At 41.6% G+C, this 1,153,433-nt stretch overlaps 2 protein-coding genes and 1 pseudogene across 4 annotated transcripts; all 3 read right to left on the minus strand.

Moving 5' to 3' along the window:
- Positions 1 to 254,088: 254,088 nt before the first annotated feature.
- On the minus strand, positions 254,089 to 284,087 carry TMEM200C (transmembrane protein 200C). 2 transcript variants are annotated; one of them, XR_010747402.1, is made up of 2 exons: positions 283,642 to 284,087; positions 254,089 to 254,404 (listed from the first exon to the last, which is right to left on the minus strand). XR_010747402.1 is itself a non-coding variant. In XM_066353200.1 (2 exons), the coding sequence occupies exon 2, from the start codon at positions 280,677 to 280,679 to the stop codon at positions 278,757 to 278,759; it is 1,923 nt and encodes a 640-aa protein (XP_066209297.1). In that variant the 5' UTR covers positions 280,680 to 280,773; positions 283,642 to 284,087; the 3' UTR covers positions 278,558 to 278,756. The 2 variants fall into 2 exon arrangements, 1 of the variants encoding a protein (XP_066209297.1); XM_066353200.1 differs by lacking the exon at positions 254,089 to 254,404 and adding an exon at positions 278,558 to 280,773.
- A 66,546-nt stretch (positions 284,088 to 350,633) lies between these two features.
- L3MBTL4 (L3MBTL histone methyl-lysine binding protein 4) lies at positions 350,634 to 838,692 on the minus strand. 2 transcript variants are annotated; one of them, XM_066353255.1, is made up of 19 exons: positions 838,460 to 838,692; positions 752,975 to 753,052; positions 752,511 to 752,614; positions 734,790 to 734,841; positions 705,362 to 705,453; positions 682,073 to 682,177; positions 681,451 to 681,607; positions 679,132 to 679,223; positions 677,545 to 677,699; positions 676,381 to 676,457; positions 644,085 to 644,170; positions 641,534 to 641,644; positions 588,393 to 588,507; positions 549,433 to 549,535; positions 493,823 to 493,996; positions 480,343 to 480,413; positions 376,841 to 377,010; positions 356,476 to 356,538; positions 350,634 to 352,200 (listed from the first exon to the last, which is right to left on the minus strand). In XM_066353255.1, exons 3-19 carry the CDS (start codon positions 752,580 to 752,582, stop codon positions 352,033 to 352,035), a joined length of 1,863 nt encoding a protein of 620 aa, XP_066209352.1. In that variant the 5' UTR covers positions 752,583 to 752,614; positions 752,975 to 753,052; positions 838,460 to 838,692; the 3' UTR covers positions 350,634 to 352,032. The 2 variants fall into 2 exon arrangements, with proteins under 2 accessions (XP_066209352.1, XP_066209351.1); XM_066353254.1 differs by having other exon boundaries at positions 681,472 to 681,607; positions 752,511 to 752,655.
- LOC136382907 (calponin-3 pseudogene) lies at positions 801,500 to 835,165 on the minus strand (annotated as a pseudogene).
- Positions 838,693 to 1,153,433: the final 314,741 nt, after the last annotated feature.

Here is a 1,153,433-nt window from a genome sequence, read left to right on the forward strand (position 1 = left end):
AGAGGCCTGTGCTTTGCACAACTATTGGTCCTCTAAGTAAACATTATCTTTCTTTCTCTTCCTACTTCCACCCCAAAGACTGGGACTGGAGTTCACTGCCCAATCAATCTCCCAGGGCATACAAGCACACTTTCCACTCTGCTTCTTAATACTTTCCTGAAGCCATGTTTTCTGGAAAATTAATTTGATAAAGTCTCTTGGAGGAGAAAAACTACAAAAATATAAAAAGTACCAGAAAACTAGAAATCATTCCAATAAATCAGAAACATTTCACTCTTGGGTGAATCTACGTGAGAGAGGTACATTGCCAAGTATACCCATTAGTTTAATAACATTTCAAAATGAACTTCCTAACTAGCACATTTTATAGTCCATTAGGGAACCGGCTATGTGATGCGATTGCAGGTGAGTCACTGTGCTCAGTGTGTACACGCCAACTGATGTCTAGCTTTGCTTTGTAGAATCCTTAGCTGGGTGAGGCAGGGGGGAAGGGGCTTTACTACAGGTAGCCAGAGATGACACTTCACAGAGCATACTGGGGACAGTTGGCACCAGTCAAGAAGCCACTCCCTGTCAACTGTTGCTAACTTGGATGGCTGCTTCCTAACACTGGTTTCTAGCATTTTAAGGCAGATTTGTTTTATGAGATCCTAACATCTTGGGTCCACTTTAGGGATTAATAGCAAACTCCCCTTTTGCCCTTCCCCAAGGCCAACTGCTTCCTTTTACCTCTCTCAGAAAAGGCAAGCTAGTCCTTATCCACCTTCTTGTAACCCAAAATATAGGTAGTACAGTTCAGAGGCAAAATATTCATAGGGAGACACTTTATTTATTTGTTTATTATTATTTATTTTGTGACAGAGACAGAGAGAGGGACAGATAGGGACAGACAGGAAGGGAGAGAGATGAGAAACATTAATTCCTCGTTGTGGCTCCTTTAGTTGTTCATTGATTGTTTTCTCATATGTGCCTTGACCTAGGGGGGGGGGGGCTACTGGAGACCAAGTGACCCCTTGCTCAAGCCATTGACCTTGGGCTCAAGCTGGTGAGCCTTGCTCAAACCAGATGAGCCTGTGCTCAGGCTGGTGACCTCGGGGTTTCTAACCTGGGTCCTCCGCATCCCAGTCCTATGCTCTATCCATTGCGCCACCTCTTGGTCAGGCAGGAGACACTTTAATATGCTAGCTAGATCAAGTGCATGCTTAGTGAACTGCGCTTTGACCTGAAATGGGTGAAACTATGAGTAGAATGAAGGTATGAGTGGCTCAGGTTTGAGTGCATGTTGACTCAATAGCTGGAGGAGTATCTCATAAAAATTGCGGATCAAGATGGGGATAGTGCTTCAACCTAGATATATATCTCATTGGTTGACAGCCAGGTGTGGCACAAACAACTGGATAAAATATGCTTCCTTAATGGTAGGAAAGGAGCTTAAAGAACCAAATAATGAGAAAGCATTATCTAGGAAAGAGGAGAGGAATGAGAGAGAATGAAAAAGAAAATGGGAGAAGCTACTGGCAGTGAGAAAACTCAGTGGACATTGTTTGGCCCATTGGACATGCCAATGGACACTGTATGTTTCAAGATTCTGAAGGAAGTGACAAAGGAGAATTGCTGGGACTTAGAGGCAATACGTGTAGAACCTATAAGTCTTGGAGTGGCTATGGCATAGGCAGACATAGAGTTGCAATCCTGGCTCCAACTCTTCTGTGTGGGCCTTGTTTGGCATGCATGAGGGGCATATTGCTTAAACTTCTTTCTTTCTTTCTTTCTTTCTTTCTTTCTTTCTTTCTTTCTTTCTTTCTTTCTTTCTTTCTTTCTTTTTCTTTAAGTGAAAGGAAAGGAGATTGTGAGGCAGACTCCCGCATGCACCCCGACCGATATCTACCTGGCAACCCCGTCTAGGGCTGATGCTCTAGTACCAAGCTATTTTTAGTGCCTGAGGATGATGTGCTTGGATCAACCCAGCTATCCTCAGTGCTCACAGCCACACTCAAACCAATCAAGCCACTGGCTGTGGGAGGGGATGAGGGAGAGAAGGGGCAGAGGGAAGGGGAGAAAATCAGTTAGTCACTTTTCCTGTGTGCCCTGACTGGGCATTGAACCCAGGATATCCATACACCAGGCTGATGCTGTATCCACTGAGCCACTGGCCAAGGCCAAGCTTCAATTTTTTCATCTGTGATGAAGGGATCTAGGTGCCTACTTGAAAGACCTGTAGTAATTTAGATAATACATCTGCAATGCTTGGCACAATGTCGTGCATATAGTAAGCATTCAATAAATAGTAGCTATTATTGTAAACAGTGTTTAAAAGGGGCTTGAAAGTTAACCTAATACTTTTGATATTTGTTCCTTATAGACTATTTCTCTCAAGTGGTCATCCTGCTTGAGCATTTTCTGTGACAAGAATCTCACCAACACAGAGCGCATCCTATCTTCCTTACATGAAGATGAAATGCTTACCACTACATTCTTTCCCCTTGTTGGTACTTTTTCTATCCATAGTGATCATTCAAATGTGTAAACCTTATTTCTCAAGAAAGCCCACAAAATTGCTTAAGATGAATAACAGATCTTCTGTACGACTTCTTTTGTCCAGGCTAAAATGTATTGCCCCTTCAGCCTCTCCTCACACGGTCTGGTTTCACAATCTTTTACTGTCTCTTACTCTCCAAATTGCCTCGACCTTCTTAAAATAAGAATACAGTGCTCCAACCCAGCCTCCAACAAAGCACTTTTTTTTTCATGTGCTGTTAATACTCATGTCAGAGGCTGTACATGTGCAGCCTGTACTCCTGTATACATCTTGTGTGTGTGTGTGTGTGTGTGTGTGTGTGTGTGTGACAGAGGCAGAGAAAGACAGAGAGAGGGACAGACAGACAGGAAGGGAGAGAGATGAAAAGCATCAATTCTTTATTATGGCACCTTAGTTTCTCATTGATTGTGTTCTCATATGTGCCTTGACTGGGTTACTACAGCAGACTGAGTGACTCCTTGCTTAAGCCAGCGGACCTTGGACTCAAGCTGGTGAGCCTTGCTTAAACTAGATGAGCCTGTATTCAAGCTGGCAACCTCAGAGTTTCAAACCTGGGTCCTCCATGTCCCAGTCCGATGCTCTATCCATTGTGCCACTGCTTGGTCAGGCCTGTATATGTTTTGAGTGGGCAATCAACTCTTCATACCTACTGAGTTGCCTATTAAATGAAACTCATAAATCTTCACCTGTTACTGTTTGTTCAGAACTTTGGGGGTCCTGGTGTTGTCATTTAATGTTTCTTTCTATAAAAGTAGGGTTAGACTCAATGTCCAATAAAATTACTTTTTAATAATTTATTTTGAAATAATTTTAAACATACAAAAGAACAGAAAAATGGTATAGAGAACTCTTATGTCTTTCTCCCCTAGTTTTCCCAATTGCTATCACTTTACATTTGATTTCTCTTTCCCTTTTAGTCAGATAAATAGACAGATAGATAATAGATACTCATGATCAATATTCTTCTTCTGAACCACTTAAGAGAAAGTTTAGACATTATACTCCATCATCCTTTAAAAAAGAGTGTATATATTTCCCCTCAACCAGAATTCTTTCCTAAATCAGCTCAATACAACCATCCATAGAATTTGTTCAAATTTCACCGACTTCCTCCCAAATCCCTCTTTTATTTTTGGCCCTGGGCCCAATCCTGGACCACACAGTACATTCAGTTGCATAACCTTTTTTATTCTCCTTTTATCTGCTACAGTTCTTCAGTCTTTCCCTCTTTCATGTTCTTGACACCTTTAAAAACCATATGCATTTTATTCTATAGATTTCCTAATTCCATCTGATATTTCCTCATCTCTGATTCAAGTCAGCGTTCTTGTTGGAAATATCAAAGAAATGATGCTGTGCTCTTGACAGTGCATTCGTATTGTTAAACAATCTCAACCATGAATACCTAATGGTCTGCATAATGTTGAACCATCCCTCCATTGTGATGTTAACCTTGATCACCTGGATTGGTGCACACTGAAATTTCCATTATAAAGTCACCGTTTTTGCAATCAGTAAATATTTGATAGGGATATACTCTGAGGCTACACCAATATTCTAGTCCTCGCAGAGCCTTCACTCAAGCAGTTTTAAGAAGCATTAATGACTACTACCTAAATCAAGTACCATTATGATGATTACCAAATGACAGTCTTTCATTTGCATCATTTCTTTTGATTTTATTAATTGGCATTCTTCTGTAAAAGTTTTTCCTTCTTTAATGTAAGGCCAGTAGCCATGGCCACCATCACAGCCACCTGGTCCATGCAGGTTTGCATTTGATTCGGACAGATGGTAATGAAACAATGGAGCCAAGAACTGGTGGGCCATTGGCTTTAATTCTAGCTTGTACCCAGTGGGCAAGACATACATGCAGTGGTAAAACACTTCCCTTTCCATTCAGGGCTCCCAAAGCCACTGACTTATCCGAGTTTCCTGGAATCAAAGGTTTCTAGCTCACCAGCCTTATTCACCTCTGTTCTCCATCTCCTTCTCTTTGCACAAACTGGCTTCTCCCTCAGCACTCTGCCATCTTGGCTGCTTCTCCTCTCCTCCACGTGGCCTTTCTCTGCTTTCCTCTCTAATTCTAATCTCAGGAACCGAGAGAGAGCAAGCTCCCAGTCTGCCCCATTTTATAGTATAGAAATCAAAACCTTTAATCCAATATACAAAAAAGGAAGTCTCTGATACAAAGTCACTTAGGATGGGAAAGGCTTAGTCTTAAAACCAAGCCCCAGGGTATATAACCACCCTGCCTGCTTACAACCTGTTCCCCACACCCAATGCAAACTATAAGCGAGCAAACATATATCATATTTACAAACTTTTTTGACCAACACTTAATTTATTTCTTTGTGTCAGTATAGACTCATGAATTATTTATTATTCCGTTCAATGAGTTGCATTCTGTTACTTCCATTAATTTGATGCTCAACTTACCCAGATTTGGTCAGAGGGTGTCTCTTTCAAGTTAGCTCTTAGGTCCCTCTGACACGTCCCCATTGTTCTTTGGGCACTTTTTAACTTTCTGGAACATCAATATATTCCAGATTCATTTTGTGCTTTCCCTTCCCAGCCCTGGAATTAGCCAGCTCTCCATGGAGCCCTGGCTCCTTTTAAAGGAAGATAGTATTTAGAAATGAGATATGAGCACCCATCTTGCTCACTGCTACTGGAATGTCATAACTTCTAGACTCTCTCAATAGATAGAGCCAGGAAATAAACGATAAATGTTCACAAAAAGCACACACATTTATGTCTATTTCTATCTGTTTGCATATCCATCTATTTCTCTATATATCTACTTGTAAATATACATCTATGTAAACATATAGAGATATATCTATGTCTCTCTATCTCTATCTCTATCTATCTCTATGTCTATCTCCATCTCTATCTCTATATGTATATCACACTAATACCACCAAGTCTAACCCAGCACATTAGGGTCTTTTCTAGTCTTTCCTCTTTTCATTATGAAATCCCTTTCCATATTTATCATTCATTTTTTTTCTGACAAAGAAGCATGACTCCCAGTATACCCTCAGCATATTGACTTACCTGCTCCAGCTCCCCTTATGTAACAATTTTCTCACCACATCAGCCACCCCCTCAGCCTTGCCCCAGTGGCTGCCCCCTGCACTTGCTGTCTTTGAGACCCCTGTCTCTAGCACAGCCTCTTCTATCTCCGCCTCCTGCGTCCCTAGTGCTGTAGTCAGCTCCTGACCATCCCTTATCAGTAAAATGACTTTTCTCTCCTTGCACTTACTTGTTCAGGTAAAAATCCTGAAGTCATTCTTGATAATACCTTTTCTCTCACATCTCATACTAATTTGTAGCCAATTGTTTGTTCTATCTTCAGTTAGGTCCAGAATCTAGCCCTTTATCACCACCTCTACCATTGCTACCTTGGTCCAAATCAACAGCATTTCTTGTCTCAACTACTATGGAAGCCTCTTAACAGGTCCCCCTGATGGTCCTCACTCTCCCAAGGACTATTATCAACCCAGTGGCCTAAATGATACTTATAATAACGTAAGTTATATCATTTCACTTCCTGCTCAATGGCTTCCACTTTGGTTAAATAAAAAGTCCAAATCCTAACAGATCTGCCTCTTTGGACTCCATGTCTTCTTTCCCCCGTCTCCTTCTGCTCTCCCCTTTGGGTCTCTACTCCAGGCACTGGCTCTGTTCTGCTCTTGGCACATTCCAGGCATCCTCTTCCCTCTGCCTGAGACACTCTTCCCCAGGTACCCCTGTAACTCCCATCACCCTCCCAGTCCTTGCTTCAATGTATCTTTCCCAGTGAAGCCTTCTCTGTGCACCACATTTATAACTGCTCATTCTCCTTCCAGCCAACCTTCTCTGTGTCACTGTTTTTCTCTTTATAGGATGTATCATAATTCAATATAGTATATATTGTCTTTATTGATTTGTAACCTGTCCCCTCTCCTACCTTGACTATGAAATCCAAGAAAAGGAAGATTTTTGCTTCTTTTGTTTACTGCTAATCCTGAGTGCCTATATCAGAGCCTGGCATACAATATACCAGGAGTCGGGAAACTTTTTGGCTGAGAGAGCCATGACGCCAAATACTTTAAAATGTAATTCTGTGAGAGCCATACAACGACCCATGTCTGTTACGCATTATCCAATAAAAATTTGGTGTTGTCCCAGAGGACGGCTGTGATTGGCTCCAGCCACCCGCAACCATGAACATGAGCGGTAGGAAATGAATGGATTGTAATACATGAGAATGTTTTATATTTTTAACGTTATTATTTTTTAATTAAAGATTTGTCTGCGAGCCAGATGCAGCCCTCAAAAGAGCCACATCTGGCTCGTGAGCCATAGGTTCCCAACCCCTGCAATATACCCTCAATAAATATCTGTTAAATAAGTGGCTGAAATTATACAAACACAAAAATACATTTATGACTATAGATACACCCATATGCTAAGTGGTTATAAATGCGACTTGAGGGATTAAAGCCAATAGGTCTTAACTTGAAAGGTTTCATGGGGAGAAGTCCTAAATATATATTAAAAGCAGAGTATAGTGAAAGATTATCAAAACATAAAGACAGAAAAAGACTGTATTTGTTGAATATGAAACAAAATGTTATTAAGTATCAACTGGCCATTTATTGGACCCAATGACCGAATTAAATACCACCAGGCAGTAAAATAAAAAGTTCCACAAATACTTAAAAAAAAATCATGTAGTATGTTACAAGGATTTTAAACATTTTTCTCTAGTGAAACAGAAGTCTCTCGGAGCAAAAAGAACTTGTTAAAGGAGCTCACAATACTTCACATTTAGCACCTGTTTTTCCTAAAGGTGCCAACCTATCTCACAAGGGAAACAAATCCCTTTCTTTTGTTATTGACTTGGTCCTTTATCAGCCAGAAGACCTTAGAAAACATTTATACAAATGAAATGGAAATTCATACAATTTGGACAAATTTTCAGCATAGATGGGTCATCAGAGTTTTAATGTATCTTACGCTGCATACTTTAGAAGACTCTGAGTGCACCAATGAGAACTGTTTAAAGGGCAAGTTTCACTGAGGTCAGTCTGACAATTATTAATGACTATGCTTGGAGATAACACGTAAGATAAAGTGATTTATATTTTGAATTGCAAAAATACTTTTTTTTTATTTTCTGTAAATCCCTGTTCCAAAATATCTAGGTAGGTATTTCAATAAAACAGTGGATTGAATGAAATGTTATAGTTCTGATAGAAATTTTAGATATTCTAAATTTTAAAGGTTTCAGCACATTCTTAATAGAGCAATGAGATAACTAGGAAGAGGGTTATTTTCTTAAATTTATCTCATTAGTGTGTGCCCTTTAAGAAATAAATTTTTAAATATTTTATTTTATTCAGTGAGAGGAGGAAAGACAGAGACAGACTTTAGTATGCGCTCCGACTGAAATTCACCCAGCAAGCCCACTAGGGGGCAATGCTCTGCCCATCTGGGGCGTTGCTCCATTGCTCAGAAATCGAGTTCTTAGACCTTGAGGGGAACCCATGGCACCAATCTCAGCACCTGGGGCCAACTCGCTCCAATCAAGCCGTGGCTGCAGGAAGAGAAGAGAGAGAGAAAGAGAGAGGGAGAAGTTAGTAGGGGAGGGGTGGAGAAACAGATGGGTGCTTCTCCTGTGTGCCCTGACTGCAAATTGAACTCAGGACATCGACACACTGAGTGGACACTCTACCACTGAGCAAACCAGCCAGGGCAATAAATAAATTTTGAATTCTGCAAAAAAAGCGATCTAGTTATGCATTAAATTTCTTTTGAAAGGAAGACCTGGCCCTTGTTTGGTTTGAGTGACATCCCGGGTACTGAGGATAGCTCAGTGTGTCTGAGAGTTAGCCTCAGGTGCTGAGGATAGCTCAGTGGATTAGAGCATTGGCCCCAGATAAGGGTTGCCAGTTGGGGTGCATGCGGGAGTCTGTTTCACTATCTTCCCTCCTCTCCCTTAAAAAAATAAAGAAAATAAAAAAATAAAAAGGAAGACCTTTCTACATTTCTGTAAAGGAGTCATCATTCCTCACACAATGGCTGGCAAAACTAAGCCATGACTTCCTATGCCTATCAATGCACACCTGGAGACTTGCTTTTGCAACACAAGCCTTTTCTTCCTGATGCTCCTGTTCTGTTGCAGAAAACCTCAACGTGTTAAACAAAAAAATCAACTGACGTTATAATTTCTTCAAATGCCTTCCAAGTTTTTCTCTAATGCTGTTTCTTTACTAGCTGCGTGATCTCAGGATTAACCTCTCTGAATCTCAATTTCCTTATATAAATTGGGAATGGCATTGAGTACCTCATTGAACAGGTAGGATTAAATGAAACAATTTGATGAAAGGGCTTTGAAAGCTATAAAGAGCCCTAAGAATGACAGTGCTATCATCACTGCCACCATCTTCCTTCTCAAACTACTTATACTGAATAATGGCTGAAATTTAAAACCACTCTTGATGTGAAGCCTGCACTTTTTTTTTTCAACAGTCAGATGCTCTTATACTCCTAATCAGCTTTTCTCCTAAGTGAAGTCCTACTCTAACACTTGAAACTATTGAATCTCCAGTGATTTCTCCATACTCAAGAGCTTGTTAGGTTTTGTATGGCATGCACTAGCCCCAGAATAATTTCTCTGTTTTTTTTTAAAGTACTTCTAAATTATAATAAAATTTTAACCAAGTTGCTGAGAACAGAAAGTTCTAGAGCAGTTCCTGCCCTTTGCAGCAAAATATCACACGGCAGTGACTGATCAATAAGCCTTCCACATCACTGCAGACCATAAAGTCATTGCAAAGATTTAGAACTTGACTTTCCTTGTTCTTTGCTTGATGCCTGCCAGCCTGCGAAAAGAACACTCTAGATGCAGAAACTCTTTAGGTTATTTTCTCATCTGAGACAAAGCATGCAAACTCAGCAATAAGAAGTTAATTAGTTGACAAATTTTACAAAGCAAGAGATTTTCAAAACACAATGTAAGACTGAGTTAAAGTTGGCAGCTGTTGACATCTGTATCACCTTAAACCCATGCTGATAACTAACCAGAATATTAATCTAACTTCTCCTTTTTTTTTCTCTTTGAAAATCAGAGCCATGTTCTTTACCATGAAAAGCCATGTGAGGTAGCTGGTTAGTGATATTTATTTTTATTAACAGATTTAGTCAATTTTTATTTTTATATAAGAGATCACTAAATAGCTCTCAGTGAGCTGGACACCAGGATCAGAAGCACAGTTACTAAAAGAAGCAACTTTCTCCAATGAACTTGAGGTTCTAAGGGCGTAAACCTCCTGCATTTTTTGTTAAGGCGATTGGTAATGTTCATACCTTCTGTTGTACTTGAGTTGAAGTATAAGGCCACTGTTTACCCAGAAGATTCATTTTCTGAAAATTAGGACAAGACTTCTTAGTCAGTAGAACACATCCCCACAGGCAAAGCTCATAAGAGGGCGAACAGCTGTCCTCACCTTTATACTGTTGGGGGCTTTTAAACAAGTGTCTCTGTGTTCAGGTCCCACTGAAATCAGAAAGAAATGTGTCCTGTGTAGTTAGGCCTCCTTTTTGATTGCCCTCAAGCCTCCAACCTGGCCAGGGCCTTGACTTTATTTATGGCAACAGTAGCTTGAGCTCCCTTTACCTGAAGTCATGTTTGGGAAGAGAAGGGAAGAGAGAAAGCACCACAAACACGGAGCTCAACAAGGGCCGTGCGGCTGGGTAGGCATCATGTAGATCGGAAATGGATTTGCTATGGGTTGAATTATTACACTTTCAATGTATCACTATAATCCTCTCATGAAATTGGGGCCATTTCAGGTCAAGCCCAATCCAGTATCAATGGTGACAGAATTCTATAATCCCACCTGTGTGGCTTCAGGGCCCTATCCAGCCACTGTCTCTGACTTAACATACGCCTTTATGATCAGTCAGTTGTTAGGTAGTAGGCTCACCCACCAGGGCAGCGGCCCGAGACCTGTGAGAAGGGATTTGGTAGGGGCGTGGTCAGGTAGCTCTGAAGCCAGAACAGTTTCTTTGGAACTGTAAGGAGCTAGGTTGTAAGCAGTTTCCTAAGGAGACAAAGCTTTGCTCCGGAGACCTGCTCAAGCATCCGTTTCCACACAAGCTTGTTAGGGTTCTCCGACTTCACATCACACTGAGTCATAAAAAGAACAAGTTATTTTAAAAAAATTGAACCTGAACATAAAATCTATAAGAAAAGATCGTTTCTTCCATTGTTTCAACTTTAAACCTGTGTTTACACACACACATAGCAAGGATTCCTGTGGGGCCTGGGTGACCTGGATACCTGTCAGGTGTGGCCAGGTTTATCTTGAGATTGTGTCTTGAATGTGTCCACCTCTTCCATCAGTGTAGCTTCCGGACCTCCGTGTCTGGCCTGGGCTGCCAGAGGCCTACTTGGGCCACATACTCACTCAACATAATGTCCTCAAGGTCCATCCGTGTCATAGCAAATGTCAAGATTTCCTTCCTTTTTCTGAATTACTGAATATTAATTCTATTGTATATGTGCCTATATGTATATATGTGTGTGTGTATATATATGTGTTCGTGTATACGTATGCGTATATGTATGTGTATTTATATCACATTTTCTTTATCCATTCACCCATTCATGGACACTTCATTTGTTTCCATGTTTTGGCTATTGTGAATAATCCTGGTATAATGCTGAATGAATGAGTGCAAATGTCTCTTCCAAGTGGTGATTTTATTTCATTTCCTGTGGATATATACCTATAAGTGGAGTTGCTAGGCCCTATGGTAGTTGTATTTTAAGTTTTTGAGGAAACACCGTAATGTTTTCTATAGTGATTGTACAATTTACATTTCCATCTGTAGTGCACAAGGGCTCCCATCTCCATATCCTGACTAGCATTTGTTACCCCTTACCTTTTTGATAGCAGCCAAGATGAGGCGATATCTTATTGTGGTTTTGAATTTTATTTCCCTGATGACTTGTGATGCTCAGCACTTTTCCATGGACTTGTTGGCCCTTCATATGTCTTCTTTGGAAAAATGTCTATGTGAGCCCTCTATCCATTTTTAAAATCCAATTATTTACATATTTATTTATTTATTTTGCTATTGCATTTCATAAATGCCTTATATAATTTCAATATTAATTCTTTATCAGATATGTGTTTTGTAAATATTTTCTCCCATTCCTTAGGTTGCTTTTTTTTTTTAGATTTTATTTATTATTATTTTTTTTTTTAGAGAGAGTGGAGAGACAGAGAGAGAGAGAGAGTGAGAAACAGGGGTGAGAAACTGGAAGCAGCAACTTATAGTAGTTGCTTCCTGTATGTGCCTTGATCAGGCAAGCCTATGGATTTGAACTGGCGACCTCTGCATTCCTGGTCTATGCTTTAGCCACTGCACCGTCACAGGTCAGGCTTTAGGTTGCCTCTTTTTCTTCTTTTTATTTTGTGACAGAGACAGAGAGAGAAACAGAGAGGGGAACAGATAGGGACAGGCAGATAGGAAGGGAGGAAGGGAGGAAGGGAGAGAGATGAGAAGCATCAATTATTTGTTGCGGCACCTTAGTTGTTCATTAACTGCTTTCTCATATGTGCCTTGACCGTGGGGCTACAGCAGAACAAGTGACCCCTTGCTCAAGCCGGTGACCTTGGGCTCAAGCCAGTGACCTTTAGGCTCAAGCCAGCTTCAAGTCAGCAACTTTGGGCTCAAGCCAGCAACCATAGGACCATGTCCATGATCCCACGCTCAAGCCAGCAACTCCGCACTCAAGCTGGTGAGCCCGTGCTCAAACCAGATGAGCCCATGCTCATGCCAGTGACCCTGGGGTTTGGAACTTGGGTCTTCTGTGCCCTAGTCTTACACTCTATCGACTGCGCCAGCACCTGGTCAGGCAGGTTGCTTTTTAAATTTTGTTGATTGTTTCCTTTGCTGTCCAGAAGACTTTTAGTTTGATGTGGTCCCAGGTGTTGATTTTTATTTTTGTTGCCTTTGCTTTTGGTATCATATTAAAAAAAAACAAAAAACAAAAAACTATTGCCAAGACTTCTGTCAAGGAGATTTTTCCTTTGTTTTCTTCTAAGAGTTTTATGGATCTAAGTCTTACGTTCAAATCCTTAATCCATTTTGAGTTAATTTTTGTGTATGATAGAAGATAGGAGCACAGTTTCATTCTTTGCTTGTGTATATTCAATTATCCCAGCACCATTTTTGTTTACAAGACTATGCTTTCCCCATTGAATATTCTTGGCTCTCTGTCAAATATTAATGGACCCTTTATACATGGGTTTATTTCTGGGCTCTTGATTCTGTTCCATTAGTCTGACTCTGTTTTTATGCCAGTGCCATATTATTTTGATTACTATAGATTTATAATAAAGTTTGCAATCAGGAAGCCAAATTTGGCACCTCTTTTAGTCAAAATGTGGAGGAAGGGAAATCTTTGTTAATAAAGAAGGAAAAGACATTTTGTTCTTTTTTTCACATAATTTTCATGATAATTAATTTATTAGGGACATTGCTATAGAGAAAACCAATAAAAGACTTGCCAACTTCAATATTGATGTCAGGAAAACTTGCCTCCAGTAATATTAGCTGCCTATAAATTTGGTCTCTCTTTTTATTTCAGTGAATAAATTCATTATATTAATGTAGAGGAACAGTGACAGATAACATTTGTTCTACTTAAACCTTACCTCTTTAATGTTTTAATGCCTCTTTTTAAGCTCAATTCATCTTTGCAGTTATTTTACATAACTAGCCCATCATTCATCACAATATATTTATTATTTTGCAAAGTTTAGAAAATCCACTGTGGTCCGTATGTTAATGTAGCCTGCTATGTTAGTATAGCTTTTTAAATAATATACTGATACCTGTGATTTGGATGTGCAATTAATTTACCTTAGAATTTGGCAAAATAATAGAGTAGTTTAAAAATACCAGTATATTATATCATGGAAAGATTTTTTAAAAATAAAAGCATACATATATGTGTGTAAGCTTCACACTGAACACTGAAAAAAATATCCTCTGGTTTATGAATGCTAATATACATAGTTTCCAAATTCTCTCAGGGCATGAGTTAGCTGGCTGCTTTACTGAGTTTTGAAAAGGCTTTTTTGTACATAAAATTACACCTTAATTTAGTGAATCAACACATACCTATTTTGGTTAGATGATTGGAAGGTAATTAATGTCCTGAGTTGAGGATGGTTTATCCTTGGAAGACTAAATTTAGTTGAGTAGAACCACTTTACACTAAAGGCAATTTCTTTGGTGTTTCTTAAGTTCCATTAAAATAAGCCTATATATCTTTCCACAGCTTCCCACTCCCTCATTCCTAGATTCTTCCACTATCAAATTTGCTGTTTTAAACTTCTGACAAGCTTATATTGTGCATAGTTTTTTTTTTTTTAAATAAAAATAGAATCTTACTGCATTTACTAGTTGATATCATGATTGTTTTTACTAAAGTACTGTGAAAATCTTGCCTCTCAGTATTTTTATTTCTTTTTTAAACCTTAGTTTCTCGGTCATATCTCCCAAGGGTTCAAGTGCTAAAACACTGATTCTGCAAATTGATATCAAATATGAGTCCAAACAGTCCACATATATTTGTTGGAGTGAGACATGGACACTCAATATTAGTCTCACAAAGTGTTCAGTTTTTCAAATAGCTGCCCAGTAAGCTGAGGACAGTCCAGGGTACAAAAGTCTGTTGTTCATAATTTGATCATTTTTATGACACCTACATATATAGTGATTAAAATAATCTTTGTGTTCAAAGTACAGATGTATATCCATTTTACGGCCCAAGTGTAGATTCCTGCTTGCTAAGAGCAAGCCATATAAAATGTAGTTTGGCACATTCACCATGCCTAACTCTGGACATTGTCTTGGTTTTAGGCAGCGGAAAGCAAGGTTGAAGTGGTTTTCCTTTTCAGCAGCTTGACTCTCCCTTCCTCTTTTGTTACTGTGGTTTAATACACAGAACATAAAAGTCACCATCTTAACCATTTTTAAATGTACAATTCAGTGGCATAAAGTACATTCACATTGTTGGGCAACCATAACTTGAGCCCTTTTGAGTTAAGAGGCAAGATAGACTATACTAAAGGTTTCTTTCTGTGGGGTGTCCTTCTCTGACCAGCAGTGATTGGTGAGTATACACAGCTAATCAGAAATACCTGAAATTTCTGGATACTTGACATTTCATTTTACATAAAGTGCTTCCTAATATTGTCTCAAATGACTGTTTAGAATGATTTTGAGTTTTGGAGCTGTTATTTAGAAGTGTAGAACTTTGTAGGAAGCTGCTAATATTAAGTACATTGATTAGAAGATAGCTTTCTAGAACTTGGTCCTTAAAAATGAGCACTTTATTCTTTTCTCAATTTCTCAAAGTTCGGTAGGAATTAGCAGTGGACATCAGTGTTACTTCTCTTTGTTTTGTTAGATGATTGCAAACCAGAGTGCAAAACCCCACACGAAACAGGGTATTGTTGTTTGATTACAGAAAGAATAACTAATCAGACTACTTTTGCTAGGCATGCGATGAGGCAGCTTTAAGACTGAACCCAATCACTTGTTCTAAGAGTGTCATCCTCGACAAGCCTGAACAGGTGGGCTCTCTGGAAAGCCAGCATCCTCCACATCGGTCATTTGGATGCAAAGAAGAGCCTGTGCTAGGCAGACATGCCATTGCCTCCGATTTCCTTCCTGTACTCTTTAAAGATCAGAGACAGACTGCTGATCAGACTGGCATGCCTCAAATAGCTGTCCAGGCTCTTGGGCAGGGGTCCCCAAACTTTTTACACAGGGGGCCAGTTCACTGTCCCTCAGACCGTTGGAGGGCCGCCACATAGAGTGCTCCTCTCACTGACCACCAATGAAAGAGATGCCCCTTCCGGAAGTGCGGTGGGGGGCCGGATAAATGGCCTCAGGGGGCCGTAGTTTGGGGACGCCTGCTCTTGGGCATGGCCAGATGAACCTAGGCAGGAACCCCAATGTGTGTGGACAACAATTTTCATTTGAATTTCTCATTTCAGTTCCCCGTCTAGATCCATTCATTTTTGCTGATTGCTAACTCTTGAGTGTTCAGATCACGGATGGAATATATTTCTTTTGTTTCCACCCCTTCGGTTTGCTACTGTTTATGCAGAGAACTTGCCAGATGTGTGTTCCAGCCTGATGTTCTCGGAGCACTCTTGGGAAATATTGGAATGCATATTCCTTTTCCCTTTGTTTCCTTCACCACTATGATCACCACTTCAATGCCATGGTGCTTTCTTTCAGGATGTTTCATAAGGTACCTACTTCAAATGTGCAAATATTTCTTGGAACAACAGTTCTTAGACATTTTGGTTTCACATTCTTTTTACATAAGCAAAAGAGCTTCTGCCTGTGTGGATTATATCAATATTTATCATATTAGTAAGAGTAAAACATTTAAAAAATATCAGAATTCAAGCTGCCAAAATAATATTATCCTTGCATGTCATATGGCCTCTGGAAACCCCACTGCACACTTATGAGTAAAAGGGGCAATAATATCTTAATTGTTGTGGGATTAGTTTTAACTTTGCAGTTCCTTTGACAGGGTCTCAGGTGCTGCTCATGGTTCCCAGGACCACACTTTGAGAATTATTGTCATAGAATAAATCTCTCTCTCTCTCTCTCTCTCTCTCTCTCTCTTTCAGCTCATTTAAAATATTGGTATTTCAATCATCCAAATGACATATTTTAGGAGAAGACATTTGGTAACATTTTTCTTAACTTGGAATGTAGGTGGGAAAGGTGCTTGGAATGATTTTTTTTTAAAAAACCCTTAAGCTACTTTCCTCATAGTTAGATTAAGTCTATTTTTTCCCACCTCCTACATCTCACAGTTAGTCCTCTGTCAAGAGAGAATCTTCAGTTACAGTTTAAAAACTCTAGTATAGAAATAGCAGATAAAAATGCATATAAAACTAAATTTCTTGTTTCTACCACTGTGTTGAAGTTCAGTTAATGGACTTTGTGGATATTTGAGCCTTGTGTTAGAAATGCAGTCAAAATAAGGACGAAAAGCTTCTCTCTGGGACAATCGTTCTGCAAGGGACTGTGCATAGGGAGGACATAGGGGGAATATAGATGAAATTTTAGGAAAATGACATCAGAGGTGCTTCCTGTCAGAGATTTCAGGCAGAAGCCACAAGGAGCCAGAAGAAACTGAACCGTAATAGCAACAACATAATCAAAAGAAAAGTAATGGATCTAAGAGTCAGAGGCACAGGGCCTACATGTGGAGAGGTACGTGTGCATAGATCTATATTTATACACAACGAGGTTATGATAATCAGGAGCTGTTCAATAATGCAGACAAGAAGTGATGTAATGAGGTAGAATAGAAAAGGCTGTATTTAGAATTCAGGCTGTCTTGACTTCTAACTGTGTGAATCTGGGCAAGTGACTCAATCCCTCTGAACGTATTTTCTCACCTGGTATTCTGGGGAATAGTAATTTGATACCTGCTTTGCCATGTGATTACTAAGCGGTGAGATAATAGCTTCTGCACATGTCTTTGTTTAAAAAGTGATAGCAGGGGAGGTGGTGAGGAAATAAAAAGTCGTATCATGGCAGTGACGATAATGATGATAAGAATGATTGTTCACTCTGTGCCCACAGACTACCAGAGAAAAAAGGGTTAGAGGAACACTAGAAGAACTAGTGCCGTTGCCACTTTGATTCCCAAGTTGGCCTTGACCTCCTGAGATCATTGTCATTATTCTGCAGGTGCTGCTGAGCTTCGTGCTTCTTAGCGTGACATCAGACTGATGGGACAGCAGGGAGGGCTCACACATTGGAGCCAGCCCAAGACCAACTCTGCTGTGGCCAGGATCATGCTTCCTTCCTTGCAGACTCTGGTTTGCAAAATCATATGCAAAATCATAGTATTGGTTAGAAAAGTTCTCTCAGCAAAGGTCAATAAAAGCATGTATTATCTCCCACTAAAAGTACAACAGGGATATCCTCCAGGCATTTTATGCTAGGTAATATGGACAACAGGTCTTGCTGATGAGCTTTGTCTTCCCTGCCAGTATTATTACATAGCTAAGTTAGTGTGATAATGCTTCATATGAGTCACTCATGGCAATGGCTAGATATTTTCTCATAACACTGGGAAACAAAATTTTTGTTGCATCCACAAAAACACTTGTTCTTACCTATTGATAATTTGAGTGTGTTGACCTCAAATCTGACATTAGTTTTTCTCTGTAAACTACAGTTTTTTTTGCAATTTAAGATTTTAGGTTTTCATCTTATTGTAAAATTTTTAACATTTAGTTTAACATAATGAAATAGAATGTCTTCTTGGGCATCATCTTTGTGAAAATATAATAATTTATATAATGCAGTAAATACACTAATATACTAAAAGATATGATTGCATCAGAATTTATCCACAATTTCAAAATAGAACATATTAAAACACTTATTTTCATCATAAGATTTGTGGAAAACTTATTTAAATTCTATTCAGGCAAAAATTTGCATTTGTGTACTTGTTGAGGACAATCTTGTTTGATGCTCCAGCAGTAGTCTGCTCATCACTAACAGCTCCAAGATTTTCGGGAAATTTATCAAAGTGACTGTTCAGGAAGGAAATCTTAACGCTCATGTTACATCCAATGTCATGGAAAGCCAACAGCATCCTTTGACCCAGAAGTTCATAGTTTTCTGCTTTTTTGTTGCAAAGGAAGTTCTTTGTAATTGCCACAAAAGACTGCCATGCTGCTTTCTCCTCCTTATTCATCTTCCTGGCAAATTCTTCATCACGTATGAGGGTTCAAATTTGAGGTCCATCGAATACACCTGCTTTTATCTTCTCAAAAGACAAGGCAGGAAAAGCAGAAATAATATGTTGAAAAGCATTCACTTTCTCTATTCAAAGCCTGAACAAACTGCTTCATTAAGCCAAGTTTGATGTAAAGTGGGGGAAAAATGATCCTGTCTCGATTAACTACAGGTTCATTTACAATATTTTGCATCCCTACTTTCAGAGCTTCACGTTTCAGCCACTCCTTCTGTGTCCAGTGTTTCTCCTGAGCTCTGCTGTTCCACAAACACAGAAAGCAAAGATACTTCGTGAAACCTCTCTGTTGTCCTAACAGGAAATTTACCATTTTAAGATCCACACAAATGATCTAGTTATGCTCCTCATACTTCAGAAAGTTGAGGACAATTTTTATGTCATTATAATCTTTTCGCAGATGAGTTAAATAACCATTTGGAACCGCTATATAAACATTACCATTGTGTAGGAGAACACCTTTTAGACTCCATTTAGAGCTGTCAAAAAATAGCCGCCATTCTGTTGGACTGTAAGTGGTAACACCTAGTTGGCTGAGAAGATTATTGATATCATGACAGTAAACATGTGTTTGTCTTCAGAAAAAAAGTCCACAAAAATTTTTTCACGCTTCCTGAAATGGGATACTTTAGCTGACTGGTGAAGTACATTCTTTTCTTGAAGCCTGGAGGCTAATAACTCAGCTGCTTTCTTGGATAGGCCCAAATCTCTTACTAAGTCATTCAATTCGGGTTGGCTAAACTGCTGAGGGGTTAATGACTGCTTGGCATCAGAAGAAGACCCTTCAGATTCTACAACCATTTCCTCATGCATCTTATCAAAATAACTTGATCACCATGTTCACTTTCTTCATCCTTAGAAGAAATAAAACCATTGAAAATGGGAACTGGGAGTGTTTCAGAGTGTGGGATAGGTCGTATTGCTGAAGGAATATTAGGATATGCGACCATATGCTATTTTTTATTGCCGATGCCCTTTGTATGGATCAGATAGAATCAACAGTCACTGCTGTGGTTCTTAGGTTCTTGCCAAACCATAGGAATACCAAAGGCATTCCTTTGCATTTTCCTTTTGTCCAGTCACGAAGCATTTCCTCACAATTATGACACACAATATGAGGAGCCCAATTCTTGTTTTGATCACCAAGGGGAACTTGAAAATAGGTAATATATGCACATGTCACAAATGATGAAAATTGCACCTTTGACGTTCAAGTGTGTAACAGCCACATATATAAAAAAAGGTGTCAAGACTATTCTTACATTTACGCCTACTTGAAGAAGCCATGATTCAATCTTAAAACAAAATAGGAGGGTGTTTTTATCAGATAATAATTTTTTACATTTAAAAACAACTACAATTATGTAAAAGTGATGTTTGTAAAACATTAATTGCCTTGTGGTTATGTTCAATCCAAGAGTCGTTGCCCTTTAACTCCAATTTAAAAACCAATGCATGCTATTAACTGTAACAAAAATAAATTAAAATTGCATAAAAACTAGAGCATGCTCTAAAAATAGGATTTCAGATTTGGAATCAGCAATACAGGCATATATAGAAACAGTTCTAAAACCTCATGCAACAGAAATGAAAAAAATTGTTCCCCAGTGTTATTTATTAAGAATGGTGTGACTTTTTATTTCTTACCCATCTTTTTTCCTTTCCTTTGAACCCTTTACAACTATCTCATTTGTCAGCACTGGCAAATATCACTTATGTGTTACTTTCCCAATCTCTCAGATAATTAACAAATGTATAGAACATGAAGGGGAGAATATAAAGAAATGAGACATGTTTCAGGAGTTTTTAATACCATAAGACTACATTTAAGGATGTGAAAATGACATTTAAGATAAAGAAAAAAAAGCACACTTCCGTAATAGGATTCACTATACTCTTTCCACCCAAAGTTATTATTCTGATTAATAAGTGACTGAAACTTTTATGGGAGAGAAAAAATGATGTGACATTCTATTGCCCATCAGATAATCAGAATGCATGGTTGCCACCTTTCATTTTGCTAGGTGCTTCAGGGAGTTCCACCTGACCGCCAGGTGATCCAGGGACATCTATATAGGGTTCAAAGAGTAGCATGGAAGCCATAAGTGTTGGCAAGTATGTGGAACCCTTGTGCACTGTTGTATGGAATGTTATTCAGTGCAGCCACTGTGGAAAATGGTATGGAGATTCCTCAAGAAATAGAAAATAAAATTACCATATATAATACAGGAATTCTATTTGTGGGTATATATCCAAAGGAATTGAATTCAGGATCTCATAGAGATACCTGCACCCTTATGTTTATTGCAGGATTAGTCATAATGACTAAGATTTGGAGACAACTTAAGTGTCCATTGGTGGATGAATGAAAGTATGAGATAGAGATATGTATGCATATTTTTACATATGAAAATGTAAGATATGTATAAGTAAGTATAGATGCATATGTATGAACATATATATACATCTTACATTTTCATATATATATAATATATACAGTGTAATATTATTCAGCCATGAGAAAGAAAAAATTCTGCTGTTTGCAGCAATTTGGATAAAACTTGAGGGCATTCTGCTAAGTAAAATAAATCAGACAGAGAAAGACAAATACTGCCTGATATCACCTATATTTGAAATCTTAAAAAGCCAAACTCAGAGAAACAGAGAGCGACCTGACCTGTGGTGGCGCAGTAGATAAAGCGTCAACTTGGAATGCTAAGGTCACCAGTTCAAAACCCTGGGCTTGCTTGGTCAAGGTACATATGGGAGTTGATGCTTTCTGCTCCTCCTCACCTTCTCTCTCTCTCTCCTCTCTAAATTAAATAAATAGCCCTGGCCGGTAGGCTCAGCGGTAGAGCGTCGGCCTAGCGTGCGGAGGACCCGGGTTCGATTCCCGGCCAGGGCACACAGGAGAAGCGCCCATTTGCTTCTCCACCCCTCTGCCGTGCTTTCCTCTCTGCCTCTCTATTCCCCTCCCGCAGCCAAGGCTCCATTGGAGCAAAGATGGCCCGGGCGCTGGGGATGGCTCCTTGGCCTCTGCCTCAGGCGCTAGAGTGGCTCTGGTCGCAATATGGCGACGCCCAGGATGGGCAGAGCATCGCCCCCTGGTGGGCAGAGCATCGCCCCTGGTGGGCGTGCCGGGTGGATCCCGGTCGGGCGCATGCGGGAGTCTGTCTGACTGTCTCTCCCCGTTTCCAGCTTCAGAAATGAAAAAAAAAAAAAAAAAAAAAAAAAAAAAAAAACAAGGATAAATTAAATAAATAAAATCTTTTAAAATTATATATATAAAAATAGAGAAACAGAATGTAGACTAGTGGTAACCAGGGGCTGGGGAAATGAAGAGATGTTGATCAAAGTATAAACTTCCAGTTACAAGATTAAAAGAGAGAGAGGCAAGGAAAATGGGGGGAAAAAACAAACCTACACCATTTTCAACTCACCAAGACAAGGAGAAATATTTTATTGTTTCTTGGGTTGCAAGTTAAACTATTCTTTTAGAAATTCCATTTTCATAGGAACCCACCAAGTGACACCAGATACATTAACCACCTGGCTTTCTTTTGGAGTTAGACAAACCTGAGCCACTACCACCTTGTTTTATCCAAGGACAAAGAACTATTATATGACAATAACCAGCACCATTGAAAGCTTAACATGTCAGCTGAGTGCAGTGGATATTGAAGAACTTGCATCAGTAATGAGTTGGGCACCTACTACGTGGTACTCCATTTTAGTCACTGGAAACTGAGTTTGTTTCCCTTAACAGCATACAATATATTTTTAAAAATCAAAGTAGGGACACATGACAAACTGAACAAGGAAACCTGGCACCATATGTTGAAGAGACTACATGAGTGGTCAGAGCCTGGGGACAGCACAGTGCAAGGTGGGGGGCTTTGTGCCCATGGAGCCCTCAGAATGATCTTTGGAGGTGAAGGGAGAAAATACCAGAACCACTAATGTTTTAATTTTTAATTTTGCAATGCTTTAAAATGTGCATTTACAATATACATAAGGTCGTATATTGATATAGTTTATATAAATGTTTTACCGACGTGGATCTGGCCCAATAAGTTGACAGACCACTGCAGCAGGCAGTGAGAGTGGACGGAGGGCAGGGCTGGGAGAGGTCAATATGAGTTTAAGCCAAGAGGTGATGATGGTAACATTTAAATGGGCAGAAGAGAGTGGGGAGAATATTCCACTCCTGAAGACACACGAGCTGAAGAATGGAGCTGAGCTGGCCATAGGATATTCCTGAGACTGGGAGGAGACTGCTCAGTCTAAGGAGAAAATGTGTTTGAGAGGAGAGAGAGTAACAGGCTGAGGTTTGTTGCCAGAGAGCGTGGGTAGAGCATCCAAATCCATTATTGCAGAGTGAGACCTGACAAGGGGAGGAGAAGGGGGAAGTGACTTTTTTTTATTCATTGAGAGAAGGTGAGGCAGAGACAAAGGCATGTGCTCCGAGGATCCACCTAGCAAGCCCACAGGGGGCGATGCTCTGCCCATCTGGAGCATTGTCCCATTTTCAGCAACTGAGCTCTTCTTAGCACCTCACATGGAGCCCATAGAGCCATCCTCAACGCCTGGGGCAAACTTGCTCCAATCGAGCCATGGCTACAAGAGGAGAAGAAGGAGAGAGAGAGGGGAGTGAAAGGGGGAGGGGTGGAGAAACAGATGGGTGCTTTTCCTGTGTGCCCTGATTGGAAATCAAACCCAGGAATCCACACACTGGGCCAACGCTCTACCACTGAGTCAACTGGCCAGGGCCTGAGAAGTGATGTTTAGGAGTTTTCAAACTGCGTTCTCTCAGGTTGAAAGTCATGGTGATGGAAAAGTCATTTTTTAGCAGAATGTAGCCTAGATGGAATGGGGGCGGGGAATGAGGTAGGAATTATCAGTAGACTAATGGACAGGAAGTGGCAGCAGAAGAAAGTGATGTAAGTCACACGTGATTCTGGGAAAGGGACTAAGGTTGTACTTAAGTTCATTGTCTAAGAGGATAGATCCCAAGGGGAACAATAACTACTGAGCAAGCTCAGACTCTGGGTCAGATAGACCCAGGTTGAAATTCAAGCTTTGCTCTTTACTCCAGCTGCGTGACCAAAGGCAGGATACTTTTACCTCATAGACCTATTTTCTCACCTGTAAAATGGAGATAATAATAGTGCCTACCTCATGGGGTTATTGTGAGGACTAAGGGATAGTGAACGCACTTAATGCCCTTTGCAAACAACTTACCAACTTAGTGCTCAGTAAGTTAAACAGAGTTTTTTAACTTATTGATTTGAAATAGAAAAGGAGAGAGAGAAAGAAGAAACACCGATTTGTTGTTTCACTGATTTATGCATTCATTGGTTCTTGTGTGTGCCCTGACTAGGGATCCTTGACCCGACCTAAAATTTTTTTATAAAAATGTAATCAGAACAGCAACCAAATATTAATTGGATTAGGTGCTCCTTGAAAGTAAACTAAAGAAAAATATGTAGATAACAATTTTGTATTGATTATTTTTCTGGTTCTTTGATTCATTTGTACTTAATCATTTCATGCATTTAAAAGTAAACACTTAATTTTCACCCATGCTTTCTTGTTGGAAAGTTCCACCCTCTCCCCTTCCTCCAGTGACTCATATTCCATGAGTGGTAATGGCAGCCATACTTACCACGTTCTCAAACTTCAGCGGGACTTATTAAAACACAGATACCTGGGTTTCACCCAGAATTGCTGATTAGATCCCAGATGATGCCAATGTTGCCTGTCTGAATCATTGTTTGAGAACCACTATTCTAGATAAGGGTCCCAAGTTGTTTTTTTTTTTTAATCCAAAGTAAATATAGGTTGGATTCTTGGGTTCTGCAGTTAACACCTTCATCCCATCAGCTAAAGAAGTGGTGGTGGCGCTGGTACAGCATGGGAAGGGACATATAATTTTTATGTCCTTGCTCTTAGCTTTGCTGTAGTTTCTCCCATGCGGAAAAACAGGAAAACACAGAAATACATACAGATTTCATTTTGTTCCACATCAGAAAGATACAACAAAGCTTTGTTCTTCCATCAGAAGATCACCTTCGAGTTTTCCTCTGGTCATGTGGGAAGAATGTCAGGAAGCACCAGCCTCTCTCTTCCTTTGCCCTGTAGTGTGGGTGATTCGATGTTTTTGGGTAGGTAATGAAGTTTAAATACAGGGGTTCTCTTTGCAGTGATTCTAGCTCATATTCTTGGGTCAAACACAAAATGTGTTCTGACGTGGAGATTTTGTTTACAAGTCAAAGCTTATGATAAAAGATATAATCTTTAAAGATTTTTAAAATTTAAGAAATTGTGATTAAAATATAAAAATTTGCCATCTTGCCCATTTTTTAAGAGCATAGTTCAGTAGTGTTAAGTGCACTCATCTTATGCGACCAATCTCCAGAACTTTGGCATTTTCCACAACTGAAACTGTACCCATTGAGGGAAGAAGACATGAATAGACACTTCTCCCAGGAAGAGATACAAATGGCCAACAGATATATGAAAAAATGCTCAGCTTCATTAGTTATTAGGGAAATGCAAATCAAAACTACAATGAGATACCACCTCACCCCTGTTAGATTAGCTATGATCAACAAGACGGGTAATAGCAAATGTTGGAGAGGCTGTGGAGAAAAAGGAACCCTCATTCACTGTTGGTGGGACTGTAAAGTAGTACAACCATTATGGAGGAAAGTATGGTGGTTCCTCAAAAAACTGCAAATAGAACTACCTTATGACCCAGCAATCCCTCTACTGGGTATATACCCCAAAACCTCAGAAACATTGATACGTGAAGACACATGTAGCCCCATGTTCATTGCAGCACTGTTCACAGTGGCCAAGACATGGAAACAACCAAAAAGCCCTTCAATAGAAGACTGGATAAAGAAGATGTGGCACATATACACTATGGAATACTACTCAGCCATAAGAAACGATGACATCAGATCATTTACAGCAAAATGGTGGGATCTTGATAACATTATAAGGAGTGAAATAAGTAAATCAGAAAAAAACAAGAACTACATGATTCCATACATTGGTGGAACATAAAAATGAGACTAAGAGACATGGACAAGAGTGTGGTGGTTACCAGGGGTGGGGGGAGGGAGGACAGGGGGAGAGTTAGGGGGAGGGGGAGGGGCACAGAGAACTAGATAGAGGGTGGCGAAGGACAATCTGACTTTGGGCGAGGGGTATGCAACATAATTTAATGACAAAATAACCTAGACATGTTTTCTTTGAATATATGTACCCTGATTTATTAATGTCATCCCATTACCATTAATAAAAATTTATTTAAAAAAAAAAAAAAAAAAAAAAAGAAACTGTACCCATTGAACAACTCTCCATTCCTTCCACCCCTCCCCCACCCCAGGGCATATGTCAGAATTGTTTTCCTTTTTAAAGTTGAATAATATTTCATTTATGTATAAACTATATTTTGTTTATCTATTATCTGTTTAAAAACTTTTGGGTTGCTTCCACCTTTTGGCTACTGTGAATAATGCTGCTATGAACATGGGTGTACAAATATATCTTTCAGTTATTTTGGATATATACCCAGAAGTGCAATTGCTGAATCATATGGTAATTCTATGTTATTTTATATGTTTTGAGAACTTCCAAACTGTTTTTATTTCTTAAGTAAGAAGTAGGGAGGCAGAAAGACAGACTGCTATATCTGCCCCCACTGAGATCCACTCAGCAAGCCCCCTAAGGGGTGATGCTCTGCCTATTTTGAGCTGCTGCTTGGCAACTGAGCTATTATAGCACCTGAGGCAAGAATATGGAACCATCCTCAGCACCCGGGGCCACTTGCTCCAGCTGAGCCATGGCTGTGAGAAGAGAAGAGAGAGAGAGAAAGGAGAGGGAGAGGGGTGGAGAAGCAGATATTGCTTCTCCTGTGTGCCCTGTCCATGAATTGAACCCGGGACATTCACATGGTGGGCCAACAACTAGCCAGGGCTTCCATACTGTTTTTTATACCTGCTGAACCATTTCATATACCCATAAATAGTACACAAGGGTTCCAATATTTCCACATCCTTGCCAAATCTTGTTATTTTGGGTTTTTTTTGTTTGTTTGTTTTTGATTTTTTTTTGGTAGTAGCAATGCAAATGAGTGTGAGATGATATTTCACTGTGGTTTTGATATGTATTTCCCTAATGATTAGTGATATTGAGCATCTTTTCATAGGCTTGTTGGCTATTGGTATATCATCTTTGGAGAATTATCTATTCAAGTCCTTCTAAACAACAACTTCTAAATTGTTGTTTTTGAATTATAGGAGTTTAAAAATCTGGATATTAACCCCTTAATAGATATATAATTATTTCTCCCATCCAGTGAACTTCTTTCTCACTCTATAAATCATATTTTTGATGCAGAGTAATTTAAAATTTTTATGTAGTCCTATTTATCTATTTTTCTCTTTGTTGCCTAAGCTTTTGGTATTATATCAAAGAAATCATTGCTAAATCCAATGTCATGAAGTTTCTTCTTACATTTTCTTTTAATAGTTTTAGCTCTTCTGCTTAAGTCTTTGACCCATTTTAAGTGAATTTTTGTGTATGGTGTAAAGTAAAGGTCTAACTTTATTCTTTTGCATGTGGATATTTGGTGCTGTCAACATCTTTTGTTGAAAAGACTCTCTCGTTGAATGATCTTGGCATCTTTGTTGAAAATCACTTGATCATATATATGAAGGTTAACTTAATGTTCAGTAAGTCTTATGTAAAGGTTGAAATCTCTCAGTGATGACTAAAGTGACTTGAAATGTGCTAATACCACATTGTTTACTTGAACATCTTGCTATTCCTTTTTAGATCATAGTAGCAATTTATAGTTTCATAGATTTCTCTATCATTTACCATGGAAGGAAAATTCACTCCTCAAATATTTGATCATAGAATTCTTATCATAAAACTTTAGTGGCTATAACTTGTCTGTAGAATAAAATCCAATATATACATTGAAGCATTGACATATTCATCACTTGAGTCTTTGTATCCTTGTCCATCATATGTTTCTTGTGGATGCCCAGGTTCATGTAGTGGAGGAATTCAGGTCATGGCTGTGTATTTGTGTACATAGTTCTGTGTATGAGGTATGTGTTCAGCCTTTACTTCTCCCCAGCCCATGGAGGTAGGTAGCTACAGAAATAACACAGGACTATTTTCTTCACCAGTCTCATCAAAGACAGATATCTGCAAATATGGTCCATCAGTGTGATTTCTTCTTAGGTCTGCTGCTTCTGCTTCTTGGAACTAAATGAGGGAAAGAAATCTCCTACCACTACCAGTCTAGGTACTCTGTGGTTTAAAAATAAAACCCACTTTATAAAAACTTGTTTTCTTCCATCTCAATGCTGACAGTTCTCATGCACATCATTTCACTGGGATCCTAAGGACCAGAATGAACATTTAGTGGTAGATATATTGAGAAAAATAAGAATTGCCCTTTGACCAACAGAGGGATAGACAAAATATAAAGAAACACAAAATGTTGTAATCTCTAGGAAATTTTTTGTCCTTTCTGAGTACTTTTACAGTATTCTACGCTATCATATTTGAAAATAATATTTGCCTAATATATTGCTGGCCTTGAACCTTTGCCTTTTAATAACTCTACCAGGAACTATCCGCTTCCCATTTTTAAAGATGAGGAAACTTTGGTTCAGAAAAACTAAGTAACTTATATAGAATTGCACAGCTAAGAAATGACAAGTCATACTTAAAAATTACAAAACTATTTAATTCCAAAAATTATACATAGTCTGTAAAACTGTCTTTTTTTACTTGTTTATTTTTATTTCTACTTTGAGTTTTATGAAGACAAGGAAAATATTAGTCATTATTCTATCTTTAACATCTAGCAGAGTGAATGTATTTTCTTTAGTAAGTGAATTAATAAACAAAAGGATGAATAAACAAATAAAATGTGTAAATTCAAAAAACATAGTAGTCTGAGGACATTACTAGAATGTATCAAAAACCATACATACCTGAATAGCTTCAATGGCATTGTGACCTTAAAGATGAATGAAAATCATAAAGGAAAGACTAAGTTGTGTTCTTTATATTCTTATTAAGATGGTGAGAAAAGTATTTAAGAAACATTCCTGTTTTGCAAAAAAAGTAGCCAAAGTTTCTATTACTGAAAACTTACTTATATGAAACATGTAATTTTATAATAAGACCAAAAATATAAAGAATTTCTCTAATAATTTTACCAATTTGTGAGTAGAACTGAGATTGCAGTGTTGATTTTCATTTTTTTTTTTTTCATAAAAACATGACTAACTTCTCAGGGATCTTACTGTGCATATGGACATTAAATGAATGGCAAATTTCAAAGTACAAAATGCTTACCTAGAGGTAGAAACTTCATGGCTTTCGTGCTCCATGGAGTCTTCAATCTACCAAATTTAGAGAATAACACATTATGTCACAAATCTTGCTATAAACATTTATACATCTCTTAAAGAAACTTAAAAAAAAGAATGTGTATATGTATAGATACATAGAGATGTAGAATATTTACTTACATATATATGTAATTTATAATGATCTTTATTCCTTAAATCATGGTATCATCTGGTGTCATTTTTCTTTAGCCTGAAGAAATTCTTTAGTACGTTTTACAATGTAGGTCTGTTGGTGATGAATTCTCACTTTTTATCTGGAAATACCTATTTCACAGTTGTTGTTTGAAGGATAGTTCTTCTGGATATAGAAGTATGGGATGACTTTTCTTTTTTAACTCTTCAAAGGTGTTACTTCACTGGTTTCTAACCTTGTTTCTGATAAAAAGTCACCACCTTTCTTATCACTGTTTCCCCATTATTATTTTTTCTGGCTTCTTTTGAGATTTCCCTCTAATTTTTGAATGCCAGCACTTTGACTATGCGTTGAGTGTAGTTTTCTTTGTACATATTTTGTTTGGTGTTTGATGACGTTATTATATCTATTATTTGATATGTTTATAAAATTTAGAATATTTTGGTCATTATATTGTCACATCTTTTTTTCACTCTCAATTTCAGTCTTCTCTTTCTTTTGACACTTGACATTAACCCAATGGTCTCTGAAATTCTGCTTATTTTTCTTTACCAGTTTTCTCTGTTTGTTTTTTCTTTTCATTTTACAATGAGCAATTTCTTCAAATTAATTAACTGCTTTTTTGCTACTATGCCTATCCAGTGAATTATTCACCATATTTATTCACTTCATCTCTATAAGTTCCATTTTATTCTTTTTATTCTATTTCTTTGTTTAGACTCTACATTTATTTATTAATTATTTGTATATCTTATTTTATGACTCTGAACCTCACTATGCTTGCTACTCCAAAATCCTTGTCTGTTAATTGTAATATCTGGATCAACTCCCTATCTATTTCTTATTTACTTTTCTTAAATATGTGTCACATTTTCCTGCTTATTTGCAGATCTGGTGATTTTTATTGGTTAATAGACATTATAATTGACACTGTAGAGAATCTGGATTCTGTGGCTTTCTTCTGAAGAATGACTTTTGTTTTAGCTGGCAGGTGACTTCACAGTATTTGAACTCACAACTGTCCCATTTTGTTGGCAGTAGCTGAGACTCAGCTTAGTTCTTTCAATTTCTAGCTCTTTCTTTTTGTCTGCCTTCCCCCCATCCCCACCTCATGATTCCCTGCCAACTCTCCCATACAGGTTAAATTTAGAAGTCTAACAAGGATTTAATCAGATTTTTGAAAACATTTTTACGCTTACCTTCTGAGCCTTCTTTCCTTCCATAATTTTTCTCATAACTTGCAGCTTCTCTGTGAGTCTCTAACTGTCCTATAGCACCTTAAGCCAGTAAGGCTGCCGATTTCTGTTGCCTAAATACACAGAGATTGAGGAGTGTACTTAAGTAAAAAATGAAAAACTTGCAAACCTCACCCAGTATAGTTGATCTTCAAGGATAGATTCCCATTCAATTCTGACTGCTCTTGGCCACTTCAAATAGTTCAAATAATTGTTTTGATACCCACTTGTCCAGATTTTATAATTGTTATTTTGAGAAGATTAAGTCTGTTCAAGCTACTTCACCACCAACAGAAGCTGGAACCCAGAGTTTTTAAAACACTGGATTTAATAAAGAATTTTTTATAAGGATTGTGCATTTAGATTTATCTTGATTCTGCCAGGAGTGAGAGTTCTGGCAAATATATTCTCTGCTTATTAATCTTCTAATATGACACGGTAGTCTCCAATGTTTATACCTACATATTAAGCTTGTTTTATAAGTTTAATTTTTACTGTGATATTCTAAATTAAATACTCTATTTTATGTATGTGTGTGGGTGACTATGGTGGTGTGCAACACCTAAATTTCTCTAAAAATTGAATTACCTATTCTGTTTTTATCAAGGTCTACACCATTGAGAAATTTAAGTCTCCTATGATTCCTGTTTCCCCACATCTCTGAGCATTTTATTTTATAAACATTATTTATTTGAGATAGGAGAAGGAAAAATATTTATTTTAAAGTAGCTGCTTCCAAAACTGATGATGTAATATGGAATTAGAAAGAATATTTATATTGTATAGAACTTAGGATGAACATTTTGTAGCATTTCATCAGGGTTGTTCAGAGAATCTTGAAGGAATTTTAAAAGAGATTTCAAGAATATATTGTATATCTAAATGCAAAAGAATCAGAAAATCTGGATGTACGAGAAAAGAATTTGTTCAATCAATGTACTGAAAAGCAGTATTGGGTTTTTTTTGGTTTTGGGTTTTTTGGGTTTTTTTTGCATTTTTCTGAAGTTGGAAACGGGGAGGCAGTCAGACAGACTCCCACATGCGCCTGACCGGGATTCACCCTGCACGTCCACCAGTGGGTGATGCTCTGCCCATCTGGGACGTCGCTCTGTTGCAACCAGAGCCATTCTAGCGCCTGAGGCAGAGGCCACAGAGCCATCCTCAGCGCCCGGGCCAACTTTGCTCCAATGGAGCCTTGGCTACAGTAGGGGAAGAGAGAGACAGAGAAAAAGGAGAGGGGGAGGGATGGAGAAGCAGATGGGCACTTCTCCTGTGTGCCCTGGTCGGGAATTGAACCCGGGACTCCTGCACGTCAGGCCGACGCTCTACCACTGAGCCAACCGGCCAGGGCCAAGCAGTATTGGTTTTTAAAAAATGGTATCACATGTCAAGAAAGCAGATGTATGATAGTAATAGAATTTCCACATTGTTGCTTGTTTTGAGGTGCCAGTGAAAGAGGCACAGTTTCTACGAAAGGCGTAAACATAATCTTACCATTTTCCCATCATCTCTTATTATTTAATATTCATGTTAAAGGCTTTTTAAAATCTCATTAATAAATGCAATCTAAATACCAGATTCTCATAAAATGCCAATGATTTTAACCAGGGTGCTTATCAGAATTATGTAGGGTTGTTTTTCAAATACACAAGCCTGATAGTCACTCCTATGCATGTGTATTTAGTAGAACTCAAGTAGGGATTTGGCATCTTTTTGCTTTGTTTTGTTTTTGTATTCTTCTGAAGTGAGAACCTGGGAGGCAGAGAGACAGACTCCTGCATGTGCCCGACTGGGATTCACCTGGCAAGCTCACCAGGGGGTGATGCTCTGCCCATCTGGGGCGTTGCTCCATTGTAACCAGAGCCATTCTAGTGCCTGAGGCAGAGGTATGGAGCCATGCTCAGTGTCTGGACCAACTTTGCTCCAATGGAGCCTTGGCTGTGGGAGGGGAAGAAAGAGACAAAAAGCAAGGAGAGGGGGAAAGCTGGAAAAGCATATGGGCACTTCTCCTGTGTGTCCTGAATGGGAATTGTACCTGGGACTTCCACATGCTGGGCTGATGCTCTACCACTGAACCAACTGGCCAAGGCCGGGTATCTATTGTTTTTTAATGTCATTTTTTAAATTAAGAATTTACTTTGTAAGAGTAGTTTTAGGTTCACAGAAAAGTTGAGGGAAAGGTACAGAGATTTTCTGTATATCCCCTGTTTCTCCCCCACACTCATAGCCTCCCCCATTATCAACATCCCCAACCCAAGTACGCATTTGTTACAGTTGATGAGCTTACATTGACACATCATAATCACCCAAAGCAGAATAGTTTACTTAGGGTTTACTCTCGATGTTGCACATTCTATGGGTTTGGACAAATGTATAATGACATGCATCCATCATTATGGTATTACCCAGAGTGTTTTCACTGTCCTAAAATCCTCTGTGCTCCACCTACTCATTCCTACCAACCTCACCACCATCTTCTACCTGAAAATCAGTTTTGCCTTTTCCAAAATGTTATATAGTTGGAATCATCCAGTATGTGTAAGCCTTTTCAGATCGGCTTCTTGCAGTTAGTAATGTGTATTTAAGATTCCCTCCTGGTTTTTCATAGCTTGATAGCTCATTTCTTTTTAAGGATAAATAATGTTTCACTGTCTGATGTACTACAGTTTATTTGTTCTTTTACCTACTGAAGCACAGCTTGGCTGCTTCCAAGTTTTGGTAATTATGAGTAAAGCTGCTGTAAACATCCGTGTGCAGGTTTTTGTGTGCACATAATTTTTCAACTTTTTTTAGGTAAATATTAAGGAGTGGGGTTGCTGGATTATAATGTAAGAGTGTGCTTAGTTTTGTAAGAACCTGTCACACTGTCTTCCAAAGTGGCTGTCCCATTTTGCAATTTCACTGGCAATGAATGAGTCTTGCTGTTACTTCACACCCTCGTCAGCATGTGGTGTTGTCAGTGTTCTGGGTTGGCCCGTCTAATTGGTGAGACATGGTATCACAGTGTTGTTTTAATTTGCATTTCTCTGATGACATATGATGTAGGGTAGAGTGTCTTCTTCATATACTTATTTGCCATCTATATATATATTCTTTGGGGAGGTGTCTGTTAAGGTCTTTGGCACATTTTTAAACTGGTGAGGTTGCTTTTTTATTGCTGAGTTCTAAGTTTCATTGTATATTTTGGATAACAGTTCTTTATCAAATGTGGCTTTTGAAATCATTTTCTCTCAGTCTGTCACTTGTTTTTCTGTTCTCTTAACATTGTCTTTTATAGAGCAGAAGTTTAAAAATTTTTTAAATTTTTTTGGGAAGAGAGAAAGAGAAACAGACAGGAAGGGAGAGAGATGAGAAGTATCAAGTTTGTAGTGGTGGCACTTAGTTGTTCATTGATTGCTTTCTTCTGTGTGCCTTGACCAGAGGGCTCCAGCTGAGCTAGTGCCCTTTCTCAAGCCAGCGACACATTAAGCTTAAGCCAGCGAACTTGGGCTTTAAGCCAGTGACTTTTGGGGTCAAGCCTGTAACCATGGGGTCATGTCTATGATCCCACGCTCAAGCTGGTTGACCTCAGGGTTTTGAACCTGGGTCCTCAACGTCCCAACTTGATGCTCTATCTACTGCACCACTGCCGGCTCAGGCAGAAGTTTTTAGTTTTAATGAAATCCAGATTATCAACTATTCTTTTCATGGATCGTGGCTTTGGTATTATGTCTAAAAAGATGTTGCCATACCCAAGATCACCTAAGTTTCTATGTTATATTTTAGGACTTTTATAGTTTTGCACTCTACATTTAGGCCTGTGATTCATTTTAATTTAATTTTTGTGAGGAGTATAAGGTCTGTACCTAGATTTATTTTTTGCATGTGGATGCCCAATACTATCAGCACCATTTCTTGAAAAATCCATTTTTGCTTCATTGCTTCACCTTTCCTTTATTGAAGACCAATTGACCATATATATAAATATATATGTAACACTTACATTTTTATTTATTTATTTATTTATTTTTTTGAAGCTGGAAATGGGGAGGGAGTCAGACAGACTCCCACATGCGCCCAACCGGGATCCACCCAGCATGCCCACCAGGGGGCAAAGCTCTGCCCATCTGGGGCGTCGCTCTGTTGCAACCAGAGCCACTCTAGCACCTGAGGCAGAGGCCACAGAGCCATCCTCAGCGCTCTGGCCAACTTTGCTCCAATGGAGCCTTGGCTGCAGGAGGGGAAGAGAGAGACAGAGAGGAAGGAGAGGGGGAGGGGTGGAGAAGCAGATGGGTGCTTCTCCTGTGTGCCCTGGCTGGGAATCGAACCTGGAACTCCTGCACACCAGGCCGATGCTCTACCACTGAGCCAACTGGCCAGGGCAACACTTACATTTTTAAAAGGTCCCCTAGGGAATTTTAATAAACACCCTCTATGAACCCCTTCCAAAAAGTTCACCAATAAGAACCCATAATAAATAGTTGCTCACAAGTAAGGAAATAATAGAAAGATGTTTATGTTTCATTGAAGTCAAATTTGGAATATTTCAGGACATAAAGGATAGATGTGGTAATGCTCTAGTGAGCACATCAAAGAGGGCCATTTTTGCAGATTATTCTTTGTGTCATCTAAAGAATTATAGAGGACACATTATAATATTCCTATGATGACAGATAAAGAACCTAAAAATCTAAACATGCATTTTATTCTCTTTCATATCCTGTAAATAGAAAGCAGATTTCAACCACACACAGAATGAATTTAATATGCACAAGGCTGCCTTACTCCCTGGAGGCAAATCTAGTTTCTGGTTGAAATCATGTTACCATTGTAGTTGTTTCTGTTCTTCTGATGAAAGAGCTCTTGCCATGATGGCAGATACAAAAATAGACTTCTCAAGAGCTGGGTCACTGTCAGACAAAAATGGTAGATGTAGAAGGGGCCTGTGTAAAAAATAAAGATGAATATCAACTCCTGACCTAGTTTCCATATACAAGTGGCCCCTCATCTATCATGAGGGATAGGTTCCAAAACCCCCATGATACGTGAAAATCCACGAAGTAGAGACCTTTCTTTATTTTATTATTTATATATATTTTAAGGCTTTATAAACCCTCCCCACACTCTTATAAACCTTCCCCACACTCTTATAAACTTTTTCAATTTTTTTAGGCTAGAAAATGCTTATTTTACTGCAAAAAGAATTAAAACAATAAATATATAAAAATATCTATATACTCGCAAAATCCTGCGATATAGCAAAAAATCAGCGATACAAAATTAGATATAAACAATTTAAAAATCTGTATTGCAGTGAGACCGTGAAAAGTGAACCATGATATGACGAGGGATGACTGTACCCTTTTCCCCCTGGAATAGCATCTCATTCTCAGTTCAAAGATTTGTAGGACAGCCCTGGCCGGTTGGCTCAGTGGTAGAGCGTCGGCCTGGCGTGCGGAAGTCCTGGGTTCGATTCCCGGCCAGGGCATACAGGAGAAGCACCCATCTGCTTCTCCACCCCTCCCCCTCTCCTTCCTCTCTGTCTCTCTCTTCCCCTCCCGCAGCGAGGCTCCATTGGAGCAAAAGATGGCCCGGGCGCTGGGGATGGCTCCTTGGCCACTGCCCCAGGTGCTAGAGTGGCTCTGGTCACAACAGAGTGACGCCCCGGATGGGCTGAGCATCGCCCCCTGGTAGGTATGCTGGGTGGATCCCGGTCCGGCGCATGCGGGAGTCTTCCTGACTGCCTCCCCGTTTCCAGCTTCAGAAAAATACAAAAAAAAAAAAAAAAAAAAAGATTTGTAGGACAGCTATCTTCATGGAAGTGTTGATTGAATATAAAGAACAGTTACACAAGTTGATGCACTTAGTTACTGTAGTTCCTTTGTAGACAGTCAAGTGCAAACCAGGAAACAAAAGGAGGGTAATGTTTCTGGGTGATAACAATATCCTCATGTTCAAAATTTTTGTTCCTATTGCTCTCATTATTAAGAGATGTAATAGTTATCATTACAAACAATCATGTCTCCCTTAATGACATCAAAGACTGAGAGGAACTTCATATTCATTCAATGCTTAAAGAAATGACTGAATCAACTTTTTTGTAGAGTATTGTGGAAATATTTTAAGCTAAGATTAATAAAAAGATTTGAAATAAAAGAAATTCCTGGAAACTTAAATATTTTATAATATAAAAAATTTCTTACATTATAGTTTTTTCTCAACCTGTAACTTTTCCTTAACAGTCTTACATTTTCCTGTGTTGAGTGTCTGAACCACTGGATAGGAAAACATATTTACTAATTCATCTGATAAGGAATTTATACCCAAAATTTGTAAAGAATTTATAAACCTCAACACCATAACACACACACACACACACACACACACAATTCAGTTAAAAGAAATGAGCAAAGAACCTGAATAGACACTTTTCTAAAGAGGACATATGGATGACCAGTGGACATATAAAAAGATGCTCAACATCACTAATCATCAGAGAAATGCATATTAAACCACAATGAGATATCATCAATAAATCAAGAAACAACACGTGTTGGCAAGGATGTGGAGAAAAGAGAACTCTTGTGCACTGTTGGTGGGAATGCAGATTGGTGAAGCCACTGTGGAAAGCAGTATGGAGTTACCTCAAAACATTGAAAATGGAACTGACTTTTGACATAGAAATCCCATTTCTGAGTATATAACCTAAGAATCCCGAAACACTATTTCGGAAGAATATACCCACCACCCCTATGTTCAGTGCAGCATTATTTACAATAGCCAAAATCTGGAAACAGCCTAAGTGCTCAATAGTAGATGAATGGATAAAGCTGTGGTATATTTACACAATAGAATACTATGTAGCATTATAAAAGAAGAAAATCTTACCCTTTGTGAAAGCATGGATGGACCTAGAAAGCATTATGTTAAGTGAAATAAGCCAGTCAGAGATGGTACCATATGATTTTATTCATATGAGGAATCTAAAGAACAAAATGAAATAACAAGCAAAATAGAGACAGATTCATACATAGAGAGCACACTGACAGCTGTCAGGGGTGGGGACCTGAATGAAGGGGTGGAGAATTGAACTAAAAAGGACCAAAACAAAAAAAGAAAAAGAAAGAAAAACTCATGGACATGGACAACAGAGTGGTGATTGTGGGTGTGGGGCAGAGGAGTAGAGGACGGTATAGGGGGAATAAATGGTCATGGATAAAGACTTGGCTTGAGGGGATTGAATATACAATATGGTGTAGAGATGTGTTGTAAAATTGGGCACCTGAAACCTACATAACTATGTTAACCAGCGTTACCCCAATAAATTCAATTAAAGAGAAAAAAAAAAGAGTATCTGGAAAATTGTGATTAGGAGGTGTAGAATATTAGCACTGAGAGATATTGTATAAGCTTCTATCAAAATCTCCTTACAACCTCTTAAAGTTGAATTAATGTCTTTTAGGTCACAAGTCTCATTCTAATTACATAATGATTAATAGTTCTTGGTAGACAAAATTGATGACAAAGTATAAGATATTGTTGTCCTTCATAATAAAAATGACATTAAAATGTTATTATACTTTTATAGACATTTCTAATTTTAAATCAGTGTCTATGACATATAGGGAGCAAAGTTAAGTGCCTCTAACTGTTATATATTGTTAACTAAAAGTGAACATCACTATAACTCTCTGTTAATGAGCTCATTCTGTTTAAACTGAATTCCAAGCATAATATTAGAGGGCTTAGATGACACATTCTCAGGAATTTGATCCCATAGTCCTAAGAACAATAGCTAAGGGAACTGAGATACACCTCTTTGCCACTTTTACACTGACCATGTATTATTTGCTTATCATTAACGCTTTCCCTTGACTTACATTCTGTGCAAAGATCTGAGGCCCTTATCATACCGGATGGCCCAAAAAATTCTATCCAGAGACTTTTCATTAGACTCAGAAGGGCATGATGCAGTGTTAAAATTATTTCAGAGAAAGATTTGGCATGTTTTATTCTGATTTCATGCTCTGAAGTGGGCTAGATAAATATACTTGGGTTTGAACAACATGGGTCCACTTATATACAAATGTTTTTTAATGAATGTGTTGGAAAACTTTTTGGAAATTTCCTTACTATTGTGAAATAATTATATCCATTACAATAAGCTGCTATAAATAAATCTTTTGCCTGCTTCTTCATCACTGTGTGAGTTGTTATACCTGCAATTAAATATATATTTTCTCTCATTTTTGGATGTCTAGTGTAGGTAATATGTGTAATACCTATACTGTTTTGTATCATATAAGACAATATTGATGTAGGTACTAAAGACAGATGGTTTTTTGTGAATAGAAGACATAAACTTACAATATCAATAAATATAGTACAGTGCTATAAATGTACTTTCTCTTCCTTATGATTTTTTGATAACATTTTCTTTTCTTTAGCTGTAAGTATAGAAACCATAAAACATACAAAATGTGTTAACTGACTGTTTATGTTATCAGTAAGACTTCCAGTCAATGGCAGGCTATTAGTAGTTAATTTGGGGGGGGGATCCAAATGTTATACATGAGTTTTTGACTGTGAAGAGGTCACTGTCCCTAACCCTCATATTGTTCAAGGTTCAGCTGTATATGCTTAAGTTAGGTTCTGAATAGAATAATATTGATAACACTGCCAGCCTCAACGCATCCTTTTTCTGGAATGAGAATAGTTTCTAGACCATAAGAAAGACAATGTTAAATGGAAAAGTGGGTCAAAATAAAGTGAAATTGATAGTTTATGTTACAACAGCTAGTTCATGTTATCTGCCGAGAACCTATACCCCAGCATTTTTCTGTGTGTGCTCACAAGACAATGTAGTAAGTTTCCATTCAGCTCTCTTGGTGGTGCTCAGACCACCCAGATCCTGAGTCCATCTTGGCCTGATCAGGCTGACTCAGTGTCTTCCAGGGCCTGGGGTTATGGGGCTGTGGCAGGGAGAATGCAGATGGTGAGTTGAAGTTGCTCTGGAGCCATCGTCCAGTGCTGGGCAGCTCATGGTAGGACTGTACACACTGTTCTGTGTCCATCTCCAAAGCCTCCTTGGAGTTTTCCCAGTGATTACAACTCAGCCTCTGGAATCAGAGTCCTAGCATCAAAGGTCAACTCTACATGTTACTGTGTGACCTGGGATATTTACTCAACCTCCTCAGGACTGTTTCTATATCTGTAATGCAGTTAATCTTAGTTCTCACCCCCCAACCTCTCAACCTACAGGATTATGACCTTCCTGTGCCTCAGTTTCCTTATGTGTAAAGTAGTGTTACTAAGACTTTCTTCACAGGTTGTGTATTAGATGAGCTAATCTACAGAAGACTTGTTAACTATGCACAACACATACTAAATGAGGCACAAAGTGATACTATCATTAATGGTGTTGGGCTTCTTCCTTCATTATCCTGTGTTTATCCCAGCATGCCTTGCAGCAGGATTCCTCGAAATAGTATAATTCCATCCTTCAGTAGTATCAAGTACATTCACATTGTTGTGCAACCATCACCACCATCCATCTCCCGACTCTTCAATTTGCAAAACTGAAACTGTATATCCATTAAACACTAATCCCCATTCCCCACACCCCAGCCCCTGATGAACACCATTCTACCCTCTGTCTCTATGGATTCGACTATTCTAGATCCTTCATATAACTAGAATCACACAGTATTTGTCCTTTTGTGACAGGCTGATTTCATTTAGCATAATATCCTCAAAGTTCATCTACGTCATAACATGTGTCAGAATTTTTGTCCTAATATTTCATTGTATGTATATACCATATTCTGTTTCTCTATTCATCTGTTAATGGACACTTGGGTTACTTCCACTTCTTGGCTATTGTGAATAATGGTGCTATGAACCTGGGTGTATAAATATCTCTACAAGACCCTGCTATTAATCTAACCAGAAGTAGAATTGATAGATCATATAGTAATTCTACCTTTAATTTTTTGAGCAACCATGATACAGTATTCAATGCAAGGTTTTTTTTTCCATAAAGGTTATCTTTAAGTTATTTTACTTCATGTTTATGATATGAGTTATAGAACCATGTATTGCATTTCTACCATCCAGATTTCATCATAGATGCCAACTCTTGAGATCTACCTTGTTACATTTAGTGATCATTTCATGATGGAAGAAGGTTGGTTATAAAAGTCTAACTATGGTGAAGGAAATATTAAAATGCTACATCAAGAAGAGAGGAGACACTAGGACATCTGGAAACCATTAACATCATCAAGAAGTTGTCGCCTTACAAATATTGCTATGGCATTCCTTATAGTTATAAAAACTAGTTATCTAGGAGGATGAAAAGGTAATTTTGCTGAGTAAAGAGTAATTAGCTTAGACCCCAAAGAGAGCAGCTGTTAGCTTTCATTTTCTAAACACCAGACTGAAAAGTCTTGTATAATACTATCAAATTGTAATATTCCAGGCAAAGCACTCTCAACTTTGTTCTCAGGCTTATTTCAAAGTGGAAGCTTTATAACTTGGGGTCTCATGTTGATGCATAGTCTATGGAATCATGTAGTAATGGGAAGGAGCAGAAAGAAATACTTAGAAAGGATGTATTTTTGAATTCATGTGAAAAAACAGCAAATGTCCATCAAGGATGAAGCCAATTGATCTAAAAAGAAATCTCTATTTAATCTAGTCAGATATTTATCTGAAACTTCATCACAATGTTGAAGTGATATGCATATGAAAGACTGATTGGTTTTTATCCTCAGTAGTACAGTAGTTTCCTATACCAAAAGGGAATTCTAGGTCCATGTCAATTTTGTTATCCTTGAATATTTTATTCTGTATAAAAAAAGAAAGTAAGGAATTAAATGTATCCCATAAAAGACTCAGCTGAAACTGGAGAGGGTGCAGACCACAACTCTGTGTCCCAGAGGCCACACCCACTGGACTCCTGGAACCACACCCTACTGACATCTGTGAAAAAAGTCTAGACGAGTGTTTTTCAACCAGTGTGCCGCAGCACACTAGTGTGCCATGAGACATGGTCAGGTGTGCCGTGGGGAAATTAAACATGGGTCCCCAAACTATGACCCGCGTGCCAGATATGGCCCGTGGAGGCTATTTATCCGGCCCGCCGCCAGCCGCCTCCATCCAAACAGAAACATTCCCCTCACAATCCCTCAGCTATCAGCGACAGGAAGAGTGGAGGCACAGGGAATGCTCACTGACCAATTACCTTCTAGGATTCATCCCGACCACTAGCGATGAACCAATAGTAGGCCGCCTCTCATCCACACCCAGGAAGGTCCCCGCTCGGGCTGCCGTGCACTTGTCATTGTGTGGCCGCGGCGAGTAGTTGAAGCTGCTACTCCTTTCCATGGTCCTAATTTCTAATCCTGGTCAGGACTGGAGGTAAATGTTGCCACTACTAGATGAAACCTCAGCCTCAGCTGGTTATGTCTATCCTGATGGTGTATATAGATATTTGACCTTTTACTTTTTAAAAGAGGCCCCCGCAGAGGGTGATATACAATGCATCACAATGTTATCTATATTGTATATGGCCTCCTGAAGGGTCATCTTCTTAAAGAGCTCAAATCTCTATATACACCATCAAAACAGAACCAAAGCCCCTGCACCCAGCTGACCATGGGATTTGAACCCACAATCTCAGGGAGAACACTAGTATTTATCAGCATCCTTACCTACAAAGCAAACTTCTCAATCTGACAGTAGAGATGCTCTGAGGACTTATGATGTTACACAAGTACCCAATATTTTCTAAAATTGATTTTTTCCAGTCTCTATATAGAGAGAGTATTTGCCAAATTGATTTGAACCCACAACCTTGATGAAAGCTCCAGTATCTATTAGCGGAACTGTATATATGAGGGGTTATATGGGACTGTATATATGAGGGGTTACATGGGACTGTATCTATGAGGTTACATGGGACTGTATATATGAGGGGATGTTACGTGGGACTGTATTTATAAGGGGATGTTACGTGGGACTGTGTATATGAGGGATGTTACATGGGACTGTATATATGAGGGGGTTATCCTTTTTTATTTAACTTTTTTTTAATAAATGTGATTTATTTAAACTTTAAATAAATTCTAACAGTGAGAGTGTCGTTTTGTGTCATTTTGGTAGGTGGTGTGCCCCAGGATTTTGTAAATGTATAAAATGTGCCTTGACTTAAAAAAGGTTGAAAACCACTGGTCTAGACAGACTGACACCTGGGGCCAAGGGGCAGAGCCACACCCACCACCCTTCCTAATCGCTGAATTGCCCAAGGCTGTAGACCAGGGGTCGGGAAACTTTTTGGCCGACAGAGCCATGAACACCACATATTTTAAAATGTAATTCCGTAAGAGCCATACAACAACCCATGTACATTATGCATTATCCAATAAAAATTTGGTGTTGTCCTGGAGGACAGCTGTGATTGGCTCCAGCCACCTGCAACCATGAACATGAGTGGTAGGAAATGAATGCATTGTAATACATGAGAATGTTTTATATGTTTAACGTTATTGTTTTTTTAATTTATTTTTTATTAAAGATTTGTCTGCGAACCAGATGTAGCCATCAAAAGAGCCACATCTGGCTCGTGAGCCATAGGTTCCCGACCCCTGCTGTAGACTCTAACAGAGGTTTATTCAGTGGCTGAGCTCAACAAGCATCCAGCAGACAGGCTGCAGGAGGCAAGACTCAGGGAAACTTGGCCATTTGAGCAGAATTTCCCCCAGGACCAGAGTGAGCAAAATCCAGTTTAGGAGTGCAGCTTGGTATTTCCATGTACACCTGGGCCCAGCAGAGGCAGCCACAAACTCTGAATTGCTTGTAGCTCCAAGAAGGTTGCTCAGGGCCAGTCATGGGCAATGTCTTCCACTGGTCTGCACTGGGTTCCTGCTTGGAAGGCCCAGAGCTGGCATATTCAGGGGCCAGCTGTGGAAAGCATTGGTTCAGGACCTAATGACCCTTACTAGAGTGATATTCTAAGGAAAAGCTCCTCAAACCAGGCCCAGCTGAGGCAAGTTCCACTCTCTGTGATCAGCACTGGCACAGTAGCTCATGTGCATTGGATGGGGTGTAGCTTCACAGTTAGCTGGCCTGGGCACTGGATATTCTGTACTGCTAGGCCAGATTCCACAGGGGGAAGGGAGAGAGTCTTGGAGCATGGACATTTAAAGTGTGGGTCCCTGTGAGTCTATTGTTAGATCTGGTCAAGGGGCTTAGCCACCTTTGGGAGGGGCAGAGTCAGCCCCAGGAGAGAACTCTCTCAGTTTACTTCCCTGAGACTGGGGTCTCAATAGCTGAAAGAACTTCTGCAGAGGTGACTGTTAGTCACACTCAGTCTGAACCTGCTGCTCACCTTGTTGGGGAGAAACAAAATTTGAGTATCCAGCAGTGGCTGAGGGATCAAGCTCTGGAGTAGGGGCCACATTCCCAGTACTGAGCTCCTGACCAAGAGACTCCTGAAGTAGGGGTTCCCACAAACGTTGTATTCACATCCTTAGCTGCCCTCAGCCACTAAGTGTGCAACCTGTAGAGGTGTTGGTTGGGTAAGGCCAAACTGAGCCCACACTACAGTCTTACTACAGAAGACTGTGGGAAGACCAGGCATCTGCAAGAGGAGGAGGAGCAGCTGAATAGTTGAGACAAATCTTACAGAGCTTGAGGCTTTTATGGAGCTCTTGTCATCTCTAAGCAGGAGGAAGCTGATCCTTATACAAAGGTTGGCCCCTCCCAGAGTACCCAGATGCAGAAAATGCAGACACAAACAGAGAAAAGTGCAGTAGCTACAGACTGGTAGCCCACAATGCGTTACAAATAATAGCTGATGCCAACCCAATTAGAACTAGAGCCAACACTACTGGCAGTGGATGGCAAACAGCACCTACCCTAGACTCAATTACCTACACAAGCAGCACACTCAAAAGTGGAGTCTAGCAGGCACCAGACACTGTGGAGAATAAATATGCCCAACAGGACAGACATTACAAAGTATGTAATACACATAATCAAGGTTGACCTTTAGAGCCAGCCAGCCTAAAGGGATAAAAGTACCCACAAAAAGACCAACTGTCTCTAATACTCACATACAACAAGAGGAAAAATAGTGCCCTCAAGAAGCATTCTTAGAACAAGTGGCCTGGAGGACAGTACCACCAAGCCCATCTTCTTCATAAAGACCACACAAAAATTTCAAAGTCAGACAGTGCTACCTAATACACAGACAAAATGGACAAACTGAGAAATGTGACCCAAATGAATCAAGAGAAATCCCCAGAAAGAAAACTGAATGAGATGGAAGTAACCAAAATACCAGATGCAGAATTTAAAACAATGATTTTTAGGATATTCAAGGATCTTAGAGAAACAATAAATGGACACAATGAGCACCTAAATAAAGAAATAGCAAGCATCAAAAAGGACATTGAAATTATAATTAAAGAACCAGTAAGAAATGACAAATACAATATCAGAAATGAAGACTGCACTAGAAAAAATTAATGGCAGGCTGGATGAAGCAGAGGATCAAATCAGTGATTTAGAGGACAAGATAAATGAAAGCACTGAAGCAGAGCAGCAAAAAGAAGAGAGGCTCAAAATGTCTGAGGAATATCTAAAAGAGCTCTGTGACAACATGAAGGGAAACAACATCAGCATCATAGGGGTTACCTGAAGGAGAAGAGAATGATCAAGGAACAGAGAACCATTTTGAAAAATATCATAGCTGAAAATTTCCCTAAATTGATAAAGAAAAAAGTCACACAATTTCAAGAAGCACAGAGAGTTCCATTAAAGAGGAACCCAAAGAGTCCTACAGCAAGACATATCATAATTAAAATGTCAAAGTTAAGAGACAAAGAAAGAATGCTAAAAGCTACAAGAGAAAAGCATTTAATTATCTACAGAGGAGCATGTGTAAGGATGACATCTGACTTCTCAACAGAAATGCTTGAGGCCAGAAGGGAGTGGCAAGAAATATTCAAAGTGGTGCAAAGCAAGAACCTACAACCAAGGCTCCTTTATCCACCAAGACTGTCATTTAAAATCAAAGGAGAAATGAAAAGCTTTCCAGACAAAAAACCCTCAAGAAATTAAGTACAACCAAACCAGTACTGCAAGAAATGTAAAGGGGCCTGCTGTAAAAAAGGAAAAAAAAATCAAGAAAAAAAGGATTGTAGATTGAAAGAATAAAATGGCAATAAATGACTACATATCAATAATAACCTTAAATGTAAATGGATTAAATTCTCCAATCAAAAAATATAGGGTATCTGCATTGATAAGAAAACAGGACCTGTACATACTGTACATATGCTGTCTACAAGAGACCAACCTCAGAAATAAAGACACACATAGACTAGAAGTGAAGGAATGGAAAAAAGTATTTCATGAAAATGGAAATGAAAAAAAAGCTGCGGTAGCAATACTTATATATGACAACATTTTCTTAATATATTTTCTGATATATTTCTTAATTTCTTCACATTTTCACCCATGTCCCCAGCCCCTCTCCTATATGGCACCATCAAAATGTTCTCTGTATTTATGTGTCTATTTCTATGCTGCTTATTTATTTTGTTCTTTAGATTCCACATATAAGTAAAATCACTTGGCATTTATCTTGCTTTGTCTGACTTATTTCACTCAGCACAAAACTATAGGTACATCCAAATTGTTGCATATAACAATATTTTATTCTTTTTTATGGCTGAGTCATACTCCATTATACATACGCACCACTTTATTCATTCATCTGTGATGGACACTTACGTTGTTTTTGTACCTTGGCTATTGTAAATAATGTTACAATGAACATATAAATATATGTCTTTTAGATTTAGTATTTTGAATTTCTTCAGATAAATACCCAGAAGTGTAAATGCTGCATCCTTCTTTGTCTCGTGTTATATAACACTTGTTGAAAAGTCTATTTTGTCTGGTATAAGTATTGCTACCCAGGTTTTTTTTTGTTTGTTTGTTGCCATTTTCATGACATATATTTTTCCATCCCTTTATTTTAAATCTGTGTGTGTCTTTTGATCTGAAGTGAGCCTCTTATAGACAGCTTAAGTTAGGGTCTTGTTTCATCATCCATTTATCCTCCACATGTCTTTTGAGGGGAGAACTTAACTCACTGTCATTTAAAGTAATATTTGATATTGTTGCCATTTTCTTCTCCATATTTGTGATTTTTCTTTTAAAGAAGACACTAACATTTCTTGTAATACTGGTTTGGTAGTGATGAACCCTGTTAGCTCTTTCTTGTCTGGGAAGCTCTTTATATGTCCTTTAATTCTAAATGATAACTTTTCTTGGTAGAATAATGTTGTTTGTAGGTCCTTGTTTTTCATCACTTTGAATATTTCATGCCAGTCCCTTCTGGCCTGTGTAGTTTCTGTTGAGAAATCATCTAACAGTCTATGGGAACTCCCTTGTAAATAACTGTTTTTCTCTTGCTGCTTTTAAGATTCTCTCTTTGTCTTTAACTCTTGGCATTTTAATTATGATGTGCCTCGGTGTGGACCTCTCTGAGTTCATCTTATTTGGGACTCTCTGCACTTTCTGTATTTGTATGTCTATTTTCTTCACCAGGTTAAAAAAGTTTCTGGTCATTATTTTTTTCACATAAGCTTTCAATTTCTTGCTCTCTCTCTTCTCCTTCTGCCCCCCCCCCATGAGAGGAATGTTGGTATACTTCAAGTTGTCCCAGAAGATCCTTATACTATCCTAATTTTTTGGATATTTTTCTTTTTGCTGTACCAACTGGGTGTTTTCTGCATCCTTGTCTTCTAAAACTCTCATTTGATCTCCTGCTTCATTTACTCCACTTTTGGCTTCCTGTACTGTGTTCTTTATATCATATGTATATTCTTCATTTCTGATTAGTTCTTTTTTATATATTTTCTATCTCTGTTTTTATGTTCCCTATCTTTTAATTCAAGTTCTTACTCAGTTAATCTACTCTTCTCCTAAGTTCATTTAGCATCCTTATAATTAGTGTATTGAACTCTGCATCTGGTAGATTGCTTCTTTTCATGTTGTTCAGTTCTTTCTTTCTTTCTTTTTTTATTTTTATTTTTTTGGAGTTTTGTTCTGTTCTTTGATGTGGGACATGTTTATTTGTCTCTTAATTTTGGTTGTCTCCCTATATTTGTGTCTATGTATTAGGTAGATCTGGTATGTCTTCTAGGCTTGGTAGAGTGATCTTAGTATCCTGTAGGACCGGTGGCATAGTTTCCCCAATCACCCACACTGGGTACTCCAGGTGTGCCCCTCATGTGGGCTGGATACATACTCTCATTGTAGTTGAGCCTTCATTGATCCTGGCACCTTAATGAGAAGGATTGATTCCCCACCCAGGGAAATTGCCTGCAAAAAAAAAAAAAATGGCTGAAAATGCTGTGGAGGATCAGCTGTGCAGGGACCAATCTCACAGAGCAGGACTTACTTCAGTGGAGCTCTGCCTGGTACTTGGTGAGTCTACCCCTTCAGTATTTCACTGATGAAAGTGGTTGGGTGGTGCGTCAACATGGTCTGAAGCTATCCACTGGGTATGCCTTTTCTGGGACCTGCTGGGAGGTGCAGGCTACCTGGTATGAGCTTCAAAGCAATCTGAAAATGACTAGTACTTGTGCTGGGCTTGGAGGTGCCTTGGAGAAGCCATGCTGCCAATCAAGGTGGGCTGCCACTAGTGCAGAGCTTGGGGTCACTTAGCTAGGGGAATGGGACAGACATGCAGAACCTATATGCTGTTTATATGACAGATTATAGGCAAGTTGTGGGGAAAACAGCTGTGTAAGAGTTGCTCGCTAGTTTATTAGCTGCAAGCACTTTGCCTGATGAGTATGTGAGCATGTGGCAGTGCCATTTGCGTATACTCTATGTAAGACTACTAGTGCTTTCTGTCGGGGGTGATTCTCCCAAATTGCTCTCCCACCACTGTGAGGTGCGGTTTTCCTCATCCCATGCTCTTCACTGTGGAAAGCAGGTTTTTCTTTGCTTATTCACTCACCTGTCTTTGTGAGCCTCCAAAAGTGGATATGATCCAATGCTTTCCAGCTCTGCGGTTCCTCTACCATCTGTCCAAATTCAATGCAAGCCTGCCTGGCCTCAATCACCAGCAATACTTTTGTTGCTATGAATAGGATTTGGATCAGATTGGTATGGAGCCTCCAACATACTTGAAAGGTGGGGTAGAGGAGTGGTCCTTATTCTCCAGTATATGGTTCACTGGGCTGTCCTTTTGGGGGTTGTGGGCTGGGTGTTTCTATAGCCCTTTGAGAAGAAACCGAGAGCTCTGTGTGAGAGGCTGCCAGAGGTCAAAAGCTCCAGGATGAGCTGCAGACTGAGTGGCAACAATGGCATGAGCTGAAACAGTCATGAGAAAGAGTTGCAGATTCAAGAGCTGCAGGTCAGGCTACAGGCTGAGAACCAGCAACAGCATGAACTGGAACGACTGCTGGAGAAGGAGGCCAACCGGGTTTGAGAGCTGTAGTGTGAGATACAGGCTGAGCACCAATGGCACCTGGAACTGGAACGGTCTCTGGAGAAGAAATTATGGGTTTCTATCCTGTAATTTGCACTGGAAGATGAACATTGGCAGAGACAGTTATTAGAAAAACAACTGCAGGTTCAAGAGCTCGAGTCTCAGCTTCAGGCTGAAAGCAAGAAGCTTCAGGAGCCAAAATGGTTGCTGAAGAAGGAGCTGCCTCCATGTTGGCAGATTGGCTCTGAGTCAGTAGGAGCAGGTGTTTCCAACTCCTCCTCTTCTGAGGAGGAATTTCGGGATGAAACTGCTGTCCACAGACATAGAGCCCAGCCGGTGGTTTCCCAGAAGGTAAAAACCCAATAGTCGAGAGTCTCTCAGGGGCAGGCACAACCCCCTCTGCAGGTAGTAGAGCAATCTGTAGTTCAGCCCTACACCCAGGCAGAGCTAATGGAGTTGGGGGAAAAATTCAGGTAGAAACCCACTAAGTCCATAGCAGCCTGGTTTTTGCAGTTGAGACATAGGGTGGATGGCATCATGCTCTCCAGAACAGAGATGGAGAAATTGGCCGCCATTAACATGCATTCCTCCCTGAGACAGCCTCTTCAGATCTGCCATGACAACCCAGGAAACCATACCCTATTAGAATGAGTGATAGCTGCTATTCATACAGTCTGGCAGAATGTTGGGGACTTGCTGGGGACAGTGAGTTGGTAACAGTCCTGTGGTAAGCTTCCCCAGGTCCTTTCAGAACTAGGTATGAAGAATGCTGTTTTCAACCCAAGGTCCCATGGGCCAGATGAGGAAGTATTTATGGCAGAGATGTGGGACCCTATTCTCTCTAGTGCCCCGCCATCCCTTTTTGGGTCACTAGTGGCTATCTTGATCCCTTATGTGGGGCAGCCCATCATGTAGTTACATAGATGGTAGCAGACTTAGGGGAACTGCAGGCAGCACAGAATTATAAAGCTGTGAGAGCTTCTGCCTGTGCTGCCCCCACCTAACAAGAGAAACAGGCCCGTAAAGGTTACCCAAACACAGATATGGGTAGATTTGATTGCAGCTAAGACAGATAGAAATTAGATGACAAGTCTAATAAAGTTCTTTTGGAGCTTTGTTGGCAACTTCAACCAGAATCATTGACGAACAAGCCCAGCAGCTACCAGTAAAATGGTGTGAAAGTGGCACGGTTACAAGATTATACGATGGAGACAGCTGAAGGAGAGGAGGATCCCCAAGACCCATTGTTCTAGTTTAAATAAGAGGAAGGCTGAGGGATCCATCTAATAAGGGCAGGTGGGGACTGGAGTCCTTATGTGGAACTGGCAAAACACTGGTCCTTTTCTAATATACAATGGGTGTTGGCCTTGGTGGATACAGGTGCAGAGTGTTTTCTCCTCTATAGGAACCCAGAGTGGTTTGCTAGAACCCCAGTGGCCATTGACGGTTATAGGGGCCAAACTGTTCAAGTGAAGTCAGAAACTCTTCCATTGGAGATAGAAAGACTGCCTCCTAAGCCCTATAAAGTATATGTACCTCATATTCCTAAATATATTTTGGGAGTAGATGTCTTACAAGGACAGTGGTTAGAAACCACAGCCAGGGAGTTCCGGCTGAGAGTCTGGGTTGTGAAGGCAGTGTTGCAGGGACACACAGCACATTTCCCCTTGCAATTACCCATTCTCTGGCATGTGACTAGCACAAAGCAGTACCACCTGCCAGGCAGTTATGAAGAAATTACAGGGACGATCCTTGAACTAGAGAGGTGGGGATCATCTGGTGGGCACACAGTGCTTACAACTCCCTAGTATGGCCTATGGGCAAACCAGATGGAATATGGCAAATGACAGTGGATTACAGAGAACTTAATAAAGTTGTTCCCCTTTTGCTTGCTGCTGTTCCCTCAATAACTAATCTGATGGATTGGCTACCCCTGGTTGGCAAACCATGGTTTGTGAGCCACATGCGGCTCTCTGGTCCCTTGAGTGTGGCTCTTCTACCGGCACTACCTCGATAAAGAATGTACCTACCTATATAGTTTAAGTTTAAAAACTTTGACTCTCAAAAGAAATTTCAATCATTGTACTGTTGATATTTGGCTCTGTTGACTAATGAGTTTGCTGACCACTGGAAGCCATGAGTTGGGAACATACCACTTTGTGGCAGAATTGCTAATGCCTTTTTCTCTATTGATATAGCTGAAGAGAGTCAAAACCAATTTTCTTTCACTTGGGAAGGTGGCAATGGATCTTTACAGTATTACCCCAGGGCTATTTGCATAGTCCCACCTTGTGTCATGGGCTGGTGACTCCTGACCTGGCTAAATGGAAATAGCCAGAAGTGGTTTGTATGTACTGTTATATTAGTGAGGTTATACAATACTAACTAGTGACTCTCTTTCTGAATTGGAGCAAGCCATTCCTAACTTACTATCTCACTTGAAAGTGTGTGACTGGGTGGTCAGTGATGGCAAATTACAAGGATCTGGATTATTTGTTAAGTTCCTGGGGTTTTCTGGTCAGGTAGGACAAAAGTTATCCCTGATGCAGTTATAGAGAAGATCTAAGTGTTCACTGTCCACTATGGTAAAGCAGTTACAGGAATTCCTAGGTCTGTTGGGGTATTGGCGAGCATTCATACCCCATTTGGCTCAGTTACTGCACTCCTTATTTAACCTTATTCAAAAGGGGGTTTGCTGGGATCGAACTGAACAGGCACAAGGTGCGCTTGCAGCAGTTAAGGAAGCTGTCAAGTCAGCACAAGCCTTGAGTGTGTTTGATCCTGCCAGGTCCTGTGAGCTTGGTGTCCATGTAACCTCAGAGGGGTTTGGATGGGGCTTGTGGCAACGGACAGAGCACCTATGGCAACCTATTGGGTGTTGGTCTAATTTGTGGAAAAGTAATGAAGTCTGTTATTCATTAGTGGAGAAACAGTTGGCAGCTGTGTATGCTGCCCTCCTGGCCACTGAGAGCATTATGACCACATCTACAGGTATGGTCAAGACAATGTACCCTGTTGAAGGATGGGTGAGGGATTGGGCAACCAAACTGCATAGTAATATGGCTCAAACCTCCACCCTGGCCAAGTGGAGTGCCTACTTGCAATAACGCTGGGCTCTTAGTACTAGCCTGTTGAGGGCAGAAGTGCAAGAAGTCGTGGGTTCAGTCACCTATGTGACCTTAGAGTCAAGTGCAGCTGGGGCTCAGGAGGCAGAACCTGAAGTCAGTCCCTACCAGGAGGGGTGGACTCCCATCCCTGAGGATGCCTGGTATACTGATGGTTCTAGCAGGGGCCAACCTGCCAAGTGGATAGCCATAGCCACAGCCATAGCATTCCGGCCACAGAAACTATTTGAATGAATGCAGGTACAGGCCATGGCATCCGATGGGTGGAATTAAGAGCTTTATGTCTAGCTGCTCATGGTGAACCTTCACCTTTGGTGATTTGCACTGACAGCTGGGCTGTCTATCATGGACTGACCCTTTGGATTGCTACTTGGCACATTAACCAGTGGATGGCAATGCACCATCCACTATGGGGTCAGGCCATGTGACAAGACTTATGGGAAATAGGACACACCAGGAGCAGGTGACAGTATATAATGTCACAGGGCATGCCCCTCTGGCCCATCCTGGGAATGATGAGACAGACACCTTGGCAAGGTTGTGATTGTTGGAGACTGTGCCCCCCACGCGATGTGGTGCAGTGGCTCTACTGGTGTCTGCTCCATGCGGGACAGAAAACTATGTGGTCTGCAGTTAAGGTGTGGAACTTGCCTGTGTCCTATGCAGAGGTACTTGCAGCCTATGAGCAATGAGGTCGTGTTCTACCGAAATGGTGGCAGATGGACATCATTGGACCTTTACCAAATTTAAGCAGGTACCAGCATGCAGTCACATGTGTAGATATGGCCACCGGTCTGCTTGCTGCTTACCCTGCCCATAACCCAGAACAGAAGGTAGTAATACAGGCTCTGGACCACCTGAGTGCTGCATATGGGCGACTGCTGGTCCTTGAAAGTGACAATGGTTCAGTGGTGAAGCAATGAATTAAGACCTGGGAATGGACTGGAAGTACCATGTTTTCTACCACCACAGGCCATTTGTATCATTGAGCGGTATAATGGACTCTTAAAACAGGGACTGTGACAAGAGGGGGGCACCAGCTCCCTTACTGGATGGACATGCCACTTATGGATGGTACTCTGGAATTTGAATGAGAGACCTCAGTGAGGGGGAACCAGCTCTGGTGGAGGCTCTCCTGCATCAGGCAGCTGCTCGCATTCAGTTGCAGATATGCACTAAGGACATTTTATCAAGCAGGGCTTTGGACGGCAGGGCAATGTGCACTTGCCTGCCCCAACAGCCCTCCTTAAAGGCCAGTGGCCTCAATGGACATGGCCTTGGACTGTACAGGTTCCCTACCTGTGATGGGTGGCCTTGTTGGCACCGTGGGGAAAGGGGCTGGAGGTGGACCTCCAGTTAACTCCCTGGGCAACCAGCACCTGGCTGCCTAAGGTAGAAGTGTAGTATTCCTTGAGTGCTCAGGAAGACAGCATTATAAAGTACAGACATATTTGTAATTTCTTTATGGCCAATAATTAGTTCTCCCATTTTATTACACATAGAACCAGCAGATCCTGGTGTATAGGCCAATAAAGTTTGGTGTGCCCGCCTGGGGCTGCCTTTGATACCAGCTACTGTGCTGTCTGCTGTCTGCGAACAAAACTCTGGCCTGTACTCTGCCAGAAAGGAAAGATTTGCCTCTCTTGGTGCTGCTGACCATTTTTTTGTTTTGCCCACAGCTTGTGATTTTATAATTCTGTTGCTGTAGTCTGTACTGTTTCTGTCTATGTAATGTACCTCACTTCTCCCACAGGGACCATCATGGAACAAACCTGTCGCATAAATTGTGAGGCGAGCAACCCTAAAGGGGTGGAATGTGGGGAAAACAGCTGTGTGAAGCTTGTTTGCTGGTTTACCAGCTGCTAGCACTTTGCCTGATGGGTGCATGAGCACGTGGCAGCACCATGTGTGTATAGGCTATGTAAGGCTATGGGTGCTTTCCGTCACGGGTGATTCTCCCAGAATGCTCCCTGCCACTATGAGGTGCAGTTTTTCTGATCTCTTGCCCTTCACTACGAACAGCAGGTTTTCCTTTGTTTATTTGCTCACCTGTCTTTGTGATCCTCCAATAAATGGATATGGCCCAACACTTCCTGGCTCTGCAGTTCCTCTACTGTCTGCCTGAGTTCAATGTGAACCTGCCTGGCCTCAACCACCAGCATTACAAAAGTCCAAGGCATAAGCCAGGACAGGCCATTGGTATGGAAAAGCTATTAGAAACAGCTTGGGTGGGTCCACAAGTTCGGTAGGGCAAGATCTCAGGGAATCACTAGGGTGGGGCAAACAGTCTTAACCAGGTTGATGGAGACTCAGATGTGGCACCTGCCTACTGGCTTTGTGGGGGTCAGGGCTCATAAAAGGGATAATGGCCTCTGCCAGCACATCTGTTTGGGAGAAAGCTTCCCCCTCCAGGCCCTACCATAATGCCAGACAATTCATTTTCTCCCTGGATGTTTTTGGCGCCTTTAGAGCTGCTGCCCTGGCCCTGGAGCTCAGAGCAAGTGAGTCTGAGTAAGTCTTAAAGGGCTTGGACCCTTTAAGGCAGTGGTTCTCAACCTTTCTAATGCCGTGACCCCGCAATACAGTTCCTCATGTTGCGGTGACCCCAAACCAAAAAATAATTTTGGTGGCTACTTCATAACTGTAATTTTGCTACAGTTATGATTCGGAATGTAAATACCTGATATGCATTATGTATTTTCCGATGGCTTTAGGCGACCCGCCGGGGTCGCGACCCACAGGTTGAGAACCGCTGCTTTAAGGGAACACCTGGGACTTCAGCAGCTCTGACTCAGCCACAATCCCTGCTGGTTTTCATAGACAGAAATTATGGGGACTTCTTTTCCAAGCACTGAAACCATGTACTGGGAGCCTGGCATTGGTCTGTAACCCCTCTATCCTCAGGGATTTTTATTTAACACATCTGAGAACAGTCCATTCTGCCTCTCTGCCCCTCCTACCAGTCTCCATGTGGCTTCTTCTTTATATACTTAGTTTTGAACATATGCTCAGCTAGATTTCAGATGTTTCTCGATGGTGGTTGTTCTGTAGTTTAGTTGTAGTTTTGATGTGGTTGTGGGAGGATTCAAGTACCACATTTACTTATGCTGCTATTTTGACTGGAACTTCTGGAAAGTCTTTTAAGAGTTAAATTATTGGGGTGACATTGGTTACATATAAGTTTCAAGTGTACAGTTCTAGAATACATCATCTGTTTATTGCACTGTGTGCTGACCACCCAAAGTCTAGTCTCCTCCATCACCATATTTGACCTTCATCCTCTTCAATGCCCACCTTCTTCTGTCTTCTCTGGGAAGTTGTTGTCTGTTTCAATGAGTTTGTTTATCTTATTTATTCATTTGTTGATTTCCATTTTATATTCCATATATGAGTAAAATCATATGGTTCTTGTCCTGTTCTGTCTAATTTATTTCATTAAGCATGATACTCTCAAGAGTCATCAAAAGTTGGAAATTTAATGCTTAGGCTCATTAGACATCTTCAGTGCTTGCTATAGGGGTTCTTCACATCACATGTTAATGAGAGTCTAGGTAGAACAGTCCTTTTTATGGCTGCTGAGCAGATAAGAGGAAGAATTTCAGTAATTGCTTCAGCAACATTACCTATCCACTGCCCAGTGAACTTCCCAGACCTACTGGTCTTCTGAGCTGCTTGTTGACTGACCCAGACATTTAGAAATTATTTACTGTGAGCCTGCCTGTACTGAACACTATTTTTAGTGCCGGGTAACAAGAGGGACAGGGGATGAAATATACCTGCTTTCAGGGAGCTGGGGGTGGACAGATATTAAGCAAATAACCACAGCACATAAATTCTGTCCTTTGCTAAGTGCTTTGAAGGCATATTCCAGGTGCAATGGGAGCTAAATCATAGGGTCTTCGGGGCATAAAATGAATTAGAGAGTGGAAATCAGAGGGGTAGGCCAGAAATAAGGCCAATGTGTTGTGATAGGGGTTTTGGAATATAACCCTTCCAGAGTTATTTACATTTTTTTAAAGATTTTATTTATTCATTATAGAGAGTGGGAGAGAGAAAGAGAGAGAGAGAGAGAGAAGGGGGGAGGAGTAGGAAGCATCAACTCCCGTATGTGCCTTGACCAGGCAAGCCCAGGGTTTTGAACCGGCAACATCAGCGTTTCCAGGTTGACGCTTTATCCACTGCGCCACCACAGGTCAGGCGAGTTATTTACATTTTTAGAGTGAAACTGCTTGACCAAATTGAATCTCCTGAATAAAAGGGCAGAGTGCTAGGAGGTCACCTGCAACAGTATGACGACCTCAGTGACCTTCCCTGCAGCTCTGTCCTACCCCACTTCAGGCCACATTAAAAACACTGCATTCTCACTTCTAAAGATCACCAAAGTCTGCTCTAGACACAGACTTCTTAACCACTTTCATATCCTTGAGGTAGTTAAATGCTTAAAGTCTGTTGTCAGTTTTAAACCCAACTCTTACTGGCAAAGCACTTAAAGTGCGTGCCTTAGCATCTCACAAAATCAGGTATCTTTTGCCTGATGAGGTTTCCTCTGTGATAAAAAGTACCTAATATAAAATTTACTGTAACAACCGTTTTTAAGCGAATGTTCACATAGTTGACAAGCAGTTCCAGCTTTTCTCATCTTTCTGGAACTGAAACTGTACTCATTAAATAATAACTCCCCGTTCCCCTTCCCACAACCCCTGACAACCACCATTTGAATTTCTGTCTCTACGAATTTTACTCCTTGAAGTCCCTCATATAAGTGGAATCCTATGGGATTTGTCCTGTGACTGGCCTATTTCACTTAGCTTAATGTCCTCAAGGTTTATCCATGTTATAGAATATGTCAGAAATGTATTCTTTCTAAAGGTCAAATAGTATTCCATTGTTTGTACGTACCACATTTTGTTTATCCATTCATCCTTTTATGATCATTTATGTTGCTTTCACCTCTTGGCTATTATGAATAACACTTTTAGGATGATAGGTATACTAACATTTGAAATAATAATATACATGAATTACTTTTCACTGAAACATACAAAATAAATTGATAAAATAGAAATAAGTGTGGGAGAAAAGATTCAGGAAACCTGAGTTTGAGGTACAACTGTATCTTATATTTAATATATACCTTTGGGCCAGTGTGTCCTTCTTTTTTTTTTTTTTTTTTTTTTTTGTATTTTTCTGAAGCTGGAAACGGGGAGAGACAGTCAGACAGACTCTCGCATGCACCCGACCGGGATCCACCCAGCACGCCCACCAGGGGCGATGCTCTGCCCACCAGGGGGCGATGCTCTGCCCCTCCGGGGTGTCGCTCTGCCTCGACCAGAGCCACTCTAGCGCCTGGGGCAGAGGCCAAGGAGCCATCCCCAGCGCCCGGGCCATCTTTGCTCCAATGGAGCCTTGGCTGTAGGAGGGGAAGAGAGAGACAGAGAGGAAGGAGGGGGTGGGGGTGGAGAAGCAAATGGGCGCTTCTCCTATGTGCCCTGGCCGGGAATCGAACCCGGGTCCCCTGCACGCCAGGCCGACACTCTACTGCTGAGCCAACCGGCCAGGGCCAGTGTGTCCTTCTTTGGACATCAATTTCCTCTCCTATAAAAGCAGATGTTCATGCTCCATCTCCAAGGTCTGCAGGTAATCTTAACCAGCACCCAGAAGGCAGCCTAAGGTTGTAGAAAATTAAGGGTTGGGTTAATACAGACACATAGAATATTTTGATAAATTGAGCCGTCCTAGGTCTTTAAAGGACCTCATGCACATGTGGAGAATTTTTCTTAATATCCTTCTGGAAGAAAGGGAAATTAAGGTCAGCATCTTCTCAAAGGAATTTAAAAGTAAAAAAAATAGGAGCCTTTTTCTAAGTGGGAACCTATGAAAGGAATGCTAAGTGGTCTCTTTAGCTTCACCTTGTCAAGTGACCCATGCTTAAGAGGGTCTATCTAATAGTAAAACAATTTTCATTGGAATATAAGTGAAATCATTTTCTCTCTGTCAAATGCAACATAGGGAAATGGCTACAAAAAGCCATATTTAGAAGATATTACAGTCCAAGCTGTAGACCCAGCGAAGATAGTCATGGCCTAAGAATTATGTTAAATAATACTTTAACATTTGAGTGACTGTGAAAACCTAAATCTAGCCTTCCTGTTGAGCAGGTTATTGGCTTGCAATTCTGTTTCACATGATGTGAACAAAAGGCAGAAAGAATCGACTTTCCATGTGTCCACAGAAACTCCTATTTTTTATTACAGATTCCTTTAGTGTTTATTTATCCTTTAAGGATGGGCCATGTGCTCATTTACTAAGAATCTAGCATGATAGCGTCCTCTGAAGAACACTTTCCAAATACATACAGAGAAGGGCTATTGTTCAAAAGAAAATATTCTAGTGGTTAAAATTGTTTTGTGCAAAGACACAAGAGTGTCAAGAAATCCAAAATTATTAGGTTTGTATATTAATCCTCAATTTATAGAAGGTTAGGTTTACCAGATAAAACAGAAGATATGGAGGATGATTATCAGATGGACAATGATTACTTTTTGTAGTATAGGTATGTCCCAAATAGAACATACTTTATACTAAAAAAATTCTACCTATCAAAAATTTAAACTCACCTGGATATCCCGTAATTTTATTTGCTAAATCCTGCCACTCTAAGTAGGCTTTATGAGACAACATGGTAGATTTGTCCCATATTAAAAACATCAGAACTCTTAAGAGAAGGGGATTTATTATCTTAGAGGCTTTCATAAACATGTATTCTCACTTAAATAATGCTTTGCTGATTCAGACATAAAACTGTGACAGGCCAAGTCTTTTTATGAATTTAAAAATAAAGTCTCTTTTACAAACACCCTTGAAAATCACAGTGTCATGGATAAAAACAAACACCCAGCACTAGAAAATACCCCGAGTAAGTGCAATAAGAATCAGGTAGCAGACTTGGAAGAATTGTCCTAGATTCTATTTCCTTTTATTTTTATGGGACTCTACATTTGTGGAGAACTCTAAACACAACTGCTGAAGACAGAGGTTTCTGTTCTATTAGCCCAGAGTTACATAGCAAACTAGAAAGAGGGCAGAATGATTTTAAAATGGAGAAGATGGTTTTATTAAATATAAAAGTTGGTGGTAAATAAAAGAATTGCAGGACTCATACCATTTTTTGCAAATCAGTGGTTTAAAGATCATATCAACCTCCTAAATGGTAACCTTTCAAGCAGTTTGTTGTTGCAGGAAGAGCTCATAATATTTGATCCAGTCTGTGCCGCTAGTTCCAACATTCCCTTCCACCTGTTTGCAAGTGAACTCTTAAACTTCAATCTGTTGACATTTCAAGGGGAGAGATCAGGAGTATCTCTCACGCCGCCATTAGAACTCTCCAGAACTTGCTCAGTCATATCTGCCAATATGGGCTCGGGGCCACCGGACTGCCCATTAGTAATTGGCAATGAGCCAGGACAATATCAGACAGTGTGAGATTTCGTGAGCCAAAAAAACACAATTAAACCAGAAGAGACACATTCAACTACACAGGGCTGCATTACTGAAAAATTAGAGCCTCCTAATCTTGTGGAGAGGGGAGGGCCCTATTCTTTCTGCGTGTGGGCTTACTGATGGTGGGATGTTGAAGGGAACAAGGCCTTGATTTTTAAATGTTTATTGATGAGTTATTTCAAAGAGAAGAGTTAGCATTTATTTCAAGCAGAAAATAATTTTGCTTCATTCCCTGTCCCTCCAAAATTGAAATGACAGTGTGATGAGGCAAGCCAATAATATATACCTCACTAGGTCACCATCCTCATGTGATATAACTAAGGCTGATACCCAGACGTAAATGGGCTTCCTACAAATAATTGAAAATCATAGAATGAATGAATGAGACAGTGAATCTCTTGAGAATTCTGGAAAGGTTTTATGTTTTCTTTTTTGGAAGAGTGAGGAAGGGGCATCTTATTTACAATGATCTCTTTCAACATCTAAAAGTGTGAGAAAGGGCCCCGGGCTTTGTCTTCTTTCCTGAGGCCTTTGAAGAGAAAACATAATTGACTGATCAAGACTCACACCTGAACTCCCCTTTATTCATGAGCCTTTCATTCATCATGTCCGTACAGTCTCTTACTTCTCCTGCTCAAGATTCTCTCAGATACCAGCCTCCTCTCCACCTTGCCATGGCCTTACATCAAACCCTTATCATTGTCACCTGCGTGCCTTTCTTTAGCTGTCCCCTTATTGGCCTCCTTCCCACTAGCTGCTCCTACTCTGTTGTATACTTTATACTCATCAAAATTGCATTTGGAGATTGTTCACCGGCTCATTAGACTACTTTCATCCATTTTGGTTCATATTCCTCCGCGTGATTATAGTGCCCTTTCTTACCTCTGCCGTATATTTTCTACCACTTCCTCATGCCGAGCGCTCTGCCCCAGACATTCTCAACACTCTCTAAAGGTACACTGTTCTTTCGTGGACAAACCTCCCAGCTCTCTGACCTCCTGACAAACCCATTCTTGGAAACCTGGACCAATCACGTAACTAGCTCAGGAGGCAGTTAGAGCCCTATTCTGCGGTCCCTCAGTTGTTTTTATGGCTCTTGGAGAGTTTAAAAACATTTGTACCATGCTACCTGTCACGGCATCACAGGCCTTTGGAAAATGGTTGCCACAATCAAGAAATAAACCCTGACTATTTCTTATAATTTATTTATTTCAAGTCATGTTGGTAGTAAGAGGCATAGGAAAGACCCTTTATATGTATACTTAATTCTCACCTTCTCCGCAAGCCCTTTCTTTCCCAGGCCTCTCTCTTGCCTCCACAATAAAAGTGTAGACAAGAATGCCCTGCAGAGTGTCTCAGGAGTGTCCTTACCGTTCAGTTCCGTAGCCCCCCCCCCCCCCCCCGCAATGCTCCCACCCATGTTTCTTTCTTAGGGCGGGCAATCTGAGTTGGTTAGGGCGATATCGTATTCTTTGCCTTGGGGGTACCCAAAGTCTGTTAGCCATCAATGCAGGAGGGGGGCAGAAGGGAATCTCCCCAGACAAGGCAATGGGATGGTAACTAGCGAAATCAGGAGTCCGAAGCCGAGGGTGGGGGAAGCCGGACACATCGGCTGTTGCTACTGTTTTTAGGAAGTGTGGGGGTTCAGGAATTGGAGCTATAGAAATATTAATAAAGTGGATCTGGGCTGGATAGCAGTGGAACCCGTTTTGCTGGCAAACACTTTTCTGCCTCCGTTGCAGTCATTCTCAAACATTGTTTTGACTTGATGATCGTCAGAACTTTTCCCCTCCAGGTCAGGCCCAGAGCTACACAGTCTTGTGAAATGAAAACAAAACCTTAACTTACTTTTCTGTAAATTCAGCAAAATTTAAAACACAGCCTAATGAATGCACAAGAATACAACTTGCCATTCAGCATTGGGCCACCCGCTCTCTCAAGTCCAGACTGGAGGTGGAAGCCAGTCACCGCAGAGATGTGCTGCAGGGAACAGGAAGAAGCCGCGCGCATCCTAGGCGCCTCTCCAGGGAACTGAGCTTCATAGTGTGTTTGATGCAGCATTGTTGATGCTAAGTCAACCTCCTTACAGACTGGAGCTGGAGCTTCTAAACACCAACAGGGAGCCCCAGTTTCTCTCTGTGACCTGGTCCTGGTGACCAGCAGTGCCCCGGGGCTCCGGTTCAGGGGTGCTGCCCTCAGCAAACAACTTCCCTGGCTCTGGCGGAGGACCACACAGCTGCTCGCTCCGGCCAATGCCGGCCTGTCATGTAGAATTCGGAAGAGAAACTGTGGCTGTAGGCAGATTTTGTTTAGGTTTAAGGGGAGGGTGGATTCCACACACATATACACATAAACACAATGCACACATTTACAGTACATGAACACTCATGCTCATACACACACCCAAAATTTCAAATGAAGTAGTTCCAAGCTGCATTGTGTTATGTGTATATGTGTGCACTTAGGTGTGTGTAAGTGTGTGCATAGGTAGAGTGAGCCTCTCGTAGTGAAAGGAGCTCTTTGGGGGGGGGGGGCAGGACTGAGGGGTGCCACTCAATGCATTAATCAGTGCAGTTATATTGAATCATTTTACATATTTAGTTGAGAAATGCAATTTTATTTGAGTCCAGGTCTCTGCTGCTTATAGGAGGGAAAAATGAGAAAGAGAAAAGAAGTAAGAAAAGGAGAAAGGAAGGGCAAGAAGAATGAGAGAGAGAGAGGGAGAGAAAGGGGTAAAGAAACTAAGCATAAAGGGAGAAGAGGAAAGAATTTTTACCTGATGTTTTCCCCTCAAGTAAACTGCCATTATCCCCCCTTGGAGTTTGGCACAAGTAGTGTGGACGGTGAGAGAGTGAAACTTTCTTGCCCCAGAACCCTGCATGTTTCCACCCAGAGTATCACCCATGGTCATGTAGGCTTTGTGTCCCAGGCACAGAACTGGGCTCCTACATGGCAGAAGATAGCTTTTCAGGGACGGTTCCAGGCTTTCTTAAGAGAGTTGGTCATAGAGCTGGACTGGACTCTGCCATAAAGCCATCTCCAGCCTGGCTGGCCTGTGTGCTGCTTCTGTGCTGGGCTTTGGGCTGCCTCCCCTACAAAGAGGCTAGAAGTAGCTACACTTGGAGAATCTGAGGGCTCACAAACATGCCCCACTTTAAGGGAAAAGATTAGTAATATATCTAGCAATGTAGGTTTTGTGAAGATTTCATCACAAAAATTTTTTTTGAGGCTCTAAGGGATAAGAGTAGAGTAGAGAGTAACAGCGATTACCTTTTATAAGAGATTTGCATAAATGAAAGCATCATGATAAAAAAAGAACGCAGGATTTTCTGCCAGCAAGCTTTGGGCAGATGGGTGCTTCTGGTGTCAGCTCTGCTTGAAAGGTGGCTTACAAGGGGACCCAGGCCATGTGACCCCAAACATTCTAACCTGGCTGGGCTGCTTCAGAGGACATCCTGCCCCTCCCAACCTTGGTACAGAGCTGCCAGAATCCCCAAGGAACTGAAAACCCAGTTACGATGCCCTGATGACATAGTATTTTACAGGGCTCCCTTCCCACTGAGACTCACCCAATCAGACAAGTCCTCTTAAGAGCCAGATTAGGTTTGCGAAGGGCAGATTTAGTTTGCAAATCACCTGGTATATTTTGTACTCATAAATGTCAGTCCCGCTCTTTTAAGAGTAATGCACAAAAATTGTGATAATCATGACATAGACTCGTTCACAGTAGAAAAAATGTTGAGTGGTATTTTTCCTTATTTTCACTCAAACTTAGATTATTTCTTATATTTCCTTATTATTCCAGCATGTATGTGGGGATTTCTCTCCCCTCATCCCCGGAGGACTATAGCTTGACCACCATCTTGGTCCACATCGCAATATCAAGACCTCAAAACGAACTCAAAGAAAGGTATCTTGTTCTCTTGCTCTCATTCCTTTTCCAATCTCATTCAAATCCATAAGGGGATTTCCAAACCTTATGGTCAATCTGTATTGACTAGGCCATATGACTTCTGTCTGCATAGGGGAATAACCCACTGCACAAACAGTGACTAAATTGGCACAAGTTTACAGGGGTTCCGGAGCCAAGCTTGCTGGCTTGAAACGTACGTGGTGGATGGGGTGATAGGACATGATGTTCTGGTGGTTCGTCTTCCAGATAGCAAATGTTATGTTGTCTCTTTAGAATAAGCCACAACGGTTTTTCCTTCTGTGTTTTAAATGCCCTGCAAAGGATCTTAAAGGGACAAGAATGCAATCCTCCCTGGTAGTTCTAGGCACCAGGGGCCAGCACCACTGAAAACAGTCCTCCGGTTACATCATCCTGGAGAGGAAGCAGAGTATAGCTTTTGGCCTAATGGAGCTCTCATCTGTGGAGATCGTATACCTATAATTTGTTACAGACCTAAAACACTTTCAGATTTATTTAGTTCCCACAACTGAGTATCACTGTTGCCATGCCTGTGTTCAAGACTGGGGAAATGGGTTTCTGGGAGGTCACTCATGCGAGTTAATCACAGGCACATAAGCAGGACAAGCTGGAGCTCAGGTCTCCCCATTCCAAATCCAACACCCTTGCTTGCTGCTCAATAATGCTTACCATCAGTGGAAAAATATGCAAGACTGGTGAACTTCTCTCTTTAAGTCAACAAGCACTTGCTGAGTGCAGATGGCGTGCAGATTTCTGGGCTGGGGAGTGGGGGCTGTACACCAGACAGGCAGCAGGCTTTGTTCCTCAGGGAGTCCTCAGTTGGAGGGTGACAGTTAAACAAACAGATCATCAGGTCGGGAGAAAGACGCTGCACCTGAGTGCTGCGGTAAGGTGAGGTGTGACAGGAGAGTGTGAAGAGGCACTGGTGGGGGAAACCCTTCCCAGCAGAGAGGAGTGTTCAGGACTCGGAGTGCAGTGAGCATGGGGCTGAAGACCTGCAGGAAACTTTCCATGGGTCAGAGTGGAGAATGCAGGGTGGGACTGGAGTCCTGAGAGGCTACGTGGATCCATCACCCAGGTTCTCTAAGGCCAAGGTAATAACACAGTTCAGATTTTATCCTGTGGGCAGAAGGGAGCCATAAAAGCTTAAACAGGGATGGCTTGATCCAGGTGGAGCTTTGGGAAGACCCATCTGACCCCAAGGAAGAAATCTGTGCCTCCTCTTGGCTCACAGCCCCGTGGGACTTCGAAGGGCTGTGCATGGGGCAGGTGTTTAGAAAGCACTAGCTGAAAAAAGTAATCTGGAATCATCCAGAAGAAACAAGAAACCCATGACCAGCATTAGAAAAAAGTTTCTTCAAAAATTTTTTTCTTGCCTGACCAGACGGTGGCACAGTGGATAGAGCGTTGGCCTGGGATGCAGAGGACCCAGTTCGAGACCCCAAGGTCGCCAGCTTGAGCGCGGGCTCATGTGGTTTGAGCAAGAGCTCACCAGCTTGGACCCAAGGTCGCTGGTTCGAGCAAGGGGTTACTCAGTCTGCTGAAGGCATCAATCAAGGCACATGTGAGAAGGCAATCAATGAACAACTAAGGGGTTGCAATGCACAACGAGAAACTAATTGATGCTTCTCATCTCTCTGTTCCTGTCTGTCTGTCCCTGTCTATCCCTCTCTCTGACTCTGTCTCTGTAAAAAAAAAAAAATCTTTATGGTGAAAATCTTAGAGTTGTTAAAGAAAGGTTAAATATTTTATGTGTCTCCCTTTGGACTGTGTACTCCTTGAAGTTACTCTCTCTCTACCTAGAGCAGCACCGTGAAAACACAGTGAATATTTCATAATGCTCAACTTGAAGATGTCAGTGCCTGCTCTCCACACTTGCCTGACCCAGCCTGGGAGCTCACACAAGAGGGTCAGGGCCAGGTCCACCTTTCTCCCACCCGCTACCTGGAACACCGGGAGGCTGTTATTCGACACCAAGGGAAGCACAGGCACTTAAAGATGTGAATTAGGTACTTTTCCCCCTTCTCTCTATCTTTAGCTCCAAACCTAAACATGGTCTTAGAATTGTTGAGATCAGTAAGTCCCAACTTCTTCCTGAAGATAGGGAAAAGCAGAATAAGGAAAATAAAGGGTTCTAACATTAAATACAGAATTAGGAGAGTAAACGGTCTTAACATTATTTATTGTTATTATTAAATGGCTTTCTGAAATAGGATGGGAAGGGTTGTGGTTTGCAGTATGTGGAAAACACTAGAAGGAACCATCAATAAAATGAAAACACAATTGCTTTGCAAATTGTCCTTGTACTTTCTTACAACCCTTCCCAAACTTGCTGAAATAGAAAAATGTAAATATATCCACACACACGCGTGTGTGCACACACTTATACACATACATACATGTTTTTTTCTTTCTCTTCCATTTTTTCTTCTCCCTCTCTCTCTCTCTCTTTTACTTATTTAGTATTGGATAAGGAAAACCTTTGGTAATCAACATACTGAATTTCCTAGAGAGATTTGGAATTATATTATAACATTGTGAGGGGCATCTATCTGGTAGCACGTACACTTATGTGAGTTTACCTGCTTATAAAAAAAGGAATCGGCCCCAAAGTTATAGAGCTTACATCTTTATTTGTATTCATCAAAGAGATTGTCTTGTTTTTTACTTTGTTCTGATAATGCCCCAATGTTACTCTTTCCTTATGTGCATTTTGCAAACAAATCAAACATAGTACTTGATTTCTTAAATTAAATTGTATCTATACATACAAAAGCTAAAGCTCTTACAAAATCCTGGGATTGAATTTTCCTCCTAGGGATCTAAATAGCTAATTAAAAAAAAATTTTTTTAAACACATTATAATTATTTCTCTGTGATAATATAAACATTGATTAAAAAAATTTTTTTTAAATCTAAGAGCTTTTTAAAATAATCACTATAGACCTAGATGCCTGTATCCTCAAGTGTACATTGAATGTTGTTAACATAAAGGTAGATAGCTAGCAAAAATATCAGTGTGATTTGATAGCTAGAACTCCAAATTATCAATAATACTGCAGTGTGGCTACAAAGCCAAGGTTCTCTAAGTGCTGGTTAAACCAACATGAACTTAATTCTCTGCGATTTCCCCTATGTGCAGAAATAGAGATCATCTCTGAACCTGAAACCTTCTCTTAAATCCAAGTTGGGAGGCCAGGAACCACCACAAATGTGTATTTTCTAAGGCAATCAAAGGAGAAATGAGGAGAAGCTGAATGACCTAACGTAAGTTTTTGTCTATTCATGCCCCTCCTGTGGCTGTTTGAGTCTTCGGAGCACACACAATCTCTGCCTGTTCAGGTGACTGCCATGGAACACGGAGGGACGTTCTCAGAGCATGAAAAGGAGCTGTTCTGCTTCCAAAGTTACGTATATTGGGACTACTTTTCTGTTTTCACAAAACACCTTTGTTTTGAATTCCAATTATTTTCATAGGGCTCTCTAAGATTTATTTTTGTTATTCTGTTGACTTTATAAGATATTTTAAAACACCATTTAATACTGGTTAAGTGGCAATGATATGATCTCATCTGGGTTGCTCAGGCAATTGTCATGGCCTGAAAATAAATGAGAGGGAAATTTGCATAGTAATAAGCACACTTAGGTGAACTCCTTGTTGTTTCTCCCCACCACCAATGAGTCAGTTGTTAGCAGGGATGAGGAAACAGGAACCACCACCCCTCCTGATATTGAAAGGCAAATAAGAGCTGGCACGTTAGCAAGTTTAATATTTGTGAATGAAATTCTCCTACTAGTTCTGAATATCAACAATCTCAGGGTGCATTTGGGAAAACATCCCAAGGATACCAATGTTTATTTCATAAGTGTTTGGGAACTAAACAGAATTCGGTGTCAATACTTTTATAAATAAAGAATTAACCTGAGCAAATAGCTGTAGCTGTTTATAAGTCTCATATTTGAAATCCTTTTTAATAATGAAAGATAGTAGATATGGCGTGTACAATTTTTTCCTCAAAAGATAATTTTCCAAAGTTCAGGTCACAGGGATGCAGGGGTTTGAGGCAAAGGTCTAGTAGTATGAAGTATTGGTCATGTTGTCAGGCTCTTACGTGGCTTGGTGAGTACTCCAGTCACAGAGGCTGGAGCAGGTGGACTTGTTCAGTGCACTGCCATCTCGCTGTTAAAGAGTATGACACCGGTTATTGCCGGGAAAGAGGGCCTATGAGAACATTTTATTGCAGCACATTCATAAAAATGCTGTGTTGCTCAACAGTGCAGTAAGGGACTTCCCTTTCACCTTTAAATACCTTCAAGCTCATAAGCCTTGGGATCACCTCTAACACAGACAAAAATTGTATAAAAGGCAAAGATACTGGCTAGCTTTTAAAGGCATAATAGTTTCTGAGTCTTCTTGAGAGAATGCCTTTTGTTTTCACCAGGATCAGCCTTTTGACTATACAGGTAGTCCAAACTCATATTGTCTTACTACGTCTTTGCTATGCGTATTGTAGTTCACAGACCAACAGCTTCCACGTACTCCAGTAAGTCACTAGAAATGCAGAACGTTGGGCCCCCTCGGAGACACTGGGTCAGAATCTTTATTTGTTAAGATTCATAGCATATGCCTCCATGCCTTGTAAAGTTTGAGAAGCATGAGTCTTCTCGCTTCCTAAATTCTGTACACTTAACTGTCTTGGCTACTAAAACTCAACTTTCTTTTCTTTTTCTTTTTTAAGTGAGAGGAGGGGAGATAGAGAGACAGATTCCCGCATGCACCCCAACCGAGATCCACCCAGTAACCAGTAGTGGAATTCAGCTGGTTTGCACTGGTTCGGCAGAACCGATACCTAACTTTTTGTTGAGTTTGGTGAACCGGTTGTTAAAATGGCACCTGTAATCAGGGTTCTCTAAGGTGGGCACCTGGGCAGCCGCCCAATGTGGAAATCACAAATTTACATTCCTTATTCTTTTTTAATGTTCATTTGCACAACAGCGTATTCTAAGCACCTATAGTATTGTTCATTCCGTCCATAAGTGAAAAAAATTGCAAGTGAGGAACGCCAATCAAGAAGCAATATGAAATTATCTTAAATAATGGTTTTATTGTTTTTTGTCAGTTATTATTTCATATTTTTTCATTAATATTTTATACTTCTTTCTTATAACATATCTCTTTTATTGTTCTTATTTAATTATATATTAAATGCATGAAATAATAAACTACCTTTCAGTATATCTTTTTTATCTTACTTTTAAAATATTTTAAGACTTTATTCATTTTAAAGATAAAGAGAGAGAGAGAGAGAGAAGGGGGAGGAGCAGGAAGTATCAACTCCCATATGTGCCTTGACCTGGCAAACCCAGATTTTCCAATGGCAACCTCAGCATTCAAGGTCAGTGCTTTATCCACTGCACCACCACAGGTCAGGCTTGGCATATCTTTTTTTATACTTAAAATGGTCATTAGGGCCCTGGCTGGTTGGCTCAGTGGTAGGAGTGTTGGCCTGGCGTGCAGAGGTCCTGGGTTCGATTCCCAGCCAGGGCACACAGGAGAGGCGCCCATCTGCTTCTCCACCCCTCCCCCTCTTCTTCCTCTCTGTCTCTCTCTTCCCCTCCCACAGCGAGGCTCCATTGGAGCAAAGATGGCCCGGGCGCTGGGGATGGCTCCTTGGCCTCTGCCCCAGGTGCTAGAATGGCTCTGGTCGCAACAGAGCGATGCCCCGGAGGGGCAGAGCATCGCCCCCTGGTGGGCGTGCCAGGTGGATCCCAGTCAGGCGCATGCGGGAGTCTGTCTGACTGTCTCTCCCCGTTTCCAGCTTCAGTAAAAAAAAAAAAAAAAAAAAAAAAAAAAAAAAAAAAAAAGGTCATTAGGGCAGAGTATCGGTGGTTAAATTATTTGAATTCTATCACTGTCAACAAAGCCCATCGAATCAACTGAGCCATTCTCAGGACCTAACACTGATGCTCAGACCAACTGAGCTCTCCTTGGGGTCCACGCTTAAAGAGGAGACAGGGGAAGAGAGAGGGAGAGAGAAGCAGATGGTCACTTCTCCTGGGGATCAAACACGGGATGTCCATACACTGAGCTGACACACTATCCACAGAGCCGACTGGCCAGGGCCTCAACTTCATTTTCTAATATAGACTCTTACCTGCTGGTTATCACATGCCTGGTTTCCATTGGACCAAATAACTGCAGGAAAATGCACATTTGTTTACAAACCAGGAACAAGTCTTCTGTTCTTCTACTTGATTAATATACCTCTTTTACTATCTACATATCTGATCCCTGATTATTTGCAACTTTATTTATTTATTTATATTTATGACAGGCAGGGAAGCAGAGACAGACTCCCGCATGCACCCCAACTGAGATCTACCTGGCAAGCCCCCTATGGGCGATGCTCTTCCCATCTGCAGCATTGCTCCATTATTCAGCAGCTGAACTATTCTTCGCACCTGAAGCAGAGGCCACCAGAGTCATCCTCAGCACCGGGCAACTTACTCAAATAGAGCCCCTGTGGGAAGGGAAGAGAGAAAAGTCAGAAAGGGAGGGGTGGAGAAGCAGATGGTCACTTCTCCTGGATGCCCTGATTGAGAATCGAACCTGAGACATCCATATGCCAGGCCCACACTCTACCACTGAGCCAACTGACCAGGGCACAACCTTATTGAAAGCATACCCATGAGGTGTTGTGCTCAAAGGAACATAGTTCATAAACTAACAAGCAATTTCAACATAAATTCAATTTAATTTATTTTATTATTATATTTATAATTTTTTTAGTGAAAGGGAGAGAGAGAGAGACAAGAAGAGAGAGAGATGAGAAGCATCAACTTGTAGTTGTATCACTTTAGTTATTCATTGATTGCTTCTCATATGTGCCTTAAATGGGGGGCCCCAGCTGAGCAAGGACCCCTTGCTCAAGCCAATGACCTTGGTCTGAGGCCAGTGACCTTGGGCTTCAATCCAGTGACCTTTAGGCTCAAGCCCGTGACCAGGGGGTCATGTCTATGATCCCACACTCAAACCAGTGACCCTACAAACTGGTGAGTCTGTGCTCAAGCCAGATGAGCCCATGCTCAAGCTGGTTACTTCAGGGTTTCAAACCTGAAACCTCAGAGTCCAAAGCTGACATTCTACCCACTCCACCACCACCAGTCAAACAAACAAATTTAAGTTATAATTGTATTTTTCAAATATCATGAAATGTTCATTTAAAAAAAATTTCTCTTTTCTCTCACATTTAGTTACTTTATATATCATAGCACTCCAACCTCTCTCTACCTTATTCTTCCTAAAATGTTCCTCCTTCAAAGTTCAACCTAAAACCTCTCCTATAGTCCTAGACTGACATTTCTTGTTCTAGTCTTTAAAAATTTTCCCTCAATTCTGCATCTTATAAAACAGGCAAACCAGGTGGCCACAGTGGAAACCTTCTCCCACAGGATGGATAGAAGAAGAAACTGAATGAACGAAGGACACAGAGCAGAGAAAGCCTGGGAGCTCCTGTCTGTTAATACCATTCTCCCTGCCCCCCATCCCCCATCCCGTCTATATTTCTCCCTAATAACATTATTTTTCTTTTTGTGGCAGAGACAGAGAGAATCAGAGAGAAGGACAGACAGGGACATACAGAGGGGAAGGAAGAGAGATGAGAAACATCAATTCTTTGTTGTGGCTCCTTAGTTGTTCATTGATTGATTTCTCATATGTGCCTTGACTGGGGGGCTACAGCAGACCGAGTGACCCCTTGCTCGAGCCAGTGACCTTGGGCTCAAGCTGGTGAGCCTTGCTCAAACCAGATAAGCCCACGCTCAAGCTGGTGACCTCGGGGTCTCGAACCTGGGTCCTCTGCATCCCAGTCCAACTCTCTATCCACTGTGCCACCTCCGGGTCAGGCCCTAATAACATTTTGCGGTAGAGAAAATTGGCACTTACGAGATTTCAGTCCTTATCAGATTCCAGTCATCCTATTCTTCCTGAGCAATCAGCTAGAAGTTACTTCCCAGCTCCCTTGATTCTAGGTGGAGACATGTGAATAGTTCTCATCGGTGCGATGTGAGTCTAATGGTTGTGTTTCTCCCCTTAGGGCCAAGGCACTTATGTGTGGATGGGCCTTCTCTCTTTTCTTTTATTAGCTAGCTAAATAGAGGATCTAGTGGAGAATCTCCAAAGTCTTAGGGCAATGGTTCTAAACCAAGGGTGGAGGAAGAAGGGGTTGGGAAGGTAGTAGGTGCTTTTGACTCTCAGGTGACATTTGACATTAGCTGGAGATATTTCAGACTCTTATAACTGAAAGATGTCATTAGCTCTAGTGGGTCAAGGCCAGGGTTGCTTCTAAATATCTTACAATGCACAGGAGGAACCCCCCATGACAAAGAATGTCCAGCCCAAAATGTCAATAGTGCTGAGTTTGAGAAACCTTGTCCTATGGTGGGGTCACTAGATAGAAAGACCTGGTTTCTTCACAGAGTACCCCAGAACCTGATTGCTGCCATGCATGGGACTGTGAATGGAGTAAGAAATAAACTCTTTGTGGGTAAAGACATTGAGATTTGATGGTTGTCTGTTTTAGCAATGAGCCCACCCTTACTGATTACTGGGGAACAATTTTTTTTTCATTTTCTGTTGCATGAGGTTTTAGAACTGTTTCTATATATTTCTGCATCACTGATTCTAAATGTGAAATCTGTTTTTTTTGGTGCATGCTCTAGTTTTTATGCAATTTTAATTTATTTTTGTTACAGTTAATGGCATGCATTGGTTTTTAAATTGGAGTTAAAGGACAATGACTTTTGGATTGAACATAACCACAAGGCAATTAATGTTTTACAAACATCACTTTTACATAATTGTAGTTGTTTTTAAATGTAAAAAATTATTATCTAATAAAAACACCCTCTTATTTTGTTTTAAAATTGAATCATGGCTTCTTTGAGTAGGCGTAAATGTAAGAATAGTCCTGACACCTTCTGTTATATATGTGGCTGTTACACACTTCAATGTCAAAGGTGCAATATTTCATTATTTGTGACACGTGCATATATTGCCTATTTTCAAGTTCCCCTTGGCTATCAAGACAAGAATTGGGCTCTTTATATTGTATGTCATAATTGTGAGGAAATGCTTCATGACTGGACAAAAGGAAAATGCAAAAGAATGCCTTTTGGTATTCCCATGGTTTGGTGTGAACCTAACAACCACAGCAGTGACTGTTATTTCTGTCTGATCCATACAAAGGGCATCGGCAAGAAAAAATGGCATATGATCACATATCCTAATATTCCTTCAGCAATACGACCTATCCCACACTCTGAGACACTCCCAGTTCCAGTTTATCAATGGTTTTATTTCTTCAAGGCCAAAGAAAGTGAACATGGTGATCAAGTGTATTTTGGTAAGATGCATGAGAAAATGGTTGTAGAATCTGAAGGGTCTTCTTCTGATGCCAAGCAGTCATTAACCCCTCAGCAGTTTAGCCAATCCAAATTGAATGACTTAGTAAGAATGATATAAAAATTGTCCTCAACTTTTGAAGTATGAGGAGCATAACTGGATCATTTGTGTGGATCTTAAAATGGTAAATTTCCTGCTAGGACAACAGAGAGGTTTCACGAAGTACCCTTGCTTTCTGTGTTTGTGGGCCAGCCAAGCTCAGGAGAAACACTGGACACAGAAGGAGTGGCTAAAACATGAAGCTCTGGAAGTAGGGATGCAAAATATTGTGAATGAACCTATAGTCAATCGAGACAGAATCATTTCCCCCCCACTTCACATCAATCTTGGCTTAATGAAGCAGTTTGTTCAGGCTTTGAATAGAGAAAGTGAATGCTTTCACCATATTATTTCTGCTTTTCCTGCCTTGTCTTTTGAGTAGATAAAAGCAGGTGTATTTGATGGACCTCAAATTCGAACCCTCATACGTGATGAAGAATTTGCCAGGAAGATGAATAAGGAGGAAAAAGCAGCATGGCAGTCTTTTGTGGCAGTTACAAAGAACTTCCTTGGCAACAAAAAAGCAGAAAACTATGAACTTCTGGTTCAAAGGATGCTGTTGGCTTTCCGCGACATTGGATGTAACATGAGCATTTGGATTCACTTCCTGAACAGTCACCTTGATAAGTTTCCCCAAAATCTTGGAGCTGTTAGTGATGAGTAGACTATTGCTGGAGCATCAAACGAGATTGTCCTCAACAAGTACACAAACACAAGAGCTACAAACGCAAATTTTTGCTTGAATAGAATTTAAATAAGTTTTGTGCAAATTTTGTGATTAAAATAAGTGTTTTAATAGGTTTTATTTTGAAATTGTAGACACATTCTGATGCAATCATATCTTTTAGTGTATTAGTGTATTTACTGCATTATATAAATTATTATATATTTCACAAAGATGATGCCCAAGAAGACATTCTACTTCAAATTGTTAAACTAAATGTTGAAAATTTTACAATAAGATGAAAACCTAAAATCTTGACTTGCAAAAAAAACTGTAGCTTATAGAGAAAAACTAATGTCAGATTTGAGATCAGCACACTCGAATTAGGTAAGAACACGTGTGTTTGTGGATGCAACAAAAATGTTGTTCCCCAGTGTTATGCAGAGTTCCACTTAGACCAGAGACTCAGGGTGATTCTGGTGGTCTGCACAGCAGATCCACTCATGCAAGCATTATTGGAATGCTCCATCTTATCAAGAGACTTTGAAGTAAGCTCAGCATAGTTACAAAAATGGCATCCTTCAGTTAGAAGCAATAAACATTTACCACAGCCTCATGCGTTTATGTCACTACATATCAGAGCTGACTGCAGGCTGAAAGCAGGTGCCTGTGGCTATTAAAGAATCATAGCTACCACAGCAATCTTTCTGTGTTCCGCGTCCCCATCCTTAGACGAGTGTGAGGCAAATCATTCTCAATTACCTGTGTGAAGAGGCTCAGATTGGGATTAATGCCTTGGTACCACCTCCACTTCAATCTTTTTTTCCAGTAAAAGGGGAGATATTCTTTTATGAACGTAGATTTAAAATACTTATTTTGATTGTATAAACATCACAGACAACTGGAAAAGAAGCCACAGTATTAACAAGCTCTTATGGTCTGGAAAATAAAACGTAAACGTTTTGCTGCAGTAGGATTGTAATTGGTGGTTGTGACCACCGGATTGACTCCTGGCTCTTAGACATGAAGGAGTTGACACTGTGTAAGATAGGTGACATGCTCAAGCAGAACGGAGGGAAAAAGTCACATTGTTCAACAGCCCTTGTTGCCTTCTGCCTCCGGGCTGCTTTTAAAAGCCACATTCCCAGGGTCATGTTTGTGTGCCACCATTTTCATTTATAAAGTATTTTGCTGCTCCACCAGGCAATTAAAGAATGAGGCTCTGCGGTGTCATATTGATCCTCCCTGTTCAAATGTGTAATTAGCTGTTAACATTTCATTATAATCAAGGTTTTCCCAGGTTCTCCATGACCCTTGACTCACGAAGTTCCCAGACCTCTGAATGCTGCAAGTTAATTAATTTTTCTGTCTGATGTGAACATGAGAAATACGGAGCCTGGCGCCTTAATGGGAAGATAATCACATTATTTTTCATATTAAGTAAGCTTATCGGGAACAGGAACAGAAAAGCAACTTAACAAATCAGTTCTTTCTAGTCCCTACAGAGAGTCACTAGGCTTGCAAATAAGTGCTAAATGAAGCGTTATATTTAGTTACGTCTGAATATAAATAACTCTTGAGTGCCATTCTTATAGAAGGGAAAATACACCAATTATTCCAAAGAGAGAAATATCTAATGCATTACTTTGACCATGAATACAGTCATGGGCATGCTCAGGTACTAGCATAAGCCTCACTTAGTGGCCCCACTCCCCAAGCCAGACCCTACTGTTGGCTTCTAGAAAGGGCAGAGCAGGTGGTAACGAATAACACCCGAGAGAGAATCCAGTGATCATTATGGACAGCAGACTGTAATGTGTCCTTTCCACACAGTGAGGTGTAGCCTTCCTGCATACTTAGCCACTGCTATGTTTCTGGGTCTCTCGCTGTGTTATAGCCTTGCTTCCCCCTCAGAAGACTTCAAGCATCTGATATAAAAAACAAAAATAGCTTGGTTTTTTTTTTTTTATGTAGGACAAACTGTTCTGTTTGATAATGTGGCAACATTAGATTTGCAACTCTACTTACCCATTTCAAGTGGTCTTTCCCCCCATTTATACTTATTGCAAACTCACATTCAAAGTATTCGTTCCACTGAATAAAGGGACATATTCACCCACAAGGGCCCTAGGTCCAATCTGTCAGAACTGTGCAAGGGCAAAAGCGATTTAAGGCAAGTCAATTGGATGCATTCTAGAATGTCCCTGGTAGTGATTATGGGCACTATGTAAAATTAAGTATGGCTTCCTGAAACTGATGAAACTGGCAAAGACTACATATCATGTTTGGGTATGTTTAAGTTCTATAGCCTTATAGGAAATGGTCTATTTGAGGGCAGGCTAAGAGCCTGTATCTGAATGAGGAATATTCTCACTTGATTGGCAAATCAGTGCATGTTTAATAGGATAGAAAAAGGTTGGTTAGGAAAAGAAATATCTTGGTGCTTAGTTAGCTATCATTGGCTAAGGATTTTATTTTATTTCCCATCTCTATTATCCTTTCCCCCATCCCTTCTTAATTTCTAGAATGCCTTCTTTGGAAATTTCCCTGACCTCATTCTCCTCACTTACACATCCATTACATATGTTCACCACTCTGTGACTTTGTGAAGAACTTAGAGAATTCTGGAGCCCTGCCTTGGGAAGCAGACCCATTTATTTCAAATTCCAGTTCTACCACTTAGAGACCATATGTTCTTGGACAAGCTATTTTACTTTTCTGAGTTGTTTTCTCATCTGCAGAGTGTGGCTAATAATAGTATTTACTTTATAGACTTTTTGTGTGAATTAAAACAAAGAATGTGTGCAAAATGCTTAGCAACAGGTCTGGCACACAGCAAGTATTCTAGAGAAAATAATCGTTGGTGGATTCTGCTTATGATCTGCATTAATGTAATTATTACTATGGCAAGGCTGATCAGCTCTACCTTCAAAATTGTATCTGGAATCCAGCCACGGACATAGTCTTATTCAGTTGCTATTGTTTCTCGCCTAGACTACTGCAGGATCCTTCTAACCTGTCTCCTGCTTTCACCCTTTCTTACCTATTTCTTAATCAGCAGCCAGAGTGATCTTTTATTTTTAATTTTTTTTTATTTATTCATTTTAGAAAGGAGAGAGAAAGGAGAGAGGCAGAGAGAGAAGGGGGAGGAGCAGGAAGCATCAGCTCCCATATGTGCCTTGACCAGGCAAGCCCAGGGTTTTGAACCGGCGACCTCAGCATTTCCAGGTCGACCCTTTATCCACTACACCACCACAGGTCAGGCCCAGAGTGATCTTTTGAAATTTGCTTTCATTAGATCATGTGACTCCTCCACTGAAAACCTCCCTTGTAACTAGAAGGAAGTCCATACCTTCCTTAAGTCCTCGACCTTCTTGCCTTGGCCTCTATCCGTCTCCTCAATCATGTCTCTCAGTGGTTCATCTCTCTTTGGTTCACTGTGACTCAGCCATTCTGTCTGTCTGTCCCTCGATCCTGTGTATTCCTGGGCACCTTCAACCTGCTCTTCTCTTGCCCCGGGAGCTCCATTCCAAATACTTGCATACCTCTACCTTCCTACTGCTGGGTAACCAGCTCGAGTGATAGCCCCTCAGAAGGGCAATTCTTGACCATTGCGTTAAATAGTAAGTTGCAAAGTATGAAATTGCTGATATTTGACCATTTTTTAAAAATAATTTTATTTTTAATGGGGCAACATCAATAAATCAGGATACATATATTCAAAGATAACAACTTCAGGTTATCTTGTCATTCACTTATGTTGCATACCCATCACCCAAAGTCAGATTGTCCTCTGTCACCTTCTATCTAGTTTTCTTTGTGCCCCTCCCCCTCCCCCTTTCCTCTCTCTCTCCCCCCTCCCCCCGTAACCACCACACTCTTATCAATGTATTTGACCATTCTTAATCTATAATAATGGCAACTTTATATAATTCATCTTTAAAATCTTTCCAACACTTCTTCATCTTGTTGCTAGATCAGCTATAAAATTTTTACTTTTGAATATTGGACATTATTTCATTTGAAATTATATGTGTATGTTGAGAATTACAAGAATTCTTATATTAAAATATAAGCTTCAAAGGGGCAGGTATTGAGACTTTCTCTATTTCTGTTTGCTCAGCACCCAGTAGGTCCTCTGCAGGTATTTATCAGGTGTTGTATGAATGAAGAAATGAATGACATCAAGCTGAGTATTCCATCAGGTTCTTTATTCTATGTTTTACTTTGTCAATATATTATCTGCACATCATGTGCACATGAGTCCATGTCAGGAATGCAAATAGATTGCATCTCGTATAATAACTCTTGTATATGGGGACTGCGCATTGATGCACTATGTTGAGAAGTATTTGAGGTGGCATTCAGACTCAGCAGAAAGAGTTCCATGATTGATTAGTGGCAGGAAGCCTCCACAGGTGAGGCACTTGTGATTAGAACTCTTTGGAATCTGATTGTATGTGGGAAGAACTGTCAGTGCAGGTTGGGACAGGGTGTCAGCTTCTCTTGTCCAGTTCAAGTTCATGGTGCTGTCCTGTTTCTGCAAAGTAGCTGTACCTTCTTAAACTTGTCCTTTGAAGGTCTCTTTTTGGAGCCTGCTAGGTTCTATGTAACATACTTGGAAAATCTCCAGTAGAACTTTTGTGCTTGCTGATTTTTCAGTTTACCTAAAGACCATAAAAATATTTTAAATGTCTCCAGATAATTTTCATATGACCTCTTAAAATTCATTTAAAAAATCAGATATTTTATGCAAGACTATATTATTCAGATTAAGTACCTCAGCTAGGACAACAGGGAGATAGTAAACTTCTTTAGGCAGCCAGAAACTACCCTTAGGTTTTCTAGAATAAAAGGTTTAAGGTACAGTTGTGGAGAAAATATATTGTTGCATACTTCCTGATGGCTAATTTTGTTAAATTTCTACCAACTGGAAAAATGATGCAAAACATACGATCAGATTAAAACATTGATTTTGGTGATTAGATCTGTTTAAATTTGAGTCCAATAGAGACTCAATGCGGTAGACTTAGCCTCATCCATCATGCTCCAGACACAGATCTCTTTAAGATTTATTTTCCCCTTATTTCTGATGACTGAGTAAGTTGGGTCCAGGGAAAGAGCTAGTCAGAGTGTAAACACAGCCTACCAGGTGTGTTCTGATGCCATATTTTAAATGAGTTGTTCCAGTGCACTTCTCTGGGCTCCTGTCCAAATTCTGTCACATTCGCCGGGACAATAGAGCCAGGTGAATAGCCTGCCTTTCTCCCTTATTTTCCTTCAGGGAGTTCTGTCTCCATCAGATTGCCATGAGCCTTTCCCCAGCCACACTGCATGCCTTCCCTCTCGACCTCCACCTTGCATGTGACCTTCCTTCCTACTCCATCTAAGACCTAACCCCACCGAAGCATTAAGTGTGATCCATTTCAAGTAAACACAACTTCTTTGTCTCTTTATGTTGTTCAATAATGTTCATTTGTTCAACTGGCTGAAGAGTGAAAAGCCTACCCCTGAAAACAGTGGTCTCCTTTTTCTTGGGGCTATCTGTGGACCATCTACAGCATTTCCATTCCACCTAGTTTACACTGCCACCGTGCACATCTCTTCCAGTCTGTCATTTCCTGCCATCAGGTTTTTATCGTGTTGGGGTTTGACTGTGTGTGTGTATGCCGTCTCACCTCAGCTAGATCCCACACTCCTGGAAGCAGGGAAAGGAGCATTCTCTACAGCTCACAACAGGTACAACAGGAAAACAGGGAGCAGATTGCTATGCACTCAGAAGTTTCTTAGTTAACCCTTTGAGGACTATGAACGTTCGTGTATGTCCCTGTGCCTCCTGACCATTCAGAGTACACATTTTAAAAACGTGTAAGGCAACATTAAAAAAAGAAGCAAATGTATGTTCTTGTTTCCATAAATTGGTTATCAAACAAACATGATTTTAAGATAATAAAACTGTAACTGGAATTAATTTCATTTTTTGGAGGAAAAAAAAGCAACTCACTCCTGGGGGTCAACCAGCATGAAGAAAACTCACTACTCAAAGGGTTAAATAATTGTAGAGGGTAAGAACTAAAAGAAGAATGTGGTGGAGTAAAAAGGAGGAGGGTAGAAAAAGATAAACTGAGGCCAAGGATGTTCCCTGAAATGCCACAGTCTAGCACAGAGCTTGTTTAAAATAGATGCTAAATACATGTTTGGTTAATATAGAGAAATAGTCTTGCCAATTATTCCATAGCTGTAAAGAAAAGATAATTAGCCATTCTGTCATTGTGTAGTCATATTTCATCATAGTTTTAATTTTTAATTTCCTGATGACCAATGATGTAGAGCATTTTTTCATATTGCTTATTGACCATTTATATATCTTCTGTTGTGAAAGGTCAGTTCAAATATTTTGTCTATTTTTCTTTTCATATGCATAGGATGTTTCCACTGAGCTCAGTATTCTAGATGGAGCTATTTTGTTTCAAAACTTTGTGATTACATGCCTTTTCTTCTGGTTTCCTTCAGCCCCACTAGGAAGTGAGGAATTGGTCTTACTATCTATTGTTCTTCTGAAGATAATATGTCTTTTTCCTCTCAATGGTTTAAATTTTTTTCTCTTGATCTTTGTTTTCAATACTTTAACCTTTGTATGTATTCTGAGGGTTCTTAGGGCTTCCCAAATTTGTAGTTTGATATTTTTACAGTTTGGACATTTTTTATTTACTCATTTTAGAGAGGAGAGAGAGAGAGAGAGAGAGAGAGAGAGAGAGAGAGAGAGAGAAGGAAGCATTAACTGCCATATGTGCCTTGACCAGGCAAGCCCAGGGCCTTGAACTGGAGACCTCAGCATTCCAGGTTGATGCTTATCCACTGCGCCACCACAGGTCAGACAGTTTGAGAAATTTTTTTGACCAATATCATTTGCTTTTTAAAATTTTTTTATTGCTTTTAGAGAAAGATAGGGAGGAGGGGGGAGAGAGAGAGATTGTACTTGCCTCCCTTTAGTTTACTGATTGCATCTTGTATGTGCCTTGATCAGGCAAGCCTAGAGTTTCAAAACAGCGACCTCACCATTCCAGGTCGACACTCCATCCGCTGCGCCACCACAGGTCAAGCTGGCCAATGTCTTTTAAAATCGTCTTCCTGCCCCCACTAGAAACTAAATTCTGGCTTGATCTGTTTCTTGCTGATGTTCTGTCAGTGTTGCTTGGTGTAGTTTGAGGATACATTTAGGTATGTATATATGTGTCCTGTCTTCGTGTTCTATTGTTTCACTTACCAGACACCCCTTGGATGTTTTTGATTTATGTTCTCTATCGCCAGATAGTTAAGATTCCTTTTGCTTCATATTTATTTTTTTCAAATTTTTTGAAGCATTTTATGATTTATTTTGAAGAAGAGAGTCTATTCAGTACAAAAGTGTAGTTGTTTTAATAGAAAGGAGGGAGAGTGTAACTCTTTCCATCATTTTCCTGCATCTTTTAAGTCTCCTCTTGCAGACAATATTTTGTGTCTGTTAAATCCAACCTGAAAACTTCTGTTCTTTCATACATAAGTCTAATTGATTTATATTTATTATTATAATATTAGAAACTCTTCTGCCATTCTATTTCATGTACTCCATTTTTATTTTTTCTGTTTTTTGTTTTGTTTTCTTCTGTCCTGTTTTCCATAGGTGAAGTTTTCTTCTGATGGTTTAAAAGCTAGACATTCTACTTTTGTCCTTATGTATCTTTAATCTAAAATGGCTCATAAGCAGTTAAAATGTGAATATTGTATGTCAATACTACCAGTATATACTAGGTATGTTCTAATTTTTCTACCCATGTGGTCTTTCTCCCTCCTCCAACCACCTGCAACTGGATTGAAGGCTTCAAAAAGTATACGATCCTTTACAGGCTTGGTGGCTCTTATGCCCCCAAGTGTAACTCAGTGCTTGGCATGTCATCATATGTACTCAATAAATGTCTGTTTAACTTATACTAAAATTACTTTACTAAATTTATGTTCTTACCAGTCATGTATAAGAAAGCCTGTTTCCCCAAATCTCTACCAACACAATTATTCCCATTCTTTATAAATATCACATTAAATAGATATAAAAATGACATCTAATTTTTATATTTTATTTTTATGATTCTTATAATTTAATATCACAGATTTAGTTTTCATCCGTGCCACTTATAACGTGAATTTCTTGTACATGTCTTCTGCTCATTTTCTATTGGAGTATTCATTGTGTTCCCAATGTTTTTAAGAGCTCTTTCTAAAAAGAGAGTAAACATTTGTTACTTACTGATACTGAAAAGATTATTTTTTTCTGATGATCATTTGCTTTTCAATTTTTGTTTTTTGATAATTTTTTATATCATCAAATTTATCAAATGTTTTCATTTTATAGTTGTTTTACAAATATGTTTTCTCCTTTTTAAAAAAAATTATATATCTTTTAATAATAGATGGATATCCCTCCTGGGGTTCAACAAACTATAATCTGAGTCTGGTCAGTTTGTGTGGTCAATTAAGAAACATAATTTTTATATATATTTTTATTATTTTTAAATTAATTTTAACTTATTGTTTTACCATGGATTCAAGTGTCCCACTGAATATGACACCCTCACCTCCCTCCCCCATGTTCCTATTTATACTCCTTTGCCCCCCCTACCCTTAACTCCAACCCACATCCCTCTAAGATTTACTGTCCTGTTATCTGTATCTCTGTGTTATGTATATATAGTTTCACTAATCCCTTCACCTCTGATCCCATCCCCTCATCCCCCTTCCCTCTGACAGCTGTCCCTCTGGTCCCTGTGATACTGCCTCTGCCTCTGTTTCATTCCTCAGTTCATTTTGTGCCTCAGTTTCCACATAAAAGTGAGAGCATATGATATTTTTCTTTCTCTGCCTGGTTTATTTCACTTAGCATAGTAGTCTCCAGGTCTATCCATGCTGTCACAAAAGGTAAGATTTCCTTCTTTTTCATGGCCACGTAATATTCCATTGTGTATATGTACCACTGCTTTTTAATCTATTTGTCCAGTGATGGACACTTGGGCTGTTTCCAGATCTTGGCTATTGTAAAAAATGCTGCAGTAAACATGGAAATGCATATCTTCTTTTGAATCAGTGATTTGGTATTCTTAGGATATATTTCAAAATGCGAGATAGCTGGGTCAAAAGGCAGCACCATTTTTAAGTTTTTGAGGCAACACCATACTGTTTTCCACAGTGGTTGCACAAGTCTGCATTCCCTCCAGCAAGCAGTGCAGGAGGGTTTCATTTTCTCCACACCTCGCCAGCACTTATTGTGTGTTGATTTGTTAATGAGCGCCATTCTGACAGGTGTGACTTGGTATCTCACTGTGGTTTTAATTTGCTTTTCTCTGATGGTTAGTGACATTGAACATTTTTGCATATGCCTATTGACCATCTGTATGTCCTCTTTGGAGAAGTGTCTGTTCCGTTCTTTTGCCCATTTTTTAATTGGATTGTGTATATTCCTGGTGCTAAGTTTTTGAAGTTCTTTATAAATTTTGGTTATTAACCCCTTATCAGACATACTGGCAAATGTATTCTCCCATTGTTTGGGTTGTCTTTTTATTTTGTTCATGGTGTCTTTTGCTGTACAAAAGCTTTTTAGTTTGATATAGTCCCATTTGTTTATTTTGTCCTTTATTTCACTTGCCCATGGAGATATATTGACAAAAATATTGCTACGAAAGATATTGGAGAGTTTACTGCCTATATTTTCTTCCAAGATGTTTATGGTTTCGTGACTTACATTTAAGTCTTTTATCCATTTTGAGTTTATTTTTGTGAATAGTGTAGGTTGGTGGTCTAGTTTCATTTTTCTGCATGTACCTGTCCAATTTTCCCAACACTATTCACTAAAGAGACTATCTTTACTCCATTGTATGCTCTTACCTCTTTGTCAAATATCAGTTGACCATAAAGGTGTGGGTTTATTTCTGGGTTCTCTGTTCTGTTCCATTGATCTGTATACCTGTTCTTATGCTGATACCATGCTGTTTTGATTACAATGGCCTTGTAGTATAACTTGATATCAGGAAGTGTGATACCTCCCACTTCATTCTTCATTTTCAAGATTGCTGAGGCTATCTGTGTTCATTTTTTGGTTTCATATAAATTTTTGGAAAATTTGTTCTATATCTTTGAAGTATGCCATTGGCACTTTAACAAGAATTGCATTGAATCTATAGATTGCTTTGGGTAATACAGACATTTTAATTATGCTTATTCTTCTTATCCATGGACATGGTATATGCTTCCACTTGTTTGTGTCTTCCTTGATTTTCTTTATCAATATTTTATAATTTTCTGAGTACAAGTCTATTATCTCCTTTGTTAAATATACTTCCAGGTACTTTATTTTCTTTGTTGCAATAGCAAAGGGGATTGTTTCCTTAATTTCTCTTTCAGACAGCTTATTATTGGTGTATAAAAATACCACTAATTTCTGAATATTAATTTTATATCCTGCCACTTTGCAGAATTCTCTTATCAGGTCCAGTAGTTTTTTTGACTGAAACATTAGAGTTTTCTATATACAGTATCATGTCATCAGCAAATAATTATAGTTTTGCTTCTTCTTTTCCAATTTGGATGCCTTTTATTTCTTATTCTTGTTTGATTGCTGTGGCTAGGACTTCCAGAACTATGTTGAATAAGAGTGGTGGAAAGGGGCACCCCTGTCTTGTTCCTGATATTAAGGGGATTGCTTTTAATTTTTGTCCCGTGAGTATGATGTTGGCTGTCGGTTTGTCATAAATGGACTTTATTATGTTGAGGTATGTTTCTTGTATTCCCACTATGCTGAGAGTTTTGATCATAAATGGGTGCTGAATTTTATCAAATGCTTTTTCTGTATCTATTGATATAATCATGTGATTTTTATCTTTCCTTTTGTTTATGTGATGTATCATATTGATTGATTTGCAAATATTGTACCAGCCTTGCTTCCCCAGAATAAATCCCACTTGATCATGATGTATGATTTTTTTAATGTATTGCTTGATTTGGTTTGCTAATATTTTGTTGAGAACTTTAGCATCTAAATTTATCAGGGATATTGGCCTACAGTTTTCTTTCTTGGTAGTGTCTTTACCTGGTTTTGGAATGAAGATAATGCTTGCCTCATAAAAGGAGCTTGAAAGTCTTTTCTCCTCTTGAATTTTTTGAAATAGCTTGAGAAGGATAGGTGTTAGTTCTTCTTTGAATGTTTGGTAAAATTTGCCTATGAAGCCATCTGGTCCAGGACTTTTTTTTGCTGGGAGTTTTTTAACTGTTTCAATTTTATTTGTTGTAATTGGTTTGTTTAGGTTTTCTGATTATTTCAGATTGAGTTTTGAAAGTTTGTATGTTTCTAGGAATTTATACATTTCACCTAGGTTGTCCAATTTTTTAGCATATAGATTTTCATAGTATTTTCTTACAATCCTTTGTATTTCTGCGGTGTCTGCTGTTACTTCTTCACTTTCATTTCTAATTTTATTTATTTGAGTTTTCTCTTTTTTTTCCTGATGAATCTGGTTAAAAGTTCATCAATCTTGTTTACCTTTACAAAGAATGAGCTCTTGGTTTCATATTTCTTTTGTATTGTTTTTTTAACCTCTATATCATTTATTTCCACTCTAATTTTTATTATTTCCTTCCTTCTATTTCCTCTGGGCTTTATTTGTTGTTCTTTTTCTAGTTCTTTTAGATGCAGGGTTAAATAGTTTATTTGAGCTTTTTCTTGCTTCTTAAGGTATGCCTGTAATGCTATAAACTCCCTCTCAGGACTGCTTTTGCTATGTCCTATAAATTTTGAGTTGTTTTATGTTCATTTTTATTTGTTTCAAGAAAATTTTTTATTTTTTCCTTGATTTTGTTGTTAACCCATTCATTATTTAATAACATGCTATTTAGCTTCTGAGTGTTTGAATGCTTTTCAGGTTTTTTATTGTAGTTGATATCTAGTTTCATGCCCTTGTGATCAGAGAAGATGCTTGATATAATTTCAATCTTCTTAAGTTTATTGAGACTTGTTTTGTGTTCTAACACATGGTCTATCCTAGAGAATGTACCATGAGCACTTGTAAAGCATGTATATTATGCTGCTTTGGGCTGAAAGGTTCTGAAGACAATTATGTCCAGTTGATCTAGTGTGTCATTTAAGGCTGCTATTTCTTTGTTAATTTTCTGTCTGGAGGATTTATCCATTAATGTTAGTGGGGTATTAAAACCTCTTACTCTATAGTATTGCTGTTGATCTCACCCTTTATGTCCATCAAAATCTGCTTTATATATGTAGGTGTTCCTATATTAACTGCCTAAATATTTACAATGGTATATCCTCCTATTGGATTGCTCCCATTATCATTATGTAATGACCTTCTTTATCCTTCACTATAGCCTTTGTTTTAAAGTTTATTATGTCAGATATAAGTATTGCTACCCCAGCTTTTTTTTTCATTTCATTTGTGTGAAAAACATTTTTCCATCACTTCACTTTCAGTCTATGTGTATCTTTTGTTCTGAGGTGTGTCTCTTGTAGAGAGCATATGTACAGGTCCTGTTTTCTTATCTATGCAGCTACCCTGTCTTTTGATTGGAGCATTTAATCCAATTACATTTAAGGTTATTACTGACATGTACTTATTTATTGCCATTTTATTCTTTAAATCTACATGCCTCTTTTTTAATACTTTTTTTTTTTCCTTTGCTCTTTTTACAGAAGGCCCCTTTACATTTGTTTCAGCACTGGTTTATTTGTAATGAATATCTTGAGTCTTTTTTGTCTGGAAAACTTCATTTCTCCTTCAATTTTAAATGATAGCCTTGCTGGATAAAGTAGTCTTGGTTGTAGGTTCCTTTTTTGCATCATTTTGAATATTTCTTGCTAATCCCTTCTGGCTTCAAATGTTTCTGTTGAGAAGTCAGATGTCATCCTTATGGGGGCTCCTCTGTAGGTCATTAACTGCTTTTCTCTTGCAGCTTTTAATGTTCTTTCTTTCTCTCTTAAGTTTGGCATTTAATTATGATGTGTCTTGGTGTAAGTCTTCTTTCATTCTTCTTTAATAGTACTCTCTGTGCTTCTTGAGGTTGTGTGACTTCTTCCTTCATCAATTTAGGGAAATTTACAGCTATGATTTTTTCAAACAGGTTCTTTATCCTTTGTTCATTCTCTTCTCCTTTAGGACCCCCTATAATGTGGATGTTTCACTTTATGTTGTCACTGAGGTCTCTTAGATTTTCTCCAGTATTTTTGAACCTCTTTTTATTTTGTAGCTTTACTTCTGTGCTTATATTTATTTTGTCTTCTAAATCGCTGATTTACTCCTCTGCTTCACCCAGCCTGCTGTTGATTCCTTCTAGTGCAGTCTTTATTTCTGATATTTTATTTATCATTTCTGACTGGCTCTTTTTTATAATTTCAATGTCTTTTTTGATGCTTGATATTTCTTTATTTAGGTGCTCACTATGTCCATCCATTGTTGCTCTAAGATCCTTGAGCATCCTAACAATTATTATTTTAAACTCTGCATTTGGTAGTTTGGTTACTTCTATTTCATTAGTTCTTTTTCTGGGGATTTCTCTTGTTGATTCATTTGGGTCACATTTCTTTGTTTACCCATTTTGTCTGTGTATAGACTCCTTTTTTGGGCATGCTGCTTGTGTAGCTAACTGAGTCTAGGGTTGGTGCTGTCTTCTACCAACACCAGTTGTGTTGGTTCTAGATCTTCTTAAGTTGGCATCAGTTGTTGTTTGTAGCTGCTGTGGGCTACTTGTCTGCAGATACTGCTCTTTTTGCTGTTTGTGTCTGCATTTTCTGTGCCTGGGTACTGTGGGAGAGGCCAACCTGTGTATAAGGATCAGTTTCCTCCTGCTTAGAGCTGACAGCAGCTCCAAAAAAGCCCAATCTCCATAAGATTTGCCTCCACTTTTCAGCTGCTCCACCTCCTCTTGCAGCTCTTCCCAGAGTCTTATGTAGAAATACTGTAGTGTGGGCCCAGACTAGCTTCACCCAACCAATCCTTCTACAGGTTGCAAGCTTGTTGGGTTAGGGCAGTTGAGGTTGAGAATACAACATTAGTGGGACCCCCTACTTCAGGGGTTTCTTGGGGAATAATAGCTCAGTACAGAGATTGTTGCCCCTACTCCAGAGCCTAATCCCTCAGCCACTGCTAGATACTCAAATTTTATTTCTCCCCAACAAGGTGAGCAGCAGGTTCAGATCGAGTGGGGCTGACAGTTCCCTCTGCAGAAGTTCTTACAACTGATGAAATCCTGGTCTCAAGGAGGAAGACTGAGAGAGTCCTCTCCTGGGGCTCACTGTGCCTTCCCAGAAAGTGGCTAAACCCCTTGACCAGATCCAACAATAGGCTCACAAGGACCCACACTTTGAATGTCCATGCTGCAAGCCTCTCTCCTTTCCCTCTCTGGAGTCTATCCCAGTAGGGTAGGATATCTAGCACCCAGGCAGGCTGACTGTGAGGCTCCACCCTATCCAATGCACATGAGCCACTGTGTTGGTGCTGATCACAGAGAGCAGAACTCACTTCAACTAGGCCAGGTTTGAAGAGCCCTTCCTTAGGATACCTCTCTAGCAGGGTTGTTAGATCCTGAACCAATGCTCTCCGCAACTAGCCCCTGGATGTGCCATCCCTGTGCTTCCCTGGCAGAAACTCGGTGCAGATCAGTGGGAGACTCTGCCCGTGACTGGTCCTCAGCAACCTTCTTGGAGCTACAAGCAATCCAGAGTTTGTGGTTGCCTCTGTGGGCCCAGGTGCACATGGAAATAGCAACTGCACACCTAAGCTGGCTTTTACTCACAGTGGGCCTGGGGGAAGTCTGCTTAAGAGGCCAAGGTTCCCTGAGGCCGTCCTTCTGCAACCTCTGTCTACTGGCTACTTGTTGGTCTTGACTGCTGAATAAACCTCTGCTAGAGTCTAAAGCAGGAGTCCCCAAACTTTTTACACAGGGGGCCAGTTCACCGTCCCTCAGACCGTTGGAAGGCCAGACTACAAAAAAAAACTATGAACAAATCCCTATGCACACTGACATATCTTATTTTAAAGTAAAAAAACAAAACGGGAAGAAATACAATATTTAAAATAACAAACAAGTAAATTTAAATCAATAAACTGACCAGTATTTCAATGGGAACTATGCTCCTCCACTGACCACCTATGAAAGAGGTGCCCCTTCCAGAAGTGCAATGGGGGCCAGATAAATGCCCTCAGGGGGCCGCATGTGGCCCGCGGGCTGTAGTTTGGGGACCCCTGGTCTAAAGCCTGCAGCAATTCAGGGATTAGGAAGGGTGATGGGTGTGACTCTGCCCCTCGGCCCCAGTCTGTACAGAGTTTTTTCACAGACCTCAGTAGGGTGTGGCCCCAGGAGTCCAGTGCATGTGGCTTCTGAGACCCTGAGGTGTGGTCTTCCCACTCTACAGACAGTTTTTACTGAGTATCCTATGAGGTGGAAGCTCCAGTCTTAGATTCAGGAACGTGTGTGTGTGTGGGGGGGGGGGTAGCTCTAGCTTCAGTACTAGGAAACTGAGTCACTGACACACCGCCTGCTTCTTGGCCTCTCAGGACAACCCTTTGCCCTGACTAGAGAAGGAGAGACTCCTGAAGGCAGAGAAGTTGTTTTTCCTCAGGCTGATGCCACTCAGAGGGAATTGCTCCACCCAAGAAAGATGACAACTATAGTATTGGAGAATGACTCAGCACAGGGGTTCCAGTTTCCGTCCCCTATTGTGTCTCTCCCTGGGCCTCCAACTTCACTCTCTCTTTCCACAACTCCAGTCCTTTCAGCTCTTCCTTCCCCAAAGCGCCAGGTAAGTGGATGTGAAAGAATTTTTTTCTGGTGGGCCCCTTAAGATGGAGTCTGCATTTTAGAAAGCTGTCTCTTTCTTGCAGACAGAAACCCAGCTCTTCTCACTGCCAAATTCTGTCTGGGTGCCTCTTCTAGGCTCTGGGGCTCTAGGCTGGGGCTCCCGGCCCTGGGGATGAGCACCTACACCTCTCAGGATGACCCTCCCCACAGTGAAAGTCCCTCTGGACCCATAGCCACTGCTTGCTCCTGGGAACAGGGCAGTCCTTCACGTTTCCGCCCTTCCTAGCAGTCTCAGTGTGGTTTCTTCCGTGATCCTTGATTATAGAATCCTCTTCATTTAGATCAAAGCTGGTTTTTTAAGATGATTGTTCTTAAATTAAGTTGTAATCCAATTTGGTCCTGGGAGGTGGCAGTTGGAACATTCGCCTACTCAGTCGCCATCTTGGAATCACAAATATGTCTTCTTGAATTAATTGTCTACCTTTCTTATTCTTTCTTTCTTTTCTTTTCCTTTTTCTTCAAACATTTAACAATCTAAAATATTTTACCTGAATAGTTAACCAATTATTCTGGCATTATTTGGGGGGCATTATTTCCCTTTACAAATTAGGAATTCCAATTTTATTGTGTTCTAAATACAAGATATTCAAACACAATTTTTTTTTCATTTTTCTAAAGCTGGAAACAGGGAGAGACAGTCAGACAGACTCCCGCATGCGCCCGACTGGGATCCACCCAGCACGCCCACCATGGGGCGACGCTTGGCCCACCAGGGGGCAATGCTCTGCCCATCCTGGGCGTCGCCATGTTGCGACCAGAGCCACTCTAACGCCTGAGGCAGAGGCCACAGAGCCATCCCCAGCGCCAGGGCCATGTTTGCTCCAATGGAGCCTTGGCTGCGGGAGGGGAAGAGAGAGAGAGGAAAGCACGGCGGAGGGGTGGAGAAGCAAATGGGCGCTTCTCCTGTGTGCCCTGGCCGGTCAAACACAATTTTTAATGAAAAAAATTAAAGCAGAGGAAGAATAAATATCTGTCTCAGATGATGAGGACAGGATTTGAACTAGGACATGCTGACTTATGCTTGCACTCTTTACTAAAATTGGAGAATACTGTTAGAATAAACTAATTTATAGTTTATCCTGAAAAAATATCTTGGAATAGAATAAATGAGTTAACAGAATGACAGAGCAGCCATGTGTTCTGTTCAAAGGGGACTCCTGCTTTACCGTCTCTCAGGACAGGTGTGATGCATCCCTCTTCCTGTTGCTCCTACTTTCATTTCCCAGGGCCACAACGGTTATATTTCAACTGTTTTCTAAATCTTGTCAGAGAGACACATTCTGACTACCACACTGGGTAAAACAAAGCGTCTGAGGAAAGCACTTCAGAATATACAACACTGTTGAAGAAAAAGTAATGTGTGGATGACAGTTTATGTGACAAAGGTTGTAATTAAATGTAAGTTCTTGTTGCCCTGGCTGCCGGGTAGCTCAGTTGGTTAGAGCGTTGTTCTGATTTGTCAAGGTTGCAGGATCCTCGGTCAGGGTACATACAGGAGTCAACCAATGAATGCATAAATAAGTGGAACAACAAATCAAGTTTCTCTCTCTCTCTCTCAAATCAATCAATCAATCAAAATAAAAATACATACACACATAAATGCAGGTGCTGCTCTGGATCTGCTCTGTGGGAAGAAGGGATCATGCTCTTGAGAATCTCAGACAGCCCTGACACTCCAAAGCAGATGCACCTTCAGAGCAGTGTGGGAGCCCATACACTTCCGAAGCTGCTTCCCCCTGAAAATCAGAGTTTGGAGTAACAACACGCTTTCTCATAAGAAAGGCTGGGAAAGAATGCACAGAGGCAGTATCTGAAGATTATGGCAACCCTCCTTGGCTTTCTGACAACAACCAGGAGAGAGATGTGCTTCCCCTTAAGCAGCCTGGATGGCCCTCCTGCAACAGGCCTGGGCACCAGCCGTGTCTTGGAAACCACGCACACGAAGCACCTAGTAGTACTCGCTTTGCTCATAAAGAGAGGAGGCATGAAGCTACCTGAACCATGTGCTTTGTAGCCCTTACCCAAATTATGGCCTTCCATTAACAAGACAGATGGACTAGCTCACAGATGTGGGACTCTGTGGTCAGAAGGCCCAAGGCAAAATGCTGTCTCCCATCAGCCCATTAGCCCAGGCAAGCGTCTGTTCACCACTGACCCCTGGTCCCAGAGGGAGTGCTGTGTGGATGAGTGGTTGTTCCCAGGGCAGGTCATATCGCTAATAAACCCTGATGGCTACAAGACACCTGAGACCCGAGATGGGGAGGACTCCCAGAATAATGGCCCCAGAGCTTGGTCTGAGGCCAGGGAGATGAATAGCAGAGCAGTGTGACAGAGAAAAGATGGAGCTGCAGCCGAAACACCTGACTCTCAAACTCGTCCTGGGCTGCTTGGCTTGACCTGAAGAAGGGAGTTCTCCTGCTTCGCCACCTTATACAGAAGCTTCTGTGGTAGGGAACGGTGGGAGTAAAAGTCATACACCTGTAAGAACATGTTGAGAAATACTGGCCCCAGCTCAGTCCAGAGCGGAAGGTGACTCGCCCGGCATCACACAGCTGTGAGAGACAAGGCCTGGATTTGTCCCGCTCGGGGATGCTGTGGACAGGAGCACGCTTACCGCGCTGAGTCCGGGAAGGCTCTCCCGCGATTCTGCTGAAGGGGGTCCGGCACCGCCAGCAGCACGGAGCTTCACAGCCAATCCCAGAGCTCGTGGGGCAGCTTTGCTACCTGCAGGCATCCCCATGGCCTCCCCTACTTCATCTCTTTCTCAAGCATCTTGGTCACTTCTGGGAAACTGTAAATCCCCAAAAAATAATTACTAAAGAACACAGGCTTTGACCGTCAGCTTTTAATCCTAAGTAAAGGCAAAACCTTGTTAATCAAGTGCCGTGTTTCGGGAGCCTACCCAGCTCAGGGCAGCTATCGAAAGCTGCTATCCGCTGCTTGCCCGGGCTCAGCCGCGCCCCGGGGAAGCACTAGCTTAGTGCAGATTTCGGGCTTTCCCGGGAAGGTTCTGAGGCGTGCAGCTCTTACTCTGACTGCTCCGTGATGAAGGCAGTCTCCTCTCCCTTCTTTTCCTTAGTCACGCAACAATCAAATGCTTATTTCAAGTCTAAGTCAGTGGATCTCAAGCTTCATGTTGCACCAGAACCTTCTGGGGGGTATTTATCTGAAGGGAACAAAATCTCTGTCTCGAGGAGACAGCTCACTGCCAAGGTCATTGCTGCATTATTTACGGTCTTCAAAGATGTGGAAACAACCTAAGTGTCCATGGGTGGATGAATGGAAAAAAGATATGTGATCATATATATATATACATATATATACATACATATATATGTATATATATGTATGTATATATATGTATGTATATATATATTCAATTATTCAAAATATTATTCAACCACACACAAAAAAGGAAATCCTGCAATTTCACATAACAGGTCGGTGTTATGCCACATGAAATAAGACAGAGAAAGACAAATACTGTATGACATCATTTATATGTAGACTTAAAAAACAAACCTGAATTCACAGCTACAGGGAGCAGATTTGTGGTTGCCAGAGGTGGGCTGTGGGTGGACAAAATGGGTGAAGGTGGTCAAAAGTACAAACTCTTGGCCATAAGACAATTTCTGGGAATGGAATACGCAGCACAGTGACTATACTTAATGATACAGGACCGTATATTTGAAAGTCGCTAAGAGAGTAGAATTTAAAATTTCTCATCACACAAAGAAAGTATAATGGTAAGGTGATCAACGTGTTAAATGACCTTGTAGTAGTAATCATATTGCAATATATACAAATATCAAATCATTATATTGTACATCTTAAACTTATATAATGTTACATGTCAATTATAAATCAATAAAACTGGGGTGGGGGAAAACATCAGAAATGCCTGAGAAATCACAGATTGCCGGGCTCCACCCCATGAGTTTTTGACTGGGTAGATCTGGAGTGGGGCCTGAGGATATCCATTTCTTTTTTTTTTTTTTCCGAAGCTGGAAATGGGGAGGCAGTCAGACAGACTCCCGCATGCGCCCGACCGGGATCCACCTGGCATGCCCACCAGGGGGCAATGCTTTGCCCCTCTGGGGCGTTGCTCTGTTGCATCCAGAGCCATTCTAGCGCCTGAGGCAGAGGCTACAGAGCCATCCCCAGCGCCCGGGCCATCTTTGCTCCAATGGAGCCTTGGCTGCAGGAGGGGAAGAGAGAGACAGAGAGGAAGGAGAGGGGGAGGGGTGGAGAAGCAAATGGACACCTCTCCTGTGTGCCCTGGCCGGAAATCGAACCCGGGACTCCTGCACGCCAGGCCGACGCTCTACTGCTGAGCCAACCGGCCAGGGCTGGATATGCATTTCTAACAGATTCCCCGGTAGGGCTGACACTGCTGGCCTGGTGCCTACACTTTGAGAGTCACTGATGTGGAAGCTGAGTCCTCGAGACTTAAATGCCAGTTAGTCTTAATTTGGTTTCTCTCAGGAGCTGAAACGGAGGCAAAGGTCCCAGGGAAGATGACTCGGGAAGCCCTGGAAGGGAAGTGAGGACACGAGAGACTGAAGGAAAGGAAGAAGATCAAGGTCATATCAGTGACCTCCCAATGCCGTCTGGGCTAAAATTCCACTGTGGTGGCCTGGGACATAGTGAACAACATGCCTCCGAGTTCTTCCAGCTGGGGGGACAAGGTGTCACTCCTGTCAGCCAAGTCTGAGGTCCTTACCTGCTCAGTACTGCGGCCCAGACTGGGCAGGGCCAGGGCAGAGGATGGCCGCGTTAGGCCAAGAGTTTGATGCCTGTGGTGTGGTCAGGGGTGTGGAACCAGCAGGGCCTTGGGTGGGTCACTGACAGCCATTGTCTCAAAGGCCTTCTAGTAACTTATATTCCATTTGGGAAATAAATGATAAACACAAACATTTTTAATAATTCCAAAGAATATTAAAATTTCAAAATAACTTGCCATACTAAAACTTTCTTGGGTGATTTCGGAACATCCAGATTTTGCTTTTTGTGCCCAAGGGAAGAAAGCTACCTTCCTTTGCCTCCAGACTTTTCCATTAGAAACTGGCCACCATGGAAACAGGGCACCTGTTTCCAAAATTAGGACAGAAACCATGGAGCCCTCCCAACACGCCTCTTCCGCATGCATGTCACCACCTCCACAGTCGTTACCACCACCGGCATGTGAACACGTGTACCATACACACATGTGCACACATAGTTACTGGGCTCCCTGCTCTTTCTCCAGAGCTGTGGGCTCTGTGGCTGCTCAGGCTCCTCCGGCCATCGCCCTCTCCCCTTGTCCAGGGAAGCTGGCCTCTGTGGAGCCCCAGCTGTTCCTCTTCCCCGTCCCCACCTCGAGGTACACCAACCCGGGTGGATGACACACACAGAAGGTGGCATTAGATTGAACTAAGTTTCATCGGGCTGTGCAGCTTGCAGGCTGTGTGACCTTCAGACAAGGTGCATGGCCTCTTAAGCCTCAAATTTCTCATCAATAACAGTGGGAGAATCATTGCTCCCTCTTTATGGAATTATTGCAAGGATTAAGTGCCTTAGGCGTCCTAAGTATTCACCAAATATTTGCCCCTAAAATAGTGAGTTTGGCTTCACAGATTTGTTGTGAGGATTAAATAAGTTTGCACGCCTAGGAAGTGACCAGTGCAGTTCTCCGTGCACAGACGGCGTTTCTGAAGCAGTCAGCGTTATTAATAATCGCTGCTCTGTGGGAGGAAGTGTGACATGAGCATTTGCCCACACATTGTGCGAAATTCGGTGCTGGAGGATTCTGATCCGAAAAGGGGCCTGTCCTCTCAGAGCTTTCCCAGTCCTCCAAGCCAAGGCATGCGCCAGCCTGTTGTCCAGAGCAATGGGCAGCACCGGTGGCTTCAGGATGGGGTGCAGGGGTGCCGCCAGCACCCTCTTCACTGCCACAGTTCTGCCTTAAGAGAGTAATTCCTTGCTCACAACATGTGTGCTTTGCTTTATGAGCACACATTATAGCACACTGTCCCAAATGAAATAAACATTTCGCTGCCGTTGCAGACCAGGAAATGACTCAAATTTTAATCTGTTATATTATAAAAAGAGGCTTTTAACTTAATAGGGTCCATGAAAGCAAGTAATTTATAAATATGTTTTTAAACTTTTGGAAGGTAGATGAAAGAGTAAAAGATGTGTTAGGAAAACCCATCCAAGTCACAGTTTGAGGATTTGGGGCCGGAGGACGCACAGCCGAGATGCTGCTGCATTCTTCCTGTATATCATCACGTGGCAAAGACATGCTCAGTATCTGCTGAATTGCTAGAGACTTCTTACATTAGGCATGAAACGCCTATACATATGTCTACAGAGAGGCGATGGAGAGGATGTGGGAGGTCTTTAGGCTTCTCTGACTCTTGGAAATTACTGTGTTGATGGGTTGACAGAGCTTGTTCAAGATATAAAGAGCCGAAGGGACTCAAATCTATTTTAAGGTATAATTTACAAATATGATGTATACGTATCTTAATGATACAGTTTGATGATTTTTGTACCTATTTGTGCAGCCATCACCCAGGTCAGTGTTGAGGGTATGTCTATCCTCTCAGAAAGTCCTTTTAGGTCTTTTTTCTGTCAATACCACTACTCCACCCTTCCAGGTAACCACTATTTTGTCATCTATCGCCAAAATTCTTGAGCTTTCAGATTATATACTATAATTCTCATGTGTCTGGCTGCTTTTTAAAAAATAACATTTTCCAGATTTACTCATACTGTTATATGTGTCCGTAGTTCCTTCTTTTTTGTTTTAAGTGATAGTAGAGGAGATACAGAGACAGACTCCTTTGTGTGCCCTGACTGGGATCCACCTGGCAATGCCTGTCTGGGGCCGATGCTCTGCCCCTCTGGAGCCATGCTTGCAACTGAACTATATTTAGTTCCTGAGGTGGAGCCTTGAGTGAGCCATCTTCAGCTCCAGGGGTGACGTGGCTTGAATCAGCTGAGTCATGGCTGTGGAAGAGGCCATGGAGAGAGAGAGGGAGGGAGAGGGAGAGAGAGAGAGGAGAGAGAGAGAGAGAGAGAGAGAGAGAGAGAGAGAAGGTGGAGGGAGAGGGGGACAGGGGAGAAGCAGATGGTAGCTTCTCCTGTGTGCCTGGACTGGAGATTAAACCTGAGATATTCATACACTGGGCCATTGCTCTACCATTGAGCCAACCGGCTAGGGCCAGTTTCTTCTTTTTTATAGTTGAGTAGTATTCCATTGTATGGATATACCACAATTTTTTAACCCATTCATCACTTGATGGACATTTAATCTGCTTTTAATTTTTGACTATTATGAATAAAACTGATGTAAACCTTCTTGAACAAATGTTTTTTGTGGAGGACATACACATTCATTTTTCTTGAATACATATTTAGGAGTGTGATGCTGGATCATATGATTTAGTGTATAATTAACTTTATTAGAAACTGCCAAATAGTTTTCCAAAATGGCTATACCATTCTACACCCCACCAGCAATGTGACAGTTTCGGTTGCTGCACATCTTTGCCAAATCCATCTTTTTAAAAAGCCCTTTAACATTCTGTTTCCTGGGACGACTCCCTGCACTTATGGAAAATGCTTGACAATTGTGGGGGTCCTCTTCCAGGCCTATGAAACATACTTACTATAAATATTATGACAATTTTACCAAGGAGGTATTTTTATGTTTCATTTACAGATGAAGAAAGTGAAATAAACACTGACATTCTCACAGTAAGAAGGTGCCACACCAGGATTCAGTCTGTGCTCTTAGCTCTGGGGACAGCCAAAGTCTTAGGCAGCACCTCCACCCTCCTGCTGCACTGCTGTCCGGGTGGGGCCATGGCCCAAGGACTGGGGTTCCAAAGCCGTGTGGCCTCATTACTCTCCATAGTCAGAAATCAAATGAGCCTGATTGTAAATTAACTAGCCTTAAATTTCTGCAAGAAAAATGCCATTGTATACACTGCTTATTTCTTTTTAACATGCATGAACATGGATTTCAGTTTCGAACATCACCCTGAAACTGGGCTTGCCACTGTGGGAGGTAATTAAAAAAAAGTGAGAAGACTGAAATTACCTTGAGAATTCCCACACTGATGACTCTGCAGCCGTGATCTTCCACTATGCTTAGAAGAACCAGGGCAAGGGCTGTGGGGAGTTGGGTTCGGAAGGCATCTCTGAAATGGTCTCCACAGAGACCATTGGTTAGTCAGGGTTCTCCACAGAAACAGAACCACCAGGAAATGTACATGGAGATTTACTATAAGGAATTGCTCATGGGAGGACGGAGACTGGTATTCTGCACCCACAGCCTGCTGGCTGCAAACGGGAGCCCAGAGAAGCCAATGGTGTAGTTCAGTCAGAACCTGATCATCAGAGAACCAGGAGGGCTGATTGTATCAATTCCTGTCCCAGGACGGGAGAAGACCAATGTCCCAGCTCAACAGGCAGGCAGAGAACAGATTAATTCTCTTACCTTTTGTTCTACTCAGGGACTGAATGACGCCCACCCATGCCGGGAATGACAATCTACTCCACTGAGTCTACAGACTCAGAATCTAATCTCACCCAGAAACATGCTCGCAGACACACCTGGAAATAGTGTTTAACCACAGCTGGGCATTGGTTGGTCTAAATAAATTGACACATGCAATTAACCATCACAAACAGAATCTGCAGAAGGTATGGCCTGAGCAAGCAATGTCACAATTCTAGGACAAATAGAAAGATAATTTGTTTTTTGTCAATACAATATATGCTACAATTCATTTTTAAGTGATGGGGGAAGATTGACTTTTGTTTATCAACTTTTAGGCACCAGATGCTCACATATATTCTCTTATTTAATTTAATCTCCACCCTGCCCTGTAAGGGAGGGATTTTTAGCTTCATTTTTCAGATGAGGAAGTTGAGGCTCAGAGAGGTTAAATAACTTTCCCATGGTCACACGTCAGGGGCAGTGTTGCAATTTTATTCAAAACCATCTGACTTCAAAGCCAGGACTCCGGCCATTAGACTGTGCTGTGTCTCCAAAACAGAAATTTCATTACACATTTACATAAATTAAGGTTATTTGTTTTAAAAAAAAAAAGCATGAAGGTTTAAAAAGCAAGAATGTTCCCTAATGTACACTATAAATCAATGTTGTACAAAATTATACTTAACATTCTCTGGACAACGTTCATTATTTCTGAGATACTTTCATCTACAAAAGATCATGAACCTACAGACTCAAGAACCTGAACAACAGAATGAGTTTAATTAGAAAATTAACAGCTTTTCACTAAGATTCTAAATGCAAAACAAAAAATTCTAATTGGACTCTAACTAATGAAGACCCTCAATTCACCAGACCCTATTATATTTGCAACAAGCAAATTACAAAATGGCTACGAAAAGATGTTTCTAAGTTTCAGCCCCAGGAGTGTGTCAGGATTTGCTCCCATCCAGTTTGGCTCCTCTTTCTACTAAATCTATGTGAATAATCTTTTAACTGGTATTCAGGAATGATAGCCAAGAATTACTGCTGAACTTTCTGTTCTCGGAGAGACTTTCCACTGTGTTCACTCTTCTGTGCAGGCAAAGGCAGGGAAATGGAGTAGTGCATGTTAGAAATATTTTCAATCACAAGGATGGGAGCAAGATTTCTTAACTTGACTCTCAGTTACCTCGAACATGAAATTAATCAAAATACCCCAGTGCCCAAACATTCATCTTAGTCAAGTTTTTGCTGTGCTCCCAGACTTGGATTTTTTGTTTTGTTTTTAATTGAACGCATCATTCTGGTGACACTGACAAGCCCAGAAGATGAGGCTGAGAGGCGGGCTGTGACCCAAGTAAACCAAAAGCTCTGTAGGTCAGAGCGGAGGAGAAGCTGCAAGGAAGTCAAATGCAGCACCAATTGGCCTCCCAGAATTAGTCACCTGGTGTACATTAATTATTTTTAAGCTGGGAAACATGCATCCTCACATCCATTTGTGAGAGCCACCATAAATGCTCCCCTTTGCCACTGAGGCGGGGACAGAGCTAGATTGCCCCTCCCGTTGGTGATAGCTTCTCCTCAGGGGAGCTTAAAGCTTAATATTTTGTTCCCAAGAGATTGGTTTTGAGGTTTTGCTGTTGCCATTTATTTTACCATCTAAAGTGCTAAATTTACTCATTTCTAGTTTGTAACGTGAAGGAGGCATTTTGGTTCAAATCCCCAGAGGAATGAAAGCAGGAAGAAGAAAATGGGAAATGCATTAATCTCATACACTCCAAACAAACATAATCTTGAGCATCCAGGCTGGGGCTTGTGAGGCTCTGCGGGCTGTGTTCTCGGGATAACGAGAACGAATGACTCATCGTACTCCTTGTTGAAGAGAATTCACCCAGGGACTCGGGCGTCTTGGGAAATTTCATCTTGTCTTTCAGGCTACAGTAAGTAATTTAGGAAGGTCCTGAAATGGTAAGTGGCTGAACCTTTATGGCAAGTTCAACAAAACCATAAGCATTCTTTGAGTGCCTACAATATCGGACAGCACACGGTCTCTAACCCCAGCTGATCTGTTTAAAAATTCAGTGACAACTGCTAGGCTGAGCCCACCAGTCTTGGAGAGGTGACTTATCCCCAGAGGGTGACATTAGGGCACAACATGAAGTCAGCTCACAGGCTCCTCATGGGGGCTATTACCAAGAATAATGTCAGGCAAATAATTGGGCAAGACTATTTCACAGATGTGGATGAGGACAAGTACTGGCTACCATGTGACAAACTGAGATTCTTGGCACAGCCATTTAAATGTATGGCATTTAATAATATTTAGTGGAATTAAATGTACTCGACTGACGACCCTGCCTACATATTCCCAGAGCAATTCTTGCAGATGGAAGAGAATGCATGCTGAATTTCATTTTGGTATTACGGAGGAAAGGTGAGTATCCATCATTAGGTGTCCATCGTTAGGACCCTGTACAGGTGACAGGTGTGGACACCTCCTGTGGAACACTATGAAGCCTGGGGAAGCCACAAACCAAATGTGCCTATAGGCACATGCAGAGAATGGTATGGAAGAGAAAACCGTAACAAAACAACTTAAGAGACGGAACAAGAATTATAGTACAATACCAATTCTGTAAGTTAAAAACACCCACTCACAAAAGGGTTTTATATGGATACATGCATATTTAAAAATAAATATATTTTGGGATCATGGTAAAGGGGAAAAAATAAAATAAAAACCTTGTGTGGACCAACGGTGATAATACCAAGGAACATTATAACCAATGGGGAGGGAAATTAATTCAACCTTCTATACCTAAGGTCCAAAAGAAAAAATAAATAAATAAAGAGTTGTGTGGAAAGGAGCAGTAACAAGAGGTTGTGGTCCCTCGTCAGCATGATTCAATCAGGATGCAAACCTCTTCTGTAGATGTGTCCTCCCAGGCAATTGCTGACATTTTGTTGATGTCCAAAGGAACTCTATGGGGACTCTTGAGCTTGCATAATGCAAGGCTATGTTTTTTTTAAAAAAAACACTCAAATTTCAGTGATTCAGAACAACCTATGTTTTATCTCCATCACAGCTTGGCCGAGAGCTGTGCTCTGCATGAACTACCCAGGCTTCGAAACAGCCACACCAGAACGTTACTGGACTCTGGGGCTGAAGAGAGGAAACCTCGAGTGAGCTGCATATTGGTTCTCAATTTCTTTTTCATAATATAAGGAGTTTTGTTACCTATCTCATGAATTTGGGGCAAGCACCAGTGAGATGGTGCAGTGAATGTTCGTAACAATGGGTCTGACACACTGTAGGCCTTCAGTAAATTCTGTTTGGTTGCCATTGTTGTGGTTATGATTACCCTAGTCTGACTTCCTCTTCTCACTCCTCCCTCAGATCCATCCTCCACACTAGCCCTGCTTTACTCTTCCTGAAGCCTGGCTCTGCTCATGTTCCCACTGAGGCTGAAAGCATGCATCGGTTCCCATGGGTATCGTCTTTGCCTAGACCCCTACCTATTTGTGTAGCATGTACCGGTATGTTTTGGGTACCACACTCCATCTTCCAGTTGGATCTTTGTGCCAAATATACTGAATACCCTGTTTCATTTTCTAGAAATATTTTTGTCTGATTTTCTGAAGCTGGTCCTTTATGATTTTGGAATGAAGTTCTATATAGATACAAATGCTTTTACTATTACTGCTAAAGAAATACTTAATGCTTGGATATATTTTAATAGCACACATTTTGTTTTATAGAATTGAAATGATTGAGCCACTGCAAAAGTGTTTCTCCAAGCAAAAAGATACAAACTCTTGAGCTAGGTAAAGTATCCTGTGAGTTTAGAGGTAGAAAAACTGCTTTTAACAAGAGGTGGGGAGAGAAGAAAGTACATTTGAATTGGGCCTTGAAGAGTGATTAGATCTGATGTGGATATTGAAGACATGGGCTTCATTGCCCTGCAAGCTCATTGCCCTGCACCTAAGGACTACCCAGAACTGAGCCTCAGACTCATCTCCACCGCAGGGCCCACAGCTTTCTCTTATCCAGACTAAACAGAATACAGTGTGAACTACTCTAATACTCATTCGTTCCTTGCAATTCTGTGTTGAAGATACAGAAATAAAAATGATAGACCAAGAAATGTGCAATAAAATAACTAAGATTGTTTTATTTAGCGATGTGTGCTCAGGAGAACACTCGATATGGTAATAGAATGGAGCGTGCTGGGGCAAGGTTGGCTAAGCTGGTCAGGAAAGGTGGGATGGTGACCGAACGAAGAGGAGACAGCTTTATGAAGTTCTGGAAGAAGAGCATTCCAGAAAGACGGTGACAAATCTCATGTCAAAGAGTGTTAAGGAAGGCGGGAGTAAGTCAAGTTGAGTGAACAAGGAAAAAGTGGTAAGTGAAGAAGCAGCAAAGATTAAGAAGAGAGTAGAGGCAGGTCCTTTAGAAGAATGTAGCGCAGTGAAAACCTTCCTAAAGTTGAATGCTTTTAATGGTCTGTGCAAGGCCCATGTCTTCAATGTCCACATCAGATCTAATCACTCTTCAATTCAAATGTACTTTCTTCTCTCCCCACCTCTTGTTAAAAGCAGTTTTTCTACCTCTAAACTCAGGATAATTTAGAGGATAATTTACCTAGCTCAAGGGTCTGTATCTTTTTGCTTGGAGAAACACTTTTTCAGTGGCTCAATCATTTCAATTCTATAAAACAAAATGTGTACTATTAAAATATATCCAAGCATTAAGTATTTCTTTAGCAGTAATAGTAAAAAGCATTTGTATCTATGTAGAACTTCATCCCAAAATCATAAAGGACCAGCTTCAGAAAATCAGACAAAAATATTTCTAGAACATGAAACAGGGTATTCAGTGTAATTGGTACAAAGATCTGGACCCCAAAATTACCTGTTCTGGATTATTTTTTTAAAAATGTTTTAGCCAGACCCCTTGACATATTCTCCACAAGCCTTCATCATTTTGTATATTTCTGCATATTCGGTTTGGCTAAGAAAATAACAGCTGCATGTTTTTTAGTTGTTGTTTCTAGTGACTGTCCTTTAGGGCTATCTGAGTTAGAGTTCTTTTCCAAATACAAGAAAAATAAAACAAAGAGAACCCTGTAAAATTAAATCCATCCCGGGCATTTGTAGACCTGAATATAAAAGATTGCTTCACTTTGCAACTATAGCTCACTAGCTTTCTAATCTTAATTAATGACTATAGAAAGCTCTAGAAGTTGTTGTTTCTGATCACATCGTGCCCGGGGCTTGATTCTCTTACTCCAGCACACGGTTGTTATTATTTATTAACATTCACTGAACATCACAACGCACTTAGAAGCCACTGGGAAACGAAAATTAGCTATGATCACTCTCTAGCGAATTCAACCTCTGAGTGCGACAGGCTTCAACTGAGAGGAGGAACCTGTTTCTGGAAACCAAGGATGGCGTCACGACACGGGTTTAGGATGGCACAGTGAGCCACGCTGGCTCTGATGTTTGTGGATCTTCTGATATTTCCAGGCAAACAGTTTGGTTTTGCTTGGTTGCAGAAGAAGATGGTGTGAAGCAGTGAGCTGCAGGGAAGGTCGGTGGGTGGTGTGTGCATCACTGGGGGCACGTTCTCTGAGGCGGCAGAAGGAGTGTTCTCCAACCGTGCGGGGAAATAAGACTGCCCCTGTGAGTTTCGTTGCATTGTATCTTGACTCTGGATGGGGATGAGTGAATAAGAGATTGCAAAGGGGAAAGGGAAGGGAATGAGGACTGACCCTTTGATAGCACTCAGAATCGGGGGATGGGAGCCACAAGAGGAGCCCTCAATGTCAAGGTGAAAATTTGAAGAGGTATTAGATAATAGAAAAAAATAAAAAATAAAAAAATCTGGAAAGGGGCAGTTTTGCTTTTGAAAAAGTTTCTTTTTATTGAATTAACATCTTCAGTGAAATTTACAGATCTCAAGTATACAAGTTCAAAGAGTTTTGACAAATGCATATATGCGTATGACCCACTTTCTTGACCCACAAGATATACAATGTTTCTACCACCCAGAAAGTTCCTTATGTCCCTAATTAGCCAATCCTACATCCTACTATTTTAAGCCCCTAGAGTGTACCACTGCTCCATAACTTAGTTTTGCCTGTTCTTGAATGCACATCGATGCAATCACACAGCACCTACCCTTTAATGTCTGTCTTCTTTCACTCAGCATGTTTTTGATTACCACTGATGTCATTATATGTATTGGTCTTCCTTTTTTTTTTTTTTTTACTTTTTTTTATTGATTTAAATTTATTGTGTTTACATAGATTCAAGTGTCCCACTGAATACATCCCCCCACCCCCGTGTTCCCCTCAACATCCCCCTTGTCCCTCTCCCCACAATGCTCTCTCCCTTCCCTCCAGGATTTGCTGTCCTGCTCTCTATAACTCTGTGTTATGTATATATAATTTCACCAGTCTCTTTCCCCTCTCTGATCCCATCCTCTCCCCTCCTCCCCTTTCCCTCTGGTCTCTTTGATCCTGCCTCTGCCTCCGTTCCGTTGCTCAGTTCACATTGTTCATTGGATTCCTCAAATGAGTGAGGTCATATGATATTTGTCTTTCTCTGCCTGGCTTATTTCACTTAACATAATAGTTTCCAGGTCCATCCACTCCTTGTGATGATCATTGTTTTGTTTTTCTGGTTTTGGCTACTATTAATAAAGCAGCTCTGACAGTTCCTATATAGATCTCTTCTTTTTTAAAAAAAATATTATTTTATTTCTTTAGGGAAACAGCTAGGAGCAAAATTGTTGGATCTAATGTAGCTATATTTTTACTGTTCTAAGACCTGTCAGAGAGTTTCCCCAACTGGTTGTACCATTTCACACGCTGCTGGCAAACCTATGAGAGTTCGGGCTGTTTTGCATCTCCTCTCCCCAATTTTAGTCTTGTCAGTCTTTTTATCTTTTCAATCCTCTAACGATTAAATGTATTTTTATGTGCTTATTGTCCATTTCTCTATCTGAGAGGGGTTTTTTTTGACACTTTTATTGGTAGTTTTCCTCTATTTTATTAAGTTCTAAGAGTTCTTTATGTAGTCTGTCTATGAGTCCTTTGTCAGGAATAACTAACAGCAATAATTTCTGGTAGTTTATTGGTTGACAATTTATTTTCTTTATGATTCTTCCTTGTTGAGCAGAAATTTTTAATTTTAGTCAAATCCAATTTATCGTTCTGCATCTTGGGGTAGTTAATACTTTTTAGGTTCTTCAAGGTCACAAAAATTCTCTAATATGTTTTTTTCCAGAGACTGGCAGTTTTAGCGTTTACGCCTCGGTCTGATTAATTTAGGGGTATCAAAGTAAAGGTTTTCAGGTCTACCTTCTCCCACGTCGATTTCCCGTTGTCCTGACGCCACCTGTGAGAGACTTCCCTTTCTCCGTGGGATTTCTTGGGAGCCTGGAAAGGCCAGCATTTGACAAAGAAGAAGTCATGGTAACCTCAAAGAAAAAAATGGGGAGTCTGGAGTGATGCCAAGAAAAGGAGAAAGGAGGAACTTAACAAGACAGGAGAGAAGTTGAAGAGCAAATAGAAGCCAGATTATAGAGGCTGAAGTATAGGAAGCAGATACAATGGAGAGATTACAAAGGTCACACATCTCATGAACTTGGCTAAAAAAAAAAAAAGGTTAAAATAAGACAGTGATTCAAATAATCATGTCTAAGTCAGGATATAGGGAGGGTGTTTATTGTCAGGCAAGGGGTTAGGGAAAGAATAAGATTAAGGTGGATTTGTAAAGGTTTTGGCTGGAAAGTGGCTCATGTGGCCTCCCTTCCCTGGAGACCTTGCCATGTGCGTCAAAAGTCCTCTGGCATTACCCTGAACCCCGAGGGACTTACTAAGAAACACATATTTGTTGTGCAAATATCTGTTCTATATATACGACTTTCTTGGCACAAGTGTGTATGTATAAGTGACCTGCCTGAGTTACAGGTCCAGTCTGCTAGGCAGGCTGGGAGCACAGCCCGGCTGATGAGTCCCCGTCACTGGGAAGATGCAGCACACTTCTCAGGGCTAAAGAAAGAGTCGGATGACTTAGTGCCCTCAAACATGTCACTTGATGAGCAGAGGAGACACCAACAGGCAGCTTTCACTCCCTGCTTTTCTACAGGAAAATTTTCCTGAAACATTTGCCTGGCTGAGGAAGACAGTGCAACTATTTTCTTCAAATCTCTACTTGAACTGTATGGTAGACTCTAACTGCTCTCCTGATCCTAAGAGGGACACTTTTAGGGCCTATTACAATTTGTTCCCCAAAGCAACTACTGGCAAGAAGGAAAGAAAAAATAATAATATTTACTGATTATGAACTATACAGTAGGCAAGACTGTCACATACAGTTGTACAGGCTGTACACCATGCACCTGCATAACACCAAGAGACACTATTTCCATCCCAGCGTGGTGCTGTGCAGTGTGGTGGCCTTGGTATTGGGTGTTGCTCTGAGTTCATTGAGTCCTTGCAACCATCCTATGAGACTGACATTACTATGCCCATTCTGTAGATGAGAAACATCAGGCTCAAAAGGGGACCATGGTCACTCAGATGGTATGTAACAGAGCTATAATTTGTAGATCTCAATGGCCTTAAAATGTTGAACATTTGTCTTTATTTATTTATTTATTTATTTATTTATTTTTTGTATTTTTCTGAAGCTGGAAACGGGGAGAGACAGTCAGACAGACTCCCATATGCGCCCGACCGGGATCCACCCAGCACGCCCAGCAGGGGCCATGCTCTGCCCACCAGGGGGCGATGCTCTGCCCCTCCGGGGCGTCGCTCTGTTGCGACCAGAGCCACTCTAGCGCCTGGGGCAGAGGCCAAGGAGCCATCCCCAGTGCCTGGGCCATCCCCGCTCCAATGGAGCCTCATCTGCGGGAGGGGAAGAGAGAGACAGAGAGGAAGGAGAGGGGGAGGGGTGGAGAAGCAGATGGGCACTTCTCCTGTGTGCCCTGGCCGGGAATCGAACCCGGGACTTCTGCACGCCAGGCCGACGCTCTACCACTGAGCCAACCTGCCAGGGCTGAACATTTGTCTTTAGAAGGCAAGTAATAGACTATTTGAGATGGGACCGGTAGCCTTCAGGAAGTATATAGAATGAAATAGCCATTGGACTGGGAGACAGAGGGACAGAGGAATAGGAACTTCGAGGGGCTAGTGGGCGTGGAGAGAAATCGGAGGTTAGCAGAGCTGGAGGAGCGGGCGGGCCAGCAACCCAGGCACACCCACCTGTGGGGGAGAGACTGTGCCAGCTACAAAATGCTACAGCCGGCCCTGCCATGACCAGCTCGGGAAAACGCCAAACTGGCTGAAGCACAGAATTAGGGAACCAGAAGTGGAACTAAACGGAGCTGTCCCACTGCTCAGAAACTGGGGCAGAAACACCCAGAGCTTCTTGAAAAGCTCTCAGGAAGGCAGCCTGGCTTAGACTTATTAATAAAGGCTTACACCCTGATTTAATAGGTGTGAGACTTCAGGAAAGTTATTGAATCTCAGTTTCTCATCTGGAAAATGGGATTATACTATAGTATCCACCTGAAAAATTATACAAATTATTAAATGAAGCAATAAACTCCAGTTGCTCTGTGGCTTAGGGCACAGATGATGAAATATGATCATGGTGATAATTGTCCACTCATCAAAGCTGTGACGCTCTTGGCATACACAGGTCATGGTACTGGCTTGTCATCCTTCAGGTCCAGTGCTGGGAAGGTGGGAGCCAGAAGGCTGTCTTACTCCGCAGCAGGGTATTTACTCTCCTTTATAATGTGTTTTTTATCTGTTCCCATTCTACCTCTCTTTTCAGATCAGTACGCAGGTCAGAAGAGCATCCTATAGTAACCCCAGTGACAAGCAGAGCTGTGTCAACTGAATTCCTGGCCTGAGAGATTTCAATGAGCCTTTACAAGGAAGAAGTTGGATCTTGTTCATTTTTGCATCTTCAAAACTTGAACCCTAGAAGCCCGCCATAAATGTTGATGGGCTGAATGGGCAGTTAGTGCACCCACTTGCTTGGCCCCTGTCCTCCAGACCCGGGGCTGGTGAGTTTCTGTGCATGAGGCATTGCTGGCCAGAGTGCTGCCGTGGGGTAGGAAACCTGGACTTAGTTTTGGGCTTCAGAACCAGACTGCCGTTGCAAGCCACCCCTGGTGGGAGCTTATGCATGCATTGGAACCGTAAATTGGATGAACCGATGCCTGGTGGTTGCAGGCAGCCTGTTTTCAGATGGCAGCCGTGCCCAGCGGGCACCTGGAGCACACGGCCCCATTGCACGTGAGCTGCTCTGTCGGGTGCAGAAATAAACCTTCCCTTTTCCTGGCCAGTGAGAGAGCAGAGCTTCTGAAAAGTGATGGAAAAACAAATCAAAAGTGTTGCACTGTGGAAAATCCTCTCTCCTCTCTCCCCATTAAGACAGAATCTGTCTGGCTCTGTTCTTTCCTCTGGATTAATCACTGTTCATTGCCTAGGTGACTAGTTCAACACTTGAGGGAAGAGGTCAGATACACAAGCTTAAACAGTTAAACTGTTCGGGAATATCTCCTCAACAGAAATGAGGTAGGAAATGAAGAATGCTTTCAGATTTCCGGGAATGTAATGCTAAAACATTCACCCATTTGGATGTTGCCATGCTATCCATACAATTAACCTTGCCTCATGCTACCAACTGTGTTCAGTGATACTGATGTGTATAAAGCAATATGAAGTACCCCACTGCCAATGATGATCCTAAGTAACAGAAGAATACAGCTCTTGAGTTTCAAAGTTGTGAAAAGAAGTGAAATTCAACTCGCAAGTTATGGAGGCAGCGATAACCTACGATTTGGTTGCAAACAAATACGATTTTTATTTTTTCAGCAACATAAATTTGTCAAAATCATTAATATGTGGAACTCTGTATACCGATTAGTGATAATGGGAAATGAGCTTTAATAATCTGCAGCTGAAATAACCCCATTATTATTAAAATAAAATTGGTACACCGAAATGGTTTTTTGAAGAAAAAAAAAAGGTTATTTTTAAATAACATCCACTGAATTGTACCATTTTTTTTTCAGTTGCTTTATATAAATAGAGAAGCAGATGTTTCTCCTACAGCGACTCTTGTTTTCTAAAGATTACATTTTCTGCTAACGGTAAGAAGAATAAAGAAGATTGTCTCAGGTGCAAGAAGTATTATGAGTCCTACCTTTTCTGTATTTAAACATTTCCAGATGTTGATTTTATAAATATATTATTATAAAAAAAGACGTGGGAGGGAAATTATCAAAATATCCTGGCAAGTATTACATTTTTGGTTTTACTTCAACTTGATGTATTCATCTATTCATCTATTTTTCTATCTGCATATGTAACAGGACCATTTCTCACAACTCGTGGCATTGGTAACTCTTCTACAAATATGACTGTGGCTGGAATTATTATTAATATATTCCACTCTCAATGTTTTAACATGTAAGGCCTATTAAAATTTTGGCAAGATAGCCCAATCTGTGGTGGCACAGTGGATAAGATGTCAACCTGGAATGCTCAGGTCACTGGTTCGAAGCCCCAGGCTTGCCTGGTCAAGGTACATGTGAGAAGCAACTAATTGTTGATGCTTCCCACTCCTTCCACCGCCTTATCTCTTTTCTCTCTCAAAAATCAATAAATAAAATCTTTAAAACAAATAAAATTTTGGCAAGATAGAACAAAATTCAAAAGAAATTCAACTTGGTTTTTCTGTTTCAATTAAATGCAATTAAAAATGTTTTTCCCATTGATTTGGGAGACAGAGGAAGGGCGAGAGAGAGAAGTACCAATTCCTTGTTTTACTTAGTTGTTCCATTTAGTTGTGCACTCACTGATTGCTTTTGAAATGTGTCCTGACCAGGGATCTAACCCATGGCCTCTGGTGCACCAGTTGATGTTTTATCCACTAAGCTACCCAGCCACAGCCACTTAAATGTAACTTAAACATGAGTTCATCAGCAATCCGCAAGCAAAAACAAGGTAAAGACTTTCAAAAATATTTTCTAAAGTCTATGGAATTTAAATCTCTGCTTTAAATTCTAGAAAAAGGAGAGTAGTTCCCATTTAAATGTTTTCCAAAGTCACTGGAAAATTAAAAAAAAACACACCTATATTTGTGTTTCTTATTTCAGGCTTAGGAAGAAAATGAGAGAGTTCAACTTTTTTTCCATAAAATATCATTCTGTAACTTTTAAACTTAACTATCACTCCTTATGGAAAATGAGGTATCATCCTGCCATGGTTTGTGATTTATGTATGTGTGAGAGTCAGAATGATTTGAGATCTTGAGATAAATCACTGAAGCGCTGGCTTAGTCATAACGGAATTAGGTGGTGGCTTATGCCAGGAGCCCGGTTTTGAGCAACAAACGTCAGGGTACATTTTATGAAGTGGAATGTTCCAGAGGAAGGAAATACTTTCCTCCATGAACAACCAGTGATTAAGACCCAGAAGAGTCAGGGAGGAAGTGAGAGGGGCCATGTCCACGTCCATGGTGACACCTGCCCTCTCACCTACTCCTAACACTGCAGGCCATAGGCACCAGGCCCGTGTGAGTCGGCATCTGCTGGCTCCATCTATGGGCCCTGTTTACTGGTCACTTGGAGACTGGAGAGGCCAAGAACCTTAACCGTGAGAGCCTGACACATGGCAGTGTTCTAGAATAAACATGTACTGAGGCCTGTGCTAGGCATTATAGGGAGGACAGTAAAAGAAGAGATTTCTGACCAACAGGAGCTGCAATCAACTCAGAGGAAGAATGCCAACAAAGGAAGTCAGTGATGCAAGGCAGAATGTGACAAATGCCTGAATGGTAATGAAATGAGTTACAAATTCAGAACAATAGGGAAGGGGATAAAGAGAAGGAAGAGAAAGCAGAAGTTAGATGTTGGTCAGTTGGCTCAGTGGTAGAGCCTCAGCCCAGTGTGTGGATGTTCCGGGTTTGATTCCCAGTCAGGGCGCACAGGAAAAGTGACCATCTGCTTCTCCACCCCTCCCCTCCTCTCTCTCTCTTTTTTTTACCCTCCTACAGCCATCAGTTGGTTTCAGGCATCGAGGATGGCTCTGTGGAACCTCCTCCTCAGGCACTAAAAATAGCTCAGTTGTGAGCATTGCCCCAGATGGGCAAAGCATAGACCTCAGACAGGGGTTGCTGGGTGGATCCCAGTCGAAGTGCATGTGGGAGAAAGCAGAAGTTAACCAAGAGATGAGGATCTAATGTCTGATATAAAACTTATTGGGGAGATCACTTTGTAAGATACATAAATGTCTAACCACTATGCTCTACACCTGAAACTAATGTAATATTGAATGTCAACTATAATTAAAAAATAATAAAACCCAACTGCCTCAGAAAAAACACCTCACCTATTTGTTACATGCAGTATAATGACAGCCCCCAGGTAGGGGATTAGCTGTGTAGAATAATGGGCCGTGGGTCCCCTGGGATGAGGACTAAGTCTTTTCTTTCTCCTTATGTCTATTTTCAGCCTATAATTCAGTACCTGACACAGTGCAGCACTCCGTAAAAATTTGCTAACTATAGAATGAATACATGAATGTTGACAGAATGGATGACTGTGGATTGTGCATGAGGGTTAGATTTAAAGGAGAATGGATAGAAGTGAGGTGGTCATAACTGAAGGAGCGTTTCTAGCAAAGGAAATACAAGAGGAGATGTGAAGTGTGCTAACAGAGCTTCAGAGAGACACTGGAGACGAGGAATAAGGATAGGAGAGGGAGAGGTGGAGAGGAGGCAGGGAGCTCTGGCTGGGGGCAGACTGTGGACAGTGTGACCCCATTGTCACCTAACTAAATCCCCATCCTCCTTCAGGACTCGCTGTGAACTGTGGTTCTCTCTTTGGAACGCCCCTGACCTCCTAGCCTGGGTTCGGTGCCCTTCACTCCCCGGCTTCCCCCTCTCCTGCGCCCATCCCACGGTCCTGCTGCAGTTCGGTCACAGGCTCTTCCCACTCAGGTGAGACTGTGCACCTCTGTGGGAGGGACTGATATGTTATTTATCTTCAAAGTTTCAGCACCAACATATACGTGTTGAGTGGAGCCCCAGTGATGGGGTTCCATTAACATTTCTGAAATAGAAAAGGGGTGATTAGAGGTGTGCTTCCAGACATTTTGATGAAGGCAGGAGACAGGTTGTCTGGTATGAGGAGAACCTGAATGTTTGTGAAGTCACTCGTAGCAATCACTGGGGTTGAGGTGAGTGTGGAGAGGGTGAGGACAGTACAGACAGCATGGGCTGCTAGACAGAGTGGAAGGATCGACAGAACTCGGTGATGAGAGCAAAGAAAAACAGGCCACTGGAAAAGGCCCAAGAAGACAATCTGACTGCAGTGGGGGAGGGGGGAGAGGGAAAAGCAGAAAATAAGCTAAGGAGAAGCTAGGAGGAGAAGGCTCAAGGGCTGGATTTGAAAGGTGTCTGAGAGAATATACTATATATAAATATTAACAGATGCATAGGGAGGGACAGGCACTCCTGGTGCAGGGACAGGGACAGGGATCCCATGTCCTGGAGATCCTGCAGCCAGAGCCTCAAGCGTGTGAGAGTCCGAGCTCTCCAGCCCTTCCTAGGGAAGCAGCCCAGTCAGTGTCCCTGGCTTCAGACTTCTACTCATTCCGAAACGATGGCTGTCTTCCCAGTGCATAGAGAATGGGAGGTTTATAATGGCCTCGGCATCTTAACAGGGAATAAATAACGGTGATTTCCAAAAGCTTGTTTCTCTTGAGGGAACATACAAGAGTGTTTGTAAGCCAATGCATCACTGGTTCCCTTTGAGTTTCTGCTGGAAAATAGAGCAGAGATAACCTGGTGCGTTTATTTTTAGTTCTTGCAGGGTTGAATGCCGATCCCCTGTGGTTTAACGATTACTTGAGTATCCCTTTTGGCAGCAACCTGCAAAATCAGTCTATGGTTAGCACAGCTTAACCTGGTCAAAAGTGATCATTTTAATGTATATTTCAAGACAAGAGGATGATGGGCTGGCACCAGGGAAGGGAGCTTGCCTCAAAGTTCATATGGTGAAGGTCTCAGCCATGCAGTGACATAGGTGACATCTGTCTGGACTCTGGGAGAGGCAGGCCTCCTCTATGCACCTCCTCTTATCCATCTGTGAAATGGAACACTACCAATTCCATGCTTCTCTCTCAAAAAAATTACAATGATGCAGGCCCTGGCTGGTTGGCTCAGCGGTAGAGCGTCGGCCTGGCGTGCGGGGGACTCGGGTTAGATTCCCGGCCAGGGCACATAGGAGAAGCGCCCATTTGCTTCTCCATCTTGCTTCTCCATCCCCCCCCCCTTCCTCTCTGTCTCTCTCTTCCCCTCCCGCAACCAAGGCTCCATTGGAGCAAAGATGGCCCGGGCGCTGGGGATGGCTCCTTGGCCTCTGCCCCAGGCGCTAGAGTGGCTCTGGTCGCAATGAGCAACGCCTCGGAGGGGCAGAGCATCGCCCCCTGGTGGGCAGAGCGTCGCCCCTGGTGGGCATGCTGGGTGGATCCCGGTCGGGCGCATGTGGGAGTCTGTCTGACTGTCTCTCCCCGTTTCCAGCTTCAGAAAAATACAACAACAAAAAAAATTACAATGATGCATATATCCTAAAGAACGGTATTTTCTGTTCAGTCCTTTAAAAAGATGACACAGAAACATGTGGATTGTAATAAAAAGATGCTCAGGATGATGGGGAGGTGGAGACCATGTTGTAAATGTACATATGTGTTAATGTATAGTATAGACTGTGTTTCAAACATATATATACACATGTCATGATTCATTTTTATAAAATAATAGCAATTACTATTTAGATATTCATATATGTATAAAAACTCAAGGAAGTCTATGTAAAATAATAAAACGTGGTTATTTCTGGGATGTGTGATAACAGGGAACACTTGCTTTAATTCTTTTTTTTTTTTTTTTTTTTTTTTTGCATTTTTTTTTTTTTTTTTTTTTTTTTTTTTGCATTTTTCTGAAGCTGGAAACAGGGAGAGACAGTCAGACAGACTCCCGCATGCGCCCGACCGGGATCCACCCGGCACGCCCACCATGGGGCAATGCTCTGCCCACCAGGGGGCGATGCTCTGCCCATCCTGGGCGTCGCCATGTTGCGACCAGAGCCACTCTAGCGCCTGAGGCAGAGGCCACAGAGCCATCCCCAGCGCCCGGGCCATCTTTGCTCCAATGGAGCCTTGGCTGCGGGAGGGGAAGAGAGAGACAGAGAGGAAAGCACGGCGGAGGGGTGGAGAAGCAAATGGGCGCTTCTGTGTGCCCTGGCCGGGAATTGAACCCGGGTCCTCCGCACGCTAGGCCGACACTCTACCGCTGAGCCAACCGGCCAGGGCAATTCTTTTTTTTTTTACCATTTGCATTTTTACAAGTTTGCATTTCTTTAACAATCAAAGAATTTCAATGCAAATATAGACAAAATAAAGAAGGTTCTCGCCTGTGGATGCCCATTTCGCTCCATCAGTCAATGAATACTCTTCAGCACAAATTTCACTGTCTAGAAAAACTGACGCAGCTAGGCTGGCAAGACCTTAAATGGCCTTTACCCTGACGATTCACTGTTAATGTGCTCACGTCTCATCCCAGGGCTCTAATGCCAACCGGCTATCAGAGATGCACTGGTCTCAGCTTATGTAAGATGCCCACGCACAACTTTAGTCTGTTAAAATTTTAAAGCTCGCTAAGATTTTTCTCTGATGGAAAATGCCTCCTCTCCAGGAATAAGCAAGTATTTAGTCAAACACATTTCTTCACCTGAACATGGCCTGAGAACAAACTCTAAGGAGGTGGAAAGATCAGGGTTTGTTTCTCTCCAAACACAAATTAAGCACCAGGGCAATGGCAGGGACGGGGTTGGATTCCCGGGGAGCCAGGCTCCGAAGGGCGTTGGTGGGCTTGTTTGAGCTGGCGTAAGCTCAGCCTCAGGCACTGTCTGGGGCTATTGTGATTCGGGTTGCAAGTATGATGAGCAGTATGAAATTAGCAGAGCTCTGCCAAGTACTGCCGACCAAAGCGAAATCTGGTGCGCCGTAATGAGGCTGTAACTTTTAAGATTCTCAGGACAATAAAAATGCACATGCCGATACACCCTGGGCAAACGGAAGCTGTGCTGGAAGGAGTGGCAGGAAACTCACTCTCGAACCTCCATGCCAGGTGTGCTAGAATAAAATATTTGAATCTAGCTACTAACCTTGACTCCTGGTCTTCAAAGTTCTTGGCACTTCTCTTTCGCTTCTGTTTGGTTTGACTCATAAAGGAACACTGCCTCTCACCATGTCCACTTCCTTCTTAGATTAGGGAATTGTGATAGTTTCATGATATTTTCCTTTGGAAATCTCCTTTAGAAAACCTTAGTAAGAGCTGTTGATCTTCACAGGAACCTTTGAGAGGAAAGTTTGATTTCATGCTATGTTAGTGCAAATTATCTACAGAAAATAACATTTCTAACAAGACAGCTCATGCCACTGCCATATCTAGTCCCCCAATTTCAAATGCATAACACGGTCAGAGCACGGGGTCTACTGTCACGGAGCCAAAGTGTCTCGTGCTGTCGTCCAGGCTAAGAGGGCAATGCAGAGGTGACAGAAGGAAAGAGGACGTCATCGAGTCCACGTGGAGACTGAGGCTGGAAGTTGTGAGGGGACTCACCACACAGCACACAGTTAGCTAGTAGCAAGCCAGGGATCAAACTGACCCTATACCTCTCACTCAGAGTCGCTTCCACTACTCCACGCTGGCTGTTTACCAGGGATGCAACTGGGCATCTCAGGGAATACTAACATTTCAACAAGGCCCTTCTGATGTACAAAGATTTAACCCTAAAGACTTCTGCTTTCTCTGGTAATTTCAGACATTGTGGCGAAATTGCACAGGGAGATACTTGCTCCCTCAGACCTTTTGGTACTTTTCCAAAAAACACTGTCTTGGGTGATAATCCTGCTCATGTTTGCTTTCCCTTGGAAAAACCTTGCTTGCATTTCAGCTCTGTTAGGCTTGACTGAGACATCATATATGTGAGCCTTCAGGGTCCTAGAATGCACACTCAGTTTGGTTGGGTTTTTTTTTTTTTTTTTTTTGATTAATTGATAAGAAGGTCCAATGCCTTTATCCTGTATCTGGTATACATTTTTTCATCATCAAAACCATTCATTCAAAGCAGTGATGTGTTGGAGCTGGCTCCTGCTAGCTTACTAGAGCCAACTTTGTGTGTCTTGTCCCAACTCCAGTTCAGTGACTTCATACTGGCATCTTGAAATCGGATATGGAGAAACTGTTTATATAATGAAGCTTGATAATTGGCAAACTTGAAACTTGGGGATTTTTTTTTTTTTGTCTCAGAGAGCATCATTACTAGCATGCAATTGGCCCCAAGTATGCAATTTTTTTTCCCCCACAGCAAGAGATTATTTATTTTGCAAACTATTACCAGCTTGTGCTTGATGCTCGGTAAGCACACAGTGGATGTTTGCAAAGGAATGAACGGATGAATGAGTTTTTTTTCACATAGATACAACATTCCATGTTACTTTTTAGATTCACACTGGGCATTAAAATGATGCTAGTTTTGGATTCTTCATCCCTTTTTAGTTTTACCCTGTATTTGTCTTGGTCTCGCAAATGTCAGTTTGGGATATAAGAGCATTTCCACACATCAGTTTCTAGTGCCCCTTTTGCAGGCAGTAGAAAAATCAAACATTTTCTCTGCTAAAATGAGGAGGCACAACCTAATTGTCATAAAAGGTAATTTTGATTTTATGGTACAATATAAAGGAAACCTTATTTATATATACTGCAGGTTATTTTTATTTTTTAAAAGCAGAAGCAATTACCTACTAGAAGGGCATAGTCTCATTAATATTCTGCCTCATTACTAGCTCAAGAAATTTTGAGCTTCTTTTAAAATTGATGTTCAAATTTAATATGATTTTGCTTTGCATCTTGTTCCAGTAACAGTCTCTTATTGATTGGCTCGTAGGGAGCAGAGAAAAGCACCAATCTTTGCTTTGGAAAATCCTGTGAATATTTATATAGTGGTCCTCAGCGGCAGGGACTTTAAGAAGCTTAGAAGAATTTTGCCAAGTTTTTAAAGCAGGGAGTCACTGTAATACCATGAATAAGAATACATTTGTGTCAAATTTGAAATTGTGTGAGTGCTTACTATTATTCTGTGTGACCTGGACCCACATTGCCTCTGGAGTGTTGCTGAAGTCATCTGACATGCGGTTTCTACTTACTTAAAGTATTCTATTTGGGAATATCTGGACTAGTTTGATGTGTCTTATTAAACTTATTTTTTTAAAAGGCTGAGAGTTTTGGTGTTGGCTTTTCATAAACACTTGTCAAAATCAGGGGAAAACATTATAGACCAGATATCATGTCTCATATAACTTAACCTCAAAATTCTGTTGTTCTTGGTTGACTCTTTCTTTAAAAATTAAATTTAATGCAGTGACATTGATAAATCAGGGTACATATGTTGAGAGAAAACATCTCCAGATTATTTTGACATTTGATTATGCCGTATACACCTCACCCAAAGTCAAATTGTCTCCATCACCTTCTATCTGGTTTTCTTTGTGCCCTTCCCCTCCCCCCACCCCCTCTCTCCTTCCTCACCCCAGCCCCCCTCCCCCCACCCCTCCACCCCCGTTACCATCACATTCTTGTCCATGTCTCTGAGTCTCATTTTTATGTCCCATCTATGTATAGGTTCATATAGTTCTTAGTTTGTTCTGATTTACTTATTTCACTCCGTATAATGTTATCAAGGTCCATCCATGTTATTGTAAATGATCCGATGTCATCATTTCTTATGGCTGAGTAGTATTCCATAGTATATATGTACCAAAGCTTTTTAATCCACTCATCCTCGGACGGACACTTGGGCTGTTTCCAGATCTTTGCTATTGTGAACAATGCTGCCACAAACATGGGGGTGCATTTCTCCTTTTGGAGCCTGTTCTTGGTTGACTCTTACAAAGAGAATAGTGACTGAAGGAAGCTAGAAACAAAAGTTTAATACTATATTATTTCATTTATATAAAGTTCAAAAACAGGCAAAACTAATCTCTGGTGTTAGCGATCTACCTAGTGGTTACTCTTTCGGGGACAGGAACCAGTGACTTCTGGAGTGCTGGGAAAGAGCTGCTTCTCCATCTATTTTCTGGCTACACAGTGGTGCTCACTTTTAAAAAATATATCAAAATGTGTACTTATAGTGCATTTCTGTATGTACCTTATATTTCAAGACAGGGTTTACTTTTTAAAAACTGGCTGTCCCCTGATTGTCATTGAAATTTTAAAGAATCTCAGCGTGACTCTAAGTAGATAAGAGTGGCTCCCAAGAGGATGTGAGTTAAATGAGGCTGATGACTGACCCGCAGACGGAATCCCTGCATAGAAAAGGACATGGTCTTACCAGATGAACTCCATCATTTGACTCTATGAAAGAAAAACATTTACTGATGCAGGTCAGTCATTGTTTTTCAAAGGGACAGTCTCATGTTCCCCCCACGCAAGTCATTGTTCGAACATAAGAGTCAGATATTGTCTTTCAGCTCTTAAAATGTGACTGGAAAATGGGAAAGCCTTTGAGGGGTCACAGACAGCTCTGCCACAGCTTCAGAGACTCCTTTTCTGGTATCTTTTCAGCCCCCCCCCCACTAAAATCTGCTCGGGAAAGCTGAGCTAATTAGACGTGGCCGGCTAGCGTTTCATCAATAAGCAGCTTGGCTCAGCAGACAGTTAATGCAATACCAGATCAATAGGGACTTTGAAAATTATTTCTCCACTTCCTTCTATGGCAAGTAGTGGCCCATGAAGGACAGAATGTCAGCCTTCAGCTGAGACGACGTGGAGCTTTTCATTATCCTGGCACGAGATATCGAGGGGGAGCAAATGTAAATCGTTTCAAGCTCCTTGGTGATGTGATGTCAGATTTTCATTTTGAAATAGAATAGGCTCTAAGATTTTATAAAAAGAAAAAAAGAAAGAAAGAAAGAAAGAAAGAAATCTTAAGTCTTCTTAACTGAAGTACTTTTTTTTACTGGAGAGAGCTATTAGAAATGGGAACCACACCGTCACTGAAAGTGACTAGCAGAAACTACAGTTTGTAAGAGATGATGGGTAGCTTATCTTTCATAATCTTGCACAATCAAGGGCAAATTAAAAGACTATTGAGAGATAGGAGGAGACATTTTGGAGGAAAGATATTAAAATTTTTCTTGACGTGACCTTCTAACAATTCGTACAGAATGCTACGTGGTTTCAGGTTTATGGCTGTGTTAGAGTGAAAATAAAGCTCCTTTCAGTATCTGGTGATCTAAGGCCTCCCAGCGCCAATGTGCCCTGTGGACTGGTGGCGAGAATGTTGGATCTTGGGAAAGCAGTGACACAGGCGCTAAATGAGGAGCAATATTCTTCCTAAAAATAACAACCCCGCCAGCCAGTTAAGAAAGCCAGATGGAAGTCTGATGGCTATCTTGATTTTTGAGAAGTGAGGGCAACATGGAATAAAATTATAGTTTCAGACTGCTTGCATTTGTATGATTAACTTAAAACTGACAACTGAAGTAGATTCTTTGTTGCCACATATGGTTTGAGAACTCCTGCTCTGAATGTCAGATGTAGAAAGACATCCATACCTCAGGAACCGTTCACGCTCTATTTCTCGCCTTGGACCCTCCCACCTCCTGGCAGCACATTTCCCTAGGGATAAGCAATCTGGAACCAGGGTGTGTGTGTGTGTATGTGTGTTAGGAAAATAAGACTACAGAATTCCTCTATCTCTAAAGGTAAAATAAATTAAATAGCAATGTCACAACTTCAAGGAAAATAATGGGACAGATCTATTATTCCTCCTAAATTTTCCATGCATGCTGGGTTTTCCCCCCCCCCCCATAGTTATTTGTTCTCACATTCTGTCTGTACAATCATAATGGAATATTGGTTCACTTGGACTGAATTCTCAGCATTTCCCATTTGTTTGTTTTTCCCAAATTCCTAAAGCCAATGTAATGGTATATTCCACCACAGGGATGTTCTTCTGTGTTGACTGATGAGTTTTCACATATGTGACAGATATCTGAGTGAACAGCCCTACGCCACTGTCGGAATCACAGATGTTCATGGAGTCAAGGCCTCCTGTTTGAAGGCTCACGCTCAAACTTAACTGTTGATTTCATTTTCCATGGTTTTGCTCGCTTTCTTTTTCGGCTTCTCTTCTGTATGTACTTCATACATGCCTTGGTTATAGCAAGGATTGCGTTCCAGTGCACATGCTTTTTATACCGCCCCAACCACTCTCTCCCTCACTTCCTCTAGCTGGGTCTTTCTTAGGTCCAGTTCTCAGCTCAAATGTCACCTCCTGCTGAAGCCTGTCTTGATCTCATTATATGAAATTGATGTTAAAGAATCCTGTAATCTTGTTCCACTCTCGCTCAGTTTTTCCTTCACGGTGTTAATTCTTCTACTGGCCTTTTAAAATGTAATTGTGTCTGTCTCTTTCCCTCACCAGAGTGTAAGAACTGTAGTCTCAGACTATACTTGTTTGTTCACTCCCTTCATGCCCCACCTCCCCTGTCCTGGGGTCTGGAGTGCTGCTTGCTGTGTGGCTGCCACCTGGGAACTATTTGCAGACACTCACTTTTCCTCTACCCTTCCATGAAGACTGGACTTCCAGTACAAACTAGTACTGTCAGGACACTCTACCAGAAACAGTTATAAGTTGACCAACAATTATTTGACAGACTTCAACTGCTTTTTTCAAAATAATTTTTGTGATGGGTAAAATCAACTTCCATAATTTCTTCAAGCGACTGCAAATGAACCAAATCTTCCTTCATATTTTATTCCTCAGGAGGGTAATTCTGCTATAAACACTCTGTTCTACTGCTGATTAACTGGGTTTTAAATTCATGAAATCATTTCTGATAGATCTAGCAAAATTAATGAATTTTTGTAACTTGTGTCCTTTCTGTTGGCAGGGCTGGCCGGACAAGAGTAATACGGGTATTTATTCCTTTCCGCACCAAATTCCTCCCTTTTCTTCTTCAGCAGTTCGCACTTCCTCTTCCCGCAGGTGCTCGGCCCTGTGTCGGTATTCTTCCTTTCTTCATACGGAAACGAGTCTTTGAATCCTTTACTCATTCCAGATAACGCATAAATTGCTTAAAAATTGTAATCTTGACTAAGTATGTTTATAATATTAGTATTGAAGTGACATAAGGCATTACGTAGTCCAACCACCTTGTTTTTGTCCTCATTTGCATTTTAACATAGAAACATGACATCACCCCTTGTGCAGCATCGTCTCCTTCCAGAACCCTCGCCTAGCAGAGCGGGGTCTTGACACCCGTCTGCCCGCTGTGCACTGCAGTGAAGCCCCTTCCATGTGGGCGGAGTGCACAGCAGCCTCTGCGGATGCAGGCTCTCCTTGCCTGTGGTGCGCTCAGCCATGCTTGCTGCCTCCCCGTCCACTCCTGGGTTCTCATTGCCTATGTACTTACAGGTCTCTCCTGGGATAGTGGGTAGATTCCCATCTTGCCCGCTGTATCTCCAGCCCAGCCCAGCCCAGCCCAGACCTGCCTGTCACTGGGTAAGCACAACACCAGCAGTGAATGAAGGCAGCTGATGAGCTGGAGCGCTAAGGGTGGGTCTCAGGGGTCAGCCAGCCGAGAAATATTACTTGGGGACTGAGGTATTGTTTCCTCAAAACCTGTTCCTCCCTAGCAGCTGTGGACTTTGCCTGTGCTTTTTTTTAAATTTTAATTTATTGGTTTTTAGGGAGAGAGGAAGGGAGAGACTGAAACATCGATCTGTTTCTGTGTGTGCCCTGATCTGGGATCAAACCCACAACTTTCGCATATGGGGAGGATGCTCTAACCAACTGAGTTATTTTGTCACCAGCAACAATGGTCCAAACAAAGACAATTGTTTTTGATGATAAATGTCACACGCACTTGCAGGGTATTGGCTAAGATAAATTCATCAGTCAACCCAATAAACGTGTTTTTTGTTATCTACTGAATATTCCACTTGTAAAGAGCTGAGCTGTCTTTCTCCCTCGCCCCCAGAGACTGCCCCCGACGCCATCACCACATCCAGGTTGTGCATTCTCGGCTCCGTGTAAGAGGCTGGGGAGCCCGGCGCCTCTCAGACTGTCCTAACGTCTGCGAGCAGAGCTGGTAAGAGCACACAGCGGCTATCTGGACAGTCTTCTCCCCAACTGTTCTACCTCCAGATACTCTCCTGTTGGATCTGAGCAATCAAGCGGATGAACGGGAGAAAGGAGAGGATGAGTGTTTGAAGCGTTGTCATATATGTAGTCCAATCGCGAGGACCTGGCGGGGCGGTCTGGAAAGGTGTCATCGTGCGGCGGTTGCAGAGAGGCAGCCAGCAGCCCTCCTGATCCCGGGCGCCGAAAATGATCTTTCTTCTGCCGCGAGGCGGTGCCTGGCTCACCGACAGCTCGTACCAGGACAGGCAGTGCCTGTGCATGGCCTGGGGCCCCGAGCTGCTCTGCCACTCGTCATTTCCATCCCTAAAGGGGACACTCGGGTATCAGAAGCTAGAGTCCCTGCATTAGGACTCTTCCAGGTGCCAGGAAACATTTTAGTAGTGGGATGAATTTATTTTCTCTAATCCCACCCTCTATTTATTTTCCTGAACTGAGTGAACATTAGCCTCCCCTATCTTAAGTCTCTACTCACAAAACCTCACAACCCCCTGCATGGTTCTCCCTGCTGCCTTTCTAGAAGCTAGCAAGAAGGTATCCGAGCTTTCTGAACTGCATGGTTTGGCCTTGTATGCTCCTCGGGGCAAGAATGTAGCATTTTTTGCCCTGTTATTGTTGTTATTCAGCAGGGCTTCCATTGTAAGAAAGCTTAGACATTTGTGAGACTTTATGAATAATGAACAATGACTATAACCTTGCCAGAGCTGGCAACCTGATCAGTCTACCTCTGCTAGATCTCTGTGTGTGTGTGTGTGTGTGTGTGTGTGTGTGTGTGTGTGTGTGTGTCAGAGAGAGAGAGAGAGAGAGAGAGAGAGAGAGAGATGGGGGTGGGAGGGACTAGCAAGTGAGTATGTGTGAGAGTAAGTGAGCATGTATATGTGAACATGTATGTGTGGGTGTGCATGGAGCCCTCAACAACAGTCCTAGGAACTGAGCTATAGATTTATAATTGTGAAGAATTCATTTTGTCTCTGGGTTCTCATAGAACAGGTCACCAAGTTCTAAAAAATCTATTTTGCCCTTGTGGAACTTGTAGTTCCTGTTGTTACTGTTTTTTGTTTTGTTTTTGATACTGCCTTGAGAATTTTGCCCTGACTCTGCTCATGCTCCACCCCACCCCCTAAATCTTCATCAGAGGATTCAGCAAAATGTTACTCACTAGTCCACGAGGCTGCACTTCTGGGGACTAGCCCTTCTTGCTCCATTGCCTTTGGCCTTTGAAAAGGAGATGAGGGAGAATATTGTCACTGGGTTGGTGAAAAGTTATTTTGTGCCAGGCAGTGTCACCAACACCAGAACTCTATTATCTCATTCACTCCTACAACACCATACCAGGAGGGTACAGCTGTTTTGTCCCTTTAAAAAACAAGAAAGTAAAGCTCAGAGAGTTACAGAGCTGGCCTGGGGTTACAAGACAAGCTGGAGCTGGGCAGAATCCAGCCACCGTTGACTCAGACCCAGATATTTATCACTGGAATGAGCGGGAAGGGAAAGATCAGGAGTCAAGTTGTAAGGAAACTCAACTGGCATCCAACCTTACTTCATTGATGAGGACAAGAAAGCCGTATTGATGACTCTGCAAAGACGCTGTTTCTGAGGGCAGAGCTAGAATGACAATGCCAGGGTCCAATCCCCCAGCCCGGTGTTTACAACGGTTCAAAGCCCTGTGTGTTCATTCTTGGGCTCTGTAGATTGGTTATAATTAAGAGCTGTAAAATGAGTCTACTCTTTTTGTTTTTCTGCTGACCTTTGTCAGAGTGACTCCTGAGTTCTACACTTCCAGTCAGGGGAGAAGAGGGCTTAGAATCACAAGAAGCACATTGAACAGGACATTTCCTTTGATGTAGGAACAAGAGCAGGAAGCTCTGTACCACGTGTTGTTGTTTTTTTGTCTTGCACTTACAGGAGTTGTTTTCTTTCCAAAGGAAGCTGTAGGGTTAGTGAAGTATAGAACAGATTAAATTTGTGGTAAGAATAATAGTGACAGTGGTAGCAATAACAATGAAATAGATTTGTTTAGCTTGTCAATGATGCAGAGTGACAAGGAGGGTCACAGCCTCTAATCAGCTACTCAGAGAAGAGTTATATGGGGGAAACACCTAGTTCATCCCTATTATATACCTGCAAGCTCTTGTAGCTTTGGGAGAGAAAAACACATCAGAATCTCCATCTATATGGTTAAGTGACCTTTCATCACATTGGTTTCCAGTGGACTCTACTTAACTCCAAGAATAGCAGCTTCTAGGTTGGGCTGAAGGAAGGGAAAAATAGGTCTCTCTTTTCTTGCTAGTGGCCCAATATTTAGAGATGGTGAATTCACAAGGTCCTGAATGGAAGAAGATGTGTTTATTCTTTTTGTTTTATATTAGAAATATATCTTTAGTTACATTGCCATATTATAAGAACCAAAGGAGAAATGTATAAATGATGATGCTCCCCCGACCCCATGTCTTCTCCCTTCCCTCCCAGCCTCTCCAAGTACTTTGGGAATAGTGTGGACCGCTGTTGACACAGTCAACATGGGCTTCAGACTGGGATCACTGCGAGCACAGCTCACAGAAATGGTTGGGGCTGCTCTGAGCAACCATATCAACAACTACAATCACTTTTAGAGTCCCTATTGTATGCAAAGACATTGCTAGAAACTGTGCATTATGCATTTGATATTTATTTAAATAGTACATATAGAGACTTGCTCATTCTTTTCTGATACTTCTGTTCAAGTGAAACAATCTTTTTCAAAGATTTTAGCTGTTTCTTCTAAATATTCTGCTGACATATACTTTATTGACTTTTTAGCTTTATTTACAATATTGATTTCTTGCTATGAAGGGTAAAGTTTCAGCTCTTCCTCCCTTTTCCCCCCTCCGTGTACACCTCTCTTCACCCACCCTCTCCTGGTAGTTGTGTTCATTTTGCACTAAATGACTATGCATGGATTACATGTATATGCATGTACTATCATGTATAGCTGAGTTGTATAACATAATCATTTTATTTCTTTCTTTTACAACTTTTCTCACCTCTGGAGTTAATACTATCATGATTTTGTTTGCTTACTTGTCCATGAACTTATCACTACCACTAATTCATCTCCTTCACAACAGTAAATGTTCTCTTAATATATTACAGCACATCAAACAATATGTTTCCTTTCTTTATTTGAAGATATTCCTGGTGAAGCCCACCATGGTGCTACAACCCACACTGAACATCCCTACCCTGATGCTCACTGCCATCCTCACAAACTTCTCTCACCATCTTCTCTGATCTTTTCTCCTGTATTATAGCCATTCTTTTCATCTTCTTTTTTTTTTTTTTTTTTGCTTTCCTTACTTCCTGCTTTATGCCATTGAAATCATCCAGTGGCTAACTAAGAAAAAGCTTTGAGGAGGTGTGCTTTTGAGACCTTGAATGTCTCAAAATATTTTCATTCTATTCCCACATTTGATTAATAGTTGGAGTATGAAAACCTAGATTGGCTCTGCCTTTCTCTTAGAATTTTGAAGACATTGATTTTCTCCTCTCATAACTCTGAGCATATTAAAGGAGAATTTTGCTGAAGTTTTCTTCTTAGTGCTATACTATATCTATTACAAGTTTTTTTTTATTTGCTTATTTTTGTTTTTGTCTTTCATGTTAATAGATTTTTCTCAAATGTCTGCTGATTCTTGGTTGTCTATATTTATTTATAAGTGAGGCTTAAAAATATTGGTTGGAGGTTATTTTGTGTAGATGAGAAGTGTTCACCAGTAGAATTTGCTGTAGGAACTATACCATGTTGTTGGAGGACTTGTAGATCAGTGTCTGTTGGTGTTTTCATTGGCTGAGTCCTGCAATACCCTTCCCTGTGGCACAGGTCTGCCCAACACAATTCTGGTAGTAATAGGGAAGGTAGAAGAGTTAGGGGAGTGTCACTCCCCAATGCATAGACTTTCCTTATTCTTCCTAGCTTGGGTATGGTGCTGTGCCCTCAAGCTTGGATCTTCCTGGTGTTCCAAACCCAGAACATCTCTGGCTCAAGTACTTTAGAGAGGAAACTGCCATATTTCAGCCCAGGGAATGGTAAGACGAGTAGCTTGGCTAGATGGATCAAGGAGGAAAACTGGAAAATTGCTGCTCTTTTATTCAAAGCCTTACCCACACCTTTGCTTTCAGAGGTTCCAGATACCTACACTTTCTGAGCAGTTCTGCAGGCCCAGGTAATGAGTGAACTTGTCCATTATGGATTTCCCTCTGCAGGCTGAGTTATCAGCCAATTATGTTTGTTTTATGAGTTTTCCAACTTCCAAAAATCTTAAACACTCTATTCTGCCGTCGCTTTAGTTCTTATAAGTTTACCTCCACTCCCACTTAAAAAATGTTCACTGTAATTATAATATAATTTTAGGAAAAAGTGGACTTGATGTATATATCAATCTGCTATGTTTAACTATATGTTTCTCATTGACTCAAAGATATTTAAGACTTACATAAGGCCATACAGCTCATGGCTGGATTTTAAACCCTTTAGGAAAATAGAAGAAATCAGGGCTGATATTTTTCATACTGTCTGATTAGAGGATGATGAATATGGAAAGATGAGATAGTCACTAAGATGTTGCTATGAAATAATAAAATAGAGTTGAGGGAAAAGCAGCATTTAACGTCTGTGAATAATAACTTCGCTTGGCTTCTTCCTTCTTCCTTTCTTAGCTTTCACTTTCTATCTTTCGCTTTTCTTCTGCATCCTTCCCTCCATGAACACCTGTGGATAGTGATGCGTGTTAGGGTCAAAGCTAAATCCTGCAGACACAGTGGTTTAGATGATAGAGTTATGCTGCCTGTCTGCAGGGAGCTCACATTTTAATGGAATTAAAAAAAATACAGTGTAGCATGCTCAGAGCACAGGAGGGACATGGGCACTTAGCCTAATTTTTAACAACAAAACAGTTGGCTCTTCCAACCACTACCAGTATCCCTTGCTCTTTGACCCTGATGTCCTTAATGTAAATATCATCTTTGTCATCACAAGTATCATAAGTAACATTGTAACTACATACAGAAATTCTGCTATTTGTTTGGTATCACGGTAGGCATTATATATAGCTTATTTAGTGTAATTCTCACAACAATCCAGCAAAATAGTTATTATCGGCTTGAGAAAACTGATACTTAGATTAATTCATCCAAAGTCAAGAGTAAGCAAGGCTTCCTGGTCTGCCCCTTCTGATGACCTTTTTGATGTCTTTCCTCTGGGCTTCCCTTGTACCCAAAGAAAGTCATTATTATTGTGCTTAGCTATCATAAATTTAAACATTTTTAAATGTATATATATATATTTCTAGTTTGTATGCTCCCAGGAATTATTTCTCACTTATTATTTCTTTAAGCCTAATTCTTAACTCAGTAGTACCTAATACAGTATTAAAACTCAAAAGCTCATGCCTTTCCATTGTGTGACATTGTCTTTTAATCCAGGTTTCTCTCCTCAGTGTTCGCTCTCCACCCTCCCTCTTAAAATTAAAGGTTCACTTTTTGTTCACTCTTACCTCTGTCCTGTAAATGCTGAGTCCCTGCTGACAATCATTTTCCTCTCTATGGGAAGACTTGTGATTAAATCAAAAAGCATAAGGCACATCTTTTTCAAAACCCAATAAATGCCTTTTGGGAAAATCTCTCATTGCCTTCAGATGCAATCAAAACACAAATGTAAACATCAAAACAAACCTTTTGTAATAAATATTTACTACATTATGGACAGAGATTTAGGAATCTATCTGTTCTATGAGATTTTTATTTTAGTAGAATCTTTTGAAACCAGATCCACAAATCATTGGTATTACTGGCCATGCATGGGAATATCTTGCTTAAACAGAACCCTACATTCAAATGGCATCTGTCTGAACCTTTAGTTTGTCTGCTCAGAGCTGCAGAAGGCCACAAAGATAAGCAGTGGTGAAAGCCTGACTCATCGACAGTCAATCAAGAGGTATATTTTCAGGAACACACCAACAGTTCATAGGAGCTTGAAACCCAGGTGAAAACAGCAGATGGAACTGGTGCTGGTATGAGGCACAGCTTACCCCTCCAGTTCTTTGCCAAATTCTTTTCCTTTGCCAGGTTTGTAAATGCTCACTGATGGAGGCAGAATAGAAGAGGAACAGACCTGGAGACTAGGGACAGAGAGAGGGCCTGACTATATTCTGGCTTTGTATTTGGAAACAGTGACCTTGGCAAGTTTGAAGCTCCTGAATCCTAAATTTCCACTTCCTCATCTGTACAATAAGACTAACAGTGCTACAAAGACTAGATGAAAGAACACATGTAAAACCTTAACACCCTCCTGGGCAGATCATGGTTGGGAAATGCCTTTGAAAAAGGTAAAGAATCATATGTAAAGATGTCATTAACCCCCCTCCTCAGATATCTTGATTCAGTGTGAGGGATGGCACCAGTATGACTTAAACATGTCCCAGTGAAATCTATGTGGAGAATTATTGCTTTAAATAAGGCTGGGAACCAGTTTTATCAGTTGAGATGATTTTCATATTTTGCTCCCAAACTAGAATTAAAATGGAGTATTAAGTTCAGGATGTAGCAAACAATATCAATCTCTATTTATAAAGCATCTTACATAAATTATATTTATTCTTTCTATATCTTTGAGGATAAGTTTGGCTTTAGGAGTTGTACTTTCTCCTTGAGGATACAAAGACAAAGAATGTAGCTCAGAATGTCAATGGCAGCAACAGGATTGGAATCCAGAACGTTTATCATCCATAATAGCTGTGCGCTACAGTCCTTACTCAAGCAGAATGTCTCCCGACAGTCACAATAATTGACTACACTAAAAATTCTGTCAGATCAGGCTCATAAATTGTTTTAATAGAATGTTATAAGTTGGCCACACTGAAAAGCAAATATCAATCTTATGATTTGTATTTAAGAATAAGTTTAAAAATCTCACACAACCATTTATGGAAATTATTAAGGACTAGTCCTTTACTTAGATTTCTAGTAGGAATAGAGTCAAACTCTATGTACAAATGAAAGAAAATTATATCAAATATACGTTTTTTAAATTTTAATTTCCATTTATAATTGAATTTATTGGGGTAACACTGGCTAACATAATTATACAGGTTTCAGATGCCCGATTCTACAACACATCTTTGTACACTGTATTGTGTGTTTACCTCCCCATGTCAGTTCTTCATCCATCACCATTTGTACCTCCTAACCCTCCTCAACCTTTTCCCTGCAATCACCACACTTCTTTATATCCAGGAGGCTTTTTTTTTCTTTTTGTTCTATCCCTCCACTCTTCACCTTAATTTGAAAGAATATGTGCACCTTATGTTCATTGCAGTGGTATTTATAATAGCCAAGATCTGGAAACAGCCCAAATACCTATCAGTAGGTGCGTGGATAAAAATGCTGTGGTACACTTTCACAATGGAATACTACATAGCCATAAAAAAGATGGAAATTGTACATTTTGTGACAGGATAGATGGACCTAGAGAGCATTATGCTAAGTGGAAAATCCAGTCAGAAAAAGACAAGCACCATATTATTTTACTTACATATAAAATCCAATGATCAAATATAGATTTCTAGGTACAAGTAGGGGGACATTAACAAGAGATCTTGGGAAACTGCTAGAGTTTTGATTTAAATGAAAAAGTTCAACTCTGCTTTATTAACTGACCAGGAAGCTCTTTTCCCAAACTGCCCATTTTATTTTGAACTCAATAAAAATGTAGTATTTCACGTTTTGTTTTCAGAACTGTTTTATGTAAAAAAATCCAAATTAGACAAACAACAGACAAGTTATCTAGACACTATAATCTGCTGGAAATTTTGTTTAAATGTAATTTTCTGCCTATCCTTCTGTCAAATACATGAAAAGCATGAAGACAATGTACAACATTGTACAAAAATTATTTGCTAGAGGTTATCAAGAGGCTACAAGAATCCAAATCATAAAACTTTTTCTATAACACAATTATCTTTCAAAGCTGCTTTTGTACCATTCTTCTTCAGTTCCATACGAAGGGATCAAGAATATAGTGTTCACCACTCTAGGTCCTCCAGCTATAATTTTTGACATAATATATCATAAAATGTGTCATAATATAGAGGCATTTAATTATAATCATTTAACACATTGCAGCTCACCAACAGTTTTTGCATTCAGCATGTTTACAACAGCTGAGCTTTAAAGATGCGGAGATTCATTCACCACTAAATATCCATGGGTCTCTGCAGCTGCACCACCCCTAAATATTGTTTGCATGCATCCTCAGAGGCAAGATAGAATTACAGCAACAGCAACAAAGAAAAATACCCAACTGGAGAGGGAGTAATCTCAATCATGAAAGTGGGACCCTGCAATGGACCCTGGATGAAAGACCTCAGAACAAGTCTGAGGAAACAGGCAGCGAAACAAATGCAGAGTGAGCCCCGGCCTTGGATGATTGTAGTGGGCTCTCTTAACATCTCATCTTGAGTTCTTGGAGACTCTGTGTATGTTGGGGAACTCAAAAAAAGTATTTTTTTACAGACTGATTCCCCACACCAAGCACAGGTATGAATTGCAATAGTGAGGACACAAGAAGGCTCAACTGCCTTATTCTAGCGCCTTTTCTATCTGTTCCCATGGCAACCTCTTCACCTCCTCACCTCCTCACCTCCTCACCTCCTATCTGACATGAAATTCCCAAAGTTTCTCCCTTAGCTTCAATAGGACAGGGAAGGCCATTGCCACCAGAAGGGAAATGTAACCTGAGAGAAACATAAGCTCTCCCTGAATTTCCCTTTGTTTTTTCTGAACTATATTTTCACCCTTATTACAAAATCAAAACAAGCCTTCTTGACAATCTGGATTACAGATAAGCAAAAAACAATTTAGAAATATTTAACAACAAAAAAAGAAGAATACATAAGAAATCCCATTAATTTCACAACCCAGATATAAGCACTGTCACCCCCATGACCAATGACCTCTCAGCCCTTAGTCTTTGTGAAAACATTTCTTCTACATATACTTTTTACATACCTATTATCTTTTTCCTTAAGATACAGCCCTGTGGGGATTTCACTGCCTCAGATGCTATGAATGTTTTAAATCTTTTTGATAAATATTAACAAAATTATCATCCAGAAAACTAATTATTTTATATTTGCCTCAAAAGAAAGAAAGTAACCATTTCCTAACACATTTGCTTATGGGAATATTATATTTAATTTGCTAATTTGAAAGATGAAAGTCGTTTTATAGTTGTTTAAATTCACATTACTTTAGCGTTCCCCTTGAATTTTCACTGCCACTTTCTATCGTCAGAAGGCTGGTCCTTGGAAGACTAACTAAAAATCCCCCTTTTTCTTGGGCTCACATTTTCAGAAAAGATGTTACTGCAGAATAAAGATGAAACAAGAGAAAATAATTATAGAAAATCAAAATAGCATAAAAATATTTACATGTATGAAGATTAAGGTGAGGATTTTAGAAAACTTAAGATCAGAAAAAAAAACTTTTCAAATATCTGCACCCATCTTGCTTGGATTCTTTCTTTCAAAGATAACACAATTGCTCAAAGTAAAGTCATGTTGCTAGTTCGCATTTCCCGAACTCTTAGAATATCTACCCTCTCAATTATGTTTCTCTATTCTCTGGGTCAAAATGTTCTGATTAAGGATTTTTAAATGTGGGTGGTGATAGTTACACACATTAGTAAGATTTTTAAATCACACTTGTTTCCAGATTTATCAAATTGCCTCTAAAAAGAATAAGTTTACAAAGAATTTTGAAGAAATTTCAGATACATGTGTTGAACAAAATCCAAGAAATTCCATGTCTTGAAGGAAAAGGCCGGAGTCAATATCAGGATATGTGGCTAAGTAAGAGAAAGCTGTTTTTGTAAGATACATTCTTTATGGTCCAACCAAACACTGATCCAGGAATTGGTGGACTTTCACTAGTGGGAGTACTTTGGGATTGGTTGATCTCTGTGTAGAAGTAAAGCTACTGGAGTGAAAAGCTTGCTGATTGGTTGACTTTCAGATACATAGGGCTCTCACTGATTGGCTGGATTTCAGAAGTGTGAGACTGTCACTGATTGACTTTCAGATGTGTGGGGTTGTCACTAATGGGCTGACTTTCATAAGCATTTCTAAGGAAGGAGTTGTGATTTGTCAAATGGGTTCTGATAAGTGTTCTTCATTGCTTCTAAAAACTGCCAAAGAACAATGAGTCATTTTCTTTCTCGAACTTGAAGGACAAGAACATTCTATTCTCACTTGGTTACCTGATCTTTAAGATTCAAGCCTTTTTCACTAATAATATGCAGTTCAGTAAAAATGGACAAACTAGAGATACAATTGAATGACCAGAGTCTTTAGTTCTGGTATTTTAGTTTTAACTACTTCTAAAGTGTCTTATACTAACCTTCAGATTAATGTTTTAGAATAGCATCAAAGAGTAATGAAATGAGATATTTTTTTGGAATTTTATGTTTATCTTTATTTTATTTTATTTTATTATTATTATTATTATTTTTTTGTATTTTTCTGAAGCTGGAAACAGGGAGAAACAGTCAGACAGACTCCCGCATGCGCCCGACCGGGATCCACCCGGCACGTCCACCAGGGGCGATGCTCTGCCCCTCCGGGGCGTCGCTCTGCTGCGACCAGAGCCACTCTAGCGCCTGGGGCAGAGGCCAAGGAGCCATCCCCAGCGCCCGGGCCTTCTTTGCTCCAATGGAGCCTTGGCTGCGGGAGGGGAAGAGAGAGACAGAGAGGAAGAAAGGGGGTGTGTGGAGAAGCAAATGGGCGCTTCTCCTATGTGCCCTGGCCGGGAATCGAACCCGGGTCCCCCACACGCCAGGCCGACGCTCTACCTCTGAGCCAACCGGCCAGGGTGATCTTTATTTTCTTTAAAAATTTTTTCTTTTTAATTTATTGTGTTGACATGGTTTCAAGTGTCCCACTCTATTAACACCCTCTACACACTGCAGCATGCCTCCCATGCCCCGTACAAAGTCTATTTCCACCCCTTTTCACCCCTTTGATCCCCCTTCTCCCTCTGGAAATTGTTACCCTGTTGTCTGTACCTATGTGTTTGTTATGTATGTATAATTTGGTTCATCCTTTCATCTCTTTGATCCTGTCCCCTCTTCCTCCTTCTCTCTGACAGCTGTCCATCTATTTCTGAGACCCTGCCTCTGTTTATTTTTTGTTCTTCAGCTTATTGTGTTCATTAGATTCCACATGTAAGTGAGAACATATGGTATTTGTCTTTCTCCGCCTGGTTTACTTCACTTAGCATAATAATCTCCAGGTCTACCCATGCCCTTACAAAACGTAAAATTTTCTTCTTTTTTATGGCCACATTGTATTTCATTGTGTAGATGTACCACTGTTTTTTTTTTTATCCACTCTTCCACTGATGAATACTTGGGCTGTTTCCAGATCTTGGCTATTGTAAACAATGCTGCAGTGAACATGGAGGTGCATATCTTCTTCTGAATCAGTGTTTTGGGATTCTTAGGATATATTCCTATAAGTGGAATAGCTGGCTCTTAAGGCAGATTCCATTTTTAATTTTTTGAAGAAATGTCACACTGTTTTCCATAGTGGCTGCATGAGTCTGCATTCTCACCAGCAGTGCAGGAGGGTTCCCTTTTCTCCACATCCTCATCAGCACTTGCTGTTTGTGGATTTGTTAATGAAAGTTATTCTGACAGGTGTAAAGTGATATATCATTGTTGTTTTAATTTGTGTTTCTCTAACGATTGATAACATATAGCATTTTTTTACATGTCTATTAGTAAGCTGTATGTCCTCTTTGGAGAAGTGTCTCTAGTCAGGTCCTTTGCCCATTTTTAAATTGGATTGTTTACCTTCCTGGTGTTGAGTTTTATAAGTTCTTTATACATTTAGGTTATTAACACTTTAGCAGATGTTTCGCAAATATGTTCTTCTCCAGAGTGGATTGTCTTTTTATTTTGTTAATGGTGTATTTGCTGTGAAAACGCTTTTTGGTTTGATATAGTCCCATTTATTTATTTTGTTCTGTATTTCACTTGCCTGCTGAGATATATTGGCAAAAATATTGCTTCAAGAGATGTCTGAGTCTACTGCCTATGGTTTCTTCTAGAATTTTTATAGTTTGCCAACTTAAATTTAATTTTTTAATCCACTTTGAGTTTATTTTGTGAATGGTGTAAGTTGGTGGTCTAGTTTCATTTTTTTTTTTGCATGTACCTGTCCAGTTTTCCTAATACCATTTATTAAAGAGATGGTCTTTACTCCATTGTATACTCTTGCTTTCTTTGTCAAATATTAATTGTCCATATAGGTGTGGGTTTATTTCTGGGTTCTCTGTTCTGTTCCATTGATCTGGATACCTGTTCTTATGCCAGTACCAGGCTTTTGAGTACCAGGCTTTTGTTTTGAGTACCATGGCCTTGTAGTATAGCTTGCTATCAGAAGGTGTGGTACCTCCCACTTTGTTTCTCATTATCAAGATTGCTGAGGCTGTTTGGGTTCTTTTTTAGATCCATATAATTTTTGGAAAATTTGTTCTAGATCTGTAAAGTATGCCATTGGTATTTTAATATGAATTGCATTGAATTATAGATTGCTTTGATTAGTATGGACATTTTAATGATGTTAATTCTTCCAATCCATAAACATGGTATATGCTTCCACTTGTTTGTATCTTCTTTAATTTCTTTTTTCAATGTCTTATAATTTTCTGATTACAAGTCATTATTAAAGTATAAAAATGCCACTGAATACTGAATATTAATTTTATATTCTGCCACTTTGAAAAATTCATTTATCAGATCTAGTAGTTTTTTGGCTGAGACTTTAGGATTTTCTATGTACATACTTCTGTGTACGAGATTTTCTGCATTGGTCCTTTAAGAGGGTGCCTGAATCTCAGATCTCCTGTCTCTTTCTTGCAGTCAGACACCTTGCCTCTTTTCACTGTCAAATGCTATGTGGGCACCTCTTCTAGTCTCTGGTGCTCTATTGTGGGGCACCTGATTTGTGGCTTAAAACCAACACTTCTCAGGGAAAACCTCCTCACAGCTGATATGTCCCTCCAGACCCTCAGCTGCCACTCGCTCCTGGGAGTAGGGCAGCCCTTTCCTTATCTCCACTCTTCCTACCTGTCTTGGTGTGGCTTCTTCTGTGATCCTTGGTTATCAACTCCTCTTCATTTAGTCCTAAATTAACTTTTCAGGATGATTGTTCTTAAATTTAGTTATAACTTCAGTTTGGTCCTGGGAGGTGGCAATTGGAATGTCTGCCTAACATTGTTACCATCTTGGAATCTGATCTTTATTTTCTTATGTGGGGAAAAACTGAAGCCCAGAGAGGTGTCTTCACGTTCCTAAAAGATGCATCTTTCACTGGTTTCCTACTCACTTCTTGGCACTGACTGTATGTTGGCGAGGCGTCAGACTTTTTTTGGCATCAGTAATGCTGGTGGTTGAGGTCAGGCAGGTCCACATTGGATTCGGGCATCATTTGATGGAAATCTGGTCAATAAATAGGAGGGAAAACAATAATAACAATTTATTGATTCAGAGTATGTATACATTTGTTTAATAAAATATAAACTAAATAGAAAATGCACTATTAACGTAATATTACATAGTCCTTGATCTTCTATAAAAAGTGTTTCCTGTTTTGTTCTTTTTTTCTAAAAGAATGGGGAAGTATAGAAGAGAGGAAGAAAGGAGTTTGGAAAGAAATTAGGAGGAAAAAGATGAAACCAAAAGAAAAAGAACTGGAATAAGAGAAAAAATAAAATGTGACGATGCAAGCAGCCAAAATGATCAATTAAAAAAGTAAAATATGGAGGTGAGACATAAAGGCATTTGTTTATTTCCCATAGGGATGCAGATCAAATGAAGGCAAAGGCAATGGGTTTTGCTTCCTTTTAATCCATGCTGATTCTTTTGATTCATACTCTGATGCTTTATGATAGCCTCTGATTATCTATCTATCTTTCTAGCTATCTCTTGTAGGACTTATCTTAATATTAAAGTTAGGCTTTCTTATGGAGGAGAAAAATAAATGCAAATGGTAAGACAACTCAGCCTTCTGCTTCTAGGAGAGAATGTCTGTGTTTAATAACTTCCACGGACCATAAATATCTCATTCCTTAGAAGAAAATTAAAGTATTTAACTAGGTGAGTCCCAGTTACTCTCCTGATTTCTACCTCCATGTAGTCCTGATGAAACAAGACTCTCATAAGGAAATAAATCTAACCCCTTTGGGGCAGAACTCATCGTTTCCTCATTTTTGAGTGAAATTAACAAAAATCCTGAAGAATTAAGAAGCAGATGAGAACGCAGAACCTATACAATAATTCAATTAATATCGGCTTTGTCAGAAGGGCATTTAAAAGTGTTGACATCATCTAAACTTCTCTTTGAGAATGGGATAATATCCATATATAAGGGGGGGAATTATGTGACTAGAAATGGAATAAAATATTATTGAGACAAAGCTTGGGGCAAACTGAGGAGCCTCTTTAAAAATGCCTATGGAGTTCTGTCCAGTTGACTCGGCGGTAGAGCATCAACCCTGTGTGTGGAAGTGCTGGGTTCGATTCCCGGTCAGGGCACACAGGAGAAGTGAACATCTTCTTCTTTACCATTCTTGCTCGCCCTTGTTTTTCTCTCTCTGTTTCTCTCTCCCCCTCCCACAGCCATGGCTCTTTCTAGCAAGTTGGCCCCAGATGCTGAGGATGGCACCATAGCCTCACCTTATATGCCAAAATAGCTCAGTTGCTGAGTAATGGAGCAATGGCCCCAGATGGACAGAGTATTGCCCCAAAGGAGACTGGCTGGGTGGATCCAGTTCGGGGCTCATGCAGGAATCTGTTTCTCTGCCTCCCGACTCTCCCTTAATAATAAAAATTGTAAAAAAGAAAAAAAAGTGCCTATGGCCAGCAAGTGAGGCTCTGATCCTATAACTTTCATACATATTGAAGAGAAGTTCACTTCACTCAACTCCAAATCCCTTCAACCCTATTGAACTGACCTCTATTTTTTCAAAAGCATAAAGTCAGAGTTAAAACTAGAACACAAGTGATAGCAAAATAGGCTGAGCAGGCAGTCATTATGTAATAACAGTTGGGCAAGCAGTGAAAGTCCACAGCTACGATCACTCAGGAAAATCTTGGAGGAGAGGAAGGCTTGTCAATCTTCTGGACAAGTCTATGCTATGCCACCTATGTTTTAGGAAACAGTGAACTGTGTCTGAAGCTCTAAAGAAAGATGGATCAACATATCTTTTTTTTTATTATTAAATTTTTTTGTTTATAGCTTTATCTGTGTGGTGTTTACTATCAGAGAAATAAATTCCATCTTCAGGGAAAACTCACAGGAGGGTGGTTATTTTTGAGGCCAGTAACACCCACCAGTGAACAGTGGTGTCCAGCATTACAGAATGTCAACCTTGTAGTCTAGTTCTTACCATTAGCAAGTAGCTAAGAGAAACAAGAGATCAAGGCCAATACTTCTCTCATTTTAAATGTCTTCAATAAGACCATTCCCTTGGTACAAACTAGCTAAGTGATGAAAAATAAGAAAAAAAAAAACTAGTTAGGAGCAAAAGTTAAAGAAACTGAATAAAGTAGTTGCAGATGGAAGCCACACTGGCTAATATACAGGCTTTAAATAGTCAGCTTAACTGTAAAGTCTTCATCGGCTTTTAGGCACTCAAATGAGTTTCATTTCTTTTCATCATGGAACACTATTAAATTATTTACTCACCCAAAGTGACAATAAAAGTTATCAAATATAAATAGAGGTTAGCCAAACTTCAATTCTTAGGATGGAGAAAGATGGTTTTAAGTTATTCAAGTACCTGATTAACACAATATGACATATGATTCTTTTTTTTTTTTTTACATTTAGCATTATTTTGTATTAGTTTCAGATGGATAGCATAGTGGTTAGACAGCCATATAATTTACAAAGTGTTCCCCTGATATTTCCAGGACCCAACTGCACCATACATAGTTATTAGAATGTTACTGACTCTATATCTTTTGCTGTACTTTACATCCCCATGACTGTGCTGTAACTACTAGTCTGTAGTTCTCAACCCCTTCATTTTTTTAACCAGTCCTCCAGCCTCCTTCCCCTCTGGCAACCATCAGTCTGCTGTTCTCTGTATCTGTACATCTGTTTCATTTTTGTAGAGCAACCTGGAGTGTCAGACTCTCTCTCCCTGCTTCCTGTTTGATTCTGTTGTTAGAAACTCCTTAACATATAATTGTTGAAGTTTAGGGGTAAAGCTGGATTTTTAAAGTCAATATGTTTAATCAGATTTTACCACTTTATTTGCCTAACCATAATAAAAGTTACTTGTAACTACTGTAAAATATAAATCTCTCTCTCTTAATTGCTCTTTTTTTCTTCTTCTAAAACTCCTGAATCCAACTATCATACCTTTAGTCTTTACCTATGCTATTCTTCTAATTTTCAGAAATTACATCAGCTTTATGGCTAGAATCATCCCGCCACCCCTTTTTCATCCCCCCACACTCATTACCATTATGTCTAAGAAAGACACAACGTTATTCCATTTTTTTTGTATCTTTTATAGTTCATATTCTATCTGTATTTTAGAATTCTGAGTACATGATATGTCTATCTATCACCAAGGAGGTATTATTACCCTGTAATGGTTTATAGCAAGGGCTGGCAAATATTTTTCTATAAAGGGTCAGATGATAAATATTTTAGGCAATGTAGGCCATATAAGCAACTTCTCAACTCTGCCATTGTAATGTGGGAAAAGTCATAGACATGATCAAATGTGTGTGACTGTGTTCCAATAACACTTTATTTACAAAAGCAGGAAACTGGCCAGATTCAGCCCGGTGACCCTTAGTGCAGAGCATGATATTTAGAGCCACACTTCCTCACTTACTGGCTCCGGGCCCTTGGCAAGTCACTAGCCCCTCTGTGCCTTAGTCCTCTCATCTTCATGGGAATGATACTAACAGCTTGTCTAGCCTGTGAGAGATCCCGGGCAGATGGATAACCCAATTACGCTGTGTCTAGATTCTTGACCCACAGAAACTGCAAGATAATGTATGTGTGTTATTGTTAAACTGTTAAATTTGTGGTAATGTTGCTATGCAGAAATAGATAACACAATGTTAAACCAATATTGGATAATAACAGTAATGATTGAACATAATTATCATAGTTTTTGTCAGTGGTTGGTTTGCCAATTATCAAAAGTATTTAAGAATTGATTTTTAATGGCATTGTGCTAGTCAACTTGATTCACTGCTCACACTATGGTATTAATCTACAGAAGCACCTGCCTAATCCAGCCTTCTTGGAAATTCAGTTCCCAAGTATAATTCTAAATCCAGAGATGGTGTTAGAGAATGAGCAAATTCAAAAAGTTTGTGAAATAAAAGAACAGAATTAAGAAAAACTGAATATTAAAATAGCATAACTGCTCTGTGATTGATTGGCCTACTACACACAAGCAAGAGTTGGTTGGAAAATGGACAAATGTTAGCTGGGCTTGATGGGAGTCTGCATCATTGCTCCAATTCCCTTTAAACAGGGTCTCATGCAGAACTATGGCCAGTGATTGGTTTGGCAGGGAATATCTAGAATAACAATAATCCTCAGAATTAATATTCTTGGCCTAACAGTTTTCTATATACCAGCTTCCTATTGTGTGGTACTTAAGCACAGAGGACAATAGATCCTAGGAAACTAAGTAATAATAAGTCACATTTTATTTTTCCTGTAAATGAGAATGGGCATGTGAGATCATGGTTTGAATGGATCAGATCACTTTCTCTTGTGCTAGATGTAAATGTACCTTGCTAGTTCAGAGACAGATCTATCAAAGCCAGACTTCTCATACTTGCCATTGGTTTTCCCCAATTTAATAACCTAATAAATGATAATCATGTTTAAATGGAGCAGGAGAAATGGTATAAATTCAGGATATGGGGTGATACATTGTAATGTGTGTTTACCAGCATGTTTGGAATGGGCCATGAGAGGAGCTGATGAGATAACATTAAAATGATGAGAACACTTGGAACCCTGACCCTGTCACATATCAATGGTGCATAAAGAGTTGTGTCCATCTCGTAAACAACTGACTAATTTTATCTGGAAGCCTGCCATTTTCAAATCTAGGACAATAAAACCCTACTGGATGGTCAGGATAGTTTAATGGAGGTGAAAAGTGAGATTTCCTCCTCTCTTCCTTTAGAATCTTGGAGGACACACTCCTAAGAAAGGGAGAATGGAGATTATAATAAAAGAATAATCTCAGAACCACTCAAGACTTTATGGGAGTTTTAAATACTGAAACTTCCTCCTAATGATAGACAGCAGGCGAAGCTGAGCAGTTGGGAAAGTGACTTCCCTATAGTTGAAGGTTACAGAATAAAATTTTCAGCCAAGCTTTCTCATGAAGTAATTTTTATGGGTTTGGGATTCTGTTTAAGTGATTAAAAGCTTCAGATCTTCAGAAGATACCTAAATTGTCTTGGACTCATATTAATTTGGTTAGTATCTCGTTGGTAGATAATTTCTTCTTCCATAAGACTCATTTACAGTAACAGTCCATGGAGTCATTACATCTAGACTATTAAAACTCACCCTACCTACTTCTGACAGCATGAAAAATTGAAGTAGATGTATACTGTGTTACCCTTCTGAATAAACTTGGAAGGATGTCCTGCTCAAAGTCATTGCTTGCTGCAACGGTTTCCTGGTTTATTGCAAACTCAGCAAAGTATTCTGAGGTGTGTAACATTGGGCTGATGTTGAGTGGAGTCCAGTGACTTCTGCAACCATCTTACTTCTGCTGTCTCTGAATGAACTAGACTGCAAATGTACACTTCCCTGAAAACTCTGCTATACCCAGAATACCATTATCACATCCAGCTAAGCCATTAGTTGTTGCACCGGCTGTTTGGTTCAAGGCTTCTCTGCTGACGGTGATCTAATTATGTTCCTAGCAGCTATCTTGTTTTTGGAAGAATGTGCTGCCCTCCATGCTGTGTGGAGGTTAGCTTGGCTATACTCTCAGATTAGAGGTCAAGTGGCAGGAATTTTATTGTGTGTATGTATGTCAGAACAGTTATAAAATCTGATCTTTTTGCCTGCAGTTGGCTGTATTTTTTTTTAAAGAGTGATTACAGTAAACCAGTTCCTGGAACCATAGGACTATAAAGAGCTGTAATCTAACATAGTGGCTTTACTGCTCTCTTAACTAATCCCAAAGGTCAGAGTTGTGTGTTATGGCCCCAAGAAGCCCCTCTACTCTGCATAAGCCAGTCACTACTCGAGTACAGGACATTGTTTTCAATACCTAGTTTAACCCTGATCAACAGAAAACTACTTTAAGCTACCCAAGCCTGTATTTTCAAGTCTCACCTCCCTGTTCTCCCAGAATTCACCTAACTTCTCATCTCTTACCTGGAACCTTGAGGGAAAGAATTGCCTTCCCGACCAATAACCCGATGATACAAGTGTAAATAAAATGAGAGCTTTAACTAAATCCCACACCTCAATTAACAATAGCTCAAGAGTAAGAATGAACAAAGTATGAGTTGAATAGGGAAACATACTCAACACATCCAGCAAATCAACACCACTTAGCTTATATCCACTGGGGATTCCATGATGCCTTTCCACTGACATGCCAGTCATCCTGCTATAATTAGAAGAGGGTTCTATTTTTGGTTTGAATTGGGGAGGTACCTAAAAGACTGATATTTTCTCTTGCAACCCCAAATTAGGTTGAAACAAAACACATTTTCTTTCCCATAGCAATATAATAGCCCCCTTTAACTCTTCCCTTTCTGCAGAGTTCTGCCGTCAAAAGAAGTTGTCATGCTGCCCTTGATGCTGAGACTTTTCTACATTGACATTTCCTGGTCTGTTCCCAAGTGTACTTCATGGGTGTCCAAAGGTATGAGTTCCAGTCTCAGGGTTTTTAGAGATTGCTTATGGTGTGTCACAGTGAGTAATGTGTGTTGGACACTCCCTGACCTCTATATACAGGGGAAAGTCACTGTTGAAAGATGAAAAATAGAGACTCTATTTTCTTGATCCTCCCAAGGTTTTGTCCTTTCAGAAAGATGTCTTTGGTATAACTAGAATCACTTAGGGCCCCAATTTCATATTTCTTACCCATAGCACAGAAGTGTTAGAAGACCCCTGATCCCTTCCTGACCTGCAGAGCACCCTCAGTCTTTCAGACTGAACCAGGCACACATCCTGCAGCGGACCTTCCCTGACCTTTTCGGGCCGGGACGGGCTCCTGCCTGTTCTCCCATAAGGCTGCATTTTCCTGTGGCTGCACCAACCTCGTTGTATTCTCTGCTCCTGGCTCGGTCACCTCCAATTGACTGGAAGCTCCTAGAAGCAAGGATCATCCATGTCTTATTCCTTTTTGTACCTGGCACAGAGCAGATAATTAACATATATTTTTGATTGAATTAATAAATACACGACGTCAAAGAATATCAAAAGCAAACTGTTCTTCTGGTGAAAGTAAAAGTTACAGAATACAGTTGCCCCTCTGAGTGACCCATGCTACTCACATACCCTGGAGTCCCATGTCCCCTGAAGGAAAGTAGGCACATTCCTCTCCCAGAGGCTTGGGGACCAACCTGAACAGTCCCTACACAAACTATGGTCATGGGCAGAAGCCAAAAGTTGCCAGGACTGATGCTCGTCTTGGCTCCTATCCTGATGAGGCAAGTCCCTCTTCATTTCCAGTTCAGTCGGCTAGGATTTCCAGTTTCCTGGGATCCATCGCTGAGTTCTCCACCCATAACATGGAGATGATAATAATAATACTTGCCACTCTTTACTACTAATGAGTTCTGGGAATGAATAAGTTGCAGGAAGATAAATGTTAAAAGATTTTTATTTCCTTGAATACTATCTAACAGAGACACTTAATTAGTTACCTTGTGCCACCAATTCTTCGAGGGTGCAAGCCAAATACTATAACAGCCCCCCCCCCCCCTTTATGGAAGGAATTATGTTTCTTAGGTCTTCTGAGTCAGATATCAATAAACCATTTTATATCAATAAACCATTTTATTTTCGGCTTCCAACATTTTTTTTTTACAGGGACAGAGAGAGAGAGTAGAGAGAGTCATAGAGAGGGATAGATAGGGACAGACAGACAGGAATGGAGAGAGATGAGAAGCATCAATCAGTTTTTCGTTGTGACATCTTAGTTGTTCATTGATTGCTTTCTCATATGTGCCTGACCGAGGGCCTTCAGCAGATCGAGTAACCCCTTGCTTGAGCCAGCGACCTTGGGTCCAAGCTGGCGAGCTTTGCTCAAACCAGATGAGCCCGCACTCAAGCTGGCAACCTCGGGGTCTTGAACCTGGGTCCTCCTGCGCCACCACCTGGTCAGGTGGCTTCCAACATTTTTTGAATCTTTTCTTCCATTTTCTTTCTTTCTTTCTTTTTCTTTTTCTCTTCAGCCATTTTCATTGTCCTTATGTATTTACACCGCTGGGGGGAAAATCTCTTGCTATCTCAGTGTGTTTTTAGCAGAATCTCAGTAGGGAAGCACAGATAAACACGTGTATTCAATTTACCCTGTTTAACTAGAAAGTCCTTTACCCCCTTCTGTGCTTAGAAGAACCAGAGTTGGTTTCTGGCACATGTCACCAAGCATCCTGGCTGGTGGAGGAGGACGAGTGGAGACATAGAGAGGGCTTGGGATGAGCCAAAGCCACTGCTCTCTCTCCTTACACACACACCCTACACTTCTGTCAAGTTTCAGCCACAGCAGCTGCGGGTGCCCAAGAAGCAGGCTGTTCCTTTTCTCTGTCTGCATTTATGTTTCTCTCTGTGTCTGGGCCAATCCTCGCATTTTCCCTGACCCTTACTGCCAGGTAAGCATTCACCTTTTAAGTCAGTTCAAGACATATTATCTTAAAAAAAAAAAAAAAACTTACTGACTCCATAAAAACCCATTCTAATTCCTTCAGGCAGAATGCCCCACCCGCCATGTCCTACCCACTACACACACACACTGTGTGCATAATGTATTTTATAATCTGTTTAGGTGTGTGTCACTATTGACTCTAGGCTCTTCCTGGTGGAAACTGTTTTTATTTGTCTTCATATTTTCGGTGCCTGACACATAAAAGGTTCCTATTAATTTTTTGATGTTCATGAAACAATGAATCCACGAGAAGGAGCTATATCCTAGAAAAATAGCTTTTAGTACACTTTCTGCACTTCATATTGGGAACACCACATGAATAATAGCATGTTTGTATGCAGTGCTACACAGTTCCTGGACAGATGCGGAATTCTATTTCCTCCTCAGTATGAATTATCCTTGAAAGCTGTTAAACTGCCTCAGTTTCTACAATTGATCTCTCTCCAGAAGAGTCACAGAATAGGCCAAGGGAGCATCCCCTTTTCTGCCAGCTTCTCTCTGGCTGTGCAGACACACAAGAACACTCCTATTCAACTGGAAAAGAGCCTTGACCTCTTGGAGGTTGTGGGGCAGCTGTGTTAGGCTTGCTCTCTGGTTTACCGGCTGCAAGCACTTTGCCTGATCAGTGTGTGAGTGTGTGGCTGCGCCCCGTGTGGATGAGCTATATAAGGCTATGGGTGCTTGCGCTCAGGGGAATTGTGGATGGCAGATTGCCCACTAGCCACTGTGAGGGGCCATATTTGCTCTTTGTTTGCTGGAGAAGAAGTGTTTGCCCTACCTGTTTGCTTGTCCACCGTTGTGAGACTTCATTAAACGTTAATGGCCCAGTGCTTTCTGGCTCCACAGTTTCTCTACTGTCTGCCTGAATCCAATGTGGACCTGCCTGGCCTTGACCACCAGCATTACAGATATCATGTGATAGTATAATTTCGGTATGATTTTTGGAAGAGAACTAATGGGTCCTGTCCATTAGAGGGTCCCTTGCAAGTTGATAAATTTAGTTGGACCAATGTCATTCCTCTCTCTGGATTCCATGTCTTGTAAGCCCAGGGCGTGGTGGCCCTCCTAGGCCCAGCCTGGTTGGGCGACGCAGGCGCGAACTTAGCAACGTGCTGGAGTCTCCGGGAGAGAAGCCGCTTATATGCTCAGAGGGCCTTCACCTGCCAGAAACTTCTGACTACAATGGTAAGTTCACTGGCTAGTCCCAGTAGCGATCAATTTAGGGTATCACTCATTTATCATTCATTCACCCCAAATATAGTGATCCCCGATATTCACTACGCAAACTGTTAGGTAGTGAGACCATAAAATAATTAAAACTCCCCACAATGAGTGTGCTCACTCTGTGAAGCATTGTACTCAGTGTTTTTATGTGACGATCTCATTTCATACTAGCCAGCTGGGAGCAGCGACATAGAGGAGGAGCTGGGTAAAGCAGGTGGCTCCCCTCAGGTACAGGGAGGAGAAGCCCGAGGGGGCCCGTTTGCGCCTGCGCACCCGTGGGAGCTGGTCCCCTCCCTCCGCAGCTCTTCCCCAGCCTTGCTGACTCATAGAGGTCTCCTTGCTTCCTGTCCCCTTGCTTTCTCCTCCTCTCAGGATTCGATTGAGAGAAGAAAATTATACTCTTGGGGCCACAGACTTAAGAACAAGAGCCCAGGAGAAGCTCAGTCATTAAAGTATTAAGTTTCGCAGGATTGGTTTCCTTTGCTAACACAGCTGTAAGGGAGGGAGTCGTGCTATATACTCCGCACAACACCCTCCTCTTTGCCTGGTGAGTGTGTCATTCAGTGGTCACTAGTTTCCATTCGAAAAATAGCACGTTAGAGGTTTAAAGAGCCGTGACACCCAGAGATTGTCAGCGTGTTGTAAAATTTAAGGCTAACAACGGGGGATTCAAAAGATTATGGTTTTGTTTTCTTTCATTTTCATGAGTGGAGAGGCACATCTTGAGAACTGATTTGCCACTGCCTGGTTTTAACTTTCTGACTGGAAAATACAGATAATAATGCCCCCCCCCCCCCTTTTATTTGAGCTGAGTCAGAAAGCAGTAAGTAGCAGGGCTATCTCGCGGAAAAATCACCAGTCATTTTATGTCTTAGACTTGCTGCTTGGAGTAATTAGCAGAGGTTGTCTTCCCTTTGTAAATGACCTCATGTTGCTTCCATAAAGCCAGATGTACAGGGGGTCGTGAATGAGGACAACGGCTCTGCATTTTAGCTTAGTGAGGGCTAGGAATGACCAATGGCTTTGGGATAAAATATATCAATACTTTTAGAAGGTAAAGTGGTGTAATGCTGGTGGCCAAGACTAGACAGGTCCACAGTGGATTTGGGCAGAGATGGTAGAGAAACTGGAGCCAAAAAGCTTTGGGCCATTCTGTTTAATAGAGCCTCACAACGCGGACAAGCACACAAGCAGGGGAAAACCACTTCTCAGGCAAACAAACAGCAAGACTGGCCCCTCACAGGGGTGGGCAGGTAATCTGCCATCCGCAATCCCCCTGAGCACCAGCATCCATAGCCTTACACAGGCCACACACACGTGGCGCAGCCACACACTCATGTACCAATCAGGCCAAGTGCTTGCAGCCGGTAATCCAGTGAGCAAGCCTAACACAGCTGCCTCACAAGTCGATTTCAGGTTAGATCTGTCATGAAATTGGGCAGATATGAAAAGTATCTCACATAAGGAAAGACTATGTTACTTTACAGTTTAGTTGTACTGGTAAAAAGAGAAAAAGAAAAAAGAAAAGGAAGGAGGGAGGGAGGCAGGCAGAGAAGGAGTGGGAGGAGGAAGGGAGGAAGAGAAATAGAATAAAACTGTGAAATAGCACCCAAACTACTCTTAGCATAGCTCTTAAACAAGTAATCACCTCCATGAGCACCTAACTGAACAAAATGAAAATTATAGTGATAAAAATGGCATTTTCTGTAGAAGTCAAATGGCAGCAGTATGCTATAAACCAGTGGTCCCGAGCCCCCAGGCTACAGACCAGTACCGGTCCGTGGGCCATTTGGTACCAGTCCACAGAGAAAGAATAAGTAACTTACATTATTTCTGTTTTATTTATATTTAAGTCTGAATGATGTTTTATTTTTAAAAAATGACCAGATTCCCTCCCTCTGTTACATCCGTCTAAGACTCACTCTTGACGCTTGTCTCGGTCACGTGATACATTTATCCATCCCACCCTAAAGGCCTGTCCATGAAAATATTTTCTAACATTAAACCGGTCCGTGGCCCAAAAAGGTTGGGGACCACTGCTCTAAACCATTTAAAACAAAAGCCTTCATCTGGAAATTGGTAAGCTCTTCTCTCGTTCAGCTGGTATATGGAAAAGAGTAGGCTGCTGCAGGATTCTCTAACTTAGATTCAAGGATTCATGACACCCAACACAGAAAACAGATCTGCTCCTACTCACACCCATGAGGGAAAAGCATGGAATTAATGCGAGGAGAGAAAATTTGGGGTCGTGCTCAATATCAGTATTTGCATCTGTCTGTTTTTCCTAAAATGGATTTTAAATAGCTAACATTTTAAAGATTTAACCAATGAGTAAAATGTGCCTCAGACTAGTCCAAAGTTACACATCTACTTAGTAGGACTAGTCTTCTACTACTTGCCAACCTGTTATATTTCTGTTTTCACTTGCTACTGAAATTGGGTTGTTTACTTATTTCAGATATTTTTCTTGGGTGATCACCTGTCATCTTTCCCATATTTTTGAACAGCATAACACCTAACCTTTTCTGGAAGACTTAAAATAGCAGCATGTTTAAACACTCAACATTTTCTCATTTGACTAAAAATAATCACTAGGAAATGACCCGTTCCTCTGTTTGGCCTGATCTTACGTGCAGGACGCAGTCATGCCTTCCCTTTGATCTTCTCCAAGCACAATCCAGACCAGGGTTCGTCAACCACTGGTCCACACACTGGTGTGGTCTGCCCGAAATTTCATACTGGTCTGCAAAGAAGTTAACGACCCTGATGTTGTATGAAGATTATAGACCCAATGAATGATCTTAGTCCACTTTGCTTATGCTCAAGGTGATTGCCACCTATCAGCCTATATCAGTGGTCGGCAAACTCATTAGTCAACAGAGCCAAATATCAACAGTACAACGATTGAAATTTCTTTTGAGAGCCAATTTTTTTAAACTGAAACTATACAGGTAGGTACATTGTTATTAACTTAATTAGGGTACCCCTAAGCTGGCCTTTGCTAAACACTCAAGGGGCCAACGAGTTGCATGTGACTCGTGAGCCGCGGTTTGCCCACCAAGGGCCTGTATCATAGATGAAAATACTATTGAGGCTGCTTAGATATCTTTGGAACTTATAGCCTCATTTGAACAACCTTTTGCACTGTGCAGAACATTTACAAATCATGCACAATAAACAAAAAGCATTCAGACAAACTTATATTGTATTCAATGAACCCACATGTGGAGTTTGCAGTGTAATGTGCAATAAGATAAAATGTTATTTGTTGTGTTTTTGTTTCTGGCTGGCTAGGTCTCTTGTTGGTTCCCAAGCATTAAAAGGTTCTAAACCACTGATCTAGACAACCTTAAACACACCCAGAAAGATAGAATTGCTGCCTGCACATTGGGTAGTCCCTGGGAGCACTTGGCCAGCTCCTCATCCTTCTGCAATTCTTACAACAATCCCACAATTAGAGTATTTTTAATGGATAAGGAAACGGAGGTTCAGAGATATATGTGAAGTTACTTGCTCAACCACATACCTCAGGAAGTATCAGGTCTCAAATTTGAGCACAGGTCTGCTAGTCACCAAAGTAAGTGACTCCAGACTGCTTCTCCATCAGGGGTTAGGATACTGCTGAATGTGTACAGTTACATGTCAGAGCTAGGAATGGCTCTTTCTGGAGATTAGAGTCTAAAAGGGATCAACGGTAGTAACAGGAAAATGTCTTACCGTTTTACTAGGGAGACAGACATGCCACTAACCCTATTAAAACAAGAGCAGTGCTTTTCAACTTTTGCTTCATAATCATATAAGGAAGTACAGAGAGAGATGGGCACTGGGTAAAACTTATAAAAAAAAAAAACATCAATACCCAGTGCCAATAAAAGCAGAATCTCTGGGTAGGACCTGGTGGGCATTTTCAAAAGCCTCTCAGGTGGTGCTGATGTTTAACCAGGGGTGGAGAGCACCAATGTGTACATCACTGCATCTGTAATGAGGGCAAAGAAGGGAGTATTAGCACAGTGCTGAACATCAGGGTCTTTCTGAAGAGATGTGTGTTTGGAGAGGGTCTGTAATTAACCCTGGTGACAATGCAAGGAGACGGACATTGATCAGGAAAGCCAAGGGGAACCAAGGAGTCACCTATGATCATGGGTCAGAAGCATAACCTGACATCTGAAGGACAGACTTGGGACCTTTAAGTGGCCACACTTATCCCAGGAGGGAGGGTGTGACAGGAACAGAGTGTGAATTCAGTTCGACACTAGAGTTTGGAATGTGATGGTAACGCCCTGCAGGTAACTGAATCTGCTCTCTGGGAGCCTCGCACGGACTCAGCAATTTCTATATGAAGGTAAAAATAAATGCATGCTCCGTTTGCAGGTCTGGCTCCATCCCCTGGGACTCAAGGGCCTCCTTTGTGAGATTAAGGAACTGTCTCAGGATAGCAGTTTCAAACTATACTTTCGAAGTAGTAGGCAATGGTTCTCAAATTTTATGAATAGGAGACTCAGCTGGGGAGCTTAGTAGAATGAAGACTCCCAGGCTCACCTGAAGACTCTGGCTCAGCGGGTTGGGGGTAGGTTACAGAAGGCAACTCTGAATCTCTTTCAAGAACTGAGAAACCTTTGAGAAGTGCTCCTTAAGGACACTAAATGGATACCTTAGGGCAGTGGTTCTCAAACCTTTTGAAGTCGGGGCACATTTAAAATCTTACAAATAATTGTAGGTGCACTATATACAAATTTCTGAGAAATACGTTATAATAATTAAGTCAAATATTAAAGAAAAAAATATAAAGTCCAAGCATGCTTTTATGGTAATTAAATGAAATAAATAGGACAAAATAAAATTTATTCTGACATTAAAACACACTTTTATGTTACATTTTTTGAGTTACGCTTTCTAGAGTTTGTAAAATAGAGGGGTTAAAAAATAAAAAAAACAACAAAAAAGTTATCTTTATATGTGTGTGTGTGTGTGTGTGTGTGTGTGTATATATATATTCTTAGTAAGATTTATTAAATTTGGCAGGTCCTGGCGTGAATGTGTTAAATTTTTTTATTCTTGTGTTTCTGAGAAACATGAGTCCGATGTATCCTAGTGATTTCTTCAATATTTGGGCATATATTTGAAAGGCAAACTCTCATTTCCTCATCAATATATTGAAGAATTCTTTTCTTTTTACTCTTAATTGTGTTAGGGGTAGAAAATCCTAATTCACATAAATAGGATGTTGAAAATTGTAGTAAAATGTTCAAAGCTTTTTTAGATATTGCTACATATTCTTCTTTTATAGAAATCTAAAAGGCTTCAAGAGACAATTCCTTATGTTTAATCATCAATCCAAAACCCCCACCATATATATCATCTTAACTTTACACCAAACAAAAGATAAAAGAAACTTGCCTTCAGTATTTCCAGGGAACATGGGGGGTAGTGTAAACAATCCAGCACCACAGCTTAACAGCCTCTTGCAACCTAATCAGACAAGTGAGGTGGCGGTTTCGGCAGACTGTCAGCTTACAGCCAATTCCCCACACCTCTGTCCCCCAAAAATCTAAACTTCAAATCCCTGTTGTTGTTTTTTTTGGTCCCCCACAGGCACATATTTCTCTGGAAGACCATAGGGCGCACCTGGAAATCTTATAGGGCACACCAGTGCGCCCTGGCGCACACTTTGAGAACCACTGCCTTAGGAACTACTGTGGGGTGTGCGAAGAGGTAGCAGGCTGAGTGTGGGGCCTTGATGCCCCTACAAAAAGCAGAAGTTCACCCTTTGTCAGGTTCATATATTGGACTCTCTGCAAGACTTGCTTTGGAGAAAGGGTTTCAGTACAAGTAGCATAAGAAGTTGAGAACCATTATAGTAGATTATCTCAAGGACCGCAGCACATCCCAGCATCCTGTGACCCTCTGTGGAGGAGACTCCCAAAGGATGAGAAGGGAGAGAGCAGAGGAGCAAAGACTCAGTTGGGAACAGTGTTTTTATTTAAGGGGTGGACAGGAGATTAATGTCAAGGAGAAAAACAACATAAAAAAAAATTAAAGGCTTTAGTTTCCAAATGCTTTTGAAACCTACATGCCAGACAGACAAACCAGTGAAATGGCAAATTCCTGGCAAGGTGCATTTTTGTCTTATATGAAGGGTTGGCTTTGGTCCCCAGCTGTAGGATCTGAGTGGACAGGGAAGGACGGGAAATGCGGAATCATCACCCAGGATAGGAACGTCGTTTTAGGCAGCCGTCCCAGAAAGGACATGTTTACCCTACTTGCCTTTAGCAAAAACGATACAATCTCTTTGGTTACATAAACCATGTCCAGAATGCATTTTGAAGGAAGTGTTTGTGGAAAACATCAATGGAATATTTGGCATTGGGAGAGAATTGTGCTCCTAAACATTTCAGCAGCTATGGATTCTGGAGTTGATGTGTGAAATAGCAAAGGGAAAGAAATTAAAACAGAATAGAAATAGTATTAAAATATGGACTTTGCATAATTTCAGAAAAGCCAACTGAACACTCTCTTCAGTGTATATTACCGTGAGACAAAGAAGTCGCCAGCCTGACGGGCCCCCCTGGGTCCTATTTGCTCTCACTATTCCAGATGGTTGCTCGCCTCTCCATAACATAATTGCCTGTGTCCTCAGTGGACCGTAAGCTCCCTCTGAGGGCGACTGCCTTGCATCCAGTGTTGTATCCCAGCACTTAGCAGACTCCGTCAGATAATGGGCATGTAATAAATATTGTCAGACTTCGACTGACACGGAGCAGAGTGGAATGCAGGGAAAAACTACACGTGATTTAATAGAAAGAAGATTTCAATAGAAACACCAGTGAGAGACTCCCTAATCATCAGTGGCTCAGGTTATTCATACCAGAACCACACTGGTACATAAAACACTATATTTCCATATTAATTGTATTTTTTATCTTTACTTATGTCTTGCTTAAGAAATGAGTGATTTCATAAACTCCCATTTTGTCCATTCTATACTGGGAGTCAAGTCCTCCTAATCTAAGACCGTTTTATTCATTTATTTATTTTATGTGTGACAGAGACAGTGAGAGAGACAGAGAAAGGGACAGATAGGGATGGACAGACAGAAAGGGAAAGAGATGAGAAGCATCAATTCTTTGTTGTGGCTCCTTAGTTGTTCATTGATTGCTTTCTCATATGTGCCTTGACCAGGGGGCTACAGCAGAACGAGTGACCCCTTGCTCAAGCCAGCAACCTTGGGCTCAAACCAGTGACATTGGCCTTCAACCCAGCAACCTTTGGGCTTAAGCCAGAGAGCAAGAGGTCACGTCCATGATCCTATGCTCAAGCCAGCGACCCTGGTGAGCCTGCACTCGAACCAGCGACCTTGGGGTCTCGAACCTGGGTCCTGTGCATCCCAGTCCAATGCTCCATCCACGGTGCCACCGCCTGGTCAGGCTCAAGACCTTTATTATATATTTTAAGCCTAAGGTCCAGGGATCCCCTGCAGGTCTTGTTATAAGAACTCCTGAGCCAGGCTACCCAGTAAGACTTTGTGGTTTATCTCTTGGTGCTCAGATTGCTAGAGGAGGTTAACTGTCCCTTCACACAGCACCTGAAGAACTACTGTATCTGCTCTAGGGCTTCTGCAGCTAGACACTGGGTATGGGGCTCGGAGGCCACCCCTTCTGGAGTGACTCTTGTACAATGGGTACAAGCTTGCGTTTCCTGCCACAAGTCTGGGACGGATGTGTCTGATTGGCAGAGATTGGTCACACACCTTTAAGCCTGCACACATCTGCAAGAAAGTCTGAGAAAGTAACCCAGATTTCATAATCAAAGCAGCCTTTGCTTGCTAAGATAGGGGAGTCCTTGCACAGGCTCTCACCTGCCAAAGTCAGGGCTGCTATTATCATCACCACTAACACCTCTCTTTTCCTCTCATTTTTACTTCTGTCTATCTATCTCCAAGCCACTCACTCTCCTGTTAGCAGGCCAACCGGACTTTTTCTCTACTTTGTCCTCTGATCATGTCATGACCTCACTATCCCTGCAGATGGCCAACCAAACAACCTACCTCAAAGCACTTTGGGAGACTTTGCGCCACTCTCTCTAGCACCCAGACTTACACCGAGGGGCTTGCCATTGCTGAGCACTGTTCCCCTTCAGAACTCTGCTGCTCCTACTTCCCGCTCGTGCCTGGATCACCACTGTACTTGGCCTTCTTCTGGAGAGCGGCCACCAGGGCCCACACTGCTTTTAGTCGCCCCAAATCTCATTCTGTCTAAAGCAGCATGGATTGCACACGGTCTAGGAGCATGCTTGATGCCTTGGTCCCCTCTTCTTCTCTTGATCTGTGCAACAGTGAATCCATTCAATAAATTGGCTCCTCCTATACCCAGGCTGCCGGTCTTCCTGGAGGAGGTTCCTTGACCTGTTGGTTGGCATCACTATAAACCCTTGGTCTCCTGTCTTAGCCGGGCCTTGAATGCAGAGAAACTGTGTTTTTTTATCAACTACTACTTTAATTTTTTTTTCACTTTCCTCAAGCTTCCTGGCCATCTTTTCCCTTTTCAACACTCTCACCCTCAGCACACTGCTTGACTCTTTCTCTTGCAAGAAAACAAAGACAATAGAGCACGAACAATTATTTATATTGAAACCCACTCTTTATCCTTTCCTTTTACTTTCAGATAAGGGGCTGTTCCTTTTTCAGTTCAAATTCAATCCCTCTTCCCAAACTTTGTTTTCTGCTGCCCTCTCCAAAAGTTGACTTCATCTACTTGTATTCTCAGCTTGTCTCTCTCTCCTGTTAGCTTCTCCTCCACACACACTTTTAAGAGAGTTCTCTAGAACAGTGGTCCCCAACCTTTTTTGGGCCACGGACCGGTTTAATGTCAGAAAATATTTTCATGGACCGGCCTTTAGGGTGGGACGGATAAATGTATCACGTGACCGAGGCAAGCATCAAGAGTGAGTCTTAGACAGATGTAACAGAGGGAATCTGGTCATTTTTTTTCTTTTTTCTTTTTTTTGTATTTTTCTGAAGCTGGAAACGGGGAGAGACAGTCAGACAGACTCCCGCATGCGCCCGACCAGGATCCACCCGGCACGCCAACCAGGGGCGACGCTCTGCCCACCAGGGGGCGATGGTCTGCTCCTCCGGGCATTGCTCTTTTGCGACCAGAGCCACTCTAGCACCTGGGGCAGAGGCCGAGGAGCCATCCCCAGCGCCTGGGCCATCTTTGCTCCAATGGAGCCTTGGCTGCAGGAAGGGAAGAGAGAGACAGAGAGGAAGGAGAGGGGGGGTGGAGAAGCAAATGAGCGCTTCTCCTATGTGCCCTGGCCGGGAATCGAACCCAGGTCCCCCGCATGCCAGGCCGATGCTCTACCGCTGAGCCAACCGGCCAGGGTCCAGAAAATATTTTTACGGACCGGCCTTTAGGGTGGGACGGATAAATGTATCACGTGACCGAGGCAAGCATCAAGAGTGAGTCTTAGACGGATGTAACAGAGGGAATCTGGTCATTTTTAAAAAATAAAACATCGTTCAGACTTAAATATAAATAAAACGGAAATAATGTAAGTTATTTATTCTTTCTCTGTGGACCGGTACCAAATGGCCCATGGATTGGTACCGGCCCATGGCCAGGGGTTGGGGACCACTGCTCTAGAAGGTTAGAGCCTCGAGATCTGGGGCTTTGACTTGTTGATCTTTGATAACATCAGCACTGAATGCAGAGCAAGCAATACGTATTTGTTGGGTTGATATATGTGGAAATCCTTTATATTTCCACATATATTATTGATATACCTGATATTTACATCCTAATTAAAAACTCACCTTTGGCTAAGGACCCATTAACACAGAAAGATTTTAGCAAATTCATGAATTAGGGTCATTCTACTTTTAACTTTATCTGTTCATCTGCACTGAGAATATCTTAGTTTTATGCTATCTATCATTCCTACTTGTCAGTGAATGATAATGAGTTTGAATTTCAAAGGCATGTGTAAATGACATTTTCAATAATTATTAATATTAGTAAGTATGCATACCTTTTACTCCTAGAACAGCCCTGTGCTAATTAATATTGTTTTTCAGACTAATAGTTGTTATGAGGTAAAAAGTTTTCAGGGGAACCCCTGTGCATTCGACCTTGGGAGCACTAAGGGCAGGAAGAGAGAAGACAAGCCACAGCTTAGATGAACTTGAGCAGTACAAGAGTCTGTCAGTGAGAAAACAAAGTTACTTCTAAGATGAATGCAGAATTGCAATTTAGAGTGGGTGTGACCTTCCGAGCCACAGGCCCGATACCTTGGGACCAGACCACATCAGGAAGTTCTGAGCTGCTCCTGGAGGGAGGTCTATGGCTAGTTACTCAGATAGATGGCCATCCTCACTTATTTGAGTCCCATGAGTATATTCTTCCACAAACTCTGATTATTTATCAGCATTTAACATGTCTAACTCTATAGTTGTTATATATCTGTTTGGACAGGCTATTCCTATATCTAAAAATAATAAAAAAAAAGCTTCCACATTCTTGCTTCTGGTACTTATAGGTTCTTTATGCTGTATTAATGGCTTAGTGTGACCACTTCCTTTCCAGCACCCGTCCACAGTGCCAGGCCGCTTTACCTCCGCTTCCACTTAGATCTAGGGGTCCCCTGGGGGGTTATTCCTGGGCTCAGGACACAGGAGTTTCCTTCATCCCATTCTAGGCTAAGCCAGGGTCTGCTGTCTGGCTCCTCATTTCGAAAACATCTTCCCCTTTCCCTCCATTTAAGTCATTGAGTTCTGGCTTATCTTCCTGAGCTTTCTGAGTAGAATACAAATCTGCCTGACACTGGGGCACTGCCTGGTTTTTACAGCCTTCCTGAGGGTTCCGTATCTACTGGCCTTTGTCTTTGCTGGGGCAGGCCCTCGGTTGCAGTCCTCCCAGAAATAGTTGCCAATACGTGCTGTCAAATTACCTCTCACCTGCCTCTTCTGTGCAGGAGGTGCGGTGTAGAGTTGCAATTACTCATGGATGGATTTTAGGGCAAAATTTATTATGATTAATAGCAATAAGAAATAATCAAGGCGCCTGACCAGGTGGTGGTGCAGTGGATAGAGCGTCGGACTGGGATGCGGAAGGACCCAGGTTCGAGACCCCGAGGTCGCCAGCTTGAGCGCGGGCTTATCTGGCTTGAGCAAAGAGCTCACCAGCTTGGACCCAAGGTCGCTGGCTCCAGCAGGGGGTTACTCGGTCTGCTGAAGGCCCACGGTCAAGGCACATGTGAGAAAGCAATCAATGAACAACTAAGAAGTCACAGCGCGCAACGAGAAACTGATGATTGATGCTTCTCATCTCTCTCCGTTCCTGTCTGTCTGTCCTGTCTATCTCTGCCTCTGTAAAAAAATAAATAAATAAATAAAAATAATAATAATAATAATCAAGGCAAAATCAAAAGGGGTTTGAACTTATATAACCTAAAGTAGAATAAAGAAAAAGAATCAACACAACAATAAACTACACATCGCCCAAGAGGAAATGTAAGCCTGAGCTCTAGAATAATAGCTATTTAAAGCAATAGGCTAAGAAAAAGAGAATTGTGAGTATGTACAAATCTCACCAAACCATGGAGGAACACATCACCAGACCGGCAGCCTTAGCCTGGGGTCCAAAGTAGGCCACTCACCATGCATGCACATCACCATGCATGCACACCACCATGCATGCACAGCACCATGCATGCACAGCACCATGCATGCACATCACCATGCATGCACACCACCATGCATGCACAGCACCATGCATGCACATCACCATGCATGCACAGCACTATGCATGCACAGCACCATGCATGCACAGCACCATGCATGCACATCAACGAGGAAGCATTCTCCAGAGTTTCAGGGGCAGTCTGAGACTCTACTTATATTTACGTGAAAATTTTGGCTGGAGGTTACTACACGAGGGCCCTTCATGCATAACCTCTAGGAACAAGGAACAGTCACCACATTCTAGAATAATTAACTAGGCCGGCATTCAAGTGGTAAGACCATCCTCTCTGGCTCCCAGGAGACTGCAGCAGGATGTCTCATCCCACCCTGAGTAAATGACTCAGTCATTCCTGCAGCCATTTTTTATGACCCTCATTGTTCATGTTCAATTGAGTTCAAATTCATGGTTGTTGTTTTTTTATATACTGTTCCTCCACACTGCCGAAGTGCCACCTGGGGCCCCTCCCTTCCTGATTCCGGCGGCCCATCTGCCTGCATCAGCCCCTTTCTGCTCCTGGTTCCTCTACCCATCCCTGCTCTCCGTCTCACCTAGACAGGACCTTCCACAGGGACTTTCTAGGGCTCTGTGTGAGTCTGTCTTGTTTCGAACTAATTTTTCACATTTGGAGAATCTGAGAAGAGAGGTGGGCATTAGCATGTCAGATGTTCAGCACATGCCAACGTTTTCAGTTGGATGGAAACCGTGTTGGGGTGTTGTACCTGACCACATCCCAGGGGCCCTGAAAATGTGCACCCGGGATGAGAACAGATGAAATGACAATAATCTACCTTCTCCGAGGCTACTTTCTCCCAGCTCTAGTCCCAACGGGCTCTCAGAAAGAGAAAACCTGCCTTCCTCGGTGCGGAGTGCGCTGAGAAAAGCTTAGTTGTGGGGCTGCCTGTTATTTTGCACTTCCGTCAACACGGTCATTTTTTCTCCAGGTTATGAAGTCTAAGTGTTGTAACTGAGTGACTACTTGCCGCATATCATCAAGTGACAAGGAGTTGGGGCATGGAAAGAAACTTTATTTGAAAATCCAGCAAACCTAGAAGATGGCGGACTAGCATCCTAAAAATGCACTTTAGGAAAGAACAGAATTCTGGGTTCTTTTATGTCAGGGTAAGTGGGTTGAGATGATTGATGACTGCAGACATCTGGACCTCAGCTATGGGCCAAGGGGGATCATGAAGCTTTAAACTATGGTCTCTGTGGTCTCAGTCAGGAGGTTCTCATAGATCTTTTGATAAACAGTAATTATTTTTGTGCTTACCTTCCTTATCTTCTTGGGGAGGTAGTTTCAAGCAGGGAGGCTGTTGCAGTAATTTCTAGGCTATAAGTTAGATTCCTTTAATGCAAGGGTTGGGAAACTTTTTAGCTAAGAAAGCCATGAACACCACATATTTTAAAATGTAATTCCATGAGAGCCATAAAAAGACCCGTGTGCGTTAGGCATTATCCAATAAAAATTTGGTGTTGTCCCAGAGGACAGCTGTGATTGGCTCCAGCCACCCGCACCCATGAACATGAGTGGTAGGAAATGAATGGATTGTAATACATGAGAATGTTTTATATTTTTAACGTTATTATTTTTTTTATTAAAGATTTGTCTGCGAGCCAGATGCAGCCATCAAAAGAGCCACATCTGGCTTGCGAGCCATAGGTTCCTGACCCCTGCTTTAATGATTAGCATATCTGCACCCAAGACTAAGCAGAAGTTGCTGACTGACATGTCAGGCTCGAGCAAAATGGAGTCAGAGAGACTGATTTTTTTTATTCTACTGCAGTGTTACGGTTCCAAAAATAAGTAACAGTTGCAAGAGCGAGCTTTCTTTTCTTTTTTTTTTAATATATTTTTAAAGCAAAGGGCTTTTATCTTCTGGTTTGAAAGTGGGGAGAGCCTATTTTATAAAATGTGCAGCATCATGAGCAGTTCATTATATCAATGCTGGGATAGAAAGGGAAAGGCCAGAGTTGGAGTGAGAGAGAAAAACAGACAGTCTTTCATCAGCACTCAAGAGTCAAAGATGTTTTTTGAGTATGTTGCGTGAACAGTATGTTTAGGTTTGCTAGCTTGTGTTTTGCATTGGCATGCAGGGCGGGGCAGTGCCGTGTGTGTGTGTGTGTGTGTGTGTGTGTGTGTGTGTGTGTGTGTGTGTGTGTAGTCTGTGGAGGCTGCGGTGCTTGCCCTCAGGGCGGCAGATTGCAAATTTTGGATTGCCTGCCTCCCTGAGGAGGGGCGATGGTTTGCTATTGTTTGCTGGAGAAGGGGTATTTTTGGTTGGCCTGTTTTGCTGTAGAGTGCTGAGGCTGGTGGGGGCCTGTGAGTCCAGAAGGAGTTGGGGCTTGGGGCTTGAGAACCCTGAGAGAGGGAAACGGTCTTCCCTGCCTGCTTGCTCGTCCACTGATAGGAGACTTTAATAAACATAATGGCTCACCATTTTCTGGTTCCACAGTCCATTTCCCATCAGCCTGAATCCAATGGGAACCTGCACGGCCATGGAGACTGGCCTTACAAAGTAGAAAACAAGTAGATTTTTCTGCTGAGGTTGTGGCACCGGTTAAAAATGTTTCTAAAATTCAAAGTCATAAAGTCATTGCCTTGGGCTACCAGGTAGAATGCAGTCTGCAGCAGCCTTCAATAGAACTTCGAGACCTCACATCTGTAACCACGGTATCATGGTCCACATCTCCAAATCCCAACACATACACAGAAAACGTGGTTTTGTAGTTATGGCTATCACCTCAGTGGGCTTTTTTATACTCTTCAAACTTTTGATCATACAGTTTTATACCACTATTCAGTCTCTGCATCTCCACTTTCTGCCTTGGAAAGCTCAATTCTTGGGCTCTGAGTTGGTTCTTTTCAATCTACAATTTCCGAAGTGATCTCGGGAGATTCATTTACAGCACTGATCTGATGCTTGCCGTGTTGCTAATAAGCAGGCCAATTTTCTTACCTTTTAATAAAGTCATCAGCAGAAACAAGTGGGCCTCAAAGGATAGTACAGGGAGGCATTATCCTCAGCGGGACAGGGTTTTCTTCTTCATAACTGATAGGAACTAAAACTCATGTCTAATTAAGAAGTTGACACAACTTAAAATAGACCTCCTTGCTTGGGAATGTAATATGTAGAATCCTAGTTTATCAGGATTTATCCTAGTAATCCTAAATGTTCTAATGGTACATTTCCTGAACTAACCAGTCTATGGCAATATGTGCTGGCCCTGGAAGGGCTGAGACCTCAAAGTTCAAGATGGAAGGAAATTGAGATGGACAAGTAGAGAGTCTTCAGTGTGTCTGGCAGCGAGTTTCAGGCAGTGATAGAAGCTGACAAGCAGTTTGGGGGAAGGCGGGGGCCGGGCAGTTAGGTAACCGAGGCTGGACTTCAGTTCCCAAAAAGACAGGTAAGAGAATGGCTTAGAGAAAAAGAACCATCCACATATTTCAGAGAATATGACAATCATTACTGGATAAGCAGAAGCTTAGTCACAAAGAAGGGGGAAAAACCCAAAAGCCTGGTTTTAGAAAATACAGAACAAGGTCAAATGCAAAAGGCATAGCACCCCCTCACTGCCCACTACACCCGATACCCACACACTCTAGTTAAAGTGCTCGAGGTGAGCGGACCACCCACATAGCAGCTCTCAGCTGTGCCTTCTCTCTAGCCCATGGCACAGCCCTCCCACAGACTGCCCCTCGCCCTCCCTGGGAAGCCTGCTCACTCTCCCTCCAGGGAGGCGTCCTCTCCGATCTGGTCTCCCCATGGCAGCTTAGAGGAGATTTTAAAAATGCAAACCCTTGCAAGTCAGTTTGCTGCTGAAAACCCTTCAGTAGCTCCAGATGGCTTTGAGGTATAAACCCAACCCCTTTATCATGTCCCAGGTCCTGATAAACCCTCTCCTCCACTTAGTATCTTCCTTTAGACAGAATCAACTCTCAGAACCTTGGAAGCTTTGCTTTCTTACTTGTTCAAAACTTGACATGTGCCCAGAGCAAACCATCCTTTCCACCTACAACCCTCAGCATGGCTCATCTCTGCCTCAGCTTTAAGAGACCAGTTTAACTTTCCCTTTCTTTAGGAAGCCTTGTCCGACCTTCCAATTCAGAAATAGGTGCCCTTACTTTGTGCCTTTCAATCATCCTACACATGCCCTGTCATAACGCTGTTCACATCCCATTCTATCCTGTTATGTTTCTCCATCACCAGGCCATGTGGCCTTGTTACTCACAGTGTGCTCCATGGACCACCAGCATTGACCTAGCCTATTAGAAGTGCAGAATCAGGCCTCAGCCAGGACCTACTGAATCAGAACCGGCCTTCCATCAGGGTCCCTGGTTCGTGGACACATGCATGGCAGTGTCCCAGCCTTCACTATGAGCTGCCTGAGTGTTAAGCCTAATCCAGAGGGACCCAAAACATTGAAGACATGAACAAAGTCCATCGATTACACATCAAAGCTTTATTGTCTAGCTTGGCCAAGCGGCGGCAACTCCGACAGAAGTCTGAGGGAGAGCGTGCCAGCCCTTTGTTCTACTTAGTTTTTATACTTTTGTAAGTGGGAAGTATAGAAGCAAAACCTGCAATTGGGTGCCCTTTACCACTATTGGTTATAGTCATATACCCTTTAACATGATAGAACCATGTTCAATTTGCAAGCCATACATTATTTTGGAGAAAACAAAATTTACAAGTCAACACAATGATAGAAAGATGTTTCTTTACATATTAAAAGACATTCCTATATTTTCTAATGTTTATCTGCCATCTCTTTGTCCAGAGTCACACACATTAACTATATGCATTCACATGGGAGAGGTAGTTTCTGTGGGGACAAATGCCCGCAAATGGCTCATTACTATAAGAAAAGGTTTATTTTGGCTTTTCTCTTCCTGCACCGGCTAGCCATTCACCCCTTTCCCCATAGGTGTGGTGGAATGTCTGGGGATCCATGTTTTCCTCCCCTTTGCATTTACAATACAATGCCAAGGTCCATCCTGGTCATGCCAATCACACAGTACAGAGACTATCTCTCACAATTTTCTGCACACCTTAACCCAAATTAATAAAATGTTCTTCAAGCCTCCCAAAATATTAATAGTAATTCTGTAGCATTTGGTACTTTACAACACCTGCGGGTGAGGTGGCGCAGTGGCTCCTCAGGGCTCCTCACTGAGAGCAGCCACTTTTTAGGCTTCTGTGCTCTTTGCAGTGGCTACAAGGTGGCCACACAATACACCTTTCTTGAAGAGATCAATAAATTAATTAAGAAGAGGTATTGGTTTTAAAGGCATGCGGAGGTTCTTACTTGCCCTGTGGCTGCTGTCAAGATTAGCTTTCAACAGGAACTATGTTCCTGAGAAGTTTTAATGGGTGTGTGTGTCGGGGGGAATCCCACGTGGGACGGGGGGGGGGGGGCGATTCATGGAGCTGCAGCCTGGCCTTCCATTGGCCCCTGCATGGGTGGCTGTACTGTGGCTTAGTTGGGAGGGGGTCCTGGGTTTTGTGCCTTGTGAGCTGAGTAACACTGGACAAATTCCTTAACGTCTCTGGGCCTCATTTATTCATCTATAAACCAGGCAGATAAAAATCTTCTTGCTTTACTCACTGAAGTCTGAAGAGGATTAATTGAGAATATACGTGGAGAGACTTTGTAAATAGGAATCAATTATACAAAAGTGAGGAATCCTTGTCTGACCTGCCCTTTGATCCTCTACTCCAGCCCAGAACCAACTCCGCACCCAATCATCCTGCAGTGGGTGGGGCTGGGCTCAGAGGGTGGGGCTCGTGTGGGCCACTGGAAGCCAGTCTTCCAAGTCGCTGCCAAAGTCAACAGCTTCTCAGGAGAGCTGTGCCAGGTGCAGGGGTGCTAGTGGCCCTGCGTGGACTGGCCTCTCAGCATTTATTTCATTCCAACCATTCAATAGGGATAATGAGCAGCAAGAAATCCATCAGTCCTACATCAGCCCCATAATCCTGACCCATTTAACAAATCTGATGATACTTAGCATATCAGCATGTTTGCTTTCTTTTCAGCAAACAGTCAAATATGATTAAACTCTCTCATTTCCATATTAATAGCACACCCGTGTGTGGAGAATGTTGGAAAACTCATTTCTGGAAATCTCATTTTGGATTTACAATCTGCCAGTGTTGCAAAGAGCAGTGACACACCTGCGTTCAGGAATGGCCCTCCTGACAGGGAGCTCAGAGAAGGTGCTGCCTCCTTACTGACAGCTTCTTCCAGGGGTCAACAGCATGGTCAAGAGTGCGCCCCCCTCCCCCCGGTCAGATTCTTAGGGCTGCAACTTAACCCTACTTCTAGTTGACCTTGCCCTCCTGGGAAGAGAGGACAGGACCTCCTGTGAGCTGGGTAAGATCCTTCCCCTACAGAAAGGTGACAATGATTACCCTACCTCCTTCCAGAATCTGAGACCCTTCCTCTCGGGTTGGATGTTTTCATAGCCTCTCATTTTGCTTCTTACTGAGGCAGAGGCCAGTTTGGAGACAACAAACAGTGAGAAATATGTGTAGTTGAGTCCCAGATCTCCCCTAAACACATCTTGCAGGCGTCACACTTGCCAGTCAGTCACACTCTCTTCCTCAGGGAGCCATGTCTGCTCTAAAGCCCCATCCACACCTCTCCTGAGACTGCCAGGAGGTGGGGACAGTGCTGGCTCTGGAGGCAGACAGGGCTGGGTCAGTGTCTCAGCTCTTTCAAGGACAAGCCTTCTCATTTTGAGCAGGTAGCTTATTTAACATTGTTTCTGCAGCTGTCAAAACAGGGAAAATATTATTTGCATTGATTTGCCTCATACATTATGAGGAATATTAAATGAAGTATGCATATAGAGCACTGAGCTCAGTGCCTAGAACAGGGGTCCCCAAACTTTTTACACAGGGGGCCAGTTCACTGTCCCTCAGACTGTTGAAGGGCCAGACTATTAAAAAAACTATGGGCCCTGGCCGTTTGGCTCAGTGGTAGAATGTCGGCCTGGCGTGCAGAAGTCCCAGGTTCGATTCCCGGCCAGGGCACACAGGAGAAGCGCCCATCTGCTTCTCCACCCTTCCCCCTCTCCTTCCTCTCTGTCTCTCTCTTCCCCTCCCGCAGCCGAGGCTCCATTGGAGCAAAAATGGCCCGGGCGCTGGGGATGGCTTCTTGGCCTCTGCCCCAGGTGCTAGAGTGGTTCTGGTCGCAACAGAGCGACGGCCCTGAGGGGCAGAGCATCGCCCCCTGGTGGGCATGCCGGGTGGATCCCCGGTCGGGCGCATGCGGGAGTCTGTCTGACTGTCTCTCCCCGTTTCCAGCTTCAGAAAAATACAAAACAAATAAACAAACAAAAAAAACAACTATGAACAAATCTCTATGCACACTGCACATATCTTATTTTAAAGTAAAAAAACAAAACGGGAACAAATACAATATTTAAAATAAAGAACAAGTAAATTTAAGTCAACAAACTGACCAGTATTTCAATGGGAACTATGGGCCTGCTTTTGGCTAATGAGATGGTCAATGTCCGGTTCCATATTTGTCACTGCTAGCCATAACAAGTGATATGTTACGCGCTTCCGGAGCCGTGACGCATGCGTCCATGTCACCAGAAGTAGTACTGTACGTAAGTGACGCTGCACTTTGCATCCTGTGCTCTTCTCACTGACCACCAATGAAAGAGGTGCCCCTTCCAGAAGTGCGGTGGGGGCTGGGATAAATGGCCTCAGGGGGCCGCATGCAGCCCGCGGGCTGTAGTTTGGGGATGCCTGGTCTAGAATATAGTAAGTGTGGAGTAAAAGTTGGCTATTGTTTTGTTTTATTGTTTTATACATTATAATGTATCCATTCACTGTTCCTCCTAGCATCCATCAACAGCATTGGGTAGAGGAGAGTTCCCAGCTATGACCCATCCATCTTGCCCCTTCAGCACCCAGGTGGCAGGGAAGGGGGAGGTCCACAAGGAAAGGGGTGCGCTTCTTCTTGTTCCGCCCTCACACTGTGTTCTGGGGACCTGGAGATGCACGTTTTAGCCTCACTCTGTCTTCCACCACTTGGATGAGTGCTCCGTTTCTTAAAGACCTAAAACTCAGAGATTTCTCAGAACTTGTTTTAAATTCCTTGTATTTCTGAATTAGATACTGTAAAGGGTGATTTATTAGTAAAGGGCTTAACAGGGCACTATACACTAGGCAGGACGTTGAGATCCAAACCAAGTTAAGTGACTCGCTTAGGACCAGAACACTGGTCTTCTGGGTCCAGATACATTTTTTTTCCACATGGTCCCACTGTCTCTCAAAAGATCAAGGCAGTGTGCTGGCTGAGAGAAGCCATGTTTCCTCATGGGCAGCATCAGGGTTGATTTCTGTTCAGCACTCTCGCAGGACACTTTTCTGCCCAGATCTCAGTGTCTGATCCCACATGAATTTTGTCACAATTGCTTTTCCAACTCGAGGTGTCTGACCCTGTGCTTGGAGTTAATCAAACTCCATCCTCTTTCTGAATTTTGCCATCTGCACTCTAACGTCATGTGTTCCAGATGATACATGACTCTTGCTCTGTGAATCATTCCAAAAAATTGGGGTTTTCTTAAAAAATACAAAGCACTGAAAAGCCCTTTGGGGGGTTGAACTGGGAGTAAAGAGGATGCAGGGAGAAAGAAGAGAAAGGACCCCTTCTCTTCTCTCTGCTGTTGCGCTGAGTCCTAGCCACACTGAGCGCCAGATCGACGACCCTCTGAGTGCCTGCCTGAGCCCGTCAGTGCCAGGCATGTGGGATCCGCCCAGTGGTCACCAGAGAGCTGCTTCATACAACCTCCCAGTTCCTGCCCCAGCACAGGCTCGACCATCCCTCTGTCTTTGCATAGTTTCCTGGGAAACACTGCATGTGTGAACTAAGTTTACAGAGCAGTGTGTTTAAGAATAAATTTCAAGATGCTATTTTTCAGCAGCCTATGAGTCACTCAGCTCATTTGCAAAATAAACTGTTTGCCAGAGGAAATTCGGTTTTGATGACCATAGAAAGAATGAAGGTCATAATAATAGGGCTTTTCCCTCCTGATAGTCAGGAGCTATTCTGCCAGGGGGCATAAGAACGGGCAGCCATATAACTTATTAAATGCAAACTCATGAGTAATAAACATATATATCACACATAATACAGTAGACTCAGACTCGAGTTTTCAGAGTTTGCATGGCATTTTGTCAAACAACGTGGACTTTATTTTGGCTTTATTTTAAAATAAAGCCACAGAAGCTGTGGTCTGTGTGCCAGGAGGAGGAAGGTAAATATGATCATTTTTAATAAAGATTTTATATATGCCTTGATTTACCAAAACGCCACTTATCTCACCATGTGGCAATAAAAAGCATATCTGGGCCCTGGCCGGTTGGCTCAGCGGTAGAGCGTCGGCCTGGCGTGCGGGGGACCCGGGTTCGATTCCCGGCCAGGGCACATAGGAGAAGCGCCCATTTGCTTCTCCACCCCTCCACCCCTCCCTCCTCTCTGTCTCTCTCTTCCCCTCCCGCAGCCAAGGCTCCATTGGAGCAAAGATGGCCCGGGCGCTGGGGATGGCTCCTTGGCCTCTGCCCCAGGCGCTAGAGTGGCTCTGGTCGCAACAGAGCGACGCCCCAGAGGGGCAGAGCATCGCCCCCTGGTGGGCAGAGCGTCGCCCCTGGTGGGCGTGCTGGGTGGATCCCAGTGGGGCGCATGCGGGAGTCTGTCTGACTGTCTCTCCCCTTTTCCAGCTTCAGAAAAATACAAAAAAAAAAAAAAAAAAAAAAAAAAAAAAGCATATCTGAAAGATACTTCTCGGGATGAAGCTTCAGTGAGAGCCTGGGTACCGATGAGATGGAATGTGGTCTGTGTGCCCTTGGTGGGCGGAGGGAATTCCTGCGCAGTGGGGATCCATCGCCATCAGTGTTGATGGGTCTCAGATGCCTTGTTTTTAGCTGCTTTTTTTGTGTGTCTGTGATTGTCAGCTGAATTGTGTCTCTTCAGCTCCCTGCGCTCAGCCTGTTGGGTTTTTTTTTGTTTTTGTTTTTCTTTTTTCTATCCTTATCTAGAGAAGGGAAGCTAGGGCCAGCTAATGATGATAAAAGAGAGGTGTGAAAAGTAATCAGCACTACTTCATCAGGAGTTAAGCCAGTATTTAGGTCATTGCCACGGATTAGAGTCCTTTGAATTGATTTCTTCACTTCTTCAGGGAGCGTCCCAGACTGTGCCCGGCCATTGTCTGGTGAAAGGTGGCACATCACGGAAACACGCACCCTGGAACCGCTGACCGCTGCAAGATGGATTGCGGTGGGATTAAGAAACCCTGGGAATGCTCTTGTTTACTTGCTGCGATAATGGTACAAAATGTGCTGGCTTCTCTTTTCTAGCACAATTTCTTTGAGCAATTCCAGACATGGCTGTGTTTCTAAAATCAATCCTTGATTGGGCCACCAGAGATCAAACCACTTTAGCTGAGTTATCAGTATATAAACCCTGTGCGACACGTGTTATGAGTGCTATGAAATGGGGTTTATACGCGGGCACAGAAGGGAAGGGAAGTAACCAACTTTGGGCTTAAAAGCAGGTCCCAGGTCTGCGCTCTTGGGACTTTGTTGCTCCTGGTGTTCCTGCTGACCGGAGAGTCAGGAACGTTTTTGGCTCAGACGAATCTGGTCCTTACAGCCTGGAGAGTTGAAAGCAACTTGGGTTTTGGTCTGACTTACTGCCAGCGGGCATGCTTAGCTTGTGTGCAGTGGGAACTGATATTTTTCTACAAGTATAAACACTGAGATAGCAGGAGCCAAATCTTATGTTTGGTGCTTAAGGAACAGTCACAAATTATTGTATTGATTTTTTAAATTCTTTTTCCCCCTTGGGCCTTCAGCTTTTCTTCAAGGTAGGCAGGCCCAGGTGGCATGCACTATAGGAAACAAGAGGTCCAGGCAGTTCCCTGGGCAGCAGTTCCCTCCCAGCTTATAGCTTAGAGTTTGGGTGAGGCCCCAGTGAGTAGCTTGGCATTGTTAAAGGCATTGTCCCCGTTGGCACCATGGTTTTGCAGGACCCTACGTGTATGCCCATGCCTGGCCATGTATGTTCAGGTATGCACCACATGATGTGTGTAAGGTATTTTTCCCCGCTGAGAAGGAAGGAACGGGGCTCGGAGCCACGAAGTGTGGAATAACAAAAGGCTTTATTCAGTACAGAGCGTTCCTTGGACGAGATTCACTGGCCTGGAAGATGGAGGTCAGGAAAATCGCGCACTGAGAGACCGCGTGGGTAAATTTAAAAAGGGGTCCCTCTAGGGAAGTCGGGCTAATATGACGTAGAGAAATCTCACTGGCTGATAGTCGGTCACTTTTTTCCCAAGGACTCCTAGGAAGTTTCTTTTGGCGCGCTTGGTTGTGGGCGGTCCTAGCCAAAGTTCGCGGGCCTAGGTTCCCCGCGTGACCATCCCTCATTATTCACCGACCTTACAATGTGGGGTGTTAGTATATACCTATATTCTTGCACTTGACACATAGAAAAATACTGGACTTCCCAGTGCTGTCCCTGAGGATAAAACTGTATTTCATTCATTTTTTATACCCCAGTGGCTAACACAGTGCTTACTCTCAGTAAGTTAACAGAGATAACACCATCTTATAAGGAAGAAACCCAGAGTTATAGCCCTGAATTAACTTTATGCCAAACTACAACCCCTACACAAACATGATCAATTAACAATTAAAAGGATACTCTAAAAAAGGACTTTTTAATGGGTTAAATGCAAATGTGGATGTTGGGCAAACAGGTTTATAGCAAGTGTGTTTAGGTTTGCTCCCTGGTATTGGGGCAGTGCCCTGTGTGTAAAGGCTGCTGTGCTTGCCCCCAGGGCAGCAGATTGCAAATTGAGGATCGCCTGCCTCCATGGGGAGGGGCAATTGTTAGCTACTGTTTGCTGGAGAAGGGGTATTTCCACCCGGCCTGTTGGCCTGTTCGGCTGGGACGTGCAGAGGGGTTTGGGAGCCCTGTTGAGACTGGTGGGGGCCTGTGAGTCCAGTAGGTCTGAAGTCAGGTGAGGACGAGTGCTGAGGGGCTTAGGAGCCCTGAGTGAGAGAGAAGAGGTCTTCCCTGCCTGCTCGCTGGTCCGCTGTTATGAGACTTTAATAAACAGAATGGCCCACCATTTTCTGGTTCCACGGTTCCTTTACCGTCTGCCCAAATCCAATGTGAACCTGCTTGGCCATGGCGGCGGCCACTGATCTTACAGTGGACTCATAACATTATTTGCCTTCTGATACAGTGTAATAGGAAGTACACAGGACCTCCTATAAAGTACACTTTCCAAGTAGCCTGAATTTAATTCACATTTAGAGCTATCTTGAACTTCACAGGAAATCCAGAGAATAGCGGAGCCAGCTAAGTAACGCCAAGAAGAAACAATGAGACAATCCAGACTGTGGGGCACTTTATTAGACAACTGGTCCAGTCTCCCAAATAAGAGAGTTAAGTCAGAGACTTAAATATTATTCTAAAAAACAAAGGAGGGTGGAGGTTGTTCTTGATTTTGAAAAAGACTTAAGAGACGTATCAACCAAATGCAGTATATGTACCTTTATATGGGAGCTTTGTTTGGAAAAAAAAAAATCCATAAAAGATATGGGGGCTAACTGGTCAAAGTGAAGCTTGAATTGGAAATTAGGTGATATTAAAAAATTACATATGGGAGCAGAAAAAGGCCATGTGGAGGAGAGGAGAAGCAGCCCAGATGGCAGAGTGCTGAAGGAGAAGCCAGTTTGTGCAGAGTTTGTGCAGAGAGAAGGAGATGGGGAACAGAGGTGAATAAGGCTGGTGAGGTAGAAAACTTTGATTCTAGGAAACTTGGATGAGTCACTGGCTTTGGGAGCCCTGAATGGAAAGGGAAGTGTTTTCCCACTGTGTGTGTATTTCTTGCCCACCGGGTGCAAGCTAGGATTAAAGGTAATGGCCCACCCCCCAAAAAAAAATTACATATGAAAAAGCAATTATTGGATCCAGATGGTCGGTTTTCATTGTACCAGTCTTTCTAATTTTCTGTATGTTTAAAAATTTTATCCTAAATATTTTTTAAAAAGAAAGTAAAATACCAATTTTTCCCGAAGGGAAGGGATATTCTGATGTTCTATCAGTGTGGTGGGTTCTAGGACTCTAGGGAGCTAGACTTTGTGGACCGGCACAGCCACGCAGGCATAGCGGACAGTGCAAAGGGAAGAGGCTGGCAGCACCTACTGTGCCATGGAGCCCAGACTTACTAGAGGCAAGAAGAGCTGGGGGAGCTGTTATTTTTAGATAACAATTTTACTGAGATACCATTCATATGCTGTATGTTCTCACACTTTTAAGTCTATAATTCAGTGGTTTGGGGCATATTAAAAGAGATGTGGGCCCTGGCCAGTTGGCTCAGTGGTAGAGCGTTGGCCCGGTGTGTAGAACTCCCAGGTTCAAAGTCCCGGCACACAGAAGTGCCCATCTGCTTCTCCACCCCTCCTCCTCCCCCTCCTCTCTACAGTGGTATCTTGAGATACGAGTTTAATTCGTTCTGTAACCGAGCTCGTAAGTCAGTCAACTCGTATATCAAACAAACTTCTCCCATTTAAAATAACTGAAATAAATTTAATCCGTTCCAGCCCTGTGAAACATCCCCAAACCATCCTAAATTATGAAAAAAGACATGTTTTTAATTAAGAAACACACATGTATACTTTACCAATGCATAACACAATAAATGCAATAAAAGAAAAAAGTGTTATTTAGTACTGTATTCTTACCTTGGAGACAGACGAGTGTGGCTAACGAGGTGAATGGCGGAGGAGGAGGGAGGGAGGAAGGGATGCAGGCACTGTAGACACGTAAACTAAAACTACACTTTCTTAACAATAAATGTAAATTAAAACTGCATTTTCTTTACTTTAAACAAAACTAAAACTGTACTTTCTTTACTTAAAATGAAACCACAAAAACTTAATTCTAAAAAAAAATGCACTTTTTTAACTTTAAATTTAAACTAAGCTTAACATTATGTATTTTTCATTTAATCATCACCTGTTTTTGCCTTTTTGGCTGCACTTTCGGCACTTTCACTTGCAGGACTTTTGAATAAAAATCTGTCCAAAGAGGTTTGCTGTTGCCTGCCTTTTAAAATGTTATGGAAATGTGACAAACAAGTGTCATTAAAAAGTGCTGAAGCATGACCAGTTGAAACTTTTTCTGGGTGTTTCTTTTCAATGAAACTTGAAAGCTTCTCCCACATTGCCAGCATGTCTTTAATTCCACTTGTAGAAATCACTTCCTCTGACTCTACCTCCTTACTACTAAACTCTTACAGAAGCTCTGTATGTTGCATCATCTGTAGCTCCTTCAACTCCTGAGTTGAGAGTTCCTCCTCATCTTCCTCGATGAGCTCGTTTACGTCACCCTCATCCACCTCCAGACCCATCGACTTTCCAAGGGACATAATCCCTCCAACGCTTCTACCTCGGTCTCGGTCTCAGGTTCGAATCCTTCAAAGTCCCTATTTGCAACAACATCAGGCCATAACTTTTTCCATGCCGAGTTCAAGGTTCTTCTTGTAACCTCTTACCATGCCAAGTCAATAATGCGTAAACATATCACGATGTTGTAGTGATCTTTCCAAAACTCTTGAAGGGTGAGATTTGTGTTCTCCGTCGCACCTCAAAGCAGCGGCAGAACAAGTACTTTGTATAAAGCTTTTTAAAGTTGGAAATGACCTGCTGATCCATAGGTTGCAAGGTTGAAGTTGTGTTGGGTGGGAGGTAGAGGACTTTCACAAATTTGAACTCATCAAGTATGTCATCTTCAAGACCAGGTGGGTGGGCTGGAGCATTATCAAGGATTAGTAATGCTTTCATCGGGAGTTTATTTTCTTGAAGATATTTCTTCACTGCAGGACCAAAGACAAGAATTACCCATTCAATAAAAAACTGCTGCATAACCCATGCCCTAGCATTGGTGCACCACATAACCTGCAGTTTTTCTTTAAGAATCTTGTGAGTCCTAAAGGCTTGAGGATTTTCGGAATGATACACTAGTGGTGGCTTTACTTTACAGTCACTGCTAGCATTTGCACACAATGCAAGGGTCAGATGGTCCTTCATGGGTTTATGGCCTGGCAGTTTCTTCTCCTCTGCAGTGATGAAAGTCCTCTGGAGCATATTTTCCAAAACAATCCTGTTTCATCACAGTTGAACACTTGTTGGGGGATGTAGCCTTCCTTTGCGATAAGCGCAGCAAAACATGCGATGTACTCCTCAGCTGCCTTAACATCAGCACTCGCAGCTTCACCATGCCTCACCACTGAGTAGATACCAGATCTCTTCTTGAAATTTTCAAACCAGCCATGACTTGCCTTAAATGTATCTTCTGCTGCCTCTTTTGAGGTTGATGGTTCTTCTTCAAGTCGCTGTAAATAATACGTGCCTTTCACATATTACAGTCTACGTTACTGTATTTCCTGCCAGCTCTTTCTCTTTCACCCACACCTGCAGAAGCTTCTCCATTTCTTCATGGATATTTGTACTCAACTGGGACAGAATTGTAGCTCATTTTGCTGGATTTGTGCTTTTGATAGCATCTTTTTGTTTAAGGATGGTACAAATTATAGATGTATTGCGGTTGTACAGTCTTGCCCGTTCAAACACTCGTACATCACGCTCATGTAGTAAAAAAAAAATGCAAAAATGATGCAAGAATGAGTACAGCGCATGAGCTTTGACCTGGTTCTGTGAGTAACATGTGAGAAAAAATGACATGCTGGTGTTGTGCTGCTGATACTGGACCATGCGCCAATGCTCCAACTAGCAGCAGCTTCCCAAACACGACTCGTATCTCGGAATTTGGCTCGGATCTTGAACAAAAATATGGATCGAGTCACAGCTCGTATCTTAAAAAGTATGCTGTTCTTCTCGTATCTCAAGGTACCACTGTATCTCTCTTCTCCTCCCCTCCTGCAGCCAAGGCTCCATTGGAGCAAAGTTGGCCCAGGCACTGAGGATGGTTCCATAGCCTTTGCCTCAGGCACTAGAATGGCTCTGGTTGTGACAGAGCAACAGCCCAGATGGACAGAGCATCGGCCCCTGGTGGGCATGCTGGGTGCATCCCCGTTGGACGCATGTGGGAGTTCATCTCTCTGCCTCCCCGCTTCTCACTTCAGAAAAATACAAAAAAATAAAAAGAGATGTATATCCACTTCTATGTAATTTCAGGACATTTATTATCACCCCAACTTGAAACCCTGTATCACTAGCAGTCACTTCCCACTTTCCCAACCCATCCCTAGTCCCTCATAACTACTGATCTACTTTCTGACTTTAAGGATTTGCCTATTCTGGACATTTGATATCAATGGAGTCATAGAATATATGGTCATTTGTATCTGACTTCTTTCACTTAGAATGATTCAACATCCATTCATGTTGTAGCAGGTATCAGAAGAGGGAGGAATGGCATAATCTCAGGGAGTCATGCGGGAGGAGGGCCAAGAGGTCAGCCCACCTAAGCGGCTGAGGAGCTAAGAGAGAGAGCACACATGGCTAATGCTTTTATTGGAGGTCTGGGTGGAATACACAAAAGGTGTAAGGGGATTTCATTGATACATTTGAATGTCACTAGATCACAGTCAGAATGGGCAAGAAACAGACTAGTGACAGGGACCAACCAGCCTTATTTCACTGTGTACCTATCACCTGGACAGGGATATTTGTAGGGATATAGAGACATCTATTTTATTTAAAAACTTTTAAAAAGTTTACAATACAGAATGTTTGAGTGATAAGTTATAGTTTTGTTATACATTTTAGATAGAAGTCCCTTATCAAATATATGATTTACAAATAGTTATTCTCCCATTATGCTATATGTGGTTTGTCTTTTTACATATCTGATGGTGTCTTTTGAAGCACAAATATTTCTAATTTTTATGAAATCAAATTTATCTATTTTTTTATTTTGTCACTCATACTTTTGGTGTCAGTCTAAGAAGTCATTGCCTAATACAAATCTCAAAGATTTATGTTCTTTTTCTAAGCATTTAAAATTTTTAGCTCCTACATTTAGGTCTCTGACCTATTTTGAGTTAATTTGTTATATATGGTGTGAGGTAGGGGCTCAATTTTACTATGTAACGTGTGGCTATCCAGTTATTCCAAGACCATTTGTTGAAAAGACTATCTTTTTCCTATTGAACATTCTAGCATTCTTGTTGAAAATAAATTCACCATAAATGTATGCGTTTATTTCTGGAATCTCAATTCTATGACATTGATTTTTATGTCTATCCCTATGCCAGTAACATATAGTCTTGATTATTATAACTTTGTAGTAAGTTTTGAGACGCCAGAAGTATGAGTCCTCCAACTTTGCTATTTTGGGTATTCTATGCCCCTTGTATTCCCATATGAATTTTAGGTTAAGCTCATCAATTTTTGCCAAAAAGAAAAAACCAGTGGGAATTTTATAGAGACTGTATTTATCTGTGAACTAATCTGAAAAGTATTGCCATTTAGCAATACCGAGTCTTCTAATCCATGAACATGAATTGTTTTTCCAATTATTTAGGTCTTCTTAAGTGATTATTTGAATCTTTTTTTTTTTCAATGATATTTTATATTTTCAGAGTATAGTTTTTACACTTCTAAATTTATTTTTAAGTATTTATTCTTTTTGTTGCTACCTTAAGTAAAATTGTTCCCTCAATTTCATATTTGGATTGCTCATTGTTAGTGTGTGGAAATACAGTTGATTTTTGTATATTGATCTAGTCATCTTGCTGAATTTATTAGTTCTAATAGTATTTTAATTGATTTCTTAGTATTTTCTATATATAAGATTATATCATCTGTGAACAGAGATTATTTTACTTTACCCTTTACCAACTGGATGACTTTTTTTTTCTTGTCTAATTACCCTGGCTAGAACCTCCTGCACAATGTTAAGTGGAAGTGGAAATAATGGACTTTTTTTTTGTCTTGCTCATGATTTTTAGAAGTAAAGTATTCATTTTTCCACCAATAAGTATAATGTTAGCTGTAGGCTTTTCATAGATGCTCCTTATCATGTTGAGAAAATTCTCTTTTTTCCTAACTTGTTAAATGTTATTATCATGAAAGGATGTTGGATTTTGTCAAATGCTTTTTCTTCAGTCTACTGAGATAATCATGTGTTTTTTTCCCCCTTCATTCTGTTAGTATAGTGTATTACATTGACTGACTTTTATATGTTGAGCCTCGCTCACATTCCTGAAATAAATTTCATTTGGTTATGATATATAATCCTTTTAACATATGGCTGGATTCAGTTTAACAATGATTATACATTAGAACCACCTGTGGAGGGGATGTAGTTTTTTTTTTTTTTTTCTTGTGACATCTTTGTCTGGTTTTGATATCAGAGTAATACTGGACTCAAAAAATAAATTGAGAAATGTTTTCTTCCCTTCTATTTTATAAACGAGTTTGTGAAGAATAGGTGTTAAGCTTTCTTTAAATATTTCACCTATGACAGAATTAACCCATAAAGCCATTTGAGGAGATTTTTTTTTTAGTTTTATTGAAAAATAATTGACATACATCACTGTATAAGCTATATAGCAAGATGGTTTGATTTACATATATTCTGAAATGATTATTGCTATAGGTTTAGCTAACATTCATCATCTCATATAAATACAATATAAAAAAAAAAGAAGACAAAAATTTTCCTATGAGAACTCTTAGAATTTACTCATTTAACAACTTTCCTATATATTATACAGCAGTGCTAACTATACATTACTAGTATTTATCTTATAACTGGAAATTTGCTCTTTTTGATTACCTTCCTTCAAGTTCTTTTCCCACCCTTCCTTTCTGGTAACCACATGTTTGATCTCTTTTTCTGAGTTTTTTAAAGAGTCTACATATTAGTGAGATCATAAAATATTTGTCTTTGTCTGACTTTTTTTTATTTTGAAATAAATTTAATGGGATGATACTGATCAATAGGAGTACATAAGATTCTGGTGAACGTCTCTATAGCATTTGATTGTTGGTTGTGTTGTGTGCTCATTCCTAAAGTCCAATCATTTTTTGTATATTTGTCCCTCTTTTCTCCCCTCCCCCAACCTCTGTCCTGAGTAACCATTTCACTTTTATTTATGTCCATGAGTCTCAGATTTATTTCAATTATCATAATATTTTCAAGGTCCAACCACTTTGTCGTATGGGGGGTTTTTGATTACTAAGTCAATTTTTATAGATCTATTCTGTTTTTCTATTTCTTCCTGAGTCAGTTTCAGTAGTTGATGCCTTTTAATTAAGTTGCCTGTTTTATGTAAGTTATCTAATTTATTGGCATAAAGTCATTCATATATTTTCTTATAATCCTATAAGAATATTATGCCAATATACTAAAGAGTGGTGTTCTCTCTTTCATTCCTGGTTTTATGGAGTCTTTTCTTTTTTTTTTTTTTGTTTTTTTGTTTTTTTGTTTTGTTTTGTTTTCTTGGCCAGTCTAACTAAGCCTTGTCAATATTGTTGATCTTTTTAAAACCTCAGCATTTGTTGATCTTTTTAAAGACTCAACATTTCATTGATTTTTTAATTTTTTTTTATTCTCTATTTTATTTCCTTCTGCTCTAGTCTATCATGTCCTTCCTTCTGCTTATTTTAGGTTTAGTTTGCTGTTCTTTTTCTAGTTTCTTAAGGTGTTGTATTAGGTTGTTGATTTAAAACTTATCTTTTTTTTTAATAGGATCATTCAAATTCTGAGCTTTAGCTAAGCAGGGGTGAAAGGGCTGTCACTGGGCATGTAAAAAGCACAGACCTTCCCTACATCCATTTCAGTAGTTATTCAGTCACACAGACTCCTGGTGGCAACTATGACAATATTTTTAATCTAAAATGAGCCTCAGGGATTATCTCATCCCCTTCCTCTCCAATTTTCAGGAACTTGAGGCCCAGAGAGATTAAGTGACGATCCTCAAGTTCACATAGTCAGTGCACCAGTGTAAGCTTTGCAACTTTCCTTAAATGAGAATGACTAGACCATATCTACTATCACTTGACAACCATAATGGCCTACTTATAAGGAAACCTCTTGGTGTCAGCCATAGAGAACAAATTCTTCAAAGTTATCACATAAGTAGTACATTCTGCTAATATTCTAAAGAGGGATAGACCCAAAGTTATACTTGAACCAAAAATGAGCTTTTTTTTCCCTAAGAACCTTCAATCAGACTCTTGTAGAATATTAAAATTGATATTACCAGATATTGACCATCATACACAGGACTTAAGAAGGAGGTATTAGGCAGGAAGGCTTTGACTAAAGAAGTCTTTGTTAAAAGAGCTATTTATATATTCTCTTCTGGAAGTCAGAATAGGTCCTGGAGTCTCAGATAGGACTAAGCTCCAAGATGGAGAATAAGTTGGTGCAATTATCCAGGTTAAAGGCTCTAGAGGCAGGAGTTTTGCTGGTCATACAGTGATGCTGGGTGGCAAGACAGTAAGAGAACTGAGAACGCTAATAAAGTTCTTTTTTCAGAGAGAATGCAGGGTAGCAAAATGGAGAGGCCAAGAGAGGAGCCTAGAAGCAAGGGCTTGCAGAAGGGTGGAAGACAGGAGCTAGAGGGGGAATTGTGGGGCAGGGAAATGGAGAGAGGCACTGGTGGAAGCACCAAACCAGATGGACCCCAGTCACTTTAAAAAATGACCTTGCTCTCCAGGAGCCAAAATGAGACTTAATGAAATAATTTGGGCCCTGGCCACTTGGCTCAGTGGTAGAGTGCTGGCCTGGCATGTGAATATCCTGGGTTTGATTCCTGGTCAGGACACAGGAAAAGTGACCATGTGCTTCTCCATCCCTTCCTCTCAACCTTCTCTCTATCCCTCTCTTCTCCTCCTACAGCCATGGCTTGGTTGGAACAAGTTGGCCCCAGGCACTGAGGATGGCTCCATGGCCTCACTGCAGGCACTAAAATAATTCAGTTGCTGAGCAACAGAGCAATGGCCTCAATGGGGAGAGCATTGCTCCACAGGGGGCTGGATCCCAATCAGGGCACATGTGGGACCCTGTCTCTTTGCCTTCTGCTTCTCAATTAAGAAAACTTAAAAAAAAAAAAAGCCCTGGCCGGTTTGCTCAGTGGTAGAGCATCGGCCTGGCATGCAGGAGTCCTGGGTTTGATTCCCAGCCAGGGCACACAGGAGAAGCACCTCTCTGCTTCACCACCCCTCCCCCTCTCCTTCTTCTCTGTCTCTCTCTTCCCCTCCTGCAGCCAAGGCTTCATTGGAGCAAAGTTGGCCCGGGCACTGAGGATGGCTTCATGGCCTCTGCCTCAGGCTCTAGAATGGCTCTGGTTGCAACAGAGCGATGCCCTAGATGGGCAGAGCATTGCCCCCTGGTGGGCATGCCGGGTGGATCCTGGTCGGGCGCATGTGGGAGTCTGTCTGACTGCCTCCCCGTTTCCAACTTCAGAAAAATACAAAAAAAAAAAAAAAAAGAAAAGAAAAGAAAAGAAAGAAAGAAAGAATTTGGCTTTGTGGGGGAGTAGAGTGGGCCACTGAGAAACCGGCCAGAGTCAGAGTAAGGACAGTGAATATTCGCCCTTGACTGTTCAGTGCCTGTCCTAGCACAAGCACTGGGCATTTCTCCTCCATGTACTCCCCTGAAGCCTGCTGATTGAGCAGCCTTCCACCCCGAGAAGACCACAGTCACAGAGTCCCTGTCTTCTGGTGCTCACTACCCAGAATTCACAACTACTCTCCCTACTTGTTAATATGCACTCCAGAGAAAAACAGGTCTGAAACCTAGCTCTCTCTTCCCTAGTCCAGGGAAAGGACCTTGGGAGCCAAGGAGGAGAAGTGACAAGAAAAGCTCCCCCCATCCCCAAACAAGCTATCGATCTAATCTAAGGTTCTGGATTGAGTTGAGACATGAGGACCTGTACTAGGTGAAGCTATTCTTCAGAAATGCTCTCCTCTTTCTACTCAATGGTTTAATTGGTGATTGTGGTTCATATGTCAATGTCTGGTTCTGCTCTACAGTGGAGAAGACACAGAAAAGCTTTTCAGGAGGTCACGTGGTTGATCTTGAGCAATAGGTCTGGGGTGGGTTCTGTTTCACAGTAGGGAAGTCTTGAAGGCAAAGTCCCAGAATATCTCCTCAATCCTAGTTTTGTCTGACTTCAGTCTTCCCTTAACATGTTTGTCCCCACGTGACACTGATGAAAAACCAATTCTCTCCACTGAGAAATGAAGACACATTTCAGTGTTTCAGTTGAAGCTTAGTTTGCTTTTGCATCTAGAAGGAGGATGACTTCTGCAATGACACCTGCTCCAAAAAACTCAGAAGAGTCAATTATTAGTAGGATTTTTTTTGTTTGCTTGTTTGTTTGTTTTTTACAAGAGAAAGAGAGAGAGGGTGGAAGAAAGATAGAGACAGGAAAGGAGAGAGATGAGAAGCAGCAACTTGTAGTTGCAGTATTTTAGTTGTTCATTGACTGCCTCTCATACGTGTTTTGACCTGGGGGCTGAAGCCAAGGCAGTGACCCCTTGCTCAAGCCAGCAAGTTGGGCTTAATTTAAGCCAATGACCTTGGGCTTCAGGCCAGCAACCTTTGGGCTCAAACCAGTGACTATGGGATCATGTTGATGATCCCTCTCTTAAGCCAGTGACCCTGCACTCAAGCTGGCAAGCTTCACTCAAGCCTGAGAAGCCTGCACTCAAGCTGGTGACATCACTATCCCAGGTCAATGCTCTATCCACTGTGCCACCACTGGTCAGGCAAGATTATTTTTTAAGGAAATATTCTTGCTTCTATTTTTATTCAACCTATATTGAAATAGCAATTGTGAACATATTGGAAGTAACTGCTAAGATATCAGCAGGCAACCATTTAACAGCTCTTTGTAAGTATCCACCATGAGGATTTTGGGGCACTGAGAAAGTGGTGCCTTTGATTTTGATGAAGGCAGGCATGGAGATAGGTGTGCGGGACGGGGTGGGCAAGAAGATGACCATCTGTAGCCTGGAGAGAAGGTGGAAAACCCTCCCTTTTAAAATAAGATTGTAAATTTTAAAATAAGATTATAGAAAAAAATAAAGAATTGTAATGTTACTGAATGTTTCTTCTTGTCCCAAAGAGAATATTTACATCTATGACATTTCTGCCTCAAGATTAATTTAATTTCAGGCTAATTGATTCAGATTATGAATCAAATCTGTTTAATATAAATAAAAACCCAATTAAGCTTCAAACTTTCCACCTGAATGAATCTGCCAATTAAGTTCCAGATTTGTCAGTCTCTCTCTGTCTTTCTCTCTCTCTCTTTCTTTTCTCCAGTCAGACTGCCTGTGGTCAGCTCACCTCACAATTTTCCAAGATGGAGATGAGCCTAGTAGCCAGCTCTACAACATTGGGCAATCTTAGATGCTCTACTTTAGATCAACAACATGAAGGCCACAGTTCACTGCCTTAACTTGATCTGCATCGTGGCAAATACAAGAACACACATTGAAAAATACTTTTTCAACTGATTATAGACTCCATATTATTTTTTGGAATGTGAATTATTTTTTATAATACCCATTTCAATGTACAAAGCATCTTGCTTCCTATCTCAATGATCCTTACATTAAAATGACCCTGTGAGTTAGGTAAACTGGTGTTTATTATTGCTAAAGTTCAAAAGGGTTAAAGGGGCCTATTTAAGATCACAAAGCTAGTTAGTGGCAATGCTATAAATATAGATGTGATAGTAGTGTCACTTGAGGTGCCATGGTTTGGGCTTTTTTTTTTTAACTACATTACTTAAAAGATTGAATACTGCTAGCACTAATCATAAATCTTAAGAATATCTGATTTTGTAGATAGAAATCTGAACCTGAATAATGGATGAAGAGAGTGTCTAAGAGGCTGATAGAATCTTCTTGGGGATCATAGTAGTCTTATTTATTTATTTATTTATTTATTTATTTATTTATTTATTTATTTTTCTGAAGCTGGAAACGGGGAGAGACAGTCAGACTCCCGCATGCGCCTGACCGGGACCCACCTGGCACGCCCACCAGGGGCGAAGCTCTGCCCACCAGGGGGCGATGCTCTGCCCCTCCGGGGCGTCGCTCTGCCGTGACCAGATCCACTCTAGCGCCTGGGGCAGAGGCCAAGGAGCCATCCCCAGCGCCCGGGCCATTTTTGCTCCAATGGAGCCTTGGCTGTGGGAGGGGAAGAGAGAGACAGAGAGGAAGCAGGGGGGATGGAGAAGCAAATGGGCGCTTCTCCTATGTGCCCTAGCCGGGAATTGAACCCCGGTCCCCCGCACGCCAGGCCTACGCTCCACCGCTGAGCCAACCAGCCAGGGCCAGTCTCTTAATACTATCTCAGGGCACACAACCTCCACTTGGGAAGCCAAGTATGTCTTCTAGAAAGGAATGTGTTCGTGTTCATTCCTGAACCTCCACTTCCTTGGAGGTTCACAGTGACGCTTGCTTTTGGTTTGTTCCCTGTAAGGCAGAAGAGGGAAGATCTTGCTTAGTCAGAAGGTTGCCCACTTGCAATACCCTGCCAACCCAGCGTTGGCCTAGGAAGGGGACCATGGACAGAGTTGAGAAGGACAATAATCATTGAAATTATACCTCACTTGCCCAAGAAATTTTTTTCTTGAACCTGTAGGATTTTTGTAGTCCCTTATTTCTGTCTAAAGACAAATTCTTACCATTTTCAGGAACAAAAAAAGTTCCAGTTAGAAGTGTTTTTGTTCAATGCATATCTTTCTTCCCGGTGACTGGCATGCCCTCTTTTAACTCTAATTAGAAACCAAACTGAATAAAATACTTGACTTTGACATATTGTAGTGATTTCAAAGAACTTTTTAACTCGAGTACCAAAAACATGAAACAGTAATTCAAAAGGCTATTAGTGTGACCCTCTCATCACCTCTAAGGCACAAGGAAAGGCTAACTTAATCAAAATGGTAATCGTGCCACAAATCAATTACTAGTTAAGGTTATTTCTACTATACTTGAACATAAAACTCTTCACATTTCCTGAACCACAATGTAACTGTGGTCTTTTGCAAAAGTAAGTCATTCTTTATAACACACACACACACACACACACACACACACACACACACACACACACATACACACACATCTTGTCATGAGCTTATTAGCCAGGAGGCGATCATCTCCCTCATTTTCTCAAATAGTGTATATCATTCAAACAGAACCAGAATATAATTTGAATAAAATTGAACAAGATTTTCCTTAGTTTCAAGTAAATTTGAAGTAAGAAATAATGCTTTTTATTTTTTCCCTATTCAACAAGATCAGGTCTCAGTTAAAAAACAAACAAACAAAAAAACCCAAAACAAACAAAACACCTCTTCCTAGTGTTTCAGAAGATTTAAATACATTATAGTTAATTATTTAATGCAGTTTCTAAATTGTAATTACTTCTTATTCTTTTAACTGTTCAGAAGGACATACAGAGATTTTCAAGTCTCCCTTAGACCAACTGAAATCAAGTCCACAAGCATCAGCAAAAACAAAATAATGTCTGGCCCTCTCAAGAGGACCTCTTAGACTCAGGTCTCCACGTTGAATCTGCACCTCTCTGTCAAACTATACGTAAATATTACTATCAAATAAAATTACTTTAATAAAACCTCTTCTGAGAAAGAAAAAGAAGAGAGAATACTTGGGTACAAGTTCTAAGTAAACCTTTACACATAGATTTAATTTTCCACTAGACTGTTTTACTTGCTATTATGATTTATTTTTGCCAGCATTAAAATAAAATAATTAAATGCTTTTGGGAGGAATGAACAAGAATATTTCTAAATTGAGATGCATAAATAATTGTTCACAGTTTCTACTTGAGTGTTATATGCATTTTTTCATTGTCTCTCATATTATCTATAAAGTTGCAACCAACTGTTTTAATCCCATGCCTATTCACAGTTGTATGGTTAAAAATTGCATCTCCTGTTTTCTTAACTCAGTAGTGTTTGATTCTTTGCCTCTTGGATTTCCTTATCTCACAGGTTTAGCTCAGTTCCCCAATTCCTGTTTAATTCTTGCCCATAAATCTGTAACTACTGGCTTATTCTCATTGGGAAAGTTACATATACTTTATCTATACTAATAAATTATTGCATGTCTGCTCATAGCCTGGTATGTCCTTAAACTGTTGATCAGTATATCAACAAAACATGCCATCACAGATAGTTCATACACAAATGGAAATGATCCTTTCTTAAGAACACAGGTTCATGAGGACAGAGGAATGGCAACATGCTTAGAATAATCTATTTTGCCAGAAATCCTAGAATTTTTTATTTTAAATAAAAATATATTAGGCAGAAAGTCTTAGCTCTAAGCACATAAAAAATTTTCATCTCTTATCTTCTCTTGAATGCTTCCACAAGGGACCTCTGACGACAGTGTTTTAGTTGAAGCATATGTTGGCAGCCATCTGCACAGTGGCACCGAGTATGGCTTCTAAGGGGAAGAAGGAAAGCCACATTTGGAAGATAACTCATCTACAGACTTTAAACGTTTCAGAGCAGATTGTGTCTCTGTGGATTCTGAGTAAGTTGTGAAACTCGGAAGCTCTTGTGAAGTAAGTAGTTTTGAGACTTTGACCTCTTTTTGTTGAGTTTCTGCAGCTGTCATTTTACCTTTTTAAATCTTCTTATTTATTTATAAAATGGAATTAATAATCTTCTCAGCCTACCAAGTATTGTTATTATGAGGATAGAGATGGAATTACTCTGGATTACCTAAAACATGACATGCATTTATTCAACAAACACTTATTAAACACATATTTCATTCCTGGGGCTGTGTCAAATACCGGGAATACAGCTGTGGCCATGATGGGCTTTGTCTGTGCTCTCAGAGATGTAACGCGAAGCATTGCTGCTAACATTATTAGTACTACAACTTTAACAACTCCTGCTACAATATTGGCAAATGTTTAAAAGAAATTATTACTATTTGTCTAACCATCAACATCCTTTATGTTGGGACATCATAATTATCAAATAATTATTAAATTTTATAGAATTTTATATTGTTTAATTATATTGTTACTATAATTTATTAATTATTATATTTATTTCTAATACATCTGTTGGTGATTTTGTAGATAGCGATGCAATCGCTCTCAATCCCATTAGTCAGCTTGAAGTCTTACTTTTGATTTGATTGACATTGCACATTACACCCCAAGATCTTTTAAGATTTAAGACCGATAAGAACCTATCCATGAAAGAAAAGAGCAATCTTGAAGGAAATTAGAGATCAGATCTGTACAAATGTATTTAGCTTTTATTTTTAATTTTCTTTTTATAAAAGTTTGTTTCATAAGGAAAACACTGAAGGGCAGAGAATTAGGATGTATTTAAGTGTCTACCATATGCTAGACATTTTACACAGATCATCTCTATTAGATACAGTGCTACTCTATGATACGGGATTGCTATGCCCACTTTGCAGATGGAAGAGGAGACATCTGGGAGGCTAAGTGACTTTTCATGTACAGTTCAACTGGGCTCTAAAGCCACTGCTCTTCCACCCACATCCGGCACTTCTGTTCTACCAGTCTGTTTAGAACACACAATATTCTTTAATATGACTCAGTTCCTGTGCAATTGATCAATAAAGAGGGAATTGACATCCATTTAACACACACGTCATTTTGGTATGTAGGTGGCTTTTCCCATGTGATAATGTTGACAAGATCAGGAGCCAGCTTTCTCACAATTAAATAAAAGTCTTTGCAATATTGAAGACAAAGAACAAGCTGCAGTCTTGCAAAAACACCTTCTGCAAGAATTGGCTGCTATAATGACATCAGGAAAGGTGACATTTTTCAGTATGTCAGTTGTTCTGAGCCATTAGCTGCACTAGAATCACCTGGAAAATTTATTAAAACACAGATTGCTGGCTCCTCCTCTTTCCCCAGGGCTTTAGGATTCTGCAGGTCCAGAGCACAGCTAAAGGATTTCCATTTCTAACAAACGTCTGCATGACGCTGAAGCATCTGAGGGCCATAGTTTAAGAACCAGTGCACATGTTACACTACCTGGGGAAGCTGCAAGTGCAGATGAAGATTTACAAAGGCTTCTTTTCCTGAGTCAAAAAATATTGACTGATATAGAAGGTTACCTCCAGAGTATATGTTTTATGTAGATGAAACTGGTCTCTTATCAGTGCAAATGTCTTTAAAGGACTGACAGCTTGAAGGAGGAAACATGAATCCCAGGCTGCTATGATGTCTGGTCTGTGAATCTAGACGCAAATGCCTGTGGAGATTTAACTGTGCTACTGTTTTTTAAAAGGAGTTGCTATTATTTTTGTTACTTCTTTGAGGAGTTGCTATTATTTTTGTTACTTCTTTGATTACAAAGTTCTATAGGTTTTGAGTGGTCTATATCAGCCCTATTTTTTTTTCAGTAAGTCCTATAGCTTTTAGCATGTAATTTTGCAGAACATAAGGCTGTTCAGGACAACAAATATAGCATTAAAGTAGAATTTAGCTTAATTAAGTAATGAACAAAATAATTAAGCTAATAAAGTGAATATTAATAAGACTAAAAAAATAGCATTATAATGTAGTTTTACTAGAGCTATAGAAAGCAATTCTTATCAAAACTAGGGACAGCGACCTAAGAGTAGAAGACAGACATAAACCTGCAAGTGTAGTTGGAGTTAATGAAATAGAAATCACGTGGGCCCAATAGATATACTCTGCAAAACTGTTAAATGTTTTCCCTCCTTTTGACACATCATCACCGCCAGCAGCTGAGTTGACCAGCCCCAGTGCTAACGTTTTGGGAATTAAAACGTCTTACAAGGGGGCAGAATACCTTCAGGTATTTTGCTGATAAAACAAACTCCTCCATGTCTCCTTAAATTAAACAAGTCTGCTCCCCTTGAGCATATTTTGAACAGAGTTTTTCCTTCCAAATGCTTCTCTTTGGGGGCTCTCTATTTAACTTCAGATTTGCCAAGCAGTTCGCATTCCGTTCATAAGGGACGCCTGTTTATTCCTCATGAAACACGATCCGTCGCAGGTGCTCCTGGGAGACAACAAGACGGAAGTGGAAGGACAGGGTGGGCAGTGCTGGTGGATGGTAAGGAAAGTGCTTGCAGGAGAGGAGGGTCCCTGAAGTTTGTCTCATGTCCTGACAGAAGCCTTGCCACGGGTCTCCCATCTATGAATGAAGCGGAAATGCAACCCCTCAGGTTAAAGATAGAGCAGATAAAAGAGATGGCTCTCATCCTAACTTGGGTACCTTGAATACCAGTTTTCTGTGTTCTCTGGCCAATATATCCCGGGCCAGCTTCACAGAAAGTCCATCTCTGGGGTCTCATCAGCCCTTCAGTAGTTTGCACTGCATTTAGCTATATGGAGAATTTACCCTTGGACCAAGATGTAAGGGAATGCTAATGTTTTAATCCTGTGTAAGCTTCTAGTGGCTGATTTGGCTAAATCAGAAAATGTGAGAATTGAGTGAAAACTTGCTGAAAATGTGCTTCTCAAATGAACTAAGGTGGGAAAATTAAAGGCACAAATCTAGTGAACTGGCGTTCGCAAAATTGTCAGAACAGAACTCACTAGTTAAGTAACAAAATTAGAATTTTAATGATGAAGCAAGGCTTTTTTCTTTCTTTCTTTTAAACACAATAGCCATTATTAAAAAGCCAGCGGTCCTGTGCTGGTGGTTTGGAAAAAAGGAGTAGATGTTTCCTGACTTTTAATTAAAATGTTCACTTTAAGAAAGTATTCCAGTTCCTTGGTGATGATAGCTGGAAGTGAACTCTATGACAATGACCTGAATAACAATTTACCTTGAGAAACCTAACATTATACAATAGTTACAAATGCAGTGAGTTCTCCAACTGCTTTAGGTTTTATCAAACCTCCCTGAGTGTCGGCATTTTTGAAGCAGCTAGAATGTAAGACAATGTACTTGAATGTTAAGCTTGTATGGTATATAATTAGAATCTGTGTTTCAGAACATATTTTGTATCTTGACATGCATTGGAGTCTCTTTTTTTTTTTTTTTTTTCCATTTTTCTGAAGCTGGAAACGGGGAGAGACAGTCAGACAGACTCCCACATGCGCCCGACCGGGATCCACCCAGCACGCCCACCAGGGGCGACGCTCTGCCCACCAGGGGGCGATGCTCTGCCCATCCTGGGCGTCGCCATATTGCGACCAGAGCCACTCTAGCGCCTGAGGCAGAGGCCACAGAGCCATCCCCAGCGCCCGGGCCATCTTTGCTCCAATGGAGCCTTGGCTGCGGGAGGGGAAGAGAGAGACAGAGAGGAAAGCGCGGCGGAGGGGTGGAGAAGCAAATGGGCGCTTCTCCTGTGTGCCCTGGCCGGGAATCGAACCCGGGTCCTCTGCACGCTAGGCCGACGCTCTACCGCTGAGCCAACCGGCCAGGGCGGAGTCTCTTTTAGAGACATAATTACCATGTGTATTGTTAATCCAAATTCGGAGGAACCTGAAATATGGAAGACAGGAGCAAAGTCCGTTGTTTACACATTAAAGTTTTATTGTCTAGCTTGGCCAAGCGGCGGGAACTCCGACAGAAATCTGACGGAGAGCGCGCTGGCCCTTTGTTCTACTTAGTTTTTATAGTTTTGTAAGTGGGAAGTACAGAAGCAAAAATTGCAATTAGGAGCCCCTTACCGCTATTGGTTATAGTCATATGTCCTTTAACATGATAGGACCACGTTCAATTTGCAAACCATACATCATTTTAGAGAAAACAAAATTTACAAGTCAACACAATGGTAGAAAGATATCTCTTTACATATTAAAAGGCCTTCCTATATTTTCTAGTGTTCATCCACCATCTCTCTGTCCAGAGTCAGAGGTATTAACCACATGCATTTACATAAGAGAGGTAGTTTCCTTGGGGACAAATGCCCGCAAATGGCTCATAGTTATAAGAAAAGGTTTTTTTTGGCTTTTCCCTTTCTGCACCTGGCTAGCCATTCACTCCTTTCCCCACAGGTGTGGTGAAATGTCAGGGAATCTATGCTTTCCTTCCCTTTTCATTTACAATACAATGGCAAGATCCATCCTGGTTATGCCAATCACACAGAACAGAGACTATTCTCACAATTTCTCTTCACACCTTAACCCAAATTAATAAAATGTCCTCCAAGCCTCCTAAAATATTAATATTAATTCTGTAGCCTTTGGTACTTTACAACACCTGTGGGTGAAATGGCTCAGTGGCTCCTCATGTATAGCGGAAGTTCCCATTTAGAATCACCTGGAAGACTGAGCCCCAATCCCTACCTCACACTCCATTCCAACCCCCAGAGGTTCTAAAGGAGCAGGCCTGGGTTGAGGTCCTAGTACCTGCATTTCTTCCAACTTGCCAGCTGGTGGTTGGGGGCTATAGTTTAGGAACCATGCTGACTTAGAAAAAGACACTGGTGATAGGTCCTTGAGAGCTGTTGTAAAGTACCTAAATCCACAATTCCGCGGGTGTTTGTAGAGGCATATAGTCCAAATAAGTTTTTGAAAAGTTTTATTAAAGGAGGAGATTTATTAAATATGCCAGCCACATATGGCTGACACAGGGTAACAGACCCAAATTGTGTGTGAGCCAAAAATAGTTCAGGGGCTAATATATATCCTTGATCACACAAGGTGGGGGCGAGCATGACGTCATGGCTGACAACATTTGTTTAGGGGATACACAGAAACATTAAGACTTTCAAGGTAACACAAAGATGTTTACAAATCTTTTAGGGTTCATCTTCCCTTACTAGCCTAGAATATTTTACCCTCAAGATTCCAGGAAGGGGGAGGAACTACAATCAATGCAAAGTGGTATGTAAATGCTGCCTCCTATTGAAAGAGAAGAAGTTTCTAGGTTAACCTTTATTTTAGATTTAAAACGGAATGACCCATTGTTCTTGCAAGCCAGAAACTTCTACATTCTTCTCCCTCCCCTCCTAAAGGAGGGATAGGACAGGAAAGTTTGATAGGAATGCCTGAGCTTTCCTCCTAGAATATTAATATCAATTTTCAGCTTTTGGTACCTTACAACAGAGCCTCCCTAAGAGTTGTGGAACCTGGAGTCCTTTCCAATTATCTATCAACAATCAATATCAAGCACTTGATTTTTGTAGGGTTGTTTTGACAGTTTCTTACAACTTTGTATTTGAATCTTGTATAAAATTATTGGCAAATAAAGAATTCTATTTGAAGGATCTGGTTAATGAGACTTGTTCAAGTCTTCCTGAAAATCCTTTCTGGATCAATAGATTGTGTCTTGGGAAAGAGCTCTGATTATCCAGTGAGGGCACCCCTTGGGCCATGCTTCATGACACAAAACCTCCAGAGCCCCAGATGCCTACAGTTTGTGAACTTCTCATCCCATGTAGCCTGAGTTTGGTCGAGGCATCTTAAGGGACTTTGATTATTTTCTTTTAGATTACACCACATATGTTAAAAGTCACTAAGCATTAAGTTCAAGAAAGCCTCATCTGCCAAAGGAAAGGAAAGCAGCAACATATATATGTATCTTGTGTTTCGGGCAAGGACCAGAGAAGCAGCAGGTAACTGGGGAAAATCTCTAAACCATCATTTACTGAATTGTTATGTTAATTATGAGCCTCCCTCTGAAATATCCCACTTCTAAATTGTCAGGATAGTATGGGGGTAGAGTCAGCACCTCAGTTGACATAGCTGAGCTCCTTGAATATTATTGTTACATGTTTTTAATTATATATATTAAAATCTGCATATTTATATAATGTTAAAATAAAATTTAAATATATGTAAAATTTATATTTATGTACATTTTAATATATAAGTTAAAATATTTTTATTGTGAGAAGATATATATAACATAAAATTTAACTATTTAACCATTTGAAAGTGTACAGTTCAGTAGTATCAAGTATAACCACAGTTGCTGTGCAACCAACACCACCATATACCTCCAGAATTTCACTTTTCCTAGCTGAAGCTTTCTATTCATTAAAGAATAGATCCCCACTCCCTGCTTCCCACAGCCCTTGGCAACCACCATTCTACTTTCTTTCTCTATGAGTTTGACTACTCTAAGTACCTCATATAAGTGGAAATCATACAATATTTAGCTTTTCGTGACTGGCTTATTTCACTTACCATACTTTTCTCATGATTCACCCATTTTGCAGCATCTGTCAGAATTTTCTTCCTTTTTAAGACTGAATAATCTATTGTATGTATAGAACACATTTTGTTTATCCATTTACCCAGCAACAGACAGCCTCTGGCTACTGTGAATAATGCTGCCATGAACATAGTTGTACAAATATCTGTTCAAATCATTTGAATGGTGTTTTATTTGGAACTATTAATGATAGATAGATACGTGAATTTACCAGGAATTCCAAACTGATGATGTTCTGTTTATCTGTCAGACCTCACCCTTACTTATTGGACTATCGCCCCTGAGACAGAGGAATTCCAAGAAGCTGGCAAGCCCCTCAAGGAGGAGCATTCCGGACATACCGGGACTTTTGATTCAACACCCACTTGCTCGAGACTCTCCTTTTACCCTATAAATTCATCCCTGTAGCTTGTACTGGTGCTCTCCTCCCCGGGAGAAGTGCCCAGGCAGGGTTCCTTTCTTCCTTTCAATAAAGCCTGTTACTCTGGTCTTTTCGGATTCCCATGGACTCCAACAGTTAAGAATTAGTTCATGATACAGAAACAGAAAAACAGAATAACTTAGAAGTAATTCTCAGGCTTCTTATCTGTAAGCAGCATGTAATATTACTTATTAATACATCTCTACTGGATATTCTACCCTTTTCTTAGACTATAATCCTAGACTAATAAATGGTCTTACCTGGGGAATATAGACACAGATTTGCTTAGTTGGAGCCATCTGTGTATCCTTCTAGAAAAGCAGTGTGAGTATCATTTTATCTCTTTCATCTTCAGCTGAGCTTAGACCAGGAATGGACTGGGGTCCAGCTTTTGTTTATGAATACCAATGGGAAAATAGCTGCTTGTGTGTATCTGGCCATTTCTGTGCTGACTCTTCCCCATTTCTTCTTTGGGCATCATTTTCCTGGAACAAGCATTCATTTTGGTTTAAAATCTACTACAATACCAAAATCTTTTGACCCGAAGGAAAAAAGCTATTAAGTCTGCCCATAGCCAAGGAAGATATTATTTTTCTATAGTTGTGGCTACAATTCCAATCCTATCTAAAAGTTCTTTCATTTCTGCAAAATGATTTCATCTCACACTTGAAAAGAATAAATATTACATAACATGTGCGTTAGGAGGATGATGTGAGCAAAGTATAACAAACTGGCACACATTTGTGAGGACATCAAACCACAAGCTGAGCACACTTTAAAATTACCGTGCTGCTAAGAAAAGAAACCATTAGGCTAATATGAAGAATAAAGATTTTCAATAAAGTAGAACCAATTACTGTATCTCTCAATTTTAAATAACACAGTTCATAAGATGATAATTTCTTATAACAATAATCTAAGAAAATTCCTTGACCCCCAAAGATCTCAATGAAATTTATAATTTTAATGATTTCTTTAAGCATTAAAAAAGTTGATTTCTGAGTGTTATGATGGCGTTACATAATTAGACTTTTAAATGTCATATAAATCAGGCAGTAATAAAAATATATAATATTAACTTCCATTTGAACTCTACATTTTTTTATAAATAGCTTAATTGAGAGATAATTCACACAACATACAATTCACTCAAACTGTACAATTCAATCATTTTTAGCATATTTAAAGATATATGAGCCATTGCCACAGTCAGTTTTAGAACATTTTGCTTACCGCAGTTAGAAACTCTGTACACTTTAACTGTCACCTCCCTCCAGCCTTAACCACAAATCTGCCTCCTGTCTCTACAGAGTTCCTTGTTCTATACTTCATGTGGATCCTGGCTTCTTTCACTTAGTGTAATGTTTTCAGGGTTCCTCCTCACTGTAGCATGGGTTAGTGTGATTCCTTTTTATGACCAAATAATATTCCATAATATGGCTATATCACATTTTGTTTTTCCATTTATCTTTTGAACATTTGGGTTGTTTCCAGCTTTTGAATATTATAAATAATGCTTATGGCCCTGACCTGTGGCTCAGTGAATAGAGCATCGGCCTGGCATACGGATGTACCAGATTTATTCCTATTCGGGGCACACAGGGAAAGCAATCCTCTGCTTCTCCCCCACTCCTTCCCATTTTCTCCCTCTTCCTCTCCTGCAGCCAGTGGCTCAATTTGTCTGAGCATGGCATTGGGCGCTACTCAGAGCATATCAACTTCAAGTGCTATAAATAGCTCGGTACTCCAGCATCAGCCCCAGACAGTGGTTGCCAGGTGGATCCAGGCCAGATCACATGCCGGAGTCTGCCTCATTATCTCCCCTCCTCTTACCTAAAATAATAATAATAATAATAATAATAATAATAATAATGCTATAAGCATCTGTGTACAAGTTTTTCTGTGGAGATGTGTTTCAATTTCTCTTGACTATATACTTAGGAAGAGAATTGCTGGGTTATGTGATAATTCTGTGTTTAATTGTTTGAGGAAAAACCAGACTGATTTTCAAATGACTGCACCATTTTACATTCCCACCAGCAGTGTATGAGGGTTCTGATTTCTTCACTTCTCACCAAACTTGTTGTTAGTTAGCTGACTTTTAGATTCTAGTCATCCCTGTGGGTGTAAAGTCAGAGATGGATTAAAGTCGGTTGTGGCCCCGGAAGCAGAAGAAAATATTGGGCCCCTTAAAAAAAAGAGAGAGACTGCAAAAACAAAATACATGTTAACCATATTTTTTAAAAAATAAATAATATTATGTACTATTAATGTTAAAAATTGCACATATGAAACCAAACTTGGTGTCATTCAAAAAAAGTGGAAAGTTGGGGTTTTGCGGGGCCCTTCAGAAGTTTCAGGGCCCAGAGTACGTGCCTGGTGTGCCCGCCATTAAATTCACCTCTGTGTAAAGTGATATTATATTGTGGTTTTGATTTGCATTTTCCTCTGACTAATGATGTCAAACATCTTTTTATGTGCTTATTGGCTATTTGTACATCTTTATTGGAGAAGTGTGTATTCCGATATTTTTTTTTTTTTTTTTTGTGACTGAGACAGAGAGAGGGACAGACAGGGACAGGAAGGGAGAAAGATGAGAAGCACCAATTCTTTGTTGTTCATTGCTTCTTGATTACTTTCATTGTTCATTGCTCATGATTACTTTCTCATATGTGCCTTCACTGGGGAGCTACAACAGAGCAGAATGACCCCTTGCTCAAGCCAGAGACCTTGGGCTCAGGCCAGTGACCATGGGGTCATGTTTTTGAGCCCATGCTCAAGGCAGCAACCCCATGCTCAATCTGGTGAGCCCATGCTCAAACCGGATGAGACCATGCTCAAGCCGGTGACCTTGGGGTTTTGAACCAGGTATCTATGCATCCCAGTCCAACGCTCTATCCACTGCACCACTGCCTGGTCAGGCTCTTTTCACATTTTTAAATTGGGATATTTATCTTTCTATTATTGAGTTGTAAGAGTTTTTTATAGGTTCTACATATAAGTGCCTAATCAGATACATGGCCAATATTTATCCCACTCTGCAAATATTTTACATTCTTGGTGGTGTCTTTTGAAGCACAATCTTTTTTAATTATAATAAAATTCATTTTTTGTTGTTATTGTTGTTGTTTTTGCTCATGATTTTGGTGTCATATCTAAGAATTCTTTGTCAAATCCCAGGTTATTTATGAAGATTTACCCTTATGATTTCTTCAATGAATTTTATAGTTTTATGTTCTACCGTTAGGTCCCTGATCCAGTTGGAGTTGATTTTTATGTGCAGTGTGAGATAAAGGTCCAGTTCCATTTTTTTTTTTTTTTTTGCATGTAGCTATTCATTTGTCCTGCACCACTTACTGAGGAAAATGGCTTGATGTGGGAGTATCAGTACCACTTCCAGAAGGAAAGGAGCCTTCAGGAGATGGAAGCAACAGGGCAACTGTACTCGAGGCAAAATCTGATGAATCAGCACCTTGTGGGGCAGAACAATGAGGTTCTGGATATTGAAGACCCAAAGCTTCGGCAATATTACCATTGGACAGATTTGGTGGAAGAAAGGTGCTCCTTCAATGTTCAAGAGGACAAATTTATTTATTTATTTATTTATTTTTATTTATTTTTATTTTTTTGCATTTTTCCAAAGCTGGAAACGGGGAGGCAGTCAGACAGACTCCCGCATGTGCCCACCGGGGGGCGATGCTCTGCCCATCTGGGGCATCACTCTGTTGCATCCAAAGCCATCCTAGCACCTGAGGCAGAGGTCACAGAGCCATCCTCAGCGCCTGGGCCATCTTTTGCTCCAATGGAGCCTCAGCTGCGGGAGGGGAAGAGAGAGACAGAGAGGAAGGAGAGGGGGAGGGGTGGAGAAGCAGATGGGCGCTTCTCCTGTGTGCCCTGGCCGGGAATAGAACCCGGGACTCCTGCACGCCAGGCCAGAGGAAGAATTAATTTAAAACACAGTGATAAGACAAGAAAATTACTCAAGAAAAGATAGTCTATATTCTGCAGATATTACTAAATTGCAAAGACGTGATGAGGCAGCACCAGGCTTGATTGAGCAGATGTCACACTACAAGATTGCAGAGCCACCGGAAGGAGTGGCAGCATGATAGGCTATAGCCATTCTATATGCCCAAACCAGGAAAGCCCAGTTCTACTCACCAGAATTTTCACCTCATACAAATTGAAGAGAAAAAAAAAGTAGAAAAACTCTGTGGTTCTGGAAAAAAAAGGTGTGATATGTATGTAACCCATGCCAAGGAGCCAGCTCACGAAAAGGTAAAGAAAAAAGAAACACAAGGCCTTAGTGGAACATGGCAGTAAATCTGTGACAAAGAAGGGCTGAGGATTCCAAGACATGATATGTCCAAGAGAGGTTAAGTATAGTGTTTATGTTCTTGGAAAAGGAAATGGTGACATTAATGTGCTGGCGGCGAGAGGGAGACTTGGAAGCAGTTGTCAGGGTGTCAGAATGGCACGATCGGTCCCATTGGAGGAGTTCCAGCAGGTAATACAGCAAGAACAGGCAGGAGAGAGTTTTGACAGAGCAGGAGCACAACTTGGCACTGCAGCAGGGGAAGCCAATCCTAACAAGTCCAGGGGAAGCTGGACTTGTGTTGTGGCTAGGACACTCAAGGGTCACCGATTTCTGGAGGAGTCGCCTAGCAATTGCTGACCAAGTAAAAACAGTGCTCAGAAGCTGTAGCAGTTAAGTACAAACACAGAACAGTTGGTTCAACAGTCATTTCAAGAAAAAGAAAGTCTAGAAAGGCCCCAGTAGGAAGGTCTAGGGCAGTGGTCCCAACCTTTTTTGGGCCACGAACTGGTTGAATGTCAAAAAATATTTTCACGGACCGGCCTTTAAGGTGGGACGGATAAATGTATCACGTGACAGAGACAAGCGTCAAGAGTGAGTCTTAGACAGATGTAACAGAGGGAATCTGGTCATTTTTAAAAAATAAAACATCGTTCAGACTTAAATATAAATAAAACAAAAATAATGTAAGTTATTTATTCTTTCTCTGCAGACTGGTACCAAATGGCCCACAGACCGGTACTGGTCCACGACCTGGGGATTGGGGACCACTGGTCTAGGGGATCAAGTACCACAATGAATGCTCAATGGAAACCTCAAAGAGAGAAGCTCCCCAAAGCAAGTGAGACAGCCTCTGATAGGACAGTCCCGCAGGTGATGGAGCAGCAGCACCATGGTCAAGAGGAGGCCGTCTCTGCGGGAAGCATCCCTGATGGTTGCGGCTTCCCAAGGCCCAGATGGCAGCTCCTGAGTTCCCTGTGGCAAAAGGGGAAGTGCCAGTCTTTGGCTATTTTAAAAGTCTTGAGGCAGGAGCAAGAATTATAGGAAAAGCTCTTATGGAGCAGGAAAACTTCTGCAGCATTAAGCATAATCAAGAATTTGATTCAAGAGCTGGTTAGGCAGAAACAGAGTTTCGGAAGCACAGGCCCTGGCTGGTTGGTTCAGTGGTAGAGCTTTGGCCCGGCATGTTGATGTCCTGGGTTGAATTCCTGGTCAGGACACATAAGAGAAGTGACCATCTGATTCTCCACTCCTAAGCCTCACCCTTCTCTCTCTCTCTCTCTCTCTCTTTCTCTCTCTCTGTCTCTCTCTTCCTCCTGCAGTCATGGCTTGATTGGAGCATGTTGGCCCCAGGTGCTGAGGATGGTTCCATGGCCTCACTTCAGGCACTAAAATAGCTCAGTTGCTGAGCAACAGAGCAATAGCCCCAGATGGTAGAGCATTGTCCCATAGGAGACTTGCCACGTGGATTCCTATTGGGGCACATGTGGGAGTCTGTCTCTCTGCCTCCCCACTTCACACTTAAGGAAAAAAAATTAAGAAACACACTTATGACCATAGCATGAGATGAAGGGAAACTGAGTCTCCAGTACCTGATTGGTTCACAAGAATGTGATGTGAAGAAAGTGAAATAAAAACAATGAAGGGATAACAAGATTGCTGCCCTCGGGCAAGGAAAGCCCAGCTCACACACCTCTCAGACTGAAGCTCTTCTCCCTCAGCATGTGGAAGACTTGGTTGGTCAAGTCCAGAGGCCTATGATAAGCAGACAATGACATAGTAAAAAGAATTTAAAAATGATAAAAAGAACAAAAAAGAGAGAGCCCCCAAATTATTTTATAGCTCTTCCAATAACCAATGATCGGGTAAGAGTATTTTGAAGCTTTTGGAAAATTTCAGAAAAGATGTGAATAGAAGTGTTTTTTAATGTTGCCAAGTCATCCATTTGCTCATTAAAAAAAAAAAGAAAAGAGAAGCTACACATTCATTCTCCCTTTTCTTCTCTTTCTGCCTTCTTCTCCTTCCTTCTTTTCTCCCCTTTCTCAGAACATTATCTGAAACTGGTGCTTTAAAAATAATGACCTTACAGCTCCAACCAAACTCGGAAAAGGAAGGAAAAGCCAGTTCAATTTGAAATTTTACTTCAATGTTTATCCCTCAGGCTAAAGAAAGGTAGCCCGAGGGATCCCCGAGGGCACAACGTTGACCACAGGCTAAACATGGAGTCGTCCCCACAAGACACAAGAAGCTAAACTGGAGTTGAAAGAAAAGTTGCTGCTACCCAAAATATTGATATGTGCAGTCCTACCCGCTAGTTTGTATCAGGAACCAGGAAATGTCTGAGAGGTGACCCTATCTGCAAGCTACAAGGTAGCCTGCCACAGTTTCCTGGGTGCTGCTGGAAGGCGGAAACTCTGGGTCCGAGATGAAGGACTGTTTCCCCTGGCAACAGTAACAGCCACCAGAGTAGGAACATTTCTGTACTGGTTCTTAAGAGCGCCGGGAAGAGGGCCCCATGACACCTGCCCACACAATGGGTTGTGACCCTGGGAAGGAATCCTGAGCTTAGGGAAGCTAAATCTTTTCTGATGAGTAGTAAGCATGCTTTATCCTTGCTCTGAAGGAAGTCACCACCTTTATCAGTCAAGGCTTTTAGCAAACTTTTCCTGTTTTCCAGGAGACCCTTCCCCCTTTTTTTCTAGGTCTGATCACTGTATAAACTTTCTTAAACAATAGTCTGGAACAAAGGACAACCCATGTCTTGCTTGTAAGACAAGCAGAATCAGGATAGACTGACATGGAGAACTGTCTCCTAACCCTTTGTTTTCAAAACTAGTTTATAAATCCTTTAAATCTAGATTGCATCTTGGCATAGAAATAATACTGTTCCTGGTAGTTTTAGAATAATAGTCTCATAATATTGAAGTATGGTACCACTGAATCCAACAATTAGATGCAAGCAAGAAAGTTTCTGTAGGATGATAATGCCTAGAAGTAGAAGAACCCCATGGGATGGGGGTGGCAATAGTGAGGAGCTGAAAGGAGGTAGACTCCAGACTACTATGCTTCATTTAGTTTTGTATTCTTGATGGCTGCCACATAGTAAACAATAAATAAATGACCTCCTGGTATGCTTGAGATATTATAGCCACAGTAAACAAAATGAGGTATCATTAAGGAAAATTATTTCCCAAATATTAGAATGTTAGAGGCTTAAATTGTTCATTGTGTCTCATTGGTTACCCTAATAATAAATTTCTACTACCCTTGCCATCTATGGATCACTTACTACATGCCAGGCAGTATGCTTATCTCTTTCTCTCTCTCTATCTCACACGCACACATGCACCATACACACACATACACCATACACACACACACACACACACGCATCTAGGTGTGTGTATGTGTATATCTTCTACATCTATACATATATACATTACATAAACATGTATGGATCTGTATAAATTTAGTTCTAAGAACAATCCTGCAGGGTAACTACTGTTAGCTTCATTATACAGGTGAAATGACTGGGCCCAAGAGCAGTTTAGTAATGGTTCTATATAACCTAACAATATGCTTGGTATCTGAGATCAAGTTTGTCTCACTCCAAATCCCACAGCCCTGCATCATTCTACCATCCTAGCAATAGGCATAAACTTAGATATCCTTTGCCTTCGCTAGCCTTACTTTATAATTATTATAATGATTTATTTATGCTTTTCTAGGACAGTCCCTATAGAGGCAATCCTTTCCACTAACAAAAAATGATGAAAACTACTAGATTATTTCCCTTCTTCAGGTCCCTCCACTGTTGGGCATCTATTTAATCAGGACTTTTTGTAGAACCAATAGGACCTTAAAAGGAACAGAGAGGCTCCCTGAAGAACAGTTGTCTAGGGAGCAAAGCAAATTCTCTTACACTGATTCCATTTCCCAACCTGTTTCCATCCAGCCAGCCACAGTATTTGCTAGCAAGTATTTTTGCCAAACAAGATCATTGTTGTAAGAGAACTGATAAAATTCTCCATGCAGATAGAGCTGAAATATGTTGGGAGAAACCTCTCTTCACCATTGCTCTGGGAGGCACAGCACATCAGATCGTAGATATACTGGTACTTAGTGATAAGGCACCCTTCACAAGATGACTGAACCCTCATTAAGGGCATCATGAGTAGGGTGATGCTAAGCCTCTTCAAGTGGCTCAACAGACCAGAGAGCAAGAGCAGAGGAGAGTTCTGGTCCTACTGAGATTATCTGTAAATCTCTGATTTATTAAACTGAGGTGGTACTACAATTGATAGTGACCAGAGATTCTAAGCCAAAAATCAGAATATATTTATCCGATGGACAATTTTTTTCTGATTTGAATATTGACTTAAAAGGAAAGTTTATTATAAAAAGTGACAGTTAAGGGGACACTTCTTATTGGAAATAGCATTCCATAAAGTATATTACATAAAGTAAAAATTACTGATTCTGAAAGGGTTATCGTCGGATTTCCTGCTCCAGAACCCAGCTGTAGGTCAAAATGCAGATTGTTAAGTTCTACTGAATCCAAAAAAGCCAGAAAATCTGGAAATCTGCATTTTAACACAATTTAAGACATCCTTTCATATTTGAAAGTCTGAGAAGCGCTGATTTGGGATAGTTTATTTTCAGATTTGTCGCTGTAATTTAACACAGCATTGCAAGCTCTACTTGTCTGTGCCCATTCTGTTTGATAAGAGAGGCTCCTTTCTCTGAGTACTCAAGAGATATTGGTCTTAAAGCTGTTTTATACATTATAAAACAACAGTTATAAATTAAATTATGTCCTCCAACTCTTCGGCTTTATATTTTTATTTAGAAGGGATTTTTTTTTTCCTTTTTAATGTAAGTGGCTGATATATTCTCTACCTCAGACATCAACCCTAATTTCTACAAGCAATGCTGGATTTGACACTATCTTTAAGGACAAGACGGTTGCTGCAGAATCTAATCTAACGGACAGGCACATTAAGTCGCAACAGATGCGGTTCAATATTCTTTAAGGGGAGCTGGCGTGGGGCCGAGCAGAAAATGCTTAGCAATCTTTGAGAGGAAAATGGTTTGTCCTGGAAATGTTGTAATGTCCTGTGATTATTCCAGGATGTCTTATTTATTACTGCTCACTCATCTGCCATCATAGTTGTAATGTTCTAAACAAATTTTTCATATTAGGTAATGGAAGAGCATATGGATGTGGGGGGGGGGGAGGGACGACTTAAATTTAATTTTCATGATTGAATAAAGAAGTTAATGGTTTAACCCTATGCCCTGCTTACTAAAACTGAATGGCAAGAGGCCATCCAAATTTATGGATAAAGGTCTCATGACTTGGCAAGAACATTGAGTTTGACCTGAAGCAGGAAGTACAAGACTTGAGCTGTAAGAGAAGTTGCTTGAGAACCATTGGGGAACTCACTGGGGAAGTGATGTATATAGAAGCAAGGTGGGGGAAGGTGTTAGTTGTAGAGCTGCCATAACAGAATACCTGAACTTGAGTGGCTGACACAACAGAAATTTGCCTCGCCACTTTCAAGGCTAAAAGTCCAAGATCAAGGTACTGGCAGAGCCACGTTCCCTTTGACGGTTCTGGGAAAGATCTGTTCCCAGCCTCTCTCCCAGCTTCCATTTGCTCTGTGACTTACAGCCATATAACTCTGATCTTCACGTGGTGTTCTCCATGAGCTTGTTTATCTTTGTGTCCCACATGCCCTTCCCCCCCCCCGTATTTTTCTAAAGGTGGAAACGGGTAGAGACAGCCAGACAGACTCCCGCATGTGCGGGACCGGGATCCACCGGCACGCCCACCAGGCGTACTCTGCCCCTCCAGGGCGTCGCTCTGCTGCGACCAGAGCCACTCTAGCGCCTGAGGCAGAGGCCAAGGAGCCATCCCCAGCGTCTGGGCCATCTTTGCTCCAATGGAGCCTTGGCTGCGGGAGGGGAAGAGAGAGACAGAGAGGAAGGAGGGGGTGGGGGTGGAGAAGCAAATGGGCGCTTCTCCTATGTGCCCTGGCCGGGAATCGAACCCAGGTCCCCCGCACGTCAGGCCGACGCTCCATCGCTGAGCCAACCGGCCAGGGCCCCCACATGCCCTTTTCATGAGGATACCGGTCATATTGTATTGAGGCGCAGGCTACTTTACTATGACCTCGTCTTAAATCATTACTTATAAAATTACCCTTTTCCCAAATAAGTTCACATTCTGAGGTCCTGGGGATTAGGACTTCAAAATATGAATTATAAAGGGACACATTAAACCCATCACAAGGTACATGAGAATCTGTGAAATAAATAGCCTAAGAAGAAAGGATGTAAATAATGTATTGATGGTGAAAATTTTCTTTACATTTCTCCAGTGCTGTCCCAGGGTCCATCTTCCTACCTCTGTGAGAAAAGAAATGAATATTCAGTATTAGAGTAGAAAGGTCCTGACAGCTCATCAGACAGGTGCGGAGGGGAAACCTGAAGTCTTCACAGTTAAATGGCGATACTCAGAGGCAAACAGTATAGTAGCACATTCAAAACTTGAACCTGAGTCTCCTGATTTCCTAGACTTTGGCCCTGTGTCCAGCTTACCAGGAGCTGGGATGCTATGAACAGCTTCACTGTTGAAACCAAGTATTGGCTATCATGTTCTGCATGTTAAATTCAAGGGCCAACCTTTTCTGGAAGTGAAGTTGGGTATCTCTGAAGGTGCCCCTTTCCAGTATCCACTGCATTGACCCTAGAGTTCTCCAAGGGCACAGACCCAGGTGTCACGCTACGGCTTGCACAGTGCCCTGTGCTTAGTGCACTGCTTCCTTGCTTCTCCAACTCCCCTTCACAAGGTTCCTGTCCCATTGTCTCAGAGCCCAGTGTGGCTCCAAGGTGATGATAAAAAATGTGTTACTTAATTTGTTTCTGAAGAGGTGATGGGAAATATTTTGTGGTGACAAGCCAGTCCTCCACTCCCTCTCCCTTTCCCAGGAGTCTTTGGGTTTTCTGAGTGTCTAGCTTTGCAGAATTAAATAAGATGTGTTATTTCTGTGGTTCATTTTGGCCAATTAAAGAGCACAGAATTATTAGGCATGATGGTGGTCATCATAGTATTCTTCAAATTGCAAATTGTTAGTCACCATAGTCTTTGTCTATTTTTAAGACTTTGGCACCTAAGGTGGGTCTATGACAAATTTAATCCATTGAGGAATAAAGAGTTTCTATGGCAATTGACATGCTGTTCAGCCTCAGGGCTTGTCTTGAGCTGTCTGGACAAATTCTACAGTACATATAATCACACAGAGTTCTTTTCCTCCCAAATTTCATCTTTTTTTAACTTATTCAAAGGAGAGCTTGAAACAATGTGTTTGTACTGCCTTCACTTCACTCCCTTTGTGCACAGGGTTTCAAAAATCTAAATATTGATTAGGCAACTTGCCTGGATTGTCACAGAAAATATCCATTCCCCCAAACAAGCTTTTACCTTCAGTTGCTTTTGTAGATGAATCAGTTTCACTCTATCAAATTTATAATTGGAAATGGCTTGAGATTAATTATAAAAATGCTTTTTAATTTCAGTAGTCAATTAACAAGCAACTAACTGTATGAAGACCACAATAATTACATTGTTCTACAAGCATTGCCCTACAAGTCTTATTTTAGTGTATTCAGATTTTTAAAAGAGAATCTGATGAGCATTATTTTTCAATGAATTTGACACTCAAGGGATGCATGGATTTACTTTGCATGCGGGATAATAAATTAATGCTTATAAAATTAACATTGATTTTCTTTATCTAGGACCATTAGCAGAGACTTTTTTTTTGGCATGAATTCCTGTCATGGTTGTCATTATGTTTAGGTATAAGATATCAGACAACCAACTCCCATGGACCCTATTAAAAATATTCTTTTCTGGCCCTGGCCGGTTGGCTCAGAGGTAGAGCATCGGCCTGGCGTGCGGGGGACCCGGGTCCGATTCCCGGCCAGGGCACACAGGAGAAGCGCCCATTTGCTTCTCCAACCCCCCCCCCTTCCTCTCTGTCTCTCTCTTCCCCTCCCACAGCCAAGGCTCCATTGGAGCAAAGATGGCTAGGGCGCTGGGGATGGCTCCTTGGCCTCTGCCCCAGGCGCTAGAGTGGCTCTGGTGGCAACAGAGCGACGCCCCGGAGGGGCAGAGCATCGCCCCCTGGTGGGCAGAGTGTGGCCCCTGGTGGGCGTGCCGGGTGGATCCCGGTCGGGTGCATGCAGGAATCTGTCTGACTGTCTCTCCCCGTTTCCAGCTTCAGAAAAATACAAAAAAAAAAAAATTATTTTCTGATATCTGTGCGAGTTCTGTATAAATCTTAAATATTGGCCTTAGTTTCTTAAACAAGGAAATTGTTTTTTTCTGCTCTGACCAAATAAGAAAGTAAGGGCTAGCCTAGGCTCTTGAAGTTGGTTTTGGAAGTGGTTTGATTTAAGTAAACTTATAACTTATTTTCATATTATAATTTTATGCTGTCAAGTATATAGGTCCTAAGTGGACAGTTAGATGAATTGTGACAAATGTATAACCAGCATTTGAGTCAAGATATCTATTTCCATCACTCTAGAACAGGGGTCCCCAAACTATGGCCTGTGGGCCGCACATGGCCCCATGAGGCCATTTATCCGGCCCCCGCCGCACTTCCAGAAGGGGCACCTCTTTCACTGGTGGTCAGTGAGAGGAGCATAGTTCCCATTGAAATGCTGTTCAGTTTGTTGACTTAAATTTACTTGTTCTTTATTTTAAATATTGTATTTCTTCCTGTTTTGTTTTTTTTACTTTAAAATAAGATATGTGCAGTGTGCCTAGGGATTTGTTCATAGTTTTTTTTATAGTCCAGCCCTCCAACGGTCTGAGGGACAGTGAACTGGCCCCTGTGTAAAAAGTTTGGGGACCCCTGCTCTAGAAAGCATGACCTTTTATAACAGTATATTGATAAGCGGTCTCTCCATGTAGACCTACTGTAGCCCAGATTGTCTGAGACTTTGTGGGTATCTCCCCTTTGCCTCCTCCCTCTCTGGGGTTTGGAAGAATGGGAACCCAAAGGCCGTTATTGATTGACATGCTCACTGGCAGCTCCCGGATCCCTCAGACATTTGCTGGGGCACCAGCTTTGGTATCTAAGAAACTAGGTCTTAGCTCTTGGTTCTGCTTCCACTCAGTTATTTAAGCTATCTGAGCTTTCGTTTCCTTGTCTGTAAGCTGAGGATGCTAACACCTACCTCATAAGGCTGTTATAAAGATTAACTAAAATAAATAAAAGCCCCTGACATTGGGAACATGCCCAGCTGACGGTCCATGCGTCCTCTCTGGTGAAGACCTTGGATGCTGGGTCTTTCCTCAATTGCAACAACCAGCCAAAAGGGTATGTTCTGGTCTTTCTGGGCACTGCATTTGAAGGATATACTTTTCTAATTAGCAAAACTAATTGTTGCTAATACATTAGTAAACTTGAATAATTTAGAACATTTCCCCTCCCAGGTATCATATTTATACTTCAGTTTAAGCCTTGAGGAGATGTTGTTTTAACTCAACTAAAGGGCTTTGAGCTAAAAAAAAAAAAAAAAAAAAAGTCAAAAGATTGTTGAATGTAATATTTGGGCCAGGTAGCTCTATTTCTCTCTAAATTTCAGACAGCCACCCATCTGCCTGTGTCCACAGCTGCCTCTGTTAAATGTAGGTGACTTTTCTCAGGAAAGAATTAGATGCCCAGGTTGCAGGTAAATTTTGCTCAAGCTGCTTTAAACAGATTCATGCAGGCATTAAAATCAGAGCCTGAAATCTAAGTGCTATTGCAAGGAGCCCGTCTTCACGTGGTTGGAATGACACTGTCGCTTAACAGAGGAGGCGTGGCGACGAGCCCATTGGCACCGGGGCGATGTGTGATGAGGGCAGTCAGCGGGCAGCTCTGGGCGCACCTCTCCGAGAAAACCGCCCTGTGCTTTCTACTGGGAGCGCAGAGTGTATCAGGGAAGGCAACTGATTAGCTTCCCATTTAAACTTATATTGAAATTCAGGTCCCACAATGAGTGTCTTTAAAACATCCTAGATGAGCACTGAGGAGGGCTGTCCCTCTGTTTCCCTTCCCTTTCAAGCCCTGATCTGATAGGCGCTAGCTATGCCTCCGTGCGTGTGCGTGTGCATGTGTGTGTGTGTGTGTGTGTGTGTGTGTGTGTGTGTGTGTGTAATTCTCAATCACAATTGCCATTCAATATTATTCTGTATTAGTTTCAGGTATGCAGCAATGTGATTAGACAATCCTATGCTTTGCAAAGTGTTCCCCTGATATTTCCAGTACCCAGAATGTTACTGACTCTACTCCCTGTGCTGTACTTCACATCCCTGTGACTATTTTGCACTACCCCTTTATATTTCTTAATTCCTTCACCTTTTCACCCAGTCCTCCCAACCCCTCTCTCCTCTGTCAATCATCAGTCTGTTCTCCTTATCTATGTTCTTCCTCTTCGTTTTTACAGAAAGTGGTTGTTACCCTAAGAACCTCCAGGGGTGTTTGTGACTATTCAGAGTGAAGTTCTGCCTTCCAGTCATGGGTTTTCAAGGTTTCCTTGCTGCTGGAAACCTTGCTCTCTCTTCCTGATTTGGTTCGGTTTGCTAATTCCCAATTTAACCAGCTCCCATTCACCTTTGCCTTCATCTGCTCCTCTAGGGAACAGTAACATTTGCCTTTATCTTGTAAGATACTCTAATTGAAGCAAAGTACATAGATTTTTCTTTTCTTTTTCTCTCCCTGGTGACTGTAGATTCTGGGTAAGATTAGGGACTTCAGAAATTCCTACATAATCAGGATCCCAAAGCAGGTGATTGTCATCCCCATTGTCACTGCTCAGCTCAAGACAGATGGTGATAATGGTCAAAAGTGGAAACTCTTTTAGCTGTATAAAATTTTGTTGCAGTTGTGTTTTCTCAGCTACAAATGTTCAATTCTGGGTGAGGACACACCGAGAGGTGCCCATCTGCTTCTCTACCCCTTCCCTAATTGCTTCTCTCTCTCTTCCTCTCCTCTCCTGCAGTCATGGCTCAATTAGAGCAAATTGGCCCCAGGCACTGAGGATAGCTCTGTGACCTCTGCCTCAGCACTAAGAAATGGCTCCAGTTAAAATGGAGCAATGCCCCAGATAAGCAGAGCATCGCCCCCTATTGGGCTTACCAGGTGGATCCCAGCCAGGGCGCATGCAAGAGTCTGTCTCTGCCTCCCCTCCTCTCACTAAATAAAAAATAAATAAAAAGCAAGGCCCTGGCCGGTGGCACAATGGATAGAGTGTTAGACCAGTATACAGACGTCCCAGTTTTGATTTCCTGTCAGGGCACACAAGAGAAGTGACCATCTGCTTCTCTCCTCCTCCCTTTCCCCTTTCTCTCCCTCTTTCCCTCCTGCAGCCAGTAGCTTGATTGGTTTGAGTGTGGCCCTGGATGCTGAAAATAGCTCTGTTGATTTGAGCATCGGCCCCAGATGGGGTTGCTGGGTGGATCCTGGTCAGGGCGCATGCAGGAGTCTGTCTCACTATCTCCTCTCCTCTTACTTGGAAAAGGGAAAAAAAGTAAGAAGAATCAGATACTATACTCTTAAATCTTTGGGTCCAAATTCCTTTCTTTATGCCTATCTATTCAGCAGCAAGTTGTCAGTGAAATATATGGATGGAACCTTCAGCATATAGAAAAGAGTTAATTAGACCGAAGAATAAAGGGCGGTGCTCAGCAGAACACTGTGTCCCCTTGGCTGTTAATATAGTTTACAAAGAGCTGCCCAAGTGGAGGCTTCTTCATATTTTTGTTACTCTACCTGTCATCTTGCCTCAGTTGTCTATGTCAGTGGCCTTAGCCAATGAAGCAGCAAGATTGGGAGTAAAGAATCCCATCCAGCATCAGTAAAGAAAAATATACCAAAGCAGATTTTTCCTTTTTAATGTGACTGAAGGCCCCACTTTACTGGTGTCAAAAAGAGAAAGGATGGTGATCAAGGGGTTAATAACCAATGAGTAATCAATTTTTCAGTTTTCTAAAATCATTCTGGGCCAATAATGTGAATACAGTCTTCAATGTACATTACCAAAATATGAGCATAGGGGTTCTGAGACAAAAATGCCAAGAAAGAAAAAAAAAACAAAAAACAGTGAGCTTGAGATTCTTGAAGATTCCATTTGAAATAGGCCATTCGGTGATTTAGAGATAATCGGTTCTGCTGAATTATTTATTTTTAAAGTGTAATACCCTTGGTTAGTTTTACTAAGACATCTTCAGGTCCTTGGACTTTCTAAATGGGCTATGAAATAATTCTGCTTGTCTAAATAGTTACGCTATTCAGCACAGGTAGGCCAGAGACCCCATGTTGATTCAGTGCTAGGACCCCAAAGCCCTGCAGGTCCTATTATAGAAGATAAATGAGAAGTGTTTTTCACCTATCTGCCCTTGCTTTCTGCAGAGTGAACTTTAAATAAAAAGTTTAGCTTTGTGTCGCTAGAGAGAGTAATGAGAAAGGCTATCAGGTGGAAGGAGAACCATGATTAAAGCTTGTGAATGGTTGAGAACCGATATGTGGCAAATATGTTGTTGTTGCCGGGTTTTTTCAAATAGGGTTAGGGATTTAGAATCAATCACATTAGTTGGGACAGAAAATGGCAGTGTGATAAACTTAGGGGAAAGGAGAGGTATCTTTGATAAAGAAGGGTGACCCTCCATCCATAAATGCATTTGGTGGACAACTCTTTGCCACTATGAAGCATCAGGGAAAAGAATTTCAGTAGAACCCAATACACTTAAACAAGAATAGATCAACTACACGGCTACACACAGGAGAGTCTATCAAAACAAAGAATAAAGAACCTCGGGCCGAGAAAGTAAAACTGTGCCTGTGTTTTTGGAATCCGAAGCCAGGGCTCCTCTCTGGAGTCCTTTGGGCTTCTGTGGATGTCACAAGTCCAGGTTTTGCGTTGTTCCCATTTAGTGTGTAGGGCAGGGGTCCCCAAACTTTTTACACAAGGGGCCAGTTCACTGTCCCTCAGACTGTTGGAGGGCTGGACTATAAAAAAAAAAACTATGAACAAATCCCTCTGCACACTGTACATATCTTATTTTAAAGTAAAAAAACAAAACGGGAACAAATACAATATTTAAAATAAAGAACAAGTAAATTTAAATCAACCAACTGACCAGTATTTCAATGGGAACTATGCTCCTCTCACTGACCACCAATGAAAGAGGTGCTCCTTCCGGAAGTGCGGCGGGGGCCGGATAAATGGCCTCAGGGGGCCGCATGCGGCCCGTGGGCCGTAGTTTTGGGACCCCTGGTGTAGGGGGTTCCTAGGGACTCTTGCAGGGCACTCAAGGGTCAAAGAGGCTTGAGATGACTGAGTTTCAAAAACCAAGCATTTTCTTCTTGGGAAACCTACACTGGAATCCTTTCTGGCCTGTCTCTCCTTCCGTAGCAGTGAAGTGGGAGAAGAGTCTGGCTCTGGAGCAAGACCTCCTCCCTAACCTCCTGATGTTCTTATGGAAAAGTGAGCTTTGCTGGGACCTGCTATGCTCATGACCCAAAGCATTGTTATTAAAACATACACAGTTTAGAATTTCTGATTCTCTAAGCCTGTTCTGATGGCTTTGTGCTTCTAGGAGTGAGTACTTAAACTTGGAAGGGCCGCAGTGTTCTTTTACACTGATATTTTCCCCTGTGGATTTATATGTAGAGTGTCTTATTTCAGTCTTTAAAATGCATACTTTAAAAGGATATAGGTAAAACTCCTCAGGGGTTCATGTGAAATAGAATATAGTCACATAGACAATGGTTTATTCATGAACCAAGGCAACAGGTAATCTGAGGAAAAGGCTGCGTGCACCATAAATAGTGTGTATGATTCAAAAGTGCCCGGTCCTGGCCAGAAAGCTTGGTTGGTTAGAGCATCATTCCGAAGCGCAGAGGTTGCCAATTCAATTCCGATTAGGGCACGTACAGGAACAGATTATTGTTCCTATCTCTCTCTCTCTCTCTCCCTCCCTCTCTCTCTAAAATCAATAAAATAAACAAATAGACGTACTCTGCAGAGGAAGTGTGTGGGCTGAAATCCATCCAACCTTCAGATGGCCATCCCATGTGCCAGGCCACATGCCAGGAGGAAAGCACCTGTTTGCTCATCGAGGAGGTACAATTCAATACATGCAGGTGAAGCGCATGCAGGTGGAGAACTGACTGAGGAGTCTCTGTTTCCAGAGAAAAAGATGACACCCTCATCCTCGATGAAATGGGAGAAAGGTCAGAACCATCTCTTCCTACGTGGGTTTATGAAATTCACTGTAATTATTCACTTACAGAGACCTTGAGTGCCTACTGAGGCATACATTGGATTGGGTGCTTGGGAGAACACTTGGTCCTTCCTGCTGCAGGCAGTGGAGGGCAGGAAGGGCAGGCATGTGAACAAAAGGAGTGATGCCATAGAATGAATGTTGTAACAAAGTTAATGGAAGATACTAACCCAGAGCCAAGAGGAGTTAGATACTCAGCAGCGTAATTAGGGGAGGGTGGAGATAAGGTAGGTCTCCTTCAAAACTCTGTTCTCTGAGTCTCCAAATCAAGAATTACATGAATGTATTTCAGGATCCTGTTTCCAGCAATCTTATTCCTCTTTGTAGGGCTCTATTCCTCTTTCCTTGGGTGTTTCCCCCTTACTCCAGGGACCAAATCCTCAAGTAATGAACCTCTAAGGTCTACCAAGCCTCAGTAAAGGGGATCTGTTGTAGGGCCCAATTTTTAATGGACACATAAATTGGACACATGAATCTACCCTAATGTATTAATGGGTGATTGTATTTTATCCATTCTGTCTCTGGAGCAGCATGTATCTTATTGGGGTCCCCAAGTCCCTAACCTAAGAGATCCATTAATGTAGGGGGACAAGCTAGTAGGAAAGGTGTTTGGTAGCAGTTGAGTCTCTAAGGTCATCTTAAATTATAGCACATATGCAGATGCTTCCTCTATCAAATCAACTTAGGAGAAGTTTATATCAAGCCAGAAAGTTACGATTTAAAACTACAGAGCTCATACATTCATTAGCATAGTTTTTGATTCCTCAAAAGAATCACTGAGAAGGTCTTTGATGTATCAAATATTAAGCCTTTGATGTATCAAATGCTGCATGCCTGGAGGGATTAGTTCCGAATTAGAAAGTCCTAGTCTCTGGTCTATCTCTGGCCTTTAACGACTTGTGCATCCTTTCATTAATAGGCAAATGGCAGCTGGCATTTTGGAGATGACACCAATGTTTGTAGTCTATCCATCAAAGACAGTTTAGTGACTGTCCTGCCAAGGGGACTTGGGGCTGGCAGGCAGAGGACTTCCTGATCTGGGGGATGCCGTTCACAGTGTTACAAATGGGTGCTTTTACGAATTCCATAAATGAGCACTCCCTTTGGAGTCCTAGGGGACCTTAATGGGCTTTCTTTTCTTTCCTTTCCTTTTCTTTTCTTTTTTTTTCTTTTCCTTTTCTTTTCTTTTTTTTTCTTTTCTTTTCTTCTTCTTCTTCTTCTTCTTCTTCTTCTTCTTCTTCTTCTTCTTCTTCTTCTTCTTCTTCTTCTCCTTCTCCTTCTCCTTCTCCTTCTCCTTCTCCTTCTCCTTCTCCTTCTCCTTCTTCTTCTTCTTCCTCTTCCTCTTCCTCTTCTTCTTCTTCTTCTTTTTCTTCTTCTTGTCTCCCAGGAAAGAAGGACAATCTGGTGACCTTTAGATATCTCATGGCTCTCTTTTTGTGTGTTTTTTGGCATCGGAACAGAGCGAAACTAAAGCAGAAGGTTTTTCACAACATACACTTCATGTGACATTGCGGGATGGGCCACTTCCCCACCTGCGTGGGACGTGCACAGGCACCTGGAGAAGAGTAGGCCTGGTAGGTACCCGACACTGAGCTGCGAAACACATCAAGTGAGCCTTGGTTTATCTGTGATCTTAAACATCGTTTAGATATTTTTTGGTGGTCACGCCCTGATATATTAATATTCATTCTGGAGAAAAAGGAGAGGTATATTACAGGGAACAGAAGTGTTCTGGGGTAGTGTTTTCTGAGCTGCTGCTGACTGCGGCTCTCTGTCTGCCCCTTCCCTCCTCCCTGCCCTTTCTTGCCCCCCCCTTGTGGAAACCACTGTAGGTCATGGCCATTCCTTAGAGCCTCCATCCAAGGAGAAAGCAAAAGCTAGAGGAACCCCAGCTTTTGGCCACTTTTATGTGAAGGCTGCTGTCTGCGGGCCTCTGAAGGACAGCTTAGTAAAGGAGAAGGGCCTTTGCTAGTTAGGTGCAGTGACTCAAATTTTACTGCCCTCGAGAAGCTGACTAGTTTGAGAGGGAGCCACTGAGCCATGCTCGGACGAACGGCTCACTGGATGAACCCGGAATGTTTCGTTTGTTCTCCCTAAACAGCCTCCTGCCCTCACAGAGACGGAGGCTACTTTCCCCTGTTGATGAACTTCAGAGTCGGTTGGGTTCCTGTCGTCCCAGAGAGCGGCGATGTCAGATGGGATTGAAACAGTCCTCAGAAGGAAGTCAGAGCTCTGCTTGGGACCTTGGACTCCTCATCTGGATAGTGGAAAACACAACCCCAATCTTCTTTAAAGGACTCCTGTTAGTGGCTCCCCAAGAAATCGTGGGCAAGTATCACTTATCTTCAGCCATCCGTCCACCTCTTATGTTTCCAGGAGGCTTATTCTCAGACAAGGCTGTGGCCCCACAGTGAGTAAACAGAGAACATGTGCTTTTGCTGGGCCTCAGTTCACAGTGACTAGAAACCCCTTCCCAGGCTGGGCTTGGGGTCGGAAACGGTCACTCCCAGGCTGTAGGGAGGGAGAAGGTAACATTGCACCATCACAGGATTCTCGATGTTATTTCTTCTTGCCCCTAAAGCATCAGAGATGGACCTGAGGCTGAGCGGGTGCAGGAGAAAGAGGAGAGGGGAGAGTCTGGCTCACGTCCGGCTCCTGCCGGCTTCCCTCCACCCTCCTGGAGCCCAGGCCGGAGCTCCGGATCCAGACCCCGACTTCCAGGGGCCTCTGTGGCTCCACCTCCTCAGCACTGAAGGGGACACTCAAGAACAAGAGATGCCACGTGGAGGTTTTGCACTCTAGGTTTGTCTTCAAAATAATTAAAGAGCGTTTCTCTCGGCTCTGTCTTCCGCATCTCTCCTCACATGTTAACCCTCACATTTGCCTCTTTTGTAATGTGTATATTAGGTTTCTTCTTGGAAAAAGAAATTGCTTCTGATTTTTGACTTCCCAAGTCAAGAGATTAAAACTGCAGAGGAGGATGACTCTTTGAGGAAGATTTCATACTTCCACCTTTCCACACTGAGCTTCCAGTGGGCACTCGAGGGCGTGGTCATGCAGAGCTGCCAGGGGGGTTTGCCCACAATGGGGGTTTGCCTTTCCCAGAGGGGCCAGCTTCCCCAGGGGTGGAGAGGCTGCCATTTTGGGGCCCTTCCCCAGGTGCTGCAAGAGGGTTTGTTGAACCCGTCTCTTTATAACCCAATGATCAGGTGCTTCCAGGGCTTCGATTCCAGTATCTTTTCATTTGAATTTTCTTTTTAAAGGTGATGTGTTGATATCTCCAAAGTCTTCTCATTTATGGGAAACATCACAGTGAATTTTTACCTTGTACTTGCCCCCACGCCGTTAAGGAATACCTGCCTGTCACGAATGGAGACAATCGATGCTTTGAGTTGCCCTAATTGTAAGCAACCGGGAGGAGCCAACCAGTCAATCCCTCGGTCCTCAGTCAGGCATTGAGTGCCTGACCATGGCCCTTCCCACTCTGAAATGGAATGGAGAATAGCCTCAAATACTGATGAACTGTGTTTACAGCATGTGTTCCCCCGTGGCTTTATTTACCTGGTGCCAAGGCTTGTTCTGAATACCCCTGGGTTCAATGGATAGGATCAGTAGGTTAAGGGTGTGAGTTTATCACCACCCCTTCCTAGCATCCTTGAGCAAACGCTTTAAACCAGGGGTCCCCAAACTTTTTACACAGGGGCCAGTTCACTGTCCCTCAGACCGTTGGAGGGCCGGACTATAAAAAAAAAAACTATGAACAAATCCCTATGCACACTGCACATATCTCATTTTAAAGTAAAAAAACAAAACGGGAACAAATACAATATTTAAAATAAAGAACAAGTAAATTTAAATCAACAAACTGACCAGTATTTCAATGGGAACTATGGGCCTGCTTTTGGCTAATGAGATGGTCAATGTCTGGCTCTATATTTGTCACTGCTAGCCGTAACAAGTGATGACGTGCTTCCAGAGCCATGACGCATGCGTCCTGCCTCACCAGAAGTAGTACTGTACGTGAGCGATGCCACGCTTTGCGGTGCCGCCATATACAGTACTCCTCTCACTGACCACCAATGAAAGAGGTGCCCCTTCTGGAAGTGCAGCGGGGGCCAGATAAATGGCCTCAGGGGGCCGCATGCGGCCCATGGGCCATAGTTTGGGGACCCCTGCTTTAAACTTTTTAAGCCTCGTTCTCCTCCCCTGTAATAATGATTGATGTGAAGATTAAATTGGAATATTTCTAAAAGACTCAATAAGCTCCTGACTCACAGCAACTGTTCAGGGCATGAACCTGATGGTTATCATATTAACACCTTTCAGCTGGAGGAGGAGAGCCACACTCTCCTCCCCAGGAAAGTGCTGAGAGAAGGGAACACGCCCAGGCTACAGGATGAGCTGGCTAAGGTTTGGGGGCTTGGTCCAGACATTAGGCCGACAGCTTTATTCTCTTCCCTAATCCCTGGCATGCACCCCTAATTAAGATGCCCATAGGCAAATCCCACTATCAGAGTCATGGAATAATGTAGAGGCCTTTTTGAAATTGTTAGGGAATAAAGTTAAGGTTCCTTTAAAAAAATTCTTATGCAACCAAATATGACCCAATTATCTCAAGATGGTCAGAAAGCAGCCCGGGGAACTGGGCTGTGCCTTGGGCTTCGTTCCTCAGTGCTCAGGACTGGAAGTGTGTGGGGCCTGTGCTCCTCGGACTCTCTAGGACCTGCTGCCTGTGTGGAGGCCGCAAAGCCACTGCGGTGCTCAGAGCTGCAGCTGTCTCTGCATAAGCCATGCCCTGGGGCTCTGAGAATGGAAACCACTATTGAAGTTGCCTCCTTTAAAAACAGAATAAAGCAGACAACAAGGTGTTCATTTCAGGAGAGGGGAGTGGAGGAGGTTTTGAGGGGGATCAATGGTGATGAATGAAGACTTGACTTAGGGGTGAACACACAATACAGCAAAGAGAAGCATTGTAGAATTGGGTACCCGATAAATGTAAAATTATAATAACCATTGTCACCTCAATAAATTCAATTAAAAAAAAAAACAGAATAGAGCTTCAGTGCAAACAGCCTCTATCTAGCTTGTTCAGAGTTTATCCTCATGGTAACTTAGAGCATGAAAACAAGAGGAGTTATTCTAACTTACCTTAGGGCAAATCCCTGGTTGTTAGTGCACTCACTATTCAACACTGGGCTGCTGAAAGAAATGCAGAGGCCTGGACCCCTGGCCTGTTCAATGCAGTGCTCAAGGTGGGTCCTTAGGTTGTTTCGGGTGAGCAGCCCAGGCTGGGAACCATGGGGTAAGTAGTGATAATGTCCTATATTCAGCATGACAATGGGTCATTTCTACACCGAGCAAGTAGAGGATGGCTCCATTGCTTTTCATTGCTGTCTTCTAAAGAATAAGTTGAGGACCAATGCAACAGCTCAGAACCTGGGCATCATTTGCTGGGTGATGAGCATTGCTCCCATGGGAGCAGGGTCAGCAGAGAGTGAGTTCCTGGCTCTCTTACTTGGTGAAACTGCAGTGAGCACATCCCTAGTGAAGGAGGAGTCCTAACCTCAGCTACCCTTGTAAACACCGTAAATATCCAGACAAGGAGCAGAGCACAACAGCACTTAATGAGCTCTCCTCAGCTGTGAGTTCACAGGCTTGCCTGCATCACTTCAAAGCCACCTGCCTAAAGGAACAGCTACCGAGTTAGACCTGTCCGTTGAGTTAAACCCACAGTCTCATTCTTCTCCATAGCTGCTGTGTCCCTAGTGATGATTTGTTCCATTCAGGTTAACCCCAGGAGCCTCTTAGGAGTCCTGTTTCTACAATACCAATTTGCCTTGGAGACTGGCTGTGCCAGACAAAATTTATCTTTAATCACCAGATAATTCAGATAAGCAGATATGATTGTATAGAAATCATTACCTTCTGGAAGTGGCTCTTAGACAGAAGTGTTCATATTAAGGACCTATAAAATGCTTGGCTGAAGTATAAATGAGATTTTACTTGAGATTTGCAGTGACCAGTACCTTTTCTGACCTCTAGCCCATGCAGCAATGATCTCTTACTGAGATTTGGCCTAGCAGGTCATATCAGTTCTTCAAATCCATGGAATCATAACAGATGGACCTTCAAAAATTCTGGCTCAGCACCCTAGTTTTACCACCAAGGGAGTAAAATCTCCAAGAGTTATCAGTAATTAAAACACAAGTGCATATGCATGTACACACTTTCTTTTCTGACTCCTAAGAGAGTGTTTTCTTCTATGACATTGTGATGCTTCCAATCTCATGTCTGAATCCAATAAAATGAAAATACTTGTTATCATTAGTCATGTGTTAGTCAGGATAGAGCAGATCATGCTCGGGTAACAAAATCTCTCAATTCTCAAAGGTTTATTTTTCATTCATCTCCCGAGTGAGCAAGCAGCAGAGAGCGTGCTCCAGGAACGAGGATGCTGGAAGGGCCACGATGTTGGGATCTCACACATTCTAGGCGTCAGCCTGGCAGTGACACTCATCACTTCTGCTCTCATCTCACTGGGGAGAGCTGCATGCGGGTCCTGGATCCAAATGGCCTGGGATGCATGGTCCTCCGTGTGCTGAGGAAGGAGGAGAACCTGAAGGAGTGAGTGCTAGGGTCTGCCACATGTGACAAGCATCTGGGGCATGGACTCTCTGCTATGTGCTGTACTGGCTGCTGAGACTATTAAGAGAAGGCCCTGGCCCTGGCCAGTTGGCTCAGTGGTAGAGCGTCGGCCTGGTGTGCAGGAGTCCCAGGTTCGATTCCCAGCAAGGGCACACAGGAGAAGCGCCCATCTGCTTCTCCACCCCTCCCCCTCTCCTTCCTCTCTGTCTCTCTCTTCCCCTCCTGCAGCCATGGCTCCATTGGAGCAAATTTGGCCCGGGCACTGAGGATGGCTCCATGGCCTCTGCCTTAGGCTCTAGAATGGCTCTGGTTGCAACAGAGCAATGCCCCAGATGGGCAGAGCATCGCCCCCTGGTGGGCATGCCGGGTGGATCCCGGTTGGGCGCATGTGGGAGTCTGTCTGACTGCCTCCCCGTTTCCAACTTTGGAAAAATACAAAAAAAAAAAAAAAAAAAGGAGAGAAGGCCCTATGTGGGAGGATGTGTAAACTATGGGGAATAAGAGGGAAGAGGGGTTGGACTTGTAGATAGATGAGTTATTACATGACAGATGCCATAATGAAAGTGTTACTAGAGTATTGTCCAGTTCCCACATGGGAGCAAAGCGATGGGGGAAAGTGAGACAGGTTAACAAAGTAGATGCCTCTTGGGCTGGATCTTGAATAAAAAATAGTATATTTTCCTTATGAACACATTGTCATCTCATTTGAAATAACTCCTTTGCCTTTGTGAATGTTCTATTGAGGTTAGTGTTAGTTCTGGAAGATTGACAAAGTTTCAACATCCTCTGCTTTCTCAATGCAAGATATAGACTTTAACTTCCTAAGAATGCACAAGCACTGTTGTCTCATCAGAGTGAGCTGGAATGGTGTGATTCCGAAGGAGCGGCCCAGACACCGGGCAGGTGCACATGGAAAGTGTGATAAGGTGGCCACATTTTAAATGAAATCAGAAGAGGAGGAGTTAGAGGAATTTTGTTTTTAAAAAGCCTATTAGGATGATGCTGTTCAGATGCCATCATTTTGAAATTTCTGAGAAATTCCAGAAGTTTGTAGCAATGTAGGAATAGAATATGTTGAATAAAATGATCCTAGGAAATCTAAGATCATCACTGAGCAATAAATACAGCCAACAACTTGTGTGACATCCATTCACTGAAGACTTTCCCGCTCGGGACAGTTACCACAGCAATTTCTGTTGCTTCATTTCCCCTTCCTTCAGGAACAAGGAATATTTCTTTCTCTTATCTTGGCAATAGCTTGCATCCAAATTCAGGAAGTATAATGATTTCAATAAAAACCATTTGTTACACGTGATGACTCATTCTCAAACCCCCAAGCTTGAAGGAACCACCATACCAGTATCTCTTTTTTTTAATTTTATTTATTCATTTTAGAGAGGAGAAAGAAAGGGAGAGAGAGAGACAGAGAGGGAGAGAGAGAGGAGAGAGAGACAGAGAAAGAAGGTGGGGAGGAGCTGGAAGCACCAACTCCCATATGTGCCTTGACCAGGCAAGCCCAGGGTTTTGAACCGGCGACCTCAGCATTTCCAGGTCGACGCTTTATCCACTGCGCCACCACAGGTCAGGCGTACCAGTATCTTTTATCCTACAAACTAAATTATAAATAGCTGGGATGATTGGAACCCTGGACAATCTGACTTCAGGGCCTTGCATTCTTAATCCTCCCACTACATCGCTTTCATAAAGTGGCTTAACTTCTGAAAAAGGCGAATGACAATGTCTCCTCTCCCATTAAAAAATAAATACATGAAAGGCTGGTAAATTGGCTTTCAAACGATAAGGCTGCAGATATTTTTCTTTGCGGGTCTGTAAATCTATGAGTCCTATCTCTGTTTCCTTGTAATATTTAAAATGATTCCCTGTAATATCTAGCCATTTTAAAACACTTACCTTGCTCTTCAAGGGTAGGGCGAAATAGATTCAGAGAGGTGATGGGTGAAATTTGTGAGCAGAGGTTCTTGAATTGGTGCTGATGTCGGGGAAGGCGAGGGTGGTGAGAGAAGAGGGAGTATGAGGCAAGAATGCAGCAATGGGGCCCCCAGCATGTGACACAGACTGAAGGGGGAAATCTGCTTTCTCCACTTATTCTAAGATGAGGAGACCTTAATCAGAGGGGATGTGTTATAACAAAATCATTTTATGTGACACTGTTGATACTAAGTAGAGGAATGCTAATTTTGGCTTTTCAGTGTACAGGAACCAAGGAGTGTGTATGTGAATACCTTTCAATACCTGGGGCTATTCATTTGCTAATCTTGTTGCTTAGCCAAGTTGGTTGGGATAAAGGTGATCATAGGGCGCTGCACCCCAGTTCAGTAACTGTTGTAATCACTTGTTTACCTGGTCCTGGAAAGAGCTTTTCATGGAAAGAGAGAAGACGTCACAGGCAGCAAAGCCCCACCTGACAATCCTCAAGCCATCCAGAGCAGCTTGGTGCCGGAGAATAGAAATCACATTGATTGAATCATTATGACTGAGCTTCTTTTCAGCTGCTTTGATTTATTCTTTTGAGAATTACAGAATGGGCAATACCACAGAAAACGAGTGCCAGTAGGAGCTACGCTTTGAGATGCTATTTCAAATAGTACTGAGTTTCTGGAATTATTGGCTCTTTAAAGCCCTGTCCCACCCTCCCTAGACCTAGGAGCCAAGGCTGCCTAGGGGGTTGAGATTAAAGATGAAGTCTGGGATTATAGAAAAGCTCTCCAGCTCTTGTGGGAACGAAACCCTGACCTTTGTCAGTAGTAGCAAGCTTTAAAGCAGCAAAGCCTAATGTCATGCCTGGCCCGTGATAATTTCTTGTATGACTAGAATGTAATAAATATTTTTTTGAATGTAGTCTTCTTAAAGCCATATGCCTCTTTAAAATGGGTTCACCAGCTGGTCCACGTTTGTTCAGGACTCCATCCTAGAAACCCTTCAGTTTGGGGCAAACAGGAACGGTTGGTCCTCCTCCTCAAAGGCACTTCCCTAGGGTCCACTATGAGTCTCTTTGTTCTGTGGTCTGGATTTCTTGTTACATCAATATTCTCCTGTTAGTTATCTCCATTATCAGAATGGCTCCAAGGCACGCATTTAGCTAGGGGGGCGGGGCGCGGATGGGTAGGAGTATAGTGGGAGGGTGGGATAAGGGGTAAAGAGAGCAGAAAGATTAATACCATATTAGAGTCGGACTGCAGGCTGTCTTTCTTTTACACTGTAAATATTGTATGAAGTGCTGATGTAACCTTTACTGCAGCATGGCATGGGATTTGGCTGTTTTTATGGCTGGTGATTAAAGTAAGAAACAAATCTCTGATTAGATTATTCTTTCCCCCGCAGACCTCTACCCTTCACTTCTTCAAGAATGCTTTTTTATTTATGCACTTAATCTAACTCAAACGCCAAAACATATAGATCACAACCTAGAAAAGGTATAAAAAGAGAGATTCTGTTTATTGTTTACCCCAAATTATTTATAATCTGAGATATTGACTTTGATAAGCACTGCAGGGTAAAGAGAGTTGAGACCTGCAAAAATGACTCCTTTAAAAAAGTGTTATTATCTATGTATATATGTGGTAAAATCCATTGAGGTTCTTTTGAAGTTGCATAGGAAAATGGATGGGTTTTTAATGACTTTTAGTTTGTTGTAACTGCAGATAGCTAAGTATAGTCGGCTAAAAAGCAAATTGAGCTTTAAGGAACAGAATTCAATCTATAGCTTTTCTTCTTCTGGTCTATTCTAGTCAGTAATTTAATTATTTTGAAACTTTTTTTTTTGTTTGTTTCGGCCCCAGTAGAGCCTGAGCTCTATGTAGATCAGGCATCCCCGACTCGACTTCCCTGCACAGTGGGACACTCCCACTTAACAGCAGGGCTGGCAGCCTCTTCGAGACTACTCTTGAGGTGGCTATGAGGAATTCTACCTATTGGTACTGAGACCAACTGCCACTGGAGGAAAGACACGACCGACACACAAGTTAGTTGCAAGAATCACACAGGCACTTTATTACTCACAAATCCTTATGGCGTGCCTGGGTACAGCTTAAAGGGGCCCCTTTGGCATGCTCCTCTATACTGTTCTTCATCAGAACAGCCTAGAGACAGTCCAAGGTCAATGCTGGAGTCTCCACGGCGACTACTGCAGCAGGGGAGGCCTCTTGGCTTTAGTACCTTTTTTTGACAAACACCCTCTAACAGGTGTTAGTTAATCTACAGGATTATCACATCAAACTACTTTGGGGGGGAGTTCCTAGCAATGAGCCCTTTTCTATGTTAATCTATGGACTTGTCACATCAAACCACTTTTTATCTACATATAACTTCACACACACACTAACTGGGCCCTGTGCAAAAGGCATAATCTGCCTATTGTATCTGTACACACTAGATTAGTTCCCACCCAGAGAGCCTTTCTTTATTCACTTGCCTTAATGGCTTTTAATATTATATCCTAACTTATTTCTATATCCTCTATATATTTTTTATATTTCTATATATTTAATTACTATAACATTATATTACTGTAACAGTTTCACATTGTTTACTTCTAAGTAAATATGTTTCTTTAATTTTATTTTTCTAGTAATGTATTGGGTTAACATTGGTTAAGAAAATGATGTAGGTCTCATCTGACCAGGCGGTGGCGCAGTAGATAGAGCATCGGACTGGGACGCTGAGGACCTAGGTTTGAAACTCTGAGGTTGCCAGCTTGAGCATGGGCTCATCTGGTTTGAGCAAGGCTCACCAGCTTGAGCCCAAGGTCGCTGGTCACTGGCTTGAGCAAGGAGTCACTTGGTTTGCTGTAGCTGCCCCCCCCCCCCATCAAGGCACATATAAGAAAGCAATCAATGAACTACTAAGGCGCCGCAACTACGAGTTGATGCTTCTCATCTCTCTCCCTTTCTGTCTGTCTATCCCTATCTGTTCCTCTCTCTGTCTCTCTGTCTCTGTCACACACACACATACACACACAGAAAATTATATAGGTCTCAGGTTTATAATTTTACAGTACATCATCTGTATATTGTGTTGAGTGTTCATCACCCCCCATCAAGTTTCCCTCCATCACCATTTATCACCCTTTACCCTCTTCTACTTCCTCCCATCCCCCCTTCCCTTGGCTGTCACCACACTGTTGTCTCTGACCATGAGTCTTTTTCTTTTGCTTAATCCCTTCCCCCTTCAACCCAGCCCCCACCCCTCCCCTCTAACAGCTGTCAGTCTATAATTGACTCCCATGGAATTTATCCAAATTAGAGGGTGTGTGGTGTTGCACTCATCTGATCTTTTGCTCCTGGTCCATCAATTAGCATATTGACTTTATTCAATTGTAAAGAACTAACCCTATTTGAAATGCCTGTGCTCAGTGTTTGATATCTTTAAGTATATACATTTTTTAACTTCAGAATATTTGGCTGCCTGTTACGTGGAAGTGCAGTGGAATCCTGAGGTTCATTTTTTTTTTGGTCTCTTTAGCCCTTTATATGAATTTATTAAATGGGAATTTAAAAATTCAACTGTGATGAGAAGGGCTAAACATGTAATAGATCCAATATAAATAATAGCAGAGGGTGAACCTTCATAAATCAGCAAGTCTGATGTTAAAAATAGGTCTCAGATACTCCTCTAGCTATTAGATGCCACCTGCTGGCTGTAATTACTGTAGACACAAGTGGCCATCCTTTCAATGCACAGGGAGAATGGTCCAGCTACCTCTGACTAAAATTCAAATAGTGTGATACAGCATTCATAGAGTGAGTTTGTGCAAATCAATTACTGGATAAGCATAACTACATTTTGAAATTCAGAGTGCATTTGGAATAAAGATTCTGTGGGCTGAAAGGCTTGCTTAGATTTTACTTGTATATATTTGTGAATTTTGATTTCCCGGAATATCTGTGTGTTTGGACAATCTGACTGCTATGGGTCCCATAACCCAGTTTCTTTCTAGATGTATTATCATGTACGGGCATCTGGATACAGATTTTTGTCAGGGTACCTTAGCATATTCTGCAAAATCAGTCACTTCCTCATATATACTGCTCACAAAAATTAGGGGAAATTTTACTGCTTCATATTAATTTTGAAATATCACCTATAGATTGTAGCAGTGTGCCAACTAAGATGGCTCTTGTGCTATTGATTAACACCTACCAGCTCTATCTGCATTTCTGTATTTAAGAATGATTAGCACTGGTAACTATTATGAAGAAATCAAATATATCTTAACTTCGCCTCTGTCAATTCTAACATTGGAGTATGGGGACTATATTTGTGCTCTAGGTGGGAATAAGGTACATTATGAAAAAAGTGTTCAAGTTTCCTGGGTGTCTTAAATTAGAGGGGAAAACCCACAGAGAGCAAATTCCACTAATGTTTTAGAACAAGAAGTTGCTCAAGTACAGGCCTCCGCACGAAATCCGACCTGTGGCCTATTTTAGTAAATGAGCTTTTTGGGACATAGCCATGCCCACTTGTTTATACTTGACATAAAATTTGCCAACTTCTATTCTAGACACTTAGATTCTTTATTTCATCAAGGCTGTTATATTTAAAGTTCTAGATTAGCATCTTTGCTTCAGTCACCATAAACTGCAACACCCATAGCTTGCTCCATGAGAGACCATTCCATTAAAAGAGGGATGACAAGGGCCACCTCTCTGCTTCTCTGCAGGGTGCACAGACTGTCTCCCAGCTGGCTGAGCCCAGACTGACATGCTTTCGGCTTCCAGTGAATTCCATGGAGCTCTCAGGGGCACAGTGCAAGGAGGCTTTGTTCCAGAACAAAACAGAGGGGATTTCTCTCTTACATTTGGGTTTCCACTTACTGAAATACATATAAGAGTGTTGGTAATAAACCTGAACTTAATGTGTGTATCAATAGTTAGGCCAGAGGCCATTGCCATGGCCATGCTGGTTCTCAATGGATTCGGGAAGACAGTAAAGGAACTGTGGAGCCAGAAGATGGTGGGCCATTCCTCAGCATTCCGGACTCACTCAAATTCACAGGCCCTCACCACTAGCCTCAGCAGGGCTTCCAAGCCCCTCAATTCTCTCTCTCTCTCTCTCTCTCTCTCTCTCTGCACTCTCTCTGCACTCTAACAATAGCAAACAATTGCCCCTCCCCACTGCAGCAGTCCACAATTTGTAATCTGCTGCCCTGAGGGCAAGCACCCGCAGCCTTCCATAGACTGTACACACATGGCTCTGCCCCCGTACAAGCCAGCAAACCTAAAAAACACTTGTTTACCCAACAATGTGTATTGAACTAGAACTTCCAGAGAGGTGGTGGGGGTCACATGTTTTGTAATAGGTCGGTGAGATGTCAGCAGCTTTAATTAATGCATTGTGTGACCACTTACAAAAAAACTCCAAATGCTTCAAGGATAGGAGGAGCGCAAAAGGGAAGAAGTAAAAAAATAAATAAAGGGAAGAAGTGAAAAGCAAAAGCCAAGCCCTGGCGAAGTACCTCAATTGGTAGAGCATTGTACCCATATAACAAGGTTGCAGGTTTGATCACTGGTCAGGGCACATACAAGAATCAACCAAGAAATATGTAAGTGGAAAAACAAATGGATATTTCTGTCTCTCTCTCTCTCTTCCTTCTTCTCTCTCTAAAATCAATCAATCAATAAATAAAAATTTTAAAGCAAAACCTCACTTGTCTTTTTTAATTTAAAAAAATTTTAATGGAGAGAGAAGAGAAGAGACACAGTCAGGGATAGACAGGCAGGAAGGGAGAGAGATCAGAAGCATCAACTTTTTGTTGCAGGACCTTAGTTGTTCATTTATTGCTTTCTCATATGTGCTTTGATGGGAGGTGGGGGGCTCCACCCAAGCCAGTGACCCCTTGCTCAAGCCAGCAACCTTGGGCTCAAGCCAACAAAGATGGGGTCATGTATATGATGTCATGCTCGAGTCGGTGATCCTACACTCAAGCTGGTGAGTCCATGCTAAGCTGGCAACCTCGGGGTTTCAAACCTGGGTCCTCAGCATCCCAGGTCAACCCTCTATCCACTGTGCCACTGCCTGGTGGGGCTCACTTGTCTTTTCTAAAAAAATAAAGTAAAAGGAAAAAAAAGCAAATAGCCCAATTGACACAAATTTGAGAAAGCAATGTTGTCATGTGCTATTGTAATGTGGAAAGAGACTGAGGAAACTCCTAACGGTTATTTTTCAAATGCCACATTTATTGATATACTTAAGACCCTTTTTCTTATTGGAATTACATTGGTGATAACAGTGGAAAAACAGAATTTTATAATCTCCCTTTCTAGGTACTTTTTTATTTTTTATTTTTTATTTACTCATTTTAGAGAGGAGAGAGATAAAGACAGAGAGAGACAGAGAGGAGAGAGAGACAGGGGAGAGGAGCTGGAAGCATCAACTCCCATATGCGCCTTGACCAGGCAAGCCCAGGGTTTCGAACCGGCGACCTCAGCATTTCCAGGTCGACGCTTTATCCACTGCGCCACCACAGGTCAGGCTCTAGGTACTTTTTGAGGCATTAACATTTATCTTTGAAAATGTTTTGTGGTAAAGAGAGAGAGCTATTATTTATTTCCAATTTCCATGGGGGAAAAGAAGATTCAGAACAGAATGTGCAAGAACTAGACTGGGAGCTGGGCTGACAACTCACTATTTTCAGGTGGCATGAGGGGTAAACTCTCTGATAGGATGAATATTTTCTAAGCCTCAAGTTCTCCCAGCTATAAAATGGAGACAACTCAGGTGGTGAGTTATAAGGAGTGCATGGGATGATATATGTACAACATCTATCACAGTGATGGTCCTCCATAGTGCTCAGGCAAATATAAGCCATGGTGATGGGTTATCTAATGTGCAGAGAAGAGACACATAACAAGCCTGAGGCTACTGTCCTTAGAAAGGCTTGTTTTGGCCCTGGCCGGTTGGCTCAGTGGTAGAGTGCTCCCGGGCGTGTGGAAGTCCTGGGTTCATTTTCGGTCAGGGCACACAGGAGAAGGGACCATCTGCCTTTCCTCTCATCCTCCTCCTCCTCCTCCTTCTCCTCCTCCTCCTCCTCCACCTCCTCCTCCTCCTTCTTCTCTTTCTCTGTCTCCCTGTTTTCCACTCCTGCAGCCATGGCTCAAATGATTCGAGCACATTGGCCCTGTGCTCTGAGGACGGCTCCATGAACCCTACCTCAGGAGCTAAAAATAGTTCTGTTGAAAACATGGCCCCAGATGGACAGAGCATCAGCCCCAGACAGGGTTGCCAGGTGGAGTCTGCCAGATAGACTCCATGGAGTCTGTCTCTGTATCTCCCTTACTCTCAACTTGAAAAAGAAAGAAAGGCTTGCGTGCAAGGTTGACCCTTGGCTCATATTTCTGAACTTGACAGGTCAACATTTCCTGGCAATTATAGTAAACTTCCTAACTGATAAAAGTAACTCACTATGCCTCAACTGTCTGTACAAATAATGTGATTTTGTGTGGGTCACCTGTTTTCCTACTGGAAATTTGGTTTGTAGCAGAAAGCACCTAACATGACCAGCTCCCAATAAAAACCTTCAACTTTTCTAATGAGCACTTTACATTCTCAAATCTCCCTGGGCAGAAACATCACACACCTTGTGCTGGAGAAAGTAGCATGTTCCCAGCTTAGAGGAAGGGGAGTGGTGGAATTTTTATTATTTTAAAAAAAAATTTATTTAGTCGATTAAATGTAACAGGATGACATTAGTCAACTAGAGTACATAGATGTTGGGCAAACTTCTCCACATCATTTAGACAGTTTATTATGTTGTATACCCATCATTTTTTTGTGATCTGGCCATATATCTTTACTGCAAGTCATCTTAGCCTTGAGAAAATTATATGCCAAGTCTCCTGTGTTTTTCTAGTGACTCTCTAAACACAAGTGGGGCCTTAGGAACCCCTGACACATTCTATATAGTTTTTAAAAATATTTTCATGCTAATTCAATTAGACTAGCCCAGTAGTTCCCAACCTTGGCTGTAATGAATATAATTAGAATTAGGAAATTAAACACACACACCCCTCCAACAGCTGGAGCCCAGCCTCAGAACAATTAAATCAGGATTTCTGTTGTGTCAGACCCACCTATGTTCCTTTTGGTTCAGATATTTGCATTTGGTTTCTTATTTATTTATTTATTCTTTTTATAGTTTGATTTAGACAATTTTAATGGGGTGACATTGGTCAACTAGAGTACATAGATTTAGAGAAAACGTCTCTAGGTCATTTTGACATTTGATTATGTTGTATACCCATCACCCAAAGTCAAATCGTCCTCTGTCACCCTTCATTTGGTTTTCTTTATGCCCCTCCCCTCCCACCACCCCCTTCCTCTCCTCCCTTCCCTCCCCCTGGTAACCACTGCACTCTTATCTATGTCCACGAGTCTCAATTTTGTGTCCCACCTATGTATGGAATCATATAGTTCTTAGTATTTTCTGATTTACTTATTTCACTCATTATAATGTTATCAAGGTCCATCCATGTTGTTGTAAATGACCCTATGTCATCATTTCTTATGGCTGAGTAGTATTCCATAGTATATATGTACCACCTCTTCTTTATCCAATTATCTATTGAAGGGCTTTTTGGTTGTTTTCATGTCTTGGCCACCGTAAACAATGCTGTGATGAACATGGGGCTGCATGTGTCTTTACATACCAATTATTATGAGTTTTGGGGGTATATACCCAGTAGAGGAATTGCTGGGTCATATGGTAGTTCTATTCTTAATTTTTTGAGGAACCACCATACTTTCTTCCATAATGGTTGTACAGTGAATGAGGGTTCTTTTTTCTCCACAGCCTCTCCAACACTTGTTATTACCTGTCTTGTTGTTAATAGCTAATCTAACAGGTGTGAGGTGGTATCTCATTGTAGTTTTGATTTGCATTTCTCTAACAGCTAGTGAAGATGAGCATCTTTTCATATATCTATTGGCCATTTGTATTTCTTCCTGGGAGAAGTGTCTGTTCATGTCCTCTTCCCATTTTTTTTTATTGGATCGTATGCTTGTTTGTTGGGTTTTGTGAGTTCTTTATATATTTTGGGTATTATCTCCTTATCTGAGCTGTTGTTCAAAAATATCATCTCCGATTTAGTTGGCTGTTTGTTTGTTTTGTTGTCAGTTTCTTTTGCTGTGCAAAAGCTTCTTAGTCTGATGTAGTCCCGTTCATTTATCTTTGCATTTACTTCCTTTGCCTTTGGAGTCAAATTCATTAAATGTTCTTTATGGCCAAGGTCCCTGAGTTTAGCTATATTCTTATGTATCTTTTATGTATTTTATTGTTTCAGATTTAATATATATTTAGGTCTTTGATTCATTTTGAATTAATTTTGTACAAGGAGACAAACCATAGTCGGGTTTCATTGTTTTGCACGTGGCTGTCCAGTTTTCCCAGCACCATTTATTGAAGAGGCTTTTTTTTCTCCATTGTGTGTTTTTGGCTCCTTTATCAAAGATGATTTGACCATATATATGTGGTTTTATTTCTAGACTTTCTATTCTGTTCCATTGGTCTGAGTGTCTATTTTTCTGCCAATACCATGCTGTTTTGATTATTGTCGCTCTGTAGTATAATTTAAAGTCAGGTATTGTAATGCCCCCAGCTTCATTTTTTTTCTTTCAAATTACTTTGGCTATTTGGGGATTTTTATGGTTCCAAATAAACCTAATGATTTTTTGTTCCATTTCTTTAAAAAATGACAGTGGAATTGATTGGAATTGCATTAAATTTGTATATTGCTTTGGGTAACATGGTCATTTTAACAAAATTTTTTTCCTATCCAAGAACAGGAATATTTTTCCATTTCATTGTATCTTTTTTGATTTCCCTTAACAATGCTTTGTAGTTTTTATTATATAGGTTCTTTACATTCTTTGTTATGTTTATTCCTAGGTATTTTATTTTTTGTTGTTGCAACCGTAAAAGGAATTATTTTTTTTCAGTTCATTTTCTAAAGTTTCATTGTTGGCATATAAGAAAGCAGTAGCCCTGGCCGGTTGGCTCAGCGGTAGAGCATCGGCCTAGCGTGCGGAGGACCTGGGTTCGATTCCCGGCCAGGGCACACAGAAGAAGCGCCCATTTGCTTCTCCACCCCTCTGCCGCGCCTTCCTCTCTGTCTCTCTCTTCCCCTCCCGCAGCCAAGGCTCCATTGGAGCAAAGATGGCCCGGGCGCTGGGGATGGCTCTGTGGCCTCTGCCTCAGGCGCTAGAGTGGCTCTGATCGCAACATGGCGACACCCAGGATGGGCAGAGCATCGCCCCCTGGTGGGCAGAGCGTCGCCCCTGGTGGGCGTGCCGGGTGGATCCCGGTCGGGCGCATGCGGGAGTCTGTCTGACTGTCTCTCCCTGTTTCCAGCTTCAGAAAAATGCAAAAAAATAAATAAATAAATAAAAAGAAAGAAAGCAGTAGACTTCTGTATGTTAATTTTGTATCCTGTGACCTTACTGTATTGGTTTATTGTTTCTAATAGTCTTTCTGTGAAGTTTTGGGGGTTTTCTATATACAGGATCATGTTATCTGCAAAAAGTGAAATCTTTTTCTCTTCTTTCCCAATATGAATGCCTTTTATTTCTTTCTCTTGTCTGATTGCTCTGACTAGGACTTCCAGCACTACGTTGAATAGGAGTGGAGAGAGTGGGCAGCCTTGTCTTGTTCCTGATTTTAGAGGAAAAGTTTTCAGTTTTTTGCCATTTAATATAATGTTAGCTGATGGTTTATTATAAATGGCCTTTATTATGTTGAGATATTTTCCTTCTATACTCATTTTGTTGAGTGTTTTAAATATAAAATGATATATTTTATCAAATGCCTTTTTGACATCTATTGATAGGATCATATGGTTTTTGTTTTTTGTTTTGTTGATGTGGTGTTTTATGTATGTTGAACCATCCTTGTGATTCTGGGATGAGTCCCACTTGATCATGGTGAATTATTTTGTTAATGTGTTGTTGTATTCGGTTTGCTAGTATGTTCTTTAGGATTTTTGCATTTGTATTCATTAGAGATATTGCTTCTTCTTCAATTTTTTGGAACACTTTGAGTAGGATAGGAACCAACTCTTCTTTCAATGTTTGATAGAATTTACTAGTATAGCCATCTGGCCCTGGACTTTTATTTTTTGGGAGGTTTTTGATAATTGTTTCTATTTCCTCCCAGCTTATGGGTCTGTTTAGGCTTTCTACTTCTTCATGATTCAGTCTAGGAACATAACAGTATAATACTGTTCTAGGAATTTATCCATTTCTTCTAGATTGTTAAATTTTGTGGCATATAATTTTTCATAGTATTCTACAATAATTCTTTGTATATCTATGATATCTGTGGTAATTTCTCCTCTTTCATTTTGGATTTTGTTTATATGAGTCTTTCTCTTTTTTCCCTTAGTGAGTCTTGCCAAGGGTTTGTCAATTTTGTTGATCTTTTCAAAGAACCAGCTCATTGTTTTGTTGATTCTTTCTATAGTTTTTCTGTTCTCTATTTCATTTATATATTTCTGCTCTAATTTTTATTATTTCCTTCCTTTTGCTGGTTTTGGGTTGCCTTTGTTTTTCTTTTTCTAGTTCCTTAAGATGTGATGTTAAGTTGTTTACTTGGGCTCCCTCTTGTTTGTTCATATAAGCCTGTAATGATATGAACTTCCCTCTTATTACTGCTTTTGCTGCATCCCAGAGATTCTGATATGTTGTGTTGTCATTTTCACTTGTCTATATATATCTTTTCATCTCTGCTTTTATTTCTTCTTTGAGCCATTTGTTTTTTAGAAGTATGTTCTTTAATTTTTACTTTTTTGTGGGTTTGTTTACCTTTTTTTTTGCAGTTGAATTCTAGTTTCAAAGCTTTATGGTCAGAGAATATGCTTGGTATAATTTTAATCTTTCTAAATTTGTTGAAGTTAGTTTTGTGTCCCAACATATGGTCAATTCTTGAGAATGTACTCTGTACACTGGAGAAAAATGTATACTCTGATATTTTTGGATGAAATGTCCTGTAGATATTTATCATATCCAATTGTTCTAGTGTTTCTTTTAAGGCCAATATTTATTTGTTAATTTTCTGTTTGGATGAATAATCTAGAATTGTCAGTGGTGTATTGAGGTCTCCAAATATGATTGTATTTTTGTTGGTTTTTATTTTTAGATCAATTAGTAGATGTCTTAAATACTTTGGTGGTCCTTGATTTGGTGCATATATATTAAGAATTGTTATGTCCTCTTGATTCAATGTCCCCCTCATCATTATGAAATGACCATCTTTGTCTCTGATTACCTTTGTTGTCTTGTTGTCAGCATTGTTAGATATGAGTATGGCTACACCTGCTTTTCTTTGGATATTATTTGCTTAGAGAATCGTTTTCCAGCCTTTTGTTTTGAGTGTGTTTTTATCCTTGTAGCTTAGATGTGTTTCTTTTTTTTTAATTTTTATTAATTTTAATGGGGTGACATCAATAAATCAGAGTACATAAATTCAAAGAAAACATGTCCAGGTTATCTTGTCATTCAATTATGTTGCATACCCATCACCCAAAGTCAGATTGTCCTCTGTCACCTTCTATCTAGTTTTCTTTGTGCTCCTCCCCCTCTCCCTTCTTCCCCCCCTCCCTCCCCCCGTAACCACCACACTCTTGTCCATGTCTCTTGGTCTCGTTTTTATGTCCCACCAATGTATGGAATCATGCAGTTCTTGTTTTTTTCTGATTTATTTATTTCACTTCGTATAATGTTATCAAGATCCCACCATTTTGTTGCAAATGATCCGATGTCATCATTTCTTATGGCTGAGTAGTATACCATAGTGTATATGTGCCACATCTTCTTTATCCAGTCTTCTATTTTTTTTTACAGTGATTAAGGCCTTTAAGCAAACTCTTGGCCAATACAGCAAGATTCCATAAAAGAGTAGTGTCCTTAGCATGTTTATCAAGTCCAAGTTGGCACCAACACCATTCCAAATTCCTGCAAATGCAACCCAACCCCAGTTCAGTCTGTTAGGAGCTGTCACAAGGAGCAGGAGTCCAAAAAAAGTTTGCATGGCACTGTAATTGTTGTCACAATTCTATACTTTGCAGCTCAAGTCCAAGTCCCAATGACTGTTGCTTCTAGCTGGTAATGATAGCTGTGTTTCTTGAAGGCAGCATACAGTTGAATTTACTTTTTTGATCCACTCTTCTACTCTGTGTCTTTTTATTAGTGAGTTCAATCCATTTATGTTTAATGTAATTATTGACACTTGAGGGTTTCCTATTGCCATTTTATATAATGCTTTCTAATAGCTGTGTATCTTGTTTGGTTCTTCTCTTTTGTTTTTCTGTCATTTGTTTTTGTTTGGTTGTATTCCATACTTCTTTCCTCTGTTTCTTCTTTTTTTAAGCCATGTGTTTCAGTAGTGGTATTTTCAGGGGTGGTAACCATTAGGTAATTAAAAGAATATATATCATATTCATTGTAGTCCATTATCTCATGAGTGCTTCTGCACTCCATCTTCCTTTGTTACTGCTAATTTTTGTCTTCTCCTCTTTTTTGTTTTTGTCACAGATTATTCTTGTTTTTATTGTGATCTTGTTGGAGCTTTTACTAGTGATTTTGTTTTGTTTTGTTCTTTGTATCTGGTTGGATAACCTCCTTTAGTATTTCCTGAAGTGGGGGTTTTCTGTTGATAAATTCCCTCATCTTCTCTATATCTGTAAATGTTTTTATTTCCCCTTCATATTTGAAGGAAAGCTTTGATGGATATAGTATTCTTTGCTGCAAGTTCCTCTCCTTCAGTACTTTAAATATTGGGGTCCACTGTCTTCTGGCTTGCAGAGATTCTGCTGAGAAATCTGATGATAACCTAATGGGCCTTCCTTTATATGTTGTAGTCTTCTTTTCCCTGGCTGCCATGAGGATTTTTTTCTTTGTCATTGATTTGTGATAAGTTCATTATGATGTGTCTTGGAGTAGGTCTGTTTGGGTTAAGGTAACTTGGTGTTCTGTTTGTTTCTTGAATTTGAGGCTCTAATTCTTTCCACAGGCTTGGGAAGTTCTCATTGATTATTTGTTTGAATATGTTCTTCATTCCTTTTACTCTCTCTTCTCCTTCTGATATACCCATTATTCTTATATTGCTTTTTCTGATGGAGTCAGACAATTCTTGTAGCGCTTTCTCATTTTTTTAAATTTGTAAGTCTCTCTCCTCTTCTCTGTAGTATCTCTAGTTGCCTGTCTTCTATGTCACTAATTCTCTCTTCTATCTGGCTTGTTCTATTAGCTAAGCTTGTCACCTCATTTTTTAGTTCATGTATTAAGATTTTTATTCTGTGTGGTTCCTTTTTATAGTTTCAATTTCCTTGATGAAGTATTCTTTTTGTTCATTAAATTGTATTTTGAGCTCACTAAATTGCCTTTTAGAGCTTCCTTGTATTTCACTGAGTATTTTTAGACTTTCAATTTTGAATTTCCTGTCATTTAACTCCAAGGTTTCCATGTAATTAAAATTTTTTTCTAGAGATTTTTCATCATCTATCTGAGCTCCATCTCTCTGTCTTTTGTATCCATGATATTTTATTTCCTTTTTCTTAATGGCATTTGGAGTGGTATTGTTAATAACACTAATAAGAGATAATTAAGAAAATAAAATAATAGTTGAAAAATACAGTGTAAAAATGAAAATTCTATAAAGATAAGTGGAACAAAGATTACAGAGAACAAGGAGCAGGAACTGAGAAGAGATAACAAAAAATAGAAAAATGAAGTAAAAAACATTCAAAATACCACAAAAAAATATGAGTCCAAAATATGATAATTTGATATATCATATTATCAAAAGAAAAAAAAAGATAAAGGATAAGAAATGAGAAGGGAGAATAGAGAGAAAGAAAGTACAAAAAACAATATACAAAACAAAGAGAAAAAAAAGAAACAGAAGTAAAGGTTTCTGAAATGAAACCCTCACAAAAAAAAAAAACAAGAATGAAAAATGTAATGACTATGGATAATGTAGTTCAAAAATAAAATAATAAAAAAAGAAAAAGGAAAGAAGTAAAAATGACAAAAAGCATTTTAAAAATGTAATTTTTTTCTGATTTTGAGAGGTAGCTTCTTTCTTTTTTTCAGCAGGTGGCACTGTACTAAGAGTTTTGCCTCTGTGGGGCTCTTGGGCAGAGGTCTGCTGGTGTGTCGCTGTGGCAATAACATAGGCTGGACCTCAGTTCCATTGGCAGGCAGGGCTTGTTAGGGCTTTGCAATTATATGGCTCTGGCAATGTCAGTCTTAGTTTTCTAGGCTCCTATCTGCATGTCCCTTCCACTGGAGCTAGCAGGCTGGAGACTTAGCTGTGGAGTCTACCTCAGCTACTGACCTCGCAGCAAGGGAATCTATGCACAGCCGGGTGGCCCCTCCAGCTCTGCTCAAAGCACAGTTCTGGGCAAGGCAGTGGCACCCAGAGCTGCCAGTGAGAGCAGGCAGGGAAGGGCACAGACCCAGGACCAAGTGCTCTTCTATTACACACAGGCAAAATTCTATGGGCCAGCGGGCATGTCTAGCATGCCTCAGTGTGCTGCAGTTTTAATCTCCATGGGCTTTTCCCACTTGCGCTGTTTGGTAGCCCACGACAGCCGTGTGTGTGATCAGTTCCCACGACTCCAGCAATGCACACAGATGGTTGCAGCCACCATTCAGGCACCCAGCGGGGCAGTCTCAGGCCAAGTGTCTTGGCCCCTGCACACGCCGGGCGCTGAAGATCATGGAGCCAGCAATGCCCAAAGATGCTGGGACCCACACAGGTGACTAGCATTGATAATCTCAGTCTAAGCCTTTAGTCCAGTCCCTGTGTGTGCCCCGTGCTGGGGATTGTGGAACCAGGAGTGCCCAAAGACACTGGTGCTCACACAGGTGCCCAACGTTGTTCATTTCGGGCTAAACTCTTCGGCCAGAGCACGTGCCAGCTTGCTCCTCACGCTGGTGATGCTAGGTGGAGCCACTAGTGCAGTGCCTGTGATCATGGAGCTGGGAATGCACAAAGATGCTGGCGCTGGCCCACGCGGGCACCCTGTGCTGGTAATTTTAGGATGATCCCACTGCCCGTGTGTATGCCCCGCGTCCGCGATCTCAGGAAGAGCTGGTGTGTTCTTTCTTTTGCTTGGGTGCCCACCCTAACTCAGCTCCATCCCCACTAGCTCAGTCTCTCCTCTTCACCGAGCTCCAAACAAAAATGCCCCTACCTCAGATCAGCACGGAAAGCAAAATCCCCTGTCCTCTGTCTTATATATTCAGCCACTTTTTCACCCAATCATACCTTTGTCTGGTGTGTGCAAACTTTGTGCTTCCAAGGTTTTCTTTTCTCTGGGTTTAGTTGTTGAATTTGTTGGAATTTCAAGGAGAGAGATCAGGAGTGTCTCTCACTCCCCCATTTCTCTGACATCACTCTGCATTTGGTTTCTTTAAAATAGTTTCTATCTTTGGAAATCCTCCCCTTCTTTAGGCATGTTGTCAACCTTTTCTACTAGGTACTTTGGCATTTTTTTCTTTCTAATTTTATTTTGAAATTATTTTAGATTTACAGAGAAGTTCAAAGAACAATACAGAGAGGACCTGTAAACCCTTTATCCCACTTCCTCCCATGTTCGCATCCTGCATAACCTCAGTATAATCAAACCTAAGATATCAACATTGGCACATTGCTGTTAATGAGAATACAGTCTGTTTGGATACCACCAGACTTTTCCAGGAATCTTTTTCTGTCTCAAGATCTAATCTAAGATTATAACTTGTATTTAATCTTCATGTCACATTAGTCTTTCCAATCCATGACAGAACCTCAGTCTTTGCTTGTTCCTCAAGACCTTGACACTTGTGAAGATTATGGGGTGTTATAGATAGTTCCTTAATTTGGGTTGGTCAGTTTTTATTTTCTCATTAGACTGAGGTTATGCATTTTTAGCAAACACTACAGAAGTGAGTGATGAGTGTCTCACTGTGTTTATAAGTTGTATATTGCTAGTGATGTTGACCTAGATCACTTAGTAAAGTAATCTTCTTGATTGCTCTGCTGTGAAGTTATTATTTTTCTCTTTGTAGTTAATAAGTTCCTTGGGGAGAAACAGAGATACTTTGCAAATATTCTTTCCTCAAACACTTATGCACTAAGTTTAACAACCACTGGTAGATCTTGCCTGAACTGTGGTGTTCTAAGACTAATTTTCTACTTCTCTTATTTCTTCTATATTTATTAATTGGAATTCTGTAAGGAAGAGTTGTCTTTTCTCCCCCATTTATATATTCATTTATTTATTATGTTAATATGGACTCATAATATTTATGTTCTATACATTATAATCTATTATTATTATTATTATTATGCTCAAGTTGTTTCAGCTTTGGCTATCAGGAGTCTTTTCATGTTGGTGCCTATGCCTTTTTACATACCGCCATCCTCTTATTTATTTATTTATTTATTTTTAATTTTTCCAAAGCCAGAAACGGGGAGGCAGTCAGACAGACTCCCGCATGCGCCCAACCAGGATCCACCCGGCATGCCCACCAGGGGGCAATGCTCTGCCCATCCAGGGCGTTGCTCTGTTGCGACCAGAGCCACTCTAGCGCCTGGGGCAGAGGCCACAGAGCCATCCCCAGTGCCCGGGCAAACCTTGCTCCAATGGATCCTCAGCTGCGGGAGGGGAAGAGAGAGACAGAGAAGAAGGAGAAGGGAAGGAGTGGAGAAGCAGATGGGCGCTTCTCCTGTGTGCCCTGGCCGGGAATCAAACATGGGACTCCTGCACGCCAGGCCGACGCTCTACCACTGAGCCAGGGCCCGCTATCCTCTTTTGAGTACTTCTTTCCATAAAATCCCTCAGTTTTATCTCATATTTCCCTGCCCCACCTCTGGAGCCAGTCTGTTTTGCAAGAAGCCCTGATTCCTTTCATTGGAGAATGGGATTTAAATACTAAGCTCTGGGTTCTGAGTGTGCTTAGTGTTGCTGTGGTGCCATTGTTTTCAGTCCCTCTCAGTGGACAGAGTTTGGAAATAGATATATGTATGCTAACCCAAGCATACACAACTCTCTCTGTTAATCTCCATAAATATCTGTCAATTACACTTTCACACACACACACACACACACACACACACACACACACACACACACACATCATACTCCTATCTCCAATTCCAATCGGACACCTCAGGGTTCACTCTTGCCTTTTTCCTTTTCTAATTTGTAACTTTTTTCTTTGACAATGAGAAACATAACTCTCATCTATAATATATACTCTTATTTTTTCAAACCTAGTGCACATACAAAGTTGAAGAATAGCTAAGCCTGTGAGGAACAGAGTTTAGTGTTTTTGTGCAATATCTTGCATCTTTACCCTTTGCATCTTTACTGGAGGTATTTTAAAGCCCCTATGTGGACATTACAACATCTGGGCCATCTGGTCTTCTTCTATGGACTCGTGCCTATTTTTGACTATATGGACATTTTTTGCCCCTTGTGTGTCTTAAAGTATTGGCTTTTATTTGTATCCTTTTAAATATAATAATGGTTAAGACAGAAGTAAATAACATTGTCTCCATAAAAAGGCATGTTCCCACTTGGGTGGGCTGTTACTGTGAAGAAAGGTGCCGATTCAGTCTGAGCTAGAGCTGAGCTGGGTCTGAGCTTTGTGGCAGCCTTAGTTTGACTCGGTTCACCATAGGTTTCAAAGGCTTTAAAGAAAGACCATGATTTGTTCTCCTGGAAGGTGTACAAGCTCTGAGAGACCTTGGAGAGCTCTTCCACTTGGAGCTTCCTGGGTTGTATAAGACTTTTCTATTCTTTCCCAACTGCTTGCTGTGCTTGATCCCTGGGGAGGTTTCTGAACCTTCGAAGAGCTCTCTTCCCTGCTTCCCAGACCACCTCCAACTCTGGAGGCTTCAAGTGCTTTGGAGAACTTGTCCTCGGCTTCCCTGCTCTCTCACCTCCTTCGGTGGGCAACTGCCTTGCATTTGTGGGGTCATTTTAAGTCCCAAGGGGATGGCTCTCAGACTTTGGTGCTGTCACAGCCTTTGACCCATGGTGGACAGAATAATAGCTCTCCACACCCTAATCCCCAGAATTTGAAAATATGTGAGATTCCATGGAAAAGGGGAAGTAAGGTTCAATATAGAATTAAATTTGCCAGACAGGTGACTTTAAGACATGGAGATGGTTTGGCATTCTTTGGGAAAACCTAATATAAACACAAGGGTCCCTGAAAGTAGAAAAGGGAGCAGAGTCAGGGAGGGGGTTGTGCTGGTGGAAGCAGACTCGGAGAGATACGATGTGGCTGGCATTGCAGGTGAAGGAAGGTGTGTCAGCCACTGGAAGCTGGAAAGGGCAAGGAAATGGACCCTCTCCTCGAACTTCCAGAAGGGAGCACAGCCCTGCCATCATCTTGGCTTCAGCCCAGTGAGACTGTGTCAGACTTCTGCCCTACGGAGCTGTAAGCTGAGAAATCTGTGTTCTTCTAAGCTAATAACCCTCTGCTAACTTGCTGCTGCAGCAAATTTTTAGTGAAGACACGTGAAAGTGAGTTCCATGTCGGGGAAATGTGTTCCAAGGTCACAGCTCTTGGCATTTGAATTATGTAAACCTGCCCACTTATGCTTATTAAAAGTTCATTAAGAGCTGGGCTGGTGTTATGGACTGAGATGTGTCCCCACAACATTTATATGTTGAGTTTCTATCCCCCAATATCTCAAAAAGTCTCTGCATTTGAAGATGAGGTCTTTAAAGAGGTATGTAAGGTTAAATGGGGTCTTTAAAGTGGACCCTCAGCCAATAGGACTGGTGTCTTTATTAATGGACAAAATTTGGACACAGGTGTGTCTGTGCCCAGAGGGAACACCATAGAAAGATGGAGAAACAGTCTTCTAAAAGCCAAGGAGAGGTCTCACAATGAAACCAAAATCTTGAATTGCTTTTCAATTTTTGAGGAAATTTCTATTATGGAAGCCACCCAATCTGCCCCAGCAGACTGAGAGCTCGTCTCTCCTGCTCCTGTTTTTACAGAGGGCTTCTCCTCTTCCTACTTCATAGGTGTAAAAGCGTGGATGTGGTCTCCAAGCCCCGGTGTTCTGAAAACCAGTACTGTGCAGCCAGATGGAAATCCTCTCAGCCAGACCCTATCCTCGTCTTCAGGCTCTGCTTTTCCCCCCCCAAATTTAAGACAGTAAGCAACCTTTGGAAGAACATCAAGTCACACCTTATCTGTTTTACCTCACCGGAGGTCTTGAGACAAATGCTCTTTGACTCATGAAGTAGGTCATTTTGGCCTAATTGTATACAGGTCACGGCAAATATTTAAGTTTCGGGGTGTTTTTTTAGTGATGACTTTACTTTTAAGACCAACACACTCCTAGCAGAATGCCAGACTACTCTACAGGCCATATGCTCCTGAAAAATAATTACAAGTTGTGTTCCATGGAAGGATGCCAATGCAAATCACAATCCTTTAACACAGCGAGGGACATGTACACTGCGGTCTTACCCTGTCTGCACTGCCCTTCACCCCTTTCACGGTTCACCTCCATCTTACTGGGACTACTTGCTGTATACCCAACTCCTCTGCCTCCTTCGGGCTTCATCCTTTTTACCCAACTCCTCTGCCTCCTTCGGGCCTCATCCTTTTTCCTCTGGTAGCTGACAAATCAGAACACCTGCTTTGTATATTTCTCCTCCCCTGCAAATGAAGTCACTCAAGAAAAAGGCATCCGAATGCTGACTGGATTTATTTTAAATTGATGACAACCTAAAAGTGGACCTTTAGTGATGCTTTTTAAATGATGGCTAATGATAGCCAAAAAAAAAAAAAGTAGAAACAACCTATCAGCCTAAGAATAGTTCAATAAAATGTGCTATATCCATGCAATGGACTATTTACTCAGCCATAAAAAAAAGGGAGGCAGTACTGATGTGATATGTGGATGGAATTCACGTTTTCATACTTTATTAACGTAAAACACTCCGCAAGGCCAATCCATGGAGACAGACACGAGACTAGTGGCTGGCAAACTGGGAATGGGGACTGTCAGTGGGGATGGGTTTCTTTTAGGATGATGAAAATATTCTATCATTTGATTTTATAGTGATGATGGTTGCACAATCTTTTTTCTTTTTTTTTTAGTGAGAAGAGGGGAGATAGAGAGATAGACACCTGCATGTGCCCCACCTAGGATCCACCCAGCAACCCCAGTTTGGGGCTGATGCTTGAATCAACTGAGCCATTGGCTGCAGGAGGGGAAAAGAGAGAGAAGGAGAAAAGAGAGGGGTGGAGAAGGAGACAGTGGCTTCTCCTGTGTGCCCTGACTGGGAATCGAACCTGGGACATCTGCATGCCAGCCTGATGCTCTATCTACTGTGCCAACCAGCCAGGGCCAAATAATCTTTATAACACATGAAGAACTGCTGAACTTTATGCTTTAATTTATTTTAGTTTTTACAATTATTGTTTGATAAATTAATATTCATTGGACAATATATGTGCAGTTAAACCAATCGAAAAGTGCAAAGAAGGCTTATAATATAAAACAGCATGAACTGTAAACTTTAAAATGAAAATTTTTATGGCATCTGATTATGACTCAATAAAAGTAATGATTAAATTAAAAATCTCCCTAGAAGTTTCTAATGACAGTATACTCTATAGTTCTACTTGAATCCTTCGGGATTGACAGCTAGTGATTCATTCCTACATTTCTATTTGTCTTACCTTTCTAATTATCAAGATGTTGAAAATATTTTTGATACTCTCTGCTTCCTTTTTTGGTGGTAAACCTTTTTTTTTTTAATCAAAGTTTAACATTTGAATTTCACTTTATAGATATCCACTAGAGTAAAATTATGCTTTAGAAAACTCTTTCAGATATCTTTTAGATACGTCTAGGAACTTTCACCCCTGAAGACACAAAATTTTCTCACATTTCTTCCAGAATGCATTGAATTCACATGAAGATTTATATATTTTTAATTATTAATTACTGGGTGTCTAACCGTTTAAGGGAGAGTTACAGCCATGTTCAGAAACCAAGACTCTTCACTAAGTTGGTGAATTATTATAGTTATCAGGAAGCTAGACTAACAAAAGATTCTCAAACCTAGTGTCGAAAAGCAAAGCATTTAGGCACAGAATGGATACCAAAGTCATTGACATAACAATTGTACAAATTCAGTTGTCCTATTCAGAAGCCAGCTTTCCATCAAGGCATTCCACACTTCAAACTTCTCATTTTTCAGGCATTTCCTGAACAGTCTATTACTAACCCAACTCTCAAAGCATTCAAAGGTGGCACTGACAGTGAGCCTTCTAACTTCCGGGTGGAACAGTCCACAATATCTCCCGATTGGAAATAGACATGGAAAGTCAGATTATTCTCAGAAGGTGTCTTGGCAAGCAGGAATCAGAACACCACCAAATCTTAGCAACTCAGTAACTGATCTATGATTATTCGATGCAGTGATTTCTACTGTTTGCCCTTCAGAGGTAGGTAAATGGCCTGTGTGCTTGTGAAGGCACTTTGACCCCTGGTCATTGTTAGAAAGAAACTGAAATCCATGCTATTAAGCTCTCCTCACCTTCCCTCTCCTCCTCTCTCCTCCCCTCAACACCCCTCCCCTCCCTTCTCTTCCACCTCCTCCTTTTTTTCTTTCTCTTTTCTATGATGACTTTGGAAATTCTGTTGGTCTTTTAGACTAGAATATAATATATCAATTCCTTTACTTTTAAATTACATTTATTTACATAATTGTAGTGACTTTTATTCCAATTAGACTTTTTTAATTCCTTCTGTCAAGCATTAATATTTCTTGAGTTACTTCTAGGAAAGCTAACTTCTTTTCTTAGGTGTGAATTTCTCAAGTTTTACTTATAAGAAAATCCTATTTGAATAAGAGAGTATTACTCTCACCTGGTAGCCCCTGTAGTAATATTTGTTATATAATTATGTAGTAAAGTACTAGTAACTAAGAGCTATTGAGTTCTTGCTATGTGCCAGATAGAAAACCATATGTTTCATATGCATTATCTCATTTAACCCTCAAAACAAACCTCAGAGGCACAGGATCTATTATAGATGTAGAAACTGAGGTTATTATTAATAATAATAAAAGTCTTGTTGCCCATGTTTTTAACTGCTATAAGATCTTGTTTCACCCACAATAGTGGCCGTTGATTCTATCCACCCAAAATTTCAGAGCCAGACATTTTTAAATGGTTGACATAATAAAGTCTGAGTTTTGTAGAAAATGTAATTTCTCTTAAAAGTTATGGTTCAGGTTGAACTTATACTGTTGTTTCAGAATTAACTATGTTATGTTAGATTTTTATTGTATATGTTTTCATGTTTTAGGGGCGTGATTTAGCTTGTGGCATACCCAACTCCATTAAACAAAGGAAGCTTGTTACAATAAAAAAAAACATTGTGTGCAACAGAGCTACTGTATATTATAGTTTAATGGATACTTTGAGCATTGGGACTCTGCTTCCAGGAAATGTCCACTGCTCAAGTACAGATAGGCCTTCAATGAGTGTATATTCAGAAGGCTCACGGCCAAGAATCATAACAACATAGCCCATTACAGACTTCTCTCTCTCTCTCTCTCTCTCTCTCTCTCTCCCTATCACTTAGAACCTACTCATTAGATCAGTGGTTTAGAAAGCATATAGCCACTAGCAGTGATCCATGACAAGTTTCCATAGGTTCCTGCTATCCTGTCAAAATAGAAATACGTCCTTAGGAATATCACAGTTAGAACATTTGACACTTGAGTCCTGTGTTCAGACCCCAAGTTCTGCTCAGAGAATGTCCAGAGTCCCTGATCATGAGCTATGTCCTGTCTCTCCATTGCTAGAACAAATATTTTCATATTCTTCTCCAGTTTTAAGTTATATGTTTTTGTGTCCTGTTGGAATTCCTTTGACATTTCTCTTATAGTGAGATCATTTGTAAGCTCTTTAAAACCACCCGTACTTCCGAATAATGGCTCTCATTTTAGTGTTTTTCTTTCATTGATGTTTATACACAATGACTGTGATTCTCCACAGATACCCGGCAATGTCTGGAGACATTTTTGGTGGCTGCAACCTAGAGGGCAGGAGCACTGCTAGCATCCAGTGAGCAAAAGCCAAGCATTCTGCTAAACATCTCACACTGAACATGATGTCGCACCCACCAAAGAATGACTGGATTCAGATGTCAATCCTGTTGGGATTGAAAAATCTTGGTTTAGGAAAAGTACTTCTAAAACACTTTTTAAATTGATGCTTAGTTTTATTCTGTCTATTTAGAGATTTTCATTGTGCTTCAATATTCTTATTAATGAAATAATGTTTGTCTATTTTTAATTAGCATTAAATAACTTTTTACATTTCATGGCTATAAAAATATTTGTTTAGATCTGTATAAAGAATATGATGGCCCTGGCTGGTTGGCTCAGTGGTAGAGTGTTGGCCTGGCGTGCAGGAGTCCTGGGTTCGATTCCCGGCCAGGGCACACAAGAGAAGCGCCCATCTGCTTCTCCACCCCTCCCCCTCTCTTTCCTCTCTGTCTCTCTCTCTTCCCCTCCCACAGCCAAGGCTCCATTGGAGCAAAGGTTGGTCCGGGCGCTGAGGATGGCTCCATGGCCTCGCCTCAGGTGCTAGAATGGCTCTGGTCACAACAGAGCTGCGCCCCAGATGGGCAGAGCATCGCCCCCTGGTGGGTATGCCGGGTGGATCCTGGTCGGGCGCATGCGGGAGTCTGTCCGACTGCCTCCCGGTTTCCAACTTCAGAAAAATAAAAAAAAAAAAAAAAAAAAAAAAAAAAAAAAAAGAAAGAAAGAAAGAAAGAATATGATGACTGTCTCTTTAGGGACAGAAATCTTCAGTAAGATTGATCTGTGCTCCAGGCATGAGAAAAGCAGGAACCTGGGAATTATTGCTGTGAATATTTCATATCTATAGCTCTTAGACGGAAGCACAAAGCAAGACCACAGAACACCAACAAAGATGAATTATTTCGAAGACATAAAAGATACACCAAAGTGCCTCTTGCTTCCGTCTGGAAGCCATAGATGTCAATATGTGTTGCGGTTCCATTTTCTGTCTAGCAAGGGATGATGGAAAAGCAAGTGAAAATACTGCTACAGTTGAGATTGAAAAGAAAGTAATTCATGAGAGATGTGTTAGTTTCAAATGACATCTTTCCTACTGATGGAGAGACTTTGCTCTAAGCCAATACCTGAGCTTCTGCCAATTCAACCAAACACAGTGAAGGAAGATGAGGGATTAGAGAAAGCAAAGCCGACAGATGGCAATTTATGAAGAGTTAAATCAACATAAACCACATCTCATTGGTGAGAAGAGAAAAGGGAGGGTGTGTCCCAGTGCTTGGCCAACCCCTGAGATGGTGGCCAAGCCAAAGCACATCAAGCAAACCACTGGGCATGGTTACACGCTGGATCAAGTACCAAGGTAGAATAATGCCCCTTTGCTGGTAAGCCATCTGGATTACGAATCATGGATAGCAATCTATTTGAAACAATAAAATTAGTGAACATTTGGGATATTAAAAGGCAATAATTATAGACTATAAACAGCCACAAGGAAAATATTGCTGATAACTAAATATGACAAATATATTATACTAGATATAAATATGTGTATAACTGGACACCTGTAAGAATATATCTAAAATTCATAAGTTCTAAATATGCTAATTTAAAATGTTTGTAATGAATATAAATGTTATTTACTGAGGTTGGCAAGAGTTCATCTTAACGACACAGAAAATGTTCAAATAATATTTTTTTATCTTATAGTTTTGAAATTCGTAGAGATTTGTAACTAAACATGAATGTTAACATTTCAAAATTTCTTAACTATTAGGGGAAATAAAAAAGTCAGCTTCATACATTATAATAACATGCAATATAAAGTAAAATTATATAGATATGAAAATACATATGAATGACATAAAGGCATGGTAATTACAACTTTGGAGGTAAAAGAACCTGTGAACTCAAATATGACAAATATCAGATGCATGTAAAGTAAACATTTTTAAACAAAATTTCTGAGTGAAGATTTTTTTATTGCTTTAAAAATCTTTCTTTAGTGAACTGAAACTTACAACCAGACCCCAGTCAGAATATCTAGACCAGCAGATGGCGCTAACAGGCAAACCAGCAGTCCCTGAGATCTTTTAAATCGTAGAAAGAAAATTCCAAAGTGAGTGTAAAATAGGCTAAAAATATATATACTTCCATTACATATGTAAAAGCAGAGGAACAGATTTTGGAAAAAGCAATGTAAGGCTTATGTTATATCTCACCTTTTCTCTCATTTTGAATTATTATTAGCCATTGAACAAATGAGTTTTTAAAATCTTGAAGATTGTTTTTAATCCACAGATAGATTGTTTCAAGCGTCCATTAAAACAATTATTTAGAGACGCTCTTGTCGCAATTGTTCCAAGTGGAAAAGCAGCAGGTGGCTAACTGCTCATGAGAAACTAACAGCATATCAATGAGCTGCCTTTTGCAAGGAGCAATCTGTGGTTCATAAAGAGTTGGGCTGCCCTCTTGGACACTTCCCTACTGGAGGACTGTGTATAGGACAACACTTGCTAAGGCAGAGAGCAGCGTTGAATATTTAATGAAGTCATCTTCCACTGATATTTCACAGCAGATGTGCTCTTCTAAGTAGAATGTCAGAAAGAAAATGAAGGGGTAAATGCATTAAAAATTATCAAACATTCTCCTAGCCTCTCCCTGTACGTGCCTCTGAAGGGTAATTGCCTTGTGCACAAGATGGGAAAAATTTTTTTGTACAAAGGTACAAGAAATTATTTTACTCTTGACAAGAACCATAAGCTTGAGATATGTTATTTTTTGCTACTTCCAGTATTTCTCCCCCCCCCCTTTCAAGATGAGTTCTACATTATATACAGAACTTACAGAGGAACAATAAGAGTCTTTAATAATTCATGTCTGAGAGGAGTGAAAATAGAAGGGCACATCTTATTATGAGGACATCAGATGGATTCCTTATTCTAGCTCCCAGAAAACTGTCTGAATCAGCCTACCTTTACTGAAAAAGCCTGTTCTTTTATTTTTAATTTTTCTGTCTCAGAAATTTCAAATAGTGGCAGACCCAAGAAACCCTACAGGAAATAACCCCTCTCAATTCCTAATGGTTTGCACTCTTTTTGGAATTTAAGTTTAAAATCTAGACAGAATTTTGTCAGCCAGCAAGAGCAGAAAGGGAGGGGAAGAAAGAGAAGGGAAATAAAGCTTTGAGAGTTGAAGGGCGGTTTTCTCCTTCATGCTAAGTGCGTATGTATTTTGATATAAACCGGCAAAGATGTTGCCCCAGGAGCGGGGTAGGAACGGCATCGGTAGAGCCCTGGCGAACAACTTGAATGTCTGTGCAGCTTCACTACCAAATTCTGTCACCCGAATCTGAAATGGCAGCTGTGTCAAAGCAGGTTTGCATCATGTAGACCTAATTCTAATTTTAAAAATGCTGATTCAGAAAACCTATGTAACTCAGCAACAATTAATTATATTTGTCAGTTTCTTTGGGGACAAAGATCAGATCTAGGAAATCCAGTGAAAAGCAAGATACTTGATTTAAAAAACAAAGCAAAGATCTCGACATATAATGAAACTTTAAAATACCAAAAAGAGAATATTTCAAAGAAGCTGGAGAGGAAATATAAAACTAAGACCTACAAAGAATAGGCTATTAGAGTGATTCTGACTTCTCAAGCAAAGCAACAGATACCAGAAGATAGTGAAATAATAGCTTTGGAGTGGTAAGAACTGACCATCTGGCACTTTACATGCTGAAAGAACATTTTCCAAGGATAAAGGCAAAATAAAAAACAAAATAAATAGAAACTGATGGTTTCCCAAGTTCACTTGCTGAAACTCTAGCTAAAAGAAGTACTAAAAATTGCATTTAAGTATATTTTTAAAATTCAGGCCCTGGCCAGTTGTTCAGTGGATAGAGCATTGGCCCAGCATGCAGACATTCCAGGTTTGATCCCTGGTCAGGACACAAATGAGAAATGACCATCTGCTTCTCTTCCCCTCTCTCTCCCCCTTTACTCTCTCTTCCCCTCCCAGAGTCAGTGGCTCGATTGCTTCGAGCATGGACCCTGTGTGCTGAGGATAGCTCAGTTGATTTAAGCGTCAGCCCCAGACAGGGGTTACAGGGTGGATCCTGGTCAGGGTGCTTACGGGAGTCAGTCTCTCTAACACCCTACCTCACACTTAAAAAAAATAATAATAATAGCCTGACCAGGCAATGGCTCAGTGAATAGAGGAGCATTGGACTGGGACGCAGAAGACTCAGGTTCAAAACCCTGAGTTTGTCAGCTTGAACGTGGGGTCACCAGCTTGAGCGCGGGGTCACTGGCTTGATCATGGGATCATAGACATGACCCTATGGTTGCTGGCTTGAAGCCCAATTCACTGCTGTAGCCCCCCAATCAAGGCATATATGACAAAGCAATCAATGAGCAACTAAGGTGCCACAACAAAGAATTGATGCTTCTCATCTCTTTCCCTTCCTGTCTCTCTGTGCTTACCTCTCCCTCTCTCTGTCTCTCTCTCTGTCTCAGTCACAAAAAAAGAATAATAGCAATAATAATAATAAAAAAATAAAAATTCTGACCATACATTGTTTATAACAAAAATATAAGAATACAAAGACTGACAGAGACTAGGAAAAGATATATCAGATATTTATCAAACAAAAATATGAAATTGTAATTAAATATACCAGAAGAGAATTGACATAGCTAGTGAACGTCTATAAAAGGCTTTAAGCACAAACCAAAAATAGTGATAAATGTTCACTTCAAACTGATAAAAAAAAGTTCAATTTATCAGAAAGATATGAAATGTCAAAATTTTAATGGAATAATTTAATTTTTAACTGCCCTGGCCAGTTGGCTCAGTGGCTGAGTGTCAGCCAGGTGTGTGGATGTCCTGGATTCGATTCCAGGTCTGGCACACAAGAGAAGCAACCATCTGCTTCTCCACCCTTCCTTTTCCTCCTACTCTCTCTCTCTCTCTCTCTCTCTCTCTTTCTCTCTCATCCCATCCCATAGCCATAGCTCAGTTGGTTCAAGCACATTGCCCCAGGCACTGAGGATGGATGTGTGGAGCCTCTGCCTCAGGTGCTAAAAATAGCTCAGTTGGGAGCATGGTCCCAGATGGACAAAGCATCAGCCCCAGATAGGGGTACCTTGGTGGATCCCGGTTGAGGTGCATGAGGGAGTCTGTCTTTCTATCGCTCCTCCTCTCACTTAGAAAAAGAAGAAAAAGAAAAAAAAAAAACCACAATGAGATATCACATTATACCTGTCAAAATGGCTATGATCAATAAATCAACAAACAAGTATTGGCAAGGATATGCAGAAAAGAGAATTATCAGGCACTATGGTGGGAATGAAGATTTTCTACAGCCACTGTGGAAAGCAGTATGGCAGGGGTCCCCAAACTATGGCCAGCGGGCCGCATGCAGCCCCCTGAGGCCATTTATCCTGCCCCGCTGCACTTCTGGAAGGGGCACCTCTTTCATTGATGGTCAGTGAGAGGAGCATAGTTCCCATTGAAATACTGGTCAGTTTGTTGATTTAAATTTACTTGTTCTTTATTTTATATATTGTATTTGTTCCCGTTTTGTTTTTTTACTTTAAAATAAGATATGTGCAGTGTGCATAGGGATTTGTTCATAGTTTTTTTATAGTACAGCCCTCCAACAGTCTGAGGGACAGTGAACTGGCCCCCTGTGTAAAAAGTTTGGGGACCCCTGCAGTATGGAGTTATCTAAAAAGATTAAAAATAGAACTTCTTTTTGACTCAGCAATCCCACTTCTGGGAATGTACCTTAAGAATCCCAAAACACTATTTTGGAAGAATATACGCACCCCTATGTTCACTGCAGTGTTATTTACAATAGCCAAGATCTGAAAACAGTCCAACTGCCCAGCAGTGGATGAATGGATTAAAAAAGCTAATATCCAAAATATACAAAGAACTCATAAAACTCAACAACAAAGAAACAAACAAACAATCCAATAAAAAAATGGGAAGAGGATATGAACAGACACTTCTCCCAGGAAGAAAAACAAATGGCCAACAGATATATGAAAAGATGCTCATCTTCTTTAGCTATTAGAGAAATGCAAATCAAAACTGCAATGAGATACCACCTCACACCTGTTCGATTAGCTATTATTAGCAAGACAGGTAATAGCAAATGTTGGAGAGGCTGTGGAGAAAAAGGAACCCTCATACACTGTTGGTGGGAATGTAAAGTAGTACAACCATTATGGAAGAAAGTATGGTGGTTCCTCAAAAAACTGAAAATAGAACTACCTTATGACCCAGCAATCCCTCTACTGGGTATATACCCCCAAAACTCAGAAACATTGATACGTAAAGACACATGCAGCCCCATGTTTATTGCAGCATTGTTCACAGTGACCAGGACATGGAAACAACCAAAAAGCCCGTCAATAGATGACTGGATAAAGAAGATGTGGCACATATACACTATGGAATACTACTCAGCCATAAGAAATGATGACATCGGAACATTTACAGCAAAATGGTGGGATCTTGATAACATGATACGAAGCGAAATAAGTAAATCAGAAAAAACCAGGAACTGCATTATTCCATACGTAGGTGGGACATAAAAGTGAAACTAAGAGACATTGATAAGAGTGTGGTGGTTACAGGGGGGAGGGGGGAATGGGAGAGGGAAAGGGGGAGGGGGAGGGGCACAAAGAAAACTAGATAGAAGGTGACAGAGGACAATCTGACTTTGGGTGATGGGTATGCAACATAATTGAACGACAAGATAACCTGGACTTGATATCTTTGAATATATGTATCCTGATTTATTGATGTCACCCCATTAAAAAAATAAAATTATTATAAAAAAAAAGCTGTGGTACATTTACACAATGAAAAATTATGTGGCTATAACAAAGAAGGAAATCTTACCTCTTGCTATAGCATGGATGGACCTGGAGGTCATTGTGCTGAGTGACATAAGCAAATGAAAGAAGGACAAATACCATATGATTTTACTCTTATGTGGAATCTAATGAACAAAATAAACTAACAAGTAAAATAGAGACAGACTCATACATAGAGAGCAGGCTGACAGCTCTTGGTGGGGTGGGTTTCTGAGTGAGGGGGGTGGAGGGATTGGGCAAAAAGGAAGAAAATCTCATGAACAGAGACAACAGTGGGGTGACTGCTGGGAGAGGGAGTGGTAAAGGAGAGTATGGGGGGACGATGGTGATGGACAATGACTTGACTTGTGGGGACTGAACATACAATATGTTGTGCAGAGATGTGCTATAGAACCGGGCCCCTGAAACTTGTATAATTATGTTAACTGGTGTCATCCCAATAAAATTCAGTTAATAAAATAAAATATAAATTTTCTGAAAAAAATTCACATAAAAATCTATCTTGCCATGATAAAACATTCTACAAATGTTTCATAACCTAATAATGAACATTAAAAAAAAATAAAAACATATAGGAAGTGTTAATCTTAATAATGACATATTGGAAAGATTCTCTTTACAATTAATAACGAAACAAAGATGGCCTCTATCATATATTCCACATTATACTGGTGAGTTCAATGAATACAATGAGACAAGTTATAAAAAAAAAGTCTATATTTGGAAAGGAAAATACAAACTCATTATATTTAGGTGATAGCATTGTCAAAGAAAATTCAAAATAATGTAGAGAAATGGTAGGAATTAGTTAGAATTTAGGAAGGTTGCTAGGTATAAAATCAATACCTGAAGGCCCTGGCCGGTTGGCTCAGCGGTAGAGCGTTGGCCTGGCGTGCAGGATTCTGGGTTTGATTCCCGGCCAGGGCACACAGGAGAGGCGCCCATTTGCTTCTCCACCCCTCCCCCTCTCCTTCCTCTCTGTCTCTCTCTTCCCCTCCCGCAGCGAGGCTCTATTGGAGCAAGGATGGCCCGGGTGCTGGGGATGGGTCTGTGGCCTCTGCCTCAGGCGCTAGAATGGCTCTGGACGTAACGGAGTGACGCCCCAGAGGGCAAAGCATCACCCCCTGGTGGGCGTGCTGGGTGGATCCCAGTTGGGTGCATGCGGGAGTCTGTCTGACTGCCTCCCCATTTCCAACTTCGGAAAAATGAAAAAAAAAAAATCAATACCTGAAGAAAATTCATTGAATTTTTGCATACGATAATCAGAAACTGAAAATTTTAAATATTAAAATTAAAATACCTTGCATTAACTCTAATAAAATATGTGTAAGTAGTATGTGAATAAAATGATAAAACTTTACTGAAAAATGTTAAAGACAACCTACATAAATAGTTCTTTTATTTCCTAGATCAGTGGAGGAAGGTAGGGTTATTCGATAAGTGGTGTGAAGACAATAGATTATCCACATTGACAAAAGATGAAATTTGATCCCCATTTCCAAAACACAAAGTAATTTTCATGTGAGTTAAAGACTGAAATATTGAGAAGATAATATAGGAAAACATTTATTAGTAGGGAATGATTTCTTACACAAAACACACACTCTAAAGAAAGATTTACAAATTTGACTTTATTAAGACATCAAAAAGTAAGTGAAAGTCCTGGCCAGATAGTTCAGTTGGTTAGAGAATTCTGATAAACCAAGGTTGCAGATTTGATCCTGGTCAGGGCACATACAAGAATCAACCAACAAACGCATAAATAAGTGGAACAACAAATAGATCTCTCTCTCTCTCTTTCTCTCCCTTTGAAATTAATCAATAAATAAAATTAAAAAAAAACAACAACTAGTGAGTGATAATACCATCTACAGACTATAAAAATAAATTTGTCACATACAAGGTAGACCAAGAGGGGGGGGGGGAGGTTATCCTGAATGATTAGTGCCTGCCTAAAAAGATAACAAGCACTTAATTGAAAAGGAAATACAAAAGATCAGGGACAAGTGACAAGATACTCTACCTTATTATTAGTCAGGCAAACTGGAATTAATAGTCCAATATTACTTAATCTCTCATCCTTCAGATTGAAAATAAAGTTAGGAGGATGTGGAGCAAAAGGAACTTTCATCAATTGAAAAGAAAGTGTACAATGTATGATTACTTTGGAAAACAGTTTGGCGTTGCCTAGAAAAGCAACATATGTATGCAATTCTACTGGGAGAAATCCTGCACATGTGCCCTGAAGACATCCTTATAGGAGCATTGGTCATCCTAGCCTAATAAATGAATGGATGTACGAATAAGGCTCAAACAAATACTGAAGTTAATACAAATATCCATCAACACAACAAATAGATACATTTTGATATCTTCAGAAGATGGACCATACTGTCTTGTAAAGAAAATGAATACTAAATTATATCTTTGCACAATAGCATGATCTTAAAAACATAATGATAAATGCTTACAAGAAGCAAATTCACAGAGGAATTAATTCTGTGTGATTGCATTTATATAATGCATTTATATAAATTCAAAACCACAAAACTCAACAATATATTGAAGAATACATGCATAGATGGTAAAGGAAAAAGAAATCAAGTTAGGAGTTAAAGAAAAATAATATTGGTTACCTAGTAGAAGTGGAAAGAAGAGTCACCATTGGAAAAGGGATATGCACAGTAATGACAAGTTCAATTTCGTAGCTCAACTAGGTATGACACAGATGTTCATAATTCTTCAAACCATAAGATCTGTTTTCAATATTCTTTTTGTATGTGACTAAGTTCACATTACAAATTTAAAGAAACAAGTTCAACTATGTTAGAATCACAAAGTTATTTTTTAAGATTTTATTTATTCATTTTTAGAGAGAGAGAAGATGAGAGAGAGAGAGAGAGAGAGAGAGAGAGAGAGAGAGAGAGAAGGGATGAGGAGGAGCAGGAAGCATCAACTCCCATATGTGCCTTGACCAGGCAAGCACCGGGTTTTAAACCAGTGACCTCAGCATTGCAGGTTGACGCTTTATCCCCTGTGCCACCACAGGTCAGGCTAGAATCACAAATTTAAATAAATTAAACTCTCTAGTTAGATTGAAATTGTCAATTGGATTTTTAAAAAATCTAGTTCTGGGCTATTCATACAAGCGATATATATAAAACATGAAGACTTGAAAATACAGCTGTATAAAGACAATCAGGGAAATACAAGACATTGTTGAATTCCTATTTTCTGCCAAGCTTGGTACTAGAGACTTTACTTAATTCATTTTATTTAATTTTCAGAACCCTAAAATCCAAGATAATATTCTAATGTTTTATGGATGAGGAAACTAAGATCAGAAAAATTAAATAACTTACCCATAACCACTAAACTACAGTGACACTAAAGATCGGTGATAGTCAAACTAATTCTCTTTCCACAGCACTATGTCACCCCTCCTAAGACACAGGCTGTTCTACCACAGCATTCTTCGGTCAAGAGCGGGATGGGCAGAGGGAAATGGTTTTTGTTTTCTGGAAATGTTGGACTCATGGTTGCTATAGCTATGGTAGCACACATGGAATTGAGACCAATTGTGACAGAATCGCAGGTCTGACACAGGAATAAGGGATAAATATGAAAATGCAAAAAGTTGAAAGGGAGAGAGTGGATTCTGCAGCCAAAGTAGAGTCTGTGGGCCAACACGGGTGGGGCAGGAGACAGAGGTAAAGGAAGTATCACTCATAGAGGTTTACACAGTCTGATTTTCTGTCTTAGGAATCCTTTGCACCCTTAAAATTACTGAGACCATCAAAACTGCACTTGAGTCACTTGCAGTTTCCTCGTGCGTGTGTGTGTTTTGAAATGAAAATTGATACATTTTTTCCACACAAGAATACACTGGCACACATTTTTGGGGGGCTTCTGAAAATGTAGTATGCCATTTTAGTGACACTAAGTTAATAAGTTCTGATAACCCACTACCATCGGACCAGCCTAGTATGCCATTTTAAAAGAAAAGTTTGGTAATAGATGCAAAATTATTAAAATGCACATATTTTGATCCATAAACACTTCATTCAGGGACTTAACATAAGGAATAAGGAAACAATCTATGACCACAAGTGGATTTGTATGTGTGTATCACACAGCACAATGTAGGACTCCCAAAAGAGAAAACAATATGGGTACATATATTCTTTCAAATTAGTGGCATTGCTGGGTCATAATGCAGCCCCATTTCTAATTTTCTGAGGAACCTCCATACTGTTCTCCACAGTGGCTGCACCAGTCTGCATTCCCACCAGCAGTGCAGGAGGGTTCCCCTTTCTCCACATCGTCACCAATACTTGTCACTTGTGGATTTATTGCTGACAACCATCCTGACATATACGAGGTGACATCCCATTGTGATTTTGATTTGAATTGCTCTAATCATTAGTGAAGTTGAGCATCTTTTCATGTATCTTCTGGCCTTTTGTATGTCCTCTTTGAAGAGGAGTCTATTCAGATCCTCTTCCCATTTTTAATTAGATTGTTGGTTTTTTGGTGTAGAGTAGTATAAGTTCTTCATAAATTTTGTATATTAACCCCTTATCAGATATATCATTAGCAAATATGTTTTCCCATTCATTAGGTTGTCTTTTCATTTTGTTGATAATGTCCTTTGCTATGCAAAAATTTGTTAATTTGATGTAGCCTAATATGTTTATTTTTTCTTTTATTTCTCTAGCCTGGGGAGACATAGCAAAATATTTATATATGGCCCTGGCCGGTTGGCTCAGCGGTAGAGCATCGGCCTGGCGTGCGGGGGACCCGGGTTCGATTCCCGGCCAGGGCACATAGGAGAAGCGCCCATTTGCTTCTCCACTCCCACCCCCTCCTTCCTCTCTGTCTCTCTCTTCCCCTCCCGCAGCCAAGGCTCCATTGGAGCAAAGATGGCCCGGGCGCTGGGGATGGCTCCTTGGCCTCTGCCCCAGGCACTGGAGTGGCTCTGGTCGCGGCAGAGCGACGCCCCGGAGGGGCAGAGCATCTCCCCCTGGTGGGCAGAGCTTCGCCCCTGGTGGGCGTGCTGGGTGGATCCAGGTCGGGCGCATGTGGGAGTCTGTCTGACTGTCTCTCCCGTTTCCAGCTTCAGAAAAATACAAAAAAAAAAAAATTATATATGCACTACTATGTTCACTGCAACATGATTTAGAATAGCCAAGAAATGGAAGCAACCTATGAGCCCATAAGTAGATGAGTGGATAAAGAAGAGGTAGTACATATATACAATGGAATATTACTTGGCCATAAAGAATAGAGTCTTAGTCCTGACCAGTTAGCTTAGTTGGTTGGATCGTTGTCCTGAAGCACAGAGGTTTCCGGTTTGATCCCGGGTCAGGGTACATACGGGAACAGCTCAATGTTCCTGACTCTGTCTCTCTCCCTGCTTCTCTGTAAAAAAGAAAAATTAAAAATAAGACAAAATCTTACCATTTGCCACAGCATGGGTAGACCTAGAAGGTATTGTGCTCAGTAGTATAATTCAGTCAGAGAAAGACACATACTACGTGATTTAACTTATATGTGGACGTAAAGAATAAAACAAACACAATTGAGACAGATTCATAGACACAGAGAGTGCATTGGTGGCTACCAGAGGGAAGGGGTTGAGGGACTGGGTGAAAGAGGTGAAGGGATTTTTTTTTATTTATTTTTTTTTCATTTCTCTCCGAAGCTGGAAACCGGGAGAGACAGTCAGACAGACTCCCGCATGCGCCCGACCGGGATCCACCTGGCACGCCCACCAGGGGGCGACGCTCTGCCCCTCTGGGGCGTCGCTCTGCCACGACCAGAGCCACTCTAGCGCCTGGGGCAGAGGCCAAGGAGCCATCCCCAGCGCCCGGGCCATCTTTGCTCCAATGGAGCCTCGGCTGCGGGAGGGGAAGAGAGAGACAGAGAGGAAGGAGAGGGGGAGGGGTGGAGGAGCAGATGGGCGCTTCTCCTGTGTGCCCTGGCTGGGAATCGAACCCAGGACCTCCGCACGTCAGGCCGACGCTCTACCACTGAGCCAACTGGCCAGGACCGTGAAGGGATTTTTTAAAAAGTACAAACTTGTAGTTACAGAGTAGTCACGGGGATGCACAGTACAGCACAGGGAGGATGGTCAGTAATATTGTGATAACTATGCATGGTGCCAGGTGAGTGCTGGAAATATCAGGGGGAGCACTTTGTAAAGTGTATAATTGTCTGACTGCCACTTTATGCACCTGAAATTAATACAAAATAATAGTAAAAAATAAAGTTAAAATAATGTCTTTTCATAACTTGACTGAGCAAAACAGAACAAACAAAAAACAACAACATGGTGACAATAAGGAACGGATTTAGTATCTTATACCTGACAATACAGAGCAAAATGTTTATGTATGATTTTGCTTCCACCATTTAGAGAAATTATTAAACCTCTATAACATCAACATTCTTATCTTTAAAATGATATTTATGATACCTACTTTATAGGTGTATTGTGAATGTAAAATGAGATTATCAATTTTCAGTACTTCACATAGTTTCTGGAATATACTAAACACCTAATAAATGTTAGGTGTTTTTATTGCTATTGTGTGTGAAATATCATTCGATTATACCATCAGTTAAAATGATACTAAATTACATTTACTTGCATCAAAATGCATTCACAGCATATGAAGTAAAGGTTAGCAAGACAGGATATACAGCCTACTTCTATTTTTGCAAGAAAAATATTTATCCAAAAATTCTGTGAATGAATGTATGCACAAGTTGTTAACATTGACGAGTGCAGGTTATTTTCGTAGTTTTCCATCTGCAAGTGTATCTTCTTTTTCAACGGTTCTGACCTAATAAAATGTTTTTCTAGGGAGCTGTGTAGTATCCTCGCTGACACCAGAGGGCGCTGGCGCTTGTGAGTTTATTTTGGCGCTAAAGGGGATGGTGGAAACTGCAGTGAACTGTCCAGGGACTGAGGAAGGCCAAAGCCTCAGAGCCACAGACAGAAGGAATAGGAGTTTCCCGCCCCAAACAAATGCCCACCTGCATATGAGGAGTTACTGGAGCCAGGATCCCACCCCAGACAACTTTATGAGACTCCCTGGGGTGAACCCAGACATCAGCATTATGTATATGCAGCCAGGGTTGCGAGTCCGGGACACACGAGGAAACTGCAAGCGACTCAGGTGCAATGAGATTGGGAGGAGGCGTGCCTGTGGCCTGTGGCCCTCATTCCGCGTTGAGGTGGGCCCTTGTCTGTCCCCTACTCTACCTCAGCGAGCTTCCTTCCCTCTTCTCCCACTGCGTCAGCCCAAAGCACAGAGCGGAGGGGGCAGGCAGGGGCGGGCGCATGCTCCCCACAGCCAGCAGTGGTCCTGCTTCCTCCAGATGTTTCACACAATGAGGTCATTATGAGAGGCTGCACATCACGGGGCTTCCTCATTCCATACTTGCTCCCGAGCCCTGAAAGGTAGTCTTGTTAATGAGGAAGGAAGCTCCTCGCCCACAGTTTTCCTGGACAGCCGGCTGTCAACAAGCCCTGGTCCAGCCTGGCGGAGAAAGGTGCCTGGACCTCGGGGAGGGGCCTGCGAGCTGACTTCTTGTGCCCCACAATTGGGGACAGGCAGGCTGGCTTAGAAAGCTCCGCTGCTCAGGAAGCAGGAAGGGAAGGGTAGTCAGGTGGAAGAGGAGACCCCTGGGCTGTCACCCACTGCCTGACAGAGTAGAGCGGGCCGACTGCACTTTGCTCCTCCCCTCCGCAGACGCCCACTTTCAGCCCTGGGGGGGGGGGGGGCTGGCCAGTCTTGGCAGCTTGCTGAGACTCCACCTGCGTGTGAGTGACTGCAGAGGATAATGTCCTGTGGAATGCAATCCTTTCATTCTTCCAGGACTTGTGAGTAGAAACACAGTCTCTCCAGGGTTTTCCAGAGAATGGCATGCGGAATGCAAAATACAGACCTATGTAGCACGTAACTGTTTAACAGGGATTCTCATAGCGATATTGTTTTGTCCTATCCTCTCCTCTCTTCCGTCAACACACCTCCGTGGTTACTGACTTAAAGGGTAAGAAGGGGAAGCGGAACCCAGCAGTAATTAGAATGTTTTCATTAGGAAAGGGTGATCCAGAAATCTCTGCAGGATTGTGTTGGTTTGGTTGTGTCGTTGGAGGAAACAGGCTTAGATGCTGCCCTTTCCAGGACCACTTTCAGTAGGCCTGTGACAAAGAGTTTCTGACTACTTGTGTCTGTTACTTGTGACTGCATAGCATACCGGCCTGAAGCTTAATCACTTAGAACTGCCGTTTATTATTCGTCGCCAAGCTGAGGGGTGGCTGGGCTCATCTGCTAGCCTTGTTGGGGCAGCTGAGACGCCTGGGTCTTTCTAGCTACTTGACTTTGCACATTGGGTTCCTTTCTGGCAGGAAGGCATGAGTGGGGCAGCATCCTGAGGGGATCTGGTGGGTGGTCTCAGGGAGCACCTGTGGAACCCACAGGCCTCTGGAGACCCCCGCCCCCGGAACCTGTACTCAGTCAGTGAAGGCACAGTGGGCAGCCAGACTCCAGCTCCTGATGGAAGAAGTGGCAAAACGTTTCCGCCATATTTAACACATCACAGCAGTTCTCATTCTGGGCACTAATTGATCATTTGATCTAATTAACACTTTGTTGAGCGGGGCAGGGGGAGGACTGTCCTGTGAGTTACAGGATGTGTAACAGCATCCCTAAGCTCTACCCACTAGAAGCCAATAGCACACTCACACCCTCGTTGTCACAACCAGAAATATCCTTACACATTGCCAAATGTCCCTAAAGGGGGGAAAATCACCGCCTATAGGGAACCACTGATTGTCTACAAGTGTTGGGTTTTTTTTTTGTTTTGTTTTGTTTTTAAGACGTATTCTCTGTTACTTGATATTGGCACCTTCTTTTCCAGAACAACACTGACTCAGATCTGCTTGTATAAATGAATATTCCCATCTAGAATAACTCCTTTGGCTGGAACAACAAGTTCACATGCCAGTTTGTGAGTGCGTTCAGTGACCCTTCTGCTGAGCGATATGAAGTACATTGTTGTATGTGTGACACTCGGAAGCATTTGGAAGCAATCTGCTTTGCCTCTTCTCGTCTCCCATGGTTACATACACTGACCTTGTTGGGATGTACGCAGGCAGGAAAAGCTAGCGATGGCCACTTCAAAAGATAAGGGAAGAGAGGTTCAGTGCACGGGTGGGAATGGAAGAGGCATTCTACAATTCGTTGGGATCTGAGTTACTTCAATTTCATTCATACATATAAAAAAAAATATCTGCCATGTGTGGCATTTCCGTGTCACCCGGTTTGAGGATAGTATTTGCAGAGTAGCATTCCTTATGGCTATTCTTTATTATCTCAACAGTTATTTCTTTCCAAGTAATTATTAATTTTCATATTTTTCTTATACTCCATTGTTCCTTTCCCCCCAGATAGTAGAGCTGCAGTAATCATGACAAAATACCAAGAAATCTTAGCATTTCCAAATGCTAGATGCATTTCTGGTTTGAAACTGGCATGTCTGCCCATGCTCTCACACCCCGGGTTCTTTCCAGCTCATGAGGGCTGTTTGGGATGATGATATCTCAGCCGAGAGGTGTTGCTGACACCATTATTTCTTGAAAGAGACGGAAGGACCCAGCGTCTTTATGTTCAGACGGCATCCCACTTTGTCATCTCGTCCTTTGATGTTGCCAGGAATCACTGAACTGTGAGAAGCTGACAGGAAATTCATATTTCACAGAAAATATATTTTTGCTCAATAAAGAAAGAACATAATATAAACTGTCTGTTTATGGGGCCTGAACACATGGAGAGAGGCCAATAGTGAAGATGCCGTGGAGACGCCCGCTGCTAAAATATTTCTTCTGGATGAGCCCTTTCACTGCTTGCTCGCCTTATAGATAAAGGACTTCCCAAAAAATCGTTTTTCTTTGAAAAAGAGGCTGATTTGGGGGAAGTGGAGGTGGGTTGCACACTGACATAGTTACAGCATTGCCTTCGCAGTTTTGATGAATGGCTGCCAGATTTTAATTGGAACCTACACATGAAAAAGAGACACTTTTGACTGTCTATAAATAATCACGACAGAGGAAATGTAGCAGCTATAGAAATAGTTACAGCAAATAAGAACTTCCTTTGGAAAGCTGCAAAGTCTTGTCTTTTCTTTCTCTCTTTTCTCTTTACCCCTCATCAACTCTCCTTGTTCGTTCATATCCCTGCTTCCTTGTACCCAGAATTATCTCCTGTCTATGCACTATTTGATCACCTCTGTTTTTCTTCAATAATGAGCTATGGTATAATTTGCTCTGGTTTTCAAAAGTTCTGGTGGGTATGATTTAGAACTTAGTTTTCAGTAATATATTGGTTTAAGTCCTCATGTTCTATAAGATCAGAGCAATCAAGAGTATTAGATCACCAAACAGGTGCTCTCTACCTTCTCTTATAGTTGTGTACTATATCCACATGTCATTTACCCCAACTATAAGACCTTGATTGAGATCAGGAGTCACATTAGATCTGGGGGTTAAGACTTGACTCCTTAAAAGCCACACATGTCATAATATTTGGAGAACCCAAGGACATAGTGACAACGATAATATGTTGATTGAAAATAATTTAGCAGCCCTGGCTGGTGGCTCAGTGGATAGAGTGTCAGCCCAGCGTATGGATGTCCTGGGTTCAATTTCCGGTCAGGGCACACATGAGGAACAACCATCTGCTTCTCACCCCTCTATCTGTCCTTTCTCTCCCTCTTCCCCTCTCACAGCTGTGTCTCAATTCATTCGATCATGGCCCCGGGCACTGAAAATAGCTTGGTTGGTCCAACTGAATCAGCATCAAGTGCTAAAAATAGTTCAGTACTTGAGCATCAACTTAAGACGGGTTTGCTGGATGGATACCAGTCTGGATGCATGTGGGAGTCTACCTTACTATCTCCCTTGTTCTCACCTAAAGAAAATAAATCAGCATTTAAAGAAAGATATTCAGGCAGAGCTGGGGCCCCAGTCTCTGAGCAAACCATGGACTTCAGTTTTTAGTTCCTTGCTTTTAGAATGGTTAAGGAGCCTAACATCTGGCCAGGTGAAGCCTTCTCACCAGAACCTGCATGTTAAGGTTCTTAGACCACCAGCCTCCAATACTCAGCCAAAACAGCAGCAGTTGTATTAGAAGGTAATGGAGGATCTGTTTGCAAATCCTTGTCTCTGTTTCAAGGGGTTACCAAGGTGAAGACAGTCCTGTGGTCAACCCAAACTTCTGGACTGTGTGACTCTCCCACCCCTATAGCATAATAAGGAGAGAGGAAGCATTTGGATGGTCCTCTAGACAGAGAGAGGCATATTTCCTGGGTAATAAACCATTGACAGCAGGCATTTACCTTCTGTTTCCTGGAATAAGCAGTTTCCTCGGAAAACAAAACTTCCTAGCAGCCAGCAGTTATGCGGATATACATTCTGTGCTTGGAGCGATGGCATGCCCAGAGGTGCTTTCCAGTTTGTTGTAGAGACCCTGACAAAAGGCACAGAAACCAGACAACAGGAGCTAGAAGCTATGCCTGGATGATGCAAAAGAGAACCCAGAGAGAAGCCATTTACTGAGCCACAAATGTTTCATCTTTTTTTTTTTTTTTTTTTTCCTGAAGCTGGAAACGGGGAGAGACAGCCAGACAGACTCCCGTATGTGCCCTACCGGGATCCACCCGGCACGCCCACCAGGGGGCGATGCTCTGCCCGCCAGGGGGCAATGCTCTGCCCCTCCGGGGCATCGCTTTGCTGCGACCAGAGCCACTCTAGCACCTGGGGCAGAGGCCAAGGAGCCATCCCCAGCGCCCGGGCCATCTTTGCTCCAATGGAGCCTCGCTGTGGGAGAGGAAGAGAGAGACAGAGAGGAAAGAGAGGGAGAGGGGTGGAGAAGCAGATGGGTGCTTCTCCTGTGTGCCCTGGCCGGGAATCGAACCCGGGACTTCTGCATGCCAGGCCGACGCTCTACCACTGAGCCAACCGGCCAGGGCCAAGACTCATCTATTTTTATTAGGTTGTGTTTATACTGGAATTTTATCACATAACACTTTTCCATGTGTATATATGTATATATAACCATACTTATGTAAAATGGAAAATCTATTTAATTCTTATTAAATTAAATGAGATCAATCATTTTCTAACCTTTTCTTGTCTTTGTGATGTCCCTAGTTACAGAGTTCTTGCCGGTGTTATTATAAATGTGTAACATGAACAGGGAAGATTTTGGTGCTGGGAGTAACAAAGTTGATTAAGAACAGGCCTTGCCTGACCTGTGGTGGCGCAGTGGATAAAGTGTCGACCTAGAGAGAAGAAATGCTGAGGTCGCCGGTTTGAAACCCTGGGTTTGCCTGGTCAAGGCACATATGGGAGTTGATGCTTCCAGCTCCTCCCCCCTTCTCTCTCTCTGTCTCTCTCTCCTCTCTGTCTCTCTCTCTCCCTCTCTCTCTCCTCTCTAAAAATGAATTAAAAAAAAATTAAAAAAAAAAAAAGAACAGGCCTTGCTGAAGTCTACCCAACCAGAGTGTTATGGACTGATTTTGTGTTTTTCTCAAAATTCATTATTGAAACTGTAACCTCCGGTACCTCAGAGTATGACTGTATTTGGAAATTGGACCTTTAAAGCTGTGATTAAGTTAAAATGAGGCCATTTGGGAAGGCCCTACACTGATCTGACTAAGTATCCTTATGAGAAAAGGAAATCCGGGCATAGAGGGACACAGAGGGAAGACCACGTGAAGACACAGGGACAAGCCATCTAAAAGCCAGAGAAAGGCCTCAAAGGAAACCAAACCTTCCAACATCTAGACCCTGAACCTCCAGCCTCCAGGACTGTAAGAAAAAAAATTTCTGTGGTATAAGCCCCCCAGGTTGTGGTATTTTGTTACAGAAGCCCTAGAAAACTCATAACTTGTATACTGGACATGAGCTACTGTATATTGGCACACTTGGGGTGATGAGTATCACAGAGAAGAAGGGGTTCTGATGAGGCTGTGGTTCTTAACCTTGAAGCAGGAAGGCAGGTATGACAACCCTGAAATCCCTTTAGCGTCCTGGCCATACAGGTAAGTCTGGGTTCCCTTGAGTCACTGATGGGAATAATAAGGAGCCTTGGAATTCTTGTGATTCCAATGACAGTTTCTCTCCCCCCATTCCCGAGCTTTTCCTCCCCTCCCCCCCACAACCGTCCTCCCTCCCCCTCCCTCGAGAAGGTGTACATGTTCCATTTTGTTGTTGCCCACTCAGAGGGTCCTATTTCCCCGTCCACGCACATTCTCTTGTCTGAGCCTTCTTGAAACCAAAAGGAAATGTATTTGACAGGTGACTGACCAGACTTAGTAGTGGTGCTCAAACTTGAGCAAGTGTCAGAATTGCGTAGAAAGGAAGTTAAACTTTCAAAACACAGATTGCTGGGACCCACCTTGAGTTTTTTTTTTTTTTTTTTTTTTTTTTCTGAAGCTGGAAACCGGGAGGCAGTCAGACAGACTCCCGCATGCGCCCGACCGGGATCCACCCGGCACGCCCACCAGGGGGCGATGTTCTGCCCATCTGGGGCGTCGCTCTGTAGGGACCAGAGCCACTCTAGCGCCTGGGGCAGAGGCCAAGGAGCCATCCCCGGCGCCCGGGCCATCTTTGCTCCAATGGAGCCTTGGCTGCGGGAGGGGAAGAAAGAGACAGAGAGGAAGGAGAGGAGGAGGGGTGGAGAAGCAGATGGGCGCCTCTCCTGTGTGCCCTGGCCGGGAATCGAACCCCGGACTTCCGCACGCCAGGCCGACGCTCTACCACTGAGCCAACCAGCCAGGGCCTCCCACCTTGAGTTTTGATTCAGTAGACCTAGAGTGGGCTGAGGATTTGCATTTCCACAAAGTTTCTGGGTGATGCCAATGCTGCCTGCCAGTCCAGGGCCTGTGTTTGAGAGTCATTCGTCCAGGGCACTGGGGCACAAGGAATTTGGGCCTCAGTTCTCACTCTCTGGCTCCAGCCATAGCTACCTTTGCTCCTCACAGCAAAGAGACTGGACTTTTAATTTTTAAAATATGTATCTGTGTTTTAAATTGAGATTCTGTTGAGGTAGATTAAATCTAAAAGGTATCAGGAAAGGGTGCTTTGTTGTGATTAAATTTTCTTCAAATGAAGTTGCAAAAAGGCTGGCTATTCATAGGAAGACATCTAAAATTTCATTAGTGCAAGCTTCTCTTTGAGACAAATGGTCACCAAATATGCTATTTAATTCTTTACTTTTCTTTATGCATAGGTGTAAATCTAAAGGAAGGTAAGTGTGTACCTATAAGCTAATCATAAGAGTTAGATTTATGTAAGGGATGTATTGCACAAAATAGAAGTATTTAACTTATTTTGAGCTACAGTGACAATAAAAGGGCTAGTAGAGTTGAATCCTATTACAGTAAAATGGAAGGGGCTGTTTAAACTTATTTTTTTCAGTAAGAGTTATATATATATATATATATATATATATATATATATATATATATATATGTATATAAAATCTCAGTCACTAACTCAATGACCATTAATTCTAACTTGGAGGAATTGTAAAAATAGTTAATATCATATATTAGTAAAAAAATCCCCCAAAACAAAAAACAAAAACTTTGTTATAAAAATAAGTGACATCAGTTTGTCAAAAATTCTTGTTAGCCCTGGCCGGCTGGCTCAGCGGTACAGCGTTGGCCCTGGCATGTGGAAGTCCTGGGTTCAATTCCCAGCCAGGGCTCACAGGAGAAGCACCCATCTGCTTCTCCACCCTTCCCCCTCTCCTTTCTATCTCTCTCTTCCCCTTCCACAGCCAAGGCTCCATGGGAGCAGAGTTGGCCCGGGCGCTGAGGATGCCTCCATGGCCTCTGTCTCAGGCACTAGAATGGCACCTGTTGCAACAGAGCAACACTCCAGATGAGTAGAGCACTGCCCCCTCGTGGGCTTGCTGAGTGTATCCGTGTCGGGCGCATGTGGAATCTGTCTCTCTGTCTCCTCACTTCTCACTTCAGAAAAATACACACAGAAAAAAATTCTTCTCAACTGGGAGTTAATATTACCAGACTACTAAATATTACCAAATATTACCAGACTACCTCTTCCATCTCTTTGGAGTATATAGTCTACATATGCTTGTTTCTATACTTTTCAACTGGCAAAATACAAGGTAACACTACTTTACTGTAGTTGAAATTTTTTTATATCACTACAATCATGGCACAAAGGGAGAAAATATTAATCAAAATACCTAAAAATAATTTTAGCTAATAATTTATAATCTTTACCTGAGAACACATCACACCTTCCTTACTGTGTATTAATTACTCACTTAACTCCTCTTTTCCTGCATATTAATCAAATGCTTTGTCAATTTTCTTAAAAATGAAAAGAAATTTTTAAAGAAAATGCTTCATTCAGTCATTTTATGTTATGATTGGTGGCAGGAATAGATGGTTCTTGCCAGTGTTCTAATTGCTCTTGAAAAATCTGGGCTATTTCTTCTACTGGAAAAGGTAACAAAACTACATATGTCTTAAGAGAAAATAGGCTAGCTTGGTACAACTTTAAAAATTCAGTTTTTAGTTGGCCTGAAGTAAGGACTTTCTTCATGGTCACAAATGAACACTATGTCACTTTTGTAAAACTGGAATTATATTTCTAGCATTCTCTCCCACAGATGTCTACAAGTTAGAGTAGCTTAAAGACCCTTGTGCAGCAGGTGGAAGGGAAGCATCAACCATCACTCTCGAAAGATCATTAGAGATATGGTCACAGTAGAACAGTGAGCAGGTTCCAGTTTGTCACAGATTTCCTCCACTTCTTGTCCAGCTCTTCTTTCCAACTGCTGACCCAACTGTCCACAGTGGCCCCAGGTGGTTGGTGACATACCTTCAAAGGTAGTAATTAAACAGAGGCTCAGCTCCCTCCTCAGTCCTGTCTTGGCATCTGGACGGGCCTGGTTCCTCTGATTGACCGGTCAGTGCCTTCTCTGATCTTCCTGCTTCCGCCCCAGAGCTTGGTGGTAGACCCACCACGGTGGCAGTACACAGAAGCGGGAGTCTTCAATTTGGAGTTCCACTTTTGTGGTTGGACATGCTTGGGTTTTCAGGTTGATGACTCTTTCTTTAATAGTCCAAATTCTTTCTTGGACTTTCACTTTCCTCAGCTCCACCTAACACTGTACCTGGTTGTATTTCTGTATTTTATCTGATGTCACATAACTCACTGTGCTTTCCCTTTCTGATCGGGCCCTGACTGATTTAAATGCTCTGTCAAACCACATGAAAGAAGTCTGAGTAGCGAGTGTTTGAAGGAAGAGTGCCTTCCGTAAGAAACCTAGATAGCTGCTGCTGATTAGAGTGTCATTATTGACTAGTAATAATAACAGCTGGCATTTATTGAGCACCTACTACATGTCAAACACAGGACCTTATATATCTGATATCATTTATATCATTTATTCCTCATAAAAACCTCCTGAAGTGAGTACAAATGTCCTATTTAGCAAGTGAGAATATATTTAGGGCTAGCTCAGAGCTGAAAATTCATATTCTTAACAACTATGATACACACACACACACAAACAGCCTCCACCTGTCACACATTAGAATTATTTATTTACTTATTAGTGTCCAGCACTAGAGTATATTTTATATTTCAAGGTCAGGAAGTACATTCTCTTAATATCTTCATTGTTAAGCACAAAGTCTGAAAATTAGGTTTATGATAACTGTTAGCTGAACAAATGAACAAATAAAAAAGAACAGCGGTGGGCATGTAATGTGGCCAGTATTAGTACTTCTGGTCAAGAGATGTTGGCGGTGACTCTGGCAATGGACATCGGTTCACTTTTCTAGGATGTGGACCTAGCTACAGGAAAGAATTCAGAAACAATACAGAGTGAGCTTATGTTACTGATGGGAATAATGGTGATAGAAACTGTTTATTATCTATATTAACTCATATTCTGACTGGGGGTGAGGGTGGGGGCAGCCTGAGAGAACATGCATCTTATAGAGAAAGCATTTAATACCTTGAAACGTGGTCTTTATTTGTACTTTAAGGAGTACATACATCGATTCAACAGTAGGGGGAGCAAGATGCAGGGAAATCTAAAATTTTAGAACGCTAAGAGAAGTAACACTATCTGAGTCATCTAAGGATAAATGCATGAGAAAGTGATTTTAAACGAAGCAGTCTGGAAATTGGGTATTGATATAGTTTAAATACTGACTCTTCTTGTTGAAATGATTTTGAAATTGCTCAACAGAGTTTGTAGCGTTTGACTGCACAGTACAAGGAAGATCTGGGAATAATCAACGTCGACAGGCATTCACTAGGAATAAAACGCAGTAAATTGTTTTTAACCTAAGTTAACTGATTTGTCCTTTGACAATGGTAAAATTCACACCGTGTTTATGCTAATTAGACCCAGGCTTGAACGCTTTATTGTGGTTTATGGAAAACCAAAATTGAAGTAAAAAATGAATGATACTATTTAAATAAATTTTCCTAGGCATAAAATAGGGTGATAAGATAAAATTTGCAATACTTATTGCTATGTGTTTGCTTGTTTTGTGAACAAGGCTCATATTCTGCCTTGAAATTCAAGACGTTCACAGGTTAGTTCTATAAAGACGAGAGAAAATCAAGTTCACTTCAAGTGTGTGACAGGCACCTCTACGTAGGAATGTCGATGATGATACACTTTGAGAAGAGGTTTTGAGTACTCTTCCTAGCAAATTTCCTTTCAAATACTCCCAGCTGTCAGCAGAACAAACATAAGCTCTTTTAAAATTATTTTGACCATCTCTGAATTTTTAAATTAGAGTGGGGGGGGGGGTGCGGAAGGAATAGCCTGTATATTAACTGAGCAAAATGAATCATTCTTATTTTAATTTAATTATGAAAATTTGGTCTGGAATCAGTTTCAGTGCCTGTAAAGTTGACGTTTGTTTGGTTCATTTCACTGTCAGAGCTTTACCCCAGTCTCTGCAAGCCCATTTGGTAAGGCTCAGAGCTCTACAATTTTCAGGTCTCCACTTCCACTTATAATATCGACTATAGTAAGCATAATGAGAATAGAAATTATTCAATAGGAAGGCAAAGTATAATACAAAAACTAGTCATTTAAATCTTTCTTTGCTGTGTCAGTATAAAATTTACAATACCAAAATTAAGTTTTGGTATTTGTTGATTTTCTTAAGACTACAGTCTATGTCATAAGGACTATGGGGGCTTAAAGAGAAACAAAAGATAGGGTGACAGAAGATGATTTGACTTTGGGTGATGGGTATACAACATAATCGATTGTCCAAATGATGTGGAGATGTTTTCTCTAAATCTATGTACTCTGGTTGACCAATGCCACCCTGTTAAATGTAATTATATAAATAAATAAATAAATAAATAAATAAATAAATAAATAAGAGTTTCCTTACTATGCTATGCTTTCTTAACACCCTGTTGTTGCTTTTTTAACAAACTTCAAATGAAGGTAGTAAGTTGTAAAGATGCTCTTGCTCTATGTTTCTGTAGGTTAAGCAGCGCACACGTTTGCACATACACTAATCACATCTCTGAGATCTCTGGTCCAGTACCCTTCGTGTAATACTTCTATCATCAACCCTAATTTTTATTTCAACAGCCTGATTCCCAAATCTATCATTCCAGGCTGAGATATGGAAATCAGTACTAGACACTCACATCAGTTTTAGTATATTATAGTAATAAAAGATTTTAACAGGCCCTCCGGCTCACCTCAGCAATCTCCCCTTCCAGCTTTGAGATTGTATGGAGAGCTTATAAATCAAAAGATACAATAGCTGGATTATTCTTTCTGAGACCCAACCTAATATCTTATTGCTGTCTTTCTTCGGTGAAGTAAGTATGCTTAATATTGGGGGGGGGCATTAAATTATAGGTCTTTATTGTTGTTGACATTGGTCTTCCTAACATGCATGAATGAAATCAGAGAAAAATGAGGCAGGGCTGTGGGACTCCTGGGACCTTGTAATTTTCAGTGGGTAGAAAAGGCTCTTCATTCAACCACCAGTTCCAAGGATTATAATTCAAAACAGCCTATTAGAATTGGTACTTACACTTTTCTTCCACATGAGAGCATGGATAAATAATTCTATATCTCAACCATTGTGTAAACCAGTTTAATTAACATTTTCCAGGGCTGTCACAGTTATATAATCACTAAATAGTTTTTTAAAATTATGTTGCATTTGAAATTGCCACACACCAACCTGGATTATTTTTATTCTTGGCCCTAATCATGGCTGAAATACGTTTTTTTGTTTTTTTTTCATATCATTTTACTTATTTATTTATTTTACTAGAATTTGGTACTTCCATTTAAGATGATTCATACTAACAGGCTGGCCAGGTGCTCTCTTCAATTTATATGTGTTATGTTTAATTGGTATGAGTAAATCAAAGCTGGAGTTTTTAAAAGCAGTTATAAAATCATTAAATTTCTGTTTCATTCACCTAATAACAAAAGAAATCTTGGAAGTTGCTCACTCCCGTATTTCAACTTAGAATGTAACATAAAAATACAAGCAAGTTTTTAGTGTACGATATCTGTGGGATTTAAGGAATGAGGAAGTTGCAAACATGCACTTTAATTGTTTTGGTTTTTTGGGAGTACATTTCAAGATGCTATCTATCATTCAACTTACTTTCTATGTGAGAAGATACTTAAAAATTGGGTACAAACAGCCCTGGCCGGTTGGCTCAGCGGTAGAGCGTCGGCCTGGCGTGCGGGGGACCCAGGTTCGATTCCCGGCCAGGGCACATAGGAGAAGCGCCCATTTGCTTCTCCACCACCCCCCCCTTCCTCTCTGTCTCTCTCTTCCCCTCCCGCAGCCAAGGCGCCATTGGAGCAAAGATGGCCCGGGCGCTGGGGATGGCTCCTTGGCTTCTGCCCCAGGTGCTAGAGTGGCTCTGGTCGCGGCAGAGCATCACCCCCTGGTAGGCAGACCGTCGCCCCCTGGTGGGCGTGCTGGGTGGATCCCGGTCGGGCGCATGCGGGAGTCTGTCTGACTGTCTCTCCCCGTTTCCAGCTTCAGAAAAATATATAAAAAAAAAAAAAAAATTGGGTACAAACAATTATATTTATATTATTAGTAAAGTACTCAAATTACTTTTGGTATTTTTTAACCCTATTATTATTAACCCTATTATTATTATTATTATTATTATTATTATAAGAATACATTTATTTTTTGTAAGGTAGTGATCAAGACTGATAAATCAAGAAATGGTCTCAAGCAAGAAGCTGAAATGAAATTAGGAATACAAATGGAAGAAATTATACAATCAAATGCACAAGCACTGAAGTAATCTTTTGAGCTTCAAACACATTGAGATGTGTGGTTAAACATGCAGAAGGATTAGCATTTAGCTCACTAAATCAGTCTTTTGAATTTTCTTACTCTCTCAAGAATTCTGTTTGCTTCCTGACATCATTTACCATGTCATATTACACACAGCACTTTATCTACCAGTATTTCCAAATTTTAAACTCTTCACCAATAAATATCTCCATGAGAGACTTATTTAGCGGCTGTGATAATAAAACTGCAACTGATAATCTGTTGAACGTTATCTGTAACAAAAAGTGCTTTTGCAAAATTCTCACACTCATGGGTTAGAGAAAAGCATGAACACATTTTATATTTTGCCTTGACTGCGTTTATACACTAAAACAATTTCGAAGAAATCAAAATGTGGGGAATTAAAAGACCCAGAATATTACTGTTTTTATACTTCAATAAAATATTTGTATTGAAAAGTAGGGTTTTTTCCTTTGTTCATTTGTTTTTGTGGCCTTTTAGTTGGCACCTTTGTATGTGAAATAAGTGTAGCCTGTATTTATACAGTGCCAAATAAGAATTCTAGCTGCACCTGATTTCAGAAACTATCCCTGATGACTGGCTATTTGGAAATTAAAAAGCAGCCCTGGCCAGTTGGCTCAATGGTAAAGTGTCGGCCTGGTGTGTGGATGTCCTTGGTTCGATTCCCAGTCAGGGCACACAGGTGAAGCGCCCATCTGCTTCTCCACCCTACCCCTGTTGCTGCCTGCCTCTCTGTCTCTCTCTCTCTCTCTGTCTCTCTGTCTCTCTCCTTTCCCCTCCTGCAGCCATGACTCAATTGGAGTGAGTTGGCCCCAGGCACTGAGGATGGTTTCATAGCCTCTGCCTCAGGTGCTAAGAAGAGCTTGGTTGCTGAGCAATGGAGCAACGCCCCAGATGGGCAGAGCATCACCTCCTAGCAGGCTAGCTGGGTGGATCTTTATCAGGGAGCATGTGGGAGTCTGCCTCTGCCTTCCGTTTTCTCACTGAATTAAAAAAAAGGAAATTAAAAAAGCACCATCTTTTGCCATCAGTCCTTAAAGAATACTCATACATTTCTCATAGATATTTGTAAACTAACTTTTCCTTTTGCTATGAACATAGATGTGAGAAAAACATATGAATGGGATGCTTTATTAAAGAAGTTAAATTAGTTTTGCTCAGATATAAATGATGTTACAAATTGACGTAGAAATACATTCTGCATTTTGTAAAATTCCCTGCATCCTGATAAAATAGCCTTCAAACTTATGCTGTTTCCAATCCTTATAGCATAGGGATCAGCACAACATTATCCACCTTTGAAACACAAATGGCCTGGTACAGTGGCGGAATCCCTTCATGCCGCATACACAGATTAGAGGCTTCTTTTAAAGCAATATATAATTCAGCAAAAAATCATTCTTGCTCAGAAAGCTAGCTTGGTTTAATGTACTGACACTTCTCAGTTAGAAAGTCCTGCTCGTTGAGGTCAGTTACAAAAGGGGTATAATTAAATATCTAATGGTGGAAGAATATATATTTTGAATATTTAAAGGCCCAAATCGCTTTAATCTTAATTCCGAATTTGCTTCTATTATTTATAGAAGAAAATGGTTATCTTTTGACAAATAAATAAAAAGATCACAACTATTTTTAATTTTTCTTTTTTCAAAATAGATAACTCACTTTGTCTGCAATCGCGGGGATGCTAGCGAAGAGACAAATATCAGTTCTCTTCTGATAACCTAGCTTATTAAATTGTGTCTTGCCTCCTGCTGGTTTCACTGTTTGACACCCCTTTCCCACCTTTTTCAACCTAACTGACATTTTCTTCATTTCTCAAGATTCAGTGAGAGGGTCCATATCATACCTCTCTCATAATTCGTACTCTGTTGAAATTATTGGTCATGTGCCTGTGCCAACAATAGTACAACTGCAAGGTCCTGTGGTCTGGAATTGTATCTTGCTCATAGTTTAATCCAGGGGTCCCCAAACTACGGCCCGCGGGCCGCATGAGGCCCCCCTGAGGCCATTTATCTGGGCCCCCGCCAGAAGGGGCACCTCTTTCATGGTGGTCAGTGAGAGGAGCATAGTTCCCATTGAAATACTGGTCAGTTTGTTGATTTAAATTTACTTGTTCTTTATTTTAAATATTGTATTTGTTCCCTTTTTTTTTTTTTTCTTTTTTTTTTACTTTAAAATAAGATATGTGCAGTGTGCATAGGAATTTGTTCATAGTTTTTTTTATAGTCTGGCCCTCCAATGGTCTGAGGGACAGTGAACTGGCCCCCTGTGTAAAAAGTTTGGGTACCCCTGGTAATCCCTTCCACCTAGCACAGTGCCTACCTGACTCATAATAGGCAGTTAAAAATATACCTTGGACTGGTCCACAAATGAATTACATGTTTTATCAAAAGGGCAGAAGCTTCACCTAACGAAGTTTACTCATATAGGTGAAATTATTTTCCTTTAGGTTCTGTCTATAAAAAAAATGGAGTGATAAGGCAATTATTCACACACACACATACACACACATGCACGCACGCACACACATGTGTGCACGTGCAGTGACCAAAGTCCTACACTGAAACAAAGTAGTTTTTTGACCTGTCTTGCTCCAAATGACCTAATAGACAAGTTATAATTAATAACTGGTGTATTTTCTTCCTTTCAAAGTATAGACATAGTTTAAAGATACTTGGGTTTTTCAAAGTAGAAGTATCTTTTTAAATTTGCCCATCAGTTTCTTTTACATTATTTTAACATCGGATGGTTAGCAATTTCTAGTATCAGGTGGACTTACGTCAATAATACAATGTTATACGAATTTCTTCAGTATTGAAAAAGATACAAATTAATGCCCAACCATGCATTTGCTGAGAGGATATTTTATAAGGAATAAAAGATGCTGTGTTTCGTTGTATGGCACCTGTCTACATACAAATCATTTACAAACAGGAGTACCTCATGCTCATGTGTGAAAGAAAAGCATCTGAGCACATTTAACCTAACTAACTTTTGTTTCTTTTGAGGGACTCTCTGTTTCTTCTACCTCTGGGCCTGTGCCCTGTCTCCCTTCCTTGGGATTGGTAGTCAACCTTCTTGCCTTTAGTGGGACTGGGTGACAGTGTAGGGTCAGAGCACAGGTGAAGCAGAACAGGTTATTGAGACATGTGCTTTGTGGTGCTCTTGGTGAATCTGGGTAAGCTGAGTCTTCTAACCATAGCACTACGACCAGAAAAAACTTATCTTAGTGATGAACCAGCCAAACATCTTGTTTGTCAGGCAGGACCATACTGTAGGCTAGCATTGTTGATGGAGTTAAGGGTTGGAGCCAGTTTGAAGTTGAATACAGTGTGTCCGTAAAGTCATGGTGCACTTTTGACCGGTCACAGGAAAGCAATGAAAGATGATAGAAATGTGAAATCTGCACCAAATAAAAGGAAAACTTTCCCAGTTTCATACCTATTCAGTGCAGTTCGATGTGGACTCATGCACAGATTTTTTAGGGCTCCTTAGGTAGCTATCCCGTATAGCCTCTACAGACTCGTCACTGACTGATGGCCTACCAGAACAGGGTTTCTCCACCAAACTGCCGGTTTCCTTCAACTACTTATGCCACCGAGTAATGTTATTCCTATGTGGTGGTGCTTCATTATAAATGCGCCGATATTCATGTTGCACTTTGGTCACGGATTCGAATATAGCGAGCCACAGAACACACTGAACTTTCCTCTGTACCGTCCACATCTTGACTGGCAATGGCCGTGGGCTGCTCCGCTGTATACACGGTGTTACGTCATCATCTGTGCATGCGCATATGCTGCCACATCATCCTACAGAAACTGGGAGGGTTTTCCTTTTATTTGGTGCAGATTTCACATTTTTATCATCTTTTGTTGCTTTCTTGTGACCGGTCCAAAGTGCACCATGACTTTATGCACACACTGTATATTTTCAGAGGGCAGAAGCCCTCATGTACCCTGGCTCAGGGTGATGGTTAATGTCAGATTCAGGGAGTACTGACATGCTGGGGCTGCCAAGAGTGTACAAGGTCCCTGTGACGCTGAGAACAAAGAGTTCAGCAACATCCTGCATTGAGTCAGAGACCCTTATCAGAAGTTTATGTTTGAAATTCACTGAGTAATACCCCCCCTGTAACTGCGCACGACCTCCCTAGCCAATTGCTAAACGCAAAAATTCGCTTCTGTATGAACCGCTTACTTGCTACGCTATAAAAACCCCTAGACTGTAGGCGCTCGGTGTGACTCTGGTGACTACCACCTGAGCTCACCCCTGCGCAGGTTTGGGGGGCTGCAGTGTTCCCCTGTGTGGGTTACCTGCATCCCTGCGCAGGTTTGGGGGGGCTGCAGTGCTCCCTTGCATGGGTTGCCTGCAGTCCCTGTGCAGGTTTACAATAAAACTTATAAAATTCACTTTGTGTCTGCTGTGGCCTGTCTCCTGGGATGTAACAGTTAACTTTCCAGGAGGGCAGCCATTTATAGTATTCCTATTGCTCATGCCCACAGGCACCTAACGCCAGCCATTGCCTTTCTGACACAGAGAGACATTGCTAGCACACACACCAGGTGTTTGGAGAGTGAAGGTAGCTGTTAGAGCAAATGGACTCTTCACCTTGTGAAGACAATATTAAAAACATGTTAAAACTTTCATATCTATTCTAAGTCATTAATTTTAAAGAAACAAACCTAAAAGATGATTTCCCTAGAGAGGGAAAAAAATCTTAGATGCTTTACAGTTAGTTATTCAAAACCTTAGCATAAATATTCATCCAATGATTTTAAGCCAAAAATTAAAAATTAAAAATAAAGCAATAGCCTGGGTCTATAGAATACAAATATCAATTCTATTCTCTATTTCACTGTAAAATTATTTCTATATCTTGACAAAAATACTTTTCTGATCAAAATAAAAAATGCATATACTTAGTTTGTTCCGATTTTCTGTTGTGCGAGAGTTTTTCAAAAGTTGTCTAATTCAAAAAGGTTTTCAAGACTGCATCTTTACAAAGAACTCAGAATAACTCGATAGAAAATTAGTATTAAAAAATCTTCTGTCTGGACAATTTCAATAAATGAACACACACCTCAGATCTTCCTGGATTCCTTCTCCCTGCTCAGCGTGGCCTTTCTGATATGACCAGCCTCAATAAATGGAGATGGAATAATCATGACCAGATACAGCCACGTAAGCCAGCTTGGGCATCACTCATCGTTTTACAATATTTTGATCACAGGACCATGAGGAGTATCTATCTATCTAGCTCTCATTATTTCCATGTTCTATTGAGGGCATGGTAGCAGCCTGAGAACTCATTTCTAAGGTCTCTCTCTCTCTTTTTTTTAAATATACTTAAATTTTAAAGATTTTTCAATATAGTACTTTTATGGTTGCCTCTAAAAATTAAGTAGTAAATTTAGCCGATTAATTACTTTTCTGTATTTTGCCTTGATAATAGGAATTAACATTTACTGAAAGCTTCATTTGTGCCAGGAGTTGTTCTAAGATAAGTGTATTATTCGTTTATTTAGTCCTCATTTAAATAAAGGATTCCATGAGCCAGATGCTATTACTTATCTCCATTCAACAAATGTGGAAGCCCAGCAGTAGTTGTATCTAAGTCACACTTTGAACCATTTAGCTATGTTGCCTTACACTTTAGATTTTTAAATCTAACATTATTCTATTAATAAAAAAGGCCACATGGAATTAATTGCTAATTCTATTTTAAATAAAACTAAAAAAAACTTTTTATAACACTCTCTATGTGCCAAGCCTCTTGTAAGTACTCTAAACAGGTATTAATTCATATAAACAAATTCTTTCTCCAATCCTGAGAGGTAGGTACCATTATTATTCCTACTGAATGGGAAAGGAAATTGAGAGAGAGAGAGAGAGAGAGAGATTTGAGTAGCTTGCCCAGCTAGTATGCCAGAAAAAAAAATGGGGGGGGGCAATGCATATGCCAATTATTGCAACTATTTTAACATTCTAGTTCTGCCATTGCTGTTTGCCTTTGAACAAATGACTCCATCTTTCTATTGATAATTTTTAGCAACCTCATTTAAAAATAATGCGTGGCAGCGGGGGGGGGGGGATTCCATAATCTCTAAAATCCCTTCTAGTAGTTTTATTGATTTGGTGTAACAAACCCTGCAGAGTCTCAAGCAGGAAAAAAAGCTTTATCTGCCAGTCTGAAGACTCCAATACAAACTCCAGCATTTAAACTGGCTGTACGTTCTAACACTTTCTACTTATCTGCAAGAATGGTTTTGGGGAAAAAGAATCTAGTAGTAGACTAAATATGTACACAGTATTTTGTTGATCTCCACAAGTGACAGTTTCAGCTCAGCATCTGCCACTAGGTCCAGATAATTCTCAACACTCTAGTTTCTCATTCAGCCATTCATCAGCTGTGTCCCCTGGGCAAGTCCTTCTTCGTTCTGATCTGAGCAGCTTTCTCTCTAAAATGGGGATAATAACAATCCTCCTTCAGTAGAGTTACCGTGAGGAGTAATTGGAATAAAATGTGTAGAGTATGTATAACAGACCTTGGCCATGGAAGTAGTAACATTGAGCATTATTACTATTGCAGAAGACCTTTTCTCCTAAGAAAGGGAAGATCGGGAATTCCAGCTGTTGTCATTGCTGTTCTTTCTAGGATCTAATGAAATCCGAGCTCCTCAAGATTTGGAAAATTGGGTTCATCCTTTTTATCTTCAGGAGCGACAACTCCACTTAAATTGCTCAATGGTTAAGGTAGGTGTGACTTGAGACTAAACTAGATTAGTTCAGTGGAGTTACTTAATTTCAGAGGGTCTGTGTCCACAAGATCAATATGAGCTAGTTTTTATTTAACCTGAGTAAATTAACTAGGCAATCGGTATCATTAAGTCTAGTCAATTGGCTGGACTGGATTTTCTAAAGTTCGAAAGGGCTAGATATATTAATCTGACTACCTTTCTTTAGTTAAAGAGGTAGTGGTGTTATTCTTTGCTAAATATCTTGCAGTGCATTTTCTGAGGACTGGAAACAGCATTTTAGAGCACTAGAACTTGTTTTTCCTTTTAAACAACTCATTCATACAGTATGTTAATTACTCAGTAATTTAAACAACTCATCATAAAGTATGGAAATTACTCAGGATGCAAGATAATAAAGAAGGAAGACTAAGGAAATTTGAATAAAAATTTAAGTGATAAAACAATGGAGGCTTAAAATTTAACACTACCTGGAGGTCTGATTACACTTGCTTGCCACTCTTACTAGTGGGAAATCACTTTTGCTATACAGAAGAGCCAAATGAATTAGTCCACAGCTTTAAAGTGAGTTATTAGCTTAATCCAGATTCAATGTGGGGATAAAGTAGGTTCTTTAACATTGATTACTGAATGTTAGTTACAGTAAATGGTAGTTTATTACATATAGTCACTTTGCAATGTTGTATGTACAAATATATGATTATACACAGGACAAAACAAATACCCTGAATTTAGGTAAAGCTTTCAGAGTTGAACCCAATCATAGAGATCGTTTCATTCACCAGAGACCTAGAGGGACTAAGTGACTTAAGGTTATACAGATAAGCGGATGGTCCAAATTTTAGCAGAAGCTTTCTCGAGCTCAGGTTAAGGGAAGTCCCATTCTTCTACAGCATGCATTCAGACAATATATTACGCTATAATTACAATAACCACCATTTACTGAGAACATACTCTGAGCCAAGTGCTCTGCTCAGCTCTGTACTTATAGGTCTTTGTCCCTTACCTCGTAAATCTATGTAGTATGACTAGTTGTTCCCATTTTACAGATCCAATGATTGAGACCCAGCACTGTGACTTGTTCAAAGCTATGCAGCTAGCACATGCTGAAAGTGGGGGTCCAGTTTCACTCTCACACCTTCACTCTCCCCTCTGGATCCACTGCTTCACCCGCGGGGACCAACATGACTCATCTTTGACAGGATTTTCCTTCAAATTCGCTATCTTAACCTCTTGCAATGATAGCCTTGGCTGTGTGCAACCTGCAGAACTTGCATCCAAATGGCTGAAAAAAAATAAAAATACTGTTTCCAATACAGGCTCACATTCAAAGGCAAGGGGCATCAAAATGATACATTATTTGTCTACTGTTCTGAAAATTATAACTCACTGACTTCTAGTAAAATCAGGTATAAAAATCTACCAAATTATTAAAACATCTTTTAGTTTATTTAAGCCATGGATTAAAGATTATGAACTTTAAAAGTCAAATAGTCAACTCCAAGAGTATGAATTGGGAATATTAAGCCTGGTACTCTGTAAATTAATACTTTGAGGTAAACTAGAAGTATTATTGAAAATTACTATTTATTTAAGGTTTCGTTCTATTTGAAAAAGAAATTCCCAAATGGTCACTACCTATATTGAAAAGTTAAAAATATACTGGAAATTGATTGAGTTATGATGGTGCTTTGGCAACAGTAACTACAATCACAGTAGCAGCGTCTTCACAAAATATTTTAGATTTAGTAGCCAAACTGCTAAATGTTTAATGTGTGTTAGAAGCATTAGTTTCAAGGCAAAATGAGGCAATATTATGTGTAAGTGTTTGTTTGGAAACCTTTTTTATTAAAAAAGATTTTTAATGTTAATGCTATTTGCAATACAGTTATGATAATACTCAATAAAGTATCATTTATAGTGACTTTAGGAATGTAACAGTCCGCCCAGATGCTGGCCCCCTCCCTCTCCATCAGCCACGCTAGTAGCAAAAAGTATATATCCTTTTTAAAAATAAAAAGGCCTTTGGGCAGTTGGATGAGCAGAGGTGGGGTGGGGCAGGGAAAACGCTCTTTCTTGACATACTCATGCTTCTGGCTTTAACTTCATTTAGTAATATCAGTTCTGAGAGAACTAGTCAAAACCTTCTATGCTCCACAAAAGCATAGGGAAAAAAAGGCTTGTCATTCACAAGCAGCTATGGACATAACCAGCGGCAGAGTACACGGCTTAGGGAAATAAGGATTTCCAAAGGAAAAAGTTTAAGTGCACAGTTACTGTCAAAAATATATTATTTTGATCCTAAGAAAATTAAGAGCATTTTATCTAATGAACTAGATTGCTGACTTTTTCATACATTTGGTTTGCATGGAACATACAATCACCATCGGACATAAAAGACTAGTTTGCTTTTTTTTTTTTAAGAAAAAATTGCTTGGAGTTATCTACAAGAACCTTGTGAACACAATTCAAGGATAACGTTCTGCAGCTCTTTGGGTATTGGAAGATTTCCTCGGATAAGTCCACACGGAAAGAGGGAACTGTTAAATTCGGATTCAGTGGGCATATTTTCTCACTCCTTTCCCCCCTTCCTCCCTCTTTCCCTAAATGCCAGTACTTTCCAGTTCTCTATCCTCTCCCCCTATGGCGTGAGACCTCGAAATCATGAAGAGTTTCTCCTTGTTTGTAAACTGCCTCTGCACCGGCTGAGGTGGCTGGGCCGTGGCTGGCCCTTGGCTGGGATCTTCCGGGGGCCTCTCTGGAGGGCTCTGTTCCTCCGCACCCTGGTCAGTGGTGGCCTCACAGTCTTGAGTTTTCTTGTCTACTGCGTCCACAACTGACTCCACAGAGGTGCCGGCCTCCTGCAGTGGGGTGTAGCCCTTATTGCTGCAGGATGGGTCTTCGGACTGGGAGCTTGGCGAGCCCAGAGTGGCGGGGGGCGACTCCTCCAATCGCAAAGGGGGCGAAGGGGAGACGACTTTGGACTGACGGTTCGAGTCCAGGTCCTCCAGGTCCGCGCTTTGCGGAGAGGGCGGGGGCTCTGGGGACAGCGGTGCGCGGTAGTCCGGGAGCACGCTGGTGCTGCGGCGTCGCAGAGCCCAGTACTTGCCGGTCCTGGGCAGCTGGCCGCTCTGCCCCCTGGTGGTGTGCGTCGCCGCTGCGCCCCCGGGCTCCTCCAGCTGTCTGCGCGCCCAGCGCGCGCCAGCCGCCGGGTCACCCTGGAGTTCCGTCAAGCTCAAGTCGAGCTCACTCCGCGGGATCTCCCGGGATCCACGTTCCCCAGGCGATCTCTGCCAGCTGCAGCTCGCGCCCTCCACCTCTCCGTCCGCGTCGTGATCCCCTTGCAAGGGTAGTAGCGCAAAGGCGCTCAGGGAGGAGCCCACGAGAGAGCTGGCGGTGCTCTGGCGCCCCCAGCTCTCGCGCGGGCTGCAGGGCGCCAGGCTGCCGCTGCTGCTGGCGGCCGCGGTGGCGGTGGCGGTGGCAGCAGCGGCCGCAGCAGCGGCAGCGGCAGCCCGGCGACGGCCAGCCTCGCACGAGCGCTCGCGGTAGATGCTGTACACGGCCTCTGCCAGGCTCGGGGGCTCCCGCGGGCAGCGTGGGGAAGAGGCCAGGTCTGGTGGGGAGGCGGTGGCCCCGGCCCCTCTGCTGCCCCCGCCCAGCCCTGCGGGTTGGGGCCACGAGCCCCGGGCCAGCATAGCTGCTGCCCCGAAGGCGTCCCCGGCGCCGCCGCAGCTCCCAGGCTTCAGCTCCAGGCCCCGCGACTGCACGTAGCTGAGGAAGCCGTTGAGTGGCGGGGCCCCGGGGGGCGCTGAGGTGGGTGCCGAGGACGAGGAGGCGGCGGCGGCGGCGGCGGCGGCCGCGGCAGCGGCCAGGTCTTTGGCCCGGAGGCTGTGCACGTCGATGACCGTGGAGTAGAGATCCCTCAGGTTGATGATCTTGGTCTTCTTGTCTCGGTTCTCGTGGAGCACCGCGTTGGCGCAGATGAAGAGGAAGATGCCGATGCCCATGATGAGGGGCCCAAAGACCTTGAGCTTATCTGAGTGCAGGTAGCCAGAGAGGACGCGGAAGAAGAAACCCACCGACGCGGAGGAGGCCGGAGGAGGGGCGGTGGGACGTGCTGGGGGCGTGCTCCGGGGTGCGCCCACGGAACTGGAGTTGACACCCCGCACAGTTCCCAGGTGGCCCTTGGACCGGTTTTTGCTGCCACTGCTGCTGCTGTTGGTCGTGGTTGGGATGCGGTGGCCACTGCTCGCGGGCGGGGGCTGTTTCCCTCCCTCCCTGTTGGCCTCGTTGGCCTTGGGCCAGTAGCCCACCACCGCCATGGCTATGCCCACCAGCAGCACTAGGATCCCGCAGAGGGCGATGAGCCCAGACACGGAGCACAGCTTCAGCTTGCCTTTCACCACCACCACATCGTTCTTGCGCCTCTTCTTGGCTTTCCGCTTGCGCTTGGGAACCTGACTCGGGGGACGAAGGGGATCCTGCTTCCGGGCGGAAATCCTCAGTAGGCCGCCGGTGGCGATCATGGCGAGCCGGTGGAGCGCAGGGATAGCCCCTGGGGCGGAGGCTTGTGCAGGGGGGGCGCCAGCTGCCCACTAGCTGCTCCGCCACCTCCTCCTGCTGCAAAGCAGAGGAAGTCAGTCAGAGGGCATAGGCTTGGCTGCAGCAACGTGCCACGCGCTGCCAACTGTCCCGCTCCCCCATCCCTCCACGTACGTGCCCACCCACGCCAGGGTCTTGACCACCAACGGGAGTGCGGCATATAGAGACCAGGGGGTGCGGTAGATGGACTAGGGAAGAGAAGCATGGTTGCATTAATTAATAGGAGATGATAAAAGCACATTAAGCGGAGCCGTCTTCTCTCCCCCATGCCTCTATTCACACACACACTCTGTAGGTAATATTACAGCTTGCTCATTTCAAACCTTCCTGGCTGGCAGTCAACAGCGTTCTGACCATTAGGAGAAACTAAATGTGGGGACTCAAAGTAGTCGTTGAGGACTTTCCAGGCAAAAGCCATTCCCTTTGTCCTGCCGGAAGCAGAAGATTCCCTAGGGAGCCGCCCCAGGAGTTTCCACTTTCCACCTAAGCCAAGAATTCGTCAAGGTTCAGCCCAAAGTTACCAAAATAGCCACAAAAGTTACTATGTTATAAAGACGAGTGATTCATTTTACCGGAGGAAAATTAAAGGTCATATGTAAGCTGGCAGACAGACAGCTTATTTGCCTCAGGTAATTAATAGAGAGTCCATTGCTGGGAGAACCCCAGAGAGAGGTGTTAACACTCTGGCAATAAATATCTGCACAAAGTCATCTTCCACCTATTACTGTTCCTACACGTAAAGGCAGGTAGATCCCTCTCACAATCTTTCTCCCCACCCCTCATCTCTTTTCTGCAACATCTGGACAGTTTCTTGGGGTGGAATATCTAGTTCTAGTAACCAGTTATATAACTGAACTCTTCCTTCTGGCCTCCTCTGCTCCCTCCGACGAACTCCCTTATAGGTATCCTATGCTACATCTCTTCAGGGAATTTGAGAGGTCCTTAGGCTCTTCCAGAGAAAAATTTCTTTCTCCTGTAGGAAAATTACCACCTTAAAAAAATTCACTTGCCAGTAACAGCTTTCTGACCCCTTATTAATGTGCTAACACTTCAGAATCCCCAAATTCAAATAAGTAGGCAATTCACTAAGTACAGCATAATGATTTCTAAAATGACATTTCCCCAAGTGAGAATTGTTTCTTCGATCTGTTTCTCATGAAGTCATTTTAGGGAAGTGAGGATGACAACCATCAGTGGACTGGACTCTCCTATAGGAAGTTTAGTTGTTTATAATAAAGCCGAGGTTAGGAAAATGTAGATGTGTCTTTGTGGATATCTGGTAGCTTCTATAATTTTAAATCCTTCTGAATCCCCAGAGTAAAACATTTGTGTGTGTGTGTGCGTTCCACTGGTTGTGTTCTCTCTTATAATAGAGATGATAAAATTTGAAAGGCTTAGATATCACTCACGAGCCTTTTGGCATTTTATCCTTTATAAAAAACAATTCATGTTTTAGAATAAATTGCCCTTTGAAAATGTGGAGCAGCTTAGGTAGAATTTTGCTTTTCATTGGTGCCTGGGTGAAGAGCTTTGGTCCTCTAGTCCTTCCATTATATCCATATAGGCAGGATCTTTTCTCTACTGGGGGAAAAGGAAATGGTAATCAGCTCTTTACAATGTTTGCAGATCAATATCTCCTTGGAATTTATTTGGTTTTCAGTCAGGAGAAATGCTAGGTAGGTTAGAGAGGGGTCAGTCGAGAGAATACATCTATGACCCTTTCTAATTTTGTTTTAAGAAGGAGCTGCCCCAATAAGTACAGACTATTAAAAGAAAATAACCCACGAAAAACAGAGTAGCTTACTGTCCATCTGACAGCCCCCAAATAAACACGTTTATTATGTAGTTGTAACACAGAGACTGGTGTTTTCAGTGATCCCTAGACTCCAGCATCTCATCTGGAGATCTGTGGTTATTTTAAGAAGGATTTAGGAGCCAGACATTTTAGAAACAAAATTAGGCTCAGTTGGTAGGGTGGCTCGCCCGGGCAGAGAGAGAGAGGCTATCATTATGTTGGGCATTGGTAAGGTGTACCAGGATGCTGGGTGTCTGGGATTAAGGCCCCCACCATGTATTTCTCCTCAGAAATCAGCGCTGGCTCTGGGTAGAACATAAGGAAGATTGGAATGAATTTCAACCATCGTTTACATAAGATCTTGAAAATTAGTTTAATAGCTAGTAATTAACTCCCTAGTTTGTTATTCCTTCAGCTCTGTTGAAGGCTGGACTCCTTTCTAATTAATGTGCCATTATCTGACACGAAATACTGACCACGGTCAGGTGTCATGGAAGACCGACCTTTGAGGCTTTAATATATACATATAATGAAAGAAAACAAACTTAAAAGTCGAGGTTGGCTACCCTTGCAATGTACTGCCCGGTGCTGGTCTTTCGGCGGTTTAGGAATGGAGGATGGGGGAATGTCTAAAAATACAACTGCTTCCAAGGGAGACATTCAAGTTCTCGGCTCATGATGGATTAAGCCTCGCTCCGTGTGAGAGCCTCAGAGCCCATAGGCTGGGAGCGCCCCTGCCCCTGCCCCAGACTCAACCCGGGTCCTCGACCCCCACTCCCTCATTGGCAGAGCAGCGAGCCCCTTTCCCTGCTTTTCCGTCTGCTTATTTCTGTTGAAGTCACATGAGTGCAGCAGCTGGGAGTCCGCCTCTGGAAAGAAGACAGGCAAGCAGAAGTGAGGACAATCCTGAACTCGCTTTTTCTGGGCAGCTCATCCCGTAGAGCCCGCCCAGGAAAAGGACTCTCTCCGAACACCCGTCCGGGGGACCCGGGCTCCAGGCACGAGTGGGGCGAAGGGGCGGCTCGGGGGCTGAGAACAGACAGAATTGTTCAAAATGGCAGCACTAGAAGCAAACAATATCGCTCACTTACCCGGAAAGAATGGGGCAGCTCGGGGCCGGCGATCGGGCGCTCGGGAGACACAAAGGAACCATGGAGAAACTTTTTCAGCCGGAGCCGCTGGCGGAGCGCAGGGACAGCGCCTCGGGGCCCAGCCTCCGAGCGCGGCTCAGCAGCCCCGCGGGGGCGCGCGCCCGCCCCAGGTTCGCAGCCCCCTCCGGCGCTGTGGCGGGAGCCATTTCCAAGAGTTTCCAAGAAGTGTCAGGTCCTCCGCACCCCGCATCCTGACCGCAAGCCGCTCTCCCGGCCGCCGCTCCGCTGGCCCTGCGCGCGTCCTCCCGCCGCGCTCCCCGCCGCCGGGCGCCGCTTTTGTGTGGCTGCGGCGCGCCGGGCTCCGCCGGGTGGAGTGGAGCCCGCGGCCGCTCGCGCGCCTCGGGGCGGCCGGACCGGCAGCTGTTGCTAAGAGACCGGAGCCATGACACAGGGAAATCGCTGCAGGCTGGCAGCCGGCACCCGCTGGCGCGCAGCAGGGGCGCCCCCGCCCCCCGCCCCGCCCCGCGCCTCGGCCCCGGGCCCCCCCGGCGCCGCCGGCCTCCCTCCGCCCCCGCCCTCCACTTCTCCTGCCGGCGGCTCGTCCCTTCGGAAGAACCGCTTCTCTGAGGACCGGGAGGCGGGAGGGCAGCCCGAGGAGGGGGCCGGCGCTGGGCACGAGGGCCCGGGGTCTGGGGACGCGCGCGGGAAAGACTGGGCGCTGGGGCCTCGGCCTCGGCCTTCCCCGCCCCGGGGGCGCCCGGGGACCGCCGCCAGCCTGCCCTGGGAGCTTTGTTCTTTTTCATCCAACTACCTGTCTGAGCAGCGGACCAGAGAGGGCCCAAAGAAAGGGCCGCCACTCCCCAGGGTCCCCCCTTCTGCATCCGAGGGACGCTCTTGGGTGAGAGAGGGGTAGTGCCCTCGTCTCCTTCCCTCCCTTCTTTCTTTTGTTGCTTCTACTTTTGGATACGACACAGCCTTTGCTTTTCCCCCCCTCCCGTTTGGGAGTTTGCAGTGCAGAAGCGCAGCGGACACAGTAAGTTGTCCCCCAGCAAACTCGGGGCCGGAGTGGAGCCGCCCCTGCCAAGCTGGGCGCTGCGCGGGAGTCGTGGCTGCCTGTCGCCTGCCCTCGCGCTCCAGGGAAGCCGGGCTTTGTGACAGGTCTCCTCCGGACTTCGGCCTCTGCGCGGGCAGCTGGGGCTGGTCGGAGATTAGAATCGCTTCCAGGCTCTTCCTTGGGCATCCTCTCCGGCGCCTAAGCCTTGCGGTAACCAACAAGCATGAAAAGGAAAACTATAATTTTGCAGGAATCGGGGTTAGAAGCAGAGAGTGGTGGGGGTAGGGAGGATGTCCAAACTCTCTACGTCATTTTTTAAATGCGAGAGGGAGAGAGATCCTGTTTCGCAGCCCATCCCTGGCCTCTCAACTGTAAAGTAAAAATGACAGGGAAAAGAAAATTTCAAAGTGGAATTTCCCCATGGAGTTATTGAGAAGATAAGAAAGATTTTAACTATCTATTGAAACGAGGCAGCCAGGATTCAGGAAGAAAGCAACAGAAGAGCAGATAAAGAAGTGCTGTCTCAACTTTGGGGTCCAGACAGAAATGCTTTGGTGTATGTGTGCCGGGGGGGGGGGGGGGGGAGGTGTCCGATGTATATTCTGAGTTTTGCTGTTCAAGGGGTCACAGAACCCACACAGGGGAGCTTTAGTGCCCACAGATCCAGTTACAAGATAAGCTTCTCCATGTACACAGCATTCACCTGTGTTTAAAGCTAGAGCATACACTTTTCATAAAGAACAATAAAAGCATAAACATTTACGGGTTAAAAGAAATGAATGTGTACAATAATATATGAGGGGGGAATGGAGGTGGTGGGGAGGCAGAAAGGGATGGAGGAGAAGTGTTTCCCAAAACGAACCCCTGCACCTGCTTGTTTGAGAGGTGGCCTCATTCACCCTTTCCAAGTCAATGATGAGTGTGAGCTGATGATCAGGATGTTCAGGACCCACCTCCTTCTACCTGGCTATTCCTACTCAGATTCAGAAGGCTAGAAAACAGGCCACAAGAAAAAGGGAAAGTTTTAAATCGCACATTGGATTGTTTCTTTTCAGAGAAATCACTGCTAAGGAGAAACAACTGAGTCTTGCTGTCATTTTAAAGGTTTTTGTTTGTTTGCTTTTGTTTTTGTTTTGTTTTTTGGCTCAGAGCTTCCAGAATTCTTGAATCCCAATGATAATCTGGCGTTCTGTACAAAGATGAGATCTAAGAACTCATCTCATTACACAGCTGGCTGTCAGAGGCCCTGGGTGGAAACTTCTGTCCTTCGTGGGCCTGTTTGCTGAGCTGTATGAATGGAAATAATATTGTAGAACTTTGTTAGGATTTTAGGTGGATTAAGCCATTAATGTTCTCAAAATTTTGCATAAATTATAGCCATCGTTTACACATCTGGAGAAGAAAATAATTCTTTTCTAGACAAACTGGCTTTGGGACTGAGCTTGTTTTTTCTTATGTTGATGACTAAATTAAGATTTATGATTTATTAATCAAGGGCTTCCTTCCAAACTGACCTCTCTGAAACTTTGAGCTGTTCTGTTTAACCCCAGTGTTACCACCTTTGATAATTTTCTTTGTCTCCAGTTCAGGGTATCAGAGGAAATCAGACAGATGACATGTGTTTCCAATGGATTCCTTTATGCCCTGTGTAACAACATAGTATCAACATACATTCCCAGGGGTTTCCAAGTTATACACAGAGTTCTTTTTGTTTTTATTTTATTATTTTAGAGCATTTTTTAAAGATTTTATCTATTGATTTTAGAGAAGAGAAAGACAGAGAGAGAGAGAGAGAGAAAGGAGCAGGAAGCATCAACATACAGTAGTTGCTTCTTGTATGTGTCTTGCTTGACCAGGCACACCTAGGGTTTCGAACAGGCAACCTCAGCATTCCAGGTCGACGATTTATCCACTGCGCCACCACAGGTCAGGCACGCACAGTTCTTCTTAAAGGAACAATGATGCTCTTGGCACTCCTGGAGATATTTTCTTTCTACTTTCACTGACTGTTCGGTTTGGATGGTTTCTGAGATTATGGAACACCCATTTTCATCCTGCTGAGGACCAAAAGGCCAGCACTACCTAATCATAATAATCCACTAGTGTCTCAAGAACTGGAAGCTCATCACAGCATTGCAGACATTCCAGTCACAGGAAAGTAATGAAGGCCTTGGGGAAAAATGAAGAGGAAAAAGATTAGCTAGTTTAGTTAGATTAAACTCTGACCTGAAACCTTTCATTTGCTTTTTCTTAAATGTAATCCTTATGTAATTTATCCGTTTCATAATTTATTCACAACCCATTTAATTTCACTGATCATTTTGCCACAGTGTTGCTCTCTTGCCTGTGCCCTCAGGGCTACTCGGGAGGACATGGTGGGCTGCCAGAGCCCACTCAGGCCTCTTGTGGTCTGTAAGACTGTGCAGTGGGAGAGGAACTCTGTCAACAGCTCAGCTACTCCCCCTCTCCACACACCCTCCCTCACAGAGTGTCCCGGCTTCTCCACATGCCCTCCCTCACAGAGTGTCCAGGCTTCTCCACAGACCCTCCCTCACAGAGTGTCCGGGCTTCTCCACACACCCTCCCTCACAGAGTGTCCCGGCTTCTCCACACACCCTCCCTCACAGAGTGTCGCGGCTTCTCCACACACCCTCCCTCACAGAGTGTCCCTGCTTCTCCACACACCCTCCCTCACAGAGTGTCCGGGCTTCTCCACACGCCCTCCCTCACAGAGTGTCCGGGCTTCTCCACACACCCTCCCTCACAGAGTGTCCGGGCTTCTCCACACACCCTCCCTCACAGAGTGTCCCAGCTTCTCCACACACCCTCCCTCACAGAGTGTCCCAGCTTCTCCATACGCCCTCCCTCACAGAGTGTCCGGGCTTCTCCACACACCCTCCCTCACAGAGTGTCCGGGCTTCTCCACACACCCTCCCTCACAGAGTGTCCGGGCTTCTCCACACACCCTCCCTCACAGAGTGTCTGAGCTTCTCCACACACCCTCCCTCACAGAGTGTCCCGGCTTCTCCACACACCCTCCCTCACAGAGTGTCCCGGCTTCTCCACACACCCTCCCTCACAGAGTGTCCCAGCTTCTCCACACGCCCTCCCTCACAGAGTGTCCCGGCTTCTCCACACACCCTCCCTCACAGAGTGTCCCGGCTTCTCCACACACCCTCCCTCACAGAGTGTCCCGGCTTCTCCACACACCCTCCCTCACAGAGTGTCCCGGCTTCTCCACACGCCCTCCCTCACAGAGTGTCCCGGCTTCTCCACACGCCCTCCCTCACAGAGTGTCCCGGCTTCTCCACACGCCCTCCCTCACAGAGTGTCCCGGCTTCTCCACACGCCCTCCCTCACAGAGTGTCCCGGCTTCTCCACACGCCCTCCCTCACAGAGTGTCCCGGCTTCTCCACACGCCCTCCCTCACAGAGTGTCCCGGCTTCTCCACACGCCCTCCCTCACAGAGTGTCCGGGCTTCTCCACACACCCTCCCTCACAGAGTGTCCGGGCTTCTCCACACACCTTCCCTCACAGAGTGTCCCGGCTTCTCCACACACCCTCCCTCACAGAGTGTCCCGGCTTCTCCACAGACCCTCCCTCACAGAGTGTCCGGGCTTCTCCACACACCCTCCCTCACAGAGTGTCCCGGCTTCTCCACACACCCTCCCTCACAGAGTGTCCCGGCTTCTCCACAGACCCTCCCTCACAGAGTGTCCGGGCTTCTCCACACACCCTCCCTCACAGAGTGTCCCGGCTTCTCCACACACCCTCCCTCACAGAGTGTCCCGGCTTCTCCACACACCCTCCCTCACAGAGTGTACGGGCTTCTCCACACGCCCTCCCTCACAGAGTGTCCCAGCTTCTCCACACACCCTCCCTCACAGAGTGTCCCAGCTTCTCCACACACCCTCCCTCACAGAGTGTCCCAGCTTCTCCACACACCCTCCCTCACAGAGTGTCCCAGCTTCTCCACACACCCTCCCTCACAGAGTGTCCCAGCTTCTCCACACACCCTCCCTCACAGAGTGTCCCAGCTTCTCCACACGCCCTCCCTCACAGAGTGTCCCGGCTTCTCCACACACCCTCCCTCACGGAGTGTCCGGGCTTCTCCACACACCCTCCCTCACAGAGTGTACGGGCTTCTCCACACACCCTCCCTCACAGAGTGTACCGGCTTCTCCACACACCCTCCCTCACAGAGTGTCCTGGCTTCTCCACACACCCTCCCTCACAGAGTGTCCTGGCTTCTCCACACACCCTCCCTCACAGAGTGTCCGGGCTTCTCCACACACCCTCCCTCACGGAGTGTCCCGGCTTCTCCACACACCCTCCCTCACAGAGTGTCCGGGTTTCTCCACACACCCTCCCTCACAGAGTGTCCGGGCTTCTCCACACACCCTCCCTCACGGAGTGTCCCGGCTTCTCCACAGACCCTCCCTCACGGAGTGTCCCGGCTTCTCCACACACCCTCCCTCACAGAGTGTCCGGGCTTCTCCACACACCCTCCCTCACGGAGAGTCCCGGCTTCTCCACACACCCTCCCCCCTCACGGAGTGTCCGGGCTTCTCCACAGACCCACCCTCACAGAGTGTCCCGGCTTCTCCACAGACCCTCCCTCACAGAGTGTCCCGGCTTCTCCACACACCCTCCCTCACGGAGTGTCCCGGCTTCTCCACACACCCTCCCCCCTCACAGAGTGTCCGGGCTTCTCCACACACCCTCCCTCACAGAGTGTCCGGGCTTCTCCACACACCCTCCCTCACAGAGTGTACGGGCTTCTCCACACACCCTCCCTCACAGAGTGTCCGGGCTTCTCCACACAGCCTCCCTCACAGAGTGTCCGTGCTTCTCCACACACCCTCCCTCACAGAGTGTCCGGGCTTCTCCACACACCCTCCCTCACAGAGTGTCCGTGCTTCTCCACACACCCTCCCTCACAGAGTGTCCCGGCTTCTCCACAGACCCACCCTCACAGAGTGTCCCGGCTTCTCCACACACCCTCCCTCACGGAGTGTCCCGGCTTCTCCACACACCCTCCCCCCTCACAGAGTGTCCGGGCTTCTCCACACACCCTCCCTCACAGAGTGTCCGGGCTTCTCCACACACCCTCCCTCACAGAGTGTCCAGGCTTCTCCACACACCCTCCCTCACAGAGTGTCCGGGCTTCTCCACACACCCTCCCTCACAGAGTGTCCGTGCTTCTCCACACACCCTCCCTCACAGAGTGTCCTGGCTTCTCCACACACCCTCCCTCACAGAGTGTCCGGGCTTCTCCACACACCCTCCCTCACAGAGTGTCCAGGCTTCTCCACACACCCTCCCTCACAGAGTGTCCGGGCTTCTCCACACACCCTCCCTCACAGAGTGTCCCGGGCTTCTCCACACACCCTCCCTCACAGAGTGTCCGGGTTTCTCCACACACCCTCCCTCACAGAGTGTCCGGGCTTCTCCACACACCCTCCCTCACGGAGTGTCCCGGCTTCTCCACAGACCCTCCCTCACGGAGTGTCCCGGCTTCTCCACACACCCTCCCTCACAGAGTGTCCGGGCTTCTCCACACACCCTCCCTCACGGAGTGTCCCGGCTTCTCCACACACCCTCCCCCCTCACGGAGTGTCCGGGCTTCTCCACAGACCCACCCTCACAGAGTGTCCCGGCTTCTCCACAGACCCTCCCTCACAGAGTGTCCCGGCTTCTCCACACACCCTCCCTCACGGAGTGTCCCGGCTTCTCCACACACCCTCCCCCCTCACAGAGTGTCCGGGCTTCTCCACACACCCTCCCTCACAGAGTGTCCGGGCTTCTCCACACACCCTCCCTCACAGAGTGTCCAGGCTTCTCCACACACCCTCCCTCACAGAGTGTCCGGGCTTCTCCACACAGCCTCCCTCATAGAGTGTCCGTGCTTCTCCACACACCCTCCCTCACAGAGTGTCCGGGCTTCTCCACACACCCTCCCTCACAGAGTGTCCGTGCTTCTCCACACACCCTCCCTCACAGAGTGTCCCGGCTTCTCCACAGACCCACCCTCACAGAGTGTCCCGGCTTCTCCACACACCCTCCCTCACGGAGTGTCCCGGCTTCTCCACACACCCTCCCTCACAGAGTGTCCGGGCTTCTCCACACACCCTCCCTCACAGAGTGTCCGGGCTTCTCCACACACCCTCCCTCACAGAGTGTCCAGGCTTCTCCACACACCCTCCCTCACAGAGTGTCCGGGCTTCTCCACACAGCCTCCCTCACAGAGTGTCCGTGCTTCTCCACACACCCTCCCTCACAGAGTGTCCGGGCTTCTCCACACACCCTCCCTCACAGAGTGTCCGTGCTTCTCCACACACCCTCCCTCACAGAGTGTCCTGGCTTCTCCACACACCCTCCCTCACAGAGTGTCCGGGCTTCTCCACACACCCTCCCTCACAGAGTGTCCAGGCTTCTCCACACACCCTCCCTCACAGAGTGTCCGGGCTTCTCCACACACCCTCCCTCACAGAGTGTCCGGGCTTCTCCACACACCCTCCCTCACAGAGTGTCCCGGGCTTCTCCACACACCCTCCCTCACAGAGTGTCCGGGCTTCTCCACATACCCAGCTCTCACAGATTGTCCAGGCTTCAGAAACAGAGGCAGTTTAGTGTAGTAGGTTCTGGGACCAGTTTGTATCCTGCACTAACAACTTGATTTAAGTAAGTGCCCATCTGCTTTAATTTAAATGAGCTAATTTGCCTCAGTTTTCCCATCTGTAATGGGATAATGACACTACATCATAGCATTGTTGTGAGGAATAAACAAGTTCATTTTGTGTAAACTGATGCTTAGCCTATGGTATACACTCAATATATTTAGCTACCATCCTTCGTCTTAACATCTCCAGTTTTATTCATACTCACCAGGATCTACATGGGACCATATCCGCTCTTAATCTCTCTGAAATGAGGTGCCAGGATCAGCTGTTGCGAGTGAACCATGCCCATCCACAGGGCATAGGCACAGTGCCTCTCAGGGGAGCCTGTTCTCCTGGAGAGTGGAACTTCTCCATTGCTATTTTGCTCACTTTGCAGTTAGCCAAGGTCCTTCCATTTTTGTTAGCTGAAGAACCCAGTTTTCAAACTCATGTCACTCTCCAGTCAAATCAGAAGTTTGCAGAAACACAACCGAGAGGACATTCTTCAGATTGGAAGTTTGAGGACTCCACAAAGAGTACTGTCAAGCCTTCCTGTGGCATCTCTACAACAGAAGGAGGAAACCCTGATCCTAAGGTTCTTTGTACCCCTACCAATAAAAAACAATGTGACAAACTAAAACATGGTAAAAAAACAAACAAACAAATAACAACTAAGCCTTACATGTAGCCTATAAAATATTGGGATGTACACTAAAAAAATGGTTTATCGGAACTTCAGGTCTCACTGAGAAGCCTGTCTTTTTATTGCATCCCCACCACCACATACCGTGGAAGTCTCACAATCCTTCACGGTCCAAATAAAGGGTAAAAGAGCCTGATAAAACAGAAAATAGGAAATGCAATTGTGGTTTCCTCATTCGAGGAAATGGTTGAAGCCTCATTCGATTTCTTTGGAACAGGACAGGCAGGAAAAGAAAACACGGAGCCGAGCTTGGGTAGAGACATAGAATTTGAAAGCGAAAGGGTGGCACTTCCACAGCTGAGTCCCACTCGGCCCTGGGGCTCTCCTAGTTAGAGGTTATCAGTTTGGGTTTCCAGTCCTTCCACACTGAGCACCGCCATACCGGGGAACGGGTGCTTGCTGTGCCTCCACTCCCAGGGCTCCCACAAATGCACCTCTAAGAGGTAGAGCTCAACCTACTTTCAAGAACTTCAGATTCGAAACTAACAGTAAACTTATGTTAGTGTCATGGTCATGACCAAGCCTGTTTCTTGTATTTCTCAAAGGTGTCAAAGAGCTCAAACCCAAATGCTTCTGCCATAGAGGGATGGAAATGATGAAAAGTCTTAGAACACAACAGAGAGGAGCTTCTATTTCCATTCCGGATAAGTGGCATGTGGCAACGATAGCCTTCGCCTATGCCTTCAGCCCCCTTCCTTAATGTTGCAGATCGCCGAGCTCTCCATTAGCGTTGTTTTCTCTAACAAGCAGGTCTGATTTTGTGCATTCAGTTTCACCATAGCCTTTATTTTTCTCCCATTTTTCACGTACAGCATCAAAGCTAGATTATGTCTTATAAAATAATTGACGTCTGAGATGAGAAACTAGGGTCTGTTGGCAGGTCGGAAAGCAGATCAAAGCGGAGCTTGGGAAGGGCTTTGCAGAGAGGGCTCCATCAGTGGAAGAGCCAAGAAGAGACCCATAGCTAAATTTGCCATTTCCAAAACACATCCTAAATGTCTACACTGAGGTCACTCCTATTATTTCTTACAATCTATAGGCACTGTGGATAGATGACTTATCCTACTGAGAAGTCATAAAAACTCACGTCTTATTTCTTTTCAAAATTAATTGTGATGTGAGCTGCTGTGAGTACCCAGCAAGAAAGAGGAAACACACAAACAAGAAACTTTCAAAAACAAAGAAGCAAAAGATTCCAAGGTTAGTGCTTAGGTGACAGGTCTCTGACTCGCCTAATAAGCATCTTCTTAAGCATCTCTTATATGCCCGGTTATTTGATTCTTGCATTTATTCATTCAACAAATATTTATTGAGCACCTACTGTGTTATAGTTACCATTCTAGGCCCTGGAAATAGAGTGGTGAATAGTGTAAACAAAGTCCCTCTCTCTTGGGGGGACAGATAATAAGCAAGTAAATGAACGTGCAAGAAAATTTCAAAACTTGATAAGTGATACAAAGAAATTAAAAGAAGGTAGTATGAGGACAGAAAGAAATTAAGTACATGGCCTTATTAACCTATAATTTAGTTAGATTTATAAGAAAATCATTAGTGACCAAATGCAAAGCAGGAGGGTGCTGGAAGACTTCAGACTAAAATGACCAGTGGGGAGAAGAAAGCTATAGTGGACCTTTAAACAAATAAAGGGGTAGGGGTGCCGACCACCCCCAAAGTTAAAATTCTCCTATAATTTGTCAGTCCTCCACACGTACAGATTCACAACTGCCGGTTTGAACCATGAGGGTTAATTGAACTGAGTAGGTAGGGACCTGCAGCATCAGCACCACTTGGGAGCCTGCTAGAAATGCAGAATTTTAGGCTCTACCCCAAACCTGGGTCAGATTCTGCTTTTTAACTAGATGGCTGGATGATTTGTTGCACGTTAAGTTTTGAGAACCATGCCCCGGTCCAATCCTCTCATTTTAGGGATGAGGAAAAAGAACTTACCTGGCGCCCATCTTTTGTGTGTGTGTGCACGAGAGAAAGACAAATTTACTTTCATCTGTTTGTGTCCACTAGTGGACCCAGGGGTATATAATGTCTGTGGCTAAATGTGCATTTCTTATCTGTGTGTGTGTGACAGAGACAGAGAGACAGAGAGGGGGGCAGATAGGGACAGACAGACAGGAAGGGAGAGAGATGAGAGGCATCTTTCGTTGTGGCTCCTTAGTTGTTCATTGATTGCTTTCTCATACGTGCCTTAACTGGGGGCTGTAGCCGATCCAGTGACCCCTTGTTCAAGACAACAACCTTGGGCTCAAGGCAGCAACCTTGGCCTTCAAGCCAGTGACCTTAGACTTCAGGCCAGCAACCTTGGGCTTCAAGCCAGCAACCTCTGGCTTGATTATGTCTATGATCCCATGCTCAAGCTGGTGAGCCCGAGCTCAAGCTGGTGACCTCAGGGTTTCAAACCTGGGTCCTCTGTGTCTCAGTCCGATGCTCTATCCACTGCGCCACCGCCTGGCCAGGCCAAATGTGTGTTTCGTACCTATGGTAACTTCATGGGTTTTAATTCAAATAAAAGAGGAACGTTAAAATATAATTGTTTTTTTGCAGGTTTATGTGTCTGTCTAGGGAATGGGTTTGGTGGAATGAGGTCAGACTGCAGTTTTCTTAAAGATCGAATTACTCTACTCTTGGGCTATTCTGTGAATTTAGATCACTTACTCAAGTAACGTGGCCCCTTCTAGCCATGTGATAATGAGCAAGATATTTAAGTGTCTACATGTAGTTGTATTGTTTATAAAGGATAATTTATAATTCCTCCTTTTCAAAGTAGTTGTGAGGAGGAAATAAGGTCATTATCAGTGGCAACTGATGAGTAGTTATAGGCAAGAGGTGCTCTTGTCCCCCATCATCTCCACCCCCCCCCAAAATTATCCCTAAATGGACATATAGAAGTAAAGACTGAGTACTTGCTATGTTCCTCTTCCCAATATCACTGTCCTTAAGCCAATTGTATACAGAAAGTTTGGAGCCGCCACTGTACGTGTTGTTTGGGGTGTATACACTGAGGCCTTCACAGCATTGTCCAGATGTTAGTGGTTGTGACGATGATGGGGAGTATTTATAGAGTGCTCATTATGTATGTGCACTGGGTTGGGTACTGGAGATGCAAGAGAAGGTGAAAACTACCTTTGAAGTTTGGATCAGATTCGAAAGACAGGAGAAATCTCCACAAATTGTTTTGTAGATCTGAATGAGTCCCAGCAAGGTGACAGTGGCTTCAGACCTCCTCTCCCTCACCTCCTTCTCATCTGAGTTTTGACATTCCTAGAGAGTTTTTGTGTTCTGAAGTAGACCCAGTGTTTCCTCTGTCTCATGCCATCGCCACCATCAGGTCAGCCACACAATTTGATCCACTGTTTAGGAATTCATGTGGTAGGGCTCTCGTAGCCTCACAATGTTTTGGAATTCCTACTGATGAGTTATTGAATATGTAACTATAAAACCTTAATGTTTGGGTCTCAAGATTCTTAGGAACCAAAGCCCACAGAGAGGAGTTATATTTCACATTTGAAGGGGGTGCCACCCAATTATTTTCTTATTACTCATACTTTTCAAATGACCAGGTGACCCCATGGTAACATCTCTAATAGATTTATATTCTTTGAGGATATAAGTAGTCATAACAAAAGAGAAAACTGCCTCCCTCAAATTACCATCACAAAGCACAGGTATGTCTAATACATAAAAGCAGTAAGTCAGCACCGATGACAAATTTTTACCCAATAAAACTCTTCTGATCTTATCAGAACCACAAAGGATATGTTAAATGATTTAAATGGGCTCAAAGTAATATTACTATATTTTTTCTAAGGGAAGAAACCACATGTTTTTACACTAAATTTAATGTTGAATTTATAGAAAATCTTACTGACAACAATCTCAGCAAGCTTCTTTATACAGGAGCAAGTTGAAGTATCATCCCATCAGAAGATCATTATAGATAGATGATAGATAGATAGATAGATAGATAGATAGATAGATAGATAGATAGATAGATAGATAGATAGATTTTGTCCAGAAAGAAAAATGCCAACATCACTTTTTTTTTTTTTTCTAATATAGCTTCTTTTCTTTTAATTTTTATTTTATTTCTTCATTTTAGAGAGGAGAGAGAGAGAGAGAGAGAGAGAGAGAGAGAGAGAGGAGAGAGAGACAGGGGGGAGGAGCTGGATGCATCAACTCCCATATGTGCCCTGACCAGGCAAGCCCAGGGTTTCGAACCGGCGACCTCAGCATTTCCAGGTCGACGCTTTATCCACTGCGCCACCACAGGCCAGGCCCAACATCACTTTTGATAGGTAAAGTGAGTACACAGCTTTTTACAGAGATAAAATATTGGTATGGTATATTGAAAATTGATATACAGAAAAAACAGAGATAATGTTTCAAAATATTCCTGTTTTTTATTATCCTTTGAAGTCACTCCTCCAAGGATCAGGGTTTGGCTACAAAAAATCTGTAGGGCTATGAGTATTTACAGCAAGTCGTTTAGGAACTTAATGTATTCATCTCATGAAAGTGAAGCTGTGTCACAGTTCCTTCAGATTCCTCACAATCACTTATCACGTCTGGCTTTTGATGACATTAATATTAATGAAATGATAGAAAAATTATACTTCCTGGAAATTGGATATCAATCAATGTTACAGGTCCTTTTTTTTTTTTTTCCTTTGCCAGGGAAATCATGTTTTTCCCATTTACGGAGATAAATATATTATGATCAAGACTGAGAATCCGCACCCAAGGGAGGAGAATTAGAAAAGATGGTAATTTGTAGAGTCGCTTTAAGAGCTTACACATCAGGGTGTGCATTGAATGGCTTGCTTTAGAAGTGCTGGAATCAGGGAGTATCTGCAGCTTTCCTTCATAAGCAGTGCTGGAGTTTCTTCAGGCATCTGCTAAAGCTGAGGGCCCAGGTGAGGGGGTGCTGGTCCATGGGGCAGGCGGTCATGCTTTTCAGCTGGGAGCACGTGACAAGGCTCCAGGACCCCATCCATGGAACTAGTGCTATGATTTTCTGCGCCCATTTCTACCAGTATGTAGACACCAAAGAGTCAGCTAGTCACCCAGTCCCTGAGCAGGATGGGTTCTAGACCTTGTCAAACGGTAGCTTTTGTCCTCTTTTCCTAGATGATGCTTCACCTCACTAGGTAAGATGGAGACTGAAAATATAGTACTTATTTAAAGGAAGTAGAAAGTCAAACTAGATCATTTTATTCCCTTTTTTTTTTTTGTTTTTGCAGGCATTAAAATCTCAAGGGTAGATTGCATAACCTCTTGGACATATTACATATTAATGTACTATTTAAATGATGCATAATATTGGATAGTTGGTATTGAATGATGTGATTTGAAGAAAGTACAAATGACTGTAAAGATTCTTTCCTGTCTTTTAAGCCCTCGTATTCTCACTTAAAACTGTGGAAACTGGGGTAGGCCATTTATGTAATGTTTCTTATCCCACTCTGTTTTCTACTCTTGTAGAACAAGAAACATTGCTTTATACAGAACATAGTGAAGTGATAACATCCAAAGCAGAGAGAAGTTATTGAGTTTGGTTTTCTAACTGCTCTAACTTTAGTCCTCCCTCGGATTAGTGATCCTTTAAACTTCTTGTTTTTTTTTTTTGTTTGTTTGTTTGTTTTTGTATTTTTCTGAAGCTGGAAACGGGGAGAGATAGTCAGACTCCCGCATGCGCCCGACTGGGATCCACCCGGCACGCCCACCAGGGGCAATGCTCTGCCCACCAGGGGGCGATACTCTGCCCCTCCGGGGTGTCGCTCTGCCACGACCAGGGCCACTCTAGCGCCTGGGGCAGAGACCAAGGAGCCATCCCCAGCGCCCGGGCCATCTTTGCTCCAATGGAGCCTTGGCTGCGGGAGGGGAGGAGAGAGACAGAGAGGAAGGAGGGGGAGGGGGTGGAGAAGCAAATGGGCGCTTCTCCTATGTGCCCTGGCCGGAAATCGAACCCGGGTCCCCCGCACGCCAGGCCGACGCTCTACCGCTGAGCCAACCGGCCAGGGCCTCCTTTAAACTTCTTCAGGAGGCGAGATGTTTGAAAAATCTCAGAGTTCTTCTTGGAACATTTTGAGATACCAAACTTAAATTGATGTATGGTTTTGGATTGAATCACAAACCCATCTAACATTAGCTTCTTACATAGAAATATAGTAAGTCTCAACTATCTGAGGGATGCTTATGAAAGAAAACCTTAAAACTACGAACCTCTTTCTCTGTTTTCCCCTATAAATTGGAAGAGAGTACAATTACTCATCGGAGCCAGGAGACACCTTGATCTAGTTACAGAACACCAGTATTCTTCAAGAATTTAATTTTTAAAACATGGTCTTAGCTATCATGATAGTTAGGCAACTAAGAATCTCTGTCTTTGGCTATTATTTTTGCTTTTGTCACTTAACATACTAACCTTCAGGATCACACTGCAAACACCCAGCTTGTCCTCTCTCTGTTCCGGCCTCTTTGAGCAAGTCTGCTTTTCAGGCATCTCCAGCTCATTAATTGTCCTGTGTCTCTGCACGATACTCCGGAGGTATTAGTTGGCACTGTTCCTCAGTTGAATCACAGTTTTCCCATAGTGCAATGTCTCTAAGCAAGTCCTTTGCAGTTGTTTATCCTTACGGGTGTCTCTGACTCCTCATTTTGTCTCACCATTAGTTAGGGTACTGTTTACTCCCCACTCCTGATTATTAGTGAACTCGCAGAAGGTTCAGGGTCGCCAGGGGAATTTCTCTCCTAGTTGTTTGTATTCCAGCCTTCACTATCCTCAAAAGGCCAAGTATCTAGGGGCCTGTTTTGTTTTAAGACAGAAGAAAGGTTCAGTCCAATTTGAGTTCACGTTTGAAGAAACGTATCATGAACTATTTTCCCATGTAAATCAGGCAATATGCTCACATCGAATTGAAACACCCCCCTGTAATTTCTGTCAGCATTGTATCATAAGTGTTCATTCAGTACCTTGCCTAACAGTTTTTCATCATAGTGTCTCTGTATGACATTGACAATGATAGACTGGCTATCTGCAAGATCCTGCAAGAGGACCACACTCAGGACCAGCAGCTCGGTGCCCCTGGAGGGAAGGTCCTCGTTGCCAGAGTCCCTCTCTCACTACACAGGCTGTCTGTCCTTTCCATCTTCTCAGAGGCACCAGGAGTGCCACTTCCCTTCTCCTTTTAGGAGCCACCACCACCATCTCTTCCGTGGGGTTTTTCCCTCCCCAAACTCATTATCCGAGTGGGATGTCTCTTCCTGCCTACCACCTTTCTCACACCCTTCAAGCAAAGGCGCCAACATTTTTCAGAGTTCTGCTGTCAATTACATGGACTTTATATGTGTACTACACCTGAGGAATTTGCATAAATTACAGGGTCATAGAATCTGACAATGTTGCAAATGAGAGTTTTATCGGATTTATTACAGGTTATTTTATTTCTGAGAGTGTGGCTCACCCATTTTCCCCTCCTGTCCTACAGTTAGCAATGACCGCACAGATCCATTCTTTGTCATAACCCCTCCTTCCAGCGCCGCGGGTCTGAAGAATTAGAAAAGAAGCTTAGGTGCATGCTAGTCTCAAAAAGGTGGGTCATTAGCACGTCAGATACATTGTAGGTTGGAAAGATGATTCTGACCTCAACCTGGGCCATTAATTACTTCATTTCTCATTCATACTCACTAAATATTGTCACTGACCTACCACTTTATCAGCTAGTTTAAGATATCAGGCAAGTTATCTCCTCATTCAACTAGAAAGTATGCTCAATGAGAGTAGCAATAGGGGGTCCTTGGCTGTGACAGTCTCAACATATGACATTTAGAGTTTATGATGCTCACTCCCATATAAACTTTAAAAAATCGAGACGTGAGTGTTCCAGCTTACACCGTTAGTGTCGTAATTACGGACTACATGGGTGAACTAGTTTGGTTGCACGCAGCAGAAGCATATTCATTAACGCAGTATATGAGTGAGGGAGTTGGCGTTCCTCAGTACACTTACTTACGATCATTTGGACTGTTAAAAGTGCGAGTGTTCCGTTTGTGTGAGGCTAGGGTGTGTTTTGACTTACACCAAAATTTGGGTTACGTCACTGTCATAGGAACAGAATGTGTCATAACCCGAGGACCCCTGTGCTTGGTCTTGTTCACTGCTCCATCCTGAGCCTCAAGAGAGTGAGTGGCAAGTATCTGCCATGCACCTTCCTTGTTCCATGCACTGAAGGGATCAGTGGGCAAAAGGGATGAATACAAAAATGATTTATAAATATTAACATCCCGTTAACCAAAGAGCCTATATAAATAGGAAGACTGTAAGGAGGTTCTAACTCTTGAATAAATCCAGGAAAACACTGTTTTTCTGGATGTAAAGACTCAATATAAAGATGCCAGTTATTTTCTTAGCACAATGCAATTCCCATAAAAACTGGACTTGAGTTTTTCTTTTTAATATATACACATTATTTTAGGGATCTACTCAGAGACACAAAAAACATGGCACCACGTTAAGCTTGCACAAGAATGTTCATAGCAGCATTATTCATAGTGCCTAAAAAGTGGAAGAAATCCAAATACCCATCAATTTGTGAATGGATAATCACAATGTGGTACAAATATCCAATGAAATATTATCCAGCAACAAAAAGGAAAGAAATACTAACATGCTAAACTATGGATGATCCCAAAAACATTATGTTCAGTGAAAGAAACAGGAGGTAAAAGAATAATACTTTAATCTATCACACCCTTTATCAATATATGAAAAATCTAGAAAAGGCAAATCTTGAGAGAAATAGATTTGTGGTTGCCTAGGGCTAGAAGTATGATTGAAGAATTATTACAAATGGGCAAAAGTTTTCTTTTTGGAATTACAGAAATGTTTTAAAATGAGACTGTAATGATGATTTGCACCACAGTAAATATGCTAAAAAAATTGAATTGTACATTTAAAATGGATGAACTTTATACTATGTATATAGTATCCCTATAAAGCAAAGTGCATAAAGTTTATAAGTAACAATAGTGAAGTATGAGGAGCCAAGATATTTATGAAACAACAAAGTAATGATTGGACACTAATTATTTCCATTGGTAAAATTCGTATAAGGAGACTTTCTGGATTAAAAGATATACACAAATAATAATAACAATGATTTATTAAAATGAGAGCCCATGAGTCCATATTCATAATATGTGGCCAAAACAAACTTGGATTAAGACCACGCACCTTAAGCAAGAGGTGACTAAAATATATATTTGCTTTATAAGTAAAATGTAAAATTATAAAATGTTGATAATAAAGAAAAATATCTGTGGGAAGATATGGTCTTGATGAAGAGTTTCTTGAATATGCACAATCCACAAAAGGAAAAAATTAATAGACTGGACCTCATCAAAATTAAAAGTGTTTGCTTTGTGAAAGGCTGACCTTGTTAAGAGGATGAAAAGAAAAGCTACAGGCTATGAGAAAATATTTGTAACGTACATATCTAACAAAGGACACATATTTAGGATATATAAAGAACAGTTAAAAAATTAAACATTCCAAATAAAGCTACTTACAAATGGGAAAAAATAAACATTTTAATATAAAAAAATGGGCAATAGTCAAGGAAAGACATTTCACCAAGGAGGATGTACGGTTGACAAATAAGCCCATGCAAAGGTGGTCAGCATCATTAGCCAAAATACAAATTAAGACCATGTTGTACTCTTGCTAAATTTCTACAAAAACAGCTGAAATTAAAAAAAAATAATAGTGTCAATACCAAATGCTTGTGATGATGAGGAGAAACAGGGTCTCTCACAAATTGTTGCCAGGAAGGCAAAATGGTATAACCTCTCTTAAAATAAGTTAGCAGCTTAAAAAATTTAACATACTCTGTGACCCAGCATTCACACATCTGGACATTTGTCTCAGAGAAATGAAAACTTATATGCACGCAATACCTTGTACATGATTGTTTATAGCAGCTTTATGTAATGGCCAGAAATGAGAAGCAACCAAAATGTGCTTGATGAGGTGAATGGTCAAACTGTGGCACATTGTTACCATGGAATACTACAGACATACCTCAGAGATGCTGCAGGTTTGTTTGCAGACGCCATAATACAGCGTGTATTGCGATAAAGAGAGCTGTAATCGTGTATCGCGATAAAGAGAGCTGTAATATTGTGATAAAGAGAGCTGTAATCGTTTTGCTGGTGGCAGGTCTTGCCTTCAATTTGTAAAAGTGAAATACAATAAAGCAAAACACAATGAAATGAGGCATGCCTGTCTTCAACAATAAAACAAACAAACAAACAAATATCCAAACTATTATAGACAACATCTTGGATGGGTCTCAAGGGCATTCGGCTGAAGGGGGGAAAAAAAGCCAATATCATAAATTTCATATTGAATAATTCCATTCATATAACACTCTTTAAATGCCAAAATTATACAGCTGGAGAATAGATAGTGGTTGTTTGGGATTACGGATGATGCTTAGGGTTCAGGAAGAAGGGAGCAATGTGTAAATATAAAGTGATAGAACAAGAGAGAGCTTTGTTGTGATGACAGAGTTTTTGCAACTTGCTTACAATGGTGGTTACAGAAATCTACATTGATGAAATGGCATAGAACTCTACACATGTCGGAGTTGTCTTCTTGGTTTTGGTACTGTACTACAGTTATATAAGATGTAACCCCTGGAAATACTGGTGTAAGCTCCATGCAACCTCCCTGCACTATCTTTGCAGCTTCTTATGAATTGATATTAGTTAAAAATTAAAAGTTTTAAAATGGGTAAAAAGAAAGTATACTGATACAAGTGTCATATAATAATTAGACTAAATTCTTAAAGTTTTAATTTAAAAAGAATAATTTCAATATATAGGAGGGGAAAATCAATGAAAGAGATTGTAACATATGTCTAAGGTGATCCTTTTTATCAGCAGGTCAAGATATTTTAATAAATTTAGCTAGGATATCTATTCAGTTAAAAAAAAAAAAAAAAGGTAGGTCCCTGCTTTTTATTACAATCCAGAATGAATTCCAGATGGATTAAACATCTAAAAATTTAAAAATGAGACCATTAAAAATTTCAAGAAAATGCAAGTGAATATATATTGGGTCATAGAATAGGGACACTCTTTCCAACCAGGAATCAAAGGAAAAAGTCATAAATTAGGGAAGAATTGACAGTTTTGACTAAATAATTTTTTTTTAGCATTTTAGTTAATTGATATCAAAAAGAAAATTGAAAAAAAAACAAAAAATAAAAAATTAATATAGGTAACAAAGTTGAAACCACGAGTAAAAATGTTTCCAACATCTAAAAAGATCTTCATTGGAGATAATGAATAGAGGGGGGAAATAAGCAGTTCATACAATAAGAAATTCAAATATCAAAAAGACAAGAAAATGATTAATTTCACTTATATACAATGAAAGAAGAGCAAATGTAAGAACAAAAATTGGATTTTGATAGTTACAGTATTCGCCTATCAAAGTGGCAAAAATTTTTTTTGAAAGAATATTTACTGTTATTCAGAAATTAGGAAAACACATTTGTATGCAGTATACTATGTTTTAAAATCTGTACTCTTTCACTGAGTAATTCCACTTTTAGGGATTTAATTTACTACTTATGATAACAATGTCAGAAAACAATAGCAGCAGTAATAGCCTGTACATATAGCACTAACTACATACTAGGCCTTTTTCTAAGTACTATGCATATATTAAGTCATAATCCTCTTGCAATAGTCCTGAGGTAGGTTTTGCAGATAAGAAAACTGATGTTCAGAGAGGTTAAATCATTCACTCAATAAAGGCAGGATTTGTAAAGGCAGGATTTGAACACAGCAGCCAAGCTCCAGCAAACATGCTGTGAACCACGAAAGTATACTCCCTTACTTCCTATGAAAAGAATTAGAAATACATGCAAAAAAAATATGTATAAGGATGTTCGTCAATGTTTGCTTTAAAATGGTGAAAACTAGAACAACTTCAATACTAGAAAGTAGAGAATTGGTGAGAGTTTAAGGGCTATCAATCATTTTGTGGAAAATCAGCATTCACTAAAAATGCTGCTGTCGAGCTAGGGCTGGTAAAGTTTTCTGTCAAGGCCGATAGCTACTATTTTAGGCCTTGTCAGCAGGTCCCTGTCAGAGCACTGGAGTCCTCCTCTGAGCACAAACGGGGCAACAGACATCAGGTGGACAGATGAGTGAGGCCGGGCTTCAGTGACACTTGATAAAAACAGGCAGCGGGTGTCTTTACCTTGCAGATGATAGTTTGGTGACTTCTGCTACGGAGCAACTACATTACAATGTTGATACAAATTGTTTATGCTATAGCAAGTAAAAAAAAAAGCAAGCTATTAAAAATACGTACATAAGTATTTAAAGTTGAAATACAAATGATTTTGGAACTCAGAGGTGTGCAACAGATACTGCTGTTTGGCTACTTCAGAGTTGTCACACTCCCCCCTTGCTCTTTACTAGTTGGAAGCAGGTATTTACTGGACTATTTTGCAGCCTGGAGTGCCCCCGTGCCCCTGTGCTGGCCTCCTGGAGTTAAGCAGAAGTCAATAAAAGATAGTTTTTGAGAAGGCATTTATGTTATTGGTAAGAGGATGCATACAAGCCTAGGAATCCTAGCCACCTTGCTCTGGATAGTGAACACATAAAAGAGTCCGAGTCCCTGGTGCATCCCAGAGCCAAAGCCTCAATCCTGCTCTGCCAATTTCCTACACACGAGAAAACAAGACAGAACGAACTCCTGATATGATTAAGCCATTAGTAGTTGGGTGCATCCCAAAACATATCTTAACTCCTACAAAATAGAACTCATACATTCACAATTTTGCCTTGGATCAGTACTGATTTCTCAGAACTTCCGTTTTCTATTTGACAGAGACTAGAATCAAAGAGTGCAGAGAGAAATGTGTGAAAATTTTATGACAGTTCTATCTTCAGTGATGGGACTTCACAGGTAATTTTTTTCACTTATTTTCTTTTTTTGTCAAAGATTTCCAAAGTTTCCATGAATACTTTTTATAAAAAAAATTTTATACACACACATACACACACATTCATGGTGGGACACAAGTAGGTTTACAGTTGCTCATATAAAAAATAATACCATAATTAATAAATAATAATACAAGAATAAGCTGTGTTTTGCATACTCACAACTGTAAACCTTTTTCTCCATCCTCTGTATATGTGTGTGTGTCTATATATATATATATATATGCACACACACACATAAATATATATATATGCACACACACAGACATGGAAGTATAAGATATGAAATGCCAAACCCACTTACCAATGATGAAATAGATATAAATATAGATATGCAGTCTCCGGAGCCCCACAGATCATTCCTGGAAAGCTCTATCCACACCCCTTCCGTGCTCAGTACATTGAATGACTTGGTGAAAAAAAGGAAGTATACAAAAATGAATTAGAAAAATTAGACAGCATTCCATTAACCAAAGAGCCTATATAAGTAAAACAATGGAAAGAGATTCTAACATTTGAATAAATGCAGAAACACACATTTTTTTTTCTGGATATAAAGACTCAATATTGTAAAGATCCCAATTATTCCTTTAGCATAACGCAATTCCAATAAAAATACGACAGGGTTTTTTTCTTTTAAGCATATCAGATTTGTGGTTTGCAGGGGTTAGAGATGGTGCGGAGGGGGATGGCTGTGGCTATAAAGGAGAAGCATAAAGGAACCTCTGGTGTTGTAAAGTGTCTTGATTATTGATAGTGGTAACATGAAGCTACACGTGTGATAAAAATTCATCCAGCTACACACACACAAGTAAGTACATATATAACTGGTGAACTTTAAATAAGCTTTGTAATTGTACTAATATTAGTTTCATGGTTTTGATGTCATAATATACTGATGCAAGATGTTAATGTCAGGAGAAGCGGGGGTGGGGGGAAGCATTCATGGAATCTCTAAATACAACTTTGCAGCTTCCTGTGAATTTGTAAATATTTAAAAATAAAAATGTTTTTTAAAACCTAAAAAAAGGGAGGGAGGCATATGAAACTGTCTTATAGCCAAAATCCTTGTAGGATTCTGAAAAAAAAAAAAGCATTTTTCTAGAAGTTAACTCTATTACTACTTGTAAGCAAGTCAGGCAGCAAATTAGGACAAAGGCGCCACTGATCAGTCAATGGTAAATGCTTTACTTACCTGCGGCTCAGGGCTAAGAGAGTCACAGAACCATTTAACACCTCATAGAATTGGCCTCAACAAGTTAACATCAAAAAGCTTCCTGGATTATTTCCAGGACTAGAGTGAGGTATTTTTAAAAAAATTATTGGCTTCATAATGAACAAATGAATAGAGATAAAAAAAATACAACTCTATACAAACAATCCAAGTACCAAGCACAACATGAAATGAGGATTAGAAATAATCAACAGTATCATCTATTACAGTAAAAGTTTTTGAGACAATTATGGATTCATCCCTATATACATTTTATCTTCATTTTTTTTTTTTGTATTTTTCTGAAGTTGGATGGGGAGGCAGTCAGACAGACCACCGCATGCGCCCGACCGGGATCCACCCCACATGCCCACCAGGGGGCGAGCTCTGCCCCTCTGGGGCATCGCTCTGTCGCCTGAGGCAGAGGCCACAGAGCCATCCTCAGCGCCCGGGCCATTTTTTGCTCCAATGGAGCCTCGGCTGCCAGAGGGGAAGAGAGAGACAGAGAGGAAGGAGAGTGGGAGGGGTGGAGAAGCAGATGGGCGCTTCTCCTGTGTGCCCTGGCCAGGAATCGAACCTGGGACTCCCACACGCCAGGCCGACACTCTACTACAGAGCCAACCGGCCAGGTACTTATCTTCATTTTTGATAAGTATTTTATGGTCCTCTTGATTCTATGGAGTTTTTTTTTTTTTTTACAAGTTTTGTTTTCTTCTCATCCTCCATGCTTTCTCCTGTTGTTTCCTGCAATGCTCCGATGCAAACCAAAAGAAGTTGTCCTCTTATGATTTTGATTTTTTAAAGTAGATGCAGAGCTGAATATTTGCCTCAGGATACATATATTTCCCAAACTCTTCACCTCCTTTGTTATATCTCTTTTAAAAGCTCCTTCAAAAAAGAAAAAAAAAGAGTGCCTTCAATCAATCTACCAACATTGTGTTCTTCCTTGGATGTACATGTCTTCCCTTTTCCTTCGCATCTATTGCACGGAAGCTAAGGCTTGAATAAGATTTGGGGCGCAGAATACATTAAGCTCCTCACTTGTCTTAGGCAAAAATTAAAAAGTAGAAGAACACAGAGCTCCTCTTTCCTGGTTTTATCCCATAATTTTTAAACGGGAAAGTTAAAATCCCACACTTCGTCCACTTATGTCTGGCTCTTTATGACTTCCTTGATGTCATCCGGGTAATCCAATCAATTACTGACATTAATAGAAAATGTGTGGAACCACTGCTCCAAGAAGATTTACCACGACCCTCTTGGAGATAATACCCCTCCCCCTTGTTCTTTTGAGGTCTAGTTCCCAGAGGGACTCAAATAATCTGAATTTCAGATAGTGGGTATAGATAGGGTCAAGCTGCTGGGGGACCTATTATAAAAGTTTGCAGAGACACCCTGGGTCTAAAGACCTACCTAAATTTTTAGCAAAATTTTAGTATGCCTAAAAGGTGCCAGATGACAGTGAAGCAGTCTGCTTAGCCCCAGGAGAGATATTGCATGAATAATGGGTTCTCTGTGCTCTCTTTGTCAGTGTAAACATCGTCTTGTCAGTTTTTAGGACAATAACATATAATAATAATGTACCACAGAGACCTTCACAAAACTAAGTGTATTTTCAAGACAACCCTGCCAGAGGGCTTTGATGCATTATTTCCATTGTACACATGGAGAAATTGAGGCAGCATTTTAGAGATACAAAGATGAGTCAGAGTGAGAATTAACCCAGGGGACAGTCTCTATATTTCTTCCCTCTGAGTTTGTTACAAAAATACAGTGTGGTCCCTAAAGTCATGGTGCACTTTTGACCGGTCACAGGAAAGCAACAAAAGACAATAGAAATGTGAAATCTGCACCAAATAAAAGGAAAACCCTCCTAGTTTCTGTAGGATGAAGTGGCAGCATGTACGCATGCACAGATGATGACGTAATACCGTGCATACAGCGGAGCAGCCCACGGCCACGCCAGTTGAGGTGTGGACGGTACAGAGGAAAGTTCAGTGTGTTCTGTGGCTCACTAAATTCGAATCCGTGACCAAAGTGCAACGTGAATATCGGCGCGTTTATAATGAAGCGCCACCACATAGGAGTAACATTACTCGGTAGGATAAGCAGTTGAAGGAAACCGGCAGTTTGGTGGAGAAACCCACTCTGGTAGGCCATCAGTCAGTGACGAGTCTGTAGAGGCTATACGGGATAGCTACCTAAGGAGCCCTAAAAAATCTGTGCATGAGCCCACATCGAACTGCACTGAATAGGTATGAAACTGGGAGAGTTTTCCTTTTATTTGGTGCAGATTTCTATAGTCTTTTGTTGCTTTTCTGTGACCTGTCAAAAGTGCACCATGACTTTACGGACACACTATATTATTTACACAGTGTGTGAAATGATTATAGCGCAGAGACCACCAATTCAGTTGAGAAACAGCACCTATATTATAGCTCCATTTAGTTTTCATTGGCCAGAGGTAGCCCTGAGATAGCAAATGTAAAGGTGAAAAGTCACAACTTTCATTCCCAATCTCTAGTGTTACTGACCGAGAACCAGATGGCTGAGAGTTTGCCTTCCTGGCGTTGAGTGTAAGTAAGTGCTGTCTCCTCTTAGCCTGGGAGTCAATTCTTAAAGGAATTTCTGCTTCTCTGCTTAGAATCTGAGAGCTGACCTGGGTGTGATGTTTCTTAAATGAGTGGCCTAAGAAAAACGTAATTTTTGAATAAAAATACATACACAAAATAAAATAAATACATGCACAAAGTCATGAGAATAATGGGAAACTAGGGTAAAGACTAGGATTGAGGGCCTGACCTGTGGTGGCACAGTGGATTAGGCATCGACCTGGAGTGCTGAGGTTGCCGGTTCAAAAGTCTGGGCTTGCCTGGTCAAGGCACATATGGGAGTTGATGCTTCCTGTTCCTCCCCCTCCATCTCTCTCTCTATTTCTTTCTCTCTCTCTCTCTCTCTGTCTCTTTTCTCTAAAAATGAATAAATAAATAAAAATAATTTAAAAAAAGATTTCTCTAAGACTAGGATTGAGAAACGACTGTTACCATGGTATTAGCAGTGGGGGTAGGGCTAATACTGCCCCTTCAATCTTTGCTTTAACCAGTAGTTCTCAAATCTTAAGCACATTAGAATTACCCAGAGGGCTTCCTAACATACAAGATGTCGCCCCCACCTCTGGGTTTTCTAACTCAGTGGGTCTGCAGTAGAACATTATGATTTGCATTTCTAACAAGTTCCCAGGTCTAGACAGATGGCCACATCTGTGTTGCCACCTGTTTTTGTGAGGCCTGAAGCTAATAATAGTTCCTACAGAAGAACCTTTACAATTGATTTCATGAGTGAAAATGCTAACTTTGAGCCCCGATGAAGTGAGATGCTGTCCCTAGCAAGAAGAATTACATTGTTCTCATTCATAGGTCTGTACTAAAGAAAATTATACTATTAGAGTTTAAATATCATCAATATCACTATGAAATTGTCATTTCCTCTTAGTATATAAGTACCCACAAAATATCCTCAGTCTTGTCACTAGGCCCACAAAGCTAAAAATAATTACTCTCCTGCCCTTTACAGAAAACATTTGCAGACCCCTGGGCTGGCGGTGCTACTGATCTGGGAATGACTTTGAGAACCAATGTTCTGAACAGTTTTTATTAAATACTCCTTCTGCCCCCTGACACAGCTGGTCCTGCTTATTATGCAATGTTGAGAGACACACGTCCCAGCGTTTACCATTCTACTCCAGGAGGGGGATCTGTGGAGTAGAACGTGGGAAATGCCTTAGCATGTGTTTAGAAGTGTAGAGAAAAGGGATTCAAAAAATACGGTGGTTAGCCCTTAGCCAAATTTTAACAGAGAAATGCATTTTGGATGCTATCTCCCTCTCTTTTATGTTCTCATCTCCCTGCCACCCCAGTGTCAGCACCTTGGGCCTTCTCTGACTGGTCAGTGTTCTGCTCTCCACATAGACCTTCCCCGACACACCCAAGCTCTACACCACCTCCCGGGCTAAGTGGCGGGTAAGTAACCTGAGGAGTCAGTCTTCAGATTTTAAAGTCTGTGATTCATTTCAAATATATATGGTATGCATGCTTGCTTCCTTTGTCATTTAATATTGAATTGCATGTTATATAATATTTGGAAATTATTGCCCTGAGAAATGACACTTAGTTAAAAATCTTGACTTTTTTTTTTTTTTTTTTTTTTGCCCCGTTCTCCAATTATGCTGTCAATGGCAAATTCTTGATATTAAAAACTGATGATGGCCCTGGCCGGTTGGCTCAGTGGTAGAGCATCGGCCTGGCGTGCAGAGGTCCTGGGTTCGATTCCCAGCCAGGGCACACAGAAGAAGCGCCCATCTGCTTCTCCACCTCCCCCCCCCCTCCTTTCTCTCTGTCTCTCTCTTCCCCTCCCGCAGCCAAGGCTCCATTGGAGCAAAGATGGCCCGGGCGCTGGGGATGGCTCCTTGGCCTCTGCCCCAGGCGCTAGAGTGGCTCTGGTCGTGGCTGAGCGACGCCCCAGAGGGGCAGAGCATCGCCCCCTGGTGAGTGTGCCGGGTGGATCCCAGTCGGGCGCATGCGGGAGTCTGACTGTCTCTCCCAGTTTCCAGCTTCAGAAAAATACAAAAAACAAACAAACAAACAAAAAACCCGATGATGATGAAGTTTTCCACTGCAGCATGTCTTGAAGCAGTCCCATTTGACTTCGGCTTCCTGGTGAAATTTGGAATTTTCTCCAAGGAAAACTCTGTCGGCTTGACTCTTCCCACCAACAGATGAGTCCGCCGAGGTCTCGTTCCTGCCTCTCCCTTCGGCTCAGACTGTCGGGAAGCCCCGAGGAAGGTGGACTGACTTAGCAGCAGGAGGGAGTTTGCTGGTGCTCTCACATTTCGCCTGTCCCAGAGTGGGAAACAACTCGCCGTCTGCCTTTTCCCTTCTATATTTCGGACGCACAATTGGGAAACCCCTCGCTATTCTGAAAGCTGGAAGAGAGGGTTCTATAGCCAGCAGGCCTAAATCTGAGTTCTAACTTTATCTCTAACACAATGTGAGCTCGGGCACCATGCACGACCTCACATGTGCAACGCTGTGATGCTTAACCGCTACCCAGAGGTGACTGTAAGGATTAAAACAGTTAATGTGCACTGTTCCTAGAGCAGTACCTGGCACATGGCTTAGTGAGGACTCTATAAACCAGGGGTCCCCAAACTACAGCCTGCGGGCCGCATGCAGCCCCCTGAGGCCATTTATCCAGCCCCCGCTGCACTTCCGGAAGGGGCACCTCTTTCATTGGTGGTCAGTGAGAGGAGCATAGTTCCCATTGAAATACTGGTCAGTTTGTTGATTTAAATTTACTTGTTCTTTATTTTAAATATTGTATTTGTTCCCGTTTTGTTTTTTTACTTTAAAATAAGATATGTGCAGTGTACGTAGGGATTTGTTCATAGTTTTTTTTATAGTCCGGCCCTCCAACGGTCTGAGGGACAGTGAACTGGCCCCCTGTGTAAAAAGTTTGGGGACCCCTGCTATAAATTGTACCTTTGGTATAATTTAATAAAGTACTCTATTCACGAGAAGCCAATCACTTATGTGTCTGTGCTCCCCACTACACTCCTTCCATACACCCATCTACTTAATAAATATTTTTGAAGACCTGTTGTAATCTAAGCACTGGCTTGGGTTGGAGGGTAACAGCGTGAACAACCCAGGCTAAGGCCCAGCCCTCTCAGAGCTACATTTTTGTGGGTTGTGAGCTCCCGAAGAGAGAGATCTTGTCCCTGTCTGTATCTAGAGCCAATACAGCATTTAGCCAAGAAGAGATGCTTTAAAGCTGTTTATTAAAGAATGACTGCATAATTGACATGTCTGGAAAATAAAGTGTCAGCGGTGGTTGCATTTCCTCTTGGGTGTTACTGGGATGGGGCCACCACTTAAAGCAGCGTCTCCGAGATATGATGTGGGGTAGAGATCAGAGGTGGCCATCTTCAGGGTTCTGGAGTGGCCTTGTCCTGGTTTCTGTGCTTGAAACTCTCTTACTAGTGAGTGCAGAGGCAAAGTGATGGCTCTTGGAGAGAAGGCGGTCATTCAGACAATGTTTTTTTAATTGCAGTATGTAATGTAGTACTGAAGTCTAAGCAGCAGCCACACATGGATTGTCTTCCTACATAAATGTTACTTTCACTGCCGTACTATACTAAACAAACTGTTCGGTTGTTAGTGAGTTCCGGGGAAGAAAATATAAGATTATGCTGCTATGCATACTGCTATGTATAATATATTGAGAGATGGAAAAGCTTTCAGATTATGAAGCAATTAATTAAAGAACAATCATGGAAATGTTCCTGATAATTCACTTTAAGCTGCTACTCACTATTACTTTATTATTTCAGATAATATTCATGATTATTGTTTAATACGTTTTTAATATGGGTGTAGAGATTTGCATAATCCTTTTGTAATTGAGAAGCAGTTAGAGGTTCAGGTGCTTTAAAATACTTCTTTACTCAATTACCCAACTTTTAGAAGGATCCTGTTGTGCAAGTGAACCCAGATTATTAGCACAGGCGTGTAGACTCTGTAGTGCGTGTAAGCATAACTATAAATCTATCTGATTTCAATTTTAAGCTTCACGACAAAGCCATATTGCCATCTCTGTATGAGTCTAACTAATGCTAATGGGTCCATAGTTCCTGCTAAGAAAATCCATTAGTTCCTCAACAAATAAAATTTGAGTGTTGGAGCTAATATACAAAAAATTATATAGCTTTGTCCTTGATCCCTAAACACTTTCAGTTTTGTTTGGGAAATAAGACAGATAGCACAAAATGGTAAATAACAGTATAAGGCGATAAATAGTGAGTATCACATGATAAAGTAAAATTTAATGTTGTTTAAAGCCATAGGAGACAGCAACCTCTATGGCAGGGATCCTCAAACTACGGCCCGCGGGCCACATGCGGCCCCCTGAGGCCATTTATCCGGCCCCACCACACTTCCAGAAGGGGAACCTCTTTCATTGGTGGTCAGCGATAGGAGCATAGTTCCCATTGAAATACTGGTCAGTCGGTTGATTTAAATTTACTTGTTCTTTATTTTAAATATTGTATTTGTTCCCGTTTTGTTTTTTTACTTTAAAATAAGGTATGTGCAGTGTGCATAGGGATTTGTTCAGTTTTTTTTTATAGTCGGGCCCTCCAACGGTCTGAGGGACAGTGAACTGGCCCCCTGTGTAAAAAGTTTGGGGACCCCTGCTCTATGGTCATACTTGGTTGTGAACACTTTGCCCACTTAATCTTGTTCATTTCATGCAAGTTTCTCTTATTAGATCACAGGATGTAGGTGGATTATATTCCCCGGCTCTGCAAAGTGTGATTTGAGAGCCAGCGGCTTCGGCAATACCTGGGAGCTTGTTAGAACTGCAACATCTCAACCACTGCCCCAAAATGACTGAATTAGACTCCATATTTTAACATGGCCACAGTGATTCCTAGAACATAAAGGGCTAAGAAGAAAACCATTCAACAAGCCTTTATGTATCTCTGTGTGTTACACACTTGGTAGTCTTTTGATCATACTCTAAGTACTGTATACATAGGTACCCAGGGACAGTCTTGGGTTTTCATTAATTCAGGTGATTGTTAGGGACTATGAGGTCTAAAAGCCAAATAGATTCTTAACACTAGGGAATATTGCCTCGTCACCCCAGGAGGTAGGATGAGTCTGTCAGGAACTCCTGCAGGCAAGAATGATGGGGGAGGTAGCAGAGTATAAGGAGCTATATATAATATGAGACACTGCTCTAGCCAATACAGCTTTGTCTCTGGTTTCCTCCTGTGTTAAGGAATCTATGTTGTATAGCCTACTTGCCATTCCAAACTGTGTGTCTAACAGGCTTCTTAATAATAAACATCCAAAAGAAAATTCTTTATTTTCTCTCATAAACCTGTTTTCCCTCTGAGCTTTCTCTTCTTGATAAGTGGCACTACGGTCCATCCAGTTTATCAGCTAAAAAGGAGAAATCCTTCTGACCTCTTCAGTTTTTTTTTACCCATCCCATCTAACCCACGAGCACCTCCTGTCAGTTCTGTAGAACATCATCTTGGCCAGGTCCCCCAGGGGCCCCAGCAGCTGTCCTGCCAGGGGTCTATGCTGGTTACCTACGTAATGTTAGTGTTCTAAAAAGTCTTAACAGAGATCATCAACATCATAGCCTTTTCACTCAAAACAGAGCTCATCCCCTTGCTTAGAGTGCCCCCATTCTTTATTTCACACACAATCCTCACATCTTTGTTAACTAGCTATCCAGCCTGCAGTAGATTAAAAATAACCACTGATGAATTATTGGAGCAAAAATAATAACAGTTTCAATGTATGAAAATGACTGCCCTGACAGGGAAAGAAGAGACAGAAAACCCCCAGAGAGGCTGACCGTTCCGTGGCCGCCCAAAGCTCCAGCAGGCGACAGCTCCTGGGGGTCTTGTTCATTTACATCACAACGTGCTCCTCATTATTGAATCATGACCCTGTAATGTGGAAAAAAAGATCGTCATCCCTAATGTCGGGAAATGCGCTCTATATTTGAGAGAGATATCCATCAAAATTAGTTTAATTAAAAATGATTTGATGCTTCTAGATAGACTGTTACCTGGAAAGATTTCTTGTCAGTATTTTAAACAGTGTGGTGTTTTTATGAGTGCTTATTCCTCTAATACAGACACACTCAGACATTATCTTTCTAGAAGATAATGAAGGACCTCTCTATGGGACTTGATTTTTATATCCTTTTTAGAAAATTGTGTGAAATGATAGACTTTTGGTTGCAATTAGATAAAGTTGGCCTTTTTTATTTTAAGTGAGTGGAGGGGAGATATTAAAACAGACTCCCATATGCACCCCGACCAGGATCCACCCTGCAAACCCCATCTGGGGCCAATGCTTGAATCAACTAAGCTATCCTCAGTGCCCAAGGCCAATGCTCAAACTAATCAGGCCGATGCTCTATCCACTGAGCCAACTGGCCAGGGCTTGATTCTGTCTTTTTACCATCCCTCAAGAACAGCTACGGTGAAAAAGAAATTCCCAGCAAGCTTTGGAGCTAAATGCTTGCAATACAATTAGACAGAGTTATAGCTGACATTTAAACATTTTTCATTTTTAACCAACCTGTAAGCGTTAACTAATTAAGCCTCATCAGGCACTGAGGGAAAAGCATTACCTCCAATATTATGCAGATGAAAATAGTTCATGTGATACTTCAGAAAATTCATCTAATGGTGTAAAGGAAGAAAGGTATTTCTTACTATGCCTACTGCAATATTTTATTTAAAAATTTTTAATTTTTTCAATTGCAGTTGACATTCAATATTATATATATCACTTTCAGTTATATGAAATAGTGGCTAGACATTTATATAACTTAGAAAGTGATTACCACCTGACAGTGTTCTCCTGCAATATTTTCAAGCAGTGGCTCTCAGGAGGGAGCCTGTATTTCCACACATAGAACCAAAACAATCACACGGACACTCGTTGCTGCCATGCACATGGTCTCACTCTGGAACACACTTGGTGCCAGGTTTGGTGGTACCCGTTTGTATGGTACATGTCCCCATTCCGCCCTCCTCTGTCCTCAGCTGCTTCTACTCCAGGCCCCGCCCCATCATTTCTCACCTGGTTTAGGGTGATAGCCTCCTGGTAGATGTCCTGCTTTCTCCCTGCCCCCTATAGTCTTTCTCTTAATAGCAGCGATGAGATCCTGTAAAGAACTGAATGAAACCAGATCAATGCCATTTCCCTGCTCACCTCCCTCTATGACTTCCCACTGCATTTTCAGTCAAGGCCAGTTTTCTTATCGGACTTCAAAGCCCTGTGTTGTCTTATTCCACGGAGCCACTTGGATGCTGACCTCTGCTCGTTACACCCTGACACATTGGCCTCTCTCCCTCCTTTGAACATCCCAGGCCCATTTTTCACCCCAAGACCTTTACACTTGCTGTCCCTCTGATCTTCCCGTGGCAGTCCTTCATGACTCAGCTCAGCTGTCACCTTTGCAGAAAGGCCACTCTTAACAATCCAATCTACAGAGACTGGGTAGCTAATATAACTACCACCATGAGTAACAAAATGCATATTAATTTGAAAATGTTGCTAAGGGCATCATAGGTTTTGGTCATTTGGAATTTTTTTCCCCAGTTAACAGTGGTCCATAAAAGTGCTTGACATTAACATTTGACACTTGAAGTTTCAAAAAGGATGAATTATAGTATAAAAAAATTAACCATTAAATTGGGAACACTTTACTTAAAAAAAAAGCTACTTGGTACTAAATATGATATCTCTAGTATATCCTGAAATAGTTATTAAACATATTTATTTAGAACATTTCTCAAAATTAACTACATACTGACCTTCATGCTACAATCATGTAAACACTCAGTATAGAGTTCGGCATTGATTAATGGTCATTCTCTGCCCCTGAAATATGGGAGAACCAGCTTTTCTAAGCTTCTCAAAGTCACATGAGACTGCATTTGTTCACCCAGACTTAAAAAAGCTTCATTGCAACACAATCAGGACCTGTTTATAAAGAAGAGAAAATTATCGGTGTTACTGCAGGCAGGTTAACTATCACTCCAATTGTGAAAGAGAATGTACCCTTCTCTAAAATTTCCATTTGGAGAGCAAATAAGTTTATTTGTGATACCAATAAAATGTGAGACTGAAGCCTTATAAGCTGCAAAAATATTTGATGAGCTCTGACAAAAAGTTAAAAAAATGTAGAATGTCAAAAGAAAAAGATAAAGGAAAACATACATAGGGTAAAACGTACATTTTCTGTGTAAGGGAGTAGGTCCTTGTGAATCACTGCTGCTGTCGTCTGTTGAGCACTTCAGTACATTGGGAGTAGGACTGGAGGGGGTGAACTGCTCTGCAAAGCTGCAGGAAGAGCTGGCAGTAGAATTCGAAGTGTGGCCCTGGAAATACAGAGGGTGGAAACGAGGAGAGGAGGCCGAATACCACATGCGGAAAGAGTCAGTGAGAAAACCCCTGGGTAGGAGAAGGTAAACAAGGGATGGCCCAACGGATATTAAAGGGCGGAAACATGTACTGTATGATGCAATGTCAATTGAAATATACTGACTATGTGATATTTATTTCATGATCCTCCAACCTTCAATAAAGGCAGGTTTGTACAATATAATGGTGTGTGTGTGTGTGTGTGTGTGTGTGTGTGTGTGTGTGTGTGTTGAGACGCTGAATTTTAGATCTGTTTAGCAAGACAAGCAAAAAGTGGCCATGAGAACATAAGCCTTTCAGGAATTCCTTAGCTATACTTCCACAGGGAGTTCAACTTCATTGATATAGTTCCTAATAGTCTGGGAAGCCATGGTGATGTTTGGGTTGTGACTCCTTAGAAGCATCTAGGGGATTGTGGGTAGGAAAATGTGGTAAAGGACTTATTTTAGTGTATTCTATTAATAAAAGTTGTTGGTGCTTAGTTGAGTATAACATTTAACTGGGAAACCATAGTTTTTCTTTTACTGTTATACACATCTTTATTTGGAAAACAGATTTTCAATGCCACACAACAACAACAAAATAGTTTTCATTATCATTTTACAAAATTCCTACCTGTACACATGTTCTGGATAATGGAAACATAAATTTACTTTCACTAAAGAAAATTCCCTAAGATGTGATAGGATAAGGATTTCACAAACCTTTGAGAAATAACAGTAAGTGCTGAATAGAGAGGTATTAGTATTTCAAGAGTTATGGGAATTTTCAGGGCTATGCCAAACTCAAAGTAGAAGTAACATATATGAAGTCATTATATTCTAAATATGATGACCATACTTTTGAAAATGTAAAATAGTTTAGAAATAATCTGGTTAATGATTCTTTCCTGGGGAAGCACCAGAAAATACTGGAATTAAGATGTATGAAAAGTGGGAGAGGAACTACATTCTGGGCTTTAGTCTAAATTTCTATTCTGCAAGCTATTGTTCTTTATGAAGCCAGACTGTTAGCTTGAGGCTTGTAATATCTCCAGATCTCAATGACTCTATTTCATATACATTTCACATATTTTAAGTGTGCCCTTTGAGCACATTGTTATGAAATGTTATATTAGAATGTCAATCTCCCGATAAAAGAAAAGTAGGTTTCAGTTTTGTGTCTGGGAAGTTATGAGTCAGTGACTTGGAGAGAAATCCACTGTGCAAACAAACACAGTTATGAGAGAACAGGCTGCAATCACATCGCCTTCAAGGAAGAAATCATTCTACTCTCTATGATATACACTGACAATAATATGAATCTGTATAACTTTCTGAAAATTGCAGAAACATGCAGTTAACAAGTTAGTTTTAGAAGGAACTGCCGTCTGCGTGGAGAATGAAGCTTACGTGTTTGTTGGCATTTGAAATGAATCATCATTATCGATCAACATTGAAAGTCAGAAAATGCTGTTGCTTTATTAAACCTGACGGTGTAGCTTTCTGGAAAGATGCAGTTAACAAGGTAGCACATGTGTGGTGATGGGTGCATTTCTATAAGAGACAGCGACAGACTCTCTGCTGCTCATCTCCACACCCTCCTCCCTCCCGTATGTCTTACCCTTCTCCCCAGCTACTTCCATAACCCCTAATAATTGAACACACACGCACACACACACACACACACACACACACACACACACACACACACACACTCACACCTGCATTTACCCAGTGTAGGAAACTTCAAGCCAGAGATTTCTTAAATGCTCTATTCATAATGAAATCCTCTGTCTAGTACCCATGAAGCCGCAGGTTATAAACCAAAGAGATGTGAAATTCATTCCCAGTGACGTGCCACACTCGAATGGAGCAGGTCAGTGAATTCTCAGGGACAGAATGGCGTTTGGCTGGACAGCACATTGCAATGATTCACACAAATGGCTTCTCCCGGGCTGGTAAAGGACGGCTCTGATGGGGGCCAGGGCTGGAATGAATACGTCTGCAGGCTCTGTCCCACTCACCATCATTACTCAACATCCTACACTTCTCTCCTCGCACAGACTTCCCAGTGGCCATAAAGGGGCCACCACTTATGTAGAAAATGAAGCCTACACGCTTGTTGGAGTCTGAAATGAGTCATTATTATCTCCCAACATTGAACATTAAGGTATGTGCTGCTTTATTGAACCTGACAGTGCAATCAAAAATGAAAAAGCAAGTTATTTGCATCACTGGAGTATGGTCAATCTAGTTCAAATATATATTTTCTTTCATAAGGTTGCTGCAAATAAATGCTTTTAGGCTTCAGATATGAGAAAGATAATTTGCATTCATTGAAATATTATTGCGTGTCAGTTACTATACTTGGTGTTTGGGTTACTTGATATTCTAAAGTCATTGTATCTTTTCTTTAGGATTGATAGGCTACCTTCACTTTACTTTTCTTTTTTTATAATTATTTTATTTATTTATTTATTTATTTTGTATTTTTCTGAAGCTCGAAATGGGGAGAGACAGTCAGACAGACTCCGGCATGCGCCCGACCGGGATCCACCCGGCACGCCCACCAGGGGGACGACGCTCTGCCCACCAGGGGGCGATGCTCTGCCCCTCCGGGGCGTCGCTTTGTTGCGACCAGAGCCACTCTAGCACCTGGGGCAGAGGCCAAGGAGCCATCCCTAGCGCCCGGGCCATCTTTGCTTCAATGGAGCCTCACTGCAGGAGGGGAAGAGAGAGACAGAGAGGAAGGAGAGGGGGAGGGGCGGAGAAGCAGATGGGCGCCTCTCCTGTGTGCCCTGGCCGGGAATCAAACCCGGGACTTCTGCACGCCAGGCCGACGCTCTACCACTGAGCCAACCGGCCAGGGCCTTACCTTCACTTTAAAAGCCAGACAACTGCAGCTCAAGGGTGCTAAGGAGCTGGCCCTGGTCAGGCTACTCCTCGTTGTCCAAGCGGGTGGGTTTGCTTTGTAATCTGGTCCATTTGTTATAGGATGTTACCTCTTTGATGAAAGAAAGAATGGTGATGAAAGACTGTGAGACAGTCAAGACTTTTGCCGCCAGTCAGGGAGTGAAGTGGGGGTACTGCTGGTGTTGCTGTTGATCAAGAGTCGGCTTGATAAGAAATAAAAGGTAGAAGAACATGGTTGCTTCTCCAGATGGAAACACTTTATGAGTTTATTTCATAGTTTTATAAGTGGATTGGGTTGAAGAGTGCACAGTAGGATCTACGAAATTAAAGATGGAAGTGAAATGTCAAACTGACAGGGATAAGCCACAGTAAGATCTCAGGAGGTTCCGCGTGTGGGTAGAGAAATAGCAAATGAGCTCCAGCGTGGGCAAGTGTGAGGCAATCTAGTTAGGAAAAATCACATAAACTTTGCTTGTGACGCCTCTTGGTTTCAGTACAAGAAAAAGAGCTTGAAATCAATGTAAAATATTATAAAATATGTATTTCATGTTTTAAAAAGATGATTGATCCACTATTTTTTTTTTTTACCTTCATAAGGAAACCGAGAGAAAAATCAACTGTTAATAACCCCATTTTATGGTGAAAATAAACACCTGGCTTGCTTCAGTGACTTCCCAAGGTTATTTTGGTAGTTAGTAAAATAATTCTAAGTAGAAACCAATACCACATAAGTCTACATTCTTCTTCCTCCCATGGGTTCTGCTCTGCGGTCATAAAGCCAGTCTTATCAGGTTATATAAGGAGACATTTTCTTATCCTTACCATATTTTAAGGTCAGGAGCGCTGGCTTTGAAGTTAGACATACCTGGAGTCTAATCTCATTTTGCTACTTGCCAGAGTACATGTCACAGAACAGGTTATCTAAATTCTAGAAGAGGGGCGATTCCTTCCTGTGTAAAATAGAGATGGAGAAGAGAACCTTCCTCATAGAAGTATTTTAAGAATTAAGTGAGGTAAGTTATGAAACTATTGAGCAAAATGCCTGGCACCTAAGTATTCAACGAATATTCATTTTTATTGTTGTAAATGGGCAGAAAGATGCAATGGATTCAGACTTTAAAGTAATAACATGCTCCAAGCAGAGAGCAATATAAAAAATAAAAAGAAAAAAGTGAATAAGCACCTTTTGCTTACACATTTAATACAAAACCTCGTCTTAAACAAGAAATAGAACAACAATGCAAAACAGTGATGAGAGTGAGGTGGGGCCAGCTGATCTCTGGAACTGGAAGTGGTCAGGGGCAGGGGCAGGGACAGGGGCAGGAGCAGGGGCAGGGGCAGGGGCAGAGGCAGGGGCAGGGGCAGGGGCAGGGGCAGAGGCAGGGGCAGGGGCAGAGGCAGGGGCAGGGGCAGGGGCAGGGGCAGGGGCAGGGGCAGAGGCAGAGGCAGAGGCAGAGGCAGAGGCAGGGGCAGGGGCAGGGGCAGGGAGACTAAATCTTTCCACCTGAGGTGGGGCCCATCCCAGGTGTGGAGTTTGAAGCCTAGAGCTGAGGCAGTACTAAGCCATCCCTTCTATGAAGCTGTGAATAACTTCTGCCAACAGAGGAAGTTGTATACCAAGGGGCAGCACAGACGCTGTAGGGTAACAAAACGCTTTATGAAACTCCCTATTGACTGAGATGGTGGGGCTGAGATCATCTCCCTGAACAAGAGGGTTGAATAATAATATAAGACCTGACCCTGAGCAGTGGGTACAAGCAGGTGGATGAGGGCAGCCCTCAAACTTATGGACAGGGAGGGTGTCTGGAATACAGAAGAAGGAAGAAATAAAAACAGAACAAATAAACAAACACTTCAAAATGACCCTGCAAATCTATTGGTTTCAAAAGGATTATTGGTTTGTCAAACCCACAAAGACATTTGATGCTCAGAAAGTAAACAAAATCAATAATTAACATGATTAAGTTCAGGAGTTAAAATAAAGTATCAGTCTGAGAAACACATGAACAATAGGCATGTTGAGGATGCTCAAAGGAATATGTACAGGAATAGCATTTATAATAAGACTTTTAAAAATATAAAACAAAATCAGGCAGAAATACCACAAGATATTGGTAAAAATTATTGGTAAAAATAGATATGAGTAAAAATATTGGTAAAAATAGATATGAGTAAAAATTAATTTAAACTTTGGAAATAAAAGATATTAAAATTTGAAATGTAATCAGTACTTTAAACAGTGGACCAGACAGAAGAGAGAATGCTGGACTGGAGGACAGTATTGAAGAATGACCCTACTGAAGAATGACCCTACTGAAGAATGACCCTACTGAAGAATGACCCTACAACGCTAGAAGTCCAGGTTCATGGTGGATAAACTGCTACATCTCATGGCTAAGAGCTTTCCAGAATTAAAGAAAGACATGTGTCTTCAGATCGAAAGTACCAACCAAACACTAGTTAAGGTAAACTAAATTAAACCTATGACGACATCATAACAAAAGCAGAATATCAGAAACAAAAAGAAATTCACAGAAAGGAGGGAAAGACAGATTATTGGCAAAGGCATGGCAATAGGACAGATTCCTCATCAGCAATAAATGTCAGGAAATAGTAGCCTTCAAATACTCATGGAAATAATGTTCAGCCTTAAATCTTATACCCAGCTGAAGTACCATTCAAGTTTGAATACAAAATAGGAACATGTTAAGACATGTAAAGGACATAGATCTTCACCAATCCTAGAATTTTACTGTTAAGGTTTATATCTGATCAAGAAGAAAGGAAAACTTCAGAAAAGACATGAGATTGAAAAAAAGCAACAATAAATACAGAGATTAATATATTAGTAAATAAAATTAACAATAGATTATACAAATAACTAAATGGAGGTATGATTTTAATACAGAAAAAAATATCTCTCTGAATAGTTAAATAAGTGAAATTTATAGCTTGGTGTATACGTTACATATTTTACTGTAATTACAAAATAACATAAATATAATTTCCAGTTTCCAAACATTCCATGGAAGACAAAAGTTGGAGACACAGAAAGTCCTATCAATTCAGTAGAAGATAGGAAAATGATGAAATGGGTAACAAAGATGATAAAAGTAAACATAATGTGAGTTGTAGATATTGGTTCCTATGAGACATTACTAATTAGTTTAGACTATTGGAATGAATAAAAATCAAAGTTTAATCATATTCTCCTTTTAAGAAACATACATAAAACAAAATAATACAGATATGTAGATAATAAAGACAAATAAATACCAGGTAAGTATTTATTAACCAAATTTTAAAAGATAGCTATTATATTATAGCTAGTATAATATTATACTAATATTAATATTAGGCAAAATAGAATTTAAGGAAAAATAATTAATAAGACTATGACAGCAGGAAAACATATAATCAGACAACAAAGTGGTAACAATTGTGAACTTTTTTTTTTTTTTGTATTTTTTTTTCTGAAGCTGGAAACAGGGAGAGACAGTCAGACAGACTCCCGCATGCGCCCGACCGGGATCCACCCGGTACGCCCACCAGGGGCAACGCTCTTCCCACCAGGGGGCGATGCTCTGCCCCTCCGGGGCGTCGCTCTGCCGCGACCAGAGCCACTCTGGCACCTGGGGCAGAGGCCAAGGAGCCATCCCCAGAGCCCAGGCCATCTTTGCTCCAGTGGAGCCTTGGCTGCGGGAGGGGAAGAGAGACAGAGAGGAAGGAGGGGGTGAGGGTGGAGAAGCAAATGGGCGCTTCTCCTATGTGCCCTGGCCAGGAATCGAACCTGGGTCCCCCGCACGCCAGGCCGATGCTCTACCGCTGAGCCAACCGGCCAGGGCCCAATTGTGAACTTTTTAATACAAAGATTAGGGCTGAAGGATATCATTAATGTCTATAAAACTATGTCCATGGGCTTTATGTTAATTCAACTCAATAAATTTTATTAAATCTTAGCTCAGCACTCCTTTGAAGTTTCAAAGGTCAGATTTACAAGGAAATGCTGGGGGGGTTTTATTGGAGAGTGTTAAAATTTAGCTGATATGGTTTATCTTGGCCAAAAAATAAACTCATCAGAAAAATCATTAGTTAGATAAATGATACATAGAACATCCCAAATCCAAAATGTTAGAATTAAAGCAGCCAACCAAGCTCTTCTATCAAATATCTCCTCCAATGTCAGAGGCAGAAAGTTGCTTTGGAGCATTTTTTCTGACATAAGATTGACATTCCTTTTGTTATTCAACTGGCTGTACAATGAAAGTATAGAAACTGTCCAAGTTTATTCAGTGTGAACCTTTGGTATTGTTATTAATGTTCATTAATAATTCATTCAGAGCTCCACAATTGGGATCTTTCTTCTGAGAGACTGAACTCTGAAAATCCAACAAGTTCTCAGTGAAGGGCAGGCATTCTGGGGTAAGGGTGACAGAGATCACTGGAGCCATGAATTATTCAATAGAATGCACATGTAACGTACGTACCGTACTTTTTCCCCTCATTCAACTCAGTTATGACCGCCTTTGCTTGAAAGGGAAAGAAACACACATACCTGGAAGCTTTTTTGGTAGCTTTTATAAGAATTAATATTGTGCATGAGTCCTAGCAATCAGATGTTTGCAGGCTTTTAGAGTAGGTATTTTCATTAGTTCATTAGAAAAGGGTCAGTTGAGCCCTGGCCGGTTGGCTCAGTGGTAGAGCATCGGCCTGGCGTGTGGGAATCCCGGGTTCGATTCCCGGCCAGGGCACACAGGAGAAGCGCCTATCTGCTTCTCCACCCTTCCCCCTCTCCTTCCTCTCTGTCTCTCTCTTCCCCTCCCGCAGCCAAGGTTCTATTGGAGCAAAGTTTGCCCGGGCACTGAGGATGGCTCTGTGGCCTCTGCCTCAGGTGCTAGAATGGCTCTGATTGCAGCAGAGCGACGCCCCAGAATGGCAGAGCATCGCCCCCTGGTGGGCATGCCGGGTGGATCCCAGTCAGGCGCATGCGGGAGTCTGTCTGACTGCCTCCCCATTTCCAACTTCAGAAAAGAAAAAAAAAAAAAGAAAGAAAAGGGTCAGTTGATCAGAATAAATAAGAACATACCCATATCTCTTCTTGCTGTGGTGGTACAGGGATTCGGCTGGGGGGTGCAGCGGGCATAGCCAGGCACGGATGATGGAGAGCAGTTGTGAGTAGTGCTGCTCACACACACCCCTTGCAGTACACATAGCAGAAAGAGATTGCTTTAAACAGACTAAATGAACTTGCCACAAGCGCTCGGTTGCTCTAAGCTTGTTCCCAGTTTTGCGGGTCACTAGAGTCCTGTATGGTATCACATCTTACTTAGGCCTTGCGCGAAACAAAGCACAGAAGAGATTCTAATGGAATGTGAGATGCAAAAAGATTAGGGCAGAGGAGAAATCTTCAGATGACTGACCTAAGTTCAGATGCTGGCTCACTCCTTTTTCTGTGTTTATCAGAATAAAATCTCATGCCTCGAAAGACTTAGCTGAACGACCTCTAAGGTTCTAAGTCTGTGATTCTGATGCTCTGGTTCACCTGGTGCACTCACATTAGCCAAAAAATATCTGTGCCTTGTGCTACTTTTCTGAGACTCAGCCTCATGTTCCTGAGAGAAAAATCACACACAAAGCTCCACCGTCCTCTGCAGTGTGCAGACTTGTTTTGGGGTGACCACGAGGCGACAGAGAGCCTTAGAGTCCGTGGTGTGGCAGAGCTACCTGTCTTGTACTGGCGTGGAAGAGCTGCTTTCGCACATCTCTTTCCAATTCCACATTCAGTGACGTCATGGTGGTAGATGAAAACCCTCCATGACGAGAGTACTTATACCATGGAAACTGGCGCACGCTACACAGACCGGAGCTTTTTTCCCTGGAGGCCCCTGTTAAAGGTTTACGGGCATCCCAGTGCTCAGAATCCTCTTAGCCCGCAGTTCATTTCCTCCTAGAGAAACGTCCAAAGCCCGTGGCTGAGAGACTGCTCTGCTTGGAAATTTGATGGAAAATGACAATTAGTGGAAATAATTGTACTGGAAAATGATGATACCAATTGCACATACTGGCTTACAAGCATTCGTGTTTCTCTTAGCATAAGGCTGAGTCCTAAGCTTTTTATCTCAAGGTTAAAATGAATAATTATGTATATATATATTTTTAAAGTGTTAAAAAATGTGTCCTTTTGCTAAAGTTCTCAATTCTTTCATATTGTAAAATATTGGTTCCTCACTGTGCCAAATTATAATAGTTCTTGCCTCTTCCTGTCAATCAAAGAATAAAATATTTAATGAGTATTTATGATATGTAAGACACAGTGGTAAACAATATACTAGATACAGAGAATAATTGAAGAGCCTCAAGTTATTATTTTAAAGAGGTATATAATTAAGAGAAAGAGGCAAAATATGTAGATAAGAAGTTAAGTAAGAAAATTTCTATAACACTGTATAATTCGAATGTATCCAGTAAGTTTTCATCTTTTTTTTTTTTTTAATGAGAGGAGATGAGATAAAGAGACAGACTCCCGCATGTGCCCTGACTGGGATCCAACCAGCAAACCCATCTGGGGCCAATGTTTGAATATTGAGCTATTTTTAGCACACAAGGCTGCTGCTTGGACCAATCAAGCTATCTTCAGTGCCCAGAGCCCACAATTGAGCCAGTGGAGCCACTGGCTATGGGAGGAGAGGAGACAGAGAAGGAGGAGAGGGAGAGAGAAAGAAGCAGCTGGTCACTTCTCTTGTGTGTCCTACCAGAAATCAAACCCGGGATGTCCATACATCCGGCTGAAGCTCTATCCACTGAGCCTTCTGCCAGGGCCAAGATTTCATATTAAGATCAGTCTCAAGTCATTGTTACATCAAACACACACACACACACAATCCTATTGAAGAGTCTTATTAAAGGTTTCAGAAGGGCAAATGCCAGCAAACAAAAGAGGGGATTACATCTTACATCATAAAGTAAAACTTTTAAAAATCCCTCTTAGATTATTTTTTGTCTTTCCCCAAATTATTACTTCTACAGCATTCATCTATATCTTCCCTCCTCCTTCTCCTCTGCCTTTCTTTATCCTCCTCTCTCAGACACATGCTGAGGGTAATCTCCATTCTCTCTAGAGCAGGGGTCCCCAAACTACGGCCCCGTGGGCCGCATGCGGCCCCCTGAGGCCATTTATCCGGCCCCCACTGCACTTCCAGAAGGGGCACCTCTTTCATTGGTGGTCAGTGAGAGGAGCATAGTTCCTATTGAAATACTGGTCAGTTTGTTGATTTAAATTTACTTGTTCTTTATTTTAAATATTGTATTTCTTCCCGTTTTGTTTTTTTTTACTTTAAAATAAGATATGTGCAGTGTGCATAGGGATTTGTTTATAGCTTTTTTTATAGTCCGGCCCTCCAATGGTCTGAGGGACAGTGAACTGGCCCCCTGTGTAAAAAGTTTGGGGATTCCTGCTCTAGAGTCTCAAGAGTTTGGCCAAACAAGGATCTTTGGGAGACCCACCCTCCTTAGAAGGGAAAGGCGAAAGAGTTTACAAATTTATATGATTTCCTGTGTTTCTGCCATAAGTAAAAGAAATCTACTCAGAAATTATAAGGAATATTTGACATCAGAGATAGAGAGTTGGGAATTTTAAACTCAGAGGAAATTGGAAAGATGAAAAAAAATCATTTTGGGGGTGGGAACGTTTTAAGGAAAAAGTGACAGTGAGTAGAAGGTTTCAAAATAGAGAGAGAGGAGTGGAGGGAGCAGTGGAGTGCTTCTCTCATCGTGTTGTTATCTGGTACTTCAGTGACAGGCTCACTGTCACCCAGCAAAGGGATGGTGTCTGTGCTCCAGGTGCATAAGACACTGCTCTATCGCTGGTCACCATCAAAATGACCCTTAGGCCATGACCATTGTTTCCTCTCCCCGAAGGGAGAGTGTCTATGTTTGGTGTAGACTGAGTAAAGTACAGAAACACTTTAGGAACATTTCCAAGTTAATAGTGAAGTAGGGTCACACCTCAAATAGACTGCTCACAAAAATTGGGGGATATTTTATCGCTTCCTATTCATTTTGAGATATCCCCTAATTTTTGTGAGCAGTCTATTTGGATCCTAAGCAGGGATCTAGCTGCCAAGGTATCCAAAGAAGAGTTTTTCAAAAATAGTTCTAAAATGACAATGTTTTTGGAGAGGAGACAAGTCTGGGTATCCCTTGCTGCACACAGTTGTAGGCATGAATCATAGTAACTGACAGAGAGTGGCACTGCCAGGCAGTGCAGGTTACAAATATCAGCTACTGCATTCAAGACATTTTTTGTATTTTTGTACCCATCAACTAGAGTAATTTTTCCTCTTCTTGTCAATGCCGACTCAAATGACTTAGGTGTAGAGAGGAAATAGAGCATGAAGTCTATTGTTGACAACTTTGCCTGGTCCCTCCAGCCATGCCGATCCGTTCAGGAATCTTGCTCCACCATTACGAGTCATTATCAAGACCCAAAGTTACTTCAGTAATTCTCACACTTTCCCGTGTCTTTGTGAGGACAGAGCTGTCAGCTCAGGACACAGGGAAGCAGTCCAAAGCATTAGAGAATCTCAGCATGAAGTCGTTAAATTCACAGCGACCTGATTTCCTTCATGTTCAGGCCTGAACATCTATAATAATCTAAATAGCTTCTTTCCCGCTAACAATCAACTAATAAGTACTTCCACTCTCTGACAATCTAAAAAAGCATCTGAATCATTCAACTAAATCCCATCAGGGACTCCGGATGTTTGACTTATCTGGACTCTTGACAGCTTTTTATGTCATCAGCTGCAGCTCCTGCTGGCCACAAGGCCCGGAGCAAGTTATTGACTAACTTCCTGAACCTCAATGTTATCGTGTCTTAATTGAGTTAAGGTTACATTCCATGTCTCCCTGGCTGTTCTGAACATCCACATTAGCTAGTACGTAAAAATTCCTCTCTGTCTCTCTCTTCCCCTCCCGCAGCCGAGGCTCCATTGGAGCAAAGAAGACCCCGGGGTGCTGAGGATGGCTCTGTGGCCTCTGCCTCAGGCACTAGAATGGCTCTGGATGCAACAGAGCAACGCCCCGGATGGGCAGAGCATCGTCTCTTGGTGGGCGTGCCGGGTGGATCCCGGTCGGGCGCATGCGGGAGTCTGTCTGACTGCCTCCCTGTTTCCAGCTTCGGAAAAATGAAAAAAACAAAACAAAACAAAAAAACTTGTAAACTGGGGATCTTTATACAATTTGTGAATAACAGACTTCTTGGCTGATGAGTAAAAGACCACAATGAATCACATGCTGGTTCCCAGAGCTGGCCTTGAAGTCCAATTCTCAGATATATCGTGTAACAGTTTTAGAATGGTTAACATGCAAAAAGCTTAGGGTTTTTTAAAAGAAAGTTACTAATTTTAGCCTCATTTCTAATACATTGTCCCCAAATCCAGGCAATTTTGTAGATGAGGCATATTATTATGCTTTAATTGACATAGATACATTTTGGGAAAGGAACAGGGATAAACCGTTATCTGTATTCATTGGTATTTTTATAAAGGCAGCCCTACTGGAGCCCTAATCCATGTGGTATATGGTGTGCACATGATCCAGTATAAGAAAGATTACCCCCAAAAAATAAACAGACCCTGAGAACAAAAAATTTTTAAAATAGCTCATGCCTGCAGCAACTCTTCTGTTTCTCGTTACTTGGCCATCAATAAGTTCTTTACACTTCCGACCTGGGGTGGGGGTGTTTTCTTTCTCTGACCCCCCTTTTTTCTTTATTCTGAATCACACAAGGTCAGGGACAGAGTTGGCTAGAGCAGCACTCTCCTTCAAAGGTAGGTGAGAGGCTGAGCCTGAGTGGGAACCCCAGAACCCTTACTAGAAGGTGAGGAGGATTCCGAGGCCAGTCACACACACAGAACCTTGTGACTCATCACAGCTATAGCGATGCAGTGAGAATTCTTGCTTCAGGAGTTAGACATATCTGGGGCTGGCGTCCCAGAGTAGGGAGGACACGAAGGGTCTCTGTTTGAAGAAGTGAGAAGGTCGAGTTGAGCAGGACACACAAGACAGAATATTTGCCTCTTCACTGGCCCCCCGGCCCAGGTCGCTTGGACTCACGTGGGAATCCCAGGCGAGCAGGCTACAGTAAAAGAGCAGATGCAAATGAAAGGCCGGGACATTAGAAGGAAGGATCAGGGCCCGGGCCAGCAGCTTCTGCGGATACAGGAGGTGCCACTTCACCACGGGAGACACAGTGTCCACATCGGACACAAGGGCGTGCCGAGTGGACCTTGCAGGCTACCAGCTGTGGTCGGCAGTCTGCGCCCTTGGCCAGCCCTGGAAGCATAACCATGGTTTTAGGGTCAGCGATGATGGAGCCAGGAGCTGGGAAGGAGGAAAAGGCCAGTGTGCAGAGCGGCCAGGAGCACACAGGGGGGATGCCCCAGCATTCCTCTCGAGGACGCGGGAGGGGTTTTCGGCCTTCCCATACATGTCTCTTTTATGACTATCTCTGTAGACTGTCACAGCGGTGCCAGTGCCCTAAATGCTCCGTTATCCCCTCAGGCCTGCCCTGAGTTAATGACGCATAGTTCATCAACCTGTTAAAATTTTGGTTCTTAAAAGAATTAGGTAATTTTCCGAAGGAAACATAGGCGTGAGACCATGTAAAAACCATTACGTCACGTGTCAGCAAATAGAACCCAGATGCACGATCTGGTTTAAGCTTCGCTCTTTCTTGTGTGTGGCCCTTCATGTCCTTGTTCACAACATGGGGGATCCAGAAGGTAACTTTGAGCCCTCAGAGTCTTCTTCCCCTGATCCAGCCACACAGTTTAGCTGCTCATTAGGTTCTGGGCAGAAAGATGTCTGCATATGGAATAAATAGAAGGTAAAAGTCTGAATAGAAGGCATGTTTGGTTTAAGAGCAGTCTAAGGACTTGCGGGGACATTGGCGTGGAACACTGTGGAGGCTGGCTGGCCAGGGGGAGAATGGCACTGTGATGAGGGATAAAGGCCCCAGGGTTTGGTTTAGAGGGGTGCATTAGGGAGTGATAGAAGCCTTAGAACTCAGTGAGGAAGCCGGAGGAAGTGCTCAGCGGAATTCGATGTGGTGGGCGCCTCCTGCTGGAGCAATGCAGCTTGTCCCCAGCTGAGTCATTTTCAAGGTGAGATCCAAAGTCCACCGCATTGAGCCGGATCTTTAGATGCTGAAGAACTTAGAAGTATAGTCCTGAGTGTGCACATGAGCATAAGAATATTTAGAAAATATAGAAAAGTACACAGAAATAAAATAATAAAAATGGGACTCATGATCTCATATCCCATTACTTACAAATAAACTTAACATTTTACCAAATTCCTTTTCTATCTTTTCTTATATAAATCTGAAATATTGCTCAATTACAATGTACAGTTTTACTTTACTTTTTTTTATTCCCTTAATATATATGAAAGGAAATATAATATGGTTGGTTACTTAACATTTTAAACACAGATTCATTATAATTAACTTGAACATTCTTCTTCTCTTGTATATTTATACTGTTACCCATATTTTGCTACTATAAATAATTTTTAAACAAAGGTATTTGTGCAGAATTCAGAAATCTTATTTCTTCTTATTAAAATCGATTATTTGAAGGACATGCACATTTCACTAGTTTGCTCCAGATTTGGCTTAGTCATTGATCTATACTAAAATGGAGCAAGAAGATGCCAATAGTTGGGGATCCAGGACCCTAACCTAGAAAGAGGGATAAAGATTGCCAACAAGTTGAAGAACAATTAAATTTGCATGAGTGCTTGCCCTGGCTGGTTGGCTCAGTGGTAGAGCGTCAGCCTGGCGTGCAGGAGTCCTGGGTTCGATTCTCGGCCAGGGCACACGGGAGAAGTGCCCATCTGCTTCTCCACCCCTCGCCCTCTCCTTCCTCTCTGTCTCTCTCTTCCCCCTCCCGCAGATAAGGCTCCATTGGAGCAAAGTTGGCCCGGGCACTGAGGATGGCTCTGTGGCTTCTGCCTCAGGTGCTAGAATGGCCCTGGTTGCAACAGAGCAATGCCCCAGATGGGCAAACCATCGTCCCCTGGTGGGCATGCCGGGTGGATCCCGGTCAGGCGCATGCGGGAGTCTGTCTGACTGCCTCTCCCTGTTTCCAACTTCAGAAAAATACAAAAAAAGAAAAAAATTTGCATGAGTGCTCATCAGGGAGGAATATTCTGATAATCAGTTACAGTGAGAAGTTAATATTCTCAAGGATCAACAGATAATTAACTCTCTTCTTTTTCTAAAGAGGGTGTCTGATCAATTGCAAGGTTTTTGGCTTTTCTCTGTGGGCCATGCAAGCTTTGCCTTTGAATAAATGTTGAGCAATTGTTTAGAAAATATTTTGTTTGAAGAGGCACCAATCCGTTAGTCTTCTTGCAGCCAATGCCTTAAAACAGGCTGCCATCCAGGTGGATGAGATGGCCCAGTGAGATTTTATATTGCTCACAAATATTAGGGAATATTTCAAAATGAATATGAAGCTATAAAATATCCCCTAATTTTTGTGAGCAGTATATACAGCAGGGGTCCACAAACTTTTTACACAGGGGGCCAGTTCACTGTCCCTCAGACCATTGGAGGGCCGGACTATAAAAAAAAAACTATGAACAAATCCCTATGCACACTGCACATATCTTATTTTAAAGTAAAAAAACAAAACGAGAACAAATACAATATTTAAAATAAAGAACAAGTAAATTTAAATCAACAAACTGACCAGTATTTCAATGGGAACTATGCTCCTCTCACTGACCACCAATGAAAGAGGTGCCCCTTCCGGAAGTGCGGCGGGGGCCGGATAAACGGCCTCAGGGGGCCGCATGCGGCCCGCAGGCCATGGTTTGGAGACCCCTGATATACGGTCAGGGTGTAGGGGAAACCGGAAGACACAGGCAGAGGAAGGAGGTGCCAGGCGGGAGCCAGAGAGGCAGAGGCGTGAAGTTATAAAAGGAGAGGTTGTGGTTGGTTATCTGTGCACAATGCAGCTGGCAAATCAGGTGAAAGGAAGACAGAAGAGTTTGCATTGGGTTTTAGCACACGGAGCTGGCCGGTCCTCTCTGGTAGCACAGACTCTGTGAAACGTGGGGGAGGACTCCGTCCTGCTGGGTGCCAGCACAGGTCACGAGTGTCAGGAAAGGAAGACGGACGGGTAGTTCCACAGATCTTCAACAGGTTCCCTCCTCTCCAGGGGAGAGAATGGATTGTGAACATGCCCGTGTCACTGCCACTGAACTCACGGCTATGTATCATTTTGCAAATGTTTCTGAATCAAAATACGGGCTTGCCTTACTCGATCTTTTGACATTTGTCTGATTACTAGTAATATTGAGTAGTTTCTCTTACGGTTCTGTATAATTTTACTTTTATTTATTATGCCCTTTGCTTAACATTTTATATCTTTTTCATTATCGTCTTATTCATTTGGAAGACATTTCTATATCATAGCCTCTTTTCAGTTCTATTTGGAGTAAATATATATTCCGGGGTTAATTTTATTACTGCTTTTAACGTGTAATGTTGTTTTTATTTTTATGCCATAAAATTTCCCAGTGGATTGTTGCATTTTAACTCAAAATTGAGCAGCAGTCGTTAGAGCTGTGTGGCAAGGTGAGGTGAGCTAGGGACCAGTGTGAACACCGCTTGATACTAGGTCTATCAGACACCACTGAAGATGCTGAGCTGGTTTGGAAAACCCGCATTCCCCTGGCAGGAAGGAAGCCTCGCTAAGATTCCTCAGCTGAAAATCATCATTGCTTTGGCTTTCACGCTGCCCATACCCCAGATGCCATCTGGAGGAGGAAGGAGTGTGCCCTGTGGAAAAGGCAGGGCAGCTCACAGACGGAGCACTGACAGCACAGGCTCGGGAGTTCAGATGCCACATAGTCTTTAAAGCCGGAAGGCCGTGCACCTGCTACTTGGGCCCACGCCTGACAGCATGATCAGCCCTTCAAAGACGCACTTGGGCGCCCTTGGTTTTCTGTCTTTAACGTGGTGCAGGGGAAGCAGCCTGCAGACCAGATGCTCTGCAGTACCATTCTCAAAGCCAGGAGTCAGAGGCTCAGCCACGGCTTATTGTGGTGGAAGGCAAATGGATGGTGATGGGCGTCAGAGCAGTTGCTATTCAAAAATCCTGAGTATTCTCGTTCATGCTGGAGGCATCCAAGACATTTCTGCTTACTTAGTCATTCGTTTATTTTGAAATGGCTAACTGAACACCAACCCTGTAAAATTCACCATCGCTGCTTCCAGAGTTGGACGTGGTTTAATCTGGTAAAGTAATTGCAGAGACTGTGCTGGGAGGAACCTTCGAAGGAAAGTTCCACGAGCGGAATTCAGACAGGTGAGCAGGGATCTGAAGCAAGGCTCAGTACCGGCACCTGGTCACATGTAAATGGATGTTGTTACCCAGAAAGCCCAGCACCATACCTAGAACATCCGAAGCACTCAACCAATATTTGTGCAACAGAGCAGGAGACCTGGATCTCTCTTCTGAAACTAAACACTGTGCTATTAACCACATCCACTCTAGGATCCCCTAATAGCATGAGGGTTTGAACCACACCTTCCATAGTGTGTCCCCACTCAGGGTGCGTATTTGGTGAGGCGGGGAGCGCAGTGTGATGGATGTCCCTTTGTGCAATCACTGTGCAAGGCTGCTGGGCCCTGAGGGGGTTATTAGCAGCTACCTGGGCGAGATCATCAGAAAAAAAATCATTTGAAATGTAGAATGAGAGGGAGAGGCAAATTTGGTGATTTTTCTCTGTGGTTGTTTCACCACCACTTGGTTGTGTCACTAGCATAATTCTTGGGTTCAAATCACGTCCTGCTTGCTATTTGTGTGACCTTGAGCAGATGAAATGACCTTCCTGTGCCAGGTGAGCCATCTGTGAAATGAGAATAGTAAACAGTGCCTCCTGTGCAGAGTTGCTGGGAGAATTAAGGAATTTGATGAGCGAAAAGGTCTACATTTATTATTATTATTATTTTTATTATTTTAAGTGGCAGCGGAGGCAACTACCAAGTCTCCTTCTCTTTTGGAAGGGCCTCCAAGAGAAGGCAGAAGACCCTGTAAAACTGCAGGAGGTCACACCTCTGCCTGCTGGTCTGTGTATCAACACAACCAGACCTTTCCAGAGAACTGTCTCTCCGTCCCCAGGCCCGAGGCAGCTGATGGCTCTGTTCCATGCATAGACAGGGACTTTGCTATTTTTGTTTTCCTGAAGGGACAGAGGTTGCCCTCACCGCACTGCAGTGATGATGTCCAGCTCCGAGAAGGAAGAACTTGGTGGCTAAGCAGAGCAGTTCGGTGTTCAAGGAGGAGCAGCTTTGCCAGCTTTCTATTTGCATGAGAAGGGAAGCGAGAGGAGAGGAAGCCAGGGAGGAGAGGGACTTGGTGTTTTCTTAGTCTCCCTCTTGCAGAGCTGGCCTCACTGACTTATGCCTGGTCCGGCTGGGCAGCCTCTCAGTGCAGCTCTGGCATGGGCATTTGGTCCATGTAACTTTACTTGTTATTAAACAAGTATTTCATCAGGAACAAGGTGACTTTGTCCTTTTTCCCCCACCTATTCTTTTCCTCCCGTCCTGTAAGTTGTGAGGTGAGCAGGACACTGAGAAGGCATTGACCTTAGCCCTGTTGCACAGCCCCAAGACTGATGAGGGGAAACGGAAGGAAAACAGGAATTGTTGCCTCCTTTGATTTCTCCTTCAAATTATAAAAAGCAACCCTGAAACCATGATCCAGACGACATCACATGGTTTCCTTCCTTCCACACAAAAATATTTTGAATGAAGGATCTGTTTTCTGGGTTGACATCTTTGCGTTTTTCTAATCTCTAATAGCAGTGAACTGTTGTCATTCCTGGAAACAGGAAGAACAGGACCCGGAGGGTTAATCTGTTTGATTTTTGTCTTTCCAAGGTTAACTATAAAGTTCTTGACTCTATGTCCAGAGTGGTAGCTTAATATGATATATTGCTGCCCCATAGAATGTTCTGCAACAATGGATGAACAAGACATGCTGAACACATGGCAGTCATTCGCAGCCATGCAGGGCCGCTGAGCACTGAGCGTGAGGCTGCTCTGATGGGGGGACAGAGCTCTTTAATTTAAATTTAAGTAATTTAACTTAAACAGATTTAAAATGTGTTAAATTTTAACTAATAAATTTAAATAGCTACTGCCCTGGGTGTTGTTCAAGAGCAATATCATGACAAACGTTAAGGGGTACCCACAAATGTGACCAAGTACATGTTTCCACATAAGAGGGGAGGGAAGCGGAGTAAGATCTAAACATCCCCAGGACCATTTTTGTATTCCACAGCAGCTGTAGAAGAAGAAAATATCCAAAATTTATGCTTTTGGGGGTGTTTGGGATGGCCATTTTTGCTTCATTTTTCTTATGAGAGTAGTAGTCTACTTTCTTAAAGTGGAAAGAGGTCAAAACCACATTAGGACACAAAAGTATATTATTTCATAGCATAGGTAATTTTTCTACTTGGAAGCCCTTCTTTCAGGTCACAAATATCAGGGTAGAGAATTAATTTATTGTAAGACTCTGAAGTGGCGACCAGGGGCTCACTCAGACCTCGGACGAGTGAGAAAGCCCTTGAACCCTAAGAGACAGAGCTCTGGGAGTGCACACAGGAGTGGTCACAAGGCTGTTGTCAGGATCAGGGAGCCCCAGGGAGATGTGCAGATGGCCGAGAGAAGGGCAGCTCCTGCAGCAATGCCATCTCTCAAGTCAAGGGTAGCAGCTCCTTATGACAAGGCTGGAGAACCAAGCACACGCAGAGTGCAGTTAGAGGCCCCCTGACATCAACAAGCAGGAACAGAGTCAGACACAAGGACAGAGGAAACAAGTACAAAGGACTCAGACTTGGGCTTGGGCCCCGGAACATCACATCCCTGCTGGGGAAAGACTGGGTGTGAATAACCATTCTTGACCATCTACTACGGTGTTGGAGATGTCGCATGCATTGTTTTGACTCTAAGGCAGATAATATTCTTATCTTATGAATGAACAAGGTGGAACTCAGAGTGATTGAAATGTAATCTTCTCCTGACTCAGCTGCTACTCCTTATCAGGCTTGCCTTGGCCATCTCCCTTCTCACCAGGTCTGTAGCGGGAACGCCAGGGTCCCCTTCTCTTCTCATCCTCCAATCTCTCAGCTCTGTATTAATTCCTCTCCCGCCTGAGTCTTTCTCATTCAAGGAGTGGAAAAGTTAACCAAAAGAAGGGACAAGGAAGGAATCCACAGATATGAACATAATATTTCTAATTTATTAATTAGAAAATCAGGAGAACAGATAAGGACTTATAGAACTGCTTTTCATTTAACCAAGAAAATAAATAAACCAGTGACTGGCCCAATAAAGAAAATGAAAGAAAACATAAAATTAAAATTGAGAAAATGTTTCAAGAGACCGTTTTGCTTAAAGCTATGTGGACCCAGCCCTGGCCAGCTGGCTCAGTGGTAGAGCATTGCCCTGTCATGTGGATGTCCTGGGTTCGATTTCTAGTCAGGGCACATAGAAAAAGTGACCATCTGCTTCTCCTCCTCTCCCCCTCCATTTCTGTTTCCCTCTCTGCTCTCTCTGTCTCTCTTCCCACAACCATGGCTTGATTGATTCAGCGTGTTGGCCCTGGGCACTGAGGTTGGCTCCGTGGAGCCTTTGCCTTCAGTATTAAAAACAGCCCAGCTGCAAGCATAGCCCCAGATGGGCAGAACATCGACCCAAGACTGGGGTTGCTGGGTGTATCCAAGTTGGGGCGCATACAGGAGTCTATTTATCCTCTTTTCATAAAAAAACAAAAACAAAACTATGTTAACCCTTCTGAAAACAAATAAAATTTTTAGGAAAATATGAAATTTTATACTATAAGAGACTCTAATACCTGGGGTTACCAGACTTGGCAAATAGAATATTAAGACCCAGTTAAATTTAAATTACAGGTAAATTAGAATTATTTTTAGTATGTCCCATGTAATATTTAAGATACTTATACTAAAGAATTACTGGTTGTTTTTCTGAAATTAAAATTTAAATGGATGACTTGCATTATATCTGGAAGTTCTACCGAAACAGATAAATGACCACAGGAAAACATGAAGAACTTGTCAAAGGGCTAAAAAAAAAAAGCATCATGTTAAGATGTTTTCAGGTAAATGACATGAATCTAATCCAAAGGGTACTTTAAACTCTACTTAAACTATTCCAAAGAATAAAAGAAGATTAATAGCTCCTAACTTATTAAAGTTGCAACACACTGAAACTAAGTCTGATGATAATAAAAACAAACAAACAGAAAAAAACCACTGGTAGGCATATTTGTTAAGAATATTCATGACAAAACCTTAGCAGTAATATTAATAGATATGAGGGAATGACATATTCCCTTAAAATAGACAGACTTTGAATAAAAAAGTAACTGAAGAAAATTATTGAAAGTGATTTCACCAAGATTATTGTATTTTTCCTGTTTTAACATGCTATTTATATTATGTATATTATTGGTAGTTATAAGTCATTTATATAATAGATGTTACTTTCTGGAATCAGCTCAAATTAAAACTCATTATTTTGGAAGAACTTGTCAATGCAATTAGGTAAGAGAAAAATATGAATCAATATTTCAGCTGAGGACACAAAATTATGACTATTTTTAGACCACAGTTGTTTACATAGAAAATGAAAAAGAATCAATGTGGGAGAATTCCATTAGCAACAGATGATAATTCAGTTCGTCGGATTGGTTTCAAAGTTAATATCCACATTAAGTAGCATTTCAATAAACAATAGTTAGCTATTAAATATAACAAGGCAAACTATCTCATTTATATTAGTACACAAATAGAACACCTAGGTATATACAAAACTTAGGTTTTTATTTTTTTTATTTTTTATGTATTTTTCTGAAGCTGGAAACGGGGAGAGACAGCCAGACAGACTCCCGCATGCGCCCTACTGGGATCCACCCGGCACGCCCACCAGGGGCGACGCTCTGCCCACCAGGGGGCGATGCTCTGCCCCTCCGGGGCGTCGCTCTGCCGCGACCAAAGCCACTCTAGCGCCTGGGGCAGAGGCCAAGGAGCCATCCCCAGCGCCTGGGCCATCTCCGGTCCAATGGAGCCTTGGCTGCGGGAGGGGAAGAGAGAGACAGAGAGAAAGGAGAGGGGGAAGGGTGGAGAAGCAGATAGGCGCTTCTCCTGTGTGCCCTGGCCAGGAATCGAACCCAGGTCCCCCGCACGCCAGGCCGACGCTCTACCGCTGAGCCAACCGGCCAGGGCCAAGACTTAGATATTTTTTTTAAAAAACTAACACTTTCTTGAAGGACATAAAAAATAAAATTGGATGAATGGAAAGGACCATCATGTGGAATGCAGACAGAGATCATATTCTCCCTAGGAAGATCTAATTCTGTAAACACATGAAGTTTCCTTAAATTCATCCACAAATACATATTATTCTCATCAAAATACTAAAGGTAAATTTTATAACTTGGCAACGTATTATTGATATTATCTGGAAACATAAACTTGAGGAAATGATATAGGTTCCTGTATATGCCCAACAATCTAGGGGAAAATCAACAAGAAACTGTTGGCCATGCTTACCTCTAGACAATGGAAGTGAGGGATAAGGAGTTGAGCCAGAGATTTAGCTTTTACTATTTAAATTTTTCAGTAGTTGCATATATTACTTATGTGATTAAAATAGCAGTTATTTATTTTAAAAGAATATTCCCCATTATGCAAAGTAGTGATTGCTAACCCTTACTGCTCATTAAATGACTCAGGAAGCTTTAGCAAAACACCAAAACTCGGATCTCACCCAGATTCTGGTTCAGCTGGTCTGGAGTAGGACCCAGGCACCGGTATTTGTTTTCTTTATTTTTTAATTTATTGTGTTGATATGGTTTCAAGTGTCCCTCTGGATATAACACCATCTACACACTTCATTAACAAATCCACAAACAACAAGTTCTGGCAAGGGTGTGGGGAAAAGGGAATCCCCCTGCACTGTTGGTGGGAATGCAGACCCGTGAAGCCACTGTGAGAAAACAGTGTGACATTTCCTCAGAAGATTAAAAATAGAACTGCCTGATGACCCAGCTAGTCTACTTCTAGAAATATATCCTAAGAATCTCAAAAAACGAATGTAAAAGAAGATATGTATCCCTATGTTCACTGTAGCGTTGTTTACAATAGCCAAGCTCTGGAAACAACCCAACTGTCCATCAAAGCGGTGATACATGTATATGATGGAATACTACATGGCTGTACAAATAAAAAGAAGGAAATCTGGCCCTGGCCGGTTGGCTCAGAGGTAGAGCGTCGGCCCGGCGTGCGGGGGACCCGGGTTCAATTCCTGGCTGGGGCACACAGGAGAAGCGCCCATTTGCTTCTCCACCCCTCCCCCTCTCCTTCCTCTCTGTCTCTCTCTTCCCCTCCGGCAGCCAAGGCTCCATTGGAGCAAAGATGGCCCGGGCGCTGGGGATGGCTCCTTGGCCTCTGCCCCAGGCGCTAGAGTGGCTCTGGTCACGGCAGAGCGACGCCCCGGAGGGGCAGAGCATCACCCCCTGGTGGGCAGAGCGTCGCCCCTGGTGGGCGTGCCGGGTGGATCCCGGTCGGGCGCATGCGGGAGTCTGTCTGACTGTCTCTCCCCGTTTCCAGCTTCAGAAAGAAAATAAAAAAAATAAAAATAAAAAAAAATAAAAAGAAGGAAATCTTACCCTTTGCAACAGATGAATCTGGAGATCATTATGCTAAGTGAAATAAGCCATTCAGAGAAAGACAGATAGCATATGGTCTCACATATGGAATCTAATGAACACGGTGAAGTGAGGAACAAAATAGCAACAGAAGCAGGGTCGCAGGGAATAATAGATGGACAGCTGTCAGAAGGAAGGGGGAAGAGGTGACAGGATCAAAAGAGGTGAAGCGAGTAGCCAAAATCATATATATTATATATAACACATACATATAGACAACAGGGTCACAATAGCCAGAGAGAAAGGTGGGGTCGAAGTAGGAGGAGGGGAGGCAAAGAGGGAGACATGGGGGTGGAAAAAGACTTTGCATGGGTCAGGCATTGGTGTTTTTTGAAAAGTTCCCAGTGACTGTGTCACGTGTAGCCAGGGCTGAGAGCCACTGCTACAGAGCGTCTCATGATTACGCTTTTCAAACTTGGGGTCACAGTCCCTTGGTCAAGAAATCAAATGAGTGGGTTGGAATCAGCTTAGAAAAAAGAATATATAATTGAACAGAAACGTGTGTGCGCACACACATGTGTGCATACATAATACTAAGTTGTGATCTAAAGTGCATCTCTCTCTGTGGGATAAAATTAAAAAATCAGAAAACCAGTGCCTTCTGTAACTCAGATATTTCGGACCTGAAACTCTTTATTAGAATTTGTGTGAACTATGAAAAGCTTTTCACAGTTTAATAAATTATATTGTAATTCTTTGTTCATTTATTTACTCAGTTCATTCATTCACTACAACTCAAAGATCAAGAATGCCCTATTGTGCTTATATGATGAGCAGAGTGTCTGACCTAAGTAGATGCTCAATAATTGCACAAAGAATGAAAGAATGATTAAATTAATTAGCAGTTAATGCTTTGCCTAGTTTTCCTTAGAGCTATTTTTATGGAATAGTTTTTTTTCTTTTCTCTTCCCATCCCAAGCTCCTAATTAAATAATAACACTGGAAAAAATAAATCAAGAATACTTGGGATGGGCATTCCAAGGTCAACGTCACAACCAAGGCAGGACTCCCTCTTTGACATATTCAACCAAGTGAGGACTATGGTCAGTTTGGATTAGGCCAGGGGTCCCCAAACTTTTTACACAGGGGGTCAGTTCACTGTCCCTCAGACCGTTGGAGGGCCGCCACATACAGTGCTCCTCTCACTGACCACCAATGAAAGGTGCCCCTTCCAGAAGTGTGGCAGGGGGCCGGATAAATAGCCTCAGGGGGCAGCATGTGGCCTGCGGGCCGTAGTTTGGGGATGCCTGGTAGGCCATACTGTTTCTCGTCACATCCATATCATCACACATCACATTGGCCTTGGTCCCTTGCCATGATGTAGGATGCTCATGAAAAACAGAACCAGAAAGAATTTGGCTGATATGGTTTAGCTTTATTCAAAACAAGTTATATCATTGATAGCTCTCTGATCAAATGTGAGGTCTTCAGAAAAAAAACATTAACTTTCTACATAGCCAACTTAGAAAACTGAGCAATTTTATTGATTTACTATAGTTTTAACCCTTGGCAAGGTGCTGAGGGAAATATAAGGAAGTATCAGATTTGCTTAAACCACATGCTACTAATTTGAAGTGAGGAAGAAATTTAACTGGGCAGAAACAAAATGAAATGAGCCAAATAGAAATCTTTAATCCAAACAGTTAGACACATGGGACACTGAATACGGGAAATACCATACAAGTACTTAGGTAACATCCTGGAGCCTGAAACTGGATTCTGATTTGCCCAATGTCTCTTCATTAGGTGCTTGTTTAGTGTAACGGTTTACAGACCATTAACAAAACCACGGTCCCGGGGAATCCTCAGGATGACGGACGGCCTGGCACAATCATTCTGGCGAGTCATTTCCTCGCTGTGTGACTCAGTGTCCGGTCCTTCTGGGTTGTTCCCCCCTTGTGTCCCACAGATAACATCTCTTCAAGAGTTGACAGGGATGGACAGTGAATGAACCTGCTGCATCATCAACTTTTAGCAGAAGTAAGCCGTAGGACAGAGTGACAGCAGACACATCCGAAGGGCTGGTTAGAGACAAGGAGAGACTTTCTAGGAAAGCAAACAGCTGTGAAGGGCCATGGGGATGAAGATCAGGACTAACCGAAATTATTAGTAAAGGCAAAACTTGAAAATTGCGGAGTTAAAAATCTATGGAGACAGACTAAAAGAGGGGGACTTAGTCCAGAGAAGAGAAGGCTGAGGGATGGTTTCAGGGGGGTCTTCAAAAAGCACAGAAAAGATGGGTGTGGCACCAGGAGGTGACAGATCTGTCACATCTGATGGTGAAGTTTGACGGATTGTGCCAGATCCAGGGGTGGGATTCCGCTGGTTCGCACCGGTTTGCCAGAACCAATACCTAATCTTTTGTGGAGTTTTGTGAACCAGTTGTTAAAATGGCACTTGTAATCAGGTTTCTCTCTAAGGTGGGCGCCTGGGCAGCCGCCCAATGTGGAAATCCCAAATTTACATTCCTTACTCTTTTTTTAACATTCATCTGTGCAACAGCGTATTCTAAGTGCTAGCGGTAATACTCATTTTGTCCACAAGTGAAAAAAAATCGCAAGCCAGGACGCCAATCAAGAAGCAATATGGCCTGACCAGGCGGTGGCGCAGTGGATAGAGCGTCAGACTGGGATGCAGAGGACCCAGGTTCGCGACCCCGAGGTCACCAGCTTGAGTGTGGGCTCATCTGGTTTGAGGAAAAGCCCACCAGCTTGAACCCAAGGTCGCTGGCTCCAGCAAGGGGTTGCTCGGTCTGCTGAAGGCCCGCGGTCAAGGCACATATGAGAAAGCAGTCAATGAACAAATAAGGTGTTGCAACGTGCAACGAAAAACTAATGATTGATGCTTCTCATCTCTCTCCGTTCCTGTCTGTCTGTCCCTGTCTATCCCTCTCTCTGACTCACTCTCTGTCTCTGTAAAAAATAAAAAAATAAAAAAAAGATGATATTTCATTTAAAAAAAAAAAAAGAAGCAATACGGAAATATCTTAAATAAGTTTTATTGTTTTTTGTCAAGTATTATTTAATATTTTTATTAATATTTTAAAACTCTTTCTTATAACATAATCTAGTTTTGTGTACCTCTTTTATTGTTCTTATTTAAGTATTAAATGCATGAAATAATAAACTACTTTTCAGTATATCTTTTTTTATATACTTAAAACAGTCATTAGAGCAGAGAACTGGTTGTTAAATTATTTGAATCCTACCACTGGCCAGATCTGAAAAAATACATCTTTATTTCTTCTCTATTTATTCAATAAATATTTATTGAGTGCCTCCCATGCACGGTCCAGTTGTTAAATATTAAATTCTATTTACCCAGTGTGGGTAAGGCACTGGGCCAGCTCTGCATGGCACAGGACATTTTATAAGACATAATCTTCCTCTTTGAGGGGCTATCTTGAATGAGTCCCTGAAGGAGACTGAATAATTGCTTTACTAGAGAATTTTGGAAATGAGATAGTAAAGGTGACTACTACAAGCATGTTACTGAGTAATTCAAGTCATGTTCTATTTATCTGTTACTTTATTTTCAGATCTCTCTTAAGGTTCAAAAAGCTATGAAGTTGCTTCTGATGATGGGCATGTGTAATGATTTATTGTCTCTAAAAAATGATAAATGAAGGTAAAATGGATTTGTGGGAACAAAATTTTTTTTTACAAGCTAAATGCCACTAGAAAATGGAGTATGTAACTTTGAGTTTAAGATTTTTAAATCAGTGAGTTATTTATTTTCTTCTGAAGGAAGATATTCCAATCATCTGCACAGAATATAAATTGAATTGTGAAATAAGTTTCTGTCAGTCCAAGTCTGCTAAGAGTGAGCACAAGTTTCAAATTACTCTTAAAAGTTTTAAACAGCTACCCAGACAGGCAAAGTTCATGAGCATTAGCCTGTTCTAAATTCCGATCTTGGAAAACTGTTGTAGACTTTTCAGTTTAAGAGAATTTTCCCAGAGCTGAATAAGTAAATTAATGAATGAATAAATATCACACTTCCTAAAATTGTGCATCTTTTAAGGCTAATCAGTTTTCAAATTGACATGCATAAAGATGATTAATTTTGAAAATTTGTCCTTTTGAGAGTATCCGAAACAGTTGCAACACCGGATCTACTCTAGACAATAGTGTTGACTCACACAAAAGGTCAAGTCTTTCTAACGATTTATCAGACATATTCTTCAAGATGTTATGCCTTTTAGCTTAGTATGACACTTGCAAATTATATTATTAGTCTTTTGCTGCAAGTATTATTAGTTGAATATTTTTTTGGGGGGTGGCAAGATTACTAAGCATAGCAATGTGAAAAATATTAATATTTAAAATTCTTATGTATGTATAATAAATATCAGAACATGATTGAGATAGATAAAATTAATGAGTCTGTAGTTAAAGTCTGGCAGTATTTAAAATTACCTGCCTAATGACACTTTTACTTAGTTTAGTCATATTAGAGGTATCTCTGATTACTTTGGGTTAATTACTACTTAGAATATGAAGGTTAAATAAAAAAGGTCAGGGATTTTTCAGGTAACAGGTTTTTTAATTGCTAACATAAAACTGGTTCTCAAAACAATATCCCCACCTTTGAGTTAACCAGTTTGCAATGTGTACAGAGAGGCACCTTTGTGTAGAGGATTGCTCTGGGTACTGTGGGGAGATAGGAGACCTCCCTGGGGTTTACTATGACAGAGCAAGAACAAAGATCTAGAAATAACCGCAGCAATACTTGTGCAGCTACGTGTCATGTGAATCACACCTAAATACCAGGAGATTCCCCCCAACAGTACCACGTGACTATATTATCTATGAGATCTGTAAACCAGCAAGGTCATCTTTTCATTACCTGAGACCCTAGACTTCCTTGACCTTCATACCCCCCACCCCTGCACCTTCATGTTTTTACGCTTATGGTTCAATCTCTGTCTTCACTCACTTGAGTTTAAGCTCAACAAAAGGGCATATTTTGGCCCTGGCCGGTTGGCTCAGTGGTAGAGCGTCAGCCTGGCATACATAAGTCCCGGGTTCGATTCCCGGCCAGGGCACACAGGAGAAGCGCCCATCTGCTTCTCCACCCCTCCCCCTCTCCTTCCTCTCTGTTTCTCTCTTCCCCTCCCGCAGCCGAGGCTCCATTGGAGCGATGATGGCCTGGGCGCTGGGGATGGCTCCTTGGCCTCTGTCCCAGGCACTAGAGTGGCTCTGGTCGCAACAGAGCGAAGCCCCGAGAGGCAGAGCATCGCCCCCTGGTGGGCAGAGCGTCACCCCCTGGTGGGCGTGCCGGGTGGATCCTGGTCGGGCGCATGCGGGAGTCTGTCTGTCTCTCCCTGTTTCCAGCTTCAGAAAAATACACACACACAAAAAAAGGCATATTTTTACTTATTTATCCATAGATACATTCTAAATGCCCACAGTACCTGGTACATACTGGGCTCTCAATAAATATTTGTTGAATGAATAGAATTAATTTCCACAATAGACAAAAACAAGAACATCTGCCCTGGAGAATTTGCTGATTCATTTGAATAAATTTTCCAAATCAATACAAGTATGTGTCTGGGATATATTTCTTTCTACTCATACATAGATTTAACTTTCCTAGCCTAAAAAGCATGAGGGTAAATCTATTCCTAAGAAAAAATAAGTTAATAAATAAATAAAGTGAAAAAGAAGAAAAGGTCAGCTATTTGTTCTGGAGGATAACTTTGCAAATTGGTTGAAAAATGAAAGAAAAAATCCATTACCAACAACACCAAGTGAGTCATTTGCCTGTTTTCCTTTAATCAACAAATTTTTGACTGGCTTAACTTTTTTTTTATTGTTGTTGGGGCCAAGACAAATGAAATTCAAACTGCTTCTTTTTGGAAAGAACCAAACTAAACATAACCATATCTCTATTGCCTTCCAAAGCAAACTGTCAGAGCAGAGCCTAACCGCAAATCATGGAACAATTTTGAGAGAAATAGCTGCCTCCACGGGAGCACGTGTCCCACACACCCTGCCCGTTCACATACCCAGCTGATGACACACCGCACGCATCGTGGAGAACAGAACCTGTAAACACACTTTGTATGTCTTTATCTTTTTTTTTTTTTTTTTTTTTTTTTTTTTTTGGTATTTTTCTGAAGCTGGAAACGGGGGGAGAGAGTCAGACAGACTCCCGCATGCGCCCGACCGGGATCCACCCGGCACGCCCACCAGGGGCGACACTCTGCCCACCAGGGGGCGATGCTCTGCCCCTCCGGGGTGTCGCTCTGCCGCGACCAGAGCCACTCTAGCGCCTGGGGCAGAGGCCAAGGAGCCATCCCCAGCGCCAGGGCCATCTTTGCTCCAATGGAGCCTTGGCTGCGGGAGGGGAAGAGAGAGACAGAGAGGAAGGAGGAGGGGGTAGAGAAGCAAATGGGCGCTTCTCCTATGTGCCCTGGCTGGGAATCGAACCTGGGTCCCCCGCACGCCAGGCCGACGCTCTACGCTGAGCCAACCGGCCAGGGCCTTGTCTTTATTTTTAAATGATGAAACTGAGCTAATGCTAACCGGTTGTTCTTGATATTATTTTCCAACTAAAAGAACTGTGAGGCCCCAGCACGTCACAGTAAAATACAGGCTCCTATTTCCACAGTCCCCATGAGTATTTAACACAATTGCTATCCGCTGCAGTTCAATGATTGTGAAAAGCCATTGTGGGAACATCTGGGTTTAACCTGGGATTTCTCAGCACTTTGTGTTCTTCATGCATCAATTTGCCCTGATGTCTCGATTCCTCAAACGGAAGGAACACAATCTAATTTCCAATGGAAGTAAATGGGTAATTGATGGGTGTTGCCTTGCAGGCTACACCACACACAGCTAGTCTGATCCCATGAAACAGAACTATTTGGAGGAAAAACTCTAAGTATTTTAAACTCAAAGTCTCATTTCTGCACATTTTGCTTTTCCATTCTTTATTTAACGGTGGTTCTTTTATTTTTTAATCCCACAACCCCTTTGCCTCACTTTTCTCCACCTCTTGCCATGCTCACGGCCACAATCAGCAAGCAGTGATTAGGATAGTAAAGCTTTCCTGCCAATGTGCCGCCATCCCCAAAGCCGGCTGTCAATGTAACCATAGTCCTCTGCTCCCATCACTCAAGACCTGAGTGTTCATGGCTACCATTAGGCCCTCTGGACTTCCCTGTGCATCCCAGCCAGGGCACCCAGGCACCCAGGCATTTGGCAGCGGCAGCAGGGCCGTCTTACTGATCACTGGGTTCAAAACCTAACATCTGCCTGAAAGGCGTTATGGTGCAGAAAACTTGGGAGCGGGCCATCACACCTGTTGTTTCCAGTCACCAGGCGGCTCAGGCAGCAAAACCTCTTTGCTGAACTCCAGTTGCAGTTGAGCAGTTAGTTTCTCTTTGTCTCACAGCAGCACCCTGAGGGGTGAAGCGCTCTCAGCTTCCTGCTGTGGCTAGAAACTGAAGGGCAGAAGGAGTGTGTAACACGAACTTATTTTTAAAGAAATCTTTCTTGTGAATACATTATTCATTAATATATTTATTCACGGGAAGGCTATATAAGAATTCTCTGAATATTCAAGGATCTATTAACAAATATATTCCTTATGATTGTATTTATAAGGATAATAAGGTTTAAGAAGAATTTATAAGAAAAAATATTCATGAAGAATATATTCTTAATTGTTAAGAATATATTCATAGGAACACCTCACATTCAAGAGTATATTTTTCTGCCTTGGTAATTACAGGAACAAACTGAATATTCTTTAAAATGATCTGAGGCAAAACACAATGCAATCAAAACTCAATACTTCAAAAGAAATGAGTGAATGGGGCAAGCTGGTCTTTGCTGGCTGGTTAGGAAATACCTCTAGGTTAGGCACCTGGGTAGGCACTCAAATCTCAGGATTTGAGTCGGGGCCTCGTTGCCATTAGGTGCCAGACACCTTACATGTGTGTGATGCCAGTTACATTTACATACATGCACCTATCTGCAAAATAAAACTAAAAAACGCCTTGGAGTACAAATTATTTTGTTTTACATAGAAGTTATGCTTCTTTAAGAAGTTGCAGAGCTGAGATCTAGATTTCAGTTTGGTTTATTTCATCCACCGATGCTACAAATAACTTCTTGTGTGGCTATTGAGTACAAGATACTGTCAAATTCTTGAGAAGATAACAAGGTGGCAGCGATCCTCGTTTTCACAGAAGCTCTAGACCAGTGAGGGGAGACAAGCATGTGATAACAATGAAGAGTGAGGGGCAGTATGGTGGAGGCACAGCTGCTGTCAGGCCATTAAGTAAGTGAGAGCCTAACAGCTAAGGCGCCAAGAAAGATGACTGAGGAATGGTAAGGGGAAGTGGGAGACATCACTGCAGTCAGAGGCACCCGCTTTGACAAGAATGAGAGGGGCTTAAGTGAAAGGGGAGTGTGGAGAAAAGAGAGGAGCTCTGAAGTTAAGGCAGGGAGGGGTGAGGCCTGCCTGCCTTCAGGGCGCGGCGGCCAGCAGGAAAACTGACGGGCACTCTCTTCCTGTGTCCGTGCTCAGTGATGTGCTGCTGGAAGAGGAATTTATAGCCTGGAAACTGATAAAGAAAGCCAAGTTTAGTTTTCTGGCAGCTCCTGTGATGATGGTATCATTCACTCAGGTGGGGAAGACGAGGGTGGGGTCCTCTGAGTTGCTTTTTGATTACGTCGTGGTTGAGGTGCTGGGTGAGTGAGGAGTGGGGCAGGCAGCTGGATATCTGGATCAAGCTCTGTCTGACCTCGCAGTCTTCTAGGAACACAGCGGTTCAACCTTAACTGGGCTTGTTTGGCATTATGTGTTCTGTTAGATCCTTCTGTTGAAATGTATTAAATATACAAACCCAAATCTCATGTCTTCCATGGAGCCTCTACAATGAGCAATTCTGAGTTTTTGTTTTTGTTTTTTGTATTTTTCTGAAGCTGGAAACAGGGAGAGACAGTCAGACAGACTGCCGCATGCGCCCGACCCGGATTCACCCGACACGCCCACCAGGGGTGACGCTCTGCCCACCAGGGGGCGATGCTCTGCCCCTCCGGGGCGTCGCTCTGTCGCGACCAGAGCCACTCTAGCGCCTGAGGCAGAGGCCAAGGAGCCATCCCCAGCGCCCGGGCCATCTTTGCTCCAATGGAGCGTTGGCTGCGGGAGGGGAAGAGAGAGACAGAGAGGAAGGAGGGGGGGGTGGGGTGGAGAAGCAAATGGGCGCTTCTCCTATGTGCCCTGGCCGGGAATCGAACCCAGGTCCCCCGCACGCCAGGCCGATGCTCTACCACTGAGCCAACCGGTCAGGGCCAATTCTGAGTATTTTTAAAAATTAAATCTTGCAAGTTATTAACAGCTAAATTTACTTTCCTAAGAGAACTTATCCCAAGGACTCCCACATGGTGACATCCTTGCTGGATGAAGCATGCGGTGCGAGCTTCCTCTGTCCACGGAGGGAAGAAACAGCCTCCGGGCTGCGGCATGGGAACACGCTATAGCATCATATTCATTAAGGCAGAGCGGTGAACGTTTTATTTTATCTGTTTATTACCTTTTAAAATATATTAAAATTTTAACATGAAGAAGCAAGAATTTTAATTGTACATGGCAGTCTATAGAACAACAACAAAAAACCCAAAAAATGAAACAAAGCTCCAACAAAACAAAAATTTACATCGACTGACAATATATTAAAATTCCATCTGTGTAAGAATCTATAGAAATGTAATATTTGCAAGATCACTTAAAGCTTTTTTCCCCCAGCAACCTAAAGTTTGAGAAACTCTCCAAGCAGAATCGATTTTCTTAAAGCAAACGATTCTTGATGAAGCAAATGGGTGTGGTCAGGCCTGAGTCCCTTTTATCCATTTCTTTCCCTCCCCACTAAGAAAAACAATGGCACTCCACTGCATGGGGCATTTGTAGCTCTTCCTATAGGAGCATGCCAGTGAAGAAGTGCTTGTCTTTAAAAGCACTTCCTCCAACAACAACAACACAGTTGGACTGACTCCACACAGTGTAAGTCCCAGGTACAGTCACTTGCACAAAACAAAGAAGGTCTGATAACAATCCAGAATTGTTCAAATAACAGCAAGCTCAGTGGGTGGGAGATTGTCCCTTTTAATGATGTGTCCCAGTAAAGATGGACACAAGGCTGAGATGCAGCACAACTGCTTGTGACACAGACAGACAGACAGACAGACAGCAGGATAAACAAGGTTTGGGAGGCCCCTCAGCATGGCAGCCGGGCGGACTTTGTGCAGGTGGCCATCTGGCTCCCTAGTCAATGTGAGTGTCAGGATGAGGCCCCTTGCAGTCCCACACCCAGCCTGCCGGGCACTGCTGGTGGAGCGGCCTCAGGAGGGTCTCGCCGCTTCTACTATAGGCTGTTGTTAGGCGACGCTGGGGGCCACCTCAGGAGACCCCGTGAGCACACCCAGGAATCAGGCAATGGAATGAAAAGAATTATGAATCATGAAGACATGTGCTTATTGGTATTATTTTTTTTTAAAGATTCACACTTTCCTGAGTAAAGTAAACGAAAATCTCATGAAATCTTTCTAAAGCTCTGCATCCTCCTAGCTGCACCACACCCAGGTGGCAAACTGCAGCTGAGCTCAGATGCTCCGGTGAGAACGTTAACAATGGACGGATGAATTCTATTTTCTACTATTTTACCACTTGAGAGTGTTATGCTTTCAAAATGGGAAATGGCTTCTTTTAGAGTGAGGGAGAAGAGCAGAGGTGTGTGTGCGGGCATCTTTGGTCTGTTTGTGGCTACACAGCAGAGCAGAAAGGACCCCACTGAAGGTCAAGACAGTCACAAAATGTACACGTGCCAGGGCCCCCATCCCTGGCACTGGACCAGTCATCAGAAACATCTAAACACATAAGCCACAGCCATTTAAAAAGTCCAGGAATGCGGATATGACAATGGGGACATTGAAACAGAGTCAACACGGACCAACTTTATTGCTGAGAGAAGCAGGTCCCAGTGCGTTTAGCCCCTGGCTTCTTGGCCTGAGACAGGCGCTTCCTCAGGGAGGTCCAGGGAGCTCCTGAACATGAGGATCGAGTTATAAATCTTCAGTGCTGGGCCCAGTTTGATCTTCATCACTTTGACGATGTCCGTCTGGGTCAGGAGCAGGAAGGCTTTGCCATCAATCTGCTGCATGTAAATAAATAAATAGAAAGAAAAATAAAAAAGCCGTGAAAGCCTGTTTACCCTCCGGTGACTCCTGGGTGCTGAGCCGTGTGACTCTGAACCTGAGCTCTCGGCCTCCCTGCGAAGCTCAGTGACAAGTGAATGAGGCCATCCCGCGCCACCTGGTGCCAACTGTACCTCAGCTCCACACCCCCAGGACTCCAAGACAAAGTTGAGTGAAAAAGGCTTTCACTCTGTTAAACAGGAATTCAGTATACACCAGGGGTCCCCAAACTTTTTACACGGGGGCCAGTTCACTGTCCCTCAGACCGTTGGAGGGCCGGACTATAAAAAAAACTATGAACAAATTTCTATGCACACTGCACATATCTTATTTTAAAGTAAAAAAAACAAAACGGGAACAAATACAATATTTAAAATAAAGAACAAGTAAATTTAAATCAACAAACTGACCAATATTTCAATGGGAACTATGCTCCTCTCACTGACCACCAATGAAAGAGGTACCCCTTCCGGAAGTGCGGCGGGGGCCGGATAAATGGCCTCAGGGGGCCGCATGTGGCCCGTGGGCCGTAGTTTGGGGACCCCTGATATACACTTACTGCCCCCGGGCTCGATTTCTATTGCTATATTTTGAATATCGTGGCCTGAATTTGTATCAAGGGCCTTAAAAATAACTCACTTTCATCTGCCACATAAATCTCCAGGAATCGTCCCTGAGAGAACGGTGTGCAGTGAGTGCACTCTAGTGTTATTTATAATGGTGAATTATTGAAAGCAACCAAGCATTTGAGAAACAGCAGAAGTAAACTGATTATGGTCTCACCTGGCAGTGACCAAAATTCATGTCTCAATGAAACACTTAATGATTTGGGAAAATTTTCATGAGTTGTTAACAAAACATGATATGGTGACACAGAAAAATTTCAGTTTTCATTTGTCAAATTAAATGTGCATGACTTCATGTCTACATATATGTAGTTAATTACCTAAAATCTTTGTACAAAATGTTAAGGGAAGTTATCTTCGGCTGGTGGAGTCCTGGTTTTGTTTTTTATTTTCTTCTTTTAGGATTCCTGTATGTTACTTTTTCAATGATAAATGCTATAATAAGCAGAGATACAAATAAATGTTTTGTTTACTAGCTTTTTTTTTTTTTTTTTTGTATTTTTCCGAAGCTGGAAACGGGGAGGCAGTCAGACAGACTCCCGCATGCGCCTGACCGGGATCCACCCGGCATGCCCACCAGAGGGCGATACTCTGCCCAACTGGGACGTTGCTCTGTTGCAACCAGAGCCATTCTAGCGCCTGAGGCAGAGGCCACAGAGCCATCCTCAGCTACCGGGCAAACTTTGCTCCAGTGGAGCCTTGGCTGCGTGAAGGGAAGAGAGAGACAGAGAGGAAGGAGAGGGGGAGGGGTGGAGAAGCAGATGGGCGCCTCTCCTGTGTGCCCTGGCCAGGAATCGAACCCAGGACTCCTGCATGCCAGGCCGACGCTCTACCTCTGAGCCAACCGGCCAGGGCCTGTTTACTAGCTTTTAAGACATCCTGTGCTCTGAGATGTAACAGCATTCCTGAGACTGACGTGATGGCCAGTGGCCACTGTGCAGACTGTGTTCCCACAGTTTCCAGAGGCCCCGTGTTGTCTCAGGGGTTGGCCTCGGAGCCTGTGGGCGGGAGGTTCTACACCCAGGTAACCTATTTACATACACTGGCTCAGAATGAGTCCTGGTTCTGGAACCAGAAGGACAGGATGAAAGGTTTTCTGGCCCTGGCCACTGGCTCAGTGACTAGAGTGTCGGCCCGGTGTATCGATGTCCCGGGGTTCTATCCCTGATCAAGGCACACAGGAGAAGCAACCATCTGCTTCTCTCCCCCTCCTTCTCCCCCTTCTCTCCTTCTTCCCTTCCTGCAGCCGGTGGCTCGATTGGTTTGAGCGCTGAACCCAGACGGGGGTGGATCCCGGTTGGGACACAAGAGGAATCTGTCTCCGCTCAGCTCACTTAAAAAAAAAAAAAAAAAGAAAAGAAAAGAAAAAAGAAAGGGTTTTCTGTGGTAACATTCTTTCATGAACTTAGTCCTATGTTTCTAACCCTCTTAAATGAATGATATAAACCTGTGGTACTGATGTCTCACTGATGAAGGAGGGATCACCCGGGATCCCTGGCGAGGGCTTAAAAGTTTTAAAAGAGTTTTAAAAATCTTCCTGTGCATGTGTGATGTTGCCTGATGAAGAATCATGCATTTGGAAATGGAACACCTTTCCTGGGGGTGAGAGAGTGTTTCCCAGATCGGAGGAGAGAAGCTCCCTGCTTCCACACCCTGACCTGGGTTCCGCTCCAGCAGGTTCCGGCCACATCCACTGGCCAGTTATTATTTGTGCTAGGAATAAGTAACGGCGGTGGCGATGGTGACGACAATAACAGTTAATGTTTATGGAGTGATAGTCTAATCTCGATGTGTTTGATCATCTGAACAACCCCATAAGGTGGGTGAGAAAAAAAAACCTATGGTTAATTAGCCTATTGACTTGCCTGAGGTCACACAGCTTCAAAGAGACGACGTGGGGATGACAGGCAGGGCTCCTCGGTCCCCAGAGGAGCCGGCCCTTTGGTCTCCAGGACTGCCACTTATTAAGCCTCAGCTCTAGGGCAAGAGCTGGGCTAGGTATTGTAGACACACTAATCCTGATCCTTAAAGGTCCCCTCACAGAACTCTGTGTTTATACAGAAGAGGTAAGAGAGATTAAGGGATGTGCCCATGGTGACACTGCCAGTCATAAGTGCCAGGTTTGAGTAACTTGGCTTGCAAAGAAACTTGTGGGCACGGTGGGTCTTGGGTGTTGCTTGATGCAGAGTGGCCCGAGTGTGAGGCTGGGCCAACTGGCCCAAGCTGTGCTGGGCTCAGGCGGAACCAGGAAAAACCCAGGTTTCCACTGGCACCGCAGTGATCCAATACCGAGTTCCCTGGAACTCAGGGCTTGCCAGGTTCTGAGGGTCCAGGATCCCGAACTCACAGAGTACTTCTCCTGAGCCATGTGTGCCCAACCTCTAGAGAGGGAGGGTGTGTGTCGCTCCCTAGAGGCTCTAGGAATCCAGTTTCCTTAGAGTTTGAGAGCAGTGCTGGTGCCCTGGCCGGTTGGCTCAGCAGTAGAGCGTTGGCCTGGCGTGTGGGGGACTCGGGTTCGATTACCAGCCAGGGCACATAGGAGAAGCGTCCATTTGCTTCTCCACCCTCCCCCCCTCCTTCCTCTCTGTCTCTCTCTCCCCCTCCCGCAGCCAAGGCTCCATTGGAGCAAAGATGGCCCGGGCGCTGGGGATGGCTCCTTGGCCTCTGCCCCAGGCGCTAGAGTGGCTCTGGTCGTGGCAGAGCAACGCCCTGGAGGGGCAGAGCATCGCCCCCTGGTGGGCGTGCCGGGTGGATCCTGGTCGGGCGCATGCGGGAGTCTGTCTGACTGTCTCTCCCCGTTTCCAGCTTCAGAAAAAAAAAAAAAAAAAAAAAAAAAAAAAGAGCAGTGCTGGGGGCTCTGGACTCAGGTGGATGCGTGCTGCAACCTGACTGCCCTTCCGATGCCTTCGGGTCTTCATCGCTGAGCCGCCCTAGAGAGTTGTGAGGACCCAAGGGCAACAACTGGACAGGGATGCACAGGGCCTGGCACGTGGCAAGCCTACGACAAACAGGAACTGTCGTTGTTATCTGCATTGTCATTCTGTAGCGGGTCCAGTCTCTTCTGGCGCCCCTGGAGCTATGGATATTAATTCCAGGATAAATGATAAGCAGTTCGGTACGTGTGTAGCCAAGAGGAAGCAGGAAGCAGAAACCCCACAGAGGCATTTGTGGCTTCTCTGCGTTTCTCCCGAAGCGGCTGCAGTGCAGGGCTACACAGGACGGTCCCACCGCCACTCTGGAGTGGACAACACCCCTCGCCCCTCTGGGGGCAGTCACATGGTGGGATTCCTCTCTGCCCCCAATGTCACCCAAAGTCACAGTGCAGAAGCTTCACAACACCTATGAGTATTAATTAATCAATGTAGTTAAACAGTCCGCTCCCTCAGCGCGCTGTGTGAGCCGGGCACCACATTCTGCGCTAAAGCCCAGCACATCTACGCGAGCCAGAGACAGCGGCCGGCCCTGCTGTGCCGTCGACGGCCACGCTCTTTCCTGCTGGGACCTCTTTCGCTTGCCTCCCAAACTGCTCTTATTTATACTTAAGTAAATGGAAACAAAGCCCTTCTGGGTCTAGCAGTATAGAAATATATATAATTTCACATTTCCTACCTCTTTTCTGAAGTACTGTGCATGCTCTTCACAGCCCAGCAGAGACTGTATGAACTCCGCTACCTGCAGCGCAAGATGAAAGCCTGGTTTAAAACATGCACCTGAAGTAATTGCTTGGGTTGTAGTAATTCAACATTGGGCTCAAATAGTCGTTGAATCCCTCAAACACCGGGGATTTGAATAGTAACCATCAAGTCACATTAGCATTCTCCAGCTCAGAAATTAGATCAGCCCCTCGTATCTTTACTACCTTCTTATTTCCAGGCTGACCTACATGATGACAATGATAGTCTCCATCTGTGAGGAGTTCTAGCATTCTAGAACCTTCCCTCATCTGATTCTCCTGTCCACCCTGTGGGTAAGAGATGAGGGCAGGGGGTCTGTGCATGGCACTTACCACAACGTCTGTCAAAGATAAGGACATGTCCACCTGGCCTTCTGGTAGACCTGAGGGTCAGGTCCCATCTCATTTATCTGAGTGTCCAGTTCCTCACCCAAAGCCTGACTCACCACAGGGACTCCGGGATTTATGTAAAGGACCCACTTAAATAACTATGAAGTTGAAACCCAAAGAGACTTAATAACTCACTTAAGGTCAATCACGGCCATTCGGTGCCAACGATGGTTTTGGAACTGAAGTTTCCTGACTCCTAACTCTGAATTCTGGAAAACTGGTTTCTTTGGTTCAATTTCCCAGCCTTACCTTTTCCTCTCTCTCCATCCACACATGCCCCAAACTCCTTCTGATAATAGAGATCCGGCAACGATCTGGCTACAAGCTCAGGAAGTCACTGAGTGTTCCCAGGGGATACTTTGGAGGAGCTGACTGACAAATGTGATGAGATGCAGACTCCTAACAACCAGAATGGCCCTGGGTTCCAGCCACTTCTGGCAAGGTCCAGCACTGCCACAGCAGGGGTAAAAGGTAAGCTAGAAAGCGATGGGAAATGAATCCTGGGAGGAAGACTTTCTAGGAGGAACTGTCTTGCTGATTTTTTGTCTCTTCTTTCTTTTTGGCTCGTGGCCTCTTGTGTGGACTGAACTGTGTACACATGAGTTTTGTTCCTGTCTCCTGGGAAGGCCCAGGGAAGGCTAGAGAGCCCAGGCCTTGTGTCCACGTGTCCTGCAGTCAGAGAGCTCTGGGAGTGCCTGCTCCCGTCAGGGGCTCCAGAAGACATCAGCAGATTGTGGCACCTCCCCGCACTTTGCAGAAGAGAATAGCACAGGATTGGCTTATTTCCACTTAACAGAGCGAACCGGGCCAACACCCACAGGGCGAACCTTGGCCCTGACACCTGTGTGTGCCTGTCTTCGAGCTCTGTGCCGTAGACTCACAGCGGTGTTTAGCCTGTCTAGTATGAAGATTTCAGAGCATCTTCTTAGGGACAATGAGTATATTCACCTCTGATTCTGCAAAAATATTTAATCATGAGTCACTGGCAATCATCTTAAAGTGTGAGATGATGAGGAAGAAAAATAAAAGAATCCTTTCAAACCAGTCATTATGCTGCCCCACAATGGCACCTTTAAGCCACAGGGACATCTGGGAGTGTCAGTGTGTCCCCGTCTGGCCTCCTCTGCTCTTACAATTCCCAGCCACTGCACCTGTGAGCCCAGAGCTCTGGCCGCCCATGTATCCAGGGAGCCGAGTCTGCTTGCTGAGATAACAGTTTCTGTTTCCCAGGTGGACTGGAAACACGAAGCTTATTTCCAAGGAGCTGAGGGAAACCTTGGAATACTGATGGCCAAGTGGCAGATGCATGGTCACTGGTGCAGGTGACAGCAGTGCTTACAGAGTTTCTGGGACCCGGGACACTGATTTAGAGAGAAGCCAAGACACAACAAGGTTATCCAGGAAGTGGCAGAGCCTGGATTCGAACCCAAGCCAATGGGTTCCAAGGCTTGCTGCTCCTCATGATGGGCTCTCAGAATTGTATTGGCAGCCATCCTGGGAGGGTGGGTGCCTCACAGGCGCCATAAAAATGCACATGTTCACAAAGACGATAGACACCTCGGTCCTAATGGGTCCCTCTGTCTGCTGCGTGTCTGAACATCGGGAGCTCATCCTGTCCCCTCATTCCCTAGGCTGCTCTTCTGGTCCCGTATGTCCCGACCACGGCTCCAAGTGAGGCTCTGCTGGGTGCTGGAAAGGCTGGGCCTGTGATCAGGTTGAGCATGAACTTTATTTATTTATTTACTTTTTTTTTTTTTTTTTTTACAGAGACAGAGAGAGAGTCAGAGAGAGGGATAGACAGGGACAGACAGACAGGAATGAGAGATGAGAAGCATCAGTCATCAGTTTTTTGTTGTGACATCTTAGTTGTTCATTGCTTTCTCATATGTGCCTTGACCATGGGACTACAGCAGACCGAGTAACCCCTGGCTCAAGCCAGTGACCTTGAGTCCAAGCTGGAGAGCTTTTTTGCTCAAACCAGATGAGCCCGCGCTCAAGCTGGCGGCCTCGGCGTCTGGAACCTGGGTCTTCGGCATCCCAGTTCGACGCTCTATCCACTGCGCCACCACCTGGTCAGGCAAGCCTGAACTTTTCATGAGTTAAAGGTTTGATTGGTGGTGGGCGGAGAGAAGGAAAATGGCTAGGGAAGGACTTACTAGTCACCATGTGCACGGTCCAGTATGCAAGAATGGCTTCTAGAGAGGACAGAGGGCATCTCAGGTGGGAGCTCAGCAAACACACCCCAGGGAGGCGGCGGTAGCTGGCACGGGACTGCTGGCTCTCAGCACAGATCATCGCAGGCCCAGGGCCACGGCAGGACCGTGTCTTCAGTAGGAGAGTCCAGTTTGCTCCAGCTGCACAGCAGAAGGGGAGGGGTGGGAACTGCAGGCAGAGGGCTGTGGCCTCCAGGGGTGCCATTCTACTTCTGTCAGCAGGCCCCGGGGAGCCCTGGAGCCATCCCTGGGTCTCCACCCTGACCACACCTTGGAACCACCTGGAGAGCTTTAAAAACCACTGCAGACAAGGCTCAGGCCACAGAGGTGAACCGGGATCAAATGCGTGGCATCTAGTTTTGGACTCCTCAGTTGATCCTAACGGGCGAGTAGGGCCCAGGACAAGGACAACAGCGTGAGAAAGAGCCTGAGAGAGACCTGGCAGTGTGTGCATGGGCTGGGTCGGACACAGCTGGGCGGCTGCAGAAGGCTGTGGGGGGCCCGGCAGGCCTGGAGGCTCAGCGCCAGCACGGCAGGGAGCCGGCGGCAGCAGGTGCTGCAAGGTGAAGTCGGCAGCAGGTGCTGCAAGGTGAAGTACGCAGCACCTGCCCACAGGCCGGGAGAGGCGCGGAGGGATCCAGGGAAGCGGTCCAGGGCAGGGTTCTGAGCCCCAGCGCCCCCTGCCTGCTGGGCCCGTCTCCCTGTACTGTGGCCGCCTGTGTACTGTGGGTGGTTAGCGGCAGCCGTGCCCCACCTGCCAGGTGCCAGCAGTACACCCCCCTGCGACAACCAGAAATTTGTCCAAACGTTGCCAACATTGCCCTGGTTAAGAGCCACTACTCTAAAGGAGGGTTCTTTTGCAATGACTTTTTTTACAGAAAGAGGGACAGAAATGTCGTAAGGGAAATTAAAATATATAGAAAAGAGGGACCAAGAATTAGCTGAAGACATACATATTACTGTACCTCAGTCACTATCTTCTGTGGGAAACCATGCCACCAAGAGGACCCCTGGGTCCCCACAGGCAAAGTCAAGTATGTGGAGAGAGATGGCCTTTTTAAATACAATCTCCAGGAACTTCTGCTCACAGCACAAGGGCTGCGTGTTGTTTCGATGGTTTACGTAGGTTAAAAATATCCTTTGCTGAGCGAACAAATGAAAAAAAGGATCACCTAACTTGTGGTGGCGCAGTGGGTAAAGCGTGGACCTGGAACACTGAGGTCGCCAGTTCGAAACCCTGGGCTCGCCTGGTCAAGGCACATATGGGAATTGATGCTTCATGCTCCTTCCCCGCCCTTCTCTCTCTCTCTCACTCTCTCCTCTCTAAAATGAATAAATAAAAAAATACTTAAAGTAAAAAGGATCACATTTCCTCTTCTTAGTATTGTTAGCAAAAAAAAAAAAAAAAAAAAAATCATTATCCACGGCAAAGGTAGGTTGGGTTTTTAAGTAGGAATAAATAATGTGTTAAACCAAGGAGTACAGAGACCAGTGTGAGCACGGCGGCCCGAGGAGCACCGTCAGCGCAGCTGGGTGCCTCATCTTCCGTGTCACCTTCCGCGTCAGTCAGTCTGTCTCCCTCAGACAGCGGGGGCAGAGACATCAAGTTTGCTTTACCATCTGTCTGAAATTCTTTTTGGAAAGAGATTCTAATTCCATTTAACCTATCTTTCCTTTTACAAAGAGAAGAGCAAGTTTCATGAAATCTAACAGGCAGACTTTTTTGGCCAGAATGGAAAAATATCTAAAGGCTTTGACCATGACTCAATATTATTAGTCAAGATTTAGTCCCCTAAAAGGAAATTATATTTTAAGCTTTAGTAGAACACCAACTTTGCTACAGATTTTCTAAATGTACAGTGATGAGCTTTAACATACCCTGGAGTTATATCAGAGTTTCTCTCTCATTCTCTCCTTAAAAACTTTTCTTCTTCAAGTTTGTGGTAAATAAGGAGAACCGTTCAGAGAGACGGGAGCAAGCTCTACGGGAGAGGAAAGTACCACCTGTTTGCGCCCCACCAAGATGGCGGAGTGAACCTGTCTGCTTTTCTGTGGGAATGGCGGCTCTGCAGGAGTCCGGGGGCCAACGACCTCGGCTTCGGCTTCAGGAAAGCACACCTGGTGTGGAGGCTGATGTGTGGGTGTTCCCTGAGTCCTGAGAGCACAGTGTCCCACAGCTAAAGCCACGGCCTTGTTATGTATGGAAGGACACTGAGCGAGTTAATTCTAGCAATGACACAGCAGTTTGGCAAAGACTAAGAACGATGACAGACAGCGTGCAGGCTCTTAGATGGGCCCCATCGCTTTACCCAACTTACTTCCCCAGCGACCTACTTTTCCTGGCGTCCTCGTGGATGGAGCTCAGCGGGCCTTATTTTCTTCGGTGGGGATGCTGCTCCCTTAAATCTTTCCAAATGGTGGTGTTTTCCATTTTGCTGAGCCTGTAGCTGTGTGCCTGATTGTACTGATGCAGTCCGCTGGGGCCCATGTTTCCAGCCTGGCTCTCATTTGTTAACAGTGCAGTTTATTTGCCCCCCCCCCCTTTTTTTTTGAGGGCTCTGTGTTATTAGGCTTCTATGCTTAGTTAGCAATCCCCTGAATTTTTCAAAAACACTCCCCTCCTGATGGCAACCACCATCTTTTAAAGTTAATGGACATTTAGGGAGCACTTACTTGAGGCTGGTGTGATTTATCCATACTGCTTTAAAAAGCATTTTTGAAAATAAGAACTACAAGTACCCATGTGTGAACCAAACATACCTGAGTCACATAGAGCATATATGCTATAATGCGCATATAATATGTCACATGCAGCCCTCATGTGCCCACGGACACCTGGCAGGAGGGTACTGCATAAAATTTACCTTCCCATTCTTTCATTTCCTCACTCACATAAAGGACAGACACCTATTCTGGGCAAGATACTTTGCTATAAAGATGTAAAAAGATATAAGGATATTTTAGTCCCTGCTCTTAAACACCTATACTATTCTATAGAATATTTCTATGACCCAGAGTAAGAAATACACTTCACACCGACCATAACTTGAGTGTGTGCACACACCTATTCATTTCTAATAAAAGTTAAATAAACTTTCTACAAGTACGCACTTTCATTTTAGAACCACTACAATGGCTTTAAAGCCCAGCTGTGCTTTGACAAACACTGCTCCTGTAGAAACAGCCAGTGACGAGGGTTAAAGACCAGCTCCCGTGCTCTGGAAGTGTGAGGAGGCCCCGCCTGGGCTGGCTTCTCTTCACAGGTGACACAGAGCAGAGGAGAGCTGAGGTCCTCCTCCCAGACAATGGAGGCAGACAAAAGGGACTGTCCTTGCACTGTTTTGTCTTCCGTCAAAGCCACCACCCCCCTTCAGTCTCAGTGAATGGCCCTCACACAAAGACGCACCAGTCCATTTCCATCAGGCCCTGACCCTGTCTGCTGGGCTTTTTCTCCCATGGGGACAGGGCACAAAACACACCCCTCCTCCCCATGTTCCCGCTGGCCCTGAACTGCCTTTTCAAATCCCCACCACCCGCATGCCATTTCTCATGTGGTGCAAGTAACAGCCGTAAACCTGGCTGCTGCCACTCTCTGGAACGCCCCCTGAATGGACTCCCTTCTGAGGAGTGCTTTACTTTCAAAGTGACACACTGAACTATCACAAGGCCCACACTTTGAACCCATCAGATTCTTCTTGAGGACCCAGCGTAGTGCTAGGAAATAAGAGTGTGAGGATAGTGACAGAAATTTAGGATGTGGTCCTTGCCCTCAAGAGCATCCGTTAGGTCGATATCAAGACTACAATGTATAAATGAAAAAGTTACCCAGCCTCCTCCGCAGGGCACCCTCAGGGGAGCCATGGCGATGGAGCATCAGAGGCAGGAGCACGTTTTGAAGACAGCATCTCCAATGGTGGTTTTATTCCCAATCTAGACAATCCCCACGGACTCTTCCAGGGATAAAGGCTGGGGGTCCGTATGTACTCGATGACGAGGACACAGGAACGGTGGCCTCGTCTCCTCCATAACCCCTGATGCCATCTTTGGTCTTCCCCACAGTGAGTCCCTTCCTTTTGAAATCTTTTTTTAACCTAATAAGACCATCGACTTCCTTTTAATCGCCTTTTACTTTCTCACTTTTGTTCAGTGCCAGACTTGAAACTTGTCAGATCAGAGCCCCCCTACAAATTTCCTATTCAGTGCTTAATGTTCCTAAAACAGCGGTTCCTATTCTTTTTGGATAGTGGCTCCCTTCAAAAAAATCAAAACACGTTTATTATTTTGAGTCCTCCTCTTAAGGAAAAAAAATATATATACAGGCTACACACAATTTTTTCAAATCCCCTAAAACCCAATTCCACAGCCAGCCAGGAAGCCTTGACCCACATCTGAACACAGGCGCCTCCCCTTGGGCTTGCCTTCCGTGACGCCCCCCGCATCTCTTCGGGGTAACCCTTTCCAAACGCGGCCCCAGCACTGCCTACACGGGCCTGCTGACCTCTAGCCCTGCCACTCTCTCCGGACGGTCACCTGCTTGGTGAGCACTCGCTGCCATGTGTATTTCTGCCCACTGCAATAGCTGTTCCAAACTCACTGGTGTAATCTGCAGGGGGCTGGAACTCAAAATGTCCCATATTAAATTCATCATCTTAACCTCCTGTCCCCAAGTTGGATATTTTCCCCAGAGTTTCGATTCTTTCAACAGCATCACTGTTTTCCCATTCCCTTAGATGAACTCTAGGTCCCTGTGCTCTCACATTATTATCCTAAGGAGGTTCTGGACTACAGTGCTGAGACTTTGCATGGAATCACAGTTGGTTCACTTAATTTCTCTCTCTCTCTCTTTTTTTTTTTTTTTGATAGAGACAGAGAGAGAATCAGAGAGAGGGACAGGTAGGGACAGACAGACAGGAAGGGAGAGAGATTAGAAGCATCAATTCTTCATTGAGGCACCTTAACTGTTTGGTTCATTTCATCTCTTTATCTCAGTTCCTGATCTGTGTCCCTGTGCTGTTGAATTTGACTTTAAAACACATACTAGATTTGGGTGGTTCCTTCTCGTGTAGTGTCCTGCCCAGACCCCAATTCTTCCACACTAGGAGTGTGGTGGTGACGTCTGGCCATCTCCCTCTCCTTGGCCTCTTCTCACTCTTACTCTTTTGGAAGATTTTTGCCATTCTCATCTTCCTGAAGCACCATCTTCACAAAGTGACTTTCTGCCTAAGACCCTATGATGGCCCAGAGTGTCCACCAACTAACACACATGCCGGTGCCTGACTCCACGCCTGGCCCAATGTAACCCTGGTGACCGAGGCCAGGCAGATTCACATTGGATTCGGGCAGACAGTAGATAAACTGCGAAGCCAGAAAGTATTGGGCCATACTCATTTACTGGAGGCTCACAAATAAACAAAATAAAAGTGCTAATAAATAAAGGAGAATCTGCTATTCGCAGTAAGGGCAAGGGAGCAAGGAAAACCACAACTCACGGTGGCAAGAGAGCGATCTGGTAGAATCACTGCCCAGGGGAAGCACCCATAGCCTCATATAGGCTCTGCACACGTACATGCCTCTGCCACGTGCTCACGCACTGATCAAGCAAAGTGTTTGCAGCTGGTAAACCTGCAAGCAAACCTAACACAGCTGTCCCAACTTCCCGCCCCTGGTCACTGTTCTCTACACGCAGATTGGCAGTGTGCCTGGTGAGCAACACATCAGCTCTGGATATGGCTCACTATGTGACTTTAAGAAATGACTTAGTCTCAAGAAATTCCAAGATGGTGGTAGAGTAGGTGACTATTATTCTCACTCCCTCCCTGGACCAAAATGGAGTTACAACTAAATGAAAGGTCAGTTATCCTGAAGACTAGATGAAGAGTTGTATATCCAAAGATTTATAGAAGAAGCCACATCCAGACTGGTAGGAAGTGCAGAAACACATAAAAGGCTAGCCCTGCTCCTTAGGGCAGTGGCTGAGCTTCCAGAGGGATATTCCAGAGGTGGGGGTAATTCCCTCTGAGAAAGGAAGGGCCTACATCCCAATGCAGGCCACCCAGCCCAGAGCTCGGAGCCTGGAATAGGTGCCCACAAAATATCCGGCTGCAAAAAGCTTCCGTTTCTATCTGCCAGAAGGAGACAGGACTCTGCAGAGATGCAGACAACTTCTTAAAGGGCCAACACAGAAAACTCACCCTGGGCTCCAGAAGAGGGGGAGAGAGAGGGGACTAGAGCCACATTACAAGAGTCAGGGCTTTGTGGTTCTGGGGAGAGACATGGGGGGGGGGGGACAGCCACTAGGATCACTGTGCTGAGTCATTCTCCGATACCGCAGATGCCATCTTTCTTGGGTGGAACACTCCCCTCCCAGTGGCATCAGCCTGGGGGAAGCAACTGCCCTCCCCTCGGAATCTCTCTCATCCCACTCTGTGGAGGAGTCATCTGCCTTGGCCAACATGTAGAAGTCTGGGCCGAGTCAGGGGCTATCAGTGACTCAGTTGTCTGGCTTTGAGGGGACGCCATTTCCCCCACTGCCTTACATACCTGACTAGCACTTCCTCCTCTCAGGAGATTCAATAGAACGACCCTCTTGGCTTCTGGTAGACCCAGCTTCCAGGTTCTGGAGTCCTGCTTATCTGACTCCTAAAGGCTCCCCTTGCCGAAGTGGAGGCAAAATCTGGGACAGGCTGAGCCCTGTGACTCTGGGGTGGAGGCCACACCCACCACCACCCTTGAAGCCTGACTGACACCTCCCCTCAGTGGAAGATCCACTCGCCCCATCTTTGTGGCTCCACCAGAAGCTCTTTCAGTGACTGAGCCTGAAAGGAAGCCAGCAGGCGAAGGCACCCAGAAGCAGATCCTGAGGTGCCTTGGGGCTTTTGCTGCCCCGCCCCTGGGCCTGGTGCTGGTAAAAGCCAATGCTGGGTTACAGCATGGTCCTTCTCATGTGCACCCAGGCCCCGTGGAGGCAGCCAAAAACTGTGGATGACTTGTAGCTCCAAACAGGTTGCCGAGCAAAGAGGACTGCTGGCTGCATCCAACAGGGGTCTGAAGTGCACTCTTTTTCTGGAGAATCTATAGGCAGACTCTCAGAAGGTCATTGAATCCCATGGGTTTAGAACGGGGCCAGTCTTTCCTCCAGCGGAAGACTCCCTTGCCATTTTCTCTGGCAGCATAGCTGAGGAGTTGGGGGGGCAGCTTCCTCCCCTCCTGAGGGCTTGTGACCACCCCCAGCAGAGGGCTGCTTGGCTTTTCATTCCCAGGTCCAGCTGGCCCCATCCACTGGGTTCCATTTGGTTCTGTGGAGGGAAGGGAGCAGTGCAGAGCTGGGACCTGTGGTGTGACCCCTCAAAACCTCCTGTCTGGGTTTCTGGTGGCACAACCCAGGAGCTAGCAGACGAGCACCTCGCTCTCTGCCTGAGGGCCTGTGCCACCACCAGCAGAGGGCTGCCTTGATCTCTTGGAGCAGGGACATCTAAAGTGTGCATCCCCCCAGAGGCTCCAATCCTCCAATCGTACAGGAGTGGCTACAGAGCTGAGAGGAGAGTGGCCTGCCCCCTCCCATGACTCAGGCAGTGCTACGCCCAACAAAAGACTTTCTTGATCTGTTTGTCCATGCCCTGGTGGCCCATTTTGCCAAGTTTGCTTCTGCAAAGGGGACAGCTGGCTGCACCCAACCTGAACCTGTGGTGCACTCCTCCTGTGGTCAGTTGCAGACTCTGGCAGAGACTGAGAGGTATGGCTCAGGAGTAGAAGCCATATTCTACCCAATGAGCACCTGACCACAGTGCCCCCAAGTGGAGGACCCACTGGCCTTGTCCTGCAGACCCGGTTGCCCTGTCCTACCAATCTTGAGCCCTGTGGAATTGTCAGAGGGGCATGACCAGCTTGGGTCCACTCTATAATCATTCTTCATGAGACTCTGGAGGAAGTCCAGGCAATCTCCAGGGTGGGGTAGAGGGAGAACTGGAGAAACCAGTAGGTGAACACCGATCTCAAGGAGCCTTGGACTTCTATTAACTTGCATCTAACTGAGAGCTACAGTAAGCCAATCCAGGAACATAGCCTGGTTCCTCCCACACATACCCAGGCCTAGTAGATGCAGCCACAAACAGGGAATAAAGTGGTAGCTCCAGACAGGTAGCCCAGGCTTGTTACACATAACATTTGACATCAAACAGCACTGGAGCCTGACCAGGCGGTGGCGCAGTGGATAGAGCATTGGACTGGGATGCGGAGGACCAAGGTTCGAGACCCTGAGGTCTCCAGCTTGAGTGCAGGCTCATCTGGTTTGAGCAAAGCTCACCAGCTTGGACCCAAAGTTGCTGGTTTGAGCAAGGGGTTACTCAGTCTGCTGTAGCCCCACGGTCAAGGCACATATGAGAAAGTAATCAATGAACAACTAAGGTGTCACAACGAAAAACTAATGATTGATGCTTCTATTTTCTCTCCGTTCCTGTCTGTCTGTTCCTATCTATCCCTCTCTCTGACTCTCACTGTCTCTGTAAAAAAACAAAACAAAACAAAACAACACAAAAACCAGCACTGGAGTCCTGACCAAAAGGACCCAAAATCAATGCACACAGCTGTGGGGTTCAAACCATACCACAGCTTGACCCAATTAAACACACAAATTGCACAGCCACAGGGAACCTCTGACAGAAATCAGACAGGAACAACTTGGAGCAAATCCTGAACAGTGACTCATACAAGGTGAATGAGGTCTATCCTTATTATAATCAGCCAGTCTGAGGATTAACACTACCCAAAAATATGCCAACAGCATGCAAACCTCAACTATAACCAAAGAGGGCACATAACCCACATAAGAATCACTTCTGAATAACCTAGCTCAGATGATCTAAAAGGCTGTGGCACTGAGGCCCACAAGACACCTATCTCAGAAATCCCTCATAACATGCTTGGGATTATAGTAGATCTATCTAGTACACAGAGACAAACATAAAGAGGCACATAAAAATGGGGAGACAAAGAAATATGTTCCAAATGAAAAACAAGAGAAATCTCCAGAAAAGAATTAAATGAAATGGAAGCAAGCAAGATACCAGATGCAGAGTTTCCAACAATGGTTATAAGAATGCTCAACGACGCTAGGGGAAGAATGAATGATCTCAGTGAGAACTTAAAGAGATAGTCAGCATTAAAAAGGACACAGAAACCAAAAAAAGAACCAGTCAAAAACGACAAATACAATATCTGAAACGATGAATACATGAGAAGATATCAGTAGCCAGTGAGGACAAGATAATAATAAGCACCCAAGCACGTTATCAATAAGAAAGAATTAAGAAAGTTGACGAAAGCCTATAGGAGCTATGGGATAACAACAAATGTAACAACATCAGCATTATAAGGGTTCCAGAAGGAGAAGAGGAAGAATGAAGGAGAGAGAACTTGTTCAAGAAATGATGTTGGAAAATTTCCTTAACTTGCTGAAGGAAAAAGTCACACAAGTTTAAGAAGCCCAGAATCCCAATCAAGATGAAAGCAAAGAGACCCACACCAAGACACATCATACTTAAAATGACAAAGCTTAAAGACAAAGAGAGAATCTTAAAAGTAGCAGGACAGAGACTGTCGGTTACCTACAAGGGAGCCCTCCTAAGGCTGTCAGTGATTTCTCAGCAGAAACACTCCAGGACAGAAGGGACTGGCATGAAATATTCAAAGTGATGAAAATCAAAGACCTACAACCAAGACTACTCTATTCAGCCAGGATATCATTTAAAATTGAAGGAGAAATAAAGAGCTTCCCAGACAGAAAAAAAGGCTAAAGGAGCTCATTACCACTAAACCAGTACTATAAGAAATGTTAAAAGGCCTGCTATAAGAAGAGGAAAAAAAAGAAATTGAGAGAAAGAGAATTATAGGTTTAAAGAATAAAATGGCAATAAATAAGTACATATCAATAATAACCTCAAAAGTAAATGGACTAAATGCTCCAATCAAAAGACATAGGGTAGCTGAATGGATAAGAAAACATGACCCATACATGTGCTGTGTACAAGAGACCCTCCTCAGAACAAAACATACACATAGAATAAAAGTGAAGGGATGGAAAAAATATTCCATGTAAGTGGAAATAAAATAAAAAAGCAGGGATAGCAATACTTATATCAGACAAGACAGACTTCAAAACAAAGGTCATAACAAAAGACAAAGAAGGTCACTACATTATACTGAAGGTAACAATATAGTAAGAAGCTATAACCCCTGTAAACATATGTGTGCCCAACATAAGAGTTCCCAAATATATAAAGAAAATCTTGGTGGACATGGAGGGAGAGACTGACAACAATATATTATAGTTATAGGAGGGGATTTTAATACCCCACTGTCACCAATGAATAGATCTTCCAAATAAAAATTCAACAAAGCAACAGTGACTTTAAATAATATACTGGATCAGATGGATTTGATATTTACACATTTCACACCCAAACAGCAGAATATACATTCTTCTCAAGTGCACATGGAACTTTCTCAAAGATAGACCACATGTTAGGACACACAACAAATCTCAACAAATTCAAGAAGACTGAAATCATATCAAACATTTTCTCTGACCAGAATGGTATGAAACCAGAAATCAACTAGAATAAAAAACTGAAAAACAATCAAACACATGGAGTCTAAGTAGCATGTTATTAAACAATGAATGTGTCAACAATGAAATCAAGAAATAAAATGTTATCTAGAAACAAATGAAAATGAGAACACAACAACCCAAAATCTATTTGACAGAGTGAAAGCAGTCCTGAGAGAGAAATTTATAACATTATAGGCCTACTTCAAGAAGTAATAAAGATCTCAAATAAACAATGTAACCCAACATCTAAAAGCCCTAGAAAAAGAATAACATACAAGCCCAGAGAAAGTAGAAGGAAGAATATCATAAAGATCAGAACAGAAATAAATGACATAGAGACTAAAAAAAAATACAAAAGATCAATGAAACCAAGAGCTGGTTCTCTGACAAGATAAACAACATTGAACCTTTAATCAGACTCATCAAGAAAAAAAGAGAGAGGACCCAAATAAATAAAATTAGAAATGAAAGAGGAGAAGTAACAACTGAAACTACAGAAATACAACTGTAAGAAAATAATATGAACAACTATATGCCAACAAATTGGACAACCTGGATGAAATGGAGCAATTCCTAGAAACATACAATCTTCCAAAACTGAATCTGGAAGAATCAGAAAACCTGAGCAGATTGATTATAACAAATGAAATTGAAATACGGTAGTTATCAAAAAACTCACAGCAAACAAAAGTCTTTTACCAGATTGCTTCACAGGTGAATTTTACAAAACATTTGAAGAAATAACAGAGAAATAACACCTATCCTTCTAAAATTATCCCAAAGAATTCAAGAGGAGGGAAGCCTCCTAAGCTCATTCTATGAGGCCAGCATTATCCTAATCCTAAAACCAGATAAAGACACTACAAAGAAAGAAAACTACAAACCAATATCCCTGATGAGCATAGATGCAAAAATACTAAAAAAAAAAAAAAAAAAAAAAGAAAGAAAGAAAGAAAGAAAAGAAAAAAGAAAAGAAAAGAAAATACTAGCAAACCAGATCCAGAAATACAATAAAAGATCATACATCACAATCAAGTGGGAGTTATTCTGGGGATGCAAAATAGGTACAATATTTGAAAATCAATAAATGTGACATATTACATAACAAAATGACAGATAAAATTCACATAAGCATACTAATAGATGCAGAAAAAGCATCTGATAAATTTTAGCACCCAATTATGATAAAAACTCTCAGCAAAGTGGAAATAGAGGGATCATTCTCCAATATAATACAGACCATATATGGCAAACCCACAGCCAACATCCATCCTAAACTAAAAACATTTAGCCTAAAATCAGGAAAGACAGAGATATCCACTTTCACTATTATTATTTGACACAATTCTGGAAGTTCTAGCCACAGTAATCAGACAAGGTGAAGAAATAAAAGACATCCAAATTGGAAAGGAAGAAGTCAAACTGTCAATATTTACAGATGACATGATATTATACATAGAGAACTTGAAGGACTCTACCAAAAAACAACTTGATCTACCTGACCAGGCAGTGGCACAATGGATAAAGCATCAGTCTGGGATGCAGAGGACCCAGGTTGAAAATCCCGAGGTTGCTGGCTTAAGCATGGGCTCATCCAGCTTGAGTGTGGGCTTACCAGTTTGAGTGCAGGGTCGCCGGCTTGAGCATGGGGTCGCCGGCTTGAGCACAGGAGCATAGGCATGACCCCATGGTCACTGGCTTGAGCCCAAAAACTGCTGGCTTGAGCAAGGGGTCATTCGCTCTGCGGTAGCCCCTTGTCAAGGCACATATGAAAAAAAAAAAAAACAATCAATGAACAAACTAAGGTGTCACAACAAAGAATTGATGCTTCTCATCTCTCTCCCTTCCTGTCTGTCTGTCCCTATCTATCCCTCTCTCTGTCTCTGTCAAAACAAAAACAAACAAACAAAAAACTACTAGATCTAATAATAAATTTGGTAAAGTAGCAGGATACAAAATATTCAGAAATCAGTGGCATTCTTATGCACCAATAATAAACTATCAAAAAAAGAAATTAAGAAACAAATCTTATTTACCAGTGCAACAAAAAATAAGGTACCTAGGAATAAATTTGACCAAAGAGATAAAACACCTGTACTCAGAAAATTATAGGACATTGAAGAAAGAAATTCAGGAAGATATAGATAAGTGCAAGCATATACCATGTTCATGGATTGGAAGAATTAACATCATTAAAATGTCCATAGTACCCGAAGCAATCTAAAGATTCAGTACAATGCCTGTTAAAATACCAATGACTTATTTCACTGATCTAGAACAAATATTCCAAAAATTTATATTGAACCAAAAAAAAAAAAAAAGGACCCCTTATAGCCCCAGCAATCTTGAAAAAGAAGAACAAAGCTAGAGGTATTACAATACCTGATATCAAACTATACTACAAGGCCCTTGTAATCAAAACAGCTTGATACTGGCATAAGAACAGGCATATAGATCAATGAAACAGAGCAGAGAGCCCAGAAATAAACCCATGCCTTTATAGTCAATTAATATTTGATAAAGAAAACAAGAACATACAGTGGAGTAAAGACAAGTCTCTTCAATATTTGGTGTTGGCGAAATTGGACAGTTACATGCAAAAAGTGAAACTAGACCACCTTCTTTCATTATACACAAGAATAAACTCAAAATGTATAAAAGACTTAAATGTAAGTCACGAACCATAAAAATTCTAGAAAACACAAGCAGTAAAGGCTCAGACATTTTTCACAGCAGTATTTTTACCTCCCCAGGCAAGGGAAACAAAGGAAAAAAATAAACAAATGAGACCACATTTGAATAGCAAAAGAAACTTTCAACCAAATCAAGAAGAAACCCATTGCATAAGAGAACATATTTGCTCATGATACATCTGATAAAGGGTTAATTTCCAAAATACATAAGGAACTTATACAACTCAACACCAGAAAGACAAACAATCTGATTTAAAAATGGGCAAAGGGGCCCTGGCCGGGTGGCTCAGCGGTGGAGCGTCGGCCTGGCGTGCGGGGGACCCGGGTTCGATTCCCGGCCAGGGCACATAGGAGAAGTGCCCATTTGCTTCTCTACCCCCCCCTCCTTCCTCTCTGTCTCTCTCTTCCCCTCCCACAGCCAGGGCTCCATTGGAGCGGAGATGGCCCGGGCGCTGGGGATGGCTCCTTGGCCTCTGCCCCAGGCGCTGGAGTGGCTCTGGTCGCGGCAAAGCGATGCCCCGGAGGGGCAGAGCATCGCCCCCTGGTGGGCAGAGCATCGCCCCTGGTGGGCGTGCCGGGTGGATCCCGGTCGGGCACATGCGGGAGTCTGTCTGACTGTCTCTCCCCATTTCCAGCTTCAGAAAAATACAAAAATAAATAAATAAATAAATAATAAAAATGGGCAAAGGCCCTGGCTGGGTTGCTTAGTGGTCAAGTGCCTACCTGGTGTGTGGTTGTCCCAGGTTTGATTCCCAGTCGGGGCACACAGGAGAAGTTACCATCTGCTTCTCCAACCCCCCTTTCTTTCTCTTTCATTCTCTCTCTTCTCCTCCTGCAGCTATGGCTCGGTTGGTTGCAGTGCTTGGCCCTGGGTGCTGAGGATGGCTCTGTGCAGCCTTCACCTCCCGTGTTAAAAATAGCTCAGTTGCGAGCATGGCCCCAGAGCATTGGCACAGACAGGGGTTGCCAGGTGGATCTCAGGGTGCATGTAAAAGTCTGTTTCCCTATCTCTCCTCTTCTCACTTGGAAAAGAAGAAAAACAATGGACAAAGGATGTGAATAAATGTTTCTCCAAAGAGGACATAAAGATGGGCAATAGATGTATGAAAAAATGCTCAAGTTCACTAATCATCAGAGAAATGCAAATTAAAACCACAATGAGCTATCACCTCACACTTGCCAGAATGGCTGTCATCAATAAATCAACAAACAGCAAGTGTTGGCGGGGATGTGCACTGATAGTGGAATGCAGACTCATGCAGCCACTGTGAAAAATGGTATGGAGTTCCCTCAAAAAATTAAAACTGCCTTTTGACCCAGTGATCCCACTTCTGGGAATATATCCTAAGAATCTTGAAACACTAAATTGAAATAATATATGCAGCCCTCCTTCACTGCAACATTATTTATGATAGCTAAGCTATGGAAACAGCCCAAGCTCCCATCAGTAGGTGAGTGGATAAGAAAGCTGTGGTACATTTACACACTGGAATACTACGTGGCTGTAGAAAAGAAGGAAATCTTACCTTTTGTGAGAGCATGGATGGACCTGGAGAGTATCATTCTAAGTGAAACAAGCCAGCCAGGGAAAGACAAATACCATATGATCTCGTTTATATGTGGAATTTAATGAATAAGTTAAACTGATGAACAAAAGAGAAACAGAGACATGGATCCATGGAACAGACTGACAGCTATCAGAGGTGACGGGATTTGGGGGGCTGCACGATAGAAGGTAAAGCGATTAAGAAAAAAACAACAATATGTACATAACATAGAGACACAGACAACCGTTGTGGCGATGGACAGATGGAAAGAAAGGTGGGTGGTAGAAAGGGGGAAAAGTGGGGACAAGAGGCTTCGCTTGGGGCAAGGGGTACATGATGCCGTGTGCAGATGATGTTTTATGAGTGTCATACCTGAACCTTTACCTCATATATATTCAATTGAAATAATAAAATAATTTAAAAAAATGATTTAGTCTTGAGTGCCTAAATTTCTCTTTCTATAAAATAAGAGTACTTGCTCTAGTATAACTGTATTAATACTGTTTGCTATCATTATCAATGTTAGTAAAGAATGCATGGTGTATCGGTCATCCTGGCATATATCATACTCTCCTCCATGCAACCTCCTATTGTTCCCTTCTTTTTGGAATGAGAACTGGAATGTTTTCCCTTCTTCTTCTATTTAGATATATCCCACTTTTGGTTTCAAAATCCAGCTCACGGTGCCCTCGTCATTCACCATGCCTTCAACAAACATTTACCTGGTTATTTACTAAGTGCCGGATATAGCAAGAGGTTTTCAAGATACATGCTAAATGACTGAGATAAGGTCTCTTCTTATTTGTTCAGGGGTCAGACTGGTGAGTGCTGGGGCAGACAGAAGACTCGGGTGACCAGGGAGCACAGAAATGATGTCTGACCCAACCCAGAGGCTTCCGCCGGAAGTGAGCACCGAGCTGAGCTGATGGCGGCTGGTGGCATTTGAGGCAGTGGTAGCAACTGTGTCGATATAAGAACAGGCAGGGTCCAGGGAGGAGCCAGGCCCCGGCAGCCCAGAGCGGGCGGGCTAGTTGGGGCGGGGCGGAAGGTCAGATTGAAAATGCAGGCCGGGACGCCATGCAGGCTCAAGGATATGCTGAGGATGTTGCTGGAGAGCCACGCACTGCGTTAAGTCGGGTGGAGACACAACCAGAACTGAACTCGCGCTTCTCTACCATGTCCACCGACTCTCAGGACGCAGCTGCTCTGCACATCCACGTAGGGCTGGGGCTGCATCCCGGCTGGGCCCTCCCCATGACATCTCTCTGAGCTGGGCAGTGACGGTGCGAGGGGCCAGGAGCACGGCCACTCTCAGTCTTTGAGAAAGGCAAAACTTCAGATGAATGTCTTGAAAGGCAGGAATGAATAACTTGCCCTTGAGTTCTCAGTCGAACTCCCCATTATGTGCAGTGTTGTTTCAAGGGCAAAACCATACATGATTTGATTATAGAGATAATAGGTTTTAACTCAGGCAGCTTGGTCATGAAGCTGATGCGTGCTTTGTAAACTGGTAAAAATTCATCAACGGGGGGGGGAGAGGGCCAGATTTTGCATATTCTTGATCACGTTTAGTCATTCTCCCCAAACACCCAGCCAGCTCCTGGCATACTCAGTCTACTCTCTGTTACCAGGACTATGGGGCCCTGCGGGGGGAGTGGGAGCAGAGGTGGGCAGGCCGAGTGTGCTGGGGAAAAGCTGTCAGTCCCTCTGCACCATGTGCAGGAATGCTGGGCAGGGCGCTGGCCAGGGGGCGCCACCAGGCAGAGTTTGTGCGGTGCCTGGGAGAAAGAGGCAGGAGCAGGGCTTACTCCAACCAGGGGTCTCCAAACTTTTTACACAGGGGGCCAGTTCACTGTCCCTCAGACCATTGCAGGGCTGCCAAATACAGTGGTCCTCTCACTGACCACCAATGAAAGAGGTGCCCCTTCCAGAAGTGCAGTGGGGGCTGGATAAATGGCCTCAGGGGACTGCATTGCGGCCCGCGGGCCGTAGTTTGGGGACCCCTGCTCCAAACCTTGACCTCTGGGTGGCCTTCACCGTCCACTGTTTGTCCAAGGCCGGAAAGGAAGGCTTTAACCAAGATTGAGTTGACTACAGTAAGTGCTCAATCAACATTTGGTGACTAATTTAACTCCAGCTCTAATCTTGTTCTTAGAGTAACCCAGGTTTTTCCTCCATTCAAAAAAATTAAGGCTTAACTAGTGCAAAACAATACCTTTATCAAAAAGAATGTCAATCAAAGACATTTTCTTCAAAAGATAATTGTTTTTAAATATGAAAAAATTCTTTATTAAATGCTAATATTATAAGGCAAGTTTATATTAAAATCAAATCCATTTTGTTCTCTGGTACAGCTCTTGCACAGCGTTGTGATCTAATTTGCTTTAAAATTTGTGACTTTGGATGGACAAATGGGCAGCACAAAGGGGCTCAGTGGTGAGAACACAGATCCTCAAGGCCCCGTGGGTACCAGCAGAGGGAGCCCCTGGGGACACAGAGCCCCTGGGGGTGGGTACTCGCCCAGAGAAGCTGCTGCCCAGGACAGGATCTGTCGGGACTCAAAGCTGAGATGCTTGTATTAATACATTTGGGCTTCCTCAGATTCCATCTGCCATGTAAGAATGGACGCTTGGACCCTCTGCCTAAATGAGCCACAGAGCACAGAGATGATGCTGCGACATGGTTGGGGAGAGGCGGGCAACCCCCACTGTGATTTCCAGATTTCCTCAAAACCATGCCTGTGTCCTCCCTGACATGTGGATCTTAGATTCGAGACAGTGAATTCAGTGCCTAAGGGAAATTCTCAGCAGCTGGGCACGTGCATCCCACGGCCCCAGAGCAGCTCCACTCACCTTATCCACTGTCCATCGGGCCACCTCCCCTGCCTGGACGTCAGCCACGCCTGGAAGCAGCTTGCAGTGCTGCTCCCTGCCGAGCGGGAGGTCCCGGAAAGGGTGGGTGGACGCGGAGCACATGAAGACTGACTGGTGCAGCGCCCGCTGTGTCTGCTCAGCCAAGTACTCTGGGGGAGGCAGGGTGGGGAAGCGCAGACGTGAGAATCAGTGAGCAGCATCTGGGTCAGCCTCTCGTTACGGAGGGCCAGAGTCAGGAAAGTGCAGACACAGTGGAAAGACGGGGCTCCTGGTCACACAGCATCCCTGCCAGAAGTCCCGAGCACAGCCGCTACCACTGTTCTGCTTCAAAACAATGGTCATGAAAGCCGGCTGTTACATAAGGCCCTGAGGACTGTGGCTAAGCAAGTTCGCATAATCTCTGTGACACACTGTTTGATGCCAACGAAGAGCTGCTTGTCGCTGGCACTGGCTTCTATCTCCCTAAATCGGAGTCACAGAAAGCACAGAGCCTGGCGGACGTGACTGTTAAGCGGTGGGCACACAGAGATAGGCACACACACACACACACACACACACACACACACACAGAACGATTTCTTCCTGGAGCCGCTCCTCAGGTCTCCAATGACGAAATGAACCCAGGTCCACACCTGGCTTCATAGGTCCCCTGGGGGGCAGTGAACGTGGAATGCAGCACAGGGTCCCCTTGAGAACTTGGGTGGCAGCTGCAGCTGCAGCCCCCAGCAAGCCACGATGAGCTCACAGGGCCTTGTGGAGAGCAGCCACAGCTGAGTTGGGACTACCTCGCCCAAGTGCCCTTCAAAGGGTGCTCTTGTGGGACCTCAAGCACTCAACGTGCCACGGTTGGGTCTGTGGCGTGAAGAGCCACAGCTGCCGCCGCCCAAGGTTGGCTGCTCTCACCAAGGAACGAGACTTTCTTTCTCCTCATACCCACCCTCCCCCGTCTTTCCCAATTAGCTTTCCACCTTCAGTGGAGAGTAAGGGGTGACTTTACTCTCATGTTACAGCCAACATTTAGGTGGGGCCATGAGTCCCAATTCCCTTATTTTGCTTTGAATGTACAAATGGAACAAAACATTTTAGCAATTTCAGAGAAAATTCATGCTTTTATGACTTTTTTAAATACATATTAGCAAAATAAAGTTGTTGATATTTTACGAGACTCTGAAGAGACTGTCCACAAAAGGAAATATTTAAGCCCTTCAAAAGCCTACTTTTCCTAATGCAAATGGAAGGTTAAGTAATGCGGCAGCCGCATAATTTAAAATCTATTATGATGATTTGTGTTTTACTAATAGAATCTGAAAAGCTATTATGCAAATATTTCCATTCCAATTAATTAACCATTTTCAATAGGTGAGGGTGAGACGCGATAGTAATCAGAGAGGCTCTACACTGTGAAGGAGCCTGACCATCACTCCTGGCTGTCCGCACAGACAGCCTGCGTAGGTACCGACGCTCGCTCGCTCTCTACACAGATGATGAGACAGCAGCCGCGTCGCCTCCTCCCCGAGTCTTCGTATGCTCCAGTTGCAAGCAGCAGCAAATTTGTCTCGAAACGTTGATTGTCCAACACTGACCTTTTCAGTATATAAATAAGTTATCTCCCCCATGGAGTGCAGGTTCTGAAGGGAAACTTCACATCTCTTTGAAAAACCAGTGTGTTTACAAGTGGGAATGTTCTCTAATCAAGTTGTCACGCTGGACAAGGAGCAGTACCAAACAAGCCCTGGAAAGCCCAAGGTGAAGCATCGCGAGGCAAGTCTGCAGTCACGGTGATGCAGAACCTCCGAGGCCGACCCTGGGGGACCGAGAGTTAAAGCTACGTACTCTCGGGGGTTAAGACCTGCGCCACAGCCTGCCTTTATTCTGGAAAAGAATCACTGCGTCGATCAGTCGTTGCTTTTGCTGAAATAACATGGGCTTAAAAGCCAAAAAACAACCAACACAAACCAAAAACACATAGGTATCTCTAACCCAAGCCCTTTGTAAATTAATTATGTATCGTTTCCAAAATGTATAGGACTCTGAAAGACACAATTAATGGAATCTCGTATTTTTGGAGGTACAGAGATGTTGAATGATGACCATCAGATGCTTATAATCCACAAATAAATGCTGAAGGTATGCGGAAAACCATTGTGCACCCTAGCAATAAAATTTTCCACACTATAATTTTGGAAGTAAATTGCTCTGGCTGTTGAGGCACCCGTCCCCTTGGAAATGAACCGAAGGGGTGGTTGCCAGCCCTGAGCAGCACTGAGGTTCCCGAGCTCATTGCTTCGCGTGGTCTGAGCTCCGGAAGACGGGACTTCGTTCAGTGCCAGTAGCAAGATACCGTTTGGGTTACAGCTCAAGTCGGCAGCTCTAGCTTTACGCTGCACACTTAAACTCAGGTTGGCTCTTTGCTGTCTATGGCTTTTGAATTCTGTTAACTGTATCCTTAATAAATCAAACTATCTCTTTGAATGGAGGTGAAATGTAGAACTCTCAAAGGATGAAGAGAACTGAGTGGGAGCAGGGCCCTTTATGTCGTGGGTGGTGGGAAAGGCTACAAACACCCGCTTTGCTGCAGAGGCCCCCGCAGGTGTCTGTCTGCCTGCAACCTCGGGTTTCGGGGAATGCCTGCCAGCACCAGTTACATGCTGAACACAAGAAATACATTTTTATTATTAACGATTTTACTATATAAACTTTATATCATGAGATGGAAAGCCCCAAAATGGAGTTTTCTTGCTCAGAAAGACTTGAGTTAGGTTAGAGAGAGACCCCGACTCGGGAGTTTGGATAACCAGCTTGCCGTCTCTAAGACCTGCCTGGAGCTGACAAGGCCCACCAGCAGAACCACGGGAAGGGAGGGGGGGAAGAGTGTGCAGAGGGCTCACTTAGAATAGTCCCAGCGCACGACGGCCACTGACCTGGCAGACGCTACTCTAAGCTTGCCTGGAAGCTCCCAGAGATCATGACTGGGTGTATGAAGGGAGTCTGCAGAGTTAGAAATTGAGAGAAGGCAAGAATAATTTTCTAATAGTATCAAAAGAGAGGGGATGCATTTTGGAGAGTGTTTTATGGTGTTTGCTTTGCCTTCTTTGTATCATTTACTAGGTCTAATTTCTTCCAAAGCTGATGGTTTTGGGGTGAAATTTTCAGGTTTCACTCAGAGAATGCTAGGGCAGGCTTGCTTCCAGGACTGTGCATTCAGGGAAAGGGGGAGGTCTACACAGCTTGCCTGGCTGTGAGTCCTGGTCCCCACAGCGTTGCCGAATGAATGACCTTGGGTGAGATACTTAACTCCTATGTATCAAGGTTTTTCATCTCATTGAGTCGGTGGGATTAGAACAGCTCCTGGTACAGTATAAGTGATCAGTCCATGTTAGATATCACATTACTATTATATGATGCAAAGAGATTATAAATTGTAATAATAGTGAATAAGGGGGACGTAAAATATTTCCAAAGTTAGTGTTGGCTAGATTGGCCTAAAATCTTTGAAAGATTGAAACACAGGATCTTTAGGGCTATGTTCAGATTTAATGCCCAAGTGGTCCTGGGTGGTCCCCAAAATCATTCGCAGAAGTCACAGAGGAAGGAAATGAGAGTGGGAACACACAGGGTGCTGCCAGTGCAGGGAGGGTGTCTGTTCCCCAGGCACTAACAAGGTTAAAACGCACTCAGCCTGCCAGCTTTGAAATTCTGTGGTTTGCTCTTGACAGACATTTAAAATGTGGGATGATTTGCATTATTTTTAATTCTGTGCATAAAATTAGACTTTTGAAATTATCCCACTTAAAATTTTGCATACATTTTTTATCAAATGTGAACACACTGATTTAATTGTTACCAAGCCGGCACAGTTCATGTCATATTAGATTTCATTAAGTAATTGTTAATAAGTTAAAGAGCCTTTGATGAAGGGGTATACTTTCCTCAGAAACCACTGTCATTAAATCAAATGGATCAGATAATTCTATCTTGGGGCACTTTAAATAAATAAACAGTCTTCTAGATCAGTGGTTTTCAACCTTTTTATCCTTTCAGATTGGTGACCTAGCTGGCCAGAAACGGAAACACTCAATGAATAAAGTTTTACCACGCATAACAGTGCAACAGGGTATAAGCTAGTGCTTGATTTCCAAACTCCACATGCACGATGCATTGAATACTGCATAAGTGTGTCTGAATGCTTTTTGTCTATTGCGCATGATCTGTAAATGCTCTGATGGTGCACAAGGTTGTTCGAATGAGCCTACACGTTCCAAAGATATCTAAGACAATCTAAATAGCATTTTCATCAATGATACAGGCGATCACCCTGAGCATAAAAGAATGTGACTAAGGTCATTGGGTATATAATTTTCGTACAACATTGGGGTGGTTAATTCTTTTGTGGAGTGGTCTGAAATTTCCAGCAGATTGTCAGTGGTCTGTGGAGCGGAGGTTGAAAAACACTGTTCTGAATTACAAAAGAATGTCTACCATACAAAGAGCACAGAAAAGGGTGGTTTTGGGTTTTTATTTTATTTTTTAAAACTGGGTGACTTCTGTATTTCTCCCACTAGGCCCAGCATCCCAGCCCTGTCTCCACCCAACATAGCGGAGGGATGCCGGATGCTTCTCAGACACGCTGCCCCACTGTACCAGTGATTCCTACGCAGCTACCCTGAAAGTTCACAGGGACACTCAGCCTGGGAAATCAGCCCTCCTTCTGGAGGTTTTAAGATTTTAATTAATCAAGGCCCTGGCCGGTTGGCTCAGCGGTAGAGCATCGGCCTGGCGTGCGGGGGACCCGGGTTTGATTCCCGGCCAGGGCACATGGGAGAGGCGCCCATTTGCTTCTCCACCCCCCACTCCTTCCTCTCTGTCTCTCTCTTCTCCTCCCGCAGCCAAGGCTCCATTGGAGCAGGGATGGCCGGGGCGCTGGGGATGGCTCCTTGGCCTCTGCCCCAGGCGCTGGAGCGGCTCTGGTCGCAGCAGAGCGACGCCCTGGAGGGGCAGAGCATCGCCCCCTGGTGGCCATGCCGGGTGGATCCTGGTAGGGCGCATGCGGGAGTCTGTCTGACTGTCTCTCCCCGTTTCCAGCTTCAGAAAGAAAAAAAAAAAAAGAAGATTTTAATTAATCAAAATGACCTCTGCACCAGAAAATGAAACATATGTATGACCCTGGCTTTGCCTCTAACGCCACTGTGAGAGTGACTGGACATGACTATGCACGGCCCCTACACGCAAGGTGCTGTTACCCTTCCAGAAAATAGACTAATACAAATGATACAACACTTGTCACCTCAGTGATTTGCTATTTGTTGAATAGCTGTGTTGGAAGAATTTTTTGCTACAAGTTTTCTCTCGTTGAGTATTTCTTTTGGCTTATATGTATTTTTTTTTTTTTTTAAATAATGAAGCCCTGATTGGGTAGCTCAGTTGGTTAGTGTGTTGTCCCAACATGCTGAGGTTATAGGTTCAATCCCCGGTCAGGGCACATACAAGAATCAACCAATGACGGCATGAATAAGTGGAACAACAAGTCAATGTTTCTCTCTCTCCCTTCCTTTCTCTCTAAAAGTCAATCAATAAAAAATAATGAAGTGTTTAATGATATCAGTGCAGGAGCTTGGAGATTTGGAGCTTTCTTGAGTTTCTGAGGCAGGATCTTCAGCTCTGTCCCAGGATCCAGGGAGGCCCTGGGCTGGTGCGCGGGGGACCTGGCTGTGGATCTGAGTTCACTCAGCAGCATCAGTGAGGAGCAAATATATATAGTTCCAGTTCCAAAAGTGTTGTCATTCCTTTTCCTGCAGAGGCAGTAACTTGCTGGAATCCAATGGACTCCCTGATGTCGGACTCAACGGTAAGTGCTCTGTGCTCCTGCTCTTGAACATGGAGAACCCCAGCTAGGTGCAGACCCGCTTCTCCAAGTCCACGGGGACAGCCAGACCAGGCCAACTGGATGTGTGTGACTCAGGGGCAGCCTTTCAGGTGAAATGACCAGACAGTGTACAGGACCGGCTGCTTCCCGATTCCACAGGCTTGAAAAAATATTTCGCTACTAAAAATCTTTACTTCACCTGAAAATAAATGAAAGCAGGTGCCTGATTTTGCCTTTGCCCCTTGCTCTTGTCCCTCTACCAATCCTTTCAGGACATGTTCTTAAATAAGGCTGTTTCTTCACAAAAATTCACATAACAAAACTAAGTGAGTCATAAATGGTAACCAGAGACATCATAACTGGGCTTGAGTTACTTTTAATCTCACTAAAAATGGAGACCCATTTCACCAGTAACATTCCTGTGCTCAGCTCTAAAAATAAGGAAGAAACAAGATAAAATTGCAGGTACTCTCGATACCCAGTTGTGTGAGTTTTCTCGCCAACTGCACGGTCTGCAGCAGTCACCGACTCACACTCATCACTCACGGGGAAATTACTCTGCTGGAGGTATGCAATCCAGAAGTGCTTCTGCTGGAGAAGCAAGGACCAAGCTTTTCTCTTAGTAATGTCTTTTCTTCCTACAATCACGTAGTTCCAAGGGCTGTATACTTAATATGGTTGGAGGGTCATTGCTATGCTGAGTCACCTTCTCTTGATAATGATGAATTTGGGCTCAGTCCACTCTCATTTTCATTGTATTTTTTTTTTTTGCCCATGTTCCTCAAAAAAAAGTAAAAGACAACGAATAGTGCAAACATGATCAGGAGAGAACTTGCTGTAAGTCCATGGAAGCATCCTATGCAGTCGTTTGATTTGGACTGGCTCATGGCGCACCGCTAGTTCTTAATGCTAAGTCAGGCTATACCAAAACAAGCGGCTGACTTGTTTGCTGTACTATGTTCTGTTCTCCCGTAGCTGTATTGTTTAAAATTCATAATTTACATCTATTAGTGCTTTATGATTGTAGCTAGTTTTTTATTTATTAATTTTTAGAGAGAGGGAGAAAGGGGGAGAGAAAAAGAGATTGAGATAAAGAGAGCAAGAGAGAGAGAGAAACGTTGATTTGTTGTTCCACCCATGTATGCATTTATTGGTTGAGTTCTGTGTGTGCCCTAACCAGGTATCACAACCCTGGCATGCCAGGACAATACTCTAACCAATGGAGCTACAATGTCAGGGCTTGACTGTAGCTATTAATCACTCCTCATCACAGGCCTGTTTCTTGTTTATTTTAAATAAATGTGAGAGATGAAGCATAGAAAACACAGAGGTTTTCCAGGGACTTCCCAGGGGGCTAGCAAGAGAATCACAAGTTGAATGAAGAACACTGAATGCTCTAGGTCTGTGCACTGTCCAACACGTGGCCCTCAGCCAGCCACACACAGCTATGGAGCACTTCCAATGCAAATAGTGCAAACTGAGATATGCTGTAAGTGTAAAATATGTCCTAAATTTTGGTGACATGGTAAAAAAAAAAATAAAATATTTCCATATTTTTTTCTAAATCTTGAACTATATGTTGATACATTTTGGATATATGAGATTAAATAAAATACCACTATAGTTAATTTTACCTGTTTTGTTATATTATTTTAAATGTGGCTACTAACACCTTGCCCGCTGCCTATGTGGCTAGGGTTGTATGTCTAGCAAGGCAGTAGGGTCGGAAAGAGTGCTGGGCCGCGGCCTCTCGCAGGATCTGCCCCTGGTGCTGGAAGGGGCTCGGTGGTTGGGCGGAATTATCAGGAATCTTGTTGAAGTAATGACCACGTGGCTCCAGGGGTCTGCCTTTGGCACAGCCCCGGCAAGTCCCAAGAGCGGGAGACAACAGGAGGACCTGAGACCAGGGACAGGGCGTCATGCAGGAGAACCCGGCTGGAGCAGGCTACGAGGGCCCTTGCTTCAGCGCACAGTCTGTTGGCCGCAGTGAGCGGTCTGTTTGGCTCACGGCCCATGTTCCACAAACGTCTGCGGAGGGGCCGAGCCCAGGACTGACTGACTGGGTGCATGTATATCAGAAAGTAGGCTTGTCCTTGATTACTACAAAAGCAAAGAATGGCTCTCAAAATTAGATTGGGAAGCATTCAGATTTAGAGCTACTTTCTCTAAAAGTGTTGATTCAAACCTTTAAACCAGGCATCCTCAAACTATGGGCCCGCGGGCCGCATGCGGCCCCCTGAGGCCATTTATCTGGCCCTCGCCGCACTTCCGGAAGGGCCACCTCTTTCATTGGTGGTCAGTGAGAGGAGCACTGTATGTGGCGGCCCTCCAACGGTCTGAGGGACAGTGAACTGGCCCCCTGTGTAAAAAGTTTGGGGACCCCTGCTAAACCATTAAATTCTAAAGGGGCTGTGGCAACCCAGCGGCTCTCTTTCTTCACCGGGCCTGGGGCACCGGGGGAGGAGTAGGGAACGAGAGGTGGGAAGTTTCTGGCCTCCCTGCTGCCATTTTCCAAGCAGTCCTCTTCAGTCGTCCAGGAAAAGCCCAGCCTCCCTTGAGGCCCCACCTTTTGGGCTTTACAAGGCACTGCCTCTTCTCAGGGATGGGCCTTCCCGCCTGAGTCAGCCCTGTCCCTTGTTCAGTGAGGAGCGAACGACCAGCTCACGTCAACCCCAGGGCTGCCTTCCCTCGGGGCTGTGCCGACCGCAGCGCAGACGTGGGGCCTTGCCCTCCGGGTCTCCTCCTGCTGCGCCAAGCGGATGTCCACAGACCCGGAGGCCCCCTGCTCCTCACGGCCTGCCGCTGGTCTCCGGCACAGTTCCTACTCAGCAGGCACCCAAGTGGAATCCGACCCCCGCCAGGCCCCAGACTGTGCCCTTTCCCCCTGCACGTCTGTCCCCGCTCCCACGCACAGTGACTGCTCCTCTCACTCCCGGGCTGTCCCAGTGTGCTCTGACCTCAGGGTGTGCCTCCAGCCGCCAGTGCCTGCTGGCCCGCGGGACACGGGCCTCCTGCCTCCACAGAGGCCCTTTCGAGGTCCCAAACACAGCAGGGTAGCGATGGACTAAGTCATTAGTAGTCAGAAGTGGCCAATAACACACATAACCTAGAATGGGACTCCGTTTCCCGCTTTGTGAAGAGGTTAGCCCCGGGCTTTTATTCCCAATGGCAGAGTTTTGATTCCTGTTTTAATCCTATTTCAGCAAATACCCTTTGTAAGGGATTCCTCATCTGAGGCCTCTATCCATCCATCTGGTTCTCAAACTCAGAGGCTCGGGGCTCCCTGGCACGGAGACCCTCGGGCCTCCTCACGGCCCCGGCCCCCTCCCAGCTCATCAGGGGTGAGAGGTGCCCCTTCAGAGTGGCTCCGGGGGATGCCCACCACTTGCTGCCTTATATTGAAATGATCGGTCTACTTCGCAGTCTCTGTTAGTGGCGTATACACTGGAGGACAGTCATTTCCAACCATGCTCTCATCCCTGTCGGGTTGTACAGGGATGACACGTGGTTCAGCACTGCACAGGTGCTTAATACCTGGTGCGGCTGCTGAGCCACCTGAGAATTGTGCTGTAGGGACAAATGACGCAGCGGCAATGCTAACTTAGTCTGTGCCAGTGACAACAGTGAGTTTCCATGCTGTGGGCTCTTCTTTGCCAAATATATTTATTACTGAAAGGCTGGGGACGGAATCTAAGTAACTCTGTTTGATATTTAAGAGGAAAATATATCCTGGTTTCATTTTAACAATATGCAGAAAAACCTCTATTAACTTTTGATATACTGTATTAGTCATCCAATAAAAGGCTTGGATTGCAGAATGGTTTTTTTTTTGATGGCTAAAGGTTAACCTTTTAGTTACACAGCTTGAGACATCACTAATTCACTTCTTTTGATTGAACCTCACAACCAGTCACCCAGCATGTATTTTTTTTTATCCTCTGTAAGACCTTTTTTCTTCACTTGTAAAAGTGAAACCATCATTGAACGAACACTAGAGTCAACTTGATCAAAGACGGGAGCAGCTCTGCTCACAGGAGCACGCTTCCCTGGTGGCTTCCCACCCTGACTCTCCACCTGCAGCTGCTGGAAGACATGCCAGGTGGGGGTTGACGTTTACAAATTGAACAGCCCTACCGCCTTTATACGCATGCCAGTGATACAAATGAGAACACCACTGTGCGTGAAAAAACAAACAGTTTAACTGTACGTTCATTCCAGCATTTGGATGGTGGTATTGGATTGAAAGGAGCAGATGGATTTGGAAGCAAAACCCTTTGAGCTGAGGGCAGTGTGTGGGCACACAGTGTGACTGGTGTGGAAGCCAAGGCAGGTCTGAGTGCCAGGTTCTTCACTCCCTCGGCCATTATCAAGAGGTTGAGAGGGGCACATGAACTAATGTAACAAGTTCTAACCCTTAAAATCTCACACAGCCTCGCTCTGGGAGAGCAGACACCACCTGTTATTTCACTTTGAACCTCTCACTCCCCACATGGCAGGAGGTGATCAACAGCTGTTTGCTGACAAATAACAGGGCAGGTGTAAGGGTGGGCAGGGAGGCTGGAAGCTCCCTACTTTGCAGGTGCCACGAGTGTACCTCTCTGGGCTTGGCCTCCTTTTTCTCTATATCACCTTGTTCCCAACCACTGGGCACACACACACTCTTTGGGCAAGCAGCTGGGTGCTACACCTGATTGGAGAAACCCCAAGACTCCACAGTTGCCCAGGCTTGCTATGAGGCCCAGCCCGCCCAGGGCTCAGCCCTGTGTCTGCCAGCCAGGAGCGGCCAGTCGCAATGACAAGAACTGCATCAAATGGAGTACACACAGCGGCCAGTGCCACCGGGGGCTTCAGAGAGCTCGGCCAGCAGCAGAGTGGACTTCAGACTAGCTGGGAACCAAGGGGACAAACATTTGCTAAATGTCTCTTATTGTTTATTCTATTTACCTTACACCACCTCAGGAGGGGTGGTGCTGGAGCCCTCTGTGGCAGGTGACGCAGTGGTCTCAGAGACACTCAGTGACTTGGTGGAAGCTACTCAGCAAGGGGAAGGGCTGGAGCCTGAGCCTGAGCCCATCACGCCAGGGCGTTCCTTTCTTTGAATCCTTCAAAAGTGGGTCCTTTTGGACACCGCCTTTCTACTTCTGTCTAAAGGTTTAGAGGCAGAGTGACACATGGGGGTAGTTGGATGTGGCTTCATCATTCTAAGAAAGACAGACTGCCTCTTCTTAAACACAGAAACTTTCTACGCTACAAAGCTAAGACCACTCTGTCTCCAGACAGGTCTTTGGAAGTATGGTTCGATTGATCTCAAAATAAACACGCTTCCAGGAATGCTCCCGAGGCCCCATGCAGACCTGATCAAAGAAGTGCTGGGAACTCTGGAGAGAAGAGGGACGCTGCGCTCAGCCTGGAAGGAGGCGAGAAGCCACAGTCCTGAGTGCGCCAGCAGGACCTGGGAACAGCGTGCTGCTCACCCCTCCGGGCCAGTGGCCTGGCGCCGAGAGCGGCCGCCTTCCTTGGCAAGGCACTCAGCACAGGCACGGCCGGGTCAGGGCCAAGCGCTCTCCTCGCAGAGGTGCCCACGTGCTCACAGAATCGGAGGAATCAGACTATACTGTGAAAGTGCGGAGGTACAGTGACTGATCTACATGTCTTGGGAGCCAACTTGTCTGCACAGGCTGGTGCGCTCCACGCCCTGGAGTTCCCGTTAGAATGTGGTCCTGGGAACTCATCCCGCACAGGACAGCCCTGAAGGTCCCGTGTGTTCCTCTCTGCAGGCGTCCCACTCGCACTCTGGGAAAAGCAGGATTTACGGAAGCTAGGTTGCTCCTCATGAATTAACACTGAGTGGCCCCTGTGAGGTGTTTATCACGTCATTTACTTGTGTTGCTTTCTTTTGTGGAAAATAGTAAATGCCACCAACATTTAAGAAAACTGACTTGTCCTAGAGCTAGAGAAAACATGCAGTGACGCCTTCCATGTGGTTACCTGATTCGAGTCTGTCACAAACTGGGTTCTAAGCCTACAGAAGCTGCTCTGTTCATCAACTATTTCCTCTCTTAAAACAAACATCACTTGCTAATAGTACAGACAGATACTACAGATACTCTCTGACCTTTCCCAGTTCATTAGCGTTCAAAAAAACAGAAAGATCTTGCTGTTCTCAGGGTGTTTGTGTGCGCGCGCACGTGTGTGTGTGTGCGCGCGCGCACGCATATTAAAAAAATGGAAAGGGGGAAAAACTCCAAACTTTTAAATGGCAGGAACAAGTGCCTGGCACAAATCACTAAGCAAAGAGATAATGAAGGCATCAGATCAGCCACTACACTCTGCATTTCAACCTTCTTTTGAAAACCGGGAGTCTGGCTGATGGAAATACCAGCTCTCACCTTGTAAGACCCGTGTAGCTCTCTTCCTACGCAGGCCACCCACACCGCCTGCACCTTGGTCGCCCTCTTCACATTTTTCTGACATGCCCCTTGATAGTCTACCTTGAGAAATCCATTCTTTTATTTAGCCGGTGGGTTCTCTGCACAGTGTAGAGCTGCGTGCCCAGACCCATGGAACCGTGGACAGTCAGAGGTTGTTTCTTGAAGATATGTGTTAGCAAGGAGCCACGGACGCCGGATTAGTTTGCAGCAGGGTCCCTGTTTCCCGAAATTGACATTAACTAGAGGAAGCACTACAGCACCATTCAGGAACCTGGCTCGCACCTCATGGAAAATGCCCAGCACACAGGTCGTTGGCATGGTTCTGGAAAGTGAAGACTGAAGAACGGGCTCTGTGCAGTTCACAAACCTAATCAGAATAAGTTACAGTTCAGAGGAATGAAGTTTATGATCCTATCATGTTTACAGACTACATCTGATTCAGACGCTAATTTTACCTATTCATGTTTCCTTGCAAAAATGACAGCCCAATATCCATTTTTAAAAAGTGCAAGAGAACCTGACCAGGCAGCGGTGCAGTGGATAGAGCGTTGGACTGGGATGCGGAGGACCTAGGTTCGAGACCCAGAGGTTGCCAGCTTGAGCAAGGGGGTTACTCAGTCTGCTGTAACCCCACGGTCAAGGCACATATAAGAAAGCAATCAATAAACAATTAAGGTGTCGCAATGAAAAACTAGTGATTGATGCTTCTCATCTCTCTCCGTTCCTGTCTGTCTGTCCCTATCTATCCCTTTCTCCGACTCTCTCTCTGTCTGTGTAAAAAAAAAAAAAAAGTGCAAGAGATTGGATCAAAGATGTCCCATTGATCATGCGCCTGGGCAGAGGAGTAGAAACAGGGTGGTATAAGAGATAGGGTGACTAATCTAGGAATTAACTGACGATTGTTTCCCACTTATGTGAATATATCAAAAGATGTAGAATTTGGAAATTATACTTTTTATGGGTGTTAGTAAATGTAACTACTAAATATTTCCAGGTATCGGGTAAGTAACTCCTCCAAGTTTAACACATCAGAAATTCAAGTAACTATTCAGGAGCAACTGAGGAGAGAGGCTGAAAGCTGTACAGCTCAGCAGAAAGACAATCTCCTTTCGCCTTTTGCTTAGGCACATGGATAATCACATGGAAAACTGATAGCACTTTGTTATGGGAGTCTCAAGTTTCTCACATCAGAAGGAAATAGTCTGTGGTAAATTAGGCCTTTATTTACAACATGACAGGATCACCTTCCTTGGAACAGTATGGTAAGCCTCTTTCTCAAGTCAATGATGTTTGTATACAAAAGCCTGCCTTATACCTCTGTTGAAAAGAACCACATTTGGAATCCGTAATTTTCTCTAAAAGCCTACTTTCCACCTGAAGATACTGTGGAAGTGGTGTCACTAAAACGAGGTTATGTTTTAAGGATCGAATGCTTAAGAATTACTCAGTCACGGGGTAACGGGATTACCGCTTATGAATTAGAGAAGGTGGTTACGCTGACAGTTAGAAAACAATGCCCTGTTCTGGACTGTCAACTAGAAAAGGCAAGCTGCTAATATTTGTGCATCTGTGTGGGTGTGCGGATTATAAGAAAACCAGTGTTTGACAAGAAGAGGGTGGTAATAAAGTCTGAGGAAGACTGCTTCAGGTAAGCTGTCACCACACTCCCAAATCCTGTTGGTTACAATGAGTAATATTTAGAAACATTCTGCAGAGCTTCTAATAAATCATTTGAAAGAGAAAACATCAAAAACATGATTGAATGGTGACAGAATACAATGGCAGGAATGGGAAATGTGCCTGAAATAAATGAGAAACACCTCGTTTCTGAGGCCAGACATCCCTCCTGCTTCCCCAGTAACCAGTGAATTTTTACAGAATGAGACTGCCTTCATTTTTCAGTCTTCCTTTGGGATGATGACCTCATACAGAATATTCCTGATTACACAGTGAGGCTGCATGGGATCAAATTTTCTCGTAACCTGGAAATAGCAAGATTGTCTGGAACTCATTTTTAAGGCTATGTAAATTTATTAGGACATACTAGTATAATTCTCTGGGGGAATGCAAAGATAATTGTGGCTACATTTCTGAAGTATGATAGTACTACTGAATCCCATTATTTAACTAGCCCTGATTTTAGAGCACTCCCCACCACAAATGTGTTGTTACAATTTTTATACCACCTCAAAACGGTTTCTCTTCAGTCATTTTAGTGGTTTCCACTGTCATGTAAAGCTGAAGGTGATGAGAAATGAATGCGACTCCAAAGCAAACGTTACACATAATTACATAGCTGCAACAATGCAAGAAATCTTTGACATAACTGAATATATGAAAAAGTGCATTTAAAAATATTTCGGAGGCAATTCCATTTTAGATTTTGAGCAGAAAAGGGAGCCTTCTGGATAGTCCCCCTACCCCTCATCTTCATTTATTATTCTGTCAAAGTAGCTACTGTTACTTATGTTCTCATTTCTTTCTTGGTAAGAAAATTAATGGATATGCTAAGATAATTTGCTTTCAGAGTGAATCTGAACCTTGTTTCTGAATCATTTTTTGACTTTGGCTTTTCTGAATCATGGCTAACGATCTAAGTGTCCTTAGGAGAATTTTTCTCAGAGGATAAAATGATAGGTGTAGATTACTGAACCAACTCATACTGACCAATTCTAGGTAGGGAAAAAGAAAACTGATGCTTGGTCCTCAAAAACTGCTTCCTTAGTAACTAGGAAAACATTCGCAACTTTTCTTTTCCAGGAGCTTCAGATAACAGCACTTTGGGAGGGAAGAATAATTTAATGAAAGCTTTTACCTGCTGGCTGGAACTAAGCAGCCTATTTATAAACTGCTCTGAAATTTCAGTACAAAGCTCTTACCTACTTCAGGTTCAAATGAGAGCGTAAGACAAAGAAGTGAAGACACAAAGGAGAGTCATAAGCTAAGGTGGAAGGAAGTACATAATGGATCCAACCAAAGGCAACCATGTAAAAGCTGATACTCGGAAGTCAGTGGGAAACCAGAGACCTGACACAGCCCTGGGGGAAGATGACGTTGTGGGTGAAGAAGCGGTATTCACCGTTGCGGAGAAGGCTCTGCTCATTCTGTTCCCAGTTATTGCTAAAATCCAGTCCTCTTTCTCTTTGCCTTCCCAAGCTGAGCCATCCTACGAGGCCAAGGACTCATGCAGTACTTACGAGGTGCCAGGCACTGTTCTGAGCATTTTCGGTGAGGGACGTGAGGCAAGGAGAGAGAAAAATGAATTAGCCTAAGAGATCTTATAGAAAGTGGCTAGGACTCACAGGCCGTCTGGCTTCCTGGCCTGTGCTCTTGACCACTACGTTAATACTGCCTTTATTAAGGATCTTACAGGTATTTAAGGTATAAAGAATATTGTCAAGTTTGTAGGCAAGAAATGGTCTGGAAATGAGGGGGGTTTTTTTGTTTTGTTTTGTTTTAAATTTATTTATTTATTAATTTTAGAGAGGAGAAGGAGAGGCAGAGAGAGAGAGAGGAGAGAAGGAGCAGGAAGCATCAACTCCCATATGTGCCTTGACCGGGCAAGCCCAGGGTTTCGAACCGGCAACCTCAGCATTTCCAGGTCGATGCTTTATCCACTGCGCCACCACAGGTCAGACTGGAAATGAGGGTTTAAATAACACGCTGACAGAGTTACTTTGTATTTGGGAGGTAGGAGGCAGGCCTGAGGTGTGGGATCTCTGGGGTGGAGTTTAGAGCACAGGAGACCGGGACACAGACAGCGAGAGCAGGCTGTGGGGTACAGGGTTGGAGTGGGACATGGTCATTGTACACCAGGAGACAGGCTGATTCAGTGGGCAGATTTTGTAGTTAGGGTCTGGGGGATGGATGGTTCAGAGACGGACATTGTGTAGGAGGGACTCTGAGCCTGCATGTCTAGCACCAGCCAGAACCAAGGGGTGCAATAATGTAGTTCTGGTTTAGATCTGCAATTAAGAGTGAGCTGGTCAAAGAGAGCAACCGATCTACGACTGTACAGGTGGAGCAGCTGGGTCACCTGGGAATAAAATAAGAAGATGCCAAGACAGGCAGGCCTTTACCGGTCCGCGAGTAAAGATATATAAACAAGGATACTTTCACCTGTAAAGCCGAACAGGTTCAGAAGTGCAGTTCACATCCTACGGCATTTGAGCTCCACAACAATCTTGTGAGATTCCGTCGTTCCCGACACGGAAGTTGGCCAGGATTTGTCAGATCTGAGAGTTCTGTCAAGTCCCAGAGCTGGCCAATGGCAGAGGGGGCAGTCAAGCCAGCACCTGCCTTCCTCCTCACTGCTCTTTCCATTAACTTAACGCAATTTTCTCATTTCTACGTGGTGTCCGCGTCAGGTTCTCGTCAACACCATAAAACGAGGTGCCGTTTAATAAACCTCACAGGAGGTTTCATCTTCCTGCCTCACCTCTGGTAGCTAAATTTTCTCCCCTTGCCTAAACTTTAATATATGCCCTTAAGAAAGATTTCCATCCTCTCTCTTTGCTAAAATTAATAAATAATTAAAAAAAAAAGATTTCCAAAGAGGCATCATTAAATTCTGCTAAAAGCAAAAGGAAGTTCTGTGCCAGAGTGCTGATCCCATGCGGGGACCCCTGGGTATGCGTCTGGCAGCTGTGACTGGCAGTGACACAGGGGAGAGAGTACTTGGTCTTGGGCACAGACCTGGGTTCAGGTTCGGACTCCCCTGTGCATTCACTGTGTAAACTTCTAGATGTCAGACTCTTCAGAACTTTAGTTTTTCAACTGGAAACTAAAGTTAGTAGCTCAGGATTGGTAAGGGAGTTAAATCACTTGTATGAGATAATTCCTGACATTTTTATAGGAAATAGTCCAAACCTCCCCCCTTCCTTTTGTTTTCTACCTTCCCTTCCAGGCCAGGAATGAGCAAGCAGGTGTTTCCTTCTGTAAGAGGGGAGGTTGGAACTGTCTTTGAACGGTGCCTCTGGGATCTCTGGTTGGCTGAGGCCTACGAGAAGTCTGGCTGTCGGGCCCCAGACACGGCACCTCGGAGGCCCGGCAGAGTGTCTGCTCGGTGCTCACAGACAGTCTCAGTGTGGGGCAGGCTCTGAGCCGCCTTCACGTGGCTGCTCCCCCTCTCGGCCTCTCCTGACTCCCCGGGGAAGAGAAAAGGTGCTATGAAGTGAGAAGGGGGACGAAGGGGCAGAGAGCGCGAAGGACACTCTGAAATAGGTTTATTTCTCAAAAGGAGAATAAAATGTAAGCCTTCACAAATTCACATTAATCTCAACACTTCCCCACTGCCCTCCCTCACGCTAGCCCTGTCTGTAGGCAAACCCCCAGGGGTGCTAGGATGTCATTGGAAACACTGCATTAAGGGTTAGCGGCTTAGCTGCAAGTGACTGGCTGACTAGAAGCGAGCTGTGTTTTAGTTCTTGCTATTAATGTCCATCTTTAGCATCAAACCACAACAGGCAACACAGAAAACATAGAATCCCAAACCTTATCCTGGGCACTCCTTCTAACTCCCTTTTCCCCTCTCCCTTAATGGTGAGCATAACAACATTATTCGATATGTTTTCCAACATTTCCCTCACTCAGACTGCCTTTTGGAAAGATTTCATACATACAACAGAAATTACTAAAAGTAGGTTACTGGAAAGGGGAGAAACAGAACTTCGGTAATAATTTTAAATATCTTTTTTTTTTTTAAGATTTTATTTATTCATTTTACAGAGGGCAAGAGAGAAAGAGAGAAGGGGGGAGGAGCAGGAAGCATCAACTCCCATATGTGCCTTGACCAGGCAAGCCCAGTGTATTAAACCAGCGAGGGTAATAATTCTAAAACAGTGTTGGACGCAGAGATTAGCCAAGAGAACTGATAAACTAGGCCATTTAAATATAATTATGCCATTATTTTCTCTGGCAAGAGATTGCTTGTTAGATTTGCATTCAGTTTCACTTTAGAACTTCTTTAAAAAAAAAAAAAAAACTGGAGGAAAATTTTCCATTAGCTGTATTTTACTTAGACCCAGATCCAAAGCCTGGCCAAGGCATATTATAACATATAATTACCTATAATTACCTTAAAATATTAAACCACTGTAAGCTATTTAGAAATAATCAAATTTCTTGCAAAAAGTCATTGCGTGAATTGCTCTGGTGATTGTCAGACCTCTAATCAAGAAAATCTGCCCCAAACAGCAGAGATTTCATCGCCAGAATACTGTAGCGCAGTGATGTCCACCTGGTGTGCCGCAAGGGTTTCTAAAACACATCATACCTGACTATTTAGGCAGGGACACTGACCTCTTTTCCCCTGGACTGTCAAATTAAAATAGGACAATAGCCAACACAATAGCTGCCCGGTATGAATAAATCAAAATTATACCTTTTTTTTTTTTGTCAGACTGGCAAAAAATATCTTTTTGGTGTGCTGCAGAATTTTAGTACTTAGTTTATGTGTGTCAAGACATGAAAAAGGTTGAAAACCACTGTTGTAGCCCATCAGCGATCTGTGGCCAGGGGGGAGGGTGGGGCTTGGGGGAGGGGGACCCAGGTCTTTAAAGCTGTGGCATTAGAGGAAGTCATCTTCTTTTTTTTTTTTTTAATTCATTTTTTTAGAGAGGAGAGACAGAGAGGAGAGAGAGAGAGAGAGAGAGAGAGAGAGAGAGAGAGAAGGGGGGGAGGAGCTGGAAGCATCAACTCCTATATGTGCCTTGACCAGGCAAGCCCAGGGTTTCGAACCGGCGACCTTAGCATTTCCAGGTCGACGCTTTATCCACTGTGCCACCACAGGTCAGGCAGGAAGTCATCTTCTAATGATGTCCTTGTAAGAACAGTTCTGTGGCACAAACAGCTGAATCCCAACAGTAATAAACATTATTCTAAAGTAATTAAAGTATAAATAGAATTTTAGTATATGTAATAATAGGCAAGGTAATAAAAGCAATTTTACGGTTGTTGGAGAGCCTCTCTGTTTTTTCATAGCGCTTGCTGGTGGCTTCTAAATTTTTGTTTCTGTAATAGGGAATGTAAATTAGATTTAGCTCAAGTCAGTATTTGAATTTAAATCCTTAAAACAAATCTAGTTTCCATAAAATATTTTAAGCAATCTTGCTTATAGTACTCATTTTTCTATAGATGAGAAAAGCAAATGTTAGGCCACTACACAAAACTATAATACATCTTGAATTACCAATGTCCAAAGTAATGAGGCTTCAATGTAAATCTTGTTAATTTATGTATGTATGTATGTGTATATATGTATGTGTGTATGTATGTATGTATATATGTATAGGGGTGGGCAAAAGTAGGTTTACAATTGTGAGTGGGTGTGGTTGCTTCTCCTGTGTGCCCTGACCGGGAATCAAACCTGGGAATCCACACACTGGGCCAAAGCTCCACGCCTGAGCCAACTGGCCAGGGCTCGTTGTACTCTTGATTTGCATTTCTCAAATAGCTAGTGAAGATGAGCATCTTTTCATATATCTGTTGGCCATTTGTATGTCCTCTTGGGAGAAGTGTCTGTTCAAGTCCTTTTCCCATTTTTTAATTGGATTGTTTGCTGTTTTTTTGCTGAGCTTTGTGAGTTCTTCATATATTTTGGATATTAACCCCTTATTGGAGTTGTTGTTTGCAAATATTATCTCCCATTTAGTTGGCTGCCTATTTGTTTTGCTGTCAGTTTCTTTTGCTGTGCAGAAACTTTAGGGTTTGATATAGTCCCATTCATTTCAATCTTCTTAAATTTACTGAGACTTGTTTTGTGGCCTAACACGTGTTATAACCTGGAGAATATGCATGTGCACTGTAAAAGAATGTATATTCCATTTTTGGATGGAAGGTTCTATTTACATCTATTAAGTTCATCTGACCTAATGTGACACTTAACACCAATGCTTTTTTGTTAACTGTCTGGATCAGTGGTAGTCAACCTGGTCCCTACCGCCCACTAGTAGGTGTTCCAGCTTTCATGGTGGGTGGTACCAGAGCAACCAAAGTATAAATAAAAAGATAGATTTAACTATAGTAAGTTGTTTTATAAAGATTTATTCTGCCAAATTTAGTGAAAATCCAACATAAAGTACTTGGTAAGTAATTATTACTATATGGTTTAACTTGCTGTAACTCTGCTTTATAAATTTTATAAAGTCAAGTTACTTCCCTACTTTATAAATCACCATTAGTGTGGAACTGGTGGGCGGTTAGGGAATTTTACTATTAATAGAGATACAAAAGTGGGCGATAGGTATAAAAAGGTTGACTACCCCTGGTCTGGATGATCTAGCTATTAAAATAAGTGAGGCGTCAAAGTCCCCTACTATTATATTACTGCCAATCTCTCCTTTTATGTCTGTTAATATTTGCTTTATATGTGTAGGCTCTCTTATGTTGGGTGCATAGATGTTTATAAAGTGTTATATCTTCTTGTTTTTATCATTATGTAATGCCTTTCCTTGAACAGTCTGTTTTAAAGTCAATTTTCTCTGACATAAATATTGCTACCTCAGCTTTCTTTTCATTTCCATTTGTATGAAATATTATTTTCCATCCCTTCCCTTTCAGTCTATATGTGTTTTTAAATTTAAGGTGAGTCTCCTTTGACAGCTTTTGATCTTATAATACATACAGCCACCTTATCTCTTTTCATTGCAACATTTGTCTATTTACATTTAAAATAGTTATTGATAAGTGGGTACTTCATGCCATTTTGTTAATTGTTTTCTGGTTGTTGTTGTAGTTCTTCTCTGTTCCTTTCTTCTGATTCTTTTCTTATAATTTTATGACTTTCTTTCTTTATTCTTTTTTTTCATTTTTCCAAAGCTGGAAACGGGGAGGCAGTCAGACAGACTCCCGCATGCGCCCAACCGGGATCCACCCGGCATGCCCACCAGGGGGCGATGCTTTGCCCATCTGGGGCGTCGCTCTGTTGCGTCCGGAGCCATTCTAGAGCCTGAGGCAGAGGCCACAGAGCCATCCCCAGCACCCGGGCCATCTTTGCTCCAATGGAGCCTCGCTGCGGGAGGGGAAGAGAGAGACAGAGAGGAAGGAGAGGGGGAGGGGTGGAGAAACAAATGGGTGCCTCTTCTGTGTGCCCTGGCCAGGAATCGAACCCGGGACTCCTGCACGCCAGGCTGACGCTCTACCGCTAAGCCAACCAGCCAGGGCCTGATGACTTTCTATAGTGTTACATTTAGATTATTTTCTCTTTATATTTTGTGTATCTATCACTAAGTTTTTGGTTTGTGTAATGAAATTCACATTTGTAGTAACCATGTACGTAGTAGTCCATTTTAAGTTAATGGTCACTTAAATCAACTGCATTCTAAAAGCAATACATTTTCATTCCCTCCCCCAACATTTTGTTTTTGACATCATATTTTACATCTTCTGTGTGTGTTTGTGCATATCCCTTAACTAAATATTGTAGATATAAATGATTTTACTACTTCTGTCCTTTAACTTTCCTACTAGCATTATAAGTGAACAATCCACTATTTTCTTATATGTTTGTCTTTACCAATGAGATTTTTTTCGTTTTTCTAGTTTTGGCCTATTTTTCCCCTTAAAGAAGTCTCTTCAATATTTCTGGTAATGCCAATTTAGTGGGGATGAGTTCCTTTAGCTTTTGCCTGTCAGGGTAACTGTCTCTCCTTCAATTCTGAATGATAACCTTGCCTGACAGATTATTATCTGTTGTAGGTTTATTCCTTTCATCACTCTGAATACATTATGCCCTCTCTCTGTCCTGAAAAGTTTCTGCTAAATAGTTGGTTTTTTTCTTGCTGATTTTAACCTTCTTTATTTGTAACTTTTGACATTTAAATTACGATGTCTTTTGGTGTGGGTCTCTCTGAGTTCATTGTGGTTTGACTCTCTGTACTACCTTGACTTCAATGTCTGTTTCCTTTACCTGGTTAGGGAAATTTTAGTCATTATTACTTCAAATTGATTTTCTGTCCCTTTTCCTCTTTCTCTTGCTAGGACTCCTATAATACAAATGTCAACATGGTTATTGTCCCATAAGTCTCTTAAACTATTCTCATTTTTAAAATTCATTTTTATTTTTATTTATTTTTTAATGTTCTGATTGGGTGATTTCTACAACTCTGTTGTTCAGATTGCTGATATTTTCTTTTGTATTGTCTAAGCTGCTACAGATTCCCTCTGGTGTATTTTTCATTTCAGTTATTTTATTCTTTAGTTCTGTTCTTTTTTTTTTACTTTGATATTGTCTATCTCTTTGTTGGTCTCACTGTTTTTACCCATTCTTCTCCTTAATTTGGTGAGCATCTTTGTGACCATTACTTTTAACTCCTTATTTTGTAGAATGCTTATCTCCATTTCATTTTTTTCTTCTTCTGGGGTTTTGTGCTACTTTTTTTTTTTTTTTTGTAAACACATTCCTTTGTCTCATTATTTTTCCTGAATTTCTGTGTTTGTTTCTATGTATTAGGTAAATCAGCTAAGTCTCCAAGTTTTGAAAGAGTGGTCTTATGTAGAAGGCATTCTCTGGGGCCCAAGTCACCACGGGCTTCCCTTTTGTGGACTGAGTGTTACCTCTTGTTTTGAATGAGCTTTAATTGCTGTGGGTGTAGTAGTCAGTGGGGTTGGCTCTCAGGCTGACTGTCTGAGAAGCCCACCTGCAACTGTAGATGCTCTGGTGGGTAGGGCTGGTCCCCTAGAGTGGGAGCTACTTGAAGAGGCTTCACTCTTGTCTAAGGAAGCCCACTGGGTGTGGTGAAGTGTGGGATACTTTGGAAGGATGCTAGGCAGGGCAGGACCTCTGGGGAATGCAGGAGCAGGGAAAATAGTGTTAGTGAGGTCAATGGATAATTCAGATATGGTACCCACTAACATAAGACCAGCTAGGTAGAAGAAGAGTAAAAAAAAATGGTGTCTGACAGTGCTTCCATGATTGGAAAGATTTCCAACAGATCATGTACCTCTGGCACTCATGCGAAAATTAGTCAATGTGTCTCCTTCACATATGGCCCAGGAGCTTTTCACACTGCTGCATCTTTGCTGGGACTCAGAGCAAGTGAGCTTGTGTGTGACCCTTTATTTTTTTTATTTTTTATTTTTTGTATTTTTCTGAAGCTGGAAACGGGGAGGCAGTCAGACAGACTCCCACATGCGCCCGACTGGGATCCACCCAGCATGCCCACCAGGGGGCAATGCTCTGCCCATCCGGGATGTCGCTCTGTCACGACCAGAGCCACTCTAGCGCCTGGAGCAGAGGCCAAGGAGCCATCCCCAGCACCCGGGCCATCTTTTGCTCCAATGGAGCCTTGGCTGCAGGAGGGGAAGAGAGACAGAGAGGAAGGAGAGGGGGAGGGGTGGAGAAGCAGATGGGCGCTTCTTCTGTGTGCCCTGGTCGGGAATCGAACCCGGGACTTCCGCACGCCAGGCCGATGCCCTACCACTGAGCCAACCAGCCAGGGTGTGTGTGACCCTTTAAGAGTAGAGTCTAGGCCTGACCTGTGGTGGCGCAGTGGATAAAGTGTCAACCTGGAATGCTGAGGTTGCCAGTTTGAAACCCTGGGCTTGCCTGGTCAAGGCACATATGGGAGTTGATGCTTCCTGCTCCTCTCCTCTTCTCTCTCTCCCTCTCCTTCTCTTGCTCTCTCTCCAATAAAAATTAATAAATAAAATCTAAAAAAAAAGAGTAGAGTCTAGGTTTCATACAGCCCTTTAGGTCTCCCAGATGCAAGCCTTGCTGGTTTTCAAAGCCAGATGTGATGGTGGCCCCTATTCCTGTCTCAGGTTACTTGGGCTGGGGACCAATGTGAATCTCGGATACCTTGATCCTCAGGAAAGACCTCTGTGGTTTTGATATCCCTCTTGCCTGTGGAAAAACACACTTGGGGTATGTGTCCTGACTTAACTTCATCTCTGCTACTCCTGTCCATTTCAGTGTGGCTTTTTCTTTATATACTTATAGAAATCCTGCTCTGTTAGTCTTCAGGTCATCTTCAGTGATAGTTGCTCTATATTTAGTTGCAGATTTGTGTGTCCATGGGAGGAGGTGAGCTCGGGATCTTTATACTTCACTGTTTTGACACCCCCCCTCCTTTCTCTGTCTTAAAGAAGTTTCTTATACTTTGCTGTGCAGTGCAGACAGTGTGGATTTCTTGTTAATGCAGAATGGATGGTGGATGAGCTGAGATTCTTCACCTATTATAAGTTCTCAGATAATGCTAATATGACTGATCTCAGGACCATATTTCGAGAAGCAAAACCATAAATCACATAGGCTAGCCATAACTACATGACTTATCAAACAATTCGATTAGTTGCTCCCTGAGGACAGTACTCTGTCTTTTTTTCACTATGCCTGGCACATACCAGGAGCGCAGTAAATACTAGCTGAATAACTGAGTGAACAATCAATTTGGATAGTTCCTACTATAGGGCAAGCAAAGTTCTGGGCAGATGCTGCTGGAGGTGGGTACAAGGGGGAGGGAGGAGTAGGATGAGGAGACAAGGCAAGTAAAGAAGATCTTACAGTCCAGTTGAGGGGAAAATACAATCACCCAGACAGGTGGAAGTGAGCTCAGCTTGCAGTTTCTAACATGGGAGCTATCAGCGACAGCACCTGAAAGATAAGTGGAAGCTCATGGGAAAGATTCTGAATGTCAACCAGAGGGGCTGGGTTTTATCCCTTTGGCTATGGGGAGGCAGAAAAGGCTTTTACAATGGGAAGTAAGAGGATAAAGGAAGGATTTTAAGAAGATTATTTTGGCAGTGATTTGATGGAAGGTTGCTGGGATGAGACCCTTAGATTAGAAACTAAGTTTATTATGGTAGAAAGGTTACTTGTCCTGCTGGCTTCTGCGCCATCAATTTTCGATTCCTGCTGCAGAAAATAAATCTTTTAAATGGCAAGTATTGTGTAACTCTGCTCTTGCTTAGGTACCTGGTTATAGATTCCAGAGAATCTTCTACCGCGAAAAATCTATGTCCCCTTGTAAGAAATAAACGTGAAGAAAACAATAGCACAAAGAGAAGGCAGTGTTTGGCTGCTATTAAGTTACACGAGAGATTTCAGGATATACTTCAATTACCTTGTAGAAAGAATGCATCTTACCTTTAGTAAAATTGAGCAACTTCATCTACAAACAAATGAAATTTAGTCACAAGCCCATAATTAGTGGTTCACCTGTGAAAAAGGGTTGCTATTAAGAAAATAAACATGCCCTACTCCCTATATCCTGTCAGTGTGAGTTTTGTTTATGTGCATAGATAGTAATTTATCACAATTATGAAATAAAATAAAAATGAGCTGAGGTGAAGCTATGAACAATAGAAGCCTGCCTTTAGCAGGACAGAGACCTTTCACAGAACCTTGGCTTTTGGAGGCAGAAGGAGCTGACAGACCATTTGGTCTGCCCATTCATTGCTCTGTGATGAAGGACCTTTCTTTGCTCAAATAAAGTACCCCTTCCTGTTTTTCCACAACAATGAACACTTCTAAGACAGCAATTATTCTATTTTGGCTGACGCAGATTGTTGTGGAAAGAGCAGGCATAGGTTTGAAGAGTCAGAGAGATATGGGTTCCAATTCTGGCTTTTCCAGAGTCAAGTTGTGTGACTTGGGCATGTTACTTAAACTCTGAATCTTACATTTCTTTCTTTAGAAAATGCATTTCCTCAGAGATAGCAAGGACAGTTATCAGCTCAACCTAGAGAGCTAGGTCCCGGAAATCCAGTAAGATACCTCAAGAATTCCCATCAGTCTTTAATATGTTTTACTTTTATTTTTTTTTTTTACAATGAATGAAAATGGACTACCTTTCTGATCCTGTGTCCACCAGTGGTACCTTTTCCATGATAGTAGCAGTAAAGGGAGACTGCAATGATTAAATGAAATACAGGGTGGGAAGGTGGAGGAGGGTAGAGGAGGGTGGATGGTGATGGGGGGAGACCTGGCTTGGGGTGGAGAACACACGATGCAGAGGCTATAGTATAGGTACCCCTGAGACTTAGGTAATTTTGTTAACCAATGTCACCTCAATAAACACTTTTTAAAAAGATGAAATAAAATACATGTATGAAATACATGATACACCCTGGCCGGTTGGCTCAGTGGTAGAGTGTCGGCCTGGTGTGCAGGAGTCCCGGGTTAGATTCCCAGCCAGGGCACACAGGAGAAGTGCCAATCTGCTTCTCCACCTCTCCCTCTCTCCTTCCTCTCTGTCTCTCTCTTCCCCTCCTGCAGCCAAGGCTCCATTGGAGCAAAGTTGGCTCGAGCACTGAGGATGGCTCCATGGCCTCTGCCTCAGGCGCTAGAATGGCTCTGGTTGCAACAGAGCGATGCCCCAGATGGGTAGAGCATCGCCCCCTGGTGGGCATGCCGGGTGGATCCCGGTCGGGTGCATGCGGGAATCTGTCTGACTGCCTCCCTGTTTCCAGCTTGAGAAAAATACAAAATAAATAAATAAATAAATAAATAAATAAAATAAAATACATGATACCTATGGTTGAATACTATTATCTTTCTCTATATTTCCTCATATATGTTCCTGCTTCTCTGACCTCATCTCACAGCTCTATCCACCTTGTTCTCGTGTCCCAGCCAGGAAGGCCTTCTTCCAGTCCCTTGAATGTCTTGCTCTTCTTTCCTCTGGAATGCTCCCCACCTCCTCTGTGAGCTGCAGGGAGGCTGGGCCTGTGTCTGGTTTACTGCTTAGCACACCGCTGGGGTTCAGGCAGGATCTCTGGAGTCTCTCAGACAATATTTCCTTACTTACATTTAATGAACAGTCATGGGGTTCCTACCATGGTATCAGCCACTCATTGTTTTAAGTTTTACAAAATTTTTCCAAATATCAATTCCTCAAAATGATCAACCCTATTACAGGGTAGGGAACTGGGGCAGAGAGGGCTGCAGTAATTTCCCCAGGGTTACAAAGTTGATGAGTAGGGAGAGCAGGAAGTGGAGCCCGGTGGTGTGGACAGAGTTGGTGTGGGCCTCCACACCCCTGCACAGGTCTCTCTGACGGAAAGGGGCCTGGGGTTCCTCTCCATGCAACAGCAGGTCTCCAGCAGGGGACCTGGAGCACCACCCCCAGCAGGCAGATGGCTCCACTCAAGCCTGGCTGTGTATGCTAGCTGGGCTTTCCTTAGGTTTAAGTCAAACTGCATCCTTGCACTTCTACCAATGAGCCCCAGCCCTGTTCCAAACTGCTTCAAAATAGTCCCTTTTCTGTTCCACATATAACATCATAATCTTATTGTACATTTAGATGCCACACCTTTATGTGCCTTTACAAACAGTACACAACAGGTTTTTCCCTTCCCCTAAGCTGACATAAGCCTCCCTTTCATCATCCTGCTTGAATGAGATCATTATTATTAGAAGAGGTTGCATTGAGAAATATGGATTTTTGAAAATATATTTATGGTTAATTTTCAAAATGGTAGGAAAATAGCTGCATGGAGAACACCAGCTGGAGAAATGGCCGCATCCCGGAGGTTGTAGGCGCGCCGCGGGCCCTGACAGTCAGCGGCGCGCTTGCCCAGGGCCCGTCACCAGGGCCGTGCAGGCCGGGAAGCAGCGGGGCCCGGAAGCCGCGACACTTCTCAGCTGGGACAGCAGCAGGCGCCCCTCATTAGATCAAATCCAGCGTCTCACCACTGTGCGTGCTGCCGGCTCCAGCTTTCCCGCCATGAGGCGTGGTTTTTAAAAAATCCAACATATCATAGGCTATTTTTGAAAAGTTATTTACAGGATGACTTTTCTTATTTATGAAAAATAAGAGAAATAGAAACTCTGAATTGGACCAAGGTAAAGGAAAAGGAAATACATTCTCACACAGAGGTGTATCTAGTTTTGTTTTTTAAATGTTCACCAAAGTAATTAAACATGTCGACCATGCCAATAGGGCACACCCTCCTGTGTCTGTGGACACAGAGCTGGGCCGCAGGGCCGAGGGAGGACTCCACGGACAGGTACAGGTCGTGATGCTGTGAGGACGAGCGCAGCACGATGAAAGCCGAGGCCGAGGAACAGAAAACAATGGGAAGGGCAGGAGTGCGCAGAGGATGGAGCCGCGGCATCCGGGGAGTCTAGTTGTTCCGAGCAGGGCTGTTTCTGTTCGTCTGGATTCCATTAAGGAGAGATTCCTGTGCATCACACAGACCTGGACTGAAACTGAGGGCAACACTGGCCGCGGCAGCCTCCTCAGGCACAGGCTGGGTCTGACCCTCCTCTGCCCCAGTTAGCTCTGTCTCATCATCCTGAAAATGGGGGCCAGGGGAAGCTTTTCTGTGGGAAAAGGCTGAGCCTGACTGTGTCCACCAGCTGTGGAAGAACGCAGTGAAGATTAGGAAGCAGTCCGAGACTAATGATTAACAATCTGGAAGGCGGCAGAAAGCTCGCTGGGGACACCAGAGTGTCGAGGAGTGGGTGGGGACTATGGGTAGCAGGAGTATCTTATAAGGAGTAGGACTTGGGTATTATTTAGCCAGTAAGTTCATGGGTCTTTTAAATGGGTAAAATGAAATAAAGCTAAAATCACCAATATCATAAACAGCTCACAACATTTCATTTTCTCTCCTGATTTCAACTCATTTAAATCAGGTATTTGGGGATTTAGAAGATGGACAGAAAAAAACAACTTATTTGGCACGTATTTTAGAAATATAAGAACCACAACGATCCCCCCCCCTCAGTTATATATTTCTTTCATAAATTAAACAAGTTATCCTTCCCTACAAAATAAAAATACACAAAACTAAAACCACAAACAGCAGCAGAAAGACAAAGGAGAGTTTCTCCCTCAGTTGGCTACCCTGGCCCCAAATAGCCCTGCGTAATCCCTCCGCCCTACACCCCTCTTATCCAATCAGTGGCCAGGCTGGGTGATGCCCCATCCTATATGATTTGTACTATCAAATAAAGAACAAAAAAAGAGACTGCATTCAGAAAATTTGTAAGGAGGGAGAGGGACACAGCAAAGGGGAAGCTGACAGTAACATCAGCAAGCTCTCGAAGGTGAGGCACAAAGGGCTTTGCTGTTCTGGGGAGGAGTACACATGGCCAGAAGGAGCAGGGTGTGGAGAGTGCGATGGAAAGTCCACGGGACCTGTTAGGAGCTCTTTGTTCACCTGGAGGGCCCCTACGGATGGACTGTCTGCTGGCTAAGACTGAGGGTGAGCCACATTTAGAGACCTGGGGCACAGAGAGAAATTTCACCAAAGGTTGGTTCACAAGCCTCTCGTTTCCAGTTTGGCTACTCAGTTATGAAGCCAGCATGGGAACTTGAGGGAGCATCTGCAGCTGCTAAGTCATATGGCCGAGGGTGGTGCTTTGCAGTAGGCTCTTTCCCAGGACACGAAGTGTGGGAGGGTTTAACCTTCACTCTGTCACAGGAGTCCAGGGCTCAGGAGCAGCCCGCACTGCCAGCCCCTGTCCTCGTCGTCTGTCCTCTCTGTCGGAACCCCACCAGGCTACTTCCTGCAGTGCTGGCAGCAGTCTCTGCCTTCAGGCTATTCTATTTCTAAATCTCCTCCAACCTACCCTTCAGAATTTTTCTCTGGCATAAATATATTATGTCAGTCTCCCCCAAAATCAAACAACTAACAGTGTGCCGAGTTAAAACTATTCCCAGACTCTCTCCCAATAATCCAGGATGAAGTAGACGCTCCTTAACATGGTGTTCAGGACCTTAAAGCTCTTGCGGCCCCATCAGCTGCCTCACCATGACTTTCTCTCTGGGAATCTCTTCTCTTATATTTCTATTTGTGACATTTTACTCACTATTCAGAACCCAGTTCTCATGCTATTTGCTCTTGAAATTTTCTTCGATTCCCACAAAGAAACAATCTTAGTTTGAACCTGTAAAAGTAGCACTTGTCCCATGTTGTTTTGTGTCTGCAATAACTATCGCCACCTCTAAGACCTTAGAGAAGCACTTTTTCTCCTGTACACCCATGATGGTGTTGACAGAGGTGCAGGATTTGATGACATGTGCTGAATAAAATGAAAGGGAAGAAAATATGGTTTTCTTACAGTCATTTATACCATGCTAATAGGGAAGGAATATGGCTGTAAGCATTTCTCTATTCCTGCTAGAATCACACAAAAACAACTAAGAAAATAAACAAGTTAAACACCGTGAGTTCCATTTTTTGAGAAACTAGGCAGTAGATATATTCCTTAGATACCAATATATCTGCAAGGGGGCCAGGAGCAACTGTAACTGGCCAGAAGTGGTAGAGAGGGAGTGAGGAAAAGGACAGGTGGTGGCAGATCTCCATTGGTGCTCAACTCCAGAATGCAAGCATGTTCCTTGCTTCCTTCCAGAAATGGGTGCAGAAACTGGGTGAGCATGGTCAGCAGAAGTTCTCCTGGTTTCAGCGTGGTTCAGAGTTAGAGAAGTCAGAGCTACAAAATGGGTAATTCAGACGAGCTATAGCTGCAGGAAGCATTCTGTCTCAGTGCCAGGCAAGAGGGAGAAAATCTAGATGTGAAGTCTGGGCCCACTCCTATCACTCTGGAGGTGTGTGTGAAAATATGACCCATGCAATAATGAGTGATTTAAAAACAAACAACAACAAAAGAAATAAAAGAAAAGCAATTGTCCTTGGCTAGTTGGCTCAGTGGATAGAGAGCGCTAGCCTGGTGTATGGACGTCCCAGGTTTGATTTCCGGTCAGGGTACAATGAGAAGTGACCATCTTCTTCTCTCTCTCTCCCCCTTCCCCTACCATAGCCAGTGGGTCAATTGGTTTGTGTGTGGGCCCTGTCTGTAGAAGATGGCTCAACTGATCTGAGCATCAGCCTCAGGTGCTAAAAATAGCTTGGTTGATTCAAGCATCTGTCCCAGACAAGGGTTGTTGGGTGGATCCCAGTCAGGGTTCATGAGGAAGTCTGTCTTGCTATCTCCCTTTTTCTCACTTAAAAAATAAAATAAAATAAAAAGAATTGATATGCTGTACAAAAATGCCATGAAAAAAATGTGGAAGAGACAGCAGAATCTATTACTATAAAAATGTACCCAGAAAATATGTTGTCACTAAGGAGATAAAAACAGTGATTAGATGTCTTTACATGCATTTAGAAACACAGAACAAAGCTTAGTGAAAAAACTATGTACATGAAGAAAATATAGAAACTCAATAATTCAGGGTAGACATAGTAAGTCAACAGGAGAAGTAGAATTTAGGAAGAAAATAAAATAAAAAAAATAATACCATCACAAAAATGAAGATGATACTGGAAGGAACAGAAAGGGAGAACAGACTTTGTACAATTCAGCACAAGGAACATAAAAGATAAAGAATAAGAAATGCAAGCAAAATAAAATTGAAATTAAAAACAAATTTAAAAAATCACTAGAGAAAGAGATTCACCAAATGCATAAAAGCATCCCTGAGGAATGGAATAAATATTTAAATAATAATAAAAACAATAAATATTTAAATAATAATAAAAACAATCCTCTCAGGAACATTTTGAATTTATATGCTTGAATATACTTGTATCTATATATTATAAGGGAACACCATGTTCTACTACGTGAGGTGAATCATAATTCAGTAATGATGCATATCTTAGTAAATTTATTAGAGTTTAAAGATAAACGCTTATTCAGGCAGCCAGTCATGCCTTTGATATCTCCTCAAGACATTTAAAAACAGAACATAGGAGTTATGTCAGGGAAGATGGTAGGTAGGAAGTGCCAGGAATCAATTTCCCCATCTATACAGCAATTGTACTGACAGAATCTGTCTGATGTAATAATTTTGGAACTCTGGACTCTATTTGAAAGCTTGCAGCTTCCAGGAGAAGTCTTGGGTGATAAATCAGTTAATTTTGGTCATTTTTGGCTCTTACCATGGCAATAGCTAGCCACTCCCCACCCACCAGACCCATGACAGGCAGCCATGTTTACATTCCTGGAGCAGCTTGCATGTGAGTTACAGGAGCCAAAAGTAGGTAAATAAGTACCTTGTCCTTCAAATATCAGAAGACCATGATATCTGATCGCTATTTGCTGCTTCTGATTGTGGAGATGCCACAGAGGCCACTTCTGTTGTTGTAGCCCCAACTGGCTGAAATACAGTGTGTCCGTAAAGTCATGGTGCACTTTTGACCGGTCACAGAAAAGCAACAAAAGATGATAGAAATGTGAAATCTGCACCAAATAAAAGGAAAACCCTCCCAGTTTCTATAGGATGATGTGGCAGCATGTGCACCTGCGCAAATGATAACATAACACCGTGTATACAGTGGAGCAGCCCACGGCCATGCCAGTCGAGATGTGGATGGTACAGAGGAAAGTTCAGTGTGTTCTGTGGCTTGCTAAATTCGAATCCGTGACCAAAGTGCAACGTGAATATTGGTGTGTTTATAACGAAGCGCCACCACATAGGAATAACATTACTCGGTGGGATAAGCAGTTGAAGGAAACCGGCAGTTTGGTGGAGAAACCCCGTTCTGGTAGGCCATCAGTCAGTGACAAGTCTATAGAGGCTATATGGGATAGCTACCTAAGGAGCCCTAAAAAATCTGTGCGTGAGCACACATCGAACTGCACTGAATAGGTATGAAACTGGGAGAGTTTTCCTTTTATTTGGTGCAGATTTCACATTTCTATCGTCTTTTGTTGCTTTCCTGTGACTGGTCAAAAGTGCACCATGACTTTTCAGACACAGTATAGCTGCCAGGGTATTTGAAAATACTGCCTTAATTTTTTTTCTCCTTTTCCTCATCTCCCTTTGAGCTAGTAATTTAATGATTAGGACATAATAGAGCAACTGCACATAAGGGAGAATTTAGAAAGTCACTGTCCAGGGAAAGATGCAGGTACAGAAATGATTTGAGAAGACCTTAACTTTATAACTAAGATTGATTTCCAGTACAGAAACACCCTACAACAGTTAAAAACCGAGATGCAGAGGAACTAGGTTTGAAACCCCAAGGATGAGCATGGGCTCATACAGCTTGAATGAGGGCTCACCAGCTTGAGCGTGGGGTTGCTGGTTTGCGCATGGGATCATAGACATGACCCCATGGTCGTTGGCTTGAGCCCAAAGGTTGCTAGCTTGAGCACAAGGTCACTGGCTTGAGCAAGGGGTCACTCACTCTGCTGTAGCCCCCTGGTCAAAGCACATATGAGAAAGCAATCAATGAACAACTAAGGAGACTAAGGAACCACAATAAAGAATTGATGCTTCTCATCTCTCCCCTTCCTGTCTGTCCCTATCTGTACATCTCTCTCTCTCTCTCTCTCTATCTCTCTCTCTATCTTTATCACACACACACACAAAAATTAAAACTGTAACAAAACAAAATGGCAAACTTGTGGTAAAGGGGACCATAATTAACAGAGGTATCAATTATACGATTCAAATGTCCAGGTTTCAACAAAAGAATCACAAGGTATACAAATAAACAGAAAAGTATGACCAATTCCATGGGTGGAGAGTGGGGAAAACTGTCCCTAAGAAAGACTATATGGCAGACTCACTAGACAAAGATTTAAAAATGACCCTGAAAACTGAAAATTGCTTAACGAGCTAAAGAAAAATATGGACAAAGCCAAGAAAAGGATGTATGAACAAACTGCAATATCAATGAAGAGAAATCATAAAAAGGAACTAAATATTCTGGAGCTGAAAAGTACAATTGAAATATAAATTCACTGAAGTAATTAGAGAACATCTTGAGTAGATGAAAGAAAGAGTTAGTAAACTTGAAGATATGACAATTGAAATTAGTAAGTGTGAGAAACAGGAGAGAAAAGATTGAAGTGAACAAAGTCTTTCACTCTGGGATGCATCAAGCAGACCAACATGCATTGTGGGGAAAAGTGAGAGAGAGTAGGAAAGTGAGAGGAAGAGAGAGAGAGAGAGAGGAGGAAAGGACAGAGATATTACTGAGAGAAACAATGGCTGAATGCTTCCCAAAGTTTAGGAAATACATGAATCTACAAATCCAAGGAGTCCAATGAATTCCAAGTATAGACTCACAATGAGACACATTTTAATAAAACTGTTAGCCAAAAACAAAGAGTGAATCATAAAAGTACCAAGAAAAAAGTAACTCATCATAACTCATCATGTACAAAGGCTCCTCAAGAAGATTATCAGAAGATATCTCTGCAGAAGTCTTGCAGGCAAGAAGGGAGTAAGTAGTATGATGTATTTAAAGAGCTGAAAGGAAAAAAAAAAAAATCAACTGATAATTCTTTTTCCAGAATAACTGTATTTCAAAAATTAGGGTGATACCGAGACAATGTCAAACAAGAGCTGAGGGGATACATACTAGACCATCCCCACAAGAAATGTTAAAGGAAGTTCTTCAAGTTGAAATGAAAAACATTGCTGGACCGTAACTCAAAGGCATACAAATCTCTAGTAAAGATAAATACAAATATAAAAACAAGTATTATTGTAACTTGGGTTTGTAACTCTACTTATTATATTTTATATGATTTCAAAAACTAATATATCAAAGAATAGTAATTAGTTCATGTTTTTGGACACAGAATACAGGAAGATATCATTTGTGATACCTATAACTAATAGGTGGCGAGACTGAAGCTTTGTAGGAGCAGAGTTTGTATATGCTATTGAAGTTAAGCTGTTAAAAATTCAAATTAGAGTATTATAACTTTAGGATGCTAAGTATAACACCCATGGTAAGTTTAAAAAGCTATAGAGTATATACAAAAGGAAATAAAAAGTGAATTAAATATTTCAAAACAAAAACTGACTAAACACAAAAAAAGACACTAATGCAGAAAACGAGGGTAAAAAATTCTATAAGGTATAAAAAAAGAGCAAATGGCAGAAGTTTCTCATTATCACTTCTTCCAATGTAAATAGATTAAGTTCTCTAATCAAAAGATAGATATCAGAATGAATAAAAACACATGATTCAACTTTATTCTGTCTATAAGAGACTCATTTTTGATTCAAAGACACAAATAGGTTGAAAGTGAAAAGATGGGAAAAGGTATTCTATATAAATAGTAACCAAAAGAGAGTGGAGTATCTATAACTATTACCAGAAAAAGATGTTATATCAAAGAAGTTAACAAGAGAAAAATAAAAATCATATATTAATAAAAAGTTAAATACAATAAGATGATATAGCAAAATAAACATTTATACACTTAATAAAATCACTCAAACTATATAAAACAAAAATTGACAGAATTAAAAGATCAATAGATAGTTCTAAAATTACAGTTGGAGATGAATCTTTCAATAATGGATAAGAAGATACGTAAGAAAATAACTTGAATAACAATAAATAAACTAGATCTAATAGAGATATACAGGAGGACACTCTACCCAACAACAGAATATACATTTTCTCTAATGCACATGAGACTCTCTCTAATATAGACCATATATGAGGCCACAAATCATCTCAACAGACTTTAAAAGATATTATACACACTGTTTTTTGCTGAACTACAACAGGATGAAATTAGAAATCAATCTAAGTGAAATAAGCCAGTCAGAGAAAGACAAAGACCATATGATTTCACTCATTTGTGAAATCTAATGAACAAAACGAACTAACAGGCAAAATAGAGACTCTTATATAAAGAGCAGGCTGATAGCTCTTGGGGGGGGGGTAAGAAGGTTTGGTGAAAGAGGTGGAGGAATAGAGCAAAAAGAAAACAAACCTTCATGGACATGGACAAGAGTGTGGTGACAGCAGGGGAGTGGGGGCGGAGGTGGGAAGATGCAGGGGAGGTAAAAGGTGATGTGTTGAAGAATTGAGCACCTGAAACTTGTATAATTATGTTAACCTGTGTCACCCCAATAACATTCAATTTTTAAAAAAGAAATCAATAACAGCAGAAAAAATGGGAAAGTAACAAATTTGTGGCAATTTAAACACATATCCTGAAACAGTCAAAGAGTTCAGTAAGAAAGCACAAGGGAAATTAAAAAATACTTAGAAACAAATTTAAATTAAAACATAACATACTGAAACTTATGAACTGCAGTGAAAGCAGTGCAAAAAGAAAAGTTTATAGCTATAAATACATTAAGGGACGAAAAAACTGAAATCAATAATGACTTTACAACTTAAGGAATTAGAAAAAGGACAGCAAACTAAATCCAAAGTAAGCAGAAGAGCCCTGGCCAGTTGGCTCAGTGGTACAGTGTCAGCTCACTGTGTGGATGTCCTGGGTTCGATTCCCAGTCAGGACACACAGGAGAAGCGATCATCTGTTTCTCCACCCCTCCCTTTCTCCCTTCTCTCTCTCTAACTCTCTCTCCCCCTTCTGCAGACATTGCTTAATTGGAGCAAACAATAGAGAAAATCAATGAAATGAAAATCTGGTTTTTAAAGAGATTAAGAAAATTGACAGACTAGTTTGACTAAGAATGAGGAGACTCAAGTTATTTAAATCAGAAGTGAAAGTGGGAACATTGCTACCAATTCTATAGCAATAGAAAGATGTATAAGCAGGTACTATGAATAACTGTATGCCCACAAATTGGAAAATAGAAAAATACAATAGTTCTTAGAAACACAAATCTATCAAGATTAAATCATAAAGATATAGAAAATCTGAATAAACCTATAACTGGTAAGGAGATTAAATCAGCAATCAAAGCCCCCTGACAAAGAAAAACCCTAGACCAGATAGCTTCCCTGTTGAATTCTATCAAACATTGAAAAACCTTACATAAATTTTCCCAAACTTTTCTGAAAACTTAGAGAGGAGACAACACTTTTGATTCCTAGGAAAGTGTTTAAATTGGAAAGAAAGAAGTAAAATAATTTCAGATGATATGAATTTACATTTAGAAAACCCTAAAGAAATCATAAATTGTCCACCGGTAAATGAATGGATACACAAAATGTGGCATATACATATAATATAATATTATTTAGCCTTAAAAAAATGAAATTCTGATACATACCACAACATGGATGAATCTTGAAGACATTATGCTAAGTAAAATAAGCCAGACACAAAATTTATGCTAAATATTGTATGATTCCATTTATTTGAGATACTCAGAGTAGTCAAATACATAGAGACAGAAAGTAGAACTGTTTACCTGAGGTCTGAGGGAGGGTGAAGCGGTGTTATTATTTAATAGGTACAGGGTTTCAGATTGGGATAATGAAAAAGTTCTGAAGGTGGACGGTGGTGATCATACAACAATGTGGATATATTTAGTGTCACTGAACTGTAGTCTTAAAAATGTTTAAAATAATAAATGTTCCGTTATGTATATTTTACCACAATAATTATTTATTTATTTATTTATTTATTTTTACAAAGACAGAGAAAGAGTCAAAGAGAGGGATAGATAGGGACAGACAGATAGGAACGGAGAGAGATGAGAAGCATCAATCATTAGTTCTTTGTTGCGACACCTTAGTTGTTCATTGATTGCTTTCTCATATGTGCCTTGACCATGGGGCTACAGCAGATTGAGTAACTCCTTGCTCAAGCCAGCGACCTTGGGTTCAAGCTGGTGAGCTTTGCTCAAACCAGATGAGCCCGCGCTTAAGCTGGTGACCTTGGGGTCTCGAACCTGGGTCCTCCGTATCCTAGTCTGATGCTCTATCCACTGCGCCACCACCTGGTCAGGCCCCATAATAATTTTTTAAACACTAGAAGACAGTGGAACTACATCTAAAACATACCCAAGGAAAGTTTATGTTAAGTCTGATGAAACTATCCTTCAAATATACAGGTTATAAACAGTTTTGAACATGCAAGAACTCAGGGAATATGTTTCCTCCTAGTCCGCCTTGAAAATTTTTATATGAATTTATATATCATATCAATAAATCTACAAAGAAAAATATATGATTATCTCCATAGACTTTTAAAAGGTATTTATTAAAATTCAACAACCATTATTGATAAAAAAAAAAACTCAATAAAGAAATTGTTGTAGTTGCTTAGCATGATAGAATATCTCTATTTTAGCCTAAAAGTTATTTTCATGCTGATATATTAAGAATAATTTTAAACAAATTTGAAGACAAGGAGGATGCCATACCAATATGTTCACACAAAAGAAAGATATGAGAGATACAACCTTGGAAAAGAGAAGTTAAAACCATCATTACTGCATACAGTATAAGTAAATCTAGGAAAGCATCAGAATCAAGTGACAAATTCCAACCACAAATAAGAAACTTTAGTAAATTAGCATGGTAGAAAATGAAAACACTGACACCAAAAGCCTTCCTTCATATATACATAGTCAGAAGATATAATGGAAAAGCCCATTTACAATGATCAAATACCTAGGAAGACATTCAACAAGAAGTGTGGAAGACTTACATGGAGAAAAATTTAAAACACCACCGAGGGACACAAAAGAAAGATTACAGCAAACCGGAAAAACCCAGCATGTTCCGTAGAAGTAGAACCAACATCACCAAGGTCTCACTTCTACGTTACTCTCATGCATTTTAGATCTCAATAAAAACACCAACAAACTAATTCTGAGGTTCATAGGCAAAACAAAACCAACCAACAAACAAGAGCAGTGATGAAGTGAGACTCACATACCAGATATTAAAACATAGCATAAAACTTCAATTCACTAAAATGATATGGCTCACAGGTACACTAACAGACAGAGTAATGGAACAGAATAAGAAGTCCATAAATAAGGGGGTGGGGGGAAATATATTCGGTGGGACACTTGAATCTCTGTAAATACAAATTAAAATCATAAATAATAATAAAAAAAGTTCATAAAGAGACCAAATATTTTTGGAAATTTAGTGCATGGTAAGGTGGCATCTCAGATTAGTGAAATGGTGCAAACAGTGTTCAGTCAGCTGGGTAGCCTTCTGAATCACAGCCAGATAAATTAAATAAAGTTCAATTCATAGCTGACATGACACACTGAGATAAATTCCAAGTGAATGAAAGATTTAATGTAAAATATAAAAAAAACCATAAAAGTACTAGAAGAAAACATAACAGGATCTTCTCATGGAATGGGAAAAACCTTTTTATCTAAGTGATAAAATCCAAAAGAAAGAAATTAACTGACAAAGTGCAAGGCCAGTCAACCAATCAACCAAATAATAACAACATGCAAAGTCAAAGCCTAAACACCGGGGAACAATATTTGCAATTTATATCCTGGAGAAAGGCCTAATTCCCTAATATATAAAGAGCTCTTTGAGTAAGAAAAAGACTAATAGCAAGAGCAAACTTGCCAAAGTTTACAGAAAGGAAAACAGAAATGACTTTTTTTTTTTTTTTTTTGTATTTTCTGAAGAGAGAAGCCGGGAGGCAGAGAGACAGACTCCTGCATGCACCCAGCCGGGCACCCGGCAAGCCCACTAGGGGGCAATGCTCTGCATATCTGGGGCATTGCTCTATTGCAACTGGAGCCATTCTAGTGCCTAAGGCCATCTTCAGTGCCTGGGTCAACTTTGCTCATATGCAGCCTTGGCTGCAGAGGGGAAAAGAAAGATCAAGAGAAAGGAGAGGGAGAAGGGTGGAGAAGCAGATGGGTGTTTCTCCTGTATGCCCTGGCCAGGAATCAAACCCAGGAAATCCACATGCCAGGCCAATGCTCTACCACTGAGCCAATTGGCCAGGGCCTACAAATGACTCTTAACTTACAAAAAGTTGCTCAACCTAGCTCATAATAAAAAATACAAATTAAAATTATACTGAGATAGCATTTTTCAATTATTACACTGGCACATAAATCTAAGTGTTTGATAATACACTTTATTAGTATTGAGAAACAGGCATTCCAAAAATTGCTGCAAAGAGTGTAAATCAGTATATTTCTATGTAGAGCAACTTGTTATTAAAGTGACAAATGTGCACCAAATAAAAGAAAAACTCTCCCAGTTTCATACCTATTCAGCGCAGTTCGATGTGGGCTCATGCACAGATTTTTTAGGGCTCCTTAGGTAGCTATCCCGTATAGCCTCTACAGACTCACCACTGACTGATGGCCTACCAGAACGGGGTTTCTCCACCAAACTGCCGGTTTCCTTCAACTGCTTATCCCACCGAGTAATGTTATTCCTATGTGGTGGCGCTTCGTTATAAACGCGCCGATATTTACATTGCACTTTGGTCATGGATTTGAATTTAGCAAGCCACAGAACACACTGAACTTTCCTCTGTACCGTCCACATCTCGACTGGCATGGCCGTGGGCTGCTCCGCTGTATACATGGTGTTACGTCATCATCTGCACATGCACACATGCTGCGACATCATCCTACAGAAACTGGGAGGGTTTTCCTTTTATTTGGTGCAGATTTCATATTTCTATCGTTTTTTGTTGCTTTCCTGTGACAAGTCAAAAGTGCGCCATGACTTTACGGACACACTGTATATATTTCCTTTCATTCAGCCATTCCACTTTTGCAAATTTATCCTATAGATATACTAGTGCATGGGAAAAATTACATACGTGCATGGGTATTCATGACAACAGGGTGACAACAGCAGCTGGAAAAGTTCAGAATATCCACAGTAGAGCACGGATTATGTAACGGTATCATTCAAAGGAACATGACTACCCTGTTTTAACATCTCTCTCTGGGTACAGAGAAGGGGCTCCCCATGTCAAATGAGGAAAACCCCCAGGGCCTGTCCAAATGAAAAAAAAATCCAGTGAGAACAATGTATATCGGCACACTATTATTGTGTTAGAAAAAGCAGGTGGGAATAAGGAAATATATTTATATTTGGAAATATATATATTTGTATGCATAAAAATATTCTAGAGGAATACACGAGACAATAATAGTGCGTGCGTATCGGGAGAGTACTATGCAGATGGAGTGGGTGGGAGACTGCTCACTGTGTACTTCTCTATACATATACTACCTACTCAAAAGTTAAATGAAAAAGGCAAAAAGCTAAGATTGTAATGTTTTGTTTCTTGCTTTACTATATAAGATTAATTAAATATGGTCCTTTCTTTGCCTTATTTCTTGATTTAGGAACAAACCCATAAGGGAACACTGTTCTTTTCTGTCAGGTGGTGAAGGTCATGGGGATTTTTGTGTTTATATCACAAGACTAGAAAGACTTTCCCACCTGGTGCTCTGGGGACACAGCTCCTCTCTGTAACCGTGTGCCCCTCCCCCTTCCAGGAGCCTGTGGCCTCGCCCTAGGTGTGGTCTCTTGTGTATGAGGGGAAGGGCACCTGGAGGAGGGGCCATCTGTCTCTGACACAGACATGTCAGGAATGGAAAGGATACAAAAGGGGGCACATTTCTACCTGAGGGTTTGGGTTCTGTATAAATTCCGAAGCTAGGTACTGTTGGCTACAATTCAGCCTTCCCTTTTTACCAATGCATTTATATTGTAAAACCTGAAGTTCACCTACTCTAAGGACCAGGCACCAGTTAGTCGTGATTCTCTGAACGACAGACAGAAACTGTTGGGACAAACCGGAGCCGACCCTCTCTCTCCAGACCTCCCTTAGGAAACCTCGTCCAGGGCTTACCAGCTCTCGGGGCTCAGGAATTACTTCTCTATAGCCATAAACGTCAGTGAGGTTTGTCAGCATGAGTCCTGGGGAAGGGATGGTATGCTGGGATGGCATTCAGGTGTGCAGCCAAGGGGACCTGGGAGATTCTCTGGTTACAGAAGGGCCATGGGGCAGTCAGGGCCCAGCGGTCTGGGGTGACAGAAAAGTAAGGCTTGCAGGGCGAGTTTCAGAGGGTTAAGCCTCGGTGCATGCTCTAGAGCAGCAGGGACAGCCTGGGTGAGGCCAGCCCCCAACTTCCAAGAGGAAGAGGATTAATTGGGGTCAGAGCCAAATAGAACTCCCCAGGGGCCTCCAATTTCCCTGGTCCTAACTCACCACCTTATAAATCTGTTTCCAAAGGACACAGACAAGTCAATGTTCTAGAAGCCAATTTGAGTACAAGTACACAAGTATTCTTAGCACATCCTCCATCTTTAATGTTTAATTTTATTTAATTTATGTCTAGCCTTAACTAAAAATGAGAACACAGTTGTCTAGATTCCTATGTGCTCTTATATGACTCAGCCACGGGCCTAAGAATCGTATTTTAGTGAGTTTCTTATTCAGTATTTAAAACCGAGCTTCAGCCCTTCGTCCGTTGCAGCCCTTATTGTTGGCTCTTCGGAATCTGTTATTTTCCTCCTCTGTCTTCATCAGCTTTTCTGTGTCTCTTTGAAATTCTAGTTATGACTAGCCATTCAACAAGATTTTTTTTTTAAGATAGTAAATAGAAAGGAATACATTTCTAAGAAGCCTCTACTCTCTTTCTCTTTATCAGACAGGCATTAAAACTTAAAATGGAGATCATGGGAGAAGATGTGCTAATGAAAATGTCACCAAGTGAGAGTTCAGATTTTAAAATGTTGCTGATCTAGTAAGAACCGCAGGACGAACGTGGAATGTCGAGCAGATAGATCTGCTGGGATCTGTTTCATGCCTTTGAAACATTCTCCAAATTTCACATAACAAATAGCTTGTGATTCATTTGGATTCATCATGACTCAAATCATTAAAAAAAAAAATGAAATCTGAACAAGTCTAATTGGGAAGCAAGCCCTCTGAAACCACTGCACGTGACGGCCCACAGTCACTCGTGTCTGTGGAGCCAGCCCAGTGCTGCGCCGTTTCTGGAGAGAGACCAGTCTGGTGTGGACCTGTCTTCAGTTTATAGTAACGTAGGCCTAGATTTCCAAAGCCTAGCTAAAAGGGAAATATTCTTTCCCCCATTTCACCCACCTGCCTCCTTTTATTTATATAATATTTTCCCTGAATAATTCTATGTTATTTAAAAGACAAAATGAAAGTAAGAAGAACATTTTTCATCACAAAAGAAAACTTAGGGTATTCTTTTTAGATTTATACCCAAAAGGATCTCAGGACTCATCCAGGTTCGGTAAAAATTAGCCCAGGGCAAGGCCCTAGGCAGCAAGACACCCTGCTCCAAGGCCCCAGAACTTCAGCATCTCATTTTTCAAGTGACTAGTGACTCCCCCCCAGAAGACAGAATGAAGGAATGTTTCTGAAAACCCGCTAGTATTGGCCTCCTTATTCCAGAGTTAGGAAATCAGGCTGCTTAATTACCCTGCTAAGTATCAGCATGGGAAGGAGGGACAATTATGCAGGCTCTGTTGTTTTTACTGCTGCTGCCAGAATAATTCATTAGGTTATGGTGTCTCACTGAGGGAACTAAGAAGCATATTACCAGTAAGAAATGATTGCTAAAGAAGACTTAATTACTACTATTTGTGTTTTTAATGTTAGCTGAAAATATGCAAGAAGACAAGCTAAAGTGGCATGTGACAAGTTCTCATGTAGTCTGTCACCATAATTGCCTATTTAGGAAGATATAAAAAAAATAGAAAAGATCAAGAGGTAGAAGTAGATTCTCTTTCCATTGAAAAATAATTGCAGCATTTGCTGTTGAGGTCAAAGTTTCTGCAGACTGATAACTAGCAGAGAGAGTTCTTATAGATTTCAAGTGGAAATGAGGAGGGGACAGGCGACAAGTTAGTGTGTAAAGATGTTGGCCTGGTTGTGTTCTGATTGATTCATTTCTGGATTGTTCTTTAATCCATTCCCATATTTCCTGGTCACCTAGGCTTTTTAAATTCCTACTTAATTTATTCAAAATGAACCACTATCTCCCTGTTCTCCTCTAGCCAGTATATTTATTTACCCTTAGGAAGGCAGTCACGTATCAATTCCCCACTAAACTCCACCATCTTCAATAAGCAGGTGCTCGTCAGCTATTGCTGGACTGGCTCAACTGAAACACAGCGGCTTTTAGAAAGGCAACTGACCTCTCAGAACAGAGGCCAAGCTATTTCCCAATGATCATAATTTCTTATGATAACACAAAAACATAGTACAAAAATCATAAAATTTTTGGCCAAAAGAGAGGAAATTGCAAAAGGAATTTTTTTTTAAGTCAAGGAAAGACCACAGCTCCCTGTTTATACAATGGACTGGGCTGCTTTTCCAGTTCCCACGGCTGGTAATCCTTGCCCTGGGTAGAAACCGATCTTTTTTTTTGGTCCCTACCCAGATGTGCAGGCTGTGTATTTGAGGTGCTAGTTCAGGCACCTGCACCGCAGTGTGGCATAACGAGTATCCATCAACTGGATGCAGAGGAGAGGAAGGGCAGAGACACGATGTTCAGATCACAGAAGAATAAAGATGAAGAGTCGAGGAACAGCTACCCTGAAGAGCTGTCTGGAAGGGACTCAGCAAGGGTGCTGGGAAACTGAAGTTACATTTACTTGCCTGTCAATTATAAAGACCAGGGAGGAGAGAAGAAAACCTCGCGAAACAAGGCATATTGTCAGAGAGGTAATAAAAAACAATTGTAGGTTTCAAGCCGCTTGCATTAAAATAAGTTTTGAAAAGAATCAGGCAAGCATCTGATTTGGAAGTCAGTTTTCCCAGAAATCAACAGGAGTAATCAGGTTTTCTCTTTGATTAGTGACAACAATGTGAAACTATTTTTGCAAACGGGCATTTTTTTCTCCTTGAATTCTCTGTAACAATCTTTGAAACTACGTGGGATCCTGGTTAGACTTGCTGCACTCCACTCTCCAGGCGGCGGGTCCCTCCTGTCCCGTCTCTACCCGCTCTCCCAGCCCTGGACTCCTCCTGTCGCCTCCTCTTCCATCTTCCCATTCCACAGGCGGCCGGAGAGCTGGGCCACCGCAGTCCCTCAGGCCTGATGGGTCGGAGGGATTGAGTGGATCACTCGCACACACGTTCACTCTTCTGAGAGGAACTGAATCAGCCAAACTGCCGCAGAGCTCCTCACAGGGCCCCCACAGATTCAGTTCGGATGCTAGGATCCATGTCCTAGTTTGGACTGACTCTCAATGAGTACCTAGAGGCGGGCACTGGCGGGCAAGCACCTGCCCATCGGCAACGGGAGGCAGCTCTTTCACTGAACAGTGAAGGGAAAATTCATTTGCTCTTTCCCGTGCCAGCTTTCCCTCCTTCCAGCTTCTTACGCTGTCTGGTTCATCTACTTTTTTCAGCTGTAATTGGCTGGAACACCAATCTTGTGCTAACTCAAAGTAGAATGTTTAAAACCTTAAGTTAAATACTTAATTTATCTCCGTCCTTATTCTATGATGATGATGATCTGTGTTCTTCTTCTGATCCTCAACCTTCCAAGAAACTAGTGGATTCCCGCTCGAGGCCTGGCTCCATCTGTTCCTCCTTCTCGTGCCATGCCTGGCTCCAGCCCACCCTTGCCGGTAACACCCATTGGTCCTCGCTATGTCCTGAAACCTTCCTGCTCTGGTCAAAAGTCCCTGTCCTCTGCTGTTCAAGTACAGCACAAGCCTTCCGTTGATCATAGCTCCTCCCACAATTGTAATTTCAATTCTATTGCAGGATTTTGGTGAGTCCTCCTTGCCCACTCTACATCCGTATACAAGGCAGACCCAGCTTTCCTGTTTCCCAGCCCCCGATTCCTAATATCTGGCACGTATTAGACACAGTAGACACCTAGAAATATTTGCTGAGTAACTGAATGAATAAAAGGAATTATATATAATATATATATTATATATATATATATTATATATATATATATATAGATATAGATATAGATATATATATATATATATATTATGCGTTCTTGACCATTTTCTCATTTTCAAGGACTTTCCTGGTAGAAAAAGAGGTTCCTCTGTGTCTGACAGCAGCCTCAGGGCTGGTGGCCCCGGCGAGTGGTCTGGGGCCAGTGTGAGCAGACTTTCTTTCAGTCACAGTAGAAAAAGAGGTTCCTCTGTGTCTGACAGCAGCTTCAGGGCTGGTGGCCCCAGCGAGTGGTCTGGGGCCAGTGTGAGCAGATTTTCTTTCAGTCACAGGTTACAAATCCAGTGTGACCTACAGCAGCCACAGATTTCATTATTCTGGGCATCAATTTTCTCTTTACTAAATGAAGATAAATATTTTCTGTTCCTTTTGCTTTATATCAGACTATTGATTCATATGAGACTATTAGTGTGAGAAAATTGATTTTTAAAAGAGCTGCGTAAAACCACGGTTACACAAATACAATGCATTTCGAAATAAAACACTTCGTGGCACGGCTATCATCTTTTACAATTTCGCATATCATTACTGAAGCCCCTCGAATGTTTTTCTTCCTCTATAAAGGAGATATATTTCCAAAGAAGCTACCCTTTCAGTCAACAAATTATCCACCCACCCACCCACCCATCCATCCATCCTCCAGGAGAGTTGTTAGTGTGCATAAAATGACACAAGCAGCTTCAGCACAGTATGATGAGCTCCGGGAGGGGGAGGTAGAGGCTGCCATGGTGGCAGAGAAGAATGCCACAGCCTAACCGTGAGGTCAGAGAAGGACACCAGGCAAGTAAAGTCAAAACTGAGATAGATCTAATCTAGATTAGCAGGAGTTAGCAGGGGAAGGGTGTGCATGCATGTGACAGCACGGAGGTGGGGGATGAGGGGATGCCAGTAGAGGGAGAAGTCTACAGGTGAGAGGAGCAGGCTGGCATCGAACAACAGAGGGGCTGTTGTGACCAGAGTGGGGAGCGGGGGAAGGAGGGTCAAGGACAGAGCAGGAGGGAAAAGGAGAGGCTAGAAGGCAATAATGGGTGATGAAGGGTTTTGTTAAGACAACCTGACTTGATCCTATTAGCAATGGAGAAACTTTAAGGAGCCTCGAGCAGAAACATTACATGATTACATTTGACTTTCAAACATACGACCTTGGTTTGCACTGTAAAGAATTTGATTTAGAGGGACCAATGTTGGAAACAGCATGAACAATGGGTGGCCCCTGTAGTAATCAGGCTTGGATTTAGGAAGTCACAGTAGGAACCGAGAGATGTGGACAGATATAAGAATCAACGGGATTCAAACACAGTAGGATGGTATTGATAACAGAGAGAAAAATATGGCTATTTTTCTGGCTTCTGGCTTCAATTCTTGGAACCCCCTGACCCAGAGCCGGAGGAAGAGGGGCTCTGTGAGAGCAGTGATGGCATGGAGACATACAAATGAAGTAAGTATCCAGCAAGCAGCTACACTTCTGGGTCTGGGGAGAGATGTGGGTCAGAGATACAGGTAGATTTCAAAGTGTCCAACATATATGTTGCTAACTGAAGCCACAGAGTAGCTGATAGTCCCCAGAGGGAAGGTACAAAGAAAGCAGAGGTGAGGTCCATTGAAAAGAGAGGGCCCTGAGACACTCAAAGTTTAATGGGGACAGAAGATGACTCTGTAAGGAAGTCCAAGGAGGGCCTGGTGATGGTTTTGTGGGCGGAGAGCCAGGAAAACATGGTGTTGGTGAGGCTTCCAAAAAGGAGGGGTGGTGAGTGTCAATCATGTTGAGTATTGCACAGAGCTAAGATTGAAAGCAAGATGCTATTCCAAATACTGTGCCAAAAACATGGAACTTGGATTTCCATTTCCTTGAGCAATGGGGAAGGGTCACCTTCAATGCCTTCCTTTATGCTGTGTCCTCTGGGAGTCTTTCTTGATCTCTCCAGCAGGAAGTGATCACCATCTCCAAATATGTATTTATTGTAGTCGTTCTCAAAGTGAGAACCCTAGAAGATTTCCAGGTGCGCCCTATGGTATTCCAGAGAAATATGTGTCTGTTGGGGACCAAAAAACCAACAGGGTTTTTGGAGTTTAGATTTTTGGGGGACAGAGGTGTGAGGGATTGGCTGTAAACTGACAGTCTGCTCAACCCCCCCCCCCCCCAACCTCACTTGCCTGACTAGGTTGCAAAAGACTGTTAAGCTGTGGTGCTGGATTGTTTACACTACCTCCTCTTGTTCCCAGGAAAGACTGGAGACAAGTTTCTTCTATCTTTTGTGTAAAGTTAAGATGATGTGTATGGTGGGGGTTTTCTGCACTCAACACAAGAGTAAAAAGAGAGGAATTCTTCAATGTATTGATGAGGAAATGAGAGTTTGTCTTTCAAATATATGCCCAAACATTGAAGAAATCACTAAGACACATCAGGCTCATGTTTTTCATAAACACAAGAATGAAAAAACTTAACACATTTGTGCCGGGACCTGCTGAATTTACTAAATCTTACTAAGAATGTATCTGTATATATAAAAAGATAACTTTTTTTATCTTTTTTTAACCCCTCTTTTTTACGAATTCTAAAAGGCATAACTCAAAAAATGTAACATAAAAATGTTTTTAATGTCAGAATAAATTTAATTTTGTCGTATTTATTTCATTTAATTACCATAAAAGCACGCTTGGACTTTTCCAATTTTCTTTAATATTTGACTTAATTATTATAACATATTTCTCAGAAATTTGTATATAGTGTATCTACAATTATTTGTAGGAATTTAAATGTGCCCCGACTTCAAAAAGTTTGAGAACCACTGATTTATTGAGATGTTGTCTACATTAAACATTGGGAATTAGCAAACACATAAAATGTGGTCCTTGAAAAGGGAGTATGTACATAAAAAAATAAGTCATAACTAACACTGAATATAGTCCCTACTGTGTGTCCTGTGAATGTTACTCATCTGGGGCGGCCGGGGAGGCCTCAGTGAGAGGAGAGGTTGACACTGAATCTTGAAGGGGATGGCTAAGCCTTAGAAGAACAGTGTCAAGTAGATATTTCTAGGTAGGGTTATCACTGGATGCAATGGTGTAGAAATGGGATTAAGCATGGTTTATGTGGAGAGCAAGGAACAAATCACATGGTTAGAGGGACAGCAGGGGACATGGCTGGGGCATTGACCACCCAGGTGTAGTTGGTTCATGAAAGACAGTTGGGATTTTGGACTACAGAGATAAAGGAAACCAACTGTAATTGTTACTCCCTGGACACCACTCACCTCTTATCTGTGTAATCTTATCCTCGTGATTATGAGCCAAGTTTCTTTTAAAGCAATTTGCAGGTAGGAGTCTTGTCTTGTTAATCTTTGATTTTGCCGCAAGGACTTGTTCAGCACCTCTAACTCAGGTGTTTGCCATATGGATGAAACTTCAAAGATAATTTTGTGGTCTAGGAAGGCTAGGGCTGAAGGCACATAGCACAGCTAGAATCCGTGTACTAACCCCACGTCCTCTGGGCAGAGCCGCAGCGCCTGATTTCATCCCACAGAGGTGTGGCTGAGGGCTCGCCAGTCTCGGCAGCAGCTACCCTGTGTAAGTCACCACTTTTGAAGGGCTTCTACTCTATCAGCATTCAAAAGATATTCACTGAATATTTACTAGGGCCGGGAACAGTATGAGGTAATGGGCAAAACGTTCTGCCTGCAAGTTGCGTGAGTCACCAGCAAGCGAACAGGCACTTCTACGGTGATGTGCTGACGCGGAACACCTGTGCTCGGGGCAGAACAAGACACAGGGGTTCCCCCAGCTCCGCGTTAGCAGGTCAAGAACGTTTTCCTGGTAAAGATAATGGCTCAGCTGAGAACAGAAAACAAGGGCCAGTTGCCTCAGCGATGTGAGGCCCAGTGGGCACCGGGGAGTTGCTGGCCAGTGAGAGGCAGGCTGAGCTGGTATCCCCACAGCCTCCTATGTGCCCCTCTAGGCAATGCTGACACATGATGCCAACCGGGTGGCACAGCGCCCATCTTAGTTGGTATCGGGGGCATTCTCTAGTCTATGGGATACATGGCTACCCAGTGGACACAAACCCTGAGCGGAACCCTAGTCCTGCCCACTCTAGAAAGTAGGCAAAAAGAAAGAAGAAAACAACTATAGGTACTTGATGTCCTTGTCAGAAGAACGCATTTTCCCCCCTCTGGAAAATATTTTAAACGCTGATGTTGAAAGGAACACATAAAATGAATTTAAACACAGTTTAAATGAAAGCAGACAGTCTGGGCCTGCCGGTGATGGAGCAGTTCTGGGGAAGTGACAGTGTGAGCGACGTGCACCTCCACAGCCCCAGCAGAGGGGACACTGAGTCACAGAGCAGCAGCTGTGGAATTCTGTGTACTTTTGATAAGATTTTACCCTGTAGTTTAAAATGATTTTAAATACATGCTATGTCAGAAAACACTAGTGGGTATCCAGCACACGTTTTCTGAATTGTGCCGGGCATGGAATTTAGGGCAGGGACACAAAAAATGAAGACAATGTGGTCCTTGCCCAACACAGACCCGGGACAACAGCCCCTGCCGCGGCACAGAGGGTCACACAGTGGGAGGAGCCAAGGGCTGCGGGAGTGGAGGAGCAGCTGATGCCGAGTGCTGGTAGAGGGGCAGGTTCTGCAGGAGAAAGCTTCAAGCAGTGGTTTTCCAAGTGCCACAGTTTGTTTGCCTCAGCGTTGTTGACTGAAGAGCTTCAAAAACTGCCCCATCTTGGATTCCATTCCTGCCCTGACTCTGCCACTCTGGGCTGGGGAGTGTGCTGAATAGGACTTTTTTTTTTAGGTGTTCCAGGGGTTTTCTTATGCACATTAAGGTTTAAGAGCCGCCATTTTAAGAGATGAGTAAGATTTCAGTAGATGAGGAAAGGGAATTGGGCAGAGTGACACCAGGACCACGGGCGAGAGGGAAGGGCTGAGATGGTGTAGGTCCCAGAGCACGGAGCGAGGGGGGAGGGAGAGAGAGACGGAAAGTTGATTGCGCTGGCTGTGAAGACCCCTGACTGCCTTGCGTGGGGGGGAGAGTCCTGACTTCAGTTGCATTTCCAAGTTGCCTGTGGAAGTGAAAGATATACATGAGTCTGGTTCTGTTTCCAGAATTTCCAAATTATAATCTCCTGTGGGGGAGGGGCTTGAGCATGCGCATTTAGAGCAGGTCATGTTGGTTATTCCAACGTACAGCCGGTGTGAGACCCCCCGCACAGGCGACACAGAGCCATGGGAAGTTCTGAAGGAAAGACCATACCAGGCCCTTTTATTTTCCATAGACAGCCGAATCCAAGCTTTGACATAGAATACTGGCAAATTCTAGAATGGCAATTACCACTGGCTTTTTTATAAAGATTTCGGTGGCATTCACTCTATCTAAAGGTGATATTCCATGTGTGATGAGCAATGTGATTCTTAAAAGGTGCTAAAAAGAGAAAAAGCCTCATCATTGTTTTTTTCTCACCTTGAATTCTGAGGGCAAAATGGAATTTGGTTCCTGCAAACACAGCGACTCTCAGCCTCTTACTAGAAAACTAATTCTCAGATAACTGGATGAATCTCAGAGAACTTCAAACCAATGGCACGACTGTGCTCCAAAACAGTTAAGGTGTTTTGTTGTTGTTGTTGTTGTTTTGCTTCTGTTTTATAAGTGAGAGGAGGGGAGATAGTGAGACAGATGCTTCATGTACCCCGACTGGGTTCCACCCAGAAACCTCCATCTGGGGCTGATGCTCAAATCAAATGAACCAACCTCAGTGCCTAAGGCCAATGTTCAAACCAACCAAGCCACTGGCTGCAAGAGGGGAAGAAGGAGAGAAGAGGAGAGGGGGGAGGGGGAAACCGATGGCTGCTTCTCCTTGTGCCTTGAACGGGGATTGAAACCAGGACGTTCACACACTGGATCAACACTCTATCCACTGAGCAAACCAGCCAGAGCCCCAAAGAGTTAAGGTCTAGGGAGAAACACACACACACACACACACACACACACACACACACCTACCTTAGAGCAAAGATTCTGATTAGCAATAGTAAAAGTGACCACTGCAAGGATTCTGACAAAGTATGATACCTAAAAGCATACACGTTAATTAATTATTTACGTTTATCTCAGGGACCCCAAACTAACTGGAGTCAACCTGTTGGAATTCCTTTTTTTTTTTTTCCCAGTGAGAAGAGGGGAGGCAGAGAGACAGACTCCTGCATGCAGTCTGACTGAGATCAACCCAGCAAGCCCACGAGGGGGTGATGCTCTGCACATCTGCGGCCTTGTTCCATTGCCCAACAACCTAGCTCTTCTCAGTGTTTGAAGCGGAGGCCATGGAGCCATCCTCAGCGCCCAGAGCCAACTCGCTCAAATCAAGCCATGGCTGCTGAGGGGAAGAGAGAGAGAGAAAGACGGAGAGAGAGAGAAGCAAAAGGGGGAGGAGTAGAGAAGCAGATGGGTGCCTCTCTTATGTTCCCTGACCAGGGATTGAAACCAGGACATCTGAACACAGGGCTAATGCTCTACCACTGAGCAAACTGGCCAGGGCCAACTTGTTGGCATTCTTAAAGTGATGTAGAAGTGGGTGATAGATTTCATAATTTCATGATATTATATTTCAGAATGTACTCAGTTATTTTAGTTCACCAACAACATAAAGAATATACTTATAGGACAGAGCTCTTTCCCAAGGAAAGAAAATATTATACATGGATACTACCTATAACTTTTGCTCAGAATTATATGTCATAGTACGTGTCTTCAAATGCATTCTTGCTATTGCAAGACAGCCACAGATTTTATACTTTTAAAGTATCCCTAAATATATGAGTCTGGGAGGGTGAAGTCCAGGGAAGGGGAGCTTATCATGTCATGTTACGCAGAATAGAAATCATGGATGAGTAACGGTTACCCAGTGCTAGTAAACTACTGCATGCATGAAGGCACACTGAAAATAATTCTCTGGGGTTCTATTAGAAGGAGTTCTCTTGTATAAAGGCTACTCCTTTGTTTTTTAATAGTTTATTATAGTTTAATAGAGGCAAATGATAAATTATATATTAGGCTGCAGTTCAGCAACTTTGCTCATGTAGACCCAGGCTAAAGTTATAATTTTAGTCACATTCAAGAAACTGATTCTTTTTTTCCTCATTCATTTTCAGGTATATTCACTCAAGAAGCACTGAATAAACACATTCAAATTTATTCAAATTATTACACAGCTACTATCTACTGAGCACCTAGCAGGCACCACACTTTGTACTTGTCATTTAAATTTCACCATTTAATCCTCCTCACAATTTTGTGAAGTCAGGTATTATTATTTTCACTTTTCTAGAGAAGGAAATTTAGGTTTGGAGAAGATAAGTAATTTACCCAAAATGAAAGGGCTAATTGATGGCTGGGCTAAGTCCAAAGCTGAAGCATCTTATGCTGGCTCCTTTTAGTTTTTAAATACCAAGTCAAGCTTTCCAGACAGAGTTAATCTTTCCCTTTTCTGTGCTAATTTGGATGGTATACAGCTTCTATTACTGGAGCTATTATGTGATATTTATTTACAAGCTTTTCCTCTTTATAAGATGAATAGCTCCCTAAAGGTAAGATGTTTATCTTCTTGTCCATTGGTACAATCACTGGGAGCAGCATTTATTCACCCATTCTTGAGTGCCTACTGTATAACGCACACTAAATTAGGACTGCAGATATAGGAATGAAGGGGCCGTTCTAGAAGAGAAATGGAAAGTTGAAACAGGAATTAAAATGAGAGTATAGTAATGTTATGATAGGAGAGGTACAAGAATTATAGGGCCTGTGAGATTAAAATGCAGGGCTCCCTACTTTATTGGGGTGAAGGAAAGAGTGCGGGGAGCTAGCCGTGGTAGTGCCTAGAAAGTAAGAGTGTCTAGGTTGAGATAACAGGATCGATTCTAATTTAACCAGGTATTGGATGGAGGTGAGAAGAAGGAGGAGACAGTTCTGGGGAGAGGAAACAGCATGTGCAAAGGCAAGAGGTGAGAGAAACAAACGAGGGAGAGTGTGCGGGGATAGATGGGGCTGGAAACGTGAGCAAGGACCAGGCCAGGAAGGCCCTGGAAAGCTTATTATCCTAAGGCCACAAAAAGGACTTGAGCATTGAGTGATACGACTGGATTTAAGAGTTACTTTATGCCTGACCGGGCGGTGGCGCAGTGGATAGAGCGTCGGACTGGGATGCGGAAGACCCAGGTTCGAGACCCCGAGGTCGCCAGCTTGAGTGGGGGCTCATCTGGTTTGAGCAAAAATTCACCAGCTTGAGCCTAAGGTCACTGGCTCCAGCAAGGGGTTACTGGGTCTGCTGAAGGCCCACGGTCAAGGCACATATGAGAAAGCAATCAATGAACAACTAAGGTGTCGCAACAAAAAACTGATAATTGATGCTTCTCATCTCTCCATTCCTGTCTGTCCCTGTCTATCCCTCTCTCTGACTCTCTCTCTTCTCTGTAAAAAAAAAAAGTTACTTTAACTAAGAGGTGAAAACAAATACAAAAGAGGGAGCAGAGAGGCCAAAAGACCAGATACGAAGGCACAGTCTTGAGGTCGAGGTGAGAAACTCTGGGCTGGAGCAGGGTAGTGGCTGCACGGACAGAGAGAAGACCGGATGCAGAACCAGTGGGTCTGTTTCGAATCAGATATAGGGAGTCGGTGAAAGAGAGGAGCCACGGATGATCCTAGGTTTCCGGCTTGGTAACTGGCTAGACACTGGAGTCATTTCCTGATTGAAGCTTGGAAGATAAGATAATGATTTTAATCGTGGACTGTTTCTGTGTCTGGAGCGGATGTGTTTGTTATGCAGATGGAAGTCAAGAGTAGGATATGAGCTGGAGATAGATATTGAAAGTCATAAGGCATGAGACTGAGCAAGATTACCCAGAGATTAGGAGAGAAAAAAGCTTGACGAAAGAAGGTGGGAACAGTCTCCCAGGGCCAAACACAGTCCCCCAGGCCAGTAGGTGAAGCCCTGAAAATGTTCAGAGGACTTCACAATGAGGAGCCCATGTTCACCTGGAGGAGACAGGGCCAGGGCCGGACCGGCTGCTGGCTGAGGACTCGGAGGGAGGAGTTCGTCAGTGGCAAAACGCTTCAGTTTTATCTTTTTCAATGCATTTCCATGTCGTCGCGGGAGGTGCTTGCCAACAGGTGTATCTGCAGGGTGGAATGACGCTTAGGAACAAATTTAGAAAGGGGCAGTGGAGAAACGGTCTAAGGAGACTAGACAGTCTGTTGGGAAGCACAGTGCCCTCTGTGCAGGTCCCTTTTGTTTCCTGTAGCAGAAGTCACATGTCCAGTAGGAGAGACGCTGCCTTTCATGGCGCTCCTTGCACCGAACTGACTCAAAAGCAGTATTCAGACTATTCCTGAGGTATGAACAAAGGAGAAAGCATTGATCTCTAGGCTATCTGTAAAATCTCGTTCAACAGACACAAATGGGGGTGAGCAAAGCCAGGCCAGGCACTGGTGCTCCCGGTTCTCCCGTGCATGTCCGGCCCCACCACCTGCGCTGACTCTCCTCCAGGGCCCCTTGGCCTGTCCCCTGACTTTGCATTCTCTTTCCGCCTCCTGCACCTCCTTCCGCGGAGCTTTACTGAGCACCTGCTAAGAGCCCTATTGTGGGATGGCGATTTTACTACTGATTCCAGACTAGCTGGAGGTCTTTACTTTCAGGGGTCCACCTGCCACTCCATAAATCCCAAATCTTGACCCATGTCTCAGATATAGCTCCAAATTCTGACAGACATTTTCTCTCACATTTTTTGGGGGAGGAAATCTAAAATTTAACGTGTCCCAAATTATAGTTGAAGTTCTTTAGCACTGTTCTTTAAAAAAAAAGTCTTTAAAAATCTCTCTTTACAAATTCATCATCCACCTGTGTGCCAGGTACCATGTGTGGTACTTGTATGGATTATGACATCTAATCCCAACAATGTCTCTGTAAGGAGCTACCATGATTTTTTGTTTTTTTTGCAGAAGTTAAAGAACAAGGCGATCAGGTGATCTGGTTACGGTTACTGGGCTACGGTAAGCCAAGAGCCCAACCCAGAGTGTATATTTCACTACTTTTCACTTTTTTATTTTATTTATTTATTTATTTATTTATTTATTTATTTATTTATATTTTTCTGAAGCCGGAAATGGGGAGAGACAGTCAGTCAGACTCCCGCATGCGCCTGACCGGATCCACCTGGCATGCCCACCAGGGGGCGATGCTGTGCCCCTGCGGGGCGTCACTCTGTTGCGACCAGAGCCACTCTAGTGCCTGGGGCAGAGGCCAAGGAGCCATCCCCAGCGCCTGGGCCATCTTTGCTCCAATGGAGCCTCGGCTGCGGGAGGGGAAGAGAGAGACAGAGAGGAAGGAGAGGGGGAGGGGTAGAGAAGCAGATGGGCGCTTCTCCTGTGTGCCCTGGCCGGGAATCGAACCCGGGACTTCTGCACACCAGGCCGATGCTCTACCACTGAGCCAACCGGCCAGGGCTACTTTTCACTTTTTTAAAGTCAACAAGTATCACTGAGCATATGTGTACCCTCTGTTGGGAGAGCATAGCTCATAGAAGGCAGTTGTGCACAGCAGTGACTCCTGAGACATTTGCTTGGCTTCACTCTTGTCACCATCACTCTGGCCTGGTGTCTATGCATGAACTTCTAGAATCTCTTATGCCTCCAGTTACTCTCTGGCAGAACCAGACCATGGGAGATAGTGTGAGGCTGCTGAGAGATGACGGGTGTGAAGGCCTTAGCACGGCATGCCCGGTGGACGGCAAGGCGTGGTGCAGGTCGGGCCACTCCCTGGACTCTGGTCCTGCTCCTACCCGGGCTGCCAGGAAGGGCGTGGCTCTACTAAGAGTTTGAAAGGAATCACCTTATACGGCTAGTCACCCTGACTTCCGTGGGAGAGAAGACACGGGAGCAGTTGCCCTCGTTAGCTCTGGGATGATGTTACAAACTGGAAAAGATGATTAAAAGTGTCAAATGGTCTTTGCATCTGAGTGCAGTGATTCAAGATGTGCAGAAAGATAAAAGAAAGTTCTATTTTTCGTAGTCCTTAAGCCTCAAATGGAGAAGACAGTAAAAATCTATAGAGAGTGAGTCATCTTTTCCTTCCTTGTGATGGAATGGAGAAGAGTCCAGTGGAAAATTTAGACATAAATGGCTGATTATTTTGTGAGATAATTTAGCTTTCTAGAAAATGAGGAAGTAAATTAATTAGGAGTCAATGAATCAATAATACTACAAGCATTTATTATGCACCACTGTTTGCCATGCACACTGCAGGACATTATGGGAAACACTTTGAAATGATGGAAGACATAGTTCATGTAATTTAAACTAAAAGCCATTTACTTATTTACTTATATTTACTTATAATACGATAATAACAATAAACTGTTTGCCAAGTGCTCAACTGAACCCTCATGTATCAATCATCTCGTCTGGTACAAGTCACAATAGGGAGTATGATTATCCCTGATTTTCCAGGTGGAAACTCAGGCTCAGAGAATTCAAGAAACTTGCCCAAGTTTGTGTTGTTTAAAAGTGGCAGATGTATTATTTGAACCCAAAGTACTTTCCATTCTTACACAATGCCAGTGCAAATATATACATAACTAAGACACGTTTTAGAAGTCTGCTATTCTCATTTTTAAAACCTGCCAGTGTAGCCCTGAACGGTTAGTTCATTTGGTGGGAGCGTCATCCCGAAACCTAAAGTTTACAGGTTAGATTTCCTTCCCAGACAGGGAACACAGGGGAAGTAACCAGCGAATGCCCAGCTAAGAGGAACAACAGATGAATACTTCTCCCTCTCTCCTCCTTCCTCTCGCTGTTTCTCTGAAATCAATCAATCAGGACCCCCCCCCCCAAACAAAAACAACCTTACCAGTGCGATTTATTTGTATCCTATTTCCCACATTGGAAAAAGTTATAATAAGCTTAAAAACAAATGTACCTCCACTTTATGTAAAAGATGTAACCCTGAAAAGTCCAGAAATCAACATTTTCTTCAGAGCGCTATTTTTTTTGTTGCTTGCTACGTGCCACAGATTTTTCAGAGATTAACTCTCAACTTCTCATTTCTATAAAACTGTTAACTAGTATTCCTCTGCGATAAGTTTCTACTGATTTCTTATTTGACAGTACTTTTGCAACGTCTGACTTATTCATTTGGAAGTTTGGGTGGTCATCTATTGAAATTCCTTAAAATGGGACATCTCATGCCTTATTAATACAGAATTCGTTACAATGCAGTTAGGAGAGCCCTAATTTTCCCTTTCCCTCCACCTCACAGACACTGACTGAGGAGCTTGCCATTTCCAAGTACTTTCCATCATAAATACAGCATTTAAATTTACATACATGGCTTTTCAGGGCATAAAATACAAAATGAACCTGGCATTACTAGTTCCTAATATATCCCAGGATACCGCCTTGCTGAATTATAGTCACTCAAGTCCACAGGGACAAAATAATAGAAACTGCCTGGCTTTTCCACTAGAAGGCACACTGGCTGAAAGACACTATTGCATAAATAGCACCTCTGTTAATTAATTAGTGCTGGCCATAGTTGTTTTTACTAAATTAAGAAATGAAACCAAATAATGTAATTTGCATTTTTTGGTCCTACTCTAGTTAAAATGAAAAGGCCCAGTATAAACTCAGCTGAAGAATGTTGCTTACAATTCTTTTTTAAATTGTAAGTCTAATTACTTAAATCATTGGGTATTTAAAAAAAAACCCTGTATAATAGGGTGGCTAATTAAAACTATTGCACATTCTGGAACATTCCAGCATACAGCTTATGATTCTGAAAAGGTCACATACTTAAAAATAAAGCTCAGTACACCTTCCGCATTTAGCCAAATGATCACAAAGGGTGTTTAAAAATAATTTCTATTTTTCTCTTCCTCCAGGTGATCATACCTAAGCGATCCCTCCAAATACCTCAGGCACTTTACACTTCTGCGGAGAGCATCAGGAAACAGAAATTCTGGTTTGACTCTGGTAGAACCCAAACAAAACAGAATCCTGGAAAAAAACATTCCAGATCTAGAAGAACTATAGCTAAGCATTACTGGATATCTGCAACAGTGATCTGCTAGGTAACCGTGACAAACAAACCCACCTTGAAGCACTGCGCCTTGGCTGGGAAGAACAGGGTGTCTCCTCGGAGGAGCCTCTAAGTTCAGACCAGCATCCACGGGAGCCCGTGCTCCGCTCACCACAGCTCTCACCCATCGAATGAAACCCAAGCTGCATCTGGTCTTTTCAAAACGAATCATAACTTTGAGATGAACTTAGATCTTTTCATGCTGTCAATGTCTGAATAACCTATTTGCATATGCACATATTCCAATTATCCCCATTTCTAAAAACATCCACTGCTTCACTCTTTCACACCTTCACTAAGAGTAGCTTCATGCTGCTCATTAGGACTTTTAGGACTTCTCTGTATTTTAAAGTGTTGGTGGATATTTTGCCTCTCTCCTGTCTGATGTCTGGCAGGATAATAACTGTTGGTTACCCAGTAGCACTTAAATGGCATGGACTGCAGATCAGCACAAACCCAGTAAGTTCGCAGAGTGATCACGCATTACTGACTGGTTTTTACAAGCTTTTCCTTCTGTTGACCTTTCTGCAACAGACTGCTTTCTAGTCCTAGAAAGGGAGGTAGACATTAGGACATCGTTTAAAAAGCACAGCTAGAACAAGAGACAAATGGTAGTGTGCTGTCAGAGGAAAGGAAAAGACTTGAGATAAATATATATATAATTTAAAGGAAATCTTGGTCAATGCACTCTTTGACTATTATTTCAAATAGGGTTTACTTTCCTTAATTAAAATATTCTGTAAACCTTCACAACGCTCTTCTTTTTATTTTTTTCTTTTCTTCTTTTATTTAGTGAGAGGAGGGGAGGCAGAGACAGATTCCCACATGTGCTCAACCGAAATCCACCCGGTAAGCCCACTAGGGGGCGATGCTCTGCCCACCTGGGGCCCTAGCTCTGTTGCAACCAGAGCCATTTTTTAGTGCATGAGGTGGAGGTCATAGAGCCATCCTCAGTGCTCGGGACCAACTAGCTCCAATGCAGCCATGGCTGCAGGAGGGAAGGAAGAGAGAGAGAGAGAGAGAGAGAGAGAAGTGAGAGGGGGATGGGTAGAGAAACAGACAGGCACTTCTTCTGTGTACCCTGACCAGGAATCAAACCTGGGACATCCACACGACAGGCCAACGCTCTACCACTGAACCAATCGGCCAGGGCCCACAATGCTTTTCAATGGCAGTGACTCAGCCCAAGGAGGCTATTTGTATTTATGTTCTTTAGTAGTTCTGATATGCAAGAACTTCAGCAAGAGCCAAGAGTTTGTTCTTATCAACTTTCTGAGAAGGTGGTGGACACACTGCAGAGAGGTGGTCTGACGGATTTCTGGTGAGCTAAAGGCAGCGGCTGCCAAAAACCCATGGCTGTGGGTTTTCATCCAGCTGTTCCTTCGATCTGCCGGAGGACCACGGGAGGATCTTGAAAACCTACCCAGTTTCCTCGTCTAAAATGCCGTGTTGGGCGCAGAGCCACCATCCCAACACAAAGAGCTGTTTAGTGAGGCCTCATAACAACAACTGCAGAGTGTGATTACAGATACGAGGGGTTGAATATCTAACATTAACTACTATTTAATATATATTAATTGAATATATATTCATGTTCACATCCCAAATTTGAAAATATCAAAGCGAGAAGTTAAATAATTTGTCAAGGGTTGTGCAGCAACCTGACTTCTGAGCTAAGATTAAATCCGTAACTTCTTGCATTAATTTTCCTCACCCTGTATTAAACTCGGTACAATAATAGTGAGATTGTGATTACCAACACTCTCTCCTCCAGGAATCTTAACTTTCCTGCATGCCCCTGTTTGAATAATGTCCACAGTGGCACTAAAGACTGCTCAGAGTGATGTGACAGGACAAAGGAAACAATTTGGTTCCTTACAAGATGTCCTATTCCAGAGAACGAGACGACAGTAAAACAGGCTCGGTATCCCAGTAATACGTCATATATTTTAAACTGGGTAATTTTAAACTTCTGCAATTTAAGTATTTTTTCTTTCTGAATGTAAAACAGAATTTAGTGGAAAACCAATAAAACTTTAAATCACTAAAGCTGTCACCACCCTTCACCACCACTATTCTTTACTACTATGCAAATGTGAGAAATAAATTAATGTGAGTAAAAGACTAATAAAACAAAATTAAAATAAGAGGATCTGAACAGATACTTCTCCCAAGAAGATGTACAAATGGCCAGTGGGAATGTAAACGGTACAGCCATTATGGAAGACAGGATGATGGTACCTCAAAAAATTAAGAATAGTTACCATATGATCCATCAATCCCTCTATTGGGTATCTACCCCAAAACTTGAAGACATTGGTATGTAAAGATACACGCACCCCCATGTTCATCACAGCATTGTTCACAGTGATCAGACATGGAAACAACCAAAGTGTCCCTCAATAGAGGATTGCATAAAGAAGATGTGGTACATATACACAATGGAATACGACTCAGCTGTAAGAAATGACAACACATTGCCATTTATGACAACATGGATGGACCTTGAGAACATTATACTGGGTGAAATAAGTAAATCAGAAAAAGCTAACAACTATATGATTTCACACAGAGGTGGGATGTAAAACTGAGACTCATAGACACAGATAAAAGTGAAGTTGTTACCAGTGGGAGGGGTTTGGGGAGAAGGGAATAAAAAGGAACAAATATATGATAATGAAAAATGACTTGACTTTAGGTGATGGGCATACAACACAAGCAACAGTTCAAATGCTATAGAGATGTTCATCTGAAACCTAGGTGCCCTTGTTAATCAATGTCACTCCATTAAATTTAATTTCTAAATAATGAATAAATAAAAGTAATGGTAGAATTAAGTGAAAGCAGTAATGGGGATTCCACTGGTCATATGGGCAACACAGTTCTGCAATCTCAGAGAACCCCCTCTGATCACAGAGAAAAGCCTCACATGACCCGAGTTCCAAGCAGCTGATTGTTTAATTTATGCCCCCCAAGCCTGCCATGGGAGTAGAATGAACATTAAGTGTAATTTAAGCTTCTGTGTCGGAGGGGCTTCTGCAAAAATGATGGACCTGCAATGAAGAAGCACACTGGAGTGATGAACAGAGCTGTTGTGTTCTTGTAAAGATACACCCTTCCTTCCCCTCATTTAAGGCAGGCAGAGGACATACAGGAACTTCTACTTCTCTGTGTCTAATTTTTGAGCCATTTACCAGGTGCTGGAGGGATCATCCTTTACCTCTTGACAAATTCACAGACACCGGAGCATCTCACTCGGGCAGTGGATAAATTAATCAGGATGGGCACCACGCTCCACATGGAAATCCATGCAGGAGCTTCCCGTGGAGGCGTGGAGGTGTAATGCAAGACTGGAAACTTGATTTCTACAGATCCCAGGTTAAACTGCTCTGATATATAGAAACAAGTTGTTAGTTTGCTCTCAGTATGCAAATGGATATTTGGTGGAACACAGACCTGTAATTCCAGCCTTTGCAACTGCAGAGCCAACTGCAGCCTATGTGAAGAGAGGCTTGGTTTAGAAACCTTAACTCTGTGCCTGGGCATAATGATATCTGAGATCATGCAGGGGGATTTAACGATGTTAAGGAATCCTGGTTCCCTAGAGATCCGAATGGCGGTGCTCCTCCACCACCCCCACTCATGCTCCTAGTCTCCTGGATGAGGACAGTACAAAAGTTTAGTTATGTATAAAAGTGCTAGTTTTCCCTGGCCGGGGAGCTCAGTTGGTTAAGTGCTGTCCCCATATGCCAAGGTTGTGTGTTTGATACCTGGTCAGAGCACATATAAGAATCAACCAATGAATGCCTAAGTAAGTGGAACAACAAACTGATGTTTCTCTCTCTAAAAATCAATAAATAAAAATTTTTAGAAAACCTTTAAAAGTGCTAGTTTTATACAGAACAGGGAAATAAAACTAAGAGTATGCTCCTGAGGAGTGGTTGTACAGGGGATAAAGAAGTTGACAGGAGACAAGGGGCAAAAATAACTCCTGCATCCACAGGCAGGAGAAATACTACTTTGGAACAAGTTAGGATAAGTAGATAAGGAAGGAGTTGGAAATATTGATATACAGTGTGTCCATAAAGTCATGGTGCACTTTTGACCGGTCACAGGAAAGCAACAAAAGATGATAGAAATGTGAAATCTGCACCAAATAAAAGGAAAACTCTCCCAGTTTCATATCCATTCAGTGCAGTTCTATGTGGGCTCATGCACAGATTTTTTAGGGCTCCTTAGGAAGCTATCCCGTATAGCCTCTACAGACTTGTCACTGACTGATGGCCTACCAGAATGGGGTTTCTCCACCAAACTGCCGGTTTCCTTCAACTGCTTATCCCACCGAGTAATGTTATTCCTATGTGGTGGCACTTTGTTATAAACACGCCGATATTCACGTTGCACTTTGGTCACAGATTCAAATTTAGTGAGCCACAGAACACACTGAACTTTCCTCTGTACCGTCCACATCTCGACTGGCATGGCCGTGGGCTGCTCTGCTGTATACACGGTGTTACGTCATCATCTGCGCATGCGCACATACTGCCATATCATCCTACAGAAACTGGGAGGGTTTTCCTTTTATTTGGTGCAGATTTCACATTTCTATCATCTTTTGTTGCTTTCCTGTGACCGGTCAAAAGTGCACCATGACTTTACGGACACACTGTAATGTTCCAGGCTCAGTGACTCTGGGAGAAAGACAAGTATGCTGAATCTATTGACTGCATCTATCTCTTGGGCCAGCAGTCAGCTTCAACCTCCTTAGGTTGGTAAAGCACACCGTAACGAATGTAAAACACCCTAAAAATAATGAGTGACCTAGTTCTGAGGGCACTGCCCTGGCAGTTGGGCGGCACAACATTGGTGAGTCCACAAATAACACAACTATACTAATGCCAGGGAGAAAATGCAGCCGGCAGACAAGATATGAACATGAACATTTACTAGATGGATTACATGGTCTATTTCACTATACTTATTATATATTTACACATACATATATAATATATACATACTCTGATATGTCAGTTTCAGCAGAATAAGCACCGCCTTAAAAAAATGACACTTCTGCAGCTGATTGAATATTAGCCGTGTGGGTATAAAGAGGAGGAGTTTATGACGCCATTCAGTTCGGGAGAAAGGATGGGCACTGTCTCCACAATGGAAGAAACCAACCCTAATTATTCTCCACAACGGTCTCCAAATACCATCTTGGGTTTAGGGGAAAAGAGAGAGTCCAGGTTAGAGCAAGAAACTCTACTGGCTCAGCCGTCTGCAAAAACTAAGGTTCTATATAAAGACAATGCGACAGTGTCACATCTACGGGTGGTTTCTAGAGGAGAAAAAGCTCATCTGTATACCAAGGAAACATAGGATTTTCCAGGGTGGGCAATGCACTTTTGAAATGATTAATAATATCTTATTTTTTGTTTTATAAGCATCTCCCCACCATTTCTCAGTACTGAATAGAGAATTATCTCACTCCCATGCTCTAATCATGCTTGCTTTCTCTCTCCCCACCATTTCTCAATACTGAATAGAGAATTATCTCACTCCCATGCTATAATCATGCTTGCTTTCTCTCTCCCCACCATTTCTCAATACTGAATAGAGAATTATCTCACTCCCATGCTATAATCATGCTTGCTTTCTCTCTCCCCACCATTTCTCAATACTGAATAGAGAATTATCTCACTCCCATGCTCTAATCATGCTTGCTTTCTCTCTCCCCACCATTTCTCAGCACTGAATACAGAATTATCTCACTCTCGTGCTATAATCATGCTTGCTTTCTCTCTCCCCACCATTTCTCAGTACTGAAGACAGAATTATCTCACTCCCATGCTATAATCATGCTTGCTTTCTCTCTCCCCACCATTTCTCAGTACTGAATACAGAATTATCTCACTCCTGTGCTATAATCATGCTTGCTTTCTCTCTCCCCACCATTTCTCAGTACTGAAGACAGAATTATCTCACTCCCATGCTATAATCATGCTTGCTTTCTCTCTCCCCACAAGCAGTATTTTGCTGATATATGTTTTGACTCTACTCTACTTTTGCCTTATGAAGTGAATGCACATCGTGGAGCAAAATTAGATTTACAGTTGTTCTTATGGAAATAATACAATAATTAATAAATAATATAAGAATAAAATCTGTTTTACCTACTTACCACAGTGAACCACCTTTGTCCTACCCTCTATACAAGGTGTGCAATGGGTATATGATTTTATATAAAGTTACATATGATACGAATGCTATTTAAATTTTTTAGCATCAACATCTTGTTTTTCTAATCTCATTATAATGGAATCAAGGAGCTAGCAAATAGCTTTCACTTAATGAAATCTTGCTGTATTGAATACTTATGTCATAATGAGATTCAACCAATACCAATGCAGGAAAAAATAAGTTACTTAAACATATTAATAACAGAGATACTAGTTAATTATTTTAGAAGATACCAAAACTCATTTCTAGTAGCAGCTTTTGGCTGTTGACATAGTGATGTACTGAGACAGCAACCCTGGAAAGGGCGTGGGCGCTGTGGGACTGACGGACAGGAGCTATGGTGCGTCAGTGAGGGAGCGCTTCCAACAGAAAATAAACAACAGCAAAAATGCTGCGTTCTACACAGCAGCAGCCACAACAAATGCAAACATTATTCAAAAGACAGCTTTTGGTCAAACAGTCACTGCCTCATAAATAACAGATAATTCTATCAACAATTTTTGCATATTATCATTAAGTAGGTTTTATGAACTAAATATTTGAGTGACCTAAGTGACTCAGTGCCTGAAAGTTGCATTTTATTAAACTTTAAATTTTATTTTTTATTTATTCATTTTTAGAGAGGAGAGAGAGAGAGAGAGAGAGAGAAGAGAGAGACAGAGAGAGAGAAGGGGGGAAGAGCTGGAAGTATCAACTTCCATATGTGCCTTGACCAGGCAAGCCCAGGGTTTTGAACCGGTGACCTTAGCATTTCCAGGTCGATGCTTTATCCACTGCGTCACCACAGGTCAGGCTGAAAGTTGCATTTTATGGTTTAGAAAAAAGAACCTAAATTAGTCTTAGTCAGAAAAAGAGAGCCACCCAGGGACAGCAAAGCGCCTGTGACATCCTAGTGTAAGACCAGCTTGACCTTTGTCTGGCAGCCCACTGCTGACCTGCTGGCTCTCGGCTGTAGGGTCACAGGCGAAAAGATGAAGTCAATGTAATGTTGTTAAGCATCACCTTGTTTCTATAAAATTCAAAATGCATTTTTGCCTTTGCTCCTAGAATTAAAAAAATAAAACAACAACAATGAAACTTGTGGTCCACCTACAAAATGTCTGGGTCAAAATAAAATAAAATAGTAGCTTCTGACACTCTTAACAGATTCCCAATTAGGAGTCAGGTATTGTGCTATTTTACACTCATAACTTTACTCAATCCTCACAACCACAGAAAGACTGCATGGCCAATCCCAATTTTCAGCAAACTGAGGTTGGCGATGGGGGGAACTTGCCCATACACATGGTCTTATGCGGCACAACTTGGAGGTCACTGCCACCAAAGTAGAAGGTCAGCCTGCACTTGGGCCATCGTGCTGCTGGCGTGGCCTGTGAGCTTGCATCTCTGGGTCCAGTGTTCTGCCCGAGGGGAGAAAGACGGTTCTCCAGCCACGAGCCCTGGGGCTAACCAGCTCCTGTGGCTTCTAGGACTGCACCCTCACACCTGTCACACCCCTTTTTTATCAATCAGCTTCCAAAAAGTGAGCTCCTGGATACATGGGGATCTTCAAATGACTCACACCCCTCATTCCGCCCAAACTACTGGCCTTCTTTCTTACTTCCCTGCTCTTTCTGCTTAGATTTTGTAGACATTGTTTTTTTATGTCTTACAAATACGTCACACTTCCTTATTTCTGCATCTTTTCATTACATTCACCCGGCTAACACTGCAGTCCGGGAGACCCCGGCACTGCTTCTCCTGTGCCTGCGGAGCCATCGCACGGGGTGGATCGGTGCCACTGGAAATCCACAGCCTCCATCTCAGGAGGTCTGCAGACGGCCCTGAAGCCACGCGCCTCTCTTCTCTGCTCACTTGCTTTTCACTTTCTGTGCACGCTGTTTCTGACATCCACTTCCTCAAGTCCTCCCCTCAGGTTCTCCCAACTGTCGCCTGTGTGAACCCTCCCGGCAGATGACCTGGCTGCCCACTTTGCAGAGAAAACAGAAGCCACAAACTGAAATGTCTCAATCTTCCCAACACTGAGTGTACGGAAGCTGTCTTCTCCCACCTGTGGCTAATCCCATCTCCTTGAGCCTTCTCAGATGCTATGAGCTCAATAATCCCTCTGTCCCTGTGAATTCAATCAGCCTCACCAGGTTTCTTCCACCAGTTCTGAAACACTTTCAAGTGCTACTCATTTAAAAAACAAACACACAGCAAACAGCTTCATAGATGCCTCTTCTGCCTCCAGTCCTCACCCTGTCTCCCCCGAGCTTCTCAGCCAAACTTCCCAAATAAGTTGTCTTACTCACTGTCTTCATTTCTACACCCCCCCCCCCACTCACTGCTCAGTCACTTGAATCTCACCCTTGACTTCACCACAGATTTCACTAGTGCCTTCTATGACCTCAGCATCATTCAACCCAAGACCATTTAAGCCCCACATATAGTTTTCAGTCTATCTTTCTGACCCCTCAGCATATTCGATTCCTTCCTTCCTTCTTAACATACCATTTTCTCCAGACGCTCATGACCCACTGGCCTTGCCTCTCCCCCCACCTATCTGAGCACACTCTTCTTCCTTTTAAGACTTATCCCCTCTGAACCAGGCTTTGAGTGTTAGAATTCCTCAGGACTTGGTTCTAGGCATTCCTGGACCACCCTTTGTCCTCTGTGCCCTCTCTGTAAGTCAGTGGTCCCCAACCTTTTTTGGGACTCGGACCAGTTTAATGTCAGAAAATATTTTCACGGATCAGCCTTTAGGGTGGGACGGATAAATGTATCACGTGACTGAGACAAGTGTCAAGAGTGAGTCTTAGACGGATGTAACAGAGGGAATCTGGTCATTTTTAAAAAATAAAACATCGTTCACACTTAAATATAAATAAAACGGAAATAATATAAGTTATTTATTCTTTCTCTGCGGACCGGTACCAAATGGCCCAAGGACTGGTACCGGTCTGCAGCCCGGAGGTTGGGGACCACTGCTGTAAGGGATTACATCCAGACCTAGGAATTCAAATACCTGCTCTCTGCACACTCCTCATAAGAAGAGTCTCCAGCCCCAACTTCCCTTCTGAGCTCTGGACCCACATACCTGCGACCTGATACTTCCTTCTGGCTTTCTTAAAGGTTTCTAGCCCTGGCTGGTTGGCTCAGTGGTAGAGCGTCGGCCTGGCGTGTGGAAGTCCTGGGTTCGATTCCCGGCCAGGGCACACAGGAGAAGCGCCCATCTGCTTCTCCACCCCTTCCCCTCTCCTTCCTCTCTGTCTCTCTCTTCCCCTCCTGCAGCCAAGGCTCCATTGGAGCAGAGATAGCCCGGGTGCTGGGGAGGGCTCCGTGGCCTCTGCCTCATGCGCTAGAGTGGCTCTGGTCGAAACAGAGCAACGCCCCAGATGGGCAGAGCATCACCCCCTGGTGGGCGTGCCGGGTGGATCCCGGTTGGGCACATGCTGGAGTTTGTTTGACTGCCTCCCCGTTTCCAGCTTCAGGGAAAAAAAAAAAAAAAAAAAGGTTTCTCAAAACTCCACATTCTAAAACTTAACATTTTCATTCCTGCCCCTACTGTTCTCAAATTCCAAATTTTGTCCTTTTCAAGTTCCCTGTTGCTCAAGATGTCCATAATACCCCACTTCTCATCGCCAGTATCCAAGGGCTGTGGATGTTTACCCTTGAATACATCTGGAATATATTCTCTTCATCTGTTCTGCATCACTATGCAGCTCTGAGCCATTATCATGAAAGTCTCAGTCGTTTTCCAATTGATCAACTTGTATCTACTCTAGCCAGTTCCCTATAACCCACTCTCCTTGCTTTAAACTCATCAACGTCAGTGTTCAGAACCAAGACCAGACTCCAATTCTCTAGGTTCATCTCGAACCGTGCTGTCCTTGCAAGCATCCATTCTCCATCCACACTATACTCTCTGTTAGTCCCCAGTCCTCTTCCTGTTCCCCTCTCCCCAGGCGTTGGCACATTTGACCTCTGCTGCGTGTTCCTGCTTCCCTCCCTCAGCCACATTGCCTTCTGCTCATTTCTTTTATTTTTTTTAAAGATTTTATTTATTCATTATAGAGAGGAGAGAGAGAGAGAGAGAGAGAGAGAGAGAGAGAGAAGGGGGGAGGAGCAGGAAGCATCAACTCCCATATGTGCCTTGATCAGGCAAGTCCAGGGTTTTGAACCAGCAACCTCAGTGTTTCCAGGTTGATGCTTTATCCACTGCGCTACCACAGGTGAGGCAACTTCTGTTCATTTCTTAAGATTCAGCCTCAAACATCCCTTCTTCAGTAACATCATCAAATTACATCAAATCTTCTCATGAGAAATAAAAGCCTCATATAAATTCAACTTTATAGCACTTGTCATAGGTACCATTGAGAATGACCATTTTTATATATGGTCATTTGATTACTCTGTCTTCCCAGGTAGAAAGCAATATCATATCCCATGAAGGTGCAACTGTGTCTAGTTTTGGTATGCAATGTACTCCAAAGTTTAAATCAGCAGTAGACTATAACTGCTGATGAACTCTAGTACTTGTGTTCTTAACCATAATACAAATGGAGATCTAAGATTTTGAGTTAAATTACATAACAGTGACTTCTTTGATCTCACTTTCAATGACCAGGATTTTTCAGAGCTTGTAAACTAAAAACTACATGTTTCTGTGTTTCTTGCCTTTGATATAGCCACAGTTTTTGGTTGATTGTTTGAAATTCACAGTACTGGACACACAGTAATTGCTACATAAAATGTTTGTTGAATGGATGATCTTAAAGTGAAAGGATACTTTATTAGGTTCATTATTTTGTAATTTACTGTCATTGAATCAAAATTGGATGTTTTCTCAAGAACACTAGTAAGGGATAACGGCTTTTGATTTTAAGTGATGCTTGAAGTAGGCAAAATTTTGAATGTGTTTAGAATGCAAGTGCTCTGATGACTGCTTTAAGAAAAATCCCTGTAAGAACGTAGTAGAAGAACATTAATATTGACACATGGCACTAGTTCTCTAAAGCAGAGTGAGAACACTTTTCTGCTTCATTATCCTTTGATGAAAATACACACATCTTTCAGCTGAGTCTATGTTCCTGCCACAACCACAAATAAATGTGATGGGGAACTGGCCAATTCAGCTCTCATTTTGTCTCAAACTGGAACTCATGAAGGAGCTTCTCATATAGATTTTTTTTTTTTTTTTTACAGAGACAGAGAGAGAGTCAGAGAAAGGGATAGATAGGGACAGACAAGAATGGAGAGAGATGTGAAGCATCAATCTTCAGTTTTTCATTGTGGCACTTTACTTGTTCATTGACTGCTTTATCATATAAGCCTTGACCGTGGGGCTACAGCAGACTGAGTAACCCCTTGCTCGAGCCAGCAACCTTGGGTCCAAGCTGGTGAGCTTTGCTCAAACCAGATGAGTCTGCGCTCAAGCTGGCGACCTCAGGGTCTCGAACCTGGGTCCTCTGCTTCCCAGTCCGATGCTCTATCCACTGCACCACCACCTGGTCAAGCGCTTCTCATGCAGATTTAACACAGGTTGAAGACCCCGGCCTCTGCTGCCAAAGTACTTATCAGAACATCACCCCACAATGCTGCCCTCATGGGCAATCACCAACTATTAGTGTAGTGTCAGCCATTTATTAGCTTGGTGGCCCTAGGAAGTTTGTGTACGCTCTGTGTATGGCATTTATCAATAATAGTGATGATGATGACAAAACACAACTCAGCGTGCTGTGGGGAACAAGCGAGGTGAGCACCTGAGGAGCCCAGGCCTGAGTGACCACTCCTCGCTTCCACCACATCTTACCATTTCTAAGTAGTTTCAACAGAAGAGTAACTTTTGCCCCAAAAGATCACAGAATTGACTTTACTTTCAATTACTTATTTTTTTTAGCCTGTCTTGATAATAGATTTGCCTTCGAGTTGAACCTACACCTCCCAGAAGATTTACTCAGGGTCTTAACAAGCCCGAGAGCACCTGCTGGCCGCAGTGGCTCCGGCTGGCAGGCGTGCTGCAGCATGGCAGCCTGGCAGCTCCCCTTGACCCATTATCCTGATTATTTCTTGGAAAAAAGGAGAGAGCAAAAACCATAGAAAATTTTCAACTTGAGCCTGACCTGTGGTGGCGCAGTGGATAAAGCGTCGACCTGGAAATGCTGAGGTCGCCGGTTCGAAACCCTGGGCTTGCCTGGTCAAGGCACATATGGGAGTTGATGCTTCCAGCTCCTCCCCCCTTCTCTCTCTCTGTTTCTCTCTCTCTCCCTCTCTCTCTCTCCTCTCTAAAAATGAATAAATAAAAAAACAAACAAAAAACACAGTTCTTTATTTAAAAAAAATAAAATTTTCAATTTGAATCATTAAAGTGGCTCAGGAAAGTAATTTTGCACAGTAACCCCAATTTGTAAGCATATAAAACACCTATGTAATTCTACTATGTTTTAAATTTTTTAATAAAAATTTTTAATCAGTCAAGATGTTACCTAGCAAAATGTCAAAAAACATGAGTTCAGAAACATAGCAAATACAGTATTTTGAGTTCTAACAATAATTATCCACAACACTCATGCCACTTAATTTGGTAAGATAATTATTAAGAAACTAAACTTTAAAAGATGATTACAAAGTGCCCAGATAGGACATTATTTAATAAATGCTATAGAAAGTGACACAATATTTGAAGATCAGAAGAAAGGCTCAAAGTTAATTCTCTGTATTCTTTTCCTCCAGATAAAGAATTTGCATAATCAAACTTTGCACCAAATTCTATTTCCCCATTATACTTTCCTACAGCATGTCAGAGAAATTCCTTAGAAACATAAAAAATCCTGGCTAATCTGGTCTTAGCCTTTTCCTTTAGGTAGAAGCTGTGAGACAGGGGTTGGGAACCTATGGCTTGTAAGCCAGATGTGGCTCTTTTGATGGCTGCATCTGGCTCACAGACAAATCTTTAATAAAAAAAATAATAACGTTAAAAGTATAAAACATTCTCATGTATTATAATCCATTCATTTCCTACCGCTCATGTTCATGGTTGCGGGTGGCTGGAGCCAATCACAGCTGTCCTCCGGGACAACACCAAATTTTTATTGGATAATGCCTAACGTACAAGGGTTGTTGTGAGGTCAGGAAGTAAACTTCCCTCCTTTTAATCAAGTAGTCAGCTAGCTAACTGCAGAAACTCTTTTGACAAAGAAGATGGCTAAAAGAAAAAAAGATGAGGAGTATCGTACTTTTCAGCAGGAATGGTCAGAGGAATTCACCTTTGTGGAGAGAGCAGATTCCGCAGTGTATCTAACATGCAATGATAAAATTGCATTGATGATACAGTCAAATATAAAGCAGCACTTTGACATACGCCATACTACATTTGCATCAAAATATCCAGCGGGGACAGCAGGAACAAGAGCTACTGTGCAGAGTGAGTAGCTAGTCAGCAGCAACTCCGTGTTTGGACCCAACAAGGTGACTGGAATTATGCTAGCTTTGCTGGTGCTTTAGCAACTGTGAGAAATGAAAAGCCATTCACAGATAAGGAGTATGCCAAAACATTCATACTTGATGTTGCCAATGAACTTTTTGACGACTTTTCTGATAAAGACAAGATAATCAAAAGAATAAAAAACATGTCTCTGTCGGCAAGAACTGTTCATGATTGTACCATCATGATGGCAAATCAAACTGAGGCAACACAAGTGAAGGACATAAATGCAGCACCATTCTTTTCTCACGCTTTGGATGAGTCAACAGACATAAGCCATTTATCCCAGTTTAGCGTGATTACAAGGTATGCTGTCAGTGATACACTATGTGAGGAAAGTCTTGCTGTTTTGCCTATGAAAGAGACAACAAGAGGGGAGGATTTATTCAAGTCTTTCACTGAATTTGCTAAAGAAAAAAATCTACCGATGGATAAACTTATTTCGGTGTGTACTGATGGTGCTCCATGCATGGTGGGGAAAAACAGAGGATTCATAGTGCTTCTTCGTGAACATGAAAAGAGACCCATCCTAAGTTTTCACTGCATCCTACATCAGGGGCACTTTGTGCTCAGATGTGTGGCAGGCAGCTTGGTGAGGTGATGTCACTGGCCATTCGGGTGGTGAACCTTATTGTTGCCCGAGCTTTAAATTATCGCCAGTTTAAAACACTGCTGGATGAAGTTGGGAATAATTATCCTGGTCTGCTTCTGCATAGCAATGTGCATTGGTTTGTCAAGAGAGAAGGTGCTCAGCCATTTCACAGCAAAATCCGGACTTTTCTTGAAATGGAAAACGTCAAGCATCCTGAGTTAGCTAACATTGAGTAGCTCCTGAAGTTCTACTATCTCGTGAACATGACTGAACATCCGAAACAACTCAATGTGAAAATGCAAGGCACTGAAAATATAGTCTTATCCCTTCAACAAGCAGTGTTTGCATTTAAAAACAAGCTGGAACTCTTCATTGCCGACATTGAAACAGGTCGTTTAGTACACTTTGAAAACCTGAGAGTTTAAAGATGCTTGCACAGCAAGTGACCCTGCTCAATATCTTGATCTCCAGCAGCTAGCGGGCTTCACATCTAATCTCCTGCAGTCATTCAAAGCATGCTTTGGAGAATTTTGTGAGCATATTCATCTTTTTAAGTTCATCACCCATCCATATGAATGTGCAGTGGACAGTGCCGTCCTGAGTTACATCCCCGGTGTCTCCGTCAGAGATTTTGAGCTACAAGCTGCTGATCTAAAGGCCTCAGACTTGTGGGTGAATAAGTTCAAGTCACTGAGTGAAGATTTGGAAAGACTTGCACGACAGCAAGCAGAGTTGGCGAGCAAACACAAGTGGGGAGAAATGAAAAAACTTCAACCCGCGTGGACCAGCTGATTCTCAAAACTTGGAACGCGCTTCCCATCACATACCACACACTGCAGCGTGTGAGTATTGCTATACTGACAATGTTTGGCTCTACATATGTATGTGAGCAGTCTTTCTCACATCTAAAGAACGTTAAGACCAACCTATGATCACGTTTAACAGATGGGAGTCTCAACGCCTACATGAAGCTTAACCTCACCACGTATCAACCAGACTACAAAGCCATCAGCAAAACCATGCAGCACTAGAAGTCGCATTAATGGTAAGAAGTACTTTATTCATCATTGGTTAGCAACAGCATACCAACGTTATTAAAAAGTTTTCAGAGACTTATTGTACTTTAAAAGTGTTAGTCTTACATAAAATGCACACATTTACTTGTATTTAGTGTTAAACATATTGTATGGCTCTCATGGAATTACATTTTAAAATATGTGGTGTTCATGGCTCTCCCAGCCAAAAAGGTTCCCGACCCATGCTGTAAGAACTAGTTAGTCTCACCACTCTGAAAAGCAATTAACCTGGTAGTCTTCAAAATGATAAAAATATTATGTGAAATAAGCCAGGCAGAGAAAGAAAAATATCATATGACCTCACTCATTTGAGGAATCCAACGAACAATGTGAACTGAGGAACGGAATAGAGACAGAGGCAGGATCAAAGGGACCAGAGGAAAAGAGAACAGAGGGAAAGGGGATGAGAAGATGGGATCAGAAAAGGTAAAGAGATTGGTGAAATTATATATACATAACACAGCGTTATAGAGAGCAGAAAAGCAAACCCTGGTGGGAAGGGAGAAGGGCATTGGGGGAGTAAGGGCAAGGGGGATGTTGAGGGGAACACGGGGTGGGGGATGCATTCAGTGAGACATTTGAATCTATGTAAACACAATACATTAAAATCAATAATAAATAAAATGATAAAATATTAATATCAATGTGCATTTTTAAAAATTTATTTTTAATACTTGTGCACATTAATTTCTAAAGTATCTCATCTTTAGCAACTTAACAAAATGAATGCCTAACATTTTCCAAGATGCAAATGTAATCTGACTCCGGTGCGCACATAGCTCTCAGATTTGTTGTCTGAGTAAGACCTACTGTATATTCCCATGTATAAGACACACCGGTTTTCGAAAAATTTGGGGTCTAAAAACTGGGTGCATTTTATACGGTGGTTGTGGATTTTTTTATTCGCATTTCCTGCTCTTTTTTTGAAAAATTTGGGGTCTAAAAACTGGGTGCATCTTATACAGTGGTTGTGGATTTTTTTTTACTTGCATTTCCTGCTCTTTCACACTTGTTATCTTTGCGTTCATTATTTTGCACGTGTTACCGGTACATTACGATTACATTTTGCCACATTCTGCCCAGAAATGGCTCAGAAAAGATTTTCGTACAGTGCTGAATTCAAGATAAAAGTGATCGAATTTGTAAAAGTGAATAGAAATTGTGCTGCTGAATGTAAGTTTGGTCCTCCTCCAACTGAGAAATCAATCCGAGACTGGCTACGGGAAGAAGAAACCCTACTGAAAACGCCAGGGCAGAAGAAGGCCATGAGAGGCAAGTCAGCAAAATGGCCTGATTTAGAGAGGGAATTGAAGATACGGATTGAAGAGCAAAGGGCAGTTGGAATTCCTGTGTCCACAAAGATGGTTCAGCACGAGGCAAGAATTGATGATGAAAAGGAAGTTACTGATTTCAAAGGAGGACACAATTGGTGCTTTAGGTTCATGAAACAGAATGGACTAAGAATGCGTACATGCACCAGACTTGCCCAAAGATGCCTGAAAGCAATGAGCAGAGAAGGTCCTTGAATTTCATCATTTTGTCATTCAGTGTCAGAAGACACATCAGTTTAAATTGGGACAGATTGCAAATACAGTGATACCTCAGTTTTTGTCAATAATCCATCCGAAAACAATCGGCGAAATCCAAACTAATGAAAACTGAGGCAATTATTTCCATATGAATCAATGTAAATCCAATTACTGTACACACTTACATGTAATTGTATTATTAGCATTCGCAATCAATAAAAAAGCACAAAAACACTGGAAAGCAATGGAATTGTTTGGCTAGTCGTGTGGGGTGATGCTCACACAATGAGAAATGCCACAAGCAGGAGAACTCCTGGATGGCCCTTTGTTTTTGCAATATTAGCTGCGAGGTCACGTGGGCACGGTGAAGAAATCTGAGATAAATTTTTTGCAGAAAATATTGACGAAAACTGGAACTGATGATAAGCAAAGTCGATGAAAACCAAGGTACTTACTGTATGGACAAAGTTCTCCTTCAGTTTGACACCCAAGTGACAGAAATGTTGATAAGAAGGGAGTGAATATCATAACGATGAAGACAAGTGGACATGGAAAGAGCCACTATACAGCTGTTCTAGCTTGTTGTGCCAATGGAACCAAGCTGCCTCCTATGCTGGTTTTCAAACGCAAAACAATGCCAAAAGAAGACATTCCTCGAGGAGTGATTGTCCATGTTCATGACAAGGGTTGGATGGATAAGGATGGGATAAAGATTTGGTTTAAGAAAGTTTGGAGAAGGAGACCAGGTGGGCTCTTATGCAAACCTGCCAGATTGGTGCTTGATCAGTTCAGGGCACACATAACAAAAACACAAAGAAGATTGCTGCAGAGCAAAAAACAAAACTTGCCAGCATACCTGGAGGCTTGACATCCCAGCTCCAACCACTTGATGTCAGTATTAACAAACCCTTCAAAGCTGCCATGAGAGATGAATGGAACCAATGGATGAAGTCTTCTGGGGACAATTTGACACCAGCAGAAAGAGTGAAGAAACCAACTATAGGAGAAATTTGTACCTGGGTAAAAGGTTCCTGGGGTAATATCAAGATTGAGATTATTATCAAGCCATTTAAGAAGTGTGGTATTTCAAATGCCATAGTTGGAACTGAAATTGAGGCAATATATAAACACAGTGATTCGTCATCAGACACAGATGAGGACAAACTAATGGATGGGAGTATTTTTCTTTCTTTCTTTTTTTGTATTTTTCCAAAGTTAGAAGCAGGGGGAGGCAGACAGACAGACTCCCACATGTGCCTGATGAGGATTCACCCAGCATGCCACCAGGGGGCAACGCTCAGTCTATCTGGGCTGTTGCTTCATTGCAGCCGGAGCCATTCTAGCACCTGAGGCAGAGGACATGAAGCCATCCTCAGCGCCCAGGCCAACTTTACTCCAATGGAGCCTTGGCTGCAGGAGGGGAAGAGAGAGACAGAGAGGAAGGAGAGGGGGAGGGGTGGAGAAGCAGATGGGCTCTTCTCCTATGTGCTCTGACCAGAAATCAAGCCTGAAACATCCACATGCCAGGCCAACACTCTACTGCTCAGCCAACCAACCAGGGCCTGAATGGGAGTTTGACAGTGATGAGGAGTTGTATAATTTTTATGATGAATAAAACTTGAGTTCAATAATTTTATGTAATACATTTTTTTTTTCGAATTTGGGCCCCAAAATTAAGGTGAGTCTCATACATAGGGAAATATAGTACTTTGTACCCAGCTCCATGGGCCTGCTGCTGTGATGTGTACAACTCTGGTTTTTAATAGAATTTCTTTTCTTTACTAGTGCAATGGGTTTGGAATGAACTCTGGAGAGAGGGAGAGAAAGTAAAGGGAAAGATTTTTTTTTTTCCTTGTTGGTGATCTGCTCATATAGATGGAAATTTTTAAAGCAAATTTTGTTGTGGAATATATATTGATTTGCTCTTGAATTTTTAACATGCTACATATTAAAAAATCATGACAACACAGCTGGTAACCTGTTTTGTCTCCTTCTAGGCTGTGATACTAGTTTTCCTCCCACCTCATATCTCAGGGGGTGGGGCGTAGCAGATGTGAAAGATGGGGTGGCAGCTGCTTTGGGGCTCAGGTTTGGCTGTGAGAGCCCTGATTTTCTCACCTACCACTTACCAAAGATGTCCTTTGTGGAACTCCCTGCTTTATTCTTCCTACGGCATCTTCAATATATACCAGTCAACAGAATGCAGAGCACCTATCTAATTTGGTTGTCAGTATAGAAGAATTCTGGTTAACATCTTACTGGCCCTGGAGCAGTGAGATGCCACTGAGGCCATCACAATCTGCCTTATCTTTATGTAAGAATTGTGTAGAAATTCTGGTGTATTTTCTTGGTAGGATGGGTTTAGTTTATGCTGTAACCTTGATGGAGACACTGACCCTTGCCCTGGTGAGCAGCATACCTGCCTGTACAGTAGATCCCCCTTAACTGGGCTTCAGTTTTTGTAGTTTCAGTTACTCCTGGTCAATAGCAGTCTAAAAATATTAAATGGAAAATTCCAGAAATATCAATTCATAACTTTTAAATTGTATGCTGTTCTAAGTAGAATGATAAATTCTCACACCATCCTGTTCTGTCCGTCCCATGGTGTGACTCAACCCTTTGTTCCCATCTCCATGCTGAGTGTGCTCCTTGACCATTTGTCACTTAGTAGCCACCTCGGTTATCAGACTGACTATGTTGGTTTCACCATGCTTGTGTTCAGGTAACCCTTATTTTACTTAATAATTACTGCATGTGAAAGAATAATGATGCTGGCAATTCAGACACGTCACAGAGAAGCCACAAAGGTCTTTCTTGAAGTGACAAGGTGAATGATATATAATAATTTTTTTTTTTGTATTTTTCTGAAGCTGGAAACGGGGAGGCAGTCAGACAGACTCCTGCATGTGCCCGACCGGGATCCACCCGGCACGTCCACCAGGGGGCAATGCTCTGCCCATCTGGGGCGTTGCTCTGTTGCTACCAGAGCCACTCTAGCACCTGGGGCAGAGGCTAAGGAGCCATCCCCAGCGTCCGGGCCATCTTTTGCTCCAATGGAGCCTTGGCTGCGGGAGGGGAAGAGAGAGACAGAGAGGAAGAAGAGGGGGAGGGGTGGAGAAGCAGATGGGCGCCTCTCCTGTGTGCCCTGGCCGGGAATCAAACCCAGGACTTCCGCACGCCAGGCCGATGCTCTACCACTGAGCCAACCGGCCAGGGCCATAAGATTTTTTTTTTTTTTGTATTTTTCTAAAGTTGGAAACGGGGAGGCAGTCATCAGACTCCTGCATGTGCCTGACTGGGATCCACCTGGCATGCCCACCAGGGGGCAATGCTCCACCCATCCGGGGTGTTGCTCTGTTACAACCAGAGCCATTCTAGCGCCTGAGGCAGAGGCCACAGAGCCATCCTCAGCATCTGGGCCAACTTTGCTCCAATGGAGCCTTTTCTGTGGGAGGGGAAGAGAGAGACAGAGAGGAAGGAGAGGGAAAGGGGTGGAGAAACAGATGGGCGCTTCTCCTGTGTGCCCTGGCCAGGAATCGAACCCGGGACTCCTGCACGCCAGGCCGATGCTCTACCACTGAGCCAACTGGCCAGGGCTTAATAAGATATTTTGAGAGAGTCCTCAGTCCTATAACTTTTGGGGCAATACACTATTATAATCAGTCTATTTTATTATTAGTTATTGTTTACCTCTCACTGCGCCTAATTTATCAACTTGATCATAGGTATGTGTGTACAGAAAAAACATAGTACATACAGAGTTTGGTACTCGCTGTTGTTACAGGCATCCGCTGGAGGTCTTGGAAAGCATCCCCGAGGGTAAGAGGCGACTGCTGTATTTTGCTGGGAGTCTGGAGAACTTGGTACTTGTGCTTATGAAAGGTGTCTTGAGGGATGCCACACAGTGGTTTTCACTAGTTACATTAAAAATTTCTGGCATTGCAGGACAAGCGTTAATTGTGTGGACAATGAAAAGTGGCAGTTGTGGCCATGGGAATAGATGCAGCAGAAATACCCAAGGCCCTTGCAGTATTTTCAATCAGTTAGCTCCTCTGTCTTATTAAATAGGGATGACATGTATTTGCTCACTGCACTCTGTGCTTGATTATGGGAGGCTTCCCTCATGGCTTCTCAAATACCCTAGTGTTCAATTATAAAATGTCCAATTGGAAGTTGTTTGGAAATTGATTGGAGGTAGTTCCAAAGGCTTACGAAGAACTAAGGGAAACACTTAGCAATGACTAAAAAATTGCCTTTAAGTCAATTTCATACACATTTTTTCTTTGATGTTTTGTTTTAAAAATTATGAATATAGGTAGATACTGGTAGCATGTTACTGATCAGAAATTTCTATTAATTTGCACTATCACACTGATCATTAAAATTTAAAATGATGCTAAGTAATGGTTCAGAAGTTTAGGAGGTCTGTGGAGTGCTTTCTGAATCATAAAGCAATAACATATATTCAGCCTATCTTCAGTATCAAATTAGCTATAATATACAGAATATGACAGTTGACATATAGCCGACTTTCAATTAATCAATATATTGGGATACAATAAATACAAATTGTGCCTACATTTTGCCAGACGCTGGCCACAACGAACAATAGGGCTGACTGCATTTTATATGCCTCTTTTGGGACAATAAATATCCATTTCCACACATTCAAGCAAATGGCAAAAATTAAAAAAAAAATAAGTCAAGTATTCTTGTTTGACCTTTGTAGCTAAAGGGCAGTGGTTACAAAAGTCACATGTATTTTTCCATATCTAACCCTTTGAGGTAAAAGAGAATCTCAGTTTAAATTTTGCAAATAGCTGACTCTTTTCCTCCTCTGCCAATAGTGGGGAATTTTTCGTTTCAGGATTCAGTGAGTAAGTAGGCTAATGAGCATGAAGAATTCTGACACTTAGTTTTTCGAGAAGAAACAACTCAACAAAGTAGATCATGTACCACAATGGCCCCAAATCGGGCCCTGCAAATTAAGTGCCTCCGAGGTGCATACTAGATGGGTAGGCAGAAATAATTGGAATTCAGGGAGTTCCAATAAAAAGTCTAAAATATTTAATATTAAATATTAAAAGTCAATACAATATTTAATTAAATATTAAAAGTCAATTTAATTTTAGAAACACAAGTTCCAATGTTTGAACATGAAATTATTATCCTGTCCTGGGTTAATACCTGAGGAATACTTTTACCTGAGGAATCTGAAACAATGTGACTAATACTTCCCTGATGTTTTATTGAAGAAGCAATTCAAATCGTACCTCTCTCTTATTGTTAGTGTGTCTTCCTATTTATAAACTAAGGGGATTTCTTATATATATATTTCCAGCTGGTATTAGCTCTTTAAAATATACTGTGCTGAGATAGTTAAGGCAATCAATAGTTTATTTATGTGTATTAGCAAAAAATCTGCTTGCATAGCTGAAATATACATTTGATAAGGCAATACACACTACAGAGAAACGGGTAAGGAACTTGGTTCCAAAAATGCTACACAATTCATTCAGTACTGAGTGTCCACTGCAGAACTGGCACCAGGCCAGGCCCAGAGGATGCAAACATAAGCCAAGATTCCCGGTCTCTGAGAAGTTCAAAGTCTAGCAGGCACATGAACGACATGCGCGATGAGGGCAGATGAACTCAGTGTTAATGAGAAGTGGCTGACGAGCGACCACGGCATGCAGACACCGCAGAAGGCTGACTTCGCGGGTCCACCAGCTACTGCCCTTCACACCCTTCCTGCCTGTCTGACCAGGGATGCTGGCAAATGCACCGCCTCCTTTCTGATGCTTCTCTTAAAGGCCGTGCCTTCTGCTGACCTTGGAGACAAAGGTTCTCAGGGCTGTCCTGTGTCTGCCCACACTCAGTGACATGTTTCCCACTAAAGACTCTCTAAACACCATCTCTCCAACATCATGTATCGCAGAGTGAGAAGCAATGGGCCGAGACCTGGGTTTAAACCCCTCCATCATCAATAGCTGTGAGACCAAGGGTACATAATTCAATTCTTGTATCTTAGTTTCTACTGTCTGTAAAGTGGGGCAACTCCAAACAGGATTAAGACTGTTATATCAGAAAATGCCAGTAGATGATTCAGCACACACAGTGTTCATACTATGAGCTAATGGAAACCCTCAGCAAACATCCCTCTTTTCACTCCTTGCCCTTGGTCCCAGCCCTTCCCCCAGTGTCCGATTCACTTCTCCTCACCCTTCAGATGTGGGCGCTCTGTCGCCTGCTTAGAAGGGCCCTCGGTGGACTGCTGGCATCCTGTACTGCTCTTCCTGGCCCTCACTCAGAGGCAACCTCGTATGGGTTTATGTCCGTCACTGTCACTGGATTGTGAGCCCCATGACAGCTGAGACCAGCTCTGCTCTTGCTCACTGTGGTCTCCCCCAAACCTAGGATAATGCTGGGCATGAACAAAGACTGTGGTCGGTGACCAAATGGGCAAGACAATGATGGTGGCACCACAGAAATGGTTCTGTGGAAGTGCCCCAAGGCCCCTGCATGGTTGGGGGGGCAGCCCCAGTGGGTGGGCTTCTGCCTCTTTCCCCTCCCAGTAGCTCAGCTCTTATCTGTTTACTTCTGGGCTATCCCCCCCCCCCCGTGACTTCATTAGAAGATACTAAAATACAGCTTAAAAACTACTTGTTTCCAAAATCCTTTTCAAGGAGTTCCATCTTGTACCTGAGGAGTCTAAACAATGTGACTGGATACTTCCCTGATGTTTTATTGAAGAAGCAATTCAAATCGCACATCTCTCTTATTGCCAGTGAATAGTTACATTACCTTGAGATCTATATATCAGATATCAGAGGAAAAAAAACATTTCAAATATTGCAACTTCTCTAAGGAATTTTCTAGAGGTAAAGAGGTTTTGATCTTTGGCAGAATGGAGCCCCCAAAGAAAATTTCTAATATTCTGGCATCATTGCAAGATTAATTTCTATTGATTATTGACATCTGGTAATGTCATGCTCATTTCACCTCTACTTTTCAAATTTCTAGGCTTCCAAGTTGCTGAGCACTGAATGGCGGTGTAGGATTCCAAGCAGCTCAATCCATATTGTCATGACCAATCAGACCATTGCTTAGAAAATTTCTTTGATAGTGTGTTCAAGATGCAGAATATTTGGGTGGGGGGTATTGAATTAAAAAGATTTTTCAAGGAACACTTCCTTTTAAAGTTAAATAGTAAACAACACTCAAATAAAGGTTACTTTGAAAGCTTCTTATTTTTCAACCTCTATCTTTACAGGGGAATAAGCAAAAAACCTTTTTGGTATAAAACTAATAAAGAAATGACCCTCCCACAATTTAGCAAATGAAACCCATTCTCCGACAGGTGTTGTGGAGAAGTGCAGCCCAAAGCCCCAGGAACCGTGCCCGCACCCGGGTTCTCAGACACTCGGGGAGAACACCCCTCTGTACTTACTTCAGAATGGATGTGTGAAGCACAGATGACTCAACTTTTATTCTCAGCCTCTTCTCTGTATACAACAATTTGTGGGTTTTTTTTTTTAAACATCCCAATATAAATGGTGAAAGTCATTGCTTCTGCAAGGAGGAGATTATCTGGAGCTGCACTTATCAGCAAGCTGGAAACACCTTGGTGTTTCAGGACAGCAGCGATTTTCCTATTTTTGTATCAAAGCATAGTTTTGGGTAGATATGCCCATATTTCTTTAAAATAAAAAGGGCTCGGCTATAAAACTTATTCATGGTAAGACAGCAATTCTGTCATCTCCAGAAGAAATTTCTGGCCAAGCAGAAAGGCATTCTTCTTAAGAAAAGAAAGACTGTCTTCAAACAGAATACGAATGTCAGAGACACTGAAATGGCTTCTGATTATAGACGTCAAGGCCAATGTATTCAACACAAAGCACAATTACCAAAGTTTCTGCAGAAGGTCGCTTTTATGTTTAAATGGGAACTTAGCAATGGTCAAAGAGCAAGCAAGTCACACAGCTTCTAGGGCACAGCCCCCGCCCTGGGGCCCGGCTGGACGGAGGTGCCCCACCTAGTCCAGAGCTTAAATTTAAGGTGCTATTAATCCCCCTTTGAAGAATTTACAGAAAAATGTTTGAATATTGGTCATATCTTCATACATGTGTTTTATTTTTAATGCCCTTTCATATTAATGTCCTATAATCCTCGGGTCTATAATCTTCATATGATATCAGGGTGGTTAACTCTTTCACAGACTGGCACAACATTTCTGGAGGAGCGTTACTGGTCTGAGGCTCATTTAGTCCAGTGGACTAGACTAAACAGCTGAGCCTCAGAAGGCAGTGAGTCTGTGGCAGAGTGTAAAGTTATGTCTCTCAAATCTCCTTTTTTTTTTTTTTTTTACAGAGACAGAGAGTCAGAGAGAGGGATAGACAGGGACAGACAGACAGGAATGGAGAGAGATGAGAAGCATTAGTTTTTCGTTGCGACACCTTAGTTGTTCATTGATTGCTTTCTCATATGTGCCTTGACCGTGGGCCTTCAGCAGACCAAGTAACCCCTTGCTCAAGCCAGCGACCTCAAACCAGATGAGCCTGCACTCAAGCTGGTGACCTTGGGGTCTCGAACCTGGGTCCTCCGCATCCCAGTCCGACATTTCACTACACTACCACCTGGTCAGGCGCCAACTCTCTTTCTAATGGTACCTTCAACTGAACCACACAGTAAGTGAGCTCCGTGCGCGTGCCATGGCAAAACAGTATTTTAAAGGGAAAGAGCTTTGATTTTTCAGGGAAAATCTAAGCTGTAACAGCTGTGTGACCTTGGACAAATCACCTATCCTGCAACTCAATCACCTCAACAGGAAAATGGTAACCACAGTCCTTTGGAAGGAAAATGAGCCAGTAAACATGAATCTGCTTTATAATATGGAAGTGCTAAATGAATATGTCCATTGAAATGAATATCATTATCACCATCAGAGGAAGCATATTCATAAAACAGGTATTATTTGATGTCATTTAAAAACATTTTTTAAAAACAATGTTCTTTTCAAAGTTACAGAATAAAAACTAGGCAAAGTATGTGAATGAAAATCCAACATCACTAGAGAAAAAAATAATTTAAGCCTCATCTTTCTAAAGGCAAATAAAAGAAAAAAAAGTGTCATCAGAATACTCACACCGAGCATAACTCAGGAAGGATTCTTTTCTTTCTCTTTTTCTTTTAGTTTAGCTTCTAGTTTCCTTAAATACTTGTTATTTTGTTATTTATTTCCTCATAACTATTTTATAACCTGTTTTTCTGCATATCAAAATCTCTTGGCAGTCAAAATTTGAAGGAAAACCGCATCATCTAAAATTATTTTTAAAAGGAAAATAAATCAGTGAAGAAAAGCAGAAAACAGTGAGGGAGAACCATGTAAATAATAGAAGAAACTGTTGTCTCTGTTAATAAATAAAGTCTATAATATAAATGATACTCAATGTAGCCCCACATGGCAATGGTAACTATGGCAACAAGAAGAGATGCAATGAACTTAGTCACTAAACCAAACACCTAATTAATCTACTAAATATATTTCATTTATATTTTCATGATACTAAATTACTTTATGCTTCTTTTTATATAAAATTGCTCACTTTAATAACCACTCCTTTAATTTATAAAAAGATGAAAATTTCTTGTGTCGCCTAAATTATGTAATGAATTAATATAACTTAAAAGAAAATAACACGTGTACTAGAGTCAGCAACAATTCTCATTTCCTACTTCTCATTAATGACTTTTAAGTCCGAAGAATTTTAGTTCAAAAATCTAACAGGACAGCTGTCCAATGATATTGCCAGGAATCATTTACATATAATTAAGACATCAAATCCTGATTCTTTATTTAGGTATAAGGTATTTGACATTACTATTAAAAAGTCTTCTCTCTTGAAATAACAGAATGTCAAAATATCAGTGTTGTCTGGGAAGATAAACCCAGGACAATCTCTGGCTAAAGGTCTTCTAAGAAAACAAATTCCACTGTCTCATTCCCTCAATTACTTTAGCACTTTGAACCTCCTCTCCTATCCCTTTTTTGTATCCTTTAGAACAGGGGTCGGGAACCTTTATGGCTGAGAGAGCCATGAACGCCACATTTTAAAATGTAATTCTGTGAGAGCCATATAACGACCTGTGTACATTACGCATTACCCAATAAAAATTTGGTGTCCCAGAGGACAGCTGTGATTGGCTCCAGCCACCCGCAACCATGAACATGAGAGGTAGGAAATGAATGGATTGTAATATATGAGAATGTTTTATATTTTTAACGTTATTATTTTTATTATTAAAGATTTGTCTGCGAGCCAGATGCAGCCATCAAAAGAGCCACATCTGGCTCGTGAGCCATAGGTTCCCGACCCCTGCTTTAGAAGAATCCCTGAGCTCTTCTGCATTGACTATTTCCTTATGGGGTGTAAATCCTAAATTGAGAAAACTTTTCTCATAAAACAGGCATGCTATCTCCAAAGAGACTGTGTATCAGGGTCGTTTTCTTTTTCCAAGTCCTTGATACCCATCTTCAAGGCAAAAAAAAGTGTTTCACACCTTTGACCTGAGGGAGAGAAGCAGGGCCTTTCTTTCCTTCTTTGGTCCTGGACACATTGAGAGATAAAGGCTCTCTGCCTTTACCTTCAGCACTGACGTTGGAGACACGGGAGCGAGGCTTGGCAACACCCTGGCAGACATGATGAATAAAGAAGATAGATGCCTCACTCTGGGTGGGGTACTCCCCCCACTTACACCCACGCGACTCCTACACGTCCACGGAATCTTAAAAGGGGGGGATGCCCACATCCCTCTGATCTCACACTGGGAACAAGGTGAAGTGTTCAGAGTTCCTTATAACATTCCCTGGGATGACAACCCTAGAATCGAGGAATCCCGTTTCAGCCTGGAAGAAAGAATACTGGGCAGTGTTGGAATACAAAGCTGCAATTCTTTTCCAGAAACAAAGACCTGCTTCTCTGCTTGTCTCTGGGCTGCTCACCCTTCCACAACCCTGAACAGAAAACAAGTGGCGGACCCTCAGCTCGGCATGGTGTCTGATCACTGCCCCGCGGCCCTGCTAAGGGACCACCTGTGCGTGTGGGCTGAAGAGACTGGGTAGGAAGAGCCGCGTTCCGGTCTAACCGGCGGCGGTGTCCGCGTGGAAAGGAGGATGCCTCAGAGGCAGGTTTCCGTTCAAGGGGGCTATTTTTGGAACAGTCTGAGGAAGCCGTTGGCACGGCTGCCCACACTGCACCAGCCTTGTGCTGCGGATTTAGTTTTCTTCAGAGTTGTCACTCTCTCAAGCCCGAACTAAAAATAAGTATCTACTCATTAAAGCAGCTTTCTTTCTTATTCATCCTTTTTTTTTTTTTTTTTTTTTTTTTTACTTTTTCTGAAGCTGGAAATGAGGAGAGACAGTCAGACAGACTCCCGCATGCGCCCGACCGGGATCCACCCAGCACGCCCACCAGGGGCGAGGCTCTGCCCACCAGGGGGCGATGCTCTGCCCCTCCGGGGCGTCGCTCTGTCGTGATCAGAGCCACTCTAGCGCCTGGGGCAGAGGCCAAGGAGCCATCCCCAGTGCCCGGGCCATCTTTGCTCCAATGGAGCCTTGGCTGCGGGAGGGGAAGAGAGAGACAGAGAGGAAGGAGGGGGGGTAGGGTGGAGAAGCAAATGGGCGCTTCTCCTGTGTGCCCTGGCCGGGAATCGAACCTGGGTCCCCCGCACGCCAGGCCAGTGCTCTACCACTGAGCCAACCAGCCAGGGCCTTTATTCATACTTTTAAAACATTTGTGCTGTTACTTTTCTCCACAAACCAATTTTCAAAATACTTCATCAATAACACATAATTCTTCAAAATCCATGAACTATGTATGAATAATGCTTTTGACTCCCGTAAGGAAACTGGCTTTCTCATTTCCATGTTCTACTGGAACTTGAAAAAAAAAAAAAAAAAAGTTCATGTAAAAAGAAAGAAGAAGGGAATTTTTGGATAGATGATCTAGATTAGATGAGAAACCAAGCTAAAACAAGCTCAAGATCTCCTAGAAAGTTGGTTAGAGGCATCCAGGCCCTTCCCCTCACTCCCGAGAATGTGCCTCTGGCTCAGAGCGCTATGGCTGAGCCGCCGCCTCCAGCAGGCCTGCGGGTGTGGGGGTTGCAGAGCATTTAGCAGAGAAACAAGTCTCAGCACCTCCAAAATCTATAACTCAACACCCCTAATCTCAGCTGATCTCTGTCTTGGGATATGGTTCTTTGTTACTTATTTTTTGAAGTAAAATAAAGCTAATTCTCTTTTTTAATCAGAATTACTTGTTCCACTCTCTTCTATCTGGACAACTCTTACTATTAATATTTTAATTGACATCTAAAGAATATAGCAGAGTACCTGCATGAGGTTTATTCCAAGAATAGATGCAGTTTTCATTGTTCGTAAGAACCAGCACATCATTTATGATGTCTCACAGCACTGCATATATTATTGTAGCTGGTGAAATGTTTTTGGACTACAACTGAGAGTATTCATTGTACACTCTCATTATGCCATCGGTCCCCTTTTGCTCAACTGTCAGAAAATCCTCCTTGAGTTAACTGTGCATACCAAGCTCCTACCCTTGGAATCATCTTTTAACCCAATGCAAATATTATAGTTTCCTTCCTCTTCCCAAGAACTCCACCTTGTCCCTGTTCCTCTATATGGCCCATATTACCACACTAAATACTGCCGTTATTATCAAGATGCCTTTTTTGAAAATAATTTTTTATTATTTATTTTTTTGTGACAGAAACAGAGACAGAGAGAGGGACAGATAGGGACAGACAGGAAGGGAGAGAGATGAGAAGCATCAATTCTTTGCTGCGGCACCTTAGTTGTTCATTGATTGCTTTCTCATATGTGCCTTGACCGGGGAGCTACAGCAGACCGAGTGACCCCTTGCTCAAGCCAGTGACTTTGGGGTCAAGCTGGTGAGCCTTACTCAAACCAGACGAGCCCACGCTCAAGCTAGCGACCTCGGGGTTTCAAATCTGGGTCCTGTGTATCCCAGTCTGACACTCTATCCACTGCGCCACCACCAGGTCAGGCAATAATGTTTTATTTTTTAGGGCAGTTTTAGGTTTATAGAAAAATTAAGTAGCCTAACCAAGTGGTGGCATAGTGGATAGAGCGTTGGACTGGGATGCACAGGACCCAGGTTTGAAAACCCGAGGTCGCCAACTTGAGTGTGGGCTCATCTGGTTTGAGCTCGGAGTTGCTGGCTTGAGTGTGGAGTTGTTGACTTGGGTGTGGGGTCATAGACATGACCCCATGGTCACTGGCTTGAGCCCAAAGCTCACTGGCTTGAAGCCCAATGTCGCTGGGTTGAGCAAGGGGTCACTAGCTCTGCTGTAGTCCCCCATCAAGGCATATATGAGAAAGCAGTCAATGAATAACTAAGGTGCCACAATGAAGAATTGATGCTTCTCATCTCTCTCCCTTCCTGTCGGTCCCTATCTGTCCCTCTATCTGTCTTTCTCTCTCTCTCTGTCACAAAAAAAAAAAAAAAGGAAAATTGAGCAGATAGTATGAAGGTATTCCTACATACCCCTTGTAGTTCCCAACCTCCTTAGAAGTTTCCCTTAATATCTTGCATTAGTATGGTTCATTTCTTACAATTGATAAACCAATATTTACATGTTATTATTATGAACTAAAGAAATTCCATCTTTGTGTTATAGAGTTCTAGAGGTTCTGACAAACGTATAATGTATGATGCCTGTAGGTGTCAGGGACTTCTGTTAGAAACTCCTTAAATAGAGTCAGTGTCTCTGTTGCACTACTACATTGTTATTATATTGGAGCCCCTTTGATGTGGAGGCCAAGGTACTGTTGGGAGGTGCATTGTGGAGTCTTTTGATTAAAACCAGTTTGTTTCTGTAATGGGCCCGAGTCCCTGGGCTGTGACCGGATAATTTCTTGGCCTTTTCTTCTTCCCTAATGTGACATATATGGCCAGAGAGAACTGGAGTTGTCTAAGAGCCTTTCTGCTAGGACAGACGGATTGGCTGATTTTCAGTTTGTTCAGCTTTTTTCCTGTTGTGAGGATGGAAGTGATGACTTACAAACTCTTTACATGTCAGAATCATAACCGACAACCTGCTTTTCAATGGCGATGATTCCCATGAACGAACAATGTCAGAACGAAGCCCGGGCAGAATCATCTCTTACTTCAGCTCCTGTCAGAGTGAGTCCTTAGGATATGAACCCTGAGAAGAATCTTAAAATTCCATACAGATACAGGTCATAATGTAAGAATGTCATTTTTATAAATAATGTAATACATAGGTAAACTTAAAATGGTAAGCTATATTTTCACCAAACGTTAGTGAAGTCTCTATCCTAATGAAGAAACACGGGACCACACGGCTCTCCCGGGTGCTAGCAGTCATTGCGTGGGTGCTGCTGCGGGGGCACCGCCCATCTGTAGTGTCATTGCTATACAGACTAGGACAGGGGCACTGGACAGACAGAGCACTAATTGCAAACATATATACCACCACTCCCCGCAAAAAGCAGATATAGGTATCAATTTGCTACTAAGCTCCTTCTCTCCTAGGCAATTCTATGTATATGTTCCAGGGTGAGTAGCAACCATTTATTGATTCAGTGGGGGTTAAAGATCTTAGGCACCCATGGAAACAACTTTTGTGATACACTACAAAACTGCAAGCACTACAACCATCACACAGGTTCACATCATAATTCTAATTCATTAAAAATTCCTGGTGACTAGATGCACAGAGGCTGCCCAGAGGGCTTTTAATGTGTGTGTAAAATGAGTTAGTTTTGCAATTAACCTTCTACAGAAAACTAAATGAAATAAACAATATGTCCAAAATGTGTGCTTTTTAATCTATCTATCTATCTATCTATCTATCTATCTATCTATCTATCATCTATCAATCATAATTTAGAGATTAAATGGGTGACACTGTCCCTAGGATCACACTGGCTTTAGGTGTACATCTCCATGGCACATGATCTATACATTGTGTTGTGTGCCCAACACCCAGAGTCAAACATTCTTCTGTCACCATTACCCCCCACTCCCCTTTCTCTGGTAACCACCATGCTTTTGTCTATATCTATGAGTCTCAGTTTTATATACCACATATTACTGAAAGCATATAGTTCTGACCTTTTCCTGATTTGCTTTTTTCACTTAGCATAATATTTGCAAGGCCAATCTATGTTGTTGCAAAGGGCAGTATTTCATCTTTTCTTATGGCTGAGTAGTATTCCATTGTATAATATATATGTACCACATCTTCTTTATCTGATGCTCTCTCGAAGGTCACTTTGGTTCATTCCATTTCTTGACTACCATGAATAATACTGCAGTGAACATGGGGGTGCATATGTCTTTGCAAACAAATGTCTTCCAATTTTTTGGGTAGATACCCAGAAGTATTACTGGTTCATATGGTAACTCTGTTTGTAATATTTTGAGGACCTGCCATACTGTTTTCCACAGTGGTTGTAGTTTACATTCCCATGAGCAGTGAATGAGGGTTCCTTTTTCTTCACAATCTCTCTGACATTTGTTTCTACTTGTCTTGTTGATAACAGCCAATCTAACAGGTGTGAGGTGGTATCTCACTGTAGTTTTTATTTGCATTTCTTTAATAGCTAGTGAAGATGACCATCTTTTTATATATCTGTTTGCTGTTTGTATGTCTTTATTGGAGATGTTTCTGTTCAGATCCTCTCCCATTTAGTAATGGGATTGCTTGTTTGATATACAGTGTGTCCGTAAAGTCATGGTGCACTTTTGACCGGTCACAGGAAAGCAATAAAAGATGATAGAAATGTGAAATCTGCACCAAATAAAAGGAAAACTCTCCCAGTTTCATACCTATTCAGTGGAGTTCCATGTGGGCTCATGCACAGAGTTTTTAGGGCTCCTTAGGTAGCTATCCCGTAGAGCCTCTACAGACTCGTCACTGACTGATGGCCTACCAGAACAGGTTTCTCCACCAAACTGCCAGTTTCCTTCAACTGCTTATCCCACCGAGTAATGTTATTCCTACGTGGTGGTGCTTCGTTATAAACGCACCAATATTCACGTTGCACTTTGGTCACGGATTTGAATTTAGCGAGGCACAGAACACACTGAACTTTCCTCTGTGCCGTCCACATCTCAACTGGCATGGCCATGGGCTGCTCCGCTGTATACACGGTGTTACGTCATCATCTGCACATGCGCACATGCTGCCACATCATCCTACAGAAACTGGGAGTGTTTTCCTTCTATTTGGTGCAGATTTCACATTTCTATCATCTTCTGTTGCTTTCCTGTGACCGGTCAAAAGTGCACCGTGACTTTATGGACACACTGTAGAATTTTATGAATTCTTTGTATATTTTGGATATTAACCCCTAGTTGGAACTGTTGTTTGAGAATATTATCTCCCATTCAGTTGGCTGCCTTTCTGGTTTGTTGTTGGTTTCTTTTGCTGTGCAGAAGCTTTTTAGTCTGATATGGTCCCATTTGTTTATTTTTTCCTTTTTTTTTTTTTTGACTTTGGGACAAATTCATAAAATGTTCTCTATGGCCAAGACCCATAAGTTTAACATCTATGTTTTCTTCCATATAATTTATTGTTTCAGACCTTATATTTAGGTCTTTTATTCATTTTGAATTAATCTTTATGCATGGGGACAAACTATAGTCAGGTTTCATTCTTTTACATGAGCTTTTCAATTTTTCCCAGCACCATTTATTGAAGGGGTTTTCTTTTCTCCATTGTGTGTTTTTGGCTTCTTTGTCAAAAATCATTTGCCCATGTACATGTGGTTTTATTTCTGGGCTCCTGATTCTGCTTCATTGGTCTCTGTGTCTATTTTTCTGCCAATATAAATTTCCTCACTGTTTATCTGTCTATTTAGGTATCTCATTCTTCATGATTCAGTCTAGGAAGATTACATAGTTCTAGGAAGTTATCCATTTCTTCTAGGTTATTGAATTTGGTGGCATATAGTCTTTCAGAGTACTGCAGTATGATCCTTTGTATTACTATGATGTCTGTGGTAACTTCTTTTCCATTTCTGATTTTGTTTATATGAGTAATTTCTCTTTTTTCCTTAGTGAGTCTAGCCAAGAGGTTCTTAATTTTATTAATCTTTTCAAAGAATCAGCTCTTTGTTGTATTAATTTTTTGTATATAGTCTTTCTGTTCTCCATTTCATTCACTTCTCTTCTAGTTTTTGTTATTTCCTTTCTACTGATGACTTTGGGTTGCTTTTGTTTTTCTTTTTCTAGTTCTTTAAGATGTATGCTAGGTTGCTTACTTGTGATAGGCCTGTAATGATATAAGCTTCCGTCTTATTATGGCTTTTGCCACATCCCAGAAGTTTAGATATGTCATGTTGTCTTCCTCATTTGTCTCGATATATCTTTGGATCTTTCCTTTTAATTCTTCTTTGACTTATTTTTTTTAGTAGTATGTTGCTTAATATCTATACTTTTGTAGGTTTCTTTACTTCCTTTAGGCAGTTAAATTCTAATTTCAAAGCTTGCACTCAGAGAATATACTTGGTATAATTACAGTCCTCTTGAATTTGTTGAAGCTAGTTCTGTGACCCAACACATGGCCTATCCCTGTGAATGTTCCCTGCGCACTGGAAAAGAATGTATAATATGATATTATGAGATGAAAGGTTCTGTGAATGTCAATTATGTCCATTTGTTCTAATATGTCATTTAGGCCCATATATCTTTTTTTTTTTTTCTTTTTTAGACAGAGAGAGAGAGAGTCAGAGAGAGGGATAGATAGGGACAGACAGATAGGAACGGAGAGAGATGAGAAGCATCAATTATCAGTTTTTTTCGTTGTGGCACCTTAGTTGTTTATTGATTGCTTTCTCGTATGTGCCTTGACTGGGGGGCTACAGCAGACTGAGTAACCTCTTGCTTAAGCCAGGGGCCTCGGGTCCAAGCTGGTGAGCTTTGCAAAAACCAGATGAGCCCACGCTCAAGCTGGCAACCTCGGGGTCTCAAACCTGGGTCCTCCGCATCCCAGTCTGACGCTTTATCCACAGCATCATCACCTGGTCAGGCAAGGCCCATATATCTTTACTGATTTCTGTTTGAATGATCTACATAGAGATGTCAATGGAGTATTAATACCCAACTATGATTGTGTTTTTGTCTGTTTCTCCTTTTAGTTCTGTTAGTAGCTGTTTTATATATTTCACTGCTCTGTGATTCAGTGCATATATATCAAGAAGTGTTATGTATCATTAATGTAGTGTCCTCATTATCTTTATGAAAAGTCCATCTTTGTTGCTTGTTAACTTTGTTGTCCTGAAAGCAGTATTGTTAGATATAACTATGTCCACACCTGCTTGCCTTTTGATGTTATTTGCTTGGTGGATCGTTTTTTACCCTTTCATTTTGAGACTAATTTTGTCCATGCAACTTTGATCTGTCTCCTGAAGGTGGTATATGGTTGGGTTTTGTTTTTTGACCCAATCTGCTACTCCGTGTTTCTTTATTGGTTATTTCAGTCCATTTACATTTAGGGTAATTATTGATGTATGAGGATTTCCAGTAGCCATTTTGTCTCTTGTTTTTTTTTGGAAACTCTGTGTCTCCATTGATTCTTTTCCTTTCTGTTTCTGTTAGTTGTTTTTATTTGGTGGTATCCCATACTTCTTTCTTCTGTTTCCTCTTTTTCTAAACGATATATATCAGGTTTTTTTGGTTTTATTTTTCTTTTTTTGTCAGTAGTTACCATTGGCTTATTGAAAAAGAAATTTTTATATATACAATAAACCTTTGTCTTACAAATGATTCTGTCCTCCCTCCTTCGTTAATCCAGACCTTTACCACTCCCCTTTATGTTTTTGTTTTCACAATTTATTCTTGTTTATGTTGTATGTTTAAGATTTTACTCATAGTTTTGTGACTTTTCTTTCTTTGTTTCAGGTAGAATAACCCCCTTGAGTATTTCCTGCAGTGAGGGTTTTCAGGTGATAAATTCCTTCACCTGGGAAAAGTCATTATTTCTGCTTCCTATTTAAAGGATAACTTTGATGGATACAGTATTCTTGGCTTGTAATTTCACTCTTTCAGTACTTTGAATGTTTGAGTCCACTCTCTCCTGGCTTGTAGAATTTCTGCTGAGAAGTCTGATGAAAACCTGATGAGCTTTCTTTTATATGTTACTTTATTTTTTTCCCTGGATGCTTTGAAGAGTCTTCCTTTGTCATTAATTTTTGACAGTTTTAATACAATGTGCCTTGAAGAAGGCCACTTTGGGTTGAGATAATTAGATAACTGTTTGATTCTTGGATTTGAAACCTATGTACTCTTATTTTTTTTTAGGTGAGAGGAGAAGAGATAGTGAGGCAGACTCCCACATGCACCTCAACGAGGGTCCATCTGGGGCTGATCCTTGAATACTGAGCTATTTATAGAACCTGAGACTGACATGCTCCAATAGAGCTATCCTCAGTGCTCAGGGCCACATTTGAATCAGCTGAACCACTGGCTGCTGGAGAGGAAGAGGAAGGCAAGGGGAAGAGATGGGGGGGGGAGAAAATAGTCACTTCTCCTGTGTGCTCTGACAGGAATTGAACCCAGGATGTCCATACACCGGGCAGATGCTCTACCCACTGAGCCTACAGCCAGGGCTCTATGTACTCTTATTGAACAATGTAATCCCATTAAATTTAAGTTCTTTAAAAAAACTAACCATAGAAGCAAATGATTTGAAAGACGTAAGACATAGGTTGAGAAAGTGAAAAAGTGAACATCTGTTAACATAGTAGGCATAGAGCTGAGTAGGCGCTAAATATTCATGATTCACACTTAAATAAACATGAGTATGTGAAGCACCAAATATGATACATCAACACTCATGAGGTCCACGAGCCTCTCAATCTTCATAGCTACCTATGGGTGCTGCCCACCTAGTCCCATTCTAATCCCTAGAAATGCAGATAAACCACCGAGGCTTTCAGCTGACTAATGGGAAGCTACAGCTGTGGCCAGCCATCCTGTGCTCCTGTTTCTCTGATAGAGCAACTGTGAGGCTGACCCAGCACCTTCTGTCTTCTGGGCTCCTTGCTGAAGCCTTTGCTTGAATACTTGTGAAAAGAAAAAGAGAATATCTAATATATTTGTAGATGGGTTCTCAAAAAGGGAGAAGGGGGGGTGGAACAGAGCATTAGCAATAGTTGGAAATATAATGGTCAAGAAAATTTCAAAGAACAGCATCTATACACTGACTTGAGAAGCACTGAGTTCCCAGAAGATAAGAAGAGAGATGTACATTAGGCACTTCATAATAAAACTGCTAAAAAACCACAGACAACAGTAAAATCGTATAAACAGCCAGAGAAAATAAGATCTACTCCAAGACACAGTTCCTTTAAAGAAGACACAATAAAGCTACATCTGACCACTCGAGAGAAATCATGGGGGTCAGAGGACAATGAGAAGTCATCATTAAAGCCTGCAACCAAATTAACTGCCAATCCAGAGTTTCATAACCATTAAAAATATTCTTCAAACATTAAAGCAAAAAAATGTCATTTCTGGAAAAACAAACAAACAAAACAAACAAAAAAACACAACTTAAAAAAAACACTAAAAGAAATGCAAAATGGAGTTTTTCAGAGAAAAAATGATCCTGTACAATGATGTATATTAAACTAGATAAAATAGCCACTAAAAGAATATTTAAAATGCATCATCAACAAGCTAATATAGAAAGACTAAATAGTATAATAAAATAAATTCTTACTTAATAAAAATAAACCAAGAATTATAAAAGCAAATGCAACCTGTTGAGAAACACAGAAAATAATTATTAAAACAACAGCTATCAGTCTAACTTAACAGAAGTAACACTGCATACAAATTTATTGAATACTCAATAAAAGACTACTATCATCAGAGTGAATATCAAGATAAATATCATATGCCAGTTACAAGAAACATACTGAAATATAAGGACAGTGATATGACCTTGATTTTAGACAAACAACTGGGGAAAGGAGGGCTTTTTAAATGGTGTTGGGTCAACTGATTAGTCATATGAAAGTGAATCTTGATCCCTATGTTTTACCATGTATAACAATAATTTCCAAGTGACCGGCTTATTGCACTCTAACAGAAGATGCTGCTGCGTCACTAGGCATCAAGGAAATGTGTATTAAAACTGCAATGAAAGACCACCTCACACTTGTCAGAAATGCTATCATCAATAAATCAACAAACAACAAATATTGACAAGAGTATGGAGAAAAGGGAACCCCCATGCACATTGGTGGGAATGCAGATTGGTGCAGCCACGGTGGAAAGCAGTATGGAGTTACTTCAAAAACTTATCAATGGAATTGCCTTAAGCCCAGTGATCCCACTTCTGGGTATATATGCTAAGCATCCTGAAACACTAATTCTAAAGAATATATGCACCGCTATGTTCACTACAGTGTTTTTTTACAATAGCCAAGATCTGGAAACAGCGCACATACCTGTTAGCAGGTAAGTGGGTAAAAAAGCTGTGGTATATCTATACAACAGAATACCACTTGCCTGTAAAAAAGAAAGAAATCTTACCTTTTGTGACAGCATGGATGGACCTGGAAAGCATTATGCCAAGAGCAATATGCCAGTCAGAGTATGACAAGTATCATATGATTTCACTCATATGTGGAATCTAATTAACAAAATGAACTAACAAACAAAACAGAGATAGACTCATACATAGAAAGCAGGCTGACAACTGTCAGGGAAGGTGGGTTGCTGGGTGAGGAGGTGATGGGATTGAGCAAAAAAGGACAGAAAAAAGAAAAAACTCATGGACACAAAACAGTGTGGTGACTGCCATGAGGTGTGGTGGAGGAGAGTATGGGGAGATAAATGGTGATGAACTTAGAGCTGACTTGGGGGGGGAGTGAACACACAATATGGTGTACAGAGATGTCTTGTAGAATTGGGCACCTGAAACATGTATAATTATGTTATCCAATGTCACACCAATAAGTTCAATTTAAGAAGACAAACGGTAAAGGTATTTCATAAAAGAGAATTTTGAAATAGAAATAGCATAAAATGTGCTCAATTTCATTAAGCCTCAGGGAAAAACAAAATTAAAACCATAAATAAATACCACTGTAAACCCAAAATGATGGCTAAAACTGAAGAGACTGACAAGAACTAGCTGCTGTCAAGGGTGCAGAGTACCTGCAAGTTCCAAACCAACGTGGGGTGCTGTTACAAATCCCTCTGGAAAAATATTTGACACTAGATCCTGGAGCTGAACTTATGCAAATCCATTTACCCAGAAATCCCACACTTCGCTGTCTACCATGCAGAAAGGCATACACATATCCACCCAAGTACACACTAGAATGTTCCTAGTGGCATCATGGTAAGAGGACAGCACTGCAAACACCAACGTTAAAATGGATAAATTGTGGTATCATCATAAAATTCAGTAATGTGCAATAAGCAAACTCTGATGTGGGCCCTGGCCGGTTGGCTCAGTGGTAGAGTGTCAGCCTGGTGTGCGGAAGCTCCAGGTTTGATTCCCGGCCAGGGCACACAGGAGAAGCGCCCATCTGCTTCTCCACCCCTCCCCCTTTCCTTCCTCTCTGTCTCTCCCTTCCCCTCCCGCAGCCGAGGCTCCATTGGAGCAAAGTTGGCCCGGGCACTGAGGATGGCTCTGTGGCCTCTGCCTCAGGCACTAGACTGGCTCTGGTCACGACAGAGCAATGCCCCAGATGGGCAGAGCATCGCCCCCTGGTGTGCATGCCGGGTGGATCCCGGTCGGGCACATGCGGGAGTCTGTCTGACTGCCTCCCCATTTCCAGCTTCAGAAAAATACAAAAAAAACAAAAAACAAAAAACAAAAAAACTCTGATGTGAATAGATCTTAGCAAATTCAATGTTAGCAAAAGAAGTCAGACATAAAAGGGTACAGATTGTGTGATTTCAGTTATAATATGTTCAGAAGAGGAGCAAATTAACTCATAGTGGCAGGAATCAGAGGAGTGATTGTCCTGGCAGGGGGTGGAAATTATATGACATGAGGTTGGCTTCCGTCAGCTTCTGTTTCATGACCCAAGTGGTAACTGAACAGGTGTGATTTCTTATGCCCTTAGGTACAAATTTACTTCAAAAAAAAATTAAAAAATAATCTAGCAGTATCATGCATTGACTTAGAAAGATAACCGTGAAATATTATATTAGCAAGTGGAAAAATAAAGTACATTGTAGATCACCAAATATTATATGATACTGTACTTATAGAGAAAACAAGAAGGTGAATTATTATATCCACAAAGAAGCATTTATTAATGTTTTTCTCTTTCAGTTTTTGTTTTATAAAAGTTGGATTTTTAAGGCAGTGAGCATTAACTATGTACAATATTTGAGTCCAAAAATAACCAATAGTAAAAAAGAAAGTTTTCTAGTTAAACATTTCACTATTCCAAAGGTTTCCCAGGTGCAGCGCAATGTGGGAGCCCTGCCAGCAATGTTGTCTGCAGGAAAGTAGCTGACTCTTAGCTGCTCTGGTTCTCGAGTTCTCTCGGGGGCAAAAGGGCAGAAAACTCAGGTAAACAGGTCCTATATACTTAATGTAAATACACTTTCATTAGCCTCACTCAACTTATTCAAAGGAAAATTTTTGCAGGTCTCTGTGGAACACTCATTGAGCAAAGTTAAAAACCTCAAAGGCCACTGCACAGATGCCCATCTCAACCCCAAAGAAGGGCCATATGGTACTGCCAAACATGCCAACTACATGTTCGTGTATCATTCACTAACAAAAGACACACGGATATGATGTAGACTTTCAATGAGCATGTGTATAGCTTTTATAATTCTTTTTTTCTGTTATGATTTTCAGATTATATGTATTGAAATTTAATTTTTATATCTATTGAATTTAAGAATTAAAAATTATTCTGTAGGCAAAAAAAAGACATATGGAAAATTACCATTTGTCATGCCATAGTTGTGACACTCAATAAGCTTGCCTATAAATCTTTATATATATATAATATTATATATATATATTTTTTTCTGAAGTTAGAAGCAGGGAGGCAAACAGACTCCCGCATGTGCCTGACCGGGATCCACCCACTGTGCCCATGAGGGGGCGATGCTTTGCCCATCTGGGGCGTTGCTCCATTGCAGCTGGAGCCATTCTAACACCTGAGGTGGAGGCCATGAAGCTGTCCTCAGCGCCTGGGCCAACTTTGCTCTAATTGAGCCTTGGTTGCGGGAGGGGAAGAGAGAGATAGAGAGGAAGGAGAGGGGGAAGGGTGGAGAAGCAGATGGGCGCTCCTCCTGTGTGCCTTGACCAGGAATTGAACCCAGGACTTCCACATGCCGGACCAATGCTCTACCACTCAGCCAACCAGCCAGGGCAACTTGCCTATAAATCTTTAATAAGACAAACTCCAACTTACATCTGCCAATTTCACTACTAAACAGCCTTATAGATAATCATATTTTTCCCAATCAGTCTATATTATTATAAATTAATTAAAACTTTGTCATCTAATTTTTCTTTTATTCATTGTTATGGGAAAGAATAAAATGTTGAATCTCTACAAAGTTTATGTAAAAATAATGGATAGCCTTTAAGAGACTTTTTATTATCTCTGAATAAAATGATTTAGACAATGAAGATGTTCCCAAGTAAAAACTGAAAACATACTTATGAATATGTAAAACATAAGCTGCCTGCATTTGTGTACACATGTTTACACAATCTCTAAATAGCAAAGGTATACAATTTTCCCTCATAGAAAAAATAGAGAACAAGTTTAGCCCATTTTCCTTAAAAAAACAATAACCCCCTAATGAATTAAGAGAGTGTTTATTCAAACCTATGGTGAGATGAAAAAACAAACAAACAAAAAACAAAGGTAAAGATCTAGAAATTATGCTGAGATTTATAGACTTACAAATAATAAAGGAAAATACTGAATAATCATTTAATATTACAGTGATAACATACTTATTATTTTGTCTCATTCAGGCTAACCAGAGAAAAGAAGCTTAACTATAATAATGAAGATTAGTCCAATATACAGAAGAACCAGTTTGTTTGACAAAACACTAGAATAGAAAGCAGGTGCTAAATAAATGTTGTCCATTTCCATGGACTGGAATGGGTCCCTGAAGACATTTTCTCCACCTAGAGTGTCAGGGCCACAGGCAGTTCTCTGTGTGCTCTGCGCCAGGCAGGGTGCTTCCCGCACGCTCCTAAATCATTATTGCCCCAATCTGGGAACACAGCCCTTCACTTCAGGGAGCTCGAAATGTTTACATTAGAGAGCACAGGAAATGCACAAATAAATAAGTGCATATGGTTGTAATCTTTTCATAAATGATGCAAAAAGAACAAGCGCATACCAAACAAGTTAGAGATGTCATCTTTCACATTTTGCAAATGCGTTTTGCTAGTGATATTTTCCATTTTTACAAAGATGACCCTTTTACTGTGTGAACTAAAAAACTGTATGTGTTTTAAGAGGAACGTATACATAATTACTCTGTGGAGATATTTTCAAAAGTGTCAAAGTATGAATGAACACACTGCCACTTTTTTTAGGGCTCCATATACCATCTGAAAACATGTAGTATACAGAAAGAAGGCTCAGGAAAATGGATTACTGCATTTGTATGAGGCACTTTCTGACATATCAGTCATTTATTCGTTTATCTCCTATTATGTAAAGAACTATTCAGAACAAGTGACATCGCACAGGAATCCTTCTGGTTAGGAGGCAATGTGTAAATACACAAGGAATCCAAAGAAACTTAACTGCCTTCCATTTTCTGAGGAAAAGATGCCTTCCTTTTAAAAAAATTTTCCCATTGATTTGAGAGAGAGAGAGATAGATAGATAGATAGAGAGAGAGAGAGAGAGAGAGGCATCAATTCCATGTAGTTGTGCACTCATTGGTTGCTTCTCCTATGTGCCCTGAGTGGGGACAACCCCAGGGCCTCGGCAAGCCAGGACAATGCTCTATCCACTGAGCAACCTGGCCAGGGCCGGATTCCTCCTTCCTCTGTGGCTGAGTTCTTCCAACCGCAAGCTGAGCTTGGGCCCTGCCTGGAATTTCAGAGCAGCTTAGCTTTGCTCATTTGTTCAGTGACTGGCAAGGACACCGTTTTCTCTTAAGAAAAGCAGACTGGGTAATTGTATTGAGATGAAGGGCGGTGCTACTGAATTGGGATAATTTGTTATCCTTTTGGCCATGTCAGCAGAAGACTCACTAATTTTCTTCTTCTCTATAAGATAAACAGATTCCCTACCATGTTTTAGGACAGGGTTTTTCAACCACCACTGGTCTCCAGAAATTATGCGTTGGTCTGCGAAGAGTTAACCACACTGATGTTGTTTGAAGATTATAGACCCAATGATGTTACTCAAATTTGCTTATGCTTAAGGTGATTTCTGTCTTAGCAGTCCCCGAAATAATTATATTTTCACCAGTCTCCAAGTGTAGGAAGGTTGAAAATCACTGTTTTAGGAGATACAAACATATGGAACTACTACAACTAAAAACACAATGATACTAATTACAAATTACCTATGCTTTAATCTCACCAAATAAAAATTGTTGCACTAAATGAACACAACCAAGGGAAAATTTATTCCTTAGCTTGCTACAATATAAACTCAAAATTATAGATGGAGATTTTGTCTGTATTGAGCCTTAACTAGAAAGAAACATAATTAAATGAAAACAGTTAACCCCTCAGCTTTTAATAATTAAACTTTTTTCCTTCAATAACCTTGCCTGTTGTACTAATGAGGTACATTTCCCAGTCCCCAACCTATGAAAGTGCAACGGGACACTCCTGGTTTCCCTCCGTGCCTTCCGTACACAGCAGAAAAGATTCTCCCACTGAGTCTTTTTTTTTTTTTTTTTTTTTTTGGCAAAGATTAAACCATGTGGGAGATATTTATTTATTTATTTTTTTCCTTTTTTTCTAAAGCTGGAAATGGGAGAGACAGTCAGACAGACTCCCGCATGCGCCCGACCGGGATCCACCCGGCATGCCCACCAAGGGCAACGCTCTGCCCACCAGGGGGCGATGCTCTGCCCCTCCGGGGCGTCGCTCTGCTGCGACCAGAGCCACTCTAGCGCCTGGGTCAGAGGCCAAGGAGCCATCCCCAGCGCCCGGGCCATCCTTGCTCCAATGGAGCCTTGGCTGCGGGAGGGGAAGAGAGAGACAGAGAGGAAGGAGGGGGGGGTGGAGAAGCAGATGGGCGCCTCTCCTATGTGCCCTGGCCGGGAATCGAACCCAGGTCCCCCGCACGCCAGGCCAACGCTCTACCGCTGAGCCAACCGGCCAGGGCCCCACTGAGTCTTATTACATCTAAACTTTTAGATTTCTTCTATTGTGAAGTGACAGAGTTTACAGTATTGTAGGACTGGGACTGGGACTAGGACACAAGTCTCTGACTTCTAGGCAGGTTCTTCCCACCGTCCCTACTGGAGCAGGAAAACGAGCCAGATAAACACACAACACATCTTCACAACAAAAAGCACAGTTGGTGTTTTTGCTAGTGTTTTTGTTTTTACCTCTGAAGAGATTATCCAAGTCAATATCTTCTTTTTCTTTGATTTTCAAACACTTTGCCTGCTGTACAAGTCTGGACAAAGAACAGAAATAAAATCTAGGTTCATTATCCTGTGAAGTTGGGATAAATCATGACAGCAGCACACATTTAAAGAGAAACCACAGGGTAAACAGTAGTGAATTAATAGATATTTGTCAGCACAGAAATTTGTTAGAATTTTTCCTCCATTTAATATTTCAAAAAAACGCTTTTGTTTAGAAACTCTAATTTTGAAATCCAAAACTTAAAAAAACTCATCCCCCTTCTATTATTGCCAGATGTTTCTAAAACTCTCTGGAGAGTAATCTCTTCAGATTCTGAGGAGGGGCTGTTAGGGATAGTAGGTGGGTAAATAATAATTGCTACAGATCATTTTAGTGCTTATTTTAATCAGAAGAGTATATACATTGGGATCAAACAACTGTAAAAAGTAACTTAGTTACACTGTTGAGTGGCAGAGAATTAATTAACTTTTAAATGTTCCCACATGCAGTGAGGACTAATTTTTAACCCCCACGGAACTTCATAAATAACTTGAGGCTCACAGTTTTGTAATGAACACAGTAGTTTCGTAAATGACACTTTTCCAATGTTTCTAATTACCTAATAATTATAGGTAGACAGAACTTGAGATGGTTGATTAATTTATCTGTAATATTTATCATTTTAATGAAAATTATAATACCTTGCTTAGCAAATATATTTTGTGATTGCGGTTGGACAGCAACTCTTTCATTTTATCCTTATGAGTAAGCCTTTGAGTCAGGTATAAAAGCACCATTTCAATTTCTGATTTAGAGGAAGACTCTTACTAAAACCTTACAGAGAAAGGGAAGTGACTTGTACAAGATTTGAGGTAATTTTATCTACATGTTCTATAAACATGAATGTCATGGTAGAAGCACATACAATTTATCAGATTTTTTTTTTAACAATTAAGACTTTCTTTTTCATGAAGAAGCAAGAAACTGAGAAAGAATTTCTATTGAATTCCATATCTGGACCTTAAAAGGAGGTCCTGCATCACTACTGCGGAGATACTAACTCCAGGTACGTCAGCTCTGTGTGATGTGAGACCAGCACGCTCAGCATAGGACAACCTGGACCCCTAGTCTCTGCACCTGTGCCTGAGTCTGTGACCCAGGGTGCATATGTAAACTCTAGAGGCCTCAGCTTCCCAATCTGCAAGATGGGGACAGTACTTGCCTTACAGCAGTGGTCCCCAACCTTTTTTGGGCCACGGACCGGTTTAATGTCAGAAAATATTTTCATGGACTGGTTTTAGGGTGGGACGGATAAATGTATTACGTGACCAAGACAAGCATCAAGAGTGAGTCTTAGACGGATGTAACAGAGGGAATCTGGTCATTTTTTAAAAATAAAACACCGTTAAGACTTAAATATAAATAAAACGGAAAAAATGCAAGTTATTTATTCTTTCTCTGCAGACCGGGTACCAAATGGCCCACGAACCAGTAGTACTGGTCCGCGGTCCAGGGGTTGGGGACCACTGCCTTATAGGGTTGTTCTGAACAATTAGTGAAGCAATATATTATAAAAGTCTATAAGCTCTTAGGTATCACGGTCAGGCATAAAAACGTGTGGCTTCCTTTCATTAATTCCATATGTATAATTTTCATTATATTTTCTCTATATACATCTTCAGGATTTATTTACACTCTTGCAGGAAAGGATGTACATTATAGAAAGAGGGCTTAAACTGAAGCTGCGCGCATCCGGTGGAGAGGGCTAGTCCACCTGGAAAGCTGAGAAAGCACGACAGATGCACAGAGTAGTCATTTTGCAAAAATTAAGGTGGAAAATATTTTAGCTCTGTGCGCACACTTATGGGAAATCTTGGGAATTCTGCCACCGAGCTTTTAAATTTTTATAAAACTGAGTTGATTTTTAAACCATTTTAAGTTATCTCTCTGCTGAGGAAGATCTTGATTCTAGCTCACAAAATAGAAGCTAGTATACTTTCCATAGTTTTGCTGGGAATTTTAGAAAGCAATGTAAAAATAAATCCAATACATTTATTGAGTGGCTTTCTATAAATATGCCAGGTACTGCAGTTAGTCATAATTATGTCTCCGTATACTTCTTGCTTTCAGAATTATTCCATCACTAGGGAGCTGCTCCAAGCTGAACCCCGTGAACGGCTCCGACTCAGGTACGTTTCCTGAGTGAGGGCGGTATCCTCTCAGGACTGCCGGACTCTTCATTTCATTTTACCTCATTTCATTTCCACAGAAAGCCTATAAGGTAGGTGTAGGAACTCTGCTATTTAATAAAGGAATTGACACTCAGAGAAATTAACCACTTGCCCATCTTGGGCACACGGTGAGATGATGGTGGAGCAAGGATATAAAACTCCAAATCCAGATTTCCGTTTACATTGTACTGAGCACTTATAGGAAACTTCGAGAGATGTCACAAACAGAGCAAAAGAAAAGAACAGAGAAGAAGAATGTTCCTGGCACTGGGCTAGGCAGGTTGCTATGCAGAGGACTCAGCATTTGGGGTCCTGAGAGAATGGCGGTGGAGATGACTGATGGGTTGGTGGGGTCCAGGCAATGAGGCTGGAATAGAATGGGCATAAGCAACATGGGAGGGAGAAGTGTTCTGGGGACAGGAATAAGCTAATCCACTTACTTGGATGAAGCATCTGTGTGTGCCGGGAAAGGAAAGACCAAGAGAGAGGCTGAAAGAATGAGCCAGGGCCGCGCTGTGAGAGCCTGCGGCAGCTCGCCAGTGTCTGGCTTTACCTCGAGGGCAGTGGGGAAGGCAGAGTGCTGCATCTGGGAAGAGCCTGCTGCATCTAGTCAGCTGAAATGTTTCGAGATGTTCAGGCTAGTAAGGTAACAAAGATTCATATTTCTTTGTAGGTGTAGCTAAAAGGGTAGTACTGTGGGAACTTGCAGGTAATCTCTATTTCACCAGTAATTCTTGAAGCCCCGCCCATACCTTCCAGATGGTTCCCAGAGCTCCCGGTAGTTCAGTCTTTTATTAATAGCATTGCTGTAGCAAGTGTCCAGCTACTTGTCTGCCTGTCTGTCCTGATTCATTCTCCGGAGGAGTGTACAGGACTCAGAGGACGACAGTCTCTGTTGGTGAGATCGGCCGCCGTCATCTGAAAATCTCTGCTATCCATTGTTTTTCCTCTGGCCTTTCTTTTAGGATTTGGCTACTTTCATTTGAAAAAAAAGGGACTGCATGTTCTCTGACCCTCTCTCTATGTTTCCCTACTTTGAACACGGTGAACTAGTGGCTACCATTTCTGTGTTCAGTAAATGGTAGGCCCTGCACTAGATGCCTCACATGTAGCAGTTACCATGAATCTTATGCCTGTGTTGAAAATGACAGAGAGTAAGTAGCTCACCCAAAGCCACACAGCAAGTAGAAGAGTCAAAGTAGAAGAGCCAGAATTTGACTTTAACTCAAGTCAGTCTAAATGTGGCTAGACACCTTCTAGAGAAGGAGTTGACAAACTATAGCCCACAAGTCAAGTCCTGCCCATTTCCTGTTTGTGTAAATGGAGTTTTACTAGGACACAGCCACGTTCATTCACTTGTCCACAGTCCACAACGACGAGCGCACTGCAGTCCACCTGACTAGAGCAGAGCTCTCCCTTCTGGCAGAGTCTAAAATGCTCACGGAATGACCCTTGACAGAGAGCCACAGAATACATACCACCTGTGACTCTTTTACACTGCTGTCTTTTCCCACGTTTGTCTGAACAACTGTATTTAGTTACAATAGGGTTTGAAAGGCAAGTATTTGCACTTAGATCTGGCCTTTTATTTTTAGACATTGTCCAAGTCCAATCAACATTTCCTTGAACTTTTCCTACATGAGGCCACTGCTTTCAGCCAGGACGGTGTGTACGGCCAACCTTCACACCAAGCAGAGGGAGAGAAGGGTACAGTACAAAAATGAAGACACTGCCGTGGGGTCACAGAGTAAAAGGGGGATTCTCTCCTTAAAGGTCAGAGAGATTAGAGAACCTTTCGGGAGAAGATGACTTTGAACTAAACTTCAAAACAAATTTTACTAAGGGAAGTACTGACAGGGACACGCAAAGGCAGAGGCATGTGCAGGGTGCGGGGTAAGGTGTGTGATGAGGCGGAAGTGCAGGCTGGGGGTCAGTTCTGAGGACTGCACGGGCTTCCTGCGGACACACACAGGACATACGCTTGTGTGTGTGTGTGTGTGTGTTCATGTACGTTTATTTATAGTAAAGTAAAACAGATCAAAGACTTGTGGGACTAACAATCTAAAGAAGGATTCACACTATATGCTTTGATTTGTAAATAAAAAATTAAACTTTTTAAAATACTGCATTATAAAGTATCAATAAATAGCCCACATATGAAAACGGTTGCTGCAGCATTATTTATAAGAGGGAAAATACGGGAAACAACCTGAACACCTGTCGACAGGGAAGCGAGGGAAAGAAGGTACGTCCACACTGTGGAATATGATACAGTTATTAAAATGATGCAGTGAATCCACTTGTGTTGATACAACAAGTTACCCATGACATTTTGTTAAATAAAGATAATATGTTTTTAAGTTGCTGTCTTTTACTGTCACACGTTCTCTGAGCACAAACAATTTTGCATAGCTGTCCATAAGGGAGAAGGTAAGTTTTCTTTCTTCGTGAGTACTTAATTGTCTACGTCTTTACAACATTTCCATATATAAATAAAAGTCTAAGACCAGATTATTTTTCTTCTGGTCATAAATGCTGATTTATTTACAGGAGCCTTGTTCAGTTCACCATTATAAACTTGGGAAAAAATATGCATGTATTTTATTATAGCCTTAGGATTTCATGTCAGGGTCCTTTAGAGATCTGTTCTGCTGCTAACCTTTCAGGAATGCAGAATCTTTCCCAGTATTTGACATGGTTACATCATAATCTACCCACAGTGATGCAGGCTAACCTTCAAAGAAACATTAACAACATGCACCCCCATGTTCATCACAGCACTATTCACAGCGGCCAAGACATGGAAACAACCAAAGTGTCCTTTGCTAGAGGACTGGAAAAAGAAGATGTGGTACATATATACCATGGAATACTACTCAACCATAAGAAATGATGACCTATTGCTATTGATGACAACATGGATGGATCCTCAGAACATTATACTGAGAGAAATAAGTAAATCAGAAAAAGCTAAGAACTGTATGATTTCACACATAGGTCGGATATAAAACTGAGACTCATGGACACAGATAAAAGTGCAGTGGTTACCAGGGAGGGGGATGTAGTGGAGGAGGTGGGGGGAAGGGCGTAAAGAGGGACAAATATAAGGAGATGGAAAATGATTTGACTTTGGGTGATGGGTATACAACATAATCAACAGTTCAAATGCTATAGAAATGTTTACCTGAAACCTGTGTACTCTTATTGATCAATGTCACCCTGTTAAATTTAACTTTCTAAAAAAAAGGAAACACTAACAAAAAATTAATATGTTATTAAAAAGAAGAGTGAATGTGTATCTGTACATTGTTATATATATATATATGAACACAGAAAAAGTATAGAAGACAACATGACAATCTTCACACACATAACCTCAGGACACAGCAGGGGAGCTGAGGATTGGGAGTGAGACTTTATTATTTTTTTTAAAAAAACTTCTATATTACCTAAATTATTGCAGTAGGAATTTTGTCATACTCTTACAAGCCTTTAACTTATGCTGTTTGATAAGAAAAGATCTGGGTAATGTTTTTAATTTTTCCACTTATATTAATCTATAGTGTCTAATTTTTTATTTACAGGGAAAAAAACATGTTAAATGTCTTAACATTACAATGAATGGGAAATAATTATTTTAAAGCTAGATTAAGTATGTAGATGACAGAAAGATACCTGCTGGTGCTTGGGCAACAAATTTTTGTTTTTCTGGCTTGCAAGAACACCAACATTTCCTTCACACAAAGAGCCATGAACATTTATTTCAGTGCACACTGTTCTACAGCAGTAGATGGGCCTGGGCCAGGGCAGGATTCCAGAGATCCAGAGATTCACAATAAATTATAAATGCCTTAGGAGAAAATCCGTTCAGAGAAGTATTTTTAAAGGTCTCTTAAAGGCATACCTTGGTTATTTTATAACATTTCAGCAACACCGTGACTTTGTTTAGGAAACACGCGACTATAATGGAAGTGTCAAAAGAACCAAACACCCGTGGGGGCTGAGTCCTTTCGTCTCATGGCAGTTCTGCCTGCGCTCCGGGGCTGATCTGGACACACCTCACTTCATTTCAGTCTGCAAGATATTAGGGAGAACTCCTCCCCCACGTGTTCGTGGCTTGGATCTGCTCACGGTCTCTAGGGCTTTGAGATCGGTCATGGCTGAGAGCTCCTCAAGAGCTCTCCTTTTACCTCCTTCACAGCTCCCGTCACAATCTGTGATGTTCTTCACCTAAGGTTTCCTTTTGTTCTACTCCTTCATGTCCTCTATCAGAAAATATGCGCCTGCAAGGATGGGGCTGTTCTGTTCACCTCTGTATTCCCAGCACCTAACACGCTACTTGGCAACAGTAGGAGCTCCACACATATTTGCTGAACGAATGAATGTTGAGGTAATGAGTGAATGAATGTGCTCACTGCCAATTCTGCAGGGACTAGAGGCATCTTCCTTGAGTACAACTGTTATGCTGTCTCCTAAATTGGGGTGATTTTCTTATCAAGTGAAAGTTTAATAAGGACGATGATTTTAGTCTGTTTTGTTCACTGCTGGATCACCAGGGCTTGGAATAGTACCTTTCCAAATATTTGTTCAATGGTCAAATATTGAATGAATGAACATGTTCCATTTTAGGACCTGGCTACGGTCAGGATCCTGAATTCAGCAAGGTAAGTGTGACTCAGCTATTCACATGCAATAAATCAATCTGTTTTGGCCGAATCTTAATTTGGGGGGTGGGAGGAGGTATGAAATAGTGAGCAGAGCCATGACCTGGAAGTCAGAGGGCTTGACATGCTGTGATTAACGACAGCATAAATAGAGAAATAGATTCTTCGGCTTTTTTTTTTTTTTTTTTTAATTTTTTTTTTTTTCCATTTTTCTGAAGCTGGAAACAGGGAGAGACAGTCAGACAGACTCCCGCATGCGCCCGACCGGGATCCACCCGGCACGCCCACCATGGGGCGGCGCTCTGCCCACCAGGGGGCGATGCTCTGCCCATCCTGGGCGTCGCCATATTGCGACCAGAGCCACTCTAGCGCCTGGGGCAAAGGCCGAGGAGCCATCCCCAGCGCCCGGGCCATCTTTGCTCCAATGGAGCCTTGGCTGCGGGAGGGGAAGAGAGAGACAGAGAGGAAAGCGCGGCGGAGGGGTGGAGAAGCAAATGGGCGCTTCTCCTGTGTGCCCTGGCCGATTCTTCGGCTTTCATATCCTTATTTCTGTATTGAAAAAGTTACGTTAGATAAGCTCTTGTGTCTCTCCCCATTGTTAAGCTCCAAGATTGTCACTCCTGTTTTTAGGTTCCTCAAGACCCAACCAGAAATGTGGCACGGGAGGGAGCTTCTTTGGAAGGGGCCTGGCTGTCTCGGTGCTTTGATCACTGCTCAACTGGTTAAGGGTCTAATGTTGTTGCAGATGCCGAGTAATATTTCAGATAAATAAAGGTCTAAATTTTTGTTTGGTACAAAGAGGTATGGTGTATATACGCAACGGGAACTGGTCCAATTGCAAGACTTTAAAATCAACAATTTTTATAAAAGTAAAGAAATGAAACTACTATCACAGTAGTCTCTACTATGTGCCAGGCCCAGTTACACAGCTATCACTGTATCTATGTATCTATTTTGTATCTATATTTATCTATATCTGTCCACCTAGAGTTAAAAGCTAAGAAGGCCCCTATTTTATCTTCATTTCACAGATAAAGAAATTGAGATTCTAAAAGGAAAATGTATGTAACTTATGTATATATCTGAAGCAGTCAACTTAGATTTACTAAGACTACAATGGAAAAACAATAATGAAGGAAAAACAAAAGAATGATGAAAATTAGCTTTTACCCTTTTGCAGCCTCCAATCTTTTTGAGAAAATAAGGCACGCACACAACAAGTATTAAAAAGACACGTGCAGGTACACATACATAAGCTACTGATGTGTGGTGGTGCAGACCCAAAGCACAGAGGAGTGCTAAGAACAAGGAATGACATTAGCTCTTATTTGGTCCATATCCCAGGGCCTACCTAGCACAGTCCCTGGCACACAGTGGTTGCTCAAAATATTTAATTTGCTGAGTGCCTACTAAGTGTCTGGCATGATATTAGGCATTAGAAATACAGAGACCTGTAAAACACAATCTCTCTCTGAAGCAGCTCATATGGGTTGGCGCCGTTATCGAAAACATCCAGACAGAGATGAGCCCTGGAGAAGGGAGAAGGTGCATGAGAAATCACTGAGGTAAGAAGGATGGGGACAAAGCCACTAGTGCAGGAGTAAAAATAACACTGCAGATGATGACGAGGATGGGGTGAGTGGGACACTGCATAGACTTTGTCTCCCAGAGCAGAGAATTTATGTGGGAAGGAGGCTTATGGATTCAAGAAAATTTATTTTATCACTTGCAAAGTTAATATGTGGAACAAATAACACTTAATTCTGAGAATGGACCTCATAGAAGATATTTATGTTGCAGTTAATTTGAGTAGTGGAAGTAAACTAGTTGGCTCATGGCAGTGCAATTTATTATGAGGATCATTAAGGAGGCATTGCACTACACGGCATTCTCTCTGATTACCAGAGCCTTCCCCAGCACGTTCATCATCAACACAGGCCTTGGGGAAGTACATAAAATTTACATTATGGCAGGCATTAGGAAAAACAAAGTCAGCTTCTTTAGGCATTTTCTTAGATTTTCTTAAATATGACAGGTATTTTAACTGATGGTGGTTCTACCAATTATGTGAATTAGAATATATTAAATACTGCTTCAGGGAGGCAAAGTAAGTTATTAAAGAGTACTCAGGTGGATTGGAAATGCCAGAAAAAATGTCCTACTCTGGCCTGGAGAAGTCAGCTAACAGATAATAGAGGGAGGTGAGGGGAGGTGCATTTCAAAGTAATTTTGTTTATGATAAAACTATTTTAATGAGTATAATTGTATTCCCTCATGGTAGATAGAAGCCTTTAGTATATTACAATGAAATGTGTTCAAGGTGATATATTTTGCATTATATATATATATATATATACTATAAATAAAAATAAACATTTTGGGAAAAACATAGTTAAGATTTTTCCCCTACAGTAGTTCTAATTTCACAAAATAAATAAACAAATCACAAGATGACCCTGAGAATCCCAGACAGAAGAAGAAAGTAGTCTACGTATAAACCCCTCCAGGCTCTTTCAACCTTAAAAGGCCATTCTTTTGTGAGACCAATGTAGTGGAAACATGTATAGGATTTGGAGTCAGTAGTTCTGGGTTCTAAATCTGTGTGATCTTGGACACTTTGCCTAACCTCTTTAATTTTGAGGTGCTTACCTTATAAAATCAGAATTAGAATTTTTACCACACATAGGGTGACTGTGACGATGAAATAAAATGGACAGGGCCATGTATATAAATTGTTTAGCACAACATTTTGTAGCCAAGAGTAAGTGCATGGTATTAATATTAGTTAATTAGTATTGTTGATATTTTTGGTGTTATCGTTATTAGTTTACTGACCTAGGAATACTCTGAATTTAATCAAATGTCCTATGTTTGGTCCCAGATCAGCTACTAGTAAGGATCTTTACTCTCTTACCTATAAATGGCATATACTGTGATGATGACAATAATTTCTGCTTTCCCAAATTCTCAAGATTATGGGACCTCCTAAGGTAACGTATATGCAAACTATAAACTGTGAAACAAAGTAAAGGCTTTTTTTTCCCTTCTAAAATACTACTGAAATGAAAGACATTCAAATATAAGGCCATATGCCTTTATGTAATGCACTATAAATATACTACTATTCTATTAGTACAAGGGAAAAGGAATATCTATATAGTTTTTCAGTAATGGTGACCTATTGTGAATCTGACTTTAAAGTTGTGTTAATATGTAATCTTACTGTTATGAAGGTTAATTTTGTAAACATCTACTAGTATATAATCTACTCATTTAAAACTTGACCCTCTACAAAGAAAAAGGGAACACACACTATTTCTACTACAAAATTAAAGAGACTAAATATTTATTCATAATTCCCTTTTCAAATATTAACATGAGAACAAATGTAGTTTAAAAAAACAAATACAAAATTGGGATGCAGTTAAGGAAAAGATAAAATTGCTTAAATGGTTGGGCAGCATTTGATTGATTTTGGAAAAATGTCAAGAGTTAATTTAATTTTTTTAAATTTATTTATTGATTTGTTGAAAGAGAGAGAGAGAAAGAGAGAGAGAGAGAGATTGAATTGTTGTTCCACTTATTTATGCATTCATGGGTTGATTCTTGTATTTCCCTGACTGGGCAGATACGCTCGTAATGTTGGCACATCAGGGCAACAGTCTAATCAACTGAGCCACTAGGTCAGGGCAAAAGTTAATTTTATATTTTGCATGTGAGTTGCAAGAAGTCTGGACTTTCTCAGATGACAAGTGTTGCTTGTACAAGAAAGTACAGAAAGGCTGGCCAGAGCTCAGATGAATTGGAGGCCAGTGGAAATTACAAATCTAATTTATACTAATTTAGCCCCCATGCTTATGACTGGACATGGACAAAGTAACAATTACTTCTCTTTCTCATGCAGAACAGATGAATTTTAATTATTCTCCTCCACCTGTAACTTGTATCTTGGGATTTTAAGAGTAAAGATTTGGGTTAGAGAAAAGCAGCCTCAGGAAATATCTATAGGTTAACTGTGAGAAGGGTAAAATATACTTTAGCTACTCATAATTAGATGACACAGTATTCCTTGTTGTGTCCTGGTTCTTTTTTTACCTCCCGCTGGGGTTCTAGACCATGAACAGGATGAAGATGAGGGTGGCATCAATGTGGGCATAACTGCCCACACTTTATCCAAATGTTTTGGGATGATGGATGGGTTAAAAATAAGAGTGGACAGAGGTTGGAATGCAATGATGGAGTCGGTCTTGAGACTTGAAAGCAAAAAAGAAGTTTAAGAATTTAAGAGGTGTGCCACGATGCCCCTCCCCCATCAGCTGCTTGCACAGTTCTCTGTATACATGAAACAGGATTCGACAGAATAGGATCACGTGGGACCTTTTGTACAATTGTCAACTACTTTTTCTTTCTATTTGTAGCTATTATGCTTACCTGATATATTTCAGTGCAAAGCCCCTTTAAAATGATAAAGCCTATAGTGATATATTAAAAAGAACAAATTTCTAAGAAACGTTCAAGACAGGGGAAGCCATGTATCTGTGCTGCAAGGAAAGGTTTAGCTGACTTCTGAGAGAAGACAACAGTGTAATCGTATTTTAGAGAGGTCCAAAGATCTGCTTAGTCTCTATGACTTCTGACATTGAGGATGAATGTCTACAATACTTACAAGAGAGATTACCGAGTTTTTATTGGGAAAAATAGAAAAAAGATAACAGAATAGAACAACACGGATAATAGCAAATGGATATATGGAAATAAACATTGTTTCTTGGAAAACAGTTTTTAAAAAAGAAAAAAATTCTCCCTCAACTAGGAAATGGAAAAGATGTTCAAGCTCTCGGGAACTTAGACTTGTAAACAGTGTGGGTGTGAAGTGCGGTAAAGAACAACTAGACCCTGTGAAGTTTCAGTGAGAGGAGTGGGTGTGCGACAAATAATAAAAAAGTAAGACACAGCTACAGAGAGAGAGGCCTGAAAAACCACAGGAGATGGATCATGCGACAGAGGAGAGCAAATCTGCAGTTGTGAGCACAATGATCAAAATCAAAATAAGCTAGTTAACAAAAATGAAATGCCACCCAGCCTGACCAGGCGGTGGTGGCACAGTGGATAGAGCGTCAGACTGGGATGCGGAGGACCCAGGTTCAAAACCCCAAGGTTGCCAGCTTGAGCGTGGGCTCATCTGGTTTGAGCAAAAGCTCACCAGCTTGGACCCAAGGTCGCTGGCTTGAGCAAGGGGTCAATCGGTCTGCTGAAGGCCCGTGGTCAAGGCACATATGAGAAAGCAATCAATGAACAACTAAGGGGTCGCAACGCGCAAAGGAAAACTAATGATTGATGCTTCTCATCTCTCGGTTCCTGTCTGTCTGTCCCTGTCTATCCCTCTCTCTAACTCTCTCTCTGTTTCTATAAAAAAAGAAAGAAAGAAAGAAAGAAAGAAATGCCACCCAATGCTTATTAATATATTTGCATGGAAAAAAGAACAAAATCCACAATCCTGGATTTAAAATCCATGTGAACAGTGCATCCTCCCAAAGAACAGCTCTCCCCTGGGCAGACAGGAGCCTCCGTGTTGGGACTGAAGTTGTCAATGGGCAGGCAGTTGTCCCAGTGCAAACTCTGCTGCCCAAGGTGCATGCTCAGGCTCCCTTTCACCTGCCAGCTGAGAAGAGCAAGGCTTTGGGGGTGTAGGAGGAATAGCCAGCGGCACAGCTCTGTCAAAGTGGCAGAGGGAGGGTCCAGTGTGTGCACTTGACCACCTTCGGCCTGCAGAATTCTAAGGAACACACATCCTTCTTCTCTGTCTAGCCCTCTGTGGCTCCATTTCTGTCTGATCTCCAATTATTTACTCAAGTGTTAGATTTTCCTGCTTATTATTCATAGCATGGAGAAGTGGGCTTTTTTACATAAAAGATGTTATTTAGAATATTTACTCATTTAAGTTAAAAATACCAAATATGATTGCATTTGCAGCTCTTTAGAAAATGATTATCTGTAAATAAAAATTTGAACCTGATGCTTAAAATGTAAATTTACATCGAAAAACAAAAGGATGAAGCGTTATATCAAAACCAACATGGAAACTTCTCAGAGGAAGAAGTCGTATCTGAGGTGTACTTAGGTCAGAGAGGACAAAGGCAAGTTAACAGGTATGAGGGGAAATCCTGATATGACCAGATAAAAAAACTCAGTCACGTGCCAAAAGAATCATTTCTATGAAATGATTCCAAACAATAGAAGTTGTCAAGATAAAAGGGAACCTTATAGAATTTTGTAAATGAGATATGCTTTCTATTACTTACGTGTAATGTATAAATTTACAAGGAGGTAAATTCAAATTTTTGATAAAGTAATAAAAGTATTTTTAAATGAATATCAAGGATATTTAATCCATTAATTTAATATTAATATTAAATGTATTTTTTAAGCCAGTAAATATAATAATACTCATGAATAAAATAAATTATTTCAAAGAAATATAAAGAATTATTCTATTACCAAACTGGTTCTTTTACTCCTCTAATGCTTTACTTTCTGGTTCACATTTTCAAAAGGTTCCTTACCTGGGCTGACTCTCCGCCTTCTCATGTTTCCTGCTGAAGTTCAAACTACAGAGATTTTTCAATTTTAAATATGAAGAGTCTGATTCCAAATTTGCTTGTGTTTGTTCCCTCAGACGATCTTGGAGCATTGCCTCCTTTTTCAAGTTCATGTCTGAATACGGGCAGCCAAAAGCACTGGAGTGAAAGAAGACAAGAGCACAGTCATCAGTTTACAGTGATAAATCAGTGATCCGCTGTCACTGGAAATGACCTGCATCCAGCACTACAGGTCTGAGTAGACATTCTTCTTTCACTGAACACACTCAAATAAATTTCTTTCTGTATTGTCCTTTGAGAAGAATTTCAGGTTCCAGACACTGGTCAGCAGAGTATTACAGGCAGAGTCATCAAAATATATGGTTTTAACAATTTCAGAAACTTAAAAATCTAAATATAACATAAAGATGTGCTTCCAACAGAGCAATAAGAATATTATAAAAACACAACTCAATATGTATGCCCTGATTTGACTATTTGTATCACAAAATATAACAGGTTAATTAAAATATTTCCCAGTATCAGAAAATATTATGCTTTTGTTTCTTAACAGTCATGTATCTAGAAATACTATAACTGGCTTTGGCTTTATGCTCCTGCAACCTGCTAGGAAGTTCTGGGTTTGAATGAGAAGGGACGCCTGTAGGTGAAAGAGGAGAGATGAGAATCAAGGCTGAACCCTGACTCCCGGATGTGCTTGGAGCATAACGGTAGGCTTGGGCAGAAGGGTCAGCCAGGACCAGTGACCTGGTTCTTTCTACAGGCTGAGAGATTGTCCCTGTTAGATTTATGTGCACACAACTCCACCTGTAAAGAGGCCGCAAACCTCTGCTGTTGTTAGGAATGGGGCAGCCAGTGTCAGTGAAAGCACAGGTGTGGCAGGAGGTAGAGGAGGTCACCTGCACACAACCCTGGATAAAATATTCCCTGCTGGAGCTTCGGTTTCTCTTCAGCAAAATGAAATCAAACCCAACTCATATGGTTGTTGTGACCATAAATCAATCTCTCTGTCTCTCTGTCTCTCTCTGTCTCTCTGTCTCTCTCTCTCTCACACACACACACACACACACATCATTACATGGTAGCTCCTGTCATTATGAGTGTTAGCATCTACATCTAGGAAAGCATGTAATCAAATACATTACTATTTAGAGAGTTGGTTCTTTTTTTAGGAATTAATTTCCTATTAACTGTAAATTTGCTGATACATGATGCATAATAAATTCTTTCTGAGTATGTGAAAGTTTTCTTTTGCTTTTGTAAGGTCATGATAAAATCAGGGACCAATGTAGTTTTTCCTCTATTTTAGCAAAGATTGAGTTTTCCATGGAAGGCCTGTAATCAATCTAGCCTCAGGGAGACAGAAATGCCAGCCTATATCTGGAATTTGGGATGGTGTGGTTAGGATGACACCAGTCTCGCCAAACACACCTGGGAAAATCTGTAGTGACATCACAGTGCATCAGCTAGCAGCCTTTGCAGGGACAGAAGTGTTCTATAATTTGTAACAGTTGGCATTGATGTATTAGTTTATTCTACATGCTAGGCACTTTAGAGAAGATAAATTTAGTGAAGTTTACACATGATACCAATAAATACAATTTATAAGAAGAACAATAAAGCTACCCCTGTTAAGTGTATCCTATGGGTACATTACAATTCAAGGTGGTTTACATGTATTATTTCTAATATTTATTATTAAATATCCCAAACTGGTATTGATGCTATTTATTTTACATGTCACAAAACAGGCTCACACCAGATAAGCAACTTTCCTAAAGATGCCTGGCACTTTCTCTGGAAGCCCCCAAATCGATCACTTGTTTATTAGCACCAAACAGGTGGGCAGAAATAGGACAAGGTTTTTTTTTAATAAGAAAAGAACAGGAAGGGAACAGGCATAATTCTTATAGAAAGAGAAGTCAAGGCAGGTATTACAAGGTAAAGCAAGTACTTGGTTTGCCATGGTTCTTGGCTAGGGGGACATATGTCAGCATATGCTAGTCCTTTGTGAAGAGTTGGAGATGTGATAAAGCACTATATCCAATCAGAACTGAGGAGGAGTGATCTCTTTAAGTTGCAGCATACAAGACTTGAGGGAAAGTTTAGAAGGAATTTTCTGCAGATAAAAGTTACAAGGCTAACCTCAGGGAGACTGAAAAATGTTTAGTTCAAGCACAGCTGATATTTTGTTAAGATACTATTACATTAAAGCTTTGCTGTCCATGTAACGCATACTCTCAATTTCAGAATTTAAAATGCTAACATGTGACTTTTAAAAGCTAACATGATTAGACTGCTGCTGATTTCACTTGTAAGAGGATTAAGAGCAAGTACAAATGATACATGTTGGAACATAGACTAGGAAGGAAGAAGCATAATAGTATTTTAATATCTGAGTATGTAATGCAATTTTTATTATATTGTTCTCAAACACAGAGATCGGCTAAACCCAATTGGTTCATATAAGATTATAAAGTCTCTGAGTCAACTTTCTTCAAATTCTGTGACTTTAAAATGAGATTCCCAGGATATGGTTAAATTTTCTCAGATTCTGAGTAATTTTGTCCAGAAAATAGTTGCTACCTTCATTTAATTGCCATTTAAAATATTAGAAAATTTAATATACATAGTAAGCACTTTACTGAGATATGATCGACATATAAAAAGCTATACATATTTAATGTATATAACTTGATACTTTGGGGACAAGAATATATCTGTCAAACCATCGCCACCATCAAGGTCATAAGTATATATATCACCTCTCAAAGTTTCCTCCTTTGTTCTTTATATTTCAGTGGTAAGAACACTGAAGATCTCCCCTCTTAGCACATTTTGAGTATCAGCTATGCTGTCTCATAGATCTTCAGAATTTATTTATGTTGCAGAACTGAAACTCTGCACCCTTTAACAATCACCTGTCATTTCCCTCCCCACACAAACCCTGGCATCCACCATTCTGCTGTGCTTTTTTTTTATGTCTATTTAATTAATTTATTTGTTTGTTTTAATTTTTGAAGAAAAGTTTATTGTATCTTTCTCTAATAAAGGCATTTTTACTGTGGGTCAAAGATATGCATTAGATATTATAGTTCTAACAGCTCTTTAACAGAATACTTTTTTATTTTTAAAAAAATTGAATCTAGGCCCTGGCCAGTTGGCTCAGTGGTAAAGCGTCGGCCTGGCGTGCAGGAGTCCCAGGTTCGATTCCCGGCCAGGGCACACAGGAGAAGCACCCATCTGCTTCTCCACCCCACCCCCTCTCCTTCCTCTCTGTCTCTCTCTTCCCCTCCCACAGCCAAGGCTCCATTGGAGCAAAGTTGGCCCGGGTGCTGAGGATGGCTCTGTGGCCTCTGCCTTGGGTGCTAGAATGGCTCTGATTGTGGCAGAGCAATGCCCCAAATGGGCAGAGCATCGCCCCCTGGTGGGCCTGCCGGGTGGATCCTGGTTGGGTGCATGTGGGAGTCTGTCTGACTGCCTCCCCGTTTCCAGCTTCAGAAAAAAAAACTGAATCTATTGGGGTGACATTGGTTAATAAAACTATATAAGTTTGACTATTTTAGATTCCACAAGTGGTAGCATTTGTCTGTGTCTGGCTTATTTCATGCAGCATAATGACCTCCGGGTTCATCCAGGTTGTAAAAGGCAGTTTCCTTCTTTTTAAAGGCTAAGTAATAGTCTATTGGATGTATATGCCGCATTTTTTATCCACTCATTCATTCACGGTCTTTGATTGTTTCCTTGTCTTTGCTACTATAGATAATGTTGTAAAGAGCACGGGAATACAGGTATCTCTTTGAGATCTTGATTTCATTTCCTTTAGATTACGCCCACAGTGGAATTGCAGGATCATATGGTAGTTCTATTTTTAATTTCTTGAGGAACCTCAAACATTCTTTTCCACAGTGGCTTCCATAGTGACTACTATTTGGAAATCCCACTAACAGTGTAAAAGTTTTTTCCTTATCTTCACCAACCCTTATCTTCTTTTAAAAATAGATAATAGCTCTCCTAACAGGAGTGAGGTGATACCTCATGGTGGTTTTAATTAGCATTGCCCTGATGATTAATGATGTTGAGAATCTTTTCATGCACCTGTTGGCCTTTTATATGTCTTTTTTGGAGAAATAGATATTTAGGTCTTTTGCCCATATTTTTTATTGATTTTAATTTGTTGTGTTTACATAGTTACAAGTATACCCCCGAATATATCTCCCTCCCTCCTCCCCTTGTTTTCCTTATACTTCCTTTGCCCCTCCCCCCGCTGCCTTACCCTCTTTCCTCCACGATTTACTTTCCTGCCATCTATCTCTCTGTGTTATGTTTATATACTTTCACTAATGTCTTTCCTTTCTTTGATCATCTCCTCTCATCCCCTTTCCCTCTGCCCACTTTCCCTCAAGACTCTTTGACCCCTTCTCTGTCTCTCTTCCATTCCTCAGTTCACATTGTTCATTAGATTCCTCATAAGAGTGAGGTCATATGATATTTTTCTTTCTCTGCCTGGCTTATTTCACTTAGTATAATAGACTCCAGGTCCATCCATGTTGTAACAAAGGGTAAGATTTCCTTCCTTTTCATGGCTGTGTAATATTCAATTGTATATATGTACCACTGCTTATTAATCCACTCATCTACTGATGGACACTTGAGCTGTTTCCAGATCTTGGCTATTGTAAACAATGTTGCAATAAAAATGGGGGTGCATTTCTTCTTTTGAATCAGTGATTTGTTATTCTTAGGATATTCCTAGAAGTGGGATAGCTGGGTCAAAAGGCAACTCAATTTTTAATTTTTTGAGGAATCTACATATTGTTTTCCACAGTGGCTGCACCAGTCTGCATTCCCACCAGCAGTGCAGGAGGGTTCTTTTTTCTCCACCGACTCACCAGCACTTACTATGTGTTGTTTTGTTAATGAGCTCCATTCTGACTGGTGTGAGGTGGTATCTCATTGTTGTTTTAATTTGTATTTCTCTAATGATTAGTGATGTTGAACATTTTTTCATATGCCCATTGACCATCTGTATGTCCTCTTTGAAGAAGTGTCTATTCAGTGCTTTTGCCCAATTTTTGATTGGATTGTTTACTTTCTTGATGTTAGTTTTACAAGTTCTTTGTAGATTTTGGTTATTAACCTCTTATTGGATATTTTGGCTAATATGTTCACCCATTGTGTGGGTTGTCTTTTTATTTTGTTCATGTTGTCTTTTGCTGTGCAAAAACTTTTTAGTCTTATATAGTCCCATTTGTTCACTCTGTCCTTTATTTCACTTGCCTGTGGAGTGAAATCAGCAAATATATTGCTGCGAGAGATGTTGAAAAGCTTACTGCCTATGTTTTCTTCCAAGATGATCATAGTTTCGCCACATACATTCAACTTTTATTCATTTTGAGTTTATTTTTGTGAATGGTTTAAGTTGGTGGTCTAGTTTCATTTTTTTGCATGTATTTGTCCAATTTTCCCACCGCCATTTATTAAAGAGACTGTCTTTGTTCCATTTTATACTCTTACCTCCTTTGCCAAATATCAATTGACCATAAAGGTATGAGTTTATTTCTGGGTTTTCTGTTCTGTTCCATTGATCTGTATGTCTGCTCTTATGTCAGTACCAAGCTGTTTTGAGTACAATGGCCTTGGAGTATAATTGATATCAGGAAGTGTGATACCTCCCACTTTTTTCTTCTTTTTTTAACATTTCTGAGGCTATTTGTATTCTTTTTAGGTTCCATATGAATTTTTGGAGTATATGTTCTATATTATGGAAGTATGACATTGGTAATTTAATAGGAATTGCATTGAATTTATATATTGTTTTGGGTAGTATAGACATTTTAATGATATTTATTCTTCCCATCCATGAATACGGTATGTGCTTCCACTTGTTTGTATATTCCTTGATTTCTTTCATCAATGTTTTATAGTTTTCCGAGAACAGGTCGTTAACCTCCTTGGTTAAATTTACTCCTAGGTACTTTATGTTTTTGGTTGTTATAGTGAAGGGGATTGTCTCCTTAATTTCTCTTTCTGACAGTTCATTGTTGGTGTATATAAATGCCACTGATTTCTGAATATTGATTTTATATCCTGCCACCTTGCTGAATTCATTTATCAGTTCCAGTAGTATTTTGTCTGAGATTTGAGGGTTTTCTATGTACAATATCAAGTCATCGGCAAATAATGAAAGTTTTACTTCTTATTTTCCACTTTGCATGCTTTTTATTTCTTCTTCTTGTCTGATTGCTGTAGCTAGGACTTCTAGAATTATGTTGAATAAGAGTGGTGAAAGGGGACACCCCTGCCTTGTTCTTGTTCTTAAGTGGATTGCTTTTAATTTTTGCCCATTCGAGTATGATGTTGGCCGTGGGTTTCTCATAGAGGGCCTTTATCATGTTGAGGAATGGGAATGATCCCTGTATTTCCACTTTGCTGAGAGTTTTGATCATGAACGGGTGCTGGATTTTATTAAATGCTTTTTCTTCATCTATTGATATTATTGTGTGGTTTTTATCTTTCCTTTTGTTTATGTGATGAATCACATTGATTGATTTGTGAATATTGTACCAGCCTTGCCTCCCCAGAAAAAATCCGACTTAATCATGATGTATGATTTTTTTCAGGTATTGCTGGATCCGATTTGCTAATATTTTGTGGAGAATTTTAGCATCTAAGTTCATCACAGATATTGGCCTATAGTTTTCTTTCTTTGTAGTGTCTTTACCTGCTTTTGAAATGAGGATTATGCTTGACTTGTAAAAGGAGCTTGGAAGTCTTCCTTCCTCTTGAAGTTTTTGAAATAGCTTGAGAAGGATAGGTGTTAGTTCTTCTTTGAATATTTGGTAAAATTCGCCTGTGAAGCTATCAGGCCCAGGACTTTTGTTTTTTGGGAGTTTTTTTGATAACTGTTTCAATCTCTTTTGGTGTAATTGGTCTGTTGAGGTTTTCAGATTCTTCCATATTGATTTTTGAACAATTATATTTTTCAAGGAATTTATCTGTTTTATCTAGGTTGTCCCATTTTGGGGCATACAGTTCTTCATAGTATTTTCTTACAATTCTTTGACTTTCTGCTCTGTCAGTTGTTACTTCTCCTCTCTCATTTCTAATTTTATTTATTTAAGCCCTTTCTCTTTTTTTTCTTGGTGAGTCTGGTTAAAGGTTCATCAATTTTGTTCACCTTTTCAAAGAACCAGCTCTTGGTTTTATTGATCTTCTATACTGTTTTTTTTGTTTGTTTGTTTTGTTTTGTTTTTTTGTTTGTTTTTTTTTAGCCTCTATGTCATTTATTTCCACTCTAATCTTTATTATTTCCTTCCTTCTACTCCCTCTGGGCTTTATTTGCTGTTCTTTTTCTAGTTTTTTTAGGTGCAAGGTTAAATAGTTTATTTGAGCTTTTTCTCAAATAAACAACTGTGTCCCATAAATTTTGAGTTGTTGTATGTTCATTTTTATTTGTTTCAAGGAAGTTTTTTTTATTTCTTCCTTGATCTCATTGTTAACCCATTCAATATTTAATACCATGCTATTTAGTCTACAAGTGTTTGAATGTTTTTCAGTTTTTCTATTGTAGTTGATTTTTAGTTTCATGCCATTGTGGTCATAGAAGGTGCTTGATATAATTTCAATCTTCTTAAATTTATTAAGACTTGTTTTGTGTCCTCAAATGTGGTCTATCCTAGAGAACGTACTATGAGCATTTGAAAAGAATGTATATTCTGCTGCTTTGGGTGAAAGGTTCTAAAGATAACTATTAAATCCAGTTGATCTAGTGTGTCCTATAAAGCCATGGTTTCTTTGTCAATTTTCTGTCTGGAGGTTCCATCCATTGATGTTAGTGGGGTATTAAAATCCCCTACTATTAGAGTATTTCTGTTGATCTCGCCCTTTTTGACCATCAAAACCTGTTTTATATATTTAGATGCTCTTATATTAGTTGCTTATATATTTATAATAGTTATATCTTCTTGTTGTAATGCTCCTTTTATCAGTATGTAGTGACCTTCTTTATTCTTACTGTAGCCTTTGTTTTAAAGTTTATTTGGTCAGATATTAGTATTGCTACCCCAGCTTTTTTTCCTTTCTGTTTGCATGAAATATTTTTTTCCCATCCCTTTACTCTCAGTCTATGTGTATCGTTTGTTCTGAGGTGGGTCTCTTGTAGACAGCATATGTATGGGTCCTGTTTTCTTAACCATGTATCTACCCTGTGTCTTTTGATTGAAGCATATAATGCATTTACATTTAAGGTTATTATTGATATGTAGTTGTTTATTGGCATTTTATTCTTTAAATCTATAATCCTCTTTTTCTTTATTTCTTTTTTCCTTTGCACTTTTTACAGTAATCCCCTTAACATTTCCTGCAGTACTGTAATGAATTCCTTGTTTGTTTGTTTGTTTCTGGGAAGCTTTTTATTTCTCCTTCAATTTTAAACAATAATCTTGGTGGATAAAGAAGTATTGGTTGTATGCTCTTGTTTTGCATTACTTTGAATATTTCTTGCCATTCCCTTCTGACTTCAAGTGTTTCTGTTAAAAAGTCGGATATCATCCTTATGGGGTTTTCTCGATAGGTAATTGACTTCTTTTCCCTTGCTGCTTTTAGTATTTTTTCTTTATCTCTTAACTTTGGTATTTTAATTATGATGTGTCTTGATGTAGGTCTCATTGGGTTTCTCCTTACTGGGACTCTCTGTGCTTCTTGAACTTGTGTGACTTTTTCCTTCATCAAATTAGGAAAGTTTTCAGCTATGATTTCTTCAAACAGGTTCTCTATCCCTTGTTCTTTCTCTTCTCCTTCAGGAACCCCTATGATACAGAGGTTATTTCTCCTCATATTGGCACAGAGTTCCCTTATAGTTTCCTCAGAATTTTTGAGCCTCTTTTCTTTTTTGCTGCTCTGTTTCTGTGTTTTTATTTATCTTATCCTCTAATTCACTGATTCAATCCTCTGCTTCATCCAGCCTGCTGTTGATTCCTTCTAGTGTAGTCTTTATTTCTGATATTGTAATTGCCATTTCTGATTTATTCTTTTTTATGATCAGTGTCCTGATTGATGCTTGCAATTTCTTTTTTAAAATTTATTTATTTATTTATTTTTGTATTTTTCTGAAGTTGGAAACGGGAAGGCAGTCAGACAGACTCCCACATGCGCCCAACTGGGATCCACCCAGCATGCCCACCAGGAAGTGATGTTCTGCCCATCTGAGGCGTTGCTCTGTTGCAACCAGAGCCATTCTAGCACCTGAGGCAGAGGCCACAGAGCCATCCTCAGCGCCCGGGCCAACTTTGCTCCAATGGAGCCTTGGCTGTGGGAGGGGAAGAGAGAGACAGAGAGGAAGGAGAGGGGGTGGGGTGGAGAAGTAGATGGGCACTTCTCCTGTGTGCCCTGGCCGGGAATCGAACCCAGGACTCCTGCACACCAGGCCGACACTCCACCACTGAGCCAACTGGCCAGGGCCAGCTTGCAATTTCTTTATTTAGGTGCTCATTAAGTCCATCCATTGTAGCTCTGAGATCCTTAAATAACCTAACAATCATTATTTTAAACTCTGCATCTGGTCATTTCATTACTTCCATCTCATTCAGTTCTTTTTCTGAGGATTTTTCTCGTTGATTCATATGTTTAAATTCTTCTGTCTTCCCATTCTTTATGTGTGTGGTTGGCAAGCTTGTTAGAGTTGTGGTTCTGAGGTTGGTTTATGGAATGTGGCTTCTTTTCCAGGACTGTATCCCTCAGCCTCTGCTAGTTGCTTGAATTTTAATTCTCTTTAACTAGTAGAGCCACTTAAAAGTCTTTATTTCCCTGCTATTTGTTTTCTGAGTCCAGCAGGGAGCTTCTATGTTTACTGATCCCAGCAGGGACCTTCTATGTTTAGAAGTGGGTAAGTGGGCATATCTTGTTTTTTTTCGCCCCAGTTGAAACTCTATCCAGGAATGCAGTGGGTGTGGCCTCTGAGAACCTTAAGGTGCGGTCTGCCCCGTGCCTCTCCAGTGGGGGACAGTGTTCTCTGTATGAAGGCGGAGGTGTAGCTCAGGTCTTTCTGGAAACATGAGTCACTGCCCCTACCCTTTACTTCCTTTTTTTGGAACAATCTTTCATGCTGATTGGAGCTAGAGAGCTTTTTGGAGGTGGGTAAACTGGTTCAATGCTAGGCTTGTGCAGGACAGCGGGAGTGACCTGTTCACCAGCAATGGTTGCCTCAGCACTGGAGAATAACTTAGCTCAGGTTTTCTTCTCCACATCACTATTTGTGTCCCCATGTCTTGATCTCCCCACTCTCTTCATGCAAAACCAGTCCTCTCAGCCCTCCTTGCCCCCGGAGCCCCAGGCAAGTGCCTGTGAGTTATATTTTCTTTGCTGGTCCTTAAAGGCTGCAACTTCTTTTGCTAGCTGCTTCCCACAGACAGAACTCTCACTCTTCTCCTCACTCAATGATGTCAGGTTGTCTCCTCCATTCCCTGGGTTTCTAGGCTGGGGTTCCAGTCCTGGGACTGAGGACCCCCTCCTCTTAGGGTCTCTCTCCTCACAATGAGAGGCCTTCTAGACACTCAGCCTCAGCCTCCCCTTGCTCCTGGGAGTGGGGGACCCCCCACAATCCCTACCAGGCTCAGGCTTAGTGTGAATTCTTCTGTGCTCCTTGGTTTTCGAGTCCTGTTCTTTTAGTCCAAAGTTGGTTTTTCATGATGATTGTTCTTAAATTAATTTGTAATGCAGTTTGGTCATGGGAGGTGGCAGTCTGTGCATCTGCCTATCCCATTGCCATCTTGGAATCTCTGCTCATTTTTTAATCAGGTTATTTGCTTTTTGCTATTGAGTTGTATGAATTCTTTATATATTTCAGATATTAACCACTTTATCAGCTATATGGTTGGCATACATTTTCTGCCATTTTATAGGATGTCTTTTCATTTTGGTTTCCTTTGCTGTGCAGAAGCTTTTAAGTTTGACGTAGTCCTACTCACTTATTTTTGTGTTTGTTGCCTTTGTTTTTAGTGCTGTATCCAAAGGAATCATTGCCAAGACCAAAGTCAAGAAACTTTTTCCCTAAGTTTTCTTCCAGATATCTGTAATTTAAGATCTTACACTTAAGTCTTTAATTTACATTGAGTTGATTTTTGTGTATGGTGTTAAGTAAGAGTCCAGTGAACATCCACTTTCCACAATGCCATTTATTGAAGAGAATATCTTTTCCCCATTGTATGTTCTTGGTACCCTTGTTGAAAATAAATTAACTATACATACAAGGGTTTATTTCTGGGCTCTATTCCATTCCATTGGTCTATGTGTCTGTTTTTATGCCATTGCCATATTGTTTTGATTACTATACCTTTGTAGTATAATTTGAAATCAGGAAATATAATACCTCCAGCTTTGTTATTCTTGCACAAAATTGCATGGCCATAACTAATTATTGTAGCTATAGTAATTTTTAAACTTTTTTCTTTTAAATTTTTACTAAAACGATTGATGCACCACCATTATAGTATTAGAGTATTCTGAATTTGAGGTCTCTAGCTGACCTGCCCCCTCCTCCTCACTTAGTAGAGCCTTCATATGTTTATATTATATATAATGTCTAGGTATTAATGGGAGTACTAGAGAAAAATATTTCTATTCCATTGTTTTAGAAGTCCCTAATCATCCTTTTAATATTAAAATACTTTATTGAAGACTCTTCTCGGGAAACAAAGCTTTAATACATCTCTTTTTAAAGGAAGCATTTATTCTACTCAACTAAAGCACCCAGGGATTTCTGAAGTAGCAGGAGAGGCTACTGACAGGTCAAACTGAGGTTTAGTTCTCCTTCTACAACCAACCCTCACCCTCTGCCATCATGACTTCTTTAATGTCACATAAAGAATTGCCTTCTATTCTCTGTGTCAAGGTAAGGATGGTATTGGGTGCAGAATGCTAGTATAATACCAGGCCTCTGTGCATTCAATAAAGCCTATTTCTTCCCAACCCTAATTTATCCCTCTATAATTCATGTTACTGTTATTTATAGGAATTCAATTTTCACATTGCAGATGCATTTCAGAAAAATGAGTCATTATTTCTTTCATTCCTTCTACTTGTTATAAATGTATGCTCTTATACCCAAGCTGAAATTCTTTCACATGGCATTCAAAGATCCCCTCAACCTGACCCAGGCCACCTTTCTAAGCTGTCTCCACTTCACTACCCATAAAACCAAGTTAAGCTCTGATCACATCAGACTAATCAATGATCCTTAGATTTCAAACACACCTTCCAAATTTTATGAATATTTATCTCATTATACTGTTGTATATATCCATCTTCTATAAGTTTCTTATAATCAGAGGCCATAATTGCTCATAGCAGTGTGAACTGAGGAAAATGGGGCTACCTTATATCTCAGCACCACAGCAGCATGCCAGTTTCTAAAAGAACAGCAGTCCAATGTCATGCATGTAATTTATCCATTGATGGATGTCACTCGAATTGATACCCAGGCATAAGACTCAGAAAAAAGACTTGAATATCTCAATGAACACAGAACTTGCTCTCAATATCTTATTTCAGTATTTTAAATAGTGTCCCCAAACTCAGTCTAGTGGGCTCTCCTCTCTCCAGTCCCACTATTTAGTTTTCCCAAGTTGAATCCTTCTCCTAGAATTTGCCTCTGTCCTTCCAAAACATTAGGTTAGCCTTTTTATTTTAGCTTTCCAACACCATCTCTACCCATTGTCCAGATAAAATAACAAAGGTCCAACTGCAAAGGTGGGAGACCAGCCCCTTCCTGGAGAAGACTGAGTCCCTATCACAGCCTACTAGGCACCTGATGTAGTTTTCCAAATGTTCATAAATTTGACACTGATAAAGACTAGCATACATACCAAGAATATGGACCCAGTTGGTATACACAGAAATAGAAAAGAATTAGATGCAATTTCTATTTATTTTTGTTTCGCTAAAGATGTGAATTAAGTTATTTCATTGTTTGTTTTAATGCCAAAAAGTCAATCCAACATATGACATTTACTTGGTGTGCACTACTAGGAGATACCTCGCTTAATTGAATGTGTACAAAATGTTAGCTGAACTGTTCTGTTATAGGAATTATTTTCAATAAACTAGACAGGGAAGGAAGAAATCTTCAAGAGTAAAGGTTAAAGTTGGTATGTTTTGTGTGTGTGTGTACTCTTTCTTCTTAGGTATTTCAGTAGATGATTATTAGAAATTTCCAAGGTATAAATTATTCTGAAGGAATATGATAATATACTAAGTAGCACACTAATGGCCTTTAAAATTTTATGCTGAAACAAGCTTGGGGTACTATGTAAGTAATTTGTATCATCCCTTCATGGAGAAGATCTCATGAATAGGATCTGTGGTTTAAAAATTGCTAATAGAATACTTTCTATATAATTATCATTAAATAATAAATTAAACAAATAAAGTAATTAATATGCTACATTATTTCAATCAAAACAAAATTATACTAATAAGCCTGTGTTTCTATTATTGCAATGAACATTTTTATTACTTGTACAAGTTGTTTTCAGTATTTTAATTTTAATATTTTGGTGAAGTGGTATGAACACATCATAGACAATTTTATAGCTTATATTGGCAGGTGCATTTTTATTTGGAATATTCTAGTTTGTAGTACACTTAATTGCCTCAAAGGTCTTTAAGTATATTTATCTTCTTTTTATAAATATGCATTGTTTTAAAACAAAATTTCACTCAGAAGTGAAAGTATTTTTCAGGACGGTTGTTCAAAGGGCACCTGGAGAATAATTCAAGTAAAATATGCTCCAAACACAATTTTAAAAATTATCCATAAGTTAAAAAAGCATATATTTTGGCTATGTATAACAATGAAATAGATCCATCTTTTGGATGACTTTAAACTCAATATACTTAATTCAAATAAAGTTGCAAAAATTTATCTGGATATGTATGGAGTTATTAACCCTTGTGTGAATATTGACCCAATGTCAACAGGGTATTTTGATGTTTTGGGATATTCTTCTCTAAAGTGGTAAATTCACAAACAACTTGACACAAACCTATGAGCATAGATTAGAAGTGCAGTCTGTGTGAATGAGAAAAGAAGAGCAAGCCAGCCCTGTTAGAGAATAAAGTACTCTTCAGCTGCCTGAGCTAAGTAGTCCCAAACACTACAGATAAAAGAGGATTTACAGAAGTTCTACAGTACCTTCCTCCCGCCACACGATGTGCTATGGATTCTTTTGGAATACTACAAAAGCGTATTTTTGCATCTGCACTTAAGAGGTGGTCTTTTATCATTTTATAGCCTGCAAATAAAAACTTATCTGCAGGCTCTAATATGTATAGGCACACTTCCTATTAAAGAAGTTGATTGCTAATTCTCTTCTTTCTAAATTAGCTAACACACCAAAAGCTGTGTGCTGTAATTTAGTGTGTGCAAAGCAACACTGTCCTAATTAGAAATACGAACCAACAACCAACAACCCTGAGATATTGAAGACTGAGGGCATCAAGGTAATTGTGGATAGAAATGAATGTCTATTTCTCAAAGAAAATATGATCAGAACTGATTTTCTTAAAATTAGAATGATAATTTTATAATTCTAAAATATTATTCAAGTAATTTGTTTTAATTAAGTGTTATTGAGAAGGTGACTGGGCTAATCTAAAATATACGCTTGAATGTATTTATTCTGCTAAATTTAGGAAGTAAAATTATTTTCAAAATTAAACAGAGATGTCATCAAAACAATTTGAATAGTCTAATATTCACACTAATATCAATAACAGATTATACTTCTATAGATTTACTCTGCTGTATACCCTGATTTCAGCTCTCTTTTTATGTTAAATCATTGAGTTCTCACAATATGTTTATGAAATAAGTACTATTATAATGTGCACTTTACAGATGAAGAGGCTGAGGCACAGAGAGGTTAAATAAGTCAGTCAAGGTCATCAGCTAAAAAGTTGTAGAGATGGAATTGAAACCCAGATAGCCTGATGTCGGGGTCAAGACTTATAAGTGCTATGGCAACTGCGTCTGGGGTTAGATTTTTCTTTGAATACATTAGAGAAAACAAAAGTGATGAAACACCTGGCATAATACCTTGCACACACTAGGTAGGTGCTTTGCTAAATGGATGTTGATGATGTCGGTATATGTATTGTATATAACCTCTTTGGCATTGTTGATTACATAGGAGAATGAGCAGGGAAGTTAGAATACTTTGAGAGAATTTAAGCTGTTGAATGTTTTTTAATTTCATTCTGAAATTTACTGAGTTGCTGTAAGACTAGAACATGTGGTAGAGAAGGAATTCTTTAGAGACAAAGGAGCATTCTTTGCATGGAATAAAATGGAATTTGAAGAACTGGTCATCTGGATAATATTTTTTACTGGGACAAGCTTTAATTTACCAAAAAAACGTGAGAAAGAATAAGAAAATAGAGGAGAGAGAGAGAGTCTTGAATTTCTGCCATAAAAAGATTTTAAAGCTCCATCCTAGCATTTTTTAAAATGAGAATTTAAATATTTCATACCCACATATTTACACATTAAGGTTGCATTGACATGACCAAATGTATCATTCTACCTAACACAGTGACACAAGCATCCAAATAGTATCCTGCTTGAGTGGAGCCCAGGGGTAGGAGGCAAAAGCAGCTGCCTTTGAATTTCATCCACAAATATTTACAGACTGTGACCGCGCACAGCACTGTACTACCCAGCGTACAACAAAGATCTTACCTCAACAGACTCTACCACAAGGTCAAAGTCAAACAAATCAAACATCTAAAAGGCAAAGCAGTGTATGTTGTGGTTTATGCATATATTTAATAATGATATAATCATAATAATTGGAATATACATTATTAAAAATTTAATATGTAAGCAGGCATTATGACAAGTGCCTATCCCATTATATGCACTATTTCATTAAATAAATAAAATCGGGGAAGGGAATATTTTCAGAAAATTATTCTTGCTGTTGCTGTTATTGTTTCTTAAATTAGGACCCAAGAGGGCTCAGGGGCAGGTTCTTGAAATAGGACTGGCCTCAATCAGTCCCACGGGTCAGGACAGACAAGATCACAAGAGACCAACCAGGCTGGGAGCAGGACTGAGGGCCACACTTGCTCGTGATTGGGGGTGGGGAGGGAATGCAAATGTCTAGCTAAGAACTGTGACTGTCAGAGGCACAGTAGGTAAAGGTCTGGAAGGTCATTCTAGCAGCCCTGGCCAAGAAGACCAGCCTGAGGGATGGCGGGGCAGGAGCTGGACAGCAGGCGTAAGGAGCCGGACGAGAGCAGCAGGAACGGAAGGGAGGTTCCTTCCTACACATACTGTAGAAAAGTAACCAGTGGGACTTGGCTACATAATAAATTTGGGAATTGTTAAGGAAAACACTGAATATAAATGTGTAAGCGTGTTGGTTAAAGATGGGTAAGGCAGACTTGATGATTCAAGGAGTAAGATAATGAACACTGTAAACCTCAAGACTAACAGCACCATTCTGGACTCATTCCGCAGGTGAGCAGTAACAGACACCACTCAGAGCGAGAAGTCAAACAGGAAGATAACTTTTGGGGCGCCACCAGCAGAGCCTCGTAGCTGAAGCTGAGGACGGACGCACCCTCCAAGTCTCAGCCTGCACACAGCTGCCTGCTGCTTACACTTCGTGCATCTGTTAACGTTGCCTGGAAATTGCCAAAGGTTCTGCCTACATTGTCCGCTTCACCTTGTTTACTTTGCCCCGCGTGACAAATTCTTTTGAGTCACTGGATTAACCACTGAGCCACCCCCCCCAATCTCATGACATGACAAAGGGAGAACATGGCGTGGCAGGCTTCCCACGCCTCCATCTCTCACTGGACCCTCCTGGACTTTTGATATGAGCAGGGAGACACAGCGCTCCCACACTGCCACTGCTGAGAAGGCACAACAGGAGCACCAGGTGTGGCGGTCTCTGACCTCCAGTGGTGGCAGGATGGGGACATTCTCCACCGTAGGTTAAGATGGCCCAGGGAGGTGAGCTGAAGAGCGCTCTTCAGACATGGAAGACATCATTGGTGTGGCAAAGGGGACTCCAGGGAGGAGGCAGGACTTGGGTGTGGCACTGAGGGGAACGAATGTTCAAAATGGTAGAAGTTTCTTTTGTGTTTAATTTTATCAATTACCATTTAAAAAAAAACTTGCTTGTACAAAAATGTTTCAATAGAAATGTGCCAGTTGTACATTTTTTTGTTTGTTTGTTTCTTGTTGGCAAATCTATTTAGATAAGCTGGCATTTTAAGCTCTCCAGATGTGTTAGTTTTGCAATCTTAAGAAAGCTGCAAGTAGGTCTAATTTGCAGGAGTGTAGGTTAGTCAGGTCCATAAATTGCTCCTGGTACGATTTACAGAACTGGATTTCACAGCTAGAATCACTGATCGGGAGTTCATCCTTGAGAATTAAAGCTGAGTCAGTCTCAGGGCAGATGGACATTTCTAGAACATGCAGCATGCAGTGCTGGCTGTTTCGCCTCCCTTCCTTGGAGCCGTCGGAGGAGCACATGGCCCCGCCTTTTCTGGCATACCGAGAATTTCCAGTGACTGAGTCCACGCCCACGTGTACGACTGGAGAGACTTGAAGGAAAGACACGTACTGGGGGTAAGTCAGGATTTCTTTGTCGTCTACAACATGAAGTCTTCTTCCCAATAGTATTACACATTGACTTCTCTCTGATAAATGGTCAATTTCTTTTTAGACCAGTGATGGGCCACTTTTTCAAGTGACACTTGATAGAAACAGGAAATTAACCTATGATTCCCTCTTCCCTGGAAGTGGGTGTTCTTTTGTTTGTAACAGTATCTTTGGGACTTCAAAGTCTTCTACCTGTTCAATTTGTTATATTTAAAAAGTGTTTAAATCTCTCCTGACTCAGTAAATTTTATCAGTTTAACAGCGCAGTCCTTAAAAAGCATTCTGATTGCTTACAGACGTCAGCCCATGCTTCCTGCTCTGCACTCCTGCCAGGTGTGCTTACCTGTTCAGACCCTGAAAATCACGAGGACTTCCTAGCTTAGGCTCTGAACAAGGTTTTACCCATGCTTGATTTAGCTTTCAAACTATATACTGAAGTTTATATTTTGAAGAAAAAAAAAGTTATATATAGTTTATGAATTATAAAATTTCTACTATAGAGTTAGCAAAAGGAGAAATGTTCTTCTACTCCCACTGTAAACCATCAACATTTTCTTCCATTTCCTTATAGTTCTGTTTTTTTATGCACATTTGCAGGCCATATGCAAATGTGTCCATGTATGTAAATGGGTTTAGTCATCGTCATGACCATTGTCACGAGACTTGAACTGCTCAGTTCTAGGATAATTCCAAAATATTCGGCACCAACGACAGCCCCACGGAGACACTGCCACTGTCCAGGCTGCCGTGCCCTCTACCTGCTAGAGCACCTTCTGCCTGGCCTCACTCTCGCGGGTCACTCTGGTCTCTGAGGTCTTATCTGCATGATTCATAAATATTACACTGGGGAACAAAATTCTTGTTGCATCCACAAACACACTTGTTCTTACCTAATTCGAGTGTGCTGATCTCAAATCTGAAATTAGTTTTTCTCTGTAAGCTACAGTTTTTTTTTCAATTCAGGATTTTATGTCTTCATCTTATTGTAACATTTTCAACATTTACTTTAACATAATGAAGTAGAATGTCTTCTTGGGCATCATCTTTGTGAAAATATAATAATTTATATAATGCAGTAAATACACTAATACACTAAAAGATATGATTGCATCAGAATTTGTCTAAAATTTCAAAACAGAACATATTAAAACACTTACTTTAATCATAAAATTTGCGCACAACTTATTTAAATTCTATTCAGGCAAAAATGTGCGTTTGTAACTCTTGCATTTGTGTACTTGTTGAGGACAATCTCGTTTGATGCTCCAGCAGTAGTCTGCTCATCACAAAACAGCTCCAAGATTTTCGGGGAACTTATCAAGGTGACTGTTCTGGAAGTGAATCTTAATGCTCATGTTCCATCCAATGTCGCAGAAAGCCAACAGCATCCTTTGAATCAGAAGTTCATAGTTTTCTGCTTTTTTGTTGCCAAGGAAGTTCTTTGTAACTGCCACAAAAGACTGCAATGCTGCTTATTCCTCCTTATTTATCTTCCTGGCAAATTCTTCGTCACGTATGAGGGTTTGAATTTGAGGTCCATCGAATACACCTGCTTTTATCTTCTTGAAAGACAAGGCAGGAAAAGCAGAAATAATATGTTGAAAGCATTCACTTTCTCTATTCAAAGCTTGAACAAACTGCTTCATTAAGCCAAGTTTGATGTGAAGTGGGGAAAAAATGATCCTGTCTCGATTAACTACAGGTTCATTCATAATATTTTGCATCCCTACTTCCAGAGCTTCACATTTTGGCCACTCCTTCTGTGTCCATTGTTTCTCCCAAGCTCGGCTGTCCCAAAAACTCAGAAAGCAAGGATACTTCGTGAAACCTCTCTGTTGTCCTAGCAGGAAATTTACCATTTTAAGATCCACACAAATGATCCAGTTATGCTCCTCATACTTCAGAAAGTCGAGGACAATTTTTATGTCATTATCATCTTCTTGCAGATAAGCTGAATAACGAATTAGAACTGCTACATAACATTACCATTGTGTAGGAGAACACATTTCAGACTCTGTTTAGAGCTGTCAAGAAATAGCCGCCATTCTGTTGGACTGTAAGTGGTAACACCTAGCTGAGAAGACTACTGATACCATGACAGTAAACAAAGTGTTTGTCTTTGGAAAAAAAAGTCCACAAAAATTTGTTCACACTTCCTGAAATGGGATATTTTAGCTGACTGGTGAAGTACATTCTTTTCTTGAAGCCTGGAGGCTAATAACTCAGCTGCTTTCTTTGATAGGACCAAATCTCTTATTAAGTCATTCAATTCGGGTTGGCTCAACTGCTGAGGGGTTAATGACTGCTTGGCATCAGAAGAAGACCCTTCAGATTCTACAACCATTTCCTCATGCATCTTATCAAAATAACTTGATCACCATGTTCACTTTCTTCATTCTTAGAAGAAATAAAACCATTGAAAACTGGAACTGGGAGTGTCTCAGAGTCATATTGCTGAAGGAATATTAGGATATGCGATCATATGCCGTTTTTTCTTTCCGATGCCCTTTGTATGGATCAGACAGAAATAACAGTCACTGCTGTGGTCCTTAGGTTCACGCCAAACCATGGGAATACCAAAAAGCATTCCTTTGCATTCTCCTTTTGTCCAGTCATGAAGCATTTCCTCACAATTATGACACACAATATCAGGAGCCCAGTTCTTGTCTTGATCGCCAAGGGGAACTTGAAAATAGGCAATATATGCATGTGTCACAAATGATGAAATATTGCACCTTTGACGTTCAAGTGTTTAACAGCCACATATATAACAGAAAGTGTCAGGACTATTCTTACATTTACGCCTACTCAAAGAAGCCATGATTCAATCTTAAAACAAAATAAGAGGGTGTTTTTATCAGATAATAATTTTTTACATTTAAAAACAACTACAATTATGTAAAAGCGATGTTTATAAAACATTAATTGTCTTGTGGTTATGTTCAATCCAAGAGTCGTTGCCCTTTAATTCCAATTTAAAAACCAATGCATGCCATTAACTGTAACAAAAAGAAATTAAAATTGCATAAAAACTGGAGCGTGCAGCCCTGGCCGGTTGGCTCAGTGGTAGAGCGTCGGCCTGGCATGCAGGAGTCCCGGGTTTGATTCCCGGCCAGGGCACATAGGAGAAGCACCCATTTGCTTCTCCACCCCTCCCCCTCTCCTTCCTCTCTGTCTCTCTCTTCCCCTCCCGCAGCCAAGGCTCCACTGGAGCAAAATGTTGGCCTAGGTGCTGAGGATGGCTCCATGGCCTCTGCCTCAGGTGCTAGAGTGACCCTGGTTGCAACAGAGCAACGCCCCAGATGGGCAGAGCATCGCCCCCTGGTGGGCATGTCGGGTAGATCCCAGTCAGGCGCATGTGGGAGTCTGTCTGACTGTCTCCCGTTTCCAACTTCAGAAAAATACAAAAAAACAACATAAAAAAAAAAAACCCCTGGAGCGTGCACCAAAAAACGGATTTGAGATTTGGAATCAGTGATGCAGAAATATATAGAAACAGTTCTAAAACCTCTTGTAACAGAAAAAGAAAATTGTTCCCCAGTGTTATCTTGCAGCCTGTTTTGGGTCAAAATCCTTTAGAGAATCTTAACTATTGTGAATTCCGTGGCTGGCAAATGTATGTGCATCATACATGCTCTCACGGCCGGCACAGCTTTCCAGGACCCTGGAGCGCAGGGGCCAGGGGTCTCGGCACACATGACATGTGGCGTGTGCTCTCACGGCTGCCACAGCCCTCCTGGGGTTCGGGAGCGCAGGGGCCAGGAGTCTCGGCACACATGACATGTGGCGTGTGCTCTCATGGCTGCCTCAGCCGTCCTGGGGTCCAGGAGCACAGGGGCCAGGGGTCTCGGCACACATGACATGTGGCGTGTGCTCTCACGGCTGCCTCAGCCCTCCTGGGGTCTGGGAGCGCAGGGGCCAGGGGTCTCAGCACACATGACATGTGGCGTGTGCTCTCATGGCTGCCTCAGCCGTCCTGGGGTCCAGGAGCGCAGGGGCCAGGGGTCTCGGCACACATGACATGTGGCGTGTGCTCTCACGGCTGCCTCAGCCCTCCTGGGGTCTGGGAGCGCAGGGGCCAGGGGTCTCAGCACGCATGACATGTGGCGTGTGCTCTCACGGCTGCCACAGCCCTCCTGGGGTCCAGGAGCACAGGGGCCAGGGGTCTCGGCACACATGACATGTGGAGTGTGCTCTCACGGCTGCCTCAGCCGTCCTGGGGTCCAGGAGCGCAGGGGCCAGGGGTCTCGGCACACATGACATGTGGCGTGTGCTCTCACGGCTGCCTCAGCCCTCCTGGGGTCCAGGAGCACAGGGGCCAGGGGTCTCGGCACACAAGACATGTGGCGTGTGCTCTCATGGCTGCCGCAGTCCTCCTGGGGTTCAGGAGCACAGGGGCCAGGGGTCTCGGCACGCATGACATGTGGCGTGTGCTCTCACGGCTGCCACAGCCCTCCTGGGGTCCAGGAGCACAGGGGCCAGGGGTCTCGGCACACAAGACATGTGGCGTGTGCTCTCATGGCTGCCGCAGTCCTCCTGGGGTTCAGGAGCCCAAGGGCCAGGGGTCTCGGCACACATGACATGTGGCGTGTGCTCTCACGGCTGCCACAGCCCTCCTGGGGTCCAGGAGCACAGGGGCCAGGGGTCTCGGCACACAAGACATGTGGCGTGTGCTCTCATGGCTGCCACAGTCCTCCTGGGGTTCAGGAGCCCAAGGGCCAGGGGTCTCGGCACACATGACATGTGGCGTGTGCTCTCACGACTGCCATAGCCCTCCTGGGGTCCAGGAGCACAGGGGCCAGGGGTCTCGGCACACATGACATGTGGCGTGTGCTCTCACGGCTTCCACAGCCCTCCTGGGGTCCAGGAGCACTTGGGTCTCAGCACACCCAAGATCTCTAACAACTACAGTTTTCCTGTCTTTTCTATTTTCTTTAAAAATGGGAGAGGTTTTCGTTAGTTCATACTTACCTGTGTTCTCTTTCTAATATATTATTTTTCCATTAAAAGAGAGAGAGAGAAGAAAAGCAGAGGGCCATTGGGCTCTCCTGGTTCTGAGTCACTGTCACCCCATGGGCACCATGCTAACAGAACCTGTGTTTGGTACAAGTTCTTGTGGACTTGCACACACAGTGAGTGCCGGGTTGACCCGTTAGGTAGTGGCTACAGGGCCCAGAAGTCTCATCATGTATATCTACTACCTGTCAGAAGAGATGATTTGAAATTAATGTGGCGAAGTACAGCTGCTCAGTCTTCAGTAGGTCCGTGGCAGCCTGGGAGGGGCCCCTTCTCTCACTGGGAAAACTCTAATTCCATTTGTGTCTGAGATTCCTATCAAGTTTCAAAATTAAATCTAGTGATAGAGGAAATAAATGTTGCAGTTAAATACGTGTCTGAAATGTCATATCAGCACATTCAGATGAGTCAGTTTTTACACACACACCTTAGTCTGCTTTTGTACCTTTCTCTCTTGTGTGTGTGTGTACACGGCATGTGTGTGTACACGGCATGTGTGTGTACGCGGCATGTGTGTGTAGTAGAGAGAGAGAAAGGAGAAAGAGGAGGAGGAGGAGAGGGGGAGGAGAAGAAGATGGTCGATTACAGCATCACTATTCTGTCTGTGGTTACTATTTACTAGTTTGGAGAAGAATAAAAGGACAGGAGTGAGATAAATGCAGGGTTGTTTCAGCAAGTGAGTCTCTAGTAAGAATTACTGATGGACAGAATGATGTGTCAACGGAATGAGAAGACAAAAGTGCTATATTTTATTTATTCATTTTAGAGATAAGACAGAGAGAGAGAGAGAGAGAGAGAGAGAGAGAGAGAGAAGGGGGAGGAGCAGGAAGCATCAACTCCCATATGTGTCTTGACCAGGCAAGCCCAAGGGTTTCAAACCAGCAACCTCAGTGTTCCAGGTTGACGCTTTATCCACTGCGCTACCACAGGCTAGGCCGAAAGATGTGTTCTTATTTTCTCATTTTCTGTGTTTGTTCACATTAATCTCCAAGTGCTCTCAGACTTCCAGGTTAATGACCCTTCTTTCTCCCTTCAAACCTCATTTCCTCTCTCTTCCTCCCTCCTCCCCCTTCTTTGCCATTTGAATAACAGCCAGACCCAAGAGCTGTGTTTTCCATTTGCAAGAAAACAAAAAAAACTAAGAAGAGGAGCAAGTAGGGAGAGGAGGAACAGGAAAGAAAAAATAGGGAGAGATGGAGCTAGTGAAGTAGCAAAGGAAAGAGAGAGAGAAAGCGCTGCAAACAAGGAGTAGTGAAAATTCAAATGTGAAGCCTTCTTTGGGAGTTGGCAAAACTGCTCTAAAGCTGACTGTGGAGATCTGCACTTATGAAACACCTCAAGGAAACTACATGGCACTCGAGTTCTAGCTCACTGAAGCTGTCATGGTAAAATAGTGAACTCGGATTTAAGAAAATTAATATATTAATGTTTCAAAGCACACAAACTTCATGCACAGCAAAGCTGCCCTGCTAAGTTGCCCATCAGGCCGCAGAATCTCTTCCAGGTGGGGGGTCCCACAGCAAACGGCCCTTTCAGGTCTCTCTAAAGCAGGGGTCTCAAACTCAACTCAGCATGTGGGCCAGAGCATGATCACAGCCGTTCGGCGGGCCGCACTAGGTCTACAAAAGGCAACTGTTACGCAACACTTTTCTCACTGCACTTGAAAACAAACAAAAAAAATCAGTACAACATTGTTTGGCGGGCCGCGAGTTTGAGACCCCTGCTCTAAAGGAAGACTGTGAGATGAGGCTGAAGATGCAAAGGAGAGAGATCTAGGAGACCAGAAACAACCTGCTGCTGGGGTCACCTGATCGCATTTCTCTCATGTTTGAACAAGTGGGCATCAGTCCTCCCCTCCCGAGTTCCTGAACACGTTTCTAACTAGGGGAGACTGACAGTTAACTAGCAGAGATGCGCACCTGCCCAACAATGTTAAAACCTGTATTTCCTGACTATTGCATACACACACACACACACACACACACACACACACAATCACTACTCTGCAGCCTCATGTCACTGTAAAAACCATCCTGTTTTGTCTCTAGACTAATAACAGAAACTGAAACCTGCTTTTTTTTTTTTTTTTTTTTTTTTCTGAAGCCGGAAACGGGGAGAGACAGTCAGACAGACTCCCGCATGCGCCCGACGGGGATCCACCCGGCACGCCCACCAGGGGCGACGCTCTGCCGCGACCAGAGCCACTCCAGCGCCTGGGGCAGAGGCCAAGGAGCCATCCCCAGCGCCCGGGCCATCTTTGCTCCAATGGAGCCTTGGCTGCGGGAGGGGAAGAGAGAGACAGAGAGGAAGGAGGGGGGGCTGGAGAAGCAAATGGGCGCTTCTCCTATGTGACCTGGCCGGGAATCGAACCCGGGTCCCCCGCATGCCAGGCCGACGCTCTACCGCTGAGCCAACCGGCCAGGGCCTGAAACCTGCTTTTAAAAAGGGACTGACTCTAACTTTAAACTCTCTGATACCTGAGGATCCTCTCTTCTCACTGTAGTCAGTACACTTGAAGTAAAAGTTCTTCTCCCTTTTCTACTATGGCAACTTCGCATTTACTAAACTATCAATAGAAGGATGAAAGATCATGTCTCAGCAGTATTTAGATGGAGGCCCTGAAGTTCCAGAGCCTGGGAACAAAGCATGCGGAAGGTGTGCACATTCTTGGCTGCAGACGCCTCTCCCTGCTACGCCCTCCATCTCAGCTCCGTTTCACGTAGGAGAGCTGGGCAACAACGGATCTCCACACATGTAAGAAACGTCCATGTGAAATCTCATGCTATTTAGTTTTCTGAATGATATTGAGAAAAACAATTCTTTTTGCTGAATCTTGAGCGGTACTTAAATTACAATAAAATATAAGTTATATTAAAAATATGGCGGGTATGTACTCGCATTATTTGGAAACTTAAAGAAGACTATAATGTCTAGGATATTATATGTATCTATGGAAAACAATAGTCTGGGGAAAGAATGTCTGTTCTTAATTGAATTCAAGTTTCAATTAATAAGAAGAAATCTTTAAGATGTGTGATTGTCAAAATAGATCCTTTTTAAATTTTGGTACATTTAGAAGTATTGTAATCAAGTAATGTAGCAATTAAGGGGAGAAATTATCTACTATATCAAGAATACACATGGCAATTGATGAGTTTTTCCATTAATGATAATGATCTGTGCTTGGTCAAGTCCCCAGTACATCAGAAGAACAGAGCTCAGATCATCTGTCTTTCATATTTAATTCAATTTGTTTTTATCCTGCGTCTTTCACTCAACGTTTCCCAAAAAGCAATTTCAGGAAACATAAAATTACGAGAAAATTCTTTCCAGGACTGGATATATTGACAACAAGAAAGGATATGGATAGGAGTCCTTGGAGAAAGAAAAATTACTTTCTCCTGTTTCGTTCCTAAGTATTATCTGATCAGCACAGAAGGCCAACACATTCATACATAGAACTGAGGGCTGTTCCCTCTGTTTTCAGAAACAAGGAGAGAAGAGAACAAAGACAAGAGAGAGAGAGAGAGAGAGAGAGAGAGAGAGAGAAGAAAAAGGAGTAAGAATGAGAGAAAGAAAGAAAGAAAGAAAGAAAAAAGAATATTCAAAAGAATTCAATAAGCTATTTATGTAACCACAAAAAAAGATAAAGCTTTGTTGCATTTACAGCAAAACTATGTGACAGGAGGCATATGTGGAAAAGATCAACTGAAAAACAAGAAATATTAACTTGTATCTATGTAACACTTCACTTGCTAAATGCTGAAAGAATTAAAAAGAAGTATTTAATAACGGCTCTTGGAGGTTATTTGAAGTCCTCTGTTACTCTTTTTAATTTGGTAAATATAGACAATAAGAACGTAAAACTATCTCTCAAATATATTCACTGACTCATTTGTTTCAAGAGCACTAAACCACTGCCTTCCTCTGCTCCACTCCTATACAATTTTCTCTTCATAATGACAATTTAATAATGACAACTCAAAGACAACTTGAGTTTATTGTCATAATTATTTTTTTCAAAAATTGCATATTTAAAGCATGGGTAAAAGTAAATGTAAAACAAGGTGTTTTAAATTGCTCCCATGGACACTGGAATTGGACCATCTGGAATGCATTACATCGCCTCTGCAGTATCTATGGTTTACCTGCTTAGAGATCAGAACCAAATCCACATGTGAATTCCTCCCTTTCTCTCTCCCCTCCTACCTTCAAAAAATACTAACTGAACACCTACTATGTGCCAGAAACTATTGTAGGCATTGGAGATAGTGCAGTGAAGAGTACCACACAAACACACAAGAGACACATACGGAGAGATAGATATGTTATTTCCAATAGTGGCAAATAAAGTAGTGGGGAGAGAGGTGCTGCTCATGTGTGTGGGGGTGTCCTCCCCACGAGAACTCTGAAGGAGGTGGGGGAACAAGCCTTCCCTCTACCAAGACACCCCCCTCCCTCCAACAGACACAAGTGCACTTGCTGAGTCCTTGTACTTTACAATGTGGATGTCACTGTCTCCAGGAAGTTTTCAGCAACTGCTCAACTGCAAAGTAATCTCTCCTTCCAGTGAAACCTTAGGGACTTATCTGTGCTTGTTCTAAGATACTTATCATTTTATATTTTGTATTAAATCACCTATATTCATATACTTCATATAATTTCAACCTTACTAGACAACAAGCTCCTTGAGAAACTATACACTCCTTTTATCACTTCTTGTGGCTTCTGTTATAGTCCTTGGAATCAGCACTATTTCAATCAATGTTTCTGGAATAAATAGTCAATGGTATTTATTCCAAACATAATGTTTGCCTCCCCCAGTCATATGTGGAAATTCTAATGCCCGCATGATGGTATTAGGAGGTGGGCTCATTCAGAGGTGCTTGGATCATAAGAGTAGAGCCTTTGTGAATAGGATTAATGGTCTCTTAAAATGAGATTAATGGTCTCAAAACAGACAGCTCACAGAGCTTCTCTGCCCTTCCACCATGTCAGGACACAACGAGCAAGCACAGGCTCTAAACGAGTACGAGGGCCCAAACAGAACATGACCATGCTGGCACCTGGGTCTCAGGGCTTCCAGCTTCCGGAACTGTGAGAAATAACTTCACTATTTATAAGCCACCAGCCTATGGTACTTTGTTATAGTAGGAGGAAGAGACTAAAACAGTCCAGAGCATCTTGAGACAAAATTGTATTTTGAGAATTGCATCACTCATTGCTCAATAAATATTTGCTGTTTGATTTATTCAGACAAAATTCTTCCATTATTTATTTCTTTACACTTTAATTCTTTTTTTTTTTTTTCCGAAGCTGGAAACGGGGAAGCAGTCAGACAGACTCCCGCATGCGCCCGACCGGGATCCACCCGGCACGCCCACCAGGGGACGATGCTCTGCCCATCCGGGGCATCATTCTGTCGTGACCAGAGCCACTCTAGCGCCTGTGGCAGAGGCCAAGGAGCCATCCCCAGTGCCCGGGTCATGTTTTTGCTCCAATGGAGCCTCGGCTGCGGGAGGGGAAGAGAGAGACAGAGAGTAAGGAGGGGAGGTGGAGAAGCAGATGGGCGCCTCCCCTATGTGCCCTGGCCAGGAATCGAACCCGGGACTCCTGCACACCAGGCTGATGCTCTACCACTGAGCAAACTGGCCAGGGCCTACACTTTAATTCTTAATTTAGAAAAACTCCATTGAGAGGTGCTTCAAACAGGGAGGTGGGATGATTAGCGTCCCGCCGTAGGAGAGACCAGTCTGACCTCAGTGAGGTGCAGTGGTGTTCCAAGCAGGACCCGCTAAACGAGTCACAAGGGAAGAATAGCATGCAGCATAGCAGCCGTGAAAATGGAGACGCGTGGACACATACGAGACCACTTAGGGAACAGAATCTATTCATAAGGTTGTGCAACTGGCTAAGTATCAGAATTAAAGAAGGGAAATGGGTGAAAAATTATTTGTCACTCTGTAAGCTGGCTCCTAGATAAACAAGCATATGACTTATTGAATGTCTGGTAGGGACAGTGAGTGCAGCTTTGAAGACGACAAGACTGGGGACCCCAGCAAGCATCCAGAAGTTGACGCTCCTCGGGCAATGGGATATTCGGGCCTCTACTCAGGAGTGACTTAGGCTGGAAGTATATACTGGAAGCTACAGGCAGAGATGTCATCGAAGTCATGGTAAAACACAGATCCCCGAAGCGGCCCAAGGAGAGTTTGCCGAGAGAGCAGGAGAGAAGTGGTTTCCAGCCCCTGTGTACATCAGAACCACACAGAGAACTTTAAAGTGACCCTGACACCTGGGTCCTATCTTGTTCAGTAAAGTCAGAATCTTGGGGTGGGAGGAGGCATCAGTGTCTTACAAAGCCTCCCTGGTGATTCTATCTGCAACCAGTGGTAAGAGTCTCTGAAGAGGAGTGAGGACAGAAGGTCTGGGAAGGACCTTGAGGAAGAGCATTTTAGGAGTAGGTCCATGGAGAAACTGACAGGGAAGACTAGGAGAAAAAGGGAGGAAGAGGGAGAAAGGAGGTAACATCATGGAAAGCAAAGAGAGGTCAGTACTAACTAAAGGAGCAGTGAAATGGGAGACACAGACACCAAAAGTGTTACGGAAACGCAGGGCCCAGGAGAACTTAGAAATGACCACACATAGAGCCCTGGCCAGATAGCTCAGTTGGTTAGAGCATTGTCCTAATATACAGAAATGACCACACAGTTCAGCCCAAGGGGCAGCAGGTGACTTTGGCACTATGGCCAGAAGCCACATGACAGGCCACCAGAGTGCTGAAGAAATGGACAGAGGGCGCACCTGTCAGAGTGTTTCGGATGAAGGGCCAGGGGGACACATCATGCACAGGATGTCTCAGGGGAAGGGCAGATGGATGATATACAACGGAACCTACTAGGTCATAGAAAAGAAAGAAACCTTACTTTTCCTGACAGCATGGAGGACCCAGAGAGTATCGTGTTAAGTGAAATAAGCCAGGCAGAGAGACAAGGACCATATGATTTCACTTAGATGTGGAATCTAATGAACAAAATAAGCTAACAAGCAAAACAGAAACAGATTCATAGATACAGAGAACAGACGACAGCTGTCAGAGTCTAGGGGGCTGGGTGAAAAAGGTGAAGGGAATAAGTAAAAAAAACCCACTCATAGACACAGACAAGAGTTTGGTGATTACTGAGGGAAAGGGAAGTGGGGGAGCAGAAGAGACTAAAGAGGGGATAAGAGGGGAAAGAAGGAGACATGCCTGGTGTGGTGAACACAGTGCAATTTACAGATGATGTGTCATAGAACTGTACCCCTGAATCTAAAATTTTATTAACCAATGCTACCCCAATAAATTCAATTAAAAAAGTTATAGAGAAACTTGAGTTAAAAGAAACTGTTTTAAAATTATTTTTTAAATTTTATCTTTTTAATTTAATTTTTTTTTTTGTATTTTTCCGAAGCTGGAAACGGGGAGGCAGTCAGACAGACTTCCGCATGCGCCTGACCAGGATCCACCCGGCACGCCCACCAGGGGGCGATGCTCTGCCCCTCCGGGGCGTCGCTCTGTCGCAACCAGAGCCACTCTAGCGCCTGGGGCAGAGGCCAAGGAGCCATCCCCAGCGCCCGGGCCATCTTTTGCTCCAATGGAGCCTTGGCTGAGGGAGGGGAAGAGAGAGACAGAGAGGAAGGAGAGGGGGAGGGGTGGAGAAGCAGATGGGCGCTTCTCCTGTGTGCCCTGACTGGGAATCGAACCCGGGACTTCCGCACACCAGGCCAATGCTCTACCACTGAGCCAACCGGCCAGGGCCTATCTTTTTAATTTATTCATTTTAGAGAGGGGAGGGGGAGAGAGGGGGGAGGGGGAAGGAACAGAAAGGTACATCAATTTCATATGTACCTTGACCAGATTAGCCTGGGGTTTCGAACCGATGACCTCAGCATTCCAGATTGATGCTTTAGCCACTGTGCCCCCACAGCTCAGGCCAAAAAAATATATTTTTTTAAAATATAAGAGATAAAGGTATGTTTAAATTTGTATATTTTATTCTTTGTTGAATATATCCTCTATAGGAGGCCAAAATACATATGTATTCTGTTTAAAACACAATTATAAAGCAAATACTTGCTCATCCCCCCTCATGGCCAAGGTTCCTCGTCATGGCCAAGGAAGAGAACAATGCCAACACTGCCAGATCTCCAGTGTGACCCGCCCAACCCATCTTCCTGCTACCACCTCTTTGCTTTTATTTCTCATCTACCCAGAGCGCACGTGTCCCTGGGCAGTAGTGCTTGGCTGGCCAGCTGCAGCACTTGATACAATTTGCATCACCCTGTATGTGTTCCTTTGGTGCTGCTTCTTCGCTTAATATGATCTATGAGATTCTTGTACGTTGTAGTGTCTGACTATAGCTGTTCATTTTCTCTGCTGTATAGATTTCCTTTATGTAGATATTCTAAGTGTATGTGTAGGTCTTGTGGGGAACGTGCACGTAGAAAGGAAGAGACTGATTTCTCAACAATGGGTAACAAGAGTCGGGATGGGGTTCAGAGACAAGCAGTGAACAGGAGAGAGACTCCTCTGTTCTGTGGGCGGGAAAGAATCATGACCAGATGGTATTATTTTTTTCAGTGAAGTACAGCTGAAGAGGTGGAGTAGGGGAGGAAAGGAACATAGAAATTATGAGAAATAGCTACAGTTGGGAATGTTCACAGACTTCTCAGAGAGTGTGAACCCGAGCAGGGGCTGCAGGGCCTGAGTGTTAGCCCTCAGAGTTCCTGGCGGCAAAGGGCTGTGGGGACACACCACCTGGGTATACACTTCTCTCTGCAGCCACAGGCGTCCTTGGTATGACATCGAGGGGGAGACGATGCTTAGTGTAATGATGAGCTCAAACAACCTATATTCAAACTCTGACTCTGCCACCTGCTGGTAGCCAGTAAGAAGGCTAATCCTCCAAAACTAGCCACAGTTTCCTCATCTATAAAACAGAGATAATATCTATTATAAAACATTTGCTGTGATATCTATATATACCGTTGAATGTCAAAATCTTGGCACACAACAGAAACTCAATTTTGAAGTGTCATTAAATTTTTTTTCCCAATGGATTACTAACAATGAAACGACAATGGCATTATTAGAAAAGATGCATTCTCCATGCCTACACCCTGGACTAGCTGGGGAATGCTGAGATATTCATGAAAGAATGTCTGATACTTTGTAATAATAACACGAGAAGGAAAAGCTGGCCCTTACAATGACTGTATCAGATGCGCTTGTAAAGAATATCAGTTTGCCACCAGCACCGGCATCCAAGACAAAGACAATCCCAGGGTTGCATGGGCTCAGACCTGAATGCAAGATGAAACATCTGTACTCAACCTCCTGTCTCAGAGGTAGGGAGGCCCGTGACAGGAAAAGGCTGGAAAGGTTTAGGACTACAATGGAAGAGTCTCTGGTCACTTCTTCAGCCTCATAAATCACCCTTTATCCCGTATTATCACCACCCAACTCCAAGCTCCAGGTATTTAAAATTAAATGCAATCGCACAGGAATGCGTGCACACATGCATGCATGTACACTTGTTCTGTGTCTCAGTTACTTTCTCTTATAGGAATATCTCTCCTTTTCCCTTTTGCTTGGTTAAATCCTACTCATCCTTTTGCATTCATAAAAAACCTCTTGCAGACTTTTAGACTGGATCAAGAACCTTCATATGAGCATTTATACATAGCTTCCCAAACATATTGTTATAGTAGGCAGCTAGTTAGATATGAACAGAAGAGAAGGGAGCCAGACAACTAATGAAGCTGGATTCACCAGGAAGGGGCAGCTTCACAGACCCTCCAGGAACAGCCGCCCCCTCTGCCAAACAGATGCTAATCCCTAAATAGGCAGGAAAGATGGCTTGCCTACCTTCCGAGGGAACTGGCCCATTCTCCCACATTAACTGGGGGAGGTACAAACAATGAGGGGAAATCCCTCTGCTGAGGCACATGTGGTCCGAAGCCGGCATGGAGCAGGGGGAGGTCCTTTTACTATGAGGCATGCACAGCAGGAGCAAAAATGGTGACCATAAAGGAAAGGAGGAAAACCTGGGAAAAAGATCAGATAGGATAAGGGCACGAAATCCTAGCAGATCCAGGAAAGGGAATGAACAGGAGGAAGCTCCAGCATAGCATTGGGAAGATCTAGGACAAAGAGATTGGACAGTTGGAAAGGAAGCCTGCTCTCTTCCAAGCCCAAGGACATACAATCAAAGGTTAACAAAGGCCTGCATCTCGCTCTAACTCTTCAGCAGCTATGGGTGCCAAAGCACAGCGATTTTGAGTTGGAATCACAGCTGATTGTGAGTCGGACAAAAACAGAGACTGTCCAGTCACATACCAGGCTAATGGCACAGCAGCTCTGGGTCTTGGTCCTCCTCCTGGGCTTAGTGGGACAAATGCAGGCCTGCAGCCCAGAGGCTAGGCATTTTTTTTATTAAGTGAGAGGTGAGGAAGCAGAAAGAGACTCCCACATGCACCATCACTGAGATCCACTGGCAAGCCCCCTGCTAGGTGATGCTCTGGCCATCTGGGGCCGCTGCTCCATTGCTCAGCAACCCAGCTATATTAGCACCTGAGGCGAAGCCATGGAGCCATCCTCAGTGCCCGGGACCAACTTGCTCAAAACATTCAAGCCATGGCTGCAGGAGGGGAAGAGAGAAGGAGAGAGGGAGAGAGAGAAAAAGAGAGAGAGGAAGAGAGAGATAGGGAGAGAGAGAGAAAGAGAGAGAGAGAGAAGGGAGAGGAAGAGGGGCAGAGCAGATGGTTGCTTCTCCTGTGTCCCCTGACCAGGAATGGAACCTGGGACATCCACACTCCAGGCCAATGCTCTACTGCTGAGCCAACCGGCCAGAACCTGAACTTCTTCCACAGCGAGACAAAGATGAGCCACCCGGTCGTGGATAAGACCTTGGGCGTGGTATACCTGGGGGCACTCTTTTGGTTTTGCTTCAATAAATCTTGCCACTGTACCTCAAATCTTTCTATGTGCGCACCCCTAAAATGCATTTCCTGTGATTCCATGGAAGAATCCTATATCCTCTGGTAACAATACCACTCTCATACCATTTAATTAATATTATAGGTATTATTCATCTCCTTCCCTAGACTGTGAGCTTCTAAAAAGAGGAATAGATCTTATACCTGACACAATGCTGGGCATATAAAAGGCAGTTGTAAATGCTCGTGCATGAAAGGATGAAAACTGTATGAGAAAAGAAACATAAGCCATCCCAGGTGACATATTTTTGTTACAGAAAAATAATTCTTTTAATTAAGGATGTAAATATAAAAACTTAACTCTTTTTTTTTTTTCTTTTTTCTGAAGCTGGAAACAGGGAGAGACAGTCAGACAGACTCCCGCATGCGCCCAACCGGGATCCACCCGGCACGCCCACCAGGGGGCGACGCTCTGCCCACCAGGGGGCGATGCTCTGCCCACCAGGGGGCGATGCTCTGCCCATCCTGGGCGTCGCCATGTTGCGACCAGAGGCACTCTAGCGCCTGAGGCAGAGGCCACAGAGCCATGCCCAGCGCTCGGGCCATCTTTGCTCCAATGGAGCCTTGGCTGCGGGAGGGGAAGAGAGAGACAGAGAGGAAAGCGCGGCGGAGGGGTAGAGAAGTAAATGGGCGCTTCTCCTGTGTGCCCTGGCTGGGAATCGAACCCGGGTCCTCTGCACGCTAGGCCGACGCTCTACCGCTGAGCCAACCGGCCAGGGCAAAAACTTAACTCTTTTTAAGTCATAACTTTTTAGTGTTTTTCTTTGAAGTTCCTAGTGATTCCATTCAGAAGAAATCCTAAGACATGGAAAAATATCATTGGCCACTTATATGGCCTTACTTTTAAATACTGTCAAGTAACACCAGAAGAGATTATTTAAATGAACACTAAGAGCTCCATTCTGTTAGGGGCTTTCCGTATGTTACCATGTATTATAGAAGAGCAGGATTTCAATAATTTGGCACAAATGTCACATCCAAGTTACAATTATATATTTAAATTTACATTATTAAATTGAAAATGAATCTGGCACAGTTTGTTACCAGAACAGCATCTTCCCTTCAAGGTGCCTCCTTTATGAGGCTGATCTTTAACTGAGCTGGGGGCGGGGAGGGGATGAGGTGGTGACAGCCGCCCTATCATTGAACTTCTGCCAGGTACTAGCAATAGTCATTATATAAAGTCACGGGAAATGAAAGCGAGAACGCTGGTTTTCTTTGCCATCAGGTACTTGCTTGATATTTTAGATAGAAGTATGATAGCTAGGGATACTGTGCTGAAATTCTTAGCACTCTATCTGTGAAGAAAAATGAGAACCTGCTTGGAGCTGCTCTCTAAAGGAACCATAACTGCTGATGTTGCAGGGCCAAGGAGTGCTGACCATGTGCTGGAGCAGGGGTCGGGAACCTTTTTGACTGAGAGAGCCATGAACACCACATATTTTAAAATGTAATTCCGCCTGACCTGTGGTGGCGCAGTGGATAAAGCGTCAACCTGGAAATGCTGAGGTCGCCGGTTCAAAACCCTGGGCTTGCTTGGTCAAGGCACATATGGGAGTTGATGCTTCCAGCTCCTCCCCCATCTCTCTCTCTCTCTCTCTTTCTCTCTCTGTCTCTCTCCCTCTCTCTCTCCTCTCTAAAATGAATAAAATAAATAAATAAATAAATAAATAAATAAATAAATAAATAAACCTTTAAAAAAATGTAATTCCATGAGAGCCATACAATGACCCGTGTACGTTATGCATTATCCAGTAAAAATTTGGTGTTGTCCCGGAGGACAGCTGTGATTGGCTCCAGCCACCCGCAACCATGAACATGAGTGGTAGGGAATGACTGGATTGTAATACATGAGAATGTTTTATATTTTCAACGTTATTATTATTTTTTATTAAAGATTTGTCTGCGAGCCAGATGCAGCCATCAAAAGAGCCACATCTGGCTCACGAGCCATAGGTTCCCGACCCCTATGCTGGAGGTACGAAACCGTGCGTGCAGCTGTCTCACGTTCACAAGAGAACATCAGTTTGCTGCTCAACAAAACAAGGTTCTTAGTTCCTTTTTAAAAGATCGTTTTCATGTTTGTGAATTACCAGCAAAGAAATCTTAGATAAGCATGTGGGTGGTGGGGACGAGGGAAAGAGATGGGATGTCAGGCTGCATGGCTGAGGTTTACTGCTAGGGAAATACTCAACGTACTGGTATGTGCTGTTTGATTCTTCTTAAGATTTACCGTCTATTTTACAGCCTAGTTTAAACTGGACAGGAGTCCGGCCAAATACTACTAGACAGAAGACTGCATGCCTCTTTCATGTGTACGGGAAGAGTATATGTCCCGGGATTAATTCCAGGATAAAACCACAGTTTTTCAGGAAATATCAATTTTACTAGAAGGAATTTAAAGTCAGCTTTAATTATCCTGAGATGCCCCTCTATAAGACCTGTTATCTCACAGAAGGACAGAATTAAGTATAAAGGAAGCAAAATCAAGCCACCAGCTGGAAAATGTACTCCAGAACCAAGGGTTCCTAATGCCTAATGCAGGGCAATTCCATCATTTCACTCTGTTCTGCTTGCTCGTTGTTAATCCATGAGGGAGACGTGCAAAGCAAACCCGAGGTGAGCACTGTGGCGTGTGAATCCCCAATGAGCTTTAAACAGCACGGGCGCATTCAGAACTTCACTGGACAGTGTGCCACTCAGGCCTTGGTAATGGTAAGCCTTGGCAGTTAGTCAAGATGCCCAGGGGTCTGAGGGTGGCCATTCACAGCCTTTGCACTAGATAAGGTTGTTTCCCCTGAAAACATATCTCTCTGGAAAAGTAGAGAGACTGGCTTGGTATCAAGTCTGACTTCTGTTGGGCCTGCCTAATATAGAGGGTCCACTGGTAGAAACTTTTCAGTAATGAGAGCTGGACAGCTACTTAAATATCCTTGTCATTTTTGCAAACTTTTTTTTGTTGAAGTCGACCTTATACACCGAATGCACAGATTATAAATTGTTATCACAAGCCCCAGATCAAGAAACAGAATGTTACCCCAGAAGCCCATCCACTCCCTCTCTTCAGGTCACTCCCACAAGGGAAACCATAATCCTGAATTTTTATATAATAGTCCACTTTGCCTGATTTTGCATCTTACGTTAATAAAATCATTCAGTATTTGCTATTTGTGTTTGGCTCAAATATTTCAGCCGATGCTACATTTGTGAGCTCCATTCATTGTTGTATGTAAAGTCTGCTCACCTTCCTGTACAGCATCCACTGCATGAATAATTTATCCATTCGCTGTTGATGGGTATTTGGGTAGGTTCAGGTTTGGGCTATTACAGATGGCGTTGCTATGAAAATTTTGGTACATGTCTCTCAGTGAACTTACGCATACATTTCTGTTAGGTAATTAACTTGGAATGGGATTGCTGTATCTTTCTAAATTAATTTAGGTATGCACTACATAATTTGTGCTTATAACATTCCATAAAAGGCCTCCAAGACCAAAATTCATTTATCTCACTCAGAATTACTGGATCTCCATTCCGACCTGACACTTCTGCAGTGTGTATTCTTATAACTAAGTCAATGGCACTGTGCTGTTTTAGTAATCAGCGTGATCATTTGCAGCGACATGGCACCACATTATTTACTTTGCATTATTGCTCTGGAATTTCTAATGCAATTCTAAACCATCCTCACCGGCACCCACGATTAGCACTGAGGAATTTGGAAGATTCAGTAGTAACAGCTAGTTCTTATACATAGGCAATACACCTCTCCATCCAGCTCTGCATAAAGACAGGCAAGTACGCATTAAATATGACATATGTGATTGTAATAGCAGCAGTCGGAATGTGATGCTGCGTTATAGCATCAAAATGAGAATAATCAAGACCATGGGATAATTAAAATCATCACACCTAGCAATCTTTATAACTAAGCTTTTATTTCAGATTTCTGACTTGTATGTCTTTTTATTTTATTTTTTAAAATTTTACCCATTCCTCTACTGCCCTCCCCTTTGGCAACCATCAGCTGCTCTCTGAACCTATGGGTCTGTTTCTTTTTTATATATTCCACATATAGGTGAAGTCATACGGTTCTGTCTTTCTCTATCTGACTTATTTCACTTGACATAATTTGTCAGTTTTTTATTGATAGTTTGTGTTTTATAAGAGGTACTTGAACAGCTCTACATAGCAAATTAGAAGTAGTCACTCAGGTAATTTATTTCTTTGTTATTTTCTATAACAAATTATGAGTAACAATTCAAGTTGTTTTTAAGAGTCTCTCTCTCTTTACTTTGGAGCCAGGAATCAGAAGTTGGAAAGGAACCTGGAGATCATTTTGTATGGTGTCTGTCTCAAATGAGAAAACTTTTCTTTCCATTTCTTTCCAGTCTCCCTTTATCAGCTGCTTATTCAGGTGTAACTAGTTTGTATTCAGTTTAGCACCCACTTCTCTTTCTGACACTTGTAACTGCCAGTAGGAGAAAAAAGTACCGGATCAGTAATCAGAAGACATTTATTTTAAAATCAGTCACTTATTAGCTGTGCCTTGATGAGTTGACACAATTTGTTCAAGGCTCACTCTTTTTGATTCATAAAATAAAGATTTCAAAACTTACATCATAGTGTTGCTCTGTCTATTAAAGATAATGCATGTGAAGACATTCTGTAAGTGATTACATAATATAAAAAGATAATGTATTATGATTGCTATTATTATCTTGTACAAAGATAAAACATCATTAAAATTTTGTATCAAAATTAGTCTACTTTATTGTATGTCTGCAAGTAACTTCTGAAAATAGTCATGCATCACTTAATGATGGGGGTGTATTCTGAGAAATGCATCATTAGGCCATTTCATTGTGCGAACATCATAAAGTACACTTACACAAACCTTCATGATATAGCCTAATACATGGTATAGGCTATACCTAATACGTTGTATAGCCTACTGCCCCTAGGCTACAAGCCTGTACAGTATGTTCTGGTACAAAACAACAGAAGATATAATCTAACATAAAAGGCAATGATGCAGGCCCTGGCCGGTTGGCTCAGCGTCGGCCTGGCATGCGGGGGACCCGGGTTCGATTCCCGGCCAGGGCACATAGGAGAAGCGCCCATTTGCTTCTCCACCCCCCCCCTCTTTCCTCTCTGTCTCTCTCTTCCCCTCCCGCAGCCAAGGCTCCATTGGAGCAAAGATGGCCTGGGCGCTGGGGATGGCTCCTTGGCCTCTGCCCCAGGCGCTAGAGTGGCTCTGGTCACGGCAGAGCGATGCCCCAGAGGGGCAGAGCATCGCCCCCTGGTGGGCAGAGCGTCTCCCCTGGTGGGCTTGCCGGGTGCATCCCGGTCGGGCGCATGCGGGAGTCTGTCTGACTGTCTCTCCCCGTTTCCAGCTTCAGAAAAATACAAAAAAAAAAAGGCAATGATGCAATTAATGGTGAACAGGAGATGAATAAAGCTGCCGCCGGCAGAACACAGCACAATGCTCTCCAGCAAACTTCCTTCTTTCTACGTAGAAAGATTACACTCCAGAATGGTGATAAAAAGTAAATGTAGAAAATTTGTAAACCAGTAACATGGCTGTTCATCATCATTATTAAGTGTTCTGTACTGTACACAACTATGTGCTTCTCTATGACTGGCAGCGCAGTAGGGTTGCTTACAGCAGCCTCAGCACAAACATGTGAGTGATGCACTGTGCTCTGAGGTTACAACTGCTATGATGGCTCTCGGCGACAGGAATTATTCAGCTTTACATGACTACCATTGCACATGTGGTCCCTAGCTGACTGAAATGTTATGAGACACAACTGTAAGTTGTACTGTCAACATTATCCTCATTCACAAAAGGCAGACTGGCCCTAGCTACATTATCTACTTGGATTTTAGCATTCACCTTTATTTGTTTGTTGTTTGTTTGTTTGTTTATTTTTAGCAAGAGAAACAGACAGAGAGAGAGACAGAGAGAGGGATAGGGACATACAGATAGGAAGGGAGAGAGATGAGAAGCATCAATTATTCTTTGTGGCACCTCATTTGTTCATTGATTGCTTTCTCACATGTGCCTTGACTAGGGGGCTCCAGCCAAGCCAGAGACCCCTTGCTCAAGTCAGTGACCTTGGACTCAAGCCAGCAACCTTGGACTGAAGCCAGTGACCATGGGGTCATGTGTATGATCCTATGCTCAAGCCTTTGACCCTGTGCTCAAGCTGTCAACCCCATACTCAAGCTGGAGAGCCTATGCTTAAGCTGGATGAGCCTGTGTTCAAGCCAGCAACCTTGAGGTTTTGAACCTGGGTCCTCTGCATCCTATGTTGACACTGCACTACTGCCTGGTCTGGCTAACCATCAACTTTTAATGATAATATTTATTTAAAAATATTAAAAACAGAGTCTCCAAAATAATGATATACTTAAGCTTAATGTATAAATAATAATAATAATAATAATAATAATAATAATAATAAAACTATATAGAGAGACAGACTTCCTAGGCTTAGGAATGTTATCTCTTGGGGAAAATATTCCATTTTCATTTGCATTACAGACTTCCCCACGCATTCATATTGGCTAGGACAAATTCTTCAACAATTTAAGTAACTCCAGGAAATCACAGCAAGTTAATTATGAAATTATATTTTTTCCTGTGTTTAACAGATAATTAAAGAATTGTTAATCTTGATTCTAAGGGGATTTTTAGGAAAGGGGTTATTCCAACTCAATTCCCTTTGCTAGCAACAGTTCTGTAGTTATGGGGCTTACAGTTGAAATATAAATCCTGAACTTAAGAGACCTACATTTTAATAAACACTGTAATCTACAGATGGGTACATTAACAGCAACTGGAATAAGTTCTGTGCAGGCAGTATGCTGTAGAGCAGGGGTAGTCAACTGTTTTAAAGCATATAATAATAATTATTTACCAAGTACTTTATGTCGTATTTTTGCTAAGTTTGGCAGAATAAATCTTTATAAAAAAGTTACTATAGTTAAATCTATCTTTTTATTTATACTTTGGTTGCTCCACTACCGCCCACCATGAAAGCTGGAACGCCCACTAGTGGGTGGTAGGGACCAGGTTGACTACCACTGCTGTAGAGCTTAAGAAAATTATGCCATGTATTTCTTAGAGTAAACAGTATCATAGATAATGCAACTAAATAGGAAATGATAAATCACCTAGTTTAATCGTTTTGTTTTACAGATGAAATATCTGAGGCCCAGAGATGATGTAAACTTATCCTTGTCCAACCAACTGAAATGATATGGAATATTCTTAAATTCCTTAATTAAAGTGTTAAGCCCACTTGAAACTTTTTATTTTGGAGAAATAAAATGGAGAAATGATATTTTCCTCTGTAGAGGTGTTTCTGCATTAGGATGGACCAAGACCATTGTATCCGGAATGTCTCCCATGGTACCAGCTTGGTAGTAAATGGTGATGGAGATGGCAAGATATATGGGAGGCCCGGAAGTGTGCGAGGAGTGTGACAGATCAGCACAGGAAGAATCTCAGGGGAGGTACAGAAGATCCAACCAGCTACTCTCAAGCAATCCCATGGTACCAGCTTAGTAGTAAATGGTGATGGAGGTGGCAAGATACATGGGAGGCCCGGAAGTGTGCGAGGAGTGTGACAGATCAGCACAGGAAGAATCTCAGGGGAGGTACAGAAGATCCAACCAGCTACTCTCAAGCAATCCCATGGTACCAGCTTAGTAGTAAATGGTGATGGAGATGGCAAGATATATGGGAGGCCCGGAAGTGTGCAAGGAGTGTGATGGATCAGCACAGGAAGAATCTCAGGGGAGGTACAGAAGATCCAACCAGCTACTCTGAAGCAATCCCATGGTACCAGAGGGAAGGCATGAGGAACTGAAAATGATGGGAGAGAAGAGGAGAGACATGAGGGATAGATGCAGAGGACCCAATGTTATTCGATAGAAACTGTGCAGAGAAAAACAGCTGCAATATAAAAAATAACTTTAAGAAATACTTGAAGAAAAAAAAATGACCTGATGTGGAGGACTTGGCCTAAAAACTGTGAAAATACAGCATAACAGGCAGACTTGAAAAGAAAACCATATTTAGACATGTGCAGGGGAATTTTAAATTTCACATATCTATGTAAAATTGTAAAGGAATTCCATAGAAACTTTGATAAAAGAAAGGCAGTCTATCTCTGAAGGGCCATCAGCTGCGCTGGCATGACTTTGCCAATGCAGTAGAAACCAGAAGAGGGTATGAAGTAGCCTGGATGAAACTGAAAGAGGTCTGCCTTCAAAGCTACCTCATCTCAAATCCCTCACGGGTGAGGATGCATTCTCTGATATGCAAAGATTCTAAATACCGTATGCAGGCACAGAACAGACTAATTAAAACAAACCTGGAAACAGCTGTGCAGAACAAGAAATTAAAAATATGCTAAATTAAGAAATGAAAAAACTGTGGCTTAGAAAGGACTGAGGTTACCACTAGAATCAGTAAAATATATAGAAATAAATCTGCATTGTTCTTTTAAATATCATTGCAAAATTGTTTTCCCATTTTTTTTCCTATCCACGAGTAGTTGATCTCTATTGCTTAAAAATTAGAAAGAAAAAAATAGTAAGGTATATAAACTCAAATTCAATTAATACTTGTGGGTATGTTGGATTGGGGGGAGCATTTAGCATTTCAAGTTTCACAAAAGAAAGTCAAAGATTAATGTTCTTCTAATGGCTTATAGAATTAAATAAATAAAGGCTTAGAGATGCATCCAGAAAAACTTTAAAATAACCATTAGAATAATTAAAAGCCGGCCCTGGCCGGTTGGCTCAGCAGTAGAGCGTCGGCCTAGCGTGCGGAGGACCCGGGTTCGATTCCCGGCCAGGGCACACAGGAGAAGCGCCCATTTGCTTCTCCACCCCTCCACCGCGCTTTCCTCTCTGTCTCTCTCTTCCCCTCCCGCAGCCAAGGCTTCATTGGAGCAAAGATGGCCCAGGCGCTGGGGATGGCTCTGTGGCCTCTGCCTCAGGCACTAGAGTGGCTCTGATCGCAACATGGCGACCCCCAGGATGGGCAGATTATCGCCCCCTGGTGGGCAGAGCGTCGCCCCATGGTGGGCGTACCGGGTGGATCCCGGTCAGGCGCATGCGGGAGTCTGTCTGACTGTCTCTCCCCGTTTCCAGCTTCAGAAAAATGGAAAAAAAAAAAAAAAAGAATAATTAAAAGCCTTTCCTTTTAACTATAAGTTATCTACAAAGATAATATTTTGAAAAGAAGAAAGGTAGGAAAAAAGAAAGGTCTCCTTCCTTGCCCACCACACTCATAAACGGAAACAAAGACAAAATATTTAAGGCATAAAACAGGTTGAAATGTATAATTTATATAATAATTACAATAATAATTGCAAATAGGTCACACCTTGTTATTCACAGGAAAAAGTTCTTAGATACAATTTTTTTTGAGACATTTATATGCTTTTCACAAAAAAGCAAACCTAACTAAAATGACATCGAAGGCTAAAATAATAGAATAGGTAAAGATTTTAGGAACACTAACAAAAAAGTCTGATACTGTTAATATAAGACAATTGTAGAGATCAAGGAAAAATTAGAAAAAATCATTTCTAACATATAGAATCCAAAACACACAGACACAATGGTCATGAAATTTAACAACTAAATAACCTCACTAATGTACCTGAAAAATTATAACACAAGGAACTTTGATTTTTTTTTTTTTTTGTGACAGAGACAGAGACACAGAGAGAGGGACAGATAGGGACAGACAGACAGGAAGGGAGAGAGATGAGAAGCATCAATTCTTCGCTGTAGATCCTTAGTCTTCTTAGTTGTTTTGATTGTTTTCTCATGTGTCTTGACTGGGGGGCTACAGTAGAGCGAGTGACCACTTGCTCAAACCAGCCACCTTGGGCTCAAGCCAGCGACCTTGGGCTCCAAGCCAGTGACCTTTGGGCTCAAGCCAGCGGCCATGGGGCCACGTCTATGATCCCACGCTCTAGCCAGCGACCCCGTGCTCAAGCTGGTGAGTCGGCGCTCAAGCCAGATAAGTCCATGCTGAAGCCAGCAACCTCAGGGTTTTGAACCTGGGTCCTCTGTGCCCCAGTTTGATGCTCTATCCACTGCACCACCACCTAATCAGGCTGATATTTTATTGAAAATGAATAATAAAAATTGTATGTCCTATCTGCATCTAATCTTGAAAACATATATATGTATTTATATGTGAAAAAAACCCTGAAGAATGGAACACATTTAAAGTGTATTTCTTTGTAGTTGGAGTACAAGGAGTTTTTATTTAATTTTGGATACTTCAACTATTATCCAAAATTATATTTTTGATCATGGGCAATTTTGTAATAAAATAATATCAATTTTTAAATAATGTACATGGAAATATTTCTACTTTTTAAGAGAGCAGATTTTCTTTATTTAAATTTTACCTTAATTTTAGTTTTTTAAGGTGATTTAAAATTACAAGATGTCATTTTGGCCTCTGGTTAATTGCTAATAAACTGTTTTCACACAAAAATAAACCAAAGCTACACTAACTTTCATCATAATAAGACAGCTTTTACAGTTTTGACAAATCTTGTAATTTAAAATCTTGTACTCAGGAAAATCCTTAGAATGTGTTAAAGAATGTAGTATCTTTGGAAATTAATAATTCAGTTGCTATAAAACTAAGCATTCCATACGCAATGTTCTTTAAAAGTAGGGGTAAAATTCCCAGAAAATGTTCACATAATAACTTTCTTCAGTAAAATCAGACATATATACATTGACCTTCAAAATTTTCACAGTGGCTGATCAGGCAGTGGCACAGTGGGTAGAGCATTGGACTGGGATACGAAGGACCCAGGTTCGAGATCCCGAAGTCACCAGCCTGAGTGTGGGCTCATCTGGTTTGAGCAAGGCTCACCAGCTTGGACCCAAGGTTGCTGGCTCGAGCAAGGGGTTACTCAGTCTACTGAAGACCCACGTCAAGGCACATATAAGAAAGCAATCAATGAACAACTAAGGTGTTGCAACAAAAAACTAATGATTGATGCTTTTCATCTCTCTCCATTCCTGTCTGTCTGTCCCTATCTATCCCTCTCTCTGACTCTCTGTCTCTGTCATAAATAAATAAATAAATAAAAGACTTTGACAACAGGCAGAGGTGATTTAAAGACCTGTGCTGATCTTTTGTTACTTCATCAAAGCTTTTACTAAATTGGGTAATTAATCATGTCATTTTCAGAATTAAAACTGTTACCTAAAGCCAGATACCCTTTTCCATTTTATTTATTAAAGTAAAACTACATCTGCAAGTATATTTTTAAATTTCCACCAAGTTCAATTTCACTATGTGGTAACATAATGTCAAAGAAAATGACAGGCCGAATGACAAAGGAATCTGATAAATGTCAATACATGTCATTATGGAACTCTCTTGGCAAGATAAAGTTTTAACTGAAGGTGACAATAAATTAAGAAGTATTGTTAATATAAAATGAAAACTGTGCCTTTGAGAATCCTTTGAACATAGGATGCCGACCAGTCATTATATATTCACAAAATTTACAAAGCCAAACTAAACAAAAACTTACACAAAATCTTTTATTTTCTATATATCTCAAGAAGAAGGTGCTATTATGATCAGGTAGAAAAACTTACACAGAGTTAGACATAAAGTCATATACTAATAGCTAAATTATATTTGGGGGGTTAAACAAAGTTTTAAAAATAAGTTGAAAAATAGGCCCTGGCCGGTTGGCTCAGCAGTAGAGCGTCAGCCTGGCGTGTGGGGGACCCAGGTTCGATTCCCGGCCAGGGCACATAGGAGAAGCGCCCATTTGCTTCTCCACACCCCCCCCTCCTTCCTCTCTGTCTCTCTCTTCCCCTCCCGCAGCCAAGGCTCCATTGGAGCAAAGATGGCCTGGGCGCTGGGGATGGCTCCATGGCCTCTGCCCCAGGCGCTAGAGTGGCTCTGGTCGTGGCAGAGTGACGCCCCGGAGGGGCAGAGCATCGCCCCCTGGTGGGCAGAGCGTCGCCCCTGGTGGGTGTGCCAGGTGGATCCCGGTCGGGCGCATGCAGGAGTCTGTCTGACTGTCTCTCCCCGTTTCCAGCTTCAGAAAAAGACAAAAAAAAAATTAAGTTGAAAAATATAGCAGATTGAAAATGTGAGTTTATGCTCTCCCCTTGATATTACGGTAGCTCTTGTCCTTTGCTACTAAAAAATTAAATAAGTAAATGAAAAGGATGTCAGGACCTAAGGACAGAGCATGAGAGAAGAAATGGCATCAGAGAAGATAATTCAACTCAGGCTGCAGGCTGTAAACCGCAGAAGCCGAGAGCCAAGGGTCCCAGAAAGGATGTCGCACAGAAATGCCAGGGAACTCGAAAGAAGAAAGAAAGAGGAAGGAAGGAAGGAAGGAAGGAGGGAAGGAAGGAAGGAAGGAAGGAAGGAAGGAAGGAAGGAAGGAAGGAAGGAAGGAAGGAGAAAGGAAGGAAGGAAGGAAGGAAGGAAGGAAGGAAGGAAGGAAGGAAGGAAGGAAGTTAGGAAGAAAGGAAGGAAGGAAAGAAGGAGGAAGGAAGGAAGGAAGGAAGGAAGGAAGGAAGGAAGGAAGGAAGGAAGGAAGGACAAAGAGGAAAGAGGAAGAAAGAAAGAAAGAAAGAAAGAAAGAAAGAAAGAAAGAAAGAAAGAAAGAAAGAGAAAGGAAGGAAGGAAGGAAGAGAAAGGAAGGAAGGAAGGAAGGAAGGAAGGAAGGAAGGAAGGAAGGAAGGAAGGAAGGAAGGAAGGAAGGAAGACATCCCAGGAAAATTTTGGAAGATTGTCTCTGCTGAAAGGAGCGTATTCAGAAGACGAGGCCCATCGCTGAGACTGGGGCTCCCGGGTGTTGGCCGGGTCGCTGCCTGCCCACACTTCCTGAAGCCTGCCACGGGCAGGCCCCAACCTGCCACCCGCCTGGGTGCCTACCTCACTCTCAAGAGTGAACACAGAGACAGACTGCCAGGAGTTGAGGAGTGCCTTCCATAGAGAGAAACAAGTGGACCAACCTGAACAAGAAACAAAAACCAAAGAAAACCTCACAAGTATCTGGAAAAAAAGGCGATACAGCGAGCAGGAAAACAATAGCCTCAAACATTGTCAGAGTGAAGACGCACAATCCACCAGGAACGGGACGCGATGAAAAGCAAATCAGAGAAAAAGGATTCAGTCCCAGAAACTGTAAAATGAAACAGCCTCAGAACAATTAAAAACTTCAACCAAGGCCTGGAAGACAAAGCTGAGGAAATATTCCATAGAAGGGAACAAAAGATTAGGAGTTAAAGCTAGAAGAGAAAAATCTAAGCATCAGTGCAAAAAAAATGCAAACAGAGTAAATAGAAAGAACAGCATATTAAAGAAATAATATAGAAACATTTTCCAAAAGTAAATAATGTGAATTTCCGTACTGAACCAATGAATGGACAAGGCTCATTTCAGAGCACAAGGGATAAAGAGCACGTCCTGAACATACCTAAGGGTGAGATTCTTGGGGTGGGGGGGGGAGGAGGAATGATCCTTTTGTGAATGAAATTTGAAATGCCTTAAATACTCCGATGAAAAAGATTTCCAAATGGAATTCTATCCACAACAAAATCACTGCATTTGAGGAGAGATAGAAATGCATCTTAGCTACACTTTCATACATACATACATACATACATACATACATACATACATACATACATACCTCCCCCAAATCTTATCCCAAAAAGCTAGGAGAAAATATGCCAATGCAAAGAAGACTCAGAATCCAAAAAAACAAAGAATCGATCGAAAGGGAGATAAAGGAAATTCTAGGAGGCAGGTAAGTCCCAAGAAAATGGCTGCTTATAAAACCGGCAGAGAAGCCAATTCATGCTGGGGGATGAGGACAGAAGCCCGAGCAGGGTCATCCGTTCCGAAAGGTGTTGGTTAACAGACCACCAGATATGCCGACTGCAGCTGAGAAGGGCTTTAGAGGCGAGAGGTAACTAAGCAGGAGTGTGGGCCTGGCCCAGAGCAGGGCTGAGATGGGGAGAGGTCAGATGCGGGAGTTTATGTTTCAAGGTCGCACTTTGATGCAACCAGGAAGTGTTCTCTCAAAACCCACCCAAGAAGGCCCTGGACGGTTGGCTTAGCGGTAGAGCGTTGGCCTAGCGTGCGGAGGACACGGGTTCGATTCCCGGCCAGGGCACACAGGAGAAGTGCCCATTTGCTTCTCCACCCCTCCGCCGCGCTTTCCCTCTCTGTCTCTCTCTTCCCCTCCCGCAGCCAAGGCTCCATTGGAGCAAAGATGGCCCGGGCGCTGGGGATGGCTCTGTGGCCTCTGCCCCAGGCGCTAGAGTGGCTCTGGTCGCAACATGGCGACGCCCAGGATGGGCAGAGCATCGCCCCCTGGAGGGCAGAGCGTCGCCCCTGGTGGGCGTGCCGGGTGGATCCCGGTCGGGCGCATGCGGGAGTCTGTCTGACTGTCTCTTCCTGTTTCCAGCTTCAGAAAAACAAGAAGCAGGAAGCGGGAAAAGAAAATGTTATCCTTGAAGAGGAAAAGTTATTTCTAAGAATAATAGGAGATAGGTTTATGAGGTCAAAAGCCCAAAGAACTTTCAAAGTACTCCATTAAAAGGAAAGCCAATGGTTTAAAACAAACCATTACATGAAAAGTAAGAGGCCCTGGCTGGTTAGCTCAGGCGGTTAGAGTATCATCCCCAAATGACAAGGTTGCAGGTTCCATCCCTAGTCAGGGCACACAGGGGAAGAAACCAATGAATGCAGGACTGAGTGAAACAACAAATGAATTCTTCCCTTCCCCCTCCCCTCTCTCTCCCTTCCTCTCTCTCTTTCTCTCTCTCTTGAAAAATCAATCAATCAATAAAAAATCAAGTCCTGGCAGACAGCTCGACTGGTTGAAGTGTTGTCCAGAAGTGCAGAGCATGTCTGTACAATCCCCAGTCAGGGCACATACAGGAACAGAAAAGAAAAGAGAGGAGAGGGGAGGGGAATGGAGGGGAGAGAACAGGAGGGGAGGAGAGGAGAGGGGAAGGGAGGGGAGGGGAGGAGAGGGGAAGGGAGGGGAGGGGAGGGGAGGAGAGGGGAGGGGAGAGAGAAGGAGGAAAGGAGAGGGGAGGGGAGGGGAGGGGAGGAGAGGGGAGGGGAGAGAACAGGAGGGGAGGGGAGGGGAGGAGAGAGAAAAGGAGGAAAGGAGAGGGGAGGGGAGGGGAGGGGAGGGGAGGGGAGGGGAGGGGAGAGAAAAGGAGGAAAGGAGAGGGGAGGGGAGGGGAGGGGAGGAAAGGGGAGGGGAGGGGAGGAGAGGGGAGAGAACAGGAGGGGAGGGGAGGGGAGGGGAAGGGGGGGAGAGAACAGGAGGGAAGGAGAGGGGAGGAGAGAGAACAGGAGGAAAGGAGAGGAAGGGAGGGGAGGGGAGGGGAGGGGAGGGGAGGGGAATGGAGGGGAGAGAACAGGAGGGGAGGAGAGGGGTGGAAGGGGAGGGGAGGGGAGAGGAGGGGAGGGGAGGGGACGGGAGGGGAGGGGAGGGGAGAGAACAAGAGGGGAGGAGAGGAGGGGAGGGGAGGGGAGGGTGAGGTGAAGGATGAGGGGAGAGGGGAGAGAGGGGGAGGGGAGGAAGGTGGGGGAGGGAGAAAGGAGGAAGAGGGAGGGGAGGGAGGGAGAGAGGAGGGGAGGGGAGGGGAGGGGAGGGGAATGGAACTAGAAACCCAAGAAGCTCTGACTATAACCCCTTCAATAAAGAGAACCCCAATTCTCAGATCACTGTATGGGCAGTACTGGACCATTTCTCAACTGTACTGGTACATACTATTTTGTTTCAGAAAACTAACCCTTGGATACTCTCACCTATTTATTGCTTTTCTGTTTATAATTCATTCATTTCAACTTTTCATCTTATCTTTCTTTCCTTTTTCTACTCACTTTAAAATTTTTAAAAACTTCTCCAGTGGAATACTTATTTTCATTCTTTCTTGTGTAGAATATAAATTTACTTCTGAACGCAATTACAGTGATATCGAAGCTGTATTTTTAATGTTTTCATTATATGAAATGTAGATATTCTGAGATTGAGGTTGAGTTCCCTTTGGTCCAATGATTGCTTAGGTGACATTTTGTTTTTCTTCCAGGTGATTGAAGTTTTTTTTCCTCTACAATTTGTTTTATTGCATTTGATCAGAGAAGGATATGAACAAGTTTGGTTTTCAGTGTTAATTAAACTATCTCTGGTTTAATAGCTGATTTTTGAAAAGTGCTTTCAAGTAGGATGATTTTGTTTTCAGCTAGATATATATCTTTCAGTCAATCTTCCTTCTTAAAATCATGCTATTCAGATTTTTTATTTCTGTATTTCTGTTATGCCTATTTAATCCATCAAAGTCTGAAATGTGTAAGGTAAAGCCTCCTAATATTATCATTTCTCCTTACATTTCCTGCTGTTATGCAGTCAGGAATATAGGATATTACATACTGCATAAAGACTTATACCTGTTTTAATCTCATTGTGAAATGTAACTTTTTCTATTGCAAAGCCCTCCCATTTACAGATGAGGAAACTGAGGCTAAGAAGAGTGTGGTCATTTGCCACATATTTCATAGTAAGTGCTAACTCAGGCCAGTCTGAATTCTTGAACATTAACAAACAGACCAATACACATTACACATGACACCATCCACATACAGGCTGGAGAGCAGATGTGAAAGTACATGAAATCATTTCCATCTTTATTTTTAACCTGGCAAAATGATTCCAGCTTAATCATAGCTGCACTGGAAGCTTCCACGAAGAGCACCTAACACATCTGAGCTGTGTCTGAGACCTCCCTGCTGAGCAGGACATGCCCCCCCTTCTATCTGTGTCCTAGGGGGGGGCCCTGGCAGTGGCACGTGCCCCCTTCTGTCTGTGTCCTCGGGGGGGCCTGGCAGTGGCACGTGCCCCCTTCTATCCGTGTCCTCGGAGGGGGCCCTGGCAGTGGCACGTGCCCCCTTCTATCCGTGTCCTCGGGGGGGGGCCTGGCAGTGGCACGTGCCCCCTTCTATCCATGTCCTCGGGGGGGGGGCCCTGGCAGTGGCACATGCCCCCTTCTATCCGTGTCCTCAGGGAGAGGGCCCTGGCAGTGGCACATGCCCCCTTCTATCCGTGTCCTCAGGGAGGGGGCCCTGGCAGTGGCACATGCCCCCTTCTACCCGTGTCCTCAGGGAGGGGGCCCTGGCAGTGGCACATGCCCCCTTCTACCCGTGTCCTCGGGGGGGGGCCCTGGCAGTGGCACATGCCCCCTTCTACCCGTGTCCTCAGGGAGGGGGCCCTGGCAGTGGCACATGCCCCCTTCTATCCGTGTCCTCGGGGGGGGGGGCCCTGGCAGTGGCACGTGCCCCCTTCTATCCGTGTCCTCGGGGGGGGGCCCTGGCAGTGGCACGTGCCCCCTTCTACCCGTGTCCTCGGGGGGGGGGCCCTGGCAGTGGCATATGCCCCCTTCTACCTGTGTCCTCAGGGTAGGCCCTGTCACGGCTGTCCGGCATCTGCACAGGGTCCCAGGTCAGAGCTACTTATGTCGGAACAAGATCAGGCTCTCTGTAAAGAATATAATTATAGTTCCTAAATAAATTGCCTTTGTATGTTTTATGACACAGAGGTAGACCCAGTCTTCCAGTGTCCATGCTTCACACGGGAAAAATGAACATGTCTTACCCCAGCACCCAACTTAAAAGTAAGTTTACATCTGGTAGTCCCAATTTTGTCATTTTTAAATATTTCTATGTTAATAAATACACCTACTTCATTTTATTCGCTATGTAAATTCATTCAAATAAAATGCAAATTGTGTTGTAACTGTGTGCCAGAAGTCCTATTTTCATACAGATAAGAACTGATGCCGTTTCTTTCAAACAATGGTTTAGGTAGATTCAACCCGACCTCCAAGCAGCCTTAAATATTAACCTCTTGACCATTTCAACAAAAACTGAGAAAAAAAAAAACCTTTCTGAAATCCATTTATAAAAGGACACCAAGGAATCTATCCAGTTCTTAAATAGATATATTACTCTCAAACATCTTCGGTGATATCTTGATGCATAAAACAAGATGCTGACAACTCATTTTAAAAAGAGTGTTTACTTCCTTTTCAATCACCTGAATTTCAATATCAGAATCAGAAATTTTTGACATAAATGGTAAGACAAGATTTACTACTTGCAAGCATTCCACTGCCTGGGAGCCTTTTATTAAAAAGCCACTGATACTCACTTTCCTTAAACCACAGCCACGCTGTCAAGTGTCATCTCCCTCCCCCGTGCCCCCCCCCCCCAACTCTGGAGGCAGAAGCCGTTGAGTTGTTCCATACAGGTCTTAGAAATACTGGAGGGTCATCTCCTAGTTTTATCATTGTCCTCTGTTGTTGTTTTTTTAAAGATAAGAATATCTGCCTAAGAATCTTCCTGGCTAGAGATTGTAAAAAGCATCTGGCAGAATGATGACTTTTTGGTAAAGGTACATATCTATGACAAGAGAAAAAAATATACTTTCATTTTGTAATATGCAAGTTTTACTAACTTAAATGTATCAGGGAACTCAAGCTAGAGATGATTATAATAGTACATGTAGGATTCTAGGAGACTAGTGTAACATTTTAAAATTCTTACTGACATAAAGAAACAAAAGATATAATGATAACCTTGAAATTGCTATGGCAAATTTCTAGTAGGTATAGTTAGGGGTAAGTGTGTGTGTGTGTGTGTGTGTGTGTGTGTGTGTGTATAATATTCTCAGATTCTGTTGAATAGTACCAGTATTCAACAGATACTACCAAAGATACATACTAAAGAACAATAGTTTCACCTTTTAGAATTATGGAAAATAGACTATAAAAATAGAAATAACATGAAAACAAACCCCAGAGATTATGATATCAAAACAATTTGTCCATCTAATCATAAGAGGATTTAAATAAATTCTTAAGTTACACACAGTTCTATAAGTAAATTGACTAACTTGAAAATGACATTCAGCATCTGATGACCTAGATTGAATTAAGAACAGAATTGTTGATTTAAAAAAAAATCAATATATTAACTAAAAATGGGCATAGTTCATCAATGAGTAACTCGAGTGCCACAAAGCTAAACTCGATAGATCTGTCACAGAAAATGATTAAAGCAAGAGTGAAAAATGCCTAGCACCTGCTAGAGCTATATTTAGACTACTACTGACTTTGGATCTCTGATCAGTTCCTTTCAATCAACATCAACTCCACCAAGAAATGTATCCTCATTCCTTCAATACAAAATAGTGTTAAATAAAAGTTATCCACTACGGAGTATGTTGTTGGAGGTTGAGGGTGTTATATTGAGTGGGATACTTGAATCCATGTTAACACAATAAATTTAAAAGTTTAATAAAAATATAAATAAAATTTTAAAAACCTTCACATAAGTTAGATTTTAGTTACCTGATGATTTAAATGCCTTATAAATTCTATATGTAAAAGTAAGTTCAAGAAACGTCCGCAGGTATAATTTCAGTCATTTTCATTCTAGAGAAATGCTAACTGCAGGTACTCATGGCTTTTTGTTTTTCTTTTCTGAGATAATAAAATTGTTAAAACTTCTAAAGATGTTTCTCCTACTTACACGAGCCCTGCTCTATCCTAAGAGAATTCAGGACAGAAGAGCCATGGCCCAGTCGTAGTGGCGTCACCTCGAGTAGCCCTGTGAATTGTGAGGTCTGGAGACACATGCTTCGTGCCTTCTAGTTTCCTTCAAATGCTCCATTATCCTCACTATCATATTTGTTTGGCATTTCATATTTTTTCTTAAGTGTCACAGAATGCCTTTCTTTAAGCTCTTCTATATTTTTACATTCTAGTTTCTTCAGAATGATATCAACCATTACAGGCCACTTGGTTAAAATATCATGTCAGATAGTCTTCATATTATTCATAATTATCGATAGATACCAAAAGTACAGACAGTTAGGCTTCATACTGGATGAAAAAAGTCCAGGGAAGCTGCAGGAACAGAGTCGGATATGTACAATATGACTCTGGTCACGTACTTTCAGAATCCAAGCTGGGAAGGGAGAATGAGCTACCCAGAAGCACTGCAAGAAAGATGAGTCAGCATGAGCAAGTGGAGGAAGAGGCCGGGAAGCTACTTCTCAATTTTAAGGAGCTGTCCAGGGTTATGTGACGTCAGCCCCAGTGCCACAGGAGAGTCGACACCTGAAAGTGATCATGGACAGGTCAACTGCAACGCTGTGGTCTAGCTAACTTTGAGGTTAATGGCCCAAGTTTTGAAGAGGCATGAAAATGACCAGCTATTTCAACTGGAAAATCATGCTCAAAAAATCTACCAAGAAGGCAGAACACGGTCCACACGCATAAACTGTCTTTGGGAACATTTCTGCTGTGCAGTGTTGTAGCCACGAGCACTTGAAGTGTGGCTAATTGTAAAAGTAAGGCTTTAGTTTTATTTAATTTTAATTATTGTTTAATTTAAACTGACATATGTGACTAATGACTACCATATCAGACATTGCAGTTATAGATTTAAAAACAAAACAAAGACACACAAATATACAATAAAAGGCTGAGAAATATTATTTGTAGCCACATACCCTAGGGGTTCAAAAAGTGCTTCCAAGTCTGACAGGGTCCTGACCCCCATAGACCATCCTCCCAATGCTGTGATCATGCCTCTCTCTCTCTCTCTCTCTCTCTCTCCCACCCTCTACATGCCCTTTACTCTCTTCTCCATCCCTCGTGAAACACAGCAACCTCTCCACAGGTCCAACCCCACTCTCATCCACAACTCTACACATTTGTATAAGTAACCAAGGTGTCTACATGTCTTCAGTTTATTTCTTTTGATGGATACTATATTATACCCTTCTCTTTAAAGTGTTAATATTATATTTACAGACATAACATTCATGTTTGCTACCTGGGATTATTTACCATCACTTCTTTCAATAACAAGTGTTTTGATTTGTTTAGACTGTTTCAAGCACAGATTTCCAGAACTGTAGCCACCTGATAAAACAAGAACTTCTATTTGGATCTCTTTTATTCAAACAAGTGTTTTTCTTGCTTCACATATTATATGATTTATTCTTTCCTCTTTATATTTCTCTGATGTTTCTTAAAAAATACTTGTTGGATAAATTAGATATGAACTTGGTTCAGTTTCAATGTGTGCATTCTGTAAGTAGATCATCAATACAAGTAATTCATTGGCCCATTATTTTATTATTGATGGAAGACAGAAAAAGCAGTAAGAACTTATATACAGGGCGTCGGGATTTCAGTGAGGCTCTAGGAAGGCCAAGGTAGGCAGACGAAGGGAACTGTCAAGAAAGGGCTTAGGAGCCTGACCAGGTGGTGGTGCAGTGGATAGAGCATCGGACTGGGATGCTGAGGACCCAGGTTTGAGACCCTGAGGTCACCAGCTTGAGCGTGGGCTCATCTGGTTTGAGAAAAAGCTCACCAGCTTGGACCCAAGGTTGCTGGCTCAAGCAAGGGGTTACTCGGTCTGCTGAAGGCCCACAGTCAAGGCACATATGAGAAAGCAATCAATGAACAACTAAGGTGTCGCAATGTGCAATGGAAAACTAATGATTGATGCTACTCATCTCTCCGTTCCTGTCTGTCTGTCCCTCTCTCTGACTCTCTCTGTAAAAAAATAAAATAAAATAAAAATAAAGGGCTTAGGAACAGAGAACACAGTATGATAGGGGGAGGTCTGGCTCCAAGTAAGGCACTTATAATACTGCCTATAGTTGCTAATCTTCATAATGTTTTCATGTATCCCTGAAATAATTTAAAGGAAGAAAGTTACCTGTGATGTCCTGCATAGCGTGGACCACGGATATGGCCTGTTCCTCGGCAGCCTGGAGTAGGACACACAGCTTGACCTGGAAGGATTTTCACATCATTCGCTCCTTCAGGAAGTAAAAGAACATAGCTTGAAAACACCCTTAATAAAGAAGAACTGGAAAGACTAAAACATGTACAAGATATGCATTGAGACTTTATAAACTAAAAACAAATTATAACTAAAAAACACTTATTCTGTACTTATGATGTTTTATAAAATGATTTAGCAGAAAATATCATTGCTGTAATATATAACAGTAATAGCAACTAATATCAGAGGCAGAACAAAAGAAATCAGCACTGAAGAAAGTGGAAAAAACCAATATGAGAACATTCATTTATTTTTCAGAAAAAATATGGGCAAAAGCAATACAGCCATGAGGAGAGAATGTGAGGGGATGAAGTCTGGCTTGTGGTTCCATTTTACTCCCACTCAGCCACAGCAAGACTGCCCCAAATGCTGGGCAAAAACCCGGCTAGCAATCTGCACGCCAGACAGTGGACCTAGGGCCTGCCCCTGCCCGGAGTCAGCCGTCAGCCGTCAGAGAGCTGAAGAAAGGGCCTGCCTGACCCACACACACCACACACACCACAACCCCCCACCACACCACCACACATACCACACACATCACACCACACATACCACACACACCATATACACCACACACACCACACATACACCACATACACACCACACCACACACACCACACACACCACATACATACACACACACACCACACCTACCACACACACCACACACCACCACACCTACCACACACACCACACACACACCACACACATACCACACCACACATATCACACACACCACATACACCACACCCACACACCACATATACCACACCACACACACACCACACACACCACACACACACACCACACACACCACATACACCACACCACACACCACACACACCACATACACCACACCACACATACCACACACACCATATACACCACACACACCACACAAACACCACATACACACCACACCACACACACCACACACACACCACACACACACCACACCACACATACCACACACACCACACACACACCACACCACACACATACCACACCACACATATCACACACACCACATATACCACACCCACACACCACATATACCACACCACACACACACCACACACACCACATACACCACACACACACACCACACACACCACATACACCACACCATATACACACCACACACGCCACACACACCACACCACACATACCACACACACCGCATACACCACACCACATACACACACCACATACCACACACACCACACCACATATAGCACACACCACATATACCACACACACCACACCACACATACCATACACACCACATATACCACACCACACACACACCACACACACCACACACACCACACACACAACACCACACACACTACATACACCACACCATATACACACCACACACGCCACACACACCACACATACCACACACACCACATACACCACACACACCACACACGCCACACATACCACACACACTATATATAATGACATCAGGCCAGAGGTGAATTGTACCAGCACACAGGTAATCCATTGCCACAGATGATCAGGACTTAAGCCCCTTTCTCTGTTCTGGGATGTTCCTCAGTCCGCTCTCCCTCACCTTTTCCTCTCCCTAACATAGGTATCAGCTGCTAGAATGTTCTATCCCACACTTCATACCGTCTGGGCCTTACTTCCCTGACAATCCACACTTGCCTTCTCTCTACCCAGCACTCACGCTTCCCTTTCCTTTGTAAGCTCTCTATTTTCTAGTTCTCATTTCCATGTTTTCTCCATGTTCTAGCTCTAAGTTTTTCTGGCGGTGAGGTGAAGAGAGTGCTTTCTGCAGCTCGCTCCAGGTGTTCATGTTCTCACGCCCATGTGTCTCAGAATCCGCAGGGCAGTCAGGGGCCTCCTTCCTCCAGCGTCTCCCCCAGACTGCATCTCCCTCGTGCTCTTTAATACTCCAGCGTCTCCCAGACTGCATCTCTCTCGTGCTCTTTAATACTCCAGCGTCTCTCCCAGACTGCATCTCTCTCGTGCTCTTTAATACTCCAGCGTCTCCCCCAGACTGCATCTCTCTCGTGCTCTTTAATACTCCAGCGTCTCCCCCAGACTGCATCTCTCTCGTGCTCTTTAATACTCCAGCGTCTCCCCCAGGCTGCATCTCTCTCGTGCTCTTTAATACTCCAGCGTCTCCCAGACTGCATCTCCCTCGTGCTCTTTAATACTCCAGCGTCTCCCAGACTGCATCTCTCTCGTGCTCTTTAATACTCCAGTGTCTCCCCCAGACTGCATCTCCCTCGTGCTCTTTAATATTCCAGCGTCTCCCCCAGACTGCATCTCTCTCGTGCTCTTTAATACTCCAGCGTCTCCCCCAGACTGCATCTCTCTCTTGCTCTTTAAAACTCCAGCGTCTCCCCCAGGCTGCATCTCCCTCGTGCTCTTTAATACTCCAGTGTCTCCCCCAGACTACATCTCTCTCGTGCTCTTTAATACTCCAGCGTCTCCCCCAGACTGCATCTCTCTCGTGCTCTTTAATACTCCAGCGTCTCCCCCAGACTGCATCTCTCTCGTGCTCTTTAATACTCCAGCGTCTCCCAGACTGCATCTCCCTCGTGCTCTTTAATACTCCAGCGTCTCCCAGACTGCATCTCTCTCGTGCTCTTTAATACTCCAGTGTCTCCCCCAGACTGCATCTCCCTCGTGCTCTTTAATACTCCAGCGTCTCCCCCAGACTGCATCTCTCTCGTGCTCTTTAATACTCCAGCGTCTCCCAGACTGCATCTCCCTCGTGCTCTTTAATGCTCCAGCGTCTCCCCCAGACTGCATCTCTCTCGTGCTCTTTAATACTCCAGCGTCTCCCCCAGACTGTATCTCCCTCGTGCTCTTTAATACTCCAGCGTCTCCCCCAGACTGCATCTCTCTCGTGCTCTTTAATACTCCAGCGTCTCCCAGACTGCATCTCCCTCGTGCTCTTTAATACTCCAGCGTCTCCCCCAGACTGCATCTCTCTCGTGCTCTTTAATACTCCAGTGTCTCCCCCAGACTGCATCTCTCTTGTGCTCTTTAATACTCCAGCGTCTCCCTCAGACTGCATCTCTCTCGTGCTCTTTAATACTCCAGCGTCTCCCAGACTGCATCTCCCTCGTGCTCTTTAATACTCCAGCGTCTCCCCCAGGCTGCATCTCCCTCGTGCTCTTTAATACTCCAGCGTCTCCCCCAGACTGCATCTCTCTCGTGCTCTTTAATACTCCAGCGTCTCCCCCAGACTGCATCTCTCTCGTGCTCTTTAATACTCCAGCGTCTCCCCCAGACTGTATCTCCCTCGTGCTCTTTAATGCTCCAGCGTCTCCCCCAGACTGCATCTCCCTCGTGCTCTTTAATACTCCAGCGTCTCCCCCAGGCTGCATCTCCCTCGTGCTCTTTAATACTCCAGCGTCTCCCCCAGGCTGCATCTCTCTCGTGCTCTTTAATACTCCAGTGTCTCCCAGACTGCATCTCTCTCGTGCTCTTTAATACTCCAGCGTCTCCCCCAGGCTGCATCTCCCTCGTGCTCTTTAATACTCCAGCGTCTCCCCCAGACTGCATCTCTCTCGTGCTCTTTAATACTCCAGCGTCTCCCCCAGACTGCATCTCTCTCGTGCTCTTTAATACTCCAGCGTCTCCCCCAGACTGCATCTCTCTCATGCTCTTTAATACTCCAGCGTCTCTCCCAGACTGCATCTCTCTCGTGCTCTTCAATACTCCAGCGTCTCCCCCAGACTGCATCTCTCTCGTGCTCTTTAATACTCCAGCGTCTCTCCCAGACTGCATCTCTCTCGTGCTCTTTAATACTCCAGCGTCTCCCCCAGACTGCATCTCTCTCGTGCTCTTTAATACTCCAGCGTCTCCCCCAGACTGCATCTCTCTCATGCTCTTTAATACTCCAACGTCTCCCCTAGACCGCATCTCTCTCGTGCTCTTTAATGCTCCTGCCCTTGAGGCTGACGCCCTGGGCTTCCTCACCGCTGGCCCCCTGCTCGCTGGCACCTGTCTGCCTCTGTCACTCCATCTCTCGGAAGACAGCAGCCCCCACTCACTGTGTCCCACGCTGTCCCAGCTTCAGCGAGCACCGAGGTACACTCCACACCCCACTGTCGTACCGTCCAATATGCTGTCCTCACAGATCATTAACCGACTCATCTCCAGTGGCTTCTTCCATGAACCCATCTGGTCACACACACAAAGAAAACCCTATGGATCTTGCCATCGCCAAAATGACACTGCCTCTAAAACCGCTAAGCAAATAGCCATCTGACTACAAAATCCTGCCCTTCCGACTGCTTGCTCGGGTACCCGGGTGGCTCCTGAGGATGTTTAACATCTCTGGAATCTCCAGCCCACTAACTTCCCTTATGTTCCCACGTCAGTCACCAGTCAGTCCCCTCTTATCATCACTCCCTTACCTCATCTTAGACTCTAACAGCCAGTATTGCACCCTCTATTGCAAATACCTTAAATTCTCTCCCCTCTCTGACCTTTTATCCTGAGTGGTTGTGAGGAAAAAAAGAGTCAGCTCCAGACCCAATGTGCTGGCCTGCTGCTCCGTGTTTTGTGTAACTAAGTTCTCCTGGGGAAACATTGCACACTGGTGCAGATTTCCCCCCAAACTACTACGTCTTCAATATCACCTGAGCTCCTCTAAGCTCTCCCGAACCGTCTGCTGACTTGCACAGGCTCTCAGCAGTGAGCTGGCCTGCCACTTCACTGAGAGCACAGGAGCCCGCGCCCTGGGCCCCGTCATTGCCCAGCTCCTGCCCAGCACAGCGCAGGGAGCTCTGCCCTCCCTCCCCGAGGCAAACCCTTGCCGTTTCTGTTCCAGTGTTATCCATCTCATTCTCCAAGATCTTTAGGCCAGCGTCTATTCTAACCACTCCTAGATCTTTCAGTCCTTCTACCAACATTTAAACATACTCCAGTTTCCTCCATTATAAAAAGAAACAAAAACAAAACAAAACAAAACGGAAAAGAATAGCTTGAAACTCTACTTGGAACCCACATTTCTCTTTACTGCTGTTCACACTTTCCCACCAGAGCCAAACTTCTCAGAGAAGTCATCGCCGTTCCCTGACATCTCACTTTTCAAACCACACCAACCCATTTTCTAAGGTCAGTAACGACCTTCATTCTCTAAGCCCAGTGTGAACTGCTCAGTGTGCATCACATGCAGTGCCTTGGTACTATTACTCACTATCTCCTTCTTGAATTGTTTCTGGCCATCGACTTTGGTGACAGCACACTCTGACGATTTCCCTGCGGCATATCACCATTCTTTCACACTCTCCTTCACCAGCTTTTGCTCCTCTAGTTGACGTATGTCAGGAAGTCCACATTTTGTTCTAGGGCTGTGCGTTTCAACACTTTATTCACCAGCTGTATGCGCAGATGCTCAGAGGCTATATAGCCCAGACCTTGTTTATATTCCAGATCAGGACTTCCAGCTCCATACTCTCAGCTCCAATATGTTCCCACTAGGACCTGAAAGGCATTTCAAACTCACCGTGTTCAAAACTGTCCTCTGACCTTCTTGTCCTCTAAAGCTTCTCATTCCAATAAGCCACATCAACTCCATTCCAGAAACCTGGCAGTGACCCTGGACACCCCCCCCCCCCACAGACTCCACTCTGCCTCAGCTTCCATCCTCAGTGGCTTCAATATATCACTAACCTGCCCGTGTACCTTCATTGCCACTGTGCCGGCCTAAGCTACGCCATTCCATCTCCTCAGAGGACTTCGTAGCTGTTCTTTACTCATGCCAACCTATTCTCCTGTTTGCAAACAGAGTGACATTTTCAAAACACAGATCTAACTGTATCATTTCCTTCTTAGCACCTTGCAATAGCTTCTCATTGTTTGGATTAAATCCCAAATCCTCAGCCTGGCCCTGTAATCTGAGTCCTATATAACTCTTCAGATATATCTGACCTGATTTTCTTCCGCATTCAATATTCTGTATCCAAACTGGTCTTTCCCTGTTCCTTGAATTTTTCAGGTTCTTCCACAACATAGGGCATTTGCATGGTGTGATGAGCTTCCTATTTTTAAGCCTGGATACGTCTTGTTTATCTTTCATATCACAGCTTACATTTTCCTTCCTCACACTAACTTTCAAGAGTACATCAGGTTCCCGTTTTGTATAACATTTACCAAACTACAAATTAAATGATTACTTGTTTAATGCTTATCTCTCTTATTAAACTAGAAGCTGCAAGCCTGTGTGTATTTCATTATTGTGTCACCAGCGCCTAGTGTGACACCTAGTTGGTGCTCAAAATGCTCACTGAACAAACAGATGACGACGGCACAGCCCTTCCTTTGAGATGCTGTTGGTCAAGAGAGGAGTCCACGAACTGTGTGGCACAGGCTCAGATCTGCACTGACGGAGAGCACACTCCTGCTCTCCACACTGGCTGCCCTTCCTGTGCGATGGGACAGCAGCTAAGAGCAGGCTCTCAAGGTTGGCCAGGTTTAAGTTTAACTTCATGTGTGTGACCAAAGTTCTCCTAGGCTCCATGTTCCCATCTGTAAAACGGGAAGCACCTATATCTCAGGGCTGTTGGCAGAACTACATGAGACAAAACACACAGTGGGTCATCCCAGAGTGGGTCACACCATAGTGGGTCATCCCAGAGTAGATCCAGAGTGGCAGCAATCAGTGAGGCTCATGGACAGTAATTCTATCATCTTAGCACAGCTCTCACATGGGGCTCTCTGAATGCAAAACTACACTCCCTGTGTGGGCCAGATCCTGTGCCCTTTCCTCCTGATCATGTCTTCTTTTTTAAAATTTATTTAGAGAAGAAAAGACAGAGAATGACAGGCAGACAGCCAGAAATGTTGATTTGTTCCTGGATGCCCTGACAGGGGATTGAACCAGCAACCTCTGCGCATCGGGACGACACTCTAACCAACCAAGCTCTCCGGCCAGGGCCCCTGACCACTTCTGTTACTGCACAGAGGCATCTGGTGTGAAAAGTTTTCCACGCTTCCAAATCCCTCTTGCTTTGTAGCTTTCCTGTCCTACACTGAGTTGTCTCTGCCTAACTTAGCCTGCTGTAGGGATGGCAACTTTTCTGTTAGTTATCTAACATCCACAGAGCCACAGCCCATGAAGAATAAATCTAGTCCAGAATGATGTTGCCAGGGGTGAGGAGAAGGGGGGAGGGAGAGAGAAAGGACAGTGACTATGCTAGAATTTGGTGACCTTATTTGGTCCTGGAAATGGACCTTGATCTAGTCCCTAGATCTAAACAGAGGAAACCAGTTCTGACCTGGGCCCAGCAGCCCTTCCATTGGCTCCCTGCAACAAGACAGCATGTCCTTTTCCAAAGGACAGAACACGTCAGGCCCGGAGGCCACAGGCAAGGTGATTGATTATATGTACATTAAAACATTTCACCCTTCACCTGTACGAGACATTCATATTTTAATGGTAATGAATTGATAGGACTTTTATTTCACTTTGCCCCCTGTCCCCTCACAAAAAAGAAAGAAATGTCGCATATAAAAACCAGAAATTTGCATTACAGTGTGATTACACAGCACAAAAATAATGACTGAAGCTGGGTCCCAATATGTGGTGACATGAGAATAAATATTTAAACTTCAATTTAATTCTATAAAAAGTAAGAAAGTATGTCTTACACACTTGTGCCCTCACAATTTCATGGAATACCTTGAGAGATATATAGAAAGAAGAATTGCCCAATTCAACAGTAGCTTTTAGAAACAGCTTTAAATTTTTTTTAAAGCAAATCCAAAGAACTGACACAGACTGTGAATAAGTCTCTAATTAAGAAGTATTCTTGTGTTAGTCAGTAAATAAAAGAATCTATGAGAAAAGAAAGAAATACAGATATAAAGAAACCTTTCTCCAAAGTGCACCTTCCAATTCACTGCTCCGAGAGCAGTATCATGAAGGCCTGGCATAGTAAAGCCATAAACAACCGAACAACCGACAAACACCTCTGTCGGCCAGCCCAGATGGCACTCCACGTGGACAATGTCCCAGTAAACTCTCAATAAATTCTTTTTAGCATTTTGTTCAGGACTACTTTAATGTATTTGATTAAATTAATGTTTGAAGTGATCTATTAAATATTTATCCAGAGCCCTGATGGGTGTCATAATTCTCTTGTTAGATCAATAAGGAGAGGTATGACCACAAATATTGGGAAAAGAATTATTACATTAAGAATTGCAGCAAGGGACATAAAGAAGTCAAGAAGAACATGTATTAAAAATGCACAGAGGCCCTGGCCGGTTGGCTCAGCAGTGAAGCATTGGCCCGGTTTGTGGAAGTCCAGGGTTTGATTCCCGGTCAGGGCACACAGAAGAGGCACCTATCTGCTTCTCCACCCTTCCCCCTTTCCTTCCTCTCTGTCTCTCTCTTCCCCTCCCGCAGCCAAGTTTCCATTGGAGCAAAGCTGGCCCGGGCACTGAGGATGGCTGCATGGCCTCCGCCTCAGGTGCTAGAATGGCTCCCGTTTGCAATGGAGCAATACCGCAGATGGGCAGAGCATCGCCCCCTAGTGGGCATGCCAGGTGGATCCTGGTTGTGTGCATGCGGGAGTCTGTCTCTGTGCCTCCCTGCTTCTCATTTCAGAAAAACATAACAACAACAAAATGCATGGAATCTAACAATTTCCTTGGTAAATTCTGTATAATGTTTAATAGGTTAACTCTAAGGTGAATAAGACAGAGAAAACCACCTGTGGAGGAAGAAAACCTGTAAATTCTTACAAACCTTCATATTATTGCCTCTAGGATAAAGGGAGCCAGTGATAAAACTAACTGCATTTTCACCAAGATTTCTTACTTGTAACTTAGACATCTAGGGAACTATGTCTCTGGAAAAATGGACTCAGCTTGAAATCACTTCTTCAGAGAGACCATTCCTGATCATAAACCCTTTCTTGCCTTCTTTTTACCACTTTCTTAGAAATTACTTTCCTAGCTCATTTGTTTATCACCTGTCTCCCTTCTCGAAAGTGAGGGCATTGGCCTTATCTAATTTGTTTACCATCGTATCTCCATCTACTACTGCAGAGATATGGAATGTGTTTTAAGACTGAATAAATAATCATAAAAACAACAACTAACATCAGTAGGCATTATTTTTGTCTGACCAGAATGCTATGAGGTAATCACTATTTGATTCTCATTTCAGAGCTTAGCATCTCTAAAATCAAGCTGATTTCCTACAATATTTCTAAATATTATGAGCTCCTCGCTATATCAAGCAACATCAATAACTTCTCATTTATTCCAAGTCTCCTATAAAAATTTTATTCAGGCAGGAGTTAATCCAATTGCAGAGCTCTTACTGCAAGGACAGCAAAGAAATGGAAAGCATTCTGGTAAACAGGAAATTATCTGAGTAATGAACAATGCTTCACGCTAACCTGATGCTGTAGTGAAATGTCCTCATGGGTTCCCACACACGGAACTGCATGGCTGCCATAAGCAGCCGTGACCAGCACTGTCTTGCCCCCCAACATCCACTCCCTCCCTTCTTGCTGACTGAACCCCGATTAGGTTTAGGGCAGCGATGCATCTCACTAAAGTGTTGGCTTTCCCAGCTTCTCTCACATCCAGACATGGTCATTTGACACTGTCTCAGACAACAAGGCCTCAGGGAAAGGCAATGTGAAGGTGTCTATCAATGTTTTTCTTCCCTACTGAGAGGGTCAAGATGACACAGGTGCCACTGTCCATTTCCTCCTCCTTCGACCTTTGCAGAACGCAGATGTAAGAGTTCATGAGGGGAGAGCACAAGGACAAAAGCAGGAGTGTTGAAGAAGCAGAGAATAAAGGAAGACTGTGCCTGGACCACGACACACCAGGGGGCGACCTACTGTATCAGTGTCTGTCACTGGAGGAAAAGTAATGTTCTTTTTGATTAAGGCATTGTAAACAGATTTTTTTGTATAACGTGGAGTTCAAAAATCCCTAGGATAAAATAGCAATTTTATTTTGTCTTCTTTTACAAAATCAAGTAAGGGTTCTAAAAAAAAACAACTAGAATTGAATATGGGTATTAGACCTATTGCATATAAAGATGACATAGGATATCAGGGTAAATAGAAATAAAAGAGATTGCACTCCACTCTAGGAAATGAGAAAGGGAAATGTCCTTCATTTCAAAATGGTTAAACTGGCACCCATGAGTGATGTAATTGGAAAGGCTTATTATCCCACCCAGAACGTGTTAGAAGCTGAAATCATCCTCTCCTTCTGAGAAGAAAGCCGTTTCCTCTTAGAATTCTTATTGCATTTGGTACAGAGCTGACCCAGAGCAGAATGGCAATACCACTACTGATTGAAGCAAATTGATATATATGTGCTCGAGACGGAGGATGGCCAGCACCAGAAAATAAGGAGCCCGCAGCAGCATCCTTACCCCTATTTTAACACTACCTACCAACTGCTGAAAAGCACTTGGTTCAACCTGATCCATTTAGGAAGTGGTTTATAGAGAAATGACATTAGCATTGGGTGATAATATCCACTAGAGGATATAACAAAAGTGGAAAAGATATAATGTCACTGATGACAGACAAGTGAAAACACTTTAATAACTATTATTATTTAAGCCAAAATAACCACTGAGGGATATTCGTTCGTTTAGGGAGCTATGAAGTGCCTATTGTATGACAGGCAGTCGGCCAGGGCCAGAGACACAGCTGCACATCCAACAGGAAGACCCGGCCCCTTGGAGCTCACCTTCTGGGGCCGAAGACAGAACAAATAACCAAATAAGAAGCAGAAAGTAATGTCCCAGTGATGGCGGTAGGAAGAGATATAAAGAGGGTGAGGGAGAGAAAGAGATGGGGTGGGAGTGGGGGGCTGTTTGAGGCAGAGCAGTCAGGGAGGGAGTCCTGACATGTGACTAGGATCCTCCGGGAAGGGAAGCATGACGTATGCTGGGACTGCCGCGGACGCTGGAGAGGCTGGAGCCCGCTGGCAACGGAAAAGGTGCGCGCAATGGGATCTCATGGGCCAAAGCAAAAGGGTCTCCCTTGGATTCCGGACAAGACTGGGGACACTGGAAAGTATAGAGAGGGACTGAATTAGCAGAAACTACTGCCTCGGGCCCGTTCTTTGAGAAGCAATTACTTCTACTGGAAACTGGTACAGGTCTAGAGGCAGACTCCGCATTGTGGCAGAAAGCGGAGGTGCCGAGGCAGCGACGGCATCCGTAACACCTGGCAGGTAGAGCCATGGACGAGATGGGGCCCCACAGGGTGTGAGCATCGATGAGGGGAAGAGGTCTGAGGACTGAGCTCTGGGAAACACAAAATGCTGAGCCTAAAAGGGGTGAGAAGAGAGGCCAAGGAGGAGCAGCGGGAGGAGGGAGAGGAAAGCCAGGGGAAACGCATCCTCTGCAGAGGAGGCGTGTAGGGACAGGGAGGCGTGTAGGGACAGGGAGGCGCGTGGGGACAGGGAGGCGCGTGGGGAGAGGGAGGCGCGTGGGGAGAGGGAGGCGCCTGGGGACAGGGAGGCGTGTGGGGACAGGGAGGCGCGTGGGGACAGGGAGGCGCGTGGGGACAGGGAGGAGCGTGGGGACAGGGAGGCAGGGGCTGGGGTGTGGCAGGTGCGGGAGTGGGGGACTGGAACAAAAGCATTTTCACTGAACAGCCACAAACAGGCCTGCCTGAATGTCAAGGGAGAAGAGCAGAGGAAAAAGAAAAATAATAGCTCAAACTCTTTTGAGGAGTATTGATATAAAAAGTGGTGAGAAAGTGAATTTGTGGTCCAGCAAAAATATTTTTATTGTTTCTGTTTGAGTGATGATGGGAATGTTTCGGTAAAATGAAAACTGATAATGTAAAGAGAGAGGATATAATAGAGAAAAGGTACTTGAATGGCCACAAAGGGTCAGGCTGGTGGCCAGTGAGGACTGACTGCTGACAGTGAAGGGACTTTCACCAGGTCCAGCGGCGGGGGGCAGGGCACATATGGACGGAGCAGGGTCTGCTAGAGGATCAAGGTGGGAGGATGGCCAATTTCTCCCCTGAGAGCTTTTATTTTCTCAGCAAAATAGGCAGTAAGACCAGCTGAGACTAAGAATGGGGCAAGGGATGCAACAGAATTGCCTCTAGAAATAAAAATAAATAAACTATTTAAATATGGACATATTCTCATTTCAAATAATTAAGCTTTCAATATCTTTTTTTGGATTGGAAATTTATAGATTAATATCCTGTTTGCTTTTCTACCCCACACCCAGGAAATTTATATTATAGTTTGCTAAAAAGATTTAATGAAATAATTACCCCTGAATGTTGGAGAACGCAAATAATAAGCATATTTCTAACTAAAATTATAGGGTAATCATATCTATTCTCCATCTCCTAACAAAATTAGGGACAATAAATACCCATTGTGATATAAGGAGTTTCTCAAAAAGAAGAGAAAATTGTGTGACTAAACACCATGGTTACTTGTATTAGGTTTTAGGCTGTCATTTGTGATATATAAATAAAATGGAAAAATTTTCTGAAGTGAAAATGCAAAGGGATTTTTAAAAGGTTACAAAAAATGTGAATTGTATACTTATGCGATGGTACAGAAAAACCACTGAAATATAACGATGGCAATACTAGTAGAGGAAGGTGAGTGAACCGTCTACCTGACACAGGGAGAGATGGAGCTAGATACGCTGGAGTCCTGAAGGACCAGTGAGTATAGAAATGATACGAATTCTACCACACAGAAACAAGATCATGGTACGAAAAGAATGGAAGGGCAATGGGCAGTTTTCTAAAAGTCTCTCTCACAGATCTGACAGAGCTCCCGAGAGTGATGATAAAAAGTGAAACATGGTATATTGGGCTTTGCTCAGTATTTAAAAAAAGACAGCAGAGCAGCTGGCAAAAATATTCCTAGCAAATATGATAAACTACATTTATTCACATGCTGAGCTTTAAATAGAGAAAGAATAATATGGTGGGTAATTGGATAATTACACAAGGATTCCAGAAAAAGAGGGTCTCGGCTATAATACAGGTACAGTGCCCGGGGAGATAAAGGTTTGCTGGAAAGTGAGATGATTCAAGCTGAGGTATCTGGAAGAAACATCTTAGATCTGGCTGCATAGGTCACTATACGGGCTAGGGACAAGACAGTGAGGAATGTGTGGATGGTGTTAAGTGAAATATGGCTATAATAATATTAAAGCAGAAAGAAAGATAGATTTAATTTGTTATATCTCTCATTCAAAGATGTCACATTAGCATTTTAAAGAAAGGAATTTAGCTTGACCAGTGGTGGCACAGTGGATAGGGCATCCATCCAAAATGCTGAGACCGCTGTTTTGAACCCCAAAGTCGCTGGCTTGAGCAAGGCATCACTGTCTCGGCTTGAACCTGAGGTCCAATCCCCATTAAGGCATGTATGAGAAGTAATCAATGCACAACAAAAATGTAGCATCTACCAGTTGATGCTTCTCACTCCCTCCCTCTCTATCTCTACCTTCCTGTCTCTCTCGCACTCTCTATCCCTTTCTCAAAAACAAAAAAATGTAAAAATAAATAAAAATAAAGGGATTTATACCATCAATTATACCACAGCTAGCTATTTATTTATTTATTTTTATTATTATTATTTTGGTATTTTTCTGAAGTTGGAAACGGGGAGGCAGTCAGACAGACTCCCGCATGCGCCCGACCGGGATCCACCCGGCACGCCCACCAGGGGGCGATGCTCTGCCCATCTGGGGTATTGCTGTGTTGCAACCAGAGCCATTCTAGTGCCTGAGGCAGAGGCCACAGAGCCATCCTCAGCGCCCGGGCCATCTTTGCTCCAATGGAGCCTTGGCTGCGGGAGGGGAAGAGAGAGACAGAGAGGAAGGAGAGGGGGAGGGGTGGAGAAGCAGATGGGTGCCTCTCCTGTGTGCCCTGGCCTGGAATCGAACCCGAGACTCCCGCATGCCAGGCTGACGCTCCACCACTGAGCAAACTGGCCAAGGCCACCCACAGCTATTTATAATAAATACACAAAACTAGGCTCTTTTTACATTACTAAACACACAGATCTTTGTCAATTCTCAACCTGTTTTGTAAGCCAGTTCTTAAACTTCGAAAAAAAAAATTAGGAAAGTAACACTCTTGATTTATGGCTGGAGAAAACTGGGAGAGTGCCAAACAGATAATGCAGAAGCACAGAATTTTAAGAGTAGAAAGAATTTTAGGGGTTATTGGCTTACAAAAATATTTGGTTTACGTGTAACCAAACTAAATAGAATTGAACCTATATCTAACTGATAACTTATTGTGAGAGACTGAGGGCACTATGGCATCTAAAAGTAATCAATACAAATACTAGTTCACTAGACTGTCCTATTTCATTTCTTTCATTATTTTTATGAAAGAAATCAAAACAGATACCCTCTCTTCAATACCTTAACTTCTATACAATTCTGTCTTAAAGATTATTAAAAAACTAAAACTACTTTGTTTTGCTCTGACCTTCTCTTACCTTGTCTTTCATATGAAATCAGGATTTTTTTTAAAAAATGACTAATTTAGTACTGGATTTATGAAAATGGATTATTCCCACCTAATCTAAATGAAAATGCTGCAAAACCACTCTTCTCCTCAGTCATTCTCCTTCTCCCTCCCTCTCTCCCTTCCTCTGCTTTACCTCATGCAACATGACACCAAACAGAAGCCCAAACAATGGCATTTTAGGCCTTCCCTATTCCTAGGATTTTTCTTACCCACAGGAAGAAAGATAAGGGGGCAGGCCTAATACTATAAGTGTATCTTGTTCACTCAGGAGTTGTTTTTGAGGTCCCCCAAACTTTTTACTGATTTTTTTGTTGTTGTTAAAAGTTCCATTTTCACTGAAAGTGTCACATATAATTTGCTGACTAAAAAAACAAATTAGTTGCTCAAGAAAGGTTATTATCTCTTCTCATAACCAAACATATATAAATATAAAAATTACTTAGAAGAATTAGATATACTCTATACTTCAAGATTCCAAAGGGGGATGGATGACTATAACACCTTTCCAATAACCTGCAGATTACATCTAAAGCAGAAACTATAACATTCATAATCCTTCCTCAAATTAGTCTTGACCTAACATAGCCACATTAAAAATTTTCGTTACCAATAAGCTTTTAGACAATCATTTTAAAAAAACATTATTTTAAAAAAAAATTTTAGGCCACAGCCAGTTGGCTCAGAGGTAGAGCATAGACCTGGCATGTGAAAGCCCTGGGTTTGATTCCCGGTCAGGGCCCACAGGATAGGCAACCATCTGCTTCTCCCCACTCTCCCTCCCACTTCTCTTTCTTTCTCTCTCTCCCCTTCCTGCAGCCATGGCTCAAATGATTCGATCATGTCGGCTCCAGGCACTAAAAATAGCTGAATTGCGAGCATGTCCCCAGAAGGGCAGAGCATTGACCCCAGATGGAAGTTGCCGCATGGATCCTAGTTGGGGCCCATGTGGGAGTCTATCTCCCGTCCACTCAGTTAAAATAATATTTTTGATTAAATTTAGAGATGGGGAGGGGAGTGGGAAAGAGAGAGAGAGAAAAAGTGAAACACTGATTTGTTGTTCCAGTTATTTATGCTGCCATTGGTTGATTCTTCTACATGCCCTGATCCAGGATCAAAACTGCAACCTTGGTGTATTGGAACAATGCTCTAACCAACTAGGTGACCAGGCCAGGGTTTTGGCCATTCTTAATGAAAATGTTAAGATTTGCTTGAGAAGGTCATTTATGTACATGTGTGCACGTGTATGTGTGTGTGTGTGTGTGTGTGTGTGTGCGTGTGTGTGGTGTGTACTGGGTGGGGCAAAAAGTAGGTTTATAGTTGTATGTGAAACACAGTTTATTCTTATATTATTATTTATTAATTATTGTAATATTTTCCATATAAACTATTAGCCTACTTTTGCCCTATCATGTATATAAAATTAATAATTATGCTTTTTCCTGTGGCTTCTACTTTAAACCTAACTCTACATTAATTCCATTCCCATATTGAATGACAAGAGAATAGTTTTGGAAGAACAGGTATATTTCTAATAGAAAAAAAAATCCTCCACCCTGATGTTTATAAGAGATGCTTGAATAAAATGAAAGGAGCAGGTCACTTTCCCTACAAGACCTGTGCACTAGTGGCTTTGGAAGGCCAGAGGCCATGAACACAACAGGATCGGGAGAGTCTGAAAGTCTACTAGAGGAATGAGAGAGGTCCCATAACTGGCATGTTAAGCAGAAAGGATTCAAAGATGTTTAAATTTATAAATTTTCAGAATTCTGGAGGTAAGCTTGGATATCTTATTTCTAAAGTGTCCCACACTCAAGTTGGGAACCACTGACCTAGTCCATCTACTTACTGTTGCAAAGTTCATCTACTTACTGTTGCAAACAAGAAAATAAAGTTTTAGAAGGATAAATAAAATCTTTGCCAGAGCATAAGTCAGATTTCAGTGGTTAGGACAAGAACCACAGTTCCTAACTTGCACATCTGTGCCCTTTCACTCTGCTGTGCTGCCCAATAAGCAACTGCTGTAATCAAAACTTTTGGGAGAGTGACATCAGAGAAATGGCGCCATGAGGAGTACTCCCGATACCTCTCCCTGAAACTTCAATGAATTCAACAACTAGAGACAGAAAAACAATCTCAGGAGCATCTGAAATACACATACATCAAACAAAGGTATGATTAGGCAAAAAGGTGGCTGAATATATAACCCACTCTGAAAGAAATAAGACGGGCAATGGAATATTCCGCTTTTCTCACTGACCTGAGCAAGGGCTGCTTTCATTTGGAACAGAGAGAAAGTGAGGACTGGGGGTGTGGAAAAAGCTGGGCTAGGGCAGAGATGTTCAAGCCGAGGAGAGAGTGTGTCCACGGCTCACCCCACGAGGAGCTAATGCCAGCGGCAGACCCCAGCAAAGGTGGGCAAGCAGTTGCCTTCTTTACTCCCAGTATCCTGGTCAGCGAGCATGAGCAGTTTGCGTGTGGATCCACCTGGCGCTTCAGGCATGGGTGCTGGGTCGGAAACTGTCAGTAGTGACCCTCTGTGTGGGCTGTGACCAGAGTTTCTGAATAATCTTGGCTTCCCAAACAACAGTGCACGGGAAGTGCATGAAAGCTGGCTTCCCTATACCCGGACCGGTCTGGGTGCAGCACCTCCACCAGCCATACGAGCTAACAAAGCACACTCCTGGGGAAGAGAACTGCAGAACTGTGTGTGTGCGGGGGGGTGGATGTGTAAAGACAGCTTGTACACGGCCTCTGGAGAGCAGACCTGTGGAGTGCTGAGGCATACTAGACATGCCCAGAGGCTCATAGAAAGACACTTGAAAGGTAATTGGCTCCCAGCCTTGCCTGATTACGCTGGCAGCTCTGGCTGGCAAAGCCTTACCCAGAACCCTGCATTGAGTGGGGGTAGAGGGGGGATTTGGCCACTCATAGAGCCTCTTGCTCTCCAGGCAGTGGCTGGGGCAAGCTCACAGCTGGGTCCCACATTGCTGGTTCAGGAAGGAGAGATTTGGGGAGAGGCTCCGGGAAAACAGACTCTCCCATTGTCAGAGCCTGCAAATGCTAACAAGCCCTGCCTACCAATGGGACTGAGGCCTAGTTTATGTCATCACCATACTGACACAACGGCAAATCTCTGCCTAAGAGTACCACAGGGGCAGAATTGGGGTACAGCACCACCGGCCAAAAAGAGAGAGAAGAAAGAAAAAGGAAGAAGATAACTTCTCAAAACCAGGAAAAATCCACAGTCTTTATAATATTTTCCATTTTTTTTCTTTCTCCCACCTTGGTCATATTATCCTCTTTCCATTTAATTCTTTTGTTTTTATTCTGAATGTTATTACTAATAGGTTTTACATTTTTCCATTCTTTTATTTCTATGAGTGTTACATTGCAAAAAACAACGCATTTTTTTCTCTCTCTCTCTTTTTGTTTCTTCTCTTCTCTTTCATTTTTTTCTCTCATTTGAATCTCACCCACAAACAAATTATTTTATTCTGCATCAAATTTTTTCTTTGTGGCATTTTGTGCGCTTTATACTTCACTTTTTATCTCTTTAGCATTTCCCTAAGCTCTGGCTCTCCATTCTATAGTTTTTGTGCCACTTAATACAATAGAATTTTCATTTTTCACTGTATTATTTTTTATTCTTTCCTTTTTCTTTTTTTTCCTTTCTCTTACACTATTTCTCTCATTTGACCATCATTTGCAAACAAATTATTTTATTCCTGATCCAAATTTTTTCCTTGTGGCATTTTGTGAGTTCTTGCCTCGTTTTTTTCCTCTTTGTCACTCCCTCCCAACCCAAGCCCTCCAGGCTACGTATTTTTGTTCCACTTAGAACAATAGAATTTTCAGTTTTTCACTGCATTTTCTCAAAAAAATTTTTTTTATCAACTCTTATTAGTGTTATTAACAATACCACTCTCAAATGCCATTAAAGAAAAAGAAATCAAATATCATGGAAAAAAAAGACAGTGATGTAGCTCAGATAGATGAGGAAAAATCTATAGAAAAAAATTTCAATAGCTTAGAAACGACAGAGCATTTAAAATTGAAGTCCTAAAAATACTCAGGGATATATAAGAAAGCACAGAAAGGCAATTTAGGGAGCCAAAAAACAATTAAATGAACAGAAAGAATACTTCACCAAGGAAATTGAAACAGTAAAAATGAATCATACAGAGATGAAAAACTCAATTCATGAACTGAAAAATGAGATAACAAGCTTAGCCAATAGAACAGGCCCAATAGAGGGGAGAATTAGTGAATAGAAGACAGGCAACTAGAGGTACTACAGAGAGAAGAGAAGAGAGACTCACAAATTTAAAAAAAAATGAGATAGCCATACAGGAATTGTCTGACTCCATCAGAAAGAGCAACATAAAAATAATGGGTATATCAGAAAGAGAAGAGAGAGAAAATAGAATGGAGAACATATTCAAACAAATAATAGATGAGAACTTCCCAAGCCTGTGTAAAGAATTAAAGCCTCAAATTCAAGAAGCAAACAGAACACCGAGTTATCTTAACCCTAATAAACCTACTCCAAGGCACATCATAATGATATTGGCAGAAACCAATGACAAAGAAAAAATTCTCAAGGCAGCCAAGGAAAAGAAGAATACAACATACAAAGGAAGGCCCATTAGATTATCAACAGATTTCTCAGCAGAAACTCTACAAGTTAGAAGAGAGTGTACCCCAATATTTAAAGTTCTGAAAGAGAGGAACTTCCAGCCAAGAATACTATACCCATCAAATCTATCCTTCAAATATGAAGAAGAAATAAAAACATTCAAGATACAGAAAAGATTAGGGAATTTATCACTAGAAAACTCCCACTTCAGGAAATATTATACTAAAGGGGATTTTCCAACCAGACAGAAAGAACAAAACTACAAGTAAAAGCTCCATCAAGATTGCAAAAAAAACAAGATTAATCTGTAACAAAGAAACAAAAAAGGGGAGAGGACAAAGATTAATAGCAGCAAAGGAGGATGAAGTGCAGAAGCACTCATGAGATAATGTACTACAATGAATGTGATATGTATGCTTTCCATTACTTAATGGTGACCACCCCTGAAAAAACCAACATGGCTTGAAAAAAGAAGTAACAGAGAAAAGAAGTATGGATTATAACCAAACAAAAACAAATGTTAGAAAAATAAAAGAGGAGAATGAAACAAGATACAAAACTATCAGAAAGCAATATATAAAATGGCAATAGGAAATCCTCAAATGTCAATAATTACACTAAATATAAATGGATTGAACTCACCAATAAAAAGACACAGAGTAGCAGAATGAATTTTAAAAAATCCAATTGTATGCTGCCTACAAGAAACACATCTAAGCTACAAGAATAAAAACAAATTCAAAGTGAAAGGTTGGAAAACAATACTCAAAGCCAATAACAAAAAAAAGCAGGTATAGCAATACTCATATCTAACAATGCTGACTACAAGACAGCAAAGCTAATCAGAGACAAAAACGGTCTTTTCATAATGATAAAGGGGACACTGAATCAAGAAGACATAATACTTCTTAATATATATGCACCAAACCAAGGAGCACCAAAATACTATATATATAAGACAGCTACTGACTGACTTAAAAACAAAAACTGACAAAAATACAATCATACTTGGAGACCTCAATACATTGCTGATGGCTCTAGATCGATCATCCAAACAGAAAATCAATAAAGAAATATTGGCCTTGTCTGACCTCTGGTGGCGCAGTGGATAAAGCGTCGACCTAGAAATGCTGAGGTTGCCGGTTTGAAACCCTGGGCTTGCCTGGTCAAGGCACATATGGGAGTTGATGCTTCCAGCTCCTCCCCACCTTCTCTCTCTGTCTCTCTCTCCTCTCTCTCTCCCTCTCTGTCTCTGTCTCTCCCTTTCTCTCTCCTCTCTAAAATGAATAAATAAAATTAAAAAGAAATATTGGCCTTAAACAAAACACTAGAACAATTAGATATGATAGACATCTAAAGGACATTTCATCCCAGAGTGCCAGAGTATACATTTTTCTCTAGTGTACATGGAACATTCTCAAGAATTGACCATATGTTGGGCCACAAAAATAACATCAACAAATTCAGAAAGATTGAAATTATACCAAGCATATTTTCTGATCATAAAGCCTTGAAACTAGAATTCAACTGCAATAAGGTGGTAAACAAACCCACAAAAATGTGGAAACTAAACAATATACTTTTTAAAAATGTGTGGGTAAAAGAAGAAATAAGGGCAGATATCAAAATATATTGTATACATACAGGCAAACAAAAATAGCAATACAACATATCAGAATCTCTGGGATGCAGCAAAAGCAGTAATAAGAGGGAAGTTCATATCACTACAGGCCTATATAAACAAATAAAAGAGAGCCCAAGTAAACCACTTAACATCACATCTTAAAAAAATAGAAAAAGAAGAACAAAGATAACCCAAAATCAGCAGAAGAAAGGAAATAATAAAAGTCAGAGCAGTAATAAATGGAATAGAAAACAGAAAAAGTATAGAAAAAATTAATTAAACAAGGAGCTGGTTCTTTGAAAAGATCAACAAAATTGACAAACTCTTAGCAAGACTCACCAAGGGAAAATGAGAAAGGACTCATATAAACAAAATCCAAAATGAAAGAGGAGAAATCACCAGAGATATCATAGATATACAAAGAATTATTGTAGCATACTATGAAAAACTATATGCCAACAAATATAACAAATATAGAAGAAATGGATAAATTCCTAGAATAATACAATCTTTCTAGACTGAGTCATGAAGAAGCAGAAAGCCTAAACAGACCCATAAGCAGGTAGAAAATAGAAACAACTATTAAAAAACTCACCAAAAATAAAAGTCTAGGACCAGACGGCTATACTAGTGAATTCTATTAAATATTCAAAGAAGACTTGGTTCCTATTCTACTCAAAGTCTTTCAAAAAATTGAAGAAGAAGCAATACTGCCAAACACATTTTATGAGGCCAATATAACCCTCATACCAAAACCTGGCAAAGACAGCACATACAAAAAAAATGAAAGCCCAATATCTCTAATGAATACAGAAGCTAAAATATTAAACAAAATACTAGCAAATCAAATACAATAACACATTAAAAAAATAATTCATCATGACCAAGTGGGATTCATCCCAGAATCACAAGGATGATTCAACATACGTAAAACGGTTAACATAATACACCATATCAACAAAAAAAAAAGAACAAAAACCATATGATTTATCAATAGATGCAGAAAAGGCATTCGATGAAATACAACATCATTTTATGTTTAAAACACTTAACAAAATTGGTATAGAAGGAAAATATCTCAACATAATAAAGGCCATCTATAATAAACCATCAGCTAACATCATATTAAATAGCATAAAACTGAGGACTTTTCCCCTAAAATCAGGAACAAGACAAGGTTGTCCAGTCTCTTCACTCTTATTCAATGTAGTGCTTGAAGTTCTAGCCAGAGCAATCAGACAAGGGAAAGAAATAAAAGGCACTAATATTGGCAAAGAAGAAGTAAAGGTTTCACTTTTTGCAGATGATATGATCCTGTACATCGAAAACCCCAAAGACTCCAAAAAAGGCTACGAGAAACAATAAACCAATACAGTAAGGTCACAGGATACAAAATTAATATACAGAAGTCCATTGCTTTCCTATATGCCCACAATGAATCATCAGAAAATGAGCTCAAAAAAACAATCCCCTTCATGGTTGCAACAAAAAATAAAATAAAATACCTAGGAATAAACATAACAAAGAATGTAAAGGACCTATATAATGAAAACTACAAAGCGTTGTTAAGGGAAATTGAAAAAGACATAATGGAATGGAAAAATATTCCTTGTTCTTGGACAGAAAGAATAAATATAGTCAAAATGACTATATTAGCCAAAGCAATATACAAATTTAATGCAATTCCCATCAAAATTCCAATGTCATTGTTTAAAGAAATGGAACAAAAAATCATCAGGTTTATATAGAACTATACAGAACCCCGAATAGCCAGAGCAATCCTAAGGAAAAAGAACGAAGCTGGGGGCATTACAATACCTGACTTCAAAGTATATTATAGAGCTATGAAAATCAAAACAGCATGGTATTGGCAGAAAAATAGACACTCAGACCAATGGAACAGAATAGAAAGCCCAGAAATAAAACCACATGTATATGGTCAAATAATTTTTGATACAGGGGCCAATAACACACAATGGAGAAAAGAAAGCCTCTTCAACAAATAGTGCTGGGAAAACTGGAAAACCACGTACAAAAGAATGAAACTCGACTACAGTTTGTTCCTTGGTACTAAAATTAATTCAAAATGGATCAAAAACCTAAATATAAGACCTGAAACAATAAATTACATAGAAGAAAAGATAGGTACTAAACTCATGGACCTTGGTTACAAAGAGCACTTTATGAATTTGACTCCAAAAGCAAGATAAATGAATGGGACTACATCAGACTAAGAAGCTTTTGCTCAGCAAGAGAAACTGACAACAACATAAACAGACAGCCAACTAAATCAGAGATGACATTTTCAAACAACAGCACAGATAAGGGCCTAATATCCAAAATATACAAATAACTCATAAAACCCAACAACAAACAAGCAAACATTCCAATAAAAAAATGGGAAGAGGACATGAACAGACACTTCTCCCAGGAAGAAATACAAATGGCCAATAGATATATGAAAAGATGCTCATCTTTATTAGCTATTAGAGAAATGTAAATCAAATCTACATTTAGATACCACCTCACACCTGTTAGATTAGCTATTATCAACAAGACAGGTAATAACAAGTGTTGGAGAGGCTGTGGAGAAAAAGGAACTCTCATCCACTGTTGGTGGGAATGTAAAGTAGTACAACCATTATGGAAGAAAGTATGGTGGTTCCTCAAAAAATTAAGAATACAACTACCATATGACCCAGCAATTCCTCTACTGGGAATATACTCCTATAACTCAAAAACACTGGTAAGTAAAGGCACATGCAGCCCCATGTTCATTGCAGCATTGTTCACAGTGGCCAAGACATGGAAACAATCAAAAAGCCCTTCAATAGATGACTGGATAAAGAAGATGTGGTACATATACAACTATGGAATACTACTCAGCCATAAGAAATGATGACATTGGATCATTTACAACAAAATGGATGGATCTTGATAACATTATATGGAATGAAATAAGTAAATCAGAAAAAAACTAAGAACTGCATGATTCCATACATAAGTGGTACATAAAAACGAGACTAAGAGACATGGACAAGAGTGTAGTGGTTTTGTGGGGGAGAGGAGAGGGAGGCAGAGGGGGAGGGGGAGGGGCACAAAGAAAACCAGATAGAAGGTGACGGAAGACCATATGACTATGGGTGATGGGTATGCAACATAATCAAATGTCAAAATAACCTAGAGATATTTTCTCTGAACCTATGTACCCTGATTGATTAATATCAAACCATTAAAATTAATATAAAACAAAACAAAAAAAACCACTTTTGTATGTTTACATATACAAACCTTCTTACCTATTCCTGGCTCTAAAGCAGGGGTCCCCAAACTACGGCCCGCAGGCCTCATGTGGCCCCTTGAGGCCATTTATCCAGCCCCCGCAGCACTGCGGGAAGGGGCACTTCTTTCATTGGTGGTCACTGAGAGGAGCTTAGTTCCCATTGAAATACTGGTCAGTTTGTTGATTTAAATTTACTTGTTCTTTATTTTAAATATTGTATTTGTTCCCATTTTGTTTTTTTACTTTAAAATAAGATATGTGCAGTGTGCATAGGGATTTGTTCATAGTTTTTTTTTATAGTCTGGCCCTCCAACAGTCTGAGGGACAGTGAACTGGCCCCCAGTGTAAAAAGTTTGGGGACCCATGCTCTAATGGTTAGCAAGGGTAGCCATGAATGTCAAGGTAGTCAAATCACACAATGAAGAGAATAAAGTCAGTGTGATCCTGTCATTCTTATGAGCAATGCACATGGTAAGGAGCATGCACGGGGCTCAGAGACCACCATTCGTCTCCTCAGTCCTCATGTGCGCTTTTCAATAGGAGCAGATCCCTGAGTTCACAAGGGGCCTAGTATTTAAATTGCAATATGGTTTCATGTAGCATAACCCTAAGCTCACCAATCACTTCTCCTAATGCTGAACACGTGCTGGCTCTTTAGTTCAATGATAGTGGTTAGCCACTGTGTTAGGCCTACTGAGACACAGTTTTCAGTACTTAAGACTAAACACATTTTTTTTGCCTTAATTGATTAATTTAGAAGCTTATCCTAGAATAAGATATGACTCTACTGTTGCTGAATTTTCCATTACTGTCAGGCATTGTATAAATTTGGTCAGAGATATTATATAAAAAGATTCCTGTCCTATTTTAATAATTTCCATTACAAAATAGGTCCATTTAGTATGAAAAAAAAATGATGACTTCAAAGAAAATGATGGAGGATGGTCTTGCACTCTAAAAAACCACAAGCTGCATATTAAAGAATAAAAACTTGTTTTCCTGCCAATACCTTCCTGTTTTAATTATTGTGTCTTTGTAATATCACTTGAAGTTAGAGAAGATGGATAGATCTTGAGGATAACATGCTAAGTGATGTAAGTCAAATGAAGAAAGTCAAGAACCACATGATTTCATTCATATGTGGGATACAAATCTGAAAGCATAATGAACAAACAAGACAAGCGAACAAAAACTCATAGACACAGGAAAGGTCTGGCGGTTACCAGATGGAAAAGGTTACTGGGGGGACTGAGAAAACAGTAAAGGAGGTAAAATATACGATAACGGAAAAACAATATTATGACTTTGAGTGGTCGGCACACAACACAACATACAGATGATGTATTACAGAATTGTGCTCTTGAAACCTAGAAAATGTTATTAACCAATGCCACCCTAATAAATTTAAAAATTAAAAAATGAAAGCTTGCAAAACTTTATTTCTTTTACTCTGCTTTACAATTCCTTAGGTCATAAAATCTTTTATTGGTAAAAAAAAAGTCAAGTAAAGAAGTACTAAGCAGAATGCAGCATTATCAGGGGGAATAATGCCTTGAAGGAGAGGGTCAGTCATGCAGAAGGCATGCCTTACTGGGAAGCAATACCAGTATACTGTGCTATCAGCACCATGCTCTCATCATTAATGGCTCTCAACTCTCTGATGAGTATAGAAATAATATTACATATAGAAAATATCTGTGAAGTAATGATTCAAGTAAAATTAGGAGTATTCTAAAAAAATGCTCCAGGGTGCATGAGATGAAGCAGAGACAGTCCAGCAGCCATTCAAACATTGCAGGGAGAGGCTACCGGCTGTTCAAAGTAGCTCTGATGTTGCATCTGTGGCCCCTAGGGTGAGGAGCTCTTAAATATGTCAGTGCTGTGAGCAGGTCACGAGGAAAGATCTGAACTATTCGGGCTGGATGTACTGGTGCAGGGAGCGGTCAGGCCAAAGACCCGTGCACGGTATCCTGCAATTGTAATTATAGTAATCTTATGTGTTCAAGAGAAACTTATTGCTTTGCTAAGAAAGAAAACTCTAAAAAGTTTTACTTTTTGGTTTGAAATAAAAGCAAAGCATGTATAAAAAAATAACACATAAGCCAAAGAATCTTAGTTGCCAAATATGCTATAAAATTTTCAATTCTGTAAGTTTGTCATTCACAGTGTTCATTGAATTTTAGGTTTGTATATATTTTCAACTTGGTGATTCATGGTTGGTTAAAATGCAGAGTGAAATGAAAAAAGAAAGACCCCATAATCTAGAAACAGCTTCTTTCATAATGGAAATACATAATGTTTACTTGATTCTATCTTGCTTCCAATGAGTCATTTAAGGATATACCTACTTATAAAACAAAACAGACAAGTATTTTTTAATTTTTCTAAAATCATGAAAGACAGATGAACAAAATATCTCTCAGATACGAATAAAGCTCAGCTTGTCTTTAAAACAATACCCAGACTCTCCTCAACTGTCCTTCCCCACTCCGACATGCAAGTTTAAAAGGAGACCTTAGTGTGAAGAGGAGAGAGCATCTCGGAAGGAGGACTCCCCATCTCTTCACACTGAACCCCGGTGCCTGTGGCAGCAGGAGCAGTCTTCGATGCCTGCATGACTTCCACCAAGGCCCTCCATGGTGCCTGGTCACAGGGCCAATTCTCCCTCCAAGCTTCATCCTCATGGTCACCAGTGCAAAGAGTCTCACAGGACTTTCCAAGTCCTAACAGTCATCGGTACACTCGAGATACCAAATAAATCTTAATTCAACGACAACAGCAACACTATCCTCCAAGATGGTAAAACCCTCTCAAGTACTATTTTCAGGCCCTCAGCTGGTCACTCAAGGGTTCCATAAATCAGGCCCTGTATGGGAGTAAGTGGCAAGAATATAATAATTCCATCTCATCCCTTTTCCCTTCCCTTGAAGGCATTCTAGTCTTCTGAATAAGGTTAACAATCAGACAAATTCAGAAAGGTCTCCTGCCCAATCCACAATCTCCCTGGACATCTATATGCTGCTGTCCCCAAAGCAGGCCAGATACACTCATTAACTGGGACAGGATAAGAATCTGTTTTAGCTTACTGTCAACTACTGAGTCTGTCCATGCCTTTTAGAAATGAATGTGTATTGTTTTACATGTCTGTGACTGAACAGAGCTGTACCCTGTTTAGATAAAAATCTACCATTGTCTGCAATGGGAGGACTAAGACCCACCTTGTTATATTATATCTCAACTGAATGGTAGTGAAGAAAATCATCTGGCTATGATGGGGAAGTAATCTGTAAAATTGTTCTGAGCTGCCTCTAGGATCTCAAAGACTAATTTATAGAACAAAGTAAAATGACTTCTCCCTGCATCGCTCCAGAATGCAGAGCATACAAGATAAACCCTCCAACAAGGACCATTTAAAACAGGTAATATCATTAAGCCTGTAAGTATATTTTGAAATTTATTATTTTTTCTTGATAAGTCTATCATATAAATCTGTAATTAGAGACTTCTAAAATAGCTAACTTTTTTTGAAAAAACACAATGTGCTGTAATTGTCTATTAAGTCAATGAGTACTTAGGGACTCTTAAAACTGCTTAAAACTGCTGATTACTCGCTTGCTGTATTTTGGAATCCTTATGAAATTGTCTTTAAAACAGAGTAAAATTGAAAATGTGCTGTTACCTAGCTAAGTTAACAATCCTGATTTTTGCCTCAGAATGACATCTATCCATCATCATGTTTATCATTCTACATCCAGGCTATAATTACATTAACTCTTATTTTATAATCTAAGTGAATTTCTATCTCTGATAGAAGAAAACTTTTCTAATTCCACAGGATCTCAAATGTTCATTAAAGAAGGGTTATTAATTATGCACTTATTAGTGTAGATTTATAAATTTTATCTTACTAAGAGTATAAACAATGGATCAGGCCATGTAAGGCCAGGAGCCACCATCGTGGCCATTCACATGCAGGTTCCCATTGGATTCAGGAGACGGTAAAGAAATGGCGGAGTCGGAGGATGGTGGGCCATTCTGTTTATTGGTGTCTCACCAAGACAGGTAAGCTACAAGAAAACCTGCTTTTCCCATGAAGGGCAAGGGATCAGGGAGGCCCCTGCAAATGGTGACAGCAGGAACTGAGAGAGCAAGCTCCTGGTCTGCCCCACTTTATAGTGTAGAAATCAAAACCTTTAATTCAATATACAAACAAGGAAGTTTCTGATACAAACTCACCTATCTGAGGCATAACAGAATTCCTCATAAGAGTACACCACCCCACATCATGCAATCAGTCAAGGGTGTGGGGAAAAGTTTAGTCTTAAAACTAAGCCTTAGGCTATAACCACCCTGCCTGCTTACAGCCTGTCCCCCACACCCAATGCAAACTATAAGCGAGCAAACATATATCATATTTACAAACTTATTTGACCAACAGGCCATATGGTGTATTTACTATTCATTCTGTTATATTATACATCTGCTGTGTAATGAAGCAAATGGGAAAAAATTCACTATATCTTTTATCAAGTTATGTTTTCCTTTGCTTGTTTATTTTTAACAGTTAAATAAATTAGCCATGTTCTCAAGGTCTTTAATTTTAAAAGCTATACATATTATTATACTTTGTATTATTATTCTACTATTATATATTTTAACTTTATAATAATGCTTCATTTAATTTACTCTGTAATCAAGCACCATAATTACTTCCAAATACAAATCAAATAGAAGCTAAAAGAAGAACAATGATAAAATTATTTAGACATGGAAGCTAGCTAGAAAATTTCCTTTTTCTGCCCGTTAACTTTATTTATGAAGGTTTCCTTTGTCAGCAATGAGGACCGTTTGGCCCATCTCTTTACTGCTAGTCCTGACTAGACTAATTCCATAGCTACAACTCAAGAATTCACTCCATATACAGTACAGGCAAGAGCCCAACACAGCCTTTGGAGATGCATGTTTTGGCACAGCAATTAACCAACACTTAGATAAAGATATCAATATACAAAAAATATTTCTTGGAAGCCAAACACTAGAGAAACGATGACAGACACAATACTCATCGACACTCCACTCATGAAGCTTACAGTCTCAGGAAGACTGAGACTGTAATGCAGGGGTCCCCAACCTACAGCCCGCGGGCCGCATGCGGCCCCCTGAGGCCATTTATCCGGCCCCCACCGCACTTCCGGAAGGGGCACCTCTTTCATTGGTGGTGGGTGAGAGGAGCATAGTTCCCATTGAAATACTGGTCAGTTTGTTGATTTAAATTTACTTGTTCTTTATTTTAAATATTGTATTTGTTCTCATTTTGTTTTTTTACTTTAAAATAAGATATGTGCAGTGTGCATAGGGATTTGTTCATAGTTTTTTTTATAGTCTGGCCCTCCAACGGTCTGAGGGACAGTGAACTGGCCCCCTGTGTAAAAAGTTTGGGGACCCCTGCTGTAATGAGCCCACACTGTACTTATGTTACGACACCACCTGCGTGGGACCCAAAAGGGATCAGATTCCTGTGTGTCTCAATAAGAGGCACAGAGTCTCTGAAAGGGCTGGTAGGCAAGCAGAAACCTGAGGTCAAGGATAAAAGCATGGAAATAGACAATTAAAATAATTACATACTGTGATAGGCACCATGGAGGAAAGGAAGTTGTGAAATGAAGAATAATAGAGGTGGCTGTTTTCAGATAATGTGGCCAGCAAAGGCCCTTCTCAGAAGAAACCATTTGGAATAATTCTACAGGGTAAGAAAGGATCCTCTATTACAAGAGCATCATTCTAGAGAGAGAAGATAACATACGCAAAGGCCTTGGGTGGAAAGAACTTGCATTCAAGAAATTGAAAGGACTGAGTGAAGGTAAGAGGAGGAAGGAAGACAAGCAGGTCAGAGGTGTGCACTGACCCTCTTCCTCTCTTGCTGCATTTCCGTTCTCATTCCTGCCCACCCCTCAGGATGACATTGGAGGGTGGCGTTTGTTTGTGAATAAGGAATCTCCAATGAGGCTGGGACAGGGCCAGCTATTTGTTTCCTTTGGTATACAGCATTAAGGGGAGCTGTGCATCCATAGGAAAAAGTCCCACAGGGTAGGAGGTGATGATGTAAGCAGTGGCCAGTGGCCAAGTTAATGAGCCCACACTGTACTTCTTCGATGGCACTACCTGCGTGGGACCCAGAAGGGATCAGATTCCTGTGTGACTCAGTAAGAGGCACAGGGTCTCTGAAAGGGCTGGTAGGCAAGCAGAAACCTGAGGTCAAGATACAAAAGCCTCTTAAAGAGCTCTGAGGACGAGAGCAAACAGCCAGGACCACCCAACTTGGGGGAACTATCTTGAATGTGAACCCAGGCGACTCCTCCCAGGCCCAATAAGGATTGCTCTTTACGTAAAGGTAAGGTTCAACCAGCCTTTCCCCAACACAGCTGTGCACCCTGCGAGCTGCTGAGTGCCACAAAAGCTGTGCAGTTAGTTGCTACAGACTCTATAGGCACAAGGCTGTGCTGCAATGTCATCTATTTCTACTGTCTGCCACCCTCTTCCCATCGTCCCTCATGTAGCTCTGCCGATGCGTGACAGAGGGTGCTGCCCCCCCTCTAGAAGCCCAGACTCAGCCCTTCCACAGGCTTCTCAAGCACTGGACCCTCACCCGAGCTGGGTCACCGCCTTCCAGTCTAAAGCGAGGGTGCCAGGAAGGGGAGCTTTACAGGACTCTAAAAGTATGTACACACTGTAGGGTTCAGGCAAGTGGGGAAGTATATTCAAACTAGGGCCCAAGAACCACTTTCGTCTCCAATGAGCTTGGCAAACAATGTGTCCATGCCTCTGAACGACAGGCTGGGCGGGACGAGATCAGAGAACGGTGACTCCTAACGATAAAGCACTTTTTCTAGGTTGGCTAGGACTTTCTGAGAATACAAATCAAATCCTCTCGCACATCTACATATTCTCATGCCTAAGCTGAGGGCAGGCTGCTCTGCTCGGGTTTGATGCTCAGCACGCACAGTGAGGTCAGCCGTGCTGATGGAGCTGTCACTTTCAGGGGCGCTCTCCCTGGGGGGGGGGGGTTGAGTAGCCCACTAAGTTACGCCACCCCCACCAGCTCTTCTCACTCCATGTCAGATTTTTGTCATTTCAGAAAAAAACACATTACATACACCTTGTGAAAAAGTCTATTAGTTACCAAATGGTGCATCCAAGTCTGTATTTAATTAAAAAACTGTTTGCTGGTTTTGTTTTTTTCTTTTTTCTTTCTTTATTTTTATTCAGCAAGAGGAGGGGCGTCAGAGACAAACTCCCGCCAGCGCCCCGACTGGGATCCACCTGGCCAGCCCACTAAGGGTGATGCTCTCCCCATTTGGGGCACTGCTCTGTTTCTCAGCAACCGAGTTCTTCTTAGCGCCTGAGGCAGAGGCCACGGAGCCAGCCTCAGCGCCCAGGGCCAACTTGCTCCAATTGAGTCAGGGCTGCAGGAGAGGGAAAGATAGAGGGTGGGAGTGGGGTAGAAGCAGATGGTCGCTTCTTTCGTGTGCCCTGACTGGGAATGGAACCTGGGACATCCATACGCTGAGCCGATGCTCTACCAACTGACTCAACCAGCCGGGGCTGTCCTGTTTTTGTGTTTCCAGCTATATCTCTCTTATTAGAGGCATTGGGACCTATTATTGTTTTACTTTGTTATTTACCTGAAAACATTAACAAAAACATATCTGCGCAGTTAAATATTTCTTTCTTTTTAGCTCTCATTTCTAAAAGTGTGTTTACAAGAAGGGCTGGAGGAGCAGGTAGGGTGAAAGGAGTATAGACAGGGTACATTTATAAAATGGGGGAAGTTAGGAAAACACGGAGCGTCTTCTGTGTGTGCAAGACATAGGTTGAACCATGCAGCCCCTTGCTAGGGAGGAGTGGGCAGCAGCAACACGAGGTCCCTGTCACCACAGGGGAGGTATTCTTGTAAGGGGGCAGGGATGAGAACAGAAACAGCCTGTGAGAACCGCCACAAAGAAACACAAAGGCAGCTAAGGTGCAAAAGCATGACAGGGCTGTTGTGTGTAAATGTCTTCCACAGAGGCAGCATCTGTGCGAGGTGTCAAGCCAGTAGCCACGGCCACCATCACAGCCGCCTGGCCCATGTAGGTTCGCATTAGATTCAGAGAGACGGTTATGAAACAATGGAGCCAAGAACTGGTGGGCCATTAGCTTTAATCCTAGCTCACATCCAGTGGGCAAGAAATACACACAGTGGGAAAACACTTCCCTTTCCATTCAGGGCTCCCAAAGCCACTGACTTATCTGAGTTTCCTAGAATCAAAGGTTTGTACCTCACCAACCTTATTCACCTCTGTTCCCCATCTCCTTCTCTCTACATAAACTGGCTTCTCCTTCAGCACTCTGCCATCTTGGCTGCCTCTCCTCTGCAGTGTTAATTTCAAAACTGAGAGAGAGAGCCCCTGGTCTTCCTTATTTTATAGTATAGAAATTAAAGCCTTTAAACCAGTATACAAATAAGGAAGTCTCTGATACAAAGCCACTTATTTGAGGCATAAGTGGGATTCCTCATAAGAGTGCACCACCCTATGTCATGCACAGTCAAGGGTGTGGGGGAAAAGCTTAGTGTTGAGAAGATCTTAGTATTAAAAGGGTGGGAAAGGCTTAGTCTTAAAACTAAGCCTTAGGCTATAACAGTGGTAGTCAACCTGGTCCCTACCACCCACTAGTGAGCATTCCAACTTTCATGGTGGGCGGTAGCGGAGCAACCAAAGTATAAATAAAAATATAGATTTAAGTTGTTTTATAAAGATGTACTCTGCCAAACTTAGCAAAAATCCAACATAAAGTACTTGGTAAGTAATTATTATTATATGCTTTAACTTGCTGTAACTCTGCTTTATAAATCTTATAAAGTTACTTCCCTACTTTATAAATCACCATTACTATGGAACTGGTGGGCGGTTAGAAAATTTTACTACTGACAGAGATACAGAAGTGGGCGGTAGGTATAAAAAGGTTGACTACCGCTGGGCTATAAGGACCCTGCTGGCTTACAGCCTGTCCCCCACACCCAATGCAAACTATAAGCTAGCAAACATATACACCATATTTGCAAACTTATTTGACCCATAGGAGGGAACCTCTGTACAGTCTTTGGAGCACATGGTGGCACAAAGTCCCAATTTTATAGAACAGCAGAAGTAGAAGCTGCCAGAGTGCTAGGAACAGCACCAGACCCCGTGCCACAGCCCTAGAGTGAGCATGCACAGGAATCTGAAACCCTGCTGTGAGTTCCCATGGCCAGACTGTGGAGGGCCTCTGGTGGACAGGAAGAACTGGGGGAACAACTCTTCCTCTTCCTGTGAGACAGGAAGCCATGGGAGGGTTCTGGGTGCAAGAGTGCCCCCTCCAAAAGTAATTCTAAAAAAATGAAGAACAGAGGACAAAATACTATAGGATGATGAGGATAAAGAGAACACCCATCTCCCAGAGAGCATCAGACAAAATTTGGAGATGAGATGACTCTTGACTGCAGATGACTTCATCTTCTTGGCCCAAATGCTAGAAGATTAGGCACAGGGAAGACACATCCTGCTCAGAGGCAGAGGGGCCCTCAGGACAAACTGAGAGGCAAAAGGAGACCTGAGAGACATGTCACAGCCTAAAACAGGGACAAAGGAACTTTAAACCGTGATTAATAGAGGATATTCCTATTAAAACTGGTTATATCCATTTGATTTGACAATTGCAAAGCTACTGAACAGTACAGTGAGAATAATTTTATTTCACCGATGGTACATTTATGATTATGATTTTTTTACTTACAACAAGAAATATATCCCCAATCTGGCACAGAACTCCTAAAATCCTTGAATTTCCCATAAGGAGAGTAATCGTGTCTCTTGTTATGTTAATGAGATGAGGACTTCTGGGAAGCTCTTAAGGAGGAGGGCTGGCTGCCTGTGGAGCAACCAGTAATCACAGGGTTGGAGCCTTCAGTCCCTCCCCCGGACCTCTGGGGGTGGGGCTGGAGATTGAGTTCAAGCTCCAATGAAGACTGATTTAATCAACCACACCGATGTAATGAAGCCTCCATAAAAACCCAAAAAGACAAGGTTTAGAGAGCGTCTGGGCTAGTGAATCAGAATGTACCTGGGTGTCACCATGCTGGTCCTGACCTTCATGAGGACAGACCTCCTTTGTTCAGGACCCCACCCCATGTATCTCTTCATAACTGGTTTCCTGAGTTCTATGAGCCACTCAAGCAAATTAATTGAATCCAAGGAGGGGCTCATGGAAACCTAGGTTTATAGTTAGTTTTTCAGAAGCAAAGAAACAACTTGGACTTGAGATTGACATCTGAAGCGGGGACAATCTTAGGGGACTGAGACCTTCATCTATGGAATCGGATGCTATCAGGTGGATAGTGTCAGTGTGGAGCTGAATTGTAGGACACCTAGATGGTGTTGGAGAATTGCTTGGTGTAGGAAGAACATTCACGTATCAGGAATAGCAGTGCAATCATATATTCAGATTTTTTTTTTTTAAATAAGAACAGCATAGCTCTTTAGTGCTTAGTTTAACGGGCTTACAGGGCCTGCTTATCCTAAGCCTACGTCAATAATTCTGAATGTTTTGAACTGTCCTAAATGTTATTCACTATTTGCTCAGAGATCAGAACCCTCTATGGATAGTACGATTAGAACAAGGACTTAAGAAAAAGCCACACAGGTTGTGTAAGTTTTAGGAGATAAAGTCAACTCCCAATTTTCTGGCTCAATGAAGAGAAACGGCGCGTGGGAAGCAAGGGCTCCTGCGCTCCTCACCCAGCGCTGTTATTTACTGACGGGCAGCTGTGCCTCGGATAACCAAACAGAGTCATTAAGGCATTTAATCTCACAAGCCTGCAAGCCCCAGAGGTAAGGAATTTGTCCAGAGGCACAGAGTCAATCAGAGCAGAATAGAAATTTAAATACTGTACAAGTTTTCTAACTCCAAAGTCGATCATATTGTCAAGCTTGGTTAATTTCCAAAGCAAGGTATTGGACATCTCACTGCCCAGAGGAGTAGGTTATCTGTGGGTGGATAGCTAACAATACAGCAAAAGAAGTGAGCTCTGCGTTAAGAAGTTGAACATCAAAGGTGACTGGGATTACAGTTTCCAAGTGAAGTGACTAAAGAGATCGCCAAAAAAGAATTCAGTAGGTGACCATGGTAGGCATGACTTTTTTGGTTCTGATCATTTTAAATCTTTGAAAGGCCATTCATAGAATACAAAACATAAAAGATCTTAACAATTTACCCCTTTGAGTAGTGAGTTTTTTTCATGCTTGCTGACCTCCGGGGGTGAGTTTTTTTTTCAAAAAATGAAATTAGTTCCAATTATAGTTTTATTAACTTAAAATCATGTTTGTTTGATAACCAATTTATGGAAACAAGAAGAACATACATTTGTCTCTTTTAATGTTGCCTTTACACATATTTAAAAGAAATCAATTGTACTCTGGGTCAGAAGGCAGGAGGACGTACATGAATGTTCGAACTACTCAAAAGGTTAATAGTGCTACATCATAAATATTTGCTTTTGATTCTACATGTAGAGAGAGTCCATCATGCAGGACTATACATTAGAAAAAATGGGCAAATTGTGCCCTCCTGGCATAAGAAAAGGAAAAGTGCCATCCTACGGTGGGCTACAGGGTAACGTGCAGGTGAGCATCTGTCGCTGGGATGGCAGCTATGAGGAGACTGTCATGCCTGGCCATGCAAACTGAGGCTCTCCCAGGTGAAGGGGACATTCAAGTTTTCATGTTTAGAAGGCATTCACAGTCACTACTTATTACTTCAAGAACTCCAATATTAGGCCTTACTGACTGAATATTATAAATTATGGGATATTATGATTATGGAGAAAATGAGGTAACGTTTGGTTTTTACACAGACTATTATAAGGAAGAAATGAGAAAAACAGTCATGAACCTGTTGCAACCGTCACTGCTAGACTTTCAAACTGTTTTGTTGCAGTACCGGACCAACCATTTGTTTCTACTTCCCAGTGGGAAAAGAATCCACTGACAAATAAATTGTGTAGCGGAATTGTGTGTGTGTGTGTGTGTGTGTGTATGTGTGTGTGTGTGTGTGTGTGTATGTGCGTGCGCGTGCGTGCTTTTGAGTATTTCTCTTCTAACAATAGAGGCACGGATGATATATATTGAACCATATTACAAGCATGTCTTAAAGTCTAGGACGCATGATGCACCCATGAATAATTATAAACCATATTAATAATAATTAACCCAAAAAATTTGTAACAAAAAAGCAAGCACCAGTAACAGAATGTCATGACTAACTGAAGACAGCCAATTACAACTTATCTTCCCCCCAAATATAGAAATTCCACTCAACTGAGTGTGAGTACAGAAAACAGGAATGTTGTAATATTGCCACACATTAAAGTCAAACTTAAAAAAAATTTTTTGAAAACTCTAGTCAGATATTAATTTTAGCATAATTTCAGATTCTGTAATCTTTAGTAATTTACATAGTTTTATATATAAATGAAAACTGATAGAATTTCATGCAATTTCCTGAGAGCAGCTAACATTAATTGAGTTCATACTATAGGTCAAGAAGTTTTTTTAAGTATTGTGCATTTATTCATCCCATTTCATTATTATAAATATATGAGAGGAACATAGTAATAACACCTCCATTTTGTAAATGAGGAAAATGGGCACAGAGAGGCACAAGGCTCAGCAAGCTGTAAACATGACACTCAAATTCACATTTCACACTTCGCACGACTAGGAGACGTTGCCCTTAGAACGTGAATTTTATATCCATTCTAGGATCTTTGAAAAGATCTGTGCAACTCATTTGTATAATCATTTCTAACTATGACAGGAGTGCAAACAGTGCAATGGCGTTATGAGGGAGGAGTGGAGGTCAAAGATGGATTCTGAAGAACTCAACTCAAACAGAATGAGCAAGATGTAATGACCGGTTGTATGTGTGGGGTGAGGACGGCGCAAGGAGAAAGCAGAGTCCAGAATGACTCCGAATAAGAAGGAAGAACTTCAGGAACAAGTGGGAACAGTCATAGTAAAGCAAGTTGTGGGCTTGAGATGATGCTCAGGCTGGGGATAAGCATCCCACAGACTTCATGATGCTTGTGATGAAGTTAGTTACACAGCTCGACAAGGGAGCAGGCAACAGGTGAAGTGCAGTGAAGAGAGCTGCCCCCTACACCTGGAGTGCTGACCCATCCCTACCTCTGTTTAAATCATTCCTACGTGAGAAAGGTACTGGGATGAGAGACTGAGGTGTGCGTGTGGGTGTGTGGAGGAGGTTAACATAAAGTGAGAACAATTTCCCTCGCAAGTTGGGGTTGGAAATGTGGGAAGATAACAATTAAGATTAAGGAAACCACAACACACACATGCTTACACTCTTCTCCCAGCATGGTGCTGAGCATGGTGTCCCCGTGTCACAGTCTCTGTGCACAAACCCTAGGCTCGACATTGTGCTGGAAGTTACAGAAGGACCCATACCTTATTGTAATTATTGAACAAGCTAGCAAATGTAAAAGTGCTTGTCATTTTTTTCAGGGATTCTTCTCATTTCTATGAGAAGTTAAGGCATTCTTTAAAAGATGTAGTTAGTTAGTTAGTTCTTTCAGATTTAAGGTTCAAGCATCACAGGGCTGGCTCAAGGTAAGATGTCCTCATTAACAGGATAACTTGCTAGCCTCATCCCAGGAAGACAAAGGCTGTGGACAGAAGCAGTAAGGGGACAAAAGGAACCAAACAGAGAGTGCCGGCACACGCGGCAGCCTACTCTGATCAGAAGAAGCCTTCAGACAAAAAAATATATTGAATATTATGGTTCGGGGTTCATTAGAATTTAGAGTGGTTAATTTCATTCTTCACTTTAAGTATCTTTAAGACAAATAATAAACATACCAATAAAATAGAAGGACTTATGAAATTTTTACTATTATTTAATTGTTAACATTTAAAATATTTGTTTTCTTTAAAATATTTTGAAATCTAGTCTATAAAAAAATTATGATGAAATGTTTAAAAAAAACAAAACATACTTCAGTTAAAAGCAATGGCAAAAATTAGATGGATTTAAGCCTGGCTCCATTTTCCAAACTGAAATGTAAAAAATGAAGATTTTTTTTTTAGACAACTCTATCCAAATAATTCCTTAATGATTATAACTTCTCATTTATATGAAGCAAGCCTTTAGAGCAGGGGTCCCCAAACTTTTTACACAGGGGGCCAGTTCACTGTCCCTCAGACCATTGGAGGGCCAGACTATAAAAAGAACTATGAACAAATCCCTATGCACACTGCACATATTTTATTATAAAGTTAAAAAACAAAATAGGAACAAATACAATATTTAAAATAAAGAACAAGTAAATTAAAATCAACAAACCAGTATTTCAATGGGAACTATGGGCCTGCTTTTGGCTAATGAGATGGTCAATGTGCTCCTCTCACTGACCACCAATGAAAGAGGTGTCCCTTCCGGAAGTGCGGTGGGGGCCGGATAAATGGCCTCAGGGGGCCGCATGCGGCCCGCGGGCCGTAGTTTGGGGACCCCTGCTTTAGAGGGTTAACCCTGAGACCTGGCTTACAGTGTTGCTGTGGTGATGGTTAATCAAGTCACCTATCTGGTGTTGAGCTTTCAAACACTTATAATAACATGAAAAAACACCTGTAAGGTAGGAATTCAGGCTAAGCATTTGAAAAGCAACAACAAAGGCAAAATACTTACGATAAGGCAATTCTAGTGGGTGGCCAGTTACATCACACCACCCAATTGGGTGAATGTCAGGGCTGTCTGCATCCATCCAATAGTCATATTTGTGGTCCCAGCCATCAAAATGAACCTGTTGAATAATAAATATTTTGTAATTAGTTTCACTACCCCTGTATCAAAATATTGAAAAATAGATCTCCAAAACTGAGAACAAAATTTTACTAATCACATACTACAACCGAGACAATATTTAAAATGTGCTATCAAATAGCCTGCTACTCAAGCCATCAAATTCTATCGTAGCATTTTTTCAAGAATTTAAACCAACTGGAAAACAAATATATGTCAGGATGGATTGGAATTTGAAGAAAGAAGACTAATCCATTTTTTTCAACTAAGAAATACTGTAAGCACATTCCCTGTCCTGGTAGTGACTCCACTGCAAGAAGCATGTCGGTGTCATCAGTAAGAGTCACCATCTGACACCAGTGCAAGCCATATACAGATAGATACCGTAAATGAGTTAGAGTAAAGAAAGCAATGCATTTTAAAATCCTAAAATATAAAGAGTGATGGAGCCTTTGGAACACTGGAGGCAAAGAGAGCAGACGAGATGTGCTACTGAGGCACATGGATTAATAACTATCATAATAACTATTATAAAACAAAGTGTAAGCTTCCTGAGAACCTGAGGAAGAGCAAAGGATGGCTCAAGTACAGCAGTCTTACTGGTTCTCCCTGTTTTGTATCTCACCTACAAAATGCACACACAGCACACGCACACATACGCATGACACACATATAAAACAGGTCTGAGAAAATTTAAAATAAAGTTCAATTTCTAAAAGAAAAAACTAAATACTTATTTTCGAAACATTAAATTCCATGTTCTAGAAGATGTATAGTGGATAAAAAAATGTATTTATTCAACAAAAAATACTGTGGAATGTTAAACAAAATATTTCATTATTTTATAACTATTTATTCTCATATATAATCTGTTTCTATCAATTAAATGGAGAATATATCCTTTTACATGCAGACAAAACTCAAAACTTTTGGAAAAATCATGCTTTGAATAAAAAGAGAAAGATTATAATAAACTAACTAAAATTTACATATATTTTGCAGAGCACAAGATCAAGCCTGACCAGGCGGTGGCGCAGTGGATAGAGCGTCGGACTGGGTTGCAGAGGACCCGGGTTCGGGACCCCGAGGTCGCCAGCTTGAGTGCGAGCTCATCTGGTTTGAAGAAAAAGCCCACCAGCTTGAACCCAAGGTTGCTGGCTCCAGCAAGGGGTTACTCGGTCTGCTGAAGGCCCGCGGTCAAGGCACATATGAGAAAGCAATCAATGAACAACTAAGGTGTTGCAACGCGCAATGAAAAACTAATGATTGATGCTTCTCATCTCTCTCTGTTCCTGTCTGTCTATCCCTATCTATCCCTCTCTCTGACTCTCTCTCTGTCTCTGTAAAAAAAAAAAAAAAAAAAAAAAAGATAAAAAAAAATAAAAGGAAAAAGAAAAAAGAAAAACTGTGTGTATTAAGTCCCAAGTGAGTCCTGATATTTCCCCCAGGTCCCTTTTTCTAAGCTAGCGGTTTTCAAAGTGTGGTTCCCAGACCAGCAGCATCGGCATCAACAGGGCACATGTTAAAAATGCAGATTCTTGGGCTCCAACTCAAACCTGCTGAACCAGGACATCTAACGGGCGGGGCCTAACAAACTGTGTTAACAAGACTGCCAGATGCATATGACAGATGATCAAGTCTGAGAAGCAGTCATCTTAGAAATAACTTTTTAAAGAGTATTTCTATGAGATTTAGCCTTCTGGACATGACAGAGTACCCTTTCATAGTAATAACTATAAAGCTGGACAGAGCATATGAAGTGACTGTTGGTAGACATTAGACAACAGGCAGCACAGAACTGTAATCCCTCAGTGCCCTGGATGAGCCCAGGTTATCAGCGTGGAGATCGTTCCCCAACAACAGCATCGGGAGGAGAAACAAGCAAAGCAGTGACGTTGTGCTGAGGAGACAGGACTGCAGTCTGGTGCTGATGGAGCAGCTGAAGTTGGAGGACAAAGTGCCAGAGAAGACAGGGCTGCTATGTGGAATCTATGGGGGCCATTCATAGGACCCTGCTCAACAGCTGGACGACACACGACAAGATGAGAGCGGTTGCTGCAGAGCAGAGGAGAGTGGAGACACTAGAGGTCACACAGTACTGGGAGGATGGAGACTAGAGTAGAAAGGTCTCCATTCCTGGAGAATTTGACTGAGACACCAAAAAAGGCCATGTTTTTGGAGGAGGAACCATGCCACTATAAAAGCTACTGTAGACCAGCCCTAAAAAGGCTAAAATCAAATTTCAACAAGATTAAGAAGAATCTCCAGTAATTAATTACCTGTCTTATAAAACAAAACTCTCCTTTTTTTATATAAAAAACCCCAAATACTCCCAACTGTATACACTATGTCATTCATAACGCCCAATACATAAAAATAATTTATTAGACATGCAAATAAATAATCAAGTAAATGTGAGCCAGAGTTAATTTTTTAAAATTCAGTCAGAACGACCAACTCTGTGTCACAGCTGGTAGGAGTTCAGCACGTGAACTCACGAGCAGGCCTTCAGCAGTCCGTGTGTGACAGTGCAGACTCTGCCACTTTCAGATGGACCCTTGAGATACGACCTGAAATGCCAGCAGTGCCCTCATGCAGCATCTAATTCGCTGGCTCTTCTCAGTCTTTGAGGAGTTATGAAAACATACAGAGACATGGAAATATGGAAAGTCGAATTGCATGCTGAGAGGCACTGATTATCAAAAATGTGATGTATATTTTTATAATTTTATAGTTTTTAAAGTCTTATTTTGTATAAATAAAATTTTATTTTATTTAAAACTTTAAAAACTATAATTTTATAAGTACCATTCTTTATCTTATATTATTGTATATTCATTCAATGAAAGGAGATTTTATGGCCATGAAAATCATAAATCTTTATGAAGAACCTATAAAGGGAAGGATAAGCAATTCAGCACCATTTTATCCAGTGGAAAAAAAATGAAAAAGGATATTAAATTCTGATTTATTAGTATTATATTATATCAAACAATATAATCACAAAAAAACTTTAAATGCAGTCAATAGAAAGAGACTTTGCAATGACCCTGATGTAATCTATGGACAATGACTTTAAAGTAGCTACGAAAATAAGTTCAAGGACTTTAAAATGAAAAAGTGATCTTAATGGGAATATCAGCAGGAATCTGAAAACTATGAAAGAGAGACCGATGAAGTGCTAGAACTGAAAAGTATCTAAAATATAAAAGGCTTATATGGGCTCAACAACGAATTGAAGATGGAAGAGAATTGGGTGAGTAAACTTGAAGATGGCAGAGACATAGACAAGTGAACATAGAAACAGACTCACAGAAATTGTTCATCTAAAGTGCACACAATAAAAATTTTTTAAAGATGGACGGAGCCTCGGGGAGTTGTGAAGTAATACCAACTGGCCTAATATATGTACTTGGAATCTATAAGGAGAGGAGAAAGAGAATGGAGCAGGAAGAGTGGTCAAACAAAACAAAAAAAAAGCTGAAGGAATAACATTTAAAAAATCTCTATTTTGGCCAAAAATGCCACTTTGCAAGCTTAAGAACAGCAAAACAGAAAGCACTACCCAAATAAGAATAAACTGATAAATTCAATTTTCTTCATATTCAAAAACTTGTGTTCTTCAAATTATTATTAATTAAAAAGGAAAAGCAAGCCACAGACAGTTATAATGCATTTATCTGACAAAAATGTAACCTACAAAACCCCTCAGTAAATAATGGGCAACTGGCCGGTTGGCTCAGCGGTAGAGCATCGGCCTAGCGTGCGGAGGACCCGGGTTCGATTCCCGGCCAGGGCACACAGGAGAGGCGCCCATTTGCCTCTCCACCCCTCCGCCGCGCTTTCCTCTCTGTCTCTCTCTTCCCCTCCCGCAGCCAAGGCTCCATTGGAGCAAAGATGGCCCGGGCGCTGGGGATGGCTCTGTGGCCTCTGCCTCAGGCGCTGGAGTGGCTCTGGTCGCAAGATGGCGACGCCCAGGATGGGCAGAGCATCGCCCCCTGGTGGGCAGAGCTTCGCCCCTGGTGGGCGTGCCGGGTGGATCCCGGTCGGGCGCATGCGGGAGTCTGTCTGACTGTCTCTCCCTGTTTCCAGCTTCAGAAAAATGAAAAAAAAAAAATAATGGGCAAAAGATCGACAAATTCTTTAAAAACAAAAGGCTCATGAATGGTCAACAGGTAAATTTAAAAACTGTCAGCATCATTCTTCATCAGAGAAACCAAAATGAGACACTACAGTACACCCATTCAAATGACTTCAATTAAATGACTGACAACATCCATTATTGGCGAGGCTTTGAAGCTCCTAGAACACTTATACAATGTTGGGGAGGAGGCCATAATATTATACAACCACTTTAGAAAATGTTTTCCTTCTTCATTATAAATTTAAATGTGTCAACTCTGTAACTCTAAGCAATTCCCCACAGTGAAAAGAGATGAAAATATAAAACTGCGTCTAGTTTCATTCGTAAGAGCCAAACCTCCAAAACAACCAAATGCCTAAAAGCAGGTGAACATCCATTCTTAAACAAGTATAGTATAAACTAAACATTAGTCACCACTTACAAAAACTGTTGATACCCACATTAAGTATGTATCAAACATGCCATGTTGAGCAGAAGAGGACAGACACAAAGGAATGCCTACTCTGTGACTCTATTTATAAGGAGTTTAACAATAGGCCTGAAAATCAGACCCGTGGTTGTCTGGGAGGGGGAGGGGAGTGACTGGCTGCAAAGGAGAACAAAGGAAACTTGGGTAATGTAAAAATATCCCAAACCTTGATTGGGGTACTGGTCCTATAAAATACACGTTTCACAGTTTATCAAAATGCACATATAAACTCTGTACATTTTATTATTTGTAAATTGTATCTCATTAAAGTTAACTGATTTAAAATATTTCTACATTCAGCACCTGTCATATGGGACTTTTCTGATTTTTTTTACTAGATTTTATTCATCATGACGCTTCAGCACTCTAGACATAGCAAACTGAATTATACTGTCAGTACCAGGCAACTAAACATTCCAGTTGTAAAAAGGCAAAACAGTCATTCCTTTCTAGAGTGACTTTCCAGGGGTCTCCAAACTTTTTACACAGGGGGCCAGTTCACTGTCCCTCAGACCATTGGAGGGCTGCCAAATACAGTGGTCCTCTCACTGACCACCAATGAAAGAGGTGCCCCTTCCAGAAGTGCAGTGGGGGCTGGATAAATGGCCTCAGGGGGCCGCATTACGGCCCGTGGGCCGTAGTTTGGGGACGCCTGACACAAAGAAGTTTATGTAAGTGTGTATAATGAATGAGGAGAAGAAAAAAAATATTTCAATTTCTCAAGTTTTAAAATTCCAACTTGCCCTGGCCGGTTGGCTCAGTGGTAGAGCGTCGGCCTGGCGTGCAGGGGACCCAGGTTCAATTCCCGGACAGGGCACATAGGAGAAGCGCCCATTTGCTTCTCCACCCCCCCCTTCCTCTCTGTCTCTCTCTTCCCCTCCCGCAGCCAAGGCTCCATTGGAGCAAAGATGGCCTGGGCGCTGGGGTTGGCTCCTTGGCCTCTGCCCCAGGCGCTAGAGTGGCTCTGGTCGCAACAGAGCGACGCCCCAGAGGGGCAGAGCATCGCCCCCTGGTGGGCAGAGCGTCACGCCTGGTGGGCGTGCCGGGTGGATCCCGGTCGGGCGCATGCGGGAGTCTGTCTGACTGTCTCTCCCCGTTTCCAGCTTCAGAAAAATACAAAAATAAATAAATAAATAAAATAAAATAAAATAAAATTCCAACCTATCTAATTTTAACATTGTTCTCTTTTGAGTTTGCAGTGCAAACAACAAGCAAGCACCCGCTAAGCATAAACAACAGGCCACATGCTCCAGCCAGATTCGGCCGCCAGGAGTGAGGCCTTTTTATTACAGGTTTTCAGCCTGCACCTGGGACACTTCCTGTAAAACTGAGGTCTAAAACTGAAAAAGTTAAAAGATAACAGCTTAAATTTTTTTTTGAAAGCCAATACAAGGTTTTCATGTACTCTATTCACCATTTTCCCTTCTGTTCATTAAGAAATGTTAAATTATCCTTTCCAAGTTTGTATATAATTACTTACAATGAAAGCATGGGAATTAAAATATCCCCTTAATCCAACAATGAGACGCTCCCCTCCCCCACAAAGACCATCTAAACTTGGAACATATATGTATATATACATCTTTATGAAAGATATTTTCCCATCTTTGAATTTTCATATCTCTGGAGAGAAAAACATATTTTAAGAAGTCTAACCAGATGGTCAAATTAATAGAGGAAACTGGCATTTTAAGAATATTTACAGAGTCCTTTAGTAAAGCCAAGAATCATTCTGAAAACCAAACCACCTCCAGCAACGTACTTCATAATATTTATAATTCTTTTCACATATTTGGGTTTGAATTAAGCTCAGAAAACATACAGATCCTTCGTGCTCAGATTCTGATAAACTGGAGTACGAGGGTCAGATAACTGATTCAACTCTTGTCTCAAGTTCGTGTCCCTGGGTGGACAATGAGGCTTCCTGATGGTACTAATAGCACTGTATATGCATCAGTTATTAATGATGGGAAAAGAACTTGGACATTTAAGTTCTAGATCAGCATATAAAAAGCCAAGTATGTACTTAGTGTTAATGCAAAGCTGTTAATTCTCTGGACTGACTCTTGCTTTGCCTTATAATTTACTGCTCAGTGCCCACACTGGGAACTTTTCCCTTTCACTTTCTCTCCGTCATCTTTGCTGCCCCATGATTCTTAGCACTGTGGCTTACACATCATCAGACACCAAACCTACCAGCTGAAGAAGATGCATGATGGTAATCATTACTCCTTGCTGTTCCTTTGGACAGTTAGAAAAGAAGCAGTTATATAGTATTTAGAAACATTGGAGCTAAATTTAATGCTCAATAACAACACTTTTATTAGATTAAGTTATTAGTGTGGCCTTTGCTCCTCCTATATAATTTTAATTTTTTAATTTCCTTTTAACAGGCTTATTGGATGTGTGTATTTTACTGTCACAGGCCTCTAATTGTATTTTAAAAGCTTACGGTGAAAGCATTATCAGCATATATAAGATGTTAACTTATTTAGAAAGAGAGTTGAATGCACCTGAACTCATCTAGCTTTAATTGAATACATTTTCAGTTAACTATACTTAACCTTAAATTTCAATTTAAAAAGATGAATCAATCTTTATATATTATCCAAACACCCCTTACTCATAACCATTGGTGCTGATAAGACTACAGTAAATCCTACTTCCTGTGACACAGGGTTCTTCTATTTAGTGGTGGGATTCAAATAATTTAACAACTATTTCTTTGCCCTAATGACCATTTTAAGCATTAAAAAATATATATTGAAAGGTAGTTTATTATTTCATGTATTTAATACTTAAATAAGAATAAAAGAGGTAAACAAAACTAGATTATAAGAGTTTTAAAATATTAGTGAAAAAATATTAATACCTAAAAAAACAATAAACTGTTATTTAAGGTATTTCCATATTGCTTTTTGATTGGCATCCTCACTTGTAATTTTTTTCATCTATGAACAAAATGAACGTTACTACGGGGCACTTAGAACACGTTGCACAGATGAACATTAGAAAAGATTAAGGAATGTAAATTTGTGATTTCCACATTGGGTGGCTGCCCAGGCACCCACCTTAGAGAGAACCTTGACTACAAATTCCATTTTAACAACCGGTTTGCCAAAATCAACCAACAATTAGGTATTGCTTCTGCTGAACCAGTGCAAACCAGCTGAATCCCATGACTGGCTCTATTGTGGGATGGTCTGCAGTGGTCAGTAAACTCGTTAGTCAACAGAGCCAAATATCAACAGTACAACAATTGAAATTTCTTTTGAAAGTCAACTTTTTTAAACTCAAATTATATAGGTAGGTACATTCCTTATCGAGGTAGCGCCCGCACGTAGTATTTCATGGAAGAGCCACACTCCAGGGGCCAAAGCTTGCGAGCCGCATTTTGCCGACCAGGGGAGCCAGAGATCTGTTCAGCTGTAGGTCTTGCTGTCATAAAATACCACCACAATCTAAGAGCAGGTGTTGGGTGTGGCAGGTTGACCCACTTTCATTGAGTGCTTAACATGGCAGTCATAGCTGTAAAATATATGTATTCTCAATGTCTACAATATGTTGTTTTCATAGATGATGAGAGTAACTTTTTAAAAGGTTTGCCAAGATCATACAGCCAAATAAATAGCAAAAACAGATTTGATCTGAAAACAGTTTACTCAGAAAACCGTACAAGAATATAGACTGTGAGGATATTTGGGACTATTTTACCTAAGAAGCTAATGTAGCAGAGGCAAATTACATTTTTAAAATAGAAAAAGACATTTCCATAATGAAAGTAAAATAACATGGAGTAACACAGGGCTGCAGTCCAGAACTACCTATGCTCTTTCATATTAAATATTAATTCCACATTGAGCCAGTCTGTTTACACGTCTATCCAGGCAAGAACAGAGGGGGAGAGAACAGAGTAAAGAAATTATAATGGAAAAGTGTATATGCTTAAAACTTTTCATTGCATATGTAATCTCCATTTTACAAACGAAGCTCCTGAGATACATAAGGATTAAAGAATGTGCTGCTATCTCCAAGTCCTTGTGATTTGAAAACCCTCCCCTCCTTCTCCTCCCCCGTCCACCAGCCTGGGGCTCCGCTCAGTAGTTACTGTCTCTCCCACTGTTCCCGTGCCCACTCTTGGGAAATTGTCTCAATTCTCTTTCCCGGCTGACCTCCCCATAAATCACCTGCTTTCAACAGATAAATTGTTTCCATCTTCCTTCTAGTCCCCTCCTATGATAAATATTTTAGAAAAAAAAAATGACTCTCTAAATTGGGAAATTAATAGTATTCACTAAAGCTATTTTAAAATTCTTTTCATTTTTCAAGGTCGCTGCTCAAATGGATCATATTTCTTGGACAATATTTTCAAAATTCAGTAAGCAAAATACCCACCATGCCTTGCCACCACTAGGACTCTAATCACTGGGGAAGGGCAGGTCAGAGATGATGCCTGGAAATTGCATTTCTTAAACCACATATTCTAAGATTATTCTGCTGAAGGTGGTTTTCGGATTAAACTTTTTGAAGTGTTTCTTTAGAATACTGCCATGGCAACAAGTTTCTTAACTAAACTTGCCATCACACTTACAGTTCTATCTAAAGCAATCAAGGATAACCTATTTTTTTTTTAAGTCATAGGTCCTTTTTAATTTTGACAGACATAAGCCCAAGGAGTAACTGGGATGAATGTCCAATGCAGAGAATGTTGAACCATCAAATGTATCCAATTGTGACATATATGTCTATGTAAGTTTCCATTTCTCTATTTCTATGGTTATTGGTATAACAAACACAGTTAGTTTTGCCCGTAAGATTCCCACAAGAAATATAAATTCCACGTTTCTAACAGAATCCCCAGGGCTTTGCTTCTTGTTAAGAAAGCCTTAAATATTTCATCCGAGTTAGTCATATTAACAGTCATATTTGGGGCACCAGAGCTACATGTCTGTGGGTAATGTCGCAGGAAGAAAAACCTTCTTCATAGGCAGTGTGAGGACAAACATCTCAAAATCAGTTTATAGTTATCACTAACATAAATTTCCTCATAAGCTCTGCCCCGAGATTTATAGCGCTCTAAGCACGCCGCGGCGCCCACGGCAGGCGCACTGGGGATGGAAAGACCTTTTCCCGATTAGCACCAGGCCGCTGCTCTCCTCTTCCGTCAGCGGACACCGTTTCAGCTGTGCTCTCCTTTAGCCTCAACTTGGAAATTTCCACTTTAAAACCGTCATCAAATCATCGAGGTGTTTTGTTTTTTCTAAAGCAAACACAATTTAATGCATATTATTGAAAAGCCATCTACTCAAAAGGACTTGGGCTGCTTATAGTAATCGAAGACAGGATTTTTAAATAATAGTAGGACATGTGATTTGTCACAAAAAAGAAAAGTTGATTCTACCTTGAAGGACCGCGTTAACGTCTTGTCCAAATGGGACACTTTTGAGAGTATGAGGGAGCACTATTAATGATTACAGAATTGCAACAGGCACAATCCAGGGCTGCGCAGGTCACGCTGGATATAAAATTACTCTTGGTAGTTTAAATAAATAATTCCCAGGCCCTGGCTGGTTGGCTCAGTGGTAGAGCGTCGGCCTGGCCTGTGGAAGTCCCAGGTTCGATTCCCGGCCAGGGCACACAGGAGAAGCACCCATCTGCTTCTCTACCCTTCTCCCTCTCTTTTCTCTCTTTCTCTTCTCCTCCCACAGCCAAGGCTCCACTGGAGCAAAATTGGCTCAGGCGCTGAAGATGGCTCCATGGCCTTCACCTCAAGAGCTAGAATGGCTCAGGTTGCAATGAAGCAACGCCCGAGATGGGCAGAGCATCGCCCCCTAGTGGACTTGCTGGATGGATCCCAGTCAAGGCGTATACAGGAGTCTCTCTGCCTCCCCACTTCTCACTTCAGAAAAAAATAGAAATTCCCAGAAAACCAACGGCAAAGGGGAAATACTACACAAATCCAATTATAATGTGAGAAAACCACACCAGTGCTATAAGTGCTAAAATTTCCACTTATAGAAATATATTGTACAGACACTTGTATAGGAGCATTGAAGAACACAATGACAATACAATGTAGTACATGCATAATGATTTACATGATTGCCTAACATTTTACTGGGAGGTAGCAGAAAAATGGAAATGTATATATAAACAAATGCACATATACACTTACAAACTAAATGTGTCCTGAGAACTATTTCTAAAATTTCTGAAGCCATGAATAAGTTATATATATTTCCTATCCAGTCTTATAATTTACCTAATTAGTACATCAATTTTATTAATAGCAAGTACTAAACTAGCTGTATAATTGAATGAGAGTTTTTATCAAATGCCTTTTCTCCATCTATTGAATGATCATGTAATTTTTCTATTTTAGCCTGTTAATATGATAGATTACATTCATTGATTTTTTGAATGTTAAAACAGAGTTGCATATCTTGGGTAAATTCTATTGGTCATGGTATATAATTGTTTTATGTAACATGGATTTGATGTGTTTATATTTTGTTGAGGATTTCTGCATCTATGTTCATGACAGGTGTTGCTCTGTAGTTTCTTTGTGTGGTCTTAGTATCAGGATTAATGTTGAGACTCACAGAATGAGTCAGAAAATATTCCCTCTTCTATGATCCTCTGAAAGAAATGTAGAAAATTGAGATAATTTCTTAAATGTTTGTTAGAGCTCATCATTGAACCCACTTGGTCCTGGAACTTTCTGTTTTGGAGGTTATTAACTGTTGACTCCATTTTTTTAATAAATATAGGCCTGTTCAGATTATCTATTTCTTCTTTAATGAGTTTTGGCAGGTTATGTCTCTCCTATACTTTACTACTACATTATAAAAAGGCTATTTACAGTAGTCTATTTTATCCAGTATATCATAGATGGCTTAGGAGGTTATCAAATTGGTGGGCATAGAGTTGTTTATATTATTCATTTATTATCCTTTTAATGTTCATGGGATCTATAATGATGTTCCCTCTTTCATTTCTGATATTAGTAATCAGTTTCCTCTCACATTTAGTTTATTTGTTTTTGGTTAGAGGGTTATTGATTTTACTGATCTTTTCAAAGAATTGTTTTGGTTTGCTTGATTTCTATTGATTTCCTGTTTTCAATTTTACTGACTTCTGTTCTAATTCTTCTTATTATTTTTCTTATGCTTACTACTTTAGATTTAGTTTCCTCTTGTTTTTCTAGTTTCCTAAGGTAGAAACTTAGATGATTATTTTTAGGTCTTTCTTCTAATGCATGCATTCAATGCTATAAATTTCCTTTTACGCACTGCTTTCTCTGCATGCCACAAATTTTGGTAAGTTATATTTTTATTTGCATTTAGTTTCAAGTATTTTAAAAACTTCTCTTGTGATTTCTTCTTTGAATCATATGTTATTTAGAACTGTGTTACTAATCTCTACGGATTTGGGTATTTTCTAGTTATCTTTCTTGTTTTTGATTTCTAGTTCAAATCCATTGTGGTCTGAGAACAGACACTGTACGATTTCTATTCTTTTAAATTTTAGAGCATGTTTTATGGCTCAGAATGTGGTCTTTTCTTGGTAAATGTTCCATGTGATTTTGAGAAGAATGTGTATTCTGCTGTTGTTGGATGAAATCCTATTGATTGGTGGTTTTATAGGAGTTCAACCATATCCTTACTGATTTTCTACCTGTCAGATCTGTCCATTTTTTAAAGAGAGGTGTCTAGGTCTCCAATTATAATAGTGATTTACTTATTTCTGCCTGCAGTTCTATCAGTTTTCGTCTCCTGCAATTTTTTTGATGCTGTTATTAGATGCATACGCATTATGAACTGTCAGCTCTGTTTGTAATTAATATAGCTAACCTACTCTGCTTTCCTTTGATTAGTGTTAGCATGGTCCATACATTTATTTTCAATCCTTATATGTCTTTACATTTAAAATGGATTTCTTTTAGACAACATATAATTGAATAAAATGTTTTTTGATCCAGTTAACAATCTCTGTCTTTTAATTGATGCATTTAAACCACTGGCATCCTTAGTAATTTCTGATATAACAATTGATAACTACTATATTCATTATTTTTTATTGTCTGTCCTTTTTCTTTGCTCCTCTTTTACTTCCCCTCTTTTCTGCTTCTGATTTTAAAATAGCATTTTACGGTTCCATTTTCTCTTCTTTCTTAGCAAATTGATTATACATTTGTTTTTACATTTCTTTTATTACTGATTTACCTAGAGTTTACAACGTACATTTAAGACTAATCTGTATACTTTCAAATAACACTATACCACTTCATGGGTAATGTAAATACCTAATAATAAGAAAATAACACTAATTCCTTCCTCACATATCTGGTATCACTGAGGTCCTTCACTTATATGTAAGCACTCATAAACATGTACATACATAAACATACAGAACAGAATACATTGTTGCTATTATTATTTTGAACAAATAACAATCTGTTAGGTCAACTAATAGTAAGAAAAACAAAACTTTTTATTTCTTCACTTATTCCTTTCTTCAATGTTCTTCCTTAATTTATGTAAAGTTTCTAATTATATAATTTTTCTTCCTAAGAAATTTAACATTTCTTTTTCATCAATTTTTGTTGTCTGAGTAAGTCTTTAATTCTCCTTCGTTTTATAAAGATAATTTTGCACACTGCAGAATTCTAACTTGGTTGTTTTTATTCTCTCAACTCTTTAAATATGTCACTCTACTCTCCTCTTGCTTGCTTGTTTCTGAAGAGAAGTTGGATATAACTCTTATCTTGGCTCCTCTATTGCAAGGTGTTTCCCCCCTCTGGTTTCTTTCAGGACTTTTTATTTTTATCTTTGATATTCTGTAATTTGAAAATGACATGCTGGCCCTGGCTGGTGGCTCAGTGGATAGAGCATCAGCCCAGCATATGGACATCCTGGGTTCGATTCCCAGTCAGGGCGCACAGGAGAAGCGACAGTCTGCTTCCCCCCGTCCCTCTCTCCTCACAGCCAGCAATTCGACTGGTTTGAGCTTGGTCCTAGACACTGAGGATAGCTGGGTTGGTCTGAGCATGTCACCCTCAGGAGCTAAAAATAGCTCGGTTGATTTAAGCATAGGTCCCTGAAGGGGGTTGCCAGGTGGATCCCGTTTGAGCACATACGGGAATCTGCTTTACTATCTCCCTTCCTCTCACCTAAAAAAATGATACATGCTTAGCTGTATTTTTTTTCTTTAGTTTATCCTGCTTCATGTTCTCTGTCCTCCCTGGATCTGTGGAATGGAGTTCAACATTAATTTGGGAAAATTCTCAGTTCTTATAGTTTCAAACAGTTCTTCTGTCCCTTCATCTCCTCTCCTTCTGGTATTTGCATTGTGCATACATTACACCTTTTCTTCCATAGTCCCAGATATTCTGCTGTTTTCTTATGTCTTTGTTCTATTTACTTTCCATTCCTCAGCAGTGTTCAGTCCACTAATGAACTCCCCAAAGGCACCACTACCATTACCATGTTTGTTTATTTTTAAATCTCTAGCATTTCTTTCTGGTTCTTGCTTAGGATTTCCATCTCACTGCATTCATTTACCATTTGTCCTTACATGCTGTTGACTTGATCCATTAGGATCCTTAGCACATCCATAGTTGTTTTAAATTTCCAGTTTGATAATTTTAACATTCCTGCCTTGTCTGGTTCCGATACTTGCTCTGTCTCTGTTTAGCATTTTGGTAAGCATTATAATTTTTTTTTTCTTGATAGCCAGCTATGAGTACTGGGTAAGAGTAACTGCTGGAAATAGCCTTTCATGAATGTGGAGGTAAGATGTATGGGGGACTCATTCTGCAGTCCTGTGGTTGGGTGAGCCTGTGCCTCTGGACGGCACTTCACGAGAGTTTCTCAGGATTGTCCTCCGCCCTCAGGTGGGACAGGAGGGCTGGGGCCAGCTGGAACGAGCTATTTCACTCCCCCCAAGTCAGCCCGGCTCTGAGGAAACGCCGGGCTCTGGCTCTCTATTTTTCTCCTGAGAGCAGGTTTGTTAAGAAGAAGGCAGAGCTCTGGTATATTTCAAAATGATTTCTTTTCCCTTCCTCCTGATAGATAGGAGAGGATTTTTCTCTGGCGTTACTGTGGTTGAGCTCCTGGCTGAATCTGCTGTGGGTCACCTCCCAGTATTGTGGGGGACCCCTCAATGACTGGGTCTGGGAATTTCTAACTCTGAGTTATCCATATGGAGCCGCCAGCAGTTCAGTCAACTACAGCTTGGGTGGTCCTCCCCAGCTGCTAGTTCCCATGGTGACTTCTGCTCGCAAGTCCCTGTCCCTGTCAGCCATTACTCCTTTTATTCACCTGTCTGTCTCTCCACTTCTAGAGGCAGAGATTTCCCCTGGGTGCTTTCTCACTTCCAGACCCAAGAAGAGCTGTTGATTGTTCATTCCATTCAGCTTTTTACTTGTTAGGATAGAGTGGTAACTCCCAAGCTCCTCACATGCGGAACTGGAAACTGAAAGTCTCTTCTCATTGTTTTTCCCCATTCCCAGACGTGGCTTTAATGGCGGGCACACGGGGCACGCGCCCTGGGCCCCGACTTCTGAAGGGCCCCACAAAATCCCCTTTACACTTTTTTCTAATGATACCAAGTTTGGTTTCATATGTGCAATTTTAACATCGATAGTGCATAATACTTTTTATTTATTTAAAAATATGGTTAACATGTATATTTATTTTCCTTCTCTCTCTCTTTTTTTTAATGGCCCAATATTTTCTTCTGCGCCCAGGGCCTCAATCGACTTTAGTCCACGTCTGACCAGAACCATATAATACCTGGAGCACAAATCTCTATTTGTTGAGCCAATGAACAAGCAAATACATAATGAATTCAAACATGTCCATTCAAATTATGTAAACATTATTACAAAGAAAACATATCTAAAAGACCCATCTGAGTTTAACCAAAGCCTCCTGATTCACCCACTTATTGTGCAGATTTACCTTCTGAACTACCAACTTTTTCCTTCCAAATAATATCATATGGAATTTTAAGCCATTTTTCTTGTAGAACACAAAGGCGGACACATGTTCCTCTCTGTTATAATAACTAATGTGTTGTGGGTAAGTAAAACTTTGATGTAACTAAAACTGTGATCTGCCTACCCTGAGAAGATGGATGGGGGAAGAGCATGTGTGTGGGAGGAGGCGGGGCGGGGAGAGCTCCAGCCACAGGGTGGGAGTCCCGCACAGGAGTCAGAGGTTGCAGACAAGCCTATGTTTAGAGTCATGGGGGAAGAGCGTGTGTGGGGGAGGAGGCGGGGCGGGGAGAGCTCCAGCCACAGGGTGGGAGTCCCGCACAGGAGTCAGAGGTTGCAGACAAGCCTATGTTTAGAGTCATGGGGGAAGAGCGTGTGTGGGGGAGGAGGCGGGGCGGGGAGAGCTCCAGCCACAGGGTGGGAGTCCCGCACGGGAGTCAGAGGTTGCAGACAAGCCTATGTTTAGAGTCAAGGGGATGAACTTCAAAGCAGCCGGCCACAAGGAACGCAAGTGGTGGCCTCTGCATAGGGGAGTGTGGTAGAGGGAGGCCTCGGGACAGTGTTTATGACAAAACTCTTTTTACTTAGTATATATGTAACTTTGATAAATATTATATTATATAAAAACAAAGTTTTTAAAATGGGCAACCTGGTGAATGTGCCATTGCTAGATAAGGATGACAGGGAAAGGAGCAGAATTTTGATTGTTTTGATTTATTTTTCCTGCAGGAGGGATATAATGAGTCCCGTCTTGATCATATTAAATGTGAAGTGGCCACAGGGTATCCAAGTGCTCACAGACAAACGAAAACTCATTCCCGGATCTTTGTTGAGAAAGACGAAGCACAGACTTAGGAGTCATGAACACAGAGGAACAGGTGAAGCTTGCAAGGGGAATTATGAGCTGATAAAGGAACAGAGTGAGAAATGAATAGAAAAGTAAGTAGTGTTAGGTGGTATATTCTCCACTTCTTCCCTCTGCAGCCACACTGTGCCATGGAAACTGACCTTTATGGATAGTATCAACGGCCTTTGCCTAAGGTTTATGAATGAGTTTGGGCCAATGAGAAGCACCCGCAGAGTTAAGGAAGACAGGTGGAGAGAGAGGTGGGGTGCTCATTCCGCAGTCTACTCTCGTGCTAGGGAGCGGTTGGCAGTGGCTGTGTGGCAGTTCCCGACCTGAGGCCACGCCCCTGCCCGAGCTGCGCCTGCAGCTCCATTCTCTCCAGGTGTGCCTGGCCCACTGCTCACGGGTTTCTCTCGAGCCTGCCCGAGAGGTCATAACTAGCCTTCTACAATGGTGTGTACAATGTACCATCTCTTCCCAGAACCTGATTGATACATAAGTCTACCGAGTAATCATGAGGAATTTGATTACAAAGTCGGCAGAGGAATTAGAAGCAATAAAGCACCTTTAAGACAACAAGGTAGAGAATCAAGACAGGAAGATAAAGCCAAGGGAGGGCTGATTCAACAAGGGAGATGTGGCCAACTGTGCCGAGGCCCCAGAAGAGACGCAGGGGAACTTAAAAGGCCCACAGTTGACCACAGCAACTGCAGCAAGGTGACAGAATCATGACTGGTTCAGTCTGAATAACGACTAGGTGGCAAGAAGGGAAACAAATGTTAAACACACGATTAGTCATTCTGGTAGCAATGGTGAGAGTGGTGGGGCTTCCTCAGGAAGGATGTGGTAAGGACTGCAGAGACCTGATTAGAGGTTAATGGGAAGACCCGGCAGACAGTGATTGAATACAAGAGAAAAGAAATAGGACGGAAAGGGGATAAACAAATGAAACCATCTTGGAAACAAGAATGGGCAGCTCTCTCTGAGGCATGGAAGACAGATTCAGTATGTCAACGTGGGAGGAATGAGAAGTTGAGGAACTAACACAAGGTGGCTTCTCATTTCTCAGGCAAATCAGAGGCAAGGCTGTCAACTGAAATAGAAAGTGGAACAGTATCAGAAAGGGAAGCTGAGAGAGCAAATTATGAATTGGCAAAGACAGCCCTGGCCGGTTAGCTCAGCGGTAGAGCATCAGACCGGCATGTGGAAGTCCTGGGTTCAATTCCTGGCCAGAGCACACAGAAGTGCCCATTTGCTTCTCCACCCTTCCCCCTCTACTTTCTCTCTGTCTCTCTCTTCCCCTCCCACAGCCAAGGCTCCATTGGAGCCAAGTTGGTCCAGGCACTGAGGACGGCTCCATGGCCTCTGCCTCAGGTACTAGAATGGCTCCGATTGCAGCAGAGCAATGCCCAGATGTGCAGAGCATTGCCCCCCTGGTGGGCATGCTGGGTGGATCCCTGTCGGATGCATACAGAGTCTGTCCCCCTCCCCAGTTCTCACTTCAGAAAAATACAAAAAAAAAAAAATGGCAAAGGCACTATTCTTTCAGCTGATTGGTTGGTGAAGGTTTGAAGCAGCACAAGATTCATATGGACACTGCACCGAGGAAGTTACAAGTGCTCACAGAGAGCACTTAAGTGATGCACATTCGGTGTGCTCCGGGCAGGGAGTCCTGGGGAGACTGGCAGGCCTGCGGAGTTGGTGAGGGAGGGGGGAGGAGGAGGGACGGGGGAGGCAGCGTTGCAAGGAGCAACAGGAAAACCGAGACCGATACAGTCTGCTGAGAAACTGTGATTCCAGAAAATCTTCAAAGGGAGCTGTTATGTGTGATACCACGGCCCAAAAATGTAGGGATGGGGTCGGGGGTTAGGGAAAGAATGATGTTTGAGATCTGGGCATCAACAACCTTTGACTTCTCTGCTCCAACCTGGTTACCAATAACATGGGTGAAAACAGAAATCCATTTAGAAAACAGATACTACCATCTTTCATACTCACAGTAAATGCGTATCAAACCTAGATGCTTATTTTGTGCAAATACAGTTGAGGTGTCATTGTTTATAATGGTTTGTTTAGTCTCTCTTTTTTTTAAAAAAAAAATCTCATATTTCACTCCAACATTACTCAATTTAAAGATTTTCATCTAAAAAGTCAAATTATAATAAACAGATGAAGAGCTTGGCTTGATTTCAACAATAATACCTATGTTTAGTAGATTTCATTTACATACTGATTATATTCATGTCCTATGAAGTACATTGAGTCAGTAAAATGAAGAGAAATATATGGCTTCTAGAGAACAAGGAGATGGAACTCAGAACTGTGTTATGAATTTAAATTTCTGTATAAATTGATCGTGTTTCCCACACTGCACCCTCTGAAACAGGTCATTCATCCGGCTGACTGCAAGAGCCTTGTCTGTTCAGGTGCAACTGAGTACTCCTCTCAACCGGAACGATGCGTTCTGAAAATGTATTACGGCCCTGGCCGGGTGGCTCAGTGGTAGAGGTCGGCCTGGCGTGCAGAAGTCCCGGGTTCGATTCCCGGCCAGGGCACACAGGAGAAGCGCCCATCTGCTTCTCTACCCCTCCCCCTCTCCTTCCTCTCTGTCTCTCTCTTCCCCTTCCGCAGCCAAGGCTCCATTGGAGCAAAGATGGCCCGGGCGCTGGGGATGGCTCCTTGGCCTCTGCCCCAGGCGCTAGAGTGGCTCTGGTCGCAGCAGAGCGACACCCCAGAGGGGCAGAGCATCGCCCCCTGGTGGGCAGAGCGTGGCCTCCTGGTGGGCGTGCCGGGTGGATCCCGGTCGGGCGCATGCGGGAGTCTGTCTGACTGTCTCTCCCCGTTTCCAGCTTCAGAAAAATACAAAAAAAAAAAGAAAATGTATTACATTTCTGGAGAAAATAAATAATGCCCAAGCCAGGGCATAACTTCCAAGCAACAGAGGAGAATGAATGTTTGTAATTAACGTGTTTGTTCATGTGCTCTTACATTTTTGTTCATAATTCAGTATCTGAAGCCTAAATTATTTCTGGAAATAATTGGAACAGAAAAAGAAAAGAAAAAAAACTATCTAGTCACCACCTGGCTTTCGCCCTCTGAACCTTGGCATGCCACGCCAGCTAAGCATAATCTAAATTAAAAGCATCATAAAAATGTCATACATCTAATCTTCTAGAGCTAGTCTTCTACTTTATTTTAGATAAAAGTCGAAACATAGCATTACTGTTCAGTCGAAAACTAATTCCAATGTTTCTACACATATGTTCCTGAATACTTATGTCTGCACATTTATTCCTACCTTCCTCCCACTTTTCCAGTTTGAAATCAGCAGCTACTGGCCTTCACACAGATCACACAGTGGGCCTAGTAACCTGCACCCAGATCATACTCAACAGTATCAATAACAAATTATACTTTAAATTAGTGTATAATTATATTTTAAATTAGTTTATAATTATAAGGTCTACCGGAAAGTTCTGTCCGTTTCTATCACAAGTTTCGACACGTAAGCACATGTTTATTTGGCGCATGTGTGCCTCTCTATTTTTATCACTTAATGTATACATACTGACGTAGCAAATTAACTAAAACAAAGTTGATTCACGTTAGTCTTATGTGTGAAGCAATAGTGTACCCATGGCTACTGATAAAGTTCATTTACGCCACTGTATTGTATACGAATTTCAACAAGGAAGAAATGCTACAGAAGCATGTAGAAATTTATTGAAAGTGTTTGGTGAAGGTACAGTTTCTGATAGGACATGCAGAAGATGGTTCGAAAAATTCAAAACAGGTGATTTCGACCTTTCTGATAAGCCACGTTCTGGGCGACCATCTTTGATTGATGACAATGTTGTTAAGACCATGTTGGAGCAAGATCCTTTTCTGACAACATCAGAGATCTCAGAAAGGCTTAGTGCAGCTCAGCAAACCATTTCGGACCATATTCGGAAGATAGGATTGGTGTGGAAATATATTACTTAATAAAGTTTATTGACGGTAAGAAAAATTTGTATTTTGTTTTATTCCCAAAACGAACAGAACTTTCCGGTAGACCTTATATATACAAATATACATATTTAATATAATTATACATATACTTATATGTACCATATAATATTTATGTACTGTATAATAATATAATAGCAAAAGTTCAACTACTTATTATTTAATTAAGATTTAAAAGTGTAATAAGTATGTTAGGAAGTTCTGCTGGTGAGGATATTGAACATAAGGACAGGTCAACTAGTACATGTAGTTGAAGAAGTCCAATGACAATACTAAAGTTGAAGAAGAGAAGTCCAACACTACAAACTATAAAACCACAGTGTGTTAATCAACTGTGGATGCAAAGAAGTCTAAGTGAGCTAGACACCAGATCAGCAGGCTCCTTCTCAGTGAACAGTGCGCATCAGAAGCACCATGTAGAAGCAGAGGCTCAAACCCGGTGCAGGTGACAAGATTTGCTGAGGGAAAGGCACCAGCAGAGCCGTCAGAGGCGCATGGGCCAGCTGGACGGCCTGGAACCTGGAGGGACTCTAGAGCCGGAGCTGGTTCTTGCGGGCAGTGGTGCCCGGTGCCTCGTGGCACAAGAGGCTGGGGAGGGGTGGGGAAGCAGAGAGAGCTCCTGCAATCTCCTGGTCCTAGGTCACTAAAGAGAGGGCCTCGAAGTCATACAAGAAAGTCCCATTATTCAATATATTCAAAACTAAAGACGAACTGAAACTGAACCTGCAGCCTGTCCCAAACCCAGTCCCATTCCCAACCAAATCAAAGGGGTCAGTCCCTATATCAGTTTCCCAGGACTTCCGTAATAAATTACCACAGAATAGGTGGCTTAAAACAACAGGAGTTTCTCCTCTCACAATTCTGGAGGCCGGAAGTCTGGAATACAGTTTTGATCAGGCAGTACGCCCCCTTGGAGCTTGTGGAGATCCACCCTCGCCCCTGCTGGCTCCTGTGTCCCATGTGCTCCCCAGCTCAGGGCCACGCCACCCACTGTCCTCTGTGACCTCTCCTCGTTCTCTTTTAGGACACTTGTAACTGGACTTAAGGCCCGTGTGGACAATCCTGGATGACCTCATCTCAAGACCTTTAACATACTTACATCTGCAAATGTTCCTTTTGCAAATACGGTCACAAACACAAGTTCTGGAGGTTGGAAGGAAGATATATCATTCTGGGGGCTATATAATTCAACCACTGAAGTCTCTCACACTAGCTGCTTAACGGAATAAAAGTATTGCTTCTCTGGGGAAAAACAGTATCTACTTTAATCGCTCTAGTTCTTTTATATACAATATCCAGCATATATGAAAATTTATAAGATATGTAAAGATACATATAAGACATGTAAACGTGATTTGTAATCAAAAGAAAATATAGTCAACAGAAGCAAACGAACAGATGATACAAGTGGACAATAAATAATTATTTTATTTTATGTAAATATTTTCTTTATTTATTTTAGAGAGGAGGGGGGAGCAGGAAGCATCAACTCCAACATGTGCCTCTTGACCAGGCAAGCCCAGGGTTTCGAACCGGCGACCTCAGCGTTCCAGGTCAATGCTTTATCCACTGATACCACCACAAGTCAGGCATAATTATTTTAGATATGTTAATTAAAATAAAAAAAATAAGCAAATGGATAGAAATACGAGAAAATCAACAGAAAAGTATACTATCTAATAAAGAACAAAATGAGTCTTTTAGAATTTATAATTTTATATCTAAAATTAAGAATTCACTGATGGAGCTTAACAGCTGACTAAAAACAGAAGTAAAAAGAACAAGCGACATAAAGGTCATATCAATGAAAATTATCTGAATTGAAGCACAAAACGATAAAACAAAACTAAAGCAGATCTTGAGAGATTTGGGATCCTCTAAGTCTAATACGTATGTAGCTATTATCCCAGAAGGAGGGGGGACAGAAAATGAGCATAACCGATGTTTGAAGAGATAATGGCTGAAATTTTTTCAAAATTTATGATGAACATTAACCCACCTATTCAAGACACTGATTCAAATCCAAATATGAAAAACACAAAGAAAGTATTTATTTTAAATACAGAGCAAAAAATACACATCAAATCAAACTCTAAATAGAATGAAAAGATCTAGAGATCTCAGAATGAATGGAAAGCCAGACTCAGCTATATCTTTTTTTATATCTGTTATATATCCATTTAAGTCTATAAGAATAAAAAGATTGCAAATAAAAATGTTGACTTAAATAAGGCTGACATAACAGAGTACACACTGTCTGATTCCATGTGAAATTAATCCTGATAAAAAAGAAGTCAACAAGGGTTACCTCCAGAGGAATATGGAAGGGACAGGGGTATTTATTGAGAGAAGCTTACTTAACAGAAAATATTTTTGAGCGATGGAAATGTTCTCTATTTTGACCAAGATAGTGTCCTTATGAGAGAGAAGGGATGGATAGATATGTAAAAATTTATTGAGTCATATACTTAAGATGTGTACATTTTACTCTCAATAAATTACCCTTTTGTTAAAAAAACAAAACACAAAAATAAACAACAGAAAAAACAGTAATAAGTCCACAAACATTTACTCCATTGTGGCATGCTTACTAATCTAATAAGACATTCAGAATTGATAGAGCTCTAAAAAAAATCATTAATTTATTGATTGAACGCACCAATACTGAGTGCTTGCTACATTCTGAATACTATTTTAGGGACTAGTAATATATTAGCAAACATAACAGAGAAATATAAATCCCTGGCCTTTGAAGCTTACGTTTCAGGAGGGATAATCAGATACTATCAAACAAGTGAATTTTTTAGCAAGTTGGAAGTGGTAAAAGCTGGAAAAAAAAATAGAGTCGAGTTAAGGGGATTAGGAATATGCCAGCTGAGTTATTGCAGTTTTCAATAGAGTGGCACAGGGAGGCTTAACGAGTTAAAGGCATTCAAGCTTTGGGTGCATGCGGTAGAATATCACACAGAAAACAGCCAGTGCAAAGATCCTTAGGCAACACCCTGACATATTCAGGTACAGCAAGAAGTCTAGTTTAGCTGAAGCTGGTGAGCAAGATGGAAAGTAGTAAGGTTGGAGTCAGAGAGGTAACATTGCTGCCAAAGCAGGTAGGGCCCTATGGGCTTTGGTTTTTACTCGTAAGAGAAAAGAGCACTAAGGGAAACTGTTATACAGGAGAGTGACATATCTAGCCTGTGTCTTACGAGAATCAGTCTGACTGCTGCACTGAGACCACTGGCGGCAGGCAGAGGTGGCCGGGTTGAACACTGGAAAATCGGTTAGGAGGCTAGTGTAATCATCTTGGTGAGAGATGGTGGTGGCCTAAACTAGAATGGTATCAGCCAAAGGGGTGGAAGAATAGCCTGATTCTATGTACATTTCAAAGATAAGAGCCAAACTGTTTGCTATCAGATTTGAATATTAATTGTTATAGCAAGAGAGGAGTCAAAGATAAGGCCATGATTTGGAGTTGAGCAATGAGAAGAACAGAATGACTATTAACTGAGATAGAGAAGACAGTGGGTAGAAAAGAATGAGAGAGGATCAGGTACTCAAATTTGGGACATGTCAAGTCTGCGCCATCTGCACTGCTCACAAAAACCAGGGGATATTTTATCACTTCATATTCATTCTGAAATACGCCCTAACTTTTGGAGCAGTGTTTTAGATAGCAAGTGCATGTGGCTAACAGGCAGTCTGACTCAGGAGGCTGGAGTCCATCAGCATGTATGTGAGGCCATTACACATGATGAATTTACAAAGGAAGTACATGTAGTTGAAGAAGAGAAGTCCAATGACAAGCCCTGGTCCATAGTAATACAGTGTGTCCATAAAGTCATGATGTACATTTGACCGGTCACAGGAAAGCAACAAAAGATGATAGAAATGTGAAATCTGCACCAAATAAAAGGAAAACTCTCCCAGTTTCATACCTATTCAGTGCAGTTCGATGTGGGCTCACACACAGATTTTTTAGGGCTCCTTAGGTAGCTATCCCGTATAGCCTCTACAGAACTCGTCACTGACTGATGGCCTACCAGAACAGGGTTTCTCCACCAAACTGCCGGTTTCCTTCAACTGCTTATCCCACCGAGTAATGTTATTCCTATGTGGTGGCGCTTCGTTATAAACATGCCGATATTCACGTTGTACTTTGGTCACAGATTCTAATTTAGTGAGCCACAGACCACACTGAACTTTCCTCTGTATCATCCACATCTCGACTGGCATGACCATGAGCTGCTCTGCTGTATACACGGTGTTACGTCATCATCTGCGCATGCGCACATGCTGCCACATCATCCCACAGAAACTGGGAGGGTTTTCCTTTTATTTGGTGCAGATTTCACATTTCTATCATTTTTTGTTGTTTTCCTGTGACCGGTCAAAAGTGCACCATGACTTTATAGACACACTGTATTAAGAATTTGGGAAGATAGCTTGAGCGCAGGCTCATCTGGTGGATCCAAGCTCGCTGGCTTGAGCAAGGGGTTACTCAGTCTGCTGTAGCCCCACGGTCAAGGCACATATGAGAAAGCAATCAATGAACAACTAAGGTGTTGCAACGAAAAAAAAAAAAAGAATTTGGGAAGATAAGAGGAATCAAGTAAAAGGAGTCTGAGGAAGAACTGAGTGTGTAAGGAGAGGAACTAAGAGAATGTGGTGCCCTAGGAGCCACGTAAAGGAAGTGTTAACAGAAGTACAGACAATCTTTCAAAGAGGCTTCCTTTCAATGGCAATGAATGAAGAAGTGAAGTCAGGAAATGATGTTTTTAAGATGACAGAAATCCTACCATATTTGTTTGCTGATGGAAATGATCGTGTGGAAAGGAAAACAGATGATAAAGAAGAGAGGGTTAAGTGTCTGAGATGGGGCTGAGGAAACAGGAGAGGGGGAGATGGGACACACAGGAGGGGCTGGCTCTGATAGGAACATGGACAGTCCATCAATAACTACAGGAGGACAAGTGGGACGTAGAGGGCCAGAGCAGAGGGGTGGGTAGAATGGCGTTGGGAGTGTGCACCAGTTCTATTCTGATCGCTTCCATTTTCTAGGTGGATGAGAAAGTAATAAATACACGGCTGAGAATAAGGATGAGGCAAAAGGACTGGGAAATTTCAAGAGCGGGGAAGGTATGAAATAGTTATCTGGGTAAATGAGAGCATCAACAAACAGGGAACCAATGACTCCCGGTGAGCATTAATGTGCAGGCGACATGGGAGTTTGTGGTGTGCGGAAACTCCAGCTGGCAGACTGTGCGTTTCTCCAGCCACGTTTAGCTTCATGAGGCAGGTGCAGGGGAGCAGAGTTAAAGTTGCCAAGACTGCGGTTTTGACAAGAAACGAAGATGAACTGAAGGACGAGGAAGCAGAAAGTACAGGCGATGATCTGATTACATCCATCATCTATGGAATTCACGCTGTGAAGCGGGGGGAGGTGAGAGACACTGAGAAAGCGGTAGAGCCGGTGAATGACAGGCCTGAGGGAGCAGAGAGAGTGGCAGGGCGTCAGCAGCAAGTGGTCGGGGCATTTAAAGGAATTGCCTAGAAAGGAGATGGTGGTGGTCAGAGACTCAGAGGCCAAAAGTTTGCAATTATAAAAGGGTTACATCATTGTCATTAACAATATTTATTATAGGTACTTATAATGAAATATAATAATACAATAATTACACTAATTATTGTCACTAACAGTAGTGTGCTACAGCATGACACAAGGGCCCAGTGATGGAGGTAGGGTGGGGGACAAGGAACTGAGAAGGACCATGTGTGTGCTGAATCCACCAGGAGGAAGGTTGAGGGAGTGCTGCCCAGAGTCACCATGAGCTGGCAGCTGACATAACCAAGGAACGAGGGCCACCGGCAGGGGGCTGTGACTGTGAGGAGCAGTGGTGAGTAGGGTTTGGTGACATGAGAGTCAGTGCTGGAGGGAAAGGGAGCCTGTCCGGGGATAACAAGGAGCAAAGAGCACAGTTCTCCCACTCGGACCGCAGGGCCCCGCGCAGAGGGCCGCACACAGGGAGCCAGGTTTTCTCCAAAGTAGAAAAGGAAGGGAATGTTCTGATGAGAGATTCCCGAGAGCCCAAGGCAGGGCTGGGGACTAGGAGGGCAGGAGTTGAGAGGGACTTGGGATCAGGCTGCCACAAACAGGGATGAAGAGCACAGTGGTGGTGGAGGCAGAGCAGGGAGCAGGGGCGGCTGGCGTGGGGGTGCTGAGGCCGGGCCACTGGGCTTCTGTCTGGCTCTCTGGACAAGGTGAGGAGGGAGGCAGACTGGCCAGAAACCCAGCTCCCGGCCCAGTAAACTCTCCCCTTTCACAGCACAAACCCGCTGTGTGGCCCCTCGCTCCTGCTATTTGGCCAAAAACACACGAGGAGATGATGGGGACAGAGGAGTCCTGCAGCCTCGGGGACACACAGACGAGCCCTGTCCACGCCCGCGGTACTCACTGCTCTGTGGGACGAAGGAGAGCAGGGGCAACCCCACTGAGTGTCTTCCGGGCAGCTTTCCAAAATTAGCCTCGGGAAAGGAAAAAAGATTTGAGCCTATTTAAATCCTTCCTACCAGAAAAAAATTCAAAGAAATTCTGCAGTTTTAACTTTAAGAATTTTTGGCTCCAGTGAGTGTTAAATTCCTAATATAAAGTGATAAGCTTCATGAATTAATGAAATCCTGGAGCACACATGCCCACTGCCACTGAAATAAGTGACTATTTCAGACGTCTGCTAAGGAAAGTGGCTCAGTAAGGGGCCTGAATGAGCCTGCTCTCCAGCAAGCGTGGGTGACAGGCACAACAGCCCACCTGCCTCTGGAAACTGGCCTAAATGCCATACATATTTGGAACAAATGCCACACTTTTGCTGATACATGCCACCATCACAGTCATCTTTGCCGTTTCTTTTATAAATATTTTTTTCAGGCCCTGGCCGGTTGGCTCAGCAGTAGAGCGCCAGTCTAGCGTGTGGAAGTCCCAGGTTCAATTCCTGATCAGGGCACACAGGAGAAGCGCCTATCTGCTTCTCCACCCCTCCCCCTCTCCTTCCTCTCTGTCTCTCTCTTCCCCTCCCGCAGCCGAGGCTCCATTGGAGCAAAGATGGCCCGGGCGCTGGGGATGGCTCCATGGCCTCTGCCTCAGGTGCTAGAATGGCTCCAATTGCAACAGAGCAACGCCCCAGAGGGGCAGAGCATCGCCCCCTGGTAGGCATTTGGGGTGGATCCTGGTTGGGCGCATGCAGGAGTCTGTCTCCCCCGCTCCCTCTCACTTCGGAAAAATACAAATATATATATATATATATATATATATATATATATATATATATATATATTTTTTTTTTTTTTTTTTTTTTTTTTCAGCCAAGTGTCAACTATGGCATCATTGTGGCCTGTACTTCACAATTATTCCAGCAAAACCAGAATTTCTCAAGGAAAGGTCTCTATTTCCCCACTCTGTGTGTTATGGTCCCTGGAATTGCAGGTCACTGAGAGCGCTTAAGGATAGAAAGGCCCCCAGCACCTCTTCCTTCCTGGGGTAAGGACAAGATATTTGCCATGAATTAGCAGGGGATACAGGTGATTAAGAGTGCCACCCAGAAAAAAGAGCCCGCCCCTGTGGGCGGGGCAGAAGGGAGCCCCCACTGCAGAGATCTGCTCCTCCTGTAGGTGGTAAAAATGCCTAGGTCCTGTCAAAACAAACCCACGTGGAAGCAAAGTTCTGCCTCTTGCTAGCCAAGTGACCTTGAGTGTGATACTTACACAGTCCTGACTTTCGAAGTCCTCCTCACCTACAGAATGGAGGTTATGATGCCAAACTTGCCCAAGTGCCAAGTTTCCTATTACTTGCAACATGTGAAAGTGCCTAATGCAGAGTGAACTGAACGTCTGTCTGCAAGGAGAGGTCATGGGTGATATTACTACATAACAATGAGGAAAAAGAGAAACCTTCGGAAGTGACAGTGCAAGCGGGGTGGGGACAATACAATTCATCAGGAGACCAGGGTCTGAGGCTCTAGTTGATCAGCAATCACTGTGTGTTCCGGTACCGAGAGCACGCCCACCTCGCTGTGATGGGAGACCTGGGCCCTCAGCGGTGGGTGGTCCAAGGACGGGAGGCAGTTCTCACCTGGCCTCAGAATTCCCCTCCAGCTGGCTGTGTGGAAGCCCCCAGGACCGGTGCACTCCAGATATCGAATCTCTCACCCCTACTAGGGACGAGGACGCTGCCTGGTGAAACGAAGGGCTAATCTGTCGGGCTTTTCTGTTCGGTGTTGGAGCTCTTGTAGCAGACAGTGGCTGCGGTGTATCAGGTGACGAAGTTCCACAGGGGCACACACGGGTGAATCAGTGTCTCACAAGTCTCAGACTCTCAGAGGAACACAAACACAAACATTTCCGGACGGCAAATGCAGAAAAGCCTCAATGAAATTTTTGCCATTTTAAAAATGGCAGACACTCATTTTTATTATTAAAATGTTATTTTAGGGGTAAAATATTTTGTAGCTATAGGGGAAACATTCAGAAAACTCCACGCAATCTCTATTCCTGCTCGGTTTAATTTCCACAGATGCCTGTTGCTTATCTAATTGACCTTATTAGCTATGCCATAAAGTCTGGTTTTCTGGGGCTTGAAAAACTAAAAGAAATTTCAAATAATTCTGTGCAAACCAACTCCAGCAACATAATACTATATGATATTTCGGTGGACCTGGATGGTCAGCAGGCGAGAAGTGGAGTCGGCAGGCCTACACTCCCCAGGGGACTGACTACTCTGGTCGCCTCTGTTCCCTGCCCTACCCAGCCCGCCATGCTGCCCCTCATTCCCTCTCAGGCTCACCCTCTTCTCTCCTGTCCCCATCCCAGAGTCACGGTCACACAGCCACTAGCTGTAGCACTCAGCATACACAGGCGGTGTCCACATCATGATAACTTCGCTGACACCTATTTCTCCCACAAGTGCAAGAAATAACCTAATTAGTCCCTAATGTAGACTTCCTCTTAAATGAAACCTTGGAGTCTTAATTTGATTTTGAAGACACATAACTCTTACTCTTAAGGGGTCGTAGGTTCAAATTCTAAATAGATGAATTGCTAGAAAAGTCAAATCGTTTACAAAAATCGTGCTCCTATGAAGCTATCTATTCAAAAGAAAATGTTCAAAGCCTTTTAAGTACCAAATCTTCTCCAGGTGAAAAAATGCTCAAAGAGAAGTTGAGAAACTTAAATGCAAAGCCAGAATTTTCTGCGTGTCGAACAGTGTCAACAGTAAGCCCAAGACAGGGTTAGGCCAAGGTTTGGAGCTAGAGTTAAGATTAAAACAAACAAAAAATTACAGTAAGCCCAAGTGTGTCTCAATGGGAATGGAGAAATGTCTCTGACTTCAGACCTTTTATCCTGGAGTCTGACAGAGACAATCTCTAATAATGGGGTGAGCAGTGCTACAGGGATTGTATAGTATTTTTTCTGACCAGTGGGCCACCAGGTTTCCAGACCTCTACAACTATAGGCAGAAAGACTCAGCCCCGTTCCAAGTACCCCTAAAGGGACCAGTGGGCCACTCAGAGGACTGTGAATCCTGGCCACAATGACGGGGCTAGAGGTTGGCTCTTGACCCCATAAAAGCTCTCCCCATGACTTTCCTGATCTTTCTGATCAAGCAATAGGAAAGACTACTGCCACTGGAGTCACTAGGCTGGGATAATGTGAGGATGGAGCTGCTGGTGGCTTTGCCTCAACTCAATGGAGAAAGTCCAGTTTCAGGAGGAAAGGTTAATACCAGAACTGAGAAGAAGAGGTGGGAGACAAAGACAGAGAAAGCTCTGGAGAAAGATACAGAGAAAGGGAGAGGAAGACGGACAATGTTGTTTGAAACCCTGGGTCCAGTGATGCTTGTTGCCGGGTCTACGTCCTTCCTCCCATTTCCGTGAGTCAATAAATCCTGCCCTGGTCGCCTCTGTTCCCTGGGTTCAAGTGAGAGTAATCCAGAGCTAGCCTAGCATAGGCAAAATTTTGCAAATGCTAGGCTAGCTCTGGATTACTCTCACTTGAAATAGAGGAACCTTAATAAATACAGGGTGGGGCAAAAGTAGGTTTACCATTGTTCATATGGAAAATAATACCTAATAAATAATAATAGAAGAAATAAACTGTGTGTTTCACATACTCCTATTGTAAACTTACTCTGTGTTCCTTCAGCAATCCCTTCAACATGAAAAGATCTACCCAAAGGCAAGGCCAAGCAGGGCCGAGTAACTCACAGATAATGCCAGAAAATTAGTTCTCAAAACAGCTGTTGAGAGTTAACTTTGGTGCAGAAATCCTGGTATTACACCATTCTTGACGGTTTTCACAAGGCCTCTTTCTTGGTCCCAAGTGGCTGACTGTGGGGAAGCAGCTGTGTACGGCTCCTCTCTGGTTTAGCGGCTGTAAGCACTTTGCCTGATTGGTGCGTGAGTGCACAGCAGCGCCGCGTGTGTACAGTCTATGTAAAGCTATGGGTGCTTTCCCCGGGTGGCGATTCTCCCAGATCGCTCTCCTGCCATTGTGAGGTACGGTTTTCCTGCTCCCTTTCCCTTCACGGCACAAAGCAGGTTTTCCTTTGTCTATTAGCTCTTTTCCTTTGTTTATTTGTTCTCCTGTCTTTGCGAGCCTCCAATAGATGGGTATGGCCCGACACTTTCTGGGTGTGCAGTTCCTCTACCCTCTGCCCGAATCCAATGTGAACCTGCCTGGCCTCGGCCACCAGCATTGCACTGACACTGGCTGTTCTCAGGTGTCCTTTGCATGTGCAGCTTTAGACTGCAAGTGCTTTGGTTATCCTCTCGTGTTGATGACCTGCACTTGCTCTTAGGGTTACTTCCAAACCAAAACTTCTACAGCCACGAATTCATCTTTTATCACTGGGACCCTTCAGGAGGGAGGGAGGGGAGGGAGGGAATGAGGGAGGAAGGAAGACTTTAATTCTGAAGCACATTGTAATGCTGGTGGCAGAGGCCAAGCAGGTTCACATTGGATTTGGGCAGATGGTAGAAAAGCTATGGAGCCAGAAAAGGTTGGGCCATTCTGTTTAATAAATTTTCACAAAGGCAGACAAGCACACAGGCAGGGGAAACCGCCTCTCAGGCAAACAAACAGCAAAATGGCCCCTCACAGTGGTGGGCAGGCAGTCCCCGCATCCACAGACCCCCATCTCTCTCAAGCACAAGCACACATACCTTATATAGGCCACACACTCGTGGTGCTGCCATGTGCGCACACACCAGTCAGATGAAGTGCTTGTAGCCAGTACACCAGCGAGCAAACCTCACACAGCTGCCCCGCACACATACAGCAGGAGCTTCTGTTATCGAGTGCAGTTCAGACGAGCTCAGGTCTAGGGTGACATCACATTATTTCTCCTTCTCTACTCACCTATTTCCAGTGCCTCTTAATTCAGCCTGTTTCTTTGATCATCTCTCTTTTTCTTGATGCCACTGTGATCTCTTAAGCTAATGGAAACACTACTTTCATCTTTCTTCAGTCTGTCTTTGCGGGTATTTTATTGCTGATGAAAAATCACACTATGCATCGTAGGCATATCTTCATAATGAAAATGTGAGAACCACAAATTGGACATAACATAACCCTTGCTCCAGAGCTTACCTCAGGGCCGCCACCACTCACATTCAACATTAATAGATCATTATCTTAGCTACATTTGTCTATTTCATTTCCCCTGCCAATAAGCCCTGAGTAGTAAGCAAATCATAGGGCAGTGCCATCCAATAGAACTTTCTAAGATGATGGAATGTTGTCTACTGCTAACCTGATTTATTCTGTTTATCAGACTTCTGATGTTTATCAGGGAATGATAATATACTATTTCAAAACCCAGAAATTCCACAATACTCTCAAAATACTTCACTTACTCTAAGATTTCAAGTCTAACTCTCTTTTGCCTTATTTCTTCGTGTGTCGTTCTCTGACCACCAATTATATAATAAATATTTTTACAACTGTTAATAACCACTGATCTAAAAGCATTAGTTTTTACTGTTTTTTTTCCCTCATGTGTTGCTTGGGTGTTTTTCTCCTTTGGAGCCCACCTGCTTTGAGCTTCAGCAAATTCAATGACACTCCAAATAAGCCTAAATTCTCAAATTCCACAAATTAGTCAAAATTGAAAAGAAATGACCATGTCTTGTAAGAATAGTTTATTAAATGAAGGTCTCTCAGTCTTTTCAAAGTGAACAGGGTATCCACTGTCAAACTGACATGGAATTTAAGTTCTGACAATGCTTCACTGGTCACATGTCGTAGTGAAGAATAATTTTTAAGTTCCTGAACTGTGGACAAAATTCTCTTAGTCTCAGAGGAAGCAACTATTTATTATGACGTTCACAATCCTGAAAACATATTTTATAGTAGAAATAGAAAGGTCAATTTAAATATTTAGCCAATTTTCAAGCTTGGCAATTAATTACTGAGTAAATATTGATTTTGCCTAGTGTTTAATCAGGTCCTCTCCTCTTATCTGAATTATATCTCTGGTTTCCAAACGGGGAAAACTGTTCAGCCTTATAAGTGTGTGATATTTGCTTGTAATGTTAAAGAGACAACAGAAACCTGATCCCCAGGCACAGGTGACAGAGAAGGCGCAGGGATAAGGAGTGGATGATGCCAGATCCCACACTTCCTGGGGGCAGCTGGTCAGCCCCTGTGCCCTGCAGGGGATCTCTTCAGGTAAACTTCCTGCCACTGCACCCCCACAGCTACACTTGCCAACACAACAGTCACTCCTCACATGTGGCTATTTCCATTTCAATTCATTGAACTTCACTAAAATGGAAGATTCAGTTCCTTAGTCACACTCACCCCATTTCAAGTGCTCCACAATCATATGTAGCAAGCGGCTACCACACTGAAGAGAGCAGGAGACAACATTCCATCGTCTTGGGAAGTTCTATTGCATGGCGCTGCCCTAGATGATTTGCTTACTACTCAGGGCCCATTGGTAGGTAGTAAACAGGAGTACAATCTCCACTTGGACAAGTGGGCAGTTAGGTCTTGAAAAGGGACACTAAGCTCTCTTGCCGTGAGATGGCAGGACCAAGGGGAGGTGCAGCCATGCGCTCACAGCCCTAGGCAGAACGGGGGATCTGAAGGACAAGGGGTTACAGGGCATCTTTATGACCTTATTCTTGTATAAATATAGGTTTCAGAAGCAATTGAAACGGAAACAATAAAATGAGCTCCAAAAGGAATCACTATTCTAGCAGCAGATTGGCTCATGTGTGGTGATAGATGAATTATAATTAATGATCAGAACAAACATGTGTCTCTGGGTGCTCACTACAATACTTGAGCCTCAAGGCGACAAATAAATTTCAGAGTGTGAAAGCAAGCACCAGGCAGCAATGCCGGCAAAGTGAAGGGCAACCCCTGGCAAGAGGCAGCTGCCTCTGAAGCCAGCTTTAACATCAAAGACAACGAGGAGCAGTGAACAGGGCACCAGGGAGCTCACTGCAGAGGTCAAGGCTGCAAGCTTCCTGAAGACAGCACAAAGCATTATGGTGGAAAACTGTTTGCTTATTCTGGCATCTTGATACAAATAAAAAATAGTGTGGGGCAGAGCAAATGAGAAGATGTAACAATATTGTGTTTATTACAACATACATCAATTTGAGGTTTGGGGGTTATGTATTCTTTAAAGTTGGCCATGCTAATACACCAGTGGAGGGACACTGTGGACACTATGGACCCCGGCTGTCAGAGGAAGCTGAGAAGCAGAGAGATTATCTTGGGTTTCTAGATGAAGAGGCTTAAGCCCAGTGAAGTGGGTCACCCTCAAAAAGCAACCTGGAATGTTAATACTGCTGGCAGTTTTTGACATAGAGTTCTATTTATTTTAAGAGAAGATTGTTATTACTATAAAATTGCTGGCAACCATTACTATTCAGAATTCCAACCATTTATTATCTATTATGTATCCATTACTATTCCACGGTCCCAATGTTTGTCATATGTTATTAGTATAAAGGCCCCATAATGAGGTTTGTTTCTTTGACACTGTTATAAATGCCACGATTCACTACATCAACATTCCAAGAAAAAATGCATCACATACATTGAAACAGTGTGTAGTTTCAATTATTCAAATATTATATAATTCTTAGCTAGGCTCTCAGTTACCAGGTTACTTATTAAAGGTATATTACTAATACAGAAGCACCAATTAAACCAATTTTCCAGGTGGTGTTATGAATAGCTACTCTTTTCCAAAGGAATATGCCAAGAATTAACGAATATTTGTTTTGATAAGTAATACCTAATCCTTAATAAATACCATATTTTTCGCTCCATAACACACACTTTTTTTCCTCCACAAAAGTGGAGGGGAAAATGTCTGCATCTTATGGAGTGAAAAATATGGTATTTTATTAAATATTTTAACACACCATTTGGTTCAGAATATTTTTTTTCTTATTTTCCTCCTTAAAACCCTAGGTGTGTCTTATGGTCAGATGCGTCTTATGGAGCAAGAAATACGGTAGCAATTTATTGCCAGTAAACAATCTAGCCATACATTTTTTTAATTGACAATTCAATTCATTCATTCAGCAAGTATTTCTTTGGCACCTAAGAAGTGCCAGAAACTGTTCTATAGGTACTGGGGATATCAAGAGTACTTGGGCAATCGTGAGAGAAAAGTGCTTCTTCCATTAGCTTACATTCTGGTGGAAAAACAGATGAAGAAGAAGTAAACAAACACATGATTGCAACCACAGAATAACCACGTGAGTCCAATGATGAAAACTAAATTCATGGAAGAGGAGAATGAATTGCTGTAGATAGGAAGAGTAATGCTCCCATGCCAGTCAGTAAAACTTCTGAGTGGGTATGTTCAGACATAGATAGAAAGGCAGATTTGGCTACAGGGATAAGAACAATTTCACTTGGCATTTCTTCTGTCTCCCCAGTGAATGAGAAGCCAGGTTATGAGAGGAGCAGGAGGAGGGGGTTTGAGGGAGAGAATGTGTGGAACAGTCTCCTTAGAGAATGGGAACAAGAACTGGTTCAGTTAATGGAGTAAAATTACGAAAATGGACTTAGGCTTCACTTAAACATTTGCAGAGAAAAAACTTTAAGTTAAACCTCTCTGAGAGGCTCTTTGTTTTTCTCCAGCCACAGGGTTCAATTTGGCCTCACTTGGAAATTTGTAAACAGGCCACTATCTGAGAAGGGGCGAGAAGTGCATTCCTAGAGAGGTAAGGGACTACAGAAGGACACTTGAAGCAGAAGGAAAAGAGTCCACTTGGACAGAGGAACACAAACGCCGTGACTCAGCGCTTGTGGCAAACTTAACAATATCTGCTCCTCTAAAGTCAGCCTACAAACCTATTAATTTTGAATGGTCCTAAAAGTATCTTCATGTGGCTTTTACAAATATTTTACATATTTTCTTTAGAACTGTAAACTCTGAGAAGTAAGAAACCTATTAAGAAAGGCTCTCGATGGATTAACCGGGGTCAAATGTGAAAAACAGCCTAGCAGCCATTTCTACACAGGGGCCTTTCATGCAAACGGCAGTCCAGGGAGAAGTCTACACTAAGCTGCCTGCCTGCTCTGTTTCTGCCCTCTGAGCCAATCCTTATAAAGGAGTTCCTGGAGTCCTATTTCAATTAATAGGACTGAGACTTTCCCCATCCAACCAGAGCTGCACAGCTGTAGCCATCAGCAACTTCACTGACCAATGAGAATAGTTCCGGTCTGTCCAATCAGGACAGCGCCTTTTGGACCAATCAAACTTTGAGGAGTCCTCATTTGTAGGAGGATGGACCAATCAAGAACCAGGAGCAGGGACTTCCATCCATATAAGCTCCCTTCTGGCTGGGGGAGTGCATTTTCCCTTTCCATGAGACTGAAGACTCTGTTCCCTGGCTGAGTTGAAACACCAAAAATGAAACATCAAAGGTGTCTCGCTAGAGCAGAGTGGAGCAGACCAGCACAGGAGCAGAGCAGAGCACAGCACAGCACAGCAGTGAAGGGCCCAGTGGGCCAGGCCACGTGGGACAGATGAGCACAGGTGGAGCAGAGCAGACCCAGCAGAGCTGTCTAGCTGGAGAGGAGGTCTTCCCAGGGCCACCTTGCCGCAGTGCTGTCCCACAGCCCCTACAGATTCATAATCGAGTTGTAACTATTGTGCTACTTATTTTCACAGTGGTGCTGTATCACATTTGAGCTGTTTGCACTGAATACAGTTTCCTCTTCACCGCACACCAAATTGGGGATTCCTGTGGGTATTCACATGGTGCCTATGACCATCAGTTGATAGACTTCACTGGTACATTCAAATAAAATGAAGCCAACTTCCACATAGTAGGAAAAAACCAATATGCTGACATCACAAAGCAAAGTTTTGTTTGGAAAAACCCATGAAAAACAGAATCCTTCTATTTCCCTGATTCTAACATACACACACCTCACTCACCCCTCTACCACAGTGGTGATTATAAAATCAAGATGGACCTTATAATAAATTTTTAGAACTTTGCTAGCTGCCAATTATAGAAGATGGTTTTAAAATAGCTGTCATTTCATTGAAATTAGCCAATTCCCCAAGAATGGATTGTGCATTTTCAAAAGGAGAGGAGAGAGTAGGGTCTGACCCATTCACGTAAAGTTGAAAATAAAGCAAGCATCATTTTTTATTTAAAAAAGAAACTGTTAAAGCGAAGTAAAAATCATTGGCCATTTAAATCCTGGTATTTTTCAATTTCCCTCCATATTTTATAGTTGTCTCGAAAGGTGATAAAGCATAGAACACAACAGGATAAAGCGGTTGAGAGTAGATCATGCAGAACCTAGTAGGGAACATTAAAAGAGTTGATTCTTTTTACCTAAATGCAATAGAAAGACACAGAGGGATACAAGCAAGACAGTCATGTGATTCTATACACTGGCATCTTGTGTAGCATGGATCGACAGGATCTCAAGTAGACACACAGATAACAACCAGGAGGCAACTGTGGTGCTTCAGGTAAGAGGTGATTTTGGTTTTCATTAGGGTGGCTGTCACGGAGATGAAGAGAGGTAAAAAAAACTAGGGATATAGTATTTGGAGTTAGAATCAATAGAATACAGTGGTTGGCTGTATTTGGTTGTTCTGAGACAAGCCTAGTATAGGAATGACTCCCAGGTGTCTGGTCTGAGCAATTTGGTGGATAAGCTGAGTATACCTACAGAAGAAATAGGTTTAGAACTATGTAGTAAGGAGTTCAGTCTGGGACATATTAACATGGAACATACAAAAGATGTCAAGTAGCAGTTAAATATGTAACTCTGAAGCTCTGGGGACAGATCATGCAATAGACACAAATTTGAAAGTTATTAGCAACATAAGGTACTGACAACCAAATGAATGGCTGTGCTCAGGGAGAGAAAACCCAATAGAGGTACTTAGCCCAGGCTGTGATTTAACATCACCTGGGGGGGGGGAGCTCATCAACTGCCATGCTGCCTTAAATACAGTCCAGCTTCAGAGCCACCAGTGCAGAGAGGAAAAGTCAAAAGGACCAAGACCTTGGGCAAGATGTTGAAGAGAGAAGCCAATGAGAAGACTCAAAGGAAGCAAAGAGGCAGAGAACAAGAAAACGTAGTTTCATAAAACCTACAATAATAATACCCCACATCCTCCAAAAGAAGAGAACAGAGAACTACTGGTCAATGCATCGGGATGCCAAAGACCAGAGTGCTAGCCTCTCAATCCTCTAACATAAAGCCCTGCATTGGCCACCAAATAGGAAGCATCCATTTCAAGGATTTAATTAGTAGACTTAGCTTTCTTACAACAGTGTCATAAGTTGGAGGGCTGCCCAGAGAACCACCAAGATCTTAACGATCTTGATGTCTGCTAAATTCAGAGCCCAAAACAGCCACTTGTGCCCAATTCAAAGTGGCGGGCAGCACACTTTACACCAGGGGTCCCCAAACTATGGCCTGCGGGCCACATGCGGCCCCCTGAGGCCATTTATCCAGCCCTCGCAGCACTTCCTGAAGGGGCACCTCTTTCATTGGTGGTCAGTGAGAGGAGCACAGTTCCCATTGAAATACTGGTCAGTTTGTTGATTTAAATTTACTTGTTTTTTATTTTAAATATTGTATTTGTTCCCATTTTGTTTTTTACTTTAAAATAAGATATGTGCAGTGTGCATAGGGATTTGTTCATAGTTTTTTTATAGTCCGGACCTCCAACGGTCTGAGGGACAGTGAACTGGCCCCCTGTGTAAAAAGTTTGGGGACCCCTGCTTTACACTCTCTTCTACCAATTCCCAGGTAGAATTGGTGGGTCATAAGGCAGTTTCATCTTTAATTTTTTGAGGTAACTAATACTGCTTTCTGTAGTGGCTGCACCAATCTGGATTCCCACAGTGCACGATGGTTCCCTTTTCTCCACACCCTCACCAACATTTGTTGTTTGTTCGTTTATTGATGATAGCCATTCTGACCGGTGATATCACCTGTCTGTGAGGTGAAATCTCATTGTGGTTTTAATTTGCATCTCTCTGATGATTAATGACATTGAGCATCTTTTCATGTGCCTATTGGCAACCTATATGCCCTGTGTAGAAAAGTGTCTATTCAGGTTCTTTGCCCATTAAAAAAATTTTTTTTTCCATTGATTTGAGAGAGAGAGAATGGAAAGGGAGAAAAAGAAAGAAAAAAGCAACAGCACAACTCATTGTTCCACTTAGCTGTGTATTCATTGGTTGCTTCTCGTATGTATCCTGACCAGGGATCAGACCCACAACCTTGCAGCACTGGGATGACTCTCTATCCATTGAGCAACCTGGCCAGGGCCCCTTTGCCCATTTTTTAATTAAATTGTTTGTCTTGTTGTTTGTTTGTGTGTGTGTGTATGTATGTGTGTGTACTGTTTTATAAATTCTTTATACATTATGGATATCAATCCATTATCACATGTAACGGCAAATATTGATATGTTCTCCCATTCAGTGGCTTGTCCTTTCAATTTGTTGATGGTTTCCTTTGCTGTGCAAAAACCTTTTAATTTGATGTAGTCTTATTTGCTTAAATTTTCTTTTGTCTCCCTTGCCCAAGGAGAAAAAATATTGCTATGAGAAATGTCTGAGATTTTACTATGTTTTCTTCTAGGATTTTTACGGTTTCAAGTCCCATATTTAAGTCTTTAATCCATTCTGAGTTTACCTTTGTGTGTAGTATAAGAAGATGGCCTAGTTTCATATTTTACACTTATCTGTTAAATTTTCCCAATACCATTTAATGAACAGGATGTCTTTACTTCATTGTATGTTCTTACATCCTTTGTCAAATATTTATTGATCATAATGGCATACATTGATTTCTGGGCTCTCTTTCTGTTCCATTTATCTACATTTCTGTTTTTATGCCAGTCCTATGCTCTTTTGATCACTATGGTCTTGCAGTATAGTTTGATATCAGGTAGCATGATCCCCCAACTTCGTTCTTTCTCAAGATTGCTGTGGCTATTTGGAGTCATTTGGGGTTCCACATATATTTTTGAAATAGTTGTTCTAGTTCTGTGAAATACATCATCGGTAGCTTCATAAGAATTGAACTGAATCTATAGATTGCTTTGGGTAATATAAACATTATAATGATGTCAATTCTTCCTATCCTTGAGCACAGTATATGCTTCCATTTATTTGTGTCTTCTTCAATTTCTTTCTTCATTATTTTATAATTTCCTGAGTACAGGTCTTTTACATACTTGGTTAAATTTATTCCTAGGTATTTTCTTAAGTTTCTCCTTTTTTTTTTTTGTATTTTTCTGAAGTTGGAAACGGGGAGGCAGTCAGACAGACTCCCGCATGCGCCCGACTGGGATCCACCTGGCACGCCCACCAGGGGGCGATGCTCTGCCCCTCCGGGGCGTCGCTCTGTCGCAACCAGAGCCACTCTAGCGCCTGGGGCAGAGGCCAAGGAGCCATCCCCAGCGCCAGGGCCATCTTTTTGCTCCAATGGAGCCTCGGCTGTGGGAGGGGAAGAGAGAGACAGAGAGGAAGGAGAGGAGGAAGGGTGGAGAAGCAGATGGGCGCCTCTCCTCTGTGCCCTGGCCGGGAATCGAACCCAGGACTCCCGCACGCCAGGCCGACGCTCTACCACTGAGCCAACCGGCCAGGGCGGAAGTTTCTCCTTCTGATAGGTCACCATTGGTGTATAAAAATGCAACTGATTTCTGGATATTTATTTTGTATCCTGCTACTTTACTGAATTAATTTATCAGTGTTAGTAGTTTTTTGGTGGAAGTGAATCCATAGGGTTCTCTCTATACAATATCATGTCATCTGCAAAACGGACAGCTTCGCTTCTTCCTTAGCAGGTGGGCAGCTGTCGGGGGTGGGGGATGGGTGAGAGGGGTAGAGAGGGACTGAACATAAAAGGACCAAAAAAAAAAAAAAAGAAAGAGAGAGAGAGAGAGACTCCTGGACACAAGCAACAGTGTGGTGACTGGCAGGGGGAGGGGGGAGTGGGGGGAGGGAGCGGGGATAGGAACGATAAATGGTGATAAACAAGGTCTCGATTTGGGAGTAGTAAACATGCAGTACGGTATACAGAGATGTGCTGTAGAACTGGGCACCTAAAACCTGTATACTTATGTTAACCAGTGGCACATGAATAAACCAATACAAAATAAATAAATAAACTTAAAAACTAAAAAAAAAAAAAAAAAAAAAAAAAAAGCAGCAGGCAGAGGACAAGCATACCACCTTTCCCTGGTTGTAAACAGCATTCCCTGTTCGTGTTTAAATCAGGTGAGGCTTATGTTAAAAAGCAGATTCTGACTGAGCAGCTCTGGGGTGAGGCCTGAGAGTTTCCACATCTGCCAGGTGACGAGGAGTCTTCCTCCTGCTGCTCTAGAAACCCTCCACTGTACAGACCCACGCCCGGTCTGCCCTGAAGCCTGGAGATGAGATCTTGACTGAATGCTTCCAGTTGTACCTGTTTCCAGTTTGGGCCTGGACTGCCTCCCAGACCATCAGCCTGTTCTCTGTGGCATCATCCTGCCACACGTGCACCTCTGAACCCCATCTTTGGACCAACCTTGCTTTTCTCCCATGTGGTCCTACAACCCTGAAACGCGGATCCATCCTCTGAATGTGCAGGATCTGCACAACCATTCTTTTCCTATCAACAAACCCCTTTGAGACTGAGGGAAGACAATCCCCGTGAATGTGGCCTGCTCCTCTGTTTCCATGGCCCGGTGGCCAGCTCGGCCAAGGAACACACACACCCCTGTCGAGTCCAGGGGAGGTGGTGGCGGTGCAGGAAATAGCCCCTAAGAAGCAGGAATGGAAAAAGAAGATCCCTAGCAACCGCTGAAGCTGCAAACCCCAATTTGCTGTTCCCTCTGTCCCCAGCTAAGCCCTGACATCTCCTATAGCCATGCAACTTCCCAAGAGTCCTCCGCATACAGGTCCAAATACAGATCTTGTATATACCACCTGCCCGCTTTCAATTTAACCAAAAATAAACAGAGACACATACGTACATGATGTATATACGCATAATAAAACATTAAATTTGAAGCCTTCTTTGTCCTTACATAATAGTAAATAAAGGCATTTGGTGTTTGGAAATGCAAAAACAAAACAAAACAACAAAACAAAAAACAAACAAACCACGGCATGTTTTATACTTTTTCTAACAGCAGAAAAACTGTTCTCCTTGAGAAGCCATCTGCCCCTCAGCGTCCTTACTCACACAGCTCTGGGTTTTCAGTGAACATCCACAGCACCTGATGGTTTGCGCCACATGTTCTATGTCGAACTAGCTCCCCAACTATATAGATCATGAGTTTCAAGTCTAATCACCTCCAGGCTGTTGGAATGGTCTCTTCTGTCTTAGGCGTGCTCAGTAAATAGAATCTGTTCATTACACACTAAGCCTGGACCCTTCCACCTCTTTTTATAAGTATCTTAACTTTATCTACTACCGCTGCAATAGGCAGAGGAATGGTTCCCAAAGGTGTCCGCGTCTTAACCCCTGAAACCTGTGGAAATGTTACCTTTATAGCAAGAGGGGTTTTGCAGGTGAGACGGAAGATTATCCTGCATTATCTGGTGGGTCTAATGTAATTACCGTGATCCCCATTAGTGGGAGGCAGCAATGTCAGAGAGAGGTTTGAAGATGAAGGAAGGGGCCGTGTCCCAAGGAACGGAGGGGCCCCCGGAAGCTGGTAAAGGCGAGGGAAGGAATTCCCCCTGAGCTTCCAAGAGGAACGCAGCCCTGCTGAGACCTTGATTCTAGCCCAGTTGACATTTCTGACCCAAAGAACTGCAACATAACAAATTTGTGTTATTTTAAACCACTAAATTTGTGGTAATTTGTTACAGTAGCAAAAGGAAAATAATATGATTACATTCTGGAAATACATTGACCTGGTGTGAGAATGTACTCATTCCCTCCTCCTAGAAAAACCTCATTTCTCTGAGCCTCTCACCCTTTCTTACATCAAAAGAAATGACAGGTTTAGGAAGAAGGGGGGGGGGAATGTATTCATCATCTTGCTTTGACAGTTTATTCTGGGGTGTTTCCATTCACTTTTTCTTCTTGATAGCTATTCTCCGAGGGGTAAAAATAGAGTGCCTCTAAAGCAGGATGTGAGAAGAGAGGACGCCCGGCATAATTAGCTAAGTGTCGGTATTAGGAAGGGCACTTGGCATGTCAACACTGCAGCTGGTCAGCAATAGCGAACTTCTGTTCAGGAAAACGTCAAAGAATGTGTTCCTCTCTCCAAAGCCAAGAAAAATCCCACAGCTGCCCTTGTTAGCTCTGAAGTCAGACAGAGTCCATATTGCCCTATCTGACTGGGAAACCAGAGACCTTTTCATCACAGCTAGCAAGGGTCTCATTTTTTTTTAGTAAGTCTAAAACTTAGAATGGAGTGACAAGAGCAGAGAGATCAGACCCTTACTCAAAAGCCCATTAACCCAACACACAAATACAATCTCGCCTTGGTATAAACGTGCCTGTGCATTCTGCAGCAGAGCAGTCTGTGCATTGCTCAGACACTCAGAGAAACACATGGCTCTAAAAAACGGGTAAGAACACCTAGTGCTACAACAGCATCATCCTTTACTTAAGTTTCTACACAGATAGTGTTCTGAACGGAAAACTGTGAAGTGTTCTATTTCTATTCTATCTAGCTCATGACTGACGATGCCTCTAGCCAAACAGGCACATGTCAGGATCCCAGTAGATCATGCCAGTCAGGCTGGTAAGAGGCGGGCTGGGTGAGGAGCCCCAGGAGGGCCCGAGAGGCTCCAGATCAGGGTCTCTGGTGCGTCACCGAGGCAGCTCTTCACTGCCGTGCTGTGGGACATGTTTCTGGTTTGGATATACTGACTTCAATAAAAGTGGAGAAAGTGAGTCTCCACTTCCGGTTCCTGGGGAATACAACCCCAAGTGAAGAATCTTACTCTGTGAAAGATTATCATCATTTAGGGGCATGACTACATTCACACTGAAAATAAACAAGTGGATAGTAATCAATTAATACTAGGGAAATATTTATTTTAATTTTAGAAGTTGATTATATGTTAGGTCTGAACTCTTCTACCTCTGTTTACTGAATATCTAAAACAAAACTGAATGTTATAAATGTGGTTTGCTTCAAAAATCAAATATTACAATAAATAAGGCCATGATACAAAACTACTTTGACTAAAAGTAACAACTTAAGAAGTTCATCTCATAGTCTAATCAGTACAGTGTGTCTATGAAGATAGGAGTTGGCATACAGGCCACAGGCCAAATAGGGCCTGACCACCTGTGTTCAGCCATCATACAAGCTTTAAAAAAGATAAAAATATGAATAATCAAATGATAATAAACATACAGCTATCAACAACTGAATCCAAAAAAAAAAAAAAAAAAAGAAATAAATGAACAAGTAGAACGGAAACAGACTGACGGATACAGAGGACATTTAGACAATTGCCAGATGGGAGGGGGTTTACACCGGGATGTAAAGTACAGCAGAGGAATATAGTCAATAATATTCTCATAACTATGCATGGTGTGAGATGGGTGTGAGATTTATTGGGGTGACCATGTAGTAAGTTTTATAATGTCTAATCGCTGGGGTGTAACACCTGAAGCTAATATAATATTGAATGTCAACTGTAATTGAAAAATAAAAAATGACTTAACAAATGCATCCTGGCTAGAGACAGTGGCAAGTAAAATAATATATTCCAGATTGTGCTCCCTTCTTGACAGATAATTACCTAGGACTCAGAGATCAAGCGACTTGGAGAACAGCAACTCTGGCAAGTCAGTGAAAGCACAGCACCCACGAACTTGCATTTGGACTTGCTTTGCACTAATCCACCTGCAGGTTTTTTTCAAACAAAAGCTCTAAACTTCTTAGCCTGACCTAAAATGCCCAACAGTTTCTAGTCATACAAGTAGACAGTCTATCATGACAATTTCTCTCGGTCATGATGTTCTTATTTCTTTTACAAATGCCACAAGTACATCCAGTTAATGCATTGAATATAAAGACTTGCTAAAGAGACTCAATTTATTAATGATTCAGTAGATCTTCCTAAAACATCTATCTGGAATTAATTCATAATTCATTCCATAGCTTAGCTTCAGTTCCTACAGGGAGAATATTTATCAAATATTACTGTTTTAAATCCTCCCTTCATATTTATTTGGAGCAGAATACATTTTTTTTCCAAATAAAAGCTAAATTTCCTAAATGCATTCATCTATCTATTGTAATTGAATGTGCATTTCCTGATAAGGTGACAGCAATGGGCTTTCAGATATAACAGAGTATACTGTGTAACCAAACAGAAAAGTATTAAACATAATAGCTAGATATAAATTGAACAAGATGCATTATGAGTCATCATAAATATTTATTAGAGAGTAACCGTGGTAATTAATAAACAGTAATCAACAAAAGGGGAAAACAGCATCTTAAAACCCTGCCATGGCAAGAAAATCTTCACAATTCACCTACCGATGAACCATACGTGACCAAATTAACATTTCAATGTGAACATCAGACTATCTGGGCTGACTAGTACCAGTGGACTTACGAGAGCAGGAGTGTAGAGTATCTTGAATCATGCCGTTTCTGCTCCACACCCAACACTGACAATCCATGGTCTCTAATTCCAGTGACTTTTCAGTTACAGAGTAATTGCTAAAATGAGAGATCACTGGCTTTGGAGTTAGAAATACCTCAGTATAAACCCAGCTCTTCTACTACTTGTGAAACCAACTGTAAAGAAGAAATAACCCCGCCCTAGAAGAGTTGTTATATAGCTAGGCTTATTGCGGTGATCATCTGAATCATCATATTGTACACATGAAGCTAATATATTGGTAAGTGTCAAATGCATCTCAAAAAATAAATTTTAAGAAACGAATTGTTAAGAAAAGTTGCAATATATAACTTACTTAGCTAAATACAGGAACAAAAAGTCAACATTCGGTAACTTGGTCTTCTTATTCTACAATGACCACTTCTGTGATTTGAGATTTACACTCCCATAGCCACTACTGGTAGTATTTCTACCACCGCAACCACTAAGCAATAGTCACTACAACCCACTCCTCTTGGCCAAGATGTTATTAGGGATCACATATAAATTATCATAATTCAAATTCTTTGGATCTAAACAGATAAGGCCTACTCAGATAGCTAAAACTCAAAAGAAATAAAGACAATAACAAATGTTGGTGAGGATGTGGAGAAACTAGAACCTTCATACACTGCTGGCAGTAATGTAAATGGTGCAGTCACTTTAGAAAACACTGTGGTAGTTCCTCAGAATGTTGAAGAGTTACCGTATAACCCAGCAATTCTACTCCTAGAAATATACATACCCAAGGGAAATGAAAACATATGCCCACACAAAAACATATGCGCACCCAAAGTCTATCAATGATAAAAAGATAAAATATAGTGTACCCATAGAATGGAATACTATTCAAAAATAAAAAGAAATGCTGATCTGTGTCACAACATGAACAGACGTGAAAGCACGCTAAGTGAAAGAGGCAGATATAAGAGGTCCCATATGATATGACTCCATTTATATGAAATGTTCAGAAGAGCAAATCCATAAAGACAGAAAGTAGATTAGTGATTGCCGGGGGCCAGGTGGAGGTGTAGAAGGAAGAGCGGTTGCTAAGAGATATAAGCTTTCTTTTGAGGGGGAATGGAAAATGCTCTACACTTAAATAGTGGTGATGATTGCACAATTCTGGGAATATACTCAAAATGAATGAATTTTATGATCTTTGAAGCATATCTCAAAAAAGCTGTTATAAGAAATAAAAACTTTAATTCAGATGAAAAAGCTGTTATAAATATAGAGGTAATCAAGCACATAAGAGCAATTACAGAAAGGAATGAGTCAATCTTTGTTGGACCCGCTGTGCTCCGCCAGGCAGCATCAGCAGCGCACACAAGCCTCCTGGCGGGGTCTGCACCGCACACAGCCTCCAGGCGGGGTCTGCAGCGCACACAGCCTCCAGGCGGGGTCTGCAGCGCACACAGCCAGCCTCCAGGCGGGGTCTGCAGCGCACACAGCCTCCAGGCGGGGTCTGCAGCGCACACAGCCTCCAGGCGGGGTCTGCAGCGCACACAGCCTCCAGGCGGGGTCTGCACCGCACACAGCCTCCAGGCGGGGTCTGCAGCGTACCCAGCCTCCTGGCGGGGTCTGCACTGCACACAGCCTCCTGGCGGGGTCTGCAGCGCACACAGCCTCCAGGCGGGGTCTGCAGCGCACACAAGCCTCCTGGCGGGGTCTGCAGCGCACACAGCCTCCAGGCGGGGTCTGCAGCGCACACAGCCTCCAGGCGGGGTCTGCACTGCACACAGCCTCCAGGCGGGGTCTGCAGCGCACACAGCCTCCAGGCGGGGTCTGCACCGCACACAGCCTCCAGGCAGGGGCTGCACCTCACACAGCCTCCAGGCAGGATGAGTAATGCAGTTTTGCACAAAATACAAAGCAGGTGGCGCCACGGCTGAACTTTCCTCCCCATCCTAGATCTCCACTGTCTCACTCTGAAGCAGTATATTTATGGTAAAAATCAGAACATAAGAGTAGAAGGAGTAGAAGACTATAAGCTCTAGAGTTGAAAATCTTGTTTTTTTTTAATTTTATTAGGGTGAACTAGTTAACATAATTATACAAGTTTCAGGTAGCCAATTCTACAACATATCTCAATTGCTTAACCTCTCTGGGCTCTACTTTCCTCATCTATAAAATGCGTAAAATAATAGCACTTATGTTACAGGATTGCTATGATGATATATCATGAGTGTAAAGGCCTTAGAAGAGTGTCTGAAGAAACTAAGTGCCGTTAGAGTCATTATCATTATTACTAATACCATAATGTTGCCTGACAGACTGACTATTCTGAACATTCTAACACTGCCATGCCGCTCAACCGCAAATGCTCAGATTAGCGTTCACCAGGGGAATTCCAAGCACATTTTCTGCTTTCTTCACTAAGGAGTGTGGGCTTGTTCCTTCTCCAGCTACTGATGACACATAGTTCCACGAGGCCTCTTCACTAACGGAAACTACAGGCACCCAGGGAGAGCAGCACGAAAGAAGAGCAGTCACCACTGAACTACCAAGAAACAGTCAGGCATGGGTTCAACATTTTACATGCATCACTTCACTGCATTTTCAAAGGTTTCTGAATGAGGGAGGCGTTATTAACCCCATCACTTTAGATGTAAAGAAAGTTCAAATAAGTTGAGTAACCACGAAGTTAATATCACGGTTAAATCAAAGCCAGAGCTGGAATTCAAAACCAACTTAGTTCATCCTATGGCACTTTCTAGTACCTGCTGTTGAATTAGATTCCCAATGGAACAGGATTGGGAAAGGAATTAAAAATGATGGAAGGGTACATTTTTTTTTTTTTTCTCCCTGAAGCTGGAAACGGGGAGAAACAGTCAGACAGACTCCCGCATGCGCCCGACCGGGATCCACCCGGCAAGCCCACCAGGGGCCACGCTCTGCCCACCAGGGGGCGATACTCTGCCCCTCCGGGGCGTTGCTCTGCCGAGACCAGAGCCACTCTAGCGCCTGGGGCAGAGGCCAAGGAGCCATCCCCAGCGCCCGGGCCATCTTTGCTCCAATGGGGCCTTGGCTGTGGGAGGGGAAGAGAGAGACAGATAGGAAGGAGGGGGTGGGGGGTGGAGAAGCAAATGGGCACTTCTCCTATGTGCCCTGGCCGGGAATCGAACCCGGGTCCCCCTCATGCCAGGCTGACGCTCTACCGCTGAGCCAACCGGCCAGGGCCGGAAGGGTACTTTTTGACTAACACTATTACTTACGCATTCTAAAATCAGGATGACAAAATACGGTCAATGCCATTCACACCTTCATTCACTCATGCATTCATTCACATGTGTATTAACCATCTATTATGTGCCAGTGATAAAAATAGTCTGAAAGATACTGAATTTAAAAAAGAAAACTACAGAATATAACTAACACATCAGTAACGGAGTAGAGGAGCATAGTGGGCAGCGAGGGGATGGGAAGGCCCATGCTTTCTCCCTGGCTCCAGTCACTACCTGCACCCCCAGAGGCGGGGGAAGGTCTACTGAGGCCCCGGTTGCAGAAGAAAATACTGGGCCCTTTAAAAAAAAGAGAGAGACAGGGAGAATAAAAATACGTGTTAACCACATTTCTAAGTAAATAAAAAAATATTTTGTACTATTAATGTAAGAATTGCACATATAAAACCAAAATTGGTGTCATTAGAAAAAAAAGTGTCAAGTTGGGATTTGGAGAGGCCCTTCAGAAGTCGGGGCCCAGGGTGCGCCCAGTGCGCCTGCCGTTAAATCTGCCTCTGTGCACCCTCAGAGAATTCAGAGAAAACACTGATGCTCATTTTCACTGCCTTTTTTGGAAGCAGGGGACTGATGTATAGAATTTTCAGCCATACTGCTAAATCTTCTCTACAGTTTGCTCTATTCAGAAAATTGTTGTCCCACAATCGTTTCTCCTCGGGGGGGGGGGGGCAGGACAAACACTTACCCAACCACAGGACTAACTAGGGAAGGGCGGAGAGCAAGAGTGAAGAGCGCAGGGCAGGCTCGCCCAGGCATGAGCTGCAGGAGGTCAGACGGTCCTGTGAGACTGCTGGCACCCCACAAGTTAAGGCATTTATGTTCGTTCAGGACTGATAAATTCTGAAAGACTGAGTGGTACGTGGAAGCAATTCATTTCACATTTTATGAAGCTCTGTTTCACAGGGTAAAGTGCGTTATTTGCATAAATATATCTTAATTAAGCCCTAAAATCCTAGAGGTATTTCCATTTTGCCCAAACCACAGAGGTAACTTTTATGGTTCTAATACTGTCAGAGGTACAAGATACTTTTCAACTCCTTTACCTCAAATAAAGGACAAAGCTATTAACAGGGAAGATAAAAAATATGGAGAAGATACACAGAATGTATCTTTGGAAGGGTCAACTATATTCTTGGAGATGTTAAAAGATCAATGCTGAGATAGTAAATAAGAAATATCAAAAAAATTCACTTTAAGAGCTAAAGTTTTTGAAATGATATTGTAAGGTGATGCGCTAATCCAATAGGATCACATAACAAACTGGCAGCAAACATTGGAAACTATAGTATGTCACTTATAAATCACAAGAAAATAATCTGTCAATTAAAATTCTAAATAAGATTGATGGATGAATAAGATTGAGCTTTTCCAATAAATGCAATAATTTTATAACAAAAGTTACGGTAACTAAGAATTCAGAGAAAAAAACCTGATGCTAATTTCAATGACAAAATATTACTAAATTTATAAAGTAATTGTGATATCCAAAAGTTATCCCTCAACAAGTGTCATCGGAGTAAACAATAAAAAAGCCACAAATAAATATTTAAGCAATATGCTTAAAACTGGAGTTAAAATAAAGCATTAATAAAAAGGTATGTGGAAGAAAATACTTATATTATTCCTGAATAGTGTTTAGCACAGTTATTGCTTTCATTTCTCAGAATAATAAAGGCCATTGCCAATATCTGCTCTTGATAATATATGGCCAAGCCAAATATTCATTTCTAAATTTTACTAAAATATATGTAATGATTATTGTCTATGATATGAATTAAAAATTATTTTCAAAGTAGACATATAGCAAATAAGTTTTCTTTTACTTTATTTCAAATATATATCCACCTTTCCTGATAGTGCCTATTAAAATTAATTGACTTCAATCTTTTTATTATTATAAAATATAACTGTGCTATGGTGGGAAATAATTTTTGAATTGTGAAATACTGTAGAAGAGTTCCTGACTTCCACCATGCTTTATAGCTCTCTGTATAGAAAATAGAAAAAGCTTTCATTTTTTTATAAAAAATTCATTCTTAAGATATATATATTTTTATAATAATAGATGTCACAAAAAGGACAGTACTGCCTGACCTGTGGTGGCGCAGTGGGATAAAGCGTCAACCTGGAACACTGAGGTTGCTGGTTTGAAACCTTGGGCTTGCCTGGTCAAGGCACATATGGGAGTTGATGCTTCCTGCTCCTCCCCTTTCTCTCTCTCTCTCTCTCCCCCCCCCTCTCTAAAAATCAATAAAAAAGGACAATACTGAAATCTGTTAATCAAATTTTTACTTTGAAACCTAACCTTTCATTTTAACTACTGTGACTAAAGGTTTTAAATGATTAATTTCTGACTTGACAAAGAATAGTAGAAAACAAAGACAATTGTTTTTAAGCTGTTAAATGGCAATAATTTTAAGAAAAATCTTATAACAAAAAGAAGCTTAAAACAGAAAGAAAAAACTTATAAAGTCTAAACACCAAATCCAAACAGGAATGAATGAGAATCACTCTCAAAGTCAGCTGTGTTTATTCTATAGATTTCCTATATCACCAGGGGTAGTCAACCTTTTTATACCTACCGCCCACTTTTGTATCTCTGTTAGTAGTAAAATTTTCTAACTGCCCACCGGTTCCACAGTAATGGTGATTTATAAAGTAGGGAAGTAACTTTACTTTATAAAATTTATAAAACAGAATTACAGCAAGTTAAAGCATATAATAATAATTACTTACCAAGTACTTTATGTCGGATTTTCGCTAAGTTTGGCAGAATAAATCTTTATAAAACAACTTATTATAGTTAAATCTATCTTATTATTTATACTTTGGTTGCTCCGCTACCACCCACCATGAAAGCTGGAACACCCACTAGTGGGCGGTAGGGACCAGGTTGACTACCACTGCTATATCACCATGCTCTGCTGGAAATCTCTCCACTCAAAGACATTTGACTAGAAATGAAGTCAAAGTTTTACTCTTCTACTCCGCTAAGATATCAGAACCTCTGTAGCCAACATGTCAGGAAACAAGGGGAAATGCTAATATAATAACATAATCTAAGAAAACAATTTATGTATTTCACCCAGAAGGAAAGGGAAGGAAAGGCAAAAGTAAATGAATGGGCCTATATCAAACTACAAAGCTTCTGCACAGCAAAAGAAACTGACAACGAAACAAACCAACCAAATGGGAGATGATACTTTCCAACAATAGCTCCAATAAGGGGTTAATATCCATAAAATATAAAGAACTCACAAAGCTCAACAACAAAAAAGCAAATAATCCAATTAAAAATGGGGAGAGGACCCGAACAGATACTTCTTCCAAGAGACCATACAAATGGGCAACTTGATATATGAAAAGATGCTCATCTTCACTAGCTATTCAAAAAATACAAATCAAAACTACAATGAGATACCTCCTCACATCTGTTAGGCTATCATCGATAAGACAGGTAATAATAACAAGTGTTGGAGAGGCTGTGGAGAAAAAGGAACCCTCATTCACTGCTGGTGGGAATGTAAATTAGTACAACCATTATTAAAGAAAGTATGGCGGTTCCTCAAAAAAATTAAGAATAGAACTACCATATGACCCAGCAATCCCTCTACTGGATATTTACCCCCAAAACTTGAAAACACTGGTCTGAAAAGACACATGCACCCCCATGTTGATCGCATCATTACTACAGTGGCCAAGACATGAAAGCAACCAAAGTTTCCCTCGATAGAGGATTGGATAAAGAAGATGTGGCACATATATACCATGGAATACTACTCAGCCATAATAAATGATGACATAGTGAGATTTACGACATTAATGGTCCTTGAAAACATTATACTGAGTGAAATAAGTAAATCAGAGAAAGCTAAGAACTATATGATTTCACACATGGGTGGGATATAAAATTGAGACTCATGGACATAGATAAGAGTGAAGTGGTTACTAATGGTGTGGGGGAGGGGGAGGGAAAGGGTGCAAAGAGGGACAAATATAAGGTGATGGAAAATGTTTTGACTTTGGGTGATGGATATACAACATAATCAACTGTTCAAATGCTATAGAAATGTTTACCTGAAACCTGTGTACTCTTACTGATCAATGTCACCATGTTAAAGTTAATTTTCTAAAAAAATTTAAAAATTAAAAATATAAATAAATAAATAAAAGGTGTACCTTTATTCTTTGGTCATCAACATCTATAATCGTAGCAACACGAATTAACCTGGGGTTTCGTTTATCCACAACTTCAAGTTTCATACTCGGCAGAAAACCATGAGGCAACCGCTGTAACATTACAAGTGCAATAAGTTATGCAAATTTAACAATTCAGTAATGCTATTACATTTTTTCTAAAAAAAATGTTGTTCTAGTTTTACACTCAGATCTTTAGTACAAGTGGAATTTAGTTTTACGAGCACATAAAATTTTATGCATACTATTTTATTCAGTTTCATAAAAACCTGTGAGAAGAGAAAGAATTTTTTTGTTCATTCTCAAAGTAGCTAAAAACACAGAGATTAAATCATAAATTCCTTAATGATCAAAATAAGGCCCTAAAAGGATATTATAGTTTATCTATTGTTTTAGATATTTTTCTGAAATTAACCTTATAAATAAATTGTTGACTGTTCTCATTGCCCAGTTTTGTTATTTGTGACCCTGAAGGCAAAATAATCTAATAAGTAATTAGAAAGGATAAATATGATCCTTTAAAATCTAAATTTTGAAACAATAGATTAAAACTTCATGATTTTAACTGTAAAACTATTATAAAATCATGCCACAATGTAATTTAAAGCCACAATCTATTCTTTTGTTACTTTATCTGTAACATAAGCATGTTAAACTGTATTAATTTAAGGTTTCTTCCAAGACTTAAAATGCCAGGAACCAGCAGTCTATAATGATTAACACTCCGGCAAAAATAAAGAACACGGAGTCAGAAAAATATACCATGACTTAACATTAAAACTATGAAAATTTAACAAAATCAAAATCAATAGACATCTCTGACAGTATCTACAGCTGTTACACATAAAAACATTCAACTGACTTTTTGAAAGTGAAGGTATACTGATTTTCTCAAGTCTGGATATGGCAATAGGATAATAAAGACCTCATACTACATGAATAATACACAGTTAAGTCTTTCTCCAATATCTGGTTTGTTCCTCTTCAGCTTTTGTGGAAGCATATTTTCTTTCTAAAATGCATTATTCCATCTACTAAACAGAGCATACTGACTATAACTAGAACTTTAATCCGTAAAAATCTTTCTGTTCTCCCCACAGTCACTGTCCTGACAACAGAGGCATTGTTTCATGTTGCAGATGCCAAAGCCTGAGATGAATCCATAATAACCCCAGTGTCTGGAAGTTGCCTTTACAGCTAAATTTTTTCATAATTTTATTTTCCTGTAATTTTCCTTTTAAAAAAGTAAAACCCAGTTTTTACAGAAAGCAAGAGAAAGAAACCACAAGCAACTGTTTTTTTTGCTAACTGAACTTTTACAGCTATTACAACCCGTACTTTCCAAAACTTAGAGCCTTTTTAATACAATTATACCTCTTTCTCCAAATTCAGCTTATTATACTCAATTTTTAAAAAATGAAATATTTGAAGCCTCTTTTAGGGCCCTGGCCAGTTGGCTCAGTGGACAGAGTGGTGGCCTGGTGTGTGGATGCCCTGGGTTCAGTTCCCAGTCAGGGCACACAGGAGAAGCTGACTCTCTGCTTCTCTTCCATTTCGACTCCCCCTTCACTCTCTCTTCCCGTCCCGCAGCCGGTGGCTCACCTGGTTGGAGCATTGCCCCTGGCACTGAGGATAGCTCAGTTGGTCTGATTATAGGCCTCAGGTGCTAAAAATAGCTCGGTTGATTCCAGCAGTGGCCTCAGAGCCCCAGATGGGGTTGCTCGGTGGATCCGGTTGGGGGACATGCAGGAGTCTGTCTCACTATCTCTTCTCCTCTCATGTAAACAAACAAACAAACAAACCCCTTCTGGTCCCTAGAAAACTTTCAGTAAATAAAATCTTATGTGGAAGCTCCCCGTATAAAATCTTTTTAAGGATGAGTTGAGGAGCCTGCAGCAAACTAGTAGGGTAAAAGGGAATAAAGTTTTAAAACCTTTGGTGTAGAACATAAATATTTCTAAATGCACTTTCTTTCTACAAAGTAATTTATACATGGGTCAATCCTGAAATAAATAAATAAAGTCAAATTTGAACTTTAAAAATTTGATTGCTAACAAATGCTAAAAGCAATTATTTTCCTCAAAATGGAAACCAATTATAACACACAGGTTACAAACAGTTTCCCTATTTTATTATGGCATCACTGACATTCAAACAACCCCAGGCCTGTGAAAGCTGTGGATGGAGAGAGCCAGAAGTGGGCTCTTCATCAGGGGCTGAGGAGGGCGTTCAGCAGCACTAGGGTGGGACTCCTGCTTCTCAGGGAGGAAAAGGACCACCTACAGCAGCACTAGGGTGGGACTCCTGCTTCTCAGGGAAGGAAAAGCACCACCTACTTTACAGGGAGGAACAGGAATAATGAGGCACCAAGGCACCTCCCTGATATTTTTAAATAAAAGCAAGGCAAATTGGTTATGAAAACAACACCTAAATTTAAAAAGAAAAAGTTAGAATAATTTAAAACTGCCAAATAAAGGCATGACTCGACATGGACATTATTTAAAGTTGAGAATGTATATGGATAAAAACTTACCATTTTAAATACCTTGGTAGGAACTGCACTAGTTTGAGTAGCATCCAGATAGTTTGTCCAGGAAAAATTTTCTGGATCAGGATAACCTGAAAAATACACACACACAACTGTCAAAAGATTACCCATTGATATTTTGACTCCCATACACTACATTTGATATAATCTATTCTTAATTAAATGCTCAACACTTAATATCCCTTATGCTAAGAACACCATATATATTACCTAACTTACGTCTATGATAACCTCTGAGAGGGCAGTTTCACTCTACTAGGGCACAGAGACTCATTCACTGGTTCATTCATTCACTCAACAAGGCTGAAGCAGGTGGGGCAAGATCAAATGGTGATGTGATACATGGCACAGCCCGCTCACCAAAAGACTTCCTTACAAGTTTGAAAAAACTCACTATCACAGTCTGATGTCAAATCATAAACTGAAAATCTAACCCCTCCAATAATTCTGCCTCTATTAGGGTTTTAATTCTCATATTTAAATCTTTGTAATTACAATTTCCAAGATTTACTATTACAACTGCAATTTAAATATATGTGTTGGTATAACATGGTATAAAGCACTCTGCTTTTAAATTTTCCATCTAATTGGTTTCCTTGTTTCTCTCTGTTCGTGTTATTTTCTTCCTAATTACATTGGTCAGAGGACTACCTCCATTGTTGTGCTTTTTCTTTTTCCTTTGAAGGAATAAGGACTTGGATTTTATTCATCAGCTCACTGTTTTCTTTCGTCTTTTCTGATTATCTCATTTGCTGCTTTTATTCTCATTCCTTCCTTCTCATATTTCCCTTCAGTTTGTTTTAAACTTCTCTTCCCAGATTGAGTTATAACAATAATTTCTTTTTTCTTTTTAGTAATAGAAGCATTTAATACTATAACCCTATCATCATTGACCCTGAAAACAGCTTTAGACCTCTAGACAAACTTTTACAAAATATTTTTCTTTTACTTCCTAAAAACCAATTATAATTATAATCTTTGTCATCTTGATTTGATGATTGACCAAATGCTTATTTAAGGAATATATCAACTGGTCAATTTTTGCAGTTATTAAAAATAATATCTAGTTTATCACATAAGTATTTCAGAATGTCATATTGGCTGTATAATCCCTGTTTGGGAGACGTCAGGATTTCTTTTTGGTATAAAACAATTTTTTAAGTATATACATCTGTACGCATCTAAGTTTTAAGGTTCCAATAAATGGGAACCAATTAGAGCAGGGGTCCCCAAACTACGGCCCGCGGGCCACATGCGGCCCCCTGAGGCCATTTATCCGGCCCCCACCGCACTTCTGGAAGGGGCACCTCTTTCATTGGTGGTCAGTGAGAGGAACATAGTTCCCATTGAAATATTGGTCAGTTTGTTGATTTAAATTTACTTGTTCTTTATTTTAAATAATGTACTTGTTCCCGTTTTGTTTTTTTACTTTAAAATAAGATATGTGCAGTGTGCATAGGAATTTATTAATAGTTTTTTTTATAGTCCGGCCCTCCAATGGTCTGAGGGACAGTGAACTGGCCCCCTGTGTAAAAAGTTTGGGGACCCCTGAATTAGAGGTTGCTTTTCTCTGAAACAAATAAAGAGGTTAAAGGCTATGGTCATTCCATAGGTTAGTCTCATCTATTTCCTTTTTTTGTTCTAAGCAGGAATTTAAACTTTTTGAACTTGAACTTCTGTTATGGCATTACCATGAAGCTGCGTGAATGGGTCTGTTCCCTGCTCAATATGCACAATTCAATCTAAATAGCTATATTATTTAAAAATTTATTTATTTTTAAAGCAAAAAGCCTAAAACAGTACACTAACATCTCTAAGAATTTTTCTGTACAGCTCTCCAGTATTTGATACTATTTTTCTTCATATTTAACCTTTCACAAAAATAAAATATATTAAAGAGAAAAAAAGAAACCAAGTAGACAGCTTGAAACTTTCTCATAAAATTAGCATACCCATGTCACCAGACCTAGGACTCGCCTCCTTGTAGTACAGTCACAGAGAAGCTCCTATCCTAGCTTCTTACCTCGGATATTAGTTCTGCTTGTTCTAATTTTTCTTTCATATAAATGGAGTCATACAACATGTGCTCATGGGTTTTGCTCAGGATTTTGACTGTGCACTTCATATAGACTGCTATATGCAGAACATTTGTTTTCATTGGTATACAGTAGTCCATTCTGTCTTTCACTATTTATTTATCCATTCTACTGGTGATGGTCATTTGAGTAGTTTTCGGTTTGGGGGCTATAATGAAAAGTGTTTCTATGAATATTCTAGCACATTCTTTTTGGTGACTATAAGTATATATTTTGGTTGGAATGCATCCAGGAGTAAAACTGCGGAACCATGGGACATTTTGCTTCATATTTTGATGTTATATTATTTAGCATATAAAAATGCATGTATATCAAACAGAGAAAAATTCCCTTTGGATACATTTATTGCATTTTGCCTCAAATTATCTTTATTAAAAATTAAATTGGATGCCACCTGTTATTTTCTGTTTATATGCACCTAATAAAATTCTGCCCATCTTTTTTACTTATATATTATTTTGTTCTAGGTGTATCTATTTTAACACCTTCTAAATGGATTTTCAAAATCTTTACTTACCAAACTGATTTATTTTATTCAACTTCTGTAAACATTTTTTAAGCCAGATTTTTTAGAAGATTCTCTTAGGGATTCTTTTGCTTTTTGTCCTTTTTAAACGAGTCATGTTATATACCTCATGTCACAATCATTATTTTTCTGCATTTACTTTTATATCTCATATATTTTTTAAGAAAACTGTCTGATCTCATTCACTGTCCTTTTTTATTATTGATTTTAATTTATTGTGTTTACATAGATTCTAGTGTTTTCTCGAATGCATCCCCCCGCCCCGTATTCTCCTCAACATTTCCCTCACCACCCTCCCCATAGCACCCTCCCCCCTTCCCTTCAGGTTTATCCCATCCTATCATCCCCTTTCCCTCTGTCCTCTTTTCCTCTGGTCCCTTTGATCTCTCCTCTGTCTCAATTCCGTCCTCAGTTCACATTGTTTATTGGATTCCTCATATGAGTGAGGTCAAATGATATTTTTCTTTTTCTGCCTGACTTATTTCACTTAACATAATAGTTTCCATGTCCATTCTCATTCACTGTCCTTTAAATCTCTGCATTTCTGTGTGGGTTTTAAATATGCTCAGACCTTGCCCGTCCTCCCTGCCCTAAGTTTCTCACGCCAGTGCATGACCAGTAGACTCAGTGGAACAGTGGGAAAAATATGTGGTGCATTAATGAATGAATGTGAAGTGAGGAAAAGGAACAATAAGTCCAGCTCTAGCCCCTTCAAGATGCCTGGCACGCTGCTATGAGAGGAATTATCCTTTTCCCTATTTTATAATCAATAAATGATAATACAAGGCTGTGGCTGTTTTAAATAGGTTTTAAGCAATAATTGCTTCTGTGTAATCTTCAGAAATGAGCTTTGCATGTATAAAAAGGGTAAACATGCATTATGTATATATTCCCCCAAGGAAGAGGAAAATATCTTATAACCTACAGAGGCTTGTGAAACCACCTACTTCCACTGTCTTCCTCCTAGCTCTTGCCCTGAGTTCTGCTAGGTTTAGGGGGTCCAAAGTTGGGTAAAATGGAAGGAGCAGGAAACAGACTCATTCACACAGCTGCATGGTAATGCCAAAACAGAAGTTCAAGTTCAAAAAGTTTAAATTCCTACTTAGAACAAAAAGGAAATAGATGACACTAACCTATGGAATGACAATAGCCTTTAACCTCTTTACTTGTTTCAGAGAAAAGCAACCTCTAATTGGTTCCCACTTATTGGTAAGCAATATACTAAATACTCCATTTACACTGTCAGTTACTCCTCACATCTTCCTGTGATGTACACCTTTTGGTCCTCATTTTATAGGTGAGGTCAGAGAGCTTGAGCAGCCTGTCAACTCTTACACAGAGGAAAAAAAGAAACTTAAAAAATTACGTCTGACTCCACTATCTACACACTAATCACGGCTTCTCCTTAGTACTAAAACCTATAGCATCCGTGACCCATCGTGACCGATCCTGAGTCTCAGGACTGAAAGTTTGAGCGCCGCTGGAAGTCACCATGTAGTACTGCAAGGGTGAGAGCGTGGGGACACAGACCGCTAGACTGGAGACTGAGCTAGACAGGTGGAGGAAATGGAGGCTTACTGATGTTCATATGGAAAATAATACAATACTTAATAAATAATACAAGAATAAACTCTGTGTTTCGTGTAAACCTACTTTTGCCCTACCAGGTATATCTCTAAACATATTTATTCCTATCATATTTCATCCCACACGATTAAGAGTTTAAAGCTTCACAGACAGGCAAATGTGAAGAAAATGAAGTCCAAGCTGTGGCCATGGGCACAGGTGCCCGTACAGAACAAGGGAAAAGGCCAGACACTGGGATCGATGAACTACAGAGTAGCAGCAGCTGGGCAGCCTGGTCTCCCCACGGTGCCACCAGCTCTACGGGAGAAGGAGAAGATGTGGCTGACGGACATCTTCATGTTAGAGAATAAGGAGAAGGCAACCAGATGAGAGCGAGAGGAGGGATGAGGGTCAGTGGGGAGGAGTCCTGAGCCCTCAAGGAGGTGGAGCCCTTCTAACCAGCTGAGAACTACGGAGAAGCAGTGGGACTACTCAGGATACGGCGTTATGTTCTGCATCTTTTATGGGCTGAGGGAAGTGGAGGCCTTAAGAGGGGCCACAGAGGAGCCCAGGGTGGGAAAGCTGGGGTAGATGAAGGCTAATTCCAGAGCTCTAAGTTGTAAGAATTTCTGGTCAAGAGAAGTCCTTAAACAGGATATACATATGGGATAGGCACAAAAACCAGTGAAACTTAAGGTCAAACCAAGTTAAATGTAAGTGAAAAATACCCAAATCATGTTATCCCAATGGATTCCTATATTACTCAGGGGAAAAGCAAGTCCTTATAACGATCTGCAGGCCCCACATAATGTGATCCATCACTGCCTGACCTCACTTCCCTTTCATCCACTGCTACTCTAACAGCACAGCAGATGTCTTCACGCCCCAAGTTCTTCTTACACTTGCTGTTCCTTTATCAGGAAAGATCTGTCCATGGTCCCAAATATATTAACTGACTTATTTTTCACCATAGCACTTATCAGCACTTACTCTATAATGTATTTTACATATTTATTGTTTCTCTTGCTCTCCTAGAACATAAGCTGCTTTATGACAGAAATGTGTCTGTTCACTTCACTGCCATTTCCTCCAAGCCTAGTACCTAACCTACTGTCAACACTCAATAAATATTTGGTAAATATATGTTGAATGAAGAAAATCTATTTCCTAAGAAGTTTGCATTTAATATTGTAAAAGAATGAAAGAGGTATGAGTCAAATGATGTTGGTCTAGTCTCAAAATATTGAGTGGGACCCTGATACGAAGTCGTTTGCCTGCTGGTGCCGGTGGTCTCAGAGGTATCACTAGAACAAGATGATGCTTCTTTGTCAACACTTGCAAAGGTTCCAAACAGCACTGAAGACTGGATGGGACCAAGGGAAGCCCATCTGATTTGTGGCACCTGTACAAGGCAAACGGAACATTCCTCAACTGTGCAAAAAGAAAGGCCAACTTAACAGCATCCTCCATTATTTTTCCTCCAGAAACAATAACATAAGCAGAAATATAATTTTGCCCCTGGAACATTCTTTCTAAATTATTTGGAATCAAGAATAAATAGCACAAGTCCTTACGTTGCTGGCATCCTGGTCTGGGCAAGCTAGTCCGCGGAACCTAGGGAAGCATGACAACCATAATGATACCAGTGGCCAATCCAAGAACCAGACATCATAGGTGTCCCAGGACAAGCAATTTTTAATTAATGGACAACAGTCCCATTTAATAACCAACAACAAAAAGGGATTGGATAAGAATCTTATTAAGAAGAAAGTTCCATCAGAATAAACAGATTATTGATCATAAACACATGTTACATGGACTTAAGAGGACAGACACTTCATCTAACTCCTCACTTTATTGATGAGTAAAGTTACGACCTGGCATTTGAAGTGACTTCTCCAAGGGAAGATAACTAATAATAAATTAAGAACTAGGGCTCAGGTCTTCTGACTTGCAACTGAAGAAATGAAGATTCCTACAGAGCCGCTCCGAGGAGTGCTCTATGAGGGGCCGGGCCTCAGGGCCATGAGAGAGCAGAAGCAGAGAAATGAGCACCATACAACTAGCACCCACAAAGCCCTAACTAGGGCCTGGGTTTTCTAAAAAAGCCTCTCAGACACTATTTACTTACTTCTGTTCTGGGTAGCTCTCACAAGGCAGAGCAGTAACTCTTCTAAAAACCCAGGCCTCCCACCGGCAGCCTGAGCACTTAGCACTGTCAGGCGCTGCTCTCCCCTCTCCCCTCCGCAGATTCTGCATACACACAGGAAAAGGATCTTAGTGTCAAGTTACCACTCATCAGCCTATGTTACGTAATGGCATTGCATTTAGTACAAGACAAAAGAAATCCAAGATGTGAAGACAAGCAGTTATTTCAACCACTGGTAAGCCTAATGAAGTTCTGTCCAATTTCATTTTCAAAAAAACATGTTGAAACTGACCTCACATTTACCTTACGTGCCAGAAGTTCTGGACTCATATTCAGTTCATCACAATTAAAGTTAAAATATCCTTTCTGGCAGAGTAATACAAGTCAGACTCCTTAATATTTATAACAAGATGTCCTATTTGTTACTTGGTCATCAATCAGATCTGAAAGCACACGGAGAACTCTTTGATCCACAGTATGGACTATCAGTACCTCAGGCACTTGTCAAGGAGCTCATTTTGTAATTCATTATTTTGCTGAAAATATGACTGGAATAAAGAGTATTCAGAATAGACTAAGGAAATAAGAGTCTCTTCTATATCTAGTGAAATTACCAAAACCAACCAATCTGTGCTCCACTGGCTAAGCTCTGAGCAGGACTGTCTGAAGATATCATGGCACCTACACTACTTATATAACCTAATACTGATACCAGGCAGGCAGTCGCGATGGAGTAATTCTCTCTCTTTCTCTCCCCCCCCCTCCATATCAATAGCTAACATTAGAAACAAATTGGTTATTTTGCTTCTAATTTTCTCTCAATTTCACTAACAACATTCCATTCCATTTAACAATTTCTATGGCTAAATCAATGGTTCTCATATGTTACATCCTTTTAGTTCTTTGTTATAGCCTCCGCCCTTAGCTGTACCTCACACTTAGCAGAAACTTAATTAATATTTGTTCACTTAATTAATTACTAATTTATTTTCTTTGAAATCCTTCCTTGCTTATCAATAAAATATATAGGAAATATTAGAATTCCATTAAAAATATAATAATACCTTATGTGCCAAAAAACTTAAGGTTATAATTAAATAAAAATTTATTTATACTATAAATTTTGCTGATGTAATCTTAGCTTTGCAAGTAATGAGGAAACAAGTTAAATTGTTAAATCTTTAATTAGCTAAAAATATTTACATGTGTTCATCAAACTTCAAGAGTATTCTTTTTATTTTTTTTGAATTTTATTAATTTTTAGAGAGGAGAGAGAGAGAGAGAGAGAGAGAGAGAGAAGGGGGAGGGAGGAGCAGGAAGCATCAACTCCCATATGTGCCTTGACCAGGCAAGCCCAGGGCCCCGAACCGGCAACCTCAGAGTTTCAGGTCGACACTCCATCCACTGCGCCACCACAGGTCAGGCAAACTTCAAGAGTATTTGATAAGTATGTCCAGCCAACTGATGATTCTAGAGTATCTAGAGAAACTAATCACTATTATTCCTACAAAGTACATTTCATTACCTCCCAAAATATCAATTTTTATAGGTTTATTCTGTGGAAAGAAACTTGCATTTGGCACTCATTACCAAGTCTAAATGCTAGACTTCCAATTGAAAAATGCAGAATGAGCATATACATTTATCTCTGTTCCCTTCTAAATGCTAACAAAATATATATCAATACAGGTATTTTAAAGGAACTGTTTTTCATTAGAGAAAATACTAGATTAATTTTGATACAACAAATCATAAAATATTATGTAACCCTTATAAAGGGTTTAGAACTGTATCATATGAATTAAAAGAGATTTGCAATGAGACATAGTTGAGCAAGATAAAAGAAAATGAAAAAATATGTATGTAATCCCATTTTTATAGCACAAAAATTTAAAAAGGACTTGAACATATGGGTGAGTGCCTATGTGTGCATATATGAACATTGTATTGAAATTAGCAAAATAAGTATGGCATAGGCTGTCTAATTTCCAACCATTTTGCTTTTTCTCTTGGATAAAATAGCTGAACTCCATTTCCTGGACTCCTATGCTGTGAAATGCAGTTATGTAAATGAGTTCTGGCCAATGTATGTGAGTAGAAAGATGTAATAAGCTACTTCGTGTTTGGCCTTTTAAGTCCTCTCATGTGCAACCAGCAGTTCTTTTCCCATCTCCAAGGACCTGGAGGAGACCCAGTCCCAGCATAACTGCCTGGGGCAGAACTAACCCCTATCAATCATGCTTGTCCTGTGACAGGAGCAAGAAATTAATTCTTAATGTGGTAAGGTACTAAAATTTTGAAGTGGTCTGATATGTTAGTTAACTCACAGTAATTAATATTTGATAGACTTCACCAGTCAAGTCATCAGATCCAAGGATTTTCTTTGTTGAAAGATTTTTTTATTATTAATTCAATCTTTAATATGTAATTATTTTATTTGAAATATTTTTTAAAAGAAATGTGATTTATTGCATATATTTATATACTAGTACTTGGGAATAAAATGTGAGTGAAATAAACAGTACGTGATAACGATATTCACAGAAAATGTTACCTATATTTTAAGAAATCTCTTCATGTTTAATTTTAATTTTTATTTTTCATATTTGAACTTTGTAATATTGTTGAAAAAACTTTATGAAGGTTAATATGGAAATGTTTATTGACTGCTTTATAATTTTTTCTGTACTCTGTAATCCAGTAATTCCACATACAACCACAAAGAAATAGCAAATATATATAGCAATTTCTTTAAAAAGATGTCTACTATTGTTTTTTAACAACTGGAAAAAGTTCATCTCTAATACAAAGCAAAAGCTTACACAAACAGTATTGTATTCATAATATAAATAAGTATGCAGTCATTGACAGCTAAGTTCTCAAAGACTATTTTAATTAATTAATTTTAAAAAATTACTGCCTGACCAGGCAGTTGCGCAGTGGATAGAGCATCGGACTGGGATGTGGAGCACCCAGGTTCGAAACCCCGAGGTCACCAGCTTCAGTGCAGGTTCATCTGGTTTGAGCAAAGCTCACCAGCTTGAGCCCAAGGTCGCTGGCTTGAGCAAGGGGTCACTCGGTCTGCTGGAGCCCCCTGGTCAAGGAAAATATGAGAAAGCAGTCAATGAATAACTTTATGTTATTCACTGATAATTCATAAGGTGCCAACAAAGAATTGATGCTTCTCATCTCTCTCCTTTCCTATCTGTCTGTCTCTATCTATCCCTGTCTCTGACTATATTGCTGTCTCAAAAAAAATTTTTTTTACTAATTTTAGAAAAAGTAGAAGGGGGAGAGAGAGAGACATTGATTTCTTCTTCCATTTTCTTATGTATTCATTGGTTGATTCTTGTATGTGCCCTGACCAGTAATCAAACTCACAACCTTGACATACAGGATGATGCCCCAATAAACTGAGCTAACTGATGAGGACACTCAAAAGTCTATATTTAAAATTTTTTTTATTTTCAAGGCAAAATGGGGAAAAGGGTATTAAAGCAGTATGAATTCTAAGATCACAATTTTAATTTTTAAACACATACATATCAAAGACAAGAAATTTGGAAATATAAGGAAATAATAATGGTACAGTCAATCTAGTGGTGGATTAATATTTTACATTATTCATTATAACATTTCATATTTTATAATTTCCTACAGTTTTATAATAAGAAACATATAATTAACTTTTATTTTAAAGAAGTTTATAAGAAATCCACTGCTTCACTTCAATGGTGAGTACGTATAAGGATTCAATAATAACATAAACTTTGACATAAAGAATAGAATTTAGATGACTGAACTCTCTCTTTACAGTGAAAGAAAACACTAATCCTTTTACATTGTCACTATAAAATGTGTTGGGAATTCTCTCTGTGTGAGATGCCCGGGGGAAATGGTGCTATGATCTGCAATCAGGTTAAAGAACAAGAGAAAGGATAATGATACCTTGTGCTGCAGTGGCAGGATTATTTACTGATGGAATCACAGAATATCCTACAGGGACTATGGTACTAGAATGTCTACCTGAGACACAGACACATAACATAAAACAATATTGTACATTGTATCAAAGGGCCACTGAAAATTGTACCACACTTAACAAAATATGCAAGTTTAATCTGTTTTCTCATTTTTAGTGGATTTTTTGCTATTACATTAAAATGCATGTACTGTAGAACATGATATTAATAAGAAAAGAAAGCCTTACAAGGTCAAGAACCAAATTTACTTCCTGGCCCCAATTCACAGAGGCCTCCAGACCACAGGAAACTATGAATGAAAGCTTATACATGTCTTGTTATTCAGTCACTTGCCAAATCAAGTAAGTAGCAGTCCCAGAGTGTTCTCCCTCTTCCCAGCCCTGTTCCCGCAGCCCTGCTGAAGGCCTAACCTCCTATTTTCATGTATCATGAATCTCCTTAATGGCCTTTCACTTTGCCCTTCTAGTGTGGATTACTGCTACCAAACAACTGCTCCCTAGACAATGGTTACAGCAGAGATTTCACTTTACACCACTCATTCCTGCTTTTAGTTTTTACTTTATTTTATTTTTCATAGAATTCATTGGGATGACAATGGTTTGCAAAGCCATACAGATTTCAAATGTAATACAACTCAATAAAACATGATCACACACTGCATCATGTACCCATCTCCCCAAGCAAAGTCTTTCTGTCCCCGTTCCCCTCACGTTGCCCACCTCCAGTAGGCTCCACCCCCTTCCCTCTGGCTTTTGCCACACTGTTTTCTGGATATGTGTTTTGTATATATGGTTTTTGCCTAAATGGCCTCAATCTACCCATCCTAATAATTCCTTATTAACTGTCCAGAATATAAGTGAAACCCATTTTGTTCTTCTGGCCTCCAGACTGTAAGATAATAAATTTGTGTTGTTTTAAGCCACTATGTTTGTGGTAATTTGTTACAGAGCAGTATGCCATCAAATCATTTTCTCTGTGAACCATTTCTTGCTCTTTCTGGCCTGGTGTTACCCCTTTAACTAATCTTCTTGCTGTCTTCTATAACAGTTATTTATCAACTCGCCAAATTCTCTGGTAGACTTGAGGAAGGCAACTCACAAACCTTTCATCCCATCCTCCTCATCAAGGTCCTATGTAATTCTAGAACAGATTATAAAACAATAAAAATAATCAAGGAATCTGTAACTCTATACCAGTATAAGTTAAAAAGAAGAGAAAATCTGAATGAATAAATAAATAAATCACAAGTGCATAAGTCAACTAATAAATATAGGAGGAATAATAGAATGAGAAAATTATGTTTTGGCAAACATCAAATGAATAACTAATTCATCCAATGAATGTCAGTACATGCTAAAAACTAGTAGGTGAAAGTTTAACAAAAAATAAATACTGGGAGAGGGAAAATGGCGCTGGAGTGGCAGACGTTACAACTCTCACCTCCCAGAACCAAAGTGGATTGCAACTTAAATCAGGGAAAATCATCTTGAAAAACCAACTTTGGACTAAACGAAGAGGAATCTATAACCAAGCATCACTGAAGAAGCCACACTGAGACTGGTAGGAAGAGCAGAGACATGGAAAGGGCTGTCCCACTCTCAGGAGCGAGAGGTGCCCAGAGGGTTTTTTGCGGTTGGGAGGGTTGCCCAGAGAGTTGTGGGTCCTCAGCCCCAGGACCAGAACCCCAGCCTGGAGCCCCAGAGACTAGAGGAGGTGTAAGGACAATATTTAGCTAAAAGAAGAGCTGGGTTACTGTTTGCGAGAGGGAAACAGACTCTCAGACCCAGGCTCCATCTGAAACAGACAGCACAGAAAACCGTGTTGACAGCCACTTACCCAAGGCTCCAGGAGCGAGGAACGCCAAAAGGACTGGAGTAGTGAGAGGAGAGTGTAGTTTCAGGGCACAGGAAGGGATTGTGGGGGACAGCCACTCTGACCCCCATACTGGGTCAGTCCCCAAACCTAAAGTGACCATTTTTCCTGAGATAACCAAGCCAGCTAAGAGAAGTAATTACCCCATCCAGCAGAGACTCTCCTGCTCCAATCAGTGCAGAGAGCTTAGAAGCAGGGAGCACATCAGGGACACAAGTTTCAGTGCTGAGGTCTGTACACTGTCCCCCAAACTGCTGAGTGCCCTCTAAAGGGTGGGAAGGCCTGGCTGCAGTGGTAGCCACAGTGCTTGGCTGGTGCAGCAGTGGGGGGTGGAGCCCAGCGAGGCAGCCCGTGTGCACACAAGGGACAGAGCCCTGCAGCCCGTGCAGCAAAGGCAAGGGGCGGAGTCCAGAGATGCAGCCCGAGCACCTGCAGGGGCAGAGTCCAGTGGCCAGTGCAGCAATGGCGAGGGGCAGAGCCCAGAGAGGCATCCCACATGCCTATGGGGGTAGAACCCAGAGAGGCAAGGAGTCCCCCACACCCATGGGGCAGCCCAAGCTGTGGCCAGCAAGCCTGCATGCCCAACAGTGCTGGTTCGCGAGTGTCTGAGAACATGGCAGTGGGGGGCTGGTGAAAAGACCATGTCTCGGGAATAGAGAGGCCACACACACTGGCCAAGAGTAGATAAAAGCCAGCCTAGGAGTTCAGCTGATATTTACAAGGGCATCAGGGCCAAGCAGAGGCAGCCACAAATTCTGGATCATCTGTAGCTCCAAGAAGGTTGCTAAAGGCCAGTCATAAGCAGTGACCCCCACTAGTCTGTGCTAGGTTCCAGCCAGGGAAGTCCAGGGCTGGTACATCTAGTGGCCAGATACAAGAGCATCAGCTTGGGACATAACATCTCTAGTTAGACTGGTATCTTAAGGAAGGGCTCCTCACACCTGACCCAGCTAAGGCATAGAAAACAGGAATACAAATAGCAAAAAGAACAGTAGCAGCAGACAAGTAGCCCACAGTGGATTACAAACAACAGCTGAGGCCAACCCAAGAAGATCTAGAAACACAACACAACTGAAAGCTGGAGGCAGACAAAACCAAACCTATACTCAGCTAGCTACACAAACAATGCATCCAAAAGAGCAGTCTATACAGAGACAGAATGAGAAGACAGAGAAATGCAATTGAAATGAATTAACAAGAGAATTCCCCAGAAAAAGAACTGAATGAGATAGAAATAACCAAAATACCAGATGCAGAGTTTAGAATAATGATTGTTAGGATGCTCAGGGATTTTAGAACAACAATAGATAGACATAATGAGAACCTAAACAAAGAGATAACAGGCATCAAAAAGAACATTGAAATAATAAAAAAGAATCAAACAGAAATGACAAACACAATATCAGAAATGAAGACTATACTAGAAGTAATTAAAAGCAGTCTGGGTGAAGCAGAGGATCGAAACAGCTATTTAGAAGACAAGATAAGTGAAAGCACAGAAGCAGAACAGCAAAATGAAAATAGGATTACAAAGTCTATGGAAACTCTAAGAGAGCTCTATGACAACATGAAGAGAAACAATATCTGCATAACAGGGGTTCCTGAAGGAAAAGAGAAAGAACAAGGGAGAGATAATCTGACTGAAGAAATCATAGCTGAAAGCTTGCCTAAATTGATGAAGAAAAAAGTCACACAAGTTCAAGAAGCACAGAGAATACCATTAAAGAGGAACCCAAAGAGACCTACACCAAGACACATCATAATTAAAATGTCAAAGTTAAGAAACAAAGAAAGAATACTAAAAGCTACAAGAGAAAAGCAGTTAATTACCTAAGAGGAGCCCCCATAAGGAAGACATCTGACTCCTCAGCAGAAACAGTCGAGGCCAGAAGGGAATGGCAAGAAATATTCAAAGTAATGCCTCACAAGAGCCTACAACCAAGACTTCTTTATCCAGCAAGATTATTGTTTAAAATTGAAGGAGGAATAAAAAGCTTCCCAGACAAAAAAGAACTCAAGGAATTCATTACAATCAAACCAATGCTACAAGAAATGTTAAGGGGCCTGTTGTAAACAAAACAAAGGGGGAAAAAATCTAGTAAAAGAGAAATGTAGATTTCGATAATGTAGATTTAAAGAATAAAATGATTACATATCAATAATACCTTAAATGTAAATGCATAAATGCTCCAATTAAAAGACATAGGGTAGCCCTGGCCGGTTGGCTCAGCAGTAGAGCATCGGCCTAGCGTGCGGAGGACCCAGGTTCGATTCCCGGCCAGGGCACATAGGAGAAGCGCCCATTTGCTTCTCCACCCCTCCGCCGCGCTTTCCTCTCTGTCTCTCTCTTCCCCTCCCGCAGCCAAGGCTCCATTGGAGCAAAGATGGCCCGGGCGCTGGGGATGGCTCTGTGGCCTCTGCCTCAGGCGCTAGAGTGGCTCTGGTCGCAATATGGCGACGCCCAGGATGGGCAGAGCATCGCCCCCTGGGGGGCAGAGCGTTGCCCCTGGTGGGCGTGCCGGGTGGATCCCGGTCGGGCGCATGCGGGAGTCTGTCTGACTGTCTCTCCCTGTTTCCAGCTTCAGAAAAATGAAAAGAAAAAAAAAAAAAAAAAAGGAAAAAAAAAAAAAAGACATAGGGTAGCTGTGTGGACAAAAAAACAGTAACTGTACATATGCTGTCTACAAGAGACCCATCTCAAAACAAAAGATACACACAGACTGAAAGTAAAAGGATGGAAAAAATTATTTCATGCAAATGGAAATGAAAATAAAGTTGGAGTAGCAAAACTTAAATAGACTTTAAAACAAAGGCTATAGTTAGAGATAAAGAAGGTCACTACATAATGATAAAGGGAGCAATCCAATAAGAAGATATAACCATTATAAATATCTATGTACCTAATATAGGAGCACCTAAAAATATAAAGCAGATTTGAATGAACATAGAGGGTGAGATCAACAGCAATACTGTAATAACAGGGGACTTCAATACACCATTAACATCACTGGATAGATCCTCAAGAAAGAAAATTAAAGAAACAGCAGACTTAAAGGACACACCAGATCAACTGGATTTAATAGATATCTTCAGAACCTTTCACCCTAAAGCAGCAGAATATTCATTCTTTTCAAGTGCTCATGGTACATTCTCTAGAATAGACCACATGTTAAGACATAAAATGAGTCTCAATAATAAGACTGAAATCATATCAAGCATCTTCTCTGATCACAATGGCATGATACTAGAAATCAACTACAATAGAAAAACTGAAAAATATTCCAACAGTTGGCAATTAAATAGCATGTTATTAAATAATGAATGGGTAACAATGAGATCAAGGAAGAAATAAAAAATTCCCTTGAAACAAATTAAAATGAACATACAACAACTCAAAATTTATGGGACATAGCAAAAGCATTCCGAGAGGGAAGTTCATGCCATTACAAGCATACCTTAAGAAGCAAGAAAAAGTTCAAATAAACAACTTAACCCTGCATCTAAAAGAACTAGAAAAAGAACAGCAAGCAAAGCCCTGAAGAAGTAGAAGGAAGAAAATAATAAAGATGAGAGAGGAAATAAATGACAAAGAGGCAACAAAAACAATACAGAGAATTAATGAAACCAAGAGCTTGTTCTTTGAAAAGGTAAACAAGATTGATAAACCTTTAATTAGACTCACCAAGAAAAAAAGAGAGAGCACTTAAATAAATAAAAATAGAAATGAGAGTGGGGTATGAACAATGGACACCACAGAAATACAAAAGATTATAAAAAAAAATACTATGAAGAAACTGTATGCCCAAAACTTAGACAACCTAGGTGAAACTGACAAATTCCTTGAAACATATAATCTTTCAAAAATCAATCTGGAAGAATCAGAAAACCTAAACAGACTGATTACAACAAATGAGATCGAAACAGTTATCAAAAAACTCCCAACAAACAAAAGCCCGAGTCTAGAACAAAATCTCTTGCATTCCATATCTCAGTTAAAAATTTGCATCTCCTTCAAAAACTACTGCTTCCAATATCAAGATATCCACATATAAAGCTGGAATGTACATTTTCCTCTCTTGTGTTCCCTGTGCTCTACTGTAAGTTCCTTTCCATCACAGCCAGAAATGGGACTTCCAGCAGCGTGGTGAGTATAAAGGGACAAAGAAGTTCTTCAAGTCAATTAATTAATGGGTCCTGCTACCAAAGTCCCAACACCCCATGTGTGAGGTCCAGGGCCAGTTACTGATCCCTCTGTACCTCAGTTCTTCAACTATGAACTGAAATAACTGACAAAAACTTCAAAAAATTTCCATGAAAAATGGTAAATGTGTGAAGTCATAGAGGTCATCAAAAATACATGCAGTACAAAAATAAAATCCCACTTGACACTCAATATAATTGGCTATAAAAAAACAAAGACAACAAGTGTTAGCAAGTATGTAAAGCAATTGGAACCCTCACATACTACTGGTGGGAATGTAAAATGGTGCACTTCCTGTGGTAGAGTCTGACATTAGCTCAGAAAGTTAAATGTAGAAGTAATTACGATATGATCCAACAATACTGTCCTAAGTATATACCTGAGAGAACCGAAAACATATTCACTCAAATAACACTTGTATACAAAGGTTCATAGCAACACTATTCAAAACCACCCAAAACTGTACCAATCCAAATGTCTGTTAAATGATAGATAAACAAATTATGGTTTACCTATTCAATGAAATATTATTTGAAATTAAAAAAGGTAATGTGTTGCTACATGCTACAACATGATGAACTCTAAAATCATTAGGCTAAGTGAAAAGAAACAGACACAAACACCACATATCATGTTATTCTATTTGCATAAAATATTCAGAATAGGCAAATCCATAAAGGCAGAAAGTAGAATAATGGTTATTAAAGGCAGAAGGGAATGGAGATTTGGAAGATAATAGCTAAATGGTTCAGAGTTTCTTTTGAGAGTGATGAAAAGATTCTAAAATTGATGGTGGTTATGGTTACACAACTCTGTAAATACATTAAAAACATCTGAATTATTCACTACGACTGGATGAATTGTATAGTGCATGAGTAATATCTCAAAAAAGCTTTTACAAAAACTTAAATAGATTCTTTTCTTCAGGGCAAGCATCATCTTTTATTCTTATTTGGTTCTCCCCATTTATAAACACAGAAGTCACTACGGAGATGATTACTGAATTGAATTTGAGGTTAGGTGCAGTCTTTGCCTCAAATTGAACAACAATCTGCATTTGGAGAGTCACTTGATGCAAGATAATCATCCTTCCCAGAGGATGTGGTTCTGCTACCAGCCATACAAACCCTGAGAGCCACCATGGTCTGCAGGGCTTCCTGTCCACCTGCACAGAATGAGGGAGGCTGGCTGGGCAGAGTTCTTGCCATCAATTACAGAATAGGTTTTCACACAGAGAAGACAGTCTTTGCAATATAGTTGTTACTGTATACAAGCCACTCCAAGCAATATTGTAAAATATAGTACAAGAAATTTCAAATACATTCTGAGTTACTTTTAAAATAGCAATGCCATTCATAAACACTGAAAAGGCAACAACATAACTTTCATCTGACAAATATTTAATATTTTTAATAGACATATCTAATTTTTAACTGTACAGAGTTGGTATATGATATACCACCTAAAACTATGCTACCAGGAGATTTTCAAGAAAAAGATCAGGTTTAACCATGTGAGTAAGGAAATGATTCATAACTAGACATTGCCTGACCATCAGAAATGAAAATCAAGATCTCACTATGAGACTCAACAAGCCTTCCGGAAAGGAGCTCTCTTCTTCAAATGCTAAAATTTATATGTTATTAGGGTTTGCTATACATCTACCTAATACATTTTTGTCATTTTGTAAACTCAGCTAAAATTCCAGCAGATTGAGTATGCAGGAGCAGAAGCCCCTGCCATATTTTTAGTCCTCTTCAGAAAGACACTTCAGCGTAGAATATGTAACACTTGAATTAAATTGATATCAGCATTTTATGATTTACATGTTTTAAGAACTGGCCTTTTTCCTTCTTTACCTCTGAAGAGGCTCTTTTATCTGGAATATGTGAGAATCTGAGTACACACCAGAGGCAAGTATACAGATTAACCACATGCTGTTCTACTTTCAGGAGGCTTAACTGCTCTCAGAAGAGCAATTACACATATACACACTCACAAACACGCACATTATGACAAATATAGCAAATACATTTTTTTCTGACAACAATATAAATGTAATTAAAAAATGTAATGTAAAAATCTACAGGTATAAATAAGGTTTATTATAAATTCACTTTAAGTAAAATAATTTCAGCTAACAAAATTTGAAGCCAAATTACTAACAGAATCAAATAATTCAAATAGGCAATATAAATTTCTTTTTATCTTTTACTATATGTAAACCATAAACACATATATATGAGCAGGCCTGGCTCCCGATTTGTAATAGGGGAGAGAGCTGGAGTCGTTTCCTTTTAAATCTCATATTTGAATTCACACTTCTGAACCACCTGTGTACACAGCTTTCAATTAGAAGGCCCACAGACCCTTCTACATTCTATGACTTCATACCTTTCCTTTCTTATGCAGTTAATAGGGACCTAGCATCTTTAGTGCACTCATATTTTAATAGTAGGCCAGAATGATCATAACTCTTTCTTCACAAGCATTAAGCAATTTTGTTTATTGCTAAACTTTGCTTTTGCTCAAGTTTTGCTCACAGTTTCTTTGCATATATTTTCATTACACTCCATTCTCTTTTTTTTTTTTTTTTTTGTATTTTTCTGAAGCTGGAAACGGGGAGAGACAATCAGACAGACTCCCGCATGCGCCCGACCGGGATCCACCCGGCACGCCCACCAGGGGGCAATGCTCTGCCCACCAGGGGGCGATGCTTTGCCCCTCCGGGGCATCGCTCTGTTGCGACCAGAGCCACTCTAGCGCCTGGGGCAGAGGCCAAGGAGCCATCCCCAGTGCCCGGGCCATCTTTGCTCCAATGGAGCCTCGCTGCGGGAGGGGAAGAGAGAGACAGAGAGGAAGGAGAGGGGGAGGGGTGGAGAAGCAGATGGGCACTTCTCCTGTGTGCCCTGGCCGGGAATCGAACCCGGGACTTCTGCACGCCAGGCCGACGCTCTACCACTGAGCCAAACGGCCAGGGCCTCCATTCTCTTTTCATACCTTGATTAAGTGGCTGATCTACTTGCATTTTCATTATACATATCACCATATCAAATGGAAAGCGCCTTAGGTTTCAGTGAAGGCTACCATGAAGGGTCAAATCCATCAACACCATAAGAGGAAACTCCTTTATGACACAGTTGAGTCCTCATAAAGACAAGCAATCATACAGTAGAGTAACATTTTAAAGAACCAAAATTTTGACATGGTGTTCACACTGTTTTTCCTTAGTACTCAGAGCAGCCTTAGGTACTTCGTTAGTAATAAAAACATAGAAAAAGAGTGAATGAGAATATGAATATAGACAAAAAATTCCTCAAAAAAATTAGCAAACCAAGTACACACACACACACACACACACTTTTGAGATTTATCCTAGGAATACATTTCAACATATGAAAATGAATCAACATATAACACAGTATTAGCAGAATGAAGAACCATGCCTCGATGATTAAACAAACTAGGAACAGAAAGGAATTTCCTCAATTTCATAAAAAGCATCTACAACAAACACACAGCAAATACTATATTTAATGTGGAAAGACAGCATTCTTCTAAGATCAGGAACAAGAAAAAGATGAAGAAAAAGATGTCTGATATTGACACTACTATTCAACAGTGTACTGAAAGGTCTAACCAGAAGAACTGGGAAAAGAAATAGAAGTCATCTAGAATGGAATAGAAGAAGTAAAAGTATCCCTACTTCTAGATGACATAATTTTCCATGTAGAAGATAGTAAGAAACACAGACACACACACACAACTGGAGCTAATGAATTAAGCAAAGATCAGAATATAATATCAATGTATAAAATAAACTATTCCTGTTAACAATAAACAATCCAAAGATGAATTAAGTAAATTTCATATATAATAGCATTAAAAAATAGACCAAAGATAAAACAAGAAAATTAGATGCTAATATACCTTATGACTACAGATACAAAAATCATTAAAATAGTAGGAAAATGGACCCAAAAGCACATTAAAAGGATTATGTACAAGGAAACAAAGGGAAAAAAACTCCCACTTGATCATCTCAATAGGTGCAAAAAAAGGAGGACTAGACAGAAGTCAACACATTTCTGTGATAAAAAACACAACCAAACTAGAAATAGAAGGAAACATTCTTAACATAATATAGGGTAATTTCAAAAACAAACAAACAAAAAACTCTACTGCTATCCAACATTCCTAGCTAGAACAACAAGGCAGGAAACAAAATTAAAGGCCTTCAAATAGAAAATTTAAATGTTTTCTTTTTTGACAGATTGCCTAATTCTATACATGTAAATATAAAATCTACATTAAAATCCTACTAAAGCTAATAAATGATTTTAGTAAATTTGCAGGATACAAAATCCCTTGTGTTTCTCTATGCCAGAAATAAATATTTCCAGATGGAAATAAATACAACAATTTCATTTACAATAGTATCCAATATAAAATACTCAGGAATAATTTTAACCAAAGAGATTAAAAAACTTGTACACTGAAAACGAAAAAACACTAATAACAGAAATTAAGGAAGACATAAAAAAAGTATAAAGACATCCTATGTTCACGAACTGGAATACAATATTGTTAAGGTGTCGATACTCCCTAAACAATCTACAGATCCAGTGCAACCCTTATCAGAATTTCAACAGTCACTTCTCCAGAAATGGAAAAGCCAATCCTCAAATTCACATGAAATTACAAGGAGCAACAAATAGCCAAAATAATCTTGAAAAAGAGAAATAAAGTTGGAGGACTCACATTTCCAGATTTCAAAACTGACTAAAAAAATTACAGTAATCAAAACAGAGTGCTCTGTGCAATAATACAAAAAAATAAATAAATAAAACAAATGGTATACTGATTGGAAAAGAATACAACTTCATTTACAGGTGAAGTGATTGTATAGAACTATCAAAAGAACTGACCCCACCCCTCTTCCTAAAAAATTCTGGACCTAATAAGTAATTATAACAAAGTTACAGGTTTCAACGTTAATATACACAAGTCACTCAGTTACCTATATCCCAGCAATGAACAAGTAAAATTTGAAATTAAAAACACATACCATTTGTAGGAATATGCTCTGAAAATATTTAGATTTAGGGTAAACCATTAGAGGCAGGGAGGTGCCTTAGGGCGAAGGCCCTGAGTGGAGGAGAGTCCAGGGGCCTCTCTGAATCTGTGCTGGAAACAGCAAAACAGCAGGATAAGATTCAATAATAGAATTGTTTAGGATCTCAGAAGAAAGATTAGAAGTCAGCATGTTCCTTCTCTTTATCTTCACCCCCCTGAAGAGTTCTGTTTCCTTGAGTTATTTGTACTTGCTATAAATATCTGAGTAAGACTGGGGACCAGGCTTCAGTCCTTCCATCTGCGACCGGGACTGTTGCCTCCCCTGGCCCCTTGGAGCATCTGGTCTCCAGGTAGTTCACTGTCATTGCAGTAAGTGGTGTCCCGTGTGAAGATTGGGAACCAAACTTAAGGTCCACTACTTTGAACAGTTCACTGTCACAGCCACAAGTGGTTACTCACACGAGGAAACAACCTCCCAGAGCCCAGCAAAGGAAAAGGACGCCCGTTCATCTCATCCCGTTTGGTAAGGGACACCAGCAGCAGGGGACTAGCCCTTGAATGCTTGCAGCTATGTCACTTTTAGGGACAAGGCCAGGGGATTTCCCTTTACCTTCATCCCTCCCCCCCTTTTTTCCTTCATCATGAGTAATTACCTTTCCCCTGAGCAGTGGAGTCTCAAGTAACAGCTACCAGGACTCCTTCGAGCTGCAGGGTGTTGGATCGGAATTAACTGCCCTCTTGCTCATGATCAGACAACTGTGCCCTTGGTATCCGAAAGGGGGAAGTATAAACTTAGAAGATTGGGAAAGCACTGTTACCAAGGTGATAGTTGAAGCAATTGGGATGGGATATGAAATGACACTTTGGGACTGGAAAGGGCTTGTAAAAATTGTTCTCGCCACCCAACCTGAACCTCTCAGACCAGCCCCTCCTCCTACATATTTCACCGACCCTAACCAGCAGGAAGTAGCTACAGAAGAAGAGACCTTCGCCTTTTTCCTTAAACAACAAAAGGCTGGAATGTTAGGTTTGGGTCCAGGGTGCCTTTAAACTTAAGGTAGGGCTATAAAAATGGGAGGGGTCATGCCAGAATCTCAATGTAAAAAGAAAAAAGAAAAGAACGGACACTTTTAAAATCCAAGCAGCTTAGTAGCCCATTCCCCTCCCTTATTTTCAGTCATCCAGGAAGTCTGCCAACAACAAATGTAGAGTCTTGCCTTCTCTGCAATTATTAATAATACTGTAAAATATAAAGTTATGCCAACATTTTTAACCAGGTGGTCTAGAAAAGCATTTGATATTACTACTAGTTTAATTTTGATTAATGTCTTTTAAAGTTAACAACACATGTATTTGTTTTCCCTAGGTTTACAAAAAGATTCTGTTAACTGTCATGTCTTCTAAAGTATAAGTTTGCTTGCCAATTAAATAACCTGTTTCTAAAGGTCATGAAATATGTTCATAAAAATATCCATCTAAAATTGCTTATTACTTACTGACATAGTTGTCACTGAAAGTTAAAGTTTTCAGAAGTTGAGAATTCTGATTAATTAGAAAGAAAATATGTATAGTTTTAATAATAAAAGGTACAAAGTATGAAGGTACTTTTGAAAAAAAGGAATAAAGTAAATAAATTCTGAAAACTAGTTATTTCTGAATAGATAAGAAAGTTTATGAAAGTTGCAGAATGTTTGAATAAGATACGGAAGGTTTGTGTGTAGGTTGTAGAAGGTTTGTGCAGAGAAAAAAAAGGAGAAGGAACTGAGAAAGTAGACAAAGGTAAGAAAAGAAAAAGGAAGGACTTTAGAAATAGGGTTGTCCTGAAAGAAAAATAAAAAGGAATCGTAGAACATTCTTAGGAGCCACAGGAGCTTATGAAATTCACCCAAATGTAAAGGTATTACAGAAAGAGCTAATAGCCTTCTTAAGCCCCAACTACACAAACAAAAAAGGGGTGGTCAGGAGGAAAGACTCCCCACAAGAACAGTTGTATAAAGCTCTTGTTACTCTTAATTTTTTTAAACATTTTCTCTTCTGGATTTACTGCAGCCAAGAGGCATTTTATACAGCCCGAGCAACGGCCTAAGCCTCTTGTGTTGTACCTGGACATATTAGTTGACCCTGAGTGGCAGAATCCAGTCAAATTACTCATGAAGCCTTATCATATATTGGCATCAGCTCCTAGAAAGCAACCTGGTTCCACAGATTCAGAAGTTGATAGTGAATCCACCTCCAGAAATTAACACAAAAAAGAGGAGGATACCTAACTCACTCCCAAGCACTCAGAGAGTACCTGACATCGCCTGGGACTCTATAAAACATCTAACTAGATGAGCTGAAGAAATTTTGCAAAATATAGACAAACTTGTAACCCCTGAAAATCTGTTTCTCTCTATGCTTGCTCTTTACCTTCCACGGAACCACTTAACAATCTTACTCTCTGTTAATCTTTGTTAAAATAGAAAAGAGGGGTATTTAGGAATATGCTCTGAAAATATGCAGTTAGAATAACAGAGACAGAGGCGCCCTTAGGGTGAAAACCCTGAGCTGACGAGAGTCTGGGGCCTCTCCGACCCTGTACTGTAAACAGCAAAACAGCAGGATAAGACCTGGCAACACAGACTCTCAGAACATATATTAAAAGTCAACATGTTCCTTGCACTTCACCCCCTGAAAACTTCTTCTGTTTCCTTGAGTTATTGCACTGGCTAACAAATATCTGAGTAAGGCTGGGGACCGGGATTCAGTCCTTTGGTCTGCTGTCCAGGACTGTTGCCTCCCCTTGGTTCCTCAGAGCATCTGGTCTCCAAGTAGTTCACCGTTGCCATGACAACCATTTACATTAGCATGCAAAGTAATAAAATAATATGTAACAAAATACGTACAAAATCTATATGAGGAAACTATAAAAATTGCTTAAATAAATCAAAGAGGCCCTGGCTGGTTGGCTCAGTAGTAGAGTGTCAACTTGGCATGTGAAAGTCCTGGGTTCCATTCCTGGTTAGGGTACACAGAAAAAAACAATCACCTGTTTCTCCTCCTATCCCCACCCCTCTTCTTTCATTCTCTCTCCCCCCCACAGCCATGGCTCAATTTATTTGAGCATGCTGGGCCCCAGGTGCTGGAGATGGCTCCACACAGTCTCTGCCTCAGGTGCTAAAAATAGCTCAGTTGTGAGCTTGGGCCCCAGATGGTTAGAGCATCAACTTCAGATGGGGGCTGCTGGGTCGATCCCAGTCCGGGCTCATGTGGGAGTCTGTCTCTCTATCTCCCCTCCTCTCACTTAAATAAAATGAATGAATGAGCAAATAAAATCAAAGAACTAAATAAATAGAGAAATAGTCCATGTTCATGGATTAGAAAACTAAATATTTTTGAGATGGCAGTTCTTCCCAATTCGATATACAGATTCAATGCAAGCCCAATCAAATTCCAGCAAGTTATTTTTTGTATATTGATAAAATGATTTCAACGTTTATGTGGAGAGGCAAAGGCTCAGAACAGCCAACACAATATTGAAGACCAACAAAGTTGGAAGACTAACATCACCCAAGCTTAAAAATCACTATACAGCTACAGTGAACAAGATAGTGTAGTAATGGTGTAAAAACAAATAGATCAATGGAACAGAATAGAAAGCCTAGAAATATACCACATAAATACAGTCAACTGATATTTGACAAAGCAGCAAAGCAATAAAATGGAGTATAGGTAGCCTCAAAAAATATCAATAGTTACGGAACAACAGGACACCACAGGCAAAAACAGTAAATCTATACATAGACTTTAAACCCTTCACAAAAAGTAGCTCAAAAATAGATAATAGACCTAAAATGTAAAATGCAAAACTATAAATTTCTTTGAAGATAATATACAAGAAAAACTAAATAATGTGGGTATGGTGATAACTTTTTAATATAACAACAATTTGATTCATGAAAGAAAATACTAATCTGGACTTCAATAAAATTAAAATTTTCTGCTCTGTTAAAGACATTGTCAAGAGAATGGAAAGACAAGCCACAGACTAGGAGAAATTATTTGCAAAATACATATATAATAAAAAATATATTCAAAATATATAAAAATCTCTTAAAACTCAACAATAATATCAACCACCTAATTAAAAAGTAGACCAAAGACCTTAAAGATACCTCATAAATGAAGATTCACAGATGGCAAATAAATATGTGGAAAGATGTTCCACATCAAATGTGATCAGGGAAATGCAAATCCACACAACAATAAGATACTACTACGTGCCTATTAGAACATCTAAAACACTGACAATATCAAATGATGGTGAGGATGTGGAGCAACAAAAATTCTCACTCATTGCTGGTGAGAATGGAAAATGGGCCAGCCAATAGGAAAGAGACAGTTTGGCAGTTTCTTACAAAACTAAACATAGTCTTACCATATAATCCAGCATTCACACTCCTTGACATTTACCCAAAGGACTTGAAAATTTACACCCATACAAATATCTGCATATGGATGTTTATAGCAGCTTCATTCATAATTGCCAAAACTTGGAAGTAACCCACATGCCATTCAGTAGGGGAATGGATAAATAATCTGTGGTACATGCAAACAATGAAATATCATTCAGTACTAAAAAGAAATGAGCTATCAAGGCATGAGAAGACATAGAGAAACCTTACGTGCATGTTACTAAATAAAAGGAGCCAATCTAAAAAAGCTATATGATGTATGATTCCAACTACATGACATTCTGGAAATGGCAAAACTATGAAGCGAGCAAAAAAGATCAGTGGTTGCCAGGCTTTGGGGGTGGGAGAGATGACTAGGCAGAACAGAGAATTTGGGGGCAGAAATAATCCTCAGTATGATATGATAGATATACATCATTACACATTCATCCAAACTTATAGAACATGCAATACCAACAGTGAGCCCTAAGTAAACAATCTACTTTTGAATGATAATATGCCAGTGTAGCTTCAACAACTGTAACAAATCTATCACTATAATAGGGATGTTGATAATGAGGGAGGCTATGCATTTGTAGGGCCAGGAGGTATATCTGTGTACCTTCTCCATTTTGCTGTGAATTTTAAATTTCTCTAAAAAAAATTCTTAAATAAAACAGTGTGGTACTGGCAAAATGACAGGCATATAATAAAATTAAGAATCTAAAAATGAATCTAAACATCTATTACCAATTGATTTTTGACAATGGTATGAAGGCCATTTGATGGGAAAGAAGACTGCCTTCAACAATTGGTTCTAGGAAAACTGGATGTGGCTGAACCTCTCCCTCACTTCATATACAAAAATTAAATTAAAATGGGCCAACCTCAAATAGAAGAGCTAAAACTATAAAATCCACAGAAAGAAAGAAAGAAAGAGAGAGAGAGAGAGAGAGAGAGAGAGAGAGAGAGAAAGAAAGAAAGAAAGGAAGGAAGGAAGAGAAGGAGGGAGGGAGGAATCTTCAGTGCTTCAAATTTGGCAATGAATTCTTAGATTCAACACTGAAGCACAAGCAAGAAAAATAAATAAATAAACTGAATTTAATCAACATTTAAAACTGTACATCAAAGGACACTGTCAAGACAGACTGCCAGTCAAGATGGTGAAATAGGTAAATGCTGTGCTCACCTCCTCCCACATCCATACCAAAATTACAACTAAACTGTAGAACAGCCACCATTGAGAACCACGTGAAGTCCAATTGAAGTCTTATTCATAATGATATAAAGAAGAAGCCTGTGGAGACTGGTAGAAGGGGCAGAGAATGGGGAATGGGTTGGTACCATACCCAAGCATAGCAGATAAAAATCAGGAGGGCAACCCTACCTGGTTGGCTCAGTGGATAAGTACCTCAGCCCAGCATGCAGACATCCCAGGTTCAAGTTTCGGTCAGGATACACAGGAGAAGCAACCATCGGCTTCTCTTTCCATCCCTCTTCCCCTTTTCTCTCTCTTCCCCTCTCGCAGCCAGTGGCTCAATTGCTTCAAGTGTCAGTCCCGGGTACAGAGGTTAGCTAGAGCATCAGCCCCAGGTGGGGGTTGCCAGGTGGATCCCGGTCAGGGCATATGTGGGAGTCTGTCTCTCTATCTCCTCCCTCCTCTCACTTAAAAAAAATTCAGGAGGGATATATCTGCTGCGGAGTTCCCCCTGAAGAAGGTGTCCCAGCCCCACACAAACCTCTCTAGCCCAGGGTTCCAGTGCCAGGAAGAGAAGTCTTCCTTGTCAAAACCAGAAGGAGCTCTGGCTGGTTTTCTCAATGGTAGAGCGTCGGCCTGGCGTGCGGGAGTCCCGGGTTTGATTCCCGGCTAGGGCACACAGGAGAAGCACCCATCTGCTTCTCCACCCCTCCCCCTCTCCTTCCTCTCTCTCTCTCTTCCCCTCCCACAGCCGAGGCTCCATTGGAGCAAAGTTGGCCCTGGGCGCTGAGGATGGCTCCATGGCCTCTGCCTCAGGTGCTAGAGTGGCTCTGGTTGCAGCAGAGCAATGCCTCAGATGGGCAGAGCATCGCCCCCTGGTGGGCGTGCCAGGTGGATCCCGGTCAGGCGTATGTGGGAGTCTGTCTGACTGCCTCCCCGTTTCCAACTTCAGAAAAATACAAAAAAAAAAAAAACAAAAAAACCCAGAAGGAACAGTTGCTGAGGGAAACAGAGGGGCTGCTGGAGTAGTAGGTGTTTGCATAAGGACTTATTTATTAAGGGAATTCCATGCTCCTGTTTCTTCCTCTTTTAAACTATGTATTTCAGTTTTGTTTTTTTCGTGGGTGGTTACCCTTAGGTTGTTGATAAAAATGTTTCATGTATACAAGAGTCCTTTGCCCATGAGTGCTTCTGCACTCCATCCTCCTTTGCTACTTCAGACCTTTATCCTCTCCCCTTTTATCTTTTCATTGTCACAGATTATCCTTCTTTATACTGTAACCTTGCTGGAGCTTTTACTTGTAGATTTGTGTTGTTTTATTCTTTGTATCCAGTAGAATAACCCCCTTGAATATTTCCTGCAGTGGAGGTTTTCTGGTGATAAATTCCCTCAGCTTCTATATGTCTGCAAAAGCTTTTATTTCTCCTTCATATTTGAAGGACAACTTTGATGGATATAGTATTCTTGGCTGGTAATTCCTCTCTTTCAGTACTTTGAATGTTTGGGTCACTCTCTTCTGGCTTATAGAGTTTCTGCTGAGAACTCTGATGACAACCTGATGGGCCTTCCTTTATATATTATGTTCTTCTTTTTCCTAGCTGCCTTAAGAATTCTTTCTTTATCTTTGATTTTTGAAAATTTTACTACAATGTTCCTTGGAGAAGGCCTGTTTGGATTGAGGTAAGTAGGCATTCTGTTTGCTTCTTGGATTTGCACATCTAACTCTTTCCATAGGCTTGGGAACTTCTCAATTTTTTGTTTGAATAGGCTCTCCATTCCTTTCTCCCTTCTTTCTGAAATATCCATTATTCCTTTTAGCCAGAGAGACAGACAGACTTAACTGACAGGGACAGTCAGGCAGGCAGGAAGAGAGATGAGAAGTATAAATCAGAGTTGTGGCTCCTTAATTGTTCATTGTTTTTTCATATGTGCCTTGACAGGGGGGCCCAGATGAGCCAGTGACCACTTACTCAACCCAGCAACCTTGTACTTCAAGCCAGCAACCTCTGGGTTTAAGCCAGAGATAACAGGGTCATGTCTATGATCCCATGCTCAAGCCGGTGACCCCATGCTCAAGCTGGTGAGCCTGTGCTCAAGACGGAGGAGCCCACACTCAAGCCAGATGAGCCTGAGCTCAAGCCAGCAACCTCAGGGTGTTGAACCTTGGTCCTCAGCATCCCAGGCCAACACTTTATCCACTGCACCAATGCCTGATCAAGCCCCCATCATTTCTATATTGCTCTCCATGATGAAGTCAAAACAATTCTCATTTTTTAAAAATTCTTGAATCTCTCTTTTCTTCCCTCTGTATCTGCCTTTGATGTCACTGATTCTCTCCTTTATCTGGCCTGTACTATTTGATATCCTTGCTAGCTCATTTTTCAATTCATGTATTGAGTTCATCATCTCTGTCTTTAAAGTTTCAATCTCCTTAGTGAGGAAATCATTTTGTTTTCTGAACTCATTAAGTTGCCTATCAGTGTTTTCTCACATCTTGTTGAGTATTTTTGGAACTTCAATTTTGAATTCTCTATCATTTAACTCCAAAGTTTCCATGTGATTGAGGTTATTCTCTGGAGATTTTTCATGTTCTTTCTGAATTATGTCTCTTTCTTGGGTAGCCATGGTATTTGTTTTTTCCTGCCTTGAGGGCATTTGAGAATGGTGTTAAGAAATCAAGCAAAAATGACAACAAAAATAAAAATAAACAGAAAGTTAAAAAGAAAAAGAAAAGAAAAACACAAAAAACAAAGAACAAAAACAAAACAAAACAAAAAAACCTAAACAAAAACAATTAATTAAAAGAAATATCTCTCCCAAACACCCAAGCAAATAAAACTTCCAAATGGTTTTTCTACTTTTTTCCAGAAGGTGGCACTGCATTACAAGATTTAGCTCTGTGAAATCCCCAAGCTGACCTCACTGAGAAGTTGCTGTGGCGATGATGTAGGCGGGTATGCAGTGGTATGATGAGTGGGCATGTTCTGAGGGCTTTAAGGCTTTACGGCTTTAGCAATGGTGATCTCAGGCCTCCAGAGCGCTCCTCCCCACATCTCAGCAGACCAGAGGACCAGACAGAGAGCACCTCTGGTGTTCAAGGGAAAGAGTGGCTCTGTAGAACTAGTGATAGAGTCTATGTCTGCCTCTTTTTGGGCTCACAAAGGAAGGGAGGAGCTGAGAGGCTGTGGGGTTGCTCTTTGGTTTTCTCCATCTCTGTGCCAAGTGCAGGCTGAAGGCAGACCACAGGAACAGTGGCCTTGAACCCTTGCTCTGCCACTACTTTGAAGAAATTATCTTCCCCAAAGCCCCCCTAATCTCTCTGCTCCTCCTGGTAGAAGGAGACCCAGTCATTCAGGGCTTCTCCCCTCTCTAGAGCCCCAGTGGATCAAAATCCAGACAGTCTGACCTCCATCCTCTCTGGAGCTGACTGCAAAGGTCTTAGCTCCTACTACCCTTCTCACTCTGTCCCATCTTTAGTCCATTCGGTGCATCGGTCTTTCAGGCAAGCCTGTGAGCCCAGCTGGGGTTTCTTTGTTGAGTTATGGCTGTTCAATTTGTTGAAATTTCAAGGGGAGAGATCAAGGGTATCTCTCACACTGCCATTACTCTGATGTCATCTCCTCTAGAACACTTGTTTTAATTAAAAATACTAAGATTACATAGCCATTATATCTACAATAATTCATTCTAAAATTAAACATAAAGATGCTTCTTGGGAATATCATGCTGAGCGAGGTAGGTCAGAAGGAGGGGATCAGAAACCATACACTTTCACTCATAAGTAGGATATAAAATTGAAAGCAACAGGTGAATGAGCAGGACAAACAGACAATAGAAACTCATGGACACTGACAGCAGGGTGGTGGTTACCAGAGGAAGGGGGTGAGCAATAAAGGGGTCAAATAGATGGTAATAGAAGATTTGACTTTAGGTGGTAAACACACAATGCAATATATATATAGATGATATACCTTAGAATTGTATATTTGAAAATTGTAGTTTTATTAACCAGTGTCACCCCATATGATGGATTTGATACAGCAAAACTCTAACTTATTACTTCTGTAATAAGAAAAAAATACAATAACTAGAAAGAGTCCTTATTTCACAGTTTAGCTGAATAATTAAGTTGGCTTGATAAAAGGGGTCTGGCAAATCTGGAGACTCATAGTTAATTCTCACTCCTTAGACTTCTAGATTTCTTATATTCAACTCCAAAGCTAAGTATATTTAATACTCTATGATCCAATTAATGAATTAATATGATATAAGATAAATTATGCAGCTAGAAATAGCTTGTTTTAAATGTTGATCCAAGCAAATAGAACTCATTCATTGAATTAAAAAATTTCAGCAACCTTTTTAATGACTTCCTAATTCATCTTTATAAACATGGCCTATTTTCATAATGGGGAAAGGCATGCAGATATCAGACATTTGGGTTACCTGGTGTAACCCAGAAACTTGCGCAGCAGTTATCATGCACTTTGTATTGAAATGTGGTTTATAGTCTGACCAGGTGGTGGCGCAGTGGGTAGAATGTCAGCCTGGGACACTAAGGACCCAGGTTCAAAACTCCGTGGTCACTGGCTTGAGCGCAGGCTCAGAGGGCTTGAGTATGGGGTCACTGGCTTGAGTATGGGATCACAGACATGACCCCATGGTCACTGGCTTGAGCCCAAAGGTCTCTGGCTTAATGCTCAAGGTCGCTGGCTTAAGCAAGTGGTCACAGGCTTGACTGTAGCTCCCCAGTCAAGGCACATATGAGAAAGCAATCAACAAACAACTGAAATGCTGCAACTATGAGTTGAAGCTTCTCATCCTCTCCCTTCTTGTCTGTATGTCCTTGTCTGTTAGTCTCTTTCCTAAGCTAAAAAACAAAAGAAAAATAAAAAGATAAAATGTGGTCATATATACTAAACAAAACTAACTTGGCCATTGCCACTCATACAAGATGACTTCACAGAACACCCAGCTAGCCTGACCAGTGGTGGCACAGTGGATAAAACTTGACCTACAATGCTGAGGTTGCCAGTTTGAAACCCTGGGCTTGCCTGGTCAAGGCACATGTGGGAGTTGATGCACCCTGCTCCCCCCCTTCTCTCTCTGTCTCTCCTCTCTAAAATGAATGAATGAATGAATGAATGAAAATTCAAAGAACACCCAGCCAGTCCACTCACCTTGGGGTGCTATCAGAGTTCTTCCATTCTCCTGACACCAACCAACTGGCTGGACATAAGGACTATTTATATAACACCTGCAAAAAACAGGATTCTATTTAGATCCCATATTACTTAAGGCCAGAGAAAGAATCCAAGAGTAATAAACATTCTGGGTATTAAGAGATACAATAGAAATTATTACTTCACAACTAAAATGTTATTTTATAGCATAAAAAAATTAGAAGTAATTTTAATACTATATTTTGTAAGCTGAGTAACCAAACTTCTCTTTTACATAATCTTCTTGAAATGTAAAAGTATAAAGAATTTGACTAGGACCTGAAGTGCCAGTATTATTCCCAAAGAATGAACATTTTAATAAACCTCTTCTACCACTTCTTTCTAGCAGCAAGGAGAAACATTAATAGGACAGTCCAAATTTAATAGGACAGTGCAATCTGACTCCATATGACTATATATTTCTTCTGTCTTCTCATCCAAGAATTTAGACTATTCTACCTAAGATACATAGTATTGATTTTTTCCTCTGCTTCTTAGTTCAAAGAAGAAAATAGGGTACCCTCCAAGCACATAAAACACCATGGCCTCAAACAAAGACTGGTTGGTTATTCAGGACATATTATAAAGAAATGCTACTAAAATTATCATATTTTTGCTATCCTCTTCCATATTTCAGATTTTATCTCAAAAACCCTTTTAATTCATGTAGTGTTAGTTTAATAGCATTGTGGCATGCATTTTCTCAATTCCCCACAGAGTTTCAAATAATTCCCTTTCTTCCTGAATATTTCCTTTAAAAATGAGAGCTTTTTCAGGAAGAAAAAAAAAAACAACAACAAAAAACACTACAAGTTCTCGACTTCCCCTTCACAAAAATACTTCCTTTACAAACTAATCAGAATACAGTGAAATGCCCTGAACTGGTCATATTATTTCAGATGAGGCCTCATTTGGAAACCTCTCATGAAATCAAGATAAAGTTTTTCGGGCTCTTTAATTCAACAATTCATGCGGACGAGACAGTAGTGAAAAGTCAGCAACTAAATTTCTGTTGTTCGTAACTTTAAGAACAGTAAAAACAGTGACCATACTGGAATGAAAACAAAATTTCTTAACCTCAAACATGAACAAACAAAAATAAAACACACAATGGTATCTCACCAGTAATCGTAACTATCATCCCAATTGTCAAAATGCACTAGTAAGCGATCTTCAACAATATCAGCTATGGTTGCCACACACACCAGCGAAGGGTTCTTCCTGTCGACGGCCTCCAGCTTCATTCCAACCTGAAACTCTTTGGGCGCTGGCCCGTTCTAACACAGCACCAGAGGGAAAAGAAACAGGACAATAAACAGGACTGAGCCACTGTTAAACTTCCATGATGTTCAGTATCAGAGAAGTCTACAGGGCGTCAACACTTACCCTCCTGAATGAAGCCAGCAAATGCCAGTAAAAATATTCTAACAAACCGTTAGGAAGTTCACACTCAGAGCAAAAACTGGGATGCTAGCTTTTATATTGTACTTTTCTCTCTTTGTCCTGGTAGGCTTTATCTCCCTTATCATTGTCATTTTCCCTCTTCTCTGTTCTTGGAGTAATTTGTATTTATTTTTAAAGATGATGTTAGTAAATATAGTAGTATCAAACAGTTTCCTCTGCTCCCCATAGGCTTTTGAGTGGTTTCTAAATACCACTCTTTGGAAAACTAATAAAACTATTCTCTTTAGCACCAAAATTATTTAGATCAGATCTGAAAATATTGCTCTAATCCACAAATAAAATTATAGGTGAAAAAATCCAAATGCTTTTTTATTACCTGCTCACATTTTTAGTATTAACAAATACTGAGGACTATGATTTACAATATTACAATTATAAAAACCTACTTTCATAAAGCTATAATTAGGCAGTCCTGGGATTTAGAAAGTATACATACAATATCTCTGAACTAGAAGATGTTTTTCCCTCTACTTCTTTACTATCTATACCGAGCCTTAATTTTTGTTTTTTCTTTAGTATATTACATTTTCCAAAGCAATTTCATATGTCTTTCCTTGATACAATTCTGTGAACCATATCAAGAAATTGTATAACACTGATTTTAAGATCAAGACATTGAAGGTTGGAAAAGTTGGGTGAGTGTCCTACACAGGGACACAGGCCACTGGTGGCCAGGCTGACATCTGGTCCTGGACTTCCCCACCCCTTTCCCTAATGTGTGCCCTCACTGCTGGGCCCATGGGCTGTCACTTGTCCTCATTCCCTCCCCAAGACTTAACAATTTGCTGGGGACATAGGTGGCATAAGTGTACACTTTCCGAATTCTCTACACCCCTTGAATCAGAATAAAATGTCACCCTCACTGTCATTATACATAAATCCAACTAAAGTCAGTACATTCAAAGTCTACCTGGGGTATTTCCTTGTTAAAAAACTCCAAAATTAAGTTTAAATGGTAACTAGCTTACTAGAAACACAAAGAAAAAGAAAACATTTCTAAAAGGTATTTTATATTTTTAGCAGGCTTTATATATGAAGTTTTCAATTCTCTCCATTTAATAAAAGTATTTAATTATATGTTTAAAGGAGAAAATGATATGCCCACAAGAAACTGACATATTAAGTGATAAAAGTCAACAGGAAGCTAAGCATTCTTAAAATGAAAATACAACAGAATAGATAGTGATTTTTTAAAATTTAATCTCAAGGAATAATCTAAATTATACTGAGGCAGAAAATACTTACAGAACTCTTGTTTCTGAATAGTTTCTTGGGAGCATTTTGCAACTTGCAGGCCTTCAAGTAATTCATCCAAACAAATTTATCTTTTCTATAACCTAAAGAAAAGTATGGATTACTCAGGATACCCACAAGATGTAACCATGTGCATATTAAATATACTACTCTTATTCAGTCTTCTGTGATAAATTCAATGTCTGTTAGCAAACTACTAGATATTTAAATTAAAACCTCTAGATTCTTTCAATGTTCTTTGATGTATGAACTGTTGAGTGTGATTTCCCACCGTGCATATGATTTCCTACAGATTTTTAAAATGCATTAATATAAAGAATTGGTACCCTGGTGCCTTGATGGCTATCTTGCATCCCATTAGGACTTCCCAAAATGAGCAAAGGAAGGAGACAAGAGTTCCTGAATTCATCATCATCCCTGAAGAAGTCATGTCAGCAAGACCATCAGAGGTCCTGATGGTGAACGATCCAGGGTGCCAGACACTTGGCCTTAACAACAAAAACACCTTCACAGTCTAAAGACCATTCAACTGCTCCAGCTTTCTGATCCATAGCTTGACAGGCTTCCCATCAAAAAAATGCATTATCTGCTTGACCAGGCAGTGACACAGTGGATAGAGTGTTGAACTGGGATGCAGAGGACCCAGGTTTGAAACACTGAGGTCGCCGGCTTGAGCATAGGCTCATTCGGCTTGAGCGTGGGCTCACCAACTTGAGCACAGGGTCACTGGCTTGAGCATGGGATCATAGACATGACCCCATGGTCACTGGCTTGAGCCCAAAAGTCACTGGCTTGAAGCCCAAGGTTGCTGGCTTTAGCCTGAGGTCGTTGGCTTGAGCAAGGGGTCACTCACTCTACTGTAGCCCCCTGATCAAGGCACATGCAAGGAAGCAATCAACGAACAACTAAGGTGCCACAATAAAGAACTGATGCTTCTCATCTTTCTCCCTTCCTGTCTGTCTGTCCCTATCTGTCCCTCTCTCTGTCTCTGTCACAAATTTAACAAAAAAGCATTATCCTCTCATTTATGTGCCCTAAGGTGGCTCACAATGTGCTGGCCCAAATACAACAGGCTCAACAGGTATTTTCTGAGTCAGTGTTACACTTAGAATAGAAGTAAACTCCTTTCACAGCCTTCAAAGGCAGGGCTGTATCTCCAACTTCATTTCCTATCTTCTCACCTTTGCTTCTCTGTTCTAGCCACATGAGCCTCCATGGATTCCAAGTGCAGTAAGTACACTTAGGCCCTGGGACATTTACTCTTGCTTTTCTCTCTGGTAAGTGTTCTTTCCCAGGTAGCCACATCCCTTTTCTCATTTCACCCATGTGTCTGTCAGATGTCACCTTCTCAGGCCTTTCTTCACCATGCTGAGTCAAAGGCTGTCCCTGTGATGCTCTCAGTCCCCCACCCCGTCTCTACCTGACACTCAATCTTTATCTTTGTTTATTATTCTTCTCCAGAATGAAAGGTCCAGGAAGACAGACAGCTTATTTTATTCAGTGCTATATCCCCAGTGTGTACACAGACTACAGGCTCCATAAAGACCTACCAAGTAAATGAGCCAGTGGCCTGTTAGCAGCTTTGATGAGATCCAGCAATCTTAAGAGACTCTGCCATTAGTCTCAGGACAGATCCCAAAGGGTACCCTGAGTTGGTTACTAAGAATAAAATGACTATATACTAACTCCAGAAGTCTCTATGATAATCAAATCATCTAATATTTAAGCAGGAAACCTTATGTAGAAGCAACTTCTTTGCTGTGCAAAGAAATGGACCCATTGGCATCCCACCTGGTCAAAACCTCAACTCACTTGCAATCAGCAATCGAATAAGGCTGCAGGTACGTGCCAGTCCCAGGTTCCTCTCCCATGTGACAAAAGATCAAGATGAGATTTTTACTTCCCATCAAATAAAAAAACAACAGTGAAATTATTTTCTTGCACATGTCCCTGTTCCCCATGATTTCCGTGGGAAACGAAGGACAGTGCCTCAAGTTTCCTCACTGTACATTCTCACTGACGGAGATATTTCATCTTGACCATAATTTAAACATTAGTTTCTTGATTCCTGATAAGGTTTAATAAACTTGATGTAAAATAAAATTTTATTTCTGCCCTAGTTGTCTTATCAAAATATCTGACTCAAATAGTCATTAATGCTTTTCTTTTAAAGACATTTATTTCTAAGAATGTTATCCTTATAGATTTACTCATTTTTGAGAATCAAACTTGCATTTTGGAAATCAAAACATAGCAGGCTCTTGTTATTATTTCATGAAATGTTAAAATAAAACTGAAGTAACAACTCACTCTCTTTCCATCCTGGCTTACCCTTAGGGATGTGCAATTCATGTTTGGTCTTTTCACACCACCCTACTGGATGAATGTCAGGACAACCAGCATTGGTCCAAAAATCGTAACAGCTTAAATAACCATCAAAATGAAGCCTTAGACGGTAACCACACACCTGCAAAATGCAATGTTTGCAAAGGTTCATTGTTTCATATACTTGAAGTACAGGCAGTCACTGGGTTACGAACCAGATAGGTTCTGTAGGTCTGAAAATGATTAAGTATTTATATGTACAGAAAGGTAAAAATAAATATGTTAAGACAAACATGTCTAAGTTGTATTTAATAGGTAAGTGTACCTGTTCCAACTTACATACAAATTCAATTTAAGACCAAACCTGCAGCACCTATCTCGATCGTAACCTGGCCACTGTCTGTATAAAAAAAAAAAATAACAAAATAATCATATATTCTGTCAGTGCCATCAACATATATGAACCATCCTCCCATTTAAATTTGTATTAGAGAACATAATGTACTGAAATTTGTTTAGAACAGAAAGTACTCAATTCATATTCTCTAGAAAATTCTCTTCTGAGACCTCACTGCAATTAGCTCAAGACAATAACACCATCTCTTACCTCAGCTACAGAAAGCACACAAAATACAGATGGATGTCGGGGGTCAATGCCTTCTAATCTCATTCCAACCTGAAAACCATTCTCGTGTTCTGGGAAGGTCTGGTCCTATGAAATGTCATGATATAACATTAGCCACTGAAATACATTCACAACATCATAGTAAAACACGTGTTGTGGCGATACATACAATCATGAACTTACTGTAGTAGTTTGGAAGCTCAGTTATATAGCTAAAGATAGAAGGATGCTCTTACATATTTGACCCTGAAAGAAGGTTTCATTATTTTCATGTGCTTTGAAATAGTTTGTCTACAAAACGTATGTCCTGTAAACTCCCCATTTATTCCTTTTGCTCATTTTTCATTAATGATTTGAAGGAGCTCTTCCTGTACTCTGGAAACAGTCCTTTGTTGATCATAATGATTACTTATTCCAGTCTGTAACTTAGCTCTTTACTTTGTTTATAACTTTTTAGTAGATAATTTTTTTAATTTTAATGTAGTAAAATATACCAATTATTTCTTGTACAGTTTGTAAATCTAGCCTATGAAATCCCCTGCAACCCTGAAGTTACACAGATATTCTCCTAGTTCCCTTTTAAAAAATTGTTCTTCATTTTGAAATCTACAATGCAATTGGAATGGACTTTTTCTATGGTGTGAGGTAGGGTTATTTTTTGGTATGGATAAATAAGTACTGAAGAAAAATGTTTTGAATAGTTTACTGATCTGCAAAGTTTTCTGTTATTCATATTTGTGGGTCTGTTTTTGGCTTTTTAATTTTTTTCTGGCTTATTTGTTTACAATGAGTCTTTCTGAAGAGCAAGGTTTTTAATAAGTTCTTCATCCATAGGTGGTACTAGTGATTTAATTGTTAAATAGTTTTCACCTGAGGTTGATAGCAATCAGTGAATCCCGCAGCATTGCTTTTGTCTGTTAAAGAAGATATAATTATTAAAGTTTAAGCTGAACTGATGAGAAGTGTATATAAAAAATATTCATGCATATGAATTATATATTAACATAAATGTATGCATTTTGTGAAAATTATATAGAGTAAAAAGCCACTGATGAAAGCAAATGGCTTATAAAGTCTGATATTTACTGAACATTTTATATTATTAAATTGATAAAAGACATATTTTTAATAACATCAAACATGGAAAATAATGTTCACTTATATACTTATGTACTGATTATAGCTGTTAAACTTATATAGCCTGTCCAGAGTTCATATTTCTAGACTGTTTTATTATCACTATTTCCTTTACTGAGTATGCTGGATTTATATGTTACAGATGAAATAGGGCCATATCCATTGGGGTTTTGCTTCGTATTAGCTTACTCTGTCTGGGGATGTGACTCCAAGCCAGACAGTAGGAGATGGGATTTCTGAAAGGAATATTTGACAGTTATTGAATTAATAAATAAACTCATTGATTACTGGACATGTATATTGACCTCAGATTCCTAGACTGAGTAAAAGGATAACAATTTTTGAGAAAAATTCTAGGTACTTGAAAGACAGTGGATTTTGTCCGCATTTTGTCCTTTTTTTTTTTTGATATCTCTATTTTATCTAAGATGTTTTTTAAATTTTCACATAGATTACAAAAATGCTTTGTCATATTTATTTCTGTATACCTTTCCGTGCTTATTGCTATTGTAGATGGAATCCATTTCATCATGGACTTTCTAATTTGTTCTCATTCATTATTCTTTAATTTAATACTGGTCTTATTTCCCACAGCCTTGCTCAATTACTCTTAGTTTTGAGCAGTTTCAAGCTGATTCAGCATAGCTAGTCAATATACTCCTAATTGCAAATACACTTATAAGTATACTGAAGGGAAATGATTAAAACCTAGTTCAAGAGCTACTTTTTAATTTCTAATGGTGTTACAATTTATTACTGTTTAATCTATGAATGCCTATTTTTAAAGTGAAATGTAATCTTCTATAAAATTTTTCATTTGAAAATGTCAAAGTTGGAAGAATACTTAACCTTTTCCCAGATTTATTTACTATTAACACCCCACCGCATCTGTTTTCCCCTTTCCATCTGCTCCTCATGCTCACGTCCTGTGTATACAGGTATCGGCATATAGATACGCATATACACATACATGTGCATACAATTTTTTTCCAAATCATTTTGAGGGCTCTTTTAATGCTAGTGGCTGAGATCAGGCAGGTCCACATTGGATTCGGGCAGACAGTAGAGAAGCGTGGAGCCAGAAAGCATTGGGCCATTCCCGTTTCATAGATTCTCACAACGGCGGATGAGAAAACAGGCAGGGGAAAACCACTTCTCACAGAAGCAGGCAAAAGTACAGCAAAATGGCCCCTCACAGTGGTGGGCAAGCAATCTGCAATCCACCCTGAGGGCAAGCACCCGTAGCCTTCCATAGACTATACACACAGGGTGCTGTCACATGCTCACATATTAATCAGGCAAAATACTAGTGAGCAAGCCTAATATAGTTGTTTCCCCAACAATCCACCCCTTTAGGGTTGCTCCCTCAAAATCAATGTGACAGGCATCTTCCGCAATAGTCCCTGTGCGAGGAGTGGGGTACATGACATCACAGAAACAGTATAGACTACAGCAACAAAATTATAATAGCACACACTATACCAAAATGACAATAATTACAAAGGTGCCCTTCACAATGTTTGCCTGAGCACTCTGCCCAGGGAGTTAACTGGAAGCCCACCTCTAGAGCCCTACCCTACAGTAGGTGGGAGGGCCTGTATGGTCCAGGGCCATGTCCACTGAAGCTGTAAAGTGTCCGTGGTGCATATCTACAGAACTGGATGAGAACAGCTTCCTGGTGCACAAGGGACTCCACGGGTGCCATGGAGCCCCTCCACAGGACCCCATCAGGGTCTCTCATAGTGTCCACAAGCAGCATATCTATCCAACAAGGGAGCCAGTGCCCCCTCTTGTCACAGTCCCTTCTTCAAGAGTCCATTATACCATTCAATGATCAGTCCACGATGAAAAGCCTAGCTGTCTGTGCAAATCACCCAAGGTAAAGGTCCAATACAGGAAACTAGCCACACAGCTCTTTGATAACAAACCTTTCCATAAGCACTCTGTCCATTGCCACAAGCCCCATCCAAACCCCTCAGCAAGCTCACTGGGCCTGATGAGGTCAAACACCCTCAAGGCCTATGTCACCCTGACAGTTCTCTTGCTGCTGCTGCTGCTGCCGCCGCCCATCCCTCTTAGGCGAGTCCCTCAGCCTTCCCACTATTCAAACTGGAACAACAGGTTGTGGGGATCCTCCTCTCCCACGATAGTCTCCATCATCTAATCTTGCAATCGTGCAACCTGAACAGCAGCCCTTTTCTTAGCAGCTGTTGGGACCATCTGCTTTCCCTGCTTTTTCAGCAGATGGAACTTCTATTGTGGCTTAAGCTGCTGCCAAAGCTCTAACAGGACTCTATTAGACCTTCCGATCTAATTCCTCTCTAACCGCTCTGGCTGGAATCAAATCTACCCACATCTGTGTTTGGGTAACCTTTACCGGCTTATTTCTCTTGTTAGTTGGCAAGGGGGGGAGCATGGGCAGCAACCCACATAGCTTTCTGGTTTCATGCTGCCTCCACCTCACCCAAACCTGCTACCATCTGTGTAACTATGTTAATGGGCTTCTCCATATAGGAGCTCAAGATAGCCAGCCACTAGTGACTCAAAAGGTTGAAGGGCACAACAGAGAATAAGGTCCCTCATCCCTGCCATAAATATTTCCTCATCTGGCCCATGGGACAGCAGATTGAAAACAACCTTCTTCATACCTAGTTCCAGGAGAATTTGGGGCATAACCCTATAGGATTGCCACTTACTCACTGCCCCTGGCAAGTCCCCAGCATTCTGCCAGACTGTATGAATGGCAGCCATCACCCATTCTAATAGGGTATAGTCTCCTGGGTTGTCATGGCAGTTCTGAGGATGCTGCTTCAAGGAGAAGTGTCTGGTAATGGCAGCAAATTTCTCCATCTCTGTTCCAGAGGGCATGATGCCATTCACCCCTTGGTCCCACAACTGCAGCAACAAAGCAGCCAGGGATTCAGTGTGTTTCTGCCTCAATTTCACCCCTAACTCCATCAGCTCTGTCTGGGTGTGGGGCTGGACCACAGAGTGTTCCACTACCTGAGGAGGGCGTTATGCCTGCCCCTGAGGCATTCTTGACAGATGGGCTTTTACCTTTTGGGTGACCATCAGCCAGGCTTTGAGTCTGCCAATGGCAGTTTCAGCTCGAGCCTCCTACTCAGAAGAGGAGGGATTGGAAACGACTGCTCTCGCCAACTCAGAGCTGCTCTGCCACAGAAATGCAGCTTCTTCTTCAGCACCTGCTTCGGCTCCTGCAGCTGCTGGCTCTCAGCCTGTCGGGGGTCCCCAAACTTTTTACACAGGGGGCCAGTTCACTGTCCCTCAGACTGTTGGAGGGCCGCCACATACAGTGCTCCTCTCACTGACCACCAATGAAAGAGCTGCCCCTTCCGGAAGTGCAGTGGGGGGCCGGATAAATGGCCTCAGGGGGCCACATGTGGCCCGCGGGCCGTAGTTTGGGGATACCTGCCAGTGAAGCTCGAGCTCTTAAACCCACAGTTGTTTCTCTGTCACTGCCCACATTTGACTTCTAGGGCAAACTGAAGCTCTCGAAGGCTATAGTTACTTTTCCAGTAACTACTGCTGCTCAAGCCACTGTTGTCACTCAGTCCAGCTCATCCTGGAGCTTCTGACCTCGCAGAGCCTCTCACACGGAGCTCCAGTTTCTGCTTGCAGGGCTGTAAAAATCACCCAGACACAGCCCCCAAAAGAAGAGCCACGGGGAACCATATGCTGGAGAAAAAGGACCGCCCCTCTTCCCCCTTTCAAGGGTACAAGGGTACAGGTGGCTCCATGTCAATCTGATCTGAATCCTGCTCACAGCACCAGATGTAACACTGGTGGCTGGGGCCAGGCAGGTCCGCACTGCATTTGAGCAGACAGCAGAGGAAGGAACTGTGGAGCTGGAAAGCACAGGGCTAATCCCCTTTAATAGAGTGTCACAACGGCAGATGAGCAAACCAGCAGGGGAAAGCTGCTCCTCCTGGCAGCAGGCAAACGAATAGCAAAACGAGCCCTCATAGTGGCAGGCAAGCAATCCACAACCCACCCTGAGGGCAAACAGCTACAGCCTTCCATAGACTAGACCCATGTGGCGCTGCCATGTGCTCATGCACTAATCAGGCAAAGTTTGAGCAAACAAGCCTAACACAGCTGTTTTCTCAGCAGCTCTTTACCCCTAAATACTAAATAATTTTCCTTAAGAGCAGAGTATTCTCCCTAAGATTAAAACATTCTCTTTCATAAAAAGTTAAAGCTTCCAAAAGTTACAGCTGTACAAAAAGGTACTCAGTGTTTCTCCTTCCCACGGCCTCTCCACCTCACTCCACCTTGTGTGTATAACCAACCTCCTGTGTTTGGTTTACCCTTCCTTGTTTCTGTTTGCAAAAATAAGTAGTTATTTTTTTCTAAAATTTCCCTTTATAATGCTGGCGGCTGAGGCCACGCAGGCCCACTTTGGGTTTGGGCAGATGGTAAAGGAACCATGGAAAGCAGTGGGCCATTCCGTCTACTAGAGTTTTGCAACAGTGGACGAGCAAATAGACAGGGGAACACCACTTCTCATGGCAGCCGGTGAACAAACTGCAAAAACAGCCCCTCACAGTGGCGGGCAGGCAGTGCACACTCCACCCAGCAGTGGTAGCCTTACATAGGCTACATACATACCTGGCACTGCCACATGCTCGTGCATTAACAATGCAAACTGCTAGTGAGCAAGCCTAACACAGCTGTTTCCCCCACACCCTTCCTTCTTAAAAAGGTGGCATACTATACACGCTGTTCTCCTCAGGTCATAACAGCTGTCCACAATCTTCCTGACAGCTTCACTGTACTCCACTATGGACAGAGGTACCCTCGTTCATCAGCCTGCTTCTATACTTGGGTGTATACCCTTTTTTATAAAAAAGGGCTTATAAAATACTGTTTAAAACCTTCTTACATTCACAAATCATTTTAGAAGCTTCCATGGAAAAAACTTAAAAGATGACTAGAACGCCAGCGGCCAAGGCCAGGCAGGTTCACATTGGATTCAGGCAGACGGCAGAGATGCCGCGGAGCAGAAAGCAGTGGGCCATCCCATTTAATATTCTCATAACGGCAGGCAAGAAAACAGGCAGGGGGAAACCTTTTCTCATGGCAGCAGGCAAACAATCGGTGAAAAGGCCCCTCTCAGTGGTAAGCAGGCAATCGCATCCCGCCCCGCGGGCAAGCGCTCTCAGCCTTATATAGACTACACACACGGGGCCCTGTCATGTGCTCACACACTAATCAGGCAAAGTGCAAGCGAACAAGCTTAACGCAGTTGTTTTCCCTACAATGACAAAACCCAAAAATGTAATAGCAAGAATGAATTATTTCTCAGGAAAATATTATTTCTACAAAAATAAATGTCATGTGTGTATTTAACTCTCCGAGCCTTCTCACGTCTACTCTGTTTTCCAATAGGTTGTATTTAACGAGTTTTGAGTGACTACCTCCTGTTCACTGCTTTGGAATTTCAAAAGCACCACACACAAGCACACACACATTCACACAACACTGATAAGAAAGCAAAAAGAGAAGAAGAGACCTCGAGGACAGTATATTAATAATGCAGAAGGAAAATTTAAGAAGCCAGAGAAATTGAGAGAACATTTTTCAAGTTTTAACCACACTGATGCAAAATTAGAATCAGAATTATATTGAGCAGACTCTACCTCCTTATCACATATGAATGATAAATTCAAGACAACGGCAATAATTCACAGCCGAGAGTTAGAATAAGCAACATTATCCTTTGTCAGCCTTTCATGGTGGTTCCTCAATGAAACGTTTGGGAGTCATAAATAATGTTTCCAGGAACATTATGTGGCCGAAACAGCCACAAGCATTCTTTGTGGGTTTCAAATAAAAAACAAAACATTCATTTTTAACAATCTGAAAGGCAACATTTAGAGAGAAATATCACCACCTTTCATCCATTTCTTTTTCTGTTGAATGGTTTATTCATAAGAGATTTAGTATTTTCCCTTTCTAAAATTCTTATGGTTTAGGAACACAATTGATAGTTGTGCTTATAAAAGTGTATTTTATGATAAAAAAAAATAGAACTGAAATTCTAGACCTGAATAGAACTTTTATGGTAAATAAACTCGAGCCCAGAGAGGGTAAGAGACTTTCAGAAGGTCACACAACTGGTTTAGGAGTACAGTCTAACTAAGGACCCAAGTCTTCTGAAAGCCTGACACCCTCTCTTTTTCCACAGAAGGAGGAAGATGTGGCAATAAACCAGGCAAAACAAAATGTGGCTCGAGCCGTGGGAGACCGCCAGGACATTTCTAAGGAGCCCCACAGGCTCTTGGGGACAGAAGTTAACGTGCTCTGTTCTGTCATTATTTTCCCAAGAACAGTTACAAAATAATATTTTCTAGTATGACATTGATTAATTTGTCACTAATGATAAAAAAGAATTATTCAAATTTCCACCCCTCAGAGCAAAAGCAGGTAAAAATTATGTACTATTATTTTAAAATTAGAGCATTAGGAAACAATATTAAAACAGAGCACCATGCCAATGAAAAACAGGCTATTGGCTAAATTCCTCTATGAAATACAGTGCAGGAGGGCACTTGTCACACGTGTGTGCCAGCAGATGGGCTCCAAAGGTGGACGAAGTCACAGATGCAAGCAGGAACAGTTCTTGAACACTTGAGAGGTAGATGTGAGAAATTCCAAACACTTTACTGTTTATCACCGAGAACCCCATTAAAAAGCAGAGATCAGGCTGTCATGACTACTTCTGAGTTACTATACAGACCACACAAAGCAGGTGGCCATCGGCACTCACAAAGCACCAGCTAGATGTTTGTCACAGGCATGTCAACTGCTAAGTGGAAGGTCCTATCTGAATGCCCATAGCCATTATATTTTATTCATAGGCAAGAGCTGGCAGTCAACAATATTTTTCTGATCTTAATTCAATACTGAAAGAAAGGGAAGAAAGTGGGCATGCAGCCTGACCAGGCGGTGGCACAGCGGCTAGAGCATCAGACTGGGATGCAGAGGACCCAGGTTCAAAACCCTGAGTTCACCGGCTTGAGTGTAGGCTCATCTGTTTTAAGCAAGGCTCACCAGCTTGAGCCCAAGGTCACTGGCTTGCGGAAGGGGTCACTCGGTCTGCTGTAGCCCCCCTGTCAAGGCACAAATGAGAAAGCAGTCAATGAACAACTAAAGGTGCTGCAATGAAGAATGAATGCTTCTCATCTCTCTCCCTTCCTGTCTGTCTGTCCCTTTCTGTCCCTCTCTCTCTCTGTCTCTCTCTGTCCTTGTCAAACACACAAAAAAGAAAGTGGACATGCAGTGGAATCATAGGCACTGTGGCATGTAATTCTAGCATGCATTGAAAAGACTGGCAAAGACACAGGCCTCTGGTTTCCGAACCTCCATGTGAGGGCTGCCAGAGGGAAAGCTGATCACAGGGTTTGAGATGCAGATGTTAAAAACCAAATTTCTGGTAACACCAAGGGCCACGGCCATGAGTTCAGTGGCCTTCTTTAATGATTTACCTCAGCAGCATCTTTAGAATCTCAAATGGTCTCAAGTGTTTCTCCAGGACCTAAATGTCACAATTCTAAATGTGAAATGGGAGACATCAGGAAGTCTTATATAGACAAACTGTAATATAAACAGCATGATCACAGAAAATTTAACCCTTTCAACACTTGATGATTTTCTTGACTGCAGAAAGGAACAGGAAAAAACATGTTCCTGAAACAAAGACAACCAAAGAGAAGGCTATGAATCATTTGCTGCTCTCTCTCAAGTTGAGAGAATTAGCCTGGCTGGTTTGGACAGTAATATTCTTTTTTTTTTTTCCTGTATTTTTCTGCAGCTGGAAATGGGGAAACAGTCAGACAGACTCTCGCATGCGCCCGACCAGGATCCACCCGGCTTGCCCACCAGGGGGCGATGCTCTGCCCATCTAGGGCGTTGCTCTGCTGCAATCAGAGCCATTCTAGCGCCTGAGGCGAGACCATGGAGCCATCCTTAGCGCCCGGGCCAACTTCGCTCCAGTGGAGCCTCCGATGCGGGAGGGGAAGAGAGAGACAAAGAGGAAGGAGAAGGGGAGGGGTGGATAAGCAGATGGGCACTTCTCCTGTGTGCCCTGGCCGGAAATCGAACCCAGGACTCCTGCACACCAGGGCGATGCTCTACCACTGAGCCAACTGGCCAGGGTCTGAACAGTAATATTCTTTATGGCCTAGCATTTGATAAAACAAGAGGACTCTTGGTTTATGCTTGATCTGAATACCCAGAACGGTCCAGATATATCTGAAGAACCACCATATTTACAATCATACTTAATAACTATAACAGTTAGATATAATTTTCTCATTGAGCAGAAATGAAGAATAAAGAATGAGAATAAATGCTTATTGAGCCTGAGCTATCCTTTACAAAGGTGCTTTTATCCAACAAGCACTTATGAAGCACTTACCTCTGGGCCAGGTCCTGTTCTAAGTACTTTACAAGTATCAGCTCATTAAATCATCATAAAAACTCTATGAATAGGTGTCATTACATACATTATGCGGATGATAAAACTGGGGCACAAGAGGTGATGTAATGTGCTGGAGACCACGGAGTGTCCGGCTTGAGCACATGGGTTATTAGTCACTCTGGTAGATCATTCTGAAAGATTAAGGGCAACACTATCCCACTCACTGACTTCATAATTTGTAAGCTTTTATTTTATAATTAAAACTTAGAGTGAGTTTTTTCAATATCTAAAATCAGTGGTCTGAAACATTGGTAGTCTGTGAACATAGATGATGCCCAAATGCCAACAGGTTGAAAACAGTGCCACAAAGAGTGCCATGCCCCAAACGTGGGAATTTAATATAAAATAATATCCTGGCTGGATAGCTCAGTTGGTTAGAGCATCGTCCTGAAGTGTAGCAGTTGCCGGTTCGATCCCTGGTCAGGGCACATATAAGAACAGATCAATGTCTATCTCTCTCTTTCTCCCTTCCTCTCTTGCTAAAATCAACAAGCAAACATTAAAAAAAATAAATAATAAAATCAAATAAAGGTGGCATTTTAAGCCAGGAGAGTAAAGATAAATGGCATTAGGACATGACTATTCATTTGGGGCAAAATGCATTGTATTTTTAATGCAACAGTATATATAAAAATAATTGTAGCCCTGGCCGGTTGGCTCAGCGGTAGAGCGTCGGCCTAGCGTGCGGAGGACCCGGGTTCGATTCCCAGCCAGGGCACATAGGAGAAGCGCCCATTTGCTTCTCCACCCCTCCGCCAGGCCTTCCTCTCTGTCTCTCTCTTCCCCTCCTGCAGCCAAGGCTCCATTGGAGCAAAGATGGCCCGGGCGCTGGGGATGGCTCTGTGGCCTCTGCCCCAGGTGCTAGAGTGGCTCTGGTCGCAACATGGCGATGCCCAGGATGGGCAGAGCATCGCCCCCTGGTGGGCAGAGCGTCGCCCCATGGTGGGCGTGCTGGGTGGATCCCGGTCGGGCGCATGCAGGAGTCTATCTGACTCTCTCTCCCTGTTTCCAGCTTCAGAAAAATGCAAAAAAAAAATAATAATAATAATTGTAGATGGAGAGAAAATAGACACCATGCAATGGAATACAATGCAGCTGTTAAAAAGCGAGACACAGACCCGGATCAGTGCCATCACAGCCATGCTATACTGATAAATATAAAGTGAGTGTTAGATAAAAGACAGCTATTTATATGAACATTATTCACATATCTACATAACATTTATACAGATCTGGAAGTACACACACCAAATTGAGTAGCTCACCTAGAAAGAGGAACCTGCAGAGAAAATGCTATTTATTTTTATATTCTCTGTCTTGTTAAAAATTTTAAATGCTATTGTTTAAATGCTAATGTTTTTTAATCAACACCACACACACAATCATGTGATGATGGTGCTAGGCAAGCGTGTAGTACACAGTGACAAGAAGCCCTGTCTGTCTTGTTAAAAACTTTTCCTTTATTCTTCATTGATGAAACACTGGCAAAAGCTTTTAAGCACAGAGGAGAGAAAAACACTCTTGCATTTTATAAAAAACTTATTACTGGAAGTAATGGCAGTGTGGTGAATTAACTAGGAAAGTAACAAGACTAGAAATAGGAAAGATGGTTAAGGAAGCTTTTAATATCTACCGAATAATTGCACAGCATCTAACTCAGCTTATCTGAGCTTTACAATCCCCTGTCGGCACTATTACAATCCCTTTCTCACACGAGGAAACAGACTCAGAGGAGGTCACACATGCTCCCATTGCACAGCTAGTCAGTTAAAACTTAGAAATCGAGTTCAAGCCCTGGTCCGTGTGCTTCACTGCAAAGATGTATTACATTCCAGAATGCTGCAAGCCGGACAAGCAATAATGAGGACATCAGTCAATCCAGAAAGAGGAGCTGGAGCAGAGGGGAAGATCCCAGATTCACTGGCTATTTAGGAGGTAAAATGGCCATTACCTTGCGGCTGTGGAAGCAGAAGATGAAGCAAGGAGTTTAAATTTACACTCAAGTTTCAAGGGTGAAAATGACTTACAAATTTTCCATAATGTGACCATTTTACTTTTGTAATGTTATCAGTATCTACCGATAGTTTCAAGGACTTTATGGACAGCCCATTAACAACTATATTTTTGTGCCCACTTTTCAATTCCAACTTTCTGGTGCGTTACTATAGTTTCAATGTTCTCCCCGGTTTCTCGCAATGAATCTTTCATCATAAATGACTATTCACCACATGATACTGGCAAACTATGAGAGGTTATGAAACTCCTTCCTTGCTTTTCCCTTAAGAAGCTTAATGGTTTTCTCCTGAGCTAACAGTGGGGCATATCAAGAATATTAGAACCCCTTCTGGCTTTCTCTTGTTTTAATCACAGAGGAAATATACATATATGTGTATATATATACACACACACACACACACACACACACACACACACATATATATACACACACACACACACTACATTCACTCATAGCACACATCACTCACAGACACAATTTTTTCCTATTCCTGTTTAAACCACATTTTAATGTATCTGCTCTTAATAGTGAATTAAGGGTGGGAGCCACGATTTCCTGGGGGCTGAAGAAACCTGAATTGTACATAAAGTTTGAATGCAAACAGATATAAACATTTCTCTAAGGAAATGAGCAACAGCTTTCATTAGCTGCCCAAAGGGGCCTGAGACCCCCCAAAAGATTAAGAACCACGTGGCCATCCTTTCACGGGAGCAGTCATCAGCGAACCCACTGAGTAAACGCACACGTAGGAGACTTCAGTAAGCAAACAAGCCGTTCACTGCAGTGTCCCCATGCATGTACAGGCCAGCAGCAGGCCATGCCCGAGTTCTGCTCCTTCTAAGTGATGCCTGTTTTGCCATTTATTTCTTAAGCTAATGGAGCAAAATCATCACCTACATAATTAAACATAGCTCCCTGCAAAGCTGCAGTTCAGACAGCAATAGAGGATGGCCAACTGTGTATTTTTAAACTCTAATTTTAGAGAGTACTTTCATGTTATTTTGAACATTTTTCATAAATTAATTCTGAATCCCAAACTGCTGCCAAGATTATACCAAGGGGCATTCTACAGATAGAGAACATAGAACTCATGGCATGACAAAAGTATACCTTTGCAAGTTAGTGAATGTAATTCCTACTGTTATTTTAAAATCTATTTTACTACAGTCTCAGATGCAAAATTCTCATTGCCCCAGAACCTACTGACCTATTGACAGCAAGAATTTGGCATACTGTATATATATAAAAATCTCTGGTCAGACCTAACCACTGACTGAATTATAGTCTCAGAAACAAAAGAGAACCTATCAGTGTGGGTGAAATTCTGTTGAATTTAGGCACCTTTACACCAACAAAGATCTTTATGAACAAAGAGAAAGAATCCATACAGTATTAAATAAGAACTACTTAGAACTTTTAAAAGTAACATCTAAAGCTGTCTGATAAACTATTGACCATCACCACATTGGAGTCGATTCCACAAATCCTCTGAGTCTAGCATCTAAAACAATAAATCCGCATTTTTCCTCCAAAAGACTAAACCCTCCCAGAGAAGAAAGACAAAGATTCATTTAATAAAAATTTCCTTTACCTAAAGAAGTTGTAGAAACTGTCTCTCCTTGAGTCTGAAATTCACCACTTTCTTTTTTGAATTTCTCTTCCTCTGAGCAGCTCTGAAGATGGCATTCAGCTTCCAGCTGGAACTGCTGGGAAGCCGCCTGTGCAGGGGCTTCGCCCCCCCACCCCCAGGAAAACAGCAGCCCCGATCTGGCTGTCAGTTCCACTACTTCAGATCTGCTGGGCCACCTCACAGTGCCCCGGGACTCTGCACCCTACCACTTCAGAGAGCGGATCCCAAGAACAGGGAAAGGATCTGAGGCACAAGATCAGGATGCAGCTCTAGAGAATATGACAAATAAACACAAAGGGGAACTGGCTCTGTTCCTCAGGGTCCTGCAATTAATCAGCTTAAATGACTTCATGTTGGAAGGTCACATTCTAGCTTTACAGGACACTTCCTTCTCTGCCCTCAATAGGATTGGGGATTTAAATAAACCCTGGCCAAACATCTCAATAGAATACACACTCCCTTTTCCAAAAAGCTTTTTTCTGAAAGAAATGTTATATACCAATGAAGTTATCTTCAAACTGGAGGCAACAAAATACATATTGAGACAAAAACAAATAAGTAAACAAACAAGCAAACACGTCAGGCAAATAAAAGAAAATACAGACAGAGGCTATTTTTGATACTAAGCATATCAGAATTTATACTATAATAAGTTATTTTATTAAAGTTTTATATAACCACTAAAAAGGCCATGCATAATGCTATTTAAAGTATTGTCTAAGAATCGTTATTAAAACTAAGGCAGTGTTCTCAGTGATTATTAAGTAATTTGGAAGCATGTTCAAAACACAAATAACATCTGACTGAATTGTTTGGGTTGAAAAGGTTCTAGGTGTCTCACATACTTTTCACAGGAGGTTATATCAAACATGAATTGTCATAGCATATTTCTGCACCTGCAGAGATAAATACAAACCCAGACTATCAAAACTCTCTCTCTCTCTCTCTCTCTCTCTCTCACTCACTCACACACATGCGTGCGCGTTTTCCAAATTCTATTTAATGTACTGGTATATTTAGAAAAACTATGTTTTAAACAATAAAATTCAGGTCTGGATGCAGAAGTTACATTTTGAAACACAGAGTGAGCCATTCCTTTTGATTTCAAGTAAGAAAGAGGAAGACTGAGAGAACAGGAATGTGCTAAAATAAGTCTGTCTTCCTTTTTGATCAGTTAGGAGGTTAAGTCAGGAAGGTATCTTTGATCCTCAAGTATTCTCAGCCCTTCCAGAAATAGCATTCTCCCATCATCCTAGGATGGTTAGAATTTCCTTATCAGGACACAAAATATTTCTTTCCGAAACATAATAGATTATTGCCTGACAAGTGGCGGAACAGTGTTTAGAGCATCAAAGTGGGATGCTGGGGACCCAGGATCAAAACCCTGTGGTTGCCAGCTTGAGCACGGCTCACCCAGCTTGAGCACAGTCTCTCCAGCTTGAGCTGGAACATGGGGTTGACGGCTTGAGGGGGGATCATCGACATGACTCCATGGTTACTGGCTTGAGGCCAAAGGTTGATGACTTGAAGACCATGGTCGCTGGCTTGAGCAAGGGGTCACTGGCCGGGCTAGAGTCCCCCAGTCAAGGCACATATGAGAATCAATTAATGAACAACTAAAGTGATGTAGCTATGAGTTGATGCTTCTCATCTCTCTCCCTCCCACTCTCTCTCTCAAAAAGATTTTTTTAAAATAATACATTATAATAGATTTTAATGGCAGAAGATATAACAAGATACAAGAACTAGAAGTAAGAAATATCCAAGATTATGATGTCACTGAAGAAAGCAGGGGAATAAAAGCAGAAACATCCAAGTCTACTTAACAATTTTAGGAAATAAAGCAAATTAGACGAGGAAGTATTTCCATTTTCATCATGAAGAAAGTCAGTAAGTTATCAACTGTGAAGGCAGGAAGAATTCCATTATAATGAGAAAAATGAAAGCTTCGGAACGTCAATATCTGCCAACATTAAGATGTCAGATGCAGCACAAAGGATGGGTGGTTTTCAGACTAGACACTCTCCCTGAAGTTCAAAAGAACATGAAAGCAAGATCGAAATTCGCTCTGTTGGATGACCACAATGGAGGACAGGTAGGAGCCTCACTGGGTCACACTGAGGCAATCCTGGAGGCAATGAAGGTTGGGGAGATTGGGCCATGGCTAGCGTTCTGCAAGAATGCTGCCCAGGACAGAGGGGAGATTCTGGGGAGAGCAAAGACTAGGACCTGAGAGAATAGTAACTGTAAAAACTGCCTTCATTTACTATAGTGGACTATACGTCAGACACCGTAGTACGCCAAACACTTCATATACAGTGTGTGCAATTCTTCAACGCTGCCTGACAAGTGTGTCATTTACCTGCTGTTTTCAGTTAAATAAACTCAGGCTCAGAGAAGTGCGTCAGAGGCCTTCTCTGTCAAGTGAAGGGAAAGTAGCTGGAAGGACTTAGTGAGGCGGCACATGGAAGAGCACCACGCCAAGAACCGGCGCCCAGACACGCACCTGTCCCAGAGAATCATGAAGGACACCCAGGCAGTCTTCAAGAGTATAATTCTACCAAGAAACAGATGCGCCTGTAGGTAATCATACAGAATGGCATAAAAATTAGCAGTCTATAATTGTAAGTAGGAAAATGATAAACAGAACTACGATTCACAAAGATCCCAGTGGCAAGGGGACACAGGGAAGGTTAAAGGTGGGGTTGGCCTGAACGGCAAGACACCATGTAGGAAACTTCTGCTGCAATCTATGTTTTTAAAAAGCCAGGGCTTATTTCTGAATTCAGGAGTAGTGGTAAGGACAGAGAGTGGGAACTGAAGAATTAAGAGGTAAACTGAGCAGACTAGATTGTTAAACATACAGAGGGCAAAGAGAGAGGAAAGACTCGGCCGGCACCAGGACGAGCATAGCGGGCCACTCCCGGGGACAAGAAGCCCAGGAAGCCGACTCAGGAACGAGGCTGAGAAGATGAGCCTGGTCTGGACGCACTGAGCGTTAACGAGCTCTGCGGCACCCATGTGATGAGGAAGACGAGGGAGGACCGAGGAGGTCAGGACTCCATGGTGTCTGGGTAGGACGGAAATGAAGGAGGTAGATGAGATGGCCAGGGAGCCACGCAGAAAAGAGCCCTAGGACTAAACCAGAGGAGATGGAAGGATTTTGGAAGAGCCTGGCAAGGAGTGGCAGGTATAAGCAAAATCAGAGCGACAGTGGACAGTCCTGGAGTGGAGGACGTGCAAGGTGAAGCCTAGCCTGTCCGGCTGTGAACCCCTGCGGGGCATTTCCACAGGCGCGGTCTCAGGCTACCGTGGGAGTCAAGGCCAGGCACAGGAGGAGGAGGAAACGGTTAGAAAAAACAGAGAAGAGAAAAAGCAGTCTAAAATGTCAAGAAGCTGGGCTGGACTAAGGAGCTGGGTTAGAGATGAAAGTGCAGAATTAAGGGGCAGTATTTTTCCCTAAAGATGGAAGAGACATGCGTATTTGTATTCTAAAAGGAAAGGCTCGGAAGAGAAGCAAAGTCAGCTTACAAGCAGGACGTGAGATAACTGGTGGACTGAGGCCTCCAGAAGAGCAGATATGGGAACGACCAGAGCACAGGTAAAGGGACGAGGGGCAGGAGCAGGTGGTGCTCCGTACAACAGGGAAGGAGCAGGGCGGTGAGTGGGTTTGCAAGAGAGAGTGCGAGCAGTCTCACCTACTCCATCAAAGGAGTGACAAGAGTGAGTGACTCCCTTCTTCCAGGAGTGAAAGGAAGTGGTGATGAGAACTGCCCTCCTGGGAAACAGAGCACGCAGCCTGGCACCCAGACGGACGGCCAGCGCTGCCCAGCTGGGCGGAAACTCCGGGCTTGCAGGGCCACCAATGTGCAGGGCTTTGTGCTTCTTCTCCAGCAGTGCTCGGGGCCGCGGGACAGAAATCCGAAGGCAAAGAGGACTCATCCAGAGCCAGGAGGTGAGCAGCCATGTATTAGGAAACAATGACAGGGTATGAGGGAGTTCAAGGTCCTGGCAAGGGAGTGGCTGAAATGAGAAAACCAGGGGCCTGGGCAGACGTGAAGCGTGGAAGAAAAAGGAAGAATTCAACAACTATGAGTCTTAATTAAAAGAAAAACTGGCAGCATGGAATAACGATAAGGGACAAGATCAGACAATGACATTTAAAGTTCAACATTGCTAAAAAGTTTCAATTCTGACTGTGGAGCCATGGAGTAGACGGACTGAACTGAAAAGGAGATTCAGGTCCCTGGATGGAGGCCCTCAAGGCGCGACGGAATCAGGTGGACCTGGGCAAAGGGCTGTCTAGGGGCAAGAACAGGACTGGGGGCACGAGCAGGGTGGCGGGAAAGAGGGAAGACACAAGCAGGTGCACCGTGCACATACACGCGTATGCATGCGCTCCTGCGTGAGCGCGCGCGCGCACACACACACACACACACACACACACACACACACACGAAGTCACAAAAATGGAAACAGTAGCGATGAGATGGCATAAACCTCAAAGTGGGGAGCTGGGTTTAGCCGTGAACAGGAAATTACAAGCCTGCAAGGAGCTGTGAGAACGCTGCCCCGCTGCTGGGAGGGGGGGGGGGGCTGGAGAAGCTGGTAGAGGGACAGTGGGCTCGCAGGAGCCGAGGCCAAGTTGGGGTACAGGGGAAGCAGGTGTGCATCTGACTGGAGAAAGAAGGGAGGAAAACATCCCATGAGAAGTCACTTGGGCCAGGGCCAGGGACTCCAGCAGAAAGGGGATGGCACTTAGGAGAAGCACCCATTTGCTTCTCCACCCCCCCCCTCCTTCCTTGCTGTCTCTCTCTTCCCCTCCCACAGCCGAGGCTCCATTGGAGCAAAGATGGCCCGGGCGCTGGGGATGGCTCCTTGGCCTCTGCCCCAGGCGCTGGAGTGGCTCTGGAGTGGCTCTGGTCGAGGCAGAGCGACGCCCCGGAGGGGCAGAGCATCGCCCCCTGGTGGGTAGAGCTTCGCCCCTGGTGGGCGTGCAGGGTGGATCCCGGTCGGGCGCATGCAGGAGTCTGTCTGTCTCTCCCCGTTTCCAGCTTCAGAAAAATACAAAAAAAAAAAAAATTGAAAGAAAGGGGATGGCACTTCTGGGTCAGCAGAACAGTGGCCCCCAAAGATGTCCACATTCCTAATCCCTGAGCCTATGACACTAACTCACATGGCAAGAATAATTTTGCAGATGTGATTATGTGAAGAATCTTGAGATGGGGAGGGTAGCCTGGAATATCCAGGTGTACCCAATGCCACCACAGGGTCCTTATAAGAGGGAAGCAGAAAGATCAGAAAAGGAAAGTGATGATAAAAACTGAGGTTGGAGGGAAGGGAAGAGTGGGGGAGGGGCATAGAAGCCACAAAAAGCAGGAGGCAGATCCTTCCCTACAGCCCCCAGGAGGAACGTAGCCGAGCTGACCCACTTCTGACTTCTGACTTTCTGAACTTTAAGATAATACATTTGTGTTGCTTTAAACCACTAAGTGTGTGATAATTTGTTACAGCAGCAAAAGGAAATTAATACAACACCTTAGCTATGCAGAATACAAATTAAAACTGTATTACTAAACCATAGAAAATATATGAAGAAACCCAAGAAAGTTTCAACTTTTCTTATGGTAACTTTTATTTAGTTCTGAAACACCAGTTTATTTTTTAAATGCGGAAGCATCCCTGCTCCGCAGGGGCCTAAGCGCATGTTCAGCATATCTACTCGGCTATCCAGCCCCAGCGGGGGAGAAAGCATCTGCTAGGGATGGAAAGCAGAGCTTTCCAGTGACTAAGGACAACAGGGATGCACAGTTGGGGGGACTCGCTGCCACCAGAATAAACAGGGGGGAGCTAGGGAAGCTGTGCCCCTCCCCCAGAGCCTGCCAGCGCTGCGGGTGTGCCTCACCCAGACTGCTGAGCCCGTACAGGCTGAGTTCCGGGTCTGCTAACAGCCAGGCAACGCCAAGGGTGAGTGTCTGGTCTTCATGTGGCTCCTCTGCGGTCCCCTGGTTCCCCTGTCAACATGAGTTAGGCGGATGGTGGCTGCCTGGCAAGTCCATTTCAACGGGTCAGAATGAGTAGGCTGGGGCAAGTACGTGAAGGGGGAATGGGCCTGACCTGTGGTGGCTGCAGTGGATCACGCATTGACCTGGAATACTGAGGTCACCAGTTCGAACCCGGGGCTTGCCTGCTCAAGGCACACATGGGAGTTGATGCTTCCTGCTCCTCCCCCTCCCTTCTGTTTTTCTCTCTCCTCTCTAAAATATCAATCAATAAAATCTTAAAAAAAAAGAAAGGGGGGATAGTAGAAGGGAAATGGACCTTTGAGGTTTAGAGAACAAGAAGAGACACAGAGGCCTTCGAATATGGCAGAAACGGAAATGTCGAGTGGAGGCAACAAGAAGCAGGAACCAGGGCAGGGTCGGTCCCAACAGGCCTGGAGGAAGCTCTGTGTTGATGCCCTTCTGCAGATGGGGCTGGACTGCGGCCTCTGATTCTCGCTGACACATGTGAACATGATGTCATGGGCAACAGGGAGAAAATGCCTTAGGACAGTACACTGTGTGGTCAGCTGATGGGCAGGGAGAGAGAAGAGGGGAAACATTTTAATACCAATCTCAAAACAAAAGAAATCAAATCAAGACAGGCACATTTTACAGGCAATAAAGAGAAAATGTTTTTAAATTTTCTGTCAACAGAAGGTGTTCATATCCTCATATATTCATTATCCCAGATGGTAAAATAAATTATAAATTATAAAACACTTTACTTTCTTTGTACAAAAATAAATTTGAAACAGACCTATAGATGTGTAAAAAACCTGTGTCTATAAGAGTATCACAAATAAAATAAGAGTACTCTCCTTTAAAAAATACACACACTTTCTTGGTAGAATATATATCCGATTTGCACAATAAAACTGATTATGTGGGGGAGGGTGTCTGTGCATCCTCTTCTAAAACATGAATATTAGTATGGAAATTATAAATTAAAAGTAAAGCAAGACATTAAGGTCTTTTCATAGTTTTCATTCAAAACATGCAAACTGTATATTTTAAGTGTTATTTTCAACATTTTGGGGTGAAAAGCTGAAGAGTTCCATCTCAGCTGGCTGACCTGAACACCGTTATTAGCATTTACACAATGAAAGTGTACATTGACAGTCAAGAGCACAATGCCAATACAAAATTGAGTTTGGTCTGATATACCTCAGAAGGCTGGCTTCTGCTTTTTGATACTATTGAAACCTATTTTTAATTATATAAAACCATGCTAACCTCATCTAAGCATATAAATGTGAGTTAGGTTAACACTGTACTTGAACACAAGCATCTTCTCAGCTCATTGGGACACACGAGACATAATAATCAGTGCCTTCTCTCTTCTCATTCAGGGTTAGAAGAGGGACCCTCTCCAGAGCATACCTAGGAAACTCACCCCTTATACACTTCACAATCAACCTTCTGCCTCATACCGTTTTTCATGCCTTATGGGCGTATCTCATATCCCAACTGGATGGCAAGATTCTGAGAAACCATGTCGTAAATTCCTTGGTATTTTAGTAGAGGTCTTACATGGTGCTTTGCACGCACAGAGCCTTAAAAACATGAATAGCTTGACTGTTAAGTTAGGAATAAAGAGATAGGCACTCCAACATGTCAGACGTGTTGCTTTCTCGTGCACTAACACGGTCACCTTCAGAGTTGTAAGAGTTCAAAGGCTTGAGCAAGCCATATTTTAAGTCATATTATCAGCCAGGAATCATCAAAGATAGCATCCCCTGCGTGCACTCATCTCCACTCAGTGGAGACTCGCAAACTCTCAGTTTACCCCTCCAAGGGGAACCCACTCCTGTCCTGACATGTCCAAGACTGTCCTGTCACTTAGCGCTTTGCAGTACCTCTTCTGTCAGATCTCTATGAAGTCAAGGGACAAACAGTATGTGACCCATGGCCAATTAATACACAGCACCCAGTAGTGCCATAGATTTATTTTGGGAACAGAAATCCCACATTTGCCCCTTGCTGGTTTTTTGGTCAACACTAGGTCACAAGAGAAAATCTGGGGGAGAAAGTCTCTCTTCTGCAGGTGTTCTTACTCTAGTTGATGGACCTTAATGGATCTTAGAGGAGAAACCCTTAGAAATGGTGTTAACACGCTGACTGTCTGAGATGAAGGGGAGAAGGCAGGAGCTAGTCAGAGAACCGAACACTTTGCTGCCACAGCCAAAGCTTGCCTTGCACTAGAAATTGGACAAACTGCACCCCTAACCCCCAAATATTAGAATCAATCTTGGGTGGAGGTAAGAAAAGATCTGTGTCCTAGAATCCTGATCTGAGGATCCGAGGTCTAGCCAGCGCAGGTCTAATTCCTAAGACACTGCATCATTCATGGCCAATTTTGTCACATGTAAGCCCTAACTAAAGTCACTGACTGTTCCTACATGGCTTCTGGCGGCCTTGAGACCCTGGACAATGAGTGATTCCATCCAAGCCTGGCCTCTGCCCTTTGGGTGAACTTCACATCTTAGACCCTGGCTGGGCTACATCTGCGCCTGGGGGTCACGGTACCGCTGGAAAGCACTGGCCAACTCCTGGTCAGGCCCACTCTACCCTCCTGATCGGCCATGAGCACTGCAGCAAGGGCTCAGGATGGGCACGGGGAGCGAGGGAAAGAGGGGTCACAAGAGATCCCTTACCCATGGAGCTCACCTACTTTTGAGGTAGCAGGGACCTGACTCAAGGAGGGATTGCTGCTCTCGTGGGCCTCTACCCTGCTCACAGCAGCCCTGAGGAGTGGCTCAGGCTACAGATTTCCAGGAGCCAGCCCTGAGCGCCAATCAGGCAGGTCTCAGGAATACCCACACATCTGTGTTTTCCGAAGCTCCATAAAGTATCTGATGTGAATACGGGCTGAGATCCAGTAAGAGAACAGTCAGTATTTGAGGTGTCGGCGCTTGGTTTCTCTGTCCCTGCTTGCACCACCTCTTCTCCCTACTCCACTGCCAGGTCCCGGATTACAATTATTAGTCCTTTCACATATAAAAAGTACTAGCCCTACCCCAACAGATGTCATGAAATGTAAAGCAAATAAAAGGTTTTAGCTTCTCACTGCTAGTTAAAATGCAATCTAGGCCCTGGCTGGTTGGCCCAGTACATAGAGCATCAGCCCAGCATGCAGATGGTCCAGGTTCGACCCCAGTCAGGGCACACAGGAGAAGTGACCACCTGCCTGTCTTCCCCTCCCTTTCCCCTTTCTTCCTCTCTTCCCCTCTCACAGCCGGTGTCTCAGTTGGTCTGAGTGTGTCAGCCTCGGGCACTGAGGATAGCTGGGTTGGTCTGAGCATCAGCCCCAGACAGGGTTGCTGTGTGAATCTCAATGGGGGCACATGTAGGAGTCTGTCTATCTCCCATTCTCTCCTTAAAATAAAAGCAATTTAATGATGCAAATCAGATATATTTTTTTTTAATAGTAATTGGCCCTGAAATACTGAAAACACAAACAGAGAATAGGACAACGGACGTTTTGGTATCAGGGTAAAGATCACCCCTTGAAGCTTTAAGACCCCAGGGCCAGTAGTCAATTGGTCAAGAAAGTTCACACAGGCTGCTCGGGCATCTTCACAGTCAGGTAGGACATGATTTAGGGCTGTCTCCTTTCACATGTTGCCAGACCCATGACCTCCATTCAACGTATCGAAACAGATCCCTCGAGCCTGGTCCCTGGGCGGACATATGCAAGTAACAGCAGCTAATAACTTCCCCAAGGTGACAGCTGGTAGGTAGCAGCCCTGGATTTCAAGCCTGGAGTCCAGCTCCAAAGCACACACTCGGAAGCACTGAGGCTGTGACTGGCTTTGTTTCCTCATTTTCCAGCAACTACATGTCAAATAAGTTGGTGTGCTCCCTAGGCAAACGATTTCATTTTCATTAATTCTCTTACGTGTTGATTCCTCGCACGAATATGAGACCTTCAGTAGCTCACCTTGGAGAAGAGTTCCACGGGCGCCGCTGTCGCCTCCTGTTCCTTCAGGTACTGCTCCCAAGACCACGTGTGCCGTGCAGCCGCTGAAGGCACTGAGGGGACAGACAACATGGCTTTTCTGGAAGCTATTTGCAACAGGAAAATAATAAAATTTAATTGAAGATAAGCCCAAGAAGCAGGCAAATTAATTGAATTGGTAATCAGAAGACCCAGCAACCAATAAGAGCTCACTCTCACGCTTTCTGAGAGAAGTCAGTGAAATCATCTCCTCCATGTTCAGCTTCGCCTGCTTTCGAACAGGCTTACGAGTATGAATGTGTCCCGCCCCCGCCCCCAGAAGACTGCTGGAGAACACTGTGAACAGGGGCCCCTACTCCTTTCACAGAAGAGTGAGCAGGCACCTGTTCTCTAGAAAGATGACTTGGTTAATTTTAAGGTGAATGACTTGAAAAAGTTATTTTTATAATCTCCTTTCACTTTACCTCTTTTGGTGAGAATGTCAATTAGTGCAACCTGTCAGAAGGCAATGTGGAATATATGTCAAAAGCATGAAAAATTACTCATATAGTTGGAACGAGCAATTCTTCTAGGAATCTGTCTTAATTCAATTATGGTAGATGTGCCCAAGGGACAAATATAAGGATTTTTGCCCTAGAACTCTTTATAATAATGAAACATTAGAAACAAACTAAGAGGAGATTAATTAAATGCATTGTATAGACATGTCATTTTAACAATTGGCCATAAAATTACATCGCAGCACATTGTTTAATGGCAAAGAAAGGCTATGTTAATAATAAACATCTACATGGAAAAAAAAGTTTAGATAACAAAATGATGCTTATTTGTAACATATATAATGGAAATAAAAAGACAAAAATTATATTAAATGAAATCTTTATTTTTTATTGATTTTAATTTATTGTGCTTACATAGATTCAAGTGTCCCACCGAATAGATCTCCCCTCAACCCCTGTGTTCTCCTTGTAAAATGAAATCTTAAATAGTCATGTTGAGGTGCCAGGATTATAACACAATTTGTTCCCAATATTCTTTTTATAAATATTTTATTTTTCCAAATTTTATAAATGAATGTCTGTTCTTTGTAATTCAATAAAATAACATCTTTTAAATACTGAAAAAACTGTAAGAAAGAATTAGCAATTTTTAGTTATAGTCTATGTCCCAGTAATTACTCCTCCAGGATTATTACATGCTAAGAAATAAGTCATGATAAAACTTAATGGTGCCCTGGCCGGTTGACTCAGTGGTAGAGCATCAGCCTGGCGTGCAGGAGTCCGGAGTTAAATTCCCAGACAGGGCACACAGGAGAAGCACCCATCTGCTTCTCCACCCCTCCCCTCTCCTTCATCTCTGTCTCTCTCTTCCCCTCCTGCAGCCAAGGCTCCATTGGAGCAAAGTTGGCCCAGGCGCGGAGGATGGCTCCGTGGCCTCCGCCTCAGGCGCTAAAATGGCTCTGGTCTAAACAGAGCGATGCCCCAGATGGGCAGAGCATCGCCCCCTGGTGGGCATGCTGGGTGGATCCCAGTCAGGCGCATGCAGGAGTCTGTCTGACTGCCTCCCCGTTTCCAACTTCAGAAAAATACAAAAACAAAACAAAACAAACAAAAAAAAACTTAATGGTAAAAATATATATAATATTATTAACACAAAAGAAAGATTAAATAAACTGCGGTACATACGTACATATGACTATGAAGTTATCAAAATCCCTATTTTTAAATAAAATACTTTGAGAATTTTATGGGATGAGTAAAAATCAAAGGAAAGACACAAAATAGTATATATAATATGATCTTAAATTTATTTTGACAAGGTTAATAAACCTACCATTTATTGCAAGGAGAGGACACAAGAAGCCAAAGCTTTAGAGTCAGATATGCATCACAGCGAAGGACTGGGGACGCTGGAAGCTGCAGCTGTTCTCCCTATCGCTTGGATCAGGTGTCCTCAACATCTGCATGGGTCCCAAGATGGAACCTTGGTCGGAGCGTCTCACACCTTTCTGGTTCATATTACTGCTCCATGACTAACCCCAGTGGTAGAAACCTTGTGAAACCATCAATATGGCTGATATTATATGGTACAAACCATCATTTCAGTGCAAACCATCAATCTCACTTCAGAAGCAATGCTTACCAGCTGGCACAAAACATGTTAAAACTTGCCTTAGACCCATGGCTATACAACAGTACTATTAATCATTATATTTCATTGACCCTGGGTCAGTACCATGCAGATACAGCTCATAAGTTTTAAAATACAAATTATATATATTAAAACATTCACTTATTTAACTTATTTAAAGCACCTTCTCTGTGCAAGGATCTATGTATGGTTGTGTGTCCACATATGCAAAAGTACACTCATAAAAAAGCAATTAGAAAGAAACAGTAAAATATTAACAGTAGCTATACTTGGGGGGTGAGATTAATGTAAATAGTCTTTCCGTATTGATTACTTTCTATAGTTTTAAAATTCTCTACAAGTATTATTAATTAACTCCTATCTACACACACACTTACATACTCACACACAAACACATACATGTATCCTTAGAGAAGACCAATCAAAGCTTTTAATGTTATCTTTCTGCAAAATGTTCCAAAAGAAGGTACATATGGTAAAAGGTCAGAACTATACCAGCACTGGTGGTGACAGGCGGTAAAACACACCTAAGTCAAGCATTTGAGACCTCTCAAGACACAAAGCAACCCAACTGAATGACATAAAAATCTACCAAGTTATGCAGAAAAAATCATGTAGACTTTTAATTATTTAAAAAATATTTTCTGAGCTTCTCTTAATGTGCCAAGAAAATGCTGCTTGCTGAGATAAAATATAGCTCAGTCCCTGGTCTTGTGGATGAAAAATAATCAAATAATACACATTATTTTTCATTTGCATCCATATATATCACTGACAAAAAAGACAATATTTTTATGCTCAGGTAATAAAGAATAATATCAATTTATAGTTTTAAAATGGACTCACAATAGAGCCCGCACATTAACATAACATTTATTATATACACAATCACAACACACTAACATGTTATTGCTAAGCAATACACCTACTAAAGCATGAGACTTTTAAAAACATTTTAATTGTATATCAGGCTAACTTAATTGTCATCAATGGATCATTCTTGCTTCGTGTGAAAACAGTGAGATAGCGTAGTGTGATTTCCATCAGAGTTCAGTCTGCTGTCCCATTACTCACTTACAGATTTGCTGCTCGTTCTCCCACAACACAAGATATTTTATTTTCCTGAACAGAGAAAGCAATTTGACAAACCCTGAAGATGATCTGATAAAATTATTCAACATCCCTATTTTCACATAAACATTTTACTACCTTACAATTATAGGCTTTACAAAAACATTACAGCAGTGTTAGCTCTAAAGCAAATATAGATCTCATTTCTCTACAACAGCTGTGTTCTTAAAAAGACTGTGTGCAACTTCTCGATTAAATCGTATTTTTCAAGTGTCATATATTATCATTTCACCAGAAGTAAATCATAAATAATACCTTCTTTTATGATCATGTAAGTATGCAATGAACCTTTTTAAAATTTATCAGGAAAAGAAAACATAATATCAAACAATAACAACTTCCAATAAATTACACATTTTTGTAGAGCAAGAGAACTACTCAGCAATCCAGTTCCCCCAGGCGATGAGGGACACCAGTGGCCTGCCCTGCAGCCTGCACACGCCCTTCCCTGGTCCCTTATTCTAAAGCAGTCTGTCATCCCTTTCATCACTTTTCACTTGGTTTTATTCTTTTCACAGAGATTACATTAACTTGAAACTAACAGTAGCTGAAATGAACCCATTTGCTTATTTAGAATTAGAATGAAAGATCCTAAAAAAGAAGAGATTTGGTCTTGTTCATCATTGTGTCTCTGAAACTGTAATCACGGGTGGCCATATTTGTATAATGAATTGAAGGAAAGGCAGGAAGAATTGTACTTTTGGCTTTAAAAGTGAATTAATGTGAGGAGATACTCAACATCACTAATCATCACAGAAATGAAAATTAAAACCACAGAGAGATATCACCTCACACCTGTCACAATGGTTCTCATCAATAAATCCACAAACAAGTGCTGGCGAGGATGTGGAGAAAAGGGAACCTTGTGCGCTGTTGGTGGTAGTGCAGATTGGTGCAGCCGCTGTGGAAAACAGTATAGAGCTAATTCAAATTTTTAAAAATGGAATTGCCTTTGACCTAGCGATTCCACTTCTGCGAATATATCTGAAGAAACCCGAAACACTAATTCAAAAGACTATATGCACCCTATGTTCACTGCAGTGTTGTTTACAATAGCCGAAATCTGGAAGCAGCCCAAGTGCTCATCCATCAGTAGATGAGTGGATAAAAAAGCAATGGTACATTTACACAGTGGAATACTACTGGCTGTACAAGAGAAGGAAATGTTACCCTTTGCAACAGCATGGATGAACCTGGACAGCATTATGCTAAGTGAAATAAGCTAGTTGAGAGAAAGACAAGTACCATATGATCCCACTCATACGTGGAATCTAATGAACAACATGAACTAACAAACAAAATAGCGACAGACTCATAGAGAACAGACTGACAGCTATGAAGGAAAGCATTTGGGGGCTGGGTGAAAAAGGGGAGAGATTAAGAAAAAAATAATAAAAGTCAGACACAGGCAATGGTATGGTGATTACCAGTGGGAAAGGGGGTGGAGGAGGTAAAAGAGGGTACATGAGAGATAATTGGTGACAGGAGACCTGACTTGGAGCAGTGAACACACAACACAAAATGCAGATGATGTGTTATAGAACTGTACACCTGACACCTATGTAGTTTTATTAACCAATGTCACCCAAAAAAATTCAATAAAAATATAAAAAGAAAACTACAAAAAAAACGGATTCAAAAATATTTATTTTGACCCACTCATTTCTGAATTTCATGGAGGGAAGAAACCAGTTATGAGACAGTACTGCTTTAGGTATCAAATTTATTTTTATGCACTTTTCTCAGGCATACAGATAAAACCTTTGTTTTATAGAAGATTGTATATACAGACAAGTTTTTAAATCTTAAATTCCCTTTCTTTTCACTATATACACTGGCTATAGCAAAGTGTTCCAATTACTACCCTTCTTCAAAACCCAATTAATATATAAAATGTATTTGATTGTATATTATCCACCTAATTAATGTATACCTATTATAGGCCAGGTACCAAATTAGGTGGTGTGTGTGTGTGTGTGTGTGTGTGTGTGTGTGTGTAATATATATATGTGAGTGTATGTGAGTAATTTGTATGTTTCCGTGTTCTTTACATTGTTTATAACTTTATTTTATAATTTTAAGAAACTGAGGCTTACAGAGGTCTAGAAAAGTCTAAATTTAATCACCATTTCTAGCCCCTGCATGCCCACTATATAACAACACTGCCTCACTTTAGCATACACAGTCAAGATGTAGCAGCAATGTCTATCAAATTAGTAACTTTTTTGTTTAAAAGCACCATAAAACTATGTTTGCAGGAAAATTAATAAACTCATTCACTGATAGTGGCTTTGTAAATTTGTCTAAAACTTTTGAAAGTTACAGCAAGAATACATATTTATAGACAAAAAATTAACATGTTAATACTCACCAACCTCCATCTGAACTTATACATTATATCCTAAAACACATGTGAAAGTAACTAATGCTGCATTTACAACAGCACAAAGCTTGGGGGAAAAATCTCAATATCCAACAACAGAGGGCAAGTAAATTATGGTTAAGAAGATCACACAATACTATAAATACTAAACTAAGCACAATGTACATGGACTTCAGCATTAGAAAGTACATTTTATATGAATAAATAAAAACCATTAATCAAAGAAATGGAGATATTTAAGTTAAGATGATGAGTTCTGTCTAGCAATGTGAGGCAAAGGCTGGCACACCTGGCCAGTCAAGGGTCCAGACCTTTTCTATATTCACTTCATTACTAACACAGACAGCAGAAGCAAGAGCAGTTAAAGGGCCGCTCCCTGTGTCCCTTGCACAGGTGACACTGAAACCAGAGGACCAGACCCAGCAACATGCTGCTCGGCTGCCTGGGCCTGAGGACCCAACCCCAGGCTGCAGCCACGCTGTTCTACAGCAGACAGTTGTGCTCTAAGGGGGTAAGGTGGGGCAGGTGTAGAATAAAATGCCTCCACCTCACCAGGACCCACGAGGCCATAAAATATTGTCTCATGAGGGTCCCCAGGGGAGGCCCGAGGCAAATAAAAAGGGACCTCTAGCAGCTCCTCAGGAGCTTCCCAAGTTCATGTTCCCGGAGGCTCACGGGCACGTGTCAAGTCTTAGATCACCAGCAAGTAAACCTTGTCCACCTGGCAGATCTGGATAAGTGCAACGGTACCAGGACACCATGGCCCAGCCATTCCCCTACGAAAGAGGATGGATGTGGCTTTTAAGAAATAGAAATGCAACACCTTCTCCTGTGGGGAAATAGGGAGGGCCATCTCTCTCTTGCTCTGAGCAGTAAGTAGGAGGTGGGGTGTGTGTATTTTCTTTCCTCTAAGAGCAAGAAAGGTCCCTCAACTGATCTGCAGGCCTGAGGTGTTTGGTTTACTTAGCCTCAGCCAAATCTGCAGATCAACAAAAACTGCAGCTTCTTTTACAAAAAAAGTAGCCATTTGTGCCTGATGATGCAATAACAAGATTAACACACTTATACTTTGCCACTCACTGAATTTTGCTTTGTTCTTCTACGCACACCTTGAGATTTGCTGGTCTATTTATTCATCAGACTAGCAAGAGCAAGGGCTAGAAATGGAAAGCAAAGAACACAGAAGGAAATGTGTCGAAGACAGCCCAAGTGAAATGTCAAGAAAGCAGGATGGTAGAAGCCAAGCTCATTGACCAGAGCAACAATATGAGATGATAGGGAACTGCTTCAAAGTGCTTAGCTTCTTGGCCCTGGCCGGTTGGCTCAGCGGTAGAGCGTCGGCCTGGCGTGCGGGGGACCCGGGTTTGATTCCCGGCCAGGGCACATAGGAGAAGCGCCCATTTGCTTCTCCACCCCCCCTCCTTCCTCTCTGTCTCTCTCTTCCCCTCCCGCAGCCAAGGCTCCATTGGAGCAAAGACGGCCCCAGGCGCTGGGGATGGCTCCTTGGCCTCTGCCCCAGGCGCTAGAGTGGCTCTGGTCGTGGCAGAGCGATGCCCCAGAGGGGCAGAGCATCGCCCCCTGGTGGGCAGAGCGTAGCCCCTGGTGGGCGTGCCGGGTGGATCCCGGTCAGGCGCATGCGGGAGTCTGTCTGACTGTCTCTTCCCGTTTCCAGCTTCAGAAAAATACAAAACAAAACAAAAAAAAACGTGCTTAGCTTCTTGTTATGCTGTTACTGCTACCAGGAGTTCATGTCACCACGAATATGTCACATTTCTGCAACATGCCTTTAAAAAAATCACCGCATAAACCAGTGTCCTCCACTGACCATGATTATTTTGCTTGTCTATAAACCCAGGTCTAGGCCCACAAAAACTATCAACACAAGAGGCAGACGAGAAGAACCACAGTGGACCCAGCCAGACCATTCACAGTGGGAGCCAAGTATAGAAACAATGGTCTAAGCTGAGCAGTGGGAACAGAGAGAATTTAACCACTGATGGGAGTGGAGGTTGAGGACCAACTGCCGAGAATAACAAATCCACCAGTGTGGCAGAACACAGGAGCTAGCAAAACACAAGTCAAGGAAAGGCAGGTTCCACGCTTGGATAGCAAGGCTGGGCAATGACTGATTTTCTTAATGGTGTGTCCATGTGGTATTACTGATGAGTGTATGGCCGTACCTCCCTGAGGCAGGCCACAAATTTACAGACAGCAGAACACTGTCTATAAGACTGATACACAGAGATTTAGCTCTTGAAAGTGTTCCTTTCACAAAGTATTCACAATGCCTGCTGGAACAGGGCAGCAACATCCCCTTGGAAAAGGAGTTTGCACATTGCGTATGACACATGCCAGACCAGATTACGCTAAATCCTGGGGGGATGTTTTAGACCATGTAAACCACAATTGCATCCTACTGTTCATTTCGGATCTGGAGTTCTGATTAATTGAGTGTACTCAAATTAATAAAAAAATAAAAACCTTTATTTACTTTGCATTTCAATTCTTCATATGAATACTCTTGCATATGTGTGCAGTAGTATTTTTGTTTTCAACCATTCTTATAATAAACGAAAACATAAAAGCGTAGCATGCTGTTTAAATATGTAAGGAGACCTAGTTCTCTATCTAGTCTTGTGATTTTTTTTCAAACCTTACATTTCTCTCTAGCATGACCTCATTTTTACTCACACACATATCCCCAGAGGAGCCCCTATATTAAAAGCCCCAAAGTGAAACTACACTGGTCCTTCACACGCTGTCCACCCAGCCTCCCACTTGCCCCCCTCGAATAGCACATGTTAAAAATCGCTAGCCATGAATGCCTCGCTTTGGCGAGTTTCTAGGAAACTGCTCAATATTTATTAGTAATTTCCTGAACTAAAATTAAAAATGGCAGGGGGTGAAAAATGAATAAATTATCGTTCTTAAGGAGAGAACCATGTGATCTTAAGACTAATGTCTCCGAGCAATACCTTTCCAATTCCATTAACTGTAAAAACAACTCTTCACACCAATATTTCAACTTCATTTCAAAAGTCGCTCTGCATACAGCTCTTTCAGGTAACATCTTAGAATATGTGAGAAAATAAATTGTTGATAGAAACCAATGAACCTTAAAACATTCTGATATAAATAATGCCTTCTTTTGCGGTGCCGACTAGAAATTACACAGTTTTCCTAATGTTAACAACTTATCACTGCTGGGTAATAACCCCCTGAAGCAGCAGCTCCCTAAAGATCACTCACTTTCCACACTGTCACATTTTAATAACTGCCACATCCCTGTAGCAAGGACTTTTCCTAAAATATATTTTCATTTGAACATTCAAGCTGCTTCTCATTTCAGTGCAAGTGAACTTAAAAATCCTGCACTCTGCTCATCCCTCTAGGCAAAGCAGGTATGGAGTGTTGTTGGGCAATAAACAGAATTTGACTCTTGTCCTCGTATGGCATTTACTCTGGAGAGGGGGACCCGGTGCAGACAAACGTCACCCCCAACCTAGCACGTGACAGGACTCAGTGTTTTGGTGGATAAACAGGCAGGCCAGCCTTCTACCAGGCGCGGGTAAAGAAACCCAAACAGCCCTGGCCGGTTGGCTCAGCGGTAGAGCGTCGGCCTAGCGTGCGGAGGACCCGGGGTTCGATTCCCGGCCAGGGCACACAGGAGAAGCGCCCATTTGCTTCTCCACCCCTCCACCGCGCTTTCCCTCTCTGTCTCTCTCTTCCCCTCCTGCAGCCGAGGCTCCATTGGAGCAAAGATGGCCCGGGCGCTGGGGATGGCTCTGTGGCCTCTGCCCCAGGCGCTAGAGTGGCTCTGGTCGCAACATGGCGACGCCCAGGATGGGCAGAGCATCGCCCCCTGGTGGGCAGAGCGTCGCCCCTGGTGGGCAGAGCGTCGCCCCCTGGTGGGCAGAGCGTCGCCCCTGGTGGGCGTGCCGGGTGGATCCCGGTTGGGCGCATGCGGGAGTCTGTCTGACTGTCTCTCCCTGTTTCAAGCTTCAGAAAAATGAAAAAAAAAGAAAAAAAAAAAAAGAAACCCAAACAACGTGTGGGGAACAAGGGAAGGAGGATCGATTCGGAACAGAGAAAGCTTCCTGGAGGCTGCTCCTTCTTGAGACAGAGAGAAATGTAGCAGGGGACCCAGGGAGGTGCAGCAGGGGCAAAGCGCGCCAGGCTGGAAAGGGAGGAACGCCTGCAAATGCCAGAGTCTTATTTAGGAATCACGAACACGGAGCTCGCAGGGCTACACGAACAGAAGGCTGGCTGGCTGGAGCTGGGGGGAGGCAAAAATAAGATCCGGGAAGTTCTTCAGAGTCTGGGCTTCACTGTGGTGGGTTAGAAACCATTAGATATTTCTGAGTGGTAAGTTATATCATCGGAACTCATTAACCAGCATTAGGGAAGAAGGAAACATGTGAGAGCTGAAGACTAAGGACTGAGAATGATAACACTGTAGTCGCGGCAAGAGATAATGTGGGTGTTCTCTAAAGAAAGGTGGGAACAAAGCTGAGAGTCAACGCAGGGGATGGAGTGGTCTTCAAGTTCAACCCTGCATAACCAGAAGGAGATCAGCGAATTGAGGGAACTAGTACAAGATGATGTAGAAAGAGATGTCAAATTTTAGGTACCTGGAATAATCCAGATATATATCAATATATAGCCAACAAAAGGTAATACTAAGTTTTTCAGAAAGAAGCAAGAATAGAGAAATACCATGGGAGAGCCAAGGACCCAATGTGAAGGTCTATGTGAGAGGCCAGCAAAGGTGCTGGGGAAGAAGTGTGAACAATAGCGGAGCTGGAATGTGCTCCAAGGGCGCACAGAGACCTGGAAGCCGAGAGGCAAAGGGTTTCCCAAGGGCTGGAGGATCAGCACCATCAAATGTTGTAGAAGGTCAGCCCTGGCCAGTTGGCTCAGTGGTAGAGCGTCGGCCTGGCATGCAGGAGTCCCGGGTTCAATTCCCGGCCAGGGCACACAGGAGAAGCGCCCATCTGCTTCTCCACCCCTCCCCCTCTCCTTCCTCTCTGTCTCTCTCTTCCCCTCCCACAGCCGAGGCTCCATTGGAGCAAAGTTGGCCTGGGTGCTGAGGATGGCTCTGTGGCCTCTGCCTCAGGTGCTAGGATGGCTCTAGATGCAACAGAGCGATGCTCCAGATGGGCAGAGCGTTGCCCCTAGTGGGTGTGCTGGGTGGATCCCGGTCAGGTGTATGCGGGAGTCTGTCTGACTGCCTCCCCGTTTCCAACTTCAGAAAAATACAGAAAATAAAAAAATATATAATAAAAAAATGTTGTAGAAGGTCAAGTAAGACCAACATGGGAAAGAGGCTGTGGGGTTCAGCAGCTAGGGTGTCTCTGTGACCTCACAGAAATGCTTCAGTGGAAGGGTGGGATCACAAGTGAGAGTGCAGGAGGCCAAACTGAAAAGGAAGAGCCAGACATTAGCGTGTGTGGCCTCACTCTGAGAGGTTTACAAATGAAGAGGAAGAGACAGGTAATGTAAGAGCTGGAGGGGGGGAAACAGAGCCAAGGGAAAAGAATTATTTCTTTCCTTTTTTCCTTTAAGGAATCTAGGAAGAAGAGGGCAAGGTTACTGTTGTTATTCTGTTGGGACCATTAGGACAGGGAGAGTTATAGAAATTCCACTAGGACTGAAAAAGAAACGCAAAGCAATCCTGAGAGTCCCACTCAGTTAAGCTGGAGGCTGCAGAGAGGCGACTGGCATGAAGGGACTTCCTCCATCAGTCCCTGGCAGTCTGGGACGGGAGCAGATGGTGCAGTCTGTGGACAGCTGGGAGGGGATGAGGAGATGGCCAAGTGGATGAGAGATTCAAAGCCAGAACATCAGATAAAATGTTCAAGGGGCCCCAACTGGCCTGGGAGCCATATGACGTGTGAAAACAACTGACAAAGAATAAGAAGAAATGGAAAAGTTAAAATACAAGACATGACTCTCTTTAAAAGTTTCCACAGATTTGAGGAAGTAAGAACTGAGGGTTATGAGGGTGTGATCAAGAAGCGAATTTCAGAATTCAAACTTTGGTGGTAAATCAACAGTTTATTCAGCATATACCTATGGCTGGCACTATCCATGTTCAGATGTTGCCACAAGCTGACAGGAGAACAATGCAAGGAAGTAACATTGGAAATCTGAGTTCAGCGGAGAAAGGTGTGTGCAAGCACATTATTCTAGCATGGTGGTTTTCAAGTGTGGTCATCTCCCAGGAACTTGTTAGAAATGCAAATGCTGGAGGCCACACACTAGGCTTAATGATTCAGGAACTCTGACAAGGGGACAGCCATCTCCTTTCACAAGCCCTCCCGGTGCCTCTACTGCAGCTGATGTTTGAAAACCACTGCCCTGGAGTGAAGGCCAAATCCTGCTGCAGGTGGGAACTCCGACCACAGTCTGTTCTTGAATTTCTGAGTCTCCATCCTCCCCCCGAAAGTATTTTGACCGTAGAGCCCACTTGAGAAAGTCTGCGTGATCTCTTTTGCTTTCAAAAGAATCTAATTAAAACAGCATGCTAAGAATTTTAGTCTTGAGCCTAACTCTTATGAGCTGTGAAACCAGTGGATGCTTTCAAGCAAATAACTGCCATAATAAGGTTTTGACTTGATTCTCTTCTGCGCTTCTCATTTTTGATTTTGTGGTTTACATTTTTTAAAGACTGCCAGTGGCTATTTAGAGGTGACAGAACAGAATAAGGAGGGCAGGATGATGACTGATATTTCAGAAAGGAAGCTGTCTCAACAAGCAGGCATGTGATGATGTTTTGATTTGAGATAGCTGCTGTGTTGAGTGACAGGAGCCAACAGAATTCAAAGGGATATTTGAAAGGGGCTTGACAAAATTGGACAATGAGATGGGAAAAAGAGGACTGTGACGATTACAGCTTAGGAGAGGGAGTTTATAATTGTGCCTGCCATTAAGCAAGATAAAATTATAGGAGCAGGCTTAGAGAGCAAGACAAATACATTTGCAGAGAGACTGAATCTCTGAAATCTAATGTAATCTAAAGGATATTAGGAGGAACTATCTAGAAGGCATTAATAACAAGATGTTCCGAAGAAAGTTCAGGACTGGAAACTTGGATTTAGTGGCCATCATTGTATCACTGTACAGGAGGTTCAAGCAGAAGAGACCCTCGTACGCAGAGCACAAAGCAGGCAGAGCCTGCAGCAGGAGCCTCAGTAACTGCAGGGTTGAAGACGTGAGTAGAAGAAAAACAGTCAGGTTAGTGAGAAACCAGAGAAACAGGGTGAATGGAGAGGAAACAATCTCAATAAGGAGAAAGTAATCACTATCATACTTGATAAAAATGTAAAACAAGAAGAGAGCTGAAAAAAGACCACTGAATTTAGTAACCAGAAGGACACTGGTGGTCCTTCCCTGAGACTGAGTACAGAGGTTGACTCAAGATATAGGCAAAAACAGAGAGCTGAAGCTGGAGAAGGAAATGGGATCAAGAACAGGTAGATAGGAGGGACATAAAAACGAGACTAAGAGACATGGACAAGAGGGTGGTGGTTATGGGGGTGGGGGAGAAGAGGGAGGGAGAGGGGAAGGGGGAGGGGCACAAAGAAAACTAGATAGAAGGTGACAGAGGACAATCTGACTTTGGGTGATGAGTATGCAACATAATTGAATGACAAGATAACCTGGACATGTTTTCTTTGAACATATGTACCCTGATTTATTGATGTCACCCCATTAAAATTAATAAAAATTTATATATATATATATATAAAGAACAGGTAGAGAGATTAGTCTCAGGATGGTTTCTATAAGGAAACAGGAATGGATGCCAGTCCGAGGAGGTCTGGAGGTGAGCAGGAGAAAGGCTGGAGGAGCAGTCCAGCCTCGGGATGAGGACAAGTTGTCCAGGTATGCCTATGGCTGTGTGAACCTGAAATGCTCCTCTTCAGAAATGAAGGCTCACACAGCCATGAGATGACGGTGATGGAGGAGTCATACATGACAAGACAGAGAGAAGCAATGCAAGAGAGGAGCTCACTGACTCCACAGACAGGGTCTTCTATGACACAGACCATGTTAGGTATCAATGATTCCCAGAAACAGAACAGATAGTTTTGCCATTAAGGAACTTGTGGGTTAGTGGACAACCAGATAACTATTATACAACAAGAAGAATCCTTGTTGTGAGAACAAAGTGGACAAAACAATCAACATTGTCTTGAGGCCACTACTCATTCAGTTTTCATATTTTATTCAGTAATTATTAATTGAATGTTTATTGTGTGCTAGGAGCTTATAATAGAGCATGAAGCAAACAAAACCCCCTAACTTTATACACCACAAATTCTAGTGTACAAAGAAAGACAATAAACAAGAAAAGTAAAATAATAGTATATCAGATGACAATAAGTATTACAGAGAAAATAAAACAGAGAAACAGGTTAGGCAATATGAGCAGGAGAGGATTTATAATTTTTATATATGTTGATTTCTCAGCAGAAACAAGGCAAGAGACAATTAGTTGATATCTTTATTTTTAATTTTTAAATTTTATTTAGAAAATTAACTTTAATAGGGTGACATTGATCAATAAGAACATATGTTTCAAATAAAGATTTCTATAGCATTTGAACTGTTTATTATATTGCATACCCATCACCGAAAGTCAAATCATTTTCTATTACCTTATAATTATCCTTCTTTACACCGTCTCCACAACCCCTTCCCCAGATGATAGATATCTTTAAAGCACTCTAAGCCATAAAACTGTCAAGCAAAAAAGTACACATCAAATATAAACATCTTCCAAAAAATGAGAGTGAAATAACAAAAGTTTTAGACTTAATGAAAACTGATTTTGGTATGTTTATCATTTCTTTTATAGAATACAGTCTTCACCTAGTATTTCCTTACACCTAGATAGTTCATTTAGTCTCCTGAAAATACTCTTGTAAAAGCTTTTCTTTTTCTTTAAACATTTAAGTCTTTAGGCTATTTGGAATTCCTTTTTATATACATAAATAGGCAGTTTGGCAAGCACAGTCTACTAAATAATCTTTACTTTGTTCACCTGAATTTATTTACCATCTTTCTTTATAATACATTCTCACATCTCTCTGCTTTTTCTGTTCTGCTCCACAGATTCCTGGGTATTAATATACAACCAAAATGTTGAGAATTTCAGTATAAAATGTATATAATTTAATTTTTTTTATTTATTCATTATAGAGAGGGGAGAGAGAGGGAGAGAGAAGGGGGGAGGAGCAGGAAGCATCAACTCCCATATGTGCCTTGACCAGGCAAGCCCAGGGTTTCGAACCGGTGACCTCAGCATTTCCAGGTTGACTCTTTATCCACTGTGCCACCACGGGTCAGGCTAAAATGTATATAATTTAAATTAAAACCAATTTAGATTCTATGTTGGAATTGAATTAATAGTAATGTGGGAATAATTACCATTTTTGTGGTATGTTTTTTCATTTGTTCAAGCATTTACATGAGGCAATAAGATTATCTAATTGTGTTCCTATTTACATCATTCTTATTTATTCATTCTAAATTATTTTATACTTCTTGCTTTTATGGGTGCAGTATTTTTTTCATCTTCAGTTTCTAAATGTGGATAACTGACATACAGAAAATCAAGCTAATAACATTTTATATTTATCATCTATCAAACCATCTCAACACTCTTGTATTAATTCTATAGCTTATAATTAGATTCTCTTGGACATAAAATCACATCAACTGCAAAATTATATGATAGTTTTATCTCTTCTTTCTAAAGATTACACCACTTATCAAATGTCTTTAGTTCATTCACTAAAAACTCTAAGACAATACTGATAATCATTAAGACAATAATGATAACAGTAAAATTATTTTCTGATTTTAATTGAAATAGTTTTGATGTTTTGCTAGTATATTTGCTACTATAATTTGGTAAATAATTTTTATTATATTTAATTCTATTTTATATTGACATTTTGTTAGGAATGGCACGTAAATTTTATCAAAGGCCTTTTCAGTGTTATAGTTCATTATATGGCTTTTCCCTTTTAATTTGTTGATGTATGAATTGTCAGATTTTACAACATTGTACTGTTTTTGCTGAATTTTATATTACTGAATATTATACCCTCCTTATAACAGAGTAGCATTTTTCTAATATATTGCTGGATTATATTTGCCAATATTTATTTAGAATTTTATATTTGTGTTTAAACGTGATATAAGTTGAGTCTAGATTACTGTTTTTTGTACTATGTTTTCTCAGGTTTCATACACTGACTTAATATTTTCATATGGCCTGGAAGAGTGTGAACATTTGTTCTTTTAAAGGTGAAGAGAGTTCAGCTGTGACGCTGGCTGGACCTCATCTTCTAGTCTCTTCCATTGTATAGCCTATTCAAATGTCCAACTTCTTCTTAACTGCATTTTGATAGTCATTAGTTTGCTAGGAAATCTTCTAGTTCCTCCAGCGTTTCATATATGTTACAAAAAAGATACATCTATTATTCTATCTCACTTCTACTTTAAAAAAAAACTTCTCCCACATTTGTAGTTAATTTTCTTTTCTCACTTGGTAATTAAGTGTAAGACTCACACAGAACACGCTGCTTTCAGACGTAAGAGAATGGGTAAATGGTGATGGCGTTAAAAGAGAGTAAGAGCAAAGGGAAGGTGTGAACTGATATAATGAAGGATAACCAGGTGGTGTGCACTTCAGTGTGGAGCTGGGATATGAATCTGCAGCTTGGTAGAAACAACTGGAGTAGCATCAAGGTAATAACAGAAGTCATCACAATAAAAAGTGTAAAATGGGAAGAGAATCATAGTTAAAATACAGGGAAACCTTAACACTTAAACGGAAGGTAGAAAATAAAGAACTAATAAAAGAGTAAGCACTGAGATATAAAAATAAAGACAGACTGGTGTATCAGAATACAAACAAAGAGCAAAGAAAGAAGGAAGAGGGAAGGAAGAGTAAATGGAAAAGGTAGAGGAAAGGAGGAAATATTCAACACGTCAACTGAGAGATGGATTCAGATGGGTGAACACAGAACAGAAGAATGAAGATAAGAAGAAACTGCCAAACAGATAAAGGGCCACTTGAAGGACAGGGCTGAATAAGGATCAGGATTCCTGCCTAGCTCTGTCCCTCGAAGGGACTAAAAAACTAAGAAATCGCAAAACAAAAATCTGAATATTGAAATAGTCAAGTGATGGTGAAGGTTACAGTACAGAGCACATTTATATGCAGATTTCCCAATGTTATCTGATTTCTCCTCTAGGTGTGGGGCAGGCAGGTCTATAAAAATAATTATCATCACTGAGATTCCTTAAAGACCCATATAATTATGGGTTGATATTAAAACAATCTCCTATGAATATCTCCTATAAGTCATGAAATCAACATATGTCTATATAAGATGGCAATAATCTTTTTGGAAAATGATTAACTACATATTTCCCTGACCTTTTTCATCTATGTATCCTAGAGACATCTAATGAAATCTATTAAATATAAAACAGCTCCAGTTGTTATTGTTACTTTCATTAATTTAATTAATCTTATCAGAATTTAGACTTTCCTCTATTCAAGATATCAGCTGCTAGGCCATGATCAATGGACATACTTAAAATATTATTCAAGGTTGTTTTTTCTCTTGACACTAAAAGTTTTTAAAATAAATTCTTTTCCAAAATCATATCTTAACCTCATAATTTTCTAACCTTTCAAAAACAGTAAGCATTCTCAGTGACTGTGAATTTAAAGTCTATGAAGAAAGATTGAAGTTCAGTTCACTAGCCGATCGCTCGGAGCAACATAAAGTAGTTTCATTAGTTGAAAGATAAATTCTCATTACTTAAAGGAAAGTCTTCATATAAAAACATCTAAAATAGTTTTATAAAATTAAATTCCTAGAAAGTGCATTCAAAGCCATCAGTGGAGGTTCCAATGATCTCCACCAGCCTCTTCTCTTCTGAGCTCTTTAGAACTCTTACAATGAGAGCCTCTTAGTCCTGACTTGAATTATAATGTTGTGTAAGTGCAACAAGAAGTACAATAACTTTAGATCTAATGACTTATAGACCCTACACTATGTGCTAAAGGAGCTCCATAAAGGCATTGTTCCCTTAGCAACAGGTATAAAATAATTCCAATTTCCTACAAGAAAGTCCAAAGTAATTCTGCAAGTGAGAACTTGTGGTTGGTGGAATAATGGCCTCCCAAAGATGTCCATATTCTCATCCCTAGAAACTTTATGTTACATCATATGGCAAAAATATATTTTGCAGATGTGATATATATATATATATATTAAAGCCCTTGAGATATGGAGGTTCCCTTGGATTACCCAGGAGGGCCCAATGTAATCGCAAGGATCCTTAAAAGTAGAGAAGCCTTCCCAGCTGCAATCAAAAGATCTGACTCTGACAGAAGGATCAGAGAGATGCTATCTTGTCAGCTTTGAGGATGAAGGAAGGGACCATGAGCCAAGGAGGACAATGCTCTTCTAGAAGCTGGAAAAGGCAAGGAAACAGATCCTCTCCTGGAGCCTCAAGAAGGAACACAGCCTTGCCCACATGTTGTCTTTAGCCCAGTGCAGCCCATGTCAGACTTCTAATCTACAGAACTATAAGTTAATATATTACCGCTGCTGAAGTTAAGTCGTCACTATAGGAAACTAATACAGAACTGTATATCAGAAATAAAAAGTGATATTTAGTAAACTGTTCAAACTTATTACCATAAAGTTTCTAAATGCTAAATAATTGTGAAAATGAACCAAATAATACTTAATTAGCCTAAAAAATAAGAAGGAATCCACAAATAATAAATTAGCTTAGGACAATAGCTACCACATAGTAGGTCCTGTATTCTCTGATTTAGACTGAGGTTCACTGTACATAATACAGACATGATAAGAGAACAATGAAGAGAATGCATTTGTAGCTAATATTTTCCTGTGTCTTTAAACTGATGTTTAGGGAATTAATTTCTAATAGCACATGTAGACTGTACCAAAAACCCTTCACTATCTTAGAGCTTATTATACTGAAAGCTTATGGTGTTAACTCTCCAAAATAGTTTTAAATATAGTCATAAAGCTTCAGGGCTGGGAAGCATCTAATAAATCAGTTAATCATATGTATTAAAGATGAAAGAAGTGATTTCCCCCAGGTGTACTTTTGGCATAAATGTATTTCATGGACCCATTATCCTGATAAGCCATAAATGTACACCAATCTAAATAACTGGTTTTAATTCCCAAGCATCCTTTCTATGTTTTAAAAAAGCATCAATGAAATGCAGGTTCCTTGTCAAATTAAATCCTGAACTACTGAATTCCTATTTACTATTATAGAAAATTAATTATGACAACTATCTAAGAAAATAATTTCTGCTAGGATCCTAAGCACTCTGAAGACAACTGCAGATAATAAAAGTACCAAAGAATAAAAATAAAAATAAAAAATCATGGTTTATATTTGGTAAAATACTTTTCAACATACAACAAAATTAAAATAGCAGTGTCATAATTCTAAAACCTGGCTTTATATAACTTCATATTATTTGGGAAAAAATATTTCTACTTTAAAATCTCTGCCACATGGACAGATCTATTTTTGGTACCAAGTTCGCACAGAGTGCTGTACCAGGTCCAGGGGCACACGGAGAACAGCACACCACGCCCACCCCCGAGGTGCCTGCCCACCCAGTGCTCCGTCCATGGTTCTGAGAAATCCATCCTGGTTCTGTGCTGGCTTCGTTTCCTCTTCCCACTGGACAGGTTATCCTCAGCCTCTGCCAACTCCCCTAGAGAGGTCTCCCTGTACTCACCAACTCATCTCTGACCACATGCTCACCGCCAAAGCCACAGCTTCTCCTCAGACTCCTCCCCCAGCTTCTGACCCAGAGCCTCTAAATGCCCCATAGGCCCTCAACCTCCACACAAAAACCTAGCACTGTCCCTCAAATGTGGCCCACATGTTCCTTGTCAGCGAATGGTAAGTATACTAGAGCTGAGTCCCCGGCTCCAGCCCCCAGGGAGCTGGCCGTGTACCCGGTCCTGTGGCTCCACCCGTGCTATCTCTGGAACCTGTCTCCTCTCCTCTCAGCACGGGCTCTGTGGTAGGTGGGCAGGCCCGTCTCACCAGTTCTTATAGTACATTGACCTCTCGATTCCTCTTCGGCCTACACCTTTCCCTCATCCTGCTCCAGGCATTCTCTGGAGGCTCCAAAGTCAGACCCACATTTGTTCTAGGCATCTAGACTCAAAACACAACTGCCATACTTGACTGACAGTTTTAGACTTCATGCCATGGAGGAGAGCCAGCAGTAGAGCCTGGGAGGACAACGAGGGCTCCCAGCTGAATCTGGGTTTGACGTGGACAGTGAAACTAGAAAGTACCGCTTCCACAGAAAGGCGGACCTGTCAGATGGCTATTAACAACGTAGTCACCCTGGTGCACAGAAGCCTCAACCATTACCCACGGACACACACACCCCACCTTGAAGGTGGGACAGACAGCCGGGAGACATAAGCAAGACCCCACACTCAAACTCCTCAGCACTCAGTCATTTTTCATTTTCCACTTCGGGCACTGCTGATTTTCTCCTGTCCTCCTCTTCAAGAACAGCTTCATGCTCTTCCTCCTCATCTCCTGGCCTTCTCCTCCCCCTCCCTTTCCTTCCTCTCTCCCCCCTTCCCCCTTCTGACCAGCTCCATTCTGAAGCTGCTGGAGCAGAACAAGGTAGGCTCCACATGGGAGGATGGTGGAGGGTGTGGCTTAAAGAAAAGACAGTTCAGCCAACGTGTATCACAGCCCAGCAGGGGGAGATGAACGGGGTATCACCACAGAGCACAGAGTGGCACGGAGCAGGGAACACCTGAATCTGAAACAAGGTGTTGAGGGCACCCATCTGGGGGAGTACGTCGGAGCCCAGATGAGGCAAGGAGGGCAGCCTGGAACAGAGTATAACAGCACAGTTTTGGCCCTGGCCGGTTGGTTCAGCGGTAGAGCATCGGCCTGGCATGCAGAAATCCCGGGTTCGATTCCCAGCCAGGGCACACAGGAGAAGCGCCCATCTGCTTCCCCACCCCTCCCCCTCTCCTTCCTCTCTGTCTCTCTCTTCCCCTCCCGCAGCCGAGGCTCCATTGGAGCAAAGATGCCCCGGGCGCTGGGGTTGGCTCCTTGGCCTCTGCCCCAGGCGCTAGAGTGGCTCTGGTCGCGACAGAGCGACGCCCTGGAGGGGCAGAACATCGCCCCCTGGTGGGCAGGTGGGCAGAGCGTTGCCCCCTGGTGGGCGTGCCGGGTGGATCCCGGTCGGACGCATGCGGGAGTCTGACTGTCTCTCCCCGTTTCTAGCTTCCGAAAAATACAAAAAAAAAAAAAAAAAAAAAGCCCTGTTTTAAGGTAAGGAAGGCATCCCCCATGGTGGAGGGGCCTGCTGTGAGTATCAGAGCAAACAAGCCCGGCACCACCCAGGATGATGGAGCCTGCGTGGGTCAAGCCGGCAGCGGAAGGAGAGAATAATTTCATACAGGGGGATTAAGCAAATAAACCAACATACACAGGGTAACAGGGGACACATTTTTTACTGTTGGAGACTGAGATTCAAATATATAAAGGGGGAAAACTAGAGTGAATTTGTGGGATCAGGTTGGAATTGGAGGTTATCATAGTGAATTCAGGGATTTTTACGTATAGAGCTTGAGATATATATCATATAATACAGGGTTGGGCAAAAGTAGGTTTACTGCTATAAGTATACAAAATACAGAGTTTATTCTTATATTATTAATTATTGTATTATTTTCCATATGAACTGTATATATAGTAATATAAAGTATGTGTGTGTATACTGTGTGTGTATATATATATGTATTATATATATATATATATTACACATGATAAGAAAAAACATCACTTCTGTGACATTCCTCAAAGATGCATCACCTGAATCTAATCATGATGACACATCAGACAAACCCAAAATGAGGGCATTTACAAAAGAACTGACCTGTAATAGTCAAAGTGTCAAGCTTGTGCAAGTTCAGGTAGAGCTGAGAATGTGGCCCAGACCGAGGAGTCTGGAGAGACAGGACAGCTAAACGCAACATGTGTTCTCCGCTGGCTCCTCCCACTACGTAAACCTCATGTGTACCCTGTGCGGCGCATGCTCGTGTCTGTAGGAAGTATACTCAAGTATTTGGGGGTGGTAAGGCATCAGGTTGGCAACTTACTCTAATTTAGTAGAAAAATTTCTTAGTACTGTACTTAAACTTTTTGGTAATTTTGATCTAGTTTCAAAATTTTAAAATGTTTTTTTTTTTTTTTTTAAAAAAAAAGAATACTTTGCTCTACCTTGCTAAGAGAGCACAGGGAAATGAAGCAGCCATTAAAAAATAGTCTTGACTACAAATACGCCCATAGTCCAAATAAACTATTTCACATGAAACAGCTTCAGTTCAAACAAATACTGAAATGCCCCCTAAGTAGCAGCTTTAATCTCAGAAGCAAAAGCTAATTATGATGAACAAAGATTAAATATGCTTTAAAAGAGCGAAGCACATTAGTGGATAGAATCCTTTGGTTCAACCTCAAAATACAGTAGGTTTCAGGAACAGAATAAGGAAGACCTGCAGGAGTGGGGCTGGGTGTTTCACGGGGCAGGAGCGGGGCCCCTGGCCGCCTGGCCCTCCCTTGAGCTCTGGCAGCCTTCACAAAGGGAAGCCTTCACAGAAGTTCCCACTGGACCCAAGCGCTGCTCAGTGACATTTTCTTTCACTAAATCAATCTAAAAATCATGTTAAGTAAGTTTCCTTTGCAGAGTCCAATACTTTCATTAGCCATCAGGGACCTCTAAGGACAGATGTAGTGGAAATCAGTGCTGTCGTTACACATCCTCTGTAGGACGGTTTGAGAGCAGAAACAATCTGAAGGCTTCCCAGCCTGTTCTGTAATGAGGTAAAAATTTTAATAAGGTGTCTGCTTTCATAATCAAGAATTCAACATGGTCCATAAAAGTGGTCTTTACAAAACAGGATCTATGAGTACAGGTTCTTGCCCTGTCTTTGTGCTTTATACAGTTTTATTCACTGATATCTACTGGCTGACTCCAGAAAGAACTCCAGTGTGGCCCCTTTCTTTGTGAGAGTATACAGTGTGTCCGTAAAGTCATGGTGCACTTTTGACAGGTCACAGGAAAGCAACAAAAGACTATAGAAATGTGAAATCTGCACCAAATAAAAGGAAAACCCTCCCAGTTTCTGTAGGATGATGTGGCAGCATGTGCGCACGCACAGATGATGATGTAACACTGTGTGTACAGCGGAGCAGCCCACAGCCATGCCAGTCGAGATGTGGATGGTACAGAGGAAAGTTCAGTGTGTTCTGTGGCTTGCTAAACTTGAATCCGTGACCAAAGTGCAACGTGAATATCGGTGCATTTATAATGAAGCACCACCACATAGGAATAACATTACTCGGTGGGATAAGCAGTTGAAGGAAACCAGCAGTTTGGTGGAGAAACCCCGTTCTGGTAGGCCATCAGTCAGTGACGAGTCTGTAGAGGCTATACGGGATAGCTACCTAAGGAGCCCTAAAAAATCTGTGCGTGAGCCCACATCGAACTGCACTGAATAGGTATGAAACTGGGAGAGTTTTCCTTTTATTTGGTGCAGATTTCACATTTCTGTCGTCTTTTGTTGCTTTCCTGTGACTGGTCAAAATTGCACCATGACTTTATGGACACATTGTTTATACCTGCATACCAGCACGGGTTCAGCCAGAGTGACAGAATGCCATGGGAGAGGTTTGGCAACTAAATCAACTGAATTCAAAGATTACCTTTACAAGTCAGTATTAAGAGCAAATAAATTATTTGAAAGAATATACTGAAAACTCTTTGTTACAGAGGAGTATTTTTATCAAAGTGCATGTGGATGCTGCCATTATGAAAAGTCTCCCACAAAATGTTCATTTCTTAGAACTCCCCTGCTTATCCACAGTGACAGTTTCATGGCTCAATGAAAATGTAATTCTTTAGCTTCAAAGTGTCCAAATACCTAAATATTTAACTGTGATTGACAGTAAACACCATCTCTTGATAATAGGACCTGACTTAAATAAGTGGATCTGGTTTTCCCTTTCTGATGTTGATATCCATTCTTAGATAAGGAATTAGCTTGGTGGGGATGAACAGACCTCTCACAAAGTTTAAAACATGCACACATTAGTTCCGCTGACAAACAATTATTTTGCATTAAAGTACTTCTGTCATTATACCCCGGAAGGTAAGCTAGTTACCCTAACAAAAGACTACAAGGATAATGCTCAAGGGGCCATCTAAAGATCACTTAACAAGCCATATGCCCCAGCACTGAAATTACTCCCTGAAAGTAAGATAAGCACTTTTGAAAGCTGTGTTAATTCTTCTTTAGGCCAGTTAGCTAATTAATGCTTCAGACCTTTAGTAAATTATTACTCCAGTATACTAAACAATAGATCCCCGTAGATGGATTGAACCTGATTATATGACTTTCTAAAAGACACCTAATGTAAGTGGGAGATATATTATATAACTGAACTTTTAAACATTAAATGCCCTATGATGGTTTTATTTGCCTGGAGTAAAATGAGGGAGGTGGTGCAGGTGGCAGGTTATAGGCAAGTCCCAGTTGGTAAGAGGGTTCTAATGATATTTGAGAGAAAGCATAGAAGGCACTCTACTAACAGACTTTCATATAAACTTTAGCTGGGGAAGAACGAGTATAAATTGATTGAAAACTAAAAGTGACCCAGGGACAGCTCTAAATTGGGAGATATTACTTAAGAGCTATCAGGAAGGATGCATGCAGGGGATATTGTTTGGCTAGGTTCAGGTGTAAACAAGAGAGAGAGAGAGATCAAGGCTGTCTCCAGGATTCGAGATTGATTGGCTGCAGAGTAAGGAATTGAGCAACAGGGAACAAGAACAACAACAAAAGAGTTCAATTTTCATGACTAAGTGAAATCTAAAAGGTAAGAAAAGTAAGAGCACGAAACACCTTCCAATGATTTGGGAGGTACCTCACTCCACTCAATCAACAAAATGTTAGTGACTATCAGTGAGGCACTGATGCACTCAGCAAGAAGAGCTCCTGGGGAATGGCTCCCTCCAGGGAGATGCCAGCTGGTGGGACATGATGAGCTGAAGGCAAGTGAGGAAATACTGTAGCTCTCACGAAATGTGGAAGCTACTGGCAACTTCTGGCCAGGACAGACAAGAGATGAGACTGTGGTAAAAGATATACATGAAATGATCATGCGAAGTAATACTCTGGACTGGATCTTGGTACAGGAAAAAGACATTAGTAGAAAAACTAGAGTAATTTGAATGATGACTGCAGTTTAGTAAATATTGATGTACCAATGTTAATCTCTAAGTTCTGACAAATATCCTACAGTAATAAAAGATATTAACGTTAGGATAAACTGGGTGATTTTCTGTACTACGTAATATGTATTTATGTACTATGTTTGCAACTTTTCTCTAAATTTAAAACCATCCCAAAATAAAAGTTTACTGAAAAAAAACAACCCTAAAAATAGATATTCAAACAATGGCCTCAATTCCACAAATGGAAGTTTTAATGTTCAGAACTTTATAAATTTATTTTTTTAATTTCTTTGACTATAATATAATTACATATTAATTCTAAAATATACTTGAAAATATAAAAATACGCTTTATTTCGCAACTTAGAGGTAACATTTATTAATGTCTTTTTTTCTGTTAATAGATAATGCTTTTTTTTTTCTTTTGTTCAACCATCACTGAGACTAGCCCCTGGATTTTCTTTTTCCTTAATATTTGATCATAAACTTTTCCTTTTTAAAGGTCTTTAAGAACACTTCAGTGACACCATTGTCTGTACACAATTTTACCACGACGCTTTACCTAATTCCACATTGTTGGACATTTACATTACTTCCAACTTTTCTCCATTTATAAATAGCACCATTAATTGAATGCTCATGCTTATTTCATTAAGAGAAATTCCAGGCCCTGGCCGGTTGGCTCAGCAGTAGAGCGTCGGCCTGGCGTGCGGGGGACCCGGGTTCGATTCCCGGCCAGGGCACATAGGAGAAGCGCCCATTTGCTTCTCCACCCCCCCTCTTCCTCTCTGTCTCTCTCTTCCCCTCCCGCAGCCAAGGCTCCATTGGAGCAAAGATGGCCCGGGCGCTGGGGATGGCTCCTTGGCCTCTGCCCCAGGCGCTAGAGTGGCTCTGGTCGCGGCAGAGCGACACCCACACCCGGAGGGGCAGAGCATCACCCCCTGGTGGGCAGAGCATCGCCCCTGGTGGGCGTGCCGGGTGGATCTGGGTCAGGCGCATGCGGGAGTCTGTCTGACTGTCTCTCCCCATTTCCAGCTTCAGAAAAAAATACAAAAAAAAAAAAAAGAGAAATTCCAAAAGTAGAATTCCTGAGTTGAATTAAATATTAACACTGTTGATAAATATTATCAGTATGTCCACCAAAGCCTCAGAATAGTATCAGTGTACTGATAGACAGTCTTCCCCCTTCTACCAACAAGGGCTAGTAGTATTTTCTAAACTGTTGTCAGTTGGTTGGTTCAAAAATATTTACCATTACTTTTAAATTTGTATTTGTATTTATTTTAGTCTCTTCTATTTCCTCTTCCATGAATTACCTGCTCATGCCCTTTGCCTGTTTTTGCACTGAGATCTTAGGGTATCGATAATTTTTTTTATTATTCCTTGATATCTGTCAGTGTAGTTGTGGCAAATATGTGCTGTTTTGTTTGCTATTTCCATTTTAATTTTATTATGATGTTCTTTGTTGCATAGAGTTTAATTTGGATGTGTATGCATCTCGTTTTCCATTATAATTTCTTCAGCACTTTTTATGCTTACAAATAACTAACTGCCCCAACATTCAACCAAACAAATATTGCCGTTAGCAAAAAAAGAGCACTTAAAATTTAGAAAGGAAAAAGTCAGATTATTACTTGTCCAATTGAAGAAATAACTTGTTTTTATTTTAGAGACTTTAAATACAGAGGTCTGGATTTACCTGGTAATTGACAATACTAATTCTGTAACTTTAAACATTCATTATTATTAACAAATAATACTTACTGAGACAAGCCTTTTTTTAAAGGTTCTATGACAGTTTTTAATTTTTTTTTTTAATTACCAGTTTAGCTCAGAGCATTTCCAAAGAACCAAAAAGAATTAATCTCAGAGCATGACTGTATCAAGAAGCTCTAGTTCAGGCAGTATCCAAGGAAACCGAGGCTATATTAGACACCATTAGTACTTTAATTATCAGCAGCTACTTTCCCCATACTATTTCTAAGCAAGAGTCCAGTTTTTTCTACCTTTGTTTTAATAGCTACAAGAAGGGAGAATGTTAAAATAGAAAGTACACAAGTAAATAGAAAGTGCATAGGCCTTAGAACTTGCTAAAAAGGAGGATTCAAATCCTGGATACATCACTAACTAGTAAAGTTTACCCTAAATTAACCAAATCAAATGCCCGCTCAAGGCTTCATTATCTGCAACACGTGGGTCAATGTTAGTGACACAGACTTATCACTCAATAAATTATTTTGTAATAATTTCCAAAGAAATACCTTGCTTGTTGTAAACTCACTACCAAGAATTGAGTGTGTTCAGTATAACTTTCTGTTCACATATAAACATGTATGTGTACATGGTTTTTGTTTTTATTTTGTTATTATTTTTAAGATATAAGATAAATGATTAACTTGCTTCTATTTTGCAAGTAGCCTACAGAAAAGATTAAACTATTTCCAGGAACTATAGGAAGAAAATCTCCATTTTAATACTAGGAAAATAGGCAAGTTAGGGAATAGTTCTCTTTATCCCACTAAAAGTGGTAAAATATGTATATAAATTACCTCAAAAGCCCCTCCAATAATTCAATTTGCATTTCAACTAGCAGTTTGTAGCATCTGTATATACAAACCAAATCTCATCCTTCTCATAAACACTGAGCTATGTTCTACAGCTGGGCAAACAGCAACACCAACAATATCAGATTAGGAGAAGAATACACCACAGGGTGAAACTGTTGAGAATGAACAACTGACTATAAAACAAGTCTAACAATGGGAAAACAGCAGCAAAAATTCCTCACCATCAAAACTGAAAAATTAGTGAAAATAAACATGTAGTTGGCTATAATAAAATTAGAAAAACTAAATTACTAAAAAAAAAAAAATCTTAGTTTTGGGAACTGAACATTTTTACATGGTTGGCCTAACTCTGCATTTTCTTCTTGTAGAACCTGTGCTTCAAACGCAGAATAAAGAGAATCTAAAACAATTTACATTAGTATGAAAATATAGCTGCAAGAAAGAAACAACAACATAATAAATCACAAGCTTTCTCTGAGAAGAAAGTAAATGTTTTTAAAATAAAACCCTGCTGTGAGGGCCAGGTACAGTCCAAATTTATTTCTGGAATTCCAAGATTGCATAACTGAAGTGTATTTCGATGGAGCTGAACACCAAACACCTTTTATTTTAAAAATCATTTGGTAGAAGCCCACAAATGTTCAATATTGTGTTCCAAACCTAAGCAACGTAAAACTGATCTTTAAAAACCTAAATTCATTTTTGTCATTTTTTAAGGTATTTTTAGTTTTTTTCCATTATTAAGAAAGAAAACATTACTCAACAAACACTTAAGGCACTTTAAAAATCATTAAAGAAAAATTATCAAATACATATGCTTTCTTCCCATGGAGAACAGCATAAATGTTGGACATTCAACTACATTTTACAGAAAGTTTAATAACAGTTGACTGCTTGTATAACAATAATCACAAAATCTATGGAATTATATTCTAGGAAAACAGCATCTGCATTTTTTAATTTAAATTTAAAGAATCAAGAGAATTAGTGGAATATTCAAAAGCTCTATCAATAACCATAATAAGGTATATTCATCTTAGAGCAAATGTACAGTCTTCTCTAAACTCTTACTTCAACAGAAGAGTAAAAATGTTCATTAGAAGATTAAACTAATCTGGAAAAAGCTTGAGCAAAGAATGCTAAATATGATTTATTTTCTTGTTCACAAAAAAAGTTTACAAATCAAAAGTTATTTTATTTAAAGCTTTTTAAACAAGCAAATCAATGAGATAAGAGCTTCAAACTTTTTCTTGATGTATATACAGGGTGGAGCAAAAGTAGGTTTATAGCTGTTCATATGGAAAATGATTCGGTATAAATAGCAATACAAGATAAACTGTTTCTCATACTCCCAACTTTTGCCTCATCTATACTTGAAAATCTTAGATGACACTGATAAAGTCTATAGAAGAGTATGCCGCACACTGTTGATAAATAATATTGTTTTATAGACTTAAATTAATAAACCTAAAACAACGAAAGCTACTTAGCGTATTTCCCCATATGTAAGACGCTCCCATGTGTACGACGTACCTTAATTTTGAGGCCCAAAATTTGAAAAAAAAAAACTTATTACATAAAGTTATTGAACTCAAGTTTCATTCATCATAAAATTCATACAACTCCTCAAGTGGGAAATGTAAGTAAAAATATCTACAACCACTGTATAGGACGCAACCCAGTTTTTAGACTCCACATTTTTTGAAAAAGGGTGCGTCTTATAGCTGGGGAAATATGGTAATACAAGTTTCGTTTAAAAGCTGTTCACTGTGAACTAAAACGATAAAGGGTGGTAGTAATGAATTACCTTGATTCAAAAGAACTGCCTCGTCCCTGGGCTTTTCTTCTTCAGCTTGGTTCTAGAACACAGAAAACACGGTTTAGACCATATTTTCGGAAAATTGTTTGCAATTCCGGAACTGACTTTCCTGTTTGCAGGAAGCCAATGTGTAAAACGCACGGTAATGAAGGGGACAATATATGAGGAGCCAGTTCCCTCCAGATAGGTGTTCACACCCCAAGAGGGGTATCACCACACTCCATTCAGACAGGAGAGGAATCTGTTATTACTGTTACAGGTAGAAAAACAACTTTTCCTCCTACCCCTCTAAATTCTTCTGGCTGGACTAATAATCAAATTGCTCTAAGATGGATTAATAGGGGAAAATGATCAAAGTTGTTACATATGTACATATAAGGGCTCCATAAAAATACGAGACCTGAGGACCGATTGGGCAGTTAAGGCTCATACGCCGAGTGAAGTAAGGGGGAAGGCTGGAGGACTGGGGTCTGGGACTCAAGGGCAGGAAAGCAGTTCACATGGAGGTGGAAGAGTACACACACATTTGGTGAATAAACATTTGCTGGGCCATCTGAACAACGAACATCGAGAGGACCTTGTTCAAAGGGGCCTTGCTAGGTTCTTCCCCGTCTATCACACCGATTCATAGTAAACTATAGTTATCTAAGATAGTAGCTCCCTTCCCAGAGTAGGCCCTCTATCTCGATTTTGGGGGCAGTTTGGGGAAAGTCAAAATTTTTTCTGAGTATTTTGTTTCTTGAAAATAATCAGGCATATTTTGGGGTAGAAAACTCTATTATTACCCTTCAGTGTCCTAAGTCGTTACTAAAAGGTCAGTCCACTGACCATTAATATTGAAGAGAGTGCCTCCCTAACGGGCTCCCTGAGTCTGGCAGTCACACAAGGGACAGGCTGACAGAAGAGGCATGCTCCACAGAGCCAGGATCTGTCTTCCAGGATCTACTACAGTTGATAAGGCTCAGTTAAGATAACATCATCTAACTTTAGCCAAACAGACCTTCACAGAATGAACAAATGATCAAAGATTCCTGGGAAACACTACAGACCAAACATGAAGGACAGTACAAGCAACCAACAAGAAGTTGGCAGGGCTTCAGTCCATGGAGCAAGTGACTGACCAGGCACACGCTCACGGCACCACCAGGCACCGGCTCGCGGCACCACCAAGCACATGATCACAACACCACCAGGCACACGATCAGGGTATTGCCAGGCAAAGGCTCACGTCACTGCCAGGCACACACTCACGGCAGTATTGACGGAAATTTGACCATATAGCAAAGACAAAGCGAATCGCTTTTATTCTGAAGACAGAGTTGGAAAGAGCATTTGTCAATGAGTATCTATACAGGTGTTCTATTCACATAATTTTGAGGCCATAAACAATGTGTGCCCCTTATAAAAACTCATAATTGTACACTTAAAAATTGGGGAACAGTTTCCCAATTTAAAATCTTACAAATGAAGAGTTTTAGTGGGCTTTGAACTCACTTTTGGAAATATAAATATGCAATACTTTTGATTAGTTCCCAGGAAAAACTGTCATCAGAGAATAAAAATTCAGCAGCTGAAATATACAAAATCTTTGCATTATTGATGGGTGACACTGATAAATTATATCATGATTTAGTCATTTAGGACAACAATCATCTCTTCAGTTTACTCCTCTATGTCTTTGTTACATGTCTTTTAAAGCTATGACTAGAGTGACTGACTGTCCCATCTGCTCAGAATGGAGCTGGTCACAGAACTAAAGTCCCAAACCTGGGGGATCCTTCGATTCCAGTCAAGTCAGATGGTCAGTCATCCTATCCTAGCTGTGAAACCAAACCTAAAAAACCAAACCTAAAAAAATAGACTTCAGATAATGATAACACAAAGCTTTTTATCAGACTTTCAAAAAGGAATCATGCATATTAATATTTAGTTTAGAACATACTCATTGTTAACTGTTAAAATAAATACTATTGGCCCTGGCTGGTTGTCTCAGTGGTAGAGCGTCGGCCTGGCGTGCTGAAGTCCCAGGTTTGATTCCCGGCCAGGGCACACAGGAGAGGCGCCCATCTTCTTCTCCACCCCTCCCCCTCTCCTTCCTCTCTGTCTCTCTCTTCCCCTCCCACAGCCAAGGCTCCATTGGAGCAAAAAGATGGCCCGGGCGCTGGGGATGGCTCCTTGGCCTCTGCCCCAGGCGCTAGAGTGGCTCTGGTCGCGACAGAGCAACGCCCCGGATGGGCAGAGCATCACCCCCTGGTGGGCGTGCCAGGTGGATCCCGGTCGGGCGCATGCAGGAGTCTGTCTGTCTCCATGTTTCCTGCTTCAGAAAAAAATACAAAAAAAAAAAAAATTTTTTTAAATAAATAAATAAATACTATTAATTTCATCTTTATATTATACCTTATCAGTTTCTTTTTTTAGTCTATGGCTAAAAATACCAAATATAATTTGTGAGGTAGTAAATCATATAATTTCCAAATAAACAATCAAGTTATATGTATCAAGATTTGTGATTAAAGTTCCTTTATTGATAAGTAAAGCAAACCAACAAGTTTGCAAATGACAGCATCAGGCGGCCATTCGCCCAGAACGCCACATGTAATTGAGTGTGGTTGATTTCTTGTGATTCCTTAGCTTGCTACCTTTCTGTACATAGAATTTATTTTCGTTTTTGAGTTCATATGGTTTAAAGTAAAAATGTATTTAGAAACAAATAATGCAGGGGAAACATTCCTACCTGTCCTCCTCCATCTGGCCAACTTATAATACCTCCACCCAGTAATCACTGTTATTAGATTTTAATATATCCTTGCAAAATTTTCTTGATGAAAATACAAAGAAACATGAATACATATTCTTTTTTTTTTTTTTTTTTTTGTATTTTTCCAAAGCTAGAAACGGGGAGAGATAGTCAGACTCCCGCATGCGCCCGACCGGGATCCACCTGGCACGCCCACCAGGGGGCGACGCTCTGCCCACCAGGGGGCGATGCTCTGCCCCTCCGGGGCATCGCTCTGTCGCAACCAGAGCCACTCTAGCGCCTGGGACAGAGGCCAAGGAGCCATCCCCAGCGCCCGGGCCATCTTTGCTCCAATGGAGCCTTGGCTGTGGGAGGGGAAGAGAGAGACAGAGAGGAAGGAGAGGGGGAGGGGTGGAGAAGCAGATGGGCGCTTCTCCTGTGTGCCCTGGCCGGGAATCGAACCCGGGACTTCTGCATGCCAGGCCGACGCTCTACCACTGAGCCAACTGGCCATGGCATGAATACATATTCTTATTTCCTTGCTCTTGTGCACAAAAGGTATCACATCATAATACTGTTTTCTGCTTTTCTTTTTACTAACAAAATGCCTGGAGATCTTTGTCATGTTATGAAGAGCATTATTGTACTTTTTTACTAGCTGCACAGCATCCCCTGACTGGATAGTTCATGATTTATTTAGCTGGCTCCATATTTATGAGTAATTAGATTGTTTCTTATTTTTTTTCCAATCATAAAAAGCTGCAGGGACTCTATGGAAGCACCTTCCAGAGTGGACTTGATGTTCCTGCCGGCAGTACCGTCACCAGGCTCCTCAGGACCTGCGCCACTGAACAGCCCCACATGCCTGGAGTGGGTCCTGTTTTCCCACTGCCTGGCTGAAAGGCTGTGTTATCAGATTTGTGGATTTTTGTCAAGATGATAAGTGAAAAATGATATTTCACTGTAGTTTTAATTTGTGCTTATTTTTCTATGAGGAAGGGGAAGATCACTTTGTATATTTAAAAGCCATTTATATTTCCTTTTCCATGAAATAACTTGGCCCACTTTTTGGTTGGAATGATCTTTTGCTCTCAACAAATCACCAAGATTAGTCCTTTCTCTATACTATGAGATGCGTTATTTTTTTTTTTTTTTTTTTTTTTTACAGTTTGTCGTTTTTCTTTTTTATTCTTGCTAGGATATTTTTAATATGCAGAGATTTTTGTTGTATGTTTCTTTTAAGAAAATAAACTATAAAACTTTTATTTGATGGCTTCTAGATTTGAGTAATAGTTAGAAAACCTTTCTCAATTCCCAGATTATAAATCTTCTCCTTTGTTTAGGTCTGGCTGTACTAGGATGTGGTATGAGGTAAAGCCACATATCTTTTCCCCCCTGACCATTCGGTTGTCCCAAGAACACTTACTGAACAGTCTTTCTAGTACCAGTCTAGGACATATGTATCATACGTTAAACCCCATGAGCATTTGCTCCTTCTTCTGGCTTGTCTCTTCCCTTGTTTAGGATGTTTGTTCCAATGTCAGTGCATTTACTTCTGTACGCCTCGGCTTCCTGACCTGAGTCTTAGAGATACCCTTAACTTCTTCACTAGATCATTTTAAGAATTTGAGATCAACAGGCAAGCCTTATTACAGCACATGACACACAGTAGACTCTCAATGGTAGCTATTACAGTTATTCTGCCAGATTTCAAATTGCTAAGAATGTATCTGTCTTAAATATTACGTCAGCCTGCCTATTTGTGTTTACCACCTGAAGAGACGATGTCAAATGAACAAAACCTCTGATGAAAGAAGAATTTTAAGAGAATAGTAAAGAAAAATCATCACACCCCAACTGAATTAATTTATAGACCAGGAACTGGACTGGGTTTTAAGGGTATACATAAGATAACAATTTCTTGTTTGGTGCACTGACTAGCTGTCATTCGACAGGAGTTCACCATCTGCTAAATGGCTGATTGAGAACCACAGGAAGGCTGGGTTCCCTGCCCTCACGGGGTTCTCACCCAGCTGTGATAACACCGACCTCCTGCTCTCCGCACTGCTCTGCCCATCCGCAGGCCTGCCTCAGCACCTCTTCCCTTCGGAGGCTCCTCCCTTCGGAGGCTCCTCCCTTCAGAAGCCCCTCCCTTTGGAGGCTCCTCCCTTCAGAAGCTCCTCCCTTCAGAGGCTCCTCCCTTCAGAAGCTCCTCCCTTCGGAAGCTCCTCCCGTCTCACCACCCGACCCCATCCAGTCCTTTCTCAGTTTCACAACAATCAGTGGATCTCTCTCTCCCTCCATCAAGTTTCAGGTGTGCAGATGCAGAATCCACAGTACAACTTTATCTGGATGCCCTACCAGCTCCTGATGCTCAGTAATTACAAACTGAATTCAGCCTTTGACACTCCAAGTTTCTTGTCCCTGTTCAAGGTTCCCTAGACTCCCTCTCCCGCTTCTGTCACCCACACTTCCTCCTGCACCAGCTCAACCCCCTCTCGCTGGCAGGATTCTCAGATGGCCCCTATGAACCACGCCCTTGTAGAACCCCCTCCCGGGTGGGGGTGAACCCTGTCACTTGCTCCTAGACCACAGAATAAGGTAAAGGGAATGGCACAGTTGCTCCCGCGGTTGTATGACAACATATGACCCCACCTCAGCTGACTAGAACAAAGAGTACCCTGCCAGCCTTGAGAACGTGGGCTGCCATGTTGTGAGAGAGCCGTGTGGAGAACTGCAGGCCCTCGGAGCCGAGAGCGGCCCCTGCCTGACAGCCCGCAAGAAAGCGGCCACCTCAGTCCTACCGCTGTAAGGAACAGGGCTCTGCCAACAAGCACAGGAGCTTGGGAGAGGCCACTGAGCTCCAAAAGTACCTCAGCCAGGCTCATACTTTCATTTTACCCTCTGAGACCTCGAGCAGAGCATCCCTTTAAGTCATGCCTGGACATCTAACCTACAGGAAATGTGAGGTCATAGTAAACGATTGTCTGCAGCCGCTCAGTTTTGTAGTAGTTTGCTATGCAGCAACATAAAACTAAACACGCCTACTGATCCTTTAGAAGTCAGCTCAGAAAGCTTTCTTTAATCCTATTTCTTCCCCCCAGGCTACCTTGGGAAACCTTCTGAAGCCTGGAAATATCCTACACAAATCTCTATTACTGGGCCTATCACATTGCAATACCATCATCTGTCCTACTGGTCTAGCCTGCTTTGATGAGCTTACTGAAGGCAGATAGTATGTTCATCGTTTATCCTCAAGACAGAGACTAGCACCTAGTCTAGCTCAACAAATATCTGCTGAGTGAAGGCATGAATGCAAGGTTCAAGAGATTATATTCTTCCTGGCCAGTGGTGGCACAGAGGATTGAGTGTTGGCTTGGGATGCTGAGGACCCCATTTCAAAACCCTGAGGTCGCCAGCTTGAGCACAGGCTTGCCAGCTTGAGTGCAGGGTCACTGGCTTGAGCATGGGATCATCAACATGATCCCAAGGTCACTGGCTTGAACCCAAAGTCGCTGGCTTGAGCAAAGGGTCACTGGCTTGGCTTGAGCCCTGCCTGGGTCAAGGCACATATGAGCAGCAATCAGTAAACAACTAAAAGTGAAACAACTACAAGTTGATGCTTCTCATTTCTCCCCCCTCTTCCCCTTCCTGTCTCTCTCTCTCCCTAAAGAAAAAAAATAGTAAAAATAGTATGGTCTGCCTGGCAGATCTCACATTCATAGTTATTGTGGACATCTCTGTGCAATTAATAAATAGCATCCTGATAAAACATACTATAACTCAGTGCTTCTCAAACTTTAAAATGCATGTGAACCACCTGGGGAATCCTGTTAAAATGCAGATCTTCCCTGGCCGTTTGGCTCAGCGGTAGAGCGTCGGCCTAGCGTGCGGAGGACCCGGGTTCGATTCCCGGCCAGGGCACACAGGAGAAGCGCCCATTTGTTTCTCCACCCCTCTGCCGCGCTTTCTTCTCTGTCTCTCTCTTCCCCTCCCGCAGCCAAGGCTCCATTGGAGCAAAGATGGCCCGGGCGCTGGGGATGGCTCTGTGGTCTCTGCCTCAGGCGCTAGAGTGGCTCTGGTCGCAACATGGCGACGCCCAGGATAGGCAGATTATCGCCCCCTGGTGGGCAGAGCGTCGCCCCATGGTGGGCGTGCCGGGTGGATCCCGGTAGGGCGCATGCGGGAGTCTGTCTGACTGTCTCTCCCCGTTTCCAGCTTCAGAAAAAAAAAAAAAAAAAAAAATGCAGATCTTGATTCAGTAGATCTGGAGTGGGACCTGAGATTATGAGTTTCCAACAACCTCCCAGCTGATATACTGCTGAAGGTCTGTGGGCTTCACGATGAGCCACACAGCCACTGTGTGCCAGGCAGGCCGTGAGTATGGGGAAGCAACAACCCCATCCTAGCCACCTCTTCTACTGCGTGTGAAATGATGAAACATGTCTGTTGGTCAAATAAGTTTGTAAATATGATATATATGTTTGCTCGCTTGTGACTTATATTGGGTGTGGGGGACAGGCTATAAGCAGGCCAGGTCGTTGTAGCCTAAGGTTTGGTTTTGGGACTAAGCTTTTCCCCACACCCTTGACTGATTGTATGATCTGGGAATCCAGATGAGGAATCCAATTATGCCTTGGATAAGTGACTTTGTATCAGAGACTTCCTTGTTTGTATATTGGATTAAGGGATTTTGGTTTTCTACACTATAAAGTGGGACAGACCAGGAGCTTGGACACACAGTTCCTGCTATCACAATTGCAGGGGCTTCCCTGATCCCTTGCCCTTCATGGGAAGAGCTGGTTTTCTGCTTTTCCCTTGTCTTCTTTTGTGGTTTGCCTGTCTTGGTGAGACACCAATAAATAGGATGGCCCCCCATCCTCTGACTCCGCCATTTCTTTATCGTCTGCCCGAATCCAATGGGAACCTGCATGTGAATGGCCACGATGGCGGCTCCTGGCCTTACAATGTCTTATTTTCCCCTATGGTTCTTTGCCCTAATTTCATCCCTCTTTACCAACTCAGTACATGGGAAATTTACATATTCAAGACAATGCGAGTCTCTTATAAAGGTCTACTACAAAAAATTGAAATGGTGACAAAAAATAGTATTCAAAAGTTGATTATGTGAGCACAACAGCTACTGAGCATTTTTATAATCACTGTATCATTCAAGTATAAAAAGAAATATATAATATGCTGCTACTCAGTTACTTGATTAGGATGTTTGATTCACACTTCTTTATTTGCTATTGAAATTCTGCCTTGATAGAAGAAACATACTCCTCCCAAAAATAAATTACCTCTCATTTCAAAGTTAAGCTACCCAAATTCCTTATGTCCATATTTTTTAGATATATCAGGGTTAGAGCTATACACACCAAAGATCATTATTTTATATTTCAGAATAAATTTACATTTATCTTATGATATACTGACCTAATTTTTGAACAATTTTGCAAATAAGAAAGGATTTAGTATCATACAATAGAGCAGAAAAAATGCTGAATTTGGGGTGAGGTCATCTAAGGTCAAATCCCAGCCCCACCCACAAAGCACTATGTGATCCCTGGATGTGACTAGCAAATGACATCTATTCCCTGGACCTGATTTCTCCTGTCAGTAAAATAAAGGGACTGCACTAAATGTTCTCCAAAGCTCCTGCAGGCTTTAACATTCTTTGCTTCTGTCTGAGCTAATTATTTCATAACTGTAATAAATTAACACTGCTACTAATGAATTGAGAATTAATTTTTAAAAGACAAAGAAAAAAAAATGAGCAGTTTGCCTAATCCTCCCAGACGCAACACTTAAGAAAATCAAAATAAATTGAGAAAAATAAAACCATTACTACAATTTCTCGGGTTTCAAACTCTAGTCCTAAAAACTGAAAATAAAGTTTTAAGGGGGGGGGGGGAACAGTGCTCTAAAAAACAGGAGATAATGATTTAAGGAATATATATGTCTCTGCATTGGTACATTTTCATTTGTCAACTTTAAATCCGTCATTTTGGAAGAGAGGATTATGAGATAGGAAAATCACTGAAATGGCCCTAGAGGCATCACATAGTTCTACTACAAATTACAGTGACATTTTCTAATTAATCACTGTCTTATGTTTCCCTGACTATGAATTTCAATCAAGGAAGCAAAACAAAGGATCTTCCCTGACTGATCTGTGTTTGGCAGCTGAAAGTCAGGGCCTCAGAACTGTCCGATAATGCCTCCTTCCTCTCTCACTCTCAGAGCCCCAGGGGCAAGGAAGGGCTCTGGAGCACCCTGCAGTCCCTCTTCCATGAGAACAGAGGGGCACAACTGTTGGTTTCACGACAAGTAGAAAACACTGGAATCGTATTTAATAATTCCAGTAATAAACTACTATGGTATTTGAATTTTACCTGCTGTTTCAAGTCCACTTTTCAAATTCTCATTTGGTGTGATCCAGTGTGAAGGTAAATGATATTAACCTTTCAGATAAAAATTCAGGAAAGGATTACTTTCCATTGCCCTGCTGGGAATTCAGATGCAGAGAGAAGGAAATGCTTTCATTTTGTTCAAAGACTCAACAACTTAGCTACAGTCTCTAAATGAAATCTCTCTATAGTATTTGTATTAATACTGTTTGTTTGTATTTTAATTTTCTATGTTTTATGATGCTCTGACATTTGGGGGGCTTTTGGACAGGGGAGAGTTGTTCCTTTCTGAAAAAGCGAATTCCTAAAGATTACAAACAACTTGCCTGCATTGCATGTCTTTAATGTACAAATGGACCAATCCTGAGTGCACACCTCAGCTGCCTCTTTTTACCAGGCTCTTGCAGCCTGGGATACGATCCTCCTACCCTAAATCATCCCAAGGCCAGGTACTAAACAAGCACAGACAGCCCCTGTAGCTAACAACCAACGAAATTATTCAAACCAGACGATTCTAAACCTGTTTGCCTTGCTTACCCTGCCTTGCTCATTCCTTTCTTTAAAAAACACAATAAAGCCTTTTCCCCTACATTTCCCCCTCACTCCTGCCTCCTGACCAACTTTGGTCCTTCGCCATGTGGTCCTGCATGAGATGACGTACCCTGTCATCTTGGGAAATGTGAATAACAAACTCACTTTTCAATGGCAACTAGCTCTTCATCTGATAGCCTCACTGTATCTGAATAAAAACAAAATCCCAGATCTTAAAATAGTATTTGCTAGACTTAAATAAAAAAACAACAAAACAAAACAAACAAACAAATAAACAAAGGGATCCCTGGCTGGGGAGCTCAGTTGGTTAGAACGTTATCCCGATATACCAAGGTTGTGGTTTCAATCCCTGGTAAGGGCACATAGGGGTAGAGGGGGATAGATAGTGATAAAGGAAGACTTGGCTTGGGGTGGTGAACACACAATGTAATATACAGATGATGTATTGTAGAACTGTGCACCTGAAACCTATATAATTTTATTAACCAGTGACACCCCAATAGATTCAATTTAAATTTTTTTTTAAAAAGAATCAACCAATGAATGCATAAATAAATGGAATAACAAATGGGTGTTTCTCTTAACTCTCGCCCTTATATCAATAAATAAAAAAATTAAAATCAAAACAAAGGGGGAAATAGCTAAAATAGCTTTATAAACAGCATTCTATGATTCTTCCATATATAAATGAATGTCATTGGCTGATGCAAACTATTATCAGTCATAGATAGGGCAACAAAATGATTTAAAAAATTTTAGAACTACTGAAAAGAAGAAGCTAAAATAATCCTACCCTAAACATTTTGTCAATATCTATTTAAGGATATTAGAAAATAGATTTCATTACACTGCATCCAACTGCGGCCCATGTTAGAATGCCAAGTCCAGCAGCCACAGTATCAAGTATAATATAACTTCCTCTGCTCTGCCTTCAAGGCTCTTGAAGATCCAGATTGCTAGTGCTCTACGGCAGTGTTCCCCAACCTTTTTTGGGCCTCGGACCGGTTTAATGTCAGAAAATACATATTTTCACGGACCGGCCTTTAGGGTGGGACAGATAAGTGTATCACGTGACCAAGACAAGCGTCAAGAGTGAGTCTTAGACAGATGTAACAGAGGGAATCTGGTCATTTTTTAAAAATAAAACATCGTTCAGACTTAAATATAAATAAACGGAAATAGTGTAAGTTATTTATTCTTTCTCTACGGACCGGTACCAAATGGCCCACGGACCGGTACCAGTCCGCGGCCCAGGGGGTTGGGGACCACTGCTCATTCAGCCTCAGGAAAGGGTGGCGGCATCACTTTGGGGCTTGTGTCTGGCCTTGAAGGATGGAGAGTATGTTATACAGACATGTTTGATGTTTAATTTATTTAACAAAAACATTTATGCAATGCAGACTTAATTCTATTGTAACAGATGGCTCTTAAATCTAACCTGGTAAAATGTAGTAAGAGAGAATACAACTAATTTGCATTTTAATACCCAGTGCTCTCTCTAGGCAGCTTACCTTGAGAGATAAGACAGCTGAAGGGTCATAGCAGGGATCACCGGGGCCAAGGAGGCAGCATGAGCAAAGGCATCGGGTTGAAAGCAAATACGACATATGCGATATATGATGAGGTTATAATGACTTGCCTGACTGAGCAGATGTTGCTCTTGGCAGTTTTGTAAAATGAACGTTGGACTGGGAGGGTCAGAATATTTGGATTTCAGTCTTAGGCTCTGGGGATAATTAGTTCTGTGACCAAAGAAAAGTCCTTTGCCAGACTGAGACTCAGCTTCTTTGTAGAACATGAATCCTAGATCGGAAGATCTTTAAGGGTCTTTTCATTTCCATAAGACTAAGCTGTGGTATATAAGTGATAGAAAAATGACTAGGAGGATCTGCAGGCTGAATGTGCCTTAGAGCAGTGGTCCCCAACCTTTTTGGGGCCATGGACCGGTTTAATGTCAGAAAATATTTTCACGGACCAGCCTTCAGGATGGGATGGATAAATGTATCATGTGACCGAGACAAGCATCAAGAGTGAGTCTTAGATGGATGTAACAGAGGGAATCTGGTCATTTTTTAAAAATAAAACATCGTTCAGACTTAAATATAAATAAAACAGAATTAATGTAAGTTATTTATTCTTTCTCTGAGGACTGGTACCAAATGGCCCACAGACCGTACCGGTCTGTGGCCCGGGGGTTGGGGACCACTGCCTCAGAGCACTAATGTGCTAAGTACTTAGCTGTACTGCATTGCTCTAGATAAGCTGGTATTCTTTTACCCAGCAGTAAGAATCCTTTAGAGTTAGACAATATATAATGTCTTTTATTTCCATTTTTCTAAGTTCATAATTTAGTCCTGGCCAGTTAGCTCAGTGGATAGAGCATCGGCCCAGTATGGATGTCCCAGGTTCAATTCCCGGTCTCGGCACACAGGATAAGTGACCATCTGCTTCTCTCCTGCTCCTTCTCCCATTCCCTCCCTTTCCCATTTCCTCCCTCTTCCTCTCCCACAGCCAGTAGCTAGATTGGTCTGAGCAATGGCCTTGGGCACTGAGGATAGCATGGCTGGTTTGAGTGTTGGCCTCAGGTGCTAAAAATAATTCAGTTTATTTGAGCATCAGCCCCACATGGGGCTGCCAGATGGATCCTGGTCAGGGCGCATGCAGGAGTCTATCTCACTATCTTCTTTCCTCTCACTTAAAAAAAAAATTAAAAAGCTCATAATTCACTAATTAGATATAGATTCATAGATTTTTAAGAGGTTCAGAGGGAGAGGAAGAATAGTTGCTAACATTTTCAGTATCAGATATTTATATACACAATTTTTTACTTGAATAGTCAAATAAATTTCCTTTATTACTTGGGAAACTTGCATTTTAGGAAATTCAAAATTTTATAGCCTGATTTTTATGCCCAAAACACCCACATACACAGCAAACATCTATGAAATCACCTTGGAAAATAAAAAAAGCAGAAAGCTTAGTTTCCTTATTATTATGTGCCTACACATTCCTAGTCATTCTAAAAATGGTGGGTGGGCCCTGGCCGGTTGGCTCAGTGGTAGAGCATTGGCCTGGCGTGCAGAAGTCCTGGGTTCGATTTCCGGTCAGGGCACACAGGAGAGGCGCCCATCTGCTTCTCCACCCCTCCCCCTCTCCTTTCTCTCTGTCTCTCTCTTCCCCTCCCACAGCCGAGGCTCCATTGGAGCAAAAGATGGCCCGGGCACTAGGGATGGCTCCTTGGCCTCTGCCTCAGGCACTAGAATGCCTCTGGTCACGACAGAGAGATGCCCCGGATGGGCAGAGCATCGCCCCCTGGTGGGCGTGCCGGGTGGATCCCGGTCGGGCACATGCGGGAGTCTGTCTGACTGCCTCCCTGTTTCTAGCTTCAGAAAAATACAAAAAAAAAAAAAAGTGGTAGGTGGAAAAGGAGAGAAAATGGCACCAAAAATGACACTTTTGTTTGTGTTGGGTGTTGGGAAAAAGCACATGTTCAGGGGGGTAACAGAACAGGGAAGCGCCTCTCTTCAGGGCTGGGCAGTGCTGTGGAGGCCAGCTCGGCCAATGGAAGTTTATCCACACAGTAGAGCCTAGAAAATAAACATGTAATGAGTGTTAAGGCACCCCCGCAGACACTGTCACAAAAAGCAAAAATTGGGTGACCTCTTTGAAGGATGATAAGAAAGAAAGGCTTATCAAAAATTTAAATGCACACACTCTTCAGTACAATTTTACCGATAAGACTTTATCTATGAATCAGCTACCAATGTATGCCAGGATACATGAAAGAACACCAGCTGTAACCATGTGTATAACAACAAAAATAGAAATCACCTAAATGTTTACATTAGGGCACTCTTTAAGTAACTTATAACACATTCACAGAGTGAAATATTGTGCACCTTTGAAAACAATGACAAGATCCGAATCTCCAAAATATGCATGCTTGAGTGTAAAAAAGCAGGACTCAGAACAAGAGTTTGAATCTATCTGGATACATGTATGCATGTATCATGTATGTATGACTATGTGCATAAAGGGTTGTTTAGGGGCTTTTTAGCTTTCTTTTATTTGTCTTTGATTCCTATATAAATACACAAGAAAATATAAACAGTAGTCACATCTTTAGAGAAAAATTTGGGGGTTTAGCATATGTTAGTAGGTACAAAGAATTTATATTATTATTTTAATACCTGTGAGGATTATTTGATATTTTTAATTATGTGCTTATATATTGAAAGATATACTGTAAATATTTTTGAAATTTTATGAATACAGAGAAAATATTAGTCTAGGAAGACATCATTGATAGATATATTAAGATTAGCATCTGAAAATTATTTGATATCTAAGAGATTAAATTACTATCTCAAAAGCAGATGTTTAGAAAGCATCCAACTATTCATCAGTTTAATATTTTATTTAATCTGCCATGCTATTTTGTTTGGTTGACTGAAAATGTCACTTACTAAATCATAAGGGCCACACGAAAAGTAAAGGATGTTACCAAGATTTCAATCAAAATTCACACGATTATAGTTATAGAACTCAAACAGGACTGAACCCCTCTCTCTCCACAGTGAATGCAGCCACGGATGTGAACCTGCTTACTGTATTATACTATTTAATTAATCTAATGAAAATGGACACAGTAACTGGCAATGAGCCCCAAACTGACAGTGCAAAGCAGAATTCATCCTAAACGTGCATCTTTTCAATTACCCTTTGTGGATATCCATTAAAATAATTTTGTGTTCCAAAAACCTCAAAACTCAAATTAGTATTATGGTCCTTTGAAATGTCATTGTCTTACTCTTGATCAAAGAAGTCCATTTGCATGAAGATGCCATTGAACACCAGGAACTTCATTCAGTAGAAAGTTTTGGAAATTCAGCTGCACAAGGCACCATGCTAAAACAGCACCTGTGTAAGTAAGTGCTGAGCAGCTCCGAGTTCCAAAGGAAAACCCCAAAGCGGGCTAGAAACAATGGAAAAAGGATCAGTATGAAGTCAGAGACCGAGTTAGGCTGTAAGAAGAAACTGGGGTTCGAGCCAACGCAGAAGAAGAGACAGGGCTGAAATATTCATGTCGTAAAGCAAAATAATGGAAGTGCTCAGAAGGGGCAATAATATATACTTTAAAGAGAAGTGACACTAAAGTAGGAAATATGCTGGATAGGAGAGGTCATCTCAAATATTAAACGAAAAAGTTAATATACAGCAGCCATTACCGATTATAACCACGGCACTATTGGGAGGTAAGATATGCCCAGCTATTTCCCGAGGACAGTATTTCTCAAATGTGAGCCTGTAGCAGAACCACCTGGAGGGCTTGGTAAACTCTAGATTGCTAAGCCCCACCCCCAGAGTATCTGATTCACTCTGACCAGATTCGCATTTCTAATAAACCCCCAGGTGATGCTAATACTGCTGGTCAGGAGGCCACAGCTGGAGAATCACTATCTAAAAATAACTGGGAACACATCAGATACCCTATCTCTTCAGATAGCATGACACAGCAAACCAAAAGTACCGAAGGGAAGGGCATCCTCCCAAACCTGAGACAGGTGTGGGCCCCCCGGGTCTGGGACACGCAGCCCCTCTGAGTAAGCTCTGCAGGACACTCTCAGAGCGCACACCTCCCGCGGAACTGGGCTCTAAAGTGAAAAACGTGGGAGCTAGAGCTCAGAGAGCATTAGCCACCGTGCTTCCCATGAGGCTGACCCTGGAGACAAACAGCTCAATACCTGACACAAACCTGTATTTAACATCTTAAAAACAAACACAGACCACGTCATAGCTTCACATGTCTCACTTAACGCGTGGAGTTCATCCAACCACACCTAACCTGGTACTGAACTTAAGATGTGTAACTGTCACTTCAACTCTAATGTGAAAATGTGTACCCATACCACATGCAGATCTCTGCACCCACACCCAGATAAATAATGAGAGCCCAGGACACAGTGAGAATGCTCTCATGACCCACTGACCCCACAACAGTCACCACAGAGCTCTCCTGGTCACTTCTGCCCACCCTGAAATTTGTAGAAATACAGGAAGTTGACCTAGGAAACAGCAGAGGTTATTAGAGGCATGATGCACATTATAGACCCTGCAGCTGTCGAGATGTCACTGTGAGGTGTTTGCTAGACAGGATTAACATTTAAACACTATGCTCTGAATAAAGCAGATTACCGTTCACAATGTGAACGGGCCTATGTGAAAGGTTGGCTTCCCCTAAGGAAGAGGGAAGTCTGCCTGCAGATGGCCCCTGGAATCAGGACTGCGACACCGACCCTCCTCTGGGTCTCCACCCCTCCTACCTGCCTGTGGACTGCAGACCTGCCAGCCACCGATTCCATGAGTCAATTCCTAGTTAGTTAGTTAGTTGTGTGCCCATCTCCCAAAATCAAGTAAGTTTCTGTCACCATATATTTGTTTGTCCCTCTTTACTCCTCTCCTCCATATCCCCCTCCCCCTCATAACCACTTCGCTTTTGTCTATGCCCATGAGCCTCTGTTTTAGATTCCACCTATGTGGGAAATCATACATATAGTTCTCAGATTTTTCTCATTTACTTATTTCACTTGGTATAATGTTCTCAAGGTCCATCCATTTTGTCGTAAGTAGCAACATGTCATCATTTCTTTTTTTTTTTTTCAGAGACAGAGAGAGAGCCAGAAAGAGGGATAGACAGGGACAGACAGACAGGAACGGAGAGATGAGAAGCATCAATCATTAGTTTTTCATTGCACATTGAGACACCTTAGTTCCTTAGTTGTTCATTGATTGCTTTCTCATATGTGCCTTGATTGCAGGCCTTCAGCAGATCGAGTAACCCCTTGCTCGAGCCAGCGACCTTGGGTTCAAGCTGGTGAGCTTTTGCTCAAACCAGATGAGCCCACGCTCAAGCTGGCGACCTCGGGGTCTCAAACCTGGGTCCTCGGCATCCCAGTCCAACGCTCTATCCACTGCGCCACCGCCTGGTCAGGCATGTCATCATTTCTTATGGCTGAGTAGCACTGCATTGTATATATGTACCACATCTTCTTTATCCAGTTCTCTATTGAGTGACACTTCGGTTGTTTCTAAGTCTTGGCTGTTGTGAATAATGCTGCAATGAATATGGGGGTGCATGTGTCTTTCTGTACCATTGTTTTCAATGAGTCAATTATTTGACATAAATCTCAATCTTCTCTCTCTTTCTATATGTATACTTATACATATAATTCATCATTATCAAGTAAGGAAAGAAATTGTGAACAGCAATTATGACAGGACTGGCAGCTACTCCTACTTTTTCTATTTCTCTGGAGAACCCTGATACATCCAGCCCTCTGTAGTTCACAATCTCTTTCCCTTACTGCACAATAAGCAGTTGTCTCCATCTGAAAGAAGAGGTCTCCTTTCAGTTTTAAAATGAGGATCATGTTTTGAAATATACCAGACTGTAATGATACTTCTATTCTAAACCACTCTTATAGTTTGGGGGAAAAGAAAAATAAAAAATTCAACCCAGCCCTGGCCGGTTGGCTCAGCGGTAGAGCGTCGGCCTAGCGTGCGGAGGACCCGGGTTCGATTCCGGCCGGGGCACACAGGAGAAGCGCCCATTTGCTTCTCCACCCCTCTGCCGCGCTTTCCTCTCTGTCTCTCTCTTCCCCTCCCGCAGCCAAGGCTCCATTGGAGCAAAGATGGCCCGGGCGCTGGGGATGGCTCTGTGGCCTCTGCCTCAGGCGCTAGAGTGGCTCTGGTTGCAACATGGCGACGCCCAGGATGGGCAGAGCATCGCCCCCTGGTGGGCAGAGCGTCGCCCCTGGTGGGCGTGCCGGGTGGATCCCGGTCGGGCGCATGCGGGAGTCTGTCTGACTGTCTCTCCCTGTTTCCAGCTTCAGAAAACTGAAAAGAAAAATAAAAAATTCAACCCAAACAAACCAGTTTCAGGGAATTAAAAAAATATCTCCACATTGATCGTAAACTATGAAAAGGGGCCAGAAACTGACATCTTACCAAGCATCCATCCTGATTCAAATGCTCTCTGGGATCCAGACTAAGCTTCCGCTTCCTGTTGGGCTGTCTCATTGCCACCTCAGCAGTCCTCAGCAGCGTTTCTTCTGAAAAAGAGTGCCACATAAAAATTCAAGGGGTCTTGCTCCTTTAGAAGTATAAAAACAAAACAAAACAAACAAACAAACAAAAAATGCTTTCAATTATATTTCTTATAATTGGTTGCCAAAATACCCTGATAAATGAGCTGACATAAAAATTTCACTGTTGCTTTTATAGCCCCTCATGTAATAATAATTTAACAGGGAAAGACATAAGTTTTCTACCTCACCCAGAATTTATGTCACAAAGAAAATAGATATTATTTCTTTTGGTCTTATCTATCATAAAATTTGGGTTTTTTTTTTATGTAGCTGATCTAACCAATTAGGATGCACTGCAATCTGCCTTATGGCTTCTGTGCTCACCTGGTCTGACTGTCTTCAATGTCAAAGCAAAGATACTCTTGGTAAGAGGGCTTAGTCACACAGGCATAGCACAGCAACCTGGAAGAGAAAGAATAAAAGTTATTAACCTATCCAATTTTTCATGACCATTCTTCAGTACATTAGTAAACAGCTGTAGACAGTCTTTGAAAATTTACTTGGAATGAGTGTTTTGACCAAGCAGGTTAACCGTTTTGGAGAACACCAGTAGCACTATACAAGTACCATTTGAGCTATAATTCAAAGTCACTCGCTTTGCATAATTTTAACTGCACTGACATGCAGTTTGTAAAAAAGTTTAATAGACCCAAATCACCTATAATCCCCAATATTTTAGAATCATATATCCAACTTCTTCCCTGACATTTCCACCTAAGTACTACAAACTGAACATATTCACACCTGAGCTCACCATCCCCCTCTCACCGCCTCCCAGTTCTCTCTCTTCCGACTGCACTAATGACACCGCTGGTAACTTATTTGCCCATAGCTGTCCCTTACAGTTGTTCACACTGGACTCTACACAAGAGCATCAAGGAGCAAACGGGAGCTGAAATCCACCCTGTGCTCTGCAGACATGCCATTTCCCCCACTGCAAGGTTATTACATCTGCCAGGAAGAAAATGCATCTTTTCCTAATTCGAACAAAGACACCTGTTGGACTAATGCTCACCCTGACTTGACCTGAACGTGATACCTAGGAGTTAACATCATTTCACCCTTTACACCACATCCCACACTCTGTCACCAGGTCCTCTGAGTTTTCATCTACTAAACATTTCTGAATTCGTCTTCTCCCTCTACTCCTAATAACTCCCTGACCACCTCCAATCTTATGCTCCAATAAACCACAAGTCTCGCAGTCCTTTGACACATTTAAATGCCTACACTTGTCCCTCAACCTTGGAATGTCTTCCTTACTATTCAACAGCCCTGTTCAACCTCTTCTTACCCACCCTTTATGACTCAACCAGGAGACTCATATCCTTGAGAAAAGACTTCTTGCTTATCTCCTGCTCCCAGTGGATCAAGTGTTCCTTACTTAAAATTCATTGTACCTATACTTATCTTTGCTACAGCATTCAACACTTTATACTATATTTTTATTCACAGATATGTCTGCCCTTATTACAAACATTGTGAACTACTGGTCCTTATTTTCCATTGTCTAGAGGCGTCCCCAAACTATGGCCTGCATGCTGGCTGCATGCAGCCTCCTGAGGCCATTTATCTGGCCCCCACCCGTACTTCCGGAAGGGGCACCTCTTTCATTGGTGGTCAGTGAGAGAAGCACTGTATGTGGCAGCCCTCCAACAATCTGAGGGACAGTGAACTGGCCCCCTGTGTAAAAAGTTTGGGGACCCCTGCTTGGCTCACAGCTGACTCTCAATGTGTTTGTTTCAACCGCATAAGCCCGTCTCTGAATTACAAAGAACACGCAAATGCCTTAGGTACCACAGACCCATACATTACTCCTTTCAGAATACTGTATGACTGGAGTAAGTGTAGGTCTCAAATTTAATTCCTTTCCCTATTTCTTTCGTATTCAAAAACAAAAAACCCACTTCCTTATATCCATCTACTTCTAGTCAGATGATATTTTTGTCCTTAAAACAAATACTTATCTACTAAATTCAATGATATCACATTCATTTCGTAGGATGTAAATACAATTTATCATGCCTAGCTGCCAGCAATACTCTGAACATCTATGCAAATGAACAGCTTAGACTTGAGGCCTCTAGCAAAATCTGACTGCATGAGGCACAAGCACCGCCAAGGCTGGCTTGCATTTCACAATTGGTAATATACCAGGGCTTGTCAGAGTTGGATATGAAAAAGTTAAAAGCCTTTGCAATTTAAAGTGTAGCCATTAAGATAAACAAACCTAACACACTTTTAGCAAATATGATTTAAATTACTAAAATCAGAATGAGGGAGGTTATATCGGTAATGATCTTACATAAACCAAAGGATGATAAGGAAAAACTATGCTGAACTTCCTCATCTATTGAAACCATCCAGAGCTAGTAGTAAATTCAACTTGCAGTCAGGTCCAGCCTTTTCTTTCAACATCACTGACTAATTTTTGCTAATAATCCATTATAATCATTGAGGTTCCGTCACAGACAAAAATATCGGTATGCAGTGCATGACTGTGTGTAAAAAATCCTAAGGAATCAGCTGAAAAGCCATTAGAACTAATAGGTGAGTGAGTTTAGAAAGGTTGTAGGATACAAGATCAACATATAAAAATTGTAGTTCTTTTTTTTTAAGTGAGAGGAGGGGATATAGTGAGACAGACTCCCACATGCGCCCCAACTAGGATCTACCTGGCAACCTCTGTCTAGGGCCAATGCTCGAATCAACTGAGTCACTGGCTGTGAGGGGGGAAGAAAGAGAGAAAGGGAAGATGGAGGGGAAGAGAAGCAGATGGTTGCTTCCACATGTGCCCTGACCAGGGATTGCACCCGGGATGTCTGCCCACCAGGCCAACACTCTATACACTGAGCCTGTCAGCCAGGGCTAGTTATATTTCTGTACATAAACAAATAAGCCAAGAATAAATAAAAACAATTACATTTAAAGATAAAAAAGTATAAATTTAACAAAACATTATAAGACTTGTAAACTGAAAACTACAAAATATTATAAAAAGACATTAATAAAGAAGAAAATAAATGGAAAGACATTCCTGTTCCTGGGTTCTACAACTTAATTTAAAAATGGCAATATTCCCTGAATTGATCTCAGATTCAATTCAATCTCTATCAAAATCCCAGCTGGACTTTTTGTGGAACTTGAAAAATGAATCCTAAAATTCATATGGAAATGCAAGGGACATAGACTAGGCAAAGCAATCATAAAAATATAATAATAATAAGAAGAAGAAGAAGTTAGAGGATTCACACTCCCTGATTTCAAAACTTCCTACAAAGCTACAGTAATCAAGACAGTAGAGTACTGGCCTAAGGATACACATACTGACCAACTGACTGGATTTATGTTCTAGAAACAAACCCATACATCTATGGTAAATAATGTTAAAGAAGGATGTCAAGATAATTCCGTGTGCAAACAATAGTTTTTAAAACAAATGGTGCTGGGACAATTAGATATTCACATGCAAAAGAGTAAAGTTGGACTCTTACCTCACACCTATACACAAATATTAATTCAAAATATATCAAAGATTCATATGTTAGAACTCTTAAAAAAATACAGGAGTAAATTTTTGTGGCTTTAGTTTAGGTAACGATGATATAACCCCAAAGTAGAAGTGACAAAACAAAAACTAGGTCAAGTGAACTAAAACAATTAAACCTTCTGTGTTGGAAATGATACTGTCAAGTAAGTGAAAGGACTACCTAAAAACGGGAGAAAATATTTGCAAAACACTTATACTTAAAATATAAAAAGAACCCTTATAACTCAACAATAAAAAGAAAACTCCACAGAATAGGCAAAGGATTAGAACAGATATTCCCCCCCCCCAAAAAAAAATTGTACGATTGGCCAATAGCACTTAAAAAGATACTTAACATTATTTATTAATCATTAGGAAATGGAAATAATCCCAAGATACAGCTTCACATCCATGAAGAGAGCTCTAGTCAAAGAGACAGAGTAACAAGAGCTTAGAGAAATTGGAGCCCTTACACATTGCTGGTAGAGTATAAAACGCTGCAGCCACTCTGGAAAAGGGTTTGGCAGTTCCTCAAAATGTTAAACAAATCAACCAGGAGTTCCGCTCCTAGGCATATACCCGAGAAACGAAAACACATGTCTACATAACAACTTGTACACAAATGTTCAAGGCAGCCTTACTCATAACAGCCCAAAGTGAAAGCGACTCACAGTCCATCAACATATGAATGAATAAACAAAACGTGGTGTTTATATATATATAACATGGAATACTCTTCAGAAATAAGAACTAATGCTCCAATACATAGATGAACCTTTGAAAACTATATTATAAGTAAAAGAAGCCAGTCATCGAAGACCACATATTATATGATTCCATGTACATGTAATATCCAGATTAAGCAAATCTGTAGAGATAAAAAAGTATACTGATTATTGGTTCGTTAGGCCTGGAGGATGGGGAGAGGAAATGAAAGTGACTGTTATTGAGTACTGAATGTGTTTTAGAGAAGACAAAACGTTCTAAAATTAGGTTGCAGTAATTGTTGTTCAACTCTGCAAATAAACTAAAATAGCTTGAATTGTACGCTTTAGATGTACAAGAATATCACACCCATATTATATCTCAATAAAGCAATTTTTAAAATATAGTGACTGATACCAAGAAAAGAAAACTGGAGAAGCATAATAGACTGAGACTGAAACAGTCAAAGAGATTACAAATTAGAAAATGTCACTGAAGAAAGCATGGAACAAAAGTTAAAGTTAATTTTTTTAAAATGACATAAAAGAGACCAATATTGCCCAGTATTGGGAAGATGGCAATAATTCTTAAATTAATTATAAGTCAATGCAATTCTAATCAATATCTTAATATCATCTTATTATTAAGATACAGTTACCCTGAGATGTGGTGACACAGTGAATAAAGCGTCGACCCGGAATGCTAAAGTCACCAGTTCAAAACCCCAGGCTTGCCCAGTAGAGGCACATACAACAAGCAAACAATGAACTACTAACGTGAGGCAACTATAAGTGGATACTTCTCACTCCCCCTCCCAATAAAATCTTAAAAAAAAAAAAAGATCCAGTTATCAAGGCAGTGTGACACTTGTACAGAGATAGCCTAAAAGACCAATGAAACATATAAGAAAGCCCTGAAATCAAGAGGCATATATGAAAAGTTATAATGTCAACTATAGTCTCCTCATATATGGCATTTATTAGGTTGAAGTACTTTCCCGCTATTCCTAGTCTGTTGAGAGTTTTTATCATGAAAGGGTTTTTGAATTCTGTCAAATGCTTTTCTGCATTTTTTAAGATGATTATGTGATTTTTACCTTGTATTCTATTAACGTTGAGTATCACATCAGTTGATTTTGTATATTGAACCATTGTTTTATACCAAAGATCAGTCTCACTTGGTTATGGTGTCTGATCCTTTTAATGTACAGTTTGACTCAGTTGGCTTGTATTTTATTGAATATTTTTCCATATGTAATTATCTGGGATATTGACCTGTAATTTTCATATCTTGTGGTGTTTTTGCTTGGCTTTAATACTGGGGTAATGTGACCTCTTAAAATGAGTTTGAAAGTATTCTCTCAGTTTTATGGAAGAGTTTGAGAAGAAATGGCATTCATTCTTGTTTAAATGTTTGGTAAAATTCACCAATGAAGCCATCCGTTCTTGGGCTTTCTTTTTGGGAGTTTTTCTGATTACTAAATCAATCTCCATAGTAGTTATAGATCTGTTCAGATTTTCTATTTCTTCATGATTTAGTCTTGGTTAGTTGTATATTTCCTGGAATTTATTCCTTATTGGTTAGTTTGTTGACAAGGGTTGATGGTAATCTCTTATGATTCTTTCAGTTTCTGTGGCATCAGTTGCAATATTTTCCCCTCTCATATATGATTTTATTTATTTGAATTTCCTGTTTCTTAATTAGTTTAGCTAAGGGTTCATCAATATTGTTTACATTTTATAGTTTCAAAAATCAACTCAGTTTCATTTTTTGATTTTTCTATTTTCTATTTTGTGTATTTCTGCCCTAATCTTTGCTATTTTCTTCCTTATGCTAACTTTGGGCTTAGTTTGTTCTTCTTTTTCCAAATCCTTGAAATATAAATTTCACTTGTTTATTCGGGCTCTTTCTTCATTTTAATGTAGGCATTTATCACAATATACTTCCATAGTGGTACTGCTTTTGCTATATCCCAGAAGTTCTGGTTTGTTGTATTTTCATTTGTCTCAAGGTCTGTCCTAACTTCATTTTTATTTTCTCTTTGAACCAATGGTTGTTCAAGAGCGTGTTATTTAATTTCCACACAATTGTGAATTTTTATTTTTCTTAGGCTACTGATTTCTCCTTGCACTCCATTGTGATTAGTAAAGATACTTGGTATATTTTAAATTTGTTAAGACTTGTTTTGTGACCGATCATTTGACTTATCTATCCTGGAGAAAGCTCCATATGCTCTGGAGAAGAATGTATATTCTGCTAATGTTGGGTAGAACATTCTTTATGTGTCTAATAAGGTCTGTTTGATCTAAAATGTTGGTCAAATTATCTGTATCCTTATTGGCATTCTGTTTGATCTTACAAATACATTATTGAAATTTGGGCATTAACATCTCCTATTATTATTGTTACCATTATCTATGTTTCCCTTCAGTTCTATCAATGTTCCTTTTATATATTTAGGTGCTCTACTGTTAGGTACACACATGTTTATAATTGTTATATCAATCCTGGTAGATTGACCCTTTTATTATTCTTTGTCTTTTATAACAGTTTTTGATTTAAATTATATTTTTCATGTTATAAGTATAGGCACCCTGCTCTCTTTGGGTTACCATTTACATGAAATACCTTTTGCCATCCCTTCATTTTTCCTTCTAAGAATTCTTGAGTCTCTTGTAACAAAATGAGATATCCTCACTCTCGCCATGTTTTCTATTTGGACCAAATACATTTGACTCAGGATTGGCCTATGACTTGCTTTGGCCAACGACAGATGCAGTGTGAGCTGGGACTTGAAACGTGCTTGTGTAGTTATTCTTGACCTCGTTGCACTGCAACTGCCCACCACTAAAAGGGCATGCCTTAGTTAACCTTGGCTGCTTCAGAGTGGGCCCCAGAATGAACCCCAGTGGAGAGCACCTGAGCACTATTCACATCCTGCACATGAGCCCAGCATACTAACCACCTGAAGCCTTTTAAAACATCCAGGCAAGCCCAGCCTAGATCAGCTCAATCACAAATCACCTAAAGATGTATTGGTCTGACGTGCGGTGGCGCAGTAAATAAAGCGTTGATCTGGAACGCTGATGTTGCCGGTTCAAAACCCTGGGCTTGCCTGGTCAAGGTACATATGGGAGTTGATGCTTCCTGTTCCTCCCCCCTTTTCTCTCTCTCTCTCTCTCTCTTTCTCTCTCTCTCGTCTCTCTGTGAAAAATGAATAAATAAAATTAGAAAGCTATATTAATATGCTAATAAATGTGTGTTGTTTCAAACCGTTCAGTGTTGGGATGGTGTAATCCAACACTTTTGGTAGCAATGGCAAGTCAGATATAAAAATCCATGCAGAGGAGGGAAAAGAGCAAACTGTGAATAAATATTTCACACAGAAATTTATGAAAAATTGCTAAACCTTGTTAGCAAACAGTGAAATAAAGAATAAAATCATAATGAGATACCAATTCATGACCATTAAAGAAGCAAAAAATGAAGAACTATGATACAACTAGATGTTGGCAAGGTAGGGGAGTAATGAGAACTCTCATACTCTGCTGGCAGAAGACACACCAGTCAGCCACTGGAAAACAAAAAATTTGGCACAAATAGGAAAGTTGAAGATAGTCCAGCAAATCCCATGACCGCAGGACTCCGGCAATTACACTCTATTAGGAGACAAGCTCATATAAATAGGAGGAAAAATGAAAAAAAAAATCCAAGTATCTATCTACAGGAATCTTAAAAAATAACTTGTGTTATATTCACAAAGTATAAACATTACATAGTGAAAATGAATCAACTGCAACTAAGTAGCAATCATGTTGAAGGAATAAAGCAAATCAGAAGACTGTACACCACATGTTCAAAACACGGAGCCAGGCAGAAGTTCTCACCATGTACCGAGGGTATGTATTCTGATGGGGCAAATTATTTTGAAGAAGGAAACAATCAGCATAAAACTCCTCCTTGTGCTCATTTTGGCAGCCACACACTAAATTCAGCACAGCAGTTGGAGAGGAAAGGTACTGTGATTTCATTCCTCAGCTGGATGTGGCTTCATAGGAGAAATTTTTCAACTATGTCTCATAACTGACATAAGACGTGTTGTTTAGTGTATATAAAATACTATAGGCTTTTCAAGTCATTTAAAATGGTGCTCCCTCGTCACCCAATATAAGAGAAAAGCTGACAGAAGTAAAAAATGGACACAGTACTTTCTGTTAACTGAACAGCCCATTTTTCCTATTTCTAAATCTTCTTCTCAGCAAGACTTGCTGCTTTTATCTTGTCCTTGAAAAAGAATATCTCTTCAAGACCCTTTCTGAGCTCGTACCCTGTGCAGTCAGCAAGAGGCAGACAGACCCAGAGCACGTGTTGATCCTGCCCGCCTCTAAACCACACTGCTCTCAAGGAAGGAGGAGCCATGACCGAGTCAGGGTTGAGGAAGGAGGAGTTGTGACCGAGTCAGGGTCAGGGAAGGGGGAGCCGTGACCGAGTCAGGGTCGGGGAAGGGGGAGCCGTGACCGAGTCAGGGTCGGGGAAGGGGGAGCCGTGACCGAGTCAGGGTCGGGGAAGGGGGAGCCGTGACCGAGTCAGGGTCGGGGAAGGGGGAGCCGTGACCGAGTCAGGGTCGGGGAAGGGGGAGCCGTGACCGGGTCAGGGTCGCTAAGGGGGAGCCGTGACCGAGTCAGGGTCCGGGAAGGAGGAATTGTGACCGAGTCAGGGTCAGGGAAGGGGGAGCCGTGACCGGGTCAGGGTCGCTAAGGGGGAGCCGTGACCGAGTCAGGGTCATGAGCCTCCGCCACGCTGTTTGACACAGAGAAGGAATAAGCTGACCCCCGCACTTCTAGCTCCACTGAAGAGAAATCTGAGCAGGAACAAAGATGGGGATTCAAGTCAGAGGGACAGGAAACTAACTCTAGTTCTCTTAAGCAAAGAGGCCTCTGCTGGAAGAATATCCAGGGATTGGCAATGTACCACCTATGGTGGGATCAAGCAGAAATGAAGAAATGCGTGTTAGAAATAAACATCCTGGCCCTGGCCGGTTGGCTCAGCGGTAGAGCATCGGCCTGGCGTGCAGGAGTCCCGGGTTTGATTCCCGGACAGGACACACAGGAGAAGCGCCCATCTGCTTCTCCACCCCTCCCCCTCTCCTTCCTCTCTGTCTCTCTCTTCCCCTCCCGCAGCCAAGGCTCCATTGGAGCAAAGATGGCCCTGGCACTGACGATGGCTCTGTGGCCTCTGCCTCAGGTGCTAGAATGGCTCTAGATGCAACAGAGCGACACCCCAGAGGGACAGAGCATCGCCCCCTGGTGGGCGTGCCGGGTGGATCCCGGTCGGGCGCATGCGGGAGTCTATCTGACTGCCTCCCGTTTCCAGCTTCGGAAAAATGAAAAAAAAAACAAAAACAAACAAAAAGAAATAAACATCCTTTTAAACCCAAGATGTGACTGAAAAAGGTGTCTTATCGAGTGTTAGACAGAATAAAGCAGCAGGAATTCTCAAATGGTGCAAAACCAGAAATGGCTATAACTACCAACTGGATCCAGTTATTTCTAGATATATATAGAAAAACTCTGACACATACAGAAGGGATATGTTTATTGTGGACATAATGATTGCTTCAGAAATAGAAATGCAAAACTGAAATTCAATTCTAAGACTCTGATTGGGAATACTGTCCAAAAGAACCATTTTCCGAGAATGCTGTCAGTAGAAACCTGGAGCCTCGGAGGCCTCCCCGGAAGAGAGAGCTGTACTAGGAGCCAGGGCCACACAGAAGGCAGAAGCAAGTGCTGAGAGGGACACGCCCTGGATCCAGCCGCACCTGATCCAGCGCCACACCAGGACTTCTTAGTTTTGTACCTTTTCTGCTTAAGATCATTTGAGTTGGGTTTCTGTCATCTGCAGCCAAAACTGCCTAGATGAATAAAAACTTGAGAAGCAATAAAGGTGCGATGACAGCACCAATAGCAAGAGGACAGCTGCTCTCTAGATAGTTCTACAATTTAAGACAATGAGAAAGAGTAGGATTATAATTACAACAGTCCTTTAATTCATTAATCATATCATACTCTGCCAACTCAAACTGGATTTTAAAATGCCTCAGCACTCTTCCAATCATCTTAAAGAGACCTCACAAAATTATAAAAATATCAAAACAAAATAATTCTTAGTTATTTGAAATTGAAGAAAATATGACATTTAGAATTTTAGGGAAATTAAAGAGATGGCACAAAATAAAAATTTCAATTAAAGCTCTAAAAGAGTAGGAACCGGCCCTGGCCGGTTGGCTCAGTGGTAGAGCGTCAGCCTGGCGTGCAGGAGTCCTGGGTTTGATTCCCGGCCAGGGCACACAGGAGAAGCGCCCATCTGCTTCTCCACCCCTCCCCCTCTCATTCCTCTCTGTCTCTCTGTTCCCCTCCTGCAGCCAAGGCTCCATTGGAGCAGAGTTGGCCCGGGCACTGAGGATGGCTCCATGGCCTCTGCCTCAGGTGCTAGAATGGCTATGGTTGCAACAGAGCAATGCCCCAGATGGGCATAGCATCACCCCCTGATGGGCATGCCGGGTGGATCCTGGTCGGGCGCATGCGGGAGTCTGTCTGATTGCCTCCCCGTTTCCAACTTCAGAAAAATCAAAAAATAAAAAATATAAGTAAATAAATAAATAAAAGAGTAGGAACCAATACTAATGATAATAAATGGGTTTTGAAAGATGTAGAGACAACAGTAGTAAGATTTTGGTGCAAAGAAAACAGCTAATTGTTTCTGAATAAAGGACCAGCAAGTGAAGGGAGGGAAAAGTGGGGTGGGAGAGACACTCGCATATGTGTTTCCAAAGCTGTGAGCATAATTCCAGCTATATGACAAGAAACTACAAAAATCTCCCAGGCAAATCAATCTTTTTTCAGCCAGCCACTTTCAAAGTCTCTAGTGCCTCTTTATGTTCCTAATCACTCATAATATTAAAATAACCTTTCCCATAACCCCTAAATATCAAATATTAATGTCAATCAGTGCACTAAACTCATCTTTTCTCTCCATTCTGTCCGCCAAAAGACACATATACCTGTGGCCAGAAATACAGAATACATCATGTATAGAATAGGCAGATATTAAGTGGCCATAATAAATGCCAATGTATGCCATATTTGTTTGCTAACAAAATACATTTTGTACATTTTAACACATCTGAAATTATGATGGTCTTGCGATGCTGCCAGCCAGGTGGCAGTTCATAGTCAGTTCTTGCCAGATGTGACTTTGCCTCCCAGCAGCTGGTAGAACAACTGTAACCCTTTCATGCTTTGGTCAACAAACTGCAGATTATTTGAAGAAGGAACAGGAGACCTAGTTGTCGAATAAACCATTTGATGATACCATCAAAATGTGCAGAGTGTATGCCAACAGCTTGGAAGAAAATCCTAGAGACAATACTGAAACACTCTTTTGAGAAATGACTCAACATTAACTCTCCTGAGGCCACACAGGGCAATCCTGTGTGGGGAAAACACAGCCGGTGAGAGTGAGTCAGAAATGATTCAGTGGAGTTGGGCCGGGAAGGTGATTAAGTTTTAGAAAGCCTATCCAACTTATTAAGCTAATATTTTCTTTTTTGAATCTGCATGTTATAAATAAACAAAAATATATGGTAAAGAATATAAGAGTTCTTTCAATAAAATACAAATTCATAATGATCATTAAATATCATATAATTATTTAATTGACATTGCTTTTTCTTATTCTGGCCCTTAAAATATTATGGACTAGGTTACAATCAATAGTATCATGTATTAGGTGAAATGGGGTCGTTTCTATAGAGAAGTCATGCATTGCAAATATACCTTCTAGTTTCTAGAGAGTATGGTTTGTTCTGGGGTAAGGATATTTATTGTGATTACCAAAAAGATATGAGCTGATTTCCTTAAAATATTGCTCAGAAAATTTTAACTCTCCATTGACAAGTCTTTGCATCTTTACTCTGTCAAACCTGTGCTTGAGGTTAAATAAGATCATTTCATTCCTTTCTGAAATGCCCCTTTTGTATATGATCAAAATTACTTAAAGGAAAATAGAACCCCAACACTATAAAGCATGTACTAATTCCTCTGCTGAACAATTAACTTTTTACCTTTGTCTCTCCAAGATCTCTTTTCCTCAAGTATCAAAGCACTCACAAGTCAATTACTTTCTTAGAAATAAAGATAAGATGCTCCCACAATACACTGATAAAATGGGTATTAGAGTTTCATGACTGCTCTAAAATCAATAGAAGTTTAGGAGTTAAAAATAATGCATGTTTCTTTACTCTAGTATAATACTTTAAGGATCCCTATCAAATCTGAGTTATTTTTCCAGAAGCCATATGTAGTTGCTTTAATTACTAATGCTTAACTTCACTTATTAAGTCAAATTTAGATGTTAAAGGCTTAAATTAAAATCATAGGTGATGGCCCTGGCCAGTTTGCTCAGTAGTAGAGCATCGGCCCGGCATATAGATGTCTCGGGTTCAATGTACACTCAGGGCACACAGGAGAAGTGTCCATCTGCTTCTCCACCCCTCCCCCTCTCACTTCTCTCTCTCTCTCTCTCTCTCTCTCTCTCTCTCTCTCTCTTTTCCTCCCCTCCTGTAGCAGTGGCTCAGTTACAGCAAGCTAGCCCCAGGCACTTAGGATGGCTCCATGGCCTCCACCTCATGCACTAAAAAATGGCTCCAGTTGCAAAGGAGCAACAGCCCCAGATGGGCAGAGCATTGCCCCTTAGTGGGCTTGCCAGGTGGATCCCGGCCCAAGTGCATGCGGGAGTCTGTCTCTGCATCCTCTCCTCTCACTAAAATAAAAAATAAAATATAAAAAATAAAATCATAGGTCAGACCTGTGATATCATGGGCTTCTAAAAGCCATTCAATTTTGTAAATAAACATTTATTGAAAACATTGAAATAGAATGAAAGTCTTTATGACAGACCAATGCATCCTTGAATAACAAAGAAAAGCTAAATAAAATACTAAAGAAATAAAAGCATCAGAGAGGTATAAACATAGAGAAAAGTTAAGATTACAAAAAACAAAACCCTCAGAGAGGTCAGTGTTGGTCTGATCAATTCTTTTCTGGTTGTATCTGCACACGTGAAGGACCATAATGGAGCGTGCATGATCTTGTGAGGTCACAGGGTCAAAAATTGAAGACTTGAAAGCCCTCAACCACATTATTCATTTCACTCTGATATGCAGGTGAAAAGCAAAAAAGCTAAGCCATACACAGCAGAAAGAAAAATTGAAGTTCTAAATTCTCACAGTACTGTGAAGACAAAAATCAGAATTAAAGATTCAATAAGGAGAAGGGGTGAGTAGAACAGACTGTCAGTTAAAGTACTGGAGGTATATGATTGAGTGAGGGGCCAGGCAAAGACAGACTACAATTTATGGAAACTATAACCAAAATTCAAGTCAGCTAGATTAAGGTTATCAATCCCCAATTTTTCTGTCTTGCAAAGGAAAGTGTAAATCTTCTTTAGAGCCAGATAAAATCGACTTATAAATTTAGAGCCTCTACAACTTTTTAAATATGGTATCTGGAATTCAATCAAAAGTGACTATGTATGATAAGAGAGAAGATAATTTGACAAAAGAAGAAAAAACCTACAATAGGTGATACAGATACTGGAGCTAACAGCCAAAGATTTTTAAATAACTATAATTAGTGTGTTCATAAAAATACAGGAAGATCCATAGAGTATGTCACCAAATATTTGGAATATCTAAAAAGAACCAAATGAAACTTGAGAACTAAAGTTCGCTGGTGGATGAGCTTGCGGCAGATTGACACTGCAGTATCTGATGACAAGGCAGCAGAAAATGTCTAAACGGAAGCTCAGAGAGGAAGACTGGAAAACACAGACAAGGTGCGTGGAAGGTCTGCGGCACACAGTGAAAAGATGTAAAAATGTAACTGGGGTCCCAAAACGGACAAGAGGGAAAGAATTAGTGAAAAACAATGTTAGAAGAGAACATTGCCGAAAATTTTCCAAAACAGGATGAATTGGTCTCCACAACAAAGGATAAAAGAACCACATCGAGACAGGTACAAGACTGACAGACACAATCTCACAGGAAAACCCACCCCAGCACAGTAACGCACAACAGCGAGGGTCTCGCTGGCAGGTACTTCTCCCAGAGGACTAAGGGGTCAGCGCCCACATCGAGCGCCCTAACCCCTGGGCTGCACTAGAGAAATAAGCCCTCAAGTATCTTGCTGAGAAAGGCAGACAGAGTACCCACTATAATTTCTATCAATATTATACTAGATACCCTAACCAGTGTGATAATGCAATAAATAAATAAATAATAAAACCCATAAGGCCTGGAAGGAAAAAAAGATAAAACTCTTATGTTTTGTAGGCAACATTATTCTAAACATACTCACACACACACACACAATAAAAAATCTAAAGGAATTAACTACCTACTAGAAATTAGTGAATTGACCAAGATTTCAGATTACAAATCAATATAAAAATATCAATTTTGTCTCTACAAATTGCTGATAAAAAAATTTAGAATTTTTTTAGATGTCGGACCAGCAGTAGAGTGTCAGCCGGATGTGTAGAAGTCCCAGATTTGATTACCGGTCAGGGCATACAGGAGAACCAACCATCTGCTTCTCCATCCCTCCTTCTTCTCTCTCTCTCTCTCTTCCCCTCCTGCAGCCATGGCTCAAATGGTTCAAGGAAGTTAACCCAGGATGCTGAAGATGGCTCCATGGACTCACTTCAGGCACTAAAATAGCTCGGTTGCCGAGAAATAGAGAAGTCCCAGATAGGCAAAGCATCACCAGGTAGGGGGCTTGCTGGGTGGATCCCAGTCATGGCCCATGCAGAAGTCTGTCCCTCTGCCTCCCCACCTCTCACTTAATAAAAAAATAAAAAGAAAGAAAGAAAAAGTAAAAAATATTTACATGTCATTTAAAATGGCATTAATATTAAAACATAATACTAAATATAAGATGAATAAGATCTCTACACTGAAAACTATAAAATAGTATTCTTTTCTTTTTTTTAGAGACAGAGAGAGAGTCAGAGAGAGGGATAGACAGGGACAGACAGACAGGAACGGAGAGATGAGAAGCATCAATCATTAGTTTTTTGTTGTGCGTTGCAACACCTTAGTTGTTCATTGATTGCTTTCTCACATGTGCCTTGACCGCGGGCCTTCAGCAGACCGAGTAACCCCTTGCTCGAGCCAGAGACCTTGGGTCCAAGCTGGTGAGCTTTTGCTCAAGCCAGATGAGCCCACGCTCAAGCTGGCGACCTCGGGGTCTCAAACCTGGCTCATCCGCATCCCAGTCTGACGCTCTATCCACTGCACCACTGCCTGGTCAGGCAAAACTATAAAACAGTATTGAGAAAGAAATTTAAAACACTCAAGTAAATAAAATTAAAGACATGGATTGGAAAGTTCCATATTGCAAAGAAGATAACCTCTACCCAAAGTGATCTACAGGTTTAATACAATCTAAGAAAAATCCTAATATGTATGTGTGTGTCTTAAAGAATTGTATAAACAGGTCAGTGCTAGGATTCAAATAATTTAACAACCGGTTTTCTGCCCTAATGACCATTTTATGTATAAAAAAATGATATACTGAAAGGTTGTTAATTATTTCATGCATTTAATACTTAAGTAAGAATAAAAGAGGTACACAAAACTAGATTGTTATGAAAGTTTTAAAATATTAATAAAAATATTAAATAATACCTGAAAAAAAACAATAAAATGGTCATTTAAGGTATTTCCATATTGCTTCTTTTTTTAAAAAATTTTAATGGGGTGACATTGATAAATCAGGGTACATATGTTCAGAGAAAACATCAGGTTATTTTGACATCTGATTATGTTGCATAACCATCACCCAAAGTCAAATTGTCTTCTGTTCACCTTCTATATGGTTTTCTTTGTGACCCTCCCCTCCCCCCCTCTCCCCACCCCCAGTAACCACTACATTCTTGTCCATGTCTCTGAGATTGTCATCCTCACTTGCACATTTTTTTTTACCTGTGGACAGAATGAACGTATTATTACAGGTGTTTAGAATACGCTATCGCGCAGATCAACATTAAAAAAGAGTAAGTAATGTAAATTTGTGATTTCCAGTTGGGCAGCTGCCCCAGTGCCCACTTTAGAGAGAATACTGATTAGAAGTACCATTTTAACAACTGGTTTGCTGAAGTTCACAAAAAATTAGGTATCAGTTCTGCCGAACCAGTGCGAACCGGCTGAATCCCACTACTGAAACAGATCCTAACGTTTATATGGAAATACAAAACTCTAAGAATATGAAAAAAATCTACCAGGTTTATATTATCAAATATCAAGACAGTATGAAGTTATAGTGCAAAATATGACAGGGAACACCAACAAAAAATTAACAGGCATACAGGAACCCATTAGAGTTCAACACCTCCATGATTTATGACAAAAAATACACAACCTTAAGGAACTGCAATAGGGTATACAATGGGGAAAGGATGGTCTTGATCACTGGATATCTAAATGGTATAAAAAGAATGTACACCAGAAAGAACTCCAGATAGACTGTAGATATCTGAATGCAAAGGTGGAACAAGTAAGGCTTTAGAAGAAGAAAAAAGGCCAGCAATTATCTTCATTACTGTGGGTAAATACTTTTTAAAACTATAAAAAACATACCAACCATAAAGGGAAAAAAGTACATTTACCAGACTACAATAAAATTCAGAACATCTATTCATTAAAAAGCCCCATTAAGAAAGTGAAAATGACATCCAAAGAGCAGGAGAAATCTGCAATACATATGTCGGAGGACTCATCCAGAAGATATCGAGAATTTCTACAACTCAGTAAGAAATTGGCAATCAGAAAAATGTTCCAGAGGGAAAGCGGACAGAGGGAAAGAGGATGAGAGGATGGGATCAGAGAAGGGAAAGAGACTGGTGAAATTATATACACATAGCACAGTGTTATAGAGAGCAGGACAGTAAATCCTGGAGGGAAGGGGGGAGGGCGTGGGGAGAGGGGGTCAAGGGGGATGTTGAGGGGAACATGGGGGTGGGGGGATGTATTCGGTGGGACACTTGAATCTATGTAAACATAATAAATGAAAATCAATTAAAAAAGTTTTGAATGGACATTTCATGAAAGAAGACATTAAAGGGCCAGTAAACATTGGAAAAGATGCTTAACTTCAATAATCCTCAAGAAAATTCAAATTATAATCACAAATTGCTACCACTATACAGCCACCAAAATGGTTACAATGAACAAGAAAAGCACATCAAGTGCTAGATAAAATGTGGAGCAATTAGAATTCTAATGTACTACTAGCAGGCATTTAAATTAGCAAAACCACTTCAGAAAACCATCTGGAAGTAACCACTACTAAGATTGTGACTTAGCTATTCTACTCCTAAATATATATCCAACAGAAATGAATAATTTCACCTAAGGAAATATACAAGTTGTCTATAGCAGCACTATTCCTAATATCTGAAACCAGAAACAATCAAATGTCAATTTATAGGAGAATAAATAAATTATGGCATATTCATACAATAGTACATAAAATTTAACAAACAACTGCTATATAGAATAACGAATCTCACAGACAATACACTAAGTAAAAGAAGCCAGACATGAAAACATACATACTGTCTGATTTGACTGATACAAGCTTAAGACTAGTCACAACTAATTTATGAAGGGTGGTCATCATTGGTCAGATGTGTCACTGTGAGATGGGATTAGCAGGTGCAAAGGGGGACTTCTGAGGTGCTGGTAATGTTCTGTTTCTTTGGTGCTGATGTTCATGTATTTACTTCATAATATCTATTAAGCTGTACTCTTTTATACATACGTTTTGAACATTTTGTAGTTCAATAGAAAGTATACTTAAAAGTGTGTTAATTCACAAATGGTTCCAGGAAAACTGGATATCTGCAGGAAAAAGAATAAACTTATTTCTTTCCCTCACATCATATACAAAAATTAGCTCAAAATGAATTGAAGGCATAAATGTGACAACTAAAATTATAAAATTCTATAAGTGAAAAGCTTCATGACATTGGATTTGGCAATAACAGAAAAAAAACCCCCAAAATATTTACAAATCATATATCTAACAAGGGATTAATATCCAGAATATATAAAGAACTCATGAAATTCAACAACACAAAATTTTAAATGGGCAAAGGACTTGAATAGATATTTCTCCAAAGAATGTATATTAATTGTCGGGAGCCGATCCACTAATGCTGGCTAACTAGGTCACAGCAGGAGAAGATCCACAACTGCTGATTGACAAAGTCACAGCAAAAGAAGATCGATGGCTACTGGTTGATAGAGTCACCCCAGTGAAGACCAACGGCTGCGGGTTGACAAAGTCACCGCAAAGGAAAGGCACAATGATACTTCCCCCTTTGATCTTTTGAATTAATCTGGCCTTATATCCCTCCTTTTCTGGGTGTGTGCTATTATTTATGGCACAGGGATAATAGTACCGTGTTTTCCCTGTAGATTTGTAGTAATTTCTTTGGAAATGAGACAGAAGGTGTAAGTTCCACAGAAAAGCCTGTAAGCCCCTTGAACTGGGCTCATAAACATAAGAGGCTGGCCATGATATCCCTCATAAAGGGTTAAGTTTGTAGGAGAATTTCTTCTTCTTAATCATGTTAGAAAGAATAAAGTTAGAACTTAAATAGTGTATGAATATAGTAAATGAATAAAGTTTAACTAGACATTAGAATCTTAGGTAAAGTGTAGTGGAGTGGCCTGTTGCGTGGCCTTGGATGGGAGTACAGCTGGCAAGTAAAGAATGTTTTGTTAAAAGACTTGTTTTGTCACTGAAGGCAGTTGCTGGGCTTTTCTCAGTAAAACATTCTCATGAGATTTTTGTATTTTCCAAGAATAAGGAGAGGAATGTGGTGGGATTCATAGCAGCAATAGCAATTAATGCCTTCTGATATTATGTTGCTACTAGCTATCTTGCAGGTGCACTCTATGTATCTTTAAGTAAAAGTTACTCTTAATGCTGTGTCAGTTTCTTAAATAGCAAGACTTTTGTAGTCTTGTGAAAAAAGAATTAGGACACTACATGAACTCAAGGCTATTTGCCTGAGCAAGCGGTGGTCCTTTGCTAGTCCTTGATGATTTCGTCTGCTATCTCTCTCTGCGCCCTTGACTCACAACAACAGTAAAATAGAGTTATTAATTAGTACTAATCTTTTAGAAGTTTGTACCGATATTGTTATTACTATTCAAGTTATTGTATAACTGTACTTTGAATGACTTACCACCTGATTTGTAGCTTATAGATATGAATTAACTGTTATCTAGAAATATGTAACCATAGTGAAACTAAAACAATGATGTATTCAAAATACCATGTGATTGTAACTTAGTGTGTGTGCATAAAAAGTAAAGTTAGACCAGCCATTGGGAGAGATGCCTGGCAGTAAATGCTAACCAGAGAATAAAGAGAAAGAAAAGAATTCGGCTCTCTCACTCGATTCGCGCCGACGCCGTCTCTTCTTGTGGGACCCCTGGATCCCCCCCGGGGCTGGACCCCAGCAATTAATGGCCACTAGGAATATAAAAACGTGTTCACTATCACTCATCATTAGGGAAATACAAAACCACAATGGCATACCATTCCATACTTACTAGGATGGTAATATATATATATATATATCATATATGTATATATATATAATATATATATTATAAAATAAAATAAAGAACATAAAATAAAGAACATAAGTTTGGCAAGAATGTGGAAAAATTGAAAGCCTTACGCAATGGTGTTGGAAATGTAAAATGGTGTGGCCACTGTGAAAAACAGGATGGTTCCTCAAAAATTTAAACATAGAATTACCTTATGATCCTCCAGTTCTACACCCAAAGAAATGAAAGCAAGAACCAAACAAATCTGTGTACCAATGTTTACAGTAACATTATTCACAATAGCCATGAGGTAGAAACAACCCAAATGTCCACTGATAGATAAATGGATGAACAAAATGTCAGATGTATGTACAATGGAGTAGTATTCAGTGTTAAAAGAATAAAATTCTGGCATATGCTGCAACATGTATGAAACCTTGAACATTAAACTAAGTGAAATAAACCACATACAAAAGGACAAAAATTGTATGATTCCACTTATACAAGGTATCTAGAAATGTGCAATTTATAGAGACAAAAAGTTGAATGATGGTCACCAGGAGCTAGGGCAGAAAGATTGATAACAGAATTAATGAGTACACTGTTTCAGTCTGGGGAGACAAACAAGTCCTGGAAATGGATGATGGTGATGGGTGTACAACAATGTGGATATACTTAATGCCACTGAATTATACACTTAAATCGTTAAAAGTGTTAGTTTTATATTTTGTATATTTTACTATGTTTTTTTTTTCTGAAGTAAGAAGCAGGGAAGCAGAGAGACAAAACTCCCACATGTACCTGACCAGGATCCAACTGGCATGCCACCAGGGGGCGATGCTCGGCCCATCTGGGGCATTGCTCAGTTGTAACAGGAGCCATTCTAGCGCCTGAAGAGGCCATGGAGCTGTCCTTAGCACCTCAGCCATCTTTGCTCCCATGGAGCCTTGGCTGTGGGAGGGGGAAGAGAGAGACAGAGAGAAGATAGAGAGGGAAGGGGAGAAGCAGATGGGCACTTCTGTGTGCTCTGGCCTGGAATCGAACCTGGGACTTACACAAGCCCAGCCAATGCTCTACCACTGAGGCAGCCAGCCAGGGCCTACCATGATTTTTTAAATTTGACTTTTTAAAAAAGTTTGAGTATCTATTATTTTCTAGTTGCTGTACTCATTGCTGTGACTATAAGTGAATTTTTAATTGGACTTAAAGTGTTCTACCACTCTCCTTCCCATTCTACATAACTATAAAAGAGAACATTTTAAGCATTCTCCTCCAAATCTCTTAAAATTTGGAGCGCCTGCCCACTTACAGCTGACAACCAAAGGTCCCAACACACCATGATCATTCATTCCCCTTTTAAGCAATTCTATTCTCTTATCCAAATCAAATATGCTCAACCTTATGAGTCAAATCTTTCACTTAGCTTATATCTATTAGTTAGTGCATTTGTCTAGAATAGTACATTCCACAAGTAGACACTTGATAAAATTTAAATATTACTATTCATTCAAAATTTGTTCAGAACCCATTATGCTAAAAAGAAGGTAAATATTCTCACACTAGCTAAGAAAACTTTCATATCACTTGCTCTATCTTCTGATCTGGAAAAATAAAGAAAAGTGGTTGATAAGATTAATATGAAACCGACTATGACCATTTAGCATCTGTAGCTCCCTAACATCTAGATCAGGGGTCCCCAAACTACAGCCGCGGGCCGCATGCGGCCCCCTGAGGCCATTTATCCGGCCCCCGCCACACTTCCGGAAGGGGCACCTCTTTCATTGGTGGTCAGTGAGAGGAGCATAGTTCCCATTGAAATACTTGTCAGTTTGTTGATTTAAATTTACTTGTTCTTTATTTTAAATATTGTATTTGTTCCCATTTTGTTTTTTTACTTTAAAATAAGATATGTGCAGTGTGTATAGGGATTTGTTCATAGTTTTTTTTATAGTCCAGCCGTCCAACGGTCTGAGGGACAGTGAACTGGCCCCCTGTGTAAAAAGTTTGGGGACCCCTGATCTAGATAATTTCCCACATTATGAGTCTCGCCTTCCCAAAGGCAGAGGCCAGAAAGCCTTGAAGCACAACCCCAGTGACAGTAGGCCCCAGGCAGTGAGCTCACGTCTGCTGCCGAAATGCTCCGGGAAACTGGATTACAGACGATAACATTTCTCCATCTGCTCCCTTCCCTTCCTATGTGTTGAAGAATGCTGAGATACAGTTGCTAGCCTCAAAGCTGGAAGAAACTGAAAACAAACTTTTTTTTGGCATTTTAAACTATCAAAAATAGTTTCCTTCTTAGGTTTCATTTTCTTCTAAATTGTTCTTCACATCTTCCTCAAGAATAATTAAATATCATACAGAGTTTATATAAATAAAAGCAAAATATCTCGTGTGACCTTCTGGAATAAACTAGATGAACAAAATTAAAGTTCATCAGTAACTTAAGTAAAACGTCATGTAAATTATAACATCACACATACAACCCAATGGAGTATCTTTTTAAACACACACATTCTGTTCCATAAACTTTGCACATATTTCACCTCTAATAAACACATTCTTGAAAAACATGATGGAAAATACACTGACTGGCTGCTGCTGACCTAACACAGCATAACACAAATCAACCGAGCAGACTGCTCGAGAGGAGCTCTGAAGCTCAGCTTTGAAACGACCATGATTAAAGCTAACAAAAATTTGCTGCAATTCACACATATGTTCCACTCATTATTTTCAATAAGCATCCTTACTGCAGAATTTTGATAATTATGCATGATGAGGCTAGAATTCTATGAATTTAAGCAGATATAAAGAAATAAACGATACAAAAATATGAGTCAGATGACTTTTTTAATGAATACCATCAAGAATACTCTAAGCAAGTTCCTCAAAAGACTTTTTTATAACTTAATTCTTTATTTTGTTGAAATGTTTCCAATAGCACTAGATGAGGCAATGATACTTGAAAGTTTTTTTTTTTAAAGCCTGCACACCCAAGTGCTAGATAATGGTAGTCTCCTCCCATGTTGTCCACGGGGCACCTCAGAACTCAACAAATGGCGACTGCAGAGAAACTTACCAAAAGAAACAATCAGCCAGAAACACTGTCTACATGTAAAAGTTCTGAAAAGTGGAATAATGTAGTTCTAAAAAACTATTCGATTATATTAAAGATCACAGGGCTGGTTTCAATAAGTTAATCTTAATGACTTAAAATCTATTAAGCTCCTGCAATAGTAAAACTTCATTAACTTACATATGACTACACAGTGAAGATAAACTTTATCATCCTCATATTATCCTAATTTGAATTATATTTCTTAATACAAATTTATGACTGAAATAGCTCTTACTCTAGTACTATGTGCATACCAAATGACTGCCAGTATTGGCCTGATTCGTCCCCAATGGGGTTGGCCACCCGTTTTCATAGGACCACAACCAGAGGCCACATTCGTCAGCAGCAGAGTTAGGACTCTGGACCTCCTCCACCGTGCTGTCACTGAACCCAGCCCTCAAACACCCTGAACTTCCATTCTTTTCACCTCACCTTCATGCGATTTGCTCCAAGCTCTCTTTCCAGTTACTAATAAAAGCGACGTGAATCATCTGGACTTTCTGTGTCTGTACATTTTAAATCAAAATAGGTCTGTGTTTGCACAGGACCTGGTGCAAGGTGACATTTATGCTCCAAGGAATGCCTTGGGAAGCAGAAGACATTGCTCCTATCATGAGGAAGCTACAGGCTGACCTCAGAAGAGAGATGGGAATCAACATAATAAGAAGTAGAATTCGTCCAAACCTTCCATACACTACAACTTAAGTATCTGTATGCATGTCCTTCTCATCTATGACATGGGTTTTTTTCCGATTTTCTAGGTCAATCTAAACATATTTGACTTTTTTTATACCTCCCTTAAAGCACTGATATCTTATAAAACTGGTTCCCACCTGAAACTTCATTTTTGCCCGCTTAGATCTAACTGTAACTAAGAAACCCCATTTATCTTAAACACAAATGGTGATTACAGGCTGGAGTCTTTGTATTTCTATTCTGTTACATTCTCATCAGTGCTTGGATCAGTTATATAACTAGTATATTCTTTCCAATCTGCAGCTCATTCGGTTTTGGGATCCTTTCTATTATACCACCCAACCCCATCACCCTTAACCAATGATCTATTCAAATTCTATGTCATGAAGATTTGAGAGAAAAAAGAGATTGCTCTTCTTAAAATGAATGCAAGAGCCCTCCAAATGCTGATTGCCTGACTTTAAATTACCCTTATCAAAATTCTACCTACACATTAGCAATTACGAAAACTTCCTTCAACTACTGGGCCCCAATTACCACAATCAGGACTCTTAAAAAAGTCAAACCACACACATAAAGGACAGAGACTGGCAGGATTTTCTAGTAACTTAATAGATAAATCAGTATCTTCACCATTATAGACTGTGTAAAATGCATAAATTGTCATACAACCATGAAAATAGAATTACTTGTATGTGTGTCCAATTAAGAGCTTTATCTGTAGGCTGACTTCATCCAGTGCTTTAAAGTTCAGGACATGATCTCCTTACCTCACTGACCACCTGCCGTTCATGTGAAGACAAAGCTGCAGACACTACAAAGTGCCCTCAACCAAACTATGGACAGGTGAGGACGAAGCAGGGCAAACCTACAGGACAGGTAGAGTCTCCTCCACAGTCTCCCCTCCCTGTCCTTCTACCAGGGTGAAGAAACTAGGCCCTGGCCAGGCAGTTCAGCTTGTTAGATCCAACGATGTCCCAACATGCCAACGTTGCAGGTTTGATCGCTGGCAAGAACACATGTAAAACAATCAACCAATGATGGCATGGATAAGTGGAACAGCAAATCGATATTTCTCTTTCTCTCTCTCTGTCTCTCTCCCTTCTTCTCTCTCTAAAAATCAATACATAAAAATTTAAAAACAAAGTGGGTGTAATGCTGGTGGTTGAGGTCAGGCAGGTACCCACTGAATTCGAGCAGATGTGGAACTGCAGAGCCGGAAAACATCAGGTCATGCCTGTTTAATAGAGTCTCGCAAGGGCGGACAAGCTCGCAGGCAAGGGAAAACTGCTTCTCAGGCAAAGAAATAGCAAAGTGGCCCTTCATAGTGGCGGGCAGACTAGCAATCCGCCATCCACAATCCCCCTGAGCACAAGCACGCATAGCCTTATGTAGGTCACAAACACTTTGCACAGCCATGTGCTCATGCACCAATCAGGCAACGTGCTTGCAGCTGGAAAACCAGCGAGCAAGCCTAACAGAGCTGCCCCACAGTGGGGAAACTAATCTTGCTATAAATGATGCAGCTTGTACTTATTTCCCTGCTCTAGGAATTGATGACTTCACTCATAAAATACATGCATTAAACCACACTAGAAGATGATCTTTCAGACCTCTTCCAGGTCTAAGTTACACTTTGTAGGTCTGTTTTGGACAATATCTTCAATCATCCAACTCAGCTAATTATGTTAAAGAAGGTCTACAGGCTGACAATACCCCAGAAGTAGAATCCCGACCTAAGAAATGTTTGACTGACTTCTATGTGTTACAGAAAGTGGTCCTGTGGAGAGGAGGGAGTGCAAGGCGCAGACATAGATGCCCCATGCAGGTCTTATTAGCTCTACTATTATTGATATAATCACCTTCAACAAGACAATGAGACTCTCTAAATTTTAATCTTGTTTCCCACAAAATAGAAATAATTATTTACCACAATCATAGAACAAGGTAAGAATTAAGTGAGATACAAGTCAATCATGGAATCATAATTGGTTATTCCCAAGACTTGTTAACATTATTAAACACTTTCTAATTGAAAGAAATTTTACTAAATGTTTTTACAGACATTATATCATCTTCAGGGTCCCTATTTTACAGATGGGGAAACTGAGTGTTAAGTAACTTGCACATAGTTATATACTAGTAAAGGGCAGAGCCAGGATTCAAATTATCTCCGTAAGTCCACGTTATTAACACTTATGACCTTAGTGTTCATAAAATGAGAAACCCTGAATACCGAATCTCTCCTCTTGATGACTGTTAACAAGTTGAAAGTACTGATACCTACATCTGAAAAAAAAGTTGTAAGTTCGATTCATTTTTTTTAACATTTGTTTAGAAAATAGATCCTTTTTCCCCACGGTGCTTATTAACTAAAGGTATGTTTGAAGGAACACAGTTTATAAAATACTGATCTAAATCAATCCTTACTTGATAGAGAAACCGAAGTTCAAACCAATCAGAGACAAGGTCACACACGGAGCTGACCTCAGACTTGGGCCTGGAACATGGCATCCAAGTCCACTTCCAGGGTTCCTGTACCATGCCCACAGCATAGTACAAGCACCCTCTACAAAGGCAAGGCATTTTAATGTTACCACACATGCAAAACATATACCTCCAAAACCAACAAACTTTTGGGACAGAGTACCAAAAAATTTACCCAAATAGGAAGAAAACTGTAGCAAAAGTCAAAGCTTTGTGGCTAAGAAAGTAACCAATTCCAATATCATACCAGTTACTCTAGTTTTCCTCAACCCATAAGGCCTGTTCCCTTCAAGAGAAACCTTAGACCTTTTAAGACCTTACTTGGCTCAAGATTCAAAAAGCCTTTCTTACACTCATTTCAAATACTCAAATTGTTCTTGTTTCACAGAAAGCAGATGAGAGGAGGCCCTGGTTGGTTGGCTAAGTGGTAGAGCATCAGCCCAGTGTGTGGAAGTCCCGGGTTTGATTCCTGTCTAGGGCACACAGGAGAAGCGCCCATCTGCTTCTCCACCCTTCACTCTATCCTTTCTCTCTATCTCTCTCTTCCTCTCCCACAGCCAAGGCTCCACTGAAGTAAAGTTGGCCTGGGTGCTGAGGACAGCTCCATGGCCTCTGCTTCTGGCACTAGAATGGCTCTAGTTGCAAGAGAGCAACACCCCAGATGGGCAGAGCATCGCCCCCTGGTGGTCATGCCGGGTGGATCCCAGTCGGGCGCATGCGGGAGTCTGTCACCCTTCCCTTCTCACTTCAGAAAAAAAAAAAAAAAAAAAAGCAGATGAGAGGACAGTCTCCAGGGATGCCTGGGGCCCAAGGGGAGAAAGGGGGGCCCTGCAGTGCATGCACTCCTGGTGGCTCCCGCTTCAGCTACGAGAGTCTTTGTATGAAAGTACAAGAGGCAAAACGATATTAAACTGAAAGGGTTAAACTGCAATTCTCATTTCTAAGCTGTTAAATATTCAATATGACAGTCCTGATAGGATTTCCCGTTGTGCAAATAACTTGCAAAAATGAAAGCATTTTGGTCTTTCTGTATTTACTGATAAAAATCTAACCTTTCCATACTGTGCCAGTTAGCTTGATAGCCCAGCTCTGCAACATAAGCAGCTTATTCAATCAGTCATTTAAAATATCAAATTGTAACTTCTTTAATTCTCAGGTCAATATGTATGAGAAAGCAGAACCCAAACAAGTCCTTAGTGTGTTTGTTCCTGAGCAACTACTGAGGTCACTTCTCACTCCACATTGTTTTCATTTGTACATATACTACCCTTCAAAAGGAGAGGGGTGAGCCGTGACATATTGAGGGGGGAGAATCAATTATTTTTACAAAGCATTCTAAGTAAATTGTTCTAGAAAATCCGTGGGAGATTTCACAATGAATCAACTTTAATCCGGGAAAATGTCCTCATGGAGTAGGAGAGACAGACTCCAACAGTGTTGAGCACTAGATGAACAAAGCAGACACCTCTTTTTTTAAAAAATAAAGCTTGAGCCCTGGCCGGTTGGCTCAGCGGTAGAGCGTCGGCCTAGCGTGCGGAGGACCTGGGTTCGATTCCCGGCCAGGGCACACAGGAGAAGCGCCCATTTGCTTCTCCACCCCTCCGCCGCACTTTCCTCTCTGTCTCTCTCTTCCCCTCCCGCAGCCAAGGCTCCATTGGAGCAAAGATGGCCCGGGCGCTGGGGATGGCTCTGTGGCCTCTGCCCCAGGCACTAGAGTGGCTCTGGTCGCAATATGGCGACGCCCAGGATGGGCAGAGCATCGCCCCCTGGTGGGCAGAGCGTCGCCCCATGGTGGGCGTGCCGGGTGGATCCCGGTCGGGCGCATGCGGGAGTCTGTCTGACTGTCTCTCCCCGTTTCCAGCTTCAGAAAAATGAAAAAATAAATAAATAAATAAATAAATAAATAAAATAAAGCTTGAAAGTGTTTTACAGATTTATTTTCAAATGGAGATTGCCTCCTCTGCATCCCGCTCTCCACGCTGGTCCATGTCTGTGGCAAAGAGATGGCAGCAAATGTAATGGCTTAAACGGGTGTATGAATGGGGGAGCCACGGTCTCTCTTTCTCTCTTTGTGAGTCATAATTACTTTATTTATGAATCACATATGAGTTGGTAATCCACAGCCACCACATGACACACTAATAACAAGCTGGCAAGTAAAAGGTGATTCTCTGTCTCATAAATACAATACTTAATATTAATATAGAAATAGAACTGTCTAAGAAGAATGGTAAGAGAGCCAGATGAGGCAGAGTAAACCTAGAGTGACTAGAATAGTCACTCTTCTGTTCTAGAGGTTTTTACTTTTCTAGGATCTTATATACCAAACATTTCCAAACTTTACAAAAGCTAATAAATCCTGAAAGAGGCTTTATCATTTTAACATTATAAAGATGTAAATTGAGAAATCTAAAGTCGGAAAAATAGAATAGCATTGACAATGATAGTAATTAAACAATAATTCCTTAATTGTATAATGTATATGGTTAATTTGTGTTCCCACACGAGCTGATCTGCTGCTCTCAGGAGTGATACTGGGGAGGCAGACAGGAAAATGATGACGAATGTAACAATACCGATAGTTATAAAAACAGCAGTAGCAGCAATGGCAACAACCCTTATGGATGTTGTAACTATGTCCTGCAATATGTGAAGCATATGACTCCTATGAGGACAGTGAAATTTACATGTCAGGGCTACTGTAGCTCAAAACAGCAGAGCCAAGACTCCAACACAGATTTTCTCACACTTTAAAGTCCAGTATAAATTGTAATGACAGCCTGCCAGCCTCCTTCCAACACCCTTTTTTATTTGGAATTGTCCTCTCCCCCCACCCCCACGATCCATGTTTTAATGCTGGGAGTTGCCCTGGGTGCACCACATGATCTTACCTCTTGGTGACAGCTGACGGGTCCAGGGACGGCCTCTGGACCCAAGTTAATCAAATCAGATTCTTCCCCTACAAACAGGTAAGTGGAACTAAGGCCAATCGGATTCATCTCTGGATAACGTGTAGACTGAGAATCGCCGGCAGAACCTATTTTCACCATGTGGAAATGGGAAAGACCAGGCTCTGGTGAGAAGGGGACATGTGAAGCGATGCGGAAGTAGCGTTCAACAGTGAACCAATCCCGCACTCTGTTCCTTAGACGGGTGGCAATCCTGTCCCCGGATGCCACAAATACTTCAGTAGCCCTCTAATATCCATCCCTGCTTACCTCAGGCTACCTCCAGGTCCCTGTTTCAAGCAAACGAAGGTCCGAAGTAGTAGAAGTAAATGTTATGAACAGGTTCCATCCAAGCCCTGCCCTAGACCTCACCAACACTGTCCTCAAACTCTGTATGCTCGAGTCCCCTCTCTCCTCCGGCAGTGCCCCTCCCTGTAGGAAAACTGCTGCTTTCACTGTGCTGCTCATGTGGCTGGGGGGCGGAGGAGGGGTGCTGCCCACGCCCTGACTACGCTTCATTCATAAAATCTACAGACTCTACAACTTCCCTGTCAGCTACCATCAGTAACTATTTTTAAAATGGTACTCAAAAGAAATTCAATATCCTGCCCCAAATCACACCACCAATAAATAGTACTGTCAGGATTTGAACTCAAGTATCATCGACTTTAAAAATCTCTACTTTTGGCCCTGGCCGGTTGGCTCAGCGGTAGAGCGTCGGCCTGGCGTGCGGGGGACCCCGGTTCGATTCCCGGCCAGGGCACATAGGAGAAGCGCCCATTTGCTTCTCCACCCCCCCCCCTTCCTCTCTGTCTCTCTCTTCCCCTCCCGCAGCCAAGGCTCCATTGGAGCAAAGATGGCCCGGGCGCTGGGGATGGCTCCTTGGCCTCTGCCCCAGGCGCTAGAGTGGCTCTGGTCGCAGCAGAGCGACGCCCCGGAGGGGCAGAGCATCGCCCCCTGGTGGGCAGAGCCTCGCCCCTGGTGGGCGTGCCAGGTGGATCCCGGTCGGGCGCATGCAGGAGTCTGTCTGACTGTCTCTCCCCGTTTCCAGCTTCAGAAAAATACAAAAAAAAAAAAAAAATCTCTACTTTTTTCCAGTATACACACCCTTCTCTCCCTTGTGACTTATAACATCTTAGTTTCAACTTATGAACAACATTTACTGATCACTTTCTGTATATGATATTGCAAAGTAATGAGAAGAAAAAGAATAAAACAGGGGGGAAACAAATGCAATTTTTGATTAGAAATGTCAAAATTCCAAGTTATTCTGGATTTTTGGGGTAGGTGAAGTGGGGAAGGCGAGTGTGTGTGTGTGTGTGTGTGTGTGTGTGTGTGTTATACTAATGCCCAGTGGATGTGTTCACCTGCTGTGAACTTCAGCACAGTAACCTCTGTTCTAAAACACTCTCCCCATGAGTCCTGTGAAAATCAAAAGGTAATTTTCTATAAAATCTTACAAAGACAATGGTCTTGAACAAATATCAAGGACACAGTTAAACACTACACACAGATTTTTTATCCCTAGTGGATATATAAATTTAAAGAGAAAAATCACCCAGTATGTCCACTACACCCTTTTCAGCTGGTAAACTGTGGCAGCTAACAGTAAGTGGATTTCAAACTTTGTTTAACCTTACAAGCCCTTCCTCAAACACCCTCTTCTATGGGACACCCACACATTCCACAGGGAGCCTCACAGCTGCCCAGGGTACATCCAGGGACCCCTCCATCTTCTCAAACTATCTCCAAACTGCAAGATTATGAAGATTGATCATCAGGAAAATCATATTCAAATACAAGCATTACAAAGTAAACTGAAAGTGTGATGTGAAACATTATAAAGAAGGTGGTTTTTACTATCTACCACTAATCTTTGAAATCCCAGATGTTACAGTAAAATTAGTAACAGCTAGCTTGCAGAATACTTACTATATGCTAGACTTTCAAATATTTCACATCAGTTATCTCATGAAGGCCTCACCGTAATCTCGGTACCAGGTACCCTTATTATTTCCACACTGCAGATCAGTGATTTTCAACCTTTTCCATATTATGGCACACAAACTAATTACTAAAATTCTGTGGCAACACCAAAAAATATATTTTTTCCCTACATGACAAAAATATAAATTTTTGATTCATCCACACCAGACATCTATTGTTGTATTAGCTGTTGTCATTTTTTTTTTATCTGACAGTTTAAGGCAGTGGTAGTCAACCTGGTCCCTACTGCCCACTAGTGGGCGTTCCAGCTTTCATGGTGGATGGTAGCAGAGCAACCAAAGTATAAATAAAAAGATAGATTTAACTATAGCAAGCTGTTTTATAAAGATTTATTCTGCCAAACTTTGTGAAAATCCAACATAAAGTACTTGGTAAGCAATTATTATTATATGCTTTAACTTGCTGTAACTCTGCTTTATAAATTTTATAAGGTAAAGTTACTTCCCTACTTTATAAATCACCATTACTGTGGAACCGGTGGGCGGTTAGAAAATTTTACTACTAACAGAGATACAAAAGTGGGCGGTAGGTATAAAAAAGTTGACTACCCCTGCTCTAAGGAAAAAGAGGTCAGTACCCCTGACTAATTAGTCAGGTATTGCATGTTTTTAAAATTCTTGCGGCACACCAGTTGAAAATCGCTATTGTAGATAAACACAATGATACTTTCAAAGATTAAGGAACCTGCCCATGGTTACCAAGCCAGTGAGTGGAGGAGCCTTATACTGAACCCAGGCAGTCTCAATCTGGAGTTTCCACACCCACGTAACCACTATGCTAGACTGAATCATACTGCACAATGAACAAAACAGTTCAACAGGTGTTGACTCCACAAAACTAACAGCAGTAAACCTCACTCCAGAAAGTTTGATGACTTTTCATTATCACTCATTCACTCAACCACTAAAATATCAAGAAAAAGAGAGAGAGAGAGAGAAGGGAGTAGAGAGAGAGAAGAAGAAGAAAGAAAAGAAATTTTTCAAACATAACTGCAACACCTCAAACAGTGTTTCATTTCAAAGTAAGGTCTGAGGATCCTGGGATTCCCCATGACACGTTCAAGTAGTCCTCCCCTCCCAGCATTGTCGTCTGTGTATAGTGGTACTTTCTTCATGTACTTCAACCAGCACAACACATGCAACAGACTGAATGCAGACACAGAGAGAATTCAGCTATGACATTTAAAGACATTTACAAAAATATAAAACAATGTCATTAAATATTTTATTTTAAAAAATAATTATTTTTCATAAAATGTTTGTTAGCAGTTTATTGTTATTTTAAATAAACTAATAAATATTTAAATTTTTTCTATTTTAATTTATAAAGCAATAGATATTGATATATAAAACACAATAATAAAAGCACTTTTGGAATCTGCTATATACTGTTCACAAAAACTAGGTGATATTTCAAAATTTATATGAAGCAATAAAAATCCCCTAAGTTTTGCTGGCAGTGTTATTTTACAGTATAAGAGGGTTCTAAGAAAAATGTTTAAGAACTCCCATTTTAAGATATACTTATTAACTCTTTATTTTTACAAGGGACAGAAAGCCCACAGTTATAACCTAAAAGCTTCCGTGTAACTTCCTAAGTAAAAGATAAAAGTCACTGGAAAGTTTTTTTTAAACCAAATTCTTGGTGATAAAGCACATTACTGACCTTCAAAACTGACAAAATGATATGACCTCATAAATTTAAAATTAAATTTACACATATATTTAGTCAAGAGAATACATTTCTCAAGTGTAATAAAAGAATAAATTTCTGTGGCTGGCTAATCATATTTAAAATGAATTAGGATTAATTATGACACTAAAAAGTTTTGTCTGTCATAGATACTTTCTATGTAACACCTAATTACTTCAAAACTGTAATCTCCGACTTTAGTAGGTAAGTCTTTAACATATAAACAATTCAGGCCAATGGGTGAATATCTACAAACAAAATTTAAAGCATGTTTCAAAAGCAGCTACATAAATCACTGTTGACTTCCATACTAATAAAAAAGACTAGTAACCCAAGTAAGTGTGAGCACAGTTGTTTGTTTTAAATATATTATGGCAAGAAAAATTATAAGTCTAATTAAGTTCTCAAATCATATAAAATGTTATCTTAGGTTGCTTCTGTTACTAAGATATGCTTATAGGTATTCTAAATTTAAGTTTGAATATTTATATTTACAATAAATCCAGTTACAATTACATCATCATTGTCAAAAACAACTATTAGAGACTAAGGTTATCACTGCATGATGTAAGGCATTTGTGAATATGTTTTATGCAATGGACATGCTTCCTTCCAGACAAAAAGATCATAAAAACTACAAAACTTATAAAGATAAAATGTGTAAACATGATGCTTTCAATAGGTAAAAAAAGACTGAGATACGCCCTGGCCGGTTGGCTCAGCGGTAGAGCGTCGGCCTAGCGTGCGGAGGACCCGGGTTCGATTCCCGGCCAGGGCACACAGGAGAAGTGCCCATTTGCTTCTCCACCCCTCCGCCGCGCTTTCCTCTCTGTCTCTCTCTTCCCCTCCCGCAGCCAAAGGCTCCATTGGAGCAAGGATGGCCCCGGGCGCTGGGGATGGCTCTGTGGCCTCTGCCTCAGGCGCTAGAGTGGCTCTGGTCGCAACATGGCGACGCCCAGGATGGGCAGAGCATCGCCCCCTGGTGGGCAGAGCGTCGCCCCTGGTGGGCGTGCCGGGTGGATCCCGGTCGGGCGCATGCGGGAGTCTGTCTGACTGTCTCTCCCTGTTTCCAGCTTCAGAAAAATTAAAAAAAAAAAAAAAAAAAAAAAAAAAGACTGAGATACAATACACACAAAGGGAAAAAGAGATCAAAGAAACACATTGACCAATGCAATGCCTAAGGAAGATATAGATTATAAAATCAAAAAGAAATATAAGTAAATTAATCACAAATGCACATTGATAGCAACTATTTAGGACAGTAATTTAGAATGGCTCTAAATTACTGTCTGTATCCTCTTCAGAAGAAGAAAGAAATGGGGGATTTCTTCTCCCATTACCTTCCTATCTGAAAACAGACCTTTTAGCCAGCCAAACAAATTGGTCAGACTCCTCTTACAAAGATAAGGAAGCAGCAATGGTTTGAATCATCAGCTCCTCATTTCAGATAAAGAAAACAATGTCCACTGAGCAAGAAAAGCTTGTAAGTCACAGACGGAACAAAAATCAGGCCACTATCTCCTAATATAAATTGGTCCCTCAGCCCCTGCTGTCGTCTGCAAAACGCCAGCTTTTAAAATGTTACTTGCATTGTTTGCTAATGAAAAGGTCTCCAAATTCTCACTAGTTCTTCAAGGAACATCAGATTTCTCCCCAGTCACTTTGGCTTTATAATCACTAGGCTGAATTAACCGAGTCATGGTGACTCTCCCGTATTAAATGGACACTTTGGAAAGTCACACACTGGGGTCAAATGTGACTCAGGGAGGCACAGCCAGCAGGGCCGTGCTGTTAGGATGGCCGGTAGAATGGCAGTGGTGTATACATTTCATAAAATTAATAACTAAACTTAATAATTTCTCCACATAAAAGACAGATAATTTTATGTATTTTTTCTGACAAAGGACTAACATGAAATTTCCTGTCCACAGATGAATCAGTGCATTCCTCATTGAAGAACTCTGAAATATATAAAACACCCTCACCCCCAAATGTAGCCATATAGAAGATACAGATAAACGCTCTCAAATCAGGGAAGGATTTGTGTCTAAACAAAGGTATCAGAGTATGGTAAGTGTCTGTTTTAGGCCATCTTCTGACATCTGGAAGTGTTCATAATGTCACTAAATTCTTTAGACAAAAAAGTTAATGCTTTTAAATAATAACATTATTTGGGAATAGCTCTTTTTTTTTTAAATAAAAGTACATAAAATAGAGACTGGAGAAGATTTATGAGTCTTATACATAAAGCATATAGCTAAAAAGTTTATGATGTAAAAGAATTGATACTTAGCCTGACCTGAAGTGGTGCAGTGGATAAAGTGTCAAACCGGAATACTGAGGTTGGTGGTTTAAAACCCTGGTCTTGCCCAGTCAAGGCACATATGAGAAGTAACTTCTATGAGTTGATGCTCCTCCTCCCCATCCCTCTGCTCTCTGAAATCAATAAATAAAATCTTTAAAAAAATATATGATGATTTTAAAAAAAGAATTGATATTTATAAGTAGTCCATTAATGTTGTAAAGCAAGCTATAAATACACCTTTAAGTGGGTTTCTAATTTTATATGTCCCGAAAAATGAATAATCACAGAAAAAAATTTTGTTGAATAAACTATGTTGTCACATTATCATTTTGTTGAATACAGATGTTTATTTTATGCCCACAGATACTGGGAAGCCATAAAAATGCAAAGCTTTCTCTCACAGTTTGCCTACTTTTTTCTAAAAGATTCAAGACTATAAAGTAATGCTTTTAGCAGAAGTTTATGAACTAATTGTATCCCTACAACCAAGGAAGAGCTCATTTTACTATAGTCAAAGAAACCACTCTCTGTGGAACAGGAACAGATCTCTGCACTACGAAGAGAAGAAACAACAGTAACTGGCAGTGAGGTGACTGACCAAACTCCCAAACAAGGCATGAGACACCTTTCCTAACAGAACTCTGGGCCACAGGTACCAGCAGACAAAGCCAGGCGGGACACTCACCCAACAGAAGCTAGGGTCCAGGACCTGCGCGCTTGGCCCTGGAGTGACCCTTTCCCGTAAAGGTCCTACTGATGGCCCCAAAGGCCATCTCCTTTGAGTGGTTAGTAAAGTTCGTCCCCGTATATGTAAACAGAACAGTCCTCGATTTCTAATACAATACAGAACAGAGTGTTCTGATTTCAAGTTCACCCAGCAATAATCACTGGGAAGGCCAAAGGAGCAAGCACAAACACCTTGCTGCCATGACCGATGGAGCTCCATCCAGATAACTCCTGTGCAACAGGCCGAAGACGCTTGGCAAACGTGCCCTTCCTGGAAGTGAGCAGCTTGCACCTGAGAAGAGCCTTCCCACCAAGTCAAGGCTGCAGGATCGGCTGTCATGGCGCTGCCTCTTCCAGGGCTCTCATCCTGCCCCGCAGAGGAAGTTTCCTCCTGGGCCCCTTCCAATTAAACAAACATGCTGAGCCTTCTCTAGAAAGCGGGGGCAGGAAGACAGGCGGCTGCTGGTCTCTCGTCCCAGCCTTTCACCAGGTGGCCATAGCAGCTTGTGAATGTTCACCGCCTCCAAAGCCACCAAGCCAAGGGCAGAATATTCTCAGAGCACTTTGAGGGCGAGGCTGTTGCCAGATGGCCGCTGTATTCCCTGACTTCCCCTCGTCACTAGGATGGCACATCATAACCATAGCTCTACTCACAACACAGGGCAACAGCATTACCTCACTCAGTCCTCTGCCCAGCCCGAAGGGGAGACAATAGTATCATATTCCCATTTTATAAAGAAATGTGGACTCCACAGGTTATACTGTTAGTCACACAGCTAACAAGTGGTGAAACTGGAATTCAAAACCAAGTTCTGATTGAAATGCCAAGGAAAGATTTTGTCGAAGAAACTTCTACTTGAATTGCCCAAGGCTGCTCCATCAAGCGGAATGTCCCTGCCACTCCCAGGAGAGTCACAGGAGGGGAGCAAACACAGGCCTGAGGATCTCAGGCACCTCTACCAGAGGCCCCCTGGAGTCGCCCCTCGGCCTTCTAAGCTCTCCTCAGTCTCCCACACCCACTGATCATCTGCTTTATGGCGCTGTCATGAGGCGGCTGTGAAGCCGCCTTTGGTCCTTATTTTTACTTGATGTCAACAGCATAAAAATGTGTGGGATACAAAAATGGGAGAGAAAATCCAACCCACATCTGTTGAAGACACCGCCCACATGCATCCGTCCCAGGCATCTCTCCAAAGAAGGAAAACGCAAAAGCAAAATACCTTGACTATCCACTGGACAATCTACTTTGTTAAACAGGAGGTGTAAAAGAAAAACAACAGGTAGAACAGCGGTTCTCAACCTGTGGTTGAGAATCATAACTGTAGCAAAATTACAGTTATGAAGTAGCCACCAAAATTATTTTTTGGTTTGGGGTCACCGCAACATGAGGAACTGTATTGCGGGGTCACAGCATTAGAAAGGTTGAGAACCACTGAGCTCGACAGTGGCTTATTGTGTGATGACCATCCGCCAAGGACCCTTTCAAGCAGTTTCCTCATGTGACTTAAGAACAATCCTGAGGTATAGATATTATCCCCATTTTCAGATGAGAAAACTGAGGCATAAAGTGTTTAAGTAACTTCGCAAATTCACACAAAAGTAGTATACCACATGATTCCTGACTTTCGGAGCTTACAACCCGATTAAGAAAACAGGATTAATTCATTTAGAACAACTGGCAAACAAAACTATCTAATTAAAAGTTCAATATATAATATAGGCAAGCCCCACCACAGTCCGAAGAAGAGAAGGAATGAGTTTCTAACTCCATAGAAATTCTTCAGGAAGAGCAGGGCTATAATTCCGCAAGGGTGTTTGTTGTCAACAGGGACAATTCTGTCCTCCAGGGGACTGCTGGTTGGGACAGGGGCAGAGTTGCATCTAGTGGGTAGAGGCCAAGGATTCTGGCTAAACATCTTAAAAAAATATGACCTGTCACAACAAAGATTTATCTGGCTCAAAAATGTGAATGCACTGAGGTGAAGACACCCCAAGTTAGAGGAATGAAGAGCATGCAGGTAGGGTCATTACAGACAATGGCGTAGCGTCAGTGGTGGCTCAGACACCACGGGCCAGAGCTCAGACACTTGGGAGTGATTTCTTTCGGGGAAAAGGAGGAAACACTGCTGCCTAGGAAGGTTCCCCAGAGGCTCTGAATGCTAAGCAGAGGAAGTAGAGCTGCATTTGGCTGGAAATGAGGCTACGTGATAAATTTGTGACGGCACTCGCAGGATGACACCAAGAGTCAGGGAGTCCCAGAGTCCGGCCACAGCATCTATTACAACGGTCAGTGTATGGAACAAAAAGTACCTGGTGGAGAGGAGAGAAAGGTAGCACAGTGCAATATAAAGAAAGGATGAGGCCCTGGCCGGTTTGCTGAATGGTAGAGCGTCGGCCTGGCGTGCGGAAGTCCCAGGTTCGATTCCCGGCCAGGGCATACAGGAGAGGCGCCCATCTGCTTCTCCACCCTCCCCCTCTCCTTCCTCCCTGTCTCTCTCTTCCCCTCCCGCAGCCGAGGCTCCATTGGAGCAAAGATAGCCCGGGCGCTGAGGATGACTCCTTGGCCTCTGCCCCAGGCGCTGGAGTGGCTCTGGTCGGGACAGAGCGATGCCCCGGAGGGGCAGAGCATCGCCCCCTGGTGGGCAGAGTGTTGCCCCCTGTTGGGCGTGCTGGGTGGATCCCGGTCGGGTGCATGCGGGAGTCTGTCTGACTGTCTCTCCCCGTTTCTAGCTTCAGAAAAATACAAAAAAAAAAAAAGAAAGGATGAGCCTGTTTCACTACTGAACACAGGGCTGAAGGAAAGACTAAGGCCAGGTCTGCACTCTGTCAATTTCCTGCTTGTGCACCCCATGGCTGTGCCCAGGACAGCGCTCAGAAGAGAACATGCATACATTTCTTTTTTATTTTTTTTTAATTTTTTTATTTATTCATTTAGAGAAGAGAGGGAGAGATAGAGAGAGAGAAGGGGGGAGGAGCTGGAAGCATCAACTCCCATATGTGCCTTGACCAGGCAAGCCCAGGATTTCGAACCAGCGACCTCAGCATTTCCAGGTCGATGTTTTATCCACTGTGCCACCACAGGTCAGGCATGCATACATTTCTGACGCGTGAATCACCAATGTGGTGGATTCACATCTTACAGGAAGGTTAAGTTCTAAAGTCCTCATGTAAGGGAAAAACAGAGTCAAATGTGACTTAGAAAAGGACAAGCTGCCTCTACAGGAGCTCAACAAAGCCGGTCTCCCTCGCAGGGGAGGGAGCACCGCTGGTTCCTGAGCTGGGGGCCAGAGCAGAGAGCTGGCCTGTTTGGGGGCTGCTGCAGGGAGAGCAGGCGGGGTCTCCAGCAGTGTGGTGGGCCTGCGGGCCCGCAGGAACGGAGGCAGGAGAGCAGCAGACGCCCAGCTCCCGTCTGAGGTTCCAGTGGGGGAGTGTGGGAGGACAGGCAGAACTGCGCCCACTTCGGGCCAAAGAGATGAAGGCACCTAAGTGAAATCTACCTGCCGTACAAAGGGTCTGAGCGCTGGAGAGAAGAGTGGGGCTGCTTGAGACAGGAGCTGGGTGGTGGCTTCGGACAGAGCCTCTCCTACAGGCCTACCACTGACTCTGCACTTGTGTCCTAGTGAAAACGCTGCCCCCCAACAAAACATACTCTTTTTTTTTTTTTCCTGAAGCTGGAAACGGGGAGAGACAGTCAGACAGACTCCCGCATGCGCCCGACCGGGATCCACCCGGCACGCCCACCAGGGGGCGATGCTCTGCCCACCAGGGGGCGATGCTCTGCCCCTCCGGGGCGTCGCTCTGCCGCAACCAGAGCCACTCTAGCGCCTGGGGCAGAGGCCACAGAGCCATCCCCAGCGCCCGGGCCATCTTTGTTCCAATGGAGCCTTGGCTGCGGGAGGGGAAGAGAGAGACAGAGAGGAAGGAGGGGGGGTGGAGAAGCAAATGGGCGCTTCTCCTGTGTGCCCTGGCCGGGAATCGAACCCGGGTCCCCCGCACGCCAGGCCGACGCTCTACCGCTGAGCCAACCGGCCAGGGCCATACTCTTATGACGTGACTGTGGAGCAGCGTCTGTCATTAACATTTCCTCAGCACGATCCTCACCAGTCCTCACCAGTCAGCCGTGAGCGGAGCACGGTCTGTGCACCCGGCATGGAGGACGCACGTGAGCAAGACCAGCCACACCGAGGAGTGTGCTGTGCGTGCTGTCCGGCTGGTTTATCAGCTGTCACCAGGGGTCGGCCACGTTTTCTTTATAAGGACAGACAGCAAATATTTAGGCTTTGAGGGCCATACAGTCTTTGCTGTTATAGTGGGAAAGGAGCCACAGACATCATGTTCATGACGGGCGTGGCCGTGTTCCAACACAAGCATCTGCCAAACAGGCAGCGGGCTGGACTTGACCAGCAGGCCATAGTCCGCCAGCCCCTGACTCACAACAGAGCTGCTCGCTGACTTAACAGAATATAAGTGATCAGAACTAGCGGAAGCTCAGAGGAGAGTTCTGAAAATGTACGTGACAAGTACACTGTGACGTGGAAAGAACAGCACAACACCGGCCGCCTTGTGCCTTAGACTCTGCAAAGGGCCTCCCGGGGTGTGAGGACGCTGGGAGCCCAGAGCAGCTTAGCCTCAGACCCAAAAGATGCAAGCAGGACACACTGTACCATCCTCCGGAAAGCTAGCTCTGCCTGGCAAATAATCATCAGAAACTTCCCCCGAACCCCAAATCCAGTAGATTGTATCTTCCAAAACCGGTTCAACCCACCAGTGTAGGTCACTGATTTGATAAGGCAGAGCCACTGGTGCTCGGTAAGAGCACTTAGAGCACGTTTCTAAGTCAGCTATAAATTCATACGTCACTTCACTGAGATTAAGGAAATAGATGCCAACCTACCATTAAGCAGAAAGTCTAACCATTTGATCCCCAGACCTTGTGTTCCTCTTCAGAACACTATAAGGAAATACCTTTTTTTTAAAATGCCTCACTCACAGTTTCTCAAGAAAGTTACCAATAACACCATAAATAAGCCTTTCCGAATCCCCTGAGTCTCTGCCCTATAGCGTTTCTTCACCTTCTACTTTGTTGCAGTAAACATAAGCCTAAAACCACAAAGACAATAAATGTATTTTATAACAGAATTGTTGGGAGGAACAGTCCTCCTGGACCTTCTGCTGTGTTAAGACTGCAAGGCCTGACTCCCCTTTCACCTGGACCATCTCTTAGGCTTGTTTACTCAGCTGGTAACCTTGCCAGAGGACGAATTAACCTCTCTTCCCCTCTCGCCCCCTCCTTCCCCCTCTCCTGCCACCCCCGCAGTAAGGTTTACTAACTGCTTGCTCTAGAAGTGGTGGATGCCTCTCAGTGTGTAACTCAGCTGTGATGTAGACACACTGTGTGCACAGCTTCCATCTGGTCTGTATCAGGTTGCCCCCCTGGGGCTTGAGGAGCAAGGGAAACTGACATAAATATGCTGATGCCCATGCTACCCTCTGTGCCAAAAAATTATGAGCCCCTTTCTCTCTGACCCAGGAGTCTCACGCCTCCTGCCAGCATCCACAAAACCGTAACAGGTGAACTTATTAGTTTGTAAGCAGGGTAAAATGAAATCTCAGAACAGTAATTCTCTTTAATATTAAATAAAATTTTTCAATTATTTTCTTTTCCTTTTTTAAATATTCATTCCCTAGCAACCTTTCTTATACTGAGGGTGATCAAAGCTCCTCGTTTGCACAGGACAGTTCAGGCTATATCTGCTGACCTACTATTTCTCCTCCAGGAAGGTCTGCCTTTCACCTTTGAAAGTGTTTTGACTTATAGATTAAATTATATGATCACCCACTTATAACCCAATGGAGATATACAGAATATATTCTTAACAGAATATAAATATTTGCAGATGTATAAATTATTTCTATTTCTTGTATGCAGTCATTTTTCTTTAAAAAAAGTGAAACATGATCTGACTTAAATTCTTTCACTTAAAACACCTGTAATCATAGGGAATGTAGTTAATAATATTGTAATAACTAAGTATACTGTCAAATGGATACAAGACTTATCGGGGTGATCACTTCATAAGTTATATAATATCTAATCACTATGTTATATACCTGAAACTAATATATTGTATGTCAAAGGTAATTGAAAAAAATTTATTTAGCCCTAGCTGGTTAGCTCAGCAATAGAGTGTCGACCCAGCCTGTGGAAATCTCGGGTTTGATTCCCAGTCAGGGCACACAGGAGAAACGACCATCTGCTTCTTCACCCCTCTACCCCCACCCCTCTTTCTCTCTCTCTTCTCCTCCCGCAGCCAAGGCTCAAATGGTTTGAGCAAGTTGGCCCCAGGCGCTGAGGATAGCTCCATGGCTTTGCCTCAGGCACTTAGCTCCTGTTAAGAGTAGCAGCCCCAGATGGGCAGAGTATTGCCTAGTAGGGGGCTTGCTGGGTGGATCCCAGTCAGGGCGCATGTGGGAGTCTGTCTCTCTGCCTCCCCGTCTCTCATTTAATTTTTTTTAAAAAATATAAATGTTTTTTTTAATTTTAATGAAAATATAAATGCCAAAAAATTACCTTTTACCTTCAAAATTTAATTCTCTATAATTATATCTGGCAGGTAATAGAGAATTTTAATTTCAAAATCCTCCTGACACAAAGAAAACATTATACTGAGCAAAATAAGTAAATCAGAAAAAACTAAGAACTATATGATTCCATACATAGGTGGGACATAAAAATGAGACTCAGAGACATGGACAAGAGTGTGGGGGTTACAGGGTGGGGGGGAGGAGAGGGAGGGGGTTGGGGGAGGGGCGGGGCACAAAGAAAACCAGTTAGAAGGTGACAGAAGACAATTGGACTTTGGGTGATGGAAATGCAGCATAATCAAATGTCAAAATAATCTAGAGATGTTTTCTCTGAACATATGTACCCTGATTTATCAATGTCACCCCATTAAAATTAATTTAAAAAATATCCTCCTGACACAAAATGACAATGAATGTTTGTTAAGTGCTTTTATTGTTACAAAACACATCAAACATGCACTATTTTTCATTGTATGAAATCATCTAAAACTGGGAATGATGTAAAAATCCTATACAGTTGACACTTGAAAAACACAGGTTTGAACTGTGTGAGTCCATGTACACGTGGGTTTTTTCATAACTATATAGTTCGCAGTCTGTATGCCCAGGATTCGCAACCACGAATTCAACCAAACAAGAGCGGAAATAGTACTTTTGTTTCACGATTGGGAATCCATGGATGCAGATCAATCAATGTATGCATTGGTCTATGCCACTCTAAGCCAGGGACTTGAGCATCCACTGATTTTGGTATCTGCAGGCGGTCCTGGAACCAATTCTCTGTGGATACGAACGGACAAGTATAGTTAAGTTTTTGAGGAAGTCAAAAGTTATACCTGGATTTTTGGTGGAACAGGGGTTGGTGCCTCTAACCCCCATGTTGTCCAAGGATCAACTGCACATTAGATAGTATTTTATGTTGATATATAAACATGGGTTTCTGCACCCACAATATTCTGAGGGAAAGAGTTCCTCCCCCCAAAAATAACGAAATGCACCACACACACGTGAGTGCGTAGATTTGGGCAGCTATTCAGTTTCCACACCCTTGTCTGAACACATCCATGCTGGAAACTGGATAGTTTGTTTCACACGCAGCAAAGAAGTGACCGGGACGAAGTAATCCTTTATCAAACCTTCCCAAAGGCAGCTAAATGTTCCAGCTTTATACTCCTCTCTGCGTGTTTTCATGTTTTCCAGCAGGCTTAATGGAATAAGGTCCCTTCCACTCGCCACTTAGACAGAAACACAAGCAGAGACTGTATTCAGTGTCCCTGATATTAGTGCCCATCTTGTTTCTGCACTTCAGGGTGAGCCGCCAAGCACAGCACCCCACCAGAAGCCCACTCCTGTCTCACCTGCACGTTACCTGCAACACATGGAGATCTGACAAAAAAAAATCCTCTACCCACAGGTATGGTGATCTCAGCCATAAACAAGGGAGCCAAGTCAGTGTGAGCAAAGCCAGCACTCAGTTAAGCAGAGCAGGCGCTGCGTAACATATGCTGTCCAGTGAGTCACAGGATAATCCCAGAGACAGTAAGGGGGGTTACAGTGCGGGTCTTGTTTATAAACTGGCTCAGAGCTGCCCAAGTGTCAAGGGAATTAATAACAAGAAATATATCTCTACCATTTCTAAAGACTAGAATGTTTTCAAATAAAATAAACTTGGAAGTAATAGATTAAGAGTATTTTAAAAAAACTGTATTTGTTTTTATCTAGGGAGCAGATTAAAGCTAAAGTACAGTGTGTCCGTAAAGTCATGGTGCACTTTTGACCGGTCACAGGAAAGCAACAAAAGACAATAGAAATGTGAAATCTGCACCAAATAAAAGGAAAACCCTCCCAGTTTCTGTAGGATGATGTGGCAGCATGTGCGCATGCGCAGATGATGACGTAACACTGTGTATACAGCGGAGCAGCCCATGGCCATGCCAGTCGAGATGTGGACGGTACAGAGGAAAGTTCAGTGTGTTCTGTGGCTTGCTAAATTCGAATCCGTGACCAAAGTGCAACGTGAATATCGGCGCATTTATGACAAAGCGCCACCACATAGGAATGACATTACTCGGTGGGATAAGCAGTTGAAGGAAACCGGCAGTTTGGTGGAGAAACCCCGTTCTGGTAGGCCATCAGTCAGTGACGAGTCTGTAGAGGCTATACGGGATAGCTACCTAAGGAGCCCTAAAACATCTGTGCATGAGCCCACATCGAACTGCACTGGATAGGTATGAAACTGGGAGAGTTTTCCTTTTATTTGGTGCAGATTTCACATTTCTGTTGTCTTTTGTTGCTTTCCTGTGACCGGTCAAAAGAGCACCATGACTTTATGGACACACTGTATTGTTTCTTTTAAAGGCCAGTTCTACAAAATTTGTAGCAGAAACAAAACTGGTTTTTTTGAGGATTTTTAAAAAAATTGTTCTAATCTTTTCTTTTCCACATGTGTCAGTTGTCTTCTAAAGAGTGACAGTAGAATAAAAGCCCTGACTGGTCACCCACACTTAGCCGTGAACACACACACAGTCTGCTGTCTGCACCCTACTTTCGCACGCCCCCTGCATCATCTTCCCTAACAGCAGCTCTGGAACCAGAGCCTCTGAGTTCAAATCCAGCTCTGCCACCTAAGTGCTGCGTGGCTTAGGCACATTACTCACCGTCTGTGTCCACGTTCCTTGTGTGTAAAATACCAATAACGACTGCACCTGCCACACAGTGCTGTCAGGAGGATTAAGTGGCTTAATATTGGTAAAGTGCTTAACCTTAGACCAAAGCCTGGAACATAGTCCTTTTAGGAAGACTCATGAAGAGAGCTACAAAATCAAATCCCTCAAGTTTCCTCTTTTACACAAATGGCAGGGTTGAAGCTTACTTCATTTGCAAAAGCCACATTTTTTGGTAAGGTAATGCCTAACAGGGTGTCAACAAATATGGGCAGGGCAGATGGATACAAAAAAAAAAAAAAAACTGAAGAAAGAAAACAATTACCTCTTCCATTACATTTAAAATTCCAAACAGCTTATTAAACTCAAATGGCCGCGTGGTAACTTGGGGAGTGAGTGAGATCCTCACTATAAGGGGTACTTCCTCTCCACAGACGGTTCTGGTCCCAGTGGCAGCTCCGATCCACTCATCAGCATGCCTCTACCACACCCCTCCCCTCCCAGAACAAGAGTGAAGAGTTTCCCACTCACACCATCACCCACACTGCCCACTGTGCCTGCCCTCAACTCCACCTCTTCTAGTGCCAGCACTTATTGTAAATACTGAAACACAAAGCCAACTGAAACTTCTAAAAGAGCATAAAATCTATGGAAAAATATTCAGAGGCAGGCTTTCAATTAATTTCATATTTAAATGAAATTCATTTCAGACTCAATTCAATAAAGCTTTCATATTCTGAAGGCACTCTCAGTAATATGAAACAATGTTGCTTTCCAAAAAAATTATGTGTTTGGGAAATCTGGGCTGCTACTGTATCATAACTCAAATTGGACCTGATGAATTAATTTAGATGCCCGTATAGGAAACTCAATACTGACTCACGGCACTGTGCACTGATAGCCCCTGGATTGCTGCAGTAACCCCTATCACCCTTGTAACTCTAGCCTCTCTGTCTGTATGTGGCCCTAAAATGCCCTTAAGAACTCATCTCTGCCCTGCTGACCACCCCTAAATGGATCCCACTGTCCTAACGTCAAGTCCAGACTCATTTGCTCACTCTCTACCCAGCTCACTGACTCTAATTCTCACCAGACCCTGTTGCACACTTACCTTGCTCTCCTCTCACCTCCTACCGGGAGCATCCTTCTCACCTCCATTTGCCCATAGGGTTTCAGCTTAAATGTCATATCCTACGGTGCCTCCCAGGTGAGGGGCACTTGCTACAGGCTTCCTTAGACAACCTTTTCCTTAACTTGACACCACATCGCAGCATCATTTTTTTTAATTTATCTGTCTTTCTTAACAGACCATAAGCTCCAAGAGGGCTTCTTTACCTTGTCTCTCTGGCATCTGGACTAAGCCTGGCATGGTGGCGGTACGCAGAAATCCTAGTTTAATGGAGGAGATGATGATGGCTAAAGCACAACAGCTGAGATGAAGAAATAGAGAAAAATGCAACTAGAATATGGTAGAATCAAGCAGGACCTGGTGACAGAAAAGAAAGAATATGGGCAATAACAAAGAAAAGGAGGGTCTGCAAGGTCAAGTTTCCACCTCGGTAACAAAGTCACCAGTGCCAGTCAACAAAAAATACGCAGAGGTGCAAACTGAGGGGGTGAGGTACCGAGTTTCATTTTAGACGTTGAATTGGCGGTACCTCAAGGCATCGGTCTGAGAGATCTTGGCTAAAATCATGTTATTGATCCATAGTGCTCAAGCTGTGAACAGCTCTTCAATGCCTTCCAGAAACACCAAGCTCCTCTGCGTCCTACAGTGCCTGTAAGATCTAGCCCTCTCCAACTCTCCAACCTCATCTTCTCCCATCTTTTTCCCCACTGTCCACCTCCCGCTGGCCACAGGGGACCTCACTGCCCCTGAGAAGAGACAAGCCAGGTGCCCCTCCGCATCCCACACTCCCTGTGCCCTCCACCTGGAATACTCTGCCTGCATCCTCACAGGCTTTCCTTCTTTCCATCACACTTGTCTCGTTCCAGATATCACCTCCTGGGAGGCCCTCCCTGTCAATCGTAACAGTCATCCAAAGTAGTCCTCTCCGCTTCTGTCTGTTCTCGTCTCATCACTGAACTTGATATACTCTGTTTTTTGCTTGCTTTGCGTATTTACTGTCTGTACATCCTGTCTACACTGTGAACTCCACAGAGTCAGGTCCCTCCGCCTTGTTCTTCACCAGCGCAGCCCCCAGTACTTAGGACAGCGTCTGGCCCCTGCTCAGAGTTCAACATGTTCGCTGAATGAATACGTGAATAGATGAATAAAGATAGCAGGACAGGCTTCGCCCTCCTCCTGCCTTAGCGTTGGAATTGTTGTGAAAACACAGACGCGATACAAAGTGCCCACTATATAAGGAAACTAGAAATGCTGACTAGCTATTTCACAAATTCTAGGAAGAATTCTATTGACAAAAGGTAAGAGGGGTAGAGGATTTCTATGGCCTCCTCAAGCCTTCTGCCTCCAGGGTCATAAACCTGAGTGGGCACGAGGAGGACTGTGTTTACGTTACTTTCTTTATGTGTTTATTTAGCTAAGAATTCACTCATTCTTTTATTGAACAAGTGATATATTCACCTGGTTCAAAACTGAAACAATCCCTGTCCACTCCATACTGCCTACACATACTCTTTTACTGGGAAGTTTTCTAAATTTTTTGCTTTGAGAAGTCTCTTATTCAACCTGTACACATATTTCATATACTGGCTACTATAACTATGGAATAAAAAAACCTTCAAGCTAGACTTTAAGATGAGGTATATTTTTAAACATATTACCAAACTGCCTCCATACAAGTGTGTGCTATTTTATCCTTAGGAAGTATCTGAAGTAAAAATTCTCAGACCTTCCTCCAAATCTATCAGATCAGAAACTCTAAAAGTAGAGGCAGAAGAACACCTCCCCTTGTCACTGTGACGATCAGTCATATTTGGGAACTGCTGTCCTCCCACAGAGAGTGGTCTCCACCAATCAGAGGGAAGAACCCACTGTTGCCCTACTGTGCAGGTCATGTTAACTAGGGTGGCTGGAGCCCTTTGCCCATGACCTCATCACAACTTCTCTTCGTAAATATATAATCATATTTAAGGTGATCACATGTATACAAATATATATACATGCATTTATGTATCCATACACATGCAGATGCATATCCCTGCATACATATGGAATTGGAATCTCTCTGAAAAGGAATATACAAAATGCTTACACGGTCGTCTTCAGGGAGTGCAAGTGGGTAGCCAGGGTGAAGGGAGATACTTCCCCTTTGAATTGTGTACGCTATTATTACCTATTGAAAAATCAATACAGTTATAAAAGTCTCTCTTCTTGCACTGAATCTGGGACGCCATGCCCAACAATGCATTTTTTTTAAGATTTTATTTATTGATTTTAGAGAGAGAGAAAGGCAGGGTGGAAGGTGGAGGAAACATCAACTCGCAGTTTTCCTTCTCGTATGTACCTGGACCAGGCCAACTCGGGGTTTCAAACCAGGGACCTCAGCATTCCAGGTCAATACCTTATCCACTGCGCCACCACAGTTCAGGCTGCGATCATTTTAAAATATGCCCACAAAACACTCCTTACATCAAGAGGTGGGATCTAATTCCGCACCCGTTGAACGCTGGCCGGACATAATGACTCATTTCTACCAAAAAGAACTTAGCAGATGTGATGCTCCAAGCCTGCTCAGCCAGGCCCGTAAGGGACGGACGGCTTCCAGGTTGCTCCCTCTCCTCCTTTGCTGGCCCACTTCTGGGGCAAGCCAGCCGCCATGCTGTGAGGACACTCCGCAGCAGTCCGTGTACCCGCGGACGGACGGGGCCGAGAGGGGTGCCATGCTGGGAAGAGAAGGAACTGGCAGAGACACCCCAGCAGGCAGGGAGGGGAGCAGGGGAGGGCTCTGCCAGCCTCAGCCCTGGGGAGACCGGGAGGCAGGTCTTCTGGGCGGAACAGGAGGGTATAAGAGACACAGACACAGAGAGTTCAGTGTAGAAGGGAGGGAAGCTGGTAAGTTCAAAGCAAAAGATCTCTCTTTTTCTGTGGAGTTAAAATATGATAAAAGCTGGAAAGAAAAGGTAAAGATTTCCAGCAGTCACTACAATATAGGAACTAGAGATGACTAGGTTCCCTTTCAGGAACACCATCTTCAACAAAATTATATAATTCATCTCTTTAAAAAATCACTATCACATCTTCATTCAGAGCAACAGTAGTTTAATCACTTTAGAGATATCCAAGCAAATATTTCAGAGCTTTAAAATTATTAGTTCAGGCCCTGGCCAGTTGGCTCAGCTGTAGAGTGTCGGCCTGGAGTGCGGGGGACCCAGGTTCGATTCCCGGCCAGGGCACATAGGAGAAGCGCCCATTTGCTTCTCCATCCCCCTCCTTCCTCTCTGTCTCTCTCTTCCCCTCCCGCAGCCAAGGCTCCATTGGAGCAAAGATGGCCCGGGCGCTGGGGATGGCTCCTTGGCCTCTGCCCCAGGCACTTGAGTGGCTCTGGTCACAACAGAGCGACGCCCCGGAGGGGCAGAGCATCGCCCCCTGGTGGGCAGAGCGTCGCCCCTGGTGGGCGTGCCGGGTGGATCCCGGTCGGGCGCATGTGGGAGTCTGTCTGACTGTCTCTCCCCGTTTCCAGCTTCAGAAAATAATACAAAAAAAAATTATTAGTTCACAGTTCTTCCAAATGTGAAGATGTAATTCTTAGTTATTATATAAATCCCTTGTCCTTTAGAAGGCAAGAGTGATTGCCCAACATCCCTTTCAAAAAACTCTTTCCCATTCCGAAATCACTCTCCAAAAGGCCAGATGAATTCAATTCCCACATGGCCCATTAGCCAGGCCTTTAATTTCTAATATTATCTTTAGGAAATTACCAAAATCTTGTCTTCCTTACATCAATTAGAATTTAAACCTGTCTCTAACTTTGAGTCACTGCCATGAGTAAAAGGCTCAAGTATCACTCATAATTCATCTCCATGATCACTTCCTAAGACCTGGCATGCCAAGTCTCAGAACAAGCACTGAGGGAACTGAAGGATTTCCTAAAGGATCTTGCAATCTAGGAGGAGAGATAAGTCCTGTATATAAATCACTGAAACACAAGACAGATGGTAATGAAGAAAACTGCAAATGGCACACTAGGCACACAGAGAAGAAAGTACTTAACCGCAACTTGGGAATTGAAGGTCTCATTGAAGAAATTGCATTTGAGTTTAACTTAAAGAATGGGAAAGATCTGACCAAGCAGATAAAAGCAAAAAGCATTTGAGAAACTGTGAACATTGTGAACAAAGGCCTAACAAGGAGGGGAGCATAATGCCTTAGATTAGACGGCAGGTAATCAATGTACGGGATACTGTAACTGACCAGAAACAGTGTGTCTGACTAGAGTCAAGTACCAGGAGACAGGAACAAAGTAGCAAGATTCATTCATTTATTCAACATGCGTTTTACTGAGCACTTCAATGTATTAGGCACTGTTCAAGGCACTATGTATGTAACAGTAAACAAAATATAGCCCGTCTTCATGGAGCGCACATTCTAATCGGGGAGTAAACCAGAAGCAGATAAATATATATGTTAGTCAGTGATGTGTGTGTGTGTGTATGTGTGTATGTGGGTGTGGCTGTGGGTGGGTGGGTGTCAGACACCACTCTGATAAAGTAGAATTTGAACTCAAATCTGAAGAAATGAGGGAGAGAAAAACTGACATGTCAATGTGAGCAGTGTCCCCTGCAAAGAAAATCAGAAAATTTCTGTGATTATCACTTATTAATCTGCTCAAAGAATAGCAAGAAAGCCAATGTGGTATAGCAGGGTAAGCAAGGGAGAGAAGGCAGAAGACAGGACCAGGGAGGGAGTGAAGAATCACATCATGAAAGACCCAGTAGATCATAGAGAGGACTTGCGTTTTCTTATGACTAGAATATGAATGGGATTAAATAGTCTGAACAGAGAAAAGACCTTAGGGATCCTATGGAGGTAAGGGTATAAACAAGGAGGCCAATTAAGAATCTGCAGCCATGGTCCAGGTGAGAAGATGGTGGCTTGGGTACAGGTAGCAGCAGAAGTGGTCATAAGACAGGGCCAGGGTCAGGATATATTTCAAAGACAGAGCCACCAGGATCTGATGACAGACTAGATTATGGAGAAAGAGGAAAGACTACAAAGTTTGTGTCTGAGCGTACTCAAGAGAAAACAGGCTGTAGATCATCTATCGAGTTAGAGCCTTGGGAGCCACGATTGGACAGTGAGACACTAGATGCTCGCCTAAGAGAGCTCAGGCGTATTATGGCATCTCTTGCTTCCACTCCCTTGTTGATGAAATAGAGCAAACTAGGAAACTCATATGAGTAGTCAAGCTACAATATAATTTTATAAAATTCCCCAGAAAGCAATTTTACTAACAGAGTCAGGGAGTAATTTTTTTTTTTAACCAGTTATGTTGATTAAAATGGGTATATGATGGAGTGGAAGAGAAAACACTGCCTGAGTATCTTCACAAAAGTTTTAGTTTATGGGAGAACAAGTATGCTTCTTCTCAACTTTTGACACACTTTGATGAAAGAGTTCAAAAAGTTCTGGCTTCAATTGTATCTCTGAGACCTTCTGCTTTAATAGCCTGTGTTTTCAAGAGAAGTGAAGGCAAAAATTAATGAATGGGACTACATCAGACTAAGAAGTTTTTGCTCAGCAAGAGAAACTGATAACAAAATAAACAGAAAGCCAACTAAATGGGAAATGATATTTTCAAACAACAGCTCAGATAAGGGCCTAATATCCAAAATATACAAAGAACTCATAAAACTCAACAACAAACAAACAAACAATCCAATAAAAAAATGGGAAGAGGATATGAACAGACACTTCTCCCAGGAGGAAGTACAAATGGCCAACAGATATATGAAAAGATGCTCATCTTCTTTAGTTATTAGAGAAATGCAAATCAAAACTGCAATGAGATACCACCTCACACCTGTTAGATTAGCTATTATTAACAAGACAAGTAATAGCAAATGTTGGAGAGGCTGTGGAGAAAAAGGAACCCTCATACACTGTTGGTGGGAATGTAAAGTAGTACAACCATTATGGAAGAAAGTATGGTGGTTCCTCAAAAAACTGAAAATAGAACTACCTTATGACCCAGCAATCCCTCTACTAGGTATATACCCCAAAAACTCAGAAACATTGATACATAAAGACACATGCAGCCCCATGTTCATTGCAGCATTGTTCACAGTGGCCAGGACATGGAAACAACCAAAAAGCCTGTCAATAGACGACTGGATAAAGAAGATGTGGCACATATACACTATGGAATACTACTCAGCCATAAGAAATGATGACGTTGGATCATTTACAGCAAAATGGTGGGATCTTAATAACATTATACAAAGTGAAATAAGTAAATCAGAAAAAACCAGGAACTGCATTATTCCATACATAGGTGGGACATAAAAGTGAAACTAAGAGACATTGATAAGAGTGTGGTGGTTATGGGGGGGGGGGAGGGGGGAAAGGGAGAGGGAAAGGGGGAGGGGGAGGGGCACAAAGAAAACTAGATAGAAGGTGACAGAGGACAATCTGACTTTGGGTGATGGGTATGCAACATAATTGAAAGACAAGATAACCTGGACTTGTTGATCTTTGAATATATGTAACCTGATTTATTGATGTCGCCCCATTAAAAAATAAAATTATAATTAAAAAAAATAGCCTGTGTTTTAAACACATTTTACTGGTTTTCAACTTTTCAAGTCTTTTAGTGGGCAAAACACAGATGTGGCTGTGAGAATAAAATATAATCTCAACATCTTTCACAATCTCCAAGTGCAACTGACAGAAGGTAGAGTGCAGAACTGGGGGACGATGAAGAAAAAGGAGGGGTCCAAGGGTCCTGGTCTTGGAAATTGGGAAGCCGATAGACACTGTCAAAAGTTGATGGGAAAAGAAAAGAGAAGGAGAAGCGACAGTATAAACTAGTATAATTCCCGTCCTTCCCACCTGAGTGTCAACAGATAGTATATGAAAATTGATAGAACCAAATAGGGAGGTGTAGAGACATTATCTGCAGTTATGGAGGCACAGAATAGCAAAGAAAATAGCCAGAAAGTAAAAAATGCACTAGATTCCAGGTAATGTACTTTGAAATATATCATTAAATATCCTTTTATACTATCAGACTCGTAGGAAATTTACAAGAGCTCTGACTGCAGACAGGAGGAAGAAAGGTACCTTCTTACTTGGGACAGGATATAGATGTAGATTTGTGACATCAAGATGACAGAGTAGAAAACCCCAGCCCCCCACAAACAACAATTAGCTTTCCAGGTATTATACTTATAGCTCTGGGAGATCTCGGAAGTCCACTGAAGGAGCTTCATCAACACAGTGTAGCAACATCTGAAAATAACTGCACAGAAGGTCAGGGAAACGTTTCACTTTGCCTGCATCATCCCACCTCTCAGGCCAGCACTGCTCAGCACCAGGAGGGTGCTCCCAGCACAACCGCGTTCCCCTCCAGGGGAAAAGACGAGAGGAGCGACCAGCCTCCGCAGCCTTTCAGGGCAAAGGACCTGTTCCGTTTCCACCCCGCCGAGACTCGTATAACTGAGACAGCCAGGAAAAGAAAACGGAGGGGCCGCCAGTATCAACCGCGTGGTTGGAAACAACTGTGGTCCTCTGTGTCCTGCTCTGGCGAGGGAGGATCCCGGCAGCCTTAACTGCCAAGGACCTCAACAGCCCTTGCCAACACTGTGGACCTCTGCCGCTTCCTCACTGAGGACTTACTCCCGGACCTAGCAGACGGCTCTGCGGAGGACCCAGCAGCTTCTGCCATTGAGCAAACCCGTGGCCAGCAGAGCCACCACCGACCCCTACAGTTTTTGTTGCTAAGGGCTTCACAGGTTTTTGTGTTCAAAGACACTAGCTGCTTGGAGTACTTTCTGCTACTCCACTCGTTAGCCACAGCAGCCCTACCTCCCTGTGCATGCCCACATCCCACCCCTGAAGACAGAGGACTGCACACTGATGGTCCAGGCCTCAGAGATATTTGTGCACCCACATCCGGCCCAACTACTGTCACCGGCTTTCACTACCATGCACGTACCTACAGCTGGGCCCTGCAGCCGTGCATCTGTACACCCCAGGCCGGACACCTGTCACTGGCCTCACTGCCCTGCACGTGCTCATGCCTAATGCACACAGCTAGAGACAGAGAGCCAACTCGCTCACAGCAGCTCACAGGCCCAGATCTGGGCCCAACTCCTGTACTGGCCTGCACCACCACACATGCCTGCATCCAGCACCTGTGCCTCAATACCTGCACCTGCTGTCCCCAACTACTGTTACTGGCAAGACTGTAGGTGTGCCCAGGACAACCTTTAGCCACATTAATACACATCAATCAGCCCAGGCTCCTGTAGCAACTCAATTTCCCAGAGCTTTCCCTGACTCATATCACTGGCTAACCTCACCATACATGCCTTCATATAGACTGTGCAGGATGCCACTGGTCCCAACTCTTTTAATTGAGCTGTACGACCATGCACATACCTGCAGCTAGCCTGGGAGAACATCCCAGGATTCTGCAGCTCCTTGTGCACCCACAATTGACCCCAACCTTGCCACTACTCATGTTTCTAAGTCAGCCCTGCGCCACACAGGTACCTGCAGGCAGACACCACAGTAAATTATGTGTACATCATTTGCACCAGCCACTACTACTACCTGTACCTGTCCCCCATCACTGGTTCTTAGATGGAGGTACCATCTAAAAACTTCAACATCCCTTGCAGCCAACATAGACTCAACACAGCTCTCATAACCAAAGATTACACAGTTGTTGAAGTCATGAACACCAGTTAGCTGAACATGAAACACCGTGCTCCTTCCCGCCAAACCTGGAGTCACCACATGCCCCTACACACAGTATCTTGCACCACACACCTGGGGCCATCATACATTGTAGCATGTTTCAATCCACAGGTAAAAATCTTTCCTTACCAAAGTTAGTCTTAAGGGGTGAGTGATTCTTCAAATACACAGACCCTACTGAAAGCCACAGGAAATCAGAAGAATCTAGAAAACATGATACCAACAAAGAAACACTGCAAAATTACAATGATTGAACTAACAGATGCAGAACTTCAAAAGAAGCCTTAGTTGAGAATACTCAAGTAAAAGTCACTTAAGATGAAAAGAAAAAAGAATTAAAAGCAAAGAAGAAAGCCCATGGAATTTATAGGACATCATCAAGAAAACAATATTTGCATTATGGGACTTTCAGATGCAGACCAAAGAGAAAGGAGCAGAAAAGCTTATTTAAAACAATAATGACTAAAAACTTCCAAAATCTGAAAAATGATATGGATTCCAGACACATGAAGCTCAAAGGTTCCCAATTAGATTCAAGCCAAAGAATACTTGACCAAGATATATTACAATGTAACTGTCAAAATCAAAGACAAAGAAAAATCTTGAAAGCATTGAAAGAAAAGAATCTCATCACATACAAAGGAACCTACATAATGCTATATCAATAGATATCACAGCAGAAACCTTGCAGGCCAGGAGAGAGTGGAGTGGCATGTTATTTATATAAGTGATGTTATAAGTAATGGAGGACGGGGGAGAATAGTTACCCAGCAAATTTATCCTTCACAATTGAAGGTGAGATAGAGTTTTCCAGATGTCATCTTCTACTAGAACTACCTTACAAAAAAGTGCTATTCAAGCACTATTCAAGCTGGGAAAGAAAAAAAAAGGTTACTAAATACTATCATAAAATCCTGTAAAAACACAAAACTCAAACTCATTGATAAAGAAAAATATATAGTCAAATTCAGAACACATTAATATTATACAGGTGGTGTGTAAACCACTTTTAAGTCCAGTACAATGGTTAAAATACATGGTAATAAAAATAATTATAGCTACAATAATTTGTTAATGGATACGCAATATAAAAAGATAAAGATTGTGACATCAAAAGCATAAAATATGATGGAGGGGGGGATAAACATTAAATTTTTATATATGAACAAAGTTAATTTTTTGTCAGCTTAAAATAGACAGTTATATAAAGTATAGGGTGTTTTCTATAAACCTCATGGTAACCATAAAGCAAGAACCTATAACTAGTACACAATAAATAGAAATAAATCAAAGCACATCCCTACAGAAAAATCATCAAATTACAAAGAAAAATGGCAAGAGAAGAGAAAAGGAACAAAGGATCTATAAAACACCCAGAATATAATTAACAGAATGGTAATAGTATGTACATACCTATCAATAATTATTTCAAATGAAATGAATGGACTAAATTCTCCAATCAAAAGATAAAAGGGAATGAATGGCAAAAAATAAAATAAAAAGACCCAATTACCTGCTGCCTACAAGAGACTCTCTTCAGTACTAAGGACACACAGGCTAAGAGTGAAATGATGGAAAATTATATCCCATGCCAACTGAAAACCAAAAGAGAGCAGAGATAGCTATACTTGACAAAATATACTTTAAGTCAAAAACTGTAATAAAAACAAAGTAGGTCATCATATAAAGATAGAGTGGTCAAATCCTGATGAGAAAATAATGCTAATAAACATATACATATACCCAACATAAGAGCATCTAAATATATAAAGCAATTATTAACAGATCTGAAGGAAGAAATCGACAATAATGCAATAATAGTAATGCAATAATAGTAGGGGAACTCAAGACTTCACTTTCAACAACAGAGAATCCAGACAGAATATAAATAAGAAAATATCAGAGCTGAACTATACTTTATGTCAACTGGACCTAACAAACATTTAGAGAATATACCATATAACAGCAACATAATACACATTGTTCTTAAGAGCTCACAGAACATTTGACAGAATAAATCATATGTTAGGCTACAAAACAGACATAACAAACTTAAGGATGAAAGCATACCAAATATCTTTTCCAAGCCCTGGCCAGTTTGCTCAGTGGTAGAGCATTGGCCCAGCGTGTGGAAGTCCTGGGTTCAATTCCCAGCCAGGGCACACAGGAGAAGCGCCCATCTGCTTTTCTACCCTTCCACTCTCCCCTCCTTTCTCTATCTCTGTCTTTCCCTCCCTGCAGCCGAGGCTCCATTGGAGCAAAAAAAGATGGCCTGGGTACTGAGGATGGCTCTGTGGCCTCTGCCTCAGACGCTAGAGTGGCTCTGGTCGCAACAGAGTGACGCCCCGGATGGGCAGAGCATCGCCCCCTGGTGGGCGTGCTGGGTGGATCCTGGTCGGGCCAATGCGGGAGTCTGTCTGACTGCCTCCCCGTTTCCAGCTTCAGAAAAATACAAAAAAAAAATTACATTTATGATAAACATAAATGCAAAAATTCTCAAAGAAATACCAGCAGACCAAATTCAATAGCACATTTAAAGGATGGTACACCATGATCAAATGGGATTTATCCCTGGGACACAAGGATGACTCACATAAACAAAACAATAAATGTGATACACCACATTAACAGAATAAAGAATAAAATCATATGAGCATCTCAAAAGATGCAGAAAAAACAACTGACAAATTTCAACATCCTTTCACAATAAAATCTCTCAATATATTAGAGATTAGTAAGAATTGTATCTCTAAATAACCAAAATCGTACATGACAAGCCCGTAGCTAACACCATACTCAGGATCGGAAATAAGACAAGTGCTCACCCTTGCCACTGCTGTTCAACATAGTACTGAATGTCCTAGCCAGAGTACTTAAGCAGGAACAATAAGAGGCATCCAAATCAGAGGGGAAGAAGCAAAATTATCTGTTTGCAGATGACCTGATCTTATTATAGAAAACCCTAAGGACACCACAATAAAACTGTTTTAGCAAATAAATGAATTCAGTAACATTGCAGGATACAAAATCAACATACACAGGCCCTGGTCGGTTGGCTCAGTGGTAGAGCGTCGGCCTGGTGTGCAGGAGTCCCGGGTTCGATTCCTGGCCAGGGCACACAGAAGAAGCACCCATCTGCTTCTCCACCCCCTCCCCTCCTTCCTCTCTGTCTCTCTCTTCCCCTCCTGCAGCCAAGGCTCCATTGGAGCAAAGATGGCCTGGGCGCTGGGGATGGCTCTGTGGCCTCTGCCTCAGGCGCTAGAATGGCTCTGGATGCAACAGAGCGATGCCCCAGAGGGGCAGAACATTGCCCCCTGGTGGGCATGCGGGGTGGATCCCGGTCAGGCGCATGCGGGAGTCTGTCTGACTGCCTCCCTGTTTCCAGCTTCGGAAAAATGAAAAAAAAATCAACATACACAAAGAGCTACATTTCTAAACACTAACAATGGGCTATCTAAAAAAAGAACATTAAGAAAACAATTCCATTTACAATAGCAGCAAAAAAAATAAATAAATAATTGGGAATAAATTTAACAAAAAAGGTGAAAACTCTGTTTATACTGTAAATCTGTATATTTATATATGAAAGGCATCAACGAAGGCACAAACAAAAGGAAAGACAGTCACATGTATGGATTGGAAAATGTAATATTGTTAAAATGTCCATTCTATCCAAAGCAATATACCAATTTAATTGCAATCATCAAAATTCCAATGCCATTTTTCACAGAAATAGAAAAAAATTCTAAAATTCATATGAAACCACAAAAGACTCAAAATAGCTAAAGTAATCTCGAGAAAGAAGAACAAAGCTGGAAACATCACACTTCCTGAATTCAACGTATAAAACAAAGCTACTGTAATAAAAACTAGATAATGCCTGACCAATGGTGGCACAAAAGATTGAGCATCAGCCTGGATGCTGAGGACCCAGGTTCAAAACTCTAAGTTCACTGGTTTGAGCATGGGCTCGTCCCACTTGAGTGCAGGCTCGCCAGCTTGAGCATAGAGCATGAAAATGATCCCAAGGTCACTGGCTTGAGCCCAAAGGTCTCTTACTTGAAGCCCAAAGGACTCAGCTTGAAGCCCCAAGTCAAGGCATGAATTAGAAGCAATCAGTTAAAAAAAAAAGAAAACGAAGCTGAAGCAACTATGAATTGATGCTTCTCATCTCCCTCCTCCTCCTCTCTCCCTTCCTGTCTCTCTCTCTAAAAAAATATATTTTATATATATACACATAAATATATATATATATATTATATATATAGCATCAGCATAAAAACCTGCACATAGAACAATGGAACAGATACATGCAGAAACAAACCCATGCATACACAGTCAACTAATTTTTTAAACAGGTAACAATAATATACAATGGGGGAAAGACAGTCTTTCCAATAAAAGGTGATGGGAAAACTGGATATCCAGATGTAAAACAATAAAATTAGACCGTTTTCTTATACCATACACAAAAATTAACTCAAAATGGATTAAAGACTTAAACATAAGACCTGAAACTCTAAAATCCTAGAAAGAAATAGAGGGGAAAGGGTCCATAACATTGGTCTTGTCAATTTTTGGATATGAAACCAAAAGCACACGTAACAAAGCAAACCAAACAAGTGAAACCACATCAAACTAAAAAGTTTCTGCAGGCCCTGGCTGGTTGGCTCAGTGGTAGAGCGTCAGCCTGGCATGCGGGAGTCCCGAGTTCAATTTCTGGCCAGGGCACACAGGAGAAGCGCCCATCTGCTTCTCCACCCCTCCCCCTCTCCTTCCTCTCTGTCTCTCTTTTCCCCTCCCACAGCCAAGGTTCCATTGGAGCAAAGCTGGCCCGGGTGCTGAGGATGGCTCTATGGCCTCTGCCTCAGGCGCTAGAATGGCTCTGGTTGCAACCGAGCAACGCCCCAGATGGGCAGAGCATCGCCCCCTGGTGGGCATGCCGGGTGGATCCTGGTCGGGTGCATGCGGGAGTCTGTCTGACTGCCTCCCCGTTTCCAACTTCAGAAAAATACAAAAAAAAAAAAAAGTTTCTGCAGCAAAGGAAACAACCATTAAAATAAAAGGCAATCGACAGAATGGTAGGGTAAGGCCAGTGGCCACCGCAGTGGCCATGCAGGTTCATACTGAATTCGGGCCGACAGTAAAAGAACTGTGGAGCCAGAAAGTGGAGGGCCATTCCGTTTATTAAAGTCTCCTAATGGCAGATGAACAAACAGACAGGGAAAACCTCTTCCCTTTCTCTCAGGGCTCCCAAGCCTGGACTAGGTCTCCAGTTCCACAACCCAGACTCATTCTCCGGACTCACCCTCCAGACTCACAGGCCCCCAACAGCCTCAGCAGGACTCCCAAGCCCCTCAGCACTCTCTAGCCAAACAGGCTGGTTGAAAATACCCCTTCTCCTGCAAACAATCGCCCCTCCCCATGGAGGAAGGCAATTCATAATTTGCAGTCTGCTGCCCTGAGGGCAAGCACGCAGCCTTCCATAGACTATACCAGGGTTCCCCAAACTACAGCCTGGCCGGTGGGCCACATGTGGCCTCCTGATGCCATTTATCCGCCCCCCCTGCACTTCCGGAAGGGGCACCTCTTTCATTGGTGGTCAGTGAGAGGAGTATAGTTCCCATTGAAATACTGGTCAGTTTGTTGATTTAAATTTACTTGTTCTTTATTTTAAATACTGTATTTGTTCCCGTTTTGTTTTTTTACTTTAAAATAAGATATGTGCAGTGTGCATAGGGATTTGTTCATAGTTTTTTTTTATGGTCCGGCCCTCCAACGGTCTGAGGGACAGTGAACTGGCCCCCTGTGTAAAAAGTTTGGGGACCCCTGGACTATACACACATAGTGCTGTCCCAATACAAGCAAGCAAACCTAAACACACCTGAAAAACACTGGTTTGCCCAACAGCTGGAAAATACTTACAAACCATATATCTGATAAGGGGGTAATAGCAAATCAACACATTATACATATTAGACTTACACAATGTTACGTATCAATTATATCTCAATAGACCTAAAAAACAATCCCCCAAAAAATGATAATAAGAAAAAACCCAAACTGTATAAAAACTCATACAATTCAACTCAATAGTATAAAAAAAGTTAAATGGGCAACGAACCCCGGTAGATACTTTCCAAAGAAGGTATATAAATGGTCAATAGGTGTGTGAAAAGATACTCAGCATCACTAATCATTAGAAAAATGCAAATCAAAACTACAAGGAGATACCATCACCTCACTAGTTAGTTAGAACTGCTATTATCAAAAGGTCAGAAAATAAGTGTTGGCAAGAATGTGAGGAAAGGGAACCCTTGTGCACCCTGGTCGGAATCTGGAGGTTCCCCCAAAGGTTAAAAATTGAACTACCATAAGACCCAGCAATGCTGCTTCTGGAAGTACAGCCAAAGGAAATAAAATCACTACCCCAAAGAGACATCTGCTCTGCCATTTTCACTGCAGCATTATTCACAGCAGCCAAGATATGGACACAACCTAAGTGATCATCAACAGATGAAGGGATAAAAGAAAATGACGCAAACGGGAATATTATTTAGCCTCATCAAAGAAGGAAATCTTGCCATTTGCGTGGATAAATGTGGAGGACATTACGCTAAGTGAAATAAGCCAGACACAGAAAGACAACTATCACAGGATTATTTGTGGAATCTAAAAAAAGAAAAAAAAAAAAGTCAAATTCATAGTAACAGAGAGGAAAATGGTGGTTACCAGAGGCTAGAAGGTGGAGGAAAAGAAGAAACATTAATCAAAGTGTATAAACTTTCAGTTATAAGATGAATATGGTAAGTTCAGAAAACTGATATAGATACAGTAGTCACTGCAGTTCATAGTAATGTATTATATACTTGAATTCCACTGAGAGTTAACATCAAATATTCTCACCACACACACACAAAGGTATAAATGTGGGAGGTAATGGTGTGTTAGTTTAATTTTGGTAATCATTTTACAATGTTTAGATGTATCAAAACTTCATGTTGTATGACAAATATATATAATTTTGTCAAAGGTAAATAAATATATTATTTAAAAAGAAAGCAGTCTGAAAACATGTATTAATATAAAAATACATATACCCATTAACTCAAGAATCCACTCCTAGGACTCTCTGTCACAAAACTAAAAGTGTCAGTATATAGAAAAAACAAATTAAAGATGGATATTTTGGCATTATTTGTGAATACAATATGAAAATAGTTCATGTTCAGCAATGTGGGAAGAGCTGAATAACATGTTCATGGATGTTTAATGCAGCATTATTTGAAGACAAGTTTCAGGAGGGAAAAAAGTGGATGCCTAACAATATGGAAATTTCAAGAGTAAATTATGGTACATCATGACATCCTGGGTCCTCCCCACAAGACCACTGAGTCCAGAGATGCAGCAAACAGTGAGGTCCAGGTGTCAGCTTTCCTTATTGGGGATAAGAGAAAGGAAGAAATGAGAGGAGACCAGAGAAAGCACTAGAACAGAAGACCAAAAGAAAAAGTTGCCTTCTTTCCTGTTACTATTCAGTTACTATTTGACATTACAACTAATACCAATGACAGACGCTAATATACTTGAATACTTACCATGAGCAGATCCTGTTCTAAGAGCTTTACTCACACTAACTGATACAGCAATCGCCTGCCCCACCCAAGACCTTCTCCACCCCAGATGGCAACTCTCACCTATGTGTCAGAAACCATGCAGCTGTAATGCACCCCTTTCAACCACATCCAGTCAATCAGGAAACTCCCTTGTCTCTACCTTCACAATGCGTCCAGAAAGCAGCCACTCCTCAGCACTTACATTACTGTAGTCGGAGCTAACCCATCTTGTATAACAGCCTCCCTAGCAGGTAGTGCTAAGCACCTGTTCTCCACTTTACAGCCAGTGCAATGGTCTTAGGAAGAGACTGCATCCATGTCAACCCCCTTCCCAAGCCCTGGCAGGGCTCCCTATGTCAGCATAAACACCAAGTCCACCAAAGGGCTCACGTCTCCTCCCTCACCCCCAAACTCTCTTCTGCACACTCACTGCCTACTACTGTCCCTGCCACACAGTCTCCAGACTGGCCCTCAGCACGGCCAGCACCCTCGGGCCTCCGGGCCCTCTAGCTGCTCCCTCTCTGGACCTCTTTCCCAGGCATCATACCCTTCGCTGGAATCTCACCTCATGGAGCCCATATCTATCTGTCTAGCAATCCCCATACTTCTTACCCTGCAGTATTTGTTCTCTTTCCCTCACATTGACCACCTTTTAGAACACTAAATAAGTTAGCTAGTTAGTATTTGTATCAGTTGCTGACTGTCTCTCCTGCATGGGGAAGTAAGTGACACAAAGGACTATTGTGTATTTGTTTACTGATGTACCCAAACACCTACAACAGTGCCTGGCACATTAGGCTCCCAATAACCGTTTGTGGAGAAAAAGCACAATTATATACAAGATAGCAAATAACTCAACTTGGAATAATGCTACCATAATTACCTAATCTATCAACTTTGTGGATCTACTAAAAGCAAAAAACAACATCCCCCAAAAGAGACAGAGATTCCCACCTTACCATCAAGAATAAACTAGCCCAATTCTCCCATATTATATTATTTTTAAGATTGTTTAGTGCACATATGGGACTATAGTATATGAAATATGGAAAAAGATCATTTGCTTACAGGTTTTTCCAATGTAATCTCAAGAAAATAAATTTAGCCTGACCAAGTGATGGCACAGTGAATAGAGCATCAGACTGGGATGCAGAGGACCCAGTTCAAAACCCAAGGTCACCAGCTTGAGGATGGCACTTCCGGCTTGAGCAGGGGCTCACCAGCTTGAGCGGTGTCGCTGGCTTGAGTGTGGGATCATAGACATTACCTCGTGGTCACTGACTTGAGCCCAAAGGTCACTGGCTTAAAGGCTAAGGTTGCTGGCTTGAGCCCATGGTCGCTGGCTCTGCTGTAGCCCCACCCCACCCCCCAGGTCAAGGTACATATGAGAAAGCAATCAATGAACAACTAAGGAGCCACAACGAAGAATTGATGCTTCTCATCTTTCTCCCTTCCTGTCTAGCCCTATCTGTCCCTCTGTCTGTCTCTCTCTCTCTGTGTTTCTGTCCCAAAAAAAGAAAGAAAATCAGTTAATTCTCTCAATACTCAAAAGAATGTACCTTGTTCTTTACAAAGTTGACTGTTGTCAATACCTTGGCATACATACAGATTTCTTTCCCTACTGTCTGCTCTATTGTTTTATGAAATATTACATGAGACTGTTACTTCTTGGCTCTCCTCCAACACTGATAAATGATTATTACTCACGAACCAACAGCCTCGTCTCTTCCATCATATTATGCTAGCTTAGCTGACCATTTGTCTTATTTCTATTCATCATACTCTGCTTGCCACATATTTCATCAAATATTTTCTGGGTTCTTGGGGCAAAGATGGCTAAAAGATCTGCCCAGGCTTATTAACACACACAGAGAGAAGAGGGAGAAATGTGTGTGCAGTGTGAGATGCAAAAGGTCATTCGAGTTTGGGAAAATTTCTCCTTCATTATAAAAAGTGTACTTATTAATAAAGTGACATGTCTGACACAAGACTTGTGACAAGTGTGCCTGAATACCCCATCTACTATTCTCAAGACTAAAAACACGCACTGCAGTACGTTTGGTGCGTTAATTTTAATCATGGATCTTAAAAACTACGATTAGTAGTAGCAGCATTTGAAAAGTTGATGTAACTTTCACTTTTGAAGGAGTAAAATCACATTAAACACTATAAAAAACCTTTTACTTCAGAACAGCTAAACATATTACCATATCACAAGGGTATTCTATATTTAGTTTTCCTTTTGATTACTTTTATAATTTAATCCCCAGGGATACTATCTGCAATAAAGAAGCAGAGAAGAGCACAGCATTGTAGAATGATTTCCTTCCCAAGCTTTCATAATTAGCACTGAGCAGGACGAAGGCTGGAACCCAAGTACTTCCAGTACTAACACTGGCATATCCACAATCAATATTAATCAATGTTTTCTCTTCTGTTTGGGTTAAAAAAAATCCAACCCATATGAATTAAGAAACAAGAATACAATTTTGATCTTATTATAGTAAATGAAGATGGCTTGCATTCCAAAACTGAATTATTAGTATTTAAGAAATTAGAAGAAAGTATCTCCCAAATGAAGATTCAAAGAGAGTATCATTCTTTTAATTGCATAATTCTTTTAATATCATTTACATAATTTGTAAACAGTTACTGCATGGCTGCATGGGTAATACAAAACTTCAGGGACCCCTCATGCAGACCAGCCTGGCTTGTCACCAGCCTCCAGAGGAATCCTTGACTGCCTGCCATTGAATGGTCATTGGGGACCTGGAACTTCAAAATACGGCCCAGAGTGCTAGGTGCTGCCCAGAGGGGCAATGGCAGAGCCTCTTCTGCAGCCCAGACTCCCAGGTGCCTATCTGCCTCCACCCACTTGGCGGGCCTTTGATGGCACCTTCACTCCACCCAGAAGAGTCCAAACTGCTCTACACAGGAGGGTTAAGGAGGGTGTGCATTTCATGAGCATGCTGCAGCCACCTAACAAAGAAGCACCCTGTGATCACCAGGTGACAACCACTCCTGTGACTGACAGGCAAAGGCAGTCACCTTCCCGAGAAAAGAATGTGTTTCTCAGAATGCATTTACTTATTATTTTGGGGAATAAGTATCTAATTCTGCAGGGTGTAACTAAATATATCACCCACTGGGGACAACATTACAGTACGTAAGTGTAACAAGAGATAACCAGTTTCTGACAATTACTGAACAATTGCTATCTATAGACTGTGTTCTAAACATTTTATGCTTAGAAAGTTATCTCATCTTCGCCACGACCCGTCTGCCATCCCCTCCTAAAGCTGAGGAAGCTGAGGCGCGTGAAACAGCTGCCTGCGTTCATGCAGCTATAACACACTGAGCAGGACATCAGAGTCAGCGGGGCATTGTTCAATGTCCTCTGAAAGATGTAAACATTTTAAGTGTAAAAATAGATGTTTAGTAATTCAGAGAAACTAAACAAAAACTGCTGAAGAATGAGCAGAAAAACAAAAGAGACTAAGATGAAACTCAGATGAATGCAGACATCAAAGGCAGTACAGAGAGCGCAGTAGGAGGCAGGATGGATGCGAGAGGACCTGTCAAGTGCCCACAAGACAATCGACAGAGAGGTGCAAAGCACAGAGCACCCTCCCCGCTCTGAGCACGACAACACAGAACAATGGAGACAAACACTGAAACAATAAACACACACATACTATATTTATGTATACTCAGTGAGAGGAGGGGAGGCAGAGAGACAGACTCCAGCATGAGCCCCAACCTGACTCCACCTGGCAAGCCCACTAGGGGACAGTGCTCTGCCCATCTGGGTCCTTGCTTCGTTGTTCATCAACCAAGCTCTTCTTAGCACCTGAGGCAGAGGCAATGAAGCCACCCTCAGCACCCAAGGCCAACTTGCTCCAATCGAGCCATTGCTGCAGGAGAGGAAAAGAGAGAGAAGCAAGAAAAGGAGGGGTGGAGAAGCAGATGGGAGCTTCTCCTGTGTGCCCTGACCGGAAATCGAACCCGGGACATCCACATGCCAGGCCAGTGTTCTACCACTGAGCCAACCGGCCAGGGACCACATGATATTTTAAAAACTACTCAGACTAACAAGCAGCCTATATTATGCAAAGTACATGCTGAGCAAACTAGCTGTCCCTTTTTCTCAATATTTATATGTACCTGTTTTAAGTTGGGTTTTTTAATCATAAAACTGGGTACCCTATCTTTGTTTCAAGTATCACCCACAGAGCCCCAAATTGAAAGATCCATAAATGATTTATATGAAACACTGGTATCACAGTGTGGTATCATAAAAATAATTTTTAAAATTATACTAAAACTTGTCACATCTGAGAAGTTTCTCATAGCTAGCTCCCTTTCTGCTTCTGTGTCTGTTTGCTAAAGATGGTCACCTATCCTTTTTTGGAATAAAATATCTCCCACTGTTCTAAAGTGATTTCCCTGCTACATTTTTATTGTTATGGTGATCTTCTTAAGAGGAGGTTGTATATGATAGCTGGTTTCTTTTTTTTTTTTTTTATCTGTTCATGGGAAATAAAAAGCTGGCAACTCTCTACAAGCTCACATATAGTTTTATTGGTATATAAAACAGCCCCAAATCTGGGAACCTCTGCTTCACATACTAAGGGTTGTAAGTTTACAGGACAAAGAAGAGAGATGGTCTGCATGGAATGGACTGAGGATGGCTATGACAAGACAGCGTCGAGTGGAGCGTTGGGGACCTCTCCTTCTCTGCAGGTGGCACACCACTGTGATATCCTGCAAGCAGCTGTGGAGCGAAGCGTCACTCCCCACTCTCAGGTTCAGGACAACCTGGGCCTCCTATCAGGTTTCCAGCCTCTTTGTGGAGTTGAGCCCCATTATCAATTCCTTATACTCCACACAGGCAAAGAAAAGCCAGCATGCTCTGAACTTGCTGGCACAGACCTCCCCCACCCCCCACTTCTCACCTCCCTGCTCAGACTGGCAATCTGGACCCAGTTCAGTCCCGCTGATGTTTTGTTTGTGCCTCACACTATGTTTTAAAACCCAGGAAATTACACACACATTTTAAATAATTAGATTCCTGACTTCAACTGAGGAACAAACAAACAAACGCACACACAAATTAGACCTGACAACACGACTGACGTTCCCGGAGGCCCCAGTCCACAGGCCCCGCAGGTGTGCGCTCTGAGCAGGCGCGGGGCTCCCACCCAGCCCGACCCAGGCCCCGCCACCTACTCGAGTTCCTGCGGGGACCCCACCCCGGAAGACACTGGTACTCCTGACCCTTGACCCTTGTCTTGAGCAACGCCAGAGAGCACCTCAGGGTTTGTTCAGCAGCCCTAAAACAACCAGTCGCTTTCTGCTCGTGGGCTGGAAGATAGGTTTCAATTAAAGATGGGTGCTGGATTTTAACCTCAAACTGGTTTCTAATTTACTTTTCCTATTTGTTTTTAATCTAGCTCGATCTAAATAAGGCCACATGAAACCTCTTTATATTTTAATTACACTTAGTTAAATCTTTGAAAAGGAAAAGGAAACAGTGCCACCTAACTGTGTAAGAGGCTTTGTTCTTAAAGGGTTTTTTACTGCATAGTCATTGTCAATCATAACCATTTATTTCCAACCCATTTTCATCTCAACTGGCTGGATATACTTTAAAAGCTCAGCAGTTGCCATCTTCTCAAACGCTAAGAAAATGTCAACTTTCACTATACTTACATCTTAAAAGATAAACTCTTTTTAGGTAAGACAGCTAATAGAAAATTAACAAAGTAAACTTTATTCAGCTAATCTTATAAAGGTCTTTCATAGGAATTTTCTCTGTATGATATACTGAAATATTCAGGATAGTAATAATTTTAGTTCCTTCATAAAACCATTTCTTCTTTTACAGAAATTCTGAGTAATGACCTGCAAAACATAATTTTTTTTTGTTTGACTAAAGATTTAAAAAACAGAGAGATCTCTTGAACACTCTGGCTAGGAGTTAATGGCCACTAATACCTCTGACCTTGAGAAATCACTGTGTAGTAATATCAGCATATGCTTTAAAAAGCAATAAGTGAAATCCATAAGAACGTGTTCTAAAATATAAAATACTATAGAAATACCAAAATTTAAAAATGCACTTCATATAGCACTAAAAAGAAATGTGGGGGTAAGATTACCTTAAATTAGAATATTCTACATCACAAATTTGAAACATTCTTTTATGTTCAATCTACGAAAATTTAGACTATCAACAGCCTTCCAAAACTCAAGGAGTGAGCCTTAAACAATTTAGTATGCCAATTTTCTCTGCTTCCCTTACTTCTGGTTGAGGTGTAAATCCATATTTAGTTGATAAACCGTTTAATGCATTCTGACCAGGTATTTCCACAATTAGCCTTAGATACAAGAGACCAAGAAAAAAAAAGTGAAAGAAAGGCCAAAGATGATATCAAAAATGAATGGCTGTAAAAATCTATCAGTCTGAATTTTGTAAACTACTCAGGAAGCTTACCAAAAAGCTCAGCATATAGAAGCAATAATTAATAAAATGACTTAATGCTCAACCCCCCTAATCAACACACACATTCTCAGAACTGTAATCTACAGCCTGACCAGGCAGTGGGGCAGTGGACAGAGCATCAAACTGGGATGCGGAGGACCCAGATTCGAGACCCCAAGGTTGCCAGCTTGAGCGCGGGCTCATCTGGTTTGAGCAAAGCTCACCAGCTTGGACCCAAGGTCGCTGGCTCAAGCAAGGGGTTACTTGGTCTGCTGTAGCCCCACGGTCAAGGCACATATGAGAAAGCAATCAATGAACAACTAAACAACTAAGGTGTCGCAACGAAAAACTAATGATTGATGCCTCTCATCTCTCTCTGTTCCTGTCTATCTGTCCCTATCTATCCCTCTCTCTGACCCTCTCTATGTCTCTGTAAATAAATTTTAAAAAAAAGAACTGTAATCTACAGACAGGTTCAGAGAGGCACCAGGTTCTGAACTCCATCCTCTGTCTGAAGACAGTGACAGAGGCTAAACTCACTAAGCCACGTTCTTACATTCCCAAGTTTTCCCCATCTTCACAATTAAGCGTCAAAAGCTAAAATTTATAATGAGCTCCCATTTGCACTTCTGGACTAGGACACACTTTTCAGTTACCCGATAAGTTAGCCTACTCTCACCCTGTTTGCATCATTAGAAAAACACTTCATAGCACCATAAGCTCTACTCTTTAAATACAATCTTGAATTATATTTGATTCTAACTATACAGTGGCAAGCAAATTAAACTGAATGAGGAATATGCCTTTTCATCTCTCATAGACAGTGATGGCCATCAAATCAATAACAAACCCCAAATTGTCATATACTAGTGTGAATGTGCAGGTGTGTAGGGGCACAACATCAGTACATGGTCGTATTTAATTTTTAGTCCTTACAAGTACACTTACAGACATTACTATATCTTATAATTTCATTCTCTGAATTTTAACTACAGTAGTTGTCATATACCATTAACATTTCGGGGAAATTTTCATTCTTGTTGTTTCTTACATTGTCATCAGCCTTAAGAATGTACTGGAATCCAATCCCACCCCCATTCTCACCACAAACTTCAAAACCTGCCCAGACTAACAACTGAACTGGGCAAGAAGAGAAGCTATAAGATATAAGTGAGGAGTAAAAATAGTTTGCCTATAAGGACTTTTATATTATACGCGAACCATATATGGGTAAAACCTACATACTAAAACTAATTTTCTCAATTTCTATTTTAAAATAAAAATATGGATTAGAGTACTGCAAAGGTGACAGTCTCTCTTGACATTCGTATATGTGAAAACCTATTTATGCTTCTCTAAATCCTGAGCATAACTCCACTTTATATATAATCAAAAACCATTTAGTGTCTTTCCCAGGATGCAACAATGTGTAGACTGACGAAAGTTCTTCCTTTGTTCATTGTGAAACTTTAGCAACTATTTTTCATGTTTCAGAAAGTGATGTCAATGAACACAACTCTTCTCAGATTCCTCTCAGCGATACTATCCCCCTGAGTCAGCATTTTCATGAGTTGCTTTCCCATATAGGTGAATGGACGCATAAGTACAAGCATGCAACAACTGCATTTAATTCTCTAAGAGTCCAAACACTTAGAAATATACTATCACTTTATTATAAATTACCTGCCATATATTTCTCTATTTTATTATATATGGGCATTATATTGTCTTTTTGAAAGTATATATAAGTAAGTTATTTGTCTATTAATTTAATTTCAAGATACTGAGGGAAGTGTTCCAAATATGTGTCAAAGGGCTGATGCTGATACAATTGGAACTCCTGATCTGTAACATTCACGAACATTATTCTACTCTGGTTCTTCCTATAGTAGGTTCAACAAGCGAGTACAAAGGAAACAGAGGTGGCAGGCACACCCCAGGCCATTCATTTAAGCTTTTATTTTACGCTTGGCAGGGGGGGTGGGAACAAGATCAAACTCTGGGAACAACAAAAAAAAAACCCTCAATTTTCTGTCACCTCTTCAAATGATTTTCTCATTTTCAGTCCCAGAAGAAAGTATATCAATGCTTGTAGGAAAGGTTGGTCCTGAGGAGGAGGGATATAAAAGGGACCTACGCATTTATTTAAATATAGAAAACTTCATTATGAAAAGTTTGAAGTGATTTGGATAAAAATCAGAATAACTGAAGAATGTGAGTGAATTAAATCATCTCTTAAAATAGCTTATAAACTATTTGTTTTTATTTTTAGTCTTGACCAACATTTTTATAATAGATATTTAGCCTGAGGAAAAGTTGGAGAACTTTGTCATGCTCATACAGAAGGGCCTGTGTGTTTTGGAGAACTTTTTATCTTCACTTGCGGTACAACACGCAGTGAGAACATTCAGAGATGAGGCAGGGTTTTTCAATTGTTAGAAAGTAACCCTATCTTTCTTCTTCTGTGCCATATGCTATCAGTGGTTACATAAACAATACAGTTATAACACAACCCTGACACAGCACTCATCCCTACAAGGGGTTGATTAAAACCTTGGCTGTTTCTTCATGTGTGACACATGGTCTCTGAAGGAGTGCTATCTGACCCAGCTGACAAAGACTAGAACTGGCATAAAGGTAACTCTGCCCTGCCCCTGTGTGACCTTCTATACTCAGATTCTCGTGTACCATCTGTGGAGCTGAACAACAATGCTTGTCAATTATGGACTTGGTGGGGACAGTCTCACTAGCTGTAACTCTTAGAAAGCACGGTGACCCTCTTGTCAGCATAGGCACTGATACTTCTCACACATCTCTCGCCGAGTCCGAGGGTCCACTCACCAACACGTGCCATCCCCTCCCAGCTTTATTTCCTGGGCAAAAAGAACAGAGTACCCAGTGCCAATGCCTGGCACACCAGTTGCTCAATATGCTGTTGAATGAATAAATACAAGAATAAATCAGTGCATCTTTTCTAATGTGATACAGAGAAGCCTCAAATTTGAGTCTGCACCCTGGTTGGAGTTTCCTGGGGGCAGGACCAGCACCTCCGTGTCTGTGTGGCTCTATCTCATCTTCCACAGCCTAGGATACCCTTGGCCAAACTAGAAACCAAATAAATGCATATGGAATAAATAACTTAGCAGATATTTATATTACTCTTTTCATGATACCCAACTGTGCAAGCACACAGAGTTAATTATGACTTAGAATAAAATTCACTAAGCGGCCCTGGCCGGTTGGCTCAGCGGTAGAGCGTCGGCCTGGCGTGCAGAAGTCCCGGGTTCGATTTCCAGCCAGGGCAGGCACATGCGGGAGTCTGACTGCCTCCCCGTTTCCAGCTTCGGAAAAATGAAAAAAAAAAAATTCACTAAGCTATCGAGCACAACTTTCTTGCAAAACTTGGCTATGAAAACAAAGGTAAACGTGCTGTAATAGAAAACCACTTGAATGGGGTTCAGGAAGGTCCAGTCGCAGTTCCAGCTCTGTCGTTACTCAGTGAAAACGAGGGTAAATCAGGCCTTCCACTGGGCCCTCACCTGGGCATCTGCAATAAGCCATCTGGATTAGAAACATCTGGGACAAGACTTTTTATCCTATTACTAGAAATTTAAGAGGTAGTGAAAGGGCATGAAGGCATAATAAGATAGAACTCAAAACCAAGTAATTTCATCGATTTTATCCATGTGGTAAAACTTCAGTTACTGTACAGCTTGTTTTAGTTTTCGAAGTGCTATTAACAATTTCTGTCTTTGCCATAGTTGGAACCTTGGCGGCAGTTGTATAAAATATTTGGCTAGTCATGCAAAGACAGCATAAACAGGGCCCACACTCATTAAGAACTTTTTTATTTTTTAAGTAAAAAATGAGTTTTGAATTGACCAGTTCCTTCAAGTTAGTTTGTGTTTTTTGATTCATATTCTTACATAAGGACTTCGACCTTGGGCACATTGCTTAATACAACTGGACCTCTCATTTGTCATCTATAAAAAGGGCTGAATTAGCTAAGTGGTTCTCCTCAGGGGGAGGGGAATTTCTGTCCTCCTTGCCCCCTGAGGCATGAGGAAATCTGGAAATATCTGGAGACATTTTTGGCTGTCACAGTTAAGTGGGGTGGGAGGCCACAGACAGCTAGTGGGTGGGGGCCAGAAATGCTGCTGCTAAACATCTACAACGCACAGGGCAGCCCATCAGCATAAAAGAAAATTATCTAATATGAATTAGATGGCTTCCAAACTCCCTAAATTTCAAAAAAAAAAAAGTTCACTCTAAGTTGTTAAATACAAGACAGCAAAAGCTTCTCCATAAGTTCTAGTTGCCCCATGATAGAAGTTATAGCGAATCTGAGCTGAAAGTTCTAGAAACTTGAAAGACAACTATTTTGGACATAAACCCAACTTAAAACTATATCACTTCACACCAGTCAGAATGGCGCTCATCAACAAAACAACACAGAATAAGTGCTGGCGAGGATGTGGAGAAAAGGGAACCCTCCTGCACTGCTGGTGGGAATGCAGACTGGTGCAGCCTCTGTGGGAAACAGTATGGAGATTCCTCAAAAAATTGAAAATCAAACTGCCTTTTGACCCAGCTATTCCACTTTTAGGAATATACCACAAGAACACCATAGACCTGCTCCAAAAGGAGAAATGCACCCCCATGTTTGTGGCAGCATTGTTCACAATAGCGAAGATCTGGAAACAGCCCAAGTGTCCATCAGAGGATGAGTGGATTAAAAAGCTTTGGTACATATATACTATGGAATACTACTCAGCCATAAGAAATGATGATATCAGATCATTTACAATAACATGAATGGACCTTGATAACATTATACAGAGTGAAATAAGTAAATCAGAAAAAAACCAAGAACTATATGAATCCATACATAGATGGGACATAAGAATGAGACTCAGAGACATGGACAAGAATGTGATGGTAACGGGGGGGGGGGGCAAGGAAGGAGAGAGAGGGGGTAGGGGAAGGGGAGGGGCACAAAGAAAAGCAGATAGAAGGTGACGGAAGACAATTTGACTTTGGGTGAGGGGTATACAGCATAATCAAATGTCAAAATAATCTGGAGATGTTTTCTCTCAACAGATATACCCTGATTTATCAATGTCACTGCATTAAATTTAATAATAATAAAAAAACTATGCCTCCTAACAACACTTTGTGAGTCATCTTGCCGATTAATATATGACTACACCCTTCACAGCTTTCTCTCTCTTTCCCTCTCATCATGTACCCTACAGAATGGGCATTGTTTGTTTGCACAGATGCAAGCCAGTCCTGAAGACTGACAATGATACCCTCACAATGGAAGGACAAAGTAGCCCCCCAAATGACAAATAATCAGCTGCAGCAAAATAGATGGGCATGCCATGGAACAAAAACAGCGTCAGCTGGAAATCAGGGGGAAACCAGCTGGAAATGGGAAGCTTCCACCATCTATCCACAGGACAGGCACAAACTAACAGCTGCTTATTTACAGAAGATGCAGAATCCAGCAGCATGACTTTACCCTATTATCTTTCTAAAAAATACCAAATACCTGTGACATTTAATTAACAAAACAAATAAAATGTACCCATGGCCCGACACAGAAGTCCATCAACTTGGAAATTATCTGTAAGTGTGGAATTTTTCCAAGTACACTTAGCACAAGGATGTTCTCCTATGCCAGCCAAGACTTTTCAGATTCTGGTACTCTGGCCTTAACGGTTCCTATTCTGATTTCAATTGTATGTGTTAAGCTGCTTGAAAAACATCCACATATCTTCCGGGAATAAAATCACAGCAAGCTGACAGATTTGGAAGAGAAAAGGAAATAAATATATATATATATATATATGTTCTAACCATCCTTTGAAATTTAGAGTATAAAATATAGATTTGAAAGTGCTATGCTGGTATCTAATAATTCACCTTGGTGATATCTTGGACCAGGACTAAAGGGTGCAATGATAGGAAATTAAAAGATATTCTTTGCCATAAAGTACAAGCAACACATATATTTCCTTTATATGTGACCATAATAATAATCAAATGAGTAGCTGAAAGTCCATGCTCAAACCCAAAGTCTTAGCCGGTCACTCACAGAATCCCAGAAGGTTAGGGATTTTATGTAAGTTCTTCTCTGCATGAGTCTGTCACTAATTGACTAGAAATTGTTCAACATTTCTGGGTATCTAACACATGTCAGGCAACTGTTAGGCTCTGGAAAGGTGCAGTGAACAAGGCTTCACTTAACCCCAAAGTTCCCTGGAGATCGCAGAAGAGTTCCAGTGCAATAGGGAACACTTAGCACAGCATTGTGGGAAAGCATGTGGGGGCGTGTCTACAGGGGAGCAGACGAGTTCAGGGAGGCTGAGAGACTTCCTACAGGAGGAAATTCACAAGAAAGGCAAGTGCAACTGTTCAAAAACAAGAGAGAAGTGAGAGAAGACACTGTCTCACTCCAATCACAGAAAAAGTCACGTGTCCGTCAGTACACAAACTCCTCGCACCCAAATTTTAAGAACTCGACCTCCAGACACAAGTAAGCACCTTATAGAGTCACAGCGCTTGACCAGCTCCCCTCTCCTCGCTCCCAGATTTAATCAAATCAGACTAATTAGGCAGGAACTGGTGGAATAAGAAGCTGGTATTCTCCATCATGATAAATAAGAAAGGCATTGATAATGAGTACGAAAAGCAACCTGATTAAAAGGAAGGTACATTCAGCTAATAACAGAGCTCACCCACAAGTCACAGGCTGTAAAATGGCACCCTACACGCTGTATCTGGTTAGCAAACATGTTCTGTTTACTTTATCAGTGTCCCAAAATGTTAGAGCCAGTATTTTTTTTAACTTTTTTTTTTCTTTTTCTTTACAGAGACAGAGAAAGAGTCAGAGAGAAGGATAGACAGGGACAGACAGGAATGGAGAGATGAGAAACATCAATCATTAGTTTCTCGTTGTGCGTTGCAACACATAGTTGTTCATTGATTCCTTCCTCATATGTGCCTTGACCATGGGGCTACAGCAGACCGAGTAACCCCTTGCTCGAGCCAGCGACCTTGGGTCCAATCTGGTGAGCTTTTGCTCAAACCAGATGAGCCTGCGCTCAAGCTGATGACCTCGGGGTCTCAACCTCAGCATCCCAGTCTGACGCTCTATCCACTGCGCCACCACCTGGAGAGGCTGTATTTTTAAATAGGGTAGTTTCAAATTTTTTAAAATGCAGATTTTCAACTTGAGTTGTTTTTGTTTAAAATAACTATCTGCTTTACACCATATAAGATCCCTAGTTTACCACAGTCTCCACTATCCCCTATTGTCTCCATAGCACTATGGAGATTTTTCTCCCTCTTACTGTCTTTGGACTTAAAGAACTTCTTAGAAGACAAGTACCTATGCTAAGTTTTCAAAGGTGAGAAAATGAAAGCAAAATAAAGAGTATTATGTGTTTCTTCCATCTGCCTGCTTCACTCACTTTCCCTTACCTGCCTACACCCTTTAGACATCATCCAAATTGGTGATCCTGGATTTAGGTCTTACGGTGCATTTGCCCAACAGCACCAAGTCATGTACCACATGGCTAGATCTAGAACACCAAAGGCAAGGGCAGAATATTTGCTTATCTATGAACTAGGTCTGGGACTGGCATTAGTGCTAACTGGGATTCGTTTATACAGACCTGGAGTCCTGTTTATAGTCTGCTCCCTGGTCTTTATGTAGAAATAAATTATAACAATAATGACTAAAAGTAGTTTTTTAAACGCTGTCACTTCAGAAAGTTCCATTTTTAAGTTCGATGGACTCATAAAAGAAGAAACCATGAAGAATAAGCAATGGCTCATAATTGTCAGACCAGAGACTTTTGAGGGACTTGGTGACTCTCCCAGTATTAGGATTGGTGCTGAGACTCCATGTTGTAGGGAAACTGAATAATAAATGGTCCATGCGGCATATCTAGCAATTTTAGACCTTCCTGGTCAGGACTGAAAATGCTACAACAAAGGCTGCTTGATAGCAGGCTCTAAGACTACATGTACTTAAACACATTGTCCATTGGCAGGCAGACTGGCCATTAAGTCAGGTGTGAGCTAAGCAGCTATAGAAAAGAGGAAGAAATTTATGCTAAACTACAGACACAGGTGACTAGGATAGTGCTGGGTGCTTGCCACATGTCACAACCACAGCCACCCATATCCAGAAGGCCTTGCTCTGGACAAACAGTCAAAGCAAAGACACCAGGTCTGCTTCAACCCCGGTCTTGGCCATCTTTGAAAATTCACCCACTTTCCTAGGGTAAATCTCAGATTCTTTTCTTTCTTGTACCCTTCAACCCATCAGCATCTTTGTAAATTCTACCTCTAAAATACTCCTGAAGTCCCTCCATTTCTGTGCATCTCCTTATGCACCTCCCTGGTCCAAGCAGCAGGACTTCCACTTGAACCCCTGCACTGGCATCCTAACTGGTCCTGCACCTACACAATATTCTGTAGGTGGCGGCCAGAGTGGGCCCTTCCTAATGTAAAGCCGATCATGCCACACCCCTACTCAAACCCTGCAAAGCCTTGCCGTGGCAAGAAAAACAGAGCAGCCACTGCTCCACGCGGTCCAGGCCCCCCTGCCCCACCTGCCGGCCTCCTCCCCCTCCCCGCAGGGCGCCACATCCACCCTGAGGGCTGCTGTGCACACATGCTTCTCTCTGCAGCCATCCATCCTCAGAGGGGCCCCTTCCGACCCACACACCCATATTAGGCACACCTGCTGGGTTTCCTCATCAGATATTTAAAGTTTTCCTTTAGCTATTTATTTAGGAGATTGTGAATATCTGTCCCCTCACTAGACTGTACACTCCATGAAGACAGGGGTTATGTCTGTATTCATCACCCCTACACACACAGTACACAAAGTGGATACCCAGCAAAAATGCCTCACCCCTCATTTCGGTGCTTTATTTACTTTTGCATACAGATCATGAGTTTATTTAAAAATTAGCAAACAATATTGTAGAAACAGTGACATGTGAATTTCCAAAATGCTTCATCTTCACTTTAGTTGGCAGATATCACCATTAGTTGTAAGCATGAGTTTAGTCTTCCAGACACTAAACAAGAAAAAAAGGGTTAGGGGAGGGGAGGGGAGGGGAGGGGAGGGGGATGGGAGGGGAGAGGGAGAGGAGGGGAAGGGGGAGGGGAGGAGAGGGGAGGGGAGGGGAGGGGAGGGGAGGGGGAGAGGAGAGGAAGGGGGAGGGGAGGGGAGGGGAGGGGAGGGGAGGGGAGGGGAGGGGAGGAGAGGAGAGGAGAGGAGAGGAGAGGAGAGGAGAGGAGAGGAGAGGAGAGGAAGGGAGAGAGAGAGAGAGAGAGGAAGGGAGAGAGAGAGAGAGAGAGAGAAAGAGAGAGAGAGAAGAAAAAGAAAGAAAAGCTTCCTACTGTTTGAAAACAACAGGTTCAGTAGAAGTTTGTAAAAATGCATAGCTCTGTAATAAAAGAATCAGCTGTACAAGAACACACCATTTTCACAGTATTCCTTTCTTCTTTTTCACTTCATATGTGAGATATTGGTTATGCTGTTGGATTTTAACTGTTACAGCACGCAGAGGCAACTATTTAGGGAGAGGCATAAAAAGGAAAAAGAAATGTAAGGCAATATTTCTTTTAGGTACATTAAGCATAATAGCTTTCGGGGTTTTGTTTGTTTTTTAGCAAGAGAGACAGACAAAGAGAGAAAGACGGGAAGGGAGAGAAATGAGAAGCATAAACTCATAGTTGTATCACTCTAGTTGTTCATCGCTTCTCATATGTTCCTTGATTGGGGGGCTCCAATTGAGCCAGTGACCCCTTGCTCAAGCCAGCAACCTTGGGCTTCAAGCCAGGGGCCATGGGGTCTATGATCCCACGCTCAAGGCAGCAACTGCACTCAAGCTGGCAAGCCTGCACTCAAGCAGCATGAGCCCACGCTCAAGCCAGTGACTTTGGGGTTTCGAACCTGGGACTTCAGCATCCCAGGTTGATGCCCTATCCACTACACCTCCACCAGTCAGGCAGCATAATAAGTGTTTTTAAGTAGACAAGATAAAAATTACTCAAGGCTAGCTTGGTTCTCATTGAATAAAAGCAATAGGTGACACACTGAGCTCCTCTCTGTGACTAGTATTTAATGCAGGGGTCCCCAAACTTTTTACACAGGGGGCCAGTTCACTGTCCCTCAGACCATTGGAGGGCCGGGCTATAAAAAAAGCTATGAACAAATCTCTATGCACACTGCACATATCTTATTTTAAAGTAAAAAAACAAAACGGGAACAAATACAATATTTAAAATAAAGAACAAGTAAATTTAAATCAACCAACTGACCAGTATTTCAATGGGAACTATGCTCCTCTCACTGACCACCAATGAAAGAGGTGCCCCTACTAGAAGTGCAGTGGGGCCGGATAAATGGCCTCAGGGGGCCGCATGTGGCCCATGGGCCATAGTTTGGGGACCCCTGATTTAATGCCTTGGTCTCCATGTTGGTACTCAAGGGGGTAGTCGTCTCAGTACTCGAGATGGTAACTCATCTGGGTATTCTGCCTGATAACTGCTATCACTAATTTCCAACCCGTGTGTTCCTATTCCTTGGCGTCCATTGTGAAAGACCGGTTCTGCTGGAGTGGCACAGTAATTGGAATCATGTACTTGCTGCCTGAGCTCATACACACTCATTCCTTTCTGGGAAGCGACTTTGGTGGTACCCACCTGTAGAGAAATTGTTGGGTTGTCCACTGGCTGTATGGTGAGCTTCTGGTCAATAGATGTCTCTTCGGGTACCTGGCACTAACATCCTGGCCTGGCTGACCCCTTTGCTGGTGCCCAGCTGCAAATTAATCGTGGTCTCCTCACAAGGGTTGTCAGTTTGCATTCTGAGATAATAAAAGTATCTGCAGTCATATAGGTTTTCATACTTGTCTGGCCATCTACAAACCAATGACACTTTGGCCAGCTTTCAATTTTCCTTCATCAAAACATCATGTTTGCTTCTCTGCATACTTCACTCCAATGTCCATGTTGGTACGGAAGCCTTTTTGTTTTATTCACACCAGCTAGAGCCAGCAGCATGGTGTGAACCGGGGTCGTGTTTCCATTCTCAAAAAGATCATTTGATTTGAATATGACATAGGACTTCATAACATCAGCCTGAAGAGCTTTAATAAAATCACAGTATTCACCACTGAGGCCAGCTGAACAAGGACTCATTGACCTTCTTCACCGAGCCTGGCTGTAGCTGTAGCTTGTTTATGAGTTCACAGAGGATTACGCCATCTTTTAAGACCATCTGTAAGTTGGTGCCATGCTCATTCCTGTCGCCTCTTCTATGGAACTGCGGAGATCTTCGGCCTGATGGATCACCCTTGGAAGCAGTCTCCCAGCCTCCCACACCTGCCGGTCCGACCTCCACCCACTGCTGCCGCAGCACAGTCCCCAGTTAGGTTCTTCAGGGCAGCAATGATTTCATCTAGAAAGCTATCATTATCTTACAAGGTATCATAATAGCGTACACACCCAAACACTGCATAAAAGTGCCATACTGTCCATCTGTCCCTCCAGTTAAAAACATTCTATCTAAGGCCCTGGCCGGTTGGCTCAGTGGTAGAGCGTCGGCCTGGCGTGCAGAAGTCCGGGGTTCGATTCCCAGCCAGGGCATACAGGAGAAGTGCCCATTTGCTTCTCCACTCTTCCCCCTCTTCTTCCTCTCTGTCTCTCTCTTCCCCTCCCGCAGCGAGGCTCCATTGGAGCAAAGATGGCCCCAGTGCTGGGGGTGGCTCCTTGGCCTCTGCCCCAGGTGCTAGAGTGGCTCTGGTCTCAGCAGAGCGACGCCCCGGAGGGGCAGAGCATCGCCCCCTGGTGGGCAGAGCATCGCCCCCTGGTGGGCGTGCCGGGTGGATCCCGCTCGGGCGCAAGCGGGAGACTGTCTGTCTCTCCCGGTTTCCAGCTTCAGAAAAATACAAAAAAACAAACAAAAAACATTCTATCTAGCTAGGAACGGCAACAAAGAAAAGATGCATGCACTGCTGCTCCGTCTCCCACATCCCCCACCTGACACTTTACAAACAACTTATTTTCAATTAATTGCAGCAACGAACACACTTTCATCATTAAGAGCCATCTTAATTATGATATGCATAAGCATTCTCCACAATATCTAGTTTCATTAAGAGAATGCTTCACTCATGAGCTGAAATCAACACAAAATAAAGGTTCAGCAGGTGACACTAAGCAGGGGTCTCACTGCGGTACTGTCCGCCCAGAAGGCACGACCAGGCCTAGAGAGCAAGTGACAACTCTGACAAACTAAGAGGAAAGGTTTTAGTTTTCCATTGCTACTGTGGAAATTATATTTGCAAAATAAAATAGGGATAAATTCATCTAAAGCACTATTCTAAAAAAAAAAAAAAAAAGGTAGTGCAAATGTTTAAACAAAGATATTACATGCGGGAATGAATTGAAGTACTTCATTTCTCCCAAGTATTTTTTTAAGTGAAAGGAAGGGAGATAGACTTCCCCATGCACCCCTACAACCCCCGTAGAGGGCCGATGCTCAAATCAACTAAGCTATCCTCAGAGCCTAGGGCTGACGTTCGAACCAACTGAGCCAACGGCTATGAGAAAGGAAGAGAGAGAGAAGGGGGAAAGGAAGGGTAAGAGAAGCAGATGGTAGCTTCTCCTGTGTGCCCTAACTGGGGATCGAACCCAGGATGTCCACACGCTGGACCAATGCTCTATCCATTAAGCCAACCGGCCAGGGCCAACACCTGGATTTTGTCTCCCATCACACCATTTCTTAGTCTTTCTCACTGACTCCCCCACTGGGTGGACCTCACCATCATGGAGCTGCTCTCCTCCCTGCTAGTTTATTTGCCCTCTCTAGGCCTTTTTATTGTCACCCCCTTAACAGCTGGGTATTTCCTAGCTGGCTTTCTCCTGGCCCAATATCAGAGGTACTCTCTCCAAATTAACCATATCAGTGTCTCTTACAATTCAATATTCTAAAAAGCCATCCTCTCTCCTCCCCCCTGCCACCATCCCTCCAACCTGGCCCTCCTGCTAACTTCCCTCATTTCAACAACAGCAGCATTCTTTTTTAATTAAAATAAGTGAAACAATGAAACAATGAACCCCAACGATGAGTTTCAAATTCTCCCTCAGCTCTAGAGAAATGGAACCTAACCGCGCTTGAGGCCATGGTGGGGTCAAGGGGCACAAAGGCTGGGACCCCCTGCTTCCTTGGTCGGACTGGATGGCCTGGTGCTTCCCGTGCAGCCTCCCTCCCCGTGACTTTCAGGTCAACCTCTTCTCCACGGTACGAACTCCAGGGCCTTCCAGCTGCAGATCTTCCTTCATAATCAGACCTACCTTCCTGACTGCTGCTTTTTTTTTTTTTTTTTTTTTGCATTTTTCTGAAGCTGGAAACAGGGAGAGACAGTCAGACAGACTCCCGCATGCGCCCGACCGGGATCCACCCGGCACGCCCACCAGGGGCGACGCTCTGCCCACCAGGGGGCGATGCTCTGCCCATCCTGGGTGTCGCCATGTTGCGACCAGAGCCACTCTAGCGCCTGGGGCAGAGGCCACAGAGCCATCCCCAGCGCCCGGGCCATCCTTGCTCCAATGGAGCCTCAGCTGCGGGAGGGGAAGAGAGAGACAGAGAGGAAAGCGCGGCGGAGGGGTGGAGAAGCAAATGGGCGCTTCTCCTGTGTGCCCTGGCCGGGAATCGAACCCCGGTCCTCCGCACGCTAGGCCGACGCTCTACCGCTGAGCCAACCGGCCAGGGCCTGACTGCTGCTTTTATCACCCGTGCCTCCGCTCAGCAGCTGCCTGCTCGCACACGGATTCAGTCCTGCAAATATCTGTTGAGTACGAACTTAACCACACATGTCAAACACCACACCAGGCATGGAGCAATTATTACCATTTAGGTTAAAAAAATCTCTGAACACAGTGCAAAAACATTTTGAATAAAAAGAGAACTAAGGGCTTCTTCCTGCCGCTAAAAAATATGTATATTCCTTAAAGACAGAAACTAAGTTATGAAAAATAACTTAGTTATTAACTATTTTTAAGATGACTATAGTTAATGGTGACTATGGCTAATAATACTGTATCATATATTTTAAAGTTGCTTAAGAGAGATCTTAAAAGTTGTCATCACAAGAAAAAAGTTTATAACTATGTGTGGTAAATGGATGTTAACTAAATTTATAGACATAATTATTTTTCAATACATACACATATCAAATTATTATGTTGTACACCTGGAATTAGAATGTCAATTAAACCTCAATATAAGTAAATAAATAAACAGAAAATGGTAAAATCTAAGGTCTGGGCCATTAAAAAAAAAGCTGTTTTTATATACACATTTACAAATGAACCAGAAAAAGCGGGAGTCGAAGGAAGAAACTCTGGTCTAAGAACCAAAGACGCCTTCATAGAGGAGGAATTACACTGTATCCTGAAGAATGAATGTAAGTTCTCTAGTTTGGGAGGGTTCGGGGTCGGCGGGGAGAGCAAGTTTATCCACAGTGTCCAATCTGGCCACTGCAAACAATACTTCTTAATTTTAAACAAATCATAATCATCCCTTTTGATGCATGAAACACTTTCTATCTCCAAGGCCCCACGCTCCTCTTTCTTATCCTTATCAATCTATATATACAATATTTATTTCTTCAGTCTTAGCATAAGGCCTAACATTCTCTCTGCGTCCTTCTCTGATCACTCAGACCCCAAAGATCCTCTCCTTGCTAAACCCTCTGGCCAGTCTGTTTCACACCACTGGCGCTGTTTTTTAGATTCTTTTAGTCTCAAATCCTATATAATAGTTCCTTATCATATTTTGTTCACAAGCAGTTTGGTTTCCATGTTTTATCTCCCCAACACTTTTAGTCATTTGCCCTATGAATGTATGAACATATGTAGTAGATGGTTTACTGTATATGTGACAATTGAAATTTTAATAAAAATAAAGATGAATTAGAAGTGTAATTTAAGATACAAATCACAGTTACTGCAATGAAATATACAGATGGTAGAGCTCACCTAAGATTCTTACAAACTTTAAAATATCCTTATTTCTCCTTAAAATGAAAATTAAGGCAGTTCTTTAACTTTCCTTAATTCTGTCTTCACCAGATCAGCTTCCCACCAACTTCCTCTCTTTGAGACAGATTGAGAGATCACTGTAGAGGCAGACCAAGCTCAGTACTTCTTTGACCCCAATACTGCCCAGCAATGTGCTAAGTAAACAATTTAGCAATCAAGAACGAACTGCAATACAAACTCATCAATGTGCCTCACAACCTGAGAACAACCGGTTCAGCTTATCTTCCTCCTATTCAACAATTACACACCAAGTGAGTATAGCAGAATCCGATCAATTTTATATGCTCCAAAATTCTCTGTCAACACTTCCTCCAGTCTACGATACATTGAGGAATAACTGAAATTGGCATTTTTAGCATCTTATGAAGAGTAACTGGATTCAAAGTCTTTGTATTATCAAGTATCTAAAATAAATTCTACCCACAACCACCTGTTTGGTACTTTAACCTGTTTTGAATAAGTGGCCTAGAAAATACCAGGAGACCCTACTATACTTAGGTCAGCTAAGGACATACTAGATCCTGCCAGGAGAATCTTCTAGAACAGCAAGCTCCACCAGTGGGATCCAGAAGGTGTCAGTGACAAGTCCTAGTGCAGACCAAAAACCCTGAAGTGAGAGTGAGTCGTCCCTGTCCACGTGGATGAGCCCGGAAGAGCAGGTCGAGGTAACAAGACTGCCTTCATCTGCCTATCACACACTGTAGTCTCAACAATTTCATTTAGTTTCCACTTTGGGCCACAGACAGATTAAGAATGTCCTTCTAAATGGATAAAGGCATATATAAAATAATGCACACTCCGTGGGCTTTAATCAAGACTATGGGATATAAAAGGCAGGGGATAAAACCCTCCAAAGTTCCCCGAAAACGGTTACACCAATCCCGGGCCAGGTGTGGCCAGCTCTGGTCGCCCAGACCAGCGCCCACCTGCGCGGAGAAGGCGAGGGAGACTTCGGCCGGCGCGTCCTCCTCGCAGTCTGGGGAAGGGGGTGGGCGAGTTCCAACCGTCAGAAACTAGTCAGACGTCCGCCCTGCGATCACTTCCAAGTCTCCTACCAGGGGCAGGGCTGAACGTGGGGAGCAGAAAGGGGCAGGAAAGGAAGGGTGGAGTGATGAAGCGCTCTCGGGGTCAAGACCGATGCCCAACCCCGAAACCCGCGACAGCTGTCGCCAGAGGGTAAGAAGCGAGGAGACTGGCCAGACGTGGCAAACAAAAGCCGAACGGCCCCCGCCGGTTCCCACGCGCCCAGGTGCGGCTCCTGGCACTCCGGCCGGCCCGGGCGAGCAGGGCAGCAGGGCAGCGGGGCGCGCCCGTCCAAAGTGGGCGGCAAGTGGGGCAGAGCCTCGCGCTGGGAGCCCGGCGCGTGCCCGGAGGCGAAAGAGAAAGAGAAAGAGCCGGGACGAGCCGGGGCGACTCCACACCCGCACCCACCCCTGGCCCCGCGCGAAGCCCAGGGCCAGCCCTGGCGACGGCGGCCTCGGGCGCCCACGCGGTCCCCCGACCACACCGCTCGGGCGGCAGCGTCCTCCTTACCCCGAGCAGAGCCGGCCGCCCGCGGTGCAGGCACGGCGACAGGCCGGGGGCGCGAGCGCAGCGCCGAGGTTTGGCCGACGCTGGCTGCGGCGCGCTTGGCCCCGCGGTCCTCGCGGGAGGGGCGCGAGGGTGCACGCGCGGGGTGGGGGCGCCGAGCCTCCCCCGGCCCGCCCCGCGCGCATGCTCCCGCCGCACCTGCCACGCTCCGGGTTCCGCGCCCTGGGGAGCCGAGTGGACGCGGCGCACACCAGAGTCGGAGCTCCCACGTGGGAGGAGGGTGGCTGCGGCTTTATTTTCAAGTGCCTATTTCTCCTTATTTGTTCTCTGAGAAGGGGTCCCCCCCAAATCTTGGCTACTTCCTTCCTGACCCCTCCCACCTCCTGCATCACTGCCCCAGGGTCCTCACCCCTCATTCATCCCAGCTCTTAGGGTTCACCTTCCAACGTTGTCCTCTCTCCTCTGTATTCCTCTCTGTCCTGCTGATCCTTTCGATTTTGCAACCTCCTCCCAATGCCCCTTTTCCTCTCTTGACTTTGCTACACTGTGTTACATGAATATAGTTTCAAAATAAAAGAATACTCTTTCTAAGTGAGAGAACAAATGTACCCTGACCCAGTTCTAGATGCTTAGGACTGTGCAGAAAACAAATGCAACTGGGTTCCTGCCCTCAAGTAACTTAGAGACTCACAAATTAACTTTAGCCCTTTAGAATACATTGTAGTAGATTTAGAGAACTTTTTGAATCTCGTATTTTGGATATACTGTAATTAAAAGAAGATGATAGTTGAGGACTGTATTTTGTCTTTAAAATGGAATTTTTTTTTCATGGCGATGTCTTGTTTATCAACTCTAATATGTAAATAATAGATGGTAGGTTCAAAATAAATATATTAGTTTGTGCTTCCAGCAAGAAATTTGTTGCCCTGACCGGTTGGCTCAGTGCTAGAGCGTCGGCCTGGCGTGCAGAAGTCCCAGTTCGATTCCTGGCCAGGGCACACAGGAGAAGTGCCCATCTGCTTCTCCACCCCTCCCCCTCTCCTTCCTCTCTGTCTCTCTCTTCCCCTCCCGCAGCCAAGGCTACATTGGAGCAAAGATGGCCCGGCGCTGGGGATGGCTCCTTGGCCTCTGCCTCCGGCGCTAGAATGGCTCTGGTCACAGCAGAGCGACGCCCAGGATGGGCATAGCATCGCCCCCTGGTGGGCATGCCGGGTGGATCCCGGTCGGGCGCATGCGGGAGTCTGTCTGGCTGCCTCCCGTTTCCGACTTCGGAAAAATACACACAAAAAAAAAATTTGTTGATTTAACATGATTAACGATAATAATAGCCAAAATAATCGTTTTGGTTGGTTGTTGACTACCATAAACCAAGAACTGAAACTTTGTTTTTAAGTTGAGTCTTGTCCTTTTTGTCCTTTAATAGTGTGGACCCTGAGAAAGAAGATACCTACTTGAAAGGACTCCCAGTGGCTAACTGGGCTCAATTTTTTTTTTTTTTTATTAACTGAGAGAAGGGGAAATAGTGAGACAAAACTGCACGTGCTTTAACCAGGAACCTGTCCGGGCCGGGTTGCTGGAGCTATCCTTGGCGCCAGGGCAGACTCTGGAACCAACTGCGCCACTGGCTGTGAGAATGGAAGGGGGAAAGAAGGGGGAGAGACAGGGAGAGAGAAGCAGATGGTCACTTCTGTGTGCCCCAACCGAAAATCGAACCAGGATATACATACGCCCCACTGACACTGTATCACTGAGCAAACCAGCCAGGGCCATATTTAAAAATGAAAAAATAGGCCCTGGCTGGTTGGCTCAGCGGTAGAGCGTTGGCCTGGCGTGCGGGGGACCCGGGTTCAATTCCAGGCCAGGGCACATAGGAGAAGCGCCCATTTGCTTCTCCATCTCCCCTCCTTCCTCTCTGTCTCTCTCTTCCCCTCCCGCAGCCAAGGCTCCATTGGAGCAAAGATGGCCCGGGCGCTGGGGATGGCTCCTTGGCCTCTGCCCCAGGCTCTAGAGTGGCTCTGGTCGCGGCAGAGCGACGCCCCGGAGGGGCAGAGCATCGCCCCCTGGTGGGCAAAGCTTCGCCCCTGGTGGGCATGCTGGGTGGATCCAGGTCGGGCGCATGTGGGAGTCTGTCTGACTGTCTCTCCCCGTTTCCAGCTTCAGAAAAAAAAAAATTAAAAAAAAAAAGAAAAAAGAAAAAGCCTAGCAGCCATTTCTCCTCAGGCATCTGTCATGTGAACTGAACTTCAGGGAGAAGCCTATACGGAACTGCCTGACTCAGTGAGTTGAGAAGTCCTCCTCCTTGATATTTACCTGAGCACAGATAACATGGTTTGTTGGTGGTGGTGATGAAGGAAAAGTGCTTAATTATTACAAAGTAACCCAGTCCTACCCAGTAGTGTTTGTTTACCTTTACAGATTAAGTCTTGGTGATGTAAACATCAAAATGTCCCCAGCAGAGAAAGAGTTAAGAGCACTCTGGTTCCAACTGCCCCTTAGAAAAATCAGTATCAGTATTACACAAAATCAGAGAAAGCAGGATTGCAATCCAAATAGAGTGTATTTACTTTCTCATCTTTACTTTCTTGGGGAAACAGAATTATCATTATAACATGATATACGACTATATTTGGCTTAGCTTTATGAAAGCAGAAACACTATTTTCTTAGGTTTAAATAAAGAAAATGATGCACCAATAAAACAGGTGACACAGGCAACCTCATCCCGGGTTACTTAAATGTAAATGCATCAGTGCATAGCGCTGAGAACAAATTATGGTTATAGTCAAAGAGGCTGACATCTGTTTTAAACTACAATATTATTCAAATTTTATGGAAATATAAGGAGATATGCATGCATTGGTACACTTATTACAGTTTTTTTTAAAGCTGTTGGAGTAAATCCCTCTTATTTGAACAGCTGCAGGTTAAAATAAAATAGCCACAAAGCTGATTGTTGGAATATTACCAATGGTCCATTATGAACTAATGGGGTTTATAACACTGATGGTTACTAGACAGTTTATTTTTATAATTCAATTGAATCTGATAAATTCTAAATAGCAAAGTTGATGTTGATGGTTTATTGTTGAGATAGGAAGCCCTGGTGACAGGTAAACACAGAAGAACCCCTTTCTTTAAGGTCATCAAACAGAAGAGTCAAGGAAGTTCCCTAAGGTATCCAGCTCTATAAGATATCCGTGACTGTCCGCTGTCGGTGGAAATGAAACCTGCCCAGTTGCTAAGATAGTAGTTGGTTTTATATAAGAAACACTTCATTTTTAAATTTGCTAAATTTATTTACTTTTTTCTGGTTGGGTGTTTAATTTTATTTTTATATGTATGTTATTTTTCTATGTGTATGTTATATTTTCTAAGTAGAATTAAATTACATGGATTTATTATTTAATCAACAACAGGATTTTCTGTTAATACAGATAGGGTTTTAGGATGTACAATTGTTTTTTTAGAATAATTATAACCAGCCCTGGCCAGTGGATAGAGTGTTAGCCCGGCATATGGATGTCCCAGGTTTGATTCCATTCAGGGCACACAGGAGAAAGTCAGCTTTCCTAAGCCACCTTATTCAAGGGTCAACTGTATTTCTGATGATAGCTAGAGTCTGTATACACTCAGCATAATAAGATCCTCAGATCAATAGACAAACTTCACTTCCTACTATAACCACTACTGAATAAACTAATTGAATTTGGAGAAGAGTGTGAAAACTTAGAAGGAAAGCAATCAAACCTTTTAATTTCATTTTCATAGATATTGATGACACAACTATACCATTTCCAAGATGAGAGAGCTAGAAAAATAAAAATAGAATCTTGCAGAGGTAGACAATTCATATTCTCTTAAATAGCAATATGTCCAAAATGGCTATGTAGCTAGGCATGTGTTCTCTAAAAAATAGCAGTGGTCCCTGGCCGGTTGGCTCAGTGGTAGAGTGTTGGCCTGGCATGCAGGAGTCCCGGGTTCAGTTCCCAGCCAGGGCACACAGGAGGGGCACCCATCTGCTTCTCCACTCCTCCCCCTCTCCTTCCTCTCTGTCTCTCTCTTCCTCTCCCGCAGCCAAGGCTCCATTGGAGCAAAGTTGGCCCGGGGCGCTGAGGATGGCTCCATGGCCTCTGCCTCACACGCTACAATGACTCTGGTTGCAACAGAACACCCCAGATGGGTAGAGCATCGCCCCCTCGTGGGCATACCGGGTGGATCCCGGTCGGGTGCATGCGGGAGTCTGTCTGACTGCCTCCCCATTTCCAACTTCTAATACGTAGAATATGTGCTAGATGTCAAGAAAGGTAGTGGGTATTCCTGCCTCTGCTGTTGACCCATCATGGAAGAAACCAGCTTGTTCCACAGGCCATGTCTTATGGAACAGCACTTACTTTAGAGATCAGCAAATTCAGGGACTAGGTCTAGTTCTCATCATTTTAGGTCCAGAAACTTGATTTTGTTAATGCTACCAGATGTGATTGGGCTAAGGCAACCAGCCCAAAACAAGAATACCATTTATACTGACAGACCTAACTGCCAAAAATACTGATGTTTTCTGGTCAGCACATTCCCACTACACAGAGTCTACAAAGGAAGACAAATTATATTAAAAGATTGTCAAGTAACCCTGAAATCAGGACAGGGAGAGTTGGCTCTTCTTAATGTGTGATGTGGACAAGGGACAGCTATCTGACAGAGCCATCCTCATATAAAGAGGCCCAAAGGCTGTCAGCTGACTGTGATATGATCCTCTTCACTAAGCCCCTATACTAACTCCAAACCTGTTTGAATTATTTCCATTTTAGATTTAATATCTCTATTTTAATAAATCTTTAATAAAAATTTAAAAAACCAGTTTTTTGTTTAATATATTATCTTAAAATCTAATACTCCATTAAAAGAGTCCACTTTTTCTGGATTGAATATGCATTTGTTCTTTTTTCATTTTAATGAACAAAATAACAAATTCTTCAAAATTCATATCTAATTTTAGAAATATGATTTGGTCTAAAATTCTAAAGTGATGACGTCAGAGTAATGGCGGGGTAGGAAGCGATACCGATAAATCTCCCCCAAAACTCAACAAGATCTTCAACCAGAAACAGAAAAACCTATACTTGGAGCTTCCAGATGCTTCGCAATACACCCAAAGGTATGATTGAGTGAAAAATTGGCTAAATATATAACCAAACCCCGAAGGAAATAGGGACTAAGAAATGCTCCGCCTTCCTCACTAACCTAAACAGGGCGGCTTTCTCTGGTAACTGTGAATATAGAAACTGAGGCGGGCAAAGGGGGTGAATACATCCAGGCCGTGACACAAACGGCTGAACCAGGCTGTGGCACGGAGATCCAAGCCAAGGAAAATCTGATCCTGTGGCAACCCGGGCAATTCAAGCTAACACTCGCGCCAAACCCAAACAAAGAAAGACAAGCGGCGCGGACATTTTACCCGGTCTCCTGGTTGATGCGCAGTTAGTGGGCGAGAGATTTCTTCCTAAGCCCCGGAAGTGAGTGCCCGTGTTGCCCCACGGAGAGGCAGGGTCAGAGGCCTTTCTGTGGGCCGAGGGCAGAGTCTCTGGGCAGCCCCAGCGCCCTGGGAAAGCCACGCACGGGAGGGAGTGAGAACTAATTCCAACGGTGGAGATTTTCCGTGCCGGAGGGTGTTTCACTCAGAGGGAAAGCGGCCGGCCTCATATCCTGGTTTGCGCGCGCAGATAAGGAGTGAGCGATTCCTCCGAGTGCCTCGGCAGTGCGCACCCGTGTTATCGCACAGAGGGGCAGAGTCAGGGGCCTTTGTGTGGGCCAAAGCGGAATCTCGGGCCGCCCCAGCGCCTTGCAAAAGCCGCGCACGGGGACGGAGCGAGACTCAATTCCAACGCTGCAACTTTTCCGTGCGGTTGGGGGTTTCACTCAGAGCGTGAGACTGCTGGCCGGATATCCTGGTCTGCGCGCGCAGCCAGTGAGTGAGAGTTTCCTCCAAGCGCCCCGGAAGTGGGCGCCCACCTGTGTTACCGGACAGAGTGGCAGAGCCAGAGGTCTTTGAATGGCCGGAAAGCCCGCCTGATTATGCTGGCAGCTCTGACTGACTGAGCCTTACCCAGAGCCCTGTGCTGAGTGGAAATAGAGTGGGGAGTTGCCAGCTCTTTGAGCCTCTTACTATCCAGGCAGAGGCAGCGGCAACCCCATAGCTGGATTATCAGGCTACTAATTGAGGAAGGAAAGACTAGGAGAAAGGCTCCAGGAACACGGACTCTCTCACTGTCGGAGCCTATAAATGCTAATAGCCTCGACTGCCAACGAGACTAAAGCACAATACATGACATTGCCATAGAGACTTATCAACTGCAAACCTCCACCTGAGCGTGGCAAAGGGGCAAAACCCGGGGTACAGAGTCACCGACCAGGAAGAGGGAGAGAAAAGAAAAAGCAAGAAGATAACCTCTCAAAATCAAGAATAATCTGCAGACTTTATAACCTATCCCATTTTATTATATTTGTTCGTTTGTTTCTCTTATCTTCATTCTTGATACTTTTTTTTTCCTCCTCCAATTTGGCCGATTAACTCTCTACCGGTCTTACTCTCTCCTCTCCTTGAACTACACTACCCATAAGTGTTACATCTCCCATTATCTTTTCTCTTCTCTTCCTTTCTCTCTATGAGGGTTGCACTCCAAAACCCTTAACTCTCTCTCTCTCTCTCTCCTTTCTTTTTTCTTCTTTTAGTGGTTCCCTTTTTTTTTCTCTCTCTCTCTCTTTCTTTTCTCCCTCTATATTAGTTTCTTCCTTTCTCCTTTACATCTCCTCTCATTCAAACCTCAATAACAAACAAATTATCTTATCTGGGACTCAAACTTATGTTTGTGGCATTTTGGGGGGTTTTTACTTCACCTTTTTAACTCACTAGCAGTGCTCCCATACCTGGCTCTCCATATTATCTAGTTCTTGTTCCACTAAATACAATAGTAATTTTTTAATTTGTCCCCCCATTTTTCCGTTTTCCTCTTAATCCTCTCATCATAACTCTTAGACAACCAACACCTAAAAGCAAATCATTTTATTCTTGACCCAAATTTTTTCCTTATTTGCTTTTTGTGGGTCCATACGCTCTTTTTTTTCTTTTTTCTTTCTTTCTTTTTTTTTTTTTTTTTTTTTTTTTTTTGCCCCTTTATTACTTTTCCCCAATTCAGGCCCTCCATCACAGGCATTGTTTGTTATAATTCACAGTCCACCACAAGATTTTCTCAAGAAAGAGGAGAAGGAGAGGAGAGGAAAAAAGGAGGGGGGGAATAATTTCCTTTTTTTTTTTTTTTTTTTTTTTTTTTAATTTTTTATTTTATTTTATTTTTCTTTATTTCATTATTAATTTTTTTTTTAAAAAACAACTCTGATTTTTTTTTTATTATTTTTTTAAACTTTTTATTCTTTATTAAATCTCATTAATACTATCAACAAAACCACCCTCAGATGCCATTAAGGAAGAGAAAATCGAATATCATGGATACAAAAGAAAGAGAGGTAACACAGCTAGATGAGGAAAAATCTATGGAGAAAAAATTTAATATATTGGAAACCTTGGAGCTAAATGACAGAGAATTCAAGATAGAAATCCTAAAAATCCTCCGAGATATACAAGAAAACACAGAAAGGCAATTTAGGGAGCTCAGAAAACAACTCAATGAACACAAAGAATATATGTCCAAGGAAATTGAAACTATAAAAACAAATCAAACAGAGATGAAAAACTCAATTCACGAGCTGAAAAACGAAGTAACAAGCTTAGCTAATAGAACAGGTCAGATAGAAGAGAGGATTAGTGAAATAGAAGACAAGCAACTTGAGGCACAACAGAGAGAAGAAGAAAGAGACTCAAAAATTAAAAAAAATGAGATAGCCCTACAAGAATTATCTGACTCCATCAAAAAGAATAACATAAGAATAATAGGTATATCAGAGGGAGAAGAGAGAGAAAATGGAATGGAGAACATACTCAAACAAATAATAGATGAGAACTTCCCAAGCCTGTGGAAAGAATTAAAGCCTCAAATTCAAGAAGCAAACAGAACTCCAAGTTTTCTTAACCCCAACAAACCTACTCCAAGGCATATCATAATGAAATTGACACAAACCAACAGCAAAGAAAAAATTCTCAAGGCAGCCAGGGAAAAGAAGAATACAACATATAAAGGAAGGCCCATTAGATTATCATCAGATTTCTCAGCAGAAACTCTACAAGCTAGAAGAGAGTGGACCCCAATATTTAAAGTCCTGAAAGAGAGGAACTTTCAGCCACGAATACTATACCCATCAAAGCTATCCTTCAAATATGAAGGAGAAATAAAAACATTCACAGATACAGAAAAGATGAGGGAATTTATCATCAGAAAACCCCCACTCCAGGAATTACTAAAGGGGGTTCTCCAATCAGATACAAAGAACAAAAAAAAACAGAGCCACAAGTAAAAGCTCCAAGAAGAACACAATAAAACCAAATTTAAACTGTGACAACAACAAAAAGAAAGAGGGGGAGAAGATGGAGATTAACAGTAGCAAAGGACGATGGAGTGCAAAAGTACTCACAAAATAGTTCGCTACAATGAACAGGGTAGGGACCCTTTTCATTATTCAAAGGTAACCACCATTGAAAAAACCACCACAGAAGCACATGAGATAAAAAAGATAGCAACAGTGGAAAGATGTATGGAATACAACCAAATAAAAACAAAAGATAGAAAAACAAAAGAGAAGGATCAAACAAGACACAAAACTAACAGAAAGCAATCTATAAAATGGCAATAGGGAACTCACAAGTATCAATAATTACACTAAATGTAAACGGATTAAACTCACCAATAAAAAGGCACAGAGTAGCAGAATGGATTAAAAAAGAAAATCCAACTGTATGCTGCCTACAGGAAACTCATCTAAGTAACAAGGATAAAAACAAATTCAAAGTGAAAGGCTGGAAAACAATACTCCAAGCAAATAACATCCAAAAAAAAGCAGGTGTAGCAATACTCATATCGGATAATGCTGACTACAAGACAGGAAAAGTACTCAGAGACAAAAATGGACATTTCATAATGGCTAAGGGGACACTGAATCAAGAAGACATAACAATTCTTAATATATATGCACCAAACCAAGGAGCACCAAAATATATAAGACAGCTACTTATTGATCTTAAAACAAAAACTGACAAAAATACAATCATACTTGGAGACCTCAATACACCGCTGACGGCTCTAGATCGGTCATCCAAACAGAGAATCAACAAAGACATAGTGGCCTTAAACAAAACACTAGAGCACCTGGATATGATAGACATCTACAGGACATTTCATCCCAAAGTGACTGAGTATACATTTTTCTCCAGTGTACATGGATCATTCTCAAGAATTGACCATATGTTGGGCCACAAAAACAACATCAGCAAATTCAGAAAAATTGAAGTTGTACCAAGCATATTTTCTGATCATAAAGCCTTGAAACTAGAATTCAACTGCAAAAAAGAAGAAAAAAATCTCACAAAAATGTGGAAACTAAACAACATACTTTTAAAAAATGAATGGGTCAAAGAAGAAATAAGTGCAGAGATCAAAAGATATATACAGACTAATGAAAATGACAATACGACATATCAGAATCTATGGGATGCAGCAAAAGCAGTGATAAGAGGGAAGTTCATATCACTTCAGGCATATATGAACAAACAAGAGAGAGCCCAAGTGAACCACTTAACTTCCCACCTTAAGGAACTAGAAAAAGAAGAACAAAGACAACCCAAAACCAGCTGAAGAAAGGAGATAATAAAAATCAGAGCAGAAATAAATGAATTAGAGAACAGAAAAACTATAGAAAAAATTAATAGAACAAGGAGCTGGTTCTTTGAAAAGATCAACAAAATTGACAAACCCTTGGCAAGACTTACCAAGGAAAAAAGAGAAAGAACTCATATAAACAAAATCCAAAATGAAAGAGGAGAAATCACCACGGACACCGTAGATATACAAAGAATTATTGTAGAATACTATGAAAAACTTTATGCTACTAAATTCAACAACCTAGAAGAAATGGATAAATTCCTAGAAAAATACAACCTTCCTAGACTGAGTCAAGAAGAAGCAGAAAGCCTAAACAGACCTATCAGTAGAGAAGAAATAGAAAAAACCATTAAAAACCTCCCCAAAAATAAAAGTCCAGGCCCTGACGGCTATACCAGCGAATTTTATCAAACATTCAAAGAAGACTTGGTTCCTATTCTACTCAAAGTCTTCCAAAAAATTGAAGAAGAAGCAATACTTCCAAACACATTTTACGAAGCCAACATAACCCTCATACCAAAACCAGGCAAGGATGGCACAAAAAAAGAAAACTACAGACCAATATCTCTAATGAATACAGATGCTAAAATACTAAACAAAATACTAGCAAATCGAATACAACAACATATTAAAAAAATAATACATCATGATCAAGTGGGATTCATCCCAGAATCTCAAGGATGGTTCAACATACGTAAAACGGTTAACGTAATACACCATATCAACAAAACAAAGAACAAAAACCACATGATCTTATCAATAGACGCAGAAAAGGCTTTCGATAAAATACAACACAATTTTATGTTTAAGACTCTCAACAAAATGGGTATAGAAGGAAAATATCTCAACATGATAAAGGCCATATATGATAAACCATCAGCTAACATCATATTAAATGGCACTAAACTGAAGGCTTTCCCCCTTAAATCAGGAACAAGACAGGGTTGTCCACTCTCTCCACTCTTATTTAATGTGGTACTAGAGGTTCTAGCCAGAGCAATCAGACAAGACAAAGAAATAAAAGGCATCCATATCGGAAAAGAAGAAGTAAAGGTATCACTTTTTGCAGATGATATGATCCTATACATCGAAAACCCCAAAGAATCCACAAAAAGACTACTAGAAACAATAAGCCAATACAGTAAGGTCGCAGGATACAAAATTAACATACAGAAGTCAATAGCCTTTCTATATGCCAACAATGAAACAACTGAGAAGGAACTCAAAAGAATAATCCCCTTCACGGTTGCAACAAAAAAAATAAAATACTTAGGAATAAACATAACAAAGAATGTAAAGGACTTATATAATGAAAACTATAAACCATTGTTAAGGGAAATCGAAAAAGATATAATGAGATGGAAGAATATACCTTGTTCTTGGCTAGGAAGAATAAATATAATCAAGATGGCTATATTACCCAAAGCAATATACAAATTTAATGCAATTCCCATCAAACTTCCAATGACATTTTTTAAAGAAATAGAGCAAAAAATCATCAGATTTATATGGAACTATAAAAAACCCCGAATAGCCAAAGCAATCCTAAAGAAAAAGAATGAAGCTGGGGGCATTTCAATACCTGACTTCAAACTCTATTATAGGGCCACGACAATCAAAACAGCATGGTATTGGCAGAAAAATAGACACTCAGACCAATGGAACAGAATAGAAAGTCCAGAAATAAAACCACATATATATAGTCAAATAATTTTTGATAAAGGGGCCAACAACACACAATGGAGAAAAGAAAGCCTCTTCAATAAATGGTGCTGGGAAAACTGGAAAGCCACATGCAAAAGAATGAAACTGGACTGCAGTCTCTCCCCCTGTACAAAAATTAACTCAAAATGGATCAAAGATCTAAACATAAGACCTGAAACAATTAAGTACATAGAAGAAGACATAGGTACTCAACTCAGGGATCTGGGTTTTAAAGAGCATTTTATGAATTTGACTCCAATGGCAAGAGAAGTGAAGGCAAAAATTAATGAATGGGACTACATCAGACTAAGAAGTTTTTGCTCAGCAAGAGAAACTGATAACAAAATAAACAGAAAGCCAACTAAATGGGAAATGATTTTTTCAAACGACAGCTCAGATAAGGGCCTAATATCCAAAATATACAAAGAACTCATAAAACTCAACAACAAACAAACAAACAATCCAATAAAAAAATGGGAAGAGGATATGAATAGACACTTCTCCCAGGAAGAAATACAAATGGCCAACAGATATATGAGAAGATGCTCATCTTCTTTAGCTATTAGAGAAATGCAAATCAAAACGGCAATGAGATACCACCTCACACCTGTTCGATTAGCTGTTATTAGCAAGTCAGGTAACAGCAAATGTTGGAGAGGCTGTGGAGAAAAAGGAACCCTCATACACTGTTGGTGGGAATGTAAAGTAGTACAACCATTATGGAAGAAAGTATGGTGGTTCCTCAAAAAACTGAAAATAGAACTACCTTATGACCCAGCAATCCCTCTACTGGGTATATATCCCAAAAACTCAGAAACATTGATACGTAAAGACACATGCAGCCCCATGTTTATTGCAGCATTGTTCACAGTGGCCAGGACATGGAAACAACCAAAAAGCCCATCAATAGATGACTGGATAAAGAAGATGTGGCACATATACACTATGGAATACTACTCAGCCATAAGAAATGATGACATCGGAACATTTACAGCAAAATGGTGGGATCTTGATAACATGATACGAAGCGAAATAAGTAAATCAGAAAAAACCAGGAACTGTATTATTCCATACGTAGGTGGGACATAATAGTGAAACTAAGAGACATTTATAAGAGTGTGGTGGTTACGGGGGGGAGGGGGGAATGGGAGAGGGATAGGGGGTGGGGAGGGGCACAAAGAAAACAAGATAGAAGGTGACAGAGGACAATCTGACTTTGGGTGGTGGGTATGCAACATAATTGAACGACAAGATAACCTGGACTTGTTATCTTTGAATATATGTATCCTGATTTATTGATGTCACCCCATTAAAAAAATAAAATTATATAAAAAAAAAAAAAAAAAAAAAAAAAAAATAAAATTCTAAAGTAATATTCTTGTGAAAAAGTAAATCATCATCATCACAAGAAAAGTTGCATATTTCTTTTGACTTTTATTTTTACTGCATTTTATTTTTATTTTACATATTCTGTTATTACAGAAGAAGTACATTACAAAAAATTAGACAGCAAAATCTTTTTAAAAATTAAGACAAGATTCCAGAAATCACCACTGTGCATCCTTCCAGATCTATCTGTTGATCCAACCACCTATCTACCTACACAGACACACATTTTTAACTAAAATGAGATTATATAGTATATACCTTTTTGTAACCCATGTTTTTAATAAATTTCACCTTCCTATTTTAGTAAATTGTCATTGCATCTTATACCCAGACCACGTTCAAACTTCCCCAAATGACCCCAAAATGTTTTTTTTACATTACATCTGGTCGCTTTGAACCAGGCACAACTTCTTTTTCGTAAGACATATTTGTTATAGAGACCTAGCTAATTTCTTGAAAAATGTTTGAATTTCTGGGTATATCGGATGATATCTCCATTTCCTTTTCCTCTGTCCCTCCCTCTGTCTTTCTTTTTATTTTTTCCTCCCTTCATTCTCTCCCTCCCTCTCTCTTTCTCTCCCTCTCCCTCTCCCCCTCTTCCTCTACCTCTCTCTTTTCTTTCTTTCTTTCTTTCTTTCTTTCTTTCTTTCTTTCTTTCTTTCTTTCTTTCTTTCTTTCTTTCTTCTTTCTTTCTTCTTTCTTTTCTTCCGTTCTTCCTTTCTTCCTTTCTTTTCCTGTACTCCTCTAATCCCTGGATCCTTTTAGAGACAAATGTTATTAAGAGGGACAGACTGTATACTCTCAATATTGAAACACTAAACTACCTTCCTTAAAAAATGTGCTGCAGTTAAAAGGAATAAAGCATTGATACACGCTACAACCTGGTTTCTTTAGACTTTTAGATTACCAAGTACACACACACACACACACACACACATACACACACACACACACATAGGCGCACGTGCAACGCACACATGGCGATGGAACAAAGCCCATCAACACTTTAGTTGAGCCAACAACATCAAATATGAGTAAGGAAGTTGTTCCTAAGAAGTTTTTAAGTCTTCTATTTTAACACTATACTTCTGAGGTCCTTATGACCTCCTTGAAAACTCCTCATTGACAGTTCTAATACCATCCCTACTCCAAACAAGAAAAAAAAAATGTCTTTGCAAGTGCAGTGAATTAATTAAATGAATGGACTCAATTAGTGGCCTCTCTTTATCCATACTCTTACAACATAAGATGGCACTGTTTCCATCGCGAGGTAGAGCCACTTTGCCCACTTCTTGATCCAGGGATGTCCTTGTGACTTGGATCGGCTAATAGAAGGGGATGAAGTGATAATATGTCAGTTAGAGGTTAGACCTTAATGGCCGAGGCACTCCTATTTCTGTCTTAATTTCTGTCTTGCACCTGTGTGATCTCCCCAACAATAAGCTTGCCTGCTGGAGAAGGGGACACAGCCCAGTTGTTTCATTTGAGTCCCTGGATGTGTGAAAGGAACGTGGTGCCCAACCACCCTGCCAGCTGACCACAGAGGCATGAACAAATGTGCCCAGCAAATTCAGCTGAGTCCAGATCAGCAGAACTATCTAGCCAAAAGATTTATTTATTACAACATTAATGTTATTTCTTTTCTCTTGGAGAAAATCGGTAACTAGCGGAGTATTCTTCTCCAAAATTTCAATGTTGTATAAGTTCAGCATTTCTGGTTTCAGGCAAAATCATAGAAAGCAAATGCAGCTGTTTATGTTTTGTTCAAATGTGGGCAGTATGTAGGGGCATCACTCCCCTTTATACAGCCATCCTCTCCTGTGTACTGGTGCTCTCCCCTTAGTTTACACAGATATTCAAGTGTTTCATCCTAAGTGAAAGCACAGAAGCCTTCCTTTGACATTTCTTCTGAGGCAATGTTATTCCTCTTCTTCTCTTAATGACCATACTCCTATAAAAATCTATCTATAATTTATACTTGTGCTTTAACTCCTATAACATGTAATATAATTTATACTTGGATGTCTGCCCCCAGTGCTCCATTTAAACGGTTCTCATAAATGGCCCTTGACGACCAAATTTATTTCTTCATATGGTTATCCACATACTAGACTCCACTGTAGCTTTTGAGGATTTTACACCTGATCTCCTTCAAACCCCATCCCTTTACCTTGGTCTGGACAAAACCCCTCTGAGGTTTCTTAGAAAAAAAAAAAACAGCTTTATCAGGCAGAACAGGGGGGCTATTCAAACTTAAGGTCCAGAAGCACAACCTGGCCTCACAAGGCATTGGGATTTATCATTTGAGGTCCTCCTGTCTGAGGTCCTCCTGTCTGAGGTCCTTTCTGCTGTCTGCTGGGCCTTGTCTTTCTCTGCCGCAGCAGGTGTACATGGCCAATCCCAGGCCCATGCCACTCAAGCCCAACTTCATATCCCTCTGGTTCAAGGACCTAATGGATTGATTTGCTTTGCCAAATTTTAGTTTGTCATTCCTGGGAGAGAAGATGAATTGGCCCAGTTTGACTGATGTGCCTTGACCCAGAAACAGACAGGGACACGTATTTAAAATTTATGGACGTCCACACCTGGCAAACATATAGTATAGGAGGGGCAGGTATCCAAAGCTGTCTCCCTCAAAAACGATGCCAAAAACCTCCCATGGCTGTTCCTAGACTACATTTCCAAGTTTAAACATTACGCTGAACCCTCCACGGCCACCATACGTCACTGCATCTCCCACTCTATCACGGTGGACAAGGCGCTCCTTGTTTTCAGAATGGAGGCAAGTTTTATCGGTTTACCAATGGGAACACTCTTCTGACAAGGTCTTTTGTGAATATTGAAAAACAATGTATCCTTGCGGATTCAACACCATTAGATATCTTCCCTGAAGTATTTAATTTTTGTTGCTTTACTTTTTTCTTCCACATATCCATAGCATTTTCTATATATATTTATATTCCTTTTATTTTTACTATAATGACTTACTAGGTTCTGTGTGTGTTTGTGTAATAACTATGGTTGTTTGAAGGGAAAGATTCATATCTTTAAAGTTTTGTTTAAGTTTTTAATTATCTATGGGGTTTTGTTTTTAATGTTTGTCCAGTTTTCCCCAGAACACTGCAGGAGATAATTGTCATTAACGCCCATGTACCCACCAATCAGAAGGAACATTTGTAAATACTTTAAACTATAAAGTTTTTAAGGAACAAAACATTACATATAAAATTGAACCACCTTCTCATCCCTTAATGCATTTCTCCCTGCCTCCTTCCTCAGAGGCAACCGCTAGGATCAATGTGGTACCTGTCCTTTCACGGTAAGCCTTTAACTTCATGATTTCTGAACTTGTATCTTTTAAAGAAATCCCTCTTTTACTCAGGATTATAAAAGATGGTGTTATTTAAAAATGTTCTTTAGTTTTAGCATATGAGTTAGGACAGTAGGGGATTGTGGGCAGCCTTATTTTACTCCTGACTCCAATGGGATGCATCTAAAGTTATTCTGTTCACTGTAGGCTCTTGTAGAAATGCTTTTACAGGTTCAGTAAGTTCATTAGCTTTTTGTTACTAATGTTTTTGCTTGTTTTTTTTTACATGAATAAATTTGCATATTATCAGCTGCTTATTCAACTTCTATTGAGATAGTCACTTTTTTCTCTTTTGTAATGATTTGTTACATAGATTATGTTCCTTTATTTCTGGGAGGATTTTAAGCATCTTTAAAGTTATTTGATGATGTTTTCTTTGTGCTTTATTGCTGATAAATTCTTCTTCCAACTCCAATTGGCTGTCTCATCCAGTGTTAATCAGCCTCAGAGTCTGAGCAGAGATCCGTTTTCCCCTCTCCCTCTCTCCTCTGCCCCCCTCTTTGGCCTTCACCTGGCCCTCACTTTCTTGTCCAGAATCAGATCTTTTCTCGGCAGCCCTGGCCTTCCATTCTGATATGTAGGCACTGCAGACATAGTAACCAAGACAGTGAAGAGCTTGGCGCGGGTACTATACCTTCCTCTTCCTGACCACACTGCAAGAATGAAGCAAAAGCAGTAGTTTCCTGGCTCCTTTCGTGCTAAGAGAAAGCAGCACCCAAACCCCAGTTTTAGGCATTGAGTCTAGCTCCAGTCCTGTATCATTCATAAAAGGCTTTTAACAGAAATGCTATCCATCTCTACTATTCAGCACCCACAAACTCCTAGTGTTAGATCCTGCATTCCACTATGTGTTTGTGTTTCTAGACCATGGAAACGACTGACCTCTCATTTAAATTTGTTTTAGTGGCTTTGTTTGGATAAGGATAGGGACTTCAAAGATGAACCCAGTGACTTTTCCAAGTTGGCAATTCTAATTTTTGTTACATTTATTGGGGGAACATTGGTTAATAAGACTATATAGGTTTCAAGTGTACATTTCTATGATACATGATCTGTACATTGCATTGTGTGCCCACCACTCAAAGTCAAACCATTTTCCATCACCATATATTTGACTCTCTTTGCCTTTTACTGTCTCTGCTTCTTGCCCTTCCATCTGGCAATCACCATACTGTTGCCTGTGTTTATGAGTTTTTGTTTGTGTCTTGCACAGTTCTTTGTACATAGTAAGTGCTCCCAAAATTTTCTGGAATTCAAACCACTTCATCGTGTTCAAGGGAAGTTCAGTTGATGCTCACCAGAAATAAAGTGTGGAGGGAATTCATTCATCAGTACAGCCTTGATCTGGATGAAATTTAAATATATCTTTGTTGAGGATTCCAAGGGCTCACCCCTGCATACAGAAATAGAGTGGCTCTGAATAGAGGTAGGCACATTCAACAATTGTCAGAATAGACACTAACTTCGGTGCTCAACAAATACTTGAGGATCAGAGGATGATATAAGAATAGATGCTGTGTCTACAATTCAAGCCTAAGGCACCTATTTAATATTTTATATATATATGTCTTCATTGTTACACCTTGAGATTTTTTTCTCATCTACTTCTACTAATCATTGTTATGGTGAAATGTCTGCAAGTGACTAACCTATTTGTCTGGGGTTATAATTTTTAATAACAATTTCATCTCCCTAGCTAAGTAAACTTTACCTCCTTCCCACCTCTTACTACCTTTCCCTTCAGTTTTTGTCTGTTTAGTGTCAACTCTTTGGACTTGGCATATTGAATCAATCAGGGGCTATTAAATAGAACTCTCAACATGTGACTTGATGATCTCCATCTTCCAAAAACAAAATCTGATTGCCTTTTTTTAATCTTAAGTTATCTTACTTGAGGTTCCAACTCAGCACAAAAATATTGATACTCACACTGCTTCTCTTCTAGAGTTCCAATTTGCAGGTAGTCCTCTCTTCTCGTCTTTCTTCCACGGGCTCTAATTTCAACCTGGAGATGAATTACCACCAAGATAAATAAACAGCAAACTGAGTCAAAAGATGGGACTCCAACTGTATCAGTAACAGTTTGAATAATTAAACTAAAATTTTCATGTCTACAGTTATCAATAAGCCAGAGTACCATGCATTGATTTATGTTAATATAATTGCTAATTGTTTTTTTTAATTTTTATTAATTTTTAATTAATTGTGTTTATATGGATCCAAGTGTCGCACTGAATACAACTCCCTCATCCCCCACCCGTGTCCCTTTTTATTCCTCCTTTACTCCCCTCCCCCTAACTCCCTCCCTAATTGCTTCATTGTTTATTCAGCATGTAGATAGGGTCCTACACTACTACTTCTATTTTACTGTATTTACTGTATTCCAATAGTATATTCAACTTTTTTGTACACTGAGTCTCTTCATAGAGACTTTTGTCAAAATTTATCCAGGTATTCCTTTTTTATCATCGTTACATTACATTTTAAGTCCTGAGGGAAATTTTTAAATAACAAATTACAGTTGTACAATATTGACTTTTTGCCAAGATCTCTTTACTGCTTTCTTTCTAAGTATTTCATTCAGTCTAATATCATATGTCACCCCACTGATTTATTAGTGTCATTCTTCTTATTATATAAATGGAAAAATAATTATTACTTCTGTAGTTTTTTTTATTTCTATAGTGTCATTAATTAGGTTTCACAGGTTTCTGACAAACCAGCCTTGAGAGAACATCTTATCATAAATAACCAGATTTCTGATAGCAGAACATTTAGTGGCATTTTTTATAGATCAACAAATAAACACATTATGAAGTAAAATTTAATACTATATATATATATTATTTTTCATCAAGTGTCAGTCTAATCTTTAGAAAATGATTTCTTCAACTATGAAAAATTCTTTTTCTAATACTAATTTTAAATGTCCTATACCTTGGAAAAGATTTACTGATTTCATTTTCCTTTAGAAATAAAGTTTAAATGTAAAAATATGAGCAAAGCAAACATGAACTATTCTCCCTCCTTTCATGACTAATACTCTCATTCAAATCCTCCCACTCAAAGTGTACTGTGAAGCTCCACTTCAGAGTGGGAGTTTGTTCTCCCAACCCCAGGAGTGGGCAACCATGTCCCAAACACATAAAAAGATAAATGGACGTCTTCCTGGAATATCCATTTTTCTCTGGCTTTGGCAGGAAGGAGAATTAAATTATATAATTGATGACTTAGGGCATTATTTCTATATTAAAAGAAACATGGAAATGTTATAAACTAAAGGCAAAATGTGCCTGGATTTTTAAGATAAAACAGGAAACTTCGAAAATAATTTTGTTCTTATGGAAAACTTATTCACTGTTTTATCCTCTAATTTTATTTTATTTTTCTAATATTAACTTTTTGTTACAATTTTATCTCCATAATTTTGTTTATGCATTCATTTATACTGAATAATTTTTAGTAGGAATACTAAGCTAGATTTTTGTGAGTTATTTGTTACTTAGACTCATGTGCATCTTGATCCAGGTGGAAGACTAACCTTAGCTATGGCACAGAATGACCTATGGTGCTCTCCATGTAGCTCATAGTGACATCATTGTTATAAAGCAGGGGTCGGGGACCTTTTTGGCTGAGGGAGCCATGAACGCCATATATTTTAAAATGTAATTCTGTGAGAGCCATACAACAACCCGTGTACATTACGCATTATCCAATAAAAATTTGGTGTTGTCCCGGAGGACAGCTGTGATTGGCTCCAGCCACCCGTAACCATGAATATGAACGGTAGGAAATGAATGGATTGTAATACATGAGAATGTTTTATATTTTAACGTTATTATATTTTTTATTAAAGATTTGTCTGCAAGCCAGATGCAGCCATCAAAAGAGCCACATCTGGCTTGCGAGCCATAGGTTCCTGACCCCTGTTATAAAGTATTCTAGTCAGTATTATACAGATGGATTTTGCAACAGCTCTGTTCTTTACAAAATAGGAACTAATCAACAGCTGTTGCCATTGTAAAATTTTAGCATGGTTCAGGCCGGGCATACCTATTAGAATAAAGTGTTGTTTCCCAGTACACCATGGGGCCACCTGCCTAGTGGATGAACAATGTCAGAAAAGACAGATGCTTTCTAATCACACCACATGGACACAGACACGTCTGTTAATTCATAAAATCATTACGCTGCTGATAAAATCCTCGTGGTTTTGTTTTATTAATGAATACAGGTCAGCTTAGGCAATTTTAAAGAAAAGAATAAGAATCTAATAAACCCAACTCATTCATTATGTCCCTCCAAATTCTCTTCTTATCTTGGTCGAATATTGTTGTTTTTCATAGTGGAAATCATGAAATCAGGAAATGGTCTGTTCCGCTCTTTCAAATTAATTTTAACTTAAATTTTCTTGTGTCAAGATGGTTTTCACAGTTAACATTTTTAGAGCTCTGCTTTATAAAATTAATTTTATTTCATATTTTCATGAATCAGGATGAGCCACACAGCTGTCATTTTTATAGTTCTGCAGTGGTCTTCTTTCACAATATGACTTCTTTGGCTTAGCTGTCTCCTATTCTTAGACATTTGGATTTTCTCTGTCATGTTTTTGGTTTTGCAAATATAAATAGTATAAATATTTCTAAGTATATAACTTTTTAATATGTTTACTTCCTTAGAGAATATTCTATAAAATAGGATTATTGTGCCAAATCATGCCCAATAGTTTCATGTTTTATCATGGCTTTTTGCCACAAAAAAACTAAAACAATTGAAAATGTGACCAGAAACACTTAAAATTTATGTCAGTTAAACATTTAAAATGTATAAACATTTAAAATGTATATCATTCTCACATCCAACAGATCCAGATATTGACATTTTATAATTTCTATTCATGTATTAAATAAGTATATGATATCTTAATGTTGCTAAAATTTATGTTTATTACATAATGATAAAGATATGGAGTAATCAGTGTGATGATTTCTTATTTGTAGTTTCCTGTCACTGAATATTCAGTTCATTTCTTTAACCAGTTATCAAACGAAATTTGAGTATTAGCTGTTATAAATTTGTCTCAATTATTTACATATTTTAGAAAGAAAAGTTTTTTCAAAAAAATCAAATGTATTAGGCATACAGGAATGTATTAAAAATATATAAAACATATCTTGTAAACACCAAAATGGGGGGAAAATAAAATACAGTTTATGCAGCTGAAGCCCCTGTGTGACCTTCTTCGACTCAAGTTCATTTCCTCCCTGTCTGGGGCTAGCAATCACATCACATGCAGTGTTTACTGTAACTGAGCACATTTTTACATGACTACATGTGTATGTAAACAAAACATATATGATGTGTCTGCACATTTCAAAAATTAAGTGGTATTTTTGTATAGATCTGACTTCAACTATCCTTTCCTAGTGTTAAAATGTGCTATTTAAATTTCATTCACTTTAAAATATGTATACCTAGTGTATTTATTTTAGTAGTTGTATATTATTAAAAATGATTTTATTTCATTAAACTGAAGATTATGTCTGTCAATTTTTAATTTTTTAAGGTTATAAACCATAACTCAATGAAAATTTTCTTTCATCTTTTTTATACCGGTATATTTATATGTGTATATCTATGCACACATAAACAGTCTCTGTATATACCTAGAATTTAAATGTATACATATATAACTAGAAGTGATATAATTAAGTTTTTATTAACCAATTGCTGTGCAAAATATTATATATTTTTTACCAATCTGTGAATTTTAATTTTCACAGTTGCAAGTGACGTTGACCATTTTTCTGTCATTTGTAAGAACCCTTCCTTTCTCACTAGTTTGCTGTATCTACCATCTATCTGACTTCCTAATATATGGTTATACTTCTGGCTCATTGCTGAAGTACTCTTTCAACAAACGTTAGCTTTATCATAAGCTTGATATTTGATAGGATTATCCCCCATCTTTCTTCTTCTTCCAAAGTTTAATGTCAATTTTTGGCTTTTTGCCAAGATTCTACACACTGTAGAATCAATCTATCAAGTTCTAAAACAATTTTTGTATTTATTTTTTGCATCAGTTTTGAGTTCTTACATTTTGGAAATTTGAAGAAAAGCTCACATCGTAAAGCCTCTGGTTAGCATTCCAGTTCCGAGCTGCCAGGCTGTATCTGCTCTCCCACCTGTCCAGGCCTTAGCTTGCTGAACTTCACCGATAGAGGGGTGAGGAGCAATCCTGATCTTCACGCTCCCTTCAGAATGTGGGATCCCCACCTCAGCCTGCTCTGGTCCCATTGCCTGTGAGAGCATTCAGCTTTTCTCCTCTTAGAAATGAACTTTATGGTACGCCCTCCTCATTCCAGACCTGGAGCAAATGCAGCTTTCGTTTTCATTCCTATTCACTATTTCGAGTTGCTTTTAAAGTTTTGATGCACTCAGGGTTTTAGTTACTTATGAACTTGGATTTTCTTTGGTAATTTTTAATATATTTATTTGTATTGTTGTTGTTTTTTATTAAGTGAGAGGAGAGGAGGCAGAGACAGACTCCCACATGAGCCTGACTGGGATCCACCTGGCAAGCCCCCTAAGGGGCAATCTCTCTGCCCATCTGGGATTTCACTCCATTGCTCAGCAACCAAGATATTCTTAACACCTGAGGCAGAGGCCATGGAGCAATCCATCCTCATCTCCTGGGGCCAACTCTCCATGGCTGTAGGAGAGGAAGAGAGAGAGAGAGAGAGAGAGAGAGAAGAGAGAGAGAAGCAAGAGGGGCAGGGGTGGAGAAGCAGATGGTTGGTTCTCCTGTGTACTATGACTGGGAATCGAACACGGGACATCCACATGCCGGGCTGATGCTCTACCACTGAGCCAACCAGCCAGGCCCAATATGTTTATTCTTTATCCCTTTGTTGTTAAGAATTTGAAACTAAGGGATTAGTTCACAGCAGAAACTCAGTGTGCCATGTGGTGAAGGATAGAATTTTTGTTTTAATTTTGATATAAAAAACCAATTCATTTCTTATTTTGTTACATTTTACTTTATAATTTAATTTATAACATAAGTTTATTCATCTTTGATGTTAAGCTCTGTTTTTTAGTACTCATGTTTATATCCACTTCAGAACCTGAATTAACAGTAACTGAATTTTTGCCTATTTTATTGGGGATTTAGCTGTATTTTTGAGTGTGTGTACATTTTAATAAAGAGAAAGTTCTAGTGCGCATGTGACTTTGGGAATGTTACTTTGTGCCTCTGTAGTTCAGTTTCCTTTCTGTAAAAAAACATGCTTTACAATAATGTTTTCTTCATAAAGTTATAGAGTTAATGTATGTAAATGAGTTACTTATATCAAGTACAACAAACAGTGTTAGACATCTTGTAATTCTTCTAAATGTTTATTGTTGTTGTAAACTATTAATTTAGTTAACGTACCTTAACTTAGTCTTTTAGTCAGGGGTATGATATTTGTCTTTTTTTTTGTTCTTATATTTTGTTAGGCAAACAAGTGTGTTACAAGTGTGTTAGGTTTGCATGCTTGCACTTTGCCTAATTGGTGCATGAGCACGGGGCAGTGCCAAGTGTGTATAGTCTATGTAAGGCTGGAGGTGCTTGCCCTCAGGGCAACAGATTGCAAATTGCAGATTGCCTGCTGCCATTGGAAAGGGCCGTTGTTTGCCTGGGAAAGCCCCCCTTCCCCCAGGGCCTGTTTGGCTTGTGAGTCTAGAGAAAGTGAGAGAGGGAAGCAGTTTTTCCCTGCCTGCTTGCCCATCTGCCATTGTGAGACTCTAATAAATGGAATGTCCCACCATTTTCTAGATCCACAGTTCCTTCACTATCTACCCAAATCCAACGTGAACCTGCATGGCCTTGGCCACTGGCCTTACATCTGGTGCAGCTGGGAGGATTTGGATCAGATTGGTATGAAGCTGCCAACACCCTTGAAGGTTGGAGTTGTAGTAAAGGAGAGGTCTCTGTTCTCCAGGGTATGGTTCCCCTTGGCTGTCCTTTTGGGGGCTGTGGGCTGGGTGTTTTTTACCCTACAAGAGGGAACCCAGAGTTCTGTGCGAGAAGCTGCCTGAGGTCAAAAGTTCCACCATGAGCTACAGACTGATTGGCAATAACGGCTTGAACTACAGTGGGTGCTGGAGATGGAGGCTGACTGGGTTTGAGAACCGCAGCATGAGATGCAGGCTGAGCACCGACAGCTCCTAGAAGTGGAGCGATCTCTGGACAAGGTGTTACAGGTTCATGAACTCCAGTTTGCCCTGGAAGCAGAATGCTGGCACCAACAGTTAGTAGGAAAACAACTGCAGGGTCAAGAGCTTGAACCTCAGCTTTAAGCCAAGAGCTGCCAGCTGTAGAAGCTGAAATGGTCACCGAAGGAGCAGCAGCATCCATGCTGGTGGAGTGGCTTTGAGTCAGAAGAAGCAGGCATTTCCAACTCCTCTTCTGAGGATGAGGAGGCTCAGGCTGAAGTTGCCATCCACAGACTCAGAGCCCAGCTGGTGGCTGCCCAGAGGTTAAAAAACCAGGCAGAGCTGATGGAGTTGGGGGCACAATTCAGGCAGAAACTCACTGAGCCCTTGGTAAAGTTCCTCTGGTTGTGGGACAAAAGGGTGAATGGTATCACGCTCTCCAGAACAGAGATGGAGAAATTGACCGCCATTATCATGCACTCCTCCCTGAGGCAGTGTCTTCAGAACTGCTATTACAACAGGGATGAGGGGGGAAGGCTGAGGCCATATGTGAAACTGGCAATCCACTAGTGCCCCTCTAATGTGCAGCAGGTGTTGGCATTAGAAGATAATACATGCTTTTTTTTTTTTTTTTTCCCAGCAGCAGCAGCAAAGAGAACTGTGAAGGTGGCACAGGTCTTGAATGTGTTTGATCCTGCCAGGCCTGATAAGCTTGCTGAGGGGTTTGGATGGTGCTTGTAGTAATGGACAGAGCACTTATAGAAAGGTGCTGAGGTCCGTTAATAAAAAGATATATGGTTAGTTGCCTGTAATGGACTTTTACCTTGGTGATTTGCACAGACAGCTGGACTGTCTGTCATGTACTGATCATTGAGCAGTGTAATGGACTCCTGAACTGCCACCAGAGGAGGACACCGACTCCCTTGTTGAATGAACATGCCACTTTTGGACAGTATAAGAGACCCCGGTGGGGATCTCTGATGGCGGAAACCCAGCTCCGGCGGAGGCCCTCCTGCACTGGGAAGCTGCTCTCATTCAGTTGCAGAGAGGCACCAAGGACACTTTACAGTTTCCATGGACACAGCCCTGGATTATACAGGCTCTCCCACCTACCATGGCGTAAGGGACTAGAGATGGTCCTTCAGTAGTGCCTTAGGCAGAGTGCTCAGTGAGCCATTGTGAAGGGCACCTTTGTAATTATGGTAATTGTATAACTTGTGCTGTTGCTGTACTCTGTTTGTTTTTGTAATGTAACTCACTCCTTGCACAGGGACCATCACAGAAGATACCTGTCATGTAGATTGTGAAGCCAGCAACTCTAAAGGGGTGGAATGTTGGGTAAACAAGTATGTTCCAATTGTGTTAGTTTTGCTCACTTGCGCTTTGCCTAATTGGTGTATGAGCACAGAGCAGCGCTATGTATGTATAGTCTATGTAAGGCTGTGACTGCTTGCCCTCAGGGCAGCAGATTGCAAATTGCCTGCTACCTTTGGAAGGGGCCATCATTTGCTATTGTTTGCCTGGGAAGAGATTCCGTGCCCCCCCCCCACCTCACCGCGGCCTGTTTGACGGTGAATCTAGAGAGAGAGAGGGAAGAAGGGAAGAAGTTTTTCCCTATCTGCTGTTACAAGACTCTAATAAACAGAATGGCCCACCGTTTTCTGGCTTCACATCTTCTTTACCATCTATCCGAATCCAATGGGAACCTGCATGGCCATGGCCAATGGCATTATATATTTCTTTTCCTACAAAGATTAATTAAAAAAAAATTTTTTAATTAAAACTTATGCTTAAGTTGAAAATTTTTTTTTTTAAATAAAATATTTTGTTTTTGCTATGAATAGATTCTCTTGTTTTCTAGCTTTGAGTTACTTGTATAGAAGATAAAATAGGTTTTTGTGTATTTGTATCCCTGCAATCTTACTGAACATGTTTATTTTATTTTTTTTACTATTTTTTGCGTTTACAAATCTATATACATATCATCATCATCATAATAGGTACATTTTATTCAACTTTATATATAGACACTGTACGGATTATATAGTAAACTCTATGTTATTCAGATAATAAAACTTCTGTGTCAGTTAGAATTAGGTTTAACTGTAAAGTTCAACAATCCAAAAGAATAGTGGCCTAAACACAACAGAAATTACTTTCTTTCCCAAGTGACTGGTAACCAGAGTTGGGCTGTCCATATTGGGTTGAGGCTTCTTTAATCATGTTGGTCTGCCATCCTCAACACATAGTGGGTACTTGGGGAGGGGGCCAGCCATCACTTCCAAATCCTTGTTGAGAAATTATTTTAAAACTGATGCCTTTGTAACTGATGGCCCAATCAGTTAATAGTACTCTCTGCCTAAGCCCCAAGCCCATGACTAAACGTCAATAGATTGTACAGGCATTTGGTTTTACACTTAAACAAAGGGAGCATTCCTTGAATTCCTACTGCATTGCGTCAGGTACATTGCTTCATCTCATCTTTACACAGACTATTATCCCCACTTTATAGGCAAAGAAGTAGAATTGAACAGATCCAGAGATTGCAAAACTCTTATGTGGTTGATACAAGATTCAAGCCAGACCTGGTGAGTCAAGGTGAAAGCACTCGAACTTTTAAAAGGTATTATTAATATACAGGAGTTACCACAAAAACAATAGAATGGGGTCTTCAATAAAAACTTGGAAACAAAAGAATTTAAAATAATTTTAAAAATACTGCAGATGATTATTTATATGTTTACTTTTATTTGTATTTTTCTGAAATTGGAAACGGGGAGGCAGTTACACAGACTCCCGCATGCGCCCAACCGGGATCCACCCGGCATGCCCACCAGAGGGCGATGCTCTGCCCATCTGGGGCATTGCTCTGTTGCCACCAGGGCCATTCTAGCGCCTGAGGCAGAGGCCATAGAGCCATCCTCAGTGCCCGGGCCAACTTTGCTCCAATGGAGCCTTGGCTGCGGGAGGGGAAGAGAGAGACAGAGAGGAAGGAGAGGGGGAAGGGTGGAGAAGCAGATGGGCGCTTCTCCTGTGTGCTCTGCCGGGAATCGAACCCAGGACTCCTGCACGCCAGGCTGATGCTCTACCACTGAGCCAACCAGCCAGGGCCTATTTATATGTTTATTAACTAAACTGTTGACATGGCGTGTATGTTTACTTGATATATTGTTTTTGCATGAAATTCATGTATTGAAGTCCTAACCCCCACTACCTCAGAATGTGACTGTTTCGAGAGAGGACCCTTAAAGAGGTAATTAACGTTGAATGAGTTTGCATTGGTGGACCCTACTCCAATATGACTGTTGTCCTAATAAGAAGAGGAGTTTAGGAAACACAGACTAATTGGAGTCTATATGAGAACCCGATGAGCCAATTTGCAAGCCAGGGAGATAATCCTAAGGGGAAATCAACCCTGAGGATATCTTTTCTACCCGTTTAATGCTCCAAGTTATATTATCTAATGGACTTCTAGCCTCTAGAACTGTAACAAAATAAATTTTTGTTAAGTCAATTTTGTTATTTAAGTTGGTATTATGTTATAGCAACCCTGGCACACTCATACATTAATTTTCTTTTTCTTTCTTTTCTTTTTTTAGGTGAGAACTTTTTAGGGGAGATAGAGAGACTCCTGCGTGTGCCCCAACCGAGATCCACCTGGCAACCCCGTCTGGGGCCCAAGCTTTGCCCATCTGGGGCCATGCTCACAACTGAACCATTCCCAGCACCCAAGGCAGAAGTCCCACAAAGCCACCCCCAGTGCCCCAGGCTGATGTGCTCAAACCAAGTGGGCCATGGCCATGGGAGGAGAAAAGAGAGAGAGGAGATGGAGGGGAGGTGGAGATGCAGATGATCGCCTCCCCTATGTGTCCTGACTGGGAATCGAATCCAGGACATCCAAACGCCAGGCCAATGCTCCACCACTGCACCAACCAGCCAGGAACCATACATTACTTTTCATTAAAGTATCAGTCCCACTACAAGAAGTTGGTCAATTCTCTTTGCCTTGGGTTCCACTCTTGTCTTTCTGGGCCTCCAAGTCTTCGCTTAAGTGGTTTTAAGAAAACTCCCCGTAAGAAAGTTAGAAGAATAAACATTCATAAAATGCCAATTCTGTGCTAGATACGAGTGAGTTACCATTTAATGAGAACTTACCATGTTTCATACACCCAGATAAGCACTTTACATGGTTTATTTCATTAAATACTCCACACAAATCTGAAAGTAAAGTGATCTGCCCAGAGTTCCTCAGCTAGAAGGTGTTGGAACCAGATCTGAACCCAGATGGCATGACCACCCAGCCGCACTGCCATGCTGCAACTCCCAACCAACCTCTACTCCCTCTGAAGGGGCCCCAGGAGTCTCATTGCTGAGCTCAGAGCTTGTCCACTCTTGCCCCCGCTCTGCAGCAGAGTTGAACTGTCCTTGCACTACACATGCTTTTATATTGCTATCCTCCTACTCTCTTCAATGTTCCTTCTTTCACAAAGATTTTCTTTCACCTGCTAAGCAGGGAAGAATGGGCTTTGCTATTTTTTAAAAAGATACAACTTGCATTCAAACGGTTGTTTCCTGGCCAGGAAATATCCTTTACAACACTTAAAATCCTTGAACTCTCTTCTCTTCTGCTGCATTCGGGTTACTGTTACTTAAAATTAACGATCTTTCAGAAGTATGATTGCCATCTCAGAAACCTTACTATCCATCGCCACCCTCAGCTCCTTAGAGCATCTCCTCCTTTTATGCATTTGAATAGAATCCTCCTTCCCTTTTATATTTTTTTTGCAAGTTAATTTGTGCTCCCTGAGTCACATTATCTGATGTGCTAACAATGCTTCTAGAAATAAGGATACTGTAATCCCCAGTCCACTCCTCTGTCTTTAGAGCTGCCACACTCATTATTTCTGAAAGTGGGTGAAAACATCAAATAGCTCAGTCTAGTTTACTTTCATATATGGGGAAATGACTCAATTTTGTTTTGCTATACACTTTTGTTTTTAAAAATACCATTAAATGCTGATCATGTCTTTTATAACTTGGGATGTGTCTCAGAAGGGCTGTGAACTACATTTCTAAAGAATTTTATGCCAGTAGAACAATATGTGGCTGGCAAAGCATGCTAATAAATTGGGTTTTGTCCCTATGTTAATTTTTTCATCACCACTACTATTTTGGTAGATGTATATATTCAGACGTACTTTAAACAACATTGCCTTATAAATAACACTCTAAGTCTGGTATAAGAGGCAGCACAGTGTAATAAAAAGAAGTTTAACCCAGAAAACAGATCTTGATTTCTGAATGACTTTGAGCAAGACATTTAAATTCTCTGACCTCAATTTATCTTATAATATTACAAAATTATAACTAAAATTTTAAAGGCTTTTCTAACTCACCAGTTGATTCAGTATAAACAAAACTAAAATTTTAAAAGAAACACTAATAAATTATATGCATTTTGAAGAATGAAGTATATATGATTACAGCAAGAAAAAAAGCTTACTTACTAATCATTTTTCAGGATGTTCTACCTCTTTTTAAGGCATACACTATAAATGAGTTAAAATGGTACCTTTTGTTCCTGACCAGATGGTTGCACAGTGGATAGAGCATCATATTGGAGTACAAAGGACCCAGGTTTGAAACCCTGAGGTTGCTGGCTTGAGTGTAGGCTCATTTGGCTTGAGCGTGGGCTTACCAGCTTGAGCATGGGGTCTCTGGCTTGAACATAGAATCATAAACATGAGCCCATGGTTGCTGGCTTGAGCCCAAAGGTTACTGGCTTGAAGCCCAAGGTCGATGGCTTGAGCAAAGGGTCACTTGCTCTGTTGTAGCCCCCCGGTCAAGGCATATATGAGAAAGCAATCAATGAACAAGCAATCAATGAACAACTAAGATGATGCAACAAAGAATTGTTGCTTCTCATCTCTCACCCTTCCTGTCTGTCTTCTGTCCTTATCTGACCCTCTCTCTGACTCTCTCTCTCTGTCAAAATAAAAAAAGGTAACTTTTGTGAAATAAAATGTTCAACTTAACATGCACACTTAATAATTAATTATTAATCATATGCTCTCTTTCTTAAATGTAGCCCTAAATAATATGAAAGCAAATACATCATAATGACTAATTTTTCTAAACCTACAAATTAACATGATTTCTCAAGCACCCAGATAGCAAAGAGGGTATGAGTTGGGCATTAGGGGGAGCAAAGGCTTTTGTCAACAATAAAAATATTATGAAAGAAGTAGCTGTTTCTGCTAGCAGAGAGCTGGGAGGACACCATATCAGAATGAAAACATGTGGCAGCATAAGAAAAAGACATATATGCTCCTTCTGGTGCATCACTGCCTTCTGCTCTCGTATTCCTAGGGCCTCCTCTGTGACTGCTGGATGTAGGTCTTTTGTGCTCCAGGGACTAGAAACATCAAAATTTTCAATTTTTAAGAAGTGGAAGACATACAAAATGCTTGGTCCAGGTGTGAGCTGACAGGTCACTAGAAGAGCAGTTTTTGTACACAGCAGAGAGAAGTGCTCCTGAGGCTGGCACTGAGGTGATTCTGAGAAGGGGGCCCTGTGCCCCACGGCCTCCAGCACTAGAGTCAGTTTGGTTAGAGAGACTGTGTGCACTGTGTGGTTTCCATGAGAGAGTCCTCACAAAATTTGGAAAGCTCAAAGTAGAGACAACTTGTGAGGCTCAGAAAAGTCACTAAAACCAGCCCGATGTGAGATTCTCCCTTTATTCTTCAGCAGTTAGAGAATGTTGATGGCAAGCCTATGCTAATACAAGCTTGGGACAGTGCTATTGATGGGTATGGGGGAGATCCTAAAGCTTCCTACCACCCCCCAAAGAAGAATGAAGGACACTAGGGAGGACTAAGGCTTCCAAGGAGCCTTGGGGTTGGGTGGAGGAAGACTGCACCCACGTAACTCTGGCTTCCACCATGGGGCTGCTGATCACTAAGCAGGTGCCAACAGCGGTGTGCCAATGGGAAGAATGGCCCCCGCGGGCCCTAAGCGGGAGCGATGGCTCAGCAGATGGCAGCTGAGGAAAGGGGAAGCTGATCTTGTGCTGTTTCACTCCTGTAGTCCCATGCACCACCCCCAGCGCCATGACTCCAAGGCCCACCTCAGACGGAATACCCCCTCAGGAGGAAGGCAAAATAACAAACTAACTAAATTTTAAATCTAAAATACCAGGGAAATAACCACAGTTTTTGTCATTAGACAGAATGATGCCTGGACATGTAAGTTATGTATCATTATTAGAAAAATAATGCAAGTTATATATCAATATGTGCACATACCCGAAATGTGGAGTGTATACATTGTACACAATGTATAAAGACACTGTATGTTGTCTACAGAGCCTTGGATCTAAAATCTTAGAACTTGGTTGACTATATTAAAAGCAGACTTTTGTCCAATGGTGACAACATCCATGACACAAGAACACCTTTTATAGAATTCCTTCAGAACTGTTAACAATAGGTAATTTTTTTTCCTTGATCATAAATAAATTATAGTTTTAAAATTATGATTTTATTAGTTTGTGAGGGCTGCTATAACAAGGTACCACAAACCAAGTGGCCGACACAATGGAAATACATCAACTCACAGTTCTAGGGGCCAGAAGTCTGTGATCGGGATGTCAGCAGTGGCATGATTCCCTCTGAGGGCTCTGGGGGGAGAGTCTGCTCCAGGCCTCACCCCTTGGCTTGCAGGTGCCCATCTTCTTCTTGTGTCCTTCACTGTGTCCTCTTATGAAGACACCAGGCATGTTGGATTAGGGCCTACCTACTGACACCATGCTAACTTAACTATGATTGCAAGAACCCTATTTCAAATAAGGCCACATTCTGAGATACTAGGGTTTAGGGCTTCAACATATGAATTTCAAGAGGACACAATTCAACCCATAACAAAGCTAATCTAGTTGGTAATAATTAGGCTATCAAAAAAAAGGGTTTGTTTTGTTTCTATAATTTCTGTTATTTTCTATACTCCACAAGGATGCACCAAACTTAACATCACAGGGAAAAAAAAATAGAACATGGTATTGATTTCTGACTTATTTCGATTTAATTTAATTTGCTTTGAAAATAAAAATAATCATCAGTATAAAGGTGTTTAGGTGTGTTTGGGTGACTCTAAGACACTAACAATTATATACATAAGAACTCTGACATACTTCACAGTTTCACTTTCCTGGAAAATTTTTCACATGTTTTTGAAGAGCTTAGTGCTGATCAAATCATCATCCTATAGAAAATAACACCCTCCTCCCCACTCCCTGATGTAATCCACAGCACACTTGTTTACTTAGTTGTTCACTCTCTGAATGAAGGATACAGAAGAGTAAAACTTGGTCTATTTTGTTCATCCTGGAAAAAGGTCTGACACATAATAAGCATTCAAAAATTATTTTCTGAATTTTTAAACAAATGTTACAAATTTTATATCTCAAATAGAAGCACATATATGTACAAGTATGTACAAGGTGGGGAAAAATGAACAGTTATTTGTATGGAAATTAATATTAGAATTAATAAATAATGATATAAAAATAAACTGTTTCATGTACTCACAACTGTAAACTGCTTTGCCTACCCCATATGTAAATGTATTATGTACATGCACCTTTTATTATGTGCACTATGAATTGTGTTATGTACATAAATCAGCATTTATGTTTATATGGTTTTCCTTTTACATAGAATTACTAATTCTCTTTGGGAAATTCAAATTGAGCAAAAATCATCAAAATGATATTCCGTTGCCCACTTGGTGTTAACCTTGTCTGTAAGGACAATGAATTTTAGTGACTAAACCAGATACAAACTGTTCTTTCTCCCTACTCTTTTGCCCTTGAGATGCGCCACTGCCCACTGTTCCAGGAAGAGACAAGAGACTAGATGTTCCTGTGCATGTGGAGCCACAGCCCAGCCCCACCTAATCACTGGGCCACAAGGCTTCACTTGGCCCTCAGACTGTGCTTTTCAGATCTAGTTTCTTCTTCAAGGTCTGAAGCAGTCTTAGCCTCTCTCTGCAGAAATGGATGGGAGGAGAGGACAAGTCTTATGATTTGCCTCAATTTGCTCTCCTTGGGATGCTCCATCTGGCATCACTGCTAATTTTAAGAAAGTTTAAAAGAATGTAAAGAGGCCCTAGGTGGTTCAGTGGATAAAGCATTGTCCTGGCTCACCAAGATCGTGGCTTCAATTCCCAGTCAGGGCACATAGGAGAGGCAATCAATGAGCGCACAACTAAGTGGAACAACTTGATACTTCTTTCTATCTCTCCCCCCCTTCTCTCTCTCTCTCTCTCTCTCTCTCTCTCTCTCTTTCTATTTCTCTCTAAAATCAATGGAAATGTTAAAGAAAAAAAAAGAAGGGCAATTGACACTACTGTTACTGAATATGTCATAATAATAATATGCCTACCACAGCCCTGGACTGTACTAAGTGCTAACATGGAATCTCTCATGACTCCACAGAACCGTCCTCTAGCAGACTGGATAATGGTCACCCAAAAAGATGTTGCCTTACTTTGGAAAATAATTCTTTGCATGTGTTATTAAATTAAAGGTTTTGAGAGTATTGTGGATTATCAGGGTGGGCTCTAAATGCCATCACAAATTTCCCAATGAGAGGAAGACAGAGGCAGATTTGACAACAGGCAGAAGATTTGGGGGTAATGTGGCCACAGAGGCAGAGAAAGGCCAGCAACCATCTAAATTGGAAGTGGCAGGAATGGGCCCTTCCCTGAGCTCTGGAGGGAGTATGGCTCTGCTAACACCTGGATTTCAAACTAGTGATAGTGATTTCAGACTTCTGTCATCCAGAACTGTGAGAAAGCAACTTTCTGTTATTTAGTCCACCAAGTTTGTGATAATTTGTTATAACAGCCATGTAAACTAATATTAAATAATTCTATTAGTTTTATAAATTAAGAACTAAAAAATATTCATTTTAAAAGGATAACTGAGCTCTGGGTGGTGGTTCAGTAGCTAGAATGTCAGACTGGCATGTGGATGTCCCCAGTTCAATTCCCAGTCAGGGCACACATGAGAAGCAACCATCTGCTTCTCTTCCCCTCCCTTGCTCGCTTTCCCTCCTGCAGCCAGTGGCTTGATTGGTTTGAGCATTGGCCCCAGGCACTGAGGTTGGCTTGGTTGGAGTGCATTAGCCTCAGGTGCTAAAAATAGCTCAGTACTATAGCATCAGCCCAAGATGGGGTTGCCAGGGAGATCTTGGTCAGGGCACATACGAGAGTCTGCCTCACTGTCTCCCCTCCTCTCACCTAAAAAAACCCAGATAACTGGCCCACAGAATGGGAGAAAATATTTGTAATTCATATATTTAATAAGTTATTAGTATCCAGAATACATAAATAATTCTTATGACTAAGCAAGAACAATAAAACAACCCAATTAATAAATGAGCAAAGCATGTTTTGATGACTACCAATACCAGAACACAAACACTAAATTAGAACCTTAAACATTACTGGTAGCACTGTAAAATGGTGCAGCCATTGTGCAAAACAGTATGTTCATAGCAGCATTACTCACAAGGACCAAAAAAACAGAAGCAACCCAGGTGTCCACTGACAGATGATTGGATAAGCAAGACGTGGTATATAAAATGGAATATTATTCAACTTTTAGAATAAAAAACATTCTAACATCTGCTACAACATAAATGGACCTTGAAGACATTAACTAAGTGAAATAAGCCAGTCACAAAAAAACAAATGTGGTAAATTCTTACTTAACATCATCAAATAGGTTCTTGGCATGGTGGCAAAACAACATATAAAGAAACCAATTTCACCATAGGCTAATTGATAAAAAGCAACCATTAATTTCCTAAGACATCTCATTAATATTACAATGAAACAACACTGAACAAAATGACATTGTTCAAGGACCTGCTGTACTAAATTCCATGTAGGTTAAGGTACTTAAAATAGTCAAATGGTGGTTTTACCAGGGGCCGGAGGAATGGGGAATGGAGACTTGTTTAGTGAGTCTGGGGTTTTAGTTTGGGAAGATAAAAAAAGTTCTGGAGGTGGATGGTGGTGATGGTTGCACACAGGGTTAATGTATTTACCACCACTGCACTGTACATATAAAACAATAAATTTTATGTTATGTATATTTACCACAATTTTTTAAAAAGTCTACTTGAGAATAGAGAGTGTCAGTAAATCTTTGCATAGTTAATACATTCTAAAGCCAAAATTAGAAACCAACTTTTCTGGTTTTAGGATCTTAATTTCTAGGCTGTGATTTTTGAGCCAGATCATAAGGAAAATTTTTATCTTTTCAATTTTACTTCTGAGCAATACTGAGTAATGGAATTTCAGAACCAGTGGTGAGGTTGTCCTCCTCCAAATATTGGTAAGAACCAAAATGCAGTCTCCAAGGCACCTAACAATTCAGGGAACAACGCCATGAGGTGCAGGCTACATGGTTTCATAAATTCATTTAGAAAATGTCATATTTACATGACTGTGTTATAGTTAATCCTTAATTATGAAATGCATCATAAAATTAGAAAAGTAGAGACTGAATTGGGAACATCTAACTCAGTGATCTTACCCTTTTGGAAGCAGGGGCTACACCAATTTAACAATGTTTTGAAACCCTCTAGCTCTTTCCTCAAATAAATGCTTCCCTGAATATGCTCAACACAATATCCATTTGATGCTGAGAGGGCCACAGTGCCCCCAGTCTCTCCCTGCATGGCTCCCCTGTAGCCCCATGAACACCTCAGGAAGAACCTTTGGTCTTCTGGTTCTGCAGATAAAGGAACATTTTCAACAAAATATTAAACTACAAAACAAGATATTTTTTGAAAGCTGTGGCCCAACACGCTAAATGGCTGCATTACATCCGAAGGCACACTGGATTTAGAGGAATGAAGCAGTTTTAAAATGAGTCTCAGCTCTATGGCCCTCATGCTGACCACTTAGCCCTCGTTTTATGCCTAAACAAAGTCATGCATATGAAAGGTTTTATGAATTGTAAAGCATAATACAATCCTGGCACTATATTGAATGGTGTTCTAGCTTCATTACCAAGAAGAAACATAACCATACTCTGCTCCTGAACTAGCTATCTGCTTAAGGTAATGTGAAAAATTCAGTCTATTAAATATACATGTATTGTAAATATATATCTACAATAAATATCTACAATATATATATCTATATTGTAGATATATAGATATATATATCTGAGTTAGGTACATATTTGACATAAAATGAATGTTTTGGATTTGAATTAAACAGGAAATTAAACCAGTTTTCTACTTTACTTTTTATCTGTTGTTTCAGTGGCAATCCCACATATTAGAAATGCAGGAGGATGACGTCACAGTGATGGCGCGGTAGGAAGCGATACCGAAAATCTCCCCAGAAACTCAACAAGTTCTTCCACTAGAAACAGAAAAACCTATCCTTGGAGTCTTCAGATGCTTCGCAACACACCCGAAGGTAGGATCGAGCGAAGGATTGGCTAAATATATGGTCAAACCCCGGGGGAAATAAGGAGTAAGAAATGCTCCGCCTTCCTCTCTAATCCAAACAGGATGGCTTTCACTGAGAACTGAGAATATAGAAGCTGAGGCGGGCATAGGGAGTAAATAGGTCCAGACTGCAGTACAGACAGCCAAACCAGGCTGTGGCACGGAGATCCAAGCCGTGGAAAAACCTGGGCAATTCAAGCTAACACGCGCGCCAAACCCAGACAAAGAAAGACAAGTGGGACAGCCATTTTCCACATCTCCTGGCTGGCGCGCGCGGGGTTGGTGGGCAAGAGATTCCCGCGAACACTTCGGGGGTGGGCGCAGCCCGTGCTAACCCACAGAGAAGCAGAGTCAGAGACCTCTGTGAGAAAAAAAAAAGCAGCATCTCCTAGGAGCCCCAGCGCCCTGAGGGGACCGGGCACGGGGAGGGAGCTGGAGCCAACTCCAAAGGCAAAACTTTTCTGTGTGGGAGGAGGGATTTCTCCGTCCCGCCTGAGACTCAGAATCGGGTCAGCGCCCACGCACGGAGAGTGTGCAGGAGATTCCTCCAAACTCCTCAGGGGTGGGCGCCCGTGTTTTCCCTCAGAGGAGCAGAATCAGAGGTCTGCGAGCGGGCCAGGAGCGGAAGCCCCAGCGCCTTGGAAAAGCCGCACGGGGCCAGAGCGAAAGCCAATTCCAAACCAGTAACTTTTCTGTGTGGGAGGAGGGCTTTCTCGGAGCGAGAGGCGTCCCGCCTGAGACTCAGAATCGGGTCAGTGCCCACGCACGGAGAGTGTGCAGGAGATTCCTCCAAACTCCTCAGGGGTGGGCGCCCGTGTTTTCCCTCAGAGGAGCAGAATCAGAGGTCTGCGAGCGGGCCAGGAGCGGAAGCCCCAGCGCCTTGGAAAAGCCGCACGGGGCCAGAGCGAAAGCCAATTCCAAACCAGTAACTTTTCTGTGTGGGAGGAGGGCTTTCTCAGAGTGAAAGACGTCCCGTCTGAGACTCAGAATCAGGGTCAGCGCCCACGCACGGAGAGTGTGCAGGAGATTCCTCCGATCTCCCCAGGGGTGGGCGCCCGTGTTTTCCCTCAGAGGAGCAGAGTCAGAGGTCTGTGAGCGGGCCAGGAACGGAATCTCAGGCAGCCCTAGCCCCCTGGGAAAGCCGCACGGAGATAGAGCGAAAGCCAATTCCAAAGCTCGATCTTCTCCCTGTGGGTAGGGATTTCACTCGAAGTATGACCTGTCTGGTCTGACATCCTGGTGTGTGCGCACGGAGAGTGGGCAAGAGATTCCACCGAACGCCTCAGGAGTGGGCACTCGAGTTATCCCACAGAGGGGCAGAACCAGAGGTCTTTGAGTGGGAGGAAGCCACGCCTGATTATGCTAGCAGCTCTGACTGACTGAGCCTTACTCAGAGCCCTGTGCTGAGTGGGAATAGAGTGGGGAGTTGCCCGCTCTTTGAGACTCTTACTATCCAGGCAGAGGCAGCAGCAACCCCATAGCTGGAGTACCAGGCTTCTAATTGTGGAAGGAAAAGTCTAGAAGAGAGGCTCCAGGAACACTCTCACAGTGAGAGATCCTCTCACTGTTGGAGCCTATAAACACTAATAAGCCTCGACTGCCAACGAGACTGAAGCCCAATACATGACATCACCATAGAGAATTACCAACTGCAAACCTCTTCCAGAGCGTGCCACAGGGGCAGAACCCGGGGTACAAAGTCACCGACCAGAAAGACAGAAAAGAAAAAGCAAGACGACAACCTCTCAAAATCAAGAATAATCTGCAGACTTTATAACCTATCCCATTTTATTATATTTGTTCGTCTGTGTCTCTTTTCTTTATACTTGATTTCTTTTTTTTTTATTCCAATTTGGTCATTTAATTCTCTTTCAATCTTACTCTCGCCTCTCTTTGAACTACACTACACATAAGTGTTACATCTCCCATTATCTTTTCTTTCATTCTCCTTCCTCTCTATGAGGGTTGCAATCCAAAACCCCTAACTCTCTCTCTTTCTCTCTCCTCCTTTTTCTTTTTTCTTCTTTAAGTGGTTCCATATTTTCTCTCTCTCTCTCTCTCTCTTTTCTCCCTCTACATTAGCCTCTTCCTCTCTCCTTTACATCTTCTCTCATTCAAACCTCAATAACGAACAAATTATCTTATCTGGGACTCAAACTTAAGTTTGTGACATTTTGGATGGTTTTTACTTCACCTTTTTAACACATTAGAAGTGCTACCATCCCTGGCTCTCCATTTTATCTAGTTCTTGTTCCACTAAATACAATAGTAATTTTTTAATTTTCCACCCCTTTTTCCTGTTTCCCTCTTATTCCTCTCATCATAACTCTGAGTCAGCCAACACCTAAAAGCAAAGCATTTTATTCTTGACCCAAATTTTTTCCCAATTTGCTTTTTGTGGGTCTATACTGCTCCCCCCCTTTTTATATATAAATATTTTTTTCTTTTATTTTATTTTTTTTCTTTTTTGTCTTTTTCCTTTACCCCTATATTACTTCTCCCCAATTCAGGCCCTCCGCCACAGGTATTGTTTATTCTATCTAGTACAATATAATTCACAGTTCATCTCAAGATTTTCTCAAAAAAGAGGGGAGAGGAGAGGAGAGGAAAAAAAGGAGGGGAAGGAATTATTCCTTTTTTTTTTCTTCCTCAAATTTTTATCTTATTTTATTTTTCTTTATTTAAAGATTAATTAAAAAAAAACACGCAATTTTTTATTTTTATTTTTATTTTTATTTTTATTTTTATTTTTTTATCCTTTTATTCCTTTTAAAATCTCATTAATACTATCAAGAAAACCACCCTCAGATGCCATTAAAGAAGAGAAAATCGATTATCATGGATACAAAAGAAAGAGAGGTAACACAGAGAGATGAAGAAAAATCTATGGAGAAAAAATTTAAGATATTGGAAACCTTGGAGTTAAACGACAGAGAATTTAAAATAGAAATCCTAAAAATACTCAGAGATATACAAGAAAACACAGAAAGGCAATTTAGGGAGCTCAGAAAACAACTCGATGAACACAAAGAGTATATCTCCAAGGAAATTGAAACTATAAAAACAAATCAATCAGAGATGAAAAACTCAATTCATGAACTGAAAAATGAGGTAACAAGCTTAGCTAATAGAACAGGCCAGATAGAAGAGAGGATTAGCGAAATAGAAGACAAGCAACTTGAGGCTCAACAAAGAGAAGAAGAAAGAGATTTAAAAATTAAAAAAAATGAGATAGCCCTACAGGAATTATCTGACTCCATCAAAAAGAATAACATAAGAATAATAGGTATATCAGAGGGAGAAGAGAGAGAAAATGGAATGGAGAACATACTCAAACAAATAATAGATGAGAACTTCCCAAGCCTGTGGAAAGAACTAAAACCTCAAATTCTAGAAGCAAACAGAACTCCAAGTTTTCTTAACCCCAACAAACCTACTTCAAGGCACATCATAATAAAATTGGCACAAACCAACTGCAAAGAAAAAATTCTCAAGGCAGCCAGGGAAAAGAAGAATACAACATATAAAGGAAGGCCCATTAGATTATCATCAGATTTCTCAACAGAAACTCTACAAGCTAGAAGAGAGTGGACCCCAATATTTAAAGTCTTGAAAGAGAGGAACTTTCAGCCACGAATACTATACCCATCAAAGTTATCCTTCAAATATGAAGGAGAAATAAAAACATTCACAGATATAGAAAAGATGAGAGAATTTATCACCAGAAAACCCCCACTCCAGGAAATACTAAAGGGGGTTCTCCAATCAGATACAAAGAATAAAAAAACAACAACAACAAAGCCACAAGTAAAAGCTCCAAGAAGAACATAACAAAACCAACTTTAAACTGTGACAACAATAAGAAAGGGGGGAGAGGATGAAGATTAACAGTAGTAAAGGGCGATGGAGCGCAAAAGTACTCACAAAATAGTGCACTACAATGAACAGGGTAGGAACCCTTTTCAGTACTTAAGGGTAACCATCATTGAAAAAACCACCACAGAAGCACATGATTTAAAAAAGATAGCAACAGAGGAAAGATGTATGGAACACAACCAAATAAAAACAAAAGATAAAAAAATGAAAGAGAAGAATCAAACAAGACACAAAACTAACAGAAAGCAATCTATAAAATGGCAATGAGGAACTCACAAGTGTCAATAATTACACTAAATGTAAACGGATTAAACTCACCAATAAAAAGGCACAGAGTAGCCGAATGGATCAAAAAAGAAAATCCAACTGTATGCTGCCTACAAGAAACTCATCTAAGTAACAAGGATAAAAACAAATTCAAAGTGAAAGGCTGGAAAACAATACTCCAAGCAAATAACATCCACAAAAAAGCAGGCGTAGCAATACTCATATCTGATAAAGCTGACTACAAGACAGCAAAAGTACTCAGAGACAAAAATGGCCATTTCATAATGGCTAAGGGGACACTGAATCAAGAAGACATAACAATTCTTAATATATATGCACCAAACCAAGGAGCACCAAAATATATAAGACAGCTACTTATTGACCTTAAAACAAAAACTGACAAAAATACAATCATACTTGGAGACCTCAATACACCGCTGACGAATCTAGATCGGTCATCCAAACAGAGAATCAACAAAGACATAGTGACCTTAAACAAAACACTAGAGCACCTGGATATGATAGACATCTACAGGACATTTCATCCCAAAGTGACTGAGTATACATTTTTCTCCAGTGTACATGGATCATTCTCAAGAATTGACCATATGTTGGGCCACAAAAACAACATCAGCAAATTCAGAAATATTGAAGTTGTACCAAGCATATTTTCTGATCATAAAGCCTTGAAACTAGAATTCAACAGCAAAAAAGAGGGAAAAAATCCCACAAAAATGTGGAAGCTAAACAACATACTTTTAAAGAATGAATGGGTCAAAGAAGAAATAAGTGCAGAGATCAAAAGATATATACAGACAAATGAAAATGATAATACGACATATCAGAATCTATGGGACGCAGCAAAAGCTGTGATAAGAGGGAAGTTCATATCACTTCAGGCATATATGAACAAACAAGAGAGAGCCGAAGTAAACCACTTAACTTCACACCTTAAGGAACTAGAAAATGAAGAACAAAGACAACCCAAAACCAGCCGAAGAAAAGAGATAATAAAAATCAGAGCAGAAATAAATGAAATAGAGAACAGGAAAACTATTGAAAAAATTAATAGAACAAGGAGCTGGTTCTTTGAAAAAATCAACAAAATTGACAAACCCTTGGCAAGACTTACCAAGGAAAAAAGAGAAAGAACTCATATAAACAAAATCCAAAATGAAAGAGGAGAAATCACCACAGACATCGTAGATATACAAAGAATTATTGTAGAATACTATGAAAAACTTTATGCCACTAAATTCAACAACCTAGAAGAAATGGATAAATTCCTAGAACAATACAACCTTCCTAGACTGAGTCATGAAGAAGCAGAAAGCCTAAACAGACCTATTAGTAGAGAAGAAATAGAAAAAACCATTAAAAACCTCCCCAAAAATAAAAGTCCAGGCCCAGACGGCTATACCAGCGAATTTTATCAAACCTTCAAAGAAGACTTGGTTCCTATTCTACAGAAAGTCTTCCAAAAAATTGAAGAAGAAGCAATACTTCCAAACACATTTTATGAGGCAAACATAACCCTTATACCAAAACCAGGCAAGGATGGCACAAAAAAAGAAAACTACAGACCAATATCTCTAATGAATACAGATGCTAAAATACTAAACAAAATACTAGCAAATCGAATACAACAACATATTAAAAAAATAATACATCATGATCAAGTGGGATTCATCCCAGAATCTCAAGGATGGTTCAACATACGTAAAACGGTCAACATAATACACCATATCAACAAAACAAAGAACAAGAATCACATGATATTATCAATAGATGCAGAAAAGGCTTTTGATAAAGTACAACACAATTTTATGTTTAAGACTCTCAACAAAATGGGTATAGAAGGAAAATATCTCAACATGATAAAGGCCATATATGATAAACCATCAGCTAACATCATACTAAATGGCACAAAACTGAAGGCTTTCCCCCTTAAATCAGGAACAAGACAGGGTTGTCCACTCTCTCCACTCTTATTTAATGTGGTACTAGAGGTTCTTGCCACAGCAATCAGACAAGACAAAGAAATAAAAGGCATCCATATTGGAAAAGAAGAAGTAAAGTTATCACTTTTTGCAGATGATATGATCCTATACATCGAAAACCCCAAAGAATCCACAAAAATACTTCTAGAAAAAATAAGCCAATACAGTAAGGTCGCAGGATACAAAATCAACATACAGAAGTCAACAGCTTTTCTATATGCCAACAATGAAACATTTGAGAATGAACTCAAAAGAATAATCCCCTTCACGATTGCAACAAAAAAAATAAAATACCTAGGAATAAACATAACAAAGAATGTAAAAGACTTATACAATGAAAACTATAAACCATTGTTAAGGGAAATCGAAAAAGACATTATGAGATGGAAGAATATTCCTTGTTCTTGGTTAGGTAGAATAAATATAATTAAGATGGCCATATTACCCAAAGCGATATACAAATTTAATGCAATTCCCATCAAAATTCCAATGACATTTTTTAAAGAAATGGAGCAAAAAATCATCAGATTTATATGGAACTATAAAAAGCCCCGAATAGCCAAAGCAATCCTAAAGAAAAAGAACGAAGCTGGGGGCATTACAATACCTGACTTCAAACTCTATTATAGGGCCACGACAATCAAAACAGCATGGTATTGGCATAAAAATAGACACTCGGACCAATGGAACAGAATAGAAAGCCCAGAAATAAAATCACATATATATAGTCAAATAATTTTTGACAAAGGGGCCAACAACACACAATGGAGAAAAGAAAGCCTCTTCAACAAATGGTGCTGGGAAAACTGGAAAGCCACATGCAAAAGAATGAAGCTGGACTACAGTTTGTCCCCCTGTACTAAAATTAACTCAAAATGGATCAAAGATCTAAACATAAGACCTGAAACAATAAAGTACATAGAAGAAGACATAGGTACCAAACTCATGGACCTGGGCTTTAAAGAGCATTTTATGAATTTGACTCCACAGGCAAGAGAAGTGAAAGCAAAAATTAATGAATGGGACTACATCAGACTAAGAAGTTTTTGTTCAGCAAGAGAAATTGATAACAAGATAAACAGACAGCCAACTAATTGGGAAATGATATTTTTAAACACCTGCTCAGATAAGGGCCTAATATCCAAAATATACAAAGAACTCATAAAACTCAACGACAAACAAACAAATAATCCAATAAAAAAATGGGAAGAGGATATGAACAGACACTTCTCCCAGGAAGAAATACAGATGGCCAACAGATATATGAAAAGATGCTCATCTTCTTTAGTTATTAGAGAAATGCAAATCAAAACTGCAATGAGATACCACCTCACACCTGTTAGATTAGCTATTATTAACAAGACAGGTGATGGCAAATGTTGGAGAGGTTGTGGAGAAAAAGGAACCCTCATCCACTGTTGGTGGGAATGTAAAGTAGTACAACCATTATGGAAGAAAGTATGGTGGTTCCTCAAAAAACTGAAAATAGAACTACCTTATGACCCAGCAATCCCTCTACTGGGTATATACCCCAAAAACTCAGAAACATTGACTTGTAAAGACACATGCAGCCCCATGTTCATTGCAGCATTGTTCACGGTGGCCAGGACATGGAAACAACCAAAAAGCCCATCAATAGATGACTGGATAAAGAAGATGTGGCACATATACACCATGGAATACTACTCAGCCATAAGAAATGATGACATCGGATCATTTATAGCAAAATGGTGGGACCTTGACAACATTATACGGAGTGAAATAAGTAAATCAGAAAAAACCAAGAACTGCATTTTTCCATACATAGATGGGACATAAAAGTGAAACCAAGAGACATTGATAAGAGTGTGGTGGTTACGGGGGGGAGGGAGGAGAGGGAGAGGGAAGGGGGAGGGGGAGGGGCACAGAGAGAACTAGATAGAGGGTGACAGGTCAATCTGACTTTGGGTGATGGGTATGCAACATAATTGAACTTTAAGATAACCTGGACATGTTGTCTTTGAATATATGTATCTTGATTTACTGATGTCACCCCATTAAAAATAAATAAAATAAAATATAAAAAAAAAAAAAAAAAAAAAAGAAATGCAGTAAAATTTGTGAGTGACTATGACATACCCTATTCATCTTCTGATATATATATAGAGCTTTATTTTTCTGTATAAACACTCATGTCCATACACACCAACTCACAGATATTTGCCAGTTTGTAAAATATCACTGAGGCTAGGATCCACCAAATGTCAAAAGTAGGCCCCAGTTTCAATGTAAAAAAGAAGAAAGGATTCACAAATAAAATCAATAACTTGTAAATATAATAAAATTTACTTACTGTTTATTAATGGTTATAAATTATTATACAAAATAATAAGCATATAAAATCTGGAGCTAAAAATTATAAAGCATATATTTTGCATATTTTTTGCCTATTGTGTATAGTTTATTATATCATAGATATCATATTATGATATAATAGCTATACATAATATATATTGTATATATCTATGATATAATAATAAACTTACATGTCAAAATAATTTAAATTCTCCAAGATCCCTTTTACTTTTAGGAAAGATGTGTAATGAGCATTTATCACCTTATTTGTAATTTTTAGAAATTTCAAGGATTTACTAGAGAACCCAATTTATAGAACAATAGCAATGATTGCACTACGCTGATATGATCATGTCTACAACAGTGCTATACTCGTGTAAGGAAGTCAATAAATATGGCTGAATACGTGAATAAGCTCTATTTGCTTGGAGGTAGGATAGAAAAATAGTTAAGAATTTGGATTGTGGAGTCAAGCTGCTTGGCTTAAAACTCCACCTCTGACATTATTAGTTGTGTGAATGTGAGCAAACTACCTAACATCTGTGTCTTACTTATGCTCTCTGTTGAGGGGGGTTAATAATAACATCTGACCCCATAAAAAACGGAGCTGTTCTTCCCAGAGATACTCCTTTCCTTATCGTCTCAGCAGCCTCCAGTGCAGTAGGGATCACAGATCCTCTCTGCTCCTTGGATCCCATACACTGTGTGAGGGGTCTTGCTGCCTTTAGCGTATTCTCTTCAGGAACTACTGATCTTTTCGATCTGTCTGTCTCTCTCTTTTCCCTTCAAGTCTAAGGAAATCACTTTCTAGTCTTAAGAGTATCTGTTCTAACTAACTACAATTGACCCTTTAACACTGTGGGAGTTAGGGGGCCAAACCCTACACAGCCCAAAAATCCATGTATAACTTTTGATGCCTGAAAACTTAGCTTCAAACAGCCTATTGTTGGTAGTTACCAAAAGCCTAACCAATAGCAAAACAGTCACTTAACACGTATTTTGTATGTTATATGTACTATATACTTAATTCTTACAATAAACTAAGCTAGAGAAAAGAAAATGTTATTAAGAAAATCATAAAGAAGAGTAAATGCATTTTCATATTTATTGAAAAAATCTGTCTATAAGTAGACCTGTGCAGCTCAAACCCCTGTTGTTCAAGGGTCCACTGTACTTCTTCCACTCTAGGGAATCCCTTATCCCTTGAGGGTTCATATTTTTGTTTTACAAAAGCAGTCATCTCTGGAACCTTCTGGGTTTTCTTCCCTCCCTGCCTCTCCTGAGGCCATGAGCAGAGCTGGGCTTCTAGCTTGTCTGAGCAAATAGAAGGGGAATATGGGGGGTCAAGGAAGGAGAAGAATGTCATCAGGATATCTAGCCAATCAGTTTTCTATTTATTAGGAGGTGATTTTATTTTATTTATCCATCTGCCCCACTGGACTTGAAATTCCCTGAAGGCTGACCCCACATCCAATTCCATTCGTCTCTGTAACCAGACAGCTTGCATAGTAGCTGGCAAATGGTAGATACCCAATAAAGATTGAGAGAGTAAATTAACTGCTAGAGCGGCACAGAGAACACTTTATCCACTCATTTATCCAAATCTTTGACAGAATGACGCTTTAACCATCTGGAAGTCATACCCTCTCTCTAATTCTCACGAATTCCCTGATGTCCTTTTGCAGATTGCCCACTGGTTCTCTCTTAACTGTCAGTAAATATTATCTCAGCTCTTATTTAACTCTTCTATTTAAAGGTATCTGTTTCTTGTAAAATGCCTTCTAGAAAAGGCTAATCGCTAGTAAAAAACCACTTTTATGCCTCTTTGTATCTTCGAAACCACTCAGTTCATTCCTCTAACAACTTGTCCATACCTCAAATAATTCAAACTCTAAATAATACTTTTTCACAAACCTAAATTTTTATTACTTTATGATTTGGCTGATTTAGGTTTTTTTTTTTCCTGGTTTAAGTCAATTTCATGTTACTTCCTGAATGTAGAGTTCTGAAGTAAAAACAGCATCATTTTCTGGCTGCAGACCCTTTGCTCTGACTTCCTTCCTAAAGCATACCAGTGGGTACTTACAGCACACTAATTGCTGGGACCTGGCTCAGGGACTATGGGCTAGAAAAACCGAGATCGAATTCAAAGTCTAGCTCTGATACTTCTGTTCCTGAGAATTTGAGCAAGTGACTTACCATATTTCCCCATGTATAAGACACTCCCATCTATAACATACACCTTAATTTGGGGGTCCAAAATTTGAAAAAAAAAGTATTACATAAAGTTATTGAACTCAAGTTTTATTCATCATAATATTCATACAATTCTCATCACTGTCAAAACTCCCATCCATTAGCTTGTCCTCATCTGTGTCTGATGACAAATCACTGTCTTTGTATATTGCCTCGTCCTCAGTTCCACCTATTGTATTTGAAATGCCACACTTCTTAAATACTTGAGAACAATCTTGATGTTAATCAATCTTGATAAATCAATCTTGATATTATCTCAGGATCTTTTCACCCAGGTACAAACTTCTCCTATAGTTGGTTTCTTCACTCTTCCTGCTGGTGTCAAATTGTCCCCAAAATACTTCATCCATTGGTTCCATTCGTCTCTCATGGCAGCTTTTAAGGTTTAATGCTGATATCAAGTGGTTGGAGCTGGGATGTCAAGCCTCCAGGTACGACGGCAAGTTTTGTTTTTTGCTCTGCAGCAATCTTCTTTGTGTTTTTTTGTTGTGTGTGCCCTGAACTGGTCAAGTACCAATAGGACAGGTTTGCATAAGAGCTCACCTGGTCTCCTTCTCCAAACTTTCTCAAACCAGATCTTCATCCCATCCTGATCCATCCAATCCTGTCATGAACGTGGACAATCACTCCTTGAGGAATGTCTTCTTTTGGCATTGTTTTGCATTTGAAAATCAGCATAGGAGGCAGCTTGGTTTCATTGGCACAACAAGCTAGAACAGCTGTATAATGGCTCTTTTCATGTCCACTTGTCTTCAAAATTACAGTTTTCACCACCTTCTTTTCAACAGTTCTGTTACTTGGGACATCAAATTGAAGGGGGATTTTGTTCATATTTTCAATCTGTCCCAACTCAAACTGATATGTCTTTTGACATTGAATGACAAAATGATGAAATTCAAGGACCTTCTGCTCATAGTTTTAAGGCATCTTTTGTGCAAGTGTGGTGCATGTATGCATGCTTAGTCCATTCTGTTTCATGAACCTGAAGCACCAATTGTGTCCTCCTTTGAAATCAGTAACTTCTTTTTCATCAGCAATTCTTCTTGCCTCATGCTAAACCATCTTTGTGGACACAGGAATCCCAATTGCCCTTTGCTCGTCAATCCGTATCTTCAATTCCCTCTCTAAATCAGGCCATTTTGCTGACTTGCCTCTCATGGCCTTCTTCTGCTGTGGTGTTTTCAGTAGGGTTTCTTCTTCCTGTAGCCAGTCTCAGATTGATTTCTCAGTTGGAGGAGGACCAAACTTACATTCAGCAGCATGATTTCTATTCACTTTTGCAAACTGGATCACTTTTAACTTAAATTCAGCACTGTACGAAAATCTTTTCTGAGCGATTTCTGGGCAGAACGTGGCAAAACGTAATCGTAATATACCAGTAACAAGTGCGAAGCAATAAGCGCAAAAACAAGAGCAAAAAAGTGGGAAATGCAAGTAAAAAAAAATCTATAACCACTGTATAGATGCATCCAGTTTTTAGACCCCAAATATTCAAAAAGGGTACATCTTATACATGGGGAAATAACTAAAATATACATGTGTTGTGCAGTAATTCTAGCTCTGACTTCAGTGGGTTGTTCAGGTTAATGAATTAATGCATCTAGAATAGTGGCTGACCCAAGGTATGGGTTCAACAATATCAGCGATTATTTCTGTTGCTGTTGTCATTATTACTATATGACCTTCCAATGACAGTGTACTCAAAAGAATCAAAACTCACTGTCTGCTGGGGCTGCAGAGGGTGGAGGCCAGCAGGTCAGGATGGATGAAGAGGTGCTCCAAAGTGAAACCTTTAGAAGCTGCATCCCACCAGAGCACCGCTGGTTACAATGTCGGGTGCCCAAGGCGGCACAAAGAATGAAAACTGACCATAGAGTAGTTCCACAAGCCAGACAACAAGGTTCTGTGTTCCTCTTTGCTGTCCTGTCAGGCTCTGTTTCATCAGAGAGCAGCAGGGCCGTATGCCCGAGATCTGACATTGCAGCCTGACCAGGCTCCAGGACCGCGCAGATGTCGCCCTTCTTACTCCGGTCTCCTGGGGCCGCTCTGAATCGGATGCTTCCTGCTGCAACACAATATATAGGTCCTTCATTTGTGCTGTTTCTGTCTTAGGTTGACCAGTGTGGCATCATATAAAAATCCCACTTGTTTAGCATGCCGCTCACATCCTTGCCTTCCAAAGAAAACTGCGCATCAGCACAGACATATACATCTTAAATGGAACACCAGTGACTGATACAACACCATATCATAAGCTCCCTCATGGCCAAAATCATCTCAAGAATGTAAAGAAAGTTCAGTTTTAAAAGATGCTTAAGCTTAAATATTGGCACATCCAATCAATGGTGTGCCAAAAATAATAATCTGTATAAGGAATTTGATAAAAATCAATATCTATTTCTAATAAGTTCATTGATGGAAATGGGAATGTAAAGATTCTTTCTCTTGATGATGGAGACTATGTAGTTTAAATCATACTTAAGGGTAATTACTGGAAACAGCCCCGTGAATATCCAGAATAAAATAAAGGAGCCCGATATTATAGTTACTATTTAATATTTTAGGTAGTTTTTATCAATTGCAAGAGGTCATGAAACAAAATGTAGATGCATATGATATGGTGGGCAGATGGTGATTTGTTGAGTTGTGCACTAAAAACCTATACGGTTTTGTGAACCAATGTCATTCCAATAAATTCAATAAAATAATAATAAAAAATTAGATGTACAGGTATAGAAAAGAAAAAGATAAAATTATTACACCTTGTAGATGGTGTAATTTTAAGCTTAGAAGTAGCAAAAGAATCAACTGAAAAGTTATTAGAATTTTCAAAATTCAAAGGGCATCCAAAAGTAAATATACTAAAATTAATAATGTTCATATCTGTCAGCAATGACTGATTTTTAAGAAATTATAATTTTTAAAAAAGTTTTCATTTCTAATAGAAACTGACTACTGTGAGTGGAGCACAGAGCACATTCCTAGCAGCTGTGGCTGATGCAATGCTGTGAGAACACTCCAGTTCCAAGAAGCCTCCTGGGCACACCCAGAAAGGAAGCTCGCCTGCTGTAAGGAAGTGATGTAGCACCAACCACGCAGCTCCCTGATCTTTTCAGCCATTGGCTTTGAGGAACACGCTGTGACACCCTATAGGCTGAACTCATCTATATAAGCTTGCTTACTTCCTGAATAAAGTGGATCTGTGTCACTGAACCTGGTCCCCAGAGTCAGGTCTTTGAGTCTCCGTCGTCCTCACCCCTGGCAGGACTTGTCCACAACTGGTGCCCAACATCCGGCAGGGACCTAACCGGCATCCAAGGAATGGGTGAGTGACCTTCTGCAATGGGAAACGTTCTCCCCCACTCTCGAGCCCCTCAGGCTCAAGCCCTGCATGCCCTATTGCAGAGTAGGTGAGTTGAAGTTAGTGAAAAGGATCTCTGTACTTACTGGGAGATTCTCTCTGGTCTCAATCCCTGGATTGAGGACGTGCGTCTCTGAGAGCTGGATACTTGGGCCCGAGCTCTCTGACATGTTCGTTCAGCTGAGGTACATGAGGGACAGGCCTTCCCTCTCAGCCTCACTCCTGCCTTATTGGCACTACATGCCTGCTTGACTGGTGCTCCTGCTGGGGACCCTCCGCCAGTCCCTAAGGTCCTACAGGCTACTCCTCTCTCAGAGGAGCCCCTACCTCCATATTTGCCTCCCCCTGTAGATGAAGAAAAGGGTTGGGTCACCAAGTTTGATGGACTTTCAGCCGAGCATGCACAAACAAAACTAGATATATTAGAAACCATGCCATCAGCTTGGCCACCCAAAAAAGCAGAAGACGCTACTTCTGCATTCCCTGCCGGGGCTCAATGCCCCACCCCAGCCTCTCAGACGCCATTTTCTTCAACACGTGTTCCTGATGCAGACCATGGGCCAGCCTATATGCCCCCATGTGTCAGCAAACAGATATTTCCCATGAATCATGCCCTTCCAGCTCAAAGGTTAAAGCCTTTTGTTCCCAATGGCAAATCACCCACCACCTTGGCATTTCTTATAATCCCCAAGGACAAGCCATTGTAGAATGGTGACACAGAGACATTAAGCTTCAAATTCAAAAAGAAAGGGGGGATATGCTCCTCAGTGCTGTATTCACTCTCAATTATTTAACTTTTGATTTTGAAGGAGTAACTCCCGCTTATAAACGTTGGAGAGGCCTTCATAGCAAACCAACCCCATTACCATTAGTACACTGGAAGGACCCAGCCACAGCTCAGTGGCAGGGACTGCACTCCCTTATAACACAAGGGAGAGGTTATGCTTGTGTTTTCCCAGAAAATAGCCCGCATCCAATTTGGATCCCAGGAAGGAACATACGGCTACTCCCGGTGTCCCCCGGGATGAAAATGACCCCAACAATGACGCCACCAACACCTGCTAACCCTCCAGCTTTGGAAACTTAGAGACGGAATGCAACCATATGCAGTATGCAGCTCGCGGCAAGCCATCCGTTCCGTGTTTGGACGATGGGAACTTTGTGGGAAGGGGGCATGCATGGACCTACGTCCATTTTTTACAAATAAATGGAACTGTGTTTAACGGCACCTAGAAGGTCTCTGTAACACAATGGGAGGGAAATGACACCCCAACCCCTAGGAGAAATCCCCTGTTTAAGACCCCCATTCTATTTCCTAACTAGTCAAACATTACAGAAGCTTGCCTCATTGTTTAATCCAGCTAATCTATTAGCGTATAGTATAATAGGTATTTTAGTTGTTTTAGTTCTACTAGGGTTTTGTTGCATAATGTGTAGCATTCAGAAGCTACAACAGCAAGCTGTCATTCATCAAGTCCAATTGGCCTTAATTAAAAGAGAAGGGGGAGATGTGGGTGGAGCACAGAGCACATTCCTAGCAGCTGTGGCTGATGCAGTGCTGTGAGAATACTCCAGCTCCCAGAACCCTCCTGGGCATACCCAGGAAGGGAGCTCGCCCGCTATAAGGAAATGACTTAGTGCCAACCATGCAGCTCCATGATCTTTTCAGCCATTGGCTTTGAGAAACACACTGTAACATCCTATAGGCTGAACCCATCTATATAAGCTTGCTTACTTCCTGAATAAAGTGGATCTGTGTCACTGAAGCTGGTCCCCGGAGTTGGGTCTTTGCATCTCCGTCATCCTCACCCCTGGCAGGACTTGTCTGCAGACTACACAGTATGCTTGAGTACACAGCCTTAACAAAAATTGTTGTCTCTTACCATGGAGTTTTAGAGAAATGAGAATAAACAAAGCAATATGAGTGAGGACAGGGCTCCTGGGTCACTGCAGTGGCCTGGGAGACAAGACATTGAGAATCGCCAAGCCTGCCCAAGTGGTGTTGGAGCCTCTTCACCTTTCCAGGCAAGCTTCCCCCCAGGTTCGGCAATCTGGGGTTCCTCTGACTGGACCTCTGATCAAGCATAGATATCCTCACTGATCATCCCTCAATCTCCACCTGCTTCCTGCCTTGGCTCAGAAGTCATCTTCTCACTGAGCCTCATTCTGATCATTCTATTAGAATTATGCAGCATCCCCTCCTGGTTGGATAGCTTGGTTGATTAGAGTATCATCCTGAAGTGCAGAGGTTGCCAGTTCAATCCCCAGTCAGGGAACATACAGAAACAGATTGACGTCCTGTCTCTCTCTCTCTCTCTCCTTTACTCTCTCTCAAATCAATAAAATAAACATTAAAAAAACGCACAGTATCCCCCCTTTTTTTTCCTCATTGCATTATTACCTGCAAACATATTTACATGATTTACTCATTTATTTGCTGTCTCCCCTTATTAATGTAAGCTCCATGAGGGCAGGGATTTTTTTAGCCATATTGTTCACTGCTGCATGAATGAATCAAAATATGCATACATTTAAAAGATAGAAAGAAAAAACACTAAAAATATTAAATATGCTATGGTAATGATGATGTTATAAATGATCACTTATTTAACCTCCCAAACTTTTTGTAGTTTGGGTTATTGTCTTTATCTATTAAAATACATTTCAATTTATTTTCTTTTAAAAAGTATTCTTATTCTGCCTACCTAGCTCATTTCTCAAGTTGTTTGCTAGGGAAAGGAAATATATATGAGAAGAGCTCATGATACAGGTTAACAACAAACCAAGAATAAACTCTATTTTCATTAGGCCTCCTTTTTATATCATAGCTCTAAATCAAATTACATATTCTTAACTTAGTTGTCATCTGTGTCTTGAGACTAGATTTTTATCTTCATCTTTTGATTACCATCATTTTTTCAAACAGATAAAACTTTTCCTATCTAAATTGAACACCCCCAGCTAATCCCAAATTGAAATTAGTTAATAGGATTAATTTCACTTCATCAAAATGTTCTTAAATGTATACTCTTTTCTTTCAAATTGAATCCTTTTTTTCATCATTATTAATGCTCAATAAATTTTCTGTTTTAATTTTATCACAGCTGCATGACCTATTGTATTTTTTTATTTAAACAATTAATTTTAACATGTGAAATTGATCAATTAGGGTACATAGATTCAGAGAAAACATCTCCAGATCATTTTGACATTTGATTATGTTGTATACCCATCACCCAAAGTCAAACTGTCCTCCGTCACCTTCTATTTGGTTTTCTTTATGCCCCTCCCCTCCCCCTGCCCCCTCCTTCTCTTCCCTTCTCCTCCCCCTGGTAACCACCACATTCTTGTCCATGTCCATGAGTCTCAGTTTTGTGTCCCCACCTATGTATGGAATTATACAGTTCTTAGTTTTTTCTGATTTACTTATTTCACTCAGTTATCAAGGTCAATCCATGTTGTCATAAATGATCCTATGTCATCATTTCTCATGGCTGAGTAGTTTTCCATAGTATATATGTACCACATCTTCTTTATCCAATCATCTATTGAAGGGCTTGTTGGTTGTTTCCATGTCTTGGCCACTGTGAACAATGCTGCAATGAACATGGGGCTGCTTGTGTCTTTACATACCAATGTTTTTGAGTTTTGGGGGATATACCCAGTAGAGGAATTGCTGGGTCATATGGTAGTTCTATTCTTAAATTTTTGAAGAACCACCATATTTACTTCCATAATTGTTGTACTACTTTACATTCCCACCAACAGTGGATGAGGGTTCCTCTTTTTCCACAGCCTCTCCAACACTTGTTATTACCTGTCTTTTGATAATAGTTAATCTAACAGTTGTGAGGTGGTATCTCATTGTAGTTTTGATTTGGATTTCCCTAATAGCTAGTGAAGATGAGCATCTTTTCATATATCTATGGCCATTTATATTTCTTCCTGGGAGAAGTGTCTGTTCATGTCCTCTTCCCATTATTTTATTGGATTGTTTTCTTGTTTGTTGTTGAATTTTGGGAGTTCTTTGTATATTTTAGATATTAGGCCCTTATCTGTGCTGTTGTTTGAAAATATCATCTCCCATTTAGTTGGCTTTCTGTTTGTTTTGTTGTTAGTTTTCTTTGCTGTGCAAAAGCTTCTTAGTCTGATCTAGTCCCATTAATTTATCTTTGCCTTCACTTCCCTTGCCTTTGGAGTCAAATTCATAAAATGCTCTTTATGGCTAAGGTCCATGAGTTTAGTACATATGTTTTCTTCTATGTAATTAATTGTTTCAGGTCTTATATTTTAGTCTTTGAACCATTTTGAATTAATTTTGGTACAATGGGGACAAACTATAGTCAAGTTTCATTCTTTTGCAGGTGGTTCTTTAGTTTTCCCAGCACCATTTATTGAAGAGGCTTTCTTTTCTCCATTGTGTGTTGTTGGCTCCTTTGTCAAAGACTGTTTGACCATATACATGTGGTTTTATTTCTGGGTTCTCTATTCTGTTCCATTTGTCTGACTGTCTATTTTTCTGCCAATACCATGCTGTTTTGATTATCATGGCTCTAAAATATAATTTTAAGTCAAGTATTATAATGCCCCAGCTTGGTTCTTTTTCCTTAAGATTACTTTGGTTATTCAGGGCTTTTTATAGTTCCATATAAACCTGATAATATTTTGTTCCATTTCTTTAAAATATGACATTGGAATTTTGATAGGAATTACATTAAATTTGTATATTGTTTTGGGTGATATGGTCATTTTGACTATATTTATTCTTATTATCCAAGAACAAGGAATATTTTTCAATTTCATTGTATCTTTTTTGATTTCCCTTAACAATGCTTTGTAGTTTTCATTATATAGGTTTTTTTACATTCTTTGTTATGTTTATTCCTAGGTATTTTTTGTTGTTGTTGCAACCATAAAAGGGATTATTTTTTTGAGTTCGTATTCTGACATTTCACTGTTGGCATATAAGAAGGCAATAGACTTCTGTATATTAATTTTGTATCCTGTGACCTTACTGTATTGATTTATTGTTTCCAACAGTATTTTTATGGAGTCTTTGGGGTTTTCAATGTACAGGATAATATCATCTGCAAAAAGTGAAACCTTTACTTCTTCTTTTCCGATATGAATGCCTTTTTTTTTTTTTTTTTCATTTTTCTGAAGCTGGAAACAGGGAGAGACAGACAGATTCCCGCATGTGCCCGACTGGGATCCACCCAGCACGCCCACCAGGGGCGATGCTCTGCCCATCCTTGGCGTTGCCATGTTGTGACCAGAGCCACTCTAGCGCCTGAGGCAGAGGCCACAGAGCCATCCCCAGCGCCCGGGCCATCTTTGCTCCAATGGAGCCTTGGCTGCGGGAGGGGAAGAGAGAGACAGAGAGGAAAGCGCGGCGGAGGGGTGGAGAAGCAAATGGGCGCTTCTCCTGTGTGCCCTTGCCGGGAATCGAACCCGGGTCCTCCACACGCTAGGCCGACGCTCTACCGCTGAGCCAACCGACCAGGGCTGAATGCCTTTTATTTATTTCTCTTGTCTGATTGCTTGGGCTAGAACTTCCAGCTCTACATTGAATAAGAGTTCAGAGAGTGGGCAGCCTTGTCTTGTTCCTGATTTTAGAGGAAAAGTCCTCAGTTTTTTGCCATTTAATATGATGTTAGCTGATGGTTTGTCATAAATGGCCTTTATTATGTTGAAATATTTTACTTCTATACCCATTTTGTTGCATTTTAAACATAAAATGATGTATTTTATTGAATGCCTTTTCTCTTCTATTCATAGGATCATATGATTTTTGTTCTTTGTTTTGTTGACATGGTGTATTATGCTAACTGTTTTAAGTATGTTGAACCATCCTTGTGATTCTGGGATGAATCCCACTTGATCATGATAAATTATTTTTTTAATGTGTTGTTGTATTCAGTTTGCTAGTATTTTGTTTAGGATTTTAGAATCTGTATTCATTAGAGATATTGGTCTGTAGTTTTCTTTTTTTGTGTTTTCCTTGCCAGGTTTTGGTATGAGGGTTACGCTGACCTCATAAAAAGTAAGAACCAAGTCTTCTTTGAATGTTTGATAGAATTCACTAGTATAGCTGTCTGGCCCTGGACTTTTATTTTTAGGGAGGTTTTTGATAGTTGTTTCTATTTTCTCCCTGTTTATGGGCCTGTTTAGGCTATCAACTTCTTAATGACTCAGTCTAGAAAGATTGCATTGTTCTAGGAATTAATCCATTTCTTCTAGATTGTTAAATTTGGTGGCATATAGTTTTTCATAGTATTTTACGGTAATTCTTTGTATATCTATGATATCTGTGGTGATTTCCCCTCTTTCATTTTGGATTTTGTTTATATGAGTTCTTTATCTTTTTTACTTAATGAGTCTTGCCTAGGGTTTGTCAATTTTGTTGATCTTTTCAAAGAACCAGCTCCTTGTTTTATTGATTTTTTTCTATGGTTTTTCTGTTCTCTATTTCATTTATTTCTGCTCTGATTTTTATTATTTCCTTTTTTTTTTTGCTAGTTTTGGGTTACCTTTGTTCTTCTTTTATTAGTTCCTTAAGATGTGATGTTAAGTTGTTTACTTGGGTTCTCTCTTGTTTGTTCATATAAGCCTGCAGTGATATAAACTTCCTTCTTATTACTACTTTTGCAGCATCCCAGAGATTCTTACATTTCATATTGTCATTTTTGTTTGTCTGTATGTATCTTTTGATCTCTGCTTTTATTTCTTCTTTGACCCACTCATTTTCTAGAAGTATATTATTTAATTTCCACATTTTTGTGGGTTTGTTTACTCTTTTTGCAGTTGAATTCGAGTTTCAAAGCTTTATTGTCAGAGAATATGCTTGGTATAATTTCAATCTTTCTGAATTTGTTGATGTTAGTTTTGTGGCCCAACATATGGTCAATTCTTGAGAATGTACCATGTACACTGGAGAAAAATGTATACCCTGGCATTTTGGGATGAAATATCCTGTAGATGTCTATCATAACCAATTGTTCTAGTGTTTTGATTAAGGCTCATATTTCTTTATTGATTTTCTGTTTGGATGAACAAGTTAGAGCTGTCAGTGATGTATTGAAGTCTCCAAGTATGATTGTATTTTTGTTGGTTTTTATTTTTAGGTCAGTTAGTAGATGTCTTATATACTTTGGTGCTCCTTAGTTTGCTACATATATATCAAGAAATGTTATGTCTTCTTGATTCAATGTCCCCTTTATCATTATGAAAGGACCATCTTTGTCTCTGATTACCTTTGCTGTTTTGTAGTCAGCAATGTTAGATATGAGTATGGCTACGCCTGCTTTTCTTTGGATGTTATTTGCTTGAAGAATTGTTTTCCAACCTTTCACTTTGAATTAGTTTTTATCCTTGTAGCTTAGATGTGTTTCTTGAGGGCAGCATACAGTTGGATTTTCTTTTTTGATCCATTCTGCTACTCTGTGTCTTTTTATTGGTGAGTTCAATCCATTTACATTTAATGTAATTATTGACACTTGAGGGTTTCCTATTGCCATTTTATATATTGCTTTCTGATAGCTCTGTATCTTGTTTGTTTCTTCCCTTTTGTTCTTCTGTCATTTGTTTTTATTTGGTTGTATTTCATACTTCTTTCTTCTGTTTGTTCTTTTTTTAAGCCATGTGTTTCTGTAGTGATTTTTTCAGGGGTGGTTACCGTTAGGTAATAAAAATGATATATATCATATTTATTGTAGTACATTATCTCGTTAGTGCTTCTGCACTCTATCCTCCTTTGCTACTGTTAATCTTTGTCCTTTCCCCTTTTTTGTTTTTGTTGTCACAGATTAATCTTGTTTTTATTGTGATCTTGTTGGAGCTTTTACTTGTAATTTGTTTTTGTTTTGATCTTTGTATCTGGTTGGATATCTCCCTTTAGTATTTCCCGAACTGGGGGTTTTCTGGTGATAGATTTCCTCATCTTTTCTATATCTGTGAATGTTTTTATTTTCCCTTTGTATTTGAAGAATAGCTTTGATGGATATAGTATTCTTGGCTGGAAGTTTCTCTCTTTCAGTACATTAAATATTGGGGTCCACTCTGTTCTGGTTTGTAGAGTTTCTGCTGAGAAATCTGATGATAGCTTAATGGGCCTACATTTATATGTTGTATTCTTCTTTTCCATGGCTGCCTTGAGTATTTCTTAGTCATTAGTTTGTGATCATTTCATTACAATGTGTCTTGGAATAGGTCTGTTTGGGTTAAGGTAACTCGGTGTTCTGTTTCCTTCTTGGTTTCGAGCCTCTAATTCTTTCCACAGGTTTGGAAAGTTCTCGTCTATTATTCATTTAAATATGTTCTTCATTTCATTTTCTCTCTCTTCTTCTGATATGCCCATTCTTCTTATGTTGCTCTTTCTGATGGAGTCAGACAATTCCTGTAGGGCTTTCTCATTTTTTAAAAATTTATCTCTCTCCTCTTCTGTCTGTAGTGTCTTTAGTTGCCTGCCTTCTATGTCACTATTTCTCTCCTCTATCTGGCCTTTTCTATTAGCTAAGCTTGTTACTTAGTTTTTTCAGTTTATGTATTGAGTTTTTCACCTCTGTTTGATTCCTTTTTATAGTTTCAATAGCCTTGGTGATGTATTCTTTTTGTTCATTAAATTGTTTTTTTTTTGAGCTCTCTAAATTGTCTTTCTGTGCTTTCTTGTATTTCTGTGAGTATTCTTAGGACTTCAATTTTTAATTCTCTGTCATTTAACTTCAAGGTTTCCAAGCAATTAAAAAGTTTTTCTAGAGATTTTTTATCATTTATCTGAGCTACATTTCTGCCTTATATATCCATGATATTTGATTTCTTTTTCCTTACTGGAATTTGAGAGTGGTATTGTTAATAACACTAATAAGAGATAATTTTAAAATGTTGAAAAAATACAGTGAAAAAATGAAAATTCTCTTATGTTAAGTGGAACAAAAACTATATAGAATGGGGAGCCAGAACTGAGTGAAAATGACAGAGATAAAAAATTCAATAAAAAACATGCAAAATGCTACAAAGAAAAATATGAATCTAGAATAAAATAATTTGTTGATAAATAATGATTGAATGAGAGAAAAAGAGAAAAGAAAAAAAGAAAAAAGAAGGAAAAAAAGGTTAAGATTTTTGAAATGTAATCCTCATAAAAAACAAGAATAAGAAGTGTCACACCTATGGATAATGAAGTTCAAAAGGAAAAGGAAAGAATAAAACAGAAAGAAGAAAAAATGACCAAATTGGAAAAAAAGAAAAAGAAGTTATAAAAAATGTAATTTTTTCTTAGTTTTGAGAGGTAGCTTCTCCTTTTTTTTTTTTTTTTTTTTTTTTTTTTTCCGGCAGGTAGTGCTGTACTACAGGTTTTGCCCCTATGAGGCTCTTGAGTAGAGATTTGGTGTTGTGTCCCTATGGCAATGACATAATAGGCTGGGCCTCAGTCCTGTTGGTAGGTGGGGCTTGTTAGGGTTTGCAGGCTATGACAATGGGAGACTCAGTTTTCCAGGTGCCTCTCCCCACATCTCTCCCTATTGAGCTAGCAATCTGGGGACTTAACTGTGAGGTTGCTCCAGTCACTGCATGCAGAGCAAGAGACTCTAAGAGCAGCCACCACTCAAAGCACAGTTGTGGATAAGGTTGTGCAAATGAGAGCTGCCAGTGAAAGCAGGCAGGGCTGGGAGCCGATTGTTGATCAGGCACCTTTCTAAGGGCCCCCGGGCCTGTCTAGTATGCCTTGGCGCTCCGCAGGCTTAACTTCCACAGGCTGTTCTCCTTTGTGCCCTGTTTGGTAGCCTGCAGCAAGTTACATGTGTGCCTAGACCACATGACTTCCACAGTACACTCAGAGGTCTGCTCTGGTCCACTTAGGTGCACAATGCTTGTGATCTCAGTCAGTGTTGGAAATGCAGGAATGCGCTTTGTGATCTATATTGGCTGGGGCAGTGCCCTGCCCAGACAGGTCCAGGCTTAGGGATCTCAGCCCTTGTGCACTTCTCGTGCTGTTGGTCAGGGAGATGGGACCACAGAGAAATGCTGGCTACAGCCCACACAGAAGTCCACTGCTGAAAATCTTGGGCCTAGCCCCTCCACCCGCAAATGCATATGCCCATGCCAGAGGCTCCAGGTGGAGCCACCTGCAAACTGCCTGGGGTTGCAGCCCAGGAGTGCACAAAGCCCAAAGCTGCTCTTGTGCAGGCCTCTGCAGACAACCCACTCTGGCAACCTCTGTCAGAGCCTACCACCCGCGCTAGCCCCATGTCCGCAATCTCAGGCCGAGCCAGCGTGCTCTCTCCTCTGCTTGATCATCTGCTCTATCCAGCTTCTTCCCTCTTCCCCAGATCCTCTGTTTCTCTCAGTTTCAGATGAAAGCGGCCCTTCCTCAGATCAGTGAGGAAAGCAGAATACTCCATTCTTTGTCTTATTTCCTTCAGAGTGGATTATATATTCAGTCGCCTTTTCACCCAATCATACTTTTGTCTGGTGTGTGTATATTTCAGATGCTCCTAAAATTGTTTTTCTGTCTCTACTTGTTGAATCTGTTGAAATTTCAGGGGGAGATATCGGGAGTACCCCTCATAGCACCATTTCTCTGTCATCACCCCCGACATACTGTTTTTAATAAAGCTGACTTACTCTTATCACTTACACACATTTTTTGGACTATTATATTTTTTGAATTGAGTACTAAGTATTAAAATTATTTGTTAGATGGTATTTTTAAGAAATCTTTGAGGTTTAGATCAGGTGAGACAGTTGATGGTTACTAGTATCTCCTAAAGAAAAAGATCTGTCTTTTGTACATGTGCGGGTCAGTTTGAAACGTAGTCACCTGGTTGCTTGGAGGAATTCTTAATATAGATAGCCTATTCTGGAATCCCATTTTTAATGTGAAGACCCTTAGCTTTACAGATATTCCTACAAAATGAGCTTTGAAGTCTATTTGTAGCCATTTTCCTTCCTCAATATATATCAAGCCATCCCTAAGAAGTCAAATATGGACCTCACTGTAGTTCCCAAGAAAAACCCTAGAGAGTAGAATTAAGTTTTGATTACAACTTAGTGATTGTGGCCAGGGAATAAACATTTACATGGTTGCTACATTTGATTTTATTAAAATATTCATGTCTTCTCATTTCTACATTTTCTAGAATTCTTTAAGATTTACTATTAGGCAAAGCCTAACCACTTTTGGAATTAGGTGATCTCCTAGCCTTCATGAAAGGCTTCTTAACCTTTCAGAAACACCAAACATTTCCACTCAATCAGGAATTAAATTGGCAGCTGTCCTTTTGCTCAAAGCAAAGTTCAAGTGGCAGGAAGTCCTTGAAGTAGTCAATTCCTGGACAATTGATTGTACATTTTCATTTAGTGACCAAAACAAGCCCCAACAAGGCCATTTATTGAGGTCTTGACTCCTTTCAGTGTTCTCTTGTCCCCCAAAGAGCTCATGATGTGATGATCTGGTGAAGCAAGCTTGCCAGAAGTTGTTTGCTTGGCTGCACTCCCAACAGTGAAGCTACCACACATTTATCTTTTTTGTTGTTGTTGTATTTTTCTGAAATTGGAAACAGGGAGGCAGTCAGACAGACTCCTGCAGGCACCCGACCAGGATCCACCTGGCATGCCCACCAGGGGGCGATGCTCTGCCCATCTGGGGTGTCGCTCTGTTGCAACCAGAGCCATTCTAGCGCCTGAGGCAGAGGCCACAGAGCCATCCTCAGCACTCGGGCCAACTTTGCTCCAATGGAGCCTTGGCTGCAGGAGGGGAAGAGAGAGACAGAGAGGAAGGAGAGGGGGAGGGGTGAAGAAGCAGATGGGCGCTTCTCCTGTGTGCCCTGGCCAGGAATCGAACCCGGGACTCCTGCACGCCAGGCCGACGCTCTACCACTGAGCCAACTGGCCAGGGCCCACACATTTATCGTAAATCAACTTCTAAATGACCAAGATATAAATGTCAGAGAGCATGTGAGGATAGCCACATGATTAGATCATGACCTCACATCAGTGATCCACCATTACATTCTGTATCCAGACTAGATCTGTTGTGCCTGATTATACCTGTTCCAGACTATATGTGAAGGTAGTATACAGGTGTAAGAAATCTTCAGAGCTGGGCTCAACAGGAAGCTTAAAGTGGAAATACTCATCCATCTAGAAACTGCTCCTAAAGTATAGTGATTAGTGAAAACAGGAAATATCTGTGGTTGAGAGTTAGTATCTCCAGTTGTCCATTCTTTCTTCTGTTAGCCTAAATTTAAGCTGAGCTGGTGGTTACCTAGCTTAAGACTCCATTTTCTATTAGTTCCCTTGCAGCCATATGTGTCCATGCAACTGAATTCTGGTCAGTGAAATGTGAGTTGAAGTGATGCATGCAGCTTCTGAATTGTGTGCCTAGTAGAAAAAGGGGATGTTTTCTCCTTTCTCTTTTTCTGTCCCCGCTGTCTGGACTGACGAGAAGAAAGGAGTGCCATCATAGACTACAAGTTGGAAGCCATGTGCCCAGGGGATCCGGAAAGGTAAAAAATTAGACATAAGAATAGAAGATAAACTAAGGTCAAAAATGAGAATTTTTTAGAAAGTGATGCAAGATCTCTTAGCGCAGACTGCTCTAACAACATGTGACACACTGTGACTTATTGATAACAGAAATTTATTTCTCTCAGTTCTGGAGCTTGGGAGGTTCAAAATCAAGGTCCTGTCTAGTTCAGTGTCGGGGGAGGGTCCTCTTCCTGATTTCCATATTGCCATCTTCTTGCTGTGTCCTCACATGACAGGGAGAGAAAGAGAGAGTCAGCTCCCTGGCCTCTTCTTACAAAGGGCACTGATCCACTCCCAAGGGCTCCATGCTTATGACCTAATTACTTCCCAAAGACCCTTCTTCAAATACCAACACATCTGAGGTTAGATTTTAATATAAAAAATTGGCAGCTGTGAGGGGACACAAGCATTCAGCCAATAGTAGATGATCAAGTTAAAAATATGTTTCTGGCCTGACCTGTGGTGGCGCAGTGAATAAAGCATCGACCTGGAATGCTGAGGTTGCCGGTTCTAAGCTCTGGGTTTGCCCCATCAAGGCACATATGGAAGTTGATGTTTCCTGCCCTCTCCCCTTCTCTTCCATGTGCTTTCTTCTAAAATGAATAAATAAAGTCTTAAAAATTTTTTTAAATAAAAAAATGTTTTATAGCCTGCTTTGTGAACACTGAAGCTCCATCAGGGTGGTACTCTTTTTATGCCCGTCCAGAGACAACCTCTTCATGGGACTAAGGTAAAATCAGTGTCGGAGCTGCTGTACCTTAGCTCTTGCCTCATGGAGTAGGACTTTGGAAGAAGCTTAAAATATTTTGTGTGTCATATGAGAACAAAGATGAAAGAAGCTGAGTTATTCAGCCTATGGATAAATAAAATATACAATCCCTTAATCTTAATATTTAATATTAACTGTGGATGATCCCAAGTCACTAGACTGTCGACTTCCACGGTTATACATGTCTTATAACAATAACCTCTTTGAATGGTATGCTAACACTCAATGTTTGTATTCTTTCGGTTTACACAATTAGATCAGAAAAACTAATCAACGGATAAGGAACTTTAGACTTTAGTTAACAACAAAAGGTGAATTATTTTCAGTTGCATTTTATATGGAGCTAATAATAATTTGTTAATTATCTTTCTAATGAGTTAAATGATTAAATCTTGTCTAAGATCTTCAGTGTATAATCAGAACCATTTTTTGTGCTTTTTTGTCTTTGTGTTCTTGTAGAATCCTGTTAAGTTTTCTTGTGAGCCATGTAAAGACTAATAAAAAAGCTTTTTCTGTATCTCAATCAAAATGTTAATAACAAAATTAATTAGAATAGAATGATACTCAGATTCTAATTAGAATCGAGTCACTCACATACTATCCTTTGTGAAAATTAGGAAGAGAAGGTGTATCCTCTTGAAATTTCTTTCATACAATAAAAAAAGACTGACTTCTGAGCTTAGACTATATTGATTATTAAAATATGTATTTCAGTTCTAGCTTTTTCTCTGTATAAGATTTTCCCCTCCCGCAATTAAAATATACTTTGTGTGCTAGTTCTATTGCTATGTAGTTAACCCATATGATGAAAAAGAAAACTGATAGTACTTTTGTTTTCAAATGGGCATCATGACAATAAGTAGTTTGGAATCATTAAGCTCTAATTGAATTCCACTATCTCAACGTATAAGAAGGCAGTAACTAAGCACCCTTTTGGATCCTGAGGACACAGTGTGCCCAGAACTAGCCCTAGAAAATGTCAAAGTGTAGTGTCTGCTCAGGGCAAGCTCTGCAGGGCATTATGGATAAAACCTGCCATGTAAAGGCATAAACCCAGAAAATCCTCATGAAACTGTAAACAAAGAATTTTTAAAATTAATTTCTCCAGCCATGAGGTTTATGTTAGACAAATGTAAGAAGTACATCTGAGAAATTGCAGACGGGAAATCTTCAAGATGGCACTGGTACCCTCTTAAGTCCAGAGAGAGCTGTAACCCCAAACTCCCCAATCTGGCTAAAGAAGAGGCTTTGTAAAAATAATTCCATGACAGCAGGCATTTCACAGAAGGCATTTGTAGAGGGCATTCATATTTAAATATAAAGTCACATCTCTTGAGCTGTATCAATCGCATGATATGTATAATACAATGCTATAGGAGCTGAAAAACTATAGAAATGGAAATTCTGTGATAAAATTTGTATAGCTGGGACCAAAAGTCTCTGAACTTTGATGACTTAAAAACTGCAATAACTAAAGCCAGAGGCTAAACACAGTTTGTAGTAAGAGGTGGTAGCCATTCAGTGTGGACTAGCTTGAGATGGACGGCAGCCAGTGTGAGATAGGAAAGGAGACCACTAAATTGCAGATCCAGAAAAGGGAAAAGAAGTCATGAACAGGCATTTCCCTGCCCGTGCTGGCCTGAGAATTTAACAGTTCCCTAATCAGACAGAACAGGGTAACTCCGAACAAAACTGCTAATCTTATACAGTGTATATACTTTATAGTATTTACCTCTTTGGGTTTGTTATACATTGTATATAGATTAAGTTCAATTAATACTTTAGTTTGCCCAAGGCTGTTTCTCTTTAGGGGATGCCCTTTCAACCATTCTTTTCATTTACTCAAGGAGATCTTTTACAGCAGGTCTTACCTCCCTTTATTATGTAATCAATTCTTCATTGGATAATTCTCATTAGCAAAGAAATATACTTAAAATTTTTTTATCCATCTTAAAACAGAAGAAAATAAAACCTTCTATTGACCCCAACTTCTCACACCAGCTACAGTTCCACTTCTTTATTTCTATCTATAACAAAACTTCTTAAAAGTTGTCTAAATTCACTGCTTCCAACTTTTTTTTTTTCTATTCTCTTTTCTTTGTTTTATGGAAGTGACAGTTATAAAGTGAAAAATTATCACTTTAAAGTGAGCAATTAAAATCACATTTGGTACAATCAGAATGCTGTGCAACCACTACCTCTATCTAGTTCCAAACACTATCATCACACACACAAGAAACAAGACCATACCCTTTAAGGAATGCCTCCTCATCTTCTCCTCCCCCAGTCCCTGGCAACCACTAATTGACTTTGTGTCTCAATGGGATTACCTTTTCTGTATATTTATATAAATAAAGAAAATCATATAATATGTGGTCTCTTGCATCTAGATATTTTTGTTTAGCATTATATTTTTAAGATTCATTTACATTGTAATATGTATTAATATTTTGTTCCTTTTTTATGGCCAAATAATATTCCATTCTTTGGATTATACCACATGTTATTTACACATTCTTCCACTGATGGACACTAGGGTTGTTTCCACCTTTTGGCATTTGTGAATAGTTCTTCTGTGCATTCATGTATAAGTTTTTGTTTAAACATGTTTTCAATTTGGGTATATATCTAGGAATACAATTGCCGAGTCATATAGTGATTCTATGTTTAACTTTTTGACGAACTGCCAAATTTTTTCACAATGTCTGAAACATTTTACATTCCTACTAGCAGCATATGAGGGCTCTGATTTCTCCACATCCTGACCAATGATTGTCATTTCTTACTTTTGTTGTTGTTGTTATATCCATCCTAGTGGGTGTGAAGTGGTATCCCTTTGTGGATTGGACCCATATTTTCTAAAAACTAATGATATTGAGAGTCTTTTCTTGTGATTGTTGACCATTTATTTATCTTCTTTGAGGAAATGTCTACTCAAGTCTTTTGCCCATTTTTAATTGGCTATTTAGTTGTTGAGTTGTAAGAGTTCCTTCTATATTCTAGAAATTAAATCTTTGTCAGATATATGATTTGCAAATATTTTCTCCCATTCTGTATGTTGTCTTTTCACTTCCTTGATTATGTCCTTTTATGTGCAAAGGTTTTTACATTTTGATGATAAATATAAGTTCATTTTTTCTTTTATTGCTGTGCTTTTATTTTTTATTTCAGATATCATTCCCAAATCTAATGTAATACAGATTTCCCCCTATATTTTCTTCTATGGGTTTTATGATTTTAGCTCTCACATTTAGACCATTGCCATATTTTGAGCTAATTTTTATTTATTGTGTGAAGGGCATTGATGGGATTTAAATAATTTAACAACCGGTTCTCTGCCCTAATTACCATTTTAAGTATAAAAGAATGATATACCGAAAGGTAGTTTATTATTTCATGCATTTAATACTTAAAAATAACATTAAAAGGTACACAAAGCTAGATTATGATATAAGAAAGAGTTTTAAAATATTAATGAAAAAGTATTAAATAACATCCCAAAACAAAATACCCCAATAAAACTGTTATTTAAGATATTCCCATATTCACACAAAGCTGAAACAAATGACAACTTGTCAGCCCCTAATTGTTTGGCACTTTTTCTTTTTATGTTATATATTTGTTTACTGAAGTAGCAAATATGAGGGAATTAAAACGTCGTATTTCATCAAAAGTGTAATGAGTTTTATGAAATGAATAAATAAATATTACAAGCATAGTTTCATCAAATTTTTTCCAGCTATGGATGGAATGAACATTGCTATGTGTGCTTAGAATACGCTGTTGTGCAGATGAATGTTAAAAAAAGGGTAAAGAATATAAATTTGTAATTGTCACATTGGGCAGCTGCTCAGGCACCCACTTTAGAGAGATCCCTGATTACAAGTGTCATTTTAACAACTGTTTCGCCAAACCTACCAAAAAAAAAAAAGTCTCGGTTCTGCTGAAGCGATGTGAATCAGTTGAATCCCACCACTGGATAGGAGTCCAACTTTATTCTTTTGCATGTAAATATTCCATTATCCAGCACCATCTACAAAGAGGCTTTTCTTTCTCCAGTGAATGGTTTTGGTACCCTTATTGAAAATCAATTGTCCATATGTGTGAGGGTTCATTTCTGGACTTTCAGTTCTATTCCATTAGTCAATACTCTATACCAGCACTTTTCAACCTTTTTCATCTCATGGTAAGTGTAAACTAATCACTAAAATTCTGTAGAAAATATATACTATATTTTTCCTGATCTGACAAAAAAAGGTGTAATTTTGATTTATTCACACCAAAGACTATTGTTGTGTTGGCTGTTGTCATTTTTTCATTTGACAATCTGAAGTGAAAGAGGTCAGTGCCCTGCCTGGATAGTCAGGTAGTGCATGTTTTATAAATCCTCGCGGCACACCGGTGTGCCTCTGGGGCACCCTGCTTGAAAACCCGTGGTCCACATTTCTGTTTTCATGTTGCTATCACATTGCTTCAATTTTAAATTCAAGAAGTGTGAGTTTTCCAAGTTTGTTTTTCTCTCTCTTTTTTTTTTTTTTTGTATTTTTCTGAAGCTGGAAACAGGGAGAGACAGTCAGACAGACTCCCGCATGCGCCCGAACGGGATCCACCTGGCACGCCCACCAGGGGCAACGCTCTGCCCACCAGGGGGTGATGCTCTGCCCCTCCGGGGTGTCGCTCTGTCGAGACCAGAGCCATTCTAGCACCTGGGGCAGAGGCCAAGGAGCCATCCCCAGTGCCCGGGCCATCTTTGCTCCAATGGAGCCTCGCTGCGGGAGGGGAAGAGAGAGACAGAGAGGAAGGAGAGGGGAGGGGTGGAGAAGCAGATGGGCACTTCTCCTGTGTGCCCTGGCCTCCAGGCCGACGCTCTACCACTGAGCCAACCGGCCAGGGCCCCAAGTTTGTTTTTCTTTTCAAAAATTACTTTTGCTATTTAGGACTCCTTTTGATTCCATATGAATTTGAAAATTACTTTTCTTTTCTGTAAACAAAAAGCTCATTAGAATTTTGGAAGGAATTTCATTGAATTAATAGATCCTTTGGGGTAGCATTACCATTTTAATAATATTGTTTTATTACTCATAAACAGACTAAACTTTCCATTTATTTAGTTATTTAATTGATTTCAACAGTGTTTTCAGTGTACAAGTCTTTCACCTCCTTAGTTGAATTTTTCATAAGCATTCTATTTTTTTAGATGCTGTTGTAGATGAAATTATTTTCTTAATTTGCTCTTTTGTATTGTTATTTGCAGCTGAATAGAAAATAATTTTGCATATTAATATTATTCTTTCAACTTTGTTGAATATCTTTAATAGCTCTAGCAGTTTTCTGTTTGTGCGCATGTGTCTGCTATTTAGAATGTCTATATCTGGGACCATGTTATCTGCAAATAGGAATAGTTTTACTTCTTCCTTATTTAAATAAGTTTTATATATTTTGTCTGTTTAATTGTTCTGGCTATAACTTCCAGGACAATGTTAAATATTATTGGTGGTGGAAGTGGGCATCCTTATATTGTGTCTGATCTTAGGAGAAAGTTGCAGCCTTTGTGTATGATGTTAGCTATGGATTTTTTCATGAATGCCCTTTGCCATTTTTAGAAAATTTTCTTCTCTTCCTAGTTTTTATCAAGGCACATATGGAAGCTGATGCTTCCTGCTCCTCCCTATCCCTTTCTCTCTCTTTCTCTAAAATGAATAAATAGTTTTTTTAAAGAAAATAATTTGTATTGTGCTAGTTTTGTTAGAGTGTTCAATCCATGTCTATGAAGTCTAATTGGTTTATAGTATTCTTCAAATCATCTATTTCCTTATTAATCTTCTATTTGTTCCATCCTTTGTTGAAAGTGGGGTATATAGTTTCCAAATATTATTGTAGAACTGTCATTCTTTAATCCCTCCATTGTGGCTGAATATATTTGGTGACTCTATTGTTAAGGGTGTATATGTTTATAATTATTCTATCTTCTTTCTAGATTGAAATTTCTATAAAAATGTAATGTCCTTAGTTGTCTTTCACAACTTTTCTACTTTAAATCTATTTTGTCAGACATTAATAGAGGTAATTCTGCTTTTTTTTGTTTAACATTTGTAGGGAATCCATATTTTTACTTTCAACATCTTTCCTTTTATTTTAAGTGAGTCTCTTGTAGACATCATGTAAGTGAGTCATGCTTTATTCATCTATCTGCTAATCTCTGCCTTTTGATTAGAGAGTTTAAGCCATTTACATTTAAGTAATTGCTAATAAGAAAGAATTTAAGTCTCTTACTTAGCTCTTTTCTATATCTCTGGTTTGATTCTTACTTTACTGCCTTATTAAAATTTAGTTTAATTTTTTTAGTATGCCGTTTTGGTTTTCTTCTTTTTATTTCTATGTCTTTTTTGTTTATTTTCTTAATGGTAATCATAGATTAGAATTAACATCTTATAACAGCTTAGTGTGAATAATTTAGTTTCAATAATCTACATTCTACTGCTATACATTTTTATCTCTCCCCTTAGATATACTCCCAAAGAGTAGATCTTTATATCATTTTATTTATTTATCTATGTATTTATATTATTTCATTTATTTTATATTATATGTTTTGTTTTCCTTAATATAGATCTATACTTTTAAAAATAAAGTTGCCTGTTGAATCACATAACTAAAAAAAGAGAAGTTATAAACCAAAGTGTATTAATACTGGCTTTTCTATTTATAAATGTAGTTACCTTTACCAGTAACTTAGGAATCAAAAGCAAGCACCTTGCATTAGTCCTTCAGAGAGCTGCAGACAGGTGAGAATAGACAAGCACAATATCACAATTCTTTGAGGATAAGGTATGCTCTGCTCCATCCAGAACCAGGTGTCCTACACCTGGAATTTGGGCTGTTGTCTTCCAGACCGCTACCATGTTGGGGTGGGAGCAGAGGCAATTAAAAACACAAAGTTGTTGGGGGTTTGTTTTAACCATTTTTAAGTTGTCTTTTTCTTAATTCAGCTTTCTCTTGGTTGTTGTGACTCTTTGCCTATTCCCCAGAGTTCTGACAAAGTTGATTCTGACAGCATTTGCTTGTTGGTTTCTTGTTTTGTTTGTTTTTTCAGTTTCTGTGAAGGGATTGGGTCTACCTGCTCTGCCATTTTGCTGATGTCCCTCCTATTCTCTTTTTTTTTGTGTGTGTGTATTTTTCTGAAGCTGGAAACGGGGAGAGACAGTCAGACGGACTCCGGCATGCGCCCGACCGGGATCCACCCGGCACGCCCACCAGGGGGCGACGCTCTGCCCACCAGGGGGCGATACTCTGCCCCTCCGGGGGCATCGCTCTGCCGCAACCAGAGCCACTCTAGCGCCTGGGGCAGAGGCCAAGGAGCCATCCCCAGCGCCCGGGCCATCTTTGCTCCAATGGAGCCTCGCTGCGGGAGGGGAAGAGAGAGACAGAGAGGAAGGAGGGGGGGGTGAAGAAGCAAATGGGCACTTCTCCTATGTGCCCTGGCCGGGAATCGAACCCGGGTCCCCCACACGCCAGGCCGACGCTCTACCGCTGAGCCAACCGGCCAGGGCCCCCCTCCTATTCTCTTTTAAAGCATGCACTTTAAGCCCACTCCATTGACTTGCACAGGTCACATTCCTCCTGCACCCCACCACATCCCTATACACCCCCTGAGAGAAGAAGCGGCTTCGTGTTTCTTTGCTCCTTGCTATCAAAAACAGTCACCGCTTACTCCAGTGACAGCACTGTGCACAGGACCCTCTCTTCTAGTCTTGGGGCTCATTTCTATGCCCTCTCTAAGTAGCTTTAAGAATTAAATACCTCCTACTCAGATTATTTTAGTTACATCCCAAAGCACAAATTAGATGATCTTACAGATCATCTAATTTCCTATATAAAAGGCAATTCTCATCCCTATATTATCCTGCATACTCATTGTGCTGTGAATTCTTCTCTGCATCCTGTACCTTTCCAGAAAGTTCCTTTCTGGAACTCCCGCTTAAGGAGCAGCAAATTCCTTCGACCCTTTGCTAAACATTTCCTCTACCGTGTTGCCTTAATTGAAATCTGTCTGCCCCTTGGAGGCAGTAACCCCCTTCAGTTCTCTAGAGCAGAGGCTGTTTATATTCAAACTATCTGAAGTTTGAGAATCACAATAAGTGCCCCTGCTTTTTCCCCACAACCACTTCCCGACCACAGTTCTCCATCCTCTTTTTTAAAAAATCTAATTTCAGGTTTATAAAATTTAACATATATATATATTTTTTTCTTCCTTTTTTTCTTCTTTTCCAAGTGAGAGGAAGGGAGATACAGAGACAGACTCCCACATGGGCCCCAACTGGGATCCACCCGGCAATCCCTATCTGGGGCTGATGCTCTGCCCATCTGGGGCCATGCTCCCAACAATCTATTTTAGTGTCTCAGGCAGAGGCTCCATGGAGTCATCCTCATCACCAGGGTCGATGTGCTCCAACCAATCAAGCCACGGCTGTGGGAGGAGAAGAGAGAGGGGAAGAGGGGAAGGGAAAGGGGTGGAGAAGCAGATGGTCACTTCTCCTGTGTGTCCTGATGGGGAATCAAACCTGGGACATCCACATGCCAGGGGGATGCTCTTATCACTGAGCAAAACGGCCAGGGCCCAATACAAATTTCAAACTCATTCTATAAAGTGGGTCAATTCTAGGTCTGAATGTATAGTTTATTTAACTAGTTCTGATCTATAGGCCTGTTGCAATGCATGTCTTTAGACTTCATTTATGAGAATGTCCGAAAGTGGAAATTCTGGATTCTTTGACTGTCCTATGCCAACGTCTCCACAGGTCTCATTGGCAGCCTGCCCTTTCTTGTTACAGAAATGTGGCTTACCAGCTGCAAGGCCGCAGCCTGGCCTATGTCACCGCGGTACTCCATCAGTCTCATCGATGTGCACGTGCTCAGCTAGGCTCTCTCACTGTCATCCCAGCCTGTAGAAGAGCCACCCCTGAACTTCCTAGCGATGCTGCTGCTCTCTCATCAGGCTGGGCAGGATAGTCTAAGTGGAGGGAATGTCCCCGGGATTCTCCAGTGAAATGGAATCCTAGAAGGACCTTCTAGATTCATCATACATGCATTTGAGCATGCCCCTTTCCCACCGGCTCTATCTCGTCTGCTTCTGCAAGGACACCCAGGCATGTCCAGCTCACTCAGTGCTGGCCATCACTCTTCCCAGGATTCGGGAACTTCCCTTGTAGCAAGTTTGCTCATCTCTTGCCAGATTTAGTGAATAAAAATGCAGGCTGTCCAGTCCAAATAGACTTTCAGATAAATAACAAATATTTTTTAAGCATAAATATGTCACAAATATCATATGACATGTACTTTTATTTTATCTGGCAACCCTCCCTGGGGTCTATGCGGGGTCTTCAATCCTGTGCCCCTGGAAATGTCCGCCAGTCAATAGATTCCTGCTTTTCTGGTCTTATCCTCTATCCCCCTGGGCAAGCATCCTCCACATCCAACTCCAGGGATGCTGCCTTGCTCCTGTCAGGGCACCCCGGTCATTGCCGTCCTTCCACGTTCCTCCTTCTCCTTTTCTCAGGCCCTGTACATCCCTAGCCTGACTATGCTGGAATTTGGCCCTAATTCTCGGCATGGAGGCTAGGAGAGGAGGCGGGAGCAGCACAGACTGCCTTGAGGAGAAGGGGCCCCCGCAGCACCTTCAAGCACAGGGGAGCACTGGCTCGTCCCAGGGAAAGCTGGGCCTCCTGAGCAGGTTCTCAGGGCTCAGGCAGTCTGCAGAGCCGGCAGCTTCTAGAATTTGCACCTGGATATTCCATTCCATGTGTCAGAATCCCAGGCTTTGCCAGCCAAGGCCCTGACTAGTGGCATGCTGGCAAGTGTTTAACAAGCAGCTCTCTGAAAAGGAGGGGGAAATCCCCTAAATCTTAGTTTTGCTGATTTTCATGGTACAAACATCCTACCATGGCGATTTTAAGCTGTGAATATGATGTCATTGAGCATGGAACTCTGAAGGCACGTGAATAAATCATGAACTAGAAAGAACTAGGTCCAGCATAACACTGGCCCTGCCCGTAGCATACAACTTTGGCTGAGCGTTTAGACATCTCCGGAGATGGACTCCATCGGGGCATCTGCTTCACAGCTGTGTCCACTCTTCTGCTGCAAGAGATAAGGGCTCTTTGTAAGTTACCGCAAAGGCCATCTGCCTTACACTCAGCTGCTAATGGCTTGCATTCTCCCTCTGCAGGGCAGCCATACAATGTCACAGTAACCAAACAGCTCTGCCATCCTTGCAGGCATTGTTTCTCCCATATTTTTTTAACTACCTGAATAATTTTACCTATAAGGGTCTTCTTTCCTGGCAATTTCTTTTTTTTTAATTAAAAAAAATTTTTTTTTTACAGTAACAGAGAGAGAGTCAGAGAGAGGGACAGATAAGGACAGACAGACAGGAAGGGAGAGAGATGAGAAGCATCAATTCTTAGTTCTGGGACCTTAGTTGTTCATTGGTTGTTTTCTCATATGTGCTTTGACTGGGGAACTACAGCAGAGTGAGTGACCCCTTGCTCAAGCCAGAGACCTTGGGCTCAAGCCAGCAACCTTAGGCTTCAAGCCAGCAACCCCCTGGGCTCAAGCTAGCGACTGTGGGGCTATGTCTATGATCCCATGCTCAAGCTAGTGACCCCACGCACAAGTTGGTGAGCCTGTGCTCAAGCCAGATGAGCCTGTGCTCAAGCCAGCAACCTTGGGGTTTTGAAGCTGGGTCCTCCACGTCCCAGTCTGATGCCCTATCTACTACACCACAGCCTGGTCAGACCCCTGGCACTTTCTTCAATTAAAATTGCCAGTAAAATCTTTAGCAATTGTTCCCTCTTTGGGTTAGAGCAATTGTTCTCAAAGTGTGCACCAGGGCACACTGGTGTGCCCTAAAAGTTTTCCAGGTGCAGCCGATGGTATTCCAGAGAAATATGTGCCTGTTGGGGACCAAAAAACCAACAGGGTTTTTAGAGTTTAGATTTTGGGGGGACAGAGCTGTGGGGAATTGGCTGTAAACTGACAGTCTGCCCAACCACCTTCTCACTTGCCTGATTAGGTTGCAAAAGGCTGTTAAGCTGTGGTGCTAGATTGTTTACACTACCCCCCATGTTCTCCTGAAAGACTGGAGGCAAGTTCTTCTATCCTTTGTTTGGTGTAAAGTTAAGATGATATATATGGTGAGGGTTTTGGATTGATGATTAAACATAAGGAATTGTCTCTTGAAGCCTTTTGAATTTCTATAAAAGAAGAATATGTGGCAATATCTAAAAAAGCTTTGAACATTTTACTATCATTTTCAACATCCTATTAATGTGAATTAGGATATTCTACCCTCAACACAATTAAGAATAAAAAGAGAAGAATTCTTTAGTGTATTGTCGAGGGAATGAGAGTTTTGCCTTTCAAATATATGCCCAAACATTGAAGAAATCGCTAGGACACATCAGGCTCATGTTTCTCATAAACACAAGAATGAAAAAACTTAACACATTTGTGACGGGACCTGCTGAATTTACTAAATCTTACTAAAAATGAATCTATCTATATATATAAAAAGACAACATTTTTGTTGTTTTTAAAATTTTTAACCCCTCTTTTTTTATTAATTCTAAAAAGCATAACTCAAAATATGTAACATAAAAATGTTTTTTAATGTCAGAATAAATTTAATTTTGTGGTATATATTTCATTTAATTATCATAAAAGCATGCTTGGACTTTATTTTTTTAATATTTAACTTAATTATTATAACATATTTCTCAGAAATTTGTATTTAGTGCGCCTACAATTATTTGTAGGATTTTAAATGTGCCCCGACTTCAAAGAGTTTGAGAACCACTGAGTTAGAGACTACCTTCTCACATAACACTCACAGTGACATTCTTTTTTGTCTACTGGAAGGTAAACAAACCAGTCTCCAAGCCCAATTGTACTGTCTAGTTGCCTTTTCTTTTAATATTTTTTTCTATTATAGTTGAATTACATTATATTATATTAGTTTCAGGTGTACAACCCAGTGATTAGACATTTATCTAACTTACGAAGTGGTCACACCAATAAATCTAGCACCCATCTGACACCAGATAGTTATATTTTGACTATGTTCCCTATGCCGTACTTTATGTCCTCATGACTATTCTGTAACTACCAATGTGTACTTCTTCTTTTTTTTTTTTCTTTTTCATTTTTCCGAAGCTGGAAATGGGGAGGCAGTCAGACAGACTCCTGCATGCGCCCAACTGGGATCCACCCGGCATGCCCACCAGAGGGCGATGCTCTGCCCCTCTGGGGCGTTGCTCTGTTGTATCCAGAGCCATTCTAGTGCCTGAGGCAGAGGCCACAGAGCCATCCCCAGCGCCCGGGCCATCTTTGCTCCAATGGAGCCTCGGCTGCGGGAGGGTAAGAGAGAGACAGAGAGGAAAGAGAGGGGGAGGGGTGGAGAAGCAGATGGGCACTTCTCCTGTGTGCCCTGGCCGGGAATCGAACCCAGGACTCCTGCATGCCAGGCTGACACTCTACCGCTGAGCTAACTGACCAGGGCCAATGTGTACTTCTTAATCTCTTCACTGTTTTCACCCCCCAAATACCCTCCAATCTGGCATCCATCAAAATGTTCTATCTTTATTTATGACTATGTCTCTGTTCTTTCTGTTCTTTTAGGTTCCATATATAAGTGAAATCATCTGCCATGTCTTTCTCTGTCTGACTTGTTTCACTCAGCACAATACCTTCTAGGTTTAGCTTTGTTGCAGATCGCAAGATTTTATTCTCTTTTATGGCTGAATCACATTTCATTATATATATATGTATCACTTCTTCATTATTCATTCATTTATTAATGAACATTTAGCTTACTTACAATATCTTGGCTTTGATTAAAAAAATGTTGCAATGAACACATAGATATATATATGTCCTTTCAATTTAGTGTTTTTGGTTTCTTTGCATAAATACCTAAAAGTGCAGTATCTGGGTCTTTCATTGTCTCTTGTTATACCTTTTGTTTTCTTTGTTTCGTGTCTAATTTTGTCGAAGTATTGCTACCCCAGCTTTTTTGTTTCTGTTTCTATTTTCACAAAATATCTTTTCCATTCTTTTACTTTCAGTGCATATGTGTCTTTGATTGTAGATGGCATAAATGAAGGTCATATTTTGTTATCTGTTCAGTCACCATATGTCTTTTGATTAGAGCTTTTAATCCATTTGCATGTAAAGTAATTATTGATAAATAAGTATGTGTTGTCATTTTATTATTCATACATTTTTCTTCTTTTCCCTTATTTTTCTTAAAGAAGATCTTTAACATTTCTTGTAATACTGGTCTAGTGGTAATGAACTCAGCTTTTTCTTTTCTGTGATGCTCTTCACTTGTCATTTGAGTCCAAACTATAGCTTTGCTTGGTAGAGTCATCTTGGTTGTAGCTCCTTGCTTTTCATCACCTTGAATACTTCATGCTAATCACTTCTGGCCTGCAAATTTTGTTGAGAAATCAGAGGACAGTCTTATGGGAATTGCTTTTCTCTTGCTGCTTTTAGGATTCTCTGCCTTTAATCTTTGGCAATTTAATTATGGTATGTCTTGGTGTGGGCCTCTTTTTGGTTCATCTTGTTTGGGACTCTCTTTGTTTACTGGATTTGTATGTCTATTTTCTTCGCTGGGCTAGGGAAGTTTTCTGTCATATTTTCAAATAGGTTTTCAATTTCTTGCTCTCTCTCTTCTTTCAGCAGTCCCATGATGCAAATGTTAGCACATTTGAAGTTTTCCCAAAAGTTCCTTACACTATCTTTATTTTGGGGGAAGGGAGATTTTTTTTTTCTGTTTGACTGGTTGTTTTTCTACCTTATCTTACAAATTAATGATTTGCTCCTCTGCTTTATCTACTCTACTGTTGATTCCCTGTAAATTATTCTCCATTTCAGTTAGTGTATCTTTCATTTCTGACTGCTTCCTTTTTATAGTTTTTATATCTTTTTTTTTTTATGCTGTTGAAGTTCACTCTAAGTTTATCCACTCTTCCTCTAAGTTTATTGAGCATCCTTATAACCAGTGTTTTGAACTCTGCATCTGGTAGATTGATTGTCTTCATATTTTTTTTAGTCCTTTTTCTGGAGTTTTTTTGTTGTTGTTGTTGTTCTTTTATTTGAGACATGCTTCTTTGTCTTTTCATTTTTTTTCTGCCTTTTTGTGTTTATTTCTATGTATTATGTCTCCTGTTCTTGGCAGAGTGGCTTTATATATTAAATGTCCTGTAGGGCCCAATAACACAGCCTCCCAGGTCTAAGAGCTCCATCTGTACCCCCCCCCATGTGGACTGTGGACTGCCTCCTGTTGTAGTTGAGCCTTGATTGCTGTTGGCCTGTCAATGGAGGAATTTAGCTGCAGGTTGATTCATTGCAAGGACTAAGAGCAACCACAGCAAATGATCTGCTGTATGTGGACCAACCCCACAGAGCAGGACTTGTCTCAGTGAGGCTCTGGTACCTGATGAGTCCTTCTCTTGAATACGTCACTCATGGCGGTGGTTGGATGGTGAATTGGTGTTGTTTGAAGCTGTCCAGTAGACGTTCTATCTCTGGAGCCTCCTGGGAGGTGCAGGCCAAGGTTAACTGCTGTCTGCGCCCTGCTGAAAGTCATCTAACACGAGCTCCAAAGCAATCTGTAAATAATTTCTACAGATGGTTTTGAATGATGGTTGTTTTATAGTTTAATTCAGAGATTTTTCAATTGTCAGTCCACCAACCAGTGCCAGGCGATCCGAAATTTCATGCCAGTCCATGAAAGAGTACATCAGAGTGGTTAACTCTTTCACAGACTGGCATGAAATTTCTCGCAGACCAACTTTGGTCTGTGGACCGGTAGTTGAAAAACATTGGTTTAATTGTACTTTTAATGTGTTTGTGGGAGGATATCATTACTAAATTTACCTCTTCTGCCATCCTGACCCGAAGCCTCTGTCTCTTTTTTTTGCACAACTCCTGGAACCATTACGGTTAGTTCTGCTTCCCTGAGAAGCAGATGTCAAGATGGGATAGATGTGTAAAGTACTTACTAAGGGATATGCCTTTAGATTAGAAATAAGAGAGTCAGGAAAGGTGGCCAGCTGTGAGACCATGATACCAGTCTGATGCCTCTGAAGGAGAAAGGGAAGGAAGGACCTGGGAAGTAGAATCACAGACGACAGTGCATTTCTGAGAAAGTTCCAGCTGTGCCGATGATGGAGAGCCCTCAGACACGAGTTGCATGCCAGAGAAATCCTGCATCTCACAGGAGTGGCCCGCACAGGAACTGGGAAAGTGCTATTGACAAGTGAGATGTGGGAAGGGGAAGGCAGCCGTGAAGGTGTGGATCTGAAAATCTTCAGTTAACCACACCCCTGATAGCAGAAGATCTGAGCCTCACAATGCAGAATTGTCACACTTGTGTTTCCTGGAAATTGTATCTAAATTATGTGTAAATGGAATTTATATCTAAAGACTTAATAGATTGAATTTAAAATTTGGGGGCTAGAATGGATCATTGACAATGTTGTAGAGCACATTTGCATTAGTTTTGAAGGCTCATGACATCTGATCTACCTGCAATTAGTGACGCTTATACTGACTCTTGGGTTTAGGCAGTAACAATCTCATCATTGAAGTACTGTCATCCTTGATCACAATCTGTCTCGCCAGTAACCTTTCATCCCCACCACCTCAGTCACCCATGACCAGTATCTTAATATGAAATCTGTCATTTCTGCAACCATGCCATCTTCAAAACACTTACTCAAATGATCATTCCCAGATTTGCGTATTCATTCATCAAGCACATTTCACAAGCATTCTGCCTGGTTTGCTTCAGTGTCAATAATGTAACTGTTTTTAATCTCATCAAGGTTAGTTAGGTGGAAAATGATGCATGCTTCTTTAGCATTTACTATCTTTCAGTCTCTATTTTTAGCATCGCGAATCTTATTTAATTTTCACAAAAATCCTCTGAGGCAGGTGTGATGACCCACATTGTACAGATAGTAAATGACAGAGCTGGATATAAAACTGGCCCTGGAGCCCACACCCACCTACCAGAGACAGCCTGGCAAGGGAAGCAGAGGGATTTATACTAAATGTTGTAAGTAAACAAAGGGGCTAGCGGGGACTTTTAAGTAAGGAACTAAAGTAGTATATTTATAAAAATTACTCTGATGTTATAATGCAGGTGGGATTAAAGGAGGGAGAACAGAAGTCAGAAAGATTATGGAGAAGGCAAGCACAATGATCTGGAGTCTCATACGGTGGCAGGTATAGCAGAGAACAAAAAGAAAGAGGCAGGATCTGGAAGGGGGGGATTAATGTGAAGTTTTTTCCTGACATACTAAATTTTTTCCAGCCCCCAAATTTTAAATTCAATCTATTAAGTCTTTAGATATAAATTCCATTTACACATAATTTAGATACAATTCCCAGGAAACACAAGTGTGGCAACTGTGCATGGAGGTTATGGAAAAAGTTTATAAAGTCAACAGTCATTCCAGATCCTGAGGCTGCGTTACTGGGAGAACTGGGTTGACGTAGAAAGGATGGCGACAGGGGTGCTGGCACGGTACACACGGGTTGTTAGTGGAGTCATGCCCATGGAGGGGTGCTTACAAGGAGGGAGGGGGAGAGAAGGCAGAGGGCCAGAAGCCACGCTGTGGGAGCCTCTCACTCAGAGGACAAAAGGAGGAAGAGCGGAGCTGCCAAAGCAGCACAAAGAGCCGACGGGGCGGCTGGAGGAGACAGACAGTGAGTGCCCTGGAAGCTAGGTGGGGTTCAAGTCATGCTGTTTCAAAATTTTTTACATTCTCTGGGGTATTTGAAACTAAGGGCAGTATAGACAATATTTAATTTAGCATGTTTGACTAAATAATATCATTAATAATAGGTTCTTTTTTTAAAATGGAACTTTGTGCACTTAAGCCAGGGGTGTGACATGTCCCACAAAAAAAGAAAGAGCAGATGTGGTTCCACAATGAAGATAAAGAGGCCAGTAATTATAGAACAGCCAAATAGGTCTTCAGACAAAGGGAAGTCCTCGCAGAAGGAAGGTGTCTGGAGTCCAGCCACACATTCGCTCATCATTCCTGAGCGTGTGGATACTTCTAGAACGTCCTGTGCTCAGCCAGCCACCTTGACTCCCAGCTCCTCTCTGAAACTGCCGCTTTGCTGATAGCGACCCCCGAAATCCTGGCTTTACTCCAGGGCTGTGGCAAGTAAATCTCACTTGGTTTCTTTTCTTTGAAAATAGTGAGATTTTATTTCTTTTAAGGTCTTAAAACTCGCACAGTCCTTGCTGGTGATTAAGCTGCCTTTACTACCAATATTGTACTTTGATAAATGTTTGGGCATGACCTCACTGAAGTTAAAAAATTATCTAAATGGATGTGCCAAGCCCATTAAACATAATAAATAAGTAAAATAAAAACTTCGGGGAACTGGAAATTGTTCATTGAGCAAGCTCATTGCATAGAGCATCGTCAGCCAAAAGGTCTCTGTGCTGCAGGAGCAAGTACTCCATGATGTCGTGCCTTAGAATAAGAAATATATATTTGGTCTTAGTCCCCATTTCTGGCAGGGTTCCTAAAACCCTTAGCGTTTCCTAAGTGATGAAGGCAATAAAGGTGTCTTAATATTTATAACAAGCCCCTTTCAACCACACCTAACTTTATGCCAATGAGGTAACTTTTATTTTATTTTTTTGTATTTTTCTGAAGTTGGAAATGGGGAGGCAGTCAGACAGACTCCCACATGCACCCGACCAGGATCCACCTGGCATGCCCACCACGGGGCAATGCTCTGCCCATCTGGGGCATTGCTCCATTGCAACCAGAGCCATTCAAGCACCTGAGGCAGAGGTTACAGAGCCATCCTCAGTGCCCGGGCCAACTTTGCTCCAATGGAGCCTCAGCTGCAGGAGGGGAAGAGAGAGACAGAGAGGAAGGAGAGGGGGAGGGTGGAGAAGCAAATGGGCGCTTCTCCTGTGTGCCCTGGCCGGGAATCAAACCCGGGACTCCTGCACACCAGGCCGACACTCTACCACTGAGCCAACCGGCCAGAACCATGAGGTGACTTTAAAAAGCCCTTAAGGATGAGGGCTGGTTGCCAGGGCAACTAATATGATTGGTGGGTTGAAACTTTCAGTCCCACCACCTGACTTTAGCGGAGGGAAGTGGAGATGGAGGTTGAGTCCAGTTACCAATGACCGATGATTTAATCAAGCATGCCAATTTATAATGCCTCCATAAAATCCCGAAAGGGTGGGTTTCAGTGAACTTCAGGGTTGGTGACCACGTGGAGAGCAAGTGAGAGTGACAGCTGAGAGGGGACCTCGTAGCTCCATGCCCTTTCCCCACACCTGGCCTTATGCATTTCTTCTGTCTGGCTGTTTCTAAGTTATATCCTTTTATAATAAACTGGTAATCTAATAAGTACCACGTTTTCTGAATTTTGTGAGCCACTCTAGCAAATTAATCAAATCTAAGGAAGGAGTGGTTGGAACCCCTGGTCAGCTGGTTAGAAGCACAGTTGATACCTAGGTTTTCAACCGGTGACTGAGGGGCCAGGGGGTCTTGGCAATCTCGTTGGACTCAGCCCTTACCCTGAGGGATCTGACGCTGTTTCTGTATAGATAGTGTCAGAATTGAATCGAATTGAATTGACTTGTAGAACACACAGCTAGTGTCTGAGAATTGCTTGGTGGTATGGGACCAACCTCCAAACATACACATTGGAATTGGGTACAGGACTCATATTTAAAGACCAAGTCTCAAAGGCCATGCATGTCAACAATCCTATCCTATTTCTTGGATTGTGTTCTAATATAAGGCACAGAGTTTGGGTTTTATTCTTACTCTAGCTTGCAGACAATTTCTTTCCAAACCACAATAAGCTGGAAGCAGTTGGGTGTGTGCATGTGGCTTTGGATGACTGTAAGCAAGATGGAGAAGGCCATTAGAAACAGAAGCAGGGAGAATCAGAGCAGACAGTGAGATAGTGAAGAGAAGATGAGGAACCCAAAGCAGAAACAAGAACTGAAATGGGAAAGGTGACCAGAGTCTTTTATTGTCAGAATGAACAAGGTGGTTGCCAGACACGACCTGTCACCCTGGAAGGTATCATTGCACAGAGGAAAACTGAAGTTCAGTGGGGACCCTCAGACTTAAAAAAATCACTTAAATTATATTCCATCTTTTTCCTGACAAGAAAGATATGTTATATTTAAGAAAGCTACCCATTCATTTTGACCAGGCAGTGGCGCAGTGGATAGAGTGTCAGACTGGGGCACAGATGACCCAGGTTCAAAACCCCGAAGTTGTCGGTTAGAACACGGGCTTACCTGGTTTGAGCAAAGCTCACCAGCTTGGATCCAAGGTTGCTGGCTTGAGCAAGGGGTCACTCGGTCTGCTGTAGCCCCCTGGTCAAGGCATATATGAGAAAGTAACCAATGAACAACTAAGGTGCCGCAACAAAGAATTGATGCTTCTCATTTCTCTCCCTTCCTGTATGTCTGTCCCTATCTGTCCCTCTCTCTGTCTCTGTCACGCACACACACACACAAAAAGCCACCCATTCAAAGTGGTTAGCATTTTCCAAAAATATTTTGAGGCCTAATTAAGTAGCATTTAATGACTACATTTTAAATTATCTTACTGTACCACCACTAATATTGGACAAATGAAGTTTTATTATCATATAATTCTCCTGCTGTTTATAATGAATAATAAACAGCTGTCTCTAATAAAAAATAAACTGAATAATTTGAAATAGATGAAAATTGAAGTTTTTGAAACTTGACATGAAAATTTATTTTTAAATAAAATACGACATATATGTATCAATAAACAGATTATGCCTCTTGGGTTAGTATCTCTGCATATGGAATCAAACTTTCTCATTGATTTAGATATTGAGTTTATATGCTGAAAAACTTCTTTTTAAATGTTTCATAAACGATATTAAAATAAAGAGAATAATGCAGTGCTTCTCAGAATTGGCAGCCAGGTGGAGTGGAACAACTGAAGGGACCGTAGGGGCTCTCGGTCAAGTTCAGAGCGAGTCAAAGGGTGTTGCTGTGGCCTTGAACAAGCCGCTGTGCCATACAGAATCTTGGCTTACTCACTTACGAATGATTCACCTAGGTCAGGGGTAGTCAACCTTTTTACACCTACCACCCACTTTTTTTTTTTTTTTTTTGTATTTTTCTGAAGCTGGAAACAGGGAGAGACAGTCAGACAGACTTCCGCATGCGCCCGACCGGGATCCACCTGGCACGCCCACCAGGGGCAACGCTCTGCCCACCAGGGGGCGATGCTCTGCCCCTCCGGGGCGTCGCTCTGCCACGACCAGAGCCACTCTAGCGCCTGGGGCAGAGGCCAAGGAGCCATCCCCAGCGCCCGGGCCATCTTTGCTCCAATGGAGCCTTATCACCCACTTTTGTATCTCTGTTAGTAGTAAAATTTTCTAACCGCCCACCGGTTTCACAGTAATGGTGATTTATAAAGTAGGGAAGTCACTTTACTTTATAAAATATATAAAGCAGAGTTACAGCAAGTTAAAGCATATCATAATAATTACTTACCAAGTACTTTATGTTAGATTTTCGCTGTTTGGCAGAATAAATCTATATAAAACAACTTACTATAGTTAAATCTATCTTTTTATTTATACTTTGGTTGCTCCGCTACCGCCCACCATGAAAGCTGGAACGCCCACTAGTGGGCGGTAGGGACCAGGTTGACTACCACTGCTCTAGGTGGATGCTTTGTTCATTTAAGAAGCATTTCAACAGCTGCTAGATCTCAACCACAAAAAGGTAAGTAAGGCAAGGTCTCTAGTTTAATAATTTATCAAAGAACCTTGGAAATATTTTAGAACTTTTGGGATCAATAAAGCCAAAAATTAATTCAAGACAAATGACCTGCAGATATGAGTTACAAAAAGCTAAGGATTACAAAATCCACTCACTGCTTAACGTCTACAGAAGAAACATTTCATTTCCCCTGCCTAGAAAGCGCTAAGCTTGATTTAGCCTGGGGTCCATGCTTCCTCAGCACCACCTACTGGCTCCCAGGGGAATGGCCGGCCCACCCTAGCCCAGCCTGGCAGCTTCACCTCACCCACGGGCCTCTTCATCGGAGGACCCGGTGCTGACCGTGCTGGAAGATGGGGCCAGTGTGGTGTGGAAAGCTGGAAGAAACAGGAGGCCTGAGGGGTTGACACAGTTTCCCAGGCTGGCAGAACCTCATACAACAAAACAATCTGACTACCCTAAGTATTTTTAAAAAGATCATTATTTTGTTTTGCATATAATGTACGTAAAGATAGTAAGATCACATAATCTCGAGGTGAAACTGCAGGGGAGGCCTGTGACTCCCCGTCCTGTCCATGATTCCTTCACGAGGTGCCTGGTAGAGGGAGGCTGAGGAGGCCACCGGCCGACACTCCCCGGTGTACCTGCCATGGCAGGGAGCCAATGCTGGCAGACCTCCGTGAGTGCACAATGACCACACGAGGGCCCTGCCTGCGTGCCTCTCTTTGCTGATCCCTAAGGCCCTTCTTAGCATTGTACCAGGCTATATATCGGCTTAGTGATTTTCTTTTAAAATCAGGATTGTATCTGGTTTGGCTTTGAAGAGAAAATAAAATATTTGTTCCTGTAGAAAGACAAAAATAATAATAAATAAAAAGTACTGTGCTGCGGCTCAGTGGTAGAGCGTCGGCCTGGCGTGCGGAAGTCCCGGGTTCGATTCCCGGCCAGGGCACACAGGAGAAGCGCCCATCTGCTTCTCCACCCCTCCCCCTCTCCTTCCTCTCTGTCTCTCTCTTCCCCTCCCGCAGCCGAGGCTCCATTGGAGCAAAAGATGGCCCGGGTGCTGGGAATGGCTCCTTGGCCTCTGCCCCAGGCGCTAGAGTGGCTCTGGTCGCGACAGAGCGACGCCCCAGATGGGCAGAGCATCGCCCCCTGGTGGGCATGCCGGGTGGATCCCGGTCGGGCGCATGCGGGAGTCTGTCTGACTGCCTCCCCGTTTCCAGCTTCAGAAAAATACAAAAAAAAAAAAAAAAATACTGTGCTGCTTTGGGTTTCTCCAGGGAACAAAGTCTGAGACAAAGGATTATGTGTAGGTGGTTTATTTCATGGGAGTGGGCTGTGGTTCAAGGGGCATAAAACCGGAAAGGAGGAAAAGCTAATACAAGAATACATTCTCCGGGGGCTTCCACTGCTGCTACTGATGCTCTGTGGCCCAGGTCTCCGGAAAACAGTATGACATGTGTCTCAGACTGTCTTCTGTGAATGAATTGAGGCTAGATCCCACCTACATCTCCCTCCGTCTGGATGGTACAGGTGAAGATGCAGCATGGGCCCCTACCTGCACACTGCAGCACAGCCTCGGGCAGACCCCCAGCACAAGAAAGATGAGGTGTGCACAGGTGTGACATTTCACCTGCAAGACGCAGTCAGGTCCTTCAGAGAGGTGGCTCTGGAGGATCATGAAATGTATGCAAGAAGTGCCCAGTTCAAATATGAACCTGTTCGGGCTCAAAAATAAAATATTTTGGACATGTCACAGATGATTTATAACCATCACCTAAGTTATTAAAACATTATTGATTGATTGGGTAGGTGGGGAAATGTGGAAGCTTGCTGGGGCTGGAAGTAAGGCTGGGCCGCAGTTCAACCCATGTATTTAAGAGGCTCTCCAGTCACTTTTCATGACGGGAATGCCATCAGACTCTGAATTTAGAAGGCTTGCTGAGAATAACAACATTATCTTTAGAATTTACTCTGAAAACTAAGGCCGTGTATGAATGGTTCTTAAAAAACAGAGATTTATAACTTATTTGGCTAATTGTGTCTAACTGGGTAACTAAAATGCATAATAAGGATCCAAAAAGTATTTTACCACCGAGGGATTAATTGAATAATTAATAGTCTTCTCCACTTAGTATAAATAATTAAGAAATCCAAAGGAAGTACAGGCTGAATTTCATTACAACAAAAGGCTTCTAGGCCAAACCCATGGCATGCCAAAAGAAGTAGTTGGCCTGACCTGTGGTGGTACAGTAGATAAAGCGTTGACCTGGAAATGCTGAGGTCACCGGTTCAAAACCCTGGGCTTGCCTGGTCAAGGCACATATGGGAGTTGATGCTTCCTGCTTGTCCCCCTTCTCTCTTTCTCTTTCTTTCTCTCTCTCTCTGTCCTCTCTCTATAAAAAAATGAATAAATGAAATCTAAAAAATATATTTAAAAAAGAAATTGTCAATAAAATCAAATTGCAGGACACACAAACTATGTGAGCATTCTCTTAGAGCTTGTGAAAAGATGTTTTAAATCTGCTCAAGCCTGACCAGTCAGTGGTGCAATGGATAGAGCATCGGACTGGGATGCGGAGGACCCAGGTTCGAGACCCCGAGGTTGCCAGCTTGAGCGTGGGCTCATCAGGTTTGAGCTTGGGTCATCACCAGCTTGGACCCAAGGTTGCTGGCTTGAGCAAGGGGTTACTCGGTCTGCTGAAGACCCACGGTCAAGGCACATATGAGAAAGCAATCAATGAACAACTAAGGTGTTGCAACGAAAAACTGATGATTAATGCTTCTCATCTCTCTTTGTTCCTGTCTGTCCCTATCTATCCCTCTCTCTGACTCTCTCTGTCTCTGTAAAAAAAAAACAAAAAAAAAACTGCTCAAAAATCACTGGATTTTTTAACACGGCCATGGAAGGGTACATTTTATGGTCTGTTCATTTCTTTTCCAGGTGGACAAGGTGTGTTATTCCAGGAACAAATCATTGCTTTATTTTTAGTGTGGCATTTGGCGGGGAGGGAAATTCAAACTTATTGCTTATTTATCACACTCATTTCTGGGGATTATCACCCTGGTTTTAAATGCAAACAAGACATTATAAATGCAAAATACACTGGAATTTTTCTATAACGAGTATCACTCTGTACACATTCTTTGCAATTTACTACATAAAACTCCCTTCTAGATGAAAATTTCACTTTATGTTGATAGATTGGCAGTGAAACAACACCAGATTGCTACTGGTGTTTGGACCTTGGTTCAACGACCTTGGTACTTGAGTTCTGGTTAAGAAAGAATTCAGAGGCAAGATTCAAATGCAAGTAAAAGTTTATTGGGTTAAGTCAAAGAGGTAGAAGAAATGGGTTTAGGAAACAAGTTACAAAGACAAAGGAAGAGCCCTTGGAGCTTAGGAAAAAGAGGCAAAAGAAACGCTCCTGGGGACAGGTGGTGGAGAAAGGTGGTGGCCTGTGCCTTTAAGAGAGCCTCAGTGGGTCTTTATCTAGAGGTCTCTAGTGATTGGTTGGCGCCAGGGGATCATTAGTCAATGCATCTGGTCCTGATGTCAGCCATCGCATTACTTGCCTTATTTGGCTGCTTTTCTGGGCCTGGAGCTGAAACACAACTGGGGCCTTAATGTATGTATATTTCATGTGGGTCATAACCTCACTGTCCTAATGCTTAAGGGCAATTCTTTGGCCCCCTCGTTCTTTTCTCCTCTAAGAGGGGTTGTAATCTGCATGACTAGCAAGATGCCAGGAGATTGGCCCTGGCCAGTTGGCTCAGTGGTAGAGTGTAGGCCTGGCGTGCAGGACTCCCGGGTTCGATTTCCAGCCAGGGCACACATGAGAAGCGCCCATCTTCTTCTCCATTCCTCCCCCCCTCTTTCCTCTCTGTCTCTCTCTTCCCCTCCCGCAGCCAAGGCTCCATTGGAGCAAAGTTGGCCCTGGCGCTGAGGATGGCTCTGTGGCCTCTGCCTCAGGCACTAGAGTGGCTCTGGTCGCAACAGAGCGACGCTCCGGATGGGCAGAGCATCGCCCCCTGGTGGGCATGCTGGGTGGATCCTGGTCAGGCACATGCGGGAGTCTGTCTGACTGCCTCCCTGTTTCCAACTTCAGAAAAATACAAAAAACAAACAAACAAACAAAAAATGCCAGGAGAGGGTCTGAACTGAATGACCAGTGACGTGAAAGGTCAGGGCAGTCTAAACCACATGACCAGCGATACGCTAGGGAAGAAAGGTCACCCTGGGGGCGAGGTCCTTGTTTTTGCAGTTTTGCCTGTTGCTAGGCATCTGGGACTTTCTGCCTTGGTGACCTTCTGGACCTGGCCCCACATCCTTGTTTTGCTCATGTCTGTTTCATTGTCTACCCTAGATGTAGCGGGGCTTCTGCATAGGGGTTCCATTGTACCTTGGGACTTCAACATCTGCCATTAACACTCCATGAGTTTTCATATAAAGCCCCAAGGCAGTCTCTCCCTCTTCAAGCATTTATTTTCCTATAATGACTATTTATTGTCTGTAGGCAATAAAAGTTTCTGGTGCACTGAATTACACGGCAAGGGCTTTGGCTAAAATCCAAATTAAGATCATGGTTTCTTTACTAACCACCTATGAAGATATAATTAAATAGTTCCTTTTGATGTGTCTTAAATCTAAATGCATCTTATATTTGATGTGAATATTTTATATATTGCCTTGCAAGCTTTGCAGTCAATTCTGTTATGCAATTAAGAAAATATGAAACAGGTAAGTGGAGTACTTGCATCCTCCCCCAACCACATCAGAACGACAACTAAACTACAGAATAACCATCATTTAAAACCACCTGAAATCCAGCTGAATGGAAGTCCTACAACCAGGAAACTGACGGAGCCGCGTTGAGACTGGTAGGAGGGGCAGAGATGTAAAAGGAGCTGGTTCCACACCCCCGTGTGGCAGATAAAAATCTGGAGGGATATCTGTCCTGTCTGAGAAGTGAGGGGTCACAGCCCCACACCAGGACCCCCAGCCCAGGGTTCCAGTGCCAGAAAGAGAAGAAGTCCCCATAATTTCTAACTATAAAATCCAGCAGGGATCGTGGCTGAATGAGACAGATGGCTGCTGGAGGCCTAGGCAGTTCCTCTTAAAGAGTTCATGCACGGACTTACTCTGACTTGCTTGCTCTGGGTTCCGGTCCGGGCAGGGGCTCAAGGGCACCAAGCGCATATGGGGAAAACTGAACTGCCTGGCATCAGGATGATCACTGGTGCTGTGCCAGTGGCCGAGTCCAGGCAGAGTCACATTGGATTCGAGCAGATGGTAGAGAAACTGTGGAGCCAGAAAGTGTTGGGCCATCGCCATAGAGTCTCACAATGGCGGACAAGCAAACCCACAGAGGAAAACTACTTCTCACAGAAGCAAGTGAATGAACAGCAAATATGACACCTCACAGTGGTGGCAGACAATCCTCAATCCACAAACTGCTATCCACCTAGAGAGCAAACACCTGTAGCCTTATATACACTGTACACACGGGGCACTGCCGTGTGCTCATGCACTAATCAGGCAAAGTGCAAGCAAGCAAGCCTAACACAGCTGTTTTCTCCACATTCCACCCTTTTTGGGCTGCTCCCCTCACAATCTCCAGAACAGGTATCTTCCACAATGGTCCATGTGTAAGCACTGAGGTACATTACATAAACAGAAACAGTACAGACGTCAGCAAACAAATTACAAAGGCACAAGCCATAGCAAAAATGACAATAATTACAAAAGTGCCTCCCTGAGCACTCTGCCCAGAGATTTAACTGGAAGCCCACCTCCAGCCTGTTACTCCACAGTAGGTGGGAGGTCCTGTATAGTGAGGGATATGTCCATTGAAACCATCTTGTCCTTGGTGCATCTCTGCAACTGGACGGGAACAGCTTCTCCATGCAGGAGGGCCTCCACAGGTGCCGTGCCCCTCCCCCCATCAAGGTCTCTTGTGGTACTGTCCATCAGTGGCATGTCCATCCAGCAAGGGAGCTGGTGCCCTCCTCTGGTTGCAGTCCAACAGTATATTACATTGCTCAATAATCAGTCCACAATAGACAGCCCAGCTCTCTGTACAAATCATCCAAGGAGAAAGTCCATTACAGGCAACTAGCCACATGGCTCTTTGATTACAGACCTCAGTACCTTTCTAGAAATGCTCTGTCTGTTGCCACAAGCCCCATCCAAACACTGCAGAGGTCCAAACTCATAGGGCCTGGTGGGGTCAAACACATTCAAGGTCTATGTCACCTTGACGGTTCTCTTAGTTGCTGCTGCTCCTGCAGCAGTAGTCAAAAAGCATCTATTGGTGGCCAAGACATAAAAACAACTGAAATGCTCTTCAATAAAGGATTGGATAAAGAAGATGTGGTACATATATACTATGGAATACTACTCAGCCATAAGAAATGATGACATAGTATCATTTACCACAACATGGATGGACCTTGATAACCTTATACTGAGTGAAATAAGTAAATCAGAAAAAGCTAAGAATTGTATAATTCCATACATAGGAGGAACACAAAATTGAGACTCATGAACATAATAAGAGTGCAGGCCAGAAGGGACAGGCAAGAAGTATTCACGATGATGAAAAGCAAGGACTTACCACCAAGATGACTATACCCAGCAAAACTATCAGTTAGAATCAAAGGACAGATAAAAAGCTTCCCATACAAGAAAAAGTTAAAGGAGTTTCTCACCAGCAAATCAGTATTACATAAAATGTTAAAGGGTCTTTCTTAAAAAGAAGAAGAAAAAAAAGTAGAAACAGTATAACGGCACTAAATAGGTATCTATTAACAATTGCGTCTAAAAACAAAATAGCAGAATAGAAACAAACTCACTCATACAAAGAACATTTTGATGGTTGTCAGATGGGAGAAGGGTTGGGGGTTTGGAAGAAAAAGATGAAAGACAATATGAACAGAATAAAAAGATAAACCACACAATGGGAGAACATATTCAACAATACACCTGATAAGGGGTTAATAACCAAAATTTATAAAGAACTTGTAAAACTCAACACCAGGAAGACAAGCAATCCAATTAAAAAATGGGCACAAGAAATGAATAGACACTTCTCCAAAGAGGACATACAGATGGCCAATAGGCATATGAAAACATGTTCAACATCACTAATCATTAGAGAAATGCAAATTAAAACCACAATGAGATACCACCTCACACCAGTCAGAATGGCGTTCATTAACAAAACAACACACACTAGGTGCTGGTGAGGATGTGGAGAAAGGGGAACCCTCCTGCACTGCTGGTGGGAATGCAGACTGGTGCAGCCACTGTGGAAAACAGTATGGAGATTCCTCAAAAAATTAGAAATGGAACTGCCCTTTGACGCAGTCATCCCACTTATAGAAATATATCCCAAGGACACCATATCACCGACTGAAAAAAAGAAATGCACCCCCCATGTTTATGGCAGCATTGTTCACAATAGCGAAGATCTGGAAACAGCCCAAGTGTCCGTTAGTGGACGAGTGGATTAAAAAGCTTTGGTACATATATACAATGGAATACTATGGAGCTATGAAGAAGAAGGAAATATTACCTTTTGCAACAATATGGAGGGACCTGGAAACTATTATGTTGAGTGAAATAAGCCAGGCAGAGAAAGAAAAATATCCTATGACCTCACTCATTTGAGGAATCCAAAGAATAATGAGAACTGAGGAACGGAATTGAGACAGAGGAGGGATCAAAGGGACAGAGGAAAAGAGGACAGAGGGAAAGGGGATGATAGGATGGGATAAACCTGAAGAGAAGGGAGGGGGGCAAGGGAGATGTTGAGGGGAATATGGGGGAGGAGGGATGCATTCGGGGTGACCCTAGAATCTATGTAAACATAATAAATTAAATAAAAAATAAATAAATAGTTTTAAAAAGTACAAATTGGTAGTTATAGAATAGTCATGGGGATATAAAGTCCAGCATAGGAAATATGGACATTAATATTTTAATAACTATGTATGGTGTCAAATGGGTGAGAGATTTATTAGGATGATCACTTTGTAAATTATGTAATATCTAATCACTGGGATGTATACCTAAAATTAATATAATAATATATATTAACTGTAATTGAAAAATTAAAAGATGATTAAAAATACAAAGAAACAGAAAAAGAAAATAATGTACTAGAATAGAGCCATAACACACCGATTATTCCACTCCAGGAGGGTGCATAGTGGGAGTTTAAAAAAAATGACATTGAAGGTAGTGCTTCTCAATGTTTTTCCCTCCAGGCTTCCTGTAGGATATGACTGTGACCATAAATGTGGTGGGAATTGAAAACATCTGCTAGGTTGGGCATTTGCTTCTTTTCCCCTCTTTCCCCATGCTTGTTGAATAACCACACTGCTGCACACGGGGCCTTAAACGTTACAGTCTGTTCAAATTGCAGCCCCTCCCCCATCCTTCTGCATATGCCTTCCCCATTTCATTTATTCCCTAGCAAATGTCATCCTCTGGCAAGGTGCTTCACTTATTTAATTGTGGTCTTCTATCTCATATAATGTCCCCAAGGATGGGAATCTTTGTTTTGTTCATTAATAAACCCTAAAAGCTATTCTGGTCTAGGACACAGTAGGCTCAAAAAATATGGTGTGAATGAATAGCATTTGAATAGGTAACTACTCTAATGGGGAAAAACGAACAAATGAATGAATGAACCAAATACTTACAGGAATAACATAAGCTGAGTGATGAGAAAGTAATAAGGGAGGTCCCTGGTAGGATGGAATCTTTCAGGAGGGGGAATAAGCAGAGACCCAAGGATGAGGATGCCACAGTGTGACACAGTGGTGGGATTCAGCTGGTTTGCACCAGTTTGGCGGAGCGAATACCTAATTTTTGTTGAGTTCAGTGAACTGGTTGCTAAAATGGCACTTGTAATCAGAGTTCTCTCTAAGGTGGGCACCTGGGCGGCTGCCCAATGTGGAAATCACAAACTTATATTCCTTATTCTTTTTTAATGTTCATCTGCGCAACAGCATATTCCAAGTGCCCAAAATAATGTTCGTTCTGTCCATAGGTGAAAATAATTGCAAGTGAGCTAGCCAATCAAAAAGCAATATGGAAATACCTTTCTTTTCATTTTTTTCCTTAAGTGAGAAACAGGGAGGCAGAAAGACAGACTCCTGCATGTGTCCTGACCAGGATCCACTAGGCAAACCACCAATGGGGTGATGCTCTGCCCTCTGGGGCCATTGCTCCGTTGCTCGGCAACTGAACTATTTTAGCACCTGAGGCTATCCCATGGAGCCATCCCCAGTGCCTGGGGCCTACCTGATCCAAGCAAGCCATAGCTGCCAAAGGGGAAGAGAGAGAGAAGGAGAGAGGGAGGAGTGGAGAAGCAGATAGTTGCTTCTTCTGTGTGCCCTGACTGGGAATCAAACCTGGAATAGCCATACACTAGGCCGATGCTCTATTGCTGAGCCAACCAGCCAGGGCCTGGAAATATCTTAAATAATAATTTTATTTTTTTTGGTTTTTGGTCAGGTATTATTTAATATTTTTCTTTCTTTTTTTTTTTTTTTAATTTAGTGAGAGGAGGGGAGGGAGGCATAGACAGACTCCCGCATGCACACTGACCAGGACCCACCTGGCAAGCCCACTAAGGGGCAATGCTCTGCCCAGCTGGAGCTGTTGCTTTGTTGGTCAGCAACCGAGCTTTTCTTAGTGCCTGAGACAGAGGCCATGGAGCCATCCTCAGCACCCAGGGCCAACTCGCTCTAATTGAGCCATGGCGGCAGGAGGGGAAGAGAGAGAGAGAGAGAAAAGTGAGAGGGGAGGGGTGGAGAAGCAGATGGTCGCTTCTCCTGTGTGCCCTGACTGGGAATTGAACTGGGGACTTCCACACACCAGACTGATGCTCTACCACTGAGCCAACCAGCCAGGGCTGTTTAATATTTTTTCATTAATAGAAATAAAATTCTTTCTTATAATATAGTTTTGTGTACCTCTTTTATTGTTTTTATTTAAGTATTAAATGCATGAAATAATAAACTCCCTCTTGGTATCGTTTTTTTATACTTAAAATGGTATTAGGGCAGAGAACCAGTTGTTAAATTATTTGAATCCCACCATTGGTGTGACAGCACCTGAAGTCCGGGAAGAGGCAGCAGGGACAGTGAGCCTTGGAGGAGAGGTTCCGGCAGTGGTAGTCAACTTGGTCCCTACCACCCACTTGTGGGCGTTCCAGCTTTCATGGTGGGTGGTAGCAGAGCAACCAAAGTATAAATAAAAAAGATAGATTTAACTATAGTAAGTTGTTTTATAGATTTATTCTGCCAAACTTAGTAAAAATCTGACATAAAGTACTTGGTAAATAATTATTATTATATGCTTTAACTGGCTGTAACTCTGCTTTATAAATTTTATAAAGTAAAGTTACTTCCCTACTTTAAAAATCACCATTGCTGTGGAACCGGTGGGCGGTGAGAAAATTTTACTACTAACAGAGAGACAAAAGTGGGCGGTAGGTATAAAAAGGTTGACTACCCGTGGGTTCGGGTATTGTCCAGGAGGAAGTTGAACAAACAGTAAGGTTGATTTCTGGTGGCCGGTAAGAGCAGAAGGGTAGAAGACGAGGCTTGGAAGAAGGTTAGAACCAGCTTGTGCTCAGCCCAAAGTACAGAACAGAGGTTGGATTTTATTTCTAAAGTGATAGAAATCCTCCAAAGACTGTTTAAATCCCTTCATGAGCCACATGATCTAAAACTTTTTGATTTTCCCTCCAGGAGAAGTGCTCACATTACCACTTGAGTATCTCTGATCTAAGCCAGAATTTGGTACCTATCTCACTGATCCTTAAGTAAAATGATTCCTCCTTTTTTCTCCTTTAAGGCTTCAAAAAGAGAGACCCTTAGCAACATCTTCCGGGCCTTAGCAACAACCCCTGTATTTCTGTAGAGCTCCAGGCTGTCATTTCATGTGATACCAAAACCCCTGTCTTCCTATGCTTGAGGAGGGGGTTGCCTTCTTTTCTGAAAGATCAAAATCCTCTCTCTCTCTCTTTCTCTTTCCTTTGCCCCAAATCCTTTGTTTTTTGCTCCATTCTTTTTTTTATGAGTGCCGAGCTAGTCCGGAAAAGCAGTTTTCATTTTCATTGCTAACTCCTTGGTTCTCTGCTCTTTCTCGACCCTTTATTCTAAAATGTGAAGCTGGTTACAGCCATTCAAACAGTCTCTAAGCTAAATGCAATTCCACCCTTTCTTTTTCCTTGAAGAGAATTTTCATTTCTGCCTTACTTTATCTCTTATCTTTTGGGAGAACTCACAGCCACCTATTGAAGACTAGACTGTCAAGACCTCCCTTTGCATCGCCATAGCAACAGCTATGCTGCAGCTGCAATTTTTGAAATTGCCCTGGCTTAAAGTTTCCTTAAAGAGTTTTCTGAGAAAGGTTGGATCTTGCTGCCAGACAGGGGACCTAGCCCTTAGGGTCTGCCTGGAGCCAGCCGATAATGTGTCGGTTCTTGATTTCATCGAGGAAGAATTTCATAACGTGAATCCAGGTGATCTTGAAAGTAAGTTTATTAAAGCTGGGGACAGTGAAACAAGAAAGAACCTAGAATGGAAGAAGCAACAGGAGAGAGCCTGAACAAGGCTAATCTAGAGTCAATGCTTGAAACCTAATGGGAAAGAAATGAGTGGAGAAAAGGGGCTTTGGAATTGTGTTCAGGGGGTTAGTCCAGAACGAACTGCCGCTGCCCACTGCTCCCCTGGTGCAAGCCTCATGTGGACCCTTAGAGTTTAGATGCAGCCCCGTGGCAGGGGTGGGGGAGGAGGGGAGAAGAGAGGAAGGGGGGGTATGGGTGTGCTCCCAAGAGGGAGAGTGCACTGGGTCCTTTGTTTTAAGAGGTTTTTTGTTGTTGTTTTTTTTATTTTTTTTTCCTTTTTTTTGCATTTTTCCGAAGCTGGAAATGGGAAGGCAGTCAGACAGACTCCCGCATGCGCCCAACCGGGATCCACCTGGCACGCCCACCAGGGGCAATGCTCTGCCCACCAGGGGGCGACGCTCTGCCCCTCCGGGGCGTGCCCCGTGGGGACCAGAGCCACTCCAGCGCCTGGGGCAGAGGCCAAGGAGCCATCCCCAGCGCCCGGGCCATCCCTGCTCCAATGGAGCCTTTGGAAGCGGGAGGAGAAGAGAGAGACAGAGAGGAAGGAGAGGGGGAGGGGTGGAGAAGCAGATGGGCGCCTCTCCTGCGTGCCCTGGCCGGGAATCGAACCCAGGACACCCGCACGCCAGGCCGATGCTCCATCACCAAGCCAACCGGCCAGGGCCCTGTTTTAAGAGTTTTTAAAGACTGGAAGTTTAGGGGAAGTCTCAGGGGAGGACCCCAATAGAGTATTCATCAGCTTTATGCTGATGAACCAAAATAAGACTGAGATTTATTCACTTAACTTTATCTGACCTTGGGCATGTTGCCACAAATGGTGCTAATTGGTTTCTACTATCTATATCAGGGGTCCCCAAACTTTTTACACAGGGGGCTAGTTCACTGTCCCTCAGACCGTTGGAGGGCTAGACTATAAAAAAAAAACTATGAATAAATCTCTATGCACACTGCACATATCTTATTTTAAAGTAAAAAACAAAACAAAAAAAAACGGGAAAATACAATATTTAAAATAAAGAACAAGTAAATTTAAATCAACAAACTGACCAGTATTTCAATGGGAACTATGGGCCTGCTTTTGGCTAATGAGATGGTCAATGTGCTCCTCTCACTGACCACCAATGAAAGAGGTGCCCCTTCCAGAAGTGCGGCGGGGGCCGGATAAATGGCCTCAGGGGGCTGCATGCGGCCTGTGGGCCGTAGTTTAGGGACCCTTGATCTATATCCCTGAGTCGGGTGATTTAAGCTATGGACCTTTTGGTTGGGGAGGAGAAGTGTAAAGCATTTACAGTGGTTACAGAAGACAGGATTTGGGGATTTACTAGATGGCTGCAAACTGCTTGGTCTTTGAACTGTCCATCTCAGTTATCCAATTCCACTTGTCCTGCTCACTGGCCTGTTTCAGATCTCATCTCATGATAACAAACAAACAATCTTTTCAGCAAGGCCTTCTAAATGTAGGTTTGTTTTCACATTATTCTCCTAATAGAATTAGGGTCAGTCCTATTGTGATCAATTTTAGCCTATCATAGCACGTAAGCTTGAAGCCAGTGGCCAACAAATAATGACAAAGTTGTCATTCCTTTGAAAAGATAGGGTCTTTTCCTGGGTGACATCCTGAAGATAATATGAAAACTTTTTTCCCTCCTCCATTTAAGAAAGAAGTTTCTCCAATATAAATATTGAAGAAATGAGTTAATCATATGTGTGAAATGTATGGCCATTCGTGTTGTAACAAATCTTCTAGGACTGGGAAGCCAGTGCAATGCTAGAAATCAAATTCCTAATGACAGCAATGTTTCTGCATGATGCTCAGTCACATTGAAATATCCCCACTTTGGTTTTCAGACGAAATGAGTTCCATGTCTCGAACACCAGGATATAAGTCTAAAGATCAGTTGTCTAACTGCCTAGGCTTCAACCCCTCACTGCGATTCTAGTTCATTAATCTTGGGTCATATGTTCACCTCTGGTAAAGAACTCTGTTTAGGTCTCGTGGAATCACATGAGCTAAGAGCCAGAAGGGCTTGCAAAGAAAAATTGAAGTGCTATTACCAGAAAAAGGAGAATTTAAGGCTATGTAAACACAGAATTAAACAACAAAGGTATACTACACAATACAACATCCAAAGACCAATTTAGATCATTGCCGCTATTTTTACTGAGTGCTTACTACATGACAGGCATTATCTAGGTATGATATTTTAGACAAAAATTTTTATAGCTGAAAGCTTTTCTGAAAGAAAGGGTTTATTGAGCCATATGTTAGCCAAAAAAAAAAGGACTAGGTCCTGGAGCATGTAGTCGGAACCACCAGCAGTGCTAGATGGGAAAGGCAAGCCTATTTGTCCTCTATCTTGGAGCTGAGGGGCTTTCTAACACAATGGGTTTGAGAAAGAAATACGTAGGTTACTTTGAAAGTATTTACACTGACTATAGATAAGGCAAGGGGGTGGGGAAATGAAGCGGGGAAACTTCTGGAATAGGTGAATAAGCAGTACCCAGGAGGAAGCGTTTGCTACCTTTAGATTGGCTATGGACAATAGTCTGGAAAGTTCTATGTGAGCAAAATATGGAGGTGTCTAATGTTTGGCAATTGCCTCTAAATAAAAGCTGAAATACCTACCTGGAAGTTCATTCAAAGTCACATTTAGGAGAGTAAGCAGTCTTTGGTTTCTGCCAACAGCTGTTATCTGGTTGACCCCCCATGTCTCCCACACTCTCTGCCTGCTGTCATTAAATTTAGAACACCTCGACCCTGGCCGGTTGGCTCAGCGGTAGAGCGTCGGCCTGGCGTGCGGGGGACCCGGGTTTGATTCCCGGCCAGGGCATATAGGAGAAGCGCCCATTTGCTTCTCCACCCCCCCTCTTCCTCTCTGTCTCTCTCTTCCCCTCCCGCAGTCAAGGCTCCATTGGAGCAAAGATGGCCCGGGCGCTGGGGATGGCTCCTTGGCCTCTGCCCCAGGCGCTAGAGTGGCTCTGGTCACGGCAGAGCGACGCCCCGGAAGGGCAGAGCATCGCCCCCTGGTGGGCAGAGCGTCGCCCCTGGTGGGCGTGCTGGGTGGATCCCGGTCGGGCGCATGCGGGAGTCTGTCTGACTGTCTCTCCCCGTTTCCAGCTTCAGAAAAATACAAAAAAAAAAAAAAAAAATTTTAGAACACCTCATAATGTTTCTCCTCTTATCAAATATATACATAAATTAATTTAATTTTATACTTTATCTATTTGATCTTTTCTGGATATGTAACTTAGTAACACAATTATCTTTCTATTCTCCAAATAGTATATAGATCACTACCTATTTGACCTAAAAACTTCATTGGCTCAAAAAAAAAAAAAAAAAAAGATCAAAACATCATATGATTAGGGAAAAAGAAGAGATAATTTAACTTCAAGTCCCACCTATCTCAAAGGACTGAGTGGTTAACCCAACACTATGAAACTCCTGGACGATTTATATTCTTTCCCTATTGCCTATAAGGAAGTGCTTCCGAACGAATACTCAATACTGGGAGTTACAGTACTGTATTTGCTCCCCTCCCACATTCCCATTGAAAACCTGATTTCCAAGATGATGGTATTATAAGGTAGGGGCTTTGGGAAGTGATTAGGCCATGATTGAGGATCCCCTATTAATGAGATTGGTGTTCTCATGAAAGGCTCCAGACAGATCCCTAGCTACAGCAAAAAGACGGATGTCTAGGAAGTGGGCCCTCACCAGTGAATCTGGCAACGCCATGTTCTTGGACTTCCAGCTTCCAGAACTATGAGAGATGAATGCTTGTTTATAAGCCTCTCAGTCTGTGACCTTTGGTGATTGTACCCTGAATGGACCAAGACAATGTGTTTTGTCTTCCTCAGGAGAAACTCCACAGTTCATCAGGTGTTTTGGGTTTTCTTTCATCTGCTTTAGAGGACCCAGGTTAAGCTTGCATATTCTTCTTCCTTTTTTTAAGAACATAAATAGACCAGCTTTACTGCAGTGGTCAGACGGTACTGAAGTTTCTGTAACGTACTGGAATGAGAATGAGCCAACCGTTCCCTACAATAAGACTTGCAGCTGTGTTTTCTATTTAGGAAAAGGTAGAAAACCTTGGGTTTGTTTATATTCTGATAATATTTGGTAAGGATGTTTGTGTTTAAGCTGGCAAAGGAAATAAAAGGTAAGAGCCTTGTAGATTGTCTTTCTGGTAGCTACTGAAAAAGGTTAATACAATGACTAAATAAGCAATTCACTTTCTGTCTGAGAGTATCTGCGCTGGTCTGAAACAGATTGAAAGGATCCCTTTGAAACCCACAGTCCTGTGGCAGGTTAGTTCTAATAAGATACTCTCTCTCAGGACCATCAGTGTGATACTCAACATGTAAAACCCTCTGATGATCTCATCTCCTGAATTCATTCAGATTAAGTTTCATATTCATCCTACTTTAACAAGTAATCTTACTCCTATAGAATGCTTAAACATTTATTGAACATGCTTCAGTTAAGAGTTCAAAATAAGGCTGTATCTTGAACAGAAAGGACATATATACCTCTACATTTTGTTTGTATCACTTCCTTTTAACTCCTAGTTAATTAGGAAGCTGAGTATCTCACACAACCTGCTAGAGAGACTTAAGTGGAAGCGGTAAGTGGTATGTGTATTTAGAAGTGTTTCAAGGGTAAAGATTTATTTAGAAAATTGTCAGAGATTAATTTAGAAGGTTGTCACATTTTGGTGTTGTATTTAAGAGGATAGCGAAACTGTTTTTAGAAGAGCGCCGGAGGTAGAAATAACTCCCCACAGGCAGAACTGAACTGATAGGAATCTAGTTAGCATTCCAATGTCCAACCAGAAAGCTCAGTGCTCCGAAACCTTATCATAACTGACTTATTAAAATTTAATTTGAAGAAAGCAGGATGGGTTAGTCAATTAAGCAAAATAAATATTAAGTGGTATATTTGAAAGAGAGAACATTATATCTGAAGCTGGAGTAAGAGTTGGAAGAGATGTTTGATTCTCGAATTTTTGGAGCATAGCTATTTTAACAATGCTCATTTTACATATGAGGAAACTGAGCCAGGGAGGTTAGTTGACATAACCAAAAGCTTTTAACCTGTGGACCATTATTAGAACATGGTCCTGAGACAGAGCATCTTATTAGAACTAACCTGGCACAGGACTGTGGGTTCCAAAGGGACACTCTCAATCTGTTTCAGACCAGCGCAGATACTCTCAGACAGAAAGTGAATTGCTTATTTAGTCATTGTATTAACCTTTTTCAGTAGCTACCAGAAAGACAATCTACAAGGCCAGGGGTCCCCAAACTACAGCCCGTGGGCCACATGCGGCCCCCTGAGGCCATTTATCCGGCCCCTGCCGCACTTCTGGAAGGACATCTCTTTCATTGGTGGTCAGTGAGAGGAGCATAGTTCCCATTGAAATATTGGTCAGTTTGTTGATTTAAATTTACTTGTTCTTTATTTTAAATATTGTATTTGTTCCCGTTTTGTTTTTTTACTTTAAAATAAGATATGTGCAGTGTGCGTAGGGATTTGTTCATAGTTTTTTTTATAGTCCGGCCCTCCAACGGTCTGAGGGACAGTGAACTGGCCCCCTGTGTAAAAAGTTTGGGGACCCCTGTACAAGGCTCTTACCTTTTACATCCTTCCATATCATATGGAGGAAGATTAGAACATGGGTGTAGGGGCAGGGGCCGCCGCTGTTGTGGCCATGCCTATACAGGTACTCATTGAATGTGGACAGACGGTAAAGAAACAGTGGAGCCAAAAAATGGTGGGCCATTCCTTTATTAAAGTCTCGCACTGGCTGATGAGCAAACACACAGGGAAGACCTCTTCCCTCTCTTTCAGTGGCTCTTAGAGCCCTGACACATTCTCTATTCTCCAGTTCCACAACCAGGAGAATCTTCTCTGGTTTCTCCTAGAATCAAAGCCCTCACCAGTCTCAGCGGAGCTCGCAAAGCCCCTCAGCTCTGGTTCCCCGTTTTCACACCTTCTCTTTCCCTCCCAACATGGCTGCTCCTTCAGCACTCTGCATTCTCTCTGCTCTCCCTGCAAAACATGGCTTCTCTCTCACTTACTCTGTAAACATTAGCAAAACAATGGCCTTTCCAAGCAGGAAGGTAATTTGCAATTTCACAGACCATCTCTACCTGGTGCTGCCCAGCCCTCAATGCAAACTATAAGCAAGCAAACATGAAAATCATGTTTTACAAATTTATTTGACCAACAACGGGCAACTGTTAATGGGCTGAGTTCTTCTCTCTCCAATTTCTACCCTTATATGGTTTTATTTCTGCTCTTATGAAAAAATGAAGTCATTCCCCTTGTGACCTTGAGGTGATTCTGAAATAATGCAGGCTAGTTGGCAGCATTTTCTAGGGTATGTTCTTAGATTTTATCATTCATTTATATTCATTCTCTCCCTATTCCTCTCATTTTACCCTTCCTCCTCCAGCCCCACCCTCCATAGTTTTGTGAGAAGAAACTATCTTGACCTAAAATAAGTTAAAGTTTCATTCTAAATATATAGCAAATAATATCTATTTGTGTGAATATTATTTTTCTATTTTTTAAAAGCTAGGTAAGTGGGAAATCCAATTATATGAAGAGAAATTTAATATGTATGTAAGATAAAAGGAGAAAAAATGAGTGATGCAAGATCTGATAAGATGTGTCCTCCTGATGAGGTATGTAAAACTTTCACATAAATATTTCTAAGCAGTATTACACCTTCTTGGTAAGAGACGGTAATTGATACTTCAACAATACAGACTTGGAAATACAAGAATTACAAGCTTCTGTTCATTTATTTTAGAGCAAAGCTGAGTGCAGTGAATCATAGCACACTGGTGTTCTTACATGAATTTTCTATTCATGATTTTCTATAAAAATGTATATATATGGTTACTATCCACAAGGCTGATATCTTTGTTTCCCTCACTTGTGTTATTCCTGTTCAAAAATAATTCAATCAACACTATACCCTTATGATGAGCTAGGCACTTAGGGGAAAGAGATTTAAGACACATCTTCCATCTGATACAGACACACAGTCTTGAGAAGGTTATCTGTGAAATTTGACCTCATCCTCATCATGTGTTTGAATTTACTGCCCATGTCCTTAACTTCCATAAGCTGAGAGGTGTTAGCCCGCTCTTGCTTGTCCGAGCGGGGCATAACCAAGTCTAGCAGACAGTGTGATGATGTTTTTTTCTCTGATTTAGGGCTGGAAGAGAAATGGAGAACTCTGTAACCAGATTTGTTTTCTTTGGAATCAACTGCAATCTGACTATAACTAGCAGGCGTGACCATCAGTAAACATGTACTGGTGAACTTTTAACTCTAGTTTTCTTTGCTAAACAACTTCCCTAAGAAAGATTATGCATCTTCAATTATATAGTAATTTAATCATTGTAAAAACACCTACTAATTTGACTCTTGCTTTGTAAACTTGCATATTTTTAAGCTAGTCTGCTTCAGTCAGAAGGTCAAGCCTTGGCATTAATCACCAGGTAAATTGAGGAAGTTTTACCTCTCAGTTTTAGGCGCTCATCTGTAAGATGGGAGTAATTAATAGTAGCTATTCCATGTGGCTGTAAAGCATAACTGAATGAACAAAGCTAAATAACTTATAGTAATGCTCAGCACATAGTAAGTGGTCAATAAATATAACTATTATTTGTACAGTGAAAATGCTAGTAAGCTAATTTTCAAAGACCAGAGAAAATTCATGACATAGTGCAGTTGTTTTTAACCTTTTAACACTCAGGGACCAATGAAAATAGGAGAATTATTTTGGGGAACACTAAGGCAGAAATCACTCTGAGCATAAATGAATGGATTAAGATCATTGGGTCTCTAATCTTCATACAACATCAAGGTAGTTAACTCTTTCATAAACTGGCACAAAATTTCTGGAAGATCAGTCTATGGATTAGCAGTCAGAAAGCACTGCTTTATGGTGGAATATAAGATGATGACCAGAAGACATGAATTCTAGACTTGCTTCTGTCCTAAATAATAATCATATCTTCTCTACCTCTATCATAGACTTATTTTTAATCTGTAAAGAAATAATGAGTTGAAAGAATTGTATAATATCTGTAGTGCTAGGCAGCAGCTATATCTGTTAGGGTTTGGTTTTGTTACAAATAAGCAGTCCCAGGGCTTGTATGGCACCTGCAGGGCATCAGGGACTAGGAGATGGCAGCTTCCAAAATTCTGGTGCCACTGTGTGCAGGGAGGGGTCTTATCTTCATGGGCCAAGATGCGTGGGAGCCCCACACGACACATGTTCTTCCATCTTCTTGCGGCAAAGGAAGATTGGACAGGTAGTTTTGCAGTTAGATGGCAGTATGCCCAGCCCAAACCCAGGGCCTACTGATAAAAGAAGAGATGGGACTGTGGTGCAGGCGGCTGGAAGTCTCCGCCACAGCAGCTTTGTGTGGTCGAGGGCTTTCCACACACACACACGGTCTTCCCCGAGAGTGAGTTTGCGTTCTGTCTCTTTCTTCTTTCCTCTCCTTCCTCCTCCTCCTCTTCTTCCACCTGCATCCTCTTTAGACATTTTTTTAAAAAATATCATACAGTTATCAATTAATTGGTCAGTGTTAGGGTGATTGCTTGGGGTGTAATCTGTATTTTTAAAATATTTTTCTTCTTGGAAACAAATGAGCTCTTTCAGGATCAAAATCACTATTTTAATTTTATTAGAATTATTCTTTAGTAAAAAGTCAAACCAAATGGCAGCGTAGCATGTTCCCAAATTTCAACGGATCACCTGAGAACTTCTACTTTTGGTCTCCACAGGGACTAGGGAACAGGGTTGATCAGAGCAAAATCCTCACTCTTCCTGGCAAAACAGCTCACTGGCATAGTTTTCCCAGGTCCCAGACCACACAGGTGGCCCCAGAGTTTGCACACTTTCTCTTTTTGTATACTTAAAGTGGGGGGAGGGCAAGAATAATGACATCGTGTATCAATAACCAAAAAAGAAAAAAATTAAGCAAAGGTTTATTGTCAAATGGTCATGCCAGAACAATGTGAATGTACTTAATGCCATTGACTTTTACACTCAAAATTGGTCAAGACGCTAAATTTTATAGTAGGTGTTATTTTATTACAATTAAAAAATTATAAATGTTATCAAAATATAAGCATTATTTTTTTATTTTTGAGATTTTATTTATTGGCCCGGGCCAGTGGTTCAGTGGATAGAGCATTGGCCTGGCATATGGACATCCAGGGTTCCATCTGTGGTCAGAGCACACATGAGAAGAGACCGTCTGCTTCTCTCTCACTCCTCCCCCTTTTCTCTCTCTTCCCTTCTCGCAGCCAGTGGCTCAATTGGTTCAGGTGATGGCCACAGGCGCTGAGGATAGCTCGGTTGGTCCCAGCGTTGGCTGCAGACAGGGATTGCTGGGTCAATCCCAGTCAAGGCGCATACGGGCGTCTATCTACCCTCCTCTCAATTAAGAAAAAAAAGGTTTTATTTATTGATTGTATAGAGAGAGGAGAGAGAAGGTTGAGGAGGAAGCAATTCATAGTTGCTTCACTTCAGTTGTTCATTGATTGTTGATTGCTTGTTGTACGTGCCTTGACCAGGCAAGCCCAGTGCTTCCAACCAGCAACCTCAGCATTCCAGGTCGACACTTTATCCACTGGCCACCACAGACCAGGCAAGTATAAGCATTCTAATTAAAGAAATTACTTTGTTTGCACTTCATCAAGCCTTATTCTTTTCTGGATTCAAATGCAACACTGTCCTATAAATATTTTTGTATGTACATATTTACATTCTTACCTAGTTCTGAAAGTATTACTGTGGCTCCATCACATCATGTAATAAATAACCAAAAATATGCCACTCACAGGAGGTGAATATGTGAAACTAAATAACTCAAAGGGTTTCAGATGACCTCAAGCTAGCCTTTGTTTGGCTTGTTAATAAGATAGGCATATAAGCGGAAATCCCAAAGGCTTACTATCTTCAAAGTGCCATGTTCTACATCTCATAAAGGGCATAGCTCTTCAGTTGTGGTCTTAAGGTCTTCTTGATGGCCAGATGAAAGCACTGTGGGAAGGTTTTCATTCACATGAACAGCACTGTGGGAAGGTGTGTCATTGAAGATGTATGCTTTTAGTGTTATTGGTCACTTTCTAACTTCACACACAAGTGGGTCCTGTCACACCTGTGTTTCTCGTCTCCCTTGACAATAACCCATGGATGAATATTTTTTTCTCATTAGGAAGTTGGTCTCTGTCAAATGTATCAGTGACATGAACTAAAATAGGGAAGACATGGAAGGAAAAGTGTTATTTTATCATTGCACTGAAGCATTTTCACCCCAATATGGGATAGATGCAGTATTATAAGGGCTACGCGCATGGAAATGTTAACAGCATGTCAAAGCATGTGTACTAAATGCAGCTGCTACTAAATATATAAAAACACTGTCAGAAAAACAAGACACATTCATGCCTGTGACATGTTGCTGATAAAGTAAGAACAGCTTTATCCCAATGAAGATTTTGACAATGTTTAAATCCTCAGAATTTTACAAGAAATCTATTTTTTGAAGTCTAAAATATTGTCAAATCATAGCTGGATTTAAAATGCCAGAATAGTAAACAATGTGTCATACTTTGCTTGAAAATTTAATCCTTACAATCATGTTCTATGGAGAGCAGCCTTAAATAAGGATTTATAAGAATGCTTGTTACATTGTTCCATTTAGTGTGTCTGCTGAAAGGGTTACTTACTCCTGATATTTTATAGAATACTCAGATATGTATTTGCTTATTTTATTTTTATTTTCACAGATATTTTTAAAGTGACAAAGTAATTTTTAATGAAGAGTAATCCAATGCTCTAAATATGATGAAACCAAAATATTTATGTAAGCTTTCTATCACACCTTAACTGGAAAAACAGATAATTTGGGGGCTAAATATTTTACTTTTCCCCTGTACTACAATGATCTTTTAAAGGTCTTCCATAATGATGGCTGTGAAAGGATCTAGAATGCCTCCTTCTAAGATGAGATGCTTGTATCTTGTTACTTTGTCAAGGAGTGCCTTTTCTTTTCATCCAATCAAATAATTCTTATAAGCTGTATACATACGAAATCACTTCTAGGTAATAATCAGGATTTTAACTCATCTTTCAGCTGCTGCTTCTGTGCTGATTTGGAAGATAATTCTGAACAGAGAATTATGTCCAAGTGCTACATGATCTACACTTGTTTTACAGTTGAACTCCATTATCAGAGGACCTTTAAATATGACTACTTATAAAGTAGTTATAAAATAGCAAAAACAACCAGCTCTGTCTCCTGGGGCTGGTGTGAAGATTATATGAGATCATCTGTAGAGCACATTCCTGGCGTGAGATAAATCTCAACATGCACTGGCTTTTGTTAGTATCATTGGAAGCAGCACAGTGACAATCCTCCTGCCCAGAAGAACTACACGTTCTGCAGCAAATGCACAGATAAATGTTTTAAACTGTACTGATGAACCAGCAAGAGTGACAGAATCCTGAGCTAAACACTAAGTGTTAATAAAATGGGCTAGCTCGTTATATATTATCTCACTTACCATATTCCTCACTAAGCCTATGCAAGGTGTACATTCTTATTATTCTCATTCTGCAGATGGAGACATTGAAGGCTAGAGATTTAAAAATTTTGAGGATGGTTACACAGCTAGGAAGCAGCCCATCTTGAATTTAAAGTTAAGCAGGCCCATGCTCTTAACCACTATCATTTTGTCTTTTCTTGCAGGTTTTTCAGGGAATCTGTATTAAAACAAACAAACAGTTTCTGCCTAAATAAGGCACCCTAAATGTTAGATTGTCAATGCAAAGATGAGCCAGAAATACATCCTCACTTTCCTCCCTCAGCACCCTGTAAAGAAATTTGCCATCTTGAGTCTTGATGCTTCCTGGGGGGGGGGGGGGGGGGGGGGGGGGGGGGGCTTTCCACCCCACCCTTATATTTTATAGTCACAAACTGGACCTCACACATTTTCAGTCTGAATTCACACTCTTGCACTGGATCAACAAATCTCAAACCAGTACTTAAATTCAAGTGACTCAGAATTGGGAAGGAACCCAGACAACCAGCAGATAAAGTAAATCTTCCAGAGGAGTTCACCTTCAACCCGGTCGCCAAAGACTTCAACACACTGAAAAACATGAGCTCTGTTATCTATCATTTGTCTATCTATCTTTCTATCTGTTTGTCTATAAACAAAGACTTTGAGGAATGAATCACAGAAATCAACACAGTCATATCTGCAAAGATTTCAGATATTAGAATTAATAAATATAGGGTATTAAACATGTGTTGAATGTGATAAAATATTAAGATGAGTTTAAAATGTGTAAGGAGTATATCAATCTTTCTACATCTATCTCTATGTGTCTAAAAAATATAGAGGTCCATGTGGATACCGCAGATTCCAATCCAACATCCCATCTTCATTCTAGCCTTCTCCCCACTTCTCTTGTTTGTAACTAATTTCTCTGGCAGTGAGGAACCTGGTTTTCATAATCCACATTCCATTTACTTATTTTCTGAATTCGAGTATACCTGTAAGATAGCTTCGAAATCTTAACTCATACCTTAGCAGGAAACAAATTAACTGTCTTGAGTGTAAGGTTTGTGTACAACTCTTTAGTAAGGCTAAACTTAAAGTTTATAGCCAAGATACCTTTTTCCAAAGTGATTAACTTAGTCCTTTCTCCCCACCTCTTTTAGTGTGATTGTTATTCATTTGTATTACTGTTAGGCTCCATTGTCTGTTTGTATTTTATTTGAGTTCTCCCACAGCCTGGTAGAGTTTAATTCCTCATTTACTTGGGGTCAATGTGAAACATTACCATAAACACGTATTTTGTTAAAACCACAAATAAGACAAAATATATATAATAAGGCGAGGAAAACAGAAGTTTATAAGGATTGTTAAAAAAATAAAAAATACTATTACTTTTAAATAATATTATTGTTTACATAGAGAACGCAAAAGAATCTATAGATTTTTATAATTAATAAAAGATTAATAGCATCATTGGTCAAAAATATATGTATAGAAACTAGTGGGATGTCTAAACAAATGTTAACTGGATTTAGTATGATGATCATTTTATAATATATACAAATATTAAATCATTATGCTGTATACTAAAGCTAATATAGTGCTGTATGTCAAGTATACCTCGATTTAAAATATGGTCTGTCTAAAAAAAAAGGTATGTCTATACTTTAGTGACAAATATAAAATATAATAAAAACACCATTTCAAAACTATTAAAATATAAACCATATAGAAATAAACCTAATAAAAGCTGTGAAAAACTTTATAAAAACTGTATAAGATATTATTGAGAAATGAAAAAGCAGACTAAAATAAATGGAGCTATATATCATGTCCATAAATTGGTATACCTAATCACATGCGCACGTTGGTTCTCTCTAATATGATTTACAGAATCATTGTGCTCCCGTCAAATTCCAACAGTTTTTTGGGAAGTAAGGGGAGGCTTTGATGGAACTTGATGAGATGATTCTAAAGTGGAGAATAAACAAAATTATAAAACACTTGAGAGAGAAGAATAAAAAATGGGGATTTTCCCTCCAAAATATCAGCCTTTAATATAAAATGTAAAACAATTAAGATTGGTATTTGCACAGGAAAAATCATCCAATGGAACAAAATATCAAGCTCAAGAACATACCGATGTGTATAAATACAAGTTATAGCAGAGCTGGCTTTGCAAGTCAATAAGAAAAGAATGGACCTTTTAATATTTATAAATGAAGCAGTGTCAAGTGATTATCTGTATGGAAACAATGAAAACATTAGGGAACAAAATATTTGTTGCATCCACAAAAACACTTGTTCTTAACTAATTCGAGTGTGCTGATCTCAAATCTGACATAAGTTTTTCTCTGTGAGCTACATTTTTTTTGCAATTCAAGATTTTAGGTTTTCATCTTATTGTAAAATTTTCAACATTTAGTTTAACATAATGAAGTAGAATGTCTTCTTGGGCATCATCTTTGTGAAAATATAATAATTTATATAATGCAGTAAATACACTAATACACTAAAAGATATGATTGCATCAGAATTTGTCTACAATTTCAAAATAGAACATATTAAAATACTTATTTTAATCATAAAATTTGTGCAAAACTTATTTAAATTCTTTTCAGGCAAAAATTTGCGTTTGTAGCTCTTGCGTTTGTGTACTTGTTGAGGACAATCTTGCTTGATGCTCCATAAGTAGTCTGTTCATCACTAACAGCTCCAAGATTTTTGGGAAACTTATCAGGTGACTGTTCAGGAAGTGAATCTTAATGCTCATGTTACATCCAATGTCACGGAAAGCCAACAGCATCCTTTGAACCAGAAGTTCATAGTTTTCTGCTTTTTTGTTGCCAAGGAAGTTCTTTGTAACAGCCACAAAAGACTGCCATGCTGCTTTTCATCTTCCTGGCAAATTCTTTGTCATGTATAAGAGTTTGAATTTGAGATCCATCGAATATACCTGCTTTTATCTTCTCAAAAGACAAGGCAGGAAAAGCAGAAATAATATGTTGAAAGCATTCGCTTTCTCTATTCAAAGCCTGAACAAACTGCTTCATTAAGCCAAGTTTGATGTGAAGTGGGAGAAAAATGATCCTGTCTTGATTAACTACAGGTTCATTCACAATATTTTGCATCCCTACTTCCAGAGCTTCATGTTTTGGTCACTCCTTCTATGTCCAGTGTTTCTCCCAAGTTTGGCTGTCCCACAAACACAGAAAGCAAGGATACTTTGTGAAACTTCTCTATTGTCCTAGTAGAAAATTTACCATTTTAAGATCCACACAAATGATCCAGTTATGCTCCTTATACTTCAGAAAGTTGAGGACAATTTTTATGTCATTCTTAGTGAATCATTCAATTCGGGTTGGCTAAACTGCTGAGGGGTTAATGACTGTTTGGCATCAGAAGAAGACCCTTCAGATTCTACAACCATTTCCTCATGCATCTTATCAAAATACACTTGGTCACCATGTTCACTTTCTTCATCCTTAGAAGAAATAAAACCATTCAAAACTGGAACCAGGAGTGTCTCAGAGTGTGGGAATAGGTCGTGTTGCTGAAGGAATATTAGGATATGAGATCATATGCTGTTTTTTCTTGCCGATGCCCTTTGTATGAATCAGACAGAAATAACAGTCACTGAGGTGGTCCTTAGGTTCATGTCAAACCATGGGAATATCAAAAGGCATTCCTTTGCATTTTCCTTTTGTCCAGTCACGAAGCACTTCCTCACAATTATGACACAAATATGAGGAGCCCAATTCTTGTCTTGATCACCAAGGGGAACTTGAAAATAAGCAATATATACACGTGTCACAAATGATGAAATATTGTGCCTTTGACGTTGAAGTGTGTAACAGCCACATATATAACAAAATGTGTCAGGACTATTCTTACATTTGCGCCTACTCAAAGAAGCCATGATTCAATCTTAAAACAAAATAAGAGGGTGTTTTTATCAGATAATAATTTTTTACATTTAAAAACAACTACAATTATGTAAAAGTGATGTTTGTAAAACATAATTGCCTTGTGGTTATGTTCAATCCAAAAGTCGTTGCCCTTTAACTCCAACTTAAAAACCAATGCATGTCATTAACTGTAACAAAAAAAAGTTAAAATTGCATAAAAACTAGAGCATGCACCAAAAAACAGATTTCAGATTTGAAATTAGTGATGCAGAAATATATAGAAACAGTTCTAAAACCTCATGCAACAGAAAATTAAAAAAAAATTGTTCCTCAGTGAAATTGAACCTTATTTTTTATCAGACAAAAACAACTCTAGGTAGATTAAAAACTTAAATGTTTGAGGCAAACCATAAATTCATGGAAGACAAAAGTCTCCTTTTGTAATCTCAGCAGAGGAGTTTTAAAATAAATGAAATATGATATATTTTAAAGGGAAATACTGGTGCAGTTGACTACATTAAAATGAATGTAGTTCATTTTCTGTTTATCACAAGGCATCAAAAGAAAGTAAAAAGATAAGCCGAAGGAGAAGAGAGTCAAAAGGAAAAGATTTTGCAATCGATATAAGCAGCAAGGGCTAGTACAATGGTCATCTTAAGGACTTCTGTAGCCCCACCACCAAAAGACAAGATACTATCTAGCAGAATGAACTCCAAACTAGAGCAAGCTGCTCATAGAAGAGAAGAAGCTGATCAACCACATTAGTTGTCAGGGAAATAAAAATGAAAACAATGAGGTGCTATTTCGCAGCTACTTGATTGCCACAAATTTAAAAATCCAATAATGTCCAAGTGTTGGGCAAGATGTGGAGGAACTAGAACCCTTATACCCTGCTTGTAGGAGTATGGCTTGGCACAACCAATCTGGAAAATAATTCATCCATTAGATGGAAAATGTCTCTACTGGTTGACCAGTCCAGTCCTAGGTATATGCCCTTGTTAATGTTTGTACATGTACATCAAGGAATATGTACAAAGAAATGTATAGCAAAAATTCACACTGGTCTAAATTATAGACAATAATAGAATACATATGTATACATTGATAGTGGTCTAATTGTCCAAGGGGCTATTACAAAGCAGTGAAAATAAATGAGTTACAGCTAAATGCCAACACACATGCAACACACAAGGATTTGATTTCATTTACATAAAGTGCAATAATGTAATTTTTTTTTCTTTAGTGAGAGGAGGGGAGGCAGAGACAGACTCCTACATGTGCCCTGACTGGGATTCACCTGGCAAGCCCACTAGGGGGTGATGCTCTGCCCATCTGGGGCCCTTGCTCTGTTGCAACTGGAGCCATCTTTTTAGCATCTGAGGTGGAGGTCATGGAGCCATTCTCAGTTGCCCGGTCAACACTTTCCAATCGAGCCATGGCTACAGGAGGAGAGGAGAAGAGAGAGAGAGAGAGAGAGAGAGAGAGAGAAAGAGAGAGAGAAAGAGAGAGAGAAAGAGAGAGAGAAAGAGAGAGAGAGAAGCAAGCGGGGGAGAGGCACAGAAGCAGATCAGCACTTCTACTCTGTGCCCTGACCGGGAATCAAACCCAGGACATCTATATACCGAGCCGACACTCTACCATTGAGCCAACCGGCCAGGGCATAACATGTAAAATTATATATCAAAAAATTTTAAGGATTATATGCATGAAAAAACTATAAAGAAAGATAAAGCAATGATAAGCACAGATTTATGTGTATGGCGTCTCTGGAAGAGGAGGGTAGGAGAAGAGACTAAAGGAGCTTCTAAATCAAAGATAAGATTTTATTTCTTTAACTGAGTGTTAGATGTATATGTGTTTGTTGTGTTATTATTCTGTATACCTCCCACACATTACAGAGTCATTTCTATCTATTCAGATTTAATACAATATTAATATATTTTTAAATTTAAAATTGCAAAATATTCCATGGAGTATAACGCCCTTTAAATGAGCATATTCACACCGACCCTATTCCATACATCTGTGAGTGTGCCACTGCACGGCCGCAGGTCTGGGGGACACGGGAACAGTGCCTCACTTCTCAGACGGGAGGCTTTGGTTGTGAATAGGAGACCAATCAAATTTGGATGTAATTTGTTTTTGAGTTTTCTACAATGAGAATATATTTTTATATTATGTATAATTAAAATATTAGATTTTTTAAATTTGAAGAGAGTTGGAAAGAAAAAAGGAAAGAGAAAAAAGAAAAGAAGGCAGGGGGGAGGGAAAAAGGGAGGAGAGAAGGAGAAAGGGAAAGGAAGGAAGAAACAAAGGGAAGGAGAAAGGAAAGAAGAGAAGAAAGGGGGAAGAGAGGAAAGAGGGAGATAGGAGGAAGACAAGCAAAAAAGAAAAAGAAAAAAGAGAAATTGCAGGTCTCTGTATGTTCTCAGGATCAGGCTGGGGAAGGAGAAACCAAAGGCGAGGCTGCCCTGCTGTGGGCGGTCTGGAGAGTAGCCTCAGGTCACAGCCGTGCTGCTGAGACTTCCGGGAGCAAGGACGTCGCTCTGATCAGCCCTTGGAATAGGGGCCGGATTGGAACTCAGAGGCTGGGTGAGTCAGCTGGGCCCAGGAGAGGAAAAAACCTATAAAGAAAGATAAAGCAATGATAAGCACAGATTTATGTGTATGGCGTCTCTGTGTCTAGGTTCTCAGTCAAGGCACCTATTTTGCTTTAAAGATGTTTCTTCAAAAAAGTGTGCTGATAAACTACTATGGCTAAAAGAAAAAAAAAGGGGGGTGAAAATGTCACCTTCTATTATTATTCATGATGTAATCTTTCCCAGAATACTGAGTATTTTTTTTCTTTTGTTTTTTTCCCCAAAGTTAGAAGCGGGGAGGCAGTCAGACAGACTCCCGCATGCGCCGACTGGGATCCACCTGGCATGCCCACCAGGGGGCGATGCTCTGCCCATCTGGGATGTTGGTCCATTGCAACAGGAGACATTCTAGTGCCTAAGGCGGAGCCTGGAGATGGAGATCATAGAGCCATCCTCAGTGCCTGGGCCAACTTTGCTCCAATGGAGCCTTGGCTGCGGGAGGGAAAGAGAGAGAGAGAGAGAGAAAGGAAGATAGGCACTTCTGTGTGCCCTGACCGGTAATTGAACCCAGGACTTCCACATGCCAGGTGGACACTCTACTGCTGAGCCAACCCGCCAGGGTCCAGAATATTGAGTCTTTAAAAAATGAATTCTATTTTTCTAAGAGGCAAGGTAAAAAATTATCTAATATTTCCCTATGACAGGACTTCACTTCTTGCTGAACATTTAGTTCTGTCTGTTCTTGATTCTGCTCCTTGACTGGTAAATGTAAATATTTTCCCCCAAAAGAGTACTCAAATTCCCAAGTGAGATAATTTTTAAAGGTACTTAAAAATGCAATACGAGTACAGTTTTGGTTTCAAGACAGGAGAAACATTAATAAAAGCAGAAAGAAAACTTGTAATGCAAACACTGTCATAAATAAAGAGAACAGCTTTATAAGAGCAGAGAACATCCACTGACCTTTTTCAAACGAACTGTAAATGCAGTATTATTTATGGCATGCTGATTTGTAACCACAACTCAATACAAGTTTCTGACCTTGACAATCATCTACACCAGGAGCCTTGTTCCACTTGACTGACTTTAAGACAGTGTTGGGAGGCCAGCGAAGAGTCATCTTTGTCTCATTGTTCAGATCAGTCACATCTGTTATGCAATTATGACAACAAATATATTACTGTATGGGTTCTATTTTTTCCTTTCATAAATCAAATTATGTGTGCTTTGTAAATTAAGTAATGTGTAGTAGACATTTTAAGAATGAACTTGGGTGGGAGGGAGCAGAAAGGGAGGAATAAGAAAGAAAGATGGAAATTGAGATGGAAAGTATACGTTCTGATTAAATTTGAAACTGAAACCTAGATTGTAAAATAGTAAATAATTTTTGCTTAGCAATGCATCACTATTAAGCAACATGCCAACACTTTTTGCTTCTCATTGGTCTCCAACTTGGGTTTCATATTACAGTCAAAATACTAGACTAAAGTGTTGTGAAAAGTCTGTCTCATCATTATGCAACATTGTACCTTGCACGAGCTCTTTCCTTGACTCATCCATTCAGCCATCCATCTATTCATTCAGCAAATATTTATTGAGCACCTGCTATGTGCCAGGTACTGTGAGAAGCACCAGGTATATAGTGAAGAAGTTTGCTCCTTTCATGAAGCAAACCAGTGTCTACAATATTTCTCTCCTTCTTCTTTTACCTCTTCTCTATTCTCTACCCATTATTTCCAGCACCTTATCAAACACCTTTCGTGACCTATATTCCAACCTCCACTCCCATCTATCAGCCAGCCCATACCACAACCCACACGCTTTCCAGTATCAAACAATTCACAGCAGTGCCCTGAGATACTGTTGCCTGGGACATTTTGTGGCACAGCACAAATGAGGGACATATGTTCAGTTCCAATCCCAAGGTAGAAGCAAGGTTTTCTCTAAGGACTTCCTGATGGCCACAGCAGTCAGAGGACACAGCCATTGCATGACTGCCTGCACATCCACAGATGGCAGAGAGGAGCAGGCCGAGAGTTCTCAAACCAGGCTTGGGGCAGAGAGACAGAGCTGCAGTGTTCACTATGCTGCCATTTCTGAGTTAAAAAGAAAGAAGTAAAAACTATCTTGTGGTCAAACCTGATGCCCTGAAGTAAGATGCAGATATCCCAGTGTCTGGACATCACAGAAGAGGGTGCAAGTGGATGATTAGCACCCTGGAGAAGGGCTGCCACCAGTGCTTGTGACAGTGGCCTGGAGGCGTACACCAACATTTTCCTCTATAACTCGTTGTGCATAAGGGAGTATGGCTCTCAATGAAGAGGGTAGGTTTATCCAATCTAAAACATCTGTTTTTTCATTTATAATAAGTCTGAAGTTTAAAGAACAATTTTGGGTGTTAGACTCCTGAAATGGTGGACTTTTTGACTCTGAAGAATTGGAGTTCTGATACCCAGAGTGAGGATATCAGGCAAGCAGTCTCTCTTACATAATTGTATCTTAATGAAGCAGGTGCCATATCTGAGTTCCGTGGTCACTTGCAAGGGGATTACCCACACGGAGTTTTGTGTTATAGTTACCTGTGTAATTAGTATATTTTCCTGCAAACATGCCAAAGCCCACGTGGGCAGGACTATTTCAACTTCCCATCTCCTGGGAGCTCAGTACACTAATAACTGTGGTAATGATGATGATGATGGTGATGGTGGTGATGACGATAATGGTCATGCTGATAATGAAAGCCAACATATTTACTAAATATTTACCAGGCTGTGTCCTAAGTGTTTTACATATATTGACTCATTCAATCCTCATGACAACCTCTGAGGTGAGTACTGTAATTATCTCCATTTTATAGATAAGGAAGTACAAAGAGGTTAAATACAGTCTCCAGCTTATCCAGCTCCTGGTAAATTTCTGATAAAGATTTACTAGATTGAATTAAATTGTACCTTTTTAAAACAGGCTGTGTGATATGAATCTTTATCTGATTTTGACAGATGTAGAAAATATATTCCTATATTAATATTACTGGTTACAGAATTTAAAGTGTTTTCCTCAGTATGTCTCCAAAGGCTGGCACATGATGGTTTCCAAATAATATGAAATAAAACTCCTGTGCTATATTTTTTACTATTTCTAATGTTTTAGTATCTTTGATGGTTTTGGTTTATCATAATTAATGATGAAACATCTTGTTGTAGATGGTAATAGTATTTTAATAAAAATACTTAGTCTCATGCCTGACCTGTGGTGGCGCAGTGGATAAAGCATTGACCTAGAATGCTGAGGTTGACGGTTCAAAACCCTGGGCTTGCCTGGCCAAGGCACATATGGGAGTTGATGCTTTCTTCTCTTCCCTCTTCTCTCTCTCCTCACTAAGATGAATAAATAAATAAATACTTAGTCTTTTTTTTCCTGTAATCTCTTCTTTCTTTTCTCTTCCCCTAGGGCTGAGATTGCTAAATCACTGTTCTTAAAATCGTCTGCTTCTGTCACTTGCCAACGTCACCCCAGGAAATGGGGCCTCACATCACCTGGGAGGGTGAGCACCAGTTTGGATGCTCCACCAAAGCTAGGGATGCCAAGCGGGTGGCTGCAGATCAATCTGTCATTGTGAGATAAACACGCAACGTGCTATGAGTTGATAAATGTGTCTGAGAAGATGTTAGGCCAGGTGGGGTTTGGGTATGTACACACGTGTGTGTTTGGCTCTGCCGTTGCATTTTCTCTAGTGCATAAAATTCTTACAGGACAAGGCAACTGGCCAAATATTTTAGCAGATTTCCATAAAGTTTTGTGATTTTGTTGAGCTATTGTCACACAGAGCTGCTCAGAAAGGCATTTTTTTTTCACAATCCCTTGCATAAAAAAAATTGAAATACCATATCAGCAGCCTTTTTAAGCAGCTTGGTTATGATTCAACAGTTCAAAATGTGCTTATTTCGAACTGGCCTGAGGGAAGTCTGGCTAAAATCAAGACTTGGGAGACAAGTAACATGACATGAAACACATTCTGAAGCTCACTGTTTATCTTCATTCCATTTCGGATTTCATATGTGTACTTTTTCCTAGACTGTGTAGAATCACAGTGATATTTTTGCCTTCAAGGATATTCTGAAAGCATGGAGCTGGCTGTCAACGCCACCCCAGAGAGCAAGGGGCATGATGACAGGGCTGTGGCTGAGCAGAGCAGCCTGCTGGGGCTTACCAACTCTGTGCTCTTCCGCATCCCTGGGGGCGAGCCTTGAACTTCGTACCAGAAAACATCCTACAACCCCAGGTGTAGGAAAAAATAAACCAGACTCAAGTTTTAGAAATTAAAATATAAAGTAAATATCTTAAAAAGGAAATTTAAAACAATTTTCTCTCTTTAACTTCATTTCATTTCTGGCATTCATGGATGAAGATGGAATGGTAGAGGTGGGCAAACTAGTATTGATTCCAAACAAACAAAACTCATCCTTTGGTAGGTATCTTACGTGGTCCATATCTTACGTAACCCATATGTGACATATAGTGGTGGGATGAGATTTTAAACACTGAAACCAGCCTGACCAGGCAGTGGCACAGTGGATAGAGCCTGGAACGCTGAGGTCCCAGGTTTGAAACCCTGAGGTCGCCAAGCACAGGCTCACCAGCTTGAGTGCGGGGTCACTGGCTTGAGTGTGGGATTATAGACCTGACTCCATGGTCGCTTGCTTGAGCCCAAAGGTCACTGGCTTGATGCCCAAGGTCGCTGGCTTGAGCATGGGGTCACTTTCTCTGCTGTAGCACCCCGGTCAAGGCACATATGAGAAAGCAATCAATGAACATCTAAGGGACCGCAACTATGAGTTGATACTTCTCATCTCTCTCCTTTCCTGTTTGTGTCTCACTCTCTCACTTAAAAAAGAAAAAAAGAAAGAAGGAAACATGGAAACTATGTGGAAAAATCTAAGTAATATGTTTCTTTGGTTTAGATTCCCTTAGAGGCTGATGGTGAAACAAGGATTTGAACATGGTGATCTTAGAGGCAAAGCCAGGAAACACTGGTAGGATAACGGGAAAATGAAACAAGGATGGGAGGAAAGCCCATACAGTTCTCCAGCCACTAGGAGGCAGAAGAGAGCATGCCTTGGAATTAACCCAGCTAAGGGCAGGACGGTGAGAGTACTGATCCACCGGCTACTGATCATCACTGGCGGAGGGCCGTTTCAGCGGTTTATCTTCCCGGCACTTCTGGCTTGCCCTGTGAGAGAGCTACGAGCCAAGTGTGTTCCTGCAGTTAGAAAAAAAGAAATCCTTCAGGCATGGTCACAGGTGTTTGTGATAAGCAGCTGTGCTGAGCAGAGGTGAAGGGCAGGGGTGAGGTCAGGGTGCTGAGCATGAGCTACGTGTGCTCACTGCACGTGTGAGGCAAATCATTGACCAGGTGAGGGAGCTGCTCCACGAGGCTTTTCTTCTTCCCTCTCACCTCCGCCTGTTTTGTTTTACTACGTGAACAGCCTTCTGACGGAGCCTGTCACGGAGAGCAAACCACGTGGCTGAATAGATGAATTAATGAAAAATGTATTTTTACATAAGCTGAGACGGTTTGACTTTGTTTTCTTTGGTTTTCTCTTTTCTTTTCCTACGTGCAGATCAGGGGTCATACTGTGACGCACCTGCCTACCTGCTGAGAAGCACTCTTTGGAGCTCTCGGGCGCTCTGAGCGCCTTCTCCTTCTGTGGTAGTTGATGTCCAGGGACGCGGCAGCACCTTCCTTCTTCAGGCCCTTGGAAGACCTGGTGTGACAGCGGAATCTACCTCTCTTCGGCAGATGAGCGCTTTTCACACCCAAGATGAGGGTGTGTTACATACACTCAGGCGTTTGTGGGGCCAGACCCGCAGCACGCAGAATGGCTGTTTGGTGATGACATTCCGATTTCATACAGACCGTTCCCGAGAAACCTGCTGTGTGTTGAGCAGTGTTCCAGGGGCCTCCGCATTGTTTCAGTATCTGACCCGCGTGGGTGCGCTGGGGTTTCTGCTGGGAGCACCGTTCTCAGGGCCTCCCAATGCTGCGTGGCTGTGAGGGGGTTATGGAGACACTGGATTCAACAGGGTCTAAAGATGGGTAGTCTCAAAACATGTTGTTTGTTTAGCACCGATTTCTATAAAAAACTGAATGACATCGGGCAGGGCACAGTGGCTCCAATGTGCCACCGTTATCACTTTCACAGTGGGCAGGAGCCCAGTGCTTACGTCACTTCCTGAGGGCGCTGGTCTGTCCTTGAGACAGCTTGGGTTTGTACCCTTTGGATGACAGCTTCCTACAGCCTTATGTCCACAGCAATCCAGAAGGACGGGCGCGGTTTGGGCCAGCTCTCTCTCTCACCACGAACACCCTCTTTCTCTGCTGAGGGTAAAGATGGAGAAAACCTAGACGGTGGGTGATAACAGGCAAGGCGGCGAGGGGGCGGACCCTCTACTGCGGCTTCCTAGCTTGAGTACCAGCCTGTGCGTACTGTGGTCCCAAGTTGCCTATTTCTCCTAGATTTTATAACTTCTGTCCTTCTTCCTCCCATCATCCCCACTCATAACTTACCCCCAGGTTTGCCTCTGAACCTTTTGCTCCTGAACTTCTCCTTTTTCTCTCGGTTTTACAATTTATCACCCAGTCTCTATTCTGCTCCTGACTAGCAGCAGCTTCCCAATGACCAGCAGGAGGGCACACGGGCGTTAGTACCTTTCATGCAGCCAGCAGAGGGGAGGAAAAGTCAGGTCTGGGCTCTCTCTGTTGGAGCGTCAGCAATCGGAGACCTAAGGAGCGGACACCTTGGTGGTGGGGGGTCTGGGGAATAAGGCATACAGCTTGTACCTCCATGTCGGGACTTCACATCTCCTCGTGACAATGTAACTGGTTACATTGCTGAGGAGGGAGAGGCAGCTGATGGGCGGAGGCAGCCACTAGATCAATTAATTGTAGGCGTGGTTGTCTGTTTTCAGTGGAGTTGAATGTGAAGAAAGGTGAAATAATTAATACAGGGGATAAAGAGTTGTAAGATGAAGATAACGTGTAAGCATCATGATAGCAGGAAGTCACGGAAACTTGTGGAGATTGGGTGCTGAACAGGGGGCGTTACGTACAACTGCATAAGAAGAGGAGTTGACTCCACACTGAAATTTCCTAACCAGCATGAGCTCATTCCCAAATCTGCTAATGCAGCATTTCTTTTGGGGGGAGCACTCAAGCTCCGGGTCATTAGAGAGTGAGGATATTGAAGGCCAGTCCCCCGAGGACCTGTATGACTACCCTGCATAATTGGGGAAGGCTAGCAGTGTACACGGGTGCCCAAATAAATTACCCAGAAATCGACTGCCTTGACTGCAAGCTAATTCAATCTCCTCAGAAGTTCACCTTCTTGGCAAAGCTGCCCTCCCCAGAGGAGGAAAAGTGAATTAGAACAGCAGTTTCCACCAGGTCCAGCAGCCTACCTACTGCAGGAAAAGTCGGATATTAGAAATAAAAGGGATTTGTTTTACATGTTCGGCAAAGAGCTGGTATTTGCATTGGCTCTCCAGAAGCAGACTTAGTGGAGCAGGTTTCTGAACGTGGTCACTGCAGAGAGAATGACAACCGGTCACTGCAGAGAGAACAACAACCAGTCACTGCAGAGAGAATGACAACCGCTCACTGCAGAGAGAATGACAACCGGTCACTGCAGAGAGAAGGACAACCGGTCACTGCAGAGAGAATGACAACCGGTCACTGCAGAGAGAAGGACAACCGGTCACTGCAGAGAGAATGACAACTGCTGCAGGCAGCAGCCCACCCCCCTGTGAGGTGCTGAGGGTGGTTCTCGGATGCTCATTATACTCTGTCAGACTTACGTCAGCTCGGGTCCCCGACCCCCCTGTAAATGGTCACCTGAAGAGAGGTGGACCCCAGGCCCTGTAATCCTCTCAAAGTAACATCTACTTTGGTTTTCTTTATGCACAAAAGATTTCTAGAATTAACATATGCTGTATCACATAATTTGACACACAATGATGAAGTAGCTGCAGGCTGTGAGCCTGATTGCAGAAGGTGAGTTGGCAATAAATACCTAAGTGACCCCGAAAGGTGCAGAAGCTGAATAGAAGCCAGCTGAAAGCTGTCACGAGCTGTTTGAGTTAAACACATAGTCGTTCAGAGAACATCTGCCTGTCTCCCCTGTTTGCTTTCCAAGGAAACACTGTAAACCAACGTCAGTTCCTTGAAGATAGATAGGAGGTTTGAGGTCCTATCCCTAAGTTCCCTCCATCTTTGTTGTGACAGCACATACAGTGAAGAAGCCTTTGCTCAGAAAAGCTAGGGCAGTTTACGGACACTTGGAGAAACTCAATACTGTTTTGTTGCACAGACTGTGTTTACCTCTGAATCTCTGTAGCCGCGTTACTCCAGTGGGACTCTCAGTTCACGGAAGTGCCAACCTCCCCTCCCCTGAGTCCCTTCATCCACAATTAGCCGCATACACAGGCTCAAGCTGACTGAAGAGAACAAGAAAACAACATGAATTGACGACATGCTCGTCTTCCTGGTAATACTGTTTGTGTTGTGCAGCTTTGATGTTTGCTTTCACCCTCCTAATGTGAATCTTTGACACTAGCACACCGAAGTGACATTTAAATATGAGCAGTTGGGTGAAGATTTTCTTCTAGGAGTATGAAATTTTCTTAATTTTATATGTGTGGGGATGTTATCTTAATTATTTCTAGCAGTAGAACAATACAAAAAATGCACATATGAGACTATTAAATAACATGTGTGTTAAAAATTAAAAGCACTTCAATTATTTATAACTGGAACCTGGCACATCTGTTGGAAGCCCTCGACAAATATTCATTAAATGAAAAAAATAAATGGATGAAGAAACAAATGTATGAATGACTGAATGACGTCAACCTAACTTACCAAGGTATAAGGTTTGACATAACTTTTTCAGCTTAGATTTTCTTTCTTTTCTCCCCTGAATCCATTGAGAAAAGAATTTCTACCATTCTCAAATAGGGCTGTGATATAAATATGTATTGTGAAAATTAGCATGAACTTTAAAATAGAATAATGAAGTGTTTTAAAAATGATAATGGTACTTTGCTGTCTTTTGGCTTGGCTCCAAACCATTCCATAAGCTTGCCTTGTGACGAGTACATTGTATATGAATTCTTATCTTAGAGAAGAAGTGAAACATTCTTATTTAAATGTTGCTGGATGTGGAAATTTGAGTAAACTAGGTTATTCAAATTTGTATCAACTCTGTCACTCCTGTTCTCATTCTTCCTCACTGAGCCATCAATATGATATTAGTTCAGAACAGAAAAAGACATGCAGAAATAAGCACAAAGTTCTACTTTCTACAACGACCCAAAGATACTAAGGTGATAAGATGTGCAGAGTGAACTTGCTTCTAATGTTTCAGAGGTTTGGGTCGATGCTACTGGCCCATCACTGGTTGACCACCTTGGGTTAATTTGGAGCAAAAAAACACATTCATTTATGACATGGCCAGTGAGGTAAGGAGTCCACTCCGTAGAAATGAATCAAGTAAAATAAAAGGATCAAAGTCGGCATCAACTGCACTAAATCAGCTCCAGGAGCACCGACCTGTCATCAGCTAAGCTAATTTAAGAGACAGTAATCTAATTACTCCTGAGCAAATGGGACCATAGTTGGGGTGAATCAGCCAAGCCTCGCAGATGTAAACACAAGGACAAGAAGTAGGAAATAGGAGGGATTCTGGTTGAAGGCAATCATTCTCTGACTTAAATAGGCCCAAGTGACAACTGTTACCAAGAGTTGGGTAGTGAATAATGACATATAAATTCATAAGGCCACCACAATGTTAATGCCAGTGCTACGGGATGGGAAATCGCTTGTCCGCATTGGTCATCATCCCGGAGGCAAAGCTTGACTAGTGCATTCCCAGTGGGCTCCTTTCCAAAGCAGAGATGCTGTAAGCCCTCATGTGAACCAATGAGACGGGAGCTTCATAAACTTAGGAATCCTTCAGCCTTGTTAATGTACAAAATCGTACATTACATGACTTATGAAACTTTTACAAACAACTGTAACTTATATCCCTATCTAAACTGGTTCTCAAACTCCAGTGTGCCACAGATTTGCATGGAGAGCTTATTAGAACACAGATGTCTAGACCCCAGACCCAGAGTTTCTGACTCAGTAGGCCTGGCGTGGGGCCAGAAAAATGTGTGTTAGTAACATGCTCTTCACTGTTGCAAATGTTCCTGATGGGCTGGGGGTGGGGTGGCACAATGGTGTGATTCAGCGGTTCGCACCAGTTCAGTAGAATGATACCTACCTAATTGTTTTTGAATTCAGTGAACTGGTTGTTGAAGTGAGACTTGTAATCAAAATTCTTCCTAATGCTAGTGCTTGAGCAGCCGCCCAATGTGGAAATCACAAATTTAACTCCTTACTCTTTTTTAACATTCATCTGTGCAACAGCATACTCGAAGTGCCCTTAGTAATGTTTACTCTGTCCATAAGTGAAAAAAATTATGTGAGGATGCCAATCAAGAAGCAATATGGAAATATCTTAAATAACAGTTTTGTTTTTGTCAGGTATTATTTAATATTTTAACTCTTTCTTATAACATAATCTAATTTTATGTAACCCGTTTACTGTTCTTATTTATTAAATACATGAAATAATAAACTACCGTTCGGTATATCTTTTTTTTAATACTTAAAATGGTCATTAGGGTAGAGAACCAGTTGTTAAATCATTTGAATTCCATCACTGGGGTAGGGCACACATTGAAGAGCACTGGTTTAAAGGAAAAATAAAGGAAAAGGATCTTTTCTGCCCAACCAGTTGTCTTAGAGAAATTTGTGGTTTGCTTAAGCAATTCTTTAGAAGCAAGGATATGTACACGTAAATCTATAGTGGGTTTTTTTTTTTTTTTTTGTATTTTTCTGAAGCTGGAAATGGGGAGAGAGTCAGACAGACTCCCGCATGCGCCCGACCAGGATCCACCCGACACGCCCACCAGGGGCGACACTCTGCCCACCAGGGGGCGATACTCCCGCCCCTCCTGGGCGTCACTCTGCTGCGACCAGAGCCACTCTAGTGCATGGGGCAGAGGCCAAGGAGCCATCCCCAGCGCCTGGGCCATCTTTGCTCCAATGGAGCCTCGCTGCGGGAGGGGAAGAGAGAGACAGAGAGGAAGGAGGGGGGTGGAGAAGCAAATGGGTGCCTCTCCTATGTGCCCTGGCCGGGAATCGAACCCGGGTCCCCCGCACTCCAGGCCGACGCTCCACCACTGAGCCAACCGGCCAGGGCCAATAGTGTTTGTTTTTTTTTAACTGAACTCTTATTAGTCAGGGTTCAAAAAGAAGAGCAGAGCCAGTAGGAGATTTATTTAGTGTTTTTCTTTTCATGTTTATTTTGTTGATTTTAGAGAGAGAAAGGGAGAGAGCAGGAACACCTGTTCCTGTATGTACCCTGACTGAAGATCGAACTGGCAACCTCTGTGCTTCAAGATGATACTCTAACCAACCAAGCTATCCAGCCAGGGCACCAGTGGGAGATTTTAAATATAATGTAATTTGGGAGCTAGTTAAGCAGTCTGAAGTCTATAGTGCAGATGGTCAGGAAAAGAATATTGTGAGCAGGTTGGAGCCCCACAAGGAACAAGCTGTTTGGAGTCTTTAAGCTTAGAGAAGGCCTTAGAATTTTTTTACAGGGCACACATGATTAGGTCAGGCCAATGAAGGATAATATCCTTTTTTGACTAACCAAAAATCACTGATTAGGAATCTTAATCATATTTGCAAAATATCATCACAGCAGCCACGAGATTAGTGCTTGATTGAAAATTAGGACTATAGCTCAGCCTAGCCAAGCTGATATATTCCAAAGGTATCACATAACTCTGTATTGATTAGTCAGTTTAGCTTTTAAGAATGAACATCACATAAGAAGGAGAAAGATGGTGATGGAGTAGGAGGACTTTCCAACTGCCACCTCCTAGGACCAAATTGGATTACAACTTAATTTAAGAACAATCATCTTGAAAAACCAACTTTGGACTAAACTAAGAGGATTCTATAACCAAGTATCACCAAAGAAGCCACACAGAGACTGGATGGAAGGGTGGAGACACGGAAAGGGCTGCCCCACTCCCAGGAGCAAGTGATGGACCAAAGGGATTCTCACAGCAGGGTGGGTTGCCCTGAGAGGAGAGGGTCCTCAGCCCCAGGACTGGAGCCCCAGCCTAGAGCTCCAGAGCCTAGAAGAGGTGCCCAGACAGCATTTAGCTATGGATAGAGCCAGGTTTCTGTCTGCACAAGAGAGACACACCTCATGGATGCAGACTCTGTTTAAAGGGCCAACGCAGAAAACCTCATTCTCAGCCACTTACCCAGGGTTCTGGTGGGGGAGAGCTGAGAGGACTGGAGTTGCAGGAGGAGAGTGTAAAGTTGAAGGCCCCGGAGAGACACTGTGGAGGATGGCCACCAGAACCCCTGTGTTGAGTAATTCTCCAGTACTGTAGTTGCCATCTTTTTTTAGTGGAGCAGCCCCTTCTTTGTGGCATGAGCCTGGAGAAATGCTGCTGCTTGACCCTCGGGATCTCTCTCACCCCAGGGATGGCGACAGGTCATTCTGAGAGGCCAGGAAGCAGGGGGCGTGTCAGTGACTCAGTTTTCTGGTGTTGAGACCAGAGCTCCCCTCCACACTCTCCCGAGTCTATGACTGGTGCTTCCACTTCACAAGAGACTCAGCTGAAACTATCCAGAGAGGGGGAAAGCCACACCAATGGGTCTCAGAGACCACACCCACCACATTCCTGGGGCCACACCCTACTGAGGTCTGTGAAAAAAAATCTGAACAGATTGACAACTGAGGCCAAGAGGCGGAGCCATACCCACCACCCTTCCTAATTGTTGAATTGCCACAGGCTCTAGACTTTAGCAGAGGTTTTTTCAGCAGCTGAGCCCAACAAGCAGCCAGCAGACAGGCTGCAGGAGGAGAGACTCAGGGAAACTTGTCCCTTTGAGCAAACTTTCCTTCCAGGCCCAAAGTGAGTAAAAGCCAGCCTACGTATGCAGCTGGTATTTCCATGCACACCTGGGCCCAGTAGAGGCAGCCACAAGCTTGGAATTCCTTGTAGCTCCAAAAGGTTGCTGAGGCCAGTCATGAGCAGAGTCTCCCACTGGTCTGCTCAGGGTTCCTGCTTGGGTGGCTCATTCAGGGGCCAGCTACAGAAAGCATTGGTTCAGGACCTAACAACCCTTGCTAGAGTGGTATCCTAAGGAAAAGCTCCTCACACCAGGCCCAGCTGAGTTCCACTCTCTGTGATCAGCACTGGCACAGCAGCTCATGTGCATTGGATAGGGTGGAGCTTCACAGTCAGTCAGCTTGGGCACTGGATATTCTGTCCTGCTAGGCTAGATTCCACAGGGGGAAGGGAGAGAAGCTTGGAGCATGGACATTTAAAGTGTGGGTCCCTGACCTGTGGTGGCGCAGTGGATAAAGCGTCGACCTGGAAATGCTGAGGTAGCCGGTTCAAAACCCTGGGCTTGCTTGGTCAAGGCACATATGGAAGTTGATGCTTCCAGCTCCTCTCCTGTCTCTCTCTCTCCCTCTCTCTCCTCTCTAAAATGAATAAATAAATAAATAAAGAAAGAAAGAAACACTAATTTCAAGTGTGGGTCCTTGTGAGTCTATTGTTGGATCTGGTCAAGTGGCTTAGCCACCTTCGGAAGGGGCACAGTCAACCCCAGGAGAGAACTTTCTCAGGCTTCTTCACTGAGACCAGGGTATCAACAGCTGAAAGAACTTCTGCAAAGGGGACTGTCAACCACACTTGGTCTGAACCTGCTGCTCACCTTGTTGGAGACAAATAAAATTTGAATATCCAGCAGTGGTGGAGAGATCAAGCTCTGGAGTAGGGGCCACATTCCGTGTACTGAGCTCCTGACCAAGAGACCCCTGAAGTAGAGGGTCCCACAAATGTTGTATTCACAACCTCAGTGCCCTAAGCCACCAAGTGTGCAACCTGTAGAGGGGATGGTGAGGTGAGACCAATCTGAGCTCACACTACAGTCTTACTATAGAAGACTCTGTGGGAAGATCAGGCAGCTACAAAAGGAGAAGGATGAGCTGAAAAGTGGAGGCAAATCTTACAGAGCTTGGGGCTCTTATGGAGCTGCTGTCATCTCTAAGAAGGAGCAAGCTGATCCAAATACAAAGGTGTGCCCCTTCCACATTACCCAGGCACAGAAAATGCAGATACAAACAGAGAAAAGTGCAGTAGCTACAGACTGGTAGCCCTCAGCAGGTTACAAACAATAGCTAATGCCAAACCAAAAAGAACTAGAGACAACACAACTAGTAGTGGGTGGCATACAACACCATCCCTAGACTCAACTACCTACACAAGCAGCACATCGAAAGGTGGAGTCTAGCAGGCACCAGACACTGTGGAGAATAAATATGCCCAGCAGGACAGACACTGCACAGTGTGGAATACACATAATCAAGGTTAACTCTTAGAGCCAGCCAGCCTGAAGGGATAAACGTACCCACAAGAAGACCAACTGCATCTAATACTCACATACAATAAGAGGGAAAATAGTGCCCTCAAGAAGCATTGCTAGGCCCTGGCCGGTTGGCTCAGCGGTAGAGCGTCGGCCTGGTGTGCAGGGGACCCGGGTTCGATTCCCGGCCAGGGCACATAGGAGAAGCGCCCATTTGCTTCTCCACCCCCCCTCCTTCCTCTCTGTCTCTCTCTCTTCCCCTCCCGCAGCCAAGGCTCCATTGGAGCAAAGATGGCCTGGGCGCTGGGGATGGCTCCTTGGCCTCTGCCCCAGGCGCTAGAGTGGCTCTGGTCGCGGCAGAGCGATGCCCCGGAGGGGCAGAGCATTGCCCCCTGGTGGGCAGAGCATCGCCCCTGGTAGGCGTGCCAGGTGGATCCTGGTCGGGCACATGTGGGAGTCTGTCTGACTGTCTCTCCCCGTTTCCAGCTTCAGAAAAATACAAAAAAAAAAAAAAAAAAAAAAAAAAAAAGAAGAAGCATTGTTAGATCAAGAAAAAAGAGTGGCCTGGAGGGCAATACCACCAAGCCCATCATCTTCATAAAGACCACACAAACATTTCAAAGTCAGACAGCACTACCTAATACACAGACAAAATGGGCAGACATAGAAATGTAACCCAAATGAATCAACAAGAGAAATTCCCAGAAAAAGAACTGAATGAGATGGAAGTAACCAAAATACCTGATGAAAAGTTTAAAACAATGAGATTTTTAGGATGCTCAAGTATCTTAGAGCAACAATGATGGACATAATGAGCACCTAAATAAAGAGATAGCAAGCATCAAAAAGGAGATGAAAATCATAAAAAAAGAACCAGTCAGAAATGACAAATACAATATCAGAAATGAAGACTGCACTAGAAGAAATTAATAGCAGGCCAGATGAAGCAGAGGATGAAATCAGTAATTTAGAGCAGTGTTTTTCAACCCCTGGAAAATCCATGAACTGGTTCCCCAGAATTGTTTAGCCAGCCCACAAAATTTGAGCCAGCCATCCTGATGTTGTATGAAGATTTAGACCCCGTGATCTTAGTAGTATTTGCTTAAGTTCAGATGCCTCAGCAGTCCCCAAAATAATTGTCCTATTTTCACTGGGCCCCAAATGTGAAAAGGTTGAAAACCACTGATTTATAGAACAAGATAAACAAAAGCATGGAAGCAGAGCAGCAAAAAGAAAAGAGGTTCAAAAAGTCTGAAGAAACTCTAAAAAAGCTCTGTGACAACATGAAGAGAAAGAACATCTACATCATAGGGGTTCCTGAAGGAGAAGAGAACAAACAAGGAATAGAGGAGCTGTATGAAGAAATCAAAGCTGAAAATTTCCCTCAATAGATGAAGAAAAAGCCAAGCAAGTTCAAGAAGCACAGAGAGTTCTATTAAAGAGGAACCCAAGGAGTTCTACAGCAAGACACATCAAAATTGAAGTGTCAAGTTAAGAGAAAAAGAAAGAATACTAAAAGGTGCAAGAGAAAGCAACTAATTACCTACAGAGGAGCCCCCATAAGGATGACATCTGACTTCTCAACAGAAACACTTGAGGCTAGAAGGGATGGGCAAGAAATATTCAAAGTGATGCAAAACAAGAACCTACAACCAAGACTTCTTTATCAAGCAAGGCTATCACTTAAAATTGAAGGAGAAATAAAAAAAAAAACTTCCCAGACCAAAAAAAACAACAACAAAACCCTCAAGAAATTTATTACAACCAAAGTAGTACTGCTAAAAATGTTAAGGGGTCTGTTGTAAAAAGAACAAAGGAAAAACAAAATCAAGAAAAAGAGGATTGTAGATTTAAAGAGTATGGCCTGACCTGTGGTGGTGCAGTGGATAAAGCGTCAACCTGGAAATGCTGAGGTCACTGGTTCGAAACCCTGGGCTTGCCTGGTCAAGGCACATATGGGAGTTGATGCTTCCAGCTCCTCCCCTCTGTCTCTCTCTCTCCTCTCTGTCTCTCTCTGTCTCTCTCTCTCTCCTCTCTAAAATGAATAAATAAAAATAAAATAAAATAAAATAAATTTAAAATAAAATAAAATAAAGAGTAAAATGACAATAAACAACTACATGTCAAAATAACCTTAAATGTAAATTAATTAAATGCTCCAAACAAAATACATAGGGCAGTGGTTGGCAAACTCATTAGTCAACTGAGCCAAATATCAACAGTACAACGATTGAAATTTCTTTTGAGAGCCAAATTTTTTAAACTTAAACTATATAGATAAGTACATTTCTTATCGAGGTAGTGCCTGCATGTGATATTTTGTGGAAAAGCCACACTCAAGGGGCCAAAGATCCGCATGTGACTTGCAAGCCACAGTTTGCCAGCCAGGGACATTGGGTAGCTGTGTGGATAAGAAAACAGGACCCATACATATGCTGTCTACAAGAAACCCACGTCAGAACAAAAGATACACATAGACTAAAAGTGAAAGGATGGAAAAAAGTATTTCACACAACTGGAAATGAAAAAAGAGGTGAAATAGTAATACTTATATCTCACAAAATCAACTTTAAAACAAAGATTATAGTAAGGAATAAAGAAGGTCACTACATAATGATAAAGGGAGCATTCCAACAGGAGGATATAACCATTGTAAATATCTGTGTGCCTAATATAGGAGCACCTAAATATATAAAGCAGATTTTGATGGACATAAAGGGCAAGATCAACAGCAATATTATAATAGTAGGGGATTTTAATACTCCACTAACATCAATGGATAGATCCTCCAGACAGAAAATTAAGGGAAAAAAACAGTGGCCTTAAATGACACACTAGATCAACTGGATTTAATAGATAACTTCAGAACCTTTTATCCCAAAGCTGCAGAATATACATTCTTTTCAAGTGCTCATCGTACATCTCTAGGATAGACCACATGTAGGACACAAAACAAGACTCAATAAATACAAGATTGAAATCATATCAAGCATCTTCTCTGATCACAATGGCATGAAACTAGAAATCAACTACAATAGAAAAAGTGAAAAACATTCAAACATTTGGAGGCTAAATAGCATATTATTAAATAACAAATGGGCTAACAATGAGATCAAGGAAGAAATAAAAAATTTACTTGAAATTAATGAAAATGAACACACAACAACTCAAAATTTATGGGAAACAGCAAAAGCAGTCCTGAGAGGGAAGTTCATAACATTCTAGGCATACCTTAAGAAGCAAGAAAAAGCTCAAATAAACAACCTAATCTTGAATCTAAAAGAACTACAAAAATAACAACAAATAAAGCCCAGAGGAAGTAAAAGGAAGAAAATAATAAAGATCAGAGTGGAAATAAATGACATAGAGGTTAAAAAAACAATACAAAAGATCATGAAACCAAGAACTGTTTTTTTGAAAAGGTAAATAAGATCTATGAAGCTTTAACCAGGCTCATCAAAACAAACAAACAAACAAACAAACAAAAAACGAGAGAAGACTCAAATAAATAATATTAGAACTGAAGGTGGAAAAGTAACAAGGGACTCCACAGAAATACAAAGGATTATAAGAAAATACTATGGAGATCTGTATATCAAAAAATTAGACAAACTAGGCAAAATGGTAAATTCCTAGAAACATATAATCTTCCAAAACTCAATCTGGAAGAATCAGAAAACATAGCCTAATTACAACAAATGAAATTGAAACAATAAACTCACAGCAAACAAAAATCCTGGACCACATGGCTTTACAGGCGAATTTTACCAAATATTTTAAGAAGAACTAACATCTATCCTTCTCAAGCTATTTCAAAATATTCAAGAGGAGGGAAAACGTCCAAGCTCCTTTTATGAGCCAAGCATTATCCTCATTCCAAAACCAGGTAAAGACACTACAAAGAAACTATAGGCCAATATCCCTGATGAACTTAGATGCTAAAATCCTCAACAAAATATTAGCAAACTGGATCCAGTAATACATGAAAAAAATCATACATCATGATCAAGTGGGATTTATTCTTGGGAGGCAAGATTGGTACAGTATTTGCAAATCAATCGATGTGATTCATCACATAAACAAAAGGAAGGATAAAATCACATGATAATATCAATAGATGCAGAAAAAGCATTTGATAAAATCCAGCACTCATTCATGATCAAAACTTTCAGCAAAGTGAGAATACAGGGAACATACCTCAACATGATAAAGGCCATCTATGACAAACCCACGGCCAACATCATACTCAATGGGCAAAAATTAAAAGCAATCCACTTAAGATCAGGAACAAGGCAAGGGTGCCCCCTTTCACCACTTTTATTCAACCTAGTTCTGGAAGTCCCAGACACAGCATCAGACGAGAAGAAGAAATAAAAGGCATCCAAATTGGAAAAGAAGAAGTAAAACTATCATTATTTGCTGATGACATAATACTGTACATAGAAAACCCTAAAGTCTCAGTCAAAAAACTACTATACCTGATAAATGAATTCGGCAATGTGGCAAGATATAAAATTAATGTTCAGAAATCAGTGGCATTTTTATACACCAACAATAAGCTGTCTGAAAGAGAAATGTAGGAAACAATCTCCTTCACTATTGCAAAATGACAAAAAAAAACGTGCCTAGGAGTAAATTTAATCAAGGAGGTTTAGAACTTATACTTGGAAAATTTTAAAACATTGATAAAAGAAATCAAGGAAGATAGAAACAAGTGGAGCATATACTGTGTTCATGGATAGAAAGAATAAATATTATTAAAATGTCTATATTACCCAAAGCAATCTATAAATTCAATGCAATTCCTATTAAAATACCAACGATATACTCAAAAGATATAGAACAAATATCCCAAATATTTATACGGAGCCAAAAAGGAACATGAAAAGCCTCAGCAATCTTGAAAATAAAGACTAAACTGGGAGGTATCACACTTCCTGATATCAAGTTATACTACAAGGGCATTGTACTCAAAACAGCTTGGTATTGGCATAAGAACAGGCATACAGATCAATGGAACAGAACAGAGAACTCAGAAATAAACCCACACCTTTATGGTCAATTGATATTTTACAGAGGAGGTAAGAGCACACAATGGAGTTAAAGACCGTCTCTTTAATAAATGATGTTGGGAAAATTAGATAGGTACATGCAAAAAAAATGAAACCTGACCACCAACTTACACCATTCACAAAAATAAACTCAAAATAGATAAAAGATTTAAATGTAAGTTGTGAAACCGAAAACATCTTGGGAGAAAACGTAGGCAGTAAACTCTCCGATATCTCTTGTAGCAATATTTTTGCTGATTTATCTCTACAAGCAAGTGAAATAAAGCAGTGGTCCCCAACCTTTGTTGGGCCATGGACCAGTTTAAAGTCAGAAAATATTTTTACGGACCGGCCTTTAGGGTGGGACGAATAAATGTATCACGTGACCGAGGCAAGTGTCAAGAGTGAGTCTTAGACGGATGTAACAGAGGGAATCTGGTCATTTTTTAAAAATAAAACATTGTTCAGACTTAAATATAAATAAAACGGAAATAATGTAAGTTATTTATTCTTTCTCTGCGGACCGGTACCAAATGGCCCACGGACCGGTACCAGTCCGCGGCCCGGGGGTTGGGGACCACTGAAATAAAGGACAGGATGAACAAATGGGGCTGGATTTATATGGCCACTCCTTATAGACCAATGGTAGTCAACCTGGTCCCTACCGCCCACTAGTGGGCATTCCAGTTTTCATGGTGGGCGGGAGCGGAGCAACCAAAGTATAAATAAAAAGATAGATTTAACTATAGTAAGTTGTTTTATAAAGATTTATTCTGCCAAACTTAGCAAAAATCTGACATAAAGTACTTGGTAAGTAGTTATTATTATATGCTTTAACTTGCTGTAACTCTGCTTTATAAATTTTATAAAGTAAAGTGACTTCCCTACTTTATAAATCACCATTACTGTGGAACCAGTGGGCGGATAGAAAATTTTACTACTAACAGAGATACAAAAGTGGGCGGTAGGTATAAAAAGGTTGACCACCCCTGCTCTAGACAGTCTTGAGAGGTAAAAATTTTAGCTACCCAGCCCTGGTAAGAGAGGAAGGGGAGGAAACAAGCAAATGTGAATGGCTTGTATGCGGTCAATCCTTAGTGACTGCTGTAACTGTTTACAGGGAGAACACAATATGGGCCCTTTTAAGAACTGACCACAGGACATGCTGGAACTGCACTAGAATGCCTCCTTCATTATGTCAATATTGTTTAGGTTTGACTATCCTGCACTGATGCTGGATAGTTGTGTAATATTTTCTGAATGTTGACGATACATGTTTTGACTCTTTAGATTACCAATAGGGTTGGCAGATTTACAAATAACACATAAGGCATCCAATTAAATTTGAATTTCAGATAAATGATCAGTAAATTTTTAGTATACATGCATCTCAAATGCTGCATAGCACATATTTATACTAAACAATTATTCAATGTTAGTGTGAAATTCAAATTTCCCTGACCATCTGGCCACCGTAGGTAAAATCCTCTGCTCTGGACCAGAGCATTCACCCATGCACTGACTCCTCAGAGGTGAGATTATTGGTTGTGCCAATCGTTGTAAAAGATAAGCTTTAAAGTTGTTAACATTGATTGCAGTCTGTTTGAGGTCTATGCTTAGATAGGAAGAGAGAAAAAGTAATCCCTTTAACATAGAAATATTTAGAATTCAAAGAAATGCCTTGTAAACATTAGTTTTGACTCCTCAGGCTAAAAAAGTTTACTCCATAAGGAAGATGATCTGTTCACCCAGACTGTTTAAATATCCTCAGGCTGTGGTAGAAGGTTCAGGTTTATGGATTTCTAGACTGTGAGCCTAGTGTGTGGGTGATAAAGGCTCTCAGAATAGACTGCTATAATTAATCTGTTCTAATTTTGCAACATCTTTGAAATTTCCTTCTGGGAATTAAGGTCTGACCTTCAGGGTAAATAATTATACAGAATTGCAGGCAATCCTAATGTAATTGTTGTCATCCTAGGTGTTGGGACTCATTTTATCTGAAACACGTTATTGGCATTTGGGATGTTTGCTACTGAAGAATGACTTTAACCTTGGCAGAGAAAGCCCCTGGAAAGAAGTATGAACTAATTTTATCTGCTGTGGGACTCATTTAACAAATTAGCTGTCTCTCCCTTCCCCTTATGGGCCTTCACAGAGAGAAGTGAGAAAAATGGGCTGATCAATATTACTAGAAAGAAAAAAATATATAAAATGAGACAAGAGTATTATCTTACTAATTTTTGTGCTACATCAGAACAGAGCAATAAATTTTTCCCATTGATTTAGAAAGTATGTAATTGAAGCCAATGTTGATCATGAAATTGGTTACAAGTAAAAAAAAAAAAAAAAAGATACACCTGGGAAAAGGCACAGGCTTGAAAATGAACCTGAGCAACTGTCATTGTCAAGTCACTGCAGCCATCAGTCAGGAAGTGTGTAAAAAACTGGATAAGGAAATGAGAGACTTACTGTGCAGATACTGAATATTTTAAAGGAAAAGTTCATTTCAATATAAAATGACTGGTCTACAAAACGACACTGATGGAATGAGACATATTGTTCTGCCTCAAAACCCTTATAAATTCCAGAGATGAGTGAAAGAGTACACGTTTCTATCTTCCAAATAATTTCTTTGTATTTTTGTTAATTTTCATTTCACTCTTGCCCTTTGATATACTCTATAATGGCATTTATTTTTATCTCCAAGATAGAACCCCCAAATCTTTTCCTCAAAGGCTTGTGTGCATTTATATACCCTGTGACAATAATACTTTATTTGTGCTTCAAAAGCCTCACCTCACTGAAGGCAGTGTGGGTGACCCGCTGCCATTGCTGCTGGCTCCATCTACCACTCGAAGGGTCATTTGCCTTTTTTTCTCATTGCAGTGGCTGCTGGAAAACCCTAGCTACTTAAACTTGGATTTTATTTTCACTATCAGAAAGAAATGAGCAAAAAAAAAACTTCAAATGCAATTAGTTTAAAATAAACTTTAGCTTTAAAATGTAATTCACAAAAATTATTGACTTTAAGAGGGGCATCTTCTTTTGTTCATTAATATTTTGTCAGTAATTACATCTGTTTTTTAGGTCATATGCATCTTCAATTTATTCCCTTTTGGAAAATTGAATACTAATGGCGAGCTAGCAGGGACAGGTCAACTAGAGGCCCATTGAGTGTGCCACATCTAGTCACACCTCATTGATCTTGAGGTTTTAAAATCCTTTCTAACCTAGTATGCAAATATATATAGTTATATATCTTGGGCTAGATGTTGCCTTTCTCCTCAAGCGTCACTCTAAGTTCTTGGAAAGGGCAATAATGGAGTAAGCTATGGCAACCAGTTAAGAGATTGGAATGTTTCTTCCTGCTGTCCTTTCTACCACCACATAATCCTCACAGTATGTCCCCTTAACCTAGAGGGGCGCTGAGAGCATTTCTAATGGCTTAGTGGGTGTGTAGCTTGAATTCCCCAATCACATAAGTTTGCAACACATTCAGCTGTGTTACAGAAATATCATAATATTTGGATTTTGGAGATCTGGGTTGGAGTCTTGGATATTGTTTATTCTTTCTTTACTTTATTCGACAGATATTTATTTATCAAGTGTCAAAAGTCAAATTATTGGGCCCCAGCCAGTTGGCTCAGTGGTAGAGCATCAGCCAGGCGTGTGGAAGACCTGGGTTCAATTCCCGGCCAGGGCACACAGGAGAAGCGCCCATCTGCTTCTCCACCCCTCCCCCTCTCCTTCCTCTCTGTCTCTCTCTTCCCCTCCCGCAGCCAAGGCTCCATTGGAGCAAAGTTGACCTGGGCGCTGAGGATGGCTCCATGGCCTCTGCCTCAGGCACTAGAATGGCTCTGCCAAAACAGAGCAATGCCCCAGATGGGCAGAGCATCACCCCTGGTGGGCATGCTGGGTGGATCCTGGTTGGGTTCATGCGGGAGTCTGACTGCCTCCCCACTTCTAACTTCGGAAAAATACAAAAAGAAAAAAAAAGTCAATTTATTATAAAGCTAATGAAAACTTTACCTTTAAGGCTCCCCATTTGTATAGTATCAGGATAGGCTTCATCAAACGCATTCATTTGGTCATATGTTTTGGTAAAAATTGCAATAATAAGATATTTTCACTGTAATCGGTTAAGACCACTGTCACTTTCCACTCAGATTTCCCCTGGCATTTTCTGGGAATGGAGGGCTGCAGCATTTCTGGGAGTCTGGCTGAGGCAAAACTGATTGAGGATGCATTTAGCATGAGTTTCATGACTATATTTGTGTATTCTACAGTAACGCCCATGTATGGTCAGGCTACTGCTAACCACCCTGGGGTAGGAAGGATTTCCAAGAATACGCCTACTGCCGGCATCATCAATCTGCTCAAGGTTTTGGTATAAAAGGGAAAGGCCAGAGGGTCATCTTAAATTTGTCCTACAGTGCTTAACATCGTAAGAATGTGGGTAATAAAGGAGAAAGTACAAAGAGCTAGTCTTTGGAGAATTCTTTTAGTCACCAGATATGTTAAGTTGAAGGTAGAAAATTCAGTTCCCATGGACTCCTGGTCAAAATAGACTCTCTGGTCAGGAATATACTTTTAAAAAAATCATAATAAATAAATAAGTAAATAAATGTGGCAGATACGATCATAAATGCTCTAGGCAATATTTTTTATGGGAATTACATTTACTAGATTTTATCAGAATTCCTAGTTTTGTAGGATTGAAACCTAAACACTAAAAATAGGGAATTTGCATGTGAAGTTGCAAGATTTATGCCCATGAAATATTGAAAAAAAACCCATGAAACTCCTATTAGGCTATTATGATGAGGACATCAGTAACAAAGTGTTGAGTGTCATCAGTTCAAACCATATTTAAAGTTGATCACTGTACAATAACTTGAAATCCTACAACTCTACATGAAAGAAACCTGAATGATATTTTTCTAAATTGACAGCAATCCTAGTAACTTAAGTGACATTACAAATAATGTGTTGTAAAGCTGATCAGTACAAACTAAAAATGAATCAATCAAACAATAACAGAAATACAAAATAAAACTTTAATCAACTATGCCAGAGAAAATATTGAATAACCTTTCAATTTTGTCTATGGAAAACATAAAATTATTGTCATAAAAAAGATGTATTAAAGAGGATATAGCCAAAAATGTAGAGAAAAAGTATTATAGATATAAATGGTAGTTAATAATAACATCATTTTTCTGCACTTGGTGATTTTTATGCTAGTTTTTGACTATTTAAAATATAATTTATCATGATTCCTAATTCTAATTAAATATTCACTTTTATACCTAATTTTGTATTGATTTTTTAAGTGTCCTTTAGAATTTATGTATAATCTTTTGATCTCATAAACCTGAATCTAGCCCTGTTGATCCCTCACTAGGACCACCTGTGACACACACAGGGACTACAAAAATTATCCATACACCCCCACTTTCTGGAACCACATTCTGACAGAGCCCACTGTTAGACAACTGAGTAAAATAAAACACACAGTAAGTTAAATGATGAATGATAATAAATGCTTAAGAGGAAAGTAAAGTAAGGAAAGAGAATGAAAAGGTATGAAAGGTGAGTTTTGCAGTTTTAGATACCAGGCAGAAAGACTTCACTAAGAAGGCGCATACCACCAAGACAGGAGAAATGAGGGGAGGGGCTATCAGGCAAAGTGAATGTCAAGGCAGAGGAAAGGGCCGGCATCAACTCTGAGAAGTGAGCTGGTGTGGTATAGTTCAGACGCAGGCATCCCCAAACTACAGCCCTCGGGCCACATGCGGCCCCCTGAGGCCATTTATCCCACCTCCTGCCACACTTCTGGAAGGGGCACCTCTTTCATTGGTGGTCAGTGAGAGGAGCACTGTATGTGGCAGCCCTCCAACGGTCTGAGGGACAGTGAACTGGCCCCCTGTGTAAAAAGTTTGGGAACCGTTGGCAGTGTCTGGAAGACAGAGGAAGGGAGAGAGAGAGGAGCAGAAGGACTTAGTTCCAGAAGCCAAGGGGCAGCACCCACAGACGGTGCAGGGCCTTAGCTGTTGTAGGGATGTTGGCTAGTCCTTAGTAAAGAGGAAAATCATTGAAAGGTTTCAGACAACAGATTTTAACACAACCACTCCCACTGCAGTTTTTTCTTTTTTTTTTTTTTTTTTTTTTTTTTTTTTTGTATTTTTCTGAAGCTAGAAACGGGGAGAGACAGACTCCCGCATGCGCCCAACCGGGATCCACCCGGCACGCCCGCCAGGGGGCGATGCTCTGCCCACCAGGGGGCGATGCTATGCCCCTCCGGGGCAGTCGCTATGTCGCGACCAGAGCCACTCTAGCGCCTGGGGCAGAGGCCAAGGAGCCATCCCCAGTGCCCGGGCCATCTTTGCTCCAATAGAGCCTTGGCTGCGGGAGGGGAAGAGAGAGACAGAGAGGAAGGAGAGGGGGAGGGGTGGAGAAGCAGATGGGCGCTTCTCCTGTGTGCCCTGGCCGGGAATCGAACCCGGGACTTCTACACGCCAGGCCGACGCTCTACCACTGAGCCAACCGGCCAGGGCCCCCACTGCAGTTTTGAAAATAACCAAAGGCAACCAGTGAGGGAGCTGGCAGACCCGTTGGAAGCAGTGACCTGGGTGAGAGACGATGGTGACGCTGAGCAGGGTGGCTGTGAAGCTAGAAGAAGATGGCTTATTCCCAATAGATTCTGAAGACAGAGCTGATGGGGTTTGCTGAATAACAGTGGAGGCTTTGAGACAAAGAAAGAAACCAAAGACAAATCCCGAGTTGTTTGAGCAATTGGAAAAATGACATTGCTATTTATTGCAATGGGTAAGACTGTGTATGACAAAAGTAAATTGCTCTGCTTCTCTTCTGTAAATTTTGAAGTGACAGTCAAGGAGGTAGTTGGATATGTAAATTCAGGACAGCCATGTGTGCTTGAGATATGGAAGTAGGAAAAGGAGCTGTCCACGTGCGTCCAAGTATGTGTGTGGAACACTTTTCTTCCAAGGTTGGAGAGGTGCTAAACAACAACAAAGAAAACTGGGCAAAACGCTAATTTCTAGTTTTTGTCATTTCTCTAGAGTTCACCAAAGTTCTAAACATTTTACAGACATTAACTCTCCCATCACATTCTCCGTGTGACCATTAATCAATCCACTGTTTGTGTGCAGTCTCAGGTTTCCAATAAACCAGTAAACTGTTAGGAATTTCTCTCACATTGCTGATGTCATCATTTTAAACTATTCCCAGATACATATGATGTTTGAAACATCATAGGTTTTGGCTTCATGGAAGCCAAAACCTGAAATTTTTTTAAGTTAAACATTTGTCTCTCTATTTCTTACACACACTAGAGGTTGGGAGTATTGTTTTTATGACATTTTCTTTTCACAGTTAGGGTGTATTGGTGTTTAAAAAATTTTTAATAAAAGAAATTGAAAAATTTACACTGAATCCCAAAGAGAGTTATGCTGTAATTCTCTACTACTTTTGCCATTTTCCAAGAGTTCAATGCTAAATGAATTACTGACTAGCTACTGAAGAAAGCCCAGTCAAAAATTTGATATATGAGGAGAAATTTTCCAAAGTATATCCTTTAAGTTTTTGAAACTGTCTCCTTGAAACAAATTAAAGCCCATGAATACTGTACTTATATCTATATGTCATATAGCACTGCCTCTAGAAATATCTTTAGTAAGGTGTCTTGGGCTTCATTTCTTTAAGCCTGCCCGCGTGAGTTTTGTTACAGGGCTGGCGGCAGGTGACCAACCACAAAGGAATATCCGATGTCAGCCTTCCGAGAAGTCATGGATGGTTGAAACGGCTGACGGTTGAAAATGTAACATCCGTAATTAGTGGCAAGCAGCCCTGCTCCCAGCGATAGCGGCAGCCAATCAGCAGATGCTCCACCACCCTTCCCTCTTCCCTAACCTCATCCTTAACATGTGGCCCCAGACTGTAGCCGGGGCTGCTCTCATTTTTCGAGACAGCCCGGCGCGTTTTCTTTCTAATAAAGCCTGATTCTCTAAACCGTTCGGTTGCCAGTCTTCTTTTCAGTCTAACGAGGTGGATTTCAGCAAGGGGCAAAATAAAATTACTCAAAGAGCCTTTTTGTTTATTTTTTCATAATGCAGTACTACATTTGAGAATATTGCCTATGAAAAACTTCAGTATATATTTACAGACTCCTTTTAGATTCTGACCCCCTAGTTGTTATTGTTTTTCTGATGGAGTAGTCTCATTTCTTTAAAGAAATGAATCCATCAATCCTGTTTCTAGGATTATCTTGGATTTCAAGCAATTAAGAAGAAAGTTAATGCCCAGTTTTGTTTTAACAATTGAACCTGACTCTGAGATACAGATGAAAGGACTCATGCTTTGGAATCAGACATATCTGGTTTTGGATTCCAATCCAATGCTTATTATATGACCATTATTTAATTTTTCTAAGTCTCTGTTTTCTTGCCTGTGAAATGGGAGTGATGTATCTTCCCTAGGCAATATTAAATTAGTTAAAATTTATAAAGCATTTCCTAGTGTACTTCACTAATTATTGTTAGTCTCTGCATATAGATAAGACCAACTTTTTTTATAAAGTTTATTTTATTATTTGCTGCATGTAATAGCTACTTGATAAATAGTTTTATATTAAATTATTAAAGCTAACTCAAAACTTTATTGTAAATAAGTAATAGTAATAGCTAACATTTACTGAGAGATTTCTTTTTTCCAGGCACTCTGCTAAGTACCTTATGTGTATTCATTCATTTAATCCTTGAAATAACCCTGTGAGGTAAGTCCTATCACTTTCCCACCTTACAGACAATGAAATCTAGGTACAGAGGGTTGAGGAACTTGCTCAGGGTCATAATAACTAGTCAGGTTTGGTCCTAAGCATTCTGGATTTAGAGTTGGCAGGTCTCCTTACACATGATTCTAGTACTGCCTTTCGATAGAGTACATGTTGCCAATAAACACATTGCAAAGTTTCACACCTCATCAAAAGCCTCGTGTTCTCAAAGGCGAATTTTATGCATATATTAGAAACTCTGGAAATCATTTTGGTAATTGCATCACTTTAATTTTCCAAATGGACAAAATGGTGCATTCCACGCTGGCCTCAACGAGAACCTCCTGTTTCTGTAATGAGGATTGGATCTTTCCGAAGTAAATGGGGGATGCACCGAGCCTTCATGAAAAGCAGGGCAATCAAGTATGGCACGGGGTCCCTTGTCCCTTCCTCGCAGCCCTCAGCCACACATCTGCCTCTGAGCGTGTCTCAGACGCCCCTCTCCATTGTGACATGCACCATCCATTTTCCCTGTTGCAAATTGGGTTCTTTACTCTGTCTGGAGTCTTGCCCTTTATTGCCTATACTCTTATTGAGCCATCACACACCCTGAGGCAATGATAAAAAGCACATTACTTCTGCATTTTTACTTGGATAGAATGCAGTCTGTGAATAGTGCTCCATAAATAAATGTCTTAACAAAGAAACATACTGTCACAGTTCAGAATCCAGAGACCAAGGAACATAAGAGAGACATATCAAAGGAGAAAAAGCAGAGGTCCATGGCACTGGGCTACAACTTACCCCCCATGTATAAGACACCTTTTTTTCAAAAAATTTGGGGTCTAAAAACTAGGTGCATTTTATACAGTTGTTGTGGATGTTTTTACTTGCATTTCTCGCTTTTTTGCACTTGTTTTTGCACTCATTGTTGAAGACAGTGATTTGTCATCAGACACAGATGAAAACGAGCTAATGGATGGGGAGTTTTGACAGTGATGAGGAGTTGTATGAATTTTATGATGAATAAAACTTGAGTTTAATAACTTTATGTAATGCATTTTTTTTCAAATTTTGGGCCCCCAAATTAAGGTGTGTCTTCTACATGAGGGCATCTTATACATGGGGAAATATGGTAGTTGTGATAAGGATTGTTAGGATTCAAAAAAGAAAATACCTTAGTTTCCCATGTCTGGTAGGTCCTCATTATACCTTTGTACTTACAGCCTTTTTTTCTTTCAAGACACATAAATTAAAAAATAATAATAATAAAGTGAAAAAATTTTCAGTATGCTTCATTTTAGCATGTTTCCTTCTCACAGAATTCACTGGTTAACCTGCAGGTAATGTGTCATGCATGACTCACTTGATCCTGACATTCACTTGACCTTTCTCCTGACAGGATTGGGCTGGAAGAACAAACAGAAGGTTGGGCATCAGTCACCAAAGCTATACATTTAACCCCCAAACAACTTGTACCCTCCCGTTGGTCCATTCATTAAATAGTGATTATCCGAGAACATTGAAGTGTTATGAAATTCCCAGGCCCTGGCCTCTGAAACTAGCAAGGTAACAAGTGTCCTCAGGCTTTTAATCCAGTAATGTTTCAATTTTCAAGTTCAGTGGACAGACGCTCTTGCATCCCCCGCCTGCATCTGTTATTTCCCCTTAACTGTGTACTTGCCAACCTCCCTTCTCTACATTCTAAGTAACCTGAGGCCCAGAAAGTGCTGAGCCAATATCTGAATCTGTTTCAGGACTTTTCAGAAACTCAATAAGTGTTATTAAACTGAAATAACACTAAGTAGTTACAATGCATAAAAACTTTTCTTTTGATGGCCAATATTATGATTTCCTTTGACCTATCTTCAAATTTATAAATTATATCATTGCACCAAATATAAGCTAGAATTTCTTTGTCTTGAAAAGGAATATATTTAAATGAGGATATTAATGACTGTTTTTATTTCATGAAGAGAAGGTGCATTGCAACCATCAATTTGCCTTGTAAATATTGTAATTAGAGCAGAGACAATCCCTGGCAATCTTTAGAGAAAGGCTGATGAAATGGTTTTAGAGAAAGCTTTTCTTTTTCTTAAAACGGCTTATAAAGAATCTTAATCTTTATTTAGGTCAGTTCTTATAGATGAGATTTTTATAAAGCCTTAGCAAAAAGACATCCATTTTGCTAATCTTTTACCTAAAGTATGTGAAAATAAAAATTCATAGCATTTTATAAATATTTATTCAGGTTACTTTTTTTTCTTTTTCTATAAATTATGCTACATCATCCTAATATTTTATGTAAAACTCATCTTAAAAATAACCACTAGATGGCAATGAATCAGCATAAAAATGGAGGTCCTGCATGAAGACACCCCTTCATAGTTCAAAGTGGCAAGAAGAGAAAGAACATTGTTTGTAGATGCTTAACACCTTCCTCTTCCTCAGAATCCACATAGCCCGGAAGGAAGTGAGAAACGATGACTCAGCACATTGGTAGGGCTGGTGAGCAGGGGCATGACGGGAGGGGAGCAGCAGAGAAGCCCCAACAGAGTGGAATGGACACCAGCGTTGGAATCCCAAAGGCTTGAGTTTGAATATTTGCTCTATCACTTTTTCAATATGGGATCTTGGATGAATTGCTTAACTTTGTTGAGCCTCAGTTCCCCCTTCATTATAACAGTAATATCAACACATTATTCACAGGGCACAGTGAGGACCAAATGAGATCATCTAAGTACAGCATTTTATATGTGAAAAGTGCTTAATAAAGAGCTGCTATTAAAGGACCGCAATTTGCTGACTGAAACCTTTGGAGCAAGATTGCAGAATTGAGAATTTTCACATCTTTAAATAATACAATAAAGCATAAATTATGTATTTGTGTTTAGTGGGGGTGGGGAAATATTCTATGATAAACACATTTTTATTTCTGCAGAAAAATATTTTAATAATAAATGAAAAATAACATATCTAATTATCACTAAAGGCCAGGCTTTTGTTACCAGTGAGTTAGAAACTGCTTTGTTTTCTGAGTTTTGAGGGTTTTGAAATGGTAGATAAGGGATTGTACCATTTGCATGCTATAGAGTTTATTAGCATGAATGCCCTGAGTGAGAGGTGGTGAGCTTGCAGAGCTGATCTGTTTACTACCGTGCAGCGCCCATCGTTCTGGGGAAACTCTGGGGCTGATTACTCTCTCTACAAGGTTTTATTTTCAGAAGTTGTACCTGGAGAAACAACTGAGAAAAAGCTGGGGAAAATGCGTACTTTTCTGTATCCAAGCATGAGAACTCTTGATGAAGAAAAAAAGCTTGCATTGGTGAAGGGGTTAAGAGCTCAAATGAGAATGATAATATTTACAAAGTAAAGTTATATATAAAAACATTGGTAGGGGTATAGTGACATGTTATGAAAAAGAAGGGATCTCACCTAAAAGATAATGAAATCTTGTTCAGGGGATATTGTTTTAAGTGTGTCACATTAAAATTTATCCTTAAAATTTTTCAACAAGATCTTTTCTTTTTACATTTATTTATTTGCTTATTATTATTATTATTATTATTATTATTATTATTTACAAAGAGAGGAAGAGGAGAGAAAGCCAGAAGCATCAATCTGTTCCTATATGTGCCCTGACCAGGGATCGAACCTGCAACCTTGGTGTATCAGGATGATGCTCTAACCAGCTGAGCTATCTGGCCAGGCTTCAACAAAATCTTTTCAATCAATCATTTAATTTGTGTTTATGCAGCCTCGTAGCAAATTGTCAACCGTCAAGGACAGAAACCAGTCTTTCTCTCATTTTTCTTTCTTTGTAATCTCTAAGAGGTTTTTTACTGTGTTTGAATAAGACATTAAATACATGCTGGCTTTCTTAGCTCCCAAGTTAGAAAGATTTCCCCATAATAGTTCAGATAGTCTCAGAAAATGTTAGACACATTTGGGAGTTACATTAACTCTTTCAGAATGCAAATATATCATACACAGCCCAGGAAAAGAAATTTATCTTAATGGTTTGAAAGAGCTAGAGGCACAGTTTATAAAATGACTAAATCTGCCTAAATATTATCTGGGAGATTATCTCCTGCATTTTGTGTACGTGTAGTCTAAAATGACAATTAATCATAAGTGGTAGTAGCATAAATTAGGAATAACTATAGCTATGTTTTACCAAAATTAGTAACATAAGATGTAAATCATGCTCACAGGGTATAAAGCTGCCTATGATATTTCTGAATAAACAAAATTGAGCCATGCTGGCACTGTGACTGGAAAGACTAGACCTCTGTCAGCGGAGGTGAACGATGGAGAATGGACAACGAGCTGACTGAGTTTCCTTAGGTGAAAAGTCTCTGAATGTCCCCATGAATGCAGCCTGAATTTCTTTTTTTTTATTTCATTTATTCATTTTAGAGAGGAGAGAGAGGGAGGGAGGGAGAGAGAGAGAGAGAGAAGAGAGAGAGACAGGGGGGAGGAGCTGGAAGCATCAACTCCCATATGTGCCTTGACCAGGCAAGCCCAGGGTTTCGAACCGGCAACCTCAGCATTTCCAGGTCGACGCTTTATCCACTGCGCCACCACAGGTCAGGCGCAGCCTGAATTTCTTATGAGGACAATCCTGGACCTTCCCAACCTACCCTTTGCCGGTCCCATCTCCCTATTTATAAACCACTTTGGGAAATTTGTTCAATGTCCTTGGATTTTCTTCAAGTGTCTCTGAGCCTTAACTCTGCCTTGAATGTCCTTTTGAAACCGGAAATATTGGCATTCCTGTTATCTGTCACCATTTCAGCCAAATAAGTAGAGAGGGATTGAGTCTTTTATGAGGGTTTTATTCAGATGGCCGATGATCTGAGGAGAAGAGGGTTATGTTCCCAAAGGAGTCTCAGCCCCTTATCCCCGGTCCACCTTTTGATAAGGGAAAGAAAAGTGTAGGTATGAGTTTTGGAATTTCAAGGGACAGTTAATCAGATCATAGTCAAAGTTAATTGGATCATAGTCAGTGGGCGTTCAGTTCTACCAAGGCTTTGCCTCAGACCCCTGGGGCACAAAGATGGACTACTTGCAGATCTCATTAAGTCGCGTGGGCCTGCACAGGCATCTCGGCTCCTGGAACAGAGCCACTACCTGCATTGACCATTAAGCCCAGTGACCATGACCACAGCCACCATTACTCAAGCTAAGTTTCCTCTATCATTTCCCACTGTTAGTTTTAAACTATCCCATTTTTATGGAGATAATCATTTTCCTCATGAACATGATTAAAAAGAACATTTTCCTCCTCATGCTTCTCTCCACCTCTCGGGCTAGAATAGCCTCATTTTTCCAGAATGTCACCAAGAAACACTACCCTGAGGACACTTTCTGTGTGGCTGTAGGGTCTTTAAATCTTACCCTTTGAGACAGCATGGATGGCCCTAGAGAGCATTATGCTACATGAAATAAACCAGTCAGAGAAAGACAAGCACCATATGATTTCACTCGTATGTGGAATCTAATGAGCAAAATGAACTAGCAAGCAATATAGAGACAGATCCATAGAAAGCAAGCTGACAGCTATGTGTGTATGTGTGTGTGTGTGTGGGGGGGGTTGTGTGGGGAATAGAGGGATTGAGCTAAAAATAAATTCATGGACACAGACAATGGTGTAGCTGGGGGAGGGGATGGGGGGAGGAACATACAGGATATTGTGTGAACACACAATACAGTGTATGGGTGCAGATGATGTGTTGTAGAATTGTGCACCTGAAACCCTGTATAATGTTGTTAACCAGTGTCACCCCAATAAATTTGATAAAAAGGAAAAAAATAAAAGCATTTTAATCATTTTGTGTTTTTTATCTATTAATTTGTGAACCATAATGGGTTTGAGGGAAGGAGTACTTTTTAACTTACCTTTCCATTCTAGTACAGAATGCAGTACTTGGAGATTCATGGTAATTTAGTAACTAACTGTTTGCTATTTCTGATAAAAAGTTGACTCAAGCGTGGTCTAACTCACCAGCATAAAGCCTGTGGTGCACGTTGAAAGAGAAGCACAAGACTCTCCCTTTGTTACCCTGATCTACTCAGTTTTCAGATGCTCAGAGTGGGGCCAGATCAAGGTGACACCACTAATACGTACTAAAGTCTTGGCCCTGTATCAAGTGCGCAACTGCCAATGCAGTGTGCTTTCCACAGCTCTGCCTCCTTCCGATGAAGCGGCACAGAGACCACTTCACTCTACCTTGTCAGCATCCCCCTGAGGTACCACGTCACGGTTTTCCAAGTGCGTCTGTGGGTAATGTTGAATATGGTGTGCGCTAGTTCCTCCTTTCTCTTAACTGGGTAAGTTAATACTCCAGAGGGAATCATTTAAGTATGTGGAAGAACTATTAAAAGAAGTTTAGTTTGCTAAATCTCAGTGGGGATGGACTGTTTTAGAGGTTTTGGTTTATATGCTTCACACAATTCTAGTGGCCACTTTTCAAGAGATTGGCTGACAGAGCAGGGGGTGAGTAAATGAATTCCTTGTATCTGGAAATGCAAGAACTTCCCTTGACTGTTAAAACACACTTATGTAAGGGTTCTTATTTTAAGTTTGTCTGATGTTTCTCCATTAATTTCAAATGAAACTGTACAAATAAATATATCTATTAAAATTTTTTTTGATTATTTAAATATAACACAAAATGTCACATTTCTCATCCATTTGAGTGACTGGGTTAATTTTCCAGCATGAGCTTGGCTACAGTAAAGATTATACCTTATGCCTAACTTGGTAAAATTCCAACTTTGTAGATTGTCACAATTTTTGCTATATTCAAATCTTTAGTTACTTTGTGAGAATTTTTCTGACTTTTTATTTTTAAGTCAGGTAATGGGCCTACAGTTAACATAAACAAAGATTTTACTGCCTTTCTTAGATGGATACATTTTCTTCACCATATGGTTTGTCATTCTCAAAACTATTACTCTAAAATTTTATATATTTTTTCCTATGGTTGTTCTAAAGGTTTTTATCTCTTAGCTAACCATTAAAAGTTTCTTTTTTAAATGCTTTATGTACAATATTTTTGTTTTCATACACTTAACATTTTTACTATGGGAAATTTCAAGTATGTTCAATAGTAGAGACAATGAGCCATCATGCACTTTATCATCCAGCCTCAGTAATCCTCAACTCACAGCCAATCCTTCCCTCTGTACTCCTCCCAACACCTGCTCTTTTGGATTATTTTAAAGCAAATTTCAGATGTCATATTATATCATCTGTGACCATTTTTCTATGCATTTAAATTTTTTTTCCTTTTAAAATATAAGCACAATGTCCATAAGCCCTACTTCTCTCCACCTCTACTACAGAATAATTCCACAATATTCTCAAATATTCATATTTCTCTAATTGTACTATAAATGCTTTTAGTAGTTTCTGTGAATCAGGATCCAGACAAGGTTTGCACATAAGAGTTGATTAATCAGTCAATGAAGTCTCTTTGTATTTTTTATAGGCTCTCCAGCTCTTCTTTACTCCAACCATTCTCCCATGAACAGGGTTGTCTGTTCTTGACAGTTAGCTTCTCACACTGTGGATTTTCTGATTACATCCCTATGGTAGCATTTAAGATGTTTCTTCCTCTATCACATGCACTTCCTCTAAAACGGTAATTATATCTAGATGCTTGATTCCATTATAGTTCTTTTTTTTTCTTTTGTTTTATCCCCTAGTGTTTCATAGATAGAGCTCTTTACTTCCATGAGCTGGTAGATACTATCTGGTTGACTTTCTTTATATAACCTTAACTACTTTGATGATCATTGCCTTGATATTTTAAAAAGACAGGATTCTTTGCCTTTGATTACTAGCGTATGAGCTGCTTCACTGTTCTCAAAACACCAACCAGATACTAAACATAGTTGATATGTTGCAATCATCTGCATTATTATTCTCATTGATGCCCTATACTTGGCTCATGAGAGCTTAGTTAAAAAGGATCCTGAGTCCCTTTGATATGATCCTAGTTATATTTGATAGGTTCTTTGATATCTGTTTTGAAACAAGGTTCCAAGCCTTGATTCTTTTTTGTGAGCATTATGGTATTTAGAAACCACAATCTGGATTCTCTGTGTACTCATTGCTACTGGATTGGTCATTGGTTCTAGGATTTTCAGTAAACAGAATTAGGAAATATGTATTGCTTTTTAAATATAAAATACATTAGGGGTTCATATTGCTATTTCTAATTTAAATAGGGTTAATTAATTAACCCTCTTTCTATATCTCCTTTCTCCCACACCAAAAATCTTGGTATTTGAAGATGGAAATATAATTATTTATTAACCTTAACTCACATTACACACAATCATCTCAAAATAACACCAATACTTCCATCAATATTATGATTACTTAAAAAGGGTTTACAGTTACATTATTATTATTAGCTATTCTACTTTTACATAAGGTATAGCCTACTAGAGTTTCTCAAAGTAAAGTAATGCCACCAACTAGGTACTTAAACTCATTTTATAATGTCATATATGATTTTAAGAATTTCATTTATTAGCCCTGGCCAGTTGGCTCAGTGATAGAGCACCGGTCTGGCATGCAGAAGTCCTGGGTTCGATTCCTGGCCAAGGCACACAGGAGAAGCACCCATCTGCTTCTCCACCCCTCCCCCTCTCCTTCCTCTCTGTCTCTCTCTTCCCCTCCCACAGCCAGGGCTCCATTGGAGCAAAGTTGACCTTGGTGCTGAGGATGGCTCTGTGGCCTCTGCCTCAGGTGCTAGAATGGCTCTGGTTGCAACAGAGCGACGCCCCAGATAGGCAGAGCATCGCCCCCTGGTGTGCGTTCCGGGTGGATCCCGGTCGGGCGCATGCGGGAGTCTGTCTGACTGCCTCCCTGTTTCCAACTTCAGAAAAATACAAAAAAAAAAAAAAAAAGAATTACATTTATTGCTTTGAGCTAAATTTTGATTAATCACATTTATAAAATATCCACATTTCCTAGGTATGTAAAGAGAAATCTAGCATCAATCTTTGCCCCTCCATTCTACTTCTCCCCTTTTCTATATGTAATAATAACTTCAATTGTTTTTGTTTTATTGGTATTTGTTTATTGTTTCTAAAATTAAATATAAGCAAACACTATATATTTGTATTTTATGTCAAATGTAATATACTGCTCACAAAAATTAGGGAATGTTTCAAAATGAATATGAAGCGATAAAATAACCCTAATTTTTGTGAGCAGTATAGATGTCCTTCATGTTTTATTCACACTTGTTCTTTAGTGTATCTTTTGATACTTAGAAAGGTGTTCATTTTAAAAATGGCTATATCATACTTTTCATCTTTTTGTGGGAGAGGCTGTGGGTAAACTCTGAACAAAACAATTTTTCGATAACTCCCATGGCAGATATATTAGTAGGTTTTAATTATTTTAAGATTAGTGTATGCTTTCCTGAGATAATGTAGCCATCCTATGAAGATCATTCACTTAGTAGCATGCGTTTTTCTTCTGATGGGCCAAATGTTTGCAGCAAAAATGAAACCAATAAAAACATCTGGCATTTGCATCTGCATATTTTTGAGGATGAAGTAAGAGTTACTAGACTTAAAGGAGAAGCTAAAGGATATAAAAAAAAGCTGCTCAAATTTTTTCTTTATCATGCTAGTCACTGAAATACTTATCTACTCTTAACTGAAAAATTTACCATTTTCAGGAATCTTTGGGATGCTGTTTTCCCAGTTCATCTTACCTTCATAACTTCCACTGTGATAACTGCAAAGTCAGATAAATTTTTTAATTGTCATGTTGGTCACACATAGGCCACTTCATGTGGTTTTCAGCAGACCCCAGATGCATTGTCTTAGGACCACAACACCTATTTGAGAATAAGATTGACAGGCATTTCACGGATGTAGCATCAGTTTGGTGTATCATTTACTACCTTTGTGTCCTACTTAAAATTTCTTCCATATTCACTGTCTAACATTTATAGAGTATTGGAAGTTTTCCCGATGCTTTTAACAGCAGCAGTCATATTTTTCTTCACCACACCTTAGCCTTATGGGTAACTGGGGTAAATAAAGAAAACTTTGTTACTCCATGTGTCAGGTATGGATAGTGATCCCAGAGAGAGGCTCAGCTTCCCGATGTCCAGACATGCATGGGGCAGTGCGGCGGAGTGAAGTTTAAGTCTTTGGATTGGAAAGGTCTTGTAATTTTATACTTAGAACATTTAATCTGCTTTCTCACAGGTCAGCACACAAGAACCCCATCATATTTAAAGGACTGAGGCATCCTATCAAGTCAAGGTGCCAGTCTGAGGTCACTAGCTCTCAGCAGAAGCTGTACTGCCCTTAGGGGCCTTTTGGAAATTGGAGGCAGTCATTTTTAGTTGTTAAAAATTAGGGGGCTATCTGGCACTTGCAGGATAAAATGATTGGCATCTGGCAATGTCTGAGAAAGTTGCATGTAATGTGAATTTTCCCATGTACCTGTGACTTTTGAATTTAGTCCTGGATATTCATATGTAGGTAAAAAACCTATATTTAAATACTGAATAGAACTTAACTTCAGGTTATGTCTAATCACAAAGTATTTTGTACCATTATAATGCACACTAAAAATTTTAGAAGTACAACCACCATGGGAATAAAAGAAAAAATGTTCTGCTCAGAATTTACTAAGAGTTATTTACCATTTCAGGAAACAAAATCAAATAACATCACCTAGGTGTCTAAGTCCATGAGTCATCAATACAGTATTCATATTTTTGTAGTTACATTTGGAGTGATTTTATATATAGGTAAACAATTTATCCACTTTGTCTTCTGGAGTGATTTTCCTAATCTTTTATATGTGTAAAAGATTGTTTTTACCAAAAAGGGACATTAGGTCTTACAGTGCTGAGACCTAGAAATCTAGAGAGCCTGTATTTCATCAAATCCAAGATGCTGTCAGTGGTAAGATGTGCCACTAAGAAAGATTTAATGAGGACAATTAGACTATGAATTGTTTTCAATTGCAAGATGCATTCTGATTTTGGACACATTAAAATATGAAAAGATGTGGGTGTTAGACCTGATGAAATATTGGAATGAGATTAATTATAATAATAGCAATTATTATTTTTTAAGCATCTATACAGGAGTAGTCAAACTTTTTATAAAAACTGCCCATTTTTGCAGTGCTGGTCAACCTGGTCCCTACCTTCCACTAGTGGGCGTTCCAGCTTTCATGGTGGGCCAATCACACGCCATTTGGTTGTTCTGCTACCTATTAGGTTCTATGAGCTTTACATATATTATCCCACTTAATCCTCACAACAAAAATGCAAAGTTGGCACATGAAGAAACAGAAGGACACAATATTTTCCCAAAGTCATGAATTAAGTATGTGGTAGAATCAAGATTTAAATCTAGATCAAACTTAAATCCCACACTCATTTCTCTGGGGCTGCCTCTCCTTCCATTTTGCTCTTAATATAGAAGGAGTCCATAATTTTTCTTAGTTCTTGAGAAAACCCAAAATAGATAGGGTAGCAGCCTCTTTCTCTTTTTTTAAGTGAGAGGAGGGGAAGCAGAGACAGACTTTCGCATGCAACCCCCTACCCAGGGATGCTCTCTCCATCTGGGGCCGCTTCTTTGTTGCTCGGCAACTGAGCTATTTTAGCACCTAAGCCAAAGCCATGGAGCTATCCTCAGTTCCTGGGCCAACTTGCTCAAACCATTTGAGCCATGGATGAGGGAGGGGAAGTGGAGAGGTAGAGAAGCAGATGGTCACTTCTCCAGTGTGCCCTGACTGGGAATCGAATGTGGGACTTCCACACACCAGGCCGACACTACCAGTGAGCCAACCTGCCAAGGCCACAGCCTCTTTCTCAAAATCCAATTCTTCTTCCTCGAGTGGAGGGAAGCAGCACAGGTGAGGAAGATGAAGAAGGAAGTGCTTCGCTTTTCCCACATTGGATCCAAACAGATTGAGAGGTCACAGTGCCGTGCCAGGGGGACAGGCACACCGAACCAAACATAACCCTCACATTTCAGTGGCTCTCAAATTCTTTTGACTATGACCCCAAAGTAGAGATTTTTTTTTTCACTTTAAAAAATTGAGATGAAATTCATATAACATAAAATTAACCATATAAAAGTGTAAAATTCAGTGGTATTTAGTACATGGACACTGGTGTGCAACTATCTACTTCTCCCTACTTCCAATATGTTCATCACCCTCAAGGACACTCTACACCAATTCAGCAGTCACTCTCCATTCCCCATATCCACGAGACCCTAACAACTACTCATCTGCCTTTATCTCTGTAGAATTACCTATTCTGGGTATTCCATATAAATGAAATCATATAAGATACAAGTTTTATGCCTGTTTGCTTTCCCTTAGTATAATGTTTTTGAGGTTCTTCTAGGTTGTAGCATGTATTATTACTTCATTCCTTTTTATGGCTGAATAATAATTCATTGTATGGATGAATTTTTTTTAATTAGAGGAAGGGAGATACAGAGACAGACTCCCACATGTGCCTAGACCAGGATTCACCTAACAACCCCTGCATTTGGAGCCAATGCTCAAATCAGCTGAGCTATTCTCAGTGCCTGGCAGCTGATGCTCGAACCAATCAAGCCACTGACTGAAAGGGGGGAAGAGAGAGAGAAACGGGAGAGGGAGGGGAAGAGAAGCAAATGGTCGCTTCTCATATGTGCCCTGACTGGGGATTGAACCCAGAACATTCATATGCCAGGCCAATGCTCTATTCACCTAGCCAATCAGCTGGGGCTGGATGAACATCTTGTTTATTCATTCATACACTGATGACTTTGTTTCCAACTTTTGGCCTTTGTGAATAGTGGTGCTGTGAACATCTGTATACAAGTATTGGTTTGATACCAATTTCCAGTTCTTCTGAGTGAAATTGCTGGATCATATGACAATTCTATGTTTAACTTTTAGAGAAACTGCCAAAATGTTTTCCATAGTAGCTATACCATTTTACACTCCAACCAGCTATGTATCAAGATTCCAATTTCTTCACAAGCTTGCCAACACTTAAAAGTTTTCATTGTTTTTTTAAAAATATAGCCATCTTAGTGGGTATGAAAAAGATATTTAAAAAAATTATTTGCATTTTACATGCAATCTAGTATACACACATGCAAATAAAAATAAGTGAAATAAGAGTTTCACAAAATAGTATCACATTCTGATATTTTCTATTCTATCCTGGTATAATCTATCCTATTTCATTTTACTTTAAAAAATGCTGGTTGCAACTCAATTGATTTCATTATCCACTGCTGGGCCATGGGACACTGTTGAAAATATTGCACTGCCAGATGCACACATTTTTCTAGGAGCATTTTTTAGTGTTGTTTTGTTTTGTGTGTGTGTGTGTGTGTGTGTGTGTGTGTGTGTTTATGAAGTTAAAAGCTGGGAGGCAGTCAGACTCCCCTCGTACTCTACCTGGATCCACCCAGCATGCTCAGCAGGGGACGATGCTCTGTCCATCTGGGGCGTTGCTCCGCTGCAACAGGAGACATTCTAGTGCCTAAGGTGGAGGCCATGGAGCTGTCCTCAGCGCCCGGGCCAACTTTGCTCCAGTGGAGCCTTGGCTGTGGGAGGGGAAGAGAGAGACAGAGAGGAAGGAGAGGGGGAAGGGTGGAGAAGCAGATGGGCGCTTCTTCTGTGAGCCCTGGCTGGGGATCAAACCTGGGACTTACACATGCCAGGCTGATGCTCTACTGCTGAAACAATTGGCCAGGGCCACACTTTTTAGTGTTTACATGAAAAATGGAAATAATTCCCTTTGTGAGTTCTGGAAACAAACAAAATTTACATCAACTAAAATTTATAATTATAATTTATACTATCAGCAAAGTATGTCTGATAATTCAATATTATTGGAAGAGTTTGAAGGTTAAAAAGCTGAGGTGAATTCTGACCCTGAAACATTCTTTGCATCCGTAGACAAACAACTGTTCCACAGGTCATTCTTTGCAGCTGGTAAACGGAGATAATAATGAGCAGCACATCTGGCCGAAGCTTGTGATGAGGACTGGATGAGGGCACAATACATGTGGTTATGCTTTGAAAGTGAATGCTATAAACAGCGAATTGTTAGTTCCGTGTTACCACAGGAGCCTGTTTGTGGAGCATTAGCCAATAACCATCAATAACTACTAGCAACAGCTACTTACTATGTGCCAGGGATGGTTCTAACCCTTGTGCCTACATTCACTCATTTAGTCTTCCCAACAGCCCAAGGAGGTAAGTACGGTTTAACATCAGCTCTTTTTATGAATCAGCAAATCAAGGCACAGTACAAGGAAACTTGGTAACAGGTAATATCAAATTCTCTAAAAAGTAGCAGAATTAGTTCTGAACCCAGGAAGTCTGCTTCTTGTGCCTGAATGCTTAACCACTAATCCTATACTCCCTATTAAATAAGAAAAAAATTAGCATGTCTGAGCACTTACATAGTTTCCTATAGCATTAAGTATCTTTGCAACTGAAATGTTTACTTGAGAATGATCAGTGAAGAAAAAAAATATGCTTTTTTTTTACTTTTTTTTGTGAAGAAAAGAATCTAATCATCAAGTCACTACGAAGAAGGATCAGAAGGATCAGATTATCAGCTTTGAAGCTTATATTAATAGATTAGCAGCAGATTTTGTATACTTGTGTAGGGGTGTGTGTGTATGCATTCACTCCTGCAGGCTTCAGAAAGACATGGCCTCCTCTCTAGCGGGGCTGAAGATGTGATTGTTCCGGAATGTAAAGGAAGCCCAACCAGAGACGAGAGCAGCGTCTTTGCTGTCGGAGTGCCACGGCCTCTGCGCCCTGCCATGCTGACCCCACACTAACATTAAACATCCCCGGCCCCCGGGACGCCGCTCCCGACCTGGCATCCTGACAGCCTGTCCAGCCTGCCGGGAAGAGATAAGAGGAACTCAAGCCTTTGATTCCGACACCAGCTCCGGCTCCCATCAGCGGAAGAGACTGATGCTTTTCAGCTGCGGTGAGTAGGGACGTGGGAAACCCTGGCTTTGATTGATTAGTCAGATCAGTTTGGTTTACATGTTCAGGTGAGTGAGCGTCAAGGAAGAAGGAAGCTTCCTCGCTGAGCGGTGAGCCACTGATCCTTGTTTCAGGCCGCCGGCGGAGCATCACAGGGCGCTGTCCTCTCCCCGGTCCGCCCTGCAGGCAGACCTCACTGCTGCAGACCTTTCTTCTCCGTGCTGCCCTGGGATGCTGTCTACAATCTGCTTCTAATGAACGGTGCTGCCGGATTGAGCGAGAGCCAGGCTCCTCTTAGGAACTGGGTGGACAGGGCTAATCAGAAACACGTCCGTCTCCTCGGCCAGCCCCTTGTCACCAAGGCCGAGAGGGAAGCCCTGACCCTGGGCTCCAGGGGGCGATGGCCTGATGATGCTCGGCTTCACCGTGGCCCGGAAAGCTTCCACATCTGCATCTCCGAAAAAAGGTTTTGTTGGCTTATGAATCGCTGTCTCTGGAACGTGTTGCTACATTAAGAAGAATGGATGGGGTTTTTTTTTTTTTTAAAGGTTTATCTCTTTCGTTTTTAATGCAGAATGACTTCCCGCTGACAAATTCAGATTGCTATGTGAGTTCTTTGCTGACACAGCCCTTCTGGGCCCATGCTCAAGGACAGCATGCGCTGGCTTTACTGGTAGCCCTTCGTGACCCAGTGCCAGCGGGGTGTTCCCACCCGAGTGCGAAGACAGAATCCACTGCCTTCATCGCCGCCCCACACTGTGAATCTCTCTGTAGGTTTCAGAATACCTGGGTATGAATATTAAAGGTTCAGAATACATTTTCTGGCTAGAAAAATCCTTTCACGGTGAGGGGTGGAACATTCCCAGTCTCTCTTCACAGATTCCTGGCACTCATAAAGTCCGAGGACTGCCGTCATCCTACTTTCAACTAAAAGCTCAAGCACAGTGGAACAAAGGCTGACACAGAGAGAGAGAGAGCAGGACCTGGCGCCAGGCACCATGAGTCCCTCGTGAAACTCCACCACTTAGCAGGTCTTTCAGAGCCTGTTCGGTCTGTTTTCTGTGCTTAACACTCACAGACTACACTGCGTAAATTCTCAGATTGTTCCAAGATGAATGAAAAGCGGGATGCCTTCTGTGAATAGCTCATTCTGGGTCACTCCTTTTTTTTTTCTTCTTCAGTATTTCCTCCTATTTTTTTCTCTCAAGCATATCTACTTCAGGAAGTATGGAGAGAAAAGAGCCTGGTGGGAAAAGCGTATCAAGTGATAAGGACATGTCCAAATGGAAAAAATTCTGGAGCAAGCAGATTTGGGGTTTTATTGTTAAGCTAACAGTAGATTTCCAATCCTAACAGAACTGAAGATTCTTGTTTTCCCAATGCTCTCTCATTTGTATTAAAACAGGGAAATAATGATATCAAACCTTTTTATTCTTGAGAAAATAACCACCATTCTCCACACTTTGCCAACAAGCATTTTTTGTCCCATTTATTATTATAGGAAATAATTTGGGGAGAGCACTGCCCTGCTGCAGTATGTGTTTCCTTTCTCCTTGGGCATTGTGTGTGTGAGGTGTGTGGACAAGTGTGGACATATGTGCGTGTTGTGCACATATGTGTATTAATTTAAAGCGAGGACACTATCAGAAAGGTAAGAAATCATCTAAACTGTTTATAGGGTATGAGTTCTTCATTTTTATTACCCAGACCTATTATCATTTTGTGTTCTTCATTTTGCATTAAAGTATCAACAACCTACTATTTTTAAATGTGTTTTCTAGATTCAATCGTTAGAAGATGAGATCTGTTCAGTACTTGCTATTAAACAGTTTTCTCTTAATTGTTCGCTTCTAATCCTTTGAAGAATAGATTTTTCTCACGTGAGTTGTGATTTTTCAAAGGGTATTTTTTGTTTTGCTGTTAAAAACCAACAGAAAGAAAATAAGGAGAGGGAGGGGGTGGGAAGGTAAGAATGAAACAGAGGATGAGAGAGAAGCCTGACAATTCGGAAATAAAAGACTGAGACAGAAAAATCGCCCAAACCTTCATTTGTGATCTGGGATTGCTGGTTGCTTTTCGTGGAGCCACCTGGAATATTTTCATGCTATCATAGGAAACAGCACATTGCATGGTGCATGCTGATTTTTGTGGTTGAAATCTCTATCTGCTATTTCCAGAAGCAGAAACACAAATGAGGTCCGATGTCCTCATTAATGGAAGGAAACATATATAACTTTTGTGCAAAGAAATAATCATACTACCTAAACAAACAACTACAAATAAAAACTAGGGAGCTCTGAATGAGATCCATGGATTGTATCTCTCTGTATTATTTATTATGGTTGCATGTGAACCAATAATCTCAAAATAAAAAGTTTAATTTTTAAAAATTTAGAAAAACATCAGGAAAAATACTATATGGTATATTACTTTAAAATAAAAAATATATTTAATATTTATATTATGAAAATATTTAAGTAAAAGTATTTAAAAGACAAAGTATACATTTTGATAGTTTTTATGAATTATTGATTTGTTTTCATAGCACCTAAAAATGAAAGAAAACAGACACAGTATACTTCAAATGTAAATTCAGTGGCTATTTTAGGTGGCTTAAACCAACAACCTAAACTATAGTGAGAAATATGAAGAAAAGTTTTTACCTGTTTTTGCATAATTATGTTGAAGATATATTTTACCCTGACTGACAACATCTAGACAGAGCTGAAAATGTGTAATTTTGTTTCCAAAAATGGTTGAATTAGATAAATCTATTAGCCTTAATGGCTATAAAAAAGAACCTTGCCAATACAAAGAACAGAGTATGTTTATTTTTCAAGGATGAGAAAGAGTTCTAAGAGTAACCGATAATGCTTCAGAATGGAATGTAGATGTGAAATGGAAAGATAATAGTTACACATTTAATTGACCTTGTGGTGTATTGCAGTGGATGAAGAAGTTGAAAAAAACAGAGCCTCTATCTATCCAACTATCTATCAAACTATTGCCTATTCAGATGATACTTTTAAAATGTTTTACTTTAAGATAATTGATTCCTCTTATTCTATATCTGTACTAATATAGATACATATTAAAAACTTCATCTTACATAATATCTGTACACATGTATTAATATTCTGCATCTTATAAAATAATATATATGTATATACATATATATGTCCTGCATCTTATGTAATAATAATATATCTTATTGAACAAAATAATACAGAGAGATCTCATGTATCTTTCCTTCAGTTTCCCCCATGGAAGCATCTTGCCTAATATAGTACAATGTCATAGCCAGGAAATTGACATTGGTACAATTCTGCAACCTTACTCAAGACAAATGATACTCTATAAACTAACAAAACTATAGTTTTAAACTTTTCAAAACAACAGCTGATTTCTAGCATACTTTTCAAAAAACATACCCTACCTCCTGCAAATAACTCTTTCTAAATTTTGCTTCTAATGTTACAGTCTCAGAGGACTTTTGTTCCCATATGCTTTTCTTCCTACTCTTAGTTTTTTCCACTTGTTTTATTTTTTAAAAATGATCATTATGATAGTCAGAAACAAATTGTTTTAGATATTTCTTGACATTCGTTTATGTCATTATAAAACTCAGAGACAGATTATTTGCAGCAACATTTCAGAGACCAGACTTCATAGAAATGAAATAATTAAATGCCCTATGACAGTTATTTTACTACCTAACATCCTGTTAAAGCCTTTGAGATTGATTAAATCCCTGCTATCACACAACAAAATTATACAAACAACCTAGAGTTGATATTTGGTTTTGACATGATATTTTTTAAGGTTTGAAGAAAGTGATGATGTTGAAAGAATAGAGATTTCCCTTTAGAATAATTTTCCTAGGAAAAATGGTTGAGTCTCATTTCCATCTAATTCAGATTGGACTGTAAGAAGTTGTTCCAGCCCATGGCAGCTGTCCACATGACAGAATGGTTCCCCAATAAGGAAGAATTTGGCACTCGACAGTGCTGAGTGGGCCGAACACTTACAAGAAGGAAGGTGGCGGGGTTGGAGAGTTCAGAAAGGGCCCCGTTTTATTCAAGTGCAATGGTAAACCTTGAAGTGTTTTAAGCAGCGATGGATGAAATGATCTAGATTTATGGATACAGTTGGATTTAAGGGGCAGGAGAACCGGCAGGGAGGTCATTTTGAAAGTAATTGCACTGGTCTAGGTGATAGGTGGTGGCTGGATTGAAGTGGCACCAGCAGAGATGAGGGGGTGGGAGGAGTGTACCAATTCGGAATCAATCAGGTGGTCGAATCTATTAGATTTGGTGATAGATTGGTAGAAGGAAATGCTGTAAAAAGTCTTTGGACTTCTGGTGCGAATAAGTGGTTTGATTTAGGTGCCATTTAACGAGATAGAAAAAGAAGGTAGCACTTATTGGGAATACAAAAGAGGACTAATTTAGATAGGAAAAATATGATCCCGGCATTGAACATGTTGAGTCTGAGGTGCCCAGAGACATCCTATTGGCAATATTAAGTACCCAGTTGAAAGAGAGATGAGAAAATTCTCGATAAAAGTGGAAATTAGAGAGAGTCCATTGTGTCAGTGGCAGACAGAAAAATCTAGTGAGGAAACTGAACTCAAAGTGCCCCTGGAGCCAAATGGAATTCCCTGGTGGTTTAGCACAGGCAATTTCGTTAGTCTGGCAGGAGAGAGGTCAGATTGAAGTGGGTAGTAGGGTGAATTCAAAATAAGAAAGTTAGGAAAGTGTTTATTACCTGTGAAGGAAAAGAAGCAGAGAAATAATAAATGGCAAAATAAATAACTGGGGGAATAACTAATTTCAAGTAGAGGCTTTATTTATTTATTGTAAGGCAAGTGACACTAAGAATGGTTTTTAAACCTTGATTATACATTAGAATCACCTGTAGAGAATATTAAAATTCTGATACCCAGGTCTCTTTCAATTATAATTAAATCAGAACCTTTTTAAGGGAGAGCCCAGGCATCTGTATTTTTTTAAAACCATGCAAGTAATCCAGTGTGCAGGCAAGTTTAGGAGCCACTGTACTGACTGTGCTTTTATGTCACTCAAAGAGCTTGTTAAAGTCCAGATTCTGATTCAGAGATCTGGAGAGAGGCCCAAAAGTCTGAATTTCTGATACACTCCTTGGTGCTGTTGCTGCTGCTGCTTTGTGGAGCCCTGTATGTCTGGATGGGATGATCCAGAAGAGAAAGGGGTTAAAGATGCAGAGAGGGCCTAACTCAGCAGAAGAGATGGACCACCAAGCCCCTCTGGGGGATTGGCCGTAGGGAAGAAAAGGGACGCTGTAACTGGACAAGAAAAGAAGGACATGAGTGGGTTTATATTTTTGATGGTCAAGAGGATTAAGCAGTTATGGCCCAGTGTCACAGTTTCCTTGTACACATACTTTTTCTTCTTCTTTTTTTTAAACACTGTGCCACCTCAGACCAATCTCCTTCAAAAGGCCATCACCCATTTTTGTGAAGGTTAAGTTGTGGTACCTGAAGGTTGGCAGGAACCCTGGTAGGTCATTGAGCCCTTACATGTCACATGTTACAGATAAGGCCCAGAGGGTCATCGTGTCACATGAGGGCAGAGTGAGACTGCTTATAAGGTTAGTGATTCTCTGACTTTAATAGAGATCTCTGTGTTCCTCTTTTGCAAGGTTAGGACTCACCCGAGTCACCGTGGTGGGGCTGAGCCCACTGATGAGGATTATGTTGGCTTGGCCACTAGGGCAGGGAGGTTAAAAGGAGGCCTGGCAAGAGTGTTAAACCCACATGGCTGGTTGTCAGGAGTCCTGCAGGCCATTGAGCCTTACAGAGCTACTCAAGTCACAGTATGGGGAGGGTGAAAGGCCACACTGAGTGAAAACACATGGCTGTGTAGTGCAAGAGCCAGAACTGAGATGAATACACGATGAGGGAAAACCTGCTGAGAATAATTGTGAATGATCAACCACTTACTTCTCTTAGCTAAAGACTATAGGAATGTCATTTTCCTATTTCTGGCACTTTGGGGGAAAATATCCAGGCAGTTGGTCAGTGTCCAAGCTACTGTAAGGACAATATTATCATATACTGAGCCTCTGCTTACCACATGTCAGCCATTTTATATGTCTTATCTCAATTTATTTTTACAACAATCCTATGATGTATTATTATTATTTCCATTTCACAAATGAATAAACCGAGGCTTACAAAGGTCAAGAAACTTGCCTCAAGTCACTTTCTTTTAAGTGGTAGAACTAATATTTAAACTCAAGAAATGTGACATAGACCTATGCTCGTAACTATTACAGTTTACTGCTCTCTATATATGTCAACTAATGAGTAGATACTTCTGGGTGACAGTTCTTCTTAGGTCTACAGCATTTCTGCATGTCTTCTCAAAGGTTCAACTCTTTCCTCAGCTCAGACCTTCCTTCACTTCCCCACAGTGTTAATCTTAAAGACTCTTCTCAATAAATTTCCAGCACACAAATCGTAGAGATTCTTTCCTAGGAAACAGACCTAAAGCAGTTCTTTTATAAGTTATAATATGAAACGAAAGGTAATTCTGAAAATGTGCTTCCAAAGATTTTGTGTGTTTTACATAGCTATAGGCTTAGGGAAGTCATTTAAAATATCATGTATAAACTCATAAAATAATAAAGTTAATCTAAATTTTGACAATTACATTAAAGATAAGTTATATATATTCTTTCTTTTTTTTTTTTTTAAGTAAGAGGAGGTGAAATAGTGAGACACACTCTCTGCATGTGCCCAGACCTGGATCCATTTGGCAAACACCGTCTGGGGCCAATGCTTGAGTCAACCAAGCTCTTTTTAGCACCCAAGGCTGATGTGCTCCAATGGAGTATTGCACCTAAGGCAACATTCAAACCAATCAAACCACTGGCTTCAGGAGGGGAAGAGGAAGAATAGGGGGAGAAGAGGGGAAAAGAAGCAGATGGTCACTTTTCATGTGTGTCCTGACCAGAGACCAAACCTAGGATATCCATACACTGGGAAGATGCTCATCCACTAAGCCAGCAGGCCAGGGCCAGTTATATTTCTTAACATTACAACTGTGTGTTGCCTGACCAGGCAGTGGCGCAGTGGATAGAGCGTCAGACTGGGATGCCGAGGACCCAGGTTCGAGACCCCAAGGTCCCCAGCTTAAGCGGAGGCTCATCTGGTTTGAGCAAAGCTCACCAGCTTGGACCCAAGGTCACTGGCTCAAGCAAGGGGTTACTCGGTCTGCTGAAGGCCCATGGTCAAGGCACATATGAGAAAGCAATCAATGAACAGCTGGGTGTTGCAACGAAGAACTGATGATTGATGCTTCTCATCTCTTTCTGTTCCTGTCTGTCTGTCCCTATCTATCTCTCTCTCTCTGAATCTCTCTCTGTCTCTGTAAAAAAATAAATAAAAATAAATAAATAAATAAATAAATAAATAAAACATTACAACTGTGATGAATTTGTTGTATGGTCATTGACTTGCTTTTTCTGACACATTATTCTACTAATAAAAAGGAATAGAAAAATCATTAGCTTATCATATAATGCCTTGATGGAAATTTTGGTATAATCGAATTTCTGCTTTTCTTTGATACACAAATACTCAAAAAGTTTCATAAAATATGTAAATGGAATAGTGGGAAGGATTGGCAAGTCACACCATTTAATGTGTCCAGGAAAGGTGTACCGACCTCCTTTTCTAGATGATATGCTTTGTTGGAATGGAAAAGTTAGGGATTTGTGCAACTTTTCAAGAATAGATTTGGAGGGGAAAAATGATAATAAATGCACTGAAACAACTTCCTAGCTTTGGACTTGTATTTTGAGAATACAAGGCCAGTGAGAACGAGGGCCAGGTAGAGGGGCATCAGGCCCACATTGTCATTAAAGTTACAGACTCCGGCCTTTTGTCTAGTGATGCCAGCCTTATTCCACCTTTTCAAGGTTGTACAAACACCACATCTAGATCTAGTTCATGACCTTCCTGGGGGTTAAAGCTCTAGCATGGTTGTTGATTGCTCCTGCTTCCCACGCTAAGTCATGCAGTAAGAATACGCCTCCTCACACACACGCACCATGCCAAATTTCAGTCCAATTTGATGAGCAAATCAGGTTTTTATCTTGTTGAAAGAGGTTTAATTTTCAGACTGTGTTAAAGGACAGACTATTGCTGATTTGCATAAAAAGAAAAGCCACATTAAACTATATAAAAGTTTTATATTTTAGAAGTTTTGCATGAGAAATTCACATTTCTCATGAATAAGGGCATGGTGTTTATAAGTTTCATTCTTATAAACAGTTGTAATGAACCAGTTGAACCAGTTATTTTGTATCAAGACAATGTTATGATGAGTCCAATACTTAGCTCAGTAGTGTAAACAAGTCAAGCAAAATGCTTCAGAGTGTGCAGAAAATTGTGGTTAGAGCAAATCTCTTATATAACACAATAACCTTTAAATTGAGAAAGAAGTCTCAGAGATCATAAATACTCTTAATACAAGCATGGGGGAAGTATTTGGTTTAAACCTTTGCATAACTTATTAAAGTTGTATACAATCAATAAAGTTGCGCTGTGCTCTAAACTGCTAACATATTGCTTTATATTCATAGTATATTACCTTTAGTCATTAGACCAAAAGTGAGATCTCAGAATGAGCAAGTTTGTATGGAGAAACAACAGAAGTTCCTTAGGTGCTTAGGTGACACTATAAAGATATTTTGGAAATACATTGTTAGGAAATCATCTCTAATTAAATACAAAGCATCAATATTTTTAAAATTAGAGATATACAAAACTATTGTTAGCTAAAGTCATCATCATGACTCAACAATTTTCTAGCAGAGGGAATAGAGATGGAAGTGTAGCCAACTGAAATTCAGGTAGTAAGTATAAAAGAAGGGGCTATCTTAAGATCAGCATTTTAGGCATCAGAGGTCAAGTCCAGCAAGGGTGTGTGTGTGTGTGTGTGTGTGTGTGTGTGTGTGTGTGTGTGATCAAGGACATTTAATGAAACCTAAGATTGCAAACTTCTCCTAAGAAAAAAAAATGTAAATAAAATGCCTAATACACTGGCCAGAACATGAAGAAGCCTCAATACATGTCAGTCCACGACTGTGGATAGATGAAGGTATTTCCTTTCTGTCTGGATGTCTACAATAGGCTGATTTCTGCCAGGCTTTGAATGCAGCTGTAGAAAATTCTGAGCAGAGTTCTTTAATACTCAATTGCTCTTGGAGTAAGTTACTTCAGAGATATATACTTCAGAAACTTGTTAAAGAGATTTTCTTTCTGGTGGTTCTGAGCTGCGCTTGAGGATCAGTTGGGAGTCTTAGAAGCTGAGCAGAATTTCTTTAAAGCAGAAAAATTAAGACCCATATAGGGCAACGTGGAGGAGAAAGGATATAGGCTTCTTCCTTTTGCTTGTGTAAAATAAGAGAATACAGCAGTCATGGATCATATTCAAACAAGTCTTGTCAACCAGATTTTGATTTTTTGACCCATTCTGGTACTGAAATTTGGAAAAGAATATCCTGGGTGAAGGAATGAGGCTCGTTCTTCCACTTCTGATGGGCCTTGCCTTCAGTGTTTACCATTCAGGAACAATAGAGATCTCAAATAAGATAAGACTAAATCACAAGATCTGGAATGGATCCTCTTTATGAAGCAAGTTAGTGCAAGTTTCATTGTTCTCACTTTGTAGGCAGAAGAAACTGCTGAGATCCAGTTTTCTTCCCCCACTCTTGCCAGATAGGACCACATTGATATTCTGCAATAGCAATAATTCATTCTTCTTGTGGATTAAGGGAAAGATGACTTTCATTTCTTTTCTCAGTCTGTTGTGAAACCTCAGTTCTTTCTTACCACCAGAGATAGCAAAGGGATTAAATCATAGTCTGTAAAGAATGACATTGCCTTCAGTGACATCATGGGAACCTCTGAAATGGTGTTGATGGGAGCATTTGCACTTAACTGAGAAAGAGAAAATACTTTTATGTTGCTTACCTTTGCATAGCTTTCCTGTGTCTAAGGAAAACCAGCTTTTGACACTCAAATAAGATAAACCGCCATAGCTCTGGCCAGTGGTGCAGTGTTGACCCAGAGCGTTGAGGTAGCTGATCCTAGGGTCACCAGTGGGGTTGCTGGTTTGAGCCCTGGTCAAGGCACATATGAGAAGCAATCAATGGCACAACTAGGTGGAACAATGAGTTTATTCTTCTCTCTTTCTGCCTCTTTCCCTCCCCCCTTCATAAAAAAAAAGTCCCCAGTGTGCAGCTGTCTGGGATTCGATCCCAAGTCAGAGCACACATGAGAAGCAACCATTTGCTTCTCTCTTGCTCTTCTCCCCTTTCTCTCTCTCTTTCCCTCTCATAGACAGTCGCTTAGCTGGTCCAAGCATTGGCCCCAGACAGGGGTTGCTGGGTGAATCCTGGTCAGGGAGCATGAGGGAGGCTGTCTATCTCCCCTTCTATTGCTTAAAAAAAAAAAGTCATAGTTTATTCAGCAGCCATTTCACCTGAAAAATCTTTACAAAATGAAGAAGGCTGTAGGTTCTCTGAATGGGAGAATGAGCTAAAGAGAAAAGATGGATCTGGGGATGAGGGAAGGCACGATTTAATTTCACCAATGTCACTTAATAATTTCAGACTCTTTTCCTACTCGTATCAACTTTGTATGTATGGTTCACATTTACTCATTTGCAAAACTAAAAGTAGAATTAATTAAGTTCTAGAATTATATGATTCTGTTGAGGATTTTAGATAAACCTCCTTTCGATGGCTAGGTTTAGGAATGCCTTTCACATCTATCAAAATTCATAATCTAAGCAATAAAAGCAATAAGAGTAAATACTCTGCTAAGACCAAAGTTATCTGTTCTCATTTAACAAAATTACTTGTAATTGGGTGGGTCATAAAGTTCTGTGTAGCCCTTTGTCAGTGTACATCTGGTAATAAATTTGATATGAAAAGCTCATCTCTTTTAAGAAAGCTCTCCCTTATAACATTTTATGTGTATCTATACCCTCTTTCTCTCTAGACACAGCTTTGAATAAACACTGTCTCCCAGCCAAGGACGAGTAAACCTAGCATTAGTCACAACCGTCTCATTTCACTCACGGAGGAGAAACCCACGCCCTTTCTTCTCCATATTACCCCATATTATTCTTTATCTTTCTGCTTTAGTCAGAGTCTTCCAAGCTTCCAGCACTCCCAAATGATCCTTTAGCACATTCCAGAATAAGCCATAAATAATATCTCTGACAAGTTTCTGAAATAGCTATCTCTAAAGATTTTTGACTCAAGCAATTGAGTATTAAAGAATTCTGCTTAGAATTTTCTACAGCTGCAATCCAAGCCTGACTGTAATCAGTCCATTCTAGGCATCCAGACAGATGGGCAATATCTCTATTTAATTTTACTCATAGACTGACATGTATTGAGGCCCGTTCATGTTCTGGCCAATGCTTTAGGCATTTCATGTACATTTGGTTGCTTAGTCCCAATAACAAAATGGTGAATTAAGCTATATCATCATTTCCTTTTTCTAGAAAGTTGAAGTAATTTGCCCAAGACCTCTGGAGCACTTACCTCTGTTTGCCAATTCTGTTGGCTTAACTATTTGACACATAGTGATCTATATTGAGGATTGACGGATTAAGAGTTTCTCAACATTTTTACATTAGAAGGAGGCTGGCATGCTTGTTTCATGCAGTTCCCAGACAAAGTCACAAGAACACCCAAGGTAAAACTCAAACTGAGCAAAAAAGAGGACAGAAAGTAGAAGATATGAGTCCAGAAAGATACCCAATCATCATTGCAAGCAACATGTTCTGGCCTTTTGCTTTAAAAAAAAAACCCCAACAACATCTTTTGCAGAACAATTTTATATTTGCAAGTGACATAGTTATTTGTTGACAATTTTAAGTCTTCATAATGAGAAAACTTTAAAAGAAATGTTTTCAAGACTTAAAAGGCAAAGCTTCCACATCTTGTTTAGTCTTTAGCATTCTTGTTTGCAAAACAAGCCCCAGACTGCACATACCTAATTTGGGCAGTCAGTTGATTGTCTCAGAAAACATTCAAAACTGAGTTGTCCCAGCTGCTTGTTTATATTCCCGCAAGAATCATGTTGGTGAGCTGCAACTTGCCAGGGTGACGTGATGTCAGGCATGGTATGAAGAGCAATAAACCTTGAAAATCAAGGAACTTCTTTCTCTTTTTAAGTGTTTCTAAGAGATAAAAAATGAAAGTGGGAAATAACATTTTTCTGTTACCTCATTTAATTCTTCAGCAATCTTAAGAGTATTGTTACCTCCATGCCCCAAGAACAAAACGGTTCAGAGCCCCAGAGAAGACTCACCTGCCCTCATCTCCGAGGTTCCTGGTGCAGCTGAGCCACGGTGCTGACTCACCTGGTGCAGGCTCCACCCCCACCGCGGAGCTGCCGGAGAACCAAATGTGTTTTAAGACACATACTTGTTGGACACCTTAAAATATTCATATAAATTATTACTTAAATTATTTTGGCATAATAATAATTTCATTGATTCAATTGAAAACAAAGACTTTAAAATCTCTACACATGGCTGGATCACAAATAATCTACCCTTTTATTTTAGTCTTTGGTAGAAGTAAAATGATAAATCTTGACTCTGTGGAAGGAGGTTGGTGCCTACATACTTGTTTAATTTAGCATCTTTTTTTTTTTGCTTTTAAATAGGCTTTAATTTAATGTATCGGGGTGACATTTGTTAATAGAATCATATACGTTTCAATGTACAATTTTATGATACATCATCTGTATAACTGCATTGTGTGTTACCACCCCAAGTTCAATCTTCCTCTGTCACCATATGTATGTATCTAGAGCAGTTTTAGGTTCACAGCAAAATTGAACTAAAGATACAGAGAGTTCCCACACCCCCCCTTCCTCCACACATGCACAGCGTCCCCATTATCAGCATCCCCCACCAGAGTGGTACTTTTGTTTCAATAAATAAACCTACACTGGCATATCATTATCACCCAAATTCCGTAATTTACATTAGGGTTCACTCTTGTACATGCAAGACAGATATATAAAGACATATATCCGCCATTATAGTATCATACAGAGTGTTTTCACTGCCCTAAAAATCCTCTGTGCTCTGCCTGTTCATCCTTCTCTATTCCACCCCAGAAGTTTCTATTCCACTCCAGGAGTTTCTTACTCCTAGCAACCACATTTTTTTTTCCTATCTCCATAGTTTCACCTTTTCAGAATGTCATATAGTTAAAACCATACATTCTGTAGCCTTCAGGGTTCTTTCTTTCACTAACAGTATGCATTTAAAGTTCCTGCATGGCTTTTCATGGAGCTTGATAACTTGTTTCCTTTTAGTGCTGAATAATATTCCATTGTCTGGAAGTAACACAGGTTATTTATTCATTCCTACTAAAGGATATCTTGGTTGCTTCCTGATTTTGGCAATCATGAATGAATTTGCTATTAATATCCATGGGCAGGATTTTGTGTAGACATAATTTTTCAACTCATTTGGGTAGGAGCACAATTGCTGGATCATGCGGTAACAATATGCTTAGTTTTATGAGAAGCCCCCAAACCTTCTTCCAAAGTAGCTGTCCATTTTACATTCCTATCAGCAATGAACGAAAACTCCTGTTGCTCCACGTTTCGCCGGCATTTGGTGGTGTCAATATTCTGAATTTTGGCCATTCTGATAGGCATGTAATGATGTCTCCTAAGTATTTTAATTTGTGTTTCCCTGATGGCATATGATGTGAAGCATCTTTTCATATGCTTATTTGTCAATTGTTCATTTTCTTTGGTGAGGTGACTATTCAGGTCTTTTGACTTGAATCAGGTAAATTATTTGCAATTAAGCTGTTATTTTTTTTAATTTTCTTATTTTTATTCATTGATGTTTAGAGAGAAAGGAAGGGAGAGAGACTAAGACAGTAGAGAGAGAGAGAGAGAGAGAGAGAGAGAGAGAGGAGAACATCCATTTGTTGTTGCACTTATTCATGCCATCACTGGTTGATTCCTGCATGTGCCCCAACTGGGGATCGAACCTACAACCTCAGCATGATGACACAGTGCTCCAACCAACTGAACCACTCGACCAGGGCCTGTTTATTTTCTTATTGAGTTTTATGAGTTTTTGTATATTTTTGTATAATAATCTTTTATCAGCTGCATCTTTTTTTTTTTTTTGTATTTTTCTGAAGCTGGAAACTGGGAGAGACAGTCAGACAGACTCCCGCATGCGCCCGACTGGGATCCACCCGGCACGCCCACCAGGGGCAACGCTCTGCCCACCAGGGGCGATGCTCTGCCCCTCCGGGGTGTCGCTCTGCCACGACCAGAGCCATTCTAGCGCCTGGGGCAGAGGCCAAGGAGCCATCCCCAGTGCCCAGGCCATCTTTGCTCCAATGGAGCCTTGGCTGCGGGAGGGGAAGAGAGAGACAGAGAGGAAGGAGGGGGGGTGGAGAAGCAAATGGGTGCTTCTCCTATGTGCCCTGGCCGGGAATCAAACCCGGGTCCCCCGCACCCAAGGCCGACGCTCTACCTTTAGCTGCATCTTTTGAAAATGTTGTCTTCAGTGTGTGGCTTGTTTTCTCATTCTCCTGACAGTGATCTTCACAGAGCAGAAGTTTCAACTTTAATGAAGTCTACCTTATCAATTATTTCTTTCATGGATGGTGCCTTTGTTGTGGTATCTAAAAAGTTTAGAATTATTTCCTAGAAGAAAACATAGGCTGTAGACTCTCAGACATTTCTCATAACTATTTTTGCTGATATCTCTTCTCGGGAAAGTTTAATAAAGGACAAAATAAATAAATGAGACTACATCAAACTTTTAGAAGACACCATTAACAAAATAAAAAGACAACCCACTTTATGGGAGAACATATTCACTGATATATCTGATAGGGGTTAATAACCAACATTTATAAAAAACTTATAAAACTCAACACTAGGAAGATAAATAATCCAATTAAAAATGGGCAAAAGATCTGAATTGATACTTCTCCAAAAAGGACATACAGATGGCCAACAGGCATATCAAATAATGCTCAATGTCATTTATCATCAGAGACATGCAAATTAAAACCACAATGAGATATCACCTCATACCTGCCAAAATGGTTTTCATTAACAAATCAACAAACAGCCTGACCAGGCAGTGGCGCAGTGGATAGAGCATTGGCCTGGGATGCAGAGAACCTAGGTTCAAAATCCTGAGGTCACCAGCTTGAACTCAAAGGTCACTGGCTTGAAGCCCAAGGTCACTGGCTCTGCTGTAGCCCCTGGGTCAAGGCACATATGAGAAAGCCATCAATGAACAACTAAGGTGCCTCAGCTTAGCATTGATGCATCTCATCTCTCTCCCTTCCTGTGCATCTGTCCCTATCTGTCCTTCTCTCTGTCTCTCCAGCAAAGAAAAAACAAACAAACAAACAAAAAACAAATCAACAAATGACAAGTACTGCCGAAGATGTGGAGAAAAGGAATCCTGCTGTGCTGCTGGTGGGAATGCAGACTCATGCAGCCCCGGTGGAAAACAGTATGGAGATTCCTCAAAAGATTAAAAATATTACTACCTGATGACTCAGCTATCTCACTTTTAGGAATATATACTAAGAATTCTTCAACTTTAATTCAAAAGAAGATATGCACCCCTGTGTTCATTGCAGCATTATTTGCAATAGCCTAGACCTGGAAAAGCCCGAGTGTCTGTCAGTGGAAGAGCGGATAAAAAAGCAGTGGTACATCTACACAACAAAATGCTATGTGGCCTTGAAAAAGAAGTAAATCTTACCTTTGTGACAGCATGGATGGACCTGGAGTTTATTACGCTAAGTGAAATAAACCAGGCAGAGAAAGATAAGTACCATATGATCTCACTTATATATGCAATCTAATGAACAAAATAAACTGAGGAACAAAATAGAAACAGATGCAGGGTCACAGGAAACAGATGGACAGCTATCAGAGGGAAGGGGCAAGAAGAGACAGAGTCAAAGAAGGTGAAGGGATTAGCCAAAATCATATATATATGATTTGGGATATATATATATAACACAGAGACACAGACAACAAGGTAGCAATAGTCAGAGGGAAAGGAAGGGAGAGGGGGAAGGAGAGGGAGGGGCAAAGTGGGGGAAGTGGGGTGGCAGAGACTTTGCCTGGGGCATGAGGGGCACTACATAGTATGTAGAGGGTGTTCTATTGAGTGGGGCACTTAAGACCATCTCAACACCATAAGTAAAAAATAAAAAAGTTTAGGATGTTTTTAAACAACAAAATATGTGTTTGTGATAATCAAAAGTCATACATGCAGTAACCCATAAAGAGATTAGATTCAGAAACCATAATTTTAAAAAGTTTTCAGGCCCTTATTATAAACTGGTTTTAATTTCTATAAGACATTAAATATGAATTGGTAGAAAGTGAATATTTATAACCCCTCTTTTGTGAGTTTCAGAAAATTGGCAGTGATGCCTCTTACTTCATTAGCTTTTTAGAATCAGAAGGCACAGGTGCCTTGAATCACCTAGTAAATAATCATGCAAAGATGTGAAGTCACGCATCATACTTCACTCAGCCGAGCAGCAACGGGAAGGCCAGGAAACAACCTTGTCTAAATGTTTGACAGATTTGGAATTTTCTTGCCATGGACATTACAGGTTCGTTGTCCTAGTATGTGTCATATAAGAAGGTCCCTCGCTCCATCCTCTCTAATGGTTATGCTACACAGACTGCGGGAATGCGTCATGCTCAGGGGCATGGTGCTGCAGAATGGTTTTCGACAGCACAGCCCTCTGAAGCGGAGAAAGCTGTGTCTGTCCCCAGGGACCTGCCCAGAAAGTTTTCCTTTGTCTTCCCTACTTTACCCGTTATCATTATTCCAGAGAACACCCCATAAGCTAAGGACAGAGTCTTTAGGAAACTACAGTGTGTCCATAAAGTCATGGTGCACTTTTAACAGGTCACCGGAAAGCAATAAAAGACAATAGAAATGTGAAATCTGCACCAAATAAAAGGAAAACTCTCCCAGTTTCATACCTATTCAATGCAGTTTGATGTGGGCTCACACACAGATTTTTTAGGGCTCCTTAGGTAGCTATCCCATATAGCCTCTACAGACTCGTCACTGACTGATGGCCTACCAGAACGGGGTTTCTCCACCAAACTGCCGGTTTCCTTCAACTGCTTATCCCACCGAGTAATGTTATTCCTATGTGGTGGCGCTTCGTTATAAATGTGCCGATATTCATGTTGCACTTTGGTCACAGATTCAAATTTAGCGAGCCACAGAACACACTGAACTTTCCTCTGAATTGTCCACATCTCGACTGGCATGGTCATGGGCTGCTCCGCTGTATACACGGTGTTACGTCACCATCTGCGCATGCGCACATGCTGCTACATCATCCTACAGAAACTGGGAGAGTTTTCCTTTTATTTGGTGCAGATTTCACACTTCTATCTTTTTTTGTTGCTTTCCTGTGACCGGTCAAAAGTGCACCATGACTTTACGGACACACTGTATTACAAAATAAGGCCAACAAACTAAACCCTCAGGGTATAAAATATTCATGTGACAGGAATTTCGATAATAAGAAACAATTTAATATCCCTTGTATTACATAAGCTAGATTTTTACATAAATAACCCCCCGTTCCAGACTTCCCCTCCCTACCCCTGTGTTGGAAACATACCCTGAATTCTTTCCTGTCAACTCAGTCATGGTCATGCATGAAATATATTTCTAAGGCAAGTTGCAGCTTAGTTGGTCAAACTGTTTCAGAAGAAAAAATATGGTGATTTGAGAGTCCTCTGTGGGGTCCCACCAAACAGCTATCTTTTACTCATCAAACCAATGCAACTACAAACATCTTACCCAAAGGAAGATGTTGCCCTTGTCTAAGAGCGGGACATATTTTTCTCTTCCAGAACAAAATTTTTTCCTGTGGGATTAAATCATTGGTTCAAAGCTGGGGAGACTCAGACTGTCAGACTATCAGTTAAGATTCTTTTGACTGCAAATCTGACCTAAAATAGCCTAAATAAGGAAAGCTGTTTACTCAAGTGGAAGTCTAAGATGGGGTGGCTTCAAGGTTGTGTCATCTAGGGTCTGTGTTGTTTTTTTTTTTTAGCTGTTCCCTCCCTCTGGAGCTGCCCTGGCTGGCTTCACTCACTGGGGGCAGAAATGGCTGTGATGCCCAGGCCTCATATACTGCAATACTACATACAGCACTCTGGGGAAGCGGCTTCTGGAACCTCTTGTATCAACTGGATCACACCCAGTGGGACTGTCATGCACTAACTGGCTTCACCCTGAATTCCTAGAACCAATTTTTATAAAAAGGAGCCTAAGATGGCTGACCTTGATTGAGCTAAAATAATCAGGGTCCCACCACTGGTGCAGAGAATGGGGTTAGTCTCCCCTTTCCCCGTGCTCTGTCTACACAATGGGTGAAGGATGGTGGAGAGAGTATCTCAAAGCTCACATACAGTCATGAAAGCTTAGTCAAAAATTTCACATATCACAACCAAAACATGAGAGCATTGTGTACATATTTATGGATTTGAAAATCACAGCCAAAACATGAGAGCATCATGTACATAGTTATGGATTTGAAAATCACAACCAAAACATGAGAGCATTGTGTACATATTTATGGATTTGAAAGGCGTTCAGAGAAACTGACTACAGAAAAAGTGAAACCAGCCTCATCAGCAACTTTAGGTTCTAAGCATAGTTACGGATGTGTGTGTTCTGGTCCTCCTGTTCTACCTTTTCTTGTACTGTGACACCCCCACCCCTGCCCTATGAGGCACTCCTTGCGTGGCCCGCAAATCCTCTGGGCTCCCTACCCTTCCTTCCACACAAGCCCTGCTCCACACAGGTGCTGACCAGCTTGGAGCAGGTGGGACGAACCAGCTCTTTGCAAGGCCTGTGATCTAGGCCTCTTGCTTGCCCCCTGGGGGTTTCCCTACAGATGCCTATGGCAGGGGTCCCCAAACTTTTTACACAGGGGGCCAGTTCACTGTCCCTCAGACTGTTGGTGGGCCAGAATATAAAAAAAAATATGAACAAATCCCTGTGCACATTGCACATATCTTATTTTAAAGTAAAAAAACAAAACGGGAACAAATACAATATTTAAAATAAAGAACGAATAAATTTAAATCAACAAACTGACCAGTATTTCAATGGGAACTATGCTCCTCTCACTGACCACCAATGAAAGAGGTGCCCCTTCTGGAAGTGCGGTGGGGGCCGGATAAATGGCCTCAGGGGGCCGCATGCGGCCCGCGGGCCGTAGTTTGGGGACCCCTGGCCTATGGGAATGTGCCGGGCAGTGTAGAGGTCAACTCCCTGGGCCATGGTTGACCAACGGGGGATGGGAACCGAGCATCATTACTTCCTTGTTTGTCCTCTGAGAACACAAGTCAGTGGTCATCTTGTATTCCTTCCTGTTCTACTATTGCTCCCCTGCCACTCACTTATGCTCCCTGAGGACTCTCAAACTCAATAGTATAAATAAATAAACAAATAAACAAATGAATAATCTCTATAAACATACAAGGTGGGGCATATGGAAAATAATATAATTAATAAATAACCATACAAGAATAAACTCTGTGTTTCATGGACTCACAATTAGGAGACCCTTTGGCTCCACTCTCTATTCTTAATGCAGAGAGAAAAGTTATTCATTAGCTTATCTTCCAGAAAGCTTGCATGCAACTAATGGAGTGATTTCCTTTATAGTGTTTATAAAAATAAATGATGCATAGGTTATTTTCTTGTTGTTGTTGTTGTTGTTATAATAAACTGTTTCCTGAACATCTTTGAAATCTGGCAGAAAGAACTAGCAAAGTTTGAACTGTTGCAATTACAGACCCAAGAAAGACCTATTCTATTTCATCTGTATGGAAAAAATAGTGAGCATCATTTCCCTTTGTTTATAATTCATCTGTGGTTATTCCACGGGGGCTTTGGAAGCAACTCACTTGTTTTCAAAGCATCTCTCAAGTTTAAATTTTTGAGGAAAGAAAGCATCTAAACCCATGGGGGAAAAGCTCCTTATCGCAAGCGGTCAAAAATGAAATCAAAACAGAGCCTAAAGTCTGTTTTGTTAGAGAAAACAGTCATAAGCCATAATGGCTGACCTCAGCCTTGTTAGTCTGACCTTCATATTCCTCACTGTTGAGTCTTAGGAAATGTGAGTTCGTAAATACATGAAAGGAAGTAATGCTCCATTGTTGCTCTTTCCATCATTCAAAACAGAAAACTACTAACGGTTAGTGTTCCATTAGATACTTTTCTTTATTTTCCTATCTGACAATTTAACTGGTAGGGAAACAGTAGTCAGGAGTGTCTCTGTGGAGACAAGGATCTTCTAGTAGCGATGGGGGTGGGCTTTAGCAGGAAGGCGGGACGCATTTCAGAAGCAGCTGGGAGACTGGGTACATAGCCTCATTTGGTTAGTGGCAACTTGTGAAAGGGTTACTAGCCTCTGGGTGCTCTCAGAGTATGTTCTTTTCCTGGTCACCATCACCAGGACTGAGTTAGAATAGCAACTTAGGGTTTAACACAACAAATGTAGAAAATTGAATATCAGGAGTAGATGGGATGAAATTCTAGGGACCGGTATTCAATAAACTAAAAAGAAAAATGTTTTGACAAAGCAAAGTAGTATGTAATATACACTTTACAATCAAATGTCAAATAGCCAGGCTTGACCTGTGGTGGTGCAGTGGATAAAGCGTCGACCTGGAAATGCTGAGGTCGCCGGTTCAAAACCCTGGGCTTGCCTGGTCAAGGCACATATGGGAGTTGATACTTCCAGCTCCTCTCCCCTTCTCTCTCTCTGTTTCTCTCTCTCCTCTCTCTCCTCTCTAAAAATGAATAAATAAAATAAAAAGAAGTCAAATAGTCACAAAATATGAAATAAATGGGGGAAAAAAAGGAAACTGCAGTATGTTATATTAATATATTGACATTTTAATCCTAAAATCTGGCAACTTTCCTCTGTCCTTGCCCAGATGCACAGCCGATTATATATATATATATATATATATATATATATATATATATATATATATATATATAATATATTATATCATGTATATTATATTATATATGATATAATATATAGTATATGTATGTGGCTTAAGTGTAGGTGATTTGTGGAAATAAAGCCCAAACCCATTGCAAATTCTGAAATTTTTATTTACTCATGAAGATCATTTACTATAAAATATACATCCACAGAATAAAAAATATCTCTAACTTACTTCTTCTTGACATTCTGTGATGTTGGCCTTTTCTTTCTGAAATAATCACTGTAGTCATTTATTTAAAAGCATCCTCCCTTCCCTTTTCCTCCCAGATCTCCGTGTTCATTGCATTTCTGCTCCCTTTCCTGCGCCAGTGCCTCTCCGGGCCAGTCCCGGGTGGCTAGGTTCCCCACCACCAGTTACAAAAGCTCCCTGGGCCTTAGCTTCCTCGTTGACAGAATGGAGATAATAACAATAACAGCAATAGCTACTTCAGTGGTTGTTAGGATTAACAGACACAATAGCTCACATTTACTGAACATCTGCTGTGTAACATGTAGTCCCAAGGGCTTTGCCTAGATTAGATCACCTAGTTTATGCCTCATAACTGTAGTATTTACCTCTGAAATAAAAGCTGTTATTATCCAGCTTAACACATGGGAAAAATGGACATTTAGAGCAGTAAATGCACTTACGCCACTACACCCAGATAGTAGATGCTGCAGCTGAGATATGAATTCAAGAAGTCTGGCCTGACCTGTGGCAACATAGTGGATAAAGTGTCGACTTGGAATGCTGAGATCGCTGGTTCAAAACCCCGGGCTTGCCTGGTCAAGGCACATATGGGAGTTGATGCTTCCAGCTCCTCCCCCTTCTCTCTCTCTCTCTCTCTCTCTCTCTCTCTCTCTGTCCTCCTCTCCTCTCCTCTCCTCCCATCTCTAAAATAAACAAATAAAATCTAAAAAAAGAAAAGAAAATAAAAAAATATAGTGAAAATAATAAAAAAAAATTTTTAAAGAAAAAAGAAATCTGACTCACAGGCCTTCCCTCATAATCATATTTCTATCACGGAACTATATTCATTAAATTTGTAGTGGAGTAGTTTACACAGCTCAGTGAATGCTTATTATTTATCTTCTTTCATAACTTTATCGTATTTTTTAGCATTCAATCTAGGTAGCGAGCGTGGAGAACTGCCTCGGCGCTGCAGGCTGTTCCCGCCACTATCTGGACCACGTGGCACCCGGGCCATTCCCGCGGGGACGGCCCCCCGCGCCCCTGGAGCTCACTGCCAGCTTACCTGCCTCTCCCTCTGGCCTCTTCTTTCATGGAAGACAAGAAAGAAGGCGTGTCTCTGCTCTGCTCCCTGACTGCCTAGCAATTCAGTGGGAGCCTGATGAACGAGGGAACAATGAATGTCTGGGTAAATGAAACAGCTTTCTCCCTTTGATCTTTCTCTGTAGCCGGTAGTTTTCTCCACGTTTCTCTTTGAAGTAAGCCTCTGCTTGAGCATTTCTCTGCCACGAGCTTGTAGAAAGCAGTGGTGGTATTAGAGGTAATAGAGACAATGGAGATCTGTGATATTTTTTTCTAACCAACTACAAACTCCTCAGCATTTAACTAGCAAAGCCAGAGGTGGATTTAATGGCAGGCACACTGGGCATGCGCCCTAGACCCCGACTTCTGAAGGGCCCTGCAAAACTCCAAATTTACACTTTTTTCTAATGTAAGGGGCCCCATATTTTCTTCTGCGCCAAGGGCCTCAAGCGACCTTAATCTGCCTCTGAGTAAAGCTCTGTAGGTTTCTTTCTTTAAAAAAGACCCCACCAAACTGATATTTTAATAACATTTTCACAATGTTAATGAAAACAACAGCTCTCTTCAAATGCTTAATTTTAAATGCAGATGAATACATTTCTGAAAGCTCATAATCTTTATGCAGATTCAGGACATTTCTTCAATGAGATCAATATAATTTGTTTTAGGTGTTTTGCAGTTTCCGGTAATGATCCTTCCATGTTCCAATAGTCTAATTTTACACTCCTTTAAAAGAGCTGGGGGAACAGCGTCACTAGCAAGCAGAGTTAAGTGCTGTCATATCCTCCCTACTTCTTTCAGCTATGTTGAAATAATTCAGAGGTATGTATAACTTGATACATTTATTACTAGTTTAGCCGTTAGTCATTCTGATGCAGGACATTCCTGGGATTTGGGATGATCAAAAATGACTCAGAATGAATCGGGATGCAGGCAAGTCACAAACCCAGTTTCAGAGTTCAGTCTGAAGGCATGCACCACGTCCGCTCCATCACTTCCGCCACTCCCAGGCCCTGGGATCACTGTCCGGCACGCTGGTGGTCCTCTAAGTCAGCTGCTCAGGTCCCAGTGAGAGTGCAAGAAAGAAAAATCAGAACTTCTATTTATGGTTACCTTAATACTTGTAAAGTTCCATTTTTGTGTGTATTTAACAATGTACATAATACATTTTGAGAGCACTATATATTTATAGCTTAGAAATAAATATCTATGTACTCAAGATGCTCAAAATATTTCTACCTGGGTGCAGGGGTGGATCCCTGATTAAAATAGAAATGAAAGAGGTCCGAAACAATAGAAGATGCATGAGAAGTTCGTGGTCAGCCAGAGAAAGCCAGATGTTTTTGGTTGGTGGGATATCGCGTGTGGCTTCCCCCATAGGCTCCGGACAGTGCAGACCTTTGCAAGTGGAGTCACTGAGTCAAGTGAGGGGACCATGTGACTGGCAGAAGCAAAGTTCTGGGCACTTTAAGAAGTGAGGCGCCTGAGCAGGCAGTGGCGCAGTGGATAGAGCATTGGACTGGAATGCGGAGGACCCAGGTTCGAGACCCCGAGGTCGCCAGCTTGAGTGCGGGCTCATCTGGTTTGAGCAAAGCTCACCAGCTTGGACCCAAGGTCGTTGGCTTGAGCAAGGGGTTACTCGGTCTGCTGTAGTCCCCCGGTCAAGGCACATATGAGATAGCAATCAATGAATAACTAAGAAGGTGCCACAATGAAAAACTAATGATTGATGCTTCTCATTTCTCTCCGTTCCTGTCTGTCCCTATCTATCCCTCTCTGTGTCTCTGTAAAAAAAAAAAAAAAAGAAGAAGTGAGGTGACTTCAGGCAAGAAAAATGATAATCCACCCAAGTTTTGTCTTTCTAAATGTAATTCTGCTTGGATTTAATTTTCTCAAAGAAGAAAGAAGGAAGATTACCTTAGAAAGAGCAAATCTTCATCTTGGTACCACTGTTTTTATGAAAATTCTGAAGTGGTTCAAATTCCCAGGCTTAATCTTTCCAGAAAGTCTCCCATATGATCATTACCCTGCAGAACCTTCCTGTGAAGGGATTGAAAGAACTTGAAAAAACAAGTCCTTCTGTCATAATAATTCTGAAGCTCTTTTTCCCTATCTGATACTAAGGAGAGGGGTGATGATCACTTACTTCCAAGGGAGACCTAGAGAGATGAGACCCCACAGGTAGCTTTCAGGCTCACTTCTGCTGATCCTACCTGAAGACTTCTTTTTCTATTCACATCTGGGGGGTGGGGGGTGGGTGGAGCCTGGATGACGTCACGTGGCAGCATAATCTAGTACGGCGTGAGCTACCATAGGGCATCCATTGCTGGACTGGCTTCTCCACATCTTTACAAATGCTTGGGAGATTAGCTAATCGGCATACTCATTATTTCTCCACAAGACCCAGACGCTTAGCACGTTGGCAGCATGGCACGTTGGCAATTCCCTTCCTTCTATCTTGCCTCTTAACTTGCCTGAAATTTTATTACCCAAGACAAAAATTATTAAATAAAATCCTTACTTGATCTTTATTTTTAAATTAAAGTGAGAGAAATTGAAGACGATTCTTTTAAGGAAAAGATTTCTGTGGTGAAGCAGCAGATAAAGCGTCGACCTGGAGTGCTGAGGTTGCTGGTTTGAGGCCCCAGGCTTGCCCCGGTCAAGGCGCATACCAGCAGCAACTACCAGCTGATGCTTCCCACTCCTCCCTCCCCTTTCTCTCTCTCTCTCCTTTTTAAAAATCAATTAAAAAAAAGTATTAAGAAAAAGATTTCTGTCCAAAGTGGAAGTATCCAAGGTATATAAAACTGGCTTTTTTTTTTTTTTTTTAAGATGGTTCTGTGTCCCAGGGCCAGATATTTTGAACCTCATTTCCGGTGTCAGGCAGGAAGGAAATCTGCAGTTTAACCCCGAGTGAGAGGAAGGTTATACAGTCTCAGAAGTTTTGAATTGGGATCAGGGCTAAAATAATATAAATTATGAACTATAGACACACTTACTTCAATTGTCAGGGCCAAAAATCCCAAGAAAAGAAGAGAGAGACGGGATAGAATAGACTGAAGAACAATTTTCCCCCCAATCTGTAGGTCTATCAAAGCTGTTTAACATGAAATGGTCAGGGACCTGATTGTAATTAGAGCCAGTCACTGCTAGGAAGCTTGTATTGTAGTTCAGGACATTTATAAATGAATCTTGGTATAATATCATGCAAAGAAAAATTTAGAAAGCATTTCCAGACCATTAAATTTACATCTTATGAGTGGACGATGAAGAAAATGTCAATACAGAAGAGGCCATGACTATAAATTTGCTGTGTAGGCTCACTGAGCCTTCCGTTCATTAACATGCTCTTTGTTTTGGAAGGATGATGGTTATATGATAGCACTTCATGTAAAAGAAGACTTATCATTGAAGTTCTGGGATAAATGCCTTTGACATGCATGGGAAAACCCACTCTTTTATTTGTTTATTTTCTTATATTGAAGAAACAATATAATTCAAAACAAAAACCCAAATGCATGTGGCTTGGTATGACAGAATGAAGAGGAGAATAAGTCTGTAGAAGCTTTCAGGGTAGTCTGCCTTTAAGAAGGGAGGGAGTGCTTCGTGGCATTCACCACATGGAGGCTATATGGGGAACTGGCTAGAAATGATTAAGTTGGGAGATAGACCACGAACCCTCTGCCTGCCCTGTACATTTTATGTTCCTCCAATTGCAAAGACTTTGATCTTTCTTCCACACTTCCTGAAAATCATTCAGTACGTTTCAGGGAACCAGCCACTCTTTTTTGGACATGCAGCTATGAAAACAGCCTGGCTGAAGGGCAGAGTAATGATAATGGCTCCATGCAGAAACAGCTCTCTTCTTTCTGAGCTCATGATGGACCACCTGAATAAGGGTGCTGTCCCCGAGAAGGCGGGTCTAGAGGCAGTAGAAGGTTTTACTCACCCTGTTCCATAATGTACGGGCGACTGAAAGCTATAAATTATGTTTTTTTTTTTTTGTTTTTTTTTTATCTTTTTTTTTTTTTTTTTTTCATTTTTCTGAAGCTGGAAACGGGGAAAGACAGTCAGACAGACTCCCGCATGCGCCCGACCGGGATCCACCCGGCACGCCCACCATGGGGCGATGCTCTGCCCACCAGGGGGCGATGCTCTGCCCATCCTGGGCGTCGCCATGTTGCGACCAGAGCCACTCTAGCGCCTGGGGCAGAGGCCACAGAGCCATCCCCAGCGCCCGGGCCATCTTTGCTCCAATGGAGCCTTGGCTGCGGGAGGGGAAGAGAGAGACAGAGAGGAAAGCGCGGCGGAGGGGTGGAGAAGCAAATGGGCGCTTCTCCTGTGTGCCCTGGCCGGGAATCGAACCCGGGTCCTCCGCACGCTAGGCCGATGCTCTACCGCTGAGCCAACCAGCCAGGGCCTATAAATTATGTTTAAAACTTCTAAACTTCTTTCTACATCAGTTGTTAGAAGTCCCATTATTGGGCTGCATCTAGAAATAAGTGTTTTGTTGTCCCTCACAACTGAAAACAGGGCAGCCTGTCGTGGGGTAAACACGATGATGGGATGGCCCTCTATGAATTACCGCTGTGTAGAACGGAGCAAAGCACCAGTTGGAGCCACATCCTAGAAACCATGTTAACAATCCTACCTTCAAATTTTTACAGGAGTGCAGTTGGCCTGCTGACAAACTGAGCACCTTAGCTATGTGTCTTTACTCCCCTGTTCAAAACCTCTGAGCCATCCTTGATTCCTCATTCTTCCTTCCTGAATAAGGATTTATTGAGAGTATACAGGGTGGGGCAAAAGTAGGTTTATAGTTGTTCATGTGAAAAATAATACAGTAATTAATAAATAATAATACAAGAATAAACTCTTTCATGTACTCACAACTGTAAACCTACTTTTGCCCCACCCAGAATTATCGAAGAAGCAATGTACCAGTTGCAGGAAAGGTCACATTCCCTGACACCAAATGAATAGGACCATATTACCACTTATCCTCCTGCCACCAGGTAAGATCGGCATGTCCTTGTTCCACAGGACACAGTCACATCTGTACGACAACAGTCACGGAGGAGTAAGAATGCTAAGCCTGGGCTCTTTCTACACATACTTCCTAATTTTTTATTTTATTTTTTATTTTTGTATTTTTCTGAAGTTGGAAACAGGGAGGCAGTCTGACAGACTCCTTCATGCACCCGACCGGGGTCCACCCAGCACACCCACCAGGGGGTGATGCTCTGCCCATCTGGGGCGTTGCTCTGTTGCAACCAGAGCCATTCTAGCACCTGAGGCAGAGGCCACAGAGCCATTCTCAGCGCCTGGGCCAACTTTGCTCCAATGGAGCCTTGGCTGCGGGAGGGGAAGAGAGAGACAGAGAGGAAGGAGAGGGGGAGGGGGGAAAAGCAGATGTGCCCTGGCCTGGAATCGAACCCGGGACTCCTGCACGCCAGGCTGATGCTCTATCACTGAGCCAACCGGCCAGGGCCCTAATTTTTATTATTATTATTATTATTATTATTATTAACTAAGAGGAGGGGAGGCAGAGAGGCAGACTCCCGCATGCACTCTGACCAGGATCCACTGGGCAAGCCCCCTATGGTGTGATGCTCTGCCCATTTGGAGCTGTTGCTCCATTGCTCAGCAACTGAGCTCTTCTTAGCACCTGAGGTAGAGGCCATGGAGCCATCCTCAGTGCCTGGGGCCAACTTTCTCAAATAAGCCATGGCTATGGGCAGTGGGGAGAGAGAGAAAGAGAGAGAAGGGGCAGAGGTGGAGAAGCAGATGGTCACCTCTCCTGTGTGCCCTGACTGGGAATCGAACCTGGACATCCACACGCTGGGCCAGTGCTCTACTGCAGAGTCAACTGGTGAGGGCCCACACTTCCTACTTTATCCTCACCTTGCACCAAGTCAGGCATCAGCGGTTGTCTGCTCACACAGCCTAGGTCTCCTTCGAGTCTATTCTTCCTGCCCAGCTGGTCTTCACTCTATCCTCTTGTAACTGACTCCATAAACTATTTCAGTGTCTGCCCTCTGGTCTCCTCTCTCTCCTCTCTTCCATCCCCATACATTACTGCTAATGCAGTTTCTCTAATCACACCTTCCTAAGTTCCTATTTGTCATTCTAGTAGTAGCTGCAACTACCAGCTGAGGTTTACTGGGCTGCCTAGTCAATCTTTAATCATGTTCTGTTTTTTCCCTTTTCCATGCCATTCTTCACTCTGATCTTTATCCTGGAAATTCCAAGCTCACCTCTTCAGAAAAGCCTGCCTACTCTGAGTTAATGTGTAACTTCTAGTCTCCCAGAGTCCTTTGTACAGACCTATAGTGCAGTACTTAGCCCATTGTATTGTAACTGTTACTCACACTTCTGTCTGCCTACTACTACACTGTGACATCCTTAACGTGATGAACTTTCTATTACCAGCCCCTGGCAGAGACCCTGATGCAGAGTGGTCAGTATTTAGTGGGTGTTGGCTTGGGAAAGAAATCTTCACATGTTCTAACTGCAAAGTCAGAACTCAGTCAAAACAGTTTGTTGTTGTTGTAACAATGAGTGCTTTAAGAGACTATTTCTTTTAATAGGCTTACCCTTTCATATTATCTGAGGGGAACGGTGGTATATAGTGTTGCAAATCAATGGCGTATTTCTGGAAAAGGCAGCAGTATCTATCCTAGCACTTAGACTATAAATATCACTCGGGTTTTGGCTTAAAAAGTTTATCTTTAATCACTAAAAGATTGTTAGGGATAAATGGTAGTACAGTATAGAAATTTAATTGCTTGAAATGTTTACTTTCTCAGGAATAGAAGCGAAATAATGAACAGAAGTAAATTCATTGGCCAGATGATCAAGTTGTTTGTGGACACCAACCCCAGAGGCCTCCGGGCAGTGGTGATGGCCGGCTTTCCAGGGAGAAAGGAGCCCGATCTGTACACGGGCCAGTCCCCTCAGTGCAAATACTCCCTCGGTACACCAATGTGAAGTCACTGAAAACAGAGTTGGGGGCTGCTGTGAGCCTACTGCAGCCCCAGGCCTGTAGAGCATGGATTGGAGGAACTCAGCAGAGGCAGAACTACCCAGAAGTCCTCTCTTCCTGAGTGTTGTTGTTGTTGTTGTTATTTGTTTGTTTGTGTGGTTAAGAAGATGGAGTTTAGTGTCAGACCAGCCTCTTCCATAGAGGTTCGGTACTGGCCATGCAGCTTGAATTCTCTAAACCTCAGTTTTCTCATCTGTGAATGGGACTGATAACCCTAGTAACAACCTTATAGGGTTGTTTTAGGAATCATACCATGTGCAAAGGGCTTTAAATAACATCTGGAACATAGTGAGCACTTAGCACATATTATCAGCTGATCTTGATCTTAGTGATGATGCCAATAATAGTCCTTTGTCCCCAGCTGTGAGCCAGGAGGAGCATTTCCTTGGGAATCAGGTGCTTAGGTTTGGTGTTAGTGTCATTTATCAGTTTCCGGGTTTATCCTTCTGGCTCCTACAGACTCCAGTTCCTGTTTATCAGACTGGCCCTTTGATCTCTGCCTCCTTCTTCATCTTCGGCTCAGTGGGTCTCTAGGGGCTGCTCACTTGCAGATTTGGTGTAATTCAACTTTTTGCTAGATGTGTTTCTTAGTTCTTGTTTTCAAAAGTACACTAAGCACTTTATCAAAAGTATGTATATAGATGATCATTTTTTAATAAAATAATTCTTGATTGTTATTATTATATTTCATTTTAGCAACATCTAATCTGAAATAAAGTATGAAATTTTCCCTGGGGCTGAACTTAAGACCAAGTATCATGTAACAAAGTACAGATCCCAACTATGAATTTCTTTTGAACGTATATAATAATGTTAAAAATAAACTGCTATTTTCTGAGTGCACAGCAGTTTATATGTTATCAAATGTAATCTTTAAAACAACTCTGTGAGGTATGTATAATTATTCCCAATTTATAGATGAGGACACTGAGGCACACAGACATTAAGTAATTTACACTAAGTCACAAAACTTGAGGAGAGTTTAAAAAGTTTTAAAGGAGTTCAGGACCCAGATGAATTCGTTTCTACAGCCTGAGCTCACTTCTCTGTACAACTTTGTTTCTGTAACTATGTTTCACTAAATTTTTCTGAAACATGCTTAACAGTGTATTGATTCAGTTCATTACAACTTGATATAACACTAAAATCTTCTATTATGATATTTTCCACTTAGGTTCAGTTTGTTCCCTAGCATTTTATTATAGATAGAATTACCATATTTCCCCATGAATAAGATGCACCTTTTTCGGGAAAAATTTGGGGTCTAAAAACTGGTTGTGTCTTATACAGTGGTCATAGCTTTTTTACTTGCATTTCACACTTTTTTGCACTTGTTTTTGCGCTCATTATTGAAGACAGTCATTTGTCATCAGACACAGGTGAAGACAAGCTAATGGATGGGAGTTTTGACAGAGATGAGGAGTTGTATGAGTTTTATGATGAATAAAACTCGAGTTCAATAACTTTATGTAATTATTTTTTTAATTTTGGGCCCCAAAATTAGGGTGTGTCTTATACATGGGGAAATATGGTATCAAGTATCTTCTTAAGGATCTAACAAGTGACTCAGGGGCCAAGGAATGGTGAACAAAAACTATAAAAGGATTTAAACCATGCTCTCTCTCATCAGTAGCCACCAAAAGTCTGTATCTTACCCCTGTCTTGGGTTGAAGATAAAATAGCAGTTTTAGCCACAGTAGATGTTCAAATTGCCTGAACTTGAGATGTTCCTGTGCTATGTAATTCATGCCTAATTAATCTGGGTCACGAAGAGACCATCAAAACTCAGGAACTGCCTAATGAAAGCACAGCAAATCAGGTGTGAAGAATCATTTGCATTATTGGAGAGGAACAGAACACAGCTATTAGCAATATCTATTCTTATGCCTTTGTAGCAGCTGCTGAGGAAAGGTTAAGACAGAGGGCACTGGAGGGTCAAGTGGATTCTGCAAAAGGACAGAGGCTAAAAATCCTCAGTAGAGAAAAAGAGTAATTTTCTAACCAGGTTTTTTTCTTTTAGGTAAATCAAGCCATACAATGCGCCCGAAGTAATGACATTTCCAACCATCTTTGATTGTTGGGGAGTTTGTGTCCGTCATCTGTCCTAAGACTTTGCAGTCACTGAGCTTCCACTGCTCATATGAGTTGACTCTGCAGTCAGTGCCTAATTACAAATTCCTTTCCCCCCTGTCTTGTTCCAGAAAACTCAGAGCCTACTGTGTCCCAGACCCCACACTAGGCATTTTGCTGTTTTATCTCATCTAACATCTCAATAACTCGATGGAGTAGGTATAATAATAATAATCCCCTGTTACTGTGGAGAGCTGAGATGCCAAGAGAGTAAGGAATTTGCTTAAGGCCAAAGAGCTGGTACCTGGTGGAGCTGAGACATCAATCCTGGAACGATGCACCTGTGCACTTCCATTCACAGGGATGCTCATTGCCTGCATGGGTCTTTTAATTTGTTTGTTTTCTGTCTGACTACAGGCCAAAAGATGCATCTCTGTTATTATGGACCCTGCATAGAGTCCACATTCAATTTCATTTTTAAAAATAATATCTTTGAGATTTATTATTTTAATTTTTATTACTTTGTATTTTCAATCACACAACCAATATGTGATATTATTTTATATTTGTTTCAAGTGTACAACATAGTAGTTAGACATTAATATAATTTACAATGTGATCCTCTGGATAAGTCTAGTACCTATCATATATAGTTATTACAATATCATTGATTACATGCAATTTCTTAATTTAAAAACCCAAGAATTTAAGATATCACATATATTTTCTTTTTATCACCCTTTTATGTTATTTAATCATTTTCTTTTCTTCTCCACCCCCCCCCCCACAAAACAACGTTATTTCCTAGGTTTGCTGTTTTAATCAGTCTTTGGTGATTGGGGGACTGTGTCTGTTTAGGACTCAGCCCCAACTGCTTACTCTTGTGTACGAGAGTTTGATACGAGATCAACAGGAATAAATCTCAAAGTGAGAAAACGTGACGGTCCATTAGTCACTTTCTGAGTGCACAGTTTCTCCTGGGAACACTCTCATTAGGAATCCCCTCTTCCAGAGATATGGAGTTCATCCATAAAAGCAGCTTTGGCCCTAAAGCTGCAGAGGAGAAGGTGGTGGTGCAGTAACGCAGAAATGCTCCTGGAACTATCAAAACACCGCGATTGCAAAGCGGACATTGTCCCGGGCAAAGAAACCACTCACGAGCCAAAAAAGAGAAAAAAAATCATCATTATTATATAATACATGAAAAGTATTCAAAACAGAAGGGGATTCTACTGCATTGTCTACACGTTTCTATTGGCTACTAATGTAACTTGATGGTTGGGTTGTAAGGAGCTTTGCTTGATCTTGTTCTTTAATTTTAATTAAACTTCGAAGTTTTAAAGCTGAAGAGTTCAAAGCTGATCGGCTTAAAGCTGATGTGGTTGAAAGAGAATACCAATGCTTTTATGCAAAAGGATTATTTGCGCTGTGTGTAGCTTTATAAATAGACAATGTTATCAAAGCACAACTGGATGCTCTCCTTGACTCTTGTTTAATCTATCATTGTTAAGCTCACAAGGATCTCTATTTCTGCCCCGTGTTAAAGGAGGGGTTGATCTGACAGATGAGTTACTGGGGAGGTTCTCCACTTTTTATTGTTCACATTTTCTAAATGCCAGCAGTGTGTCCAATCCTGGTTCTGAATGCTGCTCAGAACTGACCGCTCTGCAAGCACATGGTGTGCGCCAATCACAAGACCACCTGGAAACCCCCAGAAGTCCAGTCACTTGTGAGCAGTGAAAGTAGAAGCCACTGAAGCCAAGGACAGGTCTAAGGGATGGAGAAGAACCTGGGTGGAATTATACTTGGATGACTGTGGTACCCTACTCTGTCTGGTACGGGTCCTACCGACAGAATTTAAGTAAATCTAGTCCCTGCCACCTATGAGGTCACCATCTTTTTATAACCCCAGCTGCTCACACTGTATTTTGTTTGATTTATTTCTAGTGATCCCATGCTCAACAGTTTAGAAAACTGGACAATGCTTTCTTTTATTTATTTAAAAGACTGGTGTTGGGACTCTGTTATTGTATACCTCTTATAATTTCCCAGCGTAAGTCCACGGTAGCCCAGGTTTTCCCACGCATCCGGGTGCGATTGTGTGCAGGGATGTGTATGTGATGTACGCACAAATACAGGGGGTGCCAATACAATTTTGGAGCAGCTAAAGAGAGTTCTCAAGGCCATTTAAACTCCTATCTTCAGGAAGCCGGATTTCCTCTGCAAATAGTTAACCAAAGCAAATCTGAACTCCCGGAACTGCATATGCCTAAAGTGGGAGACGGCAACTTGGTTACAAATTCAACCAGTTACCCTGTCCTTCTGTTTCCTAAGGTATATGTGCATCAGACGAGAACACATTACATCCAATCCATCAAAGTCGAGAGCACATTGTTTTATCTCTTTCCCTAGGAGTTTCAGGAATTTCCATTATATCCTGCCGAAATTGAAACATCCTTCAAAGATAATCTGCTACATGTATCATCGTCTATCTTATCTCCCATACATTCTTTATGCATATGCTTATATCAAGGAAGAGATCTTTATTTATTTAAAACAGTATTGTTTGGAAGCCAACAATTTGGCAGCAGTTGACAAACTCTCTCATTTAAAATAGTTATAGCCAGAAAATCCCCAGTGTCTCATAGCATCTATCATACTTGGACTTATGATAAATTTTAAGAATATGATTGCTGCGTGGCGAGTTGCAGAACTGAATGACCAGTGTATCTGATTTAATATATTTCACGGTGTTGACCGGAACGCCCCCAATCGTGCACATCTGAGTTACGTTCTCCTTCGTTGACAAGACAGATATTATGTATGTGTTAAAAATGGCTAATGTAGATCGCAAATATTAGTGAGCAAAAAGAGTTGATGGACAACAGACAGAGAAAGTGTAGAACCCATATACTATGGCCAAATATGGCTGGGAAGTCAGGAGAAGAAACTGGGGTCTAAGGTAAATAAAGAGCAGAGAGAATCTGGAGTTAACCAGACAAGAAACTATCTGCGCAGTTTGTGGATATGTACTTGGCTAGGGGTTGGCTTCAGGTAGGATATCAGGGAGACAGAGAGAGTCCAAAATTCTGGGTGTGGATCAGTGGTCGGATTCAGCAGGTTTGCACTAGTTCGTCAGAACTGATACCTAATTTTTTGTTGAGTTTGGCGAACCAGTTGTTAAAATAGCGTGTGCAATCAGGGTTCTCTCTAAGGTGGATGCCTGGGCAGCCTCCCAATGTGGAAATCACAAATTTACATTCCTTACTCTTTTTGAACGTTCATCTGTGCAACAGCATGTTCTAAGTGCCTGTAGTAATGTTCATTCCATCCGTCAGTGGAAAAATTTGCAAGTGAGGACGCCAGTCAAGAAGCAATATCGAAATATATAAAATAACAGTTTTATTGGTTTTCGTCAGGTACTGTAATGCTGCTGGTTGCGGCCAGCTTGTTCGCATTGGATTCAGGCACAGGTAGAGGAACTGTGGAGCCGGAAAGCATAGGGCCTTACCTGTTTATTGGAGGCGAGCAAACAAACAAAGGAAAACCTGCTTTTCTCAATGAAGGGAAAGGGATCAGAAAACTGCACCTCACAGAGGCAGGAGAGTGATCTTGAAGAACTGTCCCTGAGGGAAAGCACCCAGAGCTTTTCATAGAGACACACACGTGGCTTTCTGCCACTTCTCACATACTAATTGCACAAAGTACTTGCAGCCAGTAAACCAGTGAGCGAGCCTAACACAGCTGTTTTCCCCATGGGTATTGTTTAATATTTTTTCATTAATATTTTAAAACTCTTATAATCTAGTTTTCTATACCTCTTTTATTATGCTTATTTAAGTACTAAATGCATGAAACAACAAACTACCTTTTGGTATATCCTTTTTTTTTTTTTTTTTTTTTTTGACAGAGGCAGAGAGAAACAGAGAGGGGGATAGACAGGGACAGACAGGAAGGGAGGGAGATGAGAAGCATCTATTCTTTGTTGCAGCACTTTAGTTGTTCATTGTCTGCTTTCTTATATGTGCCTTGACTGGGGAGTTACAGCAGAGCAAGTGACCCTTTGTTCAAGCCAGCAACTTTGAGCTTGAAGCCAGCAACCTCTGGGCTCAAGCTGGTGAGCCTGCACTCAAGCTGACAACCTAGGGATTTCAAACCTGGGTTCTTTGCGTCCCAGTCCGATGCTCTATTCACTGTACCAACACCTGGTCAAGTAGTATATCTTTATTTTATATATATATATAAACTTAAAAAGGTCATTAGGGCAGGGAACAGGTTGTTAAATTACTTGAATACCACCACTGGTGTGGATTATTTTTCTTTGTGCCTGATGGCATCACTTTTAACTAAACAGTATCATTTACTAAAGGCTACTAGTTTAAAAATAAGCAACAATCTTAAAAAAAAATAAAAAGAAAGTAGCCATGCCTGGGCTGTGGTGGCACAGTGGATAGAGCATCAAACGGGAACACTGAGGTCGCCAGTTTGAAACCCTGGGCTTGCCCGGTCAAGGCCCTGAAGTAAAGCAAACAACAATTAAAGTGAAGCAACTATGGGTTGATACTTCTTGTCCCCCCCTCCTTCTCAAAATCAATAAATAAAATCTTAAAAATAAAAAATAGTCATGCTTACAATTTAAAAATCTGTATTATGCATTATTGAGGACTTTAAATATTATAGATTCATTTTTCTCTCACACCCTGGAAATATTTCTCAGCAGGCCACTGGCTATACTGCCTTTTCTGTTATTCAGGATGATATATTCAGGGGCTGTACCTTAGTATAGTATCCTTTTGATATAACAGGCTAAGAAACACTTAGATCTTTCCAAAAAATAATCATGTTCACTTATATGGTGGTCTTCTCTATGCATTACATATAATTCTGTAACATTTGTTTCTCAGACTCTAATGTTTCCTTTTAAAATATTGACTACAAATGCTGTTAAGCTGGTCAAGTTTCTTCCATCCCTGCAGGGTTCCTCCCTTCCTAGTCAGTTTAATTCTTCTAGAGCAGTGATTCTCAACCTTTCTAATGCCGTGACCCCGCAATACAGTTTCTCATGTTGCGGTGACCCCAAACCAAAAAATAATTTTGGTGGCTACTTCATAACTGTAATTTTGCTACAGTTATGATTCGGAATGTAAATACCTGATATGCATTATGTATTTTCCGATGGCTTTAGGCGACCCCGCTGGGGTCGCGACCCACACAGGTTGAGAACCACTGTTCTATAGTCACCCATATATCTTAATTCTCTGGCCTCCACACTGATAAATCCTCAGTAAAGGCAAAAAACTAACCAACATGTATTTAAGGCTCACTATGTTGCAGGCTCAGCTTATGGAGGATTTGGTGGTACTGCTCTGCAAAGCTCCTGAGGCTGCTGGCTGCTGGTTTCCCCTTTCTTCTAGCCCCTGAACCAATGAGTCACGAGCCTCATCATGGTGGGGAAGTCCATCTGCCTTTCCATGGGCCCATCACACAGCCCCCGGTGAATGGAGAATTGAATAAGAGAATGCATGGATGGGACATCTCATTAACTACTTTATAAGTATGAGAGCATCAAGAGGGCTGGAGAGCCCCTGGGGGACTCTGTGTGACCCACACTATGACCAGATACTTTTCCGGTGTTGGCTTCTCCAGACCCCTGAGGCCTCCAAAGACCACAAGGTGCTTGGACATCTTGAGGGTTCCAGTGACAGGTGGGAAGGTGATGAGGATCTATAAGCATGGGAAGCAGTCACAGGAGTGGTGGCATAATGGAGGGATGGAGCCATAAGGCAGACAGGTGAGGGCATTCACCAGAGCTGCAGGTCTGAATGAAGGGAGGGAGGAGGCCAGAGATTCCAGAGAGCCCATAATATTTACACACAGAAGTGTTACTGCAATTCCGCCTGCCTTAGGCCCTCAGTTATAACAGGCGGATTGGAGTAGGACAACCTTGTACAATAATTGTGAGAATTAAATAAGTAAATACATGTAAAAATGCTTACAGCAGTTCTTGCAACATAATAAATAATATTCATGCCTGACCAGGCGGTGGTGCAGTGGATAGAGCGTCAGACTGGGATGCCGAGGACCCAGGTTCGAGACCCCAAGGTCGCCAGCTTGAGCGCGGGCTCATGTGGTTTGAGCAAAAGCTCACTAGCTTGGACCCAAGGTCGCTGGCTCAAGCAAGGAGTTTCTCAGTCTGCTGAAGGCCCGCCGTGGTCAAGGCACATATGAGAAAGCAATCAATGAACAACTAAGGTGTCGCAATGAAAAACTAATGATTGATGCTGCTCATCTCTCCATTCCTGTCTGTCTGTCCCTATCTATCCCTCTTCTGACTCTCTCTCTGTCTCTATAAATAAATAAATAAATAAATAAATAAATAAATAAATAAATAATATTCATGGGTTAAATGTTATTTTAAAATTTTTATTATTTATCATTATTTTCAACCAAAACTGACACTTGGATACCTAGTCAATATTTAGCAACCAGGAACTAACTGAAGGATTTCAAGATGTTTGAGGCTTTGTAGGGCAAAAAGATATGGACAAATATCGATCTTGTGCAAGGCAGTAGCAAGTGGTAGGGGTTATCCAAAGAGACATCATGTGGTCCTTGCTCTGAATGGATATCTCTGTGGAAGCAAAGAGTACTCGGACAACGAGGGGGTCACATGTGCTGCATGGGCAATGAGTGCTCTCAGAGCTCAGCTGAAGGAAGCCAAGGAGGACCCAGCTGGGCATGGGGGGTGGGGAGTGGTGGGAGGTCCATGTCTATAGGATGGGAGGTCTCTAATATTAAAGTATAATTTTTTAAAAGGTAAAATCAAAACTCTCTTAAAATATTTTATGAACACATGTCCAAAATATTACTTCTATTTTTAATGAGGAAATCATTAAAATGTAAGTTTCCAGAGAGAATCCAAGGAAATACATAGTTAAGAATGCTGAAATAAATCTGCTAGTGGATGCAAAACAGTTCTCTTCCCTAGGTAGAAAATCAATCGCATCTCTCCACTAGGGAAAATTTCTTTGAATGATCTCTATGGAGAAAAAAAAAAAATCAATGGGCTTACTGTTAGTTTTAAATCATTTATAGAGTTTCAAATCAGCTCAAAGACAATGAAAGGCACAGACCTCATAGAATCAGACAACTTGCAGGGTGGGCCTAGCATTCCCCCGAGAGATTACCCAGTGTGATGATTAATTTTATGTGGCAACTTGAGTGGGCCACCGGATATTTGGTCAAACATTATTTGGGATGTGTCTGTGTGGGTGTTTCTGGGTGAGATTAGCATTGACTAGGAAGACAGAGGAAAGCAGATTGCTCTCCCTGATGTGGGGGCCTCACCTCATCAGTTGAAAACCTGAATAGAACAAAAAAGGCTGCTTCAGTAAACCTCGTCCTGCCCCACTGCTTAGAGCTGGGGCACCGCTCTCTTCCTGGCCCCAGCCGTCAGCTGGAACATCAGCCCTTCAGTTCCCCCGAGGGCTGGCTTTTGAACTGGAGCTGCCCCTTTAACTCTCCTGGGTCTCCACCTGCCTGCTGACTGCACGTCCTGAGTCTTCTCAATGTTTATAATTGTGTGATTCAATTCCTTACTATATTTGAATAATTCATGTTTCTTTGCAGAACCTAATACACCCCATAATCTTTTTTTTTACCCATTTTAAAGTCTGATGACTGTTCCTGACTCTTGGGCACTAATGAATGGGCAGGAATGTGTGGAGGGCAGGCACCTACGATGTCACCAGGGACACCGAGGGGAGAGGGGGATTCGGAGGTGCAGTTGGCTGCCATTGCCAGACTTCTCTCTTAGACAGAGGGCAGAGCAGCAGACCAGGGCTTAGCTCCAGACCTCTGCTCTAGGGCTGTGGGACAAGAGAGCCAGCTCTTTCTGCCAAAGGGTCCAAACAGCATCTGGCTATCTGAACACATTAAACTTTATCACTTTTTTGCACCTTGCTCAAGCTCAAACAAGCCCAGGGATTCTTTCATCAGAGTCATTTCCTGCTCAATAAAAGCTGGAGGTGAGACAATGAAGTAGGATTTGATGGGGGAGGGAGTAGCTGCTTAGTGTTTATCTACAAGGTTCTAGGAAATTCTCTTGCTTCGTTTCTTGTGGCTGTCACAGTCACCCGATGAGGTCAGCAGCAAGTGACCCCATTTTTCAGAGAAGGAAACTGAGATATGAATTATTTTCCCAAGGCAAAGCTTGGAGAGCAGGGATCGAACTCGGGTTTGTTTTCAGACAAGAAGGCGGGAAAGGCGGGCTGTTTGGGCCTCAGGCCAAGGCTGGAGACGGCTCTGGGTGTTGGGCTTGCAGGTGCAGCCAGGTGAGGAAAGGTGGCAGGTGCCTCTGGCCTCGGCTTTGGTGCAAGGACACTGGTGGCACGTGTAGATGTGACTTCATCACTGGGATGGCAAATCAGGGACCCACTGAGAAGGCCCGGGAACTACTCCCAGGTTGCTGCTTACAGCTGCGGGGCAAGTTGCTTCACTTCTGGACATCTGTGGCCCCATCTATGGAACCGTAGGTCCGGGCAGGACTACTTCTCAGGTCTTGTCCCAAGGCTGTGCTGTGTGACTGAAAAACTCAGAAGATCTGAGAACAGTGATGTGCATATGTCACTAGCTTGTTACAAGCAATGGGGATTTTGTTTTAAATGTAAAATAAAAGCAACTTCCATCCAAAGAGAAACACAACTTGTATGTCGATAAGTTTGCCAAACAGTTCTGCCTGGTTAACTGGAACCCTTGCTGCACAAACTCTCTGCCCCAGTAAATAAACGATGATGACTATTCCTAAGTTTTTAGGTTGTAATTTGCTGTAAAGTTTTTTAAGGGACATTTTTGACACTGGTCCTTTGTGTGACTGAGGCAAAGAGGTTGTGTCCCTGCTCTCTGGAGGCCACCAACGTGGTGTCTCCTCTCTGACCTCTGGGCAGCCCAGAGGCCACTAGCCAGCCTCCCGCTCTCCTGCAGGCTTGCTCCCTTTACACCCCCACTGCCGATCGTCAATGTTCAGGTGAAGGCTGCTGAGTGCAAACCCGAAGTTGAGCATAATAACAGGAGAGGAGAGTCAGCCCCGGGAGGAGGCATGCACTGGGGAAAGCCACGGCTGGGTCTAAGCTGAGGTGTTGCCACATTTTCAGTGATAAACCTGGAGCCAGGCTAGGCCGATACCACAGCATGTGTATTCCAGCCATCCCCCCTCATTCTCAATCAGCACGGGGTCTTCATTCCCTCACTCCAATGCTCAAGGCATTTTGATACAGTGAATGCATCAATTCATTACCCCAAAGCTCCATAGAAATCCTGACTTCTAAAAGCCTAAGCCGCAGCCCCCTCTAACAGTCCCCTGACACTTGCCAAATGTCATTAGTCATATAAGGTAAACATAATATCCAACAACAAACTGGTGGTTCTTCTGTTCATTCAGTAAATAGTTAAAGAGCACCTGCTGTGTGGCAACACTGTTCCAATGTTAAATCTGGACATGGAGGAAGCAAACGTTTTGCCACACAATAAAGTAGCCAAATTAATGAGTCTTTATTTCAAAGCCGGGGACTGCAGGAGAACTATATATAGTTACCAAATCACGCAGCCCCAAACAAACTCAGGGGTTTGCTTTTAAAGGCAAAAAAGAAGCAGGGTAGGGGGCACCTAGCCAAGGCAGTTTTACAGAAGCGAAACAGGCTTTCAATTATCATTGGAACAATCTAGGGAGACAGTGCTCAGTGAAGCATTTTGCAAAAAGCAAAAGAATGTGCTCAGTTATCTTGGTCTTTTACAGAGGTTGTTAAGGCAGCATACTGAGGGCTTTTCTGGGAAAAGTAAGTCTAAGCATTTTCTATTTTGTAAATCTATTTCTTCTACACAAATAAACTTGAGGCATAACATATATTAGAATATATAATAGAGGCTTATTCTATTCCCTAAACCTGTTTGTTTACTTTTTTGTGCAAACCACCTACAACCTGCACACACCATCTACAACTTACATAAATCCTCAACTTTCATGAACTTTCTTATCTATTCCAAAATAACTAGCTTTTATAACAATTTACTTTCTCCCTTTTTAAAAGTATTTCTATACCTTATACTTTTCATTATAAAAACCATACAATTTTTTTCTAATTAATCAGTACTTTTAATTTTTTAAAACTTCAACCTTTAGTGACAACCAAGCTAGCAATAAACAATTCTCCTTCAAAATAGACTGCCTTTTGGAGGTATCCTTCCCCTAAGTAACCTATTAGACACATGGCTAATATTTGCAGGTTACTCTACCGGGGTAGCTATGAGCACACAAATATTCTTCGTTCACCTTGTAGCTCCTTTCCTAGCAAAGGAACCTATACCCCCCCTGCTGCATGACCCACAGTGGCACATGCATCAAACCTTAAGATGAATTGCTCTGGCCTTTCCCCAGCCCTACCCACCCCCTTTCCAAAGTTCAATTATAAGGAGTCCCACAGTGAGGTTCCTCAGGCTTCTGTAGTGAGTAGACCAGCCAGCTTCTGGTTTGTGGCTGGAGCAGGGCATGTCATCCTTCTCAGGGTCAACTTACCAGGGTTGGTGGGATCCGTCTGCACTGTCCATGAGGGGGTCTCCAAGAGAGTTTAGGGAGAAGGGGTGTCACCCTGCCTAATGCAATTTTATACAGGGTGAATCCTGCCTAATAGGGGGTGCATTTAGCTTTCAGCAGAACCAGGGGGAGTAGGTTGGTCCAGTTTTCACCTGTTTCTAAAATGAATTTAGTCAGAACTTCTTTCAGAGTTTGGTTCATTCTTTCGACCTGTCCCAAACTTTGAGGCATGTAAGCACAATGTAATTTCCAATTAATTTCCTCCTAGCTGTGAAATCTTGGACACAAATGCAGGATCATTTATCAGGATTATTATTAATGGGAAAGCCAAATTTGGGAATAATTTCATATAGCAATTTCTTAACAATGGTTACTGCAGTCTCATTTCTAGTAGAAAAAGCTTCTACCTATCCTGAAAAGGTGTCAGTAAAACCTAATACATACTTATATCCCTGTGCGGGTGGCTTTACTTCAGCAAAATCTATTTCCTAATGTTCACCTGGGAAAGCTCCTCTTTCATTATTATTATTATTATTATTATTATTATTATTTACAACTTCTCTACTTTGCTTAGCATTTACTTGAGCACAGACTAAACATTTGGACACTATGCTTTCTATAATAGATTCTAAGCCTGGCAAATAGTAATTTATTCTTAAATAATCCTACTAGCTTAATTTGGCCTAGGTGAGTGGCTTGATGTAACTGGCTGGTAATTTTTCTGCCTAGGACTTCAGGTAAGAAAAGTCTCTTATCTGGCAGTTCTAACTATCCTCCTTTAATTTTAGACATTCCTTTCTTGTCAGCAAAATCTTCTAGTTGGTTATAAAAAGGAGCCTCTGGCAACAAGCGTTCCGACAAAGTCACTAGAATTTCTAAAGGCCCTACTGGTTTTAGGACTACTTCTTTGGCTGCTTGAGCAGCTGCCCAATTTCCTCTTGCCTCTAGTGCAGGGGTCGGGAAAATTTTTGGCTGAGAGAGCCATGAACGCCACATATTTTAAAATGTAAGTCCGTGAGAGCCATACAATGACCCGTGTACGTTACACATTATCCAATAAAAATTTGGTGTTGTCCTGGAGGACAGCTGTGATTGGCTCCAGCCACCCACAACCATGAACATGAGCGGTAGGAAATGAATGGATTGTAATACATGAGAATGTTTTATATTTTTAACATTATTATTTTTTTTTTATTAAAGATTTGTCTGCGAGCCAGATGCAACCATCAAAAGAGCCACATCTGGCTCACGAGCCATAGGTTCCCAACCCCTGCTCTAGTGAGTTTCCTTTCTGGTGACCTGGGCAGTGAATAAGGGCTGCAGTCTCTGGTAATCAAATGGCTTCTAGTTAGGCTAAAAATTTCTTCTTTGTTTTTAAAGTCCTGACTAGCAGATGTCAGAAATCCTCTCTCTTTGTAGATTGCTGCATGAATACGAGCAGTAGCAAAAGCATACCTACTGTCAGTATAAATGTTGCCCTTCTTTCCTTTGGCCCACCTTAACACCTGGGTGAGAGCAATAAGTTCTGCCCACTGAGCCAAGGTCCCGTGGGGCAAGGCTTGGGCTCAGATGACCTTATCAAGAGTCATTACGGCTGCCCCCACATGTCGCACCCCATCCAAGACAAAACTGCTACCATCTGTGAATAGCTGTGCTTCTACCCCAGCTAGGGGTACATTAGCGAGGTCTAGCCTTGCAGTTTGAACAGAGTCTAGTACCTCAGAGTCTGCAGTGTTTGTAAAAGACCCTCAGTGGCTGTCCGGCAGCTTACCTCTGTTTCCACAGCTAGAAGTAAATCATCTACGTACTGTAGCAGCGTGCGTTCTGCATGTTCCTGGCAGAAGACAAGCAGGTCCTAATGTAGTGCCTCATCAAAGAGGGTGGGTGAGTTCTTGAAGCCCTGTGGTAATCTGATGCAGGTTAGTTGTCCTGAAATGCCTGCCTCTGGGTCGTTCTACTTGAAGGCGAAGGTTGGCTGACTCATAGGGGCTAAGGGAATACTGAAGAAAGCATCCTTTAAATCTAGGATTGTGTGAAATTTCCTTTCAGTTTTGGACAGTCCTTCTTCTTTGTAATAGGCACACTGATTTTTTCCTTAACTTAGGCTTTCCTCCTCTTTATCCTGGAGTTCTAAACAGCTACAACTACCTTAGTCTTTTTGTTAGTCTGTTTCTCCTCTAAAGGTGTCTCTATTATTGTAAACTTTCTGAGCTATTTCTAACAATTGGGAAATTACTATTCCTGGGAAGCCTTCTAATTTTTGTAGCTTCCTTCTAATGTCTGGGGCTGACTGTGACAAAGGCTAAGTCGATTGCCCTAGCATTTTCTGGCGCCTCTGGGTCTAGAGGTGTATAGACTCTGTAAGATTTTTGCCGTCTCTTTAAGAAGGCTGTGGGAGTCTCCTGAGGACTCTGAATAACTTCTGACACCTTAGACAAGTTCATGGGTTTCTCAGCAGCTCCCCTGATCCCGGCTAACAGACACTGGTGAAAAGTGTTCAGAGCTTCCCGTCCCGCTGTGGTGTTAAGGTCCCACTTAGGCCGGGTAACTGAAAACACCTTCTCAACTCCTCGAGGTGGTCTCAGTTGTCCTCCTCAGACCCGTTCATTCCTAACATGGCAGCTTTTCTCACCTCAGTGTTGACTCTTTCCCTTTCTTTGGCAGTGAACAAGGTAACTAGAAGCTGCTGACAATCATACCAAGTGGGGTGATGTCTGTACAATACAGATTCTAACAGTCCTGTTAGGGCCTGAGGCTACTCTGAGAAAGGAGGATTCTGAACCTTCTAATTATATAAGTCACTAGAGGAGAAAGGGACATATAAACAAGAAAAGGCTCTTTCCTTTCTCTTCCCTCTGCTGATGGGGCTTCTTCCAACGGTTAAAGGAATTATGCTTCCTTTTTCTTTATTTGCCTCCTAGTCCGCCTTGACAGTGGCGCTGAGCTCCCTGAGGTGGGGGGAGCAAATGGAGAAGGAGGGTGTGGAGGAGGTCATTCAGACTCCTCCTCAACAGTCTGTGAGACAGGGACCTTCTTTCCTGATTGTGAGCTGTCACTAGTAAAACATGATGACTGTCCCTGCTGGCACAGACCTTCTCCAGGGAGGGGGGTTTTCTACCAGGGCTTTCCACTGATGTATGTAGGGGAACTGGTCTGCGTGGCCCTGGGGCTTAGCTGTTGTATTCCATACAGCTCTGACACCTCTAGGATCTACTGAACCCTGTGTTGGCTGCCCTACCCTAAGGGAGGGCTCCTCTAATTCACAAAGAGTTTGAAGTCTCCCCCTGCTTAATTTTACACTACAAATATTAGAAAATCCAATTTTGAAATGTTTAAGCAAAGGGGAGTTTGGCTCTTACTTTGCCCTTCCCCTATAGTTACAAACAAACGAGTTTCCCAAGATCACAAAAGGGATTAAGAACTGAGGTTTGTGCCAACTCTCTAAACTGTCCCCCTTTGGGTCAATTCCTGGAGAACCAAAGGACAGAGAGCTTTCAACAAAGTTTGACGTACAGGGAAGAGGGTGCCCCATGAAGAGCCACTCAGGTGCCCGCCTGGCCGGTCCATCGCAGGAACTCAGGTGCCTCTTAGCATAGGTGGGTCGGTATAAAGCCCCGACTCGAATCAGAGAGTTTCTGACACCACCCTAAGCCATATGAGGATCGCCGCAGAACCAGAGGTTGAGGCCCACTCGGAATCCATGGTTATTCATTGTGGAGCCACACACTGGAAACTCAGGTGCAGGCACCAGAGCTCCTCGTTCACGCACCATTCACTCAGGGGTTTTCAGTGCAAAAACAGTAAGAGCACGGAACGAGATCTTGGCATGGACAGACAGGACAGAGGTATCCTGGGAAGCCCAAGGCAGGACTTAACTCAGTCCCCACTAATGGCTTCCCTGAGAACACATTAACTCTCCAGCAATGATGGCTTCTGATCCTTGATCACAATAGGTGCAAGATGGCTCAGCCACAAGCAAGTTACAAACTGAGCAAATTGCAAATTTGTTCTACTCGCCTCTGGAGGCTTTCCAGATGACTCCAAATGGGTGGATGGGCAGGCTGATTGCTCACAGCTGACTGTCAGCCAGACAGAAAAGACCAGCAGGGCCACCTGGAACGTCTCAGGGGGCACCTCATCTACTGAGTTTCTGTGCCCTGCAGTCAGGCCAAGGAGACCAGTGGCCTGTGTGTGGCAAAACAAAATGTGTCCAGAGGACACGATCTCACAGGGGTCTCCAAATGTTATATCTGGACAGTGAGGAAACAAATGTTTTGCCACACAATTAAGTAGCCAAATTAAGGTGTTTATTTCAAAGCCGGTGACTGCACAGGAACTATAGTTAACAAATCACGCGGCCCCGAACAAACTCAGGGGTTTGCTTTTAAAGGCAAAAAAAAGCGGGGAGGGGGAGGAGGTTAGTACCTTGCCAAAGCAGTTTTACAGAAGCAAAACAGACTTTCAGTTATCGTTGGAACAATCTAGGGAGAGAATGCTCTGTGAAGCATTTTACAAAAAGCAAGAGAATGTGCTCGGTTATCTTGGCCTTTTACAGAGGTTGTTAAGTCAGCATCCTGAGGCTTTTCCGGGATCCAGAGACATGAGGGAATATTTATGGCCTTTACAGAACTAACATTATGGCTTTACACAACTCTTTTCATTTACTCATCTATAAATCTTGCAAAACTTCTTATGGACAGGGTTTTGGTATTACCGTACTTCACCAACAACAGGTAATACAAAAGTGAAGGTCCCTACGCTCCTGGGACTTCCATTCTACTGAGAAGAGGCACACAGTAAGCAAATAAGTATATGATATGAGGAAATATGCAGACAAAGGGAGCAGGGCAAAGAAAAGGGAATAAAAGGTGATAGAAGGATGTTATTTGACTTAGGAGGCTGTGGAAGTCCTCTTTGATGAGATGGCATTTCAGAAGAGATCTTCATGAAGTGGAGGAACAGATTGCCCATATCTGGGAAAGAGGTTCCAGGCAGAAGTACAGAGATCCTGAGGTTTATGTGTGCCTGCAAAAGGTGAAACAGCTTGAAGGGAACTGTAGCTGGAATGAAGGGATCAAGAGGAGAGTAGGAGGAAATGAGGTCCAAAGAGGATAGGGGAGGGAGGTATAGGTCATACAAAAGTTTACGAATCATAGTGAGGATATTACTTTACCGGCTGAGTGAGGGGGAAAGCCATTGCAGGGTATGGGGCACAGGGGTGACATCCTCTGACATACATTTTTTTTTTCTGAAGCTGGAAATAGGGAGAGACAGTCAGACAGACTCCCGCATGCACCCGACCGGGATCCACCCGGCACGCCCACCACGGGCGGGCAACATTCTGCCCACCAGGGGGCGTCGCTCTGCTGCGACCAGAGCCACTCTAGCGCCTGGGGCAGAGGCCAAGGAGCCATCCCCAGCGCCCGGGCCATCCTTGCTCCAATGGAGCCTTGGCTGCGGGAGGGGAAGAGAGAGACAGAGAGGAAAGGGGGGTGGAGAAGCAAATGGGCGCCTCTCCTATGTGCCCTGGCCAGGAATTGAACCTGGGTCCCCCGTACGCCAGGCCGACGCTCTACTGCTGAGCCAACCGGCCAGGGCCTGACATACATTTTTAAAAGATCCTTTGAGTGCTGTGTGAAAAATAGAATGAAGAGGGGGGAAAGGATGGAGAAAGAGAGACAATTAGCAGGCTACTGCCTACCAACAGACAGGACTGTGTAAATGAACTACCTAGGGATCAGGTTACAATGCAACTCCAGTTCATTTTGTCTCAAGTCAGACTGAGTTCTTGCATTGCTAACAAGCACCCAGGTGAACTGGTGCAGCTGGTCCCTACACCATGCTTTGAATAGGAACGGCCTGAGTGATACACATATATAAAATGGTGGCTTACAATAGGCAGTGGTAAAATTGATGAGACTTTTTAAAATTCTGGATATACCTTGATAGAAAGAGCCAACAGGACGGATGATGAACTGGAGGCAAAGTGTGCGAAGAGTCAAAGATATCTTTAGACCAAACATTGATGACACAGAGCTGTGCCAGTTATGGAGATGAGAGAACTCAAGGAGAATCGGTTTAGGGTAAAAAATGATCACAGATTTACTTTTAGACATGTAAAGTTAGAGATGCCTGTTAGAAATCCCCATGAAGGTCTTGACTAAGCAGAGAGAAATATAATTCCAGAATTCAGAGGTGAGGTCTGGGCTTGAGATAAAAAATTAAGAATTGTCAGCTTTTGGTTTGTATTTAAAACCCTGGGGCTGAACAAGGTTATAGAGGGCATGAATGTAGGTAGAGGACAACACTGAGGACTGAGCCAGGGAGTGCTTCAGATTTGAAATTGGGGAAGATAGACTCTAGCAGGTGTCTGAGGAGTAACGTTCAGTGAGGGAAGACAGGAGATGAGAGAGCAATCTGGAAGTCTAATGAATAAAGTGTTTCAAGAAGGAGGGTCATCACCATTAGCCAATGCTTCTGGTAGACCCATAAATAAGAACTGGGAATGGACCATTGGACTTGGCCATATGGAAGGCACCAATGGCTTTGATGAGAGCAGTGTTCGTGGACTGGTAGGGGAAAGGTCTGATTAAAGTGGGTTCAATAGAGAACGGGAAGGCTAGAAGTATAGGCAGAATGTAGACAGTTCTTTAAAGCAATTTTGCTGTAAAATGTAGCCAAGAAATCGGGCGGTAGTGGAAAGAGATTTTTCAAATAATAGCTTGCTGTTGTTCTAATGGGGGTAATGAAGAGAAAACCAATGATTCATAAGGTAGGGGTGATTTTGGAAATAATATCCCTAGTAGATAAGTGGGTGGGGCCACAATGAGCACATGGGCCACTCTGCCATTGTGTCAGAAGAGAGGCAAAGGGCATCTGTTCAAAGGCAGTGCATGGTAGATTTGGTCATAGAAGCATGTAGAAGTTCTGTTCTTATTCTTTGTTTGTTTGTTTGCTTTTCCCAAATGAAAAGCTAGGTCATCAGCTGAGAGTTCAGGAACTGGGACCAAAGATCAGTAAAATAAAGTCCAATAAAGTCCCTGTTTCTGTAGGATTACCATTGCACATGTGAGGCAAATCTGCAAGCAGACTATAGCAATAGGCCAGTGATGGGCAATCTTTTGAGCTTGGTGTGTCAAAATTCATCAAAAAAAACCGAGCATAACTCAGGTGGTGTGTCACTGCGAGGAAAATGGCCTAACCGGAAGTCCCAGAACTAGCCTCTCTGTGCCGGAGTTCTGTTGTTTTGGCCTACAGACCTCCGGCACAGAGTGTCTACACCACAGCAAATGTTTTATCCTTGGCTACTGCACCTGGCCACGCAGGAGCCGAGGATGAAACGTCCTTCTCGGCATGCGGCCCCATACTTCCCTGGTATGTGGCCTCATGCGGCTGCGTGTCATCGAAAATGGCTACGCATGTCAGTGCTGACACGCATGTCATAGGTTCACCATCCCGGCTTTAGGCTATGCCAAGAGCTGCATAAGAGAAGCACTGGGTACCCCGGATTGAGTGGAGGCTCACTAAAACCAGGGCACGAGGGGAGAGCCCCTCTCCCTGCCACCTGCAATAATGACATTGGACTCAATGGGAGTTGGTTGTGTTGGCTGACTGGGGGCATGGCGTTCCTGGAAGTAGGGCCTGCTGAGGCTGAAAGAGCTCAGCACTTCCGGAACCCAGCTGCTCCACCCAATTCAGGTTCCCACTAAAAGCGAGAGAAACCAGGCTGGCACCGTGGGGGTGCATTCCTGTGCTGGAAGAGGCATCAGCAGAGAGGCATTGTGGGGCTGGAGCCCAGCACATGGGATGCTAGCTCAAATCACGCACATGTTTCTAATTTGTCCACTCAGGGGAGGGCTTTTGCTTTCTCTAATTGGTATGTGGTTGCCTTACAAGCTGGGAGAACCCAGCTGCTTGTCATTAGCTCTTCAGTACACTTTAGGGTGTTTTGCCTAAGCTGCAAACAGTCACTGAATACTGTATAAAACAAACAGTGTGCTAAGCTCATTTGGTCTGGGTAGCAGAGGTCTTCAGTGAGCCTACTGAACTTTGGGCTGGGGCTACGCCTCCAAGGTAGCTCAGGGTTTAAAATAGGGGAGATGGAAATGGGAAGGCAGCCTGGCTCCCTTGGGATTGAAGGTCATGTCAACCTTGTGTAGTTCTTGCCTGGTCTGCAGGCCAGGAGGTTAGGTTGTGAACTAGCAAGGGGACGTGAGCCTGCAGTACGACGTATTCCAGCCTCCAAGCTGCAAGGCCAGATCGTCCCACTCCGCTTGGCCAGTGAAGACGGTGCAGTATCCTTCAGACCTGGCAATGGACAGAGCAAGGGAAGCTGAGCACCACTGCGAGGGATAGCTAGAGAGGGCCAGCCCTGATGGGGCATGTTGTGAGGTTAGGAACCAGGGGGTTGGCACACAGTAGATGCTCAATAAATGTTGAGTTAACGAGTGAGGAAATAAATGGTGACTGGAGTGGGTAACAAATGGTCCCTAAAGAGAAGGCCTGAACCTCCACAGGACACAGTAGAGCAGCGGTTCTCAACCTGTGGGTCGTGACCCCAGCGGGGTCGCCTAAAGCCATCGGTAAATACATAATGCATATCAGGTATTTACATTCTGAATCATAACTGTAGCAAAATTACAGTTATGAAGTAGCCACCAAAATTATTTTTTGGTTTGGGGTCACCGCAACATGAGGAACTGTATTGCGGGGTCACGGCATTAGAAAGGTTGAGAACCACTGCAGTAGAGGGAAGGAGCGTAAGGTGTGGGGGCAGCAGGGCAGAGGACTATTGTTCAGGATGGGAAGTTTAAGGTTCCAGAAATTCAGGCAGGCTCTACTGTCATTGCCTTACCTGCACCTTCTCCTTCAGGTTGGTATTGCTGGCATTGCGGTTATTACACCGAGAGCCAGCCAACAAGTTGTTTAGAGCTTGAAAAGTGGGTTCCCTTACTAATTAAACTTCAGCTGTTCACTGAACATTATTCTAATATTGCCCCACGAACATTACCACCTTGTGTACCATAAGAACCATTAGATTGGCATTAGTACCTACCGGGGAATATTTTATGGTGTGTGCTGATAAACTTCCAAGATAGATGAACCTGAGACATATGTGAACACCATAAACAAACCCTATTGGACTTTCATTTTAAATGTTTGACATTCACAATAAAAGTGATAATGTAGCACCCTTCTGCACAACACATACAACTTGACAAACACTGTGAGAACTCCCTCTTTTTACCAGCATCTGATATGCTGGAAAAATATAACTCTAATGTATTCTGTGTGGCAGTTGAAAGTAAATAGGTTTTACAGCTCTAGCTGTGGAATAGCCTTCAGCTGAAATCCTGGGACAGTTCTAAAAACTTCAAATGCGAGTATGGCAATGTCACTTCAGAAAGAGTCTCTGAGGATTTACATTTATTTAGAGAGCTGACATTCACCAAATAGTGTATGAGAGTAATGAGTCCTTTATATAAAAAGGTCAAACAAAATGCTCTGTATACTTTTATGTCAAGCATATACTATAAGATAGAATAATAAAATCTATATAAACATGAATAAATGACATGTACCTTCACGGCCCATTGAGGAGACAAGCTAGTTTCCTGTCCCTACTGTTAGAAAAGGCTACTACTATGTGTGTCATATTAGCAGCTCTCTTCTCCACACACCCAATTCCCTGGCTTCCTTGCTGGAGAGGCACCAGAAAGAAGACGAGGAGATTGCACAAAAGTTTTCACCTGTCTGCAGCCCCAGCCCAGCTCCCTGTAGGCAAAACAAACAAACAAACAAACAGCCATTCGTTATTTTCAACCCATCAAATTTTCTGTTCTGCATTATAAAAAACAAACAAACTAGGTGGTTACTATCACATGGTTGAGGTTACTAAGAAATTTGGAATCACTGAATACTAGTGTGATTTATAAAAAATAGCATAATGAGGAGTCATCAGAAACTGCTAGTAATGTTTTTCAGCAAAAGGTTGGAAACCAGAGAAGCTTCCGTGGAATAGGCTCCTACCTGTGAGAGTTGCGGCCTGACAGTCAGGGGGCGGACACCCCACCGGCCTCGCCCAAGCAGCACAAAGGGGTGGAGGGTGGTAGAGCGGCTGGGTTTACAGCAGGGGTCCCCAAACTTTTTACACAGGGGGCCAGTTCACTGTCCCTCAGACCATTGGAGGGCCGGACTATAAAAAAAAACTATGAACAAATCCCTATACACACTGCACATATCTTTTTTTTTTTTTTTTTTCATTTTTCTGAAGCTGGAAACGGGGAGAGACAGTCAGACAGACTCCCGCATGCGCCCGACTGGGATCCACCCGGCACGCCCACCACGGGGCGACGCTCTGCCCACCAAGGGGCGATGCTCTGCCCATCCTGGGGGTCGCCATATTGTGACCAGAGCCACTATAGCGCCTGGGGCAGAGGCCACAGAGCCATCCCCAGCGCCCGGGCCATCTTTGCTCCAATGGAGCCTTGGCTGTGGGAGGGGAAGAGAGAGACAGAGAGGAAAGTGCGGCGGAGGGGTGGAGAAGCAAATGGGCGCTTCTCCTGTGTGCCCTGGCCGGGAATCGAACCCGGGTCCTCCGCACGTGCACATATCTTATTTTAAGGTAAAAAAACAAAACGGGAACAAATACAATATTTAAAATAAAGAACACGTAAATTTAAATCAACAAACTGACCAGTATTTCAATGGGGACTATGCTTCTCTCACTGACCACCAATGAAAGAGGTGCCCATTCCGAAAGTGCAGCGGGGGCCGGATAAATGGCCTCAGGGGGCCGCATGCGGCCCGCGGGCCGTAGTTTGGGGACCCCTGGTTTACAGTCCTCGCCCGCGCTTCCTTGCATTATCTATTCTCTGAAATCTGCAAGTGGCTAAACATTTCCTGAAAGCAAGATTTATTTTTCAAATATCATAAACGTTGCTAGAAAATAGACTTTGGATGTATAAATCATAGTATGATAGTTTGGGTTGGGCAGAATCTTGCCTTCCTATTAAAATATCATTTCTGAAATACAAGCTAATGTAAAAATGTATAATGCTTTGTAAACGTATGTGGAGAAAACAGCTGTATTAGGCTTGCTCGTTGGTCTCCCAGCTGCAATCACTTTACACAATTAGTGTGTGAGCAGTGGCAGAAAGCCATGTGTGTGTCTAGGAAAAGATATGGGTCCTCTCCCTCGGGGGCAATTCTCCCAGGTCGCTCTCCCACCTCTGTGAGGTGCGGTTCCTGGATTCTCTCAGTGGCCACTGTGAGGGTCGGTTTTCCTGATCCCTTGCCCTCTACTGCTAAAGAGCAGGTTTTCCTTTGTTTGTTTGCTCGCCCTCTCTGCAAGCCTCCAATAAACAGGAATGGCCAGAAGCTCCTCTACCATCTACCTGAATCCAATATGCACCTTCCTAGCCTTGGCCACCAGCATTACATCGTGGTATACTGAAACCCACGTAGCTGGATCCCCGACTGACTGCAGGGCACAGACACTTCACTCTGAGCCCTCCAGCGCCTCTTTAAACCACAGACTCTGGGGACGCCAGAGTAATTGGGTGCACCTGTTTTAAATCATGAATAGGAAAATCAACAAGCACCAAACCTCAATCTCCCACAGGGAGCAAGTGAAACTGAAGCTGTAAAGGAACCACCGGAGACACTGAAAGAGATTCAACATTTCTTGAGTTATTACTGTGTGCTAGGGACCTTATATACCTTTGTCTCATTTACCTCTCCTAATACCTCTATATGCTAGGTTTCATTATTCTCTGTTTACATATTGGGGAACTTAGCTAGGAAAAACTGAATGAGTTGCCCAAAGTTACTCCCACAGCTGGGTGAGCAGGTAGGTCTGAGAGTTTACCTGTTATTAATTACTTACAAGAGTAGCGCATTTGGTCACCCCATGTCACCAGGGAAGAAAACTCTTTGCATATTTGGGGTTAGTGAGCACCTCCTTAGTACAAGGTAATTGTGTTAAGACATCAGAGTCGGCACAATAGATAGGGCTCATTCCCTGAAGAGAACAGGAGAGTGTACAACTCTTTCTCACTGCAGCTGGAAACCTCTGAACAAGCCTCAGCTTTCTTTCTGTAACTATCCCCATGACCAAAGTCATCCAAACATCATAGTAGAGTCTGCTGCCGTAGAGTGAGTCTAATTTTTTTTATCAAGTATTATTAGATTTTTAGAGAATAATAATAATAATAATAAAAGAATGTGAAAAAACAAATAAAATAGATCCAAAGATTGAAGCACAGGACTATCTGGAATTTGCTACAGGACAGCAAAAAATAATTTGGCGTACCATCTCCCATGCCTGAATACACAGCATGCGAACATTCTCAAATTCATCTACATCACCAGGACCTAACTTCCTGCCCAGTGTGGAAGCTTGGGAAAGCCAAAACCCAGAAAGTGCCAGCGTGAAAAGCTTTTTGTCCCTATACCATGGAGAAAAGAAAACAGCTTCTGAAGTTACTGTAGATATGGCCTAACCTCTGTTTTGGACAGCAGATTCGGTTGATAAGTGATATACTCAACACATTTCTCAGTAGATTTCTGGAGTTTTCTGCTAGCTACCTTTAAAGCTCAGATTTCAAAGGGGAAAATCATTTCACCTTTTCAATTTTGTTTATTCAACCAGGCTAGGCAAAGGGATCGGTAGGTAACTTGACATTTACATTGTAACTGCTCAGTGTGCTAACAATCTCCCCAGTGTTTTCCAGAATGACTGCAACTGCTTAGCTTCTAATCAATGTTTTTGTGCCAGGACTGTTTTCTCTTCCATCTACTGAGAAATGATACTGGTTTCTCTCAAGAAGGTTCAATTACTTCAAAGTCACCAAGGGCAAAGCAGACTTGTTCTTTTTATGAGGCTTTTAAAAATATTTTGATAATATTGCAATGGTTTCCTGGAATCAAAAGACTGAGAGGAGATGTGGTCGGGAAAATGAAGTAAACATAAGATGAAACCTTAATCGGAACAACTGTGTCCATGAGCAGAGGCAGACCTGCTGGGCCAGGGCCACTACACAGATGAATATTCTATTAGATGAGGAATGTCGTTGCCAGGAAACCCTCTACTCCCTAGCCTGGTTGGTTAAATGAGATGTCAGTTACTCCCTCCAAAATTGGTCACCAAGAGAATCCGCAACAAGCAATGTAGACAATGACAAATGCCGGGAAGAAGTCCACTTACATACACAGCATTCCTGTGGGGGCCGTGCCCCCTCCTTCTCAGCCCCACCTGGCACAGGCGCTTCCTGGCAGGCCTCCTGGGCAGCAGCTGCGCAGCCACCTGACAGCTGAGGGCTTAGCCAGCAGCTACTTGTTTCCACTACATCCAGAGGTGACAAGGACAACAATTCCCAAGGGCCAAGTGCCAAAGTAGAAAGGAGGAGAGAATGTAAAGCCACAATTGGTGGAACAGCTAAGGCCTCTCTGGAACTCCGTAGCTGTCAACACCCCCTGAAGGGCACTGGACTGTTGGTGATCTGAGCTACTTGTTGCATTCATAGATACTTTTCTTTACCCACCTGTCATATTTCAAGCATCCTGTGGGTATAATGCCATTTGTTTAACAACTATGTGTTGACTTTTTTCTTGTGCCTATATGGGGCTAGTGACACAAAGGACTAAGAAATAGTTCTTCATTATACGAAGTGAAATAAGTAAATCAGAAAAAAAAACAGGAACTGCATTATTCCATACGTAGGTGGGACATAAAAGTGAGACTAAGAGACATTGATAAGAGTGTGGTGGTTACGGGGGGAGGGGGGAGAGGGAGAGGGAAAGGGGGAGGGGAAGGGGCACAAGGAAAACTAGATAGAAGGTGACAGAGGACAATCTGACTTTGGGTGATGGGTATGCAACATAATTGAGCGACAAGACAACCTGGATATGTTATCTTTGAATATATGTATCCTGATTTATTGATGTCGCCCCATTAAAAAAATAAAATTATTAAAAAAAAAAAAAAAGGAAATAGTTCTTGTCCCAAAGAATATTCAGGTGAGTGAAGTTAACTCCGAAAGTGAGTAAACCATATACTATAGTGACAGCTGGGGCGAGTATGGAGGACTTAGAAACAGAGGGGAGATAATGGGAATACTTGTGCCTTGGACTTCCCAGGGATTTGAGCAATGATGGCGAGGTGGCTGCCTGCAGGGTGTGGAACCCCGGCTCTCCTGGGGCGGCCGGCAGGCCAGCTGTGCCTCAGTGTGAACAATGGGAAATACCGAGATTTTTATCTTAGCCCCTGTGTGTTCTTGCATGGCACTCAATAATTTGGTCTCCACTGTCTTCCAAAATGGAAACTTTTGTAATCTTGTCATCTTTTCCAGCTTAAAAATATTATGTTTTCATAAAACATTGTGTCTGTGTGGTATGTACGAATAATATTGCCATTTGTGTGACCAGAGAGAGTGTGAGTGTAGTCTGAAAAGGGTCACAGTGTCACAGGTCCTCTCCTCACACTTTTCTCTATAACAGCAATGGCTACCGAGTACTTCCTGTGAGATAGGGATGCACTGTACACTCTATTCACAGGAAACACCCTCCATCCTCCAATGAGTCTGTGGGAAAGGCTCTATGACTATAATCTTCAACTTACAAATGAAGGCACAGAGACCTGGCTAGGTCAGCTCACCTGCCAAAGGCAGAGCTGGAAGTAGGTGGAGATGTCCGGAGCCCAAGCCTCTGTCCCTGTCCATCCCTTTCTATGGCTTCCCCAGGTTCACCGTAGGCAGCCACGGGTAGATGCTAGCTCCCTGCACAATAAAAAGCGTCACTCCAAAATAGTGGTAAGGAGAAAGTAAGAAGAAACTTAGTTAATAGAGTGCCTAAAACACTTTACAGGAGCTGGAATAAGAAACTAAAGAAAAGAGAATTAGAGAAGAGGGAAGCGTCATTGTTGGAGAGTGAATAGGCGAAGCAGCCCTGGAACTGAAATGGGCTTCAGATCTCAGTTTGGAACGGCCACCTTCGTAATGGGACATGAGATTCTCGGATAGTATAAACATCTGCAGCCAGCTCTCTTTAATGTATCTGGAGGCCTAACAAAAGCATTATTGTCACTAACAACACTGAGCAAGTGTGACTGCTACGAGGGGTTACTGAGCGTTCTGAAGGGAAGGGAACTACCCGGATAAAACATTTCGCATCAATTCGATTTAAATGTATTAAACATCTGCTGAGAATTTAATATAATTTGTGTACTGTGATGTGAGTTTCTACATGCCATTTTACTGCCAAGTTAGATGAAAAATATTACTCCGTTTCAGTAGTATTTAGCTGATTCATTCTCTATCATAATATAAATTATAATCATTACTGTTTAACATTTCTTTTGCAGGAACTTTAAATATATTATGTCATTTTATCTCCAAGATGACTTTATGAGCTCTGAATAATAATTATTCTTATCTTGTAATTGAGGAAACAAATGACCAATAGTTAATTACTAATCAAATAATTATTGACCACTAATTTAATAAGTATTTAGTTATTATTGATTAGTAATTAGAAATCAAATAAATTATGTTTTTTCCCCAAGGCTTTAACACCAGTAAAGTGAAAAAGAGGGGCTTAAAGACAAAAACAAAATTAAATATCTACTGTGATGAGATTTAAAAAATAAAAATAAGAAGGCTCCATTGGAGCAAAGTTGGCCCAGGCACTGAGGATGGCTCCATGGCCTTTGCCTCGGTGCTAGGATGGCTCTGGTTGCAACAGAGCAATGCCCCAGATGGGCAGAGCATCGCCCCCTGGTGGCATGCCGGGTGGATCCCGGTCGGGCGCATGCGGGAGTCTGTCTGACTGCCTCCCTGTTTCCAACTTCAGAAAATACAAAAATAAATAAATAAATAAATAAATAAGATATGGAGTCTTGCCAAATTGTCATTTTATGTCAGAAAATGGGCAGGGAGTCAACAGAGTCGAGAAATAGACCCACTCAAATATAGTCAACTGATCTTCGACAAAGAAGCAAAAGCAATTCAATGAAGAAGGATAATCTTCTACATAAATGTTGCTAGAAAAACTGGATTTAGTTACAGATCTTGGACCTTTTACAAAAATTAACTCAAAATCATGGATCTAAATGTAAGACACAAAACTATAAAACCTGTACAGATAACATAGAAGAATATTTGGGTAATCCTGGGTTTGGCAGTAACTTTTCAAGATACAAAGAAAGAATTGAAAACCTAGACATAATTAAAATAAAACACTGCTGTGTGAAAGACACTGTTAAAAGAATGAAAGATGAACTATATGCATCTAAAATATACAAAGAATTTTTAGACCCTGGCCGGTTGGCTCAGCGGTAGAGCGTTGGCCTGGCGTGCGAGGGACCCGGGTTCGATTCCCGGCCAGGGCACACAGGAGAAGCGCCCATCTGCTTCTCCACCCCGCCCCCCCCCTCCTTCCTCTCTGTCCCTCTCTTCCCCTCCCGCAGCCAAGGCTCCATTGGAGCAAAGATGGCCTGGGCGCTGGGGATGGCTCCTTGGCCTCTGCCCCAGGCGCTAGAGTGGCTCTGGTCGCAGCAGAGCAACGCCCCGGAGGGGCAGAGCATCGCCCCTGGTGGGCGTGCCGGGTGGATCCCGGTCGGGCGCATGCGGGAGTCTGTCTGACTGTCTCTCCCCATTTCCAACTTCAGAAAAAAAAAAAAAAAAGAAGTTTTAAAACTTAGAGAAAGTTGTCAATTAAATTTTTTAAATGGGCATATAAAAAGATGCTCAACATCGTAAGTCCTTAGGGAACTACAAATTAAAACAACAATGAGACCCCAACTCACCAATTAGAATGGTGAAAGTCCAAAATATTGACAACACACCAAGTGCTCATGAGAATGTGGGGTAACAGGAACTCTCACTGCTGGTAAGAATTAATAATGGTTTGGCAGAGTCTTACAAAGTTAAACAAAGTCTTACCATAAAATCCAGCAAATATGCGCATAGGTATTTATTCAATGGAGTTGAAAAATTATCTCACATAAAAACCTGCACCAAAAATTAGGAGAAGCCAAGCTGTCCTTCCATTAGTGAGTAGATAATAAACTGTGGTACATCCACAGAATGAAATATTACGCCAGGAAGAGACATGGAGAAAGCTTAAATTTATATTGCTAAGTGAGGTCAGCCTGAAAAGGCTACATGTTATATGATTCTAACTATACGACATTCAGGAAAAGACAAAACTGTAGAGACAGTAAGAAAGATCAGTGGTTGCCGGGGTTTCAGGGCAGGAGGGAAGAGGAGGAACACGGGCATTTTTAGGGCAGTGAAGCAATTCTGTATGATAATGTCACGGTGGGTACGTGTCGTTATACATTTGTTAAAATCCAAAAAGTGAGCCTGACTGTAAACTATGAGCTTTACATAATAACAATGTATCGACATGGATTCATTGATTTTAACAAGTGTAATGCACTAATGAGAGATGTTAATAAGGGGGAAACTGGGAGGAGAGGGTTGTATATGAATACTCTCTGTACTGTCTGTGCAATTTTTCTGTAAACATAAAATGCTCTAAGAAATAAAGTCTATTAAAATATTCTTTAAATCCAGTGAAATGCGAAGAACTGCCCACTTCCATCCTAACTAAAAGTTTTGGCAGGCATTCCCAGATAGGACAAAGAAGAAACCTCACAGTAATTGGGATTGCATCTCATTGTTAGATTAGACTGGACTTTCCTCCTTCAAATACTGTCTCCTATTTGGGATAGAATTAAGCTGATTTTAATTGTTCTTTTGGTCAACGAGCACACCTACAGTTCACTAAATGGAAAGAATAGGACGTGGATACACCCCTCCCTTTTGCTGTAAGAAGTAAGTGTGTCCCGTGGACATATCACTGACCCCCAACTGGGGTACCAGGACAGCTACTCGAGAACAAATAGTGGTAGGGAGGACAGTGGAGGCTCTCGGGATGGGTCTGGTGTGAGAGAATCACCCTGTGAACAGGAGTGAGTTTTCTCCTGGGGGCAGCAGATACAATTTAAGATGGAGAAATCTAGAAAGACTCTTTTTTTTTTTTTTTCTTTTCTGAAGTTGGAAACGGGGAGGCAGTCAGACAGACTCCCACATGCGCCCGACCGGGATCCACCCGGCATGCCCACCAGGGGGCGATGCTCTGCCCACCTGGGGCGTTGCTCTGTTGCATCCAGGGCCATTCTAGTGCCTGAGGCAGAGGCCATGGAGCCATCCTCAGTGCCCGAGTCAACTTTGCTCCAATGGAGCCTTGGCTGCGGGAGGGGAAGAGAGAGACAGAGAGGAAGGAGAGGGTGAGGGGTGGAGAAGCAGACGGGCACTTCTCCTGTGTGCCCTGGCCGGGAATCGAACCCCGGACTCCTGCACACCAGGCCGACACTCTACCACTGAGCCAACTGGCCAGGGCCAAGACTCTCCTTTTGATCACAATGGCTTGAAAGGTAAGATCAGAGGTTGGAGACCTCTTCCCCATGGCAGGACTTTGTGCACCTTCCTGAGAGACTCAGGCGAAGTACAAACCGAAAGAAACTTCCATCTTTCTTTTATCACATGGCAATTCTCTTCTGAAATGGTCTCAGTACTTCAGCAGAGAAATACGGTCTGACCCACACAATCTGACAAGCAATACGGGGGAAACCCAAGAGACAAGATCTGGTTGGAGGAGGTCAACCTCCGCTTCCCGTCAGAATGACCGGAGAAGCTTTGCGCAAAGTACTGGCGTCTCTAGAATCTTGAGAGATCCGGAATGAGTCCTAGATTTAATCAGGATGTGTAATGCTCCCCAGGTAGTCTGAGAACACGAGGCAGAAAGCACGAGGTTCGTCTCGCTGCCTCTCTTCTCAGGCTCTAGGGGTGATGGGCGTCGGTCCATGCAGCTGACCTGGCTGACCTCCAGCGCACAGGTAGGTGCTGATTCAATGAGGACAGTCTGCTCCAGGCCGTGCCCACTGATGACAAGGTGGGCACACTTGAAAGGACAAACCCAAGACAAATAGTAAGATCACACTTTCTACATTAAAAAGTACAAAAGGAGCCTGACCTGTGGTGGCGCAGTGGATAAAGCGTCGACCTGGAATGCTGAGGTCACCAGTTCGAAACCCTGGGCTTGCCTGGTCAAGGCACATATGGGAGTTGATGCTTCCAGCTCCTCCCCCCTTCTCTCTCTCTCTGTCTCTCTCCTCTCTCTCTCTCTCTCTCTCTCTCTCTCTGTCTCTCCCTCTCCTCTCTAAAATGGATAAATAAATAAAGAAATTTTTAAAAAAAGGACTAAAGGAAGTTTTTGCCTGTGGTAAATGGCAAAACCCAGCCTGACCCTGTGCCTGTGCAATTTGAAGGTCCATGCTCCCTTTCAAACCCCCGAGGGAAGCCCAGTGGGTCAGCTTCAGCCTGGGCGTTTGGATGCTACCACATGAGTGTATGCCGCGTGACACCTGCAGGCTCACAGAGTTTCTCTTCAGATGCCTGACAAGCCCCTGCGTTCTGTAGACTGCGTTCATTTGAGAAGCTGCAGGGACGACCGCACAGGTCTTTGCTATGTGCGTGCAACAGGACTTCCGATCAGGACTGATCAGGAGGCAAACACAGCCCTGTGAGCTGACAGGGAGCCAAAGGAGACTAGAAACCCATTCTAGCTTAGGAATTTTTTTTTTTCATTTTTCCGAAGCTGGAAATGGGGAGGCAGTCAGACAGACTCCCGCATGCACCTGACCGGGATCCACCCGGCATGCCCACCAGGGGGCGTCGCTCTGTTGCATCCAGAGCCACTCTAGCTCCTGAGGCAGAGGCCATGGAGCCATCCCCAGCGCCCAGGCCAACTTTGCGCCAATGGAGCCTCGACTGCGGGAGGGGAAGAGAGAGACAGAGAGGAAGGAGAGGGGGAGGGGTGGAGAAGCAGATGGGCGCTTCTCCTATGTGCCCTGGCCGGGAATCGAACCCGGGACTCCTGCACACCAGGCCGACGCTCTACCACTGAGCCAACCGGCCAGGGCCAAGAATTTTTTTTTTTTTTAATCAGAGACAGAGAACTGAGTTCAGCCAGTAATGCTCACCAAAAAGCAGGGACAAAATCGAGGAGGAAAATCTGTAAGTCATTGCATTGTTTTGTCAGAATTTGAACATAGCATGAAGTTTCTGCATTTAGCTTGGTGACACTGTGGTAGCCTCTATATCCTAAACAGCAAGGGGACAGAGATGCACCAGACACACACCATCCTTCCCCATGAAGAGACGCGGAGGCTAGTCTGCTCGCCGGTATTGGAGCGAGACTTGTCGCCACATAGTCTCAGGAGAGGAAAGCAGCTCCTTTGGTGGGAACTGGGCAGGATATTCACCGTCAGGGTGTGTGAAACATCAAGAACACTGCCATTCTCTCTGAAACGCTCCCAGTCCTGCAGGAAAGAAAAGCAATTTCACACGCTGTCTGGCAGACAGCACTGGGCAGAGCACAAACTAGGTTGAAGCAGAGACGCCTAACCTGGGTTGCACGTCATCATAACCTGAGATGTAACACCTACGAGGCCCGAGTTTCACTTCTAGGGCCTCAGTGTCTGCTTGTGAAACTGACCTTCCAGACCAAAGCCGCCCCTGGAATTTAGCAGCTGGGACTTCACAATGACGGTCAAACTCTGGGGGCGAAACTATCGCAATCTGCCAGCCCGAGAGGTGACAGAACCCGCCTCTGAGGGAAATGTTCGGCTGTAGCCTTTCTATCAGCTCCCGTTAATATCACGATGGCTGTTCATTGTGCTATTTAAGAAAAGGATGGACAAAAGCAGCATTTTAAAGAATAATCTTCTACTGAGCAAGGAATTCATGGAAAACGACAAAGGACGATATGATGCAGTTAGACATAGTTTGCTGAGCACTGGAGCTCCGGGGAAGGGGCATTGGAAGGACACAGCCCTGCCTGAAGGGGCTCATAATTTGCTCATAAGAGGTGACAGACGGCCCTGGCCGGTTGGCTCAGCAGTAGAGCGTCGGCCTAGCGTGTGGAGGACCCGGGTTCGATTCTCGGCCAGGGCACACAGGAGAAGCGCCCATTTGCTTCTCCACCCACCCCCTCCTTCCTCTCTGTCTCTCTCTTCCCCTCCCGCAGCCAAGGCTCCATTGGAGCAAAGATGGTCCGGGCGCTGGGGATGGCTCTGTGGCCTCTGCCTCAGGCGCTAGAGTGGCTCTGGTCGCAACATGGCGACGCCCCGGAGGGGCAGAGCATCGCCCCCTGGTGGGCAGAGCGTCGCCCCATGGTGGGCGTGCCGGGTGGATCCCGGTCGGGCGCATGCGGGAGTCTGTCTGACTGTCTCTCCCTGTTTCCAGCTTCAGAAAAATGCAAAAAAAAAAAAAGAGGTGACAGACGCTGAAACACACAATGCCACCTGAAGCGTAACAGTATTCCAGGCCGATGTGTACAGTCGCTAAAGTCGCGGGGCACAGAGCCCAGGCCTGGGAAGTGTGGACGTCCTCGGGGGAGGGGAGGGAGATGCCTGAGTGAGGTTCCAGAGCCTGCAGGCGGCGAGCCAGGGGAAGGTGCTCCGGACGGTGGGACCATGTGGACAAGAAAGATAGAGTCGAGCAAGAGCTGGTGGAAGTTCCCCGAAGTCCTAGCAGGTTCTCCAGATCTACCGTGCGCATGTTACTGCTGGATCATCGCTCGTGTGCAAAATAATGCCCAGAGAACATTAGGAGCAGGTCGGTAGCAGAGCCTCCCTCTTCTCACTGTTCCCCAGTTTCCCTCCACCCCCCACAGACAGCACCCTGGGGTGTGCCCTGCCCCTTTTCTTCTCCTCCATGCTGCAGGCACTGCACAACCCACCGCTAGCTCTGGGGACACAGAGTACACTTTCATCCGTACGTCAGAATGCAGCACGCTGTCACCAAGTGCGCCTAGAGTGGGACTTCTATAGCTTTTTCTCTCTCTTTTCTCCCATGGGGTAGAAAGGGCAAAATTTAGACCAGATAGTCCCAGGTTTGAGTTTCTCCTTCCCCACTGGTCAGCTGGGCGACCTGGAGCACCTGTGGTCACCGTGTGCTCTGACTGCCCAGAGACAGTGTGAGGGTGGCCGTAAGCGCATTGCCGGGGGGCCCCCAGGAACTGAGCCTGCCTTCCATTCCCCTCGCTGCTTCTCTCCAAGCCAGAGCCCATTCTAGGACACCCCAGTCGCTGCACAAATGTAGTCTCTGGGTCTAGTTTCTCCACACTTCACCTTAAAATTCCCACAGAGGTACGTGTCAGGCAGTGCAGCCTTCGTGACTTTACTCACAGAAATTGCTCTGAATTGGCTCCTTTTCTTAACACAATGTTCCCCCACATTCTTTAAGCTCTTTCAACTGAAATGCACCCTCATTCCCCTGGGAACTATATGTGATCTTAAGACTCCAATCTGGGGCAAATCACTCCATTTTATTCCCCTTCTGTCTCTCAGAACTCCCTCCTTTCCTAACTCTTGCTCTTTCTCTTCTCTCTTTCACCAGCTGGCGTGAATATTATCTCCTTATCATCCTTCTGCCCCCCTGCCCCCGACAGGAGGACCCTTAGGACCCTGGTGCGCCCCGAGCTCTTCCTTCAGACGTGTGAGGGGAGAGGCTGGGTAGAGGCCTGCCTGGAAGAAGACAAAAGAGTAACTTCTCCAGTGGTTTCCTTATCCTTAGTCCTGGTACAATATCCCACTCGTACCCCAGCAGAAAAGACAGAGAAAATCAATCCAGACAAATTAAATACAGTAATTGAGTTTGGTTGAACTCACTTTACCCTTTGTCTTACTCTATCATCTATTTTTAAAAAGGTTTTGCCATGTTAATTCAAAAGATTTAGTGACTTTGGGCTAATTACTTGGGTCCAGGTCATTTCTTTTACAGTAAAGACAATAACATGGTCAATATACTGAATCACAGTAACCTTGATACTCTTCCCCTTGGCAGCTGCAGGACCATCACCATGATCTAGGTGCTTTCCGTCTAGGTGAATAGCTTCCTCTCTCTCTTTGTAAGTAATGACAAGAGAACATTAGGAGTGTAACTGGTAGCACTAATTCTAAGTGCTTATCCCCAAGCAACGTTTCACAGGGAATATTTAATTAGATTTACAAAGGAAGTGAGAAAATGACGTTCTTAGCATTCAAAACTAAACGTGTTGTACAATGGTTTACTTCTTAATATTTTCCTTTTTTTTTTGTATTTTTCTGAAGCTGGAAATGGGGAGACACAGTCAGACAGACTCCCGCATGCACCCGACCGGGATCCACCTGGCACGCCCACCAGGGGCAATGCTCTGCCCACCAGGGGGCGATGCTCTGCCCCTCCAGGGCATTGCTCTGCCGCAACCAGAGACACTCTAGCGCCTGGGGCAGAGGCCAAGGAGCCATCCCCAGCGCCCGGGCCATCTTTGCTCCAATGGAGCCTTGGCTGCGGGAGGGGAAGAGAGAGACAGAGAGGAAAGGGGGGGGGTGGAGAAGCAAATGGGCGCTTCTCCTATGTGCCCTGGCCGGGAATCGAACCCGGGTCCCCTGCACACCAGGCCGATGCTCTACCGCTGAGCCAACCGGCCAGGGCCACTTCTTAATATTTTCCAACTCACTTTATATCTCTTTTTAAGGAGAGAATATGGAAACCTCCACCCCCACTCCCCAAAAAGGACATAGCACAAAAAGGGCCCATCTGTCCATCTGTTTGTTTATGTCAGCTCTCATGATTTCCCAGGAGGCAACGATTTAGTGGCAGGCACTTGGCCTTCCATGTACTTCTCCTCTGCGCAGCTCAAACTTCTCCACGTTCCTGAGCCTCCACTGGAACTAACTTCTAGAACAAACACCTTCTTCTTTTTTGTCCTTGACTTTCGCCTTGGCCTGGGCCACCCAACCCTACTCATGAGCTCCCACCAGAAGCTCTTAATCTGTCTATAAACACTGTACATAGCTCAGACGGTGACAGTGGCTTCATTCCTCAGACTTTGGATATAACCATTGTCTTAGTTTCGGTCACCCCAGAAGCTGACCTTATCACCTCTATCAGAGTGAAAGTAGTTCATTTGGGAGATGATTTCAGAGGAATGGGGAAGTAATTAGAAAAGAACAGGAAGCAAGTACAAAGGTTCATTATCAAGGCAGATTACCACTGTAAGGCTGCAGTCACAGAAATGACAACTATTTATGTGGCTCCCAAAGTACTCCCCAAAGAAGAAATTATATCTGTTGGGTGAGAGAGCTGAGGTATTTATAGAATAATGCTCACCAGCTATGCAGCCATTTATTGTTGATTCCCAACATTTCTAGCCTTTTTGAGGTGGTGGAAGAGTGGGTTCCATTAGCTATAGAGGACCCCCAGGCAATGGAACCCAGATGCTTGTAGCTGAAAATCCAGCAAGTACACACTGATGTTGTAAAGACAAGGATGCATGGGCAGGAATGGCAGGGTCTGCTACAGTCATTGTAGTGCTTACTTGTGTGAGTGGGTTCCTCCAAATGCTTTGCTTATGTCCAAGAAGTGATGGCAAATGTATTTCATTCGGAGTGTGGATGCCTGTCAATTACTAGTGGCTTTGTTGAGAAAGAGTCGGGTTCTGTGAAAGGTCAACAGGAGAAAGAACCTGTGGTTGACCAGATCTCTGACAGGAAAGAGTTGGATAAGACTGGTGATATCTTGTTGTCCTGAAAGTGGTCGGCAGAATCAAGTCCCCTGAGTGCCACCGAAAAATGTAAATGGACTCTGTTGAAAGAACACCCCTCAAAGCAAAGTTCCCGATGTCCTCAGAAAGCCCATAGATTCTTCTTGGCGCCAATTTTTATTGAGCTGCCTGACATTATCTGGACTTTTGATATCACGTCTGGGCAGAAGTGGGAAAACTTGAGTAATGGAGAAAGGAAATGAATTAGACTGGGTAATGGTGAATTTTAGATGAAGATTGAATATTTTGTGTGATTTTTAAAAGTTGAAACCTACACTTTTTTCCTAGATTGAATAATAACTAACGCATTTATTTAAAAAGTTCTTTATAGGTATTTGTTATAGGCCAGCCATTATTATGTGCTTTTGGAAAATAAAAAGATGAATAAAGCATCACCCAGGCCCTCACCAATCCCATAATCTTGGAAAAGAATGGTACATATCTTATCAGGATAGCCTGAGAGAGCATGGCAGTTAAGATTACGAAATCTCTGGGTCTTAATCATGAGCCTGACACATATTACCTGGGGGACCTGGAGACATTTATTTAATGTCTTCATGCCTCAGTGTCTTTGTTGCTTCCTACCTCATGGGGTTGTTTTAGAAATTATATCTGGTAATAGTTGTAAAATTAGAATAGTGTTTGATGCATGATCAATATATGTTCACTCTGCTTTGCCTATGAAAACACAGGTTAGGATTTTTTCATTTCCTGTTCTGTAGAATCAGGAAGACTCCTAAGAGAAGCTGGTGCTGGAACTGGGTGCTGCTGGGTCAATAGTTGCACCAATGGAAAGGAGAAGGCTCCTCCAGGCCAGTGAAAGCTATTTGCAAAGGGCAGAGGAAGGGAGGAGGGAGTCAAGGGAGCAGAGAGAGGACAGAAGGTCACACATTCTTTTTCTGCCAAGCAACGAACATGATCAAAACTATATTTTAAAAAATATGACTCAGGCCCTGGCTGGTTGGCTCAGTAGTAGAGTGTTGGCCTGGCGTGCAGGAGTCCCAGGTTCGATTCCTGGCCAGGGCACACAGGAGAAGCGCCCGTCTGCTTCTCCACCCCTCCCCCTCTCCTTCCTCTCTGTCTCTCTCTTCCCCTCCCGCAGCCAAGGCTCCATTGGAGCAGGGTTGGCCCAGGCACTGAGGATGGCTCTATGGCCTCTGCCTCAGGCGCTAGAATGGCTCTGGTTGCAACAGAGCAACGCCCCAGATGGACAGAGCATCGCCTCCTGGTGGGTGTGCCGGGTGGATCCCGATCAGGCGCATGCGGGAGTCTGTCTGACTGCCTCCCCGTTTCCAGCTTCAGAAAAATACAAAAAAAAAAAAAAAAAAAAAAAAAGAAAGAAAAGAAAAATATGACTTGGACAAAAGAATCTATGAATCACTAAAAAATTCCCTCATGCCTTTTTCCCTGGGTTTACCAAGTAAGCATTGAATGTAAATTTAAAAACACTAACTTGAATTTCCTGAGTGAAAGCCCAGTCTGAATCCATGCAGCAGTGCACAAGCATCCGTCCCACAATGTCTGGACCCAGCTCCTCTGGGAGGCCAGGCGCAGTGTGGAGCTCATGCAGCCAGATGGAGCCGAGAGCCACGTGTGAGTGAGGACTCCAGATGCCTTTTGTCTGCAAACACGTGCAGAAAACCCTGCAGCCTCCACTAAGGCAGCTCCGGAAAGCCAGCTAAACTGACCTCTTCGAGTCTGATGAACATATTATTGCTTGAATCACTTTTGGATCCATTAAGTCCAGGAAAACAGTTTACAGGGGGCATTTGAAGGGCAAGGTGAGGTAAAGAGCGCAGGGACTTATAAACAGGGGCTTATGAAGTATTTATGTATATAAATACACCACTCTCACAGGCAGATTTCTCTGCTCTCCTCATCTTAACATATGCAGTTAGTGGCAGCATCATATAGTGCTCTGTTCCGGCTGAAGGACCTTTTGACATAGTCTAATTCAGTTCCTGTGCTGTCATGTGGGGGCCTGGGGACCCGGAGGGAGGGCAACTCAGCTCCTGTCTCTCAGCGAGTTCCTGGCAGATCCAAGACTAGCAGCCGGTTGGTAAAATAAATATGCGGAAGAAGTTAGTCTGTTAATTGGTTAAACAACACTGAGAGAGGTAACATGCTGACTTTATGGTTTTTCTCACAAAGGCGTGGACGGGCACTGGCACACAGAAAAACACTGCGGGTCACGGATGTGGCTTTGTTTTCTAGAAGCCACGAAGAAGGGGGTAAAAAGAACAGGTAAAATTAAATTTAATGTTATATGCTTTGTTTTATTAACTCAATGTATCTAAGATGTCACTTGAATATGTAAGCAATCTAAAATTACTGAGAGACTTTACACACTTTTTTTTGTATTAAATCTTTGCAGTCGAGGTATTGTACACGTAGGCACATTTCAGGTTAGACGGGCTCCCTCTCCAGTTGCCCCCGAGCCCCCTGCTGTGACTGGTGTCTGCCGCCCTGGGCAGCAGAGGCAGAGACACGGAGCTTCAATGGCTCCCCCGCGAGAGGTTTACAAATATTTATTTATTCATTTACTGAATATATGGAGGGCTCCTACTTTGTGCTTCTCTCTGGATATGAATCAAACCCACATTCCTTCCTTTCCGGGACCTGACTGACAGTCTCACTCAGGAATCCAACATATATAGATGCACAAATATGAAATGAGTTACGTATGTAGCTTCACATTCAGGGAGGCGCTGAAAAGGCAAGGACAGGGTGCTGTTAGACATCAGTGAACAGGCCGGGTGCTCCTTCAGATCATGGGGTCTGGGATCCCTGCCCCAAGGATATAACAGCTAAGCTCAAACCTGAGGAAGAAACCAATTGTTTGGAGAACCAGCAGGGGGAATGCATTCTGGCCTGAGCCAAGGATCTCAGGGAAGGAATCAGGAAAAGACCCATGTGGCTGGAGTGAGGTACGGAGGAAGAGCTGGTGTTTTCTTCTAGGCTTGTTTACATGGTAGAGACAATGATCACATTTCATGCATTGTTCATTTTTCTGCTGAAAACAGAAAATAGTTATGCCTTGATGGAAGCGTGAGGTCTGACTAGGAGGAGCAGAACAATGGTACAAGACCGTGGCAATTTCAAAGGAGGGTGGAGAGCCTGACCCAGTGCAAGGCCACGCCCATCCTTAAAAGCATGGAGGATCTAAACATACAACAGGTGAGCATCCATCCTGGGGTGCTGTGTTGGGACATGCTCCTCTCTCTGATAACTCCACCATTCAGCAGTAGATTAAAAACATCAGGGGACTAATGATTTAGAGCAGGGGTCGGGAACCTTTTTGGCTGAGAGAGCCATGAACGCCACATATTTTAAAATGTAATTCCGTGAGAGCCATACAGCGACCCGTGTACGTTATGCATTATCCAATAAAAATTTGTTGTTGTCCCAGAGGACAGCTGTGATTGGCTCCAGCCACCCGCAACCATGAACATGAGCCGTAGGAAATGAATGGATTGTAACACATGAAAATGTTTTATATTTTTAACATTATTATTATTTTTTATTAAAGATTTGTCTGCGAGCCAGATGCAGCCATCAAAAAAGAGCCACATCTGGCTTGCGAGCCATATGTTCCCGACCCCTGATTTAGAGTAACCTGGGAAAGCACTCCCCTCGAGCTTTGCTCTGATTAGTCGAGAATCCCCTCATCTCAGGACCAGGAAAGGCTGTAGGCAAATTTCTAGGGCAGTCACTTACCATTAGGAACAACCACAATGAAGTCATTTCAGAGAAATGAGTTGTCTTAACCTGCAGAGAAAAGGATCTCACATTTTCCTTGAATAATGGCTCCTCGTAATTGAAGCCTCTTCCAGGAAACTGGCCTGGCTGTCTGATTGCACCTCCCATCTGAGATTAGCAGTGCCACTCGGTGCTCTGGAGGCGGAGTGGGCACTTTAAGGGGATGCAGGAGTGGGCGGGCGAACAAGGCCACAGGGTAAGCCTCTCCGATCCTTCTCTGCGGAACACAGAGGGAGTGCTTGCTAAAGTGATTCTTACTTTCTCTGGGGAAATGTTCACATTTTCTCTCTCTTTTAAAGCCCTTCTTATGACTCTCCGTGGAACTGTCTAATTGTTTTTATGTTCTTCTTAACTTCTTCAGCTGTGGAGAGCAGAGCAAGTTACTGGAAATTTCCATCAACAGAGACATTCGTTGGAAGGTTGGGCTGACTTCATTAACAAATGACACAAAAGGGTCATGCCTTCAAATGATCCCCTAAACCTCCCAGGCACTAAAATGCCACTTAGGATGAAATATATTGCTCATAGAAATTAGGGGATATTTCAAAATGAATAGGAAGCCATAAAATATCCCCTAATTTTTGTGAGCAGTGTATATATTGGGCCACGATCAGGTATAAAACTTAAGTTTAATTCAGGCAATCCAGCTACCCAGGACTCCAGAAGGTGGGGATAGGGAGCTGAAAGGACAGGTAAGATTTTCTAGGGGGAGGTGGGGGCAGGGGTAAAGGAATAAAGGGAACGCAGCGAGAAGAAGCAGGCCTCCCGCAGAGCCCATGAAAGGTACTGAACGGGATATTTAGGAAGCAGGAAGGCTGTGAGAACCCAAGGCAAACTGTCAAACAGAGAGCCAGCAGTCAGCAGCCTTTCCGAGTGAATACAAACCTCATTCACCTCACGGCTTCTCCTAAGGCCAGCGCGCAATGAGCACCAACCGCTTCTGAGTCTGAGACGCAGCCTCGTTGGCATCGACGCACTGCGGATCAACCGCTCAACACATACTTAGACTTTATTTATTCAATTTTTAGAGAGGAGAGAGAGAGAGGGAGGGGGAGAGGGAGAGAGAGAGAGAGAGAGAGAGAGAGAGAGAGAAGGTGGAGGAGCAGGAAGCATCAACTCCCATATGTGCCTTGGCCAGGCAAGCCCAGGGTTTCGAACCAGCGACCTCAGTGTTCCAGGTCGACACTTTATCCCATTGCGCCACCAGGAGCATCCACTCGGTGCAAGGCACCATCAAGTGCTGAGGATATCACCATGTTTTTTCGTTTTTTCTTAATTGAATTTATTGACAGGGCTTAGCCTAGTCATACAGTGTTTATGTGCCCAGTCCTGGAACACGTTTCTGTACACTGCACTGTGTGGTCACTCCACCAGGTCGGGTCTGCATCCATCACCATTTATCCCCCTCTATATATTAATATATCCTCCCCACCTCCCCACTCCCGGCAGTCACCGCACAGCTGACCGACACTGTTGAATGTGTCTGGTTAATTTGGACAGTCTCTCAACAGGCCTTCTCTTTCATCAGTTTGGTTTCCATTCACTTGGTGAGCTCCTGCTTTCTATGCTGTATGATCCCGTTCGGATGTCTCAATCTTTATTTGAGGATTGAGGGTAATATTAAAAGCTTGGGTTTACTTTTCATCTGTTATCAGCTTTTTCATCTCGTCTCAATGATGGGGAGTTGACCCCTTGCTCTTCTCAGGCTCCTTATCAGACGGGTGATCATAAAAAGCACAGGGACTAACATGAATTGAGCACCTGCTCAATATTATTTCATTTGTAGCTTATGACAACTCTATTTTAATTTTTTTAACTTTTTTTTATTTATTCATTTTTAGAGAGGAGAGAGAGAGAGACAGAGAGACAGAGAAGGGGGGAGGAGCTGGAAGCATCAACTCCCTATGTGCCTTGACCAGGCAAACCCAGGGTTTCGAACCGGCGACCTCAGCATTTCCAGGTCGACGCTTTATCCACTGCACCACCACAGGTCAGGCGACACTCTATTTTAAAGATAGAGAAACTCAAGTTCGGAGAGCTAAAGTAAGTTACCTCAACATGGATAGCTGATAAGGGGAAGAGTCAAAACTGGACCCAGATCTTCCTAACCCACCAAGCTCCTTCCACCGATATGCAGGAGTTTGCTGCTAACTTTAAAACATGGCGGTATTTAAGAACACACACTGTGGGTCTAGACAGCATGGGGTTTGAGTCCCCACCCTGCCATTTACTAACTGTATACACTTGGGCAGGTAGCTTCATCATGCTGTGTCTCAGTGGCGTTATCTATAAAATGGATAGTGCCTTTCTCACATACGCTGTCGATGAAATAAGCGAGCTAATATTGTAAAGCCCTCAGATTGTTGCCTGGCACATAGCAGGTGATCAATAAATGTTAACTGCTATAACTTCTAGCAGCATATTAATGAAAACTGTGATTACTATAGAAGTATTCCATGGTTTTATTTTCAAGAGCATTTTATATTAACTATCTAGAATAGCTAATTTTCTGCTTTTTGCCTTAAAATCATCATGTTGTTTTTTATGTCAAAATTCTTATTATTCTAAATTTTCTTCACCACTTAATTCCCAGTATAAAAAAATTAAGAAAAATATGTTCTAGCTACTTAGTAGTATATTAAGCAATTTAAAATGATGATAAAAACACTACATGCACAAATGAAGACCTACCTTTAAAATAATAAGGGGAAAACATAAAATTATGCAAATACTATGATGACATGCTTATGAAAAAATAGACTGAAAAGACCAAAATTGTAACCATTTTCATATTAGTAACCTGAAATTATGGGTGAGTTTTTTCTCTTTTTCTAACATTTTTCTTATATGGTTTGATTACTTTTACATTATAATAAAATAATGCACCATTTCAATGCTTTCCATAATATATGTAAAAAACAATCAAAACATCTATATAGAACCTGTTCTAATAATTTTAATTTTACATGTATATGAGAAGGTAAGTTTTCTATGAAATAAAAGGCTAAGGATATTCAGGAACATCACATAAAATGAACAAAAGCTTTTTAGAAAGAATAAAAAGCTAAGTCTTTCCATAATTTTTTTTTTCCCTTCACAGCTAAAATGGACTGTGCTAAGAAAACACTGGAGAAGCCAGGAGGAAATCTGAGCTGCTTACATTTCCACCCTGGAAGTGTTTCTGACAGATGGAGGCTTCCTCCCCTTCCCCCTTTCAAGCCTGCAGGAGCTCTGCCCAAACCCGGATACCGTGCTGCTGTGAGCCCTTCCCACGCCCTCTCCCCACAGCAGGTCTCCTGGGCAGTATTTGGCCCTTGTGCTTCAGCAGGGCCCCAGCTGTTCCCAAGATCTCCGCAGGCTCTCACTCCTGCAATTCTTGCCTAATCCTCTCCTCTCCCATTCCCTTCCCTCTTATTTTTCTTTTCCTTTCTACCCTTTCCTTCCCCTTGCCTCTTCTTCCCTCCTCTTCCTTCCCCTCCCCTCCTTTCCCTTCCCCTCCCCTCCCCTCCTCTTCTTTCCCCTCCCCCCTCCCCTCCTCCCTTCCCTCCCCATGGTTGTCACTGGAAACTGGTGAAAATGGCTGCTGCCATTGCTGGGCCAACCAGTCACAGAGAAACGTAAGGCGAAGCGTGGCGGCCAGCCATTGTCCAGCCCGGTGATTACTCAGGAGCTCTAGCTTCTTATGGTCTGATTTGAATTCACAGCTTCATCACTCAGCTGGTTAATGTGAGGTATGTCAATCCAACTCGTTACACCTGAGTTCCCTGTGTGTAAAGCTGGGATAGTGATGATAATATCTGTCTTAGGTATTCCTGTGAGGAATCAACTAACTACGGTATAAAGTACTGGCTTAGTCAGTGCTCAGTGAAATTAGCTACAATTACTACCTTTTCATGAAAGTTTTACCTGAGTCTTGTCCCTGAGATATTTGCCCCAGGAACCCTTCACCGAAACCCTTTTTAGCCTTGAAGCAGTGGCAGCCCCTCTGCCCCTTCTCCCCGCTCTCTCCCCTCCTCCCACTAGACATTCTTATTCTACAGAGGCGGGAAAAGTGGGCCTGACAAACCTCAGTGTGTTCACATCTGGAGAAGGGCACAGCCGCTTACCCAGAGCCTCGTGAGGGCCACCCCTGGGTCCATCTAACCTGAGTCTTCATTCTCATCCCATGAGACCCAGAGTACCTGGGCCACCTGCCCAAATCTCTGCAACAAGTGCTGGGTCTGAAATACAAACCAGTCTTGTTCAACAATATCCAAATCCACATAGATCTCAAATATACATACATATATATATATATATACACACACACACACACACACACACACACACACATATATATATATATATACACACACATTTCATTTTTTTCTTTCCTTTTCTTTTTAAGAGGATTGACAGACAGATGTGCCAAACAATGAGCTAGGTATCAGTGAGGGAGTCAGGAGGCTCACACCAGCTGCCCTCAGATCCCTGCACCTCTCAACCAGCCAGCAGCTGAGAGACCTCTTTGGCCGCCTGGGGGAAGAGGAGTCTCCTCCTTCTTCCGTCCTCCGCGCAGCTCCACGCCTCCGGGTGCGAGGAGCGCCCCACTCCCTGTGTGGGAACCAGAGATAGGCAGGGAGTCCTCTCTGGGTCTTCTACAAAGAAAATTTTACAAAGGAAATTTCTTAAGAAATTGACTATAAATTGTTATAAATTATATTTTCAATTTAATTTCATCAACTTGTTCCACAAAGAGGAAAGAAGTTGGTCCTAAGGCCACAAAAGCATGTAGTAACCCTTTGTTATCATGCATATAGACAAAAAGTATTTTATAAAAGGTTTAAAACATGCAACTCAGTAAAATAATGTGGTAAAAACAGAGCAGAGACCACCACCCACTGTATAAAGGGGAAAAAGACTCAAGTCATTGGAGCAGCTTTGGGATTTGTGGGTGTATATATTTTTTCCTCTTACATCAAAATTACCCTCAAAAATCTATTCGTCCAACCACTCCTCTCCCCTGCTGGTTCTCACCGCCTCTCTCACGGCCTCTTTGAAAACACATCCCGCCAGCTTGGAGCTCTGTCCGTGCCTCCAGGGTGCTCTGTGTGGTTCAATCCCGGCAAACATGGGCACATGCGAGTGCAAGCCCGTGGAGGTTATTTGTTTATTAAGATATATGGGTAAGAAGGACCTGTTTTACCCCACATGGCATCAGAGGGGTCCTTGACGACTGGGATATCTGCTGGCGGCCAGCCGGAAGTGAGCCTGCCCCTCTGTTCCTCCCCCTTGAACAGTGCCTCACATTAGAGCTCATGCTCACCGATTTGGATAGATCATGCTGGAGGGAATGGGGACAATTAAGGAACCCAGAAGGCGTCACCGAAGGAAGAGGTTACATTCCAAAATATCAGTGCAGTTCCCAGGCATCTTTTTTTTTTTTTTGTATTTTTCTGAAGCTGGAAACGGGGAGAGACAGTCAGACAGACTCCCGCACGCGCCCGACCGGGATCCACCCGGCACCAGGGGCAACGCTCTGCCCACCAGGGGGCGATGCTCTGCCCCTCCAGGGCGTCGCTCTGCAGCGACCAGAGCCACTCTAGCGCCTGGGGCAGAGGCCAAGGAGCCATCCCCAGCGCCCGGGCCATCTTTGCTCCAATGGAGCCTTGGCTGCGGGAGGGGAAGAGAGAGACAGAGAGGAAGGAGGGGGGGGGGTGGAGAAGCAAATGGGCACTTCTCCTATGTGCCCTGGCTGGGAATCGAACCGGGGTCCCCCACACACTAGGCCGACGCTCTACCGCTGAGCCAACCGGCCAGGGCCCAGTTCCCAGGCATCTTGCTTGGTCGTTAGGGCCTGGCCAAACTACTGAACCCTTACTTCTGAGAACTAGGTCTTCTCACTCAAATTTTGGGACCTGTAACTCAGAGATAGAAAAGAGAAATTTCTACATATGGCCACCACAGGATATTTGAACTTGTCTACTCACATGCAGTTTCCTAAACCAGGGTCAACTCAGCTCAAAATGAGAAAATACTGCAAGTTCCTCACTGGGATGCATCTGCCTCCATGTCTGAGCTGATTTCCACCTTTCCATGTTTTATGCCCGCGGTCTCCAGAGTCTGAGCCCTACAGAACAGCCCTTCTCCCAGAAACGTGTCCCTCCCCCGCCAGGGGTGGGAGTGGGGGCATGCTATCCCCTCACACTGGAATGATTCGTTTCTCAAAACTCCACTAATTTCATCCACGTATTTGAAGAAAAGCTGATTAACTGAATCCGTCTTAATACAGGAACGATGAAAAGCTACTTCACTCTTCAAAGACTATATGCATTTGCGGACAGTTTGATTACAGACCCATGAACCCTTTGTGGCCTGAAGCAAAAGCGGAAATAAGTCACTAGGAAGCCAACTGGCTGGCTGGCCTGCCCTGGCCCCCGGAACACCTCGGACCTCTTCTGTTGACCTTCTCCCCGCCTCCACCGTCCAGTCTGCAGTTTCTTCCCCAAGCCCAGGTTATTCCCAGCCTTGCTCTTCTGACGTGGCCATTGTACACTTGCTATTATAGTCATTATTTGGTAAACACCATCTGTCATCGCCTGAGCGTAGGTTTTGGCATCTATAAAATGGAGTTTAGTATTGTTTACCAAAGATCATTGTAAAGATTGGAGCAGTAGGTAAATGTTAGCTCTATTCTGCACTAAATCCAGTGCTATCAAGTTAAGGAATTACTTTTACCACATGGGAGGTACTCCGAGCTCTTAGAGGACACATGCTTTTGAAAAATAATCTGAGTGGACTAACAGTTTTTACCTGACAGCATCTACTTCCACTTTTTTTGAGCCCCTTATAGCCTGCCCAGCCCCCCATACATACTCACGTGTCCCACAGTCTACTGTTGTTTGTATAGACCTGGTCTTTCCATTTCTTTCTAAAGATGAGCTTTTGACCCAAGCAGCATATTATTCTATGCTACTGGGCATATTTTTACTGAAGTCGACTACCAAACAGAAAAGAATGAATATTTCTGAGCTTTGCCAGCACCGTAAATGTTAAAATCTTTGTAGACTTGTGTTCTCTTGTATAAAGTGAGATTTTTTGCATGCCACTTGAAATGATAACCATTGTGTTTTTTACTATATAAAGTCATGGGTTATATTGGCTTAATTTCTCCTTCATGCTCTCCCATTTTTAAGGAAAATTAATGCCACTTATCCTATGAATTGCTTCATATCCCAGAGGCACATGCAACTAAATTTGAGAAGCACATACTGAAATAAACCAAAACAATAAGCATTGATCTCAGCCCCGGGAATGTCAACCATCAGAGAATTCTGTCCTGCTGTTGCTATGTAGCAATCAATTTAAATGTACAAATTTACTTTATTTATTTTATTTTATTTTGTATTTTTCTGAAGCTGGAAATGGGAAGAGACAGTCAGACAGACTCCCGCATGCGCCTGACCGGGATCCACCCGGCACGCCCACAAGGGGCGATGCTCTGCCCACCAGGGGGCAATGCTCTGCCCCTCCGGGGGGTCACTCTGCCACGACCAGAGCCACTCTAGCGCCTGGGGCAGAGGCCAAGGAGCCATCCCCAGCGCCCGGGCCATCTTTGCTCCAATGGAGCCTTGGCTGCGGAAGGGGAAGAGAGAGACAGAGAAAAAGGAGGGGGTGGGGGTGGAGAAGCAAATGGGTGCTTCTCCTATGTGCCCTGGCCGGGAATCGAACTCGGGTCCCCCACACGCCAGGCCGACGCTCTACCGCTGAGCCAACCGGCCAGGGCCAATGTACAAATTTACTTTAAAAGGTATACATTTAAAGCCACATCCTATAGATACGGCACATGCAATGATGTTGGTGTAGCAGTGCAGGTCCTGTCTACAAGTACTGCCTTACGACAGTGACAGCAGAAGAGAGCAGAGCACATGCTCTGGGAGAGAGCACTGGGGGTATCATCACTAGGAGGACAAAATTGTTTAGGCGATATTTCATTTCATCTTTGTTTTAACCTCTTCAAAAAAAAAAAAATGAGCACTATATAAATGAGGACTAGGAATGGTTAATTTTACAAGTTAGAGTTCTGCCTTTTTCTAGCAGTTATCTCACTTCTTGGATGGTTGCCTATTTGGCCTCCATCCCTTTCTTTTTGTTTTCCAGTCCTTTTCCTCTAATCTCCCCTCTCTGAGGGGAGTTCATCCTGCGTCTAGCCAAACACATGGAAAGGAGCTGGAAGTAGAGAATATTATGTCCCTCTAGAAGGATCCATAAATTTCACCTCCTTTTATATATATATATATATATAATTTATTAATTTTTTAGAGGGGGGGGAGAGAGAGAGAGAGAGAGAGAGAGAGAGAGAAGGGGGAGGAGCAGTAAGCATCAACTCCCATATGTGCCTTGACCAGGCAAGCCCAAGGTTTCGAACCGGCAACCTCAGTGTTCCAGGTCGACGCTTTATCTCACTGCGCCACCACAGGTCAGGCCAATTTCACCTCCTTTTGTATTTTAAAAAACGCTGCTGGATTTGCAAACCTTTCCAAGGTTCTCTATTGGCAACCATAATATTTGATAGTCATGTAGTCACTGCACAGCCATAGCAATCTATTGACTGTGATATCTCCACTAACTACATTTAAAAGTGGGGGAAGGTTAGGGTTAGGAAGAGTCCTTCGGGGTCAACAATGACATGATAAGCCTAAGAAGAAACTTGCTGACGTCTAGAAATCATTCAAGAGCGATTTATAGTTTTGGCCAGAAGACAGAAAGATTTGAAAAAATATTTAAACTTGAAATCCTGTACTTAAAATGGAATAAATCATACTTGACATTTGAAAACTGCTGCTCTGGCACAAAATGAAGGTACTACGGCTCCCAAATGTAAGGTTGAGATAAAATGTGAGGACTTCTTGAGAATTTGAAGCATAATTTAGAAACTTAGAGCAAAAAACTCAGTTTCTTGGAAGATACTTGGTAAAGAAAATGTTTTTCTTGGCATGATGTGCTTCATTTTTCTTAGGGAAAAGCTAGAAAAAAAAAGAAGAGAAGGTTGAGAAGGGCCAGTTTGCATAAGTGAGGCAGAGGCTGAAATAAAAAATAATAAACATTCCAAATTCTTTTTTTTTTTCATTCCAACCAAGTGGGAGGGAGCAAGCAAAGAAGAATAAAAGATAATTTGATCAGAAATGATTTGTTTTAAAACAAAAACCCCAGGAATGCTAATCAAAGGGATTGTGGGAGGGCTTTGTGTCCTGGAGTACTGTTATTAACAGTAGACTGAGCATGGCACTGAGTACTGTAATGATGTCAAAATCCTAATCTGCTCAAATCCTGAACTAAAGAATAAAAGCTGTACCAATACCTAAGTCAGCGAAAGGGCTCTGAGAGGCAGCTCAGTCTAAGCTCCGTACTATCTGGTTATATATAGGATGACCCTCTCCACAGTGTCTCCTGATAGAGACGGAAGGCGAGACTCCTCTATGAGTCCCTGTCTGCTTGCCTACGCGCCAGTGCAAATATCTCAGTGTTCCTAGACAGAATCAAAGAAACGGCGAAGTGTATACAAAACCACGCTGGCTGTTTCCCCTTCAGGTTTTCCACTTACACAGAAGTCAAAGCCTGTTTGTCGGGTTTCGGCCACAACGTGTTTCTAAAATAAAATTGTAAACCTAACAATGGAAGTTAAGAACATAAACTCTGACAGAACTTCAACTATACTGCTTGGAACCTTTGGCAGATCTCACAGTTAGTTTCAGAACGTAGTCTTTTTATTTGACTTGATAGTGACTATTCATCCATTTCTTATTAAATTGAAACATTTTATTATATATATTTATAAATTTGTATATTTATATATTTTATATAATATTATATATTAGAAATATATAAATACAGAAATGATACCAAATAGCAGGGTTCTAGATATCAAAGGGTGTTAAAATTTCTCAGACAAATCTCTCTCTGCAGTTTAAACCTGAATCCCAACATGTTTATTACTTTAATTTGTGGAGTTTCCAAATGCCAGTGATCTTCTGAGCTCCACTTAGACTACCACACCCTTCTGCAGGGTTAGAAACAGCCATGTCTGACCACAACATCCATCTCCTCTACAGTATACTTCCAAAATGTGCTTTTGATGTTCCTAAACATGTAGCCATCAAATAAAACATCATGCAACAGTTGAAACTAATGTCTGTCTTTCCAGACAGATAGAGGGATATATAAAACTTTAATTATTTAGAGTCTAAGTAACAAGAAAGTGCAAATAGGTGAACATTTTTCTGTGTACAGAGTAAAATGCCAAGGGCAATAAAACACAAGAATTTGAGATTTTAGTCAAACAACTCTGTGTAGTTCATGTTTCAGACTTGGCAAATGTTCAGGTCATCCTACAGGCCTCTCATTTAGATACAGTTTCAATCCTTGCTCACTGTTACCTACTCACAAGTGTCAGGCCCTGCACTGGGCATTTTCACAAATGCTCTCTCGGTCATCATCCCCAAATAACTCTGTAAACTAGGTACCGTTATTGTGAGGTCCAAACTGGGACCTGGGAGTCCTACTTCTCAGGTAACTTGCTCTGTGAGGGTCTAAACTATATCAAGGTTTTCCTTTTTAAAAAGTTGTTTCTTGGCCCTGGCCGGTTGGCTCAGCGGTAGAGCGTCGGCCTGGCGTGCGGGGGGTCCTGGGTTCGATTCCCGGCCAAGGCAAATAGGAGAAGCACCCATTTGCTTCTCCACCCCCCCCCTTCCTCTCTGTCTCTCTCTTCCCCTCCCACAGCCAAGGCTCCATTGGAGCAAAGATGGCCCGGGTGCTGGGGATGGCTCCTTGGCCTCTGCCCCAGGCGCTAGAGTGGCTCTGGTCGCGGCCCCTGGTGGGCGTGCCGGGTGGATCCCCGTCGGGCGCATGCGGGAGTTTGTCTGCTGTCTCTCCCCGTTTCCAGCTTCAGAAAAAATAAATAAATAAATAATAAAAAAAGTTGTTTCTTTAAGAAAATGTAAAAATATCACTATCTTCAATGTATTTCCCATTTATCTATCAAGAAAATTCGTTAAGCTATAATATAAAATTATACCGTCAAATTTGTACCTAATGTTAAAAAAGAAAAATATATATTCAGTGTAAAGCAAATCCAATATTATAATTTTATATCTAAAAAAAAATCAAATGTAAGTTGACTGTGCCCTGAAACCCTGTACCACAAAAGGGACAAGCAGTATTCACCAACCAACCAGACAAATGGAAGAAAAGAATAAATAGAAAACAAAAAGAAAAGAAAGGGAAAAGAAATTTGTACTAAACTAGGATGTGTTTACAGATACCCTCTTGCCCAAACGTCAAGAATAATGTTGTCTTATTCAATGTTGTTTTGTTACAAAGTTAATGAAATGGGTAAGAACTTAACTCTTTTTATATCAATTACACTTAGCTGATGGTAAAATTGCTTTCTTGACATGTTGTTTCACTTAAAATTGTAGAACCTATCTATGATGTAAGTGATGACATTGTATCTATCTCTTCAGGAACATATCACTTATAATTCTCTCAAATTATGGCCAGCCCCTTGTGGAGTATTAGGGTAGGTTACAGATTGACATGAACATTTAGAAGCATGAATGCAGCTGGACAAAACAGATGGAAAGGTGTCGGGGTAAGTCATTTGACATCTTGTTAGAGCTGCTGTGTGACTAAGGGTTTTTCAAAGTAGCTATTGTGAACACCATCTGCCACAGTTCAGCGGTTTGAAATGAAACCTCCTGAGCCGTGAACACTCTACAAAGGGCCATGAGGAGGCAGGTCCTCGTGGAGGTTCTGGGCGGCCTCCCTTGGCTTTCTCAGTTGTTCTGGATTTAGCAGCTGAGTGCATTTTATTAAAGATCACTTAATATACATTTAATAAGTATTAAGGGCTGACCTTGAGAAGAGTTGTGCATCCTGGTGTGTTGGTAAGAATACACAGTGTTGTCATTCTGGCAGGCTTTGGATGTCTGTCCCAGCCGGCGTGTGGAGTGCTGTGTGGAGCTCCAGGAAGAGCTGTTCATTCGGCCTCTTGTGGAATGTTCAACAGGGGTTGAGGGGGTCTCTGAGTGAGAGCAGGCTTTTGACTATGGTAATTCGAGTAAGCCAACTTGTGAAACTTCTTTGGTTTTAAGGTCAAATTCTAATTGCTTTATTGTTTCTTTGAATAAAATGCTTGGAAAATCTGTCCTGAAGCAAAATGTGAGCTGTGTATTAAGTTGTCTTTAAACTTTGGGATTCCTAATAAATGAGATACCAAGAACAGTGCTCATAGATCAAATTTTATCAAAATACTTTAATAGATTTAGCTTACTTAGTCTTTGCTTTGTCAGGATGGCCCCTGAAATCAAAATCACTATGATTATACAAAGCCATGAGGAAAATTCAGCTTCATCTGTCTTTAGTGCCATTAAATTCCCACATAAGCTGCTTTCATTTTCTCTGTTTGGGGCAATTTTGCTAATTCCCATGGTTGAAGAAATTCTCATAATGGAGTGATAAGGCCCTCTTCCAAGACAGTCCTTCCCAACAGCAGTGCCGGACACTGCCAAAGTATTAATCCAGTGCGACCAAAATCCCAATTCTGTTTCATAGGACCTTCCATTTTCCCCTATAAAATGTCTCCATCTTTCTCTAAAAGACAGAAAAACATTTTGAGTGCCTTTTATGCACCAAATAATTTATTTTCATCATGTCTGTAATCTTCCCACAAAGACTATGAGTTATCATTACTGTTACTTTACACATTCTGAAAATGAGAAAAGGTGATAATGCCAGCTTTTTATAATGCTGGTGTTCTGTTTTTGTTTTGTTTTTGGCATATTCTCCTTTCTATGCAGTAAAATGTGGTATTTGGGAGGATACCATTATTTTTGTGAATCAATCTGAATTTATAATCTTTTATATTTTAAGGTAACATTTGGTTTAATTATAAAAGGAAATTAAATAAAAAGAAATAAAATAAAAGGAAAACCCTCCCAGTTTCATACCTATTCAGTGCAGTTTGATGTGGGCTCACACACAGATTTTTAGGACTCCTTAGGTAGCTATCCCGTATAGCCTCTACAGACTCGTCACTGACTGATGGCCTACCAGAATGGGGTTTCTCCACCAAACTGCCGGTTACCTTCAACTGCTTATCCCACCAAGTAATGTTACTCCTATGTGGTGGCGCTTCGTTATAAATGCACCGATATTCACGTTGCACTTTGATCACGGATTCGAATTTAGCAAGCCACAGAACACACTGAACTTTCCTCTGTACCGTCCACGTCTTGACTGGCATGGCCGTGGGCTGCTACGCTGTACACACGGTGTTACGTCATCATCTGTGCATGCGCACATGCTGCCACATCATCCTACAGAAACTGGGAGGGTTTTCCTTTTATTTGGTGCAGATTTCACATTTCTATTGTCTTTTGTTGCTTTCCTGTGACCAGTCAAAAGTGCACCATGACTTTACGGACACATTGTGTGTGTGTGTTTGTGTGTGTGTGTATAAAACATATGTGATCTGCAAGTTCAGATAGGACAAAGGCTGCGATGTTCCCATTTACTCTGGCATTACAATGTGGCCAGGTTTCTATCACAAATGTAAACTCTAATTCAGAGCCTTAAGAAATGAATCACTATGTGACAATGTTGAAAATACTACAGGTAAAGCTACATTGAAAATTCATGGCCCTGGCCGGTTGGCTCAGCGGTAGAGCATCGGCCTGGCGTACGGGGGACCTGGGTTCTATTCCCGGCCAGGGCACACAGGAGAAGCGTTTGCTTCTCCACCCCCCCCCCTTCCTCTCTGTCTCTCTCTTCCCCTCCCACAGCCAAGGCTCCATTGGAGCAAAGATGGCCCGGGCGCTGGGGATGGCTCCTTGGCCTCTGCCCCAGGCACTGGAGTGGCTCTGGTCACGGCAGAGCAACGCCCCGGAGGGGCAGAGCATCGCCCCCTGGTGGGCAGAGCGTCACCCTTGGTGGGGGTGCTGGGTGGATCCCGGTCGGGCGCATGCGGAAGTCTGTCTGACTGTCTCTCCCCATTTCCAGCTTCAGAAAAAATACAAAAAAAAAAAAAGAAAATTCTTTATTTTTTTTTAAATTGAGGTATAATTGACATAAAACATTATAGTAGTTTCAGGTATACAACATAATGTTTTGATATTTGTATACACTGTGAAATAATCACCAGGATGTCTATTTAACAGCTGTCACACTACAGAGTTACAAATTATTTTTTCTAGTGAAGACTTTTAATATTTACTCTCTTAGCAACTTTTAAATGTGCAACACAGTATTGTTAACTATAGTTATCATCATGTATATTTTTTCTCCTGGTGACATGTATTTTATAAATGGAAATTTATACCTTTGACTTCTTTCACCCATTTCTCCCCCTGCCCCCAAGCCCTGTCTTTGGCAACAACAAATCTGTCCTCTGAATCAATGAGCTAGGTATTGTGTGTGTATGTGGATTAGATTTAACATATAAGTAAAATCATGTGGTATTTTCTTTTCTCTGTCTGACTTACTTAGCAGGATGTCCTTGAGGTCCATCCAAGTTGTTGCAAATGGCAAGATTTCATTCTTTTCATAGCAAAATAATGTTCCATTTTGTATATACTGTATACCACAATTTCTTTATTTACTGATGTATACTTAGATAGTTTCTATATCTTGGCTAAAATAATTTTTATAGACATACATCCTTAGGAAAATAGTGCTGCAATGAACATAGGAGTGACAGATCTTTTTTAGTTAGTGTTTTCAATTTTTTTTAAATATAAATTCCCAGAAGTGAAATACTGGGTCATATGGTAGTTTTATTTTTAATTTTTTGAGGCACTTCCATACTGTTTTCTATAGTGGCTGCACCAGTCTGCATTCCCACCATCAGTACATAAGTGTTCTTTTTTCCTCTACATTCTCTCCAAAATAGATCAGGTTTAAAATTACCCACAAGGAGTGACCCATCTGGGGTCTTTACTGAATGTCTTGAGTAATCACTGAATACTCTCTCCACTACGGCTATTAAGATTGAGAACTGCTCTCCGACACAAGTGAGATCTGGAATTGTTCAATTTACTTAGTCTTTTTTTGCCCACCTTTGTAGAGAATCACTCTATGCAGGCCATGTGTGAACATGACCCAGTCAGTTTTCAGCAAGGACTCTGAGCACATCTGTGCAGATTCCAGAAACTATACATATTTCTATGTAGCTCCACCCTTTGGGGGGGGGTCTCTGCCCTTCAATCTTCATCTGTGTCAGCCTCTCCTGACTCTGCATTTCATCTCATTACCTCAGTGAGGCACTAGACCCTATTTAGAGTTCTCCTACTTGCGCCTGTATTGGGGAAATTGACTCTAGGAAGAAGTACAGGGCATTCGAGGGTTTACTTTGTTTATTTGCCTAGTGTCAAGGATCATAGCCCTGAGTTGGCTGTTGTTCAATGTCTGAAGTCAATTACTTCACATATTTTGTGCAGCTTTTACTTGTTCGTGAAGGGAAGTTAAGTTAGGTCCTTGTTATTTTGCCTTGCCTGGCTATGAAAGTTTAAGATATTTTTATGATATTGAGATTTCTATTTGTAATCATAATTCATAATTAGATCTTTCACACTTTGTCTTAAGGTTGAATCTAAACAGCAAATAAGCCAAATAAGTATTGTTTATCATATTAAAAAGGTTATAAAATTTTATTCACTGTAGAATTAGAATGTGATTGTATCCATAAGCCATATAAAATGAAATGTAAATGTAGTGCATGCAACTTAAACTTTGCAGGTCAAAGGGGAATCTTCCGAGCACCTCACACTATTTCCATTGGAATTTCTTTCTAGCATTATACATTTCTCCTAAGCATAGTCATCTATAATAATTTTTATAGACATATATCCTATATTGCCCTCTTTCTTGTATTCTTCCTTTATCTTGCTAGAATACTTTTGGGGGACCATTTTGCATGACATTTGTACATGTCTTGTGACAACCTTTGACCAAGACTACCATTTCAAGGACATCTGTATAGAAACATTAATGTCTTCCTCTGGGGCAGAGGGCAGATTAATTTCCTGAGTAGGACAATAAACATGATGTCTTCTTTCATGGGAAGGTTGGCCAGGTTGACTTGCAGCCCCTTATCCAACTGGAGGCTTCCTAAGATCAGGGTCCCTCGACTGTGATGCAAACACAGTGTATCAAGGGCACCTACCTGGGCTGTTCCACCTCACTCCTATGGGGGACCAAAGATACCAGTGCAAACATAGGTCTCATGCTACTTGCTACCCCTGAATAATAAAGTCATTTGTCTCTCACTCTCACCTGGGAGTCTTGTGTCTTTTGTCAGCATCTAGGAAACTGGTGGGCTAACTTGTTTGCTTGCAAGTAGAGTAAAATCCTAGACTCTCTCCAGTTCTTGACAAGTTCCTTTGAGTAATTTTCCTTTTTGTGTTTATAATGAAGATGATAAGATTCATGTATGAACATACTTCGTTTTGTCTACATACTTGATTGTTATTTTGGTTGAGCAAAGAATTCTAGAATCAAAATATTTTTTCATCAGAACTTTGAATGGATTGTTTCATTTATATCTAACGTATAGTGTTTCTAATTAAACAATTGATGCTAGTCTGGTCTCATTTCTTTTTAGGAATTTGACTTTCTCTCTAGAATTCTCTATCCACAGAGCTCTTAGTTATTGCTTTCATATCCTTGCTTGGTATGTGGTGATGCCAACCGGAAGATTCCCGTCCTATTTTTTCCTTCTGTTACTTCTCAATTTCCTCTATTCTTCCTAGCTGGAATTCTTACTGGATACATTTGGATCCCTCATGGTTTTCAACTATAATTTTTAACCTCTTTGTTTTCTGGTCAATATTATAAGATATTATCTTAACTTTTCCTTTTCGATTAATAACTTAATCTTCAGGCCTGGATGGCAGAGTGGATAGAGCGTTGTCCTGACATGCCAAGGTCACAAGTTTGATTACTTGTCAGGGCACTTACGAGAAGCAACCAATGAGTGCACAACTAAGTGAAACAATTATGTCGAACAAGTTGATGCTTCTCTCTCTCTCTTTCTCCCTTCCCCTCCTTAGTATTTCTTGGCCATTGTTGTTAAACTTATGGCTGCATAGTTTTAAAAAATATCTTACTAGTAATATCAGAGGGACATTGGCTGGGCATAGATGTAACTGTTCCATCTGCCATCTTTAATGGGAAGCCTCTGCTCTTATTCTCAAAGCTAATCAACTTCTTCCTAATGCTTCTGATTTGCCTACTTGGATCTTATTTAAGAATATCGTAACGTAATAAATGTTGAGAGATTGTTAAGTATAATAATTTTTTCTCTTCTTAATTATTCTTGTCTCCTTTCCTAAGATTTCAGAATGAACCAGAACCAAAACAAAACAAAACAAGACACCTGTCTTTGTGCCTTGAGGGACATGTTTTTAAACTGTCACATCCGCATTCTATCAGTGCATCTTCTGCTTTTAAACACTGGTGAAACTTTTAAATTTTAACTACTTGCGTGTGTTTTCTGCTTTTGTCTTATCTCTTTATCCTAAATATGAGAGAAACACCAAGTGACATGTGGAGAAAATCATGACCAGTTTATATAGGAGGCATGTATAGCATCATTTTATGTCCATTTTCTATTTCCTTGTATTTATCTTATGTTTATGTTCTTTGAAGCTGGATTAACTGTGCCCTCTGAACTTTCAGGTTTCTACCAGATGAGCTATTTAATTAACCCACAGTCATTTATAGAACATTTTGAATGAATAAATCATCCTGAAAGTTAAACTGGCAAATTAAAGGAGCTCTTGGTACCAGGAGTTTTTTTTGCTTAAAATTATTTTCAGTTGATAAACAACATTCCAAAGAAGTTAAAACTGCAGTTGGTTATTTGAACTTTCATAGTTTCCCAAAGTAGCAAACATGATTCAAAAAGGAAAACAAAAACTGGAGAAAAGCCTCAAGCTTGATAAACAATATTTGGAATGGCTCTGTACTCTGCTAAGTGATTCAATGGCAATGGTAAATGAACTCACTCTCCAAATATATTTGGGCAGTTATTTAAAGAATAAATTTTAAAGAATGCATTTTATTTCCAATACATATGTTGTTGATTTTGTAGTTGTTTATTTCTCTAATCTCTATAGGTCTACTGAGATGGTGCACTGTAAATTAGAATGAACTACTTTGGATTACTATTAAATATGGAGATGCCAAAACTTCTTTATGACTCTAAATGCTGGCATAGTGTAGAACTATCATACTTAAGGAATTCTTTCCATTTTTCTTCCTTTTATCTTTGTGAATTATTTTTCTGCATGAACATATTATTCCCTAATGAGGACATTACCATTTTCCCCTTTTTTACCTAAAGGCTATTAAAATCAAATAAGAAACTTAATTATTTAGTTAAGAGAAAGCATCCTAATTGGAAAGCAACCTCCTTCTGCAGCCAAGTTTAGAATTTATAATTTCATCGCTATGGCTCAGGAGAAAGTGAACAGAAGAACCTCAAGGTGCTAATTATAAGGCAATATGATTTCCATAGATTTCCATATGCATTTTAATTTCTTGAAAATTGATGTAGTGTAAACTGATGAGGGTAATTAGTGGGGTATTTTAGTATTTTTCCCTTGTGATCAACCCAAGCATATAATTTATTTTTAAAATGTGTATGTTTGTTTTCATGAAAAAATCTTAAAAAGGCATAAATATTATTATTTAGCTCTCATGAGACTACATAGAATAATTCCTTAATGGTGAGAACTGTATTCCAGTGGTTCTACATCTGGCCAGAGAATCACATACAGGAATGTTTAGGAAGCAGAGACGGCCTGGGCCTACCCACCAAACTTAGGGTTTCCTTATTTTAGAATGGGCTTATGTTCTGTGTTCTTGCAATGCCTCCTGGGTCATTCTGTTGAGCAGTTAGGGGAGTCAATAGTAGGGCACTGTTGTGATGCATAAAACATAGTTTTAAAAAACACTGCAACTACAAAATAGTAATTGAGCTATTATAAACAAACACCAGCAAGTGAAATATTGTAAGCATTTTTAAAATTAAAGAGACTCTTGGAAAATTCTTTTCATAACTAAGATATAATTCAAATTGCCACCATTTCTTTCTTTTCCTTCCTCCTCCTTCTTTTCCTCCCTCCCTTCCTCCCCCCCTCCCTCCCTCCCTCCTCCTCCCTCTCTCCCTCTCTCCCTCCCTCTCTCCCTCTTTCCCTCCCTTCCTCCCTCTCTCCCTCCCTCCCTCCCTTCCTCCCTTCCTCCCTCCCTCCCTTTCTTCCTTCCTCCCTTCCTTCTTATTATCTTTTGGTAGTATTCAAAATTATATAATCTTCTTGTCTATCCTAGGTGATTAGGAACAAATGTCCATAATTTTTAATATTGTTTTTATATCTGATATGTCTTTATGCAAAATCTAAGTAAATCCTTCTACATTCTTACATACACTAAATGGGTGTAATGTTATTTCTATACACAAAGGATAAAGTGTGTAATCTTTAGCATCAAGCTCATGAAACCCTGGAATATTAAGGGCTTCTTAACTTTGTGTCTTTTCGTTCTTTTTTCATGTTAAACTGACTCCTTCTGATTAGAGTCCTCTGAGATCTGTAGCAATGTCTGGTGTTAGTCACAATCACATAGTCATTTTTTTTTAAACATTAATGTTTCTAATCACTAATTAATAAACTGTATCAAATACCAGTTTATACCTCACTCAGTCTCAGGACAGCTGGGAGTTCTGAATGCCACTAGGGCATATGCCCAATTCCCTGTAATTGTGGAAAGCAAATTTGGGCCATTATTTATTTTGGTTTTGTCAACATGGATGTATCTAGATCTAATAAAATTAAAAAGCACTAATAAGTTTATTACACTTGTGCTTATATTAAATATTCTCATTCAAGTGATCACAGCATAGTTCCTTTATTGACTTGACATACATGCATGTTAGAAAGCCATTGCCAGGAGCCAACTGATGAGCATAATGAACTGATCTTTAAAGACACACCGATAAAAAGAAGCCATGAAGTTAGATTTAAGTACATCTTAACAAGATTAAGTATCTAGCCCTTTCATGTAAATAAGGAGAAATTGAATACTCTTCTGATCGAGAAGAGTGAAAAATTATGGAGTCAGCATGTACAAGCACTGTTATTTGTACTTTTGTAAGTTTTAAAAATGACTTATTCCAAACAAGTTTCTGCCAGTCATTAAGAGCTTATTCTACAATAATAATCTTTTGGGAGAAAGCAGATGTTCTTTTAATATTTTTTATTTTTTCTCTTAAAAAATAATGCCTAAAAAATTTGCTCTACAAATGTTACCAGTAAAATAATTCCAGCCTCCACTTGTAAGTGTGCCAGTCAGCCTGCTGTGTCTCCTGAACGCCAGGTGGCTAAGTGTGCCCAGAGTAGTTTACATTGCCAGCATCAGACTGCTTTTTTACACAAGCATGTTGGAACCAAATTTTGCATCTGCCAATGGACAAATTATGAATATCATTTGGAAATTTATGCTGTGTAAAATTAAACTTAAATGGAAAACTAGATTTTTTTATTTGGATTTGCATCCATATCTTACTTTCAGAGATATGAAATAATTAAATGAAGCCAAAATGGCACCTAAAACCTATCTCGGCATGTCATCATTTTATACAATTGACACCAGTCCATCAGCAGTTTGAAGATTACATCCACGGCCATGACATGAACTTTTCATTTTACATCACATTTTCAGAAGTGTGTTTCATGGAATTTTTAAATGTCCTAGGTAGAAAACAGAAGGTAAGGGAAGAGAGGAGGATCTGGCCATGTAAGTCTGGGAAATACTGTCTTAGAGTTTTTAAATAAGTGGTTTTTAGCTCCTTTACCGGGCAAATAGTCTTTGTGAATATCCAACAGGGCATCAAAATATGTAGCATTTCTCAGATGTATTTGACCTTGTAGGACCTGCAGAAAATGCTGATTAATGAATCAAACTGCATATTTGTTAAGATAATTCTATTTTCTTTAACACAAATTTTAATTATGTTATCATAATTATTGTTTTTAACTTACACCACAATCTTGCCTGAATTCCAATAGTGATACAGATTTTACTTATCTCTTCTATACAGAGACAGTCTCAGTGGTTTAAAGCAGACAGATAACTTCCCAGAGAATTTTCTGGAAACCGGTACAACCTTAAGTTGGACATACCACACGGGATCTAGGAGGATTGAAGAGGTGGATCTCATTAAGTCTATGGAGACAACATGGCCACAGAATTAAGCCCATTTATAAACCCTGGTTCAAGCCACTTCCATGCCCAACATACTATATAATCTTTCTATTAATAACTCTTACTAGATACAGTTTAAGAAGGCAGCTATAACCAGGCACGTAGCCCTTTGAATTGGACTACTCATAAATTAATTTTCAGGCAGATATAATTTTTCATTATATCAGCTGAAGGATATTTCTGGGGTTTTTTTCCCCTGGATTTTTCTATCCTATTAACCACTCTCAAATACACACTTACCAAATTCAGGTTCTACCTGTACTGCTTCCAGCTCCTGTGGAAGATTGGGTTTTTCTCCCTAAGCAATCCAGGACCTTTCTGGTCCCAGGCGTGGACACAGAGGGTTTCCTCACATCAGGCTCCCTGGAGATAAACGAGTAACTGTTTCTAAGATATATCTTGATGTTCTTTTAAAAATCAACTTTATTGAGATACAATTTACATACAATAAATACACCCACTTCAAAAGGTTTTTTTTTTAAAAAAATCATACATCCATGTGATCAAAACCACAATTAAAATCTGAAACATTTCTATCACAACTTGTTACCCTTTGTCATCAGTGTCCTCAACCCCCGGCCCACTGTAACATCTGATCTGTTTTCCCTTTCTATAATTTTGTCTTTTTCAGAAAATTTTATAAATAGAATAATGCAGTATGTACTCTTGGACCTGGTTTCTTTGACTTAGCATATTTTTAAATTTTTGAGGGTCTACCAATGTTGTTGCATATTTCAACAGTTCATTCTTTTTTAGTGCTGAGTAGGATTTCATTGCATGGATGGATGTACTGCATTTCTTCATCCATTTATGTGTTGATAGACATTTGAGATGTTTCCAGTTTAGAGCTATTATTATTAACAGTGCTTCTATGAACAATAGTGTTTGGTGAACACAACTGAAAACCTTCCTGTTGCCATTTGTTTTCAGTTCTTTAGAGTGAATGTATAGCAGTGGAGGAAGTGCAGGTTGTATGGTTACGAATGAATGTAGCTTGTTAAAAAAAGCCTTTTCTCCAAAATGACCAGACACCTTTATATTTCCATTAGCAATGTATATTGCTCCACTGGAGCAAGTATTAATAAATAACTTTTATTAATACTGTAAATATTTCTTAATTATTTTAAGCCTATATTTCTGGATGACTCGTTTAACATTTTTCATTACTTTAACATTATTTTTATTTCATATTGACCAAAATTTATTTTCAAACATTCAATGCTAAAGAAATTTCATGGGGAAAGAAATCTCATGAGCTCAAATGTATTTTAAGATTTTTTTTTTTTACAGAGACAGAGAGAGGGATTGATAGGGACAGAAAGACAAGAATGAAGAGAGATGAGAAGCATCAATCATCAGTTTTTCGTTGTGACACCTTAGTTGTTCATTGATTGCTTTCTCATATGTGCCTTGACCATGGGCCTTCAGCAGACCGAGTAACCCCTTGCTCAAGCCAGCGACCTTGGGTCCAAGCTGGTGAGCTTTGCTCAAACCAGATAAGCCCTCGTTCAAGCTGGCAACCTCGGGGTCTCAAACCTGGGTTCTCTGCATCCCAGTCCAACACTCTATTCACTGTGCCACCGCCTGGTCAGGTATCAAATGTATTTTAGTTAGAAAATAAGTTCCCCTTAAATATACAGAATTATTAAAAAAGCTCTGCTGTCATCTTTTGTCAGATATTTTGGCCCTGTCACCAGATAGAATTTTTGACCACCTGCTATAAAGTGCAGGGCTCCTCCCCAATCCAGAGGAAGGAATGTTGTTTCAAGGGGGAATAATATTTTATTTCACCAAAGCCTGGTTGAATCCAGTGGGCAAGGTGAGATTGACATATGTCTGCTCAATATTGTGTTTTCTTGCTTTATAAAAGAATTCTGCTTTTGTTTAGTCTGAGAGTGTGTCCAATGACAAGACTGTGTTTCCCAGACTTCCTTGTAGCAAGATGTGGCCTAGTGGTAACCTCCTCTGGTCCACAAGCAGTAAGATGAAATGCTGATGGGACCTCCAGGAGGCTGCTGATAGGAAGCCATCCCTCTGTTTGCCCCCCAACCCCTGCCTTGTCATTGCTCACCTGGCAGAGGTGATGGCAAAAGCTTCAGAGGCCTTGTGATGCTCTTGAGCAGGGGTCCTCACACTATGGCCCGCGGGCCGCATGCGGCCCCCTGAGGCCATTTATCCGGCCCCCACCGCACTTCCGGAAGGGGCACCTCTTTCATTGGTGGTCAGTGAGAGGAGCACATTGACCATCTCATTAGCCAAAAGCAGGCCCATAGTTCCCATTGAAATACTGGTCAGTTTGTTGATTTAAATTTACTTGTTCTTTATTTTAAATATTGTATTTATTCCCGTTTTGTTTTTTTTTACTTTAAAATAAGATATGTGCAGTGTGCATAGGGATTTGTTCATAGTTTTTTTTATAGTCCGGCCCTCCAACAGTCTGAGGGATAGTGAACTGGCCCCCTGTGTAAAAAGTTTGGGGACCCCTGATATAAATGGTGATTGTTTTAAGCCACTAATTTCTGGGATTATTATTCAGCAAAGCTCACTGATATGTATTCCTGTGAATATTTGAAATAAGATTTCTAATGTGTCTTTATTTTTTCCTTCTCCAAATATAAAAGAAGTAGAAAGGAGTCTTCGTAGTATAAAATTTCTTCGCACTAAAGCATCATGTCTGGGTCAACCAAACATTGGTAGGAATGAAGGATATCTTTTGTGTTCACACTAAGGTCATCAGACTAACTGCCTTCCTATTTTGTGTTGAAGCAAATGCCTGACCATCACTGTATTTCTCCTCTCTTTATAAATGATGTTTTGTTATTTTTTTTAATGCCCTGGTAAGCCTTGTCATGAGCACACTAATCCAAAGTGAACTGCCAGGGCTTTAGGTACCTGGGCTGTGAGGCTCAGAGCGAATCATTCATTGCCCCACCACCACCACCACCACCCGGTGGAAGCTGTTACCTTCAGCCCCCTGTAACAGCCATGGGCTCAGAGGTGGGTTTGCTTCCAATGCAGAATAAATAGCAGACTGCTTTTATTTGCAAGCTTCAAAGTTTGTTTTTGAAATATGTTTGTGTTTTCATAAAATTCTTGAGGTTTTTGTGGGTAAGTGAAGGGATAGGTTAACTAAATTATTTATTTTCTGAGGTCTCACCTCATGCAGAGATTTGACAGTGGCTGTGGCGGGCTTATTACAAGTAGACAAATTAGAAGGCCTCTACGGGAGGTCCATTTAATGGTGCTATGAAAACTCTCTCAAGTAGCTGTCTCGTGCTTGTCACCATGCGTGGATTCACTTCATTAGCTTGTTATTTCTTCTGATCTTAAAGGTTTTCTCATGTTTAAGAGTTCTCATTAGAGTAAATCTCCCTGCTATTCTACCATAGTGCATCAGTGGGCAATAGCTGATAGCTAGTGAGGAGGAGGGCCGTTTGAGTGTAGGCTGTAGAATGGGTCTTCAGAGACGCAGATTTGTTTCACTATGTTTTGGGGGTCCTCCCACTGTATACTCGAAAACTATTCTCTGGAAGGCTCTGCCAGTTCCTAACCACTGTCTCCAACTCTCACCTTCAGCAGATGACAATTTACTTTGTTTTTGAGATCTTAGTGTTCCCTCAGAGCGGCTTTATTACGTTATGGGGTTTGTGTTCAAACACAGAATCTCATAAGAATTCTCAGAGGTCATCTGTTTTGATCCTCCCTCCACCCAGATTCTATAAACAAGGAAGTGAAGACCAAAGAGCAGAAGTGACTTCCCTGGCTCTGAGCCTCCCCACCAACGGCCTTGCTTCTCTCCTTAAACACACACGCGCACGCGCACACGCACGCACACCGCTAGTCAGCCCTTGAAAAAATAAAACCTAGAAGCCAGAGGCCCTGAGGCAGAGAAACAGTGGAGACGGAAACTTCCGTCTGCCACAGAGCAGGTGAGGCCGCTGAGGGCCTGGAGCTGACGGGCCCTCTGCCTCCCGCTGGACGCAGGCCCCTCGCTGCATCTGGTCAGGGCTCTGGCCCAGACAACACCGTCATTCCGGTCCCCTCCTCCAAAAGGGAGATAACAGAAAGCTTTAGGTTGGTGTGGCCTAAGAAAGATCGCAGTTAGCATCTTGGAAACTTACAAACATCAAGTTAGAAAATGACAGTTCCCAGAAACGTTCTTTGGGTTGGCCTGTGTTGACAGGTGCTGATTCTAGAAGGCAGAGCCCAGCCCCAGCCCGGGACTGCGCCGCTCCTCCCAGCGTGCCCAGTGTCTGTGTCCAGCGACAGCGGTCTCTCCTCTGCCGGGAGAGTTCCCGCTCATCCACCAGCCTTGCCCCCGAGGTCATCCTACAAGCCTCCTATTGAATTCAGCTTGTCCTTAAAAGACAAAACAGTGAAGTTCAACTTTCAGGCTTGACGCCAGACTGGAGGCTTCAGATCCTACCTGTGCTGCCTGCCAGCCCTGCGAACCGGCGAAGAAACTGTTTCCTCTTTAGCATGGAGAAAACAATACGGGAAAATCTGCTCGTATGGTTGCTGAGAGGTTCCGTGAGTAAGTGTGTCCATAAAGCGCAACAGCTCCCAGCACCTTCCAAACAATCTAAGTGCAGAGGGTCCGCAGTTACGAGGCAGTCCCGTTCCTAGACAGTGACTTAACCCGAATATTGGTGTAAGTCAAAACACACCCTAGCCTAAATCACCTGCTTATCCTAACACAGTTGTAAAATCATAATCTGTAGCATAAAAACACAACTAAAGCCACAGGAAAAGGAAGAAGACATAAATATACTGTACCGTACACTGCACTGCGCATTCTTCCGCTGCACGCCACCAAACTAGTTCACCCACGTAGTCCATAAGTACCACACTGACTGTGTGAGCCGAAACACTCACGCCTCAATTTTTTTAAAGTTTTTATGGGAGTGAAAGTCGTAAACTCGAAACGTGGTATGTCGAAACTTTGGTAACCCGAGTACACCCTGTAGTTGCGAGGATTCTGTAGTTTTTCTGGCAGACTTAGGTCTTTTCTCCGGAATTCTCCTGCTTCCCTATTTGTGTCTTAACATTTAACTTACTATGCCCTTCTCCCTGCTACACTGTGGGCCCTCGAGAGAAGACTGTCCTTTCTCTTTCCTTTTCACTTCAGAACCTAACCCAGTACTGTCCTTCACTGCTTAGCGATGAAGAGACGTTTTGAGAAATGCATCGTTGAGTGATTTTTGTCATGTGAACATCATGGGGCGATTCACCAAAAAAGGTCTAGCCCAGTGGTCCCCAACCTTTTTTGGGCCACAGACCAGTTTAATGTCAGAAAATATTTTCCCGGACCAGCCTTTAAGGTGGGATGGATAAATGCACAAAATAATTATGCGACCGGCGTAAAAACTGTGGTATTTTAAAATATAATTGTCGAACTTACGAGACAAGCGTCAAGAGTGAGTCTTAGACGAATGTAACGAAGGGAATCTGGTCATTTTTTAAAAATAAAACATCATTCAGACTTAAATATAAATAAAATGGAAATAATGTAAGTTATTTATTCTTTCTCTGCAGACTGGTACCAAATGGCCCACGGACCAGTACCGGTCCGCGGCCCGGGGGTTGGGGACCACTAGTCTAGCCTACTATACACCTTGGCTACATGGTTCAGCCGATGGCTCCTCAGCTACAAACCTGTACAGCAGTACTGAATACTTTAGGAAATTGTAATGCAATGGTAAGTATTTGTGTAATCCAATGCACCATGATGTTAGAACGGCGACAATGTCACTAGGTCAGGGATTTTCAACTGGTGTGCCACAAGAGTGTGCTGCAAGAATTTTTAAAACATTCAATACCTGACTATTTAGTCAGGGCACTGACCTCTTTTCCCTTAGAGTGTCAAATTTAAAAAAAAATTACAGCCAACACAATAGCTATTTGGTATGAAAAATTCAAAATTATACCCCCTTTTTTTTTGTCAGATTGGCAAAAAATATATTTTTTGGCATGCTGTAGAATTTTAGAAATTAGTTTATGTGTGCCATGACATGAGAAAGGTTGAAAATCTCTGTACTAGGTCACAGGAGTTTCTTAGCTTCATTATAATCTTATGAGACCATCGTCTTATATGCTGTCTTTCGTTACTTGAAATGTCCTTGTGCTGCACATGATTGTACTAAACACATAGTAGGTCCTCTGAAATATTGTTTGAATGAATAAATGATTCAATGATTTCATAATATTGAATAATAGCAAAGCTTACATTTTTTAACATGGCACTCAGACTCCTTCAGAATATGACTACAATATCACTTTTTAATCCCCTTTGCTAATTTTCCACCTCCACACTTTATATTCCATCCATAAAAGTGTCACGTGCTATTTGCTGACATAATTTGCACATGCTGTTCCCACTCTCATATAACATGTCCTTCCCCTCTTGCTCTGTTTGCTGAATTTCTTTACCTCCTAAGGCCTCCCTTGAATACCACCACCTCTGTGAGTTCTGCCACAAGCCTCCAAGTCCCAAGTCAGAATACATTGCTCTTTTGATGTGTTCTCCTAGTTCTTTGTTCTTTAGTGCGCCGCTTGTGAAAATAAATGGCGGTTGGTCTCTCTCCCTCCTTTAGTTTGTCAGCTCCTCCTGGAAAGAGAGCATCTAGACTGCCAGCTCTTCAATAAATATTTGTTGAAAGTTAATGCCTGTGACTTTGCTGCTTTGGGTGATGTTTAGATTTCTCTCTGCCACATCTAATCAGGGTCCTGTGGGTTATTTCTCTGGCCAAGCTAATCAAAGGCATTCAACGGTACTAACTAGGTGGTCTGTGCCTGGTGGAGGCGCAAACCATTAAACTTCACCCTGGTGTTCAGTGAGCTGTTTAATAAGCCAGATCTTTTCGGGGAGCTCCTTTTGTTGTTCTTCTCTGCACTGTCTCCTCAAACCTGAGCCAGTGAATCGGAAATATACTTACTTATGGAGCTGACATGTGCTGGAAACCAATGTGTTTAACATCCTTATTGAAGTTTTTTTTTACTTAGCCTAACTAATTTTTATTTATCTATTTTGGCATGGCCAGAATAATAAGTTTATTTTCACGAACCTCAAACTAAAATTTATAAATTTATTCAGATTTGAATGCAGACAGCAAAACACCACTTTGCTCCTGTGATGTTACCAAAATAAACGACGGATATTTTCATCTCATATTACACTTGTGGTAGGTTTATGCTTATTGCTACTTCAGAATTATATAAGGTAGTTAATAGGCCCGATTTATTTGTGTATGTTGGAGTTTTTCCTCATTCTTTTCATGGAAGAGAGGATTTTGACATTTTTAAAGAAACTATAGGTTCTTACAAATAATTCTTTTTTGATTTCTGGAGAGAGCCTAACACTGCCTTGTAAAAAATAAATAATTTTTCGTCTCAGATTAATGACAATCTAAGAGGTTTGTCTTTATGTGCTTATGGGCACTGATATTTAAAGTCAGTTTTTCGGGAAATAGGAAAAGAAGAGAAATAATGCATAAACATTGCCCATTGTGGGCACCGGAACCCACATGTGACCCTTGAACTGTTAGCTGCCTTTTCCACTCAGTCATCCCGTATCAGAGACCAGACAGCTGACCGGTCTCAACAGCTCCGTTTTTGAGCTCTTGTTTCTCTTGACCTTTGTGTGTCTCCCCTGCCTCTTTCCAAGCCTAACTTCTACATCAAAGTGTCTTCAGAGGTTATTATTTTCTTGATTGGGCTTAGTCACATGAAACCAAAGAAAAAGCAGGTACACCTTTTCCACGTTCTCTGAGGCCTAATATTTTCAGACTTGTCTTAGATTTAATCACCAAAACCACACACATGCACACACGCAGGCACAGGCTCACATAGAGGGAATGACTTAAAGTAAGAGGTTAATGTAAGCACTACTTTTGGGCCAGATATTTCAAAACTAGTTTGTTTGTTTTTTAAGTATTAGAGCTTTGTACTAAGAAACGTAATGTGGCTTTAAGCATTACTTTATATTGAACTTATATCTACGTTAAAATGAGTTGATAAGTCTTAACTTCAAGTATAAAAATAAGAACCATAATAAATTTCAAACCAATCTTTACACATGCAAGAGAAGGATGCAGTATTGGTTTTATAACAACTTGCATCACAGGACCGGATACAGTCATGTTGCGGATCTCAAGCTCTATAGTTAAAGATAATCTTACCGAGGCATCATTATCATGTAAAATTACAAACAGAGATGTGACCTTTTAAATGGTCATAGTAACCACAGGTTAATTTTCTAGAGAGCTGGTTGTCTAGAAAGAGAGTTTCTACAGTCTCATTCAGATACCACCGGGTGGATAACATTATTCCCATATTATAGATGAGAAAATGGAACTCAGGGAACGTATAAGTAATTGCTCAAGATTACAGACTGTTAAACTAATTTGAAACCCATATGTGTTTGGTGGCAAAACGTATGTAGGTACAATGCCATCCTCTTTAATAATTGCTTTCTCTTACTTATCACCTTCCTACTAATTCCCAACTCCTCTGAGCAAAGCTGGACCAGTGTGTGGAGAAAATTGGCAGCTCAAAGAATGTTCAGTTGAGTATGGACTCAATGAGCTAAATGTACTTGTCTTTGGTACAATTTCTTAAAGAAAAAGTCTAAAGACAAACTTAAATGGGTGAGCCCAAAATATATGAAAAGATTTATACTAAGCCCTTACTCTCCTCACAAGTGGACTATTTTACCACAATCTCCTAACTGATTTCCGCATCTCAATGACCTCATCTCTGGTCTGTTTTTTATTCTGCCTCCAGGTAACTCTTCACAAAGCAAGATGCTCTTCTCATAAAAAAAAAAAACTGTGGTTTAAAATTCAGATCTCTCTCTCTCTCTCTGAAGAACTATAGTAGGTTATTTATACTACTCATGTGATGCTTAACTTACACCATCTTGTGGTTTAGCAATATATACACAATTTATATTTCTTTACAGAATGTAAGCCCTTTTAAGGAGTGAGCCTTTAAGCATGTGGCCAAAGGAAACACTTCATAAATAGTTATCAAACTTGGAACTTTCCACCGGGCAGAAGAAAATGCCGAAGTTTTGTTCTGTGGCTGGCTCTTCACATGGAATCAGCTCAGCCGTGCTGCGAGTTCCTGAACACCTCCTCGTCTCATCTTGTTTTTTGGTAATCCAGGCCTTCCTCCCTCCCTCCCTCCCTTATTCCAACCACTCTTCCCTGTGCATTTCTTCCACAGTCCCTTGAACTGCCATCACTAAACCCTACCTCTGGCCTTGCTAGCTAGATTTGGTGGCACATCATCCAGTTATGATTCTCAAACTCAGATTCTTGGCATCTTGTTTTGGAACTGGTCATTATCAACAAACAGCCTTATAACTTATGCCAGTAATTACATTCTGATCTGTGGAACAAATACTAACTGAGACAGCCCACCTAACTCCCAGCCAGGGAACATCAATACAATATATTGTCCAAAATGCATAAAATACTTCAAATGTATTATCCTCTGATTACCAAGCCGTATTTTTCTCATTATAATACATACTCCTTAGAAAAAAATATTGGTGGCAAAACATGAATCACATCTAAGAATTTAACCAATAATCACTCAGTTTTAAAAAGCTATAGTTTTAGGCCCTGGTTGGTTGGCTCAGCGGTAGAGCATTGGCCCGGCATGTGGATGTCTAGGGTTTGATTCCCAGCCAGGGCACACAGGAGAGGCACCCATCTGCTTCTCCACCCTTCCCCTCTCTCCTTTCTCTCTATCTCTCTCTTCCCCTCCTGCAGCCAAGGCTCCATTGGAGCAAAGTTGGCCCCGTTGATGAGGATGGCTTCATGGCCTCTGCCTCAGACACTAGAATGGCTCTGGTTGCAGTGGAGCAACACCTCAGATGGGCAAAGCATCACCCCCTGGTGGGCATGCTGGGTGGATCCCTGTCAGGTGCATGCGGGAGTCTTTCTGCCTCCCCTTCTCACTTCAGAAAAATACAAAAAAAAAAAAAAAAAAGACTTCCACTTTAATATTTTACATTTTAGAATATGCAACATTTAGTTATGCACATTTCATTTCTTAGCATTTTTGAAGGAGTCACTATGCTTTCGGAAATAAAAAGGGGAGAAGAAAAGATGAAGCAACGTCTGCGGCATCCAGGGCTTTAAGAGCACGGGAATCACGTGAGCTGCTGCGGGGCTATAAGCAAATCTCAACACGCACGGAAGAGCAGATTCCCTGGTTCATCCATATAGTGAACAGAAAGTACAGGTGGCCAGAAGAGCCTGGTGTGAAGTGATTACATAACAGAGCCTCGGGCGGCCAGGCCGAAGGTCTATTTCTGGTTGTGGGACTCAAAACGTATTAGGACTAAGGAGCTTGTTTACTTGCTTTTATTATTAATGAGTATGTTTTTATTTGCCTTCTTACAATAACTATTTGTTACACTTAATTTTTTTATTGGTCTTCAGGAGTATGTACGTTGTCAGCATTTGTTTTCACAAGGCCTCTCTTACTTTCTTTTTCATATTAATTGACTTTTATTGAGATATAATTGACATATAATATTGTATTAGTTTTCTTTTTTATTTTTTGCTTTTTTTTTAGTTTTTAAACATTGTATTAGTTTTAGATATACAACATAATTTTATATATGCCAAATATTATTCAGTATAACTAAACATACCACAATAGTTAACACCCCCTACCACACATGGTTACAATTTTCCCTCTCCTTGTGATGAGAACTTTTAAGATCTATTCTCTTAACAGCATTCATATATACAATACAGTTTTATTCTAAGGTCACCATACTATTTATTCCACCCCGGGTCTTATTTATCAGATAACTGAAAGATTTATACCTTTGACCACTTTCACCCATTTACTTTACTGAGAAAGTACTAGGAGCAGAGAGTTTTACAGCAGAATTCAACTGAAAGGTAGAGAGTCTATCCTTGGCTAACACACAAGTCCTACTAACGTTTTGCCGAGAGTAATATTTTTGGAAACAAATGCAATTAAGGTTGAGATTTGCAAGGATTTGTGTAATCGTTTGTAGAGTCTGAGAGGGCTGAAACTATATGAACGGTTGATGAAGTGCCTGTACTTCAAGTCTGAACAACGAGCAATCGCAGCACGAGAGACCAAGGACTCCCAGAATCATTGGGCAGGCCCACGGCCTGCGCTGCTGAGCATACAGTAGGAAACAGGTCGGGCAGAGCGTGAACAGAGAGGAAAGTTAGCTAAAACTCAGAGGCCCAATTGCCTTTGTCACGCGCAATCAAATGTTTGAGCAAGTGACAATACCAAATGCATGTCATACAACATTTACAGTTTTTATTTGAAAGTAAGTGTATATTTGAACTGTATATATACTTTATTCTATAAGTTTATTTTCATCCTTTTCATTTCCTAGCACTTTTGGTCCTTTTTATAGAATTCTTGGATAAAGAAAGGTCTCTTCAGTATAATGTGAATGGTGGTCATCAGAAGTTGGAGGACACAGCTGGTAGCTGTGTTCCTGTAAATAATCAAGGAGTGCCAGAGAGTCTCCCCATCGGCCAGGAAGGCGTAGAGAAAGGTTCTTACCGTGAGAACACCAAAGGCTAGAAAGATGAATGGCTTGGGCCTGAATGTGCCACAAGCTAGTACGATAATAGGATTTTTTTTTTTTTCAGAAACAGAGAGAAAGTCAGAGAGAGGGATAGACAGGGACAGACAGACAGAAATGGAGATAGATGAGAAGCATCAATTATTAATTTTTTTGTTGTGACACCTTAGTTGTTCATTGATTGCTTTCTCATATGTGCCTTGACAGTGGGTCTTCAGCAGACCGAGTAACCCCTTGCTGGAGCCAGCGATCTTGGGCTCAAGCTGGTGAGCTTTGCTCGAACCTGGGTCCTCTGCATCCCAATCTGATGCTCTATCCACTGTGCCACCGCCTGGTCAGGCAAGATAATTGGATTTTAAAAAGCCTCTCTTATCACTGTAAGAACCACTGCTTGAGCAAGGAGAAGAGATGGTCCTTGAGACAGGAGTCCACCATTGTCCCAGTTCGCACACCTGAATAACCCTCTTTCCTGTCGCACAACACTTGTCCCTTGAGTTTGGCTTTTGTTAGGCAGACAGTCCAACCTGCATTTTCGTTACAATTGTACTTGTTCTGCTCTGAGCTGAGGTGAACAGAAGCCAAGAATAAAACCTTTGGTCTAGATTGTCTTTGGTGAAGAGGGGCAGAGAGATGTTGGGATTGGCCTATTGTTTTTCTATCCAGATACCAAGCAGGAATGTGTTCATAACAAGGTCATCAGCTGGAGCTGATGAAAAAGAGCAAAGAAACACTCAGTGTACTAAGATAGGTCAGATGACCAGAGTGTAAGAGACGATGAGCAGATTTCCCAAGTGGGAATACTGTCACGAAGAGCCAGTGAGGGGGGTTAAGCCACTGATTACCCTTTCTGTATACATATAATCTGGAAAATGATATGCAGCAGAAAGCTGAGACTCATTTGATGAGGATGGTGGCAGTTTGCAGGGTAGCAGATGTCCAATTGGACATTAACTTGCAAGGTGATTTTGTGACAGCTTACAGTTTCCCATCTTTGTGGACATATCTTTATTCTTTTTTTTTAATATTTCTTTTATTTTTTTAAAGATTTTATTTATTCATTTTAGAGAGGAGGGAGAAGGGGGGTGGAGCTGGAAGCATCAACTCCCATATGTGCCTTGACCAGCAAGCCCAGGGCTTCGAACCGATGACCTCTGAGTTCCAGGTTGGCTCTTTATCCACTGCGCCACCACAGGTCTTTATTCTTTAAAGAGCAACTACTGTGGAATCTGGCACCCAGTTGTCAGTGAGTAGCATCCCTATGGAGTAGTATTCACATAAGGTTGTTTAGATTTAAAGTGCCTCTAATTACATACATACATACATACATACATACATACATACATATATAAAACAGGTTTCTGATTTATCTGTTAGCCAGTCTCACGATTGGAATCCACTTAGCCTTCAACCTTACATTCCGAGCTTAGAAATTGTAAGCAAACATCTATTCTTTCACTTGGGTGGTGCTATTGATTGAGAAAGTAGCTTGTGAGGGCGGGGCGGCTCTGTGGAGCCCATGCTACCTCCGAGCAGTGGCTCATTCAGCGGCAGGGTCTGAACCGACTACCCGTGAGAGACAGCTGCTGGGTTTACTGCGTGATGAGGTAACAGCTGGGGAAAGAAGCTTAAGGAATGGGGACTCGAGGCCAGGATGATAGCTGGGAGAGGAAGCAGCACTTGGCCACCTGCCCTGGAGCTCAAGCTATTCTGGGGCAGGAGTGAGAGTGGGGACCCTCTCTGGTGGGAGCACTGGGGACCGTTCTCCAGAGCTTGTGCCCAGAGGTTACATCACGCATGGCATCATGGCGGCCACCCACCGCCTGCAGGACAGATCCCAGAGTCATCAAGGGTTCATCTCGTCAACATGCTTCCTTACACAAGTGGTAACACATTCACAGAATAAAAGCATTGGTTAAAAAAAAGGGGAGGCAGTATAAAATTGCAAACAAATGCTTTATTCCTCTCTTCACTGACTTTGAGATTATTCATTTTTAGACGGAAAGTCAGGAACATTGAACAAATAAATGACTCTTGACTATCTCCTATGTGTTGCCTCCTAGCAGTTGTTAATAAATTTCCACACTACTCTCCATTACACGAAGGGCAGTGCTTCCCCTTCGCCATGGTTGTTTCCATCTGAAGACGGCAGGGGTCTACGGCACACGTGTGCACAAATAGCTTTCCTAACAGGTGACCCAGCAGCATTTTTGTGTGCCCCCCTTAGCTTAGCTTGATGAGAATTTGTATTGCTTTGTCCATCTCCCTCTCAATGATGCAGTTCCAGAGATCTGGTCATTAAAATTAATAAGCACCTCAGCCTTCGTATGGACCAGTCTCTCCCCCAACCATGAATTTTCCATGATAAGAGGGATCAAGAATGGAAGGTAAAAAGATTTCTTACTGTGAATTTATTTATTTTGCCTTTGTTTGGGTGAAATGCCAAAAAACACCTGGTAGCAATAATATAGTTATTTATTTGCTTTATCTGATTTTCAGAGGTTAATTTTTAGAAAGGGACATTTCTTCAATAATATGCATAATTCTTTGAAAGCAGATGAGAAATTCAAGAATACAAAGGAAATGTTTTAACCAATTTTCTTCTTAAAGAGTGAGGAACCAAAAGGAAAACTGGAACATAGCATCACAGGATCATCATTTTGGAAAGGAATGGAAATTTGATGACCTGCCTGAATTAGAGATTCATTAGTAGTATATACTGATCCCCTGCTGTCAAGACGGATTCTACACCAGAACAGCACTCTGTAGGAGAGGGGTCTCCAAACTACGGCCCGCAGGCCACATGCGGCCCCCTGAGTCCATTTATCTGGCCCCCACTGCACTTCCAGAAGGGGCACCTCTTTCATTGGTGGTCAGTGAGAGACCGCAAAGCGCGGCGTCGCTCATGTACAGTACTACTTCTGGTGACGCGGGACGTACGTGTCACTGTTGGGAGCCGATCAACGACTGCTGGCTGACAAGGTCACAGCAGGAGAAGACCCAAAACTGCTGGCTGACAAGGTCACAGCAGAAGAAGATCAAAAACTGCTGATTGACAAAGTCACTGCACTGAAGACCAATGGCTACGGGGTGACAAAGTCACCGCAAAGGAAAGGCACAACGATACTTCCCCCTTTGACTTTTTGAATTAATCTGGCCTTATATCCTCCCTTTTATGGGTGTGTGCTATTATTTATAGCACAAGGATAATAGTACCGTGCTTTCCCTGTAGATTCGTAGTAATTTCTTTGGAAATGAGACAGAGGGTGTGAGTTCCACAGAGAAGCCTGTAAGCCCCTTGAACTGGGCTCATAAACATAAGAGGCTGGCTATGATATCCCTCATAAAGGGTTAAGTTTGTAGGAGAATTTCTTCTTAATCATGTTAGAAAGAATAGATTGTGACTTGTGAATGGGTAGGAGGCAGTGGCTGTGCACAGAGCACCTTTCGGCCTTCACTTAATTCAACATTTTTCCTCCCTAGCTTTTTCATGTGATAGAGTAGAGAAACATTCCTTTCTTCTTGCTTACCTGACCTGCAGATGGTGGAACACTCTGAGAAGAATAAAGTTAGAACTTAACTAGTATATGAATATAGTAAATAAATAAAGTTTAACTAGACATTAGAATCTTAGGTAAGGTGTAGTGGGGTGGCCCGTTGCGTGGCCTTGGATGGGAGCACAGCTGGCAAGTAAAGAATGTTTTGTTAAAAGACTTGTTTTGTGACTGAAGGCAGTTTCTGGGCTTTTCTCAGTAAAACATTCTCATGAGATTTTTGTATTTTCCAAGAATAAGGAGAGGAATGTAGTGGGATTCATAGCAACAATAGCAATTAATGCCTTCTGATATTATGTTGCTACTAGCTATCTTGCAGGTGCACTCTATGTATCTTTAAGTAAAAATTACTCTTAATACTATGTCAGTTTCTTAAATAGCAAGCCTTTTGTAGTCTTGTGAAAAAAGAATTAGGACACTACATGAACTCAAGGCTATTTGCCTGAGCAAGCGGTGGTCCTTTGAAAGTCCTTGATGATTTGGTCTGCTATCTCTCTCTGCACCCTTGACTCACAACAACAGTAAAATAGAGTTATTAATTAGTACTAATCTTTTAGAAGTTTGTACCGATATTATTATTACTATTCAAGTTATTGTATAACTGTACTTTGAATGACTTACCACCTGATTTGTAGTTTATAGATATGAATTAACTGTTATCTGGAAATATGTAACCATAGTGAAACTAAAACAATGATGTATTCAAAATACCATGTGATTGTAACTTAGTGTGTGTGCATAAAAAGTAAAGTTAGACCAGCCATTGGCAGAGATGCCTGGCAGTAAATGCTAACCAGAGAATAAAGAGAAAGAAAAGAATTCGGCTCTCTCACTCGATTTCGCCGATGCCGTCTCTTCCTGTGGGACCCCTGGATTCCCCCCCCCCCCCGGGGCTGGACCCCGGCATGTCACAGCTCCGGAAGCGTGTCATAACACTTGTTACAGCTAGCAGTGACAAATATGGAACCGACATTGACCATCTCATTAGCCAAAAGCAGGCCCATAGTTCCCATTGAAATACAAGTCAGTTTGTTGATTTAAATTTACTTGTTCTTTATTTTAAATATTGTATTTGTTCCCGTTTTGTTTTTTTACTTTAAAATAAGATATGTGCAGTGTGCATAGGGATTTGTTCATAGTTTTTTTATAGTCTGGCCCTCCAACGGTCTGAGGAACAGTGAACTGGCCCCCTGTGTAAAAAGTTTGGGGACCCCTGCTGTAGGAGGTGCTCTGCACACAGGCAGGTGGATTCTGCATCTTTACTTCCTGAGCACCAGGTACACATGTTCACCTGTCTGCTAGACAACCCCATCTGTGGATAGCACAAACTTTTCAGTCATGCAGGTAGAACTCACCACACCCTTTATTTATATCCTTGACTGTCCTTCTCATCCACTCCATGCATTGCATTTAGTCACCAGGTCTTAAGCCCGAAGCAATTTATTTCTTTTCAAGTTACCATATTTCCCCATGTATGTATGACTCGGTTTTTTTTAAAAAAAAATTTGGGGTCTAAAAACTGGGTGCATCTTATACAGTGGTTGTGGAAGTGGGCCATTTCAAATGCCACAAGTGGAACTGAAGACAAGGCAATATATAAAGACAGTGATTTGTCATCAAGCACAGACGAGGACAAGCTAATGGATGGGAGTTTTGACAGTGATGAGGAGTTGTATGAATTTTATGATGAATAAAACTTGAGTTCAATAACTTTATGTAATACATTTATTTTTCAAATGTCGGGCCCCAAAATTAAGGAGCGTCTTATACATGGTACATTTTCAGCCTCAAAAAGCAAGAGGAACCATTTACTAAGGGAGGTAGTGCAGGGAGTGGGTTGCATCCTCTGAATTTGGTCTTGACCTGCCCTTCCATTTTTTGGTAGCTAGTTTCATCTACCTGTCTCCAACCCTTCTCTCTGTAAGACTCATGCCCCATTTGCCCTGCCTTTAGTCTCTCCATCTTATTTCATGATGTTGAGCTGTATCTTTCTCCCCCGAGAACCTGCATAGACTGGCAAACTGGCAATACGACGCTCTTTGGTTTGATCCCCAGCATCAGCCCCTGAGTCACATCCTTGTGAGCAGACATGTTCCTTCATCTGTGCTTGGGTTGTGCCTAATGGTCTGCACCTAAAGAACTGGCTCCTAAATTATTGCTTTTTCCTTTCTTTCTCCCTCACAAAGGACGTCTACTCCACTAGGGCACACTGCACATTTTCAGTGAAGTGTTTGATGACTAAACAAATAAATGAGTAAACATGCAAATGTAAGATAAACCAGGGAGAAAAAAATTAATTTTAGGTAACAATACATGCTGCAATTTATCCTTGCTCACTGTCGACTCATTTGCTTTAACCTGAGATAACCAGAAAGCCTGGTTTTGCAGACAATGAAAAACTTACTTTAAAAATGTGGTAAATACCCTGGCCAGATAGCTTCATGCAGGGGTCCCCAAACTTTTTACACAGGGGGCCAGTTCACTGTCCCTCAGACCGTTGGAGGGCCGGACTATAAAAAAAAACTATGAACAAATTCCTGTGCACACTGCACATATCTTATTTTAAAGTAAAAAAACAAAACGAGAACAAATACAATATTTAAAATAAAGAACAAGTCAATTTAAATCAACAAACTGACCAATATTTCAATGGGAACTATGCTCCTCTCACTGACCACCAATGAAAGAGGTGCCCCTTCCAGAAGTGCGGCGGGGGCCAGATAAATGGCCTCAGGGGGCCGCATGTGGCCCGTGGGCTGTAGTTTGGGGACCCCTGGGTTAGAGCATCATTCTGAACAGCAGAGGTTGCTGGTCGATCCCCAGTTAGGGCGCATACGGGAGTAGATCGATGTTCCTGCCTCTCTCTCTCTGTCTCTCTCTGTCTCTCTCTCTCTCTCCTTCTTTTACTAAAATCAATCAATAAAAAAAATTTTAATATGAGAATATATGTGAAGCTATGTTTGCAGGGGGCATGGGAAAGCTGTTGGTTTCCAGAAGCTCGTTCACGTATCTACAGACTAACACTTTCTTTGAGAATGTGAGGCCAGTGAAGACTCCATCTGCATTGAGCAGGAGCGCGGTGTTACAGTGTGCTTGTCCACCTTGTTTTCACTGCCAGAGCTCAGAGCCAAATTTGATTCAATCACAACAACCATTATGAAGCGATTATACTCACTGTACGCACAACCTTTCTTTGACCTTGCTTATCTGTATTCCTCTTCTATTAAATTTCTTATGTCTTTGTTTTGATTTTCTTTATTGTATTCAAAAAGTATACACATTAACATAAGTTACCAGAAGGGCTTCCTTCAAAAACATTGAGGTCCACACTCCCCCATGGCATTGTGCCATGGGATGGAATTAGACATGGGGTTGTTGGCATTCTGTTATTATGCTTTTAGCCTTTAAGACCAAAACCCACCATACTTACAAGGCTCAATTCCCTACCACGTCAAGTCTCATTTTGCGAGCTGGAATCACTTAGAAGACAACTTTCTCATTTTGGGCAAGGCCCCAGGAAATAAAATCATTTTAACATGAAAATGTTCTACATTAAATTGCTATATTACAAACAACTCATAACAAGTAGAGCAGAGAGAAAGCCTAGAATAACAAGCTAGTTAGTATGCCATCTCTTCCTCTATTTCTGATTAGCTCCACACAATGCTGAGTTCTCAGAAACCCTCACTATCATCCTCTCTACACACTAGAGAAATTTTGTGGTTAGAACAATGTTTAAGGCTAATGTAAACCAGAAGTTGAAAACTGCCATCATTTCAGCAGCGCTGAACTAATAAAGAGTTCTAACTTGGAATGTAAATCCCTCTCGGGGGCCATGGCTCTCAGCCGCTGCTCTGAAGCTGAATTAGGTCTCATCAGCATAGTCTCTCTGCTCCCCTCCTCAGGTGTGTGTTACCCTGGAGCCTAGAGGCACATTAACGGTCCCCAAACAGATGGGCTTCCCCTTTATGTGTTCCTTTCCTTTTGGGCAAGAAAGCACAACTGCACTGAGCAATTCTGTGTAAAAGATTTCTTAAACCCTTCAGCAGCTTTTCGCCTGTTCAGCCGGGACTGGAACCAGGAAGCTGCACACACTTCTAGCCCATTAAGGACTAAGCATTCTTATTCAGATTCTTATCCATTCTGGGGCATGGATGATGTGTTTATTAGCAATCATTACTATCTTCAGGAACATTTTACTCCACCCACTTTTTAATGGGCTTTCCGGAGCCTTCTGTACTATCAAGAGTATGCTCACCGATATCATCATATCAATGGAATACAAATCTTATTCCCTGCTCAAGTCACAGGTCAGTGTGGAGAGGGGTCTGGGTGGGGGGTGTTTCCTAGACTCCTTTCATCTTCCATCCTCTTCTAGGTCCATTGTGTTCTCTTCTTTTGGTCGAAGGTTGGAGACTAAGACAGTGTGGAAACTTGTGTGGGAAGCTTTTCTGGGTCAGGCCTGTAGGTGGCACTCTTCGCTCTGCCCACATTCTCTGTCATGTGGATATATCCATGGACAGCTGAGGTTAACGTAAGTGGTTTGGCTGAGTGCCACAAAGCGAAAGAAATTGGGTTGTAGGGAGAGCACACAGCAGTCTCCCCTGCCACTCCAGATTTGGTTGCACCCAATTTTCTACCTTTGTAATATTAGCAGTTTTTGGTGAAGGGACTATTTGCCAAGAATTTACGCCAGTAAGGAACGAGCTGTCTAGTTTGTTCTTGGATTCTATTTTAAACCATTTTCCAAAGTCTCTGCCTTCACTATCAATACTTACCTGGACCTGTGATTCGCTTCAAATTTTGATTGCTTGTTTCTCTTACCCAGTTTCAAGTGTCTTAATCAGAGGAACAACTCACATGCCTTTAGGGGTCAAGGAAACAGAATGTAGTGAGATGAGTGTAAGAGCAGGTGGATTGCTGAGGCTGCTCAGCACGGGGAGAGCACCTCCAGTGGGAGGGGAGGAGGGGCTGCTGTGGGATCTCGCCAAATGGTCCCAAGGAGGAAGGTGGCCTGAGGTTGTGAGAGCGTCTACTTGCTTTAGAGACCCAGCAACCAGATTCGTAAGTAAAATGTCTTCATTCGTAATGTTCCCACCACTGATTAAACTATCTTGAAGGCTCTGAGCAGGCCGCTCTAAATATATTCGAGGGCCAGACTCACCTGGTAGGCTCCTGTCTTGCAACTTCTCTTTTTAACTTTTCTGCCCTGGTGAGTAAAGTCAAGGGTTTAGAAAAAAAATCAGAGCACTGAACCCCAGGCCTTTACACAGGGCAGAGGTGAAGGGGACTTCTGCTGCCTCACAGGCCTAGTATTGGGTGTTTAAGGGCAATCCACTCTAGAAGGATAATAAGACTCAGAATTCTACATGTTGAACACCCTTGTTATTTCTTTGCAAATGTTACAAACGTTGCGTGAAAAAGTCAAAGGTAGCCTGACCAGGTGGTGGCGCCGTGGATAGAGCATCAAACTGGGATGCTGAGGACCCAGGTTCAAGACCCCGAGGTTGCCAGCTTGAGCGTGGGCTCATCTGGCTTGAGCAAAGCTCACCAACTTGGACCCAAGGTCGCTGGCTCGAGCAAGGGGTTGCTCCGTCTGCTGAAGGCCCGCGGTCAAGGCACATATGAGAAAGCAATCAATGAACAACTAAGGTGTTGCAATGCGCAATGAAAAACTGATGATTGATGCTTCTTATCTCTCTCCATTCCTGTCTGTCTGTCCCTATCTATCTTTCTCTCTGACTCTCTCTCTATCCCTGTAAAAGAAAAAAAAAAGGTAGCTTTCATGGGCAAAAAGGAAAAGGATGGTAGATCAAACTTGGATGCTGCTGAATAGAAAACTGAACTGAGTGTGTGTGTGTACGCATGTGTACATGCACATGTGTGTGTGTGTGTGTGTGTGTTCCTGACCAAACCAGGTCCAGTTACTCAGTAGTTGTCAACCAAAAACAACTCCAAGAAGACTTCATGAGAAGGAATGTGTTGATTGCCAACATGCAGGCAAGGATGGGGAATGGGGTCACGTCCCCAAAGTGGTGTGTCCCTGAACAAAGAATCAGATTCATCTTTATTTAAGGAAATCATGAATAAACATTGAGGTGAACTTCTCATCACAGCATGTATAGGTGGGGAAATTGCTATTAGTGTGCAGTTAGAAAAGATGGCTATACAAACATCATATGTTCAAACATGGAGGACAATCTCTGCCCTCTGGGAGGAGTGTTTAGCAGTATCATAAGGGTATGGTCAGAATGGATCAGGAAGAAGTTGGTATTGAGATCTCCAGGCAGCTTCGGCCAGCCTTGGGCAGTGTGAGCCAGATTGGCCCCTGGTTCCGCAGATCTCCTGGGCTTGTCCCTGAACAGACAGGCCTGGCATTCATCAGTGTTGGGAGGGGAGAGGTATGAAAGAAAGTTTAACTAAGTGAGTCTCAGTGTTTCTGTTTAACTCAGCAGATTACAGGATATTGTTACAAAACCTTGAGACATCCAAGTGATCTAAGCAGGTTTACAGGTTAAATGAAGCAAAGTTGTGAATTTTAAATTAAAGTTAATGCATTCTACACTACCTGCAAGGCTGTACGCATATATATATATTTACAAGGTGTGGTGGTGGTGGTGTTTGTGTGTGTTTGTGTGGTATGTGTACATGTGTGGTATGTGTGTAGTGTATGTATGTGTGAGCTCAAGTACTCAACAGAGGTTGTCTGTATTTAAAGTGACATATATTTTAATCAAATTAGCAAGAGGGCCTGGTAGAAATACATAATTTTATAGTATTTGTTTTGTAAAACCATGCAAAGGAATGGTGGAAATGTAAGGGAAGGAAGGTGGAGATGAAAGAAGTGTGATCAACAATATAGTGAAAAGTATTATCTTAAAACCACTTAATAACCACAAAAGATTAATAGGAGTAGCAGTGAAAACGGGAGAGGTAGACACATTGGGGGGGGGGGGGGCTTCCCAGCAGTGACTTGGGTAGGTCTGCAGTGGAGGGAGTGCCCACTTCTCTAAGCAGCAAAGCAGTGCCAACATTCTTCTTCAAGGACAGATGAGCCAAGAATCCCTCACCGAGTAGGAGGTTGGTCTGGATGACTTGAATGATCTCTCGCAACACTGAGATTCTGGGTCTTCCAGGATAGAATTTGCAGAAGAGAAAAGGGTTAAGTTACAGCATACAGCAAGTTCCAAATTAAAAGGACATAAAAAAGTAAAATAAATATGTAAATCCTTACAGGGAAGGATATTAACTAAGAGAAGGGTAACACATAGCAATGAATAGAAACGATTTTAAGGATAACAATTACTTTAAAGTCATAAAAGGAAATAAAATGTGTTTGTGTCCTGTGAAGTGGGGGTTGGGGAGGAGGATTCCAGAAGCTCTTGCTGTGCAGAAGAAGGCTTTGCTGGAGGTCTGACCTTGTACCCTTTCCAGCCCTCACGAGCTACAGCTGTTATTCTTACATATTGTCCAGAGCTCAGGTTTCCAGCCTAAGACATGCTACATGCATTCAGTAACAGATGCAGTAGTATTTGAATTAGTCTGCTTTAAGTTATTTTGTTTTCATTCCCTTGCTACCACTTTCTTTACAACATTATTTCTCATGAACAGAAGTTTTGTCCAGATCTTATATACCATGGAGAGGTTTTATTCTTTAAATGTCTTCTCCATGATACAATTCCAATCTTAGAAATATTTCCTTTTGTAAGAGACTGGTGTTAATAATGGACCAATAAAACTTTGCATTTTTTACCTAGCCACTTGCCAAGGTAAGTCTTTTGAGATAGCATATTCAGTTTCTTCAACCTTATTATTTTTTTCTACACTTAATTTTTTTAAAGTATATTGTGAAACTTAGCATAGTCCCACCGCATAGAGACATGAATCTTCAATAATTAAATGTAAGTCATTAGTTGTAGTTTACTTATCTAGTTTTCCCCAATTTCACAACACATCTTTGTACGCCATATTGTGTATTCACCTCACCCCCAACTCAAGTCTTCATCCATCACCATTTCTCCCCCTCCACCTTTCTCCACCTCTCCCCGCCAACAGGCACCACACTGGGGTCCATGTCTGTTTTTCTTTATTTTTCTCTTTCCTCCTTTTCTGCTCAATCCCTCTACCCTTTCACCCCACACCCCAGCCCAACTGCTGTCAGCCTGCTCTCTACCTATGAGTCTGTTGCTATTTTGTTCATTAAGTTCTACACATGAGTGAGATCATACAGTACTTGTCTTTCTCTGCCTGGCTTATTTTACTTAGTATAATGTTCTACATGTCCTTCCATGCTGCCACAAAAGGTAAGATTTCCTTCTTTTTTTATGGCCAAATAGTATTCCATTGTGTAAATGTACCACAGCTTTTTAATCCACTCATATAATAATGGACACTTGGGCAACTTCTAGATCAGGGGTCCCCAAACTACAGCCCGCGGGCCACATGCGGCCCCCTGAGGCCATTTATCCGGCCCCCGCTGCACTTCCGGAAGGGGCACCTCTTTCATTGGTGGTCAATGAAAGGAGCACATTGACCATCTCATTAGCCAAAAGCAGGTCCATAGTTCCCATTGAAATACTGGTAAGTTTCATGATTTAAATTTACTTGTTTTTTATTTTAAATATTGTATTTGTTCCCATTTTGTTTTTTTACTTTAAAATAAGATATGTGCAGTGTGCATAGGGATTTGTTCATAGTTTTTTTATAGTCCAGCCCTCCAACGGTCTGAGGGACAGTGAACTGGCCCCCTGTGTAAAAAGTTTGGGGACCCCTGTAATCTAGATCTTGGCTATTGTAAATATTGTTGCAATGAACATAAGGGTGCATGCATATTTTTCAAGTTATCGTTTTGGGTTTCTTCAGATAAATTTCCAAAAGTGGAATTGCTGGGACATAAGGCAGTTCCATTTTTAACTTTTTGAGGTACCTCCATATTGCTTTCCACAGTGGCTGTACCAATTTGGCAAGGGTTCCCTTCTCTCCACACACCCTTGCCACCACTTGTTGTTTGTTGATTCATTGGTGATAACGACTCTGACAGGTGTGAGGTGTCATCTCATTGTGATCTGAATTTGCATTTCTCCAATGATTAGTTCATTGAATGTTTTTCTTATATGTCTACTTATCTCATTTTACCCAACTAAATTTCATTTTGAAGGGAAAAAAAGCAAAATATTTTAAATCTCTTTATATTTGTGAAAAACTTTGAAATTTGCTTAACTTTCATTAGCTAATGATACAGATTTCTGGCAAATATATAAGAACCTCATAGTGGCAGATATATTTACTCTAAAACCCTCTGCAGGTGAAAGGCAGGAATTTTCATGAACTCAGTAAGTATGAGACAAAATCACACTGAACTTTCTTTTTCCCAGAAGTTCAGTTGCCTTCATTTATCACAGCACTGGATGGAGCCAAAAATAAATAAAAAAAAAAAAAAAAAAGATTAACTAAAATTTAAGGTAAATGTTACATTCTTTCAGTTATATGATAAATTCAGTTAAGGCAAGTGAACTCTTCTGAAAGGAATAGATAAATATAAAATGCCACCGGACTGAGCTGAAACGGAGAATTCACTTTTTTTTTGCCCCATTAACACTACACTCTACTTAGTGCTGCTGGCAGGTCTCCATTTATGGCAGGGGTAGTCAACCTTTTTATACCTACCGCCCACTTTTGTCTCTCTGTTAGTAGTAAAATTTTCTAACCGCTCACCGGTTCCACAGTAATGGTGATTTATAAAGTAGGGAAGTCACTTTACTTTATAAAATTTATAAAGCAGAGTTACAGCAAGTTAAAGCATATCATAATAATTACTTACCAAGTACTTTATGTCAGATTTTCGCTAAGTTTGGCAGAATAAATCTTTATAAAACAACTTCCTATAGTTAAATCTATCTTTTTATTTATACTTCGGTTGCTCTGCTACCGCCCACCATGAAAGCTGGAACGCCCCCTATTGGGTGGTAGGGACCGGGTTGACTACCACTGATTTATGGTTCTGAACGCTCCCCTTGAACAATAAAGATGATTTCAAGAGGGGATCTCTTGAAATACCCATGGTCTCTACTCACATTTGGATTCCTTTTAAGTTGTCATTTAGGAATAAGAAGCCGAAGGAGAAATTCAAGAACTGCATATTCTCCCAAAACAAACAGCCGCCACAACAGTACAGTAGAGACATATTAAAGGACCTAAGGGATGAAGACAAATAAGCAAACACCCAATTGAGACCAACCAGGTTGATGGTACTTCCCCATGCTCTTTCCAGTGTGAGTGCTGCTCACCTTGGTACCGGGGCCTGTGTCCAACCTCCACAGGGACACTCAAGCACAGGGAGATGACAAAAATGTCATATCCGTTGATTATAGAGTGAAACAAGTTTTAGAACACATACAGCCGTGAATTATCACTTGATAGGAAATTCCTCCTATATAAAAATTGCTCCTACTAACCAATCCTGGAAAAAAAATGTAGAAGTGCTTACTGAGAATGAGAAAAGCGGAGATGTTATTTTTCTTCACTGAAGTATTTGAGTCATAAACGTCTGTCTGACCTGCAATTGGTATTGGTTCTACCTTATGTTTTAACTTTGGGTGCATTAAGCAAAGAATGTCTGATCATCATGATTAAGCCCCCAAGATCTGGCACCCTAAAAATGTTGACATTATTTTGGAGCTATGAACCCCAAAAGAATAAAGACTGTGCATAAATTTAAGCAATTAGCACAATCACCATTTTCATTATTATTATTTAAATTAATATTCCGTAATATAACACTATAGTAATGGTCTTGCAGGATGCTTATATTAGCTTAATTTAGCAACACTTTGATATATCCATAATGTCAGTTTAATATAAATTTTTGAGATTGGTTGAAAACTTTTAAATACTTAATAATTTAGAATTTAGGGCTATCTAATACTCTTTGGTACTACAGACCTTTTAGAAGCTCTTGAGGCCCCGGCCGGTTGGCTCAGCGGTAGAGCGTCGGCCTGGCATGCGGGGAACCCGGGTTTGATTCCCGGCCAGGGCACATAGGAGAAGCGCCCATTTGCTTCTCCACCCCACCCTCCTTCCTCTCTGTCTCTCTCTTCCCCTCCCGCAGCGGAGGCTCCATTGGAGCAAAGAGGCTCTGGTCGCGGCAGAGCGACCCCCCAGAGAGGCAGAGCATTGCCCCCTGGTGGGCAGAGCGTCGCCCCTGGTGGGCGTACCGGATGGATCCCGGTCAGGCGCATGCGGGAGTCTGTCTGACTGTCTCTCCCCGTTTCCAGCTTCAGAAAAATACAAAAAAGAAGCTCTTGCAAATGGACCCTGAACTCCAACTTCGTGGTTCTGAGAATAGCCTGGCTACTCATCCACTTTTCCCGAAGGTGCACATCTGTCTTCGAGAAAGTTTCTGCACGTTCTGCAGAGCACGCTGCTGTGAGCACGAAGGGGTGCAACTGCCTGATGGGCCAACCATCCAGGGTTGCAGATATCACAGGCACATCCCCTCAGTCTGTGAAGAGGAACATATACAGTTGAGACACATGGAAGACTGATTCAAATCTGTTTCAAAGAAAATCTCCTTGCTATTTCATTCATTCATTCACTTCAACTATTTCTTTATTCCTTCATTCAGGAGATGTTTGTTGAGGTCGACTGTGTGTCTGTTATGTGCTCAGAGCTGCAGACATTATTCTGAAGACCAAGGAGAAGAAAAAGAAAAAGAAAGAAGAGGAGGAAGAAAATAAGAATAAGAAGAAAATGGCAGCAGACAAATAATTATTGAACATTTATTACATGTCATGTACTGTGCTGAGTTATCTATTATCTGCTACATGCATTATCTCGTTGAATCCTCTCAACTTCTTTAACTAAATGCTGTTATTTATTTCCAATTTTCAGATAAAAGAACTCTGACAGCCAAGCAGAGTAAATTACCCCAGGTCAGGTGGCTAGCAAGTGATTGATCTTGTTTTAGAACCCAAAGCTCTGATTCTAGAGGTGACACCTTATTATGGTAAAGAGCATGGTCTCTGGAAACAACCGCCAGGGTTCAAATTCTGGATCTGCTTTTATTGGCCGTGTAATCTGAGGAAAGATAACCTGCCTCTGACCCAGTCTCCTGTGGAGTTGTTATGAAAATAGGTTTCTTAGTGTCCGTCAAACCCCAGAGAATAACACTTGGCACCTCAAAGTGTTTTTATTATTTCAAGCCCATACTATTCACTACCACTTTCCTGTGTCTAGCGAGAATCATGATCAGTGGGTAGACCATTACTATGCAGTGTGTGAATGGCTCAGACAGAAGCCTAAGGCGCTAATGTAATGAGCTGGTAGTCTGGGACTCAGACACGCTTGGAGCTTCAGGGGATGCTTCTGAGAGGCACCTGAGTGAGAGGCCTGAAGAAGGAGGAGCCAGCGAGGTGAAGGTGCAGGAAGCTGGGACCTGAGCTCAGGGAAGACTAATTGTTTCTGAGAAACATAAGATAAAAAGAAATTAATTCAGAGAATTATTGCAGGTCTTTACTAATGTTTACCTGCCTATTGAAGTAGAAAATAGCACACTTGAAGAATACAGTGTAAAGAATATTTAGAAATATATGCTTACTATGGAATCTGGAATTAGCATTTCAGGCATCAAGAATTTTAAAAGTTCTTTTGGTAACTGTTAATTGGTATTAAACACTTAATACCCACACTGTGTATGCAGCACACACAGAAATGTCAACTTCCTCATCCTTCTGTTGCCTACTAGTCCTTCTTTGTCCTTCTCTGTTTCTGTCTCCTCTGCTCCCCATTGGCGTACCCCAGTGGCAGAGTGACAGTATCAGGGTTAAGTGACTGCATAAGCCTTTTTTCACCTCAGTTTGTCCAACAGCCTCCGCGATGCCCTGCTGGGGAGAAAAGACAGCTCAGGTAATGGAAATCAGGAGGAAAAAGTTATGTTCAGAAAAACATATCACAGCTTAGCTTTCTTCAATTTAGTGCATCTGATGTGAGTGAGGTAAGACTTCCTCAGCTCTCTTGCCTGCTCTACAGCCATCATTTCCTTACCTTCTATAAAACCGCCTCAATAACCAAAAGAAGTATTTTCCTCCAAAACCAAATTAATAATATAATATAATTAAAATAGATTATGAATTTAATCAAGGCTATTATGAGCTCCAGCCTGATCCTAGATATAAAAAAGGCATTATTTCCTCACCTCTCAGCAGGAGAGTGCATTGTAACTAATCACTCAGCCCAGGATCAGGGTGAACCCTCACAGAAGCAAAGGGAGAGAGATACTGCTTTTTCTGGCCCTGGCCACAAGTCCCCGCTACAGTGAGAGGGAAGATGCAGCATCTTTCTCCTCTGCAGCAGGAGAAAAGGAGATGCTGACCATTTTCATTACAAAATTCCAACCAAACAAAATGAATTTTTAAGTTAAATTTCACTTCTTTTCTGTATAATAAGACCTGTGCTTTAAAAAAAATTCCTCAAGGACAGAGTATTCCTTGCGAACGCTGCCTAATTCTCCGTAACTGTGACTCTGCCAGCTCCCACCTACTCCTGCTCTGTTATTGGCAGCAAGGCAACAAGGCCAGAGGTGCACAACGTCATACTGAAGCAGATGCTTCCACTACCCGGGGGGAGGTCTTTTCAGTGTGATGATGGTCATAACAGTTTTTTTAATTTCTACTTTCTATGGTTGCAAAGAAAGAAAGGCTTGTTTGCAAAGTCCAGACAGAGTCCCTGCTTCTTTTTCATAACCTTTCTATCCTTTTGCTTATTAGAACACAAACTCATTCAAATTGCCTTTAAAAAAAATGAAACCTAATAGTACACTTGCAAAGTCACAGTGTATTTTTTTTTTTATTTTATTTTTTGGTATTTTTCTGAAGCAGGGAGGCAGAGACAGACTCACGCATGTGTCCAACCGGGATCCACCCAGCCAGCCCACTAGGGGGCGATGCTCTGCCCGTCTGGGGCATTGCTCCATTGCAACCGGAGTCATTCTAGTGCCTGAGGTGGAGGCCATGGAGCCATCTTCAATGTCCGGACCCATTTTGCTCCAATGGAGCCTTTGCTGCGGGAGAGGAAGAGAGAAATAGAAAGGAGAGGGGGAGGGGTGGAGAAGCAGATGGGTGCTTCTCCTGTGTGCCCTGACCAGGAATCAAACCCAACACTCTACCACTGAGCCAACCGGCCAGGGCCCAGTAGAATTTTATGAGCTGATTAAATCTTACTTGACCAATATTTTTTTTCCATTAGAAAACCTACAAATGTCTCACAGTATAGATATGAAAATTTTCCAGGCCAAAATAGATCATTGTTTTAGTTGTATGTTTACTTGCAAGGCACTGTGCACTGAAAGTGTGTTCTTAATATTTCTATTCTATTAATTCATATAAGTGTAAGCAATGATGATAAAACCAACATAACTGAGTATGGTAGATAATTACATGATCTTTCTCTGTTCTGAATACCTTTAAAGTTGTTGTCTGTGTACATAGTGAGTAGGTGGTCCAATCTAAGAAGCACAACTGGAAAGTGTGTATTTGGGGAGCAAATAATAAGTATAATTTAAATATACATTATTCTGTATTGCAATCTACATTGTTGCCTTTAAAGAGTGCACTAATAGGCCCTGGCCGGTTGGCTCAGTGGTAGAGCGTCGGCCTGGTGTGCAGAAGTCCCGGGTTTGATTCCCGGCCAGGGCATACAGGAGAAGCGCCCATCTGCTTCTCCACCCCTCCGCCTCTCCTTCCTCTCTGTCTCTCTCCTTCCCTCCCACAGCGAGGCTCCATTGGAGCAAGGATGGCCCGGGCGCTGGGGATGGCTCCTTGGCCTCTGCCCCGGGCGCTGGAGTGGCTCTGGTCACAGCAAAGCTGATGCCCTGGAGGGGCAGAGCATCGCCCCCTGGTGGGCAGGGCGTCACCCCCTGGTGTGCATGCCTGGTGGATCCCGGTAGGGCGCATGCGGGAGTCTGTCTGTCTCTCCCCGTTTCCAGCTTCGGAAAAATAAAAAAAAAAAAAAAAAAAAAAAAAAAAAAGAGTGCACTAATCCTGTATGAAATGACCCCAGACTTCAATTTTTGAGTATGATGCCTGCTAAATTTATAGCTTTGCTATTTCCTCTTGGGCTATCAGAATGTCAACAGTGACTACTTTGTACTGTTTTTAGTTTGACTTTTAAGAATCGTTTTCATTTTAAGGTTTTTAATTTATTGGAGACTTTTAAAAGAAGGGCTGGTCTGCTGAGGATTTGTGACTTCTATTTTGATGTTCAGAAGTCTTTTGCTTCGTTCCTGATTCTCAGTGGTCATCTGGATAGTTGAAGTTTTCAGATAAATGAGAGATGGACCATACCAGGATAAGTGTTTGAAATAGAATCTTTGTGCCTCAGAGTAAACCATTCTGAATAGTAAAATATGTTTCCTATTAAAATAATCTGGCTGTCTATATCTCTGACATACCAAAGTTAAACTTAATTCTAATTCTTCTTTGACCAAAATCAAATGTTTTTACTGTGACAACATCTCCCCAAAATAGCTTTCTTTTCACTCGATGCCAAGTGATTACTACCTTATTTCTAAAACCTTTTACAGCTCTCATGTTACAAGAATATGGCTATGGCAATATACAGTTCTTTATTTTTCAACACATCTGAACTTGATTCTGGCAAAAAACAAAGCACACATTTCAAGCAAATGTGCAAAAACGTTGATGCATATGAACAAAAGAACGTTTAAATTATCATGATTATTCAATCCGTTTCTGATTATGGCAAAATATTTCCAGCACAATACATTTGTTGAACACATGCTTGGCAGCCTTCCAAAATCGTTTCATAGGAAAATCAACTCAAAGGACATAAGTTTCTGCTAAAGCTACAACATGGAAATAATATGGTTGTGGGAATATCAAATAATTATTAACTATTTTATTTTCATTTCATCTTTTACATTTAATGCAAATTTAAAAAACTTTTGGTAGAAACAACCAGATTAAAATCTACTGTAAGCACTTTCTGGGCAAACTGGAGTTCAGGAACATCTCTCAAACACGTACGTATATGTGTCCACGTTGAAGGTGATTCTTTCACTAAATCTCTTCCTTTCTAGCCAATTTGGTGTCAATGAACAAAATGATGAACTAAATCAAAGAGTCAGATAATTATTTTCTCTAATAAAGGCAAATTGACCTTTTTCCTGATGTCAATTGTAATGTGTATTCATGGAGAAAACTCAAGCAATATAGGCCTCTGTGGATTAAAATTTTGATAAAGCCCATGTCACAAGACCATCAGATGTTTTTAAAGTTGAAGAAGTTAGGCCACTCAGAGTGAGGCACCCTGAACATTTAGAACATCCTTCTAAGCATCTCTTTATGCATGTACATACATGAATAGAGGCCCATAAACCATTTCAAATAAATAGAATTATATGTATTATTTCATAAACTGCATTTAAATTAAGGTATAATAATCATCTTTCCCTGTCTATAATTATAGATGTAGGTAATCTGTCTGAGTTACACAGCATTCTCATATATGCTAGACCATAGTGTATTCAACTAATTCTGTATTAAAGGGTGCTTAGGTAACTTCCAGGATTTATTATTTTAAAAAAATACTGTGGTGAACATTTTGTAAATTTAACTATTTATCTTGTGTGAAATGTTTATGAAGTTCCTTTTAAGTATTGGAAACCTGTGGACATACTCAGGCAATGATTTTTCGTTTCTCATGGAAAGTTGAATTGACATTGTCTATTGCCTATGATCTTAAGCAATGACTGCAAAGATTTATGTTGCCCTTTGCAAAGTAGAAAATATATATTTTATTACTAGAAACAGAGCTTATAATGTTTGAAATTCCCCCCTGTAAAGCCTTTATTTTGTTTGTTTAGATGAATTTAGCTTTCCTTTTTTGTATGGTATTAAAATACTCTTGGAGAGGAGGAAAAAAAAAGATGCATTTCATCCGATATATACTGCTCACAAAAATTAGGGGATATCGGGAGGGGAGGGGCACAAAGAAAACCAGATAGAAGGTGACAGAAGACAATTTGACTTTGGGGGAGGGGTATACAGCACAATCAAATGTCAAAATAATCTGGAGATGTTTTCTCTCAACATATGTACCCTGATTTATCAATGTCACTGCATTAAATTTAATAAAAAAATAAAACATTAAAAAAATTAGGGGATATTTTCCCACTTCATATTTATTTTGAAATATCTTCTAATTTTTGTGAGCAGTATAGTTCAGCTAAATAATGACAGCTTTGAATGTGCTTGTGTCCTAAGAAAGGGCAGTCTTGTATTTTAAGGAATTATGTGTATAGCAGTAATGTTATTGTCAGCTAAATCTTTACTTCTTAGGAAGAAAGGTTTTTTTCTGGGTCTTACTGTTAAGAAAAATAAATCAAATATTTGAATTGTTTGCTTTTACTTGATTTAAAAATAAAGAGTCAACAAAAAAGTGAAGAAACATTTCTAAGACCATTGAGTAGTTTTAAAGATTAGAATGAAGGCTTTATGCTAAAGGAGTAACTAGACACAATTATACTGGTTTGTTTTAAGAGGTTCCAAAGGGGGAAAGAAAGATATTACTCTGAGACTGGTGTAGAAAAGCCAAGAATCATTGAGAGCTTCCAGAAAACTGGGACAAAATCAAGAGAAAGGGGTCTTTGTTTATCATGGAATTTGAAATTCAAAAGTAAAAGTTAGTAAGTTTCTAGAGCTCCCTGAAGAATTACGAGTGAGATTTGGGGAGGCAGAGGAGAATAGAGGGAGGAAAGAAGTGTAATAAATCTCAATGGAAGAAGAAGCTGTGAGTAATTCCTTCAAACAACTAGATTTTATCATGAGAGATATTCGTGAAGATTATATAAAGATTTTTCGAGTATTTTTCTCTTTCTTCAGGTCAGCTGAGTTTTTCCTAATGTTCAGTGGAGATCCTTGGTCTTTAATTTATTGTAGCTCTCTCTTACTACATTAGGGACCTATACAGCATAGATTGTACTGACCTATTCTTCTGTGCTTAATCCTGAATGGTAAGATTAAGGGAGAATTTTAAAATTCACCCAGACCTTCTATTTCTGGGAATGGCCAGCTACATTATTTAGACCAACCTTCCCACAAAAACAAAACAGAACAAACAAACAAAAAAAAACCAATAAGAATGAGGCTAGTAGGTTTTTTTCCAATGGGAGAAATAAGAGGGTGCTATTTTGGGGTGGTACACACAGAGGCTTCTAGGGTTCTGGCAACATTCTTTTTCTTGATCTAAGGTTTGCCGGGTAATAATTACATCTCTTGATGAATCTGGGAAGTGGTTATTTGTTGTGGTGGTTGTTGTTTTTCATTGTTCTACATGTAATTTATATGTCACAATAAAATAAAAAATTAATTACCTTATTCAGCCCTCAACCTTCAGACAGGTAGATGTTGCCCAATCAAGATACATTGTCAGCCTGACCAGGTGGTGGCGCAGTGGATAGAGTGTCGGACTGGGATGCGGAGGACTCAGGTTCAAGACCCTGAGGTCACCAGCTTGAGTGCAAACTCATCTGGTTTGAGCAAGGCTCACCAGCTTGAGCCCAAGGTCGCTGGCTCGAGCAAGGGGTCACTCAGTCTGCTGGAGCCCCCCGGTCAAGGCACATATGAGAAATCAATCAATGAACAACTAAGGAACTGCAATGAAGAATTGATGTTCTCATCTCTCTCCCTTCCTGCCTGTCTGTCCCTATCTGTCCCTCCTCTGACTCTCTCTGTCTCCCCCACAAGAAAAAAAAAAGAGATACATTTTCATTCTCCAGTATTATTTTCCTTTAGAATCCAAACAGCATTCTCAAATCCTACTTCCTATTGATTTTAATAATATTATATATCAAATTGAAAGCTATAGACCCAAACTAAAATATTAAAAAGGTTTTCATGAAAATTTTTGTCTAGAGCTTTAAAGTTATGAAGTGGCCAATTAGAATCATTTGTAATAGGTCGAGTATCCAATTTTCCTACTACAGCAATTTTGTTTTAGCAAAGAATTCCTATTCCTCTCATATAACTGCTTTAAATTCTGTGTCTGGAGTTCTACTTTCTAAAAATTTCCCACAAATCAAAAAGTAATGACATATTGAATAGTTTTTAATAATTGCAATCAAAAGTTTGATTCTCTGCATTAGCCAAAAGATATTTGGAGCAGAAACTCTTAACTACATTATGAAAAATCATTGTCATCATAAGAGTAGTTTCATCAACAGCTAAACTTAATTGAGATAACTACATCATGTGAGTTATTTGAAAATATTATCTCATTTAATACACAAATTTTGTGAGATGGGTGGAAATAATTAGTTCCAATTTTTAGAAAAATCATAAAATTTAAATATCTTGTTCAACAACAGACAACTAGTGTATAGCTGTAATTCAAATTCAGGTCTAGCCTGACCAGGCAGTGGTACAGTGGATAGAGCATTAGACTGGGATGCAGAGGACCCAGGTTCAAAACTGCAAGGTCACTGGCCTGAGTGCTGGGTTGCTAGCTTGAGCGTGGTATCATAGATATGACCCTGTGGTCGCTGGCTTGATCCCAAAGGTCACTGGCTTGATCCTAAAGGTCGCTGGCTCGAGCAAAGGGTCACTTTCTCTGCTGTAGTCCACTGATCAAGGCACATTTAAGAAAGCAATCAATAAACAACTAAGGTGCCGCAACAAAGACTTGACGCTTCTCAATTCTCTCCTTTTCTGTCTGTCTGTCCGTATCTGTCCCTCTCGCAAAATAAATAAATAAATAGATAGATAGATAGATAAATATTCAGATCTATCTAACCTCAAAGGCCTAGCATAATAACGGTTTATGTCCTACACAAGTGATAAGGAAACTATCATAATATCGAATCATTAGAAATTGCATCAGATCCTTAATATAGATTTACCACTTAAGGTAAACTTGAAAGTAAGATAAAGAAAACATTTAAATCTCATTGGCCATTTTCTTTTCACTGTATTTCTTCTATCCCTGCATTCACTGAGTCCATATTTATCTTGAAGAATTGGTTACTCTTACTGTTTTCCTTTCCATATTTATGATAATATCTGGCTAGACAGCGTTTCCTAGATGAAATTAATATTTCAGCTTCATGTGAAATTGAAAATAACCACTTTGAAGAAGTGAGAAATTTATTTTTTAAGTGGGAAGGTAGAGCAGATTACATAGGTCTATCTTCTTAATTGATATGAGGATATCATGTCAAGTTTGATTCCAATGAGATAACGTTATTCCATTTCTGTCTAGTCTTAAATTTGGTGGTACATTAACCAGAATTTATTTAACAATAATGTATGTAGAGAATATATGGTAGTGATATTTGGCTTATAAAAATAAACCAATAGTTAGATAAAGTCAATATTAAACTAAAGTGTTAAGGTTATTTGTAAAGTTGCTTTATTCTACTGTTGGTAGGATTCATTAAAATTGCTCAAAGTGATCAATTAAATGGAGAAGGGGTTTACTACATTTCTAAAGAAACCATTTTTTTTTAAGATTTTTTAAAATGTATTCATCTTAGAGTGGAAGGGAGGGGGGATTCAGGAAGCATCAACTCCCATATGTGCCTTGACCCAGCAAGCCCAGGGTTTTGAACCAGCAACTTTAGCATTCCAGGTCAATGCTTTATCCACTGCACCATCACAGGTCAGGTGGTCTACTACTTCTATCTCCTTAAAGTCTTTAAGCATGGCACTATTTTCTTCTTGTTCTACAAAAAGTGATATTGTTTTGGCCATGGAGTGTGTGTATGTGTGTGTGCATGTGCGTGTGCGTGTGTCTGTGATGGTGGCAGATGGGAGTAAGGATTTCTTCAGAAGTTTCCACATAGTCAAGCCTGCTTTGATAGATCTTACCTCACAAGCTAAGTAACCAACATGTGCATTTCAATTAAACAGTTGAGGACTGGAAAATTGGCCTTGGTGAGGTCTGTAGACTCACTTACTGTGAGATAGACCTTTGCCAGGACTGTGTATTGCCTGACTCTCTTATATTCCACTCTGACAGAGAGATCACCACAGTTTTCATATTTCAATGTCAGCTCAGACGCTCTGTCCATGAAATGTTTGGCTTCTCCCTTTTAACATGCATAGATACCTGAATATATAAATACATAAATATAAAGTAGCACTATTTACATTTATATTTATATTTCAGTTAAAAATTCACAAGTCAATTAAGTGTATAATGAGTCCACAGTATACATACAAAAAGAGCAGAAAAAATGCATTTTTAAGCAAAGGTTATTAACTCTGGACAGTGAGAATGTAAGTAATTTTATTTTCTTTTTATTATACTTTTTACTAATTTCCAAATTTTCTACAAGCATGCATTTTTAAAAGCATTTTTTCTGATTATAAAAGCAATGTATGATCATTGTAAAGAAACTGAAAAATACAAGTAAGCATGTAAAAAAACGTAAAAATTATATCACCACCCCATTACCTAGAGAAAACAATTGTTAACATTTTGGTATATTTTGCTCTTTTCTGTGCACCCAGATATGAATGTACATGTGTTAAACTTGAGTTGATATTGAGTGTTCAGATGTTTATACTTCTTTATTTTCACTTGGTGAGCTTTTTAATTTACCTTTAATTTTTAAAACACATATTTAATAAAGGCAGAATATTATATAGCATGTTCTTCTACTGCTAAGCATTAATATTATCTCCACTTTTTAATGTAAATAATAATATGATAAATAATGTTATGATAAATAATCATATATCAGATTCTTTCCCTGGGATAGATTACAGAAAGTGGGATATGAATTACTTTTATAATTAGAAAAAAATGTTACATTAGAAAGTATTAAAAGCTTAAAATATGTCCAGAAGGAGAAAAATTAGTAACAAATAATAAGCACCAAAAGAGAAAAAAAATTATTCACATAAATATCCTATAGAGGAATATTATTCAACCTTAAAAAGGAAGAAAATTCTGACACATGTTACAATATGGATGAACTTTGAGGAAATGATGCTAAGTGAAATAAGCCAGTCATGAAAAAACAAATACTATATGATTTTACTTATATGAAGCACCTAAAGTAGCCAAGTTCATAGAAACAGAAAATAGAATGGTGGTTACCAGGGGCTGAGTTGAGCACGGTGAGTTTAATGTGTACAGTTTTAGTTTTGCAAGAAGAAAATGTTCTGAAGATTGATTGTACAACAGTGTGAATGTACTTAACACTGCAGACTGTACATTTAGAAATGTTTTTTTATGCTATGAATATTTAAAATTAAATTCAAAATATCCTATTGGTACAAATTACTAGCATTACATTGTTTTAGAGGAAATCATAAACGATTCATTCCTGCATATTTGATTTTCAAAATAATGTTGTGAGTTGGGAATTTATTATCTGTATTCTTCTGCTAAAAACTAAAGAGAAAAAGGGTTAACTGACTTGTTTAAGGTCAAGGAGTTAGTTAGTATCAGAACTGGGACTGGAGCCTACAGCACCTGCTTCTGTATCTGTAGCTCTGATCGAATAAATATACATTTCTACTCATATATGTGTATGTCATGCATATCTATCAATCATTACCACAGTGAATCATTTAGTTCAATTCAAGGAGTATTTATTGATCTCTTAAACTTTATAGTTCTGTTTCTCTCTCTTAAACTTATTTACCCCCTAAAATGCTTGTAAATCATTATCTCTATATTCTTTTTTATTTTTATTTTATTTTTATATTTTAGTGAGAGAGACAGAGAGTCAGGAAGGAAGAGAGAAGAGAAGCATTAACTTGTAGTTGCATCACTTTTTAGTTGTTTGTTGACTGCTTCTCATATGTGCCTTGAATGGGAGGCTCAGGCTGAGCCAGTGATCTCTTGCTCAAGCCAGCAACCCTGGTTCAAGCCAGAAACCTTTTGGGCTCAAGCCAGCTACCATGGGATCATGTCAGTGATACCATGCTCAAGCTGGTGACCTCCAGTCTTGAACCTGGTACCTTAGTGTCCCAGGTTGACACTTTATTTACTATGCCACCACTGTCAGGCCATTGTCTCTATAGCCTTAACAATATGTACTGAGCAAGAAGTCAATTTTCTATTACCTTCCTTTATTGGCTGAGGATGTAGACACATTCACTGACATTCCTAGTGTCAAATGAGCCAAAAGACGGCAGGAAGCTGAGGAGTTTAGTTCTTTGACCATGTTCTGGGTACTGTGCACTATGTCCTTGGAAATTGTAGTGGTTAAGGCTATGAAAATTATGAAAAAGCCAAAATTCTGTTTCTCATGAAATCTAAATAACCTATGACAATTTGTAACTTGAATTTGTGTTTGAAGCCTCTACTAGTGTCTCACGCTCACCCCTTTGTGATCGCATCCTTTCTGCTTCCATTACGGCAGCAGTCTGTGTGGTGACTCTTTTCCCTTCATGTCTGGCCCACCGTGGGGTTGAGATGAGCATAGCTAATACTTATAGATGGCTTAAGTGTAGAACTTCACTTTTGGTGGCCTTGTCCTGTCACATTGTGCCACATAATTTTTGAGCACGTACTGTGTTCCAGGTCACTGTACTAAGTGTTTTATATGCATCTCTTTGCTTAATTCTTTATGATAAAATCACTGTAATCCCTATTAAATAGGTTGAAATTCACCTGCTTAATTTTTAAAGCTGGGACATGATAAGGCCAGGATACAAACCCAGGCCATTTGATTCCCATGTCCTGACACTTAACCATCATGCCACTTGCTTTAAATTTCCACCTGGAAGCCATGTGATTGGTACACCTTGTCAATCTCTAAATAGTAAGGATGCAGCTTTCTCTTCTGGGGCACACCTTTTTCATTCCATCTCAGTTCAGTCCTCTCTTTCTGCATCGATCGTCACTGGGTAATGTTTAATCTAAGAGGCAGAACCCAGTGACAGTTCTCATTTTCTAAGATATTTCACAAATTTCATACAGCATTTCCCCTGTGTATACTGGTATTTGATCTCAGCCTTTTCAAGTCTCCCTGTCAACCCTCAAGGCTGTGCTGACTCGGCAAAACAGTGAGAGATAAACTGCCTGCTTTTTCTGCTCTTGTGCTTTAGAGAAATACAGTCGTCAACTACATCCCACAATTTCTGTGTCACTGAAAATGATGTCCGCTAATATGTGCAGTGTGATGTTAGGTTTGGGTTCAGGTCTCCTTTAAACTCAAGGCCCTTTTAAACTCAAATTAACCTCACCCAACCTCCCACCAGGGCAGCCTTTTTATTAACCATCTCTCTCACCCGACCTCCCCCTCCCCTTAAGCCACTCCTCCTATCCTGGTTCTGGGAAGTGTCCTTGGGCTAAGGCTTCAGGAGGGCCCTGAGAGTTGGGAAAGGGAGACAGTCTGTGACCAAGGCCACCAACCAGGCTATGCTACTCTGAGCATGTCCAGGTGCACCAACCCCTACATCAGAACATGCCAACAGCAACCCCCTATATCAGACACCCCCTTCCTGCAGCTCTTCTCTGATGCCACTAGGGTCTCAGCCCATCCATTTTACAGACACACAAATAAACTCCTTATAAAACTCATCAGGCCTTGTACATTCTTCTTTTGGTCAACCAAACATTTGCTGCCAAAACCCAAGAAAGTCTCACGGGGGCAGGATCAGAGCAGCGCTCTGGTCCCCACTGCCTCCCTCGAGCTTGCAACTTGAAGAGTGCTGGGCAGCGGCAGCTCATCTTGGGCTTACCTCCGAACTCTGCCCTGGGTTTCAGTGTCAACCTGCTCCAGTTTCCTCCATGGGGACTCTCCTGAGTCAGACAAGGAGGATGCCAGACATCAGGAATTTGTCCTCTCCTTTGCTGACTTCTCAGTCTACACCAGTCATCAACTCTCTAGTGAGTGACCCTACAGTCCCTCTCATCAGGTTTTCCGACTCACTCTTTCTTGGTTTTGGCTCTTGTCTCATCTCAAAAGTCCTAGCACTAGGTCAGAAGACCCTCATAATGTAGGGCCCCTTAGACCCAGGGCCGCCTGACTTAAGGGACTCCTCTCATTCTCTTCGGGTGGCTCAGCCATTGATAGGGATGCTTATCCATAGGGAGTCATTCTCAGGGATTGTAGGCAAGTCACTCAGTCCTGGGCCAGCTGCCATTCTCTCTCTCCTTTCACCGTGGGCAACACATACTCCCCACCTCCAGAATCCACTCCTTTAGGCTGTCTCCTCAAAAATCTCAATTGTCTCAGCCTTAAGGGAAACATCAAACCAAAATGCCTTTTTTTTCTTTTGCAACACAGTCTGGCCTAAAAATAAACTAGGCAATGGCTCTCAATGGCTGGAAAATGGCACTTTCCATTTCAAAACCTTACAGAACCTCAACTTCTGACACTGCAATGGAAAATGGTCAGGAATTCCCTATGTCCAGGCCTTCCTCACCTTTCACTCTCAACTCTCTCTCTCTATCAGTCCTGCTCCGCCTATCAAATTCTTCTCAAAATTAGAAAATGCGGACTCAAAATTTAAATCAGTACATTAATATATACTGTTCTAATTGTGTATGGTCTGTGCAATAGTCTCATTCCTGTATCTAAATACTCTGGACATTGTTGCTTTAAAATTAGAATATGTATGAAGTGCTCCTTTAAATTTAAATAGAATAGAATTGTATATCCTGAACTTGTTTCAGTATTCTGTAAGATCTTGATATGTTGTTATGCTATATCAGTGGTAGCAACCTGGTCCCTACCGCCAACTAGTGGGCATTCCAGCTTTCATGGTGGGCGGTAGCAGAGCAACCAAAGTATAAATAAAAAGATAGATTTAACTATAGCAAGTTGTTTTATAAAGATTTATTCTGCCAAACTTAGCAAAAATCCGACATTAAGTATTTGGTAATTATTATTATATGCTTTAACTTGCTGTAACTCTGCTTTATAAATTTTATAAAGTAAAGTTATTTCTCTATTTCATAAATCACCATTACTGTGGAACCGGTGGGTGGTTAGAAAATTTTACTACTAACAGAGATACAAAAGTGGGCGGTAGGTATAAAAAGGTTGACTACCCCTGTGCTATATATTCATTCTCTCCTGTGTTAAGGGCTAAATTGCAACTCTATTTGTTTTAATCAGGTTTTATTTATGTGTCATGCTTGTGTCTCTGTACTATAATTGTCCTGCTTTTGTATAGTTAATTTCAGTTAGAGAGCTCTCATCTCTCTCATATATCTGTCTGTCCATCTAAAATTTTTGCTGTTCTATACACACTGGGAATCCTCTGTCTCCGCCCTTTAGGCTTTCTGTCATCTGGACCTTGTAAATGTTGCTTGCAGTACTGGTTGGTGTGAAACAAGGTTTCACGATTAGTTTCTCAGCTCCTCATTTGGGAGGATTTGGTTTACAAGTACCTTTTGTTTGAGCTATGCCTTTATTTTAGATTTTGTTTATTACAATATGCACTAGCTTTCATGTCCTTATTAAAAATTCTACTCAGAAAGAAAATAATAATTCAAAATAGAAAAGATCTCACTCCCCTTTCCGGTCAGTAAAACTAAGAATAAAAGGAAATAAAAAGGAAGTGCATTTTGGCACTTTTAAAATCTAAGCAGCTCAGTAGCCCATCCCCTCCCCTCTCTTCAGCTGTCCTGGAAGGCTGCCAAGGGCAAATGAGGAGTCTTGCCTTCTGTGCAACTATTAATAATACTGTTTACATATATAATAAAATAGAAAGGTATTCCCAATGTTTTTAACCAGGTAGTCTAGAAAAGCATTTGATATTACTACTGGTTTAAATTTGATTAATAGCTTTTAAAGTTTTTAAACAGAAAATATATGTTTGTTTTGCCTGGGTTTACTTCTGTTATATATTCCAAAAAATGTAAGTATGTTTGCCAATAGAAAAAACTATTCCTAAGGGTCATAAAATATAATCATAAAAGTATCATCTAAAATTGCTAATTACTGACTTAGTTGTGACGGAAAGTTAAGGTTTTAGAAACTGAGAATTTTAATTAATTGGAGAGAAATTGTATAGGTTTAGTGATAAAAGGCATAAGGTATAGAAACACTTTTTAAAGGAAAAAGAAGAAAGTGAATGTCCTGAAAGATGTTTATTTTATGAATGGATATGAAAGTTTATGCAGGTTGCAGAAGGTTTATGCAGAGGGGGGAAAAACAAAAGGAACTAAGAAAGTAAGCAAAGGTGAAAAAAGGACATACATATTACAGAAAAAAGGGGCATTAGTAGGAGAATTCTAAACTTGGCCTTTAAGGTATTCAATAATCAGGAGAAGGAACAGAGACTAACCCAAATCCAGGACTTAAAGATGTTTACCAAGGTGGTCTCCCAGGTCATAAAACCTCATAAAAGTCCAAAGGCCCCCAAAATCCCACCAGGGGTTTTTCTGGCCCTCTCCCAGAGGCCTGCTTTAAGTACAGACAGGAGGCACACTGGGACTGCTCCTGTCCCAGTCCCAGGACACCAGCCAGACCCTGCCCTCTCTGTGGCTGTACGGGCCACTGGAAGTCAGACTGCTCACAAGCCCCTCCGGCTATGAGAGCCACCTCTCCCAGCCCTGGCCTCTCCCCAGCACTGGCCTGGAGGCTGCAGCCCTTCTTGGCATCCTGGGAAAAGGGGTAGACTAAGGGGCCCAGCCTTGCCACAGGCCTCCCCCGTCATCATCTGAATGGCAGAGCCTTGGGTAACGCTGCAAATGACCAGTAAGGCCATTTCTTTCCTATTAGATATGAGGGCCACTTATTTGACACTTTCTACATTTTGGGGACTGCTGTTTTCTTCTTCTATCTTAATTATTGAGGTCCCCAGTATTCCCTCCAATTCACTAGTCACCCCCTTTTCTCCTTTGTCGTGTAGTAAATCACCCCTTTACCCACTTTGTCCTCATTATTCCCAGCTAACCAAACCCCATCTTATGACGAGAGAAGAGATAAAAAAAAAAAAAACCTGCCTGACCTGTGGTGGCGCAGTGGATAAAACATCGACCTGGAAATACTAAGGTCGCCGGTTCGAAACCCTGGGCTTGCCTGGTCAAGGCACATATGGGAGTTGATGCTTCCAGCTCCTCCCTCCCTTCTCTCTCTCTATCTCTCTCTCCTCTCTCTCCTCTCTAAAATGAATAAATAAAATAAAATTTTTAAAAAAAGGACAATTTAAACAAAAAAAAACCTTACTTTTAGACAACCAACAACAGTTCTTTCCTCCTACAATCTTTCTGACTTACTATGTCACAAAGCTACACAAACTGTCCTTTCCTCCTGAATTCAAGCCTTTCCCTCCACCAAATTATCAAGGCCAAATCCCTTCCCCTAAGAAACCACATCCCAACAAACCGAATTACTAGCTCTCACCAGAGTCCTCACGCCCTAACCCGGAGTAGCGAAATTAACATATGCACTGACTTCATTTTTTTTTAATATTTTCTTTTTTTTTATTCATTTTTTTAGAGAGGAGAGGGAGAGACACAGAGAGAGAGAGAGAGAGAGAGAGAGAGAGAGAGAAGGGGGGGAGGAGCTGGAAGCATCAACTCCCATATGTGCCTTGACCAGGCAAGCCCAGGGTTTCAAACCGGCGACCTCAGCATTTCCAGGTCCACGCTTTATCTACTGTGCCACCACAGGTCAGGCCATCCACTGACTTCAAATACACCTTTCACATCATACATTCAGAGAACAGTTTAAAAATGCTCCCCCTGACTCCCCCCTTATAAAAGACTCTGTTGCTTTACATACTCCCTTCCTAACTCGAGCTCCTTACGCTTCACCAGAACCTCAGGAAACACTTCAGCTGGCCATCCGCCAAAGACAGCGTGCGACATCACAGTCACTCTGCAGTTTCCAGCCGCACATTGGTCTCAACCGGTAAACCACCAAGTCTCTCCTGGGGCCAATGGCTGCTTTTTCCAACCAGTCCGGTTCTCCTTTCCCACATTACAAGCATCTTCTTTTAATTGCTCTTATCCCTCTCTCTCCTTTGTCCTTTGGATCACCCCCCACCCCATGTTCCTCTCATTTTTACTGCACTTGACGCAACTGCCTATCTCTCAGCCATTATCAGGGCTGTAGTAACATCTCCATTATCAGTCTGGACAGCAGAACCCCAAGAATAAAGCGTAACTCCCTATCCTCTTTCTCACTTCTTCTCTATTCATTTCTCTCCCTGCCTCACACACCAAGGTAGGCATGCTCTTCCTCTGTGGTGAGGTTTTCCTACTAACTGGACAGAAGCCTGTACTCTCACACACTTCTCTCCCAGTGTTGACATAGTCCCTAACAACCAGTCCCTACCTCTTCTAGTGATCCAGCACCTCCGGCACAAGAGAGCAGTACAGCTCATCCCATTCTTTTTTTTTTTTTTTCTTTTTTTTTTTGTATTTTTCTGAAGCTGGAAACAAGGAGAGACAGTCAGACAGACTCCCGCGTGCGCCCAACCGGGATCCACCCGGCACGCCCACCAGGGGCGATGCTCTGCCCCTCCGGGGCGTCGCTCTGCCGCGACCAGAGCCACTCTAGCACCTGGGGCAGAGGCCAAGGAGCCATCCCCAGCGCCCGGGTCATCTTTGCTCCAATGGAGCTTTGGCTGCGGGAGGGGAAGAGAGAGACAGAGAGGAAGGAGGGGGTGGGGGTAGAGAAGCAAATGGGCGCTTCTCCTATGTGCCCTGGCCGGGAATCAAACCCGGGTCCCCCGCACGCCAGGCCGACACTCTACCGCTGAGCCAACCGGCCAGGGTGATCATCCCATTCTTACTAACTCTTGTCATAACTTTGGGGATCGAGACAGATACAGGAGGACCAGCTACAGCCCGACCGTTCTTCAAAACCCTGTCAGGAAGTCTACCACAGAGCTTAGATAATATTACGAAATGCTTAATCAGCTTACAAAACCAAACAGACTCCCTCACAACCATTGCCTTACAAAACAAGTGAGGATTAGATCTCCTTGCAGCCAAAAAAGAGGAAATTTTTCTCTTCCTAGAAGAGGAATGCTGCTTCTATGTCAATCAATCAGGCCTAGTTCTAGACATGGCTCAGAAACTAACTAAAAGAGCCGCTAAAATAAGATAATCTCAAGCCAATACCTGGGATGCTTGGTTAAATAAGATTAATTGGTAGGCATGGCTGCTCCCTTTCGTAGGTCCTATAACCCTCCTCATCCTTGCTTTAATTTTCAGACCATGTCTTATACTTCTTTCTTTTTTTTCCCCAGGACTGCCTTAGGACATTTATACACCAGTCCATTGGGAGATTATGCTACTTTAAGCCACCACTTCATACCACCTAGCCCAAACCCCAGAAGATCACTATCAACAGCCAGCCGACTCCCATTCATTCTCCTCCCCATAACCGCTCTACCAACCCTAACTGGCAGAAAGTAGATACAGAAGTGGAGGCCATCACCCTTTTTTCCTTAACAACAAAAGACTGGAATGTTAGGGTTGGGTTCAGGGCTCCTTTAAACTCAAGGCCCCTTTAAACTCAAACTCCCTTCACCCAACTTCCCACTAGGGCAGCTTCTTCATTAAACATCTCCCTCACCCGACCTACCGCCTCTTCTTAAGCAGCTCCCCCCACCCTGGTAAGGTTCTAGGAAGCGTCCATGGGCCAAGGCCTGAGAGTTGGGAAAGCGAGACAGTCTGTGACCAAGGCCACCAACCAGGCTATGCTACTCTGAGCATGTCCAGGTGCACCAACCCCTACGTCAGGACATGCCGACAGCAACCCCTATATCAGACACCCCCTGCCTGCAGCTCCCGATGGTTCCATGAAGGTCCCAACCCGTCTGTTTTACAGATGCACAAATAAACTCCTTATAAAACTTACCTGGCCTTGTGTGTTTCTCCTTTGGCCGACCTAACAGTAAGGTGACTCTCCCAGGTCTCAAAATACATATGTGACACAGCTTTATAAGTCCCTAATTGTGTGCTCAAACAACAGCACAAAAGAAATAGTTGAGTAGGACTGCACCTAATACAGGAGGGAGCAAAAGTAGGTTACTGTTGTGAAAACCTACTTTTGGCCCACCCTGACATACTCTGACTTCACTCAGTTCTTGACTGGTAAACTTTTTTCAGTCCCATTTTCAGTGTGTTAATTGTTTGAAATGGCTAATATTTTGTTTAATGTAAGCTATATAGCATTGATTATTAGCACTACACATGGCCATGAAAGTTTGAATTTTTACCAGGGCACCTGTTAGTAAATTTGTAGCTCTGGTATGTGTATGTATATCACTCTGGATAGGCAGCAATTCAATGAGTTTTCATATATATACATCTACCAAATAACTTCACTTACACAAACATCACTAGGCTCAATAAGAACATCAGAATGATCATTTGTTAATTTGCTAACTGTTCTGAGTTTAGTTAGTATGGTTTGTGGAGGTTACCCTGCTTTGGCATCAAACATTCTGTAAAACATTATAGTACAGGGGTTCCCAAACTACGGCCCGTGGGCCGCATGTGGCCCCCTGAGGCCATTTATCCGGCCCCCGCCGCACTTCCAGAAGGGGCACCTCTTTCATTGGTGGTCAGTGAGAGGAGCACATTGACCATCTCATTAGCCAAAAGTAGGCCCATAGTTCCCATTGAAATACTGGTCAGTTTGTTGACTTAAATTTACTTGTTATTTATTTTAAAGATTTTATTTATTCATTATAGAGAAGGGAGAGAGACAAAGAGAAGGAGGGAGGAGCAGGAAGCATTAACTCCCATATGTGCCTTGACCAGGCAAGCCCAGGGTTTTGTTTTTTTTTGAACTAGCAACCTCAGCGTTTCCAGGTTGATGCTTTATCCACTGTGCCACCACTGGTCCGGCTTGTTCTTTATTTTAAATATTGTATTTGTTCCTGTTTTGATTTTTACTTTAAAATAAGATATGTGCAGTGTGCATAGGGATTTGTTCATAGTTTTTTTTTATAGTCTGGCCCTCCAATGGTCTGACGGACAGTGAACTGGCCCTCTGTATAAAAAGTTTGGGGACCCCTGAGTTAGACAATGGACACTGGACACTGGAAAGTCAAGTTGCAAAATGACTTCTTTTCTAATTGGAAGGTCCAGACAGGTATAAATAATTTCTACCAGAGAACGTCAAGGTGAGACTGAGAGGGTGGCACAGCAGTGTGGTTTGGAGTTTGTGAGGTTCGGCACCTTTTGCTCTGAGGGTTAAGTTTCACTTCCATTTATTATTTTATTTATTTTTAATTTTTATTGTATTTTTTTGAGGTGACCAATTCTCTGCCTTTTAAACTCAAGTTCTAGGAGCCTACTGCTCAGTCCTGCCCTGACAAGCTCCTTCTAACTTAAATGACTTCCCTTGGCCTGTGATTACGTCCTCTCCATCTTTCTGGGGTCCTGACCTTCCCCCCTGAAATGGAGGGGCTTTCAGCACTGTTCTGGTTTAAGCTTAGGGACAGAGAGGTGTGTAATTCTCGAGCTGAGTCCTTTCATTCCAAACCAATCCAGGTTGTAGAGACTTTCCATTTCACACCACCCCTGCCACTTGGAAGTCCACTGCTGCACCCTGGGTGGTCCAAGGACTCAGAAGAATCTCTAAGTGCATACAAGATTCTTTCCTGCTAGTCCACACAACTGCTTTGGGTCTCAGGACAGGAAAGAAGGGTGCTGGCTGAGATACTGACAGCAAGGACACCAGGTGGCTTAGGCAGCTCCAAGGGCTTACTCAGCAAAGGTTAAATGACGTGCTCATGTTGCTCCAGCTCCTCTGCGGGTTATTCTCCTCACAATTCTCCCAGGTGGGATGCTCTGACTGTTCTCTAACTATTGTTTATATCATAGATACAGGTACATGCCCTCCTCTGCCCCTTTACTTCTTAAAAAACAATCCCACCATCTCAAAATAGTAACAAAACAAAAATATACTGCAGGTCTTAAATCTTAGCGCTAAACAGAATCCAGCTTGCTGACCCCTCGACCCCTTTGAGGCTGGCCCGCCTCCGCTGAAGAGGCCCCCGGAGGACCCCTGCAGGGGCATACGCAGGGGTAGGGCTGCTGAGATGGAGGGAAGAGCCTGCTTTCAAAACAGCTCTTACTGCGCGATCTGTCAGGCTGATGCTCCATGCCCCGTGCGCCTCCACGCCTTGTCCTGCCTTACTTACCACCTTGGCGGAGATGACCTAGCTCCGAAGCGCTTTGAAGATAAGACTCTGGGGTGGAATATTCTTTCCAGACTCTAAGAAAGTCTACCCTGAGGATGAGTGCCGGACCACTGACAAGCAAGGCTGACTGGTGTGACTCCTGAGACCCAGGACCAGTGAGCAGGTGGACCAGTCAGATGGGACAGGATCTGGCCGCAGGAAGCCCTGATGTGCCCTGAGGCAGGAGCGGAGCCCTGGCAGCCAACTGGGCCAGAAGTCTGCTGTGTTTACCCGCTTCCGCCAGTTGTCCGTACCATTTCCTATGAGAGTAAACTGATACCCATGTGGGCACCCGTAAAGATGACAGGACTCTTGTCCAGAGAACCAGCTCGGCTCAAAATTTATGATTGAGCACCCACCTGTGTCAGATACTCTTCAGGTGCTGAGGATACAGTGACAAACAAGGTCAGGGGTCCTATTTTTGTGGGAATTATATTCTAGAGCAGTGATTTTCAACCTTTGTTTTTCATGGCACAAAAACACACTAATTACTGAGGTCAGTGCCCCTGACTAAATACAACCATTTTTATCTCCTGGCACAAATAAATTAGTTACTAAAGAAGAAGAGGTCAGGGCCCCTTTTTCTTTAGTAATTAGTTTATGAGTGCGTGAGAAACAAAGGTTGAAAATCACTGTAATAAAAAATCTAGAGCACAGAATAAGCTACAAGCAACCCTACCAATAAACGTCAAAGATAATTTCAGATGATAAAAATGCTACAAGGAAAATAAAACCATGTGATAGACAGTGATAACAAACTACTTTAACCGGATGGTCAAGGAAGGCCACTCTGTGAAGTTGAGCTCACGATGACAAGAAGGAGCCAGGTTAATATGGGCTCAGAGCATTCCAGGTAATGATTACAAGTCTGTTTATATAGTAGCCCAGTGGACCTGGTCTATAATGAGTGAGCGTATTAGTTTTCTATTATTATTATAACAAATTACCACATGTTTTAGTGGCTTAAAGAAACACAAATTGAGGCCCCAGCTGGTTAGTTCAGTAGGCTAGGAGCATCTTCCCTAAATGACAACGTTATGGGTTCAATTCTTAGAGCACACATAATAAATTTTAAAAAATGAGCCTGACCAGTCAGTGGCGCAGTGGATAGAGCATTGGACTGGGATGCCGAGGACCCAGGTTCGAGACCCTGAGGTCTCCAGCTTGAGCATGGGCTCATCTGGATTGAACAAAGCTCACCAGCTTGGACCCAAGGTTGCTGGCTTGAGCAAGGGGTTACTCGGTCTGCTGAAGGCCCACAGTCAAGGCACATATGAGAAAGCAATCAATGAACAACTAAGGTGTCGCAACGTGCAATGAAAAACTAATGATTGATGCTTCTCATCTCTCTCTGTCCCTGTCTATCCCTCTCTCTGACTCTGTCTTTGTAAAAAAAAAAAAAAAAATGCAGCCCTGGCCAGAGCGCTTGGTTGGTGGAGCGTCCTCGCAGAGTGCGGAGGTTGCCCGTTTGGTTCTCTGGTCACGGCACATACAGGAGCAGCTCCGTGCTCCTGTCTCTCTCTCCCTGCTTCTCTCTCAAAATAAAATAAAATTTAAAGCACACACACACAAATTTACTGTCTTATAGTTCTGGAAGTCAAAAGTTTAAATGGCTGTCAAGGTGCTGGCAGGACTGCGTTCCTTCTTGGAGACTCTAAGGGAGAATACATTTGCTTGCTTTTCCAGCTTCTAGAGGCTGCCTGCACTCCCTGGCTCCTGGCCATCATCTTCCAACCTCAGAGCAACATGCGTTGAGTCTTTCTCACATTGCACTATGTTGATTACCTAGCTTCTATTGTCACATCTTGTTCTCTAACTGACTCTTCTGCCTTCCTATTCTAGTTATAAAAACACTTTGATTACATCAGACCACCCAGATAATGCAGAATAAGCTTCCTATTTCAAGGTCAGTTGATTAGCAACCTGAATTTCATCTGCAACCGCAATTTCCCTTAGCCATTTAAGGTAACACATTCACAGGTTCCAGGGATTCGGATGTGGATGACTTGGGGAGAGAGCCATTATTCTGCCTGCCACAGGCAGAAAAGGAAAGGAGATGAAGTCAGACAGGTGGGCTAACACCAGAGTATGAAAGGTTTATAGGGTAGGTGATGGAATTTGGATTTTATTCCAATTGAAAGAGAAAGATTTTCAAGCAGGGTATTGAAGTGATCCAGATTAAACTGGGAAAGGAATTTTCTGTTTGCCATGTGGAATTGGATTTAAAGAGGGAAAGAATGGTAGCAAGGAGACTAGTTAGGGAATATATGCGTTTGTCTGGGCTTGGTTAGTTGGATTAGGGTAGTAGTAATAAAGATGGAGAGAAGGGAATGATTATAGAATACAGTTTGGAGACAGATGCTTGCTAATACATTTATATGAGAGTAAAGCTTAGGGAAGACGATGAAGGATGAGTCCCTCATTTACTAGGACGGAGAAGGCTAGGCAATGATCAAATTTGAGAGGATGGGCATTCATTTTTTTTTTCCATATTAACTTTGAGAAGCCTATTTGGTATTCAGGTGGAAACATCAAGAAGGCAATTATATATGAATCATAATCTCAGTAAAAAGGTCAGGTCTAGAAGGACATATTTGAGAGTCACAACATAAGTGGGATTTAAGGCCACAGGGGGTAACATCTATTAAAGATGTAGATACAGGAAAATGCAGGGCCCAGGATCAAACGCTAGGGCTCTATATTAAGCAGTCAAGCAAAAGAAGAAAACTCAGCAAGGAAGGCTGAGAAGGTTGAGCCAAGAGGTAGTTTCTGGCTTTTTGAAGAGGAATGGGGTGGGGGATGATTCTCAGTTTGAATGCCAGTGAGAGGTTTAATAGCATCACAGAGAAATGCCTGCTGAATTTACAATATGGTGAACATTGCTGACTTGAACAGCGTGACTGGAACAACGGAAATTGAAACTTAAATAAAGAGTGTTCTAGAGAAACAGAGGTGAGAAAGTACAGAGGCGGCTATTATAGATAGTTTTTCCATGTTTTCATGAGACATGCTGTACTTCATCCCAATTTGAGGCCACTGTACACTCTATTTTCTCGGCCTCGTGCCTTTTCCTCTTTACTGTAATAATCCTCCCCCAGCACCCCATGAGTCCCCGTTGAGTCATTCGCATACTTTGTATCTTGGCTCTTACATCACTTCCTCTGAAAAAGCTTTCCTGATTACCCCACTTTAACTGCCTGGAGGAGGTCTTCCTGTCACAATGATCTTTCACGGTATACTTCACATTTTGTAATTATATAGTTATCGAACCCTCTCCCCCCAAATGTAAACACATACACACACATGCTAGACTGTAAGCTCAATGGAGATGGCTCATTATTGTGTCCCTAGTAAGTAGCCTGATGTCTAGCACACAGTAGTTGCTCAACATTCAACTCATTTATTTAACTCATTTGTTGAATCAATGAATAGTTAATATTACTTTTTAATACCCTGGGTGAATGATATAGTCTTGTTAAGATAAAATAAAGTATTTTATTTTTTTCTGTAGTTCATTGTTTCCATGTGATATTTGACAGCTATTCAAGAAATAATACAAAGCTCTATCAGAAACACTTTGATTTACAGCTGATAAACGTTTTGGTCTGCAAACAGCTCAGCACATTTTGCAAAAAAAAAAAATTCTTGGTGAAGAGCTTCATAAGTCAATTTAGTTTGACACTGAGGTGCTACAAGCTCCTCCCAAAGGCTAGCATTCCCAAAGGCTAACGAAAACCTGGTCTGAAGTTCTAGAATACACTCTCTGTGTTTCTTATTATATATTAGTTGGGAGAATACAATCTCTGTGGGCCTCGGTATCTTCATCTATAAAATGGAGGTCATCGCTCTTATTTTGCCCACCAAGCAGAGTCGTTTAGTCAAACAAAATAACATATGTGAGAACACTTTTAAATATCCGAAATCACTATGAAAGTCTAAAGTATTATTAACATATGACCCCTCCTCGATACAATTGCTATTACTGAAATGGAAAGATGAGAATAGCCTGGCTTGCTTTTCTCCCCTTTCGACTTGGTATCCTCTTAATGGTACTTACCATAAGAGTAGATGGCAATAAACCTTTTATCACTTGTTCAGGAGCTACATGCTCTAATATCTTTATGTGGTTCCTGTTTGTGCTGTAATGCATGGTATGTTTACTTTATCCATTTACCTCTTACGGGAAGAAAACAAGTCATTTGTGGACTTGGTATCTGTAAGCATAAAATGTGGCTTCCTTGCTGAATCTAAAAGCATAAAATTTGAACTATTTCTTGAGGTGCTGTGGGGTTTGAAGAGAAGAATTTGAGCAAGACCAATATTTCACCTAATAAAAAATCTGTAAATATGAAAAGCTTTTGTGCTAAAGAAATCTTTCTAGTTTATCTACATAATATCTAGAGTAGTAAATGGAAAGTGATTTTCACAAAGTATACAGAAGAATCTATTTTATTACTGTATAGCTACCCATTTCTAAATGTATGTATATTAACACCATACTCAGTGCAATGATTAGAGTACAGAGTATAAAGATACAACGATGTTGGTGAAAGTTTCAACTTTCCTGCTCTAAACGTGTAGCTCTGTGCAAGTTATTAACTTTCCCTCTTTCTTTCCTTCTTTCTTTCTTTCTTTCTTTTTCTTTTTCTTTTTTTTTTTAGGTGAGGGAGGGGAGATAGTGAGGTAGACTCCCGCATGCTCCCTGACTGGGATCCACCCAGCAACCTCATCTGGGGCTGATCCTCAATACCAAGCTATTTTTAACACCTGGGGCTGATGTGCCCAGACCAACTGAGCTATCTTAAGCACCTGGGGCTGCACTCGACCCAGCTGAGCCACTGGCTGTGAGAGAGGAAGAAGAGAAGGGGGAGAGGGAGGGATGGAAAAGCAGATGGTCACTTCTCCTGTGTGCCTTGACCGGGAATCAAACCTGGGACATCCATACCCCAGACCACTGCTCTATCCACTGAACCACTGGCCAGGGCCAATTAACCTTTCTAAACCTCAGTTTCCTCATCTTTAAATGAGAGTTTTCTCACAGGATGCTGTGATGAGTAAATGAAATAAGATAGAAAAAATAATTTAACTCAAGTAAGTGGTCAGTAAATATTTGTGTTATTATAAATATATTACATATTTAATTATAACATATATTTAATTTTAATATAATTATATTAGTTTTGTATTACTATATTCATTAATATCATATATATGTATTATGTTTTAGTGTTAATAAACAATAATTAATATAATAGTCACATATTATTATATATTTTTAGTGTCTTCTTCTTAGGGTTGAATTGTGTCCCCACTACTTAATTCATATGTTTAAGTCCTAATACTCAGCACCTTAGAATGTGACCTTATTTGGAGACCTGATCTTTACAGATGGACACAAACTAAGTGAAGTCATTAGGGTGGTTCTCAATCCAATATAACTGATATCTTTATAAAAAGAGAAAAACTGAAGGATGATATGCACACAAATGGAAAAAAATCATGGGAAGATGAAAGAAGAGATCAGGGTGATTTTTCTACAAGTAAAGGAATGGCAAGATTGCTAGTAAACCACCAAAATCTAGGTGACAGCCTAAAAAGACTCCCCGCAGGGGTCGTCAAACTTTTTATAAAAACCGCCCACTTTTGCAGTGCTGGCAGACCTGGTCCCTACCGCCACTAGTGGGCGTTCCAGCTTTCATGATGGGCCAATCGCGGCGCTGTTTGGTTGCACGGTAGGGACCAGGTTGACCAGCACTGCAAAAGTGGGCGGTTTTTATAAAAAGTTTGACGAACCCTGCGAGGGAACCAGCCCTGCCAGGAACCTTAATCTAGGATTCTGGCCTCCAGAGCTGTGAGACAGTACATTTCTATTGTTTAAGTTACTCAGTTTGGGGTACTGTGTTACAGCCATCCTAGCAAACTGACTCACTCCCCCACTGGAACGTGAGTGAGAGTAATCAGATAGATTGCAGGGGGAAACAACACAGGCAGGGGCACCAAGAGCATTCTTCTGTACTTCCTGCCATTGTACGCTGCTGGAGTCCTACTTACCCTTCTGGGTCTAGTCGAAAAGCCACTTCCTTGCCTAAGGCTTTCTCAGTCTTCTGGTCAGAAGTAATCACTTCCCCTTTTATTTTCAAAACAGGGAGGCAAGTGTTTTTCCCTAGTTTATCCTTTCCCTCTAAAAATTTATTTTGCCAATAAAGCTGAATTATCTCACTTAAGAATCATCCTTAGCTTGACCAGGTGGTGGCGCAGTGGATAAAGTGTCAAACTGGGATGCAGAGGACCCAGGTTTGAAACCCTGAGGTTGCTAGCTTGAGTGTGAGCTCACCAGCTTGAGCACAGGGTTGCTGGCTTGGACGTGAGATCATAGACATGACCCCATGGTTGCGCTGGCTTGTGCCAATGTTGCTGGCTTGAGCACAGTGTCACTCACTCTGCTGTAGCCCTCTAGTCAAGGCACAAATGAGAAAGCAATCAATACACAACTAAGGACCCACAACAAAAGATGCATCTCATCTTTCTCCTTTCCTGTCTTTCTGTCCCTCTCTCTGTCTCTCTCTGTCTCTATCACACACACACACACACACACACACACACACACACACACACACACAAAATCATCCTTATATCCTAGATAATTTTTCACCCCTGATCCCTACGCATTCAATTCCAAGGCTTTTGAACGCAAGGTATCTTATCCATGGAGGGTGTGTCAGTTCCATTCCCTACTAGCGTGTGCAGAGTACAGTTCTTGCATGGAACATATAGTGAATGCTCAGTAACAATCTGAGGAATTAGACTGATTTCTATCACTGTTTCCTCGCATCAACTGTACTGTGAAAGAACCTTTCAGAGAGGCAGGAACTAAAGTTAGTTGGATGACCAAAGGTAAGTACCTAAAATATATTTTATGTTGAGGTTTCTGGAAAGGGAACTTGTGTCCAAAAAGCAGCCAGGAGATAACAGGAGTTCAGGGCACAAGGCTAAGCAAAGTGATTTTGTCAGTTGAAATGGGGGATGGGATTGAATTTCTAGCTTTGAGTGTAGTTCACGGCTGGAAGCCCTTAGGTTGGTCAGATTAGGCATTCTGGCAAGGAGGAAGGTAAGGTCTGCCCGCCAGAACAGATGGGAGCTGAGGGTTATTTGGGTGTGGGTGAGGACGAGAGAAGAATGATAGGAGAACCAGAGTTTGCTCTTGTCCAGTCACTGGTTGGGGGGAGGAACTGGGACTACAACAGAAATGAATTTGAGGCTCAGCACAAGGATGTTGGCGACATTTTCCAAACCCCAAATCAGAACATATGATAAATTCAAATGAATGCATCTGAGCACTAATACAGAATATTTGTAATTGGAGTACGCCGAAATTGATGTTCTTTTCCCCCTCCTAGCTCGTGTCATCTCTTTCCCTTGCTTAGCCTGAATACTGAACAGAGATACATTTTTATTATGTTTTTAACTTAAAAGAGGTAAATTGATTTTCTATTTCTCTTTCATAAAATGTTGATTAAACAAACTATTGATTGTCTATAGCCCTCAATGGATTTTCCCCCACTGCTTAAATCCCCCTACTCGCTTTGCTCTAAGATCTTATAAGACAATTTAAATTCCCTTTTATTATTTCCTCAGATCAAGAGAATTTCCACTTTGCTTGGGGATATCTCATATCTGTCTTAATAGCTTAAGAAATTTTCCTAACTTCTATTAGTCTTATGATATGTCAAAGAACAGGATTTGCAAAGATTTTTTCCCCCCCATTGGCTACTTCTATTTTAGCACAAGAATACTCATATCACTAATCCCTGCATTTAAATAAATTTTAATATATGTTTATTTCTAGGCAGTGCTAGGACAGGGAACGCAATTGATAGGAGGAGTATGGGTGAGCCACAAAGAAGTATAACATACTGTCTCTGTCCATGGGCCATTTTCTCAAACTGATTATAAAGTGGGCTAACCAAAAGTGTGAATTATATATCGATAATAATATAACTTTGTCTCTAACATACTCTGTCTTCAAATATACAGACCACGGTTATGTTACACTTTACCACATTTCTGCTATGGCATATTCACTGGCTTTCATGTGTCTCCCGTGGCATGTATGGGAAGCTGGCCTGTGTGTCCACCTGCATGCTTCCAACATTCAGTCTGAGCAGTACTCCGTTAGTCTGCTGGGAGCCAGCCTGTGTGCTGTACTGAGGGTAGGTAAACTTGCGGCAAATAAAGTGAAACATAATCACTTTAGTGAAAAAAGAAAACCCAATAACCCACAACCATTTTTAACTAACGAGTTTTCACCATTATCATATATAGCAGAATTCAAAGATATCTTTTCTTAAAAGCTGCTGTATGCTTAAATTGATTGATATATATATATATATATTTAAAGCATGCATGGCATTTGGCTAAAGTGAAGAAGGAGGCTGTGTTGTGAGCAGCGGCATAGTTTAAATGTGAGAGGAATTTAATACAGAGGTGGCCAGTGTAGTAAATAGACCAAGCCTGGGTTTATGTCCCAGCGCTGCCACTTAGTAGCTGCGTGATCTTGGACAGGTTATTTAATCTCTCTGTGTCTCAGTTTTGTTTTGTTTTATTTAATGAAACTGTGATTGTAGTAGCTACCTTATAGATTGCAGAGGTTAAATTAGTTAATATTAATAAAGTGATGCCTGACCTACGGTGGCACAGTGGATAAAGTGTCAACCTGGAATAATGCTGAGGTCACCGGTTCGAAACCCTGAGCTTGACCGGTCAAGGCACATACGGGAGTTGATGCTTTCTGCTCTTACCCCCCTTCTCCCTCTCTCTCCTCTCTAAAAAGAATAAATAAAATCTTTAATAAATGTATAAATAATAGTGCCTTTACTCATAGTAGGTGAAAAATAAGTGTTAATTAAAATTCTTCCCATAATTAGCAATAAAAATATATTTGATATAATTTCAGCTGTTCATTTCTGTGGATAAATATTAAACAACTACATTATCATGTGGGTCTTTGTTTTAGGGCCTCATCAACTGAAGGTTATGGAAGTAACTAAACTCATTTGTTCTGAAAAGCTTTTTGCATCCCCAGGTGAGGTCTCAGAAAGGGTGGAGTGCCACAGACCTTTGTTACCTGAGACGTTTCTGAAGATTACTAGGAAAACTCTGAATGAGGGGCAGTTGTAGGAGAACGTTGTATTTCTGTTTTTATGTCTCAAAGCGAATCAAGGCATTGAGCCACACTTTCCTCGGTGTTATGTGCTATTGTTAGTATGTGTGTATATGTGGTAGGGAGGTGGATACAAGAAAAATAACTGTTTCATAAAAATAGCAGGCACATACCATAAGCGCTTTTCTCTACATTGCTGTTTTCAGGTAGCAACAGGTGGTGGAGAGCTCTCCATAGTAGTAGGTAGAAGTATTCTTCTTGTTTTTTTGTGGCTGCATAGTCCTCCATTGTGGTCTCGGCCAGTCTGCTCTTAATGGACTTGGGTTGTTCCCATCTTTTTCTAGTACAAAGAGTAGTATAAATAATACCTTTCTGCCAGTGGTGGGATTCAAATAATTTAACAACCAGTTCTCTGGCCCAATGACCATTTTAAGTATAAAAAAATTATATACCAAAGTAGTTTATTATTTCATCCCCTTAATACTTAAATAAGAACAATAAAATAGGTACACAAAACTAGATGATGTTATAAGAAAGAGTTCTAGTTGGTTGCCTATTTCTTTTGTCAACAGTTTCTTTTGCTGTGCAGAAGTTTCTTAGTCTGATGTAATCCCATTCATTTATCTTTGCCTTCATTTCCCTTGCCCTTGGAGTCAAATTCATAAAAAGTTATTTATGGCCAAGGTTCATAAGTTTAGTACCTATTTTTTTCTTCTATGTAATTTATTGTTTCAGATTTTATATTTAGTTCTTTGATCCATTTTGAATTAATTTTTGTGCAAGGAGATAAACTGTAATCAAGTTTTATTCTTTTGTATGTGGCTTTCCAATTTTCCCAGAACCAGAGGCTTTCTTTTCTCCATTGTGTGTTTTTGGCTCCTTTATCAGAGATGATTTGACCGTGTATATGTAGTTTTATTTCTGGGCTCTGTATTGTGTTCCATTGGTCTGTGTGTCTATTTTTCTGCTAGTACCATGCTGTTTTGATTATCATGGCTCTGTAGTATAGTTTGAAGTCAGGTATTGTAATGCCTCCAGCTTTGTTTTTTTCCTTTGGTTATTTGAGATTTTTTTTTTATAGTTCCATATAAACCTAATGATTTTTTGTCCCATTTCTTTAAAAAATGACCTTGGAATTTTGAAGGGAATTGCATTAAATTTGTATATTGCTTTGGGTGTATGGCCATTTTAATTATATTTATTCTTCCTATCCACAAACAAGGAATATTTTTCCATTTCATTGTGTCTTTTTCAATTTCCTTTAAGAATGCATTGTAGTTTTCAGTATATAGGTTCTTTACATTCTTTGTTATGTTTATTCCTAGGTACTTTTTTGTTGTTGTTGCTACTGTAAAGGGGATTATTTTCTTGAGTTCTTTTTCTGAGGTTTCATTGTTGGGATATAAGAAAGCAATAGACTTTTGTATATTAATTTTGTATTCTGCAACCTTACTGTATTGATTTATTGTTTCTAATAGCCTTTCTGTGGAGTCTTTGGGGTTTTCTGTATACAGGATCATGTCATCTGTGAAAAGTGAAACCTTTCCTTCTTCTTTCCGAATATAAATGCCTTTTATTTCTTTCTCTTGTCTGATTGCTTTGGCTATAACTTACAACTAAATGAGAGATGATATTTTCAAACAACAGCTCAGACAAGGGACTAATATCCAAAATATATAAAGAATTCACAAAACTCAGCAACAAACAAACAATCCAATAAAAAAAATGGGAAGAGGACATGAACAGATACTTCTCCCAGGAAGAAATACAAATGGCCAACAGATATATGACAAAATGCTCATCATCACTAACTATTCGAGAAATGCAAATCAAAACTATGAGATACCACCTCACACTTGTTAGATTAGCTATTAACAACAAGACAGATAATAACAAGTGTTGGAGAGGCTGTGGAGAAAAAGGAATCCTCATTCACTGTTGGTGGGAATGTAAATTAGTGTAACCATTATGGAAGAAAATAAGATGATTCCTCAAAAAATTAAGAATAGAACTACCATATGACCCAGAAATCCCTCTACTGGGTATATACACACAAAATTTGAAAACATGGGTACGTAAAGACACATGCTCCCCCATGTTCATCGCAGCATTGTTCACTGTGGCCAAGACATGGAAACAGCCCAAAATGCCCTTCAATAGAGGATTGGATAAAGAAGATGTGGTACATATATACAATGGAATACTACTCAGCCATAAGAAATGATGACAGAGTATCATTTACGACAACATGGATGGACCTTGATAACATTATACAGAGTGAAATAAGTAAATCAGAGAATGCTAAGAACTGTATGAATCCAGACATAGGTGGGACACAAAATTGAGACTCATGGACATAGACAGGGATGCTGTGGTTACCAGGAGGAAGGGAAGAGTGGAGAGGGAGGAGGTGGGGAGAAGGGGAGGAGCTTTAAGAGAAACAAAATATAGGGTGACAGAAGATGATTTGACTTTGGTGATGGGTGTGCAACATAATCGACTGTCCAAAGGATGAGGATATGTTTTCTCTAAATCTATGTTCTCTGATGGACCAATATCACCCTGTTAAATTTAATTGTCTAAATAAAAAATAATAATAAATAAAAAAAGAGTTTCAAAATATTAATGAAAAAATATTAAATAATAATCATAATATTTTGGGGGAATTTTGGACATACCACAAAGCTGAAACAAATAACAGCTTGTCACCCACTAGTTGTTTGGCACTTTTTCTCTTTACATTATATGTTTTTTTACTGAAGTAACAAACATGAGGGAATTAAAACATAGTATTTCATCAAAGGTTTAATGAGTTTTATCAAATGAATAAATAAATATTATAAGCATAGTTCCATCAAATTTTTTTTACCTATGGACAGAATGAACATTACTACAGACACTTAGATTATGCTGTTGCATAGATGAACATTAAAAAAGAGTAAGGAATGTAAATTTGTGATTTTCACATTGGGCGGCTGCCCAGGCACCCACCTTAGAGAGAACCCTGATTACAAGTGCCATTGTAACAACTGATTCACCGAACTCAACAATATATTAGATATCAGTTCTGCTGAACCAGTGCGAACCAGCTGAATCCCACCACTGCTCTCTGTACATATCCTTTCATACTTTTGCCAATGTATCTTTGGTTAGATTATTAGACATCAAACTGCTGAGTTAGAAAATAAATGCATATGTCTGTAGTTTTGCTAGAAACTGCTATATTCTCTACATAAAAGTTGTACCATTTTAAATTTCTACCAGCAGTATACACTTGTTTTGTCCCAGATCTTATCATATTTCAGACTCTTTCATTGTTGTCAGTCTGTTAGGCGGGAAATATCTCACTGTAGTTCAATTTTCATTTCTCTTATTATAAGTGAGGTTGAACACATCTTCTTATATAGTTAAGAACTATTTGCAGTTCTGTGCTTTATCTGTTAATATCTTTATTTCATTTCTCAAAAGGGTGTTGGCCTAGTTCCTCTCTATTTTAGAAACTCTTTCTATATAGAATATTATCCTGTTTTGATAGACATTGCAGATATTTTTCTCTCAGTTTGTCATTAGTCCTTTTACCTTATTCATGGTATCTTTCTTATGTAAAAGTTTTATTTTTAATATTTTATGTAAGAAAATTTATCAATATTTTCTCTTGTTTTATTTTTCTTCTAAATTTTAAGTTATATTCTGGAAATTTTACTACTACCACATTACAAATAAATTCATCGATTTTTTTTCAAGTACTTGTGTAGCATAATTTTTGACATTTAATCTCTGATCCTTTTAGAATTTATCTTATACTGTAAGCTAGGCACTGTGCTTTGGGCTAGTTGAAGAGTGACCGGTAGATAGGAGTAGCGACTTGGGGGGAAAGAAAATAAATACAAAGTTTTATAAGACACTGTTTCTGAATCAAAGCACTATACTAGAAGAAGAAGCAAAACAGCTCTTACAAAGAATTGAATAAAATGAGTGCCATAATTCTGTATGGCAAGATAATATAGTAAAACATAAGTTCTCTCCAAATGAATTTATTGATCTATTTGAGGACACAAAGATGTTTTTTTAAAAGAAAATAAGATAAAGTCTGATATCTGCATTTATAGAATAAAATGATACAAAGTGTTTTATTTCATGGGATAGTTAAGAATCTTAAGTACACTAAAGCTGGATTTTAAAGGACATGTAAGAACACGACAAAGTGAAGATAAAGAGGGTGTTTCTAGCAAAGGGAGCCCTTGCAAGGCATGACGGTACTTGCAGTATTCTTGAAAAGGTGGCAGTGTTCCTCCACATGGTCATTCGCCACATGTGTCGTAAGAAGGAAGGGATGGAAGAGAGGACTCAGTGATTCTGCTACAATAAGTGAGAAAATGTTTTCTTAAAGGGCCAAATAATAATATTTTAGGCTTGAAGACCTGTGATCTCTGTCATTGTATCTCACGTCTCTTGTAGCATGAAAGCAGTCATAAACAATATATAAACAAGTGAGTGTGGATGCGTTACAATAGGATTTTATTTACAAAAAACAAGGTGGCAGCCCAGATCTGACCCATACACCATGGTTTGCCCTCACTTCGATTGGGATTAGAGAGCAGGTGGAGAGGTGGGATGTTGGAAATACAGCAAAGTCTAGGAAGTATAGAGAAAAATGTCAAAAGCAACATCATTGTTTCTTTATTTTAGCATCCTCAACATGGTAAGACTTCTAGTGTGGCTGTTTCCACTATGTAATTTTACAAAAATTTGTAAATTTTAGATCATAATCCTCTTGACCTTCTATCCTGAAAAACATAAGTTGTGGTAATCAGAAAAGAATGATCTCATTTTGCCTTGCCCACGTTGGAGCAGTAAAAGCTATGTCTTCCAGGAACTTGGGTAATCTTCCTCCACCCTGTTCCAGAACTTTCTCAAAGTGGGGAATTTTGACTTTGGAAATCAGCTGCATAGCTTAAAGATTATTCAAGCATTATATATATAAAAGTTGAATGAACTAGATCTGAGAGCAGATGACAGAATGTCTTGAGGAATTGAGTGGAGTGCTGAAATTGGGTCTGAAGGTGGATTAGATGAATTCTAAATATCTTTTTTTTTTTAAAGACTTTAGTCATTTTTTTAGACAGGAGAGAGAGAGACAGAGAGAGAGAGAGAATGAGAGAGAGAGAGAAAGAGAGAGAGAGAGAGAGAGAGAGAGAGAGAGAGAGAGAAGGGAGGAGCAGGAAGCATCAACTCCCATATGTGCCTTGACCAGGCAAGCCCAGGGTTTTGAACCGGCGACCTCAGCATTCCAGGTCGACGCTTTATCCACTGCGCCACCACAGGTCAAGCCGAATTCTAAATATTCTTCCGACTCAGATTTTACAAATATAAGCAGCTTAATAACAGAGCCTATCAGAATGTTTGTTTTTGACCAACTTTCAAATAATGGAGAAGTTTAATTGTATAAATGGAGAAGTTTAATTGCATAGATGTTACCATCTTTATTATGGTAACAATACACATAATTATTAATTGTGTATTTGAAATAATTCATCAGTCTGAGTATAAATCTTTTTAAGCCACAAAGGTGATGGCTACTCAAATTCTTATAAATATGAAAAAATTGATTCTGTATTTCTGAAAGAAAAAAATCTACAAATTATTAGAATGGCAACTTTCATCAAGGAGCCAATGATGTTTTTATAAGTATTGGTTTACATAAGTGTTTAAGTCAGTCATTCATTATATAATTACTTTTTAATTTTTAGAATTCACTAGAGAGAGTGAAGATAGTTATGAGCAGGACAATTATTGAGAATGTTAGCCAGAAGCAAATTACCTTTCAGCAATGAAATTCATGTTCATACTAAGTGTAATTCTCCAGTGTGCCTCCATACATTATGATCTATGCTTTACAAAATACAGATATAAATAACTTGGCCATTCTTTTTTCTTGTTTGTTTAATTTGTTAGGAAAGAAGCAGGCATGAAAAGTGTTTTCCCTATTTTTCCAATTATTGGTCAGGTTACTTTGCTTCCTGGGCTCTTTAGTTTTTTTCTCTATTCACCGTTCTCAACAAATAGTTTTTTCCCATGAAGTAACATATATTTGAGCTCATCAGCAATCAGTGACCTGGATGAAGGCCTGGAGAGTAATCTCTTGCTTCAAGCACCCACTGTCTTTGAAAGTTTGGATTTCATCCCCTGTGCTTCCACCTAAAGACACGACGGGGGTGGGATTGGGTTAGGGAGGCAAGATGCCAGCAATGGATTAAAATATATACTGTTCCCCAGGAACTATGTCAAATTCTTTTCTTATGTGACTTTTTCTAAGGAGGTCACGGTGCTGAGGAAATTGGAGAACTCATATTAAGATAGTTTTGATAAACCATGTAGATTGTTTCTTCCTCTTGTTTTAACTCATCGGTCAGGATGTCTAGTATGATGTTGAATCTGTGTTTCAAATTTAATTTAAAAAGTTACTAATGTGTTTGTAAATATAATGTGATTTTTTTCATGCTATTGCCCAGGTCTTCCTCTTCATTCTCTCCTACTTCCCACACCCCCACTACAACCCGGTACCTATCAGAATGTACATTCTTAAGAATTTCTCCACATCACTTTAAGTGGTAACATGTAAAAGTACATGACATGAGGCTGGACAAGTAAGCAGAGTACAAGCCCCGGGGGTGATGGAAGTGCTATACCAATGAGCTTGGTTATAGAGACCAATGCAAGGGCCTTTCTCAGCAGAGTGGCATGATTGGACTTGTGTTATAGATATATGTTATTCTGATAGCAATGTAAGGGATGGGTTTTGGTGAGCTAAGACTGGTGTTCATGTAGAGTGGTGCAAATATTCTTGTAATATCCACATAAGGGATGGTAAGGCTGCACTAGTAGAAGAGATGGAGACAGAAGGATACATGTGAGAATGATTCAACCATTATTGCGTGTGAGGTAGAGGAAGAGGGAAGAGTCAACAATACCTTTTGGATTTCTGGCTTGGCAGACTAGGTAGATGACAGTGCCCTTAACTGAGGCAAAGAACAGTACTTAACTTCTTAAACAAAGCAGTATTTTCAGCTTTCAAAGTTGGACATGAAGATTAATCTTGTATAAAGCAGCATTGTCCAATATAAATATAATGCAAGCTTCAAATGTGACCCACATATGTAATTTTAAGTTTTCTAGACACCACAGTAAGTAAAAAGAAACAGGTAAAATTTTAATAATACATTTTATTTAATCCAGTATATTTAAAGTACCATAATTTAAACATGTAACAATATTAAAATTATTATTTAGCATGTTACATTTTATTTTTATACAAAGACTTCAAAATCTGGCATGTTTTATGCTTACAGCACAGATCAATTCATCC

Source organism: Saccopteryx leptura, chromosome 11 (genome assembly GCF_036850995.1).
Source record: "Saccopteryx leptura isolate mSacLep1 chromosome 11, mSacLep1_pri_phased_curated, whole genome shotgun sequence".
NCBI lineage: Eukaryota > Metazoa > Chordata > Mammalia > Chiroptera > Emballonuridae > Saccopteryx > Saccopteryx leptura.

What these genes read in the sequence shown, in the direction of transcription:
- TMEM200C (XM_066353200.1), bottom strand. Translation starts at nt 280,679, where the DNA reads ATGATCGCCACCGGCGGCCTACTGAGGATTTCCGCCCGGAAGCAGGAT.
- L3MBTL4 (XM_066353254.1), bottom strand. Translation starts at nt 752,633, where the DNA reads ATGTGGCACTCTTTTTCAGAAGAAACGCTGCTGAGGACTGCTGAGGTG. An exon ending in CGCTATGCAGGACATCACAG is followed by an intron (nt 493,997 to 549,432) that starts GTAACTTTCTTC and finishes CTTTCACTCCAG; the next exon opens with TGCTTTTGGCTGCCCGTATT. An exon ending in CCCGATGGACAGTGGATAAG is followed by an intron (nt 356,539 to 376,840) that starts GTGAGTGGAGCT and finishes CTTGCGCTGCAG; the next exon opens with GTAGCGGAGTTCATACAGTC.